At 42.0% G+C, this 1,153,433-nt stretch overlaps 2 protein-coding genes and 1 non-coding gene across 3 annotated transcripts; 2 read left to right on the top strand and 1 right to left on the bottom strand.

Moving 5' to 3' along the window:
• The first annotated feature begins 85,156 nt into the window (after positions 1-85,156).
• Positions 85,157-85,231, top strand: Trnas-cga (transfer RNA serine (anticodon CGA)). The gene has a single exon. It is a non-coding gene; the product is annotated as a tRNA-Ser (tRNA).
• A 116,377-nt stretch (positions 85,232-201,608) lies between these two features.
• On the top strand, positions 201,609-826,046 carry LOC126474622 (uncharacterized). The gene is made up of 15 exons (XM_050102100.1): positions 201,609-201,667; positions 502,922-503,200; positions 503,372-503,522; positions 503,599-503,824; positions 538,686-538,808; positions 538,901-539,023; positions 566,898-567,355; positions 651,183-651,284; positions 673,370-673,493; positions 674,129-674,325; positions 686,919-687,029; positions 731,448-731,604; positions 761,398-761,466; positions 783,725-784,279; positions 825,496-826,046. Exons 3-15 carry the CDS (start codon positions 503,376-503,378, stop codon positions 826,044-826,046), a joined length of 2,943 nt encoding a protein of 980 aa, XP_049958057.1. The 5' UTR covers positions 201,609-201,667; positions 502,922-503,200; positions 503,372-503,375.
• Positions 826,047-829,193: 3,147 nt separating this feature from the next.
• On the bottom strand, positions 829,194-1,151,095 carry LOC126474621 (transmembrane protein 117-like). Its single transcript, XM_050102099.1, has 15 exons — positions 1,149,919-1,151,095; positions 1,090,779-1,090,982; positions 1,090,590-1,090,676; positions 1,062,752-1,062,835; positions 1,051,811-1,052,099; positions 1,031,337-1,031,419; positions 984,512-984,622; positions 981,946-982,082; positions 954,916-955,172; positions 884,483-884,644; positions 883,922-884,026; positions 871,575-871,697; positions 863,825-863,958; positions 829,844-829,918; positions 829,194-829,538 (listed from the first exon to the last, which is right to left on the bottom strand). The coding sequence occupies exons 1-15, from the start codon at positions 1,150,267-1,150,269 to the stop codon at positions 829,485-829,487; spliced, it is 2,256 nt and encodes a 751-aa protein (XP_049958056.1). The 5' UTR covers positions 1,150,270-1,151,095; the 3' UTR covers positions 829,194-829,484.
• Between the last annotated feature and the right edge of the window lie 2,338 nt (positions 1,151,096-1,153,433).

Here is a 1,153,433-nt window from a genome sequence, read left to right as displayed (position 1 = left end):
TAGGGAAATCACGGTAAACCTAAATCAAAGTGGCCGGACGCGGGATTGAACCGTCGTCCTCCCGAATGCGAGTCCAGTGTGCTAACCACTGCGTCACCTCGCTCGGTTTCGAATCCTGCCTCGGGCATGGATGTGTGTGATGTCCTTAGGTTAGTTAGGTTTAAGTAGTTCTAAGTTCTAGGGGACTGATGACCTCAGATGTTAAGTCCCATAGTGCTCAGAGCCATTTGAACTATTTTGCAAATTCTTAATCGTTGCGCACCATGTTAGTCAACCACTCGCAGTACTCCATTCCACGACCTGGGTCGTCCTCGTTCATTGCGTGTAGCGATCGTGGGACGTAGCACTTCCAGTTTGCTGTCTTCAGAATTCGCCGAATACTTGAGCGTCTCACTCAGTTTCACGAGCACACTGTCTCACAGACTTCTGTGGTGAGCGAGTGAATTGTTGTAACACACGACGGGAGTTAGCTGGACTTGTTACTGTTACAGGTCTCTCCAGATCGTTGTTTGTGTACATCTTTAACACAGCCTTCGGCTTCAAATTTGTCTCGAATGCGACGAATCGTTAAAGGTGTCGGTGCCTCTGCTTGATACTTATTTCGCCATTGCCGTTGAACCTCATTAATGTTTTCGTACTTAAAATACCACTTCAAGACTGACTTCCTTTCATCGAATGTAAGCCTTGCGCCAGCCGTGTTCACTCGAGTAACTAGGTGCAACTAAGAACAAAACACTGACTATCTGGTGAGTGTCATCTGACAAAACAAAACAACGCAATACAACGCTTGTGTAGCGATTGCCGGAACTACAACCTATTGCACTACCAAAGATGAGATAACTCCGTCAATCAGTTTGCCAGTTATGGGCTTTTAAACAGTGGATACATTTTTTGGACCCCTCTGTATATAGTAGAATCATTTAATCTGCCTAGTTGAGAAGAGATTCTGTTTTAAAATTCGGATAAATCGTCTTTCTCGTGCGAGAATGGTTTCTTTCGTTGCACTAAAATAATGACAAATCGCGTCGTTAAATTTTTGCCGCCCTTAAATACTGTTTGATTTGTTATATTTCTGTCGCCCACAGATACTATTTGATTCGTTAAATTTATGTCGCCCACAGATACTATTTGACTGTTTTCCTCTTAAAATGTCAGTTAATATCTGCGATGAGAACGTCAACTTTGTTCCTCCTATACCCAATTAAATTTCAATTACACAATAAATTACTGGAAGTAAAGACCGCATAACCGTAAGGCTCGGAGATTAGCATACTGCTGACTCACTACCAAAATCAAACTTACACTGAAGCGATAAATTGAAACTATTTGGCAAAATCATTCAACGTTACACACTTTAAGAAAATTAAGTTTTCACTCTTTCTAATGGTCCAGAATCCTAATTCGGACTCTTCTCAAACAGACGAGACTTCACTATATTTTTCGAGATGACTAATGGTTCCAAATTAACTTGCTAACTAATATCTTCAAATTAGGGTTCAGTGATCAGAAAAAGGTTAAAATTTCAGTTATTTTTAGTCATACGGAAGCTTAAACCAGAAACAGTGCTTCCAGAACCTCTAAAAAAAATATAGCTTTGACCATAGTTGTAATTTTCGAATGTAAACAGAGATGTCAGTCATTACCATGGCGGATACAGGACCGCTTTTGTGCAAGATAGAAGTGGAAAAGTGTTTGTGACACATCTATAAACGCGACAATCGGAATAACAACAAGCAGAGTAGTGGTTATCACTGTTAGCATTCAACCGCGATTCTTATACATATATTTTAACAACGCGTTTCAAGAGACAATGCTCTCATCATCAGGTTCTAAAGTCTATGTCATGAAATTAAACGGACTAAAAAGACAAAATACCATCACAAATAGTTGGGAAGTCCATAGAGTAAAACAGAATTAAAAGTATATTGGACTGTGGGTCTTCGTCTTACATTGAAGTTGTTGACACAAGTCGATGGCCGTCCCATAGCTACCAAGTATGCTGTCGCACTGTGGCGGCTCGGGAGCTGTTGTGGACTGACGTGCCTAGGTGTTGTGCCGTGGTTACAGCCGTGTGCTTGACGGTAACGCTATGCTATTGGGCGCCTTATTTCCTTATTGCATTGGTCTGCCGTCGTTAGCCTCTCGCAACTCCGTCAGTGACATGCTACAAGTTTAAAGTCGCATACCTACCCTAAAATAATTCTAAAAACCCGCTAAAAAGTCTCATTTCTTTAAAATTATCTTGTGCATTTAGAATATTGCGTTGTTTCTTTTCATGGATAGCTATCTCGAATTCCTCTAGTAAATCAAGTTTCCTCCCTTTCTTTTCTACATGCAATATTTCTACCTCATCTTCTATGCTATTAATGGGATGGCCTGTTTCATATATATGGTTCGCAACAGCTGATTTGTCATAATTTTCTAACCTGAACGCATCTTTATGTTCTTTATACCGGATCGCGAATGATCTTCCTGTCTGCCCTATATATTTTGCATCACAAGTTCTGCAGTGAATCTTATAAACTCCCGATCTTTCAAAATTATTTCTCTTCTCGCCAATTTCGTGCTTAAGGCTATACCTCGCTAGGTTATTAGTCTGAAAAGCTATTGTAACATCGTATGGCTTAAAAATATTTGCTATCTTTTGTGAGACTGTTCCGTAGTATGGCATCGTGATAATTTTCACTTTCTCTCTATCAGGTTTTCTCTTTTTGCGCTTATTACTTTTCCGTAACAGTTTTTTAACCATATCTATTCTGTAACCGTTATTCATCGCTATTCTCTTAACGGTATTAATTTCAGTCTCCCTATCTTTTTCGCTCATAGGTATATCGACCGCCCTATGCACGAGACTACGGAAAGCAGCTTCTTTATAAGCCTGCGGATGGCATGAATCATTCGGGATCACGGCATCAGTCGTAGTTTGTTTTATATAAACGGAGAACGCATGTTTGTCGCCCTGCTTTTTTATATTCAGGTCCAGGAACTGTAAACAATTGTCAGTTTCATACTCCACGGTAAATTCTATTTTATTATGTGCGTCGTTGAACTTTTTTACTATTTCCTCAATGTCCTCACGGGAACCATCGACAAGTAACAGAGTGTCGTCAACATAACGTTTGTAATAAACAATTTTATCCATAATGTTATCGTCAGAATTTAGAACTTTATCTTCAAGGTCGTTGATAAAAATGTCCGCCATAGTTCCTGAAATACTGGACCCCATGGCTAACCCATCGTCCTGAATATAAAATTTGTTATTAAACGTAAAATAATTAAAACTTGTAATAAGCTGTAGGAGTTCAATAAATTCAATTGTCTCTTGCGTTGAAATTTTACCGTATTTAAGGAATTTTCTTTTAATGATTTCTATAGTTTCGTTAACCGGAACACTGGAGTAGAAGTTCTTAACATCCAACGAAACCAAACGGGAAGTGTCAGCGACTGGCGTATCTTTAATTTCACCTATCATGGTCATACTACCACGCACCGAATAGTTATTTTTATACACGTAAGTCTTTTTCAGAATTTGGTTCAACAATTTCGTTATTTTATATGCTGGACTATTTCGACAACAATCGGACGAACCGGATGCAGATCTTTATGTATCTTCACCTGTGATCTTAATTTGGGGACCGTTGGATGCATGATAACACATATTCTTTTTTCGGCTTCTGTCAGCAGGAAGTGTGTGCGTTTAAGAACATTTTTTAATTTAATTTGGAAATTGGCTGTTATGTCTTTCGGAATTTCCGTAATGCTATTTTCGACAAAAAAACGCTAAGGTCTTCGAAACGTACTCCTCCTCTTTTAATATTACGACCGTATTCCCCTTATCCGCTTTCGTGGCAATAGTTTTCACTTCATTAAGTTTTTTATTTATAGAATCGACAGTTAGTCGGTCTGCTCTAGTCTTATAATTAACACTATTTCGCTTATTTAGTTTATTTTTTACTATTTTATGTAGCTTATGACCGACATGCTCGGTTTCATTATTATTTAATTTGGCGATTTCTGTTGTCATTTTAGTGAGGGCGATTACTTCTTTCGCGATCTTCTTGTTAAATGACGGCTCAATATTAAACTTTAATGCCTTATTTAACATTTCTACTTCTGTATTGTCAAATACAATATCCGTTTTGTTAACCACCCGTGGATAAAAGTCTAAAGACGAAAGGCTTTGTTGTTGATCTTTTCCATCTTCGCGCGTGTTATTACTTAATTTACCAAGTTTTTTATCTTGTTTTTCTTCTCTTTTTTCTTTATATTTTGTGAAGATACATAAAGATATGCATCCGGTTCGTCCGATTGTTAACGGTCGAAGTAGTCCAGCATATAAAATAACGAAATTGTTGAACCAAATTCTGAAAAAGACTTACGTGTATAAAAATAACTATTCGGTGCGTGGTAGTATGACCATGATAGGTGAAATTAAAGATACGCCAGTCACTGACACTTCCCGTTTGGTTTCGTTGGATGTTAAGAACTTATACTCCGGTGTTCCGGTTAACGAAACTATAGAAATCATTAAGAGAAATTTCCTTAAATACGGTAAAATTTCAACGCAAGAGACAATTGAATTAATTGAACTCCTACAGCTTATTACAAGTTTTAATTATTTTACGTTTAATAACAAATTTTATATTCAGGACGATGGGTTAGCCATGGGGTCCAGTATTTCAGAAACTATGGCGGACATTTTTATCAACGACCTTGAAGATAAAGTTCTAAATTCTGACGATAACATTATGGATAAAATTGTTTATTACAAACGTTATGTTGACGACACTTTGTTACTTGTCGATGGTTCCCGTGAGGACATTGAGGAAATAGTAAAAAAGTTCAACGACGCACATAATAAAATAGAATTTACCGTGGAGTATGAAACTGACAATTGTTTACAGTTCCTGGACCTGAATATAAAAAAGCAGGGCGACAAACATGCGTTCTCCGTTTATATAAAACAAACTACGACTGATGCCGTGATCCCGAATGATTTATGCCATCCGCAGGCTTATAAAGAAGCTGCTTTCCGTAGCCTCGTGCATAGGGCAGTCAATATACCTATGAGCGAAAAAGATAGGGAGACTGACATTAATACCGATAAGAGAATAGCGATGAATAACGGTTACAGAATAGATATGGTTAAAAAACTGTTACGGAAAAGTAATAAGCGCAAAAAGAGAAAACCTGATGGAGAGAAAGTGAAAATTATCACGATGCCATACTACGGAACAGTCTCACAAAAGATAGCAAATATTTTTAAGCCATACGATGTTACAATAGCTTTTCAGACTAATAACCTAGCGAGGTATAGCCTTAAGCACGAAATTGGCGAGAAGAGAAATAATTTTGAAAGATCGGGAGTTTATAAGATTCACTGCAGAACTTGTGATGCAAAATATATAGGGCAGACAGGAAGATCATTCGCGATCCGGTATAAAGAACATAAAGATGCGTTCAGGTTAGAAAATTATGACAAATCAGCTGTTGCGAACCATATATATGAAACAGGCCATCCCATTAATAGCATAGAAGATGAGGTAGAAATATTGCATGTAGAAAAGAAAGGGAGGAAACTTGATTTACTAGAGGAATTCGAGATAGCTATCCATGAAAAGAAACAACGCAATATTCTAAATGCACAAGATAATTTTAAAGAAATGAGACTTTTTAGCGGGTTTTTAGAATTATTTTAGGGTAGGTATGCGACTTTAAACTTGTAGCATGTCACTGACGGAGTTGCGAGAGGCTAACGACGGCAGACCAATGCAATAAGGAAATAAGGCGCCCAATAGCATAGCGTTACCGTCAAGCACACGGCTGTAACCACGGCACAACACCTAGGCACGTCAGTCCACAACAGCTCCCGAGCCGCCACAGTGCGACAGCATTCTAGGTAGCTATGGGACGGCCATCGACTTGTGTCAACTTCAATGTAAGACGAGGACCCACAGTCCAATATACTTTTAATTCTGTTTTACTCTATGGACTTCCCAACTATTTGTGATGGTATTTTGTCTTTTTAGTCCGTTTAATTTCATGACATAGACTTTAGAACCTGATGATGAGAGCATTGTCTCTTGAAACGCGTTGTTAAAATATATGTATAAGAATCGCGGTTGAATGCTAACTGTGATAACCAGTATAACGACAACAGCTACCTCGACTCCATAATGGATTATATTAAAGCAGAGTAGGATGTAAGTACACCTAACCAGCAAAATACCGTAAACATACAACACGCGACGAGTAGTAGCTAAATAAAATTATTATTTTGCACAGGGTTGCTGCAGACTCCAATTTGCTGTCGACGTTTTAGCGATGTACGTTCTGAAGACTCGAATATGAGTACGTGTTAGCCTAACTGAAAGTAGTTGAAAGCCTGAAAGGCGTATTAGCTTAAACAGAAATACATTAAAACGTGCCTGGTTGCTGTATTTCTTAAAATACCCATCTTTTTAAATATCACTTGACGGTAAGTCAAATTGCAGAAACTTCTATCCTTTTGGTTGATACAATTATTACGTTACTCAACAGGAGTAATTATAAAACATTTAAATAACTTCCTTTTTCCATTGCTATGGGACCTGTAGGATATACAGGGTGTCCATAAAGTCCCTTTACAACTTCAAAATTTTATTACAACGGCAGTTGCTGAAATATTTTAACAAAATTTCTTTTATTGTGATCACTGTTTACTAAAGCTTTATATATAATAAAACTTTGTGTTTCAGATACTCTGTTGATGGAAGGAACTGAACCTCTATAAAATGGCAACTCCTCAAGAGATGGCACAATGTGTGTCTTGGTTTATTGAGACAAAATCGGATGTTCAGACTTAATGAAACTTCAGAACGAAGTATGGAAGAGGCCCACCATCGCGCACTTCAATCCGTGCATGGTACAAAAAATTTATGGAGACAGGAACAGTGTTGGATAAAGGGAGGAGCGGGCGACCAAGAATATCTGAGGAAAACATCGATCACGTTTTAAATAGCTTCACACGTTCACCTACAAAGTCCAACCACACTGCTGCCAGCCAGTTCCAACTACAACGTTCAACTGTGCATAAGGTTCTCCACAAGAACTTACGGTTGTACGCTTACAAAGTGCAACTGTTACAGACACTGTAGCCAAATTACAAGCCAAAACGGACAGAGTTTGCACTCAACATGCTGGAACGTCTTTCGGAGGATGAAGCATTCCTCAAGCGAGTTTGTTTCAGTGACGAGCCAACTTTTCATGTGAGAAGCTGCGTATCTGAACACCCCCATGTGACTATGAAACTTCACCGGGATAGTCCAAAAGTGAATGTGTCGTGTGGAATCATGTGCAACCGAATAATTGGTCCATTTTTCTTCAACGAGCCAACAATTACTGCAGATGTTTACCTCGACCTTCTGACTGATTAACTTACAACCAACTATCATTTTCCAGCAAGATTGTGCACCACTACATTGGGGACTGCATTTTCGTCGGTTCCTCAATGAAATATTTTCGGGCAGGTGGATTGGGAGGGATGGGCCAATTCCTTAGCCACTTGGCCACCGTGTTCGCCAGATATCACTCCCTTGAACATTTTTATGGGAGTATGTAAAAGATATCGTGTAACAAATGGTTCAAATGGCTCTAAGCACTACGGGACTTAACTTCTGAGATCATCAGTCCCCTAGAACTTAGAACTACTTAAACCTAACTAACCTAAGGACATCACAAACATCCATGCCCGAGTCAGGATTCGAACTTGCGATCGTAGCAGTCGCGCGGTTCCAGACTGTAGCGCCTAGAACCGCTCGGCCACTTCGGCCGGCATATCGTGTATCAAACACAGATACGGGACATTGTTGACTTGAAGAAAGGGATTCGTAGTGCCATTGCCACCACTGATGACGCTATGCTACAGTGAACATGGCAAGAAATCTAGTACCGTCTTGATGTGCTTAGTGCAACTAAAGGCGCCCGTATAGAGGTCTATTAAACACTGTCGAAAAAACTTTTATAAACCCTGATTAGAATAAAAGAAATGTTGTTAAAATATTTCAACAACTGCCGGTATAATAAAATTTTGAAGTTGTAAAGGGACTTTATGGACACGCTGTATTACGTCACAGAAAGACATTATGTACATAATTAGTACTCATAATGTTGCTTGATATTTTATTTTTGTAAATAATCTTATTTCGGCTATGTTGTCTTCATCAGTACATCTGCAAACAATCGGATTTATTCATATTTTACATAATATATAATTCATAAGGGTTTTTTGCATTGGATGTTGTACTCACGTTACAGACGGACGTATGTCAACTTTGAGTGAACTGTTACTGCTATCCGTAGTTGTTGGATATACATGGTGGTCCATTGATCGTGACCGGCCCAAAAATCTCATGAAATAAGCGTCAAACGAAAAAAACTACAAAGAACGAAACTCGTCTAGCTTGAAGGGGGAAACCAGATGGCGCTATGGTTGGCCCGCTAGATGGCGCTGCCATAGGTCAAACGGATATCAACTGCGTTTTTAAAATACGAACCCCCATTTTTTATTACATATTCGTGTAGTACGTAAAGAAATATGAATGTTTTAGTTGGACCACTTTTTTCGCTTTGTGATAAATGGCGCTGTAATAGTCACAAACGTATAAGTACGTGGTATCACGTAACATTCCGCCAGTGCGGACGGTATTTGCTTCGTGATACATTACTCGTGTTAAAATATCGTTTACCAACTCCGGAAAAGGTCGATATCGTGTTGATATATGGCTACTGTGATCAAAATGCCCAACGGGCGTGTGCTATGTATGCTGCTCGGCATCCTGGACGACATCATCCAAGTGTCCGGACCGTTTGCCGGATAGTTACGTTATTTAAAGAAACAGGAAGTGTTCAGCCACATGTGAAACGTCAACCACGACCTGCAACAAATGATGGTGCCCAAATAGGTGTTTTAGCTGCTGTCGCGGCTAATCCTCACATCAGTAGCAGACAAATTGCCCGAGAATCGGGATTCTCAAAAACGTCGGTGTTGAGAATGCTACATCAACATCGATTGCACCCGTACCATATTTCTATGCACCAGGAATTGCATGGCGACGACTTTGAACGTCGTGTACAGTTCTACCACTGGGCACAAGAATAATTACGGGACATGACAGAATTTTTGTACGCGTTCTATTTAGCGACGAAGCGTCATTCACCAACAGCGGTAACGTAAACCGACATAATATGCACTATTGGGCAACGGAAAATCCACGATGGCTGCGACAAGTGGAACATCAGCGAACTTGGCGGGTTAATGTATGGTGCGGCATTATGGGAGGAAGGATAATTGGCCCCCATTTTATCGATGGCAGTCTAAATGGTGCAATGTATGTTGATTTCCTACCTAATGTTCTACCGATGTTATTACAAGATGTTTCACTGCATGACAGAATGGCGATGTACTTCCAACATGATGGATGTCCAGTACATAGCTCGCGTGCGGTTGAAGCGGAATTGAATAGTATACTTCATGACAGGTGGATTGGTCGTCGATGCACCATACCATGGCCCGCACATTCACCGGATTTGACGTCACCGGATTTCTTTCTGTTGGGAAAGTTGAAGGATATTTGCTATCGTGATCCACCGACACCGCCTGACAACATGCTTAAACGCATTGTCAATGCATGTGCGAACATTACGGAAGGCGAACTACTCGCTGTTGAGAGAAATGTCGTTTCACGTATTACCAAATGCATTGAGGTTGACGGACATCATTTTGAACATTTATGGCATTAATGTGGTATTTACAGGTAATCATGCTGTAACAGCATGCGTTCACAGAAATGATAAGTTCACAAATGTATATTGAAACAATCGAAATAAAATGTTCAAACGTACCTACGTTCTGTATTTTAATTTAGAAAACCTACCTTTACCAACTGTTCGTCTAAAATTGTGAGACATATGTTTGTGACTATTACAGCGCCATCTATCACAAAGCGAAAAAAGTGGTCCAACTAAAACATTCATATTTCTTTACGTACTACACGAATATGTAATAAAAAATGGGGGTTCGTATTTTAAAAAACGCAGTTGACATCCGTTTGACCTAAGGCAGCGCCATCTAGCGGGCCAACCATAGCGCCATCTGGTTTCCCCCTTCAAGCTAGACGAGTTTCGTTCTTTGTAGTTTTTTCGTTTGACGCTTATTTCGTGAGATATTTGGCCCGGTCACGATCAATGGACCACCCTGTATACTACTGATTTGTAACATTGCTGTCCGATGGTTTGATGTTGCATGTACATTATAACACGTTTTTTGTTATTTTGATGGTCCTAGAAATTCAAATTTGATACCTAGATTTTTACTCAAAAATATATATGTTGTTGTGGGTTTTCTATCTTTTGATAGCTAGATTTTTACTCAAAAATATATATGTTGTTATGGGTTTTCTATCTATGTAACTGTTATTGATATGTTTGTAATCTCTGGTGTTTATTCTTTAACCCTATACAAATTTTCAATAAAATTTTTTTTTGGCAACTGTGTATGCTTGTTCATTTCGTACATCGTTGGGATAATTCTTAGTATGCATATATATTTGAAATTCGTCCAATACATTCATGAATGGACGTTTTGGGACTTTGTGCAGGGTTTGTAGTGTGTTTTCAATGTTGCCAACTTCTTTACGCAGCTCAAATATTAAAAACACGAAGTTGTCAACTTCTTTACAAAGCTCAAAAATTAAAAACACGAAGTTGAAAACATTGAAAACGCTTACAAATCCTGAATAAAGTCCCAAAAGGTACATTCACGAACATTATGGAGGAATTTGGAACATACATGCACACTAAGGATTATCCACACGACATACTAAATGAGCAAACCGATTTCAAGCACACACAGTTTCTAAAAAATAGTTATTTAAATTTTATGCAAAGATAACGGGTAAACAAAACACCAGAGATTACAGATACATTAATAACAGTTCCATAGATACAGAACCCACGATGACATAAGTACCTTTGAGTAAACAACTAGCTGTCAAATTTGAATTTCTATGATTGTCAGAATAATAAAATACGTATTATAATATACGTGCAACATCAAATTATCGAACAGCTTTAAAACAGTACTGCAAAGATATTACATCTAACAACTTCGAACAGCACTAATAGTTTACTCAAAGTTGAAATATGTTCGTCTACAAAATCAGGACGTGCGTACAACATTCAATGTAAAAAACCTTTATAAATTGTATATTATGTAAAACACTAATAAATGTGATTTTCTGCAAATGTACTGCTGAAGGCAATAAAGCCGAAATAAGCTTATATACAACAATAAAATATCAAGCAGCATATCGTCTACTAATTCTCTCCATTACTCTCTTTTTACGTACAAGACATTGACATAAGCTCGAGACCTTTTGTGAAAGTGACACGTTTACATGTGTGCTTTCAAACTTCAGTTTATAATAATGTGCGGAGAAGACGCTGACAATGGTGACATGATGTTCTCGCTGTCGCTGATCGTCGGCGCTCTTGTGATAAATGACCCGCACTGCTGATTTCTGCGTCGGTAGAGAAGGAGGAGGAGGAAATTAGTGTTTAACGTCCAGTCGACAACAAGGTCATTAGGGAAAGAGCACAAGCTCGGATTAGGGAAGGATGGAAAAGGAAAGCGAACGTGCCCTTTCGAAGGAACCATACCGGCATTTGCCTTAAACGATTAAGGGAAATCACGGAAATCCTAAATCAGGGGGACCGGGCGCGGGTGTGAACCGTCGTCCTCCAGAATGTGAGTCCTTCGTGCTAACCTGTGTAGGTAGAACGCCGCTGGATCGCCTGCCAGCATCTCCCCCTTGCGACATGAAAGAGAGAAAACAATAACACTTTAGTAGACATATCATAGAATTTTACTAAATCGAATAAGTGAAAAGATATAAAAGGAGCTGAGTGAAGAACAGCATGGGTTTAGGAAAGGAAGAAGCACGATCTACGTGATATTTTCTATCCGTCAACTGATGGAAAAAAGTTGGGACTATAACAAATGGGTGATAATGGTTTTTATAGACATAGAAAAGGCATATGACTCAGTTAACAGGGAAAGACTTTGGGAAGAAATGAAGACGATAGATGTAGAAGATGGATACATTAATGTAATAAAGACAATGTACAGAGGACACAATTGTAGAATTAGGATACCACTAGGGAACTCTGAATACTTCGGAATAAGACAAGGACTTAAGCAAGGAAGTTTATCTCCTGCACTTTTTAATGTTGTGATGGAGGGAATGAATAGGGCAGTTAAAGATATAGTAAAATAAAAAGACAAAAAGATGATTTTTGCAGATGATATGGTAATATGGGGTGATAAAGAGATAGATGTACAGTTGCAGCTTGATGCGTGGAAGGAAATAATGAAAAGGTATGTATTAAAAATAAGTAAAGGTAAGAGTGAAGTAATGGTATTTGGAAGAGAGAAAGGGATCGAAGGAAATATTACCTTGAATGGACAGCCCCTCAAAGTGGTAGGAAGTTTCACTTATTTAGGGAGTGAAATATCTTGGGGTGGAAGAATAACTAACGAAATTAAAATGTTACAGAAGGGAGGCAATTTCTACCAAAAAATGAAACACCTGATTTGGAATAAGGAAGTTTCAGAAAAAGCAAAACTCCTTATGCATAAGAATTATTACTTCCCTATTGTCACCTATGGTGGAGAAACATGGACAATAACAGAAAGGGACTGGAGCAGACTGCAAGAAGGGGAAATGAAATTTCTCAGAGTAGTTAAGGGAAAAACAAGAATGGACAGAGTAAGGAACGTAGAGATTAGAAAGGACCTTAAACAAGAGAATATGAGAGAAGAAATTGAAAAAAAGAGATTAAGATGGTATGGGCATGTTAAGAGGATGCATGGGCAGACACTCTCCAAAATTATGGAAGAACTAAAGATGGATGGGAAAAGACCTAGAAGGCGCCCAAGAACACGGTGGAAAATGGGAGTGAGAATATCTGTTGAAAGGAGAGGTGTGACCTGGCAGCAAGTGGAGGAAGAAAAGTGGTGGGAGGACCGAGCCAAATGGAGAGGACTCGTCAGCACCCACACCCGGCAGTAGCTGGAGCGGGATTCGGATATAGATAGACATATAATACAAAAAATATAATGGAATCATATATTTTTGTGACATAACTGATGTCGCTCAAGTGGAAACTAAGAACTGTGCTGTTCACTAAAATCTGGAACATCACTCATGTTATTATTTCAGTGTGGAGGTGTACTTCACAATCCACCTCAAGTTTCGAAGTGCATTCTTGTGAAATCGTATGATTCTTCGTGAAACACACAGTGTTAACTGCAAACAGCTGAGGTGCTTCGACGTGTGCAGGATATTTCACGCTTCCGCTAAACAGTCGGAGGAAGAGCCGAAGCCATTCCTGCTAATAGCCAGTGCGGGACAGATAAAGCTGTTGACAGGAAAGCGGGTCCGGTCCGGTTCCTCTCCTCTCCTTTCCGTTTTCCGGGCCATCACTTTCCGAGAAGGCGCGCCGCGCCCGCCGGCCGCCGCCCACGCGCGCCGCCCACTCCGAGCCGTGAGCGGCAGTGCCGCCGCTGCCCCGCCCACCAGCCGGCGACAAGGCGTCACACCAGGAGAAATCAGAGAACGCGCTCGCACCGCACTGCGTCAGGAGGGCGGCGCGCACACAAGAAGGCGTGGCAAGATTACCATGCTGGCCATTAAAAGCTCAACACCGGGAAGGATAACAAATAACGGAATTTTACTTGTATTGCGTATGGCTGTAACCGCCTGAAGATGCGAGACAAGCCATACACAGAAACGGTGTCGCACGGCGAAGTCAGCACCCAGAGAGGTGTAACATACAATGCCAGAGAAAAAGTGCACGCTTGAGGTTTCTGATTAACTCAAAATTCATTGTTGCAGCAGTGCATGTGGAGTACATGAAATGGTAACAGGTCAACAGAGCAAGCGCTTTTGCAATACCAGACACCGACCCCTGCTGAGGTACCATATTATTAATATTATTAAGTGGTGTTGCCTCCGAGAGCGGAAATGCAAGCGTTGGCACTGGCATCCAGTCGATCGTGCGTTATGCCACGCCTGCTCGATCTGTTCACGTAGTTCTATAAAAGTTGTTGGTTGACGAGTGGCACGCGTCACTTGCTGTCCCATTAATCCCACACGTACTCAATTGGAGACACGCCCGGAGGTCGTGCTGGCCAGGGAAGTTGCTGCACATCCTGGAGAGCACGGTCAGTGTGTGGGTGAGCATTATGCTCTTGGAACAACACGTCAACTTCCTGTTACAAGAATGGCAAAAAAACGTGTCTAACGACATACTGCAAGTACCGTGCGCTGGTTAGCATCCCCTTCAAAGGTAAACGAGAATTACAGCTTATAGCACCCCACACCATAAGGTTTGCGTGGGACCAGTGTGTCTCGGACGAATGCGCTCTACGAGACAACGCCACAAGTTCTACGTCCTACGCATAAACGACCATCACCTGCGTGCAGCAGAATCTGCCTTTATCACTGGCGCACAATTCTATCTTCCAGGTTATCCTCTTACGGCACCGGTCGAGCCGAGCATGTCGATGCTGTGGCCTGAGTGGAAGACGGGCTGGTGGTTCGCGTGCCTGTAGTCCTACTGCTAAAGATGGGTTCGCAACAGATTTTTGTTGATACGTCTGAGTTCACAAACCCTCTTACCTGCGCTGTGGTATGTGTACGAGCTGCCACTGCTGCCCTTACGAGTACAATATGACGATCCTGGCGGGCGCCTGTGCTGCCTGGACGACCAGAAACTCTTCCACCAACATCTACATCTACATCTGCATCTACATATATACTCCGCTAGCCACCAAGCGGTGTGCGGCGGAGGGCACAATTGGCACCAAAGTCGTATTTCCCCCCCTCTGTTCCACTCGCGGATTGCACGAGGGAAAAATGACTGTCTGAACGCCTCAGTACGAGCTCTAATTTCCCTTATCTTTGAATGGTGATCATAATATATGCTCTACATCCTCGGTGAAGATCGGATTTCTGAATTTAATGAGCAGCCCCTTCCGTTTAGAGCGCCGTCAATCTGCAAGTGTATCCCACTTCAAACTTTCTATGAGATTTGTAACGCTCTCGCGATAACTAAATGTACCAGTCACGAATCTTGCCGCTCTTCTTTGGACCTTTTCAATCTCTTGAATGAGACCCAAATGGTAATAGTCCCATACAGTATTCTAAGACTGCACGAACTAACGTATTGTAAGCAATTTCCTTTGTTGAAGAACTGCATCGCTTCAGGATTCTACCAATAAACTGCTATCTAGAGTTCGCCTTACGCGTTACTTGTGTAGTCTGATCGTTCCATTTGAGAACATTTCGAATAGTCACATCCAAATACTTGACGGGTGTGCCCACGTGAGGTGGGGAAGTTATGCTACAATTTGAACAATAGTAATTTACTTTTTTAAGCACACCATAGTACGTAAAAAATTTCTTTCGATAGCAACTCTGTACGATAATTGTGCTATAACACTCTACATGAAACTTACACGATGCATCATTTTGTGTGATGTTTACTTACTAGTACAAGCTATGTTGGTTTTTATCTGTTAACAAAACAACATTCTGGCCCAGAAATATGTCCTACATGATTTATTTTTCGGCAATTACGATGTTTTGTAATATACAAAATTTCGCTAGTGTGGCTTTACCTGGAGAATGGATGTCATTAAATGGCTTTCTATGGTTAAGCTAATTTATTTTCGACAGTTGCGATGTATTTTAAATTACGAAGGTCGCCAGTATGGCATTTCTTGATGTATTACGTTTGTATACAGTGTGGCCTATTTATCTTGACCATCGTAAATAACTGTTTGTCCAGATGCAAATTACAAAATGTTTCAAGAAAATGTTTTTAGCCGTCAGGGGGACATCAATCAGCATGATTGCCTTCGTTGTAGCTTTGTTGTTTTACAAAGATATGAACAGTGGTATGACTTTTTTAAATGGCACCCTGTATTTTTTATTCGGTAATTCATTTCCTCTCCTAAAGACCTATTCAAAACTATATCACAGTGTATCACTCACTGAAACATAACGTTATTAATTACATAACATAACATTGACGTTGACGCTCCCAGCTCTTAGTGCAGATACTCGGGGTAATGGAATTCATCCCCATGCTGACGTTAACAGAGGACAAATGTAAACAAAAGTAGAATGCACACCCGTCATTCCGTCAACCATCGTCAGTTGAAGAGTTCTTTGAGTAAAATGTACACCAACGAAGAGAAGATAGAAATTCAAATCATCTATGGGGAATGTAAGTTAGCGGAACAGTAATTGCAATACTGTTTTCTTATGTACGGGTACATTTAGTACAGTAGTTTAGTCATTTTAAATACTGTTGTGTAGAGTAGGCATAAGTAAAGGCTGTCCTACCTACAAACCGCATCGACATAACGTTTCTTTTATTATTGTTGTTGAAGGCAGGCGAAATGCTACGCAGGCAGTGGAACTGTTCAGAGAGCGATATCCTGGCAAGAATGCACCTTTCTCGTCTTGTTGCGACGCTTCAGGAATTGCGAAGTCTCAACCCACGGCAACGGAATCGTCGTAGCACTCGCACAGACGAAGCTGTCAAAGTTACTGTTCTTGCTTCATTTGCTATGAAACCACATGTGAGCACACGATAGCCTGAACACGAGAATGGCATTCCTAAAAGCAGTGTACATCGTATTCTTACACGTCACCGGTTCTATCCTTACCGTGTGCACCTACATCAAGAATTGCACGGGAATGACTTCCAGAATCGTGTACAGTTGTGTCAGTGGGCACAGCAGCAAATCCTCGCCAACTCGAACTTCTTCTCCAATGTTCAGTTTACCGATGAATGTTCCTTCTCAAACAAAGGACAGGTAAATACAAGGAACCTGCATTATAGGTCTAGCGACAACCCACGATGGCTTAGACAGGTGGAACATCAGCGTCAATGGAGTCAATGGAGAGTTAACGTCTGGTGTGGGATGCTTCGTACTACAATTATTGGTCCTCATTTCATCAATGGTAGTCTAAACGGCACAGCGTATGCCAACTTCCTCAGACGAATTTTTCCTCTTCTTCTGGATGAAGTGCCGCTAAGAACCATAATGCTTATGTGGTATCAATACGATGGACGTCCAGCACATAATGCCTTTTGTGCACGTTGTATTCTGAACCGAAGGTATCCTGCCAGATGGATTGGTCTAGGAGGAACAGTTACTTGGCCTGGTAGGTATACTGATTTAAACCCTCTGGACTTTTTTTCTTTGGGGATGCATTAAAGACGTTGTCTATCGCGATATTCCAACAGCTCCAGAGGACGTGCAGGAACGTATCGTGCTTGCTTGAATTCTCTTCAGCAGGCAACACTGGAAACAGTAGATAATTCCTTCATTCAACGAGTGCATCAGTGTACCGGTGTCCAGGGTCACCACTTTGAGCACTTTTGAATGCCCTGCTCCTGGGCAATGGTACAGGAGAGTTAAAGTCAATTTTGTGTTATGTTTGTACTTGGATTTCATTTGTTTTCTGACAACTCCAGCAAGTGGACGAGTTTGTGATCCTGGGGTCCAGTTCTGCACATCAAACAAATACCGCAATCGAATCAACTTTTTATTACCAACTACCGATTTCAACCTAGGCCGCATATCATCTTCAGTTCCGGCATTGCAAAGTACACTTTGTCAACAGTTGCATAAAACTCAAATGAAAATTTGTGGTCCAGACGTTGTTTCTTTATATATTTTCTCAATGTATTTTGACAGCCTCTTGTTCCAGTGACATTAAGCTGGCTGCTGCTAGAAGAGGAATCCGTTCTTCGTCATATTCGGTGTGGGATCTGACGGGTATCTGCACAGTTGTTCCACTGTAGCTGTTTTCGTTTCCGAGGTATCTTGGGTTCTGCATATGTCACTTGCACAAACCTGTGACGATAGAGTGTAGGAATTGCGTTTTAATGCGCTATGGAGTCAAAACTAATATGGTCAACATTTTTTACCTAGAAAGCTGCCAAACGGTCTAAAGAGACTCTTTGTCACGACAGATATTCGCTGCTATCCCGAAAAATGTAAAGCTAAAAAAGCTCATTTGAGTTCAGCTGCGTGGGGACAATGAAGTATTTGCAGCCAAAACCGTTGGATCAAGTTAAACAAGAATTTAGAAGTCGTGCTCTGTACCAGACAAACGTTTTTGTCAAGATACCTTGTTACATATTCACATTGCGGTTGGAAAGTGCACACTGTCATCGTCATCATCATCTTCATCAATACCATTCATTAGCACCACTGGATATGACGCGTTCTGTGACTACGCAAACTGTTCAGTCTATCGACAACGCGTTTGTCACAAATTATTCTTATTTGCGACTCATATTAGAGCACAGTATATAACATGCTATTTGCGGTGTCCTAATAACATGCAGGTGTCATTTAGATTGTTATATTTTTATATTATGTGCTATTTCTTACGCATGATATTGTTTTTTATTTACTCACTTCTCACCGTGTCCTTCGAAATTACGTTAACTTGGAGCACATAGGTATATTTTCTGTGCAATATGTACCGTCGATTTTATCATTGCGAAAAGTCCAATACTGACTTCCACATAGAAGTGGCAGATTTAATATCACATCGCGAAATATAATGTGCATTTCTTTTCGCATTTGTTAATCAAAGTTTCATTTTAATATTCACTTTAATTTATTATAGTTTTTTAAGCTTTAGCTATATCTGGTTTGTAAATTGATAAATACGGCACTACCAATTTTCAAAATCTGTAATTTGTTCTGTTATTTTGTTGTTGATTCAAATACTTAATCTTTAAAGTTTTATTCCAGTTACAGGTATTGCCTTAGTTTTATATTCTGAAACTACAAGGCCTTACTTTGTGAAAGTCTGTATGGAGATCTTTGTACATTAAGTTCGCTTTCAGCCATTAGTATCTAGTTGTCTTTAAATACTGTAATCGTATTTCCCTCAACATGTTTTAGTTGATTTTTATACGGGGTAGATTTGTTTCGTTCCTTTCCTGGATTATTTGGTCCATACAGATGAGTGTTGCAATGCTTTCCTAGGTACAGGACGTGCAGTCGAATCCTAGGGCACACAGCGTCAAAACAAACTTACGCGTACACCCTAGCACACTGTATTTGCTGAAGTGACATTAACCGCACCTGTGCAGTAGCGACGAAGACCGTGTGTCTCTGGCGCTGCTGGTATCTTAAACAGCTGCACTGCGTTGTGTACCACAAGAACGAATATTCTGAGAACAAGATAAAACTAGCCTTGAATTTTGACTCCTGCCGAAAGCACATGTAGAGTAATAATGAGCGGTATATCTCTTTCTTATTCTTGAAACTTGTCTTCAAAAACTGACTGAATTTTAGAAAAGTTTCCTGTTAATACTGCGTTTCACCTGCCATGTCGCGTCTTGTAAATCACAAATACTACGTAATTAAATATATTCGATATTTGTGCGATGTAAATGTGTGTCGTTCTACCTTATCTGTCGACGCTAAAACGCTGGCAGACGAATTTGATGCCATGTACATCAAAACGTACATCCTTAATCCGCAAGCCTCTTGTTGTTGTGTGCCGCAGTGTGCTTTGTTTACCACTGTAGCTTACATGCTTTCCTGTTCCTGTCGCGAATGTACCGATTGCTAAGAAGCCTCCATCTGAGCCCGACACTATATAATTTTACCTCCATGGCCTTTTAGTAAAATATACATGGGAGTAAGCAATAAACTGACTTATCTAGGAAAGTACACTCAAGAAATATTTAAAGTAAACCTCACGGTGATGCACAAATCCTCTCTTGTACCGTCTGCCAATGGAGTTAGACGAGCATCTTCCTAACGCTTCAGTGTGATGAAATGCGCTCCCGTTCTTTGGATTTTCTTTATTTCGTCTGCAAATCCTACTTGATACGGGGTTTCAGATTGACAAGCCAATATCTAGATATTATTCGAGAGTGGATTTTGTACGTTATCTCCAGTGTGGGTGGACTGCACTCCCTGAGGATTCTTCCCATACGCATGCTCTCAGATATTTAATGAATGTGACAGCTTCCAGTGATAATTTGGCAATCGTGTAATCAAAGAATAACAGGAATTTCCGCCTATTTGTGCTCCGTACATTTCATTTACTTACGTTGAGGGTCGACTGACAATCACTGCACCAAGCGATGCTCCCAAGGTCAGCCTGAGGTTCACTACAATTTTCTGTGGTTATAGCTTCCGTTTATACAACAGGAGCAATAGCAAACAGCATCATAGAGACGTTATCCACTAGGTCATTTATACGTACTGTGAACAGTAATGGTCCTATAACACTTTTTTGGGGTACGTCCTAAATTACTTCTACATCAGCAAATTTCTCTCCATTCAGAACGACATGCTCTGTTATGTTCAGTAAGAAGTACTTAAATCCTGTCACAAGGCTGATCTGATATTCCGTACGTTAGTATTATGTCTATTACGGGCAGTGTGGAAGTGTATCGGCCGCCTTCCGAAAGTCAACGAACAGATCGCTTTATCAACCAATAGCTCCTAAAGGGAGATTAGACGACGTGAATGCCATCAACGGTTGACAGAATGATAATGTTTCGACTGGTTTCCGGACGCTCGGTTGTAGATCTCACAGAAAGCTGAGGAGTGCCGCTATGACATCATGTGTCCGAGAAGACGCACGCCTGCCACCGGACAATTAGGCTAGCCCGCCACACTAACGAACGTCCGCTTGAGGGTAGCAGCGGCTGTGCCTGCGTTAGAGGGTGGACAGGTATCGTAGGAGCGTCAAATCTTTATCATGGAGGAAGCAAGAATGAAAAGCAAGATGGAAGTCTAGCAAAGAGACCCATCGCAACGGCTGCAAAGACCCCACAACATCAGCGTCAGTGTCCGATACACCCGAAAAGATTTGAGGCTGGCTAAACAGAATCCTAACAGGTCACGCCAGAACTAGGGTACCGTATTTAGAGTAGGACACGATAATACCCTAACTTTGACTCCGGAGTCTCAGAGTAGACGGTGGAGAACACTGCCTAACAGTGCTCCAAGGGAAGAAATTCATGGCTGTTCTATAAGCTACAGCTAAATCTGTTATCTCCGTATAGGATATTATATACTTTCAATAGCCCATAACACACCTTGTCCAGTGGGTGTGTATACAACGTGGCATGAGTGATCAATCCCCAAGTCTCTTAATACATAACTAGTAACCTCCACAGTCACATTAATAGGAGTCACGAACGCTCTGCGCTGACAACACGACAAAAATGAACATAAAATGCTTACAAGAATTTATTAGAAAAATATAAACACCATATCTTTTCATTACTTCTTTATATAGAGACCATTCAACCTTAAGGATTTATCTTGTCTTTTGATAGTTGACAAATACCCTCTGTATAAAATTCTCCTTCCTGAGCCTGCAAACGCCCCTACAGAGCATCCTGAAGGTCGTTGTTGAAATCAAGTAGTCCAGAGTTAAGAAACTGGATACCAGGTGTAGCGAAGTATAGCCTGTTTTTAGCGGCTCTTCTCAGTTTTCTTCATATTCGCAGCACGTTCCATTAAACATTTCACAAGCAAGATTCCTTTAGCGCCTTAAAATTAAGCAGCCTTAACCTTTGTGACTGACAATGCTTATTTGCTTTCTTGGTATACTGGGCGAAGCGATATGACCAACACCATTGACAGTTGTCTTAGCACAGGAAAGCAGAGTCTAGAGAGCGGTCGCAGCTCTGTTCAGAAGACCTCGTTCCGCACAGTAACCAAATACGAAGTCCATAGAAGTAATAGCGTACTGAATTTTTTTGTATCTCAGAAAGGACTTTTGGAACCCAAACTACTGGCCATTAAAATTGCTACACAACGAAGATGACGTGCTACAGACGCGAAATCTAACCGACAGAAAGAAGATGCTGTGATATGCAAATGATTAGCTTTTCAGAGCATTCACACAAGGTTAGCGCCGGTGGCAACACCAACAACGTGCTGACATGAGGAAAATTTTCAATCGATTCCTCATACACAAACAGAAGTTGACCAGCGTTGCCTGGTGAAACGTTGTTGTGATGCTTCGTGTAAGGAGGAGAAATGCGTACCACCACGTTTCCGACTTTGATAAAGGTCGCATTGTAGCCTATCGCGATTGCGGTTTATCGTATCTGGACATTGCTGCTCGAGTTGGTCGAGATCCAATGACTGTTAGCAGAATATGGAATCGGTGGGTTCAGGAGAGTAATACGGAACGCCGTGCAGGATCCCAACGGCCTCGTATCACTAGCAGTCGAGATGACAGGCATCTTATCCGCATGACTGTAACGGATCGTGCAGCCACGTCTCGATCCCTGAGTCAACAGATGGGGACGCTTGCAAGACAACAACCATCTGCACGAACAGTTCGACGACGTTTGCAGCAGCATGAGCTATCAGCTCGGAGACCATGGCTGCGGTTACCCTTGACGCTGCATCACAGACACGAACGCCTGCGATGGTGAACTCAACGACGAACCTGGGTGCACGAATGGCAAAACGTCATTTTTTCCGATGAATCCAGGTTCTGTTTACAGCATCATGATGGTCGCATCCGTGTTTGGCGACATCGCGGTGAACGCACATTGGAAGCGTGTATTCGTCATCGCCGTACTGGCTTGTCATCCGGCGTGATGGTATGGGGTGTCATTGATTACACGTCTCCCTCATCGAATTGACGGCACTTTGAACAGTGGACGCTCCATTTCAGATGTGTTACGACCCGTGGATCTACCCCTCATTCGATCCCTGCGAAACCCTACATTTCAGTAGGATAATGCACGACCGCATGTTGCAGATCCTGTACGGGCCTTTCTGGATACAGAAAATGTTCGACTGCTACCATGGCCAGCACATTCTCCAGATCTCTCACCAACTGAAAACGTCTGGTCAATGGTGGTCGAGCAACTGGCTCGTCACAATACTCCAGTCACTACTCTTGATGAACTGTGGTATCGTGTTGAAGCTGCATGGGCAGCTGTACCTGTACACGCCATCCAAGCTCTGTTTGACTCAATGCCCAGCGGGCCGCGGTGGCCGAGCGGTTCTAGGCGCTTCAGTCTGGAACCGCGGGACTGCTACAGTCGCAGGTTCGAATCCTGCCTCGGGCATGGGTGTGTGTGATGTCCTTAGGTTAGTTAGGTATAAGTAGTTCTAAGTTCTAGAGCACTGATGATCTCAGATGTTAAGTCCCATAGTGCTCAGAGCCATTTGAACCATTTGAACTCAATGCCCAGGCGTATCAAGGCCGTTATTACGGCCTGAGGAGGTTGTTCTAGGTACTGATTTCTCAGGATCTATGCACCCAAATTGCGTGAAAATCTAATCACATGTTGTAACGTCCCCTTTTGAAAAATTATACATGACTGTGTTTAAACTGACACACAATATTTTTAGCGCAACGCAATCTGACTTTCAATAATCCCTACAAAAGAATTGCCCTGACTAACATTAACCTATACCTTTCACTAATCACTTACCTCACAAAAATCTTCGTTACTCTAACTACTGCAATACAGCGAGCGCCACTACTGCCAGCTAAATAAAAGATTCAAACTACTGAAGGCACTAACTACTGTTAGGCATAGTTAGCAAATGAAAGATTTTAATAGAGAACAAACAATGTATTTACCTTAATAGTGTTGAAAAATCATAACATACATAGCAGTTCATGACATACAGTCTTACAAATTTCAAAACTCCGCCATTTCTCTCCCCACATCCACCACTGCTGGCGGCTCACCTCCAACTGCGCAACGCTACGCGCTGTTCACATCCAGCTGCCCAACACTACAATGGCAGACAACAATGCAAACTAGCCACAGACTGCACGCAGCACAGCCAGTGATTTTCATACAGAGCGCTACGTGGCGTTACCAATAAGAAAACATAAACAGCATACTTACATAGCCCCCATGCTCCACACAAAAAATTTACAAATTGTTTTGGGCAGTGGCCAATAACGATTTGATAAAATTTTTCATAATTACAATAACAAAGATATCAAATGCACACACTTATTGATACAATGTTGGTCAAAAGCTAAAATTTTCTCACAGTCCATAAAGACAGTCCTGATCGTTCATCACAGTAAAATAGCAGTGTTTTTCTCAAAGTCTGAGCAGTAGAAGAAAATGCACGCGGAAGTAGTGGATTTCCATGCAGTCTTGAAGAAGTAGTGTTGTCCTTCCAACGAAAAGACAGTGCTGACTCTTGACATGCAGACAGGTAATGGGCCACAACAGAGCAAACCCACAACAGAGTCATTCGAAGTTTTGAAGACTATTGGTAGGTGGGTCATCACAGAGCAGACCCACTGTAGTCCTGGTAGAGATTATAGTATTGGTGGGCCACCAGAGGTGCAGACCGACTGTAGTCCTGGTAGAGACTGTGGTATTGGTGGGCCACCAGAGGTGCAGACCCACTGCAGTCCTTGTAGAAATAATGGTACTGGTGAGTCAGCAAAGGTGTAGACCCACTGTAGTCCTTGTAGAAATAATGGTATTAGTGGGTCATCAAAGATGCAGACCCACTGTAGTCCTTGTAGAGATGGCCAGCAGCCATCTGTTGTGACTGTGCAGGTGCACAATCACCATTGAAGAGTCTTGCGGATAATATAGCAAGTCCATAACCACCACTTGTGCACTCACAAAGTTTTTGGAATTGTCCTTAGAGCCAGCAATGCTGTTATCCAGTCCCTTGCTGAATTATTAACACACTTGCAAACACTAACAGTCCCTACTTCTCACGTATTGTTCATATACTATGACCAACAGAAACGTGTGCAGTGAAATGGAACTTACAAGTTACTTAATTTGATGAACTGGTGTCAATTACAATTTTATAAAATAAGAATACAATTACAAAGGTACAAAATACATCATTAAAGAACATAACAATACAGATAACATTTGTAGTACAGGCTTTACAAAACAATAGAAATAAACATATACATCAGTGTTACAGGAATTATGACATAAGTAAATACATAAAAGATTAGAATAACTTTTGAAACATCAACTTCACACATGAGCATTAAAACAAAACAGAATAAATAATGTCTAAACATCTTTACGAAGTAAATAACATATTATTAATGCAAATTATATTTGAGGCTAACAGTATTCCTCATCATAGTGAATGTAGCTTAGTATTAGAAGAGAAAAAATTCTATGAAACAGTACACAGAGACAGGAAGAAAACAAATACACAAGGGTACACAAACACATAGTGGGATAACACAAAAGGAAAGGACAGGGTTTGTTCTCAGTGTAACATTTGGTACTGCAGTCCAACCCAAAACTTCATTCCATAGATCTTTCGTCTTATTTCAACATTTGTTTCCACCAAAAAAAATCCTATCCAAGCATGCTTTCTGTATTTATATGTACACATATTTCTTACCTCATTATTTATTTTCCATTATCTTACCTCATCATTTATTTCCAAGAAAATCCTACCTATACCTGCTTTCTGTACTTTTTTCGCATAACTTCTCAATGCATTTCTTCCAATTCATCGCAACTCATTCTCTTATATAGTCTACCCCCTCTTAAGCTAACTAAAATCTACTGCACTCAGATGCATAAACTAAGGGATGAGGCAATGCAGCAGCACAAAACAATTAACACAAACAGCAATGATAAAAAATACAAATGGCAAAGCAAGCAGCATAAATTAGCAAACCAAATGCACTATTACAACTAATATAAGGCAATGCACAGCAAACAAGAAAAATAAATTCGTAGTAAAACTGGCTTAACAGAGTAATGTAAAGTGAAATTTAAGACAACAATGCAGATAAGGGAAATGTATACTCACATCTTAATGTCTATATAATTTAAGTGGTGCACCACAAAAACTAATTCTACAAAAAAATTACCAAGTACTTGAAAAGAAAATTATATATGCAGTTACAGTTATTAGTCCCTTCTTATTGTTCTTTCCATTCCAAGAACTCCTTTTTCGAAGAATGTGGATCAGAAAATAATTATTTAAAAGATCTGTTGACAGAAAGTGTTCACATTAGCAGGTGCATTTAAGTTTATTTTATAAAACCAATGCTGCAACACAGCTGGAGACCAGATATTAAACAAAATGAGCAATATCTCAACTAGAAAGACAATAGATGTAAAATGTAGCTCATCATTTCATCAGGCATTTTAGTAAACATCATAAATTATGAGCGCCACAGTGTTATCATATGTTTTCAAGTGTGAGCATGTCGTATTTGCGTTGCTTTCGACAAAGAAATGTCAATAGCGAGGATAATGGCCTCCTTTTTTTTTGCACCTAATGGCTTTCTTTTGTCAGACGACTACCTCTCAGCTGGGCGCTCAAAACGCATTACGTAAAGGTCACTTACCTTTCTTACTGAAATATTTACGACAGCAGTTTCCGCTACAGTGGCAGTCCCATATAAAAAAATTCACAGGTTGAGAATTTGCGTTACAAATGTGTAGAAACAAAATCCTATAAATATAACAGTGTCCAAAAAATATTCGTCGGCATTGTGATACATCCACACATTTAGACACATTTCATAACTCTTAAAGTACGATTCTTGGTTTCCAACAACCTTTTCCACAAATCAGAGTCCCTAACCACTACTCATTATTCCTTACCTTATTATACATATACATATCGTCGACACTTCTATAATATTTCATCATAACCGATACATAGCATAATCAAATTCCTCATATAGCACCAGCTTATTGATCATAAACATACCTCAACAGCATAATACACATTGTCGTCGTAATAATGTCATAACACCCCAGTCAAATCTCAAAAAGGTTGTAGATTTCTGCAATAATTTCAAAACTTAAAAAAATCCTCTGCTCATTTCAATAGTGTCATCTACCTCAAACGTACTTTAAAATCATACTCCCTTACCAAATACATCATTCAAAAGCTCTCATAGTATCACAATGGTTCCGAAAAAATATGAAGAGTTCACAAAGTACATACAAAATACAATTTCATAAGTGTGAAGTTATCCAACTGTGTAATTGCGTAAACATCTGTCACTAACACAGTAAAAAATGTTTGTTTCTCTATTAAATAATCAGATAGCTGTGTAATTCTGTGTTGGAGAAATATGGTACCGACGTGTAAAGTTGTATAAGCAAATACCATATTAGCTAGGGATCCTTGTGCTTGCCACACACATGGTACACAAAGTAAGCGTGTACCCCCCTGAGGATTAATGTAATTACAGATTACAGATTACAGCAATGGAATGAAATGTATCACGGAAAACTTTCTTTGTAATTCAAAAATCTTTAAAAATAAATGTTTTAAGTATAAAATTAATCACTCAAATACGTGTACTGCAGCGCTAAACTGTGCGTCTTGTTGCAAAATAATCTCTGTGGAAGTGTCGTAGTCATCGTCCTCCGAAAGCTAAGTTCTGCAGAAGTCAATGTACTTACCTCATGATAAACAAAAGTGAAATGCTTTGCGTATAGATATCGTAGTTATTATGCTTATTGGCGTGATGAAGAAAGTACTGTACAGTAATGTATTGTTGTGCCACGAAAAAGGCTGTCTCATTGTTGCTATACCACAAAAGTTACTACTAAAACATGTTTTACTTTCCAGAATAATGCAGAAAAACTGTGCAGATATAAAACAGAAACACCGCAAAAGCAACATTGTAAATTGTCGCTCATTAGTAGCGTCGTGATAAAACCGTGTAGTTGTCACATAAACTAACCACTGTGTCGTCTGGTATCTCAGAGAAAGTACTTTAAATCCAGAATGTATTTTCAAGTAAACCAAAATGTTGCATTAAAATCTCATTAGCAGTACCAGTATATGTTCTAAGTATGTAAGCCTTATAGTCGTTACATAGTTGAAATGGTTCAAATGGCTCTGAGCACTATGGGACTCAACTGCTGAGGTCATTAGTCCCCTAGAACTTAGAACTAGTTAAACCTAACTAACCTAAGGACATCAGAAACATCCATGCCCGAGGCAGGATTCGAACCTGCGACTGTAGCGGTCTCGCGGTTCCAGACTGCAGCACCTTTAACCGCACGGCCACTTCGGCCAGCCTCGTTACGTAGTCGTGCAACTAACAAGCAAGAATGTACACACACAATAACACTGTGACGTCTGTTCACTATAACAATGCACTTGTAAATACTGTCTAAAGGTGTTCCCTAGGTTCTAGACTGGATATTTAACTTCAAACATTGTTGCGTGTTAACAGATTCTCAGTGTGACAAATTGTACTGGTAGCGTGAAGTGAAAAATTTTATGGCAAAGACTAAGTTAAATAGCAGATTATCTCTCAATAAACGGTTTTACATGTGAAATATGGTGTAAACCTTTACTCTTCCTACTATGCAGAGCTCCACCTTCAGTGGAGTTATCATGTGGTATATGGTACATCGGCAAAGAATGCTAAAATTTTTTTTCAAGGTTAGTGTCTATGTTATTTTTCTCTGAGCCAGCCGGCGCACGTGGCTGCCTGCGTTGCGAGTCATTGTCTGTCTCTTTTTTGGCGCGCGTAGTTATTGGGATTAGGAGACCTAACTTCTACAAATTCTCCTTGTCGAGAGTGCCCTGCTCTGTTTGAATCTTGCCAGTTCTGATGCAATTCAGGCCTGTCGTTACGATTATATCGTCTGTAGTCATGTCGGTAGATTCCATAGTTTCTTTCTTGCCGGTCACGTGATGGGGAATTTCTTCCTGAATCGTTACTGCGCGCCGAACTGTTGTGTCTGAAGTTATTCTGTCTCCCTTGATAATAATTGTTTTTGTTCCCATACTGTCTGTTTCTATGGTTATCTCTGTCATATTCATTACTACGGAAATGCGATCTTTCTCTGTAACTATTGTTACTCTGCCAACGGTTGTCATACGGGTGGTGTCTGTTTTGGTCACGATTTGTGTTGTGAGAATAGCCTTGTCGTGTCCAGTTATTATTTCTTTCATTGCGGAATTGTGACGGATGTGACCTGTAATTGTTGTGTTCCTGTTTCCGCGTTCCGCGATTGTCAATGTCAATTTCCAATTCTTGTAACAGTCCCTGAAAAGCTTAAATGTCGTCTTTGCAACGTCCTGCCAAAATAATATGTTGTAAATGTTCAGGTAATTTGATTAAGCAAATGCGGATGAGTTCTGAGGGGCTGTATGGGTTTGACAGGTACTGATTCATCTGCAACATGTCTTCAAAATATTTCACAAGACTGGAAAATTCAGATTGTTCGAAATGTTTCATCATTATGATGCTATGTTTTACTCGGTCTTGTGTAGCTTGAGACCAATATGCTGAGAGGTAGGCATGATAAAATTCTCCTTCACTGTGACAATCGTGAATGACCGATCGCATTCTTACAGCTGGATCATTCTCTAAGTAGCCACACATAAATTCTAATCTGTGTTCTAACGACCACGCTTCTAGCGGTTCTAGGCGCTCAGTCCGCACCCGCGCGACCGCTACGGTCGCAGGTTCGAATCCTGCCTCGGGCATGGATGTGTGTGATGTCCTTAGGTTAGTTAGGTTTAAGTAGTTCTAAGTTCTAGGGGACTTATGACCACAGATGTTGAGTCCCATAGTGCTCAGAGCCATTTGAACCATTCTAATGACCAGTTGGGAGGAAAACAACGAGAGAATTGATGGAGCCATGCTTGTGGATGAATGTCGTTGCCAGAATTCTTAAATGTTTTGAATTTACGTGTAGTAATGAACAGCTTATAGTGAAAATCATCGTGTCGGCGAGTAGCATATCGGTCATTGTTACGTCGTGTCGGCGGTTCCATCTCAAAATTCGGTGTGCCTTGCCAATTTCTTTCATAATTTCCGAAGTGTCCTGTGGTATTATTTTGTGGTTGTTCCGTATTTCTAAGTCCCTCTTCCCGTGTTGGAGCGCGAGTGTCCTCTGAAATATGTAATTTTTGTATTACTTGTGCCAACTGATCTTGTACTTCCCGGATTTCTCTTTTGTGTTGCGTATTAATTTGATTCTGATTTTGTTTGAATTTCTTAATTTGTTCATACTCTTCTGTGTCAGTGATGGCTACAGGTCTTGTGTCATTCAGATCATCATCTACCTTTGTAGATAAGTTAGTGAACTGATCCGAAAGTTCGGCTACTTTCTCCGATAGTGTACTTATTTCCTCAGTGTGTTTTTCTGAACCAAGTTTCAGAGTATCTACTGTGTCCTTTAAGTTTTCCTGAGTTTTTGCAAGTTGCGTAACCGAATCGGTAGATGCAACTGAGTCAATTTTAGCTTGCAAGGTGTCGTGATTTTCATGAACAATGGTTTGCAGTTCTTTTATGGCTGCTTCGTGATTCTGTAATGCATTTTCATGCCGCGAAAAAATAGGTTGAAAATGATCACAAATTTGTGTTTTTACTTCATTACAGACTGTTTGACATTTCGATTCAATGTTATGTAACTCTGTAGTTAAATCTTCACGTGTTTGTTCAAGTGTGGTGTCTAACTTTTGAAGCTTTTGCTGTGTTTGTCTCTGATTTTGTTCCATTGTGTCTAACTTTTGAAGCTTTTGCTGTGTTTGTCTCTGATTTTGTTCCATTTGTTGCATTAGCTGTAATAACAATGCATTAGCGTCTGGAATCTGTTCCTCTACGCTTTTCGGCAGTGCATTTGCACCGACAACATTCACATTTTGACAAGCAGAAAATGTGTCTTGACTTATTTGAGAAAACGGTGAGGACGCAAAACCTGAATCTACAGCATTTGCAAAATTGTGTCCCGTAATTTTGGATTCCTGAGGCGAGCTGTTGCCGAGCGATCGATCGATAATGCTTCCCTGTTCACTAATTGTTTCACTGCCTGCGCCATTGATTGCCACCCGCTCCATTTCCCTATGCACAATTACCAAATTACTATGTTGAACATTAGTTAATTCATTACACGGTGGCGCTAACACACTGCTTTCGTCTCCACTGTCATTTCTCAGTTTACTTTGGAGCCTAGTGTTACGTTTTTCACACGCCATAATTGTCACAATATTTCACACGATAACACAGAAAAGCACAATTTGAAGAGCAAAATAAGAAAACACATTAACATAGCACTGAAAATAATATCTAGTTAATTGCAAGCGCAGCTGCGAAATACTTGGTGCAAATCTACATGCATGCCACAACTGTTTTACTGTACAAGAATGAAAAACTACAAATACAAAGGAGATTCTCTCTACAATTACGCGCTAGCAATAAACAATAGCTACACTAATTACAGAAACTACAAGAAAAAAATCAGAAGATTCCAGTGAGGTATCCTCGGCTAAGGGTCGACATATGTAACGTCCCCTTTTGAACAATTATACATGACTGTGTTTAAACTGACACACAATATTTTTAGCGCAACGCAATCTGACTTTCAATAATCCCTACAAAAGAATTGCCCTGACTAACATTAACCTATATCTTTCACAAATCACTTACCTCACAAAAATCTTCGTTACTCTAACTACTGCAATACAGCGAGCGCCACTACTGCCAGCTAAATAAAAGATTCAAACTACTGAAGGCACTAACTACTGATAGGCATAGTTAGCAAATGAAAGATTTTAATAGAGAACAAACAATGTATTTACCTTAATAGTGTTGAAAAAGCATAATATACATAGCAGTTCATGACATACAGTCTTACAAATTTCAAAACTCCGCCATTTCTCTCCCCACATCCACCACTGCTGGCGGCTCACCTCCAACTGCGCAACGCTACGCGCTGTTCACATCCAGCTGCCCAACACTACAATGGCAGACAACAATGCAAACTAGCCACAGACTGCACACAGCACAGCCAGTGATTTTCATACAGAGCGCTACGTGGCCTCACCAATAAGAAAACATAAACAGCCTACTTACAATGTCAGTTCTAGTATAATATACTTATCCAATGAATACCCGCCTATCATCTGCATTTCTTCTTGGTGTAGCAATTGTAATGGCCAGTAGTGTATCATTTCACGTGGAAATTCTGTGAAACTGAGCGGGAGTATAAGGGTCAATCAACAAGTTCCCGTTCGAAGGCTGTACGGTCCAGAGTCAGTACACGAATCAGCCAGTAGTGTAGAAAGTATGGTATCCTCATGGTTTAGTGAACTCTTCGGGAAGTCTTTCGACAGATGAGTAATATCAACACAGTTTTTGAGGAATTTTATCGTCAATTTTCACTCGAGTGACTGTAGATAGATAACTACAGAAAGACAGCCACTTCTGTAACCATCGTGGACATTCCTCCTTTCACTGTTAAGCACACGAACGGTGTTACTGGCGCACAACGGCTTCATTCATCACACTCGGTCCGTCCCAAAAACAACCGAAGAGAGTCAATAGTTTTGATATTTCTTGCTACTAACAAGAAATCTCTTATCCATCACTCGCCGTTCTCCGTCAGGTGGCGCCCCGTATGCACGCCACTACAAGAAATTCAAATCACATGACCTCACTTCACGAAACACTGATTTATTGGCACATCCTTTAAGTAGCCATGGTTCAGAGCTTTCCCCCCGACCTCCCTCACCTCTTCAGATCAAGTTCATCTAAAAGACTTACGAGCATTAGTGTGGGAGATTGCAGTGACGAACAGAACATCTCAGTAGCACGACGCTACTAAGTGTTATTAATGTTCAGAGACTTACATAACTAACTGCATCAGCACTCATGGCTGTTTGGTTATATCCAGAGCATTACTATCATCTGTATATAACTCAGCATCACAGAAGAAACTACAGCATTCAAAGTTACGTGTAAATCATTTATTGAGTGTACAAAGTGTAAATAAACTCATTAATGTGTTACCTGTTTGTAGATGTCTGATTGTACGTCCACTCATACAACAGAACACAAACTCAGATTGGGGAAGGATGCAAAAGGGAATCATCCGTGCCATTTCAAAGGAAGCATTCAGCGTTCTCCTTAAACATACTAGAGAAGTCATAGAAAAAAATAAATCTGGATGGCTGGACAGGGATTTGAACTGCCATCCTCCTATATAGGATTACAGTGTCTTGCAACTGCATCAGATCACTCGGTAGGTTATTCTTCAGAGAACAAGCTACAACTATTCGTCCGAATACTGCAGGTTTGTGCCTTTTGAAAGGTAAATATTGTTGAAATGTTCGAAAACTTGCAAGTCATGGTGGTTCCACTTTGGCTTCTTCTGATCTTTCATGTAATGACAAGTGTGTATCAGTACAGTGTGAATGTAAAAGATGGTTTCGCACTGTTATACCGTATTTTGGTATCTGGTGGCTTACCTGTCATATATCACCATGCAATATTGTTTCATTCCCTGCCACTATTTCACAGTTACTATTTTGTCAGTGGTGGTCCTGTGTGGTTGGAAAAAAAGCTTTGCGTGTTTTGGACTGTGATGGAGTACTACAGGTGTGGTCTGAGGGTCCTGATGTCGACAGAAGACAGTCAGTAAATCTCATTAGGAGAGAAGAAGCTCCCCATGGAGAATCGCAGTTTTCGAGGAAATGAGACAGCTGCCCGCTTTGTGCTATTGCTGACACAATTTGTGATGGCCTAGCTGTGGGCAAGGTGCGCCATAATGCATAAACATCAAATGCGTCTTTTTGTTGCTATTTCCCTCAATGACTTCAGAAATTCTGATGTTATCTATCTCTACTGCCTTATTCGATCTTAACTCTTCCAAGGCTCTTTCAATCTGTGATTCTAATATTGGATCCCCTATCTCTTCTATATCGACTCCTGCTTCTTCTTCTATCACGTCATCAGACAAGTCTTCGCCCTCATAGAGGCCTTCAGTGTACTCTTTCCAACTATCCGCTCTCTCCTGTGCATTTAACAGTGGAATTCACATGTCAGACTCGGCGTTAACACTCTTGTTTTTAATTTTGTCAGCTGTTGTTTTGACTCATCTATATACTGACGCAGTCATTCCGACAATCATTTCTTTTCCTACTTCTTCACATTTTTCATCCTGTCATTTCGGCTTAGATTCGCTGCACTTCGTATTTATTTGATTTCAAAGTGACTTGTATTTCTATATTCCTGAATTTCCCAGATAATTTTTGTACTTTCTTCTTTCATCGATAAGCTGAAGTATTTCTTCTGTTACCCACGGTTTCTTCGCAGTTACCGTCTTTGTATCCTTGTTTTTCCTCTGTGGTTTCCCTTTAGATGTCCATTAGTCTTCAACCGAACTCCTTACTGAACTATTCATTATTGCAGTATTATAGCCTGCTACCATGCCTATAGTACCATGTAACCATTAATACCCTACAACCAGTTCCCCAGGACTACTAAATTTTCATCTCCATTTATGTACTAAATCACCAGTTCACTACCCTCATATACTTTCTCTACTTCTTCATCCTCTGCTTGCGACGTCAGCATGCATACCTGAACTATTGTTGTCCATGGTTTACTGTCAATTCTGACGAGATAAACTCTATCACTGAACTGTTCACAGTAAATCACTTCCTGGCCTACCTTCCTATTCGTAATGTATCCTATCCCCGTTACACTGTAATCGGATTAGAAATTTTTGTCTTCTTTCCAGTTCACTTCACTGACCCCTACTATGTATAGATTGAGCCTTTGCATTTCCCTTTTCAGATTTTGTAGCTTCTCTACTACGTTCATGCTTCTGACATTCCACACCCCGACTCATAGAACGCTACTCTTTCTTTGTTTATCCAGTCTCTTTCTCATGCTCATCTCCCCCTTGACAGCCCGCTACCGGTATGGGAAAATAGTCTGGAATCGTTTGCTAGTGGAGAGAACATCATGACACTTTTTCAATTACAGACCACATGACCTGTGGATATGCATTATGTGTCTTTGATGTAGTGGGTTCCGTTGCCTTCTTCATCCTCTAGCCGTAGATCATTGCTAATTCTTCCGTCTTCGTCTTTTAGAGACAGTTTCCCACCCCAAGGGCAAGAGAGTTCCCTGAACTTTTGTCCGCTCCTCCACCCTCTTTGACCAGGCCGTTGGTAGAACGAGGGTGACTTCTTATGCCACAAGTCATCGGCCACCATTACTGATAATTTTTATTCAAAATTAAAGCACTGGCGAGGTGAGACATATTGCCTTGCTTCGCACCCATGTAAGGAAGAGACGGAAGCGAGCAAATAGATAAAATGAGTCGTGGTTATCGCATGACAGATACTCTCTGATCCAAAAGGTAGCTGCAAGTAGTTACGACTGTGGACGAAAGGTGTCAGCATCTTAAGTACAATGAAATAATACGTAGTTAAAACATATTCTGGAAACAAAACTGCATTTATTGCGACTATTGCGACTCTCATTAAGTATTGATAATTTGTTTAGTTATTAGTGTGAATGATGATGTGAATGCGAATATTAAGTAAATTAATAGTGTAATGTTTACTAACTGAGTATACATTAGCCTGAAAAATGAGCGCAGAGAAAGTGAATTACACTCTCAGCGCAATTTTGTAATATACAAGTAGCCAGTTTATGGGGCTGGGAAAACAAGAAACGTTTTACCATAATTCTGTTATTTAAAGGGGGAGTTATTTTGATATTTGTGGATTTTATAAATTGATTCTTTTGATAAACAGTTCATAAACGCTATTAAGTCGTGATTGGTCAAAAGTAAAAGACACGGGCATGCGCAGTTTAATTCTAATATCGGATTGGTTATGAGGAGTATCAGCCAATTAGAGACCAGTACGTCCGCGCATAATTTGTGAGCTAAGAGATTTGCATTGTGAAGCTAAGTGTAGTTCGAAGTTCGGCCTTAATGTTCGAACGCGGATATAAGAAGCTCTGAACAGATGTGAAAACTTTGCGGAATAATACTTGCAACTTGAACGAGGGGGCTGCAAAGTGGACGGGGACGTATGATAAAGACAAACAAGTGAAAGTTCGAGTATAACAAATAAACTGTGACAATTGAATAACCGAAATCCGCGTGGCGTGTTATATAAGCCGTGACCGCCCACTAAATATCCGTAGTGGTCACATTCCGTAACATTTGAGCGAGCTTTCTGTCACAGACAGTCCTTTTGGTAATGGGTTTGTTAATTACCATAAGCTGACTATTGTGATTATCACTGCGTGTGAATGACGAAACTAGAACTTTTAGATTGGCATAGGTCTGAGAGTGTTTTTGCATCTAACAAGTGCCAAAATGTCAAAGTTTTCGCTCACAAACCACCTTTCATTAATCGCTCAGTTAACATGATACTGAAAAATATTTGTTGCACTCGTTGGATTCGTATAATGCTACTGGATCTACTAAGCTTTTCCAGTAGAACAACAACATTCGTATTTTTTTTTTTTTTTTTTTTTTTTTTTTTTTACGACGAAGTCATGTGGACACACCACAAGGTGAGTGGACACTTTCTGTAGAACGAAACACAAATTACTTCGACGTTGCATGAGGACATTTTTATTACTAGCCAAATACGCTGCACCTATATCAAAATAATGGCACACGAATCCTTCCTTCTGACACCCCCTCCCCCATACAACAGTATGATCAGGAAAACTACTAACTGCACTGTGTAAGTTCGCTCTAAACCACTCTATCACTACACCTGACCCAGGGGGCTATAAAAGCATCAGATTGCCATACTGACTGATCGTTGAACCTTAATGTCACCCAGGTTAATAGACATTCGGAATCCCTGAAAATCTCGCTAGATATTACCGAATTCTTAGGTATAATTAATACTCCGCCACCATAACCTACTAAGCTATCCTTACACTAAATATTTCAATACGAACATAGGATTTCGTAGCTATTCACCCCCGGTGTCAAGCAACTATCTGTTCTTAATACTGCCTAGGCATTATAACTTTCAATAAGCGATACAAATTCTGAGACTTTTTCTTGGATGCTCTTGCAGTTTACTAATATCATACCAATCGATCTGCGAGGACGAACATTCTCTGAAAACATTGTAGCTGATGTATCTTCGATTCTGGAAGACAATTTGCCTCTGATACGTAAAGTGGGGGTGCCTCTGACGTAAGAACCCCCCATGTGCACGACACACGTACTCCGCTAGCCTAGTAGCTGCTACCTGCATATAGTGCACGCCCGACCTATTACGGGGGAGGATTTCCCACAATTTTTGTCACATTACCTTAGTCTCATTCCGACGGTTCATTTACTGTGTGACAGCTCCTGTAAGACTGTGTCTGCTCTCTGCTCCGGCGCTCTCACGCTTAGCCTATCATCTTTTCTCTTGGTGCCTGGTTTTCTTTACCTTGCTATAAATCGACACTGTACACGAATCAGTCATTTTCAGTTTGTAATACAATATTCATAGAATATATTCACATAACCATCACCACTAATTGAAAACATCATTTACGTAATTAATTTCAGTTTCATAAAAAGCAAAATCGTCCAAAAATTTTCCTATATATGTTTGTAAGAGTACATACTGTATACTAAAAACAGGTTGTCCCGTTGATCTAAACAACCTAAATTAACGTTTTGCTTAGAAACATAGTAAATAATGTATCAAATAAATGTTATTTAGATGCCGAGGGGTGGGGGGTGGAGGCATTAGCCTGCTAGATTGGCTTTCTTGTACCATTGTTCGTTACCAAAGCATTACCTTTTTTTTAATAACACCATACGTTTTTCATTCGATAGCCGGCCGAGGTGGCCGAGCGGTTCTGGGCGCTACAGTCTGGAATCGCGCGACCGCTACGGTCGCAGGTTCGAATCCTGCCTCGGGCATGGATGTGGATAATGTCCTTAGGTTAGTTAGGTTTAAGTAGTTCTGAGTTCTAGGGGACTGATGACCTTAGAAGTTAAGTCCCATAGTGCTCGGAGCCATTTGAACCATTTGATAATCCACTTTGCTCCCTCAACATTTGTTCGGAAACCTATCACAGCGTACCATTCACGAAGATGTGATATTATTGAAAACAGAACATAAAACAGAGTTTTACTTTTGTGTATTAGCACACAGTGCAGGTACTAGTGGTAACGAAATTCGTCCACATGCTGGAGTTGACAGTAAATAAGGAAACACAAGGAAAATGCACATTAGTCGTTCAGTCAACCGTCTTCAGTTGAAGGTTGCAAGTAGCCTTTGCTTGTTGAATACACTTGTTCCCGCCAGGTCACTGAAGTCAAGGAACATCGAGTGTGTTTAGTAATTGGATGGGTAACCACCCGGGTACACCGAGGGCTGTTCACAATTTTCCTTTCGCTTTTCCGGCTAAGGGGAGGATAGATGGTGGCACAAAAATTCCTGATCGTCAGAATCAGCGGAAATGTCCTATATTAAATTTCAAACCTCTCCGCAGTGTCTCATGGCGAGAGTGTGTGATACTGTTGATGGTGATCCTATATCAAGCTCAAGGGCACCCATTGTGTTATTTAGGAGGAGTAGGCCATGTGCTATCAATGGGTTTCATGCTCTCCCTTCTTCCGTCAAAACACAACACAAACACTACACCGCATTACATATACCCAATACAGACTCTCACACTTCACGAAGGAAAGGTGCCACTGTGCGTGAAAAGAAAAACCTTTTCATTAAAGCAGCTGAGCCTGCTCTTCACAGCCTCCCAGTCAACAATGCCGTACGACTTTACTTAATTTAAGGTTTGTGTGAGTGCAACGTACGCCAACGAAGAGAAGCTGGAAAAGCTATCAATGTAAGGAAAACATAAGATAGCAGAACAGACTTCCCCTTTTTCTTGTGCCTTTGGCTCGCATCGGCACAGGTTAGGAACAGTTAAGAACAGATTTGGCGTGGTTAATTTAAGGGGTGGTTGGATGCCCTTCCTGTTGCTGCCTCATTAGCCCCCACGGAACATGTGTACCCCAAGTATCTGTGCATGGTGTAATTCATGTGAAAGTCAGCAGAAGTTTTATAAATGTTTGTGAACGGTTAAAGGAGACAGTACGTGGGTATCAGCACGGTATTGACCTAGTGGGGTATGGGAAACCGTCTAAAAACTATATCCGGGCTGACACACCAAACTTTGTCGTTAATCCACATTGAGTGTTCGATCTGCAATGCATTGCAAGACCCAGTGGAATGAGCCATGGGAAGCCGTTGGTGAGCCGACCTTCGCAGAAACACAGGAAAAAGATTAGATTAGATAAGACACAGTTTTCGTTCGATAGACCCAAAAAATGAGAAGATTCTCAGGGGTGTGGAACATGTCATGAAGTATAACATAAAACATATGAATAGAATATTTACTACCCTGACCATTTGTCAGGAGATTGTCAAACTAGGTGAATACACTACAGTAAACTGGAACAGATAATATCTATAGAATTAATACGCTGTCAGAATGAAATATTGTTATGCACTATAAATAAATGTATCATACACAAAATACCTAATCTTGACTGTTGTGACAAAGTGCTGTCAAAACTGAAATCTAACAGACATTTTTACTTAAGCTGGTCTAACAGTCTCTGTTAAGATATTCATCTATAGAGCAGAAGGATTTGCCCATCAAAAAGTCTTTTAAGCTCTGTTTAAACCGTGCTTAATCTGAAACCCAAGTTTTAAACGGTTGCTGGCAATTTATTGGAAATGTTTATTCCTGAGTATTGGATCCCTTTTCGGACCAAGATAAGTGATTTAAGATCTATATGTAGATTTTTCTTATTTCTAGTTGTGATACTATGATTGAGCTATTGGTTGCAGAGATAAATTACTAGCAACAAATTTCATTAAGGAATAAATATAGTGAGAAGCAGTGGTTAGAATACAAACATCCTTGAGCAGGTTTCTACATGATATTCTTGAATTTACATCACAAATGATTTTTATTACACGCTTTTGCACCATAAGAACTTTTGCTCGGCTTGATGAGTTACCCCAGAATCTGACATAATACACTATGCGATCAAAAGTATCCGGATACCTGGCTGAAAATGTCTTACAACTTCATTGATGATACTGGAATTCAATATGGTGTTGGCCCACCCTTAGCCTTGGTGACAGATTCCGCTCTCGCAGGCATACGTTCAGTCAGGTGCTGGAAGGTTTCTTGGGGGATGGCAACCCATTCTTCACGGAGTGCTGCACTGAGGAGAGGTATCGTTGTCGGTTGGTGAGGTGTGGCACGAAGTCGGTGTTCAAAAACATCCAAAAGGTGTTCTACAAGATGCAGGTCAGGACTCTGTGCAGGCCAGTCCATTACAGAGATGGGGGTATTGTCGTGTAACCACTCTGCCACAGGCCGTGCATTATGAACAGGTGCTCGATCTTGTTGAAAGATGCAATCGCCATTCCCGAATTGCTATTCGATAGTGGGAAGAAAGAAGGTGCTTAAAACATTAGTGTAGGCCTGTGCTGTGATAGTGCCACGCAAAACAACAAGGGTTGCAAGCCCCCTCCATGAAAAACACGACCACACCATAACACCACCGCCTCCGAATTTTAGTGTTGGCACTACACACCCTAGGAGATGACGTTCACCGAGCATTCGCCATACCCACACCCTGTCATCGGATCGCCACATTATGTACCGTAATTCGTCACTCCACACTTCGTTTTTCCACTGTTCAATCGTCCAATGTTTACGCTCCTTACACCAAGCGAGGCGTCGTTTGGCATTTACCGGCGTGATGTGTCGCTTATGAGCAGCCGCTCGACCATGAAATGCATGTTTTCTCACCTCCCGCATAACTGTCATAGTACTTGCAATGGCTCCTGATGCAATTTGGAATTCCTGTGTGATGGTCTGGATAGATGTCTGCCTATTAGACGTTACGACCCTCTTCAACTGTCGGCGGTCTCTGTCAGTCAACAGACGAGGTCGGCCTGTACGCTTTTGTGCTGCACGTGTCCCTTCACGTTTCCACTTCACTGTCACTCGGGAGGCAGTGGACCTAGGGATGTTTAGGAGTATGGAAATCGCGCGTACGGACGTATGACACAAGTGACACCCAATCACCTGATCACGTGCGAAGCCCGTGAGTTCCGTGGAGCGCCCGATTCTGCTCTCTCACGATGTCTAATGACTTCTGAGGTCGCTGATATAGAGTACCTGGCAGTAGGTGGCAGCACAATGCACCTAATATGAAAAACGTATGTTTTTGGAGGTGTGTAGATACTTTTGATCACATAGTGTATGGTTCAAATGGCTCTGAGCACTATGGGACTCAACTGCTGTGGTCATAAGTCCCCTAGAACTTATAACTACTTAAACCTAACTAACCTAAGGACATCACACACATCCATGCCCGAGGCAGGATTCGAACCTGCGACCGTAGCAGTCGCACGGTTCCGGACTGCGCGCCTAGAACCGCGAGACCACCGCGGCCGGCTCACATAGTGTAGAATGAATGTAAGCAAAGTATGCAAGATTTTTTATATTTATATCTCCTACAACTGATATCATTCTCACTGCAAATACAGACTTGTTTAAGCGCTTAAGCAATTCTGTGGTATGCGCTTTCCAACTGCATTTATTATCGAGTTGTAATCCCTGAAATTTAACACTGTCAACCTATTAGATCTGCATGTCTTCGTATATTAAACACATACTGGAAGGAAATCTCTTACAGGTTCTGAACTGTAGATAGTGGGTCTTTTCAGAGTTTGATAACATCGAAGATAGGGGAGGTGGGGCGCCCGTCTCCTTGCCAGGGGATGGAAGTCTCTTTGCCGCACGGAGACCAAGCAGACAAACAAATGACATTTGTAGTACAGTCTTTCGCAGGCCGAGATGAAACGCCGTCATTCCAGAAGACAGAATTCTCAGCGGATGGTTGACGCCAAGAGCTTATTAAGTGATATGCTTGGGAAGATAAACATCTCCTGACTTTCCTAAAAACTAAAAAACAGCACTGACACTGATCTACTTTACGGGTAGATCTGGAGCCAAATTGGCTACTAGTCTAGCAGTCTTGGATGTCAGTCTAGCTGGCGGCTGTATGAGCACCGACTGGAGTGTTAGTGGTGACAGCATGAGGAAGTAACATACAGCAGGACGCTTGAAATTCGATTGATTGGCCAGTTTTCGTTTCGTCACTTCTGGGTGCTCAACATTACAAAAAATTACACGAATGGCAAGCTATATCAGCTTGTAAGACGATCGATGGTCGAGTTTTGTTGATGGGAAGACGGGAGCCAGCTGCTGGGAAGAAAGTGGAAAAAATCGGTTGCAGATGGTGAAGAGACACTGAAGTTGGAGGAGTTCACGGACAGGTGACGGAGGCCAAGTTGTGGCTGAGCCGTAGAGCCACTGTATCAACACTCTGCTCACAGTACGTTGAACAAGCATCGCTTACAGCTCTGCCATATCAGGGCACGCGAGAATATAGTAGTTCTGTTCCACAATAGTTGGGTTGGGTTATTTTAGGGAAGGAGACCAGACAACGAGGTCATCGGTCTCATCCGATTAGGGAAGGACGGGGAATGAAGTCGGCCGTGCCCTTTCAAAGGCATTTGCCTGGAGCGGTTTAGGGAAATCACTGAAAACCTAAATCAGGATGGCCGGACGCGGGATTGAACCGTCGTCATCCCGAATGCGAGTCCAGTGTGCTAGCCACTGCGCCACCTTGCTCGGTCGCACAATAGTTATCATTGGTTCGTATTCATCAATTGCTTCCTCAGATCTTTAGAATTTTTGCGTGTTTGTTTCAAACAAACAGACAAACAGACACTGCGATCACCTTAGTCAGGGTATTGCACCTAGTTCACAGAATTAGATTTGAGATTTTGTGCTGCTCCATCTCTTTCAGTAACTCTGTCAACCCAGAGCTTTATTTGCAATTCTCATACAAAGATACATTTTTGTAAAAGTCTTGTTCACATAATCGTGTTTCTTACAAAATTAGTAACGTGTCTTTTATAATAAACCATAGTGTTACTTAAATCTTTATTGTATTATCACATCCATTCCCTTTAAATAACAAACATTATCTCATTTCTCCACCATCAGATTCACTGTTAGGAACGACAAATAATGGCGTTAGTAATTCCGTTGTGAACATTAAATTCAGGACTGAATCTCAGGGGTATGCCTGATTCCTAATTAATTTGAGATTCATTTAGATTTCACATCCTCACATACCCGGGATTTTGCACAATAACTGAATAATATTGTTTTAATTATAGTAAAGGTTCTCCACTTGTTTACTGTCAACACCAGAAAGTGGAAAACTTAATTTGTGATACGTTTTTGAACAGGTCTTTAAGAGAGGAAACGGACTATCAAATAAAAAAGTAAAATGCTATTTAAAACAAACATACTGCTGTTCATATCTTTGTAACGCGGAAACTTAGAAGAAAGGCAAATATGTCGGTTAATGTCCCACTGGTAGCTAGACGACATTTTCCGGAAAACTTCAGAAACCGAACGAAGACTGTAATAAAATATGGCTTTTCCAGTTCCACTGAGTGCTTTACTTTGAACGATTACATTTGATGCCGACATTCATACGTATACCAAGAGTGCAACAGCAGATGCTTACTCATGTTAATTTTCCATCCGTGCTGGATAAATGTCTTCAAGAGACCTACTTTGTCAACCAGCGTATTACGGAAAGGATGGAGGTACGAAATGTTTCATGGTGTTCCCCAAAGGCAACGACGCGTCTCGTTAAGAAAACAGCTCAAGAATGTATAGACAAAGAGAGAGAGAAATATTCAGATGTCAATATTTGTCTTTAGACGTTTTCGAACTCCGAGAACTGGCCAGTTTTCCTGTTTCATGCATCACTGTCGACGTTAATGGCCGCACTCTATTAGTTTTCCCATAAATTCACCGCACAGCTGCTCGGTTGCTCCGGCGTCCACGGTATTATTCTTTCACGGAATCATTACTCTGTACTGCACACTATCTGTCACTCTCCAAGCCCGTCTGCTGTGTTCTTTTACCACTTATTCTTTTTATTGCGTTGACAACTTTGAGTCTAGATCGCTTCTTTCGTAGCTAGCCGTCTTTAATTCCCTTCCCTTAAATTCACTTGAGGTTGACATTTGCAACATGTTTTCTGATGCGTAAGGATGTATACAGAGTAAGCATAAATGAATTTACGAGACATTGTACATCACTGAGAGAAAACAAATTATACTTACAAATTATGTTACAAGTAAACCGATATTTGTAACAAAGGTATTGCCGAGATGTTACAAGTAACACATAACTATTACATCATCGTCGGTTTTCTACTCCGTTTGCTTGGGCTTAGTTTAACGGCGATCTCCACCATTGTATGTCCATGTGCCGTTCTTCTCTTAGGGGTGTATCTCAGGTGACGCTTCTTGATTCTACATCCTCCTTCACGTGGTCCGGCCATTTCTTTCTTGATCGTCCTACCGGTCTTCTACCAATCACAGCAGTGTGCAGTCACAATTTCGCTGCCGTTCCCTCGTCCATTCATTTCACATGACCCGACCATCTCAAATGGGCCAATTTCTAGTGTTTCTCTCAAGGATATGTACACTCCAGTTTCTTCCCTTATCTCCAGTACAGGTTGATGCGATAGCATAGAGAGGCTTGCTGACAAGCGGTGCGAGCAATGAAAAGTCGTAACACAGCAGTACCATCACACAGTATTTTCAGACGAGTCTAGATCCGGGGTACAGTATCGCAGAGGACATATCCACTTGTGGAGGTTCTGAGAAGAACGAATGTTGCCAGATTGTTTATGGCATCGCCATATGGTCACAGCCCATGGAATGATAGTATGGATCACCACCGAGTACACAGAACGATATCTCTGTTACGCATAGGCGCTAAATTCTATAGTGAACGTTAAGTTTCTAACACGGTTGTTTTCATGGTGTCCGCGACGTTACCTTTCAACAAGATAACGCAGTATCATACGTTGCTCGTGATAACTTGATGATACAAAGGGTGTTCGACTGTTGCCATTATCAAGATCTGACACCCAATGCGAACATCTATTTATCGTGCATAACGTTGCATATGTTTGAAATTGGTAACCTAACTCAGAAAATTAATGATGAGACAGACACACCTTTAAGACACAAGCTGAATTACTGTGCACAAATGGATCAACTAACGTTACTTGATGTTACGTCTCTAGCTGTGGATCCTAAAGTGGAGAACTGCATAATATTGAAAAGAAATTAATTAAAGATTTAAATATACATATTCAGATAAAACACAAACATGAAATGCATCTGCCTGTCTGACAACACTAAGTTAATGCTACAAAATGCACCAAATAAACTTGCTGGTTCCCAGAGTCGCCTGAACGATTTGGAAAGGTTCCCCTACAGACGCAACTGACGTTCTGAAATGACATACGAGTTCCTGACTAAATAATCACAGTGACTGTTAGCCTGACTATTTAACTGAGAAACTGCACGAATGCACTGGTGGACATGGGACACATTAACTGCAATGGTTTGACTAAATTCTGAACAAGATGCTGGAGCTACTAATAACTCTCACCATAAATAATTAGCGTGAGACAAGCAGAATGTTGCCATCGCGAATCGCTCTCTGAAGTACAGAGTTAGGGTTATGGTCCCGCAGACACGAACTATGGGCTACCAGTTAGATGCTCGAGTGAGTACAGTAGCCCATAGACATGCATACAGTAGCAAGACCAGTGTCGGGCTCCCAGTTTTCTATCTGAGCTGAACAGCCAGCTCTTTCTTTCCTGGCAAGCAAGACATGACCACCAACCATTGTTCAAGAACTCCTAGTCTGCCAATGGTCTAACAACTTAAGCAAAAGCCCCATTTAAAAAATAAAAACTAAATAAAAAAACATCACATTAGAGCCCCAACGACTTTTTAATCCCCTTCTCTCAAGCATTTTTACCAATCGTGCGTTTTTACGCCCAACTGTCAACTTCACATCAGGAGTCCTAACTAATTAAAAAAACTGTATCCAAGGCTAGGCTCTTATTTTGCAGCATCCCATATGTCTTTAGGGAAGCATGAGATTGTTATCTGCTGAAGGCTTTATTCTGAACACGGCATAGCGCTGGTCTTCTTTCCCTCGGCACACGTTGCAGATGAACAGCAGCACTGGTCCCCTGGGGACTCGCCCGGTGACGCAACTTTTTCGCTGACAACAGCTCACGCTCGTATCCTGTTTTCTGTGAAAGCTAGAGTCTCTGCTGGCTGCTCAGGTCCGCTTTTTCGTTACAATCGACATTGCCTTGCCTGTCCCAAATTCAGCATGTGCCCTGCTCCGAAGCACTCTCAGAAAACAAAGAAAAGTAAGACCTCCACCATGTTAAATGTAGTTAAGACATGAAGTTAGAGGTCAGTAAATATACTCACTGAAATCCAATTTGTTTTAATTATTTGTTATTGTACTATTCTGCCTTTTCAATACCCTCTTACTTTAATGTAATTTTCATGTTAAATGAAAAGGGATATGCCAGATGGCTTTCAGCTTTTCAAAGGGTTGCTTAGAGGTTAGTACGTCACACTTGCCAGTAGCTACTCTGGCCAATCAGATTTAAGCTTTGTGCTTCAGGGAAATTCTGGGATAGTTCATTTGAAAAATGGACGATTCTCTTGCCCTTCCTTTCGCAGTCCGAGGTTGTGTAGCGTCTCTAACGACCATGATGTCGACAAGATGTTGCCCTCTGATCTTCGTTTCTTTCAGTCATGATGAATTATGGCATAAAGCTGAAGCAGTATGAAATGATGTGCTTGTATATGTCATGCAAGCTCAACTCTATATTTCAGTTGCGTTAGAGCTGTTGTTGCTTTCAGAGGCGGCAGTCCTTTGTACTAAATGTCGCACCCAGTCACCGACAAATTTAATCACATTCACTCCGCTATACCTTAAATGCGCAGTAAGTAAAACATTCTTTTTATACTTCCTGGTGTTCAAGGTCTGGTGGCCAGCAGTGAATAAATAATTAAACTCCAAGAAGAATATTGAACCATTTACAACACACTGCAATCCCCAATAAAAGAAATACGAAACAAAACAGAAGAGTAAGATGGGCCAGTTAGTGTGGAGAGTGTAGAGAAATGAAAGGTTTAGGTGAAGTCCAGGACTGAAGGAATGCCAAACAGTGATTTATCGTTCAAAAGTAAGAGCCATCTGTGTGCCAGCTACTTGTTGATCTCAGAGGATTCCAGCAGATATTGATTTTTGCTCTCTGTTTTCCAGGTGAAGGACATGGCACTGCCTGGTAGCTGTGTCATTTACACTGCACATCCTCAGCAAGAGCACAATCTGATCAAAAGCATGTGGACACCTACTAGTGGAATTTAATACGGGGTGTGTCCACCGGTCGCCCTTATGACAGTGTGAACTCTGCTGGGGACCTTTTCAATGAGATGTCCGAATGTATGTCTAGAAATGGCAGTCCATTCTTCCTCAGATGCCGGAACCAGAGAAGGTAATGGTGTTCGGCGGTCGGGTCTGCAGAGAAGTCGACATTCTAACTCGTCCCAGGCGTGATCAGTTGGGTTCAGGTCGGGGTTCTGAATAGGTCCGGGTATGTAGCACTGTTTATCACTCTGAACCACTAGTTTCCTGTCATCCACCAACCTGTGGTGTAGTTCGTTACACCACCTCAAACGTTGCTAAGCACTGACTGCAGAATGGTTCAAGTGGCTCTGAGCACTATGGGTATTAACATCTGAGCTCATCAGTCCCCTAGACTTAGAACTACTTAAACCTAACTAATCTAAGGACACCACACACATCCATGCCCGATGCAGGATTCGAACCTGCGACCGTAGCAGCAGCGCGGTTCCGGACCGAAGCGCCTAGAGCCGCTCGGCCACAACGGCCGGCCTGACTGCAGAAATGTGTGGCTTTCGAGGAAATGCTCAACCACTGTACCTCATTCTTTTTAAATCCCTACGCACAATCATTTCGCCAGCTGAAAGCTGACAGCATTTTGGAACTCGAGAGTGATTCCTTCCTCTGATATCATGAAATTCTATACAACAACCCTCAGGAACGCTCGACGGTGCATGTCCGTCAATACATTCTAAGGGTCAGGAAGTACACCTAATATCTGTAGATTTACAAAACAGTATGTGATTCTTTACTCTTCAGCACACAATGGGAAGTAAAGGAATATATAGGTATAGAAGTACAGCAAAATCCCTAATTAGGAGAAATACCATTAATTGCACGCAGTAGTTACAGTAAGGAGAAAGTTGAGTGAGACGCTCCAAACATCGAAACGGCTTAGACAAGGCGGCAATGTCGCCGATCCTGGTTACAGTATGTGAGCAGTATACATTGGAACGGTAGAATCAGTCATGCGGGGATATGAGAATTCATTTCCAGCATGGAACTGTCTATTCATTATCATTTTCCGGAAATCAAGTATTGATAGTGAAAAGTAGCGAGAATGACAAGATAGATAAGTTAATGGAAGCATTTGAATACTAGCAAAACAGAATATCAGTTAGTGGTAGGTGATGGAAGGGATATAATACTGTCGCAAGGAACTATTGAAGTAACAAGCCCGGTTATATACTTATAACCAATTATCCATTACTCGGGAAGCTGTGAAGAAGACGTGGAAGGCAAGATCCAGCGGGCAAGAGGAGCAATTAAGATCTAAATGGAACTTTATGGAGCGGAAAAATATCAAACGATCAAAGAACAGTATTCTGCAAACTGAAGTTGAAATTATTCTAACATTTGGTGCAGCAGTATGGACCCTGTGGGAGCGGTAGAGAAGTGTAGCCCCGGCAGTAGAGATGGAAAATAAGGAGAGCAGCCAGAACATCCAGAACAGAGAGGAGGAGAAGTGATGAAATTAGGGAGGTAATGAATATGATGAGGATGCTCTTGAGACTCACATGTTCACAGCACTACACACACAGACGTTCCCGGTTTGACGAACGCTTATGAACCCTATCGCAGTAGGATCCGCCCGGTAAAGCACCCGACCTAAATCCCACAGGAGACGTCTGGGACTGGAACAGCAGGTCAAACATAGTTATCAATTTCTGCGCAAAATGGTCGCTTTGCGGTATCTGGTAATCAGTGAGTGCTTTCAGCTTCATGTGCATTACCTAAAGAAACTCTCGGATTGTCTTTCGTGCTAAATTGAGGCGGTATTTGTGTGATGACCTCTCAGAGATACATTTTTCTGATGTGTTTACAGGGTACATTAAAAATGTATTTCATGACAAGCAGTTTAAACGTATTCGAGAAGTAGATACAAATTAAGACAAAGCAGGAAGTACACGTAAGTGAATAACGTCGGGTATGGACTCCTAGCGACCCGTCACGGTTTCCCCGAAATGGAAGTCTTTCAGTTTAGCTCGAGGAGAACAGTGTCGCAAGACCGACAAAAGGAAAGGCTAGCTGGCGTAGTTTGTAGTCGCAAGAGAGTGCAGGAAAGCCGCATGTCTTTCCCGTTGTCCGCTTCCTCTCAGGTGGCTTCCGGTTGCAGCCGATACGAAGGGAATGTGCTTCCGGCGTGCAGCTTCCGGTCCAGCCAAAGAGACTGACTGCCAGCCAAGACTGAGGGAGGGGAGGGGGGAGACAGAGAGAGACAGAGACAGAGAGAGAGAGAAACAGAGAGCGGGCAGCACCGTACCGCCTGCCAGGCGTGCTCGTGAAGCAGTCGCTACTGGTCGACACGTTCTGAACTCCGATACTGCATCTACATCTACAAATGTACTCCATAAATCACGATGCACGCCCTGGCAGAGGGTACGATGAACCAATATTATCAGTTTTTTTCCTGTTCCATTTGCACACCTAGCGATGAGAAAATTACTCCATAGGCGCTCTAATCTCACTCGCTATATTCTCTTGCTCCCTACTCGAGAGAGAGGTTAGTGGCAGCGTAATTGTCCCACTCCTCTTCGAATAGTTTCTTTTAATTTATCCAACGGGGTTCTGCAGGGAATATGTAGTCTTTCTTCCTAGGATTCGCGTTTACGTTTCCCGTGGATTACTGTTACATTTATGTGTATGCTTTATCGATCTGATACGACCCTAGCACCGTGTCTGTGAATTCGTTCTCTGTTTCTCCTCATGGCTTCATGAGAGGAACTACAAACACTGGCGTCTTCCGTTGCAGGAGCACTGCACATTCCAGGCCCCTGCCAGCAAATCTATTATATTCTTAGAGCGACATTCTCAACTATTACTTGGTTTGTTCATGGTGAATAAAATCCACTGTAGTTGCAATTACGAAGCTTCCTTATTTGCTTAAAGGTAAGTACACTGCCCTGGTTTCAGAACATTCAAAAATGTTCAGATGTGTGAATCCCTAAAAGACCAAACTGTTGAGGTCATTGGTCCCTAGACTTACACACTACTTAAACTAACTTATCCTAAGTACAACACACACACACACATAACTGAGGGAGAACTCGAACCTCCGGCAGGAGGGGCCGCGCAATCCGTGACATGGCGCCCTAGACCTCGCGGCCACTCCGCGCGACTTCAGAACATTAACCCCATGTTCAAATGCTACTTCATTGCGTACGACGAAACCGTAGACGTCACGTAGAAAAATTAACAAGAGTCGATGCGGGTAAGGCATGAAAAATGTGCCGTCGTGTGCTTCGCCCCCACAGGCCCCCTCATACTGCTGGATAAATTTGTTAGTTCTTCTACCTAACGTGTACGGTTTTGTCGAACGCAGTTAAGTATTACTTGAAGATGGGATTAATGTCCTGAAACCAGGGCAGCGTACATGCCTTTTTCCAAATAAAAGAACTTTGTAATTACAACTGCAGAGGATTTCGTTCACCATTAAAAATCTAAGCCTTCCATTATCTTCCCTAATACTGATTTAACGTGCTCGGCAAATTTCGTATCGCTTCCTGGAATCACACCAAAACACCTATACGATGTGACGTGCTCAAGATTTTCAGCATAAATGTTGGAATGAGACACTACCTGGTTCTTTCCCTTTCTTGCCCCATTTAAAGAGGGCTGCCATTCATTACACCAACTGAAGAATTTTGTCTAAGCATAACTGCAAGACGACCGCCCCAGCCACGACACTTTCCCATAGACGATGTCATGGTCCGCGAACAACTTTTTAGTGACGCAGATAATGGTTGATCGATGCGGCTGTATAGGAACCAACATACAGGCAAAGAATTAGTGTGGCATTAGTGTCTTTCCGACCTGCGTGCGGTAAAGCGGAAACGTCGACTACGACGACATTATTACAAAATGCTTCCAAACGGAACTATCTTGCTGTTATTCTTTTCTTCGTTGCCGCAGAGCAAAAACTAGTAGACATCCGTCTGAGTTTGAAAAACGTGTGCCGGTCGCTGTGGTCGAGCGGTTCTAGGTGCTTCAGTCCGGAACCACGTTGCTGCTACGGTCGCAGGTTCGAATCCTGCGCCGGGCATGGATGTATGTGCTATGCTTAGGTTAACTAGGTTTAAACAGTTCCAAGTCTAGGGGACTGATGACCTCAGATGTTGAGTCCCAAGGTGCTTGGAGCCATTTGAACCATTTAAAGAACGCGTTTGGACAGGATGTCTGTCGAATACAAGCGTTGTGGACTGGTGCTGCTGCTTCAAGATAATGCACGTCGCCATATCGAAAATGTGGTACCGCAGAAGTTGCGCCAGCTCAAGTGGAAGACAGTCGAACACCCACCCTGTAGCCCTGACTCTACCCAGGCGGTTACCGCACCCTGCCTTCGGTACCTTAAAAAAGGCCTTGAAGAGTCGACGATTCCTGTCGGACGAGAATGTGCAGCAGGCGGTCACGAACTTCTTCACGCAGCAGATCACGGTGTTTCACCAACGGGTATCTTGGACCTGTTGCGTCTGTGGGGTGATTGCCTCAAGGCTCACCGCGATTTTGCCTGATTTGTGTACCTATTCTCAATTGTACGGCCTCCGAACGGAAACTTTCTGATCGCTCTTGTATATTGAACACATAAGACCCCTAATGAAGTCATAAGAAGATCAAAGCAAACTGCAAAACGATTTAGAAGAAATATCGGAATGGTGCGAAAAGTGGCAGTTGACCTTAAATAACGAAAAGTGTGTGGTCATCCACATGAGTGCTAAAAGGAACGCGTTAAACTTCAATTACACGATAAATCAGTCTAATCTAAAAGCCGTAAATCCAACTAAATACCTAGGTATTCTACCCCCATGAACCACGGACCTTGCCGTTGGTGGGGAGGCTTGCGTGCCTCAGCGATACAGATGGCCGTACCGTAGGTGCAACCACAACGGAGGGGTTCTGTTGAGAGGCCAGACAAACGTGTGGTTCCTGAAGAGGGGCAGCAGCCTTTTCAGTAGTTGCAGGGGCAACAGTCTGGATGACTGACTGATCTGGCCTTGCAACACTAACCAAAACGGCATTGCTGTGCTGGTACTGCGAACGGCTGAAAGCAAGGGGAAACTACAGCCGTAATTTTTCCCGAGGGCATGCAGCTTTACTGTGTGGTTAAATGATGATGGCGTCCTCTTGGGTAAAATATTCCGGAGGTAAAATAGTCCCCAATTCCGATCCCCGGGCGGGGACTACTCAAGAGGACGTCGTTATCAGGAGAAAGAAAACTGGTGTTCTACGGATCGGAGCGTGGAATGTCAGATCCCTTAATCGGGCAGGCAGGTCAGAAAATTTAAAAAGGGAAATGGATAGGTTGAAGTTAGATATAGTGTGAATTAGTGAAGTTCGGTGGCAGGAGGAACAAGACTTTTGGTCAGGTGAATAAAGGGTTATAAATACAAAATCAAATAGGGGTAATGCAGGAGTAGATTTAATAATGAATAAAAATTAGGAGTGCGGATAAGCTACTACCAACAGCATAGTGAACGCATTATTGTGGCCAAGATAGACACGAAGCCCATGCCTACTACAGTAGTACAAGTTTATATGCCAACTAGCTCTGCAGATGATGAAGAAATTGATGAAATGTATGATGAGATAAAAGAAATTATTCATGTAGGGAAGGGAGACGAAAATTTAATAGTCATGGGTGACTGGAATTCGAGAGTAGGAAAAGGGAGAGAAGGAAACATAGTGGGTGAATATGGATTGGGGGAGAGAAATGAAAGAGGAAGCCGTCTGGTAGAATTTTGCACAGAGCATAACTTAATCATAGCTAACACTTGGTTCAAGAATCATAAAAGAAGGTTGTATACATGGAAGAATCGTGGAGATACTAGAAGGTATCAGACAGATTATATAATGGTAAGACAGAGATTTAGGAACCAGGTTTTAAATCGTAAGACATTTCCAGGGGCAGGTGGGGACTCTGACCACAATCTATTGGTTATGAACTGTGGATTAAAACTGAAGAAACTGCAAAAAGGTGAGAATTTAAGGAGATGGAACCTGGATAAACTGACTAAACCAGAGGTTGTACAGAGATTCAGGGAGAGCATAAGGGAACAATTGACAGGAAAGGGGGAAAGAAATACAGTAGAAGAAGAATGGGTAGCTCTGAGGGATGAAGTAGGGAAGGCAGCAGAGGATCAAGTAGGTAAAAAGACGAGGGCCAGTAGAAATCCTTGGGTAACAGAAGAAATATTGAATTTAATTGATGAAAGGAGAAAATATAAAAACGCAGTAAATGAAGCACGCAAAAGGGAATAAAAACGTCTCCAAAATGAGATCGACAGGAAGTGCAAAATGGCTAAGCAGGGATGGCTAGAGGACAAATGTAAGGATGTAGAGGCTTATCTCACTAAGAGTAAGATAGATACTGCCTAAAGGAAAATTAAAGAGACCTTTGGAGAAAAGAGAGTCACTTGTATGAATATCAAGAGCTCAGATGGAAAGCCAGTTCTAAGCAAAGAAGGGAAAGCAAAAAGGTTGAAGGAGTATATAGAGGGTCTATACAAGGGCGATGTACTTGAGGACAATATTATGGAAATGGAAGAGGATGTAGATGAAGATGAAATGGGAGATACGATACCGCGTGAAGAGTTTGACAGAGCACTGAAAGACCTAAGTCGAAACAAGGCCCCGGGAGTAGACAACATTCCATTGGAACTACTGACGGCCTTGGGAGAGCCAGTCCTGACAAAACTCTACCATCTGGTGAGCAAGATGTATGAGACAGGCGAAATCCCTCAGACTTCTAGAAGAATATAATAATTCCAATCCCAAAGAAAGCAGGTGTTGACAGATGTGAAAATTACCGAACTATCAGTTTAATAAGTCACAGCTGCAAAATACTAAGACGAATTTTTTACAGACGAATGGAAAAACTAGTAGAAGCCGACCTCGGCGAAGATCAGTTTGGATTCCGCAGAAATGTTGGAACACGTGAGGCAATACTAACCCTACGAGTTATCTTAGAAAATAGATTAAGGAAAGGCAAACCTACATTTCTAGCATTTGTGGACTTAAAGAAGGCTTTTGACAATGTTGACTGGAATACACTCTTTCAAATTCTTAAGGTGGCAGGGGTAAAATACAGGGAGCAAAAGGCTATTTACAATTTGTACAGAAACCAGATGGTAGTTACAAGAGCCGAGGGGCATGAAAGGGAAGCAGCGGTTGGGTATGGAGTGAGACAGTGTTGTAGCCTGTCCCCGATGTTATTCAATCTGTATATTGAGCAAGCAGTAAAGGAAAGAAAAGAAAAATTCGGAGTAGGTATTAAAGTCTATGGAGAAAAAATAAAAACGTCGAGGTTCGCCGATGACATTGTAATTCTGTCAGAGACAGCAAAGGACTTGGAAGAGCAGTTGAACGGAATGGACTGTGTCTTGAAAGGCGGATATAAGATGAACATCAACAAAAGCAAAACGAGGATAATGGAATGTAGTCCAATTACGTCGGGTGATGCTGAGGGAATTAGATTACGAAATGAGACACTTAAAGTAGTAAAGGAGTTTTGCTATTTGGGGAGCAAAATAACTGATGATGGTCGAAGTAGAGAGGATATAAAATGTAGACTGGCAATGGCAAGGAAAGCGTTTCTGAAGACGAGAAATTTGTTAACATCGAGTATAGATTTAAGTCTCAGGAAGTCGTTTCTGAAAGTATTTGTATGGAGTGTAGCCATGTATGGATGTGAAACATGGACGATAAGTAGTTTGGACAAGAAGAGAATAGGAGTTTTCGAAATGTGATACTACAGAAGAATGCTGAAGATTAGATGGGTAGATCACATAACTAATGAGGGGGTGTTGAATAGATTTGGGGAGAAGAGGAGTTTGTAGCACAACTTGACAAGAAGAAGGAACCGGTTGGTAGGACATGTTCTGAGGCATCAAAGGACCACAAATTTAGCATTGGAGGGCAGCGTGGAGGGTAAAAATTGTAGAGTGAGGCCAAGAGATGAATACACTAAGCAGATTCAGAAGGATGTAGATTGCAGTAAGTACTGGGAGATGAAGAAGCTTGCACAGGATAGAGTTGCATGGAGAGCTGCATCAAACCAGTCTCAGGACTGAAGACAACATCACCACCACCTAGGTATTACGATTGCGAACAATTTAAATTTGAAGGAACACACAGAAAATGTTGTGAGGAAGGCTAACCAAAGACTGCGTTTTACTGGCAGGACACTTAGAAAATGTAACAAACCTACTAAGGAGACTGCCTACACTACGCTTGTCCGTCCTCTTGTAGAATACTGCTGCGCGGTATGGGATCCTTACCAGGTAGGACTGACGGAGTACATCGAAAAAGTTCAAAGAAAGGCAACACGTTTTGTATTATTGCGAAATATGGGAGAGAGTGTCACAGAAATGATACAGGATTGGGGCTGGAAATCGTTAAAAGAAAGGCCTTTTTCGTTGCGACGAAATCTTCTCACGAAATTCCAGTCACCAACTTTCTCCTTCGAATATTTTGTTGACACCGACCTACATAGGGCGGAACCATCACCACGATAAAATAAGGGAAATCAGAGCTCGTACGGAAAGATATAGGTGTTCATTCTTTCCGCGTGCTATACGAGATTGGAATAATAGAGAATTGTGAAGGTGGTTCGATGAACCCTCTGCCAGGCACTTGAATGTGATTTGCAGAGTATCCGCGTAGATGTAGATGTAATGATGGATCCATTTTAAAAAATGTCGCAGGCTGTCAGTTCTACTATGAAATATGCCTTTATTGCACCATGTATGTGTGTCACATGACTAGCTACTTTCGGCCCTGTTCGTTTTCAAACATGCAGCTTTTGAAAATGCCCAAAGGTCGAAACTGGCCAGGTAAATAGTTTGCCTATTTCATTCAATAAAGTCATCTTGCATAATACAACTGACAGCCTGTGGCGGTTTTTAAAATGGTTTCATCACTTACGAGTTATATCGAGGTTGTGGACCCACACGTGAAGAAATTAATAAAACGTTACAGCTACTGTGGTTTCTTGGGGCACACCCGATGGTACTGCCACTTCTATGGAATGATCGCCTTTAAATTATCACACGATGGGTTCTATTACAAGATACTCCTCGAACCAGTCACATACATTGATCTGCAAAACTTAGGGATGAGATAGAGGAAGTACCATAACGTATTAAGTACTCGGTGGACATCAATGAAAGTGCAGAAGCATGTTGTCAGAGGTCTCCCAGTCCCGCACAGAAGCCAGACGTCGCGGAACACAGTGTACTTGGCCGTCGGGCGAAGAGACCACCCCCATACACTCGCCGTGCTACTGTCGACCACATGTCCGCTACATTGTGCACCAGGCGAGAAGGGACCTACTCCAATAGTAGGTGCAACAGCAACCACATTTAACAGGCCTGCACCGTTTGCCAAGAGCATACAGACTGGACCAATGAGGAGTGGAATAAAGTGCTCGGATGAGAGCAGATTCAGTGTGAGTAGTTATTCTGAACGTACCCTTATAGATGATACGGAGAAACACGTAATTCACCCAGGAACGTTGTCAAACATGACCATTTTGGTTGTCAAGAAGTTATGGTGTGGGGAGGCATAATGCTGCATGAGCATACTGACATATTTTAGTCCCGGCTGTTGTGGCCGAGCGGTTCTAGGCGCTTCAGTCCAGAACCACGCTGCTGCTACGGTCGCAGGATCGAATCCTGCCTCGGGATTGGATGTGTGTAATGTCCATAGGTTAGTAAGGTTTAAGTAGTTCTAAATCTAGGGGACTGATGACCTCAGATGTTAAGTTCCACAGTGCTCAGAGCCATTTGCACATATTTTGGACAACACACTCACCGATCACTGTTATATTGACACTGTACTCTTTGCCCATGTGCGTTCTTCCAGGGGTTCATTTGGCACTGACTTCATTTTTGTGGATGACAATACGCGACCTCGCCAAACAGTGCAGATAGTGGAGGTCTTGTAACGAGAGGATATTCGGCGAATGGAACGGTCTGCCCCTTCCCCCAACTTAAATAGCATTGAGCACGTGTGGGATGCATTATGGAGACTTATTGCACATGCACCACTGACCGTCCAGCAGTCGTCAACTTCGCTGATGCAGGAATGGAAGAACTCCACATCAATCTTGTGACTAGCGTGGGAGTACGTCGCAGAGCATGCGTTGCCATCTTTGGGGATCACACACCCAATTAAGAATCGAGTCCCATCTTTTTCAAGGGGACCATTGTAAATCGTGGCGAATTCAGTGTAATTATTGTCTTCGGATGATAGTGTCATTTCCATTTGTCTCACTGCGCATTCCTTTCAGTTACTTTCTGTACTATACTGTAGCAGTTCTTTCTATGTACTGTCATAGTTCCATCAGGCTGTGCTACTGGGCAGTGACACATCATGAGAAAGTTACTTTCGTCTTCAGGTTTCGGCCATCAATGAATCTGCGGAAATACTGAATGTGACTGTGACTTGATTAGAAGTCGACAACGTGGCACAGTATCAAACGCCTTTAGGAAACACAGGCAGACAGAATCTGAATCTTTATCTGTTGATTGTAAGATGTCGCATATGAATAAAACTGATTTTTACACGGGCAGATTTTCTGAATCCGCGCTGGTTCTTTCGGATAAATTTATTTTGGTCCAGGAACGTTGTAAGCTTTGAGCTTAGAATCTGCTCTGGGCCTTACGAACGACGAAAGACAGAGATATTGGTCTCTGATTCTGTGTATCCGGTGTTTTACGCTTTCTGTAAACAACAGTGGCCTGCGTTCTTTTCCACAACTATTCACTGCGCAAAGGAGTCTCGAGCTACGAAAAGAGCTAGGTCCAAGATGTATTCTGGGTAAAATTTAGTTGGAATTCCGTCGGTGCCTTGTGATGCATTCTCTTCTTCTTCTTCTTCTTCTTCTTCTTCTTCTCCTCCACTTCATGCATCAGGCATTCGAGCCCGTTTCGTCTTCACAGTTGTCTCCAGCTTACTCTGGGTCGTCCTCAATCTTCCCTTCCCCTCGGCAGGTAATCCAACGCTGCCTGGTATTTTCCATTCTTTGTAAGTGGTCGTTCCAGTTCCGTCTATAATTCAGTATCTTATTATGCATTAAATATATATTTAATTCCTTTCTTCATTTATGGTGTGGGCTCCTGTAGTCACGTCCTAGTTCATGAACCACGGGCAACGTATGAGTGGCCAAGTAAGTGGTCCCGACAGTCGGGATACCAGTTACTTTGGAATAAGTCTGGGCATCTCGGACATATTCTGAGTCGTGGTCACCTTTGTGCTCATACGGCAAAGACTACCAAATCCACCGGTTAGTCCCTCAGCCGTTAGGGGTAAAACCCAATGGGACTCGGGGCAAGTAAGGTTAGCAACCTGCTTCCCCGGTACTTTAAATATGATGCTGGCAACAATCAGAGCAAAAAATCTCGGACCTTTGGAGGTGACGGAGTCCCACCTCTAACTGACAAACTAGGGACTCCTAAGATACGAATTGGCAAACAAATGGTAATGAGATGGGGAGCTATTAATATCAATGGGGGCTACTCTGGGAAGAAGGTAGAGCTGACAGAGGCTGCAAGTAAGATGGGGCTGGACATTTTAGCTATTAGTGACATTCGGGTAAGGGGTGAGAAAGAAGAGGAAGTGGGAGAATACAAGGTCTACCAGTCAGGAGTCAGAGCAGGAATAGCACAATGGGGTGTAGGGCTTTACATCAGGAAAGAAATGGAACCAAGAGTAGTTGCAATAAGGTATGTAAATGAACTACTGATGTGGATAGATTTGACAGTGTCTAGCAAGAAAATTAGGATTGTGTCAGTATATTCGCATTATGAAGAGACAGATCAAGATAAGATGTATAGTTTTTATGAGGCACTCAGTGATGTAGTTGTTAGAGTAAAGAACAAGGACAGTGTTCTGCTAATGGGTGATTTTAACGCTAGGATTGGAAATCGAACAGAAGGGAATGAAAAGGTTATGGGTAAATTTGGAGAGGATATGGAGGCCAACAGGAACGGGAAACAACTCTTGGATTTCTGTGCTTAGTAATCACAAACTCCTTTTTTAAACATAAGAAAATTCACCGGTATAATTGGGAAGGCAGGGGAACCAGATCTGTCATTGACTATATAATAACAGATCAGGAATTCAGGATGGCTGTGAGGGACACACGTGTATTCAAGGGATTCTTTGATGACACTGATCATTATTTAATCTGCAGTGAAATTGGGATTGTGAGGCCGAAAGTGCAGGAGGTCAGGTCCATATGTAGGAGGATAAGAGTGGAGAAACTTCAGGATAAGGAAATCAGGCACAGGTACATAACAGCGATCTCAGAAAGGTACCAGTTAGTTGAATGTAGTCAATTACAGTCATTGGAAAAGGAATGGACAAGGTACAGGGACACAGTACTAGAAGTGGCTTAGGAATGTCTTGGAACAGTAGTGAGTAAAAGTAAGATGAAGCAAACAGCTTGGTGGAATGACACAGTCAAGGCAGCCTGTAAAAGGAAAAAGAAGGCATATCAAAAATGGCTACATACTAGAACTCAGGTAGACAGAGAAAGTTATGTTGAAGAAAGAAACAAAGCCAAACAGATAATTGCAGCATCCAAGAAGAAATCTTGGGAAGACTTTGGAAACAGGTTGGAGACTATGGGTCATGCTGATGGAAAACCACTCTGGAGTGTAATTAGCAGTCTTCGAAAGGGAGGTAAGAAGGGAATGACAAGTATTTTGGACAGGTCAGGAAAACTGCTGGTGATTCCTGTAGATGCCTTGGGCAGATGAAGAGAATATTTTGAAGAGTAGGTGAAAATACGATCAGTAATGTTTCAGATTTCGAGGTAGAATGGGATAGGAATGATGATGGAAATAGGATCACATTTGAGGAAGTGGAGAAAATGGTCAATAGATTTCAGTGCAATAAAGCATCTGGCGTGAATGAAATTAAGTCGGAACTCATCAAATACAGTGGAATGTCAGGTCTTAAATGGTTACACAGGATAATTTAAATGGCCTGGGAGTCGGGACAGGTTCCATCAGACTGGACAAAAGCAGTAATCACATCAATCTTTAAACATGGAAACAGAAAACATTGTAACAACTACAGAGGTATCTCTTTAATCAGCGTTTTTGGTAAAATCTTCTCAGGTATTGTTGAAAGGAAAGTGCGAGTATTAGTTGAGGACCAATTGGATGAAAATCAGTGTGGTTTTAGGCCTCTTAGAGGTTGTCAGGACCAGATCTTTAGCTTACGGCAAATAATGGAGAAGTGTTATGAGTGGAACAGGGAATTGTATCTATGCTTTATACACTCCTGGAAATGGAAAAAAGAACACATTGACACCGGTGTGTCAGACCCACCATACTTGCTCCGGACTCTGCGAGAGGGCTGTACAAGCAATGATCACACGCACGGCACAGCGGACACACCAGGAACCGCGGTGTTGGCCGTCGAATGGCGCTAGCTGCGCAGCATTTGTGCACCGCCGCCGTCAGTGTCAGCCAGTTTGCCGTGGCATACGGAGCTCCATCGCAATCTTTAACACTGGTCGCATGCCGCGACAGCGTGGACGTGAACCGTATGTGCAGTTGACGGACTTTGAGCGAGGGCGTATAGTGGGCATGCGGGAGGCCGGGTGGACGTACCGCCGAATTGCTCAACACGTGGGGCGTGAGGTCTCCACAGTACATCGATGTTGTCGCCAGTGGTCGGCGGAAGGTGCACGTGCCCGTCGACCTGGGACCGGACCGCAGCGACGCACGGATGCACGCCAAGACCGTAGGATCCTACGCAGTGCCGTAGGGGACCGCACCGCCACTTCCCAGCAAATTAGGGACACTGTTGCTCCTGGGGTATCGGCGAGGACCATTCGCAACCGTCTCCATGAAGCTGGGCTACGGTCCCGCACACCGTTAGGCCGTCTTCCGCTCACGCCCCAACATCGTGCAGCCCGCCTCCAGTGGTGTCGCGACAGGCGTGAATGGAGGGACGAATGGAGACGTGTCGTCTTCAGCGATGAGAGTCGCTTCTGCCTTGGTGCCAATGATGGTCGTATTCGTGTTTGTCGCCGTGCAGGTGAGCGCCACAATCAGGACTGCATACGACCGAGGCACACAGGGCCAACACCCGGCATCATGGTGTGGGGAGCGATCTCCTACACTGGCCGTACACCACTGGTGATCGTCGAGGGGACACTGAATAGTGCACGGTACATCCAAACCGTCATCGAACCCATCGTTCTACCATTCCTAGACCAGCAAGGGAACTTGCTGTTCCAACAGGACAATGCACGTCCGCATGTATCCCGTGCCACCCAACGTGCTCTAGAAGGTGTAAGTCAACTACCCTGGCCAGCAAGATCTCCGGATCTGTCCCCCATTGAGCATGTTTGGGACTGGATGAAGCGTCGTCTCACGCGGTCTGCACGTCCAGCACGAACGCTGGTCCAACTGAGGCGCCAGGTGGAAATGGCATGGCAAGCCGTTCCACAGGACTACATCCAGCATCTCTACGATCGTCTCCATGGGAGAATAGCAGCCTGCATTGCTGCGAAAGGTGGATATACACTGTACTAGTGCCGACATTGTGCATGCTCTGTTGCCTGTGTCTATGTGCCTGTGGTTCTGTCAGTGTGATCATGTGATGTATCTGACCCCAGGAATGTGTCAATAAAGTTTCCCCTTCCTGGGACAATGAATTCACGGTGTTCTTATTTCAATTTCCAGGAGTGTAGATCTAGAAAAGGCATATGATCGAGTTCCTAGGAGGAAGTTATTGTCTGTTCTACGAGATTATGGAATAGGAGGCAAACTTTTGCAAGCAATTAAAGGTCTTTACATGGATAGTCAGGCAGCAGTTAGAGTTGAGGGTAAATTGAGTTCATGGTTCAGAGTAGTTTCAGGGGTAAGACAAGGTTGCAACATGTCTCCACTGTTCTTCATATTATTTATGGATCATATGTTGAAAACAATAGACTGGCTGGGTGAGATTAAGATATGTGAACACAAAATAAGCAGTCTTGCATATGCGGATGACTTAGTTGTGATGGCAGATTCGATTGAAAGTTTGCAAAGTAATATTTCAGAGCTAGATTAGAAATGTAAGAACTATGGTATGAAGATTAGCATCTCCAAAACGAAAGTAATGTCAGTGGGAAAGAAATATAAACGGATTGAGTGCCAAATAGGAGGAACAAAGTTAGAACAGGTGGACAGTTTCAAGTACTTAGGATGCATATTCTCACAGGATGGCAACATAGTGAAAGAACTGGAAGCGAGGTGTAGCAAAGCTAATGCAGTGAGCGCTCAGCTACGATCTTCTCTCTTCTGCAAGAAGGAAGTCAGTACCAAGACTAGGTTATCTGTGCACCGTTCAATCTTTCGACCAACTTTTTTGTATGGGAGCGAAAGCTGGGTGGATTCAGGTTACCTTATCAACAAGGTTGAGGTTACGGATATGAAAGTAACTAGGATGATTGCAGGTACTAGTATATGGGAACAATGGCAGGAGGGTGTCCACAATGAGGAAATCAAAGAAAAACTGGGAATGAACTGCATAGACGTAGCAGTCGGGTCGAACAGGCTTAGATGGTGGGGTCATGTTACACGCATGGGAGAAGCAAGGTTACCCAAGAGACTCATGGGTTCAGCAGTAGAGGGTAGCAGGAGTCGGGGCAGACCAAGGAGAAGGTACCTGGATTCGGTTAAGAATGATTTTGAAGTAATAGGTTTAACATCAGAAGAGGCACCAATGTTAGCACTGAATACGGGATCGTGGAGGAATTTTATAAGAGGGCTATGCTCTAGACTGAACGCTGAAAGGCATAATCAGTCTTAAATGATGATGATGATGATGATGATTCATTTCATGTCCAATTCAATCTCGTACATCCTTTAACGTTCCATAAATGTACCATTTCTTTCCACTGTATTTTACTTAGTTCCTTTGGAATCGGCGTCCACGCCTCGCTGCCGTAAAGCAATGCGGGTGAAGCCATTGATTTATAAAGTTAAGTTTTCGTTTCTTTCCTACCTTTTCTTTTTCTAAAGTTCTTTGTGATATCTCGAGTTTTCTCGGCGCTATTGAATGGTTGTGTGTCTCCTGGTCCTCTGCCGCATTGATGTCTTCGTTTCTTACACAGTATTTCCAAGTCCGACCCAGCTCAAGCGAAATGGCGTGTCTTACGTGGGACAGGCTATCGGAACAGATGAGTAGAGATGGAAGGAACAGCGACATACCCGACTAAAGCAACTAAACAAATCAGCTGCCTCCGAGCACTGCACCGAATATAATCACGACGTGAAATACGATGAGACCAGTATCGTAGTACAAACGCCAAGTCTCTGGGGCAGCGTAATTAAGGAGTCTCTCGAAATGAAGCAGTCAGAAAATCTAAAAATAGGGACGGCGGTTTCAATTCAAATAACGCTTTGGGTCCAGCACTCAGCTTATTAAAATCCCCGTCGGCCATCACATCCGCCTGCGTTGGAAGACGCTGAGAGCATCTGCGTTTCACGGAATATCAGTGCGAGTTCTGAAAGACAAAAGAGCGTCAAAGGGCGATGTGGATGTCGGAAATCGAACTCGGCTATAAATAGCGGCACGTGACCAACAATAGTCCACGGTCTGACTGGAGTCCAGGCAACGAGTACACATAATTGCGAAACTCTCAGTACCTGGAGGAGACGGCTATTTCGGTAGTCAAAATATCGTGCATAAAATGGAAAAGCAACTCGGCGGAACACTCGGAATCACATTCCAGATGTGGAAAGGATCCTCCCGGATGCCATGAGGAGCACAGGGTGCAGCCAAGTGCAGGTGGTTGCTCACGTCGGTACCAATGATGTGTATCACTTTGGACCAGAAGAGATTCTCTCTGGTTTCGAGCGGCTAACAAAAATGGTAAAGGCTGCCAGTCTTGCTTACAAGATGAAAGCGGAGTTGACCATTTGCAGCATAGTCGACAGGACCGATTGCGGACCTCTGGTACAGAGCCGGGTAGAGGGTCTGAATCAGAGGCTCAGACGGTTTGGCGACCGTGTAGGCTGCAGATTCCTCGTCTTGCGCCAAAGGGTGGTTGGGTTTCGGGTTCCGCTGAATAGGTCAAGTGTCTACTACACACAGGAGGCGGCTACACGGGTAGCACGGGCTGTGTGGCGTGGACTGGGCGGTTTTTTAGGTTAGAGAGTGTCGGGAAAACACAAGATGGGCTTCAGTGACAAAGGGTGCAGGCTGAACACAGGAAGAACATAGGTACAGGAACCATTGGTATAACAGTTGTAAATCGTCGTAGCTGTCTTGGGAAAGTACCAGAGCTCCAAGCGTTAATAGAAAGCACTGATGCTCAAATCGTTATAGCCACTGAAAGCTGGCTAAGGCCGGATGTAAGCTCAGCCGAAATTTTTGCGTAGAACGTAACGGTGTACCGAAAAGACAGGCTAAACATCGTTGGCGGTGGCGTGTTTGTTGCTGTTGGAAGTAGTTTAACTAGTCGCGAAATTGAAGTAGATGCTTCCTGTGAGTCAGTATGGGCAGAGGTCATTGTTGGCAACCGGAATAAAATAATAACAGGATTCTTTCACCGACCTCCCAGTTCAGATGATACAGTTGCAGAAAGATTCAATGAAAACTTGAGTTTGATTTCAAACACGCACCCGACTCATACGATAATTGGTGGGGGCGACTTTAATTTACCCTCGATATGTTGGTGATAATACATGTTTAATTCCGGAGATACGCATTAAGTATCATCCGAAATTGTGCTAAACGCATTCTCTGAAAATTATTTCGAGCAGTTAGTTCATGAGCCCACGCGAATAGTAAACGGTTGTGAAAACACACTTGACCTCTTAGCAACAAACAATCCTGAGTTAATTACCAGCATCAAAACCGATATAGGGATTAGTGAACACAGGATTGTCGTAGCGAGATTGAATATTGCAATCCTCAAACCCTCGAAAAATAAGCGAAAAATATACCTACTCAAAAAGGCAGATAAAAATTCACTTGACGCCTTCCTGAGAGACAATCTCCACTCATTCCAAATTAATAATATAAGTGTAGACTAGATGTGGCTTAAATTCAAAGAAATAGTATCGGCAGCAATTGAGAGGTTTATACCAAATAAACTAACAAACAACGGAGGTGATCCTTCTTGGTACACAAAAGGGGTTAGAACACTGTTGCAGAAATAACGAAACAAACATGCCAAATTTAAACAGACGCAAAATCCCCAAGACTGGCGATCCTTTACAGAAGCTCGAAACTTAGCGCGGAATTCAATGCGAGACGCCTATAAAGGTTTCCACAACGAAACTTTGTCTCGAAACCTGGCAGAAAATCCAAAGAGATTCTGGTCGTATGTGAAGTACGTTAGCGGCAAGAAACAATCAATGAGTTCTCTGCGTGATAACATTGGAGATACTATCGAAGACAGTGCTGCCAAAGCAGATTTGCTAAACACAACCTTCTGAAATGCCTTCACAAAAGAAGACGAAGTAAATATTCCAGAATTCGAATCGAGAACAGCTGCCAACATGAGTAACGTAGAAGTAAATATCCTCGGAGTAGTGAAGCAACTCAAATCACTTAATAAAAACTAGTCTTCTGGTCCAGACTGTATACCAATTACGTTCCTTTCGGAGTATGTTGATGCATTAGCTCCATACTTAACAATCATATACAACCGTTCGCTCGACGAAAGATCCGTACCCAAAGACTCGAAAGTTGCACAGGTCACACCAATATTCAAGAAAGGTAGTAGGAGTAACCCACTAAATTACAGGCCCATATCGTTAACGTCGATATGCAGCAGGATTTTAGAACATAAATTGTGTTCGAACCTTAAGAATTATATCGAAGAAAACGGTTTATTGGCACACAGTCAACATGGGTTTAGAAAACATTGTTCCTGTGAAACACAACTAGCTCTTTACATACATGAAGTGCTGAGCGCTATTCACAAGTTATTTCAGATCGGTTCCGTATTCCTGGATTTCCGGAAGGCTTTTGACACTGTACCACACAAGCGGCTCGTAGCAAAATTGCGTGCTTATGGAATATCATCTCAGTTATGTGACTGGATTTGTGATTTCCTGTCAGAGAGGTCACAGTTAGTAGTAATTGACGGAAAGTCATCGAGTAAAACAGAAGTGATTTCTGGCGTTCCCCAAGGCCCTTTGCTGTTCCTTATCTATATAAACAATTTTGGAAACAATCTGAGCAGCCGTCTTCGTTTGTTTGCAGATGACGCTGTCGTTTATCGACTAATAAAGTCATCAGAAGACCAAAACAAACTGAAAAACGATTTAGAAAAGATAGCTGAATGGTGCGAAAAGTGGCAGTTTACCCTAAATAACGAAAAGTGTGAGGTCATCCACGTGAGTGCTAAAAGGAAGTCGTTAAACTTGGGTTACACGATAAATCAATCTAATCTAAAAGCCGTAAATTCAACTAAATACCTAGGTATTACAATTACGAAGAACTTAAATTGGAAAGAACACATGGAAAATGTTTTGGGGAAGGCTAACCAAAGGCTGCGTTTTATTGACAGGACACTTAGAAAATGTAACAGACCTACTAAGGAGACTGTTTACACTACGCTTGTCCGTCCTCTTTTAGAATACTGTTGCGCGGTATGGGATCCTTACCAGATAGGACTGACGGAGTACATCGAAAAAGTTCAAAGAAAGGCAGCACGTTTTGTATTATCGCGAAATATGGGAGAGAGTGTCACAGAAATGATACAGGATTTGGGATGGACATCATTAAAAGAAAGGCGTTTTTCGTTGCGACGGAATCTTCTCACGAAATTCCAGTCACCATCTTTCTCCTCCGAATGCGAAAATATCTTGTTGACGCCGATCTACATAGGGTGGAACGATCACCACGATAAAATAAGGGAAATCAGAGCTCGTACGGAAAGATACAGATGTTCATTCTTTCCGCGCCCTATACGAGATTGGAATAATAGAGAATTGCGAAGGTGGTTCGATGAACCCTATGCCAGTCTCTTAAATGTGATTTGCAGAGTATCCATGTAGATGTAGATGTAGATTACTAAAAATTCTATGAATTGTCCCACATACATCTCGAAATTTGCTATCTTTTTGCTCAATGTCCTCGTCATTAAACAAACTTACATCACTACCAAGATATTAAAAATTTGATGCTTCTTTCAAAAGTTTTCGATCTGAGTGTATCCTTTCCTCTTTCTTCTTTTTTCCGTTTTATTAACTAGATTTTTAAATTTACATAGATTATTTAAAAGGTAAAAGCATTTATTTAACTATGTCTCATTTATTTCAATCATTACTTGATCATCTGCAAAAAAAAAAAAAAAATGGTAGAGTGTTTGGCTAGTCACAGTTTGATAATCTAATTCCCGTATCTGCTAGCAACATTTATGTCTTTGAAATGTCGTCAGTACAGGGTGATTTTTTACACTCTGTACAAGCTCTAGGGATTGATCGATGAGAGGGTACGGAACAAAAAAGGTCTAATGAACTTATGTCCGAAAATGCATGGTTTCCATGCTAGAGATCATTTATTCAATCATACTTTGTTACAGAGACAGCTGTCTAAAACGCGCTGCACGATGCATGGTTTCCTCCTAGAGGGTGGTACTGTTCCTAATACGCCTTGCCCTAGCACCCTCTCCTGCCATAGTAAGTGGTAATGTTTTCTCCGATTCACTCCTCTTGTTGACTCTCCTTCTAGTGGATGTGATATAGCGTTGTACACAATGGTTCCGTATTCGAATCGAGAGCTTGCCGACATAGTATTTCCTTACGGAAAGGCAAATGGCAGTAGGCGGCGGGCAGCAAGATTGTACCAGGAGACCTATCCCCGCCTACAACAACCACAGCATTCAAACAGTGTTTCGCCGTTTGTCTGAGACAGGGTCGTTTCAGGAAGCAGGAAATCACGAAGGACGTACCCGAAATGTTCGGACACAAGACTTGGAGGAAAATGTGATTTAATACAGTGAAAGGCGACCGCCGTGACACTACCAGGCAGATGGCCCGCCAGTACAGGCCAAGCTAGACGACCTTGTGGAACATTCTCGATGACAACTTTTACTACACTTATCACTTACAGCCTCTGCAGACTTTCCTCGTTGCGAACAGTTTTGTCACTGGTTTCTTCACCAGACCCGGCGGAGGTTCGAGTCCTCCCTCCGGCATGGTATGTGTGTTTGTCCTTAGGATAATTTAGGTTAAGTAGTGTGGAAGCTTAGCGACTGATGACCTTAGCAGTTAAGTCCCGTAAGATTTCACACACATTTGAGCATTTTTTTCTTCACCAGGCAACCACGATTCCAGAATTTGTGTCATCCATCCTAATCACAGATGAGGCCACATTTACGAGGGATGGTATTTTCATCTTTCATAACAGTCATCTGCAGGATGGTATGAAGAACCCTCATGGTATGGTGATAGCGAATCATCAGCATCGGTGTAGCCGGAATGTGTGGGCCAGGATATTTGGTGACTGTATTTTGAGACCGGTCTTCCTTCCACGTCGCCTAACAGTCCGAACATATCGGCGTTTCTTGAGGGAGACTTCGCCTCCCATGCTATAAAAAGTGCCATTGATGATTCGAAGGGTTATGTGGCTGCTACATGATGGTGCTCCAGCCCACTTCGCCATCAACGTCCGGACGCATCTCAATTGTGTCTTCCCTGGTCGATGGATCGGACGAGGGGGTCCAGTTGCGTGGCCTTCTCGTTCACCGGATCTCAATCCGTGCGAATTCTGGTTGTGGGGCCAGCTCAAAAGTATCGTGTATGCACAGCCCATTACAGATGTGGGGACACTGGAGCAGCGTGTTCATGCTGCCTTTGACGCTGTTCGAATGCAGCCTGGCCGATGTAAACGTGTGAGACAGAACATGCTATGACGCGTACATGCATGCGGCGAACCACGTGGAAACCATTTTCAACACATCCTGTAACTGTTGCTGCATGATACAGCACGTATTAGACTGCAGTCTCTGTAACAATGTATGACTGAGTAAATGGTCTCTAGCATAGAAACAATGATTTCTGGGCATAAATTCATTAGATCTGTTTTGTTCCGTATCCTCTCATCGATCGATCCCTAGAGCTTGTACACGGCGGAAGAAATCAACCTGCATATACACAGAGTGTTTGTTTTCACTTGAGCAAATTAAATGTCTAAAAAACGACGTATTTTACGAAACAAATGTTCTAGGCGAAAAGCTAATATTAGCAAAGGGGACATTTCTGCAGTTGGCCAACTCCTAACTATCCCTCGTGCGTGGGTGAGGTCAATTTCGTATTTTCAAATGGGAACACCCCATATTTATTGCATATTCTGATTCTACGCCAAAAAAATACGTAGGTTTTACTCAAACCATTGTTTCCCAATCGTGGCAGATGGCGCTGTAATCGACAAATATCAAGTGTGCTTCTTTTTGCAATTAAGAACCGACGCATTTGATTCTACATTTCGTTTACTCACTTTTACGGTAAGTTTTCTGTTCTCTACGGGGTTGGTTGTGGTGATCACCAAACCATCGAAATGCTTCATTTCGGTGGCCGCCATCCAACCCCGGGATCAGGGGGACTGATATCGGTGTGTTCTCATCCAGCTGCCATAACTGCCACGATGGCCACTGCGCAGTTACGGGCGGAATACAAACTATAACCATTGTAATAGCGTAAAATGTCCATGGCGCGATAGTGACCGGCGCACCTGCCGTGAAAACTCACTGAAATCCTGCACCCCCATTGAGGATAGGCAAGAGGATCCACCGAAATGAAGCACTCCAATGATGAGAGCCAAGGGGTCTCAGTGATATGGAGCACCGCAATAGGAAAAGAAAACTGTTACATCTACAGCAATGCTCTGCAAACCACCATGAGGCTCATGGCAGAGGGTACGTCCCATTGTAACAGTTATTAGGTTTTCTTTCTGTTCAATTCACGTATGGAGCGCGGGAAGAACGATTGTCTGAATGCCTCTGTACGTGCAGTAACTATTCTAATCTTATTCTCATGATCACAATGTGAGCGATCCTAGGGAACTGTAGTATATTCCTAGAGTCGCAATTTAAATCCAGTTCTTGAAACTTTGTTAATAGACTTTCTGTGACATTCTCCCACAGATTAAACAAACCTGTGGCCATTCGTGCTGCCCTTGTCTGTTAACGTTCAATATCCCCTTTAGTCCTATCTGGTACGGGTTCCACACACTTGAGCAATATTCTGGAACCGGTGGCACAAGTGATTTGTCAATCTCCTTCAAGACTGATTGCACTTCCCCAGTATTCTACCAATAAACTGAGGTCTACCACCTGCTTTACCCACGAGTGAACCTATGTGATCATTCCATTTCATATCCCTACAGAGTGTTAAACCCAGATATTCGTATGAGTTGGCCGATTCGAACAGTGATTCATTTACATTATGGTCATAGGATACTTTACTTTGTAAAGTGCATAATTTTACATTTCTGAACATTTAAAACAAGTTGCCAATCTTTGTACCTCTTTGAAATCTTATCCGCTTCTTTCAGATAGTACTCCATTACAGATAACTGCACCATTTGCAAAAAGTATGATTTTTCTGTTAGTATTTTCTGCAAGTTCAATAATATACAACATAAACAGTAAGGGTCCCAACACACTTCCTTGGAGCATACCCGAAGTTACTTCTACGTGTGACGATGACTCTCCATCCAAGATAACATGTTGTGTCCACCCTACCGAAAAGTTCTCACTCCAGCCACAAGTTTCACTTGATAGAGCATGTTGCTGTTGTGGTTTGCTGCCGCTCTCCATGCTAATCTATCCTGTGCAAACTTCTTCATCTCCAAGTAACTACGGCACCCTACATCCTTCTGGATCTGCTTAGTGTATTCATCTCTTGGTCTCCCTCTACAATTTTTACCTCCTTGCTTCCCTCCAGTACTAAATTGGAGATCCCTTGATGCCTCAGAACGTATCCTACCCACCGATCCCTTCTTCTAGTCAAGTTGTGTCACAAATTCCTCTTCTTCCCAATTCTGTTCAGTACTCCCTCATTATTTACGTGATCTACCCATCTAATCTTCAGCATTCCTCTGTAGCACCACATTTCGAAAACTTCTATTCTCTTCTTGTCCAAACTACTTATCGTCCATGTTTCACATCCATACATGGCTACACTCCATACAAATACATTCAGAAAAGACTTCCTGACACTTAAATCTATACTCGATGTTAAATTTCTCTTCTACAGAAACACTTTCCTTGCTGTTGCCAGTCTACATTTTATATCCTCTCTACTTCGACCATCATCAGTTATTTTGCTCCCCAAATAGCAAATCTCATCTTCTACTGTGTCTCATTTCCTAATCTAATTCTCTCAGCACCAGCTGATTTAATTCGACTACATTCCATTATCCTCGTTTTGCTTTTGTTGATGTTCATCTTATATCCTCCTTTCAAGATACCGTACATTCCGTTCAACTGCTCTTATAGGTCTTTTGCTGTTTCCGACAGACTTACAATGCCATCGGCAAACCTCAAAGTTTTTATTTCTTCTCCAGGGATTTTAATACCTACTCCGAACTTTTCTTTTGTTTCCTTTCCTGTTTGCTCAATATACCGATTGAATAACATGGGTGGACAGGCTACAACCCCATATGATCGAAATCTTGAGATAAGCGTGGATCTGGTATTGGGTCTTTGCCACACTCTAATTCTACAATCAGCTCCTATCAACAGAAATCCGGACTCATCTGACCAGACGACGGTTTTCCAGTCGTCTAGGGCCCAACCGATATGGTTACGAGACCAGGAGAGGCGCTGCAGGCGATATCATGCTGGTAGCACAGGCACACTCGCCGGTCGTCTGTGTTCCTTAGCCCATTAACGCCACATTTCGCCACACTGTCCTAACGGATGCGTTCGTTGTACATCCCACATTGATTTTTGCTGTTATTTCGTGCAGTGTTGCTTGTCTGCTAACACTGGCAACTCTACACAGACGCCGTTGTTCTCGGACGTTAAGTGAAATCCATGGGCCACTGCGTTGTCTGTGGTGAGACGTAAAGCCTGAACTTTGTTATGCTCGGCACGCTCTTGACACTGTGGATATCGAAATATTGAATTCCTTCGCGATTTTTGAAATGGAATGTCCCATGTATCTAGCTTCAACTACCATTCCACGTTCTAAGCCTGTTAATTCCCGTCGAGTGGCCACAAGTCGGAGTCCTTTTCACGTGATTCACCTGAGTACAAATGACATCTCGTCTAATGCACTGTCTTTTTATACCTAACGGCGCCATCTGGCTATGTGCATATCGCTGTCCCGCGACTTTTTGTCACCTCAGTGTGCAATACGATTGTGTCAATATGTAGTTCTAAATTCGTGAAGTTGCTCATAACGGAGAGAAATGTGAAACTGACCACGCCTTTGACTATAAAATTAATAACTCGCGACCGGAATTGGCCAGTTTGAACGAAATTTGTGATTGCAGTTTATATGAAATGGAAAAATCCCGTAAGTCTAACTGTAGGAAAAATCACTGCAAGCTTTGTGTGCTGCGGAGACTGCTCACAATTTACGATGGAATACTGATCAAGAGTGTGACACCCCTATCAAGATGGGCTAACTGAGACTTGAAGTCCGTTTAAAGATGTTCAGTGTGAAATGTTACAGCACTGTTTGACTCGAGAGAGAGAAGAACATAATGCAGAAAATTCTCAAATGGCAGACAGGCGAAGAAATGCGCATAATATCACAGGGATTGTTTTCCATATCGTCTCTACAGAATCGTGAATACTAAACAACAGATCTCAAAGTGGCTGTAATAAATAATTCTTCCCACATACTATCTTTCAATGAACAGCAAAAATTCAGAATGTTCATACTCTAGAATGTAAAATGCCTTCTAATGCGTAATATGATTTTCAGAATATAGATATAGTTGTCAGCTGTGGCTATTCCCAGTAGTAGCATGAGGAAACGCGGGAAATCCTGTTAGGTATCATCATATTTGTTGTTGAGCTTATTATCTGGGAGACAAAAAATTCATCACATTGCACGGGTAAAAATTCTTCTCCAGACTATTAATATAGCCGGCCGGTGTGGTCGTGCGGTTCTAGGCGCTTCAGTTTGGAACCGCGTGACCGCTACGGTCGCAGGTTCGAATCCTGCCTCGGGCATGGATCTATGTGATGTCCATAGGTTAGTTAGGTTTACGTAGTTCTAAGTTCTAGGGGACTGATGACCACAGATGTTAAGTCCCATAGTGCTCAGAGCCATTTGAATCATTTTTTTGGAAGGAACGCACAGAAAATGTTGTGGGGAAGGCTAACCAAAGACTGCTTTTTATTGGCAGAACACTTAGAAAATGTAATAGACCTACTAAGCTGACTGCCTACTCTACGCTTGTCCGTCCTCTTTTAGAATACTGCTGCGCGGTATGGGATCCTTACCAGATAGGACTGACGGAGTACATCGAAAAAGTTCAAAGAACGTAGAACTACTTAAACCTAAGTAACCTAAGGCCATCACACACATCCATGCCCGAGGCAGGATTCGAACCTGCGACCGTAGCAGTCCCTCGGTTACGGACTGCAGCGCCTAGAACCGCACGGCCACCGCGGCCGGCTGTTCCTTCCAATGCAAGTTGCTCATTATTGTAATACCTAGGTATTTAGTTGAATTTACGGCTTTTAGGTTAGACTGATTTATGGTGTAACCGAAGTTTAACGACTTTGTTTTAGCACTCACGTGGATGACCTTACACTTTTCGTTATTTAGGGTCAACTGCCACTTTTCGCACCGTTCAGCTATCTTTTCTGAATCGTTTTTCGGTTTGTTTTGGTCTTCTGATGACTTTATTAGTCGATAAACGACAGCGTCATCTGCAAACAAACGAAGACGGCTGTTCAGATTGTCTCCAAAATCGTTTATATAGACAAGGAACAGCAAAGGGCCTGTAACACTACCTTGGGGAACGCCAGAAATCACTTCTGTTTTACTCGATGACTTTTCGACAATTACTACGAACTGTGACCTCTCTGACAGGAAATCACAAATCCAGTCGCATAACTGAGACGATATTCCATAAGCACGCAATGTCAGTACGAGCCGCTTGTGTCAAAAGCCTTCCGGAAATCCAGAAATACGGAATCTATCTGAAATCCCTTGTGAATAGCGCTCAACACTTCATGTGAATAAAGAGATAGTTGTGTTGTGTTTCACAGGAACGATGTTTTCTAAACCCATGTTGACTGTGTTTCAATAGACCGTTTTCTTCGAGGTAATTCATAATGTTCGAACACAATATATGTCCTAAAATCCTGCTGCATATCGACGTTAACGATACGGGCCTGTAATTTAGTGGGTTACTCCTACTAATCTTTATTGAATATTGATGTGACCTGTGCAACTTTCCAGTCTTTAGGTACAGATCTTTCGTTGCGCGAACGGTTGTATATGGTTGTATTGGTATCGACGTCATCAGAAGATATTTCGATAGCACAGAAACAAAAGTATCAGTATCAATATTCAGCTTTGCTACTGAAAGATGACTGCAACGAGTCAGTGCATTAAAATTTTTATGGGCTTCTTGATCAGGTAATTAGAAGTGTGCTCGTAAATTTTCAGATAAAATACACTGTCCTCCCGTCTTCACATAACAAAAAACCATAATCTGCATGTCAGTCACTTCTACAGGGAAGACAGGAGGAGGGCGTTTGTATGCCTTCCGATACCTAACGAACACGACGGGGATTCACACCACAATAAACCCGAGGGAGTTTCATTACAGTGTTAGTTTTTTATTCAACATATCAACCTTTTATTTTAAACCAAGTTGGTTCATGCAAAGGTGGCGTAAAGTCCATTCTTTTTGCCTTACCACAAAAAATCAGATACAGACATAAACAGTAAAAGACAAATATTTCAACATTCACTGCCTAAATATATTAACTTTCTCAGGTGTTTGCCACAAAGCCAATTTCTCAGGCCAGAGGCTGTGCTTCCAGTTTCTGGGGAAAGACGTTCATAATGTCGTGAAAGTGAACGCAGGGCCATATAACGCCAATCAAATGATATGATGACCTCCCTTCCTTTAGATGTCTTTCAGAATTCTCAGTGAATTTGCGATCTACAGAAATGTTCTGATAAATCATTATACTCCTTTTTCCATGTTTCAGCAATAAAACAGGTGTTAAATGTCTAGATGTGAGTAGCGTTCTAGGTGAAAATGTTTTGTTGGGCGGTAAAAGAGCTTACCGTTGCATATTTCTTACATTGTTTCCACTTTTTCCCCAGTGGTTTTTCTAATACCATACCCATAGCGCTTGTGTAGGGCAGAAAATTGTCACAATTCATTTGTATGAGTACCTGATGACGTTTTCAAACTTGGCGTTTTGAGTAGCAAACTGATATTCAGTAGCCGGCCATTGTGGCCGTGCGGTTCTAGGCGCTTCAGTCTGGAACCGCGTGACCGCTACGGTTGCAGGTTCGAATCCTGCCTCGGGCATGGATGTGAGTGATGTCCTTAGGTTAGTTAGGTTTATGTAGTTCTAAGTTCTAGGGGACTGATGGCCTCAGATGTTAAGTCCCATAGTGCTCAGAGCCATTTTTTTGATATTCAGTAATGAAACCATTTTCACGAAAATTCCTAATGTCCTAATGTGCTATGTGAAACTGACTACCGTCAAGATCGAAATTACTGTCTTTACATCTAACTAGTCTTTACGTCTACTTCTGGAATATGACTGACGACTGGAACTTCCCGCAAAAATATCTTACCCAGACACTGTTTTTAAATCTACTTGACCATTTCTATTGTATCAACGGTGGTGCGTGTGACAGCGACTGTCATAATTTTAAAACGTAGACGAAATAGTGTATGTAAAAGTTTCTATAGCTAGAAAGAGTCACATTTTCTGCTGCAGTACTAATAATGGTGCTGTCTTCGGTGCTCCTCTAATTCAGAAAACGCAACAGCACTCCTCACATTACGTCTGTAGTGTAACACTTCATCAAATGGTTTAGAGCAATGGCAATGAATATTGCGTTAGCACCTAAACAAACTAATAAGAATAATGAATAGACAATTGCAGAAAAAGTCGAGAAATGTCCGGCTTCAGAAGGGGAAAAGGAACAAGAGTTCCAATTCGTCTGTTGAAAATAACTAGGAAAAAATACCTAGAAAAAGGTGTGCTAAGTTGGGCAATTTTTGTTGAGTTGAGAAAAAAATTTTGATGAATTTCAGTGAGTTAACTTCATTATGTCCTGAAGAATATCGGATTTAACTCTAAGAAAGAAAGCTAATAAGCAGTTTACACACCTCGCAAAGAGTAAAACTACTAATAGGAGATGAACTGACAGAAGGAATTAAAATTGGGAGCGGGGATAATGCTGTTGTCTTTCATCTACTCTGGTTAAAATTTGTTTAGATGATGTAGTAATAATCCGCTTTTAAAAAAAAGTCTGATGTGGTAATAGAATGTGAGATAATAAAATGTATAAGCTCTGCTGATGACATGATGTAACTGAGCGAAAATGAAAAGAAAGTTAACGAGATGTGAGGAATATGGATTGATGATAGCTGTGAAGAAGACTAATGCAATAATTTTTACAGGTCAGTCTAGGAAAGAATAAAAATGTGTGATGAGTTAGTGGAACCGGCTGATAACATCGCGCACTACGATGCATAATTGCGTGAAACATGACATGCAGTCGAGAAATAAAAATTAGGATAGCTATTGCAAAATAAATTTTGAGAAGAAGTATTATTTTCTGTGGTCCATTAAATAAATAATTAAGGAAAAAATTAGTGAAGTATTTTGTATGGAGTGTTACCCTCTATGTTGCCAAAACATGACACTTTGGCGGAGAATTGAGAAATGCTTAGAGCCTTCTGAGGTAGGTATCTGGAGAAGACTGTGAAATCGAAAGACCAGATAGGTAATGAGGTGTTGCAAAGACAAATACTGAATACAGTTGAGAGGAGGAGAAGAAACTGGATAGAACACTGGATGAGACGAGATTGCATGATAAAACACGGAGTTGAAGGAAAGGTGACCAGAAAGAGGATCAGATATAGAAGAAAATACCAGTTAATTGAATACATCAAGATGAATACGTCAATCGCATACAATAACTTACGCTGTTACCCATTGCTAACCTGTGCTTTACGTATATTGTATTTCATGTCAGCGGATACCGCTTCGCATTTTAAAGATAGCTGTTTCTTGACTCAGTTTACTAAATGAATTTCAAAAGAAGTCGACAGTTCATTAAACTATATTTATCTGACTTACTCCAAGAACAGTAAAAGTCAGTTGCCGTCGCAAATGAAGCACAGCAAGCACTTCTCAGTGCCCTCAAACATCCAAAAAGCAGAAGCCTTGTAAAAATTACCCGTAACACTTAATTTTAGATCTTTTAACATAGCTGCGGAAAAACATTTAACTTAGCCCATTTTGTGATCCACTGCGTAAAATATTAATAATTATTATCCTACCCTATTCGATAGTCGATATTTTTTTGCAGTGTTGTCAAAATATCGAAAACTTGATGTCGATACCCATGAGATAGTTTGTTATTGTTGTTGTTGTTGTGGTCTTCAGTCCGAGAGACTGTTTTCACGCAGTTTACGCAGATCTCCATTGTAGTACTTTCTGTGTAAGCCATTTCACTTCTCCATGGCTATTACAGCCTACATCCGCTTAAACATGTTTAATTTGTAGTCAATCCTTCGTCTCCCTCTATAGTTTTACCACCGGCCCCACCCCCTTTCGAATGTGCTTTATTGATCGATCGATTATTTTATGTAACCCTTTGCGCCCCATTGGTTTCTGCCTGGAACCAGCATTTTATTCATTTCGTTTTGAAGTGTCTGTGCCTTTATCACTTAAGACTTTAGCAGCATCGGTGTTTCTTGCTAATGGCACTGGTATTTCAAACCAAAATGAATCAGATTCTGGTTTGAGGCAGAAACTACTGAGGCTCACAGAGTTAGGTTGTGCCAAATAAAACTCTTCTCCCAGATTCTATGAGTACATCTCCATTAGTTTCTAGTCTTCCCCTCAAATAATGCTTCATTTCTGTACAAGACTATACTCCAGAAACTACATTCAGACAAGACTTCCTAATATTTAAATTTACATTCAATGTTAACAAATTTCTCTTCTTCAGAAACGCTTTTTATGCCATTGCCAGTCTACGTTTAACATCCTCTCCACTTCGGCCATCATCAGTTATTTTGATGCCCAAATAGCAAAACTTATCATACTGCTTTTAGTGTCTTATTAACTAATCCAGTTTCCTCAACATCGCCTGATTTCGTGCAACTGCATTCCATAACCTTGTTTTCCTTTTGTTGATCTTTATCTTTAATCCTATTGCAAGAAACTGGCCATTCTGTTCAATTACTCTTCCAAGGCCTTTGCTTTCTCTCACTGTCGCCCACAAAGCTGGAACGTTTTACACTCTCCTCCCTGAACTTTGATTCCGTTCCAAGTTTCTCGTCTGTTACCTCTGCTGCTCGCTCAATGTATATATACCGAATAACATCGGGGATAGGCTGTTAACCTGTCTCAGTTCCTTTTCAACCGCTGCTTCCTGTTAATGTTCTTCGATTCTTTTAACTGTAAAATTGTTTCCCTGCAAGTTGTAAATCACCTTTCACTCCCTTTAATTTATCATTGCTACCTTCAGTTTTCATAAAAATGATAGAAAATCTATCCCTCTATCATGCACTGTGCAGTGGTTTGAGAAGCAATGAAGACGAAGAAAAATCATGAAAAGGTTGCGGTAATAACTGGAGTACCAGACTCAGGCACATCTACGTGTCCTGCTAGGCGGTAATTGGTTGAGAGTGTGGAGCGGTGACCAGGTACTGCGGGTCTCCGCTGCTGCGTGTGCGCCGGGCTGCGGCGCTGGGGCTCCCCGGCCAAGGCGTGCGCATTCCAGCGCGTGACGTCACATCCCGGCTCGGTTACCACACTTCCGGCCGGCGCGGCCGCGGACAGGTCCTTGGCTCGCGGGTCACACACCATACGCGACGCCACCAGCCGCGCACGCACTGCTGCTTGCTCCTTGTTTGTATTCCGCACGACGCTCCACCAAGTAGCCGACGTGCCTCCCGGCCGACAAATCTTGTTGGCCTTTCTCGAGTCGCATTGTTCTTAATTGACTTTCTTTATTCATCTTCTTACACTAATCTTGTCTTTTACTACCTGCTTGCCTCTTTGAGCGTAGGGATGAATGTTTTAACCCAGATACATCCCACTTATTCTTGTATTTACAACTAGCTCGATATCTACATTGTGCAAATACTGAAATGTCAGAAATACTTTCTGCTCAACATCTACACTCGGCCGAACACCGCGATATGTAGAGCAGAGAGTAACTCCCATTATACTACAAATTAGCGCTCTTTTACACTGCATTCGTGTATAGATCGTGGGAAGAATGATTACTTAAATCCCACCGTACTACATCAGCATCTACATATACTCCGCAAGCCACCTAACGATATATGCTGGAGGGTACTTCTGGTACCACTAACAGACCCTCCTTGGCTGCTCCACTGGCGAAAAGCGTGTGGGAAGAATGAATATCGGTAAGCCTCTGTGTGTGTGTGGTCTTCAGTCCACTGGTTTAATGCAGCTCTCCATGCTACTCTATCCTGTGCAAGCTTCTTCATCTCCCAGTACCAACTGCAACCTACATCCTTCTGAATCTGTTTAGTGTATTCACTTGGTCTCCCTCTAGATTTTTACCCTCCACGCTTCTCTCCAATACTAAATTGGTGCTCCCTTGATGCCTCAGAATATGCCCTACCAACCGATCCCTTCTTCTAGCCAAGTTGTGCCACAAATTTCTCTTCAATTCTATTCAATACCTCCTCTTTAGTTACGTGATCTACCCATCTAATCTTCAGCATTCTTCTCTAGCATCACATTTCGAAAGCTTCTATTCTCTTCTTATGTAAACTATTTATCGTCCACGTTTCACTTCCATACATGGCTACACTCCATACAAATACTTTCAGAAACGACTTCCTGACACTTAAATCTGTACTCGATGTTAACAAATTTCTCTTCTTCAAGAACGCTTTCCTTGCCATTGCTAGTCTACATTTTATATCCTTTCTACTTCGACCATCATCAGTTATTTTGCTCCCCAAATAGCAAAACTCATTTACTATTTTAAGCGTCTCATTTCCTAATCTAATTCCCGCAGCATCACCCGATTTAATTCGACTACATTCCATTACACTCGTTTTGCTTTTGTTGATGTTCATCTTATATCCTCGTTTCAAGACACTGTCCCTTCTGTTCAACTGCTCTTCCAAGTCCTTTGCTGTCTTTGACAGTATTAGCTCCAATTCCTCTGTTTTTCTCGTCGTGTTCATTTCGCGAGATATATGTGGGAGAAAGTAACACGAGCGTCATTCGGAAAGTAAGGTCCGATCGGTCGCGAAATGGAAATCACAGTGAAAATCAAAAATGGTTCTACTTGCAACCGTTACCTACACCTTCCAGCGACTTCTGTACGTCGCCGCTTCGACTTGACATCCGTCGAACCGTTGTAACAACTTTGCTCGTCATAAAAGGCAGCCGCCTGAGTTTTCTGCCAATTCTCTACGCTGATCTGCAGCTTGTTGTCTGTGCCAAAATGTTGCCTTCATAGCAGCAGAGATGAAAATCAGAGGTTGCCAAGTCCAGGCTGTATGGTGGTTTATCAAACTCTTCTCATCGAAAACGCTGTGGGAGCCTCTTCATTGCCTCTGCAGTGTGCGGCGGAGAATTGTTAGAAAGAAGATAATGCATGACAGGTACGCTACGTGGGCTGAATGAAATCAGGCGAAGTCTCTCATAGGCAGTCGTACTTGGCGAGAGACACTATTTTCTGAGCATCTTTACGTGCACACTGTGCCCTCAGAACTGAAAAGAGCGACAAGACGCGATCGACGGGCATACTAGAGACACTGTCCAATACAGCTGTACAAAGCTTCATCGGATTTTCACCCGTGTTTCCATTTCGTGATCGATCGGACCTCACCTTTGGAGAAGCCCTCGTATGTTGTCCGACTCTTCTCCGAAAGTGCTCTCTCAAAATTTCAATAGTAACCTCTTCGTGATGCACAATTCCTCTCTTATAAAAACTGCCACTGGAGTTCGTTGAACATATAGGGCCATCTCAATGCTACCGTGACGAAACGCGCTGCTCCTTTTCGGATTTTCTGTCTCTCGCTGTCTGTCTGTCTCTCTCTCTCTCTCTCTCTCTCTCTCTCTCTCTCTCTCTCTCTCTCTCTTTCTCTTCTGTGAACCCTACCTGGTAAAGATCTCAGACTGATGAAAAGTACTCAAGAATAGCCCGAACAAGCGCCTTGTATGCCACTACCATCGTGGATGTTATATTTCCTTAACATTCTTGCTAAAGAAGTCTGGCATCTGCTTTTCCTAATATCTGCTTTATGTGGTCATTCCACTTAACGTCATTCTGGATAGTTACTCCTAGGTATTTTACGGTAGATGCTGTATCCAACAAATTATCATCAATACTGTACAATAATTGATTTCCTTTCCTGTGCGTATGTGTAATGTTTATTTACATTCGAGGTCAGCTGTCAGAGTCTGCACATCAATCCTCTGCAGATAATTCTGGAAATCGATACAGTCTTCTGGCGTTGCTACTTTCCTACAGACAACCGCATCACCTGTAATTACTCTTAAAGAGATTCCGACGCTTTCTCCAGGATGATTTACATACATCGTAAACAGCAACGGACCTATCACACTTCCTTGCGGTACTCCGGAAACTGCGTTTGGTTTTAATTTCACCAGCTCGCACCTGTCTCCTCTTTCTATCTCCAGGATCGTGCGGATGATACTCATATGAATCGTACAAACCTGAGACCATTCGTGCTGACCATTTTTCTGTAGCCTCAGAATCACGTTTTAGTCCTACTTGGTTTGGGCCCACATACTTGACCAATACTGTATGAAGACTCGCACGAGTGGTTTTTGATGCATTCTCTCTTGTAGACTGCATTTTGCCAGTACCTACGAAGTTTACGATATGTTTTACTTACAATTAACCGTTGATGTTATACCAAAGGTTCTACTTTTTTCTGTTATGTGAAGCGCACAGTTTTACATTTGTGAATATTTGAAGCAATCTGCCACTCTTTTCAAGACTTTGGGATCTTACCTGACTGAATATTTGTGCATCTATATTGCACTGCAGATGACAGCACCATCTTAATAAAGTCTGAGTTTAATACTAATATCGTCTGCAAAATCATTATAATACATCATGAACAATAAGGAACAGTTCCCTGGGGCACACGTGACGTCACTTCGACGTTTCTTCGCCCAAGAAAACATGCTGCGGACTCCCTACTAAACCGTCAGTCAAAACACAAATCTCGATTGATTCTCCCTGATGCCCTTGCTTTTATCTTCACCGAACTTTGATTTAATTTTCCAGTGTGTTGAATTACTCTTTACGACGACCATTTCTTTTCCGATTTTCCTTATTTTTTTCTGCAGCCACGTCGCTTTGGATTCCCTGCACTTCCTATTTATTTCATCCCTAAGTGATTTATATTGCTGTATTTCTGGATGTCCCTAAGAATTTTTGTACTTCCTTCGTTACTTATTCTATTACCCAAGGTTCCTTCGCAGTTCCCTTCCTTGTACCTACGTTTGTCCAACAGCTGTTATTACCCTTTTTAGAGATTCCCACTCGTCTTCGAGTTCAAAATATAGCGCGTACTTCAATCCGAGATGCTTTTAATAATTTCCACTACGAAATTCTGTCTCGAAATCTGGCAGAAAACCCAAAGAGATTCTGGTCATACATAAAGCACACCAGTGGCAAGACGCAATCAATCAATACCTTCACTGTGCGATAACAACGGTGAAGTCACTGATGACAGTGCGACTAAAGCAGAGCTATTAAACACGATTTTACGAAACATCTTCACCAAAGAAGACGAAGTAAATATTCCTGAATTTCAATCAAGAACAACTGCCAAGATGAGAAATATAGAAGTAGATATCCTCAGTGTAACAAAGCAGCTTAAATCATTTAATAAAGGGAAGGCCTCCGGTCCAGATTGTATACCAATCAGGTTCCTCTCAGAGTATGCTGATAAAATAGCTCCATATTTAGCAGTTATATACAACCACTCGCTCACAGAAAGATCCGTACCTAAAGACTGGAAAATTGCTCAAGTCACACCAATGCCCAAAAAGGGAAGTAGGAGTAATCCGCTGAATTACAGGCCTATATCACTAACGTCGATATGCAGTAGGGTTTTAGAACATATACTGTATTCGAACATTATGAAGTACCTCGTTCTTGTGAAACACAACTACCTCTTTATACTCATGAAGTAATAGGTGATATCGACAGGGGATGTCAAATTGATTCCATATTTTTAGATATCCAGAAGGCTTTCGACACCGCTCCTCACAACCGACTTCTAACCAAACTGTGTGCCTACGGAGTATCGACTAATTTGTGCCACTGGATTCGTGATTTCCTGTCAGAAAGGTCTCATTTCGTAGTAATAGACGGAAAGCCATCGAGTAAAACAGAAGTAATATCCAGCGTTCCCCGAGGAAGTGTTATAGGCCCTCTATTGTTCCTGATCTATATTAACGACATAGGAGACAATCTGAGTAGCCGTCTTAGATTGTTTGCAGATGACACTGTCATTTACCGCCTTGTAAAGTCATCAGATGATAAAAACGACTTGCAAAATAATTTAGATAAGATATCTGGATGGTGCGAAAAGCGGCAATTGACCCTGAATAAAGAAAAAATGAAGTTACTCATATGAGTACTAAAAAAAATCAGCTAAATTTCGATTACGCGATAAGTCAAACAAATCTGAGGGCTGTGAATTCAACTAAATACTTAGGGATTACAATTACAAAAACATCTAAATTGAAACTATCACATAGATAACATTGTGGGTAGGGAAAACGAAACACTGCGATTCATTGGCAGAACACTTACAAGGTGCAACAGGTCTACCAAAGAGACTGCTTACACTACGCTAGTCCGCCCTATTCTGGAGTACTGCTGTGCGGTGTGGGATCCGCATCAGGTGAGACTGACGGATGACATCGAAAAAGTGCAAAGAAGGGCAGCTCGGTTTGTATTATCGCGAAATAGGGGAGATAGTGTCACAGACATGATACGTGAATTGGAGTGGCAATCATTAAAACAAAGGCGTTTTTCGTTGCGACGGTATCTTCTCATGAAATTTCAATTACCATTTTTTTCCTCCGACTGCGAAAACATTCTGTTGGCACCCACCTACATAGGGAGAAATGATCATCACAATAAAATAAGAGAAATCAGGGCTCGCACAGAAAAGTTTAAGTACTCGTTTTTTCCGCGTGCCGTTCGAGTGTGGAACGGTAGAGAGACAGCATGAGGGTGGTTTATTGAACCCTCTGGCAGGTACTTTATTGTAAATAGCAGAGTAATCACGTAGATGTAGATGTAAATGTCTTAAACTGAACGGCCTTCAAACGCATATCAACATCCCTCACTAGAATGAGATTTTCACTCTGCAGCGGAGTGTGAGCTGATATGAAACTTCCTGGCAGATTAAAACTGTGTGCCGGACCGAGACTCGAACTCGGGACCCGAGTTCGAGTCTCGGTCCGGCACACATTGTTTTACTCTCCCAGGAAGTTTCATATCAGCGCACACTCCGCTGCAGAGTGAAAATCTCATTCTGGAAACATCCCCCAGGCTATGGCTAAGCCATGTCTCGGCAATATCCTTTCTTTCAGGAGTGCTAGTTCTGCGAGGTTCTCAGGAAAGCTTCTGTAAAGTTTGGAAGGTAGGAGACGAGGTATTGGCAGAAGTAAAGCTGTGAGGACGGGGCGTGAGTCGTGCTCGGGTAGCTCAGTTGGTAGAGCACTTGCCCGCGAAAGGCAAAGGTCCCGAGTTCGAGTCTCGGTCCGGCACACAATTTTAATCTACCAGGAAGTTTCATCCCTCACTAGTTCAGTATCCATCCTTAGCGAACATAAAACACTTCTAATAATTCCTCAGTACTTCAGTACCCCATTTCATACCACAATAATTCTCCCAGACAATTCTATTAAACTTCATTTTTCTCTTGATCATTACTAAATCGTGATCTGACTCTGTATCTGCTTCTGAATACACCTTACAATCCAATACCTGCCCTCGCAATCTCTGTCTGACCTCGATGTAATCCAGCTGGAATCCTCCATTGTCTCCCAGCCCTTTTCAGTTATACCTTCTCCTCTTGTGATTCTTGAAAAGGATATTCACTATTATCGTCTGAAATTTATGCAGAACTCAGTTAGTCTTTCTCCACTCTCATTCCCCCAGCCAAGCCCATATTCTCCCGTAACGCCTTCTTTGTTCCTTCCCTTGAAACCGCGTTCCAATCCCCCATGAACGTTAGATTTCATATCCCTTTACATTCTGAGTTACTCATTGAATAACCTCATATACTTTTCCTTATCTCTTCATCTTCTGTTCGCGACGTCGGGATGTATACGTGAAGTATTGTTGTCAGCGTTGATTTGTTGTCGATTCTGATAGAACAATCGTATCATTAGGCTGCTCACAGTAACTCACTCTCTGGCCTGCCTTCCTGTTCATAACGCGTCATACTCTCTCCATACACTGCTGCCCAAAATTGAGGCGACAAACGGAAATTTTGCATTGTTGCGTTTATTATACCACAAAGCAGGATGCACGGGTGATAGTAAAGTAGAGACAGTGTAAAGAATACAGCACGTAAACAAGTGCAACATGCATAACGGCATACAAAAATGTCCGTTTTCTACAACTTAACGGATTTGCACAAACAATCTGAAAACTGGTTAATGAGCTCGGTATGAGGTGTGGCCACTTCTGGCAGCAATATAGGCCTGATAACGACGGGGCATGCTATGAATGATGTCATCGTTCTCATGTTGAGGCAATAACGCCCGTTCCTCCCTCAGAGCTGCTCACAAGTCTTTAAGAGTGGGCGGTGGAAGCTGATATGATGCAGCCCGTCTCCCCGTGCATCCTAGATGTGATCTATGGGATTCAAATCGGGAGAACGAGCAGGCCACGCCATGGGTCCAATATCTTCCGTTTCCAAGAAATCATCAACCACCCATGTTCTATGACGTCAAGCATTATCGTCGATCAATACGAACTCTGGGCCCACAACAACCGCAAATGAGTCCCAAGAGTCTCGCCACGTTACCTGACAGCAGTTAAACCGGGCCGATTTATCAGTACAATTTCGTGAAGAGGTGTTCCTGTGATTAAAATAATCCTCGTCCACACCACTAGGGACCCTCCTCGATATCGGTCTCTTTCCACAGTGTTGGATTTCCGAAATCGAGTTCCAGGCTCCCTTCAGATGCGAATCTGGTGAGAATCACTCTCCAGACCAAACCGGGACTCATCTGGGAAAAGAACATTGGCCCAGCGTTCGCTCGTCCAGGTGTCATGCTGACGACTCCACTCTAGACCTCTTCCGTGAAGACGCGTCAGAGGTACACATACAGCAAGTCTCCGACAGTAAATGCCACTCTGCCGAAGGCTTTTGTACACAGTTTGTGTCGATAAACACGTCCAGTGGACGCTGCGGGGTCAGATCCCAGTTGCCGTGCAGTACTAAAGCGGCACCGTCATGCCCTTACAGCCAAATCACGGTCCTCTCTTTCTGATGTCACAAACGCTCGTCTCTCCTCTGGTCTTCGGGATACAATTCCGGTCTCTATAGACTGTCGCCACATCCGAAAAACAACAGAACTATTTATATTAAGCCATCGGATCACATCAGTTTGCGAATGTCCTGCTTCCATTCTTCCTATGGCCCTCCACCGCAGAGAATCTGGTAACCATCTACTAAGTGCCATACTGCACCGTCTGTGACTGCGTACACAGTACTTGTGGATGAGGGGTTACCCGAGAAACACTACCCCGTTTGATAGGTGCCCTGACGTCATCGTTGGAATGCCACCTTTCGTGCAGAATACGACTGTACGGACTTCTGCTGACAGTTTATATGATTATATCGCGAATTAGACACAGAACGGGGAAATAGCGGTTTGTTGATTTAATTTTGGACACCAGTGTATCATTTTCTGATGTTCCCCTTTATCTGGCTGACCGAAATCCTTGTCTACTTTCCATTTCACTTCACTGATTCCCATAGATTAAGCCTTCGCGTCTCCCTTTTCAGATATTCAAGCTTTCCCACTACGTTCTAACCTCTGACATTGCATGATCCGACTCGTAGAATGTTATTCCGTCGTTGGTAAATCCACCTTTTTCTCATGGTGACCTCACAGTTGGCAGTCCCCTCTCGGAGATCCTAATGAGGGACTAAACTGGAATACCTTGCCAATGGAGAGATCATGACACTTTTTCAATTACTCAATGGCTCAACACAAAAGTTTTGTCTCAAGTACAGATAGTGTTAGGGATCAGTGAACAAAGTTCAAAACCACCGTACAATATGTGTCAGATGAGAATGTGCCAAGCAAGATTTTAAGAGATGGAAAAGAGCCACCGTGGTACAACAACCGAGTTAGAAAACTGCTGCGGAAGCGAAGGGAACTTCACAGCAAACATAAACATAGCCAAAGTCTTGCAGACAAACATACATTACGCGAAGCGAAATGTAGTGTGAGGAGGGCTATGCGGGAGGCGTTCAATGAATTCTAAATTAAAGTTCTATGTACTGACTTGGCAGAAAATCCTAATAAATTTTGGTCTTATGTCAAAGCGGTAGGTGGATCAAAACAAAATGTCCAGACACTCTGTGGCCAAAATGGTACTGAAACAGAAGATGACAGACTGATGGCCGAAATATTAAATGTCTTTTTCCAAAGCTGTTTCACAGAGGAAGACTGCACTGTAGTTCCTTCTCTAGATTGTCGCACAGATGACAAAATGGTAGATATCGAAACAGACGACAGAGGGATAGAGAAACAATTAAAATCGCTCAAAAGAGGAAAGGCCTCTGGACCTGATGGGATACCAGTTCAATTTTACACAGAGTACTCGATGGAACTTGCCCCCCTTCTTGCAGCGGTGTACCGTAGGTCTCTAGAAGAGCGTAGCGTTCCAAAGGATTGGAAAAGGGCACAGGTATCTCCGTTTTCAAGAAGGGACGTCGAACAGATGTGCAGAACTATAGACCTATATCTCTAACGTCCATCAGTTGTAGAATTTTGGAACACGTATTATGTTCGAGTATAAAGACTTTTCTGGAGACTAGAAATCTACTCTGTAGGAATCAGCATGGGTTTCGAAAAAGACGATCGTGTGAAACCCAGCTCGCGCTATTCGTCCACGAGAATCAGAAGGCCATAGACACGGGTTCCCAGGTAGATCCCGTGTTTCTTGACTTCCGCAAGGCGTTTGATACAGTTCCCCACAGTCGTTTAATGAACAAAGTAAGAGCATGTGGACTATCAGACCAATTGTGTGATTGGATTGAAGAGTTCCTAGATAACAGAACGTAGCATGTCATTCTCAATGGAGAGAAGTCTTCCGAAGTAAGAGTGTTTTCAGGTGTGCCGCAGGGGAGTGTCGTAGGACCGTTGCTATTCACATTATACATAAATGACTTTGTGGATGACATCGGAAGTTTTCTGAGGCTTTTTGCGGATGATGCTGTGGTATATCGAGAGGTTGTAACAAAGGAAAATTGTACTGAAATGCAGGAGGATCTTCAGAGAATTGACGCATGGTGCAGGGAATGGCAATTGAATCTCAATGTATACAAGTGTAATGTACTGAGAATACATAGAAAGAAAGACCCCTTATCATTTAGCTACAATATAGCAGGTCAGCAACTGGAAGCAGTTAATTCCATAAATTATCTGGGAGTACTCATTAGGAGTGATTTAAAATGGAATGACCATATAAAGTTGATCGTCGGTAAAGCAGATGCCAGACTGAGATTCATTGGAAGAATCCTAAGGAAGCGCAATCCGAAAACAAAGGAAGTAGGTTACAGTACGCTTGTTCGCCCACTGCTTGAGTACTGCTCAGCAGTGTGGGATCCGTGCCGGATAGGGTTGATAGAAGAGATAGAGATGATCCAACGGAAAGCAGCGCGCTTCGTTACAGGATCATTTAGTAATCGCGAAAGCATTACGGAGATGATAGATAATTTCCAGTGGAAGACTCTGCAGGAGAGACGCTCAGTAGCTAGGTACGGGCTTTTGTTGAAGTTTCGAGAACATACGTTCACCGAGGAGTCAAGCAGTATATTGCCCCCTCCTACGTATATCTCGCGAAGAGACCATGAGGATAAAATCAGAGAGATTAGAGCCCACACAAAGGCATACCGACACTCCTTTCCACGAACTATACGAGGACCGATAGAGGTACTCAATGTACCCTCCTCCACACACCGTCAGGTGGCTTGCGGAGTACGGATGTAGATGTAGATGTACAGTTCACATGTCAAGTGTTTTTGATGCAATGATTTCCGTTGCCTTTTGTATCGTCATTGCAGATTTTAGGAGCAGTTTTCCACCCCCAGGGACAAGAGTTTCCCCTGAAGCCCTGTCCGCTCCTCCGCCTTCTTCGACAGAGTTGTTGGCAGAACGGGAGCGAGTCCTTATACCGGATGTCTTTCAGCCACCATTGCTCACGATTTGCACTCAAGACTGAACCAGTGGCGTGGTTCGAAGTTGTGACCCAGACTTATTATTAAAAAATGCTTGTGATTATTTGTGTTCTTAAGATGAATTTCTCATGTGACAGGGGTCGTTTGGCTTTGTTGGTGCAAATGGCTCTGAGCGCTATCGGACTTAACATCTGAGATCATCAGTCCCCTAGAACTTAGAACTGCTCAAACCTAACTAACGTAAGGACATCACACACATCCATGCCCGAGGCAGGCTTCGAACCTGCGACCGTAGCGGTCGCGCGGTTCCAGACTGAAGCGCCTAGAACCGCTCGGACACAACGGCCGGTGTTTAGCTTTATTCGATGTACTTTATCGGCATGTGATATCATAAGCTTCATTACATCTTTTGAAGAACACCATGTTAAATTTGTCAAAACTTAGGTCAAAGGTTCCAATAAATCTTTGATTGCAACTAGTTGACTGATTATTTTCAGCCTGTACAAGTTTGCCTCAACGTCTTTCTTAAGTATATACTTATATGGATATGCTGTCTGTTCTTTCGGAGATGTCCGAAAGAACATACACCATATCCATAAAAGTATATAGTTCTGGCAGTACCGGCCATGACCTTCTTCTTCTGTGCGGATGCACACATATTACCCGAACTCTCACGGGACTTGGTAAGAATGTCTTCCACGAGTAATGAGTGTGTTGGGTAGGGAGATTACGAATGTGGACATACAAGGTGAGAAGGTGGGTCTCGTGGGAGGCGTGCACGAGATAGTCCCTGCAGTCGCACTATCCTCTGTGCCCTCGGTGGCTCAGATGGATAGAGCGTCTGCCATGTTAGCAGGAGATCCCGGGTTCGAGTCCCGTTCGGGGCACACATTTTCACCTGTCCCCGTTGATATATATCAACGCCCGTCAGCAGCTGAAGGTATTAATATACAATTCTAATTTCTTTCTCAAGTGTTCTTAGTTAGTCACTGAAACGCATACTCAGTTTCACGATCTGAGTACCTATTCCTCCTAAACAGCTTATGAGAACTTCAGCGACACTCGACTAGAACAACTAACCAACCAAGTACCGCCCTCTACTAGCGTCAGCTTTCGTAATCGTTACCGAAACCGTTACATTTGTACCAGCTGTCCTTAACCGCCCACACGAGGCCGTGTGAACATTATTCGAGATCTCGAAGCGCCCATGTACCCGTCCTCCAACCAGGATCATGTGTTGACTGCGGGTCGAAATAGATCCTCCATTTCTCAGACAAGAATACTCTGCGACTGGTCCCGGCAGAGGTTCGAGTCCTCCCTCGGGCATGGGTTTGTGTGTTTGTCCTTAGGATCATTTAGGCTAAGTAGTGTGTAAGCTCAGGGACTGATAACCTTAGCAGTTGAGTCCCATAAGATTTCACACACATTTGAACATTTTGAACAAGAATAGCCCTTATCGACAAAGAGAAGAATAATAACAAGTGAACGGAGAAATAGTAAAATGGTCTTTGAGAACTTATAACTACGGTGAGGGTAAGTTCGTAACCTGTGCCGCCGTGGGCAGTACTAGTCAGCCAGCTTGCCGCCTTCCTAACATCAGCCAGTGCACGAATTCGCAAAGACGCACCGAGCACGATCGCTGAGAAGCCGCGGCGGGCCTGAGGGTGACGTCACACTCTCAAATGATGTTTGCGCTTGCGCGGTGGTATGCGGCGATCAGTGGCGCTGCTGGGCCCGCTAAACAAGATATTTATAACTCGTGTGCTCAGTACGCAGAAGTCATAAATCGCGCTCACGCCGCTGCCCCGTCCCCGTCACAACAGGTGTTTCCCTGCTTTTTTACAGTTGCGCCGTTCCTTCTCGAAATCGGATACGAATTTCCTTCTTCAACGCTGACAGTGTAAAAAAATAAAATTATACTATAATCATAATACACTCTCATTAGATATGTGCAACGCACTTCCGCTATCGTAGTCCATTCATGAGCCAACGGCTGTTGTTTGTCAGTGTTCTTCTATGGAGCGATCCACTGCAGACGCGGCCCGTAAATGTACTATTCTTGGCAAAGGACAGCTTTGCTGTACTGAAATTCACACATACGTCTGCCTATTTGAGAAATGTTAAAATGCTGGACCAGATCGAAAGTCGAATCTCGCTATATAGGGTGTTCGGAAATTCCCGTTACAAACTTCTAGAGTCTGTAGGGGTGGGGGAATGACTAGATAATGTTTTGAATTGAAACCCATATCCAGAAACGTCAATTTCCGAGCTACAGCCTTTTCAAACCATGTTGATAACGTGACCACTTTTACAAGTGACCACTTTTACAGGTAACTGATTATTCGTGAGCCAGTGCATCACTTGTTTCCCAGTTCCATTCATTAACAGCCAAAGAAATTGCTCGTGTACTTGTTTACGGGTTCTCTTCAGGAACACTACGGTCAGGCCTGCTGACATGTGAAGGTACCCTTTCTCGAAGCCTTGCGTAATTGTGGCGAAAAGGGTATGTGACTGAGTTAGATGTTGTGGAGAACGATCTTGATAAAGGCGACGAGCAACTCTTCCTTCACAGTGAGCTTCGCCATTCAGAAGGCTCATATCGGTGTATGCTCAGCCATGTTGCTGTGACACTGACAGACGCATGAATGAAGCTCGCACCAGGTCAGAGAGGTAGGATACACGTCTGATGACATCAACCGATAAGACGTAAGCACCCCGCACCACTACTACACTGTTACTACCACACTACACGTTTCCGGGCGTGAGTTTCTATTCAAAACTCACCTCTTATAGATCCAAGTTAGTAACGGGAATTTTCGGACAACCTGTAAGTGGCTCACATTTCTCGTCCAGGTTTTTCGTGCGCCCTAATTCAAATAACAACTTACAGGTTCGCGGGATCTACACCCACCACCATCTACAGGGAATAATTGTCAAATAGAGAGGTTTTGCAAAACGCGTACTCGCATGCACGGGACGTTTTCTGAAAGAATTGAACAGATTCAGAAAAACTGAGTACCTGACTCAGTTAAGGTTGATTTACAAACTAGCCAGTTAATTCTTGAAATTTAAGATGGGCATAGTGTGGAATTTGATGGCTTCTGGGATTTACTAGTCTCTATTATTGACGTGGTGCTCCCGCACGCAATCATGAAACCGTCAGGCTTCCTGGAGTTACCAGACATTAACCAGCCACTTTGGAAGGGGACTACCTGTCGTCATACAATTGTTGTTGTTGTTGTGGTCTTCAGTCCTGAGACTGGTTTGATGCAGCTCTCCATGCTACTCTATCCTGTGCAAGCTTCTTCATCTCCCAGTACCTACTGCAACCTACATCCTTCTGAATCTGCTTAGTGTATTCATCTCTTGGTCTCCCCCTATGATTTTTACCATCCACGCTGCCCTCTAATACTAAATTGGTGATCCCTTGATGCCTCAGAACATGTCCTACCAACCGATCCCTTCTTCTGGTCAAGTTGTGCCACAAACTTCTCTTCTCCCCAATCCTATTCAATACTCCCTCATTAGTTATGTGATCTACCCATCTAATCTTCAGCATTCTTCTGTAGCACCACATTTCAAAAGCTTCTATTCTCTTCTTGTCCAAATTATTCATACAATGTTCATACAATAACGAACAATAATTAGATCTACGATGTGCAGAGATTATGCTTCAATATTGCGAGTTGAAGCGAAGGACAAATACCCAGCAAGGAAACCCAAGTTACCTTGCGGGGGATTATCTTGAATAGGTACAATAATTCCATTTTAGTAATTCCAGTTCAACACTGCAGCCAAGTTTATGAGAGATTTTGTTTTGCTTGTTTGCCGTGCTTAGTCAACACTGGCATGGATACTGCCGGCCGCGGTGGTCTCGTGGTTCTAGGCGCGCAGTCCGGAACCGTGCGACTGCTACGGTCGCAGGTTCGAATCCTGCCTCGGGCATGGCTGTGTGTGATGTCCTTAGGTTAGTTAGGTTTAAGTAGTTCTAAGTTCTAGGGGACTGATGACCACAGCAGTTGAGTCCCATAGTGCTCAGAGCCATTTTGAACCATGGATACTGATTTGTTGCTGACTTGTTCAGGCTGACGACTTGTTCAAGCCTCTTCATATCTGCATACTTACAGCACCTTACAACCATTTGATGTTGCTTATTACAATCAAACCTTGGTTTCCCTCTACAACTCCCCCCCCCCCCCCACCCGGTCAAACATACACAAACACACACACACACACACACACACACACACACACACTGTGCGAGGGTATACTCCAAACATACTCAGAAAAGTCACCCTAACACTCAAATTTTTATTAACAGGTTTCTCTATCTAAAAAACACTTGTCTTACTATGGTCATTCTATATTTTATATTGCATCTTATTCGGCAAACGTCAGTTATTTTGAACAAGTTAGAACTCTGTCTTACTTCTTCCTCAACTATGTTTCCCTTTTATATCCTGGCTTCTGACAACAAGCATACCTGTAAATAAAGCCTGTAAAGATCCGCCAACGTCGTTTCTCTCCACGAAGTAATTATTTCGGAAGCTCTCCTTCACATTTTTCAACCTACAGACCGTTCTGTCACTCTAAAATAAATGTTTCTTGGAGACCAAACGTCGGTCTATGGAACTGATCAATCTCAGAGATAACACCTCATAAGACACACAGACGTCAGCAATTTAATTTGGCTGAAACCTGTTAGGAGGGCTATTCTACTCATAGATAATGGTAATACCAAAGGGATTTGCTAATTCTGTAAAGAAAATTATATTTTGACTAGCATAAAACCTCGAGACTTCAAATATAATTAATTGGTGAGCGTTCGTTGCAAAAATTGAGCTATGTATCGATCTCGTGTAAGGTTCCGAAAAGGTAACGAAAAATAAAGCAGAGGGATGGTCAGTACTTTTAGACCAAAACCCTCCTGATTAAATCCGTTTAATGATCAGTTACCAGTGTCTCGGAAATATTTCTGGCATAAACCGACTTCCGCAGTTTAAGTTCTATCCTGCACAGAGCCTCACGTCACACAAGAGATCGTCGGGTGCTCCTGGGAGGTAGGCCATTGCGATAACATCTTAGAGCAGTTTTTGGCGCCCAAATAAGTAAGTCGAATTCTCTTTGTTACAGGTGCACACCAAACTACTATAACTGCATAATCCTGCGAAAAAAATATTTCCATACCATTCGATAAGAGATCAGGTGCATGCATCTAACCACCTGTACATAGTTTTCAATGGGTTTCTACTTGACGTCACGCATGAATAGTATAGAAGAATTGTGATCTCAGTTTATAGTTTTAAATACGGAGAACGAGAAAGTGTAAAGTAGCGTTCGTCGCATTAGCTGCAATGGAAATAAAATTAATGAATTTCCAGGAATGTGTATTTTCGTACATCGGATGGCACTAAACCGATATCTGTATCCCACACTCTTCGATTGGCACCATGTGACTGAGCGATCTCTGAGGTACTAAATTCATGACTAGTCCACTTACTTATTCTGACTTCTCCTAAACATCATGAATATCAATAACGCTTTAGTTTTCACTGTTTGAGTCTTCAGGTACTACAATATAGTTCATCGCATGTAATGGCGCAGAAAAAGAATCGAGACACTTCCTATTCGAAAGAAAACGCTCTGTAGGTAGGATCATTTTTCAGTCTAGAAGAACTGACAGAATTAAAGCTATGTACATGTTTCTCCATGTTGGTTTGGTGGCTTGTATTTTTTTTTTTTTTTTTTAATCTGAAAACCGTCTTCGTAAAAGGGGAGAGCCGTAACACCTAAAATATCGAAGCATTAAGTTCCGAAATTTCGTAATATAACAAGTGCACGCGTGGTCAAGGGTTAGCGTCTTTGACTAGTAGCCAAAACGTCCTGGGTCCCGGGTTAGAACCACGTCACTGCTTAAAATTTAAATAAAAATCGTCAGCAATGGCGGCCGAAGACTTCCGACATAAGAAGTCACTCTCGTTCTGCCAAAGGCCTTCTCAAAGAGGACGCAGGAGCGAAAAGAGGTTCAGAGCATTCTCTTTCCTTTGGGTGGGAAACTATCCCTGAAAGGCGGAATATCACCAAACATAAACGGCATGAGGCTGCAGAAGGCACTGAAAACCACTGCATTAAACGCGCATAATGTGTATCCACTGGACATATGGCCTATATAATTGGAGAAGTGTCACGAAGATCTCTTTATTCGGATCTCCAGGAGGGGACTGCCTAGGGGGAGGAGACCATGAGAAAAAGATTGGATAACTAGCGAAAGAGTAACGTTGTACGAGTCGGGGCGCGGAATGTCAGAAGTTTCCACGTTCTGATATAATGGGGGTCAGTGAAGTGAAATGAAAAGCGTACACGGATTTCTGGTCAGATGAGTATTGGTCTAACGGGAGAAGGATTCGTTATGAATAAGAAGGTAAAGCAGAGATGGATTTCTGTGAACAGTTCAGTGATATACTTGTTAACATCAGAATCGACAGCAAATAAACACCGAAAACAGTAGTTCAGGTACACATACCGACGTCACAAGCCGAAAATGAAGAGACAAAGAAAATGTATGAGAATATTTAACGGTTAATTCAGTACGTAAAGAGAGATGTAAATCCAATAGTCATGGGAGACTGTAATGCGGTTGCAGGGGAAGAAGTAGACGATACGGTTACGAGAAAACATAGGCTTGGTAGTCTGAATGAGAGAGGAGAAAGACTATTTGAGTTCTGCAATAAATTTCAGCAAGTAATAGCGGTAACTATGTTCAAGATCACAGGACGACGAGGTATACCTGGGAAAGCCAGGAGATACGGGAAGGTTCCACTTAGACTACATCACGATCAGGCAGAGATCCCGAAATCTGATATTGAATTCAAAGGCATACCCAAGAATACAGATAAAGATTCATATCATAAATTAGCAATGATGCCGCGCGCGATTAGCCGAGCGGTCTAAGGCGCTGCAATCATAGACCGTGCGGCTGGTCCCGGCGGAGGTTATAGTCCTTCCTAGGGCATGGGTGTGGGTGTTTGTCCTTAGGATAATTTAGGCTAAGTAGCGCGTGAGCTTAGGGACTGATGACCTTAGCAGTTAAGTCCCATAAGGTTTAAAAAAAAAATAGCAATGATGAAGAGCAGACTGAAGTTTACGAGACTAATCAGGAAATTCGTGAAAAAGTGGAAAGCGGAAGTACTAAGGAATGAAGAGATACGCTTGAAGTTCTTTCAGGCTAAAGACACTGCAGTAATGAATAGCTCTGTATAGAGTTCAGTTGAAGATGAATGGATGTCTCTAATATGGACAACCACAGAAGTCGGAAAGAAAAATATAGATAAAAGGAAGGTACCTGCGAAGAAACAATGGATAACATAAGAAATACTTCAGGGATGAAAAAAAGGACGTAAAAAATGCACAACGAAATTTAGGAATGCAGAAGTACAAGTCACATAGGAACAAAATAAGTAGGAAGCTCAGGAAAAAAAAATAAGAATACTTACAGCTGAGGCACCTCTGGAATCCTTCTCATCTGCGCTCCTTAAGTGGCAGCTTGTTGTCGGTGACTGCACGTCCATCTCAAGTCACTTTTCAGGCGAACATTGGTAATGGAACTGCATACAGTTGACATCCGGAGTCGGGAAGCTCTCAAAAGGCCATTACTCCATGGCCTATAAAAATTTGTGAGACTGTTTAGAACAGCTGGTGAACCGTAGCAGTCAACATCCCCACAAAGTACAGGTTGTTTGAAAAAGAACTCCCTAGTTTTAAGTATAAATTTAATGGCGAAATTAATGAAAAATTACATCAATGAGTACGTATAAAAGAGAATTCCTTCAAATTTTGTTTAATGTTAGTAGACTTCAACGTGGGATCCATTTCTTGTCCAGCACACGTCGAGACGATATTCCACTTCTCGCTTCATATTCACCAACATTTCAGGTGCAGCTGCCCCAACTGCCGCGACGATTCTTTTTCATGAATGATTGATGTCTCTGATCTTTTCACTGTGCACAACATTTTTTATGTGGCTCCAAAAGAAAAAGTCCAGTGAGGTTAAGCCTGGGCTTCGTGGTGGTCAAGGTATTTGGTCAGCCCTGCCTATCCACCTTTCTGAAAAGCGAGTGTCAAGAGCCGCACGCACATGGTTACTGTAATGAGGTGGAGCACCACCTTGTCGGAAAAACACAAGCCCCTTTCCCGTCTCAATATCGCCCATTTGGGGAAAGACGTACACTGTCAACACGTCACAGTAAACATCCCCGTTTACTGTTTACTCTACAAAAATGAAAGAACGAATCACACGATCTTCCATCAAACCGCACCACACATTAACTTTGGGAGAGTCACGTTGATGCTGAGTAACTTCATGTGGATGCTCTGCCCCCAAAATTCTGCACTTACGACGATTAACTGTTCCATTGACATGAAATGTAGCCTCATCAGAAAAGAGAATCTTTTTCAAAATATTGACATCATCATCAGTTCTCTGTAGAAAGTCAACAGCAAACTTATACCTTTCTATTTTATCAGCAGGTTTTATTTCGTCTAACAGTTGCTATTTACTTAAGTCTTTTATGCACAACATCATACATAGTACCTTTAGCCACTCCTTATTATAGACTATTTCTGCCCAATGATTTCGTCAGGCTCTGAACACACGAAACATGGATCTGTTCAACAAAATCTTCAGAAGTTCTCGGTCTAGTTGGTGATTTTGCTTTTAAAACACTACCGGTTTCCTTTGAAGACTTTAATCAATGACGTATAATTTTTGCTGTAGATGGTTCACCACCATACTGACATCTAAAATTACGTTGCACTGTTATAACTGACTAAGTTTTTACAAGCCAAATAACACACTGGTGCTGTCTCAAGGTGAAGCAGACCTGCCAACTGCAGGGGAGTCAAACTTGGAGAGTTGATGAATCAGACACCACAAAATAGAATAGTTTATGTCACTTTGTACAGAATCTAGGACACGTTAAAAGTATGGAGTTCTTTTTAAAACACACTGCATGATAAGGAAGTCGCTTCAGACGGATATGACTTACTTGAAGGGACTGTCTTCCCCCACCGAATTGAATCTATTGTCAAAGCTGGGGATGTTACACTTTGTTGAAGTGATGTCTTCTTTTAGTGACTAATTACTTTATTTAGTTTACTTACAGATTGGCTGTTACTATTGTAACACATTTTTCATTTTGTCTGTCCCGGAATTTTGTTTCTTCTGCCGTTTCCTGCAGAGTTAACTTCACTCCCTAACTTCGATGCTCTTACAAATGCCCACCCTCCCCTCCCATCCCTTCTTTTAGTACTGATTATCCCCAGGTATTAGCCTAACCTATTCAACTTCTGAGAGTAGAGCTGAGCTTTCTTGGAGACTGGTATACTGATTTCCCCTTCTCTGCTATTTTCTAAGATTAACTATTGAAGGAGCCCTCTTACAACTTTTTAGAAAAGAGAGTGTTCATCAAAAGTAAAGCTGTGGCAAAAAGCCGTCCCATTACTTTACAAAGAGAAAAGAGTTCCTGAACAGAATGCAGTTACAGCCCTTCTTCCGGAATGCAGAGATCTCTGTTACTGACTTATCCCTGTACATCATTGTCGTAATTCGACCCATCAGCACGAAACGAAGTTCCTTTCAATGATGTTTTGGCTAGATGACAGTGCTTGTAAAAAATAAGATTCTGCATGAGACCAAGTGTTTGTCTTGCTACGTTATACGACTTCTTTGAATGTCGGCCTGGACCCTTTATTGCGCAAGACCCCTTACGCGAAAAACTGGCAGAAGGCGGCGCCCAGAAGCCTGACCCGAAGAGGGCCTGTGGTTGTGGCGAGTACCTGAGTACCAGCCACTAATGGATGGTTCGTCCCACCCCACTCCCGGGTGCGCCTGAAGAGACACCATGTCTCTGCCCTGGACCCCTCTTCCGATCGTGGCTCATCATGGACACAGCTAAAATACAGAAAATGCCATGTCAAAACACCCACTAGTAAAGAGAAGGAATTAACAAAGAAATAGCTTGTTTTGTGGGTTGATGTTTTTAATTAAAGACTCACTGACAATACTGATTATCCATGACTTGATATGTTGTATATCCCATGATGTACATTCCTTTGTGTTACAGAGGGGCTGAGCGCAGACACCTCCGCATGAAGTTAAGATTGCTTTCGGGAATCTGTGAATAGTCTTCGACGCTAGTAAAATTACTAGAATTTAATCATTTATTTACAATATTTACAAGTCATCGCTCTTCTGCACCAACTTCGGCTGTTGCATATTCTGCTGCTTGCTGGATTCTAACTGATGCCTGTTCAATCAGCTCAGCGATTGCACGCCCAGGCGAGGTTTAGCGACCTCGGTGCTTGCCGGCAAGCAAGTGCAGACGTTACCCAGCACGAAGTGATTTGCGCTGGCTGCTCAGGAGTCCTCAGTCCCAATCTGAATTCTAAGATGATCCTTGATGTTCCATACACTATATACCTGGTGTCGGTAGATCTCCTTGCTACAAGCTAGTAGGTTCAGCACCTGCATCTGCCTGAGTGTTGAATAGGCGCTGTTGCTGGCTTCCACATTGAAGTTCAGTGCTGGCAGTACTCTGGAATGTGGTGTTATCAGAAGACAGTCAGTTTCTCCATCAGTAAATGACAGCAAGCAGTGCGAAGTTTATCAGGTGAAGATCCTCATCTCGAGTACATCTTTGGCTACTTCATAGACCGGCTGGAGAATCTAGGACATAGATTCACTACAGTACCATAATCATGGAATCGAGTGCTATTACTATGATTGCCATCAGTACCAATACTCAGCTCATCACATGAGTTGGAGACGTGGCGTATTTAAAGGGAGCTGGTGTGGGGCTACGGTTCGTAATGACCACACGCGTCCTTCTTCTGCTATATTCGCTTAACAGACCGTTAACTGCGGTGTCAGCTCCTAACCATGTCCTCTTGTGAAAGAGATAGAGTTTCTTGCAGCATGTCTTACAAAACTAACGTACATGCTTATGTGGCTTCTTTTGGTTTTCTGTCGCAGTCTCCTTTCTGCTGGAGGCGTACCTTACTCGACAGATAATGTTGTAATCTGTCAACAACCTGACCCATTTGGGACATACGGGCGCGTTTCTGCTTCTGCCTCTGTGTGTGGCATGACACGAGTTTGCCTGTGACAATGTGAATGAGCTTCGTGATTCTTCAATTTCTCCCAGCGTACTTCATGACGAAAGTCGTCATGAATGAGTTTTAATAATATTTTTCTAATTTCCACCCCTTACTATTCTGTGCAATAATAATGTGAAATAAATCACTGTTGTATTGGAATCATGGTGTTGTGTGTGTGTGTGTGTAATACATGGCTTACACCTGGCAAAGACTCACCTTACTCAATACAAGTGTTAAACATTTTATTAATTACAATAATCGCTAGTGGATCCATCTTAAGCTGCGTCGGAAGCTTCATTCGTTTACTGATAACTAGTTTTGGACGGCTTGTTCATTATCAAATCATCCATGTTCATAAGTCTTGCATTACAACCAAACGTGCATGTAAGTTACTGGCCGCAAAACATATAAACGTGGAAATATACAGTGTAACGTTCACAGATGAAAATCGCTGTATGTCAAAACATAAACCAGTCTCAACGTCAGCGTATATCAAGCGATATTAAACTTTTGCTACGTAATCAGGGGACGACAGTAAAACCAAACCAGTCGAATGTTAAAATTTGCTAAGAGAATTTGAAAGAGCGAACGCTTTGGTGTTTTAAACTGGCAGACATGAACACAATATAACATTTTAGTTTATGAAATGTTAATGTCTACCATCCTCTGTGGTGATTGAAAAATGTAAAGTTATTAGCATATACGGAAATATAATGATGCAACATATTTCCACTGGTCTTTCATCAACTTGTTACATTTATGCCACGCTGTGTGTACTCTCCTTGTTCTTACCGAACTACTGTATTTACCCTGACCGCAAGTTTCGACTTTCTTCTTAGGCTGCGGCCACAGCTGCGCCAACGACGGTCGCCAGACGTCATTGCAGAGGCCTACCAATAACATCGGCCGACAGCTTGGTCGCAACCATACTCCTTCACCAATTACTGGCGTATGGACATTAAGGTGCATATCTTAAGAACAATGAGCACTTGTTCATCTTCGCTACTGTGAGACACATCTCTTCTACGGAAGAGGTACTAATAGCGCAGGTATCCACTTTAGAATCCAGTTTTACTGGACTTCTTTTTCCTGTTTTAATCCATACTACCTCTTCCCAAAATATTAAGCTCTTAAGGTACGCATTTTAGATCTTTGACTGCTAGACTTTTGTTTCTTGTTTTGTTCCATATTAACACCTCTGAAAGTTTATTGGTGGAGTTCTAGTTCACCATGTATATTCCTTTTATGATATTTGTCGTCCTCAGGATCCTTCACACTCTCTTTGTTCTTATATTCTTCTTCTTCTTCTTCCTTTCTTCGTAGGCTAAATCCTGTCTCCTTTTCTATCCCTCAGTCTACCACGAGGTTGTCGCTCCGTGCTTTCGTTGGACTTACAATATTCCTTCCTTTTTTACGATTTTCGTACCCTTCCTTTCATCCATACTGTCTATGCATTTGTTCCATTCATGTGTTCTCTTATGAACTCACTCATTAATGGAGTTAACCTTACATCATTTCCTAATGCTTTTGAAAGGCAACTTGTCTGGCCTATTTAATTGATTGAGAATGTTGGCAAAATTCAGTTTACTAACAACATTTATTTTACCAAATAAGGCATAAATTATACTAAACAAGTTATAGACTGCAAACAACTAACAGATGATTAAACACTCCACTGGGTGGCGCCTGGTTGACAAAGACAGTTTAACTAGGTGATCAGTGAGTCACGTACTCTGGCCCTAAAAATGTGGATAATGCAAGCTGAATTGATCTGACGCTGAGCAGACTTTGATTGATCAAATCTACAAAAGTTTCTCTACATAGGAGCAGCTGAGAGCGAGTGGCGATTGAGATCTGTACGCCCTGGCAATGCCAGAGCAGCAGTACGTTGCCCTGTTTACTTCGTGTGGCGACGTGTCTTGCAGCTGGCGAGGTGTGTGCGGTGGAGGAGGTGAGATGTGGAGGCAGCACCTGTGAATCGATCGCAGCTTCGAAAGAAATGCAAAAATCTCACAGTCTAGCGATCAGGCAGACGGATTGCAATTACTCTCTACCAGAGCCCTGAAATCACGGTAGATTTCAGTGTGTGACACACCCATTCGTTGGTCATACCAAGGACCAATTTGGTTCACTTATACGACAGAGCACACAAGGATGCCAAACGTCAAGACTGGTAAACTAAAAACGAATAAGTGAACCCTAAGCATACGAGTAGGCCTAGACATTTGAAGTCACCATGTCGGCACAGTAAGAACTTCTCCACAGGCTCCCCAGTGTAAACTATTCACAAGTGAAGTCAGTCTCAGGTCAGGTCCCAAGTACCAACCACACATGCCAGAGCTTCGAGCAGAAGTGCTTACCAGACCAAAACCCCGCAGCCGAGAGCATCCCACCTATTCAGAAAAAAATTTCGTTTTCCCGCAAAGTGCATGAACGACACCGCTTCACACCATCTTGAGCCAATCACAAGGCTCTATAGACGCTAAATCTTCCCTCCCACACAACAGCACAAATGCATGTCGAACCAGGGCAAGAGTTAAGAATTCTGCATCTCTGAGAAAAAGAAACTGCCAATTACTGTTTTTTTTTTTTTTTTTAATTTTGCAGAGGGGGAAAAGATAATTTTGTCTGAAGTCGTGTCTGTTTCCATGGCAACATGTCAATAGATACAATCTCAACGATTTTTATCTAAATCGCCTGTGCCTTGGAGCTTGCTAGTCCTAGCTGTGAGGTGTAATAAAGATGCGGAAGTTTTTTTATGCAATGGGGACGAGCAAGGTAAGTGGCTCACAGGCCTTCTTGCAATATCAGCAAACACAAAAACATGTGAAATTTTATCACACATTGCTCTGGACACAATGCCCAGTTTACGACTCCACTGTGTAGACGCATTCCTTTAGGCCATCACCCCTGCCCAGGCTTCTGCTGGCTCCGCGGCAGGTATCATGGCATTGTTCTGCTGGAGCCCTGTCCCGATGAGGGGCTGCCTTGTCTACCCTGTACAGCTGTGGATCTGCCCAGCAAGATTTACTGAGGGATGGGCTCGCCGTCAATTGCTTTCAACTCCCAACAAACCGTTTCTATAAGTTAATAATCATAAAAATACCTCATCCTTTCTGCACCCTACCAGGCTCCATCAACATCTGCTCAGACCGTTATCTTTATGGAGTCTCGCTCAAGGTGTGTCAAGTTGTAATGAAATCTTTAATAATTTTCCATAGGCGAAAAATGGGCGAGAGAGTAACTTGTCATCTCTCGCTTTCACTTTGCTATCTCTCAGTGGTAGTAGTTTTTCAAAGAATTTTCATTTCAGAATTTCCAAAAGTCTCTGTTTTTGATGTTTCCAGTCTTGTCTCAGCTATGTATGTCATAATTGATCTTACTATTGTTTTGTGTATTCTTGTCTTTGCGTCTTTTCCTGTATGATTTTTTTTTTTCAAATAGTACCATTTAAACACCCTGCCATATTGTTTGCTTTTGCTACTTGTTTTCTGCCAAGTACTGAAATGCAATTACCTGCTGAAATACTTTACCATCTACATCCAGTTTGCATCTAAGTGGTTCCACGGATGTCGTCATAGATTAGGTTTTTAGAGTGGATACGACAAAATTTAGGTTTTTGGCTGTGATGTTAGATATATGTAAATTTCTATAGGTTATCTTCACTGTTTGCCAGTAAAACTGCGTCGTCAGCATAGCAAATTATTTTTTTCCCTTCATCCTCCATTCTATAGCCACTGGCAGCCAATATCTCGTTTATCATTTCGTCCATGACAATTTTTTAAAGTAGTAGACTCGAAGAGCCACCTTGTCGAATCCGCCGATGACGCAGCGTTAGTGATGTTAGTCTTTTAGCTAATCATAATGTGTAGGCTTTCACGGCTGGCGTCTTCGTTAGTTAAAACTTCGTGCTAAGAGGCTATGGTCGAACAACAGAAATTCTTCCTCCTGACGTTTTGTTGCCAATTGTCGGCAACATCTTCCGAGATGAGCCAATTGACTCGCTCGTTGGATCGCCTCAGTTGGCCGCAGTTGGCAACGAAACGTCAGAGGGAAGAATTTCTACTGTTTGATCACGGCCTCTTAGCACTGAAGTTTTACTTAATGGAGTTTCTTAGCCGTTCTTTTCAGGCGCTGTTTGAGGATCTGTGTGTCAGCAGCAGTGTCCTTCGTCCTGAGGCTAGCTACTCGTTACGGAGGTCCGAATCGACGGAAACGTGACACAGGTCGCAAGGTACAGGGCGTCCGGCACACATCTGTGGCGTGACAGTTCCATCCAGCACTTCTTACGAGGAGTCAGTTATTACGTCCACTTACCAGAAAGACACTGGCAGGAAGCGCAGATGTCTTATTTCGTTGCTTGTACCTGGACGGCTTCGGCGCCGAACGTACGCGGCTAGTGAAACGGATGCGGTCATTATGGAGTCGTATCAGGAAATCAGTGTCCCCCCAGCCCTTTGCTCTGCAGTGGAAAAAGCGCCGGATGTGACTCCTTTGTCCTTCACCGCTTCACTGACCAGATCGCACCGCGGGGGCAGTTGACTGTGACGGTAAGAGACGCCGGCCGGCCGGATGCTGCGGAAGAGGAGGAAAAACTTTGTACTCTTCACGCGTGCCGGCGGACACAGCTATCGCCGGACGAGGGGCAGCCGTCGTGTATTTGAATGCGCAGGTTTGTGCTAATCACATTCGTTCGCAAACCGTGCGCGCAGTTCGTCATTTCAGCACTATTGCTGACTGTTAACTTTACTTCGATTCTCCGTACTGAGAAAATAGTGTGTAAAACTGTCATAGGGTGAGTTGTATCACTTGACTCTATTAAGTTAATGGTCAATGAGAGCAACAGAATACGTCACCACAATCTCTCCGTGTCAATCAACTGTTACGCAGTGTTTTAGTTTCCTTTGTACCTTGAAAATAGTTTATTCCGTGACTGAAAGTGAAACTCACTAAAAAAAGCCAGTTAAGCACAGCGATACGCACTAAAAATTGTTGAAAGTCGCAAGTAGTATTTTTTGCACCTCATAATGTATTTTAGTCTAAAAATATTTCATTGTATCACGAATGTACGTAATTTAAAACTAAACTGATATAAGATAAAAATGGTTTGTAGAGATATGCGATCAGCTTTGTTCAGCGCTCAGAAAAGTCTCGATCGTAACATTTATTTACTATTTAGACATTACGTTTTTCAGTATAATCAGCTTCAGATTCTGCTGTAAAAACTATGAAAATAACCCATCAACCATAAATTGAACAAAGTACATCAGTTAAAAACACCCAGATGACGAAAAATTTATTATGCATGAACTGCACTGGGACTGTCAACTAACATGGTATATCGTGGAAAACATAAGCAAAGATAAGAAACTCATGAGTTTTAAACATGGCTGTTTCTTAGCAACCGTATATTAGTTTCAACACAGGAATCACACATCCAAACGATTGCAAACAATTGTCTAGTACATTGACCTACGTTTCGACACACTAATGATCTCTTCATCAGAATGAAATTTTAAAAAGCCATAAAATTACATGATCAGAATTAAGAGCAGACAGGCTCAAGTCAAAAAATGAAATACGATCCAGCCTTTTGCACGTATGCCTAGCTAGGAACAACATCAGACCTGATGTCTGATGTCTGAGCCTCGAAGAATGGGGGCTTGTGGACGTGATGGTGAGTCTTCCGCCCGCACATTAGGCTCGGCGTTTCGTCGTCCACAACAGAATAAGTTAAGTACCACGACCGGATTCATCCTCTCATCGCCAGTAACACAATTGCAACATTACACTGAACACACACTCGTCAACTACGATAAAGTTACGCTTAAGAAGTACACTTATCTATTCGCCTACAGCTGAAGCGAATAAAAATTGCCTCTATATTAATATTAACGGCTACATGCTTTGGAAGACCACTCATCCATATTCAGGAAGTAAGGCAATGAAACCCACATGGCCGTGGACACAGACATGTGGCTATAATTGTACGTGGTGAAATGCCTGAAAGAAGCGAATTGATCTTCGAAACCGGTAGTCAAATGGCTCGAATCTGGGCGCACGACACACGACTTTGTATTTTTGTGAGTATCGTTATTATGATTATAGTCATAACAGCACAACGTATTACGCACTAATGAAACGAGGAAATGAAGTTAGAACAAGCAACGAAAACGGAGTTGAGAAAGCGATTGCAGTGCATCACATGTACAGACTGCAACTAGCATACAAAGTGAACTGAGAGGTCAAAAGTCAAGGGAAGGGATACCCCATTTGAAGATACGCTATGTATTACACCAGTACGTTGCAACAAGATTCGTGCGTAGACTTGTTATCTGAGCAGTATGTTGTGAACTTAGCCCTGACATCGTGAGTTGAGCGACGTGAGATCATAATCGGTACGAGATGCATGGGTATAGCAAATCACAGATTAAAAAATAATTCGAGTTTCGGAGGTCAACTGTGTTTAGGGTGGATCTCCAGTATCGCAGATACAGTTCCATACGCGTAAATCTTATACGGAACGAGCGCAAATGTTTGGCCAATGCTCTGACGTCGCCTTCCCAGAGTCATACGGAACGATCGACGGTCAGCTGTGAGTCACCTCGTCGCCGACTTGAATGTGGGGTGCGAGGGACTCTTTTCTATCAGGACGGCATACGCTTCAGCAGCCGACGACCGATATCACATCCATTGCCTTCCCAGGAGGTTTTGACCACTCACATTAGAGAATAATGATGTCGTGAAGTGGCATACGGTACTGAAAGAGAAATAAGAACTTGATAGGACCAATCGTTATTAATGATGAATCTCCATTCTGTTCCTCTATGAAGGTCACGCTGTCTGAGTAGGGCGACTTCTAATTTACCATTTCTAGGCCGCGCCTATGTGCTGTTCCTTGTGGCTACTGTCTATGCCAGCGTCCGTATCCTGAGGAAAGTTTTCTCCAGCCTAATCCTACTAAATGTGTTGTGGAGGAGACCTAAGAAGCTTGTTCAAGGGCAGGACCTCTGCAGCACCTGTTGAAAATTAACTTTGGAGTAGCTCTGGCAGGAATTATCATTTTGCAGTGGTCACTAGCGCGAAGGGGAAGTAGTCACTGAATTTCCCTGTAAGCGGCTACTGTGATAACCGATCGTAACGAAGGGTGTTAAAACAGTTTCAGACAGTGGTTTTAAGGGTTGCAAAACAGGGAGTTGACCAGAAGCCCTCGTGGGATTGAGGTGGCAGGACGTCTGGGGTGTGGCTTGTGTTTTAAAGTGGTCTAGGGGCACCGGCACGGTAGCTCAGTGTGTTCGGTCAGAGAGCTGCTTGGCCTCTGTAATAAAAAACTGAGTGAGAGGATCAACAAAACGAACATGAACGGACGTCATGTGACGTCGGCAACGACCAAACAAATCGATCAACAACTAAAAAAAATGCAAAAAAGAAAGCTGTAGCCTCTTTGATTAATAATCGAAACCTTCTCGGTCCCGGGTTCAAAACACAACACCACTTAAATTTTGATTAATAATCAGCATTGGTATCCCAAAATTTCCGGCATAAGAAATCACCCTCATTCGGCCAACGGCCTTGTCAAAGAGGGCGGAGAAGCGGACAGAGGTTAACGGCACTCTATTGTCCTTGGGGTGCGAAACTGCCCCTAAAGGCGAAAGAATCTGTAATGATCAACGGCATGAGAATGTAGAAGGCAACGGAAACCACAGCATTAAAGATACATAACGTGTATCCACAGGACATGTACACTGTAAATGAAAAAGTATCATGATGAGTCCTCCACTGGCAAAAGATTCCGGAATGGAAATGGAAATGCCGTGTGGCTAGGACCTCCCGTCGGGTAGACCGTTCGCCGGGTGCGCAAGTCTTTCGAGTTGACGCCACTTCGGCGACTTGCGTGTCGATGGGGATGAAATGATGATGATAAGGACAACACAACACCCAGTCCCTGAGCGGAGAAAATCCGCGACCCAGCCGGGAATCGAAGCCGGACTGTTAGATATGACATTCTGTCGCGGTGACCACTCAGCTACCAGGGGTGGACATTCCAGAATAGTCACCCATTTGGATCTCCGTGATGAGACTGCCAAGGGGAAGTGACCATGAAATATATGAAAGAGTAACGTTCTTCGAGTCGGGGAGTGGAATGTCATAAGGTTGAACATGGTAGGAAAGGTAGAAAATCAGAAAAGGGAAATGTAAAAGCTCAATCTAGATATAGTACGGGTCAGTGAGGTGAAATGGAAAGACGACAAGGATTTCTGCTCAGATGAATATAGGATAATGTCAATAGCAGCAGAAAATGGTATAAGGGAGTAGGATTCATCATGAATAGGAAGGTAGGGCAGAGAGTGTGTTACTGTGAACAGTTCAGTGATAGGGTTGTTCCTATCAGAATCGCAGCAAACCAACACCGACAACGATAGTTCAGGTATACATGCCGACGTCGCAAGCTGAAGATGATGAGATAAAGAAAGTGTATGAGAACATTGAAGGGGCAATGCGGTACACAAAGAGAGATGAAAATCCAATGGTCATGGGGGACTGGAATGCAGTTGTAGGGGAAAGAGAAGAAGTGGTTATAGGAGAATATGAACTTGGGACAATGAATGAAAAGGAGAAAGAATAGCCGGCCGGAGTGGCCGTGTGGTTATAGGCGCTTTGATGACTGGGTGTTAGAACTATTCAAACCTAACTAACCTAAGGACAGCACACAACACCCAGTCATCAAAGCGCCTAGAACTACTTAAACCTAACTAACCTAAGGACAGCACACAAGTTCTAGGGGACTGATGACCATAGATGTTAAGTCCCATAGTGCTCAGAGCCATTTGAACCATTTTCTTCTAGGCGCTTCAGTCTGGAACCGCGCGACCGCTACGGTTGCAGGTTCGAATCCTGCCTCGGGCATGGATGTGTGTGACGTCCTTAGGTTAGTTAGGTTTAAGTAGTTCTAAGTTCTAGGGGACTGATGACGTCCACTGTTAAGTCCCATAGCGCTCAGAGCCATTTGAACCATTTTGAGAAAGAATAACTGAATTCCGTAATAAATTTCAGTTAGTAATAGTTAATACTCTGTTCAAGAATCACAAGTGGAGGACATATACTTGGAAAACGCCGGGTGATACGGGAGGATTTCATTTAGATTACATCTTGGTCATACAGAGATTCCGAAATCAGATACTGGATTGTAAGGTACATCCAGGAGAAGATATAGACTCATATCATAATGTGGTAGTGATGAAGTTTAAGAGATTACAGAGCAAGAATCAATACACAAGGAAATGGGATATAGAAGTACTAAGGAATAAAGAGATGCGCTTGAAGTTCTCTAAGGCTATAGATACAGAAATAAGAAATACATCATTAGGCAGCAGAGTTGAAGAGGAATGGAAATCTCTAAAAAGGGCAATCCCAGAAGTTGGAAAGAAAAACATAGGTACAAAGAAGGTATCAGCGAAGAAACCATGGGTAACAGAAGAGATACTTCTGTTGATCGATGAAAGTAGGAAGTACAAAAATGTTCAGGGAAATTCAGGAATACAAAAATGCAAGTCATTCAGGAATGAAATAAATAGGAAGTGCAGGGAAGCTAAGACGAAATAGTTGCAGGAAGAATGTGAAGAAATCAAAAAAGAAATGATTGTCGGATGGACTGACTCAGCATATAGAGAAGTCAAAACAACCTTCGATGAAATTAAAAGCAAGAGCGGTAGCATTAAGAGTGCAACGGGAATTCCGTTGCCAACTGCAGAAGGGAGACCGGATAGGTGCAAACAGTACATTGAAGGCCTTTATGAGGGGGAAGATTTGTCTGACGTAATAGAAGAGGTAACAGGAGTCGATTTAGAAGAAATAGGAGATCCAGTGTTAGAATCAGAATTTAAAACAGCTTTGGAGGACTTATGATCAAATAAGGAAGAAAGAATAGATAACATTCCATCAGAATTTCTAAAATCAGCGGGGAAGTGGCAACAAAATGACTGTTCACGTTGGTATGCAGAATGCATAAGTCTGGCGACGTACCATCTGACTTTCGGAAAAATATCATTCACACACTTCCAAAGACTGCAAGAGCTGACAAGTGAAACAGCTTAATAGCTCATACACCCTAGTTTCTAACAAGAAAAGAAAACTGAGAATGTGTTAGATGACGATCAGTTTGGCTGTAGGAAAGGTAAAGGCACCAGAGAGGCAATTATGAAGTTGCGGTGGATAATGGAAGCTGGACTAAAGAAAAATCAAGACACGTTCATAGGATTTGTCGACCTGAAAAAAGCGTTCCACAGTGTAAAATGGTGCAAGATGTTCGAAATTATGAGAAAAATAGTGGTAAGCTATACGGAGAGACGGGTAATACACAATAGGTACAAGATCCAAGAGAGAATAATAAGAGTGGACGACTAAGAAAGAAGTGCTCAGATTAAAAAGAGTGTAAGACAAGGATGTAGTCCCTCGCTCCTACTGTTCAATAGATACATCGAAGAAGCAATTATGAAAATAAAAAAAAGGTTCAGTAGTGGGATTAAAATTCAAGGTGCAAGGATATCAATGATGTGATCCGCTGATGACATTGTTGTCCTGAGTGAAAGTGAAGAAAAATTACATGATCCGCTGAATGGAATGAACGCTCTAAGGAGTCCAGAATATGTACTGAGAGCAAATCGAAGAAAGACAAATGTAATGAGAAGTAGAAGAAATGAGAACAGCGAGAAATTTTACATCAGGATTGATGGTTACGAAGTAGATGATGTTAAGAAATTCTGCTCTCTAGGCAGAAAAATAATCAATGACGGACGGAAAAGGAGGATATCAAAAGCAGACTTGCGCTGGCGAAAAGGGCATTCCTGGCCAGGAGAGGTCTACTAACATCAAACATACACCTTAATTTGAGGAAGAAATTTCTGTTAATGTAATTCTGGAGCACAGAACTGTATAATAGTGAAACATGGATTGTGGGAAAACCTAAACAGAAGAGACTCGAAGCATTTGAGATGTGGTGCTACAAACGAATGTTGAAAATTAGGTGGACCGATAAGGTAAGGAATGGGGATTTTCTGCGCAGAATCGGAGAGGAAAGAAATATATGTGAAAAACACTGACAAGGAGAAGGGACAGGATGATGGGACATCTATTAAGACATCATGGAATGATTTTCATGGTACCAGAGTGAGCTGTGGCGGGAAAAAACTGTAGAGGAAGACAGAGATTTTAATACATCCGGCAAATCATTGAGGACATAGATTGCAAGTGCTACTCTGATATGAATGGTACAGGAGAGGAATTCGTGGCGGGTCGCATCAAACCAGTCAGAAGACTGATGACTAAAAAAAAAACATTTCAAAAATCGCGAGTTAATTATCCTTTTGTGATTAACGATGCTACTTTTCCAGTATTGGAAAGCTACAAAGCAATCTAAATTACACTCTTTCCTGCGGACGTGGAATTCTGTTTGAGCACTTTCCTGCTTTTCTCGGTGCAAGTTGCAGATTAAAGAATGTGAGCTTGTTCGATAGAAAGATTACTCACAGCAGAGGGTGGATTCATTAGCTAGCTACAGGTGCTGCTGGATGGAAGTGACGCACTACACTACGGTAGGATTAATTCACCCCTATAAATCCGTTTCCGTGCACATTTTGATTGCCGTTGTTTTACGGGGCATTTCACATGTTGACGCTGAATTGGTGCCTTGTGTGGAAATGTATGGGGTACGTTGCTGGCACCCAGATGGTGGCGGTGTACATATTCCAATTCAGTAGGCGAATCTCGTAATGTTCCTGTAAGTAGTCGGATTACTACATGGCTTTAATTATTTACACTGGCGTACTGAGAAGTTTAAAGCTGTCTGCTGAGGCTGGTGATCCGTATTTATACAGATTTTACAAGTGTATAAATGCAAAGAATTGATCCGGCCCACGGTTATATCTGTGGAGCAGTAATTCACGTAATTTTTCTCGCGCCAAGAGTGCGTGGGTTCTGGCTACAGTCGCTAATATGTTTTCTCGACGCCAAAGAGTCCTTGAGGACGCACGAAAGGAACGTTACAAACACTTTCCGTCTGTGATGAAACATTACACCGCGAGAAGAATTATTTAACCTATTTTGTGCAAAAGGTGTGTGTCTGGCCGATTTTCTCCAGCGAAGAAGGACACGTATGGTTGACATGTTGAAACACTGACCACTGCGACTCATGGTTGGAGAGAACCAAGTAGGGCTCATTCCGTCACTGGATGGAACAGGAAAATATTCAAATGCTTCTATTCTCTTCTTGTCAGCTGTTATCGCCCTACACTCCAAAATACATTCAGGAAGACTTCATAAAACAGTGAAATTTATATTCCATGTTAACAAATTGCTCTATGTCACAACTGTTTTCCTTAATGTTCCCAGTCTACATTTTATATCCTCTCAATTTTAGATGTGGTCACTTTATGCAGCCTGGCTCCCGGGAAAGTTGTTGATAACCTTTCGCTGCCTTTTTTTCATCTCAGCTGCCTTCAGAGATTCTCAGATTGTGAATTTTTTTTCCAAATCTACATTTGTTATAAATGTAAGTTTGCCTTTCTGTAGCCTGTCTTCTAAGATAAGTCGTAGGGACAGTATCACCATGGGTGTTCCTCCACTTTTCCAGAACCAAAACTGATCTTTCCGAAAATCGTCCTCTACCGTTTCTTCCATTCTGCTGTGCATAATTCGTATCAAAAACTAGAAATTATGGTTTATTAAACTCATGGTTCGGTAACAGTGGTATCTATCAAACCCTGCCTTCATTGTAATAGGAATATTACATTCTTCTTGAAGTCTAACGATAATTCAGAAGGAATGTCGCCTACTATGGGTGATTTGTTTCGAATTGCTTGTTAAGTTTTATAGTGCTCTATAAAATTCTCCCGCAGAACTCTATCTCCCTTCTCAACCTCATTCACCTCCTCTTTCGTTTCTATCATATTGTCTTCCTTCCCTTGTATATCCTTTCTACATATTCGTCCCACTTTTCAGCTTTCTCTCTCCTCTCATCTACAATAATTTCGTTTTCTGTTTCTATAGTTCGTATATTTACTACTGGCCATTAAAATTGCTACAGCGCGAAGATGACGTGCTACAGACGCGAAATTTAATCGACAGGAAGAAGATGCTGTGATATGCAAACGATTAGCTTCTCAGAGCATTCACACAAGGTTGGCACCGGTGGCGACACCAACAACGTGCTGACATGAGGAAAAGTTCCAACCGATTTCTCATACACAAACAGCAGTTGACCGGCGTTGCCTGGTGAAACATTGTTGTGATGCCTCATGTAAGGAGGAGAAATACGTACCATCACGTTTCCGACTTTGACAAAGGTCGGATTGTAGCCTATCGCGATTGTGGTTTATCGTATCGCGACATTGCTGCTCGCGTTGCTCGAGATCCAATGACTGTTAGCAGAATATGGAGTCGGTGGCTTCAGGAGGGTAATACGGAACACTGTGCTGAATCCCAACGGCCTCGTATCACTAGCAGTCGAGATGGCAGGCGTCTTATACGCATGGCTGTAACGGATCGTGCAGCCACGCCTCGATCCCTGAGTCAACAGATGGGGACGTTTGCAAGACAACAACCATCTCCACGAACAGTTCGACGACGTTTTCAGCAGCGTGGACTATCAGCTCTGAGACCATGGCTGCGGTTACCCTTGACGCTGCATCACAGACAGGAGCGCCTGCGATGGTGTACTCAACGACGAATCTGGGTGTACGAACGGCAAAACGTTATTTTTTCAGATGAATCCAGGTTCTGTTTACGGCATCATGATGGTCGCATCCGTGTTTGGCGACATCGCGGTGAACGCACATTGGAAGCATGTATTCGTCATCGCCATACTGGTGTATCACCCTGCGTGATGGTATGGGGTGCCATTGGTTACACGTCTCGGTCACCTCTTGTTCGCACTGACGGCACTTTGAACAGTGGACGTTACATTTCAGATGTGTTACGACCCGTGGCTCTACCCTTCATTCGATTTCTGCGAAACCCTACATTTCAGCAAGATAATGCACGACCGCATGTTGCAGGTCCTGTACGGGCCTTTCTCGATACAGAAAAAGTTCGACTGCTGCCCTGGGCAGCACATTCTCCAGATCTCTCACCAGTTGAAAACGTATGGTCAATGGTGGCCAAGCAACTGGCTCGTCACAATACACCAGTCACTACTCTTGATGAACTGTGATATCGTATTGAAGCTGCATGGGCAGCTGTACCTGTACACGCCTTCCAATGTCTGTTTGACTCATTGCCCAGACGTATTAAGGCCATTATTACGGCTAGAGGTGGTTGTTCTGGGTACTGATTTCTCAGGATGTATGCACCCAAATTGCGCGAAAATATAATCACATGTCAGTTCTAGTATAATATATTTATTCAATGAATACACATTTATCATCTGCTTTTCCTTTATATGGTCTCTACGATTCCCCTAGTCATGGCTATCTTCTCGCATTTGCCCTCTAGCTGTACTTTTAAAAGTTAGGAAGTATTCTCTGTACGTATTTCCGTATAAGTAAAACCGAGACGATAAACAGTTCACGAAGAAGAGTTCTTTTTGAAACGTGACGTCAGAGTGCAATTCTGACAAATTGATGGGTAGATCTAATGAGAAAGTACTGAACCGTGAAAGGGTACAGTACCGCCCGACATTGAAAATAGGTACAACATTCTTCGTTATTCTTGTCAGAACAACATATTTTTTCTAAAAATAACTCAATTTCAATTAACACATCGAAGCCGGATATGAGTGTGGGAAAGAATGACAATTTATTTAATTAATTGATCACATGTGCACTTCCACAAAATAAATCCCTACATCCAGTTTCGTGAGATCTGTGAAACCGCAGATAGTGAATGTGAATATATGATCATCTTTGAGACGACCCTTTTGTCACCTTTGGTAGAGCCAAAGAGATAAAATTTACCGGAGCTTTGAGCGCCTGAAATGTGGCTGACCAATACAGTAGCAAGGTGCTCCCCCACTTCTGCAGAGGTGCGAGAGGACCTGAAGAACGGCCGTGTTTCGGCACTCTGCCGCTGGATCTAGTGTTAGTAAGACCTGTCTTAGGCGTGCTCCGTAAAAACAAAAGAGTGGAGACATGGAATGCATATGAAATACTTAAGAGTAGTTTAGAATAATAATTTGTCTATTTCAGGAACTTTTGTGGGGAGAATTAAATGTCAGGCAGGTAATATTAAGGGGATTGTAGTAATCTTCGGAAGTGACCAACGGTCACAATGAAACCACGTGTAGCAATAAGTTGAAATACTTCCGAGTGCTTAAGTTAAGCTGAATTACTAGCGTGTGTACTATAAGTTGGAAATATTTAAGAAATGGCGTGTGCAGGACTTGAAATTAGAGAAGAGTACTTCCACGTGGTGAGTACTGTGTGAGTCTCAATCTGTGTATGAGACAAAGGATAAAGAGAAGTACTCGTCCATGGTATCAGTTGAGGACTCGAGTGTGTGATGAATATGTTCTTAATATTACTTTGCGTGTTATGTTTCCGTGTGATGCTTGATTCAAACCATAATACTCTGAGAGAGAAGCAAGGTGAGTCAGCCGTCTATCCAGCAACGCCACTTGGCTTGCATTGCACAGGAAGACGTGCATATATCCTCCAGAGTTCGTAGTAGGAAAGAAAAATTACGAAGTGGGGCAGTGTCGTGTGAAACTGGGATAAATGCTAATTGAAGTGGGAAAGCTGAAAGTGATGTGATTATAATGTTGTGACTATTCCTTACGTTGTATTCCATGTTGTAGTGTGGTGTATGTCATGTAATTTAAGTATGTGTGGTTTGCATGAGAGAGTAGCAAGGTAGTTTCAGAGGTAGTGAGTTATGCATGTTCCTTTTGTAACGCTCGGTCTGGAGGAAAGTTTCGTGATGATGGTTGTGAGAGTCGAAGTGTGAGATATAGCAAAAGATCCACTATCCTATCCAGAAAGTGCACTGTAGCATTAAGTAATTACGAAACCATAAGATAGAGAATCCCCAATGTAAAGCCATGCCCACTGGGCGGAATTTCTCATGTGTTATTGTTGTAGGTTATAGAATTTGTGTGTTTAGGTTATAGAATTTATCGGAATAAATAAGATAGTGAAAAGAAAAAGATTGGTGGCCTTTTCCTTCGAATTGTATGTTGCCATGATATCCAGAGTTTATAATGTGTGCGCCATTCATATTCAGTGCGATGGCCACGTGTTGATCAAAGCCGTTAAATAAAAAAAGAAAATGTGGTGTTGCCAGTGCGTAGTGAACAGTCAGAGTTGTGTAAATTACTAATAGTCAGACTGTGCGTTTCCGTTGCGTAATATTCATACAGAAGAATAATTTGTAACTTAATTGTGAGTACTAGAGTTCTTGTTACTCGATAAATAAGAATGAATCTACTCGCTTGGCAGACCACTCATCTTGCAGGCCTGACTGCTTGATGCCACAGTATGAGCAAGGCATGTGGGTGCCTCTCAACCGAAACGGAAAAAAATAAATTTAATGCACAACTTGACTAATAGTCGGGATCAGGTTGACAGGTCAAGTCCTTAAGAGTTAAGGAATCGGCAATTCGTTATTAGAACTAAAAGTGGAGGGTGTGCATTGTAGATGGAGACCAATGCTTGAATACAGTACGTAGTTTCAAACGGACATAGTTGCATTAGTTATGCAGAAACGAAGAAGGTCATACAGAACAGGCTAGGACACAGACATGCATCACAACACTCATCGGAATGAAGAGCACAACAACAGAAGATTTTGTGCTTTATGACGTCGTCAGTTCTCGCCGATTGAGTTCCAAGAATGTATTCCAATCGCCATTTTCAAAAGCTTTTTCTAAATCTACAAATGTTATAAACGTATGTTCGCCTTTCTTTAACCCATCTTCTAAAATAAGTCTTGGAGTCAGTATTGCCCAGGATGTTCCTACATTTCTCAAGAACCCGAACTGATGTTCTGCGAGATCGCTGTAAAACCTTACTTTTCTGCTACCGGTTTCACCGTCTGGCAACCTTTAAAGCTTAAAACGGCATATACCACGCGTCCTTTAATGAAAAATGTGTTAGATCTCCAATTAGTGCTGTGGGAGCAAGTGGGCCTGCGGTATGGTAGTTCATAATACAACCCCCAACTGCCAAACGCCGAAAGGATCTCTTCATTTACATCGACGTCCCAGGAGCTCAACTTTGTTTACGTTAAGTTTTCTTTGCGCACGCGTGTCTTGTTACCTGAAAGTATTTGCGGGGAGACGGGAGCGCCACCTCTCGGCGAGTACGTGCTGGCTGGAAGATCAGCTGATAGGAGAGCAGTGCCGTAAGCCGGCGTGCGTCCGGCCGGGCCGTCCGGTCCAGCTGGCGCGTCCTATTTTCGGTGGGCAACACGTGCGCCGCGACTGCTGCCGGAGGTCACGTGTGTAGGCGTCGCCTGGCTGCCCGACGCGGCGCGTCGCGACGCCTCCCTCCGCTAGCCGGACGTCACCGCCTGCTAGCCAAAACAGAGCTAAATCCCCAGATCCCCATGGTCGCGACGCACAGAATACCTCGCAGTTGGCTTCACTAGATAAACTTGTTACTCATTACGCTGTAATAGTTCAGCCTGCGGTCGAATTTACGCACATAGTATATACTATTCCACTAATTAATTCTTGCGTTGCTGCTCAGTAGTCCACCTTCGTAATTATATATTTAGATTAATGCTTCTCTTCTCGTAAACTTCAGGCCCGCATTGCTCCAATCCTCTCTACACTCTCCATTCTGTTGTTGTGGTCTTGAATCCGAACACTGCTTTGACATAGCTCCTCACCCTAGCCTATCCTGTGCGAACCTGTCCATCTTAGCATAACTACTGCAACCTACATTCGTTTGAACCTGCTTGCTGTATTCAAGTCTTTGTCTCCCTCCACAGTTTTTGTCTCCCTACACTTCCTCCTATTGGAATACTGATAATTTCTTGATACCTCACGATGCATCCTATCAACCAATCCCTTCTTTGAGTCAAGTTGTGCCACAAATTTGCTTTCTCTCCAGTTCGATTCTGTACATCCTTGCCGGCCGCGGTGGTCTAGCGGTTCAGGCGCTCAGTCCGGAACCGCGCGACTACTACGGTCGCAGGTTCGAATCCTGCCTCAGGCATGGATGTGTGTGATGTCCTTACATTAGTTAGGTTGAAGTAATTCTAAGTTCTAGGGGACTGATGACCACAGATGTTAAGTCCCATAGTGCTCAGAGCTATTTGAACCATTTTTTTTCTGTACATCCTTATAAATAATTCGATCTACCCATTTAATTTTCAGCCTGCTTCAGTAGCTCCAAATTTTCAAAGTTTCTCTTCTCTTCGTGTCCGGTTTATAATGCTATCCCTTTAGTTTGCCTCGTATTTATTTTGTTATGATTATATGGGGTATATTCACCGCTAACATTCCATCACAGTGCATCCAACTGTTTACTAGCAACTCCCATCGATAATCACCACAACAGCGAACCAAGAACACAGTTCAAAATCAATAGAGGAAAAGTCACACAAAACATCACACTTAGATCTGCGTAGAAACAAATCATTTTTTTTCTTCTGATTGCCAATGTATTCTAAATTGTTAAACATCCTGTTTGTTTAGGTACACAGCTCCCCTGGTAAATTCTTTTTACTTACGGATACACAAATCGGATGATGTATTTCCATGGCAGTTACAACTGTCAGTTATACCTTTGTGTCCATCACCATCTGAATGTAATACATGCTCAAGCTATTTTCCGATACTCTTACGTTTGATTTACTTCGTTGTCAATTAATTTGAAATCTTGTGTAGGCTACTCTGTTCTTTAATCACTTGAATATATTCTCTTCTGTTGGGTGTAATCAGTTGGTAATATTGTGCTCTTACGTCCCGCGCGCGTGAACACACACACACACACACACACACACACACACACACACACACTGTTTTTCTCGATGTTTAATCTTAATATTTTATGGTATGTTCCTTTACATTTATTTACCGTTTCGCTGTAACCTAGGCGACGATGAAATTATATCAATGATGGCATTTTGCACCTCTTAACCGAATTGTAATATTTGTTCACCAGTACTTGTAAAAAACTTTGACGGCGATAGTCAGTTACAAATTGATGAAGAGCCTCGAAATCCATAAGCGGGCAATGAAACGCATTATTACTCTAGAACATCCACTATTGTTTGTCTCTCATTTATAAATTATTTCATTAACTTAGTGTAACATGTCGCAACTCAAAATTATTGTGTAGGTATGAGTGGAGATTGTCAATACAAATCACGTTGATCAGTTTTTTGCAAACATCTCAATATTTGCAAAATGCATATAGTAAGACTATTCGAAATAGTGACACACTGGTTAATTTTTATAGTGAATTTAGGATTACCGAACGTGATACTACCCGGTAAATGGCACTGAAGTGATATACATAAATGTTTTGCAGAAAATCGTACTTAAGTTGGAATAACGCATTACGTATACAAAGTATGTTGTTACTAATGTATGTTGTTACTAATGAGTTTCTAATTCTTGTGCACATTGTCACAAACGTTTTCTTTCCCATGACTTGCTGCAGTACTGTTTTCCTCTGCTCTAAACCGCTAACTTCAAAACCTTTCTGAATACTACCTTCCAGATGGGGCCATATCAGAGGTCGTATCCAGAAGTGTGGACAACAATCCTTTTTTTGGTCATGCTCAGATCCAATAATTATGAATTACAGGGAAACACAGATCGTCATTTGGTACAGATTCCGTTTAAAAAAACACACACACTGCAAACTATTGTAAAATTCCTGTCAGATGGCATTTCCTAAGCTCGGTTCTGGTCCAGCATTTTATAAGTTGTAATTTATACCCCTCACCACCCCCTGAAACACAAATATAGCCCTATGCTCCTTTAGTCCAATCAGTGTATGACTTCCTTTTGTTATTTTTAATTCATTAATTTATTATTGCCTTTAGTAACAGTTTATGCTCATACCAGTTCGTAATTTCCCAGATTGTCTGACGATGCCTAGAACAGGGGACACGCGTTACAGTAAAGATTTAATAAACCTGTCTGTGCAACCAAGACTGTTTTTTTCCGTTCCATTAGAGTTTTCGTATTATTCCTTGCGCTTATGGGGCGCGGTAAACAAAATTCCTCTTTGCCCCTCGTAATTTGTGTAATCTTGCTCACGTGGTCGCTACGACAGCAATGCGTGGGGGGACGGGGGGTGCGGGGTTTCCTGCAAAAGTGCAACAGGAAGTATTTTTGACCTCTTTCCTCAAGCGCCTGCCAGTTCAAGTTTTTCAGCATCTCTACGGCACTCACCCGTGGGTCAAACAAAGCTGTCACCATTCGTGCTGTCTTTCTTGTTGCACGTCGAATAAGGCGAATAATTTACCTGTGGCGATTCGCGTTTTGCGGTACCTGACTGAAATAAACTTCTGAAGGTCCTGGAAGGAAACTCTCCCGGAATGCTGTGCGTGTTAAAGCGCCGGTTCCGGGACGGGGAGGTGTGCCGGCCACGGAGCGAATCCTCCCGCACGAAGAGGGTCGACTTGCCGGCCAGCCTGGATGTGGGTTTTAGGCGGTTTCCCACATCCCACTTGGTGGATACCAGTTGCCATCCCACTTGGTGAACCAGTACCGAAGTTTCGCCTCAGTTACACGAGTCGCAAATCTTTAGAAAACTTTCGTTCACTTTGTCACGAATAACACAACACGCAGTCAGTTGGGTACACGTTTTCAGTCCCGGGCACGGGAGGGGGGCGGGAGGGGGGGGGGGGGCGGGAATCTGTGGATATCCTGTAACTGTAACCAAGGATATGAAGATGGGAAGCTGGGCGAAACCGATTATTTGAGCCGGCCAGAGTGGCCGAGCAGTTCTAGGAGCTACAGCCTGGAACCGCACGACCGCTACGGTCGCAGGTTCGAATCCCGCCTCGGGCATGGATGTGTGTGATGTCCTTAGGTTACTTAGGTTTAAGTAGTTCTAAGTTCTAGGGGACTGATGACCTCAAAAGTTGAGTCCCATAGTGCTCAGAGCCATTTGAACCATTTTGAACCGGTTATTTGAAAATAAAGAAATTCGATCTGTAGACTGAAATTGGACACTTTCAGAACAACCGGTGTTCATCTGATATTCTTTACGAATGTCGCAGATAACTATCGCCTTCAGCTCAAGAATCAGAGAGCTGCAACTGTCACATTGAGAACGCCTGTTCTTGTTTGATCAATCGATGAGTCACTATGTAATGTATTCAAGTAGGTATATTCGCGTACAGTAGTTCAACTGACCGGCAAAATATTAGTGATGTCCTTCAGAGAGCACGCTGGTTACTTCGGAGTCCCGTAGATGATTCCACATGTTAATGTGAGGCTGCACCGCTAACGTGTGTTGTGCTAGTGAAGGGATGTTATACGCCAGTGGGGTGTGTGGAATCATCGCTGTGTGAAGGGCTGATGCGGACACATGACAGAATGGAAGAAAGGAGCTAACATGTTTGGATATGCCTAAGACACACATCGAGAATGAAGTTGCCCTGTTTGTCGGTTTATCAATGAAGACTGTCCAATATGGAATGGTGTACCGTGTACCAATCGCCGTTAAATAACAAGGCAAACAGTAGTCGTTAAAACGCAGTAACCGAGAGAGAGCACAGACAAGCGTCTCAACTAGTCAATGAAAATCGGTTTCTGATCCGGCAGGAATCGCTGCTGTCCATCCGAACCAGTTTAGGAGCGAACGTTGCGAAGCGAGCTGCATTTAATTGACATTTGGAGTGGTGTACCTTGGAAAAGGGCATAGCTCACAATCCCACAAAAACCTGCACGGCTTCAATGGGACAAACCACACAGAAACAGCTGAACGGTGCCATGTACTGCGGTCCGTCGAGATGCGCTTATATGCGATAATATTTCGCGTTTAGTTTTGTTGAATTTCTTTGCTACGGAATTGAGCCTCGCTACGACTGTATGTTCACTAATCCCTGTATCCGTTGTGATGCTCAGGATTATTTGTGACTAAGAGATCAAGTGAGTTTTCGTAACCATTTACAATTTAAATGGCCTCGTGAACTAATTCTTCAAAATAATTTTAAAAGAAGCATTTAGAACAATTACGGAAGTTGTTTTCTATCTAGAATAGGCTCTGGAAATGTATTTTTGTCAACGTACGGAGGGTAGATTGAAGTCACTGCCAGCTATAATTGTATGATTAGGGTACCAATTTGTGATGAGACTCAAGTTTTCTATCAACTGCTCAGCAACTGTTTCATCTGAGACCGGGGGTCGGTAAAAGGAGCCAGTTATTAACTTATTCCGGTTGTCGACTATAACCGCTGCCCATACTGAGTCACAGGAAATACAGGGCGTTTCAAAAAGAAAGAGCAGATTTCAAACATTTGTTTCTCAAAAACTACAAATGATAGAAACACAATTCCAACGGTCCTTCACTCAATATGAGTACCAAATGTTACACAACAAATATCAAAACTGTACCTCAATATGAGCACCATTTGTTACACGACAAATATCAAACCGGTATCTCATTTCTTGCCACACACGACGCAACTGGTCTTTAGTTACCGAATTCACGGCCGCAACAATTCGATGTCGTACCTCTTGAAGAGTAGCGGGCATAGGTGGGACATAAACACAGTCCTTTATGTACCCCCACAAATAAAAATCGCAGGGAGTAAGGTCTGGTGACCTGGGAGGCCACAGACGATGACATTGATCTTGTGCTCCTGCTCTTCCAATCCACCGTCCTGGAATGGTGTTATTTAGGTACCGTCGTACAGGTTCAGAGAAGTGTGGTGGGGCGCCATCTTGCATGAAGATGAAGTGATTTGAATCTTCCTGAAGTTGAGGAAATAGCCAGTTTTCTAACATGTCCAGGTAAATGGTTCCTGTGATAGTTTTCTCCATGAAAAAGAAAGGTCCATAAACTTTGTTTACCGAAATTGCACAAAAGACGTTAACCTTTGGTGAGTCTCTTTCATGTTGAATAACGTCCCTCGGAGTTTCACTCGCCCAAATTCGTACGTTATGCCGATTAACTTTACCAGAAATGTGAAACGTTGATTCATCTGAAAAAATTAATCGTTCGGCAAAATTGTCCTCTTCCATGTCCTGTAGAATTGCAGTTGAAAATTCGAACCTTTTGTTGTGGTCGTCAGGACGCAATGCTTGCAATAACTGCAGTTTGTACGGCTTCATGTGCAGACGCTTACTCAGAACGCGCCATACCGTTGTTTTAGACATGTTTAGTTCGTGACTTGCCCGTGTCGTGGATTTTCTAGGGCTCCTTTCGTAAGCTGCACGGACACGCTCGACATTTTCATCCGATGTGCGTGGACGACCCGTGCTTTTTCGCTTGCAGATGCAACCATCTTCTACGAATCTGTGATGCCACTCATAAATTTGCTTATGACGAGGCGGCTGTTTGTTGAATTGACGGCGAAATGCACGTTGCACACCAACAATGGACTCTAACTTTGCAAATTGCAGCACACAAAATGATCGTTCCTGTGGTGTCGTCGCCATTTTCCTACAAACAAACGCCAGCGCCACTGCGGATTTGCATGGAACTTCTGCGCGGACCATTGAAAAACTTTGAACCTTTCTCTGACAAGAAACGTTTGAATTGTGTTTCTATCATTTGTAGTTTTTGAGAAATAAATGTTTGAAATCTGCTCTTTCTTTTTGAAACGCCCTGTATCTGCTTCAATGTGGCTTGTGAGCTGGAACACACATTAAATTATTTTTTGTTAAGTTGTGCTTCTTATTTCTGTTGTAGTACAGATCATTACAATTACGGCTTTTCTCCCCAAAACCTAGGATGCTTTCTCTGCGACCCTGTAAATACCAGAGCTAAACAATGTAGAACAACAACGTGCGTTACAAGCATAGCATTTCTGTATTACTTAATTTCGCTATTTCTAACATTTTAAAATTGTACGTCGACTTCAGATGACATGTCAATCATAGATGTTCTTATCTCTATTTAGTGAACGTATTTTCAGTCATGTTTTGAACATTGTCCCGCTACACTCTATTAACTAACGTTACGGCGCAAGGGATATCGCATTTTAGAGAGTAAATTAATATAGAGTATGTCGTTCTTATTTTCAAACATTCACATACCCATTTCTTCTTTTCTTGTTGTCTTTTGGGCATGCAGATGCAGTTGTAGTAATTAAAGTAGACACAAATGCAGTGATCAAAAAGAAATGATTAGCGTACATTCGCATTCTCATTACATCGTTCCTTTCTTGTTGCTCCCATATCGATGGAGTAAAATGGTTCAAATGGCTCTGAGCACTATGGGACTTAACATCTGAGGTCATCAGTCCCCTAGAACGTAGAACTACTTAAACCTAACTAACCTAAGGACATCACACACATCCATGCCCGAGGCAGGATTCGAACCTGCTATGGACTGTTTCTATCGCAATCAGTAAGCGTGAAAGGAAGCTACCGTACAGACAGAGGAATCTATATTTATACTTGGCAGAACTAATTACATACTGACGTAATCGTCTGTATTGCTTTCGTTTCACAAAAGTTATAAATATTTCGATTTCGGAAAAGAAGCTCTGTATTTGGCCAGGATGTCGAAGAAGAAGGTCCCTTAGGTACTGGTTGTATCGAGTAAGATGTGCAGACGGCGGTTTGAAAGCTGGCAGAAGTACGAGGAAGGGCGCCCCTTACCTGAGGGATCGCTACCTGGCGAAGGGGCAAGTATGGCAAATGTCCGGCATTCCTCGGCATCGCCGTATCGGTGTATGTAGTGTGGTGGACTGCGAGAGACGGGAGAATGGTGTGAAGTGGCGGGAAGCTGCGAGCGGCCCGCGGCGCTGGCGGGGCAGGATGCGGCGTCATTAGGGAAGCGGAAATCGGCCAGCCTCGGCCGCCAGCGGGCAGCGGCCGCCGGACACCACAGACGACGCCGGGTCGGTCCGGCGCTGAGCTGTGGCGCTGGCGGTGGCCCCCTATCCGTAGCCGCCGCCACGTCGTTACTGCTCCGGCCTTTTTTTGCTCATCGTCGTCCTCGACGTCGCCTCTAGTCACGCGGTTGCCGATTTCCTCTGCTACTACACTCCTCACGTAATTTCCGCTTTCTTCACTAGCCGTTGATTCGTGCTGCTCTCTAATAACAGTGCTCCCCGTAATAATCATTGGGCTGGGTCCCACCGTTTTTATAAAACGACATTTTTCATTATATCGGTACGTAAGTGCTACAACATATCACCACGCAAATATAACTGGGCCACGAAAAGAAATAGCAATTAAGACTTTAAATAAAAGTATATCCATTGTGGCCCCCCCATGAACCATGGACCTTGCCGTTGGTGGGGAGAGTGCTTAGAAAATGTAGTCCATCAACAAAGGAGGTGGCTTACAAAACACTCGTTCGACCTATACTTGAGTATTGCTCATCAGTGTGGGATCCGTACCAGGTCGGGTTGACGGAGGAGATAGAGAAGATCCAAAGAAGAGCGGCGCGTTTCGTCACTGGGTTATTTGGTAACCGTGATAGCGTTACGGAGATGTTTAATAAACTCAAGTGGCAGACTCTGCAAGAGAGGCGCTCTGCATCGCGGTGTAGCTTGCTCGCCAGGTTTCGAGAGGGTGCGTTTCTGGATGAGGTATCGAATATATTGCTTCCCCCTACTTATACTTCCCGAGGAGATCACGAATGTAAAATTAGAGAGATTAGAGCGCGCACGGAAGCTTTCAGACAGTCGTTCTTCCCGCGAACCATACGCGACTGGAACAGGAAAGGGAGGTAATGACAGTGGCACGTAAAGTGCCCTCCGCCACACACCGTTGGGTGGCTTGCGGAGTATCAATGTAGATGTAGATGTAGATACAGATAGCCGTACCGTAGGTGCAACCACAACGGAGGGGGATCTGTTGAGAGGCCAGACAAACGTGTGGTTCCTGAAGAGGGGCAGCAGCCTTTTCAGTAGTTGCAGGGGCAACAGTCTGCATGATTGACTGATCTGGCCTTGTAACACTAACCAAAACGGCCTTGCTGTGCTGGTACTGCGAACGGCTGAAAGCAATGGGAAACTACAGCCGTAATTTTTCCCGAGGGCATGCAGCTTTACTGTATGATTAAATAATGATGGCGTCCTCTTGCGTAAAATATTCCGGATGTAAAATAGTCCCCCATTCGGATCTCCGGGCGGGGACTACTCAAGAGGACGTCGTTATCAGGAGAGAGAAAACTGGCGTTCTACGGATCGGAGCGTGTAATGTCAGATCCTTTAATTGAGCAGGTAAGTTAGAAAATTTAAAAAGAGAAATGGATAGGTTAAAGTTAGATATAGTGGGAATTAGTGAAGTTCGGTGGCAGGTGGAACAACACTTGAGGTCAGGTGAATACAGGGTTATAAATACAAAATCAAATAGGGGAAATGCAGGAGGAGATTTAATAATGAATTAAAAAATAGGAGTGCGGGTAAGCTACTACAAACAGCATAGTGAACGCATTATTGTGACCAAGATAGACACGAAGCCCACGCCTACTACAGTAGTACAAGTTTATATGCCGACTAGCTCTGCAGATGATGAAGAAATTGATGAAATGTATGATGAGATAAAAGAAATTATTCAGATAGTGAAGGGAGACGAAATTTAATAGTCAATTGAACAGTAGGAAAAGGAAGAGAAGGAAACGTAGTAGGTGAATACGGATTGGCGCTAAGAAATGCAAGAGGAAGCCGCCTGGTAAAATTTTGCAGAGAGCATAACTTAATCATAGCTAACACTTGGTTCAAGAATCTTGAAAGAAGCTTGTATACAGGGAAGAACCCTGCAGATACTACAAGGTTTCAGACAGAATGTATAATGGTAAGACAGAGATTAAGCAACCAGGTTTCGAGAGGGTGCGTTTCTGGATGAGGTATCGAATATATTGCTTCCCCCTACTTATACCTCCCGAGGAGATCACGAATGTAAAATTAGAGAGATTAGAGCGCGCACGGAGGCTTTCAGACAGTCGTTCTTCCCGCGAACCATACGCGACTGGAACAGGAAAGGGAGGTAATGACAGTGGCACGTAAAGTGCCCTCCGCCACACACCGTTGGGTGGCTTGCGGAGTATCAATGTAGATGTAGATGTAGATGTAAATTGTAGTACATTTCCAGGGGCAGATGTGGACTCTGACCACAATCTATTGGTTATTAACTGGAGATTAAAACTGAAGAAACTGCAAAAAGATGGGAATTTAAGGAGATGGGGCCTGGATAGACTGGAAGAACGAGAGTTTGTATAGAGTTTCAGGTAGAGCATAAGGGAACAATTGACAGGAATGGGGGAAAGAAATACAGTAGAAGAAGAATGGGTAGTTTTGAGGGATGAAATAGTGAAGGCAGCAGAGGATCAAGTAGGTAAAAAGACGAGGGCTAGTAGAAATCCTTGGGTAACAGAAACTGAATTTAATTGATGAAAGGAGCAAATATAAAAATGCAGTAAATGAAGCAGGCAAAAAGGAATACAAACGTCTCAAAAATTAGATTGACAGAAAGTGAAAAATGGATAAGCAGGGATGGCTGGAGGACAAATGTAGCGATGTGGAGGCTTATCTGCATTTAGTATAATCACCCACTTATACATGAAGACATCGGCTGCAAGGGACGAGTTGACTACTCTGAGAATAAAAGATGGCCAAATTCATGCCCGAAAGCGATCGTCTTTACTAGAAATAAAGTAGTACAGCTGTGGATTACAATGCAGCTTTAATTATCATGTAAGCTGTCCAGCTTCTCCTACATAAAATATTTCTCGCAGATTTTATTTCTTCGCTTTGAACTTTAATTCCCCTTTCAAAATTCACCTTGGTCCCCTCGTAAGCATCTTCAGTGAAGGGAAGACCATGTCAAAAGATTTTTGGTCCCTTGTTAACCGCGCACCCGCCTTCTCCAGCCGTAGTGGCCTACGCTGGAGTTCCGCCATCCGCTCGGGAGCTTCCAGCGCGAGCTCGGCGCCAGCGCTGAATGAGAGAGAAAGCGCCATCAATTAAGATGCCGGCCGTGACATTCGTGGGAGATGGCGGCGATACCGTCTGGGCAGGCGCGCAGCACGCACGCCGCGGGCGGCCGGCGGAAGGCCGACCCACGCGTCCGACATCCCGATGTCCAGGAGCGCGACGCCAAGCCCGCTGGCCGCCCTCTCGCTCCCACGTCTTCAGCGCACTCAGCTTACGTGGCTGTCACCCGCACTAAGCTGACGGGTACCGCTTCGTTAACGGGCCAGGCGAACGAATATACACTACAGGCCATTAAAATTGCTACACCACGAAGATGACGTGCTACATACGGGAAATTTAACCGACAGGAGAAAGTTCCTGTGATATGAAAATGATTAGCTTTTCAGAGCATTCACACAAGGTTGGCGCCGGTGGCGACACTACAACGTGCTGACATGAGGAAAGTTTCCAACCGATTTCTCATACACAAACAGCAGCTGACGGCCGTTGCTTGGTGAAACGTTGTTGTGATGCTTCGTGTAAGGAGGAGAAATGCGTATCGTCACGTTTCCGACTATGATAAAGGTCGGATTGTAGCCTATCGCGATTGCGGTCATCGTATAGTGACATTACTGCTCGCGTTGGTCGAGATCCAATGACTGTTAGCAGAATATGGAATCTGTGGGTTCAGGAGAGAAATGCGGAACGCCTTGCTGCATCCCAACGGCCTCGTACCACTAGCAGTCGAGATGACAGACATCTTATCCGCATGGCTGTAACGGATCGTGCAGCCACGTTTCGATTCCTGAGTCGACAGATGGGGACGTTTGCAAGACAACAAACCTGCACGAACAGTTTGACGACGTTTGCAGCAGCATGGACTATCGGCTCGGAGACCATGGCAGCGATTACCCTTGACGCTGCATCACAGACAAGAGCGCCTGCGATGGTGTACTCAACGACGAACCTGGGTGCACGAATGGCAAAACGTCATTTTTTCGGATGAATCCAGGTTCTGTTTACAGCATCATGATGGTCGCATCCGTGTTTAGCGACATTGCGGTGAACGCACATTGGAAGCGTGTATTCGTCATCGCCATACTGGCGTATCACTCGGCGTGATGGTATGGGGTGCCATTGGTTACACGTCTCGGTCACCTCTTGTTCGCACTGACGGCACTTTGAACAGTGGACGTTACATTTCAGATGTGTTACGACCCGTGGCTCTACCCTTCATTCGATCCTTTAGAAACCCTACATTTCAGCAGGATAATGCACGACCACATATTGCAGGTCCTGTACGGGCCTTTCTGGATACAGAAAATGTTCGACTACTGCCCTGGCCAGCACATTCTCCAGATCTCTCACCAATTGAAGACGTCTGGTCAATGGTAGCCGAGCAACTGGCTCGTCACAATACGCCAGTCACTACTCTTGATGAACTGTGGTATCGTGTTGAAGCTGCATGGGCAGCTGTACCCGTACACGACATCCAAGCTCTGTTTGACTCAATGGCCATGCGTATCAATGGCCATGCGTATCAATGGCCATGCGTATCCTGATTTCTCAGGATCTATGCTCCCAAATTGCCTGAAAATGTAATCACAGTTCATTTCTAGTATAATATATTTGTCCAATGAATACCCGTTTATCATCTGCTTTTATTCTTGGTGTAGCAATTTTAATGGCCAGTAGTGTATCATTTCAGGTGGAAATTCTGTGAAACTGAGCGAGGGTGTAAGGGGCAACCAACAAGTTCCCGTTCGAAGGCCGTACGGTCCAGAGTTGGTACACCAATCAGACAAAATAGCCGTGAGCGCTGAGGCAATCATCCCACCAACACACTACGTTGAAGACACCCGTTTTGTAACACCGTTTCCTGCTGCGTGAAGAAGTCCAAAACGGACTGGTGCACATTCTCGTCCGGCACGAATCATCAAGTCTTTTTTCAAGGGGCTGAACGCGTCATAATCGTATGGGGGGAGGTCAGGACTACAGGGCGGTGCTCCACTGTCTCCCACTTGAGTTGGCGTAACTTCTGCGTTGCGATGCGATCGTTTGACTAGAATACTCTCTTTCAAATTCTAAAGGTGGCAGGGGTAAAATACAGGGAGCGAAGGGCTATTTACGACTTGTACAGAAACCAGATTGTAGTTATAATAGTCGAGGGGCATGAAACGGAAGCAGTGGTTGGGAAGGGAGTGAGACAGGGTCGTAGCCTATCCATGATGTTATTCAATCTCCATACTGAGCAAGCAGTAAAGGAAACAAAAGAAAAATTCGGAGTAGGTATCAAAATCCATGGAGAAGAGAATAAAAATTTTGAGGTTCGCCGATGACATTGTAATTCTGTCAGAGACAGCAAAGGACTTGGAAGAGCAGTTGAACGGAATGGACAGTGTCTTGAAAGGAGGGTATAAGATGAACTTCAGCAAAAGCAAAACGAGGGTAATGGAATGTAGTCGAGTTAACTCGTGTGATGCTGAGGGAATTAGATTAGGAATTGAGACACTTAAAGTAGTAAAGGAATTTTGCTATTTAGGGAGCAAAGTAACTGATGCTGGTCGAAGTAGAGAGGATATAAAATGTGCACTGGCAATGGCAAGGAAAGCCTTTCTGAAGAAGAGAAATTTGTTAACATCGAGTATAGATTTAAGTGTCAGGCATTCGTTTCTGAAAGTATTTGTATGGAGTGTAGCCATGTATGGAAGTGAAACATGGACGATAAATAGTTTAGACAAGAAGAGATTAGAAGCTTTCGAAATGTGGTGCTACAGAAGAATGCTGAAGAATAGATGGGTAGAACACATAACTAATGAGAGGTTATTGAATAGAATTGGAGAGAAGAGGAGTTTGTGGCACAACTTGACTAGAAGAAGGGATCGGTTGGTAGGACATGTTTTGAGGCATCAAGGGATCACAAATTAACATTGGAGGGCTACGTGAAGGGTAAAAATCGTAGAGGGAGACCAAGAGATAAATACACTAAGCAGATTCAGAAGGATGTAGGCTGCAGTAGGTACTGGGAGATGAAGCAGCTTGCACAGGATAATGTAGCATGGAGAGCTGCATGAAACCAGTGTCAGGTCTGAAGACCACAACAACAACAACAACGATACGATCGTATATGTAACACGGGAACGTGGATTATCATGAACCGACGCACTCGGTTGCGCACCATTCCACCACAGCGAGTTTCGACGTCATCTTGCCCCATACACTTTCTTCATTCTCCGATGGATTTCTACTGCTGCTTGTCGTTCGGCAGCCAAGAAAAGAATAACAGCAGCTGGTTCTGTTTGGATGCATTTGGTAATAACGTCGCCATAGTTTACGACTCCGAATTTACCGCAGACACGCAGGAAATAAACGAATGCCACGCTAATCCCTTCCCTACATCTCGGTGCTTATATATCCCACATTGGAGTCACGCAGCAGCAACTCCCTCACACAGAATCTTTTTGATCAACCTTTACATTTTGTAAAAACCGCCTAGAACAAATAATACGGAAAACAACCAATGGTGGAAATATACTGTGTAGTGTCCCTTTTGAAATAGTAAGGATAATACATATGAAATGACTAAAAAAAGAGACTGAATAATATTGAACGGACAAGAACGTCAACTTTATTATCAAAATTTATCAAATTATATGTAATGGATTAAATCGTAGTGTATAACGTATAGACGCAATCATTATGATCTTTGTTCTTATATATAAACTGAAAAAAGACAACGAAGTTTTCTTCTGCTGTTAGTCTGCTGTCTGTAACGTACGATCGCTATTGTGTTGGAGAGATTACGTGTAGCGATAGCATTTGTTCTGTTTGTTCTCTTGCTTAGCGATTAATTAGAGTGTATCCTGTGCTTGTGAGTGCATTGTGTCATTTAAAAATCCATACAAGCACCTCTTCATAAAGTGTCAACTGAAAAAAGTTATTTAGAATTTTTCAGTTGCTGCGAAGTGAGCAGCGGTGATCTTTGACTGGTCAGTGGACTTGGCCGGAATTCCATTACGCTAAGAGCATTTGAAATAATTTGTAGGGAGCCTGGGGCTCAACTAAATCATAATTTAACATTTATTTTGGCCACCTACAAATCAGTTTTATTATTATGGCCTCAATTGTTTTTTATGTAACAGTCAATACTAATAAATCAATATATCAAATAATAAATTACAGTAGAGAGACGTAATAACTGGTGTGCAAAACTTAACGACGAGAATAACTTTCGCGTGATGTGTTATTGCGAAGTAACATAACTCGATTAAGCTTGGACGGTACGTAGCATACAGTATGGTATACAGGGTGAGTCACTAACTATTTCCACCTACAAGAACCCCGGAAGTATGATAGTAGCTGGAAAGATTGTAGGACAAATGTTGCATGGGACAAATGGTTCAAATGGCTCTGAGCACTGTGGGACTTAACATCTATGGTCATCAGTCCCCTAGAACTTAGAACTACTTATACCTAACAAACCTAAGGACAGCACACGACACCCAGTCATCACGAGGCAGAGATAAGCCCTGACCCCGCCGAAAATCGAACCCGGGAACCCGGGTGCATGGGACAAAGGGGCCATAATATGACGTTGGTTTTTTGTTGCTAGGTGGGGTCGCGTCAGAGATATGAACGTCAACTTTGTTTTTTTAAATGGGATCGTATAGTTTGGTACTTATTTTCTGATAGCGACTACCGAGACAAATCCAATGATGTGTGACAGTAAGGTCTTCGAAGGTCAACGAAGGTCACAATGGTGGCATTTACAGAAGGTGTTCGAAGGAATGACCATTGGTATCAATGCAGTGCTGCAATCTTCTTATTTTGAATAGAGTGCTATTCCTTATTACTTCGGCACTTATCGAAACACATGCTCTCACAAATCTCTCTCGTATATCGTGCAAATAGTAAATATTCGCCGAATACGGCGTATCCATCTAACGTGCCATTGAATGTAAACACCATTCGACGGTTTCGCAGTACAACACTAATAGGAACGGTAAGTCTAGTACCGTCGAATCAAGCGAATGTGAGTGATGTATACCTTCGAAGAACAAGTCGATAAGTTTATAATTTACGGAGCACGCCAATGAAATTCAGTGAGAGCTAGAGACTTATACTCGTATGCTGAAAGATATCCTCAACGTACTCACCCTACACGTCGTACGTTTAAATATATGTATGATAAATTAAGAACAACTGGATCTTTAACGCATAGGAAACATATTCGGCAAAGGAAAGTTACTAACGAGGAAGCAGAAATTGGTACTCTTGCCACTGCGATTCGAGATCCTTGTGTTAGTTCGCGTCAAACCGCAAGGGAATCTGTCATTCGCCAGAGTAGTGTTGTTCGTATTCTGCATCGCCATAAATATCATCCTTACCATATCAGTCTCCGCCAAGAATTAACTGGTAAGGATTGTATGCGTCGCATTGAATTCTGTCGATGGGCTCAACTTCAGATTCAAAGGGATGACACATTTATTAACTTGATTTTATTTACTGACGAGGCTACATTCACGAACCATGGAAATGTTAATTTGAATAACATGCATTATTGGGCAACTGACAATCCGGAGTTTGCTGCGGCAAGTTGCACACCAAAAACCGTTGTCGGTGCATGTATGATGTGGGATTCTGGAAAACAGAGTTATAGGCCCCTATTTCATCGAAGACAATCTTAATGACAGGAAGTACATCACATTCCTTCAAGAAACATTAGGTCTGTTATTGGAAGAAATACCTTTAGGAAAAAGGAACAGAATGTGGTATCAACATGATGGGCGTAAGGTAACTGTTTTGCAAGTCGTCTACTTTCATTTCGGTACAGTCTTTTGACTACACAAATTAGTTATTAGGTTACTACAAGAGACCACTAGAAAATTTTGCTCTGAATGTCGATCTGCCGGGATATAAATTAATAACACAATAACGAAAATCTCAGATTTTAGAGTTGATACAGTCTTTAACGCTTGTAAACTCAAATTTATTACAAAAAATAACTTTCAAAAACCAAGGTTCAACTTGAAATTACATGAGGAACATTTTTGTACTGGACTGGTATCTGGCATTCCTATCCAGCAACTATCCTTTCTGTTAGCTTACCATGTAAGGTCTTAAACCTGGTTTCAGTCACAAATAACAAAGTGTGCTCATGTACAAACATCAAATGAATTGGCGTAAATTTTTATGTTGAATGGAAATTCGAACCCGAGAACTAATAGATTATTAACTAACTGGAGTCATAAGTTAGATATCGAAATTTTTCTCCAGTAGTGAGTTCCATTGTGCATTCCATGTGTGAAAAGGAAGAAATCATGCAGCCAACGAAGTAAAGACTGAACAATATATCAAATGTTCTTGAGGCGGGAAATTCAAAGAATGGAAACAGAGATGCTGAATCATTGTGTAATACGCTGGAGAGCATCACAGGCCACCACAGCGTAGATACAAACGTACCAAACGTCAGGTCGACAGTCGAAGAAGACGGAACACTGTCCAGGAAGAAAACAAACCCAAGCCTACTGATCAAACATATTATAAAACTACTTGTCATCTTTGTGAGAAACAGAACCTCCGTGGAAAAGAAAGCAAGATGCAGAAAGAGCCAAAATATCCTGGCCCAGTGTGAAGGGTAGAACGAGACGGGACATAGCGACACAAACCGAAAACATTACTGACCATAAAGACAAGGTAGATAACGAGATGGACAATAAAAGGGCCAATAATAAGAGCCGGTCGGTGTGGCCGTGCGGTTCTAGGCGCTTCAGTCTGGAACCGCGTGACCGCTCCAGTCGCAGGTTCGAATCCTGCCTCGGGCGTGGATGTGTGTGATGTCCTTAGGTTAGTTAGGTTTAAGTATCAGTAAACTCTTCCGGGCTAAGTTGCCGTGGTCGATCTATAGAACTTCTTCTCCCTGACGTTTCGTTCTCAACTACGGAGAACATCTTCCGAGGTGAGTCGACGACTGGCTGCTAGGAGCTGGGGCCGCCGCTTATATAGAGATCGTAGGGGGCGCCACCACACGTCACATGGCGTCGATGTGCAGCTATCTCTGGCTATCGTCTGTTCTCTCGATTGCAGGCAATCGATTGTCACGTGATTGATGCAACGTCGACCGCCATATCTTATCCAATTTTAATCCTTCTTCTTTACGATTAAAATTGTATTGATGTTTGTGGATTTCAATTGCCTCTCTATACATACGTGTATAATAGTGCGACGTCCTCGCTAGCACGCTTGTTTCACCAAATTTTATGTCGTGATCTCCATCCTTAAAAACATGTTCCGCTACTGCCGATTTGTCGATATGTCCCAAGCGACAGTTTCTTTTGTGCTCCGTCAACCGTGTATTGATGCTTCTTTTGGTAGTTCCTATGTAAACCCTGCCGCAACTACAGGGAATTTTATATACCCCTGGGGTGGCTAGGGGGTGACGAGCATCTTTTGTTGATCTTAGGCATTCACTAATTTTCTTAGTAGGTCTAAAAATGGTCTCTACCTGGAACTTGGCTAGTACTTTTCCAATGCGATCCGTGATATTATGGATGAACGGAAGAAATACTTTTCCAGCTGATGGTTGTTGCTGTCTCCTATTTTTAGGCATTTTTCTATTTGGGTGAAGTGCTCGATTAATCTCGTTTTTTGTATAACCATTTTTCGCAAAGGCCATTCGTAAATGATTTAATTCTTCTTGTAAGTAGCCTGGTTCACAAATATTATTGGCCCTATCCACTAGTGTTTTTATGACCCCCCTCTTTTGCCTAGGGTGGTGGTTTGAGTTCTTATGGAGGTAGCGATCGGTATGTGTACCTTTCCTGTAGACCTTATGGCCTAAGGTCCCATCCGCCCGTTTGATAACTGATACATCCAAGAAGTTAAGTTGTCCATTCTTCTCCTTCTCCATAGTAAATTTAATCTTTGGGTTGATGCTATTTAAGTGTACCAGAAAATCATTCAAGTCTTCTTCCTCATGATTCCATATTACAAAGGTATCATCCACATACCGATACCACTTCGAGGGGCTTTTTTTGGCCGACTGCAATGCTTGATGTTCAAAATATTCCATGAATAAATTCGCAATTGCGGGACTTAGGGGACTTCCCATGGCTACCCCATCGATCTGTTCATAAAATTCACCATTATACTGAAAATAGGTTGAGGATAGACAGTGTTGGAACAAGGCTACTATATCAGTAGGGAACATATTGGCTATATGGGAGAGAGCTTCATCAACTGGAACCATCGTGAACAAAGACACTATATCAAAACTGACAAGTATGTCATTAGGACCGACAGTAATTTCCCTCAATTTCTCAAGGAAGTGTAGAGAGTTTTTAATATGACTCTCAGTTTTGCCTATGTGAGGTTGTAACAAAGAGGCAAGGTGTCTGGCTAGTTCTTGGGTAGGAGCTCCAATTGCGCTGACTATTGGTCTCAAAGGAACATCAGGTTTATGTATCTTTGGTAATCCATATAATCTCGGAGGATAAGCCTCCGTTTCACAAAGATACTTTTTAACTTCTGTAGGAATTGAAGACTGTTTTATCAGACGCTTGGTGGCATTCAGCACATTCGTTGTGGGATCCTTTTTCAACTTCTTGTATGTGCTGGGTTCCAGGAGATCACTGATCTTCTTGTGATAATCCTCAGTATTCATTAAAACAGTAACATTTCCCTTGTCAGCGGCTACTATAATAACATTCTTGTCTGCATTGATCTCCCGCAATGCCTTCCTTTCCCCTTGAGACAGATTGCTGCTGGGTGGCTTAGCTTTGCGTAATATCCTGGAGGTTTCCATTCTAATTTCATCAGCAGCATATGATGGTAACTGACGAATTCCTGCCTCTATATTAGCAATAATGTCCTCCACAGGAATCTTGGATGGAGTTATTGCAAAATTCCCTCCTTTAGACAGAACAGAAAGTTCTTCCTTAGACAATTCTTTTTCCGATAAATTAATAACCGTTTGGGAATTGTTTGGAATCGCTGTTTCCTGTCGACCCTCTTGTAGACGATCAAACTTGTCCTTCTGCCTATTGGAAGACACTTCTGCACTAATCTCCATAGATCTAAATGTTAAACTGTCCACTTTGTTCCAATGACAAAACTGCATAGTATTGCTAATAAGTAAATGAAGATTTAGCAGTTGGCCATCACATACCGCCAGTCCTCGTCGTGTCTGATGTATCCGCTCACGTAGTAATGCCAGTTCCATACGAGAATAAATACGGTTAGCTTGTGGCGAATGAAACATTCTTCTCACTTTTAAAAACTTGGGAACTACACCGGTATCACGACAGCGTAGCAGAAAAGTGAGTGAGCAAAGTTGTTGACCTTTCTTCTTGCGTAGGTTCTCCAGTCGTCGTACCCTAGTTGACATTTCCTCCCCGTAGAGGCGTCGAATCATTCCATGTAGGCTTTCACGGCCGGCGTCTTTATCAGTAAACTCTTCCGGGCTAAGTTGCCGTGGTCGATCTATAGAACTTCTTCTCCCTGACGTTTCGTTCTCAACTACGGAGAACATCTTCCGAGGTGAGTCGACGACTGGCTGCTAGGAGCTGGGGCCGCCGCTTATATAGAGATCGTAGGGGGCGCCACCACACGTCACATGGCGTCGATGTGCAGCTATCTCTGGCTATCGTCTGTTCTCTCGATTGCAGGCAATCGATTGTCACGTGATTGATGCAACGTCGACCGCCATATCTTATCCAATTTTAATCCTTCTTCTTTACGATTAAAATTGTATTGATGTTTGTGGATTTCAATTGCCTCTCTATACATACGTGTATAATAGTGCGACGTCCTCGCTAGCACGCTTGTTTCACCAAATTTTATGTCGTGATCTCCATCCTTAAAAACATGTTCCGCTACTGCCGATTTGTCGATATGTCCCAAGCGACAGTTTCTTTTGTGCTCCGTCAACCGTGTATTGATGCTTCTTTTGGTAGTTCCTATGTAAACCCTGCCGCAACTACAGGGAATTTTATATACCCCTGGGGTGGCTAGGGGGTGACGAGCATCTTTTGTTGATCTTAGGCATTCACTAATTTTCTTAATAGGTCTAAAAATGGTCTCTACCTGGAACTTGGCTAGTACTTTTCCAATGCGATCCGTGATATTATGGATGAACGGAAGAAATACTTTTCCAGCTGATGGTTGTTGCTGTCTCCTATTTTTAGGCATTTTTCTATTTGGGTGAAGTGCTCGATTAATCTCGTTTTTTGTATAACCATTTTTCGCAAAGGCCATTCGTAAATGATTTAATTCTTCTTGTAAGTAGCCTGGTTCACAAATATTATTGGCCCTATCCACTAGTGTTTTTATGACCCCCCTCTTTTGCCTAGGGTGGTTGGTGGTTTGAGTTCTTATGGAGGTAGCGATCGGTATGTGTACCTTTCCTGTAGACCTTATGGCCTAAGGTCCCATCCGCCCGTTTGATAACTGATACATCCAAGAAGTTAAGTTGTCCATTCTTCTCCTTCTCCATAGTAAATTTAATCTTTGGGTTGATGCTATTTAAGTGTACCAGAAAATCATTCAAGTCTTCTTCCTCATGATTCCATATTACAAAGGTATCATCCACATACCGATACCACTTCGAGGGGCTTTTTTTGGCCGACTGCAATGCTTGATGTTCAAAATATTCCATGAATAAATTCGCAATTGCGGGACTTAGGGGACTTCCCATGGCTACCCCATCGATCTGTTCATAAAATTCACCATTATACTGAAAATAGGTTGAGGATAGACAGTGTTGGAACAAGGCTACTATATCAGTAGGGAACATATTGGCTATATGGGAGAGAGCTTCATCAACTGGAACCATCGTGAACAAAGACACTATATCAAAACTGACAAGTATGTCATTAGGACCGACAGTAATTTCCCTCAATTTCTCAAGGAAGTGTAGAGAGTTTTTAATATGACTCTCAGTTTTGCCTATGTGAGGTTGTAACAAAGAGGCAAGGTGTCTGGCTAGTTCTTGGGTAGGAGCTCCAATTGCGCTGACTATTGGTCTCAAAGGAACATCAGGTTTATGTATCTTTGGTAATCCATATAATCTCGGAGGATAAGCCTCCGTTTCACAAAGATACTTTTTAACTTCTGTAGGAATTGAAGACTGTTTTATCAGACGCTTGGTGGCATTCAGCACATTCGTTGTGGGATCCTTTTTCAACTTCTTGTATGTGCTGGGTTCCAGGAGATCACTGATCTTCTTGTGATAATCCTCAGTATTCATTAAAACAGTAACATTTCCCTTGTCAGCGGCTACTATAATAACATTCTTGTCTGCATTGATCTCCCGCAATGCCTTCCTTTCCCCTTGAGACAGATTGCTGCTGGGTGGCTTAGCTTTGCGTAATATCCTGGAGGTTTCCATTCTAATTTCATCAGCAGCATATGATGGTAACTGACGAATTCCTGCCTCTATATTAGCAATAATGTCCTCCACAGGAATCTTGGATGGAGTTATTGCAAAATTCCCTCCTTTAGACAGAACAGAAAGTTCTTCCTTAGACAATTCTTTTTCCGATAAATTAATAACCGTTTGGGAATTGTTTGGAATCGCTGTTTCCTGTCGACCCTCTTGTAGACGATCAAACTTGTCCTTCTGCCTATTGGAAGACACTTCTGCACTAATCTCCATAGATCTAAATGTTAAACTGTCCACTTTGTTCCAATGACAAAACTGCATAGTATTGCTAATAAGTAAATGAAGATTTAGCAGTTGGCCATCACATACCGCCAGTCCTCGTCGTGTCTGATGTATCCGCTCACGTAGTAATGCCAGTTCCATACGAGAATAAATACGGTTAGCTTGTGGCGAATGAAACATTCTTCTCACTTTTAAAAACTTGGGAACTACACCGGTATCACGACAGCGTAGCAGAAAAGTGAGTGAGCAAAGTTGTTGACCTTTCTTCTTGCGTAGGTTCTCCAGTCGTCGTACCCTAGTTGACATTTCCTCCCCGTAGAGGCGTCGAATCATTCCATGTAGGCTTTCACGGCCGGCGTCTTTATCAGTAAACTCTTCCGGGCTAAGTTGCCGTGGTCGATCTATAGAACTTCTTCTCCCTGACGTTTCGTTCTCAACTACGGAGAACATCTTCCGAGGTGAGTCGACGACTGGCTGCTAGGAGCTGGGGCCGCCGCTTATATAGAGATCGTAGGGGGCGCCACCACACGTCACATGGCGTCGATGTGCAGCTATCTCTGGCTATCGTCTGTTCTCTCGATTGCAGGCAATCGATTGTCACGTGATTGATGCAACGTCGACCGCCATATCTTATCCAATTTTAATCCTTCTTCTTTACGATTAAAATTGTATTGATGTTTGTGGATTTCAATTGCCTCTCTATACATACGTGTATAATAGTGCGACGTCCTCGCTAGCACGCTTGTTTCACCAAATTTTATGTCGTGATCTCCATCCTTAAAAACATGTTCCGCTACTGCCGATTTGTCGATATGTCCCAAGCGACAGTTTCTTTTGTGCTCCGTCAACCGTGTATTGATGCTTCTTTTGGTAGTTCCTATGTAAACCCTGCCGCAACTACAGGGAATTTTATATACCCCTGGGGTGGCTAGGGGGTGACGAGCATCTTTTGTTGATCTTAGGCATTCACTAATTTTCTTAGTAGGTCTAAAAATGGTCTCTACCTGGAACTTGGCTAGTACTTTTCCAATGCGATCCGTGATATTATGGATGAACGGAAGAAATACTTTTCCAGCTGATGGTTGTTGCTGTCTCCTATTTTTAGGCATTTTTCTATTTGGGTGAAGTGCTCGATTAATCTCGTTTTTTGTATAACCATTTTTCGCAAAGGCCATTCGTAAATGATTTAATTCTTCTTGTAAGTAGCCTGGTTCACAAATATTATTGGCCCTATCCACTAGTGTTTTTATGACCCCCCTCTTTTGCCTAGGGTGGTTGGTGGTTTGAGTTCTTATGGAGGTAGCGATCGGTATGTGTACCTTTCCTGTAGACCTTATGGCCTAAGGTCCCATCCGCCCGTTTGATAACTGATACATCCAAGAAGTTAAGTTGTCCATTCTTCTCCTTCTCCATAGTAAATTTAATCTTTGGGTTGATGCTATTTAAGTGTACCAGAAAATCATTCAAGTCTTCTTCCTCATGATTCCATATTACAAAGGTATCATCCACATACCGATACCACTTCGAGGGGCTTTTTTTGGCCGACTGCAATGCTTGATGTTCAAAATATTCCATGAATAAATTCGCAATTGCGGGACTTAGGGGACTTCCCATGGCTACCCCATCGATCTGTTCATAAAATTCACCATTATACTGAAAATAGGTTGAGGATAGACAGTGTTGGAACAAGGCTACTATATCAGTAGGGAACATATTGGCTATATGGGAGAGAGCTTCATCAACTGGAACCATCGTGAACAAAGACACTATATCAAAACTGACAAGTATGTCATTAGGACCGACAGTAATTTCCCTCAATTTCTCAAGGAAGTGTAGAGAGTTTTTAATATGACTCTCAGTTTTGCCTATGTGAGGTTGTAACAAAGAGGCAAGGTGTCTGGCTAGTTCTTGGGTAGGAGCTCCAATTGCGCTGACTATTGGTCTCAAAGGAACATCAGGTTTATGTATCTTTGGTAATCCATATAATCTCGGAGGATAAGCCTCCGTTTCACAAAGATACTTTTTAACTTCTGTAGGAATTGAAGACTGTTTTATCAGACGCTTGGTGGCATTCAGCACATTCGTTGTGGGATCCTTTTTCAACTTCTTGTATGTGCTGGGTTCCAGGAGATCACTGATCTTCTTGTGATAATCCTCAGTATTCATTAAAACAGTAACATTTCCCTTGTCAGCGGCTACTATAATAACATTCTTGTCTGCATTGATCTCCCGCAATGCCTTCCTTTCCCCTTGAGACAGATTGCTGCTGGGTGGCTTAGCTTTGCGTAATATCCTGGAGGTTTCCATTCTAATTTCATCAGCAGCATATGATGGTAACTGACGAATTCCTGCCTCTATATTAGCAATAATGTCCTCCACAGGAATCTTGGATGGAGTTATTGCAAAATTCCCTCCTTTAGACAGAACAGAAAGTTCTTCCTTAGACAATTCTTTTTCCGATAAATTAATAACCGTTTGGGAATTGTTTGGAATCGCTGTTTCCTGTCGACCCTCTTGTAGACGATCAAACTTGTCCTTCTGCCTATTGGAAGACACTTCTGCACTAATCTCCATAGATCTAAATGTTAAACTGTCCACTTTGTTCCAATGACAAAACTGCATAGTATTGCTAATAAGTAAATGAAGATTTAGCAGTTGGCCATCACATACCGCCAGTCCTCGTCGTGTCTGATGTATCCGCTCACGTAGTAATGCCAGTTCCATACGAGAATAAATACGGTTAGCTTGTGGCGAATGAAACATTCTTCTCACTTTTAAAAACTTGGGAACTACACCGGTATCACGACAGCGTAGCAGAAAAGTGAGTGAGCAAAGTTGTTGACCTTTCTTCTTGCGTAGGTATCGGTATGTGGATGATACCTTTGTAATATGGAATCATGAGGAAGAAGACTTGAATGATTTTCTGGTACACTTAAATAGCATCAACCCAAAGATTAAATTTACTATGGAGAAGGAGAAGAATGGACAACTTAACTTCTTGGATGTATCAGTTATCAAACGGGCGGATGGGACCTTAGGCCATAAGGTCTACAGGAAAGGTACACATACCGATCGCTACCTCCATAAGAACTCAAACCACCACCCTAGGCAAAAGAGGGGGGTCATAAAAACACTAGTGGATAGGGCCAATAATATTTGTGAACCAGGCTACTTACAAGAAGAATTAAATCATTTACGAATGGCCTTTGCGAAAAATGGTTATACAAAAAACGAGATTAATCGAGCACTTCACCCAAATAGAAAAATGCCTAAAAATAGGAGACAGCAACAACCATCAGCTGGAAAAGTATTTCTTCCGTTCATCCATAATATCACGGATCGCATTGGAAAAGTACTAGCCAAGTTCCAGGTAGAGACCATTTTTAGACCTACTAAGAAAATTAGTGAATGCCTAAGATCAACAAAAGATGCTCGTCACCCCCTAGCCACCCCAGGGGTATATAAAATTCCCTGTAGTTGCGGCAGGGTTTACATAGGAACTACCAAAAGAAGCATCAATACACGGTTGACGGAGCACAAAAGAAACTGTCGCTTGGGACATATCGACAAATCGGCAGTAGCGGAACATGTTTTTAAGGATGGAGATCACGACATAAAATTTGGTGAAACAAGCGTGCTAGCGAGGACGTCGCACTATTATACACGTATGTATAGAGAGGCAATTGAAATCCACAAACATCAATACAATTTTAATCGTAAAGAAGAAGGATTAAAATTGGATAAGATATGGCGGTCGACGTTGCATCAATCACGTGACAATCGATTGCCTGCAATCGAGAGAACAGACGATAGCCAGAGATAGCTGCACATCGACGCCATGTGACGTGTGGTGGCGCCCCCTACGATCTCTATATAAGCGGCGGCCCCAGCTCCTAGCAGCCAGTCGTCGACTCACCTCGGAAGATGTTCTCCGTAGTTGAGAACGAAACGTCAGGGAGAAGAAGTTCTATAGATCGACCACGGCAACTTAGCCCGGAAGAGTTTACTGATAAAGACGCCGGCCGTGAAAGCCTACATGGAATGATTCGACGCCTCTACGGGGAGGAAATGTCAACTAGGGTACGACGACTGGAGAACCTACGCAAGAAGAAAGGTCAACAACTTTGCTCACTCACTTTTCTGCTACGCTGTCGTGATACCGGTGTAGTTCCCAAGTTTTTAAAAGTGAGAAGAATGTTTCATTCGCCACAAGCTAACCGTATTTATTCTCGTATGGAACTGGCATTACTACGTGAGCGGATACATCAGACACGACGAGGACTGGCGGTATGTGATGGCCAACTGCTAAATCTTCATTTACTTATTAGCAATACTATGCAGTTTTGTCATTGGAACAAAGTGGACAGTTTAACATTTAGATCTATGGAGATTAGTGCAGAAGTGTCTTCCAATAGGCAGAAGGACAAGTTTGATCGTCTACAAGAGGGTCGACAGGAAACAGCGATTCCAAACAATTCCCAAACGGTTATTAATTTATCGGAAAAAGAATTGTCTAAGGAAGAACTTTCTGTTCTGTCTAAAGGAGGGAATTTTGCAATAACTCCATCCAAGATTCCTGTGGAGGACATTATTGCTAATATAGAGGCAGGAATTCGTCAGTTACCATCATATGCTGCTGATGAAATTAGAATGGAAACCTCCAGGATATTACGCAAAGCTAAGCCACCCAGCAGCAATCTGTCTCAAGGGGAAAGGAAGGCATTGCGGGAGATCAATGCAGACAAGAATGTTATTATAGTAGCCGCTGACAAGGGAAATGTTACTGTTTTAATGAATACTGAGGATTATCACAAGAAGATCAGTGATCTCCTGGAACCCAGCACATACAAGAAGTTGAAAAAGGATCCCACAACGAATGTGCTGAATGCCACCAAGCGTCTGATAAAACAGTCTTCAATTCCTACAGAAGTTAAAAAGTATCTTTGTGAAACGGAGGCTTATCCTCCGAGATTATATGGATTACCAAAGATACATAAACCTGATGTTCCTTTGAGACCAATAGTCAGCGCAATTGGAGCTCCTACCCAAGAACTAGCCAGACACCTTGCCTCTTTGTTACAACCTCACATAGGCAAAACTGAGAGTCATATTAAAAACTCTCTACACTTCCTTGAGAAATTGAGGGAAATTACTGTCGGTCCTAATGACATACTTGTCAGTTTTGATATAGTGTCTTTGTTCACGATGGTTCCAGTTGATGAAGCTCTCTCCCATATAGCCAATATGTTCCCTACTGATATAGTAGCCTTGTTCCAACACTGTCTATCCTCAACCTATTTTCAGTATAATGGTGAATTTTATGAACAGATCGATGGGGTAGCCATGGGAAGTCCCCTAAGTCCCGCAATTGCGAATTTATTCATGGAATATTTTGAACATCAAGCATTGCAGTCGGCCAAAAAAAGCCCCTCGAAGTGGTATCGGTATGTGGATGATACCTTTGTAATATGGAATCATGAGGAAGAAGACTTGAATGATTTTCTGGTACACTTAAATAGCATCAACCCAAAGATTAAATTTACTATGGAGAAGGAGAAGAATGGACAACTTAACTTCTTGGATGTATCAGTTATCAAACGGGCGGATGGGACCTTAGGCCATAAGGTCTACAGGAAAGGTACACATACCGATCGCTACCTCCATAAGAACTCAAACCACCAACCACCCTAGGCAAAAGAGGGGGGTCATAAAAACACTAGTGGATAGGGCCAATAATATTTGTGAACCAGGCTACTTACAAGAAGAATTAAATCATTTACGAATGGCCTTTGCGAAAAATGGTTATACAAAAAACGAGATTAATCGAGCACTTCACCCAAATAGAAAAATGCCTAAAAATAGGAGACAGCAACAACCATCAGCTGGAAAAGTATTTCTTCCGTTCATCCATAATATCACGGATCGCATTGGAAAAGTACTAGCCAAGTTCCAGGTAGAGACCATTTTTAGACCTACTAAGAAAATTAGTGAATGCCTAAGATCAACAAAAGATGCTCGTCACCCCCTAGCCACCCCAGGGGTATATAAAATTCCCTGTAGTTGCGGCAGGGTTTACATAGGAACTACCAAAAGAAGCATCAATACACGGTTGACGGAGCACAAAAGAAACTGTCGCTTGGGACATATCGACAAATCGGCAGTAGCGGAACATGTTTTTAAGGATGGAGATCACGACATAAAATTTGGTGAAACAAGCGTGCTAGCGAGGACGTCGCACTATTATACACGTATGTATAGAGAGGCAATTGAAATCCACAAACATCAATACAATTTTAATCGTAAAGAAGAAGGATTAAAATTGGATAAGATATGGCGGTCGACGTTGCATCAATCACGTGACAATCGATTGCCTGCAATCGAGAGAACAGACGATAGCCAGAGATAGCTGCACATCGACGCCATGTGACGTGTGGTGGCGCCCCCTACGATCTCTATATAAGCGGCGGCCCCAGCTCCTAGCAGCCAGTCGTCGACTCACCTCGGAAGATGTTCTCCGTAGTTGAGAACGAAACGTCAGGGAGAAGAAGTTCTATAGATCGACCACGGCAACTTAGCCCGGAAGAGTTTACTGATAAAGACGCCGGCCGTGAAAGCCTACATGGAATGATTAGGTTTAAGTAGTTCTAAGTTCTAGGGTACTGATGACCACAGATGATAAGTCCCATAGTGCTCAGAGCCATTATGATGGTAGAACCTACAGATGGTAACGGGAATTACGAAAAGGATACACAATGATGGATATGTCATGATAAATGGAAAAAGTTTATGACTGGATCTGCGCCCTTTTTATGAAACATGTGAAAAAACCATGAGACTAACTAAATTGAAGGATACGCATGTGTCAACGACGGCAATGAGACACCTGTTTAGGTACATTCATCCAAAAGGCAGTGCTAAAAATTTCCCTGTAATGGAGGAAGTTGATCATATTCAGCCTAGTGTCAACAAACTGCCAACAAATACGAACAAACTACGGACACTGACACTTTGTAAGGGGTCTGTAGGCCCTTACTGTAAATTTGCACTCGGCACAGGTCGATAGGGCGAACAATCGATTGTGTCGTGTTGCGAGAGCGAGTGGGGAGTTGAGCCAGTGCCATGTTGCGGGTAGAGGTGAGTGGAGGTCTTTGTTGAAATGCAAGGCTCTATCGGAGAAGGGTGTCGCCATCGCCGTGGTTAGACCCCTTTGTACTAGAATAATACCGGGAAGGTGAAGAAGTATTATTACGAAAGTGATCAGTGACATTTCTAGGGCCGATATTTGGTTTCGCGTCTACCGCGCCGGCATCACCTTGGATTGCAGTGTTGGATTGCAGTGTTGGATGCAGTGATGGATTAGCGTGTGACGATAATGGAAAATGAAGAAGCCTGTGCTGAGATTAGCCGTAATTAGATATGTATGACGAAGGCAGTGGCTGTCTCCTTTTTTGTGTTTTTGAGAATAATACAGGTTCGTAATTAGTGAAACTGTGTTGGTGTTTTTCTTGTTACCAGACATTTCATTATTACAGTATTGAACAGGACGAACTGGAAAGTAACAACTTCCGTAGCAGTCAATTCCGACTACCAGCCCCATTAGGTACACGGTCATATTAATAATAAATATTGGGCTGCTATTTGATCAGATCGGGTTAGGACACAACGGAGGTGTTACACCTTGGCTTACCGTGAAAGGACAAGTGCAATCTTCGGACGAATAGTAAGAACAATAGGTAATTTTATCTTGCTTAACGCGAGAAAATATTTTCCAATTTCGGATGAAGACAGAGTATAAACTCTAAAATCGCGACAAGAAACAGTGCATTTTGAACACTATGTAGTAATAGCATCTTACGATTGTGAATAAACTGTTTATCCGCCATATTACATGAGAGCAGTAGTGTCGATAAACTGTGTCATAATGTGCAAACGCGTAAATCCGCACGAAAAACGGTGAAAAGTGAACACTAAAGGAAGACACGTGTGAACATCACCACAACAAAACGAGCCAAGAATTCGTCATAGAAGCTTTTAAAGAAGTGTTTAGTAGTAATGTTATGATCGAAATTGCTTTTTGAATAATGAAAATCGAGCAACTTCAAGTGGACCCATAAACTGTTATGCAGGCAACAATTAATGTGGCGACGCAATTGTTGAATGACGTCATGCAGACCCGTGCAGCAGCTGCGCCACAGAGCTTCGATCTGCGAGATGATTTCACATGTCATCCCAACTACCTGTGCAAGGAGTAGGTCAGACGCAGACGCACTGCACTGGACAGCGATCAGCGTGACTTCGAGACACCAAGCGCCAACCTGGCATCTAGCGGCCGAACTACAAACAACGCCCGCCTGCAGCGATACGGAGTGGCCGACTGAGAACTACAACGACTCGCCACAGATCTTCAGCGCGACTTCACGCGGCTCCGGTGGCAGTACAGCGCCACGCCCACTTCAAACGTCAAAACATCGCGACTCGTGGTAACGTCAGTTGGTGAGTGAAGACATCTGGTTGGCGTAACATTAAATTGCAGTATACTGTCTTCATAATAAATGAACAGTTTTAAACTGTGTTTTACCTTAGGACAAGCGCCCAATTACAGTAATTTCCGAAAAGTTTGCGAAACATACTCTGAAATATAGCATACATATTTATGCATACTGCACTGTGTAAATGGTGATTATACAGATATGCTCATTGTTTTTGGAGATTTTACATTTATAGATTTAATGAATGGTGTGATTTGTCTTATTTAAACATTTTACATAAGCTGTGTATGTGAAAATTGATATTTGAAATTATTAGGTTCTGAGAGTCGTTATGTTCAGTACTCATACATATTGTATCAATTTTGGGATTAACTGAAGATACTACAGTTACTGTTTGATTAGTTTAGTGGTAATTAGGAGTGTTTTGGGTTACTAGAGGTTATTTTATATTACTAGCCTGTGCGTTAAAAATAAACCAAACATGTCTACTGAAGATAAGCAGGTTTGTGAGGCAGTAGTTGAAAGGAAAGGGATAGGACAGGAAGACAGAGATGATTCAGGAATCAGTGATTTTGGATTGCCATTAGAAAGCCCATTAGCACATTCAACTAGTTACCCCGAGACACCGGGACAAACGACGAGAGATAAGCCAGTTTCAGAGGGTGCGGATATATGGTCGATGTTAGCAGACTTGCTAAAGGAAACGAAGGCAACAATAAAGGAAGGTTTACAAGAAGCTAGAGAAAGGGAAGAAATATTCCGCAAATCATTAGAGGAAGGTTTACAAGAAGCTAGAGAAAGGGAAGAAATATTCCGCAAATCATTAGAGGAAGGTTTACAAGAAGCTAGAGAAAGGGAAGAAATATTCCGCAAATCATTAGAGGAAGGTTTACAAGAAACTAGAGAAAGGGAAGAAATATTCCGCAAATCATTAGAGAAAGGTTTACAAGGAACTAGAGAATCATTAAAGGAAGATTTACAAGAAACCAAAGAATGCTTAGAAAAATCATTTAAGGAAACTCTAGCACAAGTGATCAAAACATCGCAAATGAAGATAGAATATAATCTGAAGAAGGAAATGCAGGAGTTACAAGAACGACTGAAGATGGACATCAACGAGAGAGAGAGTAAGCTACAGAAGAGCATAGACCAAGTCCAGGGAGATGTGGAGAAGATGGAAGGAAAGTTAACAAAAATGATAGAAGACAATATTGAAGAAACTAAAGCCGAATTGGGAGAAAGGATCACCGAAGTGGAAACAAACTGCAATCATCGAATCGCCAATGAGACGCAGATGCAGAAACAATGCAATGATGCGGTTAAGGGGATAGGAGATAGGCAAAACCAACTGGCTGTCAATATGAAAAATGCTATAGCCGTGCAATGAGAAGAGGATAACAAGAGGGTTGCAAAGGAGGTCAGGCAATTACAACAGGGAGTGCAACAATTGGAGAACAAGACAGAAGAAATTAATAAACGAATTAGCAATGCCACTTTAACCGTTGGGAAGGTAGAGTCGTTACCTTGATGAGCAGTGATAATCGGTACGTCCAAAATAATACAGGGCAGAAGTTTAAACCGAAAGGAGGGTTGCACCCAATGATATTTATGAAATGGTTAAAAGGAGTTTTCCCAGCACATTTCAAAGACGCAGACAAGATTCAATTTGCAATAGATAGGATGGAAGGTGAGGCCTTCACTTGGGGAGTCAGGAAGAAGGAAGGGACTACTAGTTATGATCAGTTTAAAGGGGAATTCTTGAAGAAATACTGGGCCAAAAGTCATCAGTGTGCAGCACTTGAGGACCTACTACACCACAAGTCACTTAATACATGGAGAGGAACGTTAAGAGAGTTTGCCGAACATTTGTGGGAATTGAACGAGACCTTGGAACAACCCCTGAGTGATGACGTAATGATATCAGCGATAAATAGAAGATTGAGCCGGAGAATGCAAGAAACTGTATCTGGGAGCCTGATTAAAGATAAAGATACTGTAATGGAAGTATTGGAGCAATTAGAAACTATTCGTGCACAGGAAAACAATCAGATGTGTGATCAGAACCAAGATGGAAATAATTACCATCAAATTCGTTTTAATGGCGCACCAAATAACAGAGGTAGAGGTGGGGGTAATGGACGTAGGAACCATGGCAATGGTCAACAGTTTCACCACAATCATGGGAGAGATGATGATGATAATGACAGGAATTATGAGAGAAGAGATGATAGACAAAGGGATCAAGAGGTACGAATTGAAGAAAATTAGGTGTAGGGAGCTAGCAACTCTTTTGCTGGTATACTAAGTGGTGACTGGTACACTCCCAGCTGGGTGAGACTTTATTTCTTATTTCAAGTTTCACTCCTCTACCATCTTTCTCTATCTGTAGGTTAAGTAAGTTAGTGTAGTTCTTAGGATTGATAGTGGTCATCCAAGTAATTCAGTCAGGAACCATGAAGTATATTTATAGTTGACTTAAAATAAGGATATATTTATTTGCAGTTGAAGTTGCTGTTAAGTTGAGGGAGTTATGTGTAATGAAGTGTATTGAGTATGAGATGTTTAAAGTATTGAAGTATCTCATTTAGCACATGAGCAACATCTGTTTGCAAGTTATTTGTAGGTATACATGTTTATCTGAAGTATGCTGAATAAAACAGAAAGTGTAACTCATGAGTAATGAGTAATTCATGTATCCAATTAGCTATCAAAGTCAAGTATGGTTGTACTTACATCAAGCTTTAGAATCAGAATTCTGGCACTGTGTAATGAATAACAAATATCCGTATAGTGGATTTTAATTAATGTGAATATAACAGGAAATATTGTACCTCTCATCTAAGCTTTAGTGGTAACAATTCACATATGGCAGTGTAAATGTTTGGCAAAATGAAATGATCAGTAATTTAAAATTTTCATTGGGTGACCACATTAGTTATAGTGTTGCAAATAGTTATGTAAGACATAGACATACTTAGTGGTATAATGGAGCATTTAATATTATGGAATCTGTAGAGGTATGAGGGATTGTAAAATAATTGCAGAAGTCAAGGAGTAAATGCTATATTTAGTTTTGATATTCAATTTTGCTTGTGTTAAAAACTCAAATGAATAAGTTGTGAATTTCTTCCTTAACTTTAATGCATGTTGGCCAAGTCAGTTATAAGTTAGAGTGATAGTAGTATCGATGGCAGGAACCCCGCTGAAAGGACGGCATACCAAAGGGGTAGCTGGCATTCAACTAGTTTGTTTTCTTGTCTTTGCTGTAGCAAGTTATAACAAATATGTAGTTAATGACTCGTACAAACCTTTGAAAGTGAAGAGTTTTGGTAATTGAATGTAAGATAAGTTTGTAAAAATATTTACCATGCCATATTAATTAAGACAGATTGATGTTGTATGATGTTTCTGTAGGGGCAGTGTGCTACCAGAGCCAATAGGATATTATTTGTAATATAATAATTCATATGTCATGTGTTCACATAATAATTTTTGATTGTATGTTGTGTGTTACATTCAATATGGACTATAGAGGATTATTGCTGCTTGATGGAAAATTGTGATTTGGACAATGCCATGTTGGTGAGATGTAATAACCTTTTGTAGAATATTATTGTGGAGGCAGCCCACTACTGGAGTCGAGGGATTATTTGGTGAATTGTAATTTCATTAATTATTTACACTGTGTGTTTTGTTCAGATGTAATAATATCTAATTTCCTTGCCGATTCTTTTACGCCAGAGCTCCAAAGAAGTTTTCGAGGGCGGGGATGTAAGGGGTCCATAGGCCCTTAATGTAAATTTGCACTCGGCACAGGTCGATAGGGCGAACAATCGATTGTGTCGTGTTGGGAGAGCGAGTGTGGAGTTGAGCCAGTGCCATGTTGCGGGTAGAGGTGTGTGGAGGTCTTTGTTGAAATGCAAGGATCGGAGAAGGGTGTCGCCATCGCCGTGGTTAGACCCCTTTGTACTAGAACAATACCGGGAAGGTGAAGAAGAATTATTACGAAAGTGATCAATGACATTTCTAGGGCCGATATTTGGTTTCGCGTCTACCGCGCCGGCATCACCTTGGATTGCAGTGATGGATTAGCGTGTGACGATAATGGAAAATGAAGAAGCCTGTGCTGAGATTAGCCGTAATTAGATATGTATGACGAAGGCAGTGGCTGTCCCCTTTTTTGTGTTTTTGAGAAGAATACAGGTTCGTAATTAGTGAAACTGTGTTGGTGTTTTTCTTGTTACCAGACATTTCATTATTACAGTATTGAACAGGACGAACTGGAAAGTAACAACTTCCGTAGCAGTCAATTCCGATTAACAGCCCCATTAGGTACACGGTCATATTAATAATAAATATTGGGCTGCTATTCGATCAGATCAGGTCGGGATAAATAAACGGAGGTGTTACAACTTGAATGCCAGAAAAAGAAATTAGTGATAACACGTGGTCGAGCTGTAAATGATTATACATTAGAATGGCCCCATAGCTACGTGCTCACAGGTTCCAATAGCATTTGCATGCAATCAAATCGCACCCCAACGGCGATGGAACAGCGGTAAATGATTAAAATTGGCCAGACAAATGAGATGCGCAGTGCCGTGGTGATGCAAGAACTTGGGAAAGTGTTAAGAGGAGTTGGACCTACACATACTATATAGGCAGGAGCCATATTCCAGAAACGGGGCATTAGCCTACACGTCAGTTACAGCACAGATCATAACATCGGGTCAAAATCCAACAGCCACCATTGTGGGGCCACATAAAGACATAACAGAGACAAAGATATATCTATCCTCTGACGAACACGAAAAATGGCTCTGAGCACTATGGGACTTAACATCTATGGTCATCAGTCCCCTAGAACTTAGAACTACTTAAACCTAACTAACCTAAGGACATCACACAACACCCAGTCATCACGAGGCAGAGAAAATCCCTGACCCCGCCGGGAATCGAACCCGGGCGTGAGAAGCGAGAACGCTACCGCACGACCACGAGCTGCGGACTGACGAACACGCGGTGACGTTAGAAATAATGATTGCCTCAGGAAAATATTACATAATTAGTCAATATTTTCAGTACAGTCAGGAGATAGAACCACATATAGACAACTTAAAACCGGCAGCAATACTGGGTCGACACGATAGACACACCTTGTAATGGACGCAGACGCGAAATCAACAATGTGGCATAGCAGAGTAACGGATGAAAGAGGAGTCTGCCTTCGTGACATGAACAGACCTGTCAACCCACCTGCTTTCCTAAATAACGCAGGTTCGGCAACAAATATAATCATTCTCGCAAACTCGGAAGTCAGTGACCACATTGCCAATCGGAAACTGTGATGGACGTACAGCACGTGAAGGAAATCTCATTTACATCAAAATTGCAAACGCATACATTGATTTAGATGCTGACATCCAGTCCGAGCTACTACACAATCTGCGCTAAGTGAATTGGGAACTTTTGGAGCTAGAATTCAAGATACAAACGCTGCTAGGAAGCGCATTTGACGCTGACGCCAAAGCGGACGAATAGGCGCAAGCGTTGCAGACGGCGCAAGACAAGGCGATCGTCAAGAGTCCTTAAGGCGGAGAACAATACAGGTAAGGACATACTACCAAAAATCCTTAGAGGAAATATAAAGACAAAGAAGGCCAAGCTTCTATCGAAGAGTCAACGATATAGAGTACTATTACACCAAACAAGAGTAGAAAAGTGGGAGGTGTACGTTGAGGACTAAATGGTAACAGACCTTTGGGGTTTCCCATAGAAACTTGCAACAAACAAGGTGTGATCACCTACTACATTATCAACTCTGAGTCGATTCGAGGGCACAATGACGACAAACTGGAGACGACAGTATAGTGGTTACTCAGAACTTCGTTGCCGGGCCTTACAACGATAGAAGACACAGTGTGCCATCTTCATCTTCGCACTGAATCACTGGAGTACCACGTGAATGATAGAGCTGTGATTCCATTTGCCCAGAAGGAAGTGAGGCTGGCAGTGATGAAGTTAAACAAGAAGAAAGCACCAGGGCCTGATAGAATACTGGCAGAAGTGTTGCATCAGCTAGTGGACCAAATTGTACCATGCATAACAGAGTCATTAAACGAATGTCTTTTGCGGGGTCGGCTGCCCAAAACTGAAAAATCTTGAATATCGTTACACAAAAAATGGGATCAGACAAAGACCCAACTGAATCGAAATCTTACAATTGTTTGGTAAATGCTTTAGCCAAATTACAGGAAAAGCTTCTGTGCCACCGTCTGAGGGAGCACGGAGAGGTAGTACGCATGAGCGCCCTGCAGCAAGGTTTCAGGAAAGGGATATCCACCGAGGACGCGAAACATCTCGCAATCAGTAATGTGAACACCTCAAACGACAAGTATGTTATAGGCTTAATGACTATGTAGCTGGGCCCTTTGATAATTTGCGGTGGCCTGCCCTGTTGAAAGGACTGAAACAAATCGACTACCCCAGATGACTTATAACAGACATGAAGGCGCAATTACAATTGCCTGGAAAGAGACCTGTGAAACACATCGCCAAATGCTGCCCACAGGGGCTGTTTGTGTTCCAGAGTTCTGGGTTGTTGGCATAGGGCCATTACTGAACCAGCTTCAGTGTATATCAAACACTCGAGGGTGCATCAAACAGGCAGATGATCTGCTAATTGTAGTATCTGCCTACACAAGGTCTAAATTAGAGGAAAATTGTAGGGTAGTTCTAGAAATACTAAGTGACCAGTGCATAGAAAACAAACCAATGATAACATCACACAAAACAGTTTATATGTTACTAAAGGGAACATTATCAGGAACGAGAAATCACACAATCAGAATAAATGACCAACCTGTGAAAAGAAATATAAGGGTACTTTGGGATTAATGTCGATGAAAAGCAAAACTTTCACGCACAGGTAGAAATCGTTTGCCAGAGAGGCATTAAAGTCTTAAATAAAACAGCAACAACTGGCCAAAGAAATTTTAAGCTGTCATTAAGTGCAATAAGAACGTACCACAACGCAGTCTTACTCGCTGTCGTGGGCTACGGATCAAGCGTTTGGGCTCACAGAGCCAGAAAGGGAAGGACAGCAGAGGCTCTACGATGACCACAGAGAAGTTATTCGGTGTACTTGTGGTACGAGTAATTGTGTAGGACAAATATGAGGTATGTACATCTGGAGGTCCCTTCGTTACTCCTCGCTGTTGGAGACGGGCGTTACACTACGACATAGACATTAACTTAAATATGGCGAACTGACTGAGGAAGGTCTGAATACGGATCTCCCCCTCTGCAGTCCAACACCGTAACCACATAATCACGACGCTGTGGCTACTCAAAGTCGGTCGATGTTGCATATCCTGAGCTTGGATTGTTCATTGTTTCCATTTTGTTTCTTTTTTCGTAGTTCAGTATTCAGTAGACTATCTTCCTGCTTCCATGCTGATTTGTGCTTACCACTAAATCTGAGAAGGGTGCTGCGATGGGGAGTCTCCTATGTTAGTTATTTCTAACACATTTGAAGTGCACTATGTGATCAAAAGTATCTGGACACACCCAGAAACGTACATTTTTCATATTAGGTGCATTGTTCTGCCACCTACTGCCAGATACTCCATATCAGCGACCTCAGAGAGCAGAATGGGGCGCTCCGCGGAACTCACGGACTTCGAACGTGGTCAGGTGATTGGGTGTCACTTGGGTCATACGTCTGTACACGATATTTCCACACTCCTAAACATCCATAGGTCCACTCTTTCCGATGTGATAGTGCAGTGGAAACATGAAGGGACACGTACAGCGCAAAAGCGTACAGGCTGACCTTGCCTGTTGACTGACAGAGACCGCCGACAGTTGAAGAAGGTCGTAATGTGTAATAGACAGACATCTATCGAGACGATCACGCAGGAATTCCAAACTGCATCAGGATCCACTGCAAGTACAATGACAATTGGGCGTGAGGTGATAAAACTTGGATTTCGTGGTCGAGCGGCTGCTCATAAGCCACACATCACGCCGGTAAATGCCAAACGACGCCTTGCTTCGTGTAAGGACCGTAAACATTGGACGATTGAACAGTGAAAAAACGTTGTGTGGAGTGACCAGTCACGGTACACAATGTGGAGGTCCGATGGCAGGCTGTGGGAACGGTGAATGTCCGGTGAACGTCATCTGCTGTAGGTCTCTAGAAGAGCGTAGCGTTCCAAAGGATTGGAAAAGGGCACAGGTCATCCCCGTTTTCAAGAAGGGACGTCGAACAGATGTGCAGAACTATAGACCTATATCTCTAACGTCAATCAGTTGTAGAATTTTGGAACACGTATTATGTTCGAGTATAATGACTTTCCTGGAGACAAGAAATCTACTCTGTAGGAATCAGCATGGGTTTCGAAAAAGACGGTCGTGTGAAACCCAGCTCTCGCTATTCGTCCACGAGACTTAGAGGGCCATAGACACGGGTTCACAGGTAGATGCCGTGTTTCTTGACTTTCGCAAGGCGTTCGATACAGTTCCGCACAGTCGATTAATGAACAAAGTAAGAGCATATGGACTATCAGACCAATTGTGTGATTGGATTGAAGAGTTACTAGCTAACAGAACGCAGCATGTCATTCTCAATGGAGAGAAGTCTTCCGAAGTAAGAGTAATTTCAGGTGTGCCTCAGGGGAGTGTCGTAGGACCGTTGCTATTCACAATATACATAAATGACCTTGTGGATGACATCGGAAGTTCACTGAGGCTTTTTGCGGATGATGCTGTGGTATTTCGAGAGGTTGTAACAGTGGAAAATTGTACTGAAATGCAGGAGGATCTGCAGCGAATTGTCGCATGGTGCAGGGAATGGCAATTGAATCTCAATGTAGACAAGTTTAATGTGCTGCGAACGCATAGAAAGATAGATCCCTTATCATTTAGCTACAATATAGCAGGTCAGCAACTGGAAGCAGTTAATTCCATAAATTATCTGGGAGTACTCATTAGGAGTGATTTAAAATGGAATGATCATATAAAGTCGATCGTTGGTAAAGCAGATGCCAGACTGAGATTCATTGGAAGAATCCTAAGGAAATGCAATCCGAAAACAAAGGAAGTAGGTTACAGTACGCTTGTTCGCCCATTGCTTGAATACTGCTCAGCAGTGTGGGATCCGTACCAGATAGGGTTGATAGAAGAGATAGAGAAGATCCAACGGAGAGCAGCGTGCCTCGTTACAGGATCATTTGGTAATCGCGAAAGCGTTACCGTCAGGTGGCTTGCGGAGTATGGATGCAGATGTAGATGTAGATCTGCCAGTGTGTGTAGTGCCAACAGTAACATTCGGAGGCGAAGGTGTTATGGTGTGGTCGTGTTTTTCATGGAGGGGGCTTGAACCCCTTGTTGTTTTGCGTTGCACTATCACAGCACAGGCCTACATTGATGTTTTAAGCGCCTTCTTTCTTCCCACTGCTGAAGAGCAATTCAGGGATGGAGATTGCATCTTTCAACACGATCGAGCACCTGTACATAAGCACGGCGGCCTGTGGCGGAGTGGTTACACGACAATAACATCCCTGTAATGAACTGGCTTGCACAGAGTCCTGACCTGAATCCTGGATACTTTGATCACATATTATATGGGCTATATTCACGCCAGTTCATGTGCAACATAGGTCTGATCTTTTATATAGATAACAGAGTAAAAGAAAATAGCAAATAAATCAAACGAAATTAGTAAACGGATTAAGTTTTTCTTAATATGGAAGACGTAGATGGAACGTGGATTGGCGAGTCAGCGAAAGATGGAGAGGTAACTTCGTATGTTCCCAACGGAAGTGATCAGGTACCCTCGCTGATCATACAGTATATCAATAAACTGGCATGATCTGTCGAGTTTTTCGGCCATGTTGATTACTAGTGATCTTCCGGGCGTTGTGCAGAACCTTTTTTCCACTATATGCATAATATTTGGACGACCGACCTATCCGTCTTCTTCAGGTGCGACGACTTTTGTTGTTATGGGTACGTGCTGCTTGGACTCCAACCAGTCTGTGAACTGTCACCGTATCTGAAAAAGGTGGCTGATTCGGAAGTCGAAATATTGTGCATAAAATGGAAATAACAACTCTGCACTGTGCCAGGAAGCACACTGTCAGTGACCTGGCAGACAATATTAATAAGCTTAGCTTTTTGCAGGCGATGCAGTTATTTACAACAAAGCACTGTCTGAAAAAGCTGGACAAATATTAAGAATGATCTTATTAAAATTTCAGAGTGGTACAAGGATTCACAACTTGCTTAAAATTGCTTTAAATGTCCAGAAATCTAAAACTCTACATCACACAAAAAGAAAAAAAAATATTGAATAGTCATTAGGTTCAGCCATAGAGAGAGAGAGATGAGGGGAAGGACTTTGGCTCATTTCTAGGGCGTATTAGGGTACTGAGGGTTCTGGAGAGGGTGGATTATTGCTTGTGTGGCGTGTCCTGAAGTGCTGTTGGACTCACAGCAAGTAGAACTAACAAGGTATACTGACCGTATATGCAGAAGGTCAGTACGAATGGCTTCATGTCTGTTTGATCCACGGGAGAGCTCCATGGAAATGCTAAAACAACAAAACTGGCGGACGCATAAAGATAGACGCTAACCTACGAAAACGTATGTACAAAAGTTCAACAACCAGTGCCTGGCGAGATAAGTAGAAACGAACTTCAGCCCCGTACGCTGCGTTTCAGCAGGGACCGTAAAGAGAAGACTAGACTAATTACATGGATCATAAAAACGTTTATGTTGTCATTCTTCCAACGCTTCAGACATCAGTAGAACGGGACAATACTTGTAACTTCTCTAAAGAGACTAATATTAAGTCTAAGTTCTCTGCCTTTTTAAGTCCCTAACTGTGTGTATATCTAAGTATAACTCTTCAGTCAGGCAGAGACATAGCAACTAGGTTAGCTGAACATGGAGACAGGAGGAGGTTGCAGAATTCTGACTCCACCTTTGCTGAGCATGTACTGAGTGAGGGCCACAACTATCAGCCAGAGTCCCGTGTCCTTCACTTAGAAAACAAAGTCCAAAAACTCAGTCTGCTGGAAGCCCTGAAATTAGCAAACATCTATCTCACAGTCGAGATCTAATCTCAAATAACCAGACACAGCTTAACACTTCCAGTCTGCTAAACTTCACATAATCCTCTCAGTTTTTCATTACTTTCCCAACTGTCTGTTCTTTCATATTGCCCCATTTTCCTGTATCCATTACTTTCCTTTATTTTATTGAAATTGCCTACGTAATCCATGTAGTCTGTAGTTACAGTGTTTTTCTTTTAATTGGTATTTGTATTACTTTCCATATTTAATAACTCTAGAAGCTTTCTCGTCGAGTACTGTGTTTATTTTTCTTAGTTCATTTATTTAATGCAAACTGTTATATAGGCACAGCTTTAGAGTATCATGTTAATTTTTTCCTGTTTGCTCCCTTTACATTTGTATATTGTTCAACTTTTTACTTTTTAATGCAGTACCACCAACTCTAGAAAATGGCATTCACTGTATGTTCCCTCACATTCCTTCATTTTGCTGCATTTATTTATTTCTGTTTATCTTACTGATATTGCTCAAGTTCTTCGTATATTCTGTAGTTAAAGTTGATAATTCTTTCTTTTAATTGGTTGTGTATCACTCTCCATGCTTTATACGTCTTGAAATAGCCTTGTAAAGCGTAATTTTATTTTATTTTATTGGTTTTGTTTATTAATATAAACTGTTATGTAGGCATGCCGTTCCAGTTTTGCGTTAAAGTCTTTTCCGTTTACTCCCTTTACATTTATTTACCGTTCAGCTTTTTACTTTTTTACATTGCAATACCACCACTGCCAAAGATGTCATTTGCTATGCGTTTGTGCTAGGTGTGTAATTTCTTTTCCAATGTCATTTACAAACATTGTAACTTCTTTGACGACAGCAGTCAGTAAATGTCTGATGATGGCCTTGTAAGCCGAAAAGCAGTTGCACAAAATATTAACACAGCAGTACAAAAGCAAACTCCCGCTTTCCATTTATGATAATGTTACTCTACCAAGAACCGACGGAAGATTCAGTTCATATAACTTTCCAAAAAGAGAGTATTTTACTTCTGCATCTCCTTGAAAACCTTTAAACTTTAATATGATTGTCTACATGGTGTAACCTTATACTTACTAGTGTCTGCATGTAACCATTATTTGTACTGCATACAAGGCTTCTGTGTTTAAAGTACCTTTGTTCCCGTAAATTATATGAGATCCTTATGAACGAAATATATCTGACCTATCACATGTGAATCTCTTATGTGACTGTATAAACTTTATATTTAATCTCAATGCTTAGATTTCCAACGAAAAACATACTCAGCCACTGAACTAAATAACAGAGAATATATGACGAACCTAGACAATCACTGTTCCCTAAGCGCACAAAACAATTGTCAGTTTTGGTACTAATAATAACTTTGTCTTATCCGCTCGACAACGGATAGCTGTGCACGCCTTATAACGGCACTCCAGTGTTGCAAGACGAAGTAAAATTATTTGAATAACTCTTGTTATGTGCAATACAAGAGTATTGCGTGCCAGCATGTTACACAGTCGGATATTGCGAACTGCAGTGCGGATCAGAAATTTTTTTTTTCTTTTAAAACCTTTGAACAGCAAGTGGTATGTGGAGGCTTAACGTCAAATAATTTGAAAACTGATTGAATTTCACTTTCGCATTCATTAACGAAATTATAAAATTTAAAAACATACCTACATAACTGAACGTTATTATTAGTAAATTGTTATAGTCTGAAAATAAACAGTCAGTTTACGAAGTTGACTCTTAAACAAAATTTTCATTAAAATTAGTTATTTAAACAAAATTCATATTCATCATTTCAAAATGAAAATGAGTAAAGAGTGACGTATTTGTTCCCTGAATTATGCATTTACGAAGAATTGAATCAACAATATCGCAATAGTCAAATAATGTATGTCATGAAATTTACAAACCAAAAATGAAAAGATTCCTTAAGTGTGACATCCAACTTTCTGTAAAGCTAGCGCACACACATGGGTATTATCTTGTTTAACATACTGGGAGCTACAGTAGCAGCAGTGTGGAATTATGTCTCTTGAGAACAGCATAAGTTGTGGAATCCAGAGAGTCTCCTTTATACACGTTCTTAGGAGAAGTGTTATAAGGGAAAAAGATCACTGACAAAACTGCCACTTCTTATACTGTAACAACCTTTCAGACTCTTAAGACTTACAATGCTCTGCCATGTACTTCGCAGAGTATGGGTATAGTGAAGTGTGGGTTAGGGTGTCACCCGGGACTAAACTCTTGACGGAGTGCACATGCACACGCACAGCACACACACACACACACACACACACACACACACACACACACACACACACACACACACGCTCCGGGAGGTGACAGCATAGAGACATCATCGTGAGAGTAAAGCTATTAACGAAAAACTTGTCATAATAGCTCATTTCTTGTATAAGATTCAGCACTTACCGAGATGTAAAGGCCAATCGAAAGCAACGGAAATAACTAAATGCTCTGTGAAATGGATAAATAAGAGCTCATGTAATTTTTCACATAGGACCTCTTATTTATCCATTTCACTGAGTATTTGGTTATTTCTGTTTCTTTAGGTAACCCTTTACAACTTCGTAAGTGCTGAACTGTATACAAGAAAAGGGCTACTATGACAAGTTCTTCGATGTACAGATTGAACAGTGGAGGTGAAAGACTACATCCTGTCTTATCCCTTTTTAATCCAAGCACTTCGTTCTTGGTCTTACATGCTTATTATTCCCTCTTGGCTCTTATACATACTGTATATTACCCGTCTTCCCCTATAGCTTACCAGTATCTCCCTCAGAATTTTGAATATCTTGCACCATTTTACATTGTCGAACGCTTTACCACGTAGAAATCCTATGAATGTTTCTTGATTTTTTTAGTCTTACTTCCATTATCAACTGCAACGTCAGAATTGCCTCTCTGTTGCCTTTACCTTCCCTAAAGCCAAACTGGTCGTCATTTGACACATCCCTCAATATTCCTTTCCATTCTTCTGTACATTATTCTTGTAAGTAACTTTGATGCATGAGCTGTTAAGCTGATTGTGCGATAATTCCCGCACTTGTCAGGTCTTTCAGTTCGTAACTGGGTGGATGATATTTTTCCGAAAGACAGATGGAATGTCGCCAGACACATATATTCCACACATCAACGTGAATAGAGGTTTTATTGCCACTTCCCCCACTGATTTTTAGAAATTCTGATGGAATGTTACCTATCCCTTCTGCCTTATTTTATATTAATTCTTCCAAAGCTGTTTTAAATTCTGATTCTAATACTGGATCTCCTATCTCTTCTAAATCGACCCCTGTTTCTTCTTCTATTACATCAGACAAATCTTCCCCCTCATAGAGACCTTCAATGTACTCTTTCCACCTATGCACTTTCTCTTCAGCATTTAGCAGTGGAATTCCCGTTGCACTCTCAATGCTACCACTCTTGCTTTTAATTTCACCGAAGGTTGTTTTGATTTTTACATATGCTGAGTCAGTCTTTCCGACAATCATTTATCTTTCGATTTCTTCACATTTTTCATGCAGCTATTTCGTCTTAGCTTCCCTGCACTTCCTATTTATTTCATTCCACAGCGTCCTGTATTTCTGTATTCCTGAATTTCCCTGATAATTTTTCTACTTCCTTCTCTCATCTATTAACTGAAGTATTTCTTCTGTTACCCATGGTTTCTTCACAGTTACCTTCTTTGTTCCTCCTGGGATTACAAATATCCATTCCTCTTCAACTGTACTGCCTACTGAGCTATTCCTTATTGTCGTATCTGTATCCTTAGAGAACTTCAAGCGTATGTTGTCATTCCTTAATACTTTCGTATTCCACTTCTTTGCGTATTGATTCTTCCTGACTAATCTCTTAAAATTCAGCCTATTCTTCATCACTACTACATTCTGAGTTGAGTCTATATCAGCAAATAAAAGAAAGGCTCAGGAGTAGAATAAAAATTCCAGGTGGAAGGATAACGATGATACGATCCGCTGATGACATTGCTATCCTGAGGGAAACTGAAGAAGAATTACAAGATGTTCTGAAGGGAATAAGTAGTCGAATGAGTACAGAATATAGATTGAGGGTAAGTAAAAGAAAGGCGAAAGTAATGAGAATTAGCAGAAATGAGAACAGGGGGAAACTTAACATCAGAAATGATGATCACGAAGTAGATGAAGTTAAGGAATTCTAGTACCTAGACAGCTAAATTACCAATGACGGACGAAGCAAGGAGGACGTAAAAAGCAAACTAGCACTGGCAGAAAGAACATTCCTGGCCAAGAGAAGTCTACTATTATCAAACATAGCCCTTAATTTGAGGAAGAAGATTCTGAGATCTACTTTTGGAGCAGAGCGTTAAAATGGAGTGTGGTAAAATCGGAACAGAAGAGCGTCGAAGCATTTGAAATGTGGTGCTACAGACGAATGTTGAAAATTAGATCGACTGGTAAGGTAAGAAATGTTATAACAATATTTAATTTAACAATGGCCACGGAGTCCAACAACATCCATCTAGGATCAAATAATTAGGTATCACGTTTCAAGAGCAAGTTTTCTTATTGATAATCACAAATAGTCGATGAAACTATTACTTACAATATATGGGGAAATTCAAAATGAATACAGCAAATAAAAACGGATATAACTATTTATTGGCTAGCGATACATCGATAGGAATGACAGAGAATGTTAATGTTCATTTTAAAAAAATATATGTGTATACTATATGATTCCCCTTGGTAACACGGACATTTAGGTGATAATCCATTTTACGTCATAGATTCTGAAGCATACGAGTAATCACCGAAGTGTATGTATTAGAAGTGCCCATTTTGAGTTCTGGAACTGTTTTCGGCAAAGGAGTCACACGAAGGTCTTTCGCTTAACCCCGTTAACATCGTTCCATTGTGTCACCCAGAGATGTAGATGGACAACACAGGAACTTAGGATCGTCACATCTAGTACTATCTGTCCAACAGTTTCGAAGATGATCTAAAAACGCGCGAACCTTCATACCCGATTAACAACTCACTGCGCTTGAGCAACGACCAAAATTCTGAACTTTGCTTCACATTCCCTGCAATTCTTATTACGTATCGCTTTGTTACATCCCTTGTAGTCGATGTATCCATTTTTAATGGTCTTTTCTTACACTATACACTAACTGGCCAAAATCCATGGGAAGGCAGTGCGATACGAGTCTTGGTAGAAATGGATTCCTGATACGCCACAGTCACATCTGTAGCCATATGATTCATAGTAGTGTATTGACAGCCCAGTGTGGCTCTGTGGAGGCAATATTCGTCATGGACATATGGTGGCCTTGTATAGTGATTTACGGGTTGTAAACAGTCGATTCTTGCCAAATCTAACCCTGATAAAACGAACTTCTCTATAAATCGAATTATGATCGCTTGCCGAAACCTCGACAGACAACAACCCTATGTGTTTCGGCACACTCGATAAATATAAGCAATTTTCACGGCAGACCGTTCACAAATACTGTTATAAGTCCAAATTAACTGCTATTTAACTCTTTCTGATTGGAATATTTCATCAATAATTGTTTTTGTAATTGTTTCGAGTTCCAAATGCTCGTGACTCTCCTTCGTTTAACTATTTCTAAAAATTACATCAAAGAAGCACAAGTATTTGACTCTTTCAGGGACACTTTCCTAATGCCTGGCAAAATTTAACATTTAAAGATTTAGTTAATTTCTGAATTCCACGGTGCTCTGACTCGAGGTGAAATTTCGGCTGTTTGCGTGACAAAATCGAAGACAAAAAGCAGAGGAACAAGAAGAAGAATAATTAGAAACTGAACTATTTCCATGTGTGACTCCGAAAGAGGTAAGCCCGTCATTAGAAACGTTGGGCGTGTACGTCCTTATTAAGGAAGTAGATGACTATTTACTTTCGGTTTTATTCACAACAGAAAATGCTGTTGACCAACCAAGTAAAAGTCACCGTAGCAGAATTTTTTCCCGAAGCAAAATTTAAGTTCCGTCCATATTTTCTGAAATTTATAAGTACCTCGCGTTACAATGAATAAAAGTTTCTGAAACGTGTAAAATACCAATTTCCTTCTAACTTGACTTCTAACTGTGCTTTCCACTTCCTTTTTTTTTTAAAGAAATGCGAATGTTCATGAAATTGCAGTACTATTTTTTAACTAAAATTTCTTTGTACAGGGAATCCTTATTTCAACTTTTTGCTGATTACACCCTGATCAGTCAGACTTCCGATAACGCGAACTCTCAGTTAAACTTCTGAAGTTCCTTCAACTTCGAACTATCGAAAGTCAACTGCAATATCTAAATCGTTTTTATCGACCGACAGAATGTTTTTTTCTCCAAAGACTTTTCCTTTCTTTTGCTGGCCCGTTTCATGAGGTCCATTACGAACTTCTTTCCCGTACCGTCTTCTCCGTCTTGGAGCTGTAGTCACATCCAACGTCTTCGATTATTTGTCGGACATGTTCCAATCCCTGTCTTCCCCTACAGTTTTCACGCCGTACAGCTCCCTCTATTACCGTGAAAGTTACTGCCTGATGTCTAAACACGTGACCTATAATTCTGTCCCTTCTTCTTTCCAGCGTGTTCAACATATTCTGTTTCCCATTCCTTACCTTATCAGTACATCTAATTTTCTGCATTCGTCTCTAGCATCAAATCTCAAACGCTTCGATGTCCCTCTGATCCGATTTTCCCACAGTCCAAGATTCACTTCCACACAGTGTTGTGGTCTACATATACTCTCGTAGAAATTTCTTCCGCAGATTAAGGCTGATGTTTGATGGTAGCATCTTTGTGTCAAGAATACATTCTTCGGTTGTGTTAGTCTCCATTTTATTTCCTCCTTGCTTCGTCCGTCATGTGTTATTTTGGTTGAAGGTAACACAATTCCTTGACTTCATCTACTTTTTGGTCACCAATTTTGATGTTGAAATTATCACCAGATTCGTTTTTGCCTTTTCTCAATGCTTTCGTCCTCCATCGGTTTACTTTGAGTGCATAATCTCTACTCAGTAGATTGTCAATGCATTCAACATGTCCTGTTTCTTTACTTTCACTGAGGGCAGGAATGTCAGCAGCAAATGTTATCATTTACATTCTTTCACCCTGGATTTTAATCTCACTTCTGAACTTTTTAATTTTACGAGGGTTATTCGGAAGGTGAGGTCCGATCGGCCCCGAAATGGAAACCAGAGCGAAAATCAACAGTTTGCTACACCTTCCAACTACTTTCTACACTCCGACATTTGTCGTTACGTTGTACCAGCCGCCTGTGCTTTCCGCCACTTCCCTACGCTGGTCTGCAGTTCCTTGTCTGTGCGAAAATGTTGTCTTCATAGCAAACAGTGCATATTAGCAGAGATAAACATTAGAGGGAGCCAAGTCCAGGCTGTATCGTGGGTGATCAACACTTCCCATCAAAAACGCTGCACAGGGGTCCTCATTGCCCCTGCAGTGTGTGGAAGAGAATTCTCATGAAGAAGGGGATGTACGACAAATACGTTATTTGGGATTGCACTAAATCAGGCGAAACCTCTCAGCGGGCGCCCATACTTGGCGGAAGACATTATTGTTCTAGGCATGTTTAAGTGCTCATTCTGTGCTCAGAATTGAAAAGAGCCACATGACAAGTATACTAGAGACACTGCCCCACACATCTGTGCAAAACTTCATCGGATTTTCACTGTCGCTTCTACTTCGTGGTCTATCGGACCTGATTTTCTGAATAGCCTTCATACAATCGTCATTCGCTCTCCAATTTATAGCTCGAACAGTAGTGACATAAGACCGTATCCCTGTGTTACAAACCGTTCACTTATCCGTCGTCACTCTCATTGTTCCCTACTGGTCTTTGTACAAACTGGATGAAGCCGTAACCGGCCGGGATGGCCGAGCGGTTCTAGGCGCTACAGTCCGGAACCGCGCGACCGCTACGGTCGCAGGTTCGAATCCTGCCTCGGGCATGGATGTGTGTGATGTCCTTAGGTTGCTTAGGTTTAAGTAGTTCTAAGTTCTAGGGGACTGATGACCTCAGAAGTTAAGTTCCATAGTGCTCAGAGCCATTTGAACCATTTTTGATTAAGCCGTCTTCCCCTGTAGCTTACACAGATGAGTGCTATGAAGAATGAAGGAACCTCACTTACACACACTCCGGTTGTTGACGTTTTGTTCTCCACGACTGATATTAGTCTTGGTAACTGTGTTTGTTACTTTATACCGACTTACGTATTTCGGCCTTGCGTCATACTCAAAGGCTCTACTAGGCAAACAGAAGAAAGGTTATCTTATTAGATAGCAAACTAGGTGATGTTATAGGTATAACATAATGTCATTTTTCATTTAAAGCTACACTGTATCAATCAATTGTATCAGTACTTCTGTATTCCAAACAAAAGTTGCACGCAGATGTCGCCAAATAATGCAGTCCAGATACTTTGTATCCATGTTCGTTTCGTTTTAGCTAAGAACGTATTATAGATATTTTCGTGAATTGTACCTATCTCTCTTACGACGGCCGGCCGGAGTGGCCGAGTGGTTCTAGGCGCTTCAGTCTGGAATCGCGCGACCGCTACGGTCGCAGATTCGAATCCTGCCTCGGGCATGTATGCGTGTGATGTCCTTAGGTTAGTTAGGTTTCAGCAGTTCTAAGTTCTAGGGGACTGATAACCTGGGATGTTAAGTCCCATAGTGCTCAGAGTCATTTGAACCACTTGAATTTTCTCTTACGGCGTGCATTTCACCCTCTTTTTTTCACTGGGTGGTTGCTTCTTCCCTTTGTGCGAAGTATGTTTTCTGTAATTGTGCCAATGAATTTTTACTGACATCCTATCATGTTTTATTTGATAGAGCCTTTGAGAATGGCGTAATGCCGGACAAATACAGTTGTCAAGATCAAGATCAGTTTTTGAAGGCATTAAAAAGAGCGGTCGCAACATCTTACAAAGCATTTTGCTGCTGCTTTATTCTTCCTTTGACCGTACGACTATCCAGTTACACGGCCAACAGACGGTGCTCGTACCGATCATTGTGTCGCAGACTGGAATTTCTCCGTTTCCGGATTAGCGTGTGGAGACGCAGAGGCGGCGGAAAAGGTTGAAACGGAGCCGCGGCAGCTCGCCTAACTGTGCGGGATATCCGGGCGGCTGAGCGGCGGAGGGGTGGGGATGGGGGGAGGGAGGGCGCAGCGCCTGCGGGCTGCAGGAAGCGCTCCTCGCCGCCGCCGCCGCCGCCGCCGCCGCTCCACGCCGGATGCGACCATCTTTAGAGTGTGCACTTCCGGTGGCCGCCCCTCCTCCTGGGAACGCCGGCGCTGGCTGCCTCGCCGCCAGCAGACACGCTCCGCCGCAATTACCGCCTCGCCTGGCCCCAGCGCGCTGCCTCATTAGGGCTCCGCCGCAGCACTTCCCCGAAAACTGACTGGCTCGATGCGTATCGCTTCGAAATATGTCTGATTTCCTCTCGCTCTATCGATACAAGTGTGTCTCCCATCTTAATATCATCACAGGACTCACTTTTCCTGTACACCATAAAGATGGGAATACTCTCTTTCAAATTCTGAAGGTGGCAGGGGTAAAATAAAGGGAGCGAAACGCTATTTACAATTTGTACAGAAACCAGATGGCAGTTATAAGAGTCGAGGGACATCAAAGGGAAGCAGTGGTTGGAAAGGGAGTGAGACAGGGTTGTAGCCTCTCCCCGATGTTATTCAATCTGTATATTGAGCAAGCAGTGAAGGAAACAAAAGAAAAATTCGGAGTAGGTATTAAAATCCATGGAGAAGGAATAAAAACTTTGAGGTTCGCCGATGACATTGTAATTCTGTCAAAGACAGCAAAGGACTTGGAAGAGTAGTTGAACGGAATGGATAGTGTCTTGAAAGGAGGATATAAGATGAACATCAACAAAGCAAAACGAGGATAATGGAATGTAGTCGAATTAAGTCGGGTGATGCTTCGGGAATTAGATTAGGAAATGAGACACTTAAAGTAGTAAAGGAATTTTGCTATCTGGGGACAAAATGACTGATGATGGTCGAAGTAGAGAGGATATAAAATGTAGACTGGCAAGGGCAAGGAAAGCGTTTCTGAAGAAGAGAAATTTCTTAACATCGAGTGTAGATTTAAGTGTCAGGAAGTCGTTTCTGAAAGTATTTGTATGGAGTGTAGCCATGTATGAAAGTGAGACGTGGACGATAAATAGTCTGGACAAGAAGAGAACAGAAGCTTTCGAAATGTGGTGCTTCAGAAGATTGCTGAAGATTAGGTGGGTAGATCACATAACTAATGAGGAGGTATTGAAGAGAATTGGGGAGAAGAGGAGTTTGTGGCATAACTTGACTAGAGGAAGAGACCGGTTGGTAGGACATGTACAGAGGCATCAAGGGATCACAAGTTTAGCATTGGAGGGCAGCGTGGAGGGTAAGAATCGTAGAGGGAGACCAAGAGATGAATACACTAAGCAGATTCAGAAGGATGTAGGCTGCAGTAGGTACTGGGAGATGAAGAAGCTTGCACAGTGTAGAGTAGCATGGAGAGCTGCATCAAACCAGTCTCAGGACTGAAGACAACAACAACAACAACACTATAGCTTGTCCACTTTGTAACGAACCCCGAGGTGGGAGATGAGGGATGGGGATGGAGGTTTGAAGATGTACACACAGGGGAGAAGAACAGTAAGGGTGGAATAAGTTTCGCTATCTTCCTCAGTCCTGATAGCACAATACACTTACGATTTTTGCGTCATGTCTATCAGTGTATGGCAGAAACGTTACACACACACAGGTAACAAGGATTCGTGGAAGCACTTCTTACCCAGTCGTTCATATTCAATGAGTAAGAGACGAATTACATTTAAAATATTTACTAAACTTTTACATCACAAACGACATAAACTAGTTGTACAAGACAGTAATAAACGGAACATGAAGTACAATGAGGTGACAAAAATCATGGAATAACGACATGCACATGTATAGATGCCGGTAATAATGCGCAAGCAGGGTATAAAATGGCAGTGCATTGGCGGAGCTGTCATTAGTTCTCTTTTAATTCGTGTGGAAAGCTTTCCGACGTGAATATGGCCGTACGACGGGAGTTAACAGACTCTGAAGCGGGATGGTAGTTGGAGCTAGATGCGTGGGACGTTCCGTTTCGTAAATCGTTATGGAATTCAATATTCGGAAATCTAGAGTGTCAAGAGAGTGTCGAGAATACGAAATTTCAGACAGTACCTCTCATGCAGACAACGCTGTGACCGACGACCTCCCGATTACGTTCCATAAATATTCGATAGGATTCATATCGAGCGATCTAGTTGGCGAAATCATTCCCTCGAACTCTCCACAGCGCTCTTCAAATGAATTGCGAACAATTGTGGCCCGGTTACATTGCGCATTGTCATCAGTAAGAATTCCATCGTTGTTCTGGGACGTGAAATCTATGAATAGCTGCAAACGATCACCAAGTAGCCGCGCAGAACCACTGGCAGTCAATGGTCGGTTCAGCTGGAGCAGAGCAGTTTATTCCACGTTTGCGTAGAGTTATTAGTGCTAACAGACAATCAACATTGTGTGAAATAACCACTTTCCGTATCTCCCCTTTTTTTCCCAGTATATCTCCTCCTCTTGTGATTCTTGAAGGGAGTATTCGCTATTGCCAGCAGAACTCAATTCTTCTTTCTCTTCTCTCATTCCTAACACCAAATCCATATTCTCTCGTAACCCTTTCTTCTACTCCTTCCCCTAAAACCGCATACCAGACCCCCATGAGCCATAGATGTTCATCTCCCTTTATGTATTGAATTACTCGTTCAATATCCTCATATACTTAATCTATTCACCGCCGGTCGCTGTGGCCAAATGGTTCTAGGCGCTTCAGTCCGGATCCGCGCTGCTGCTACGGTCGCAGGTTCGAACCAGCCCCAGGCATGGATGTGTGTGATGTCCTTAGGTTAGTGAGGTTTAAGTAGTTTTAAGTCTAGGGGACTGATGACATCAGATGTTAAGTCCCACAGTGCTTAGAACCATTTACAATCAATGTGGGACAGCGCGGCAAAATTTGACGTTAATGGGCTATGGCAGTAGACGGCCGAGGCGAGTGCCTTTGTCCATAGCACGACATCGCCCGCAGCGCCTCTCGTGCGCTCACGACCATATCGGTTGAGCCCAAGACAACTGGAAAACTGTGGCCTGGTCAGATGAGTCTCGACTTCAGTTGTTTAGAGCTGATGGTAGTGTTTGAATGTTGCGCATACTCCACGAAGCCATGGACCCAGACTGTCAATAGGGCAATGTGCAACCTGGTGGTGGCTCTACAATGGTGAAGGCTGTGTTTATATGGAACTGACTGGGTCCCCTGCTCCAGCTGAACCGACCATTGACTGGAAATGGTTATGTTCGGCTACTTGGAGACCATTTGCAGCCATTCATGGATTTCACGTCCCACAACAACGATGGAATTTTTATTGATGACAATGCGCAATGTGACCGGGCCACAATTGGTCGCGATTCATTTGCAGAACATTGTGGACAGTTCGATGGAATGCTTTCCCCAACCAGATCGCTCGACATGAATTCTATCGAATATTTATGGAACGTAATCGGGAGGTTAGTTCGTGCATAAAATCGTGCGTTGGAAACACTTCCACAAATATGGACGGGTATAGAGGCAGCACGGCTCGATATTTCTGTAGGGGACTTCCAATGGCCTTTTGAGTTCATGCCACGTCGATTTGATGCACTACGCCGGCCAAAAGAAGGTCCGACACGATATCAGGAAGTATTCCGTGACATTTGTCACCTTAGCGTATGATAAATTAGGGTCCGTAAAAGCAAAAAGAAAATTGTAATCAAATCGAAGTTTGACAGTAAATCTGACTTCAAAATCAGTTTCAGGCCCAAACTTTCTTTGCATCACGATGACATTTAACATAACACGCAACAAAACCACAATAACAACAGTAAACCGTTCACTGCATAATGACACATTGATACACCGCATAAGTTGACAGTAGCTGTAAAGCGACACGAAATTTTTCGAATCACCACTGACAAGATTCGATCAAAATATAACCAACGTCAAAACAAGATGAATCATTCCGGGACAACGCACCGACGACTGTTGGAATGAGGGGTGGGGAGAGTACAGTCCGACCTTTCTGTGGTCTGCGTTCAGTCCGAAACGTAGATTCTGCGGTAAAGCCATTTGCTTTAGCCTTATACCAATCTACTTTCAGCAATCAGTTTTCTCAAGGTCCTTTTACTCTAAAAATAAACTAACATAAGAGAATAATTTTAATTATATCAGTACGTGTTTTGTTTACTTTTACGCGTATTACCTGAAATGACCTTGCGTGTCACAAGTGGTACACATACCACCAAAGGGACGCGTACCACCGTCTGGGAATCTCTGCTATAAAACGACACTTTATTTTTTTTAAAAAAAGTACTTTTGAATTTGACAGTAGACTTCCTGTCCTTTTCAAAAGACCTTGTTTTCTGAATCGCTCGACACAGCTACAAAACAAATCAGTGAGCTGAAAACAAGCAGCTAAGGCTAGACTCCAGAACTCCTTCGAGAACATGAGTGTATTAAATCTACAACTGCATCTACGTGTCTACTCTGCAATTCACGTTTCTCAATTTCGCTGCTGTTCCGCTCTGGAACAGACACTAAACTCCGTTCGAACAGTCCTCGGAAGTCCCAATGGTACTGACCGACCGCCGTGTCACCCTCTTGGATGCGGATTGGAGCGGCGTGCGGTCAGCACACAGCTCTCTCGGGCTACTTCTCAATCAGTTAGCTCCTCAATTTGCGTCACAAGTGCTGAGCGTACTCCACTTGCCAACAGCGCCCGGCAGACTCAACGGGCACCCATCCAAGTGCATCCCAAGCCCAACAGCCATTAACTTCGTTGATCTGACAGGAAGCGGTGATACTACTGTGTTGGCTCCACTCTCGAACAGGGTGCGGGAAAATCGAACACTTATATCATCCCTTGTGAGGTTTCATCTCTCTTATTTTATTACGATGATCATTTCTCCCTACATATGTGGGCGCCAACAAAATATTTTGAGATTTGGACGAAAATAGGATTGAGTGAAATTTTGTGGAAAGATCTCGCCGTAACGTGAAACGTTTTGGTTTTAATGATTGCCACCCCCATCTCGCGTATCATATCCGTGACACTCTCGCCTATTTCGCGATAATACCAACCAAGCTGCCCTTCTTTGAACTTTTTCGGTGTCCTCCGTCAGTTGTGTGTGATGCGGGACAAATACCGCGCAGCAGTACTCCAGAAGAGGACGAAGAAGCGTAGTGTAGGCAATCTCTTTACTACGTTTGTTGCATCTTTAAGTACTCTCCCGATAAAACACAGTCCTTGGCTCGCTTTCCACATAAGACCAGTGACTTTAGATTTGTCTGATTCGTCATGTGATTGAAATTTCATTTTACTACACACGTCGATGACTCCACATTTTTCGTTATTTACGAGGACTTGCTGGAAGCAATGCCTCCGAATTGTTTATGTGAAAATTCAAAGCCGTATACATAAAACAAACTTCATTAATATTCAAGATTTATGTTCTTCATGTCTATATTTTTATTTCTGAACGTAGTCACCCTGGCGACGAACACGTATCTCCCAGCGAGAGACTAATTTGTTTACACCGTCACTGTAGAATTTTTGACTTTGTTGACGGAGCCACAACCTCACTTCTGCTTGCAGTTCTCGGAGGTGTTCTTTAAGTTTTTGAAACAGATGAAAATCGGAAGGGGGCAAGTCGGGACTGTATGGACGACGATCGATAACAGTGAATCCACTGTTATTGCAGAAGTCTCAGCGCTCCTGTGCGGTCTGGTATTGTCATGCTGAAGGAGAGTGTGCTCTTCGAATTCGAACTCTGAATTTTCTGTTTCTCACTCGCTGACATAGCTACGTTATACAACGCCATGTTACACGCTACGGTTCGGAGCCCAGCAAAGGTTGCAATTTGCGTCTGCTTAGCTGGAAGTCGAGCAAGTAATATGCATGAAATGTAATTCTTCAGCCGATATTGAGAAAAGAATAAAATATTCGGGAGCCTTACTTTCAGCACGCCCTCGTACGTTAATTTGCCACTTTCGCACCATACACGTATCTTGTCTACATCATTTCGAAATTGGTATTCATCTTCTGATGACTTTACTAGGTGGTAAATGACAGCATCTTCTGCAAAAAATATGAGACGGTTGCTCAAATTGTTTTCTAAGTTGTTTATGCAGTTTTTAAACAGCAGAGGGTCTACAAGCTTCCTTGGGGAGTTCCAGGTATCACTTACGTTTTACTCCATGATTTACCGTCAGTTACTACGAACTGTGGCCTTTCTGGCGGAAAATCACGAATCCAGTCGCACTACTTGAATGATACTTCGTAGGTGCCCAATTACAAACATCAACGTAGAGAGTAGAAGAATACGGCTCTGTGAAGTTGTCTATCGGACAGTTAGGCTGGAGTGTGTTGGGCACGACACGTGGCCAGGAACAATTTGAAATGAACCAAAACACTGATGCACTAAGGTGCGAGGGATTCAAACTGTCAGATGTCATCTGGCAAGATGGAGAGACGACATCCAGCGACATGCGGGAGAAAGATCGATCCAGAACACCCAGAAAAGATCGACATGGGTATGTTCGGAAGAGGCCTGCATTTAGGAGTAGATATATAGGGGCCCAAGAAGAAGAAGACTGAGAAATTAGAAACAAAGAAGACAGGTTTAAAGGAAAATCCTAAACCCGATCAATGAAGATTGCGAATTCAGGAGACGACACAACCATGAACTCTGTATACATGTGGATATGAATTGTGTTCTACGTCCACATTGCCCGTATAAGTCCTACAAGATTGACCAGTCGGATCTTCCGTTATTTTCTCAGTAACAAAACCTAGGAGGCGTGGTTCTCCGGGGTAGAAAAAGACCTGCAAAAAGTGGGGGTAACAGTGGAAGACATATGTAAACTCATTCCACTCAAGTATAAGCTCCGAGAGCATCTTGGTTTCCGAGAAAAGCCAAAATTTAAAACTGGCAAGCATGAACTGAAGCGAGGAAGGAACAGTACAGGAAAAGAAATGAGGAATGCTGGGCTATAGGTAAGGCCCAGATGCAAGGAAATGGAAAAGTGTAGCTGAAACAGCGTAGAAAAGTTTTGTTTTACACAGAAAATTGTAATTTTGGTAACAATTTGGATGTCACGCGGAAAAGAAAAGCTTCGATAGCACCTGAGTAATAGAGGGCAACATATCTACCAAGGAGGCTGTGCTGCGAGAGACTTTCAGTAGAACTTTTGCTTGTGAGTAGATTGCAGTCTTTGAAACAGAGAAGAGGAGTCGAGTTGAACCTTGTGATGGAGTAAGAAGTGTTTAGGACGTGCTGTGTGCCAGCAATAATTTTCTTATATCATTTTTCATTTATAGAGAGATATTTTTTAAATTCATTCAGGAGACTTCAAAAGATACTGTAAGAGCGCATTTTCTGTGACATCCAAGTGTAGTAATTAATTTGATCACGGATCTAGAATTGGAGATTTTTGTGATAACGTAACACTGTGTGATTTTTTATTCAAGGTGGACAGTATTCGAGTTTGTAAGAAAGTAAGGAGTATTTGCTCAGGTTTTCCCACTGTTAATGTGAAGTCAATTTCTAATATTTCATGTGTTAAAATATTTTGTCTTAGTGATATAAAGCGTTGTTAATACAGTTAATTTATTTCTTTTCCGTCAACCAGGATTCCTCTCTTTATTTCAAGTTTCACATAGTCTATATAATTTTGCTTTCCCGAGTTTTTCAGTAACAGAATTTAATTGACAGTGATCATTGCAGTAATGAGATTTGTTACCACAGAAGTTTTGTGGGTATCTCTATAGTTTAAAGCATGTATTGCAAATGGCGTTGCTAGTGGTTTGAATTCTTATTTTTTAACTAGCATAGCAGCATCAGTCGCAGTGGTTTGGAGGTAGCAGCACAATATCATTTATTCAGTGCGCAAACAGGTAGGCCATTTATAATTTACGTCTGATACAATTAACGTTTCAACAGTGACATACTTTTCAGACAGGGCACTTTTGATAGTTTTTTATATTTCATATTTTTCACGCATTCAGATTCCTTGTACAATTACTAACAGCATAGTTTTCTTAAATTTAACAGAACAAATTGTACTCTCGCCACGAGCGTTGCAGCACACAGTATAATGTTGCATTTCTAATTATCTTTTTCATTGCTGATCACATTTCAATAATTACGAGATTACTTACGAACTTAAATATGAGCATAACTATTTTTCTAATCGCGAGTTCAACTCCACCGACAAACTACCAGTAAATACAACTATACATTACCGAACAACAGAAACAAATTAGCCCTTTTTAAGCGTGGTCTCTAGGTGGCCAATACGAATATAAGAAAAAAAATCATTTGCAATATGACCACGATCTACAAAGAATGTTTCGTGTCTCCCTTTCGTAACCTAAAATTGTACTCCTAATCGACGCAATACACTAACATGAAAATTAATAATAAATTCAAAAGGGGGAATACTTACACAGCTTGAAACTAGATTTGCTGAATAAAGAGTTGTATATACGATGAAAAGCTAAAGAAACTGGTACACCTGCGTAATTCGTGTAGAAATTTCGCGAGCACGCAGAAGTGCCGCAACACGACGTGGCATGGACTCGACTAATGTCTGAAGTAACGCTGGAGGGAACTGACACCATGAATCCTGCAGGGCTGTCCATAAATCCGTAAGGGCACGTTGGGGTGGAGAACTCTTCTGAACAGCACGTAGAAAGATACCCCACATATGCTCAATAATGTTCATGTCTGGGGAGTTTGGTGGCCAGCGGAAGCGTTTAAATTCAGAAGAGTGTTCCTCGAGCCACTCTGTAGCATTTCTGGACCTGTGGGGTGTCGTATTGTCCTGCTGGAATTGCCCAAGCCCGTCGGAATGCACACTGTACATGAATGGATGCAGGTGATCAAACAGGATGCGTACGTACATGTCACTTGTCAGAGTCGTATCTAGACGTATGAGCGGTCCCATATCACTCCAACTGCACAGGCCCCACACCATTACAGCGCTTCCACCAGCTTAAACAGTCCCCTGCTGACATGCAGGGTCCATGGATTCTTGAGGTTGTCTCCATACCCGCACACCTCCATCCACTCGATACAATTGGAAATGAGACTCGTCCGACCACAGGCAACGTTTCCAGTCATCAACAGTCCAATGTCGGTGTTGACGGGCTCAGGCGCTAGGCGTAAAGCTTTGACCCGTGGTGTCACCAAGGATACACGAGTGGGCCTTCGGCCCGGAAAGCCCATATCGATGATGTTTCGTTGAATTGTTCCACGCTGATACTTGCTGATGGCCCAGCATTGAAATCTGCAGCGATTTGCGGAAGGGTTGCACTTCTATCACGTTGAACGATTCTCTTCCGTCGTCGTTGGTCCCGTTCTTGAAGGATCTTTTTCCGGTGGCAGCGATATCGGAGATTTGATTTCATACCGGATTCCTGATATTCACAGTGTACTCGTGAAATGGTCGTACGGGAAAATCCGCACTTCATCGCTACCTCGGAGCTGTGTCCCATCGCTCGTCCGCCGACTATAACACCACGTTCAAACTCACTTACATCATGATAACCAGCCATTGTAGCAGTAGTAGCCGATCTACCAACTGCGCCAGACACTTGTTGCCTTTAAAAGCGTTGCCGACCGCAGTGCTGTATTCTGCCTGTTTACGTATCTCTGTATTTGAATACGCATGGCTATACCAGTTTCTTTGCCGCTTCGGTGTGTACGCATGGTGTTTCAAAACGACACCGAGAAACTTCGAGGGGTTGTAGAGAGAATCCTGAGGAATAAATCGAGATAGGAATCCGTGTTCGGAAACGTCATCCAACGACTCTGCAGAGCGCCGAGGTTATAGGCGCCGGTACCTGCCGCTAAATCGCTTTTCGGCAGCCAACGTTACTTTGGACGCTGACGTCCCATAGGTGGAACTCTCGCAATGTTCTTTGTTATTCAGTGATCGTGGCTGATTTCAGTGATCGTAGCTGATTGCCCAGCGGTCATTAGTGGAGAAGACAGAGCTAGCTGGTACGTAGAAGACGGTTTTGGGCACGGGTTTCCATCTGCAGTTTATTTTTCTCCTGTACGAAGTCTGTTAGAAAAGTACCCGACCTCTTTTTTTGCGAATGCCTGATAGATTTGAATCTATAGCGCTTGCATGACCGACCTTGAATCGTAGTGCGCATGCGTGAATTTTTCCCGTGAATTTTTCCCGCCTATCGATAGCGTGAGTTGCTGACAGCAGTTGAGTAAGGTATCATGTAGTGCTCGCGTCGGTTTTTCATTGCAAGGGAAATGACGGAACTACATGAGCAGCGCTACTGCATTAAATTTTGCCAGAAACTGGACGACTGCCAGGTGGAAATCATTTGGGAGATTCAGAGGCTTTCGATGACGATACTGTGGGCATCACACATGTTAAGGAGTGGTACAACTGTTTTAAAGACGGCTGCACATCGCTCCGGTCGGTAACCGACATGCCAAAATGATCAGGTCATTGCCAAAGTGAACACCGTAGTGATGCGAGACCGCCGTGTGACTAGAGAGATTGTGGAAGAGGTGGGCATCAGCATTTTTTTTCCACCGCATTCCATTGTGACGGAACATTTGTCCACGAAAAGAGAGACGGCGAAATTTGTGCCCAAGCTGCTGACAGTGGAGCAAAAGCAACTTCGTGTTGGACTCTCAGAGGACATGCTGGACTCTGCAAACAGTGACCTCGACTTCGTGAACACCATAATCACTGGTGGAAAGGCCGTGGTGAACGGGTACGACCCGGAAACCAAATCCCAGTCGACACCACAGTGGGAGCATTCCTAAGACGAAGGAAGGCGCGCCAAGTGCGCCGCAACGTCAAAGTGATGCTGCCTGCTTTCTTTGACTCCCGCGCTACGCGGTACACCACCAGTACGCACCATAAGGTCAGCCAACAGGGATGTCCTCCGCCGCCTACGTGATGCTGTGCGCCGGAAGAGACCGGACTTGCGGTCAACAGCAAATTGGCACCTCCATCACGACAATGCTCCAGCACATTCCTCGCACTTGATTCAGATTTTTTTGGCGGAAAATCTCCTGATATGGCCCACTGCGACTTCTGGCTGTTCCCTAAATCAAGAGGCCATTGAAAAGAACGGAAATTTCAGACAAGAGAGGTCGTTATGGTAGCAACGACAGCCGGGCTAAACTCCATTCCGGAAGAGGCTTTTTCGGCAAGTTTCCAAAAATTGTGGAATCGCTGGGAGAAGTGTGTGGAGTCCCAAGGAAATGACTGAGGATAATTAGGTGTCCAACGCTCGGTTACATAGCAGACCTGGTATACCGAAAAACGCCCTGAATATTTTAGAGGGTACCAGGGGAAAAATAAAATGCGGATGAAAACACAGTTGTTACGTGTGTAAAGAGTACACATGGCTCGTGAAGTGTTCTGCAGAAACCAATCGCAGGACATGGTTCACTGTTGTGAACTTGTACGACACGAGGCTTTTTGTCGTTCGTCCTACAGCGCCTGACGATGACTCTGTTGACGAGTCGAAACTGGTAGTCTAAATAAAAAGCTAAAAAAATAAAGGCTGTTGGAACATAATTTTTACAATGGAGTGTTGTCTAGTTCATACAAAGGTCAGTGTTGTCTAGTTCATACAAAGGTCCGATTGCAACAAATTGTTGCTACCAGCCTCGTAACTACGATATTTCCATACCGGGGCAAAAACTTGATAGTGGCGCCTCCTCACCCCCCCCCCCCCCCCTCACTCGCTCTCTGCAGCTCGTGTCTACGAGAGAACTTTTTTTAAAAAATCGATTTTTCAAAACACATGTTGATTTTGTGGGTCACATCTTTCTGAAGAGTTTGGTATATAATTCGTATATGTTCGAGGAATAAATTTGGCACCCCTGGAATTGCCATCCGGGGCAGATACCCCCGCCCCTCTACATCCGAGCCTGGTTGGTACAATATGGGTAGATTTTCACAGAGTTATTTTTTCTTTGTTCTAAAGTAAAGCTCAGAGCCGTAAATCATCACATTACCTTAACCTAATTTTACTGTGCCACAACATTCTCTGGTAAATATCGGTCGTCAGCCTTGCAGTAACTGAAGAGCGCTGTGAAGAGGACGTAGTTCCTTTCGGTTCCTTTTATTAGACAACGGGTCGCCCGGCCGCGCTGGTCGTCGTCTCTCGAGCATTCTGTTGTGTCCGTCCTGGGGAGCAAAGTCGCAAGGCTGCCTCTCTTTCAGCGATGTGCTTCTTTTGCGACAGCGGAGCTGTAAAACTGTGTATGACGCAACAAAAACTGTGAGTAAGCATAGGTCTGTCGCGGCGCTTACCTGATTTCAAAAGCGATCGTACAACTTTACGACGCGCACGCCGACTGCTCACGTAATTTACGAGTTTGACGTCAGCTCTGTGCACCGGAGACCGCTATGCTGAGCGTCAGCACCAGCACAGAAGGTCGCTACGTTCTGCTTCGTCACCGGGGTTACGTATTAGACGTAAGACTGGTCTCACACACCACGCGCAGTTTGTCGTAACGAACGCTTTGTGCCGCGTAGTAAAACTCATGCAAACCGAGCTTCTGTTTGGGCGTAACTGGAGTGAATATTTGCTCCAAGGCGAACGCGGTTTCGTGTTCAATGTTAACTTTTCAGCCGAAGGGGCTATTTGCTAGTGCGTTAGCGTTCTTCCCGGAGGAACCCAGTTGCATCCTGACTGTGGAAAATATTTTCAGTACCAATGTTTTTGGAGCAAAGATCTTGGTCAACATACGAAGGACGTTCAACAAGTAATGCAACAGGTTTTATTCGGGATGCAAATATACCTTATTATTCCCCTCTGTTTTGGCTACAAAAGCTTATTTTTTAATGTAATCTCCATTCGGTGCGGTGCAGTTATGCCACCTACTGAGAGAGCCTGCATGCCCGCGCTGTGCCTCTCTGGTCGACTACCGGAGACAACGTCTTACAGTATCAATAACCTCCCCGTCACCCACGTACTATTTCCCACGGAGTGCATCCTTCATTGCGCCAAAAAGATGTAAATCGAGAAGTGGGAGATCCAGGCTGTACAGTGCGTCGCAGCGGGCACACACCCTTGGGTGTCCCAACTGGTGAATGCGTATGTCAGCAGTACTCACAGAGATATTCAGTAGTGCAGCAAGGTGATTCAAATGGCTCTGAGCACTATGGGACATAACATCTGAGGTCATCACTCACCTAGACTTAGAACTACTTAAACCTAACTAACCTAAGGACATCACACACATCCATGCACGAGGCAGGATTCGAACCTGCGGCCGTAGCAGCAGCGCGTTTTCGGACTGAGCGAGGTATTTGATTGTCATCCGTCGATCACCTAGAATGAGAGTGTCCGCGCTTTCCAACATTTCAGGAGTCACAGCTGTGAGTGGCCGGTTGGCAGGCGGGAAATCGAACAGGCTTGCGCGACTTTGTTGTTGGAAATTTGTGGTAAGGTCTTATGGGACCAAACTGTTAAGGTCATAGGTCCCTAAACCTACACACTACGTATTTAATCTAACTTAAACTAACTTACACTAAGGACAACGTACACACCCATGCCCGAGGGAGGACTCGATCCTCTGAGGGGGGGGGGGGGGGAGGGGGGGGGGGGAGCCGCCCCGACTGTGACAAGGCTACCCCGCGCGGCGATGATAGACACCTCGCTCAACGACTCACCGTGCTTTTGTTCACTGCCAGGTTTTCTCGGACATTCTTCAAGCGCCTATGAATATCTCAATGACAGCACTCTGCTTGAAAAGCACCTCTGTTTCAGACACCATGTTGAAGGCTACGGACAGCACCGCAACCCATCGAAAGTTCATGAAACAACAGGGGCTGCAGCCGGAATACTCCAAGATCTCTCACCACGAATTCTACATTTTTTCAACCGAAACTGGCCGAGATAAACGATTGTATTGCACAATTTATTAAGCACTCACTGTACTAGGGGCCAGCAGTTTAGTTGCAATAGGACCTACAGTCAAAATGAACTTTTTTGACTAACGATAATGTCCAGCAGTGACTGTTGTTACATTGGCTACAATGTTCTTTTAATTAGTGTACTTCACTTCACTTCTCACTTGGTGTCGTGTCTATTTTAAAGTCCACCCAAGTCTCTGCATTTTAACAATACAAACTGTCTCAGAGGAATTACAATGAAATGAATACTCCTAGCTGGATACAGGCGTTGATATAACTCAAGGGGGACTCGACCGGGACTCGAACCTGGGATCGCCTGCTGACATGGCAGACGCTCTATCCATCTGAGCCACTGAGGACACAGAGGATAGTACAACTGCAGGGACATATCTCTTGCACGACTCCCGTGAGACCCAACTTCCCAACTTGTGGTCCCGCACTATATTCATAGTGCCCCTGCCCATTACACTCATTACTCGCAGCTTTTTGCCGATTCCCTTAAGAGTTCGGGCACTGTTTGTGCATCTGCACAGGAGAAGATGGTCCAAGAGCCGGTGCGCCTTAATTGTATATATGAGAGGAAAAAGTGAAGCACTCAGAAAGAGAGGAGGAAATGAACGGCAACACCAACGGTTGAGATGGTGCAAAATGTAATCGCACTTACAATGAACTTGACAGTATGCGCGCACTTTTCAGTGTGACGTTGCATTTCCTCTGGCCTGCATGCATGCATGCACTGATTTGGTTAGAAGATATGTCATAAATCTGTTGTATTCTCACCTGAGGTAAGCTGGCCCTCAACTATCGCAACTGGTCCTTGATATCCTGGATACTCGCACTGGAACGGAACTGGAGACCGAGCTGGTACCACACAGGTTCTGTCGGGAATGAATCAAATGGTTCAAATGGCTCTGAGCACTATGGGAGTCAACTTCTGAGGTCATTAGTCCCCTAGAACTTAGAACTAGTTAAACCTAACTAACCAAAGGACATCACACACATCCATGGCCGAGGCAGGATTCGAACCTGCGACCGTAGCGGTCTCGCGGTTCCAGACTGCAGCGCCTAGAACCGCACAGCCACTACGGGTGGCCAAGGGAATGACTCTATGGGTCTTGCTGGCCATAAGAATGTATCAGCATCACACAGGAAGTTCGCAGAGGCAGGTACCGTGTGTGGAAGAACATTGCTGAAAAATGGGATCAGGAAACCGTGACGTGAGAAGAAAACATATGGAGACACAATATGTTCGTGACGTACCTTTGCGCTGTCGGTGTTCCCTCAACCACCACCAACCGTGACCTCGAGTCACACCCGATGCCTCCCCACAAGTTGATGCCAAGAGTAAATCTGCTGAGCCTCTCCAAAGTAAATCTCCTGAGCCTCTCTAAAGTATTAAAAGGATGGGACTTCTTCCTGGGTCGCCGCCATACTCACCGGCATTGGGCATCCGCGGCAATGTAGAGCCGCCATTCATCATTAAACACAATGTGACGCCATTCGTCACCAGTCCGTGCATTCCGACAGTGACACATCTCCCAATTCAGACTTTCGTGTTATGGTATTAACTGCAGCCTACGCATCGTCATCATCTTCCTTTCAGGGCTTGGGCTGTATTGCCTATTCCGGAGTCGCAGACAAAATCATTCTCATCTTTTTTGAGGTCTTCCGATAACTCTTTTCCCGTTGGGCTTTTAGGGCAATATCTTATGGGGAATTCTGTGACCCGACATTCTCGTCCGATCTTCACGATATTTTTGAATTTTTGATTCATGTTGAAAGTATTTAATTCTGTTCTAATATCTCCATTTCTAATCGTGTCCCTTCTTGTGCAACCTTTTAACTTCTCTTGTGCTCTCCTTTTTATGTGGTGACCCGACTTTCGCTTCCATAGGATAACAAAGGAATAGCCGTCACTTTATAGAACTTCGCGATGATCTCTTTTTGTACTTTACGCCCCAATGTTCTAATAATGCTACCACAGACAGGTTGGAATTTATGTGTTTCATTTTAGCATCAGAGTCAAAATCAAAACGTACGGCACAGCCTAAATAAGAGATTTGAAAGATTTGTTCTAAAACTGAATTATTCGAAACAATTTGTAATCTGACTGGATATTTTCCTGGGAATGCCAATATTTTAGTTTCACTACTGGGCCAATATTTTTGTTTCATTACTAGGAATTTTTGAGTTGTATTTCTTGCACATTTAGTTCAGTGGGTGCACTTTCTTCATTCTTTTGAATAATACCGATATCATCTGCAAGCAGAAGTACATTCACGTATTCCTCTTGCGTTATCTTAATTCCTCTGTTTACTTCACATTTCCATTTACGAAAAATGGAGTCAAATTGTAATATTAAAAAGCGTAGGTGACAGACCACATCTCTAGCTAACACCTCGGTTAATAATTATTTCTTCTGATCGAATGATATCTTTGTTTATTACAACGTTTCTACTTTTGTGAAGACTTTTTACTACCTCTAATAGGTGATAAAGGTATCCACATTCAGACATAATCTTGCATAGGCTATCACGGAGAAAGCCTTCTCAAGATCCATAAAGGCCATATGGATTTCTAAGTTCAGTTTTTTCTATAATGTTTCTAATTACAAACTCATTGTTTGTGCATGAACGACCTGATAGTTTCTAGCCATTGTTTCGCAGATCGATAATACGATAGTCTTTACAGCCATTACGCTGCCCCACGACAGCATGCGCCATCTCCGTGTCCTTCACAGTGATACTCGACATCTGGCGCTGTTCATGACTCTACGAATTGGACGTTGCCTCCCTAGTCCGACTGCTGCTAGTCTGCGAGCATTGGTTGGAAACAAGAAGTCCGTTGTTTGTCGTCGGAGAGCAGACACAGATGCGAAGGTGTTGCGATGTGCTTGGTGATCCCCGCAACGGTGTTCCTCCCTTGTGGAGGTCAGATGTGGTCGGCCTGAACCTCGGCGGTCAGTATGTCTGCTCTCACGTTCCCAACAGCTGGCCACTGTCACACCCCAGTGCCATACAAATCCAAACATTACATGGTTCGACCAGCCGGAAAAATTGAGACCAACAATGAGGCCCTGTGAAGGTCTGTCCGGCACTTGCAACGCTTTCCCACAAGAGTACGCACCATCTCCAATACCTTCACAGTGGTACCCAGCACCTGACGTTATTCATGCCCCTTTTAAATTATGTTGTTGTTGTTGTGGTCTTCAGTCCTGAGACTGGTTTGATGCAGCTCTCCAATCTACTCTATCCTGTGCAAGCTTCTCCATCTCCCAGTACTTACTGCAACCTACATCATTCTGAATCTGCTTAGTGTATTCATCTCTTGGTCTCCCTCTACGATTTTTATCCGCCACGCTGCCCTCCAATGCTAAATTTGTGATCCCTTGATGCCTCAGAACATGTCCTACCAACCGGTCCCTTCTTCTTGTCAAGTTGTGCCACAAACTCCTCTTCTCCCCAATTCTATTCAGTACCTCCACATTAGTTACGTGATATACCCATCTAATCTTCAGCATTCTTCTGTAGCACCACATTTCGAAAGCTTCTATTCTCTTACTGTCCAAACTATTTATCGTCCATGTTTCACTTCCATACATGGCTTCACTCCATACAAATACGCTCAGAAATGACTTCCTGACACTTAAATCAATACTGGATGTTAACAAATTTGTCTTCTTCAGAAAGACTTTCCTTGCCATTGCCAGTCTACATTTTATATCCTCTCTACTTCGACCATCATCAGTTATTTTGCTCCCCAAATAGCAAAACTCATTTACTACTTAAATGTCTCATTTCCTAATCTAATTCCCGAAGCATCACCCGACTTAATTCGACTACATTCCATTATCCTCGTTTTGCTTTGTTAATGTTCACCTTATATCCTCCTTTCAAAACACTGTCCATTCCGTTCAACTGCTCTTCCAAGTCCTTTGCTGTCTCTGACAGAATTACAATGTCATCGGTTTTATTATAAATTATATTCTATCAAATCTGGTAACAATACTTAACACAAACAACGCTACTGAACCTTGTTGAGCTTTGTGTCCGTCACAGAGAACTGCAACTGTAGTCGTTTACACCACACAGTGATGGTGTGTTCTTGTACGAAGTTACGTTGACATCTGACCATGTGTTCTGGGTGCTTCAGACAGTGTATGACATACGTAAAATTTGACTGCAACCCAACTACTCTCACGGTTGACTTTTCCGTGAGAATGAGTACTGAATGCTACCTACCTGCTCGCCTCTCTGTCCTGTTGGTGCCTGAGGTTAGGTTCAGGAATGCACGAGGACTGAGGAGCAACTAGCCTTATTAGAACAGCCGCTGGTCACCTTTTAGCAGTCCGCCTTCATGCAGACGTACCTGCTAAGCTTATTTCAGGAACAGTCTCATATAGTTAGTTCTGAATTACGTGGAATCCTTACCTTTACATAAAAACGAGACTTTAAAATTATTTATTCCAATAACACTCTGTAAAAATATTTTCTCTGCTAGTCTCTAAATACAGGAATTTCAACAGTGCACTTGCCACTAAATGCTTCACTGCACAACATCACAGCAAGAGAATAATATTGTGCATCCGAAGGGCACTATACCGCGAATGTAGTCAGCGGTAAAAACGCTGATACTGAAAAACAAATTGAAGACTGGAGCAACTGCGGACTGAGTTCATGCCATTAATCCTAATCTACACACACGAAAAAAACATCGAAGCTATTATTTACATTGCATTACACAAACAACCCTATGATATATGGTAGCAGTTACATAACACACTAAATCGTTTTAATCCTAATCTCACCGTGAACAAATTGTTTGAAGAACTAATGTTGTTACAGAAAGGGGGGATTGTGTCATAAGGCGATTTTTACGAAAAATAGCGCGTTCTGGATCACGTAGGTTTTTTGCTACAACCGACTTCGGCCGAAGTAAGACATCTTCAGATCCAAAATAAGAAGCGCGATTAGCTGAATCAGATTCCTTTTTATCTTATTAGGCCTAAGATAACAGCCTGTTGCAAAGATCAGAAACTAACTCAGAATGCAGAGCCATGTAAAATTGTGCACTTTAAGAAGTGCAAGAAAAAAAGACAACAAAGAACTACACAATTACCGAAATGCAGCTGGTGACCATCTTTACTTCTAAAACCCTGAGAGTAACAGGTCATGCACATACGAACTGCGATTGTCATATAGGTTCAGGGAATGGAAGTCTTCGATTCATTGATCGAATACTGGCGATCTACAGTTTGCTGCTTAGATAAAATGTCTTCGGTACATTTGCCGCACCAAATTCGGATAAAATCCTAAGCTTTTGGTTACTATCTCCTTCATCGCCTTCAGGATCTACACTCCTGGAAATGGAAAAAAGAACACATTGACACCGGTGTGTCAGACTCACCATACTTGCTCCGGACACTGCGAGAGGGCTGTACAAGCAATGATCACACGCACGGCACAGCGGACACACCAGGAACCGCGGTGTTGGCCGTCGAATGGCGCTAGCTGCGCAGCATTTGTGCACCGCCGCCGTCAGTGTCAGCCAGTTTGCCGTGGCATACGGAGCTCCATCGCAGTCTTTAACACTGGTAGCATGCCTCGACAGCGTGGACGTGAACCGTATGTGCAGTTGACGGACTTTGAGCGAGGACGTATAGTGGGCATGCGGGAGGCCGGGTGGACGTACCGCCGAATTGCTCAACACGTGGGGCGTGAGGTCTCCACAGTACATCGATGTTGTCGCCGGTGGTCGGCGGAAGGTGCACGTGCCCGTCGACCTGGGACCGGACCGCAGCGACGCACGGATGCACGCCAAGACCGTAGGATCCTACGCAGTGCCGTAGAGGACCGCACCGCCACTTCCCAGCAAATTAGGGACACTGTTGCTCCTGGGGTATCGGCGAGGACCATTCGCAACCGCCTCCATGAAGCTGGGCTACGGTCCCGCACACCGTTAGGCCGTCTTCCGCTCACGCCCCAACATCGTGCAGCCCGCCTCCAGTGGTGTCGCGACAGGCGTGAATGGAGGGACGAATGGAGACGTGTCGTCTTCAGCGATGAGAGTCGCTTCTGCCTTGGTGCCAATGACGGTCGTATGCGTGTTTGGCGCCGTGCAGGTGAGCGCCACAATCAGGACTGCATACGACCGAGGCACACAATGCCAACACCGGGCATCATGGTGTGGGGAGCGATCTCCTACACTGGCCGTACACCACTGGTGATCGTCGAGGGGACACTGAATAGTGCACGGTACATCCAAACCGTCATCGAACCCATCGTTCTACCATTCCTAGACCGGCAAGGGAACTTGCTGTTCCAACAGGACAATGCACGTCCGCATGTATCCCGTGCCACCCAACGTGCTCTAGAAGGTGTAAGTCAACTATCCTGGCCAGCAAGATCTCCGGATCTGTCCCCCATTGAGCATGTTTGGGACTGGATGAAGCGTCGTCTCACGCGGTCTGCACGTCCAGCACGAACGCTGGTCCAACTGAGGCGCCAGGTGGAAATGGCATGGCAAGCCGTTCCACAGGACTACATCCAGCATCTCTACGATCGTCTCCATGGGAGAATAGCAGCCTGCATTGCTGCGAAAGGTGGATATACACTGTACTAGTGCCGACATTGTGCATGCTCTGTTGCCTGTGTCTATGTGCCTGTGGTTCTGTCAGTGTGATCATGTGATGTATCTGACCCCAGGAATGTGTCAATGAAGTTTCCCCTTCCTGGGACAATGAATTCACGGTGTTCTTATTTCCATTTCCAGGAGTGTATGTCTGACTCAGATAGTTTACTCTTTTTCTCTACATACATCAAAGGATCGGACGGACAGGGTGAGCGGCTGTTTGCTGGTAACCTGTAGCGGACGGGGAAGTGCTGTCGTTGAGTGGCTGTAGGAAGATACAGGATGGCTTAGATAAAATTTCTATTTGGTGTGGTGAACGACAGCTTACTACAAATATGAAAAAATATACCTTAATGCAGATGAGTAGGAGAAATAAACCTGTAATGTTCAAAACCAGGTGCCAGTCATAAGAATCGAAGGGGGTGAAAGAGAAGCAGTGGTTGAGAAAGGAGTGGGACAGTTGTAGTCTATCCCTGACATTAAATCCATACACTGAGCTAGCGGAAGAAGGAAAAGAGATAAAACTTTGGAGTAGCAATTGAAGTCCAGAGAGAAGAAATAAAAACTTTGAGGTACGACGACGACTTTGTAACAGTGTCAGAGAAAGCAAAGTAGATGGAAGAGTAGGTGAACGGAACGGACATTGCCTTGAAAGGAGGATGTAAGGTAAACACCAACAAAAGCAAAAGAAGTATACTGGAATGTTGTCGAACAGAATTAGTCGTTTCTGAGGGAATTAGATTAGGACATGAGACACAAAAAGTAGGAGATCAGTTTTGCTATTTGGGTATAAAATAACTGATGATGGCCGAAGCAGAGAGGGTATAAAATGTAGACAGATAATGACAAGAACAGCTTTTCAGAACAAAACATACATTTGTTAACATGGAATACAAACGTGTCAGGAAATATTTCCTGAAAGTCTTTTCTGGAGTATAGGTTTGTACGGAAGTGAAACGTGGACCATAAACAGTTCATAAAAAAAAGAAAATGGAATATTTTGACATGTGGTGCAACGGAAGAATGCTGAAGATTAGCTCGGTAGATGGCGAGACTAATGAGGAAGTGCTGAGATTCTGGTATAACTCGATTAAAAGAAGGGATCGGTCGATAGAACATAATGTGTGACACCATGATGCTGGTTGTAGTGATTATTTGGAGGTGAAGAGGCTTGCGCAGGACAGAGCAGCGTGGAGAGCTATATGAAACCAGTCTTCGGACTGAAGACCACAACGAGAATGTTCAAATATGGTATTGATATGAAGATGGCATCTGTTCTTTCGGACATGTCCGAAAAAACGGATGCTATCTTCATGTCGTTAAAGTTAAACGGCTGCTGACCTTCTTCATTGCTGATGCACACGAATTGCCTGAACTCTTAGAGGACTCTGTGGATTGTCTGCCGCGAGTAATAGGTGTAATGGCAGGGGCACTATGAATATAGTGTGTGGACTACAAATTGAGAATGTGGGTCTCAAAGGGAGCGTGTCGGCGATAAATCCCTGCAGTCGCACTATCCTCTGTGTACCTCGGTGGCTCGGATGGATAGAGCATCTACCATGCAAGCAGGAGATCCCGGGTTCGAGTCCCGGTCGGGGCGCACATTTTCTACTACCCCCGTTGATGTATTTCAACGCCTGTCAGCAGCTAATGGTATTGATTTAATTGTAAATATGGTATTGGTGTTGTGCTGCTTGATTCAATCACGCCGATTTAATAGGCAGATGTAATTAAATAGGTAGGCGAAACGTTACAAATTAATGTGAGACAGAACGAGCGCACAAGGTCTGTAATACAGAACGCGAGCGGTTGACTTCGTTTTAACGGGAAAATTCTAGAAAATCGTAGCTCGTCTATAAAGGGAGCCGCGTAGAGAACACTAGCGCGGCCCTTTGTTGAGTGCTGCATTTAGGGATGGAAAAAACCGACTATTTAAAACCGATATCAATATTTTATTTCTGAATAGCCAGTATTTTTGGGTATTTGTATAGTCCGGGTTATAACAAGTGTTTTTTTTATTTCTTACTAATAACCGAGTAAAAAACCGAAATAGGCAGAGCTACAATTTTTCGCTTTTAAATAAACCAGTTTTGAAAAAGGAGTAATTTTTAGTCGTAAAATTTGCGTTGGTTAGAAATTTTGCTTCATTGGAGGAGGTTGGAAAAGCGATTTTATTAACAATGCCAACAGAAACGAGCAACAAAGATATGGCAGAAGAACTTGAGACAATGATGTCCCTGTTACCGTGTGCCATGGTTACGGCACACGTGTATGTGCAGTGTGCAAAACTTGCGCCACGTGGTCTGTACGGTAGTTCCTCGCTTTCGTCGTCAGGAATCCACTAGACTGCAGAATGGCTCCAATCCTAGTCTGCAATAGTTAAACAAGATGACATATCGATGATGTCCAACACTTCATTTGTTTAAATCATCATCATCATAATCATTTAAGACATTATGCCTTTCAGCGTTCAGTCTGGAGCATAGCCCCCTTATAAAATTCCTCCACGATCCCCTATTCAGTGCTAACATTGGTGCCTCTTCTGATGTTAAACCTATTACTTCAAAATCATTGTTAACCGAATCCAGGTACCTTCTCCTTGGTCTGCCCCGACTCCTCCTGCTCTCTACTGCTGAACCCATGAGTCTCTTGGGTAACCTCGCTTCTCCCAAGCGTGTAACATGACCCCACCATCTAAGCCTTTTCGCCCTGACTGCTACATCTATAGAGTTCATTTCCAGTTTTTCTTTGATTTCCTCATTGTGGACACCCTCCTTCCGTTGTTCCCATCTACTAGTACCTGCAATCATCCTAGCTACTTTCATTCCGTAACCTCAACCTTGTTGATAAGGTAACCTGAATCCACCCAGCTTTCGCTGGGTTGGTCGAAAGATTGAACGGTGCACAGATAACTTAGTCTTGGTACTGACTTCCTTCTTGCAGAAGAGGGTAGATCGTAGCTGAGCGCTCACTGCATTAGCTTTGCTACACCTCGCTTCCAGTTCTTTCACTATGTTGCCATCCTGTGAGAATATGCATCCTAAGTACTTGAAACCGTCCACCTGTTCTAACTTTGTTCCTCCTATTTGGCACTCAATCCGTTTATATTTCTTTCCCACTGACATTACTTTCGTTTTGGAGATGCTAATCTTCATACCATAGTCCTTACATTTCTGACCTAGCTCTGAAATATTACTTTGCAAACTTTCAATCGAATCTGCCATCACAACTAAGTCATCCGCATATGCAAGACTGCTTATTTTGTTTTCACATATCTTAATCTCACACAGCCAGTCTATTGTTTTCAACATATGATCCATAAATAATATGAATAACAGTGGGGACAGGTTGCAGCCTTGTCTTACCCCTGAAACTACTCTGAACCATGAACTCAATTTACCGTCAACTCTAACTGCTGCCTGACTATCCATGTAAAGACCTTTAATTGCTTTCAAAAGTTTGCCTCCTATTCCATAATCTCGTAGAACAGACAATAACTTCCTCCATGAACCCGGTCATATGCCTTTTCTAGATCTATAAAGCATAGATACAATTTCCTGTCCCACTCATAACACTGCTCCATTATTTGCCGTAAGCTAAAGATCTGGTCCTGACAACCTCTAAGAGGCCTAAACCCACACTGATTTTCATCCAATTGGTCCTCATCTAATAACACTTCCCTTTCAACAATACCTGAGAAGATTTTACCCACAACGCTGATTAAAGAGATACCTCTGTAGTTGTTACAATCTTTTCTGTTTCCATGTTTAAAGATTGGTGTGATTACTGCTTTTGTCCAGTCTGATGGAACCTGTCCCGACTCCCAGGCCATTTCAGCCATTTAAGACCTGACATTCCACTGTATTTGATGAGTTCCGACTTAATTTCATCCACCCCAGCTGTTTTATTGCACTGCAATCTATTGACCATTTTCTCCACTTCTTCAAATGTGATCCTATTTCCATCATCATTCCTATCCCATTCTACCTCGAAATCTGAAACATTACTGATCGTATTTTCACCTACATTGAGCAACTCTTCAAAATATTCCCTCCATCTGCCCAAGACATCCACAGGATTCACCAGTAGTTTTCCTGACCTGTCCAAAATACTTGTCATTTCCTTCTTCCTTTAGAAGACTGCTAATTACACTCCAGAATGGTTTTCCAGCAGCTTGACCCATAGTCTCCAACCTGTTTCCAAAGTCTTCCCAAGATTTCTTCTTGGATGCTGCAATTATCTGTTTGGCTTTGTTTCTTTCTTCAACATAACTTTCTCTGTCTACCTGAGTTCTAGTATGTAGCCATTTTTGATACGCCTTCTTCCTTTCTAAGACTGCTAATTACACTCCAGAATGGTTTTCCAGCAGCTTGACCCATAGTCTCCAACCTGTTTCCAAAGTCTTCCCAAGATTTCTTCTTGGATGCTGCAATTATCTGTTTGGTTTTGTTTCTTTCTTCAACATAACTTTCTCTGTCTACCTGAGTTCTAGTATGTAGCCATTTTTGATACGCCTTCTTTTTCCTTTTACAGGCTGCCTTGACTGTGTCATTCCACCAAGCTGTTTGCTTCATCCTACTTTTACACACTACTGTTCCAAGACATTCTTTAGCCACTTCTAGTACTGTGTCCCTGTACCTTGTCCATTCCTTTTCCAATGACTGTAATTGACTTCATTCAACTAACTGGTACCTCTCTGAGATCACTGTTATGTACTTGTGCCTGATTTCCTTATCCTGAAGTTTCTCCACTCTTATCCTTCTACATATGGACTTGACCTCCTGCACTTTCGGCCTCACAATCCCAATTTCACTGCAGATTAAATAATGATCAGTGTCATCAAAGAATCCCTTGAATACACGTGTGTCTCTCACAGACTTTCTGAATTCCTGATCTGTTATTATATAGTCAATGACAGATCTGGTTCCCCTGCCTTCCCAAGTATACCGGTGAATGTTCTTATGTTTAAAGAAGGAGTTTGTGATTACTAAGCCCATACTGGTTTAAAAGATTAAATATTTGTCTGCCGTTTCTGTAAAATAAAAAGGAGTAAGGGAATAGTAATAAATTAAAGATTTAATAAAAATTCAGTTTTAGTATGTAACAGAAATAAGAAGTAGCTGATCTGCTGCCTATGTATATATAATATGCCTTTACCTCCCTGCTGACCTTGAAAACGGACAAATTAACACGAAAAACAGGATTCGATAACCTCAGTTTTCACCCTTTATCACTGCATTTTCGCAATGCCCAAATAGTGGTATTATTCCCGATTTTGAGCAGAATTTCAAAAAATTAAAATCAGTAGGAGAACACAAGTGATTTTTTGTAGTATTCAAGCACTTCTCACTTTTCGAGAAAAGCAATGAACAGTGGACGCACTAAGTTTTGTTTTGTCTGTTTGGCTTAATATTTTGATTCTATACGTCTTGAAACTGAGAGAGTCAAAATTTTCCACTCTTTGTTCGATTTCTACGTTTATAACAGGAGATAAGAGGAATAAAAAAATTAAAATCCTTAATTTCTGGGACCGGTTATTTTGAGCGGTTTTAACACTCAGATTAAACTAGCGTGGGAAAAAATTGATATAACCCAAAACCTGTTGTTTCTACGGTGACCGCCATCCCTGGTACTGCTTGAGCATTTGAGATACCAAATATGTCGAATTAAATGAAGACGTCGAAGCAATGTCGTGCTGTTAGATTTGCTAGCGCTAGGCTCCACCAACACTTCAGTATTACGGAGACGTTTCGTGAACTCAAATGGGAAAACCTCGAGGCAAGATGAGATTCTTTTCGCGAAACAATATTAAGAAAATTTGGAGATATGGCAGAAAGATTCTACTGCTGCCAACGCAACTTCGCTTAAGGTCACGAAGGGCAAGATAACAGAAATTAGAGCTCGTACGGGGGCCTACAGAGAGTCGTTGCTCGATTTGACATTGGAGCAGGAAAGGAAGAAATGTATCTCCAACTTGGATTCAGGAGCGTGGGACAGCGGCTCTCAATGAAATTTAATAATTACCAACAGCCGTTATTACGATATTATTTTATTAGCCAACCAGTTTCGACGTTCCAATTGCGCCATCTTCACGCCTATGCAAGAAAGCAGATAAACACATAACAGAATGTCACACATAGTATTACATCAAAGAAACAAATGATACATACACTCCTGAAAATTGAAATAAGAACACCGTGAATTCATTGTCCCAGGAAGGGGAAACTTTATTGACACATTCCTGGGGTCAGATACATCACATGATCACACTGACAGAACCACAGGCACATAGACACAGGCAACAGAGCATGCACAATGTCGGCACTAGTACAGTGTATATCCACCTTTCGCAGCAATGCAGGCTGCTATTCTCCCATGGCGACGATCGTAGAGATGCTGGATGTAGTCCTGTGGAACGGCTTGCCATGCCATTTCCACCTGGCGCCTCAGTTGGACCAGCGTTCGTGCTGGACGTGCAGACCGCGTGAGACGACGCTTCATCCAGTCCCAAACATGCTCAATCGGGGACAGATCCGGAGATCTTGCTGGCCAGGGTAGTTGACTTACACCTTCTAGAGCACGTTGGGTGGCACGGGATACATGCGGACGTGCATTGTCCTGTTGGAACAGCAAGTTCCCTTGCCGGTCTAGGAATGGTAGAACGATGGGTTCGATGACGGTTTGGATGTACCGTGCACTACTCAGTGTCCCCTCGACGATCACCAGTGGTGTACGGCCAGTGTAGGAAATCGCTCCCCACACCATGATGCCGGGTGTTGGCCCTGTGTGCCTCGGTCGTATGCAGTCCTGATTGTGGCGCTCACCTGCACGGCGCCAAACACGCATACGACCATCATTGGCACCAAGGCAGAAGCGACTCTCATCGCTGAAGACGACACGTCTCCATTCGTCCCTCCATTCACGCCTGTCGCGACACCACTGGAGGCGGGCTGCACGATGTTGGGGCGTGAGCGGAAGACGGCCTAACGGTGTGCGGGACCGTAGCCCAGCTTCATGGAGACGATTGCGAATGGTCCTCGCCGATACCCCAGGAGCAACAGTGTCCCTAATTTGCTGGGAAGTGGCGGTGCGGTCCCCTACGGCACTGCGTAGGATCCTACGGTCTTGGTGTGCATCCGTGCGTCGCTGCGGTCCGGTCCCAGGTCGACGGGCACGTGCACCTTCCGCCGACCACTGGCGACAACATCGATGTACTGTGGAGACCTCACGCCCCACGTGTTGAGCAATTCGGCGGTACGTCAACCCGGCCTCCCGCGTGCCCACTATACGCCCTCGCTCAAAGTCCGTCAACTGCACATACGGTTCACGTCCACGCTGTCGCGGCATGCTACCAGTGTTAAAGACTGCGATGGAGCTCCGTATGCCACGGCAAACTGGCTGACACTGACGGCGGCGGTGCACAAATGCTGCGCAGCTAGCGCCATTCGACGGCCAACACCGCGGTTCCTGGTGTGTCCGCTGTGCCGTGCGTGTGATCATTGCTTGTACAGCCCTCTCGCAGTGTCCGGAGCAAGTATGGTGTGTCTGACACACCGGTGTCAATGTGTTCTTTTTTCCATTTGCAGGAGTGTAGATATGTTATTGTACGACGGTGATTGACAAATGCTGGGTAGTATTCACCGTAAAAACAGTGGAAGCAGTAATTTTCCCGGCATTTTACACGTAACTATACGAGGGCGTTACGTTTCTTTTTCCTTTCTTTGCGTGGTTCTCTTAACGTTTCTATACAAAACAAACTTCGTTTACGCTCATTAAAGGTTCTCTTTCATCGCACAGTTTGACACTAGCCATACCTAGCGCATAATTTCGGCATATATTAGCGAGGATATCGTGACGTACAATGGAATGTACTTTCATGCTGTCTTCTTGGGACATGATTTCTTTTTCTCTTTCGACGGCGTAACAGTGATTTTGAAGCGTTTTGATCAAATTTCTTAACTGCCGATAAAAATGGACGTTGTAAGGTTGTACTAGCGGAGCGTCTTTTTGGCGAGGGGTGGGAGGCTGGTGCAAATCACTTTAATACTGGACGGTGGCAGTCCTTCACCATTTTGAAAAATCTTGTTGCATAACTGTGAATTTGTTTGTCCTCCCCAGTCGTCAGTGAACCAAAGAAAACTTTTCTCCAGCACATAGGGTTTCATCAGAATGATATGCAACTTATTGAGTATTCTCTTGGTTTGTTTTCAATGTAAGTAACGTAAATACTGAAAATAAGAGAGACCCTCGGATTACCTTTCTGTGTTCTTTCCGCTGCGCTAATCGCTGCCTGGAAACTACGCTAACATATATATCTTATGCCTCGCCCAGTCTGCGCCATTTCTTTTTTTAGAAAAGCGCTTGGTCATCTGGAGCTCCCACTTTTGATACTTTCATTTCTGGTCAAGCCCTGCATATACTAGGTGGTTAAAATTAAAGTGTATCTACACGCAGAGGTCAAGTCTGGGCTGTAATTATCGTATGGCAGTTGAACTTGGAAGATATTCTAATGCGTTAATGCGGAACCAGTTTACGCTCCAATTTCGGCCACCAGGCGCATCTCTGGATCTGTGAATGCAGGAAAGACGCATCGACATGTTTTCATATTAGCGGATGTGGAACAGGACGTGGTCAGAAAGGATCAAACAAGTGAGAAAGGCATAATGTTGGTTTTATTATTAACCACCGCTTACACAATCTGTTCAGCATGAGCACCTGAGACGTCGACGAGATGCTGCACCCCTAAAACAAAGTGATCAACAAATGGTTCAAATGGCTCTGAGCACTATGGGACTTAACATCTCAGGTCATCAGTCCCCTAGAACTTAGAACTACATAAACCTAACTAACCTAAGGACATGACACACATCCGTGCTCGAGGCAGGATTCGAACCTGCGACCGTAGCAGCAGCGCGGTTCCGGACTGAAGCGCCTGGGACCTCTCGGCCACAGCGGCCGGCAAAAAGTGAACAACAGTTGCTCGCATCAGTTCCTGTGAAATCCGAGCAACGTGCTCCTGTATACTGGCCTCCAGATAAGGTAGAGACCGAAAGTGTCCCTGGTAAAAGCGTTCTTTTACGACAGATATCCCCAGAGTCAAAAGCCACGTGGACTCAAGTCAGGTGATCTGAAAAACGTCTGGAGATAACACTGTTGTGGAAGGTTGCACTAAGCAGAGCTTTCAGTGGGCGAGTGACCTCCGTTGTTGCCCCATCTTGCATGAAAACGGTGATTTTCACAGAGCTGCGCTCTTCCAAAGCTGTAATAACATGCTGTACAATGCCTCTGTAGCGTGCAGAAGTCAAGCTGCACCTGACGGACTCTCTGAGTGTATTCTCTTGAAAAAAGAACGTACCGAGAATAAAGGTGTTTGTGACTCTACACGTATGACGAGTGCGTGGCTCTTCGCGCATAACACACAGTTTAACAGTACCCCAACCTCGGCAGTTCTGTACATTCACTGCACCCTTTAGTGTAAAATGTGTTTCGATCCGCCTCAGAAACAGAATCTGCAGATCATGAGGTTTCCATTGCTCGACTGTTTGGATTTTGTACGGGTATCAATCAAAAACAGACCGCAAAACTTTCCACACTGTTGACCATAGGATAGACAATTCTCGTGACGCTGCATGTGCACTAGCTTTACCCAGGGCACGTGTTGCCTGGTCAGTTACAGCAACAACAACCTAGGCAATGACTTCCAGGAGGATAGGACGCGCCGTCCGCGGTGATCTAGCGGTTCTAGGCATTCAGTCCGGAACCGCGCGACTGCTACGCTCGCAGGTTCGAATCCTACCTAGAGCATGGATGTGTGTGTTGTCTTTAGGTTAGTTAGGTTTAAGTAGTTCTAAGTTCTAGGGGACAAATGACCTCAGCAGTTAAGTCCCATAGTGCTCAGAGCCATTTGAACCATTTTTTTGATAGGACGCGTTCCTCTTCCACGTGTTACAACCATGTCACTCATGTTTTCGAATTTCGTTATCATCTTCTTTAAACCATTTAATGGTTCAAATGGCTCTGTGCACTATGGGGCTTAACAACGGAGGTCATCAGTCCCCTAGAACTTAGAACTAACTAACCTAAGGACATCACACACATCCGTGCCCGAGGCAGGATTCGAACCTGCGACCGTAGCAGTCGCGCAGGTCCAGACTGAAGCGCCTAGAACCGCTCGGCACTGCGGCCGGCTAAACCATTTAATGTAAGCCCGATGTAGCTGAGTGGTCAGCGCGACAGAATGTCAATCGTAAGGGCCCGGGTTCGATTCCCGGCTGGATCGGAGATTTTCTCTGCTCAGGGATTGGTTCTTGTGTTGTCTTAATCATCATCATTTAATCCCCACCGACGCGCAACTCGCCGAAGTGGCGTCAAATCGAAAGACTTGCACCAGGCGAACAGTCTACCCGATTGGAGGCCCTAGTCACTCAAGATTTACAACCATTTAATAACGTTACGCCTCTCCTCAGACGTTTCAGTAGCCTATAACTCTCAGTGCAGCACTGCAATTGCTGCCGTTCACATAAAACAGTTTCGCTAACAGCTCACGGTCTCCCTTCTCGATAGCCATACTGTTCACTCACGCCTTGGCTTGTCAAATAACAGTATGGATGGCATTTCATCATGCAGAAAGTGTACAGCGCCAGATTTGCACCTTGTGGCCACAACTGGAACTAATTTGTTTCCATTGTAAATCGGTTGCGCATTAACGCATTACCACATCTACCAAATTCCGCTGCCATACGGTAATTACAGCCCTCGCCGGATCTCCGTGAGAAGCTGCGCTATAATTATAATCACTCGGTACCATACATCTGAACGAAATCGATGATGACGGTACGTGCAGTGCCACCGTGAGGGGAGCAAGTCGGTCATATAAAATGGGTTTAAAGAGAGTTTGCAATAGGAGCAAAGTGTGGCTGGCCTCGGGCTTGATGCACAAGAGATTGTAACGACTGCGAAAACTACGGTTATTTTTGTGCACCATGGGTATTGCTCTTGTGAAGAAGAAATTAGACCAATAGCAGCTCACGCATAGCCGTACCAGCAACCACTCTTCCACACGCCATCCGTGAATGGGACGTGAACATATGGCTGAGGGAAAAGCATACCGATTCGCGAGATAGAGAACGATAATACCCTGTTGTGGACAACTACATATGTGGTGTGTGTATGAGGAGTGTGTGTGCGTGTACGCGGCCGTCTCCGGATGCTGGAGCGGGCGCGCTGCCGAGAATAGCCCGGTGGCTGCGCCCGAACCTCCGCGGCCGGAAGTGAGGGCGAGGTCGCGCCTGAGTCACGCGCGCAAATACACCCGGCAGGCCGCCTTACGTAACGGGCCTCGAACCCGGTCTCCTCCTAATGAATGGGCGATCTTGTTTCGGGGGCGAAAGATACAGCGCGCGCGCGCACGCCCGCACATGCGCAGATCGGCCTCGCCGCGAACCGCGTTCAAAATACCGCCCACCGGCCGCGAGCTCCGCGGTGGACGCGCCCGCCACCTGTTGGCCGCGGCGTGGAACTTCGTTGTCCCCGGCGCGCTGCTACCAACATTCCGGTGACGGTGCTGCCGCGAACCTGCATTTTCGGTGCTGGTCCCTCCCGTGCTCGCATAAGGCTGACCGATGATGACCTTGATTCGAGTATTCGCAGTGTACTACGATACTTGGCGGACTTTTTGCTGCTACCGAGTAAGTATGTTCCAATTTTTCGCTTCCCCACCTCTTCTCTCCCATTAGCATAGGACATGCGCATCTCCAGTAAAACTCGTTTCGTAAAAAGTACATTGTCTGATCAAAAGTTTCCGGACACCCCTATGTAAATCGGAATAGATCACGAGTCCCGAGAGGCGGACCTGCCAGTATAAAAGCAGGCGGGGAGTGTCGTGTGGTCGCCAGAGAAGCAATTACGGGGTAAAGGACTCATCAGGAAAGCTCAATACTTCTAACGTAGGCTAATCATTGGATGGCACCTGAGTAACAAATCCATCACGGGTATTTCAACGTACGTAAAGTTGTCCAATCGACTGCTGGTGATGTTACTGTGAAGTGGAAGGAACAAACAGAGCAAAACCAGAACCAAACAGCCCAGTAGTCCAGCTAGCATAATGACTACACTTAGGGAGATACAAGGTAGTGGGTACAATGATTGAGCAGCTCCTCAGAAGCCGTATTTCTGTAATCACTGCTAAGCGCTCAACATGGCGTAAAGAGCGGCGCAAGCAGACAGTGGATTACTGGAAACAAGTGATCTGAAGTGATGAATCATGCTGTATCCTCAGGCAGTCCGATGGAAGGTTTTGGGTTTGGCGAATTCCTGGAGAACGTTACCTGTCGTCATGTGTGATTGCGCTGGTGTTATTACGGGATGAGGGCGGAAGGATATGAAAACACTGATCGGGATTGTGTACTGCGTACAGTAGAAGAACAAAACGGCGACGGCTATTATTTGTATCAGCATGAAAATGCACCCTGACATAAAACAGCATCTGTGAAGCAACGGTTTGTAAAATAAAAGTCCTGAAATGGACTGGCATGCCCAGAGTCCAGACGTGGACTCAGCGGAACACTTCTGGGATGAGTTAGAACGTCAGCTTCGCCCCAGACCTCGGCGGCCAACATCGCGAAGACTGGACTTCCATTTCAGTATAGACAATCAGCCACGTCATTGAAAGTGATCCCAGCACAGCTCATAACTTCATAAAGGCAAATAGTGGGCGTGCCCCACATTTAATAGGTTTCCGGATACGTTTGATGAGGTAGCGCATGTTAAGCATACTCTCGGGGTGTTTATCGCTATTGACGAAATTACTAGTCCTTCTTACATCCCTGTCGCATATTCTGCAAAATCAGAAAGTTTCTCACAAATTAAACCTGTTAGTTGTACCGGGAAACTGTACTTGACAATGTGGCTCTTTATAAGTAAGCAACTAAAGAGTATTTACATCAAAAAGCGTCGGTGGAAGTCAGAGAAGAAAGTAACAACTGAACTAAATTAGGAAAATGAATAAGATAAGGCTACTTCCTGTCTCCCGCTCTTTTCAATCTCTACTTACAGAATGTAGTTGAGCACCGCCCACTAAATGGAAAGGGGATAAAACTGCTGAAAGAAGAATATGGTGTTTTGTGGTTTTCAGACGACATTGTCTTTCTAGCAACAAACGAAAGAGAACTGTAGGATGTCATTTAAAGTAAAGGGATAATCGTATGGAATGGAAATGTAAATGAGAAAAAAGTAATGATACTAGGAACAAAAAGGTGGTGGGGGGGGGGGGGGGGCACTGCACTGGGAAACATTACAACATGCGTAAATATTTAAATACTTAGGAAGCAACAAGGCAAGGTAGAAGGCGACTACAAGCGCAGCAAATAAATTACAAGGATAGTATTGGTGGAATAGGTGTATGGTAAAAAAAAGCGTAGTTTCCAGTAGTAACATGGACAAGGATTTCAAGAAAACGCAGATGTGGAGGTTTGGACGCAGAATTCTCCTGTATGGTGTTGAAATGTGGAAACTGAGGAGGAATGAGCTAGGCTGGTATCTTTTGATTAGGGATTTGGCGGATGGTGGAATGAATAACTTGGATAGATAGGATGGAAATGTGGAGGTATTGAAAACAGTGAGCAAGCAGGGACAATTACTGAGCATGATAAAAAAATGGAAGAGAAACTGATTTGAACATATATTATGGAAGTAAGAGAGGCTTATGAAAACAGGTTTAGAAGCGAATATGGAGGGGAAGAGATAGTGAGGCAGGAATAGAATCCAGGTTCCAGTGATGTCCTGGACGGCAGCACATGCAGTAGAATGAAGAAGCAAGCGATGGACAGACGTAAAGGACCTGATAACAACGCAGAAAACTGATAAAAATACAATAATGTCATACTTAGACTCGAATTCCGTCCGTTGAACTTCACCGGAAGATCTCATTCTGTATTTATGTGAGATCAAAGTATGGTAACTATAATAAAAATCAGCTCACACCTTAAACAATAAAGATAAATTCTTAGACTCGGGGATACACAGATTCACATACAAAACTCACTCAAGCTACTACATAGAACTACATAGATACACTGAACACATGAACTGTTGCACACACAACCAATTCAGAAAATCAGCCATAGCAACACGAGTCAAAGACACCAGACACTCTTTCATAAACAATTTGTAGAGCATAAAAATCGGGGAGATAAAAATTATCAGTGACAAAGTAAATAGTGAACCGATTAATTTCTCCAAATGTTTCTCTTGTATGTAATAACCACAGCTAATCCATAAATGTGTTCATTTAACTTAAGTGGTGTTAAATAGAATGTAAAGAATAATCGATAATTTAAACTGTCAGAAGCCTTAGTACGTAACTTAATTGACAGCTTAATGTAAATAATAAATCAATGAAGAACGGAACATCTCTGACTATATCCAAACTCTTTGGGAAGCCAAACTGCCGCAAATCTTTGGTTCAAATGGCTCTGAGCATTATGGGACTTAACTTCTAAGGTCATCAGTCCCATAGAACTTAGAACTACTTAAACCTAACTAACCTAAGGACATCACACACATCCATGCCCGAAGCAGGATTCGAACCTGCGACCGTAGCGGTCACGCGGTTCCAGACTGTAGCGCCTAGAACCGTTCGGCCATCCCGGCAGGCCGTAAATCTTTGTATCATGTTTAAATTTCCCATAGACCAAAACTGTGATTGAAGATTCGCGTGTGTGTGAATTTGTGCACGGTGAAGGAGGTATAGTACCTATAAGCAGATATACTAGAAATACGGTTCAAAAATGGTTCAAATGGCTCTGAGCACTATGGGACTTAACATATATGGTCATCAGTCCCCTAGAACTTAGAACTACCCAAACCTAACTAACCTAAGGACATCACAAACATCCATGCCCGAGGCAGGATTCGAACCTGTGACCGTAGCGGTCACGCGGTTCCAGACTGAAGCTCCTAGAACCGCACGGCCACACCGGCCGGCTAGAAATACGGTTTCCTAACATTCCCGCGTAAAAAAATCACAAGATTTTTATTTTCCGGTTACCCGATTGCAATGAAACCACAAAAATATGACCGCATGTCAAGAGAGGCATGAGAAAACCCTAGCAAACATCACATAAAATGCCAATATAAATCTTTTTACTTGGTAATGAGAATTAATTCTCGAATCACGTTGTGTTTTGCATCAAAAACGTAACAGGTGCAGTGTTTTATTATTTAAACCATCTGCAGCTGACTGCTGACCTCCACGATTTTCAAATAAATTGCAATAACTATTCTGCGGCTGAAACAATCCATTGTTATGGGTGTACTTAGGAATAGTCCGAAATAGGGACATGGCTCTGTCTCATATTCCCACAATGAGACGCAGAAAGCAAACGATATTCTACAGTTCGAGAGTATGATGCTATCCCTCTCATGAAGCTAAATGACGATATCGCATTTTCCAGCAAAATCGCTGTGTAGTTATTGTGTTCTCAATAAATTAGCGATAAAATTCTCTATGGAATGTGCGTCTGTGTATTTTCTTATACGTTTGCGAGTAAATTTACTGCGACGCGCGGTATGGGCGTCTCTCAGTGCTCCTAGCCAGCTGCCAGCTATCGATTCCACACGCTACTACAGCACAGGTGGGGATAGCTTGTGTGTGGTCGTTCCTGAAGTCTCCACTAGCCCACCAGGCGCGAACGGAAGTTGTCAAGGAGAGCACGATGAACAGAGATTTCTAACTGAATTAAACATATCCTCATACCGTATTGCTTGCAATACAGTGTTTGCACTTGGGGCGTTCAATAAGTACTGCGAAACATTTTTTTCTTTTTTCTCTTCGCAAATTTCGGTCGAAAAATTGCCGAATTTGTTGTGGAACATTGAGAAATATTCCTGCCTTAGGCCCTATAATTTCAATAAGTTGCGGCAGATGGTGCGCTATATGTAGCCTTCAAAATGATATCTGTAACGGAGTTGCGTTCCAAGCAGAGAGGTGTCACTCAACTTCTTTTGACGTAAACCAGAGCATCTTAGATATTCATACGTCCTTGTAGAATATCTATGGACATCTGGCAGTGAACAAAAGCACGGTGAGTCGTTGGGCGAGGCTTCTGTCATCATCGCAACAAGGTAGTGCTAACCTGTCTGATCACCTGCGTGCCGATCGGCCACCCCCGACTCCTGCAGTGTTGGTACCCGCGGAGACTCTCATTCGAGGTAACCGATGGATCATAATCAAACTCTTCTGTGCTCAACTGGAAGTCTCTGTTGGTAGTACTGACACACTCGTCCACCAGTAGCGGTGCTCAAAGGTGTATGCCCGCTGGATTCCTCGCCGCCAAACAAAAGGCCATAAAGAACAATGAAGAAGCATCTGTCTGCGGAAGTGCTTGCACGTTGCGAGGCTGACTGTGAAAATTTTTTGTCCAACATCGACACTGTTGACGAAACATGGGTTCATCACTTCGAACCGGAAAGAAAGAGGCACTTCATGTTTGATATCCTCCCTCGTGGAGCAACGATCAACTCTGAGGGAGCCCGCATCTCGTGGTCGTGCGGTTGCGTTCTCGCTTCCCGCGCCCGGGTTCCCGGGTTCGATTCCCGGCGGGGTCAGGGATTTTCTCTGCCTCGTGATGGCTGGGTGTTGTGTGATGTCCTTAGGTTAGTTAGGTTTAAGTAGTTCTAAGTTCTAGGGGACTGATGACCATAGATGTTAAGTCCCGTGGTGCTCAGAGCCATTTGAACCATTTTTGAACTCTGAGGGTATTTTGCTACCCCCAGGAAATGGAAAAAATGACGGCGTGTTCGGCACCATAAAAGTACAAAACTCCTTCTCCATGACTACACAAGGCATCGCGCAAGACTGCGCACCATAGAGAAACTCACAAAACTTAATTGGACTGTTCTTCGTCATCCACCCTACAGCCAAGAACTCGCACATTCCGACGTCCATCTGTTTACCCCAATAAAGGATGCACTCCGTGGGAGGTAGTACGTGGATCATGGGGAGGTTACTGATGCATCAAGACGTTGGCTCCGACGTCGACGACGTCGACAAGTAGGGTCATACCATGGGGGCATACAGGCCCGACCAGTATGGTGGCGTTAGGCTGTCGTATTGAACAGAGATTATGTTGGAAAAAAGCGTCCTGTAGCCAAAAGAGTGGGGAATAATATGGCGTATTGGAAACCTGAGCCAAAACCAACTAGCTTTCCAAAAACAAATCTGTTGCTTAACGTGCCGAACGATCCTCGTACATCCACTTCACAATGCAAACCGGAATAGTTTATGATATTATTTGTTTGTAAAGCAATAAAGTATTGAGTGCGTCGGTGTGAAGACGTTTTACTTTCCAATAATCCTGAATCCTGAATACTGACAGCAGTAATAAAAAGGGATTGGGATATGAAGAATTCAGAATCACGGCAGATTACAGGGAATCAGTTTAGTAACGATGTGCTGCGTAAATAGAGAAACTCAATACAGAAGTCACTTTGATAAAGGGAAGAAAGGAAGATTATGGTTTAACGTCCCGTCGACATTGAGGTCATTAGAGACGGAGCACAAGCGCGGATTAGGGAAGGATGGGGAAGGAAATCTGCCGTGACGTTTCAAAGCAAGCGGGCTTTCTCGGCCTCCTAAAACACCAAGTCTGGTTCAGGTCCTTTGATGATATCTCCATGATCTGAACCCAGGGTCAAGACATCCTACCTTCTTTCCTTCACAACCTCAACACGTTTTCAGCACCAAGTCTGGTTCAGATCCTCTGATGATATCTCCATGACCTGAACTCAGGGTCAAGACTTCCTACCTTCTTTCCTTCACAACCTCAACACGTTTTCTCCTATCTGCTTCACATGGTTCGCCTCAACCAACCGTGTCACCTACCTAGATGTTGACCACCTCCTCTCTAATGGCTCCCTCCACTCCTTTGTCGACATTAAGCCCATGAACCATTACGAATACCTGCATTTTGATAGCTGCCATCCCTTTCACCAAAACAATCCCTTCCATACAACCTAGCTGCCCAGGGACAGAGTATCTGCAGTGAGAAAAACTCCTTTCTTCAGTATGCTGAAGTTCTCAACAAGGCCTCCACAGGCAGACACTATCCCCCAGACCTAGTCTGCAAACAGATCACCTGTGCCATTTCCCCTCTCAACCCGAACCCTCTCCCTAGCCCCAAAAACCAACCAAAAGGAATGTGTCCCCTTCGTCACCCAGTACCATACTCGACTGGAACAACTGAGTCACATCCTTCGCCAAGGCTTTGATTACCCATCATCATGCTCTGAAATGAGGGACATCCTATGCGAGACACTTACCATCTCTCCTAAAGCGGTGTTCCAGGGCGCACCCAACCTCCACAACATCGTAGTCCATCGCTATTCCACTCCTAATCCCAACGCCTTGCCACAAGGATCATATCCATGTGGAAGACACAGGTGCAAAACCTGCCAATCCACCCAGCCAGCACTTCCTGTATCAGGTTTTCTCATACCTCATCTGAAGCGATTTGGGGAAATCACGAAAAACCCAAATCAGGGCGCCCGGACGCGGGTCTGAAACGTCGTCCTTCCGAATGCTAGTCCAGTGTGCTAACCACTGCGCCACCTCGCTCCGTTTTGATAAAGGGCAGTTTGCTATGGCCCGGCGCCTAGGAACAAACATCTCAAAAACGGCAAAGCTAGTCGGCTAGCATCCATGGGAAGTTATTCAGTTTAATCACTTCCACTGTCCACTAAACTCCCCAGATATGAACATTATTGAGTGTATCTGGGATGCCTTGCAAAGTGCTGTTGAGCTGAGAACTCCACCCCCTAGCACTCTTACGGATTTATGGACAGCCCTACAGGATTCATGTTGTCAGTTTCCTCCAGAACTACTTCAGACATTAATGAAATCCATGCGAGGTCGTGATGCGGCACTTCTGCGTGCTCGCTGGGGCCTACATGATATTAGGCAGATGTACCAGTTTCTTTGTCTCTTCGGCGTAAATAACTCGTTCCTGCTGTTAACAGCTACTGTTGTAAGAAGCCACTGGCAATACTCCTAGACACGCCCGGGTTCCCGGGTTCGATTCCCGGCGGGGTCAGGGATTTTCTGTGCCTCGTGATGGCTGGGTGTTGTGTGCTGTCCTTAGGTTAGTTAGGTTTAAGTAGTTCTAAGTTCTAGGGGACTTATGACCACAGCAGTTGAGTCCCATAGTGCTCAGAGCCATTTGAACCAATACTCCTAGAATATCAGTCCCATAAATTAAAAGAGACTTAATCACCTTATTTAAAGTAATTTGTTTACAGTTCTATAAAATTTTGCACCAGCCAAAGAGCAGCCCCACTGTTATACTGTTCCTGGACACAAGATGAGCTAGTTGCTGTTTGCAAGCAGCTGGAAATCGCGCTGACCGCTGTCAAGCAATTGAAAGGTGCTGCGAATGCATGTGTTGGGAGCGCTACCTAGACTAATGTATCAAAGATACAGCAAGGGTTGTCAAGAACTCTCCTGTGGATACTGTCGCCTCTACAGGAGGTATAGGAACTACAACAACTCGTGCACTTGACAGTCACCAGCACATCAGTGATGGATCTTGGCACTCTGTACAGGGGAGACAGGGACCAGGGGAACTCAGATGTAAAACCCGCCAATTAATTTGACGTGCTGTCTTCCTTTCAAACTGAAACGTAGCCAGTGAGACTTACATTCACCTGTTAGGAAACTTGTTGCGTCCCGCGTCAAGGCGAGGCATAAATAGAAGGATACGTGTTTATTAATGCTAGGTAGTTCAAATGCGTCCCTTAGCGAAATGACAAGGGATAAGCCTGGAGGCCTTCATTCAACATATTGAGGCGGGTTTTCCGGTAGCCATTGAGGAAACAGAGTGCAAGCAACTGCAGACTGCAGCGCAAGTTGGGACAGACGATGCCTGTCGTCTGGACTCCGAGGTCATACCTGGATCATTCCAGCGATTGCCAGAGAAGATTGAGAATACCAGATCTGCTCATGGAGTTTCAGTGAACCTCACAATTTTCAGCATTGTCCGCACAACAGATTGAAGCCCCATGGTTCTGAATGGAAGGCTTGAACCGGGACTGTGAAGATTATGTGACTAGCTAGGTTGCGACTTCTTAGACTTGCGCCATAGGTATAGAGATCTGTAGAGTCACCCAGAACGGTTCGGGTGTACACTGTACATCAGAGATAGCTGCCCTGGTAGCTGACTTTGTGTGGGATGCATGGAAGGGTCTTTTCGATTATGCGACTCTCAGTGCATTCCAGATAACGACAGCTGTAGGAGACCCAAAGGTATCCGTTTAAGATCTAAAGAAATGCCTCTCACAGCTGAGAAAATTAAAATCCTAGCGTTTAACTGCAAAAAAATTGGAAGAAAGCGCCAGAGTCTGAAGTACTCCTGAAAAGCATTACTAGGTACAGAAAGCTGATAAAACTGGAATATGACAACATTCAGATTTTCGGGAAAAATCTAAGCGTACATCGAAAGGATAGACTAATGGGAAATGGAGGCAGTGTATTTGTCGCGGTACACAAGAAATTCAGAATCCACAGAGGTATAAAATGAAGCTGCATGTGAGACTCATTGGGCAAGTTTCAGTAAATTGGGATGGACATAATTAACTGGACCCTTCTACTGTACACTAGACTCATATTCTGTCACCGCCAACTTTGGAGAAAATTTCAGTTCGCTACTTCATAAGTTCCCCAATAATACCGTAACAGTCGGAGGAGACTTTAATCATACGACAATGAATTGGGCTAATTACAACTTCGTTAGTCATGGGCGTGACAGGAAATCCTGCGAAACATGACCCAAGACCTCTGAAAATTACCAAGAACATTAAGTTCGGAGTCAAACTCAAGATGGAAATATATTGGATGAAACGACAACGAACAGACCTAACTTCTTTCAGGATGTCCAAATCGAAACTGGTGTCAGTGACGGTGAAGCAACTGTAGCAACAATGACTACCAAAGTACAAAGGGCAGCTAAAATAAGTAGAAATATGTATATGCTGAGTAGCCGTAGCAGTAGCAGGAGCTAGCATATCACAGTGAGGAAGCTGAAATCTTGACCTTAGCACAGGATCACGTAGGAGAACTATGGTCTGAGTTTGAAAAAATAATTGGGATGGGTACATACCTAATAAAAGAATACATGATGGGACGGACCCTACAAGGATCACTGTACATAAATTTCTAAAGTAACAGTGACTAGTGCATAACAAATGTTAAATAAAGCATAAGGCTAGAGATATAGAGATGCTGAATGGACAGTGTTTGGCTATGAAACCTTAATTTATTATCGTAGCTGAATATTACCAAACTTTCTTTCTCAGAACCCGAGGAAATTCTAGTCGTATATAAAGACTGTTGGTGGCATTAAAGTTTCTGTCCAGACACTCATGGACAAGACAGTAGCTGAAATTAAGGATCGCAAGTAAAGAGCAGAAACGCACAATTCCGTTCTCTAGTTTTCCTTTACCTAGGAAACACCAGGAGCAATGACCCAATTTAATTCTTGTATCTCTGTAAAGCGGACTGAAATAGAAATCAGTGTCAGAGGCGCTGAGAAACAGCTGAAATCGTTAGAACTGAACAAAGTTCTTGAACCTGATTTGCGGCTGAATGCCCTGTGTTTGGAGGAAAACACAAATCACAGCCGTTTGCAAGAAAGATAACAGAAGTAATCCACAAAACTACTGTACAACATCCTTAAATCCATTTGTTATAGAGTATTAGAACATATGTTGAGCTCAAATGTAATGAGGTATCTCAAACAGAATGACCTGGATTCCAATCATGTGAAACCGAAAATGTGTTTTTCTCGCATGACGTCCGGAAAGCCACGGGTCAAAACAGCCAGACAGAAGGATAGAATTTATTTCTTTTATTCCCGCCTATGAGCACAAAATTTTTTGTTGTCAGGCGATTTCGGTCAGTGGTGACCACCTTCAGATCTGTTTCAAACGAATTCTAGTGCGATGAAACCAAAAAGACATCGTCAAAAGCTGATACAAACAAAATCAGCTTTTTCCGATGCCATTTTCATGATCAGCGTGCTGCTCTACAGCAGGGCCTCACCTGTAGCTCTCCACACAGTCCTGTCATTTGCTACCCTCTTCGTTTTCTCATAACTGTTTTCTTTTACTATCCACCATATGGTATCTTCTGCATGCTCTTCCTCTTCTTCTCCCATTCACCGTTCCTCCCGTAGCACCCATCAATAAACAATCTCTTCTCATCCATTGTCCAAGCCAACTGCGTTTCCTCATCCCGATTAACTTCAAAATTTCTCTCTTCCCCCACTCTTCTCAACACCTCTTCATTTCTCACTTTGTCTACCCATTTTATCCCTTCGATCCTCCTCCAAAGCCACATCTCAGACGCTTCTATTCTTCTTTTTCCTCTTTCCTCGGTGTCCACATCTCGGCTCCGTATAATATCACGCTCCATATAAACCACTCTGCCAGTCTCTTCCTAAGGTCCCTGTGTCCCTGTCCATGCACTCACCACACAGAAGCCTCCTCTTCTTATTAAATGCCTCCTTGGCAATTGCTATACTCCTTTTCACCTCCTTATTGCATGTCCTACATATCTGTTATCTTCCTGTCCTAAATTTATAGTTTTCCTCACTTTTCTTGCACTTATCACCATACAGTTTATCTTTTTCTTGTTAATTCTCATTCTGAATTCCTCACAGGTCTTATTTAATTTTTTCAACATTGCTAATCCTTTGTGTCTTATTCAAATAATAGTTCTTTCGCTCACTGAAAATAACACCATGTCACCCGCAAATTCAATACATTCTTCCTCCTGTCATCGCGCCGCACTTCTGTTTCTCGTTTCCAACATTTCTTAATAATATGCTCCAAATATATTTTAAACATTATCGATGAGAGGCAACAGCCTTGCCTCACTCCAATTGTGTCTTCCTCTGTCATCCCATTTGCAATCTGTATTCGTATTTTCTGTTGCAGGCAGAGATTCTTAACCGACCTTCTATCACTCCAGTTGGCTCCATTCTTCCTTAGAATCTCCCTTAATTTATTCCAGTTTGAACAGATTGGAACATGGTCAATACTGATCGAAATCGATAGTAAGACGACAAAAAAACATTTTTTGCGATCATAGATTGAAATAAAAGAAACCAATTCATGTTATCTTGGATGGGGAGTCATTTTGCGTAAAAATAAATTTAGTTGTGTTCCTGGGAAGTGTATCGGCACAATTGCTGTAACAGTAATAGTAACCTCAGACTTTTCGCAAATGATGCAGTTATATGTAATGCATGTTTCAAAACAATGCGCAAATATTCAGTCACATCTTGATAACATTTCAAAGTGGTACAAAGATCGACAACTGGCTTTAAATTATCAGAAATGTAAATTACACACTTCACAGAACGCGAAAATACACTAACCTTCGACTACAATATCAGTGAATCGGTGGATTCATACAAGTATCCGGGGAAAACAATTTCTATGGATATGAAATGTATGACATGCACCAGTAGTAGGTAAAGCAGCTGGCAGACTTTAGTTCATTGGTGAAATACTAGGAAGTGCAGTAACTATACAAAGGTGATTGCTTACATATCATTGGTGCGACCCATCCTAGAATATTTCTCAAGTATGTGGGACTCGTACCAAATAGAACTAACAGGGAATATTGAACGCATACAGAGAAGGGCAGCAGGAATGGCCACAGGTTTGTTTGACCTGTGGGGGAGTGTCATAGAACTGCTGAATGAACTGAACAGGGAACAGCTTGAAGACAGAGGCAAAGTATCCCGTAAAAGCTTATTTAGTAATCTAGGAATGTACTGCTGCCCCCTGCGTATCTATCCTACAGGGATCGCGAAGACAATATCACACAAACTGCAGTGCAGTACGCACAGAAGCATTTCAGAAATCATCCTTCCCGCACTCCACTATCCGATCTAACATATCCGGACACCTATTAGCGGATGTTAAAATGGATTTGTGTGCCCCTTCGCTTTTGTGGAGGCTTGAACTCTGCTGGGGAGACTTCCAATGTGTCTGAATGTCCATGGAGGAATTGCAGCCCATTCTGTGTCCGCATCTTTGTGGAGGAATGGCAACCTTTTCTTTCTCAAGAGTCGAAACCAGAGAAGATAATGATGTTGGACGCTGGAGTCTGGAATGAAATCAATCTTCTAATTCATCCGCAAGGCGTTCCATTGGTTTCAGGTCGGAACCATGGGCACGCTAGTCCATTTCCGGAAGGTTGTTGTCCACAGACCAGTCACAGATGACGGTTTAGGAAAGGCTGCATTGTCATACTGACACAAACAATCATCGTCTCAGAACTGTTCCTCTACTGTATGAAGTACGCTAGGTTGTAAACTGCGCTCACATCCTGCGGCATTTAGTGTTTTCTAACGTGCAGTAAGGGAACAACCCCACGACCACGAAAAACACCCGTATACCGTAACAGCACCTCCTCTGCACATCGCTATTGGCACTATACCTAATGGCGGGTAAATTTCTTCAGGCATTCTCCAAACTCAAACGCTCCCATCGTATTTTCACAGGATACAGCGTGATTCGCCAAACGGAATCCCTCGTATCCAATCGTCCAATGTCCAATGGCGTCGCTTTCCACACAAGCGTCGCTTAGCATTGACTAAAGAAATATGTGGCTTATGAGGAGCTGCTCGACCACTGTACTCGATTTTTTATAACTCCCTACGCTCAATCATTGTTTTACGTGAACTGCTGGGAACGTTTTGGAACTTAAGAGTGATTCCTTCCGCTGACTTCGTGCAATGTTTTGAACCAGCCTTCGCATCGCTCGACGGTCCCTATCCATGAGTAAAAAAATGGCTCTGAGCACTATGGGACTTAACTACTGTGGTCATCAGTCCCCTAGAACTTAGAACTACTTAAACCTAACTAACCTAAGGACATCCATGCCCGAGGCAGGATTCGAACCTGCGACCGTATCCATGAGTAAATGAAGTCTATACGGTCTTGGTTTAGCTGCTATTGTTCCTTCGCGTTTTCACTCATCAATCACATCACCGAAAGCCGACCTGGCCAGCTTTAGAAGGGCTGAAAAATCTCTGATGGATTTATTACTCAGGAGACATCCAATGACCAGTCCATGTTCGAAGTCACGGACCTCTCGTAACCGACTCATTCTCCAGTTACTGCTCTCTCTACTTGTCACAAACATGCCAAGCGTAATAATTATGGCAATCAATGTTCAGACTACTAGTAGTTTCACGGCAAACGGAAATTGCAAACTTTATGTGCTACAGGTGGGTTCTTGAGTGCAACAGCACGAAAAAGGTATGGCAGGTGCAACAAACACGTGTCAGTATTTCTGAATGTAATATCCGCGCCAGTTTTTCCTACTTTCTTACCTCTTACCTTGTGAAGATGACTCGTAGCTATCGTCCCGATTGGTATCTTCTCCGCCGGCCACAGACTCTAATATACAAGTAGTAAACAGTACATAACGAAGTGGCAAATGGAAAAATTCTCAGTGCTACTAGAAAATGGAGCTGTGTTAACAATTCTGCAGCTCTCCGCTCAGGGCGCGCTTGTATTCACTGAAATTTCTCATTAGTGCTACTAGAAAATGGACGTCACTTGATTTTCCTTTCTGTGAAAGAGTCGCAAAATCAAGAAAACGATTCAGAGGGCCAGTGTACTATTAATACTTATTATTTCCAGAGCACCATAAAAAGTCGTAACAAAATGCTCCACACAATCCTAGAATTCACATGAGATCGCGCATATACGAGTTTGTTTTCGGAGCCAACTGATAACAAGGCGATCCGCTCTCACGCGACATTGCACTTCACACAGTAAATCAGTTGTTCCCTCCCCGGAAATCGATCATAGACTAGTGAGGTTAACACAAGATCGATTATGTACGTCATACGAGGAAATTTTTAACAAACTGTTCCGTGTTTATCCCGGATCACATTTTATGTACGAGTTCATATACTTCCGCCTCGGAAGCCGATCGTAGGCCAATAGTGAGCTGTGTTAACAATTCTGCAGCTTTCCGCTCAGGGCACGCTTGTATTCACTGAAATTTCTCATTAGTTTTTTACGTGTGAATTGAGAATTATTGAAATTATTACTAACAACGTATCAGTGCAAGTAACGTCAGCAGGTTAGAGATGTACATTAACACTCAAACATTAGATACAGATAATGAAAGCTATGGTTCTTCGGCCAGGCCTCACAGGTGAATCCCCGCTGTCCGTGTATATTGCAGCACGATGTGACTCTTATTCGTCCCACCGTTTTCACACTTTGAGACAATTTGTTGGGTGCTGTGCCTGCACGCATCTTGTTACTATAAGGCAGGTAAAGACTAGACGAACGAAGGCCAACGAATGACAACAAACCGTTTACCCTTGGCTGAAATTTTCTTAGTGTATACAGGTCGCAAATCGGAGCAGTTGAAGCGTTTGGCTTTGGTAGCGATTCTGGCTGCCGGCGGTAACATCGAGTGTGGACGCCGGGTCGAACGTTTGTTTGTTTAGTGGCCTTTCGCTGTGTCTGTTGGACGGGTATGTATTTATTGTGGCTGAAAATATTGGAATAGGGAGTCGGCAGTAAAGATGATAGTTTTATCATGAACGAGAATAATTATGGGACTCTGCGCTTGTAAAAACAAATTGGAAAGGTTAACTTTAAATGCGAACATTTTAGGTTAGGCTTTACCGTGACTGTTATTGACATTGAATGAAACAAGGTTACTGTAACCCACCACCGTTTATTTATCTCCACGACGCGTTTCAAAGGTTTAAACCTCCATCATCAGGTGGATTTACATTTGTTAGTACGACATTTGTGTGTGTTGTCATATCCTGTAAACAAATATGGCGTCTGGAAACTATTTCAGAATATTTACTATTCACAGAATATGACAGTGTACACGCCATGTGTTACGACAGTGAAAGGAACCTGTGAGCACTGGAGACAGTGCCACAAGTTCCTCCAAAAAATCGTAACACAACACACACAAATGTCATACTAACAAATGTAATCCACCAGATGATGGAGGTTTAAACCTTTGAAACGCTTCGTGGAGATAAATAAACAGTGACTGGTTACAGTAAACTTGTTTCAAATTGGAAAGATTAGATGCTTGGAGGGAAATAAGAGAGCTATTAGAAAATAATATGCACGATGTGAAAAAGAAAATGGAATCTTGATGTATATATTTTTACTGCAGGTACAGCTCTCCCAAAAGGCGTTTCATCTTTGAACATTTTAGGACCCACAAAATTCAATAAAAATTCGAAATTTGTAGCTCTAATTCGCCAAGGAGGTAAAGAAAAAAGAGAAAAATAACCCATATTACCATTCAGCTTTAATGTCAGTGATTAATGTTGTGCCTTCACACTGCTCCCTATTTTTAAAAGAGGGGTCGTCTTCCAGCTTTGTTACTTCTATTTCTTTTTCTGACGATCAGCTTCCTGCAGTAAAGTAAATGCTGCAGAAGTGACGACTACTAAATTCTCTTCTTCCCTCACAATATCGGTAGATGAAACTGTTATTAAAACGTTAATTTATAACAATAACAAAATGTGAACAACCTCGACAAGTTATTAGAGCCAACGGCGATTTCACGTGGCGGAATCCCTTGTCTCAACCCTTTGGTTTGGTGAGGATGACAGCCTGAATGCCATTGCGCTGGCTGCCGTTGGGCTAGTGTGCATGCGCCGTTTACAGCTATGTGAATCTTTCCATACCGTACGTTAAAACGTAACAACAAACTGTATTAAAATGCAGACAGAGATATCGCAAAAACCTCACGTACTGGCAACACGATACTTCCCGCCTCCTTTTACACTGGCGGGTCCGCCTCTCTTGACATCTAGCAGTCACTTTCCCAGGACGTAGTAGTGACCGAATACTTTTGATCAGATAGTGTAAATGGAACGAGAAGAAGCTCTAATAAGTAGCACTGCCATGCAGTTAACCGTGGTTTCCAGAGCACGGATGTAACGTAACAGCCCATTCTACATACGACTTCGAAGATAATTTGGATCGCTTTATTAACTGTTATGTCATTACGTAGGACTCATACAGGGTGTTTCAAAAATGACCGGTATATTTGAAACGGCAATAAAAACTAAACGAGCAGCGATAGAAATACACCGTTTGTTGCAATATGCTTGGGACAACAGTACATTTTCAGGCGGACAAACTTTCGAAATTACAGTAGTTACAATTTTCAACAACAGATGGCGCTGCAAGTGATGTGAAAGATATAGAAGACGACGCAGTCTGTGGGTGCGCCATTCTGTACGTCGTCTTTCTGCTGTAAGCGTGTGCTGTTCACAACGTGCAAGTGTGCTGTAGACAACATGGTTTATTCCTTAGAACAGAGGATTTTTCTGGTGTTGGAATTCCACCGCCTAGAAGACAGTGTTGTTGCAACAAGACGAAGTTTTCAACGGAGGTTTAATGTAACCAAAGGACCGAAAAGCGATACAATAAAGGATCTGTTTGAAAAATTTCAACGGACTGGGAACGTGACGGATGAACGTGCTGGAAAGGTAGGGCGACCGCGTATGGCAACCACAGAGGGCAACGCGCAGCTAGTGAAGCAGGTGATCCAACAGCGGCCTCGGGTTCCCGTTCGCCGTGTTGCAGCTGCGGTCCAAATGACGCCAACGTCCACGTATCGTCTCATGCGCCAGAGTTTACACCTCTATCCATACAAAATTCAAACGCGGCAACCCGTGCACAGGATTGATGACGGCGATATGCATGTGGGCAGCATTTGGTTTACTGAGGAAGCTTATTTTTACCTGGACGGATTCGTCAATAAACAGAACTGGCGCATATGGGGAACCGAAAAGCCCCATGTTGCAGTCCCATCGTCCCTGCATCCTCAAAAAGTACTGGTCTGGGCCGCCATTTCCTCCAAAGGAATCATTGGCCCATTTTTCAGATCCGAAACGGTTACTGCATCACGCTATCTGGACATTCTTCGTGAATTTGTGGCGGTACAAACTGCCTTAGACAACACTGCGAACACCTCGTGGTTTATGCAAGATGGTGCCCGGCCACATCGCACGGCCGACGTCTTTAATTTCCTGAATGAATATTTCGATGATCGTGTGATTGCTTTGGGCTATCCGAAACATACAGGAGGCGGCGTGGATTGGCCTCCCTATTCGCCAGACATGAACCTCCGTGACTTCTTTCTGTGGGGACACTTGAAAGACCAGGTGTACCGCCAGAATCCAGAAACAATTCAACAGCTGAAGCAGTACATCCCATCTGCATGTGAAGCCATTCCGCCAGATACGTTGTCAAAGGTTTCGGGTAATTTCATTCAGAGACTACGCCATATTATTGCTACGCATGGTGGATATGGGGAAAATATCTTACTATAGAGTTTCCCAGACCGCAGCGCCATCTGTTGTTGAAAATTGTAACTACTGTAATTTCGAAAGTTTGTCTGCCTGAAAATGTACTGTTGTCCCAAGCATATTGCAACAAACGGTGTATTTCTATCGCTGCTCGTTTAGTTTTTATTGCCCTTTCAAATATACCGGTCATTTTTGAAACACCCTGTATATGTAATTTCGCCTTTTGAGCTCTACTGTGACTTCCAACAACATGAAGTCAAAGCATTCGCTAATAGTACGTCTATTCATTGTTAGGAACATGTATCATCAATCGTTTAATGGCAATTAACACTTCTGACAAACAACTGGATAACAAAAGAGCTCTAAGTACACTCTGTTAGAAACATGTAAAAACTCTGTTTGTCGTACTCTCAACTTACTATACTATTGTTTAACATAATGAAATCTAATTACTTAGTTATTACTGTAATTCACAACACGAAACTAAACTGTGGACGTAAAGAAAAAGTTTATTTAGGATGCAAGATTGTATACTGATATTCCGTCTACACTAAAAAATAACATATATAAAATATCATTTGGAGCAGGAATCATCGTAGGAGGACATGGGATAATGTAGTTTCAGTGCAATTAACAAAAATGTAATCAGCGTTGTTTGTTTGTTTGCTTGTATCCTATTTCATGTATTTCAATTGTAGTCCTCGAATGATAACATTTTCTCTGATTCTGAAAAACTTCTGTGATCGTAATTAATGAAATTACTATATGTAACAATGTTCTGATTGTCAGCGAATGTGTAAAAGACCTGCGAAAAATCGCTCTAAAAATGGTTCAAATGGCTCTGAACACTATGGGACTTAAAATATGAGGTCATCAGTGCCCTTGAACTTAGAACTACTTAAACCTAACTAACCTACAGACATCACACACACCCATGCCCGAGGCAGGATTCGAACCTGCGATCGTAGCGGTCGCGCGGTTCCAGACTGTAGCGCCTAGAACCGCTCGGCCACACCGGCCGGCAAAATCGCTCTATGGAGCCATCACAGTGTAAGATTTGAGCTGCACAGTGTGATGTAACATCAAATCAAGAAATAAACAACCTACAGAGTTCTAAATCTGAGTACACCTGAACCACTTTTTGACGTTTCACTTCATTAGAGAGCCATGGTGGTCTCTTAAGAAATAAAGAAGCAGAATCAACTGCAGCGAAGCAACGAGAAGTTCACGCGGACATTTTATTTTGACAATCTGACAAGTAGAGGTCTCCAGCGGTGCGATCGACTTTTTGAAACTATGTGTACGTTAGCGCAGGTTAACATGCCAGGTATCACACACCGTAGCCATTCACCCTGGTGGGCCCTCGTCGTTTGCAAGTAATCACCAAAAAAAATTCGGAATTTTGTATGGCACTCGGTACTGTTAAAAAATGTATGTTCAACAGTTTTGTTACGTAGTAGCTTTGTATGTAAGGGATTATTGGTTCGAATCTCGTTAAGTATACAATTTTTTGTTTTGAAATCATTCTCGAAATGACTTTGTTCATTATTTTTATGTAATTAATTGGTTTAAATGTAATTTTTTAATTCCATTCCTTTGCCACACCATTCTAATCACAGTTCGATCTATTTCATTTGTTTCATTTTTCTTTATATCGTTCTTTTTCGAGTCGCAATTTTTGTGAATATGAATTTAATTATATTTATCTACTATAATAGTCAGTTATTTGAAAACTCCGATCTGTCAGTTAAAAAACAAATGACGAATTAATCTATTTATATTTGTGCAATGGTGTGGAGAATGTATTTTTTTGTTACCAGATACGCAGTTTTTGTTGCACGGTAATCGTCAACAAACACTTAAAACTTAAACACCTAATGCACTAGGAACATAATAACAAATGAAAATTTAAATGAAGGATGGGTTTATAACTAAAACGAAATTCAAACAAAATGAGACACACATACACACATCAAAAAAAGTTTTGGATCACCTCGGTTCCGTGAGTTCCGGAACCTGTACAGAAAATTGGAATAGAGATCAACATAAATATCACTTTCGCCCTATTTATGGCTCATTAAAACCACACATCGCATGTTTCACCACCATACAGCGAGACCTTCAGAGATGGTGGTTCAGATTGCTGTACACACCAGTACCTCTAATACCCAAGGCAAGTCCTCTTGCATTGATGCATGCCTGTACTCGTCGTGGCATACTATCCATAAGTTCATCAACTCCTCAACGGCGATTCGGCGTAAATCCCTCAGAGTGGTTGCTGGGTCACGTCGTCCATAAACAGCCTTTTTAAATGTATCCCAGGCATGTTCGATAGCGTTCATGTCTGGAGAACAAGCTGGCCACTCTAGTCGAGCGCTGTCGTTATCCTGAAGGAAGTGGCTCTGAGCACTATGGGACTTAACATCTATGGTCATCAGTCCCCTAGAACTTAGAACTACTTAAACCTAACTAACCTAAGGACAGCGCACAACACCCAGCCATCACGAGGCAGAGAAAATCCCTGACCCCGCCGGGAATCGAACCCGGGAACCCGGGCGCGGGAAGCGAGAACGCTACCGCACGACCACGAGATGCGGGCTGAAGGAAGTCATTCACAAAATGTCCACGATGGGGGTGCGCATTGTCGTTCATGAAGACGAATCCCTCGCCAATATGCTGCCGATATGGTTGCACTATCGGTTGGAGGATGGCATTCACGTATCATACAGCCGTTGCGGCGCTTCGATGACCACCAGCGGCGTACGTTGGCCACACATAATGCCACCCCAAAACAGCACAGAACCTCCACCGCCAGCCGCGGTGGCCGAATGGTTCTAGACGCTTCAGTCCTGAACCGCGCGACTGCTACAGTCGCAGGTTCGAATCCTGCCTCGGGCATGGACGTGTGTGATGTCCTTTGGTCAGTTAGGTTTAAGTAGCTCTACGTTCTAGGGGACTGATGACCTCAGATGTCAAGTTCCACAGTGCTCAGAGCCATTTGAACCATTTGAACCTCCACCTTATTGCACTCACTGGACAGTGTGTCTAAGGCGTTCAGCCTGAGCGGATTGCCTCCAAACACGTCTCCGACGATTGTCTGGTTGAAGGCATATGCGACACTCATCGGTGAAGGGAACGTGATGCCAGTCCTGAGCGGTCCATTCGGCATGTTGTTGGGCCCATCTGTACTGCGTTGCATGGTGTCGTGGTTGCAAGCATGGACCTCGCCATGGACGTCGGGAATGAAGTTGCGCATCATGCAGGATATTTCGCTCAGTTTGAGTCGTAACACGACGTCCTGTAGCTGCACGAAAAGCATTATTCAACATGGTGACGTTGTTGTCAGGGTTCCTCCGAACAATAATCCGGAGGTAGCGGTCATCCACTGCAGTAGTAGCCCTTGGGCGGTCTGAGCGAGGCATGTCATCGATAGTTCCTGTCTCTGTGTATCTCCTCAATGTCCGAACAACATCGCTTTGTTTCACTCCGAGACGCCTGGCCACTTCCCTTGTTGAGAGTCCTTTCTGGCACAAAGTAACAATGTGGACGTGATCGAACCGCCATTTTGACCGTCTTAGGCATGGTTGAACTACAGACAACACGAGCCGTGTACCTCCTTCCTGGTGGAATGACTGGAACTGATCGGCTGTCGGATCCCCTCCGTCTGTTAGGTGCTGCTCATGCATGGTTGTTTACATCTTTGGGCTGGTTCAGTGACATCTCTGAACAGTCAAACGAACTGTGTTTATGATACAATCTCCAGAGTCGACGTCTATATCCAAGAGTTCTCGGAACCGGGGTGGTGCAAAATTTTTGTTGTTGTGTGTCTATAGGGAAAATCAATTGTAGTGGTGCAACGAAAGGGAGTTCACCTCAACATTTTATTTGGACACCCGTCCAATTTCAAGAACTTTTACTTCACCTACCTTCTGCAAGATTAACTTTAATTTATTTATTTTTTCCACTGCTATTATCCCCAGCAGTGCGGTTACGCATCTACATCTAAATCTGCAAAGATACTCCGCAAGTCACTGTACGGCGCGTGGCGGAGTTTACCCTGTACCACTACTTGTCATTTCCTTCCCTGTTCCACTCGCAAACAGAGCGAAGGAAAAACGAAAGTATGAGCGCTAATTTCTCGTACCTTATCTTTATGGTCCTTATGCGCAATGTATGTCGGCGGCAGAAGAATCTCTCTAATTTTTCTCGACAGTGTTTCTGGAAAAGAACGTCTCCTTCCCTCCAGTGATTCCAATCTGAGTTCCCGAAGCATCTCCATAACACTTGCGTGTTGTTCGAACCTACCGGTAACAAATCTAGCAGCCTGCCTCTGAACTGCTTCGACGTCTCCCTTCAGTCCGACCTGATACGGATCCCAAACAATCGACCTGTACTCAAGAATATGTCGCACCAGCGTCCTATATGCGATCTCCTTTACAGGTGAACCATTCCTGAAATCCTCCCAATAAACCGAAGTCGACCATTTACCTTCTGTACCACAGTTTTCACATGCTCGTTCCACCTCATATCTCTTTGAAACGTTATTCCGAGATATTTAAACGACTTCACTGTGTCGAGCAGGACACTAGCAATACTGTATCCGAACACTACAGGTTTGGTCTTCCTACTCATCCGCATTCATTTGCATTTTTCCACATTTAGAGCTAGCTGCCATTCATCGCACCAAGTGGAAGTTTTGTCTAAGTCGTCTTGTATCTTCTTACAGTTACTCAACTTCGACACCTTACCGTACACCACGGCATCATCAGCAAACAACAGCAGATTCCTCCCCACCCTGGTCCATTGATAGTGACCGGGCCAAATATCTCACGAAATAAGAATCATACGAAAAAATTGCAGAGAACGAAACTCGTCCAGATTGAAGGGGGAAACCAGATGGCGCCATGGTTGGCCCGCTAGATGGCGCTGCCATAGATCAAACGGATATCAACTACGTTTTTTTAAATAGCAACCCCCATTTTTTATTACATATTCGTGTAGTACGTAAAGAAATATGAATGTTTTAGTTGTACCACTTTTTTCTTTTTGTGATAGATGGCGCTGTAATAGTCACAAACGTATAAGTACGTGGTATCTCGTAACATTCCGCCAGTGCGGACGGTATTTGCTTCGTGATACATTACCCGTGTTAAAATGGACCGTTTACCAATTGTGGAAAAGGTCGATATCGTGTTGATGTATGGCTATTGTGATCAAAATGCCCAACGGGCGTGTGCTATGTATGCTGCTCGGTATCCTGGACGACATCGTCCGAGTGTCCGGCCCGTTCGCCGGATAGTTACCTTATTTAAAGAAACAGGAAGTGTTCAGCCACATGTGAAATGTCAACCAGGACCAGCAACAAATAGTGCTGCCCAAGTAGGTGTTTTAGCTGCTGTCGCGGCTAATCCGCACATCAGAAGCAGACAAATTGCGCGAGAATCGGCAATCTCAAAAACTTCGGTGTTGAGAATGCTACATCAACTTCGATTCCACCCGTACCATATTTCTAAGCACCAGGAATTGCATGGCGACGACTTTGAACGTCGTGTACAGTTCTGCCACTGGGCACAAGAGAAATTACGGGACGATGACAATTTTTTTGCAACCGTTCTATTTAGCGACGAAGCGTCATTCACCAACAGCGGTAACGTAAACCAGCATAATATGCACTATTGGGCAACGAAAAATCCACGATGGCTGCGACAAGTGGAACATCAGCAACCTTGAGGCGGCATTATGGGAGGAAGGGTAATTGGCCCCCTTTTTATCGATGACAACCTGAATGGTGCAGTGTATGCTGATTTCCTACGTAATGTTCTACCGATGTTACTACAACATGTTTCACTGCATCACAGAATGGCTATGTATTCCCAACATGATGGATGTCCGGCACATAGCTCGCGTGCGGTTGAAGCGGTATTGAATAGCATATTTCATGACAGGTGGATTGCTCGTCGAAGCACCATACCATGGACCGATCGTTCACCGGAGCTGACGTCCCCGGATTTCTTTCTGTTGGGAAAGTTGAAGAATATTTGCTATCGTGATCCAACGACAACACCTGACAACATGCGTCAGCGCATTGTCAATGCATGTGCGAACATTACGGAAGGCGAACTACTCGCTGTTGAGAGTAATGTCGTTACACGTAATGCGAAATGCATTGAGGATGACGGACATCATTTTAAGCATTTATTGCATTAATGTGGTATTTACAGGTAATTACGCTGTAACAGCATTCGTTCTCAGAAATGATAAGTTCGCATAGGTACATGTATCACATTGGAACAACCGAAATAAAATGTTCAAACGTCCCCACGTTCTGTATTTTAACTTAAAAAAAACCTACCTGTTACCAACTGTTCGTCTAAAATTGGGAGCCTTACGTTTGTGACTATTACAGCGCCATCTAGCACAAAGCGATAAAAGTGGTCCAACTACAACATTCATATTTCTTTACGTACTACACGAATATGTAATAAAAAATGAGGGTTCCTATTTAAAAAAAACGCAGTTAGTATCCGTTTGACCTATGGCAGCGCCTTGTAGCGGGCCAACCATAACGCCATTTGGTTTCCCCCTTCAAGCTAGACAAGTTTCGTTCTTTGTAGTTTTTTCGTTTGACGCTTATTTCCTGAGATATTTGGCCCGGTCACGGTCAATGGACCACCCTGTATACAAAACAACAGCGGTCCCATCACACTTCCCTGGAGCACTCCTGACAATACTGTTGTCTCTGACGAACACTCGGTGTCGAGGACAACATACTGGGTACTGTTATTTAAGAAATCTTCGAGCCACTCACATATCTGTGAACTTATTCCGTATGCTCGTACCTTCGTTAACAGCCTGCCCTGGGGAACCGTGTTAAATGCTTTCCAGAGGTACAGAAACGTGGAACCTGCCTGTTGCCCCTCATCCACAGATGTAGTTGCAAACAGACTGAGCGGCTGATGGTGTTGCCTGCGGAGCGCGGATGGCCGTACCGGGAGCGGTGTGGAGGCGCGGCTCTCGGCCCGCGGCAGCGCCTGCTTCGCATTCAGGGACGCGAATCCCTGTACAGTTACGTAAGGCGGGCCAGTTGCACAAGCAAGTGCGCGGAATGCCGGCGTACACTTCCTGGGCCGCGGGGTCGCCAAGGCTGGCCACGGACGTCGCCTGCCAGCACACCTACGGCTGCGTAATAACTGGGCACACCGGACAAGCAAAAAGTTGGCCGCTCCGGCAGACATCACGCTAATGGCGTGTAACACCACCTCTAGTGTCGGTAATCACCTCACTTAAGCGAGGAACAGTGTCCACAAGTCTCTGCAGGTGTACCATGCACAGAGAACGGACAAAAATGTGGAAACAGAAACCGTGGCTAATATGGCGTAGGAAAAGAATAGTCTTCAAAACAGCTTCCAGTCTCCTCGGAATGGAGTATTACACGTCCTGTACAGTTCTCAAGGGAATCTTATACCATTCTTGCCGCAAAACAGTGGGAACTTCAGGTAACGATAATGGAAGTGGCTGGCGATCAACCACACTTCTCTCCAAAGAAGACCACAAAGGCTAAATAATACGAGAGTGAGGCAAATGAAAACCTTAAATGCCGGCCGGTGTGGCCGTGCGGTTCTAGGCGCTTCAGTCTGGAACCGCGTGACCACTACGGTCGCAGGTTTGAATCCTACCTCGGGCATGGATGTGTGTGATGTCCTTAGGTTAGTTAGGTTTAGGTAGTTCTAAGTTCTAGGAGACTGATGACCACGGATGTTGAGTCCCATAGTGCTCAGAGCCATTTCAACCATTTCTTTTTTTGAAAACCTTAAATATGTTTTAAAAAATTATTTATTGGGCAGAAGTGGTACAAAGCTGTATCACTTTTCAACATAATCTCCCCCACGCTCAATGCAAGTCCTCCAGCGCATACGAAGTACGTAAATTCCTTTATAAAAAAATTCTTTTGGTATTCCCCCCACCACTCATGCACCACATGGCATACCTCTTCATCATAACGGAACTTCTTTCCTTCCATTGCGTCTTTGAGTGGTCCAAATATATATAAATCACTTGGGACAAGGTCTGGTGGCTACGGTCGCAGGTTCGAATCCTGCCTCAGGCATGGATGTGTGTGATGTCCTTAGGTTAGTTAGGTTTAAGTAGTTCTAAGCTCTAGACGACTCATGACCTCAGAAGTTAAGTCCCATAGTGCTCAGAGCCATTTGAACCATTTTTGAAGGTCTGGTGAGTATGGTGGATGAGGAAGACACTCAAAATGCAGTTCTGTGATTGTTGCAACTGTTTTACGGGCAGTGTGGGACCTTGCAAAAGGACACCTGCTGACAGCAATCCACGTCGCTTTGATTTGATTGCAGGACTCAGATGATTTTTTAGGAGATCTGTGTGTGATGCACTGGAGACAGTGGTCCCTCTAGGCATGTAATGTTCCAAAATGACGTCTTTTTCGCCCCAAAAGAGAGTCAGCATAGCCTTCCCTGCTGATGGTTCTTTTCGAAACTTCTTTGGTTTTAGTGATGAGGAATGGCGCCATTCCCTCCTCGCTCTCTTCGTTTCCGGTTGGTGGAAATGAACCCAGGTTTCGTCCCCAGTAACGATTCTTGCAAGGAAGCCATCACCTTCTCGTTCAATGCGCCGAAGTAGTTATTCACAAGCATCAACACATCGTTCTCTCATTTCAGGAGTCAGCTGCCGTGGTACCCACCTTGCAGACACTTTGCGAAACTGGAGCACATCATGCACAGTGTGGTGATGTGGTGTGCTAACCCATGACTGATCTGTAAACATGCTGCAATGTCATTCATTGTCACTCGGCGGTTTTCCGTCACTATGGCTTCAACTGCTGCAATGCTCCGTGGAGTCACAACTCGTTGTGCCTGACCTGGAAGAGGAGCATCTTCCACTGAAGTCACACCATTTGCGAACTTCCTACATTCATAGACTTGCTGCTGTGACAAACATGCATCACCGTACTGAACCTTCATTCGTCGATGAATTTCAATAGGTTTCACACCTTCACTAGGTAGAAACCAAATAACAGAACGTTGTTCTTCCCTGGTGCAAGTCGGAAGAGGGCAGCCTTCTTTATACTGACACTCCGACAGTATGTGCGCATCTGCACTATGCTGCCACCTACAGGCCATTCTGCAGGCTGTTTGTACCACGCTTAGCAACTTACAGGATAACGGCGCGAAATTTCGATTTGTTCTTACAAATTTAAGGTTTTCATTTGAGCCGGCCGGAGTGACCGAGCGGTTCTAGGCGCTACAGTCTGGAACCGCACGACCGCTCCGGTCGCAGGTTCGAATCCTGCCTCGGGCATGGATGTGTGTGATGTCCTTAGGTTAGTTAGGTTTAAGTAGTTCTAAGTTCTAGGGGACTGATGACCTCAGATGTTAAGTCCCATAGTGCTCAGAGCCATTTGAACCATTTTTGTTTTCATTTGACTCACCCTCGTATGTACATCGGGTGACTGTGGTGGCCAGGGACATGAGACAATTCATCCTCGAGCACATAAAATGCCGCGACCTGCGTGATCAGGGACCTCGCCATCTTGGAACACACCTTCACCATTGGGGAAAAAGCACGGCACCATGGGATGGGCCCGATCTGGCGAAATCGTCACATAATCTTTGGTGGTACTGTGACTCTGTGGGGTAACTATAGAGTACATGGAATGCCATGATATAGCTGCAAAACTCATCACCGGAACCCTACCACGTTTCACCCTTGGAACTCAGCCTTAAGTTGGAAACTATGTGAAACGAGACTCGTCCGTTGCATAGTCCATGTTTTATAGTTTAGCACTACATTTTCGTGTCACAGGCATTTGCATCGGTGATGTATGGTTTTGGAATTTCAGCTCGCCCAGCAATTTCCAGTTTACGGAGCTCCCTTAGTGCTGTTCTGGTTCAAAATGGTTCAAATGGCTCTGAGCACTATGGGACTTAACATCTGAGGTCATCAGTCCCCTAGAACTTAGAACTACTTAAACCTAACTAACCTAAGGACAGCAGACAGCACCCAGTCATCACGAGGCAGAGAAAATCCCTGATCCCGCCGGGAATCCAACCCGGGAACCCGGGGCAGGATTCGAACCTGCGACCGTAGCAGCAGCCTGGTTCCGGACTGAAGCGCCTAGAACCGCTCGGTCACAGCGGCCGGCTGTTGTTCTGGTGCCAACAGTATTCGCGAGTGCGAAATTCATATCTGCAGTGACTTTCGCAGCTGTTGTCGTCTTGTTTTTCGCGACAGTCCTTTTCAGTGAGTACCTGTCACGACAACTCGACATACATGTTCGTCCGCTTTATGACTTTGCGGATGATGTTTTTCCGCTTTCGCTGTATGCTGTATTTATCTTAGATACAGTGTCTCTTGAAACTCGAAACAATTTAGCCACCCCGGTACAGAAGTACCCACGATACGAACACCAATCATTTACCCACGTTCGAATTTACTTAGCTCCGAGATAACGCAATCACAACAACACAGAACAGTGTTGCGACGACGACTGACAATTATAATGTATTGAGAACATTACAGAGGTGCCGTTCGTAGTCAAATACGACAGCGCTAACTGTAGGCTTTGCTGGCATCTGTGTTTATGTCTAGGCAGGCATTCCTCGGGATGTTCCCACACCTTTGCCCAAACACTCTCCAGCTGAGGCCACTCATTGGCGATTAGATCCCGCAGAGGTATCAAGTTGCTACGTTGTAGCCGGTGCTCCATACAGTCCCAGATTTGTTATATGCGGTGAACAGTGGGTGATTTAGAGAAGCAGTCGAATTGCCATAGGGTGCCTGAGTGTTCGTCAAACCAAGAACTAATGCGCGGCAGCCCTCTGAACACGGGTTGTCATCTGGGACTCAGCCCGGAACCGCGCGACTGCTACGGTCGCAGGTTCAAATCCTGCCTCGGGCATGGATGTGTGTGATGTCCTTTGGTTAGTTAGGTTTAAGTAGTTGTAAGTTCTAGGGGACTGATGACCACTGATGTTAAGTCCCATAGTGCTCATAGCCATTTGAACCATTTGTCATCTGGGAAGACGAGAGTGTCCACAGAATAGAAGGGCAAGACTTGATAATCGAGAATGGGTTCATAAATACCCTGGTGCACGTTTACGGTTAAGATGAAAGTGCGAACACCTGTCATGGTACTGAAAACACACCCAAAAATTCACAAAATCATGTCCAGCATGAACTACAACCTCCGCACCCTGCGGCTTAAACGCTTCATTGAGCTGTTGGTGCATTCGACATCTTGCATCATTTGAAAAGAAGCAGAAAATCGCGAATACACTATACGCCACCAGCCACCTGCTGAGTTTTTCAATTACAGGCCACATGCCCTGTGGATACACATGATGTGTGTTTAATGTACTGCTTTCTGCAACCTCATGCCGTTGATCATTGCTGATTCATCCGCCTTTAGGGGCAAGTCTTCGACCACACATGATGATTAGTAGTCAACATTTAAGCGCTGGCAGGTTCTGAAACTGGGACGAAGGATGTTTTTCTTAAAAATCAAAGACGCTACCCCCATTTTAATCAAAATCTAATCTTTCTTACCTCTGAATGACGGAGGTCATTCATAAAATCAGTGCCCCAACAATGGACGCTGGTGGCCACACTTAGAGGGGCGACATATCTCTCAGGCAGGCCCTCACCAATGAACAGAACCTTCCATTTGGAAACGTTAATAGAACTGCCCAATGCCTCCCCATAAGTCGCCACCCAAGTCAGAGCCGCGCGGACATCATCTTCATTCCGTGGCTAGAGGACAAGATCGTCAACATAGGCTGTACAACAGAAGCGGTGTCTATGCAATGCCAGGTCAACCAGGCGTTGGCAAAGTCCTTGGAGCAGGACTCTAACGCCAAAGCATATAATATTGTGGAAAGTGGACAACTCTGTCGGACAGAGCGCTCGATCGCTAGAGGCTCGGTGAGGCGACCATTATAGGGTATTCCTGAAGTCGCGCCGCTGAAGAGGTGCATTACCACTGTTACTACATGAGCCGGAAAACCCATGTGAGGGGGGATCGATTTCAAGAAGATGTGGTCTACATAGCCGAATTCCTGACTGAAGTCAAGTGATTCAGTGCCCCAGGTAGATGTTGCGATCTCGAGTGCGATCATGTCCCTGTAACAGCAAAGGCCATATGAATATTGTGGTCACTACCCAGCGAAGTCTGATCAAAAGACGTGACGTATCTTGCTGCCTTCTTGAATCGCGAAGCCAACAAACAGGTGAAACTTTTCATGTCACTGTTGAGTAGAGGGATGGGCCAGTAATCACAGATCCATGATCGCCCATGTGGCTTAGTGATCAACATGATGACCCCCATCAAGGGAGGTGTCTGGGATCGTCGTTGCGGGTATCATCAGTTCACTACAGATGGAAGTCCAAGTAAGTACCAAGAGATAAATAAAACACTTGTAAAATTCGAGTGGGAGGCCGTCAGATCCAGGGGACATTGGCAGCTCCCACCTTGAAAGCAACTAGGACTTCGTCAGGGGTCACTCCTTTCTGAAATTCTTGAGCCACGTCCTGTGGCATGGTGTTGACAATGTGTCTCGCTACCAACTCAATTAAGGTCGGGTGATCTGGGATGGCAGGGTACAGATGGCTGAAATGGGAATGGAAAGTGTGACCAACGACTCATTGTGTAGTGTATCGTCGCCTTTCCACATCGATGAGGTGGTGTATGAGAGCTCGACGATGACGTCGGCGTTCTGTGAGGAGGTGGTACATCAATGGCGTTTCGTCAGGCATACGGTCACAGGTGCAGGACCTAACAAGGGTCCCTTCCAAGCGTTGTCGGATGAGTGAAGTGATCTGCACTTTAGCACGATGCACTATCGTCTGACAGACAGGAGAGTGTGCCATCGAAGTGCAGCTATGTAGGATCACATAATAAAAGTTCATGGTGCTTGCTTGACAAGCTTCGAAGTCCTTGCCAAATCCCTTCAGTGCCCTGCGTAGAGCCCGTTTCACGCAGAGTAGCCACCAGGATAAGGTAGATGTGTAGGCTGGGTGACGTCGACGACAGATGGCCCACGCTTCCTCAACGATCCGTCGGTAATCAGAGACAGTCAGGTGGGAAATGTTTAATTTCCACAGGCCCCATCTGTGTCACACCTTTTTGCAGGAGAGGACACATCGCAATGTAGGCTTCATGTCAGAGAAAGCTAAAGGAAAGAACTTCGGCATGTCGAGTGTCAACAGCAAGGGAACGTGTCGAAACCACTGGACGAGTGGGCCATATAGAATGTGAAACCTGCGTGTGTGCCATGAACATTTGTCCATGTGTCAACAAGTTGAATCAGTCGATGACAGTGAGGGCCGCACAGTGGGAATGTCGTGGAAGTCGGTCAGCAGGACCTTGTGTGGAGCTAAAATCGCCACCGAGACCCTCAAAAAGCAGCGTTATCTTGTCAGCAAAGAAGACGTGTCGTTCACGACGTCGACTGGAGCCGGACGGCGTATAAATATTGAGGATACAGACGCTGAACAGCGTGAGGGCCATATCTCTAGCACTAGGAAGGTACAGTACATCTGGGAGTCCAGAATGGAGGAGCATGAGGACGCCGCTATCACTGTCAGAGGAATGGGAGATATGTGTCGTGTAGACAGTGGGAACATAGAAATCAGTGACGATCACTTATTCGAGGAGGACAATGTCGACATCAGTCGCGTAAATGGTCTCTCGGAACATTGCCAGTTTATGTGGAGACCCAATGGCGGACAGATTAATCGTCGCGATGCGGTAGTGTTGTGGATGTGCTCCTGCTGTTGGCACGGAGGGTCTGGCAGATATCTCCAGCTGGTGTGAAACATTCGGCGCAGCCACTGCGGCCGCAATCACTGGGTGGAAGGTGCGTCAGGCACCACCTTGGAGCACTGCCTGATAGGAGACCCACCATCCTGATCTGCTCCATTGTCTACATCGTCAGCCCAGGAGATCGGAACATGTGGCAGACGACTGTCATCAAGGGCTAGACGTGGTGACGCTGCCATAGCGGGATCCAGGGAACCTCCCTCCACGGGATCCGTCTTTTTCAGGTGGGACCGCAGGTGATGGAAAGGACGCTCCTCAGAAGGGACATGTGGAGCAACCACTCACTCCTGTCGTCAGGGCGCTCGAAGGGAGATCACTGTCTAGTATCCGTCCACTGCCTTTGATGCTATATAAAGAAGTGTGTAGTCGGAGGGCGTTCGACTTCGCTTCTTTCGTTTTCGGGGTGACAGCTGCTTTCAGAGGTGCTGTTTTGTGTCAGAATGTGGACGTTCAGTGTCTGAAATCGCGCCCATCTGATGGACAGCAGAAGTAGACACCGCACTCGCGCCGATGTCCGTCGCAGCTGGCGAACTGGTCTTCGGGCTCTGGAGAGTTGATGATCTGGTAGCCGTCGGAGAAGAAGCTGCCGGTGACGTCTTGGCCACACCGTCATTCCCGATGGGGAGTGCCAGCGAGAGAACAGGCACTTCCTGAAGTGGCGCATCGGGGTTGCGCACGGCTGTGGCGTAGCTGTCTGGTTAAGAAGCGACCGTCGCTTTGGGAGCTGCGTCGTTGATCGGGATCTGAAGCATACGGCGACGGAGGCAGTCGGACCGAACATGACCCTCTTGTCCACGCACGGCACACGTCCGTGGCTGCTCATCATACATAACGATGGCTCGCACGCCACCTGTCAGCAGGTAGGATGGTACATGTTTGGAGAGTTCGATCTTGATCTGGCGGACACTATTCAACACGTGATATGTCGAGAAGACCTGCCATTTTTCCGCGATGTGGCCCACAACATTGCCGTAGTGTCGGAAGGCTTCGACGACCACGTCTTTTGGCATTCCGAAAAGGAGCTCAAAGACTCGAATTGTTCGAAGACCGAAACCAGTGTGGTCTACCGCCACCTCTCCAATGTGCTCGTCAGAATGCTTAAACTTGAGTCTGTGTGCGTTTTGTCTAACTACGTCGTCATTTTTATGTAGACGATACTGTCGGTGACAGAGAAGTGAATATCTATCACTTCCTGTGGATCCAGACGAAGCTCCTCGCAGTTCGATTTCATAAGAGCGTGGTCCTGCACGTTCGACTTAGAATGTTACTTTAAGTGTCACTCAGCGGCAACAGTGCGCCATTAGGTACAATAGTAATGGGCGCTACAAAACACAAATACTGCGACACAGAAGTAAACATCTCCGGAGCGCTGTGCGGCGCGTGGAGCCAGTATGCAAGCGATCAAGGCCGAAATCCGACTTCTCGACAACGGGTACAATTCTACAGCGTTAATCACTTAAGTATATTAAATAGGGCAGCGCGGAGTGGCCGCGCGATTTGAGGCGTCATTTCACGGATTGCGTGGCCCCTCCCGTCGGAGATTCGAGTCCTCCCTCGGGAATGGGTGTGTGGTAGTGTGTACGTCTATGGGCCGATGACCTCAGCAGTTTGGTCCCTTAGGAATTCACACACTTCTGAACATCTATTAGGTAGGAAAATGGGTTCCAGAAATTTCATTACGCGACATTAATTATTTTTTGGTACTGCGATTTTTTTCCCGTCATGTATTGGAACGAAAAAAAAAATATTTCACACTTAGCAGCTGCATATTTAAGTTCAATTATTCTTTCTCATATTCCCAAAGTTGTCACGTCACTGAAAGTCAGGTCAAGAAAAGGCATACAAAAACTTTAATATTGACAAGTTTTTCGTACAAGGATTAATTAGGACGTAGCGCTAACCCCTCGCTTTCCTAAAGAGAAAGCTGCCAATACTGAGTAAAACGAAAGAAATGTAAGTCACGAAAATTAATGACTGTGAACTATGTCAAATTCGATCAGTGGAAGACATGATTCAGTGCATGGCACGTATGAAGCGAGTGCATGAAAATTGCGCTGGAGTTAGGAAGAATATTAAAAGATACTTTCGTTTTCCGGACGGGAAGGAGCGCCGGTCCCCGGCACGAATCCGCCCAGCGGATTTGTATCGAGGTCCGGTGAGCCGGCCAGTCTGTGGATGGTTTTTAGGTGGTTTTCCATATGCCTCGGCAAATGAGGGCTGGCTTCCCTTATTCCACCTCAGCTACACTATGTCGGCGATTGCTGCGCAAACGAGTTCTCCACGTATGCGTACACCACCATTACTCTACCACGCAAACATAAGGAGTTACACTCGTCTGATCTGAGACGTTCCCTGGCGGGTCCACCGGGGGCCGAACCGCACAGTAACCCTGGGTTCGATGTGGGGCGGCGGAGGGGTGAAGTGGACTGCGATAGTCGTCGTGGGGTTGCGGACCACTGCGGCTGCGGCGGGGACGGAGCCTCTCCGTCGTTTCTAGGTCCCCGGTTAACATAACATAACATAACATACTTTTGTTTTAATTGCACATAGACCGTGCCCCTGTGTTATGGAAAAGAGTTTGAACTGGCTCATAGTTTCTCCACAGTTACACGCCAAGGCATTTACGTTATAAAGTAGTCTAAATATAACTTAGTTTCATAAAAATGTGAGTTTAATTTGTACTTCAATATTGGTCTAATTTAGTTGTTTTGATGTTCAGATTCAACATTCTTCGTTCACATTAATATTAATTTCCAATCAACCATCCTTTTATTTTCTTAATTATACTGTGTGACCGTATTTCAATCCACATAGCCGTTATACAGTCGAATGAGAGATGTTTATTTCAGATACATCTAAAAGTCCTTTTACTGAATTCATCTGGTCTATTGATGGAAAAAGGTATCCATGAATGGATCTTTACGGAAAATAATTCTATATTTTTACTGATGGTGTTAAAGGTATTTCAGGAATAACGGCTATACACAACAATGGAGGTTACCTGAAGAATACCGACATTATGTTTCACAATATTTGAAACATTAGATTTCCTTCAATTAGAGACTGGAGTTAACTGGTCCACTGATGGCAACCTTACCCTGTATTATGTTAAACCTGCAAGTGCAATTTCTTCAGCTAACGTGGAAAAGGAGAGGAATGTTTCAGCATGGCACTATTTATGTTTATTACTATTACCCTCTACCGTAAGGCAGGCTGCAGGAGGAATCTATTTAGGCGAGTGGAAGTAACTGGTGAAGTTGTGGTCACGGAAGGGAATTAATTCAACCGCAACTCAGATGATTAAATAACTTATCACTCGCACAGGAAATGCGGATTTCTTTTCCTACTTGCAGTGAGGTTCGGGTCCTATTCAAATGGTTCAATGGGGCTTAACTTCTGAGGTCATCAGTCCCCTAGAACTTAGAACTACTTAAACCTAACTAACTTAAGGACATCACACACATCCATACCCGAGGCAGGATTCGAACCTGCGACCGTAGTGGTCGTGCGGTTCCAGACTGTAGCGCCTAGAACCGCTCGGCCACCTCGGCCGGCTCGGGTCCTGTAATTTCACTCTTAGTGACAGTATCTTACAAGGAATAACGTAACAGCTCCCTGCCGCCGTGACTGAACAAAATTGTAGTAAAATTTATTTTGGTAGGGAGCAGGTGTATGGCTTGGAGTAGGACCATGAATAAGCACAATTATTTACCAGGATATTTGCACGAACAGTTTTACTGAACTAAATTAACTAGGACTTCCACAAAATAACAATGTTTCTCAACACTGAATTTCTTAAAACAATGCTTTCCTTGGAAATACATGCCAATATTTAATAAATGAATAACAGAACAGTTACTCAGTCCATTTGTTACACAACATCTGAGTAATTAATAAGCAGTCAAGACCTTCGAATGACTAGCTGAATTAATTAAATAACTCCTACTTCAGTACAATTAAAGAAATATAATTCCGTTAATACTTCAGTGAAATAAGCTGATTACTAAAATAATTAAATGAAGTAGTGTGATAGTATAATATATTGTCTCTGAACAAGCCACCTGCAGCTCTGGAATCGTAATAACAATCTCTACATAATGAGGCTAACAAATCATGCAGAACAATAACAAACAAGGAAAAACAGTTAAAAAGAGCATTTCAATTGATAAAAGAGCAATTTAGATAACTAGTAACATTTGGTTGTAAGAAAACGTGAGAGATGCCAGTTGCTCAAGGAGGTCCAGTGTGAGCTGAAATTTGCAGATGTGCTTACGTGTTAACGCGAAACTGATTTACGCTGAAGACAAGCTCCAGTTGTGGCCACCTGGTGCAAATCTGGCGCTGTATACTCCATGCTGCCATTTGAGAAGCCAAACATGGATGAAAAGTATGGCTATCGGACGGAGAGACCACGCGCTGTTACTGAAACTGTTTAGCGTGAACACCAGCGCTTACGGAGCTGCATTGAGAGAGTGTCGCCGACTGAACGGTCTCAGGAGACGGCCGATGTCATTAAATGGTTTAAAGAAGATCATATGAAACTGGAAAACATGGGTGAGCAGGAAGAGGAAGGCGACCTCTTCAGAAGGAAGTTGTTGACGAAGTTGGTGTTGCTCAGATTCCACAGTATCTACTGTGAGCACGTGTTGATCACGTCATTTTACAGATGAAGCATCTCGTTAGCGTCTGAGATGCACATATTGAACAAATTGCGCAAGCCGCGGTTAATAATAAACTCAACATTATACCTTTCTCATTTGTTTGCTTGTTTGACCTTTTCTGCTCACGTCACGTTCCTAACCCATTACGTACGGAACCATTTCTATACGTCTTTCTTACATTCACAGCGCCAAATTTGCGTCTGGTGGTCAAAACTGGAACTAGTTTCATTTTTTTCCAGCCTGCATTGGTTCCGCATTCACGCATTAGAATCTCTACCATATTTCCTTGCCGTACGATAATTACAGCCCACATTGGACCTTCGCGAGTAGCTGCATTTTCATTATAACTCCGCGGAACTTGGTTTAATTCCACAAGGTTTAATATGCCAGACATACTCTGGAAACATTTAAAATGTTACAGCAGAATATGAAGAAAAGGTACTTTTGGTTAAGTGCTGCTAAAATGTGTTCTGCTTTGGCACTTCCTCGATTATCAAATGCCACCAACTGAGGTAATAAGTTAACAACGTTAAACACGGTAGTCAAGCGTTAGCAACCAACCACAGGGTGTGGGAGGGGGGGGGGGGGGCGGAGATAAGACGTGGAAAGAAAATATCGGAATCACTCACAGCAACTTTTTAAAATTTAAATGATATGAAACACACAGGTAAGGTATTAACCATGGCAAACAGAAAAGATAAATATTCAGCGCCAATTTTCGGATTAGATCCGAAGCGATGACAGCAACAAGCTTAACATGAAGTTCTCACAGAACAATTTTCTTCTGCAATCAACCTGGAGTAATTGATTCATAGCCTTCAGTGTTGTGTGTCAGACTTAATCTACACGGTCTCACTCCCCTCTCAATGGGCTTCACCAGGTTAAAAGCCAGGCCTCGATTGCAGGAGGTAGAAAGGGGCCAAGAACGACTTTCACATTTGGCCACAACAAAGAGTAATGTGGCGATGTGCCACACCTAGCCCATCACCGGTGACGGTGTTACAACTCACTCCAGCATACGACTCACTCGGCGTGCTCGGCTTCAACGCTGGGGGCGGGGAATAAAAAAGTTTTCGTCAGTTAAGAGAAGATACATTGACATGTAACATCTAGTCTGCGTATTCGCACAGGCCATATTTGTCAATGCAGAGCAAGGGTGCTCAAATAATACAAAAGAAGCGCACACGCACGCACGCACGCACACACACACACACACACACACACTTTAAGGCCCCGTATACGATCAAACATTTTGTCAAACTTGATATGCTTGCCAAACATTTGACCGTGTACTGTGCCGTTTGCCGTGGTTGTCAAGCATAGACAGTGTTTGACGTGTTTGCCAGAAATTTTGACTGTCGGGCAGTTTGACAAGATGGCGGACGTTATTTGTGACGATATTTCGTAGCATATGCTCAGTGAAAAATTGTTTTATACCAACTTATCTCACTGTATCGTGAGTTTCCACTATCATGGAAACTGCGATGAAGCATAAAAAGAAAACATCACTGATAATTACCTGAAGGTAGTGGTATAGTATCTTTCCCAGTCGTATATTACGCATGAAGAGGCTATGAACAAAATCAATATTTTACGCATACACATTCAAACGGAAATGGAATGAAATAAAAGAAATCGAAATTCTACGGTTCTTCCACGGACGATGTGGGTTATATGTTCCTACGTTGTAGTATTTTAGTGAACTGTCAGTCGAGGAATAAATAGAAGAGAGTCATTGTTACTGTTTCTGTGGTCTTCAGTCCGAAGAGTCGTTTGCTGCATCTCTCCACGCTACTAAAAATGCCTTATCTACATTTTTAGCCATTACCACTAGCGCCAAAATACAGCATACACGAAAAGCTTTTGCTTCAAAAGTAAGGTTAGGCTGACAAGCTTTCTTCGTACGTGTACGGCCTTGTTTGACACACCCGTGGCTAGATAAGAGCGAATTCGACAGACAAATTTGTTCTTTTAGGAAAGGTTTAACAAGCTTTAAGAAATTTAATTATCCTTACGAAGAAAGTCGATGTAATCATCGGGTTCTATTTCCTTTAGCAGATTTTCATGCGCAAATCACGCGTTTTAAGCCATTCCCTGGACGAGAATCTTGTTTCCTTCTTCTTCTTTAAACACAGTACCAAATTCAATGCCACGAGAGCTTTGTCTGCATTTGTGACCTTTCTCACTACTTTCAGAATACTTACGAAATGAGGTTAAACTAAAAACATTGTTTGGACGTGTACCGGATTGCTTCACAAATGACTAGATGGGAGCAATTTTGTCAAAAACGTCTGATCGTTTACGGGGAACTTTACAGAGGGAACCTAGTAACAGACTCTACTGCAGCTAGACACCCTACTAAACTACAGGCAACTATTAAATTAGTAATGTGACGATAATGTTGTTCCTATGAAAGGATACTTCTTTGACCGTGATCGTGCATAATGGAAAAATATCGAAGTAATTTTGTTTCCCTGAAGATTGCTACTGACAGGAAACAAACGGGAATCGAACCAAGGTTCTATTAGTAATCAAGTAAATTGTAATTGCGTAAAAGGGAACGATCGCCAACTTAATTAGGCAAAGTTGTACCAATTGGTTCAGAAAGAAAGTGAACTGTTGGGTTTGACTTTAATGAATACTGAACTTCTGTTTTGTGGATAAGATACAAGACAGGAGCCCAATTTAGCAAATAATGTACCAGTGATTTAACTTGAACTACACAGGAGGAGTATTAGTGCCTTTAGGCAACAACTGGCTTTCAATAACGTTTACTATCTGTACGTTACAGTAGGAAGATAATTTTAGGTAGCTGATTACTAATGGTGGAGCAGTACTGAATTGGGCAAGAATTCCTTTGTCAGTTTAATTATAGGAAATTACTACTATTGAAATAGTTACGAAGTAATTGTATCTTTTGTGCTGAATATTATATGCACTCTCAAGGAACGTTCACTTCCTGTTATTTAGCTCAAGTGGAACATGTGATACCTGGGTCTAGAATAGATTGAATATTTGTTGCCAGATGCTTATTCTTAATTGCTGTTATTGTAATATGACATTTAAATCTGACTCAGCTATTAGCATTGGGATCCAGAAAGTAACTTATCGGTAGACTCAGATCGCGGCTGAAACGTAAATTACAAACACAATGTGGAAAACACTGTTAACTACATAACAAATGAAATTGTAAATGCTATTATTTTAATAAGAAAAATCTTTGAACTGATTTCTTTAACTGTCCAAGTACTTAAAAACTTATGCTGTGCTTTACATCTCCTCAGAGTTAATGAACTCTTGTTACGGAAGATAATTACTTTTCAGTTCAGTAAAAGAGGATACTCAGATTCATCGTAGCACTTGGGATAGGACCCTATCTAGGTAAATGACTAAGAATAAAATACGGTGGCTCAGAACAAAATTTACAGAATACAAACTTATTATCGAAAACGAAACATACGCGGTCCATGCAATTATACAGTACACAACTGATAATTTGAGATGAAGGTGTTGGCAGTGTAGGCCTCTTGTGCTATTGAAAAAAGGCGACAAAAGTATCCATGGCTCTTCACGTGTATCAAACTCTGAAAAATCTCTTCTTAGCGTCGGACTTCATAGTACAGAGCTAACCAAAGTGTGCCATGAATAATAAGTCGAATTGCTTCCTCATCCAAGGCTATATTACACACCTCACAGCTCTTCTCGCCTCTTTCAGTTAACAAGATGCGCACCCTATGCCCGCTAGCCACCGACTCACTCATGCCACAAAGGAGCTCTGCAGCTCGACCGTCATATGCACCTTTTCTATTCCCGCCTAGCTAGATCCGTTGCGGAGGGATTTCCCTCCAGATTTTAAATGATTACTAACCTTCTCTCCCTATGCATGAACCAGTATTACAATTAAAGTTTTAACTTTTACATTCTTTTACAGCATATTACTTTCGAAATTACATCCACAGCTTAATTACAATTACATAAATTATCATAAATAATGAATAGAACATTTTCATCCATCTTACGTCAAATAGCATGGTTATACAGAGATCACATTATGTAAAACACAGACAAAGAAGTTAGATAAGACCATTACAGGTAATATCGGTAATAGTGTTACAATCCAGGGATCTCTTTTGGAAGAGCCTAACCTGAGTGGAAATGATTTAATATGCCAGAAGAGGCAGCCATGAGGGGATGACTCACCTCAGGGAAACAGTTTACATGTCGAAACACAGGCGGCGGAGACGGACCGCGGGTGGCTTCTCTTCGTTCTCAAAAGCTTGGTTCGGCCTTCTCCAGGCCATATCTTCCAACCTACATCCGAAACACTCTCCTACAATATTCTACCTCGTCTGCTTCTCACTTCTTATAACTTTTCTATATTTAAAAAATAACAAACTTTTACGTAAAATTTTCAGTAACCAACAGGCCATATTGTTGTTATTATTATTATTATTCTTATTATCTGCGTCGAAACCGTGTAGGGTCACGCAAATCATTCTGCCTCATTTGAGCGTTCTATCTGATCTCCCACGATTCTCTCATTTTTTTCTCCACAGTGTCTCTTTCTTTCTTCAGTCCACATTGTCCCTGGATTCTTTGGGATTTCATTTTTTGACCTCACATTCTACTTGTGTATCTTGTCCCTGTAGACATTCCTGTCTTCATTTTCTATTGGATCGATTTTTGCTGTTTCCAGGTCCAGTTTGAATCGTGTGATTTGACTCCTTATATGTACGAGGATCACTCCAAAAGAAATGCACACTATTTTTGTAAAAATACAGTTTTCATTCTGCATGTGTGAACATTTTACAGTGTGCATCCTTCCCGCTTGTTTTCAAACTTAGTTCAACCTGTTCACGCGAGTAGCGCCGTCACAGCATGCCTTCAAGATGGCTGCTACACTTGGCGTTCGTCAGAAGCAACGTGCTGTCATAGAATTCCTGTGCTGTGGAAACGAGACAGTGGGAAACATTCACAAGAGATTGAAAAAGGTGTATGGAGATGGTGCTGTCGATCGCAGTACAGTTAGTCGGTGGGCAAGCAGGTTACGTGATGAAAGCGGGCACAGCAATTTTGAGGGTTGTCCTCGCAGCGGCAGGCCTCGTACTGCACACACTCCAGACAATGTGCAGAGAGTTAACGAATTAGTGACTGCTGACAGATGCATCGCAGAGAACGAATTGTCACGCTACGTTGGGATAGGGGAAGGAAGTGTTTGCAGAATACTGAAAGTGATGGCGTTAAAAAAGGTTTGTGCCAGGTGGGTTCCCAGGATGTTGACACTGGCTCACAAAGAAACAAGAAAAACAGTATGCAGCGAACTTTTCGAATAGGACGAGAATGGTGGAAATTAATTTCTTGGAAGAATTGTGACAGGTGATGAAACATGTCCCCATCATTTTTCACCAGAGACGAAGAGGCAATCATTGGAGTGGCATCACGCAAATTCACCCAAGAAAAAAAATTCCAAAACCACACCTTCTTCTGGAAAAGTTATGGCTACGATGTTTTTCGATTCCGGAGGACTCTTGCTTGTGGACATCATGCCGAGTGGAACCACCATAAATTCTGGTGCATATGTGACGACACTGAAGAAACTTCAAGCTCGACTGAGTCGTGTTCGACCACATCAGCAAAAACAGGATGTTTTGCTGTTGCACGACAATGCATGGCCACATGTCAGTCAAAAAACCATCGAAGCGATCACAAAACTCGGATGGACAACACTGAAACACCCGCCTTACAGTCCTGACCTGGCTCTATGTGGCTATCATCTCTTTCGGAAACTGAAAGATTCTCTTCGTGGAACAAGGTTTGAAGATGATGACCCCCTTGTGCACGCTGCCAAACAGTGGCTTTAACAGGTTGGTCCAGAATTTTACCGTGCGGGTATACAAGCGCTGGTTCCAAGATGGGGTAAGGCAGTTGAGAGGGATAGAAATTGTATGGATAAATGAAAATATTGTTGCTAAAGGATGTATCTACACACTGTAAAACTTTCAAACATGTAGAATAAAAGATGGATTAAAAAAAATAGTCTGTATTTCTTTTGGAGTGACCCTCGTATGTTAGAATTCTCTTTATGAGTCGTTTCGGTGGCAGCCTGATGATATGCCCTTAGAACTTCAAACTTCTTTTTCTGACATTTGCTGCTATGTTTGGCATCTTCTCTGTAGTTTTCTTAAAGTGTAATCTGCATCCCTCTTATGTTAGCTTTGGGCCAAGAATTTTCCTCATGCTATTCCTTTCTTCCTATTGCTTTCCATGTCACTCTCTGTATGGAGTGTTAGCGTCTCACTTGCATACAGTATTTCAGGCTTGATTACTGTGCTGTAGTGTCTGACTTTTGTGTATATTGACATGCATTTTTTATTATATACGTGCTGTCTCTTGCCGAACTCTCTCTACATTTTGTGTAGTCGAGTCTTCTGTGCAATCTTTTCTCCTCGTGTTGGCTCAAGAATTTCACATAGCTACTTGAAGTGTACAACTCTGTTTATTTTGCAATTTTTTGTGTCTAATTTTTTGTGATTAATTTTGGGCAGAAAAATTCAGATTTCTCGAAAGAGATTTGCAGCCCAACTTTTTTCGCGTATTATTTTAGTACCTCCATTTGTTTGGTACCTGTTACTTCGTTGTCTGATCGTATGGCCAGGTCGTCTGCGAAAGCTAGGTCAGCCGCGCGGGATTAGCCGAGCGGTCTACGGCGCTAGAGTCATGGACTGTGCGGCTGGTACCGGCGGAGGTTCGAGTCCTCCCTCGGGCATGGGTGTGTGTGCTTGTCCTTAGGATAATTTAGGTTAGGTAGTGTGAAAGTTTAGGGACTGATGACCTTAGCAGTTTAGTCCCATAAGATTAAAAAAAAAGCTAGGTCTAAAGTTTCTATTTTGTCCCGGCATTTTCCTAGTCGTGTTGGTTTCCAGTGTCTTGAGTTTTCAATTCTTTTTCCCATTCCGTTAATACTTTGTCCAGGACTAGGTTGAATAATGATGGGGGTAATACGCCGCCATGGCGCATCCCAGTTTTGATCATGAAGGAATCAGCGATTTCACCCATAAATTTAACTTTCAATGTTGTGTCAGCTATTGTGTCTAATTAATCGTAGTGTTTTTGAGTCGAGTCCCTGTTCTTGTAAGACGCTGAACAAGCATTGTCGGTCAACAAATCATACGCTTTCTTTAAATCTATGAAGGTGCAAATGGCTGGCGCATTCCTAATGGGCTTGTATTTTAGAATTGTTTTCAGATTGAGAGTTTGTTCTGTGCGTGAACGACCGGGGCGAAAACCTGCCTGTTATTAACCAGTTCTGTGTTCTAACTGCTCTTGTGTTCTCTGGAGCAAGCATACTGAGAAAATTTTGTAGGCGACTTGTAGCAGAGAGATTTCTCTGTAGGTGTTCACATTCGTCGTATCTCCTTTCTTGTACAGTGGATGGATTAATGCACATTTCCAGTCGTCAGGCCTTCTATAGCCGAGCGGTTCTAGGCGCTTCAGTCGGGAACCGCGCTGCTGTTACGGTCGCAGGTTCGAATCCTGCCTCGGGCATGGATCTGTGTGATGTCCTTGGGTTAGTTAGGTTTAAGTAGTTCTAAGTTCTAGGGGCTGATGACCTCAGATGTTAAGTCCCATAGTGCTCACAGCCATTTGAACCAGTCGTCAGGAAGTTTTTCTGTTTTCCAAATGGTAAAGACAGTCCATATTATTAATTTAAAAATATATGCATATTAATAATTTTATTTTTTAAAACTTTGATCGTATATTTTATAAATTTTCTCCTTTGAAGAGTGACACTGCCCAGTTTCTCCCTAGAACGCTTGTTCTACACAATCCAGTCAAATTAACGTAACCACCGCCGTTTTTCGACGTCAACGTACAACAACCACTCATAGATGGCAACTCTAGCAGTGGAGGGTGTCGAGGGGACGCGGAAAACAGTGCAGTCGTTGGCCTAATGCGATTTATCGGACATCCAAAAGGGCGTAATCATTGGATTTCGGGGCAGGAGTGGACACATTTCCGAAACGGTTAAGTTTGTAAACTGTTTGCGTGCCGCCATATACCATGCATGGCAAAATGGCGCTATCGAAAACGGGCGCCGAGCCAACATGGTGCACCACAGGCCACAGATGACAGTGGTGAACGACGGCTGCGAACATGTGTGCGTGCGAACAGACGTGCAACTGTTGAGGAACTAACAGCCCCGATGAACCACGAGGTACCAACAGCGTCCCCTCAACGACCGTTCAGCGAATGTTGCTGCGCAAGATTGGTTGGTTGATTTGGAGGAGGAGACCAAACAACGAAGTCATCGGTCCTATCGGGTTAGGGAAGGCTGGAGAAGGGAATCGACCTCGCTCTCCCAAAGGAATCGTCCCGCTATTTGCCTGAAGCGATTTAGGGAAATCAAAGAAAACCTAAATCGGGATGGCCGGACGCGGGTTTGAACTGTCGTCCTCCCGAATGCGAGTCCAGTGGGATAACCACTGCGCCACCACGTTCGGTGCTGTGTAAGGGTCCCACGTCAGGTTTTGGCTGCTGTTCTTGGGCGACGAAGACTTGAATTTGCACACCAATACCACAAATGGACGTCCACTAAGAGACGACAGGGGATCTTTTCAGATGAACCACGTTTTATGACAGATGACCATTGGCGCGTACGGTGTTAAACGACCGACAGCAACACTTTTCATGCGTTAAGATCTGCGATTGTTTTTATGGAATTCCCTGGGTGATCTCGTCATTCTGTTAAGGTACAGCGGATCAAGATAAGATGCATCTATCCTTTGGGACCATGTCCACCCTACCTGCAGTTTGTTTTTCCTCTGCATGATGATATCTACCAGCAGGACAATACATTGTGTCACGCAGCTCGCAGCGTACATGCTAGTTCGGAGACCTTCAGGACGAGTTTACTGTAGTCCCCTGTCCATCAAACTCCCCGGATTTAAACCCAATCGAGAATCTGTAGAACCACCTGGATTGTGTTGTTTGCGCAATGAATCCTCAACTGAGAAACCTAGGGCAGATGGCCACGGCACCGGAGTCGACATGGTTTCACATCTCTGTCGGGGCCTTTCAGAACCACATTCATTGTCTTCCTGAACGTCTTGTAGCGGCCCGCACTGCAAAACGTACTTCTTCAGGTTTTTCTCAGCTGGTCACAATAATATGACTGGACAGTGTATTGGTGGCAGCATTATTGCTTTTCGCATTTAACCTTATTTACTATTCGCAGCTAGATAAACGGATGCACGTACCGGTTTAGTGTGTGTTCCTTCTCAAACTTGCACATCGGCCCAGTTCTGAACTCCAACTTTGTATCTGCTTTTACTTCGGAATTCTGCTTTTTGAAGGAGTTCCAAGTAATGTATGACGCAAAAGTCGAATGCGGACGCCAGCATTGTAAAATGAAGCAGTCTCAAAGTTCTCCGATAAACAGAAGTCCCAGAGACCATTCATGAACAGCTGGATGAAAGATAGGTGTTAGATTCTACGCTAGAGGGAGAGAGAGAGAGAGAGAGAGAGAGGGAGGGAGAGAGAGGGCACTCTCTTGCAACTGTGAACGGATTTCTTCCGAGCGTCATTTGACTGGGACGTCATCAGACCATTTTCTTGTCATTGGCGTGACAGCCGAGTGCGGTATTGGCAAAGATAGGTCTTAGGTTCTACGCTAGAGAGAGAGAGATAAAGATAGACAGAGAGGGTACTCTCTTGCCACGGTGAATGGAATTCTTCCGAGCGTCATTTGACTGGGACGTCATCAGACCATTTACTTTTCATTGGCGTGACAGCAGAGTGCGGCATTGGCAAAGTCGCGTGCTATTGGCATTTTTAATCTTTGTCAGAGGCGTGGGACACAACATCACCGAGAGCGTGTAGAATTTTCTCCGCGAAATTGAGAACTGAATTTAGGAATGCAAAACAAAAAATTGACAAAATTGTAAGCGCACGCGTTTGTTTTGATATAAAAATAGCTTCATGTTTCGTGAGAACTTCATTTATTCTCGGGAGATAATCTTATATTAGCGTATTGTCTGACTGAGAGTGCCATGTTATTCAGCTGATCCACAACGTTTCACAGTGCAAATTGTGTGTCAATGGCTGTCGGGGCACAAGTAGTCCTGGGTTTTACTTCCTTCTGGTAACGGTTTTCCGCAGACATCTTCGTTATTTATCCTTCCAAGTACACTTCCGTTGCGTACTTCGCATGTCCCCTTCTCATTGAATTTGTTTCCGTAACACTGAAGTTCATACGTCTCCCATTTACTCTTCTGCGGTTCACATACAATCCAAGTTTCACATCCATACACTGTTAACAAGGCAACAACGGACTCGTTCATTCCATTCCATTCCGACGTACAATGATGAGCCAAAACATTATGTACACCTGGTTAACAACGGGTTGGACCAGCTTTGGATCGCGATACAGCAGCAATTCCGAGTGACAAGGATTCGATAAGTTGTAGGTCGTTTTATGGAGATATGTGGCACCACAGGTCTACGCACATGTCACACATTTCCTGAAAATTAGGAGATGGTAGTCTGAGTCCGCAGCTCGTGGTCTTGCGGGCTCGTTTTCTCTTCCCGCGCATGGGATCCCGGGTTGGATTCCCGGAGGGGTCAGGGATTTTTCCTGCCTCGAGATGACTGGGTGTTGTGTCGTCTTCATCATCACCATTCATCACCATTACGGTCGGAGGAAGGCAATGGCAACCCACTTCCACTAGGACCTTGCCTAGTACGGCGGTGAGGGTCTTCCGCATCGTCCGCTACGCTCTTCGGAGTATGGGACCTCATCATCATCATCAATTTGGGGGTGATGAGTTGCCACTCCATAGCGTCCCAGATTTGTTCTATCGAATTCAGGTCACCAAATTTTGTGGCAAAGACATCAAAGTGACTTCTCTGTCACGTCTCTCAAACCTCCGTAGCACGATTATGGTCTCGTGATAGTGACAGTTATGCTACTGTAAAATGCCATCGTCGTCGGGGAAGACATCAAGCGTGAAGGGGTGCAGGTGATCAATAATCACTAGCAGTGGGACGGCGGCATCACTGATTTCGTGAAAGTTTATGGTACATGTAGGGCTTAGACAGAAATGAAAGCGGGGGACTGATGACCTTAGCTGTTTAGTCCCCCTTACACATCCTAACAACCACCACCACCAGAAATGAAAGCGAGAGGCGTTAGAGATCCAGAGGGCCAAGCTTTCAGAAAGAAAATAGCATATTTGGCGCAGATTGGTTGAGGCACGTGCCTTTAATGTTAACATGAGCTGTGGCCAGCGGCTGACGTAGTGGGAATGTTGAAAGGAAATCTGACAGTCAAAGCTTAGCGTCCTTCTGCACAGACATTTTTTCAGTTTTTAAGTTAATTACACAGCAAATTAAACGAAATAATCCTCAATCCATTGTATTCATTAAAATTATCGATAAAAGCATGAAAAGAAATTGCAAAGGGAAAGAAAGATGGTAGATGAGTCATTACTCCATGAATGTCTGTGAAACGAACAACGTTACACAAAAAATTTTTGACTGATGTGATGCAGCCTTACGTGTAGGAGAACAAATGCATTCTATTAACTGACTCCTGGAAACGACAAACAAATCAACGACGTGATTTTTCAAGATGAGGAATCGCCATGATGCACTATTAAAGTGCCCCCACTCCCTCCAAATTGACTCGTTAGTGCAATCCTAAAGTGTCTATTTCCGCCATAATTTGAGTAAAACGGTTAAAAACTGATTGTATCTCATCGAGAGAGAGAAGGAAATCACACCTAGAGAAGACTGCATCAAAATACCAATATTTGGTGAAACGATATGTTACGCGTGGTTTGCAACACTGGTGCAATATTCTACAACATTTATTATTTATTACAAGAACTGGTTTTCGGCTGTTACGTCATATATATATATATATATATATATATATATATATATATTCTAACAGTGCAACTAAAATGCATAGCTCCTTGAAGAGGTTACATAACGTCCGTGTGTGAACATCACGCCCTTTATTCTTACTGATAATTTTTGTACAATCAATACTTTCTCTAAGTGGAGAGTTACTCAATAAAATTATTCCATAAGACATTACTTGGTGGAAATGTTCAGAATATGTCAGGAAGTTAAATCGGTTAGCAATTATACGAAAAACAAAAGTAGCTGAAATTAACTGTTTAAGAAGCTCAGTAATATGCTTCTTGCAGTTCGAGTTATCATCGAAATGTAAACCTAAAAATTTCGTGGATTCTACACTATTTACTGACTCCTGCCTATGTGCTACATGTTGTTCGTATGACTCTTTGCTGTTCAGAACTGAATATAGTGTGGTTTCTCCAAATTTAGGAATACTCACTGTTCTGAGAACCATTTAATAATTCTTTGGAAAACAAAAGTTACAATTTTTTCTGCTATTTTCTCTCTGTGGGGATTGTTATTACACTAGTAACGTCAGTAAAGAGTAACAATACTGCACATTGAATATTAAGTGGATGGTCATTCACACACACACATATTACATATGACACAGACGTTCGGTCTGTGGAAACGGTTCGTCAGTATTTGATGTGGTTTACGAAATATACACTCCTGGAAATGGAAAAAAGAACACATTGACACCGGTGTGTCAGACCCACCATACTTGCTCCGGACACTGCGAGAGGGCTGTACAAGCAATGATCACACGCACGGCACAGCGGACACACCAGGAACCGCGGTGTTGGCCGTCGAATGGCGCTAGCTGCGCAGCATTTGTGCACCGCCGCCGTCAGTGTCAGCCAGTTTGCCGTGGCATACGGAGCTCCATCGCAGTCTTTAACACTGGTAGCATGCTGCGACAGCGTGGACGTGAACCGTATGTGCAGTTGACGGACTTTGAGCGAGGGCGTATAGTGGGCATGCGGGAGGCCGGGTGGATGTACCGCCGAATTGCTCAACACGTGGGGCGTGAGGTCTCCAGTGGTCGGCGGAAGGTGCACGTGCCCGTCGACCTGGGACCGGACCGCAGCGACGCACGGATGCACGCCAAGACCGTAGGATCCTACGCAGTGCCGTAGGGGACCGCACCGCCACTTCCCAGCAAATTAGGGACACTGTTGCTCCTGGGGTATCGGCGAGGACCATTCGCAACCGTCTCCATGAAGCTGGGCTACGGTCCCGCACACCGTTAGGCCGTCTTCCGCTCACGCCCCAACATCGTGCAGCCCGCCTCCAGTGGTGTCGCGACAGGCGTGAATGGAGGGACGAATGGAGACGTGTCGTCTTCAGCGATGAGAGTCGCTTCTGCCTTGGTGCCAATGATGGTCGTATGCGTGTTTGGCGCCGTGCAGGTGAGCGCCACAATCAGGACTGCATACGACCGAGGCACACAGGGCCAACACCCGGCATCATGGTGTGGGGAGCGATCTCCTACACTGGCCGTACACCACTGGTGATCGTCGAGGGGACACTGAATAGTGCACGGTACATCCAAACCGTCATCGAACCCATCGTTCTACCATTCCTAGACCGGCAAGGGAACTTGCTGTTCCAACAGGACAATGCACGTCCGCATGTATCCCGTGCCACCCAACGTGCTCTAGAAGGTGTAAGTCAACTACCCTGGCCAGCAAGATCTCCGGATCTGTCCCCCATTGAGCATGTTTGGGACTGGATGAAGCGTCGTCTCACGCGGTCTGCACGTCCAGCACGAACGCTGGTCCAACTGAGGCGCCAGGTGGAAATGGCATGGCAAGCCGTTCCACAGGACTACATCCAGCATCTCTACGATCGTCTCCATGGGAGAATAGCAGCCTGCATTGCTGCGAAAGGTGGATATACACTGTACTAGTGCCGACATTGTGCATGCTCTGTTGCCTGTGTCTATGTGCCTGTGGTTCTGTCAGTGTGATCATGTGATGTATCTGACCCCAGGAATGTGTCAATAAAGTTTCCCCTTCCTGGGACAATGAATTCACGGTGTTCTTATTTCAATTTCCAGGAGTGTATACAGCGGTAACGTCAGGTGACTCACCATATATATATTTCGTAAACCACATCAAATACTGACGAACCGTTTCTACAGACCGAACGTGAGGAGAGGGGCTAGTGTAATTGTTTAATACAAACCATACAAAAATGCACGGAAGTATGTGTTTTAACACAAACCTACGTTTTTTAAAATGGAACCACGTTAGTTTTGTTAGCACATCTGAACGTATAAACAAATACGTACTCAGTGCCGTTTGTTGCACTGTAAAATGTTAATTACATCCGGAGATATTGTAAGCTAAAGTTGACGCTTGAGTACCACTCCTCCGCTGTTCGATCGTGTGTATCGGAGACCACTGCAACATACATCGCGTTTCTACAGAATGATCTGCCAACGTTGCTCGAAAATGTCCCACTGGAAACGCGTCGACGTATGTGGTATCAGCATGATGGTGCACCTGCACATTCCACAATTAACATTAGGCTGACCCTTGACAGGATGTTCGACGGGCGTTTCATAGGACGTGGAGGACGCATAAATTGGCCAGCCCGTTCTCCTGATCTTACACCTCTGGACTTCTTTCTGTGGTGTACGTTAAAGGAAAATGTGTACCGTGATGTGCCTACAACCCCAGAGGATATGAAACAACGTATTGTTGCAGCCTGCAGCGACATTACACCAGAAGTACTGCGGCGTGTACGACATTCATTACGCCAGAGATTGCAATTGTGTGCAGCAAATGATGGCCATCACATTGAACATCTATTGGCCTGACATGTCGGGACACGCTCTATTCCACTCCGTAATTGAAAGCGGAAACCACGTGTGTACGTGTACCTCTGCCTCATGGTAATGTACATGTGCGTCAGTGGAAAAGACCAATAAAAAGGTGTTAGCGTGTGGACGTAATGTGCTGTTCCAGTCTCTTCTGTACCTAAGGTCCATCACCGTTCCCTTTGGATCCCAACGTAATTCGGTGCTCTCCGATACACACGATCGAACAGCGGAGGAGTGATACTCAAGCGTCAACTTTAGGTTACAATATCTCCGGATGTAATTAACATTTTACAATGCAACAAACGGCACTGATTACGTATTTGTTTATATGTTCAGATGTGCTAACAAAACTAACGGGGTTCCAATTAAAAAACGTGGGTTTGTGTTAAAAAACATACTTCCGTGCATTTTTTATGGTTTGTATTAAACAATTACACTAGCCCCTCTCCTCACGTTCGGTCTGTGGAATCGGTTCGTCAGTATTTCATGTGGTTTACGAAATATATCTAGCGGTAACATTAGGTGACTCACCCTGTATATAGAATTGGAGTGGGCCCAAAATTGAATCCTGTGGGGCTCTCTTGGTGATTTCTCCCCAGCCACTAAAATATTCTACCCTTCCAACGTTGTTTCAATTATTCAGCTCAGATTTTGGATTCTGTTTATTAAGCATGAGAAAGTACCAATTCTGATCATTGTCTGTTAAGTGGGTAGTCATTCTTATACACGGTGTTTATTTTAACTGAAGACATTGAAATATCTCTAAAACTACAAATCGGATCAAAAAAAGTTATAATTCCAATTTTTTTTGTCTCGGATAGGGACATCCAGGGATACCACACTCGAAACGTCACTCCACCCCGTGCGTGGGTGAACCGGGGCAACTTTGAAATCTTCAATGAGAACTCCCCGTTTTTTATTGTAGATTACGATTCAACGGAAAAATCTGCATACGTTTTGTCTGCAGTATTTTCTTCGTTTCGCCACAGATGGCGGTGTAATCGGAGGAAGTGAAATGGGTACACAATCGTAATTTACGACATGGTACTCAATGGTCCTTGAATATCCAATAACACGTGGGACCCGATCTCCATGCTGCGAGGGTAGGACAGGCCAATTTCATAACTTCTAATTGGAAACCCCATGCGCAACATTCTATTCCTTCGACATATCAAACAGAGGATTACTCGACACGCAGTGTAGCCAACTACGACGTATCATAACAGACACTCACTGCGAACTGAGCTCACTTATCGTGCAGATGTAGAACAGACAACGACTCTAAACATTACAATACTTACGCAGAGTTTGTTGCTTGCACACTTACCTATCATTTGGAGAACAGACGAGCAAGAGGACGATAAATGTTGCAACCACAGAAGAAAAACTTGAAATGATCCTGATTTACGGAGAATGTAGGTAAATTGTTGAAGCTGCTGGTGTCTTGTATGCCGTGCGTTTTCCAGAGAATGCTGGCTCTTTTTCCTTATTTTACAACTTTGTGAATGATTTTATGCCTGATGGCAGCGTACAGACTGGTAAAAAGAAACGATGCAAACTTGTTACAGGAGAAGTTTCTAAAATAGTTGTGCTAGCGGCAGTGCACCGCAACCCATAGATAAGCACCCGGTAATTACACAGCGATTCTGTATGTCCGTAGTTAATATTGTCACAATACTGCGCCATCGCGAGTGTCGTACATGCCACGTGTCATTGCATCAAGAACTTCATGGCGCAGACTACCATAACCGGTTAATGTTTTGTGAATGGGTACTTCAACAAATACAAATGACCCCACGTTCTTTGCCGAGGTACTGCTTTCCGACGGGTAGCGTTAATCGGCATAACAAACATTACTGGAGTGTAGACATTCCCCACTGGTTACGGCAAGCTGACATCAACGTTCTTGGTCGGTTAACGTACGGTGTGGCATCGTGGGGAACAAACTTATTGGTCAGCATTTTATCGACGGTACGTTGAATGGACGCAAATATCGAACGGTTCTGGAACAGGAACTACCGGTACTACTGCAGGCTGTTGTTCTGGACGTTCGGAAACATACGTGGTTTCAGTATGACGGGTGCCCAGCGCATTACGCAATTGAAGCACGGGAGGTATTACACTGTGTTTACACTGATCGGTGGATCGACAGAGGTGGCTCTATTAATTGGCCCGCTAGGTCGCCGCATTTGATGTCAGGGATTTCTTCCTATGAGGATATCTGAAAGATAAGGTGCATCAGCAAGTGCCAACAAGCCGTGAAGTATGATCGATCGAATCAAAAACGCTTGTGCTGACATTTCCGCAGATGTACGGTCATTTGAAAAGCGGATCACTAAGCGTATTGAACACGTACTCTGATTGGGAAATTAGAATAGCGTTCGCCTCGAGCCGTCGCCACAGCAGCGTGACTAGTAGTCCCCTGTTCGATCGGAGGAATACAACATTGCGAATGGGGTTTCCACTTAGGAGTTACGAAATACTGGCTTGTTCTACCCTCGCAGCATGGAGGTGGGGTCCCACGTGCCATTGGATATTCAAGGGCCATTGAGTAGCATGTCATAAATGCCTCCGGTTACAACACCATCTGAGGCGAAATGAAGAAAATGATCCAGACAAAACGAATGCAGATTTTCCCGCTGAATCGTAATCTGCAATTAAAAAAAACGGGGTTCCCATTAGAGATTTCAAAGTTGCCCTCCGCCACGCACGGGTGGCGTGGGGTGGGGGTTCGCGTGTGGTATAATTGGATGGCCTGTCCCGGACAAACGAAGTGGAATTTTAACTTTTTTTTGATCCGATGTGTAGTTTTCGAGATATTTCAATGTCCTCAGTTAAACTGAACATCCTGTATTTAGAGAATAGGAGTGGACCCAGAACTTTGTTGGACTCTCTTTGTGATTTGTCCCCAGTCACGAAAATTTTATACCTTTCCAACACTGTTTGAAATTTTCAGCTCAATTTTTGGGTTCTGTTTATTAAGTACGATTCAAACAAATTATGTGTAAATTCGCGGTTTCCATAAGATTTGAGTTTTTCTGTGAGAGTAACACGACGCACACAATCAAAAGCCTTGAGAAGATCATATAAAGTACCAAGTGAGGATTTTTTTATTTAAGGCTTTTGCTATTTAGTGAGTGAATGTATAAATAGCATTCTCAGTCGAGCAACCCTTATGGTGTACAAGCTACGATATGCCAAGAAAATTGTTTCTACTTAAATGTGAGACCACTCTCAATTACACTATTTTTTCGAATATTGTGGGAAAAAGGTGTCTCTAAGGAAATTGGACGATGATTGTTTCAGTCTTTCTTGTCACCCTACTTAGGAAGAAGTTTAACAACTCCATATTTTAACCTGTCTGAAGCAATTTACTGTACCAGTGATATGTACTGTACCAGTGATATGTATCACTACGGACATTACTTTTTGAGCTAGAACAACTTTTCAGAAATCTGGCGAAATTCTATGAACATCACGACCCCCCACTTTTCAGAATTCTAGTAAAGTTCCATAAACGCCATGATCCCCATCCATCCAGCGTATAAAGAAACGTGGTTCAACCGTCCAGGCGATATGTTCTCGATTGATCCGAGGACCAATCTCGATAACACAGTCCCAGCGCAGTCGTAATTGCGTTGAGTCAACATGGGAATTCACAGGGGTCGTCTGGTGCAGAACCACATGCTCAGCAAAGTGGGACGAGTGGGCAAGCCTCTGACCTCGACATTATGTGATGAGGTGTCACACCTAGTCACTTACTCGATGTTTCCCCATCCTTCAACTCACGGTAGTAGCACGCGGACAACCACCCAGCATCGCTGTTTTCGAGATGCTCATTCCCAAGCGCCAAGCCATAACCATGTACCCTTTGTCAAAGTCGCTCATGTCAGTGGATTTCCCCATTTGCGCTCCGTATTGACATTAGAGTGATTCCTCATTTGCCTCTGTTTCGCTTGGTAACGGACATAGTAATCCTTTGGCTCATGAGCGCAGTACTCCTCCCTTTTTAACAGTTTCCCGCAACAATCGCACAGAACACACTTCGCGTTAAATCATCTCTAAGTGATAGGTGTCCGAGCTATTGACCTTCCTGAGGGACTGAGTACGTGGAAGAAAAATTTAACGTCTGGTGAAGTCAAGTGGAGAATGCTGGAAAATTAAAATCGGCCATAGTGTTATTAAAGAAATGATTCCAGCAGTAGAAAGATTCAGGAAAAATTCGGAAAGCCTAAATCAGAATGTACTACAGAATTTTCCAACCCTGCTATTCCCCGATACGTCTCAGAATCAGTGCCACAGCTCAGCACGCTTTGCCCACGTTGTTCCCGGCAATCTTTTTACAATTATACACACAAAGGCTAATAATGAAAGATATTTGAGATGATGTAATGTGCTGAAAGTAGTATTATTCAATCGAGAAAGTATGTTCCTAAACTTTTCTTCTTTAAGGTACCATGGTCATACCACTTACGTGTTGTTTTAAGCAATTTAAATATGTAACCTGGCCCAATATTAATCAGTTCTGTTTTTCTTGCTGGGCTTTCATGTCTTCTTGGCACGAAGAGCAACGGATGGGAAAGCTGGGTATCGATGCACACAGCTATTTACACTTATGTCTTGCCACCAGTCTGGCCTACTCGTATAGCTTTAGAAGTAGCGCTCGAGGTTGCGAGGAGCAAAAGTGAGCAAGGTGTGAGTCGAATCCGCGGGGCGGGCGAAATAACGGCCGTTGGTCGGATAACGGCCAGTCTGAGTGTAGTTTTCAAGCGGCTTTCCACTATCTTTTAGGAATATCTGGGCTAATATCCCCATCAAAAGTGCGATACAGAAACAGATAAAATACGGTAGTACACAGAACAAGATTTTTATCAGTCACAGACAGATAGTGCACACGCGTTCTCTCCGCTAGGTTTCCTTGCCGACTGCGATGACAGAAAGGAGATGTTACCACAAACGTAAACTAAAATGAATCTGTCAAATCACAGAAAGAGCGGGCCCCTGTTAGGCAGGATAAATGCTAGGAAAGATAGATGCCTTGCCATTATTTGGAATCCGAACGGTTTGTTCCATTCTCGTTAGATAATGAGATACTGACGTGTGCTTTGACTTTCATCAGTGAAAAATGCGAAGAGTGTGTCTTTCTCCTCGTCGTAGATGTGAGAAATGATTGCGTGCTGAAAGTGTCTCGTTTGTGTTATTAGGGCTGATTATACAAAAGAAAGGAGAGGTTGTGATATTTGCCTTATCAGTCGGTCTTGCGTTTGCTGTAGGGGGAATCAACACAAAGTAGGGGTTAAACTATAAAAATGTAATCCCCGGTACAAAAACGATTTCTTGCTAATCGTGAACAGGCTCTGACTAATTACAAGAAGTCGAGTGTAATACCTTAATATTTTAACGGCATGTGAAGGAAAATCCACAAAAGTCGACGACTATATGAGAAAAACTACCACCACAGCTGTATCTTGAGAATGTCTTTATTCTATCACACGACAAGTTTCGGTGATACATTACCGCCATCCCCAAGCCCTGTTTACCAATGTACAATAACATGAACAATAACACAACGCCACAATTTGAAGCTAAACAACTATAAAACAACGAACACATAAAATTATGGTACTCTGATACATTAGTTCAGGTAGTCTTAAGGTAATACTCTACGAAGTACCAATAGGTCACACATGTCAACACCCCCATTTCTTTTGTTCTACTCCAGAAATGTATAAGTGTGTAAAAATAAACACAGAATACACCTGAATCACAGTTACAAAACACGTGGCTGATGTCATATGAAAGAACAACGGACATCTAAAAAGGCAACTTTCGCTCCATTCAAACCAAATCATTAAAACAACACACTGTACCATGGAAGAAATTTAACAACGGGTCCCAAATATCAGACATGATGCAACTAAAAATGTTCATTAATTTTTAAAGACACATGTCAAAGGTGTATACTTGATGTAAGAACATAACCAAGCGGATACAGGATAACCACAGACACATTCAACTGTACATGAACCACACAATTTTGTGACAAACTGTGTCCAAGAACTGAAAACGCCCTCCTCTCAAAACCCTTAAATACATCAAAGGGCACCGGATTGTCTGGTACCCGTGCCCAACCCTGAGACAATGAAGTTATAGCAGTTAGGTTGTAGATATTCAAATGAGTTTTCAGGTTCCTAAGCTTTATTTCTGGGAAGGTTTTATTATGGAGGAATATACTGTTTGGATTTGGTATTTTAGTTTCGTTTCTTGCGGTTAAGTGTATGTGTTTATAACACAAGGTTATAATATAATAGTGAACATAATATTTGAGGCCTTGTGTACTAGGTTATTTAAGGTACATAGTTATCAATGTTTTTGAGACGAGAGCCTTTTCAGTTCTTGTACATAGGTTGTCACAAAATTGTGTGGTTCACGTACATTTCAATGGGTCTGTGGTTAACCTGTACCAGTTTGGTTTCACTTTCACCTTCAGGTTCTTACATCATGTATACTCCTTTGGCATACGTCTTGAAACATTAATGAACATTTATAGTTGGATCATGTCTGACATTTTGGCCCCTTCGTTAAGCTTATACCGTGGTACATTATGTTGTTTTAATGATTTGGTTTAAAAGGAGCGAAAGTTGTCTTCTTAAATGTCCATTGTTTTTACATACGACGACAGCTATGTGTTTTGTGACTGTGATTCAGGTTTATTACGTGTTTATCTTTTATATGCTTACACGATTCTGGACTAGAGTTGTCCGCAGCTCGTGGTCGTGCGGTAGCGTTCCCGCTTCCCGTGCCCGGGTTCCCGGGTTCGATTCCCGGCGGGGTCAGGGATTTTCTCTGCCTCGTAATGACTGGGCGTTGTGTGATGTCCTTAGGTTAGTTAGGTTTAAGTAGTTCTAAGTTCTAGGGGACTGATGACCGTAGCTGTTAAGTCCCATAGTGCTCAGAGCCATTTGAACCATTTGGACTAGAGCAAAGAAAAAGCAGGTGGTGACATGTGTGCGCTGTTGGAACTTAGAAGAATATTACCTTAAGGTTACTTCAACCTTCAACTAACATTAGATACAGCTGTGGTGGTACTTTTTCTCATGTATATCATCAGCTGAGGTCTCTCGTCCATTCAGTAAGATCGATATCCATAAGTCGTGGAATAATTCGCCTTCTCAGAATAAATCAAATGCAGTTCGTAAAACTAGTCTTTAATTCAATTATTATGGATAAATTTGTTAGAATCTCACTGAAAAAACTAACGTAATATATCACGAAGCTGATACATTCACATCAGTATAACTAAAACTATTAAATCATATTCGAGGGTCATTAATAATAACTCAGTTACATTTCACATAAGTTATGCAAGTACGCCGTCAAATCCTTAAGTATGCTGAAAATCATGAATATCAGTCAAAGTTTAGTTAAAGGAAACTCAGTGCTCTTCGGTCATTACATGAATGTGACGTAACAGAATTCCCTCTTTGTCTTTTTATGTTTTATATTCATTTTGAGCAGCGGGCGTCGATTATCTTTCCTTTTTGCGTCAGTGGCATCCACGACCGGCTGTCGGATATACGTCACCAGTGGCCAGGTACGCAATCCCTTGGTCGTAGCTGACAGCGCTGCCCATAATTATCCCACCACTCTGTAACATACTTCATAACACTGGAAAAAGAGAAATTCCCGCTCTTGTGCCGTGTCTTCATACGCGGCTGCTCATTTGCCACTTACTCGTATATCATTCAACCGATCCCTTCACTAGTATGTTACTTTAAACGTAATAACACGTTGGCCGTAGGCGGACTCTTGCAAGGTCGAGATACAATGTCACAGCATACTTCTCCAAATTAACACTAAGAGGGCTGTTGATCTTAACGTTCCAATCCACTGGACGGTTTAACATAAAAACTGCCGCCTGTTTCCACCCCACGAGACAGAAATGTTTGGAATTTAAACCAGCACGTTGACTCACTGCCTGAACGTTCAGGTCAAATACTGTCGCCGAATATTTGTTCCATCGCTTGGATTTCTTCTGGCTGCGCCAAGATCAAAAGCTACAGCAATAGCGTGAGTTCGTGACTTCGGATACGGCTAAGTGCTTAATTATTGGTGTATCGGTCACATTCTTATCTTAGTCACGCTTCTCAGCCATCTTCCCATTCACGAATATGATTATTTACATACATGTTTTATGAATCAAGTACATCTCTCACGCGCTAATCGACCAGTTATGTAGAGTTTCACCAATAGCATCTGTGATTTCTTGTACATTTTTCTTTTACACTGATACTCTGATCTTTTATCGAATAACCGCTCTCGCATCTGTCACACAACAGGCAATTGATGAATTATCGTTATAACGCTCACTGTACGTGTGTGAACATTACAGTCATGTCCTGGATGCTCATCTGGCCGGAAGCTGCGACAGATAATGTTTATCGCTTGTCCTACGCGCAACGCTTTGAACCGGAAGGAAGCGCCGTGTCTTTTTTGTCTTGGGCCTTTTGTTTGGGGTCGGAAGCGAAAACAAATGAGCTCATCTTCCTGGAAGCTGGTCCTCTGCTGTCTTCTCGCGGATTCTACCGTATCCGGCAAGGCGTAGGCGCCTAGCGAATTTTCGTCCTCCCCCTAAAAAACTGGATCACGCTGACCTAATTCTCTATATATATTGTTGTGACCTATTCGTACCCTCTACTGCAACATAATTTGTATAACGTAGTGGTTATATGTGCCTACATTTTTACTCCTCTACTCCTCCTGCTGATTAATAGTTCCCACAGATATCTTAGTCCGCCTATCTCTTTTATTGCTTCTTCTTCATGCACTTAACATACCAAGTCTTCTTAGTGTGTGTGGAACAAATATCAAAGTAAGCTCAAGGCAATATACTCATGTATTATCACGTTAAAGCGAAGGAAATCATCTACTATAAATTCCACTGATTAGGATGTCTACTCTTGTAAATGGCAGGAGAGAAAAAGATTTGCTCTTTCTAGAGTTTAATTACTGCTGTCGGTTCTTTTGTACCTCATTTATTGGCCCCAACGTTCAGTAACACCAAAGAAGATCCGAAAGCTGTTCTGAGACTAACTGCATCCTTATAATTATTTACGATGTTATAGAAGTACTTCGCAAGTAATAATGGGAGCCACATTGTTTAAGCACTTGAAAAATAAGTTATGAATGTACTTAACATTGCCTAGGGATGCAGTGATGATATAATATGAGGTTTCTTCTCGTTGAACCAAAGCCGCATGGGATTAGCCGAACGGTCTGGGCGCTGCAGTCATGGACTGTGCGGCTGATCCCGGCGGAGGTTCGAGTCCTCCCTGGGGCATGGGTGTGTGTGTGTTTATCCTTAGGATAATTTAAGTTAAGCAGTGTGTAAGCTTAGGGACTGATGACCTTAGCAGTTAAGTCCCATAAGATTTCACACACATTTGAACGTTTGTTGAACCATGAATTGTCGTTCTGTTGCCAAATACAGATAGAGCTTTGAAGCATGAATCTTTGTTTCATGATCCCCACCACTGGCGGTAGAGGTGGGTGTTCTAATGACTACAGGGTGAATCTTACTGAGAACCATATTTTAAAAGGATTTGTAAGTAGATTTTCGCAAGACGATTAGTCTCTTCCTTCAAAAGTCTTCTTCGGTTCAGATTTTGCATTTTCGTGACGCTTTATCGTCGAACGAAGAAACTCTTAATAAATTTTAAAGCACGCTTATTACCTTCGGAAAACAGGTAACATTGGTGGTTATAAAGCTTTAAAAATTGATTGAAATCTACTGTCTTGAAAATTCATCAAAATTACAGTACATAAGAAGTTAAATCCAGCGATTTGAAACTGCATAACACAGTAATATAATGACCCACAAACCACCGGTGTACGGAATAGAAATCTAAAATTTAGTATTATTTCCTTAAGAAAGGGAAGGAATAGTAAAAATAAATTAACTAGCTACAAACGTTACAATCATTAGGTTCCATATAGTAGCCACAAAATAACGCATGGCGGACAAAGAGGGCATAAGTAGCAGAACTCTCTTAAAGGAATCCATTAGTCATCGGCCTTCATTTGAGGAATAAGTATCTGATATCAGCATTGTAGACTGGTAAAGAAGGAAATCTAAACGTTTGAGCTGTGATGTCAGAGAAGGATGATGAAAATAACGTGGAGAGATAAGAAATGAGGAGGTTCTCTGCAGTATGAGCGAGTTAAAGGATGTGCGAAACACTGACTATAAGAATTGGCAGTACGAGAGGACACGTGTTAAGACACCAGGCGTTAGCTGTCATGCTCTCAGGGTGATTGTAGAGGATTCAAACTGTAGGAGAAGACAGAGATTGGAAAACACCCAACAAGTAATTGATGAGAATTTTGCAAATGTTGCTCAGAGACGAAGTCGTAGTGGACCGCTTCAAATCTTTTATTCTTCTCAGAAGCATCACATTACAAATAAAAAGCAAAAAAAAAAGTACAGATAATGGAACAGGGCAGGATTTATGACATAGCAAACAACAGAAAATAAGTATGAACTAAACGGAATAGATTAGCTAGACTAGCTTTCCCAAGAGAGCGGCGACATAAACTGATTAGGAGTTGCTGACAACAGTTCTCAAAAATGCATGAAGTGAGTCAGTTAGATACGAAATTCATATGGCGGGTTATCTGTATCTCACCACAACGTCAAAGATTAGATCGCACAGGGTACCCCGTTTTAGACAGATTATCATTGGATCTTTCTGTTCTTACTGGAGTCTGTTGAGGACTTTTTTACTTAAAAAGTCGAGTAAACTATGCGCATTAATTAAACCTTCCAAACAAAACACAGGTGATATGAAACTTCCCGGCAGATTAGAACTGTGTGTCGGACCGAGAGTAGAAATCGGGATCTTTGTCCCGAGTTCGAGTCTCGGTCAGGCATACAGTTTTAATCTGCCAGGGAGTTTCATATCAGCTTACACTCCACTGCAGAGTGAACATTTCATTCCGAAAACACAGGTGGGTTGTAGAAGTGGCGCAAGTACCAAGTTAGACCTAGTAGTATCAATAAAAGTTATACTTGATGCACTTAACAATGGTGACTCATCCACTAGAGTTCTGTGACACTGGGGTGACATATCCAAAGCATTCCTCAGTGCTAACAACAGATTCTACACCAGGATCACTTCGAGGAAGTGGGTAGGTAATGAATTGTTCGATCACAATTCGAAAATAAGGAATAGAGGGTAGATGTATCATTTAAAAAACGTTTTGATGAAACGTTTATCTTATGCCAAACATATTAATACAGGTGTTCCTCAGAGTAATATGTTTTGACCAGAACTGCTCTTATATCCATAACTGTCTAGCCAGTACGGTATCATGCTGATAATAGCGACATTTTATTAATCAATGATAAACTATCAGAGCTTCTGGGAGAGAATGGCAGTAAAAGCCACAGGGTTTCTTAGAAATGGTCAAGATGCAACAAAGAATCATTGCAAATAAAGAGACCTAACGCCAAGATCTTCAGCCTAATAAAGGAAAACCATACTCTTAGGTTACATGTCAATTTATGCGTCATCCAACGAATATTGAAGTGTTGGAAATGAAAATTGTCATCAGTTAAATTCCTACGCGTTTAGAGATCATTCATCAGCAAGTAGTAATCTTTTTAGAGTAATAATTGGTAGCATTTTACTGTAATTTTTGTCCTTCACACGGCTCAACAACGCGTTGGAGAGACAATAGTCTCATCACCGGGGTGTAAGACTTAGCTCACGAGGCTAATTTCTCAATGCGCAAGGTAATGATAGTGGAATGTGATTTCTTAACGTCTTTGTAGAATTATTTTAAGGCAGACACATAATCAGATTTGCTATGCCACAATATGGCTGAGCCAACAGTTGCGCTCGCCATGTAATGTGGCGGAGACGTTAGTTCATAACAACCCTTGGAGCTCTGCGTCAGCGTCATCTTCACACTCTTGGAGCCCACAGCAGATCAGGAGGACGCGGCTGGTCCTGTGTGAAGTCTGAGGTGGGATGGCCACTGACAGAAGTTTTCGATTTTGATATAAGACGAGGACCCATAGTCCAATGTGTTTTTATTCCATCTGTGAACGCCACTGTTTTGTTGGTTGATATTTTAGCCTTTTTGCCTCACAAGCTAGATTTTACAATCTGATGATGAGACTATTGTCTCCTGAAACACGTCGTTGAGCTGTGCCAAGGACAAAAATTACTGTCGAATGCTATTACTTATTGCTGTAAGAAAATTACAACCATTACCTCACGTTCATAATGGATAATATTAAAAAGTGGCAGTCAGTGCTTTTTAGTGAAATAGGTGCTACGTAAATGGCAAATAGCGAGTCGAATGTATCGAAAGCCGACAACGGCTAGGAGAGCGGTGTGCTGCCCCATGTCCTCCATAGCGCGTCACACAGCGGCCGGTCTGCATCACGTGGTCCTCTGGGCTTGATCCCAAAGGTACTCTTACTATTCCTTTCTACGTCTACGTCCACATCGACATACATATTCTGCGAGCCACCATAAAGTGCATGGTGGTTACCACTGTTAGTCATTTCCGTTCCTGTTCTACTCGCAAACGGAGCAAGGGCAAAACGACTGTCTATACTTCTCCATAAGGGCCCTAATTTTTCTTATCTTCGCGGCCCTTACTGGAGACGTACGTTAGAGATGATAGAATCGATATGCAATCAGTCACAAACATCGGTTCTCTAAGCTTACTTAATGTTTCGTGAAAACAACATCTTCACTCCAGGGATTCCTACTTGAGTTCACGGAACATTTCCGTAATATTCACGTGTTCATCGAACGTACCGGTAACATATCTCAGTACCTCTCTGAAATGCTTCGATGTCTTCCTTTGATCCGACCTGGTGGGTACCTCAAAAACTCGCGCAATACTCAAGAATGGGTAGCACACGTTTTCTATATGCAGTCTCCCTTATTTTTCTAAGTCCTTATGTAGCACATATACTATATCCATTTGTTCCTACCTCAGAGACTTAACTGAACTTGATGTGCCTGTTTGTAGCGTGTACTGTACACCATGTACTCTCTGTGCTTCGTTTGTTTCCATCTCTGACAGCCGCCACAAGGTTTCAGCATTTGCTCGAAGAAACCTGTTAATCCCTGTGTGAGCACTGTTTCGAGAAATACAGGTAATTTCTGTTTCTTTTTATTAATGTTGAAATAGATTGTGTTTAATATATATCACAATGATACACCAACACATTTTTGTCGATGTATCACTGGGTTTACGTTCTTCAACGACCTATACATTCAAAATCACATGAGAGAATACAAGAGCAAGAAGAGAGGGAGGGAGAGAGAGAGAATAAAGATGAAGAAGAAGAAGAAGAATATGGTGACAAAGATGAGTAGTTGGAATGCGAACGCCCCCAACTCCAAAGCCTGTACGATCACCAAGTTCTGTAGCGTGCATCTACCGGAGTTGATGAATAAAATCAAGAAGAGCCGTTTACTAGATAGGTTGCCAGGACATAAAAGTTTCAAATTTTTGCAGTGCATTAAATGCAAAAATATGTTTATTTTACGAAAGAAAGAAATTCCATAAAATATAGCACAATTATAAAAAAATTTGACTGTATTTCTATATGATAAAAATAATAATGATGATAATGTAACATTTATGATACTTCTTCATCTTTAAGTGCGTCGTCCTTCACGGTCATTGACGATCAGTAGGATGATTTGCTCTTTCTCTATGGCTTTTCTGAACAGCGACTCTGCGTTCAGTCCCAAAACTCGCTTAAGTTATTTAAACATTCTATGTCTTCCACGTCTGCCATCAGTCTTTCCTTGAAGAATTCGTTGCAACAAGTCTTACCTGGTGTTGCACATTATGTGGTCGAAGTATTCTATAGTGTTCTTCTTTTGATTATGTGAACATTTTGGCTGATCAGGTCCAGCCCATGGTACAGTGTTTGTTCCCCAATGGTGAATGAATTGTCGCGATTCCCTTGAGCACGACATTCACCAGATCTCAATGTTGAAAGTTATCGAAACAAATAAAAATAAGTGAAAGTTATCTGAATAAATAAAAATATGGACTGACGTACTCTGTTTCTGGTTGTAAGCCTGCTGTGGTAGTAGATCAACAATCGTAAAGTGAAAGCAAAGCTGCTCTGTAATAACAATTAATCGTCGTAATGAAAAGGGAACGCTTTCATGTTGTAGAAGTTAGCAATCTGACTGCAAGAATTTTGAACAGTATAAATTGCCTGAATAATTAACTTGCGCATATAACGTAGCGTCACTGGTTTTGCAAAATATGATCACAAAAAAGTGGTTCAAATGGCTCTCAGCACTATGGGACTTAACTGCTGAGATCGTCAGCCCCCTAGAACTTAGAACTACTTAAACCTAACTAACCTAAGGACATCACACACATCCATGCCCGAGACAGGACTCCAACCTGCGGCCGTAGCTGTCGCGCGGTTTCAGACTGTAGCGCCTAGAACCGCTCGGCCACACCAGCCGGTATTTGATCACAAAAACTGTCTCTGAATAACATAAGTTGGCTCCTCACCTATAATCTGCGCAAATCTGGATAACACGTTGCAGTACTGCTCTGCCTTGCGCGCCGCTATGCTAAAGCTGCAGATTACTGTATCTACACAGAGACAGTCGAGGGGTGCAATGAGTTCTTTGTTAATTGCAAATTGAACACACTTGGTTGGATAATCCATCCAAAAGAATTGTAAGAGAAAGGTTGGTAAGAAAATGAAATATGCGCATAAATGACAACACTCTGTTTTCTTCTTATATTGAGGAAAAGTACTCAAGGCAGATTTTAAATTTAATGAACTTCTCAACATCCAAAGAATACATTTTGCTATCACTCAAATCTAACAGCTTTCAGTACAATAATCAAGTTCATTCCATGGCGCAGCAATAGTAAAAAATAATATCATTATGGTATTTACCTGACATTCCATTAGATTTCTTCCTTCACAAATCAGTTTGGTAATCATGTTGATTGAACAATAGATAAATTCTAGTTTTAATAATAAAGTAGCCATAGCTTCCTCACTGACACTGCTTAAAATTATCGCCTTAACTCTAACATAGTTGAACATCGACTCCACTCGCTACCAAAGCTAAACACTGTCTGCCCCGACAGCGCCCTCACACAGGTTAAAGACGTTAGCTTAACTTCTGCTACACAGCTTACAACATCGCTGCTCGCTCACAATCGATTCAGATACCAAAAATTCACATAGAAAAATTACACATGACACGTATCAATGTTACGGAGTATTCGTGGTCTACTTGGGGAGAAGTGTGAGTGATCGCAATCCATTTCCATTATCGCTGCCTGAAGTAGCCACTATTTTGCAGGAAGAATGGTACAAGATTCACTTGGAAATCATTGAGGACCTGTATTTATCCATTTCGAGAAGACTGGAAGCTGTTTTGAATGCCAGCAGTTTCCCCACACAGTATGAGGCATCGTGATGTGTTGCGTTTTCGGTGTTCCCATACTTATGTCCAGCCTCTGTAATTTCTCACATTTTAAATGAACTGCCCTGCATTACACCAAGTTCAAATTTCGTCCAGGTCTTTCTACAATTGCTCACTATCGTCCAACGACGATACTTTTGTGTATGCAATATCATCATCAGCGTACAGTGTTATAGGGCTCCTTATGGTTGTGATATATCGTTTATCAATACTGAGAACATTAGACGCCAGCAATAAATCTTTCCCTCCTGCATACTTTTCTTCCTGTAATGGCAGCCCAGCAAGATATGCAGGAGAGCTTCTTTGAGATTTAGTAGGAAGAGGTGATGGTAGAAGTAGTGAGAAGTCGTCTTCAGTTGTGCCTGACTAGATCAATCAGTAAAGGGATTGTCCATAAAAGGCAAGGCAATTCTTTTACTTATTAGGATTCTATTCCGCACACAGTTTCAATGTGCTAGAAAATTTCCTTAGAGGTCCAGTACAACGTACCGAGTTCTGTTACGCAAACATTCAACGAGCCTATGACATATTTTCGAAGTTACTCCGTGTGCTCATATTTTGATTAGTAGCCAACGATATGGTACTGTGTCGAAAAAGTTTTTGGAAATCTAGAAAGATGGAATCTATCTGTCGGGTGTGATTTACATTTATTATCAAGAACAACATGCCGAGAACATAAAGTCCATGTGCAATAATTCATTGCTTGAAAACATAAATGGGTTTAAGCTTAAGTGCGAATTTATTTTTCGGTATATTCAACGGACGGAGATGTAGCTGTGTGCACTAGACGTGTCTCTGTGATGACCTTTGTCATCTTGCTGCCCTGGTACAACCGTTCCTGCAATTTTCCTAAATCACGTTGGTCGGACACCAATGCAGTTCCTGGCCTGGTCACGGGGAACGCCGATTTCTGCCAACACTTTCGTTTCACTGAGAGCCCTATTCCGTTGCACCAGACGTTCTCTGGGAGTTGTACTTTCGGCTACGTCCGTTCCAAGCTGCAAAGCGTAATCGAGACGTTATTTTATAATTATTATTGTCATTTCATCACCCTCGTCCAGGATGGTGATGTAAAGATTAGACTGTCGCGGAAACTGAAGGATTCTTCCTCTAGTTATCACCGGACTGTCGAAAAGAGTTTACGACAGGGCGTCTCCTGGCGCACTAGGAGAGTTAGGCGGAGTTGCAGGGATAGAGGTGCAGGAAGACGGTGTCGCAGACCAACTTGTGATGGAGAGTAAGGGCACACCTTCAGTGGGATAGTGCTATTTAAGGATATATCAGGCAGGTGATTAGATAAGTAGTGTGCAGTTCCGCGAATAGGCTCCATCCCAAAACTGATTAAACGCTGGGGAATATGCGGAGATATGAGACCTGAGTTTCTCCTGGCGTATACAACTTTCAAATAACTTCCGGGAATTCAGCCAGGTAACACTTTCAGCGACCGCCGATATTTCGGCGGGAGAACACCCCGCCATTTTCAAGGCAAACTGCAACGGACAGGCGGCGTTCATGCAAATTTAATACCTCGGTTCTCCGACAGAAGCAGAAAAGATATTGGCATGCACGTCCAGCTATTGGGACAGTGTCATTAGGGAGGCAGTTGAGATTAAATTAGCGAGCAACCTCGTTAACAGGGATGGAGGTTTCTGTTTAAACTCTGTTTGGAATCCGGCTCTCTCCCTTGTCAAAAAACAGAGGAACAGAGTCAATGCTGCCTCACCTGCGAATTCATAGTCTCACTATCGATAGCTCCGACTTTGGTCATCTTGGTGGCACTAGTGTTCAGTGTGTGTGTGTGTGTGTGTGTGTGTGTGCGTTTTATCTTTCCTGCTTCTGTCGGAAAACCGAGGTATTAAATTTGCATGAACGCCGCCTGTCCGTTGCAGTTTGCCTTGAAAATGGCGGGGTGTTCTCCCGCCGAAATATCGGCGGTCGCTGAAAGTGTTACCTGGCTGAATTCCCGGAAATTATGCGGAGATATATTATTCACTATCGTAATTCCAGCAGCGTCTCAGATTTGGGATGGAGCTGGTTAGAATCACCCAGGCACACTGGAACATCTCACAGTTCTGCAGCATTAAAATGAACTCAAATGCTACGTACTGTCATAGGGTCTTTAGAGGAGAAGGGACAAGTAGTTGGTGGGTTTAAAATTATTAATATTGGTGGCTAGGAGATATAGCACGTATAGATGTTGGACACTGGAAGAGAACTTGAGTCAGAAGTCACAGTGGTTAGAAGGGAAGAGTTCAATTTAATTTAGATGTTTACGGATGCGTTAGGAGAGCGAAAGATCTGAAAACCAAACCTTACCAAAACTCAGGTATGCAGTGGCCTGTGACTATCGACTACCAACACGAACACATTAGATTTCTCAATATTGGAAACTTGCAAAACGACAGAAGACAAAGAATGAAGCGGCGCGCGAGGAATGAGCAGAGACGACAGTTCAGTTTCTTCGTCAATATCTGGATAGGCGAACGCTGACTGCTTTTCGGACGGTGCTCTGTGTGTGTGTGTGTGTGTGTGTGTGTGTGTGTGTGTGTGTGTGGTGAGTCCAGTTTGGGAACGCCGGGTCGCGCCGGCAGGAGGAAGCGTTTCTGTGGCGCCAGCGCTGTTTGTGAATGGAGCGCAACAGGTAGCTGACCCAGATGGCGCTCCGCTCATTGATCGCTTTCTCCTGCTCAACGGCTGCCGGCCACGCCTAGTCCAGCCCGCTGTGGCGAGCCGAGCCGTGGCGAGCGGACGCTGTGGACTGCGATCCACTCCTCTGGCAGGATACACTCACTCGCTGCCGCTCCACTGTTTGCACGTATGTCAACACACACCAGAAAAGGATCCATTCAGTACGACCCATTGAGATTTAGCTATAATTCATTGTTTCAGATACGCATCTCCCGAGTGTACATACTGTCTGATTTAATCTAGATGTCACGAAAGACGGATCTGCCAGTATACAAGGAGACAGTTAGTATTGTGTTGACAGTAGAGAAGCAGTATCAGCAGAATGGGGTCAATTAGGAGAGCTCAGTGACTTCGGACGTGGACTAGTAGCTGGATGTCACCTGCGTAACAAATCCGTCAGGGACATTTCGACCTCTCTAAAGCTACCCAAGTCGTTTGTTGGTGATGTGATTGTGAAGTGGAAACGTGAAGGAACAACCACTGCTAACCCGAGACCAGACAGGTCTCATTTACTGAAAGACGTGGGCTGTCGACCAATGCGGAGGGTAGTTGTTAAATATCACATGAAACGAGCAGAAGAAATCACTTCCAGAGTGCTACCTGCAATCCAGATAGAACAGTGATTGTGAGTCGGAAGCTCGCACAGACAATTCAGTACATAAAACTGACATTAGGAATCCCACACGAACTGTAGGTTCTGTTCGCATGTGAATCGTGTTTACAATGTATTGATTGAACCAGCTTCATTTGGGGTGAAAGAGCTAAATCAGTGGTTCCCACCCTGGGGGTAATTACCCCCTGAGGGTTAAAATGAAATTTTCTGAGGGTTAAGAACTAAACAAATCGATTCTGCTTCAGTAACGAAACTAAATTATTTTCAGAAGATCATTACTATTGTCACAGTTTTGCAAGACTGTAATATTCATTAGATAAGTTATCAATAATTACTGCAGTGGAGGTTACAGGTTCCTCGTGTAGTCCACCCACTACACAGATATATTATGCATTGTCCCATACATCACTGATGATAAAGGTGAAACGTATACCTAACAAATGCTAAATATCTCAAGAAAATATCTTCTTCAAGTTAGTACCGGCAGTACACCAGAAATTGCTTCATTACTCGGTTCGAAACAGATAAATTCATTAACTAACAACACGACATAGTTGTAACTACATAAGGGCTAATATAGTACTGTACACAGTATTATTATTATTGCCACGTAAAGGAAGGAGTAAGTAGGTGAATGACGAACACTAACTTCACTTAACGAAGGTTTATTCAGCACTTTCACATACAAGAGCGCGGAGCGAACTGCCTCCGGCCAGAACACATACAGTATATGTACAGCTACAGAACTTTCCAGTACAATGATTCTTGTCATTTGTGGATACTTCTAGACTGTACTCGAACCGAATGCAGAAATTAAAATTTTTCACTCAAGGTGAGTTTTGAACTCACGGCCCTCCATGCAACAGTTCGTATCATAACCACTTTTTTTTCCGTTGTGCTTGGCTTGTTCGGTGCGGATGTCCCAGGACACCCGTTCAAGTTCAGTGTTTTCAGTGTTGCGCAGTTGACTCAGTTTTTTATTACAGAGGGTAGCTAACTCTCTGACCGACCACGCTGAGCTACCGTGCCGGCATACTACACTACGGCGACTGCGTTACTCGGCTTCTTTTGCCATATTATTATTATTATTATCATTATTATTATTATTATAACCACTACTATTACTGCTGATACTAACAGTAAGTATAGTGCACATAATCTAACTTGGTTGATTTGAAATGGGGTTTCTGTGTGCAGGTGAAGCAAGTGCAGCAATAGAGAGGAGTAATGCACGGAGAGTATGTTTTGTAACAAGTGCCTGCTCTCATTGTGGATAGTTAGCTTTCTTATCTGCGAAGGAGCTGTGGGCAGCACTTATGATGCACCACGAATTGCTTTCTCATTCAAACACACACACACACACACACACGCAAAAACTAAATATAATTCATCTTTCATCATTTTTAAAAGTAAAAGTCTTCCAAGAAAAGTCTTTCACTTTACAGTTTAGTTAGGTGCTAACGATGGCGATAATGTGGGGGAGGGGGGGGGGGGCTACAGATGATGGGGGTACTAGCTAATGTCTAATTGCACTCAAGGGTAATGGTCTAACAAAGATTGGGAACCACTGAGCTAAATCCATAAAAGGAGACATCACTGGAAGAATGCCAATATCAAAATCAAACATACTTATTATTGCGATATACTCGGATACAAAAAGACTCCGTTTGGTCAGAGCTGAAATTGGATGAACGCTATCGATTTTTAATCGATTAACATTAATTAATATACGGTCTTTTAAGTGAAACTAGTTACCAGATCGAATACTTTAACCTCATGTTTCAATTTAAATACCTTATTTGCTTCAAAAGTCTTTTCTAAAAAATTGACAATATTAAAGTGAGTACTGCTCTCATACCAGTCATCACAAATTTAGTCGATGGGAACTATTTCCACAAAGCTTGTTACATGGATGATGCTACTCATGATATTAAATGTGATGTTATCCTTAGCGTAAATAAAGGCAGAAAATTAAACACTACTTGAAATCCTGGCTGTAATAAATCACAGAATCGTGACTTAATCCTTAATGGTCAAATACAGTTACATTATTCAACCTTGCTAATGTAGCAGCAGCCAGTTGACATTTTCCTCACCATAAGATAATACTCGCAATGCTTGAGAACGACGTCTACTACTTCTTGTGGGATCCAATGCAACGTTTAATTTACAAGAATCCTGTAGCGAGAGAGAAAGATTTGCTAGCACCAATTCTGGCCGCTGCACTACAGATTGAAGAGATATCAGGTGGGGTAGAGACTGTGTACTAAACGTGTTTCGGAGGAAAAATTTCTGCAACTACGTTGGTGATCGTCACATCGAGCCGTTGTTGTAATTCATCAGCACCTCCCTGTACGTGCACTATGCTGGGTTCTTTTTTGTTTCGGAATAGCGTAAACACGTAATGTTTATGTGTTAATACAAACAAATGCGCATAAGTGATAAATGGGTGTTTCGTTATGTTTCCTTTCGACGTCTCGAATTGTTACCTCGTAATTGTACTACAGACGAATGGAAAAACTGGTAGAAGCCGACCTCGAGGAAGATCAGTTTGGATTCAGGGGAAATGTAGGAACACGGGAGGCAATGCTGACGCTAAGACTTCTCGTAGAAGATAGCTTAATGAAACGCAAACCTACATTTATAGCAGTTGTAGAGTTAGGGAAAGGTTTTCACAATATTGACTGGAATACTCTCTTTCAAATTCTAACGGTGGCAGGGGTAAAATACAAGGAACCAACGGTTATTTTCAATTTGTACAGAAACCAGATGGCGTTTAGTCGAGGAGCACGAAAAGAAAGAAGGGAGTGAGAAAGGGCTCAACCTATCCCAATGCTATTCTATCTGTATACCGAACAAGCATTAAGGAAACAAAAGAAAAATCTGGAGTAGGAATTGAAGTCCAGGGAGAAGAAATAAAAACTTTGAGATTTCCCGATGACATTGTGATTCTGTCGGAGGCAACAAAGAACTTGGAAGTGAAGTTGAACGGAATGGACAGTGTCTTAAAAAGAGGATATAAGTTGAACATCGAGGATAATGGAATGTAGTCGAATTAAATCAGGTGACGCTGAGGGAATTAGATTAGGAAATGAGACACTTAAAGTAGTAGATGGGTTCCGATATTTGGGAAGCAAAATAATTGATGATGGTCGAAGTAGAGAGGATATGGCTATGACAAGGAAAGCGTTTCTAAAGGAGAGAAATTTGTTAACATTGAGTATCGATTTAAGTTTCAGGAAGTTCTTTCTGAAAGTATTTGTATGGCGTGTAGCCATGTATGGAAGTGGAACATGGGCGACAAATAGTTTAGACAAAAAGAGAATAGAAGCTTTCGAAATGTGGCACTACAGAAGAATGCTGAAGATTAGGTGGGTAAATCACGTAATTAATGAGGAGGTACTGAATAGAATTGGGGAGAAGAGGAATTTGTGGCACAACTTGACTACAAGAAGGCATCGGTTCGTAGGAAACGTTCTGAGACATCAAGGGATCAGCAATTTAGTACTGGAGGGAAGGGTGGAGCGTAAAAATCGTAGAGGGAGACCAAGTGATGAATACACTAAGCACATTCAGACGGATGTAGTTACTCGGAGATGAAGAGGTTTGCTCAAGATAGAATAGTATGGAAAGCTGCATAAGACCAGTCGCCGAACTGAAGACCACGACAACAATTGTACTACGTCACCCCTAATTCAGTTCCTCAAGTTTATGTATTAAACATTTGAACTGATACCGTCGTAGACCGGAAACGGTACGTTGCCTTACATGGGTTCCTGTTCAAAGTATTATGTACTCACTATCCTCTACAAGTCCTAGAAGTTTGTAACGGGAATTTCCGTACACCCTGTACTTTAACACGATGAGACGTGTCTTTAATTCGTTTTCATACAGAGTAATGACTTCCTCTTTATATGATGCTCTTATGCATTTTGTAGGTGAACCCGTGTGCCAAGGTTCTTTAGGCTACGCTGAAGAAGTTTCGCCGGGCACCTCTTACACGTCCTCCATACAGTCTCGATCCCCCCCCCCCCCCCCCCATTCGATTTCCTATTTTTGGAGCCCTGAAAAAAACCATTTGTGGGCGGTGATTTGTTTCAGATGAAGAGGTGCACCCCTAGATACAATCATGGTTCCATAAGGAACCGAAAACATTTTTTCATAAAGGTATTGATGATATTGTCTCACAGTGGGATAAATGTGTTAACAATTAGTTTTGAAATAATAAACAATTTGCTTACTTTTTCCCCATCTGTTTCGTTTTCATTTGACTATCCCTCATGTAATATAAATACACATCTCCCTGAGGGTTTAATTCGGTATTCTGACATCACCACATATTTGCAAAATTATGCTTATAGTAACGTAATCCTAACTTAACAAACGAACAATCAATAACAAATCACGCCACACACTGGGATAACACAAACCAATGAACCAGAAGTAAATGCAAGAATAAACTGATTGAATCAAAAACTACAACAACAATCTCACAAGATAAGTAAACCCAGGGGAACTTTAAGCATAGACAGCAAACAAGCCTACTTTACTCACTGTACTCTCATATCATGCCTCACTATACACTAAATACCCACTCATCTGATCAGTCATGAAGTTTTCAGAAACACGAATCCAAGTAAATCGTTGTTATCATCTTACTACCACACCCTTCATCCAAATAAGAGAATCACCACTGTATAGAAAAAAATTCATTAAAGAGTAAACACTCGCGGCAAGTGTATCTGTACTTAATAACCATATTAAAACCACATTACTATGTATATTTCTCGATATTATTTCTAATTACAGGCACGTCTCGATTACCATTGCCATAATTCAACATACTCCATTTCCCTCCGTTCGGGCTCTCCCATCTCCGAATCCTTACCGGCTCATAGTGGTGGTTGTTGTTGCAATTCCAACCATTGTGCTGATAAGTTTAGTGTCACCTATCATAATGATAATGGCTACAGGTTTTTTCACACCAGTTGTTCTGGCTCCTACTGCGAGCTCTGTTACGTGGTGGTTTGTTTCGATAAATCGGGCATCAGAGGCCACTAAGAACAATATTTTCCCCTGCATCCTATTCCAGTTCCTATAACCGGATTTCTAAACGCTAGACATCATCCTTGCGTCTCCCAGCTAAGATGATGAGCAACTGGAAACTTAGTTATACAGATCCTAATTAATTCAACTGTGTATGGTCTGTACAAGTACGGATTTTTCTAAAGCGTCTGCTCGAAGTACCAGCTGGGCTGATGAATCCTGATTGTAGTTTTGCATCATTAATATGCTATATTTTATGTGATCTTGCATGGCCTTTGACCAACATGACGACAGGAATGGCTGAATGAATTCCCTGTTCGTAGTACATTCGCATGCAATGAGTCTCATTCTAAGAGATACTCACTCTCTTAATAGCAGCACATATATGCAAGAAGTGTCTCTTGTCATAGCGAAAGTCCTTGGGCATTTATATTACTATCCGCACCATATACACGTCCATAATCTTCCAGTCCACTGTCCCACTTTTCCTCGAGTCCGGAGTCACATTGATCTGCCTCATGACACATTTAATTAGTAAAGTTCGCATCACTGTCCCTGATACTATCTAATTTTTTCTCTACTTGAGCCGCCCATTCATATAATTACCGCCTGAGCTCTCAGTGACGCCAGTTAATTTCCAGCTGGCCTCCTTTGAATTTTAGCAGAGACTTGACCTGATCAGACCACGACCATAATGGACACAGCTCCATCACTGCTTTTATCTGCACTCACTAGTTCCTTCACATTTTAGGCTAACGTACGTAGCTCATCTTTCAAGTCTCTGTTTTCCTCCTTGGTACTCAACCTTCGGCTCTTGTCCCACTTCAAAATCCTCCTGCAACTCGATATTAAGGGTCTGAAACCTCTCTTCCAAGCTACTAAGCATTTTCTCAGTTGTTGGGTGAGTACCTCAGCTGTGTCTCAGAATTCCCTTGCACCCTTTTCTTGATGTTCACTGAATCAATCATTTTGTTTACTTAGTTTGGTTGATTTCTCGCCTTGAGTTTTGCCTTGTTCCGTTATTTTGCCGCTTAAACCCTCATTTAGTTTTTTTATATTTCCCAAAATTTAACTCATAAAAGAACCCATACGTGATTCTTGACCCATGGATCTAATGCCTCCCCTTTCATATTCACGCAGTTACGTATGAGTGGAGACCGAATTTGTGGTTGCTGGAACAGTAACATCACTAGACGCATTACTAGAACTTTGTAGAGCACCTTGTGTACTACCAAGATCCACCGTTGTGCAAGTGCTAGGAGTTTCAAATTCCTTAATAACAGTCACAATACCTTGCTCACTGAACAAGGTAACGGCTTCCTGTTAGCTGCATCCATGGTAAAAACTCGTACTCATTATCTAATGATTGTAAGGCGTAATCACACATGACTGGCGGTTCAAATCCGGTCGATTCCTTCCCCGTATCGCACTTGACTCGCCATGGACTAATCTTTGACTTATTCCACAATGCCATTTCGCGTAAAATTTCGCGTAAACTCGTAAAATTCAAATTTGAACCCCACAAACACAAATAATCAACAAAACGTGTCTATCAGTCTCCAAAAAATTGTCCCCACGAGGTCACACAATACAAAAAATAAATAAATAAATAAATAAATGAAAATCGCCATATATCACAATAAGTTAGGCATAATACACATGGAACACTTCAAACAAGAAAACCACGCCGAAAGACAAATAAAAACCTTCTGAAACCTGAAAGAAACGATTAATTAGACATTTTTCATATTGTCTGCCTCTCTAATCTGTTTATCAGATGATCAAAAAATGGTTCAAATGGCTCTAAGCACTGTGGGACTTAACATCTGAGATCATCAGTCCCGTAGACTTAGAAGTACTTAAACTTAACTAACCTAAGGACATCATACATATCAATGACCGAGGCAGGATTCGAAACTGCGACCGTAGCAGCAGCCCGGTTCCGGACTGAAGCGCCTAGAAGCGCTCGGCCACAGCGGCCGGCTATCAGAAGATCCGTAGTATTATGTCAGGTTATGCCAATTGAAAGTAATCTGTTAATTGCGAACTGTACAATCTTGGAAAGGGAAAACAGTTGAATGTAGTCTATGGGGAATAAAATAAAATATCGCGATAGGGTCAGGATACTTTTGATTAGGTAGTGTTATGGGACGGCAAGCTCTAATAACCATCACAATGGGAAGTACTCTCTGCCATTCACTTCACAGTGGTTAGCAGAATACAGATGTAGTTGCGAAGAACTGCTGGTTTAATTATCCTGATACGGCTATAAAATATTAATCTGCATTTTCCTATGTCACTACGAATGTCAGCGTACTTTTTGCTTCTTAGCCAGAACTATCCATCTATGCATTTTTCTTGTGATTTTCCATTTTTTTCATGTATTCGATTGATGCGGCTAGAGTCATATGGTATGGAACTAACCACTTCTGTGTTTTTAGTCTGGGATTTGGTCCAAATTCGTTGATCTTTTTTTTTTTCTCATTAGTAATCTGACTGGTTTGATGCAAACCACCACAAGCTCCTCTGCAATACTAATCTTCTCATCTCATAACAAAACACCCAACATCCTCAATTATTTGTTGGGTGTATTCCATTCTCGGTCTTCCACTATAATTTTTACTTCTAGTATCATGGAAGGTATCCCCAGGTTGTATGTCGACGCCATTTGCCCTCTTGTAAAAGACCAGTCATACATCAGTGTCTAGCTGGTGACCCGCACAGAAAAGCCACAGGGGCCACTCCAGCAGACAACGGTCAGAAAGCGCTGAGCCAGCAGGCAGTAGTGTAATTGCCACAAGAGGTCGCTGGCTCTCGGCGGACCGACTTGTCTCCATGGGATGACATGGCCACAAATAAACCCGGCTGCATTCTGGAGCCTTCATGGTATTTAGGGCGGCACCTGGGCCGTGCCAGGGTTCATTCCTAGGGAGTTCTATGGGCCAGTAGCCGATCACAGCAGCGGTTCATCAATCAGTCTCGCTAAGTAACCAACAGGGTCTACACCCAGCTGCTTCCTCTGCGTGGAGCTGCTAGTTCCATCATCAGGCTTTGAATTATCTTCGATATTTCTTGGGGCTGTCAACACAACAAACTGTTATTGTGCCTTTCAAGTGCAACTCTGACTTACCCATATACTTTCAATGTAAAAACTTACTCCGAGGAGAACTTGTGTATATACTGATAAACCAGCTATGCATTGTTTCCGTGGGCCGTGTTCTTACTGCACCTCCAGTGGCGTGGTGTGTATTAACTGGCAATCAGGTGTTTTTTGTTGAACCCAGATTTCCACATGTGAGCTATGTCCCAGGCAGACAGCGTTTTCTTTCGTGTAACATCCAAGTTCTAGTGAACTGACAATTACTTTTTTTTCAATAAATCTGAGGCAATTGACATTACAACCAAAGTGTTACTGCATCTCCAGAATACAGAACACACTAAAGAACTGCTGCTGCAGAAGATGGCTGTCATCACCACAATTCCACTGGAAATCTCCAACCGCCTGTCACGTAATGATACAGTGATGAAAGGTTTCCGAACGGTGCTCCTGCCATTTGATCTGACAAGAAGGCTGAGCCACAGAGAAAATATGTGGCTCAACTTGAGCAAGGTTTCCTGACACATAGTATCACAAGTTACCTTGGGCAATGCTTGCTCTTTTTTACCTATGCAGGCCCAAACCTGTACCATTTACTGCAGTAGCTCAAGCCAGAGCTAGAGTTACCTGCCCATCCTTATGAATGGTTGAAGTCATACTTACTAGATGATATTGACTCCCAAGTGTATGAATCGGTTGTAAGTCAGAATTTTTTCAGTTGTCATTGGCTCAGTGAACAATCATGTAGGGAGTGGACAGCGATGTTACGGGGTCCGTCCTTGAGAGCACCATTTTCAGTGTCAAACCCCAAGTGCTAACAATCGTATGCCCCATCCTTAGTTTAGAACATGATCCTTGTCCATTTGCATAATGAAGGAAACCATAGTGATTTCCTTAAGCTTAAGGACCTCTCCCGAATATATGGCTTCCCACCATTAGAACTTTGAACACTTTATTAGATCCTCAACAGCATTCCAGCACCCATCTCAGATGTCTGCCAGCTACCTGACCCACTGGACCCATCCCCCGTCTCAGGCTGCACACACCCCCGAGTTGCTCACTGAAGGGAAAGGCAGTGCAGGCAAGTGATGCCCTCAACAGCTGCCTTCCTGCAGTAATTGCTTCGTGATGCATCAGCGCCAAGTGCAAACAGCACTACTGTCGCTGCGACAAATGCTCGGCCTGTGGTGAAATGGGACACAAGGTGGAAATTTTCAGTCATCTCTCAAAATGAATATGGGTTGCGCTCGCCTGGATTCTTAGGATTCTCGATCATTTGAGGTCCTGGTGTTTTCTATCCTGATGTCCCAGCTGTCTTTCCTACTCCCAATGGATTCTTAACTCTGACAATAGCCGATAATACCACTCCAATCGTTTTCCAAATCAATACCGGCTCATCAGTGACCATTGTCGAGTGGGAAATATATCGCGTTCTGGGATCTCCTCTACTCCAAGTATTCTCCAAACAACTGAAGACCTACAGCAACAACACCATCATGGTCAAGTTCCAGGCAGTCACATTCACAGCATGACTCCTCATGGTCGACACACAGGGTGCTATGAACATTTGGGGTTAGACTGCACTGGGATTGGAAGTCCACGATACTAATAACAGTATCCAACCGTTCACAGCCAGCTCAAATCTACGATACAGTTTTTTCACGTCTCTCTACTGGCGTCACATGATTTGAGGGACATGTCGCACTCAGGCATTCAGCTGTATCTCATTTTTTTAAAGTTCCCAGCAGGAATAAATTTCAGAGCGAGCTCCAATGCTTCCAGGATGAGAGCATCTTGACACCAGTCCCCAACAATCAGTGGGACACCCCATCATCGTGGAAAACCTCAGTGGTTTGCTATGGATTTGTGGAGATTTCAAAATCATGAGTATAGCCCAGTCGATCATTGGTGTCTACACTACACCTGTAGTGAAAGACATCATGGCATATCTCACCAGTGGCAAGATCTTTGCAAAAATGGATGTGTATGATGCATATCTCCAACTCCCACTTGATGAGGCATCAAAAAGATTTTGACGAACAACTCTCCATTCGGAATTTTCCAATACAATTGGCTCCTCTTAGGTATTGGCAGCACACGAGCCATCTTTCAACACGACTTTGAGAATATTATGCAAGAGATGGTGGGGATGGCCAACTAATTAGACGACATTATTGTTACTGGTAAAAATGCTCAGGATTTAGCCACCAACCTCAACTTTTGACACCCTAAAGTGGGCCAATCTCAAATATCGCAAGGAAAAATGCTGTTTTTTTGTACCAAAAGTAGAATATTTCAGACATCTGTTCAGTGCATTGGGAGATACAGCCCACACTGCACTACATCTAGGCCATCCAGAAACTCCTGGGCTCCAACAACACCAAACAACTAAAATATGTGCTTGGAAAATTCAGCCGGTATAGAAAATTCATTCCTCATTTGGTGGCCATCACTGCACTACTGCATGAGCTACTGCAGGAAAATATTAAGTGGAACTAGACTCCTGCATGTGAAAAGGCTTTCTGGAACCTCAAACAAGCTCATTTTTGTCCAACATGTCTCACAGCCTGCTACCCTTTCAATCCATTAATTGTGGCAGCAGCTTGAGTGTAGTCCATTCCAATGCCGTTGATGAGGTGGAAAGCTCTACTGTGTTCGTCTCCAAGATGCTAATTCAAGGTCAACGTAATTATAGCTAAATAAAGAAGAAAACCGTGGCTATTAACTTCACCTGGAAGAAGCTCCACGATTACGTGTACACTTGACATTTCCACTGCTCAAGGCCAACATCCCAACCAGAACAGCATGTCGTCTCCAGCGATGTGCATTGTCCCTATCAGAGTCATGTCGACACACAGTACAGGTCCGTGGCGCAAACTGCCAGCATCGATATTCTCCCAAGATACCCTTGGTGCAATATCTGCAGTTCGACTCGGAGACATAGATTGGTTTCCACATGGATACTACAGAAGAAGTTCTGGTCAACTTGACTGTCAATTCAGCAGTATTCACCTGCTGATATTTAGACGAACCAGTCATCTGGGAAGATGATTGATTAATGGACCACGGTTGGCCAGCAGACAATTGGACAACATAGATGTGTAGGACTACTGGTAAATCGAAATGAACTACCTGTTTCATCTTCGCCCTATTGCTTCAGTGGGACAATGGTCGCAAAAAAGTAGTGATTCCAGAAGCTGTCAGACTAAGAATCCTCACACTCCTCCACGAAAGTCATTGGGGAACAGTTTTGATCAAACAACTGGCATGCTAACACACATATCGAGAAGAATTGACAACGATTGTGATAAAATGATTTTAATATGCACAACTTGTCAGAGTAAACAGGGAGCTCCAGCTCGGCAATATTTTCTTTTATTTCACCTCCACTTCGATTTTATGGGCCCTATCTTGGGATACTCCTGGATAACAGTCACTGATGCGGGCAGCAGTTTCCCATATGTCTCTCGAATGTCTGCGACATCCTCAGCGAAAGCAATCCAATATTGGCTCACATTTTTTTTTCCGATGAGGACCTCCCAGAAACCACTGTGACTGATAACAGTCCCCAGTTTACATCTACTGAATTTGGCAGTTACCGAGTGAGGTGGCGCAGCGGTTAGTACACTGGACTCGCATTTGGGAGGATGATTGTTCATACCCGCATCCTGCCATCTTGATTTAGGTTTTCACTGACTTCCATAAATCACCCCAGGCAAAGGCCGGCCTGGCCCTTTGAAAGGACATAGCCGATTTCTTTCCCCATCTTTCTCTAATCCTAGCTTGTGCGCCAACTCTAATGACAATGTTGTCGATGGGACAATTAACATTAATCTCATAAATCTCCTCCTGCTCCTCCTCCCCCAATTTGGCAGTTGTTGTTCAGAAAATGGGATCCCTTGGGTGCACGTGGCATCCTTCCATCCAGCGTCCAACTGTCTTGTGGAGAGGCTTGTTTGCACTTTTCAAGATACAACTTTCAAGATACAAATGGACAAGCTGCACCAGCACCATGCATTGGATGAGATGCTTACATTGTTATTTGCATCCTACTGCTCCTCTCTGCGACAAGGGTCTGGCTGGAAAACTACAGGACAGGCCACATCAGACACAACTCTGATTATTCAACTGATTAACCTTTACCCTCTTCCCAGTCAGAGAGCTGCCACCAAGACTCCTTACAGGATTAGGTATGGGCGCTTGTCTTCTCCAAGGTCCACCAGTTGCTGGCAGTTTTGCAACTCATCTGTTAGGTCGGGAAATGGTCAAAGTGCAACTCCAAAATCGTTCCTGTTGCTGTAGACACATCAACCTGGCACACCATGGCAGAACACCAACACAAGCAACTGGAAATCTTCCACGGTTTTTGTTCTAGACCCACACATCAACACCCAGGACTATCAGCAGCAACTTACTGGTGACATGATCTCCAGATGCCAACGAGTTCATCACCTTCCCCTCCCTCCATCCACATCCAGGCACCCATTCCCATGGATGCGAACAGCAGCTCTCCAGGTTCACATATTCTGCAGGTCACTGGGAGGGACTGCAAGATATGCCACACCCTCTTGTCCATCAAGCAGGAGAGGGATGCTACATTGGGTCTGTTCACCTTCTCAAATAGCAACCAGTCATACATCTGTGCCAAGCTAGTGGCCTCCACAGCAAAGCCAAGGGGGCCACTCCAGCATGCATTAGCCAGAAGGTTTTGTGCACTCGTCAGTGGCAACATGATCATCACAAGAAGTCGCTGTCACCGCAGACAGAACTGCCTCCAGAGGTTCACTTGGGCGCAAATAGACCCAGCACATTCACAGTATTTAGGCCAGCACCCGGACTGTGACAAAGAAGTTCATTCCTAACAATCTCTCTGGGTCAGACAAGACTGTAGCAGTGGTTATCAGTCTCACCAAGAAACCATCAGGATCTTTGGTTGTATTCCAGTCAGAGACTTGCTCTGAATGATGCAGCTAGTGCCATCAGAAGGCTTTGCTGAGATAAGGCTTCTGCGGACTTTGGCATTGGTGACCATAGGCTTTGTATTATTAAGTTATTCGTTTCAAAGTGAACTCAGAAACTAAGTTTGATATTTCTTTGGACTGTTAGCCCAACAAACAGTTATTGTGCCACTCAAGTGAAACTTTGGTTTAACCATATACTGTCATCGTAAAAATTTAATCTAAGGAAGAGATTTGAGTTTCTGTGTTTACTAATACACTTGTTCTGCATTGTATATCTGGTTTGTGTTCTAACACCTGATGCTTTGACAAATGTTAAATCATCCTGCCCCTTCTTATTTTCAACGTTTTCCACATATTTCTATCATCGCTGATTCGCAGGAGAACCTCCTCAATCCTTAATAGTCAGGCTGATTTTCAGTATCCTTCTAAGCACTACGTCTTAAACGCTTCGATTCTCTGCTTCGCAGTTTCCTCCACAGTCCATGATTCACTTCCTTATAATGCAATGCAACACTCCAAAAGTACTGTCTCAGGGATTTATTCCTCAAATTAAGGCCTGTGTTTAATACTACTAGAGTTCGTCTGTACTAGTTTGCTTTTTGTGTCCTCATTATTTCGTCACTGCTTCAAAGGTAGTAGAATTGCTTCACTTCGTCTAACTAGTGTTTCCAGTTTTTATGTTAATTTATTAATGACTATTATAATGGATCACTTATGTCCTCTATATTCACTGGAACTAACCATTTCAGTCTTCCGAAATTGTTCTTTGGTATAGTTATTTGAGACCCAAGCATAAATATTAGTATTTCTAGCATAAATTTCTATTTGAGAGACATCCACAACTGTTTTGCAGCATATTCGTGGTAAACAAATCCGCCACAGTTGTGGAACATTTTTATTCACCAAAGTCTTACACGACAGAAGTCGCTATACACAATTAGATTCGCGGTCTTTGACCCATCATCAGGTGCATCTGAAATCCAGCAGTAGTCCATGCTGAAACAGCCAGTAGGCAAACATCCCAAATTGTGCACCCTGTATATTGGCGTGTAATCAGCTGATTTTGTGCCTGTGGAAATTAAATGCAAAATATGCAGAATGTTCCTATGCGGAACGCATGACACAATTAACGTGAATAGTGACACAATTAATAGGTTTGGCAGAAGTCAAAATAATACTCAATAGCTTGGATAACTACAGAACCTGCTTTAAAACATGTGAACGTTTGGCACTCGTTACTACTTCTGCATCCCTTATAGCTTTAAAAATAGTGCTTCGCTATTAAATTGGACGGAAACTCGTCAAGATGAAGCAGATATCCTAGAAACGCAGCTAGTTGTATTTATTTTTTGAGGGTCGCCTAACATTAAGGAGATTGTAGGGTAAGAGCGATCTCAGAACGTATGTCGGATGGAAATCTTGTGAACTTGCAGATACTAAAATAAAATTACTCTAAACTCCAAGACAGTCGTGCTTAATTTGTAGACTGTAGGAATCAAAAATTAATAACACTTGCACATCTGAGCAATTCGCAAAAGCAAGATAAATGTGAGGAATATTTAATACATTCAGAATGCGTAGGGAAATGCGTTAAATGCGGGCCGCTCGGAAGATGGATTACACTACTGCCTGAGTGAAACATATATTCTTCACGTACAGCGAGAGGGCGGCAGTCAGCGCCAGACGAGAGCCGGAAAGTTAATCTTCTGTAATCCAAGTTCTGTCCTGGACTCCTGCGACCCAAGCTCCTCTTGGAGGTGAGATCCAATGCTTCTGTCAATCTGATCATCGAACGCGTTCCATTTCCTGTATAAAATCAGGGGAAATCATCAGAAATGTCCCACTCAAACCTCACAAAAAACGTCACTGCGATTCATGGGATTGGTTCTAGTTTCGAACAGTCTCTCTCCATTGGTTAGACCCGTCCGCACTGTTTATGTTGGTGGGTGTGTTACTTTTCCTTCTACAGCCCGTAATTTTGGAGGAAATCAACGAACTTTCTCACACCAGGGAAGTGTCGATAGGCCACTCTTCTTTGATGTGCGAATATTAAGACGAATTTCACTCTCAGGGGTAAGCTGTAGCGTCCGGCGGCACCGTACCTGAGACAAACGGATGAACGCCAGGAACGGTCCACAGCAAACTTTTCGGGAAACAGGACCATTCCCATGAAAACTACCTGCCACATAGGAGATGCTCATTCCCTGCTTTTGAGACGCCGTGAGAAAGCCTTCTGCCAAACTTGTGGGACTGCCGAACCACCGGACTCAGTCCTTTATGGCGAACAGTCGAATACTTTCCACTCTCAACAAAATGTACCAAGCTCACACGATTAATTATCGCATAATCGTAACAGAGCTGAAACAAAACCGCAGAGCGATATGTGACAGTCATGTTACAACTTCTGTGATTTTACAGTGGACGCTTTGCAAGAATACTATTCTTCTAGTTGGGCTTGCCATTTAGAAGTCTCGTGTTCAACAGCAAGCGGTGGAGCCTTGTATTCTACATTTATCCCACGACTAAATCGTTGCACATGCGGATGATGCTGTCTTCTTTCTTTTGATGGTAGGTGTCAGGTGTGTAGCCCTATATTGAAGACTCTTGAGTATATGTGAATCGCACCGCTGAGCTGGTGCCGTTATGAATGAGCAGGATGAAGGCTCTGCACCCAAAGCGAAGTCCCAAGCAACTGGAAAAGCACAAGCGACTCTTGCATATAGGAAGCATAAGAGAACTGACTCGCAGAATTACAGACCAATATCCTTAACATCTGTTTGCCTGAACACATTCTCAGCTCGAATATAATCAATATTGGTATATCAATATTTTTCTCACGGCCACCTACCACTTAGCAGTCCGCTCCCGGAGACCCGAATGTGGGACTATTCCGGAATCTTCTGCTAATGGAGAGATCATCATGACACACTTTTTCAGTTACAAGCCACATGTCCTGTGAACACACATTATGTGTCTTCTCCTGGAAGATGTCCTTAGGTTAGTTAGGTTTAAGTAGTTCTAAGTTCTAGGGGACTGATGACATCAGATGTTAAGTCCCATAGTGCTCAGAGCCATTTGAACCGTTTTTGAACATTAACCAATGTCCAATGGCATCGTTCCACTATGACATGGTACATAGACGGACAGTGTGTGTGCGCCGTGACCATAGCTCCTTCAGGGTGACGTCGAGAGAGGGATGTGAGCTGTGCCTTAGCACACTTCACCAACGCCTGGCGCTCTGGCGAATACGGTATCATATTCCCGCAGAATTCCTGAGTTCGTCGCCGCCATGCCGCAGCCTCTCTTCCATAACCAATCAAGGCCTTGGGTAGGGCAGGCTTTGCATAGATCAGCCACCAAGATAGAGGAAAATGATAGGCATCAAATGGTTCAAATGGCTCTGAGCACTATGGGACTTAACATCTATGGTCATCAGTCCCCTAGAACTTAGAACTACTTAAACCTAACTAACCTAAGGACAGCACACAACACCCAGTCATCACGAGGCAGAGAAAATTCCTGACCCCGCCGGGAAGACGGGCGTGGAAAGCGAGAACGCTACCGCACGACCACGAGCTACGGACTGATAGGCATCACGACGTCGACTACAAGCCGTCCACGTGATCTCGGTGAGCTGCCAGCACTCGGGTGAAGAAATGTGGATCGTGTTCTGTTTCATTGGCCTTTGGCGGTTGAGACTGATGGCGCAGATACATACATCATGGTCAGAGAACGCAACGGGCCAGACTTCAGCAGCTTACACTCCACTGACAATATCGCGGGAGATGTAAACACGATCGAGGTGGCTGGAACAATGGCTAGTGAAATGTGTAAACCCTGGACGATCACCATGAACATGCTCCCAAGAATCCTCAAGGCTGAGGTACTGCAGAATTGTCGCTAGCGCCATGAATGGAGAGTGTCGTGATAGTTGGCCTTTCGGTGCCAGAGTGCAGTTGAAATCGCCTCCCATGATCAATTCATCTTGACGACCCAAGGAAAGGGGCGTGACTGTCTCTGAGAAGAAGGTGCAACATTCACGGTGGCGACCAGAACCAGATGGTGCATAGACGATCCTAGCGCCACTAAACGTTAGAGCCATACCTCTGGCATCAGGGAATAGGGAACTGCATCAACGAGGATACCGCCACGTAAGAGGATCGCCACCTCGTTACCAGGAGGGGAAGCGTGAGGGACATGTGCTGTAAAACCACAGGGAGCACAGAAAGTTGCGACGTGAACCTCCTGAAGGAGAGCAACGTCAACGTCCGCAGCACACAGCACCTGATGGAGTAAAGCCAGTTGGTGGCGTACATGAATGGTATTGACAATGGCTGTGGCTATGCGATAGGTCTGGAAAGCTGCCATCGCCAGGAGGATGGGCGATTCAAACATGAGGGAACTCCTTGTTGGGCCCCCATGGAAGGACACATCACTGTGACGGGGAGGGAGCCGACCCCACCAGGGGGTTTCATCGCCCTGTGCACCTCCAGAATATCATCCTCAACATCGACGTCGTCGGCCCAGGAAACAGACGCCTCACAAGGGCGGTCCAGTGGAATACTATCAGAGGTGCGCCCACAGGCAGTGTCAGACACAGAAAGGGAGGCAACAGCATCAAAGGCAGGCGGGGGAATGTCAGTCTCCGGAGGTGGACAAGGTGAAGGACGTCACGTCGTCTGGTGTCAGGGCGTCAGAGGACAGCGCACCCTCAGCCGGGGGTGTCATCCTGCGCATACATCCGATGGACTCAGTCATCAGAAGAGGTACAGCATGGTCTCTTCCATTTCCTCGGCGACCATTGCTTCCTAACATGCTGTTCCATGTCGACTGTCCGGCGGATTTCTTCCGACATGTGGCCAGATGGTAGAAAAGTGGAGGTCGGTACAGCTCAACAACCGTGGGGTTCGGGCAGACAGCTTGTGCCTGTTGACCGTCATCGTTCATTTGTGTTGTCTCTGGTAGAAGTGTAGGAGGGACGGACGAAACGTCCATCGAGTCGTCGAGAGCAGTCGACACCGATACCGACTGATTCAGAGGGGGCGCAGCAGGCGCAGACGAGTAAGATACAGGTAACGCAGTGGGCGCCGCAGGAGGAGCGACGTCTCCGATCGGCGTCTGAACCAGTCTACTTTGGAGACATTCAGAACGGACATGGTCTTCCTGACCACAAACTGAGCAAGTGCGCATCTGGCCATCATACATGATGACAGTCCTGCAGCCGGCAAAAACCAAATAGGAAGGCGTGTGTTTCTGTAGTTCGGTTTTTATCTGACTGACACCATAGAGGACACGGTATGTTTCGAACGTCTTCCACGTTTGAAGAGACTGACGTTGCTGTAAGGTTTAAAGGCGGCCACCGCAGCGTCCGACGGTGCCTCAGACAGAAAATCCGCAACGTTCGGAGGCCAAAACCAGCGTGATCAACCACGACAGTCCCTATATGTCCGTCAGAGAGTCGCAACTTGAGATCGTTAGCGTAGCGCGGCCCAACGTCAGCCTAAAGCTCTTCATTCGCAAACTTTATGTACACAGTGGTACTGAGGATCGAAAACGAATTCCGAAAACATCGCCGGCCGTTGTGGCCGATCGCTTCTAGGCTCTTCAGTTGGAACCGCGCGACCGCTATGGTCGCAGGTTCGAATCCTGCCTTGGGCATGGATGTGAGTGATGTCCTTAGGTCCGTAGGTTAGTTAGGTTTCAGTAGTTCTAAGTTCTAGGGGACTGATGACCTCAGATGTTAAGTCCTATAGTGTTCAGAGCCATTTGAACCATTTGAACCGAGAACATCTTGTTCAGGGAGACGCATTTCATCCCGTATAAAGCGTTCTACTTCGTACACCTTCGGTCGTTAGTGATCCAAAGGAGAAGTTAATTTAATTGTGGCTTGGTGTTAAGAAACGCCGTGATGGTCTGTGAAGAGGAACTCTGAGACAAGCCGCCACGCGACAGTAAACAAACGCGGGCTGCCTCGCGACCAGCACAGCAGGCGAGACGCAAACAAGGCGTGCGCGCCTCACCACTGCCGAAGGCAGACTGAGCAAAGATGATCATCCTACAGGTGTCACATCAAGATGATGGCAAGGTATGTTGTTATGACCTTGCTCACGGAGGCGGATTCTAGTTGATGTAATGAATACCTGCTAGCTCTAAATGTTGAAAAACATTAGTTAACGTAGTTAAGTAGAAAAATAACATGGTGATGTTCGGATACAGTATTACTAGTGCACTTCTTAACACGGTCAGGTCCATTAAATATCTGGGTCTAACATTCCAAAGCCTTATGAAATGGAACGAGGATGTAAAAATTGTCGTGCGGAAGGAGAATGGTGAACTTTGGTTCATTCGGAGAGTTTTAGGAAAGTGTGTTTACATTGTAAAAGTGACTGTATATGGAGCACTAGTGACACTCACTCTTGAGTACCGCCCGAGTGTCTGTTCGGGTTAAAGAAAGACATTGAGGAGATTCAGAGGCGAGCTGCTAGATTTGTTACCGGTTGGTTCGATCAGCAAGCAGGTATTACAGACTTGCTTTGGGGCCTTAAGTGGGAATACGTGGAGGGATGGCGACCTTCTTTTCGAGGAACCCTATTGAGAAAATTTATAAAAGTGGCATTTGAGGCTGACCACAGAACGATCCTACTGCCGCCAATACTTATTTCGCCTAAGGACCACAGAGATAAGGTAAGAGAAATTAGGGCTCATATGGAGGCATTATAAAATGGAGATTCTTAGGCTTGCCAGGATGCCTCAAGCATTTGGTACTCTTATTGAACCATGACAGCTGTATGAATACTACTGGTTCCAAAAATGTTCAAATGTGTGTGAAATCTTATGGGACTTAACTGCTAAGGTCATCAGTCACTAAGCTTACACACTACTTAACCTAAATTATCCTAAGGACAAACGCACACACCCATGCCCGAGGGAGGACTCAAACCTTCGCCGGGACCAGCCGCACAGTCCATGACTGCAACGCCTTAGATCGTTCGGCTGATCCCGCGCGGCTGCTACTGGTCATTCGCAGCACCATGAAGATGGGGTTCACCAAATGTCAAATTGGCATGAAGTGTACTACATGCTTGGATGTGCAAATGATTTGCATTTCAGCATAACCGCACAAACTACATAAGATTGTTGCAGTCTATAGGCCGTATATGAGAATAAACTACGTAATGGTTTTCGCACTCAGAATTCTCATTGCAAGATTGTGAGAAAATCCTGTTATGCTTCTCGTATGAATGAAAACATCCACAAGCAAGTATCGAATTTCGACAACAGCAGATATGTGGCCTATCAAGAATGCTTGGGATCCCATGATTCTATGCGAACATGAAACAGATGGGTTCTACAGCAACCTACTCAACACATGCAGGACAACAATAACCCCACGCGACTAGGCACGAGGGGACGGACATATTGCATGCCCGACCATGCAGGATCGTTTAACCCCATTACGTATCTTGAGTCAGGAAACAGACTTGTCTTCAGCCAGATAAGTAACGACGGGACGAGGTGGCCTTTGTTGTGTCTTCCCGTGACTCGAAAAAAGCAGAGACGTCACGTCGACAGTGATGCAGCCAACAAGAACACTAGACACAGCAGTAATAATACGTCGTCTTTTCACACAGAGCCCTGTTTATGTGTACAATATCATGTGGAGGCTGCGAGCAGAACAAACGTTGCTATATGGCACTTGCCAATGTCATACAGACACAGCAATTTGTGTGATGGTAAGGGATGCCTTTTGGGTACACAATACGTTCATCTCTGACTTGCATAGCTGGTAATTTGGATAGCAGGAGCTACATTACTGACGTGCAAGCTTGTAGTTCTTTTTTTTCTTTGAGGTCTCCCTGACATTATATTTCAACAATACATAACTGCATGTTTCCTGTGCTGTTGTGACCCATCTCATTACAATTCTCCTACCCAGTTCATTCTGCAGATCTGTAACCCACTGGAAACATCCAGTCACAGGCTGTCGTGGGATTGGCTCGCCGTTACTCGCCAGCATGGAAAGGTGTACCCAAACGTCACCCGAAGTCTGTCAGCTCAACGCAGGCAATTATTTATTGTTCAGTATTTATCACTCCTGGAAGGTTGTAGAAATTTCTGCATGTATCGTTTGTTCATTATGGAACATTTTCTGCACAAGAGTTCAGTCCTGTTCTGGGTATACATTGGTGTTCGGAGTAATAATGCTGTTGTACTTCATTGATGACCTTGCTTTCGGAATTTGATTTGAGTATGGGTAGGACGTCAAATTGTCTGGTGGATATGTTCTGTAGTTCAAAACGTCTGTATCACTTTGTTCCAATTAGGCAACGTAAACGCCATCTCCTACAAGGACAGAAACCAGAGTATAAGTAGTACATTGTTCGCAAGGTCCATATATTCAGGATGGCAACAAGTCAGCTTCACGCCAAACATTATTCAGTGTTTTCCGGAGATACTGGTAAGGATCTGGACAACTGTGTGACCGCTGCGCGACATGCTGTGTTTGGGAAATGTGTATTGCTACTTGGAAAGGACAGCTAACAGTGGTTCGAAACTATCGCAGAGAAGCTCGATACCCGAAATAAAATTTCATGCTGGATTGAAATAATTCGCGACAATCAGCAGCAAATCCTATCAGGAGCAGAACAGTTGAATGACAGGCCCCAGTTTCGTGGGAAAACGATACAATCCTATGTGTTTGGCCCAGTGTCCCATTGTGAATTCGAATATGACAGAAGCCGAGAAGATTTTGATGAGAGGGTTCGCAGAACACGCAGCCAAGCTCTTCTGGTAAAGGATATCATAACAAACGAAGAAATCATCAAGTAGTGCCATTGAATCGAGGAAAGCGACAGAAAAGAGTCGGAGGAAAGATATATGACCGATTCCCGAATGTGGTCTCTATGGCACTTGTGGAAGACCACCATATGGCGGCAGTGAGAGAACTGACACAGCAATATTGCACCGACAATTAAACCCTGCAAAGTGCCTCTACATATCATCAAATACGGAAAGACTCTTACTCAGTTACACTGAGGACAGGAGCTTGAATATTAGAGTGTGAAACTGATCTTCAACCCACCAATATGTCAACACGTACCGTGTCGATATAGTAAACATACAATTCCTATCCTTTGCCGTACAAAATCATCCCTTTTACATCATTCACACATATACCATGAAGACAGACAGCATTGTGTATACCCCTCGCAGCACTAGATATTTCCCTGCGAGGTCAGCAGTCATCCACCACTGATGGGTGACTAGAGTGCCCTCAGCGGATTGAAGTCACTCTCAGAACTGTTCCACAAATTTGTCCTCGCTTCCCCTTGGCACAGACGCATTACTGTTACTGGTCCAGACCTGCTTGCTTGCTCATTTCTCTACACCCCTCTCCAGACTTGGGGATTATGAGAACACATGTATTTTCGTATAGTTTGCCATAATATTATACCATTTTTACAGTACTTCTTGACATCAAGCACATGGCTGCATCCTGCTGACACTCACGCAACATAATTCCCAAGATATAGACTGGAAATTATTTCTCTACAAACCTGAAACTTTAGCAAGGTGGAGCATGCTCTAGACCACTGAGTAACTAGAAACTTGTCCTGCCTGCGAAGACCTTAACATGAGAATTCGAAACAAATAGAGGAAACTGATATTTCCACTTGCGAATACTGATGTCCATGATGTAACAGATTCCAAATCATGCGTATAATTTACAAAGTCAACTGATGTGTTTCTCATGTCTAGAGAACCGGCAAATGTATTTTTCACCTGCTAGATGCACACACCACAATCGATGTTCCCTCAAGTAAATAAAGGCGCGAAATGTACAGAAGCAGTCAACCGAACAGTCTACATGGGAGGGAATAACCTCCAGTGCAAACACACGTCCATAATCACTCTTCTCAAATTTCCACGTGATCACGAAAGCTGCTCAACACATACTAAGTATTAGTATCACTCCGGATATAACACACGGCAGATCCACATTCGAACGCTAACTCGGGTCTACTGAGGGTCCTGAGAGCCTTCTGCGACACATGCATGTACACAGACATACAGAAAACAGAGCAAACGCTCTCCAAATCTGGAGGCGATTGGATACTATCGAATACAGTGCTATAATACACCCTCCAATCAGTGCATTTGGGCTAGGTCTTGGCAGCTGTGTTAAATTTACAAGCAGTTTTAGAACACAGAACGAAATGTTATGTCATGATCGCATGAATAGAACTGACATAGAAAAATCGGTAGAATTGAGAAAACTCATTGGGGAATTGGTATAAATTGTTCGAATATACACCAAAATGCGGGGAAATTGAGACAGTACTTGCGTATCTTCTGGTTCGCACAGAACAATTTGTACATGGGAAAGAGTATGCAGCAGCAAGAGGAATCCGAGAAAACTTCGACATGGAAGCGAAGGGAATCAGGGAAGCAGTCGTTTTTCTCTGTCAAGGTAGTATTATACTGTATATCAACTGAGGTACCAGTGATACACGCGAGTTGACTATTGTATTTGACGCTTTTCTGTAAGACAGAGAACCATCCACGTCTAAACTTACTTGCACCTGCGTTAAAGGATAACAGAGAGTGGATGTGGTGATCGCTTGAGATGGAGCTGTAACGAAGTACAATTTAATGGTAGATTGATAATGCATTCTAGAGAGGGGAAAGTTGCTGGAGGTCAATTTTTCCACTGTTCTGTCAGGATTCATCCTTCATGCAACATAGCCTGTGCTCGACTCGTATACAGCCACGTGTGCAGTATGTGGTTTAAAGCAGTGTCTACTTGCGATCGTTAATGGTAAACCTGTTGGTCATCAGAGAACTTCCATCTCATGTGTAATGAAACATGACACATTCCTCTAAACGAACTTTGATTTATGTGATGTACTCCATCCCCCTGTCGCATTTTGGGTGTGAAATCAAAACTTCAGCTTCATAACTAAGTTAGAAATAGGTGCTTGTGAGGCGCTGCAATCCCCATGTATACATCTGCCTGATGGATGTGTTATTTACAGAGGTAGTGATGGAATGACATATAATTTTCACATGTCGAACACTGTTGCTATGCGTTTATCTCTTTCCTTGTAAGAGGTATTCTCCATTACTAATGATCATTTTATATGGGGCTGATGCAGGCATAGTATAATTTCCGAACGGTGTTCGGATGTGAACAGTGGGCGCTATACATCTCTGGAAAGCTATATCGTACTTGCATCACACAGAGCCAATGTTTTAAGGAAGTAGTTTTTTCGTTTTACGGTTCGATAACATAGTTTATCATAGAGCAACCGGGAAGAAGGATATATGTCATCCGCTTGAAGTATATTTCTTACATTGGAATATTATCTGATGTGTTGGTAAATGTGCCAACACCTTGTAGGTAGAGGAGGCCGAAATGCACGCTCACTAACGCAGACGGGCGTGAATTCTGGAACAGGATAAGTAGTGAATGGTAGCAAGAAAAGTACGTAGCTGCTATACTTAACTTTTATATCGTCCTTGTTGTATACATCGTTCTTCTTGTTGAGACACTTCATACGATAACTATCAAACTATGTAAGGCTAATGGCGCCTTGCTAGGTCGTAGCCATGGACTTAGCTGAAGGCTATTCTAACTGTCTCTCGGCAAATGAGAGAAGGCTTCGTCAGTGCAGTCGCTAGCAAAGTCGTCGTACAACTGGGGCGAGTGCTATTCCGTATCTCGAGACCTGCCTTGTGGTGGTGCTCGGTCTGCGATCACACAGTGGCGACACGCGGGTCCGACATGTACTAAATGGACCGCGGCCGATTTAAGCTACCACCTAGCAAGTGTGGTGTCTGGCGGTGACACCACATTATCAGCGCTACATTCGATACGACTGATAGGTCGGAAATGCAAGCGATCGAGCATTAAGGCCGGTTTTAAGTGTGGAACGCTGTAGCCTTAGGAGTGCGTGTATTTATGTTCTGTCGTACCAATACCTTCGAGGTACTGATCCTAGACTCTAGAACAATACTTCAGGGTTGTTAACTTGGTTTATTACGTAAAAATGCGTCGAACTCCATCCACCTGGAGCTCCATCGCGCATAAAAATCATTTGTATCTTGTTCTTCTTATCCATCTGCTATTACATAACGACACTTTGAAATCTGTTACTATACTTCGATAAGGAGTGCTAACCTCCTCGACATGGGTGCATCGCGAGAAATTTTGTGCACTTGGATGGGTGAGGACTCGGAAAGCTCCATTCATTCACGAGACGTGGAGTGTAGCACTCTCCTTCTGGTCGATTGCAGATTAAATCGGTTACGCTGCTGCAGGGCGGGTCGATCAATGACAGTGTGAGGAGGGTCTTTCACTCTCTATGGCTCTGAGGCTCTGAGCACTGTGGGACTTAACATCTGAGGTCATCAGTCCCCTACAACTTAGAACTACTTAAACCTAACTAACCTAAGGACATCACACACATCCATGCCCGAGGCAGGATTCGAACCTGCGAGCGTAGCAGTCACGCGGCTCCGGACTGAGCGCCTAGAATTTCACTCTCTAATTTTACTCTAAGACAGCGAGAATGCTCAGTGACCACCATACGCAGAGAGATAGATCGTAAATTAAGCACTATGCTCTAGGTGTTAGAAATAGGTAAAGCTCTGTCTGATATCATTTGATGGTGTATGTTTTCGAGAATTAACAACGAATGGACGTAATGCACAGTCATCTATCCACATTCGCAACGATACTCGCAAAATGGCGAAGGGGTGGTTTAGGTATGATGCTGAAATTGGGAAACATGCTGTCACATCATTGGTCGGTGTTGAAATTACTGTAAAATTGCTAAAACTGTTTGCAATATCAACTGTGATGCTTATTATTAGAGTACATCGATGGTGTCTTTTCAATCCCATCCGTCCACAGGCACGGTGTTGGTTACCACATAATGATTGATTGACATCACTTGTTTGAGTTTCAGAAGGGGTTTTGGTGGCTGGACAACACCTTCTGGGGTGGATAGGACCGAAACAGTGATGGCCTACATGACTGCAATATGATGAATCAGTCGAAATGAAACGTAGAGTCATCAGCTATTCCATGACTATGACAGATGAGCTTAAATATAGGGCTCATGAATCACCTTTGGACTTTAGTTTGGAAACTCTCCACAACACGGCCAAAATCTTCCAGTTTCACTATGTTGTATCCGTCTTTTATTTAAAATCATCCAGTGTGTGTGTGGCATGTTATGGTACCCGCAGTAACAATATGATTTACACTGTGCAACGTCTAGTTTTCTGCGAGAGGCCGTGTATCAGAACGTCTTAATGTCAGTTTACAACCTGACAAGACCTCGAAGTCATGGCAGAAAAACAAAATGTATAGCAGTGTACAAAGCGTGCTACAGCGGAAAAAAATAATGTTTCAAGCAACAACACATGGCCAGAGGGAACATCTCTTGTGATTTACAGTATAGTCCGTGGGATACGATCGTCCTCGTACCGTACAGGTGATGCAACTTCAAATTGGCCTCTGCAGTGACCAATACCTGGATATTTCATAGGATCGCCCCACACAGGCAGTGGTTGCAGCAGTTTGATGGATGAATTCAGCGATGGACAGGCTGTTCCATTAGGAATGCTAGGAGGAATGCGCCCTATGCTATCCTGAGCAACATTGTGACGTCCCTCTCTCCACACTGGACCTCCGCTGCAGCTATGTGTCATCACACCAGCAACAGTACCTAGGTGAGTTCTACACTCCTGGAAATGGAAAAAAGAACACATTGACACCGGTGTGTCAGACCCACCATACTTGCTCCGGACACTGCGAGAGGGCTGTACAAGCAATGATCACACGCACGGCACAGCGGACACACTAGGAACCGCGGTGTTGGCCGTCGAATGGCGCTAGCTGCGCAGCATTTGTGCACCGCCGCCGTCAGTGTCAGCCAGTTTGCCGTGGCATACGGAGCTCCATCGCAGTCTTTAACACTGGTAGCATGCCGCGACAGCGTGGACGTGAACCGTATGTGCAGTTGACGGACTTTGAGCGAGGGCGTATAGTGGGCATGCGGGAGGCCGGGTGGACGTACCGCCGAATTGCTCAACACGTGGGGCGTGAGGTCTCCACAGTACATCGATGTTGTCGCCAGTGGTCGGCGGAAGGTGCACGTGCCCGTCGACCTGGGACCGGACCGCAGCGACGCACGGATGCACGCCAAGACCGTAGGATCCTACGCAGTGCCGTAGGGGACCGCACCGCCACTTCCCAGCAAATTAGGGACACTGTTGTTCCTGGGGTATCGGCGAGGACCATTCGCAACCGTCTCCATGAAGCTGGGCTACGGTCCCGCACACCGTTAGGCCGTCTTCCGCTCACGCCCCAACATCGTGCAGCCCGCCTCCAGTGGTGTCGCGACAGGCGTGAATGGAGGGACGAATGGAGACGTGTCGTCTTCAGCGATGAGAGTCGCTTCTGCCTTGGTGCCAATGATGGTCGTATGCGTGTTTGGCGCCGTGCAGGTGAGCGCCACAATCAGGACTCCATACGACTGAGGCACACAGGGCCAACACCCGGCATCATGGTGTGGGGAGCGATCTCCTACACTGGCCGTACACCACTGGTGATCGTCGAGGGGACACTGAATAGTGCACGGTACATCCAAACCGTCATCGAACCCATCGTTCTACCATTCCTAGACCGGCAAGGGAACTTGCTGTTCCAACAGGACAATGCACGTCCGCATGTATCCCGTGCCACCCAACGTGCTCTTGAAGGTGTAAGTCAACTACCCTGGCCAGCAAGATCTCCGGATCTGTCCCCCATTGAGCATGTTTGGGACTGGATGGAGCGTCGTCTCACCCGGTCTGCACGTCCAGCACGAACGCTGGTCCAACTGAGGCGCCAGGTGGAAATGGCATGGCAAGCCGTTCCACAGGACTACATCCAGCATCTCTACGATCGTCTCCATGGGAGAATAGCAGCCTGCATTGCTGCGAAAGGTGGATATACACTGTACTAGTGCCGACATTGTGCATGCTCTGTTGCCTGTGTCTATGTGCCTGTGGTTCTGTCAGTGTGATCATGTGATGTATCTGACCCCAGGAATGTGTCAATAAAGTTTCCCCTTCCTGGGACAATGAATTCACGGTGTTCTTATTTCAATTTCCAGGAGTGTATATCGGATGAAGTTAGTGGAGCTTTTATACTTCATAATTTTTCTCTGATGGATGGTACAGAATAATGATGATAGCATGTTGGGCTGATAGATGTGAATGGACCTGGATCTGCTTCAGACTGTAGTATCTGTATCTGGTTTTGAGACGCACCACAATGCGCGCATTTCCACCGAATGGTCATAACACAGTCCTGTTGCACTAACTCAGTTTGCTCTGTTTCTACATGGGTTGCAGAAGGTGGTGGATACGGCATTCTCCAACTTCTGCTCAGTTCCGACTCAAACTGGAATGATCATAAGCGCAAAGCTGTAGAAATGGTAGCAGTTGCATGATGTGCAGGGGCTCACTAAAACCAGGTTGGAGTTTTACTGTAACAGACTGGTTCAAAAAAGGTGACTCATTTCGAGATATGAGAGTTCCAGAAATATGATTGAGAATTCATTGTAAAAATTAAGGGATTTGTCAATAGGATCCAACAATGGGGTCAAAACATGGTCCTGTTGCACTAACTCAGGTCGTTCTGTTTCTACATGGGTTGCAGAAGGTGGTGGATATGGCTTTCTCCGACTTCTGCTCAACTCCAACTAAAATTGAAACGATCACATGCCCAAAGCTGTAGAAATGGGAGCAGCTGGAAGATGCATAGGGGCTGACTAAAACCAGGTTGGAATTTTACTGCAGCAGACAGGTTTGAGAAAGGTGACTGAGTAGTGGTTGTAACCATTAAAGGACTTGTCAACAGGTTCTAGCGTAGGCATGTGCTTGAGATGCGATTCCAAATCATAGACATTTCTAGCAGATAACATAATACTAGTGATCTGAAAAGCTAGTGTACATTTTCTTACGACCTCAATCAGCACACCATCTACTACTGTTTGTGATCCTTGTCAGTCAGTCGTCGCCTATAACTCAGTGGATATATCACAGAACCTTTGACATGGTATCAAGACAGAATGCGTTACAAATACTATAGAAATATCTAGCTAGGGCGGTGTGAGAGAGTCAAAAATACCGCTTACATACCACATTCCTTAGCCGAATCACTTTCAAAATTCAGTGATTTTATCTCGAGGTTGCATCGTGGGCCACGTGTAAGCGAACTGCTGGTCTGATAATACACACTCCTACGATCACTGTCTCGGTATTTGTCCAGAAAAACCATCTCATTCAGAGGCAACATCGTACCTCAATTTATAAAGCCAGTATATCTTTTAATATGGATACTTGTGTGCATCTGTAGAACCAAGACCGCTTGTGACAGAAACATATAGTAGTTATTGCGATCGGTTTTTTTAACATCTGGCCAATTACGCCTCTCTTTCTAAGACACAGTGGTAACACTCGCAAGAAAAACTTATGAGACATGTCCACCCATCGCTGATATTCTCTCAGTATTATTTCATATCTTAGGCAAACAGTTATTGGCGAAGTATTATACTTTGTAGTAGTAGGGGATGTGTGATAGGTTCACCTTGAGCATCAGGCTTATAAAGTTTGTGTTTGTGTTCCGACATGTGCGAAGGAGATGACTGTGGAATACTGTGATAGCAGAGGGAAGGGTATGTCAATTCATAAGAATGGTACAGATATTTCTATTTCCAGAGCCACAACCATCAACAGGATGTATTTCCGATACTTCGCTCATTGTCAAATGTCAATCAACTTAAACTGCAATCGTAACATTTAATTGTAAGTATAGCGATCAAATATATATGTGCCCAAATTTGTAGGATGATTCCATGTACGCTTGGCCTGTGGTGGGAATGATTCACATTTCCAGACAACGACAGAGGCTGTCCAAATGGAGAGGGCTGTTGGTGTGTAGGGATGTAGATGACTTAACCATGTTCTCCACTAGACAATCGAATAGCGAACTAATACTTAGTATGTGTTGGCTGGCTTTCGTGATTGCATGTGAATATGGACGTGTGTTTGTGCTGGACGTTATTCCCTCCCACGGAGACTGTTCGGTTGACTGCCACTGTACATTTCGCGCCTTTATTTACTTGAGGGAACATCGATTGTGGTGTGTGCATCTAGCAGGTGATAAACACGTTTGCCGGATCTCTAGACATGAGAAACACATCAGTTGACTTTGTAAATTATAGGCATGATTTGGAATCTGTTACATCATGGACATCGATATTCGCAAGTGGAAATATCAGTTTCCTCTATTTGTTTCGAGTTCTCATGTAAAGATCTTCGCAGGCGGGACAAGTTTCTAGTTACTCAGTGGTCTAGAGCACACTCCACCTTGCTAAAGTTTCAGGTTTGTAGAGAAATAATTTCCAGTCTATATCTTGGGAATTATGTTGCGTGAGCAATCAGTAGGATGCAGCCATGTGTTTGATGTCGAGAAGTACTGTAAAAATGATATAATATTATGGCAAACTATGCAAAAATACATGTGTTCTTGTAATCTCCGAGTTTGGAGATTGGTGTAGAGAAGTGAGCAAGCAAGCAGGTCCGGACCAGAAACAGTAATGCATTTGTGCCAAGGGAAAGCGAGCCCAAATTTGTGGAACAGTTCTGAGAGTGACTTCAATCCGCTGAGGGCACTCTAGTCACCCATCAGGGGTGGATGACTGCTGACCTCACAGGGAAATATCTAGTGCTGCGAGGGGTATATACAATGCTGTCTGTCTTCGTGGAATATGTGTGAATAATGTAAAAGGGATGATTTTGTATGGCAATGGATAGGAACTGTATTTACTACATCGACACGGTACGCAGTGACATATTGTTGGGTTGGAGATCGGTTTCACACTCTAATGTTCAAGCTCCTGTCCACAGTGGGAGATCAGTGTTACTGAGTAAGAGTCTTTCCATATTTGACGATACGTAGGGGCACTTTGCAGGGTTTAACTGTTGGTGCAATATTGCGGTCTGTGTAAAATAGTATTTTGCCCACTGAAAGTATCGTCTGCAGAAAGAAAGAAAAGGCAGACTGTGCTTCCTTATTGGTGGCATCAATAATTTGGAGGGTAAATTCGATAAGAGCCAATCATAATGCTCGATTCATTTACATAACATCCTTCGCGCTGGGATATGGGAGTCTCTACATAGCGGTGAGAACGTTTGTGTATGTTGGAAGCAGGAAGGGTAACATGATGAATGGGGTGCTACATTAGGAACATGAGGAAGAATGCATTTGAGGTTATTCTGCGCTATTTTCGTATTCAGGTTCTGTTACAGCAAGAATTTTCATGATACGAGCTGAGACATCAAGAAAGTGACCATTAACTATTTCTGGGACACTATACAATTTCCAGTTTCAAGGCGATGCGTCAGTCACGCAGGACAGTTAAGGATGGTTAGACGTGTCTCACATATTGTGCTAGGAACAATACACCCTGTGCTACTCAGTGATATCAGTGTCCCCAGGTATCGCATCAGCAATGGTAAAACACACATACCGCCCAGAGGTGTCTCGCATATGGGACTGGCTTGAGTGCGCATTGGAGTTCTGTGACATCAGTATAACACTTGGAGAACTCTTAACTGTATACTCGAACTTTCACCTGCTCACTGCATGTAGCATCAGCGTGAGAGTGGTGTCATACGCTAGCTTGTAACTGCCCACTGACTCGCAGCAGCATCAGCATGCTCTGCAAATAGGTCTTTGCTCCCGTCCCGTCACATCAGCAATGGCATCAAGATGAACACCTATTTCGAGAGAAATTTCTCAGGTGTCAAGTATGAAAGGGATGTCATCACTTCATGCTTGTGTGACCTGTGCGTGGTTTGATAGCTGACGGCCACGTCAGTTCGTAGGGGCTGCCAGTAGCCTCCTGTGCGATCCAATGGACAGGGGACGGTGGGCGGTGTCTGCATACTTTGATTGTGTGACTGTTGCATTATTTTGCTGGCATGTCTGTAGGCTGTGCTCTGCGTTATTTGGACAGTTTATGAATTGATTTCCTGTCTGCACATTGGTGTACTGCATTATTTAGAGGCAGTTTGTAGGTCTGTACTGAAATTATTTGGGTAATTTACGAGTTGTTTGGATGTCTGCAGAGCATTATTTAAGAGTAGTTTGCAGGTCTGTAGGGTGTGCTATCCATTATTTGGACAGTTTACGAGTACTGAGCGTGTCTACACATCAGTGTGCTGCATTATTTAGGAGCAGTTTGCAGGTCTGTGTGCTGTGTTCTGAAATTATTTCAATGTAGTAGTTTGCACGTGTGTAGCCTGTGGAATGCAATATTTCGACAGTTTACAATTAGCAAGCGTGTCTATTGCATTATTTACGTTTGCAGGTCTGCAGACTGTGTTGTATGACCCCAAGCACATCAGGGCGAGTGTTTTGTGTCAGTGTGTTAAATATACTATCTCTCAAAATCCGTCTATAAATAATTTGTTCCAAAACACACTCCTTCCTTAATCTCTCCAGCAGTCCAGCACGGGCTGAGTCATTTTCTCCTCCAGACAGTCATCTTGGGTTATGTCATGGATGAGAGTGCTCTCTGGTGGCAGTAGTGTGTGCTAGGTCAGTTGGAATCAAAATCTCGTAGTGGAGACACTGCCTGCAAAATAAAGACTTATGACCAGCACAGGCAGAGCCCTTCTCCTGCTATTTTCCCCCACCATCTTGGGTTACATCACAGAATGGACGACAGCACTCTCTGGTAGTGTTACTGCGTACTAGGCCACTTGGACCTCATGGTGAATACACTGTTTCCCGCCATCTTGCATAACAGTACTTGCGTCATCAGCTGACATCATGGCAGCCATCTTGGAATATGTCAAGGGTGAGAGCACCCTCTAGCGGTGGTAGAATACTGTGTACTAGGTCTGTTGGAGTCCAGACCCCATGGCAACCACACTGTTTCCCCCATCTTGGGTTACATCACAGAATGGACGACAGCATTCTCTGGTAGTGTTACTGTGTACTAGGCCACTTGGACCTCATGGTGAATACACTGTTTCCCCCCATCTTGCATAACAGTACTTGCATCATCAGCTGATATCATGGCAGCCATCTTGGAATATGTCAAGGGTGAGAGCGCCCTCTAGCGGTGGTAGAATACTGTGTACTAGGTCTGTTGGAGTCCAGACCCCATGGCAACCACACTGTTTCCCACCATTTCCCCCCACCATCTTGGGTTACATCACAGGAGGGACGACAGCACCCTCAGGTGGTGGTACTGTGTACTAGCTCAATTGGAGTCCAGACCCCTTGGTGACCACACTGGATGGTGGTAGTGCCTCTAATTGTTCAAATAAAGAGTAGTGCATGCAAAATAATAAAGACTGAAGACTGATGTCCAGCACAGGTTGAGTCCTCCCCCACACCATTTCCTAGCAGGAAGTGGCAGTCGGGTGACTTAGGTTAGTGGAGGTAGCCCATTTGACCTATCTTCCCGCCATTTTCTTAGGATAGTGGAAGTGATCGTCATATATTGGATTGTCCTGATGGTATTTGAACTTACTGTCATTTTTCTGGGGAAGGGGAGGGGAGAGGGGTTAGGTTAGTGGAGGTACCACAGTTGCCCTTCTTCACGACAAAACCCACCATCTTGGATGACATCATCAGCTGACGTCTCGGCCGCCATCTTGGATAACGGTACTTTGGCGTGGAATCGGCTCTGGGGTTGGGTAACGTCATCACCACCATGTTGGATGACGTCATCGGCGCCATCTTGGATAATGGTGCTTTGGCGTGGAATTGGCCTTGTCCCAATACTAACACCATGCACTCTGCTAGATATGGGCAAGAAATCATGCACAATGGATGCCACAGTATTGGCGTCAGGTGTTGTTTGCGTACGAAACTCGAATTTATTCATACCGTGATAATCACAGGCAACGTATCTGGAGACTAGCCTATAACATCGAACACCTGCAACATTGTGTCTCTCATGTGCAACAAGGTGGTGGTAGAATGACGTCCTGGGGTGGCATTACATAGGGCCACCATACCCCTTTCGTGGTTGCTGAGGAGAATCTCCATGCTCTACAATACAGGGACGAGATTCTGCAGCCAACAGTGGGAAGGTATCATCAACGTTTTGGTGACAATTTCATCTTGACAGATGATAACACGCTTCCGCATAATGCGGTTCTCATCAACAAGTTCCTTCAGCGTGCCGGGACCACCAGAATGAAGCAGCCTGCGTTTTCCCCGGACATGAACCCAATTGAATATGTGTGGGATCAATTGGAACTTGCTGTTTTAGGACGTCAACAACGCAAAACTGCCATTGAAGTGTGGGACAGTTTGGAACAGTTCTGGCTTGAAGAATTCATCGTATGCCATGAAGGAAAGAAAAGATATGAAAAACAATTTTGTTATTATACAAATGATTTCGGGATGTGGACACATTGCAAATGGATATATATGCATGCCTTGTAGAGAATTTTTGTTTCCTGTGGCATGAATTTCAATATCAAGGGGTGATGCAAAACTTCTGTTGATGTGTGTATTTGCCAGATATTACAGCTGTGCTCGCCAAATCGTCGATCGCTAGTTACCAGGAGTTCTCGGGGACATTTTCGGTAGAGCTCGTTAACGATCAAGTTGGCTATCCTGCATTGCTCCACCGAACTCTGACAGTGCTCACAGCAGCAACTTCTTGTTTCTTTCACGCGTTTGACATTGTCAGTCTAGGCTACTACAATGTCAGCCTCGCAGTTAATTTTATATGCCTGAGGTCGTGCACTTTACGTTTCGCTCGTGTATATTAGACAGTTGTTAATGTGGATAGTTACATTTAGGCATTGATACCAAACAAGATTTGCTCTAGCAAAACATAAATTTTGGCTTTTCGTTCGGAATAAGAAACCGATTTCTTCTTTACCAAGGTAAAGAATAAATGTGTGTGTTTACTGTGCTATGAAAGTGTATCAGTTGAGGAGAGAGGGAGCGTTGAACGTCATTTATAAACCGTTCACTCAGAGATTGGGTAGGATTTCCCACTGTATTCTGCTCAAAGGATAGAAGACGTAATGCAGATAAAATCCAAAGTGTTAGAAAGGAATACACAGAGGTGAGAAAATTCAGGAGATAGTGATACGCACACAAGCTACAAAAGGTCAGTGCACTGGCGGAGATGTCATTTGTACTGAGATGATACATCTGAAAAGGTTACCGACGTGTTTATGCCAACACTACTGGAATTAACAGACTTTTAAAGCGGAATGGGGTTTTTAGCTAGACACATGGGACATTCCATTTCGGAAATCGTTGGGGATTTAATATTCCGAGGTCCACAGTGTCAAGAGCGTGTCGAGAACACTATGTTTCAGGTGTTAACTCTCACCGAGGACAACGCTGTGGCCGACGGTTTTCACTTAACGGCCAAGAGCAGCGGCATTGTCGAAGAGTTGTCAGTGCTGACAGACAAGCAACTCTGAGTGAAATAACCCCAGGAATCAATGTGGGACGCACGACGAACATATATGTTAGGACAGAGCGGCAAATTTTGGCTTACTGGTCTACGGCAGCAGGCGACCGACGTGAGCGCCTTTGCTAACAGAACGACATCACCTGCAGCGCCTCTCCTGGGCTAGTCACCACATTTGTTGGACCCTAGACGACTGGAAAACCGTGGCCTGGTTAAATAAGTCTCGATTGCAGTTTGTAAGAGATGATGGTAAGGTTCGAGTGTGGCGCCGACCCGACGAAGCTATAGACCACGTTACCATCAAGCCACTGTGCAAGCTGGTGACGGATCTATAATGGTGTGGGCTATGTTCACATTTAATGGACTGGGTCCTCCGATCCAACTGAACCGATCATTGACTGTAAATGACTATGTTAGGCTACTCGGAGACCATTTTCAGCTATTCATGAACTTCATGTTCCCAAAAAACGATGTAATTTCAATGGATGACAAAGCGCCATATTACTAGGCCACAACTGTTCGCGATTGGTTAGAAGAGGATTCTGGAAAATTCGAGCGTATGATTTTGCTACCCAGATTGCTCGACATGATTCCCATCCACCATTTATGGAACATAATCGAGAGGTCAGCACGCGCGCAATACGCTGCATTGGCAACACTTCCGCAATTATGGACGGCTATTGCGGGAGCGTGGCCCAATATTTCTGCAGGAAACTTCCAGCGACTTGAAGAGTCCATGCCACGTCGATGTGATCCACTACGCCAGGCCACAGAAAGTCCGACACGATATTAGAGGGTGTCCCACGACTCTGCCACCTCAGTGTAGAGCAGCAGCTGACGCGTCACTCTGAGTCTAAAAAGGTATTACACAGAATAAGAAACTGTATGAACATTCAAAACTGCTTTTTTAGAAGCTGCAGATTCATTTTGTGGTACTTTCATACATAAAATTTAATCACACTACTGGCCATTAAAACTGCTACACCACGAAGATGACGTGCTACAGACCCTAAATTTAACCGACAGGAAGAAGATGCTGTGATATGCAAATGATTAGCTTTTCAGAGCATTCACAGAAGGTTGGCGCCGATGGCGACACCTACAACGTGCTGACATGAGGAAAGTTTCGAACCGATGGTTCAAATGGCTCTGAACACTATGGCACTTAACATCTATGGTCATCAGTCCCCTAGAACTTAGAACTACTTAAACCTAACTAACCTAAGGACATCACACAACACCCAGCCATCACGAGGCAGAGAAAATCCCTGACCCCGCCGGGAATCGAACCCGGGAACCCGGGCGTGGGAAGCGAGAACGCTACCGCACGACCACGAGATGCGGGCTTTCGAACCGATTTCTCATACACAAACAGCAGGTGAAACGTTGTTGTGATGCCTCGTGTAAGGAGGAGAAATGCATACCATCACGTTTCCCACTTTGATACAGGGCGGATTGTAGCCTATCGCGATTGCGGTTTACCATATCGCGACATTGCTGCTCGCGTTGGTCGAGATCCAATGACTGTTAGCAGAATATGGAATCGGTGGGTTGAGGAGGGTGATACGGAACGCCGTGCTGGATCACAACGGCCTCGTATCACTAGCAGTCGAGATGACAGGCATCTTATCCGCATGGCTGTAACGGATCGTACAGCCACGTCTAGATCGCTGAGTCAACAGATGGGGACGTTTGCAAGACAACAACCATCTGCACGAACAGTTCGACGGCGTCTGAAGCAGCATGGACTATCAGCTCGGAGACCATGGCTGCGGTTACCCTTGACGCTGCATCACAGACAGGAGAGCCTGCGATGGTGAACTCAACGACGAACCTGGGTGCACAAATGGCAAAACGACATTTCTTCGGATGAATCCAGGTTCTATTTACAGCATCATGATGGTCGCATCGGTGCTTGGCGATATCGCGGTGAACGCATATTGGAGGCGTGTATTCGTCATCGCCATACTGTCGTATCACCTGGCATGATGGTATGGGCTGCCATTGGTTACACTTCTCGGTCACCTCTTGTTCGCATTGACGGCACTTTGAACAGTGGACGTTACATTTCAGATGTGATACGACCCGTGACTCTACCCTTCATTCGATCGCTGCGAAACCCTGCATTTCAGTAGGACAATGCAAGACCGCATGTTGCAGGTCCTGTACGGGCCTTTCTGGAAGCAGAAAATGTTCGACTGCTGCCCTGGCCAGCACATTCTCCAGATCTCTCACCAATTGAAATCGTCTGGTCAATGGTAGCCGAGCAACTGGCCAGTCACTACTCTTGATGAACTGTAGATCGACTCAATGCCCAGGCGTATCAAGGCCGTTATTACGGCCAGAGGTGCTTGTTCTTGGTACTGATTTCTCAGGATCTATGCTCCCAAATTGCCTGAAAATGTAATCACATGTCAGTTGTAGTATAATATATTTGTCCAATGAATACTCGTTTATCATCTGCATTTCTTCTTGGTGTAGCAATTTTAGTGGCCAGTAGTGTAAAATTCATTTCATGTTTACTAGAAATGTAAGTCTGTATGCAATAAACTAAGATAATTTTTTTAAAAAAAGCTCTTACTTATGTCCTGGGTTCTTTTGGTAGTTCACAGTAGTATTTAAAAACGGTGCGGCAGCTCAGAAGCTTCATAAGTTTGATGACTGCTGAGTTACAGCACGGGGACAGCCTATTAGCGTACGTTCTACATGAAGACGGCGCATGATGAGAAGGAGAAATCGAGTAACACGGACGTTAGGCGCTGTATAGGGGCAGCGAGTTCTCGACCTCGGCAGGGCCGCGCTCGTGCCGGCACCCCACGAGTGAACAAAGGGCGGTGCCGGCGGCGTCGGCGGCGGCAACGGCGGCGGGGCGCCCATATTGATGCGGCGGCCGGCGCTTCCTGCCGACGCGCGCGCCGAATGGCCGACACGTGCGCCGCCCGACGTCGCTCTTACCTGTCCCCAATCCGGCACCCGCCCACGCCACCTACCGCTCGGGTCGTTCACAAAGAAGAGCATCTTCACTAAGCTCACCGGACAAAATACACTGAAGCGCCAAAGAAACTGGTATAGGCATGAGTATTCAAATCCAGAGGTATGTAAACAGGTAGAATGCGGCGCTGCTGTCGGCAACGCATAACGAGGGGGGACCCAAGAGAAACCGGATTGTTGCCATAAAAAATTTATTGATGAACCGTTTTACAAAATTATTTCAGTCACCTTCAAAATCCTCTCCATTACATGCGATTCACTTGTCAAGTCTCTTTTCCCACTGTTGGAAGCATGTTTGGAACTCTTCAACTTTGATATTGTCCAGTGCCCTTTGCGAAGCTGTTTTTATCGACTCCACATCGACGTAACGCTCCCCTTTTAGCGTTTTTTTCATTCGTGGAAGTAGGAAAAAGTCGCACGGGGCTAGGTGCGGCGAATACGGAGCGTGGGGAACGACAGACCACCTCTGAGTTTCCAGATAGTGGGTCACTCGTAAGGCCGTGTGTGCTGGAGCGTTGTCGTGATGCAGAAACCAGTCACCTGATCGCCAAAGTTCCGGGCGTTTCCTCCTCACATCCTCTCGCAGACGCCTTGAAACATCCATGTAAAAGTGCTGGGGTACGAATTCCCGATGCACAATTCCACGAACATCAAAAAAGACAATGATCATCGTCTTCACATTTGACCTCACTTGTCTTGCTTTTTTTGGTCTGGGAGAGTTGGGAGTCCTCCACTGGCTTGACGCTTGCTTGGTTTCTGCGTCATACTCGTAACACCAACTCTCATCCCCTGTAATGACTTTGTTCAAGAAGCTTGGATCACGTGCAGTCTCTGTTTTCAAGTCCTGACACACATTCATGCGGATGGTTTTTTGCTCCTGTGTGAGAAGGTGCGGAACAAATTTAGCAGCAACACGTCTCGTGGGCAAATCCTCACTCAAAATCCGCTGGCACGAACTCCAACTGATTCCTGTCTCTGTTGAAATTTGGTCGATCGTTTGGCGACGATCCTCGTTGATCTTTTGGCGGACATTTTCAATGTTCTCCTCATTTCACGATTATGAAGGGCGTCCAGAACGAGCTTGGTCTTCAACACACATCTCACCACGTTTAAAGCGCCCAAACCACTCGAAAACCTGTGTGCGTCCTCCTGCAAAGCTTCCTGAAGCATTTGGTGTGTCTCCGTTGCAGTTTTTTAAAGCATGAAACAAAATTTCACGCACACTCTTTGTTCCTTTAAAGTTGCCATAACGACTTCGCAGAGGTAACCCGCCAACAGTCAGAGAAACACAATACCACACTTGTACGTTCAGCTCTACACTGACGCCGTCTGCACAGCTGTTTCATGAAGAACTCTACTAACGCCATCTAGCGTGAGAACCCTGCACTACGTCTAAGAGTGGCAGCGCCCTCGGAGTCTGGTTTCTTTTGGGTCCCCCCTCGTATAAGACAATAAGTGTCTGGCGCACTTCTTAGATAGGTTACTGCTGCTACAATGGCAGGTTATCAAGATTTAAGTGAGTCTGAACGTGATGTTGTAGTCGGCGCACGAGCGTCTCTGAGGTAGCGATGGAATTGGGATTTTCCCGTACGACCATTTAACGAGTGTATCATGAATATCAGGAATCCGGTAAAACATCAAATCTCCAACATCGTTGTGGCCGGAAAAAGATCCTGCAAGAACGGGACCAACGACGATTAAAATGAATCGTTCAACGTGACAGAAGTGCAACCCTTCCGCAAATTGCTGCAGATATCCACGCTGGGCCATCAACAAGTGTCAGCGTGCGAACCATTCAACGAAACATCATCGATGTGGGCTTTCGGAACCAAAGGCTCACTCGTGTACGCTTGATGACTGCACGTCACAAAGCTTTACGCCTCGCTTGGGACCGTCAACATCGACATTTGACTGTTGATGACTGGAAACATGTTGCCTGGTCGGATGAGTCTCGCTTGTTTGTATCGAGCGGATGGATGTGTACGGGTATGGAGACACCTTCATGAATCCTTGGACCCTGCATGTCATCAGGGGACTCTTCAAGCTGGCGAAGGCTCTGTAATGGTGTCGGGCGTGAGCAGTTGGAGTGATATGGGACCCCTGATACCTCTAGATACGACCCTGACAGGTAACACGTAGGTAAGCATCCTGTCTGATCACCTGCATCCATTCATGTCCAAAGTGCATTACGACGCACTTGGGTAATTCCAGCAGGACAATGCGACACCCCACGCGTCCAGAACTGCTACAGTGTGTCCCCAGGAACACACTACTGAGTTTAAACGCTCCCGCTGGAAACCAAACTGCCCAGACTTGAACATTATTGAGCATAATTGGAATGCCTTGCAACATACTGTTCAGAAGAGATCTCCACCCCTCGCACTGTTAAGGATTTATGAGCAACCCTGCAGGATTCATGGTGTTAGTTCTCTCCAGCACTGTTTCAGACATTAGTCGAGTCCATGCCACGTCGTGCTGCGGCACTTCTGCGTGCTCGCAGGGGCCCTACACGATAGTAGGCAGGCGTACCAGTTTCTTTGGCTCTTCAGTGTATTAGCCACTCCCTTGAGAAAAAAACTGTTAGCTTTTAGATCTCTCTAGATGGTGTAGAACTGGTACCAGGCGTTCATGTCACCACGAACGATTGACGTATCTTAGAAGTAGATATCTTCGGTGTAGTGAAGCAGCTTCAAACACTCAAGAAAGGCACGGCTTCCGATCCAGATTGTATACCAGTCAGGTTCCTTTCAGAGTATGCTGATACAACAGTTTCATATTTAGCAATAACATACACCCACTCATTCGTAGGAAGATCCATACCAAAAGATTGGAAAGTTATACAAGTCATAACAATACCCGAGAAAGGAAATATGAGCAATCCGCCGAATTACAGATCCGTATCACTAACGTCGCTTTGCAGTAGGATTTTGGAACATATATTGTAAGTATTGCGGATGACGAACTGTGACTGTGACGATTTACGTGGTTATAAATACACAACCAGTCGCTTTTTTACGATTTATTCAACCATGAATATGTTTTCGAGCCACTGCAGGCTCATCATCAGATGGAGATGCTACAAGAACGTTACGTTGTGGACCAAGTGCAGCTGCTGGCGGAAATGACGGAAATTTAGTAATCGGTGATGAAACGCTTAGGAACCCAAAGGTTTTTTGTGTTTTAGGTACTTGCAGTGCACTGCCTTTTGGTATCCATTTCAGATCTCTTCCCATAATGTACATTATTAAGCTATGTATCCAAATATACAAAAGCTCCACTTGGTTTTATACTGATTCACAGAAAGTAAACATTAGATGTTTTTACAAAGAATACGGATATGGTACATATTGCACTTTACTAATCATGGTCTTTCGCAGGAGACAGTTTGTATTACAGTACAAATATTAGTAGTACATGTATTATATTTCAGTAAATTTTGCTAGCTGCAGGAGTGTTTTTATATTGGCAACAAAATTTTTAATATCGGTTAACCGTTATACAGAAGACAAACACGGTGGATATTTACTACATAATTTAAAACTTTTTGTAAGCTACAGAATACCATAGATGTTACATGACAAGCAGAACAAGATTTATGCAGGAAGATGAATATTTGTTATTATTGTCATTTTTGTTGTTATGATGCCAAGATGCCCAGGAAATTCTGGAGGAAAAGTAACTGTGTTGATTCAGTTTGTTCATTTAAGAATTTTGGGGATGATTTTAGTTTGTCGATGTAGATCTCTAATGGCTCAAGGAGGTTCGTATGTATTCGTTTCTCAGCATTGTGTTCGAACATTGTGAATGAACTCTAAGAAAACGATTTATTGACAAGTAGCCAACACGGATTGAGAAAATATCGTTCTTGTGAAACACAAATAGCTCTTTATTCCCGCAGAGTAATGAGTGCTATCAGCAGGGGACGACAAATTGATTCCATAGTTTTAGATTTCCTGAAGCCTTTTGACACCGTTCCTCACAAGCGACTTCTAATTCAACTGTGTGCCTACGGAGTATCGTCCCAGTTGTGATACTGGATACTTGTTTTACTGCCATAATGCTCACAGTTCGTAATGACTGAAGGAAGGAGTTATCGAGCGATACAAAAATAATATGTGGCGTTCCCCAAGAAAGTATTACTGGCCCTCTGTTGTTCCTCATCTATATAAACGATTTAGGAGACAATCTGAAAAGCCCTCTTAGAGTGTTTGCAGATGATGCTGTCATTTATCGTCATGTAAAGTCATCAGATGATCAAAATGAGTTGTAAAATAGACAAGACATCTGTATGGTGCAAGAAGTGCCAATTGACCCTAAATCATGAAAAGTGAGAAGCTCCACATGAACACTAAAAAGAATCCGCTAAATTTCAGTTATACCATGAGTCACACAAATGTAAAGGTTGTAAGCTCAGCAAATTACTTAAGGATTACAATTACGAATAACTTAAACTGGAAGGATCACAGAGATAATTTTGGGGGGAAATCAAACCAAGACGGTGAGTTATTGGCAGAAAATATAACAGGTCCGCTAAAGAGATTGCTTACGATATGCTTTCCAGCCCTCTTCTGGAGTACAGCTGTGCAGTGTGGGATGGGCACCAGATAGGATTGACAAAGGACATCGGAAAAGGCCAGGGAAAGGCAGCCCGTTTGGTATTATTGCGAAGAAGGGGACAGAGTGCCTCCGATACACGAATTGGGATGGCAGTTGTTAAAAGAAAGGAAATCTTCGCCACCGGTAGGACGTTCTCATGAAATTTCAATCACCAACTTTCTCTTCGCAGAGTGAAAATATTTTGTTGGCACAGAGCCGGCAAGAAAAGATTTCACTGTTTTTTTTGTTTTTTTTTTTTTCTTCGACGCCCTGTTCGAGACTGGAACGGCAGAGAAGTAGCTTAAAAGCGATTCGATAAAACATCTGCCAGACATTTAATTGTGAATTGCAGAGTAATCTTGTAGATGTGGATGTAGCTGAGAGTGAAGTGGTTTGAATTATTCGGTTATATGGAAGCAGCCCAGTAAGACAGATCGCCGTTGAGACATGATGGAATTTCAGAAAGGCGTTATCCTGTTGGCAAGTGCCCACGACCAAACCGTGAATGAACGCGCACAATCTAACTTGTCAACAAGGAATGCTACACTGCTGCGGCCAACAGGGGCTGGAGACGAGAGTTCGGCCTTGTCAGTGACAAGTTACCGGGCTCGAATTGCTTAGCGATGGGCATGTGAAGGGCATTTGGAATATGGTTTCTCGTGTTTTTTTTTTTTTTTTTCTTTTGAGTCATCAGTCTTTTTCTGATTGGTTTGATGCGGTCCGCCACGAATGCCTCTCCTGTGTCAACCTCTTCATTTCAGAGTAGCACTTCAATCTGACTTCCTCTACAGTTTCTGCCCTTTACAGCTCCCTCAAGTCTAGTACCATGCAAGTCATTCCCTCATGTCTTAACAGATGTCCTGGCATCCTGTCCCTGCTCCTTGTCAGTGTTTTCCACACATTCCTTTCCTCTCCGATTCTACGCAGAACCTCCTCATTTTTTACCTTATCAGTCCACCTGATCTTCAACATTCGTCTGTAGCACCACATCTGAAATGCTTCGATTCTCTTCTGTTCCGGTTTTCCCACAGTCCATCTTTGACTACCTTACAACGTTGTGCTAAAAGTGTACATTCTCACAAATTTCTTCCTCAAATTAAGGCCTGTGTTTGATACTTGCAGACTTGTCTTGACCAGAAATGCCCTTTCTGCGAGTGCTAGCCTCCTTTTGATGTCGTTGCTCCGTCCGTCATTGGTTATTTTACTGCCTAGGCAGTAGAATTCCTTAACTTCATCTACTTCCTGATCATCAATCCTGGTGTTACGCTCCTCGCTGTTCTCATTTCTTTCGTCTTTCTTCGATGTACCCTCAATCCCTATTCTGTACTCATTAAACTGTTCATTCCATTCAATAGGTCATGCAATTCTTCTTCACTTTCACTCAGAATAGCAATGTCATCAGCGAATCTGATTACTGATATCGTTTCACTTTCAGTTTTAATCCCACTCCTGAACCTTTCTTTTATTTCCATAATTTTTTCTTCGATTTACAGATTGAACAGTAGGGGCGGAAGACTACATCCCTGTTTTACACCCATTTTAATCCGAGCACTTCGTTCTTGGTCGTCCGCTCTTATTATTCCCTCTTAGCTCTTGTATATATTGTCTATCACCCGTCTCTCCCCATAGCTTACCCCTACTTTTCTCAGACTTCCGACCATTTTGCACCATTTTACAATGTCGAATGTTTTTTCCAAGTCGACAAATCCTATGAACGTGTCTTGACTTTTCTTCAGTCTTGCCTCCATTATTAACCGCAACGCCAGTATTGCCTCTCTGGTGAATGGAAATGGCGTGTGATTAGGGGGCACATCGTTCGCCTGGTGTAAGTCTTTCGAGTTGACGCCACGTCGGCGACTTGCATGGCGATGGGGATGAAATGATGATGATAAGGACAACACAACACCCAGTCCCTGAGCGCAGAAAATCTCTGACCCAGCCGGGAATCGAACCCGGACCGTTAGGTATGACAATCTGTCGTGCTGACCACTCCTCACTGGTGCCTCTTTACCTTTCCTAAAGCCAAACTGATCATCTAACACATCCTCAATTTTCTTTTCTATGTGCCACGCAGAATGGAAACTGAACGTTACCTGACTATGGGTGTGTGGTAGAGTCCAGAAATGAGCTCTGTAGATTCGAATTAAACTCAACAGAGAGTTCTATGACGTCATTGCCGAACTCGCCGTCTCAGTGCCCACGGAGACTCGACTCGCCAATGTTCTCTGCTGCCCGTTTAATTGAAAACTCGTCACTTCAGTCTGCTGTCGGATACAAGTGGTCTCGTCTCGTGTAAAAAGGAGAGCGAGGACACGAGTTCGGAATTGTAGCCACGAATTATATGTTATATACACCCGTACAATGACAAAACGGTTAGCAGTGGAGTCGTGTAACGGACAGGAAGCGAACGAAGGTGGACGTCCGACCGGAGCGACAGAATTGTGCTTACGAGTGGATTGGACGGAAATGGTGCTGACAGTAGGCTGTTAGCTCCCAGGGAATGGCATACACTTTCTCCATCGACGAACGGGTGTGCACTGTAGTAACCGGCTTCTGCTTAATAAAGTCTAAGACGAAAAGAAACGACGCACCACGAAGGAATTATCCGAAAGGGGCGGAAATCGGTAGATATGATGTACATGTGCAGAAAAAGAAATGACTGCAATGTCAGAAAAAAATTGGATGATTTATTCTAGAGAAAGTGTTTCACAAAGTGAACAAGCCGATAACTCATGGGTCACCTCTAGAACTTATGCAGGTAGCTGTTCGGTGTGGCATTGATTGATAGAGTTGTTGGATGTTTTCCTGAGAGCTGTCGTGCCAACAATTTTTGTACAGAATGAGATTTTATCTCTGCAGCGGAGTGTGCGCTGATATTAAACTTCCTGGCAGATTAAAACTGTGTGCCGGACCGAGACTCGAACTCGGCTTGCCGCGAAAGACAAATGTCCCGAGTTCGAGTCTCGGTCCAGAACACAGTTTCAATCTGCCAGGAAGTTTCAGTTTCTGTACAAATGGCACGTTATTCCGAGCTGGCTGGAGGGCTCTGACCATGATGCTCCAAACGTTCTCAAATGGGGAGAGGTCCGGCGACCTTGTTGGCGAAGATGATGTTTCGCAATCACGAAGACAAGCCTTAGAAGTTCTCGCCATGAGCGGGCTGGTATTATCTTGCAGAAAAGTAAGTCAGGATGGACGACAGGTTGGTAACCCACCACCGTCCGTGGAGTCTGCAGACACGTCTTCGCTTATCACTGGGACTCAAGTCGAAGCATAACTCATCACTGAAGACAATTCTATTCCACCCAATGCGATTCCACGCTGGAGACGTGTCTGGAGATTCCCAGCAAGGTCGCCGGATCTCTCCCCATTTGAGAACATTTGGAACATTATGAGCAGGTTCCCCCAACCATCTCGGGTTTTGACCATCTAACGCGTCACGCACCAATTGGACAAAATTTGGCACGATGTCTCTCAGGAGGACATCCAACAACTCCGTCAATTCATCCCATCCCGCATAATCTGGAGCATTTCTTTTTAGATACGTACTACGGCGTACGGCTGAGCGTGCCTATGCATACGTGTCCGCCAGGAAGTAGCAGCCACACTCCATAAGCAGTGCTGCGCTAGGGAAACGGCGAATGGGCGCTCTCGTGTGTTGTCTGGCGGGTCACCTTTGTTTTGGACGGTGTTGTGAAGATGGGACCTGGATTTTGATGCTGTTTTTCGGTACGTTGTGTTCACGTATCACTGACATTTACTGTGTACACTTGCGCTTCTGCCTCTTAAAGATAAAAATGAAATGAGCGTATGGGATCGTTGGCCGGGAGGACCCATTCGGGGAAGTTCGGCCACCAAGAGCAAGTCTTGTTCCAGTCGACACCACATTGGGCGACTTGCGCGCCAGTGATGAGGATAAAATTATGATGAGGTCAACACAACACCCGTACACCGAGCGGGGAAAATCTCCATCCCAGCCGCAAGGAGATGGGACGTGGATAAACTGGCTAAACCAGACGTTGTACGGAGTTTCAGGGAGAGCATAAGGGAACAATTGACAGGAATGGGGGAAAGAAATACAGTAGAAGAAAAATGGGTAGCTTCGATGGATGAAATAGTGGAGGCAGCAGAGGTTCAAGTAGGTAAAAAGACAAGGGCAAATAGAAATCATTAGGCGACACAAGAGATATCGATTTAATTTATAAAAGGAAAAAATATAAAAATACAGTAAATGAAGCAGGCAAAAAGGAATAGAAACGTCTCAAAAATGAGATCGACAAGAAGCGCAAAATGGCTAAGCAGGGATGGCTAGAGGACAAATCTAAGGATGTAGACGCTTATCTCACTAGGGGTAAGATAGATACTGCCAACAGGAAAATTAAAGAGACCTTTGGAGAAAAGAGAACCACATGCATCAATATCAAGAGCTTTGATGGAAACCCAGTTCTAAGCAAAGAAGGGAAATCAGAAAGGTGGAAGGAGTATATAGAGGGTCTATACAAGGGCGACGTACATGAGGACAATATTATGGAAATGGAAGAGGATGTAGATGAAAAAATTGTTCAAATGGCTCTGAGCACTATGGGACTCAACTGCTGTGGTCATAAGTCCCCTAGAACTTAGAACTACTTAAACCTAACTAACCTAAGGACATCACACACATCCATTACCGAGGCAGGATTCGAACCTGCGACCGTAGCGCTCGTGCGGTTCCAGACTGTAGCGCCTTTAACCGCTCCGGCCGGCGATGTAGATGAAGATGAAATAGAAGGTATGATACTGCGTGAAGAGATTGACAGAGCACTGAAAGACCTAAGTCAAAACAAGGCCCCGGGAGTAGACAACTTTCCATTAGAATACTGACAGCCTAACAAAACTCTACCATCTAGAGAGAAAGATGTATGAGACGGGCGAAATACCCTCAGACTTCAAGAAGATTATAATAATTCCAATCCCAAAGAAAGCAGGTGTTGACAGATAATAGATTAAGGAAAGGCTAACCTACGTTTCTAGCATTTGTAGACTTAGAGGAAGCTTTTGACAATGTTGACTGGAATACACTCTTTCAAATACTGAATGTGGCAGGGGTAAAATGCAGGGAGCGGAAGGCTATTTACAATTTGTACAGAAACCAGATGGCAGTTATGAGAGTCGAGGGACATGAAAGGGAAGCAGTGGTTGGGAAGGGAGTGAGACAGGGTTGTAGCCTCTCCCCGATGTTATTCAATCTGTATATTGAGCAAGCAGTAAAGCAAAAAAAAGAAAAATTTGGAGTAGGTATTAAAAACCATGGAGAAGATATAAACACTCTGAGGTTCGCCGATGACAGTGTAATTCTGCCAGAGACAGCAAAGGACTGGGAAGAGCAGTTGAACGGAATGGACAGTGTCTTGAAAGGAGGATATAAGATGAACATCAACAAAAGCAAAACGAGAAGAATGGAATGTAGTGGAATTAAGTCGGGTGATGCTGAGGGAATTAGATTAGGAAATGAGACACTTAAAGTAGTAAAGGAGTTTTGCTATTTTGGGAGCAAAATAACTGATGATTGACGAAGTAGAGAGGATATAAAATGTAGACTGGCAATGGCAAGGAAAGCGTTTCTGAAGAAGAAAAATTTGTTATCATCGAGTATAGATTTAAGTGTCAGGAAGTCATTTCTGAAAGTATTTGTATGGAGTGTAGCCATGTATGGAAGTGAAACATGGACAATAAATAGTTTAGACAAGAAGAGAATAGAGGCTTTCGAAATGTGGTGCTGCAGAATAATGCTGAAGATTAAATGGGTGGGTCACATAACTAATGAGGAGGTATTGAACAGAACGGGGAGAAGAGGAGTTTGTGGCACAACTTGACTAGAAGAAGGGATCGGTTGGTAGGACATGTTCTGAGGCATGAAGGAATCATCAAATTAGTATTGGAGGGCAGCGTGGAGGGTAAAAACCGTAGAGGGAGACCAAGAGATGAATACACTAAGCAGATTCAGAAGGATGTTGGCTGTAATACGTACTGGGAGATGAAGCAGCTTGCACAGGATAGAGTAGCAAGGAGAGCTGCATCAAACCAGTCTCAGGACTGAAGTCCACATCAACAACAACAACATCACTTTATTTTTATGTTATCCCCTCCACAGTTTCACAAAAAACAGCTGCTCTAGAGGCCACCTGATTCCGACAACCGGTCATTTTGCCTTGTCATTACTACTTTACAAGAGCAAGATCGTGCACTCAACTTTTCTACTAAGTAATGATTAACCTTACACTCTTGCAGTCTTCAGTAGGAGGGAACGAGTTGCCGCGAAGGAAGCGACCGCAGTGCCACCATTCACAGACTCGCCATACTCGCAGAACTACAGGGGAAAGGAAGGAAAGCGGTATACTACTGACGTAGCTGCGGTGTCGTTGATTTGTAAAATATGCGATCTGCAACATTGTCCACTATTAAAGCCAATCAAGCATTATAGCCATCCCGTGCTAGAGTATTAACTTCATCGTGCAGTTCCAAATATTGTCATCTTCTTGTGTTATCCTGTGGACATTTGTAGGAGGGCCCTCATTTCCTCTGTAGTATTTGATAATGTTGTTTTCTGGGTAATTTATTGTAGTCTATAAATCATATATATCAGCTACTGGGGTATAACCTAATATGGGTGTCAACTACTGGATGGCGGTGTCAATACTGGGAATGGGGTGGGGGTCAGCTACTGGGGGTGTTCAGCAGATCTTAAACGAGTACTGTACAAGATGACACCCTTAGAAGCAGACATTCCGACAGTAGCTGACACCCCCAATAGGTGACAATTCCAGTAGCATTTAGCATTACATACACACACACACACACACACACACACACACACACACACACACACACACATACAGAGAGAGAGAGAGAGGGGTGGGGGGGGGGGGGGAGTGAGAGAGAGAGAGAGAGAGAGAGAGAGAGAGAGAGAGACAGTTTTCCAGGCAACAACATTATCAAATATTACAAAGGGAGTAAAATGAGTCCAGTTTCCTTCCTCCAAGTTACCACTATGTAACACCAGAAGATGGAAACGTTTTGAGATGCAGGATGAAGCTAATATCCTATCATGGGGTCACTATAATGTTTCTGACTTTGATTTTGACAAGTTTTGGATGTGGGAATAATATCGTTCACTTCACTAATTCTTGTGGACAAGCACAGTTTAGTCTCTAACTTATACCAACAATAGTGCCCGTGTGTGTTTTGCTATGGAGGTGGTTTGTTGGATAATCGCCATTTGACGTATCAGCAAGAAGTATTTGCATTCTGATTATATTGCTATGTAGATGAATTTAATGTTCTCAATAAGTGAGCTGTATGCATTTTAATCAATTATACAGACTACTTAGATGCTAATATACAGGGGGTTACAAAAAGGTACGGCCAAACTTTCAGGAAACATTCCTCACACACAAAGAAAGAAAATATGTTATGTGGACATGTGTCCGGGAACGCTTACTTTCCATGTTAGAGCTCATTTTATTACTTCTCTTCAAATCACATTAATCATGGAATGGAAACACTTTGTTACAGGAAACGTTCAAAATGTCATCCGTTAGCGAGGATACATGCATCCACCCCCCGTCGCATGGAATCCCTGATGCGCTGATGCAGCCCTGGAGAATGGCGTATTGTATCACAGCCGTCCACAATACGAGCACGAAGAGTCTCTACATTTGGTACCGGGGTTACGTAGACAAGAGCTTTCAAATGCCCCCATAAATGAAAGTCAAGAGAGTTGAGGTCAGGAGAACATGGAGGCCATGGAATTGGTCCGCCTCTACCAATCCATCGGTCACCGAATCTGCCGTTGGGAAATGTACGAACACTTCGACTGAAATGTGCACGAGCTCCATCGTGCATGAACCACATGTTGTGTCGTACTTGTAAAGGCACATGTTCTAGCAGCACGGGTAGAGTATCCCGTATGAAATCATGATAACGTTCTCCATTGAGCGTAGGTGGAAGAACATGGGGCCCAGTCAAGACATCACCAACAATGTCTGCCCAAACGCTCACAGAAAATCTGTGTTGAAGACGTGATTGTACAATTGCATGTGGATTCTCGTCAGCCCACACATGTTGATTGTGAAAATTTACAATTTGATCACGTTGGAATGAAGCCTCATCCGTAAAGAGAACATTTGCACTGAAATGAGGATTGACACATTGTTGGATGAACCATTCGCAGAAGTGTACCCGTGGAGGCCAATCAGCTGCTGATAGTGCTTGCACACGCTGTACATGGTACGGAAACAACTGGTTCTCCCGTAGCACTCTCCATACAGTGACGTGGTCAACGTTACCTTGTACAGCAGCAACTTCTCTGACGCTGACGTTAGGGTTATCGTCAACTGCACGAAGAATTGCCTCGTCCATTGTAGGTGTCCTCGTCGTTCTAGGTCTTCAGTCGCGAGTCATAGGCTGGAATGTTCCGTGCTCCCTAAGACGCCGATCAATTGCTTCGAACGTCTTCCTGTTGGGACACCTTCTTTCTGGAAATCTGTCTCGATACAAACGTACCGCGCCACGGCTATTGCCCCGTGCTAATCCATAAATCGAATGGGCATCTGCCAACTCCGCATTTGTAAACATTGCACTGACTCCAAAACCAGGTTCGTGGTGAACACTAACCTGTTGATGCTACGTACTGATGTGCTTGATGCAAGTACTATAGCAATGAGTCGCATGTCAACACAAGTACCGAAGTCAACATTACCTTCCTTCAATTGGGCCAACTGGCGGTGAATCGAGGAAGTACAGTATATACTGACGAAACTAAAATGAGCTCTAACATGGAAATCAAGCATTTCCGGACACATGTCCACATAACACCTTTTCTTTATTTGTGTGTGAGGAATGTTTCCTGAAAGTTTGGCCGTACCTTTTTGTAACACCCTGTATTTAATTTAATGGTCCATTGTGTTTGCAAAGTGTGATAGGGATATCGCACTACGACTTTTAGAGATGTGAGAATAACATTGTTTATTTTGGTGATTCTTGTCCGTAAGTGCACTTTAACCTGTAAATTAGATCAGCATTAGTGTCATTTGTCTCATATGCAACCAGTTTTTAATATTTAGGTGAATTTTATGTGTGGTACAGAGCTCTATTAACGTAATAAATTTAAGAGGTTCCCTGGTGAGAAAAATTTTATACCTCACCTGTACTGCGTATCGGCCCACCGATGACCTGACGAAAACTTCGAGGAAATGTGGTTCGGGCCACCGGTGTCCCATACTCCACGAGTGTAAATATATCCTTGTATGACGTCACCTTACCACAGAGGTGCTTGCTGGGCTGTCTGTAGCAAAGGGGAAACTCTGTTGGGTATACTGCTGCAGCAGTGACCACCTACACCACGAAGTGACACAGAAACAGTTTTTTTTTGTCGGAGATCTTTACCCTATTCCTTTGTTTAATAAACACATACATTACAGTAAACAATAAAAAATCGTTTTTTTATACCAACTTTGCGCTTTTTAACACCTGGAATCATGTCATTCTCAGTGTTTGATGTTCAAAAATGGTTCAAATGGCTCTGAGCACTATGGGACTTAACTTCTGATGTCATCAGTCCCCTAGAACTTAGAACTATTTAAACCTAACTAACCTAAGAACAGCACACACATCCATGCCCGAGGCAGGATTCGAACCTACGACCGTAGCGGTCGCGCGGTTCCAGACTGTAGCGCCTAGAACCGCTGGGCCACTCCGGCCGGCTCAGTGTTTGATGTAAATAAAGATAATGGCAGCTGAACGCATCAAGAAATCATTCAAAAAATTCTTGTCTCTTAGTTTTTTGTTTTGATGGACATTTTATCCTACTACTTTATTTGCAATACACAAAATAAAATTATACAAACAATACAAAAAATACTTATTAACGTAACCTTTGCACCATTTAAACACTGCAGCCTTAAAAAGTCTTCCCTGGATGTATCTTTAACTGAAATAACTGATGCACGTTTTAGTACGTCTTGGGCAGTGATTGTAAAAGGCTGTAATTTCCTTTGTTTTGTTGTCTGCTGCACTTTTGCCTTGCTGAGCGAAAATTCTTTTCGAGAACGACGTACAGTGTCAACGAAATTGTCTTGCCAGTCCCTCAATTTTTCACAAAGCTTGGGCTTTGTTGATGGCGGAGTGGCTCAGGCAGCATATCCACATAGATGCAACGTTACGGACTCTTTGATGATTCAAAATGACATTCTTCACCTCTACGTGCTCTTTTTATAATGCAAAATCTAAACATTTCCTGTAGAAGTCCCTAGTAGGAGTTACATTGCAACTTTGCTCCACCATTTCATCTCCTTCTTCAATGGTGAATAATACCAAGACATCTGGTCACTGAGGTCAACACCTTTTTTATGTTGTTATGCTCCAGCGCAGCCTTTGATTTCATTATAACTTCTCCTTTTCTGATTTTTTGCTCGATGTCCTCTAAAATATACGTATGTCCAGTAGCCGGTCGTTGTGGCCGAGCGGTTCCAGGCGCTTCAGTCCGGAACTGCGCGACTGCTACAATCGCAGGTTCGAATTCTGCCTCGGGCATGGATGTGTGTGATGTCCTTAGGTTGGTTAGGTTTAAGTAGTTCTAAGTTCTAGGGGACTGATGACCTTAGATGTTAAGTCCCATAGTGCTCAGAGCCATTTGAACCATATGAAGTAATTAGAACTCTCCTTTTATCCATCCAGTTAAAAATTTTGACCCCATTCTCTTTATCTCCTCCACATATTCCCCCTTCCCCGCCAAAAGACTTCTAGTCTCAAATATCAGTCTGAAGTATCGGTCTTGATTAATTTGAGGAAGCAGTTTCTAAGCATGTCTTGAGCACAGCTACGTGGAAGTGAACAGTGGAATAGTGGACTGTGAGAAAACTGGAAAAGGAGGGAATCGAAGCGTTTGAGATCTGGTGTACGAAGAGACACCGAAAAGTAGGCGGACGGAAGTAGTGAGTTCCTCGGCAAACCGGAGAGGGAAGGGAACAGACAGTATCTGGCCGGCATGAGGGAGAAGGGTGGTGGAGTCAAGCTGCTGATCGGAAGTTTACGTGTAACGTTCTGTGTTAGTTTCCAGATATCTTCGAGTGAGGGCAAGTGACACTGTTAATGATGATTCGCCTGTCAGATGGAGACTTACACCAGGCGGCTCCTTACTGCTACACGAGAGGCAAACGCAGTGTGCCGGCACCAGGTTTCAACTTTCACCTTCTCTTATCATCTTACAGCACTAACAAGAAACCACACTAGACACAAACCTATTGGGGCCGCCTACACTCAACAGAATCAACTGTGTACACCTCGGTGGAAGAAAAGAGAGCAGTCATTTGCAACATCGGACGTATTGAAGGCCGGCTTTCCATCGCACAGTTTTTACAACCAAACACCATCTCTTTGATCTGTTTATCCATGCCTATCCAAACAAAATTTTCCTTAGTTTTCACATGCGTTTTCAACACTCCGAAATGACCTGAGTTTTCTGATAATACTTAAAGACTAAGGGAACCAGGTCACTCGCCAATACAACTTTCTCACCTCGTTTCCCACTGCCAGTGCAACACAATACATTTAAAAAATGGTTCAAATGGCTCTGAGCAATATGGGACTTAACTTCTAAGGTCATCAGTCCCCTAGAACTTAGAACTACTTAAACCTAACTAACCTAAGGACATCACACACATCCATGCCCGAGGTATGATTCGAACCTGCGACCGTAGTGGTCGCGCGGTTCCAGACTGTAGCGCCTAGACGTGATGACTGGGTGTTGTGTGACGTCCTTAGGATAGTTAGATTTAAGTAGTAAGTTCTAGGGGACTGATGACCGTAGATGTTAAGTCCCATAGTGCTCAGAGCCATTTTTTGTAGCGCCTAGAACCGCTCGGCCACCCCGGCCGGCGAATACATTTCCCTTTAAGCATTATGGCCTGACGCTTTCTCCTTTCCTTATCCCTTCCTTAGCGCTATTTAGCCCTGGGTCTCCGTTCTGGCGCACCGTAATGTTCTTAAAAAGAAGCGGAAATCCAGTAAGAATGCCGTAACTTTGATTAACCAGCGACTCCAGAGTAATCTCCCTTTGAGTTTCTACATCATCCAGTTGATCCTCCGAGTCCTGATCAAACATTCGGCTCAGGCCATTGGCCACATTTTCCGAACCACGAATATGTCTGACCTTAAACAGAACGCAGAAATACGTAATGTCCATCTAGCAATTCGCCCTACTCCCCTTGGTCTTGCCAACATCCAACTGAGAGCCTGATTATCGGTTTCTAATAGAAGTGGTTGGTGTAGGGCCTGTAATGGCGATAGACTACGTGAAGCATAAGCTGCATGGATTCTCCCAGACTCTTCTTCCTGCAAAAGGAATGCCGCAACTTCTGGCATGGCGGCGTCTGTTCGGACAATAAATTCCTTGCTGAAGTAAAACCCGCCCTTTGCAACCACTGGAGAACTTCTCTAACTTGACCAATATTCTTCTGGAAATTCTCACTAAAATTTACTAAATCATCAAGGTAAAAGCACAAAAGTTCAAATTTAAGATCAAAGAACACCCTCTCCACGATAGCTGACAGGACCGCTGGCCCCGTAGATAGTGTGAAGGAAACCCTATTATACTCATAAAGTGTCCAATCAGTAGCGAATAGAGTGACGGGTTTGGACTCCTCGGCCAGAGCGATTTGATAATATGCCTGGTTTAGATCAAAGGTCGTAAATACCTCTGCCCGTTGAAACCACGAGAAGTACGAATGCAATTCATGAAGGGGAATATATTTTAGGGCTACTTTTTTGTTACACCCGACAGTCAACAACTGGATGCATCCAATCTTGCGACTTGGGCACCACGAGTATGGGAGCACGGGGATTTGGATGGCCTAATGACTCCTCCACGCAGCATTTCTCCAATTACGGTTCGTGACACTTTCATTTGAGGTGGAAAGAACCTGTATGGTGGCGGCCTCACGGGAATGTTACTCGTCAAATCGATCTTATACTCGGCTTCTTTCATTTCACCTAACCTATCAGAGAACACATCACTAAATTTTTCACGTAATTTAGCAATCTGCCCCTTCTGTTCAGAAGGCAAACGTTCGAGTTATACCCAGCAACATCCGTGTCCACTGAATTAATTACATACTTCTGGCGTAACACAAAACCATTCACTACATGTTTACAGAATTTAAAAATCTTTTGGCTAGCAAATTCAAAATAAAATCTTTTCTTACTCCACTGTGTACCCAATCCCACCTTACAAATAAAATCTGCACCTAGGACAGCTGACACTGAAAGGTTGTTGGCCACCCTTAACGGAACCATCCGCGTAAAATCACCAACCCGAATCCTAACCTTAGTTGTCCCTAAAATTTGCATTTGCTCGGAATTGGCTGACAGGACTCAATTCCAGCCGATGCTTCGGGTAATCTACAACGCTCCCTATGTGTTAACACCAATCATCCTTGACTAAGGGGACAGAGCTTCCTGTATCATTATGAGCACAAAGAGACTCTTCGTTTATAGAAATATGCACAAAAGGGACTCGCCCCTCCCGGAGATGGCCAAAATTTCTTTTCCAAAAGCCCCTTCTTCGTGATCCCCACTTATGGTACCATCAACTGTCTTCAAAACTCCCTCGCGCAGTACAATTTCTCGCAATATGCCCTCTTCCCTTACACCTAAAGCACTTTACTACAGATGACGCCATGTTACTATTTAGCATTCCTTGCCACGAGGTAGATCCTTCTTCCCGTTCCTGATCAGCGTGCGCTACAGGTTGCTCACGACTCATTAACTCTTCTAATTGACGAAGGTTATGTGGCTGCTCGCAAAACAACGCTCTAGAGGGTCGCTGGGTCGCATTCCTTGCAAATTTTGTTTCAACTATTTCCCCCTCACTGTAACTCAAACACAAACTGCTAGCGCTGTTTTTTATCCTTTTGAATCCTAAGGGCCTGGGTTTGATTCCCGGCTGGGACGGAAATTTTTCTCCGCTCAGGGGCTGGGTATTGTGTTGTCCTAATTATCGTCATTTCATCCCCATCGACGCGCAAGTCGCCGAAGTGGCGTCAAATCGAAAAACTTGCACCCGGCGAAAGGTCTACATTTACATTTTATTTACATACTTCTCTAATATTTTATCAGAATACTGCACAGCAAGATAGCTTTTGCCTACAAGCTCAGGTCGAGCGCGGGCGCTCATATAAATATTGCAAATTAGCTAACGAAATACAGTGAATGACAGTCGACGACGCATTGACTCCATCAACGCCTGTTCTAGCCGCCCACTGACCATAGGGTTCAGTAACTGGTAACAACATTCAGCACTTTATCCAAAAACTCCCCTCTATCTTGCCATTCCAACAAAAATTTTAGAGCTCTCCCTGCAATAGTACCTCTAACTCAACAAATAAATCGGACATCACTATAGAAGGAGACCCTTGGGATGTTTGCTTATCATTAGATGACACAACTCCCCTGACGCAACGCCCCCTACACGAGCTAACATCCCCTGAATTCGCACCAGCAGTTCATCGAGCTGCTCACACAGCTCCCTGCATACCAGGTTGGACGGTTTGACGCTACACAGATCCTGCGCCGTCCCTGTCCCCTGTTACCTTGCGAACGAGACGGCTCGCTATCTTCAAGAAAGAAAATTATTGATTCTAATTCTAACAACGCAAGTTCAATGCTGAAAACGGCGTCGCTCACCTGTGCTTCCTGCAAGTCCGATGAGCCTACCGAACGACCAACAACCTCCCGTACACGCCGCGCCAACTCGGTCGCACTGTCCAACGTATCAGCCCCGAGAATGTTTAGCTCGTAAACTAACTCTTCCTTCCGCAGTTCCGACGTACCGAACACCTCCCTCGTTGCATGCTGAAACAGAACCTCAACAAGTAATATCTGCTAATATGAATACAACCGATATATGCAAGTAAAAGAAGGTTTACTCTGATATCACATTCACGTCACCTCACCCAAACCGCGCTCTCTTCTACCGAAGTCTACAAGAACTAGGGAATGGAAGAACTAGGAGGAAGTGGGCGCGACATTCTTTTGGACAATTTCTCTTTACTACAACTTTGAACACGGTAAAACATTTAAAAATCCCAAGATCACCAGTAAGAGAATTCGTTAATATAATCTTTCAAATTCTGAAGGTGGCAGGGGTAAAATACAGGGAGCGAAAGGCTATTGACAATACGTACAGAAACCAGTTATAAGAGTCGGGGGACATGAAAGGAAAGCAGTGGTTGGGAAGGGAGTGAGACAGGGTTGTAGCCTATCCCCGATGTTATTCAAGCTGTGTATTGAGCAAGCAGTAAAGGAAACAAAAGAAAAATTTGGAGTAGGTATTAAAAACAATGGAGAAGAAATAAAAACTTTGAGGTTCGCCGATGACAGTGTAATTCTGTCAGGGACAGCAAAGGACCTGGAAGAGCAGCTGAACGGAATGGACTGTGTCTTGAAAGGAGGATATAAGATGAACATCAACCAAAACAAAACGAGGATAATTCCGAATTAAATCGGGTGATACTGCGGGAATTAGATTAGAAAATGAGACGCTAAAAGTAGTAAAGGAGTTTTGCTATTTTGGGAGCAAAATAACTGATGATGATCGATGTAGAGAGGATATAAAATGTAGACTGGCAATAGCAAGGAATGCGTTTCTGAAGAAGAGGAAGTCTTAACACCGAGTATTATTATATATTTAAGTGTCAGGACGTCGTTTCTGAAAGTGTTTGCATGGAGTGTAGCCATGTATGGAAGTGAAACGTGGATAATAAGTAGTTTAGACAAGAAGAGAACAGAAGCTTTCGAAATGTGGTGCTACAGAAGAATGCTGAAGATTAGATGGGTAGATCACATAACTAATGAGGAGGTACTGAATAGAATTGGGGAGAAGGGGAATTTGTGGCACAATTTGACTAGAAGGAGGGATCGGTTCGTAGGACACGTTCTGAGGAATCAAGGTACCTCCAATTTAGTACTGGAGGGAAGCGTGGAGTGTGAAAATCATAGAGGGAGAGCAAGAGATGAATACACTAAACAAATTCAGAAGGATGTAGGTTGCAGTAGGTACTGGGAGATGAAAAAGCTTGCACGGGATAGGGTAGCATGGAGAGCTGCATCAAACCAGTCTCTGGACTGAAGACCACAACAACAACAATCGTTCACACAGTAAATGATAATGATATTGATAATGACACACAGTTGCAAACAGTTGATTCCAATGACTTAGCTCAGTTAGACGTATAATTGAATGAGTTGAACACCCCAACTCATACGCAGATAAATGATTTTGAGACTTCACCACCTTACATAAAGAAATATTTGACACTCCATTCATCAACAAGACTGCCACAAAAGTTCTATACGCTGTCGATGGTGTCTCATGGGTCTTTTCAGTTCTGAGCGCACCGTGAGCACATAGAGATGGCCACAACTGTAGTGTCTCTCGGCAAGTATGAGTGCCCGCTGTGAAGTTCCGCCCGATTTCACGCAAGCCGATGTAACGTACCTGTCATGCATTTCCTCCTTCAAGACAGCTCTCGTTGGCACACTGCAGGGGCCACGAGGACGCGCCTGCAGCGTTTTTGATGCGAATTATTTAATCAACCACCATACAGCCCGGGCTCGGCTCCCTCGGATGTTCATCTCTGCTCACATGGACTGAGGCAATGACGACAACATTGTGGCACAGGTACGAACTGCAGACCAATGTAGAGAAGTGGCGGGAAGCACTGACGGCTGTGTTCTGTGACGAGGGTTCTGTGACAATGCTACGACAAATGATTAAGTCGGAGCTGCGGCTATGTAGAGAAGTAGCTGGAAGGAATTGCAGCTTTTGTAAATAACACATTTTTGACTTTCACTGTAGTCTCCATTTGCACCGTCTGGTTATACTAGGCTATGTCCTTCAGACATGCGTGCATATCTGAGGAATTGCGGAGTACACCGTAAAATACAGACTATGTAAATAATACGAGACGTGTTTTTTAAGTAAGGTCCGTTTTGTTGTAGACACTAGTAGTTCGCATGCGTACCGCAACGAGGTCGTGCGTCGTGTACCGGCATGCCTCGGGAACAACTGTGCTCAGTTTCAGCTCTGTAGCTAACCTGTACTGCTCTGTTCTGTGCTTTCAAAATGTTTAAGACTATCAGCTCGCCCGCCGCGTGCGAGGTTCGCTTAGCGATACGGTTTTTGTCAGCAAGGGACCTGTCTACTGTAGAAATTCATCGACAGATTTGCAAAGTGTACGGTGATACTGTTATCAGTGAAAGCAAAGTGCGTAAGTGGGTACGAGAAGTCAAAGATGGCCGTGACAACGTCCATGATGAGGACCGCTCCGGCCGCCCTTCTTTGATTACAGACGATTTGGTGGCTTCAGTTGAAGTGAGGATTCGTGAGAACAGGAGCTTCACAATAACAGGTCTCTCAAACGAATTTCCTGAATTGTCGAGATCAGTGCTTTACAATATTGTTTCTGAACACCTAAAGTTTAGGAAACTGTGCTCCCGTTGGGTCCTGAAATTCCTAACAGAGGACCACAAAAACCAAAGATTTCAGTCTGCGATGTTCTTGACTCGTTGTCACGAAGAAGGTGACGTCTTCTTGAGCCAGATCGTAACTGGAGACGAAACATGGGTTTCACATATTACGCCTAAATCTAAGCAATAGAGCATGGAATGGAGGCACACACACTCGTCTGTAAAGGTGAAGGCCAAACAGACACTGTCCAAGCGCAAAATCATGGCGTCGGTGTTTTGGGATAGGCGCGGTGTTTTGTTGGTCGACTTAATGCAACGAGGAACCACTATCAATGCAGAAGAATACTGCCAGATCCTGAGAAACCTACGCAGAGCGATTCAAAACAAAAGACACAGCATGCTGACAGAGGGAATTGTCTTTCTCCATAACAATACAAGACCTTACACTGCAGGTCAGATGCGCGATTTATTGGACAGTTTTGGCTGAGAAGTTTTAGACTACCCACCCTACAGTACTGATCTTGCGCAAACGATTACCATCGGTTCTCCCACCTCAAACAACACCTCAGTGGCAAGCATTACAATGACGACGACGACGTGAAAACGGTAGTAAACCCTTGGTTATCGGAGCAGGCGGCAAGTTTTTATGAAGAGGGTATTCTAAAATTGGTTGAGAGGTATGATAAGTGTTTCAACAAACTTGGCAACTATGTCGGTGAATAGAGTGAAGCACACTACTGGCCATTAAAATTGCTACACCAAGAAGAAATTCAGATGATAAACGGGTATTCATTGGACAAATATATTATACTAGAACTGAAATGTGATAACATTTTCACACAATTTGGGTGCATAGATCCTGAGAAATCAGTACCCAGAACAACCACTTCTGGCCGTAATAACGGCCTTGATACGCCTGGGCATTGAGTCAAACAGAGCTTGGATGGCGTGTAAAGGTACAGCCGTCAATGCCAACAAGAGGTGACCGAGACGTGTAACCAATGGCACCCCATACCATGACGCCGAGTGATACGCCAGTATGGCGATGACGAATACATGTTTCCAATGTGCGTTCACCGCGATGTCACCAAACACCGATGCCACCATCATGATGCTGTAAACAGAATCTGGATTCATCCCAAAAAAGGACGTTTTGCCATTCGTGCACCCAAGTTCGTCGTTGAGTACACCATCGCAGGCGCTCCTGTCTGTGATGCAGCGTCAAGGGTAACCGCAGCCATGGTCTCCGAGCTGACAGTCCATGCTGCTGTCGAACTGTTCGTGCAGATGGTTGTTGTCTTGCAAACGTCCCCATCTGTTGACTCAGGGATCGAGACGTGGCTGCGCGATCCGTTACAGCCATGCGGATAAGATGCCTGTCATCTCGACTGCTAGTGATACGAGGCCGTTGGGATCCAGCACGGCGTACCGTATTACCCTCCTGAACCCACCGATTCTATATTCTGCTAACAGTCATTGGATCTCGACCAACGCGAGCAGCAATGTCGCGATACGATAAACCGCAATCGCAATAGGCTACAATCCGACTTTTATCAAAGTCGGAAACGTGATGGTACGCATTCCTCATCCCTACACGAGACATCACAACAACGTTCCACCAGGCAACGCCGGTCAACTGCTGTTTGTGTATGAAAATCGGTTGGAAACTTTCATGTCAGCACCTTGTAGGTGTCGCCGCCGGCGCCATCCTTGTGTGAATGCCGTGGAAATCTAATCATATGCATATCACAGCATCGTGTTCCTGTCGGTTAAATTTCGCCTCTGTAGCACGTCATCTTCGCGGTGCAGCAATTTTAATGGCCAGTAGTGCATGTATTTCCTGAAAATAAGATTACTTTTTTGAAATAACCTTTCGCTGTGTACTTATGTGCAAGCGGACCGTAGTTTAAAAACACGCCTCGTATTTTTGGCGTGCTCCGTACACAGATGGAAAGGGAACTTCAACGTGTGGTATAGTTGGAAGTAGACTCTGCCATGGATTTCACAGTAGTTTCGCAGAGTGAGGCTGTAGATACTGGTCAGTTCACTTGTAGATCGTGCTGCAAAGGGTCTGTTGCCCTGTACATTAGGAGGTGCAGTAGTTGAGAGTGGACAGAGCGGAAGTGGAGGCGGTGAGAGGCGGGTTGCCGCAGGCTTGGCCCCACGACCTTCGCCGCCGGCAGCGGCCGGTACTGCCGCCGCGGCGGAGAGAAAGCGGCGTCGTCCACATTTGCGCGCCGGCTCTGCCGCTGCGGCTGCGGCGGGTTGGCGCGTGCGCGCTCGCGCTGGCGCAACGTGAATGGCCGGCAGGCCAGCCGCAGAGCGGCGCGGCGCGGTTATGCAACGCGCCGGCACGGCTCGGAGCACGGCGGCTCGCGGCTCGCTCCATTCATCGATTTCCCTGGCCCGGCCCGGCGCGGCGAGGCGCGGCCTGCCCTCGGCGGCCTCATTGCGGCGCGAGCGCGCCATTCACAGGTGCGCCGCCGAGCCGAGCCGAGGCACGCGCCCGCCAGTCGTTCGCGACCTTACGGGCGCTTCCTGCACACGCGGCGGCGGACGCACCTGTCTAACTAGGTGACCGTACGAACTTGCCGTCACCGGCTTCATTCAGATTGACAGAGCGCTCAGAGAAAAGACTAGAACTTCAGCTTACGTAAACAGGAAGATGTACCTATCAACCGCTTTTGAGAAAATGAGTCTGAAAATTGTAGGTCTACAGAAAATCCGAAGAGATTCTGGTCGTGTGTGAAGTATGGTAGCGGCAAGACACGATCAATTCCTTCTGTAGGCGATAGCAGTGTGAATACTAACGAAGACAATGCTGCCAAACCAGAGTTGCTAAACACAGCATTCCGAAATACGTTTACCATACAAGACAAAGTAAATATTCCGGAATTCTAATGAAGAACAGCAGCCAACATGAGTAATGTAGAAACAGCTTAAATCACTTAATGAAAGGAAGTCTTCAGCTCCAGACTAGGGTATATCAGTTAAGTTCCTTTCAGAGTATGCTGATACAATAGCTCCATGCTAACAAAAATATAAAACCGTTCGCTCGACGAAAAATCCGTACCCTTTCACAGGTCACACCATATTCAAGAAATGTAGTAGGATTAATCCACTAAATTAATCATTAATGTCGATATGCAGCAGGATATTGTGTTCGAACATTATGAATTACCTCGTCCGCCCCCGGTAGCTGAGTGGTCGGCACCGGCATGGTAGCTCAGCATGTTCGGTCAGAGGGTTAACAGTCCTCTGTAATAAAAAAACTGATTTAATCGATCACACTCTGTAGCGGTCGTGACCGTTAGTTACCGTTGAGACTGGACGTGGTGAGCTGATATTAGTCAAGAAAGCCTTTAAGGCGACAAAGACGCCAATTATCAACACCTTACGGAGTTTGAACAAAATCGTATGATACGTCTACGAGAAGCTGTATGTTTTGCGGTGCTGCAGAAAGAATTGGCAGGAACGTAGTTACTGTACACGATTGCTGGCAGCGGTAGACAAAAGAATGTACGGTCACAAGAAGACCGGGCTCCGGACGGCAACATGAGCATTACCGAGAGGGAAGACCATCGTAATCGGCAGTGTGGCTCTGGTGTGTCAGACTGCATCTGCAACAGCAGTCTGAGCAACAGTTGGCAGCGCAGTGTGACAACGAACTGTTACAAATCGGTGGCTTCATGGACAGCTCCGAACCAGACTCCCTGTAGCGTGCATTCCACTGATCTCAACCACCGCAATTTGCAACTTCCTTGGTGTCAAGGGAAAGCTCACTGAGGGGCCGGTTAAACGTCAGTTGCGTTTTTTGATGAAAGCTGGCTCTGCCTCGGTGCCAGTGACTGCATTGTGTTGGTTAGAGAGATACCAGTTGTGTCCCTGCAAACAACCTGTCTGCGTGCTGGGCACACTGGACCTACACCTGGAGTTATAGTCTGGGGTGTGAATTCGAATGACAGCAGGTGCACTCTCCTGTTTATCTCCAAAATTTTTCATCAGTCTGGTGATTGAATCTGTTGTGCTGTCATTCATAAACATCAGTCCAGGGGGTGTTTTTCAACAGGATAACGCTCGCCCACAAACCGCTGTTGTAACTCAACATGCTCTACAGAGTGTCAACATGTGGCCTTCGCCTGCTCGTTCGCCAGATCTGTCTTCAAAAGAGCACGTATGGGACATCATCGAACAACTCCAGCGTCATCCACAACCATCGTTGAACATCCGTGTACTGACCGACCAAATCCAACAGCCAAGGAACTCCATCCCACAAACTGACATCCGGCACCTTTACAACATAATGCATGTACTTTTACACGCTTGCATTCAACATGCTGGCGTATACACTGGTTATTAATGTACCAGAATTTCATATTTTCAGTGGCTTATCTACCGCTTACATTAACCAATGATCTGGCAATGTTAATCACTTAACTATGTTACCTAGACAAATGTATTCCCAGCGTTTCATTAGTCTGCATTAAGTATCTTTTGGTGTTTTGTTCCCTTCGGTGCATTCTGTATGATCGTAAATATATTAGCAGTATGTCACTGAGCGAAAAGCGGTTAGCTTCATAAGCGTGAGGTCCCTGAATCTAATTCGATTAAGGCCCTCTTTTTCCCTCGTTCCCACGTTATTCCGCCAACGCGTAGTATTGAAGTAATCCCTCCCCAGTGTATTCCGCTGGTGCAGCCATGCGACGTTTACTTTTACATGCAAGCGAAGAACCTTATAAAATGACTACAAAATTGCGAGTGCACTAAAGAGATAGTTTCTACATCTACATCTACAGTTACATCCATACTTCGCAAGCCACCTTTTTTTTTTTTTGTGGTAGGGTTTAAGGGCGCTCAACTGCTGAGGTCATTAGCGCCCAGTCACTGGTGTTAGAGCACAAGTAACCTGCTAAAACTCAAGGGGATGGGGGGACATCAAAAGGACCTGACAAAGATGCAGATGAAATAAGTAAAAGGTTAAATGTCTTTGGTCAAGCCAGTTAAAGTTATAAAACGCAGAAGACGAGCAGCTGCTCGAGCGTCATCAGCTAAAACATCCGGTAAGGTAGATGGCAGGGACAGGACAACACGAAATTGACTAAAACGGGGACACGACAATAAAACATGGCGCACCGTTAATGCCTGACCACAAGGGCACTGTGGGGCTGGGTCACCAGAGAGCAGGTAGCGGTGGCTAAACCGGCAATGCCCAATCCGCAACCTGGTCAGAAGGACCTCCTCGCGCCGAGATGGTCGGGAGGAAGTTGTCCAAGCAGATGGGAGTGGTTTTACTGCCCGGAGCTTGTTTCCTTGGAGGGATGACCAAGCATCCCACCACAAGGACACAAGCCTCTTACATACATCCCCACAAACGTCAGATGACGGGACACAATGGGAGGCTGGCCGAGGCTGGAGGACTGCAGCCTTGGCTGCAGCATCCGCAGCCTCATTCCCAGGCACTCCTACATGTCCGGGGACCCACAGAAAGCTGACAGAACCGCCATTATCAGCGAAACAATGGAGGGACTGCTGTATTCGTTGAATCAAGGGATGGACCGGATAGGGAGCCCCAAGGCTCTGAAGAGCACTGAGTGAGTCAGTGCAGAGGACATACGATGAATGGCGGTGGCGGCGGGCATACTGAATGGCCTGATGGAGAGCAAAAAGCTCGGCCGTAAAGCTGGAACATTGGTCAAGGAGCCGGTATTTAAAGGTGGCGGTCCCGACGACAAAGGCACAGCCGACACCATCGTCAGTTTTGGAGCCATCGGTGTAAATAAAGGTGTGACCAGCAAGTCGAGCACGAAGTTCGACAAACCGTGAGCAATACACTGCAGCCGGAGTACCCTCCTTCGGGAGTGAGCTGAGGTCGAGATAAATACGAACCGGAGCCTGGAGCCAAGGTGGTGTCGGGCTCTCACCCTCTCTGAAGGTGGTAGGGAGGGCAAAATCCAATTGTCGAAGCAGGCGACGGAAGCGGACTCCGGGGGGCAGCAGGGCAGACACATATAACCCGTACTGACGGTCGAGAGAATCAGCGAAGAAGGACTTGTAAGAGGGGTGTTCGGGCATAGACAACAGCCGGCAGGCATACCGACACAGCAGTATGTCGCGCCGGTAGGTCAACGGTAACTCGGCAGCTTCAGCGTAAAGACTCTCGACAGGACTAGTGTAGAAGGCTCCGGTCGCAAGACGTAACCCCCGATGGTGGATGGAGTTGAGCCGGCGTAAGAGGGATGGCCGAGCGGACGAGTAGACGAAGCTCCCATAATCCAGCTTCGATCGGACTATGGACCGATACAAGCGAAGCAGGACAGTGCGATCCGCTCCCCAAGATGAACCGCTAAGAACTCTGAGGACATTAAGGGAACGTGTACAACGGGCCGCCAAATAAGAGACATGTGGAGACCAACACAGTTTCCGGTCCAACGTGAGCCCTAGAAACTTAGTTGTGTCCACGAATGGGAGAACAATGGGACCGAGATGTAAGGATGGCGGAAGGAACGCTTTATATCGCCAAAAGTTGATACAAACCGTCTTCTCTTCAGAGAACCGGAAGCCATTTGCCACGCTCCATGAGTAGAGGCTGTCTAGACAACGCTGGAGGCAGCGCTCCAGGAGGCATGTTCTCTGGGCACTGCAGTAGATCGCGAAGTCATCGACAAAGAGAGAGCCTGAGACATTAGGTGGAATGCAATCCATAATTGGATTGATCGCGATGGCAAAAAGGGCTACGCTCAAGACGGAGCCCTGAGGCACTCCGTTCTCCTGGAGGAAGACGTCGGACAATACGGAACCCACACGTACCCTAAACTTTCGATCCGTTAAAAAGGAATCAATAAAAAGGGGCAGACGACCGCGTAGGCCCCACTTGTGCATAGTGCGGAGGATACCTCCTCTCCAACAGGTATCATAAGCCTTCTCCAAGTCGAAGAACACGGCGACCGTTTGGCGCCTTCGCAAAAAGTTGTTCATGATGAATGTCGACAAGGTCACAAGGTGGTCAACAGCGGAGCGACGGCGACGAAAGCCGCATTGGACATTAGTAAGTAGTCGTCGAGATTCAAGAATCCAAACTAACCGAGCATTAACCATGCGCTCCATCACCTTACAGACACAGCTTGTAAGAGAAATGGGGCGGTAACTAGAAGGAAGGTGTCTATCCTTCCCGGGTTTGGGTATAGGAACAACAACGGCGTCACGCCAACGCATGGGGACCTGACCTTCGGTCCAGACGCGATTGTAGGTACGAAGAAGGAAGTTTTTGCCCGCCGGAGAAAGGTGGGCCAGCATCTGAACGTGAATGGCATCTGGCCCCGGAGCAGAGGACCGGGACAGTGCAAGCGCACGTTCGAGTTCCCGCATAGTAAAGGGGGCATTGTAAGTCTCCAGATTCAGCGAGTGGAAGGAAGGTCGCCGAGCCTCGTCTGCCTCTTTCCGGGGAAGGAAGGCAGGATGGTAATGGGCGGAGCCTGAAACCTCCGCGAAAAAGCGGCCAAAGGCGTTGGAGACAGCCACAGGATCAACAAGGACCTCATTGCCTGAGGTCAGGCCAGGTACTGAGGAGTGGGCCTTAATGCCCGACAGCCGGCGCAGGCTACCCCAAACAACGGAAGAGGGAGTAAAACTGGTAAAGGAGCTCGTGAAAGAGGCCCAGCAAGCTTTTTTGCTGTCTTTGATGACTCTACGGCATTGCGCTCGGAGTCGTTTGTATTCAATACAATTCGCCAACGTAGGATGGCGGCGAAAGGTGCGTAAAGCACGCCGTCGAGCACGGATAGCGTCCCTACAAGCCTCGTTCCACCAGGGGACGGAAACGCGACGTGAAGAAGAAGTAGTACGAGGTATGGAACGTTCGGCAGCATTGATAATAACAGCCGTGAGGTATTCGACCTGACTGTCACAACTGGAAAAATCGCGGTCCGGAAAGGTCGCCAGGGAGGAGTAAAGTCCCCAGTCAGCTTTCAGTATGTTCCAGCGCGAAGGACGTGGGGATGGGGTGTGGTGCAGGAGACGAACGACACAGGGGAAGTGGTCGCTCGAATAGGTGTCAGAAAGGACATACCACTCGAACCGACGGGCAAGAGTGGTAGAACAGATCGAGAGGTCCAAGTGGGAGTAGGTAGGAGTAGAGTCCGAGAGGAAAGTCGGGGCGCCGGTATTGAGGCAGACAAGATTGAGATGGTTGAAGACATCCGCCAAGAGTGAGCCTCTTTGACAGGATGCAGGAGAGCCCCAAAGGGGATGATGGGCATTGAAGTCGCCAAACAATAAGAACGGCGGGGGAAGCTGATCGATCAGGTGCATCATGTCAGCCCGACTAACAGCAGATGACGGTGGAGTGTAGACAGTACAAACGGAAAAAGTAAAAGCAGAAAGAGTAATGCGGATAGCTATTGCTTGGAGTGGGGTGGTCAATGGGATGGGATGGTAATATACATCGTCCCGAACGAGCAACATGACCCCACCATGAGCTGGGATACCGTCCACAGGGGCGAGGTCATACCGCTCCGAGGTATAGTGGGAAAAGGCAATACGGTCAGTCGGGCGCAACTTGGTTTCCTGGAGACCAAGGACGAGCGGACAGTGCAGGCGGAGGAGCAGTTGTAATTCCTCCCGATTAGATCGAATACCCCTTATGTTCCAATGAAACAACGCCATTGCTAGTCAAAAAGTTGGGGGAACGAGACGGGGAAGAGCTGGTCACCTCGATGGCCGCAGAGGGCCAGGTTGCGAGGCAACAACGCTACAACTGACGGCAGGCGGATCCGGTTCCATCGACTCGTCGCCAGCTGCGGCCGCTGTCCCTGATTGTGTAGGAGGGGCCGCTTCATTTGCCGACAAAAGGCCGGCGGAACGCCTGGCAGCAGAGCGTCCCGGCGAAACTGAGGACGGCCGGGAGCAGCGACTCACGGATGAAGCGTCAGATGAAACGCGCCGGGGTGGAGAGGGGGATAGAGATTTCTTCTTGGAGGCCTTCTTGGAAGGCCGAGGAGGCACAGGGATGGTGGGCTGGACCCGAAGAAGGTCCTCACGCGCGGGGTCCGTTTTGGAACGCCGGACCTCGGAAGCTGGGGTCCGGAACGTTTCCCCGATGGACGCCTGAGAAGAGGATCGCTTCTCAGGTGGCGTGGGGGGAGGAGGAGGAGGAAGGGTGGCCCCTGGGGCAGGGGGGGTGGGGGCCGCGGGGGAGGAGGATTTGGAAGGGAGGGATTTGGGAGGCGGAGGCAGAGCCCCCTGACGGGCAGAGGAGGCGGAGGGGGGACAGGATAGAGGTGAGGATACAGCGGAAGGAGTGGACACAACTGAGGCAAACGAAGTGGCCAGTGACACGGGATGAAGGCGGTCATACTTCTTCCTGGCCTCAGAATAAGAGAGCCGATCCAAAGTTTTGAGTTCCTGTATCTTTTTCTCCTTCTGATAGGCGGGGCAGTCCGGGGACCTAGGCGAGTGGACGCCAGGACAATTAGGGCACCGAGGTGGTGGGGTGCAAGTATGTTCCTCACGAAGAGGACGTCCACAGTCGCCACAAAGGGGCTCAGCCTCACACCGGGACGACATGTGCCCAAAGCGCAAACACCTAAAACAGCGCATAGGAGGCGGGACGTAAGGTCGCACATCGCACCGGTAGCACATCACCTTTACCTTCTCCGGGAGAACGTCCCCCTCGAAGGCGAGGATAAAGGCCCCGGTGTCGATGCGACGGTCCTTGGGGCCGCGCTGGACTCGCCGGACGAAATGCACGCCGCGGCGCTCCAGGTTGGCCCTGAGCTCCTCATCAGATTGTAGCAGGAGGTCACGATGAAAAATGACCCCCTGCGTCCTATTGAGTGCCAGATGTGGGACAATGGAGACTGGGATGTCCCCTAGGCGGTCGCACGCCTGGAGTGCCGCCGATTGTGTGGCAGAGGTGGTCTTGATAAGAACGGACCCCGACCTCATCTTGCTGAGAGCCTCGATTTCCCCGAAGACGTCCGCAATGTGTTGAACAAAGAACATGGGCTTGGAGGTGGCGAACGTCCCCCCATCTGTTCGAGAACAGACCAAATAGCGGGGGAAGTACTTCGCCCCAAGCCGGCGGGCCTGTCCCTCCTCCCATGGAGTGGCCAAGGGGGAAAGGGCAGGAGAACCAGAACTAGAAACGGTACCTTTTCTTTTGGAAGACTCGGCCGCAGAGCGACCTGATACATGTTGGCGTTTCATGTGCGAAACGTCCGCCCCGATACCACCCACTCCGACCAGGGGCTCTCCCCACGGGCGCCACCCAGCCGCAGCAAGGGCCACCTGGCAGGATGACCATTGCCGGGAGTCCTGATGCCCCAAGGAGACGGGCATCTACTCCTTGGCCAACGTGGGGAGGGTGCAGCTCAGGTATCGGCAGTACGATCCCTGTGTTGTCAGGGGGCTACAACCTAGAGGGTACATGACGACCCCACCACAACGGGCTGGCTACCGTGCTGGATTTCTGGTGCCATGGAAAGTCCATCATGATCGCTAGTGCAGATGGAGAGGCACTATGGGCGTAACGTGGACAACCCATCAGGCGTTTAGGCCCAATTTGAGGAATAATGGGTATGGTGACAACGCCGGTGCAATGCTGAGTGCCAAGGTCTGAGTGCACTTAGGACCAGTGGTACACCATGTAAGGTGTCCTTCCCCAAAAGGCTCGTACTTCTGTAGAGTTTTGAAAAATGGAGGTCAAACCCCAAGGGGGACCATCACATTAAGGCCAAAACATTTGAGACTCCTTTTAGTCGCCTCTTACGACAGGCAGGAATACCGCGGGCCTATTCTAATCCCCGGACCCGCTGGGGGGGCAAGCCACCTGACGGTGTGTGGCGGAGGGTACCTTGAGTGTCTATCGGTTCTCCCTTCTATTCCAGTCTCGTATTGTTCGTGGAAAGAAGGATTGTCGGTATGTTTCTGTGTGGGCTCTAATCTCTCTGATTTTATCCTCATGGCCTCTTCGCGACATATACGTAGGAGGGAGCAATATACTGCTTGACTCTTCGGTGAAGGTATGTTCTCGAAACTTCAACAAAAGCCCGTACCGAGCTACTGAGCGTCTCTCCTGCAGTGTCTTCCACTGGAGTTTATCATCTTCGTAACGCTTTCGCGATTACTAAATTATCCTGTAACGAAGCGCGCTGCTCTCCGTTGGATCTTCTCTATCTCTTCTATCAACCCTATCTGATATGGATCCCACACTGCTGAGCAGTATTCAAGCAGTGGGCGAACAAGCGTACTGTAACCTACTTCCTTTGTTTTCGGATTGCATTTCGTTAGGATTCTTCCAATGAATCTCAGTCTGTCATCTGCTTTACCAACGATCAACTTTATATGATCATTCCATTTTAAATCACTCCTAATGCGCACTCCCAGATAATTTATGAAATTAAGTGCTTCCAGTTGCTGACCTGCTATTTTGTAGCTAAATGATAAGGGATCTATCTTTCTATGTATTCGCAGCACATTACACTTGTCTACATTGAGATTCAATTGCCATTCCTTGCACCATGCGTCAATTCACTGCAGATCCTCCTGCATTTAAGTACAATTTTCCATTGTTACAACCCCTCGATATACCACTGCATCATCCACAAAATGCCTCAGTGAACTTCCGATGTCATCCACAAGGTCATTTATGTATGCTGTGAATAGCAACGGTCCCACTACACTCCCCTGCGGCACACCTGAAATCACTCTTACTTCGGAAGACTTCTCTCCATTGAGAATGACATGCTGCGTTCTGTTATCTGTATATAAATTTAATCCATTTGTCTGTATCAATATTCGGTGATACGTTTCGATGTGGGTGGTATGCCGCTAAATTGTGCGATGACAGAGAACCGTTTATGAATGTAAACCAAGTGTGTTTTGCAACAGACACACATAAAAATAATGCACATGCAGGAAGACGGGGCTCTGAGAACTATAGGACTTAATTTTTGAGGTCATCAGTCCCCTAGAACTTAGAACTACTGAAAAATAACTAACCTAAGGACAACACACACATCCATGCCCGAGGCAGGATTCGAACCTGCGACCGTAGCGGTCGCGCGGTTCCAGACTGAAACGCCTAGAACTGCTCGGCCACACCGGCCGCCATTTCCATCTTTCTACCATCAGCACCATCCTGATACGTGCAGTCCTCGACAAGTTACAAAAAAGTTCAAGTGTGTGTGAAATCTTAAGGGATTTAACCGCTAATGTCTTCAGTCCCTAAGCTTACACACTACTTAACCTAAAGTATCCTAAGGACAAACACACACACACACACACACACACACACACACACACACACACACACACACACACGATCGAGGGATGACTTGAATCTCCGCCGGGACTAGCCGCACAGTCCATGACTGCAGCGCCCTGGACCGCTCGGCTAATCCCGCGCGGCGATGAGTTACAAATTATATTTTTCCGAACTGTACATACAATAATATTTAAACGAAATAATTATACTGATTTCTACATCTAAATCTACATGATTACTCTGCAATTCACATTTAAGTGCTTGGCAGAGGGTTCATCCAACTACAATCATACTATCTCTCTACCATTCCACTCCCGAACAGCGCGCGGGAAAAACGAACACTTAATCCTTTCTGTTCGAGCTCTGATTTCTCTTATTTTATTTTGATGATCATTCCTACCTATGTAGGTTGGGCTCAACAAAATATTTTCGCATTCGGAAGAGAAAGTTGGTGACTGAAATTTCGTAAATAGATCTCGCCGCGACGAAAAACGTCTTTGCTTTAATGACTTCCATCCCAACTCGCGTATCATATCTGCCACACTCTCTCCCCTATTACGTGATAATACAAAACGAGCTGCCCTTTTTTGCACCCTTTCGATGTCCGTCAATCCCACCTGGTAAGGATCCCACACCGCGCAGCAATATTCCAACAGAGGACGAACGAGTGTAGTGTAAGCTGTCTCTTTAGTGGACTTGTTGCATCTTCTATGTGACCTGCCAATGAAACGCAACCTTTGGCTCGCCTTCCCCACAACATTATCTATGTGGTCTTTCCAACTGAAGTTGTTCGTAATTTTAACACCCAGGTACTTAGTTGAATTGACAGCCTTGAGAATTGTACTATTTATCGAGTAATCGAATTCCAACGGATTTCTTTTGGAACTCATGTGGATTACCTCACATTTTTCGTTATTTAGCTTCAATTGCCACCTGCCACACCATACAGCAATCTTTTCTAACTCGCTTTGCAACTGATACTGGTCTTCGGATGACCTTACTAGACGGTAAATTACAGCATTATCTGCGAACAACCTAAGAGAACTGCTCAGATTGTCACCCAGGTCATTTATATAGATCAGGAACAGTAGAGGTCCCATGACGCTTCCCTGGGGAAGTTCAGTTTTACTCGATGATTTGCCGTCTATTACTACGAACTGCGACCTTCCTGACAGGAAATCACGAATCCAGTCGCACAACTGAGACGATACCCCATAGGTCCGCAGCTTGATTAGAAGTCGCTTGTGAGGAACGGTGTCAAAAGCTTTCCGGAAATCTAGAAATACGGAATCAACTTGAGATCCCCTGTCGATAGCGGCCATTACTTCGTGTGAATAAAGAGCTAGCTGCGTTGCACAAGAACGATGTTTCTGATACCATACTGATTACGTATCAATAGATCGTTCCCTTCGAGGTGATTCATAATGTTTGAATACAGTATATGCTCCAAAACCCTACTGCAAACCGACGTCAATGATATAGGTCTGTAGTTCGATGGATTACTCCTACTACCCTTCTTAAACACTGGTGCGACCCGTGCAATTTTCCAATCTGTAGGTACAGATCTATCGGTGAGCGAGCGGTTGTATATGATTGCTAAGTAGGGAGCTATTGTATCAGCGTAATCTGAAAGGAACCTAATAGGTATACAATCTGGACCTGAAGACTTGCCCGTGTCAAGCGATTTGAGTTGCTTCGCAACCCCTAAGGTATCTACTTCTAAGAAACTCATGCTAGCAGCTGTTCGTGTTTCAAATTCTGGAATATCCCATTCGTCTTCCCTGGTGAAGGAATTTCGGAAAACTGCGTACAATAACTCCGCTTTAGCGGCACAGTCGTTGGTAACAGTACCATCGGCACTACGCAGCGAAAGTATTGACTGCGTCTTGCCGCTTGTGTACTTTACATACGACCAGAATTTCTTCGGATTTTCTACAAAATTTCGAGACGATATTTCGTTGTGGAACCTATTAAAGGCATCTCGCATTGAAGTCCGTGCCAAATTTCGCGCGTCTATAAATTTTAGCCAATCTTCGGGATTTCGCGTTCTTCTGAACTTCGCATGCTTTTTCCCTTGCCTCTGCAACAGCGTTCGGACCTGTTTTGTGTACCATGGAGGATTAGTTCCATCTCTTACCAAAGTCCTCATGCATCGCTTTTTATTTCCAACCACCGTACAAAAAAGTTTTTTCTCGTTTTTTCATGATAAATACTATGTAAATAATAAATTAATCATTAAATACTGATAATCCGCAAGGTCATTGTAAATTTGTTGTTAGAATTCAGAATTTAAAAAAGTACTGATACCAAGATTCGATGCTGACGCCTTGCGCTTACCCGCTCAGCTGTGTAGTGCTTGAATATTTGCAACCATACAAAATATATAAACAAGCCTACAATTTTCAAACACGATCTCAAATGGCTCTGAGCACTATGGGACTTAACATCTATGGTCATCAGTCCCCTAGAACTTAGAACTACTTAAACCTAACTAACCTAAGGACAGCACACAACACCCAGCCATCACGAGGCAGAGAAAATCCCTGACCCCGCCGGGAATCGAACCCGGGAACCCGGGCGTGGGAAGCGAGAACGCTACCGCACGACCACGAGATGCGGGCAAACACGATCTCCTCGGATATGATTAACAGTTGCGTCTTCCTGTTTACACGTGTTGATCTTCTAGTTGTGCCCTATAAGCTCTGTCAATATGAATCAAATCGCTGATTCCCTCATAAGCCAGTTCTCAACGCTCAGTCCATTCACTCATGCCCAAAGACAATTTTAAGCCCAGCTTACACCAGACACTTTCAGGGAAAAAGCGGTACTCGTGGTGCACGTGTGTAAATCGGTAAATCAGCCGGTACGACTTCACGAGTTTAAGTAGTTCTAAGTTCTAGGGGACCGATGACCTCCGCTGTTAAGTCCCATAGTGCCCAGAGCCATTTGAACCAATAGCTTTATACACTGTAAGGCGTGAACGCCTTCTCTTCCTAAAATAACACGGAATAACTGGTCTGTGTCGATGCTGCTGCACGTGCGGCTGCTCGACGACTGACGCCGTCTTACCATCGCAAAACTGTGCGAGGTTAAAGTAAAACATTATTTTGTTGTTATTGATCTGGTGTATCTAATAAAACATGTCCCGGACGTGTATCTACAGCAGTTTTCCAGGACATTCAGAGAAGCAAAGAAGTAATTTCGTGAAATATTTAATTTATTAACTACTTGACCCAATTTGTTTTTTTAATTCCAGACAACTGCACAATGTTTTCAATAGAAGAGAATTTAATTTTGGAAAAATGATGGTAATAACGTTAACTGAAACTGTATGAATGTGTCAGATAATCTGCTTTTATTAATACCATAGCCAATTGAATTCATGTCAAACCGGAAAAAACAAAGCTCAGTGTTAAGGAAGTTGCACAGTGTACATACAGTTTCACAATACATTCACAATAAATGTTCGAAAATGTCTCCACCGAGTTCAATCCATTTAGCAGATTTTGTTAGCAGATTTTGTTGCTCGTTTCATTTTCACAGAGTTGTTCTTAATTTCGTCTATTGCATTCATAATGAGAGCAAGTAATGCCTCACGTGTATTGACTTTGTCCTCCTAAACTATGTCTTTCATCCATCCCCACACACAAAAATCCATTGGTGTTAAATCGAGCCATCTGGGTTCCCACAGACGTGTAGCACCACGACCACTCCATTTCTGGGAAACATGTTCATTTAAATGTACATTAATGGCGTTGGGGAAACGTGGAAAACCACTGCAGATATACGTCTGGGACATGTTTTATTAGATTCAGCAGACCTACAACAACAAAATAAATGGAAATCGCGCTTTACTTTGACCTCGTACAGTTTTGCGATGGCTTCATATTAGCGAAGTTGGTATATTTCAGGAAAAATCTTTCATTAGCCGTAACTCCGTAGCTAACCATTTGCGGACCTATGTTTATATGAACTTTGTTTTGTAGTTTTACTCGTAGAATAACACATTAAAATATTTGCACATCTTCGTGAATCACGCGGTATATCTTAGGTTCCCAGATATGTGAGTAGCTCGAAGACTCCTTAAGTAATAGAACATAGTAAGTTGTCCTCCACGGTGAGTGTTCATCAGAGACGAGGGTATCGTCAGGAGTGCCCCAGGGAAATGTGATGGGACTGCTACTATTTTATACATACATAAATGATCTGGAGGACAGGGAGGGGAGCAATCTGCGGTTGTTTGCTGATGATGCTGTGGTGTAGGGGTAGGTGTCGTCGCTAATGGACTGTAGGACGACTAGATGCCTTAGACTAAATGGTTGGTGTGATGTGGATGGCAACTAGCTCTAAATTGTAGAAAAATGTAAGTTAATGCGATGAGCAGGAGAAAGAAACACGTAATGTTCGGATACAGCATTAGTAGTGTTTTGCTTGACACAGTCATATCGTTTAAATATCTGGGCTTAGCGCTACAGAACGACATGAAATGGAACGAGCACGTGAGGTTTGTGGTAGAGAAGACGAATGGTCTATTTCGGTTTATCCGGAGAATTTTGGGAAAGTGCGGTTCATCTGTAAAGGAGATCGCATACAGAACTCTGGCGCGACCTATTCTTGAGTACTGCTGGAATGTTTGGGATCCAAACCATGTCGGATTAAAGAAATATATTGAAGTAATTCACAGGCGGGCTTATATATTTGTTACCGGTAGGTTCTAACAACTCGTAAATGTTGCAGAGACGCTTCACCAATACAAATGGGAATCCCTGGAGGGAAGGTGGCGTTCTTTTCGAGAAATACTACTAAGAAAATTTAGAGAAACGGCATTTGAAGCTGACTGCAGAACGATTCTACTGCTCCCAACATACATTTCGCTTAAGGGCCCCGAAGATAAAATACGAGAAAAAAAATGATTCAAATGGCTCTGAGCAGTATGGGACTTAACTTCTTAGGTCATCAGTCCCCTAGAACTTAGAACTACTTAAACCTAACTAACCTAAGAACATCACACACATCCATGCCCGAGGCAGGATTCGAACCTGCGACCGCAGCGGTCGCGCGATTCCAGACTGTAGTTCCTAGAACCGCTCGGCCACCACGGCCGGCAAATACGAGAAATTAGGGCTCGTACGGAGTGATGCAGACAGTCGTTTCTCCCTCACACTGTTCGCGAGCCGGCCGACGTGGCCGAGCGCTTCTAGGCGCTACAGTCTGGAACCGCGCGACCGCTACGGTCGCAGGTTCGAATCCTGCCTCGGGCATGGATGTGTGTGATGTCCTTAGGTTAGTTAGGTTTAAATAGTTCTACGTTCTAGGGGACTGGTGACCTCAGATGTTAAGTCTCACAGTGCTCAGAGCCATTTTTTTCTGTTTGCGAGTGGGACAGGAATGGAAATTATTAGTAGTGATCGAGGTTACTCCCCGCCACGCGTCTTACGGTGGCGTGCGGAGTGTTTATGTATATTTAGATATAGCTGTAAAGTAGACTTGTTTACATTCTTCATTCAGCAGTCTTCAACGTGTCTGTATACATACTACAGGTAATGAGTAAACTGAAACTGCTCCGTTCGAACATGACAGGATATTCACTTCGTTACTTCACTTTTATGCACAGCCGTACCTATGGTAATGGTCATGAGGCTGCAGCAGCTGTATCAGACAGCGTTTCCAGACCAAAGCCAGCCGAGTCATCCAACTTTTGGTGCTGTGCATCATCGCGATACCGAAACAGGGTCCGTAGCACCACAGACTACTGGTCGAGGACTACCATGTGTTGCTCGTAGGCCTGATCAGGGAGAGACTATGCAAGATAAGTGGCCTTGACATGTGGTACATCACCAAGTTCACCATGGAGGATACTTCACGAGTAACTCATGTATCCCATCATCTTCAACGTTTGCAGGGCCTTACGCCTGCCGGTCATTCACTACGAGAGAACTTTCGCCGATGGTTTGCTGAACAAATTGCCAGTCCGCAGTTTGTCTCTTCAGTTTTGTTTACAGACGAGATAATGTTTGGCAGAGACGGCGTAACAATTTTCCACAACTAACACATATGGGCTGTTCACAATCCTCGTGCTGTAGTGCCGGCTAGACGTCAGGACATGTTTAATGTGTGGGGCGGAATTGTAAGTGATCGTCTGGTAGGGCCATATGTTTTCTTAGCACGTCTTACAGGTGTCGTCTACAGATACTTTATTCAAAACACACTGCAAGACATTCTAGAATACGTGCCCCTGCAAAAAGAAGAAACGTGTGGTTAATGCATGATGGAGCTCCGACATATCCCGTACTTAGTGTTCGAAATGCACTGGTTGTACCTACCATGACAGACGGGTAGGTAGAGGGGGGACCATTTCTATGGTCTGAACTTTCTTCCGACCTCAGTCTTCGGATTATTATCTCTGGGACCACCTTAAACAATTGGTCTATGCAGCAGACCATCCGGATGCTGAAACTCTCCATCAATGTGTCGCTGAAGCCTGCGAAACCATTCGAAAACGTCACGTAGTACTTGAAATATGTAATAAAGAGACACATACACCCGTCGTTTTTATGTTATTATATTACAACTAGTTTCGGTGACCAAGTACTCCATCTTGAGGCCTACTTAACTGGCGCTGAGGGGGTGAACTATCGTATACACGATCCCGTCCGTGGTCAACATCTATGAACAGGATTCCGTAGACAAAACATCGTTTTTACAGTATGCTACTGAAGCTAGTTCACAGATGTTGACCACTGATGCGGTTGTGTTTGCTACAGGAGTTCACCCCCCTCAGTGCCAGTTAATGCCTGAAGATGGTGTACTGAGTTACCGAAACTGTTTGCAATATAACAACATAATATCAAAACAACGGCTGTAGGTGTTTCATGTTATTACGTAAGTATATGAAATGGTGCGACAGTCCATGATTCGACGATTGCAGGCGTAGTTAGAAACAAGAGGAGGACATTTAGAGTATTTACTATCAGTTAAGGTGTTGATGAGCTACAATCTGCTAAATTGTAAACTGTCATTAATAACTTGAAAACTAAGACATTTTTGGACATAAGTTTGTATGAACTTTCTTCTCGTTTTGGTGAATGGAACCTGCCACAGAATTTGTAAAATATTTTTGAAACACCCTCTAGTATCACAAACACACACACACACACACACACACACACACACACACACACACACACACACACACACTGATGAGCCAAAACATTACGACCACCTGTTTAACAGTGCGTTGGTCCGGTTTTGGCACGCATTACAGCAGCTATTCTGGCTAGTATCGACGAGTTTTACGGAGCTGTGTGCTACCAGATGTATACGCACAAGTCATGCAATTCCCGTAAACTACAAGCTGGCCGGCCGAAGTGGCCGTGCGGTTAAAGGCGCTGCAGTCTGGAACCGCAAGACCGCTACGGTCGCAGGTTCGAATCCTGCCTCGGGCATGGATGTTTGTGATGTCCTTGGGTTAGTTAGGTTTAACTAGTTCTAAGTTCTAGGGGACTAATGACCTCAGCAGTTGAGTCCCATAGTGCTCAGAGCCATTTGAACCATTACAAGCTGGCGGCTTGGGAGCGCGGAAATGGCGCTCGGTAGCGTCCCAGATGTGTTCTACCGGATTCACATCAGGTGAGTATCGTGGTCAAGACATCAGCGTGAGTTGGCTAGCACGCTGCTCAAACTACTATATCACGATTCTTGCCTTGTGTGAGAACAGTTACGCCGCTAGAAGACGCCATCGGTGTCGAGGAAGGCATGGAGGAAAGTAAGTGGAGTGTAGTATCAAAAACTAATGTGCGTCACACACCTTAATGTAATATAAAACGGTAAACTAATTAAGCTAATGGGTTCATACCTTAATTGTGGACGTATTAATCCTCTCCATTAACCATGTAACTGATGAATCCGTTTAGTATGAAGCACAGCTGGCTCCAATCGAAGCACTGAAAAGCTTACTGAGCGATGAAACAACCATCAAAGAATTAGATTATCAAATAGCATGTGAAGTGTGGAGTTTATTTGAATGCAAGAAATTTGGAAATTACTCCGAAATATGTTTCAAAACCGATGTCTTGCTTTTGTCCTACGTGTCTCAAATTTTCGGTGCACTCTGTCTTAAAACATGCCAGCTAGATAAAGCCCATTATGGGGCTTTACAAGGCTTAACATTGGGTGCCCTGTTGAAACTGCAAATGTATAGTTGTAGATTATTACAGATACAGAACAATTACAATTCGCTGAGTGTTGCATCAGAGGTGGGATTGTTCACTGTTCACATAAACATGCAGCTACCAACACTAGGTTCATGGCTGATTGTAATAACAATAATCATCAGTCGTATCTTATACACCTCGGTGTTAAGTCTCTACAGCTGGAAACTGCTACAAATGAAAGGAGGGAAGGAAGATTAGGATTTCACATCCCTTCGACATCGAGGTCACTGTAGACGGAGTACAAGCTCCAATTGTTTCAGGGATGGGAGGGAAATTGGTCTTACCCTTTCAAAGAAAGCATCTCGGCATTTACCTGGAGCGATTCAGGGAAATCGTGGACAAACTAAATCTAGGTGGCTGAATTGTCGTCTTCCCGAATGTGAGTCCATTATGGTAATCATTATTCACCTCTCTCAGTATCATAATGCAATATCTACCACTCTCCTATTTTGCATAGATGTCTGTGGATGGTTTTGATGCAATGAGCATACCAGATGAATCAGACATAGGATACATTTTAGAAGTAGATCTTGAGGACCCGGTAAATATGCACGAATTTCACTCTGATTAAGGATTACGACCGGAGATAATTGTAGCAACAACTAGCATCAACTAATCTGAAGTTCCAAGGAAAGTGATTCGTACATTACACGATAAGTAAAGTTACGTGCTTCTCTATAGAATTTTAAAGCAGTGACTAAACAGTAACCTTATTCTAAGCAAACTTCAACGGATATTGTTATGCCATCAGGCTCCCTGGATGAAACAATATATCAATATTACTGCTGAGAAAAATATGAATGCAGAAAATGATTTCGAAAAGAATTTCTTCAGACTTACAAACAACAGTGTTTTTGGCAAAACCATGCATAGTGTGCGAAAAATTTGTCATGTGAATCTAGTAACAATTCGGGAAGATAGATACGGAGCTGCTGCTCTGATGGCGTGGCCGAATTTCAAGCGCAGTGTTATATTTAATGAACATCTGGTTGCTATTGAATTACGTAAACTTATCATTGCTTTTGATAGACCTACAGCTGTAGGAATGGTTCTGCAAGAGGTTTCTGTCACTGCTTGTAGGTTTCCATTATGAGCATATGTTGACGAACTTACGGTCAAAAAATGTTAAACTGTGGTACACAGATGTGGCTAGCATAATGTAATTATGATGTTATTAATAGTTATGTGCATAGGTGATTCAACACTTCGGCTTACTCCGATAATAACATTTATGATATCCAATGTGTCAACAAAAAGAATGTTGTTTTAACAAAAGATAAATTATCATGGGAGATTATGACAGCAACTTATGAGAGCAAAAATGTATGCTCCCAAAACTGAGACACAATGCATAATGCATAGAGCGAAATGTGTGGAATACTCATCAGCAAAAGAACTAAAAATTCATTATTACTGCGATGTTTGTTGTATAATCGTGGTAAACTGACTATGCTACATATATCCAGTCTAAGATACATACAGCTGCGACTAAATACCTGCGTAAATGGAATAACGAATTTCCACAACCAACACATACGGGCTGAACGCAATCGTCATGCTACAGTACCGGCTAGACATCAGCTTCTGTTTACGGTGAATGTGTGGGCTGGAATTCTAGATGACTGTCTGATAGGGCCATAGGTTCTCCCAGCACAAGATAAATAGCGTTTCACACTAGATGATAAAAGCGAACACAGCAGCATGAGGCCATTGCTATGTGCGCAACAGTTGATTTAGCAGTAAGCTGCTGTAATTTTAACCTTTGTGTTGTAGATGTGTATATAGAAAAGATATAACTGGAAATGTAAGCTATATATAAAAGATTTAAACTGAGAATATAAGTTATATGCGATTAATAAAGCAAAGAGGTATACTAGGAATGTAAGCTAGCTGTTGTAAATGTATTATGCAACCGAATTTGTATTCTGTAATACTTAAGTATGAGATAGATAAAGTACGAGTAACATAACATAGTATCCACGCTGTGTGTGGAAGATCATGTTTCCACAGGTCTCTCAGTAGTGCACAGAAAGTTGACATTACATGGCATGAGGTCAGCTTGACTATAGCGCCCCATGGGACTGACCCCACAACAAGAGACCGTGTGTGTGTGTGTGTGTGTGTGTGTGTGTGTGTGTGTGTGTGTGTGTGTGTGTCAATCAGCGAGCATTTACAGTGAACCATGGTGGTGTTTTTCATTACAACAGCGCCCAGAGACGACATTTAGATGTCTTCACATGGAGATGAAACATCTGTAAATAAGAAGAAGGAGGAAGTGTGACAAGTGTAGCCCAGGAGTTTGGTACTGCTCGGCATTGTTTCATGTGCATCGGGAGCATTCTGAAACATAGACATTGCTGCCCTAAGGAGCGTAGGTGCTCGACCACAGTCATCTACAGCGGCAGGTGACGACTATATTGGGCACCAGGACTATGTTATGCACCAGGCAAGAAGGTACCTACGAAAAACAACTGGTGCAATTAAAACCACATTTAACATGACTGCAAGGCACACAGTCTGACGCTCCACAGTGGCACAGCGACATCATGGGGGTGGTCTCTTCGTCCGACGACCTGTATGTTGTGTTCCATTGAGACCTACACATATTTACGGTGGTGCTGAGAGCAGAGTCAGACTGAGCAGTTGTTTTGGACGTACACTCACCAGGAATATTATCGAATATGATCGTTTTGGTGGTACAGCTGTTATGGTGTTGGGAAGCATAATGTTGCAAGGGCGTATTGACCTCCAAATCTTGGAAACCGGTACACTCACTGATCAGTGCAGGTGTGACACTGTACTTCTTCCCCATGTGCGTCTTTCAGGGGTGCATTCGGCCGTGACTTCATTTTTGTTAATTACAGTCCGGAACTGCATCGGGCAGCACAGGTGGAGTAGCTCTTGGAACGAGAGCGTAATTGGTGAATGGAAAGGTCTGCCCATTCCACTGACATAAATCCCATCTAGCACTTGTGAGATGCGTAGGGGAGACGTTTTGCAGCATGTCCACATGCACCAATAACCATCCAGCAGTTGTCAACCGTTGTGGTTGAGAAATGGAATGCCCTGCCACAAGAACTCATCGAGCGTGGTAGCACATTACGTAGCATTCATTTTTATCCGTTGTCATCACACACCCTTCTAAGAACCATGTCCCACCTTCTGTAATGTCCAGTGGACCATCACAAATCGCGGTGTTTTCAGTGTGATTATTGTCTTAGAATAAAATTACCGTTTCTTTTCATCCCGTTGTGTTTTTTTTTTCAGTTGCCTTCTGCTTATAATGTAGCAGTTCCTTTTTTATATGGTCCAAGTTTCATCGAGTTGTGTTACTTGGCAGTGACACATCATATGAAAGTTATTTTCGTCCTCGAATTTTGCACAACATTTATATTGAGCTACATATCTCAGTATTTTTTCTTATGGCCTATGCCTTTCATGTCTGAACCTCCATAACAGACAGAAGTCGATACAATCATCACCATACACAGATACCATTCTTGTTGTTTTCTCACACACCGCCATGGTTAGCTACACATCGCCATGTTACATGCTACAGTTTGGAGCCCTCTAAAGGCAGAGAGTTTCAGTGAAGTGGAAAAGTCGACCAAATAATACGTATGGCATGCAATACCTCAACCGATACTGAGAACAGAATAAAAAAGTTCAGAGTCATTTCTTTTCAGCACATCCTCAAATAAGTAGCGTACTCATCTGAAGTCCATCCAGACAGGCCTCGGAAGACCGTCAAATTGTGTCATCCTCATCCCACAGGCGTCACTAGAGCGGATATGGCGGGAAATGTGGTCAGCACACCACTCTCCTGGCCATTGTCAGTTTTCTTGACTGGAGCTGCAATTTGGCCTCACAAGGGGCGAGTTCACCCTGCCTGCCAACAACACTCGACAGACCCGGACGGCCACCCCCTCCCCAATTTTTACCTTCCTTACGCTGAAATGAAACCAAAACAATACTCAACATATTATTTTTCAAGATAAAGGAGAAGGACTGTCCTCCAAATGACTCTGCTTGTGCAACCTTCGATATCCATTTATATTGTCAGGTAAAGGATTTAACCAAAAAGTTTCAAAACAACTGTTATAGAGAGAGAAAAATAAATGAATCCAGAGAAGTCTGTATCAAAATACGTTTCACTGTATGTCAGGTTTTTTTCCCTCAGTATTTGACGAAATGACACTTTGCTGTCAAACTGTTCGATGAGAGAGAATCTCTTATGAATATAAACCAAGACTGTTTTTTTTTTTTTTTGAAAATTTGAAACAACCGCGTAATTATAAAAATTCAGCGTTTATAACGTTTGAAACATGTCAACAAAATTACTGTTTTTCTTGTTTTGGGATGAATGCTTCCCCAGCAGATGTAAATCATCAACCGTAAAATAATAAAAGTAACTACTTTTACGAACGAAGATCTCGTGTAAGCCTTACAATCCTTTTCTCGAAATTTATTTGTAGTCCCAAATTTTGCTCAGCCTTTTCGTTTCAAGCCTTTTACGAAACAATTAATAAATACAGTATATTCAGTATTATTTCGGTTTATCTTCAGTGAAAGTAACGTAAGAACCGACACTAAAAAAGGAAAAAATTCCGCACAGGGTCTGGATCTCATGACTGTCTGATTACCATTCTGTACTTTATGTGCTGCGTCATACCTCGCCCGACCCGCGCCAAAAACGCTATTTTTTTTCTAAGCACTTGCCCGTCTCGACCTCCACTTCAGCCACTTTTATTTTGGGCCACATCTGCATATATCTTCATTCTTACACACGTTATCGGGAACAGGTTAGAAAGTGGGAATGAAGGATTACTTAACATTTACTGATCTGAAAAAGGCATACGATACAGTCCCACTAAGCAAGTTATTAAATAACGTTTGTAGCAATATTGTTACATTAGGTAACAAATTTTTGCAACAATTCTCTGTGAAAATTTCATTGAATGGTTATCCCTGTAGGACAAAAAAAAGTGTACACTTCACTCGTCGCAGATGACCTGGTCCTTATAGCAAGAGACAAAGGCAACTCCATTTACATGTTCGGAAAAGAGCGTGAAGAGTTTTCAAATGGGTCTTGACAATAAACGCAGGAAGGACGTAATGTATGATAAGGATAAAGATGAACGATAAGATCTGCATGTAGAATTCCGCAAAACTAAAAATTTCTGTACATTTAAATATTTGGGTTTCTTTTAGGTCATATGAAAGTAGCACATGAGACGACACAGATAAAATTGGGCGAGGAAAAAGAGTGATTATTTCCTTGCTGCGGAGTGACAAAATTACAAAGAAAACGGTAGTCTTGCTGTGCAAGTCAGTCGCAGAGAGTATTACCACATACAGTGCTGAAATACGGAAACTAACCAAAATTCACTACTGGCTATTAAAATTGCTACACCACGAAGATGCCGTGTTAAAGACGCGAAATTTAACCGACAGGAAGAAGATGCTGTCATATGCAAATGATTAGCTTTTCAGAGCATTCACACAAGGTTGGCGCCGGTGGCGACACCTACAACGTGCTGACATGAGGAGAGTTTCCAACCGATTTCTCATACACAAACAGCAGTTGACCGGCGTTGCCTGGTGAAATGTTGTTGTGATGCCTCGTGTAAGGAGGAGAAATGCGTACCATCACGTTTCCGACTTTGATAAAGGTCGGATTGTAGCCTATCGCGATTGCGGTTTATCGTATCGCGACATTGCTGCTCGCGTTGGTCGAGATCCAATGACTCTTAGCAGAATATGGAATCGGTGGGTTCAGGAGGGTAATACGGAACGCCGTGCTGGATCCCAATGGCCTCGTATTACTAGAAGTCGAGATGACAGGCATCTTATCCGCATGGCTGTAACGGATCGTGCAGCCACGTCTCGATCCCTGAGTCAACAGATGGGGACGTTTACAAGACAACAACCATCTACACGAACAGTTCGACAGCAGCATAGACTGTCAGCTTGGAGACTATGGCTGCGGTTACCCTTGACGCTGCATCACAGACAGGAGCGCCTGCGATGGTGTACTCAACGACGAACCTGGGTGCACGAATGGCAAAACGTCACTTTTTTCGGATGAATCCAGGTTCTGTTTACAGCATCATGATGGTCGCATCCGTGTTTGGCGACATGGCCGTGAACGCACATTGGAAGCGCGTATTCGTCATCGCCATACTGGCGTATCACCCGGCGTGATGGTATGGGGTGCCATTGGTTACACGTCTCGGTCACCTCTTGTTCGCGTTCAAGGCACTTGGAACAGTGGACGTTACATTTCAGATGTGTTATGACCCGTGGCTCTATCCTTCATTCGATCCCTGCGAAGCCTTACATTTCAGCAGGATAATGCAAGATCGCATGTTGCAGGTCCTGTACGGGCCTTTCTGGATACAGAAAATGTTCGACTGCTGCCCTGGCCAGCACATTCTCCAGATCTCTCACCAATTGAAAACGTCTGGTCAATGGTGGCCGACCAACTGGCTCGTCACAATACGCCATTCACTACTCTTGAAGAACTGTGGTATCGTGTTGAAGCTGCATGGGTAGCTGTAGCTGTACACGCCATCCCAGCTCTATTTGACTCAATGTCCAGGCGTATCAAGGCCGTTATTACGGCCAGAGGTGGTTGTTCTGGGTACTGATTTCTCAGGATCTATGCAGCCAAATTGCGTGAAAATGTAATCACATGTCAGTTCTAGTATAATATATTTGTCCAATGAATACCCGTTTATCATCTGCATTTGTTCTTGATGTCGCAATTTTAATAGCCAGTAGTCTAAAAAAGTTGATGTCTCTTTAGATGGATTTTTGACGAAGAATTTGACGGACCTCCAGACTGGAGCATGTCATAATGAAAGAATACAAGAAATTATATGAGAAAAGACACTGTTGTCAGTCCCATGAGTCTCAAAAGACTAACTTCATATGGTCAACTCCAATGAATGAATGATAACCGATGGGCAAAAACAGTCTATATACAGACACAAGCTGAGCGAAGAAAACGAAGAAAGTGGATTGCAAAATGTTAATGACATGACATATTCATGAGGTGTCAGGAAGAAGATTGGAGGGTTACCAGAAGACGACATTCATCGTAAAAACGACACACCTCTTCCTCACCCTCTCTGTGTCCACCTCTTCCTCCATCCATCTGTCCATTTCATCCTTCCACCTCCATCTGCCTATCTCCTCCACCCACTCTCTCTCTGTGTTTCGCCTCCTGCTCCCCTTCACTTTGTCCAGTTCCTCCACGTCATGTCTGTTACCATATCTTTCTCCCCATTCTTTCTAACCATACCCTACTCCCCCTCTATCCATTTATCTCCTCCTCTTCTTCCTTTTTCTGTCTGCTCACTGCCTCTCTACACCGTCCAGCTGTCTAATGCTTCTCTCCCTCTTCCTTTACCCATTTCCTTCTTCTGCTTGCTCCATCCATCCTCTCCACTATCCATCTAAACTTATTCCCAGCCATGCTCATCTGACATGTAGCCCCTCAGACCCTCCAATACAGTTCAGTAAAGGAGGCCCATACTATTCTCATAACATACATCTCATGCAGAGCTTGAAAAATCACCAGGAACTTGCAATCATTTATTTGCCCCTGATGTACAGGCCGCCATGCAAAGCAGGTCGATAAAGCAGGCCAATACTACTCCACAACATTGCACATTTATCATGCAGGGTAGCCTACATGCTGGAGCCCAAAAAACGATTTGCCCCTGAAATTTAGATGCCTCTGTAAAACAGGTTGATGTGACATGCTGATACTATTCCCACTCAACATGGCTGTCGTTCATAGTAGCCTACACAACAGGGACCATAAAAACGTACTGCCCTGATCTCTGCTGTTATTGGTGCAAGGGTATTATAAATAACACAGTGCTGTTACTCATGTGGCCTGCTGTTTCTACACCAAATTTTGTTGAAATCGATCCACAGGTTTGAGAGGAGATCCCAGACATGCATACATACACTCTGCTTTATATATATGAAACAGACAGATAAAGGCTGTATGGATTTTTTTTTTATCAGTGCTTGTGTCTTTCAGTTCTGAATGAAAGTAGAGCATCCATTAATCATCACTAATAATGGCAATGCTTTAAGACAACAACTCCTTCAGTGTCATTCAATGGTACCTGTGTTTGACAGTTTCACACATATCCACACTATATATTCGATGGGCAAAGTCTTCTCATATCGATCTTGCATAAAATTTGGTACCATTGTGGAAACCCATGAACATAGCAGTGGGTGCATATCTGCAGCAACTTCGTCCATTATTAGTCTGCAGGCTTTTGTGGCTCTTGTCATTGATGATAAAATCTTATCAATCATTAGGCCACATCAAATTCCAGTTCAGACTTCTTCACTGCTAGAAGTTTTGTTTCCTCTGCTTGGATCTTCTTCAGGTTTTTTACTGTTGTCCCTGTATTTCTAAATACTCAGCCATCCAAAAGCGCCAGTTAAAGAAACGGAAAGATCATTCTGTTTCAGTATAATTATATTGCAGTGCCTCGTGGTATCCATGTCAACTTCTATCTGATAATATACATCTTTCCAGCTTAGTTTCCCACACATAGTTCACTCAGGTGTAGTAATACATAACTGGAAGAGTGTCACAGAGTGACCTTGCCATCTGCACAACGTGTGGTAATTGGTAAGGTTTAGAATTAACAGACTGAGTTTATTGTGTTCCTATATTCTAATTTAAAATTGCAAACTGTTTATTCAGTTGCATGCATGCCAAGGAGACCTGGAGGGTGTCGACGGCTGCTTCGCACTGTGGACGATGACACATGGTCAGATGGAGTACCCAGTTTGTTCAACGGCCTTCCAGGAGAGAAGGGTTGCCTCATCTTCTGCGACAATTCTTAGCTTATGGAATGTATCGTAAAATGCATCAAAAAAGAAATTCAGTTACCTGTACCTGTGAGTCGAAGCGACTGGATCTATTACACAAGCTTGCACACTCGTTATACGTACTGTAATTAAAGTTCCGAGCAAGTGTCAGCATAATCTGAGAACATTTCATTTAATGACAAGTGAATAAATGGATTTTTAAAATTAATGAAGATAAAATAAAACAGTGTGAACCTCCTTATTTACGAAGAGAAATCATGTTTCTTCTTTGTATGGAGGTTATTTCCTACGCACGGAAAAAAGCAAATATTCGCTTTTGTGACATGGAATTACAACGACTTGACATATATGAGAGAACAGATATTTGCGTTTTAATGAAAAGAAGTGGCTGAATTTTTTTATAGACGAAAAATGTAACGTTCAGTATCCAAGAAATTATTCAGTTGAGGCTTAATAGTGATAAATGTTAATCTACATGTTCAATTAGGAACTTAGGCTCCTAAACAGAGTAGCATATAATTTCTGGTTGTTTTAGTCTCGAATGTAAACAGTAATTAAAATTTAGATGGACTCTGAATTTCTTGGCAATTTCTTATGAATACATCTTCCTTTCAACACTTAGTTCTTGCTAAAAGGAGAGCGCAACTGCAGTCTAATAAAATTAATACTACTGAGTGAATAATTATGTTATTGAAAGGAGTATTCTGATGCTTCGACGATTACGATATACACAAGTCTGTAGAAGTTTAACTTCGAATGAAGACTAGTTCCGTTAACGTAAAGTGTAAGGAAAGCCATAATAATGACAAACTAAAGTACAGAGTCGTATGAGAATTAGCTGAGGTGAGGACAAACAAAACGGTCGATGACCGATAGAAGAAATTAAATCTTTATCGCCAGGTGCGTGAAAAATGATGGATAGATTTGACGTTCCAACAGTTATCACTTCAAGCAGCACTATTTCGTACGTCTTACAAATAGCGCACAAATGGAAATGAAAACACACAATTTTAAAAAAAAAATTGCCATCCTACTCCGTTGTTAAATCCATAACTGAAAGCTAGGAACAACCTTGGCTGATTCAGGTACTATGGTAAGCGGAGGCAGTTCATTCGCAACACGTGGTGTCTGTTCCTACAAATAGGTTTTATTGGCCGCCGAGACCTTAAGTTGACACGTCGTCTTCCCCAACTGAGGTCAATGGCAATCCGGATTAGATGCAGAAAAACAGGCCGACCGCCCAGCTGCAATTGACCGTCATTGAGGATAGGTTAAACCTGGAGCAGTTTGCATGAATTACGTGATATAACGGCGCTGGGCGCGGCCGCCTGTCAATGGGAGCGTTGGCTGCTTGCGCGGAACCTGTTCCCGACAAAAACGACAAGCGGCGAATGCCGGCCGCTTCCGCGCCCCGTGAGGTACGCCGTCGCCTTCTAAGGACCTTGCGTCAATCAGGGCACCGTTCGCTGTGCCATACAGGTGACTCAGTACCAGCCTTTGCTACAGAGGCGGGAGAGCTTATAACCTGATTATTCCATTAATATATTCACTGAATGAACGTACTAAGGTTTTGCAAATTTATTTGTCACTGAAATGAACTTCGTACCTCACTTTGGATACGTGACAATATGCACTTGAGTGGGATATAAGAAATGCACACGATCTCTAACCTTGAGAATTCTGTTATTTCCATGAAGGTGGATATAGCGGGTGGCTATAAATTAAATGCAGTTATTCAGCTGTGGCATTCTTTTCTGGGGAACAAATGCACAAAATATGAACACAATTTTCAAACTCCAGAAGAGAGCCATAATAATAATAACCAAAAATACTAGTCATCGTAAAGATCTGTTCAGAACACTGGGGATTTTAACTGCTCCATGTCAGTACATTTACCAGTCAGCTGTACTCATCAAAAATATCATCGGTAATTACTGGACAAACAGCTCTGTCCATGACCATGCAACAAGAGAAACTCAACTTACATTTACCAAGAAAAAATAAACAAAACTCACAACAGTATTTTCTACCAAGGAATAAAACTGTACAATAAATTACCAAAAGAGATTAAAGAAATTGCAAAAATACACTTATTTAAAAAGGCAGCTAAAAAGTATCTGTTATGCAATACATTTTATACATTGAAGGATTAGTTACCTAAAACCTAGTAGGGGTTTGATAAAAAATGTTATACAGATATATAATAATAATAATAATAATAGTAATAATGATTATAAAATATCTAACATTCCACATAACACCTTCACTTTATGTTCTTTTCCTTCTTTTTTTCCTTTCTAGAAATACTTACCCCCAAGCTATGTATGACACAATACTAACACCTCTTCCTCTTTCGTAGGTCAACATCTCACGCATTATGGAGGGATGCTGACTCAGTTTTCCAGGATAGCTAATGGGAAGTTGCGGTACAGAGAATGGCCCAGAGACTACCAGTATGTGTGCTTGTGTGTGTGTGTGTGTGTATGTGTGTGTGTGTAGTGAGTGAAGTGTTATGAAACTATGTGTGTATAGTAGGTGCAGTGACTGATAGTGAGATGTGCGTAAATAATGTGGCAGTACATTATTTAATAAGTTATTTGTAAAACAAGTATTATATGCCAGGAGTTAATCTAATGATTGTCTCTAACTTGAAGTCTGTAAATATATGTGTATACGAATTAGCTCATTTTAAATTGATCTAATTTTGTAAATACTTTGACATGTCCTATATCCTTGTAAAAAGGGATCTACGGATGAATAAAGCTACTACTACTGAGGTCCAGTTTGGGCTGTACTTATCCTATGCCAGAGAAATTTGGTAGGTATTCTAATGTGTCAATACGGAACCGAATTACGCTGGAAAAAAAATAGTACCAATTTTGGCCAACAGGTGCAAATCTGACGCTGTACAGCACCTCGACGATGTCTCCAGTTCTCGTATTGAACAAATTGTTTAAGCAGCGTTTACTAATAGCATTATGCCGTATCAACTTCTTTGGCCGTTTCCGAATATGACCCGTTACTAATCCGTTAAATATGGACACATTTCTCTACGTCTATATCACATTCACAACGCCATATTTGCATCTAGTAACCAAAATCGCTTAGGGTAAATCGCTTCCGCTTTAACACATTAGAATAGCTACAAATTTTTGCCGCCATACGATAATTACAGGCAACACTGAACCCCTGTGAGTAGCTGCGCGTTAATTATAACCACCCAGTAGACTAACATATCGATTACTTGTGGTGGTACACAACACCTGCCCTTCACCTCCTCTATGTGCCACCTACTGAGACATGCCGTATCTTGTGATCTTGGAAGTATCGGAACCGATTCTATTTAAAGACGTGAACCAACCAAACAGTTTGAATATCGCTTATTGAAGATTATCATGAGAATGTAGAGGAACAGGAAGGGTGTACCACAATTGTAACAACAAGAGGAGTCCATATTTGACTCCTTAATTGAAATTCACTGACGGTAAAAAATCGCAAACTAAGAAGAGTTGTCTGGAACCGCGCGACCGCTACGGTTGCAGGTTCGAATCCTGCCTCGGGCATGGATGTGTGTGTTGTCCTTAGATTAGTTAGGTTTAACTAGTTCTAAGTTCTAGGGGACTGATGACCTTAGAAGTTAAGTCCCATAGTGCTCAGAGCCATTTGAACCAACCAAGAAGGAGTTGTGCGACATAAACGACAAAAAAAAATGGCTCTGAGCACTATGGGACTTAACATCTGAGGTCATCAGTCCCCTAGAACTTAGAACTTCTTAAACCTAACTAACCTAAGGACATCTCAAACATCCATGCCCGAGGCAGGATTCGAACCTGCGGCCGTAACGGTCGCGCGGTTCGGAACTGGAGCGCCTAGAACCGCTTGCCCACACCGGCCGGCCATAAACGACAGTTGGTAGGCCTGTATCTACATCTGAAAGATATGCAAGTCTGCAGGTTTTCGTGGTCATTGTCACTGAAGTTAAAATCTTCTGGGTTATTAGGCCGCGTCATGTTTCTTCTAAAATGTTCGACGTTTCGACCCCTCTGCTGGGATCTTCCTCAGGATCTTTTGGTGTCCACTACTGCTAGAGCACAGTTTTCTAGCAGTAGTTGACACCAAACGATCCTGAGGAAGATCCCAGCAGAGGTGTCGATACGTCGAACATTTTAGAAGAAACATGACGCGGCCTAATAACCCAGATGATTTTTAGTTCATCTGAAAGATATGTCTATTCAGTTTTCGCAGAAGTCCCACAAGAGTGGCGCTCGTAGCATCACCACGAGGATGCAAATCAGGTTTGCTTTAAATACACGCCATAACGGTCGTGGGCGTTAGTTACCTTCGAGATTGGATAGGTGAGCTGATGTTGGTCAAGAATGCCTTTAAGGCCACAACGATGGTTTCTTCTTCCGAGATATTGAAAAAAGACGTGGCATAAATGTAGACATTGTACATTATTGTTGGCAGCGGTGGTCACGAGAACGTATGGTCACAAGAAGATCTGGCTCCTGACAGCCATGTGGCACTAGCAAGATGGAAGACCGCAGTGCTCACCGTATTGCTCTGGTGCATGGTACTGCATCTACAGTAGCAATTTGAGCAGCAATTGGCACCTCAGTGACGCAACGTACTGTTACAAATACACTACTGGCCATTAAAATTGCTACACCAAGAAGAAATGCAGATGATAAACGGATATTTACTGGACAAATATATTATACTAGAACTGACATGTGATTACATTTTCACCCAGTTTGGGTGCATAGATCCTGAGAAATCAGTACCCAGAACAACCACCTCTTGATACGCCTGGGCATGGAGTCGTACAAAGCTTGGATGGCGTGTACAGGTACAGCTGCCAAATGCAGCTTCAACACGATACCACAGTTCATCGAGAGTAGTGACTGGCGTATTGTGACGAGCCAGTTGCTCGACCACCACTGACCAGACGTTTTCAGTTGGTGAGAGATCTGGAGAATGTACTGACCAGGGCAGCAGTCGAACATTTTCTGTATCCATTTTCTGTATCCAGAAAGGCCCGTACAGGACCTGCAATATGCTGTCGTGCATTATCCTGCTGAAATATAGGGTTTCGCAGGGATCGAATTAAGGGTAGAGATACGGGTCGTAACACATCTGAAATGTAACGTCCACAGTTCAAAGTGCCGTCAATGCGAACAAGAGGTGACCGAGACGTGTAAACAATGGCACCCCATACCATCACGCCGGGTGATACGTCAGTGTGGCGATGACGAATACACGCTTCTAATGTGCGTTCACCGCGATGTCCCCAAACACGGATGCGACCACCATGATGCTGTAAACAGAACATGGATTGTTCCGAAAAAATGACGTTTTGCCATTCGTGCACCCAATTTCGTCGTTGAGTACAATATCGCAGGCGCTCCTGTCAGTGATGTAGCGTCAAGGGTAACCGCTGCCATGGTCTCCGAGCTGCTGCAAACGTCGTCGAACTGTTCGTGCAGATGGTTGTTGTCTTGCAAACGTCCCCATCTGTTGACTCAGGGATCGAGACGTGGCTGCAAGATCCGTTACAGCCATGCGGATAAGATGCCTGTCATCTCAACTGCTAGTGATACGAGGGCGTTGGGATCCAGCACGGCTTTCCGTATTACCCTCCTGAACCCACCGATTCCATATTCTGCTAACAGTCATTGGATCTCGACCAAGGCGAGCAGCAATGTCGCGATACGATAACCGCAATCGCGATAGGCTACAATCCGATCTTTATCAAAGTCGGAAACGTGATGGTACGTATTTCTCCTCCTTACACGAGGCATCACAACAACGTTTCTCCAGGCAACGCCGGTCAACTGCTGTTTGTGTATGAGAAATCGGTTGGAAACTTTCCTCATGTCAGCACGTTGTAGGTGTCGCCACCGGCGCCAACCTTGTGTGAATGCTCTGAAAAGCTAATCATTTGCATATGACAGTATCTTCTTCCTCATCATCATCATCATCATCTTTTAAGACTGATTATGCCTTTCAGCGTTCAGTCTGGATCATAGCCCCCCTTATACAGTTCCTCCATGATCCCCTATTCAGTGCTAACATTGGTGCCTCTTCTGATGTTAAACCTATTACTTCAAAATCATTCTTAACCGAATCCAGGTACCTTCTCCTCGGTCTGCCCCGACTCCTCCTACCCTCTACTGCTGAATCCATGAGTCTCTTGGGTAACCTTGCTTCTCTCATGCGTGTAACATGACCCCACCATCTAAGCCTGTTCGCCCTGACTGCTACATCTATAGAGTTCATTCCCAGTTTTTCTTTGATTTCCTCATTGTGGACACCCTCCTGCCATTGTTCCCAGCTACTAGTACCTGCAATCATCCTAGCTACTTTCATATCCGTAACCTCAACCTTGTTGATAAGGTAACCTGAATCCACCCAGCTTTCGCTCCCATACAACAAAGTTGGTCGAAATATTGAACGGTGCACAGATAACTTAGTCTTGGTACTGACTTCCTTCTTGCAGAAGAGAGTAGATCGCAGCTGAGCGCTCACTGCATTAGCTTTGCTACACCTCGCTTCCAGTTCTTTCACTATGTTGCCATCCTGTGAGAATATGCATCCTAAGTACTTGAAACCGTCCACCTGTTCTAACTTTGTTCCTCCTATTTGGCACTCAATCCGTTTATATTTCTTTCCCACTGACATTACTTTCGTTTTGGAGATGCTAATCTTCATACCATAGTCCTTACATTTCTGATCTAGCTCTGAAATATTACTTTGCAAACTTTCAATCGAATCTGCCATCACAACTAAGTCATCCGCATATGCAAGACTGCTTATTTTGTGTTCACATATCTTAATCTCACCCAGCCAGTCTATTGTTTTCAACATATGATCCATAAATAATATGAACAACAGTGGAGACAGGTTGCAGCCTTGTCTTACCCCTGAAACTACTCTGAACCATGAACTCAATTTACCGTCAACTCTAACTGCTGCCTGACTATCCATGTAAAGACCTTTAATTGCTTGCAAAAGTTTGCCTCCTATTCCATAATCTTGTAGAACAGACAATAACTTCCTCCTAGGAACCCGGTCATATGCCTTTTCTAGATCTATAAAGCATCTTCTTCCTGTCGGTTAAATTTCGCGTCTGTAGTACCTCATCTTCGTGATGTAGCAATTTTAATGGCAAGTAGTGTAGGTTAGTCGGAGGACAGCTCCGAGCCAGACGCCCTTTAGCGTGCATTCCATTGACCTCAAACCACCACCTTTTGCTACTTCAGCAGTGTCAAGCGAGAGCTCATTGGAAGGCAGGGTGGAGGTCAGTCGTGTTTTCTGATTAAAGGTAGTTCTACCTCTATGCCAGTGATGTCGTATGTTGAGTAGAAGGAAGCCAGTTGAGGGCCTGAAACCGACCTGACTGTGTGCTCCACACACTGGACCAGCACCTGGAGTTACTGTCTGAGGTGCGATTTCGTATGACAGCAGGAGCACTCCCGTGTTTATCCCACGCACCCTGACTGCAAATAGTACGTCGGTCTGGTGATTCGGTCTGTTGTACTCCTGTTCACGGACATCATTCCAGGCGATGTTTTCCATCAGGATAATGATCGCCCACATACTGCTCTTGTAACCCAGCTTGCTCTACAGTGTGTCGCCATATTGCCTTGGCCTGCTCTATTATCAGATCTGACTCCAATCGAGTACGTGTGGGACATAGTCGGACGACAGCTCCAGCGTCATCTACACACAGTATTAACCGCCCATGTATTGGCCGACCAAGTACAACGGGACTGAAATCGATCCAACAAACGTATATCTGGAACTTGTACAACACAACGCATGCACGTTTGCATGCTTGCATTCAATATTCTGGCGTTTACACCGGTTATTAATGTAATCGCTTTTCACATATGCAGTGGCTTACCTCGCGCTTATATTAACCTGTGATCTTGCAGTATTAATCACTTAGATATTTTACCTAGACAAATGTACTCACAAAAATTCATTACTCTAGATTAATTATTTCTTTTTGTTGTGGAATTTTTCCGTCAGTGTATATTTTACTTTTGAGATTTACAAATAAACATGAATATAATAAATTAATTCGATTTGCTTAATCCAAAGATTTGTGTGTCTCATCCAAGATGCATTTTTTCAATCGTCAGTTTTAAGAAAATAACTGAGGTACGTATCACCTGATTTGTATCTGTCTTCTTTCATCTTGCATAATGTAAGCACTCCCGTTTCTGGCTTGTAAATCTGCAATATTAGCATTAGTGTCAGACTTGATATATGTTTTGTTGCTCGGAAATGATACCAATATCCTTTACTGATGAAATGTAAAATTTCTTTTTACGCCATTCGCGCCATCCATTCGCGCCATTGTATACATATTTGGACTTAGTGAAAAACGAACCTTCCAGTCTAAATTTTTTGTCACGAAGTCCGATCATGTTTTTCAGTATAGGTCTTGCAAATGATGCTGTTGCATTATACTTCATATTATCTGGGCCAACCGTCACCAAACTTATCCGCTCCCCAATAACGACACTGAACTTAACAATTAAAGAATCAGGTAGCGGCAGAAATTTACTTTGCCAGCAGTAGGAAAATGTATTACAACTGAACTTATTATTCTATGTCTCTCGTTGTTCCGCTGCTGCTATGGTGACTGATGTGTTCCTCTTCGAACAATTAGCTTTCGTAAAAATGCAACATTAGCATTTCAGGTCAATTACTTTTTTCCTTTTTTGTTGTATGGGACGCATTACAAATCGAATACTAAACACTGAAATTGCTTGAAAAGAGTGCACCAGTATTCAATGTCAGGTTTCATACAGGATCAAGCATCAGCTAAGAATGATGCAAAAAGTGTAAATTGGCACTAAACAAAAAAAGTTCGAGGTCATCCACATGGGTACTAAAAGAAATCCGATAAATTTTGGTTATACGATAAATCGCACAAATCTGAGGGCTGTCAATTCGACTGCGGTTTGTTGGCAGAACACTTAGAAGATGCGACAAAACCACGGCCTACATTACACTTGTCCGTCCTCTGCTGGAATATTGCCGGACGGTGTGGGACCCTTACCAGGTAGGATTGACGGAGGACATCGAAAAAGTGCAAAGAAGGGCAGCTCGACTCGTGTTATCGCGCAATAGGGGTGAGAGTGTCACTGATATGATACGCGAGTTGGCGTGGCAGTCACTGAAACGAAGGCGATTTTCTTTGCGGCGAGATCTTTTTACGAAATTTCAATCTCCAACTTTCTCTTCTGAATGCGAAAATATTTTGTTGACACCTACCTACGTAGGGAGAAATTATCATCATAATACAATAAGAGAAATCAGAGCTCGAACAGAAAGATTTAGGTGTTAGCTTTCTCCACGTGCCATTCGAGAGTGGAATGGTAGAGAAGTAGTATGAAAATGATTCGATGAACCGTCTGCCAGGCACTTAAGTGTGAATTGCAGAGTAATCATGTAGATGTAGATGTAGATGTAGATAGGTTTGAGACGAGCGAGAGAGAGAGAAACGCTAGTAACGAGGAGCAACAGGGGAGCGTGGTCGCGGTTTACCTAGACTTTAGGCAGTAACATCTCGCTGTGTTACAGACGGCGGACGGTGACTGTCTTCCGATGGCGAATAGTAAAATTCACAGTCGATATCAAGAGACACTCGCTGTTTTTAATGTGTGAGGACTTAGAGCCACAATTTCGCCAAGATGGCCCCTACTACCAGGCTCCCTATGACCGACACTCACTATGCTGTTGCTACCTACTGCCTATTCCAGGATACCGACTACACGGAGTCTGAGTGACCCCTCCATGTTCTATTTAACAATTTGTCCCAGCAACAAATCAGTAGAACGTCAGAGTAGGTACTATTCTCTATCATCCTAAACGGCTGTTCCTACAAGAAAATTGTGTCCATCTTACAAGCGGGTTACCTGTCATGTCTGCCAGCTACCCTGCACGAAGGTATCCTTGCACTCCTGACGTCCTCCTTCAAGTCAAGGATCCTTTCTAACGGTCACCCCCATCTTAGTGATCACTATAGTGCGTTTAAAATTAGTTGCGGCTTTTGACAACTCAGTGACAACGGCCTTGCAGCATTGGATATACCGGTTCCCGTGAGATCACCGAAGTTAAGCGCTGTTGGGCGTGGCCGGCAATTGGATGGGTGACCATCCAGCTGCCATGCGCTGTTGCCATTTTTCGGGGTGCATCCAGCCTCGAGATGCCAATTGAGGAGTTACTCGACCGAATAGTAGCGGCTTCGGTCAAGAATACCATCATAACGACCGGGAGAGCGGTGTGCTGACCCAACGCCCTTCCTATCCGCATCCTCCTCTGAGGATGACACGGCGGTCGGATGGTCCCGGTAGGCCACTCGTGGCATGAAGACGGAGTGCTTTTTTTTTTTGTTGACAACTCAGTACGGACGGAATGGGGGGAAAGAGTTGTCAGCGTGTGCTGAACGCGTTGGCCGGCCACGGTAATGCCAGGTCTGCTCAGCGCGTAACCTGTCAGCCGCGCAAACTGGCCGATCTGCAGTCTTTCTCAATCGATGTTAAAGAAACTATCCGGTAATAAACTCTGACTCCCTCACATCTTATAGCTTCATTCATCAACTTCATGATAAATTACCTATTATTTTGTTTACGGTCATAGTTACTGTGATATTTCGGTATTAGCTAAACTACTGCGAAAAATGCTTAAAGTTTGTAGTGAAAAATAGGGATCGCTACGAATTTGCTTTTGGTGTGTGTTAGGTCATACGCTGCTGCATATAAAATTTAGATGTATTTAATTATTCATTAAATCTTGAAGGATATCGCTATCTCCAATGTCCTACAAACGGAATGTGTGTAAAGGTTTCCGTCACGCCAGTGAAAAGGCCAGAATGAAGTATTCATAAATACCTCGTATCTCATAAATGGTCTGAAATATCGAAACACGATTTTGTCAAACGATACCATGCAAAGAGTAGAGTATTTTGCTATATGATCAATATGCGAAACTTCCATATCTACCTAAGTATTCAAGCAGCTACAGATGTTTTTAAATGAAATAACGTAATCTACAAGGGCCATCAGCAGCCAGTGAAACTAAACTTGCTGTGGCTTTTGCAACAATGTAAATGAAGAAGTTGCACATTTATTTTTGTACTGAGAATGGACTTTCTCATAACTAATGATATGTCTCTCCCTCAGTGGCTAGATTAATAATGAACTGTTTTGGGATTCTGTCACTATCTCAACTGCAGAAGAATGTTAGTGAGATGTATATCTGTAAACTCTGCCGTGTTTAGGCAAAAGAAACAGTTGTTAACACAGCAACAAGAGAAGTGACGTATTATTCAAAACTCGACGCAGTCCTTTGTGAATCCATGTCTCCTTAAACGCATTCGCCGGCCGGTGTGGCCGAGCGGTTCTAGGCGCTTCAGTCTGGAACGGCGCGACCGCTATGGTCGCAGATTCGAATCCTGCCTCGGGCATGCATGAGTGTGATATCCTTAGGTTAGTTAGGTGTAAGTGGTTCTAAGTTCTAGAGGACTGATGACCTCAGATGTTGACTCCCATAGTGCTCAGAGCCATTTGAACCATATAAACACATTCTTGGTATGTCTGACAACTTGAGACCAGTCCCGCGATGTAACATTTGCAATGACTTCTTTTGTCGGCTTTTCAGCCTCACTGAGGGTAAATTTCTTGTTTTTGCCACATTACTTTTCTTGTAGCATTCTTAGACGGATTTAAATGAGTACGGAGGAACCCCGAGTATAACGACTTTTCTGGAGACTAGAAATCTACTCTGTAGGAATCAGCATGGGTTTCGAAAAAGACGATCGTGTGAAACCCAGCTCGCGCTATTCGTCCACGAGACTCAGAGGGCCATAGACACGGGTTCCCTGGTAGATCCCGTGTTTCTTGAATTCCGCAAGGCGTTCGATACAGTTCCCCACAGTCGTTTAATGAACAAAGTAGGAGCATATGGACTATCAGACCAATTGTGTGATTGGATTGAAGAGTTCCTAGATAACAGAACGTAGCATGTCATTCTCAATGGAGAGAAGTCTTCCGAAGTAAGAGTGATTTCAGGTGTGCCGCAGGGGAGTGTCGTAGGACCGTTGCTATTCACATTATACATAAATGACTTTGTGGATGGCATCGGAAGTTTTCTGAGGCTTTTTGCGGATGATGCTGTGGTATTGATCGAGAGGTTGTAACAATGGAAAATTGTACTGAAATGCAGGAGGATCTGCAGCAAATTGACGCATGGTGCAGGGAATGGCAATTGAATCTCAATGTAGACAAGTGTAATGTGCCTCGAATACATAGAAAGATAGGTCCCTTATCATTTAGCTATAAAATAGCAGGTCAGCAACTGGAAGCAGTTAATTCCATAAATTATCTGGGAGTACGCATTAGGAGTGATTTAAAATGGAATGATCATATAAAGTTGATCGTCGGTAAAGCAGATGCCAGACAGATTCATTGGAAGAATCCTAACGAAATGCAATCCGAAAACAAAGGAAGAAGTTTACAGTACGCTTGGTCGCTTGAATACTGCTCAGCGGTGTGGGATCCGTACCAGATAGGGTTGATAGAAGAGATAGAGAAGATCCAACGGGGGGCAGCGCGCTTCGTTACAGGATCATTTAGTAATCGCGAAAGCGTTACGGAGATGATAGATAAACTCCAGTGGAAGACACTGCAGGAGAGACGCTCAGTAGCTCGGTACGGGCTTTTGTTAAAGTTTCGAGAACATACCCTCACCGAAGAGTCCAGCAGTATATTGCTCCCTCCTACGTATATCTCGCGAAGAGACCATGAGGATAAAATCAGGGAGATTAGAGCCGACACAGAAGCATACAGACAATCCTTCTTTCCACGAAAAATACGAGAATGGAATAGAAGAGAGAACCGATAGAGGTACTCAGGGTACCCCCCGCCACACACCGTCAGGTGGCTTGCGGAGTATGGATGTAGATGTAGATTAAACTGTGCCCTTTAGCGTTAGCTAGTTCGTCGACCTGGTAGTGGGGAGTTTTTGGCTTGTACAGTACTACAAGTTCCATTAACTTCCCCTCACACAACTGTATTCAATCGAACATTTCTTTATACCCGGAGAAAAATAGATGCCTTCCTCCACTGCATTGTTGAAGCTCTATCCATCTAAACCAAGTTGTATTGCGCAGTGTCCATTGCTTCGTCGAGTTCTGAGGAATATTTTGTAGCAGATCATTATTTTCAGAGCCGATGACCGTGTTCTTGGACGACCATTTTCATTGCGGATCTCTTGTTCAGACGTGCTGCACTGTTGTTATTAACGCAGCGCCAACACGAAACAGTCGTTCACAATACCTGACGACTGTAGAACACTTCAACGCCAGAAAATATCACTTTACTACGCGAACTAATGAACGTAGGTGCCTCTAAAGCACGACGCCCTGTTTATCCAGGGCGTGGCAACAGTAGCGTTTTACCAAGCTATTTCAAAATCGGTTGTAAGTGGAGTAAACAACAAAACAGCTGGATAGAAAATTGGTTTGAAACTAACCTCTGTGCTGCATATCAGAGCTGGGAATTCTGCATGGTGTGATACCCCCTTACAATATGCAATCACGCCTTCAAAATGTTGTGGCGTGTCTTCAGGGTTCGTACATGTTCCTGGGTTTCTCTGCACGTGATTTGTGTGAGTATACACAAGTAGTTGCAGGAGACCAAACCAATGCTCGACATACACACATGTAGTACTGTGCGCACAAACAGGCGGAAACATCCATTACTGGATGATTAGACTGATTAGACGATTCCAAGACAGTCACTGGAAGCAGTCATGTCCACTAAATATTTGCTTTTTTTGTCATCAGTCTACTGACTGGTTTGATGCAGCCCGCCACGAATTCCTTTCCTGTGCTAACCTCTTCATCTCAGAGTAGCACTTGCAACCTACGTCCTCAATTATTTGCTTGACGTATTCCAATCTCTGTCTTCCTCTACAGTTTTTGCCCTCTACAGCTCCCTCTAGTACCATGGAAGTCATTCCCTCATGTCTTAGCAGATGTCCTATCATCCTGTTCCTTCTCCTTATCAGTGTTTTCCACATATTCCTTTCCTCTCCGGTTCTGCGTAGAACCTCCTCATTCCTTACCTTATCAGTCCACCTAATTTTCAACATTCGTCTATAGCACCACATCTCAAGTGCTTCGATTCTCTTCTGTTCCGGTTTTCCCACAGTCCATGTTTTACTACCATACAATGCTGTACTCCAGACGTACATCCTCAGAAATTTCTTCCTCAAATTAAGGCCGGTATTTGATAGTAGTAGACTTCTCTTGGCCAGAAATGCCTTTTTTGCCATAGCGAGTCTGCTTTTGATGTCCTCCTTGCTCCGTCCGTCATTGGTTATTTTACTGCCTAGGTAGCAGAATTCCTTAACTTCATTGACTTCGTGACCATCAATCCTGATGTTAAGTTTCTCGCTGTTCTCATTTCTACTACTTCTCATTACCTTCGTCTTTCTCCGATTTACTCTCAAACCATACTGTGTACTCATTAGACTGTTCATTCCGTTCAGCAGATCATTTAATTCTTCTTCACTTTCACTCAGGATAGCAATGTCATCAGCGAATCGTATCATTGATATCCTTTCACCTTGTATTTTAATTCCACTCCTGAACCTTTCTTTTATTTCCATCATTGCTTCCTCGATGTACAGATTGAAGAGTAGGGGCGAAAGGCTACAGCCTTGTCTTACACCCTTCTTAATACGAGCACTTCGTTCTTGATCGTCCACTCTTATTATTCCCTCTTGGTTGTTGTACATATTGTATATGACCCGTCTCTCCCTATAGCTTACCCCTACTTTTTTCAGAATCTCGAACAGCTTGCACCATTTTATATTGTCGAACGCTTTTTCCAGATCGACAAATCCTATGAAAGTGTCTTGATTTTTCTTTAGCCTTGCTTCCATTATTAGCCGTAACGTCAGAATTGCCTCTCTCGTCCCTTTACTTTTCCTAAAGCCAAACTGATCGTCACCTAGCGCATTCTCAATTTTCTTTTCCATTCTTCTGTATATTATTCTTGTAAGCAGCTTCGATGCATGGGCTGTTAAGCTGATTGTGCGATAATTCTCGCACTTGTCAGCTCTTGCCGTCTTCGGAATTGTGTGGATGATGCTTTTCCGAAAGTCAGATGGTATATCGCCAGACTCATATATTCTACACACCAACGTGTATAGCCGTTTTGTTGCCACTTCCCCCAATGATTTTAGAAATTCTGATGGAATGTTATCTATCCCTTCTGCCTTATTTGACCGTAAGTCCTCCAAAGCTCTTTTAAATTCCGATTCTAATACTGGATCCCCTATCTCTTCTAAATCGACTCCTGTTTCTTCTTCTATCACATCAGACAAATCTTCACCCTCATAGAGGCTTTCGATGTATTCTTTCCATCTATCTGCTCTCTCCTCTGCATTTAACAGTGGAATTCCCGTTGCACTCTTAATGTTACCACCGTTGCTTTTAATGGCACCAATGGTTGTTTTGACTTTCCTGTATGCTGAGTCTGTCCTTCCGACAATCATATCTTTTTCGATGTCTTCATATTTTTCCTGCAGCCAATTCATCTTAGCTTCCCGGCACTTCCTATTTATTTCATTCCTCAGCGACTTGTATTTCTGTAGTCCTTATTTTGCCGGAACATGTTTGTACTTCCTCCTTTCATCAATCAACTGAAGTATTTCTTCTGTTACCCACGGTTTCTTCGCAGCTACCTTCTTTGTACCTATGTTTTCCTTCCCAACTTCTGTGATGGCCCTTTTTAGAGATGTCCATTCCTCTTCAACTGTATTGCCTACGGCGCTATTCCTTATTGCTGTATCTATAGCGTTAGAGAACTTCAAACGAATCTCGTCATTCCTTAGTACTTCCGTATCCCACTTCTGTGCGTATTGATTCTTCCTGACTAATGTCTTGAACTTCAGCCTACTCTTCATCACTACTATATTGTGATCTGAGTCTATATCTGCTCCTGGGTACGCCTTACAATCCAGTATCTGATTTCGGAATCTCTGTCTGACCATGATGTAATCTAATTGAAATCTTCCCGTATCTCCCGGCCTTTTCCAAGTATACCTCCTCCTCTTGTGATTCTTGAATAGGGTATTCGCTATTACTAGCTGAAACTTGTTACAGAACTCAATTAGTCTTTCTCCTCTTTCATTCCTTGTCCCAAGCCCATATTCTCCTGTAACCTTTTCATCTACCCCTTCCCCTACAACTGCATTCCAGTCGCCCATGACTATTAGATTTTCGTCCCCCTTTACATACTGCATTACTCTTTCAATATCCTCATACACGTTCTCTATCCGTTCATCTTCAGCTTGCGACATCGGCATGTATACCTGAACTATCGTAGTCGGTGTTGGTCTGCTGTCGATTCTGATTAGAACAACCCGGTCACTGAACTGTTCACAGTAACAAACCCTCTGCCCTACCTTCCTATTCATAACGAATCCTACACCTGTTATACCATTTTCTGCTGCTGTTGATATTACCCGATACTCATCTGACCAGAAATCCTTGTCTTCCTTCCACTTCACTTCACTGACCCCTACTATATCTAGATTGAGCCTTTGCATTTCCCTTTCAGATTTTCTAGTTTCCCTACCACGTTCAAGCTTCTGACATTCCACGCCCCGACTCGTAGAACGTTATCCTTTCGTTGATTATTCAATCTTTTTCTCATGGTAACCTCCCCCTTGGGGGCCCCCTCCCGGAGATCCGAATGGGGGACTATTCCGGAATCTTTTGCCAATGGAGAGATCATCATGACACTTCTTCAATTACAGGCCACATGTCCTGTGGATACACGTTACGTGTCTTTAATGCAGTGGTTTCCATTGCCTTCTGCGTCCTCATGTCGTTGTTCATTGCTGATTCTTCCGCCTTTAGGGGCAATTTCCCACCCCTAGGACAAGAGAGAGCCTTGAACGTCTATCCGCTCCTCCGCCCTCTTTGACAAGGCCGTTGGCAGAATGAAGCTGACTTCTTATGCCGGAAGTCTACGGCCGCCAATGCTGATTATTTATCAAAATTTAGGCAGTGGCGGGGATCGAACCCGGGACCGAAGACGTTTTTGATTATGAATCAAAGACGCTACCCCTAGACCACGGGTACTCCCCAAAATATTTGCTAGTATGTGTAAACTATCACATATAACTAATCACAGCGAAGGCAGAGGGCAGACAGATTCGCTGGACGAATCCTCAGAAAGTGTGGTCCAACCACCAGAGAGGCAGCTCATAAAAACATCGTTCGACCGCTGGCTGATTATTGCTAGTCAGGCTGAGATTCGTACCAGATAGCATTGACAGAGGATATGGAGAAGCTCCAACTAAGAGGAGCGCGTTCCGCCTTGTTTATTTAGCTCGAAAGTACCACGAAGACGCTCATCCAACTTCATAAGTCTGCGATACACGAGAGGTGCTGTGCATCACCAGTCTCATTTACTGTCAAATTTCCGAGAGCGTATATTGCTAGAAGAGTCAATGAATGTATTGATTGTTCTCATTCGCGGGCGTGCGAACCACGAAGGTAATACGAGAGAGTTTCTAACTCACACAGAGGTTCACCAACAATCGATCTTCCCTTGCACCATTCGCGACTGGAACAGGAGAAGAGGAAAGCACCGAGCGAGGTGGCGCAGTGGTAAGACACTGGACTCGCATTCGGGAGGACGACGGTTCAATCCCGCGTCCGGCCATCCTGATTTAGGTTTTCCGTGATTTCCCTAAATCACTCCAGGCAAATGCCGGGATGGTTCCTCTGAAAGGGCACGGCCGACTTCCTTCCCTAATCCGATGAGACCGATGACCACGCTGTCTGGTCTCCTTCCCCAAAACCAACCAACCAACCAACCAACCAACCAACCAAGAGGAAAGCACCCTCCACCACACACAATAAGCTGGCTTGCTGGAAGTAAATGTAGCCTTATATGAATGTAGATACAGAAATACGTTCGATGGGATCCGTGACTGGTGGACGTGCAGGTTAACGAAACAAAACGAAGATATACCGGCGTTTAACGTCCCGTCGATGACGAGGCATTTAGACACGAAACTCGAGTTCGGAATGCGGATGGATGGGAAAGGAATCGTCAGTTTCTCGTTCAAACGAACCGTACAGACTTAAGCCATTTGAGGAAATCTAAATCTGGATGACTGTTCACGGTAGGCCCTGGTAGGCCTACTCCCGAAAGCGAGTCTAGGGAATTTCAGTGCACCACCTCGTTCTTCTTACATGTATCTGACTCGGGATTGACCTAACGTAATAAGGTTTGTGAATTTATCTGCATCAGTGCCAAACGATGTGAGAAAAATGCAATCCTCTACCAACAGGAAGGAAATATACTGAAACTGATTTCTCCTCGACAAACGCGAACACGTCTAAAGCAATTTTTCTCGTTCCTCTAAAAATTGTTATCTGAAAATAATATAATCACATATGGTGCATCAACAGTAAATATCCTCATATGTAATCACGACACGAAATATTTCTACCATTAGTTCTATAAGTGTGCAATATGAAGAATAAACATCCTGTAGAAATAGTAAACGCGATAGATTATACACTGCATGAGATCACAGTCAATGTGTTAAACGTCTATCGACAAATTACCTTCGACAAGAATTCCAACATAGTGTGAACCCCCACTTGTTTCAAAATAGTCTGGCAGTGATGCCTAGAGATGGTTCAAACGGCTCTGAGCACTATGGGACTTAACAGCTGTGATCATCAGTCCCCTAGAACTTAGAACTACTTAAACCTAACTAACCTAAGGACATCACACACATCCATGCCCGAGGCAGGATTCGAACCTGCGACCGTAACAGTCGCACGGTTCCGGGCTGCGCGCCTAGAACCGCGAGACCACCGCAGCCGGCGATGCCTAGAGACCATCACCTTGAGAAACAGTGTTCATCGCTACATCTATTTACAGTTACCAGCATATAATGCAGATGAAACCAGACCTCGCCCGCCTTATCCGGCACGCTTTCGATGGGGGACTGGTCTTTTTATAGAGCTGTCCAAGGGAGCTGAACGTGTTGAAAACCGCATAAGGTAACCGCCTAAAATATTATTCTGCTGATCACCGTAGACAGCGGTTTCCCGCTCCATGTTACCCGGAAATCTTCCGTATCGGTTCCAAGCTGACTAGTGCCTAAGGTAAGGCAATCGTCCCACATTGTTCACTGTCATAGCCAACTACTTAGGAGAGTTGAGTAGTCACTGAATGTTGTTGCGGTCTTATCCTAAGACAGTTTTGATACAACTCTTCACACTTATGTACCCTGTACAAGCCTCTTCATCTCAGCATGACAGCTGCAAGCTTCATCCATTGGAACCTGCTTACTGTAGTCATACCTCGGTACCCCTCTATAATCCCCATGCCCTTCCCCCTTAAGGTCATACAAAGTTTTCTCCACTACGAAACTGACTATTCCTTGAAGCCTCAGAATGTGTCCAATCAGCCGATTCCTTCTTTTGGTAGATGCGATATGTTACATCGACTTCTAGATGGAAGGGTGGTCTGAATTGTATCAAAGACGCCCAGATAGTGGCCCTTTTCTATAGTGGCCCTTTTCTCAGGAAAACCTCCATGGCTTATTACATCATGACTATACCAAGAAACAATTAGGAAAAGTAAAAAAATGGCTCTGAGCACTATGGGACTTAACTGCTGAGGTCATCAGTCCCCTAGAACTTAGAACTACTTAAACCTAACTAATCTAAGGACATCACACACATCCATGCCCGAGGCAGGATTTGAACCTGCGACCGTAGCGGTCACGCGGTTCCAAACTGACGCGCTTAGAACCGCACGGCCACACCGGCCGGCGGAAAAGTAAAAGGCTTCTGTAAAGTACAATGGGTATCACATGTCCTTGGAACCGAACAAATTGTTCCATTGGTAAGCCCATGCATTCACATGCCATGCATCAGCACCTCTTCACTGGCATATCGGGCCTACTCAGAACAGGCATCCAGATGTAGGTTTCCTTCAAAGGTTTAAGTAAAATGTGTGGATGGTCCGTTGGAGAGATGCGGAGTTTCCTTTCAAACCCTTCCCCCCAACCCGAACTTAATCTTGTCGCCGACGAGACGTATACACTTTTTATGTGGTTCGTCGTCAATCTCATGACACGGTCCTCCGGCGACTGCTGCAGCTGCCATGTGGACACACATACACACAGAGAGTAGGATATTCCAGAGACATGTCCGGGGGCTCTTTGATTACCTGCCGCAGGGGTTAGAGAGTCCTACTGCGTCACTTGAGGTTTTCAGACCGTACCGAATTCTCAAGGTCAGAGATCACGAACAGTTCTTAAATACCGATCCCACGTTAGTGCACACTCCCTGGATTCTGTGTACGTATCTATTGGAGGCAGTCCTTCGTGATTGGTGGTTATGCCAGCAGTTTTGCCCTGTGAAAGCAATGTTGATGTCTGAGTTGGAAACAATTGAAAAGATAGTGGGAATTTCACTGTGGACAAGACAGAGCACAGTGATTATGTTTCGAGGAAAAATACAAGTACGCACGACATATGGAAATACATGGGCTTTATTTTTGATGACTGGCGATGTTTGTACAGAATTTCAGTGGGGAGAATCAAGAACCATCTAAATTCCTAACCTGATTTAATTGAAGAGGACTAATACCTCAACTAACCTTCACTTTTATTTTAATTAATAAAGCAGTGTAAACGAACTTAACTGGTGATAAATTTAATGAAACTGCAAATGCTCCTTTTAATTTATCAATTCACTTGTTTTCAAATGAACCACCATATATTCAGATCTGCACAGTGAGATTGAATCCACGCGGCCAATTAACGATCGCTGGTTTGGTACACCCATCAGCCTGAGTGTAGTTTTCAGACAGTTTTCAGCACTCGTTTCAGCAAATGCAGAGCTGGTCCCCAATCTCTGGCTCGGAAAATGCTGTACACAACCAGTTAAAATAAACTAAAATACGAAAGAAGTTTTACACGTTTCTCTCAAATGGCTCACGCGACTTGCCACCCTTACATTAACTGACGGATGCGGTGAGTCGAAGGGCATTCTACCAAAAATTTGATATAAAATAAATTTCTAACATCATGAATACAATAGACCAATAACGATGAGATAAACGCTGAGAGAGAGAACAAATGTTGGCAGCTCACCTGACAGATGTAGAGTATGGAAGTATATAATACCTACAAATCACCTTCCTATTAGATGTTAGACAGGTGCACCAAAGTAGTAAGTAGTCCTGCGTTGGTGCCAGAGATTTTACTGAGTAAGATGGATGACGAGGTAGACGTCGAGGAGACTACTAGAAAATCAGCATCGCGTCTACTTGTAAAATAATGTTTTCCTGCGCTTGACTGAAGAGCTGAATTCATGGCGTAAAGTTACTGGACCAGCCACTGATGGGCTACTGTCCAATCCAATGACGATGACCCATCAGTGGTATTTTGTGGCATCCCATAACACCACCTTTCCAGCAAAACTCGTTAACAACCCTTCGTAAGAGGCTTTCGATATTGTTCAGTGAAGCGACCCCTGAACAGGATACCACCTGAGGGATCGAAACACTGGGTTTCGAAGAAGAAATCAGGGAAATAATATCAGGTGGATTAATACCCGTTAGTTCTCATCGTCACTATCAGCGCCCCGAAAGCCTGCAGACGTCCACATTTGCTACATAGGTGGGTCGTTGGCACAGCTCACAGGTCACGACCCGCCTGCTAGACAGATCTTCAGATGAACCATCCAGTTTCCCCTAAATACAAAACACAGTGATGAAATTCAATGAATTACAAGACTTCTGCGTATCAACTCCGCCTGACATTCTTTTCTATGTCTATTCAGTTCGATCCTTGGAACATAAGACCAGTCGTTCAGTTCCTATGTATTCGGTGTTTTTCGATCCAGTAGATGCCTCCTGTGTGTCCACAGTACAAGGGTTTAGAACTATTGCCTTTAGTGAGTATGCGTGTTTCTAATTGTGTCTCCAGAGGTATTCATTTCTCATTTACCAGTAGTAATCTTCCCCCCCACCCATTTGCCCTTATGTTGTGTAAATAATCGAGGAAATCGGTATGGATTTCGAACTTAGCTGTGAGACAAGCAACACCACTTACAGACGGCAGGTGGCAATACTGTAAAGCGTGTTGAGGTCGGGTGGCGGGGAGGGGGGGGGGGGGGGGGACGCGGGAAACAGTGTACTCGTAATCGTAATGCGGAAACGTCCAAAAGGGCATGATCATTGGCTTTCGTGCCGAGGGCATGTTTGGGTGCCGCTGTGGTTGAAGTATACCCTGCATGACAAAATGGCGTTATCCAAATCCGGCGCCGAGGCACCTGAGGTATACCACGAGCAACTGATGACAGTGTGAAACGACGGCTACGGAGATCTGTATGGGGGAGTAGACGTGCAGCTGTCAAGCAACTGACTACCTGGGTGAACCAAGGGGCTACTCAACGACCGCCGGCCGGTGTGGCCGTGCGGTTCTAGGCGCTTCAGCCTGGAACCGCGTGACCGCTACGGTCGCAGGTTCGAATCCTGCCTCGGGCATGGATGTGTGTGATGTCCTTAGGTTAGTTAGGTTTAATTAGTTCTAAGTTCTAGGCGACTGGTGACAGAAGTTAAGTCGCATAGTGCTCAGAGCCATTTTTTTTACTCAACGACCGCTCAGTGAACTTTGCTGCGTATGAGCCTCTGGAGCAGGCGCCTGGTTCATAAACCCAAGCTGTCTGCTGTTCATCGGCTACAAAGGCTGAAACTTGTACGGTGAAGGCACAGTGGATTAACGCAAGTATTCATCTATCCTTGGATACCACCTCCACTCCTGTATATAGTTTGTTTCTTCTCGGCACGATGGCATCTACCAGCAGGACAATGCAATGTGCCACATAGCTCACAGTATACGCGCGTGGTTCGAAGAGCACCAGGACGAGTTTACCGTACTCACCTGGCCACTAAACTCCCCGGATTTAAACAATATAGAATCAGCGGGATTACCTCGGGCGGGCTGTTCGCGCCATGGACCCTTAGCCGTTAAACATAGCGCTTTTGGGATCTTTGGCCAACCGCTGATGGCTATTACTTCTGACGTTTTGCCAGCACGAGTGACTGGCGTTGCCAAAGATTCCGTTTCTGCTGGCGAACTGGAAATGGAGGCTGAATCTTTGGCAATGCCATCGTCCCGGGCTGACGAAACGTCCGTTGACTCCAAAATTATATATATATATATATATATATATATATATATATATATATATATATATATATACTGCATATTTCCCCTTGGTTTCTGAGTCGTCTGTGACGAGTATGTCTGTGCCTCAGCACCAGACGACCACTGCCGCTACAGGACACTTGATACACTCAAGTAGACTTAGTTGTAGTACACAGCGACGACGGTTGATGTGTATCACTGGAGCAGCGCCTCTGACGTCAGAATTTACTGCGGCAGCCAGCTGGTAATGTGTTTCATTATACAAGCGCGTCCTCAGCTGTCAGCTCCCAGCCCCCACTCCAGAGAAGTGAAAGGCGGCAAATAACATCACCGCTGCTGCCTGGTATCAACGGAAGTGCGTATCTTTTCAGGCCACATAGAAATTCACAATAAAAGACGGCCGTTCTCTGACCATTATCTCTACCCAGCTACGAGATGTTGCAGACACACGTGTGAGTTGTTGCCATATATATAAAACCTTTATCCATCCTTCCCTTGCCTATGTCACAACGTATCAGGGACTTGTGCTCCTCCCAGGTTTTATCACTCCCTCCAAGTCGTTGAACGATACGCACTCCACCTCGTTTTCTGATCCGACTGCCTTCTTCCACTTTCATTCTATACCAGTTTATAAAGCTCCCAAAATTCCTCAAACACACATAACATCTCCCGTAAACTTTGAAACTTTCCTACTTCTTTTTAACTGAACTGAGTACATAACTAGCGTGTCTCCAGTGAAAATTCCCTGAAAATATCCCCCCTTTTATACAAGATTTTGACTAATGAAAGAAAAGTAGCGCGATCTAACTGCTATCTGACTGATATACTCAAAATCAGGAAAGATCTACATAGCGAAACGAGTAATCTAAGTTGAACTTCAACACGTATTTAAGCGAATGTATCAATACAATTAACATATTCTAATCCCCTGACAAGATTTGGAAGTACATTTTTATCCTTTCTTGTATAGAGAATACTTGTAATGAGGATGTAAAACCTCAGATTGTATGGCCTAACACCTGTTCATAATCAACATGAAGTAGAATAATCTTTCTAAACATATTCAGGAATTACTGAAGTTCTCAGCACCACAATCATACCTTCTACTTGCTGTAAAATACATGCAAAGCATTTCAAAATACAACTTCTGATGGTGGCTTAGCTGAAAAACCATTTTTATATAGTTAGGACGTGCCTAGCGAATTGTGATCGCAAGTAAGAATATATGGGAAGAGGCAACGTCTAAAAGTAATAACTTTTAGAAATGATTCTGGGATCAAAAGATCTGAAGAGAAAGAATATGTTCTTTTTCTTCTTCTTCTGTTTATTTTATTATCATCGTCATAATCATCATTATTCAATAAACAAACAAGAAGTTTCTGTAGCAATGTTGCATTTGGTATCTAACATACCGGGTGATCATAAAGTCAGTATAAATTTGAAAACTGAATAAATCACCGAATAATGTAGATAGAGAGGTACAAATTCACACACATGCTTGGAATGACATGGGGTTTTATTAGAACCAAAAAATACAAAAGTTCAAAAAATGTCCGACAGATGGCGCTTCATCTGATCAGAATAGCAATAATTAGCATAACAAAGTAAGACAAAGCAAAGACGATGTTCTTTACAGGAAATGCTCAATATGTCCACCATCATTCCTCAACAATAGCTGTAGTCGAAGAATAATGTTGTGACCAGCACTGTAAAGCATGTCCGGAGTTATTGTGAGGCATTGGCGTCGGATGTTGTCTTTCAGCATCCCTAGAGATGTCGGTCGATCACGATGCACTTGCGACTTCAGGTAACCCCAAAGCCAATAATCGCACCGACTGAGGTCTGGGGACCTGGGAGGCCAAGCATGACGAAAGTGGCGGCTGAGCAAACGATCTTTTTTTTTTGTGGGGTTTAAGGGCGCTCAACTACTGAGGTCATTAGCGCCCAGTCACTGTTGTTAGAGCACATGGAATCTAGTAAAACTCAAGGGGAAGGGGGGGACACCAGAAGGACCTGACAAGGATGCAGATAAAATAAGTAAAAAGGTTAAATGTCTTTGGACAAGCCAGTTAAAGTTATAAAACGTAGAACACGAGCAGCTGCTCGAGCGTCATCAGCTAAAACATCTGGTAAAGTAGATGGCAGGGACAGGACAACACGAAATTGACTAAAACAGGGACACGACAATAAAACATGGCACACTGTTAATGCCTGACCACAAGGGCACTGCGGGGCTGGGTCACCGGAGAGCAGGTAGCGGTGGCTAAACCGGCAATGCCCAATCCGCAACCTGGTCAGAAGGACCTCGTCTCGCCGAGATGGTCGGGAGGAGGTTGTCCAAGCAGTTGGGAGCGGTTTGACTGCCCGGAGCTTGTTTCCTTGGAGGGATGACCAAGCATCCCACCACAACGACACAAGCCTCTTACACACATCCCCACGAACGTCAGATGACGGGACACAATGGGAGGCTGGCCGAGGCAGGAGGACTGCAGCCTTGGCTGCAGCATCTGCAGCCTCATTCCCAGGCACTCCTACATGTCCGGGAACCCACAGAAAGCTGACAGGAGAACCATTAGCAGCGAAAGAATGGAGGGACTGCTGTATCCGTTGAATCAAGAGATGGACTGGATAGGGAGCTCCAAGGCTCTGAAGAGCACTGAGTGAGTCAGAGCAGAGTACGTACGATGAATGGCGGTGGCGGCGGGCATACTGAACGGCCTGATGGAGAGCAAAAAGCTCGGCCGTAAAGCTCGAACATTGGTCGAGGAGCCGGTATTTAAAGGTGGCGGCCCCGACGACAAAGGCACAGCCGACACCATCGTCAGTTTTGGAGCCATCGGTGTAAATAAAGGTGTGACCGGCAAGTCGAGCACGAAGTTCGACAAACCGTGAGCAATACGCTGCAGCCGGAGTACCCTCCTTCGGGAGTGAGCTGGGGTCAAGATAAATATGAACCGGAGCCTGGAGCCAAGGTGGTGTCGGGCTCTCACCCTCTCTGAAGGTGGTAGGAAGGGCAAAATCCAATTGTCGAAGCAGGCGACGGAAGCGGACTCCGGGGGGCAGCAGGGCAGAGACATACTACCCGTACTGACAGTCGACATCGTCAAGCAACCAGGTGCAAAGTCTGATGCCTCGATGCAGACTGCCAGTGCAGATGATAGCGCATCCACCTGTGCTTGTAGTTGCACCTGTCAAGGCACTGCTGCAATTATTAGCTTGGCAGAAAAACCAGCGTTGACTTCAAAGGAAAAGCAGGTTAAGTATGGTCACAAGAATTCTACATCTACTCTTTACCACCTTCCCCGCAGAGAGGAAAACCACTGCACAGGAAGACCAGATCTAAAAAGCACGAGGTCAAACCCTCAAACTATAGTGTTCAGTAGCATCTGATGGTGAACACTGTCCAATGGACCTAGACGTATGTTTGGACGAACCACCACGCCCATCTACGGAACATTTTGAACCGCCTCCTAGGCTACAATCCTCAGCGATGGTTAAACCCAATTGTTAAAAAGGCTCCCTTCCTTCAATGGAGTATGAACGGTTATAAGACACAGATAGAGAAATTAAAACTGTTCATACAAGAAAAGCCTATATGCATATGCCTTCAGGAGACGCACTTCAGCGGACGGATACACCCTTGTTGCATGTATAATCTCCGCAGGACCTAAGTGGTGCTCGAGCAAAGGTTGATGCCACTGTTCATCAACGAAGCATACCAATACACGCCCATTACCCACACCACTGACAAGCGGCCTCACTAACAGTACGTGCGCCACCTCGCCTTACAGTATGCTCCGTGTTCATCGCGCTGCAGGAACCTCTTGATGGTACAGCATTTACTAATATGGGGTTCTGAATAGATAAGACGGGTCGCTGACACAACTACTTAGATCTGAATATGATCCAGAGTGATCGGAACATGTTATGTAACTAAAAAAAAATGGATCTTCGTCAACAATTTGTTGGTATCTGCTTCGAACTGGAGCAAGAATATGATACAAATCAATTAAGAAGGCTAGGAGAGTGTTTCTGCTAGAAAGAGCAGATAAGCAGTTGTTAGCATCTCACTTAGACAGTGAATTGATATCACTTAATTCCAGTAAGATGGGAATTAGGTGCAAAGTTTAAGCAAACTGTAAATCGTGGTCTGGAGAATTATGTGCCTAGTAAGTGGATTAAGGATGGAAAAGACCAACATGTTTTAATAACGAGATTCAGAAAATGCTAAGGAAACAGAGGCTGGGCACTCTCGGTTCAAAAGGGAACATGGAAACGACGATAAGCAAAGGTTTGAAGCGGTTCGAGCGTCTGTAAAAAGACTGCATAAGGGGAGATTCGCTGGGTGACATTGCCAGTACAGAGTCGGTGCTACACACGCCGACCAGTTCTCTCAACAGAATGGTGTTCCTCGGGGTAATACTCCGAGCTTCAACGATTTTACCGTCGCAATCAACAGTATCTTTTCCATAATAAGAAGCCCATTTAAATATTGCTTAGCTGCCGATGACTTGTTTTGCCCTTCCTCCAGGCTCACGAATATTACATGTCTATTACAGCTGACACTTAGGAGATGGAGGACTGGGTATCTAATTTTAAATTTTCTGCAGAAAAAACCATTTGTTTGTATTTTAATCATTCTCATAAAACCCTCATTTATCCTAAACTCCAGCTGACGGGGACTTTATTAGATTGTAAGACTTCAGTACGGTTCCTGGACCACAGGTTAACGTGGCTGCCATACTTAGTTGAACTGAGATGTAGATATCTTAAGGCACTAAAAATCTGAAAATGTATTAGCTGTAAAGATGGCGGAGCAGATCGGTCCAGTTTGCTCACATTCAATAGAACCTTCATCCACACACGCTTGATTATGGCAGCATAGTTTGTAGCTCAGCTACACCTACCTTTTAAAAGATGTTGGATGCCGTTCACCACGTAGGTATTAGACTGGCTACAGGAGCCTACCGAACCAGTCCCATTCCTAGACTCTGAGCGGAGGCTGGTGAGATGCAAAAATGGTTCAAATGACTCTGAGCACTATGGGACTTGACTTCTAAGATCATCAGTCCACTAGAACTTAGAACTACTTGAACGTAACTAACGTAAGGACATCACACACATCCATGCCAGAGGCAGGATCCGAACCTGCGACCGTAGCGGTCGCGCGGTTCCAGCTGTAGCGCCTATAACCGCTCGGCCACCTCGGCCGGCTGGTGAGATGCCTCTGACGAGAACTTCTCATGGTACAACATCTGTAGAAAGTAGAGTTCATTTCCAAACATCCTGTTGCCCATACTGGGGCTGAAAAATCCATACATGAAGGTTAACTGTTCACTGGGTAACTAAGCCTTTTTCTCTCTGTGCAAAGGACTATCTGGAGCAACTTAATTTAGCAGGCACTGAGCCGAGCACGGCTCGTGTTCATCCCATTAATTGCTTGTCATCTTCTATTACGGTAGTGCCGCCTCGTTTTCTTATTCCATTTACTGGCGTCACTAACTTCCTGCCTTACTTGCCCGTGAGTGGCAGCAGTAGCGCGTATCGATGAGCGCACTGTCGCACCATGTGGAGCGAACGATAGTATTTCCGGTCGTCGTGTGTCGGGTAGTCGGTGAGTTGGAGACGCACCAGCAGTGCAGTCGGGCATGGAGCAGCAGTCGCGGAAGGACCAGCAGCCCAGTCTATGCACATTCACAGCGTGTTTTTATATGGGGTCTTCAGCCGGATTTTACTGGAGAAGTTTTAAGCTAAGGCCTTCTGCCTTTTAGATTGAAACTCTTTCTAGGTCTTAAGCCGTTAACATTTTGTTGATATGTGGCCTTCAGTGGAGTATTAATTTCTATCAAATTAATGTCTTTGTCTTGCCCTTAAGGCATGAGATCGTTATTCTTAATTTTATATTAAATGTTTTAAGATATGGCCTTCTGCCCTTTAAAATTGAAACTCTTCTTCTTGGGCTTAAGCCGTTAAATTATTTGTTGGTGAGCGGCCTTCAGTTGAGTTTTAATATCTCTTAAATTAATCTTCTTGTCTTGCCCGTAAGACATAAGTTTGTTATGCTTTTGAATGGGGCCTTCAGACCAATTTGCATGAAATGTTTTAAGATAAGGCTTTCTGCCTTTTGATTGAAACTCCTCTTATTGCTTAATATGCGACCTCCCAGCCTAGTTCCATTACATTTAAATTTCTAAGGCCTTCAGCCGATTAGATTGAAGAGTTCGAAAATATTCTTGGGTGAAACCTCCAGAAGAACCTTGTATTTCAATTTTGCTTAAGCCTTGTGTCTTAGATTTTGAATGTGGCCTTCAGCCGATCTAAAGTTAATCAAAGGAGGTCGATTAAAGTTTCGAGTGTGTTGCATCCTTGTTGTAATATTGTGAGTTGATAAATAAAGTTTGTATGTTGAGTGCAACTGACAGGAACTCATTTTGGCCCCTTTCCACAACCTATTCCCCTCTGTCCTGCTAGCCCAGGCATTTCACTGGTAGAAGCGTGCTGGGCCTATAACCCAGAGGTCCGTGGAACGTAACACCTCAGCTTTTGAACTACACACCACACTGGACAGCAACAACACAACGAGGCAAATACACTGCCTAAAATTACATCAACGACCAGGGGAGGTAACCGGAACGTTAACGGCCACAAGGCACAAGATACCGCTGGCGAACTTCAAAAACAGGGAATAAATAAGTTAAACTACACAGGAAGACGGCTGGAATCTTAGCCGACTTAAAGACACACACGTTGTTGCTCGCGGGAATGTCCCAAAAGCGACAACCAGGATCAAACGAAGAAATGTAAACAGTTGAGGCTCGATAGTAAGTTAAGTAAGGTCTCAACTTTCATGTGCAAGGTCGGTGGACGACGAACTTCGTAGCACCCGCAAGCAGCACTTCACATTCCAACTGCGCGTGCACGCTGCCAGCGGCTCCAGCCCGACTCCGCGCGACGGGGACTTGCTTGCTGCTCCACACCAACTGACCGACTGGACTGCTGGTACGTCCGTGACTGCTGCTCCGTCGCGTTTGTACTGCTGGTGCGTCTCCCACTCACTGACTACCCGACATACGACGACCCGGAAATACTGTCGGTCGCTCCAGAGATGGTACGACAGTGCACTTATCGATACGTACTGCTGCTGCCACTCTCGGGCAAGTAAGGCAGGAAGTTAGTGACGCCAGTAAATGGAATAAGAAAACGAGGCGGCACTACCATAATAAAAGATGACAAACAATTAATGGAATGAACACGAGCCGTGCTCGGCTCTGGCATATTAATTTTTAACGGGATTGAAACAAATAACTTCCTGGAATGATTGACAGGACCACTCTTAACTTGGACATGATGGAGTACAACAAGGCCACCACTCTCTCAGTAGTTTTAAGAAGGATTTTTAGCTGTATTTTATCGGGGTATCGTGAGCGCATTGTGGTTTCTCCCAATGATCCTAAGTAAGGGGATACTGTCGGGTGTTTGTTATCTTCCCAGATTTTATCATTAAAATCCCAATACCACCTCACTTTTCGGAGTACTATGCAGAGCTATGGGCGGCCAAGATGGCACTGGTACATATGAGACTTGTTGGTGGAGGGAAGTTTTATGTCTACACTGACTCTCTTAGTTTTTGGATTGTTTTGGGGGAAGAGAGCAGACAGCGAGGTCATTGGTCTCATCGGATTAGGGAAGGACTGGGAAGGAAGTCAGCCGTGCCCTCTCAAAGGAACCATCCCGCCATTTGCCTGGAGTGATTTAGGAAATCACGGAAAACCTAAATCAGGATGGCCGGACGCGGGATTGAACCGTCGTCCTCCCGAATGCGAGTCCAGTGTGCTAACCACTGCGCCACCTCTCTCGGTTACTCTCTAGTGATCTGCAGGCTATTCAGTAAATGTTCCAAGCATACAGGATAGTTCAAATGCTCGAGGTCACGAACCATCTCCTTAACAGGCAGAAAAAAAAGAGGTGGACTTCCGCTGGGTCCCTGGACACATGGAAATCGAGGGGAATGAGAAAGCTGACACAGCAGTGAAAGCAGCCTGCCGGAAAAATACTTCGGTTCACCTTAAAGTCCCGCTACAGACTATCGTGTCGTACGAGACAAAGAGAGGATTGGCTGAGTGGAAAAGACAGTGGCTGGAAGTTACCACCAAAAACAAAACTGCGGTCGGCAAACTAACTATTCGACCTCGACGCAAGATCTTCGAGCAGTGACAACATGGACACTGTCCAATGACGCATGTTTATCTCTTGCGGCAGGAATAGCCACCGAAATTCCGTGTTTGCAGTGTCCCAATCACGGTGCACCATGCTGTAACGCTGTGCGTTTTATATGCCAATAGGAATTATGCCTTTCGTCTACCGAGGAAAATATCCTCAATTTTAGCCGATGACTAACATATAGCAGGTACGTTGTTGACTTTTGTGTGGTTCAAAAATGGTTCAAATGGCTCTGAGCACTATGGGACTTAACATCTATGGTCATCAGTCCCCTAGAACTTAGAACTACTTAAACCTAACTAACCTAAGGACAGCACACAACACCCAGCCTTCACGAGACGGAGAAAATCCCTGACCCCGCCGGGAATCGAACCCGGGAACCCGGGCGTGGGAACTTTTGTGTGGAATCAGGACTCCTGCCCAATTTAATTGGGCAAAGGGCTTAATGCGTTTTAGTGCCTTCCTCGTCCCCTTGCCGTCACCAGCACAGAACGCTGCCATTACACTGATCTGAGACAGCCACGTCACGAATAGGTGACGAGGCGTCAGCACTCTTTCGTGGCACGTGCAGTCGCACCCGGTCGCTCCGACTGCAGCTCTGAGGACATTTATACCTTTGTTCACTCTGCACGATAAACAAAAGTTTTTACAGATACGGCTGTATGGCTGACGGATCCGGGCAAACATCTGACTACTCACCCTCCCTCTGCGCTCAATCTTGTGATCACAACGCGAGTCCAGCACGCAGGTCGCAACCATATCTTCCAGGGAGCAGGCATGTAGAGGCGGAAGTGTTGTCATGCGCACTAAACAGTTTGCCACACCAATGGAAACATTACTTTAGTTTACCGTACTTGAAAAATGTTGCATATGATAATTGCATGACTGCTCACTGTGGGTAATTGCTCGTGAACAAAGTAAAGATCACATATTGTGAGATGTAAAGGAAAACTAGTATTTTGGAGAGTAGATGCCTCCACATTATTTAGTAAAGTATGATGTGCCATTCTGTCATGTCCGTCAAGGTTTTTTAATATAAGAAGTAAAATGTTACTGATATAAGAAGTGTGATGTGCACTATGAAAAGAAGGAAACTTTAGTAATGGGGAATGACAGGGTAACGGTCGAAAAACAGTGTTTTTTTATTTCGGAATTCGAATGTCTATTCATTGAAGATCTATTCCCAAAATATTAAGCGAGAACTCGAAAAAGTAACGACTCTGTGTACTTCTGGAGCTAAAGCAAACGGTGGATTGGAAAGTTATAAAAACGCAAAACGCCATTATCACAAGTCGTTATCGATGCTATCACTCCCATTTATACCGATTTGAGTAAACCTGATTTGCTGGAGTGTTGTTTGGGCGATTTTACTCAAAATGTCAACGAAAGTTTCGATAGCCTCATTTGGAGATACGCTCCAAAAACAACATCGAGCCAAAGCGAAATTGTCAACATTGCTTCAAATTTGGTAGTAGGCCTATGTCTATTCAAAAATGTTCAAATGTGTGTGAAATCCTATGGGACTTAACTGCTAAGGTCATCAGTCCCAGCCCGCAGCTCGTGGTCGTGCGGTAGCGTTCTCGCTTCCCACGCCCGGGTTCCCGGGTTCGATTCCCGGCGGGGTCAGGGATTTTCTCTGCCTCGTGATGGCTGGGTGTTGTGTGATGTCCTTAGGTTAGTTAGGTTTAAGTAGTTCTAAGTTCTAGGGGACTGATGACCGTAGATGTTAAGTCCCATAGTGCTCAGAGCCATTTGAACCATTCATCAGTCCCTAAGCTTACACACTACTTAACCTAAATTATCCTAAGGAGAAACACACACACCCACGTCCGAGGGAGAACTCGAACCTCCGCCGGGTATGTCTATTCGATTTAGGCCATACTGCATTATTGCACGTGACAAATGCCATTCAAATCAAAATCGGTGATGAAATGGACCGATTCTGTGAAGACAGAGACGCCAATGGCGATGCTCTCAGCGACGAAAAGGGCTTCGAGGACGAAAATGAGGATTAAACAGATCAAAGTAGCTGAAAGCGGCCATCCACTAGCCGGTGAAATAGCTATTATGGACCAAGCACCGATGATATCCTATACATTTCAAGCGTTATCTCTTTTTCTTATACGTTAAATACTTGTCAAATGTTAAACGCATTTTTCTCAAAACCATGTTTTTCGGAACGGTTGTCGTCGCCTACGCTATAGTACTCATCCGCTTTTAATGATTTTTAGTCCCCCTTGAAGCAAAATGAATTCTCTTCAGTTCATCACAGCCGATTTTTTTATGTTGATATTTATTATCTTTTTCGGCCAAAATAGAGAGGTCCAAAAATGGACATTTTTTCCAAATATCTGTAATTCCGTCATTTTTTTGAAGACCCCTACAACGAACTAAAATTACATCTCTAAAGATCAGTGTGAAATGTTAATTTTATGTTTCAGATAATCACAACCGGAGTTACAGCGCCAACAGTCGATCTACCTCCTTTCAGAGCTGCCTCGGGAAAATCTCAATTACACAGTGAAGGCATTAATATTCTTCAATAAAATAATTCCAATCAGAACTTCAATGTATGCTTTATTCTTTGCAGCAAACCCCATTTGTCTACTACATTCCAGTACAGAGAAAAAATCCTGAATTTGAGCAATATTTTCGTCCTTCGCCCAGTCGTTCCCCCCTACCAGCAGGAAGTAGGGCAACGGTTAGCAGACTTCAGGAGAAATTAGTACACCGTCGCAATCACGGACAGTGACGGGAAGACAATGTGCTGTAAGCAATTGAAACAGCCACGGACAGCCGCCAAAACTAGGAAGTGCTGGTGCAGGTGGGGAGTCTTTAGACTGTTCGAGATGGTTCAAGAAGCTTCTGGAAAGATTTATTTCTTTAAAAGGATCTTCAATGGAAGCATAGGAAAGCAATACTGCCAGAGGAAACTCCTCAAAGACCCTGAAAAAGCAGTACACAAACGACAGTAAGAGGTAGTTTCGGCAGTAGCAGATGCATTAAGCAATGAGAGAGTTAGCGAGTGAGTCACACAGTGGGAGCTGCAACCATCACCGAGGAGTGACTGAGTCGTCGGAAACAGTCACGTTTAAGTGAGAGTTCGATGATGCTGCAGCAAACTGCGGGAAGATTGTGCACAATCGAGAGAGGAATTGACTAGTATCGGTACAGGGCACCCTCCGCCACGCACCGTACAGTGGCTTCCGAAGCATCTTTGTAGATGCAGACGTAGAGGTACTGATTTTCCCATAAGAATCCAGACACAGTTCTTACGCTAAGTTTTCTACTTGTTTGTTATTTACTAGCAGTAAACTAACTCCGTAGATTTTATCTCTAGAAGTGGCAAAGAGTAATAGCATTTCTGTATGTCAGAATACAAGAGGAAATAGTGCTGCCTTACACTTTTTTCCTAATGTCTAGTTGTGCGACCCGCAGTGAGGGATAACTGGTAGTTTTCTCTGTATAGGAAGGAGCGAGCGCTATCTCGCACTCGTCTCTAATCATTGTTCGGGTATTATATGGTGTCTTCGAAACGAGTCGCTAGTAAAGCGTCTCTGATAGTAAAAGGTAGTACTCGAGAAGTGGGGGATCGGTAGAGTGTTAGAGTGTAATCATTGATGGATATCAAGCCACTGTAAGACACCTATGCGGCCGGCCGGGGTGACCGACCGGTTCTAGGCGCTACAGTCTGGAACCGCGCGACCGCTACGGTCGCAGGTTCGAATCCTGCCTCGGACATGGATGTGTGTGATGTCCTTAGGTTAGTTAGGTTTAAGTAGTTCTAGGTTCTAGGGGACTGATGACCTTAGAAGTTAAGTCCCATAGTGCTCAGAGCCATTTGAACCATTTTTTTACCAGGGTGAAGTTAACTGTCGGGGATCAGGCTAACCACTGGGATCAAGTGAAACCAATGTTGGAAAAGAGTTATTCGGACAGGGGCACAATAGATTTGTAAGTATGTAAGGTATTTTGCCCAGGCATCATCCAAGAAAGCCCTTGTATCGTGGGTCAGTTATCAAGAGCATTCAGAGAGGCGGTGACCGGAATAACAAAGGCGGCACAACTGCAAGCTGCGTTAGAACAGATAGTTGCACTAGGACTGGCTTTCTTCATAAAAAGCCTAGCAGGCGATTGTACAAAGTAGGGGTGAAGAAATTAGCCTGTATGAGGCAGTGGAAGTAGCGTTGCAGGAGGAAAGTTCGCTATTATCCATGAAAAAGAAGGGTAAGTTCTCGAGAGCGGCTCGTAAGGAATTTGCAGTAACCTGGAAGAAAGATACTATAATCGTGAGTAAAGGGGTCACATGGCTAGAGACTGCAAGAAGCCGAAGATGAGCACCAAGGTATGATGGGTACCAGAATTTTTGTTATCACTACAATAAATGAGGTCGCAAAGAAACCGAATGTAGGAAGATGATCATTGACCAAAAATGCGAAAGGCGCGGACATCAAATACTAGATTCTAAAACACCTATATCCGTACAACAAAAAACCAGCCAAAGTTGCAAATTTCACTTTCTTATTCACTCGGTGACTGTCAACGTAACATGGTCAAGAACGGTATTTCCGAAAATGCAAAAACCATATAAAAATGTGCAAACGAACAGTTACAGCGCGTACAGATTGAAATACAACTTGCAGATACACCATTTGTGACTATGTTACGACGATTTGAAAATGAGTCCCATCCCGAAACTAGTCATCGAGCGAATAAAAAAGTGAAATTTGCAAGTTTGTCTGGTTTTTAGTTGTACTAATTAACGGTAGTTGCTGACCCACAGCTATTCCAGCATGCTGGAAGTTCTTAAACACGTATGTGTCACAAGTGCAATCAATATGGACCTATTGGACTCCAATCTAAGGAGAAATGGGGAACCATATTCACAAGTAAAAAGGGATACTAAGAGTGAGGAGCACGAAGCGGCCGCATGTCAAACTGCGAAGCAAGGAACGAAATTATGACGGCCTGTTGCCACGAATTATGAAAACAGTTACGGTTATTAACAGATACCGGGGCACATATAAGCTTTATAAAAGAAGAGAGACACGCAAAGGAAGCAGTAATTACCAGGGAAGACATCAGGAGATTGAAGGATATGACGCAAGATACAGTAGATACATCGGGCACCATAGATCTGCAGTTGCTAATAACAGAGAAAGTGCCAGTGATGCACGAGCTTCATATCATCAGAAGAAGATCGGATATTCTGTATGTTGGTATAGGAGGAGGCAACTATCTAAGTAAATACAAAGTTGTGATTAACTATGGCGAGAAGGTAACTAGAATACAGGGTCGACGTATTCTACTGCTGGCAGTACCAGAGACCGAAGTATATCGCATGTTGGGAAGAAGCCCGTGGATCGGGTGGCAACCACATTTAATAGAAAACGCATTAGTAGACACAAAGGAGACATATTTTGAGACAATCTGTGAGTCAGACAGCAAAAGAAGTAGAAATGGATGGGAACAGTAGATGGAAAAAGGAATCTACAAATAGAACGGAAACTAATACAAGAAATAGAGATATAATGAAACAGGGTATTTATACGTTTGTTCTGTCTCTGTTCGTGGTTAAATTTGACGTTCTTATACGTACACAGGGCGAGTCACCTAAAACTTGCACCGAATATATTGCGGAAATGGTAAGTGATATTGATGTGCGGTTATCACTGAATAGATTGGTAGTCAGTGGCTCGTATTGTTAGCCAATCAACAGTTGCAATAATACATAGAAACTGTATTTTTTGTGCAACCATACACTTTTTAAATGGAACAAGACCTGTTGACATTAAAAATCTAAAACTAGGGTAAATTAGAATCTGAGTGGTGATTGTTGCAGAATTCTAGTGCGAGTCGTTTACGAGAGACCGTATTTTAGAAAGTTCCCACACCGATACTTGTACAATACCTGTAGTAGACAACTAAAGAACAACACAAATGCATACATTACTTATGTGGATTCTGACCAGTATCGAGAACAACCGCTGCACACGTGCTAGCATTTCACTGGAGATGTCCGAGAAGCTGCAGCATTACGTCGTTGTATATCATCGGGTGTAGTCGGTATCTTTCAGATTTTCCACAGCAAAAGTATACAGGTGTCAAATTTGTGGAACGGGTCGGCCAAGGTAAAGATCCTCTCTGTCCAATCCGACAGTTTAGAAACAATTCGTGGACACATACTGTAGTAGTTCGTGCATTAGGGATTGGACAACCATCATGTTGCTACCACATGTTCCTCTTAGTCTTCAGAGGAACGTCTTCTAGCATCCGCGGAAGACAGTCTGCTAAGAAGTTGTGATACTTTTGCACGTACAATGTTTCGTCTATGAAAAACGGGCCTAAGAGCTGATAGTTCACTATCCCATATCACACGTTTACACTCCGTAGGCGCTAACGTTCTACCTGACAGGGATTGTCAACAGACCAATAATGCATGTTTCGGAAGTTCACGTGGCCATGATTGGTAAATACGGCTGCATCACTAAACAAGATGCATGACACATCTGGAGCATCCTGTCTTAATGCCCGCGTATGGAAGTTAACACGACTCTCATAATCGTTTCCATGCAGGTCTTGATGAAGAAAGATATGACAGGGATGGAACCTATGTCGATGGAGAACGCGCAAAACATTTGCCTTACTCATCCCACTTCCTCGTGCGATTGCGCAGTAGCTAAGGTGCAGATCAACTGCAACAGCAGCAGGAATATTAATTGTCCCCTCTTCTCTTGTCACTTGCCTGCTTCCGTTACATTGGCTGGGTGTTACGCTAGCACTTTCGCGTAACTGGTTGAAGAGGTTGATAAATAACTGGGAAGATATCTTACCGCATACAATGTACACGAATGAACTTCATTCTTCCTATACTCTCCATACACCATAAGCATGTCGGCTTTTTCTGCATTGGTAAATTCCACCGACCATTCTCGATCTGCTGCTTGAATGATCAGACACTGACTGACTAGAAAGTCGCAATGCACTCAGGGAACACACACGCACACTATAAGCAACCATAATATCGTACATAGCAACTACGCAGCTTGAATAGCACAAACAAATGTTGGTGTGCAAACTTCGCACAATACGATATCTCGTAAACGAGTTGCACTAGACTCCAGCAGCAAACACCACTGACATTCTCATTTACCCTACTTTCAGTTTGTTAATGTCAATAGGCATTGTTCCATTTAAAAAGTGTATGTTTGCACAAAAAATACACTTTCTAAGTATTATTACAATCTGTTTATTGGCTAAAATACAAGCCCCTGATTACCTGTCCATTCTGTGAAAAACTCACATAAAAAGCACTTTCCATTTTCGTAGTATTTTCACTGCAAGTTTTAGGTGACTTACCCTGTATATATAATCTTGACAGTTTAATGCTTTTTCGAAAAATATTGGTTTGTCTGTCTAGATGATTCGAAAATGGGTTCAGGTAACCTGAAACTAGTCATCAATTAAATAAAAATAGTGTATCTTGCAGCTTTGGCTGTTTCTAAACCGAAATGGAAACAGTATACATCACAGGATGGTGAAGGAAAAAGGAAGGCATGCAACTTAAAGGAAAATTTGAGACGAAAAGTGCCGAGTTATCTTCTAGATTAAGTAGCGTGGCGACAGGAAGGGGCACGAGAATAGGTCCTAGGGAAGAAAACATCTTACAGACATAAGTAGAGGCAGGGTTTGCGAGCCAGCATCTCATAGAAGTTCGGGCTCACATGCGGTTCTTCTTCGTCGAAATGTCTTGGCTCAAACTCGTCTAGGGGTTTAACCGCACGTATCGCATTACACGCCCTACATTAGACACTTGTGACCCTTTGGTTATATTGTCTGGCTGATGGCAAGTTCGCGAAATACAAAGTTAAAATAACATATAATAACAGTAATAATAATATCGGGAACTGACTTAACGGCTCATAAATGATGTGGGCAACACAGTTGCTATTTGGTTAGAATTATGTTTATCCAGAAAGCAAACTAATATCGAAAGTGGTCGTATTTAGAGTTACTGTTACACTTGAGCGCATATCCATTTGACACAGTTAGATCATTCACAATCTCATCGCGAAACATAAGTCCAATACTCTGCCTCCTTAACTACACGAAAAGTTAAAGAGTTCACACCAGGCGCGAGGCTGCTCCCCGCTCAGAGACTAAGTCCCGCGACATCACACAACGCGAAATTTTCTAAGTCGTTTCACTTCCTAGTTACCTAAAGACCGACCGTTCGCTTTCGCGTCTCCTCCAGCACTGTCCACTTTGATGTCTCCAGCCGAACTGTCCGCTCTGCCCGTCCCCGGCCGTGTTTCCCGCACGACGAATGTCCTCACTCAACTGACTAGGGCAGTTACCTTTCCTGAACCCGTCCATCTGATTGGCTACAGCTTATTCTACATAATCTTGCATTTTAACATATTTAAATAATCAAAGCTTGAACACTTTCACGCTCTAAATAAAGTAACAATTATAACCATTGTTAAATTCTTTTACCCTAAAACCAATAAAATTTCCTTCTTAACGTTGAATGTCACGGCCAGTAGCCTTGCACCAATGTGCTTTCTGATAAATAAATAAAGAACTAAAGTAATTATTATGCACTAAACTTCACAACAAATATTCTATTACCTAATTATTCAACAAGGTATCATTTTGTCATCGTTAAATGTGTTTTGTATGGAGGAAATGATGATCTGATGCTTAACTGAAAATACTGATAATTTAAGTAATTATATCTTTTAAACAAATAAAGTTACAGAGTTGATATTTACAACGTTTTTTCAGTTTGATGATGCGCTTCTATATGAAATGTCGATCGTTAAGATCGACAAAAGCGTTCAGATTTTAGCATTCAGGTCTTTGTTACGAAACCTGTTAATTTCACTTTAACATTAAATCCTAAACTATTATAGATATGATAAGTATTCAAGTTTTATTGGGATCACCATGAAATTTTATGGAGTATGGCAGATTAAAATTACTGTGGCTTGATTCCCTGCATTACTACAGAATTAAATAGTTTTCATAAATGTTTCCCTTTATGGCCGACCTTAGGTCCGCCATATTTAACACTGTTACATCTCCTTGGCCACAAAAGGCTGCTACTGGGTTTCGGTTCTCATCTGCCTAACTCGCACACTACAGTGCTTAGGCCTCAATAGATAATACACGCCTGTGAGTTTTCCCATCTCGTGGTGAATCTGCGCCCTTTGTGACACACGGTCTTGGACGAAAGGGTTTGTTTCACAATTCCTGTAGGCTGACTCTTTCGGTCATATATTTAAATGAGAGCGCAATGCACGTTAACTCACAGGTTGAATCGAAGTAACGAAAGAGAATTGAACACAAGTAAGGCAGGGTGCGATCTGAAAAAAAAAAAAAAAAAAAAAAAACATGGTTCTGAGCACTATGGGACTTAACATCTGAGGTCATCAGACCCCTGGAACTTAGAACTACTTAAACCATACTAACCTAAGGACATCACACACATTCATGCCCGAGGCGGGATTCGAACCTGCGACCGTAGCAGTCGCGCGGCTCCGGACTGAAGTGCCTAGAACCGCTCGGCCACAGCGGCCGGCGCTGCGATCTGAGTACAGTAAAAGTATTAGGCAAACCAGTAGAGAAAGTGACACCTATACGAATTATGCAGGAAGCATGAACAACATAGATAACATACGGAAATCACATTGCACGCGTTAGAGAAGCGATCACAACCGAGTATTTGAACAAAGGTGCGATACGAACTGAAAAGCTCTATAGTTCATACTGTAATGAATTTTACCCAGAAAGGGACAAACTGTCACATACAGAAACGGTGAGGCATGCACTCCTAATATTGCCGGAACTCAAAGGGAATATTGTGAGTGAATGTAGAACACTGTAAATGGACAAGACAGTATTACAGGAGCAAATTGAAAAGACTGTTAAGTCAAAGTTCATGGAATGCAGACGTTTGCTAGTACCAAAGAAACGACACGCCAGTGCAACAAAAAAAAAAAAAATACAGATTCATAACAAACTATAGGAAACCGAACACAGTTTCAGTGGGGGAAGCTTTTCACATACCCAACATGAGATAACACATCAACTAGGGAAAGCCACATATTTTTCCACTTTAGACTTGGCTGGTCGATACTTACGTTTTAAGGACACACTGTATGTTCGATACTACGAATGTGAAATTATCGAATTTTGTGACCCATTAGCTTGGAAACCAACTTAAAATTTTCCATAATTATTGAATGCGCCTTTCTAGATACACTGAACTAGAATTATTACTAAAATTCTATTGTGAGACATGTTATCTTTTTTTTAAAAACACTCAATTTTTAGACAAAATTTTGTAAATAAATGAACATAAAAACCAAACAACTCAGGATATTTTAATTATTATAGTTCCATACGTGCTGAAACTCACACTAGGCACAATGTGAAAATTTCATGTCTCTACCATCAGTACTTTTTTAGAAAACGGGTCATTTATTGCAAAAAATGTAGTTCAGAGATATTGAGGTTTAAAACTTTTTTATTACAAATTATTATACAGACTTACATTTCTGCGTCTTTATGCACTAGAATTGCCCTTGCCCACAGTCTGTGACTTCTTCAGTGTCACTACAGCTCAGTGCTTGCCTCCTCCTTTTCTGTCTTGCTTTTTTTTTTGTCATTTGCTGAGCAGCTAACTCTGCATCACGAACACGAAGCTCATTCAATTCCCACAGTGATTTGGCTGTGTTCTGTCCAAATCTTACACCTAACTTCTCCAGAACCTTAAGTTTTCGATAGTTACCACCATTAAAAGTCATTACAACATCAGACACTGCTAATTTTAATAATTAATTTAGACACAATACAGATTCTAGCTCCAATATCCTCGTAAAGTTTAACTTCACCACCACAAAGACAGTTTCAGAAAGAGCTTGTGCAAGGATTTGCAGATCAGTAATGACGTTGTCCATAATATAATTACTTTTGTGCAATCAACACTCTTTTACTCAATGATGAGTTACCCCAGAATATGATGCCATACGAAAGCAGAGAATGGAAATAGGCGTGGTAAGATAATTTGCTGAGATGTATATCGCCAACGGGATGCGGACATGGGTTGCTACGTGAAATACGCTTGTTATGACCCACTCTACCAGACCTCTCATTTCCTACATTCATTTCAGATACACCCTAACGCACAGTCTCAGCCGTCTCAAGATAGCCCATAGTGGGCAGAACTGTTGAAAGGAAGCAGACGTTGCGGGAAGTGTGGTAGGGTGGGGAAGGGAAGTGGGGCAGGCGCGGCGCTGACCTAGACGCGGCCGTGGGCGGACGCGCCCCCCGTCTCGCCGCATGAATGGAGCCGCCGCCGCCGCTGCCGCTGCCGCTGCCGCCGCCGCCTCTGCGGCGATCAATGGCGGCCCCGCTCGTCGCGCCGCACCCCCCGAGCGCACCCCGCCCCCCCCACGGAGAGTCGACCCCACTGCCCGCAGTGCCGGACGCCACCTGCAGCTTTGCCGCTATCTTCTGTCGCTCAATCCGCGTCCGCGCCTCGCTGCCCGTTGCTAATGCTACCGTCCTAGTCCTTGTTCTCGTTCCATTCACCCGCACAGCGCGCCCGTTGCGCTAGACTGCAGTTCGAGTAATCTTACTTTCACGATCGTTATCGGGCAGGCGCAAATCCAACAGAGGGGGGGAGTCTGAATGAGGAGGAGAAGGGGGGGAGAAGGTTCATAGGGCTCAAGACACTTCCCAGAACACATTTCAGTACAAGCGATTATACGAGGGTAGTCCTAAAAGTAAGGTCTCCTATTTTTCGATAAGTACTGTGTGATCAAAAAGTCAGATAAATTTGAAAACTTAATAAACCACGGAATAATGTAGATAGAGAGGTAAAAATTCACACACATGCTTGGAATGACATGGGATTTTATTACAACAGAAAAAAAACGAAGTTCACAAAATGTCGGACAGATGGCGCTGGACAGCAAAACGTCAGTGGCTGCGCATGACAATCGTGTATAAAAGGAGCTATAATGAGAGAGAGAATCAGAAACGCCGGGACTGGCGACAGACATGCACCCGTTTAAATGCTACCCTACCTATAAACTCGTCCAAGTTCTAATCAGCCTTCCGTCGGTTTACCGGAACTAAACCCTCCCCCTATTATCCTCTTCTCCATGATGATCACCCATTCCCTGACACCCTTAGTAAGGTCAATCACTTTGCCTCCTACCTCTCTCATGTCTTTTCCATCTCCGATGATCCCCAGTTCGATTACTCCCTCTTCCCGGATGTCCGCGATCGAACTGACACCTCTGTCCCTCCCCTCGCACCTGGTTTCCAGTACTTGGACAACATTGCACACACGGAACTCAATGCCCCTATCACTACACAGGATCTCATTGCTACACTCCACACGAAACGCAACACCGCTCCTGGTCACGATCGTGTCACCTACCGTCACCTTCGTGAAGCTCCTGTCTCTTTCCTCTCCACCCTGGCCAGGCTCTACAATGTAGTCCTGTCCACCGGTTACTACGCCGACCTGTGGAAAGCCTCCCGTATTCTGATGTTCCTTAAACCTGGTAAACTGCCGTCCGCCGTCTCCTCCTACCGTCCCATCAGCCTTACCTCGGTCTTCAGCAAGGTCCTGGAATCCATCCTCACCCCACGCATCAACTAGCATCTCAGCCAGCACCGCCTCCTTCCCGTTACCCAGTGTGGCTTTCGGCCGTCCTTCTCTTCCGACGACCTTCTCCTTCACCTCACTCATCTCCTTTCCGAACAGCTTAATTCCCGTCGCTCCGCAATCTTCCTCTCACTGGACCTCGAACGTGCTTATGACCGTGTATGGCATTCCGGTCTCCTCTTCATGCTCCAAACCTTCACCCTTCCCATTAACTACGTCCGTCTGATCGGCTCCTTTCTCCCCCACCATCCTTCCTACGTCACCATCCATAACACAGATTCCTACACCTTTTTTTCCTCCGCCGGTGTGCCCCAAGGCTCTGTCCTCTCCCCCCTTCTGTACCTTTTATATACGGCGGACATGCCGCCGCCGTCACCCCCCGTCCACCTTCTCCAGTTTACCGATGACACCGCCTTCCTTGCCCTTGCCCCCACCCTGCACCACTCCCAACACCTTCTCCAATCCCATCTTGACCGGTTCACCGCTTGGTGCAATCAGTGGTTGCTCAAGGCCAATCCCTCCAAAACCCAGGCGATCATTGAAGGCAAAACCACCCCTTCCTTCCGCCTCCTTGATTTCTATCTCACCATCTATGGCCGTCCTATCGCCCTCACCCCCACCCTTAAGTACCTTCGCGTCACCCTCGACCGTCACCTCTCCTGGACCCCCCATCTCTGGACAATCCCAGCCAAGGCACACTCCCGACTCCATCTCCACAAGCTCCTTTCCAGCGGTACGTGGGGTCTGGACCCCACCGCCATACTCCACACCTATAAATCCCTCATCCGCCCTATCCTTTGTTACGCCCATCCGGCCTTGATCTCCGCCCTCCCCCCTACATTTTATAAATCCCTTCAAATCTTTGAACACCATGCTCTCTGCCTCACCTATCGCATCCGTCTCCCCTCCCCCACGCGGATCCTGTACGATCTCATTCCATTCCCCCACCTCCTCCTTTTCCTTGAAAGGATACAGATCCTGTACACCTCCCGTAAACTCGATCCTCCCCACCCGCTTGTCTCGCCCATCCTCTCCCACCCCCGCCTGCTGCCGCACCTGTATTCCCACTTCCCACCCAGTCTCCATCTCTCCACCCTCCTTACCCTCTCGCAAGGTGGCTTTCCCCAGCTCCCCCTCCCTGATGATGTCCTCCTCCCCTCCATCTACCCCTCCTACCAACTTTGATCCTCCCCTCCCACATCCTGTGCCTTTTTCGTTGGGCACCTTCCCTCCCTTCTCTCTCCTTTTCCCCCCATCCCCCTTCCTCCACCACTCTTCCCCCGGGCTTTCCCTCCCCCTTCCTCCCTCCCCCATATCTCCCCTGCCCGTGGCATCTCTGCTCTCCCCGCTCCCTCTCCCACCCCCCCTCCTCCTCTCTTGGCAGGTCCCCGGACTCGTACACGCTTAGTGGATATTCGCGCGCCGGAGATCAACGCCTCGTGTTTCTGTGCGTGCCGTCGGTTGTGCGTGTGTTATTCGTTTTGTGCACCTACGTTCGGGTGTGACAATTTTCGTCTATGTATGTGTCCAAGTGTCTGAACAAATTTTATCTTGGACTCTACGCCCGTGAACGGCTCCATGTATTTTAAAAAGTGTTTGTCTCCGTTTATATGTCCACCATGTTTTTATCTAATTGTTTTCATTTGTCTCTTTTGTGTTTCTCTATGGCCCAAGAGCGGCGTCGTATGCTGCTGCTGGCCTGCCTGTAAACAGGTTTAAAAATAACAATAAAGAAAAGAAAAAAAGAGAGAGAATCAGATGCGCCAGCAGTCGCAGCATGTTGACGTTACCTGAAAAGGCGCTGTATTATCAGAATGAGGAATGTGCTAGTTCAGCGTTACGATCCCATCGCCATAGGAAGGGGATTCGAACGGGCAAAGGTCCGTTGACAAATGCAGCTGTGGCGAGAATGATTTCGAAGTTCGAAGCCAGGGGTTGTTTACACGATAGACTCCGTAGTGGCCGACCCAGCACAATGCGTAATGCTGCTAAGACAGTTCAGGTAGAAAAAGTAAAGTCTCCTATTTTTCGATAAGTACCGGGTGATCAAAAAGTCAGTATAAATTTGAAAACTTAATAAACCACGGAATAATGTACATAGAGAGGTAAAAGTTGACACACATGCTTGGAATGACATGGGGTTTTATTAGAACCAAAAACCACCCCATATTGCTAGACGCGTGAAAGATCTCTTCCGCGCGTCGTTTGGTGATGATCGTGTGCTCAGCCGCCACTTTCGTCATGCTTGGCCTCCCAGGTCCCCAGACCTCAGTCCGTGCGATTATTGGCTTTGGGGTTACCTGAAGTCGCAAGTGTATCGTGATCGACCGACATCTCTAGGGATGCTGAAAGACAACAATGCCTCACCATAACTCCGGACATGCTTTACAGTGATGTTCACATTATTCCTCGACTATAGCTATTGTTGAGGAATGATGGTGGACATATTGAGCATTTCCTGTAAAGAACATCATCTTTTTTTTGTCTTACTTTGTTATGCTAATTATTGCTATTCTGATCAGATGAAGTGCCATCTCAAAAGTTAAATCAAATGTGTGTGAAATCTTATGGGACTTAACTGCTAAAGTCATCAGTCCCTAAGCTTACACACTACTTAATCTAAATTATCCTAAGGACAAACACACACACCCATGCCCGAGGGAGGACTCGAACCTCCGCCGGGTCCAGAAGCGTTTGAACGTTTGTATTTTTTGGGTTCTAATAGAACCCCATGTCATTCCAAGCATGTGTGTCAATTTGTACCTCTCTATCTACATTATTCCGTGATTTATTCAGTTTGCAAATTTATACTGACTTTTTGATCACCCGGTACATAGACCTGTTAATTTCTACAGTGGTTTACACCAGTTTACAGCTTGAACATTTAGCTATTTTTCGACTTAATCACCATTTCTGTCGATGCATTTTTGTAGACGCTGTGGCAGTTTTTGTAAGTCCATGTCATACCAGCTCGTCACCATGCTGTTAAGAAAGTTATGAACCTCTTCTTTCACCTCGTCGTCGGAGCTGAATCGCTGGGACCACAATTAACGCTGGCAGGTACTGTGAGACTCTGAGAAAACTCAAACGGGCAATTCAGAACCGGAGAAGAGGAATGTTGTGCAAGGGCGTACAAATGCTCCATGACAACGCTCACCCACACATCGCTCGGCAAACCGTTTCTCTCCTGCAACAGTTTCAGTGGAACATAATCACCCACCCACCCTATAGTCCTGACTTGGCGCCCAGTGACTATCATCTGTTCCCTAGGTTAAAAGAACATTTGGACGGAAAGCGATTCCCGTCTTCCTCTACAGCTTTTGCCCTCTACAGCTCCCTCTAGTACCATGGAAGTTATTCTCTGATGTCTTAACAAATGTCCTACCATCCTGTCTCTTCTTCTTGTCATTGTTTTCCACGTATTTCTTTCCTCTGCGACTCTGCGCAGAACCTCCTCATTCCTTACCTTATCACTCCATGTCATTTTCAACATCCGTCTGTAGCACCACATCTCAAATGCTTCAATTCTCTTCTGTTCCGGTTTTCCCAAAACCATGTTTGATTACCATACAATGCTGCGCTTCAAACGTACATTCTCACAAATGTCTTCCTCAAATTAAGGCCTATGTTTCATAATAGGAGACTTCTCTTGGACAGGAATGCCCTTTCTGCCAGAGGTAGTCTTCCTTCCTTCGTCCGTTCAAAATGGTTCAAATGGCTCTGAGCACTATGGGACTTAACAGCTGTGGTCATCAGTCCCCTAGAACTTAGAACTACTTAAACCTAACTAACCTAAGGACATCACACACATCCATGCCCGAGGTAGGATTCGAACCTGCGACCGTAGCAGTCGCGCGGTTCCGGACTGCGCGCCTAGAACCACGAGACCACCGCGGCCGGCCCTTCGTCCGTCATTCATTATTTTGCTGCGTAGCAGAATTTCTACAACTTCATCTACTTCGTGACCATCAATTCTGATGTTAAGTTTCTCTCTGTCCTCATTTCTACTACTTCTCATTACTTTCGTCTTTCTTCGACTTACTCCATTCAGCAGATCATGTAATTATTCTTCACTTTCACTCAGGATAGCAATGTCATCAGCGAATCATACCACTGACATCCTTTCACCTTGAATTTTAATTCTACTCCTGAAGCTTTGTTTTATTTCCATCATTGCTTCTTTTATGTACAGACTAAACAGAGGCACGAAAGACTACATCCCTGTCTTACGCCCTTTTTAATCCGAGCACTTCGCTCTTGGTAGTCCACTCCTATTATTCCCTGGTGGCTCTTGTACACATCGTGTATTACCAGTCTCTCCCTATAGTTCACCACTATTTTTCTCGGAATAATATCTTGTAACATTTTACATTGTCGATCGCTTTTTCCAGGCCGACAAATCCTATGAACGTTTACTGGTTTTTCTTTAGTCTTGCTCCTAGTATCAACAGCAATGTCAGAATTGTTTCTCTGGCTTCCCGCGCCCGGGTTCCCGAGTTCGATTCCCGGCGAGGTCAGGGATTTTCTCTGCCTCGTGATGACTGGGTGTTGTGTGATGTCCTTAGGTTGGTTAGGTTTAAGTAGTTCTAAGTTCTAGGGGACTAATGACCATAGATGTTAAGTCCCATAGTGCTCAGAGCCATTTTGTCTCTCTGGTGCCTCCAACTTTCTTAAAGCCAAACTGATCGCCACCTAACACATCCTAAATTTTCTTTTCTAATAATTATCTTAGCATAAAATAGATATCATCCTCTTCACTGTCCACCACTACTTGATCATCTGCGAAGATTAAGTTGCACATAAAATTCCTGGCAGATTAAAACTATGTGCCAGACCGAAACTCGAACTCGGGCCTTTTCCTTCCGCGGGCAGGTGCTCCAGCAGCTGAGCAACCCAAGCACGACTCACAACCCAAAAGTTTCATAGCGGTGTACACTCCACTGCAGAGTGAAAATTTCATTAAAGGTGCACAAACATTGATCCCTTGTTATCTGAATTATAACCAATGTACGAGGGTTCACTGTAAAGTAATGCCTCCACCTTCGTAGCTCTTCAACAGCTGGCAGCATTGGTATGCGGCAGATACTGGTTTGTTCCGTAGTCTCTTCTCTACAGCTCCAGTTGCCGGGAAGCCTTAGCATTGAACGGTTGTGTTGTTATAGTGTAAAGTATGGAACTCTGCGCAGACGGTCTGTCAATGCGATTTAAGCAATGTGCAGTCATTGAATTCTTGACAGCAGAAGGTGTCACCCCAAAGGAGATTCATCAGAGAATGAAAACAGTTTATGGTGATTGTGTTGATGTAAGTACTGTGCGTTGTAAGTTTAAAGATGTTGAGGCGGGAACATCTGACCTGCGTGACAAACAAAGAGTAGGACGCCCTGTGACAGCACCCACCGAGTTTCACAAGCAAAATGTTGACAGATTGATTCAGGGTGATCGTCGTATCCCTCAGAGAGAAAATGCAACCACAATCGGCATTTTACAAGAATGTGTGGGTCACATTATTGCTTTGTTTGGCTATTGGAAGATCTGTGCACGATGGGTACCCCGGATGCTGACTTCAGAGACTGAATCTCACCATCGCATGGCATCCTCCATGCAGTCCAGATTTAGCACCGTCTGACTTCCATCTGTTCCCGATAATGAAAGACGATCTACGGGGACATCATTATGCTTCTGATGACGACGTTAAGAGAACTGTGAGACTGTGGTTGCGGAAACAGAGTGTCGACTTCTTCCGCGACGGCTTCAGAAAATTTGTTTATCGTTGGCAGAAATGTATCCAATTGGCTGCTGATTATGTGGAAAAGTGAATATTGGTAATTAAAGATCACATTCTAAGGATTGTTTCTGCGTTTGATTTATTAAAATATTCCCATCCAAACCCAATTAACGAAGGTGGAGGCATCACTTTTCATTCAACCCTCGTAGGAGGCAAGCAGCATCTTGCCTTAGTCCTTTCCTAATACTGATAGGCTGTGACGAAATTTAAGTACCTACTTTGATTACACATTCTGGAAACTTGAAAAGGTTGTATAAATTTCTGACATCGGCTACGTCTTCTCAAGCCCACTCCACTCACGACGTCTTCAGCGGCTCTGTGTCAAACGCTTTCTCGAGATCTCCTTCCCATTAAAGCAAAAATGTTTTCATCACAGAAGCTTCCCTTCTTCAGTCTAATTTGCTCTTCAGTCTCCATCAATATCAGGTCTACCCTGTCCGCCCCCGATAGCTGAGTGGGAGGCAACGTCTATCCTAAGGGCCCGGGTTCGATTCCCGACTGGGTCGGAGATTTTCTCCGCTCAGGGACTGGGTGTTGTGTTGTCTAAATCATCATCATTTCATCCTCATCGACGCGCAAGTCGCCGAAGTGGCGTCAAATCGAAAAACTTGCACCCGGCGAAAGGTCTACCCGACGGGAGGCCCTAGTCATACGACGTTTACATTTTTAACTCTACCCTGCCTTTTAGAACCCGACCACACAACCTACCAATGAAGTTTGGAACACTGTACCCTAGCGTACAAAACTTACAAACGATAGCAACTTTCGGCTGATGTGTTACTGCTAGCTAACATACCTCGATGAAACTTGGACAATACATAGAAAGAATTGTTACAGCATAGTGCAGAAGGTAATTGAAAGAAATACGGAATGGGACGAACAGAAACGACACTTTTATTCAAAGACAATAATTGCTCCGGAGTCAGTGCAGTTGATCACAGTCCTCTGAACATAATGAAAGACAGGACATGGTTCTTAACAGGGTGTTGATCACTACGGACAACAAGACACACTTTGCAACGTCATCCCACGCTGACCACAAGGTTGGTATGAAATTTTTGCGTTAGGGCGGTTCCATTGCTCCAACAGCGCGGTTGGCAATTGCTGGATGCTGAGTGTGGACGTTGTAATAGTTCTTTATTTACGTGACCATTACAGCACTCCAACCCCAGTTCTCGATACCAGTAATATCGTACTACTTTTCTGCGAAGTAACAGACATATTTTTGTGACAACATTCACATTTGGTTTTATTAATGTATAGGTACTCCGATGTATCGATATATTATAGCGATATGGTTCTTGTGTGTATTCATTTCTGTGAGACTGTCATAATCTTTGACTTACTTGTAACCGTTCTGGGGCGAATGCGCACAGAACAGTCTTTGTTTCACTTTGCAGAAGTTAAGTTGTTATTTCGCTTTGTAAAAGAGCAGTCAAGTCTTGTGTTTGGTTAAAGTGGAAATTAAATATATGAAGATTGATACAAAACTGTTTTCTTGATGATGTGACAATTAAGAAGAAGTATATGCTAATTTACAAGAAGTTTGATAAAAATGTGGATCGTGAACACCAAGTCAAAAATTATTTCTACCATACCATTGTTCTGATCTGGGATTATTTGATCATTAAGAATTTCCTGAAAAACGCATTTGTTAGGTCTTCAAATATTGTTAAAATACAGATCAGTACCTTCTAGCAATCAAAGTGGAATCACCCTAGAATCAACAGGATGAGCCATAACAACTTCGACTAAATCTACGTGGGAATCCATTCAAGATAAGTGCCAAAATTAATGACTTTTTTACAGTGACTTCATTATTTCCGTTCTGACGAAACCATCCACAATCAATAGCTTTGTTGTTGCCCGATAAAGCGAACATATGCTGCATGAGCAACATTATTAATCTAATTTCTAACCTACTTTGCGAGTGGTGGTATTGTTAGAACGTGGTGCGATACGCGTCCGCAGCGAGTTCCACACATATTTGACAGAAGTCCAGAGAAATGGGCAGGTTCAGTTCATTCGGCAAATATCCCCTCTTTTCAACAGCTCCTCCATCTGCGCAGTTCGATGTGGTCGCGCATTGTCACAACTACGCTGAGAGGTGAGTTACCGTGTTCAAAAATTAGGAGATCAGTACGCCCGTGCAACATTACGCCTTCTTGCACTATAACACCTGGGCCACCAACACAATCATGCTCGACAGTATTTCTGGGAGCATTGCGTGTACACACCTCTCGCAAATGAGGGTACGTGCTGCATTGTCGTCCATCAACGTTTTGGTTTAGGAGTTATTGTGTGAGGAGGAATAATGTTATATGGGCGTACCAACCTCCAAATCTTTTAACACAGTACACTCCGCGCGACTGCTATGGTCGCAGGTTCGAATCCTGCCTCGGGCATGGATGTGTGTGATGTCCTTAGGTTAGTTAGGTTTAAGTAGTTCTAAGTTCTAGGCGACTGATGACCTCAGATGTTAAGTCCCATAGTGCTCAGAGCCATTTGAACAATTTGTAATGAGGTATCTCGAACAGAATGATCTCTTCCATACCAACAATCATCAACTCCGAAAACATCGATCGTGTTAAACAGTTTTCTCACATGACATCTTGATAGGAATGGATCAAAGCAGTCAGGTAGATACCGTATTTCTTGATTTCCGAAAACAGTTTGACTCAGTACCACATTAATTCTTACTATCGAAAGTACGATCGTATGCAGTATGTGACTGGATTGAGGATTTTTCTTAGGGAGGACACAGCATGTTATATTGTATTGTATGGAGAGACATCGACAGATATAGAAGAACCTGGAGTGCTCCCAGGGGAGTTGTTCACGTTGTATATTAATGACCTTGCAGATAATATTAATAGTGACCTAAGCTTTTCACAGGTGATGTAGTCATCTGTAATAAAATACTGTCTCATAAACTCCTGTCTCATAAAGTCTTATCTCATAAAGTACTGTCTCATAAGTCGGATCATGATAATGTCTCAAAGTGGTGCAAAGATTACTAACTCGTATTAAATGTTCAGAAAAGTAGAATTGTGGAATTCAAAAAACAAAAACAAGCACATAGCAACTTTTTACTACAATATCAACGAGACTCAGCTGGAATCAGTCAATTCCTACAAATATTACGGTACTACAATTTGCAGGGATTGAAATGGAAAGATCACATAGACTCAGCCATAGGTAAAGCAGATGGCATATTTCGGTTTATTACTAGAATACTAGAGAAAGAGGATTGGTTACAAAACACTCGTGTGACCCATCCCAGAATAATGTTCAGTGTATGTGACGCATACCACACAGGGATAACAGGGGATATTGTGCGTATACACAGAAGGGCAGCATTAGCGGTCACGGGCAGAGTGTCAAGGAGATGCTGAAAAAACTGAACTAGCTGACGCCTGAGGATGGACGAAAGCTGTCACGAAAAAGCCTACTTGGTAAGTTTCAAGAACCAGCTCTAAGAGATGAACCTAGGAATTTACTACAGCGCCCTACGTATCGGTCCCGTAGGTATCGCGAGTATAAAATTAGACAAATTACAGCGCAGACTCCCGCGCTCTTAGCGGAATGCACAGTATGGATGTAGATGTAGAATTATTATTTCAAACCAATTTGTTCTCATGTTTTTAAGTCACATACAGAGGGATGTGACAATATAACGCTATGAGTGGGAGAAGAAGCTACGTAGCCTACAGCTCATGTCACTCACATGTATGCATAATGGCCTTTTTTTATACGATAATACATCTTACGTACATCACATGTGCCACACCGCTGACCCGTGGATATGGACCGCATTTTATTTTTATTTTAAAGTATGCTCTGTAGGTAAAAGAAAAACGATTTTTAAAATAAGAATTTGCAATTAGCTCTTAATATTATCCATTGTATGTGCTGAAGATTTTATCGTAAGCAAAAGAACTTTTGTTATTGCGTCCGACAGAAAATAAAATAAATTAAGATCACTTTCCATTGTAAAAATTTTGGCGTTAGAAAGTTCTTGTTCGAGCATCTACAGTCCTCTTCAGCAGTACACCACGAAGAGGTACGTTTAATCGGCCCATAAAAGCTGCATATTGCCTGGAAATATTACCCGGCGTCGTTGTGGCCACGAAAATTGCAGCCACATGTACGAACATTACTGGCCAATGTTGCCAGCAATGTTTGAAGCAAATTATTTCCGTGTCAGGAGTGTTAACCAAATAATACTGTGGACGCTAAATGAACGAAACCAAAACAGTGGAAGCTAGTGCAGCTCTCGTGAATTTGCAGTCCGCAAGGATAAAAGTTACAGGAAGAGAAATCAGACTTTGCGGATATGTTCTTTTCCAAGTAATCGAACTGCTTCAGAAAGTTCAACCCGCGAACTGACACTGAATACATATCTTTTCCACAATGCCATAGCGATATTTTGAATATATCGTTGAACCCTTGGAGTCCCAATTACATTTTTAAAAAATTAATTTTAAAATTTCTCACAGAACGTATCTTCATCATCACAGCAAGCAATGAGAAAAAGAAGAAATTGGCAATATCTAAACAATCCATTATGAGTATTTTAAGAGGTTATTTCACTTTGGAGTATGATTTTAAAATGTTTCACAAAATTAACATTTATTATCGTAGTAAGAAACGAATGCAAGAAGAACGTGGCAAAAAGTAAACACATCTCGAAACTTTCATGAACTCACAATACCTAAAAATAATTGTAGTCCTAAATAAGAAGAAAAAATGGGTTTAAAATTTAATAAATATGTGTCAAATGTACATAAACCTCCGACGGTTTCGAACTGACTCACAAGAGCAGTCGAACGAACTCAACTTTACGTTACAAATGGTTCAAATGGCTCTGAGCACTATGGGACTTAACATCTGAGGTCATCAGTCCCCTAGAACTTAGAACTACTTAAACCGAACTAACCTAAGGACGTCACGCGCATCTATGCCCGAGGCAGGATTCGAACCTGCGACCGTAGTGGTCGCGCGGTTCCAGACTGAAGCACCTAGAACCGCTCGGCCATATCAGCCGGCCTTTACGTTACAATAAGTGGCAACTATTTATTTACAGCTGGTACAAAATAGATACGTGTTTCAAAGTTTTACTGGCCTTCAAAGTAGTCACCAGCTTTTTGTATAGCCGTTGCCAGCGATGTGAACGTCGCAGGATACCGTTAGCAGTGCCAGTTGTGTTGACAAAGTCGAGTGGCGCGGTATATTGCCCGACGAATTTGTAGCAGTTCTGAAGCGAATGCCGTGAAATGTTTCCTTCAGTTTAGAAGTCGAGTTGAACTTACGATGGCTTAAGTCAGGGGAGTGCAGTAGGTGGTATAGCACTTAGCAGCCCTATCGGTCAAACAAATCAGTAATGATGCACCAAAAGACATAACGATGAAAAGTGCACTTCAAGGAGACACATCAAACTTCGACGGCCGCGGTGGTCGAGCTGTTCTAGGCGCTTCAGTCCGAAACCGCGCGACTGCTACGATCGCAGGTTCGAATCCTGCCTCGGGCATGGAAGTGTGTGATGTCCTTAGGTTAGTTAGGTTTAAGTAGTTCTCAGTTCTAGGGGACTGATGACCTCAGCTGGTAAGTCCCATAGCGCTCAGAGCCATTTGAACCATTTGAACATCAAACAATAGTTACCATTATTAAAGTTCTGACCCTCATATAATTACTTTTATTGTGAATGATTACCTCAATATGATCACTATAAAAAAAATGCGTCACAATCGCCTACAATCACGTACGACAATCTCCGTGTCGACTGTTGCTTTGAACGATGTGACTGCTTCAGTGTGCCACATTCGTTGAAGTATCTCAGAGTACCATTGGATGCCTCTGTCTTGCAACTGTATCGGTGGTTTCATGCGAATGGGGCTGGTCCCATGATGGTCAGGTCCTGCAGAAAATGTCATCACTTCTTTCTCTGTGTTGTTCTTTTTTGGAACATAATCTACGACCAGTTTAGAGACAGAAGTGATGACACTTTCTGCAGGACTTGACCATCATTTTGCAGGACAATGCGCAAGCACGTACAGTGCAAGCTATTACTAATTTGTTTGGCTGATGGGGCTGCTAAGTGCTATACCACCTACTGCACTCCCCTGACTTTAAGTTCAACTCGATTTCTAAACTGAAGGAAACACTTCACGACATTCACTTCAGAACTGCTACAAATTCGTCAGGCAACAGACCGCGCCGCTCGAACTGTCAACACAACTGGCACTGCTAAGAGTATCCTACGACTTCCATATCGCTGGCAACAGGTTATACACAATGCTGGTGACTACTTTGAAGGTCAGTAAAACTTTGAAACACGTATCTATTTTGTACGAGATGTAAATAAATAGTTACCATTATTAAAGTTCTGACCCTCATATAATTACTTTTATTGTGAATGATTACCTCAATATGATCACTATAAAAAAAATGCGTCACAATCTCCTACAATCACGTACGACAATCTCCGTGCCGACTGTTGCTTTGAACGATGTGACTGCTTTAGTGTGCCACATTCGTTGAAGTATCTCAGAGTACCATTGGATGCCTCTGTCTTGCAACTGTATCGGTGGTTTCATGCGAATGGGACTGGTAGTTAATACACAGAAAATGGTGGTGTCAGGTAGGAAGGCTAGGTAGACAAAGGGTTAAAAGTAACTCCTCCAAGAATTAATGAGAGCAATACCAATATGAATGGTAGTATACGATTTAGAATCCTTCAGTTTATGGCTAGTGATGATTCATACAAATCAGATAGAAGTTTGATGTTCAAATGGTTCAAATGGCTCTGAGCGCTATGGGACTTAACAGCTGAGGTCATCAGTCCCCTAGAACTGAGAATTACTTAAACCTAACCAACCTAAGGACATCACACACATCCATGCCCGAGGCAGGATTCGAACCTGCGATCGTAGCAGTCGCGCGGTTCCGGACTGAAGCGCCTAGAACAGCTCGGCCACCGCGGCCGTCGAAGTTTGATGTGTCTCCTTGAAGTGCACTTTTCATCGTTATGTCTTTTGGTGCAACGCTTTGGTAGAAGGACGGAAGGAATTCATTAAAATAGTTTGAAATAACAATCAAATGTTCATGTTAATATTTTATTGAGGTTACTACAATGACAGAACTATCAATTTCATAAATACATCTAAGGCTAGAGTTATGGAGTGCGAAAAGTAATGTACACAAGCACCGCAATTAAAAAAAAAAAAAAAATCCTCGGCAAATTACTTTCCATGGCACACAGGTGACGAATCTTCAAATAAGTTTAGGCGTCTCAAACAATCCTGTGTAGAATAAATTTATCGTTCACTACTATAGATCTTCTACTAAGATAGTAGCGGAGAGATATTCTTTTTCAGATTTCACTATTTGTTTATATTATTTCCTGTGTTCCGTACCTCCGGTCGTAGAGCTACGCTTGGATTTCATGGGTGTGGTGTCACCGCCAGACACCACACTTGCTAGGTGGTAGCTTTAAATCGGCCGCGGTCCATTAGTACATGTCGGACCCGCGTGTCGCCACTGTCAGTGATAGCAAACCGAGCGTCACCACACGGCAGGTTTCGAGAGACTTACTAGCACTCGCCCCAGTTGTACGGACGACTTAGCTAGCGATGCAACACTGACGAAGCCTCGTTTATTTGCAGAGAAGATGGTTAGAATAGCCTTCAGCTAAGCTCAATGGCTACGACCTAGCAAGGCGCCATAGCAATTGATAGTTATCGTATGATGCATGTCTCATCAAGAACGATGTATACAAATGATGGATTAAAGTTAAGTATTCCAGCAGCTACGTACTTTTCTTTATAGCATTCATTCCGTATCCTGTTTCAGACCTCACGCCAGCCTCCTTGAGTTTAACGCGTGCATTTCGGCCTTCTCTAGCTATACAACAATGGGTGTCTGATATCGTAAAACGCGAGAGAACTCTGCCGCTGCTGTGGAACATTTGACGCAATTCTATGTTTAGCGAGTTACTACTCGACAGTTCCACCATGCGAGCCTGCCAAGCGAAACGCGCTCAATAATTTAAAGGAGACTACCTACCTACCCAGTAACTCTACTGTCGCCGAGACAGGCGCAGGAGGCAAACATGAGGAACATTTGCCACTACCAACAGAACGTAAATCCGTGAGCACTAAATTCAATTTTTTCTTGTTGTTGTCACATAATTAAATTCGCTTTTGTTTGCCCCATTCGAATTGTGTATCTTCCCATTTCGGTGCAGAAGGTATTGCAACTGATTTTCTATAAAGCTGTCTGCCGTTACACGTGAAGTTTGATTGTGTAGTCATTCTTCATGGGACTTAGCCCTTTAATACATACACGCTTATGAAAACCGTTCGACACACTTAAAGGTATTACAGTTTGCAAGTTACTTAGGTTTATGGACGATATAAAAAAAGACAGAATCCTGGGTACGGAAATTTCCTTCTAATTATAATTTGCACCACACTACACAACAATTTACCTGTTAACGAGAGCGACGCTCGCCGATACTGGTATTTTGATCTCCTGAAGTTCGGCAAAGATCTCAAACGTTGAGGTTAGTATTAATAAGGGCATTATCTATGAAATGACCAGTTGTTTGAGAAATTGTAGATTACAAACAATACTAAAAAGAAGTGAAACAGCACCAAAAAACTGACCTAAACGGTACGCGTTAGAAATTGCAGGCACCTAGACATCAGCTGCCATTCTCTGTATCATTATTCTCAGTTGTCAGCATCGTAAGAGCTGTGATGTTCGACACATCGGGCATAATTTGAAATTTACTTTCGATGAGAACAAAGCCGAAGGAGTTCTCGCCGGCCGAAGTGGCCAAGCGGTTCTAGGCGCTTCAGTCTGGAACCGCGCGACCGCTACGGTCGCAGGTTCGAATCCTGCCTCGGGCATGTATGTGTGTGATGTCCTTAGGTTAGTTAGGTTTAAGTAGTTCTAAGTTCTAGGGAACTTATGACCTCAGCTGTTAAGTCCCATAGTGCTCAGAGCCATTTGAACCATTTTTTTGAAGGAGTTCTCCCTACTCATCAACAGCAGGTCATTAAAACCTAATCTTCCTGCTGCGTTATCAAGTTATTCTCGTCTGGTACTGAAGTGTGTTAAATTAAAAGAAATGCGCACTTCTTTTCCACGAGTCACTCTCTTGCTTGTTGCGTACAACAATAAACTTTTTTAATATTATTTGGTACTGGGTTCATTGTGTCTTCACTTCGTTGCCGCTACGATAATTAAGTTACAGTTTTTATGAGCTACCAGTTCTCTCGCGCTGCTTATTAACTCGTAGCCGGTCACGGTTTCTCCACATGTACGATTTATTAGACGTTGCTAGTTTCAAATCTAAACCTTAAGCGGGAATGCCGCTTCGTAAAGGTGCACAAGGTCAAAAAAGCGGAGACAGAGTGACATGATTTTCTCCCACCGGTAATGAAATCTCACGTTTGATGCTGCATGACATGGTTGAATGTGATAAATGCTTATATTGAGATTTTATAAATGAATACCGAAAGGAAGTAAGGGAGAGAACGAAATTATGATTCCGACACATATTCCACTCCTCTGGAATAGCGAAAATGGAGGTTAGCCACCCGATAGATGAATCACCAATGAGTCTTCCTTTGTATATCCCATCTCTCTACAGGAAACTTATTAAATGTTTTTTTTTTTTTCTACCCCCGTCCCGAAGCTGAACACCGCAGTGAACTGTAGTATTGATTTACTGACTTTCATTTTCTACTTGGTTTAATTGCATGTAGTTTTATGTCGTGGTTTGAAAACATACTTACTTCACTGCAAAGGAAACAAACTTAAGTGGCACCGTGACAGTTCGTAACAGCCAGAGACCAAGAAAAATATGAAATGAAAACGTGATCAACTTGTCCCATTGTAGTTAAATTTGTTCATTTCGCAACTAGCTAGATGCCTATGCAAAAAGAAGAAACACGGTCATCACTCCCGTCGAACCAAGCTTGTAAAGGTTGATATACGGAACTATCTAAAGACAAGAGTGAAAGTGATGCAGACTATGTTTCCTGTAGTTGGATAAACACATTATGAGGAAAACTTGCCTTCTGGAAAGTAGAGATAAGTGAATAACGGAGACTGATCGTCTTTTTGTTTCTTAAAGACAGAACTAGCTTTTGAAGTAAACGCTAGTTTCATCCAAAGGTGCAGCACAGACGCTACGGTCTTGGCGAAAATCTGGTGCACGTGATTCTGAACCAACCACCTCTCCTCCGCAACGTTAGTGAACAATGATGAAAGTTTCTCCGAGTCCTAAGAAACTAAACAATTATCATCAGATGGATGCTCACCATACTAGTATGCACTGACGTCCTTAATGGCGGATGCAGTTAGTTTTTCCTCTGCGTTAAATTAAGTTTTAGATGCAAGTAGCTACTAGATTGAAATTTTAAATTCAACTTTATTTTTTCATCAGTTGTTAAATGTATCGCTAGATAAAAAACTTTGTTCCCTTTTTCAGTCAATGTAGCTGTACCTGCATGACCAAAAAATTAATACTTTCCTATGTAAACACTCCGCATGACATCATTTTTGCTATTTTCCATGACGTATAATAAAAGGCTGTGGTGCTATAGACTTACACTGTTCGTTGCTTTGAAGCCGGTGCCGCCGTGTTAGAGGCTCCAAAACATTAGCAGACCACTGTTTACGATTGATTCTTGTTCTTAATTTCTGTTGTGTGCGTGCGACATCTGTTTTCAAATGGTTCAAATGACTCTAAGCACTATGGGACTTAACATCTGAGGTCATCAGTCCCCTAGACTTAGAACTACTTAAGCCTGACTGACCTAAGGACATCACACACATCCATGCCCGCGGCAGGATTCGAACCTGCCACCGTAGTGGCAGCGCGGTTCTGGACTGAAGCGCCTAGAACCGCTCGGCCACAGCGGCCGGCAACATTTGTTTTAAATAGAAGGTACTACATTGCTTTCGTGGACAAAGCAGCGTCAGAAAAGCATTTGGAGACGTTTTTCTGGTCTTAACTGCATCTTTGATCCAGTAATACGACGTATTTCGCCTTGTTAATGTAACTATCTTTTGTTATACGTTTCGAACAACAAAGAAGAAAAGCATTTGATATGAAAAGGCTTCTTTCGTAATCCAGAATTTTCCTTAATACGATCTACGAAGGTGATATTCGGCATATGTCACCTTTCCGTAATAACATATTACGCTATGTTTGGTCGGTTTCCATTGTTTCTTTCTCACAGCGTTCACCCAGAGAGCTTTCACAATTTGGGTGGGGAAAGGAAATCTAATGTAAAATGACAGAAATAAGACCACTACAGTGAAAGTAAACGTGCAACCAAAAATGATGTATATAAAAGAAAATATCGCCTGAACGAATCCACTTACGAATGAAATATGCTTCTTTTATACTTAACTATAATCAGAATGATTAGTAGAACCGTAAATGAGGCAATATGTCATTTTTTATCAAAACACTTGCAGAAAACTGACATGGCGGACATCAGCTACAAGTTTGTGACCTTATGACAACCCCCTTACTATACCTCCATGCCATCTTCTGTGTAAATAACATCTGTGTAAGTCGTACGCCATTTTGTCTGTGTTTGCAACATTCAGTTGTCACTTGAAGATGGCCTGAGAAGCTGAATGTCGGTTCGGCAGAAATAAATTTAAATTCTGCAGAACATTAGGCAGTGTTTCCTGTTTGGTATTGACATCACGTCCTGCCAAAAAGCTGAGTTAAAATTAGTTTTGTATCGAACACATTTACCGCTGTAACGTCGTTCATTGGGCGAAACTGGTAAATGGTGGCAGCGTTTTCGTCATCGTTGTAATTCGTTATGACTAGTGTCTTTCTGGTGAAACATGCATCTGAAGCCTTCATGTACAGCTGAATGTAAAGTGCAGGAAATCAGTAAATAGATCAGCAAAGCGAAGAGAGCTGACTGCATGGGTTGTTCCCGAACTGTTTTCCGTTATTTTGTCGATTGTCAGCATGCAGGCAAGTTATTGCTGCACCAAAACGAGTGGACAAAACGATAAGAACAGTTTCCGGTGGATATTTCGACAATGTGAGCGCAAACAATCTAGTATCTGCCGGTGTACAGACGCACAGACCCTCGCGTGGGCTGAATGGCACAGCAGCGAAGCCCACATCGCCATTCACTAAACAAGCTGCTCGCGAGATAAAGTTGCTGGTATGAACGCTAGCCGTTTTTCGATACCGTTGCTCGCAGACAAGTATTAATTGGGTTGTGGCTTGTGCCTGCGGACAGGTTACCGGTGTCGGGAGTGTCTATTTCGCCAGCGGTTTGGCATGTGGCCCTCTGGTCTAGGCTAGACGAGGAGCGGCGGTGGAGGTGAATGGCGGCGCCGGGATCAATGAGTCGCCCCCCCCCCCCCTTTCCGCGCTGCGTCACAGTCACGTGGCTGGCGCACGCGGCCTCGCCTAGCGGAATATGGGACGCGCGCGCCCGCGCCGACCTTGTCGCCATCTGCAGCCTGCTCTGGCCGCTCTCCCGCCATAAGACTGCCGGTTATCTCTGAAATAACCGTTTTACTCTCGGCAGTTTAATCTGAGTGCTAGAACTGTTCAAAATAACCAGGTCTGAAGTGAAAGATGTCCCGTGTTTTAGTATTATTTCCTATAAGGAACGTAGAAATCGAACGCAGTCTGAAATATTTTGACTCTTTCACTTCCAAGATACATGGAATAAAAATGTTACATTAAATAAAGAAATAAAAGAAAACTTAGTCCGTCCGCTGTTCGCCGCTTTTCTCGAAAAGTGATAAGTGGTTGAATACTAGAAAAAAAATCACCAGTATTCATCTGTTACTCTAATATTTCGAAACTTCGCTCAAAAATCATGTTGTAATCGGGGCTCATACCACTATTTGAGCATTAGGTTGGGTTTGGGTTGTTTGGGGGAGGAGACCAAACTGCGAGATCATCCGTCTAATCTTTCTTTTATCTCATTTTTGTTCTACATTGTTCGTTGATTTGTTCGTTGCGGACGTCCGATAACAACCGTTTAGTTTGTTCGTTGATCCGTTCGCTCGGTTTTTCTTTTTTCTTCTTTTTTTTTATTTTTATTACAGAGGGTAGCTAACCCTCTGACCGACCACGCCGTGCAACCGTGCCGGCTACCAGATTAGGGAAGGACGGGGAAGGAAGTCGGCCGTGCCCTTTCAAAGGAGCCATCCCGGCATTTGCCTGGAACGATTTAGGGATATCACGGAAAACCGAAATCAGGATGGCCGGACGCGGGGTTGAACCGTCGTTATCCCGAATGCGAGGTTGGGTTGTTTGGGGGAAGAGACCAAACTGCGAGGTCAGTGGTCTCATCGGATTAGGGAAGGAGGGGAAGGAAGACGGCCGTGCCCTTTCAAAGAAGCCATCCCGGCATTTGCCTGGAGCGATTTAGGGAAATCACAGAAAACCTAAATCAGGACGGCCGGACGCGAGATTGAACCGTCGTCCTCCCGAATGCGAGTCCAGTGTCTAACCACCCCGAATGCGAGTCCAGCGTGCTAACCACTGCGCCACCTCGCTCGGTATATTTGAGCATTGCGAATAGTCAGTGCTAAAGAGTGAAAACTGAGGTTAAAGAACTGTTTTTCGTGTTAATCTGTCCGTTTTCAAGAGCTACAAGCAGATAAAGGCATATTCCTTAGACACAGGCAGCAGAGCATCTATGTTTTATTTCTATTGTGTACTATGAATGAATTGATGTTAAGTTTATAACTTATTACTATTATCATCATTTCCTTCCTCAGTTTTATTTTACAAAAATGGCAAACACATCTGAAAACTTTTAAGCAAATAAAGCACTGTACTCCATTGCTACGTCACCTCGTAAAAATATTTCCAGTCTAGGAGGGTTGGTGCCGTTCTGCAATACAGCGAGCAACTACCGTATAGACCAGGTGGGCGCAAGTCTTGCACACTGCACGAATACCAATCCTGAACCAATTTTTATGCTATCGGGATTGTTATAAAAATAGCACTGATTGCTTTACCCATTTTCTATTATAGTGCAGTATTTCAAACCAATACAATTTTACGAACAAAAATTACTCCTTTTTTGAAATGGTTTGTTTAAAATCGAAAAATTTTAGCACTGCTGTTCTGGCTAATTGATATTTCGCTTTTTTACTCGGTAATTAGTGGTGGTGGTGGTGGTGGTGGTTAGTGTTTAACGTCCCGTCGACAACGAGGTCATTAGAGACGGAGCTCATGCTCGCGTTAGGGAAGGATTGGGAAGGAAATCGGCCGTGCCCTTTCAAAGGAACCATCCCGGCATTTGCCTGAAGCGATTTAGGGAAATCACGGAAAACCTAAATCAGGATGGCTGGAGACGGGATTGAACCGTCGTCCTTCCGAATGCGAGTCCAGTGTGCTAAGCACTGCGCCACCTCGCTCGGTGGGTAATTAGTAAAAAAGCAAACTTATTAAACCGAGACGAAAGAAATATCGGAAAATACCGGTTATTCAGAACTAAAATACCGATACCGGTTTTAATCTGTCGTTTTTTCTCATCCCCATCCCGCCAGTTACCTCCGACGCTAAAGACTGGAAAGTTGTACATGTCACACCAGTACTCAAGAATGGAATTACCTAAATTACAGACGCATATCACTGTCGTCGATTAGTAGTAGGATTTTGGAACGTACGAGATCTGGCTAAAAATTACAAATCTATTGCTGTAAAACCTTTTATTTCAAAAGCATATATATTTAGTTACCTTCAATACACCCCGCTCCTCTACCCTTACAACGCCCCATGCGAATTTTCCATTGATGGAAACAGTGCTGGAAGTCTTCCTGTGTGAACTCTTTGATGAAGCGTGCAGCTTTTTCTTTCACTGCTTCAACGAACTGACATTTTGTTTCTTTTAACGCAGATTTGGCCTTGGGGAGAAGATAAGTCACTTGGTACTAGCTCTGGTGCATAAAGGGGGTGGTGAGGGAGGGGAGGGGGTCTAACACTAGGATGCTGAACTTCGCTAAAACCTCTTAACAGACAGCTGTGAGTGGGTGCGTTGTCTTGATGCAAAAGCCATGCCTTGTTCTACCACAATTCGGATCGTTTGCTTCTTATTTTCTCACGTAGTTGACCAAGAACCACAAGGTAGTAATGAAGATTAATCGACTGATCTTCAGGAACCCAGTGAAGATACACAAGTACATAACTACATAGAAAAGACAATCATTATTGCTTTGAATCTTCATTGTTCATTCGGTCGCTCGAGCCCTTTTCACTTTTTTGTGAAATTGGGACCTTCCAATTCATGGATTCATTTCTGGATCACAAGCGAAAAACTAAGATTTCTCACGTGTTTCATTCTTTCCAAGAAGACAGAAGCATTTTCGGTGGTATTCAATGTGTCAGTACAAACATTTTCATGAGCTTCTTTTTGTCTGATCGTCAGAATTTTCGGCACCAGTTTCGCACACACCTCTCTCGTGTTAAATTGGTTGTATGAAGTTTGCCTTATGCGTTCTGTGTCAATTCCTACTGTTTCAGCAATATATCTAATACTCAACCGGAGGTCAATATCGGATCGGAGTACCCAAGTTTCCGTTGTGGAAATGCATCCCGGGCACGAGCTATCTTCAACGTCTTCTTGGCCATCTTGGTTCAAATGGCTCTGAGCACTATGGGACTCAACTGCTGAGGTCATTAGTCCCCTAGAACTTAGAACTAGTTAAACCTAACTAACCTAAGGACATCACAAACAGCCATGCCCGAGGCAGGATTCGAACCTGCGACCGTAGCGGTCTTGCGGCTCCAGACTGCAGCGCCTTTAACACCGCACGGCCACTTGGTCGGCCATCTTGCAAACGTTTGAACCACTCATAAACTCGCGTACGTGGTAAATGGTCTTCGCCATAGATTCTTTTTTTTTTTTTTTTTTTTAGTGGAATATAGGTTTCAGTGTTAGTTCTTCCAAGTTTCATGTGAAACTTTGCAATTCGTAGCTCTATTATTACATTTGTCATATTTCCGGCAAAACAAAATAACAGATCGTGGAAGGCCACAGACACACCGATATGCCTACAGACACCAAAAGTTCCACATTCGATGGAGAAGCCTTGACGCTTCACAGCTATTGGTCGTTCATCTTCGGCGCTTCCGTACTTACTATGTGACACCAGCAGTCCCGTTATTTTCCTGTATAGGTACAAAAAAAATGGCTCTGAGCACTATGGGACTTAACTTCTGAGGTCATCAGTCCCCTAGAACATAGAACTACTTAAACCTAACTAACCTAAGGACATCACACACATCTATGCTCGCGGCAGGATTCGAACCTGCGACCGTTGCGGTCGCGCGGTTCCAGACTGTAGCGCCTAGAACCGCTTGGCCACTCTGGCCGGCTGTATAGGGGAAAGCAATATCGTTGGCGCGTAATCAGCACAGTCTCATATATATGAAGTAATGAGTGCCATCACCAGGATCTCTAATTGATTCCATATTCCCAGATTTGCGGAAGGCTTTCGATACAGTCCGTCAGAAACGGCTTTTAATGAAACTGCGTGCCTATGAAATAACGTCTCAATTGTGCGACAGTTCTTGTCATTTCCTGTCAGAAGAGTCACAGAACGTAGTAACTGACGGAATGCCATCGAGTAAAGCAGAAGTGATATCTGGCATTTCCCAAGGAACTTTACAGGCCTCCTGCTGTTCCTAATCTATATAAACGACTTTGATTGTTTTCAGATGATGCTGTCGTTTACCGCCTTGTAAAGTCACCAGAAGATCAAAACCAGTTCCAAAATGATTTCTCTATGGTGCGAAAAATGGCAATTGACCTAAATAGCGCAAAGTGTGAGGTCATTCGCATGAATACGTTAAATTTCAGTTACACCTCAAATGTTGCGGGGAAGGCGAACCAAAGACTGCCGTTTATTGACAGAACACTTGGAAGATGCAACAAATTCATTATACTACTCTTGTCCGTCCTCTGCTAGATTACTGCTCTACAGTGTGGGATCGCTACCAGGTAGGATTGACGGAGGAAATCAAAAAAAATGTAAAAAAGGGCAGCTCGTTTTCTATTAAAACGTAACAGAGGAGAGACATACATGGATTGATACGCGAGCTGAGATGGCAATCCTTATAACAATGGCATTTTTCCTTGCGGCGAGATCTTTTCATAAAATTTCCATCATTAGCTTTCACCCACGAATACAAAATATTTTGATGACGCCCACCTACATAGGGACATAAGATGGCAGGCAGCGTAATCATGCAGATATAGATGTAGATGCTTCCCATTTCCTCTACGATATTTGAGCACTACCCTTGAATACAGAATCGCAGCTGAAGCTCTAGAGACGCTTCTGTTAGTTTCAGGAAACCTTTATCTTACGAGGAGGTAATAAAAGGAAAAAGTGGAGCTCGATTTCAGGTCGACTGTTTGTCTTGCGAATAACTGAATATCCATTTAATCAGAGCAGTACTGAGAGAGCGGCGAGATAGACTCCTGCAAAGGGCGCAGGAGTAGATGAGGGCGCAAAAGCTCATCGAAAAAAAAGTATTTCAGTTTCACGTAACTAAACTAACAACATTTTACTGACTTTAAATTTCTTTTCATATGAGTGTAGCGGGGAAAAGAAGGGAATTGCGCGAAAATGTTCCTATCGTAGCACAAAAAAGGCGAATATACTCGTCTGTAAAAGACTGACTGAAAAAGGAAGTACCAACTGCCTCATTCTACCTTCCTCAGCACGTTTAAACATTTTCTCGCAGGTTTTGGCCTGCGAACATATTCGCGTTTTTTTGTGCTGAGGGGGAAGGAGACAGTGGAACTGGAAAAAGAGACAGAAAACTGGAACATAGAAGACAGTGGTTGTGGTATTTCAAACGAAAAACGTCAGTGTGAGAGGTAGAAAGGAACACAGTGGCAGTGAAACAAAGTTGGCAGTGACAGAACAACGTTAGAAAAAAAAGTGAAGGAGTCAGTGCCTGTAGGACAGGAATAAATAGATGTTGAAAGAGGAAGTGAACAAGAGCCAGTGAGATACAGAGCCAATGACGATGAGAATGAGAAAGAGATAGATAGTGACAGTGTGAAGAGACAGCATAAGTGAGATGGAACGAATGAGGTAGTAGCAGTAATACAGAGAAATAGGGAAAACTTACAGTGAGAGGAGACATTATTAGTTACACAGAACGAAGGAGATGTGGCTGTAAGACAGGAGAAGTGACAGAGAGACACAGAAAGACAATGATAGAGAGTTATGAGTGATGGTGATGTGCAAGTCGCTATCTCATGATTTTTGTCACCTTAATGTATCATGTAGATGGTGAAATTTATGGTGATACTACACAACTCCTCCATCACTACAAAGTCCACTCACTAGCTCCACAGCTTTACAAGCAGCTACTTCGTGCAAGAAGTTACGCAGGGAACACATGGTCATACATCACTTGCAAAGAAAGGCTTCTAAAATCTATTAAATTCTTAGTTGAATATACTGATGCGAACTTTAACTGCGTAGTATGTCATTTACGCAATTCATTTTGACCACGCAGACCTACCATACAGCAAATGGCAGATACATGTGGTTGGACACGACTTGTAAAGAAATCACAGGAAAATAGGTAAAATGTTCACACAAAATTGTTATAGCTTCTCTCATATTCACTTGCCAGTCTCACCATTTAAGAAACATTACAAGAAAAACTTAATTTGGACAGGGTCAATGTAAACACACGATCAACGGCGGTCACATGTGTTTGAACATTACTCACAAAGAAATTATCATAAATTCAATAAAATTGCTCCACAAAATTGTTACGGGTTATTAATATTCAGCTGAATAAACTTCTAGCGTATGAAAATCCCGCGAAAAGGTATTTGTGGTTCTTTAAAACAGTATATGCGAAAGGCGGGTGCATGTGATTGAACACTACCTAACAAAGAAACCACTATAAATTCAGCAAAATTCCCCCACAAAATTTGTCCATTAATATCCTCTTAATTAAACTTATAACGTAAGATAAACCACACAAAAATGTAATTTTGACATAGTTGAGCTAGAACTAGAATGATGGTGGGAATATTTGGGCAAGTCCCACATACAAGAAAATACCTTTAATTTTAGCAAAAGTCAACCAAAAAGATACTATCCGAGCAACAACACGACATTTTCACCTATTCCAACACTCTGCAGCCGCGCTTCAAATGTAATTAGAGTGTAAACTGATGCTTCATACTCGACCTGGATGGTCACGTCTGAATCCGATTTTTACTGTTCAAGCCACCAAAATATTAATAATTATTAACCTCTCGAGGTTTCTCTGACTATATTGAGGCTGAAAGTCAGATTATTAGCGTTTTCTATAACAAACCAGCATATTTCAATATATTCCTTTTTGGTTTTCTAGAGGACCCCCGGGGATTCAGCACACATCTACAGCCAGCCGAACAACTGCATTATGGCGGAACTAAAGGACAATTGTTCCTCGTTCAAGCTCAGTGGTGGGGGTAGGCTTCTTATTGGCTGTGACCAACGTGATATCCCTTACCCTGGTAACTCCGTTTATCTTTGATGCTAACTCCCTTTTGCTGAATTTTCCCAATCAGCTTAAGTTGTACAACCTCATTTTACTCCCACTGTCTACTGTTAGACCTATTTTCACCTCATTCTACTCTTATGCATTGACACATATGTTAATGGGGTGGAGGCAAGGAGAATGAGTGTGACATAAAAAAATAAACACAAATGACTCCATTTTTCTTTTCACGAGGAGTAGTATTTATTATAAAGAGAAGACGGTCATTTGTAAAAGTGGACGATACCAAATTAGGAACGTGTGAACATATTAAATCGAGTGGACCTAACAGTTCCGCTTCATCATAGCCAGGAACTACATTGGCTTCTCTACCAACTGTCAACGTTCTATATACTATCGTCCACTTTAGGCCCAATTGAGGATTCTTTTGTCGTGTGGTGTATCGCCCTTGCAAGTGACATCTTAGGATCCGCTTACGCCTCGAAACTCTCAATATTCTCACACACATAACTAAATTTACAATGAGATCCCTTTTCTCATCTACCTCACCACTGTATACTATCAGCTACTTTAGATATTTACACATAGCCTTATTCATCTTAAATTTGTAGGTCTTTTAATCCAATGTCAGTAATTTGAAATGAAAGCTATAAATTATTTGTGCCCTTACATAAAATACAATATATTCATTACAGTTTCCTGAAAATCTTTGCTTCCAGAAAAGCCAAGCTTACCGGCCATACAACATATCCTCTTAGTCCCTCGCTAGGCCTAGTATCGATAAAGGGAATGCCTAATGATCCCCAGTGGCTTTGTTTGTTCTTAGTAATGTGGTTGACTATTATCATTATCTCTGAAGTTTCATATCAGGAAGAAAAATTTTTGTATCAGGGAGGGTTCGGTTACTGTTTTCAATGAGTGACGAGTGAATATTGAAAACTGTTCTGACCCCCACTTAATAAATATTAATAAAATCAAGAACCTGTAAAAGATTTACAAAAGGACGTAATTAAAATCAGTATCCCTTAATACTAGAGCCAGTATGCCACTTACAAAAACATCAAAACAATCAGCATTTATTAACTGCATGAACGTTTTTATGGCCACAGTCGCTTCTAAATATTAAAAAAATTAAAACCTACTCTTTCCTTTTCTTACATGGAATACTCGATACCTTCGCACATCTTTCACATGTACTTGGTTTTCTCAAAATTACAACCTTTGGGTGCGGCATGTCATCAATTTGCCACATCTTTCACTCTTAAAGAAAGATTTTCCCATTCTTTTATTAAATTCCGAGCTACTTCTATGTGCTCATTTTGTTACTAGTTACCTATATTTAATTCAGGTTGGTTGCCCTGTTCGTTACGCTTTTCCTCATTTGGCTTTCACCACAAATCTTAAGGAGATGTTTAAACAAGCTAGCTGAAGTGACTAGACTCTCTCTACTATGGGGTGGCCACTTCAGTTTGACAACATGGGCTCAGCAATTACTTTTCTTCTTTCTACTTATGTTAGAGTGTTGCGGTCTTTCCCGCCAGCATCGTCTGTCATGTGCACAGGAGACGCTCTTTCGCATTTCTGCTCTACGGTTGTCGTGCCGCTTTCCTTATAATGTCAATTTCTTTTTTCAGCACCTGCCTATCAATGACCAGCTGCTGTGGTGGAAATGCAACAATTTCTCTGATGCTACCCTCTGGCTGTTGTTTCAATAAAATTCTGGTTGGAGACATCTTAGTTTAGTTAGCTGAGCTGTCAGGGCACTGGTCCATCATTAACTTAAAGCCTTTGAAGTACTCATCCCAACTGTTGTGTTTCTTGCACAGTAGATCCAGAAGAGTTATCAAAGTTCCCGCGTGATACTCGTTGCTGAGTACACTTGCGGCTAGTATGCGGCAGTGTAGATCGTGTTCACATTTCTCCTACGTAGCCTCTCCGTTCATTTCTTTGAGACAAAATGCTTTCCATTGAAGATGAGCACGTACTTCACATGTATATCTGCACTCAGGAAGCCTCTGCGATAACTTTCTCCCAGTGACCTTTTTGAGACCCGTGAGCATGACGTACTTTGACACCAACTCGTTGGCTACAAGAATGTACTGGTGCCCGCCTTTTGTCCTCACGTTTGGACCTCAGAGGTCGACCGCAGCATAGTCACGCAATTTCGTCTGTACAATGTAAGACATTAAACTGAGAACCGACTCGTGGAGATAACATCTTGGACCTACTGATAACAAACAGACCCGAACTTTTCGACTCTTTAAGTGCAGAACAGGGAATCAGTGATCATAAGGCCGTTGCAGCATCCCTGAATATAGAAGTTAATAGGAATATAAAAAAAGGGAGGAAGGTTTATCTGTTTAGCAAGAGTAATAGAAGGCAGATTTCAGGCTACCTAACAGATCAAAACGAAAATTTCTGTTCCGACACTGACAATGTTGAGTGTTTATGGAAAAAGTTCAAGGCAATCGTAAAATGCGTTTTAGACAGGTACGTACCGAGTAAAACTGTGAGGGACGGGAAAAACCTACCGTGGTACAACAACAAAGTTAGGAAACTACTGCGAAAGCAAAGAGAGCTTCTCTCCAAGTTTAAAAGCAGCCAAAACCTCTCAGACAAACAGAAGCTAAACGATGTCAAAGTTAGCGTAAGGAGGGCTATGCGTGAAGCGTTCAGTGAATTCGAAAGTAAAATTCTATGTACCGACTTGACAGAAAATCCTAGGAAGTTCTGGTCTTACGTTAAATCAGTAAGTGGCTCGAAACAGCATATCCAGACACTCCGGGATGATGATGGCATTGAAACAGAGGATGACACGCGTAAAGCTGAAATACTAAACACCTTTTTCCAAAGCTGTTTCACAGAGGAAGACCGCACTGCAGTTTCTTTTCTAAATCCTCGCACAAACGAAAGAATGGCTGACATCGAAATAAGTGTCCAAGGAATAGGAAAGCAACTGGAATCACTCAATAGAGGAAAGTCCACTGGACCTGACGGGATACCAATTCGATTCTACACATAGTACGCGAAAGAACTTTCCCCCCCTTCTAACACCCGTGTACCGCAAGTCTCTAGAGGAACGGAGGGTTCCAAATGATTGGAAAAGAGCACAGGTAGTCCCAGTCTTCAAGAAGGGTCGTCGAGCAGATGCGCAAAACTATAGACCTATATCTCTGATGTCGATCTGTTGTAGAATTTTAGAACATGTTTTTTGCTCGAGTATCATGTCGTTTTTGGAAACCCAAAATCTACTATGTAGGAATCAACATGGATTCCGGAAACAGCGATCGTGTGAGACCCAACTCGCTTTATTTGTTCATGAGACCCAGAAAATATTAGATACAGGCTCCCAGGTAGATGCTATTTTTCTTGACTTCCGGAAGGCGTTCGATACAGTTCCGCACTGCCGCCTGATAAACAAAGTAAGAGCCTGCGGAATATCAGACCAGCTGTGTGGCTGGATTGAAGAGTTTTTAGCAAACAGAACACAGCATGTTGTTATCAATGGAGAGACGTCTACAGACGTTAAAGTAACCTCTGGCGTGCCACAGGGGAGTGTTATGGGACCATTGCTTTTCACAATATATATAAATGACCTAGTAGATAGTGTCGGAAGTTCCATGCGGCTTTTCGCGGATGATGCTGTAGTATACAGAGAAGTTGCAGCATTAGAAAATTGTAGCGAAATGCAGGAAGATCTGCAGCGGATAGGCACTTGGTGCAGGGAGTGGCAACTATCCCTTAACATAGACAAATGTAATGTATTGCGAATACATAGAAAGAAGGATCCTTTATTATATGATTATATGATAGCGGAACAAACACTGGTAGCAGTTACTTCTGTAAAATATCTGGGAGCATGCGTACGGAACGATTTGAAGTGGAATGGTCATATAAAATTAATTGTTGGTAAGGCGGGTACCAGGTTGAGATTCATTGGGAGAGTGCTTAGAAAATGTAGTCCATCAACAAAGGAGGTGGCTTACAAAACACTCGTTCGACCTATACTTGAGTATTGCTCATCAGTGTGGGATCCGTATCAGATCGGTTAGACGGAGGAGATAGAGAAGATCCAAAGAAGAGCGGCGCGTTTCGTCACAGGGTTATTTGGTAACTGTGATATGTTTAATAAACTCAAGTGGCACACTCTGCAAGAGAGGCGCTCTGCATCGCGGTGTAGCTTGCTCGTCAGGTTTCGAGAGGGTGCGTTTCTGGATGAGGTATCGAATATATTGCTTCCCCCTACTTATACCTCCAGAGGAGATCACGAATGTAAAATTAGAGAGATTAGAGCGCGCACGGAGGCTTTCAGACAGTCGTTTTTCCCGCGAACCATACGCGACTGGAACAGGAAAGGGAGGTAATGACAGTGGCACGTAAAGTGCCCTCCGCCACACACCGTTGGGTGGCTTGCGGAGTATAAATGTATATGTAGATGTAAGAGAAGGGGGGGGGAGGGGGAGGGGAATGGCTAGTTTAATACAAGGGCGCTTCGCCTTCTGACGCTTCACACAGGTTGCCAGTAACTTTATCACATGCTGGTGTATGCTGTTAAAATACACAGATTCCTTTACCTTACTAGCGCACTCCCATGGACCAAAATGTGCGTAGCTCAGGTGGACGTACCAGCTCACTTTGTTTATCAGTTCCTCTTGTATACAAACCACCCACAATGAGTAATTCAGCAGATAAAACTGCCTCATCGACAGGTAATCTCTGTTGCTTGTCTTCTCTTTTATCAAAGGGAGAACTCTTTCTCTGCCTTGTTCCATACTATGATCTGTAGAGCATCGCCAACGAAGTTTTCGTATTGCCCTCCTTTCAAGAACAGGATGTCAAACCTATTCTGCCTGATCTCTAATTCGGTTCCCTCAGTCAACCTAACTGGTGAGTACAATAGTAAGACGCCAACGACGTTATGAGTCTGAGTCTGATTTCAAAAGAGAATTCCTATAAATTATCGGCCCAGTGAGTAAGACGTCCATGCGTCAGTTTATCTGACATAGAAATTTCCAGCTCCTTATGACTCGGAAAACTTTTTCAATGTTCTCTCCAATTATATGATTACTCATAAATTCTAGCTTTCTTTGGATTGGCTTAGAGTTAGGCAGAATGTCCTTAAATTGCCTTCTCCAAGTCTTAATATGCAGGTCCGTTGCATAGGTGAGAAATTTCCTTAACTAAAAGAAGTGTTTATCATCAAAGTCCTGTCTGTTGGTGGACGCGGACCTCGATGACGGACACATTTCCTTCACAGTGATTCTTTTTTGCGTCACTGACGACGCCCCATTCGACATCAAACTATCACATGCTTGCTGCTCATTCGTTACTGTTATCCTACTCTCTCCCGGACGCAATAATTGTTTCGGAACTCACGGGTGCTCAGTCTCTTTTCTCAGGTTCCCAAGACCTTGTTTAACTGATGCAAACTCTTCAGTTTCTGAGAATCGCACTGGTTCTGTGATTTCAGAATATTTTCGCTCCAGAGCCTGCACTCTTTGAGAAAACAAGTTGTTCGTCTCCTCCACTTTCTTTAGATTTGTCTCTGTGTGGACTAGCATGGTCATGTTGCTTTCGACTGTTTCGGAGATCTCAGACACTTTTGAGTCTTCGTATTTAATATGACCGTCGAATTTCCGTCGTAACGCTGCCACCTCTTTTCTAAATTCCTTCTTGTCTCCCTTAGCTTCTCAATCTCTTTCCGTGGCATGCTGCCTGTTTTCCTCTGCTCGTTTCCTACTTTCCTTGGCTATTCTACCCCTTTGCGTGGCTTGTTCTATAATGCTTAGCCCACAATGGAATATTCCCCATGCCCCTGGAATTGGAACTGCAATGTGCTACTACCAATTCCGTTACCGTAATCTTAGTAGTCTCGCTCTGTTGACTTGTGGCTACTGTTTCCTGAGTTACAGGCAACGCAACTGTTGCTGACGCCTACGCCTCAAAAAGTTCCGACACGAGTTTCTATGGATCAACAATGTGTAATCTGCCAGGACCTTTCACGAACATCACACTCCAGACCATAACGGAAGCTGGATGCTTCACACATTGCTGCACACTCTCAGCTTTGAATTGTTCTCCAGGTCTGCGACGAAAATACTGACTGCTTTCTTCCATCACAGTGAATACAGATTCATCACTGAAGCGCACCTGAAGCATGTTTACGAAATTGCAAGTTAGAAAGTGGAGAATAGTAGCATAGGATACCTCAACATCCTTAAAATTCAAATGTGCATTTCTTCAGAATAAATAAAATATCACAATTTCAAGCCAAAACTTCTAACTTTAGAGATCAGACCCACTTAATTTACCATATCATTGCACATACCTTAGCCCGGTCGTCATTTGTCCACTAATGAAGTTGTTTAGCCCACTGCAGTCTTTTGGTTTTCATGGCAGGTGTGACTTCCTGTTTTTTTCCTTGGTCGGCATGCCTTTAAACCACATCCAAACAGCCTCCTTCTCACTGTCACAGATGAAACTTCAACACCCAAGCCTTTCAGCTGATGGCTCATGTCTGTAGAAGTAAGTTAACGGTTGATTGTTGCCATGTTTGTAAGTCTTCTCATTGTTCTAGGACTGATTTTTCTGTTACGTCCACATTTTCCTTTCCTGTTTGGCTTGTATTCACTGCCTTTCTGCACTCAAAGTTTGATTCAGCTGACAGTTTTCTGTGATATTCTCATTCTGTCAGAAATTTCTTGTTGTATAAAACGATTTTTAGCAAGAAGTGCTACCACAGCCGAAACTTTCCGAAGTAAAACATCTTTTGTCTTCCCCATAACGTCACTTTCGTTGGAAACTCCACGATTTATTCCTATAGCTGAAAACATGTAAGTTCACAAACTATATAATGTATTGTTAATGTAGCAAGAAGTTGAGAGAATAAATAACAAGCTGAAGTACACCACAAGAACATAAAATAGTACTGTAAACACAGTTTTAAGGCATGTACACAACACCAACACGATTTGCAGTGAAAAGGGTAAATGTTTCAACTGTGAAAAATTCAGTGATCTGTGAATTGCTTGGAAGGGAAATTTCGTGGCATCAATCAAACCATTAAAACAAATCAATTATTGAACTTTTCTCTCCTACTTTTACGCCAGAAAACATTAAGAGTATCAAAAGTAATCGTTTAGTCTAATATTATGAACACGTCTGTAAGTCAGTTCTGAGATTAACATTTACCTGTGTGCTCTAATGATTGACATGAATCAGATTAACAGACACCAAATTTCTACGTAGTTAAAATTATTTAAAAAAATTACACAAACACGGTGGGAGGTACCACAAACTGGGGAATACTATATGGAACTAGTGCTGCAGACCCGCCGGCCGGTGTGGCCGAGCGGTTCTAGGCGCTTCAGTCTGGAACCGTGAGACCGCTACGGTCACAGGTTCGAATCCTGCCTGGGGCATGGATGTGTCTGATGTCCTTAGGTTAGTTAGGTTTAAGTAGTTCTAAGTTCTAGGGGACTGATGACCTCAGATGTTAAGTCCCATAGTGCTCAGAGCCATTTGAGCTCCAGATCTGTCTATCTAGGCAATTCACATAATCAAGGACAGTGTTACGGCAAGAAGCCACAAATACAATCAAGATAAGCAACACAAGTTGTGTGGCAAAGTAAACAAGTAAAAAGGTGCACAGAATATGGGTTGTGACAGCGTGCGATAACGACGTTCCCTCTGTGGTCCAGAGCAGGGTTCGCTGAATCCAAGTTCACAGCCCTCAACTCTCTACTCTGAAAAACTCTACATGAAGAGGATGCTGTTTCCAATTAGATGGGCGATGGTTGTTGTTAAATCAATAAAATACTGGGAAAAACACATTTAAGTATCATCGTTTGCGTAGAAGAGCACAATTTTTTACACGAAGTTGGCCCTTTGTAGAAGCATTGTCTTCATGACTGATCAGCCTTATATGCCAATAGCTCTCTCGAGAGCAATGCAACACTTCTGCCTGAACCAGATTTTTAGAGTGAACGCAACTGGTTCTGCCACACTGTTGAGATATTACCATGGCTTTTATCTTTAGACACTATGCAGAAAAGAAGGCCTGCCACTCTCAGCTATTCCTTGGAAACTGTAGGACAGCCATGGCTTCAAACTGCCTCTGGGGGGGGGGGGGGGCGAGAGGATCGTGGGGAGGAGGGTGACACGTTGCAGGTGCCAGCCAGGTGTTCAATAGTGGCAGCTCGGGTCGTTGTACAGGATTACAGCAAAATTGTAGAAAATTTCCACTTGAACATAACGTTTGTCAGCTTCAACGAATTTAACTTGCAATTTTCGTAGGTGATCGCTGACTCGGAGTGTTTGAAACAAGACGGCAGTGGGTTGTGAGGTGAGAAAGGGCAGAAGAGGTGCAGCAGAAAGGGTATCACGCGAGGGTTTTCGCGCTCAACGGTTCCTTCCACATTAGTTCCGTTTGTGCCGAGATCGTCTTGTCACTATTGTGGGTAGCGGCAATCACATTCTTGTACCGACGGTGTCCTCCTTCAGTGGATTTCACTTCCCTGTTTAACCGTGCTTTACAGACCTCGACGCTTGCAGTTTTGCCCTCATCGTTTCCACACATGCAAGGAACATTACTAGAAAATTTGGCAGTCAGTATTGCTCGCGCCCTGATATCTGTGCCTCCGCTGTTGATGCCTTATGGATCACTGGAACATTTTAATACAATCAATTAAAATGGTTGCAACCGCATTGTACCTTTACATTTACTTCGTTGGTAGAAATTTTGGGCATAAATTAGTGATTGTTCCTGCGTTGGTGATAAAAGTGTATCACTGACACCTTTATTTGCTGTGATTACCAAGGCCATAAGCAACGTGGCAATTTCAGAATCAGTGATTTACTAGTGAAACTTATCTTTCGCCTGATGTGTGTGGCAGTTTACCTTTGAGCTTTACTGTTTAATGAAATTATTTACTCAGTTTTATGAACGCGGTTGTGAGTCGTGTGCCATAATTCCTGTTCGCTGAGTTTGAGATTTTTTGAAGTTTTGTTATGTTTGTAATTTTACCTTTTAATTATTCTGAAGTGAATTCCCTGTACTAATACTCTGTGTTCTGAAACTAGGTTCTAGATGGTTGTTAAGCCTCAGGGCTGATTCAAACAAACACTCTTTGTAATGCTTAGTCACTAAGTGTTTCTTGGAGGGTTGAGTTTAATCATTTATTTGTTCTACTTGTTTGATTCAGGTAGGCACCTGACCGTGCAATTTTGGTGTCAAGTTTACCTAAATTCTTTTGAGAGACGTTAATTTTAATATTTTTATACTCACTTACCAGTGATTTAAGATATTTTTTGGGAATAATATTTGCCAACTTATTTTATGATGGATTTTTTGGGCATATAATCGTGATCTCTTAAGAAAGTGGCGATTGTTGTTCATATAATTTGTATTTCCATAGCCTATATCTCACCCGTGACGTAGTCCGCAGCTCGCGGTCTAGTGGCTAGCGTTGCTGCCTCTGGATCACGGGGTCCCGGGTTCGATTCCCGGGCGGGTTGGAGATTACCTCTGCCCGGGGACTGGGTGTTTGTGTTGTTCTCATCATTTCGTCATCATCATCATCATCATCATCATTCGTGACACTGGCTAGATTGGACAGTGTAAAAAATTGGTCTGCGAAAAAATTATGATTTGTACGGGCTCTGATGACTTTGCAGTTGAGCGCCCCACAAACCAAATATAATCAACATCATCTATGTGGTGTTTGTTAGCAATGCCTCTTAGCCGTGTGAAGCGCGAGCCCGACATTTCGGCGGGTGCCTGTTGATGTTGTGTCCCTGCACGTGCCTTCAAGCTGTGCTTGAAGTGTGTCCACTACTGCTGCAGTGGAACTATTCAACTTGGCGGCTTGCCTCCTTTAAGTTAAGTTTCGCCTTTTACTTCTTAAAGCTCTGCTGTACTTGCTTTAACTTCTAAATATTCTGCCTAATAGCCTACATGTGAGCGATGTTGTAATTAAATTTTGAGGTATTGCCTTTGTCTGTTCAAATATATGCGTATATACGTGGTGCGCTGAAGAAAATTTTAATATTATCTCCGTTCTGATTGCCATTTCCTTAGATTTCTGTTTTTAATTATAGCTCACTACTCTTTGCTTGAGCTTAATTTATCATTTATCCTTTTCTAAGGATGCAAGAAAATTCGTCATATTGCCATGCTTGGGTGTTTAGTCTAAATTCCCAGTTCTTTACTTAGTAACTGTAACTGTTTAAGAAGATTGTTCAAGAGTTGTCTCTTACTTATTTATTGTTTAAGAGATGTTTTATTATGATTTATTTTTTATTTGTTGCTGGCACTGATTTATGGGGCAGCTGAAAGTTTAGTCTTGTCAATGTGTGTTAAAATTTAAAAAGGCTTATTTCCGTTTGACAACCATTTATGTTCAGAGATTGTATTCCATTTTGTGCTATCATGTGCACCGTAAATAAATGCGATCATTCAAAGGACAAATGACGTAAGAATTGTGGGCCCACCCTTGCATGTGGTCCTTTTCCTATCCTAATTTTTATCTTGAGGTTACAGTATTCTAACACCAGAAGCTGATAGTGTATGTACTATAGCTTCACTGTGGTGTTTACTGCTTCACCAGAAATTGTACGGTATTTGAACTCTTCCATATCCCGATAAATAACACGGACAGTTTTATTTTGGTGCAAGATCGAAATTTCATTCACAATCAGGAATCAGTAGTTACACTTGAATATTGTGATAAGAAGCCTTTGTGTTTCATACTCAAATGCATTGTGCACATTTATAAATAATGTTATTCTGGTGCAAAGATTATATTTTATAGCTTTTGAACTTTCCTCTGTGTAGAACCTTGTCTATTATTACCTATGGACAGGTTCTGTGTTTATACACTCCTGGAAATGGAAAAAAGAACACATCGACACCGGTGTGTCAGACCCACCATACTTGCTCCGGACACTGCGAGAGGGCTGTACAAGCAATGATCACACGCACGGCACAGCGGACACACCAGGAATCGCGGTGTTGGCCATCGAATGGCGCTAGCTGCGCAGCATTTGTGCACCGCCGCCGTCAGTGACAGCCAGTTTGCCGTGGCATACGGAGCTCCATCGCAGTCTTTAACACTGGTAGCATGCCACGACAGCGTGGACGTGAACCGTATGTGCAGTTGACGGACTTTGAGCGAGGGCGTATAGTGGGCATTCGGGAGGCCGGGTGGATGTACCGCCGAATTGCTCAACACGTGGGGCGTGAGGTCTCCACAGTACATCGATGTTGTCGCCAGTGGTCGGCGGAAGGTGCACGTGCCCGTCGACCTGGGACCGGACCGCAGCGATGCACGGATGCACGCCAAGACCGTAGGATCCTACGCAGTGCCGTAGGGGACCGCACCGCCACTTCCCAGCAAATTAGGGACACTGTTGCTCCTGGGGTATCGGTGAGGACCATTCGCAACCGTCTCCATAAAGCTGGGCTACGGTCCCGCACGCCGTTAGGCCGTCTTCCGCTCACGCCCCAACATCGTGCAGCCCGCCTCCAGTGGTGTCGCGACAGGCGTGAATGGAGGGACGAATGGAGACATGTCGTCTTCAGCGATGAGAGTCGCTTCTGCCTTGGTGCCAATGATGGTCGTATGCGTGTTTGGCGCCGTGCAGGTGAGCGCCACAATCAGGACTGCATACGACCGAGGCACACAGGGCCAACACCCGGCATCATGGTGTGGGGAGCGATCTCCTACACTGGCCGTACACCACTGGTGATCGTCGAGGGGACACTGAATAGTGCACGGTACATCCAAACCGTCATCGAACCCATCGTTCTACCATTCCTAGACCGGCAAGGGAACTTGCTGTTCCAACAGGACAATGCACGTCCGCATGTATCCCGTGCCACCCAACGTGCTCTAGAAGGTGTAAGTCAACTACCCTGGCCAGCAAGATCTCCGGATCTGTCCCCCATTGAGCATGTTTGGGACTGGATGAAGCGTCGTCTCACGCGGTCTGCACGTCCAGCACGAACGCTGGTCCAACTGAGGCGCCAGGTGGAAATGGTATGGCAAGCCGTTCCACAGGACTACATCCAGCATCTCTACGATCGTCTCCATGGGAGAATAGCAGCCTGCATTGCTGCGAAAGGTGGATATACACTGTACTAGTGCCGACATTGTGCATGCTCTGTTGCCTGTGTCTATGTGCCTGTGGTTCTGTCAGTGTGATCATGTGTTGTATCTGACCCCAGGAATGTGTCAATAAAGTTTCCCCTTCCTGGGACAATGAATTCACGGTGTTCTTATTTCAATTTCCAGGAGTGTATTTTATATTTGGAGCATTATACATATATATAGTTTAAGTGATACAATGCGCCAAACATCTCATCAAGAACGTATTGATAGTATGTATTGTGCTATCTATAGTGATATAATATGTGATTTTTGTGTATAGAACACCAGTGGAACATAATCGCAAGTATATCCAAGATCAACACATGATTAGGAAATCTATATTAGCCAGTCAATAATATAGATTATATTTTTCTAGTGTACAACATGCTGCATTATCTTCCCACCCGTTAAATGGTGCTGGTTAGCATGCAGCCTTATTGAGAAACTTCCAAAAACTTGAGTACTTCCGATAGCGAAAGTTCAGTCTATGTACAACCAGTAACGTAGCCTAAGATCGAAATGCTAATGTCTTTACGTATTTTGATAAATATTACACACAATTTAGACATCAAAGTAACACTGTAGCACTTAATTTGAGAGGACAGTCATGTCATATTGTGTCAAATGTAAGCTACAGATTAACTGCACTCTCCCAGTGCCTTACAGTTATAGAACAGTAATTCAGACTGCCTATTTGTTCATGCCAGCTATCACTGCTTGCCTGCTTGGCATAGTATTTCAGTCAGTACGTATTTGGTACACTTATACGCTCGTGAGGTTCGTTTTTGTACGAACAGAGGTTAGAAGACAATGAGCGTAAATGGTGCTGACATCAGCATCAACACTTTTTTATCTGTGGTGTCGTATTACAGTGAAGACAATTGTGCATATCGTATTTCGCTGAAAGGAGCATCAGCGTTTCCTTATCTCCAAGGTCATACCGGGAACTGCATGTACCAAGGTCGGCGACGGGAGGGAAGGACCCAGCCACCATCCTGAATTTCTACAAATTTTACACGAAGAGTCTGAGCGTCGCTGCTGCCAAATACGGTCAAGTACCTAAATTTTTGAAAAAATTTGTCAACTATCTTTGTATTACTGACTTTCAAAAATTCGTTTAAGGGCTGGCTCACCAGTCACATTGGTAACTTTGATTTAAAGCTGTAATTCATTCTCCATGCAATATTGGAACAAGCAGATAGCATATTCCTATATGAATGGCTAAAAACCAACATTTGCTAATAAAATATAAATAACGAAATACGAATTCGTATCGTCGAAAATGAGTTTTTTTTTACCATAAATACTCTCCCATAAACCCTGAAAACATAAATAAAAGCAAGTCCCCTTTCACATCCTGCTTGCTCCTGTCACTATCAGATTGCTGCATTGTAGAAAACGAGTGCATACCGCCAAGGAAGTTCGTTCTTCGTAACACAATTTCCTTAAAACATGCAAGACTCGTAAATTACTTATTTTTTCACATCGAAGATGTTGAAAAAATTCTTATTCTACAAAATACGTCAGAAGTACTAAAAATTCCGATGTTTAGAATGCCAGGAGCTCAAAACACGAAAATTGGTATTGATGCCACAATATATCCGTTTACAATGTGAAAGACCGAGTAAATTTACACATATGCACATATTCGCCAAAGTAGTGTCCACAATTCTAAAGTATGTACACCAGTGGTAGATTTCAGTACCTAACAATGGCTGATATTTGAGAATGTAAGCCTCAAAATTCTATGTCGTAAAACTACCCTCACCAGGCCTACAGCTGCAGACTAATAAGTGTTAGCTAAGCAGGCAAACAGACACACTGAATGTATCTTATTATGCCTACTCAAAACACACCCTCAAATAAAATATTTCCAAGACGGTGCAAAATGTACGATGTTTACAATGCTAGTTGAGACTAATACATAAAGAAACACTGCAACCCTCACATCCATTAAGGTGACCTCACATCTGCAATGTAAAAGAAAGTGCGAGTTAATTTCCACAATAGTGCCCGAAACCCTAAAGTATGTGTTCCAGTGGTAGATTTCAACGCCTAATAACAGTTGACATTTTAGAAGTTAGGTTAATAATTTGATCTTGCAAAACTACCCTCACTAGACTTAGAACATCAGAAAAATAAGTGTTAGCTAAGCAGGCACTCAGACAGACAATGTAACTAATCAGGCCTGCTCGGAACACACCCTAAAAGTATGTCTTCTCACACTCAAAAAAAGTTCTCAAGCACCATTTTTAGGAGGGATAAAGATAAATCATCGTGTGATTCACTACAAGCAATATAAACTGTGTTATTTATTGCCAGTTATTGCCGTTATTACCAATCACAAAGGACTACTGAAAGTTATGTAAGTAATAGCAATTTGCAATCAGAAGTCTCCCTAAATGCTTTATAAGCGGTATTTGTCGGATTTATTGCTCACAATATTCTAAAAATATGTCAGCAGTGCGAAAACAGCGATGTCACTAATCTAGATACGTGAAGTGTACATTCCATCTGAACCGCTGCATTTTTGGAAACAACCACCCACACCACCACAAACAAATACACACAGCACAATCGTCTTATTAGGGAAGAAAGGAAAGAATAAGGTGACTTTGTTACCAAAAATATTACTTAGACAACAGAAGAGCATGTTCATCTTGTAAACACACAACCAGAGACGGTAACAGTGAGATGTGACATTTCCAAAGACAATGTCTCTATGTCTCGGAAAAACTACTTACCGTATGTTGAGAAATTCTCACAGTTTGCAAGCACAAATTAAATATTACTGCATCTAAATTGTCTGTTTAGCTCTTACAAAATACATGTTTATTGTATTATACGCAAAATCGCAACGAAAGTTCGAATTCATGCGCCTTGCTGCCACAAACAGCCATCCTGATACATCTGATGTCAAACACAAGTCTATACATGACCACCCTCCATTACCATAAATGCTAAACGAATGCCACAACAAGTATTCTCTATAACGCATAGGTATGTAGCCACAGATGTGGAAGTCATATCCTAAAATTTAGTGGATCACAACTGGAAATGACGTTAGAGATTCTACCAGCCCATACTGCTGCTTCAGCTGGAATCTATGCTTAATATCAAGGCCTAAATCACATAGTCCATATTAGGATGTCCAATAAGTAACTACAGGAGGGTGCGAATAAGGATACTTTTAAAAAAATGAACAGCCTTTTCCGCTTCCGATCACGTTCATATTTCGTCGAATGCTTTTGAACTGTCGCTGGTGATTCCACCCCGTATACCAAAGCAAACCGTGCCGTCACGTTACACTCCACAGGGGTGAGACCACATTCAGTTGGGTTGGAGTCACACGATGTCCTGTCCTTAGAAAGGAGTTGAATCGTCCGGAAGGTGTGAGCGGTCGCCATATTTGTCAGGAATGTCGTCCAGTTGTGCATCGCACTGCAAACTGTCCTTATCGAGCACAAAATGTGTATAATGAACGCCCCAATTCCGTGTCGATTCTGGGCGGCTGTGTGTCTGAAATGTTTTCCTCGGCCACCCATAAGAAACCTGCGTGATTTCGACGCTGGGCGTCGCAGCTCTGATCTCCATCAGCGAGATGTCAAACGAAGGGGTGGAATGTGGGTAAGAGGGGATTCGACAACGTTCCCAACGTGTGACACCTCCACATGCCAATTGGGCAGAACTGTGGGTAAATCTGGTGCCAATGTACATCATCAGCCCGTCGTACAGCTCACATGAACTTCTGAACTCTGCCCGTTTATTCGCATGTGTCGAGACCTTGCTCTACAAAGCGTCGCCGAGCCCTATGGTGTCGTCTCAGGCAGCTACACTTTTGCATCATTACAGACGAAGGTTATAGGCACCTTAGGGCCAAATTTCAAACTTCTGGGAGACAGTTAGTGGGTTTTAAAAAAGTGACCCTTGTATGTATTGTGTATTAAACCGGGAACCTAGTAACGAAGGTAAAGCTTCATCCAGCCGTAGCTCTCAGTAGTTCACAACCCCACAACGGGCCACAGCAGTCCAATTACCCCACCGCCGCCCCACACCGAACCCAGGGTTATTGTGCGATTCGGCCACCAGTCGACCCCCCCCTCCCCCTCCCCGAGAATGTCTCATACCAGACGAGTATAACCCCAAATCCCAAATGTTTGCGAGGTAGAGTAATTATGGTGTACGCGTCCGTGGAGACAGTGTTTGCACAGCAATCGCCGACATAGTGTAACTGAGGCGGAATAAGGGAACCAGCCCGCATTCCCGCTCGGGAATCATTTATCTTGTAATCAGAAGCTACTACGCTTTTGTCTGTCTTCATTCAGAGTTAGTTGCCAGTCCCTGGGCAATGAAAAAATTACTTCTACATCTGAGAAAGATTCTCCGTCCAGGATAACGTACTGCGTTCTGCCTGTCAAGAAATATTCGATCCAGTCACACATCTGGCTACTTATTCCGCACGGGCCTACTTTCTGTAGCACACGTTTATGCTTTCATGGGAACTTATAATTTTCGTCTGTCATTTCTACCGTAGCACTGAAAGGGATGACGTGGTGCTGCACGCAGAACGCACTGGACTGTCATTCGGGAGACAAAGGTCCAACCCAAGAGCCAGCTGTCTAGATTTGGGTTTTCCCTTATTTCCCAGTTCGCTGTAGGCTAACAACAGAGGGTTCCAAGGCCACGGCCCCGGTCGCTTCCTTCCCCTCCAGTAATAAAAAATCCTACTAAAACTTCATCTGTAGTGATTTTAGCTGACGGAAAAATACTAAACTTTCTTTCTTAATTCTACCGTAGCAGATGATCGATGGGCCTACGACGTGCAAACCGTGCGGGTGTTGTCAGCACTGAGGAAGACGGGAAAAACTCTTTACTTTGTCTCTTCGTGACAGTCGTTTGCTGCTTGCCCCACTCGCTAATTCATTGCTGTTTGAAACTATACCACTTTGGAAAGACGTGGCTTTCCTACAGGGGCGCGCAAATATCCTGTGCCATCACTAAACAACTGCCACAAAAAACATATCTCCGTGGAGAAACCATTGACGAAAGAATTGTACCGACCGATTTCTGCTTGATGATGAATGTTATAATTTATTTTCTAAATCACTCACAATAACTTTAGTTTTATAAATAAATACGTACCATAGTATACATCGGACATCTTAGTATCGTAGTAACGTGGACTTTCAACAGACTACAAAAAGGCACTAAGTATATAGTACCGATTTTTAGTCTGTTACAATACTACGATGCCCTTTTGTTGATACCCCTCTCCGTTCCACGAAATCAAATCCTGTCTACGCCTGTGTTAAAGGCCACTCTGCAACGTTAAGTCGTTACGAACTAGAATATAGTTTCTAGCAGTCAGTGTAAATAGGTATGGTGGTATAATTATCCCCGCGCTTCTACGCATCATTTGAGCACGTCGTAGAATGTTTTTCAAAATCCCACGTAAGTATTACTTACGTTTTCAGTTTTAGCGCTCTGCTACTTATATGTAATGCCAGCTTATTTCATACTTGACAGCGTTTGCTTTCAGTAAGCCTGAAACTGACAAAATTTTAAGACTGCAGTCACAGTAAACATATTCAACAGACGTAAGCGGAATATTATATTCAAGTTGTATTGTGGATGGCTGCTTGTGGGATTGCCCGTGTGATCCTTCACTAGGATCGCGGGGCCAGCCGCGAGCCCCGCAGAGTCTTAGATACTTGGGCTATCTCTGAGGCTACCGCGAGCGTATCCTCGCTAGGATCGCCATCTTCCTATCCACAGAGTCAGCTTACATGAAATGATCGAAGAAAATGAGATATATACGCCCTCTTCTACATTACCTAGTAAAAAAAAAAAAGTGAAGGGATGGAGAAACGAAACTCCTCGGGATGAGATGGTATATGATGTTATTCCAGTGATTACAAAAGAGAGTCAAATTTATAAATTATTCGGCAGTATGGGCCCACTTATAAGCATGACGTTGCACCCTCTTTGGTCTCGACATATTCTCCGATTCGTTTGGGAAGGGTGCCATATATATATCCGCTTGTGCTCTCCTGAAGCACTCTGGCCCAGAAGAGTTGCAAATGATCCTTCATATCCTGGCACTGGAACTGGCCAAGCTGGTCACACACATGTTTCATTGGGAACAGATCTAGGGGTCTTGGTGCCCATAGAAACACCTCAGCACCTCACAGACAGTCCATGGAGACATGTGCCTTGCTGTAAGTAGCAGCACGTTGCTGTCGAATGGCAGATAACGCACGAGGACTTACCATTATGCCGTCAGAGTTCCGTCGATCACTGTCAGCGGTGACTTTAAATCGTATCCAATGGTTCCCCAACCACGACGCTAGGAGTAACACCGCTATGCCTATCCAAAACATTGAAAGTAGGGGACCTCTCACCAGTTCTCCGCCATACCCGACGACGATGGTCGTCAGGGTGGGTTCAGCGCTGAACACAATGCGAAGCCATGCCTTAGAAATCCATGCTTCTCAGTCATGGTACCAATCTAAACGCAGCCGTTTGTGTTTGGACGGGAATTCCGCAGTCGGGTTACCGCTAGTCTCCGGCCAACTGTGCAGGATGACATAGAATGTTCCATTACTTCCTCTTCGCTTGCAGGCGCAGGTGTAAGGGGTTACGATGTGTTTCGTGCACAGTACGGCGATCCTCCCTTGAGGCGGTGAGACGTGGTCGATCAGAGCCTTGACAACGAGTATGTTTGACCTCCGCTCCCAACATCGAGCTCCTGTCCCATATTAATATCCAGTAAGTCTGAATTTTAAAATTTGACCTGCCAGCCAAATGGAGACCCACAATAAAGCCCCTTTCAAACCCTGTCATACAACGCCGCTTTACACGAGTACCTGGCATCTCCATGTCCTTCACATTGATTACTCAACATCTGCCGCCACCAGGACTAGTAACAACACCGAACATGAACCAGGGTCTGCGCTAGGGATTTTGCAGCCCCGTGCGAAAATTTCATGCACCACCCCTCCCCTTTTTACGATTTTCAGATATCGTCACAATATCATCCATCCATGACGTCTTATTTTCACGAGCATCCATCCATAACGTCTTATGTTCACCTATCACACTTAAACGTCTTTTTGACGTGAATACATCTTCAACAACAGTCAGGTATGGGGCATCAGTCAGTGAAAGAGAAGTCAAACTTTACAGCGCAGTACAGTTGCCGGCCGAAGTGGCCGTGCGGTTAAAGGCGCTGCAGTCTGGAACCGCAAGACCGCTACGGTCGCAGGTTCGAATCCTGCCTCGGGCATGGATGTTTGTGATGTCCTTAGGTTAGTTAGGTTTAACTAGTTCTAAGTTCTAGGGGACTAATGACCTCAGCAGTTGAGTCCCATAGTGCTCAGAGCCATTTGAACCATTTTCTTGCAGTACAGTTAGAGTTATAACTCCAAAAGTAACTATCTTAACCGATATTATGTTATGACACGTTCTTTCGTTCCCCGAGCAGATGGGAGCGTGAGTTGTGGAGGGAGGAGCTGAGAGAGTACAAGAGGTGAGTAGAGAGAAGTAGAGTTCTCGCAATACTTGGTTGTTCTGCGTGTAAATGAAGCGTGGCATAGACGTAGATAGTGTCGGAAGTTCCATGCGGCTTTTCGCGGATGATGCTGTAGTATACAGAGAAGTTGCAGCATTAGAAAATGCAGCGAAATGCAGGAAGATCTGCAGCGTATAGGCACTTGGTGTAAGGAGTGGCAACTGACCCTTAGCATAGACAAATGTAGTGTATTGCGAATACATAGAAAGAAGGATCCTTTATTGTATGATTATATGATAGCGGAACAAACACTGGTAGCAGTTACTTCTGTAAAATATCTGGGAGTATGCGTGCGGAACGATTTGAAGCGGAATGATCATATAAAATTAATTGTTGGTAAGGCGGGTACCAGGTTGAGATTCATTGGGAGAGTGCTTAGAAAATGTAGTCCATCAGCAAAGGAGGTGGCTTACAAAACACTCGTTCGACCTATACTTGAGTATTGCTCATCAGTGTGGGATCCGTACCAGATCGGTCTGACGGAGGAGATAGAGAAGATCCAAAGAAGAGCGGCGCGTTTCGTCACAGGGTTATTTGGTAACCGTGACAGCGTTACGGAGATGTTTAATAAACTCAAGTGGCAGACTCTCCAAGAGAGGCGCTCTGCATCGCGGTGTAGCTTGCTCGCCAGGTTTCGAGAGGGTGCGTTTCTGGATGAGGTATCGAATATGTTGCTTCCCCCTACTTATACCCCCCGAGGAGATCACGAATGTAAAATTAGAGAGATTAGAGCGCGCACAGAGGCTTTCAGACAGGCGTTCTTCCCGCGAACCATACGCGACTGGAACAGGAAAGGGAGGTAATGACAGTGGCACGTAAAGTGCCCTCCGCCACACACCGTTGGGTGGCTTGCGGAGTGTAAATGTAGATGTAGATGCAGATGTAGATGTTTGTCCCCACGTATGCTCCCTATTATTAGTACACCACAAAGACAAAGAAACGAACGCACACTTGTTCAGTCTGCATTGAACGACCTTTCACTGCAGCGCTGAAAGTGACAGATCGCATACGTTGTTAGAAGTTGGAAAAGGCACGAAACATTCCGAATCATGCCAACTACTTCGGAGCACAACTATGGATCTCAGAGAACAAGAAAAAGTATACAAGCTACATTACGTGAGACAGAACGTCTAACAGCGGGTTTGCACACGCCGGTGACACGTGGCAATCTGTTTCACAAAATAAATGTAGGCCTATTCTACAACAACTTTTACTAGGTAAGTGAATGAAAAACTGAGACATGCATAAATAAATCAAAAGTAAAATTAATGGTAATGAATGCTCGAGCATTTCTTCCACGACAAGATGAACACTGGTAAGTGCGTAAGTAAGAACGAAAAGAAGTACTGTGAAACCCCAAAAATAACGATCAACATCATGTGCAAAAGCATGAGCGAGGACACATGGAAAATTATTAGTAAAGAAATGCAGGCCGAAACGAAATGTGGTATACATTGTCTTTACGACCGGATCGATTATGGAGTTCAATCAGATAGTGACATTCAAGTAAAGTTTGGTTCAAATGGTTCAAATGGCTCTGAGCACTATGGGACTCAACATCTTAGGTCATAAGTCCCCTAGAACTTAGAACTACTTAAACCTAACTAACCTAAGGACATCACACACACCCATGCCCGAGGCAGGATTCGAACCTGCGACCGCAGCACAAGTAAAGTTTCTGACAGTATCCTCCACTACCTCAAATTTCATATAACTTATTAATCTCTTTCCTCTTTGCGGTAGATGAAGAACAAGCGGCTATGGTCGGATTTCGAGGCAGTGTCCTTTCGGAAAAATTATGACTACGATTTATGACTGAAAACAAGCAGTTTTGAAACCACTTTATTGTAGCAACAAGTAATAGTTAAATACTAAATAAAATTGCTGGAACACAAACAGTGTGAGATACAACGAAACTGGACGAACAGTTCGTGCAGTGGAGTATAGTTGCTTCGCCACCAAAATAGAGTTTGATAGGTTGTTTCCGTATGATCTTCATATTAGTTTCTATTGATTATGGCTTCAACATCGAGGAAGAAAGGAAATGAGATAAAACCAAGAAGTAATTACAGACAAAGCAGAAAACATGAATTTAGAGGAGCACGGCAAGAAGAAGAGTAATGTAAGTGGTACGAAGGGTATTTGAAAAGTAAGGTCCGGTCGGTCGCGAAATGGAAACCACAGTGAAAATCAAAAATGTTTTATTTGCGACAGTTAGCTACAGCTTCCAACTACACAGTCGCAGATACGGCTTACGCGTTTGTCGTAGCGTTGTACGAACTTTCCAATACGCTATCTATAAAAGGCAGCCGCCAGTGCTCTCCGCCAGTACTCTACGCTGGCCTACAGCTCGTTGTCTGTGCCAAAATGTTGGCTCTGAGCACTATGGGACTCAACATCTTAGGTCATAAGTCCCCTAGAACTTAGAACTACTTAAACCTAACTAACCTAAGGACATCACACACACCCATGCCCGAGGCAGGATTCGAACCTGCGACCGTAGCAGTCCCGCGGTTCCGGACTGCAGCGCCAGAACCGCTAGACCACCGCGGCCGGCCCAAAATGTTGTCTTCATAGCGAGCAGTTCACGTGAGCAGTGATGCAATTCAGAGAGAGCCAATTATTGGTTGTATTTTGGGTAATCAAACACTTCCAATTTGAAACGTTGCAGGAGCATTTTCATTGCCCCTGCACAATGCGGCTGAGAATTGTCTTGAAGAAGAAAACGCATGACAGTTATGTGATGTGGGCTGCATAGCTTCAGGCGAAATTTCTCACCACTCCTAGCACTTGGCGGAAGACACAATTTTCTAGGCATCTTTATGTGCTCACTGTGCTCTCAGAACTGAAAAGAGCGACATGATGCCATCGACGGGTGTACTAAAGACACTGCCAAACACATCTGTGCAAAGCTTCATCGAATTTTCACAGTGGTTTTCATTTTGGATCGGACCGCATCTTACTTCACGAATACGCCTCGTATTGATGGTAGACACAAAGAGGCAGGAGTGGTGAGTGAAGGATGCCATGTATCTTTTCAAGCGTAAACGCCACTTAATCACACCATCTGGATTCAGACAACTATGACTAATGACAAGCAGTGGATATTTACTTATTCTGTATTTATTTGTTGAAGAGTGTTTTCCTCAGCGATAATGCTAGAGGTATTTAAGGGAACTGTTAGGCCACTATAATGATGACATTTATCGTTGTTTCTTTATTATAAATTTTTACACATATGTGGGGCTTTGCTGTTTTGAAAGACACACACAAGGTGACCAACTCCAGATTTTCAACTGTCATCTGTCTCACAAAATCGTAGATAATTTCCAGTAAGACAATAGATTTTATGAACTATTTGTATTTCCAACTTGTTCCCACACATCTTCATTCAACCTTAACTTTCACTGTCTTTATTCATCCTTTTGGAATAGTATTAAAATTTAGATTTTTTCCGCCCCAAAAATCCTGCCGCTCTGGGCAGTGGCATGGTTCACACCTTCACACTTCCGCCGAGCAAACCGTTGTCCTAAAATCGGCGCCGATACGTACAACACTAATACACTCTCTTAAGTCCACTTTCATTCAGACAGTTGCGGGACCTCAGCTGTTCAGTATCAAATGTCGAATGAAAACGCCTTTAGCAGTCTAAATTTCCAGTTGTTATTTTAATTGTGCAACCAGTTTCAGCGCTACATCACGCCATATTCAGACTTCCTGAACGACGTGTAGGAAGGATCCCACTTGTTGTCCAGTCAAGATACGGCCAGCATTCAGTGACAGGTATCCATAGATCTCTTCTTAAAACAGCAATCCCTTCGGTCACCACTTGCCGATTCATGATGATCGTAGGGGTCACTGTAAAATCTACGGATACCAGTCGCTGGATTCTGGTTCATGTTTTGATTGGACCAAAGGTGGAATCCTTCCTACATTTCCGTCTGGGGGCCTGAAGATGGTGCAACGTAGCGCTGAAACTGGTTGTACAAATGAATTAATAAATGGAGAGTTAGACGCCTGAAGCTAATGCGCTCCGGTGGTGGTCACATAGAATTGCGACTCTAATCATGTACTTAACCGCTGCGATCTGGACCCTTCCGACGATTGTTGTCGGGTATTTGCTTTCAGACGGTTCACGTCAACGGAGCATAAAACATGATTTATCTGAAAAGGCCACCTGGCGTGCAAATTCCAGCCTTCGTCGCTATTGAACAGCTGTATGAAGTTACACTGATATCCGGCCATATTCTGGTTGCTTCACTTTTTTTGTCAGGCAGTGTAGTAAAAAAATACAGTGATAACACATTAGCGTTAAGTTAAAAGTACGAATGACTCTGAGACGTGTCGTGCAAAATTACCCTGTGCTCAAAGAAAGCACCGAAGCTATTTCCAAGGTGGCTCGAACAATACCCAAATATTACGGAGATGCTTCAGAAACTCAAATGGGAATCACTAGAGGAAAGACGACTTTCTTTTCGAGAAGCACTATTGTGAAAATTTAGAGAACGGGTATTTGAGGCTGACTGCAGAGCGTTCCTAATGCCGCCAAAGTACCGGGCGATCAAAAAGTCGGTTGTTGTTGTTGTGGTCTTCAGTCCTGAGACTGGTTTGATGCAGCTCTCCATGCTACTCTATCCTGTGCAAGCTTTTTCATCTCCCAGTACCTACTGCAACCTACATCCTTCTGAATCTGCTTAGTGTATTCATCTCTTGGTCTCCCTCTACGATTTTTACCCTCCACGCTGCCCTCCAATACTAAATTGGTAATCCCTTGATGCCTCAGAACATGTCCTACCAACCGATCCCTTCTTCTGGTCAAGTTGTGCCACAAACTTCTCTTCTCCCCAATCCTATTCAATACTTCCTCATTAGTTATGTGATCTACCCATCTAATCTTCAGCATTCTTCTGTAGCACCACATTTCGAAAGCTTCTATTCTCTTCTTGTCCAAACTATTAATTGTCCATGTTTCACTTCCATACATGGCTACACTCCATACGAATACTTTCAGAAATGACTTCCTGACACTTAAATCAATACTGGATGTTAACAAATTTCTCTTCTTCAGAAACGCTTTCCTTGCCATTGCCAGCCTACATTTTATGTCCTCTCTACTTCGACCATCATCAGTTATTTTGCTCCCCAAATAGCAAAACTCCTTTACTACTTTAAGTGCCTCATTTCCTAATCTAATTCCCTCAGCATCACCCGACTTAATTAGACTACATTCCATTATCCTTGTTTTGCTTTTGTTGATGTTCATCTTATATCCTCCTTTCAAGACACTGTCCATTCCATTCAACAGCTCTTCCAAGTCCTTTGCTGTCTCTGACAGAATTACAATGTCATCGGCGAACCTCAAAGTTTTTATTTCTTCTCCATGAATTTTAATACCTACTCCGAATTTTTCTTTTGTTTCCTTTACTGCTTGCTCAAAAAGTCGGTATACATTTGAAAACTGAATAAATCACGCAATAATGTAGATAGAGAGGTACAAATTGACACACGTGCTTGGAATGACATGGGGTTTTATTAGAACCTAAAAAATACAAACGTTCAAAAAATGTCCGACAGATGGCGCTTCTGGTCCCGGCGGAGGTTCGAGTCCTCCCTCGGGTATGGGTGTGTGTGTTTGTCCTTAGGATAATTTAAGTTAAGTAGTGTGTAAGCTTAGGGACTGATGACATTAGCAGTTAAGTCCCATAAGATTTCACACACATTTGATTTGATTTTTGAGATGGCGCTTCATCTGATCAGAATAGCAATAATTAGCATAACAAAGTAAGACAAAGCAAAGATGATGTTCTTCACAGGAAATGCTCAATATGTCCACCATCATCCTCAACAATAGCTATAGTCGAGGAATAATGTGAACATCACTGTAAAGCATGTCCGGAGTTATGGTGAGGCATTGGCATCGGATGTTGTCTTTCAGCATCCTTAGAGATGTCGGTCGATCACGATACACTTGCGACTTCAGGTAACCCCAAAGCCAATAATCGCACGGACTGAGGTCTGGGGACCTGCGAGGCCAAGCATGACGAAAGTGGCGGCTAAGCACACGATCATCACCAAACGACGCGCGCAAGAGATCTTTCAAGCGTCTAGCAATATGGGGTGATTTTTGGTTCTAATAAAACCCCATGTCATTCCAAGCATGTGTGTCAATTTTTACCTCTCTATCTACATTATTCCGTGGCTTATTAAGTTTTCAAATTTATACGGAATTTTTGATCACCCAGTACATTTCACGTAAGGACCATGATGGTAAGGTTAGAGACATTAGGAGGCATATAGACTGTCCTTTTTCCCTCGCTCTGTCTGATAGTGGAACAGAAACGGAAATGACTAGCAGTGGTACAGGGTGCGCTCCACCACGCACCATACGGTGGCTTGAGGAATATTTATGTAGATGTAGTTGAAATTTAGAGAGAATGGAATATCTGTGAGACGGCAATAAAAGCCAAGTGTTAATGGCCGGGCACGAGAGAGCTCAGGAACAGCGCTCTGCCCGCGATCGCACAAGGCCTGATAAATGCGCCTTCTCGCCTCCCACGCTCCTGGGCCATGCTTCCGCCCGCGCCTCACCCTGCAAGAGGTGGTTAGTCACGCTCTGTAATTATTGAGGGCGACGTCATTCTAAAACGCGGAAACGGCTTCCGCACTCGCGCAGTCGACTTGAAGCGTCCGCTCTTCGCAGCGGAGTGGCGACGCAGTGATGGTCCGGACCTGTTTGGATGAAGCCGGTGGAAATCAGTTTGGGCGGCCGGCATATTTCATTTACCGGGCGGCCGCGGCGCGGGCAATTTGCCGCCGGCCGTGTCGTGCCCTGCAAACTCGTTAACTCGTGCAGTAATTACACAATTAACTGCAATGTGATTAATGGCAGTCCGATTGGCGACGTGGGATGAACGGGCTCCGCAGCGCGCGTCACACAATTCGCGGCCGACGCCGCCCGCCAGGCAAATTTCAAAATGATATCGCGCGTGTGTAAACTGCTGAACCGCAACGTTTCATTAGGAGCTGTTTCTAGTACTGGTGGTGAACAGCAGCTCCTAGAGGGAACGTGCAGTAGCAAGTCGCGGAAATAAATACGACACGATGGTTAAGAGACAGTCACCAGTATCCGGTATTTAACAGGGAGTTCGAGCACAGACCAGACTGTTCTAGTTCGCTTACGTGATCAACGAGTTGCGTATTATACCGCGGTAACGGATATGAATTAATCTTCGTGACACGAAGGCTAGACGTGACATGAAGAATAATTATACAGAGTAATGCTAGTACACTGTTGTTGTTGTGGTCTTCAGTCTAAAGACTGGTTTGATGCAGCTTTCCATGCTACTCTATCCTGTGCAAGCCGCTTCATCTCCGAGTAACTACTGCAACCTACATTCTTCTGAATCTGCTTACCGTATTCATCTCTTGATCTCCCTCTACGATTTTTACCCTACTCGCTTCCCTCCAGTGCTAAATTGGTGATCCCTTGATGCCTCGGAACGTATCCTACTAACAGATCCATTCTTCTAGTCAAGTTGTGCAACAAATTCCTCTTCTCCCCAGTTCTATTCAGCACCTCCTCATTCGTTACCCATCTAATCTTCAGCATTCTTCTGTAGCACCACATTTCAAAAGCTTCTATTCTCTTCTTGTCTAAACTGTTTATGGTCCATGTTTCATTACCATACATGGCTACACTTCATATCACTTCATATAAATACTTTCAGATTTCCTGACACTTAAATCTATACTCGATGTTAACTAATTTCTCTTCTTCAAAAATGCTTTCCTTGCCATTGATAGTCTACAGTTTACATCCTCTGTACTTCGACCGTCATCAGTTATTTTGCTCCCCAAATAGCAAAACTCATCTACTACTTTAAGTGTCTCATTTCCTAATCTAATTCCCTCAGTATCACCCGACTTAATTCGGCTACATTACATTATCCTCGTGTTGCTTTTGTTGATGTTCATCTTATATCCTCCTTTCAAGACGCTGTCCATTCCGTTCATCTGCTCTTCCAGGTCCTTTGCTATCTCTGACAGAATTATAATGTCATTGGCAAACCTCAACGTTTTTATTTCTTCTCCATGGATTTTAATTCCTACTCCAAATTTTTCTTTTGTTTCCTTTACTGCTTGTTGAATATACAGATTGAAAAACATTGGGGATAGGCTACAATCCCTCTCATTCGTTTCTCAACCACTGATTACCTTTCATGCCCCACTACTCATATAACTGCCATCTGGTTCATGTACAAACTGTAAATATCCTTTCGCTTCTTGTATTTTACCCCTGCCACCTTCAGAATTTAAAAGAAAGTATTCCAGTCAACAGTGTCAAAATGTTTTTCTATGTCTACAAATGCTATAAACGTAGGTTTGCCTTTCCTTAACCCAACTCCTGAGGTAAGTCGTAGGGTCAGTATTGCTTCGTATTTTCCCACGTATCTATGGAATCCAAACTGATCTTCCCCAAGGTCGGCTTCTTCCAGTTTTTCCATTCATCTGTAAAGAACTCGTGTTAGTATTTTGCAACTGCGACTTATTAAACTGATAGTTCGGTAATTTTCATACCTATCAGATGGAACACTATAAGACAACAAAAAACCGACGACGCACCACGAAGGAACTATCAGAATGGGACGGAAACCTGTAGATGTGATGAACATATACAGATAAACAAATGGTTACAGTTTCAAAAGAACTGGATGATTTACCAAGAAAAAGAGTTCCGCACATTGCGTATGTCAATAACGCGTTGGTCCACCTCTGACCCCACGAATCATCTATTTCTGGGACTGCATTATACACTGGTGAGCTAAAACTTGGTGACCACTTCCCCCTGCAGGTTGAAGACGCCTGATGGCGTTGTAAGCACGTGATGCGGAAAGGAAAGTATATACACTCAGGTGACATTTTTTTTTGGCGGGTGTAATGCATCAACTGGTCGTGGAATGGACTCAACATGTCGCGAGAAGACACCTGCGGAAATATTGAGCATTGCTGTCTCTACAGCCGTCCATAATTGTGAAAGTGTTGCCGGTGAAGGATGTTGTGCACGAACTGGCCTCTCGATTATGTCCCACAAACGTACGATGTCAGGCGACCTGGGTAGCCAAATAATTCGCGCAAATTGGCTACGATGTTCTTCAAACCAATAGAGAACAGTTGTGGCCCAGTGACATCGTACCATTGTTTGCGAACATTAAATCCATAAATGACTGCAAATGGTGTCCCAGTAGCAAACATAATCATTTCCAGTCAATGATCGGTTCAGTTGGACCAGAGGGCCTAGTTCATTCCATGCAAACACAGCCCACACCATTTTGGAGCCACCACCAGCTTGCACAGTGCCTTGTTGACAACTTGGGTCCATGGCTTCGTGGGATCTGCGCCACACTTGAACCCTGCCATCAGGTCTTACCAATTGAAATCGGGACTCCTCTGACCAAGCCACGGTTTCCAGTCGTCTAGGGTTCAATCGATATGGTCACGAGCCCAGGAGAGGCGATATCGTGTTGTCAGTAGAGGAACTCGCGTAGGTCATCTGGTGGCGCAGTTCATTAACACCAAATTTCGCCACACTGTCCTAACGGATACGTTCGTCTTACGTTCCACATTGATTTCTGCGGTTATTTCATGTAGCATTGCTTGTCTGTTAGGAAGCACATACAACTCTACGAGAACGCCGCTGCTCTCGGGCGTTAAGTGTAGGCCGTTAGACACTGCGTTCTCCGTAGTGAGAAGTAATGCCTGTAATTTGGTGTGGCACGCTCTTGACACTGTGGATCCCGGAATATTAAATTCCCTAACGATTTCAGAAATGGAATGTCCCATGTGTCTAGCTCCAATTACCATACCGCTTTCAAAGTCTGTTAATTCCCGACGTGCGGCCATAATCACATCGGAACCTTTTCGCACGAATCGCCTGAGTACAAATGACAGCTCCACCAATGCATTGCCCTTTTATACCTTGTGTGCCCTATACTACCGCCATCTCTCTATATGCATATCGATATTCCATGACTTTATTTCAGTGTAGATGGTGCAGAGACGAATAAGGAATATTTCTAACGACGATACGGGCTGCAAATTGGGGAATGCACAGAAATAAGCAAGTTTTACATAAGGCAAATCGTTATGGCACTGGGAACCAACATTTCAGAAACAGCGAAGCTGGTCGATTGACTGTTCGCATGCTGTACTATGAGCATCTATGGAAAGTGTTGATTGACGGTTAGCGACAACGTGCTGGACGTCCAACTTTGTCACAGAACGTAGAGGTCGAAGGGTAGCCCAATCTGTAAAGCATGGTAGGCAACGATCTGACGACAGATTACATTGCTGGTGTTTCGGTGCACACCATTCAGCTCACAGTGTTAAACATAGGGCTCTGCAGAGGACGCCTCCCCCCTCTCCCCAATGTTGACCCAACGAACTCGCCAGTTACGATTGGAGTGGGCACAGACGCATTGACGTTGGAGCGTGGATCAGCGGAAACGCGTCGCCTTGTCGAATGAATCAAGTTTCTTGTTACAATAGGTCGGTGGTCGAATCTAAATGCATCGCGCCACGCACACAGGTCACTGGAGGTAGCGTTATGCTGTGAGGGACATTTACCTGGGGTTGCGTGGACTTAACGATAGTGACTAAAAGGCACCTTGATAGCTGTGGACTTTATAAGCATTATTGCGAGGCACTTGCAACCATTCATAACTAATGTCTTTTCCGAAGGCGATGGCGTCTTCCAGCATCGCAACTGTCCGGGTGACACAAGATTAGAATCGTGCTACAATGGTTTGAGGGGCGCGGTAATGAACTCATGTTGATTATTGGCTTCCAAATTCGCCTAATCTGAATCCCTCGGAACACACTGGGGCGCTATCTGCAGTCAGCTGATACGGTCGCAGGTTCGAATCCTGCCTCGGGCATGGATGTGTGTGATGTCCTTAGGTTAGTTAGGTTTAAGTAGTTCTAAGTTCTAGGGGACTGATGACCTCAGATGTTGGGACTGATGACCTCAGATGTTAAGTCCCATAGTGCTCAGAGCCATTTGAACCATTTTTGCGGTCAGCACCGCACTTATAAACCAACGGCCCGTAATTGACGAGAACTGCGTGACACCTGGTGTTACATACCACCAGAAACCTGCCATGGACTTGTCGAATCAATGCCACACAGAATCGCTGCTGTACTGCGTTCCAAAATTGGACCAACAGACAGTCATAATATCTTGGCTGAACAGTGTATAATTCGCAGTTGCACTGTTCGTTTATCGTAAAAATTGATTTCGAGCTGTACTCGAAGTATCTTAGCCTTACAGAAGCAATGCCACAACTGCAATCCTTCATCATAGACCATTTTTTCGATGTATAATATCACAGCCGTCAATTTGATAAAGGAGTGTCGTGTTTCTACCTCGACCGTTGCTTAATTAACAAGTACTTGCTTTATTACGTTTCGTACGATTGGCCAGTTTCGGCCTTACTGGACATTCCCAAGTGCTATTGTTACATATTGATCGCAGCTATAACACTTGAGGATACCCTGCAAGGCCGAAGTAGCCAATCGTGGGAAACGAAGCAAAAGCTTGTTAATTAAGCAATCATCGAGGTGGAAACATGACACTGTCGTCTATCATAGGTTCGATATACTCCGTTACAGCAAACTCTGCAGAAAACCCAACCATTCAACACAGCTTTCACCACGCAGTTGTTTCTACAATGCCGAGTCACAATCATGATGCCATTTGTCAGAAGCCTGAATAACTACCTTTTGCAGCACGGACTGTTGAGAAGACAGTGAGGTTCTGGAATATACCGACAGGTGTCTACAGCTACATGATTACTCTGCAGTTCACAATTAAGTGCCTGTCAGAGTGTTCATCGAACCATCTCCACGCTATTTCTCTACCGTTCCACTCTCGAACAACGCGCGGAAAACGAACACTTAAATCTTTCCATGCGAGCTCTGATTTCTCTTATTTTATTACGATGATCGTGTCTCTCTATGTAGATGGGTGCCAACAGAATATTTTCACAGTCTGAGGAGAAAGTTGAGGATTGAAATTTCATGAAACGGTCCTGCCACAACGAGGAACGCCTTCGTTTTAATGATGACCACCCCAATTCATGTATCATATTCGAGGCACTCTCACTCCCATCTCGTGCTAATACAAAACGAGCTGCTCTTCTTTGAAGTTTTGCGATGTCCTCCATCAGTCCTGTCTGATACGGATACCATATCACACAACAATATTCCAGAAAAGAGTGGACAAGCTTCGTCTAAGCAGTCTCTAGTAAATCTGTTGCATTTTCTAAGTATTTTTCCAATAAATAGTAGTCTTTGGTTTGATTTGCCCACAACATTATCTAAGTCATCGTTCTAATTTATGTTATTCGTAACTGTAATCAGTAAGTATTTAGCTGAATTTACAATTTTTAGATTTGTATGATTTATGGTGTAACCGAAATTTAGCGGACTACTTTTAGTATTCATGTGGATGACTTCGCACTTTTCTTTATTTAGGGTGAACTGCCACACCATACAGATACATTGTCGAAATGATTTTGCAGTTCGTTTTGATCATCTGATGATTTTACAAGGCTGTAAATGATAGTATCGTCTGCAAACAATCAAAAAGTGCGCTCATATGGTCTCCTAAACCGTTTATGTAAATCGAGAACAGCAGACGGCCTACAGCACTTCTTTGGGGAACGGTAGATGCTACTTCTATTTTATTAGATGAATTTCCGGCAATTATTATGAACTGTGAATTTTCTCCCTAAAAATAGCGAATCCAATCACACAACTGAACCGACACTCCAAAAGCACGCATTTTGATAAGAAGTCGCTTGTGAGGAACGGTGTCAAAAACCAGTGGAGCCGTGCCGACTTCAGTCCCGTTGCCAGCTGTATAGGTTTCTCGGCTGAGGATCCATGGCGTCAACAACCCGATCAAGGTGGTCCCACATATTCTCGTTTGGGTTTACATCCGGAGGGTCTGGTGGCCAGGGAGTATGGTAAACTCATGCTGGTGCTCTTCGAACCAGCACTTAACCTGCGAGCTGTGTGGAACGTCGCATTGTCCTGCTGTCAGATGCAGTCGTGCCGAGAAAAACAAAGTGCATGTAGGTTTGGACACGGTTCCCAAGGATAGATACATACTTGCGTTGAACCATTGTGCCTTCCAGAATGTCGTGATCACAAAGGAATGCCAAGTAAGCATTCGCCACACCATAACCTCCCTGCTGCGATCTGGACCCTTCCGACGATTTTTGTCGGGTATTTGCTTTCAGACGGTTCACGTCAACGGAGCATAAAACATGATTTATCTGAAAAGGCCACCTGGCGTGCAAATTCCAGCCTTCGTCGCTATTGAACAGCTGTCAGGAGGGGTCCATGAACCAAGCAACTGTTGCGGTGGCCCATATTATACGCAGCAACATTCGCTGGACCGTCGTTGAGGAGACACTGTCGGTTGCCTCCTGGTTCAGCTCGGCTGTCAGTTGCTCAACAGCTGCACGTCTATTCGCCCACACACATTTCCACAGCCGTTGTTCACCCCTGTCATCTATGGCCCATGGTGCACTACAGTTGCCTCGGTGCCAATTTTGGATAGCGCCATTTTGCCATGCAAGGCATACTTTAACTATGGTGACACACGTACAGCTTACGATCTGAGCCGTTTCGAAAATGTTTCCCCCTTGGCCCGAAAGCCAATGAGCATGCCCTTCTGGGCGTCAGATAAATCGTTCCGTTTATGTATTACGGCAACAGCTGCACTGTTTTCCGAGTTCCCCGTACACGCTTTATATAACCTCCACTGCTAGTGTTGCCGCCTACCGTCTGTGAGAGGTTATTGCACGTTGATGTCAAACATACACTCATGCTCATAAATTAAGGATAATTGCAGAATGTGGTGCCACACAACGTGGCACTACACAAAACTGGCGCTAATAGCATAGGCACATAGGGAACACACACGACACAGATCTGTAAGTCTACGGTATTGGTAATAAGTTGAGAAAAACGTCCCGAAACACATGTGCTACAAAACGCCACTGTTTCCTGCGCATGTACCCCGACATCAATAAGGGATCTGAGCACAATGCACACGTACACAGGCCGCACAACGGGTTGGCATACTCTGGATCAGGTGGTCGAGCTGCTGCTGGGGTATAGCCTCCCATTGTTGCACCAGTGCCTGTCGGAGCTCCTGAAGTGTCGTAGTGGTTTGAAGTCGTGCAGCGTTACGTCGATCGAGAGCATCCCAGACGTGCTCAATGGGGTTTAGGTCTGGAGAACAGGCAGGACACTCCATTCACCTGATATCTTCTGTTTCGAGTTACTCCTCCACGATGGCAGCTCGGTGGGGCCGTGCGTTATAGTCAATTAGGAGGAAGGTGAGACCCACTGCACCGCTGAAAAGGCGGACGTACTGGTGCAAAATGATGTCCCGATACACCTGACCTGTTACAGTTCCTCTGTCAAAGATTGCAGGGGTGTACATGCACCAATCACAATCCCACCCCACACCATCAAACCACGACCTCCATACACAGGTCCCTTTCAAGGACATTAAGGGGTTGGTATCTGGTTCCTGGTTCACTTCAGATGTAAACCCGGAGAGAATCACTGCTCAGACTATACCTGGACTCGTCCGTGAACATAACCTGGGACCACTGTTCCAGTGACCATGTACTGTGTTCTTGACACCAGGCTTTACGGGCTCTCACCGAGCGAGGTGGCGCAGTGGTTAGCACACTGGACTCGCATTCTGGAGGACGACGGTTCAATCCCGTCTCCAGCCATCCTAAATCGTTTCAGGCAAATGCCGGGATGGTTCCTCTGAAAGGGCACGGCCGATTTTCTTCCCCATCCTTCCCTAACCCGAGCTTGTGCTCCGTCTCTAATAACCTCGTTGTCGACGGGACGTTAAACACCACTAACCTAACCTAACCTAACCCATTTACGGGCTCTCCTGTGACAGAGGTCAGTGGAATGCACCTTGCAGGTCTACAGGCGAATAAACCATGTCTGTTCAGTCGTCTGTAGACTGTGTGTCTGGAGACAACTGTTCCAGTGGCTGCGGTAAGGTCCCGAGCAAGGCTACCTGCAGTACTCCGTGGTTGTCTGCGGGCACTGATGGTGAGGTATCGGTCTTTTTATGGTGTTGTACACTGTGGACGTCCCGTACTGTAGCGCCTGGACACGTTTCCTGTCTGCTGGAATCGTTGCCATAATCGTTAGATCACACTTTGTGGCACACGGAGGGGTCGTGCTACGACCTGCTGTGTTTGACCAGCCTCCAGTCGCCCTAGTATTCTACCGCTCATAACGTCATCAATATGTGTTCTTTGAGCCATTTTCAACACACAATCACCATTAGCACGTCTGAAAATGTCTGCACACTTACTCGCTGCACCGTACTCTGACATGCACCAACACACCTCTGCGTATGTGGACTGCTGCTAGCGCCACCATGCGACGTCCGCAGGTCAAATGCACCGCATGATCATACCCCGAGGTGATTTAAACCCGCAAACCGCCCACCAGAGCGTTGTTTCACCATGTATCAGCATTATCCTTAATTTATGAGCATGAGTGTAGATAGTGGTCACATTAATGTGACTTGACCGTGTATAACCAGTAGACGGCGGAAAACAGTAAAGAAATCTATCATTACAATAAAGTAACAGTACAGCTGTAACACAGTAACGGAAATTGGTATCACTCACGGTACCTACGCACGCTACTGTGCCCACAGTCAGTTAATAAACCATTAGTCTTTGGCAGGCATCGATATGCTGATGAATCGGTAACTTTTGACGCCTCAAAAGCGGAGTATCCGACTGCTCCCGCTGGTGCGCAGGATTTTCGGTCCTGGCATTGCACGCCACGCCCTCAGGTCGTCCCCATGCCGGACCGGACCGTTACGAGCGAGCAACGCGGCGCAGAGAGGCGCTGCGCAGGTCGCGGCGGGCGGCCGGGCCCGCCTAAGATATTCCGAGGGGCAGTCTTCCGGTGGCATGACGTCACGTCCTGCCTGCCGCTATCACGCAATTGAATCTCCCAGGCAGCCGGCCGAGGCCGGGGGGTTCGCTTCCACGGCGCGGCCTTCCTCTGCACAAGGACGCGCCGTAGCGCGCCGTGCTGCCGCAGAGCCACGCCACGCCGTCTCCAGAGCGTTGCCCCGCTCTCATCCGAGCAGCCTTTCATTCACATCCCGCTACTAGTGGCAGCAGCGTAACATCATGGGGCGGATGTCGAATATTATATCCATTATCGGGGATGATCGCATCTGAACTTGAGAAAGCGAAATTGCTTCCAGAACTCAACGCTACTCGAGCTCTGTACGAAGGACAGTCGTCAAATTTTAATTGTCGCCTCGACAAATGAAAGTTATTGAACTAATTGCTTTGATTGTTACAGGTACTGTCTGCTGCACTGGTGCACTTTGAAAGAGCCCCTTAGATCGTCGTTAGAGGCACCCAAAACAAAATGACATAACCAAGTTTTAGTTTATCAATGAGCTGCGCGATTTCGTTGTGGGATTCTATCGCGGCTTGCTGTGGTATTGTGGCGAAGAGATTTCAGTGTGTACCAGAAATGCAGGCATGTATTGCAAATAACAACACAGTTCTGCACAATTTTTTTTCGAGGTCATGGTTATAACTTTACGATTGTCCCTCGTGTATCTCCTACGGAGCGGAATGTCCCAGTGCTAGTGGCAATGGACTCGTGTTCAAGAGAAATTTAGTGCAAACCGCGAATGGCCACTTTGAAAGACTGGGTGATCAAAAAGTCAGTATAAATTTGAAAACTGAATAAATCACGGAATAATGTAGATAGAGAGATACAAATTGACACACATGCTTGGAATGACATGGGGGTTTATTAGAACCAAAAAAATACAAACGTTCAAAAAATGTCCGACAGATGGCGCTTCATCTGATCAGAATAGCAATAATTAGCATAACAAAGTGAGACAAAGCAAAGATAATGTTCTTTACAGGAAATGCTCAGTATGTCCACCATCATTCCTCACAATAGCTGTAGTCGAGGAATAATGTTGTGAACAGCACTGTAAAGCATGTCCGGAGTTATGGTGAGGCATTGGCATCGGATGATGTCTTTCAGCAACCCTAGAGATGTCGGTCGATCACGATACACTTGCGACTTCAGGTAACCCCAAAGCCAATAATCGCACGGACTGAGGTCTGGGGACCTGGAAGGCCAAGCACGACGAAAGTGGCGGCTGAGCACACGATCATCACCAAACGACGCGCGCATGAGATCTGTCGGACATTCCGTGAACTTTGTTTTTTTTTTGTTCTAATAAAACCCCATGTCATTTCAAGCTTGTGTGTCAATTTTTACCTCTCTATCTACATTATTCCGTGGTTTATTAAGTTTTCAAATTTATACCGACTTTTTGATCACCCAGTACACTGATGTGACAAAAGACATGGGATAGCAATATGCTCATATGCAGATGGCGCTAGTATTGCGCACACAAGATATAAAAGGGCACTGCATTGGCGAAGCTGTCATTTGTACTCAGGTGATTTGTTTGAAGATTTTTCCGACGTGATTATGGCCGCACGAGGGGAATTGACAGACTCCGAACGCAGAATGCTAGTTGAAGCTAGACGCATGGACATTCCATTACGGAAATCGTTAGAGAATTCAATACTCCGAGATCCAAAGTGTCAAGAGTGTGCTGAGATCACCAAATTTCAGGCATTACCCCTCACCACGGACAACGCAGTGACCGACGGCCTACACTTAACGGCCGAGAACAGCGGCGTTTGTGCAGAGTTGTCAGCGCTAGTAGACAGGCAACATTGCGTGAAGTAACCGCTAAAGTTAATGTAGGACGTACGACGAACGCATCCGTTACGATAGTGCGCCGAAATTTTGTGTTAAGGAGCTATGGAACCAGGCGACCTATGCGAGTGGCGCTGCTAACAACACGACATCGTCTTCAGAGCTCGTGACCACGTAGGATGGACCCGAGATGACTGGAACGCAATGGCCTGATCAGATGAGTCCCGATTTCAGTTGGTGAAAGCTGATGGTAGGGTTCGAGTATGGCGCAGACCCCACAAAGCCACGGACCACTGTGCAAGCCGGTGGTGCTTCCATAATGGTGAGGGGTGTGTTTACACGAAATGAGACTGAGTCCTTTTGTCCTACTGGACCGATCATTGACTGGAAATGTTTATGTTTTGCCCCTTGGAGACAATTTTCAGCCCTTCAAGGACTTCATGTTCCCAAAGAGCGATGGAATTTTTGTGGATGACAATGCGCCATGTCAGAATATTCTGGAAAATTTAAGCGAATGATGTAACCAGCCAGGTCGTCCGACATGAATCCCATCGGAAATCTACGGGACATAATCGAGAGATCAGTTCCTGCACGAAATCCTGTTGTGGCAACGCTTTCGCTATTATGGACAGCTATCGAGGCAGCGTGGCTTAATATTTCTGTAGGTGACTTCCAACGACTTGTTGAGTCCATTCCACGTCGAGTTGCTGCACTAAGCCAGGCAAAAGAAGGTCCGACACGATGTTAGGGGGTATCCCACGACTTTTGTCACCTCAACGTAATTTTCCATTCTTTTCCTTCCTCCCCTCAGTCCTATAGTTCGTGGACAGAATGATACAATGTCATCTTCTTGATTTGATAGTTTGATTGTTATTGCTTAAATTTATTTGTTTTATTTATCGTGATCTGTCAGACCAGCCCTTTCTTACACTGGACTGGACGCTATGCAGGTTGTTTGCTTCAACTAGAAACAACTGATTATCTTGAAATCGATACAGTATACGAAAATAAATTTCTAGCTGAAAAGTTAATGTTGGTATAGAGGACATCTGTCTGTGTTGCAACTGGCCACCTACTAAACACCCCTCCTGCATGAGCGAGGTTAAAGTTGTATTTTCAAATGGGACCCCCCCCCCCCCCCCCTCCCTACCCTTATTTATTGCACATGCGGTTCAAATGGTTCAAATGGCTCTGAGCACTATGAGACTTAACATCTGAGGTCATCAGTCCCATAGAATGTAGAACTACTTAAACCTAACTAACCTAAGGACATCACACGTCCATGCCCGAGGCAGGATTCGAACCTGCGACTGTAGCGGTCGTGCGGTTCCAGACTGAAGCGCCTAGAACCGCTCGGCCACACTGGCCGGCTGCACATGCGGATTCTGAGACAAAAAATACATACAGTTTATTCATACCATTGGTTCCCATTCGTGGTAGATGGCGTTGTAATCGACTAGTATGAAATTAGGAAGCTGCGCGGAGTGGCCGCGCGGTTTAAGGCGCATGTCACAGACTGCGCGGCCCCTCCCGCCGGAGGTTCGAGTCATCCCTCGGGCATGGGTGTGTTTGTTGTCCTTAGCATAAGTTAGTTTCAGTAAGTCTAGGGACCGATGACGTCAGCAGTTTGATCCCTTAGGAATCCACACACATTTGAACATTTGAGCATGCTAAAAAGTGGTAATATACATTGAAACACGTATGTAACATAGCAGCGATGGCGAGGCATTGTAGCATCTGTGACCAGAGAGTTTGCGCTTGACCGCGCGAGTGTTGCGAGCGGTTCTCAGTCTGTCAGTCAGTCGTTGCGAGTCTGTAGCTCTGTCTAGTTGAGAGCAGTACTCTGTCAGTAGTCGTCGCGTGCAGTACGCTAGTAGTCGTCATGCAGAGCGGTCAGTCAGTGGTAGCAGCCCAGTGGGGTTGCGTGATGTGGTCTGGTGACAACACTGGTCAAGATGCTGAATGAGGTATACTGTTAATTAAGATAATCATCGGATAATGTAAAGTTTAATTATTGTAACTAATTTTCAACAAGTGCCCCCAATAATAACTTTGATTTCAAAAGCAATTTTACATAAAATTTTCATTTAATTGAAGTAACTATTTCGTTCCACTTCCCCTAAACAAAAGTTTCAGTTTTCAATTAGATTACAAAAGAAAAAAAAAAGGAATATTATTATTTGCAATGCAATTCCTCCAAGCGGTGCGCAACAACAAGAGCAGAAATTTGACTAGGTGTTGCAATGAGGTAAGAATTTAATTTTGATTTTTGCACAGGGCCAAAGACCGATATTTCGGTTTAATTGAATTATCATTATCACTGAATGGACTTTAATTTTTATGAAGAACTTATATTTGAGTCAGATTGCGATTCTCACTTTTCTTGTCATTAAATTTAATTGCAGGGAGGTTATTCTTGGGTCCCATTTATTATTATATTTTTTATTTAAATATTTCTGAGGGGACGATATTACTTCTTGGCTCCTTTTCTATTAAATATTGTCTTAGAAAATTTTTGTGGGGAGGTTACAACATTCATGCAGGTAAGAAACGAGGCTTGCTATGCTTTCAGTTACCGGCTTTCGTAGTAAGTCAAACATTATTGCAGCCCCATACTAGGAATTCACACACATTTGAACAAGTTAGGCAGCCGCCTTGACACCTTGTTGGGTGCGTTTTGCGACCTTCAGGCGCTACAGCAACCACCAGGCTGATTGGTGTCAAAGATTCTGACTGGTACGTTTGTCACGTGCGTGAGTGACACCAAGGGTGTTGCCGAACTCCAGGATCTAAGTGGTACCCTTTGTGATCACGCTACAGAAGGGCGGAAAACAGGATGGCTGAAAAAGAACAAGTACCGTTTGCTGCTTCGGGTCACGTTCAAATTTCGTTGAATTGTTTTGACCGGTCCCTAGTGGTTCCAGTCAGTACACGAGAGCAAAAACTGCGGTTACCCTGCACTCCAAAGGGGTGCGATCACTTCAACGGGGACGCAGCCCCACAAGAGAGTTGAAACGCCCGAGGATGTCAGCAATGTCAAAGGTTGCCCTTCTTCCTGTCGCTCATCGCACTGAGAACTGTCTTTTTCGACCGCGAAATGGGTGTCAGTTAACGCCCCAGGGAAATGGGTGGTTTCATACCAACTCTTGAGGCCTTCTAGTGTCGATTCTGAGAGGTGGTGTGTGGAGTGGAGTTTTACTCGCTCACCCATAACAGAACTGCGTGATTTCAACGCAGAGTATCGCGGGTTTGATCTCCATCGCAGATGCGTCAAAGGAAGGGGTGAAATGTCGGTAATAGAGGCTGTGGCGAACTTCTCATCGTGTGACAAGTCGACGGTGGCTTTGGGCAGAAATGGGGTGAAATTTGGTGCCAATGTTACATCATTAATCCACTTTACAGCTCTCATGAACTTGCGACTTGTTTCCTTTTTTCCCATGTGTCGACACCTTACTGTTTGAAGCGTTACCGAGACGGAGGGTGACGTCACAGGGCGCCATTTTTGCACCTTTACAGAGAAAGGTTGTAGGCACCTCTGAGACAAATTTCAACGGTATGTGTCACAATGAGAGGCAACTACGGAGTTTCGAAAAAGTTATTCTTTAATTTTGATACGTTTTTTAGCATTACTCCTACCTACTTTGCGCTGTTTTGCTGCAACGTTAATACAAGCATGTAGTGCAATGGCTCGTAAAATAAATGGACAAGTAGACTGACGTACGTATCTCGAGTGGCTTTATTTAAAGACATGAATTTTAGGTGATTCTACAAACTCATTTTAAGAAATTCAGATCGAAGGTGGTACGTGGCCCCTTAATACGACCTTGCACAATCCATACCACAACTATTATCAGGACGGGAAACTGGATGGCGAATCATGGTTGGTAGTCGTACTTTGATATACACATACTTAATTTATTAACATACGGTTCCTGCAGATCATTCCTCACAATCTTCACTACGAGCAACAGTTACTTAGTATAATTTCTTATTGAAACAAAACAAGTATAACCATAAAATGCATGTAAAACAGTTCAGAAAAAACTAGCAAACACAGTATTGCCGTAGCTTTACCACACTTAACAAAAGCTTACATCTAACAGTACAGTTCCTATCAGAGTGCGCCAGCCACTTAATTCCATTTAAATACTACACGGCTCAAACAACACTTAAATCTCAAGTGGTTAACCACAATTCACTAGAACATAGATATGTAACAAGCAAGAAAGATTGGCATGGAACAAACCCAGATTACACTTCGTTGCAGGTCTATCTTTATGTAACCCAACAAACATTTGTTTAAATATCAGAAAATCATAACTTACAAAACACGTTTTACCCGCCGTGGCGGAAGTAAAAAATAAACTACTCTTTTTGTATGGGGTCTTCGCCCAAAGCAATCCAGCCGTGGCAGGGTACGTAAACACAGCAAGACCTAGGCTTCAAGTTACACCTCACTCCCTGCCAAGGCGTTGGCGCTTACAGCAGCTTTTGACAAACACAGGACAATTGCAACTCTCTAAAACACAAACAAAATACAGGGCAGAGTCCTTGCATCAGACATATGTGCATCAGTCTACAAAATGTTCCGTCCATATCAATCACTACCGTTTAAATTGAAACCATTTAAGGACGGTTCACCAATAATAATAATATCACTTAGGTGCACTTTTCAATCATTTAATACAGTTATAACTTATAACTAAGACTTCCCTGCGAAGCCAACATTTAACCAGTTCACACGGAGCTCATCCACATACTTTTCGATTAACGGCTGTGTAAGCTCCACAATCATCTAGCGAGTGAAACACCTCTCAAGGCGTCGCTCAGCCACATACACTAACGGCCAATTTAATTGATGTTTGCAAATAGTACAATTCAGCGGCTCAAACAGCTTAACCACATTCCTTCATGGACCTTTCCCTTGATAGAAATCACGAAACTTGGATCTCCGAGCTGCCCCAAAACACAGACTTGCCGACCAATACAATTGCGCGGTATATCACACTCATAGGGCACACCCGGTCGCAGTCGAGACTCCTTTCTCCGGAGACGTCCCACGTCTCTCTATGTTTTCTTTTCGAAAGTTAACGGCCGGCTCTTGAAGCCCGCCAACCCCGGAAGAAAGCCACACGATATCCAAAGATCTCATATATCCTCCGAAATCGATTGCAGTGATATAACGAGCGTATCCGGTGCTGGCGCCAGTCCGCCAAGGCTCAGAAGGATACACATGCTTGAACACGAAGAAAGAGAAACAGTCTTACCAGTACCGCGGAGAGACGGAATAGTTACAGATGATCAGTGCTTTCTCGTTGATTCGTTAGAGTACAATATAAGTGTTCCAAGCCTCTCTCGTTTCCCATCGAATAAGACAAAACGCTGTATATACGGTGCTCCAGTAGAAATGGACAATGGATATGACGGGAACGAACATTTCGAAGCAAAAAAGTCTAGTAAACACGGGTTCCAAAACGCTTACCTTAAGAGCTATGAGTACTTCTTTATTTTCGATACTGTGACACAAATATCTTCTAATGCAAGCTCTTTGATATCCATATTTTGGGAGGAGTTAGTATGAATCAAAATAAGAAAAAAGTATCTAGTAAACATGGACTCTGAAATGCATACCTTAACAGTTATGAGCACTTGTTTAGTAGAAGAGATGTGTTCCACAGTAGCAAAGATGAACAAGTGCTCATAGCCCTTTCGGTATGAGCTTCAGGCCCATGTTTAAGACTTTTTTTTCTGTTTTAGTCCATACCACTACCTCTCAAAATATGGAAAGCGATGGGCTTGCAGTACAAGAAATTTGTTTCACAGTATCGAAGATGAAGAAGTGCTTATAGCTGTTAAGGCATACATTTTAGAGCCCATGTTTACCAACTGTTTTGCTTCAAATTATCTTTCCTGTCATGTCCCTGAATATTGATCATTTGGTTTGGGACACTCAGTGTATATAATGCTACGTTGGCTTCATCTTCCCGTTTGGCTTAACAGGCTAGTAACAAATAGCAGAAAGGAGAAAGGGTGACTGGACAGCTTTTTTGATCGAACTTGTAGGAGACAGAGAAGCGGACTTCCTGCGGAATGCAGACACGCTTTGGTAGAAACAGTAGGTGCGGGTGCCCCTTGGCAATATGCAACACGCCGTACACCTGGCAGCAGCGATGCCAATGGCTGAACGTTTCTCCAAACACTTGGTTGTATGTTGTGTCGTAATAATGGACAGTGCATGAAATATTCATGCGTCTGCCGTCGCTCGTGTTCCTGGGTACAAAAGATGAGAACGATTTCTTAGTCGGACCCTCGTGCTGTCCATTGTCACAGAATTTCTTCGAAACGTTCTTGAGCATTCATTGGCAACTCACAACAACAATGCTTCTAGTGGAGAATCAAAAGTTACTCAGAGCCTAATAGGCAAATGGACTGGACTGGAGTCGTAAATGACTACTTGGCTCACACCTGCTTATATTACATGTGGTAGATGCGATCGTCATCGTCGGCTTCTACTCCCACATCTGCAACTTTTGCGCATCATCTACAAGGAATCAAATAAGGTTTCATTTAATTAATGTTACCTTTTCGTCAATACTGAGTTTCTGAAGCTACTGAAAGTACAGAGGAAGTTCTGCTTCCGGCTCAGCGTGGGACCCAGTACTGGAGAGAGAGACACGCTCCGATGACGGCATATGTTGCGATCCGTTCCTTGGACTATGACAGGTGGTAAATCGGTTTCAGCCAAACTAGACGAGTTAGGAGCGGCCTTGGAAAGAAGTCCCAGAAAAACGTTTCGCCATTTCGCAATTAGGACTGGTCTACCAGTAATGTCTGCTCACAGACGTGCACAACTTAAACTGAACTCTTGCAAAGTAATTGGTAGTGCATCGACTGACCACTTCAAATACTATTGCTCGACGCCGGTGTTGCAACTAACTATTCTGGTGTGTGTGTATGGTGGAGAGGTTAATTCTGAAATTCTCTGTACGCCGATTAACCATGGCTTAATAAAACATCTACCGCGAAAAATACCCGCACCGTTATGCAAAACTTAAGGAAGCAAGTAATTTTCGCATGATGTGTCACTGCCAAATAACATAGCTCGATGAAACTTGAACCACACATAGAAAGAGGTAGTAACACGTAGTATACACAGGAAAAATGTCGAAGATGACCATTTCGGTGGTCCAGGTGTTAATGGTGCGAGGAGGCGTAATGTTGCATGGGCGTGCAGACCTATATGGGCGACAGCCTGTCCTGACTCTGTGCCCACTTTTCCGTTCTGTTTAACATATCTTTGGCACAATGAGTGCGATTCCTCACACTCTAACACTATAATTAACACTGTAAATATTTTGTACTGATTAATTCTGTTCAGTATCAAGTATATATTTTTCATTGTGTAATGTCTTTGACCTATTGAATTGGAGTGAAAAGTTGCATAAAATGTTTTCTCTTTACTAGTCAAATTCTTTGTATTAATTAAGAAGGGTAGTAGGAGTAATCCATCGAACTACAGACCTATATCATTGACGTCGGTTTGCAGTAGGGTTTTGGAGCATATACTGTATTCAAACATTATGAATCACCTCGAAGGGAACGATCTATTGATACGTAATCAGCATGGTTTCAGAAAACATCGTTCTTGTGCAACGCAGCTGGCTCTTTATTCGCACGAAGTAATGGCCACTATCGACAAGGGATCTCAAGTTGATTCCGTATTTCTAGATTTCCGGAAAGCTTTTGACACCGTTCCTCACAAGCGACTTCTAATCAAGTTGTGGGCCTATGGGGTATCGTCTCAGTTGTGCGACTGGATTCGTGATTTCCTGTCAGGAAGGTCGCAGTTCGTAGTAATAGACGGCAAATCATCGAGTAAAACTGAAGTGATATCAGGTGTTCCCCAGGGAAGCGTCCTGGGACCTCTGCTGTTCCTGATCTATATAAATGACCTGGGTGACAATCTGAGCAGTTCTCTTAGGTTGTTCGCAGATGATGCTGTAATTTACCGTCTAGTAAGGTCATCCGAAGACCAGTATCAGTTGCAAAGCGATTTAGAAAAAATTTCTGTATGGTGTGGCAGGTGGCAGTTGACGCTAAATAACGAAAAGTGTGAGGTGATCAACATGAGTTCCAAAAGAAATCCGTTGGAATTCGATTACTCGATAAATAGTAGAATTCTCAAGGCTGTCATTTCAACTAAGTACCTGGGTGTTAAAATTACGAACAACTTCAGTTGGAAAGACCACATAGATAATATTGTGGGGAAGGCGAGCCAAAGGTTGTGTTTCATTGGCAGGACACTTAGAAGATGCAACAAGTCCACTAAAGAGACAGCTTACACTACACTCGTTCGTCCTCTGTTAGAATATTGCTGCGCGGTGTGGGATCCTTACCAGGTAGGATTGACGGAGGACATCGAAAGGGTGCAAAAAAGGGCATCTCGTTTTGTATTATCACGTAATAGGGGAGAGAGTGTGGCAGATATGATACACGAGTTGGGATGGAAGTCATTAAAGCAAAGACGTTTTTCGTCGCGGCGAAATCTATTTACGAAATTTCAGTCACCAACTTTCTCTTCCGAATCGAAAATATTTTGTTGAGCCCAACCTACATAGGTAGAAATGATCATCAAAATAAAATAAGAGAAATCAGAGCTCGAACAGAAAGGTTTAGGTGTTCGTTTTTCCCGCGCGCTGTTCGGGAGTGGAATGGTAGAGAGATAGTATGATTGTAGTTCGATGAACCCTCTGCCAAGCACTTAAATGTGAATTGCAGAGTAGTCATGTAGATGTAGATGTAGATGTAATTGGAGGGAAATGTTATGTAATTATGTGGCTTTTGTGTCGACATGTTAATGTATTTAAATATTAAGTTTTTTAAAAGATGTTTGTTTACAACTATGTATAAGCTGGTTCACACCTAGGGACTTGCATTGTATGAAATGAAAAGCAACAGTACCTCCCATTTGCAACGGAAGTGAGTTGGCGCGCGCCAAAATGTGGTTGGCGCGAGCTTAAAGGTGGAATACGAGTCAGTCGGCAGCTAGCTACTGGACAGTTTGGTCTGAGCAACAATAGAGTGAACTGCGCGGGTGCCTAGCAAGGCTTCCAGTATCTGGATTTAATATGGAAAGGCCTCGGATGTGTGTACGGCTATGAAATGGTGCTCTATTAATGGAAAAGGCTCCAATGTTGGAAGTGTCGTCACCAAGAAGAAGATAATAGAGCAAATTGCATCCAGAGGAAAGACCAAGTAGCCACCATGTACTCGCCACCAATATTGCGCCAGCAAATCTAAGAGATCAGATTTAGGTCAAAGAATGAACCAGTACATTTAAGTGTTGTTTAATTTGCAATAATAGGGAAAATTCTGTGAAACTTGTGTTCGATCCTTGATTTGGTTCCTCTCATGATACCTCTTAGGATCCACTCCACATAAATACTGACATCCGAGAATGAAACTGATGAAAATGAATATTTGTTTATTTGCATAATTCTGAAAGCAAAAAGATATCTAGAGACACTGTGGTTTCAATTGAAGTTAAGGGAGGAAGTAAGTGTTGCATTTATGAAACCTCCAAAGTGATTGATTTGCTTTACTTCAACGTGTTTGTGCTTTAAAGATTAACTGCATTAAATCCTGTTAGTTAAAATTACTGGTTGTATTAATGGCAATAAGGCTTCACTTTGTCTTAAAAGTTAGTGTGTAAATGCACTTGAAGTCTTACTTAAAATTATATAGAGACAAATTGCCGGCATAATATCAAAATTTGCATCTTACAAATTGTCTCAGAAAAGTGTGTTAGTTTGCTTTATGGTAATGGACAGTTTAAGGGTTCCCAATTTTGACTTTTGTGTACCTCGTGTGATGAAAATTGGACTCAGTTTGAGAGCCCCCACCAACAATTTTGCTTATTGCAGATGAAGTTACTGCAATTGCTCTTATCCATAAAAATAGAAACAATATTACTTCTTAACGAGTGTAAAAATCCTATTGCAAGTGACTTAATTATATTTGTACTAATTGGGAAGTAGCTATTGAAAAGGGACTAAGTCCTTGTCCATTTCTGGTTTAGTACTGACTTTCATAACTTTTGGTGATCACATAATTCATATATGATAAAGTAATTACTATTGAGAAGAAATAAGCCGTTAATGGTCTCTGTGAGAACTTGCATATACTATTTATAACTGCTAGCATCACCGTACCACTTGTCTGTTTATGATAGAGTTCATTGCACTTCTTTGAGAAAGAAGTAATGGTAGCTTTCCTTTACCAAAATTCAATACAGATTTTTTAAAAGTAATGTTTCATATTACTATGCCTAATTAGGCTGGCGACAGTATTTTATTTCATTTAAGTAAATTTGGTTACTTAAGAAACTTTCCAAATTTCAATCTTTAGCCTTCTGGTTTCTACTTTATATTAAATTCAGGTTCGATAATCGAAATCCATTAGGTAACTCACGGTCAGTTTACTTAAATTCTCCCAGAGGGTAACATTTACTGCAACATAAAATCATATTTGGTAATACACGTTGAGCCAGTATAACAAACGGCGCAGTATAGTGTTGTATTTGGCTTTTCCGTTACAGTAGTATCTACTGAGCAGTAAGTGTTATAATGCCATAAGTCTTACGCTGCGATTGCTGATTTTTGTTCAAAAACTAAGCAGTGATTTACGAATATCTTTATTCAAAACCTCAGAAGCGGCTGGTATCGAGTACGGGTCCCTGGACATCGTGATTAGTGTTCAAAGAAACTATTACAAGGTGACTTTGAGGTCTCGATGTAATTGCAGAAAAATTTTAAAATTTAATCAGATATTTGGAGGTGTGAGATCTCACTTCTATCCGACGCCCAGATTCGCCAACGCAACTCGTCTAGAGTTGTGATATTAACAGTTATCAACAAACATATCCCGCAAGCGACCGCTCGGTGCTTGGTGGAGAGTACGTTTTACCAGTATTAATCACTTCCGTTCGTGTTCAAATTGCAAACAGAGCGAGGGAAAAACAACTGTCTGTATGTTTTCGTACGAGCCCTAAGTTCTCTTACGTTATGTTCGTAGTCATTACGTGGAATGTACGTTGGCAACAGTAGGACAGCTCCGCAGTCAACTTCAAATGCAGGTCCTCCAAATTTTCTCAGTAGCTTTTCAATCCAAAACTCTGAAGCAGTACTCAAGAATGGGTTACACTAGTGTTCTATATGCGACTTCCTGTACAGATTAATCACACTTTCCTAAAACTCGTCCAATAAACTGAAGTCGACCATTCGCCTTCTCCATTACAATCCTTAAATCCTCGTTCCATTTCGTATAGTATTGCAACGCTACATTTAGATATTAAGTCGACTGGACTGTGTCAAGTAGCACACTCATCTGTATTAAATTAAATTTCTCTACATTTATAGTTAGTTTCCATTCATCACACCAACTAGAAATTTTGCCAAAGTCATCATGCAGCCTCCTACAGTCACTCAACGATAACATCTTTCCGTACACCATAGTATCATCAACAAACAGCTGCAGACTGCTGTTCAACATGTCCGCCAGATCATTTATGAACACAAAGATTACGGGCGGCCCTATCATAGTACCCTGGGTCACTCCTGACGATTCCCTTGTTTCTATGAACACTCGGCGTCGAGGAAAACGTTCTGATTCCTATTACTTAAGAAGTATTCGAGCCACTCACTTACCTGTGGAACTATTCCATAGCCTCGTACCTTCGCTAAAGTCTGCAGTGGGGCACTGTGTCATACGCTTTTCGAAAATCCAGGAACATGGAGTCCGCCTGTTGCCCTTCATCCATAGTTCGTAAGATATAACATAAGAAAAAGGCAAGTGAGTTTCGTACGAGCGGTGTTTTCTAAAACAGTCCTGAAATTGGACGGAAGCGTTTCGTCTCGAGGCACTTTATTGTATTAGAACTGAGAATATATTAACGAACTCTGCAGCAAACCGATGTTAATGATATTAGTCGGTAATTTTGCTGGGCGGTTCTCTTACCCTTTTTATATCAGGAAGTCAGCTGCTCTTTTTTATGTTGCTTGGGACTTTGCACTGGGGCCAGTGCCGCAGAGTACTTTTTGAAAAACTGAATTGGAATTCACACACCAGGACCCGGAGACTTATTTGTTTTCAGTTCTTTCAGTTGCTTCTCTACGCCAGGAATGCTTATTACTATGTTCTCAGTGCGGAAGTATGTGCGATGTTCAAACGACGGTATGTTTGTATGGTCATCTAGCGTAAACGATTTCTTAAACGCGAAATTTAAAACTTCAGATTTTCCTTTGCTATCTTCTATTGCCGCCATAAATTGCTAAGTGAATGAAACCTCCGATCCGTTAGTGCCTGACAAGTGCAGCCGAAGGCCTTCGCCTCTCGGGCGCACCAAAGTGACCCAAAGGTGTCCAAAGCACTTCGGTTGCAATATTGTTACTCTTACGTTTCTCAAAACTAGTAAAAGTAAATAAACAAAAACGACAGACTCATAGGGTAAGCATGAGAGATTGTCATACTAAAAACTTGGTTAAAAGCAATGAAAAGTATATGAGTAATTAATAAGAGAAGTTAGGCGTTTTGGCGCCTGGCACCCGAATGTGCTGACCAATGAGAAGCAACTTCAGTATGGGACTGGTACATACTGTACCATCTGTTGCTTGTACCTCCCTCCACTTTTGTACCATATGCTACTTCATGAGTATAAAGCTGCATCAAAGCAATCTTCTAGCAAAATAAAATAATGGCAGCCACAGCCAGGAATATCACAACAGGTCTGGAGTATCAAGAGCAGCCTGGGATGCCAGACATGGTTGTAGGCATTCTGGGGTTCAAGGGCAACAACGATAGTGGCAAACAGGAGTTAAGTTAGAAGGAAAGAAGAATGGTAAAGGTAAGGAGCTGATCGTCAGCTGAAAAGAAGGGCTAGAAGCCACACTGGGTAAAGGGAAGAAGGTTCTGCTGGTTAAGGTGGTGATGAATACAGCGGGACAGGACAATAGGAAGAGGTGTCAGAGAGGAGTTTTTCAGCTTTAGGGGACAGCAGCATACGGAAAATCTTCCACAGGTCAGAGTAAAAGCTGGTGGAGAGGAGGACGTTATACAGGGTAGCAAGGGCCGCCTGGAACGAGGTGGGGATTCCTTGAGGTGGCGGTAGGTGACACTTGTGGCCACGGACAGTGTTGCATTTGGAGTGGAGGACAAGTTTGATGTCATGTGCAATAATGGGAGTGTTTATGTCTGAGGGGGATAACTGATCCAAGTACCAGAGACTAAGGGAGAGTGGCAGCACAGACGTATCATTGCACTGAAGGTCTGTGGGGAAGAGGGAGTAATCAAAATGGGGATCGTAGGGAATAGAGAAGACCTCGGATAGGTGGGAAGTAAAATGGTTAGCCCTACTGAGGTTGTCAGGGAAAGGGCGATTGTCATGGAGAAGAGGGTAAGTGGGGCAGAATGGATACCAGAAAGGCGGTGGAAGGCAGACCAATGCTTGGGAGGAGTTGACAGGGAGGGCAGATTTGAGGCGTGTTCTTGTCTGGCGCCTATCATGGCGTTTTTTTGCTGTGAGGAGGTTTTGGATGTGTCATTGTAATTCCTGGTGGTGGAGGAGTGCATCCCGGTCACGGGCGCAGAGGAAGGAGCAGTAGTGCCTGTGGGATTCACGGAAAAGAAGGACAACCTATGGAGGAAGAGTAGGGCAGTGAGGGTGGATGATTTTGGTAGGAATGTGGGTCTCCACAGCATCAGTGATGGTCTTCTGGAGGAAGGAAGAGGATGGATGATGTCAGTGGGATGGTGAAAGGTAAGGGGGGGCTTCTGACCTGTGAGGCAATGGATTTCGGTAGGCATTCCAGTTGGTGTGGCAGTAGTCATGGATGGACTTTGGAGGGGCAGCAGGATGGGGGGGACAAAGGTGGTGAGAAGGACTGGGAGGTGGTCGATAAAAATGGGAGGAAGCGAATGTTTAGGTATAGGAGACAGTACTGTAGACATGCCAGCAGCAGGCAAAAGGGGGGAGGGGGCTGAGGGAAGACGAGAGTGAGGCTTAAACAAGCTTGTCTAGGAGGGTGAAGGTGAAGTGGACCTGGTTGTGGCGCAGGTATTCAAATGGAAGACAGAACAGGTGGGCAAGGGAAATCTGCTGAATGGTGTGGGTGCACTGAAAGGGTGGAATTTCTGGAGGGTGATGGTCAGGAACCGGATGATGTCATTTTTCGTAGGGAGAGGGTGGAAGGAATTGTTGGGGTGGATGAGCTGGTCGATGTGGCAAACTTGGACAGTGAGCTCAGGATTGGTGGGAGAGGGTGTGGCTTTGCATTTGGATGAGTAGGTGGGGTGGTGTTTGTTGCAGGTGTTGCAAGAAAGAGGAGAGGCGAGGTTAGGCCACTATTTGAGGAAGTGGGAGGCTTTAAGGTGGGGCAGGTGGAGCAGTTTTTGCAGTTTTGGATGAGGTGGTCATTGTAGAGAAGAATAGTGTTGGCAGTGTCAGGACTGAGAAGAGGAACAGGAGGAGTTAACTGGTTGGCAATGGCAGAAAGTCAGGGCTCCCTGATTGAGAAGGTGACCTATGCAGGAGACAGACTCTGTAAACACACACATCACGAAGGTAGGACTGGAGTTGTTGCCATGTGGGTTTCCAGGGCAGGATAGGCATTCAGTTCCTCCAAACACCTCCATCTCCATGACCACATGGCTGAGTTTTGTGATCACAGTGGTGAGGATTTGCAGACAACAGGGCAGTTGGGGCTGACGGGAAGAGGAGGAGGTAAGGAAAGGTATGAGGGATGTATACGGGCCATAGGGAAGTTTCCCAGAGGGTGGTAGTGGCGGGAGGGGACAAAGGAGCAGGACCAGGTAGAGGAGGAGGAGGAGGAGCATGAGTAAGAGCAGGAGCAGGAGTAGGAACACGAGCAGGTGCAGGAGCAGCATACAGTTGGTGTACAGGGGTGGGGAGGAGATAGAAGAGGAGCAGACTCCTCAGGGGGGGGGGGGAGGTGGCGTAGATGGGGGAAGCCTGGAGGAGGCACTCCAGGAGGTAATTATAGGTGCAGGGGGGAGAGGAGGAATATACGATAGTGGTAGTGGGAGTGTCCATGGTAGACTGTGCTGTCTACTGGTGACAGTGTCGCCAAATTGGGGAAAGAGAACGAAGATGGGGGGTGGGGATGTAAACCTTGCATCTTGAGGGTTGGATCCCCTAAATTCCAAGCTGAAGGATTACACTGCCTGGGCTACCCTCACATTACAATCTACACTTTGGAAGAGCCCCTTGCTGTTGCCGTCTGTCTGTCTGTCTGTCTGCATGCCTGGTGGCCAGCCACTGTTGTCCATCCACTGTCGCTGCTACCTGGTGCTCTCTGATGTATGCTGTCTGTCATCTCTCTGTCAGCTGCCATCGCCCGGAGCTTGCCTCCACTGCCTGGTGCTCACCACCACCTACTGCTGTTGTTGTCCATCCATCCATCCATCTGTCTGCCCACCTGCCTGCCTGCCTTCTCATCTGTCTTACTATTAGCCGCCACCTGGATCTTGCCGCCGCCTTTCAGTACTCGCTGCTGCTGCCACCCCTAGCATCCGGTGCTGTCCTCCACCTGCTGTCTGATTCCGTCTGCCGCCATCTATCCGTCTGCCGCCAAACACCACCGTCCATCATCGACGTCCATCTGTCCATCTGTTGCTGTCCTTCCATCACCACCAATCCATCATGAGCCTTCACACCTCTACTGTCATCTAGATCTCCCCCCTCCACCACTTCCACTGTCACTTCCCACAGTGTCGCCTGTGGTGTCCCCCTTATACCTCACCTCCCCTCTGCCCACTCATCGATTCCTCATCTCCTCTCCTGCTGTTTACCCCCACTGCCTACACCTTTCCCCCAGCCCCATGTCCTCATACCTCAACTCCTTCCCCCACCCCTCATGTATGCCTCCACTGCTCACCTCTGCTGCCATCCCTCAGGTGGTCGGCTTCGCCTCTGTCAACCCCACCCCATCACTTTCATCATCTGCCTCCCCCACCCGCATCATGTCATGCTGGGCCACAATTGCCACTACCTGAACCGATCAAACCTCCCAGCACCTCCACCGTACCTACAGGATCTGCCACCTGCCACCTCCCTCTCTTCCAACTTCCTCTCCCTCTCTCCCAGCCCACCTTATCCAAAACGCCCCAGAAGTGTGTCAATGCCGACTCTGCTCCCACCCTTTCCTACAAAAAGTCTCTGCCCCCTCCCCCTCCTGTGCTGACTCCATGGAAACCACCTCTCCTCCTGTTAACCATAGCTGGCCGGAGCGGCCGAGTGGTTCTAGGTGCTACAATCTGTAACCGCGCGACCGCTAAGGGTGCAGGTTCGAATCCTGCCTCGGGCTTGGATGTGTGTGAAGTCCTTAGGTTAGTTAGGTTTAAGTTGTTCTAAGTTCTAGGGTACTGATGACCTCAGAAGTTAAGTCTGACAGTGCTCAGAGCCATTTGTTACCCAGACTCCAGCCCCCACCCTCCACACCTTTGTCCTGCCCATTGTGGACCCCAAGTTCCTTTACACCAGTACCCTCACCATGGAGATACAAATGTATCTCCCAGGTATTCCCATCTCCCAACTGATTCCTCACTGGGACTCACTCCTCATAAAGTAGCCCTCCCCCTACATTCCTTCTGCCACAACCCCTCCTCAATGACCCCACCCAAAACACCTTATCCTCAGCATCTTCTTGCTCTCCCTCACTGTAACCTGTGCCACCATCTATGTCCACCCCCACTGCTCCTATCCCATATGACTTCATCTCCCACACTGTCTGCACCTTCTCCACCTATGTGATTGCTGCCAACATTAACATCCATAGCCACTCCCCTGCCACCCACAGTGGTGGCATCAGTTCCTCCTCACAATCCAAGGTGATCTTGTTCCTATTCCCCAGCACACCCGTCCCGAAAGCAGCACCACCCCTCGATGTTGTCATTGCCTCTACCAGCCTCCATTGGACATATTGCCATCGACATCCTTGACCCCAGAGGTAGCAACCACCTCCTGTCCTTCTCACCACAACGTCTGCTCACCACCCTCCTCTGGCTCCGAACCCTGCACCCCTCTCCCAAGGCAGTCCATGTCTACCATTGTTCCAACTGGGATGCCTACCGGGAATCCATCGCCACCCAGGTCGAAAATCACTCTCTTACCTATCACTATCCTGATATCATCCACGCCTCATCCTTTCCCCTTATTGACGCCGTGGATGCCCATGTCCCTCCTAAAACCATCGATCCCCACCTTCCCACTCTCCTTCCACAGGCTGTCCTCCTCCTCCGTGAGTCTCGCCGCATCTATCGCTCCTTCCTGCGCACTCGTGACAATGACACTCTAACGCCACTGGCGAATACAGCGACACATTAGGAACCTCATTACAGCAAAGAAACGCTAGGACTGGCGCCTGACATGTTCACGACTCAATGCCACCCTCCCTATAAACTGCTCCAATTACTGGTCTGCCTTCCATCAACTTACTGGTTCCCATTTCGCACCCCATTACTTGATTCTCCATAACTACCGCCCCCCTTCCAATAACCTCAGTAAGGCCAACCACTTTGCTTCCCACCTTCCTAAAGTTTTTTCTGTCACTGATGGTCCCCACTTTCATTATTCCCTCTTCCCCACTGTCATGGAACGCATGGATACCTCAGTCACTCCACTTGCCCCCAGTGCTCAATACTTGGGGCAGTTTCCCCCTCCAACACAAACACTCCAATCACAGGACAAGACATTAAACTTCTCCTCCAGTCAAAACGCCACCTCAGAGAATGCCCCTTCTACATCCTGACTGTCCTTTTCAATTTATACAACGTCATCCTCTCTACTAGCATCTTCCATGACCGGGGGAAGACTTCCCACAGCGATAGAGGCGACGAGATTCACGGAGGAGGAGGACAGCCCATGGAAGGGGAGTGGGAAGGTGGGGATGGATGGTTTTAGCAGGAATATGGGCATCCATGGCGTCAGTAATAGCCTTCAGAAGGAAGGAAGAGGCGTGGATGATGTCATCAGGATAGTGATAGGTAAGAGGGTGGTTTTCGTCCTGGGTGGCGATGGATTCCCGGTAGGCATCCCAGTTGGAACAACGCTAGACATGGACTGCCTTGGGAGGGGGTGCAGGGTTCGGAGCCAGAGGTGGATGGTGAGCAGACGTTATGGTGAGGACAGGGAGGTGGTTGCTACCTGTGGGGTCAAGGATGTCGATGGCAATATGCCCAAGGAGGCTGGTAGAGGTAACTGCAACATCGGGGGGTGGTGCTGCTTTTGGGATGGGTGTGCTGGGGAATAAGAACAAGATCACCTTGGATCATGAGGAGGAACTGATGCCACCACTGGGGGTGGCAGGGGAGTGACTATGGATGTTAATGTTGGCAGCAATCACATAGGTGGAGAAGGTCCAGACAGTGTGGGAGATGAAGTCATAGGGGATAGGAGCAGTGGAGCGGACATAGATGGTGGCACAGGTAACGGTGAGGGAGAGCAAGAAGATGCTGAGGATAAGGTGTTTGGTGGGGTCATTGAGGAGGGGTTGTGGCCAAGCGTGGAAATGCTTAAGGTGGCCGATGGTGACTCCACCCTGAACTCAGGGACGAGGAGCATCAGTTTGGTGGACGAAATAGAGAGAGGTGCGGAGAGTATGGTGGGCTTGGAGAAAGGTTTCGTTCAGGAGGAAGGTGTCGACCCAGTGGTGGGAGAAAGAGTGGATATTCTGGAAGAGGATGCGACACTTGTGCTGTGCCATGGGGGGGGGGGGGGGGAAGAGATAAGAGGGAAGAGATTTAAACTAGGGTGTAGAGGTGGGTAAAGGTGAAGTGGGCTTGGTTGTGGGTGTAAATGGCGAAGGTGTTGAAGTGAAAGATGGAGTGGGCAGCGAGGGAGATCTGTTGAATGGTATGGGGGCGTTGGAAATTGTGAATGTTTTGGAGTTCTATGGTGATGAAATGGATGAGGTGGTCATTATACATCAGGCAGCACTGGCAGCAGTAGGGTTGGAAAGGGGATTTGGAAGATTCAACAGGGTGGTGGTGGTGGAAAATCAGGGCACCCTGGGTGAGTAAGTGGTCGATGGAAGGTACGAACTACGAAAAGTAGGACCAGAGGTATTGTGGATTTGGTGGGCAGAGCGGATTTCATGGTCAGGGGTGAGTTCAGTTCAGCCAGCACCTCATCCTCCGTGATCACTGGGCTGAGCTTGGTGATCACGGCAGTGTAGGTTGGGGGTGACAGGGAAGCTGGGGCTGGTGAGGAGAGGAAGAGTGTCAGGGACACGTGGGGGCTGAACTTGATGCATGGGAGTTTATGGAGGAGGTTTGTATGGAAGGTGGGGGAGGGCTACTATATGAGGACTGAGTCCCTGTGAGTGTGAGGAATCGGTTGGGAGATGGGAATAACTGGGAGATACATTTGTATCTCCATGGTGAGGGTACTGGTGTCAAGGAACATGGGGTCCAGAATGGGCAGGACAAAGGTGTGGAGGGTGGGGGCTGGGGTAATGGTAACAGGAGGAGGGGTGGTTTCCATGGAGTCAGCACAGGAGGGGGAGCGGCAGTGACTTTTTGAGGGAAATGGTGGGAGCAGAGTCGGCATTGACACACTTCTGGGGAGTTTTGGTTCAAAATGGTTCAAATGCCTCTGAGCACTATGGGAGATAACATCTGTGGTCATCAGTCCCCTAGAACTTAGAACTACTTAAACCTAACTAACCTAACAACATCACACACATCCATGCCCGAGGCAGGATTCGAACCAGCGACCGTAGCAGTCGCGCAGTTCCGGACTGAGCACCTATAACTGCGAGACCACTGCGGCCGGCGGGGAGTTTTGGATAAGGTGGGCTGGGAGAGGGGAAGAGGAAGTTGGAAGAGAGGGAGGTGGCAGGTGGCAGATCCTGTAGGTACGGTGGAGGTGCTGGGAGGTTTGGTCGATTCAGTAGTGGCAATTGTGGCCCAGCATGACATGATGCTGGTGGGGGAGGCAGATGATGAAGTGATGGGGTGGGGTTGACAGAGGCGAAGCCGACCACCTGAGGGATGGCAGCAGAGGTGGCAGTGGAGGCATACATGAGGGTGGGGGAAGGAGTTGAGGTATGAGGACATGGGGCTGGGGGAAAGGTGTAGCAGTGGGGGTAAACAGCAGGAGAGGAGATGAGGAATCGATGAGTGGGCAGAGGGGAGGTGAGGTATAAGGGGGGACACCACAGGCGACACTGTGGGAAGTGACAGTGGAAGTGGTGGAGGGGGAGGTCTAGATGACAGTAGAGGTGTGAAGGCTCATGATGGATTGGTGGTGATGGAAGGACAGCAACAGATGGACAGATGGATGTCGATGATGGACGGTGGTGTTTGGCGGCAGACGGATAGATGGCGGCAGACGGACAGACAGCAGGTGGAGGACAGCACCAGATGCCTAGGGGTGGCAACAGCAGCGAGTAGCGAAAGGCGGCGGCAAGATCCAGGTGGCGGCTAATAGTAAGACAGACGAGAAGGCAGGCAGGCAGGTGGGCAGACAGATGGATGGATGAATGGACAACAACAGCAGTAGGTGGTGGTGAGCACCAGGCAGTGGAGGCAAGCCCCGGGCGATGGCAGCTGACAGAGAGATGACAGACAGCATACAGCAGAGAGCACCAGGTAGCAGCGACAGTGGATGGACAACAGTGGCTGGCCACCAGGCATGCAGACAGACAGACAGACAGACGGCAACAGCAAGGGGCTCTTCCAAAGTGTAGATTGTAATGTGAGGGTAGCCCAGGCAGTGTAATCCTTTAGCTTGGAATTTAGGGGATCCAACCCTCAAGATGCAAGGTTTACACCCCCACCCCCATCTTTGTTCTCTTTCCCCAATTTGGCGACACCTATCACCAGTAGACAGCACAGTCTACCATGGACACCCCCACTACCACTATCGTATATTCCTCCTCTCCCCCTGCACCTATAATTACCTCCTGTAGTGCCTCCTCCAGGCTTCCCCCATCTACGCCACCTCCCCCCCCCCCCTGAGGAGTCTGCTCCTCTTCTATCTCCTCCCCACCCCTGTACACCAACTGTATGCTGCTCCTGCACCTGCTCGTGTTCCTACTCCTGCTCCTGCTCTTACTCATGCTCCTCCTCCTCCTCCTCTACCTGGTCCTGCTCCTTTGTCCCCTCCCGCCACTACCACCCTCTGGGAAACTTCCCTATGGCCCGTATACATCCCTCATACCTTTCCTTACCTCCTCCTCTTCCCGTCAGCCCCAACTGCCCTGTTGTCTGCAAATCCTCACCACTGTGATCACAAAACTCAGCCATGTGGTCATGGAGATGGAGGTGTTGGAGGAACTGAATGCCTATCCTGCCCTGGAAACCCACTGGCAACAACTCCAGTCCTACCTTCGTGATGTGTGTGTTTACAGAGTCTGTCTCCTGCATAGGTCACCTTCTCAATCAGGGAGCCCTGACTTTCTGCCAATGCCAACCTGTTAACTCCTCCTGTTCCTCTTCTCAGTCCTAACACTGCCAACACTATCTTCTCTACAATGACCACCTCATCCAAAACTGCAAAAACCGCTCCACCTGCCCCACCGTAAAGCCTCCCACTTCCTCAAATAGTGGCCTAACCTCGCCTCTCCTCTTTCTTGCAACACCTGCAACAAACACCACCCCACCTACTCATCCAAATGCAAAGCCAAACCCTCTCCCACCAATCCTGAGCTCACTGTTCAAGTTTGCCACATCGACCAGCTCATCCACCCCAACAATTCCTTCCACCCTCTAGCTACGAAAAAAGACATCACCCAGTTCCTGACCATCATCCTCCAGAAATTCCACCCCTTTCAGTGCACCCACACCATTCAGCAGATCTCCCTTGCCCACCTGTTCTGTCTTCCATTTGAATACCTGCGCCACAACCATGTCCACTTCACCTTCACCCTCCTAGACAAGCTTGTTTAAGCCTCACTCTCGTCTTCCCTCAGCCCCCTCCCCCCTTTTGCCTGCTGCTGGCATGTCTACAGTACTGTCTCCTATACCTAAACATTCGCTTCCTCCCATTTTTATCGACCACCTCCCAGTCCTTCTCACCACCGTCCCCACCACCCTGCTGCCCCTCCAAAGTCCATCCATGACTACCGCCACACCAACTGGAATGCCTACCGAAATCCATTACCTCACAGGTCAGAAGCCCCCCCCTTACCTTTTACCATCCCACTGACATCAACCATGCCTCTTCCTTCCTCCAGAAGACCATCACTGACGCTGTGGAGACCCACATTCCTACCAAAATCATCCACCCTCACTGCCCTACTCTTCCTCCATAGGTTGTCCTTCTTTTCCGTGAATCCCACAGGCTCTACTGCTCCTTCCTCTGCGCCCGTGACCAGGATGCACTCCTCCACCACCAGGAATTACAATGACACATCCAAAACCTCCTCACAGCAAAAAAAACGCCATGATAGGCGCCAGACAAGAACACGCCTCAAATCTGCCCTCCCTGTCAACTCCTCCCAAGCATTGGTCTGCCTTCCACCGCCTTTCTGGTATCCATTCTGCCCCACATTACCCTCTTCTCCATGACAATCGCCCTTTCCCTGACAACCTCAGTAGGGCTAACCATTTTACTTCCCACCTATCCGAGGTCTTCTCTATTCCCTACGATCCCCATTTTGATTACTCCCTCTTCCCCACAGACCTTCAGTGCAATGATACGTCTGTGCTGCCACTCTCCCTTAGTCTCTGGTACTTGGATCAGTTATCCCCCTCAGACATAAACACTCCCATTATTGCACATGACATCAAACTTGTCCTCCACTCCAAATGCAACACTGTCCGTGGCCACAAGTGTCACCTACCGCCACCTCAAGGAATCCCCACCTCGTTCCAGGCGGCCCTTGCTACCCTGTATAACGTCCTCCTCTCCACCAGCTTTTACTCTGACCTGTGGAAGATTTTCCGTATGCTGCTGTCCCCTAAAGCTGAAAAACTCCTCTCTGACACCTCTTCCTATTGTCCTGTCCCGCTGTATTCATCACCACCTTAACCAGCAGAACCTTCTTCCCTTTACCCAGTGTGGCTTCTAGCCCTTCTTTTCAGCTGACGATCAGCTCCTTACCTTTACCATTCTTCTTTCCTTCCAACTTAACTCCTGTTTGCCACTATCGTTGTTGCCCTTGAACCCCAGAATGCCTACAACCATGTCTGGCATCCCAGGCTGCTCTTGATACTCCAGACCTGTTGTGATATTCCTGGCTGTGGCTGCCATTATTTTATTTTGCTAGAAGATTGCTTTGATGCAGCTTTATACTCATGAAGTAGCATATGGTACAAAAGTGGAGGGAGGTACAAGCAACAGATGGTACAGTATGTACCAGTCCCATACTGAAGTTGCTTCTCATTGGTCAGCACATTCGGGTGCCAGGCGCCAAAACGCCTAACTTCTCTTATTAATTACTCATATACTTTTCATTGCTTTTAACCAAGTTTTTAGTATGACAATCTCTCATGCTTACCCTATGAGTCTGTCGTTTTTGTTTATTAAATTTTACTAGTTTTGAGAAACATAAGAGTAACAATATCTCAACTGAAGTGCTTTGGACACCTTTGGGTCACTTTGGCGCGCCTGGGAGGCGAAGGCCTTCGGCTGCGCTTCTCAGGCTGTTTTGGGCGTTTTTCGGAGACGGACATATATGTCTATTTAGGGGTGGACACGTCATATCGGAATATGTCAGTAAAGTTACTGTACAATGAAGAAAGGTATGTCGAGTGTTATAAAAGACGGTGTAAAATGTGTGATTATTCAAAATATAACAAAAAATAAAAATAAGAAAACAAAATATATTCAAAAATATAACAAAACAGAACACAGTCATGAGAAGAGTCGCCTACCACAATTGTCAGTACTCCAGATCTTGCCCTCCGTAGATACGGAGACTAACCTGGGCAAGTGGCATTCCATAAAAAGCGCAGTCACAGGTTTCAGATAAAGGCATAGCAGTCCCCGCCGAATAACGTCCCACAACAGATGAGTAGTCTTCTGCACTGGCGACACAACTTTAGTGGAAAGAACAGTTAGGAACTTTTATTCAATCTCTACAAATCTCTCCAGCTTCCAGATATGACATCCAAAGAACACGGTTAATTTATACATGGCATCTCCTTGCAGGGGAATGTGTACTTAAAGAAGAGGCTACTATCCGTTAGCGAGAACTGTGAACTGGGTGAGATGCGAAAATCATAGTGAGAACAGTGTACTGTAATGATTATCATAAAACGCCCAAATCAATAGCGTGTGAACAGTGAAAAAGATAAAAATCGACACTGTGTGAACTGTAACATTATATCCTGTTTGAACTTTTGTAAGTTTCTTTGAACTGTTAGGCAACAAAATCTATAAATGCCGCTAATTAATCCGCATCGCGTAGTTGAAAGTGAAAACGCGAAAACGCAACCCGAAGTGCAATTTTATGTGTGTGCATGGTCCAAAGGTATTACGTACTATGTGCGCGGTCCAGGGAGATTACGTTTCATTTCATCGCTACGAGAAACAATGTTTCAGGGAGCAGTTAGCAGAGCAGAACACAGCAGGCGAGGCCAATGACATGGAAGCAACACCTGTCGCCTCCACCAGCTGCAGTCCAACATCAGAGAGAGGCGAACGGCAGGGACAGGCGTCTGTGGTCGACTAAGGCAGCTGGGGGCACCCAACATGACAAAAACAATGTGGCAAGCAGCAACATCATGCCGGAGAAGAAGGTAGCGTGTACACTAATCACTGTAGAGCTAGCGAGAGGAAACCAATATTGACAACCATATGGATTTTTAAGCACTCCGTCTTCAGGCCACAAGTAGCCCATCGGGACCATCCGACCGCCGTGTCATCCTCAGTTGAGGATGCGGATAGGAGGGGCGTGTGGTCAGCACACCGCTCTCCCGGCCCTTACGATGGTTTTCTTTGACCGGGGCCGCTACTATTCGGTCGAGTAGCTCGTCAATTGGCATCACGAGGCTGAGTGCACCCCGAAAAATGGCAACAGCGCATGGCAGCTGGATAGTCACCCATCCAAGTGCCGGCCACGCCCGACAGAGCTTAACTTCGGTGATCTCACGGGAACCGGTAGGGATTTTTAAGAATATTGTTAAATTGTTTTGTAATAATTTTTTATAGCAAAATGTTCGGGGAAAAGTGACACTCAGTACAATCTGAGAAATAGAGAGGCGTTGCAGCCTCAGGGTAGTGAAATGAAAGAGGCAAGCCAATTACAGTGGATGCCAGATGAAATTAGTGATATAAGTAAAACAGCAACAGCTGATAAATTGCCTACACAAGATAACAATAAAAGGATGTTTGAATGATTAACTGAGTTAGTAGCTGTGCAAAAAAATTTAAAATAGGACTAGAAGAAAAGATAGAACAGGGGCAAAAATAATTAAAAACGTGGCTAGGAGAAAAGATGGAACAAGGGCAGAAATTACTTGCTGATAAAATAGAAACAATAAACAAGGAGTTAGCAAAAATTAATCACGAGCCTAAACATTTAGAGAACAGGATTGATTCTCATGAGACTAAAATAGGAGCATGTGAGAAAAGAATTGAAGATGAGAGTAAAGAATGGAGTCACAAATTAGATAAATGTAAGCAAGAGGTTAATCATAAGATTGATGATGAAGTAGCGAAAATAAATGATCTCACGCAAGCTCAAGATACTTTTATATTGTTATTTAGGGATTAAGTCATTAAATTAAGTAATGATCAGTGTAAAATAAACAAAACTTGCAAAGATGCCCATGAAAGGCAAAACAAACAAGTCGTAGACTTAAAGGACGAAATTCGAACAGTCAGCCTTGGAAAAAGCAGATAAGAAACCATCTCGCTGGTATCGATATGTAGACGATACATTTGTGGTCTGGCCACATGGTAGAGAAGCCTTAGACGAATTTTTTGATTACCTTCATAAAATAAATCCAAGAATCCAGTTTACCATGGAGAGAGAAAAGACAACAAAATACCGTTTTTGGATGTTTTAGTTATGAGACAGACAGATGGAAGATTGAAACAACAGATTTTTAGAAAAATAGCGCACACAGACAGATACTTACATAAAAACTCTAACCACCATCCACAACAAAAGAGAGGTGTGATTAAAAGTCTCGTTGACAGAGCCAGACGGATTTGCACGCCGGAGTATCTAGACGTCGAATTAAAACATCTGAAGCACGCTTTTGAGAAAAATGGGTACTCAGAGAAAGAAGTAAGCAGAATTCTGCACCCAAACAACAAAAAGCCTAAGGACAAGCCCGAAAAACGATGGAAGAATACAGTCTCTCTCCCTTTTTTAAAGAAAGTAACGGAATTAGATTGGAAAGATTTTAAGTAAACATGATATTAGACCTGTTTTTAGACCAACGAAGAAAATTTGTCATGTTCTCCAGTCTGTAAAAGATAAACGCGCTCCTCTATCAGCCAGTGGCGTATATAAAATTCCGTGTACATGTGGAAAAGTTTATATTGGAACAACAAAAAGAAGCGTAAATACATGGTTAAAAGAACACAGAAGTCTTTCCCGATTAGGAAAAACAGATAAATCGGCTGTAGCAGAACACGCTTTTCAGTCAGGAAATCATCAAGTGAAGTTTTCCGAAACAAAAATTTTATCTACGACGACGAACTATCACCCACGGCCTTGTATAGAAGCAATTGAAATATGTAAACATAGGGATAATTTTATCGGAAAGAAGAGACCATGAAACTTAGTGATATTTGGACAGTAGCACTACAGAATTGCTAGACAGTTTTATCCATGACGAGATCACGATCGATAGTTAAGTTTTATCTCTGACAAAGATTAGCTCTGCATATCACGTGTAACTCTGGCCACGCCCACTTTCTACGATATGTAAGTCGCTCTCAGACGTCCGACCCGTCAGTCGGCAAGACTCACCGGAGGAGAAACACCCCTCTGAAGATGTCCAGCGCAGCTGTGGACGAAACGTTAGGAGCTGAAGAGTTTCATGGACCACGACCTTACATCCCGGAAGGTTTACCAGAAGATATGTCATCCGGTCGTGAAAACCTTCATACTAAAAACATTAACAGGTGGTGCGAGAGTGCACTGACTGAAGAGTCAAGGTTAGGAACAATAGCTGCTTGAGGAGCTCAAATGAGAGCCCTGTAGTCACCATAGCAGTAACAAAGACTCTGTTAATATTGTTGTATTCTGTTCAGTGGAACATTGTGAATATTGTAAAACTAAATAACATCTATGTATGAATTTTATGTAAGGTCACTTACATGAGATATAATTTAGAGTATTTCTGTGCTGTGTGATAGTAAACAACATATACGGACGGCACTGTGCCGATGTTAGATAAAAATGTGAGTGTTATTGGGTAAAAGTGGATGGCACAGCGCCGATTTTAGATGAAAAAAATGTGAGTGTTAGATAAAAGTTGACGGCACTGAGCTGATATTAGACAAAAAACGTGTGGTGTGTAAAGATGGACGGCACTGCGCCGACAACATATATTGTTTAGTTCCTATCATATTTAAACACCAAAAAGTGTAATGAGTGTTTACGAGGAGATTTAATGGTCCAGGTGCCGATATTTGTTGTTGAATAACAAGACTACAGAAAATTTAAAGGAAAATTGTGTGCTGAAAATCATAAATGATAATTTGTAGTAAGAAGAAGCTCATGATGTAATGTGTGCTTAGTTAAGGTTTTTTGAAAGAATGAAGGTGAGAAAGTATATGTTTAGCATTAGTAAGCCATTGGTTTTGGTTAATTGGGGTGATATTTTATGAGCAACAATTTCCTAGTTTTTTTTTTTACAGAATATTCATCAATAAGAGGGTAGGGGAGCTACTGAGACATTGGAAACTTAATTTTTTTTTAAATTTGGGGCAAAATTTTCTCATTTCCAAACTTCTTAGGTGTCTTTGAGAACAGGCTAGTTTTGGAACTCAGAGATGGAGGGAGATGTGTGATATCATTTTTGTCTATTAAATTTCACTAGTTTTGAGAAACATAAGAGTAACAATATTGCAACTGAAGTGCTTCGGACACCTTCCGGTTGCTCTGGCGTGCATGCAAAGTGAGGTGCTTTGGCTGCGCTAGTCAGACTGTTTTGGGCCTTTTTCGGAACCGGACATGTATCTCTATATCAGGGCGGACATGTTGTACTCTATATCGGAAGTTGTCAGAAAAATTACTGTACAATTAAGAAAGCTATGTTGAGTATTATAAAAGACAGTTTAAAAAATGTGATTATTCAAAAATGTAACAAATTAGGATACATTAATGAGAAGTGTCACCTGCCATAATTGTCAGTATTTCAGATCTTGCCCTCTGTAGATATGGAGACTAACGTGGGCAAGTGGCATCCCATAAAAAGCGCAGTCACATGTTCCAGATGATGACATAGCAGCTTCTGCCAAAGATGATCCCTTCTGCGCTGGGGGCGCAACTTAAGAAGACGACGGGTTGGTGGGAAGAATGGTTAGGGACTCTTATTCAATCTCTACAGATGTCTCCAGCATCCAGATCTGACTTCCAAAGAACATGCACTATTTATACTATGCTCTTCCCATCAATTTCGCCCATTTCGTTGCTTCCTTCCTCTCCCATCGCCCCTCCTATGTCACTATCCACAATACCAACTCCCCTACTTCCTATCCCTCCACCAGCATGCCCCAAGGCTCCATCCTTCCCCCTTTCCTCTATCTGCTGTATAATGCAGAAGTGCCCAAACCTCCCCCGCATGTTCACCTTCTACAATTTGCTGAAGACACCGCCTTCCTGGCCATTTATCCTACCTTTCAACTGTCCAAACATACCCTTCAAACCCACCTTGACCAGTTCACCGCCTGGTGCAACCAGTGGCTCCTTCACATCAACTCTTCCAAGACCCAGCCAATCATCATAGGTCGTGCCACCCCCTACTTCTGCCTCCGCGATTTTTACCATACCATTTATGGTCGTCCTATCCACCTCACTCCTACCCTGAAACACCTTGGCCTCACTCTCGACCGTCACCTCATCTGGACTCCCCATCTCCTTATGATCAATCACAAAGTACACAATAGACTCCACCTCCTGAAACTCCTGTCCGGCCGCACATGGGGACTGCATCCTTCCACCAACCTTCACAAATCCTTGATCCACCCCATCCTTTGTTATTCCAGTGTCACATGGATTTCGGCCCCTCCCAGATTCTCTAAAGCCCTCAAGATCCTTGAACACCATGCATTCTGCCTCGCCTTCCAAATCTGCTTCCTGTCCCCCATGCGAATCCTCTATGACCTCATCCCCTGCCCACAACTTCTCCTCTTCTTCAAACACATCGACACCCTATACAACGTCTGCAGAGTCGATCCCCCCTCCCCCAGCCCGTAGCTGTGCCTTTTCTGTTGTGTCCCACCCTCTCTCCCTCTCCACAACCTCCACCTCCTTTTCCAACGCAACTTCCAGCGCCCAGATGGTGAACTCTGCCATGATCTCTATCCCTCCTACCAACTCTAACCCTCCTTCCCCCTTCCTACTCCTCAGGGCTCCCTCTCTGTTCCTTTCCCTTCCCCTGAGCGGTTTTCTTCGCTCCTCCACCCCCTCCATTTCCTGTGCACCCCTTCTGTGTCTCTGTGCTCCTGCCTGACTTGCCTTCCCTCTCCATCTCCCACCCCGACCACTCCTTGGTGCGCCCAGACCCCCTTTTTCTTTCCATACTACCCCCTCCACCACCCCCTCCCGTGCTGAACCTTCCTTTCCACTCTTTTTCCCTGTTTTCCAGCTTCTTCTCCCTCAGCAGGTCCCTCTCGGTAGTTTTTATTCTTCATTGTGTGTGGTCTGTCTCTTACAGTGTTTTTTTAAGTGTCTTCATTCTGGAGTATTTTTATACTGTGGCCAACTTTTAACTTGTGCGTGTGACTTCAGTGCATTTTATGTCTACTTTTTTTAACTGTCCCACAATGACCGTCTTCGAGTCAGTGTATATTTTAACCCCCATTGTCTCCCTTTTGTACATATAGTTTCCTCATTTTTAACTGTCATGTCACTCAGCTGAAGAGCGGCGGATTGTACCACTGCCAGTCGTCCCCTGCCTGTATGAGGCAGTGGAATGAAATCACAATAAAGAAAAAAACCCATCTCATTGAAGAAAAAATTTCCATGGCAGACTAATCTATGGAATGTCCGTTGGAAATACAATGCTTGGCTGTGGCTGATTTACTGGGTTGCGAAGGCGAGTTTAGTGATCAAGTTCAATCCATGAACTGTGCATATCGTCTGACCAATGTACACTTTGCCAAACTGACAAGGTATTCTACAGAGTCCAGCCTTCTTCAATCCCAGATCGTCCTTTGCCAAACCGAAAAGAGCACAAGTCTTTGTAAGTTGGAGAAAGATTACCTTGACATGATGTTTTCTTACTCTTTTGCCTAATTTCCACGAAATATGTCCGACGTACAGGAGGAAAGCTCTAGACTTAAACCTTTCCTTCCAGTCTTCCCCTTGTGAGTGGTATGACATGTCTTCTTTACAGCAGTGCTGATCTGATGTGGAGAATATCCCTTATCTTTGAAACTGTTGTAGGAGTTCCAGCTCCTTTGCAATGCTGTCTCCATCAGACCCAACATGTGCTTGGTGCACCAACGTTTGAAGGACCCTTATAGTTTGTGATGCATGGTGGCAGCTAGGCACCTGCAAATAGAGGTTTGTATGTGTGGGCTTACGGTAGATGGAATGCCCCAATGATCCATCCACTTTCTGTCAGTCATAGCCGAGCATTGATTACACTGCACGGAAATCCTGGTCTCAACGAGATCCTTCTGGGATTCAGTTATTAAGGAGTCGGTGAAAATACGTTTAGCACAAGATCTTATAATAAAAGGTTTCAGATAGATTATGTAATGGTAAGACAGAGATTTAGGAACCAGATTTTAAATTGTAAGACATTTCCAGGGGCATATGTGGACTCCGACCACAATCTAATGGTTATGAACTGTAGACTAAACCTGAAGAAACTACAAAAAGGTGGGAATTTAAGGAGATGGGACCTGGATAAACTGAAAGAACCAGAGGTTTCAGGGAGAGCATAAGGGAACAATTGACAGGATTGGGGGAAAGAAATACAGTAGAAGAAGAATGGGTAGCTTTGAGGAATGAAATAGTGAAGGCAGCAGAGGATCAAGTAGGTAAAAAGACGAGGGCTAGTAGAAATCCTTGAGGAAACAGAAGAGATACTGAATTTAATTGACGAAAGGAGAAAATACAAAAATGCAGCAAGTGAAGCAGGCAAAAAGGAATACAAACGTCTCACAAATGAGATCGGCAGGAAGTGCAGAATGGCTAAGCAGGGATGGCTAGAGGACAAATGTAAGGACGTAGAGGCTTATCTCATGAGGGATAAGATAGATACTGCCTACAGGAAAATTAAAGAGACCTTTTGAGAAAAGAGAACGACTTGCATGAATATCAAGAGCTCAGATGGAAACTCAGTTCTAAGCAAAGAAGGGAAAGCAGAAAGGTGAAAGGAGTATATAAAGGGTCTATACAAGGGCGATGTTCTTGAGGACAATATTATGGAAATGGAAGAGGAGGTAGATGAAGATGAAATGGGAGACATGATACTGCGTGAAGAGTTTGACAGAGCACTGAAAGACCTGAGTCGAAACAAGCGCCAGGAGTAGACAACATTCCATTAGAACTGCTGACAGCCTTGGGAGAGCCAGTCCTGACAAAACTCTACCATCTGGTGAGCAAGATGTATGAGACCAGCGAAATACCCTCAGACTTCAAGAAGAATATAATAATCCCAATCCCAAAGAAAGCAGGTGTTGACAGATGTGAAAATTACCGAACTATCAGTTTAATAAGTCACAGCTGCAAAATACTAACGCGAATTCTTTACAGACGAATGGAAAAACTGGTAGAAGCCGACCTTGGGGAAGATCAGTTTGGATTCCGTAGAAATGTTGGAACACATGAGGCAATACTGACCCTACGACTTATCTTAGAAGAAAGGTTAAGGGAAGGCAAACCTACATTTCTAGCATTTGTAGACTTAGAGAAAGCTTCTGACAATGCTGACTGGAATACTCTCTTTCAAATTCTGAAGGTGGCAGGGGTAAAATACAGGGAGCGAAAGGCTATTTACAATTTGTACAGAAAGCAGATCGCAGTTATAAGAGTCGAGGGACATGAAAGGGAAGCAGTGGTTGGGAGGGGAGTGAGACAGGGCTGTAGCCTCTCCCTGATGCTATTCAATCTGTATATTGAGCAAGCAGTAAAGGAAACAAAGGAAAAGTTCGGAGTAGGTATTAAAATCCATGGAGAAGAAATAAAAACTTTGAGGTTCGCCGATGACATTGTAATTCTGTCAGAGACAGCAAAGGACTTGGAAGAGCAGTGGAACGGAATGGACAGTGTCTTGAAAGGAGGGTATAAAATGAACATCAACAAAAGCAAAACGAGGATAATGGAATGTAGTCGAATTAAGTCAGGTGATGCTGAGGGAATTAGATTAGGAAATGATACACTTAAAGTAGGAAAGGAGTTTTGCTATTTGGGGAGCAAAATAACTGATGATGGTCTAAGTAGAGAAGATATATAATGTAGACTGGCAATGGCAAGGAAAGCGTTTCTGAAGAGAAATTTGTAAATATCGAGTATTGATTTAAGTGTCAGGAAGTCGTTTCTGAAAGTATTTGTATGGAGTGTAGCCATGTATGGACGATAAATAGTTTAGACAAGAAGAGAATAGAAGCTTTCGAAATGTGGTGCTACAGAAGAATGCTGAAGATTAGATGGGTATATCACATAGCTAATGAGGAGGTATTGAATAGAATTGGGGAGAAGAAGAGTTTGTGGCACAACTTGACTAGAAGAAGGGATCGGTTGGTAGGACGTCTTCTGAGGCATCAAGGGATCACCAATTTAGTACTGGAGGACAGCATGGAGGGTAAAAATCGTAGAAGGAGACAAAGAGATGAATACACTAAGCAGATTCACAAGGATGTAGGCTGCAGTAGGTAATGGGAGATGAAGAGGCTTGCACAGGATAGAATAGCATGGAGAGCTGCTTCAAACCAGTATCAGGAGTGAAGACCACAACAAAAACAATGGTGTGGGCTGCATTTACAAGGAATGAACTGGGTCCTCTGGCCCAGCTGAACCGATGGTTAGCTGGTAGGTGGTTATTTTCGGCTACGTGGAGACCATTTGGGCCCATTCATGGACTTCTTGTTCTCAAATAACGATGGAATTTTTATGGATGACAATGTGCCACGTCACCATGCCACAATTGTTCTCGACTGCTTTGAAGAACATCATGGAGAATTCGAGCGAATGTTTTTCTCTTAACATCGCATCCCTATTAACTCAGATGCCACGCGCTGATTAGCTGCTGCGGTACAAATGGCACACGGAAATATCGTTTCTTGAAGATGTAGTACAGGGAATTCATCTTCAAATGTGTCGCTAATATGCAGTAATGAATATGAACTTAAATCATTCCACTTGCAATACAACTTGGGAGTAGAAGACAAATGACACTTAGACCTTATAACCTATTATGACGTCATAGTGACGAAGACTGCCGACCTGTGGCCATATGTATCGAGCAGATGCAGGAAGCAAAGTGATTCTGCTATGGGGACAGTACCTGTTGTTTACATTAACCCTTATTGTTTTATTTTTGATTATAAGAAATTGTATTTTAAAAATCTGAATTTCAGGAAGATATTTTGTAATAACTAATTTCTCACGGAAACCTTTATCACAAGTTTCCAACATCGGAACTTGTGATGTTTACGGTTAGGGGAAGGGGAGCGGTTTTGTGGTTGAAGTGGTGCATTGACTCCTAAAATTTTAGAAATTAAGCACTTGGTTTGTAGCATATGCTGAATACACCACCAATCTGTGGATCAGAGGAGTTATTTACACTAAGCAGTGTGCGTGCGTATTAAGAGCTCCAGTGGTCGATTTGTAGGCATAGAACCACTTTGGTGTGACAGAGGATCGATTGTTAAAAGGGTGCGGTTTCAGTCCAGTTAATTTATCTGTTTATCTCAGCTGACTGTTTTAGGAAAACTCAAGTTGCGAAATTCGTTCACTTCTTTACGACAAACATGCAGAATATATCTTTTCTTCTTTTCTGTACCTGTTGTCTAAATGCCTCCGCCCTCCAACAATGTCGACCAAAGCAGTTATGCGGCAGGTAGATCGATATATATTTGAAAATCACATATTTTTATGTTGCCTCGACTTCTTCATGTTTTGGATGCTCTGCCGGTTATGCAAGTAGTTATTATGTGGGAAAGAAATTAAAAAAGCTTTCATCAGTAATTCAAGTTGAAGTGTGTGATTTTTTTTCCAGATGGAAGTGATCTCCACGCGCGACATTAACCAAGAAATCTTAGCGAATATGGACGTCTAGGACCTCGACGCCAAGGACGTTAAAATAAAAGACCTCTTGCTCGACGATCACGCAATCCAAGAAGATCTCTGTTCCCGCGTCATTTGAAATATTCACTGTTGAGCAGCGAACGGTGGAAGGACGGAGAAGAATTACTCTGAGTGATATTGAAGCACATCTTTCGTAATACGTCGGAAGATTTTTCTTCGAGTTCTTCTGAAAGCTTCCTTTTTCATTGTAGTAAGTTACCAGTTCATAGGAATTTACAGTATTAGCTGAATTCTTAAGTGATACTGTTTTGAATCGTGATTGTTGAACATTTATTAATTTACTCTAAACCGGATATCACATGAATGTTAAGAAAGTAATCCGTGAAAGATGTTTTTATAATAAGCGTTTTGATTATTGCAGTAACATGCCTTTCAAGTCACTTACTGATGCCGAATATGAAGACATATTTAAAGCAGCCATTGGTGATTGTTACGAAGTGGAAAGCAGTTTTGTGGGCGATATTTGCAAATCACTTGCATACAAAGGAATCAATAACCGTAAAACTGTTGAGGTCTGTACGAGCTTCTACATAGCTCAATGTGTTCTGTGAAGAAGAAGGAATTATTTTAATTTTACGTTGTTTACAGGATGAAGTAGTGACGCCTAAAGAAAACGAAGCGTTAACACCTGGGGAGACAGCAAAACATGAAAGTCACACATTAGTCACCAGGACGGAAAATGTTTCAGAAAAACCAAAGAAAGTCAAGCTCTTTTCTGCTCCTGAGATACTCGGTCAAAAGAAGATTATTCCAGTATTCAAAAGTAAACCGAAAACGAAAATTCAAGATCATCCAGAAAATAATGCTACAAAAAGTAAGTGCTGTCATATTAAACAGTTTGAAAGCATATATTATGTGAAGAATAATTGGATAACATGTATGTAGGCAGTGTAAGTTTTTATATGTGTAAGAAGTTCAGACGTGAAAATTTTATACCCGGACCAAGGGGTCACCCGTTGGAATTGTGCCATGTAGCTCATAGTCATGTACCCTTGTGACTACACCATGGAAGAGGTCATTGTAGAATAACCCCTTGTGAATTACTATAATGAGAATGTGCTCTTGGATCATTCTTTATAAACTTACAGATGTTTTAGTTGATTGTAAGGTGACCACTTCAGAGTTTAGTCTCAGTAGTAAAACTGCCAAATAGCACTGTCCTAACTAACCATTTTTGATAAATTCACGTTTGAAGGCTCTTTTGATAAATTCACATTTGAAGGCTCAGGGTTGTGCACCTGGTCATTAGACAGGCAGCAGTTTCTTCACTTTCAGAGATCTATTACCTAGTAATTATGCTTTCAGAGATCTACTACTTGCAAAGTAGGACACACTTATGATATTTAAAAGTTTAAAATTTGCTACTTTTTATAGTTTTTGAAAGGCTGGACTTTTTACTGTATGGAAACAACGGTTTGTGGCCCATTGGTGCTTTCCCTCCATAATTTGTAGCCATTTTTATAACGCTGTATATATTTTTCGTGTGATGAGAGTGTGAATTACTCGAGATTTTTGACATTCACTTAAGCTAATTTGGAGGTAAGAAATAGCATATCATTATTTATATTATTCTTACATACCCTAATGTATTGCAAAAGGAGTATAAAACAAGTAGGTGAATTATAGGTTGGGGTAAACAATAGCATTAACTTTCATGTAACATGAGTCACTTTCATGTAATTAAGTTTTTATACCAAGAGAGGTATTAGAGATAACTTTATCTTGTTCAGTAATTTAGTTCTTAGTGTGAATGTGTAACTAATATCACTACTAAAAGTTTCACAATTTCAACCAATATTGTAAAAACAGAAAATTAAATGTGTAATGTGAGTTATGTAATCTGAGTCACAGTTGTATTATTTTAAGATTAGAAGAAGAGGATGCTCTTAGCAGCTGCAGAAAAACAGAGTAGGAGGAGGGAAAAGTTAAAGAGTGAAGGAAAATATGACGAATTTAAGAAACATCTGGAAGAACCTAGAAAAAGCCAGCAGAAGCAGAAACAAAAGTTTCTACAGTTACTCAACATAAGCAGACTGTTATTAGAAGAAAGAATGTCTAAAAATAGAGAGAGAGAGAGTTAGAAAACGTAGGCAACATCAGATGCAAGATCAGAAACCTAGTAAAGCAAGTTCGTCACTGTATAAGTCACATAGTGCACTGGATAAAGCCATGGTTCCAGTGCTGCAATTGCTTACATTAGCAAGGTACTGTCAACTATACCAGAAAATGTGAAGGTAGTTTAAATCTGGTCAGATGCAACTTCCTCACAATTTAATATATTACTGCTGCTTTACCTCGATTTCAATTATTTCATAATGTGGGATCTATTGGAACTTATTTGCTACATCCCATGCTAAAGGAGCCGTAGATGGAATTAGTGCAGTTCTAGAACCGCGAGTGGGGAATACAGTAAAAAAGCGAGAATTAATTGTAGGTGATGCATCAACTTTCATTCAGGCAGCTGCAAGTACCACAACTATGCAGGTTTTTCATGTGTCTATTGATGAAATTCAAGGAATCAATGTGAAACTTAATCTGGCTCAAATATTCTCTTCAGCAAAATCAGTACCAAACACAAAAAGCATTCACTTTTTTCAGTACAAGAAAGGAGTACTACGAACATACCTGCTGTCTCTAAAGAATTTTGCTGCTGCAGATCATCATACTGAAGAAATTATAGAAAGTGTGATATTTGGAAACTGGTACAAAGTAGAATATGACGGTAAATTCAATGCTGAAGAAGTAAATGCAGTTTTTGGAAATTCTTACTTACTCAGTGCAATGGAGTGTGCTGGTAACTATTGGAAATGGCCTGTAAAATGTGATGAAATTATAAAGAAAATTAATCTACTTGATGTTGTCAGTGCAAGAGGAGATTTTCACTTCTCTGACTTTTTAATTGAATTTGCAGTTCATTTTCCCAGATGTCATGCTTTTATAATTTTTCATAGTGTTTGAAAAGTGAAATGGTAATGTTGAGTGTATGTTATTTGTCACATAATGTCATATTTTCATTTCTCTGCTTGCAGGAAAAAAGTTTTTCCAACAAGACGTAGAAGTAACATGAGTCACATAACACTGAGTCACGCACCTTTTTCAATATATTACAATATTTCACATGGTATAAATATTTTTGGAAATCTGTAACTCTGTAATTTGAATGCCAACCTAATATGCACTTTCTGTGATAAAAACCAGATCCATACTCCTAATAGTTTGAGGACACTTTTGACCTAAAATGCACATTAGGAATAGGATATCCAAAATTTGTAACCATGAGTAGAGCATAAATTACATTCTTGTTCTTTAATTTTAATGCTCTTCCCTGCTTAAATAACACTTCAAGATCTTTGCCTGAATAACACAATTTATAATTATAATTTACAAAAGAAAATATGGTTTATAGATTGATAATAAGTCAACACAATAAAACATAGATTTCAAAATGTAATGCGAATCACCACGGAATCTCCCTTTTAGTAATTATGTGACCTACAGACCTAAGTTTTTTTGTGGATTGCTACATAGGCCAATAAGTTGAAATAATGTATAAGAACTATGTAACATCAATTGGATTTTAGATGAAAAATATTAAAAAAAGAACACCTTTTTCAAGTTGTGCTTTTAATTAAATTTGATGAACTTCAAAGTCCCTGGCCATACTTAGACAATTTGATTTCAACTTGATTTCTTGCTGAGATGTTTAGCATTTTTAGGTACAAAGAATATCTAAATCATTTCACTCACTAGCAAAAAATAAAATGAAACTGTCATCCACATTTGACACCACAGGGTACTGATAAATAGAAGCATATTTATTCCCTGAAAAATTATTCCTAAAATATTTGTGGCTGACTCATAGGTCAGAAATATAAACAGGTGAGAGCTGAAAACAGTTATCAGTCTTTTTCATAGGCATAGTCCATATCAATTCAGGCAGGCTAGGAAAAAATCTTACCTTCATAGTCTCGAATGTTATTGAATTTAGTGTATGTTAAACTGAAGGACTATGTAAGAAACATGTATTTTTTTTTTTTTTTTTTTTTTTTTTGTTTTCTGCAAAAAAAAAAAAATGCTGATACGAGATACAGCCCTCTGTCCATACCATTTTGAAGATGGGAATTTTGGAACAAATTTTTAAATGCTATATCTTGAGAACAGTCCCAGTTTTTATTTATTTATTTTTTCCGAAGAATCCTCCATTTGGACTTATCCAAATATGTTCTTTTACTATAGCATTCTGAACTTTTTTATAATTTACGGAAATTTTTTTTTTTTTTTTCAGAAATGCCAATCCATAAAATTTTGATTTTTTTCTGTTGAAGAGTACCATATAGTTCTACATTCTCTGAAAAGGAGAGCTTCCACTTTTAGGTTGAACAGGTTTTGTAAACAATCGAAATTTTTGCCATACATAAAACCTGTTTCATTACCACATTATCACATAACATGCTCATAAAAATCAAAACCTAGCCTTATTTATCATAATTTTTGTTTTGAAAGATGAGTAACAGACTCATTTTTCCAGTGTTTTAAATGGTTCCAAAATGTATGTGAAAGGTCCAAAGACTTCAAGGTTTCAATTTATACAACTTCTGTGCACTCAGTTTTGTACTGAACTTAGCCAGTCAATGAAATAAAAATGTGTTCCACTGCTTCAGTATTATCCTTGGATATAGAGTGATGCCTCCCTGTTGAAGTGATAGGAACTGGAGCACCTACAATCTTCAAAACATTATGAACAGGAAGTGAGCACTGATGGCGTTGTTGCTGTCCTTCAGCTGGAAACCTATATCCAGCAGGTGGTCCATTTAGTAGCATAAAGTTCATTACAATTTCGTTTAACTCATAACTGGTATCTGTAATCTCTGCAATCCACCAGTTACAGTCATACATACATGCCACAAACATCCCCCTTCTCAGGTTATGAATGTGAATATTATCCTACTGTTTCTGAGGAGTTGGCCAAATGAACGACATTTCTTCTTTCTTGCTCTTTAAAATGCATGCAATATGAGTTCACCCAGCACTTTGAGTCCAAAAATGTGTCTTCTGAATTCCTTTCATAGGAGTAGTTTGTTTGGACCATTCTTCTTTTTTCTGCTCACAGAATTCTTTGATTTCCTCTTTGGACTAAAGAATGAGGGCTGTGGATGTGTAAGATTTCATGACCCTTTTAAAATCCTGAGCATTCTGAATTGGAGCTGTATTTGGTCTGGAAAGATTATGTTTTGTAGCATGGTGCTTCAGTAGGCCTCCTATACCATCATAAGGCCCCTTCCCGTGACCAGTAGCACTGTATACCCAGTCAGTTGGCACAAGTGACTTACTCAATTCAAACAGCTGGTAACGAGTTTTAAAATGACTAGGTGTGCCATCAGAAATAATGATTATCATCTCTGCCCGTTCGCAGTTGAAGAATTACTAGCACATTACTAGCAAAGCATGTGCTGAGTCATGTTCTGTGTCATCATTTACAACTGCAACACTTGTTTTGAAAATATGTTACTTCTGTAAAAACTGAAACCTGTTCATTACTCCAATGATACCCTTGTACTACTTCTGGGAGAATTACAGACCAGTTCTCCGCAAAATCACAGTGAAGCACTAAACATAGTTCTTCAGCCTGTACACACCCTTTCATTTCTGCAATGTGGTGTTGCAATTTCTTCAGATGCTGCTGTGTTACTGCTTTCACTGACCATTTACCAAGTTCATCAATGAAACTGTCAAAGGCAACAGTTTTCTTAATTAATTTATTTTCTCCCATGTCACATATGTAATTTCTGCAGAGTTATCTGCTGCATCTTCCAGGCCAAGTGTCTATAAAGACAGTTCTTCCTTTCCAGGGCAGTCAGCACATTCTTGAAACAAACAAGTCTCTCGCTTTACATCACAGACTACTAATGACTTCACACCCCAAACCAAGGTGTCATATGTCATGCTCCAGTAAGTTCTTCAAAGTTACCACACAAAGTTCAAAATTTGTGCAGTACACACATAAACAGACATCTCTAGTTGGGTGTGGAACTACCCACTGAGTTCATGATGCATAAAATTTTGATCTTCCATTATGTGAAGTCGTATAGTTGCTCTTATAAACTGCAGAAGTTTCTTTAATACTGTGAGTCATGTACCTCTTCACTTTCACAACTTTTTTACCTTCAGCTGTTACAATTATAGTGTCTTTTTTGTTGGCACTCTGGTGAGAACAGTCCCATTTACCTTCCAGATAAAATGACTGCCTCTACAGGATGACCATAATAGGGATCTGGTCTTCCAAAGACTCCTTTTACAGACCTCACATTTCTTGATTTCTCTAACATGTCCTTCTATACTGCTGGGACATGGTTCACAATTGTTTTCTTTGAAAATGATTCTGGAATAATAGTTAAAACTTGCACCTTTTGACTGTAGGATTCACAATATTCAACAGCTGAACTGATATTTGTGAAAAACTCCTGGCAAGAGGTGTAAAAGCGCTTTTGTTCATTTTCTTCTGAAGATGGCATTTCTACTTTGAAAAGTGTGGCCAATTTTGCTGTAGTGTATTCATCCATACCTTTAGTAATTCTCTGCGCTTTCTTGAGCATAGAGCTTATGGCTCGACTTCACTGACCATGGTTACTTAACAGGGCTACCACCTACCTCTGTAGTTGACTGATTCAGGGTATTTGATTCTTCCTCTTTTGATGCAAAATCTGCTTCATCTGCACCGTGAGAGGCTTCACCATGTTCAGCTACTATCATTGTAGTTATTCTGTCAAAACATATAGAACACAAAAAGTCGTCATTGGAAACATCTTCACTTTGAAATAGTCTTCAAATGAGAACACTTATTCCCAACCTGAACAAAGTCCGTTGTTTTGTTTGTCTTATATATCACTCTTTTATGGGTGTGCAAATAGTCAGCACACTTCACTCTCCTGTGGTTCCAGTCAGAAGACATTTCAAACAGTCCTTTTCAAAAAACATGCTGCAACTGTGTCAACAGGCAAATTCTTCACAAAAACACAGAACTCACTGGATGGTCTCAGATTTCTTAGAAGCCACTAAAGTAAACAAATTGTTACTGAACAACTACAATACAGAAACCTGCAGAGAACAACCACGACAAAGAACCTGTCAAGAGACTACAACCAAGTGTAAATATCTGCAACAATGAAAGTGAAAAGAAATAACTGCAACAAGAAAATGACAAGAAATAACTGTAACAAAGACAATAGAAATAAACATTGTAACAAAGAAATTAGTAAGAAACAACTTCAATGATGACATACATTACCCTTGAAAGTTTAAAAAAAAGGGTTTTTAAAATAAAACCTGTCCAACTTAAGTGGAAGCTCCCCTTTACAAAGAATAGAGTACTACTACATGGTACCAATCAACAGAAAAAATCCAACTTTTCTGAATTGGCATTTTTGAAAAAAAATGTTGTCTGTGAATTATAAAAAAAAATCAAAGGGCAACAGTAAAAAACTTAGATAGATATGTCCAAACGGAGGATACCATTGTAATCATAAAGCAATTATCTTTCAGATTAAAAACTCTAACAAAATATCTAGAACTGTTACAGAGATACAGCATTTAAAAATTTTTGCGAAATCACATCTTCAAAATGGTGTTTGTAGCGTCATTTTCGGAGGCAGGAATTTTTTTGGAGGAAAAAAGAAACGTGTTTTTTACTTACTCCTGAATTCTAACAAATGCTAAATTCAATAACATGGGAGACTATAAAGGTAACACACCTGCCTGAAGTAAGATGGGTTATGCCCATAACATATTTGTTTTATTACAGTGCTTAATATTTTTTCTGCGTAAAGAATTACAATAGACAGCCTGGATGCTCAGGTATGGTGATATACCCATATTCTGTTACTGTAAATTAAAAGGACAATTTCAGTGACATAAAATAAAAACAAATGATGAGAAACAGTAAAAATTTTTATACACACATGGAGAGAGAGAGAGAGAGAGAGAAATTCTGCAAAAAACTGTTGCATAAATGAATTCAAATATAGAGAGCGAAATTATGTTTTTAATATTTTTTCAATCATGCAAATATAATTGTTTTCTTTCAGATCTTGATTAAAAGATGAAAAAAGTTCACTTAAGAGTTAGAGGCATAGCAGTCATTGTTTAGTTTATACAACCTTGTATCATGACTTCATAATGATGTGACATCCAGCTTACATACATCATTGGAGAAGGGGACCCAAATACACATATCAAAAAAAGTTTTGCATCACCTCGGTTCTGAGAGTTCCAGAACCTGTACAGAAAATTGCAATAGAGGTAAACCTAAACACCATTTCCACCCTTTTTATTGCTCATGAAAACCACACATTGCATGTTATACCACCATACAGTGAGACCTTCAGAGGTGGTGGTCCAGATTGCTGTACACACCGGTAGCTCTAATACCCAGTGGCACATCGTCTTGCATTGATGCATGCCTGTATTCGTCGTGACATACTGTCCACATGCTCATCAAGGCACTGTTGGTCCAGATTCTCCCACTTCTTAACAGCGATTCAGCATAGAACCCTCAGAGTGGTTTGTGGGTCACATTATCCATAAACAGCCCTTTTCAATCTATCCCAGGCATGTTTGATAGGGTTCATGTCTGGAGAACATGCTGGCCACTAGTCAAGTGATGTCGTTATCCTGAAGGAAGTCATTCACAAGATGTGCACAATGGGGGCACGAATTGTTGTTCATGAAGACGAATGTGCCGGTTGCTGTGGTTGAGTGATTCTAGGCGCTTCAGTCTGGAACCTCGCGGCTGCTATGGTCGCAGGTTTGAATCCTGCCTCTTGCATGATTGTGTGTGATGTCCTTAGGTTAGTTAGATTTAAGTAGTTCTAAGTCTAGGGGACTGATGACCTCAGATCTTAAGTCCCATACTGCTTAGAGCCATTTTTTGAAGACGAATGCCTCGCCAATATGCTGTGGATATGGTTGCACTATTGGTCGGAGGATGACATTCACGTATCGTACAGCCGTTATGGTGCCTTTCATGCCACCAGCGGCGTACGTCAGCCCCACATAATGCCAACCCAAAACAGCAGGCAGCCTCCACATAGTGCACTCTTTGAACAGTTTGTCTAAGGTGTTCAGCCTGCCTCCAAACATGTGTCCGACGGTTGTCTTGTTGATGGCATATGTGACACTCATTGGCGAAGAGAATGCGATGCCAATCCTGAGCAGTTCATTCGGCATGTTGTCGGGCCCATCTGTATCGCGCTGCATGGTGTCGTGGTTGCAATGATGGACCTCACCACGGATGCCGGGAGTGAAGTTGTGCATCATACAGCCTATTGCACAGTTTGAGTCAGAACACGATGTCCTGTGGCTGTACAAAAAGCATTATTCAGCATGGTGGCATTGCTGTCAGGGTTCCTCCCAGCCATAATCCATAGGTAGCGGTCATCCACTGCAGTAGTAGCCCTTGGACGGCCTGAGTGAGGCAAGTCATCGACACTTTCTGTCTCTCTGTATCTCCTGCATGTTCAAACAACTTCACTTCGGTTCACTCTGAGACGCTTGGACACTTCCCTTGTAGAGAGCCCTTCGTGGCACAATGTAACAATGCGGACAAGATCCACGGTCAAACCATGGTATTGACCGTCTAGGGATGGGTGAACTTCAGACAATACGAGCCGTGTACCTCCTTCCTGGTGGAATGACTAGAACTGATTGACTATCAGACCCCCTCCATCTAATAGGTGCTGGTTATGCATCTTTGTTTACACCTTTGGTTGGGTTTAGTGACATCTCTGAACAGTCAAAGCGACTGTGTCTGTGATACAATATCCAAAGTCAATATCTATCTCCAGGAGTTCTGGAAACCGGGGTGATACAAAACTTTTTTTTATGTGTGTAGCATCCTTCCTGTTGGACCATGAAAGGAATTGTGATTCAGCAGGATACATGCAGTTAACCTCAACATCTTTAAATTCATGTTCCTGTGGTGTAAGAAGTCTCAGAATTTGATCTTCTGTGAGGAAATAACAAATGTATTAATGTCCTGTATTTTGTAGAGTGTGTATGTGAATAGTGCAAATATTTGCTGATGAACAAAGCTCCTCATTCAGAAATGTATAATTTCAGCCTCTAGTGAACTCATACAAGTTCAAACACTTACTACACCTTCATGTAGCATTGCCAGAACAGCAGCTGCTTTTGGTGTTTAGAGCACGATACATTTAGCAAGAAAAGTTAAACACATAATTCAGGAGTAGCCAAAGGACGTTATATGAAACTGTGAAACATGATGTAGTGAAGTTTCGCAAAAATAATAATCTTTCAAGACTTTGTGCAGAAATGAGATATGTTTCTGTCACAGTAGACAACAAGATGGTCCCTATGCAGAAAATACATATGTTAGATAATCTGAAAGAGTTGTAAACAGTATACTCCACAAAATACAGGATATTAATATTTCTTATATTTCTTTTCAAATCAGATCTAATGGTTTCTTGGAACGCAGATACAGTACAGTGTTCCAGGAACATGATTGCACGATGAATATTTTAGTCACTAATAGTAACACCATTGTAATGAAGAGACTCTGAACAGATACAAATGGGACCACTGTTGCTACTGCAGCTCTTGAAAATGCTTTGTTGGAACAGCTACAAGTGGGGCAGTACGTGGCTTTCAGACACGACGAAAACTGCTACACACAGCACATTTCTGAGGTATCATAAATTGCTGGATCTTAACAGCATGCTTCTGCTGAATGACAATTCTTTACATGGCCTGTTAGGAATTGTACTGTATGGGTCCCCTTCTCCAGTGTTATAAGTATGGTGATTGTGCCATCATTACAAAGTCACAGTGCATTGTTTTATAAATGTGACAGTAAGTACTATGGAAAGATACTGTCTCTGACCTTTAAGTGAATGTATTTCATTTATTAATTAAAATGTCAAGAAAAAACAATTTTTTGTGCATTGTGGAAGAGTTTTAAAAATACTATTTCCTTCTCTATATTTGAATTCTTTTATGGAACTGTTCTTTGTAGAGTTTGTGTGGCTATATATACCTATTCATGTGTCTCTTTATAGCTTGCTTCCTTTATTTTATTTTACTGAAGTTGTGTTTTTAACTTATAGTGACAGAATATGGATATATCACCATACCTGTGCACCAAAGCTGTCTGTTGTAATTCTTAAACAGTGAGATACAACATAAAGGTATACACTAAGAAAAATTATTGATAATGCTTTTCAGCTCTCACTTGTTTTCAATTCTGACCTACAGGTCAGCCACAAATATTTTAGGAACAATTTTTCATGGAATAAACATGGTTTTTATTTACCAGTTCACTTTAATGTTGAGTGTGGATGGTATGCGTAAGTGACGTTTTCATTTTATTCTTTGTCAATGAGTAAAGTGAGTTAGGATATTCTTCTTTATACCTAAGATTGCTACTACATATGTCAACATTTCAGCAAGAAATCAAGTTGAGATTCAGTTGTGTAGGTATGCACCGGGACTTTGAAGCTCGTCAAATTTGACATTGTCGTCCTGTGGATTCATCTTTATTTGAAGATAAGAACTATTAAATGCATTGATAAATGTTTTTTATTATTATTTATACTCAATAATAGGACTAAAGAGTTACAGTGCACAAGTTGAGGTCTATACTGTTTCCCTGTATAAAGTTATGCTTTTTTAAAATATCACTAATTTAAAGCACAGCATGAAAAGAGTTATTTTTTTTTCACATTTTTCATATAAAATCCATTTTATGTATCATACATTTTGTACATTATATCAACTTGTGTAGTACAGTAGAACACCTCTAATCCGACCTTGGATGGTCTGTCACTCCGGTTCGTCCGACCATGCTCAGGCTCGTGAGCCTGTGCTGACTTGTCACTGACTGGACGGCTGTTGGGCCACTGTTGCTGTGTCTACCACTGTGCACATTGTTAAACTGTACGTTATTGTGCAGTATTATCCTTTGTTGAGATTAAAAAACGTTGTTGTTTGCTTTATTCCGTGTTCTCTGCAGTACTTATTACTGTAGATTCATTGTGTAGATTCATTGTGTGTACAGTAAACACATAACTCTTTCACTAAATGAAAAATTAGCAGTGCTACAAAGACTGGATGAAGGAGAATCGCTCCAAAAAATTGCAAAGGAACTTAATGTAGGGTTGGAGGAAGAATCGGAAAGATATTGAATCCTATACAGTTACGATTGATAGTGAAAACTCTCTGAAAAATCGCAAAACATTCAAAAAGCCTAAACTTGAACTGCTTGATAACACATTGTGGATGTGGTTTTGTCCAGAAAGAAGGAAAGCAACTCCAATATCCAGGCCAATTCTCAAAGAAAAAGCGATAGGTTTGCACAAAAACTGGAAGCCGAAAGTAAATTTGCTGCTACTGAAGGCTGGATTGATCGTTGGAAAACTCGTCATGGTGTCGGATTTGTTTCTATTTCCGGTGAAAAACTATCTGCTGATGCCGCAGCTGCTAAGGAGTTTTCTGTTAAGTTTCAAGAAATTGTAGAAGAAAATGAAATGTTACCCTGCCAAGTGTATAACATCGACGAGACATGGCTGAACTTTAAAATGTTCCCAACAAAAACGCTCGCAGCTTCAAATGAATTCGTGGTGGAATGAAACTTGTAAAAGATAGAATAACAGTCATTCCTTGTAGCATCGCAGATGGTACCCACAAGCTCCCCTTGTTCGTCATTGGCAAATCTAAGAAGCCAAAGGCGTTCAAAACTATAAAAACTTATCTTCCTTGCAGGTTTACTATCGCAATCAAAAATCTGCATGGATGGACTGCAACCTTTTTAAATCCTGGTTTTTTGACGAGTTTGTGACATCTGTCGAAAAAGACTCGAAGCAAAAAATTCTGCCTGTTCGTGCTCGACTGCTGTTGGATAACGCACCATCACATCCATCTGAGGAGGATTTGGTGAAAGGGGACATAAAAGCTCTCTTTCTGCCTCCTAATGTGACCTCACTCATTCAACCAATGGATCAGGGCGTTATCGAATGGTTAAAAAGGCAATATCGCAGAAAGTATATCAGCTCAATCTTCGAAAAATCTGAAGGAGGTCATAACTTAATTGAGGCAATGAAATCCCTGAACATCAAAGATGCTGTCTACACAATCGCTGCAGCATGGGATGAACTGAAACCTGACACACTGCGGAAATCGTGGCGTAAGCTTTGGCCACAAGTTATGACTGAAAATGAGCATACCGAAGATGAGCAAAACAACAACACACTGGAAATCGTTAAAGATCTATGAACTCTGGAGCCGAACGTCCCTGCCAATGCAGTTGAAGAGTGGATCAACGAATGTGACAAAGACTGTGACACTTTTGAAGAGCTCAATGATGACCAGATTGTTGCCGCTGTTAGCCAGGAAACAGTGAATGAGGACTCGGATGGCGAAGACGAACCCACCCCCCCCCCCACCCCCCCCCCCCCCCCCCCAACCCGTATTTTACACAACGATGCAAAAAACACTTTTGACATCGCCCTTCAGTACATCGCATCGAGCAGAATCCAACTTCAACTCCAATGGATGTTTTGTGGATAAAAAAATGGAGGAACACTGCAGCTAAATCTACAATAACGTCTGTTAAGTAAAAATGTATCACTGACTGTTTTTACAATTAATTTGTTTTCGTTTTCACTATAAAAACAATGCATACAGTATAAACATTTCTTAGTTTATACGTACAGTAGTTTATTTCTTGGTATATATATATATATATATATATATATATATATATATATATATATATATATATGTGTACAGTGCTATAAACATTCTTTAGTTTACATTATATATCGTTTATACTGTATTAAGTACGGTACAGTACTGTAATTCGTTTGTTGTTTTTCCTTTTAAAACCAATACATATTACAGTGTGTGTAAACGTTTTTTAGTTAATATATTGTTTAACACTGTGTAAAAAACATCTTTTTATATTACTGTAGACGTCTTTTAGTTCTTAAATATTTTAATTTTTTGTACTAAATGTCTTTTTACATTTTTTGCAATAAATATTAGACTTTTCGGATAATCTGACCTTTTTTTCGTTCCGACCATGGTCCCGGTCCCGAAGGTGACGGATTAGAGGCGTTCTACTGTAGATGCATAAAAAAATTGAGGTCTGTAGAGCAACTCATTACTAAGTGGGAGATATCTGAAAATATTGAAATTCATGCCTGACTAATAACTGGTTACACACTCTTGAGCCTTCTACAGTGATTTTATCAAAAAAAGTTCGAGTTAGGAAAGTGCTATTTGGCAGTTTTACTATTAAGACATGTAGGTGTGTGTATCTAAGATTGACATATTGCTCCCTATGAGATACGTGGAATGATCCTCATGTGAATTGAAGTACCGGGTGATCAAAAAGTCTGTATAAACTTGAAAACTGAATAAATCACGGAATAATGTAGATAGAGAGATACAAATTGACACACATGCTTGGAATGACATGGGTTTTATTAGAACCAAAAAAATACAAACGTTCAAAAAATGTCTGACAGATGGTGCTTCATCTGATCAGAATAGCAATAATTAGCATAACAAAGTAAGACAAAGCAAAGATGATGTTCTTTACAGGAAATGCTCAGTGTGTCCACCATCATTCCTCAACAATAGCAGTAGTCGAGGAATAATGTTGTGAACAGCACTGTAAAGCATGTCTGGAGTTATGGTGAGGCATTAGCGTCGGATGTTGTCTTTCAGCATCCCTAGAGATGTCGGTCGATCACGATACACTTGTGACTTCAGGTAACCCCAAAGCCAATAATCGCACGGACTGAGGTCTGGGGATCTGGGAGGCCAAGCATGACAAAAGTGGCGGCTGAGCACACGATCATCACCAAACGATGTGCGCAAGAGATCTTTCACGCGTCTAGCAATACTTTGTTTTTTTGTTTTTGGTTCTAATAAAACCACATGTCATTCCAAGCACGTGTGTCTATTTTTATCTCTCTATTTACATTATTCCGTGGTTAATTAAGTTTTCAAGTTTATACTGACTTTTTGATCATCCGGTACTTCTTCACGAGCTGGCATCAGCATTTAAGTCATATGGCTATAACATTAAGTTATTTACATAGTTACAGTAAGAATGTTGTGTCATATTTTACAATTAACCATGTCATGTACAATTATATTTGGATGGTTTTTCTCTTAATGTTATGCTCCAGTATCTCTGCTCCAATCAACATCCATGTGATAGGCTATTTTACATGGAGTGATTTTCACTGAAGATCTAATTACAGTAACATTTTATCTTTGTATGCATTGAGCTCTGCAAAACACTGTGAAGTAGTGTAAATGACAGAAGGTACTTGTGATTGTACCCCATAGTAGGGTTTCTTCCTGTCCCACTCACACATGGACTGAGTGCTTAAATTACTCTCTGCACAATGTAATTAGTGCATGATAATTTCTTTGCAATCACAATGGGATCAATAAGCTGAGAGCTGCAGTTTATTCCTAGATTCATCATTTAATCCTAGGTCTTGAAACATTGTAAGTGGTTTGAGGTAGCTGATGTCTGTCGTCAAATTTTGTGTTGGCACCACATAGACATATATGAGCAATATTCTAGAGCAGATTACACAAGTGTTTTGTAAGCTGTCTTTATAGCCAATTTGTATTTTCCCAATATGGGGCCAATGAATTGGAGTCTACCAACAGCTTTAGATATAACGTAGTTTATTTTTATTTATTTATTCAGGGATCATCTTACATTGATATAGGATTTGTTACTGTAATACAGTGAAAATAAATAGCTCAAAAATACAAGCTGAACTTTTTTTTTATTTTGTCCATACTGGATGAGAGGTCGTGGTTGTGAATGTCAATGTTAAAAAATATATCGGCTCAACCACTTGTTTATAGTGTAAAACACTAAGATTGACGCGTTTCAGAAGTCAAGCTTCCATCACCAGAATAAACTCACTAAAACTCACTAAAATTCGTTTTTTGCATACCAAACAACGGAGGTGACATGAGAGGAGCAGTACGATGCAGTTTTTATTTATTGAATCGTATGGCTAGGGCCCCCCATTGGGCAGAATGTTCGCCGGGTGCTGGTCTTTCAATGCAACTCCACTTCGGCGACCTGCAGTTGATGAGGATGATAGGATGATTATGAGGACAACACAACATCCATTCCCTGGGCGGAGAAAATTCCCCGGAATTGAACCCGGGCCCAGAGGATTGACAATCCGTCATGCTGACCATTCAACTGCCGGGGGCGGTAAAATTCTGTGTTAATTTAAACCGTATAGCTGAAACTTACTAAAAGCTGCAGTACATGTGTAGGGAAGATGCACTGTGTCGAGCAACAGTGTTCAGGTGGTTCAGAGACTTCAGAGAAGGCCGACTTGTTTGTCTTAAGCAAGGTGGGCCTAGTGTTTCGACTTCTGCTGTGACTGACATTAACATCGACACAAATACTGTGATTGTCCTTGAGGATCAATGGTTAACATTGTGTAACTGGATTGAACTGTTGAGAAATTCAAATGGCAGTGTCTTTACAGATATGCATGATCATCTCCATATGCCTCATCTTTGTGCCCATTGGGTACCACATCTGTTGACTCCTGAATAAAAGGAAGTCCGGATGGTGACAAGCTGTGAGGTACTTCGTCTCTTTACTGACTGAAGGGATGTGAGTCTAGAGTTGATTATCACTGGTAGTATGTCATGTCTGCATCATTACAATCCTGAAGGAAAACAAGCCAGCACAGTGAAAAAGTCTTAAGGTTCTCCAATACCCAGAAAAGCGAAAATTGTTCAATTTGCAGGGAAAATGATGGTGATCATATGTGTTGACTGCCAAGGAATGATTTACCAGCATGCAGTTGCCCCTCATACTACTGTTGCAGCAGCATATTACGCGTCTGTGTTGCCTATGCGGAGGAAGCATATTGTATAGAAATGACCGGAACTTTCTCAGACTGGATGGGTACTTCATCATGATAACGTGCGGCCCACGTAGCAAATCAAGTCCAGCAGTTTCTAATTCACTTCAGCATTACCTGTGCACCATATCTGTCTTATAGCCCCAATCTTGCACTCTGTGATTTGTTTTTGTCTATATCACTAAAAAGCACCAGGGCGACCAATTTGAGAACCCGGGAACAGTGCTCAAGAGAAGTGAGACGATTCTCAAGTCCTTGACAAAGGATGGGCTGCACCATGTGTTCAAGGACTGGCAGAGACACTACCAAAATTCATTCAGATAGGAGGGGAATACTTTGTGAAGGATCATGTAAACATTCAAATGTAGTAATAAATATCTGCGAAAAAAAGAAAATCAGTCTCAAACAACGGAAAATCCAGGATGGAATGTAACAATATTAGAGAAGGAAAGTTGCTACTCACCATATAGCGGAGATACTGAGTCGCGATAGGCACAACAAAAAGATTCACACAATTATGGCTTTCAGTGGTGTGTCTATTGCTGACAAAGGCTGTAATGGGCAAAAGCTATAATTGTGTGAATCTTTTTGAAGTGTCTATCACGACTCACCATCTCCGCTATATGGTGAGTAGCAACTTTCCTTCTCTAATATTGAAAATCAGTCTCAGTCTTTGTTGATCAGCCCTCTTAGTTAGTTCGTTACATGTTAATGTAATCATGTTATGTAGTTACATGTTACCACCTTTTACTATTAACCACCACTGTGAGACCTCTTAAGTAATCCTTAACTGCCTTGTAGGGCTAAGCATTATTTACAAAAAATGTTTTAGCTGCCTTTTTAAACAAACCTTTTTCATTTCCTTGGGCAGTTGCTTATATTACTTTATTCCCTGATTGAAAATGCTTTTTTGGCTTTTAAGTTTGTTTTTTTCCTTGGTGAATGTAATCCAAACTGCCTCTTGTCCCATGATTATGTATAGGCGTTTTACTAAACTAAAATACTTAGTAACGTTTTCCCTGACACACGCACAACAGATTGGTAGACATACTCACTGGTTTAGTAAGGCTACCCAGTTTTTTTAAACAGTTCTTTATAGTGAGTGCAACCACTGCTTATAGTTATTATTCTTAAAGCCCTTTTCTGCAATTTAAAAATTGTGTCCATGTTTTGTGCCTTTCATCTCTGGAAAAGAATCACATAGCTGGGATTTGAGTATATATGGAAATAGTATGTCACATCTAGACATTGGCTGTTACAAACTGCTAAGAACATAACTTGCTGATGGCATTCTTTTTTTCGAATATCTTTATGCATTCATGTCATGATAGTTCATGATCAATATTCACCCCTAAAAACTTTGAGTTTGTTAAACAGTCTATAGATTTGTTTTCTCTGCTCAATGCAACAGATTGTTTTCCATCTTTATGCAAAAGTGCATAAGAACATAACTTGCTGATGACATTCTTTTTTAATATCTTTATGCATTCATGTCATGTTAGTTCATAATCAATATTCACCTCTAAAAACTTTGTGTTTGTTAAACAGTCTATAGATTTATTGTCTCTGCTCAATGCAACAGATTGTTTTCCATCTTTATGCAATAGTGCATACTGTTTGTTTTCCTTACGTTGAATGTTAATTTATTACATAATGATGAGTCGTAGACATCCTTGAGAATTTTATTTGCTTTCCATAACAGGAGTTCTGGTGTTGTATCAGTGACTACGATGTTGCTGTTATCAGCAAAGAAATGAAATGAATGGGTTGATGAGGATGAAACCAGTGAAGATGCATTGACATGAAATGCTATCAGTGCTAAACATTCTGATATACTGAATGCTCAGTCTATTGAACTTGCTCAGACAATTGAAAATTTACACCAAACTGCGATTTAATCCCAGAATTACAACATAGGATGAGCAGTCATCTTAAGTATTAGGTTATATTATTCTCTCTTCTTCTTCTATGTGTTATGTGGGCGAAGCATCACAGGGGAAATGAAGTCGGTGGAGAACTGTAGCTGACCCTGACACAATGAATATACGTGAAATGAATTAAATGCACTGAAATGAAATAAATGTTTTGATAGGGTTTAAATCAATGAAGATGAAATGACATGATACACTGCCATCCAAACTCTTCAGAAATGCCCAACCTGCAATTTGGAGCTGATAAATCTGTTGAACAGGGAGGCCATGAAGTATGCCATTTCTATTAGTAAGGCAACCACGAAATATGAGTCAAAGCAAATCATTGACACTGCAGCAGTATGGCCTGTTCCACCATCCTACTGGAAGAATGTTTTTTCATCTTGATGATATGAATCGAATTCAAACAGAGAAAATGTTACCAATAGGTCAGCGTAAGGTTAAGAGTTCTGTTTTTTGTAGTGCTGCCAGTGGCTTCAAAGTGTCTCATCCAAAGGCTGAAACCATTAGAAGGTGGCACAGGAGTGGGTGGGGGATGTCTGAATGAAATCTTCATAGGAGTTGGTGAGCTCCAACAGAATTATCTGAATTTTTGTAATATGCCTTCACAGCAGATGGACATTACATACTTGACCAACCCTCCATGACTATTAAAACTTCAACCTGTCTAAACTCCAAAGGTCAAGTCCCCCACTCCCGTAACTGCCCAACAAAGATGCCAGGCAGTCCTCAAGTCTTCCCATTTGACTGCCTTACCCTGCACTACTTCTGTCTGTTGAAAATATTTTCATATGGCAAGGTGGCATGTTAGTTGGTCAGCCTGTTGACCTTCTCCCAGACTGCCAATTTTAGTTCCCTAGTGGAAGAAAGTGTGTGTAATTCTTTTATAGATGTTAACGTTGGAGAACATGCGATGAACCCTTTCTCACGAGTACTTCACTGCCTTAGAGACACAAGTTCATCGCCTTTCTAGCTCTTAAGTGGGTTGTCAGATCAAGGAACTTTGACCTGCCACATGTATCCTGGCATCTCTTTATTATATATGCTCAGGGGCAAGTCTTGTCAGCCATTGTCATCTTCAGTGAAACTTTACTAGGTAAGTGACCACATCTTCACCTTGTATTACCAGTGTTCTGGCCCCTGTTGCAAGTAGCCTTCTTTAAGGAATCTCTAATGTATAAATAGTTTTATGTGAAATAATGGCCAGAATGCTGTCCTATATTACAGTATAAATCTATGGTTGTGCACCTATAAAAGTTTTAGTGACTGTAGAGCACATATGTTGTGCTGTTCATAGTCGTCATAATGTTGTGCCATGGACAGCATTGAAACAAGAATGAAATTCAGCACTTAAAGATCATCATTAATTGTGACAGCATTCCTATATATTCTGCATTGTTGCTTATCATAACTTTTTGTTGTTGATAAGGGGAATATTATTATTTTATTCCACTAATAATAATAATAATAATAATTTGTAAAATATATATGTGTAGCTGTGCTCCAAAAGACTTTTGTTTGTCAAAATAAATGTTTGTGTCCAATCTAATCACATTCTCGCAGCTGTTGCACCCATTCCCTTTATTTAGTATGCAGATGCCACAATCTAGTGCAAAATAAAATATTGTGAGTTGTAATTACTAAAAAGGATGTTCTCTTATTATTCTGTGGGGCTCCTTTCCTGGGTGTGACCATACACCCAACTGACTAGCTCATGTGCTTCTTCTTCTCAGTTACATTATTTTGCAACATTCTTGTTTCACTATTTTGTACCACTCGCAATGCTTGCTTCAGAAAGACCACACAACTGCCAAGAAAGTTGTTCCTAGAAAGCATTCCCTCATCTGGCAAACAGCATATCATTGGTGAAGAATTGCTGTCACGTGTCCTGTGGACATGTTCACTTGTCATCTTTGCTTTTTCTTTGGTAAACATATGCTTACCCTCCAGCTTGACAATAATGTGTTTGGGTCTGCTGTTGTCTTGCTACCTTCTCAGATGTGCAAAAACGGGGTGGATCTATTTTTTGTTTTGATGATGATGTAATATTGGGTTGTTAATGTGATGTAAAGTTTCAACAATTTGTTTCGATGATAGGGAAGTGTCCCATGCAGGTAATTTCCAAGAGCCACATCAAAGCTGTTGTTTGATAAACTAGTACACATCAACAAACTCTGTAAATAAAATAATTACCTAAAATTTTTATAAATGTCTTACACATTGTATATTACAGATTTGGCTTTTAATGTTGATGTCATTCTGTGTAGCAGTCTTACAAAGTGGTGAATGGAAGTGTCCTAAACTGCCCTGTTACTGTTGTTTTTGTGCCCACTATTAAGACTGCATTCCTTCAGTTGAGTTTCCTGTTTCGGGGAGAGAAAACTTTGAAGAGAAATAATGTTCAGTGAATAATAAGATCATAGAGCTACGGTGTTACATTTAATAGCCAAATATTCAATGTCAGACAGTGCAGTGTGTCAAGATGCATTGCCAGTGGTTGCTACCACACTTGGTCGCAACACTGAAAATTTTTCTTCAAATTGTGTCAAGCACTTTATAATAAAAAAATTGTTCTTTATATTTTCCTTTTGTTTCTCATAAATGTGTTTCAGAACCATTTTGTGCAGAATTTTCTAATTTCCAATTATCTTAAAACTGATTAAATGTTGGTCACTATAGAAGAGCTAGAAATCTCTGTCTCACTGTTTTTGTCATCTCACTGTAATATTTATCATCAATAAATTCCATTCTTCCAAAAATGCCTTAAGCAACTTGAAAACCTGGCCCCTTGCCAAACACATTCTCCATATGTCTGGTGAAATTTTATAAAAGTCTTAGCCATGATATGACTGTGTATGAAATAAAAGTTGATATCACACTGTTGCTTAAAACTGCTGTCACTTATTTTCAGGATGCATTAGAAAATGACTTCATGAAGAAAGTGAGTATGAGTTAATGCTGTATAATGCAGGTGTCTGCAGTGTTGAACGTATTCTGTACTCAGAAACATGACAGCAGTATTATTAGACTGAGTGCTGTACTGGCAGTGTAGTTTCTTTACTATATTTAAAGAACTCATAATCTGACTTCCTTTTTTTTATTAATTCATTCAGCGATAAGAGTTCCCATGAAGGGATGTGGTACAAGCAGGTTAAAAATTCAGAGGCAGAAGCAGCCAGTGCAGACTACTTCTGTTAAGTAGAACAAAAGAAGTTATGAATAGAGCAGATCTATCCACACTGATAATTATGGGAATTTTTGATGTAAATATATATTAGAAGAGAAGCAGTTGTTCTGAAAAAGGCCACTATACCTCCTCTTATACTACTCAGCTGTTGTTTTATTCAGTACTTCAAACAAAGCCACATAGAAATTATATTTGTCTTTAATATTTAGATGTAGCATTTCACAGTTTACCTTAAATTAAATTTCATTTCCTCCTGAAGAATCATTCTTTTGTGTTTGTCCTATTTTTGCATGAAATGCCCCTGCAGTGAGATTTGCTATTATCAGTCTCTGCAACTCTTGGTAGAGGCTACCTGCTTCCTTATTAGAGCTACTCTTGCTTTTCTGTCTAAAATACTTTCAATATATGTAATATTGTTTTTAACCCTACAACAAGAGTTCCTTTTTGCTCTGTTACTCTTCAGTGAAATAAATAGCCTGACTAAAGACTAGCAGTTTGTTCCTGCACATGCTGTAAACCACTTACATGTCTCTGTACTTCACTTCTATTATGAACGCAATATGTATTCCATGATTGTACAACAAATGACCATCCTGGGTAACAAATCACATTAAAGTTCCGGGATACAGGGAGACAAGACTACATGAAATCAAATGTCTTGTAGATTGACTGTGAGTATAGTATAAGTGAGCTGGCCAGCCTGGATGTGGTTTTTAGTCAGTTTACCACATCCAGCTAAGTAAATATCAGGCTGGTACTGATGTGACATCAGGAGGGCATCCAGCCACCAACTACTATTTACATCTACATATATACTCCGCTAGTCACCAAGCAATGTGTGTCGGAGGGCACTATTCGCGCCAAAGTCATATCCCCCCCCCCTCTGTTCCGCTCGCGGATCACGTGAGGGTAAAACAACTCTCTGAATGCCTCAGTACAAACTCATTATTTTCCTTTTATTTTTGAATGGTGATCATTGCGTGATATGAAAGTTGGTGGTAATAATATATGCTCTACATACATTCTCGGCGAAGATCGGATTTTGGAATTTAGTGAGCGGCCCCTTCCATTTAGCGCGTCACCTATCTGCAAGTGTGTCCCACTTCAAACTTTCTAAGAGATTTGTAACGCTCTCACGATGACTAAATGTACTAGTCATGAATCTTGCCACTCTTCTTTGGACCTTCTCAATCTCTTGAATCAGACTAACTGGTAAGGGTCCCACACAGACAAACAATACTCTAAGATTGGACGAACTAAAGTACTGTAAGCAATTTCCTTTGTTGAAGGACAGCATCGCTTCAGGATTCTACCAATAAACCACAATCTAGAGTTCGCCTTACCCATTACTTGTGTAATATAATTGTTTCATTTGAGATCATTTAGAATAGTCACACCCAGGTACTTGACGGATGTTACTGCTTCCAAAGACTGGGCATTAATGGGGATTTTCGCTTTATTATGCGCAGTAGGTTACACTTACTGATATTGAGAGACAACTGCCAGTCAATACACCATGCATTTATTATCTGCAAATCCTCATTGATTTGTTCACAACTTTTGTGTGATACTACTTTCCTGCAGACTACAGCATCATCGGCAAACAGTCTAATGCCACTGTCAATACCATCAACCAGCTCATTTATGTAAATTGTAAAAAGCAGGGGACCTATTACGCTGCCCGAGGGGGACACCTAATGTTACATTTGTTTCTGTTGAATTCTTCCCATTCAGCACGACATACTGCTCTCTGTCTGTTAGTAAACTTTCTATCCAAGCGCATATGTCATCAGATAGACCGTAAGCGCCCACTTTTTGGAGCGAGCGACAATGCGGAACTGTGTCGAACGCCTTTCAAAAGTCAAGGAATAATGCATCAACCTTGGAGCCGGTATCTAGAGTCTGTTTTATATCATGCACAAAGAGGGCCAGCTGTGTCTTGCATGACCGCTGTTTCCTAAAACTGTGTTGGTTTCCGCAGATGAGCTTCTCAGAGTCTAGAAAGGTCATTGTGTCTGAACACAAAATGTGTCCCATGATTCTACAACAAATCGATGTTAGTGAAATTGGCTGGTAATTTTGTGCATCCGATTTTCTACCCTTTTTATAGATTGCTATGACCTAGGCCTTCTTCCAGTCTGATGGAACTTTTCGATGTTCCAGTGATCTCTGATAGATGATGGGTAAGAATGGTGCTATATTTGTAGCATAGTCAACATAAAATTTTAAGGGGATACCGTCTGGGCCAGATGCCTTCCTGGCATCTAAGGATCTTAACTGTTTTATAATCCTAGATGCACTTAACACTATGTCAACCATCTTTGCGTTTGTTCGATAATTGAGAGGGGGAATGGTGCTGCTGTCCTCTACCGTAAATGAGTTTTTGAAAGCTAGGTTTAGAATGTTGGCCTTTTGTTTATCATCATCCGTTACATTATCTGTACTGTCAGCAAGACAAGGTATTGAATTATTTGTCGCGTTCATAGATTTTATGTACGAGCAAAATTTTTTGGGGTTATTTATAGAATCTGGAGATAAAATATTGGGTTCAAATTTATTAAAAGAATCTCTCATTGACCTTTTGACAGCTGCTTTCATTTCGCATAATTTCTGTTTGTAAGCGGGGCAGTGACTACGTTTAAAACGACTGTGCAAAATTCTCTGCTTTCTCAGCAACTTCCTAATGTGTTTGTTGACCAAGGTGGATCATTTCCCTCCCCTATACTTTTGCTAGGCATATATTTCTCTAGCACGTGGTGGACAATACCTTTAAATTCCGATTAAAGATGCTCAGTATCTTTGTGTCCCACGGCGAATGCTTGGAGCTGACTATGAAGATATTCATTAATGACACTTTTATTTACTTTCCAAAACAAGAAAACTCTTCACTGTTTCTTTGGCTTTTTTGCAACTTCCACTGACATTCCAGTGACATTATGGTCCCTAATACCTTCTTCTAGATTAAGTTCCTCAAAAAGATCAGGTCTGTTTGTTGCCAAGATGTCTAATGTGTTCCCATCTCGAGTTGGTTTTTTAACCAATTACTTAAAATTTTATGTTGAGAGCACTCCTAGAATAACTTCGTATGAGTCTTTGCATCTGCCTTCTGTGATAAATATGTGATTTTCCCAGTCAATGGACGCCAAGTTAAAGTCTCCACATATAACTAATGGATAATTTGGATATTTATTTCCTATATACTCAAGACTTAATCTGAAACGAGTCTATAAAAACATCCTAATACAATGGTCACACCGTGTCTGATTGACAGCTCTATCCAGACTATTTCGCAGTCCGACCCAGTATCGATCTCAACTGTGTTTAAACGGCTTTTAATTGCAATGAACACGCCACCTCCCATAGCATCAGTCCACTTCCTTCCTAAATATTGTCCAATCAGAGTTCAAAATTTCACTGCTATTTATGTCTGGTATCAACCAACTTTTGGTAACTAATACAATATTGGTTTTTTGAGAGTAACTTGGGGATCTTGGTACAGACACTTCGACAATGTACTAACATGAGATTTAGCAAATTTAAATCCTTTGGAATGATCTGTTCAGGTGAACTAACAATTTTTACAGTTGGTACACCCACATCAGTGTCATTACTGTTGCCCCAACCTGTATAACAGCACCATTTGCCATACTTTTTTAAACATTTTTAATGACAGCAATTAGCATCTCACACAAAGAGCATAAGGCTCAGTACTTTGAAATAACTTACTACATTCCTTTTATATAAAAAAAACATCAGCTTTTCATACAAAGTAGACTGATTTCCCATAAGTCAAGGGAAAGTCATCAAGATAAAATTTTATTCTTTATACAGTAGACTTCCAACTATCTAGCCTAATATGGCAGAGGGTCAAGCCAGATAGGCTGGAGTTCAATAAAATATTTCTTGTGACCATTCAAAACACCCATTTTCTTATGTGTACCAAAAACCAATTTTATTAACATTTTCTGATTTCTTACATAATACATGCTAATTATAAGTGTCTGTTATGCACATACAGCACTCTTCAAAAATTATCACAGGAAACTTTAAAAAATATGAATGTATAATACATAATGTGAAAAGCCAGGCCTAATAGAAAATATGAACCTTAGAGGTTTGAGCTTTTTTAAAAGTATTTGGTTGTTTCCATCATTTAGTGCTCTTGTGTGCTGCCAATACACCTCCACCGAACACTTATGCAAACACATGATATCAGCTGGTATTGCTTCATCCTTCTCACTCAGCACAGCCTCAGTTATCTTGAACTCTGCAAAATGTAGGATGAGATTTCTCCTGTCTTAAGATTTCCTCCTCCTCTTCCTCCTCCTCTTCTGTAACTTCTCTCTGTGTCTCTATTTCCACAATGGTATTATCAGTTCAACTTCATCATTTGCCATCCATTCTGTGATGTCCTCTTCATTGACATCCCCACAACCCAATACATTTTGAGCAACAAAATGATAGCACAATTTCCATACACCTTCAAGGTCTAAAAGAATTTGTTTGGTGGTGAAAAAGTAATGCTTGGATTCCATTTGTGAGTTAGTCACTGGCAGAATGTGAAGGCGTGTTACCAAGATGTGTTACAACTTTCCTCAGTAAATTGTGTCTTTCAAATATTTCCCTATAGCTGGTACAAATTCATTTTAGTCCGAGGTTTTAATGGTCTCTGAATTCATTAATGCTTTCTTTTGATGAGTGTAATGTAGGAGCAGTGATTCCTGATTTTTCAGGTTTTTGAAAGGTCTGTGTTTCTGTGATTTCCCTATTAATGTAAGCCCAAGCATGTGGTTCCATTACTGAAAGCCAGTATGATAACTTGTTCCTAATTTTTCTTGTAGCCAGGAGCTGCAACTTCTGTTTTGAAGGAAGAATTGTCATAGGTTCATCTTGCAATTTAAGTGACTTTCATCGCAGTTGTTTAACTGTTCGCCAGAAATTCCGTCCTTGTCAATTAACTTTGAAAGAAAGTCTTTAAACAATGTCACATCCTCTTTGTCAGTGGGTAAAGTCTCTCCACTAATGGTTATCTGGGTAATACCGATATTTTTAATTTTTATTTATTTATTGGGTTTGGCTAATTTATTAAATGTGGAATCTCAGTTGTGATGGCATTTTCACATTGACAACTTGTATGATCTCAACTGTATGATGTAATAAATAGAATTACAGCCTATGTGACAAATTGGTAGTTTAACTTACAGACACAGATTAACTTACAGACACAATGACTTTCTTACCTTGTCACTAGATTATTACGTAGAATTGTTGCTGCGTTCACTGTGTCTCATTGTTGCTGTATTCATTATGGCACATTCTTGTGGCATTCGTGAATGTCTGTATGTAAAAGAACCCCTTGGAAAAGATGGTTAACTTCACACTAAGGTTTGCTGATGGTCAGTTTCACCCCGAGATCACCAAGAATTTGCAAAGTTTTATTTATATGTATTAATAGTCAAGTATAATAGATGAACATTTGTTACTGTTATAGTCGTCTTTGTGAAGGATCAGTGCATGACATACATAATACGTAGACACATGAACTGTTTTAAATCAGTTCACACAAATAAAAGTTTTAGCTCATAAAAAAAGTTAAAAAAATCATTCCTGAAAATATTAGTATTCAGGTACTGGTTCGTAGTGTTCTGTATTTAGCCTTTGCCGCACACTAAGAACTTTCAAACAGTAAAGATAATAATTAAAATAAAAGAAATGCCATGGCCAATATGTAGTTATGTAATACAAAATATGTTTTGAACTTGTTGGTCGCCTTCACCCCAGCACTCAATTTCGCTCCTTTTGATGGCAATCGGGTGGCGACAGCAAGGGCATCTGGCCGCCCCTTAACTAACCATGCCAAATACATTAATAACCATGCTAGTCTTGCACTGATGTGGGACAAAGGCTCAAGAACAAGAAGCAGCAGTGTCAATTGCCATTATTGTCAGTGCAACATAGAGGGTGTACATAAAGTCCGGAAACACTTTCAGTAATTTATTGCACAAAAAACATAGCACAGATATCATACATATGTCATTTTGAAGAGAATACCTGAAAGCTTTTTTTCATGTGTACCACCACGGTGTAGTTTGGTAATTTGCTGATAGTCAGCACTAGTCACAAACATGACGAGTTAAGGTGTGGGGCGAGCTTTTTGTGTGTTGGAGTTCGACAAAAACACAGCAGTTAAATGGATGTTTAGAACCAAGTATGGTAAGAAGCCACCAACAAGGAAGGCCATGTACCACTGGCACAACACATTCGTTACGATGGGTTGCTTGTGCCCGGCAAAGAGAAGCAGACATCCCAGTGTGAGTGAAGTGAATGTGGAGCTCATATAAGAGACATTCAAGGAGTCCAAAGAAATCGATGCATTGTGCATGGCTACAGAGTGGAAAGTCCTGTGACAGAAGCTGTCTATGAAATCATTCAAATTGGAGCTAGTGCAGAAGCTCAATGACGACAACAAAGACAGGTGTTTTGAGTTTTGTTCGCAGTGACAACAATTGAATGAGGATGGAGATGGCATTGTTGATTGCTTAATTTCTTGCAACGAAGCCACTTTTCACACTAATAGTGAACAAGCATAAGTGTTGAATCTGGGGTACAAAGCATCCACACAAATGCATTAAATTTGAGTGTGATTCCCCAAAAGTAAATATTTTTTGTGCCTTGTCACATCGAAAACTGTATGGGCCATTGTTCTTCGCCAAGAGCACTGTCACTGGATATTCCTACTTGCACATGTTGCAGCAATAGCTGATGCCTCAAAAGCAGTCGGACTCTCCATTCATCTTTCAGCAGGATGTGGCTCCACCCCATTTCCATTGTGAGTTTCGTGAGTACCTGAACACAGAGCTGCTGCATCGATGGATCGGCCTTGTTACAGGAGGGGACAGAAGTTTCATGAAATGGCGTCCCCGATCACCAGATCTCACTTCGTGTGATTTTTTACTGTGGGGACACCTTAAAGATCTGGTGTATGTTCTGCCATTACCACTTTGTACAGCAGAGCTTTGGCAGAGAATACGGGAAGCAACTACCACAGTCGAAGATGCTTTGCTGGGACGCGTGTGGTAAGAATTCGATTACCATATTGACGTCTGCCGGGTCATCATAGTTCGCATATCAGATGTCATCATCATCATCATTTAAGACTGATTGTGCCTTTCAGCATTCAGTCTGGAGCATAGTCCCCCTTATAAAATTCCTCCATGATCCCCTATTCAGTGCTAACATTGGTGCCTCTTCTGATGTTAAGCCTATTACTTCAAAATCATTCTAACCGAATCCAGGTACCTTCTCCTTGGTCTACCCCGACTCCTCCTACCCTCTACTGCTGAACCCATGAGTCTCGTGGGTAACCTTGCTTCTCCCAGGCGTGTAACATGACCCCACCATCTAAGCCTGTTCGCCATGACTGCTACATCTATAGAGTTCATCCCCAGTTTTTCTTTGATTTCCTCATTGTGGACACCCTCCTGCCATTGTTCCCATCTACTAGTACCTACAATCATCCTAGCTACTTTCATATCCGTAACCTCAACCTTCGTATGGTCCTGACAACCTCTAAGAGGCCTAAACCCACACAGATTTTCATCCAATTTGTCCCCAACTAATACTCGCACTTTCCTTTCAACAATACCTGAGAAGATTTTACCCACAACGCTGATTAAAGAGATACCTCTGTAGTTGTTACAATCTTTTCTGTTTCCATGTTTAAAGATTGGTGTGATTACTGCTTTCGTCCAGTCTGATGGAACCTGTCCCGACTCCCACGCCATTTCAATTATCCTGTGTAGCCATTTAAGACTTGACGCTCCAATGTATTTTATGGGCTCTGACTTAATTTCATCCACCCCAGCCACTTTATTGCACTGCAATCTATTGACCATTTTCTCCACTTCCTCAAATGTGATCCTATTTCCATCATCATTCCTATCCCGTTGTACATCAAAAATCTGAAACATTACTGACCGTAGTTTCACCTGCATTGAGCAACTCTTCAAAATATTCCCTCCATCTGCCCAAGGCATCAACAGGATTCACAAGCAGTTTTCCTGACCTGTCCAAAATACTTGTCATTTCCTTCTTACCTCCCTTTCTAAGACTGCTAATTACACTCCAGAATGGTTTTCCAGCAGCTTGACCCAAAGTCTTCAACCTGCTTCCAAAGTCTTCCCAAGATTTCTTCTTGGATGCTGCAATTATCTGTTTGGCTTTATTTCTTTCTCCAACATAACTTTCTCCGTCTACCTGAGTTCTAGTATGTAGCCATTTTGATACGCCTTCTTTTTCCTTTTACAGGCTGCCTTAACTGTGCCATTCCACCAAGCTGTTTGCTTCATTCTACCTTTACACACTACTGTTCCAAGACATTCTTTAGCCACTTCTAGTACTGTGTCCCTGTACCTTGTCCATTCCTTTTCCAATGACTGTAATTGACTACATTCAACTAACTGGTACCTTTTTGAGATCACTGTTATGTACTTGTGCCTGATTTCTGTATCCTGAAATTTCTCCACTCTTTTCCTCCCACATATATACCTGACCTCCTGCTCTTTCGGCCTCACAATACCAATTTCACTGCAGATTAAACAGTGATCAGTGTCATCAAAGAATCCCCTGAATACACGTGTGTCCCTCACAGCCTTCCTGAATTCATGATCTGTTATTATATAGTCAATGACAGATCTGGTTCCCCTGCCTTCCCAAGTATATGTGAATGTTCTTATGTTTAAAAAAAGAGTTTGTGATTACTAAGCCCATACTGACACAGAAATCCAAGAGTTGTTTCCCGTTCCTGTTGGCCTCCATATCCTCTCCAAATTTACCCATAACCTTTTCATACCCTTTTGTTCGATTTCCAATCCTGGCATTAAAATCACCCATGAGCAGAACACTGTCCTTGTCCTTTACTCTAACAACTACATCACTGAGTGCGTCATAAAAACTATCCATCTTATCTTGATTTGTCCCTTCACAATGCGAATATACTGACACAATCCTAATTTTCTTGCTAGACACTGTCAAATCTATCCACATCAGTCATTCATTTACATACCTTAATGCAGCTATGCTGGGTTCCATTTCTTTCCTCATGTACAGCCCTGCAACCCATTGTGCTATTCCTGCTTTGACTCCTGACAGGTAGACCTTGTATTCTCCCACTTCCTCTTCTTTCTCACCCCTTACCCGAATGTCACTAACAGCTAAAACGTCCAACCCCATCTTACTTGCAGCCTCTGCCAGCTCTACCTTCTTCCCAGAGTAGCCCCCATTGATATTAATAGCTCCCCATCTTGTTACCATTCGTTTGCTGAGTTGTATCTTAGGAGTCCCTGGTTTGTCAATTAAAGGTGGGACTCCATCACCTCCAAAGGTCTGAGGCATTTTGCTCTGATTGTTGCCAGCATCATATTTAAAATACCAGGGATGCAGGTTCAGGGTGTATACGACCCGGGACAACCAGGAGATTCGGGAAAAACCCGGAAATTTCTTCATCCGGGAGAAAACCGGGAAAAACCCGGCATATTTTTAGAATTTCAGGAATTTTTCATTGTTTTAGTTTTCAGTTAAGTTTTTGTAATTGTGACTGGTAAGAACCGATGCTCTAACAAAGGATATTACTGTATCCCGCTACTGCGGAATAATACTTCAACAATAAAAAACAAACAAGAGGAAAAAAACGAAAATAACTTAAATTGCGGAGGGAATGCGCCATATACAGCAACGACACACAATGCTCATGCAAGCGTCTGCCAACAGCAAAATGTGTCAAAGCGTTTTATATTAGATTCGTTTTAGCAATTAGCAGCTCATGCGCATTCGCAGTTGAGTCGTGTTTGAGTAGTAGATTCTCCGGCTTCTGGCTACAGGAATGCGGCAGTTGGCTGTGCAAGCAGTCGCAGCTAGATGCAATCGAGAAAAGGGGGCGCCAAATTCATATTCTTGAGGAAAAAACTTGTTTCACAAAGCGCCTAGCATCCAGCACAATTTTGTCTATCGATTATTCATATGGTTTTGAAACGCTTCCCTGTTGGTTTTTGAACATTTTTGAACACATTTTAAGTTGATTTCTGAATGAATCAAAAGTTGACCTTTGATAGCATGCATAGTGTACGTGATGTTTCTGTCAGGAGAATACTCGTTGCATCTAGAAATAAACTTTCCGCAGACAAAAGGGGATGGGGCTATACGAGCTGAGGGAGAAAAGCCGAACAGATGAATGCCAATCGCTGTCTGATTATGTGGTTGATTGGGTTTGCGAATGATCAGCATTGTTATAATTACTAGCGAAATCCATAGATTCAGACTACCAGGATGGAAATAAATGACTGATAGGAATAACAGGTGAGAAAGATTACGTATTATTTTCTCGGTGTATCCAAGAAAATGAAATCTTGACAGAAAAATTTTGGCCAGATCGCTACACTAGTAAGGACCAGTAGTACAGTCCCCGGCTAGCAGCTGCGTAATTTCTATTCTGGAAGTAACGCAGAAAACGTGTAGTTTGAACACTTAATAACGCCTAACCTGAAAATAATCGCGGGATAACTAAACCTGTGATTCTGGCAGGGTTAGTGAAGTTAATCGGCGAACAAATTTTGACAATGGCAGCAATAGCTACAGAATTGGCGATGACAAGATTATTAGAATGAGGAAGGAGAAGAAACGGGGACATCACAAAAATTATGGAAGAATAAGACGATTCTAAATTTATATACAAATTTCGTAATACTACTTTTCGTTCTGATGCTTGAGAAGCTGGTGCGTATGAATGAAATGTGAAACTATTCCCTAACAAAGCTTTTTGCTTGTAGCGGGCCTAATAGGCATTTGTTATTGGGACTTCATGGATTATATTCTGTCGTGTTATAATAATGGCCATTTGTGCCAAAACAGGCTCGTTTATTTGGTGTGTTACAAAACTGCTACCATATTAGAAAGGCCTATGATGTTTTATCTAGTAGACAGTGACAAAATAGACAAAATCAGATCGAGAAACCACATCAGTCTTTGATTTAACACCTTTTTCAGTATCAGATAACGACATTTCGATTTTTTATGTAGCAAAACGTTTGATGAACTTTGATGAGGTAATAGATTCATTCGCAGAAAGGAAACCACACAGTGTAAAGCTGTAGTAAGATTAGAGAGAAAAAAATGCTAGGAGCTAAGGTTTGATGAAATGTGTAATTTCTTGCAATATATTATATTTAATTTTATGCCACACAAAACAGCAAGTTATTAACTAATAGGCAATAAAGAGTTCAATTTTCTGAAGAGTTTTTTTCTCTCGATTACAAATAATCCCGTCCGCTATTAATTGCGAGATTTTTTTAAAGAGGGGCAGGCTGTCAAACGCGCCGACTGCGAGAAGGAGAGGCACCACAGGACGTTTTACTTTCCACTCTCCTGAATATAGTTTGGACATGCAGTAGAAAAATGCTTTATGAAGAGGTGTGGCACTGCACTTTGGCATACTTAAGAGCAAATAATATGTCTTACATTTCCTCGAATACATATGTTTTATGTTTCAGACTTTTCGGAAAGATGTGTGCTACAAGATGAACATATTTTGAAAATTCAATTTTTTTTAGTATTGACCCGGTTCGCAAATGTCGTAGATCCGAGGCTGATGCGCAGAGCAGTCTGAGTTATAATGGGCAGTCTCCACATGACCTGTATTTACATTTAGTGATTTTGCGGTTTCCCCCTCGTTTACTCTAATGTCAAATGAAAACAAAACGGATATCTGTGGCCGGGAGCTATCAAGTGAAATAAAACACGTTGACATAATTACGGAAGACTAAAATATATCATTAGTTTCAGATTTTATTTTATTTCCACCTTTCTGACAGTCAAGCATTAATCGCCTTGCGGAACAATGAAGTTATTTTTGTCTGTTTGCTAAAGAACTTTGACTTTTGTTAACCTTTTCCGCAGAGGCATTCAATGTATTTGAAATGAAATGTTTAATTCCACAGTACTGACTAGTTTCAACGGTTCGCTGCATTTCAAGTGCACGTTTTCATTTTCTAGCACGTATGGTATTAAGAACCGAACATGATATATTACAGTACTGGTGCTCCAAGAAAATTTACATCCCCAAAACCACACTGAAAAGCTTAATATCAGCTCGAGGTCTACTTCATTGAGAATCTGGACATACGAATGTGCACTTTTTAAGTATGCACTTTAAATGGGCACATTTTAATATGGTTCACAAAATTCCGATACTCTTGCAGTATCCTCTGATGTCTTGTTTCTTTTATGACATAATGTATAATCTTTCAATCTTTTATACGTATGTACATACGGGCTTCGTACATCATGTTACCTACCCAAGCCTCAAGCCTGTTATCTGTGCTCTCTGGCAACTGCTGAAACGAACCTATTTCTAACAGGTCGCGGGAAAGTATTGCGAATAGTGGTTTGAAAAGCGTTACTTCCAAAGTAAATATCATTTTACGTAAGTTGAACTATGTGCAAGAATGTACCATAAATTTATTAAATCAAGGAGCATTTGACTCTCATTTAAAAATCTGCTCTTTGATGACGAGCCATTTAGAAAAATTTCGAACCCTAAAGATCAGACTTTTATGTCATTATTAAAATTTTACTGGCACATTTGTGTGATATATCTTAAAGTGTAACACGCGCAAAAAAGATCAGCAGTATATGCGAAAGCTTAGCTTCTCTTGCAGCTTGAGAACAATATTATATGTGAAAGCTTTTCTTTTCTTGTAGCAACACTATGTATATTAATTTAAACTATTAACTTTCCCTGTTTGTGTGTTCGTGCTACTTAACAGTGATGTTGCTGTTGGCTGATTACATCACGTGTCCTATGCTCTGAATATCCGCTGTTATCGGCTGGCGAGATCACGTGACATGAGCTATGAACGGCTTACAAAAGTGCTTCGAAGTTTCGTTTTCTAAAGTGCCGGGAAATTGTACGCCCGTGTATAAAACCATAACCATTCAAAGGATTGATAAGGGAAAATATACTGTCACCCAGGAGAAAGTGTATTTTTAACCAGGAAATCTGGGAAAAATCCGGGAATTTTTTTTCCTTGTCCACGTATACACCCTGAGGTTGCTAGCCTTAATTGCCCCAGGTCCCATTGAGTTTTACCCCTAACGGTTGAGGGACTAACCAGTGGATTTGGTAGTCTTTGCCGTCTGACCACAAAGGTGACCACAACTCAGAATATGTCCGAGATGCCCACCCTTATTCCAAAGTAACTGGTATCCCGACTGTCAGGACCAGTTACTTGACCACTCATACGTTGCCCGTGGTTCATGAACTAGGACATTACAACAGGAACCCACACCATGAATCACGCATATCAAATGTTTGTAAAAAAAAAGAAAAGAAAAGAGAAAAAAAACTGTGCAATGTTTAATTCTTGTGCAATAAATAATTGGACTTTATGTGCACACTGTATATAGTAATGCGTGCTGTTATTAAAGATGATGTCTGAGAACTGAATAACATTCCAGTAATTTCTTTCCGATTCAGTGTTTGTTGGATTGAATTTGCTGTCTATCTTCACAAAATTGCACTTAACATGTATGATAATGTATAGCATCTCTGTGTGATATGTTGGACAGAAAGCCCAGAGAAGGGAAAAGAAAAGGATAATCCAGAACAAGGACACGAAAATGCCAAAAGTGGAAAGAAAATAAGGAGAGATGACTCCCTCGATTACTGCAAGACAACAAGTAAAAACAAAGGTAAAAGTTTAATCTTCTACATTTTAGAGTTAACATGTCTGACTATAACACTTGACTTAATGTATAGCTTTTCTGTATGACATGTTGGACAGAAAGCCCACAGAAGGCAAAAGAAAAGGATAACCTGGAACAAAAACACCAAAATACCAAAAGTGGAAAGAAAATAAGAAGAGATGACTTCCTTGATCACTGCAAGGAAACAAGTAAAAACGAAGGTAAAACTTTAATCTTCTACATTTTAGAGTTTTATGTGTCTGACAGCTCCTACCATAGCTGGTGGTGGTAGCAGTAGCAGTCATGTGTAGTTGAGGTGTGTGTGTGTGTGTTTCATCCTTGCTGAAAAAGTCTTTGGCCAAAAGGTATTAATGCATAATAGTCTCGTTGTTGTGCCTCTCTGCAGCTCAGCGAGTCATCTCTGTGGTAAGTAACTGTCCATCCTTTTCCTAATAGTGTTAACGTAGTATACAGCTTTATTCCAAATGATGGACTCAGTTTCAAAACTTCATATTTATTAAAGTACAAATCCAAAATGAACAAGCCTTAGACCAATGAAAAGAGGAAGTTTCAAAGTTTTTTTTTCAAAATGTTTGATATCAATTTAATAATTTGTATTTAATTAGTTTTTAATAATTATTTAATAATTCGAAATGTTTTAAATGTTCAGTTTAGCCACTGTTGGCTGCACGGCATCAATGTGGTAGCCAAACTCGTTCCACATGCGTGAAAGTGTATCTGCTGTTACTGAGTGCACAGCAGTGATTCAGTTCCGCAGATTGTTCAGAGTGGTTGGTATAGCCAGGATGTAAACAGCTTCCTTCAACTAACCCCCATAAGAAATAGTCGCAGGGTGTGAGATCAGGAGATCTCGGTGGCCAGAAATGCAGAGCCAGGTCCTCATGTCCCCTGCGATCGATGTAGTGCTGAGGAAGGGAGTCATTCAAAAAGCCTCGTACATCATGGTGCCAATGGGGCGGAGCTCCATCCTGTTGGAAAATGAAGTTTTGGAAATCTTCCATAACTTGAGGAAACAGTAATTATTCCAACATGTCCAGGTACGTGATTCCCATTACAGTTCTTTCTGCAAAGACAAATAGTCCATAAATCTTTGTATGGGATATGGCACAGAACACGTTGATCTTCGGTGAGTCTCTTTTGTGTTGTAATGGCGAATGTGTATTTTCCAAACCCCACGTGCAACCATTGTGTCTGTTGACTTTTTCACTAAGGTGGAGCGTCACTTCATTGCTAAAACTTACACGCTGTAGAAATGCGTCATCCTCCATCTTTGTTAGCACATGAACACAAATTGGGGTTGAGAACCTGCATAATATGTAATCAATAGAGCTTGTACAGCAAATGCTGTCTCAGAACTTTCCATATAGTTGGTTGGGGTATTCCAAGTTCTCGACTGGCTCTGTTGGTAGACTTAATGGGACTGCACACAAAACTTTCTTGAATCTGTCGGACATCATCCTCTGACACAGACGGTCGGCCTGTGCTTTTTCCGTTGCATACACCCCCAGTCTGTTTAAATTGTTTAAACCAATGGCTAATGCCTTTGTGAGTTAGTGATTGAATACCAAATGTGGTACGAAATGCCCACCGCACTACAATTTGCGACTCACTTTTCGCAAACTCAAGAATGCAGAAAACCCTGTGCTCCACAGTTGCCATCTCACTCACAACTGTCAGTGAAACAGAATGATGGCCCTATGGCTGTGTGAACCCTACCAGCCGCTTCTGAAACCGTTGCTGCTGCCCACCAAAAACTTTGAAACTTCCTCTTTTCATTGGTATAAAGCTTGTTCATCTTGGATTTGTACTTCAATATATACGAATTTTTGAAAGTGGGCCCATCATTTAGAATAATCTTGTACATTTCTGTAGGAGATGGTAAAAGCTAGTTAGGAGCCAGCGGCAGACTTACATGTTTTGTGCAGCAATGTTGTAAACGCTTGCCATGAGGTCTATGTCTACATGAGCTCTCTACAATTCCCACTTAGTACCACCTGTCTGAAGGTGGTTCGATGAACCCTCTGCTGGGCACATAAGTGTTAATTGCAGAGAAATTGTAGACCTCATGGTGACCATTGGCAACATTGCCGCACAGAACACTAAGTATTCCACTGTCTTCTATCTACCTTTTTACCATTTCCTGCAAAAATATATGTTGTTGTTGTGGTCTTCAGTCCTGAGACTGGTTTGATGCAGCTGTCCATGTTACTCTGTCGTGTGCAAGCTTCTTCATCTCCAAGTAGCTACTGCAAAGAATGGAAAGCAGAAAGGTGGAAGGAGTATATAGAGGGTCTATACAGGGACGATGTTCTTGAGGACAGTATTATGGAAATGGAAGAGGAGGTAGATGAAGATGAAATGAGAGATATGATACTGCGTGAAGAGTTTGACAGAGCACTGAAAGACCTAAGTCAAAACAAGGCTCCGGGAGTAGACAACATTCCATTAGAACTACTGACAGCCTTGGGAGAGCCAGTCCTGACAAAACTCTACCATCTGGTGAGCAAAATGTATGAGACCAGCGAAATACCCTCAGACTTCAAGAAGAATATAATAATTCCAATCCTAAAGAAAGCAGGTGTTGACAGATGTGAAAATTACCGAACTATCAGTTTAATAAGTCACAGCTGCAGAATACTAACGCGAATTCTTTACAGATGAATGGAAAAACTGGTAGAAGCCGACATCCTTCTAAATCTGCTTAGTGTATTCATCTCTTGGTCTCCCTCTACGATTTTTACACTCCACGCTGCCCTCCAGTACTAAATTGGTGATCTCTTGATGCCTCAGAACATGTCCTACCAACCGATCCCTTCTTCTGGTCAAGTTGTGCCACAAACTCCTCTTCTCCCCAATTCTATTCAATACCTCCTCATTAGTTATGTGATCTACCCATCTAATCTTCAGCATTCTTCTGTAGCACCACATTTCGAAAGCTTCATTCTCTTCTTGTCTAAACTATTTATCGTCCATACATGGCTACACTCCATACAAATACTTTCAGAAACGACTTCCTGACACTTAAATTTTTACTCGATGTTAACAAATTTCTCTTTTTCAGAAAATCTTTCCTTGCCATTGCCAGTCTACATTTTATATCCTCTCTACTTCGACCATCATCAGTTATTTTGCTCCCCAGATAGCAAAACTCCTTTACTACTTTAAGTGTCTCATTTCCCTATCTAATTCCCTCAGCATCACCCGACTTAATTCGACTACATTCCATTATCCTCGTTTTGCTTTTGTTGATGTTCATCTTATACCCTCCTTTCAAGACACTGTCCATTCCATTCAACTGCTCTCCCAAGTCCTTTGCTGTCTCTGGCAGAATTACAATGTCATCGGCGAACCTCAAAGTTTTTATTTCTTCTCCATGGATTTTAATACTTACTCCGAACTTTTCTTTTGTTTCCTTTATTGCTTGCTCAATATACAGATTGAATAGCATCGGGGAGAGGCTACAACCCTGTCTCACTCCCCTCCCAACCACTGCTTCCCTTTCATGTCCCTCGACTCTTATAACTGCCATCAGATTTCTGTACAAATTGTAAATAACCTTTCGCTCCCTGTATTTTACCCCTGCCACCTTCAGAATTTGAACGAGAGTATTCCAGTCAGCATTGTCAAAAGCTTTCTCTAAGTCTACAAATGCTAGAAATGTAGGTTTGCCTTCCCTTAATCTTTCTTCTAAGATAAGTCGTAGGGTCAGTATTGCCTCATGTGTTCCAACATTTCTACGGAATCCAAACTGATCTTCCCCAAGGTCGGCTTCTACCAGTTTTTCCATTCGTCTGTAAAGAATTCGCGTTAGTATTTTGCAGCTGTGACTTATTAAACTGATAGTTCGGTAATTTTCACATCTGTCAACACCTGCTTTCTTTGGGATTGGAATTATTATATTCTTCTTGAAGTCTGATGGTATTTCGCTGGTCTTATACATTTTGCTCACCAGATGGTAGAGTTTTGTCAGGACTGGCTCTCCCAAGGCTGTCAGTAGTTCCAATGGAATGTTGTCTACTCCCGGAGCCTAGTTTTGACTTAGGTCTTTCAGTGCTCTGTCAAACTCTTCACGCAGTATCATGTCTCCCATTTCATCTTCATCTACCTCCTCTTCCATTTCCATAATATTGTCCTCAAGAACATCTCCCCTGTATAGACCCTCTATATACTCCTTCCACCTTTCTGCTTTCCCTTCTTTGCTTAGAACTGGGTTTCCATCTGAGCTCTTGATATTCATACAAATGGCTCTCTTTTCTCCAAAGGTTTCTTTAATTTTCCTGTAGGCAGTATCTATCTTACCCCTTGTGAGATAAGCCTCTACATCCTTACATTTGTCCTCTAGCCATCCTTGCTTAGCCATTTTGCACTTCCTGTCGATCTCATTTTTGAGGCGTTTGTAACCTTTTTTCTGCTTCACTTACTGCATTTTTATATTTTCTCCTGTCAGCAATTAAATTCAATATCTATTCTGCTACCCAAGGACTGTTACTAGCCCTCGGCTTTTAACCTACTTGATCCTCTGCTGCCTTCACTATTTCATTCCTCTAAGCTACCCATTCTTCTTCTACTGCATTTCTTTCACCCATTCCTGTCAATTGTTCCCTTATGCTCTTCCTGAAACTCTGTACGACTTCTGGTTCTTTCAGTTTATCCAGGTCACATCTCCTTAAATTCCCACCATTTTGCAGTTTCTTCAGTTTTAATCTACAGTTCATAATCAATAAATTGTGGTCAGAGTCTACATCTGCCCCTGGAAATGTCTTAAAATTTAAAATCTGGTTCCTAAATCTGTCTTACCATTATATAATCTATCTGAAACCTTCCAGTATCTCCAGGGTTCTTCCATGTATACAACCTTCTTTCATGATTTTTGAACCAAGTGTTAGCTATGATTAAGTTATGCTCTGTGCAAAATTCTACCAGGCGGCGTCCTCTTTCATTTCTTAGCCCCAATCCATATTCACCTACTACGTTTCCTTCTCTTCCTTTTCCTACTGTCGAATTCCAGTCACCCATGACTATTAAGTTTTCATCTCCCTTCACTATCTGAATTATTTCTTTTATCTCATCATACATTTCATCAATCTCTTTGTCGTCTGCAGAGCTAGTTGGCATATAAACTTGTACTACTGTGGTAGGCGTGGGCTTTGTATCTATCTTGGCCACAATAATGCGTTCACTATGGTGTTTGTAGTAGCTTACCCGCAGTTCTATTTTTTTATTCATTATTAAACCTATTTGATTACCTCTATTTGATTTTGTATTTATAACCCTGTATTCACCTGACCAAAAGTCTTGTTCCTCCTGCCACCGAATTACACTAATTCCCACTATATCCAACTGTGGTGTGCGTACTGTAAGACCTTCGGTACACACACCATCAGATTATTTGACTTGTCGCTCTAACGAAGTAGGCGAGTGTCAGCAATATGTCTCGTGGTCTTATCGTGGCGTGTTTATCTTCTGCCGTTAGGTCAGACGATAGAAATGCCACTTGCACGCTTAGAGTAGCAGATTGATGGTGACCAACTTTAAACAGAACTTGATTAATTTCCACACACATTTATTAAAATAATAAGAACATAAAATTACTTACTTGATTCTGGATGCTATTTACAATTGACAATCTGAAGTTCCTTTGGTCTTGGTACGTTAATCTTATTCTCACATATCTCTGATACTTGACAAAGTGTCAATACATTTATCTTCATGGCTATGTACAGGAATAGGATAGTCTTATTAGGCACAGACTGAAACTTGACTATAGACTGGTACAGACTAATGCAGGCTGGTGCAGACTAATGCAGACTAATTAATCGGAGGTATGGACACTCTTTATAATACCTCGTGCGCTCAGGTATCACTGCGCGAGTGTGATCCGCGAGGAGAAAAGGTTCTACGTTAGCAGCAATCTCATTGGCTGCGTTACATATTGATACACGGATCGGCGGAAGCAGAATTTGGTCCGTCTCTAAGACAGCACCATCTCGTAGTGAGGAGACGGACGAGCGCTGCGCCTGCGCTGTTGTGCTTAGCGGGGCGCGCTGTAGTGGGAAAGTTGTGTACGCGCTGACTACGCGGAACTATGTACACAACACTAACTTTAACCTATCCATTTCCCTTTTTAAATTTTCTAACCTACCTGCCCGATTAAGGGATCTGACATTCCACGCTCCGATACGTAGAACGCCAGCTTTCTTTCTCCTGATAACGACATCCTCTTGTGTAATCCCTGCCCGGAGATCCGAATGGGTTTCTATATTACCTCCTGAATATTTTACCCAAGAAGACGCCATCATCATTTAATCATACAGTAAAGCTGCATGCCCTCGGGAAAAATTATGGCTGTAGTTTCCCCTTGCTTTCAGCCGTTCACAGTACCACAACAGCAAGGCCGTTTTGGTTAGTGTTACAGGGCCAGATCAGTCAATCATCCAGACTGTTGCCCCTGCAACTACTGAAAAGGCTGCTGCCCCTCTTCAGGAACCACACGTTTGTCTGGCCTCTCAACAGATACCCCTCCGTTGTGGTTGCACCTCCGGCACGGCTATCTGTATCGTTGAGGCACACAAGCCTCCCCACCAACAGCAAGGTCCATGGTTCCAGGTGGGGGGGGGGGGGGGGGCAAAAAATATATACTGTGCTAAAAAACTAATGTACACAGTGTAAAGTCCCATGGTTGTCAGCATAATAAAATTTACTACCTGCTCACCATTCCCTTTCCCACATTTGTCTTTGTTCTCAGCTAAGCTGGTGTTGCCGGTCCTCCTCCAACACCTTTGAACTTTGAATTCTTCAAAATAAATCTGCACATGATCACAGTTTCCAAAAGTTCATCTGTAGAAGTAAGACAACTCCTATATTAGTCTACTACACAATCTTAAAACGTTGATCCTAGTAGAAATAGTTTATTCTGTAAATGTAAGATAACCCTGTATTTTTCAATGACGAATTTGGGAAAAAATGACACCTTTGTTATCAGGTAAATACTTGAATACATTGACATCTACATCCTTACTTTGCAAATCACTGAAAACACTGTATAGCACATGGTGGAGGGTATGTCCCATTGTATCAGTTATTCAAGTTTCTTCCCATTCTGTTCACTTATGGAGCGTGGGAAGAACGATTGTTTGAATGTCTCTGTGCCTGCTGTAATCATTCTAATCTTGTCCTCATGATCACTTTGTGAGTGATATGTAGGGTGTTGTAGTATATTCATAGAATTGTCGTTTAAAGCCAGTTTTTGAAACCTTCTTGGTAGACTCTCTTGAGATAGTTTATGTCTGTCTTCAAGAGTCTATCAGTTCAGTTTTTTCAGCATCTTTGTAACACTTTCTCACAGGCCAGACAAACAGGTGACCATTTGCAAGGAATCTGCTGTGTAGTCTGATTGCAGTTCCTCAGTATTCTACCTATAAACTGAAGTCTACTAGCTGTTTTACCCACATCTGAGCCTGTCTGATCATTCCATTTCATATCTCTACAAAGTGTTACATCTAGGTATTTGTATGAGTTGGTCAATTCCAACTGTGATTCATCGATATTATAGTCATAGATATGATTTTTCGCTTTGTGAAGTGCACAGTTTTACATTTCTGAACATTTACAGCAATTTGCCAATCTTTGCACCACTTCGACATCTTACCAAGATCTGACTGAATATTTAAGCAGCTTTTTTGAAACAGTACTTTATTATAGATTACTGTGTCATCTACAAACAGTCTGAGGTTACTATTAACATTGTCCGCAAGATCATTAAGCCAACGGCTTTGCCGTTGTGGTAACACCGGTTCCCATCAGATCACCAAAGTTAAGTGCAGTTGGGCTGGGCTAGCACTTGGATAGGTGATCATGTGGGCTGCTGAGCGCTATTGGCAAATGAGACTTAACTGAGGAGCTACTTGATTGAGAAGTAGTGGCTCCAGTCTCATGAACTGACATACGGCCAGGAGGGCGGTGTTCTGACCACATGTCCCTCCATATTCGCATCGAGTGACGCCTGTGGGCTGAGGATAACACGGCGGCCTGTCGGTACCATTGGGCCTTCATGACCCGTTCGGGCGGAGCTTAGTTTTAGTTTTTTAGCAAGATAATTAACATACAACATGAACAGAAAGGGCCCCAAAACACTTTCCTGCAGCACACCCAAAGATACTTCTACAGCTGATGATGGCTCTCCATGCAAGATAACAAGCTGTGTCCCCCCTATCATAAAGTCCTCATCCAGTCATAAATTTTACTTTATACCCTATATGATTGAACTTTTGACGTAAGTGTAGGTGTGGTACTGAGTCAAATGCTTTTTGGAAATTGAAAAATATTGCATCTACTTGACTGCCTTGATCCAAAGCTTTCAGTATGTCATATGAGAACAGTACTAGTTGAATTTCACATGATTGGTGTTTTCAGAATCTATGCTGGTTGGCATTCATAAAGATGCTGAATTTTCCCAAACCAGAACTCAGCATATTAAAATACATTTTCTTTTACTGTTAAGTGAAGCACATAGTTGGTAGGACTTTGGACTTGTTACTAAGTTGCAATGGAAACCTTAACAGGCAAAAAGCCATATAAGAGTGTCAAATCATTGTTATTTTTTATCTGATGATAGTTAATTTATTAATATGTAATTAATTAATATATGATTAATTAATAATTTATAAATGATATATTTAAGTTTAAATTCAGGTTAGGCTTTCTCATGTTACCAGTGGAAATATTTTAACATACACCATAGTGACATGTACTCAGTAAAGACTACCATTCTTGAAGTCAAGGAGGCACAACAAATGCAAGCCTTTTTTAGACATTCATAAATTCAGGTTCATCAGACATGCTAGCCTATATCTTGGTTGGATTTTTCATCAGATTTTTTGCATTCAATTATCAGCAGTTCACCTTTCCTTTCTTTAGATAATTTTAGTGTACATAAAATGCTGATTTCATTCTTTCTTCAGTAGCTATGTCAATTATTGAAGACGTTCTTCCTAAGATCCTTCATCACTCAGTGTGAGTTTGTTTCTAAGGGTCTGCAAAAATATTTGGCTACTTTTTATCAATAGTTTGCAGCCTGTAGCATCCTGGTCCCCTCTCCCATTCCAGTGCTTTGCTAGTTTTTACTCTACAATTGATCTCTGGTGAAGTATATTAGAGAGTCAGTAGAAGTTACTATTTTGTTTTGGTGTTATCTATTGACAATGCATTTTTTATTGTGCTATAAACATAAACTACAATTAAATTGAAAGTTATGTAAAATGAAAGATACATAATATGTTTTAAAATATTTATGTTAATTTTTGTAGGGCATGACTTATTACATTATTCAAATCCTAAACCAAAGTATTCTCAATGAGTATGCAATAATTTCATTTCAACTTTAGTGTGATGGGCCAGCTTGTAAACCATTTACAGTTGTATGTAGTACAGTACAATGGAAATTCTTGGATGGACAAGTACGTAAAATACGGGAAAGGCAACAACTTACTCATAGAGGACTGATGTGCAGTGCATAGGAACACGTAATAGATAACAATTAACACTAGCCTTTGAACTCTTGCTCTTTTTCTTGTAGGAGTACCACATTAATACATACACAGACACTCAGACTTACACGTTCATAGCAGCAGTGAGCCTCAGTTGTGGCACAGTTGGCAGTCCAAATTGCAGTAAAGTAAAATTAATTTTAATATGTTCATGTTGAAATATCGCCCTGAAATTTTGGGCCCACATTGACGATTCGTGTATTGTGAACATACATTTTTTCTTTCAGCATTGTAAAAAATTCCGATTTTGAAATATTTAGAGTTAAGAAGATATTTTACTTTGGGAAATTTAGCATTTTGATAAATATGCCCTAATAGCTCACGTTTGTAAAGATTATAAGAAACTGAATAAAATTAAATGAAGTTGAGGTCCGTGAGTCAAAGACTTTTTGAGATACAGGCACATTAAAATGTCAAAAGCAACAAAAATTACACAATTTTGGAGTACACCCTATTTTGATAAGCAGAATAAAATGACAAAAAACTGCAAAATTCTGAATAATTAAGGTTCAAATTTATTTTTTTATTTGTTGATTTCACAAAGAATAACACTTTTAAACTAATGGGCAGTTAATCCTCCTGTTAGCACCTGTTTTCTTTAGTGTTGGGGTGTGTTGGGATTAATACATTCCTCTTCAATTCTGAGGATTGCCTGTGCCATATATTCCAAATGCCAGATGGAACAGTTTTGTCATTGTTCCAGAAAATTTCGGGAGAACTACCGGATGATTGTAACTTCATGCCACAATATTTCGGTGCAAAGTCTTCTGGCCATCTTCAGGTGATACTGGCGAAAACACACTGAGCTATGATATTTAAGGCTCCATCGGCACATGCGTGGTGGATTCACTTGGTGTTCCACTCACGCTACTTGAGCGTATTTGATTCTGCTGCGCCGTGCACTCTCCATGGTGAAAACTCACCGCATCTATATCAATTCGATTGCTTCCTGCAGTTCTATCACAGAACTATGCTGGCTACGGAGGACCCGAAGTTAATCAATGATTGGATTCCATGCTGAATTCAATTTGAAACCACCATCTTGATTAATAAGAGACTCACTGTCAGACAGTTGTATTTCCATGGAGTCAGTAATAATAGAACTCCACAAGTTAGACATATGGACCACAGTTTTTGTCTAACTGTGATTCATTACATGACCAGTGGAAATGCAGTATTCGGTGATGGCAGACTTACAAAGCTGAAGGAGGCAAGTATGCTGCTGATGTTCTACAATGCGATCCTGCACAGTAAGTGTTATTTGCACTTTATAAGATTTGCCGCATTCACACAGAATCCTGTAAACACCTGCCTTGTGCAGCTCTAGGTCATCTTTGACAGATTCCAACATTGACAAAATTTTTGCAGGATATTGCTTTCACTTTGTATTTTCTTAGTATTCTGCCTATTTGTGCTGAAATAGTGCCAGTATATGGTAAATAGGCAGTCGTTTTAAAAGTCTCTTCCTCTTCTTTTCTCTGTTGCTCTCAGGTGTACAGCACTCTCTTCCCTTGCTGGGACGAATACCCATTCTTCAGAAATACAGTCTGCCGGTGCTCCAGTTACGTTTGCAAACTATTGGTGTCAGAGATGACGTAGGCTTGGTGAATCATGGTTTTCAAAACACTGATCGTTTGTGCCGGATGATGGCAACTAGCGGCTTGCAAGTAAAGGTCTGTGTGAGTGGATTTCTATATACTGAATGACCAAGTGTGCCATACGTCGCACCAAGACATCTAAAATCAGAAGACAATTTCTCCAACTCCATAGTAAATTTTATGTTTTTGTGTATGGAGTTCAGATATTGTAGAAACTGCCACAGACGATCCAAACCATGAGGCCAAACTATAAAAGTATCGTCAATATATTGCCAGAATCAGAATACTGTTGGTTTAAAAGTGGCTGAGGTGAGTACTCTCTCCTCAAAATCTTCCATAAGAAGATTGGCCATCAGGGGTGGCAAAGGACTTCCCATGGCGACACCGTCTGATTGCTCATAAAACTTGTTGTTAAATAAAAATACGTAGAGGAGGGGGTGTGCTGAAACAGCACTGTAATATCAGCTCCAAACCTATTGCCAATGAGATGAAGTGAGACCACAAGAGGTACATTTGTAAAAAGAGAAACCACATCAAAACTGACCAACAAGTCATAAGTTTGCAGCTGCAATAACTTAAGTCTGCTGATGAGATCACTAGAATTATTTACGTGATAATGTGGACACTTTCCTACCATTGGTTTGAGCAAAGACGCCAAGTACTTAGCTAAGTTGTAGATGGCTGCTCCAATATTACTACAATTGGACATAATGGTATGTTATCCTTGTGGATCTTTGGCAAACCATACAGCTTAGGTGGAACTTAACTATTTGGTTTCAATTTGTTAATTACCTCCTTGTTTTCTGCACCACTTGTGTAGTAAGATCCTTATCGATTTTATGATATATTGAGTCACTTAATAAAACATTGATCTTATTAATGTAGTCCTCCTGCAGTATTAAAACAGTAGCATTACCTTTGTCTGATTTAAGTACCACTGTATCCGGGTCTGCTCGTAAGTTCTGGAGGGCTGCCCTCAGCATAGGCGAGATGTTGCTCTTCGGCGGTGCAGCTCTTGTCAACACATGACAAAACTCTTGATGCACTTCCTCAGCTCCAACTGTAGCAAGATGGCGCACAGCTTCTTTGATGGAACTGACACAGTTCAGTAGTGATGGAACAGGTGTAGGAGTAAAATTGAGACCTCTTGCTCAGACGTAGTCACGTCATCTGTAGGTTTCCCAGTCAAGTTAATAATGGATCATCTAGTAGGAACTTCCTCCAGCATCTGTGTCAAAAGTCAGTTGAACTTGGCCATTTGTCTTATCGTAGCCTTGTCATGGCTCCAGTTTGCTTTAGCCCATGTCACACCATCCACTCAGTCCCAAAACAACACAGACAGTCTTGCTGCCAATTCTAAACGAAGATAATACATGTCCTTTGGTGTGGACATGTATTGTCCCTTAAATACCAGAGCTCAGTGTGTATCACCTGAAGATGGCCAGAAGACTCTGCCCTGAAATATTGTGGCAGGAAGTTACAAACATCTGGCAGTTCTTTCAAAATTTTGTGGGACAATATGTGTGCCAGGAAAGTTTTAAATCTCACAGTTTTGTCATTGTTTATTCTTTTAAGGATCTTAATAGTTTTGAGGAAAAGTCTACTCAAGGGGCCTTGTTTTGGCTTGTGTCTTTTCATGATTACTCAAATTCTTCTAGCAGTATCAAATCCTCTAACTCATTTTTATCAACTTCCTCTTTGCTTCCATTCATTATCTTAAAGGTCCTTTGTTTTTTATGGTCCATCAGTATTTTACTTCCACTTTTTAGCCTTCAATTTCTTGTTTGATGTGGACTTACTATCTGAAATATTGATGTTCACACATTTGTTCCTCATTTCTCCAATGGTTTCAATAAAAGTAATCAATGTTTGAGAATGTAATGTAATAGATAAAAAAGATCTACTTGACAACCGGTGACATGAGAACACACACATGAAGATACAGAAATTTGCAAGCTTTTGGAGCCAGTGGCTCCTTCTGGCTGAAGGGTTGAAGAGGAAGGAAGAGGAATGAAGGAAATGGACTTATGAGGTTTAAGAACAGGGGAGAGTTAGTGAAGTTACCTAGAACCCTGGGTCAGGGGACACTAACAGGACGGGATGAGAAGGGAAGACTGATTGTTGGGGACTGCACCAGACAAGATTTGAAATCCTGAAAACTTAAAGATGGAAGATAGGGTAATACACAAGGCAGAGATTACTGACAAAACATCAAGCACAAGTTAATAAGAGTGGAAAGCTAAGACCATAGTACATGGCAGAGGTGGGGGCCTGGTTAAATAGATAGGTGAGAAAATAAAAGATATAGAAAACTGAATGGGACTGAAGAAAGTAATAGTGAGACCAGAAAAATTAGCATAAATTAAGGCCAGGTGGTGATGAGAATCAAGGACATGTTGTTCCAAGAAAATGATGTCTAGGGAGAAGAATTCAGATGGCATATGTAGTGAAGCAGGCACTGAGGTGAAACCTGCCATGTCGTAGAGCAAGTATTTCCACAGGATATTTTCTGTTGCCAGTATACACGCTCTACCTATCCCCACTCATCCTAGCTAATAACTTGGTGATAGTCATGCCAGTCTAAAAAACTGAACAGTGTTTACATAACAGTTGGAATATGACGTGTTGTTTCACAAGTGGCTCTCCCTTTGATAGTGTGTGTTTGGCCAGTTATAGGGCTCCTGTTGCAGAGTGTGCTCTACTACAACATGACAGCCGGACCTTGGCACTTGTTTCACCACATGTGCCGTCTGGATCCCCCCCCCCCCCCCCCTGCCCCCCCTAGTTTCTCAGAATTCCACAGATGGGGCTGGCTCTTGGTTCTTGCCAGCCATTTGGTCATAATTTATGTTAACCTCTTTAGTCTCAGTATTACTTTCTTCACTTCCTTTTAGTTTTCTGTATCTTTTATTTCCTGAGCTGACTATTTTTCTCCACACTCCCCCCCCCCCCCTCCCCCCTCCCACCACCACCCGTGTTACATACAATGCCCTTAGCTTTCTGCTCTTATTAACTCGGACAGAATGTTTTGTCAAGAATCTTGCATATTGCTCTACTTTCCACCTTTAAGCTCCCAGGATTTCAAATCTTGTCGGTTTCAGTCTCCAACAATAAACCTTTCCCTCTCATCCTGTCCTGTAAGTCTCCACTGACCCAAGGTTCTAGGTAACTTCTCCTAACTCTCCCCATTTCTTAAACTTCACCTGTCCTTTTCCTTCACCCCTCTTCCTTCCCCTTAAACCTTTCAGCCAGAAGAATGAACCACTGGCTCCAAAAGCTTGCAAATTTCTATACCTTTATATGTGTAATTTCTATACCTTTATATGTGTTCTCCTGCCACTGCTTGGTGAGTATACTTTGTATCTATTTTTTCTTGTAAGAGCTGTGCGTGAATTTTTTAGGACAGAAAATGTAAAAAATATGACAGATGTGAGCAGGGGGGGAGGGGGGGATAATTTGGCTGAGTGACAGTTACCTTCAAATTATAGCTTGAGCAATTAGAAACACTAATAACCATATAAAGAGGTTAGATTTTATGAAACTCTGCCACATGAAAGCAGTGAACGAAAGTAGACATAGTAGGCTAATTTACTGATATGTTTATTACCAGAATTTGCACTAACCCTAATAGCATTAAGTTACTGAACTCAGATATTTCAACAGGTCAGAAGTCAGGCATTTCAACAGGTCATCAGTATGTTTCTTCCAATCCAATTTCTCATCAATGTACACATCCATAAATTTTGAATATTCTGCTGCCTTAGTAACAGACTTCTATTCAAAGTGTTTATTTATCAGTGGTGTTATGCCCTTTACTGTACGGAACTGTATATACTGTGATTTCTCAAAATTTAGTGAGAGTCCATTTGCTGAGATTGTGATCTGTGGGGGTTCAAATGATGCCTTACGCAATGAAGGTTTGGATAGTGTCAATGCCTTAAGAACATCTCTACACCAACTGAAACATACCACAATAACTGTTTCTGACCTTCTACACAGGCAGAATTTAATTTAGTCTTGGTGTGTTATTGAGTCAATATGAGCTACAAATAATTATTATGCCGAAATCAGCAGCGGTTTTCCTAATAGTTACTTGATAGAAGTACACAAATTTAATGGAGGACTTCACACCAATTGTGGACTTGATCCTAGTTAGCATGGAAAAAACTTAAGAGTCCTTAGTCTATAAAATTACAAAAACTTCGTGTAACTATGTACCTTGAAACTCTTAACTCATCAAAACTTAAGGAAGTAGTGCAAAAAGTAGTGAATACAGACATTCTATCTCAGACAGATGGCTACTGGGGAAAGAAACACAGTATAAACAAGCCTGTACCACTTCTTCTTTCCATTCAAACAGGCCACTTTGAACAAATTTCTGGTGAGAAAATGTAATATAGATGCACCTCTCAAATCACCAACCAAGAGTTCTGTTTTAGACCAAACTGTGTAACTGCTCAACAGCCTCTTGTTGTTTCAACTTATGTGCTAGATTTTTAACCTTTGAAATTTCTTAATTTTTACTCTACATTTCATAATTAACAAGTTATGGTCAGTGTCCATTCTCAAAATATTTTACAGTTTAGAATCTGGTTTCTGAATTTGCCACATAATTATGTAATGGGTCTGTAACCTTCTGGTGCCACCAGGTCAGTTTTAGACACATCCTTCCTTGGTGATAGTTAAACAAATTGTTTACATTGATGAAACTGTCTTCTGTGTAACAGTCTGACAGGTTGGCTTCCCCTTTTGTTCCTTCACCTTCCCAGTGTTCTTCCTTTTCCTACTATTGAACCCAAGTCTCCCATCACAATCAAATTCTTGTTTCCATCAGGGTTCTGAATAATTTCTTTTGTCTTCTGCAGAGCTTTATTTTATTCCTTCATCATCTGCAGATCAAGTGGGCATCACTACTGTGGTGGACTATGGCTTTGTGTCTATTTTGACTATCATAATCCATTCACTATGCTATTTGTCGATTATTCAAATTAATGTGTAGAATCTGTGAGACTGGAGACATAAGGACTATCGGAAGAATATCATAAACACAATCTCAAGGATAAACAAAAGTGGATAAATTTAAGAATTTCTTGCACAATTAACTTAACAGCCCATGCAGCCAAGATACTGATACAAATAATATATAGAAGAAGGGAAAGATAATTGAGGATATGTTAGATGGCTATTGGTTTGGCTTTAGGAAAGATAATGACATCAGAGAGGCAGATCTCACACTGAGTTTGATAAGAGGTAAGACTTAAGGAAAATCAAAACACTTTCATAGGATTTATTGACCTATAAAATTTAATTCAACAAATAAAATGCCACTAAATGTTTGAAAATAAATATAAGCTACATGAAAAGCTGATAATAAACAACACATTCAAGAAACAAGGAGGAGAGTAATAAGAGAGAAATACTCAGATTAAAAAAGCATACTTCTACATCTACATGTACACAGATACTCTGCAAACCACTGTACGGTGCATGGCAGAGGGTACCCTGTACCCCTACCAGTCATTTCCCTTCCTGTTCCATTCACAAATAGTGCGAAGGAAAAACAATTATGTGCCTCCGTATGAGCCCTAATTTCTCATATCTTATCTTTGTAGTCCTTGAGCGCAATGTATGTTGGTGGCAGTCGAATCATGTGGCAGTCAGCTTCAAATGCCAGTCCTCTGAATTTTCTCAGTAGTGTTTCTCAAAAAGAATGTTACATTTCTTCCAAGGATTCCCATTTGAGTTCCTGAAGTATCTCTGTAACGCTTATGTTCTGTTGTGGTCTTCAGTCCGAAAACTGGTTTGATGCACTCTACTGTGTGCAAGCCTCTTCACCTCTGAGTAACTACTGCAACCTACATCCTTCTGAATCTGATTACTGTATTCATCTCTTCATCCTCCTCTACGGTTTTTACCCCCTGCTTTTCTCCAGTACTAAATAGGTGAGAACTATTTGCCTTCCTTACCATGTTTCTCACATGCTCATTCCATTTTATGTTGCTTTGAAACAGTACGCGCAGGCATTTAAATGACTTGACTGTGTCAAGCAGGACATTAGTAATACTGTATCCGAACATTACAAGTTTGTTCTTCCTAACCATCTGCATTAACTTATATTTTTCCACATTTAGAGCATGCTGCAGTTCATCACACCAACTAGAAATTTTGTCTGAGTCGTATTGTATCTTCCTGCAGTCACTCAGTTTTGACACCTTACCATACACCACAGCATCATCAGCAAACAACCACGGGTTACTGCCCACCCTGTCCACCAAATCATTTTATGTATGTAGAGAACAGCAGCAGTCCTATCACACATCCTGTGGCACTCCTGGCGATACCCTTATCTCTGATGGACACTCGCCATTGAGGACAATGTACTGGGTTCTATTACTTAAGAAGTCTTCGAGCCACTCACATATCTGTGAACTAATGCCTGTACCTTTGTTAACAGCCTGCAATGGAACTGTTTCACACCAGCAAAGCTTTTGAAAACCATGATGATTCGTGGACATACGGTTCTTAGACTGAAGAAAGTTTAATATATTCGAACTGAGAATATGTTCAGGGATTATGCAGCAAACCAATATTAGGGATATTGGTCAGTAAATTTTTCAGTTCTGTTCTTTTATTCTTCTTGTGTACTGGAGTCATCTGCACTTTTTTCCAATCACTTGGGACTTTGTGCTAGGTGAGAGATTCACAATAAATGCAGGCTAGTTAAGGGGCCAAGGCCATAGAGTACTCTCTGTAAAATCTAATTGTAGAGTACTCTTTGTAAAACCTAATTGGGATTCCATCTGGACCTGGTGAATTATTTGCTTCCAAATCTTTTAGTCGTTTCTCTACACGAGGGATGCTTATTACTATGTCGTCCGTATGGGAGTCTGTCCATTAATCAAATGACAGTATGGTTGCACCATTCTCCTGTGTGAATGATTTCTTGAACATGAAATTAAAACTTATATTTCATTTTGATTATTTCAACTGTCACACCAGAGTGGTCAACAAGGGTCTGTATGGAAACCTGAGACCACCTTAGCGATTTTACTTGAGACCAGGTATGCAGTCTGCCACTCCTGTTCAAAGAAGCAATGAAGGAATTAAAAGAAGAATGTGAAAGTGGGATTATAATTGGGGTGAAAGCATAACAATGAAAAGATTTGCTGGACGACATTGTTACTCTCAGTGAAAGTGAGGAAGAATTACAGAAGTATGCTATTACCAATCATAGGTCTTAAATTTAGAAAGGAATTTCCTAGAATGTGTATATGGAGCACAGTTTTTTTATGGAATGGAATCATATACCTTGGGGAAAAAATAATCATATACCTTGGGGAAAAAATACTGAAAAGAAGGGAGAGGTCAAAAAGTGTAGGAGAAGACAGAGGTTGGTATACGAGGCAGTCCAACCACATCTTATTCATTATATAGTTTTTTCTGCATTACCCTTGTTTGGGCTTGAATGGGTTACACTGTACTCACTTGGCCATAGTACTTCATTAATTCATACTGTATCTAATTTCAACCCATTCATTAATCTTTTGAAGTTTTCTAATCTGTCTACATGATTAAAGGATCTAAAATTCAAGGCTCTGGTGTGTAGAATTCAAGATTTGTTTTATCTTATGGAAACATCCTTCTGAGTAGTCACTACTGGAAATCCAAATGGAGAAATTTTATCCAAGAGGATGGCATTATCATTAAACCCTACATTAGCACTGCATGTTCTTAGGAAACATAGTAACTGTAATTTACCTTTGCTTTCATGTGTGCTGTAGTAATGTTGCTGAACAAAATTGTCTATGTAATTATCGGTTAGCTGATGCTTTGACATATCAGTTACCTTTAAGTAGAATCAAAATTTTTGTAGGTTATTTTGACATTTCATTATATAAAATTTATTTCTAAATTCATTCAAACCGTCATGCTCATTCGATTTAGTTAATGTTTTGTTTGTGTATGTGACTGTAGTTTCTTCTACCCCTCCAAACCCCCCTTTCCCCTCTCCCCTCTCCCCCCTCTTGAACCATGGACATTACCGTTTGTGGGGTGGCCTGTGTGCCGGCTGTACCATAGGTGGCACCATAATGGAGGGATAATTGTTGAGAGCCCAGACAAGGCGATTCCTGAAGAGGGGCAGCAGTCTTTTCAGTATTTGCAGGTGCAACAGTCTGGGTGACTGCCTGACCTGGCCTTGTAACATCAACCAAAAAGGCCTTCTTGTGCTGGTACTGCGAACAGCTGAAAGCAAGGAGAGACTACAATCCTAATTTTTCCCAAGGGCATTCAGCTTTGCTCTATGGTTGATTGATGATGATGGCATCCTCTTCAGTAAAATATTCCAGAGGTAAAATTGTCTGCCATTGAGATCTCCGGGTGGGGATGTCCCAGGAGGACATTGTCATCAGTAGAAGCAAAACTGACATTCTGCAGATTGCAGCATGGGATGTCAGATCCCTTAATTGAGCAGGTAAGTTAGAAAGTTTAAAAAGGGAAATGCATAGGTTGAAATTAGATATAGTGGGAATTATGAAGTTCGGTGGCAAGAGGAACAAGACTTCTGGTCAGGTGAATACAGGATTATAAATACAAAATCAAGTAGGTGTAATGCGGAATAATGAATAAGGAAATAGGAATGTGGGTGAGCTACTATGAACAGCATAATTAATTAATGCATTATCGAAGCCAAGATAGATGCAAAACCCATGCCTCCCGCATTAGTACAAGTTATAAGCCTACTAACTCCGCAGATGATGGAGCGATTCAGCAAAAGTATGATGAGGTGAAAGAAATTATTCATAAAGTTAAAGGAGACGAAAATTTAATTGTGATGGGGGATTGGAATTCGGTTGTAAGAAAAGGAAGAGAAGGAAAAATAGGTGAATATGGACTGGGGAAAAGGAATGAAAGAGGAAGGCATCTGGTAGAATTTTAGACAGAGCATAATTTAATCATTGCTAACACTTGCTTTAAGAATCATATAAAAAAAGGAAGGTTTTATACATGGAAGAGACCTGAAGACACAGGAAAGTTTTAGACTGATTATATAATGGAAACAAAGAGGATTAGGAACTGGTTTTTAAATTGTAAGATATTTCCCAGAGCAGATGTAGACTATGACCAGAAATTGTTGGTTCTGAACTGTAGATTAAAACTGAAGAAATTGCAAAAAAGGTAGGAAATTAAAGGGATGTGACCTGTATAAGTTGAAAGAATCGAAGGTTGTTGAGAGTTTCAGAGGAAGTATTGGGCAACAATTGATTAGAACAGGGGAAAGGAGTAATAGTAGAAGATTAATGGGTAGCATTAAGATATGAAATAGTGAAGACAGCAGAGGATCAAATTGGTAAAAATACAATGCCTAGTATAAATTCTCAGATAACACAAAGGTATTGAATTTTACTAATGAAAGGAGAGAATTTAATAATGAAGTAAATGAAGTAGGTGAAAGGAAATACTAACGTTTAAAAATGAGATTCACCGGAAGTTCAAAATGGCTAAGCAGGAATGGCTCGAGAACAAATGCAAGGATTTAGAAGCATGGTTCACTAGGGGAAAGATAGATATCACCTACAGGAAAATTACAGAGGCTTTTGGGAAAAAGAGAAGCAGCTGTACAAATATCAAGAGCTCAGATGGAAAGCTAGTCCTAAGCGAAGAAGGGAAAGCTGAAAGGTGGAAGGAGTATATAGAGGCTGTATACAAGGGAGATGAACTATAAGGTAATGTTACAGAAAGAGAAGGTCTTGTAGCTAAAGACGAGATGGGAGATACAGTACTGCGAGAAGAATTTGACAGAGCTCTGAGAGCTCTACGTCGAAACATCGCCCTGGGGGTAGGTGATATTCCACCAGAACTACTGATAGCCATAGGAGAGCCAGTCATGACAAAACTCTTCCACCTGGTGTGCAAGATGTATGAGACAGGCAAAATATTCTCATACTTCAAGAAGAATGTAGTAATTCTAGTTACAAAGAAAGCAGTTGCTGACAGGTGTGAAAATTATGAACTCTCAGTTTAGTGAGTCATGGTTGCAAAATACTAACATGAATGCTTTACAGAAGAATGGAAAAACTGGTAGAAGCTGACCTTGAGGAAGATCAGTTTGGATACTGGAGAATTGTAGGAGCACACAAGACAATGCTGACCCTTTTACTTATCTTAGAAGATAGGTTAAAAAAAGACAAACCTACATTTGTAGGCTTAGAGAAAGCTTTTGACAATGTTGACTACAATACTGGGAGCGAAAGGCTATTTACAACTTGTGCAGAAACTAGACGGCATTTGTAAGAGTTGAGGGATATGGAAGGGATGCAGTGGTTGAGAAGAAAGTGAGACAGGGATGTAGCCTGTCCCCGATAGTATTCAGTCTGTACATTGAGCAAACAGTAAAGGAAACCAAAGAAAAATTTTGAGTGCGAATTAAAGTTCAAGGAGAAGAAATAAAAACATTGTGGTTTGCCGATGACATTGTGATTCTGTCAGAGACAGCAAGGGACTTGGAAGAGCATTTGAACCGAATGGACAGTGTCTTAAAAGGAGCATTAGCAAAAGAAAGACTAAGATAATGGAATGTAGTCAAATTAAAGCAGGTGATGGTGAGGAAATTAGATTAGCAAACGAGACACTTAAAGTAGTAGACGAGTTTTGCTTTTTGGGCAGCAAAATAACTGATGACAGTCAAAGTACAAAGAATATAAAATGTAGACTGGCAATGGCAAGAAAAGCATTTCTGAAGAAGAGAAATTTGTTAACTGTGAATATAGATTTAAGTGTAAGGAAGTCTTTTTCTGAAAGTATTTGAATGGAGTGTAGCCATGTATGGAAGTGAAACATAGATAGTAAAGAGTTTGGACAAAAGAGGATAGAAGCTTTCGAAATATGTTGCTACAGAAGAATGTTGAAGATTAGATTGGTCGATTATGTCACTAATGAGGAAGTACTGAGTAGAATTGTGGAGACAAGACATTTGTGGCACAACTTGATCAAAAGAAGGGACCATTGATAGGACACATTCTGAGACATCAAGGGATCATCAATTTAGTATGAGAGGAAAATTTGGGGGTATAAATCATAGAGGGAGATCAAGATATGAATACAGCAAGCAGGTTCAGAAAGATGTAGGTTGCAGTAGTTCTTTGGAGATAACGATTCTCTCACAGGATAGAGTAGCATCGAGAGCTGTATCAAACCATTATTTGGACTGAAGACCACAATAATAACAGTTTCTTCTGCTTGTAAATCATAGCTTCCTCTGTTTCCATAACTCATTGCATCGATGTGGCTCATGCTTTCAGTACCTTTCATATTTTCAATTTGCTACACCTCCTTTGCAATCAGATTTGTGTATTTTGTTACAAGAAAACTGGACAGTACAGGGTTGTTATAACTAAACTTTGTGGAAACAATTGAATGGGTATCCAGAAGAGAAATACTGTATAAATCATGAAAAGATACACATTTTAATTTACATGTGAGAGGTTAACATTTATTAATTGTGTACCATGTTTACATTCTAAGTTACATTGTTCAATATGACAACAATCTGCATCCACGACAGCATGGAGCTGTGCTAGAGATTGCTCTATTGCTGCTCAAAACATCTCAGGTGGGATATTTAAGCTGTTTTCATTTTTAACCTTCAATGTGTGTTACGACTACACACTGTGTCCAGCATTTTCATCAGTTGCAACAGCAACAATTTGTGGCACTATTAGAAGTTGGCCTCTCCCAAGAGCAGTTCTCAGATTCCCAGTTAATTCAACCTTTTGAATCATGTTCTTCAAGCCAAGCGCTGGAAGAGGACCTCTCTGTATTCCTTACCACATCAGTATTCACAAAGAGCAGCCGCATTTTGCTGTTGTTATGGTGAAATAGCTTTATGAATAAAGCCCTGCTCATCTTGTGCACACCCATGATGACTGTCTGCAACCCGAATGCACTCTGATGCTTGTGTTTCAACCCTACATCACCATACCAGTACTGGCACTTAATGGCAAGTCATGACACTAACACAACTAAAACTGGACCAATAAAAAATCAGTTGAGGGCGGTGAGGGGGCAACGACGTTTATGACGATGACACACACACACACACACACACACACACACACACACACACACACACACACACACTTCTGGATATTTTGTTTATTTCTCCTTGTGTTGTTGCAGTGCTGTTTCACTTGATTATGATGCTTACATCACCAACAAATAGCACTATATGTGCTCTATCAGTGTAAGATAAAAGGTATTTTATGTGTAGCAAGGAAAAAAGTGGTCCTAGAATTTTACCCTCTTGAATGCCAGAAGTAATTTGTTCCCACTTAGAAGAAGAGTCATCATGAAAGTTGCATGAGATAACATGGCTCTTCATTTCTCATTTTAAATATGAAATGAATCAGTTACTCATTGTACCTCAAAAGCCATAAACTTAAGTTTCTCCAAGTTGTGATTTACTCAGTCAGATGCCTCAGACAGATCACTAAAGATCCTGCCAGATGAATTCTTGTCTTATAGATATTTTAACAAAGTCAGTAAAGTGGTAGATGAAACATAAACAGGTTTCTGCGGCCGTTGTCACATACAATGAAATTTTTCTGAGTTAGTGACCGCATTATTAATATACACTCCTGGAAATGGAAAAAAGAACACATTGACACCGGTGTGTCAGACCCACCATACTTGCTCCGGATACTGCGAGAGGGCTGTACAAGCAATGATCACACGCACGGCACAGCGGACACACCAGGAACCGCGGTGTTGGCCGTCGAATGGCGCTAGCTGCGCAGCATTTGTGCACCGCCGCCGTCAGTGTCAGCCAGTTTGCCGTGGCATACGGAGCTCCATCGCAGTCTTTAACACTGGTAGCATGCCGCGACAGCGTGGATGTGAACCGTATGTGCAGTTGACGGACTTTGAGCGAGGGCGTATAGTGGGCATGCGGGAGGCCGGGTGGACGTACCGCCGAATTGCTCAACACGTGGGGCGTGAGGTCTCCACAGTACATCGATGTTGTCGCCAGTGGTCGGCGGAAGGTGCACGTGCCCGTCGACCTGGGACCGGACCGCAGCGACGCACGGATGCACGCCAAGACCGTAGGATCCTACGCAGTGCCGTAGGGGACCGCACCGCCACTTCCCAGCAAATTAGGGACACTGTTGCTCCTGGGGTATCGGCGAGGACCATTCGCAACCGTCTCCATGAAGCTGGGCTACGGTCCCGCACACCGTTAGGCCGTCTTCCGCTCACGCCCCAACATCGTGCAGCCCGCCTCCAGTGGTGTCGCGACAGGCGTGAATGGAGGGACGAATGGAGACGTGTCGTCTTCAGCGATGAGAGTCGCTTCTGCCTTGGTGCCAATGATGGTCGTATGCGTGTTTGGCGCCGTGCAGGTGAGCGCCACAATCAGGACTGCATACGACCGAGGCACACAGGCCCAACACCCGGCATCATGGTGTGGGGAGCGATCTCCTACACTGGCCGTACACCACTGGTGATCATCGAGGGGACACTGAATAGTGCACGGTACATCCAAACCGTCATCGAACCCAACGATCTACCATTCGTAGACCGGCAAGGGAACTTGCTGTTCCAACAGGATAATGCACGTCCACATGTATCCCGTGCCACCCAACATGCTCTAGAAGGTGTAAGTCAACTACCCTGGCTAGCAAGATCTCCGGATCTGTCCCCCATTGAGCATGTTTGGGACTGGATGAAGCGTCGTCTCACGCGGTCTGCACGTCCAGCACGAACGCTGGTCCAACTGAGGCGCCAGGTGGAAATGGCATGGCAAGCCGTTCCACAGGACTACATCCAGCATCTCTACGATCGTCTCCATGGGAGAATAGCAGCCTGCATTGCTGCGAAAGATGGATATACACTGTACTAGTGCCGACATTGTGCATGCTCTGTTGCCTGTGTCTACGTGCCTGTGGTTCTGTCTGTGTGATCATGTGATGTATCTGACCCCAGGAATGTGTCAATAAAGTTTCCCCTTCCTGGGACAATGAATTCACGGTGTTCTTATTTCAATTTCCAGGAGTGTATATAAAACTACCGATGTTTCGGTCCCTGTTGCAAGCAATCTCATTCAGGGTGTTTTTGTTTACTGCTGAATGAGAAAACTTTGTTTCTTATATGCCACAGACAGATGGTGTAGCTATGGGCTCCCTTCTCTCACCTATTGCAGCAGACATCTTTATGGAAGCATTTGAAGAAACAGCACTCCAGTCCACAGCATTATGCCCAGGATGTTGGTTCCATTATGTTGATGATACTTTCATCATCTGGCCGCATGGAGAGGACAAGCTACGAAATTTCCACCAAAACCTCCAGCAACAGCACTGCATTCACTATGGAGATAGAAAAGAATGGGGTGCTGCCTTTCCTCGAGATGGAAGGTCACAGAAAGCCTGATGGTAAACTGAGCCATAGAGTGTATAGGAAGCCAACCAGTACTGACAGGTACCTGCATGCCTCCTCCCATCATCACCCTATGCAGAAGAAATCCACCATGCACACTTTGATGAAGAGGGCTCACAGGATCAGCGATAAGGAACATCTAAAGGGTGAACTATAAAACCTCAAATCAATTTTTTGTGCCAGTGGTTATGGAATGAAGTAATAGATAAAACTGTGATGGCAAAGAATGAAGGCAGTAGAGGAGAGCAAAAGGAAGCACAAAACATTGCTCTATTGCCATATGTTCAAGCTGTCACTGAACGGGAGGGCAGAATTCTCTGCCGAGCAGGGGAGGGCAGAATTCTCCACCGAGCAGGAATCATGCCAATTTTCTGAAGCAACAACAGAATAAAAGATGTTTTTCACACGATGAAAGATACAGTTGACAAACTATATGCTGCTGGAGTTTACGAGATCAGGTGTGAATGTGGATTAATGTATGTAGGTGAGACGGGGTTACCCATCAGCATACGGATATCTGAACATGAGAAATATATCCGACTAATACAGTACACCAAGTCAATGGTGGCAGAACATCACGATGAGTGCAGTAAACAGATTGATTTTGGTGAAGCATGCATATTGGTGAAACAGCATCTTACTTTCAGGAGGAAGATTAGAGACGCAATAGAAATAGACAAGTGGCTGGCCAACATGAATGGAGAAGACGGCTACCGACTTCCAATGTCTTGGCGGCCATCAATAACAGCACTATGGGACAATAGCTCACGTGAAGCAACACATACAGACGCGCGGGATACTGCAGCGGCTGTAGATACATAGAGTACTGGCGTGCCTCGGCTGGCAGGAAAACAACACCACGTTCCAGCTGCCGCCTGGTTTTCTATTCACCGATTTCTACCAATCACAAGCAGTAATGCAAACATTAATCAAAAGGTCGGGTTTCCACCAATGAAAATAAATAATAAAAACACCAATAAAGACTTCTAACATCCCTCCCCTTCATTCTAAACAGCATGTCAGAATTAGATAACAGCCATGTCTACAGCTATATAAGAAACAAAGTTTTCTCATTCAGCAGTAAACCAAAACACCCTGAAGATGGTCGCTTGCAACAGGGACCAAAATGTCAGTAGTTTTATATAAACACATCAAAAAAAGTTCTGCATCAACCCGGTTCCCAGAACTCCTGAGGATACCTGTTGACTGTGGATATTGTATCACAGACACAGTCCCTTTGACTGTTCAGAGATGTCACTAAACGCGCCCAAAAATGTAAACAACCAGGCAGGAGCAGTGCCTATTAGATGGAGGGGGTTCGACAGCCAATCAGTTCCAGTCATTCCACCAGGAAGGAGGTACACGGCTTGTGTTATCTGTAGTTCAACGATGCCTAGATGGTCAATAACACAGTTTGATCGCATCTGCTTTGTTCCATTGTGCCAGAAAGGGCTCTCAACAAGGGAAGTCTCCAGGCGTCTCAGAGTGAACCAGAGTGGAGACATGGAGGAGATACAGAGAGACAGGAAGTGTTGATGACATGCCTGGCTCAGGCCGCCCAAGGGCTACTATTGCAGTGGATGACCGCTACCTACGGATTATGGCTCGGATTGAAAAGGACTGTTTATGGACGACATGACCCAGCAACCAATCTGAGGGATCCACACTGAATCGCAGTTGAGGAGTGGGACAATCTGGACCAACAGTGCCTTGATGAACTTGGGATAGTATGCCACGACGAATACAGGCATGCATCAGTGCAGGAGGATGTGCTACTGGGTATTAGAGGTATCAGTATGTACAGCAATCTGGAGGATCATCTCTGAAGGTCTCGCTGTATGGTGGTACAACATGCAATGTTTGTCACTATTCCAGTTTTCTGTACAGGTTCCAGAAGTCTCGGAACCGAGGTGATGCAAAACTTTTTTTGATGTGTCTTTGTTGACTATGCGATCAGAAACCCAGAAAAATTTTATTGAATGCTAGATGAAATGTTCAGCAAAGAGATCTTTGTGAAATATAAATTGTGACTGACTCAGAATCTCATATTTGCAGATATGTTCAACCATTCTTAAATACATCATATTTCCCAAAACTTTAAGGTGTTAATTGTGATTGAATTAATAGTTATGTCTTTCTTACTACCTTCCTGAAGTAGGAGTCTAACAATGGTGTACTGTCGTCTGCCTGGAGAGTTACATTGTGAAAATTACTCTTTAGCTGTGTGCAGCAGCTATACAAGAAAACTATGCTCTTAATATTTTAATTGAAATGATTTAAAACTTAGGATGACTTTTGCTTTCAAAAAATTAATTATTTTCATGATTTCTCTGGATATAGTTGGAATGATATCAAATAGATTTTATGCTTGTGAGACTAACTGTTGCATATACCAAAATGCCTTATCTATTCAGCTGGCTGTGCTGAGTTTCTCAGTTATATTTTGAAATTGATTGTTAAAGAAGCTTGTGAGACTTGTGATATAACTGTATTTGTTTCAGACTTTGATGAAACATGCTATGCAACATCTACTGAAAAGACATCTCCCATCAAGTTAGATAAAGAATCTTCTGAAACGACTGTCACTGTCCTCAAAGGCAATAAAAATGTTAATAAAAATAAAATGCCTTCAAAGACAAGTGGGTCATCCCTTATAAAATTAGGCAAAAAAACTTCTGAAATGAATTCCACTGTTCACAAAGGCAGGAAAAATGTTAATAAAGACAGAACGCAGTCTGGGACAAATAGCTCAGCTACTATGAAAAGTACTTCACAGACAAGGAAGACTTCAAAGAAACCAAAGTTGTCCAACAGTACTAAGGAAATGGAATCCTCAGTTGAAGCAGATGAATTATCACCTAAATGCCAGAGCTCTAACAAAACTATGACACCAGCACCATCAGGAGAAGTTATTTCAAAAGAAAAACCATGTAAAGTAACTCTGTCCTCAAACTCAAAGGTGAATTTTTGTGTTGTTCAAGATGAAATGAAAACACAAGTTTTTAAGATATTGTAGTTTTACAAGTTAAGAGTAACTTAAATAATTCTAGGTACAGAATTGTGTTCTCATGTAATTTCCTGGATTATTACTTTAGTCTGTATTTGTTGGTTATGATCAAACAATGGAAACTCCAAGTAGGAATATCAACAATGTAGGAAAAGACAGTTTGTTACTGAATGTAAAGAAGTACCAGACAGGCACAATTAAAAGACACTTACATAAAGCTTTCAGCCACAGTCTTCATCAGTAGAGAGAGACACACACTGTTTACACCCACAAGCAGGCACACATATCCAGCCCGAGATGCTGGAGTTGGCAGTCGTGTGTGTGAGGTGTGCCAGCTTGTGGGTGAATGGTGTGTGTCTCTCGTTATTGACGAAGGCTGTACCTGAAGGCTTTACATAAGTCTCTTTTTATTGTGCCTGTCAGCAACTTGACGTTGCTTCTTTACTGGTTATAAGTCAAAGTTGTTCTCTTTTGTGGTCTGTTTCCAGTATTACGTTAAACTGAGAATTCATTGAGTAAGAACTACAACAGAAATTGGGTATTACAGCAAAAGAATTCTCTGTGTGTTTCAATTTATATTTTTCTTATACTTATAATTTTCCATTGTTATTAACTTTATTTCCAATCTCATGACTAAGAATTAGATACTGATTGTAAAAATTTTAATTGTATATATGTGTGTGTGATGAATTATCTCAGATGATCATAAGGAAAAATAGTCATTACAGTTTAAAGAATGATGACGGTTCTGCAGAGTGTAGATTCACATGTTGAAGCACAAACTCGGTTGCTGAAAGGCTTTGCTTTCCCGTCTGTTGTCCATGTACTGTCGTGAAAACCAGCTTGAACACTGAATATAATTCAGACAGTATTTTTTACAGCAACTAATGCTTTTAAATAGAATTGTATGTCATTTGTTTCTATAGGATATTGGAAATTCTAACTTTAGTACCCACCAGCCCAAGAATTGATATGGAGGAAAAGTCAGAGATGGTAAGGATTCATGCTACGGCACTAGCTTGCTCCTGTGAAAGGTGCTACTGCTGCTGCTGCTGGCATGTCATGTGGACCTGTCTACTGATGTAACAGAGTCTGTTAAATACAATGGTCCTGCACTTGTCCAGCAGTACTTGCTATTCTCTGACATGTATGATACATGCCATAGATAGGAGAGTGATTGAGCTTGCTTGTGTTTATATTTTTTCAGTTCAGATCACTCCCTGGACTGCTCATGCACACTTAAGATTACTTTGACTGTGCTCTGAACTTTGCATTTAGTTAGCCGTTCACTTGGTTAACTCTGCCATCATTGACCACATAACTGCCTGTTTGTTCCACTGGTCTCTGCATTGTCGCTAGTGTGAATGATCATTTACTGTGTTCTACTTATGATGAGTAGAAGAGAAAAGTAACCAATAATGACATTCTACAGGTATCGAGATTTAGTCTGTGTAAGAGCGGAGTCACTTACATGATCACATCAAAGTGATGGACTGTATGTGTATCAGCTTACTATAATAATCTTCTCAGTCAGTTGTGTGCCAAAAAACACCTATATTGTTCAGTGTGTTGTGTGCCAAAAACATACATGTTGAGTGGGAAATGGTGACCACAGTGGAAAAGTGTAAAGAGATACAATATTTAGGACTACAGTATGAAAGGGAAAGAAAGGGAACTAGGAAATGTTTCAAGACCTAAAAAGGATTCTTTTCTAAAATTACACTTATTTTAAATATTGCGAAACATTTCAATTTTTGTTAAGCTGAAGCAGGCAACTGGTATTGTTTTCTTTGTTATGTTGAGCATGGTGTAAAATTGATAGTCAAGTAAGGTTGAATATGCAAGAGCTGTTCAGGGAGAAGTGGAGAGGATGCCATGCGGCAAATATGAGAATCCTGGGTTGAGTTTCTATAATCTATTGTGGGCCATTATTGTTATAAGTTCATTAATAATGTGTGTTTACAGTAGAAATAAACATTTGTATAATTTGAGAGAACCAAGTAATTGTTAATTATCGATACATTATCTCCTTCCATGTCTTTTTTAGTTTGATAGGTTTCCCCACACTCTCATGTTCTATTAAACCTTCCAAAATGTAAGTCTGTTGCAAAATACAGGCAGAGTTTTCTAGCACTGACTTGTTAACAATCTTTGAGTTTAACTTCTATAAAGATTCCTCCATGAATAAAGGCATTTTGTATCTCACAGTTGAGCTAAACAAGAGGAGCTATACTGATGGTATCTTCTATGACGGAGCCAGGGTCTTTGTTTGTAAAAATTATAAAATACTGCTTGTAAAATTATGATGTTAATTGTTCTCATGTGCACAGCTGGAGACATATATCCATGAGAAACACTAAGGTGTTTCTACTTTTTCAGTTTTGATTTTTTTTTGTGCTTCCCCCAGTTGGGTACTTTTGTGCAAGAAAATGAGTTGTGTATAATTTGGGTGCAGTAGTAAAAGGAGGAGTGCCCTAGGCCCCCACATTTTAAGGATAGGGGAAGGACTGCTTTCTGGCTCCTGCACCCCCTTTTTTTTTTTGGGGGGGGGGGGGGGATTGCTTAAAATTCCCCTACCAACTTTTTTCCTTTCCCTTATTCCACCTCCTCCACCTCCAAGTAGTGAGCCAACAACTTTATGCCAGAATGAGATTCTCACTCTGCAGCAACATATGTGCTGTTTTGAAATTTCCTGACATTAAAGCTATGTGCTGGACATCATGCAGGCTTGACTCACAACCTGCCCACACAGCTTCACTTCGGCCATTACGTCTCTCCTAAATTCCAAATTTCACAGAAACTCTTGTACATAGTTTTCTGGGCGAGCACTCCTGGAAGAAATTGTACTGCAGAGAAGATAAGTTGTGTAGGCAGAAGTGAAGCTCAGAAGAAGGTCATATGTCAGTCTGGATTGCCTGCCAAAGGCAAGGTTCTGAATTTGAAACCAAATATGCACATAGTTTTAATCTGCAAGGAAGTTGTAACAACTTTGTTACATTCAGTTTAATATTGCTATTGGTGTATTAATTTTGATAATACACTGTATAGTAATTTTACATACCATGCGTGTGTGTCAAATGTGATTGGAAAATTGCATTTCGTTTTAGAAATCCGTATTGTGTGAAGTTTCAGTTTTATGCCCCAGAAACTTGCAGTGGTACCTGGTTACATTGTGAAGCACACACAGTTTCTGTTTCACATTTATTGTAAATAATCTATGGCAGTCCTGCATGTTTCACATTTCTTGTAAATAATTTATGGCAGTCCTGCATGAGCTGGTTGTATTTCTTGGTTGGATCATTTAGAACTTTCAGTGTATTAACAGTGTGTAGACTCTTTGTTTCCATACCACTATAAAGGATATGACTCTGACTTATAACTTGCCACTCAAATTATGTCTGTAAAAATAGTCATATTTTGTTACTCAAAAACTGTTTAATCCAGTTATCTAAGAGTGTTGATTGCTACCTGAAACCTTTTAATATCTTCACCTGATGGTTCTGCCATACAATTCTGTGTATTTACCTTTTTCATTTTATATGCAGAACTCAAATTAACAAAGAATTCTAGGGTGACAGGTTTTTCAGTTTCACTGCATAACAACAGAGATGACGATTTCCAAAGTTTTAAAGGAAGCTGAAATCCAAATTGCCTGGTTTGGCAACTGAAAAGTTTAACCATGCTTTGACATACACTCTAATGAGGAAAATACAAATATTAAAAACTGAATCCTCTTCTTGTGGTGATAATTCAAATAAATATTTTCAAGCAATAAATAGCTTTTCCATCCAGCTTGCATAATCAATAGCTCCTGAAGACATGATTAATTCTAAAAATTCTCTGTAGTCCTCTGTAGAAATGTTCCTTGGCCTTTTCATCAATTCCAGTTGGGTATTTAATTAACATGGATTTCAGACCAAATGTTCTGATATTCTGTTAACACCTCTGTTTGCACATCCCATCTTTTCCTTAAAAATATTTCTGAGATTGTTTTACACATGTTATACCTGCCAGGTAAACGCATGGCATTTTTTCCAGAAAAATTTCAATTAAAACACCCACTTTTCTAAAAAGACCCACATTTGATGCTGTTGTGTCAGAAACTGCATTTATAACTGAAAATCCTCTTCAGCAAGAATTTCATAGACAGTTGTTGTCTGCTCCTATCAGCTCTCAGAGAGTAATGCAGACACTCTTAAGAAATTTCCCACAAAGAATCACAGGAAACCTGTCAATGACATTGTAACCTGTTAATGCAGGAATCAACTGACCATCCCAATGAACAATAGCAGCCTGCAGTTTCTTATCTGTAAATCGATTCTTTATTTCAGTATCCTTCTCCTCTCAATAATTGTAAATAGTTCTATTTGATCGCAAAATTTTCGATAATTTAACTTCTAATTTTAATTGAAGTTTTTTGAGGACCTCTTGTATTTCTTCCTCCAACAATAGCTATCAGGATGTAACTGTTGTCCTGTAACTGATCCTGCAATTATTCAAGGCTGCAGAAAGCTGAGATGTCATTACTGCTTGATGTCCTCTTCTCTCTCTCTCTCTCTCTCTCTCTCTCTCTCTCTCTCACTCTCTTCCACCTCTTTGAAACTCTTGAGACAGTGACATCTGCGTACCTGAAACTTTCTTGAAATCTAGAAACTCTGAATCAACACTGCATACCTGTGAATCAATGCTGCTTGAGCTTGATGTCATTATTTGAGCATATTGATCTACAAGGGGGAGGGAAAAACTGATTAATAGTAAGTCAAATAACTGAAATATGAATTAAAAACAGCATTGATGAGTGATGATGAGTTTTTCTTTCAAGTTATTTTGAGATACATTTATGTGTTAAGCCTGAGTTATGGTTACTTGTTGAATTTCATATTTACTTTGTTGTTATCCCTTCACAGTTGCCCCTGATTGCTCAGAAACTCTTCTCTCTTTCTTGTATTTTTTGGTGAGCCAGTTCAAAAGATGAGTTGATTATCACAATCTGTTGTATTTCTGTGCGTGGCAGCAATTACAGGAATACCCGTATGAAGTGGTTTTTTGAAAATAATAAAAGATAGAAAAAGGTAGATAGATTGTAGTCTTACTGCACTAGTTTGAGGTCTGTTGCAGCATGAGCATTTACGACCATTTTAAAATCACCACGTACATGGAGTTTGCTATTTTGTTCCCTTATTGGCACTTCTGGTGTCCAATGCCTTGGCAGTGATTGTTCTACCACACCTTGATCCTGTAACCTGTAGATTTCTGTTTTTGCAATGTCTTTTTCGGTCACAGGGGATGGGTGAGAGCTTAAAAGAATTTTGGTGCTGCTGGTAGCTTCATGGTCAGGTCAGCTGTAGAGTTGTTCTCTTACCTGACTTGCATAAAGTAATGCTGGAAAGAGTCTATATAAGTCATCTAACACTTTGAAAGGGTTGTCATAAGATGTTTTCTGGATGGAAACTGCCAAGCCATGAAGGTGTCTTAATGTGAAAAAGTAGATTGTATTTTCTTTTGTGATACACTTCTGCATGATGGACCAGTGATGATTAATATATAAATCGGAATATCTTGATTTTCTCACTCTATTGGATAATGTTGTGTGCCCGACACTGTTGAAGATGCTGGACAAGTGTAAGAATCCAGATTAATCAACTTCACTGAAGGACTTGTGTCAACTGGAAATTGTGAATGATAACCATAATACAGCTACTATCCTTCAGTCGCAAGTAAAAACACAACACTCGAGAGCAGACACAGTCCAAGTGGCTGCTCCAGTTCCACACCCGTGAATTTTCTAAGCGTTGAAACAGTATGGTTGTATTGCTGCTGGCTAATTTCATTTAAGATCACCCAAAATAAAGAAATCTCATTGCCATCATGTCACAGACATTTGTAAAAACTTGGTGTAAGAAAGTGATAAAAAATAATTTTTTCCAAATCTTTTAGGTCAAAACTGTAGTCAGGGGGCTATTTTGAAATGTCTAGCATTTTCTCCATCTGGCATCGGTACAAAAGGTAGGTTGAAAGTTTTTAACTGCTATAACTCCCTTATTTATAAATCAATTTTATTCAATTTGGTGTCATTAGAAAGATAAAAGGGCGAACTATATCACTAAACTATAAAAATGCTGCAACTGTGCCTATAAATATGTGCAAATCTGTAATTAATGTAATTTTTCAAAAACATATTTTACGAACTTCATGAATTTTTTTCGTCAAAATCACAAGTTTCACCATTTTAAATTTGGTCTCAAAGAATTCCTATTGTCATACATTTCAACATAAAAAAATCAGGAAGGTGTTTGTTCTGTTTAATCATTTGAAACAGAAAGAAAATAAATAATAATATACACATTTCATTTTGTGACTCTTACCTAGTGGTCATAAATGATGATCAGTTCTCATAAAACACATTCATAAAATTCTAAAAAGCATTGATTCTGTCAAACAAGTTTTCAATGGACAATATTATGTCTGATTCAAAAGTATATAAACGACCAGTACTTGTGATTGCACTAGGAGCAGGCAAAGTCATTAAAATGTTTTCATAAGGTATCCAGCAAACATCAGTGTGAAGTGGCCATGAATTACTTGAGGAAGGGCCACTTGCACTCATGAACTTGACTTTTGCATCTCTGTGTTCTTTACTTATCTCTAGAATTTTTCCAACCCACCACTGGTTATCGTAGATAGCTGCGACAAATGTTTCTTCTTTAATTGTGTTAGAGGCAGTGTTTTGAATTCCATGAGGAAGTTGAGTGAATTTAGTAGATGATGAAACACGCTTTATCAGCAACTTGAAGATGAAACACGCTTTATCAGCAACTTTGTTTTCATTCAGTGGTTTGAAAAAATGATTCACTCTTGTCCCGGGAATGGTAGAACCAGTCTCATACCGTTTTTGTAACATGTTTGTAAACTTTGTTATCTCCTCTGTTGTAACATAAAAGGTTTCTATTCCTGGAACATGAGGTTTGGCAAATGTAAACAGATCTTTTGGGCTTAAAATGTGTCTGTCATATGGACACTGTAAACTTGCTCTTGTTGCTAAACGTTTAATAGTACCACCAACTCCAGCACATGCATTTTTGCCATGACTAGTGGCAAAAAAATTCCATTCTGCAGTTACTCCATGATCTTACTTGTGATGGCACAGATTTAAAAAGTTCTTGAAGTTTTTATATTGTGCAGAACTGCCATCACTGAAGTACATAACATGCTGGATGTGTGGTAATTGTTCCAATACATAAGTGAGAGCAGTTTTCTGGAAAACATAGAATGTGTTTGTATCATGCTGCAAACAGTCACTTATACAACACAATGACATTGACATAATGCAATCATCTGTTTTAAAGTAAACTACAAAAGGAAGAAAGGTGACTTGAATGTTCTGCCAGTGAAATCCATGTGCTGCATCCTGAAGCAAACAGGTATAGTTCTCTGCAAAATCCACTATGATGATGCATGTAGTATCAGAGAGGGTTTCTTTGCTTGATTTGAAGTAGTGACTGTGATATTTTGATTCATAATGATGTTGTGTTAAGTTTTGAAGTTTTTGCACGAGATACTTAACAAATTCATTGGTCGTCTTCATTAATGTCTCCAGTGTAGGTCAATCAGTTTGCATCCATTGTTTGAATACAACATTTTCACAATCTTGTAAGGACTCCAGCTCAATTAAAAAATTGCGCAGTTCATATTCGTCAGGACACCGAGAACAGCGATGCAGCATGCACTCCTCGTTTTCCAGATTGCAAACGAGTTTCTGTAGATGTTCAGTGCACGGTTCTTTCAAATGTGCAGCATGCATTAACAGTTTTACGTTTTGGTGATACATACATACACATACGTTATGCATTCCACGACTGTTTACAGTAACACATTATTTTGGCAAAATTTATTGTCACAAAATTTAGTAAAACTGATTTTATCTTCACGGTATTTTTCTCTGAAAGCTAAGTATACATCTTTCAGATTATGTAAAATCAGTCTTTTTGTGTTATACACTCTTTTGCCATTTTCTGAAGGGACATACAGACAGTCATTTTTATTTGCAGAAATGCGACTTATATCATCTTCACAGTAAAAATTCTGGACATATTTTTCCACATCCTTACCTATTCTGTTTCCCACTTTATAACTCCATTTTGACAAAATGCCATCTTCCTTTAGCAATACCCTCGATTTCTTCACCATGTTTTCGGTAATGTTAAAAAACATGTGGAATTTTTCTTTACTCCATAAAGCTGGTGCTATGGTAAGTATTTGTAGTTTTTCTTTAACACAACTTCTGCTGAATTTCTCTTTTAAGTTTTTGCATTAAAATATTACAGTCTGTACATTCAGCACTGCTAGTTTCTTCAGACACATTTTTCACTGGAACATGTAGCACTTCTGATGCTGTTTGCTGGAATTTTAAAGCTGAGCAACGAGACTTGGATCGAATGTATTCTGGACGTGTATCTTGTGCTCTCTTGGTAACCTTAAATGGTGAAATTTCAAGTAGTTCACAACTTTCATTAAGTTTTTGAAGAGTTGTAGGTGAATCTGGTGTATATTCTTGATCTTCAACTTCATATTCATCCATCCCGGAAGGTTATCCCCCATAGGAGATAAAATGTCCTTACAGCATGTTATGCACAGCTTGGTACCTGGGATAAGTCCAAGTGTTTTATATTTCCTTGCCATGGTTAAAGAAATAGGTTTCAAAGATTTCTTAACAGTCTTTTTACCATGCTTCTTAAAAGGGTCGCAGAAAATTCTTTGTCTGTCTTCAAATGTTCCCAAATAGAGCCTTTTGTGAGAAAAACAAACACACTCAGTATTTTCACAGGTGCTTCTTAGCTTCAATAATCAATATCAGCTTGATTCAGGGTTGACATATCTATTAAATCAAGCTCTTCACTGCTACTACTTTTCTTCTGACACATAACTGCTGACACAAAACCTAAAGAACATTTGTTTTCCATTGTGATTTTTTATCAACTGTGTATGTTGCAGAAAAGAACTGGATGGTTTGAAACTTTTTCTTGTTCTCTAATTACCAAACAGAATGGCTGCTTATGTAAGAAGAACAAGATCAAGACAAAAAAGTCCTTCAGATATATAAAGTGCACAGACACAAAAAAACCTAACACACACAGCCTATGTTGCATGTGAGTGTTGCTGCTAGGCTGAATTTTTCATTGTTGTTTCATGTATTGTTGATTAGCTATTTGAAGCAATTAATTATACAGCATTATTGAAAAAGTGTAAGAGCTAACAATAGAGGGCAAGATCCTTCTGATTTTTTTTTATGTTGAAAAGTATAGCAGTAGGAATTATTTGAAACAAAAATTCAGATGATGAAACTTGTGATTCTGCTGAAAAAAATAGACACAGCACTTTAATAATTTTTATTATAACACTATTCTTTTACTTTCCAATGACACCAAATTGAATAAAATTGATTCATAAATAAAAAAGTTATAGCGGTTACAAATTTACAAGGCACTTTGTTTCTCAACACCAGCTGGTAGAAGGGGCCCACATTTCAAAATGGTCTCCTAATTACAATTTTGGTCAAAAAATTCCAGAAAAAATATTTTAACCCTAACTCATTATGTACATTACTACACCAAATTTTCAGAAAAAATCTGTGACATAAGGGCAATAGCCACTGGATGATTTCCATGAAGTTACCCTGCTAAGAAAATGAAGTTCAACTAGTGGCTGCCAACTGTTGACCCTTCTGGCCCTCTTGTCAAGCAAGAGGAAACAAGATGGTGAGGCACTCTAGTACTGTTTTTAAAACCAAACTACACGAGACTAAATTTCATGACTTGCTAAAAAATAAATAACTAAATAAATAATGCCCATATCAACAAATGCGCACATTTAATTACGACACAACATTTCAAAATAAGCATCTTCTCACACTGTTTATTCTTCCATCTTCCATATCAATCTAACATGAGTGTTATAGCAGTTATCAACGAATACATTGAACGATGCTGTCATGCACTACTTCAAGATGAGTAAAACAGAAATAGGTAAGGATGTGGAAAAATATGTCCAGAATTTTTACTGTGAAGATGATATAAGTCGCATTTCTGCAAATAAAAATGACTGTCTGTATGTCCCTTCAGAAAATGGCAAAAGAGTGTATAACACAAAAAGACTGATTTTACATAATCTGAAAGATGTATACTTAGCTTTCAGAGAAAATAAATAATTTAACCAATTTAACATATAAGCAGATACATGAAAAGGGACATCCATATGTCAAATAATTACACACAAAAATTCAGATAACAACACAGATAATAGTACAGTAATGACATAGATGATTGCATAAATAAGGCATAAAGGTGTCACAGTAAAAAAGGTGCACATACTTCTGTTCTTCCTTGTGATACACTCAGTTCGTATTTAAGACATAGCAGATTTTAGTTGTGACTCTTGTAGATAATGGCCTGATTTAATCTTCCGACGTAATACAAATATGGCATATAAATGTTATTTGGAATCAATGCTAAATATATGTTGAGTAATGTATAAGGGAACATATGCTGACATTATGCTATGATTGTGTATGGATTACATTCTACTATGATTCATTTGATCGAAACATATTAATCAAAGTCTTCATTACTCTAGAATTATAAGAGTTTCAGGTAAACCAAGTTATTAAGTGTTGACTGTACATACAAGCTTCAGTTTGACATGTCAGTGTTGAATGTAGCTCCCTTGGTTTCCCAGTAGTTTAATTTTAAGAAATCATAAAACAAAGTACAGTACTTTCAATGTATTTTCAAGTTAAATTCAGTAGCTGGAAGTGTCACTTTGCCAAAGGTGTGCACATCTTCCATAGCTGTGGATTCTCCCTGTCGCCAAATCCCTTTGTGTGGCGCTCTAAGACCTCTGTGCTGGGCTGTCTCGCTGCCATGTGGCTTGCCAGTATTCATGCCAAGACCAAACCAAGCTTTGAAACTCACTTACTCCCAATTTGCATTTCATTTTATCTGTACGTGTAATGCAAATCAGTTCCAACTTTTGCTCATTGTTCTGTATATACACCTCATTGCAGCTCCTGTCGGAGCTTTTTCATGTATAATTTATTTGTGGTGACATGTCTGCATGTGAACTACATTAGGAACATAAGCTGTCAACTGAAAACCTTATTCCTATGCAGTTTAAATACCAATACTTGATAATACTTGCACATGTACTATATTGTGCCATAAATGAAATTTGATAACCACTCAGAGATACTTTTCAACAGATGTTTGCCTGATTATTTAAAAGAAAATTGATATCACACAAGCGCCCCCTGCACATGCGCCCCCTGCACACACAACGGCAAATGCGGACTGATCGTCCACGTCCTAAATCATGTGACCACTCTCACGCAACACGTTCCCAGAACTCATTGCAGGATCAGCTGTGTTTCTGATTTCAAAATATGGCAAAGCTGGAACTTTATGATAATAATTCAACATACATAGGATTCACATTTCGAAAGCTTCTATTCTCTTCTTGTCCAAACTACTTATCGTCCATGTTTCACTTCCATACATGGCTACACTCCATACAAATACTTTCAGAAATGACTTCCTGACACTTAAATCAATACGGTAGGACATGTTCTGAGGCAACAAGGGACCACCAATTTAGTATTGGAGGGCAGCATGGAGGGTAAAAATCGTAGAGGGAGACCAAGAGATGAATACACTAAGCAGATTCAGAAGGATGTAGGTTGCAGTAGGTACTGGGAGATGAAAAAGCTTGCACAGGATAGAGTAGCATGGAGAGCTGCATCAAACCAGTCTGAGGACTGAAGACCACAACAACAACAACAGGATTCCATGGAGTCAGGTGGTGGATACCCTGCTGAAAAGAGACACATAAACAAAATGCAAGCATCCGAATCAACAAAGACTAACACTGCATCACATTGACAAATACATTGCTCTATTTTCTTTCCTTGAGCTTGTTTGACCTACACAAGAAGGCACATACGAACTTATGCATATGTATTAAGCCACTCAGCTCAATTGACATGATTACTGTTAATATATTTCAATGGAACTGTATGTTCAGTTTTAAGCTGTCACAGCAATATAACCCCAGGAAACACAAACTGAGCTATGACACACAATTGCAACACACATCTCAGTTGGTCTCACAATCATGTATCACAAGGACTGGATAATTTTTTCTATTCTTTACAGGAATTCTTTGATAATGTGTAATACTTCTTGAATTTATGTTTAGTTTCTTACATTTCTAATAGAACTGGTTATGTAGATTAGCATACCACTTGTTGGCAGAATATTTTTTAGCTGAATTACTTTAAATTTGTTTATATAATCATTTATGTCATTACTGCACTATTATTTATGCAATCATCTATGTCATTACTGTACTATTATCTGTGTTGTTATCTGAATTTTTGTGTGTAATTATTTGACATATGGATGTCCCTTTTCATGTATCTGCTTATATGTTAAATTGGTTGCTTCATAATCATCTGCATGTGACTATTACTGTAATAACCTGACACGTTCTACATCCTAGCGATACATTCACGTCAAGGATCCACGGAACTCAAAAATAAATAAATAAATGCCCAAATATCTGCTAATTAATTCATGCTGTCGTAACATCTTTGTATAGATAGGATTACTATGCACATTGACACGATGCACCTGTTCTACAACCAAAACAATACATATTGATGAATAAGACAAAGTAAACCAGCAAACCTTTTTAACTTAAATACTTATTTCACAAAATTTATTTATGTATTCCCATGTATACATTGCACCATCCTCACGTTTCATATGAATGACACTTTAAATTCATGTTTATCACATTTAAACTCTTGTAACACTTCTTCCCACAACAGTCTATCTTCAAGTTCACAAAGCAATTCGTTAAATAATCCCTTCATCCAGTACCCCCACCAGCCTGAGCCAGACAATCTATTTATCACCCCCCCCCCCCCCCTCCCCCCAATCATTTACACAAAAATCACTTTCATCTGTACTCAACCATCTAGAATCTAGTTAAGTTTATAAAAGCAATGGCTTGCCACCATCTACAGACACAAATGTACAGATACTTTTTCCCGAGTAAACTGCAGTAGTTTATAATTCTCTATTCATGTCACATAAATTATTTACTGGTTCTGCACCTTGCAGCAACCCTTCATTAAACAACATATCCTTCCCCATTACTTGTGAACTTTGAAGCTTATCAGATGTGCCTGCTGCAACACCATCTGCTTGAAACTCTAATCTTTTAATCTGGCCTCTAATGTAAGTGCTCTCAGCACTGTCACTTTTCATGTCACAAACAGTTAACTCACCAACATTACTATTGTCTTTGTCACTACTACATGTCACATCTTTTTGTTTATCCACACATGTAACCTCTGCATCATACAGATTCATCCTCCTTCCAATGCAGTCATAAAAGATTCATTACTTACTCCAGCCATACAACTCTCCTTATCACCATCCGAAACATTAAACAGTCAGTCAGTTAGATGTATATATTTGAAGCTATTCCTCCTTTTCAGAGATTCCTTGTTTACATGGCTTCTCCAATCTCCCAGAATTGTTCATCACCCAGAATTGCCTCCATAACGTACATTTGCTCTGTGTACATTCTTCTGCTTTCGGCAACTTTTTTATTCTTGCTGCTTACATAGTCTTTCTTTGCCATTCATTCAATACATCTCGGAACCACAGATGCGCACAGCTTTGTTTTTCTGTATGTTGTTGCCTGTTATTGCCATTATTCTGTCAATTTTGCCCCTTCCCTGATTATTATTCCTGTTGCCACTATACTGCTGATAGAAATTATCTGTCTACTAAAAATCATATGGCCTATCCTTGTGCCAGGTCTGTGACAGATGTGGCAGATTATTATTTCCACACCAACTCTTGTTATTAGGTTCATTACTGTTACAGCTAGTAAGCACTCGATGGTGTGTAATGCACATTCTCTGACTTCTCAATAAAATCTCTGAAATGATCCATTGACTCAGTCAGACTGTCTACTAGATTCCACTGCAAGTTCTGTGATAGTCGTCCGTTCAAAACTGATATTTCTGTCAAGATGCCTAGCGTCTGCTCACGTGCCTGAACCATCTCAGTTCTCTAACACAAAATTCCTTCTGACCGCTTCTGTATATAGGCCGATTCAAGAATTTTTTTGCAAGTGATCTACCTTGCGCTATTCCAAAACTTTAAAAGCCCTCAACAGAACTCTTATAATCAACAAATTTTTCGGTATTCTGAATTGCCTAAGAAAAAGCAATGCCATCCAGGTGCCACCAGTATATTGCATTTTAGCTGTGTCAGACATTCCTGCACCAAAATTATCGTTACATGCTGCTAGAAGATCAGTGGGATGATTACTACATTCTCCTGTGAAATATTTGCCATTAACAGGTGGGCACTTTGCAACACCAAGAAAATTTGCTGCTTGACCTGATGCAATCAAATCAAGTGCCACCTTCACCTGTTAAATTTGCAGTGTGTACTGCACAGCCCAACTTCTAATTTCTATACTGGAGCTAATTTTCAATTCTTAATCTCATCATGACATTCTCTTACATATTTACCAACCTCAGTGACTAACTTCATCCCCTATTCCAAAAAAGTTTGCCACTGCTCCGCAATCGCCTACCTACGATCCAGATCACTCTGCACACTGTGCAATTTATTGATGCTCCTCTTCCATCCCTGTTCCAGCTTACTGACCTTAATTTTGACCTCCCCAACTTCAGAAGCAAGTTTGCCCATTTCTCATTACAACTCTCAGAACTTTTCATCAGTTATTCCCACAATTTTGTTCTATACCCCCACCCCCCATCTTAATTGATATTGTCTTTATTGACTGCATAATAATTAATAGCGGATCGAAGACTTCACATGAGTGGATGCTCCTCTTTTTAGACTCATTTGATTCTTTGTCTGAGGGGTTGGAGAGTCACTACTCTCTCTCTCTCTCTCTCTCTATAGTAATATTACCCACTATTTAATCAAAAAGTTTTACAGGCAAGCACTGATCACATATAAATAAATGGAACAGATGACTGAATAATGTAGTCACCACAATGACGAAGTTGATTGAAGATAGAATACTGCATTGCCAGTAAAATCACTCAAATACAACGATGGCCTTGCAAAAGGGTTTTAAAATCGTATCTGTTCTGCCTCAGTATGGTGAACATGGGTAGGAGGGTGAACTGTTTGGCAGAATGCCTAATACAATGAAGTAACCTATTTGTAAAAATGAAGTCCACCTCCCAAAGAAACTGTACAACAAGATTTCCTCAGTTATACAAAACCATTATTTGTCTCAAGTCATAACACTACACAAACACTCATGCTGAGCTTGTATCATTGAGTCTGAGTAAAAGCACAACACTCCAGAGCAGAGTGACAATGACTTAAGTCTACACGATTGCTTCAGTTCTATACCTGTGAATTTTCTGTCTTTGATATGGTGCTACTGTATTGCCATTCAGAAATCTAAGGCTGACTGCAGACCACCAACCTCTACAGCCCTCTCTCAATGAAGAGCCATCAGAAAAAGCCCATGAGATGCTCACCACTGCCTATTTCAAACTTCAAAAACCAAACTGTGGTTGTCAGATTCATGACTTGTTACAAAATTTTCATAAAAATACCAATCATCAACAAATATATACATTTAACTATCACAAAACATATCAAAATAAGCGTTATCTCACTCTGTTTACTCTCCCATGTTCCAAAATAATCTCTCACTGTTTACTCTCCCATGTACCAAAATAATCTAACAAGAATATTGCAACAGTTATTGACAAAAGCATTGACTAGGGCTATCATGCACTACTTTAAGATAAGTAAAACATAAATATTTAAATGACTGTGTCAGATCATACACATTCTTCCTTGTGATACATTCAGTTCATAGTTAATGCACATCAGATTTAAACCATGACTAATTTAGAAAATAAGTTGATTTAATCTACCAACATGATTTGGCACATAAATGTTAATTTAGAACTACTGTAGTATTAATGGCGGATGTAACGGAAAATGTAAACATTTATTTTAAAAATCATTACAACCGTATTTATTAGTGTAAAAATCTAAAATTTTGCATGTGTAAAGTAAAAGAGATGCTTTTAATGGAAAATATAATAAAATATGCCGGATTAATATTTTGTCAGAAATTTGAATATTTTTTTTATTGTCTTTTTTATAAAAAGCCATAACTTGAATTCTAATCGTGCAATTAATCTGAAAATTGTATTGTAGTGTCCTGAGAAGGTTACAAGACCACTGAACTACAGTTATTAATTTATGGTACAAAGTGTATCATCCAAAATTAACTTTTTTTTCTACATACAATCGTCTAAAAATCAGAATGTAATTGTAGGATCTTGTAATTTTTATTTCCAGGGAGACAGATGTGAAAATTACCGAACTATCAGCTTAATAAGTCACAGCTGCAAAATACTAACACGAATTCTTTACAGACGAATGGAAAAACTAGTAGAAGCCAACCTCGGGGAAGATCAGTTTGGATTCCGTAGAAACACTGGAACACGTGAGGCAATACTGACCTTACGACTTATCTTAGAAGAAAGATTAAGGAAAGGCAAACCTACATTTCTAGCATTTGTAGACTTAGAGAAAGCTTTTGACAATGTTGACTGGAATACTCTCTTTCAAATTCTAAAGGTGGCAGGGGTAAAATACAGGGAGCGAAAGGCTATTTACAATTTGTACAGAAACCAGGTGGCAGTTATAAGAGTCGAGGGACATGAAAGGGAAGCAGTGGTTGGGAAGGGAGTAAGACAGGGTTGTAGCCTCTCCCCGATGTTGTTCAATCTGTGTATTGAGCAAGCAGTAAAGGAAACAAAAGAAAAATTCGGAGTAGGTATTAAAATTCATGGAGAAGAAATAAAAACTTTGAGGTTCGCCGATGACATTGTAATTCTGTCAGAGACAGCAAAGGACTTGGAAGAGCAGTTGAATGGAATGGACAGTGTCTTGAAAGGAGGATATAAGATGAACATCAACAAAAGCAAAACAAGGATAATGGAATGTAGTCTAATTAAGTCGGGTGATGCTGAGGGAATTAGATTAGGAAATGAGACACTTAAAGTAGTAAAGGAATTTTGCTATTTGGGGAGCAAAATAACTGCCGATGGTCGAAGTAGAGAGGATATAAAATGTAGGCTGGCAATGGCAAGGAAAGCGTTTCTGAAGAAGAGAAATTTGTTAATATCCAGTATTGATTTAAGTGTCAGGAAGTCATTTCTGAAAGTGTTCGTATGGAGTGTAGCCATGTATGGAAGTTAAACATGGACGATAAATAGTTTGGACAAGAAGAGAATAGAAGCTTTCGAAATGTGGTGCTACAGAAGAATGCTGAAGATTAGATGGGTGGATCACATAACTAATGAGGAAGTATTAAATAGGATTGGGGAGAAGAGAAGTTTGTGGCACAACTTGACCAGAAGAAGGGATCGGTTGGTAGGACATGTTGTGAGGCATCAAGGGATCACCAAATTAGTATTGGAGGGCAGCGTGGAGGGTAAAAATCATAGAGGGAGACCAAGAGATGAATACACTAAGCAGATTCAGAAGGATGTAGGTTGCAGTAGGTACTGGGAGATGAAAAAGCTTGCACAGGATAGAGTAGCATGGAGAGCTGCATCAAACCAGTCTCAGGACTGAAGACCACAACAACAACAACAGGGAGACAGCAACACGTTGCGAACAGTTCCTGAAAATTTCATAGCATTAGTGAATATACTTTTTGAGAAACGCTTCTAATAATGTAAAAAATGTAAAACAGAGAAAATGAGGTCCGAAGATTTTCTTCTCATATTTCTACAAGTAATAAGCTTACCTCAATTTTAAAATCCTCCATACTGATACTCCTCATCCTCCAGGTTTTTCTTCTCTCCTCTTTGAATCTGCCTGGCCTGTTTTTGCAAGGAAGACATTGATCTGTTAGCTTTCTTGATCCTGCTCTCGTCGATGGTGTAAAATGCTTTTGTGGTAAGCACACCAGGATCTGTAGGAACTCTCTTCAGCACTTCAATTCTGCCATTATTTCCATTACTGTAACATAAAACTGCATCATAGACATCTATTTTGAGTACTTCAGGTCCACAGAATGTCCTTTTTGAGCATCTAATCCAAATTAAATTATTGAGGCTTTCAGTTACATTTTCTGTCTTTCTGTGAAGACACTTCCTCAGTAAATCAGGGTTTGCAAGAAACCTGAATGTGGGCTTAATTGCATTCATAACAGGTTCTGGTATTGAGTGTTTATGTGAATACATCTCATTTCTGTTAAATGACACAGATTGTGCATTGGTGTTTGGTTAGTGGATAGTTTGTGGAAAAAAATTGCCCACACAGCACGCCTCATGGCCTCTAAATTTATCTTTGTTTTTCGTGATAGCTCTCCTATAAAGTAACTGAAGAGAATCAATCTCTTTCAGAGTAAGCCTGCCTTTTCCTCCTAATGGTTTTCCATCCTCAAGTACTTCACCTTTCTTCTCTTTCAGTAAGCAACGAAGCCTACCACCAAGCCTCTTTTGGATGTTGCCAACACATTCCAACTTTTCTGTTGTTGCATTGTATGGATTTTTATCTGTTACAGCTTTGAATGAAGAGGACTCCCCATCACCAAGGTATTTAGTGTATCTAACACCATATTGGTCCTCAGATCTGGAGAACATCCTCACAACTGCAGCAGCCTCAATGCTCACACTTGAGCCACTATATTTTTAGAGCATGCTACTGCATGTTTTTCTTGCCACAGTTTCTCACTGTCTTCATTGTTGGACATTTCCTAGACATAATTTCCCCATCCAAAACTTTACCTGGGTGAATACCAATAACAGATGCAACTCCATACAGAGATGTGTGATCCCTCTTCATCCAGGTCCCATCTACAAACACACACAGATCAGTAACATTTCTGGGAGATTCACGGTCATGAATATCTACCCCAGGATATATTTCTTTTAGTTTGTTTCCACCAATTCCTCCACTCCTTTCTTCATAGAAACTTTGGCAGTATCATGTACAGCATCAGACATGTCTTTATTTATTTTTTCAAACCTTGCACAAGGTGTAGGCATGTTCAGAAAACCACACAATAAATTACCTCCTTCCCTGCCATGTCTAAGGCATCTCAGAGCATATGCTAACCTAAAATTGCTTTCATAGGTACCAGTGCCAGTTTTTTTGGAGGAGGAAAATGAAAATTCATAACCACATGAGTTACAAGTTAATTTAATATCACAAACTATTCCCATTCTTCTTTCTTCAACAACAATCATGCATTCTGTTGTGGATTGGCAAGAGAGCCAACCCACTATGAGAGGAAGCCGAAAGGCACACGTTTTAGCTCACGCAGGCTGGCGTGAGGTCTGGAACAGGACAAGGAAGTTAGACTGTAGCAAAAAAGGACGTAGCTGTTGGAATACTTAACTTTAATCCATAAATGGTGAACATCGCTCTTGACGGTACATGTTTCACAGCATCAATAGTAACTGGTAATGGCGCGTTGCTAGGTCGTAGCAAATGACGTAGCTGAAGGCTATGCTAACTATCGTCTCGGCAAATGAGAGCGTAATTTGTCAGTGAACCATCGCTAGTAAAGTCGGCTGTACAACTGGGGCGTGTGCTAGGAAGTCTCTCTAGACCTGCCGTGTGGCGGCGCTCGGTCTGCAATCGCTGATAGTGGCGACATGCGGGTCCGACGTATACTACAGACCGTGGCCGATTTAAAGGCTACCACCTAGCAAGTGTGGTGTCTGGCGGTGACACCACACGTTCCATATTTTTACACATGAACATGAAAACTGTATAGCTTGGCATAGAAGTTCTAAATCTATGAGATGTAGGTCTCAGCCAAAGATATTGAAAGAAAATAGCCTTCACACTGACGAAAATTCCGCTGAAGCAAGCAGTTTCCCAAATACTGGGAAAGGTGGGAGTAGCCGCCAGTGCAGAATTAATCATTTTAACAATTTAAAGGCGTTTCTAAAGCTGACATCATGATAAAATTCACACACAACATTGATTAAAATGTGTAGATCAAGAAAATAATGTTTTTGAAAAATCGATTTTTTTGACCAAAATTCATTACAATCCCCCCTTAAACATACTTTGGGTAAGTTCAAAACCTTTGAATCCCAGCTGTAGTTACCACAGTCCAACAAAGGACTAGCACTGCAGCTACAACAGACCTGCATTTGTTTGCCTCATTTAACCAGTACTACATATGTGTCCCAAGCAGTGTATCATGCCATCAGGTAGTAGATCCTGATTTACAATAAGCATTTTTCTTGGCCTCAGTGATTAAAGGTACAAGTTGCCATTGCACTAGTATAAACCAAGTCGTTATGTGTTTACTGTACATGTGTAAGCTTCAATTTGACATAATCAGTGATGACTGTAGCTGCACTGGTTTTCCAGTTGTTTAATTTTAAGAGGTCATACAATAAAGTGCACTGTTGCTATTAACTTATGACATTGAGATGCACAATTTTGATATCCTCATATTCTTTGAGACTCCATTAAATTCAATTTAAGTATATGTCCTGTATTTCCAAGTTGTATTCAGTAGCTGGAAGTGTCGCTTGACCACAGACGTGCGTATCTCCCCTATCTTCAGATATTCCCTATTGCTTCCTGTCTCCTAAAACCTTTGTGCGACACTCTCAGCTCTCCTTGCTTGGCTGTCTCATTGCCATATGGCTTGCTGGTATTTCAGCTAAGAGCAAATTAAGTTTGTAATCTCACAGCGCACCTGACATTACTTTCGTTTCTGTAGAATATTCACCATCTACTAGAATATAGTAAGTCCTATTAGTCGAACAATTATCAGTCCATTCGCATATTTGGAAGGATACTGTGTATGATTGTATCTTGGTTAGTAGTTGACTGTGTGCTAAGTGCAGGAAGATGGAAACTTTTTGTTCTATTACATTTATTGTTTGTAAGATAATGTGTTTGAAAGAAGCAAGCGGCGTTCTATACAATTCGTATTTTCTGAATATGTGCTTATTGTTTGAAAGAAGCTTGTTTTCCTTCAGTAACATAATACTATTGATGTTGTTGTGGTCTTCAGTCCAGAGACTGGTTTGATTCAGCCCTCCGTACTACACCATCCTGTGCAAGTTCTTCATCTCCGAGTAACTACTGCAGCCTACATCCTTCTGAATCTGCTTAGTGTATTCATCTCTTGGTCTCCCTCTACGATTTTTACTCTCCGCACTTCCCTCCAATACTAAATCAGGGTGTATACGACCCGGGAGATCCGGGAAAAACCCGGGAATTTTTTAATCCGGGAGGGGAATTTTTTAGAATTCCGAGAATTTTTCGTCTAGTTTTCAGTTAAATTTTTGTAATTTTGACTGGTAAGAATCAATACTCTAACAAAGGATATTACTGTATCCCGTTACTGCAGAATAATACTGCAGCATAAAATGTGAACGAGGAAAAAAAACGAAAATAAAACATAAATTGCAAAGGAAATGTGCCATATACAACAACAAAACACAGTGCTCATACAAGCATGTTGGTCTATCGATTACTCATATGATTTTGATGCGCATCCCTGTTGGTTTTTGAACACACTCTGTAAGTTAATTTCTGAATGAATCATAAGCCACGCGGGGTAGCCGTGCTGTCTGAAGTGACTTGTCACGGTTCGCAACGAGATTGGACTGAGTAAAGATCGGGAATTTGTATGGGTGCTGATAACCCCCCGTCGGAGGTTCGAATCCTCCCTCGGGCATGGGTGTATGTGTATGCGTTGTTCTTAGCGTAAGTTAGATTAAGTAGCGTGTAAGCCTAGGGACCGATGACATCAGCAGTTTAGTCCCATGGTAAAAAAAAAAAAAATCATAAGTTGAATGTTGAATGAGTGCATAGTGAACACTATGTATGGTTCGGAAAGTAACATGCGGAGTTTGGTGGAATTCAAATGTATACTTTCGTAATATGAAAATATGCAGCGTACATGTTGCTGCACATCCAAAATCTCTCCAAAAGGAGTTTTCTTCCCTGAGTTTCGTTTTCTAAAGTGCCGGGAAATTCTAATTCTGTGTATAATAACATAACCATTCAAAGGATTGATAAGTTTTACAGTTCCGAGGGAAAATATATTGTCACTTAATAACATGGAAAAAGTGTGTTTTCATCCGGGAGAAAATGTATTTTTAACCGGGAAATCCGGGAATTTTTTTTTCCTTGTCCGCGTATACACCCTGTAAATTGGTGATCCCTTAATGCCTCAGAATGTGTCCTACCAATTGATCCCTTCTTTTAGTCACGTTGCGTCACAAATTCTTCTTCACCCCAGTTCTATTCAGTATCTCCGCATTAGTTCCGTGATCCATCCATCTAATTTTCAGCATTGTTCTGCAGCACCACATTTCGAAAGCTTCTATTCTCTTCTTGTCTGTACTATTTATTGTCCATGTTTCACATCCATACATGGCTACACTCCATACAAATACTTTCAGAAAAGACTTTCTGACACTTACACATGTACTCGATGTTAAAAAATTTCTCTTCAGAAACACTTTCCTTGCCATTGCTAGTCTACATTTTATATCCTCTCTACTTCAACAATCATCAGTTATTTTGCTCCCAAATAGCAGAACTCATCTACTACTTTAAGTGTCTCATTTCCTAATCTAATTCCCTCAGCATCACCCTGATTTAATTCGACTACATTCCATTATCCTTGTTTTGCTTTTGTTGATGTTCATCTTATATCCTCATTTCAAGACACTGTCCAGTCCATTCAGCGGCTCTTCCAGGTCCTTGGCTGCCTCGACAGAATTACAATGTCGTCGGCAAACCTCAAAGTTTTTATTTCTTCTCCATGAATTTTAATTCCTACTTCAAATTTTTCTTTTGTTTCCTTTACTGCTTGCTCAATATACAGACAGAATAACATTGGAGATAGGCTACTACCCTATCTCACTCCCTTCTCAACCACTCTTCCCTTTTGTGCCTCTCGAGTCTCATAACTGCCTTCTGGTTTCTGTACAAATTGTAAATAGCCTTTCGCTCCCTTTATTTGACCCCTGCCACCTTCAGAATTAGAAAGAGAGTATTGCAGTCAACATTGTCAAAAGCTTTCTGTAAGTTCTACGAATGCTTTCCTTAATCTATCTTCTAAGATAGTAGCAGGGTCATTATTGCCTTGCGTGTTCCAACATTTCTACAGAATCCAAACCAATCTTCCTAGAGATCAGCTTCTACCAGTTTTTCCATTCGTCTGTAAAGAATAGTATTTTGAAGCCATGACTTACTAAACTGATAGTTTGGTAATTGTCACACCTGCTTTCTATGGGATTGGAATTATTATATTATTCTTGAAGTCTGAGGGTATCTCACCTGTCTCATACATCTTGCTCACCAGATGGTAGAGTTTTTTTTAGGGCTGGCTCTCCCATGGCTATCAGGTGTACTAATGGAATGTTGTCTACTCTGGGGGCTTTATTTTGACTTAGGTCTTTCAGTGCTCTGTCAAACTCTTCACACAGTATCAAATCCCCCATCTCATTTTCATCTATGTACTCTTCCATTTCAATAATATTGCCCTCAACTACATCGTCCTTGTATAGACCCTTTATGTAATCCTTCCATATTTCTGCTTTCCCTTCTTTGCTTAGAACTGGTTTTCCATCTGAACTCTTGATATTCATGCAGGTGGTTTTCTTTTCTCCAAAGGTCTCTTTAATTTTCCTGTTCCCATGGCTATCAGGTGTACTAATGGAATGTTGTCTACTCTGGGGGCCTTATTTTGACTTAGGTCTTTCAGTGCTCTGTCAAACTCTTCACACAGTATCAAATCCCCCATCTCATTTTCATCTATGTACTCTTCCATTTCAATAATATTGCCCTCAACTACATCGTCCTTGTATAGACCCTTTATGTATTCCTTCCATATTTCTGCTTTCCCTTCTTTGCTTGGAACTGGTTTTCCATCTGAACTCTTGATATTCATGCAGGTGGTTTTCTTTTCTCCAAAGGTCTCTTTAATTTTCCTGTAGGCGGTATCTATCTTACCCCTAGTCATATATATGCCTCTACATCCTTAGATTTGTCTTCTAGCCATTTTGCACTTCCTGTCAGTATCATTTTTTCTTTTTTTTTTTTTTAATATTTTCTCCTTTCATCAATTAAATTCAATATCTGTTCCGTTAGCCAATGTTTTCTACTAGCCCTTGTCTTTATACCTACTTGATCCTCTGCTGCTTTCATTATTTCATCTCACAAAGCTACCCATTCTTCTTCTACTGTATTTCTTTCCCATGTTCTTGTCGATCGTTACCTAGTGCTCTGTCTGAAACTCTCTACAACCTCTAGTTCTTTCGGTTTATCCAAGCCCCATCTACATAAATTTCTACCTTTTTGCAGTTTCCTCTGTTTCAATATACAGTTCATAACAAATCAGTTGTGGGTAGAGGCCACATCTGCCCCTGGAAATATCTTGTAATTTAAAACCTGGTTAATAAATCTCTGTCTTACCATTATATAATCGATCTGAAACCTTCCGTTGTCTCCAGGGCTCTTCCACGTATACAACCTTCTTTCATAATTCTTAAACCAAGTGTTAGCTATGATTAAGTTACGTTCTGTGCAAAATTCTACCAAGCGGCTTCCTATTTCATTCCTTATCTCTATTCCATATTCACCTACTAGTTTTCCTTCTCTTCCTTTTCCTGCTATTGAATTCTAGTCCCACATGACTGTTAAATTTTCGTCTCCCTTAACTATCTGAATAATTTCTTTTATCACATCATACATTTCTTCAGTCCCTTCATCATATACTTAGCATAGCTAGTTGGCATATAAACTTATACTACTGTGGTGGACATGGGCTTCATGTCTATCTTGGGTACAATAATGTGTTCACTATGCTGTTCATAGTAGCTTATCTGTGCTCCTATTTTTTATTCATTATTAAACCTACTCCTGCATTACCCCTACTTGATTTTGTATTTATAACTCTGTAATTGGGTTGTAGCCTATCTCAATCTGTATGATGAGCAAGCAGTAAAGGAAACAAAAGAAAAATTTGGAGTAGGAATTAAAATCCATGGAGAAGAAATAATAACTTTGAGGTTTGCCGATGACATTGTGATTCTGTCAGAGACAGCAAAGGACCTGGAAGAGCAGAAGAGCAGTTTAGCGGAATGGACAGTGTCTTGAAAGGGGGATGTAAGATGAACACCAACAAAAGCAAAATGAGGATAACGGAATGTAGTCGAATTAAGTCAGGTGATGCTGAGGGAATTAGATTAGGAAATGAGACACTTAATGTAGTAGATGAGTTTTGCTTGTTGTTTAGTCATGGAACTGCAGCCTTGAAAATACATGTTGTTTCTGTGTGTGTATGAAAGGTTTCAGCACTCCACAAAGCTTCCAAAAGACAGAATTTAGGCTCTATCGGTAGTGATGCCCTCATAATGAGTTTGAGACTGAGAAAAATGCCTATTGTAAATCCGGATTTACTACCTCATGGCATGATACACTGCTTGGGACAGTGTATGTAGGATTGCTCAAATGAGGCAAACGATGGCAGGGTTGTGGGTTTGCTGTTGTAGCTGCAATGCTAGTCCTTTGTTGGACTGCGGTAACTGGAGCTGTGATTCTGCAGTTTTAACCCTAGAGAACTTAAAAAGGACTAAATCATAGTTAAAGTTCTAAATGGGGCTAAACATTACTTTCAAGGAGAAAGTATTGGTTAAAGAGCACATCTGCAGAAAAATATAGTTTTTAAATAGATTTTCTAAATTAATACTAAGGAAAGTCAATACTGTCAATTTGCACATTTTAAGGGTACACATTATAAATAAATTTACACACTGCACTGAAATCAAGAATGTGTGTGGCACAGTGTCTCTTGTTTTTATAACCTGATACTGTGTCAGCATGTTGCTGCATCAGTGATACCTGAAGGTTACTAATTTTTGTAGTTCAGAAGTTATAAGAAATATAGGCCACACTGTGTATGATGCTTTCACATTGTCCACACATTGCTGCATTGGGACAGACCCAGCCAGCGTTTACTTAAATGCCATCGGACAATAGAAGGGTATATTAAAGGAACAAATTGGTGATACTTGAATCCATAAGAATTAAAGTTGCATGATTTGTTGACTTGCATTGAGTATTATGCTTTGAGTGTAATTTTGTCATGCCTGAACAGAAATCATCCAAAATTTGTCATTTCTGGCAGGGGATTGAGTTAGATGCCAGTTTCACAACTGGTCGAGTAATCTTTGCCAAGCCTGTCAGAAACAAATAAGCAAACACAGGTTATTTTATCATTCATTTTATCTACCAGTCTCCTTCCCTCAGATCTTCAAGTCAAAATGTAAAATTAGTTTACTGACATGAATATGTGGTTCAGTTGAAGTTGACCTTTCTTATTTTTTAGTTATTGCCATCCTATTAGTGTTAGTTTGCTTTGACTTTAAGGTAAGCCATGATACAAAGTCACATTTCCTTCAATACAGAGATTCTGCAGCTCACATTATGAGAATCACTAGGAAGAAGAACAAAAACAAATTCAGTCATTAATTTGCTCTATGACAAGTAGCACAGTAAATAGCTTATATTTAGAGCTCTGTGAGGCATTAATGTCTGATAATGTGCCATGGGATATGCTAAAGAACCCTACTTTTAGGGGTTTCAGGAGAATATCAGTGGTTGCAGTACACCAGATGAGTTAATATTTCGCAAAAATTGTTTGAAACAGATCTGTGAAGGCCATTGATGACATTAAACCAGACATTGGTCACCACTATATTTGGCTTCCAGGCGACACATTTGGTAGGTTTACAGCTAATATAATGGTGGGGAAATTAGAATCCACTGCACCAGGAAAACCCCACTTACTCCTGTGTAAAGAATTGGAGTAGACAAATCACAGTACTATAGCCCACATTGTCAGTGATGCTCTACATTCAGTGATCAGAAGGAAGCAGAGATGAGAAATTTTTGGTGTTGGTGACAGACTGTGCTGCCCATATGTTAAAAGTGGGAACAAGACTGAAACTATTGTATCCCAGTGTGATTTGTCACACCTGCTTTGTCTGTGGTCTACACCATCTAGGAGAGGAACTCGGAAATAATTTTGTATCATTTCCTCTGTTAAAAAAGTATTTCTCAAAGCTCCCATCTGCTTTCCATCCTTAAAGAAAATCGCTCCATTCCCCACCCACCTGAATCCATGCTTACATGTTGTTGCACCTGGCTCTAGGCAACTTTATATTATGTCGAACAGCCCACTTTGGCACCTACCTGTTCGAGTTCATTGCCTTGAGTGCATATCTTACCACTGAAAGATGCTGTAGATATGATCTACATGGTGCAGATGTGTTCAGTGGGTACAGTAGTGTCACTAAATTAATGAATATTCTTCTAAGGAACCACAGACACAAAGAAAGTGTCTACCATTATTTATGGGGAGAAGTTCAGAGGTGGATGTTTTGGGGGCCACAAGCAATTATGTCAGTGAAATAAGTACCATAGACCTTCTTGTGCTGTAGAGAGATCTTTCTCATCCTACAGAAATGTGCTGGGAGACAGTAGAAAAATTTTTACTTACAAAACTTACAAATGTGGTTAATTGTATACTCCAATAGCAAAATGTAAAATAAAATTTCTTGTTAGCTGAAGCATGAGGTCCTGTATTGTGGTCGTACGTAACTACACGTGAAAAGCATTTTGCATGGAAGGCTTTTCATTAAAATATTATGAAAAGAGAAAACAATTTGGCACAGATAAATATCTCAATTGCTATGCACTTTTTTGAGTGCCTGTATAGGAATAGTTAATTGTTTATTTTGTACAATGAACTAGGATAACTTGTCAAAATTATAATAGATTTTCTCTGTTAACATTACTGTTGTTATATTTTTCATTTAAGACTCCAGAAAGGCTAAAATATTTTCTTAAAACCTAAAAAGAACTGTTCCAAGAGAATAAAGAGCTAAGATCCATTTTATAAAAACCTAAAAGTTTGGGTGGTAACAGATGTTCGAACCACTTGTGCTGAAATTACTTCTTGTACAGAAATAGTTACTACTCTAATTTTTATTTTAGCCATTGTCTTCTGGTGGTGTTGCTTCCTCTGTTTCTGCTCTTAGACTTTGTGATAGTTATGTCCATGATATATTTCAGAAAGACATCCACATGAAGTTTGACTTCTCAGCCTGATAGGAGCACTATTTATTAAACAAGATACTAAAGTACGAATCATGAACTACAACACACACAAAGCAAATGGATAGTATTTAGCATGTAACATGCAACAGAAACATTAAATATGCCATAGCTTTTATATCATTAGCAATCTGTGTCTGGGAATTCAGCTGTGATTTAAAGCATATTTTGTGCCTAATCTTTTATGTCTCACTACAGGAGATGTCTTCAGAGGATACACAGAAGCAGTTAGATGATTGTCAAACATAAATTTACTCATCTGGTCAGCCTGTTTATTTACAACCATGCAGTGTTTGAGTTGTGACATCATCTGACAGTTGCCAAATATTGCAGAGTTGTGCAGGCATATATTACGGAGGTTGTACAGCAGAATACACCTGTGGTCCTGGGGCAGGCTCTTTGATTATTAATCAAAATGTCCTTAGTCCCAGGTTTGAAACCTACCACTGCTTAAATTTTGATTATTAATGAGCATTGGTGGCCGAAGACTTCTGGCATAAGAGGTCACCTTCATTCTGCCAACGGTCTTGTCCAAGAGGGTGGAGGAGCATCAGATGTTCAGGGCACTCGCTTGTCCTTGGAAGTGGAGAACTGCCCCTAAAAGCAAAATAATCAGCAATAATCAATGGCGTGAGATGCAGAAGGCAATGGAAACCACTGCCTTAAAGACATATAACGTGTCCATAGGACATGTGGCCTATAATTGAGAAAGTGTCATGATGATTTCTCCATTGGCAAAATATTCCGGAATAGTTCCCCATTCAGATCTCCAGGAGGGGGCTGCCAAGGAGGGAAGTAACCATGAGAAAAAAGATTAAATAACCAACAAAAGGATAATGTATATAAGGATATAAGCAAGGGCCAAGGAAAAAACAAATTTGAAGTGAAATATTTAGCCTTTGTGGATGATATGGCATTGATAAATGAAAACCGAACTGACGCAACAGTTATGCTTGATCTGGTTACACGAGATTGCTGAAAAGACTGGGCTAAAAATATCCTATGAAAAAATCGAGTATATAGAACCCCCAAACATAATACAGAAAAGTTTATGAAAACAAAGTATGGAAAAATTAAAAGAGTTGATAGATTCAAATACTTAGGGGAGTGAATCCAAGCCAGTGGACTGGATCTCGCTACAAATAAAGAAAGAATAAAAAAAATTAGAATCTGCATATAAATTAACACAAAACTACTACCATAAGAAATCAATATACATACAAGTAAAGATTAGACATTATAATTCAGTTATTAGGACACAAACAGCATATGGATCAGAGTGCCTAACATTGAATAAAAAAAAGCGAATTACGAGAACTAGAATAAAAGAGTGAGAGAAATACTAAGAAACATTCTAGGTCCTGAGAAAACAATGAAAGTAGGTGGATTAAAAGGAGAAATGAAGACTTATACAAAAATACAGAAAAGATCACAGATACAATGAGTAAGAGACGGCTAAAATTTTATGGACATTTAAAAAGAATGGAAGAAACACGGATTACAAAGAAAATTTTTAATTGCATTAGTAAGCTGAAAAAATCTGTAGGATGGATAGAAGCAGTAAAGAAAGATGCCAACAAAATAGGTGTCACAGAAGAAATAATATATGACATGAATCACTTCAGGCTACTGATAGAAAAAACAAACTATGAAGAAGATGAGCCAAAACCTCGACCCAAGAGACTGTGGACAGATGAGCAGAGATAAGCAGTTGGCGAGAAAATGAAGAAGTACTGGGAAGAATGGAAGAAAAAGAAACACCGTGAGTCTTAAGTTGTATGCGGTCCATAGCTGGCCAAATTAATAAATAAAAATTTAAAAAAAGGAGAATGCTTTACGATTCAGGGCATGTAATGTCAGAAGTTTGAATGTGGTAAGAAAACTAGAAAATCTGAAAAGGGAAATGCAGAGGCTCTATCTAGATATAGTAGGGGGTCAGTGAAGTGAAATGGAAAGGAGACAAGGATTTCTGGTCACATGAGTGTAGAGTAATATAAGCAGCAGCAGAAAATGTTATAATGGGAGTTGGATTCATTATGAATAGGAAGTTAGGGCAGAGAATGTGTTACTGTGAATAGCTCATTGATAGGGTTGTTCTAATCAGAATCGACAGCAAACCAACACTGACAACTACTGTTCAGGTATAAATGCCGACGTCGCAAGCCGAAGATGATGAGATTTACCTAGTGTGTGAGGATGACGAAAGGGTAATACTGTACTTAAAAGGAGATGAAAATTTAAAAGTCATGGGGGACTGGAATGATGTTTTTGGGGAAGGAGTAGAAGAAAAGCTTACAGGAGAATGAAGGTGTGGGACAAGAAATGAGAGAGGAGAAAGACTAATGGAGTTCTGTAATAAATTTCAGCTAGTAGTAGTGAGTATGTGTTCAAGAATCACAAGAGGAGGTGTACGCAGAAAAGTCCAGGTGATACAGGAAGATTTCAGTTAGATTACATCATTGTCAGATATTCTGAACTCAAGATACTGGATTGTAAGACATACCCGGGAGCAGGTATAGACTCGGATCACAATGTAGTAGTGATGAAGAGTAGGCTGAAGTTTAAGAGATTAGTCTGGAAGAACCAATACGCAAACAAGTGGGATACAGAAGTACTAAGGAATGACGAGATAAGCTTGAAGTTCTCTAAGGCTGAGGAGTGGACGTCTCTGAAAAGGGCAGTCACAGAATTTGGAAAGAAAAACTTATGTACAAAGAAGATAATTGTGAAGAAACCATGGGTAACAGAAGAAATGCTTAAGTTGATCAATGAAAGAAGGAAGTACAAAAATGTTCAGGAATACAGAAATACAAGGTCCCTGAGGAATGAAATAAACAAGAAGTGCATGGAACTGGTCGGGGATTGTCAGAAGTACGATCAGCATGTAGGAAAGTCAAAACAACCTTCGGTGAAATTAAAAGTAAGGGTGGTAACATTAAGGGTGCAATGGGAATTCCACTGTTAAATGGAGAGGAGAGAGCAGATAGGTGGAAGGAGTACATTGAAGACCTCTACGAGGAGAAGACTTGTGTGATGACGTGATAGAAGAAAAAACAGGAGTCGATAGCAAAGAGGTAGCGGAACCAGTATTATAATCAGAATTTAAAAGTGCTTTTGATGACTTAAAGTCAAATATGGCAAAAGGGATTGGTAACATTCCGTCGGAAAATCTAAAATCAATGGTAGAAGTGACAACAAAACGACTAGTCACGTTAGTGTGTGGAATATATGAGACTGGCTACATACCATTCGGAAAAATGTCATCCACACAATTATGAAGACTGCAAGAACTGACACGTGTGAGAATTATTACTTAATCAGCTTAACAGCTCATGCATCCCAGTTGCTGACAAGGATAATATACAGAAGAATGGAAAAGAAAATTGAGGAAGGGTCAGATGGCGATCAGTTTGGCTTTAGGAAAGGTATAGGCACCAGAGTCTAATGTTGCAGTTGATAATGAAAGCAAGACTAAAGAAAAATCAAGACAGTGTAATATGGTGCAAGGATAAATTTATTTAATTTCTATAATAATGTGTGAGATCACCAACTATTTTTATTTTCTTACGGTTATCAACACCTTTGACCCATACTGACACACATTCAGATTCATCTATTTTACGATGATTCCTGGTCCTGAGAACCAAAGGCATCGAAGAAAGGTATTATGATTTACCCATATCTCTATTGTAGACCTCTGCGATCTGAAATGTCCGATAAGCAATTATGTCACGGCTGTTAAAACTTTCTAGACCTGCAACTTTATCGACTTTAGGTTCATATACTAGGGCAACAATGACCCAGCCATTACCGTGCTGATTGGCATAATTGTTGCTAAGGGTAAAGTTAAGAACCCTACTACAGAACACTGATGGACCATGCAAGATGACTTGTGCACTTAAATAGTTCTCGGTTTTGTTTTGTACACTGTAAGGCGGGTACACCTTCTCCTCCTATAATATCGTGGCATCGTCTGTGTGAGCGGTCCAATGCTGTTGCTTGAATGGCTGCATGAAGACTGATGCCTTCTTAACAAGATCATTACTTATATAGACGAAGCTGTTCCTCAAGGCCCCGCTTGGCACTGGCTATGGCAGTAGCAATGTTGTTTTCCGATGTATTACACTGTACTCCGCTCGGCCCTGGCACTGCGCCAACCATGTTATGGTTACATTGCTCAGCGCTACTGGTGGCCTTAGTAAATTTACTGAGAAAAATGGGGGTGAGCTATAGGGAGAGATGGGTAATATGCAATATGTACAAGAACCGAGAAGGAATATTAAGTGCGGACGACCAAGAACGAAGTGCTCGGATTAAAAAGGGTGTAACACAGGGCTGCAGTCTTTCGCCCCTACTGTTCAGTCTGTGCATTGAAGAAGCAATGATGGAAATAAAAGAAAGGTTCGGGAGTGAAACTAAAATTCAAGGTGAAAGGATATCAAGAAACGATTCGCTTATCACATTGCTGTCCCGAGTGAAAGTGAGAAGAATTACATGATCTGCTGAATGGAATGAACAGTCTAATGAGTACAGGATATGGATCGATAGTAAATGCAAGAAAGACAAAAATAATGAGAAGTAGCAGAAATGATAACAGCAAGGAACTTAACATTGGGATTGATGGTCATGAAGTAGATGAAGTTAAGGACTTCTGTTTCCTAGGAGCAAAATAACCAATGATGGATGGAACAAGGTGGAATCAAAAGTAGACTAACACTGGCAAAAAGGGCATTCCTGGCCAAGAGAAGTCTACTAGTGTCAAACATAGGCCTTAATTTGAGGAAAAAATCTCTGAGGAAGTGCGATTAGAGCATAGCATTGTATGGTAGTGAAACATAGACCGCAGAAACTGGAACAGAAGAGAATTGAAGTATTTGAGATGTGGTGCTATAGATGAATGTTGAAAATTAGGTGGACTGATAAGGTAAGGAATGAGGAGGTTCTGTGAAGAACTGGAGAGGAAAGGAATGTGTGGAAAACATTGACAAGGAGAAGGGACAGGATGATTGGACATCTTTTTAGACATCAGCGTTTGGCTTATGTGGTACAAGGGGGAGCTGTGTAGGGCAAAAACTGTAGAAGAAGATAGAGATTGGAATACATCCAGCATATAATTGAGGATGTAAGTTGCAAGTGTTACTCTGAGTAGAAGAGGTTGACACAGGGTAGGAATTTGTGGTGGACTGCATCAAAGCAATCAGAACACTGATGACAACTTGTCTAATCTTAGTCCTGTTTATCTGTCCCTGAATTTGTAAGGTTTGTCTCTGCATTCTAAGTTACTAAAGACTGGATTTTGATGAAACATTAATACCAGAGAAGTGAATTTGATACTCACCTGGTCCAAATACTCAATGTGCTACTGGTGGTTTATCCATGTTGCCCAGACAACAATCACTTTCATGTTCTTTAAGCCAGGTTATGGTGCCTCTTATGGTAGTTTGTACATACTCTTGACTGTATGTACAGGGGATTTTGATAAGACTTGCCTTCTGGTATCCTGTCCACTGAGCTCCCATATCATCTGGTGATATCCCACTCACGAGTGCAGCCATAGTCAGTGCACTTTTTGTGTCATAAGGGTGTGAGAAAGTTATATGACATAGTGCTCTGTAGACTTGTTTGGAAATATCCATTGGCGAACATGGAGTATTTTTATGAACTACTATACTTATCTTATCATGCTAAATAAGGGTCACCAGCCTCTGACCCATGAGAGTCACTTCCTTTGTACCACTAATCAGTGCCATGTTATAATCGAGCTGCTTTAAAAAGCCTCTCAGATCTCTCTGTTGGATTGGCAAGCTAACACTGCAAATAGTCACTACTCTGCCCACAAATGAAACAGCAGAGAATCACAGCCTAAAGTAAAAAATGACAAGCGCACGTACAAAAAACTCCATGCTTCAAATTTCCATTGAAACAAAACTGAATTTATTGTGTCCTAATAACCTAGCCAATTCCGTTTCATTCATTAAACAACACCACCAGCTAGCTGATAGCTCCACAACTTGTTATGCAGCCTCTTGCTAAAGAGTAGGTTTACATCCACCAGACAGCAACACTCTTCTTGAAAACACATAAACGACTAATCCAGGATCTACACTTGTGCACAGGGTTATACCTGTGAACTGTATTGAAATTTTTCACATGGGGAAAACTACTTCATTGATCACTGACTACCAACTTTCAAAATCCACTCTGCAACACTGCTTATGCCCAAGAGAGATCAAAACTAGCATTGTGTGCTCCATGTAGGCTACCAGCAAACACCGTGATTTTGACAGCTTCAAACTGCTCACCACAATTATTTTGATATGCTGACTTCTGGCCAGTTAGCGTCCAGAGCAGACTGTAGGCATTTTGTTCAGAGATTTCCCCTTAATGCTCATAGAACCACAGTAAATAGCTGCTTCCAGCTGACGCATACAAGTTTGTTCCCAAAGGTGTTACATCAGCAAACCTGTGGAAATCACTCTATTTTGAAAACAGCAAGGTCTGACCAGACCAACACTGTTTAGCTCCAGACTATAGAATAGCTACTGTCTCACTGGAAAATGGGCACTGCTGTTCGCAATAATGACCATCAGTGGTCAAAAACACGACCCAGAAAAGATATGTTACATTGTATACTCCTGCCGTGGTAAGTGAGGTGTGTAAGTCATTTACAGTATTCAAATATTCATCCATCTTTATTATCTATTAAAACAATGTCTTCTTAGCAGTCTGCTGATGTGATATGTGATTTTTTTTGTGAATTGGAGAAAGATTTTACTATATAGCTGGTAGCTTTTTGCCCAATGCTCCAGATCTCCATTATCGTATAGTGTACTTAGTCAGAATAACCACTTTGGGGTAACTCAGCAAATTTATATTGGAGATTCACATAACTGCACTGCTGGCCATTAAAACAGCAAGACCAGGAGGAGTAGCAAATAATGAAATTTTACATGTACAGTATAGTAGAAACAATACGTGATTAAATTTGTGGGCGATATTGGGCAAACAGGGTGCAAAATATAATACACAGTGCTTCCAGCTCTGGCAATGGCAATGGCTCCCGTCTGGCAGGGCATCAAGTTGAACAGAGCTTGCAGAAGGATATATCAGTTCATGCTGCTTCAACTCTATGCCAGAGTTCATCAATCATAATGGCTGGCAAGTGTGGAAAGCCAGTCTCTCAGCAATGTGTGATCAGATATTTTCAGTGAGTGTGGGATCCGTAGAACGTGCTGGCCAGGACAGCCATTGAACACTCTTCATATTGAGGCATAACAGGGCAGCACAGGCAACTTGCGGTCTTGTATTATCTTACTGAAAGATAATGTCCTAGATGCCTTGAAGAACACAGAATCCAGCAGTAACATGTCAGAAGTATAATGGCTGTTATGCAAATTACCCACAATGTGGACCAGAGTTGATTGTTTTGTGTACCTAGTGAACCCACAAACACTTAGGTCAGGTGCCGTTACTGAAGGTGGATTAAAACTGGACTGCTGTAACCCCTGCAGTTTTGTCTGAAATGTTCTGCTTGTATTTCTTGAAGACTAAGAGGGTTGTTAGATACACCATAGACTTGAGGGCTCCACACACAAAAAAATTGCACACTGACAGTTCAGGTGATCTGGGTGGCGGGCTAGAGCCACAACCAGACTGACCTCTGCTCACAGCTCTGTCAGGTGTGAAGGTTGTGTAAATGTGCTCCAAGTTTTGGCTGACTGTATGGGCAATTGCTCCATCCTGTTGGAAGTAACTGTAGGTCTTTTCCTCCTCTGTTAATGCTTTTTGGCAATGTAATGTGCTGAAGCCAGTGTCTGATGAAAGAAGATGGGACCAATAATGCGGCGTGCAGACACTGTACACCAGACCTCAGCCTTCTGATCATGCAGTGGTGTTTCGTGGAAGCGTGGGTTTTCCGCTGCCCAGAACCTGTGATTCTGTGGGTTGACTTCTCAGTAAACAATTGATAACATGACTGTTACCACATAACTTTCCAAAATGAACACCCGCTGCTCCACTGTGAGTACAATTGTCCCTTTCCAGTGTTCCACTCACACTGACACATCCAGCACTAGTGTGAACTTGTGTAGATCATGTGGTGGGCATACATGTGCTGTTCATGTGATGATGTGTGTTTATATACGTACATTCACATCCAGTCGCATCCACTCGTCTGAGCCAGTTTTATTTGTCCCATTCTGTACATCGTTATGCTACACGCAGAGAGGACACTGATCTGAAAAGATGACCTGTTGCCACTAAACCCATGAGTTGTGTATTCACTTGACAGTCAGGGGATCCTATTCAGTGCAGGCAGTAATATTGGAGAATGACCACAGTCTTCGTAGTCCTCAATCTGCTGACAGAAGTCAATTCTCCTTATTACACGAGACATGACAAGATCTTCTCACAAACAGCCAACATTCAAATGCTATTTCTGAATGAGAAACCCACTGCGTGATCTTCCCTTTTATATAGAATGTATACAGCATTTTTGCTACATACTTTGTGCAGTTATGTTAAAGTTACATACCAAAGTATGTAGCATATTTCATGCTAATTTGGCATTTGTTGCATTCTGCCTTCATGGACAGCAGTTGTAATGGCCAATAGTGTACAAAGTATGTGAATGGTGTTCTGTCTACAGATGTGCCAATGACTTGCATATGTGCCTGGAATTTTTATGATTTTCACGTGTGCTGAAGCACAAAATATTTGCTGTGCTCTGCTTCAGAATGGCTATACGACCAAAACTGCTGTATTGTGGATTTTGGGGATAAATAGTTTCAACAGTCAGTGTCTGGAATGATGCCTTTCGAAAAGTTTTATGTGACTTAGCCCAAGCTACCAAAAATTGTCCAGGTTCCAGTCTTTTTTTAGGCAACACAATGTTCATAAGAATGGACACTATGTTAATGAGTAGAAAAATGTCAACCACGAAGGTGTGGTTAAGTCTAAATCACCGCTGTATCCTTCCTTCTACAGTTGCTAGTCCAGCAGCGTAGTAGGAGAGTCTCTGTAGAGCTTAGAAGGTGTGAAATGACACAAGCAGCAAATTGAAATGTTGAGTTGTGAAGTATACACAGACAGTGCAATTGATAGTACACTACCTGCAAAAGGCAGAAATCCCAACCTCGCAGAACAAATGTTGATCACCCTGTTCGATATCACTTACACAATTTATGCTTTATCATAAAACTGGACCAATCAGTATACAATCCACCACAAACAAATACCAACTTTTGTAGTCTACCACTAAAGCCCTGCAGTCGGCCAAAGGATCAGGTCTAAATGGCAGCCCTAGGAGAAAAATGTGGTGGGGCCACTGTGGTCCAGCATATATGACTCAGGGTGTAACAAATACAGAAGACCCTGCGGCTGACACCCATGCAAACATTCTGCTGGCCTTCACTTGTTGACCAGAATTGCCTGATGAGTAGCCAGAAAATAACTAATAATGTACCATGTTACATATGGGAAGTTGCATAATGCAGTTACCACCAACAACCACATGCTGCCCTAAAACAGACCAGCGAAGTCAGCATGCACCCTATCCCAAAGGTGCTCCAGGGATGGTCAAGGAGGTAACTGGCACTGTGGTGCATCCTGGTTCTGTGCCCAAGCACCATAAGTGTGGAGCAGATATTTCATGTCAAGATCGATTGCAGTCCAGTAGACGTGATGATGTGTCAGTGCTTTCATACCAGTCATGTCCCAGTGTGATGCCAGCAGCAATTGGAGTATGTGAGGATGAAACAGCAGGGGCGGGTGGAGTGGTGGGGGAAGGTGACCATTCGAGAGCATTGCTGCTCTCTGGCAAGCATGAGGGTCCCCTGGAAAACACTGAGTTGTTCACATGGGAGAAAAAACCTATGCCATGCTGGATCAGCACCCAAAGAGACCCAGTCTGACCTAAAGCCCTCTTTATAGAAAGTTGACAACAATATTTTATGTGTAAATTGCCAACAATTGCATCTTGCCATTGGATAGCTGAATGTCACATGGTACTCCATAGCCATTTCTGGAAATTGCAGAAATCTACTAACTTAAGGTTTATTTCTTTATACAGGGTTTTTGTGTTGTGAAAGATCATTTTGAATTAACAGTAGAACGTTGTTTCGTGGTATTGGATTCAAGGCAAGATACAACATTTTGTCTATCAATTACTGTAGTGCAGTAAGTGATATTGCTCATATTTCGGTATCGGGGGAGGGGACGGGGGGAATCTTTTAGTCAGTTCACTTCTGTATGATGTTTACGATAATATTTTTAAGCTGTCTAATGTAGAAACAAAAAATAACTGTGTAATTCTATCATTTCATGCAATAGTCTACTTATAAAGCCATTTGTACATTAACAACATCGCGTAAAAGGATTACTGCCTCTACTGTTGCTGTAGTGCGAGGTGTCTGCATCTAAATGGGAAAGTGTTTTGCGTGGATTCAGTCCTTATCCAAGTTTATTATTTTAAATTTGTAACAGGCATAACAGTGCAAACAAATTATGGGTCTGAACAATGCAGATTTTCATTTGATTGAACTTTTTGTAAATGTAAGACAGTAAAATTCAGAATGACTGTCTTTTCTTTCTTTGCAGGATGCTGGCTGGAAATAGATGGTAAAGCATTTAGCTTTAGCTTACTAACACCATCATTTCGATTATATTTGAGTTGATCAGGTGCAAAATGAAGTTTAAAAAAGAAAAAAAGAAGATGAATGTATGGGAGGCCCTTTATTTAAACTTTTTTCATGGCTTACTCGAATAATTCTACAACAATTGAGCTCAGTGGAAGAAAGTGGTATCATTCCTTGGTAGGGTACAACAATTTCCCGTAGGTGCTGTTTCTTACCTCACACAGTTTAGCTGATTCATAAGAGAACTGGTCCTTTTCCCAATTCTATGCAGCCACACCCTGCGATGTTCTGCAGTTCTTTCTCTTTGTGGAATTTTGAATAGCTTTTATCCTTGAGCTTCAATTAATGACACAACAGTGAGGCATTATTCCTTCAGAAGCAGATTTTAGTGCATTGAAAGTGGCGGTAAATATTTTTTGTATAAATAAAAAATTTACTGATTCCCAATTGTCAACAAAAGTATTAGAGACCAACTCTGTTGCAGCAGCAAAGGACCTGGCTCACAATATACCGTCCTGTTGCTCTGTTGTAGTTTTGTTTTCGTATTCATTACAATGGTAAACATACTCTTGAAGAAGCATAATTAACTTGTTCAGATGGCAACAAAATCACAACACAGCAGCAACAGTATATGTATGGAAAATGTAAAATGAGATTGTAAATAATTGTATATGTGATGATAACTCAAGTGCCAGCACATTAAAATAATTATTTATTATTATAAGTCAATCTTTTCATTCACTTACTAGTAATGAAAGACATAAACATTAACATAATTATAATCTAAAACTTTTGTTTGTGGCGCATTTGTCAAAAACGTTTAGTTCCACAAGTGTTATATTACTGTATCAAACAATGGAAATCCAGGATGGAATATAACAATATAATGAATTGCTCCAGGTGTCAAGAGACTGTGGTCATGTGTATTTGAGTTGCATTTGCATGAGTGTGTGTGTGTGTGTGTGTGTGTGTGTGTGTGTGTGTGTGTGTGTGTGGACTGTCCATTATTGACAAAGGCCTTGTTGGCCGCAAGCAAACTTTCTGACAATCATATTGTTGTGCCTTTCTGTGACTCAGCATTTTCGCTATATGGTGAGTAGCAACTTTCATTATATTGTTATGTTACTATATGTTATTTCAAAGTAATTGTAAATGCTTGTTACTAAAATTTTTGACAGCATTTAAATAAGGTATTAAACATTCCTTGTCACCAAAATTTGTTATGATTTCATTCCTGCTAACATGGAATTTCAAGAAATTAGAGCCTACACAGGGGCTTACCAACAATCATTCTTCCCACAGGCCATTTGCGAATAGAACAGGGTAGGAGGGATCTGTTAGTGGTACCAGAAGTCCCCTCTGCCACACACCGTTATGTGGCTTGTGAAGTATGATATACATAGGTTGAAACTTAAATAGTGGCAACACTGCTGTGGAGACACTATCCAATGGAATTACAATTGTCGCTGATAGCACACGTTGTTGACATACCTACCTTACCTCCGAGCAAATGGACTCACCCATCCTACATCACTGACATGTGCACAATGGAGGGAAACAGTCATTTGTGAGTGAGCAGTCTAACGTAATGGTGTCACTATGTTTTTGAAACAGGTACAATGGAGTTGGATCAAGATTGAATATGCCAGAGGTCGTACAGCACGACAGTGTCATCTAGGTCTTCAAGTGGTGTGCAGGGAATCGGCATTGCCGTACAGAACATGGTATGTTGGGTAAAAGCCTTCAACGTAGGTCAACAAACTGTGGCAGACATGCATTGGGCAGGTCATCTTAGTGTCTCTGAAGAAGAAGTGCATGCTGTTGCTGTGTTAGTGAACAATAATCGATGTAATACGATTTGTGAGCTCGCCCACAAAACCGGATTAGCACATATGACTGTTCTTCATATCCTGAAGGAATGCCTGGGCGTGCGAAAAATTGCATCATGATGGGTTCTGCATGACTTGATGGAAATGCAGAAGTGGATGCATTACGTCGCTGCTCAGATGCACTTGGAGCGCTATGAGTGAGAAGAAGAGGCTTTCTTATGCTGCATCGTAACACTGGATATGACATGGGCCACATTGTATGAGCCAAAACTGAAATGCCTATCCAACAAATGGATCATTATGGGTTGCCACGAAAGTTGAAAGTGTGTCAGAGCCCCAGTATGGTGAAAGTTATGGTGATTCTCGTGTACGACTGTGATGGTGTTATCCTAACGCGTTATGTTCCTCCACAGCAGACTATCAGTGCACAGTATTACTGTTCGTTTTTGGAGCATCACCTGCGACCAACTTTGCGAAAGAAGCGGCGACACTTTTTGTGCAACCCACCCATCATTTTGCATGGCAATGTGCGGGGGCATAGAGCGCAAGCTGTGGCTGCTCTGTTCGGTCGATGGGACTGGGAAGTACACTACCACCCACCATACTCCTCAGAATTAAGTCCTTTTCACTTTGATTTGATTCCGAAGATGAAGGAACCACTTCGTGGCATTCGCTTCATAACAGTTCCAGAGATTCAATAGTCAGTAGATCACTCCATTCACACCATCAACAGAACAGGCTCTGCTAATGGTATACGATGCCTTCCGCATCACTGGCAATGGGTTCTACACAACACTGGTGATTACTTTGACGGACAGTAACAGGTGCAAACATGTAACTCTTTTGTGTCAGTTGTGAATAAATAGTTGCCACTATTTAAGTTCCAACCCTCGTAGAAGTAGAAATGAAAGAATGTGCTTAAGAATTTGTTGTGGTGGAAGGATTACAAATTCTACTGCGTTGTCTGCTCTGTAGTTCTGTTATTTAATGACAAAAAACTGTGCTGCTGCAGTGCGAATTTAATTACTACACTGTAGTTTGCACCTTCACTTCCATCAGAAAGTGATTATAAACTCATTTTAAAGCTGTGGCCTTTATTGCGCTACGGGAGCATGCCAGCTGCTTGGCCCAGTAATGGCAGCTGCCGCTCTGTTGGCACTACTTCCTTCATACAGGGCTTTACTTCAGCCAATGCTTCTTCACCGCTAGAACAATTTTCCAGAAAAGCAGGTCAGTGGCCGTGGTCGTTGCGACCTCTCGGGTTCAGTGGAAAATCCAATAGGGTTTGCTGCAAGGCATCATCCAACACAAATATGAGAGCCTCCTGCTGATCGAGCTGCGGATCAGGCCTCACCAGCAACTATGATAGTGCATCAGCATGCTGGGTGATTGAGTGATAATGAATGTCATCGCAGTACTTACTGAGAAAGAGAACCTACCTCTCCAATTGGCTAGGCACCTTGGAATGAGGGCTCTAATGGAAGCCAGTGGCTTGTGGTTGGTGAAGAGGAGGAACCTCGCCCCATGCAAAAAAACATGAAACTGCAAAAATAATAACTGGTGCTTTCTTTTCCGCTTGTGAATAAATACATTACACTGCGTAAATCGTCTTCAGTTGGTAGATGATGTGCTGCTCTGAGCCATCCAGATTCCTATGGGACATGACCACATCAATGCCATACTGAGATGTGTCACAGGCCAGACAGGCAGCAGAGCACAGGCACTGCTTGAGACAGTGGAAAGCCCATTGACAACCTGGAGACCAAACAAGCTTAATGCCCTTCTGGCAATGCCACTGAAGAGGATGGCAGATGTGTGACCCAGGGGATGAACTGAGCATAATAGAAAACCTTACCCACAAAAGACTGGAGCTGCTTCAGGACTTGGGTACTGGGAGATTATGATAGGTTTATTGTGGTCATCTGTCAGGACAAGGCCATCCTTGCTCAGCATGTATCCCAAACAACTACACTTTTCCGTTTCACAATCTAGGCCTTTCTCCAGGAGGAGTTTGAAAACTCACAGAAAGTTTCGTAAGTGCTCCTATCTGGTATAGTATATTATGTAGATGTCATCAAGATAATTGAAGCTATAGGAAATGTCCTAAATTAACTGCTCCAAATACTGGAGGAGTCTGAAAACTGACAGAAAGTTTCGTAAGTGCTCCTCTCTGGTATAGTATATTATGTATATGTCATCAAGATAATTGAAGCTATAGGAAATGTCCTAAATTAACTGCTCCAAATACTGTTGGTAAATTCCCAGCATAGACGAGATTCTGAAAGGCAAGCAATTAAACTGGTGAAGTCCAAAGTTGGTGTTCAGGGCAAAGAAAGTCTGTGAGACTGTGTCCAATGGCAACTGGATGTATTCATCATGCAAGTCGATGCATGAAAAATACTGGTTTCCTAACAACTTCACCAACAACTCTTCTCGCCACAGAATTGGATACGAATCTGTGATATATTGTGCACTGACTGTCTGTTTGAAATCACAGCAAAGACACATGATGGCATTGTGATTTTGAATCACCAAAGTGGTGGTCCACTGAGCTGACAAAACAGGATAAATGACATATTGATCATGCCAACACTACAGCTCTGCCTTTACCTTATCATGCATCACGAAGAGAATGGGGCGGTTGGGGGGGTTGACAAAATTTAGGTACTGCCAACAGCTTAAGAGAAACATGTTCCTTGAAATTTTCAGCCATCCCCAAATTATTGTCAACCAGTGGCCCATAAGATTGCAGTAAGAAGTCCAATTCATGAAAAGGAATCAATTGAGACACAAAATGCATTTCATTATCAGTCTGAAAGCTGGAAACAGTAAAAGCGTCAGCCCAGAACATTTTGTGGCAACTTTGAATCAACCAATAAAAATGGAAGTTGCCATTACTCATTCTTATAACACTTGAGGATGGAGAATTGCCCCTGCCAAGAAATGCATTGTTTAATGTAAGACACAGTCTGACACAATGGCTGTTGAAACTTTGGGCACCCCAAGAGCCTGTACATATCCAGGTTACTGAAGCTGCCTGACTCTCGTCGACTTTAAATTTGACCAGCTGCCCCTCCACAAGCAGCATCAGCAAAATACCCTGGAGAAATGTGACGGGTGATGGCTTGCCCCGACAGTTCAGTGAATACACAGGGGTGTCTGATGTCTGAAATGTGACGTGCTGATTTTCACAGAACAGTTCCCAAAAGTCATGTCTGATGGCATTCTCACACATGGATTCTGTGTGCAGGCACTCTCAATGAACATGGGAAAAAAAAGACAATTGGGACAGGACTACTGGCTCACCCAACAAGTGAAAGGAGAATGACCCCGAGGACTCAAAAATCACAGTGGGCAGGAATTGTGACATTGCGAATTTGGCAAAGATAGGCTGTGCTGCAATGCTTCTGCTCTGGAATCAACACATGACCACTCAGCAGGAGGCAAGGGTATTTGGGGTACCCCAAGGGGCACTGGGAGCTGCTTAACATTCCCATACAATCGAGTAACCTGCCAATTATCAGAAAGGATGTCCCTTGTTCCCACCATCAGCTCATGCAAGTCCGCAACTATGAAATATCGCCTAAAGAAGGGTCGACAAGGTTAGTGCCCTAGTCTGAACCTTAAGATCAGGTGCTAACCAGACTGTTGCATCCCAAATTCATGAGACTGTGGTAGAGGTACCATATTTGGGACACTCACAGCGGCACTTGCTGAGAGTCCCTGCAAATCGGGGATCCAGGATGCATACAGTGGCCCACAGTGTTTGTGGTGCTGGTTAAACTGCAATCATGCTGCCACAGCATGAGTTTGGTGTCTGAAATACAGTAACAGCAACTGACAAATCTTGTCAAAGGAAAGTTTCTCAGGCGCAGTAGAGGGCTTCAAACTTTGGACAAGGTTGTATGAACTCGTACGGCTGGATGACAAGAAGATGGCTTTATAAACTGGATCAACAGTAATGTCTTCTTGGCAGTGCGAGAAGAACCACTGCAGGTAATTCTCCAACCTTTCCATCGAGTTATCAAAAATGGTGGCGGGGCCGGAGAAGGAAATTGCACAAGAGGTACCTAGCACCCCACCAGCTGGCCGAGGGTATGAACAAACTCTGCATTCTGGTTCATCAGCTCCTTCATCTCCTTGTGCTGCTGTTGTTCCTTGTAGAGGTGCCAGCATTGCAGAAATGCCAAATCCAGGATGGCCCAAAATTAACATAAGGGATAGGGAAACAAAAAATGGGGTGTCACATGTAAGAACGTCTTTCATCGCGTCTGCAGTATTTGCACTGGCCTGAAAACGTCACTACACTGCACTGTCGGCACAGGTATTACTTGGCCCAACAGCGGTTCTGTAATAACAGGGAAACACAAACCTATGAGGGGAAATGGTAACTCGCTATCCAAGTCAGTCTACGGGAAGCAGAAAGTCCAGACCCTTGTAGAGATGTGCATGATGGTAAATCAGCAATTGGCTGTCAGCTCAGCACTTTGCAACAACGCTCAGCATGATGCAAAAGGTGTACCTAGACCAACTTGTCTGCCTCCATCACAGTGTCCACTGGTGGCTATATGTGACTCGCTAGATGTCCATACACTGAGGTAACAAGTCATGGGATACCTCTTAATACCATGTCGACCTCTTTTGTTTGACATATTGGAGCTACTCGATGTGGTATGAACTCTCCAGCAGATATATTGAGCCATTGCAAGTCTATAGCTGTTTATAATAGCAAAAGTGTTGCCGGTGCAGGATTTTGTGCATAAACTGACCTCTCAATTACGTCCCATAAACGTTCGATGAGATTAATGATGGGTGATCTGAATGGCCAAATTGTTCTCTTGAATTGTCTAGAATGTTCTGACATGACACATTGTCATCTATAAAAATTCCATCGTTGTTTGGTAACAGGAAGTCAATAAATGGCTGGAAATGGTCTTCACAAGTAGCCAAACATAACCATTTCCAGTCAATGGTTGGTTCAGTTGCGCCAGAGGACACTGTCCATTCTGTGGAAACATAGCCCACACCTCTGTGGATCCACCACCAGCTTGCACTGTATCTTGTTGACAACATGGGTCCATGGCTTTGTGGGGTCTGTGCCACATATAAACCCTACCATCAGCCCTTGTAACTGAAACTGGGACTCATCTGACCAGGCCATGATTTTCCATTCGCATAGGGTTGAACATATATGGTCACGAGCCCAGGAGAAGTGTTGCAAGCAATGTGCTGTTAGCGAAGGCACTTGTGCCAATTGTCTGATGCCACAGCCCTTTAACATCGTATTTCACCCCACTGTCTTAATGGATGTATGTGTTGTAAGTCCCACATTGATTTCTGCGATTATTTCCTCCGGTGCCGCTTGTCTGTTAGGACTGACAACTCTACATAGACGCCACTGCTCTCAGTCATTAAGTGAAGACCGTAGGCCACTGTATTGTCCATGGTGATAGGTAATGCTTGGAATTTGGTATTCGTGGCTCACTGTTGACACTGTGGATCTCAGAATATTGAATTCCCTTAAGAATTCCAAAGTGGAATGTCCCATGCAACTTGCTAAATCCACATACTCATGTCGGAAACCTTTTCACGTGAATCACCTGTATACAAACGGCAGCTCCACCAGTGTGGTGCCCTTTTATATCTTCTGTACACAATGCTCCCGTCATCTGTATATGTGCATATCACTGTCCCATGACTTTTACCACCTCAGTGTAAAGTTTAATACTTCTTTTAGTGGTCTTATCTAAGAGGAGTAACTGAAAAGTTCTCAGCCCACCCATGAAATACTTGTCCTAGGCAAATGTCAGTTTAATTTATTTTATTTTTTATTTATTTGATTTATTGTTCCGTGGGACCAAATTAAGGAGAAGTCTCCATGGTCATGGAACGAGTCAATACATGAAATTATAACATGATATTAGAAACATAAAATGAAATATAAAAAAACATATTCAGGTGACAAGTCGTAAGTTTAAATAAAGAAAATCAACAATGTAACACTGGAATTTGCTTAATTTTTTAGCTCTTCCAGGAGTTCCTCAACAGAATAGAACAAGTGAGCCATGAGGAAACTCTTCAGTTTAGACTTAAAAGAGTTTGGGCTACTGCTAAGACTTGAGTTCTTGTGGTGGCTTATTGAAAATGGATGCAGCAGAATACTGCACTCCTTTCTGCACAAGAGTCAAGGAAGTGCATTCCACATGCAGATTGGATTTCTGCCTGGTATTAACTGAGTAAAAGCTGCTAACTCTTGCGAATAGGCTAATATTGCTAACAACAAACGACATTAAAGAAAATATATACTGTGAGGGCAATTTCAGAATTCCCAGACTATTGAATAGGGGTCGACAAGAGGTTATCGAACTTACACCACATATAGCTCGAACAACCCGTTTTTGAGCCAAAAATACCCTTTTTGAATCAGAAGAATTCCCCCAAAAAATAATACCATACGACATAAGCGTATGAAAATATGCGAAGTAGACTACTTTTCGTGTTGAAGTGTCACTTATTTCAGATACTGTTCTAATGGTAAATAAAGCAGCATTTAGTTTCTGAACAAGATCCTGGACATGCGCTTTCCACAACAGCTTACTATCTTTCCGAACGCCTAGGAACTTGAACTGTTCTGTCTCACTTATAATATGCCCATTCTGTCTGATGAAAATATCGGTTCTTGTTGAATTGTGAGTTAGAAACTGTAAAAACTGAGTCTTACTGTGATTTAGCATCAAATTATTTTCCACAAGCCACGAACTTATTTCATGAACTACAATATTTGATACTGTTTCAATATTACACACAAGATCCTTCACAATCATGCTGGTGTCATCAGCAAACAGAAATATTTTTGAATCACCTGTAATACTAGAAGGCATATCATTTATATAGATAAGAAACAGCAGTGGCCCCAGCACCGACCCTTGGGGAACGCCCCACTTAACAGTGCTCCATTGGGACTGAACATCACAACCACTCTCAATATTGCGGAGAATTACCTTATGCTTTCTGTTCTTAAAGTAAGAGGCGAACCAATTGTAAGCTACTCCCCTTACTCCATAATGGTCCAACTTCTGCAGTAATATTTTGTGGTCAACACAGTCAAAAGCCTTCTTTAAATCAAAGAAAACACCTAGCGTTCGCAACCTTTTATTTAATCCGTCCAAAACCTCACAGAGAAAAGAGAATATAGCATTTTCAGTTGTTAAACCATTTCTAAAACCAAACTGAACATTTGACAGCAAATTATGTGAATTTAAATGCTCCAGTAACCTTGTATATACAACCTTCTCGATAACTTTAGCAAACACTGATGGCATAGAAATAGGTCTAAAATTGTCAACATTATCAATGTCTCCCTTTTTATAAAGTGGCTTCACTACCGAGTACTTTAATCGGTCAGGAAACCAACCACTCCTAAAGGAAAAGTTACAGATATGGCTTGTGCTGGGCTAACATATATAGAACAATACTTCAGTATTCTGCTAGATACCCCGTCATATCCATGAGAGTTCTTGGTCTTTAGTAATTTAATTATTAACTCAATCTCCCTCTTGTCAGCATCATGGAGGAGCATTTCAGGTAACAGTTTCGGAACACTTTTTCTAAGAGCGCTATATGATTCCCTGTTGGGACTAGGTTTCTATTTAGTTCACCTGCTATATTCAGAAAGTGATTATTAAATACTGTACATATATGCGACTTATCAGTATCATGGACATTCCCACTATGCACTGATTCTATATCCTCGACCTGTCTCTGCAGACCAGCCACTTCCTTTACGACTGACCATATGGTTTTAATTTTATCCTGAGACTTAGCTATTCTATCTGCATACCACATACTTTTTGCCTTCCTAATAACATTTTTAAGCACCTTACAATACTGTTTGTAATGGGCTGCTGCATTTAGATTTTGACTGTTTCTAACGTTTTGATGTAATTGCCACTTTGTTCTACAAGATATTCTTATCCCTCTAGTCAGCCACCCAGGCTGCCTGTTTGTGCTAGTACCGTGTTTTGAACGTTCTAACGGAAAGCAACTTTCAAAGAGCACGAGAAAAGTCTTGAGAAAAGCATTATATTTATCGTCTACTGTATCAGCGCTATAAACATCTTGCCACTCTTGTTCCTTGATGGTTTACAAACGTCTCTACAGCAACTGGATCAGCTTTCCTAAACAGCTGATGACTATATTTAACACTTGTTGCAGCACAAAAATCTTTTAGAGTTAAAATTTGTGCATCATGATCTGAAAGGCCATTCACCTTTTTGTTAACAGAATGCCCTTCTAGTAATGAGAAATGAACAAAAATGTTGTCTATGGTTGTTCTACTGTTCCATTGCACTCTTGTTAGAAAGAATACGGTTTGCATAAGATTATATGAATTAAGGAGGTCTACCAGCATCCTCTTCCTTGCACAATCACTTATACAATTAGTATTGAAGTCACCACATATAACTAACTTTTTGTATTTCCTATAAAGTGAACCAAGAACCTCCTCTAGCTTTTGCAAAAATGTTATGAAATCGGAGTCTGGGGATCTATAAATAACAACAGTTAGAAGTTTAGCTCCGTTAAATTTAACCACACCTGCACAACATTCAAACACCTTTTCAGTGCAGTACTTTGAAATATCAATTGACTCAAATGGGATACCTTTTTTCACATACATGGCTACTCCCCCACACCGCAAAGAGCTCCTCGAAAAGCTGCCAGTCAACCTGTATCCTGGTAAAGGAAGCCTCTGAATTATCTCCTTATTTAAGAAGTGTTCAGATATACCAATAATTTCAGAGTCAACATCTATAAGCAGTTCACTAACTTTTATCTCTAATACCTTGTATATTTTGATGAAATATACTAATTCCCTCATTACTCGGATACCTAAGGTTTGTCAAAAGTGGTTCCTTTGTTAGAGAGACTTCCCTTAAGCAGAAATACCTATCAGCTGACTTCAATCCAAAAAAAGGTGCAGCTCTAACACCCACTACTGCAGGAATTTTCCCATGAGTGATCCCACCAACCCCACCTATGCTGTCACCTATAAGCTTTGCCAACTTCCCCTTCCCATACCTGTTGAGGTGCAGGCCATGTCTAGTGAAACCTGTCCTGCTGATAGACTAATAGTAGTACATTCCTTTGCTAGATTTCTACCAAAATGTATATATTCTGTCCCCTTTCCCTCCAGTTATTGGATTTGAAGTGTTCCAGGTATGCACTATTTTAAAAATGGTTAAAGAGTGTAAGTCTTCAGGTGAGCGGTCATCCAGTACCTGCTGAAAAAGGGTATGAGGCATAGGAGATCCATAGTGACATGGTGGAAGCATTAGCGGAAAATTCCCCTTCCTGTTTCACTGTGGCAAAGTGGGTAGACGAATTCAGGTGAGACAATATTTTCGTACAAGATGCACCTCGCAGTGGAAGACTGATAACAGTCAGTGTGGAGTAAGACTTCATTGCAGTCTGGAATATCATCATTGGAGACTGGCATGTCATATTGCTGAGAAAGTGGGCATATCTTAGGAATGCGTTGAACACATCATAAGAGTTGTACTGGTTATGCAGAAGGTCTCATGCCTATGGGTCCCAAGAATGTTCACAGCAGGAAATAAATGCCAGAGATACATCATGTCCGAACAAAACTTGATGCTTTTTAGGCAGATCTTGTGACACTTCTCAAATTTCTTGTGGCAATGGATGAACCATAGATTATCACTTTCAACCCAAATCTACAGTTTTCTCGAAAGAGTGGAAAAGTGGAAAGAAGTTCAGATGAGCCTTATCAGCTGGCAAGGTGAATGATCTGACGGTTTCTGTTTTTGGGGGTTTGAGGTGTGTCATCCTGGCTGAATACCTCGAAAAAGACGAAACAGTAAATGGAGCATATTATGCTGGTCAACCAATGCATTTGAGGGAAGCTGTTAAAGTGAAATGCTTCAGGATGTTTATAAAGGAGTGTTTTTCATCAGGACAATGCACTCATGCACACACACATCACTGTGATGTCTGCCATCTGTCTTTGAACTGCTTTGGCACCCACCATATTCACACAATGTGGTCACCTCTGTTCTCCTCTTCCCTAAACTCAAGAAATATCTAGCTGGAACCCATTTTCTATCAGATGACATCATGGCTGCAGTGGGGGACTGCGGTGGCCCAGTGTAATATTAAGCTCTCTCTATACAGCTTAAGCGTTTTCGTGGACTTGCTTGTTGAAGAACGCTGGTTCTTCTTTCTTCCAACGCCAATGTCTTCTGCTAGCACCAGATGCTTTTTCGAAGATTTCAGTGCTACGAAGGGGAAATTTTCACTCTCTTGCTCTCTCTCTTCTTATTTAAAAAATACGCTACTCTTGGAATATCATTCAATGCACCAGAACATATTTATTTCCACTTTGTACAAAAAAAAAAAAAAAAAAAAATACCAACTGAACTTTATGACATAAGCCCATACATTACCGGGTGTCCAGAATCAGTTAATTACACATTTTTGAACACAATTAATACATAAGCTTTTATCATGGCTGACTATCCACGTCCAGTCCACGTATTGTTAACAGCACTTCAACGTCTAATAAACAGTCATTATTTCGAGTCTCTCCATTTGTTTGTTAACAATAAAATGCTACATTACTCTTTGCAGCTGGCCACGGAGCTTCCGCTCCGTATTTGCTTATTCTTGGCAGGTCGCGCTGAACACTTGCCAGCGCCGAAGAATTATCTCCCTTCCAGTTTCGCCTGCACAAACAATAAATGGGTGCAGTATCCCATGCTCATCCTTACGCCTTGCTTTAAAATAACGCGTGTTCGAAACGGCTGGAAAACAAGTGGCTCCAGACTTTCGTAAAATTCTGGGGGCACTACAAGACTTTTTTGCCATGCTAGAAGAAGCACTTTACAAGGAAGGTACAATGGTCCTGTAGCACTGGTGGCAAAAGTGTGTGGCCCTAAAAAGAACTGTGTTTAAAATAGCCATAAACATGTGGACTTTTGAGTCACCCCTCATATAAGTATATTTTATTTTTTCGTCTCGAAACCCTGTTGCTATCTTCCTCCTTGATTGGACCTAATATTTTTTGCAAGATTGATCTTTCTTTCTTTCTTTTTTTTTTTTTTCCAAATCTTCTAACGCCATTTTGCATCCATATAAAAGTAGTGTTTCTGATCCATTTTACAACTGTATTATAATGTGTTAATTGAACATCTTTAGAAAACCATTTTTTTATTGTACACGTTTTTCATTTTCCTGTACGTTCTTTGCAAGTCTTCCATGCTTGTTTTAATTGTTTCTTTTTCCCATTCTATATTTATATTTTTACCCAGATATTTAAAGTTGTCTGTTTTCTTTATGTTGCCATACTTGTTTTTCGAAACTTTTGACAGGTCAGTTTCATTGGTCACGTATTCCGTCTTTGCAGAAGATTATTGTAGAGTTGAATTTTCAGCTGCCTCCTTCAGAAGTTCTAGTCTTTTCTTTGCTTTCTCTAAGATTCCATACTTTATTAATCGATCATCTGCAAAGGCAAAACAGTTTATTGCTTCTTTCAGTGTACCCGGCTTTATGCAGTTATTAAATTTTTCATTCCCTGTTTTCTGTTCCCTTGTAATGTTTTGCAACACACAGTTGAATAATAGAGGTGACAAAACTGTCTCCTTGTCTGACTCCTGATGAAGATTGGAAGGGACTACAGCCCAGTCCACAAATAGTGGTGGTTTGTGCATGTTGTGGCATGGACGGGGATTACATTGTTGACGATTCCAAGCGACGGTTTCGGTATGAGCATGCATATGCTTTCCACTTGAACAAATTGTATATCCTGCAAATTGTGCCTCTCACTTGCTTATGCGGAATTTCACTTCCCACCACAATCAGTGATGACAACTTGCAAAAATTGGAATTGTCATCACGTTTAATGCTCGCATTAGCTACGGGATTCACAACAGAGCACTCAGAATGTTACCGAGTGCTCATTGGCTGTCGGAGAATACATGACGTCGGTGTGCAGAACAAGCCTGAACTCGACCGCCATCGTTTATGACTCCAACTATAGTAGTATCTTCAGGAAATTTAACCTTAGTTACCATATTTGTAAGAGTTTGTTTGGTTGTTTTCTTCATGGTTTTAAGGAGGGAGTTTCTCCTATCAAATCATAAGACTTTTTAAAACCAACAAATATTAGAACTATTTTTTAAAAATATTTTCGTATACCTAGTTCCCCCTTATGAACCATGAATCTTTCCGTTGGTGTGGAGGCGTGCATGCTTCAGTGATACAGATAGCCGTACCATAGGTGCAACCACAACGAAGGGGTATTTGAGAGGCCAGACAAATGTGTGGTTCCTGAGTTTGGTGGCAGGAGGAACAAGACTTCTGGTCAGCTGAACACAGGGTTATAAATAAAAAGGGAGTAGGTTAAATAATGAATGAAAAAAATTGGAGCACAGGTCAGCTATTACAAACACCATAGTGAACGCATTATTGTAGCCAAGATAGACACCAAGCCCAGGCCTACCACAGTAGTACAAGTTTATATGCCAACTACCTCTGCAGATGATGAAGAGATTGAAGAAATGTATGATGAGATAAAAGAAATTATTCAGATAGCGAAGGTCATGGGGGATTGGAACTTGATAGTAGGAAAAGGAAGAGAAGGAAACGTAGTAGGTGAATATGGAATGGGGATAAGGAATGAAAGAGGAAGCCGCCTGGTAGAATTTTGCACAGAGCATAACTTGATAATGGCTAACACTTGGTTTAAGAATCATGAAAGAAGATTGTATACATGGAAGAGGCCTGGAAACACTGGAAGGTTTCAAATAGATTATACAATGGTAAGACAGAAATTTAGGAACCAGGTTTTAAATTGTAAGACGTTTCCAGAGGCAGACGTGGTCTCTGACCACAGTCTATTGGTTATGAACCGTAGAGTAAAACTGAATAAACTGCAAAGAGGTGGGAAATTAAGAAGATGGGACCTGGATAAACTGAAAGAACCAGAGGTTGTAGAGAGTTTCAGAGAGAGCATTAGGAATGATTGACAGAAACAGGGGAAAGAAATACAGTAGAAGAAGAATGGGTAGCGTTGAGAGATGAAATAGTGAAGGCAGCAGAGGATCAAGTAGGTAAAAAGCCGAGAGCTACTAATAGTCCTTGGGTAGCAGAAGAGATATTGAATTTAATTGATGAAAGGAGAAAATATAAAAATGCAGTAAATGAAGCAGGCAAAAACGAATACGGCTAAGCATGGTCGGCTAGAGGACAAATGTAAGGATGTAGAGTCATATATCACTAGGGGTAAGATAAATACTGTGTACAGGAAAATTAAAGAGACCTTTGGAGAAAAGAGAACCACTTTATGAATGTCAAGAGCTCAGATGGAAAGCAGTTCTAAGCAAAGAAGAGAAAGGTGGAATGAGTATATATAGGGTCTATACAAGGGTGATGTACTTGAGAACAATGTTATGGAAATGGATGAGGACGTAAATGAAGATGAAATGGGAAATGTGATACTGCGTGACAAATGTGACAGAGCACTTAAAGACCTAAGTCAAACCAAGGCCCCTGTAGTAGACAACATTTCATTAAAACTACTGATAGCCTTGGGAGAGCTATGACAAAACTCTACCATCTTGTGAGCAAGATGTATGAGACAAGCGAAATACCCTTAGACTTCAAGAAGAATATATTAATTCCAATCCCAAAGAAAGTAGGTGTTGACTGGTGTGAAAATTACCGAACTATAAGTTTAACAAGTCACGGCTGCAAAATACTAATGCGAATTCTTTACAGACAAATGGAAAAACTGGTAGAAGCCGACCTCGGGGAAGATCAGTTTGGATTCCGTAGAAATATGGGAATACGTGAGGCAATACTGACCCTATGACTTATCGTAGAAGCTAGACTAAGGAAAGGCAAACCTACGTTTCTAGCATTTGTAAACTTGGAGAAAGCTTTTGACAATGTTGACTGGAATACTCTCTTTCAAATTCTGAAGGTGGCAGGGGTAAAATACAGGGAGCGAAAGGCTATTTATATTTGTACAGAAAGCAGATGGCAGTTATAAGAGTTGAGGGACATGAAAGGGAAGCAGCAGTTGTGAAGGGAGTGAGACAGGGTTGTAGCCTATCCCCGATGTTATTCAATATGTATATTGAGCAAGCAGTAAAGGAAACAAAAAAAAAATTTGGAGTAGGAATTAAAATCCATGGAGAAGAAATGAAAACTTTGAGGTTTGCCAATGTCATTGTAATTCCATCAGAGACAGCAAAGAACCTGGAAGAGCAGTTGAATGGAATGGACAGTGTCTTGAAAGGCGGATATAAGATGAACATCAACAAAAGCAAAACGAGGATAATGGAGTGCAGTCTAATTAAATCAGGGGATGCTTAGAGAATTAGATTAAGAAATGAGACACTTAAAGTAGTAGATGAGTTCTGCTGTTTGGGGAGCAAAATAACTGATGATTGTTGAAGTAATGAGGATATAAAATGTAGACTAGCAATGTCAAGAAAAGCGTTTGTGAAGAAGAGAAATTTTTTAACATTGAGTATAGATTCAAGTGTCAGGAAGTCTTTTCTAAAAGTATTTGTATGGAGTGTAGCCATGTATGGATTTGAAACATGGACGATAAATAGTTTAGATAAGAACAGAATAGAAACTTTCAAAATGTGGTGGTACATGAGAATGCTGAAGAGTAGATGGGTAGATCACGTAAGTAATGAGGGGGTACTCAATAGAACAGGGGAGAAAAGGAATTTGTGGCACAACTTGATTAGATGAAGGGATCGGTTAATAGGACACGTCCTGCGGCATCAAGGGATCACCAATTTAGTGATGGAGGGTACAAATGGTAGAGAGAGATCAAGAGATGAATACACTAAGCAGATTCAGAAGGATGTTGGTTGCAGTAGTTATTCAAAGATGAAGAAGCTTGCACAGGATAGAGTAGCAAGGAGAGCTGCATCACAAAAGTCTCTAGACTGAAGACCACAACAACAACAACATACCTAGTTACTTGTTTAAGGTTTAGAATTAACTCTGGATAGAATCCACTATTTTTAAATCCAGCTTGATACTTTATGATTGACATATATAATTTAGGATTTAATATGTTCAATAGAGCTTTCAATAAGATTGTGTATTCTGAGTGTAGTAATGTAGTCCCTCTCTGGTTATTGATTCTGTTTATTTCCTTTTTATGAAATGGGTTAATAAATGAAACCTCCCACTTTCCCAAAATTGTTTCAGTGTCACAAGTCTTTCTTTTATTACAATATTATGGAAACGTTAGTTGCCACTCATCATATAGCGGAAATGCTGAGTCACAGATAGACACAACAAAAGGAATCTCAGAAAATAAGCTTTCAGCCAGCAAGGCCTTTGTTAGTAACAGTCAACAGACTCTCTCTCTCTCTCTCTCTCTCTCTCTCTCTCTCACACACACACACAAACACACACACACACACACACACACACACATTGACACACATAACTACAGTCTCTGGCACCTGAAGCCAGACTATGAGCTGCAGCAACGCTTTATGTGAGAGGCAACTGGATGGGGGTAAGAAGGAGACCGGGAGGGGGAGGGATAGCAGGGTAAGGGTGAGGATGGTAAAGTCCTGCTGGGGATTTTGCAGGTAAAAATGTAAATGTCGCGTGACTAGGTATGAGGTGGAGAGAGGGTTGGGAATCTAGGTGCAGTTTGGAAGTTAGATGGTGGGCGGGGGAGATGGGGGTAGCGGAAAAAGGGAGAAGTAAAAAGACAGGGTACGTTGGTGTAATAGAGGACTGTGTAGTGCTGGAATGGGAAGAGGCAAGATGCATGAGAACAAAGACTAATGAAGGTTGAGGCCAGGAGGGTTACGGAAATGTAGGATAGATTGCAGGGAGAGTTCCCACCTGCTTAATTCAGAAAAGCTGGTGTTGGTGGGAAGGATCCATTCGGCATATGCTGTGAAGCAGTCATTGAAAGAAGGAACATTGTGGTGGGTGGCATGTTCAGCAACAGGTCGGTCGATTTGTTTCTTGGGTGCAGTTTGTCGGTGGCCATTCATGTCCATGGACAGCTTGTTGGTTGTCATGCCTACTTAGAATGCAGCACAGTGGTTGCAGTTTAGCTTGTAGACCACAGTCGTGGTGGTGGGAGGATGTATGACAAGTGTCTTGCACCTGTGTCTATTGCAGGGAAATGACCCATGAGGCAACGGGTGGGAGCAGGGGTTGTGCAGGGGTGGATGAGGATATTGTGTAGGTTTGGTAGATGGCAGGGAATACCACTGTGTTGATTGGGGGGAGGGGGGATGGGAAGGATAGTGGGCAGGACATTTCTCATGTCAGGGCACAACGACAGTTTGTCAAAACCCTGGCAGAGAATGTAATTCAGTTACTCCAGTTCTAGGTGTTACTGACTTACGAGGGGAATGGCCCTCTGTGGTGTGACGGTGGGACTTGGAGAAGTGGTGGGTGACTGGAAAGATAAGGCACGGGAGATTTGTTTTTGTAAAGGGTTCGAAGGATAATTATGGTCTGTAAAGGCCTCAGTGTGACCCTTGGTATATTTTGAGACGAACCTCTCGTCACTGCAGAAGTGATGATCACAGGTGGCTAGGCTGTATGGAAGGGACCTCATGGTATGGAATGGGTGGCAGCTGTCATAATGGAGGTACTCTTATTGCTGGTGGTTGGTAGGTTTGATATGGACAGAGGTACTGGTGTAGCCATTCTTGAGGTGGAGGTCAGCATCTAGGAAGGTGGTTTGTTGGGTTGAGTAGGACCATGTGAAGCAAATGGGGCAGAAGGTGTTACGGTTTTGGAGGAGTATGGGTAGGGTGTTCTCAATGTCAGTCCAGATCATGATGACATCATCAGTGAATCTGAACCAGATGAGGGGTTTAGGATTTTGGCTGTTTAGGAAGGATTCCTCTAGATGCCCCATGAATAGATTGGCGTAGTTTGGAGCTGTGCAGGTGCCCATAGCCATACCCTGGATTTGTTTGAAGGTAATGCCTTCAAAGGAGAAGTAATTGTGGGTGAGGATATGGTTCATGGTGACTAGGAAGGACTTTGTTGATCTGGAACCTGTCGAGTGTTGGGAAAGGTAGTGTTCAATAGTGCATGGGCATTCAGGATGTAAGGAAGGTGGCATCAGTGGTGATGAGCAGGGCACTGTGTGATAAAAGAGGAGGATCTGTGGACAGTTGGTGGTGGTTATGGTTGATATCTTGTATATAGGAGGGTAGGTAGTGGGTAATAGGCTGAAGGTATTTGTCTATAAGAGCATAGGTTGTCTCAGTGGGGGCATAGTAACCAGCCACAATGAGGCATCCTGGGTGGTTGGGTTTATGGACTTTAGGAAGCATGTGGAAGGTAAGAGTATGGGGGCGTGGTAGGGGTGAGCAGAAAGATGGACTCCGGGGAGAGGTTCTGAGGTGGGCCTAAGCAATTGAGGAGTGACTGGAGATCCTGCTGGATTTCTGGAATGGGGTCACTGTGGCAAGGTTTGTAGGTGGATGTAACTGACAGCTGGCGAAGTCCTGCCAGGTAATCCTTGTGGTTCAAAACAACAATGGTGGAGCCTTTGTCTGCAGGTAGAATTATAAGTTTGGGATCAGTTTTTATATGGTGGTCTGCAGTTCTTTCTGCAGATACAAGTTTAGTTTGCATGTCAAGAGATTTGGGGAATGATGATGAGGCAAGGTTTGAGATTAAGAAATTCTGAAAAGTTTACAGGGATTGGTTTAGGGGCAGTGGGGGTGGATCACGGGTGGATGGAAGAGTGAACTGAGTTAGGTAATGTTCAACATTGGTCTTTGGTTGAATCTGATTGGTAGGGTTGGTGGTGAAAAAGTGTTTTCACTGTAGGGACCAGAAGAAGGAGAGAAGGTCTGTAACGAGTTCTGCATGATTGAATTTGGGAGTGGGGCAGAAGGTTAGGCCTTTGGAAAGGACTGATATTTCTGTGGGGGATAGGTTCAAGACTGTGTTTCGGGTCTGCTTAGGTTCTGGATTCTGTGTGGTAGTGGGAGGGAGTTTTGGAGGGTGGGGTAAATGTAGTAGGTCTGCAAGATGGGGTTTGTCAGCTATGAGGGGACATGGGGTTGGTTTGGCAGTTGTTGTAGAGTTGATGGACAGTGGTAGTCCAAGGCGAAAATAGGAAGTGAGCAGGTTGGAGAGTTTTTTGAAGTGGTGCTGCTCTGGAGGGCAAGAGTATCAGTGTGTGTTATGGGAGCCAGGCATTTGGGATTGCATTGCAGGGAAATTTTATGGATGGAGAGAAGATATTGCATGGAGGTTTGAGCTTGATTGATATGGTTTTGCAGGCCTATGTTAGTGAGGGCTAAGGATTGGCAGAAGCTGGAGATAGGGTAAGGCATCTAGGTTAGACAGTGGGTGGGGGAGACAGGTGGGTGTAGCAGAAAAGGAGAGAAGTAAAAAGACAGGATGTGTTGTTGGAATAGAGTGGTATGTAGAAGCTGGAATGGGAACAGGAAAGGGGCTAGATGGCTAAGGACAATGACTAATGAAGGTTGAGACTAGGAGGGTTACAGGAATGTAGGATATATTGCAGGGAGGGTTCCCGTCTGCGCAATTCGGACGTAATTTTAGGATGGGTGGTAGGGACAGAGCATCGAGTGACATTATACTGAGTGCACTATCTGAAAATTACCTCGAGCAATTAAACAGAGAACCGACTCGTGGAGATAACATCTTGGACCTACTGATAACAAACAGACCCGAACTTTTTGACTCTGTAACTGCAGAACAGGGAATCAGTGATCATAAGGCCATTGCAGCATCCATGAATATGGAAGTAAATAGGAATATAAAAGAAGGGAGGAAGGTTTATCTGTTTAGCAAGAGTAATAGAAGGCAGATTTCAGACTACCTAACAGATGAAAATGAAAATTTCTGTCCCGACACTGACAATGTTGAGTGTTTATGGAAAAAGTTCAAGGCAATCGTAAAATGCGTTTTAGACAGGTACATGCCGAGTAAAACTGTGAGGGACTGGAAAAACCCACCGTGGTTCAACAACAAAGTTAGGGAACTACTGCGAAAGCAAAGAGAGCTTCACTGCAAGTTTAAATGCAGCCAAAACCTCTCAGACAAACAGAAGCTAAACGATGTCAAAGTTAGCGTAAGGAAGGCTATGTGTGAAGCGTTCAGTGAATTCGAAAGTAAAATTCTATGTACTGACTTGACAGAAAATCCTAGGAAGTTCTGTGCTTACGTTAAATCAGTAAGTGGCTCGAAACAGCATATCCAGACACTCCGGGATGATGATGGCATTGGAACAGAGGATGATACGCATAAAGCTGAAATACTAAACACCTTTTTCCAAAGCTGTTTCACAGAGGAAGACCGCACTGCAGTCCCTTCTCTAAATCCTCGCACAAACGAAAAAATGGCTGACATCGAAATAAGTGTCCAAGAAATAGAAAAGCAACTGGAATCACTCAACAGAGGAAAGTCCACTGGACCTGATGGGATACCAATTTGATTCTACACAGAGTACGCGAAAGAACTTGCCCCCTTCTAACAGCCATGTACCGCAATACTCTAGAGGAACGGAAGGTTCCAAATGATTGGAAAAGGGCACAGGTAGTCCCAGTCTTCTAGAAGGGTCGTCGAGCAGATGCGCAAAACTATAGACCTATATCTCTGACGTCGATCTGTTGTAGAATTTTAGAACATGTTTTTTGCTTGCGTATGGAAACTCAGAATCTACTCTGTAGGAATCAACCTGGATTCCGGAAACAGCGATCTTGTGAGACCCAACTCGCTTTATTTGTTCATGAGACCTAGAAAATATTAGATACAGGCTCCGAGGTAGATGCTATTTTCCTTGACTTCCGGAAGGCGTTCGATACAGTTCTGCACTGTCGCTTGATAAACAAAGTAAGAGCCTACGGAATATCAGACCAGCTGTGTGGCTGGATTGAAGAGTTTTTAGCAAACAGAACACAGCATGTTGTTCTCAATGGAGAGACGTCTACACACATTAAAGTAACCTCTGGTGTGCCACAGGGGAGTGTTATGGGACCATTGCTTTTCACAATATATATAACTGACCTAGTAGATAGTGTTGGAAGTTCCATGTGGCTTTAAGCGGATGATGCTGTAGTATACAGAGAAATTGGAGCATTAGAAAATTGTAGTGATATGCAGGAAGATCTGCAGTGGATAGGCACTTGGTGCAGGGAGTGGCAACTGACCCTTAACATAGACAAATGTAATGTATTGTGAATACATAGAAAGAAGGATCCTGAATTGTATGATTATATGATAGTGGAACGAACACTGGTAGCAGTTACTTCTGTAATATATCTGGGAGTATGCATGTGGAATGATTTGAAGTGGAATGATCATATAAAATTAATTGTTGGTAAGGCGGGTACCAGGTTGAGATTCATTGGGAGAGTCCGTAGAAAATGTAGTCCATCAACAAAGGAGGTGGCTTACAAAACACTCGTTCGACCTATACTTGAGTATTGCTCATCAGTATGGAATCCGTACGAGATCGGGTTGACGGAGGACATAGAGAAGATCCAAAGAAGAGCTGCGCGTTTCGTCACAGGGTTATTTGGTAAGCGTGATAGCGTTACAGAGATGTTTAGCAAACTCAAGTGGCAGACTCTGCAAGAGAGGCGCTCTGCATTGCGGTGTAGCTTGCTGTCCAGGTTTCGAGAGGGTGCGTTTCTGGATGAGGTATCGAATATATTGCTTCCCCCTACTTTCACTTCCCAACGAGATCACGAATGTAAAATTAGAGAGATTCGAGCGCGGACAGAGGCTTTCTGGCAGTCGTTCTTCCCGCGTACCATATGCGACTGGAACAGGAAAGGGAGGTAATGACAGTGGCACATAAAGTCCCTCCGCCACACACCGTTGGGTGGCTGCGGAGTATAAATGGAGATATAGATGTAGATGTAGAATTCAGAAAAGCTGGCATTGGTGGGAAGGATACTTTTGGCACAGGCCGTGAAGTCACTGAAGCATAGTGATTGCAGAACATATCCAGACATACAGTTCTTGAATATTTTATAATAGTCTCATGTCCTATATTTTTTAAAGTGTTCTTATACAGTTCAAGTTGCTCCTTCTCAAAGTGCCTCTTTTGTGCTCTTTCAATTTTATCTCTTTGCTTCCTCTGAAACATAGATTGTCCAATTATTGTGTATTTTCCAGTTGTTCCAAACTCTCTTCCTCTCCTTTTTTTTAAACTTTCTTTGATTTTTCTCTGGAGCAGATGCAGTAAGTTTAATTTTTTCTGTAAAGTTGTTGGCATCATAGTCATTTCCTTTGGCAACTGCTGACAATCACATTCCTTTTCCTTCAAAGATTTGCTATTGACTGTCATAGTCATACTAATTTTTTCTTGCTGTTATGTTTTGGAATAATTCTCATGTGGATCTCAATTGGATAGTTATCTGAATCATCTTCAATTCCTCTTTGACTCTAAAGTTCTTGATTTATTGATAACTATATCTGGAGATGGCGACCTGATCAATCTGAAACTCTCCTAAGCTGGGGTTTTGTGAGGTCCGAGTTTTTTGCTTTCTAGTTAGTTTTTTGAAGTGTGTTGTCCTGATTATGAGATCGAATGACTGGACCAAAAGAAGAAAAATCTTGGAACCATTTAGTTTTAAAAAATCCACAATAATGTTAATGAATGATGTCACATGCTCAATAATTGGGCAGCACATTATTTTTTTGCACAGAAGACATGTCAGTTGTACAGATGATAAAACATATGACATTTAACTTGTTAATCAGTATTGCCTATCGAATGACACATCATTTGGTGAATGAATATAAGATTCAACCTGTATACAGGATGTTTCAAAAGTTGAACGACAAAACTTTAGGTATTAATTCCTCATACACCATGAAGGAAAAAGTCTAGTAAACATGGGCTTTAATATGCATATGTTAAGAGCTATGAACACCTCTTTATCTTCGATACTGTGAAATAAAACTCTTCTACTGCCAGCTCTTTGCTTTCATATTATGGGAGGAGGTAACATGGACCAAAACAAGAAAAAGTGTCCAGAAACACATGTCTTCTATTGAACAAGTGCTCATAGCCCCCAAGGTAAGCATTTTAGAGTGATTTTTATTGGACATTTGTTTCCTGCTTGGATCCATGTTTCCTCTGCCCAAAACACAGAAAGCAAAGACCTTGCAGTAGAAGAGACGCACAAAGATGAACAAGTGCTCATAGCTCCTAAGGTATGCATTGTAGAGTGCATGTTTATTGGACATTTGTTTCTTGTTTGGATTCATACTTCCTCGTACCAAAGCACAGAAAGCAAAGACGTTGCAGTAGAAGAGATATGTTTTACATTAACAAAGATGAACAGGTGCTCATAGCTCTTAAGGTATGCATTTTGGAGCCCATATTTAGTAAACTTTTTTTTTTCTTTTTGTTGTATAAGGAGCCCATTCCTGAAGTTTTACCATCGAGTTTTGAAACACTGTGCACAATGAAAACAGTTTTTTAGATTTCCTAAGCTGCCTGTTCCGAGTGTTCTTTAGTCTCTTATAGTGAGTTAACAATGAGTTTGGTTGATGTTGCTTTTCTAAGTGAGAAACAGTTAATTGTAGTGAGACCAGCGTATTTTTCGCATGATGCCATTAATGTAAGTAATGAAATAATTAACTGCTCTTAAGTTTAAGGTAAATAAGTGACAGTTTTACTTGTAATTTAAAGTGAATTAAAAGGCATTAACAACAATTTAGACTGATATTCCATTTACTTTTTCATAATGGAGAAAAAACTTAGTGTATGAAATATCGTATTGTGGGAAGAAGTGCAATGCTGTTTATGCCAAGAAATTTATGCTCTGATGAACTTAAAGTGGTTCTTGTTCCTCCAACAAACATACAAGACAGTGGATGGTCTGGTATTAACCATGATGGAGATGAAGGAATAGATTTCATGAAATTGTTAACATGAAGCCTATCTCAAAAAGCGGAAGTCAGGACAGTTAAAGTTCTCACCCTACACAGAAAAAGGTAGTAAACCTGAAGACAATATGTTAGGCACTCCAGTCACTGACAAGCTTTGCATAAATTTTGTTCCATCAGGAAGCTTAATTTTTCTTTGTTACTTGGGTTCTTTATGCCACATTGTGGATCATAGTTTATTGTCATATCAAATTGTATTCGTAGTTGTAGCTGTGCAAGCTGGTAGAAAGACAGCTTATCCACTGCACAAATGGAAGGTGGTCATGACACTTGCACCTGGAGTGTGGGCAAGCACTGATAGCAGGATACTTGGTGCTTGAATGACAGCAGATCAATTTAATTCCCTTATCACTGTTAGAACCAAGATGTGTAATTTCCGTTAATAATTTTTAATGTTCAGCTTATATACCAATATAACAGCGCTGAAGTATTTATCCTTACTGAAGCTTCGTAATTGTAATTTCAACTATTAAAAATTAACTTGATGAAGACAACAAATATTCATTAGATCATTATGATAAATATTGGCAGGGATGGCTGAGCTATCGCAAAAGTGCATAATGCATGAGCAGGTGGAAAACTGTCAGTCCTAGTTTAGTACTAGTCTGATATCAGTCATCAGTCAGCCATTGTGATGTGAACATGTAAAACCGTCAACCTTGGTGATAAGAGCATGAATCATTCATGATCAAATGGACTAGTTATTTTCATGTGAGTGAAAATGTTAACTCAGCAAATGTTAACTTGATTTTAAAAGAATCAGACTAAAAAACAGTGAAGTTGTGTTTAAATTTGTGGTGCTCGATACAGTATTATCAGACCTCAGGATCACTGTATTCATTCATGAATTATGACTGGACCTCACATTATATCACCTGCTATAAGTGTTTCCTTACGTCACTTGGACAATTAAGTAAGTCAAACAATGGTGGTGGCACTACATCAGATTCTATCTAAATAGTGCAACAGTTAACATGTGGTTATTTTGCTGGAATAATTCACCAGATATTTCCTATTTAGATTTAATCCTAAGAATAAAACTGGTATTATCGACAGCTCCAAAGATAGGAATACCAAATGCTGCAACCCTGAGGAAACTGTAGCTTGTATCTTAGGAGGTCCGTTATGATGGAGTGAATGACCTGAAAAACCACATACTCAACATTGTCATGTACCTTGTGTTGAACGGTTAAATTTTATTATTGGAAGTGCAAAGTAGGACTACATTTTGACAAATGTTTTGTGAAGTACGGTGCTTCGAAAAATTCGGTTTTGAAAGAAAAATTCAGTTCCTAAATTACACATAGTGTACCGATTTTGCTAATTAAACAATGGAAAATCCAGGATTGAATGTAACAATATTATGAAAAGGAAAGTTGCCGCTCACCATATATCGGAGATGCTGAGTCACAGATAGGCACAACAAAAAGACTTACAAATAAAGCTTTCGGCCCGAAAGGCCTTCGTCAAAAATATATCACGAAACACACACACAAATGCAACTCACACACACATGACTCAGATGCCTTTGTTGGGTTTGTGTGTGTGTGTGTGTGTGTGTGTGTGTGTGTGTGTTTCGTGATATATTTTTGACAAAGGCCTTTCAGGCCGAAAGCTTTATTTGTAACCTTCTGTTATTCCTGCAGGATGTTTACCATAACACCTTTTCTTTTGAGAATTAAAATTTCACTTGCACACAGATCTTCAGGATTGGCCATTGTGTTGTAATGTTTAACCATATTATTAGGTCTGCAACTTTGCTTCCATGATTTTTCTCATAGTTTGAGGCTTTATTGTGAAAAACTTACAAAAAATTTAAGATTAAAAGTATTGGCAATCACTAGCCACTACTTTTTGCCATATTTTGGGCAGCATACAAATCGTGTGGCGGAAGAACTGGAACTGATCCAATTTTGCACTTGTTCATATGACCAGAAGTGCTGGTCAGTCAGGCTGTGTGCCATTGATCGAAACAGTTGGTAATGAGAGGGAGTAGTGCCTGGAGAATATGGCAGGTGAGGTAGAACTTCCCATTTCAGCATTTCCAAGTATATTTTGACGGGTTTTGCTACATGGGGTTATGCATTGTCGTGCTGGAAAATCACCTTTTCATGTCCATTGCTGTACTGTGAACGTTTGTCTTTCAGTGCTCAGCTTAAATGAATCAATTTTTTTTTTTTTTTTTTTTTTTTTTTTTTTTTTTTTTTTTTTAAAAAATAACGATTTCCTGTGATTGCTTCCATTGTGTTTGGTAACTTTGAAAACTTTTTCTCTCACTATGCTGGTCTTCAGTGTTAAAATCACCATTGTTGAAGCTTTGAATCCATTCTCTGCATGTTATTTCACTAATATGTGCACCACCATAGATCTTACCAGAATTTTATGAGGCTCAGCCACAGATTTCATGTTAACGCAAAAAATCAAAATATCCCACAAATGATGAGAACTGGGCTTGTAAGTTGACATATTTGAGATGCAATGACAAGTCAACTAATATTTTGATGACGTTATGTTTACAACACTTATGGTGTTACGTTTACGACACTTATGGCCTACCATCTGCCCCAGCACTTGCAAAAGCAAAGTTGTAGACCTAGTATATGTGGACATACATTTTTTTTGTAGATGTCTTTGAAAGGTGTCTTTACAATTAATCTGAATATTGGGGGGTGAAGTGTGACCTCAATACACTGTCGTGCAAACGGAATGCAGTAGGATGTGCCATACATCAGAGCTGGATGAAGCATGGAATGGAATTTTAGCAGTGAGAGCGTAAACAAAAATTCTGGCAAAAGAACATTTATTAGCAGGGAAGCTAAAACAGCTTTGGTCTAACCCGCCACTGCCCGCAGCAAAACCGAGTTTATTGTGCAGTATCACTCCCTGTATATCTAGTAAAGCCAACCAATGCCCTTAAATAGTGCGAGGAGTCACTTTACCAGTTCTTAGACACAATTTCTTCAGGTCTAGTTGTCCTGAAAATTCTGTGTCTCTTGCTCTCCAATGCAGTGCATTCGAAGATTAGGTGTGATGCAGTTTCTTCACTCTCATCACAGATCTTACATTTAGGGTCTTTTTCCGTTATACCCATTGCATGTAGGTGTGTTAATTCCCACCCGGTCATCAGTCCAACCATGAGTTTAGTCTCTTTCCAGGATTACAGAGCTTCTTCTAAAACATGGCTTTGGCATCATTACCATCCCATGTTTTTGTTTATAGACCTTGGTCCAGTATTCTGCGTGCTGTCTTCTGAGCCAGTTCCATAGTTCTTATTTGATCATAGTGTTGGTGATTTTCAGGACAGGTTCCAGTCCAATGAATGGAGTCTTTGCCCCCATCCTGGCCAATCTGTCAGCTTGTTCATTTCCACCGATCCCTGAGTGGCCAGGGACGCACACTAGGTTTACCCTATTGCTTTCCTCTAGCTCCACCAGAACCCTGTGACATTCTGCAATAATCTTAGGTCTTGTTGCAGGAGCTGTCAATGATTTCAGGGCTGCCTGGCTCTCTGAATAGATGTAGATGCTACGGTCCTTGTGGCACCTACACACGTTCTCCTCCACATACACCCTGATTGCAGTGATTTTGGCTTGGAAAACCAAGGCCAGTTTTCCTAGAGAGATGATGCCATCCAGTCATGGCTGAACCCCGCACACCCCGGCCCCAGCACCTTGGTCTGATTTCAACCCATCAGTAAACCAATGTTCCCCGTACAGTGTTGAACTGTTTTTTCCCACTGCTCCCTGCTTCCAATTATTATATTGTAAGGCTCGTTGAACCAGTTGGGAGTTATTATATAGTCGGCCAGCGTTTCCCCAACCATTCCTATATTTATCTCACTCACTATTTTAGTGTGTGATTCTGGATATCCCAATGAGATCCAGTTTTTAGCTGTTTTGAGTCTATATGCACCAGCTGCTGCCTCCATCTTAACCCAAAGATGTAATAGAGGCATGTCCAGCATGGTTTCCATCCCAGCAGTTGGTGTGTTGCTAATTCTGCCTGTCATGGCTAAGCAGGCCACTCTCTGCACCTTAGCAAGCTCCTTAGCTGCAATCTGCTGTTCTACCTTCTTCCACCACACTGCAGCCCCACAGGAGATCCTAGGTCTAACTGCTGTGGTGTATATCCAGTGCATGCCTCTGGGGCTTAGGCCCCAGTTTTTGCCATAAGCTCTTCTGGTACTCATTAGAGTACCTTTCATGTTGGAGCAGATGCTCTTAATGTGAGGGTTTCATGTTGGTTTCTCAATCTAAGCTTACCCCTAGATATTTCACTATCCACTTCACAGGTAGAGTTTCATTGAAAAGCTTTAGATTCCAACTTGAGTGTTGGATATGCTTCTTTGTGAATAGTACCACAGCAGTCTTCTTAGGATTAGCCCTTATGTCCTGTTTTCTGCACCAATCTTGCACAATATCCAGTGGACCTTGTGCCTTATTCCTGACTGTAGCATTAAATAAGCCAAGTATTACTAAACAAGGCCGCACGTACGGAGACAGAAATCTCGTGAAAGATAAGTAATTTAGGTCATAATAAATTGTAGTTGAACACTTTTAACTAATTAAATACGTTCTTTAGTGTAATCTTCAAGCTCACCATTAAAAGTTTTTCTTTTATTTGAGTAGTGTTCTAGTAATCGCTAAAAGTTCGTTTTGTTTATATTTCGTGGTTTTGCCTTACTTTCCGATTGTGCATACTTAGCGTTATACCACAATCTTAAGTGCATTTGGTATAGATTAACTAATTAAATACGTTCATTTGTGTGTTCTTCAAGCTTGCCATTAAAGGTTTTTCTTTTATTTACATATTCTTCCACTTATCGCAAAAAGTTGGTTTTGGTTACATTCAGCTGTTTAGGCCTAATTTTTGATCATGTATATTTAGCTTTATACCACAAATTTAAGTGCAGTTGTTAATAGTTTACTTACATATTAGTTTCCAAAACATATTTAGTGTTTTTTACATCTATATTTAATATATTATCATTATCACTTAGTAAATCTCTTAACTAATTTCCAAACTACCATGGATACTAAGTGTGTGAGCTGCAGTAGGAAAGTTAGTTCAGGGGTTTTGTGCAGCTATTGTGACAGGTGGTTTCATTGGGGAAATTGTAACGGTGTGGGAATTAGGGAAGCAAACGAGACTCTTCCATTCCTTTTCAGGGTTTGCTCAAGAGATAGGATTATAGCTGAACAGGAGGAGAAAATTAGAGCCCTTCAGGCTGATTTGGACAGAGCGAGGGAAGAACTGAAGAGGTTAAGGGGGGAGGAGAGTAAACAGCAGTGGGAAGTGGTAGCTGGGAACAGGGGCCACAAAAAGGGGACAGTGTCTGACAGTTTCCCAATTGGCACAACCAATAGATTTGCCTTGCTGCCACAGTTAAGTAAGAAAGAGGCTCCAGTAGAAGTAGATGTAGTTAAGATGCAACAGAATCTCATTAGGAAACCAACTCTTTCAAAAAAAAAAAAAAAAGTAGAAAATAAGAGGAAAGTTCTGTTGCTAGGTAGCAGCCATGGAAGAGGTATGGGTCAGATTTTACATGAAAAATTGGGTGACAGGTACCAGGTCACAAACTTTTTAAAGCCAAATGCATGTCTTAGCCAGGTGGTAGAGGATATTGGTTCCGTGTGCAAGGGTTTCACAAAGCAGGATCAATGATGATAGTGGGTGGAGTGTGAAACAGTATTGATAGGGATCACGGCTACAGTATTGAGTGTGACCTGGTGAAAATAGCCTCGGCAATGACCTATACCAATGTTGGACTGGCGCCTGCTTTCATGCGACATTATCAGCCCCAGTTGAACCGCTCTGTCAGGAGGGTAAATATGGAGTTGGATCAGTTGCGTAGGGCGGCCACTCCGTCAGACAGTGGATTGGTTCCTGTCGAGGCTATTGACAGGGGGGATTTCACAAGACATGGCCTATACCTCAATAGGAAAGGGAAGGGTAAACTGGCTGGGTTTTTAGCTAAATCCTTAAGGGGGGACACTAGTACTCATGGATGTACCTCTGTTTTAGACTAATATCAGTGTCCAATGAGAAGTTCAGGCAGGCAGATGCTAAAGAGGTCCAAAACTCACAAAATTCTCACAACAGGAAAGTAAATAATAATGTTACCATATTTAACCAAAATATTGGCGCATTAAAGAGAAAAGTAGATTCTCACAAAAGTAAAGTAAAAAATAATGTTACCATTTTTCACCAAAATATCCCGGGATTGAAGAATAAAGTAGATGAGCTCCTGGTTTGTTTAGATTACATTGAATCTTATAATGTAATAGGTATACTATACCTGTCGGAGCATCACATTGTGTCTGACATGGAAAAGGTTTGATTGATTGATTTCTTTATTAATCCCTGTAACAATTTATATTGTGTGGGTTTCGTCAGCAAAATCATATACAATATACCTACAATTTATACACATAAAATTAATATTTACAAACATTTTTGAAGTATCTTACATTAGTTTTATATCCTTATGTAATTTTCTTATAGTACTGTACAACCTGGATTCCATATTATAATTATTTCCTCATCTATTACAATGCAGGCTACTTTAATTACGCTACATGTTTTAATTCAGATAGTCTGTTACTGCGTAATAACTTTTATGTAGTAAAAATTTTTTTAGTTATGCTTTGAACTGTCCAATTGTGTCAATATCTTTTATATTTTGGGGTAATTGATTATATAATTTAACAGCATTGTACAACAAGCTCTGCTGAGTTTTAACTTTATTTTTCCTCTCTAGATGCAGATTGTATTGGTTTCTAGTTTCATAGCTGTGTACTAAAGAATTTTTAACATATCAGTCAATATTTTTTTACATACATAATACTTTGAAAATGTATTCACAGGGGCAGTTAGGATTTCCAGCTTTTGGAAATGTTCGAGGCAGCGAGCCCTGCTGCCAGTCCTGGTTATTATACGAATTGCTCTTTTCTGTAATTTGAAAACTATTTGAATATTTTTACTGTTGACTACCCAAAATATTATTTCATAGGTAATAACAGAGTGGATATAAGAAAAATATACAGATCTGACACATATAGTATCACACACTGCAGCCAGAATTCTAAGAGCATAGCATGCTGTAGCGATTCTGTTAGTAAGTATTTTAATATGTTCTTCCCACTTTAACTGACTGTCAACATGCATACCAAGAAATTTTGTGTAGTCTACACATTCTATAGTTTCATCGTTTAACTTATAGTTGTTATAGTGTGGTTTTTTGCAGACATAGAAGTTAACAGCATTTTTTTTTTTTTTTTTTTTTTTAATTGGGTACCCACTCACATACACTGTTTAGTGTTTGTTCGGCTTTTTCTTTTAGCGCATCTGATGATTTGTCACTGATTAGAACACTTGAGTCATCTGCGAACAATATTGTTTGTCCATGCTTGCTGTTCTGTGGGAAGTCATTTATGTAAATGAGGAATAGTATTGGGCCAAGGACACTACCCTATGGGACACCTATGTTTACATAATTTGGGTCTGAAGTATACTTTACAATATAGTTTGAGCAACTTGAAATGTGAGAGATTTCAGTTATCTGTCTTCTATTTTTTAGATATGAGTGGAACCACTTTTTCACAAGTCCCATTATTCCCAGTTCATCTAACTTATTTAACAATATGTTGTGGTCTACTGTATCAAACGCTTTAGTTAGATCAAGTAATATGCCTGTTGTGTAGTTCCCTTTATCTAATGCTTCTAGAATGTGTTTTGTGAGGTGTGCTGTTGCTGATTCTGTGCTTTTCCCTGATAGAAATCCAAACTGGTCAACAGACAGTAAGTTGTATTTATTTAAATAATTCATTAGCCTATCTTTCTAATAGTTTCTAATATTTTTGCAAAGCATGAGAGTAGAGAGATTGGCCTTTCATTTTCAATTTTTCATGCATCACCTTTTTTGAAGAGAGTTAGTAATTTAGCATATCAGTAGTTATAAATTAGCTGCACATATGAGTAATGAGAATAAGGTGAGAGGAGGAGTTGCCATATATGTCAAAAGTTGTCAGTGTGCAGAAAGCTTAGACACAAAAAAGTTTTGTCTAGAGCAACATATAGAAGCATGTGCCTGTCATCTTAAACTGAAGGAGGGCTCTTTTATAATTATAACAGTACATAGGTCCCCTTCAGCAAACTTTCATTTATTCCTGGAAAACTTGGATGCCTTGCTGTGCTATTTGTCAGATAGGGGAAAGCAAATTATTATTTGTGGGGACTTCAATGTTGATTCACTGAAAGAGTGTAATAGGAAGAATGACCTGGAAGTCTTGCTTGGTTCTTTCAATTTGACACCTGTCATTAATTTTCCTACTCAGGTAGTAAAGGACAGCAGCACATTGATAGACAACACTTTTATAGACCAAAATAGGTTTAAAAACATAAATTCTTGTCCTTTTGAGAATGGCCTTTCTGATCATGATGCTCAGCTAGTTACAGTATACGACATACCTCCATTCAGTAATTCAAAACTACCCTCCAAAGTTGTGCGTTCAGTTAATGACTCAACAATTAGAAATTTCAGAGAAAATCTTCAGCAGTTAGACTGGGATGGGGTGTACAAGCAACCCAGTGCTAATTTAAAATATAGCTTATTTCACGACACACTTGTAAGAGAATTTGAAAACTGTTTCTCCAAGAAAGTAGTTAAATCTAATTATAAGAAACCATGCAAAAAACCTTGGTGTACTAAAGGAATAAAAATATCTTGTAACCACAAAAGGGAACTATATCTAACAACAAGAAAAAGTAATGACCCAGAAACAGCCAAATATTATAAAAACTACTGTGCTATATTAAGAAAGGTTATTAAGAAGTCCAGAAGCATGTGCATCATGTCTGAGATTAATACCTCTGATAGTAAAACCAAAACAATTTGGAATATTATTACAAGGGAGACAGGGCAACCAACAGTACAGGATGACGGCATCACCATCAAAGTGAATGGAAACTTGATAAACAACAAGCCGGAAGTCGAAAACATTTTGAATAATCATTTTTTAAATGTTGTAGAGAAAATAAAATCTAAATGTTCATTAGAAGAACCAAGTCAGTTAATGGAAGAGGCCTTACCCACATCATTTGATACAATTGAAATTCCACCCACCTCTCCTTCTGAAATTAGGAAGATAATAAACTCTCTCAGGAATAAAAGCTCACATGAAATTGATGGCATTTGCAGCAGGATAATAAAGGCTTGTTCCCAAGAAATAAGTGGGATTCTTAGCCACATATATAATAGCTCTCTGAAGCAGGGTATTTTCCCATGTAGAATGAAGTATGCCATTGTTAAACCACTGCATAAAAAAGGGGATACGTCTGATGTCAACAACTACTGCTCAATTTCTCTTCTGACTACCTTATCCAAAATTCTTCAAAAAGTAATGTATTGGAGAGTAGCTTTACACCTTTGTAAAAATAAAGTCTTAACAAAATGTCAGTTTGGTTTCCAGAAGGGTTTTTCAACGGAAAATGCTATATATACTTTTACTAATGAAATTAAATGCTCTGAGTAACCAGAAGTCACACGTTGGGATTTTTTGTGATCTATCGAAGGCTTTTGATTGTATAAAATCATGGAATACTTCTAGATAAGCTCAAGTTCTGTAGTATGAATGGGACAGTGCTCAAATGGTTTAAATCATACTTATACTAACAAAGAGATAGAGGGGCTGGCCAGTACTTACCTCAGCTCAGTACAGCCGATAGATACACATAAAACAGAACTGAAAACTTACATTCCTAGCTTTCGGAACTTTGTTCCTTCATCAGGGAGGAGAGAGGGGAAAAAAGGGAAGAAGGGAAAGGGAAAACCTGGGTTGTGAGTAACTGAATCCACTTTCCCTTCTTCCCTTTTTCCCCCTCTCTCCTCTCTGATGAAGGAACAAAGTTCCGAAAGCTAGGAATGTAAGTTTTCAGTTCTGTTTTATGTGTATCTATCGGCTGTACTGAGCTGAGGTAAGTACTGGCCAGCCCCTCTATCTCTTTGTTAGTATTTGTTTCACATCTTATATGAGATTTTCCATTAATCATTTAAATCATACTTAACTGGAAGAGTCCAGAAAGTTGAAATAAGCAGTTTACATAATATGCAAAAAACCGGTGATTTCTCAAACTGGGGAACAATCAAGAATGGGGTGTCGCAAGGTTCGGTCTTGGGTCCTCTGCTGTGCTTAATATATATTAATGACTTGCCATTCTATATTCACGAAGATGCAAAGATGGTACTTTTTGCCGATGATACAAGTATAGCTATCACACCCAACAGACAAGCATTAACTGGTGAAATTGATCTATGGAACAAGTACTAATCTAATCTTATCTAATCATCTGCATATCCTTGGCAAAAGCATTGTCTGGAATTTAGTTTGAGTTCATTCACCTCTAGATTCCACAATAAAGGGGTCAAAACCCTTCCTTGTAGACAACCTCTAGCAGTGTTAATCACCATCTTTTCATTCATCATGGTGACCTCTACCTTCCGTCCACAAAGCATGGCCCTAGTCCACCTACATATAGTGGTCCATAGGTCATGCACCTCTGCTGCCCTAAGCATGGAATTGAAGATTTTGTTACTAAAAGCCCCCTCAACCTCCAGGAAGATGCAGAGGGCTCTTTCCTGAAAATGAAGTGCTTTCTCCACCTTCCCAACGACTTGGTGGAGACCTGTCTCACACGATTTACCTGGTTGATATGCATGTTGGTTTGAATGTAGATGAGCCCTAGTTAGCCTCCTCTCCACAACATGTACATTAGCCACTTTTTCCAATGTTTTAAGAATGAAGGAGGATAGATTGATTGGTCTCATATACTTTGCCTTGGTATGATCAATTCTCCCTGGCTTTGGAATAAAGACAACCTTCACTGCCCCCCAGGCATTAGGAATGATTCCTGCTGCTAGGCTAACCCTGAGTAACTTGCGTAGGACTCTTTATAAGATTCTCTCCTGCTTGTTGCAGGAGAGCTGGAAAGATTCCATGTGGGCCAGGTGACTTGAATGCTTGGAATGTTCCCACCGCCCATTGGATTTTACTGAATTCGACACACTCCTTGGCCGATTCCCAGTTCTCACTTTGAATGCCGGAGAACCATTGTCTTTCAGGGATCGCATTCTGGTCTTTGTTATCCGTCAGAGCATGGTGAGGGAAGTTAGTTTTGAGGAGCAATTCCAGTGTCTCGTGCTGTCTTTGCATATTCCCCATCCTACTGCCTCAATGTACCTCCTGGATTAGTTGATACTGTAGTTAGGATTTTGTGAAGTCTGACTTGAGCAGCCATGCCCTTCACTTCCTCACAGAATGCCTTCCAGAATGCCTCCTTTGCTTGTCTAATTGCAAAGTTGTAGTTGACAAGAGCCTAACGATATTTTGCCCATTGTCCTTTACGTTTTGCAAGGTTAAACAGTCTTTGTACCTGTCTTCTTTGCATTTCCAAGTTGTTATTCCACCAAGGCACAATGGCACAATCCTATTTGTGCACTTCTTCATGATTGATCAGTTGTCCTGGTATTAGGTCACTATGGCAGAGGTTACAGCTGCTGCTACCTCCTCAAACTCTTCTGGATTCCTTATCAAGGTTTTAATTTACAATAGGCTTAACTCAAGGTCTCTCCTATATGTCTCCCAGTCTGTTTTCCTGGGATTCCTATAGGCCGTGGTCTGTCTGATTCCCATTTCAACCCTGAATTTAATATACATGTGGTCCAATGAGGATGGCTGTAACGCCGCATGCCGTTGTTTGACATAACTGCCCATCATCATGGAACCAAAGGTTATGTCAATTACTTCTTCCCTTCTGCTGCTCCTGAATGTAGGTTCGTCAACCCTATTTAGGTTCTCCAAGTTGTTAGACAAGAGAAATTCAAGAAGGTACTCACCTCTACTGTTGGTGTCCTTGCTGCCCCACACTAGGTTGTGGGCTTTGGCATCGCATCCCACCAACAGTTGGTCACATTGTCAATGTCAAGCTTCCGTCAGTCTCCTCACCTCCAAAGGAGGAGGAGAGCTGCCTTCGTAAGGGAGGTATGCTGAGGCCAAAACAATTTCCCTCGTGATACCTTCCTCACATTGCTGCATCAAGGTCACCAGGTCTCTGGAACAGAAATCCATCATTGGCATGAAAGAAATTCCATTTCTCACATAAATGCATGTTCTGGAGTTTCTTATATTTCTAACATAAATCAGCTTACCTCCAGTACCATCGAGGCCTGATACACCCCCTTTATATAAGTAGGGTTCTTGTATCAGGACCACGTCCGCTTCTTGTCTCCCCAGGTGACATCTCAGTGCAGCAGTGGCCCCTTTATTGGCTGCAGATTAATCTGCAGCACCTCAAGTCTCCATCTTGCTGCCATAATTGCTTGTGAGGTCTTTGATTACCCTGACGGCGACCTGTGAGAACCCTAAAAACAATTTCAGGGCTTGCTCTTGTATCTGGACCCCTATTTTCTCGAAAATAGTCTCTGGAGATACATCCTTAAGAATCTTTGGTACCCATATTGCTACCTTTGCGGTCTTAAGAAGCTCAGCTGTCATCTTGACCAGCAGGTCCGCATCGTCCCATGGGGATATCATGGGCACCTTCTCCTTGAGCCATTCCACCGTTTGCACCCCCTCACAGACAAAAATGATGGCACAGCGATCTAGATAGACCCTCCTGCATTTGGGCTCTGGACCAGTGTCGTCCTCCCCCCCCCCCCCCCCCCAATATTTTTAAAGAGGGCCATCTGCATGAGCCACTCCTGCTGTGAGGTGATGCTTACCAGTGGATGGCCTTCTTGGATGCCCACCATCCAAAAAACCGAGACTACAGTACTATAGGTCTGTTTCCCTATTTCTTGCGTCGGCTTTTTCTGGACTTGCTTATCCTGAGAGGAGGGAGTCTTAGATTCCTCCCTTATCCTCTTCTTACCTATCTTTGACGTTGAGGGGGCGTCTGTGTATCCCCTTCAACACGAGACAGTTTTTTCTTGGGGGCCATGGGCTCAAGCTATTTTAATTGCCTCCACATTTGTTTGGGAAGCCATTCTTTTCCTTCCTTTTGCTTCTGTTCCCTGAGAAGTTTTGTCTCTGGGCCCCAGACAAGGCTTTGATCTCGATCTGGTCCAACTTCTCAGTTACATTTTTCACTTCTTGCTCAGGTCTAGACCCTGATTCAGTAGTGGGAGTACATTCCATCGGTCTTCACCCCGATGTTTGGGTTTCTGAGGCCTCAGTTTGCCCCTCAGATTGTTTTAAATTATTTTCATCAGTCGTGTCCCTCTTGGTCCCACGAGATTTGGGAATCTACACAGTCTACACCATGGAAAACCTGCATGGTGTAAGGCTACTTACTCAGGGAGGTCACTCAGTATCCCTGAGGCTTCATTTGCGACACATTTTCCCACGTCCCACACACCCCTCGGCACAGATCACATCACACCTTGGGTTGGGGAAGGGAATTGGGTAAGGACTAGGAGTGGATTAGGAAGACAGGATGCTGTGGGACACTCTTAGTCTGATCCATCAGCTAAGGCCTTTCTGGCAGTAGGTCCTGTACCGTCAGCATAGCCCTCAGCTTCACACAGATACACAAGACTCTCCACCCGCATGGACAGTGGTTCGTCAAGATGGTGTCCCCTGGAGAGGACGTCTATAGTGAGCAATATGATGGTTGTGTTGATTGTAATCTATTACGTCGCATATTAATTACCTTAGAACTTAACTTCGAAGTCCCCTGCAAGGTCCATGATCTATGGAAGAGGAATGATGAAAGGATAGTTTAATCACGAACACTTACATTCACAGGTACTTGAGAGACAAGCAGGAAGGAAAAAGCTGAAAAACCTTCACCGCAACACACATGGGTAGCAAGAGGGGCTGTTCCCTTGATTTTAACATGCGGAATAAATGAGAAAAATTTCTATTTGAAGTGAATTGCTATAAAAAGGAAGCATAATTCAGAATTATAATTTACTCAGATGTTCTACAGCGTAAGATCACTATGACCTTGGCATTGTAAACTTTCTCAATTCATCATAACCACATGGTCCTCACAAACAAACCTGTGCACAAAGGAAGTTACCAAGTGAGACAAATTGGACAAAATTCAGTTATAAAATCACGGAAATCATATGCAGTATACATGCTCTCGTGAAAGTGATGCTAAACAAAATGAATTGAATCATGATAAACTCAACATGGCTCCATGTGTTTGGTTAACAGTTCAACTCATCAATAGTCTACACCATCCCTGGATTTTATCGCATTTAACAGTTGTGAATTAGTAAGTAAATTTCTGTGAATTGTATGTGATGGCAACACAATCAATGTGATACTCATCAAGCAATTGGATGGGTTGCCTGCAACTCTTTTGATTTCGAAAATATATCCTTCTGGAGATTGACGCGACTTTAAAATACTTCTGTTGACATAGTGCAATGAATCTGATGCCATTATTGCAAGTGAATTCAGGTGTTAGAAAATTCTCAAGAGAATTTTGGTGTACTTTTTCTCCAACAAGTTGAGTAGGATTCTTAGATATGTTCATTAGCTTCATCATCATCATCAATACTCAGACTTTCGTAGCTGAAAAGTTCATGACACACCGCATAATCCTTTTAACAGTCTGTTCCCATTTTTGCCAGTCTTCTGGAACTTGAAGTAACTGGTCCCACATTAGTTTGTCTTTTCCTTTATCTAGTCCATCCACATCTCAGTGGTCTTCCCTGCAGCCGTTTCTCTTGGATGATCATCTTTTGCAATCTATCCTCCTTGGAAAGGACATTCATCCAAGACAAAGTCCTTATTATACATAATCCTAAAACCAATGTACGAGTGTGGTTTGAAAAGTTCTTGGAATGGAATAGAAAAAAAAAATACATCACTGAAACCTTTCTTGTTTTTCAATGTCGTCTCCATGTAAATTAATGTACTTGGTCCAACGACATTCCAGTGCCTTGATCCCACCTCAAAACTGAGTTTCCTCCAGGCCTGCAAAATTGTTGTCAACTCTGGCTATCAGTTCTTCATTTGAAGTGAATCTTTGTCCACCAAGAAAAAATTTCAGCTTTGGGAAGAGATGGAAGTCTGATGGAGACATATCAGGTAAATAATGCGGGTGCAGCAACAATCCCTACCTTAATACATGGAATTTTGTCATGACGACAGCACATGTGTGCAGGTGCGCATTGTCTTGTTGGAAGATAACTTTCTTCCTTGCTAAACCTGGCCTTTTTTTGCATATCTTTTATTGCAATTTGTCCAGGAGATTAGCTTAGTATTCTCCAGTAATTGTTTGCCCAGTGGGGAGATAATCTACAAACAGAATCCTCTTCGCATCCCAGAACACTGATGCCATGACCTTTCCCATCAAAGAAATTGTCTTTGGTGGCAGAGAATAAGCCTGTTTCCATTGCTTTGACTGTTGTTTTGTCTCTGGGGTATAGTAATGCAGTCAAGTTTCATCTGTGGTCGCAAACGGGCGCAAAAGGTCTTGTTCGTTTCTCCCAAAATGGGCCAAACATTGTTCCGTTATGTCCATTCTCATGCGGTTTTGATCCACGGTCAAGAGTCACGGCACCTGTATTCCAGATAATTTTTTCATTTCTATTTCTTCAGTGAAAATGTGATATACCCTTTCAGATGACATCTGGCAAGTGTGAGCAATTTCACGCACTTTCAATTGGCAATCCTCCATGACCATTTTGTGCACTTTTGCAATGATTTCTGGAGTAGTTACGTGTCTTGGCTGACCACAATGTGGATCGTCATCTAAGCTCTCCTAACCAAATTTAAATTCATTTGTCCACTTGGTAACAGTTGAATATGAAGGAGCAGAGTCCCCCATGTATTCTGGAAATCAGCGTGAATGTCCTTTGCTTTTGTACCTTTTTTTATGAAGTACTCTCCATTGTTTCCATTTTTGCAAATCACTATGCGGGAACAACAGCAGGGCCACATCACCACAACAGCTGTTTTCCAAGAGCACTGATGTGGCATGTGTTTACGGACAACAGTCAAATGAATATCACATGAACAACTCATTGTGCTAGTGCTGACCTCTCATGGTGATTCCAAGAACTTTTCAAACCATCCTCATAAAACAGGTCTACGAACAATAAAATACTGTTTTACTGATTTTTTTAGAAACTTTTGAAACCTTATGATCTATTCTCTACAGTGAAACATTTAATTTGTTCTGTACAATACTTGTGTAAATATAGATAGTTTAAATAATATTTTTCAATAATGCTTCATTTTTATTGAATGTACGTACAAAATTATATGTGTTACACAGAAAAATGGTGGAAATGTAGTTTTATGGGCAGAGAGGGAGAGAGAAAGGGGGGGGGGGGGGGTTTCTGGCAGTTCTGCCAAGGCTGCAGAATACCTCAACAGGGCTCTGGATCTGTGAGTGAATGATGCACATTTTTTGTTTGCACTCTGAGAACAGAGTGCAATGAATTGAAAAGAAGTATACATTGTTAAATATTCGTTGGTGAATTTAGTATTTGCAACTGTTTCAGTGATCCAAGTTGTGAGTATATCAGAGTATATTGAATATGTCAGTTTCCCCTTTTATGAATATATCAGAGGATATGTCATGTCATGTCATGTCATTTTCTTGTGGTTACATTCTATGGTATTATCTAAATAGTACTGATCAGTTCCATGTTAAGATACCTTCATCTTAGGTTCTATTAATAAAAAAATTAAAAGTATTTAAATATGTTTACAGTGATACATAAACATGCGCTTAAATAAGGATCTTTGTGTATATCTGAAATGCGTATTACAGACTGACGGATTCTATACCACATGGTTCAGTCTACATTATAATGTAAAATGACCCTTGCAATAGGAACTAGGAAGAAACCACTAAACAGGGTTGGACATTAAGAATCTTATCGCCACTGAAATGGATCTCCTTCTGTACCACATTCAGATCTGTATGCTCACAGTGGATATCTTCTTTTCTTCTAGTATCATGACTGGGATACACTCTATTAGCTTTTTTTCCCTTATAATTTTATCATGATCCAGCCATGATTGTGCTGGGATGTGCAGGCAGTCTATGGAAATTAAATAGCAAAAAAGCAACTTCAGCAGAAAGAATAAATACTGAAATTAGACATGTTGTGGTTCTTAGTGCTAAATAAAGGAAATAGCACCTTAGTCCAGTTAATTGGTGTTCAAAACAGCTGTTTTCGTAACAAAATTGTGGAAGTTCTTTCTCAATAGTTTTGTATGTTTTTTGGGGTGCTGTATCCGAATTGCATGTTTGATCGCTAGTAGGTCAGCTTCACAACAGAAAATGCAAAAAACCTCGAAATGTTCACACTTTTTTCAGTTTTTTATCTTGAAACCTATGTATTTTTCTGAGATGACCTTTCTATTCAAAACTAAAGTAGCTAAAACTTCCTACAAAGTGCACAAGTCATGTTTGATTGTCTGGCAATCAATATTGACACAGCACACAGAAAAGCAGCAATTTTTGCCTCATCTGTGTAAATGTCAAAGATGCCAGCTCCCACCCCAACAACCTGAAGAATATTCGAGTTATCAACAAAAATCCCAACAACATGTGAAAGTATATTAAATTTACTGCAAGTGATGTGTGTAACATTCATTTTTCTCGTAAGGGGGAGGAAATTACGAAAAATGCCTTGTGCAGCGTACAGCCAGTCGATCTGTCCCACCCATCTATCCCTCATTGGTGCTTTACTTTCAGTGTATTACATTTCAGAGATGTTGTTTTGAATGATGGGAAAGCATGTATGATGAAAACGTTAACAAATTATATTCACAACGGATCAGGTAATGAATATGAACTCTGCATGTAGTAACACACATGTCATGAAATGAATAAATTTCAACCAGAATTGGCTAGTCACTTCGAGTGGGTTCTTCATCTGGGAAAGAAAGAAGGCATTTAGTGATAGATACATACGAAAGACATATATGCTACATAGTGAACTATGTTTTACTGATGTTGTGGGCACAGTTTCTTTGCTCGTCTTAACAAGCTGAGGGATAAGCCATGCATGACGTCTGCCTCAGCCTTCACTGCATCAATGAAACTGGCTTCCCTCCCACTGAAGTGGCAGCTCAACAACACACCTTTGGAGTTTTCCATCAAGTGCAGCAGTGGATTGGAAACTATTTGGATCCAGAGCAGTGGGAGTGGAAGTCGACAAAAAATGGGTTGACTCCTATTACCACACTGAACCTTCAGTTCTCGAGAGACTTATTCAGATTATATCTTGCTAATCCAAGACAGAGTACCAAGGTCACTGTGGGTGTAGGCAAGCAGGACTGTTCTGCTCAAAACTGTGCCATCCACGTGAAGGCTCGTGCTTTAGCATTGAGGACAGTTTTGATTTAGAAGACGAAGATGACTTGGATGAGTCCCTTGCGGTATCGCTGTCTAGAGCAGCCGAGGTGACAAAGGTATTAATTCATGTACTATTTTGCAGCCTTATACATCTATATTAATCAACTTTCCCTGTCATAACATTAACCATTCAGTTAAGCTTTTCAGTTGAAGAACAGAAACAACTCACTGCTCACTGCTCAGCCATTGACACTTTGGTTGGATCTTCCATCATTGCCCAAGCCCCTTCACTTGGATCTTCTAGTGCCCAAGAAACATTGCCTGCACCCATGTCATCAGTACAGGTGCGATAGTTCGCTAAACAACTTATCCATCTTTTGCATCCATGTTCAGTCACTGAATTCCTTCTTTCTTTCCATATGGAAAGAACCTACTTGAAGTGATTACCCAATCCAGACTCTACAGTAAATCATTTCATGACACATGTACATTATTATATACAGATTCCGTATTCATCTTCCTGTTCAGTGTCCTGTACATGATATGTTGTAAAGATAACAAACGTGCTTTCCCATCATTTGAAACAACATCTTTGAAGTGTAATACACTGAAAGTATAGCACCTGTGAGATATAGACAGGTGGGAAGCATAGGTTAACTGTAGAACACAGAAGGCATTTTTCGTAAGTTTCACTCTTTGCTTCCTCCCCCCCCCCCCCCCCCCCCCCCCCCCCTATGAGAAAACTCTGAATGTTGTAGACATTTCTTGCGGTAAATTTAATGTTCTCTCGCATAGTGTAGGGGTTTTTGTTGATAACATAAACATGTTTTGAGTTGTAGAGAGTGGGAGAGGACATTTTTGATGGTTTTGCAGTAGGCCAAAGAATCTCTGCTTTAAGGCACACTCTGGAGCTGATTCTGCCTATCTGTAAATTGTACATGAGTAATGCATTTTGTAGGATATTTTGGCTACATTAATTTTGTGTCGAATGGGCAACTTCGAAAAATCCATAATATTTTAAATATAAGTGAAACACTGAAACAAGTACGAAAATTTTGAGATTCCTTTGTGTTTTTCATTGTGAAACCAAACTCGTGTTAAACAGCAAATATGAAATTTGGATTGAGCACCCCAGATAACTTATAGAAGCACAGAGAAAAAAAAAACTTCTGCAATTCTGTTACGGTAAAATTCCCATTTGACTAGGCTACCAATTTTTTTGCTATACAAACTCTGTAACACAACCATCAAAACTCTACGATTTTAGACAGTGGTCAGGTGGCTTCACAACCTGACTTGTGCGGTTAAGTATAAAGAGTTCAGCTTGCTGACCATGTTCAATATACAGATTTCATTTTTGTCTTCCTCTTCAGTGTCATGTATGTAATATAGCCCAGTTAAAAATCAACTAATGAAGTCTTTACATTAGCATCTGAGGATGTCTTTAGCACGAAATGTTATGTATGGAAGCATTTATTAGATTATGCCAAATGCCCATGTAACTAAAATCACCATGGATGGAAATACTGGCCATGAAAGCTTTCATTGTATAATTATCAGAATGATAAATCTTTATTCTGTGTAAACTGCTTTGTAAGTTAATGACAAGAAAATTTTATTTCCCAGTGTCTGTTTTCATGTAACTATAATATTTGCCTGATTTCATCTAAGGAAAGAAATCTTAATTGGTTCTATCGTGTTGCTGTATTCCACAGTGTAATCCAGTATTGTTCTTTTTCTGTTAAAGATTGACTCTGAAACCAGCCAGCTGGTTTCTTCACAGCAGGAAACACCTTTAAGTCAGCCTCCAGCACAGTACAGTCTCAAACAGCGGCTTAAATGGCTACAGGTCAGAGTCTGTAATTCTTATCTGTTTCTATCAAGTTTGAAAAATTTGGTAGGAATTATATTAGAATACCAATATGTTTCAGTGTAACTTTTATTTGTAATTTATTCCTGTTTTTATCAAATCAGAATAAATTAATAAAAATTGCATGTACTAAATTTGGGTTTCATAGACCAATAGAAAATCTTTGTCAAGGGAGACTATTTTCTTGTGTTTTAGAAAGATTTTTCATCAAATGCACAGTACTTCTCTCTTTCACTTCCATGAACAGCCAAATATTAGCAGCTTCAGAGTACTTTCCCAGTATGTTCACAGCACTCTCTAAAGCAAGGCCAGTTATGGCATGACAGACTTCACATGTGCGGGCCATGAGCAAGCCAAGATCCGGCTTTGCTTGGTCCTTCTCAGAAGTACCCAGAACAATGTGACACTTCATTGAGGATTGCAGTGTGGCATTTTTCAGTCGGCACGACTCTCTGAGTCCAGCAGAACTTTCTGAGTTTGACAGAATCATGATGTCATTGCTGTTTAATGTTCACTATTTGTTTGCGTTATAAAGGACGTTTACAGGTCCAGTGGCTGTTTGTGCCAAAAGATGCAGTCTAGCGATCTGTCATGACAATCCTTTAAAATGTATGGGAATGGAGGAAGAGAGGGATGAGAACTTTCATTTCACATAAGTGAGGGGTACTGCTTATTTACTATGAAGCAACATTACAGTGTCATGCAGAGAGAATTTAAACATTTAGATGACAACGAAAGAGCAAAAAATTACAATGGTCGACGGATGGGATTCATTGTTCTGTAAATCAAATTGTTCTGTAAATCAATGTTCTGTAAATCAAGGAAATTTGCAGGCATGGAGCACTTGAAGAAATTGGTGATATGAATAGTAAAATCCTGAAGTGACAACATTATTACATTATCGGTTGCAATAGTTTTCAAAGGAAAAGAGTTATGGTACAGAGACTTCATATATTACTGCAAAGTATGTTGGCTAATTGAAGGGGCATATCTGAAATGATTTTTCGATTTAAAACTCGCTGTTGTTCAATTTATGAAGAAAAAAGGAGTGCAGGAATGAAAATTAGAACATCCAGAATGGATTGCAGACTACGGATTTTAAGTGGACTTGACTGCATGCTGCTCACAGTAATACATTGCAAGGTAACTTCTTTCTGATTTGATGAGGATGCATTTAAAAAGAAAATTGTGTTGTAGGAGGGACGCATGCTGACAAAGACAGTCCAGTTCCCTAAACTCACTGGCGTTAAAGAAAGCACATGGTTTGAAGAATTAATTGTAGACTTGCAAGAATTAAAAGAATAGTTTTATAAAAGTTTTGAGGACACTGTCAATCTCACATCTCTTTTCACACTGATTTCGAGATCATTTGCCATTTCAGTTGAAAGCACCCTTGTGCATGTTCAGCCATAATGGACTGACCTGCGGGGTAATTCCAGTTTCAGTGACAAATCTTTCTATCTTAAAACAGTCCAGAACATCTACACTGCTTTCCTCAGGTAGATTTTCCAAGTCTCCATAAGGAGGTTGCAAAAGTACTACAATATTTCGACTGACATACATGTGTGAAAGACCTTTTTCGATTATGAAACTAAATAAATCACGATTACATGGCAATGTGAGTGCGAAACCCTGAAAAAATCATCGGTGTCTGTCTTTATGCCAACAATTTATACTGGATAAAAATTATGTGTTCAGCATGCAAAAAATAATTAATAAATACTGAAAACTTGTTTTGTATGTGATTTGTGTTGTTGAGAAATGTGAAATATAAGACCAAGTTGCAGCAATGTGACTGCACTGCCATTTAAATGTGGTGTGTTCGCTGTTTTGCCCTTTTCCCCTCCTTGTGTCAGATAGTGTGGCATGGAGGCGGGTTCGTGCCCAGACATGGCCTGTGAGCTAAAATCTTGGCAAATCCTACTCTAAAGCAATAAGTGTAAAGCAGATAGTACAGTATCCAGCTATTATAATGAATAACATCCTGCTACTGCAGTCACAGAATTGCAGCAGAAGTGACAGCTGAAAATCTCTTGACAGCCCATTTAAAGTATTCTGGTGATATGAGGTGAAGTATCGAGGAATGTACAAGTGCAGGGACAATGTATCACATCATTGACATGTTATTCCTCAGAATATGTCAGAGAACATTGACTTGTTTTCAAAAATGCCTCAAATTCGGGCATTGCATTAGACACTTGTAAGAGAAGTTGTTGTTGTGACAGTGCCACGAGATTTAAAAGTGCCGCTACGTCAGTACGCGAACACAGCGATAGAGGCGCTCCGCAGCTCGACCGAGTGCGGGAGCGCCACCTGGCTATGAACGGCACCGGCCGCATGTCACGGCACGGCAGTAGAATGACAGATGCGGAGTTAGTAGCATGTAACCCGCTATTGTTTCTACTTTTGTGTATCCACGCAATTTATTAGTGATTAAAGGTTATAACACTTTTTGGCGACGAGGTCGGATATTTTTTTTCCTGCGTTGTGGGATTGTGTGTTCGTGTCGGGGCAGACATGGAACAGCTTCTGCAAGCGCTCATTGAACAACAAACACAGCTGACGGCTGCTATTCAGGCGTTGTCGGCATCGCTTACTTATCGTCTGTCTTCCTCTTCTCCGCCTCCGTTCCCTCCTTACGACGAGGCCGCTGAAGACTGGGAGGATTATGAGAAGCGTTTGCGGCAACACTTCTTGGCTTTCGGCGTTGTCGACGCTCCTATGTGTAAGTCGTTGTTTCTATCTTGGATTTCCCCACAGATCTATCAGCTGCTATCTCAGTTAGCCCCTCTGCGGGAACCTGTCTCTCTGTCCTTCCAGGAAATGTGTGACTTATTGTCTAACTATTACCGAAAAAACACCCACGTCGTGGCCGCCCGCGTGGCGTTCTACCGGTGTCGTAAACAGCCCCATCAATCTTACCGGGCTTGGGCGGTGGAACTACACGGTCTGAGTAGGAAATGCCAGTTTGTCACGGACACTCATCATGAGTCTTATGCTGATTCAATGGTTCGGGACACTATTCTACGGCTTGCTCCTGATAAAGAAGTTCGGCAACGTGCCTTACAACTGCCAAACCCGTCATTGTTGGAAGTTCTCAGCATCGCTCAATCTTTTGAAGTGTCTCACGCTGCTGGTGCGCAAATAGACGCGTGATGTGATGTAGGCGCCGTACAGACCACTTTTGACGCGGACAATTTGCTTGTTTCACAGGGGAACGACGATGTGGCGGCAGTTCACTCGTGTCAACAACGTTGCGTTGAGCCGCCACGCTCGCAGCGAAAACAGCAACCACAGAAGCAGGTTCGTTCCGCACTTCCTTCTTGTTCACGTTGTTTCGTACAGCATGACAGGGCTGCGTGTCCAAAACGTTGGGCCACGTGTAATTCATGTAGGAAAAAAGGCCACATTGCTTCTGTGTGTCAGTCCCCTAAAGTTCCAGTCGACGAGGACGAGGAATCGGACATGGATGTTAACTGTGTGCTTTCTCAAACAAATAAGTTGTTTGTTACTGTTCATGTTCTGGATAAAGAAATTCGCATGCAAGTGGACACTGGCTCTGCAGTAACTCTCATTAATTCTCGCACGTATTTGGAGTTGGGCTCCCCTCCCTTGTCTCCAGTTACGTGAAACCTACGAACTTATAATAAGCAGAAAATTCCTATCGTTGGCCAGTTTGATGCTTCCACTGCCTACAAGTCTGTTGTTAGGCCCCTCACGTTTTATGTGGTGGATCATGCGGGCACTGAAAACCTGTTTGGTTATGATGCTTTCCAGTTATTCGGGTTCTCCATTGATGATGATGTGCACCTCATATCTGAGGATATTCCGTATCAACAGCTGGATGGATTGTGTTCTGAATTCTCGTCCGTGTTCTCTGCTGGTCTGGGTCGTGCCAAGGATTTTGAAGCCCACATTACTCTTAAACCTACAGCTCGGCCTAAGTTTTTCCGGGCACGCCCTATTCCGATGGCGTTGCGTGCACCTGTCAAAGCTGAGATAGACAAGTTAACAGCTTTGGGGATTCTCCTTCCTGTTACCTCCAGCGAATGGGCATCGCCAATCGTGGTGGTTTCCAAACCAAACAGGAGTCTGCGATTGTGTGGTGATTTTAAAGCCACTGTCAACGCTCAGAGCCTCATTGACACTTATCCTCTTCAGCGTCCTGAGGAGTTATTTACCAAGCTCGCTGGGGGCCAGTTCTTTTCCAAACTTGACTTATCGGAGGCGTACCATCAGTTGCCATTGGATGCGTCTTCCAAGGAATTTCTCGTCATCAACACTCCTTGTGGGTTGTATCAGTACCAGCGGTTGCCATTTGGCGTCGCTAGCGCGCCGACCATTTTTCAGCGGTTTTTGGAACAGCTCACGGCTTCCGTTCCCAGCTGCATCAACTACCTGGATGACATTGTTGTCACGGGGGCCTCCACTGAGGAGCACCTTCGCAATTTGCGTTCACTGTTTCGGGTTCTGCATTCGGCTGGGTTGAAGTGCAATCTGGACAAGCCACAGTTCTTCCAACCCTCCATTGGGTATCTTGGTTTCCACTTGTCCCGTGAGGGTATACGTCCTCTACGACAGCACGTTGCGGCCATTACCGCTCTACCCCGGCCGTCTACGGTCAAAGAACTTCAGGCATTTCTAGGCAAGATAGCTTATTATCACAAATTCATTCCATCCGTGGCGGCGGTAGCTCATCCTCTGCATCAGCTGTTATGCAAAAACGTTCCTTTCTGTTGGTCCGACGAGTGTGAGCAGGCTTTTATCCGCCTGAAGGCTCATTTGCAGTCGGCGCCTTGTCTTGCCACATTCCGTCCGGGTCAGCACTTGGTTCTGGCGACTGACACGTCGCAGTATGGCCTAGGGGCTATTCTCGCCCATCGGTATGAGGATGGGTCGGAACGACCCATCACCTACGCTTCCAAGACCCTCAACGATGCCCAACGGCGTTACCCTCAAATCGAGAAGGAGGCGCTCGCTATCATTTATGCTCTAAAAAAGTTCAGCGTTTTTTTTTGTATGGTTCTAAGTTTCACCTCATCACCGACCACAAGCCGCTGGTCTCTCTGTTCAGCCCCTCGGCGTTGCTTCCGGATAAGGCAGCTCACCGCCTGCAACGTTGGGCCTTATACTTGTCTCATTTTCACTATGAGATCCACTATCGCCCCATGGCCCAGCACGCCAACGCTGACGCGTTGTCGCGTTTGCCGATGGGCCCCGACCCGTTTTTCGATTGAGATGAACTATTCTGTTTCCACATTGATGAGGAAGAACGTCATGCAGTCGAGGGTTTTCCACTTACAGGTTCGCAGGTCGCGTCGGCTATTGCACGGGACCCGGTCCTGCGTCAGGTGATCAGTTTTGTTCAACGGGGTTGGCCGGACAGGACCAAGGGCCGGGCATCGGATCCCCTTCGCAACTACCATGCCTTGCGCCTTCGTCTGTCTGTTCGTGAGGGTGTTGTTCTTCTGGCCACGGATGGCGCATCTCCACGGGTCGTGGTGCCAGCCTCTCTTCGCAAAGATGTTCTCAAACTATTGCATGAAGACCATTGGGGGATTTCTCGGACTAAGTCTCTGGCCCACAGGCACGTTTATTGGCCCGGTATTGATTCGGACATCACCCACATGGTCGCTGCATGTGGTCAGTGTGCTCAACAACTGGCTGCACCCCGTACAATGCCCTCTCCGTGGCCTGATCCGGCGCAGCCGTGGAAATGGGTGCACGCTGACTTTGCCGGCCCCTTCCTCGGCACTTATTGGCTACTGTTGATTGACGCCTTCTCGAAGTTTCCGTTTGTTGTTTGATGTCCGTCGCCCACAACTGCGGCGACGACGCTAGCTTTGTCCAAAATCTTTGCGCTAGAAGGTCTTCCATCCACGATTGTCACGGACAATAGCCCTCAGTTCTCTTCGCAGGCCTTCCTTGATTTTTGTACTGGACAAGGGATTCATCATGTTACAGCACCGCCCTTCCATCTGCAATCGAATGGGGAGGTCGAGCGCCTTGTCCGCACTTTCAAAAGCCAGATGAAAAAATTCCTTAGTGATTTTTCCACAGATGACGCTCTGTTGCAATCGCTTCACGCCTCTGGGTGATCGCAGCCCTGCTGAACTCTTGCATGGCCACCAACCGCACACTCTATTGCACCTGCTTCACCCTGTCAGGCCTTGTACTGTGTCCCCTCGTGCGGGAAAATACTCGGTGGGCGCCGACGTGTGGGCACGAGGGTATGGATCTCGCCCGAAATGGATTCCAGGGGTGGTTCAGGCTCTTCGCGGCCACCGACTTTGTGAAATACGTACGGACGACGGCATGGTTGTTCACCATTATGACCAGATGCGCCCACGAGTGGTGGCCACGCCAGTGCCACCGCCCCTTCTTTCGCCTCCGCCAGCCCGAGAAGCCAGTCCTGTCGCTGCTGCTGATCTTCCGTGCGTGTTGCTGCAGCCGACGTCGCTCCCGCTTCCGAGTACAGCGGAACCGGCCCCAGTCGCGACGCCGCCTTCACCGGGACCCATCTCGCTGGAGCACACCCCCAGGTCCACGACACCTATGGATGCTGCTCCGGAGTTTTCACCCATCATCTCGTCCAGGAGGCACGTTCCACGCGCAAGCTTCTGTCCTGGACATTTCGACCATACTCTCGTGTTTCTCCGCGGGATCTTCTCGGGGCCTCCCAAGAGGCCATGAATGTCTCCGCACTGTCCGTGTCTCCAAGGAAGTGAGTGTTTTTTTTTTTTTTCAAAGGGGGGAAAAGTGTTGTGACAGTGCCACGAGATTTAAAAGTGCCGCTACATCAGTACGCGAACACGGCGATAGAGGTGCTCCGCAGCTCGGCCGAGCGCGGGAGCGCCACCTGGCTATGAACGGCGCCGGCCGCATGTCACGGCACGGCAGTAGAATGACAGATACGGAGTTAGTAGCATGTAACCCGCTATTGTTTCTACTTTTGTGTATCAACGCAATTTATTAGTGATTAAAGGTTATAACAGTTGTATGCATCCAGAGCCACTAGTAACAACATTATTGTAAATAAAAAACACAAGGAAAGCACTAAATCCTGTCATTCCTCTGGTACCCATAAGGAATTAACTGGTGGTGATTACTGATCTTTAAAGCATGGTCTACAAACCAGTCATCAGACTTCTTTACAAGTTGTTGTAGGGATTTCTAGCATTTGTTTCTGAAACAGTGGAAGATACTATGGGGTGATCAGTCATGATATATGACCTGACACTAATGTTGGCATATGTATATGTGGAACTGCAGATGCCTGGCAAATGGTGTTCACACAAATGGATTGCAGTGACAGTGAAATTTCTTGAAAATGGTATAGTGGTCTGAGGTTGATTTTTCCTGTTTTTAAGTTGGATGGTAAATTTTGGTTGCAAGGACAATGAAACAAGTTCATTTTAGATTGTAGGATGCTTCCATATTTTCTGCAATGGAACCTTTTCTGTGTTCGCATAAAATGTTCGTGTCCACAGAGGAAAGTCTGTTGCTTCTTCATTTAGAGAAAATAGGATGGACTTATTACATTGGTGGACTCAAAGCCTCAGCTACAGCTGCATGGACAGCCTTCCCCAAAAATTACACTGCAATAGTAACACAAGGAGATGCTACAGACTATTTACTTCAGAATGAATTTTAATGGGTGCCTAGAGACTTTGGTCACATTGTATTTTAGTTGGACATTTAATATTCATATCTGTACACTGATGTTAAATTTATAGTTCCCCTCACATTAGGTGGTTCTGAAGAGAAATTATTGCTCTTGTTTTGTGGAGTTGTTAAATCTAACATCTATTCAGTATGAAATTTGTTATAATGCTTAAGAACAGTTGAACAACATTACTTCTAAAAAGTGTCAGACTGAGGGGATTCTAGGCTCTGTTGGCAAATCAGATTTCCATGATATTGCATTGCTGTTGTGCCACCATCAGCTACACTGATTGAGCTGAAATCTCCCCTTGGAATTCCGTGTCCTCTTATCTTTTGAATGCTGGTAATGAAATTCAGGCAGTTAACTAAGGTTGTAGAGATTCATAAGGGCACAGTGCAGGGTCTGTCTGAGACATGTTATCATGTTCTGTGCCAGCCAAGTGAAAGGTCATGTCCAACATTGAAGACAGTTTTGACATAGAAGACAAAGACAACCTGGACGAGCCCCTTGTGGTATCTCTGTCTGAAGCAGCTAAGGTGACAGAAGGTATTAAGTCATATAACGTTTTGCAAAGAGCATCACATTTAATTATCCAAGACAATCTTTTGAGCCATAGTTACACAACTTTGCTAATTACATTGTCTTTAGTGTATGTATTTATTGCCTCTTTGAAGATGTTGCTATAGAAGTTGTGCTTGGAGTTCACATCTTTATGTCTTTTTAATTAATGAATACTCAGTTTCACATCTACATCTACATGATTACTCTGCTATTCACAATTAAGTGCCTGGCAAAGGGTTCAGTGAACCAACTTGAAGCTGTCTCTCTACAGTTCCACTCTCAAACGACACGCGGGATAACAAGCACATAAATTTTTCTACGCAAGCCCTGATTTCTCTTATTTTATTGTGATGATCATTGACTCAAGAAATGATGATCATTTCTTCCTATGTAGATGGGTGCCAACAGAACCCGCGGTGCTCTCTCATTAATGGTCTAACCGACACTGAGCTGTTCTAAGCCAAATAAACAAATGACTGAACGATACGAGGGTCAATACAATGGTTGATAGCAACAGCAGTACTGTACACTACACTGTTTTTAAAATGAAATGAAAGGTTGCTCATAGTAAACATTCAAACACGCAAGAAGTTACTACAAAGGTAATTGAAAAGAAGTCACTCCTGTTTCAAGCTCATAAAAATATGTAATAAACAAACAATGTACTCGTCTTATTAGCAGCAGGAACTTGCGGTGCTCTCTCACTGACAGTCTAACTTACACTTTTTATAGATTGGGACTAACGTATTGCTTGTCAAGTTCTCCCTGACAGTCGTTCAGTGTGGTAGATCTAACACTGTTGAATGGTTGCAGATTCTGCTGCAGTCATTAGGAATAAGTAATTTTACTGTTACTGGGTGGCACTTGCCCTTAGACAGTACTGAATGAACATTTTCTGAATCATAGTGCTGAATGAACATTTTCTGAATCAAATGGCTCTCTGCATGCCAGTTTTCAGCTCTACTGAAGAAGTATTCCAGCTACATGGTGTAATTCTCCTCACCTGATTGACCCACCTGCTTTCTCTTACCATCTTGCTTACTGTTTCTCCTTGCAATGTGATGTCATGATTCTGGAATCTTTCCTGATTATGTGGACGACATACCTAAGAGTTTCTTAACTGATAAGTGATTGAAAGATATCTTATTATACATTTGTCTTCTTAGTGAAACATGATTCATTTTCCAGTTATTTGTAGGTATGTATACAGTTTTACTAAAACTTTGCCCTGCAACCAGGTACCAGTTGCAATTAAAGGGCAACAAAAATTAAATTTCCAATATTTCATTGAATTATTGACCAAATTAATTTTTTTTAAATGCTATCATAATACATTCATTAATAGGATAATATAATGTAAAAGTTTTAACACAAAGACAAATACTTCAGTTAGAAACTCTGTGTTTGTCTTGAAGCAGCAGAACTGATGGCCCTCAAATAGATGTAGCACGTAGCGACTTCCACCAAATATTACACATAATTTCAGTGCCCCAACAAAACAATAAAAGGAGAAAAGTTTATTGCTTACTACATTTTCATTGTTCATGCAGTAAAACTTCAATATCATGTATGACATTTTAATTTATTACTTCTTTAGTTCTAAATCTATTCGGACAAACTTTACATACAGTATCTATATATATTACTTAATATGGCTGCAAAATTGTATTATTGTACAACATGTAGTTCCAACAGATAGGACAGCATAAACATTGAGGTGGGCGAAAAAGTAGGTTTTCTTTAAAATGAAGCACAAATTACCGTGTTTATATTTATTCAGTGTTTCATAATGGAGGCACTTAGTGACTTCCAACAAACTTTAAGCATAATTTTGGACCTTTCATAAACTTTTTCATTCTTACATGTTGAAAGATAAATATTTAAACATTTGTAGTTAAACCAGTACATAAGAAAGGAGATATAGCATCACCAAATAATTGTCAACCAATATCACTTATACCTATAATATCAAAAATAATAGAATAATACATGCATAAACAGTTGAGTCAATATTTTGAACATAATGACACACTCACCTCCTCACAGTATGGTTTCAGATCTAGCCTTTCTACAGTCAAAGCAGTCGAGAGTATGGTAGCAAAAATATACAACTGTTTTGAAAATAAAGGTATTATCTGTGCAACACTGTTGAACCTCAGGAAAGCTTTTGATAAGGTCTCCCACAATATTCTCACAAAAAAACTCTACCACTATGGAGTGAGAGAGAATGCTCTATGCCTAATGTAGTCATACTTGGACAATAGAAAACAGTTAGTTAAGTTAGTTAACAGTTAGTTAAGGTAAATAATCAACTGTCAGAATGTCTTCCAGTTGTAAAGGGCATACCTCAAGGATCTGTTCTGGGACCTGTATATAAATAATTTACCTGCAGTTGTATCATGTGATGCAGTGCTATATGCTGATGACACAACTCTCATCACATGTGATACCAGTCTTGAAAATGTGCAGCACAGCACGGCAGTGGCAGTGGAGAGTTGGTTTGAGGCAAATGTGCTGCAGAAGAATGATAATAAAACTGAAACTATTGTATTCAATCCGAATGCTCCCAGTCATGATAACAAAACAGTAAAATTATTAGGATTTCATATAGATCAAAAGCTCAGCTGGGATACCCATACAGGGAAGATAGGTGGCAAATTGGCACATGCCATATATCTGCTATACAAGCTGAAGAGCAGTGTCAGGAAAGAACTTCTGTTTTATGCATATTTTGCATTCTCCCATTCACACCTGAGTTAGGAATACTATTATGGGGCAATTCCTTAGGCTCAAAATTAGTGTTTAAATGGCAAAAGAAAGCCATAAAGTGCATAGCAGAACTTAGCCCATATGGATCATGTTGAGATTATTTTAAGAAACAGTGCCCGGCCTGTATATTTACAACAGCCTTGTCTTCGTTAAAGATAATCTGAGTAAATTTGACTTAAGGAGAACAGTTCATCACCATAACATAAGAAGTGGACATACAATTAATATGTCATATGCTAGGCTTGCAAAGACACGTAACGGCTACAAATATCTTGGTCCTGTCCACTTCAACAAATTACTTGAAAATGCCTACACAGTGCCAGTAAATAAATTTAAAACTAGTCTTTCGAGGTGGATCAAAAGTAAAGTAATTTACTCTGCTCAAGAGTTCCTTTAGTATGTGACAAATGACCCACTTTCCTTATGAGATTGAACTATAAATTAACTGCAAACATCTACATCTACATCCATACTCCGCAAGCCACCTGACGGTGTGTGGCGGAGGGTACCCTGAGTACCTCTATCGGTTCTCCCTTCTATTCCAGTCTCGTATTGTTTGTGGAAAGAAGGATTGTCGGTATGAACTATACACATGCCACACTGTGCAACTATTTTATTACTGTTTCATGTACTTATTGTTAATTATCTATTTTATTATTTATTTGTCATTCACTGGACTATGTAGTTCATTTATATTTTAATTGATCTATTAGGAAAGTTTGTGTTGTTATTGACATTTGCACAAATATGTATTGTATCCATTCTGGATTATCGTATTATAGTTAATAACATTTTTCATGTCGAAGTTTATATTATTATTATTATTGATATTATTGTTACGTAAACACTGATGACACCAATTGCATGTAAATATGTTCAATGGTGGATTAAAACATTTGTATTTGTTTTTGTAAAGTAATCAGAAGCTTGAGGCTGTTTTACACATTGGAGTTCAATTCTTTAAAGAATCAAGGGTTTACTGGTACCATTCCAAGTCAGAAATCAACCTCATATATTTGTCCCAGATTCTTTAAAGAATCGGACTCCCATGTTTAAATAGCTTCAAACTTTTGATCACTTTATAAATGAAGTTATGTGTTAAATAATTAATGTTAAACATGTAAGCAAGAAGTAGTATAGAGGAGGTTTGAAATTACGTTTAAAGTGTTTTGGAAGATGCTATGTGTTCTCATTATTAAACATTCGATGACTATAGACTGGCTAATTTGCACTCTGTTTTAAGCAACAGCTGGTTTTTCACATATTTCAATATTTATGTTGCCATATCTCCTGAACTGTGTGTTGTACAGTGATACAGTTTTCCAAAATACATTCAGTGGTAATGTGTATACTGACTGCAAAATGTGTTTTGAATTAAGTTAGAAATAAAGAAGTAATAAATTAAACCACTGTGTCAGATGCAGCAATTTTAAAGCCCCAATTTAATCCTCGTACCACTGAAAAGATGAGTGAAATAGGTATTATGTCAGTGGTGTTGAGAAACAGTTGAAATTGTTAAATAAAACAAAACTCCAGGGCCTGATGGAATCCATGTCAGATTCTGTACTGAAGTTGCAGCTGAGTTAGTCCCTCTTCTAACTATAATCTATTGTAGATCCCTTGAACAAAAAACCATGCCCAGTTCTTGGAAAAAGGTGCAAGTCACACCCATCTACAACAAGGGTAGTAGAACTGATCCACAAAACTACCATCCAGTATCCTTGACATCGATTTGTTGTGGAATCTTAGAACATATTCAGCGTTCAAACATAATGAGGTATCCTGAACAGAATTACCTCCTCAATGCCACCCAGTGTGGCATCCAGAAATGTCGATCATGTGGAACCCAACTTGCACTTTTCCCACATGACATACTGAAAGCTTTATATCAAGGCAGTCAGGTAGATTCCGTATTTCTCGATTTCCGAAAAGCGTTTGACTCAGTACCACACCTAAGCTTATTGTCAAAAGTGTGATCATATGGGGTATCAAGTGAAGTTTGTGACTGGATTGAGGACTTTTTGTAGAGGGGATGCAACATGTAATTTTGGATGGAGGGTCATCGTCACGTGTAGGAATAACTTCGGGTGTGCCCCAGGGAAGTGTGTTGTGACCAAGTGTCTTGGGACCCTTGCTGTTCATGTTGTGTATTAATACATACATACATACATTAATCCTGGTTCCATAGATCGTGAATATGACATTTTGTAATGATGTGGAACATGTCACTTTAACATAAGTTTTCTTTACAGAAAATAATTAATTAATTAACTTATTAATTAATTAATTAATTTTTGCTGACAATATTAATCAGGCTTTTTGCAGATGATGCAGTTATCTATGATGAAATACTATCTGAAAGAAGCTGCATAAATATTCAGTCAGATCTTTAGATAAGATTTCAAAGTGGTGCAGACATTGGTTACTTGCTTTAAATGCTCAGAAATGTAAAATTTTGCACTTCACAACATGAAAAAACATGTAACTTATGACTATAGCATGAATGAGTCACTGTTGGAATGGGCCAACTCATACAAATACCTGGGTAGGGGTGCGGAATAGAATGATCACATAGGTTCATTCGTGGACAAAGCAGGTGCTAGACTTCGGTTTATTGGTAGAATATTGGGGAAATGCAATCAGTCTACAATGGAAATTGCTTACAAATCACTCATGCAAGTGATTCTAGAATATTGCACAAGTGTGTGGACCTGTACCAGATAAATCTAACGGAGGGTATTGAATGTATACAGAGAAGGGTAGTATGAATGGTCCCAGGTTCATTTAATCTGTGGGAGAGTGTCACAGAGGTACTGAAGGAACTGAGCTGGAAGACTCTTGAAGATAGACTTAAACTATCCTGAGAAAGTCTATTAACAAAGTTTCAAGAACCAGCTTTAAATGATTAGTCTAGGAATATACTACAACCCTCTATGTGTCACTCACATAGGGATTGTGAAGATAAGATTAGAATAATTACTGCACACACAGAAGTATTCAAACAATCATTCGTCCTGCATTCCATACGTGAACGGAACAGGAAGGAACCCTAATAACTGGTACAATGGGATGAATCTTCTGCCATGGACCTCACAGTGGTTTTCAGAGTTTAGATGTAGATGTAGAATAGCAAAAATCTAGTAAGTGACAAACGTTTTTCCTTTTGTCATTTTGTAGAGTCCTTTCAGTGAGAAAAAGGTTCTTAAAGGTTTGAAATTATGTGTAAAGGATGTTGTAAGTAACTAAATGCTCTCATTCTCAAACACTAGAGGAATATATTCTGGATATTTTCATGCAGTGATTTATGCTGCTTCAAAACATATACACAGTTTCTAAATGCAGTACTTATCTTAATATGTTAAATCTTTTACATAATATTATACTACTTAATGATTAGATTATGACAGCATTTTAAATTTTGTTAACAATCATATGAAATACTGAAAATCAATTCTTTATTGTCCCTGGAAGCCAACAGATAGCTAGCCTGCAACTGAGACTGTTTACCATGAACCGGGTTAGCTGTTTAGTAATTTTTATTTATTCATGTCCAAACTTTTTACTTGTACATATTATTAATGTAACTATTTACATGTAAAGCTAAGAGAAGAAGTACATAAAATGATATTTACATCAATAATACATTGGTGTATACAATCTCAGAATGTTACATGTAGGAGCCTGTTAGCAGAGCATTTGATATAGGTTATTTGGATTTGCTAGTGCCTCTAGTGTTACAACTTAGTGTGACAGTAATTAGTCAGAACTTAATAACACATTTGATTTCTCATACTTTTTATTGAGTAGTATGCTTTTACCTTAAACCATTCTGCTAAAACAATTTTAAATGTACTATATAGAGGATAGACTGAGCAGTCTGTTGCAAAATCTGAGATAAAGATATAGATGGCTTTTATGAACCTTAATTAGCCTACTGTAGGAAATACAGGTGATTGTCCATTTCTAGTATTGTATTCATGTATTGATGTAAGGTTAAAATTATTTAAATTCTCACTGAGACAGCTATACATAAAGAAGCCAGGGACCCTCGTAATAATAAGCTCTTTGAAATGATCTTCCCATGATTTTCTTGGGGTTAGTGCCACTATACATCTGACAGCCTTTTCTTACCATTTGAAAACAGTTTTTGAGCCAGGTTAGTCACCTCATAGAAGAGTTCCATAAGTAAGGTGGGAGTGAAAAAATGCAAGATTGGCATACATCTTTAGAGTTTTGTGTACATAATTCCTCAATTTATACAAGGAGATAAATCACTTGAGACTGTTTTGAGCACAGTTTTTCTAAGTGACTCACCCAGAAGTGTTTCTAATCTGTGTAGAAATCCAATAGTTTAATTATTTTAATATCTTCCTTGTAGATACTTAAATTGAAAATAATGTCTTCAGTTTTGTTTTTATTTGTAAGTAGTTTGCCTGGAACCAATTAATACATCTGTCCATTCCTGTGATTAAGCTATGTCACAGATCCTCTAGAGAAAAACTTAATGTAACTGGAGTTATATCATCTGTGTACACAGTACTGTCTCATTTGGCATAATAATGATAAATCATTTATGTATACAATGAGTAGAAAAGGACCAAGTAGCAAACGCTGTGACATGCTTTTATAATAGGTAAGTGGCCTGATGTTTCATTGTTTACAGGTACTATCTGTTCTAGATTGGTTAGGTACGACTCAATAAGGTGAAGAGCATTATCTCAACTCTGTAGTACTGGAGCTGTTTGATAAGTATACTATGGGAAACAGTATCAAAAGCTTTTCCCATATCTGTAGGGGTTCACAGGTTGTTTTTTAGTTTCAAAACACTCATCTATTTTTGTGATATTCATCTCAACTGCTTTGACAGTGGAAAAATGAGGTCTGAAATCGTCTTTGAGGAACTGTGTAGATTACTTCGCTCTAAATGCTGATTCATCTGTTTGTGCATACAATATCATGTTTTGATATGAGTGAGATGGGATGATAGTTATCAGGCGATGCTGGAAAGATTCCTTAATGAAGTGTTCAGTTGATGTTTTTGTTTAGTTGCAGTGAAATGTCTTTTTTATATTTTTTATTACATAATTTGAGAGTCCATAGATATCACTTTTGAGTTGTTAACTTTGGTAGTTGCATCACTAACTTGTCTGTAAGATACACAAGACCAGAAGAAGTCATCAGATGATTTACTATCCAGAGCTGGGAGCAAGGCTTCAGCTTTATTTACATTTTCAGTGGGATTTTTATTCAAGCCAGAAATGCATGCTGCTTTACACTCGTTTGTTGAGTTGAGTGTATAGTTTCCATTGGCTTTCCTCTTGGATGCTCAAATTTCTGACCTGTACACCTGTCTCACTGCTGTGTAAGTTCCCTCCTCAGCATAATATCAATGCATTCTGTCATAGTGTACCATCATTTTGTCCCTAAGTTTGCTCAAGTGTGAAGTGTACCAGTTCCTCAGTTCTTGAAGTTTATTACAACAGTTCTTTCTTTCTTTTCCTCTTTCCCCCCAACAACATGAGTCAAGGATTTATACTGATAATTCCAAAAACTTGTGTGTTTATTGACTGGAAGACGTATTATTAGGGAGTATTGTATCCCAGTTTATGTAGTTGAAATTGGTTTCTAACTGGTAACAGTAGGTATACTACATTAGGCCCAGAAGGCTCTTCATATTATTAGCTACATAATTATATCTGTGTCTTGTATCCACAAAATAATACAACAGTTTTTTCAAGGAACACTGTTGCGACATTTGTTATTCTTCTAATTTTTCAACTTTTCTATCTATCTACTTCTCTCTTCATACCTCAAGTATTTCCGTGAAGTGATTGAAGATGCATATAGCTATTTACAGTTTCTAACACTATCAAACTGTGTGTAACTTTAATTTGCTTTGTTCAGGGAGGAACCTCAGTTGTAGCCACCAGACAAACACGGATCACACTGCTGGTGCCTGAGTTGTGAACTCTCTTTGTGTGCCAAGTAGTGGATGCCTACCCAATTTGAAGCACTAGCACTCCAACCAATGGCTTCTGTTCCAGGTGGCTACTTCTCAGGCTGGGTAGAACACTGGGGGAAAGCGTGTAACTGGAGTGAGTGGTGTCTGCAGTGCAGTTAATGAAACTATCACACAGCATTGTCTACACTGAAATGAGAAATGGCTACAATGCCAGTAACCTGCCAATGACTGCTATCCAGATAACTATTGCTCTGGTGGGATAGTGCCCTTGTGTGAGTTCCAGTTAGAACATTTGCAAGTGCCAGTGCCAGTTTTGTATCCTAAAACTTGTCATCTCGTCTTTCACTGATTGAATACTATTTAATAACAATGTGAGACCATAGTCTGAATTTTTGCATTTGCTGCCCATCTCCAGGCTAGAGTGTCTTAGTCAAATATGTAACAGTTTGAGATGGGGGGAGGGGATGGAAAGTGAATTTCAGCTTTATTTACTTTTTCATGTGCTGCTTTAACTATAAACATGAAAAGAAACATGGTGCCAGGGACATAATTTTTACTGCAGATAAATACTCCATTTACCACCATTGTACAATGTGTAAAAGGGCCTAATTGTTTTATCTGGTTTTTAATAAAGTCAATGGGCATTATTTCTACAAGAAGGAAAACAGAGCACTGCACAATGTAATTTTCACTTTTATGACTGGCATTTATTGATGTCTTTAAACAATATCTGCCACACCACATCAGAAAATAAATTGTAGAAGCATATTGCTACTCAGCTTACTACATTGTACATTCAGTATTATGACAAACATTGTACTGTTCCACTATGTCTTTATGTTTGTCTCTATAAAATGCAATTGATTTAACCATATACTTTATTTCATAACACTATATAAGAGAGAGAAACAGGCAGAAAACTATTTTTTGCATTAAACATTCCTCTTACATTAACAAACAACAAATAAGCTATATATCTTGCTCCCCTCTCTCCAGCTTCTGGATTAAACTCTACATCAACTTTCTCAGTGCTAGGAGACCATCTAAGTTTGACTGGAAGTGACATTATGAAAAGGATAATTGCTACTCACCATGTAGTGGAGATGCTGAGTCACAGATAACCACCACAACGGCCAATGAGGCCTTTGTCTATTTTTGACATAGGCCTTGTTGGCCGAAAGCCTTTTTTTTTTTTTTTTTTTTTTTTTTTTTTTTTTTTTTTTTTTTTTTTTTTTTTTTTTTTTGCCTATCTGGAACTTGGCATCTCCGCTGTATGGTGAGTAGCAACTATCCTTTCCATAATATTGTTACTTTCCATCCTGCATTTTCCACTGTTTGATTTTTCCTGGAAGTGTTATGGCATGGCCTTCAGTTTCCTCTCATTCGTTTGTCCATTGCATGCACAGACTCTTTCTAACTTGTGCTTGATGTGTAGCTTACCCATAGTTACCCCTCACCTACACTGTGGAAGTAAGGTGAACACCTACCCTAATGTCTATAGATGGCTATTTCTTTTGGTCCTGTATGAATGTCTTTATTCAGAAACCATGTATAGAGATGGGTCTAGAACTAATAGGTTTGTGTTTGTACACTGTTGATTGTGAACTACAGATCTGCAATTTGTAAACAATGTGTCTGCAGTGGAGTCAAGCCTTCACTCCTACATTACAACCCACTGTAATTCAAAGACAGGAAAAATTTCCTATTGCTCTGTAACTCACTGAGCTCTCCCCAAATTATTAACCAATGCTACCCAGGAGAAACGGTGGTTTTGAAGATCAAGATCTAATGTCTCCACAAAGCTAATACTACCGCCATGTTTATCTGTATGCTGGTGTGTCAGGAAATAAGCTCACTGATGAACTGGCTGAAGGACCAAATACATCTGAAGTAATGAACAGTGAAATACCTTGTACCAACCTACAATCTCAATAAAGACAACTAGTCTTGAAAGCTGGAGGTACTAAGTTGAGTTGTAAGCTATTACAACCTCCCGTCCCCCCAAGACTAAAAATGTGATTAAGCTAAACCATACTACTTGAGTTCCTTTCCTACTGAACTTCCTACAAAGAATCTATCACTTTATGCGGGCTACAGATCAACCGTAGAAGGCTTACTTCTAATCTTTTCTTTTGGCTTGAAGATCCATTCAACATAGTGCACTATGTTGGCCAACATGAGGAGAGAACTGATGCCAAGTGCTTCTCTGCGCCTTACACTAGCTGACATTGAAAGTTGAAACAGCTGTCAGAGAAGTTTTAAGATTCATGAGAGAAAATGTATTTTACCACGAAAGTTGATGATTGTCTTGCCTTACAATTGATGTGCAAGTAGAGTGTCTTTCCACAATCTGCATTCCACACCCACAACAATATATGTAGCATTTTAAGCATTCAGTCCATTTAGCCCCAGAAAACCTTGTCTGTCTTTTTTACCTATTTTAAACTGATGTTAGAGTATTTCCTGCAGCCGTAAGTTTGTATGTGAAATGGATGTAGAGCAAGAGAGTAATTTTCTGCAGTAGAAGCCTCAACAAGCCTCCAGCCGAGACCTCTCCTGCACTGACTCCCTCTGACACTATCTGTATTTTCTTAAATGGATAACATTTATTTTGTCCTCCATAAATCCTGAAAGAGCGGTTGTTAGACATCTGAACATTCCCCCCCCCCCTCCCCCCCCCCCTCCCCTCCTGTCCACCCTGCTTGTATTACTTTAGTCAAGTAATGGATTACAGGATCTTGTATGATAGCAGAAAAATTTGATTGTTATTTGCTGTTGTCCACCTCACTATCATTAGCAGCAGAGTTCATCTAGAATGGAGAGACTTATGCCCATGATGGCCTTGTAGTCTAGTACCTGTAAACCACAAGTATCATCATCAGTCTGAACATGACAGGAATAACAGTGTCTAGGGGATGGGTTTGCTATATCATAACAGTTCAGGTTGTACAGAGCATGCTGTTATGACAGTGAAAAAGAGTGAAACCAGTGGGTTTGAAGAGTCATAAGGGGCATGCAGTGTAACAACAGCAGGTGAGAAAATAACCTTGTTCCCGTTGTCATGATAAAATTGCTCCTCTCAGATAAATCCTACCTCAACATGGCCTATGTTGATGGCTACATAGGTGTCAGTTGCACCATTCTCTGTTGTATGGCACTGTGTCCAAATGGCAAACATAATGTTTTGGATGTTCTTTGGAAACAATATATATTTTGATTCTTATGTGTTGAAGATATCTGAACAGAAACTACTGCATCAGGCTACTTACGAGATTTGAGCACTCCCCATTCCTCAGGCAATTCCATGCACCAGCAGGATAATGTGTCGCTGCATGTTGTGAAGAATGAGATAACCTCCTTCAAAGAAGAATAGGTACCGCTAGTGACCTGAACAGAGGATCACCTGGTGTGTTTCCCACCAAATTTGTCTTGGACGTGGTTGGAAAACTACTTGTTCGTATCATTATACGAGTAACCACTGTTGGTGCTTTTTGGACTACATTACAAACTGTGTGGCAGGAAATGCTCATGGATAAGCAAATTGTGAATCCGTACCACAACAAGCATGAGATGGCGTCACATCATACTGTATTCGCAAAATCAGAGTTCACTAATAGTTCTGTAATTCAAGTTGGATGTGTTTTATCTTGTACTTAAATTGCAATATATTATTTTTTTGTTACGTCTGTTGTTCTTGGTGTTGCAATTTTCTCAAACCTCAGTAAATACTGAACAGCTTGACTGACAGAGGACATTCTTATCTTACTTGTTTCCAGTAGTAGTAGATACTGGAATAGTGGCTGAGCAGACTTACTGACATAACATTCATCTATAATCATTTCATCTGTCAAACAATATGAGATTGTTTAATAAACATATTAAGGATTCTCCCACATATTAGAGCCAAAAGCTTTTTTGCAAACTAAACAAATGATGAGGACAGGTCTGTAGTTCTCATTTATTTGTCTTACGTAAGTTCGCATATGGCTTTGCATTCTTTGGCCTTGAACAAAGTCAGCTTTGTCTAGTGGTACCCAGTATTAAATGTGGGGTTTCTGACATGCATTTATTGTTGCAGTACTATTTTTCACTCAGAAGTCTTCTCATTTATACACTGATATTAGTGCAGGATACCTCATACTAATAAAAATATCTATGGAGTCATAATGGCACACTTGACAAGAAGAAGGGACCGGGCGGTAGGACATGTTCTGAGGCATCAGGGGATCACAAATTTAGCACTGGAAGGCAGTGTGGAGGGTAAAAATCGTAGAGGGAGACCAAGATATGAATACACTAATCAGATTCAGAAGGATGTAGATTGCAGTAAGTACTGGGAGATGAAGAAGCTTGCACAGGATAGAGTAGCATGGAGAGCTGCATCAAACCAGTCTCTGGACTGAAGACCACAACAACACCAACATAATGGTACAATTCCTATTGTGCTGTTATGAAGAATTAAAATGCATTCTTGCGATAAATTATCACTAACTCGTCTGAATTAGTACCAGTGAGATGTGGAGTAAACAAAGTGTATATATTACAAAGCATTTATGTGACTATATATTGAGCATCACGAGCATAAGTGTGTAGCTGAAGAAAACACATATAATAGATAGTGCTTTTTTGAGTGAGTTCTGTTACATTATTGAATGCTTCTGAGATGGTGTGTAAGATTGCACATTATATTCTTAGGTTTGTTCAGGCTTGTCATTGGTGCAAATGAAAATAGTACAGTTTGAAATCATTTTATCTGCCTTCCTTGTTAGCAACATATCATTACTTAAAGATATAAAATGTTGTTCCTTGAATAAATAAAGAACAGAGTGCATTTTATAAAAGGCTCTTACAAAACTCATTATCCAGTCCACATATTTTTAACTGGTCACTAAATGCAGAAATGCCCATTATATATAGTAATTTGTAGCATTTTGTTATACTGATGTGGTGGGAAGTATTCAGTTGTAGGTAAGAATGAGTTGTAGAAAATTGATTCCAGTATGTTTTAACCTATACATAGCTTGGAAATATGAAGTGTGGTTCAAATACTTTCACGCTTAACTTAATTCAGTTACATAATAATAATTGAGACTTTTCGTTTATTAGGTTCGCCGTGAAGTTGGTGTCTGGGTACAGTGCTGCAATGAAAGCTGTTCCAAGTGGCGCTACTTGGACTCCACAAGAGATCCACAACAGGTTCCTAGAAAGTGGTTTTGTAACATGAATCCAGGTGCAGTTTCATAAATTTCTTTTGTTACAATATTTAGCTAACAGACTTAATTCCTAATTGCTTTTTGGGCATATGTCTTCAAGAAGATTACAGAAATGCAGATAAAATTTTCATAGACCTTTTTGGCTGGAGATATTCTACTTCAGTCACCAACAGGTTACTGTGGCCAGTGAATTGAAGTCACGACCTTCCCATGAAGATATCCTGTGCAGGTTGGTTTATCAAGAAAATCCATGTGACTGGATTTTAATGAGTGTAATGTGTAATATAAACAACTACCTGCTTCCAGCTCTGCGAAAATGGTATTTTTTCCACATAATATCTGCCATCCCTATGGTCCTCTTTGCTTGTATAGAAACAAAACTGTTTCTCTCTTTCTGTGGTTTCAGTGACTAACTCCATGAACATATTTTGCTCCATTCATGTTAATATTTATTGTAGTGCCAAGTTCCATTATTTGTTTTTAATTTTTACGCTCAATGAAGTTTTATCTCTGTCATCTGTACCTTCTGAGGCCAAGCATGCAGTGCAGATTTTCATTTTCAATCATTGCTTTATTATCTGGCATGTATTTTATAATATTTCATTGTACAGGCAGGAAAAGTAGTATTATTATCTGTATTTTAATATTCCAGACAAATCTTTGGCGTCTTGCACTGCTCCACAGAAAGGCCCGTCTATAATGCAAGAACTTGATCTTATTGAGAATGAGTACACAGCTGGTTCAGTTGTGTGGGCACGCCTTGCAGGTTACCCGTGGTGGCCTGCTATGGTTGATGATGATCCAGATGTTGAACAATATTACTGGATCACAACTCTGTCTGATATTCCAGTATGTACCATTATATATATTAAATCAAATTTGTGCTTCATACAGTCTGGTTGTGCTTTGTCTCATCTATGAGTAGTAGATCCATGTTATTTTATTTGTGGTGAACATTACAGAGTTAATAACTGTTACATACCATCTTACTCTTGACAGCTGAAATAATATTACTTTTTTATTTATTAAGTGGGCCCTCTGAACCTGAGATCTGAGAGGTCTCTTTCCCAAACTTGCCCAACTTAAATCCCCCCTCCTCCCCGATAAAGAAGGCAACAGTTACAAAAGCTAGGAATAGTTTTTCTTTTTTTTCCTACTATTATGAACTAGAGGGATAGGGTAGGAAGGATGCTTTGTGGACTGCTTGGGTTGTTGATGATCTGTGCCTGTCTGCAAATCAGTGCTTGGCTTCTGGTGGGCATGTTTTCATATTGGTGTGCACTGGAGTACATGTACAGTTCCTGTATAGGTGTTTGTTTAACATGTCTCTACACAGGCTTCCTGGAACATGATAGGTTGTCTACAATAATGAAGGTGTTCCATTATCGCCAATTAATTGTGCTGTTTTTATCACATGTAGTTTTCATGTTCTGCCACATGAACTGACTGCTCACTCTGCCTCCCCTACGTAGGTAGCTCCTTATTCACAAGTAGTTCATATACTCCTTCAGTTTTAAGGTTGTTCACTGCATCCTTGGTGGGACCTATTGTGTTGTGGGTGCTGTGGAAGATCTGCTTGAAATCTCGTTGGTGAATGATGTTGCCTAGCCTTTCACTGACACCTGTCATGTGGTAAGTGCACTAGCAGAAGCTTCTTTTCTTTCCTTTCATATCTTGTTTTATTTTAATTAACCTTGGCTGCCTTTCTTATAATGTTGTTGTCATACCCGTTGGTGCAAAAATTGTGCTGTAGCTCTCTCAGCACTTCTTGGATACTATATCACTTTTATGCTGGGCACAGGAAGTCAGCTATGCAGGACAGAATACATCTATGCATGGTGATCGTGCTCTGTATATTGGCTTTTGGTATACTTCATGTCCCAGTCTATCATTGGCAGTTCTGTACAGGGTCTCCAAGGAGAAATGGTCAGTATTCAGGGATATGACAGGAATGATCATTTGAAGCAGAAAAGTCTAGTAAACATGGGCTCTAAAGTGCATATCCTAAGAAATATGAGCACTTGTTCATCCTTGCTCCTGTGAAACATGTCTTCTACTGAACAAATGCTCATAGCTCTTAAGGTATGCGTTTCAGAGCCCACATTAATTAGATAATTTTTTCTTGTTTTGGTCCATAACTGCTTCCTCCCCAAAATATAGAAAGCAAAGAGCTTGCAATAGAACGGATTTGTTCCATGGTATTGGACACACAGAAATGCTCATAGCTCTTAAGGAATGCATTTTAGAGCCCATGTTTATTACACTGTTTCGGTTTGAATGATTGTTGCTATCATTTTCCTGAATATTGATCATTCCTTCTAGGTCTCCCCGTATATCTCCAGGTCCAAAACTGATATATCGCTGTTATTTTCGGTTTCTTATGCAAACTGTTTTTAAGTACTGAAGGAAGGTTTTCAGCCCCACTTCCCCATGTAACCAAATAATGAATGTGTCACCTACATACTGTAACTATCAATTGGTGAGTAACAGTGTTGTATAGACTGTATATGAGGCATGTGAGAAAAGTAATGAGATTGACAACACTGCGAGCAGTTTGGCAAAGCTGTGTTGTTCTACTTATATAGACCGGTGTGTTCATCCATTACATCAGTGAAGTTGTGTTTTTATTGTGTGTAATGAGAATGGAACAGTGGAATTTGGATCAATGTAATGCCATCAAGTTTTGTGTTAACCCCTTAACACCCAGCATCTTGAACTCACATCAAACCAGTGCGACTGTTTTCGAGCGCCAGTGCCAGAATGTGCATGTTCTACATGAAGCTATCAACACTTATGACATGTGCTGCCATGTCCTGAGCTTTTCGGGTACTTCTAAAGCAACATAATTTTTTATTCTTTTCTTTCATTAAGAAATTTATTCAGTCATTAAGGGGTAAATCTTGGGGAATGCCTGTGTGTGACCTTTGAAAAGTTGAAACACACCATGAGAAACATTCCTTATTAGGGGAACAAGTTTTTCGCTTGCACAAATCATTTTTAGAAAGCCAAGAACACATTGAAGATGATCCTTACTCAAGGAGACCTCCAACTTCAAAAACCAACAAAAGTGTTGAACATATTCATGCTCTTGTGAGGTGAGACCAATGTTTAACAATAAGGGTGATGAGTGACCCATTGAACTTAAATACTTACACCGTACATCAAATTTTGAGCAAAGTTTTGCTCATTGCAGACAAGTGGGTGCTGCATCATGACAACACCCCAAGTCACACAGTCACATCCGTCACTAAATTTTTGGCCTCAAAAGGCATTCCTGGTGTTCCACAGTCCCCTTGTTCACCTGATCTGAGTCTTTGTGACTTTTTTCTTTTCCTGAAACTGAAAACTGTCTTAAAAGGGCGTTATTTTCTGGAGAACATTCATAAAAATGTAACTCACATGTTAAAGGTCCTACCAGGTGTAGCCTGTCAGCACTGCCAAAAATATTGGTAACAAAAGCTCTCCCAGTGTATAGCTGCTGAAGGAAGTACTTAGAGTGCAATGATATTACTGTTTGAAAAAAATAAAAAATTTGGTTGATGAAAATATCAGTCTAATTACTTTTTCATGCACCTCATACTTCTGCACACACCAGGAAGAAAACATGCCCACCAGAAGCCAAGCACTGTTTTGCAGCAGGCGCCAATCATTGGTATTTTATAGTTTATACAATGGCACGATACAACATCCAGAAGAATTTTAAACATCTTGACACCAGTTGCAGAAGCCTTTGTAGTTATGTCATACACTGCTCAACAAAAGTTTGAAATATTACCGTAAAATGTAGTCTATGATACAAGAGGTCTCATTGACTAGGCACTTCATGCATTATCCAGTTAGAGCCCATATAATGGATGGTGTTTACTACTGGAATGCTGTATTGCCATTTCCCAGTCATGTAAACACACTGCTGCCACAGCAACACACCACATGTTGTCCAGTATAAACCACAGGTTCATTCAGTTTGTGTTCAGCACTGCAGTAACATGCCATGTAGAGGCATACCAAACTTTTGATAGAGTCAGGATAGTGGTTTTACTTCCAGTGGGTCATACACTGCAAGATGTTGCTGATCAGTTACATGTCACTCAAAGTGGTATGTCTTAGGGGTGGAGAAAGTACAGAGAGATGGAAAATTTGAACGATAGACCTCACAGTGGTTGTCCTTCTATGACTTCACTAATGCAGGATCATTTCCTCCAACTGTTGTCTCACAGGCAACCAACATCAACTGCCAGAAATATTGGAAACGATTTCTTCCGGGCAACAGGGAGTCGTATCTCAGACCATACTGTGCATAGAAGATTGCATCAGTGTAATCTTCATTTCAGAAGACCAATAAGAAGTTTTACGCTGAACCAACACAACCGATCCAATTGAAAGACCTGGGCTGTTGCACATCAGCACTGGATCATTGCATGTTTGCTGATCAGACCAGGATTGGTTAGCGACCGGACACTAGATGTGTTAGCGTTTTGAGAAGTGCCAAATGACACCAGAATTTCTTATACATTCAGGAAGTCCATCTGTTTTTCAAATGGAAGTGTAATGTTCTGAGCATCAACAATGATGGGTCAGTGGACCCATCTAATTCTCACCTATGGCAATTTGACTGGTCCCTGATTCCTTCAAGAGGTCCTACAAACGATTGTAAGGCCCTACAGACATGAAGTCGATGACAACTTCATCCTAGTCAACAATGCAAAAATGCACCATTCTCCTAGCAGCATCTGATTTTCTTCAATGATGCAGCATCAACTGAATGCATTGGCCAGAACAGTCCCCAGATGTGAACGCAATTGAGCATGTGTGGGACTCGTTGAAGGTGGCCACTGCACAGCATCCGATTCCACTTGACAATCTCCAAGCTCTCATTGAAGTTGCCATTGAGGAATGAGACCTCATACCTCAGTATAAATTTGATGGTCTCATCTGGAGCAAGCCTCACAGAGTGGAAGAAGTTATCTGTTTATGGGGAGGATATACTCACTACTAAAGACTGAAAATCATCATCATGAGATAAATATTTTCAGTGTTTTTGGTTTTCAAATGTACACGTAGCAGAGAGCCTGCTTTATTTTGTAATTATTTTTTGTAACTAACCAAAATCGTTCTTATTATCGAAAAGAATTATGTTTATTTTATTAATAAGATATTGTACAAACCTCAGTTGTTTTACCATAAGAAGTCATTGTAGTAAACTTTATGATATTCCAAACTTTTGTTGAGATGTGTGTATTATGTTTTGTGGTGTTTCAGTTAAGATTACTTCTGCTTCTTGTTACTTGTCACCTATGTATTGATTATTCTGATGTAGCACTGTTGTGTAATTTTCCTCTTGCTAACTTCTATGTTACAGACTGCATTCTGAGAGGATATTCTGCATTCCTCTTTTGTTTTGTGTGGTGCACAAATATTTACACATACTACATAAATGTATTTGCAATTGCCAATATGGATAGTCTTCAGCTATAGAATGGAATAACGACAATGAAAATTTGTGCCAGACTGGGACTTGAACTCAGATTTCGGCTTATTGCGAGCAGTCACCCTACCATTGGCTATCTGTGCATGATGCGTGGCCAGACCCAGACTTCTATATGTCATCAACCAAGCATCTACAACCTGTATGCATATATCCCTTACATATATTCCATTTCAGGTGAGGCATTTTACTTGAAAGTCGCTTTCCGGTGTTGGCGGATAAACAAAAATTCACAATGCTTGTGTTATTGTGAATTACTGTGCAAAGTTTCTTTGGACACATATGCATTTCCAAAGGGACAGGCATTGCGGCAACTACAGCCATTATAAAATACATTAATTGTGTTTGCAATTGCGAATATGTATAATTATCAGCTGTAGTATGAAATGATGACAGTGAAAATCTTTGCCAGTCTGGGACTTGAACCTGGATTTTCCGCTTATCATGAGTGGTTGCCTTACTGTTTGGCTATCCAAGTGTGACTCATCGCCAGACCCAAACTTCCGTCATCTAAAACCTGAACTCATACATCCATTATGTATATTCATGAACAGCTGAGGCATTTTACTTGAAAATCCTTTGCCAAGTGTCGGCGGATAAATATGATTCATGCATGCGTGCATGTCCAAAGGAACTTCACATTGTAATTCAGAATAACACAGGCACTGCAATATCATATTTATCCGCTGACATCAGGCAAGCGACTCTCAAGTTAAATGTCTCACCTGCATGTCAATAAAAAAACACATAAAAATGAAGCAAACAAATATACGACATATCACTACATAATTTAACCCTTTTTAATTCAGACTGATGCTCCAACATTAGGCTGTCCACAACAATTAACCTTTAACTTAAAAGCCCAAGAATACTACGAATTTTAATTTTTACAAAAACTTAAAAGCCTGAGAATCCTTGTCTATCTTGGCAATATTCTGTTTAGAAATTTAAACCTGGGAAAAACTAGTTGTGTCTAGTTCGCTACAAATTTGACCACAAGAGAGTGCAACATTGCTGCTTTGCTTAGTTTCACAGCTACTTGAAGCCCTCAGTTGGCCAGCTGCAGTCAGTATTAGAGGGGAAGAGATTGTAGTTGCTGCAACTCATTTATAGCCAAGTAACTGGCGAAATATTAGAGTTACCAGTAGTTGGTGTTGAGACTACATCTGATAGCTTGGTTTCTATGTAATACTTTGTAACAGTAGTACCCAAAGAAAATGTTTATTTCATCTTTGTTTGTGTCCTTCCAATCAGCAATCACTAAAAAGTAAAATTAAAAAAATAATAAGTAGACCAAGATACCAGACTACAGGAGAAGCTAAAGATCAAAGCCTTTGTGCAATGTTGCAAGGTATCCATCAGCAATTGCTCACCCAAAACTGGCTAACTCCAATAGAATGAAAATAAATTGTGATTTTTATATTCAGCTTAATTCTGAAGTTCCAACGTGTTGCTAAATGTTTTTGCTTCGCTGTTAACTCCCTGCAGTGGATAATCTTGACAAGTTGATCTTTTGATAATATCTAGGTTCAGCAGCCTTTGAATTTTCTTATCTAAAGTTGAACATTTAATGTTAGGGATTAGGTAGGGTTTTATGGTGAAGGGTTTCACATGTGATTGTACTTGGGTGCCTTTATTCCTTGGTTATACTTTCATAAAATGTGAATAAGGCCTTTCATTGGATTCTTTGTTTTATTACATTTGCTGTTTTAACTTTTTTTCTACAGCTGATTTGATGCCAAAGGTGCTTCTACTTCCTTATCATTGTCATTTCTCCCATTATAATATGATCATCCAGTTCATATTTGCAGAATGCATGATTTTAATGCTTATTGTACCTACCATTTTTCTCATTTCTACTTCTTTGTTCTTTTAACCCTTAAATTCAATTTTTTCTATATCACTTCTATGAAAGTTGTAGCATCTTTTCTCAAAATGCAGATGAGACTATTCTCCATCAGCTATCCTGCAGCAAAAGTCATTGGCAGTTTTAGCCTAGGCACCATGAGTACTGAAATACTGCTGCCCTTTACATTCATTAATTATGTGGCCATAACTTCTCACTTTATAACCTTAGTTCTGATTCTTATCACACCCACAATACAAGTTTATATTACAGAGAAGCTGTTACAATCACTTGGTAAATAATTTCTGTGACACCACATTTACTTGATCCCACAGTGGATGAGTACTTCCCATTTTTTACCAAATATTAACCCTTTCACTATTGCAGACATGCTCTTTGCATTTTGTGATGAGCAGCTTTAGTTATGGTTGTACTGCTCACCAAATGCTGGTGCTTATACTGACAGATGGCGTTCCAGCTGATACAAAATACGTATCATCTGATTTCCCAAAAACTATTAGATGAAAATTTTGATTTTTGTGCATCTTACAGGCTGATATCTTCACTCAATAAAGAACTGTTTTTTTTTTTTTTTTTTTTAAAGTAAAACATTGCATGAAATCTTAAAGAGTTTGTAGAGGTAAGAACACATTGCATAAACTTTGCATATGGTTGATTTTGGTGTGTATGTTGCAGGGAATGAAATGTAGATAAGATATTGAAATTGTATTTAAAGTTGAGAGCAGAACAATATCTCATTTTGTTCTCCAGTTATTGGGTTTTATATCTTACGTGATGCACCCATTCACATCCTTGCACATCGCAGATCATATTATCATAACAACAATCATACCTCGTAAATGATTCAAGATATAGAAACAAGGTTTTTTGCAAGTGGTAGACACAATGAGGCACATATGTTATGTGATAAAGACTCGAAAATTTTTTATTCATTGAGAAATGGATGTAGGTCGTCTGCAGCAGTGGGAAGTCAGTGGCCTGGACACATGGAGATGTCCATAGCACTTTAGGAAAATCCAAGCAGCGCACATATACGAGGGTCGGTCAAAAAGTAATGCCTCCCATTTTTTTTCTACTTAAAGAAATTAAGTTAAGTGAAAAATTTGAATTTGGCGCCATTCCTCAAACCTTCTTCTGCAATCCACTGCAGTAGTAACTTTCTGTGTCAACAGGTGGCAGCACAGCAGAAGTTTGTAAGATGGCCGACATCGATGTTCGTTTGAGACAGCGTTGTGTGATTGAATTCTTGAATGCAGAAGGTGAAACGCCCATACGCATTCATGAAAGACTGAAGAAGGTGTATGGTGTTGTGACAGTGGATGTCAGCACTGTTAGACGATGGGTTCGTCGTTGTAAGGAAGCTGAAGGGCAAACACCGTTGACTGACGAAAAGCGGAGTGGCAGGCCGGTGAGTGCAGTGACTCCACACAACATTCAGCAAGTTGATGACATCATTCGTGGTGACCGTCGGGTGACTGCAGATGAAGTGTGTCGCATTATTTCTCTTAGTAAAGGCAGTGTGATCACGATTATTAAACAATTGGGGTACTCAAAAGTTTGTGCACGGTGGGTTCCAAGAATGTTAACCGATCAGAATAAAGAGGCAAGGAAAACAATAGCCTCCCAACACTTGCAGCGCTTCCGTTTGGAGGGAGATGAGTTTCTGAAAAAAATTGTGACCGGGGACGAAACATGGGTGCATTTTTTTGAACCCGAATCAAAGAGGCAGTCAATGGAGTGGCGTCACACAAGCTCGCCGAGGAAGAAAAAATTCAAAACTGTGCGATCGGCAGGGAAAGTTATGGCAACAGTTTTCTGGGATACAGAGGGTGTGATTCTGGTTGATTTTTTGGAGCAGGGATGCACAATAAATTCTGTTCAATACGTCACAACCCTCAACAAACTTAAAGCACGTCTTCAGCGAGTTCGCCCAACAAAATCAATGGCAGATGTTCTTCTTTTGCATGACAATGCAAGACCACACACCAGTCGTCACACCTCTGACGAGATTGTCAAAATTGGATGGGAAGTTTTGCCTCATCCCCCATACAGCCCTGACCTGGCACCATCAGACTTCCATCTGTTCGGGCCACTAAAAGAAGCTCATCGTGGGATTCATTTTGAAGATGAGGAGGCCGTCAAAACATCCGTGCGTCAATGGCTTAGGAAGCAGAGCTGTGATTTTTACCGTGCTGGGATACATGCCCTTGTTCAAAGATGGACCAAAACTGTAGAGATGGGCGGAGATTACATTGAAAAATGACAAAATGATCCTCAATGTTGTGGTTTTCAACCTATGTAATTGCATTTAAATTTCCTGACAATTAAACGTAGAAAAAAAAATAGGAGGCATTACTTTTTGACTGACCCTCGTACATGTCAACAACACCTGGGAAACAGTGTAGCAGGATGTGTATACAAGCCCACAGCAGCAAAAGGGGTAATACTTTTTTGTGTTTGGGTTCATTGTCTATCTTTCTTAATAAATCCTTAACTGCTTCGGTTTTGCCTTGTATTTTTTGCAGTCATACAGTTGCTTGTTCCTGACTGAAACTTGTCAGACACGTACATCAGTTTACCTCATTGTCGGGCAATGGTCCATTGTGTTCAATGTCTGTGTTCTGCCCTGTGTCTGCCTGTTTGTTTAATCTCTTTGGTATGCATGCTGTGTACCAGCAGCCATAACTGCCACATTTCCCCTGTGAACTTTCGTAGCCATCTCAGAACCCACATCTATTTTCACACTTTTTCCATTATTGCTTTGTAGGTGGTGGTGGCTTTTCACACTGTTCTTTTGTATCTCTGTAACTGTACGCCAGTAGTGCTCCTCTTTCATCTCCCCCCCCCCCTCCCCCCCTCTATTTCAGAGTGGCAGACTTTTGATACATACTGCCACACTAATTCTGATTTAACTGCTTTGACATTTTTGCTTTATATGTCAACTAGCTCCGCAGAAGATGAAGAGACTGAAGAAATATATGATGAGGTAAAAGAAATTATTAATATAGTTAAGGGAGAAGAGAATTTAATTGTGATAGAAGACTGGAATTCAATAGTAGGAAAAGGAAGAGAAGGAAAAATAGTAGGTGAATATGGACTGTGGGAAAGGAATGAAAGAGGAAGCCACCTGGTACAGAGCATAATTTAATTATCACTAGCACTTGGTTTAAGAATCATGAAAGGAGGTTGTGTACCTGAAGGCACTGGAAGATTTCAGATTGATTACATAATAATAAGACAGAGATTTTGGGACCAGATTTTGAACTGCGAGATATTTCCAGAGGGAAATGTTGAATCTGGCCACAATTCATTTGTTATGAGCAGTAGGTTAAAACTGAAGAAATTACAACAAAGTAGGAAATTAAGGAGGTGGGACCAAGATAAGATGAAAGAACCAAAGGTCGTTGAGAGATCCAGAGGTTATTCGGAGATGAAGAGGCTTGCACAGGATGGAGAGCTGCATCAAACCAGTCTGTGGGCTTAAGACCACAACAACAACAACAACATCATTTTTCATTTGGGTCAACTTCTTTGAAGTGTCTCATCTGCCTGCTTAGCTGGGTGGTTACGTGCTTGCCTCCCATGCAAGCAGGCCTGGGTTTGATTCCCGGTCGGGATGGATCTTTTCTCCACTCGTGGACTGGGTGTTGTGTTGTCCTCATCATCATTTCACCTTCATCACCAGCATACAAGTCACCCAGTGTGGTGTTGAATGAAATTAGACATGCACTTGTCGGCCAAAATTCCCTGGATGGAACCTTCCGGCCACCAATGCCATATGCTCATTTCCATTTTTGAAGTGTCTTATATCAGTGAGGTTCCTTCAGTTGACAACCAATTCAAATTGCGTACTACTGTGCCTTCCACATGCAGTGCACACAACACTTCTTCATTCAATTTTCCTGAGAATTATCATATTTCAGGAACAATTGACAGAGATTTTCTTCCTCAAATTGTAACTGGAAACTGAAATTTACTAACTTCACTGTTTTTTCTTCACCTCCCCATGTCTTCCTCTGCCTTACATATGCTTAAATAGGAGAGCATTTAAAATCCCTTTGCAATTACTAAGCACTTTTCTGATTTGTGCAAATTGGTCTCCTCCTAAAGAGCCCCATTACACAGATAATATCCTGGCAGATCAGAACACCACATGTTTAAACTACAATGGCTTTTCTGTTATATGTCAGGAATCTCTTTGTGTTCTGCAATGAACACATACATTTCCAAGTATTGCTACTGTATAATCCCCCTCTTTCTGGAGGAAACATTTTAAAAACAACATCATCATCATTCTGCTCTGTTATACTGAGTGTGATTCTGTATGAGTTTCATCCATAATGCTTTGTCAATCAGCAGTACTTGTTCATATATCTGATGATAAATGGTACCTCTAATTTTGAGGACCCTGAAAATTGGCTTTTCCAGACCATCAAGAGATCCTGTTTTGGTCACTTCACATGGATATTGAGATAAAAACTATGCTTGACAAATGCTGTAAGGAGTAATTCTCTTCTTAAGCAACTATTTTAGTTCGAGAAACTCCAAAAGGCTTGTTTCCAATCTCAGCTATTGCTGAATATATTCATTCATTATTTTATCCTTTATTGTCTTCTATAGGCAAGAGCAGACTAACATCATTTATGTTGTCTGGAGACGATTCTTAGCTAGTCCAGTAATTGTTCATGTTTCCATTCCACATGTCAGTCCAGATATGAAGCATCTTTTGGCAGTGTATGGAAATATTTCTTCTCAAAATATCTTGTGTGCTGAATGAAAGAATTTTAAAGCTTTTTGTATTCTAGGTCACAATAATTATTTATTTATTCATTCCAGTAAATGGTTTTGGTCCAAGCAGCCATCTTCAGACCGGAAGTTCCTTGACGACTTTTGAAGTCGGTTCATGGAGCTGCTGTAAGTGTCAAAAGGTATGAGTCATTTGAGCCGTTGGTGACAGCAAATGGTAATAAATAAAGCATCTAATGTAAAAGGCATTTCACGAGTATGTAAAATTGAAGAGCTATACAGGATAGATCGGGGATGGGTTCTCAAGAGGACATCCAGATTAGCTGCTTTTGGAGTAGGGTATTTATTCACCCTAAAGGGGTACAGATGGCCCACCTATGGAAGTCGCTACCCATTTGGGGGTTGCTGTTATGGCCAAGGGCCCAAATAGAACATATAAGAACTGGAGAGGAAAGTGTTATTAGATTAGAAGCTGAGAGAGAGAAGTGGTTGTGGCATGGCTACCAGCCCGAGATCCCACAGGATTTCTCCGGATGCTTCTGTGACTGACACTCTAGCAAGGTGTCTGTCTCTCAGCAACCCATTCTGTGAGAAACATGCGTAGCCCAGCATCACGTATTGGAACTGTGCCAGTGACCGACTCAAAGCATAGAAGTTGAAATATAAAAATAAAAAGTTTAAAATAATTCATCCCTAGTCCCTCCAAACAGGTGGCTCGTATCTGGAACTTTTTACTTTCTATGATATGTGACCTATTTCCAATCCCATTAACAACTGAGCTCTTTACTGAGAGAAGTGACAAAACGCTTACGGCGCAGGACTTGCATGAGGGATGAGCAAGGCTCAAAGTCTCATCTGATAATTCAGATTTCTATATTTTCCTAGGTTAGTTTTTATTGATTTATCAATAGAAAGGAAGGAGTAGCAATTATTAAAAAATAAAATTAGTGAAAACAACTGAGTACAGCATTTTTCATGGAAAGTATGAGAGACTTCACTATTGCATAACCATAACTTGAACCATATCATATCATCACAACTCTTTGCCAGCCAGCTGTGTAACTGTTACATGTTGAGCACCACATGATGCCATCAAATAACTTGCACTTCAAGTAGAAAAGAATACACAGATATAAGTGCTAAATACTGAATTGATTTCAACAAGCCTTTGTTTTGCTCCCTCTAGATTCTTTACTCTCTTTTATAATTTGAAAGGGTACCAGTATATATTTTCAAACCTAATGTTATGGATGTGTTTGTTTCGTCCTGTTTACAGCATTTTTAATTTTGTACCATACAATGCGAAGATTATTAATTTAGAAACCGTTGTTTAATTGTTTTCAGACCCATTACAATGTAGTGTTCTTTGATGAGAAACCACCAACTCGGGCCTGGATCACACCGAAAAATTTGCGTCCCTTCAGTGGCCATGAAAGTGGTAAACAGTATAAAGTGGTTTGTATTTACATTCTCAATTTTGCATAATTTTTTTATAGTAGGCTGTTCCAGCTAGCTTGCCTGCCTGGGAGTAGCTGGACAAGCATGGGCAAGGGTGGACAAAAGGTTGATGCACAGGCTGTCTTGTAGCCAGACCGTAGCATATGCAACTGTACTCCACTCATCGAGCTCAGGTATCCAGGGGTGGCCAAGCAATTAGCACATACACAGAACATGGGTACTTTGGGAAAGCCTGCTTTGCAGTAATTTGATCTTTGCGGTAACCACTGTTCATAACTCAGTAACATTCTTAATGTCAGATAAGAAAATAAGCATTTTATATATACATGGAACACAGATTTGTTAGAACAGCCTGCTTTAAGATAATTTGGTCTTTGCAGTAACCACTGTATAGAAGTCAATAATGTTGTTAATGACAGAGAAGAAAATTATTGTCCCATTATTAGTTTGTAATATGATTTCAATATTTAAGAGGCATTACAATGGATTCGCTTAAAATATTTCTAGTTGACAAGTTTGGAAAGGTATGAACATGCATTGTTTTTCACATTTGGTTCACTGTGGATTTGTTTTCCCATTATATACTGACAGTCTGTGCTTACAAATTGTATTAGAAATAATACCTTACGTTGTGTCAGTATGTCCACCAAAAAGAATTTCTTTGGTGAATTAGAACAACATATCGATAATTATTTCTGAAACGAAAACATCTAAAGCCCACAGTTTGTAGAATATGTTAGGAATTACAAGAGGGTATATTGAAAAGTAGCTGCCAAGGCAAAATTTGTGATTAATGATAACTTAACAAGAGAGTTTGAAAACAAATCAAAACTTAACAAGACAGTTTGAAAACAAATCAAAAGCTATGTGGGGTACTGTGAAGGCTGAAACAGGGAAAAGATGTGAATATTAGGATATCATTCTCAGAAATTTAGAAGATGTCCCTATTAAAAAACAAGATCTGCCAAATTATATAAACAACTATAACATAAATGCAACAACTACCATTAAGCTCTAAGTTTACAAACGAAGGAAAACTAGAAATTTCAAAAGCTGCTTGTAGTAAGAGCTTAGAGCCAACAAACGAACATCAAGTGTTAAAAGTGATAAAAAAATGTGAAAGCTAAAATGTCAGCAGGAGTAGATGAGGTGACATAACAGTGGCTGCTCCACAGATTGCAAGGCTTGTGGCGCACATAACCAACTTATTGTATAGTGAAGAAGTGTTTCCCAATCCTGGTAATCTCAAAGGTGAAACCATTATTTAAAAAATGGCAACAAGTATAAGGTAGAAAACTATCAGCTAATATCACTTCTTCCAGTATTTGCCAAAATGTTCAAAAAATTGATGGAGCACAGAATCAACATATATATGAATGACCATAAATTGCTAAACAGAAGTCAACATGGCTTCCAGGCAGATAAAAATACAGATACAGTTGTAATGTGCTACACCAAACAAAAAATCAAAAATCGAGAAAGAGACAGTAGCACAGTAGAAGTAAATTTAGACCCCTCCAGAGCATTTTATACTGTCAATCATGGCATTCTTTTAGAAAAATTGGGCATGGCAGGTATTCGAGTGACAAGGAAAATGTAGTTTAAATCATATCTACAAAACAGAAGAAAGACTGTAGGACTGATGTCAGCTTCAACCTCAAAACAAATTTAGTATCAGATGAAAGAAAAGTGGAAACAGGACTATTCTAGGTCCCATATTGTTTCTTGTCTATATAAATGACATCTATACATTAGATGATACAGCAAATCCCATACTGTTCGCTATGATACTGGTGTGATAATAAGTACACCAAACCAAGTACTGCAAACAGTTACTGATCAGGTCCTAAGGAATGGCCATTCTTGGTTCAGTGCAAACAGGTTGACATTAAATACAAATAAAACAAATTATATGCAATTTGGGAAAATAAGCCGAAATGTAAATCTTGATCTGGTGTTGGATGACACAGTGTAAACAGAGTGACACTTACAAAATTGTTGATGGAAACTTGAATTTTACTGACCACATAATGAAACTTTCACAGAAGCTTAGTTCAGCCCATTTTGCGCTTAGAATTATTGCAAACATTTGTACCTCAGAGGGTGCAAGGATGGTATACTTCAGTCTCTTGCAATATACAGAATAATATTTTGGGGTTCCACCACTTGCCACCTAAAACATTTTTTTATTACAGAAGAGAGCTATATGAATAATAACACCAGTTATTCACAGACACACTGCAAATCGATATTCAAAAAGCTTAAAATACTAACAATACCTTCATTACATATATACATATGTGTTTTGAATGTCAGGGCCCACCACAGATTTTCAAGCAGATGTTGCCTTCCATAATTACAATTCCCGAAATAGTGTAGCTTACTCTATACTCACCAAACAAAAAGGCCACAGAAAGATGTGAGCTATTTTGGTACAAACCTTAACAGCCGACTGCCAGTCAGTATCAGGAAGTTGGAAATGAAAATGAAGTTCCATGCTTCTTGACAGAGCGTAGGAGAATCCCTGCCAGGAATTGAACATGAGACCTTATGCTCAGGAAGCGAGAATGCTACCACGAGACCATGACCTGCGGACATCAGGAAGTTAAAAAACTAAAACAAATTTAAAGCAGAATTTATAAAATTCTACTCAGGCAATATTTCTACCCAGTAAATGACTATGTAGGCCAATAAATATCTTCTGATAAGGCCAAAACTGAAAATACTGTCTTTTGCCCTTGAACTTTATATTGTACTTGAATATCTAATAGACTGCTGTTGTGTGATGTAAAATCTTTACTGAAATATTGTAGTGTATGTAAGGGCTTGCTGTCTAAGAAGGATAAAAATAAAGCCCTATGGAAAACAGACTATGCAGTTATAGTACATGTATATGAAGTTGTGTTATTATGTATTGTATAATCTTGTATTATTCTGTGTTACTATTATTGTATGATATTGTATTATTTTGTCTGTAATTTTTTATTTACATACTAGTATGTTTCATTTCCTTGAAATGGTCACATAAGTTTACATATCCAATTAGACAACATCTGTACAGTATTTATTGTCTACAGACAGATATAAAAAATAAATAAATAAAATTAGGACTCAGATTAGGATATCTGCCATTTTGTACTTCTCGGAGTAATGCAAATTTTTGTTTGTCACTGCAGTTCAGTCTGTTGCAAAAAAATTAAGACAGTATAAATGCCTGATCTCATGGCAATATGATTGAATAGAAACATTTTAGTCTGCAAGCCACATCAAGTGGTAATACTTCTACATATTAAGACAGGTTGCCTCATACCAGGCTCCGAGTTACCAGCAGAAAAGTAGGAGCACAATTATATAACTAAAAAGAAATAAACATGTACATTTAAATACTGATGATTGTAATATGCATAATAATGTTGATGATATTGGTCATCAGTGTACTGTGTGGCTAGTAAAAATATTGTGAAAGTTAAGAGACTGAGAAAGAAAATGAAATAAAGAAGAAACATCACAAGAATTCAAGAGAAAATTTGCAAATGGTAGGGCAGCGCTCTATTACTGACAGTGTGTGTTGGATTTAGAACAGGAACAGAACTATTAGGCTGAGACGAATGAGTATAATTAAAAAAAAATGTAATTTAAGCTCATATCTGTGACAAGCAGTTTCCACAATTGTTTAAGATCACTATAGATGTTACATTTTACCCATTTGTTGCACACGTTGTTTACACACACCTTTATTAACTGTGCACATGTAAATGCCACAGTATCCTGTTCCTTGAGGTGTATTTTTAGAAAGAGTGCATATTCCAAGGAACGGTCAGAAATGTGTTTTAATTTGTTTGTGGAAGGCGAACTGTCTCTTGAAGATGATCCATATTCTGAATCCCTAGGAACAGCAGCAGTAAACTGTATTCTTATCGATTATTTTAATTGTATATTGTTCAAAGTACTTGCAATAATGCTGGACAAGTAATTTTGTGATATATAAATAATACCAGAATTAAAAAACACATTATGATCTAGTGCAAACAAAATATCTATGATGAAATATTGCAAATTTTCTGATCAAAATTACTGTGAATATTGAATGCATGCAGGGTTCAAACAGTTCAATATGAATAACATTGAGGTCTCAACAAGGGCTAATTTCCTTTTGGTGCAACTGAAAGCCAAGTTGGACCGATTGCTGTTCATTCATAATCAAAAAAATAAACAGTAGGCATTAAGGAAACATATACCGGTAGTGTAAAAATTGGTGAGGAGACAGAATGGAACCTTAATACAAATAAGAAATTGGCATGCAGTGTTTCTCCTGTGACATTATCTGATAACCAGGCACCAAAGGTGAAATGAAGTTCCACCTGATAGAAGAAAAGGTTGCCTTATTCTTCATTAAAGATGTACTTCATAAACAAGGAGTTATTTCTAAATAGTGTATGCCTTACTATATAGGCCATGTCCATTGTCAGCTTTAATCCTTCTAATGTCAAAAAAACAGACTGTAATGATGCACCAGCTCATACAGCAGTGAGAACAACTGATACTTCAGATGAATACACCATTGTGCAAAAACATGATGACTACATGCTTAATAGCATGTTAGCCCATCTTCGGAAAACAATACAGTAGTTATCCTGTGTGGCAGGGACTCAACACGTCCTTGGTAGGTTTGCAGAGGAATGTGGCATCAGGTGTCTACAAACAGGTCACACAAAGCCTGTAGATTAGGAGTTCATTATTTGTGGGCATGTAGCTGGTGCCCAATAGTGTCCCAGATGTGTTCAATAAAATTCAGATCTGGCCCAGTTGATGGCAAAGACATCAGTGTGAGTTCATTATCATGCTCCTCAAACTACTGTACCATGTTTCTGGCCTTTTGACATTGACAGTTATGCTTTGAGATCCCAACACTTTGGGAAGACATAGAGCATGAAGGGATGCAGGTCATAGTCCACAGCTGTCTTGATGGCTTGGATTACTACCACAGGTCCCATGGATGCTCTCCTTTGCATAATAATGCTGCCACTAGCTTGTGTCCTTGGTGTGGTGCATGTTTTGAATAGTCATTCACCTGGATGACAGTGTATCTTGTCTCCACAGTTGACATGGCATAACAAGAAATTTAGTTCAATGACGAGGCAGCATTGCACATTTTGGACATGTAACTTGATAAGGAAAGTATACATGTGGAGCAGAGATGAATGGAGAATCATTCTAGTGATAATACAAGTCACAAACGGAGAAATCTCATTGTTTCCATTGATCAATGGTCCAATCTCCAGGATCTCAATCACACTGCAACCTTAATTCACAGTATCATTGGATCAACATGAGAGCATGCAGAGCCCCAAGTTCAACAGTGTGCGCTGAGTAGTGTCTTTTTCCTGCACCAACACTGTGCTCTGACCCCACATCTGCCACAGATAGCTGCCTACCCCGATACACAGTGTTAATAAGCTGCCTCCAACATCCACATTCTGTGAAGAGTTGTGTATCTCTAACACCTTGTTGCCTACTCATGGTTTTACCATCCTTCAATCACTTCTCGTAGATGCTAATGACAGCAGGATGTGAACAGCAGAGCAGCTTTGCCAGTTCCGAGATGCTCATTCTCATGCACTGGGCCATAACAATTTGCCCTCTGTCAAAGTCATTCATGTCAGTGGATTTTCCCATTTGCAGCATGTATGGTTTCTGATTCATTAAAGGGAAACTGTATCATTCTAGATTATTATGTAGATGTATGTTGAATGATAGTTTCCAGGAATGAAGTGATATAATTTACAAGTGGTTCCAAAGAATAGAAATGTTCATAATAGATAATGAAGAAAATTTTGAGAAAAAGGGCACTTGTGTTGAATACATTCAGTTTCTTTTCTCCAAGAATGCCTTTGTTCTTTCCCAGAGATTCTTCCCCCTTTCTTCAGCCCAGGTGATTTTAGGGTATGTTTGTGGTGCAGCCTCACTTCTGGCACCTCACTGCTCACCGAAACTCTTGTTAGATTTACACAACAGTCTTGCTACTGGCACATTTCACATGCAGACATCAAGTGTCTTGCTGGGAGCTTTCACCATGCAGCTGTTAACATTCCTAGCGAAATGGATTACTTGCAGCATGTGAAGCAAAAACTATATTCTCGTCAGCATCTGATGACAGTAATTGTTGTTCATTTAGGCCAAAAATTAGATTATTGATGAGGAGAAAGAAGAAGCGTGGATGTACCCTTGGGATGTAGACTGTCCATACTGCTCTTGAAACCTAGATTGTACATAGTGCAGATACTTTCACCAGTTCCACCAAAAGCTCAAACATGATCCATGGAAAATTTTCAGACTGATATTAATGTCACTAAAAACTTTCCAGTTGAGTTCAAATATTATTGAACCAGAATAGAAAAAGATTTGAAGACCAGATCCATCATTATTAATGAAATTGTTGTGGATGGGCAATTTGTAGATCTGCTCATACTTAGGTAAAATTTTGCTAGTTTTTATCCACATCTACATGCGAAAAGAAATTATAAAAAGATATATTAGGTGAAACAGAGGAACTGATTTTCAAAACTTATCACACACAACATTATCATTTATGAAGTGGTTGTTATATGTATGGCTCTGGTCCAAGATAGCTGTACTTTGAAAAACATGATTGAAATAGATGTCTGTTTTATTCATCACTTGCAGCTCTGACTCTTGCAATTATCTTGTAGGCACACAGCGCCATTACTGTCTGCATACAATGCAATAATTGGTACGGTACTGGAAAAATGTGGGCAGTCTACAAAGTAGATTGCTTATACATTCAGGTGATGCATCCTAGATTAGTGCTCAAGGGATCAATTACAGATAGGACTACCAGCAGCCATTGTTGTTGTTATGGTCTTCAGTCCTGAGACTGGTTTGATGCAGCTCTCCATGCTACTCTACCCTGTGCAAGCTTCTTCATCTCCCAGTACGTACTCCAGCCTACATCCTTCTGAATCTGCTTAGTGTATTCATCTCTTGGTCTCCCTCTGCGATTTTTACCCTCCACGCTGCCCTCCAATACTAAATTGGTGATCCCTTGATGCCTCAGAACGTGTCCTACCAACTGATCCCTTCTTCTAGTCAAATTGTGCCACAAACTCCTCTTCTCCCCAATCCTATTCAATACCTCCTCATTAGTTATGTGATCTGCCCATCTAATCTTCAGCATTCTTCTGTATCACCACATTTCGAAAGCTTCTATTCTCTTCTTGTCCAAACTGTTTATCGTCCATGTTTCACTTCCATACATGGCTACACTCCATACAAATACTTTCAGACAAAACTTCCTGACACTTAAATCTATACTCTATGTTAACAAATTTCTCTTCTTCCGAAAAGCTTTCCTTGCCATTGACAGTCTACATTTTATATCCTCTCTACTTCGACCATCATCAGTTATTTTGCTCCCCAAATAGCAAAACTACTTTACTACTTTAAGTGTCTCATTTCCTCTAATTCCCTCAGCATCACCCAACTTAATTTGACTACATTCCATTATCCTCGTTTTGCTTTTGTTGATGTTCATCTTATATTCTCCCTTCAAGACACTGTCCATTCCATTCAACTGCTCTTCCAAGTCCTTTGCTGTCTCTGATAGAATTACAATGTCATCGGTGAACCTCAAAGTTTTTATTCCTTCTCCATGGATTTTAATACCTACTCCGAATTTTTCTTTTGCTTCCTTTACTGCTTGCTCAATATACAGATTGTATAACATCGGGGAGAGGCTACAACCCTGTCTCTCTCCCTTCCCAACCGCTGCTTCCCTTTCATACTCCTCGACTCTTATAACTGCCATCTGCTTTCTGTACAAATTGTAAATAACCTTTCGCTCCCTGTATTTTACCCCTGCCACCTTCAGAATTTGAAAGAGAGTATTCCAGTCAACATTGTCAAAAGCTTTCTCCAAGTCTACAAATGCTAGAAACGTAGGTTTGCCTTACCTTAGTCTAGCTTCTATGATAAGTCGTAGGGTCAGTATAGCCTCACGTTTTCCCATATTTCTACGGAATCCAAACTGATCCACCCCAAGGTCGGCTTCTACCAGTTTTTCCATTCGTCTGTAAAGAATTCACGTTAGTATTTTGCAGCCATGACTTATTAAACTTATAGCTCGGTAATTTTCACATCTGTCACGCCTGCTTTCTTTGGGATTAGAATTATTATATTCTTCTTGAAGTCTGAGGGTATTTCGCCTGTCTCATACATTTTGCTCACCAGATGGTAGAGTTTTGCCAGGACTGGCTCTCCCAAGGCCGTCAGTAGTTCTAATGGAATGTTGTCTACTCCTGGGGCCTTGTTTAGACTCAGGTCTTTCAGTGCTCTGTCAAACTCTTCATGCAATATCGTATCTCCCATTTCATTTTCATCTACATTCTCCTCCCTTTCTATAACATTGTCCTCAAGTACATCGCTCTTGTACAGTCCCTCTTATACTCCTTCCACCTTTCTGCTTTCCCTTCTTTGCTTAGAACTGGGTTTCCATCTGAGCTCTTGATATTCATACAAGTGGTTCTCTTTTCTCCAAAGGTCTCTTTAATTTTCCTGTAGGCTGTATCTATCTTACCCCTCGTGAGATAAGCCTCTACATCCTTACATTTGTCCTCTAGCCATGCCTGCTTAGCCATTTTGCACTTCCTGTCGATCTCATTTTTGAGACGTTTGTATTCCTTTTTGCCTGCTTCATTTACTGCATTTTTATATTTTCTCCTTTCATCATTTAAATTCAGTATTTCTTCTGTCACCCAAGGATTTCTACTAGCCCTTGTCTTTTTACCTACTTGATCATTTGCTGCCTTCACTACTTCATCCCTCAAAGCTACTCATTCTTCTTCTACTGTATTTCTTTCCCCCATTCTTGTCAATTGTTCCCTTGTGCTCTCCCTGAAACTCTGTACAACCTCTGGTTCAGTCTGTTTATCCAGGTCCCATCTCCTTAAATTACCACCTTTTTGCAGTTTCTTCAGTTTTAATCTATAGTTCATAACCAATAGATTGTGGTCAGAGTTCGCATCTGCCCCTGGAAATGTCTTACAATTTAAAACTCGGCTACTAAATCTCTGTCTTACTATTATATAATCTATCTGAAACCTGTCAGTATCTCCAGGCTTCTTCCATGTATACAACGTTATTTTATGATTCCTTAACCAGTGTTAGCTATGATTAAGTTATGCTCTGTGCAAAATTCTACCAGGTGGCTTCCTCTTTCATTTCTTCCCCCCAGTCCATATTCACCTACTACGTTTCCTTCTCTTCCTTTTCCTACTATCGAATTCCAGTCACCCATGACCATTAAATTTTCATCTCCCTTCACTACCTGAATAATTTCTTTTATCCCATCATACATTTCTTCAATTTCTTCTCATCTGCAGAGCTAGTTCGCATATAGACTTGTACTACCATCGTAGGCATGGGCTTCGTATCTATCTTGGCCACAATAATGCGTTCACTATGTTGTTTGTAGTAGCTTAACCGAACTCCTATTTTTTTATTCATTATTAAACCTACTCCTGCGTAACCCCTATTAGATTTTGTATTTATAACCCTGTATTCACCTGACCAAAAGTCTTGTTCCTCCTACCACCGAACTTCGCTAATTCCCACTGTATCTAACTTTATCCTATCCATTACCGTTTTTAAATTTTCTAACCTACCTGCCCGATTAAGGGATCTGACATTCCACGCTCCGATCCGTAGAATGCCAGTTTTCTTTCTCCTGATAATGACGTCCTCTTGAGTAGTCCCCGCCCGGAGTTCCGAATGGGGGACTATTTTACCTCCAGAATATTTTACGCCATCATCATTTATCCATACAGTAAAGCTGCATGCCCTCGGGAAAAATTACAGCCGTAGTTTCCCCTCCTTGCTTTCAGCCGTTTGCAGTACCAGCACAGCAAGGCCGTTTTGATTAGTGTTACAATGCCAGATCAGTCAATCATCCAGACTGTTGCCCCTGCAACTACTGAAAAGGCTGCTGCCCCTCTTCAGGAACCATACGTTTGTCTGGCGTCAACGGATACCCCCTCCGTTGTGGTTGCACCTACGGTACGGCTATCTGTATCGCTGAGGCATGCAAGCCTCCCCACCAATGGCACGGTCTATGGTTCCGGGGGGGGGGATAGACATTGAATGTATACAAAAAAGGGCAGAATCAAAGCTCTCATATTTGTTTGATCAATGAGAGAACATCACAGAAATGCAGAAAAATCTGAGCTGGTAGTGCCGGAGGACAGATGCAAACTTTGTCAAAAGACTGCTTACAAAGTACCAGAATTAAGTGAGAAATCTAAGAATATTACAGACCACTTTGCGACACTCTTGCAAGGATCACAAAGACAATATTAAACAAATTGTGCAGCTTGCACAGAAGTGATATTTCTCATGCTGTATACCCAAATGTAACTAGTAGAAACTTTAATATGTGATGCAATGGGACATATTGTGTGCCATGCATTTTCACAGTGGTTTGCAGAGTGAGATGGAGATGTACAAGTATATGTATTGCATGCAACATACCTCATAGATGAGGTTGACTTCTGTAAACAATGACACCACTAGAAGAATCCAATCACAGCTTAAGTTTCAAGATGGGTGGCTGTGGCCAGAGTTCCAAACACAGATCAGCTTGATATCCTCACCTGGTGAGGACTGTACTGAGCAGAGATGCTGCAGGTTAAATCCAGTGGTAAGACTCAGTGGGTTTGTTTCATCATGGCCAAGGTCCGCCCCTGGTAGCTGAGTGGTCAGCGCAACAGAATGTCAATCCTAAGGGCCCGGGTTCGATTCCCGGCTGGGTTGGAGATTTTCTCCACTCAGGGACTGGGTGTTGTTGTGTCCTCATCATCACCAATTCATCCCCATCGACGCGCAAGTAGCCGAAGTGGCATCAAATCGAAAGACTTGCACCAGGGTAACGGTCTACAGGCCCTAGTCATATGACATTGTATTATATCATTGCCAAGCTATGCTGGTGAGATGCAAACAGAGACATTGTAGCATAAACAGATCCTTAGGCTATTTTTACATTGCAGTCGTGCTGCTCACACATCTCTGATGTGGCCTTCTAATGATGAAACAAGCCCACTGGATGCTACTTCCACATTTAACCTGCAGCATCCCCACTACTTGCTCTGATTCTGATGTATGACATACCACTTCAGTGAAGTGATGTGCTACACAGTTTTTATGGTACTGACGAATGATGAAAGCCAAATGTACTGTTAAATAATCCACCTGCTTCTGGAGCACGTCTGGGATATTTATTATTAACTTGTGTACTGATATTTCTGTTTGTAACCTTTCAGCTATTCTCAGTGAGAGTCATCTTGAAAGGTTGTCAGCCAAAATATTGGTAGTCTTTTTAATAATATCCTGGATGCCCAACTGAAAAATGATCTGCTGGGAAGACTTCAATAAATACATTTGAGTTTTAATAGTGGGTTTTATGAGTTTGCAAATGCATATTGTGTGGCAAGTTTTTATTGTTTGTGCATGAGGGAAGATATAGGCCTACTTCAGATAAGCAAATCCAAATTTCAGATCCATACACATTGCATCAGAACTATAACTTGAACTTCCCATCTGACCATCTATTAAATACACCAGGGAACATCCCAGTCCTCACGAGGCCATGATATCAAGTTGGTTTGTGTTTCAAGCAGTGGCCTTGTCAGCCATCCTGAAACTTAATCCGTGATTGGCTACTTTGAGGTCACTCTAACCAAGCCATTATTTAGAAGGCTGCTTCTTATTTAAGTAGTTTGTGAGGTATCACAAATCTATACCCGTACTCTGTGAATTACGTGGCGGAGGGAACTTACTATTGTATTACATATTCAAGTTTTGTCCCATTTGATTTGTGTATAGGACATGGAAAAAAATGACTGCTTAAATGTCTCTGTGCATGCTGTAATTAGCTTAGTCTTCTCTTCACAATCCCTACAGGAATAATACATAGTGGGTTGTAGTATATTTTTAGGTACCTTTCTTAATATTGGTCCTTAAAGCTTTTTAAATCTATCTTAAGCCATCTGCCAGTTCAGGTTTACAGCATCTCCATTGCTGAAACCTGTACCTATTCATGCTCCCCTTATTTGTATACGTCCAATACTCTATGATTGTTCTATTTGGTGTGAACACTGCATGTATGACAAGTATTCTAGAATGGGTTGCACAAGTGTTTTGTAAGCATTTCATTTCTAGATGGATTGCATTTTCTCAGTATCCTGCCAATGAAACCACCATACACAGACATTAGTGTTTGTTATGAATTCAGTGGTTGCAGCTGCTAGTGACGATGTTAAACAGGAACTTCTTTCAGTTGTTGTTGAAATGGAAAGCTATCTGTGCCCAGAGGCATGCAGATCATCAATACCACTTCACACTGGATAATATTAGGTGTGGACATTAGTTCCTCTTTGTCACATAACTTATTATTTTTATTCGATAAAATATCAGGACATAAATCTGCATGTGGCAGATGTAGTGTATGAGGTAGACATTGATAAAAACTTACTAAATATTACCTCAGAGCAGACTCACCAATTGCTTTTCGGCAGAAATTGTGTTATTTACGAGGGTCACTCCAAAAGAAATGCACACTATTTTTGTAAAAATACCGTTTTCATTCTGCATGTGTGAAAATTTTACAGCGTGTAGATACATCCTTCTCACTTGTTTTCAAACTTAGTTCAACCTGTCCCCGCGAGTGGTGCCGTCACAGCATGTCTTCAAGATGGCTGCTACACTTGACATTCGTCAGAAGCAAAGTGCTGTCATAGAATTCCTGTGCTGTGAAAACGAGACAGCGGGAAACATCCACAAGAGGTTGAAAAGGTGTATGGAGATGCTGCTGTCGATCGCAGTACAGTTAATCGGTGGGCAAGCACGTTATGTGATGAAAGCAGGCACGGCAATATTGAGGATTGTTGTCATAGCAGCTGGCTTCGTACTGCACACACTCCAGACAATGTGCAGAGAGTTAATGAATTGGTGACTGCTGACAGACGCTTCACAGTGAACGAATTGCCACGCTACATTGGGATAGGGGAAGGAAGTGTTTGCAGAATACTGAAAGTGTTGACGTTGAAAAAGGTTTGTGCCAGGTGGGTTCCCAGGATGTAGACAGTGGCTCACAAAGAAACAAGAAAAACGGTATGCAGCGAACTTTTGGAACAGTACGAGAATGGTGGAGATGAATTTCTTGGAAGAATTGTGACAGATGATGAAACATGGCTCCATCATTTTTCACCAGAGACGAAGAGGCAATCAATGGAGTGGCATCATGCAAATTCACCCAAGAAAAAAAAAATTCAAAATCAAACTTTCTGCTGGAAAAGCTATGGCTACGGTGTTTTTCTATTCCGAAGGACTCTAGCTTGTGGATATCATGCTAAGTGGAACCACCATAAATTCTGATGCATATGTGACGACACTGAAGAAACTTCATCAAGCTCGACTGAGTCATGCTTGACCACATCGGCAAAAGCAGGATGTTTTGCTGTTGCACGACAATGCATGGCCACAAGTCAGTAAAAACCATGGAAGCAATCACAAAACTCGAATGGACAACACTGAAACACCCACCTTACAGTCCTGACCTGGCTCCATGTGACTATTATCTCTTTGGGAAACTGAATGACTCTCTTCGTGGAACAAGGTTTGAAGATGATGACTCCCTTGTGCACGCTGACAAACAGTGGCTCCAACAGGTTGGTCCAGAATTTTACCGTGCGGGTATACAGGCGCTGGTTCCAAGATGGCATAAGGCAGTTGAGAGGGATGGAAATTATGTGGAGAAATGAAAATATTGTTCCTGAAGGATGTATCTACACACTGTAAAACTTTCAAACATGTAGAATAAAAGATGGATTAAAAAAAATAGTGTGTATTTCTTTTGGAGTGACCCTTGTATTTTGGCACAAATCTTCATATGTTCAACTACTTCTGGTTCAGTAATGTTCAAAATAAAATGGAAAATTTGTTATGAGAGTTGTAACTGCATGAAAAAAGAACTTGCACAATTTTTGAGCTGTTGTTGGAAGTGTGGAAAGTATCTGCAGTGTGAATATTCTACATTCAAAGGGTACACCAGTACGTCCTCTTCTTTCTCCTTGCCAATGACAACAATTTTGGTGCAGACAAACTCCTGTTCCTTTTGTCAGATGACACAGACAATAACATTTTCACTGCACACCACTGCAATTAATCGACTTTGCTAGTGATCTCATAAAGGCTCCCAGTGAGCAGCAAGACCACTGTTGTGAGCAGTGATGTGCCAATAACTTATTCTCTTCTTCTCTCATTTCACTCGACTTTGGGGTATGTTAAATCAATCTGTTTTTAATGTTATGTGTCTTTCTGTTATCCCATTATTGTTTCATTCTTTCTTCTTGCTTTCCTTGCTTCTTCAGGGATTTGGATTGTTCATTGTTTATGAGCATATTTTCTGTGATTTGGAGTTCTCTGAAGTCAGCATCAAGTTCCTTAAAGCAAGTAGGTTGGGATTTTTTTTATTGTGAAGCAGTCAAATTTTATTGTTATAGAATCTGGGACCAAGGATTTTTCTTGGCATCTTGCTTTCTTTTATCTCCAGCTTTTCAATTGGGCAGTTGTTGGTTATGCATAGTGTTTCAGCTGCATACAGGACTTCTGGTTTGATTACTGTTTTATAATGTCTTTGTTTTGCATTCCAGGAGAAGGACTTTCTCTTATATGTGTTTTTAGTGAGTTGGAAGGCCACTTCAATTTACTTCTTCTCAATTCAATTGCCTTTTCCTTCAGTGCATTCCCACTGATTTATTCTCTAAGGTGCTTGTATTCTTTGTCAATTTCTATTTTTTGCTCTCCCACTTTAAGCCTTTCAGACCCGAATTTTTTCTGTAGGAAGAAAAATTTTTCTTTAATGATTTTAGGTGCAAGGTTTATACAAAAATAGGCACCTGTTTTTAAAATATGCTTTGTGCACTTTTTATGGATTGAAATAACCAATGTTGAAATATTCACTTTTGTAATGAACAATCATTGCATAATTACCACGCAGTGTAATAATAATAATAATAATAATAATAATAATCAATTATACAGTGGAACATAACTAGCCAACTACTTCTATGTATTCTGGCTGTCACAAGCTGTTACGCACTGGGACATTAACTTGTTAATATTTTTATATAATGTGTACATGAGGTTTTCACAGGGGAGAAAATATTTCTGTTCCATCTAATGGACAACAGAATTTAATGTACATAGTTGTAGCCAGTGGATCTGAAAGGGTTAAAATTTTTTTTTGTCTGTCATTATCTTCATATTTTTCAAGTAGATTTTGAGACCTATTTTTTCTGCTTATTTTTGTTGTTCTAGGGTCTGTACTTTGGCTTCTTCACAGGTGTCAACTAGTAAGGTTATATCATCTGCAAAGGCTTGGCAACTGACTTTGAAGGCTTTGTTTTTTGTTCCTATTTGTATTCCGCTATGGATTTTCACGTTACACTCTCTGACTACTTTTTCTAGGGTGCAGCTAAATAGCAATGGTGAGAGTCTATCTCCTATCTGTACGCCAGTTTTTATCTCACAAAGGTGGGAGAGCTTTTCCATGAATTTGACTTAAAAGTATGTGTTGGTAAAGGTTTCCCTGATTGGGTTTGTGGTTTTGTTGCCTACGTTTTTAGTATAGAGATGAGGGGTTCGTGGCCTTATTGAGTCAGAATGTTTTCTGAAAGTCAATGAAAATGGTAACATGTGATTTGGCTCTTTATTTTTGGTAGGCCACGAAGTACAGTGGAACTTCAATTGTACATTCTCCAGTTTTATGTTTTTGCGAGTCTATGCCATAAATTCATATCCCCTCTGAAAATCCCATAAGATCAATGCTAAAAATTCCCCGATTTTACATTTATTCCTAGTAAGGTTTACCTAGAGTCTACATTCTTACTTGATGTCTTGCTTGATTCGACCTGTTTTCTCCCTATTGACATATGATATGACTGAACAAATTATAAGTGGCACAAAAGACAGACGGTTCACATCACGGGTAGTGTTGGAGTTAAGGGAATATTTTAGGCCATTACGGAGCAGGGAGACTTGAGAGAGAAAATGCTGATGGAATTCACGGTCTGCATTGCCAACACAACATACAACACTTGGCTTCACCACACAATTATGATACAACTACCACTAGATTGCGGCAGAAATGAAAAAGCAGGACAGTCAACACCACCTTTTCTTGTGCCACTTATAACTCAGTCTCATCTTTTTACTTGTGTACTGTATTCAGCAACAATATTGATCATCAACCTTTTAACTTCAGACACTGAGTGTTGAAGATGCTCAGTCAGAATCAAGGAAATGTTGGCCATTTCCAGCTAGTGAGCTCTCATTGACTGTTGACTTGTTATGTAGCACTACAGCCAGCACAGCAGCCACAACACACATAAAATGAGTTTGCCTGCTGGATGTGTGGAAAGGGGATTTGCCCTTCAATGATGAGAGTGCAGAAAGGGTTGAAAGTAATTTGTGAAGTGAAGTGCTGAAAATAAACTTTTCATGCAGATTATGTCCTATGGCAGAGATGTCACACAGACATAGAACAAGGATTTTGTGATAGCACATTTTAAAGAGTTTTGTGTTCAGATCTGACACAATACAGTTTCAACCACTGTGTACACAACTCATGTATATACTTTGCACCACACGCTTTAGATCGTAAAGATTGGCTGCAGTGATAGAGGCATGAAGCACAATGAACAAGGAGAAGTTTATGAACAGTACACTATAGGTCACTGTGCTCGGGCATCACCAGAGTATACTGCATCGCCATTGGCCACTGAAGGCAACCACGAACCCCATGTGTTACATTCCGACACCTTTCATTGTACTTTACAGTTTTCGGTTTAATTCACCAAGTTCACCAGTTTTTTTCTTTTTCTTCCCCTGGGTGAGCACAAAAGAAAGACCTCTCATAAACGTATGCTTTGACATATAATTTGTGATTGTAGCATGTCGGAAAATAGCTTGATTACATTGTATCCTGGTATCAATTTTAATTTTTTAATGAGTTTTTACTTGCTGTTACACATCTATGGTTTTTTAAGAAGTGATGAAATTCATTACCACAAATTATTGTATAATTACATATGTTTTTGCTCTCATTTTGAGGGTTTTTACATTTTCTCCGATTCTTTGTTTAAAGTCTAGACTGCATAAAAACGGAGAATAGAGGTTTTTACTGTATTTGAGGTTTAGAATTTGTTCTGAGGAAGATGTTCCTTTCCTGAAGCCTGCTTTATATTTTCCAAGTTGATGGTCTAATTACGATTCTGCTCTGATTAGTAGGACTTTAGATAATATCTCGTATATTATGTCTAGGAGCGAGATCCTTCTGTAGTAGTTGGGGCCTGTTGTGGACCCTTTCTTATGGCTTGGGTGGATGAAGGCCATCTTTAATTCATCTAGGATTCTTTCGCATGTCCAGATTTCTTCAAATACATGTTGGAGAGAGTGTGTGGCATTTTTGTTGATCGTCTGTAGTTTCTTGGTGAAGGGTGATTCAGAGATAGGGCTGGTTATTGTTGAATTCTTAAAGTCCATTTTTTCTATGGGTTCCTTACAGTTGAGAAGATTTCTTGAATATTCTGCCATTATTTTGCAATTATTCTTGTTGTTGTGCTGTCGTGAAATTGTAAGGTGGGTGATCTGTATTTGGCTATTTTTTGTTTAAGTCATATGAGAGTTTCTTGTGTTTTTATTTATGAAGTCTTCAGTGAGCTGAAAGAGGAGTTGGTTTTCTTGAGCTTTTTTTTATTGTTTTGATACTTTCGCTCACTAATTTTCGTACATCTGCATCTACATGGATATTGTGCAAACCACACTTAAGTGCCTGTCAGAGGGTTCATCATACCACCTTCACAATAATTTTCTGTTGTTCCAATATCAAACTGTGCACGAAAAAAATGAACATCTATATCTTTCCGTGTGAGCTCTGATTTCCATTATTTTATGATGATGATTGTTGCTTCCTGTGTTGGTTGGCATCAGCAAAATATTTTGGCATTTGGAGGAGAAATTTGGTGATTGGAATTTCCTGAGAAGATTCTGCCACAGCAAAAAATGCCTTTGTTTTAATGATGTCCACCTCAAATTGTGCCTCATGTCCATGATACTCTCTCCCCTATTTCGGGATAATACAAAATGTGCTGCTCTTCTTTGAACTTTGTCGATGTACTCCGTAAATCCTATATGGTAAGGACCCCAGACCATGCAGCAGTACTCCAAAAGAGGACGGACAGGTGTAGTGTAGGCAGCCTCTTTAGTAGATCTGTTACATTTTCTAAGTGTTCGGCCAATGAAGTACAGTCTTTGGTTTGCCTTCCCCACAACATTTTCTCTGTGTTCTTTTCAATTTAAATTGTAATCGTAATTCCTAGATATATAGCTGAATTTATGGCCTTTAGATTTGACTGATTTATTGTGTAACTTTCTCCGATTCTGTGTTGAAAGTCTGGACTGCATGAAAATGGAGAATAGGGGTTTTTACTGTATTTGAGGTTTAGGATTTGTTATTCAGTTAATATGTGTGCATCGATGCAGAAGAAGGAGGTCATGGCCAGTATTGCCAGAACTATATACTTATATGGACATCACACAGATATCTTTTCTAAATAGTTATGCAACTTTTTTTTTAAATCTTCTGATGACTTTACTAGATGTTAACAACAGAATCATCTCCATACAACAAACGATGGCTGCTCAGATTGTCCACAAAGTCACTTATATAGATAAGGAACAGCAGAGGGCCTATGACAATACCTTGGGGAATACCAGAAATCGCTTCTGTTTAACTCGATGACTTTCCATCAGTTACTATGAGCTGTGACCTCTCTGACGGGAAATCGTGAATAGTCTCATAACAGAGACTTTATTCTGTATACATGCAATTTCACTACAAGCCACTTGTGTGGTACAGTGTCAAGAAGAGCCTTCTGAAAATCTTATCTTTTGTCAGTAGCACTCAACATTTCATGTGAGTAAAGAGATAGTTATGTTACACAAGAACAATGTTTTCTAAATCCATGTTGACTGTGTGTCAATAGACCATTCTCTTTGAGGCAGTTCATAATGTCCAAACACAATATATATTTCAAAATCCTGCTGCATCTCGATGTTAATGATGTGGGCCAGTAATTTAGTGGATTACTCCAACTACCTTTCTTGTACATTGGAGTGAATTGTGCAACTTTCCAGTCTTTGGATATGGATCTTTTGTCTAGCAAGCAGTTGTAGTGATTGTTAAGTATGGAGCTATTGCGCTGGCATACTCTGAAAGGAACCTTATTGGTACACGAAATTAGAATTATACCTTCATCTGCTGATGGGCGTTGATATATATCAACGGGGACAGGTGAAAATGTGTGCCCTGACTGGGACTTGAACCCGAGATCTACTGCTTACATGGCAGACGCTCTAGCTATCTGAGCCACCGAGGGCAAGGAGGATAGTGCGACAGCAGGGACTATCTCGCTCATGCCTCCCGCGAGACCCTCATTCTCACCTTGTATGTTTACACACTACATTTCTAATGTCACACCCCAACACACTCGTTACTCGTGGAAGACATTCTTACCAAGTCCCGTAAGAGTTCGGGGAATATGTGTGCATCCACACACAATAAGAAGGTCATGGTCGGTACTGCCAGAACTATATACTTATATGGATATGGTACCTGTTCTTTTGAACATGTCCAAAAGAACAGACGCCTTTGATGACCTGCAGCTGTCTAGAACAAAATTAGAATTATATTAATACCTTCAGCTGCTGACGGGCATTGATATATATCAACGTGGACAAGTGAAAATGTGTGCCACGACTGGGACTCGAACTGGGGATCTCCTGCTTTCAAGGCAGACACTCTATCCATCTGAGTCACCGAGGGCAAGGAGGATAGTGCGACAGCAGGGACTATCTCGCGCATGCCTCCCGCGAGACCCCCATTCTCACCTTGTATGTTTACACACTACATTTCTAGTGTCACACTCCAACACACTCGTTACTCATGGAAGACATTCTTACCAAGTCCCATAAGAGTTCAGGGAATGTGTGTGTACTGCACAGAAGAAGGAGGTCATGGCCGGTATTGCCAGAACTATATACTTATGTGGATATGGTGTCTGTTCTTTCGGTATAGTCTGGGGTGGAGGACTTGCTTTTATTAAGTTGTTCCACTATTCTGATGATGTCTGCTTCTAAGTTACTCATGGTGGCAACTGTTCTTGATTTGAATTCTGGAATATTTACTTCATCTTCGTTTGTGAAGGTATTTCAGAAGGCTGTGTTTAGTAACTTTGTTTTGGGAGCACTGTCTTCGATTGTATCTCCATCGCTGTTGTGCAGAGAAGGCATTGCTATCATGCAGAGTCTTGCTGCTAGCATGCTACACATATGACCAGAATCTCTTTGGATTTTCTGCCAGCTTTCAAGACAAAGTTTTGTTGTGGGAACTATTATAAGCATCTTGCATTGAAGTCTGTGCTAAATTTCGAGCTTCTGTAAAAGATCGCCAATCTTTGAGATTTTTTGTTCGTTTGAATTTGGCATGCTTTTTTATTGTTTCTGCAACAGTGTTTTGACCTGTTTTGTGTACCAAGGGGTATCAGCTCCGTCATTTGTTAATTTGTTCGGTATAAATCTGTCAATTGCTGTTGATACTATTTCTTTGAATTCAAGCCACATCTGGTCTTCACTTTGATTGTTGATTTGGGAGGAGTGGAGATTGTCTCTCAGGAAGGCATCAAGTGAATTTGCATCTGCTTTTTTGAGCAGGTATATTTTTTATTTATTTTTGGGGGTTACAGTATTCCGTATCACTACAAGAGCCCTTTGTCCACTAATCCCTGTATCCATTTTGATGCTCGTTATTAGTTCAGGATTATTTGTTGGTAAGAGGTCAAGTGTGTTTTCATAACCATTTACTATTCACATGGGCTAACCACTCGAAACAATTTTCAGAGAATGCATTTAGCAAAATTTCAGATGATGTTTTATGTGTACCTCTGGATTTAAACATGTACTTTTGCCAACATATCATGGATAATTTAAAGTCACCACCAACTGTAATTGTATGAGTCGGATATGTGTTCAGAAATAAACTCAAGTTTTCGTTGAACCTCTCAGCAGTTGTGTTACCTGTGTTAAGAGGTCAGTAAAAGTATTCATTTATTATTTTATTCCAGTTGACAAGAATGACCTCTGCCCATAGTAACTCACAGGAACTATCTATCTCAATTTTGCTACAAGATAAACTTTTTCTAACAGCAGCAAACATGCCACTGCCAACGGTGTTTACCCTATCTTAGGTCCTTCACTTAGATTTCAGCTGAACTTATCTCTGGCTTTAGTAAGCTTTTGGTGCCTATAACAATTTGAGCATCAGTGCTTAAATTCCCAACGCAGCTACGACAATTTACAACTGTTATACTAATGGTTCCTGGATCTACATTCTTCCTGTTATGTTTGAGAAGTTTACCTGTTGCACTCATTTTTGTGTGATTGCCACTGTTTTTATGCTTTTCTTCTTAGTTCAAGGAATGTGTCATGTTCTTCTGTTCACCAGGCATTTTTTTTTTGGCTTTGGTTAAGAGAGTTAATTGCTCGACTTTACTTATTAGGTTTTCTTTTATTTGATCCTAGTTTTAGGTTTGCATGTCCTAATTTGTGAGGGGAAACTCTTTGGGCTTTATTACCTTTTCTGGATCGTATTTTATCCTTTTGGGGTTATTGGCTCAGTTTTTCCTTTCGGGGACTATTTTGAGTTTTGTTTTAGAAAGGTAGTGAAGCTTGAATTCCCGTAGGTGTGGGTTTGGTGAGACATCATGTTGTGTGCGTTGCGTAGTTCTATCAGTGTAATGCCATTTTAGTTAGTTCTGTTATGTGCTGGGTATTTTCTAACATTTTTTTTAGATTTCTCCTCCTTCCCTGCCTGACACTGAAGCCTCCAAAAGTAGGACATTATGTTTTTGTGGAATTTTTTTGCACATTATCTTCTAGTTGGTCCAAAAAGTGCTCCACTGTTTCTTTGTCCTTTCTGTTGTCTTCTTTTATGGGGGCTAATGCCTTTGTTCTAAAAGAATTCGGGGGAATTGCTGGGTGTCTGTAACTTACTAGAACAATATTTCGGCTTAGAGTCTTCTGACCATATTGGGGTGAATACAGAAGAGCAGTTTTATAATCTGGCATCATGGTTTTGACATCTCTGAGTATTCCTTCAACATCTGCACTCCAAATGTGAAAAAATAAACTTTACAATGTAGGTGGACAAAGATGGCTGCTTGCTGTTTTTAGACATCTTGTTACTGCATAATAGTGATGACAGAATCGAGCTTTCATTGTTTCAAAAGGCCACTCTACATAAATGATGGGTGTTACAGACCTTGATTCACCAAACCCATAGCATTTCAAATGCTGACAGTGTGCAAACAGAACTGGAACACCTACAAAATGTGTTCCTGAACAACTGTTAGTCATCTCATAAAATGCAGAGAGCATAAAAGATGTACAAATGATAGAACAAAGAAGAGAATGAGGACTTCAAAACGACTGCTTACCTGCCACATATCAGAAATGTTTCAGTTAAAATAGTTAGAATATCAAGAAGACGTAAAGTTAAAGTAATCTTTTGAATTCCTTAAATATCTGCACTTTTGGGATCTGTGTCTGTAACAGAGTTGCGCAAAGCTGGTGTTTACAGTATTTCGTGTGAATGCGACCAGTGGCATACTCCCCTGATCCAAGCAAATAAGTCTGCTATCATGTAACACTAATTCTTCTGGTCATTCGATATATGTCATTCGATATATATATATATATATATATATATATATATATATATATATATATATATATATATATATATATATATATATATATAAAAAATAATGATGTGACTTACCATACAAAAGCGCTAGCAGGTCGATAGAAACACAAACAGACACATACATACACACAAAATTCAAGCTTTCGCAACAAACTGTTGCCTCATCAGGAAAGAGGAAAGTAGAGGGAAAGACGAAAGGAAGTGGGTTTTAAGGGAGAGGGTAAGGAGTCATTCCAATCCCAGGAGCGGAAAGACTTACCTTAGAGGGAAAAAAGGACGGGTATACACTCGCACACACACACATATTCATCCACACATATGCAAACACAAGCAGACATATTTAAAGACAAAGAGTTTGGGCAGAGATGTCAGTCGAGGCGGAAGTGCAGAGGCAAAGATGATGTTGAATGACAGGTGAGGTGTGAGTGGCGGCAACTTGAAATTAGCGGAGATCGAGGCCTGGTGGGTAACGGGAAGAGAGGATATATTGAAGAGCAAGTTCCCATCTCCGGAGTTCGGATAGGTTGGTGTTGGTGGGAAGTATCCAGATAACCCGGACGGTGTAACACTGTGCCAAGATGTGCTGGCTGTGCACTTGTTAATTTGTTCAGTATAAATCTGTCAACTGCTGTTGATACTATTTCTTTGAATCCAAGACACATCTGGTCTTCACTTCGATTGTTGATTTGCGAGGAGTGGAGATTGTCTCTCAGTATGTGACTGAGGGACTGCGTCAGCTTTCAGACAACACCACATACAAAGTTTGCCAAGGTAATCCCATTCCCGATGTCCAGGCGGAGCTTCAAGGAATCCTCAGAACCTTAGGCCCCCTGCAAAACCTTTCACCTGACTCCATCAACCTCCTGACCCCACCGACACCCCACACCCCTACCTTCTACCTTCTTCCTAAAATTCACAAACCCAATCATCCCGGCCGCCCCATTGTAGCTGGTTACCAAGCCCCCACAGAACGTATCTCTGCCTACGTAGATCAACACCTTCAACCCATTACATGCAGTCTCCCATCCTTCATCAAAGACACCAACCACTTTCTCGAACGCCTGGAATCCTTACCCAATCTGTTACCCCCGGAAACCATCCTTGTAACCATTGATGCCACTTCCTTATACACAAATATTCCGCACGTCCAGGGCCTCGCTGCGATGGAGCATTTCCTTTCATGCCGATCACCTGCCACCCTACCTAAAACCTCTTTCCTCATTACCTTCGCCAGCTTCATCCTGACCCACAACTTCTTCACTTTTGAAGGCCAGACATACCAACAATTAAAGGGAACAGCCATGGGTACCAGTATGACCCCCTCGTACGCCAACCTATTCATGGGTTGCCTAGAGGAAGCCTTCTTGGTTACCCAGGCCTGCCAACCCAAAGTTTGGTACAGATTTATTGATGACATCTTCATGATCTGGACTCACAGTGAAGAAGAACTCCAGAATTTCCTCTCCAACCTCAACTCCTTTCGTTCCATCAGATTCACCTGGTCCTACTCCAAATCCCACTCCACTTTCCTTGACTTTGACCTCCATCTGTCCAATGGCCAGCTTCACATGTCCGTCCACATCAAACCCACCAACAAGCAACAGTACCTGCATTATGACAGCTGCCACCCATTCCACATCAAACGGTCCATTCCCTACAGCCTAGGTCTTTGTGGCAAATGAATCTGCTCCAGTCCGGAATCCCTGAACCATTACACCAACAACCTGACAACAGCTTTCGCATCCCGTAACTACCCTCCCGACTTGGTACAGAAGCAAATAACCAGAGCCACTTCCTCATCCCCTCAAACCCAGAACCTCCCACAGTAGAACCACAAAAGTGCTCCACTTGTGACAGGATACTTTCCGGGACTGGACCAGACTCTGAATGTGGCTCTCCAGCAGTGATACGACTTCCTCAAATCCTGCCCTGAAATGAGATCCATCCTTCATGAAATCCTCTCCACTCCACCAAGAGTGTCTTTCCGCCGTCCACCTAACCTTCGTAGCCTGTTAGTTCATCCCTATGAAATCTCCAAACCACCTTCCCTACCCTGTGGCTCCTATCCTTGTAACCGCCCCCGGTGTAAAACCTGTCCCATGCACCCTCCCACCACCACCTACTCCAGTCCTGTAACCCGGAAGGTGTACACGATCAAAGGCAGAGCCACGTGTGAAAGCACCCACATGATTTACCAACTGACCTGCCTACACTGTGATGCATTCTATGTGGGAATGACCAGCAACAAACTGTCCATTCGCATTCCAGAGACGGGAACTTGCTCTTCAATATATCCTCTCTTCCCGTTACCCACCAGGCCTCAATCTCTGCTAATTTCAAGTTGCCGCCACTCATACCTCACCTGTAATTCAACAACATCTTTGCCTCTGCACTTCCGCCTCGACTGACATCTCTGCCCAAACTCTTTGTCTTTAAATATGTCTGCTTGTGTCTGTATATGTGTGGATGGATATGTGTGTGTGTGCGAGTGTATACCCGTCCTTTTTTCCCCCTAAGGTAAGTCTTTCCACTCCTGGGATTGGAATGACTCCTTACCCTCTCCCTTAAAACCCACATCCTTTCTTCTTTCCCTCTCCTTCCCTCTTTCCTGATGAGGCAACAGTTTGTTGCGAAAGTTTGAATTTTGTGTGTATGTTTGTGGGTCTATCGACCTGCCAGCGCTTTCGTTTGGTAAGTCACATCATCTTTGTTTTTAGATATATTTTTCCCACGTGGAATGTTTCCCTCTATTATATTAATATCATTAATTTGAACCCAACAATTACGTTGTTATTGTCACTGTTGCATTTCGAAATCTTTCCTGTCGTCTTATTTTCTCTTTGTGTTTTTGCCAGTAGTTTCACTTTGTATTCACCTTCTTCTTTTTACCGTAATCTGCTTTACAATTATATCCCGCCTATATATACTCAATAATACGTAACCCACTTCCAAACCATAACAATTTTTTTTTTATTTTATTTTTTTTATTTATTTATTTTTTTTTCCGCTTTCAACACTACCGCTGCTATAAAATCCACCGTTTCTAGTTCACAAACAGTTCCTTTCACCTTTTAAACAACCATTTTGGCTATTTCTAATAACTCTCGCTTTATTTCCATTTCCCTTTTTCCCACATCACTGATAATTTTAGCCGCTTCCCACAGGTTTTAACGTCATTATTTCTTTTTCAGACAATTGTTAGCCTCATTTTCATAATCTGCCACCACAAAACCACTCCTTTTAATACATTACACGCAGTTTTTTCGAAATTTTCCCAAATTTCTCCGTCCTTTAACATGTTTTGGCGGCAACACAACCACCTAACCTCTGTGCACATCGTTGTCTACCAACCCAAGTCCAACATAGCCCAGCTGTAACCAACACCTTTTCGCCTTTCTCGCACCAGATCTCCAGTTACTTTCCAGTTCACCTTTATCTCTCCCCATATATTTTTATTTTCATTTTCATTTCAGCCTCATGTTACACTTTCCACCTTCTAATACCATGTCACCCTCACAACACCCCCACAACGACCCCATTAAGCTTTATTTACATTCCCTCCGCAAACATGCCTTCGCCCTAGCCAGATTACGCTCCCATATTCTATTTTCTCAGGCTTGTCTAACATTTGGCATTACCCCCAAAGGCCTCACACTTAAAGTTCCCATCTCTGGCTGCAACCCTTCTTTCCATCAGTCCCTATACCAGTTCCAAACTGAACAATCCATTGCCCTCACCCACCTAATCCTTCACCTACACATCAACTTAGCCTATGAACACACCCGTCAACTCCTATCCTTAATAGAAGTCATTAATCTTTCCTCTCCCACATCCACACCGGCTGTTCAGAGCATCCTCCTACAGGCCAACCGGAAATTAGAACAGCATGCCACCCTCCACCTCAAAAAACTATCCAATCTCCTGGTTTCCAACCTCCGGAAAGGCAACTCACTCACCCTTCACAACCTTTCCAGCAAACCTCAACCTCCTCTCATTGCACACAAACCCAGTCTCTCCCATCTACTCAATCTCCCACTTCCAGCTCCACTCCCTCCAAAACCTCAAAATTCCAATCAACACAATCTGGAACCACAACACCCTAATTCAGTAGTTAACCTTTCCTCCAAACCTCTCTCCCAATCCGAAACCTCTGTCCTATCCAAAGGCCTCACCTTCACCCCCACTCCCAGATTCAACCAAACAGCCCTCGTCAATGATTTACTGTCCTACTCTCGTACTCTCTGCTGGAAATATCACTTTGCCATGAAGAAAAATGATCCTAATCCTACTCCCAATGATCTAACTCCCCAGGACACTATCCAAATTGAACACTGCCTGGAACAGTTCCGTCCTCCGTCGCAGCGGGACCCACCTCCTCTTCCTCAAAATCACCCTCTCCAAACCTTCCAGGAATTTCTGACTTCCAGCCTTGCATCTCAATCCTTCTTAAAAAACCTTAATCCTACTCCCAACATCACCACTGCTGAAGCCCAGGCTATCCGTGATCTGAAGGCTGACCGATCCATCGTCATTCTTCCGGCGGACAAGGGTTCTACGACCGTGGTACTTGATCGTCGGGAGTATGTGGCTGAGGGACTGCGTCAGCTTTCAGACAACACCACATACAAAGTTTGCCAAGGTAATCCCATTGCCGGTGTCCAGGCGGAGCTTCAAGGAATCCTCAGAACCTTAGGCCCCCTGCAAAACCTTTCACCTGACTCCATCAACCTCCTGACCCCACCGACACCCCGCACCCCTACCTTCTACCTTCTTCCTAAAATTCACAAACCCAATCATCCCGGCCGCCCCATTGTAGCTGGTTATCAAGCCCCACAGAACGTATCTCTGCCTACATAGATCAACACCTTCAACCCATTACATGCAGTCTCCCATCCTTCATCAAAGACACCAACCACTTTCTCGAACACCTGGAATCCTTACCCAATCTGTTATCCCCGGAAACCATCCTTGTAACCATTGATGCCACTTCCTTATACACAAATATTCTGCACATCCAGAGCCTCGCTGCGATGGAGCATTTCCTTTCACACTGATCACCTGCCACCCTACCTATAACCTCTTTCCTCATTACCTTAGCCAGCTTTATCCAGACCCACAACTTCTTCACTTTTGATGGCCAGACATACCAACAATTAAAGGGAACAGCCATGGGTACCAGGATGGCCCCCTCGTACGCCAACCTATTCATGGGTCGCCTAGAGGAAGCCTTCTTGGTTACCCAGGCCTGCCAACCCAAAGTTTGGTACAGATTTATTGATGACATCTTCATGATCTGGACTCACAGTGAAGAAGAACTCCAGAATTTCCTCTCCAACCTCAACTCCTTTCGTTCCGTCAGATTCACTTGGTCCTACTCCAAATCCCACGCCACTTTCCTTCATGTTGACCTCCATCTGTCCAATGGCCAGCTTTACACGTCCGTCCACATCAAACCCACCAACAAGCAACAGTACCTGCGTTATGACAGCTGCCACCCATTCCACATCAAACGGTCCCTTCCCTACAGCCTAGGTCTTCGTGGCAAACGAATCTGCTCCAGTCCGGAATCCCTGAACCATTACACCAACAACCTGACAACAGCTTTCGCATCCCGTAACTACCCTCCCGACCTGGTACAGAAGCAAATAACCAGAGCCACTTCCTCATCCCCTCAAACCCAGAACCTCCCACAGAAGAACCACAAAAGTGCCCCACTTGTGACAGGATACTTTCCGGGACTGGACCAGACTCTGAATGTGGCTCTCCAGCAGGGATATGACTTCCTCAAATCCTGCCCTGAAATGAGATCCATCCTTCATGAAATCCTCCCCACTCCACCAAGAGTGTCTTTCCGCCATCCACCTAACCTTCGTAACCTGTTAGTTCATCCCTATAAATCCCCAAACCACCTTCCCTACCCTGTGGCTCCTATCCTTGTAACCGCCCCCGGTGTAAAACCTGTCCCATGCATCCTCCCACCACCACCTACTCCAGTCCTGTAACCCGGAAGGTGTACACATTCAAAGGCAGAGCCACGTATGAAAGCACCCACGTGATTTACCAACTGACCTGCCTACACTGTGATGCATTCTATGTGGGAATGACCAGCAACAAGCTGAGCATTTGCATGAATGGACACAGGCAGACAGTGTTTGTTGGTAATGAGGATCACCCTGTGGCTAAACATGCCTTGGTGCACGGCCAGCACATCTTGGCACACTGTTACACCGTCCGGGTTATCTGGATACTTCCCACCAACACCAACCTATCCGAACTCCGGAGATGGGAACTTGCTCTTCAATATATCCTCTCTTCCCGTTACCCACCAGGCCTCAATCTCCGCTAATTTCAAGTTGCCGCCACTCATACCTCACCTGTCATTCAACAACATCTTTGCCTCTGCACTTCCGCCTCGACTGACATCTCTGCCCAAACTCTTTGTCTTTAAATATGTCTGCTTGTGTCTGTATATGTGTGGATGGATATGTGTGTGTGTGTGCGAGTGTATACCCGTCCTTTTTTCCCCCTAAGGTAAGTCTTTCCACTCCCGGGATTGGAATGACTCCTTACCCTCTCCCTTAAAGCCCACATCCTTTCGTCTTTCCCTCTCCTTCCCTCTTTCCTGATGAGCCAACAGTTTGTTGCGGAAGCTTGAATTTTGTGTGTATGTTTGTGTTTGTTTGTGTGTCTATTGACCTGCCAGCGCTTTCGTTTGGTAAGTCACATCATCTTTGTTTTTAGGTATATTTTTCCCACGTGGAATGTTTCCCTCTATTTTATATATGCATCATTTGTTGCAGGTCATGGTTGACATTTCACATGTGGCTGAACACTTCCTGTTTCCTTAAATATCGTAACTATCCGGCAAATGGTCCGGACACTTGGATGATGTCGTCCAGGATACCGAGCAACATACATAGCACACGCCCGTTGGGCATTTTGATCACAATAGGCATACATCAACACGATATCGACCTTTTCTGCAATTGGTTCAAATGGTTCAAATGACTCTGAGCACTATGGGACTTAACATCTATGGTCATCAGTCCCCTAGAACTTAGAACTACTTAAACCTAGCTAACCTAAGGACATCACCCAGTCATCACGAGGCAGAGAAAATCCCTGACCCCGCCGGGAATTGAACCCGGGAACCCGGTCTGCAATTGGTAAACGGTCCATTTTAACATGGGTAATGTGTCATGAAGCAAATACCGTCCGCACTGGCGGAATGTTACGTGATACCATGTACTTATACATTTGTGACTATTACAGTGCCATCCATCACAAAGTGAAAAAAGCGGTCCAACTAAAACATTCATATTTCTTTACGTACTACACGAATATGTAATAAAAAATGGGGGTTCCTATTTGTAAAAACCTATGGCAGCGTCATCTATCGGGCCAACCATAGCGCCATCTTGTTTCCCCCTTCAAACTAGACGAGTTTTGTTCTTAGTAGTTTTTTTTGTTTGATGCTTATTTCATGAGATATTTGACCTGGTCACTAACAATGGACCACTATATATATATATATATATATATATATATATATATATATATATATATATATATATATATATATATATATATAAAAATAGAGGGAAACATTCGACGTATGAAAAATATATCTAAAAACAAAGATGATATGACTTACCAAATGAAAGTGCTGGCAGGTCGACAGACACACAAACAAACACAAACATACACACAAAATTCAAGCTTTCACAACAAACTGTTGCCTAATCAGGAAAGAGGGAAGGAGAGGGAAAGACGAAAGGATGTGGGTTTTAAGGGAGAGGGTAAGGAGTGATTCCAATCCCGGGAGCGGAAAGACTTACCTTAGGGGGAAAAAAGGACGGGTATACACTCGCACACACACACATATCCATCCACACATATGTGTGGTCCATTGTCCATTGAGATATATATAGTGGTATATATTGTCCATTGATAGTGACCAGGTCAAATATCTCATGAAATAAGCATCAAACAAAAAAAGCTACTAAGAACAAAACTCGTCTAGCTTGAAGGGGGAAACAAGATGGCGCTATGGTTGGCCCGCTAGATGACGCTGCCATAGGTCAAACAGATATCAACTGCATTTTTATAAATAGGACAATGGACCACTACATTTTTTATTACATATTCGTGTAGTATGTAAAGGAATATGAATGTTTTGGTTGGACCGCTTTTTTCACTTTGTGATGGATGGCACTGTAATAGTCACAAATGTATAAGTACATGGTATCACGTAACATTCCACCAGTGCGGACGGTATTTGCTTCATGATACATTACCCATGTTAAAATGGACCGTTTACCAATTGCAGACCGGGTTCCCGGGTTCAATTCCCGGCGGGGTCAGGGATTTTCTCTGCCTCGTGATGACTGGGTGTTGTGTGATGTCCTTAGGTTAGTTAGGTTTAAGTAGTTCTAAGTTCTAGGGGACTGATGACCATAGATGTTAAGTCCCATAGTGCTCAGAGCCATTTGAACCAATTGCAGAAAAGGTCGATATCGTGTTGATGTATGCCTATTGTGATCAAAATGCCCAACGGGCGTGTGCTATGTATGTTGCTCGGTATCCTGGACGACATCATCCAAGTGTCCGGACCATTTGCCGGATAGTTACGATATTTAAGGAAACAGGAAGTGTTCAGCCACATGTGAAATGTCAACCATGACCTGCGACAAATGATGATGCCCAAGTAGGTGTTTTAGCTGCTGTCATGGCTAATCCGCGCATCAGTAGCAGACAAATTGCGCGAGAATCGGGAATCTCAAAAATGTCGGTGTTGAGAATGCTACATCAACATCGATAGCACCCATACCATATTTCTATGCAGTAGGAATTGCATGGTGATGACTCTGAACGTCGTGTACAGTTCTGCCACTGAGCACAAGAGAAATTACGGGACGATGACAGATTTTTTGCATGCATTCTTTTTAGCGACGAAGCGTCATTCACCAACAGCAGTAACGTAAACCAGCATAATATGCACTACTGGGCAACGGAAAATCCACGATGGCTGTGACAAGTGGAACATCAGCGACCTTGGCGGGTTAATGTATGGCGTGGCATTATTGGAGGAAGGATAATTGGCCCCCATTTTATTGGTGGCAATCTAAATGGTGCAATGTATGCTGATTTCCTACGTAATGTTCTACCAATGTTACTACAAGATGTTTCACTGCTTGACAGAATGGCGATGTACTTCCAACATGATGGATGTCTGGCACATAGCTCACGTGCGGTTGAAGCGATATTGAATAGCATATTTCATGATAGGTGGAGTGGTCATCGAAGCACCATACCATGGCCCGCACATTCGCCGAATCTGATGTCCCTGGATTTCTTTCTGTGGGGAAAGTTGAAGGATATTTGCTATCATGATCTGCCAAAAATGCCTGACAACATGCATCAGCACATTGTCAATGCATGTGCAAACATTACGGAAGTTGAACTACTCTCTATTAAGAGGAATGTCGTTACACATATTGCCAAATGCATTGAGGTTGACGGATATCATTTTGAGCATTTATTGCATTAATGTGCGCATGCATTCTCAGAAATGATAAGTTCACAAAGGTACATGTATCACATTGGAACAACCGAAATAAAATGTTCAAACGTACCTACATTCTTTATTTTAATTTAAAAAACCTACCTGTTACCGACAGTTCGTCTAAAATTGTGAGCCATATGTTTGTGATTATTACATCGCCATCCATCACAAAGCGAAAAAAGTGGTCCAACTAAAACAGTCATATTTCTTCACGCACTACACGAATATGTAATAAAAAATGGGGGTTCCTATTAAAAAAAGTGCAGCTGATATCCGTTTGACCTATGGCAGTGCCATCTAGTGGACCAACCATAGCGCCATCTGGTTTCCCTCTTCAAGCTACTTTCGTTCTTTGTAGTTTTTTCGTTTGTCGCTTATTTCGTGAGATATTTGGCCTGGTCACGATCAATGGACCACCCTGTATTTATAATGAATAAAAGTTTGAAGGTCAATCATCAGTGAATCAGTGGAAATATAACTTGAATATCTTATGACCCAAGATGGCAGTTTCCAGTGAATGTGGGACGTGATGATAGAAAAACTTCATGCTCTGCATGATTGGCATCGTCTTGTGACCTTACCATTGTAAATCAATCATTTTGATATCAAGATGCAAGCTTTCACCATGGAGGCCGTGGAGAACTGCATACAGACATACAGGAGAAGTGTGTGCGCTCAAACAATGCATGAACAGTGCCAAATAGGACACTAAGCATGTGCCGGCGGGGTGTTAAATAGGGGAGCTTAGTGTTTTGCTCATCGGTATTCACCTGAGGATGGCCAGAAGATTCTGCACCAAAGTATTGCACCAGTGAGTTGAAGACATCTGGCAGTTCCGAAATTTTATAGAACAATCTGTACACTGGGATAATTTTAAATTTCACATCAATCTGTTTACTTTGTTAGCAAATTTGGGGGTAAGTGTGGAGAGTCTTGTGATTCAAAGTTGATAATGTAGTCCAAAATATTTTTATCTACCATGATGCCACTTCCAATGTGGAGTGTGTTTTTCATATTTTCTTGTCTACCTTTCCTTTCTATATTCTGAAGCCCCCAGAATCAAAACATATTTATTGTCATGTTCCATGTTCTTGTTCTTGAATGGCTTCAATTCACCACTTACTGTGGAATAGTATAAGTAATCACTGATTAATAAAGAATCTTGAATATATAAAATAGAAATTTTTTTTTCCCTTCTAATTAAATTTCATGGAGACCTACTACATGAGAATGTGAAAAATTGCAATAAATAGAGAGGGAGTTGTCTGGGCTAAAGAAGACAAATTGTGAAAGCTGAATGCCTAGCATTCGCATATGATCAGATATTACTAGCTAAATATTTTTGACTTGACGCTCACAATAATTTGTGAGATTATTTCCATTCATGCAGAGGTACCTTGCCACAAATGATGATGGTGATGATGATGTTGTGTTCTGCCCATAAGGCAGGTCCATCACTGCAGGTTCAGTATTCGTCAGGGTTCACAGTTTCCTGTCATCCTTTTGGTAACTGCATATAAAGCACTTATCTGGATGCTGTCAGTTAATTGGTTTCTTTCTTAGGTCCTCTTCCCAGTCAACATTTCTCCTAGTGCATCCTTCATTATGAGGTTTCTTCTTATCCAGTGTCTTAGCTGTCTTTTCCTCCTTTTAATTGTTTTCAGTATTTATCCTCTGTGTAACACAGCATAATATCTTATTAACCTGTCCTTTTTACACCTTCCATTCTTTCCCAAATCCACATCACAAAAGTCTCTTAATCATTTCTTCTCTGTTGGTCACATGTGTCCATGTTTGGCAAATACGGGTCAGCATTTCATAAAAACACTTTACTAATCTTTTATTCATGGCATATTTAATAGACCACTGAAAATGCACTTCCCTATGTAAAACATTTGTTTTGCAGTAGCTAACTTTGTCTTTATTTCTTGATTACATGTCATGTTATTGGTTATTTTACACACTAGATACTTCGGGTTATGGATATGTTTCACTAACTCAACGTGAATTTTCACTTTCATATTCCATGAGTGTAGATTAAATCTGAAGAAACTGCAAAAAGGTGGGAATTTAAGGAGATGGGACCTGGATAAACTGAAAGAACCTGGGGTTGTACAGAGTTTCAAGGAGAGTTTAAGGGAAAATTTGACAGGAATGGGAGAAAGAAATACAGTAGAAGAAGAATGGATAGCTTTGAGGGATGAAATAGTGAAGGCAGCAGAGGATCAAATAGGTAAAAAGACGAGGGCTAGTAGAAACCCTTGGGTAACAGAAGAAATATTGAATTTAATTGATGAAAGGAGAAAATATAAAAATGCAGTAAATGAAGCAGGCAAAATGGAATACAAACGTCTTAAAAATGAGATCGACAGGAAGTGCAAAATGGCTAAGCAGGCATGGCTAGAGGACAAATGTAAGGATGTAGAGGCTTATCTCACTAGGGGTAACATAGATACTGCCTACAGGAAAATTAAAGAGACCTTTGGAGAAAAGAGAACCACTTGCATGAATATCAAGAACTTTGATGGAAACCCAGTTCTATGCAAAGAAGGGAAAGCAGAAAGGTGGAAGGAGTATATAGAGGGTCTGTACAAGGGCGATGTACTTGAGGACAATATTATGGAAATGGAAGAGTTTGTAGATGAAGATGAAATGGGAGATATGATATTGCGTGAAGAGTTTGACAGAGCACTGAAAGACCTGAGTTGAAACAAGGCCCCCGGAGTAGACAAAATTCCATTAGAACTACTGCCAGCCTTGGGAGAGCCAGTCCTGACAAAACTCTACCATCTTGTGAGCAAGATGTATGAGACAGGCGAAATACCCTCAGACTTCAAGAAGAATATAATAATCCCAATCCCAAAGAAAGCAGGTGTTTACAGATGTGAAAATTACCGAACTATCAGTTTAATGAGTCACGGCTGCAAAATACTAACGCAAATTCTTTACAGACGAATGAAAAAACTGATAGAAGCCGACCTCGGGGAAAATCAGTTTGGATTTCGTAGAAATGTTGGAACACGTGAAGCAATACTGATCCTACAACTTATCTTAGAAGAAAGATTAAGAAAAGGCAAACCTATGTTTCTAGCATTTGTAGACTTAGAGAAAGCTTTTGACAATGTTGATTGGAATACTCTCTTTCAAATTCTGAAGGTGGCAGGGGTAAAATACAGGGAGCGAAAGGTTATTTACAATTTGTACAGAAAGCAGATGGCAGTTATAAGAGTCAAGGAGTATGAAAGGGAAGCAGTGGTTGGGAAGGGAGTGAGACAGGGTTGTAGTCTATCCCCGATGTTATTCAATCTGTATATTGAGCAAGCAATAAAGGAAACAAAAGAAAAGTTTGGAGTAGGTATTCAAATCCATGGAGAAGAAATAAAAACTTTGAGGTTCGCCGATGACATTGTAATTCTGTCAGAGACAGCAACGGACTTGGAAGACCAGTTGAACGGAATGGACAGTGTCTTGAAAGAAGGGTATAAGATGAACATCAACAAAAGCAAAACAAAGATAATGGAATGTAGTCGAATTAAGTCAGGTGATGCTGAGGGAATTAGATTAGGAAATGAGACAATTAAAGTAGTAAAGGAGTTTTGCTATTTGGGGAGCAAAACAACTGAGGATGGTCGAAGTAGAGAGGATATAAAATGTAGACTGGCAATGGCAAGGAAAGCGTTTCTGAAGAAGAAAAATTTGTTAACATCGAGTATAGATTTAAATGTCAGGAAGTCGTTTCTGAAAGGATTTGTATGGAGTGTAGCCATGTATGGAAGTGAAATGTGGACGATAAACAGTTTGGACAAGAAGAGAATAGAAGCTTTCGAAATGTGGTGATACAGAAGAATGCTGAAGATTAGATGGATAGATCACATAACTAATGAGGAGGTATTGAACAGAATTGGGGAGAAGAGGAGCTTGTGGCACAGCTTGACTAGAAGAAGGGATCGGTTGGTAGGACATCTTCTGAGGCATAGAGGGATCACCAATTTAGTATTGGACGGCCACGTGGAGGGTAAAAATCGTAGAGGGAGACCAAGAGATGAATACACTAAACAGATTCAGAAGGATGTAGGCTGCAGTAGGTACTGGGAGATGAAGAAGCTTGCACAGGATAGAATAGCATGGAGAGCTGCATCAAACCAGTCTCAGGACTGAAGGCCACGACAACAACACAGTTCCATGAGTGCCTTGTAAAAATCAGTCTTAGTCTTTTTACATTGATCTCCATTTCATATTCATCACAGCTGCTGCCCAGTTCTTTCTACACAGTGTCAATTACCTTTTCAGTTTCACTCAGTAATAACATATCATCTACAAATCTTATACATTTGATCTACATCTACATGATTACTCTCCAATTCACAGTTAAATGTCTGGCAGAGGGTATATCGAACCACCTTTAAGCTGCTTCTCTACTGTTCCACTTCAGCAGCGCACGGGGAATGCGAACAAATTAATCTTTCAGTGCAAGCTCTGTTTCCTCTTATTTTATTGTGATGATAATTTCTCCCCGTGTAGGTGGCGCCAACAAAATATTTTCGCTCTCTGACTATTGAAATTTCATGAGAAGGCCCTGCCACAGTGAAAAACATCTTTGCTTTAATGACTGCCACCCCAGTTCATGTATCATATCTGTGGCACTCGCTCCCCTATCTCATGATAACACAAAACAAGCTGCCGTTCTTTCAACTTTTTTGGCGTCCTCTGATAGGGACAGGCTTTCTGATGTGGACCCCACCCCGCCCAGCAATACTCCAGAAGAGGGTGGAAAATCGCAGGATAAGGAGTCCCTTTAGTAAGCCTGTTACATTTTCAGTGTTCTGCCAATAAACACAGTCTTTGGTTTGCTTTGTCCTCTACATTATCTGTGTAATCACTCTTGATTTACATTATTCATAATTGTAATCCCTAGTATTTAGTTGAGTTTACAGCCTATGGATTTGTGTGATTTATCTTGTAACAAATTTAGTGGAATCTTTTTAATGCTCATGTGGAAGTATTAACACTTTTTATGATTTATAGACAGTTTCTACTTTCTGCACCATACAGATAATTTGTCTAAATCATATGATCATCTGATGACATTACATGAGGGTAAAGGACAGCATCATCTGCAAACAATTTAATAGGACTGCTCAGAATGTGTCCTATATCGTTTATGTAGATCAGGAGCAACAGAGGGCCTAAAATACTTCCTTCGGGAATGCCAGTTATTACTTCTGTTGTACTTGATGACTTTGTGTCAGTTATTATGAACTGTGACTTTCTGACAGGAAATCGTGAATCCAGTCACACAACAGAGATTATACTCCATAGGCATGCAATTTAATTAGGAGTCACTTCTGAGGAAAAGTATCAAGAGCCTCCTGCAAATCTAAAAATATGGGATCTCAGTTTGATGTTCCCTGTTGACATCACTCATTACTTCATGAGAATAGAGAGCTAGTTGTGCTTCACAAGAACAATATTTTCTGACATCGTTCACTGTTTGTCAATAAAATTTGTCCTTCAAGGTGATTCATAATGTTTGAGCACAGTATGCAAGTGGGTACCCAAAGAAAACGCAAAATATTTGTTAAAAGCTATATATTTTCAAATTGTTTACAAAACAACCGTATCCCCTTCAAAATACTCTCCATTACAACTAATACATATGCCTCACCAGTGCTTCCACTGTTCGAAACATTTCTTGTAGTCATCTTTAGAAATGGCTAACAGTTCCTCCCTCGTATTTTCCTTGTCTTTTTTAGTTTTGTCAAGTCGGTGTCTTTTCATGCCCCCTTTTCATACATGGAAATAAGAAAAAGTCACTCAGAGCCAGGTAAGGTGAGTAAGGTCTGTGTGGCAGTGGAACCGTGCCATTTTTAGCCAAGAACCGTCTAACAGATATGTCTGTGTGTACAGGTGTGTTGTCAAATTGGAAGAACCAGTCTCCTGTCTGCCAAAATCTTCTGTTGAAATTCGCTGAACCAAGCTCCAAGGTAAACCACTCATCTCCAACAGTTGATCAGTTGTCTGTTGATGAACTGAACAAAAGTTCTGAATTTTTTCAACATTTTCGTTGATTTGGGCAGCTGATAGACATCCAGATTGAGGATTGTCATCAGTCGACATGTCGTCATCTTTAAATTAACTAAACCACTTCTACCTTTGAGTTTTTCCCATAGTGTCATATTGGCAAACTGTTTTCAACATCAAAACAGTTTCAGCAGCATTTTTATCAAGTAGAAAACAAAATTTCACTGCTTCATGTTGTTCACTTAATCTTGCCATCATATAAAACAAAACACTGCTAGGAGAAACAATCAATGCAGGTGAACAGAACAAGCCATGTTGACAACATAGGCAGCACTGAACTGGGGCAATGAATTGCATTATATACGCCTGACAGCAGAAATGCGTACTACACAAACTCTACCTACGGCAATGTTATTCCTCTTTTTGTGGGTAGCCCCTCGTATGTTCCAAAATCCTACAGCAAATCGCAATTAATGATATGGGTCTGTAATATAGCATATTAGTCCTATTTCCTTTCTTTTGTATTAGTACGACTTGTGCAACTTTCCAATCTCTGGGTGTGGATCTTTCTATGAGTGAGCGGTTGTATATGATTGCTAAGTCTGGAGCTATTATATCAGCATACTCTGAATGCAACCTGACTGGTACACAATAAATCTGGACAGGAAGCCTTGCTTTTCTCAAGTGTTTTAAGCTGTGTCGCTACATCCAGGATATATAGTTCTAAGTTACTCATGTTGTCTGTTGTTCTTGATTCAAATACTGGAATATTTGCTTCATCTTCTTCCTGTGAAGGAATTTTGTAAAACCGTTTAATAGTAACTCTGCTTTAGTGGCACTTTCATTAATAACACCATCATTGTTATTGCACAGTGGAGGTATTGATTGCATCTTGCCACTGGTGTACTTTAAGTATGACCAGAATCTCTCTGGGTTTTGTTCCAGATTTTGAGACAGTTTCATTGTGGAAACTATTAAAACCATCTCACATTCAAGTTCATATTAAATTTCAACGTTCTGTAAAACTTCTCCGATCTTGTGGGTTTTGTGTTGTTTAAAATTTGACTTGCATTTTTTGTTGCTACTGCAATAGTGTTCTGACCTGTTTTGTTTGCCATGGGGGATCAGTAGCAACTCTTATTAATTTATTTGGTAATTATCTCTCAATTGATATTGATACAATTTCATTATTGATACAATTTCATTGAATTTAAACCACATCTGGTCTGCATTTACACAGTCAGATTGGTAGGAGTGGAAACTGTTTTTTAGGAAGCTGTCAAGTGAATTTTTATTTTCCTTTTTAAATAGATGAACGTTGCATTTATTTTTGGTGGGTTTGGATGTTGTGGTATTCAGTCTAGTTACAACAACCTTGTGGTCCCTCGTCTTTTTATCTGTCATGATGTCCCATATTTGGCCAGGATTATTTGTTGCTGTGAGGTCAAGTATGTCTTCACAATCATTTACACTCTGAGTGGGCTCATGAATTAGCTGTTCAAAATAATTTTCTGAGAAGGCATTCAGTGCAATTTTGGACAGTGTCTTATGTCTACTACTGACATTAAACATGTATTTTTGCCAACATATCAGAGGTAGATTGAAGTCAACATCAACTATAATTTTATGAGTGTGTTATCTTTTTGTAGTGACACTCAAAAGTTTTCTTTCAATGGTTCAGCAACTTTTTCATCTGAGCTGGGGGTTGATAAAAGAACCAATTATTAATTTATTCCTGTTGACAAATATAATATCTACCCTTACTGACTCACAGGAACTATCTACTCCAATTTCACTAGAAGGTAAACAACTTCTAGCAGCAATAAACATTCCACCACCAACTGTATTTAATTAACCCTTTTTGAACATGCTTAAGTCTTTTGTAAAAATTTCAATTGAATTTGTTTCCGGCTTTAGCCAGTTTTCCGTATCTATAACAATTTGAGATTCAGTGCTTTGTATTGGCTCTTGGAGCTCTGGTTCTTTTCCAACAAAGCTATGACAGTTTACAACTACAATATTGATTGTTCATATGTCTGCTCTCTTGTTGTGTTCGTCTGGCACCCTTTTAGACTGAAGCCCTTCCTGCACATTCCCAAGACCCTCTAACCTAAAAAACCAACCAATCCCCTCCACACAGTCCCTACTTCCTGTATAGCCACTTCCTGCATGTAGTGGACTCCTGACCTATTTAACAGAACCCTGAAACCCACCACTACATGGTCACAGAACCACCTGAGCCTCTAATATGGACCCTCCACTCGGGTCTGTATCAAAGGACAGTCAGTTTTGTCGACAGTACTATGAATGGTGAGTTCTGCTTTCATATCGCAAACAAGAGTAGCAGTCTTTATTACTTCAGCTAGCCACCAGAAAGCAGAGAGAATCTCTTCTGATCCCTAGCGATATACATTGTTACTACCAACATGAGCCAGCACTTGCAGGTGGCTACACCCTGTGCTCTTCATGGTATCTGGAAGTGTCTGTTCCACATCTGGAATGGCTCCTCCAGGTATGCACACAAAGTGCACATTGGATTCCTTCCCCTCCATCGTAGCCTTATTCCTAAGGAGCCCAATTACACATCTAACCTTGGAACTCCCAACTACCAGTAATCCCACCCTCTTTGGATGGCCTTCCTCCTATCGTTACACCATCTTTTGTTAGGAGTTGTTTTTAATGACCAGTATAGAGAATCTTTATCTTTTGTAGAAATTACATGTTTCATAATACAGGATTATTGGAAAGGATTGATGAAGTTTCAAATTCCTGTACATTGGATTAAAAAGGAAAAAAAATGGGTTATACTTTGTGAGGCTGACAAGATTGTTACTTATCAGCCACTGAGATGTAGTATTCATTTAAGGAGTAAGAAACATGCAGGCAGAAAAATATGCTTCTTGTCTTGAACTTTTAGAGCCTTCAGATTGTTTCTCCACCAGGAAGAAATGGCAGAACAACTTTATCTGGCCACCCTAGATTTTTTTTTGAGGTGATGACAGTTTGTGGCATTTTGGTTTGTGGGTGTAAACAGCAATAATACTGCGAAACACCATCATCTGCTTTCACACAAAAACCTAAATAAAAACCTATGTCTCTAATTTATCTTTTTTTAGATTTATACTGTCACATACTCATAAAATTGAATGAGAAATCTACCTTGGTCTTTTTTTACGTCTTTAAATAATATTTTAATCAATTATATCTATTGCTAATCAATTCACATAGCTAATCACTGAAATTAGACAGGAGGAAGAATTTCCAGGAATGAGTTAGAGAATTACCCTAACAGTTTGTGGATACAAGTATATTGTTTGAGTGTGCAATGCTTTTTGGTGAAAAGATACTTACCATATTATTACAAGATGCAGGAATGAGAATCTCACACACACTGTAGATTCAAAGTTAATGTAACTCTGAATATCATTTGACAATACTTGCATTGTCAGATCTTTCTGAGTTCAGTATTTGTCCCCAATCAACTCATAATATGATGGTAAACTGTTATGGTTTTCAGTTTTTTCACAGATAATGTTTCTTTTTTGTGTAACTCTCCTTTGCACTTTTACAGGGTGTAAATAAAGTCCGGGAACACTTTCAACTATTTATTGCACAAGAACTGAACATTGTAGAGACGTCATACATATTGCATTATGAAGAGAAATTCTGAAAGTGCTTTTTTACAAACATTTGATATGTGAACCATGAGTGACCCAGCAGATGTCAATAAGATAATCAAATTCTTGCCATGCCCTTCCCAACATGGCATCGTCGACTGACAATCGCTTCCCGTATTCTCTCATGGAGCTATCACGTGGTAGAGGTGGTACATACACAAGATCCTTAATATGTCCCCACAGAAAAAGGTCACATGGAGTGAGATCTGGTGATTGGGGAGGCCATTTCATGAAACAGCTGTCTCCTTCTATAGCACAGCTGGTCCATCGATACAGCAGCTCCATGTTCAGGTACCCATGAACTTCACGATGAAAATGGGATGGAGCCCCATCCTGCTGAAAGATGAACGGAGAGTCTGATTGCATTTGAGGCATAGCCATTGCTGCAAAATGTCCAAGTAGGAATATCCAGTGACAGTGCTCTCAGTGAAGAAGAATGGCCCATACAGTTTTCGACGAGACAAGGTACAAAAAACATTTACCTTTGGGGAATCACATTCAAATTCAATGCGTTTGCGTGGATGCTTTGTACTCCAGATTCGACAATTATGCCTGTTCACTTTCCCATTAGTGGGAAAAGTGGCTTCACCGCTAAAAATTAAGTGATTAACAATGCCATCCCCATCCTCATTCAATTGTTGCAACTGCGAACAAAACTCAAAACACTTGTCTTTGTCATTGTCATTGAGCCATTGCACTAGCTCCAATTTGAATGGTTTCATAGACAGCTTCTGTCGCAGGACTTTCCACACTGTCATTGGAGCCATTTTGAGTTCACAGGTTGCACAATGCACCAATTTCTTTGGACTCCTTATGAATGTGTCTTGTACGTGCTCCATATTCACTTCACTCACACTGGGACATCCGCTTCACTCACACTGGGACATCCACTTCTCTTTGCCAGGCACAAGCAACTCATCGTAACGAATTTGTTATGCCAGTGGTAAATGGCCTTCCTTGTTGATGGCTTCTTACTGAACTTGGTTCTAAACATCCATTGAACAGTTGTAGCACACTTGTTTTTGTCGAACTCCAACACACAGAAAGCTCGCTCCGCAGCTGAACTCGCCATGTTTGCGACTAGCGCTAACTATCGGCAAATTACCAAACTACGCTGTGGTCGTATACATGAAAAAAATCTTTCAGGGTTTCTCTTCAAAATGACATATGTATGATATCTGTACAATGTTTAGTTCTTGTGCAATAAATAATTGAAAGTGTTGCCGGACTTAAAGTACACCCTGTATAAATTGGGTTTTGTATCATTTAGTTGAAGAATTCAAATGGCTATAAAAATGCCAATGCTGATATTTCTCTCCTTCTCTCTCTCATTGTATCTTACGGTGGTCTAAGAACAATTTCTATCAACACTTTCCCCATATATATTTATTTTTGTGGCATTACATCTACAGTTGCAGTTCTGACAACAATATCTCGCAACTGACGTCTTTTACAACTTAAGAAAATATATTGAAATTTCTTAAGGTATTATGACTGTACCAAAAAGAACATTCCCTTGAGAAAATGATGAAATTATTAGATAGAATAACTAACCAGCAGTTTTCTTTAATGAGTCAAACTTTTTCATTGTTGAGGTCCTACTTTCTCTAACACCTTCCCTACATCTTTTGTCTCCCCATAACCTTACAGCAGATGGGTCCATTGTATCCTTATTTCCTCCCTGAGGAAAAAACTAACATTTCCAAAAGCTAGGATTATTTCTTGTACTTTTATCTGTGTCTATCAGAAGTACTAAGAATTTGGCCTCCTGAAGAAGTAGGCTACTGGCAGCCATTCTGTCCTGCAAGAAGATATCATAATAAGATAATATTCCTTTCCTCCCTTTCTGTGAGACAAAGGATGTTCTGCTTCTCAAAACTAGCATTTTTGTTGCCTTTTATTACTCGTATTTCTGCAGTTATGTTGTGTGCAAGAACTATTTTTGATATTATTTGATTCTAGTTTCCAGAGTCCTCCAATTAATTGAATTGTTTCTATCTTTCATCAACTTTTCCTTTCCGTGTAGATCAAATTGTTAAAACATAAATGCTGGAGCTGAAAATCTGAACTAATAGATGTCTTTACCTACTTGCCGCTATCAGTGTGATCATCACTTAGTTTCTTCACCAAGCTCTTCTTCATGTATTTGTTATGGTAGTTATGTTTATGTTTGTTATGTTTATAAGATTTCAGCTGTTTTCTTCTCATTTTAAGATAAAATTCTGTAATTTAATTAGTTTGCAAAATTTTTGTACTTACAGACTGTTCATCGTGGGATTGATTACAGTAAGAGATTGGCAGTTGCTAAAGCTCAAGCAACTGAAGCACTTGAAATGGATTTCAAGCATCGATTGCAGAAATTTAGTTTCCTTGCAAGGTTCAAAGGCCCCTTTGTGATGAATACAAGATCTGCTTTGTGTAAGTGTAGAAATTGTGTCATACAATGTGTCATTCTCCTTCTCTCTCTCTCTCTCTCTCTCTCTCTCTCTCTCTCTCTCTCTCCCTCTCTCTCTCTATTTTTTACTTGATTTAAATATACTAATGCACATGGAGTGAGAGAGGTAACTGTAACATCATAAGATATGTTAATTTTTCATACATATTGTGGCAGCCACAGACAGCACCACAGCAAATGCAGACAACGCACGCAGGACACAGAGAGACACCAGTGCGAGCTAGCAGCTGTTACTCAGTGGACATTTGCATCGTTCTGTGATCTCGCCAGCCACACAGTCCATGTGGTCGAGCACAACACGCGCACCTCACATTCGTGTACGCAAATCGGGTAGCCCCCACCCATTCACTGCATTTCTTGCACTCGCAAATTAAACGGCATGCACAAGATGAGACAACATTCACATGCTAAAGCAGACGTGTGTCCATTGTCTTCCTTGGCCACGAGTCTGTACTGCGCGCTCAGTTACTGAGGAGTGCATACCCTCTGGGATCAGTGGACGAGCCATTTGGCGCAGTCATGTGAGTGCCCCTGTGTATTTGTTATAACTTTTCAGTCTATTTATGTTGCTGAGAATAAATGTGTTGTGCGTTATGACATGTATTTAATTACTGTCAACTCTGTCTACGGCTTGGACTTAATGCATGGGCATGCTAGTGAGCTGGCCCACAGTACGACAGTTTTGAAAGTGACCATGAACCATGCATCTCTTGCTTCAGTAGTGACCCCCACGTGATCGTTTGTAGGCAAAAACATGTGGTGGAAGTCTCAATTGGCATGAGTGACCAGGAATCTTGAGTGGACTCACTTTCAGATGTTGCCTGTAATCTCACACGGACAATATTTATCCTTTTTGTGTGTGTTTTATTTGCGTGTGCCTCAGTACTTTTAGTGTGTCCCTTTTGCATGAGATGTTAATGCAGTAGTACAACGGCGACTGTGGATAATCTTCAAAGGCAACGAGAAGAGCTGTCGGCATGTAATCAGTTGCTGGAAAGCAAGCTGCAGGCAAGGCTGAAGTGCACAGACTCTGCCCTCCCAGAGGCAGCTCATGAAAATTCGCACATGCAAAACAGTGGCACACTGCTGCCCTCTGCCACCACTGGAGCAGCGACCAGCACCAGACCTGTGTTGATTAGGCAGCAGCCCTCCTTTCGACCCAGCGACCCAGTCACGTGCTTTAGTCAAGTGGAGGCAGTTTTTCTAATATCGCAGGTGACCTCGTGAAATATGGACATGTTGTGAACTAACTGCAACAGAATTACACAGCCAAAGTATGGGACATAACAATCACATCGATAGCACAATCCTCCTACAAGTGGCTTAAGGACGAATTGATATGCAGGATTTCATTGTCCAAGGAGCAGCGAGTACAGCAACTGCTGCACCAACAAGAATGCGGCAACCGGAGGCCCGCTCAGTTCCTGCACCACCTATGGAGCCTTGCGCAGTCCAGCATGGTTCCAAATTTGCTGTTGTGCAATATCTGGGTGTGCAGCTAGACACTGTACTGTAGTAGACCTGGCAGAGATGATGCCCAAGACACTGGCAATAGCACCAAGCACGACATCCGCAGCCACCTACGAGCTCTTACCCCCACCAGCGACACACTCCTACCCCAGACCCGGCAACAGATACAGACCATCAGCAACTCATGCAGGACTTGACAGCCCAAGTGACATCACACAGCACACAGGTCGACTGGTTGACATGATCACAGAAGGACGGTAGTAGGTATTGCAGCAGCATCAGTTCAGGCTATGGGTGGCGCAGCTCGCATGGTCAGCACTGCAGCAACAGTCACTTTTAACGATACTCCACTGATGTCAGAGCAAAAGCCTCCAAGTGGCATCTGGTGATATGCCTGCTATAGCAGCGAAGTGAGGAAGTGCTGAACCCCATGCTCACACCCAAACTCGAGCTCTGATCAGACCTAAATGCATCCGCTTGCAGTGCTATATCGAAGTGTCTGTTTGTGGCAGAATGGAGTGGGGCCATGAGGTATCTGGTAGACACGGAGTCCAATTTATCAATTTTCTCAGAACCATTTTAAAAGATCATAGGAAGGCAGAACACTGCCTCACCACGGCAGACAATTACGCCATAAAAATGTATGGTATTTATCATCGGAATGTAGATCTTGGACTACGCCGCACATTCACGTGGAAGTTCACTGTGGCCGAAGTCAACGAGCTGATTCTGCGTGCAGATTTCTTTGGACACTATACCAGTTGATTTCGGATATCACAAGTGCCCAGTTGATTGACACTATGGTGAGTCTGAAGATAGTGGGACAGCAACAACGGGCAGCCTTCTTCATTGTTAAACCCGTGGCATGCTCTGGACCGTTCACATACGTTCCAAATAAATTTTCTGAGCTAACTCACCTGTCTGTGGTGCTGTGGGATGTCAAGCATTCAGTGCTCCACCATATTACCACCACCCCCAGTCCCCCCATCTTGTGCCACCCACTGTGCCTCGCACCTGACAAACTCGCAGTCACAGAGGCCGAGTTTGAGCAATGTTGTAACAAACTGTTGTTCAACCATCGAGCAGCCCGTGGTCTCCCATCTCACATTTGGTGCCCAAAAAGGACAGTTCGTGGCGCCCATGTGGGGACTACCATTTGCAAAATTGAAGGATAGTGCCAGACCGATATCCGGCGCCACATCTGTTGGAGTTGAGCCAAGCCCTGGAAGGTGCGACTGTGTTTGGTAAAATCGACTGCACAAAGGCATACATACAGATCCTGATGGCATCTGAGAAAATAGGAAAAAACCATGATTACTACTGTGTTCGGACTCTTTGAGAGCATGTTCATGATGTTCAGCTTTAGGAATGCTGCCCAGGCTTGGTAGCGCTCCTGGATGGTGTCTTGCAAGGGCTCTCATGTTGCTTCACATACCAGGACAATGTCCTTGTGTTCTCAAAGACGCTCAAACTCCACCACACCCACGTAGCAACCATTTTTCGACACCTCAGCGAGGCTGGCTTAGCTATCAATCTAATGAAATGTGCATTCACGGTTACTGAAAATGAGTTTCTTAGTCACCTTATACATGCATACCTGATCCACACCTCTGCCAGACAAAGTGCAGGCGATTCTGAACTTTCCACATCCGGAAGCTCACAAAGAGTTAAGTTGTTATCTCGTAATGCTGAACATCTACCAGTGCCATCTGTGTAACGCTGCTGCAGTAACCCTTGACTGAAGCACAATATGGCCCCACAGCGAAAGGAAGGGCTCCCATTACCTGACTCAAGAAATGAAGAAAAGTTTTACTGCATCTAAATGGTGCTTCTTGCCCATCCAATACACAGTGCTAAGTTAGCCATCATTGTAGACACCAGCCAGACCGCTATTGGTGCAGTGCTTCAGCAATCTGTTTGAAGACAGCTGACAACCACTCGGCTTCTTCTGGTAGTGCAGCACGCTTGGACTGCATATGACCGTGAACTGCCCGCCATGTATCAGGCTGTGAAATTCTTCCGTTCGTCGGTAGAAGCCCACACCTTCATTATTTTCATTGACCATCAACGTATGACACCAATAACACCAACTGTTCACTGTGCCAACTACAGCAGTTGGAATAGGTCTTCCACTTCGCAACAGATATCTGACACATTCCCAGGATGGCAAATGTCATCGCCAACTGCTTGTCCTGTGATTGTGCAGTTCTCTCCTCCCCAGTGAACTTGGAAGACATTGCACAGGAACAGGAGGATGGTGGAGAACTGGACAACTTCTGACATGAGTCCTCCAGCAGCCGGCATCTAGAACTGGTGCCCATCCCTCGCTCCTCCCAGATTTGCGTCACTGGTTTCTCCAGAAAAATTCAAGTGCAGCGCTTTAGACTCTGTCCACAGGTGATCACATCCCAGTGCAAACAGCACAGAGTCACCCACAGCAGCATGTTTTGTCTGGCCTGGACTCTGGAAGGATTGTCATCAGTGGTCACGCATAAGTTCAGCATGCCAGTGCACCAGAGTCGGGAGAGACACCCACATATCCTGGAATCTAATGGCATGGTCGAGTGTCTTTATCGGACGCTGAAGGTGTCCCTGATGTGCCACGACAGCACCTGGATAGAAGCACTATCGCGAGTGACACCAAAGGAAGAGATCAGCGTCTCACCTGCAGACCTCGTCTACTGTCAGTTGCTCTCCATCCCTGGAGAAGTCAAGGAGGAAGTACCACTGCCACATGACACCTTGGTGCCACCACTGACAAAATGCCTGCGCAGTCCCGTGAATGGTGTCTGACACACCCACTGATGTGGCACGGTGCCTAAAAAGCCTTTGTCCACATAGACCTACAGTACTGCCTGCATGTGATGCTGTGCACAGACGCGATACAGCCACCATTTCAACTGTCCTACTTGGAACCACATCATGTGATAACCTATGGGGGAAGACGTTGGAGATCGAGTATAATGATATGCTGGCCAAAGTCTCGATCAACAGGGTCAAACCAGCGGTATGTCATGACAGAACCCACCACTGCGCACTTCTACAACCCTGCACAAGACTTGGTAACAGGCAACACTCCACACACAACTGGCCAGGCAGAGCCCGTCCCAGTAGTCGCCCAGGCAGAGCCCGTCCCAGTAGTCGCCAGGTATTCACGTGCACTGCCAGCTGTCACCAAGCAGCAACGTGCTCAGTCTACCCACACTCCATTCAGACAATTGCCCAGATTGTGCCCCACACAGGCTCACCAGCCAGCCCCACCACAACAGCCAGTTGACTACATCTTGCTTGCCAGCCACCGTGTTTGCTTCAAATGCCCCTGATGTGTCATAATAACGTCATGTTGCACACAGCAGCATGCATGCACAGTGCCCGCCACCTTTTATTGAGACCCTGTCACCGACAGGCCATTTCTCCAGCTTACAACAAATCTCCAGTCGAGCTCTGGACTCTCTACACGTGCCACCTGGTATGTCCACCATAGCCCCAAGTGCTGTGTTCCAAGCTCCTACGACACCTCGTTAATGTGTGTTAAATTCTCTGTGTCTCTGCTGCCACAAGTGCCACGACTAGATACGGAGAGGGGGGGGAGGGGGGACCTTTCTTTTTAGGAACAGTACGTCTCTGTGAAAATTTTATTTAGCTTTTTTCCCCACAGTTAACAAGACCTTGTTTGTTTGCATATGAACTGAGTGTGATGAACAGTGCATCTTAATTTTCACCCAAGCTTCATTTCTTACCCTTCATAGCAGTTAACCAGAATTTGTTCATGTGTCAGTGTTCTCCAAGCTGACATCTGCACAGTAGATCTGCAACCACTCATTGCCACAGACAGTTCCCGGACAGCGCTGATCTAGAGGGCTACGCAGAAACAGACCCACTCTACTAGCTTCTTGTGAAGTCGCACACTGCCACTTCAAGCTCGTGCTGACGTCATGCTCCGCTGCCACTGCACTCACACTGACATCACCACAAGTGTGTGAACCACAAACATATGCTGGTCACAAATGGAGCATTTTTACCTCTCGCACCTACCGAGCTTTGCTCACCAAAGGGATCTGTGTGGCAGCCTCAGACAGCAGCACAGCAATTGCAGACAACATTGTCTATGGGCCGACATTCGTCTGAGCATGCCCCTGCTCTGAAGTACAGTTACGCCAAAGCACAGCAATGATGCAGAGCTGATGGGCACGCAGGAGACAACAGGGTGATATGACCCAGGACAACCAGGAGATCCGGGAAAAAACCAGAAATTTTTTCATCCGGGAGAAAACCGGGAAAAACCCAGGAATTTTTTAGAATTTTGGGAATTTCCCATTGTTTTTGTTTTCAGTTAAATTTTTGTAATTTTGACTCGTAAGAACCGATACTCTAACAAAGGATATTAATGTATCTCTCTACTGCAGAATAATACTGCAGCAATAAAACATGAACGAGAGTAAAAACGAAAATAAAACTTCAATTGCAAAGGAAATGCGAAATATACAGGGACAAAACAGTGCTCACACAGGTGTCTGCTATCAGCAAAATGTGTCAAAGGCATTAGGAAGACTATGCAATGCTTCGTAACAACAAATTGCCTCCGATGAGCGTGATGTCACAACTGTTTACATTAGATTCGTTTTAGCAGTAACAAGCGGGATCATGCGCATGTGCAGTTGAGTAGTGCCTTCTACCACTTCTGGCTACAGAAATGTGGCTGTTGGCTGTGTAAGCAGTCACAGCAAGCAGCTAGATGCTACCGGGAAAAATTTTACTGGAGCACCCAAGCTGCCAGATTCATGCATGTGCAGCAGGCCAAGATCTAGGAGGGGGGGGGGGGGGGGGGGGGCAAATTCATATTCTTGAGGGAAAAAACCTTGTTTCACAAAGCGACCAGCATCCAGCGCATGTTAGTCTATCGATTATTCATATGACTTTGAAACGCATTCCTCTCAGTTTTTGAACACATTCTAAGTTGATTTTTGAATGAATCATAAAGTTGATTTGTGAATGCGTGCATAGTGTACATGATGTCTCTGTCAGGGGAATCCTCGTCACATGTAGAAACAAACTTTCCTAAAGACAAAAGGTGCTATACGAGCTGAGTGGAGTAAGGCCGAATGAATGAATGCCAACCGCTGTCTGATTGTGTGGTTGATTGGGTATGCGAATGATGAGTGTTGTTATATTTACTAGCGAAATCCATAGATTCAGACTACAGGAGTGGAAATAAACGAATAACAGGTAAGAAAGATTATGTATTACCTTCTCGGTGTATCCAAGAAAGTGAAATTTTGACAGAAAATTTTTCGCCATGTCACTATACTAATAAGGGCCAGTTGTACAGTACCTGGCTAGCAGCCGAATTGAGTTCTAACGCCTGACCGGAGAATTATCGCGGGATAACTAAACCGGTGATTCTGGCAGAGTTAGTGAAGTTAACCTGCGAATAAGCTTTGACATTGGCAGGAACAGTCACAGAATTAGTGATAGCAAGACTGTTTGTTAGAAAGAGGAAGGAGAAAAAACGGGTACATAACACAAATTATGGAACAATATGAAGATTCCAAGTTTGTATAAAAATTTTGTACTGCTACTTTTCGATTTCATACTTGAGAAGCTGGAGTGTATGAATTAAGTTTGAAACTATTTCCTAACGAAAATCTTTTTGCTTGTAGTAGGTCTAATAGGCGTTTGATATTGGTACATTGTGAATTATATTCTGTTGTTACAAAAAAGACCATTTGTGCCGAAACAGTCTCATTTATTTGATGTGTGTTACAATTGTTGCAGTATTAGAAAGGCCTATTTTGTTTTATCTAGCAGGCGGTGACAAAATAGACGTAATCAGATCGGGAAACCACACCAGTCCTGGGTCCTATTTGTATTAACAACTTTTTCAGTATTAGACAATGACATTTCGACTTTTTATGTAGCAAAACGTTTGACGAATTTTGAGGTAGTAGATTCTTTCGCAGAAAGGAAAGCACGCCATGTAAAGCTGTAGCAAGATTAGAGAGAAAAAATTCTAGGAGCTAAGGATTGAAGAAATGTGTATGTCTTGCTTGTCTCATGCCTTTACTGGGTTTATGTATCCTATATTTAATTTTATATAACACAAAGCAGCAAGTTGTTAACTGATACGAAATAAAGAGTGCAAATTTTCTGAAGAGTTCTTTTATTTAAAAAAAGAGGACAGGATGTCACACTGGCCGACTGTAAGCAGGAGAGGCACCACAGGACATTTAATTTCCACTATTCTGAATATGGTTTGATGGCATCCATTGCAAAATATACATGTTTCAATTACACAGAGCGAAGTACAGTGACTTGCGATACAAGAATGCTGTGTGAGGAGGTGAGGCACTGCACTTTGGCACACTTACGACCGAATAACACATGTTACATTTCCTCGAACACATTTGTTTTATCCATCAAACTCTTCAGAAAGATGTGCGCTACAAAATGAACATATTTTTGAAAATTCGTTTTTTTTTTAATTTTTGACGTCCTATCTCAATCGCTCGAGTGAGTGACGGGGTATTGCCCTGGTTCGGAAATATCATAGATCCGGGGCTGATGTGCAGAGTAGTCTGAGTTAAGTGGGGAAGTGGGTAGTCTCCACGTGACCCGTGTTTACATTTAGTGATTTTGCTGTGTCCTCTTCGTTTATTGCTCTCATGTCAAATGAAAACAAAACAGATTTCTGTGGCCGGGAGCTATAAAGTGAATTACAATACATTCACATAATTGGGGAAGGCTAAAATGTGTTACTAGTTGCAGATTTTATTTTATTTCCACCTTTCTGACAGTCAAGCATTAATTGGTGTGCAGAACAATGAAGTCATTTTTGTCCGTTTGCTAAAGGAATTTTCTTTTATTGACCTTTTCTGCTGAGAAGTGTTTAATTCCACACACTGTTCGCTGCATTTCAAGTGCACATTTTCAACTTGTAGCACGTATGGCATTATGCCATAATAAAGAACCAAACACGAGATAACACGGTACTGGTACTCCAAGAAAATTTACATCCCGAAAACCACATTGAAAACTTAATATTAGGTCGAGGCCTACTTCACTGGGAATCTGGACATACGAATGTGCATATTTTAGTATGGGTAACGAAATTCCAATGCTCTTGGAGTATCCTCTGATGTCTTGTTTCTTTTATGACATAATGTAAGATCTTTTAGTGTTTTACACATACGAGCTCCCTACGACATCGTAGCTGCGCAAGTGCGGTGACGCCTGTCATCTGGCGCTCTCTGGCAACTGCAGAAACGAACCTATTTCTAACAGGTCGTGGGAAAATATTCCGAATGGTGGTTTGAAAAGCGTTACTATCAAAGTACCATTCTGCCAGTTAAACTGGAATTTTGTGCTTGAATGTATGATGAATTTCTTAAATCACAGGGCTTTTCACTCTCATTTAAAAATAAACTCTTCGATGACGAGCCATTTAGATGAATTTTGAGCCCAGAAGATCTGAAATTTATGTCGCTATTAAAAATTTTATTGGCACATTTGTGTGATATTTTTTAAATTGTAATATGCGCATAAAAGACCAACATTATATGTGAAAGCTTAGCTTCTCTTGCAGCGTATTAATCTTATGGACCAATATTACATGTGAAAGCTTTGTGTTTAACATAATGTATATTAATTTAAACCATTAACTTTTTCTGTTTGTGTGTTCGCGCTACTTAACAGTGTTGTTGCTATTGGCTGACTACATCACGTGTCTTAAGCTCTGAATAACTGCTGTCATCGGCTGGCGAGATCACGTGACACGAGCTATGACTGGCTTACAAAGCGCATCGCAATCTCGATTTCAATGCTTCGGAAAGTAACATGTGGTGTTTGGTGAAATTCGAATTTATACTTTTGTAATCCGAAAATATGCAATGTACATGTTAGTGCACATCAAAGATATTTTCAAAACGTGTTTTTTCCCTGTGTTTGGTTTTCGATTGCGCCAGGAAATTCTATGCCCATGCATAAAACTATAATCATTCAAAGGACTGGTAAGTTATACAGTTTCAAGAGAAAACATACTGTGAGTTAACAGGGAAAAAGTATGTTTTCACCCAGGGGAAAGTGTACTTTTAACCGGGAAATCCGGGAATTTTTTTTTCCTTGTCTGCGTATATACCCTGGACAAAGATCCCAGTTTAAGCCTGCTGCTGTTACTCAGTGGACGTCTACATGGTTCTGTGATCTCACCAGCCACTGTCCACGTGGGTCGAGCACTACGCATGTTCCCCATCATCGCATATGCAAATTGGACAGCCCCCAGTTGCTCATTACATTTCTCACACCCATGAATTAAACAGCATCCATGAGACAAAATAACATTTGTACGCTGAGCCAGACATGTGTCCACTGTCTTCTGTGGCCATGAGTCTATACTGTGCAGTGTGCACTTGATCACTGAGGAGTGTATACCTTCAGTGGTCGAACCATTCGCCGCAGCCACACGAGTGCCAATGCGGTCCTTTCCAGTTTAATTATTATAATTTTTCAGTGTATGTATATTGCTGTGAATAAGTGTGTTGTGCATGATGACGTGTATTTAATTACTGTCACCCGTTTCTACAGTTCGGACTTTGTGCGTGTGCATGGCAGTAAGCTGGCTCACAGTATGACAGGTTTGAAAGCGGCAAAGAACCATGCCTTGCTCGCTTCAGTCTAATGGAAATAGCTTTTACGTTATGTTTATGCAGGGTGTATACAACCCGAGAAATCTGAGAAAAACCCGGGAAAATTTTCATCCGAGAGAAAACCAGAAAAAACCTGGGAATTTTTCAGAATATAATAATTCCAATTCCAAAGAAACCAGGGGTTGACAGATGTGAAAATTACCAAACAATCAGCTTAACAAGCCACGGCTGCAAAATACTAACACAAATTCTTTACAGGTGAATGGAAAAACTGGTAGAAGCTGACCTTGGGGAAGATCAGTTTGGATTCAGTAGAAATGTTGGAACACGTGAGGCAATACTGACCATACAGCTTATCTTAGACAATAGATTAAGGAAAGGCAAACCTATGTTTCTAGCACTTGTAGACTTAGAGAAAGCTTTTGATAATGTTGACTGGAATACTCTATTTCAAATTCTGAAGGTGGCAGGGGTAAAATACAGGGAGCGAAAGGCTATTTACAATTTGTACAGAAACCAGACAACAGTTATAAGAGTCGAGGGGCATGAAAGGGAAGCAGTGGTTGGGAAGGGAGTGAAATAGGGTTGTAGCCTATCCCTGATGTTATTCAATCTGTATATTGAGCAAGCAGTAAAGGAAACAAAAGAAAAGTTCGAAGTAGGTATTAAAATCCATGGAAAAGAAATAAAAACGTTGAGATTTGACATTGACATTGTCTTTCTGTCAGAGGGAGCAAAGGACCTGGAAGAGCAGTTGAACAGAATGGACAGTGTCTTGAAAGAAGGATATAAGATGAACATCAACAAAAGTAAAATGAGGGTAATGGAATGTAGTCGAATTAAATCGGGTGATGCTGAGGGTATTAGATTAGGGAATGAGATGCTTAAAGTAGTAAATGAGTTTTGCTATTTGGGGAGCAAAATAACTAATGATGGTCGAAGTAGAGAGGATATAAAATGTAGACTGACAATGGTGAGGAAAACGTTTCTGAAGAAGAGAAATTTGTTAACATTGAGCATAGATTTAAGTCTTTTCTGAAAGTATTTGTATGGAGTGTAGCCATGTATGGAAGTGAAACATGGACGATAAATAGTTTAGACAAAAAGAGAATAGAAGCTTTCGAAATGTGGTGCTACAGAAGGATGCTGAAGATTAGATGGGTTGATCACATAACTAATGAGGAGGTACTGAGTAGAATTGGGGAGAAGAGAAATTTATGCCACAATTTGACTAGAAGAAGGGATCGATTGGTAGGGCATATTCTGAGACATCAAGGGATCATCAATTTAGTATTGGATGGCAGTGTGGAGGGTAAAAATCGTAGAGGGAGACCAAGAGATGAATACACTAAACAGATTCGGAAGTATGTAGGTTGCAGTAGGTACTGGGAGATGGAGAAGTTTGCACAGGATAGCGTAGCATGGAGAGCTGCATCATACCAGTCTCAGGACTGAAGACAACAACAACAGTATTCAGTTAAATTTTTGTAATTTTTACTGGTAAGACACAATACTCCAACAAAGAAGATTACTGTATCCCGCTACTGCATAATAATATTGCAGCAATAAAACATGTACGAGAGAAAAAAAAAAACGAAAATAAAACTTAATTTGCAATGGAAATGCGCCATATACAACAAAACACAGTGCTCGTACAAACACCTGCCAACAGAAAAATGTGCCAAAGGCTTTAGGGAGACTGCAATACTTCATAACAACAAATTGCCTCCGATGAGTGTGATGTCCCAACTGTTTACATTAGATTTGTTTCAGCAGTTGTGAGCAGGCTCATGTGCATGGACAGTTGAGTTGCGCATGTGTAGTACCTTCTCCCGCTTCTGGCTACAGAAGTGTGGCTGTTGTTAACTGTTTAAGCAGTAGCAGCAAGATGCTACCCAGAAAAATTTTACTGACACGCGCAAGCTGACAGGTTACTGGGTGCAAACTGGGGTACATGCCCCAGGTGGCAGTTTCAAGAGGGGGTGGGAGGGGGGTGAGGCACCAAATTCATATTCTTGAGGGAAAAAACCTTGTTTCACGAAGCACCTAGTATCCAGCGCACGTTGGTCTATTGAGTATTCATATTATTTTGAAAACTAATCCCTGTTGGTTTTTGATCATATTCTAAGTTTATTTCTGAATGAATCATAAGTTGATTTTTGAATGCGTGCATAGTGTATGTCATGTCTTTGCCAGGGGAATTCCTGTCGCATCTAGAAATAAACTTTCCTGCAGACAGAGAGGGACAGGGCTATATGAGTTGATCGGAATAAAGCCGAACAGGTGAATGCCAATCGCTGTTTGTTTATGTGGTTGACTGGGTTTGCGAATGATCAGAATTTCTATAATTACCAGTGAAATCCATAGATTCAGACTACCAGAATGGAAATAAATGACTCACAGGAATAACAGGTAAGAAAGATTATGCATTATCTTCTCGGTGATCCAAGAAAATGAAATTTTGATAGAAAATTTTTGGCCAGACCGCTACACTAGTAATGGCCAGTTGTACAGACCTCACTAACAGCCACCTAAGTTCTATTGACGGAGTAGCGCGGAAAACGCGTTTTTTACGAACACGTAATAACGCATAACCGGAGAATAAACTTGGGATAACTAAGCCGTTGATTGTGCTAGGTTTAGTGAAGTAAACCGTAGAATAAGTTTTGACACTGGCAGGAATAGTTACAGACTTAGTGGTGACAAGATTGTTTGTTAGAACAAGGAAGGAGAAGAAACAGGGACATCACACAAATTATGGAAGAATATGACGATTCCAAATTTATATAAAAATTTCGTACTACTACTTTTCGATCACATGCTTGAGAACTGTACCATATGAATGAAATGTGAAACTATTTCCGAACATGAAGCTTTTTGCTTGTGGTAGGCGTAATAGGCATTTGATATTGGTACATCGTGAATGATATTGTCTTCATGTTTAAAAAAAAAAAAGTGGCCATTTGTACCAAAACAGTCTCATTTATTTGGTGTATTTTACAATTGCTGCAGTATTAGACAGGCCTATTTCATTTTATCTAGCAGACAGTAATCAGATCGAGAAACCACACCAGTCTTGGCTACTGTTTGTATTAACAGCTTTTTCAGTATTAGACAACAACATTTCGTTTTTCATGTAGCACAACGTTAAATGAAGTTTGATGAGGTAATAGATTCTTTTGCCGAAAGGAAAGCATTCTATGTAAAACTGTAGCAAGGTTAGAGAGGAAAAAATGCTAGGACTTAAGGATTGAAGAAATGTGTACTGTTTTGCTTGTTCTCTATGTACTACATTCATATATGTTCAGGGTCAACTGACAAACTCTGCAGCAAGTCGTCAATCCTCTGCAGGTCTTATGGTATTTCTGCTTTCTTACAGACATATGCATTGTCTATGAACAGCAGTAGAATTTCTGGCATTATGCACAAGATCATTTATATAAGTTGTTGTTGATAGTAACAGCCTTATCACACTTCCTTGGGTACTCCTGAAATCGCCTTTAAATCTGTAAATTTTCTTCCGTTGAGAATGACTTGTTGAATTCTGTCGGCGAGAAAGTCCAGAATCCAATCACAAATATGGTGGTAACCTCACATTTTATTCACTAAATGACAGAGCAGAACTGCATTGAACCTCCTCCAGATGTCAAAGCATACAGCTCTAAGCTGGGAACCATTGCCTTCAGCATTCTGAATGTCATGTACAAACAGAGGGAGGTGAGTTTTGTCCAATTTATGTTTGCAGGATCTATATTGATTTTTGTCCTCCAAAAAGGTAATAATATATTAATGTAAAACATGATTCCATGACTCTAGAATACAGTGATGGCAGTGATGCATACCTTGAAGCATAATGAAGAAACTTAATTTGCAAGTTCTTTCTGATGCATTCTTCCACTATAGCTCCCAATGCAGGTAGTCTACAAAAGCATCTGAGTGTCATATTTGACCCACATTCCACACTGAATTTCACCAAATTATTTCACATTTGGGTCCCATGATACCCTCGGTAGACATGTTCAGGTTATTTACACCAATAAACCCCCCCATGATGAAATTGGCTTCTAATCTATCCTTTTATTATAGAGTATTTTAAAATATTTTGAGGAGTGGTAGTACTCACCAAAACAAGAAAAAGTCAAATAAACATGGATTCAGAAGTATGTAGTTTCCTTCCTGAGAGCTATACACCTGTTCATAGTGGGTGAAAACAGAGTCCAATATTGAGGGAGATAGCAGTACCCATCACAACATAAAAAAGACCATTACACATGTGTATGGAAACTAAAACTTTCTGCCAGCTGTACACTTGTTCGTTATAGAAGCTCTGCCCAACATCCATTCATGACACATATCATAGGAAGTGCTCAGTGTGATGTCCATCCATGGCAATGCATCCCTCTGACTTTCAATATAAGGAATCATGCACTCTTTGAAATACAGATGGTAGTTTTTGTAAGTGGTGGCATGCATAGAAGATGTGATCCTGTAGTATGTGGACATCGTTGATAGGGATGGTGTAGACTGATGCCTTTAAGTGTCCACATGACCAAAAATTTAGGCAGTTGAAGACTGGGGAATAGGGAGGCCGAGGTGCAGCGTCTCCCTGACCTATCCACTGGTCTTGCAATGTCAGTGTCAGATGTTTACACACATTGCAAAGGAAATGTGCTGTTGCACCACCGTGCATAAACTGCATCTGGAATCTTTGCTATCATGGCACATCCCTCAACAACATAAGCGAAACATTAACAAGAAATTGTTGATCAACCCCATTTAATGTTTGTAGTAGGATGTATGGTCCCAGTAATTTATCACCAGGAACACCTGCCCATATATTGATGGAGAAATGATGTTGATGGTCTCTTTCTGCAAATGCATAGCAATTTTCATCAGCCCACATATGCTTGTTATGAAGGTTTACGTAATCTCTCTTGTGAATCTGCCTCATTGGTAAACAAAATCTATGACGAAAGCAGTGGATCTGGAGCACACTTCTGCAAGAGCCAGTGTCATAACTGCAATGTGCTCTACATTGTTCTTTTGACCTTAGTGCTTAGACACGCTGAAGATGGTAGGGATGCAGCAGTTGTTCGTGTAGGACCGCCCAGCAAAAGGATGACTTATGCCTCCTGCTGCTGCCAATCGCCACACACTAGTTCTAAGTCTTTCATCTAGTAAATGTAGCACGTGCTCCTCCATCTGAGGTGTGTGGACTGACCAAGGCCATCCACTGTTCACTTGTGGCTTGTTAGAGAACCTGTGTCCTTAAGATGCTGAAAAATTTGGCCAAACAGCATATCGGATAGTGCTTTGCAACATGGATATTTTTCCACGTAGAGGCCACTGGCTCGGAGGCCATTTCTATTTGCTAATTCATAGCAGAAAATCATATCTTGCATCTTACTTGTGGAGTAGTACACTTCCATTTCTAATATGTGAAAGAGTAATGAAAATGTACCGAACCATTTCTGTACAAAACAGTACAAACATCACAATAACAGTAAACATATGGTAACAATTAAGCCATGTTTGTAAGTAGATTTATTTATTTAACATATGGGGGCAACAGCAGATGTTGAGAAATACATACACTTTACAATTATACATTTATAGATTTAGGCACAAAGCTAATATGTTCAATTCTTAAAGTTAATAACTGAAGAATTTTAAAAGGAGGACATTTAAACTGTAAAATTAGGACTGTTGATTCAAACAGATACATTTAGCCAGAGTTCAACATCTGTTGAATGAAGCCAGTTGATTGCAGAGTGAGCAGTCTCTGACAATATGCTGAACAGTTTGTTCTTGGACCCCACTATCACAGGCAGGAGAGTCCTCGAGTCCCCAATTGTGCATCAGAGCATTGCATCTGAAGTGACCAGTTCTTATCCTGTTCAGTCGTGTCCACTCACTTCTATTCAGATCAAATCCTGGTAGACTGGCAGATGGATCTTGAACACCTTGATGTTCTATTGTTGCAGCTTTCCATCTCCTGTATCTCTTTTATTTAATGTCAAATATCCCTTCCCCCCCCCTCCCCCCTCCCCCCCCCCCCCACACACACAGTGGAATGCATGATATCAAGCAGTCTGGAGGAATGCCATTTAAGATTATATAAATTGGAAGGTCTTGGGGGTAGTCGGTGGATGCAGCTTCCTCCCTTCTCTATAGATTGCTTCTTGGCATCAAAATTCAGCTGATGGACTGTTACTAATAGTGTGCAGTAAGGCCATCAATGTAGAAAAACATTTTCCTAGTAGTGTTTGGCATGTCACTGGTATACAGGTTGAAGAGCAAAGGTGCTAGGACAGATCCTTGGGGAAGCTTACTCTGTTTTTGTTCAACACTAACTTGAACTCATTTTTTTACTTGGGACATGTTTTTTAGCTTCAACAGTAGTCCATCTAGCCACACAGTGTCATATGCTGCTGACAGATCAATAAAGACCGCTGATAAGTTGTTCCGGTAGTTTGAAGCACATGCTGAGCAGTGCAATTGGCTGGTAACTTGAGGGGTCATCAACTGGCTTTCCGGACTTGAGTATTGCTTGTGTATGTGCAATCTTGAACTGTTGAGGTATCTCTCCAGTCTCTAGTCTATCTTTTTAGAACCTTATCAGCCAAGTTCTTCTATCTTCCCCAATATGTTTCATGAATTCAGGGAATATGCCAGAATTCTTCATTTTCAGTGTTTAGATAGCCTCATTTTATCTCTTTCATTAAAGGTGTCTGATACGGCGGTGTTGTCAGGAAGATAGTTACTGACATCCTTCAGTTCACCCTTCATCTTATCTTTGGTGGTTCGCCTACAGGGTCATTCTCAGCTCTTGATCTGATGAGTACCGGTAATTCTGACGGTATTATCTTCTGTTGCTGATTGCAAACATGGGTTGCAGTGCCAACTTTCCTTAATAATGTCCATGCCTTTCTTTTTCAATAAGTGGAATTTAAACTGGAAGTCAAGTCTGTCAATTTTGCTTTCTTGCTTTATTTAGCTGTTCTAGTATTCTCTTAGCAATATCAGGATTTTCACTCTGTTGGTATTCTGCACATATCTTTTCTGTTGCTTCACCCCATCAAGGTGTGTAATGTTTCCTGAGCCCTCGTGGTATATTGCGGTTGACTGTCCCAATGATTACTGATCTTAATGTTTTCTACTTTTGGGGCTATCCAATGAAAGTTGCTGTAATCCTCCTGAGTGTACTGATCCCAGTTAGCTTTCCTGAAATTCCATCTTGCCTTGTTAATGGAATTTATGATAAGTATCTCAAACCTTGTACTGATTATTGTAGGGTGGTGCTGGATCCTTGGGAAGATTTTTTGGACTTTTCTTGTATGATTCAAAGAAATAGTGTTTTCATTGGCGGAGAGATAGCACCATCAGGATTGGTATCAGTATGCCATCTAGCAGAGCGAAAGGTTTGCATTTCTTTGGCATTATAACTAAGATAGAGTTTTTCTTCTTCTACCCATTCTACTAGTTTCTCTCCATTATCTTCACTATTTTTATAAGCCGAGGTTGAGTGATTACTGTTGAAATCACCTAAGTATATGTGCGACTGAGTTACAGGGGGTAATACTGAAGTGGGCCACTGGACGTTTGGTGGTTTGTACACTGAAACTACAGTTAAGTAGATATGATACTATGATACACACCCAACATTGCAAGTAGTTTACTGCACAACAACACACACTAACAAGATTGAAACTATATTACCTACAACATAATGCAAACAGGACAACTGCATGTAGACTACCCAATACTCAGACTGGTTTGTACGGTAGAGTACATCAGTACTGAGAGACATGCCCAGTAGCGAGCCTTGTTGATGGATCACTGAGACAGCAACTGTTCCTATACCGTATTCACAATTAAACGTCTTCAGACGCAATGGACAAATGTGCAGATTTAAGAAAGTATGTGTTTCCAGACCTGCATTTATTGGCCTTTTTTCTTGTTTTGATAATTGCTACTAACTCTTCAAAGTATTCAACACTTCCAGTGTGAATTTAATTTTTTCTGCTATTTCAACCAACTTCTGGTTCTTAATAATATTTAGGCATTATTATCATTAATATGAGGTATTGATTCTGGAACTTAACTGTGGATGCTTCTGCAGTTTGTTAATATCACTTTAATATTTTCTCTGTATCTGCAAGGACAAAAGTTCTCTGAATAATAAGGCTGATATATCTTCAGTTTTGGGCGGTGATTCATTGTTGACCTGAAGGAGGGCCCCCCTACACTAAAGAAACATGTGCATGGCATGTGTACTTTGCTTCTTAATCCAATGATAAAATCTCACAGCAAACTTAAATAGCTCCAATGAAACTGAAGTTGTTAGTGGAAAGTAATTGATCGTAAATATGTAAGATATGGAAATGAAGAATCTCCCAAAATATTTACTGTTAATCTACTTTAGGATCAATGGAAAGAGGACCTTCAAAGCAAACATCATGAATGTGAAGCTTGATATATTTCTATACTTTTTCTCCAGCATTTTGAAATCAACTTGTATTTAAGAAATATTAACATAAATGGGAAGAATGTTGGATAACTGGTGTGGTTAAAATGTAAGATACTAGAATGAAGCTAATGCAACTACTGTACTGCTAAAATTGTAATAAAATATTTTCATTGAGGCATGGAATTAGAGAGCAATTTCATGTCTTTTACTGTCTTTTCTGAATAGACAGCTTCAAATTTCTATAATGCACTAGTACTGGATTTTCAAGGGTACTGAAGGTGCAGCTATTATATACCTTATTCTTTATGGTTATGGTTTAGAGTAATAGATAGCACAGGCAGGGAGAAATATTGCTTGCGTAGCATGTGACAGGGCATTTTCTTGTTGGAACAAAGCTCTGACCTTTCCATCTGTAACTATTCAGATTTAACAACTGTTTACACATTTTCATGTTAGTAGACTTCAATTGAATTTATCGATACCTGTGTTGGCTTTGTACCGTAATGTAATGACGCGGTGTATGAAATTATACGTGAGCGAACAGAAAGAAAACTGACAATATTTCTTTTGCAGTTACATTAGTTGTTTCTGGAACGTATGTTTTGATAGCAGACTGTTCTGTAGCGTTGCCTGAGGTCTAGGATAGGTTGGAAGGTGACAGTTCGAGAGTGAGTTGGCAAAAGCAATGAATGTGTATAAAAAATCTTAGATGAGGTGACATACTGATCTGTAGCATAGTTCAATGTCTGGGTTAAGCTGAAAGGAGATAATTTGGTTGTGAGTTGATGAAGCAGTATCAAATGCTTCACTTACGCCCCCCACCCCCCCTCCCTCCCCCAAATTCACACAGAATCATACCAGTCATCTAATACGTATATGACAAATTTAAAATATGAATATAATAGAAAGAAACATTCCACGTGGGAAAAATATATATAAAAAACAAAGATGCTGTGACTTACCAAACGAGAAAGTGCTGGTAGATAGACACAATAAAAAAAACACACACACACACACACACAAATTTCAAGCTTTCGCAACCCAAGGTTGCTTCATCAGGAAAGAGGGACATATATGTCTGCTTGTGTCTGTATATGTACGGAAAGCAATATGTAGGCATCACAACTACTGCAACAGCAGCCAGGCTATAGTAACATGTTGACATCAAACATCAGAACAGACAGTACGAAGTTAAGATATTTTGTCTTTATAATGGCAATCTCACACCACCATAACATCAGTGACTTTGAGCAACAGACTGTCCTGTGGGAAGTATTTGGTGATGCAGGTTATGACTGTGAAGTCCTGTGCTTTGTTTGCTTTCACACCTTTGCGTGAAAACTGAAACAGCCAGGTCAGCATCTCAGGCAACAACTATGTAAGGTAATGTCGATACCATAAAGAGAAATGAAGACAACACCACACATGGAGATGCATTCTCAATCAATTTGCAACTTGCATCTGAAGGCTTGAGCAACTAAAACCAAATATATTATGAAAAGGGTAGATTTCTATACACCATATAGAGGAGACATTGAGTTGCAGACAGGCACAACAAAAAGATTTATACATTTGAGCTTTTGGCCAAAAGGCCTTCACCTAAAGTGGAAAATATATGCACACTCACACAGCCACAACTCACACACACATGACCACTGTCTCTGACAGCTTAAGCCAGACTACATACAGCAACTGTGTGTGATGGGAGAAGCAGTCTGTGGGTGAAATGGTTAGGAAGAGGCTGGGATGAGGAGGGGGAGGAATAGCAGATTATGGGTGAGGGAAGGTGCAATGCTGCTTGTGGGTCATGTTGGGGACAGAGTAGGGTTGCTTGTGCAGTTGAGAGGTTGGGGGGGGGGGGGGGGGGGCAGAAAAGGCGAGAAATAGTGGAGGGGAAAAAAACTAGTGGGTGCATTGGTGGAATGAAGGCTGTGTAATGCTGGAGTGGAATCAGGAAGGAGAATAGATGGGTGAAGGACAGGGACTAGTGAAGGTGAGGCCAGGGGGTTAGACAATCATAGGATGTATTGCAGGTAGAGTTAGCACCTGCGCATTTCAGAAAAGCTAGTGTTGGTAGGAAGGATCCAGATGACTTAGGCTGTGCAGCAGCCATTGAATTCAAGCCATTAAAGATGCTGAAGAAGAAATTATAGATGTGATAAGAAACAGAAGAACACAAAAATGGTTTGGTGAAGATTACAGATTAGCTATAGAGGAACAGAATAGGGCAAGAATGAAATTGAGAGAAACCAGAAATAATGCAGAACAATGTAGAGAATTTAGTAGAAGAGCTAACAGACTGTGCAAGAGAAAGGAAAGAGAGTGTACTATGAATAAATTTTCAAGAACTAGAAGGACTAAAGGAACAGAATGAAATTAGAAAATTCTATCATGCTGTAGGCAAAAATAAGGTGTAGATTCCATGCAAAAATAAATACATACTTGAGTATAGGTGGGAAAATGATAAGAGAGGGAGAACAGATAGTGGGCAGATGGGTTTGTTGTTGTTGTGGTCTTCAGTCCTGAGACTGGTTTGATGCAGCTCTCCATGCTATTCTATCCTGTGCAAGCTTCTGCATCTCCCAGTACCTACTGCAACCCACATCCTTCTGAATCTGTTTAGTGTATTCATCTCTTGGTCTCCCTCTACGATTTTTACCGTCCACGCTGCCCTCCAATATTAAATTGGTGATCCCTTGATGCCTCAGAACATGTCCTTCCAACTGATCCCTTTTTCTAGTCAAGCTGTGCATCAAACTTCTCTTTTCCCCAATCCTATTCAGTACTTCCTCATCAGTTATGTGATCTACCCATCTAATCTTCAGCATTCTTCTGTAGCACCACATTTCGAAAGCTTCTATTCTCTTTTTGTCCAAACTATTTATCATCCATGTTTCACTTCCATACATGGCTACACTCCATACAAATACTTTCAGAAACAACTTCCTGACACTTAAATCTAAACTCGATGTTAACAAATTTTTGTTCTTCAGAAATGCTTTCCTTGCCATTGCCAGTCTACATTTTATATCCTCTCTGCTTTGACAATCATCAGTTATTTTACTCCCCAAATAGCAAAACTCCTTTACTACTTTAAGTGTCTCATTTCCTAATCTAATTCCATCAGCATCACCCGATTTAATTCGACTACATTCCATTATCCTCGTTTTGCTTTTGTTGATGTTCATCTTATATCCTCCTTTCAAGACACTATCCATTCCGTTCAACTGCTCATCCAAGTCCTTTGCTGCCTCTGACAGAATTACAATGTCATCGGCGAACCTCAAAGTTTTTATTTCTTTTCCATGGATTTTAATACCTACTCTGAATTTTTCTTTTGTTTCCTTCACTGCTTGCTCAATATAGAGATTGAATAACATCGGGGAGAGGCTACAACCCTGTCTCACTCCCTTCCCCACCACTGCTTCCCTTTCATGCCCCTTGACTCTTATAACTGCCATCTGGTTTCTGTACAAATTGTAACTAGCTTTTCGCTCTCTGTAATTTACCCCTGCCACCTTCAGAATTTGAAAGAGAGTATTCCAGTCAACATTGTCAAAAGCTTTCTCTAAGTCTACAAATGCTAGAAACATAGGTTTGCCTTTCCTTAATCTAGCTTCTAAGATAAGTCGTAGGGTCAGTATTGCCTCACGTGTTCCAATATTTCTACGGAATCCAAACTGATCTTCCCCGAGGTCGGCTTCTACTAGTTTTTCCATCTGTCTGTAAAGAATTCGCATTAGTATTTTGCAGCTGTGACTTATTAAACTGATAGTTCGGTAATTTTCACATCTGTCAACACCTACTTTCTTTGGGATTGGATTTATTATATTCTTCTTGAAGTTTGAGGGTATTTCGCCTGTCCCATACATCTTGCTCACCAGATGGTAGAGTTTTGTCAGGACTGGCTCTCCCAAGGCTGTCAGTAGTTCTAATGGAATGTTGTCTACTCCCGGGGCCTTATTTCGACTCAGGTCTTTCAGTGCTCTGTCAAACTCTTCACGCAGTATCATATCTTCCATTTCATCTTCATCTACATCCTCTCCCATTTCCATAATATTGTCCTGAAGTACGTCGCCCTTATATAGACCCTCTATATACCCCTTCCACCTTTCTGCTTTCCCTTCTTTGCTTAGAACTGGGCTTCCATCTGAGTTGATATTCATACAAGTGGCTCTCTTTTCTCCAAAGGTTTCTTTAATTTTCCTGTAGGCAGTATCTATATTACCCCTAAAGCCACTATATCCTTACATTTGTCCTCTAGCCATCCCTGCTTAGCCATTTTGCACTTCCTGTCGATCTCATTTTTGAGACGTTTGTATTCCTTTTTGCCTGCTTCATTTACTGCATTTTTATATTTTCTCCTTTCATCAATTAAATTCAATATTTCTTCTGTTACCCAAGGATTTCTACTAGCCCTCATCTTTTTACCTACTTGGTTCTCTGCTGCCTTCACTATTTCATCCCTCAAAGCTACCCATTCTTCTTCTTGTATTTCTTTCCCCTATTCTTGTCAATTGTTCCCTAATGCTCTCCCTGAAACTCTGTACAACCTCTGGTTTAGTCAGTTTATCCAGGTCCCATCTCCTTAAATTACCACCTTTTTGTAGTTTCTTCAGTTTTAATCTACAGTTCATAACCAATAGATTGTGGTCAGAGTCCACATCTGCCCCTGGAAATGTCTTACAATTTAAAACCTGGTTCCTAAAACTCTGTCTTACCATTATATAATCTATCTGAAACCTGTCAGTATCTCCAGGTTTCTTCCATGTATACAACCTTCTTTTATGATTTTTGAACAAGTGTTAACTATGATTAAGTTGTGCTCTGTGCAAAATTCTACCAGGCAGCTTCCTCTTTCATTTCTTACCCCCAATCCATATTCACCTACTACGTTTCCTTCTCTCCCTTTTCCTACTGACGAATTCCAGTCACCCATGACTATTAAATTTTCGTCTCCCTTCACTGTCTGAATAATTTCTTTTATTTCATCATACATTTCTTCAATTTCTTCGTCATCTGCAGAGCTTGTTGGCATGTAAACTTGTACTACTGTGGTAGGCATGGGCTTCGTATCTATCTTGGCCACAATAATGCGTTCACTATGCTGTTTGTAGTAGCTTACCCGCATTCCTATTTTCCTATTCATTATTAAACCTACTCCTGCATTACCCCTATTTGATTTTGTGTTTATAACCCTGTAGTCACCTGACCAGAAGTCTTGTTCCTCCTGCCACCGAACTTCACTAATTCCCACTATATCTAACTTTAACCTATCCATTTCCCTTTTTAAATTTTCTAACCTACCTGCCCGATTAAGGGATCTGACATTCCATGCTCCGATCCGTAGAATGCCAGTTTTCTTTCTCCTGATAACGACATCCTCTTGAGTAGTCCCTGCCCGGAGATCCAAATGGGGGACTATTTTACCTCCGGAATATTTTACCCAAGAGGACGCCATCATAATTTAACCATACAGTAAAGCTGCATGCCCTCGGGAAAAATTACGGCTGTAGTTTCCCCTTGCTTTCAGCTGTTGGCAGTACCAGCACAGCAAGGCCGTTTTGGTTAGTGTTACAAGGCCAGATCAGTCAATCATCCAGACTGTTGCCCCTGCAACTACTGAAAAGGCTGCTGCCCCTCTTTAGGAACCACACGTTTGTCTGGCCTCTCAACAGATACCCCTCCATTGTGGTTGCACCTATGGTACAGCTATCTGTATCGCTGAGGCACGCAAGCCTCCCCACCAACGGCAGGGTCCATGGTTCATTGGTGTGGGATGGGGGGGGGGGGGCAGCCTAAAAGAAGAACAGGCAGCCCCATAGGAAGAGAGAGGGGAACTTGAAGTAGAAATAGATGCAGGAAAGTCAGTGCTGTAAGAGGTTTCTCTGGCTGTCCACAAGATGAAAAACAATCAAGCTCCCTGTGATGACTGCATGATCCCTAAATTATTTTTTTAAAAAAACTAGTGAAGGTACTGCAATAAAGGAAATGTGCACACCAATATTGGACGTAGGAAACTGAAACCATGTCAGATAAATGGAAAACTGTAATAATAATCGCCATTTATAAGAAAGGAGATAGAATATAATGTGAAAACTACAGAGGTATAATATTACCAAGCATGATGTATAAGATCTTCAAAAGTATACTAAATGAAAGGATTCAGAAGTGCACAGAAGGCATACTTGGGGAATATCAGTGTGGTTTTTACCCATACAGAGGGACAACGGGTTAAATATTTGTAATCAGAAAAGTTCTGTGAATGTAATATAGTTCTGCACTTCATATTCATCAATTTCAAACAAGCCTTTGACAGCATAAATTGGCAATGATTATTTATGATTTATTATATGCTAAGAGAAGCGATGTATGTGCTAAACTAGTTAATCTAATAAATCTAATCAGAATGCAGTGGTAGAGATGAGAGGAAATGTGAAGACATTTAATAGGCAAGTTGAAGTTTTGTCTTTAATAAAGGAATGAAGCAAGATGATAACCTCTCCACTGTCTTATTGAATATAGCCCTGCCCATTGTAGTAAACAAAAACAATAAAAGAGGCAACATACTTATGAAAACTACATCTACATGGTTACTCTGCAAATCACATGTAAGTGCGTGGCAGAGGGTTCATCGAATCACCTTCACAGTTCTCTATTATTCCAATCTCGTATAGCATGCGGTAAGAACAAACACGTATATCTTTCCGTATGAGCTCTGATTTCCCTTATTTTATCGTGGTAATTGTTTCTCCCCATGTAGGTCAGTGTCAACAAAATATTTTCGCATTCAGAGGAGAAAGTTGGTGATTGGAATGTCGTAATAAGATTCCATCGCAACGAAAAACGCCTTTCTTCTAATGATATCCAGCCCAAATCTTGTATCATTTCTGTGACACTCTCTTCCATATTTCGCAATAATACAAAACATGCTGAACGTGTTGCCCTTCTCTGAACTTTTTCGATGTACTCCGTCAGTCCTATCTGGTAAGGATCCCACACCGCGCAGCAGTATTCTAGAAGAGGACAGACAAGCATAGTGTAGGCAGTCTCTTTAGTAGCTCTGTTACATTTCCTAAGTGCCCTGCCAATAAAACGCAGTCTTTGGTTAGCCTTCCCCACAACATTTTCTGTGTGTTCCTTCCAATTTAAGTTGTTCGTAATTGTATTATCTAGGTATTTAGTTGAATTTACGGCTTTTAGATTAGACTGATTTATCATGTAACTAAAGTTTAATGAATTGCTTTTAGCACTCATGTGGATGACCTCACACTTTTTGTTATTTAGGATCAACTGCCAATTTTTGCATCATTCAGATATCTTTTTTAAATCGTTTTGCAACTTGTTTTGATCTTCTGATGACTTTATTAGTCGATAAACAACGGCGTAATCTGCAAACAACCTAAGACAGCTGTTCAGATTGTCTCCTAAATCATTTATGTAGATAAGGAACAGCAAAGGGCCTATAACATTACCTTGGGGAATGCCAGAAATCACTTCTGTTTTACTCGATGACTTTCCATCAATTACCATGAACTGTGACTTCTCTGACAGGAAATCACAAATCCAGTCATAACTGAGTTTATATTCCATAAGCGTGCAATTTCACTACAAGCCACTTGTGTGGCACAGTGTCAAAAGCCTTTCGGAAATCCAGAAATACGGAATCGATCTGAAATCCCTTGTCAATAGCACTCAACATTTCATGTGAATAAAGAGCTAGATGTGTTTCACAGGAACGATGTTTTCTAAACCCATGTTGACTGTGAGTCAATAGACAGTTTTCTTCGAGGTAATTCATAATGTTTGAACACAATATATGTTCCCAAATCCGACTGCCTATCGATGTTAACAATACAGCCTGTAATTTTGTGGATTACTCCTACTATCTTTCTTGAATATTGGTGTGACCTTGCAACTGTCCAGTCTTTGGATATGGATCTTTTGTCGAGTGAACGGTTGTACATGATTGTTAAATACGGAGCTAATGCATCAGCATACTCTGAAAGGAACCTAACTGGTGTACAGTCTGGACCAGAAGACTTCCTTTTATTGAGTGATTTAAGTTGCTTCACTACTCCAAGGATATTTACTTCTATGTTACTCATGTTGGCAGCTGTTCTCGATTTGAATTCTGGAATATTTACTTTGTCTTGTTTTGTGAAGGCTTTTTGAAAGGCTGTGTTTTGTAACTCTGCTTTGGCAGCACTGTCTTCGATAGTACATAACTAGCCAAATATGTGCATAAACTGATAACATTGCATTAGTGGGAAAAATGCCAACATACTTAAAGAAATATACCTGGCAGTGGAAACAGAAGCATTACAAATCAGCCTCATAGTAAATTAAAATAAAACACAATACACAGTGGCACGAAACAATGGTGGTGGTGGTTGTTGAGATGTTTAAGGGGGACTAAACAGCTAAGGTCATCAGTCCCCCACGAAACAATGTAAACACTGTTTAATTGTTAATAATTTACAACTTAAGTGACAGAAATGTCTCATTTTTGGTAATTTAATAATTTATTGTTCTGGCAGTTGCCACTTGGATGTGGTTTCGTTTTGTTACATGGTAGTCACCACATAAGCATTGCTTTGTTACATGATGTTGGCCATGTAAGCACTGTTTTGTTTTGTTATGTGGTAGTTGCCACATAAGTACTGTTTTGTTTTGCTTTCAGCTACATGAATAAAAATGGCTGATGTGAGGCTGAGATTCGATGAAAGGAAGGCAGTTCTGAAGTGGAATATTAATGAAGTTCAGTGGAAGTAGCGAAAGGTTTTCAAACAGAGCCACTGGCCTGTGTAACAACTGTTTGAGACAAATTTTTAAGTCGAAAGCTGTGTTAAATATGCACACAAACAATGACCTGGGTTACCTGTAATGGGAGTCAAGCGAATTCCCTTGCTGTGTTACAACAATTTGCCCCCTTATCACACAGTCTGCCCATGAAACTAGGGTAAGTTGCTCAGCTGTTCAGCGCATTTTGAGGACTGCAAAGTGCTAAATTCTGAAACTGCTACACACAATGGATGAGGACAACTCAGATCATAGAAAGGAGTGCTGTGAATGATTTTAACGGTGTTGTGTGCAACACTGAAATGGTTACAGAAGTGATTGTGTGGTCTGATGAGCATGTTATTGTGATTTGATTGGACCATTCTTCTTTGACTTTACAGTTATCAGTGAGGTATACCTTGAGAAGCTTGAAACATCCATTTTACCTGCCATCTGTGAGTTGTATGGGGCAAAAGGTTCTAGTATCAACAAAATGGTGTCCCACCCCTCTACCAAATAATGTCAGGGAGTATCTCAATTAAAGTACCTGCACAAAGAATACGCTGATGAAACACTGTTGAGTCTCCGTCTTATTCTCCAGACTTAAGCCTCTGGAGTTCTAGCTAAGGGGAACACTAAGAGACATCATTTACTGACGTAAAACTACACACATTGGACGAACTTCTGGATACCTTGTAGTTGGTGCTGCAGTTCAGTGGCATTGTATAAATTTTTATCTGATTATGTACTCAAATGTCCATATATGCTATAAGAGTATCATACTGTATTTGTAAAAAGCTGACCTATCCCATGTCCTTGTGAAACCAACGCAGTTAGACCTATGTAAAATGAAATAAAATCAATCAATCAATCAATCAATCAATTGCCTGTGATGGATGTTAATAGGGAGCATTTTGAACACCTACGCTAATTTCAATATCTAAGTGGGAAATATTTCATAGTAGTGCCCTTCTCACTTACTGGGAGCCTTAATATCAAATGATAACAGCATAGGAAAGGCTGTAAATGAAAGGATACATTCAGGGAACATAGGTTACTTTGCATATCTACAGCTCATAGAATCAGCCTTGTTGCAAGAGGAACAAATAGTATGAAACCACTTTGTTTGCCCGATTGTTACCTATGGATCGGAGGCATAGATGCCGACAGAAGATGACAAAAATGTTTTAAGAAGCTTTGAGAGAGAAATACTACATAAATGTATGGCCCAATGAGGAATGAAAAAGGCTGGAGGATATTGCAGTAACACCAAGCTACAGGAATGGATGCAAGGAAAAGATTGTGAAATTTGTCAGATTAAAGTAGATACAGCGGCTAGAACTCATGGAGAGATTGGTGAAGGATAGAAGACAAAAGAAAATGATAAAAGGTATGATTGATGTTACTAGACAAAATGAGAGACCTACAAGAAGGTGGCTTGATGATGTAACAGAGAGTCTCGACAGTATGTGAGTTCAGGAGTGGAAAAGAGCTATCAAAATCCAAGAAGCATTTGTATCACTATAGGGCCATGTTCATATTGTGCCTGTTGTGTCATTATTTAGAGAGCAAAAAACAGAAAGCATTAATTTCTCATTGACTGTTACACCTTCAACATTGCTGATATCCGTACACAGAATTCTCATGCAAAAATTGTGCTCTTGGTTAACTTCTTGTATATGTTTAGCCAATTGTCTACCGTGTACAATCTATACTGTGTTTGCTTCTGTTGTTCTACATTGCCAGTAGATTCTTAATATATTTGTTAATCCAGCTGAATGAAACTACATTGAAATCAAATAAACAGTCTTAGATAATAAACTGCTATGGATTTCAGAAAATGTGAGACACTATTTTTTTCAAATCCATAATGATCCCAATATAGCACAGATTGATGCACTGGACATATTTACCTCTGATTACTGTTGTGCCAGCTTTTATAAGAAATCCATGTTCATTTATTTACTGCTTCTTTCAGTGGATTTGATTGTTCAATTAATGGGGCCTATGTGACTAAAATTATCCATTGCACTGGACATATTTACCACTGATTACTGTTGTGCCAGCTTTTATAAGAAATCCATGTTCATTTATGTACTGATCCTTTCAGTGGATTTGACTGTTCAATTAATGGGGCCTATGTGACTAAAATTATCCCTCATACCTTTATTTTTCCAATTGGATTTGCTATGAATATGATGCCAACTGATTACAGTTAGTTAATTGAAGTATTAGAGAAGTAATGCTGCTCTTAGATTATAACAGCACGAAAGATTAAATGAAACAGTCTCCATTTAGTTGATAATTTAACCTTAAAGTGATATGACTACATCAAAATGAAATGAAAGATATGTCTCCATATGTTTGAATTAATACTATTTGTTCTGTTTCAGCAAACACACATGTGAACCATAGTCAGGGAGAATTTGAGGATAACGATGATATGATCCAGTTATTAAAAGGTAAAGTTATTTGTTTAATGATATCCTTCATTTCTTTCTGTACTGCTGTAATGCCTTTGCAACTACATGAGAAACAAACAAATGGTTATAATGGAAGAAATAAGGAGCTGCGAAGTAAATAAGAAATAGCTATCATCTGACAACTATGAACTATCGATTTTACTCATAAACTGTAATTATGAGCATGGATATGTGAATTGTTACCATCAGACAACATGTTTGTAATTATTACTGTTCGTGGGTACCTAATTGGTAATTTTTCAGATTATTCACTCACACACACACACAGACACACACACACTATAGTGGTCCATGAAATGGCTCCTTCAAAAGTAATCACCACACGAGTTAAAACATTTATCCCATTAAGAGACAAGATGATCAATTCCTGTTCCATAGAGCGCAGTCAGCCATTGACGGTTCCACAACCACACCCACTCTTGCATGCCCTCATCTGACTGAAACTGAAGTCCACTCATGCCTCTCTTCAGGTTACCAAATATGCAAAAATCACATTGTGAATGATCCGAGCTGTATGGAGGATGTTGCATTGTTTCCCAACCAAATTGCTGATGTGTTGCCTTTTTCCAAGTGGCAGTGTGAGGGTGAGCATTATTGGGCAACAGGATAATTCCATCTGATATTGTTCCCTGGCATTTTGACTTTATGGCATGTTGCAGTTTCTGCCAAGTGTCTTCATAGCACTGTGCATTCACAGTAGTTCCACCCTCAAAGAACTCAATAAGCAGAGGGCCCATGCAGTCAAAGAAGATGGTTATCGTGGCTTTACTGTAACCTGAGTGAAGAGCTTTGGAATTCTTTGGCACGGAAGATGTGGGATGTTTGCACTGCTGGCTCTGCCATTAGCCCTCAGGCTCAAACTGGTGGCACCACCAATGGTTGTTATGATACTTTTCAACAGCATGAGCCCTCTGCTCATTGAGTTTCTCGTAGCTGAGCGGTCTGAGGTGTCTTGTCACGGTCTGCGAGGCTGCCCTGTCGGAGGTTCGAGTCCTCTCTTGGGCGTGGATTATGTGTTGTTCTTAGTGTAAGTTAGTTTAAGTAAAGTGTAAGCTTAGGGACTGATGACCTCAGCAGTTTGGTCCCATAAGACCTTACCACAAATTTCCGAATTTGAGTTTCTCGTGAATGGAGCCACAATCAATGTGCAGCACTATGAAACACTTTGCAGAAACTGTGATGCACCAAAATGTCAAAACACCAAGGAACGCTGTTGGAAGGCACCATTCTGTTGCACAGTAATGCCAGTCCCCACACCACCTATCAGATGAAGACTACTCTTTGGTTTGGAGACACTGCAACATTCTCCATACTGCCCGGACTGTTCATGTGTGATTCTCACATCTTCGGTGACTTGAAGTAAGATATGTGGACTTTGGTCTCAGTCAGTTGGGGAAGTGCAACAGTGGGTGCGGCTGTTGATCTGTCAGTGGCTGACCGGGTTATACAAAACAGGAATTGCTGACCACATTATTGTTTTTCAACAAGACTGTGTACCCCCCTCAGTGGAGCTGCCAAGCGCGTAAATATCTGAATGTATAACTGCTGTAATGTAATATTTGCAGCAGTTCCCAAAAGATGTTGCTTGACGATATTTAGTCTAATTTTAAATCACCAAGAACACATGCCACTTGGCCTGCTTAAGACTTCTTTATTGACTTCCTTAGCAGCTATCCCAGAATCATCACATCTTTGCTACGAAAAAAATAAAAATAAATAAAAAAATAAAATAATATTAAAGATATTACATCATGTTATCAGTAATGAACTATAACTATTCATGGTCTTGGCAACTTCATAAAATATAAAAATTCCATTTAGATTTCATCACTGTTGCCTTTAAACTGCTCCCCCACCAGTAACATGGTTACGAATTAATATATGGTGATGAAGGAATTTTCTTAAAAAAAATCAGCACAAAATTAACATAAAACAATAAAAAAAAACATATTGGAATGACAAAAGATATGATACAAAATAATTACAAAAACTTTTTACAATGCCTTGTATGATATTTGATTAATTCTCCACAGAGACAACTGCTCTAAGAATCGAGGTGGGAACCTTATAATCCGTCCTGACTTCGATGCTCTGATATTTGGAGATGGTTCCTCTGTGGGATGTTGTGGTTCAGTGTCCTTGGAAAAGTTTGGAAGTTCCTTCTCTGATTCCCATTTTTCTTGCAGGAGATAAGCTAGTTTAAGTCTGTCCACTGACACATTTATGTGTTTGCACTTCCTTTTAATAGTGAAATATTTTTCATGTCTTGAAATGACAGGAAAGGGACCATCATATGTAGGTTCTAATGGTTTTCTGACCCTGTCACATCTCAGGATGACATGGGAACAGGTTTGCAGATCATTTGGAACAAATACTGATCTTGATTTGCGTTGTGTAGGCCTACTAGGTTTCAGATGAAGCATTTGCTTTTGCAAATTAGATGCAAATGAATCGAGGTCAATTTTTGTAGTGGGCTCTCCAAAAAATTCACCAGGAAGTCGTATAGTTTTTCCATATACCATCTGTGCAATGGAATGGTTCGCTGTTTTTTGCACTGCAATGCGCAACCCCAATAGAACAGTAGGCAGAATTTCTGTCCAATTAGAACTGTTATGGGCCTTGATTGCAGACTTCAGAGTTCTATGTAGTCGCTCAAATTTATCATTGCATTGAGGATGATACGGCGTTGTGTGCTGAATTTTCGTTCCACATGCTATGCCCAAATTATTAAACAACTGCGATCTAAACTGTGTTCCTTGGTCAGTGATTACCTGTGATGGTACACCAAATCTTGCAATCCAGTGCTGGTAGAAGGCTGTTGCCACTTTTTCAGCTGAAATATCTTCAAGTGGTATGACTTCCATCCAAGATGTGAAACGGTCAATACAAGTTAAACAATAAGTCATGCCATTAGAAGGAGGAAAAGGTCCGATGAGGTCAACGTGTACAACACTGAAACATTCATCAGGTTCTTCAAACTTCTCTAGCGGCGATTTTGTGTGGCGAGTGACCTTGGTTTTCTGACAACTGACACAGGATTTAGTCCACTGTCGCACATCACTTTTGATGTTTGACCAAATGGCTCTGCTACTCAACAGTTTCACTGTTGTCTTTATGCCAGGATGAGCTAAACCATGAAAATGAAGAAATATTGGATAACGAAAAGATTGAGAAATATAAGGTCTGATATTTGCAGTGGATGTGTCACACCACAATGTTTTCCCTGATGGAAGTTGATATGACTTGATGTTTAAGGAGTTGTTCCCTGTTCGGAGTTTCTGTAGTTCTTGATCTTGTTATTGGTTTTTGGCAATTTCATCATAGTCTAATATTACTACTTCGTCAACTCTGGATAGGGCATCTGCAACAATATTGTCATGGCCACTGACATGACGAATATCGGTCGAAAATTGTGAAATGTACTGCAACTGTCTCATCTGTTGAGGGGATACCTTATCCTTGTTTTGCTTGAAAGAAAATGTGAGGGGTTTATGATCAATGAAGATTATGAAGTCTCTTCCTTCCAATAAATGCTTAAACTTTTTTACAGAAAGGTAAATTCCCTATAATTCTCGGTCATAGGTACTGTAACCCTTCTGTGACTTACTCAAGTTCTGTGAAAAGGATGCAACAGGTCTCCAATTTCTATTTTCCAGTTGCTGGAGCACAGAACCAACAGCAGTATCTGATGTGTCTGTTCATAATGCTAGGGGTAACTCCGAGTTAGGAAAAGCCAATAATGCAGCATTTACTATATCTTGTTTGGATTTCTCAAGCATTTTCTTTGCTTCTTCAGTCCACTGAATTTGTCTATTATCCTTCTTTCTTCGTCCCTTAAGATAGTCATGCAAAACAGCTTGAGTCTGTGCCGCACCTTTAAGGTAGCGACAGTAGTAGTTGACAGTGTCAAGAAAACTGCGGGGCTCATGCAGTTTGTCAGGTAACTAATACTCTAAAATTGCTTGCACTTCCTCAGGTAGTGGACGGGATCCCTCTGATGTTATCCAGTACCCCAGGAATACAATTTTATTTACTCCAAAGGTTGATTTTGATATGTTGATTCGAAGTCCATAATTAGACAATCGCTCCAGGACTAGTTTCAGGTGTGTTCAGTGTTCTTCATTACTGGATGAGGCGATTAAAATGTCATCGAGGCAAGGAAACACAAAATCTAGCCCAAACATAACTTCATTAATGAATCGCTGGGATGTTGAAGGTGCATTCCGCAGGCCAAAGCTCATGACATTAAATTCGTACAGTCCAAATGGTGTGATTACAGCTGTTTTGTGCTTATCTTCTTCAGCAACAGGTATTTGATAATAGGCCTTAAAGAGATCGATTTTAGAAAATATGTTTTTGCCTTGAAGAATACAGTGGAAATCTATTCTAGGTACAGGATAACGGTCTGGAATTGTTCTTTCATTTAACCGTCTATAATCTCCACACGGAAGTATTGAGCCATCCTTCTTAGGTACAAAATGGAGAGGACTTACCCATGGAGATTTAGATGGTCTAATTACAGAAACATCCGCCCCATTGTCGACTAAAAATTGCAATCCTGTTGTTTTGTTGGTTACAAATAAATGGGTTTTGCGGCAATGGACTTGGGCAGAAGAACTTGCCGCTAATTCAGCTGCTGGGTCGCATTTCCCTTTTCAGTCCAGCTACATGGAGGTGTTCATTTTTCAGGCTTGTAGTTCTGCCCAAAGCGAAAGTGGTAATAACAGTACGTGCCCTTGGGGTTGTATTTATTCCGAGACTTACTACGACTTCTTTTACATTGACACTCACAGCTTCTGTTACGAGACCTGCCTCGATAACCAGTTTAACCAGTTGTCAGCTCGGTCATTTGTTGCTCTAGCCCCAAAATTCTTGTCATCAGGTCACTCATTGTTATTGAAACATCCTGTTGGCTACAAGCACCACTTTTTGTGACGAACAGTTTGCTACAAGGATTTATTTCTGTTATTCTATCAGCCATTATAGCCACCTTTTCGAGTCCCTCGTCACTGACAATTAAAATGTTCCTTATAGAATCCGGAAGTTTTTCTAGCCAAAGTGTCTTTAGGACTTTTTCTGACACACCTACACCTGCCAAGGCTTGCATTTTGCGTAATAACTGACTAGGTTTTTGGTCTCCCAAATCAATTTCAGTAACTAATCTCTTAATACGCTTATCTTCACTTTCTTTGAAAATATCCAGTAGACGTTCCTTAGCCAACGAATATTTATTCGCATCTGTGCCGCAAATAATGTCCCAAATATTCTCGATGTATTTTGGTTCTAATTGTGACACTAGGTGGTTAAATTTAGTTTCTTCTGTGACAATTTTGCAAATGCTGAACTGTGCTTCTACTTGATAGAACCAAATTTTGGGTTTTTCACTCCAAAAAGGCGGAATTTTGATGCTAACCTTGTTTGCTTCCAGGCGATCTTAGGAAACACTCCCGTTTGTCATCATATCTTCTTATTATCACGTCGGGGTCACCAAATATAACTGCTGTAACGTAATATTTGTGGCAGTTCCCAAAAGATGTTGCTTGACGATATTTAGTCTAATTTTAAATCACCAAGAACACATGCCACTTGGCCTGCTTAAGACTTCTTTATTGACTCCCTTAGCAGCTATCCCAGAATCATCACATCTTTGCTACCAAAGAATAAACAAACAAAAATTAAAGATACTACATCATGTTATCAGTAATGAACTATAAGTATTACCGGTCTTGGCAACTTCATAAAATATAAAAATTCCATTTACATTTCATCACTGTTGCCTTTACAAATGAAACTCTACCGAACTCATTTGGAGGATCAATTTGGTACCTCAACCTGAAACGTCTTAGCACTGTAATCATGGAATTGCACTTTGAAAACTCGAGAACACAAAATGATTTCTGCTACGGAAGCCATTTTAAACATGTGACGGTTACCGAGCAAAACAGAAAACAACTGACATCTAGCGGCTATTAATATAATCTAGACTATGTATTCGTTTCTCCAGTAGCCGAGCCGAGGTGCAGTGATCCATATTTTGGACACAATAACACTTTGTAATACGTATATTCTTTTTGAAACATCCTGTATTTGTATTTATATATTGTACATATATGGAAAATATATAGCCTGTATGTGTCTGTACGTTTATTACACTAATGCGTAAATACTAGTTGAACACTTTCTGAGATTTTTTTGGTAACAATATTTTCCCTTTATATATTACATACAAATTTATATCTTGTTGTTGTGGTCTTCAATTCAGAGACTGGTTTGATGCAGCTCTCCAAGCTTCTCTATCCTGTTCAAGCTTCCTCATCTGTGAGTGACTACTGCAACCGACATCCTTCTGAATCTGTTTAGTGTATTTATGCCAATTTGGTTGGGAAACAATGCAACATCCTCCATACAGCTTGGATCATTCACAATGTGATTTTTGCATATTTGGTAACCTGAAGAGAGACATGAGTGGACTTCAGTTTCAGTCAGATGAGGGCATACAAGAGTGGGTGTGGTTGTGGAACCGTCGATGGCTGACTGCGTTCTATGGAACAGGAATTGATCATCTTGTCTCTACAATTTTTACCCTCCACACTTCCCTCCAATACTAAATTTATGAAACCTTGATGCCTCAGAGCATGTCCTACCAACTGATCTACCCTCTTCACTTTGACCATCATCAGGTTTTTGCTCCCCAAATAGCAAAACTCATCTACTACTTTAAGTGTCTCATTCCCTCAGCGTCACCTGATTTAATTTGACTGCATTCTATTATCCTCATTTTGCCTTTGTTGATGTTCATCTTATATCCTCATTTCAAGACACTGTTCATTCTATTCAACTGCTCTTCCAGGTTCTTTACTATCTCTGACAGCATTACATTGTCGTTGGCAAACCTCAACATTTTTATTTCTGCTCCATGGATTTTAATTCATACTTCAAATTTTTCTTTTGCTTCCTTAAGTGCTTGTTCAATATACAGATTGAATAACATCGGAGATTGGCTACAACCCTGCCTCACTCCCTTCTCAATCGCTGCTTCCCTTTCATGCCCCTCGACTCATACAACTGCCATCTGGTTTTTGTACAAATTGTAAATAGTCTTTTGCTCCCTGTATTTGACCCCTGCCCCCTTCAGAATTTGAAAGAGAGTATTCCAGTCAGCATTGCCAACAGCTTTCTCTAAGTTTACAAATGCTAGAAGTGTAGGTTTAACTTTCCTTAACCTATCTTCTAAGGTCAGTCATAGGGTCAGTATTGCCTCACATGTTCCAACGTTTCTACGGAACCCAAGCTCATCTTCCCCGAGGTTGGCTTCTACCAGTTATTCCATTTGTCTGTAAAGAATTCATGACTTATTAAACTGATAGTTCAGTAATTTTCCCACGTGTCAACACTTGGTTTCTTTGGGATTGGAATTAATATATTCTTCTTGGAGTCTGAGGGTATTTCACCTGTCTCATACATCTTGCTCACCAGATGGTAGAGTTTTGTCAAGGCTGGCTCACCCAAGGCTATAAGTAGTTCTAAAGGAATGGGGCCATTTTTCAACTTTTCTTTCAGTACTCTGTCAAATTCGTCATGCAGTACTATATCTCCCATTTCATCTTCATCTATGCCCTCTTCCATTCCAATAATATTGCTCTCAAGTACAGTGTCCTTGTATAGACCCTCTAAGTTCTCTGTGTACTCCTTCTGTCTTCCCTTCTTTGCTTGGAACTGGTTTTCCATCTGAGCTCTTGATATTCACACTAGTGGTTCTCTTTTCTCCAAAGGTCTCTTTAATTTTCCTTTAGACAGTATCTGTCTTACCCTCAGTGATATATGCCTCTATATCCTTAGATTTGTCCTCTAGCCATCCCTGCTTAGCCATTTTGCACTTCCTGTTGATCTGATTTTTGAGACGTTGTATTCCTTTTTGCCTGCTTCATTTACTGCATTTTTATATTTTCTCCTTTCATCAATTAAATTCAGTATCTCTTCTGTTACCCAAGAATTTCTACTAGGCCTCGTATTTCTGCCTACTTGATCCTCTGCTGCCTTCACTGTTTCACCTCTCAAAGCTACCCATTCTTCTTCTACTGTATTTCTTTCCCCTATTTTCGTTAATCATTCCCTAATGCTCTCTCTGAAACTCTCTACAACTTCTGGTTCTTTCAGTTTATCCAGGTCCTATCTCCTTAAGTTTCCACCTTCAGTTCTAATCATAACCAATAGATTGTGGTCAGAGTCCACATCTGCCCCTGGAAATGTCTTACAATTTAAAACCCGGTTACTAAATCTCTGTCTTACCATTAGATAACCCACCTGTAACCTTTCAGTGTCTCCAGGCCACTTCCACATATACAACCTTCTTTCATGTTTCGTAAACCAAGTGTTAGCTATGATTGAGTTATGCTCTGTGCAAAATTCTACCAGGCAGCTTCCTCTTTCATTCCTTACCACCATTCTATATTTACCTACTACTTTTCTTTCTCTTCCTTTTACTACTTTCGAATTCCAGTCCCCCATGACTACTAAATTTTCATCTCCCTTCACTATCTAAATAATTTGTTTTATCTCATCATACATTTCTTCAATCTCTTTGCCATCTGGGGAGCAAGTTGGCATATAAAATTTTACTACTGTGATAGACATGGGCTTCGTGTCTATCTTGGCTACAACAATGGGTTCTCTGTGCTGTTCGTAGTAGCTTCTCCGCACTCCTATTTTTTTATTCATTATTAAACCTACTCCTGCATTACTCCAATTTGATTTTGTATTTATGACCTTGTAATCACCTGACCAGAAGTCTTGTTCCTCCTGCCACAGAACTTCACTAATTCCACCTATATCTAGCTTTAACATATCCATTTGCCTTTTTAAATTTTCTAACCCACATGCCCAATTAAGGGATCTGACATTCCATGCTCCAGTCTATAGAACACCAGTTTTCTTTCTCCTGATAACGACGTCCTCCTCAGTAGTACCTGCTCGCATATCCGAATGGGGGACTATTTTACCTCCAGAATATTTTACCCAAGAGGATGCCATCATCATTTAACCACACAGTAAAGCAGCATGCCCTCGGAAAAAATTACGGCTGTAGTTTCCCCTTGCTTTCAGCCGTTCACAGTACCAACACAGTAAGGCCACTTTGGTTAACATTACAAGGCCAGATCAGTCAATCATCCAGACTGTTGCCCCTGCAACTACTGAAAAGGCTGCTGCCCCTCTTCAGAAACCATGTGTTTGTCTGGCCTCTCAATAGTTACCACTCCGTCGTGGTTGCACCCAAGGTATGGCTATCTGCATTGCCGAGGCACGTAAACCTCCCCACCAATGGCAAGTTCCATGGTTCATTGGAGGAGGATTTATATGTTATATGTATTATAAAATATATGGCCAGTGCCCATCCAAATGTTCATCAGAGTATTGTGTTACAATTTAAAGTAAATCGGTCCAGAATTTTTCGAGTGTTTTGGTAGTGACATTTGCCCTTTATATATTACACATTTATTTATGTATTATACATATTTTTAAAAATAGGTATATGAAAACGCACACTAATTAGAATGCAACTTTGTGTTAAAATATCAAAGCAATTGGTGAAGAGCTTTTGGAGATTTAAGATTTTGAACAAACAAACATTTACAGTTTTTTTTATAGATTTACCATATGATATTACAAATATATTAAGTATTATATGTGGCTTCAAATGTTATTTTGTGTCAAAATTTGAAATTAATCAGTGAAAATGAAACAACGGGAAATCCACGATGGAATGTTATAATATTGTAGAAAGAAAAGTTGCTACTCACCATATAGCGGGGATACTGAGTTGCAGATAGGCACAATAAAAAGACTGTTAGGCCATCCTCAGAATTAGACAATAAACACACACGTAAGCTCTCACACAAATGCAACTCACACACCTGACTGCAGTATCAGGCAACTGAGGCCACACTACAAGCAGCAACACCAGTGCATGATGGGAGTGGTGACTGAATGGGGGTAAGGAGGAGGCTGATGCGGGGAGGGGGAGGGATAGTAGGATAGGGGTGGCAGACACTGACATGCTGTTGTGTTGGGGAGCATGCAGGGATGAGGTGGAAATAGGGTAGTGCAGCTATGTGCAGTTGGGAGGTTAGACGGAGGGCAGGGAAGAGGTGGGGAGGGTGAGAGATTGTGGAAAAGGAGAGAAGTAAAAGACTGGGTGCGATGGAGGAATAAGGGCTGCATAGTGCTGGAATGGGAACAGAGAAGGGCTGGATGGGAGAGGACTAATGAAGTTGAGGCCAGGAGGGTTATGGGAACATAGGATACATTGCAGGGAATTTTCCCACCTGCACAGTTTAGAAAAGCTGGTGTTGGTGGGAAGGATCTATATGGCACAAGCTGTGAAACAGTCATTGAAATGAAGGATGTCATGTTTGACAGTGTGCTCAGCAACAGGACGGCCCACTTGTTTCTTGGCCGCACAAGCTTATTAGCTTGTAGCTCATATGACTGGTTGCACAGGTAGCCGAGCCTTTGATGGGATAGGTGATGTTCGTGACTGGACTGGAGTATGTGGTGGTGGGAGGAAGTATAGGACAGACCTTGCATCTAGCCTGTTACAGGGGTATGAGCCATGCGGTAAGGGGTTGGGAGCAGGGGTTGTGTAGGGATGGACATGCATATTGTGTAAGTTTTGTGGACAATGAAATATCATTGTCAGAGTGGTCAGAAGGATTGTGGGCAGAACATTTCTCATTTCAGGGCATGACGAGAGGTAGTCGAAACCCTGGCAGAGAATGCAATTCAGTTGCTCCAGTCCTGTGTTATACTGAGTTACGAGGGGAATGCCCGTCTGTGGCTGGGTGGTGGAACTTTGTGAGGTGGTGGGAGACTGGAAAGATAAGGCATGGAAGATTTATTTTTGTACAAGGTTGGGAGGATAATTATAGTTTGTGAATGCTTCAGTGAGACCCTCAGTATATTTCAGTGAGGACCACTCGTCACTGCAGATGCGATGACCATGGGTGGCTAGGCTGTATGAACAGGCCTTCTTATTATGGAATGAGTGGCAGCTGTCAAATAGAGGTATTGTGCTAACCGCCTGCATTGCCTTCACTTTGACAGATCTCACTCATTCAATACCAAGAAGTCCCATCCATACAACCTTATCCTTCGAACCCTTTAGAAAAATAAATCTTCCATGCCTTATCTTTCCAGACTCCCACCACCTCACAAAGTTCCACCATCCAGCCACAGAGAATCATTCCCCTCGTAGTTCAGTACCACCCAGGACCAGAGCAGCTGAATTACATTCTCTGCCAGGGTTTCGATTACTTCTCCCTGTGCCCTGAAATGAGAAATATACTGCTCCCTGTCCTTCCCACCCTCCAACAATGGTATTCCGGTGTCCACTGAACCTACACAATATACTTGTCCATCCCTACACAACCCCTGTTTCCAACCCCTTACTTCATGACTCATACCCTTGTAATAGAGCTAGATGCAAGACATGTCCTATACATTCAACCAACACCACTTCCTCCAGTCTGGTCACAAACATCATCTATCCCATCAAAGGCAAGGCTACCTGTGAAACCAGTCATGTGAGCTACAAGCTAAGCTGCAACCACTGTGCTGCATACTATGTGGGCATGACAACCAACAAGCTGTCTGTCCGCATGATTAGCCACTGACAAAGTGCGACCAAGAAACAAGTGGACCATCCTGTTGCTGAGCACACTGCCGAACATAACATCCTTCATTTCAATGACTGCTTCACAGCATGTACCATATGGATCCTTCCCATCAACACCAGCTTTGCCAAATTGCGCAGGTGGGGACATTCCCTGCAATATATCCTGCGTTCCCTTAACCCTCCTGGCCTCAACCTTTGTTAGTCATTGTCCTCTCCCATCCAGACCCTTCTCTGTTCCCATTCCAGCTCTACACAGCCCTTATTCCTCCATTGCACCAAGTCTTTTTACTTCTCTCCTTTTCCACTATCCCCACCACCTCTTTGCTGCCCTCCATCTAACGTCCCAATTGCACATAGCTGCCCTACCCTATTTCCACCTCGTCCCTGCGTGCTCCCCAACAGCACGTCACTGTCCGCCACCCCTACCCTACTATCCCGCCCCCTCCCCACACCAACCTTCTCCTTGCCTCAATCTAGTTGTCACCCCCATCATGCACTGGTGCTGCTGCTCCTAGTGTGGCCTCAGTTGCCTGAGACTGCAGTCACGTGTGTGTGTGTGTGGGTTGTAATTGCATGAGTGTGTATGTTTGTGTTTGTTGTCTAATTCTGACGAAGACCTTACTGGCCGAAAGCAATATTTGTGGCAGTCTTTTTGTTGTGCTTATCTGTGACTCATCATCTCCGCCATATGGTGAGTAGCAACTTTCCTTTTCACAATATTGTTAAATTAATCAGTGAAGAACTTTTGCATATTTAAGAGTTTCAACTAACGTACATTTACATTTTCATTTATATAGATGTAAGTGTTTATTTGTTGGATATCTTAACCCTCTGAATTTCTTCACTGATTCTTCTGAAACGTACAGCATGGTATTCCAGTAGTTATATAAAAACTCATGCATATTTGAATGCAATGTCATGACAAAATTTCAAAGCTGTCAGTGAAGAACTTTTAGAGATACACGATTTTGAAGAAACGAGCCTTATAACTAGATGTGTTGATTGCATATCATTTTAATATAATTATAAAATATGCTTAGGCATGCTTTTGAGCATATTTGGTTAGGTTCCTGTATTTTTCAATGTTTTCTGCATGTTAGGCAAATACAACAATGTCATCTATGAAATGAAAGAAGTCAAGCTTTGTTCCTTTAACAAAAATTCCAAGTTTTTATTCTCCATGTAACGGTTCTAAAACTTATTTTAGGACTGCTGAGTATAGTTTCAATGATTGTTATCTCCTTGACTGATGCCACTTTCAGTTTTGGATATCTCATTATCCCAATAAAGCCCAGCTAGACTGCTGACATACATATTCTGCAGTATACCTACATGAGTTGAAGCAATGTCTTGTTCGAGAGTGTAACCAGGATCTCATATCTAGCTATTCTATAAGGAACAGATCTGTAGGTTAAAGATGTGTATTCAGTCTTAACCTTTCTTTTTTCTGTAATGTAATTATATCAGGTGTGTTGTATCTGTATAATTTTGTGATAAACATTTTAACTACCTTTTGTACCATACAGTCATTATTCACTGCAGCATGACTTATCGTCCCAAGTTCTTTGTTAATTTTATCGTACTTCTTGGGAAGACAAAAATCTATGAATCATGAAATGAAAAAATGCCTTCTAATGGGCTTGGGGGTGCAATGATTATTGTGGATATTATTAATACATGCGGATTTATGGTAGAGGCTAAATCTAAGAACACCATTATCATTCTTCACTGTCAGATTCAGGAAATTAATGGCATGTTGTTTTGTTAATTCCATAGTGAGGGTAATATTAGTATGCATACTGTTAAGTTGCACTAACACAATATCACAATCTGAAAACTCCAGGAAGTATTGGAATTTTCTGAAAGAAGGACTAGTAAGAGCAGGGCAGAAAAGTATAGGATATGTAATTGGAAATAGAAAAAAAGTCAATTGTTACACAGAAAATGATTTTGAAGATGGGGGAAAAAGACAATTCAAAAACAGAAACAGGAGGGATGCAAAGAAGGTATACTGAAGGCTGAATAAAGATCTGCATAGAGAAATAGAGCTGGCTAAGAAAAGGGGCTAAAAGAGGAATGCAACACAGTTGAAGAGCTGGTGAGGAATACTTTACAGTAGGGCAAACTACAACAAGTGATCAAAACAGAACAGGAGGTACTACTCTGAGTAAAGACAAAAATTTGGTGTATAAACATTGCCACAAGGCCCCGTATGTTAGAAGACTATTTAAAAAACCTATGTGACACAGATCACAAACCATCGCTCTGGAACTTGAATCCTTGAACAATGTGGATGATTACGAGAAAGGACCAACAATCATAATGCAGTTGCTGCCATGAAAAATTGGAAAGCAGTAACTAAAGACATAATATCATGAGTAATACTAAAATTTTTGGAATCAGCAGTAATAAGAGAAATATTGAGGTTATGTAACAAAATGTATGACAGTGATGAATGGGCAAAGGACTTGCGGACAAGACTAAATAAAGGTGATGGAGGAGAATCTGGCTGAGGAGGAATTTGGTTTAGATGGAATAGAAGCATAAGAGATGCAATAAGAGCCATGCAAAATTTGAAAGAGGTTTATTGAAATGGAAAGAGGCCTATATATATGTGCTTTATAGAACTGGAAAAGGCATAGGCTTGGGGTAAGCTTGCAGCTATTCTGATGGAATAGAGAGCAGATTGGAAAACAAGATGGTTCATAAATTCGTTATATTTAAATTGAAAACTGTCGGTGAAAGAGAGAGGAGAACATAACAAGTGTATAGAACTAGGTAAAGGAGTAGGACAGGGCTGCTGTGAGCCTCCTACACTTTTCATTCTGTACTTTACCACTGCTCACTAGGTGACAAGTGGGAAGGGCTGGTGGAAGAACAATATAGTGTTTGAGGTTTGCAGACGACATTGTTCTTTTAGATACAGATGACAGAGAATTACAGGGATAGCGAATACAATTGAAGCAAAAGGAAAGATTAATGGAATGAAAATTAATACAAAGAAAACAAAAGTAATTGTTCTAGGAGGAAATAAAAGGGCAAAGAAAAAGCCGGATGAAAAATATTGGAACATGTGTGAAATTTAAATACCTAAGAAGCATGATTTGAGGAAAAGACAAAAAAATGTTTTGTGTGGACTGTCCTGTATGGCACTGAAATGTGGGCACTAAGAAAGAAAGATGCAGCAAGGCTGGAGGCTGATGAGTTGTGGACATGGCAGAGGATGGAAATAATCAGTTGGATGTATGGAGCAAAAAATGAAAAGGTACTGAGAAGGGTTGGAGAGCAAAGACAATTACTGAATTTAATAATAAAAAAAGGAAATGAAACTAGATTGGACATATATCAAGAAAGAAGGAGTGGCCTATAAAAACAGCCTTCGAAGGATATGTGGAAGGAAAGGGGAGGTGAGGGAGGAAGAGCTTTCAGATCCTGGATGAATGAAAGCACATATAGCAAACAGAAATGCAGAGGGCATGCTAACATAGCAGAAAACTGATGATGATGTTGACAATGACTAAATAAGAAACTTTACTGACTCGTATGTCACTAGCAAGAAAAACATCTCAGTATCAGTTTGGTTCAGTTTACACCCTCATCCATGATTATGTGCAATGAATAAGTAAAGAAGTGTAATTAAGGCAATCAAAGAACTAACAAGGGAACCTCCCCAACGCACCCCCCTCAGATTTAGTTATAAGTTGGCACAGTGGATAGGCCTTGAAAAACTGAACACAGATCAATCGAGAAAGCATGAAGAAGTTGTGTGGAACTATGAAAAAATGAGTAAAATATAGAAAATGAGTAGTCCATGCGCAGATAGGTGGCAACATCAAGGATACTCTGAACGAAAGAGCGCCGTGGTCCCGTGGTTATCGTGTGCAGCTGTGAAACGAGAGATCCTTGGTTCAAGTCTCCCCTCAAGTGAAAAATTTTTCTTTATTTTCGCAAAATTATGATCTGTCCATTCGTTCATTGACGTCTCTGTTCACTGTAATAAGTTTAGTATCTGTGTTTTGCGACCGCACCACAAACCCGTGCGATTAGTAGACGAAACGACGTGCCTCTCCAATGGGAACCGAAAACATTTGATTGCAAGGTCATAGGTCAACCGATTCCTCCACAGGAAAACACGTCTGATATATTCTATATGACACTGGTGAGGGCATGTGCATCACATGACGGGAATATGTTGTCGACCCACCCAACTTGTACACTTGGCGAATGGGTAAAAAGATTCTTCTACATTGCCCGATTTAGGTTTTCTTGTGGATGTTAGAATTCCTCCCAAAAAAGTGATGAAAACATAAGAGTTTGTCACATAAACTGCAACAAATGAATCCAACAGTTTCACAGTCGCACAATTTTCCCTGTGCTCTGTCAAAACATGTTTTTAACGTTTTCAAATTTTTCCGTGTGTAGACCATCAAATCCTGCATATGTCCAAGCAAATCTGAACATGTCCTGGAATTTTGGAGAGCGAATTTGATTATGTGTGAGTGCCTGAATTTTGGTAATTGTCTGAAAATAAAAAATAAAATTTTACGCTCGAAGGAAGACTTGAACCAAGTACCTCTCGTTCCGCAGCTGCACACGCTAACCACGGGACCACCGCGCTCCTGGCCTCGCATAACCCTTGAGTTGCTTATCTTCGCATGGACTACTCAGTTTGTATATTTTGCTTATTTTTTTCATAGTTCCACACAACTTCTTCCTGTTTTCTCGATTGATCTGTGTTCAGTTTTTCAAGGCCTATCCACTGTGCCAACTTATAACTAAATCTGAGGGGGGTGCGATGGGGAGGTTCCCTTGTAAGTAAATTTGTTGAGTAAATAAGAATCCGGCCCTTTATGATGTAGAGAGGTTGAATGTAATTTTAAATTTTTTGAGAGTGTTGTTAATTTGACTGGCATGGTTTTTAGCAGTAGTGAGATCATAATTTAAATCAGGCTTTAAAATATAATGAGTGCCTTACTAGTTAAGATAGCATGGGTAGGAATCTAATGGCCTTCGACATTGCACATTTACCATTCTAGGAACAGAACAGAATTATAGTTAAAATTGTGAAGATTATTGCTGAGTTGAGAGAGATACTAACAGTCACATTTGCAAAGAAAAGCAAACAGGTCACAAAATTGAATAAAAATAGCTCAAAACATTGAAGTCACCTTCAGGACCAACAAAGGGGGCAGTGAAGTTGTCATCAACTGAGGTGACTACTGTAATGAAATACAGAATTTCTATCTATCAATGGTTTATACGTTTAGTCAGGGATACTACTTACAGAAGTAGATTATAAAAGCTGTAAAAAAGTGCAAATTCGTTTTTTCAGAGAAAGAATAAAAGAAGTTTTGGATGCAAACCTGTGCATCCCAACCTTATGTATGCAACCGAAAATTCATAAAACTGGTATCTCAGTACGACCTATTGATATGTTGCTTTAAAAAATTACTTATTTGAAGAAAGCAATACAGTCCAAAACTTCCTTGAAACTGTTGTAAATTTGTATAATTACCATAGTTAACTTAGTAACATTCCACTTCAAGATTAAGGTTATTAAAGCAAATCTATTGAAACATAAGAAAGCCAACATAGAGGAGATTGATGAGCTCATTAGTTTACTACATCTAATACTGTCCTGTCACCATTTTAAATTTAATGCTGCAATCTTTTCACAACTGTATGTACTGCAGTGGGTAGCTGTATAGTGAGTACACTTGCTAACATTTTTGTCAAACATCTCGTATGTCAGTTCTTTAAAACTTTCTCCATTGCAACTACTAAAATTGAATATTATTGTAGATACATTGATGACACATTAGTACCGATTATAGGATCACTCAGTGATATTCACGGTATACAGGGTTATACTAAATGATAGACCCATTCTCAAAACTTTGTATTTACTCAAGTACAAATCCAAAATGAACAAGCTTAATGCCAATGAGAAGAGGTAGTTTCAAAGTTTTTTTTTTTTTTTTTTTTTTTTTTTTTTTTTTTTTTTTTTTTTTTTTTTTTTTTTTTTTTTTTTTTTAATGTTTGATATCAATTTAATACATTTAATAATTTGTAATTAATTAGTTTTTAATAATTATTTAATAATTATATGTGTCATAAATGTTGTAAATGTTCATTGCGGCCACCGTTGGCTGCACGGAAAACATAGACATGGTAGCCAAACTTATCCCACACATGCTAAAGCATATCTGCTGTTACTGACTGCACAGCAGCAGTGATTCGGTTCTGCAATCGTTCAGAGTGGTTGGTAGAGGCAGGACGTAAACAGCTTCCTTCACATAACCCCATAGGAAGTTGTCGCAGGGTGTGAGATCAGGAGATCTCGGTGGCCAGAAGTGCAGAGCCAGGTCCTCAAGCCCCCTGCGACTGATGCAGCACTGAGGAAGGGAGTCATTCAAAAAGCCTCATACATCATGGTGCCAATGGGGCGGAGCTCCATCACATTGGAAAATGAGGTCGTGGGAAATTTCCATAACTTGAGGAACGGCCATTGTTCCATGTCCAAGTACGTGATTCCCATTACAGTTCTTTCTGCAAAGAAAAGTGGTCCATAAACCTTTGTATGGGATACAGCACAGAACACGTTGATCTTTGTTGAGTCTCTTTTGTGGTGCAATGGTGAATGTGGATTTTCCAAACCCCATATGCCAACATTGTTTCTGTTGACTTATCCACTAAGATGGAACGTCACTTCATCGCTAAAAATTACACGCTTTAGAAATGCGCCATCCTACATCTTGGCTAGCACATAAACACAAAATGCGAGATGCTTCTCTTTGTCATTGAGGTCAAGTGTCTGCACAAGTTGTAATCGATAGGGCCTGTACAGCAAATTCCATCTCAGAACTTTCCAGCGTGGTTGGGTTATTCCAACTTCTTGACTGCTCTATTGGTAGACTTATTGGGACTGTGCCCAAAACTTTCTTGAATTGTTGGCCGTCATCCTCTGACACACATGGTCGGCCTGTGCTTTTTCATTTGCACACACTCTCAGTCTGTTTAAATTGCTTAAACCAATGGCTAATGCTTTTGCGAGTTGGTGGTTGAATACCAAATTTGGTACGAAATGCCCACTGCACTGCAATTTGCGACTCATTTTTTGCGAACTGAAGAACACAGGAAACCTTATGCTCCAAAGTCATCATTTCACTCACAACTGACAATGAAACAGAATGGCAGCCCTATTGCCACATGAGCTCTACTGGCCACTGCTGGCCACCTAAAATTTTGAAACTTCCTCTTTTCATTGGTATAAAGTTTGTTCATTTGAGATTTGTACTTGAATACATAAGAATTTTTGAAAATGGGTCCAGCATTTAGAATGACCCTGTATCATCGCAATTTAATAGTTTTCATACTAAAATTTTCTTCATTATGGAATTAGAAAAATAACATGCCATTAACTTCTTGGATCTGACTGTGAAGAACAATAATGGCATCATGTGGCTGAGTGCACCCTGTACGAGCCCTCTCACCATGGAAAAATCCATGCAATACCAGGAATCAAACCTGGGCCTTCATATGACAGCCATCTATGCTGTCCACTCAACTGTGGAGGGATACCTTATGAAATACATTGAGGTGACAAAGACATGGGATAGCGATATGCATGTATACACATGGTATTACAAGGGTGGTTTGAAAAGTTCTTGGAATCACAACGAGAGGTTAGCGCTAGCGCAACAAGTTGTTCACATGATATTCATTCCTGTAAACACGTGCCACTTCAGTGCTCTTGGAAGAGAGCTGTGGCAGTGACATGGCTCTGTTATTGTTCTCGCATAGTGATTTGCAAAGATGGAAAAAAATCGAGATTCGAGCAGTGATTAAGTACTTCATAAAGAAAGGTATGAAAGCAAAGGACATTCATGCCGATTTCCAGAATACACTGGGGGGCTCTGCTCCTTCATATTCAACTGTTACCAAGTGGATAAATGAATTTAAATTTGACTGGGAGAGCTTAGATGATGATCTGCACTGTGGTTGGCCAAGATGTGTCACTACTCTAGAAATTACTGCACAAGTGCACAAAATGGTCATAGAGGATCGCCAATTGAAAGAGCGTGAAATTGCTCGCGCTTGCCAGATGTCGTCTGGAAGGGTACATCACATTTTAGCTGAAGAATTAGAAATGAAAAATTATATGCAAGATGGGTGCTGCACAAGGTATTCCGTTCCCATAACTTTTCAAACCACCCTCATGGTATTGTGTACACAAGGTATAAAAGGGCAGTGCACTGACAGAGCTGTCATTTGTGCTTGGTGATTCATGGGGAAAGGTTTCCAACTTCGATTTTACGTTCTCCAATTTTACATTTTTTGCGATTTTACACCCTTAATTTTGTAGCCTCTGTCACAAACCCATAAGATCAATGCTAAAAGTTCCCCGAATGTATAACATTTCCGTAGATCATTTGTGTCCAACCTGACCATGTCAGGAAATAACAGTAATAAGACTTTCCTTCTTATCCCGTCCGGTACGTCCCCTGACCAGCAGTTCTGGGTGACTTTCCCGAAATCTACCCCTTTTCCTAGACCTCTCCAGTCCTTTTCCTTCACCCCTCTTCCTTCCCCTTCAACTCTTTGCCTGAAGAAGAAGATACTGGCTCCGAAAGCTATCTTAATTATGACCTTCTTTTATTTGTATGTTCTGCCTCTGCTTGGTCAGTAGGTTTTTTTATCTGTCTAATTAAATTATAGTGTTATAATAAATACCATTAGAGAGAAAGCAGCTGAAGAGGTTGTTATGATGCTTTCCAAAGGATTAGTAAGTGGTTCTCCGAAATTGGACTCTCTAAATTTTGAGAAAACGCATTATGTTCACTTCTGTACAACAGATCGTCACACCAACAATTTATATAGTACATAAACAGGATTCAGTTTCTCCAAATTTTTGGGTGTGCATGTTGTTGAAAACTTGAAATGGAAGAACTATATTATTGAGCTGCTGAAACAATTAACTTCAGTTACATTTGCTCATCGATTAATTGCTAGTCTTGGTCCAGACACATTTCACCCCACTTCCACTCAGTAATGTCGTGTGAAATAATTTTGTGGAGTAACTCATTGCTTAGAAAGAAAATATTGATTGCAGAAAAGAGAGCATTAAGAATATTATATGTTGTTCACCTGCAGTCGTCGTATTCAAGAAGTTATCCATTTTAACTGTGCCATTACAGTACATGTATTTGCCTATGAAATTTGTCATACATAACACACCACAATTTGAGAAGAATAGTGATGTGTGTATCCATAACACTAGAGGAAAAGTGACTTTTATTGGTTATTATTGAAACTATCAGTGGCCTAAAATAAGTTCAATATGGAATGACAAAAATTTGTGATCATTTAACCCATAAAATTAAATGTCTGACAGGTAGCAGAGTAAGTTTTCAATCTAACCCAAAATCATGTATTCTTTACAACTCCTTATATTCCATTGACAGATTTTTACTTGGGGAAAAACTGATAGCCTGTAAAAAAATCAAAAATCCTCATTTTTTAAGTCCAGTTGCATGAATCTATGAGTAGGACTAAAAAATACATTCAGTAATTTTAACACTAATGATAGAAGCATACACTGTAAACTGACTTGTTCCACATAATTTCAGTAAAAGAATCATACAAATGATCTATGGAAGATGTATGTAACTGAGCGCCATCACATTAAAAACTGATTTAGTATGACAGTGGTGAGTGGAGATCCTGGGGTTCTTTTTTGTCAGCAAGTAATTCAGCTTTTTTGAAATGAGAACTGTGTAAAATGTTGGCAAATATTCTACATCTATGGGCGGCTTTTCTAATACAGCAAGAAGCCATGGCATGTTTGTTATTATTATTATTATCATCGTTAATTACCATTTTAGGAGAGCATTAAAACACAATCAGTTTTCATGGCACTTTTTTGTCTCTTTCTTTTCTCTTCCCAAAATTATATTTATTACGTATAATTGATAGGGACATTGCAAGGAAGTATATGTAGCATTTGGTCCACTTTGTTGGTGTACATGATATTTTGTTTCCTACATGGATTGCAATTACAAAGTTGTCAGAGTGTTCTGTAGAATAGCTACTTGTTGTGACAGCTGAACTTATCAAATATAATGATTTCGTAGACTTTATCTTATTGGCTCTGCTGTACAATTAGACTAGACGAAAACAAAATTTTCATAATTTAGAAAAAAATGATTAGCTTTTACTGTTCTAAGTGGTTCTATACATAAACTTGATCAAGGATATTTCAATCTGTGGCAGTGTGTTGTCTATGAACAATAACAGTACAATTATTGCAGCACTTGCCCTACAGACTATAATGTATTTACTTCATAATTTAATTACACTTTTTTCAAGCCTCTCACATTCAGGTGTAATAAAAATGTGATTCCTTAAAATGAAAATAAGCCAAGTTTCCTCAGACACCAACAAAGTTGATGTATTGTTAGTGTGTGGCAGTATTCATATAATAGTAATTTTTTTTTTTTTTTTTTTTCAATTTTCATGTGATGGATATTGTCACAGTACTTAAGAAACACCAACTCTTTGTTACAGAAGTGAAGCATAGAAGAAAGCATTCTTTGGCAACAAGCATCACATTGTCACAAAAGAGATTCAAGATTAGTGAAAATACAATTTGTAAAAACACAGGCAAGAACAGAAGTGAAGCTACTACAAACCCTCTCCAAAATAACACCAAAAGCAAAGATAATAAAGTGAAGGAAGCAGGAGAAGAATGTAGTATGAGCAAATACTTGAACAGTTGTAAACAACCTTCTGAAACTAACACTTGTTCAAGACTCTGGAATAAAAAAATAACTGACAGAGAAGATACATCTAATAAGAATGCACAAGATAAAACCGAGGGGCAAAATAATGAAGAACTGCCCAGCATGAAAGATATTCACAATGAAGAGAAACAAGACCAATGTCAGTCTACTGATGATGATGATGATGAGACAGTAATGTCAGAGGATATGTTTGCAGAAGATGATTCCACCCAGCTTGAATCTGTCCATGAAATAACAGATAGTAAGTCTTCCTCATTAAAACAAGATGAACATCCACAGGAAACACCAGTCATCAAACCAGAGGATAATCAGGACCCAGGTATTTCAATTTTCTTCAGGCACTTCTGCGTCCAGTATTATGAAATTTACTATTGATACATTTTATATTAAACATCTGTGTTTGTTATGTTCATTCCTTCAGAATTTTTAAATGATGGTCAGTAGAGTCTCTCGTTAATTTCTGTATTTTTTATTTCTGTAAACATCAATTACAGAGATTTAAGCATTCATTCTGAAGCATATGAGGATGTAAGTATCTTTATATTAGAATTTGAAAATATGGTAATGGTTTGCCCTTAATGGACTATAAATAATGGAAGAAGTGAACTTCACATCTCACTTTGCAGGTCAGATGCTGAGTGATTGACAACTTTGTTAAGGTTTGAAAAGTCCTCTTCAGAGCTAACACACTACAAATAAGTATCCATACACCAGCATGGCTTCATCATCCCTGCTGACTATATTTTTTTGACACTGTAGCTTAATAGGGGTTAGGGGTTGTATTAGGCAGAGTTTGCGAGGGGTGAAAGGTCTACTCGAGGGGTGAGAGGATTTGGGAAGTGAGACGGAGGGTTGGAGGTAACAGAGGCTCTCAGTTGGGATGGAGAGGCAGAAAATGTTCAGGGTAAGAATATAGCACCAGTAAACTCTCTCTGGTCAGATTGGAAGAGCTGCGTGTGATGCACAGTGATGTGGAGGAGTGGAATGGGAGGGAGAGATAGAATGAGGGAGGAAGTGAGCAAGTTGTGGAGAGAAAGGTGTAAGTGTAAAATGAATGAAGTGGGGAGTGTGGGGACAGGGTGGAGGTGTGTGTGGTTTAGGGGATAGCAGAGATTGAGGCAGGTAGGACTCAGGAATTGAAGGATATTGTGTGAGGACAATACCCATCTATGTAGTTTGGAGAAGCTGGTTTTTTGGGAGGGGGGGGGGGGGGTTGTCCAGATGGCAAGGGTTTTGAAGCAGATTGAAGTCAAATGTGCAGAAGTTACAGATTATATTACTTCTTTCACAGACAGTCTTGCTTCTGATAGGATGGGATATGGGACTATGATAGGATGTGCTTGATTGGGTGCATAGAACAGGTCTTGCACCTTGGTCTTTCAGAAGTCTATGACCCATGCAGCAATGAGCCAGGGGCAGGTGAGGCATAAAGATGGACTTGAATATGGAATATTTTGTAGATTGGGTAGGGGATGAATACCATTTTGTGAAGGGTGAGAGTGATTGTGCATAGGATCTTCCCCAGGATGATGGCAGAGGATGTGGTTAAATTGTTCCATACTGGGGTGATTCTGGGTGATGAGAGGAGGTGTTCTTTTGCAAAATTTTCATAGGGGTCATCTGATAGGGGAACACGTGGAATGGAATGGAAAATGTGTTGTCAAACTAAGTCTCGAGGGAAGTGCCTGTCTGTGAATCCTTAAGTAATACCTTTAGCATAGTGAGCAAGGGATTGCCCATCACTGCAGATGTGCTTTTCATGTGTGGTCACACTGCATCAGAGAGACCTTTTACTGTGGAAAGTATGGCAGCTGCTGTTGATGGTTTGTGAGCTTCGTAGGTTTTTATCGCGGTATCAGAGAGGTGGAGGTCAGCACTCAGTCTTGCTGAGTTAAGGGGGACCAGATGAAGTCGAGGGGAGAGAAGGTGTTCTATGATCCAGTTCATGAGGGTATCATCCCTGAACCAGAATAGACCTGTGATTTGGACTCTTGGGTAACTAAGAAGATTTCCTGTAGATGCCCCATAAACAGTCAGCATAGATGCCCCATAAACAGTCAGCATAGGAGAGGATAAAGATGCGCAACGGACCTTTTTGTGTATAAAAAAGGAATGAGATGGCATGTTTGAAGTCTACAGGATGTTGAAAGAGGCAGTATTTGACAGTGGCAAGTCAATGGGTGTGGCAGATGTTGATCTACAAGATGTACTAATAAAGTTTTAATAATCATCTTATGAAAATCTTGCTGCAATCAAGCAATTTGATGATGACGTTAATCCTTCTCTACACATTCATTCTTCAGTGTGACACACTTTTCCCAACAACATATGATGTGGTGGTGATCATGGTTGTAGCAGTTTGCATTTTGGCTATTCAGGAAATGCTCCACATCAAAAATCATGTTATTGTCATTCTAGAAATGCAAGACATATAATGGTTTCTTCATACAAGGTAAGAGAAAATAAATCACTTGAAGCCATTCACTTTCATATCTCCCTGAGACTTTTCATATTAGCAGCCTCTTCAGGATATTTTGATAATCTGCTCGTATGACAAATTGCCACTTATCAGCATAATATGTTCTAATCTATCTCTAATTAGTACTATACTGGAATAATTGAAATAATAATAATAATAATACTTAGCAAACATCACTAACTGCCACAGTGATATGGTTTGCATTGCTACTACTCATGCTATTTTTTTTATATTTACACAGTTTATCTTGTGATATGATACCACTTGCAAAATAGATTTCAGGGTTTCAATTTTTTCTATATGCTTTCATAAATGAAATGATATTTGTCTTTTACATTCTTTTACACATTTTATTAGTTATCATCTTTGATAACCATGTCTTTGGGTATTTTAATTCACTTATGATGTATGGCATCATGTTCTGGGGAAACCAGTCATGAGCAAATAAAATCTTTACTGCGCAGAAGGGAGTCATCATAACTATGGGTGGAGTGCACCCCAGATGTTCTTGCAAAAATTGAGTCAACCAACTTGGCAGTCTCCCCATGCCGTGCCAGTACATTTTTTTCACTACTGTGCTTTGTGAACAATAATCATACAATTTACAGTACAAACAATATCATTATCATGACAAAAGAAGTAAACATGATGTTCCCAAAGATATACGAAATCTCAGCATAGTACAGAAAAGAGTACAGTAGTCAAGTTAAAAGTATACAATAAACTTCCAGCTCATGTTAAATCAGTCTTTGGGGATAAGACTAAATTCAAAAAACAGCTAAAACTTCATCTATTGAATAGTTCTTTCTGATCTTTACAGGGGTTTTTTGACGATGTATAATAATTGTGAAATGTGTTTAATTAAAGCAATCTTATAAGAAACGACTATGTTGCACTGGTGTAACAATTATTGACAGAATGATTTGTATATGAATTAGAATGTAAGCCTTATAATTTGTTCGTGTACTCATCATTACTATTATAACCTGTGTTGTTATTTGAACACTTGAACCTCTGTTGTTATTTGAACACTTGAACCTCATATATCTGTTTACAAATGACTTAAATTTTAAGCCACAAGGCCATTTTCATATGGTTATTACTGTAATAATCTGACACATTCTACATCATAGCAATACACTCTCATCAAGGATCCATGGAGCTCAAAAATGAATAAATAATAAATAAATAAATAAATCCAGTTAACACACGTTCCAAAGTACGATCCGATCCATCATTGTGCTCTACACAACAGTACTCCTTCAAAAACATGTCCATCATGAACTCCCACCTAGCGAGGTGGCACAGTGGATAGCATACTGGACTCGCATTTTGGAGGATGACAGTTCAAACCCACGTCTGGCATCCTGATTTAGGTTTTCAGTGATTTCCCTAAATTGCTTCAGGCAAATGCGGGGACGGTTCCTTTGAAAGGGCATGGCCGTCTCCCTTCCCCCAAATCAATCATGAACAGCCTTCTTTCCACTGAGGTAAGTAATTCTAAAATACAGTAAAAGGTCTAAAATACAGTAAAAGGTAACAAATACATTGTAAACAAAAGCAGCTTGTACATGTTCACACATTCTTTTTGTTATTTTGATGTGGCTGAGAGTGGCCATAATATTTGCTCATGTGCTCCAGAATGTTATAGAGCCTTCCAAAAGGTTTGAGAATTTTCGAGAGTGTTCTAGAATTTTCCAGAATGTCCCAAGAATGTTCTCGAATGCTCCATGACAGAGAGGAGAGAAAGAGAGAGAGAGAGAGAGAGAGAGAGAGAGAGAGAGAGGGTACATGAGTGTACAGGATCAAATAAAATTCAATTCAGTTCAAGTTCTACAGTTTGACATCTTACTAAATGTCAATAGTACTTAAAAGACTAAACTTCAACACAATACACTGTTCACTATCTTAAGCAGTTCATTTTCACTTAAATTTATTTAACTTTCTATTACTTTCATTAATCCTTTATCCACTGTAATTGATTTCCAAAATTGTACTGAGGCTTACATCTTGGCTTTGCCTATATATCTTAAGATACTGAACGGTGTTCTGGGTGGAATTTTAGTCTTTTAAGTAATGTTAACATTTAATACGATATCGAAATGTAGAAGTTGAATTGAACTGGATTTTATGTGATCTTGTAGGATTACATAGCTTTCAGTAAATGTACATGTAATATAAGACATGCCAAAAATAGAAATCATTCATTATCATGTACTATCGAACCATATTTCTTACATTCTAATATTGATTATAAATAACAGTATATACAAATTTAATGTTATAAATACTTTATAACACTGTGAAATTATTTTTTCCACCAGCAGGTCTCTGAGGTTTTTTGGAAAGTTAGTTTCACGTACACTGTCAAGTAGATTTTTAGGCAGAATTTTTGATAATTTGATGCCCGAAAACTGAGGTCTTTTTTGTGACATATATTTTGTTTTTTATATATACACAAAGATGTAAGTATTTGATGCAAAATTATCCTAACTTCTTCTTCTCTTCCCCCTCTTCTATTTTATTTCCATTCATTTATTTATTTTTTAAATGTGCCCCCACATTGTCACTCCATAATGCAGGTATGGTTCAAAGAGTCCATGGTATGCTGTGCACAGAACCTGTTTGTCTGCTATCTTGTGATAGCTGCTTCATTATGAATATGACAGAGCTGAGTTTCTTACAGACAGAATTAATATGTTTCCATTTCAGCCCAGTATCCACAGTAACTCTTAAAAATCTAGTGGATTCTACTTCTTTCAGAATTGCTTTATTCACCTCTAAACCCATTTGCACGGCCTTCTCTTTGTTTCTGAACACTGCAAAGATAGTATTTTTTAGGCTTATGACCAGTCCAATTTCCAAGAGCCAATGAGCTGTGATGTTTGCAGAAATGAATGCTCTTCTCTCAAGCTGTTCCATATTTTAGTTATTGTTCATTATTGTCACTTTGTCTGCATACAATATTTTCTTCTTTTTCTCTTCCATACCTATAATGAACAGATTAAATAGCAATGGCCCCATTACTGATCCCTGCAGCACTCCATATTTGATGGCTTTGGTTTCTGACTAATATTTGTTCCTTGTTGATACATATTTTTTCCTGTTTCACAAGGATGATTCTATCCTCTTTCTTGCTTGCCCTCAAACACCATTTCCAATTTTTGGACAGTGGTATCGAATGCTTTGGAGAGATCCAGGAACATTGCAAATACAACTTTTTTCATCTAAGGATTGGGTAATGTATTCTGTCAGATTGCTAACTGCTGTTTCTGTAGATTTACCCTTTCTGAAACCATGTTGTGATGGTACAAGAATGTTCTATTTGTCCAGATAATCAACTGATCTGATATTCCTAAGCATTTCTAGTATTTTTGAGAAATGTGATGTTGATGAAACTGTCCTGTAGTTGTTGAGATCAACCATATCCCCTTTATTGTGTACTGGTAGGACCCTACTGTCTTCGGTTTTCCTGGAAAAATTCCAGCCCTGAAAGAGCTGTTCGCTGTGTCCATCAGTGGTATGATTATTTGCTCACTAGCTTTATTTCCTGATTTGATATTTTGTCAGCACGAGCTGATTTCTTGGACTTCAGCTTCTGTCAGTTTTCCTCTATTTGTCTTCTGTGACTGGTTTCAAGAATATGGTTCTGCTTGGTTTTTGTGACACCTTAGTAACCTTGTTTTTTGAACTGTTTCTTCGCAATTCTCAACCACGATTTTTACAGATATCATTTAGTATATTACCTATTTTTTTACTGTCTGTAACCATTGCATTGTCTGTTTTCATTGATTTGATCTGTGTTTCTTTGCTTGCTGTATCTTTTTCCTTCCTTTCACCATTTATTACATTCCAAGCTCCCTTTATCGTGTTTTTTGAGTTCATTATGGTGATGTTACATGCTTGTGCTTTTGCTTCCTGTATAATTTTTCAGAACTTCTTTTGTAGTATTTTATATTTTCAGCTTTGCCCATTTGTCTTAGAGCATGCATCTTCCTATGCAGACCTATCAATTCACTGGTAATACACTGTAATTGATCCTGCAGCTTTTCTTGTCTTTTGACATTGGGGAATGCTACATCAAATGGTATTTAATTGTTGTAATAAATGAATCATTCTTAACATGTACATTCTGCACATTCCAGGTTTCCTTACTTAATGTTGTTATAAAGATATTAATATTCTGCTCACTGATGATCCAGATTTCAGAGGTTAGTTGTTTTAATTCTGATACTATGTCACTACTTCTGCAGAAGCAGATCAGTTTCCATGATGATCAGATTTTTCTGTTTGGACTACATGTAACTCATAGTTACTCCTATTAATGTTAGTAGCGCTTTTGTCAATAAGTGTCTGACTTAGAGGAGTCACTTTTGTTGGTGCTGATATTGTTACCTCCATATTATATTGTATTAACAATTCGTCCAGGTCTTGTCTTATTTTTTATCCTTTTCCCATGTCAGCATTGAAGTCTCCACATGTAACAATATTTTTCTCCAAATTCATCCTTTCTAAGTCAGTTATTTTTCTTTTTTTATTCTTTTTTCCCTAGAAAGATGCTAATCTTGCCACATAGTGATCCGTACATACAAAACTCTCTAAAATCATTTGTCACTATGGTAGTAATTTCAGTCTTTTTCTCTAGCTATCGGTAATCTCATGCCTTTACTGTTTAAAGTCGTTGTTGGTTTTCCTGTTCTTATTTAGTAACACCACCACCTCTATATTTAGACCTACAGAAGTAACTGGATAAGATTGTCGGTTTACCTGTGTGAATTTCAGTTGGGCCATTTTACTGATATATGGTATGTCTGGTTGTATTTCACTTAGGAGTACTTATGTTTCTAGTGGCTTGTTTGCTTTTTCAGTTGGAGCATCCGAATTTTCAACATGAGACCATATTATTTTCCTTTGCTTCTAACAATTTTGCAGACATCTGTAGACATTCTACACAGTGTCATAGTTCTATAAAAATTGCCCCAGAAGAACACACTGTTCTTTAATGTCACAGTTTATTTTGAAGATATATTTGTCACTCACTGATTTTCTTCTTATGATTCTGCTAAGTACAACCAGGATCCCACAAAGACAGTTCTTGCCGAATGACTCAAGGTTCTTGTTTTATTATTAATTTCTTCTTTTGTTGCTACTTCATAACAACTTCATTCCAGTGTGTATAAAGACACCTCTGTAATTATGTTTTACTTTCAGAATCCAGTTTTGTAGTTGTCTGGTTTGCTTTTACCATATTTTTAAAATCTCTGTCGAAGTGTTCCTTTATAATTCCGAGTTGCACACCTATCTTGCAAATAGGAGCTGCGATATTTTTCAACAGTGAGCCGCCAATTACTAGAAACTAATTTTCGTTCCCTTGCATAGCGGTGGTGTTTTCTTTTCTTTTACTGTATGTCACAACTTTCCACATATATTTGCCTACAGATTTTTGGCTTGTTGAGTTTATCATGATATGGTGTTTTTTATGTCATACATGCACATGTGTTTCTGTGCTCTCATTGTTTTTCCGTATCATGGATTTCACATACACAGGACTGCTTTTCCGGTGTTAATCTATCATTTTCTTTCTTTATAGTGGTATAGAACATCCACATTGGAATTCTAAATGGAAGAGTGATGAGAAATGCAATATTGGAAATTCACCAGATAGGGAGACCACGAATGAAGGCAATATGCTGCAAGGTCAGGAAATTTAATTTTGGATACAAAACCTGATATGAGGAACGTATGGCAGGTGATCATATGAAATCTTTGACCATTAAAAAATGATGGCCAACACTTCCTTTTTGTTCATAGACTAATGCTCCTAAGCTGGAGCAAGTATCTTTGACATAAACACAGTTGGCCTCTTTGTTCTGAGAGAGAGCCACCTATGTGGGGTTGTTTCTGTGACCAACACCAATGGTTAATGGACCTGGTAAGTCACAAGGCAGAGGGCTGATTGAAGGGTCGCTTTCAACATCTGAAAAGCTTTTAATCCACTTTTTGGACCATTGAAAAGGTACTTCTTTTTTATGGAGATCGTTGAGCAGGTGGCTTATGGAAGCTGGCAGAGGGATAAATTCCGTGTAATAATTCATTGTTTCTAGAAATAATTTCAGTAACGAATTTAGGCTCAAGCATGTTTTGAATAGCTTTTACATTTTCTGTGGTGGGCTGAATGCCCTCTTCAATGTGGACATAACTTAAATAAGTGGCTGAAGACAGAAAGAAGATGCATTTGTGTAATTTACACTGAAGTCTGTTCTATGCAAAGGCTGCAAAACCACCTGGAGACTGCACAAATGTGCATCCATTGTACAACCAATGACCAGAATATCATCAATGTAATGCACACAATGCGGAATGCTGGCAACAACCTGGTCAAGAAACCTCTGAAAAATGGTGAAGGCACTAGCCAAGCCAAAGGCAACCTTTTACATTGATACAGTTCGAACAACCTGTTAAAGACTTAATATTTTCTGTAAGTCTTCATCAAGAGGCAACTGAAAATATGCCTCTGCAATATCAATGATGGAGAATGATTTACCTCCTGAAAGTTTAGAAAAGGTTCATCTCAATGAGGCAAGGGACAAATGTCTCCCTTGGGCTTAGTGGTTTGCTTAAAGACTCCAAATAATCAGTGAGACCTCCCAAGTTTCCTGACAATCAATAACAGTGAAACCCATTGACTGTAGGGAATGGGGAACAAAACTTATTCTAGTCTATCAAGTTCAATCTTACGCTCATCCTGAATGCCCAGTGGAATTTGGCAGGCTTTCCAGAAATTTGAGCTTGCTGTCAGCTTTAAGACATTGTAGGTCTGAAAGACAACTGATTTCCCAAACCAGATTCAAGCAGTAGCACAAATTGCACACCAAGTGTGCCAGTGTCAACACGAGTTACTGACAAGCTCAGGAAGAGTCTTGTGTAATGTAATGAAAATCCAAAAGTGGAATATGTATGTACGTACATATTTTTGGCCAATGGATCTGCTTCAGTGGAAAATATGAAGTTTGAGACAGCCGATTGTAGGTGACTTTCAGTTGTGCTTGACCTAGAAGTGGCACCTTATGATGGTCATATGCCTACAACTTTTATTATACTGCACTGAGCATGTTGTTAAAACCCTAATCTTCCTCCTTTTTTCCATTTTTATATGGCAAATAAAACACTACTTTTATTCAGGAGAGTAAATTTTAGGTAAACATTGTTGTATATCTGCTTCTTTAACAACACAGGTCTTATTGAACACCAATTAAATACAAATAGGTCACACATCCTTGCCAACTTGAACTAAACAGAAACAAAGATGTCTGGAGGTTGGTATTTCTTGGCCATTGAAGTATCGTGGAGATTTACTAAATAACTCAAATGTTAGTGCTGGAGTACATTGTAACTTAATCCATTTTTGAAGCATTCATGTATGAACTAATCTCTCAGTGATAGCACACACCATCAGTGCACTCACACTAGGCACAACATGTGGCCAAACGGAACTCGGAGACCGCACTACATTAGGAAAATAGACAGGTTAATATGCAAGCCAAACATCTACAGTAAGAGAGTTCAAATCAGTGTTCAAAAAATAGCCAAATGTCACATGGTCATTGTCATCATCATCATCATCATCATCATCTTGGACAGTTTCCAGCCTCTGGCCAGGTGTTTGTTTGGAACATAGGCCTCTCCATCATTTTCTGTCTTGCCAACATCTCTCTGTCTTCACCTTGATCCAGTCTTCTCCCTTCTTCTGGACACATTCCTCCACTCCTTTCAGCCATCTGTCTCTCGGTCTTCCTCTTGGTCTCTTTCCTTCCAGTTACATCTTATGTATCCTCCTGGGTATCCTCTTCTCCTCCATTTGCTTAACATGTCCATACCATCACAGCCTTGATTTCTCTATCTCCTCCTGTAATGGTTCCACCTTCATTAACTCTGATCCTCCCATTTCTTAACCTGTGGGCTGGCCAGTGTCGCCAAGCGGTTCTAGGCACTTCAGTCTTGAACTGTGCGAACGCTGCGGCCGCAGGTTCAAATCCTGCCTCGGGCATGGATGTGTGTGATGTCCTTAGGTTAGTTAGGTTTAAGTAGTTCTAAGTTCTAGGGGACTGATGACCTCAGATGTTTAGCCCCATAGTGCTCAGAACCATTTGAACCATCTTAACCTGTCTGTCTTTGCCACTCCAATATTGTTCCTCAAGGCTTTCATCTCACTAGCTTGTACTTTGCTTTTCTCTGTTCATTTCATAACCCAGGTTTCGGATGCATCTGTCAGGATGGGGACATAGTATGACCAGTATATAACCTTTTTACTGATTTGGGGAACATCCTTGCTCCATATCAGGCTTCTACCACTCTTCCAAAATGCTTCTGCTTTTCTCCCCCACTCGTTTTTTTTTTTTTTTTTTTTTTTTTTTTTTTTTTTTTTTTTTTTTTTTTTTTTTTTTTTTCCCCTGGCATTTTTTCCATCTTCCTGTATGAGTCTTTCTAGGTACTCTCCACAGTCGTTCCCCACCAGTTGTTATTTCAGTTGTTCCTTTCTCCTTCATTCTTGTTGTGATGAACATCTCACTCTTACTTACACTAAATTTCATCCCATATTCCTGTCCTGTCATTCCCATACGTCCAACTGCTCTTGTACTTCCTCCTCCTTATTCCCCCAAATCACAGATCATCTGCAAACACCATAGCTTTAATCTTTCCTTCACCAATTACTTGTGCTGCTGTACTCTTTATATCATCCATCACTACAATGAAGAGTAATGGTGAAAGTGCACTTCGCTGCCTCTAGCTATTCTTCTGTTCAGTCCAAACAGATCTGTCTCCTCCCACTTTCACATAGCTCACGCTTCCATGGTAAATTTCCCTTATCCTCCAAATAATCTGTTTTGCTACTCCTCTGTTCTCCAGGGCTTTCCATACTTTGCTTCTATGTGCACTATCATACACTTTTTCAGTGTCTGGGAAAGTCATTAGTAGATCTATTCCACATTCATGGTCATTGTAATGGTGTCTATTGTAGAGCATGCAGTTGACATCAGTGAGCTGAGACTGAGATGGTCCAAACATACCTTAAATCTGCTGCTGATTTACTGATGTGACCTGGTGCAAGTGAATGTATCACTCCATGCTGCACCTCTTGTGTAACGAATGCATAATTGTACTATTGGACATAAGCATAGTTATATCGAATGATCCAGTGACATGTCTGCCAGCATTACAAGATTCTTCTCCCTTTGAATCAACTTGTAGGGCCAGTGCAGGGGAGGTCAAGGCGGGTACAGCCTGGTTCAAAGCTGGGATGCACTCCTGAGGCTGCTAGGGGTAGAGGAGCAGTCCAGTACCCATAAGGGTGTTGGGTACAGCTGGAGAACTGGGAATGACAGGCATCCACTGCCTGGGATGTCATCTTTATGGCTACGATGACCAGCTGGTGGCCCTACTGGGCAGAGGCGGACACACGTATCCAGCCAGGTAATTGTCCTAATGTGAACACCCAGACAGGAACAATCTGCTTAAAAAGGTGTAGCTTCTTCAACTTTTTGTGCCAAAGGGGGCTGCAACAAATCTAGCAAGGAACACATCAGTATATCTGCGGCAGATTTAATGTATATATCTCAGTCTCAGCTCACTGATGTGTACTACAATAGACACCGTTCTGATGACATCGGTTCCTCTGTGCTTTGGCCTTGAGATGGTGTCGCCCAGACGGAAGATTAGAAGAAGCTCAGTGCAGGATGTCAAGATTTATTCCATCTGCATCTTAAGTGCTCTCACAAAATGTTTTGCCATGTCATTAAATGCAGTGTGAAATGGAGATGTGGCAACATGCATAATTCCTTTCTGGGTGCAAATCCACTGAAACCCCCACTGTGGACCATTAACTGTGACCAGCATTTGTGTGACTCCTTCGATAGAAAACTTTAGTGAGTATGTTAATGGTATTTTCCACCATGGTCTGTTGCATTTTTAGTACTTATGGGAAATGTGAATAAGTGTCTCTCAAAATCTTAACGTTAGGCCCATAGAACAGACCCACTAAATCTGGATGCACTTGACCTCAAGATAGGGTAGGCATAGGCCATAGTCAGACTGGTGATGGTCTCTGCAGCTGCCAAGCCTGTCATTTTGAGCCACATCTACAAATGGCCAATACACGTAACCACTAGGCAAGATTCTTCATTCTGGAAATGCTCCAGTGGGACTGAAGCAGGAGTTGCAACATACACGAGTACAGAACCTCCAGAATCACTTTTTGACATTGGCAATCAGCCTGATTTGACAAAGGGACAACTTTGAAGAGATAAATGACTTGGAATCGTGAAAAAAATAACAGAGAAGTTCAGTGAAGGCTGCTGAAGGAAATACGTTGGCCATACGTTGGCAAACCTGTCTCGAGGGACACATCAGTGTCTATTGTTGACAAAGGCCATTGGCTGAAAGCTGTAAATGTGAAATTTTTTTTGCTGTCCCTATCTGCGATTCAGCATATCCACTGTATGGTGAGTAGAAACTTTCCTTCTCATAATATTGTTACATTCCAAACCTGTCTAAAGTGCGGATCCAATGTACACCTGCTGTGACATCTCTGGAAGTGATGGGAAACTCTTCCATCAACTGTTCTAATGGTTAATCAATATGGATACAAACAAACAGTCTCTTGTTTGTTATATTCCTCACCTGGACTCACAGAGAATCTTGGCAGTGCATCTGCATTCAGTTCATGAGCTTGCATATGATAATGAATGAAATATTGGTAATTTGGTAAGAAAAGAGCCGGGAAGGTGCCGTTCAGACAACTTTTGACCATATGAAATTTGTTGTCGTACTGGACACTACAGAACCAAATGTTATTCACAATGCTTCCTTCTCTATCTGTTAATAATTTCTTATGCAATGGTCAGCATCTTAGAAACAAATGTGATACACTCTTCTGAACCATCTGGGTTCTTACATGAAAGAACAACCCTGATTCCATTGGTGATGTGTCCATGACTAACACAAGCTGTAAATGAGACTGGTACAAGGTTAAACATGAAGCAGTTTGGAGTGCTGTTTCAGCATAAGGGTGCATTGTGACAATCCATAGACCATTCTAAAGAGGTCTCTCTTTCTACAGTCAATGGATGAGCTATTGCCCCAAATTGGTGATAAATGGGGTATATTACGTAATCTTGTACATAAAAACCTGCAGATCCTTTACGTTCTTTGGTACTGAAGTCTGGGAAATGGCTGCAATGTTCTCTGATGTCATTTTAAGTCTGAGCTAAATATATGTCCTATATACTTAACAGAAGGCTGAAAGAAGGAGCATCTTGACAATTTACATTTTAACCTGGCTTTTAAAGGACTGAAAATACTTGCTGGAGATTCGATGTTTGCTCCTCCTGAGTTCTTCTTCTCAGTACTATATCATCCAGATAATAGACATGTTGTGGAATGTTTGCAATAGTTTGTTCTAGAAATTTCTGAAAGAGTGCCAGTGCCCTAGGAATGTTGAAAGATAATTTTTAATAGTGATACAGAGCATAAGGAATATTTAACTCTAGAATAGCTTTAAGTTGTAAGTTTTGACAAATGCTGACCCCTGCTAATTTTGAAAATAATTCATCATGATGCAGAAGGGGATATGAGCCCATAATCAACTGAATGTTTACCATATTTCTGAAGTCCCCACAGAGAGGCAACACAACACCTGGTTTGTGAACAATGACTAAAGGTGATGCCCATCTGCTATAAGGAATGTGGAATGGCATTTGTAATCATTCTTTGCGATCCAGTTCTACTATAACTTCACCCCATAAGGCTCAAGGTATCGGGTGGATGTTGAAAAATTGTAATGGAATGTGGTTAAAAACATTAGATGCTTTTCCAATACTTAGAGAAAACATGGGAGCACACTGGAAATATAGAGAATCCTCCTATGCACATTGGATGACATTATGAATTGCTTAGATTATGTGTGAATAGAAAATCCAAATGCTGTATATGCATTGAGCCCAAAAATATTTTCCACTGAGGAATCTGCCACTACAAAGAGAAGAAGGTTTCTGGTTTCTTGCTTGTATGTTAAGTTCAGAAATACCTGGCCTTGTCTTGGAATTTCACCCCACTCAGAGATATACTGAACGACAGAGTTGTTAACATTACTAAAACAATGGAGGGGGCTCATTTTGATACAACATAAAATATTTTCATATTTTACTTAAACAAGAACCTTATTTTAGTATATGCTAATCCCTACTTTTTTGTGAGTTACAGCAATAATGTTTACCATTGTAATTCCTGGATTACTTACTTATTTCAACAAAAAAAAATGTAAACTGTAGTCTTTCATGTATTAACTGTTTGTAAACCCTTATAAACAACTTTAGTTTGTATGGTTCATACTGTTCTTGTATGTGTTCTCCTCACAGGGAACCAACCAGACACATTTACTATATGTGGTCCATGTTATACTTGCATGTATTCCACACACGGCTCTGTTGCATTTTTCATTTAAGTCACTGGAATCTGCTACACAGACTTAACACAGACGATTCTGTTTTATACACACACTTTTTCTTCATACAGCTTTGTGGCACTTTACACAGCTGTTGCTGTACTTGTCATTGTTCAATATGCCAATTTGGCACTTCTTCCATTTTCTAGATGGTTTTAGTCCCGTATCATCTTCTTTTGTCTGTTGTTCTTCCTGCTCTTTCATTCCCTTGAGTTCACTTGCAAGGAGAAGTATGAACTTCTTTCTTTCCTTTTTTTTTTTTTTTTTTTTGCTTGTACTATTTTGTAGATGAACCATGCATTTACTGCTGCCATGTCCAAGATGTAGAAGACATGCATCGGCCAGCTCCTACAGTCAACCTTTGTAGTATCTTTATTGGCCACCTGATCAAGCACATTCACCCCATATTTTGTCGTATCATATAATGTTATGGTTTCATGTTTTTGTTCCATTCTTTCCTCATTGTTACTTGAGCAAGGAGATTACTCAGAAGAATGACAATTTTATTTTTCTTTCATTGGTTTACAGTCATGACACAGTCTGATGCAATATGGTGATGGAGTTTATTTCAGCATTTGCCTTCTTTACATCATCAGGGCTTTCACAGTGAATACCAACTAATGAAGTTTTCTTTTCTTTGAGCTTTTTAGCATGCTGAAGAGATGTCAAGAAGTCATCTGTCATCACATTTCTTCCTTGATTTAGAAATGGCTCCATGAGATGCAGAATGACATACTCACAGAGTAGTTGCTTCTCTAGACATATCACCTTTTGTGAAGTATGGGAAAGCAATACATAATATTTTGTTGCTTCATCAATAGCAATCCAGAATTTGAGAGAGTGTTTTTTGGGTTTGTTAGGCACTAATTGAGTGCATCTTGTTTTGATTCATAATAGTTGTTCATATATGGTTGTATTTTCTAAGGATGACAAGGATGAAGACTGTTTTTCATGAAATTCCTACAAATTTCAGATGCAAAAGCAAGTTTGTTTGGCTGGCAGGTGTTCACCTTGGCTTGGCTTTTCAGAAAAATGGAGAAATCTGAGACTCCTTTAATTTATCCCTTGGCATAACTTCCTTGATGAAAGCAGGCCCAAGAATGCAACCGAAGATCATCTACAGATGTACATTTTCTACAAATGATATCCCGAGCTTATGTAACGGCTGTTAATTTTAGCAGTTCTGCAAGTGCCATGGTCCAATCACTCTTTCGTATTACTTTTAAACATTTTTATTTTGTGTAGTTCTTCATGAGGAGTAGCATTTCTGTGTCAAAAATAAGAGGGAAAGCAATGATTACAGAGTTCTCTACTCATTTGCAAGTGTAAGTAGTGGTACCTCCTCTCTCTCTTTTAGAACATTCACAGCCGACCTCTTTCCAGAAGGTGAAAAGTGGCAATCTCCCATTTGGTTCCATCCCTAATGACCATCTTTGTAGAGGCATTGAACTGGGCTTGGTGTGTTGGATGAGGTGAGGATTGGTATAGATTTGAAACTTTATCCTCCTCCACTAGTCGCTTCTCGTTCGCAGTGTCTTCATCTTCTCTTGTTTCTGGTACAAAATCCTCATCTTCATCAGTGGAGTCAGTTTTCAATTCAGTGTCAGAATTCTCTAAGAAGTATCATATTTCTTCAGCAGAAAATCGATGCTGATGAGACTTGTTCAAAAATGTTTTTAATGGACAAAGAATATTACCTGAATAACATGATATAAACTGTACTCACCAAGCAGTAGCAGAACACACACATAAAAGACAGTTCTAATTGACAAGCTTTCAGAGCCAGTGGCTCCTTCTTCAGGCAGAAGGGTTGAAGGGAAGGAAAGAGGAGTGAAGGGAGAGGACTGGAGAGGTCTAGGAAATGGGGTAGATTTCAGGATAGTCAACTGGAACCATGGGTCAGGGAAGACTTACCGTACGGGATGAGAAGGAAAGAGTGATTATTGCGGACTGCATCGGACGAGATTTGAAAACCTGAGAGCTTAAAGGTGGAAGACAGGCTAATATGCAGACAGAGATTAAAGCTTAAACATCATTCATGAGTTATCAAGGGTAAAAAGCTAAGTCCATTGTACGTAACAGAGGTGGGAGGGGAGTGGCGAAAAATAGATGGAAAAGACAATGAAAGATGTAGACAATTAAAATGGAGTGGAGCAAAGAGTAGCTACAGTGAAGAAATGCTGAGATGGAAGAAATTAACGTAAATTAAGGCCAGGTGGGTGGTGAGAACCAAGGACATGCTGTAGTGCTAGTTCCCACCTGCAGAGTTCTGAGAAACTGGTGTCTGGGGGAAGAATGCAGAGGGTACATTGGATGAAACAGGTGCTGACATCATGAATGTCATGTTGTAGAGCATGCTCTGCAATAGGATATTGTGAGTTGCCAGTATGCACCATCCTGCTATGCCCATTCATCCTAATTGATAATTTGGTGGTAGTCATGCCTATGTAGAAGTCGAACAGTGTTTACATAACAGCTGGTATATGGTCATTTCACAGGTGGCTCTCCCTTTGATAGTATGTGTTTCGCCAGTTACTGGGCTATTATAGGTGGTGGTAGGGGGGGGGGGGCAGGGTGCATAGGGCAAGTTTTGCAATGGGTATGGTTACAGGGGTAGGAGCCATAGGGTAGGAGATAGGTGCAGAAGGAGCATAGGATCTGACAAGAATATTGGGGAGATTGGGAGGGCGATGGAAAGCTATTCTAGGTGTGGTGTGCAAAATTTCAGGCAGAATGATCTCATTTCAGGGCATGATTTTAGGAGCTGATTAACATATTCCAGACTAGAATAATACTGAGTCACCAATGGTGTGCTCCGAAGCTGTTTTCTGAAGGGATCAGCAATACCAGTATTGGATGTGATGGCCTAGGAAATCTGCTTTTTAACTAGGCTGGTGGGGTAATTATGTGCAGTGAAGATTGAGGTGAGAATGGTGGTGTATTGCTGTAAAGGGTCTGCATCCAAACAAATACGTTTGCCTCAGATGCCCAAGCTGTATGGGAGGGAACGTTTGACATGGAAAGGATGGTAACTGCCAAAATGTAAGTACTGTTGTTTGTTGGTTGGTTTAATGTGGATGGAACTGTGAGGCTGGCCTTCGGTGAGGCTGAGATCAACATCAAGGAAAGTGGCATGGGATTCAGAATAGGACCATGTGAAATTTAATTGGGAGAAGGTATTCAGAGGTTTGAGGAATTTTAGCAAGTCAGCATCACCATGAGTCCGTATCGTAAAGATGTCATCAATGTATCTATAACAAACCAGGGGCATATCCCAGGAAAGCCCCCTCCAAGCAACCCATGAAAAGGTTGGCATAGAAAGGAGCCATCCTGGTTCCCATGGCCTTATCCCTGATCTGTTTGTATGTCTGCCATCAGAGGTGAAGTAGTTGATTAAGGTGAGTAGGAAGGATGTCGTAGGTTTGGAATCAGGTGGGCACTGACTGAGGAAATGTTCAGCAGCAGACAGACCATGTATGTCAGGGATGTTGGTACAGAGTGAGGTGGCATCAATGGTGGCAAGCAAGGTGTGTGGTGGGTGTGAGGCAGACACGGATTTCAGATGGTCTAGGTAATGGTTGGTACCTTTGTTTTAGGAGGGGAGTCTTTGTACTATGGGTTGGAGGTGTTGATCAACTAAGGCAGATATTCGTTCGGTGGGTGCTTTGAAGCCAGCAACTATAGGACAGCCAGGATGATTGGGTTTGTGGATCTTAGGAAGAAGGTAAAGGTGGGGGTGCATGGTTTCAGTGGGGTGAGAAGTTCTATGGATTGAGGTGTTAGTCCTTGTGAGGGGCCTGAGATTTTAAGGAGAGACTGCAGGTCAGCTGGAATCAGAGGTGTGATCTTAATGGCAGGCACTTTATGTAGAGGTGTCAGACAGCTGTCGTAGACCTTCACTAACGTACTCCTTTTGGTCAAGTAGTACAGTGGCAGATGCTTTGTCTGCTGGGAGGATAATGATGGAGCCATCAGTTTTTAGGGAACGTAGAGCCTGGAGTTCTGCAGAGGACAGGTTAGAGTGATGTTGTAGAGACCTGAGGAAGGGTTGTGAAGCAGTGCTGGATGTGAGGAACCCTCTGAAGCTTGTAATGGATGATTTTGAGGTAGTGGTGGTGGATCAAGTGGGATCATGGTCTGAACTGTTCCAACACAGGGTTCAGTGTCAGGTTTGCTGTTGGAAAGGCTTTGGGATTGGGTTGAAAAGTGATATTTCCAGTGGTTATTATGTGTGATGGAATGCATGCATGCAGCATGATAATGCAGGTTAAGGGCTGAAAGTGAGGCCCTTAGATAGTACAGATAATTCAGGAGGGGAGAATGTTATATATGAGAGGTTAAGGACACTGCTGCTGCCTAGTGAGTAGATTTTTTATATATCCAATTAAATAATTTTGTCATTAATTGAGTGTTTTCATTGTTATGATATAAGTTATGAGAGATTGGAATATGTATGTGGAATATGCAGCAAAGAGCAGCAATAATTCTGTGTAATTGCTGACTATAACCACTTTATTGTTTTATTATCTACATAGAGGATTATCATAAACAACCTAAATGCTTGTAAGGGTGTTGTAGGGGAGGTTGTGCTGAGAAATAATCATTAAGAAAAAAAATTCAATACATCACACTGTTCCCAGTTTATTTAGCAATTAAGTTAGTCAATCAGGTCATTGCACACACAAATTCAAGCACTTGCTCACACTAAAATGTGGTAATGCACAGATATCTCTGAGTGCTGAGTTACCTTTTGTTGAAATGCTGATTACCAGTTAAAATGCCTTGTTTGGAAGTAATGAGAGAGATGAGATGTCGTGTGACTAGGGCCTCCTGTCGGGTAGACCATTCGCCTGGTGCAAGTCTTTCGGTTTGACGCCACTTCGGCGACTTGCGCGTCGATGGGGATGAAATGATAATGATTAGGACAACACAACACCCAGTCCCTGAGCGGAGAAAATCTGCGACCCAGCCGGGAATTGAACCAGGTCCCTTAGGATTGACAGTCTGTCACGCTGACCACTCAGCTACCGGGGGCGGACTTGGAAGTAATAAATTCAGCTAGGTGAACAAAACCTATGTTTGTTTGGTTTGAGGAAACCAAATGGAGAACACATTTGGAAACTCTGTCCCTCACAGGCTGCTTGAATTTGCATTTGCAACAGCCTGTTTGGCTGACTTTAACCCTAAATAACTCTGAAATAGTGCACTGTACTGATTTTTTTTCTTAACAATTATTTCTCAGCACAATCTCCCCTGGAACACTCTTACAAACTTTTTGTACTGTTTCTGACGACTATATATATTCAAAAGAGAAATTATAACCATGTCAAATTGACCCCATCAGCCGTTTTAGGTCACTCGATGAAATCCCTGAGAAAATATAAAAAGTCATATTACATAATCAGAAAGAGAAGAAAAAATTGGAAGCCATATGATTTCATGAATAAAGTAAAAAAATTTAAAATGACACTGAAGAAAAAAGTATGACAGGGTCCTTTTTCCCCTTTTGCCATTCTGGTGTTAATAATCAAGGCTGAGGTCCCTGTATCAAAAAGAAATAAAACTGGAATACTGTGGATCATTGCTGACAGCATGGCATAGTCCTTGCCTTGACTCTGTGAAGTCATTTATTTGCATTGGCACCCTTTACCACTGACATCTCAGCCAGCTCTGACCAACATCTGCCATTTGACCCTTGTGAAAACACTGTTGAGAGAAATAATTATAATGTGGGCATTTATATCTAGCATATAAAGAAAAACAGTTATGATAACTACGCAGTCTACAAAAATTGCCAAGACTGAGGTGAAAAACCATGATGGCAAAGGGTTTGATGCCTAAGTGGATGTACAGGGGCTACGCCACCTCCACCAGGACTGCGTGATATTTATGCAATTTAACCATCATTAAATTAGTTCATGTCACATTTGTCGATCAAGTAACAGTTCTGATACATCATATTCTGTGAAAAAGGCAACCCGAGCTGCTTGTGAAATCTTGAAAGCCATGGCAGTACACAAAACTTCAGCTAAAGAAGGATCTGACTATCTTAATTTCGAGTCCAACCTCAATGCCCGGTGCTGATCAAATTGCCATAGCGTGTATTAATGATTCTGCATATGATTTTCGACTAGAGCCCATAAACTTGCATTTTGTGCTCAAACCCTGGATGTCCACAATCTATGTTACATAACTATCTGATGTCATATGATGTTGGTAGAACTCTAAATGAGCAGCTATCATATGAATTGTTGTTGCAAAATATTCATTTAAATATGATGTAATAGCGGTTTGGGCCAGATCAGATGATTTAAACAAAGGGTTCAGTTTTTGCACAAGATTAAAGAATTGTGGATTTATAGATAATACACTCCTGGAAATGGAAAAAAGAACACATTGACACCGGTGTGTCAGACCCACCATACTTGCTCCGGACACTGCGAGAGGGCTGTACAAGCAATGATCACACGCACGGCACAGCGGACACACCAGGAACCGCGGTGTTGGCCGTCGAATGGCGCTAGCTGCGCAGCATTTGTGCAACGCCGCCGTCAGTGTCAGCCAGTTTGCCGTGGCATACGGAGCTCCATCGCAGTCTTCAACACTGATAGCATGCCGCGACAGCGTGGACGTGAACCATATGTGCAGTTGACGGACTTTGAGCGAGGGCGTATAGTGGGCATGCGGGAGGCCGGGTGGACGTACCGCCGAATTGCTCAACACGTGGGGCGTGAGGTCTCCACAGTACATCGATGTTGTCGCCAGTGGTCGGCGGAAGGTGCACGTGCCCGTCGACCTGGGACCGGACCGCAGCGACGCACGGATGCACGCCAAGACCGTAGGATCCTACGCAGTGCCGTAGGGGACCGCACCGCCACTTCCCAGCAAATTAGGGACACTGTTGCTCCTGGGGTATCGGCGAGGACCATTCGCAACCTTCTCCATGAAGCTGGGCTACGGTCCCGCACACCGTTAGGCCGTCTTCCCCTCACGCCCCAACATCGTGCAGCCTGCCTCCAGTGGTGTCGCGACAGGCGTGAATGGAGGGACGAATGGAGACGTGTCGTCTTCAGCGATGAGAGTCGCTTCTGCCTTGGTGCCAATGATGGTCGTATGCGTGTTTGGCGCAGTGCAGGTGAACGCCACAATCAGGACTGCATACGACCGAGGCACACAGGGCCAACACCCGGCATCATGGTGTGGGGAGCGATCTCCTACACTGGCCGTACACCACTGGTGATCGTTGAGGGGACACTGAATAGTGCACGGTACATCCAAACCGTCATCGAACCCATCGTTCTACCGTTCCTAGACCGGCAAGGGAACTTGCTGTTCCAACAGGACAATGCACGTCCGCATGTATCCCGTGCCACCCAACGTGCTCTAGAAGGTGTAAGTCAACTACCCTGGCCAGCAAGATCTCCGGATCTGTCCCCCATTGAGCATGTTTGGGACTGGATGAAGTGTCGTCTCACGCGGTCTGCACGTCCAGCACGAATGCTGGTCCAACTGAGGCGCCAGGTGGAAATGGCATGGCAAGCCATTCCACAGGACTACATCCAGCATCTCTACGATCGTCTCCATGGGAGAATAGCAGCCTGCATTGCTGCGAAAGGTGGATATACACTGTACTAGTGCCGACATTGTGCATGCTCTGTTGCCTGTGTCTATGTGCCTGTGGTTCTGTCAGTGTGATCATGTGATGTATCTGACCCCAGGAATGTGTCAATAAAGTTTCCCCTTCCTGGGACAATGAATTCACGGTGTTCTTATTTCAATTTCCAGGAGTGTAGTAAAGCTCACTCTCTCAGAGCCCTTAATGTTTCTTACCTGGAAATGAAGTGTTAAACACATTTGATAGATCTCACAGTCCTCTTGACCTTCATTAAACAGTTGGAAAGCCAAGATTGCCTGAAACAATTGTATATACGCCAGATCCATCACTTTCTCTACAAGCTTGTGCTGCTGATCTAGCTGTTATTTCCAGAGCTTAAAAAATTACATTTCCATTGTGGTTGTAATGGTCAGCTTTAGTTGTAGTTTCAAACAGCCTTTGTCACCACTGATTTATGTCTGCTTTTTCAACAACACTGGTGTTACAGCAGTTATGTTAAGATAAACAACAGAGAATAATAAATGCTAATTCTTCTTGAACTAAACAGATGCAGAGACAGGTAGATACCCCTTTGCAATTAAAGTACTCTGGAGATTTACTGAGCAACTCAAACCTTATTGCCAGAGAACACTAACTTTGTCTGACTTTGAAGCACTCCAAAATCAACAACTCTTTCAGTGTACATACATACTGTTGGCACACTCACAATAGGAACAATATTTGGTTGAACAGAGACTGGTGACCACACCGAATCTGGAAAATAGGCATGCCTGTGTGCAAGCCAAATGTCGACAATTGGGGGAATAACAGAGTTTAAATCAGTGTTCAGGAAATAGCCAAGTATTGCAAGGTTGTCATAAACACTAGTAGTACATATCAGTGAGCGGAGAGAAGTGATACCAAGACAGTCCACAACAGTCCTTAAATCTGTTGCTGTTGCGACCTAGTGCTGATGCATGTAGCACTCCATGATGCACCTGGATGTCTTTTGAGACCTTCTCTTACCCTTCTACTCTCCTAGAAATCATTTCTTTGCTGATTGCCCTATGATAGAATTTCCATTTTGCAATGTATAAATTGCCATGAACATTTACGAAAAGTTGAAATTGTGTGCTGATCAGGACTCACAGCCAGAGCCCTGGTTTCCATGTGCATTGTGCTACCATTTGCAGTATTTGTGTATGCCTCATGAATTATTTAGTTTTCCAGTTTCTCACTTGATACCCTCTGTAGTTTCCAAGTCAGTCTGAAGTATGTACAGGTAGAGCAATTGGTACACTGTCTGCAAAAGATAAGGTTCCAGGTTTGAGCCCAGTCAAGTACACCATTTTAATTTTTTTCAGATGTTGAATAACTTGTGTTTCGTATTTTTAATGTCATCTCTGTATTTTGTGTTGTGTTAGGCATCTGCACCTATATTCACAGCTTTTCTTCTTTGTTTGATATTGTGCACCAAGTATTAGTCCAGTCCACAAAGAAAAGTTGGGAGGAAATAGAAAGTGTAGTCACAAATTTTTGTGCATTGGTAGGAGGGAGTGTCACGAGCAACATACTAAAAACCTCCAGCAGTGGGGTGTGAGCTTGGGTGCGGAAGTCTGTTTAAAGGGAACTTTTTAATGTTTTTCTTGAATAACTTGAAGACTGCAACTTCTATAGAAAATGTTTCCTAGTACAAAATTAAACTACATCAAATTTTCTACAAAAAGGTCCTGTTCATTTTTCCTCTAGAACTAATTGTTTCTGCATTGCAGGGGATGGAAAAATCACACTTTAAGAAAATAGTGTTTTAATGGAATAAAATTAATTTTTACTAATAAGTGAAATAGGTTAAAAGCAAGTACTATATTAAATGTGTGTACCAAGTGTAAGTGCAGTAAAGCTGTATGAACGGATAAATTGTGTTCTGGGAGTGTAAGGCATGGAGGAGGCAGGAGTGGAGGGTAGAAGTGCGAAGGAATGTAGTTCACTGGATTGTGGTCATGGACTTCCCTCCTTCATAGGCCTGCAAAATGAAGAGTTATCAGATAATTCCATGCTCTGTTTATCCCACTGCATCACAAGAAGCAACTACAGGGTTTTCACAGTGTTCTACTGCACCTCTGCAGTGCGCCATATGAGTCACTGATGATGCAGTACGCAGACGTGCCTGGAGGTGTTCCGTTATGTGAATAGGCAAAATACCTACACTGAGCTCATGTTCATACACTGAAGACATTTTCAGTTTATTAAATGAATATTTGTTTTCAGTTATTAAGTGTGCTATTATGTAAACATGTTCAACAGCTGGAGCTGTTCAACTGTCTGCCACACTGTGAAGAGCTTGTCCCACGTGTAACATGCTCTCAGTATGTATTTGGAAATGTCAATTTCATTGTCTCCACTATCACTGGGTAAAATAATTTACACAGCATGGGGGATATCCAATGCATCACTTCAGCCTCAGCTCTGCCAACATTTGAAGAGGTCCAGAGGCTTAAGTTGTCTCCATTCGCAACAGAAGTAGGTTACCTCACTGTTATGGAGCTTCAGATATTTCAACGTAAGTCATCAGTGCATTATAGAAGATTACTGACATTGAACATGATCAGTCGCACTCCGTCAGACATATTCTCACCCACCTTGTAAGATACACTGATCATCCAAAATATTATGACCACCTACCTAACAGCCAGTATGTCCACCTTTGGGACAGATAACAGCAGCAACACGTCATGGCATGGAAGCAATAGGGCCTTGGTAGGTCGCTGGGGGAGCTGGCTCCACATCTGTAAACACGTCACCTAATTTCCTTAAGTTCCAGACTTTTTGGAGGGTTCAGATCTGGCGAGTTGGGGGTCCAGCACATCAGTTGGAACTCGCCACTATGTTCCTCAGACATCACACTCCTGGCCTTGTGACATTGTGCTTTATCTTGTTCAAAAATGCCATTGCTGTTGGGAAACGTGACTGTCATGAAGGGGTGTATATGGTCTGCAACCAGTGTACAATACTTCGTGGCTATTTTGATGCCTTTCAGAAACTCCACTGGACCCGTGGATGCCTACATGAATGTTTCCCTGAGAATATTGGAGCCACCACATGCTTGTCTCCATTCTGCAGTACAGGGAAAAATTAATATTTGGGTAAACATTTGTAAAACTCTAATTCCTCTCCCTCAAACTCCACCCTATGGGGAGAGAGGGAGAGTTTTAGTTTTAGCGAGTCAAAGTTTACGAAGTAAATAGTATTTTTTATTTATCCATATCCATTTTCCATGCAAAAATGGGAACATGGATTTTCTTGGATTACAGCGCCAACTATCAGCAATCAAAACAAATGTTTAAGACAAAATGTACATAGTTTTTATGTAGAATCTGATTCTGCAATAAAAAATGGGGGTTCCCATTTGAAATTTTAAAGTTGCCTCCTGCCCCACTCCAGTGGGCTGGGGTGGTGGGCTAATTTTAGCACCAGCAAATTTCCTCCTCGAAAATAATCAACTTTGGATTCTACACATTTTTTGTGTGAAGCTTATTTTTCAAGTCATTCTGGTTTGTCAACCTAAAATTTACACCCTTTATATAGGATGTCTCAAAATTTATATTTGATGTATCAAAATAAAATAGAGATTGAAGTATATCAAAAGATTCTTTATTTATTATTGAAAAGATTCTTTATTTATTATTGAGTCATACAGTTTAGGATTCTACTTCTTAAAAATAATGTCATTTAAATAGAATCCAGCATGCCACAACACTCATTCAAATGATGAACAGAATTTTGCATGATGGCTTGGCATGTAGACAATGGGATGGCTGCCACTTCACTATGGATATTTTCTTTTAGTTGCTATAGAGAAGTCAGGTTATTGCCATACACTTTAGATCTGATGTACCCCATAAGAACAAATCCATGGAGCTCAAACCTGGATTGCATGGAGGCCAATTTATGTCACCCCTCCTGTAGATCAATTTGCCAGGGAAACTTTAACAAACTCGCATTACAGGTGCGTGAGATGAGAGTGCTGTGGTTACATATTGCAGAAACCATGTTCTTTGGTTGTAGTCAGGAAGTTTTCGCAATTAAACCACCAAAAAGTCATTTAACATCATCACATAACATTCCGAATTCACTGTAACTGCACGACTGCTCTCATCCTCAGAATAGTTAGGCCAGTTATTTCTTGAAGCAACATTGCAACTCATACAGTAACTTAAAGAAATGAAGAGATTTCTCATGCTTCCATTTAGGATTTGTTGCACTTAATTTGTGTCAATTTTGCTTATTGATGTGACCATTTAAGTATGAAAGAGCCTTCTCAGAAAACAAGATGATGTTAAATGAAAGGCACTCAGCCACATCCTTAATGTACTGCAGCGTATGCTATTTACTTTATTTATTTACATGTCAAGTTCCATAGGACCAAATTGAGGAGCAAATCTCCAAGGTCATGGAACATGTCAGTACATGAAATCACAATATAAAAATAATAACATATAAAACTAAAATGTTTACGAACCCGAAAAAAGTCAGTCCATAAGTTTAAGTAAACGCTCTCAACAATACAACAAGAATCAGCTTAATTTTTCAAGGAACTCCTCGATAGAATAGAAGGAGTGACCCATGAGGAAACTCTTCAGTTTCAATTTGAAAGCACGTGGATTACTGCTGAGATTTTTGAATTTGAGCAGTAACTTATTGAAAATGGATGCAGCAGTATACTGCACATCTTTCTGCACAGGAGTTAAGGAAGTCCAATCTAAATGCAGTTTTGATTTTTGCTGAGTATTATCTGAATGAAAGCTGCTTACTCTTGGGAATAAGCTAATATTCTTAACAAGAAAAGGCAGTAAGGAATATATATATATTGAGAGGCCAATGTCAAAATACCCAGACTCATGAAAAGAGGTCGACAATAGGTTCGTGAACTGCCTGTTTCTGAGCCTAAAATATCCATTTAGAATAGCAAGAGTTACCCCAAAATATAATACCATACAACATTAGTAAATGAAAACAAACAAAGTAGACTAATTTTCATGTCTCACTTCAGATACTGTTTGAATATGTCATGAACTGTACTGTTTGAAACCGAGCCAATGTTGCACACAACATCCTTTACTATCAAGCTAGTGTCATCAGCAAACAGAAATATTTTAAAGTTACCCGTAATACTAGAGGACATATCATTTATATAAGCAAGGAACAGGAGTGGCCTAAACACTGATCCCTGGGCCCAATTTACTGTGCCCCACTCAGACCCCACATCACAGCCATTCTCAGCATTGCGAATAATGACCTTTTGCTGTCTGCTGCTAAAGTAATAGATGAACCAATTGTGAGCTACTTCCCATATTCCGTAATGGTCCAACTTCTGGAGCAATATTTTGTGATCAACACAATCAAATACCTTAGTTAAATAAAAAATATATATCTAGCGTTTGAAACCTTTTGTTTAACCCAAACAGTAGCTCACATAAAAAATAGAATATAGCATTTTCAGTTGTTAAATGACTTCTAGAGCCAAACTGTACATTTGATAGCAAATCATATGATATAAAATGATCAGTTATCATCCTTACATACACAGCCTTTTCAATAACTTTAGAAAACACTGATGGCATAGAAATAGATCTAAAATTGTCTACATTATTCTTTTCTCCATTTTTATAAAGCGGTTTTACTATTGAGTACTTTAATAGTTTAGGAAACTGACCATTCCTAAAGGAAAAATTACAAATATGGCTAAATAAACGGCTAACATGCGCAGCACAGTACTTTACTATTCTCCTAGGCATCATATCAATGAGAGTCCTTAGTCTTCAGTGATTTAATTATTGACTCAATCTCCCCCTTGTCTGTATCACAGAGGAGTATTTCAGACATCAATCTCAGAAAGGCATTTGCCAAGAAAGTTATATGATTCCCTGTAGAAACTAAATTGTTATTTAATTCACCAGCAATGCTCAGAAAATGATTGTTAAATACTGTACATACAGGGTGTTACAAAAAGGCACGGCCAAACTTTCAGGAAACGTTCCTCACACACAAAGAAAGAAAATATGTTATGTGGACATGTCTCCGGAAACACTTACTTTCCATGTTAGAGCTCATTTTATTACTTCTCTTCAAATCACATTAATCATGGAATGGAAACACACAGCAACAGAACGTACCAGCGTGACTTCAAACACTTTGTTACAGGAAATGTTCAAAATGTCCTCCGTTAGCAAGGATACATGCATCCACCCTCCGTCGCATGGAATCCCTGGTGCGCCTATGTAGCCCTGGAGAATGGCGTATTGTATCACAGCCGTCCACAATACAAGCACTAAGAGTGCTTAATAAGGTAACTGAAAAGGACATTTACCCTCTTCCATGAATTGACGATTCACTAGATTGTCTGAAGGGGGCTAAATTTTTCTCAACCCTGGACATGTACTCGAGAGACTGGCAAATCGAAGTAGATGAGGCTGATCGTGAGAAAACTGCACTCATCACTCCTGAAGGCCTGTATGAGTTTAAGGTAATGCCGTTTTGTTTGCGTAATGTATCAGCAACTTTTGAATGGATGATGGATAATCTTCTGAGGCACCTGAAGTGGACAATGTGTCTTTGTTATTTAGATGACATTATAGTGTTCTCAGAGACATTTGATGAACTTATAAAAAGACTGAGGGCTGTTCTTAAGTGTCTCCAACAAGGCGGACTGAAACTTAATCCAAGAAAGTGTGTCTTTGGAGCAAAAGAAATCAAAATACTGGGACACCTTGTGTCAAACGAAGGTGTGCGGCCAGAGATCTATAACAGAATTTCCTATTCCTAAAAGTATTAGAGATGTGAGTAGGTTCCTTGGATTCTGTTCTTATTACCATCGTTTTATCAAAGTCTTTTCTATCAAAGCCAGGCCAATCCAAGAATTGTTAAAAGCTGATGCTAAATTTATCCGGGGTGGTGCTCAACAAGATTCTTTCGATGTGCTGCGTAAAGCTCTGATGACTGACCCTGTACTTGGTCTGTATGATGAGAGAGCACCTACAGAACTACACACAGATGGCAGTGGGTATGGGATCGGTGTTGTTCTGGTGCAAATTCTGGATGGAAAAGAGAAGGTTATAGCCTATGCTTCTAGGACACTTACACAAGCCGAGAAAAACTACTCAACTGCAGAAAGAGAATGTCTTGCTATGATCTGGACCATGTGCAGATTTCGACAGTACCTCTATGGAAGGCTATTCACAGTTGTTACAGACCATCATTCACTTTGTTGGTTGATAGGTCTTAAGGATCCTACAGGACAATTTGCCAGGTGGGCACTGTGTCTTCAAGAGTATGACATTACCATAGTGTACAAAAGTGGAAGAAAACACCAAGATGCCGACTGTCTCTCAAGAAACCCTGTGCAAGACCATCAAGACTTTGTTGAAGATAGTGACTGTCTCACTGCACTCCAGGATCTCTCTACTGAGCAGAAGAAGGACGCCAAGGTGTCTCAAACAATGCTTGCCTTAAATCGGTCAGAGGATGTGAAAGGACAATCTAAAGTAGTTAATGGATTACTTTGCAAGAAAAACTTTGACCCATTTGGAAAGAGGTGGCTACCAGTGATTCTTAAACACATGCACTTAGATGTTCTACAGAAATTCCATGACACACCTAAGGCTGGACATTTAGGATTTATTAAGACATACGATAGACCCACGAGAGATTTTTGTGGCCAGGGTTATTTAGGAGTGTCCGTCGCTATGTGTCGCACTGTCGAGACTGCCAGAGGAGAAAGGCAGTTCCTCAGAAACCATGTGGCCGACTTATACCAATTCCACCAGCCGAAATGCCTTTCCAGCATCTTGGGATTGACCTCCCCAGACGATTTCCAACGTCTACTAGTGGCAATAGATTATTGTTTGCACTGATTATCTCACACACTATCCCATTACAAAAGCCATGAAAACAGCCGAAACATTCAAGGTAGCCAAATTCATTGTGGAAGACATTGTATTAAAACACGGTGCCCCAGTGTCGTTAATTACAGATCGTGTGAAAGTTTTTCAATCGAATCTTGTGACAGAGATGAACCGTCGGTGCAACATTACTCATCACATGATGACTGCCTACCATCCACAAACTAATGGACTTACTGAACGCCTTAATAAGACCTAGACCGACATGCTATCAGTGTTCGTCAATGTTGAGCAGAGCAACCGAGATGAGGTGCTACTTTTCGTGATGTTTGCCTACAACTCCACCAAACAAGACACCACAGGATTTACGCCATTTTTCCTGGTGCATGGGCGTGAGGTGACTACGACGACCGACACTGTGTTTCCGTTACATCCTGATGACGTGGACGACGACTACATCGGCCAGATGTTAACCAGAGTTGCGGAAGCTCTGCAGTTAGCTTGACTCTGCACGCTGCAGGCTTAGGAAAATGATTGCCGAACGTATGACGCGAGCTAACGCACTGTTGTCTACCAGCCTGGTGACCTCGTCTGGATCTTCACTCCTGTCGGGAAGGTTGGTCTCCCTGAGAAGCTCCTCAGGCACTACTTTGGACCGTATGAGGTTGTAAGACAGTTGTCTGATGTTACTTATGAAGTTGAAGATTTCGACCCCAACATAAGACGACGAAAGATCAGGGACAGGATCCTGCAACCCAGGGTAAATTCAAAGCTCCAGTGTCAGGCAACAGCGGAACGGTGACGAAGAGCATAGTGGCAAAATAAGTTGTAAGAAGATCACCACCAGGGCGAGAATCAGTCATCAGGAGTCAGAGTATGCAGGATCGATTACTTGCTCCTGGACTAGGAGGGCGTAACACCGAGATGCTGTTCGCTCAAGGAGGGAGCAATGTCACAGAAGAAGTTGAGTAGCACCGTGGTTTAGTGGTTATGATACTAAACTGTTGCATGGAGGGTCGTGAGTTCAAAACTCACCTGGACTGTACAATTTTAATTTCTGTATTCGGTTGAATACATTCTAGAAGTATCCACAAGTATCAAGAATCATTGTACTGGAGTGTTCTGTAGCTGTATTTATACTGTATATGTTCTGGCCGGAGGCGGTTCGCTCGGTGCTCTTGTATGTGCAAGTGCTGAATAAACCTTCATTAAGTGAAGTTAGTGTTTGTCATTCATCAAATTACGCCTTCTTCTACGTGACAGTATAATTCCTGCTTTGTTCTACGTGTTATCCTTATCCCACTAATCAGCCACCCGGGCTGCCTATTACTGCTAGTATGACATTTAGAATGTTCTAATGGAAAGCAACTCTCAAAGAGCATGAAAAATGTGTTAAGGAAAGCATTATATTTGTCATCTATGTTATCAGCACTATAAACATCCCGCCACTGTTGTTCCTTGACAAGGTTTAAAAACTCTCTATTGCTGTTGGATTAACTTTCCTAGCTTGTAATTATATGTGACATTTGTTTGAGCGCCAAAGCCTTTTAGTGTTAAAATTTGTGATCATTGTCTGAAAGGACATTCACCCTTTTACTAACTGAATTCCCATCTAGTAATGAAGAATGAATAAAAATATTGTGTATGGGTGTGCTAGTGTTCCCCTGCACCGTAGTTGGAAAAAACACAATCTGCATCAGATCACATGAATTTAGGAGAACTACCAACATCCTTTTTCTTGCACCATCATTTGCAAAATTTATATTGAAGTCACTACATAATTAATTTCTGATACTTCGTACAAAGTGAATCAAGAACCCACTCTAGCTTGAGCAGAAATGCTCTGTAGTCAGAGTTAGGGGACCTATAAACAACAACAATTAGAAGTTTAGTTTCACTAAATTCAACTGCCCGTGCACAACATTCTAATATCTGTTCAGTGCAGTGCCGTGATACATCCATGGACTTAAATGGAATACTGTTTTTTATGTACATAGCCACTCTGCCAGCCCACAAGGAACTCCTTGAAAAACAGCGACCTAATCTGTATCCTGGTAAAGGAAGCCTCTGAATTGACAAATTATTTAACTGTTGCTCCAATATACCAGTAATTTCAGAGTCAACATCTATAAGCAGTTCACTAACTTTATCTCTAATACCACTTATATTTTGATGAAATATGCTAGTTCCTTCTCTACTTGGAAATATTTGACGTTTTCTGAAAGTGATTCCTTAATTAGACGGACTTCCTTTAAGCAGGTATACCTATCAGCTGACTTCACTCTATAACAGGTGCAGCTCTAACACCAACTATTACAGGAATTTTTCCATGAGTGATCGCACCACCACCCACTACACTGTCACCTAGGATGTCTGGCATCCTAAGGCTTTAACTGCACCAGTTGGACTTTGTAAGGCTGCAGCTTAAGGTATTTTTGCAGAATTTGGTATAGTGGTGATGTATTCATATTTAAAGAACTTACACGCTTGCAAATAGAGAGGTTAGGATCATCACAAACGGAGCAATTTACACTCTCCAAGGATTTGCCTGTCCTTGATGACTTTGGTTGTCCAGATTTTGGCTTGGTCAGTGTTGAACCAGTCTCCTCAAACATTCTGATTCATTTCCAGTTAAGCAGAACACTTGCCGCTTCATTTATGTTATACATCCACAATCACTGCAAAATTTTCTCCATGCTACAGTTGCCAAATCACTGTTTTTGTAAAATTCTCACACACAGAAAGTGCGGTCTGCTCCCGAGAAGCACTCCATATCGAATGAATTCCTAAAGGCCAAGCAAGTGATGAATGTACCTCCCCCCCCCCCCCCCCCTCCCCTCCTCCTCCAGTTTGTTGTGCATGCACAGAGAGCTCTCCAAATATAAACTTTCTTTTGAGACATCCTGTGTAAGTGATTTATTGGTTTATGTCAGAAGCATGATGAGGCTGTTTGCACATGATGTGGTTGTCCATAAAAGATGGTTGTACCTGAAGGCAGTAGCAAACTGCGGGAAGACCTGCAGAGGATTGGTAAATGGTGCTGTGACTGCCACTTGACACTGACGATAAATTAATGTGACATATTGTGCATGCATAGGGGAAGAAATCCCTCACTGTGCAGTTATATTTTTGGTGACAAATCGCTGGAAGCAGTTACTACCATAAAATACCAAGTTATAACCATACAGGACAATTTAAAGTGGAATGAGCACATAAAATAAATAGTAGGAAAAGTAGATGACATGCTGAGGTTCATAGGAAGAATCTTAAGGAAATATAAGTCATCTATAAAAGAAACTACATACAAAAAATATTGGTTTTCCGAGTCTTGAGTATTTCTCATCAGTCTGAAATCATTACTAGGTTGGGTTAATGGAAGAGAGATTTAAGATTCAACAAAGAATGGCACAAGATCATTATGCATATGCTCAACAAACTCCAGCGGTAGACACTGCAAGAGAGTGGTTGTGCATCTTGAAGAATGTTTCTATAAAAATTCCATGAGAGTAAGTTCCAGGAAGAGAAAGGCAACATATTACTTCTTCCCTTATATATCTGGCAAAATAACCACAATGCGAAAATCTGAGGAATTAAAGCTAATATGGAAGTTTGCCAATAGTCATTTCTCCCAGACACCATTCGGGAATGGAATGGGGAAGAGGGATCGTATAGTGGTACCAGGAGTATCATCTGCTTTACACCATAAGATGGCTTCTGGAATATAGATGTAGATTTAACATCTCTGGGGAAATACAGGAATGGCAGATTCTAATGTAAAACTAGGACAGGCTCCAAATTACAGTCATTCATTGACTGTAATTGTTTATGACAGAGGTCATATAGTAGTAGAATTTGTCAAAACGAACAGTAGATTTATCCTTAACACATTATTCCAAAAGGAAAAAAAGCAGGAAATTGACTTGAAAAGAACCTGACATAAATAAAAGAAAAATAAATCAGATAATCAAGAAAATATATGAGATATGATGTTCCTAAACCACTTTTATGTTGTGAGTGATCATACATGTGTAAGATGCAGAGCAGCAATAGATACAGCACTAGAAACAAACATACTCATTAGACAGGGAATCATATATGCATATTATGAGAATATGTTGAAGAGTAGGGAGATTACAAAAGTAAGGTTAGTGCTTTATAATATGAAGATTATACAGACATAGACAGAAGGTACAATAATTTAACAAAGTTAATCATGCAAACATCAAGAAAAGTAGCTAATATAAAGAAAGTGAATCACAAATGTAACTAAACACCTATTATAAAAATAAGGACTGTGGTTGAATATGCCAAGTTAAAGAAAATCATATATAAGTTGAGAGAATGTAGAAGACATAGTGGAAATAGAATAAGAGTAACAACTTAAAACAATAACAGTATGAACAAAACAAACCTGAAGCACATTTAGGGTTGACACCAGATTTCACTAGTTAAGTAGGGAGTTAGCACTGTAACTTCTAAGTTAGAGAAAATTGTATGCATGTATCAAGATTTCTTTAAATGTTTCCTTAGTCGAAGAGATGAATTGGAAAGGCAGATTGTTGATAAAGAAAATAGCGACTTTCCAGCAGTAAGCCAAAAGAGTTGCATAAAGCCTTTTGAAGTGTAAAGAAAAGAATGTCTACAGTGATATGATGATGTTTCAATAAGAATTATTAAAGCTGAAGGAAAATTTGTGCAAACAGAACATGTGAAATTGTTCACATAATGTTTATGAAAGATACCGCAATATCTGTAATTCTGATTTTGACTCATTTTCAGCAAAATCTTCACCACAGCCATTTAGAAACAAGACATTCATTCAACTTATGTTACTACACTGAAGAATTTTGGTATCATTGCTACAGGTTCCTTTATTCATCAGAATGGTAAGAATTCAGAGTTGAAAGAAGTGCCTAATAATAAGATTTCATTCCACAAAAACTACTCTCAGAATGCTAAAGTAAGTTAACAGATAAATTAGGAAAAACAAGAAGTGTCTGTGGAAGATAAGTGCACCATCATGGTTTTGTCATTGACATAATACTGTATCCCTCTGGTCCAATTAAGACATAACTAACCAATTGAAGAACTTAATGTGGAAAGTTTGAAAAATTAGCCAAGAAATCAGTTATAAAGAGACTAAAATAATGTGTAATTTTCATACTGAAAAAGAAATTTATAAATTAGCAGTGAAGTCATAGAACAAGTTAATGAAGCTATGAATTTGTGTTAGTTGAATATGACTGGATGAAAAATTACGGAAATAAAGAGAAAAGGAAAAATGGCCTGGAGTGATTTTGGAAAATTTGTCAAACGTTTCACAATTAAGTTTCTCATGTCTTTAAGGGGAATGTTTACAGTTAATATGTAGCATGTCACCAGTTCTTATTTATTGTGGTGATAAATTAACTTTAAAGTAGAAACCTTACAAGTATTAAGAGTTGCTCAGTAAGCAGTGAAGAAATACATGTTGGGAATTACTAAAACTACACTAAACTCTGTCCAGACAGGCTTTGGAAGGCCCAACGGCACCAACCGGCCGCTGTGTCATCCTCAGCCCACAGGCGTCACTGGATGCAGATATGGAGGGGCATGTGGTCAGCACACCACACCTGGCCGTATGTCAGTTTATGAGACTGTGGGGATTACTAGGGCAGATAAGAAAGCAAATAGATGGTCAACAACACACAGGAATGAAAGACATTACTATCACTTAATGAAAATGAATATGGACTGGATATGTAGCCAGGAAACCAAAGGATTTCTATGTTGGATTCCAAGTGATAAGAAAAGGCAGAGACGTCAGCCTCCTTCAGATGTTAGGTGACTGAAGAAACCATGCAAGGGCATCATGAATGCATATAGCCAAACATCGTAATGCTTGAACATCTAGAAGAGACCTTTATTAAGAAGCGACTGAAGATCATGATTATTGTTAATATTTATTGGTAACCTTTAGTAGCTATTTCTCCCTCATGATAGTGTTTGTATTATATATTGTACACAGGTTATCAAATGATCAGAAATATGTATTGTAGATGGTTACTGAGGTATACTGTTATCTGACGAATGAGTAGGCTACTAGCACAATCACTTCATCAATTAGATTTTGCTTCTCCCAGTCATTTTCAAATTTAATAGAGTTAGGGTCATGGGATGAAAGTTTTTCAAAATATCCTGACACACATGTATTAACAAAATTGACCAATCATATTGCTTGGTATCTGTTACTTTTCGCGCTTATGTAAGAGAGTTCAGTGATATTGTGTTTAGAAGATTAGTTGTTACATCCAGATTTGGCCCTAGCTTAGATGACTGGGACTGGGTATGACATGGATATGAATTTTGGTCACAGATGCTTCTACTGCATAAGCTGGTTGCCTATCTTTGAACCCTGCTGTATGTTCTAATAAAAATTCTGGGAAGTTGCATGTTATTTTACTCACAGTCCACGGCTAGATCAAAATTAGTGATGTTTTGATGTCATTTATTACCATTCTTTTGACCTCCCGAATCCTACTGTCCACTCACCGTGCTTCGTTACACTTCACTACATACGAACTGAAATAGCTGGAGAACAGTAATACTATTGGATACACAGTACCACACAAAATGACTGGCTACAAGAGTCGAAAGACAGCTTGAAAAATATTTTAATTACATGAAATAATACAAAATGGTTTAAAAAGTGTATACTATCCACTTTTCCAATAAAATAATGATGTAACCCCTTCGGATCCACTGTCAAATTATGTCCAACATTACAATTTTCCGTTACAGTTCCGATGTCAGCCAGTGTCTGACATGGTTCAGTTATTGTGCTATAAATAAGAAATGGTGAGAAAGCTGTAAATAGAAAAATTTGACTGGAAAAGGTTAATTGATTTTTTCATGTTACACAATATTCATTTTCCATCTATTTTTATATAAGCCTATTACAGTTCTCCATTGTCCACTTCATAACATTTTGTTAGTCTCTTACCACATATCTGGAGAAACTAGAATTTTTGTTGAATTTTGAAAGTCGGTAAGTTAAACAATTAAATAAATAGTGAACTTTGTGCCTTGCTCTCAGTTTTGTGTGAGAACCTTGATTGTGTAGCATTTGTAAAAGATGTGAAAAAAAATAATAACCATTTGCAATAAAAAGGTTTATTTTTAAAACCTACATACAATACATTTTGTCCACTCATTTTTACGGATGATACCCTCATCCAGTTCAAGGTGCAGAAAGTACTGAAACATATTGCAGTTACTGTTAAAACTTCCTTGAAAGAAGTACGAACTCTATATACCAAATTCAGATTTAGTGCAGAAACTACTGAACAGCAGCTTTCCATAACTTATTTTGGTAGTTCATGAATGTTACCTATCCGCAAGTACCAGAAGGTTTGTTTCTTTACAGTGCCAAACATATGAAAAGAGACCTCATCACTAAACAGCACACACCTACATAGACAATGTTTGTTTTGCCAGTTTCCTGATGGAGTATTTTGAAAGACAGGTACTATGTAAATGTAAATTGTGGTACAGGTACATTGATAACATTTCTGATGTGCGGAGCTATAGTGAAGAACAATCCAGTGACTTTATAAGACATCTGAACAGTCTCCATGCCAACACTAAATTTACTATGGAGATAGAAAGGGTCAACAGCAGCCCTTTCTGGATGTGCTGGTTACAAGGAGTGGTAAGAACCTTGGCTACAGCGTATACTGTAAAGTGACACACATGGCTCAAAACCTGCACATATTTTCAAATTATCAACCAAACCAGAGAAGATGTAAGATGTATAAAAAATGTCATGAAATATACCACCAGGAAAAGTGACACACCAGAAGGAGATTGCTCATTCACAGTGCAAAAGCTGTATACAAACTTACAAAGTAGACCGGAGCGTATCTCAAATAGACAAAGGACAAAAAGGACCCACTCATAATGTCGAGAATATATCATTTGCATATGGAAAAGTCTATGTTGAAGTGACCAGACAATCCATCAGAACTAGGATTGTCAGACATAAATGATACTACATATTGGGAGAGGTGGAGAAATTAATAAACATGGCAATAGTTTTAAGAGGAAAGCCTCAAGGTAAATTGATTCTGCATTCCCATGCTGTAATGAAAGACCATTGCAAGTAATAATGTAGGAGCTAGTGGGATTATGACAGGGAAACAACCCCTGTAGACATTAGCATGAGAGAAAATATTACGTCTGACCATGGACTCAAGTCCAGTTCACTTCTTGCAATGGAAGGTGAATATTTGAGGATGCCAGCCACTTGTGCTGGTGAAACATCCAAAAAACCATTACATAAACATTGGCTGAAGATCTGGAGGTGAAATTCAGCAGGCAGTACCTTCAGTTTCAGCTACATGGTGTTGTATTTTCATGTTTCCCCTGTAGTTCACATTTCGAAAACACAGTACCAGTACCTTCAGTTTCAGCTACGTGGTGTTGTATTTTCATGTTTTCCCTGTAGTTCACATTTTGAAATCACACAGTAGCATCAATTATTGGTGAGAAATACACATTTATTAACCAGGTACCAACACAATGTTCTTTGGGCCATGGCCCTTCATTCCTCCTCTTTGGATTAATCTTTATGGCAAAGAAACTCATGCAATCAGCTAATGACATACACTGATGTTGACAATCCAACAGATGGCTATTGAAACCACTCCTACTATGGTAACCTCTCCATAGCATTCACAGTGATCCCACTGAAGAAGGGAGTCATTACCACTACACCTTGTACTTATCATAAGGCAGTTATTTATTTATTTCCATTATTGCGACAACAAATTTATCAAGGAAACAAACTCATTCAGATGTTAGCATAAGATTCCCTATTTTGTGGAGCAGAAGTCTTGGTCAGGTCTTTAGTCAAGATTACATAGGCCTCTCATTACATGTTTTTGTGCTGTAGATAACTTTTGCACGTTATGTTTTACTGACCACCGTTACATGTCACATCAAACAAGTGTTGTATACAAAGTAAAAAATAAATAAAAGTCTAGTTTGTTTTAATGTGAAATATATTTACTTTCTACTTTTTAAAAATTGTCATAAGTATACTATTTTGTTCCTAGTTTCCTGTTTATTCCCAATCATATTAATTAATTATCTTCAGATCGTCTGTTACCGGATATCACTACTGTCAGATTAATGTGTAAGACATTGGAAGCATAGTTTCCTATTTTAATTGAAGTAATCTTGTTTGTTGCAAGTGGTATTTTAATACACTAATAGAAACCTGAAAGGGTTAACACCACAGACACCTTGACCAAATGCTACCGAACTATTAATACAGTATTTCTGTAGCCAAGGGACATGTTGAATAAAAATTTAATCCCAGTGCAAATTTATTTTTAGTAGAGAAAAAAAGCCATTCATACAAATGAAGAATGATGTGAACACATGATCTCAATGGGTGTGTCTAATGTTGTTGGAAATTTTCAAGTGGCGATTGCAACACAGCATTGCTAGAGGACTTGCAAGTACAGCATAATACCATCTTTCAGACTTTGAGAAGAGTTGAATTACTGGCATGAGAGACTTGGGAGTGTTATGCCGACAGATTGCACAGACAGTTGTCTGTAATGTAATGAATACTAAACAAGTAGTAACAAGATGGGCTTTGGTCAACATGGTGACTAGAAGAATGAGCACTAGTACTTTCAGAAAGTCTACACAACAAGGTGAAAGTAGGATTATTTGGCTGTCTCTGACAAATAGCCAGATGATAACAGCTGAAATCCATGCAGAAGTTACGGGCAGCATCACCCACAACCACTGAGAATAACTTAGTAAAGGGTGGGTTGGTATCTCGAGTTGCCATATACTGTTTACCATTGACCAGTACCACAGACAACACAGACTTCCATGGTGTAGAGCAACCATTGACTGGGACATTGTGTGACATTCTGTGCTGTTTAGTGACAAACCTCACTTCAGCTCATGGTGGTGAATTGTGAATTGTGTTTTATTCATCTCATGACGTACATCTGCAATCCATTTTGTTTGCATACAGAAGACACGTCAAAAATATATAATACAGTTACAATAATTTTTACAGTAGTAAATAATGTTGTTGTTGTGGTCTTCAGTCCAGAGACTGGTTTGATGCAGCTCTCCATGCTACTCTATCCTGTGCAAGCTTCTTCATCTCCCATTTCCTACTGCAACCTACATCCTTCTGAATCTGTTTAGTGTATTCATCTCTTTGTCTCCCTCTACGATTTTTACCCTCCACGCTGCCCTCCAATACTAAATTGATGATCCCTTGATGCCTCAGAATATGTCCTACCAACCGACCCCTTCTTCTATCAAGTTGTGCCACAAATTTCTCTTCTCTTAGCACTACAATAAATAGTAACACTATAAGGATATTTCTTGGAATATCTAACACATTGTATCCAGCTCAAACTTCCAGTTTGTCCTGTGTGAATTCATCCACTGAGTAATAACACTTCAGTGTAAGTACCTCATGCAGCTTTCTTTTAAGTGAACCTAAATTCATCTGCATCAACTTGTTCCCTTTTAATTTATTACAAATTTTCATTCCCATGTATTGAGGCCCCTGGGCAATACTGGGGGGGGGGGGGCATAAAATTTTCTTTGTTTCTAGTGTCATGTGAATGGACAAAATGCTTTCCCTCAAATAATTCATGTCTGGTGTACAAAAATATAATAAACTCATATATGTATAAGGATGACAGAGTTAATATTTTAAGTTTTCTAAATAATGGTCGACATGGTGCTTTGTGATTTGCAATGCACATATTTCAAATGATATTTTTCTGTATTTTTAGTATCTACACTGTGTTTGTCAAGTTACCCCAAAAAACAATACCATACCTAATAATGGATTCGAAGTAGCTTCTATATGCTACTTCTTGTGTGTCCATGTCAGCTGCAGTTCATAATATTTGCATTGCAAATGCAAAGCTGCTCAGTTTGTTTGCCAAGACTCAGTGGCAGTCATTCCAGCTGAAATGTGTTATGTAAAATTTTAGTATCCTGTATTTTCTTTGTTATTTAATTAACTTCATTTTTCCAGGTTCGTCTGGTAAGATACTTATAAACTTAGTAGCAATGGCTTGCACCATTGATGAACAGGAGTCTAAATCATCAGTTAATATACAAAAGAAAGGTGAACCTGAACAAGTCACAGGGGATTCCACTCAAATTCCCAGCAGCGTGCAGGCAATTGTTGGCACTGATGGTGGAGAAGAGACAGCTGCATCCTGCAAGGCAGAAACTAAATGTCACAATGAGCAGTCTTCATCATTGCCGTCTACTTCTGATTCATACAGGCGGTCTGGATGTAAAGTGGAATATTCTAATGTTGTAAGGAAAGGTAGTCCTTCTCAGAGTTTAAATAACAGTAAACATGCATCATCTTCCACTGACGAAATACAGGAGCAGCTGTCATCACATGTTAGTAACAACACTGATGCTTGTTCAGTATTGAATGTCGGTGAAGGTTCTGATGTTGTTGAAGCCATTCCAGAAGTGCCATTAGCGGAATATCCTGATGATGCTGTTGTTCCACAAGGTTTTAGCCCACCGTCACGAGAAAGCTCTCCAGACTTTGAAGTGGAAGAGTGATTGAAGAGGGAAATTGAATGAAAATTTTGACATTGTATGTTTGTAATATTGATTCATACTGTTTTAGCTGTTGTTATCTTATAAATTCATATAGCGAAGGTGTAGCTCTCTTTTGAATGAGGAGCAATTTTGTGTCTAGCTACGTCAATGTTTTGAGTAATTGCTATATTGTTAGTTCTCTATTTAGTATTTTCTAGCACTTTTCTGTATTTCAGTACCTTTTAAGTGCATCTATTTATTTTCGAAGCTTTTAACATCACTAGTGTTATTTCCATGTCTGTGGCATTTTTGGCATCGTGAATAACGTGGAATGTGACTGAAGGAGAGACTGGAGGTCACATAACTTATGCACTACAATATACAATATAATTTTAAACAAATTCTTTTGTGATGTCTGTTTACTTTATTAATTAGCTAAGTTATAATTTGATTTAGAAACTTAATTGTCTTCTCTACATCTTTCTTGTGTATACGAAGTCAGTAGTAACAATAACAATAACAATAATATGTAATGGTGTAGTGGTTTAGTGGTTATGTAATGTAAGGGAGGTATTGAAAAATCATAATATTTAATAGTAGCAGATTGATTTAATGTGATGTAATTGCATTGTAAAACACCCCAATGCCTTGTAAATTCTTTAATTTGTGTCTGTAGATATAGGTGTGTGTATAAAATTTCTGTGTTATTTTCAGCTTGAAACCACTATCCATTTGTTATAGCACTGTATATATGAGATTTGTTTGTGAAGTAGTCAGTGACGTGTGTGCCCCATCATATCTTTTTGTCATACTAGGTTTCTGTAATAAATATGGCCTTTGACTGGAATTGTTTGTTTACTAAATGATTTTCAATGCTGCCTTGCTGATACCAGTAATGGTAAACCTATTTTAAGGAGTGTATCTACTTGAAATACCAATTCCTATTAATTATGTATAGTGGTACAGATAAAATGAAAGGACTTTCAGTACCAACGGAATAATGTGCCATTGATATGCTTGTCTTCGTGTGTGACGAGAGCTCTGTTGCTCAGTGACTGAACAAATTTACTCTCCTAAATATCTTATGTGGCTGTGTTTGTAACAAGAATCGCTCACCAAGGTGAAGAAGGGCAGTCTTACCTATCACAATGTTATCATTATGTCCAGTTTATTTTCAGAGCTTGTTTGTGCCTCAGAACTTACATTTATTTTCAAGTTTGGCTGGATTTGCCAGTTTATGTGCTACTTTACAAAAATGTCAGTATATTTTCCTACTGCAAGTCTGGCTGATATAGAGACAATGGTGCATCTCAGTGGGTATGACATTGATAACGGCTTGTACATGGATGACTGATAAAATGGTTCATGGCATGAATGTGTTGAACGTGCCACTAGAACTTAAGTTCAAATTTGTGAGTTATTTTAAGCTCTTTGTACAATGAGGAGTTCTTGAAATTTTACTCATCATTAATACCAGACTTTCTGAGAGGGAGAATTTAGAATTACGTTATGTATCAGAAAAGGAAACTCAGTCACTCCTGACACTGAAAGAACATTTGAATCTTGTCTTGATTTTTCTTGTTGCTTGCCTAACTGCTTGAAACTGAGGAAACATTAGGCAAATGTGTCTCAGAAGATACTGTGTTAATAATCTCCTATTCCTTTAAATTTTAATGACTCGGGACCTACCACCAAGGTAAGATTTCTAAACAGGTGATATTGAGTCAGCCAATAAAACAGAAAAACGCACCATGACAAAATGATCTCATTACCTTATAAACTTTAAAATGCTGAATTAGCCACTTGAAATATGACTTCCTGAGTGGTAAATGGATCCCCAGATCTTGTCTGATATCAATCATCTTTTTTCCCTTGTCCTTTGTGATAAATCTTCTGTTAATTTAGGGTTACAAATGAGTTTTCTATACCCTTAAGCCTTATCAACCTCTGCTCCCTAGAGGAGGCATCGTTAAATAGGAGAAAATTAAACAGGAAGGGCAGGTCACTCACCCTAGGATTGGAGAGAGCGATAAGGCTAAGGTGGGTCTCTTTCATCCAAGGTCTGCATGACTTGCCTTTCCTCTTCAGCCTTCCGCAGGATGTCCCTCTCTCCTCCTTAACGAAGAAACTATTAGTTCTGAAAGCTTGATAGAGACCAAGTGAGATGATGCAGTAGTTAGCACACTGGGCTCACATTCAAGAGGATGATTGTTCTAATACCCATCCAGCAATCCAGTTTCAGGATTTCCACAATTTCCTGAAACCACTTAGCACAAATGCTGGGATGGTTCCTTTGAAAGGGCATGGCCAATTTCCTTCCTCAGTCTTCCCTCATCTGAAATTTGTGCTCCATCTCTAATGACCTCATTGATGATGGGATGTAAACACCAGTTTAGCAAAACTAGTATTTTTTAGTTAGGTTATATGTTCTTTTTACTTTTATAAGTATCTGTTAGCAATACTAAACATTCCACTTCTGAAGGTAGGTATTGGCCACCAATAGTAAGTATTTTAATTGTTCTTGAAGCTCAAGTTCCACATGTCTCAGAAGAAGTGTTACTCCTCCATCATGTTCTCGAATATGTAGAAATTTTTTATGATCAATAAAGCGATTCACCTTCCAAATGAAATGCACATTAGAAGTTTATAGAAGACTCTTTGCAGAAATTGGTGTGGCCACTCATTGTTAGTACCCTGGCATAGAGGGTACGATAGTTTTTCTGCTTATTTCCAGACTGTTCTATTCCAGATATTAATCTTCCAATTTTTCCCTTTACCGTGATGAAGAAATTGTTTAAGTTTCCGAAAGCTAGGTATTAAACTGTGTTCTTTAGCCTTTGTGTCTACTTCCCTTACTCCGGCTGTTCTCCTTTCAGTTGTCAGTAGATTTTCATTCCTCATAGTTTTCAAATATTGTTTACATTAAATTCTGGCTTTCATTTTAAAATAATTATTATACATCACATCAATAAACAAATTAATTCCTTAAGATTTTTTAAACTATGTCATATTAAATATACTTTAATCACTTCCTTTAGCTAGCACCATTTTTAAGTAAAATTGCAATAACCACTTTCATTAAAAATACATAAAATGTTTGGTCTACTTTATTATAACTACTTCAGAATGCATCAAAATGAATATCCTGTAAACAAATGCCAACATTTAAATCCATTTGCTTTAATGTAGAGGATGCAATTTAATGTTCATGTTTTACACCAGAGAAGAAGAGGTACGATACAGAGTGACAGTACATCAATTCTTTACAAATTAGAGGAGCATCATCAATATTTCCATTTATATTGATATACAATCCATGTATAAAAATATAACAATCAAACTATTTTTAAAAACAAGCTTCTACACAAAGAAATTAAAGAGTTTGCAACACATTTATATACAAAAAGAGATTCATCTAGTGTTGCAATGTTTACTGTTCCACAACCAACAGAGCAGAGGTTACCGGAAGCCAGGATCCTTGTGCTGCTCCACCCGTGAACGCTCCAACAATGTCTGCAACAGCACCAGTGTAGAAAAAAGTAGTACTCTTACAAAGAAACAGACGATTATGTTTGAGACATTGAAAAAGCTGTGCCTCAGTGTACATATGGTGATGCACCTTTCAGTGACAGCAGTTCCTAAAAGCAGAAAAACCAAATAATAATAAAGATAAACTGAAGATAAACCCAAAAGCAGAAGCAATAAATACAACAGAAGGAGATATGTAAGCCCATAACGAGTTATAACAAATTAAAGAAAGCAAAGAAACAAGTAATCCTTAGCAAATTAGCAGAAAAATGTGTAGTAATTCTGCTTACATGAACCCCAATGCCCTGAAGGGTAAATCCTTGCCGAAGCGTGGTTAGACTTCGAAACATGGCCCCAACAGGATCCTTTTGGAAAACAAATACAGATTTCACAAAATGATTAGATGTTAGGAATCTTGGATTGTTTATGCATAACTGAAACAATAACTTAAAACAGCATATACCCATTCGCCTACAATGAAAGCCACAGTTGTCATGGTAGTTTTATTTATTGCACTACACTGATGGGTGCAGCCATCAAGTGCTATGGGCACATAATGAATTTCATCTGTAGTTCACTGCTTTTTGTTATAGTTTTGTGGACATACCAGTAGGAGGCATATTTGTAAAACTAAGCCCACAATCAAAGCTTAGAAGTGTTTAATTGTTTTGGGAGTTTAGTGAGTGATAGCTCTTTTCTGGCCCATACGAAAGAGAAGCTGTGACAATTTGCCGATTTTTGAAAGAAACTGATTTTTTAGGGATTCAAGCAATGATGACTGTAAATGATACGATGAAAAATGACAAATAGTATCATCCTTGACAATGGGGAAATAAAGTATGCAACAAAGAGTGCTCATAAAAGAAATGTGTGCTGATGTGCCTATAAAATGTGTTGCAGACTGTTAAAAGGCAAATGATTGGATTTGGAACAGTGTAGTGAATTTTCCTAAAATTGATACCTGCTCTTTGATGTCTGAAATAGGAACTACAGTTCTCTGAAGTCTGGGGTAAAATACTTCAGAATTTAAATCAAATAAATTTCTGACAACACCATTTTTTGAGCCAATTCCATGAGAAACAACCTTTTATGCATCCAAAATATTGCTTTCTGATTCTAGTGACAACACAAGCTAGTTTCCTGTAACAGTGGATGAACTGAAGGCACACTTTCCACTTTGCATCCTTATGTCACAGACAATGAAAACTTAGGAAGTAAAGCCAGTCTTTCACAGTTGCTTGGTAGATTTCAAAGTCGTATGTTCCAGGAAGAAATGTCAACATCGATGAAATTTATGGTCAGAATTTTGTTAGTCTTCCAAAGAGAGCTAGATTTGTTGTAAAGGTGTATAAAGTATATTCTCCAGGAAATGGATGCAGTCTTAATCTCAAGATATATACTGGAAAGAAAAAGGAGAAAGTAGTGATTTGGCTGTCAGATTTCCAGTCATTGAAAAAGTTGTGCAGTGGGATTGGAGGAGGGAGGGGAGATGTTCTTCTGTTATCAGTTCTTCTTAATAGACCATTGTATGCTGAGCTGCTTAAAACTGAAAGTACAAAGATTGGACACAGTTGTTTTATTGATTACAACCAAGTAATGGATGGGGCCTAATATATGATCAGCATCTATCATCTCATCCTCTAATGAGAAGATTTGTCAAGGGGTATAATGTGCTATATTTACACCTTCTTTACATAACAAAACTGAATGCAAACTTTGTTTGAATCCAGCACCTAAGAGCACGAAGTCCACTAAGTTCTGGTATAATGTGCCAGAACAATCCTTGAAGGATGTCATCATCTCTTACTACATCTGTAAGCAACAACCAAGAAAAACAGGAAACCCACTAAGGTCTCAGGCAGTGATTGGGGACAAATACTTCATGTGGACAAATACTTCTTTGTGTACCATATATTAAATTACTGTGTGTGAATGTTTGTTATATTGTAAATCCTTAACAATATTCTGTAAATAGTTGTGTGTACGTGAAAAACAAAGTATGTAGTGAAAATTATCATAATCATAAGGCAAATTTTATTTCAAAAAGTTGTAGGCGAATGGGTCAAAACTATAACTACTGTATCAGAGATGACCCACAACATTCCAAACATACGTCAACAATTTATTATCAGTCTTGTAACTAGTAATATTGCTCCAAAGTCATGAATATTTATAATTAATTCTTTGTTTATATGTAGGAAAATTCTGGTAGAATGTAAAAAGTTTAGGAGTCAAGGCCACCACTATCCAAAAAGCAGAGGCATTGAGTGAACAACAGATTTCACAGTAATTGTTTCTTTAGTTACAGTACAAATAGACAGACACAAACACACACCCACACACACCTGTGCCCATACATAATGACAGTTGGATGTACAATACCAGTGCTGGATTTCGGCAGGTGGACTAGTTTGGGGTGGGAGTTGTGTCAGTAGGAGTGGGTAGAGGTGGGGAGAGGTATGAGGCAGGGAGAGAAGTTGGGGGGATGAGTAGCTAGTGACTCAAATGGAGGCAGCCAGTTTACCAGGTAGGAATGTGGGTTGGCAGGTGCATGGGCTAAGCATGTAATGCTCTGTTACCAGAGTCTGTGTGGAACGACACATGTTGAGTGTGACATGGGGATGTGAATTGGCGGGGGTAACAGGATAGAGGAAGGGGAAACTGTTGGGTGGAGAGTGTGGGACATTGGGTTATTGGAGATTGAGACCAGGATGAGTACAGGAGCAAAGCATGTGTTGTGAAGATAACTACCATCTGTGCAGTCCAATGAAGCTGGTGGTGAAAGCAAGGATCCAGATGGCCTAGTTTGTGAGGCAGCCATTGAAATTGAGCATGTTGTGCTGAGTTGCATGTTGTGCAACTTTGTTCTTGGCAACAGTTTGGTAATGGTCATTTCTCCTGGTGGACAGCTGGTTTGTAGTCGTACTGACATATAAAGCTGTGCAGTGTTTGCAGCAGAATTTGTATATGACATGGCCATTTTCACAGGTGACCCAGCCTGACAGGGTAGGCTAAGCCTGTGATAGAACTGGAGTAGGAAATGCTGTGTGGGTTGATTGGGCAGGTTTTGGAACTTGCTCTTCCACAGGGATATGATCCCTGTGGCAAGGGGTTGGTAATGGGAGTGGCATAAGGATGGATTAGGATGTTGCATAGATTGGGTTGGTGACAAACATCACTTTACGAGTGGGAAGGATCTTAGATAGGATGTCCTCATTTCAGGACATGATGATAGATAATCAAAGCCTTGATGAAGGATATGGTTCACCTGTTCCAGTCCATATTGGATGACAAGAAGGGTGATCTTTGTAGCTGATTCTTGGGGGTGGTGGAGGGAGAATATGGCACGGGAAATTTGTTTGCAGACAAGCTCTGTAGTTCTGTCAATGAAGGCCTTCATGAGACCTCCAGCATACTTGGCAAGGGAGTTCTCCTCACTACAGGTAAATTGTCCATATATGGCCAGGCTGTATGGGAAGGATTTTTTGGTGTGGAAGGGATGTCAGCTTTCGGAATGAAGGTGCTATTGATGGTGGTTTTAATGTGGACAGAGGTGTGGATGGAACCATCAGAGGGGTAGAGAAATGTTCAGGAAGGTGACACTTTGAGTTTAGGAGGATAAGGTGAAGCAGATGGGAGAGATGGTGTTGAGGTTGTGAAGGAATGAGAATAGGGTGTCTTGGCCCTGAGTCCAGATCTTAAAGATATCATCAGTGAATCTGCACTGGAGGTTGCCATGTGGGTGCTCGTGGCTGTGCTCCAACCAGTTGCCTGAAACCTTGTCACCCACATCAAAGATACTGACCACTTCCTCACTGACTCTCCAACATCCCCATCCCTTTACGCCCTGGGTCCCCAGTCATCGCTGTTGATGCCACCTCCCTGTACACCAACATACTCCGTGGCCTTGCTGCTATCATACACTACCTGACCAATGTCCTTCAGACTCCAAATCCCTAAACCATTCCTTATACAACTTACCAACTAGATCCTGATGTACTGGTTTTCCTTTGAAGGGAATCTACACAAACAAACCTGCAGCAGTCGTGGGCTCCCACAAGGCACTCTCCTGTGCCAGTCTGTTTATAGGCCATGTAAGGGAAACCTTCATAGCCTCCCAAATCTCCCACCCCCAGCCTGTTTCAGTTTTATTGATAATATCTTCATGATCTAGATTCAGAGCCAAGACACCCTATACCCATTGCTTCATAACTTCAGCATCTTTCCCATCCGCTTCACCTTGTCCTCCTCAACCTAATGTACCAACTTCCTGGACATGACCTCCACCTGTCTGATAGCTTAATGCTCACCTCTGTCCACATTAAATCCACTAATCCCAGACAGTACCTGCATTTCAACAGTTGCCATCCCTCCTGTAAGGCCTGGCCATCCAAGGATAACATATTTGCAGTGACGAGAATTCCATTGCCAAGTATGCTGGATGTCCCATGAAGGTCATCACAGACAGACACTACCCCCTAATCTAGTCCACATACAATTTCCCATGCCATATCCTCACACACCTGCAGTCCTCTCACCACCCCTAAGAATCAGCTACGTCATCCAGTATCACCCTGGACTGGAACAACTAAACCATGACCTTCATCATGGCTTTTATTATTTATCATCATGCCTGAAAATGAGGGACATCCTATGTGACATCCTTTCCACTCACCGTAAAGTGGTGTACTGCCATTCACCCAACTTACACAACATCCTAGTCTGTCTTTACACCATTTCCACTCCCAAACTCCTGCCACAGGGATCATATCTCTGTGGAAGAACAAGCTGCAAGACCTGCACAATCAACCCACACAGCACTACCTACTCTATTTCAATCACAGACTTACCCTCCCCCTTCAGAGGCTGGCTACCTATGAAAATGGCCATGTCATATACTAACTCTGCTGCAAATGTTGCACAGCTTTGTATGTCAGTATGACCACCAACCTGCTGTCCACCAGGATGAATGGTGACCATCAAACTGTTGTCCCAGTGGCACAACATGCAGCTGGGCATTACATGCTCAATTTCAATGACATACTTCTCTCCTGTAGTAGTCCTGGCCTCAATTTCCAGTAACCTACTGTCCCCACACTCTCCACCCAACAGTTTCCAATTCCTGTATTTTCTTACCCCCTGCCAATTCACATCCTCATGTCACCCTCAACATGTTCTGCTCGCTACCGATTCAGACAACAGTGTGTTAGATGCCTAGTATCTTGACCTGCCACCTCTCCCTCCCACATTCCTAGGTGGTAAACTCTACTCCCTGGCTCCTGCCCCTCTGTCCCGCTACCCTCTCCACCATAACCCAGTGTTCGTGCCAAAGTGCAACACTGGCGTTGTACATCCAACAGATACCATGTAGAGGGCTTAGACGTGTGTGTGTATGTGTATATGTGTGTGTGTGTTTGTAGCTCAAGAAAGGATTGCTCTGAAAGCTAGTTTTTTATGTATGTGCTTAACAACAAGGCAATGCTTCTGCTTTTTAGTGAGTGGTCTTCTTTATTCGTATGGTGTATATAATTACTGTCTTAATTACATGAATTTAGAACAAAATATACACAAGTGAAAAATCAAGAAAAAATACGCAATAATGTAAAGGAATGCTGAAATTCAGTTCTTCTCATTCTTTGAGTTTATGACGATACAGAAACGTACAGAATAGTAAACGTAACAATTCTCATGGCGCCCTCATTTGGGGAATTAGTTTTCTAAATGAAAATGGAGGAAACAACCACAGACCAAATTAGTTAACTCTAAGCAGCTGTAAGGAGGAACAGCAGTTGATTTTGTTTTCTGACAGTAGATTTCGTTACCTGAATTAATCTTGAATAGGAAGAAAGATGGGCAGTAAGATGACAGAAGTAGTAATGAGGAATAATATGTCACTGGCAATTCTATGTCATATAACAGATAAAAGACAATTGATTCTTAGAAAACTTATGAGTTTGAAATATAGTTTAATGTTACTTTTGCTTTATATGCATAAAAATACAGAAGGCGTTTCAGGAGGAACAGTAAATATTTCGAGAGGTGGTAGTTCAGAGTAATTTAATTAAAACATACTATAACAGGTGTCCAATTTTTATTGGCGACAGAGATACAGCTGTTAGAATGTAACCTAAACAGTTTCTCACAGAAGGTATTTAGCAAAAACAAATTATTGAGTTCAAAGTTGACTTTCATAAATTTTACATTTGGCTTCAGTGCACTTTTGAGTTTGCTTGACAACACCATGAGTAGCTCATCTGAGGACACATTGGCATTTTCTTACGAGGGCAGCACTACTCATAATCACAACAGTAAAATTGTCTCTGATGTTTATTTTTTCTTTGTAGACTTTGCCTTTAGGCCAACCTCACAGACAAAAATGCAGAGGGATAAGATGCGAGGTCTTGGTGGCCATGAACCATGACCATATCTGCCAGCCCATCTTCTGGGAAATTCTAGGTTTAGATAAGATGTCACCTGACGACAAGAATATGTAGGAGCCCTGTCAGCATGGAAGAACATACCCTTCGTTTTTTCCAGTGAAACTATTCCAGCAGTGCTGGATCATGATGGTGGTTTTAGGAAAGTGTAGATTATGGGGCCCTGGAAGACAATGCAGTTACACAGCTGGTCCGATCAACTGATTGTCTACCATACCACACCATACATTTACAGAGAAGCACTATTGAAAATGTTCCTCCATAGAGGCCTGTGCATTGTAATCAGACAAGTGATGTGTTTTACTGGTACCATCATGAGTGAAAATAGCTTATTCAGTAAACAGTATTAATGGGATAATTCATCAACATGCAATTAGCAGACAACAAATTGTAAATTCCACTATATTTTTAACTTGTTGTTAAATGTAACTATTTCACTGTGACATAAAAATGTAATACTTCCAGTTGCAAACATTCTATATGTCATCATTTTTGTTTGTTTTTATCTTCTGTAGAAGTAATATCTGCTTAAATTGTGACGTTCACTTGTCACCTGATGATAGCCTAAAAATCCAAAAGCCGCTTCACAACCAAATAAATATAACTGTGTTGAAAATTAGGAAATTGTTTCCTGTTTAATGTTGTTATCATACTCTGTGAAGCACTGACAAAAATTCATATAATGTTATAAGGAATGTTTAATATGAATTAGTCTATACTACTGCCTACTAAAATATTTACTATTTGTCCTGAAACATCCTCTGTATAATGTGAATCAGTGTTTTGCAGAACACAATTTTCCTTTAGAACCAAGTATATAGTACTCTGTTTGTGTCATAATAAAATAGCTTTTACCATGTTTAGATCTGGACTTACATAAAAAGTAAATATCAGTATTTTATCGAAAAACTACCTATGATTTCTCTCCCTTGATCTTGCAAGCCCTTCAAGTGTAATACCATTCATCTGAGAAAAATTATGGTCTGGATGTCTTCATGTATGATCCCTACTTGTCATGTATCTATTTCTGTTCAAGTGAACCATCTAAGAGCAAACCTTTAATTACATGCAAGGATCAGAGATTTTTGTGTAAACCCTTATTGCTTCATGCAACAAATATGTTCATTGGGGTTCTTGTTTTTCTATGTGGTCTCAGAAATACCTGTGGTTCCTGCAGCATTACTGTTATTCTGTCTCCACCCTCTCCTGAAATCCATTTCAAACAGTATCACATCTGGAAGTTTGGGTTGGTCAGGGGAGAGTGCATAGATAGCCGAAGTGGTCATGGTGACCACTCATGATAAGTGGGAAATTTAAGTTGGTGTCCTGGTCTGGCACAAATTTTCTTATGGCACTATAGTGTGTTTAAAATTAGTTGTGACTTTTGACAGTTCAGTGCAGAGCTAGTCGAAGAAAGCATAGTTGCCAGTGTGTGCTGAACGCGTCAGCATTTGACTATAATGCCAGGCCTGCTCAGCACGTAACCTGTCAGCTGTGCAAGCTGGCCAATCTGCAGTCTTTTTCAATCAATTTTAAAGAAACTATACGGTAATAAACTCTGAGTCTCACGCATCTTATAGCTTCATTCGCCAGTTTCATGATGAATTACCTGTTATTTCGTTAATGGTCATTTTTTTGTAATATATTGGTATTAGCTAAATTACTGCAAAAAATTCTTAAAACTTTCAATGTAAAATAGGGTTGCTATGAATTTGCGTTTGATGCATGTTAAGTTGTATGTTGCGGCATACGAAATTTAGGTAACAAATTAAATTGGTGTTTAAAACTCGAAGGATATCACTATCTGCCTCCAGTGTTGAGAAAATGGAATGTATGTAAAGGGCTCCATCATGAAAGCACTTGCCAGCAAAAGAGCCAAAATGAGACATTCATAAGTTCCTCGTATCTCACAAACGGTCTGAGATATTGAAACAAGATTTTGGCAAATGACAGTACGCAAAGAGAAGAGTATTTTGCCATATGATCTGTATGTGAAACTTCCATATCTGCCGCAATATTCAAGCAACAGCAGATTTTTGTTTAATGAAGTAATGTAATTTTGAAGGAGCAACAATAGCCTGTGAAAAGACAATTGCTGTGGGTTTTGCAAAAATGTAAGTGAAGAAGCTGCATGTTTATACTAAAAAGGATTTCCTCACAACTATTGATATGTCCTGCTCTCAGTTGCTAGTTTAGAAATATGCTGTTTTAGGATTCTGCCACAATTTCAACTGCATTAGAATGTTAGTGAGAAATATACCTGTAAACTCTGCTGTATTTAGGCAAAAGAAGCGATGTTAACACAGCAACAAGAGATATAGTGTGTCACTTAAAATGTGACACAGTCCTTTTATGAACCCATGTCTCCTTAACTACATTCTTGGTATGGCTGACAACTTGAAACCAGTCCTGTGATATAACATTTGCAATGACTTCTTTTGTCAGCATTTCGACCTCACTGAGTTTAAATTTCTTGTTGTTTTTTGCCACATTAATTTTCGCCTAGGCCCATATATTCTCAGTTGGATTTAAAAGAGCATGATACGGAGGAAGCCTGATTAAACTCTACTCTTTAGCGTTAGCCACTTCGATGACCTGGTAACGTGGAGTTTTTAGCTTGTACAGTACTACAAGTTCCATTAACTTCACCTTACACAAGCTAGGTTCAATTTTATCCAGTTGAACATTTCTTTGTACCCAGAGAAAAATAGCCATATTCCTCCACTGCATCGTTAAAGCTTTATCCATTACAACCATCAATTGTCGAATTGAGAGGAATATTTTGCAACAGAATATTATATTTACAGCTGGTGAACATGTCCTTGGAGAACCCCTTTAACTGCGAATATCGTGTTCATGTGTGCTGCACTGTTGTTATTAATGCAACTCCAACATCGAAATACTCATTCGCAATACCCTGATGACTGTAGAACAATTCAGCACCAGAAAACATCACTTTACAGAGAGAGCTGATGAACATAGGTGCCTCTAATGCGTGACACCACGTGTTACTATTTATCCACAGTGTGGCAACAGGGCCGCCTAATGAATCGAACTGCTGGCGGTATGGCAGGGAAAGCCGGCTTGTCGTTGGTGTTACCTCGTCAATGGCATCATATCCTCTACGGTGAGAGAAATGTCAAAAGTTGCAACTAATTTTAAATGCACTATAACAGGTAGTACAGGGAGGGGCAAATAAAATTGGCCTGGATGAGCAGATACGATTGGATGGGAATGTATGCTTATAACCACATCACATGACATGCACACCACGTGATCCAAACCAGTTCAGAGCGTAGTGCAGGCTGTGTCAGTGGGAGTGGGGCAGCGCAAAGGGGACGATGGTACTCACAGTGGAGCAGCAGGTGTTCATTGTGGAAAGTTACCTGACAACAGAGTGTATATATACATAAAACAGCTGATGTTGAGGAATTTGCAGTCAGCAAATATATTTTGAAGTAAAGCCATTTTGGGTTTTATGCTGGTCTTTGTACTGACCAAGCAATATTCTCTTTTCACAGTCAAGTTTTGAAGGCCATTAAAAGAAATGTTTCCAATAGGTATTTTTTGTGATTTCTCAAAAACTTCTGGTTGTGTAAACTACCAAATCCTTTTGAAAAAGACTAGTATTATGTTTTAGGTGGTAAGTTTGTTTGCGGCTTCAGTCCTGCCCAAAGGAACAAGAGCAGACTGTAGTACTGAATGGCTCATCTTGAGAACTCATGTCATCTGAGTGGGCCGCCTTAAGTTATGGTGTGCAAACTGGCTTGTTTTAGGTATACTGCTATTTCTTATTTTCATGAACTAACTCCTTTTTTTGTTCTGATTCAAAAAGTAAATTTACGCTTTTTGTCATAAAAACCTAGAACAAAGTTTTAACTGAAATCTTAAAATTGTTCTCTTCAAATGGTCCCTTAACCAATGTTGATAAAACCTATTACATGAGGTTCCATACACCACAAAGAAATCTTGAAGAAATTAACATAAAGTGTAGAAATCAAACAGTACAAAAAGTTGAGGATATAAAATTCCTAAGTGCTTAAGTAGACAGCAAATGTAATTGGCCAACTCACATCCTTCATCTTTTTAAAATATGCAACTTGGTCATATTTGTGCTATGGGTTATTTCTTCAGTGGCTGAAGTAGATACTTCCTATTTTGTCAAGTTTCATTCATAAATTTCAGAAAGCAATCAGAATAATGAGTGAGTGATGTCCATCATAGGCAGTGTTTCGATAGATGGGGATCCTTACCACGTCCTCACAGTATATTTTTTCCTTGTTGATCTTTGTCTGTGATAACTTTTCTATTTACAAAGACAGTAGCAAACATCATGACTACAACACAAGAACCAAAAACGGTAAAAATCTTGATCTGGGTGAAAAATGAGTTTATTACACCAGCATTAAGCCGTTTAATGCACTCCTATCACATATCAAATGTCTTCATAAACAGCTTCTAGAATTCTCAAAGAGTACCTAGTAGAGAAATCTTTTTATATGACCTATGAATTTGTGAAAGAAAATGAATATCACTCCTGAAGTTACAGTTGTTTTAGAAAAAATTTTAATTAATTTTATTTTGAGCACTAACATAGATAAAGATGTAATCGAAAGTGGGGGCTATCTTTTTGCTTATGTGATTGATGATCTAGCAGTGTCTTCAGTTATGTTTAATGACTTTGTTTAACATATTTGAAGGTTTTTTTCTGAGTGTTTTGTTCTTTGTTTTTGTGTTAGTTATATTAAAAAAGCGTATAATACATATACCGCATTTATTAAATTGTGGATCTTAGTACCTACAAGTGGTGACCCCGAACATGGCAGCCAGTAAGCAAATCAAGAGTGTGATCACTTCATGTACTAACTTGGACACCACACCTCCAAAAACCTTATCAACTGTTTCAGAAGACCTTCAGACTATTCTAGAACCAGTGTTAACTTTTGGCAAAGTACCGGGCAGTTCACATGTTGTGCAGCTTGTGAATATTTCGCCACCAAACTGCATCATGCCTCTGTCACTGCATAGTAAATTTGTTGCACCACAACAGCCTGATCTTTGGTTCTGGCTCCTTGAATTTTCCTTTGAAGCCTGTGGATGTTGTGCACAACAAATATACACACATCAAGAGCAGTGTGCTCCAACGAGTGTGCAAACCTATAGACATCCACATTCAACAAGTGCTGCAAGGTGGAACTATTGATGATAGGCCCGTTTCATTTTTTGGCATCACCTGCGATCACTGGTTGCCTGACCAAGGTTTCTCATGCCACGCACATACCGATTTGAATGGGCCAGTTACCTTTCACAGTGAAAAGCACAGTGATTTCCAGTAATGCCTCACCTTTGACTTGCAATTACTGATCACAGATCAACTTTACATATTCTGTCACACAATGACATAAGTGGGGCCCCACAAACTGGACAACTCAGCATTATGGGTATGATCATGAACACTGCCACAAGGAAGCAGCAGCTTCCACTTGCAGACCAGGTGAGTGCACTATATACACTTGTAGCTGGGATTCACAGTCATAAAATTTTTGTTGAAGGACATCATCTTTATGCCAGTGACTGTTATAAGTTTTTATTACACTACTGCAATTTCAGCCTTAGGCCATCATCAAGTGAAATTGTGGCTTTACGCCATGTCAACGTAATGTATGATGCAGCTTTGACATTTTCCAATGGAAACTTTGAAGAGCTTCTACAACTCCCACCAGCAATGAACCAGCCAGATGACTCAGTGCATAAGGTAAAATCAGCCATCATACAAAACTGTGTTGGTATCCTTCATGGTCCAGACAACTGGCATGCAAATGCAGTCTATCTCCACTACATTATTGTAACATACTTCCTCATAGTGGCAATCTTTTTCTCAAACACTTATGAAGAGCACTATTCTTCACAGTGTTCCTATGTCATATCGGTTGTGTGTCACAGACATGTGCAACGAGGTGGTTTATTTAATTGATACAGGCTCAGATGTCAGTTTCCTCCCAGAAACATCAAAAAACGATTCATCTGTAAAACCATGGCTCACAGCAGTGAATAATTAGAGGGTCACTAAGTTTGACCTCTCCAGTGTTTGAGTTTAATAGGGCGCAGCAAACTTTTAGTAACGACTTTAGGGCTAGGTTGGTGGGAAAGTCAAGTAGAAAGAAAAGAATCTTGCTACAAGGGAATGGTCACGGGAGAGGTGTATGCCAGTTACTACAGAAAAAGTTAAGTGTCAAACACCAGGTCACAAGCATCATGAAACCTAGCACCAATCTTACAGAAAAGATAGGGACCTTGTGTGGAGATTTTGATGGCGAGGATAAGGTACTTATTGTAGGAGGAGCAAGAAACAGCATGACTAACAACTTAGAATATAGCTCTAAAGATGATCAGGAGAAAATAAGAGCAGCAACAGCACACACTTGGACTGGGTTAGTTGAAGTTCTGCAGTGACATGACCAACCTTGGGTTAACACGACTATTAGCTATGTGAACAAAGAGCTGAGTGAGTTGCCTTTGACTGAAACAAAGTCTTAATATCTGTGCTGTGCCTGTTCCTGTGATTAGGAGATGGCGATACACTTATCATGGCCTGCACCTGAATAGAAGGGGGAAGGAAAGACTGGCTGAGCGCCTGGCAGAAAGTGTAAGGAAGGCCACAAGCACACAAGTCAAAATACCTGTGATTATTGGAAACAAAGGGGCACATTTCTCAGGCTGGAGTCAGGTTACAGGCAGAGAGTATCGAAAGAAATTAGAGCAGGTCATAATACATGTAAAATGAAATTAATTTGTTTCATCATAACATTAAAAGGTTTAATACTGTTACAGATGAGCTTATTGTATGCCTAGAAGATGGAGAAGTTAAATACGAGGGATTATAGACTTGTGTGGACCTAGCATGGAAAAAGGGGGAGCTGCAACATTTGTAGAAGTTGGACACAAAGTCCAAAATATTGAAACAAATAGTTTTTGTGTTGATTAGAACATAGAAACAAGTGCTTGTGTGTTGTTATTGTAGAATACTTCTCTGACAGTTGTAATGGGTTACAGATCCCCTCTAGGAAACTTCCAGGTATCTATGAGAAATCTAGAAGCATTATTGAGCTACTTGTCAGACAGGAAGGAGCAGTTAGTAGTTTGTGGAAATTTCAATTTAGATTTCTTAAAATGTACAGACAGGAAATATGAACTAGAATTATTATTTGGGTGTTTCAATATTATTTCAAGTAGTCAGTTTTCCAACTCATGTGCCGTGAAATAGTAGACACTAACTGATAAAATTTTTATAGACATTGCTCAGGCTGAAACAATTAATGTCTACCCAATTGCTAATGGACTATGCGATCAGGATGCACAATTAAATATTATGGTTTTTTACAACATGGAGACAGGTTCATACAAAGCAGTGAGGTTTATTAATGAGAACAAAATTCAATGTTTTAAGAGTAAGCTAAAATGGACAGTATGGGATGAGGTATATGTATAAAGGGATGCTAATATGAAATTCAATTTTTCAATAGTAAACTTGTATCAATATTTGAAAGTTGCTTTGCAAAAAAATTATCCTGAAGATCTATTTAAAAAAAGAAAAAAAGTAAGTGGTGGATTACTAAGGGAACTAAAATCTCATCTAAGAGAAAGAGGGAAATTTATGTAAAGGCCAAGTAACTCAAGATCCGACATTACTTGCATACTTCAAAAAATGCTATAGGATTTTAAGGAAAGTCATTAAAATATCCAGAAATATGCATGTCCCGACAGAAATAAATACAGATAGCAAGATTAAAACTATATGGAAAATTATCAAACAAGAGACAACAGTCACTCAGTGTACAAGATTCCATAATAATTAAACCAAATGACAATGGTGTGCCTGATAATTCACAAGTTGCAATTGATTTTAACAGTCAGTTTCTATACATAGCAGCAAAAACATTATTAAATGGTGCACATCAAGAAGCAAGAGAATATATTAAAAATGTCATTCCACTAAACTTTAAGCAACTAGAAGTAGCTTCAACATCATGGAATTTCAAACAGGGTTCTGAAAAGTTCGTATAGCTTAATAAGTAATGTCCCTAGTGGTATATGCAATGCATCTCTGGCACAGGGGATTTTTCCACTTAGGTTAAAATATGCTATTACTAAACCACTCCATAAGAAAGACAGACTCAAACAATTGTGTCCAGTTTCCTTACTGACAAATTGTTCCACATTATTCGAAAAAGTAATGGACTTAAGAGAAATCGCACAATTTTCTTAGTGTATCACAGTTTGGATTCCAGAAAGGTTGCTCAACTGAGAATGTTATTTATACATTCACTCAGTGAATAGTACAAGCCTTAAATAGTAATGTATCTGCCAGTTTGTATTTTCTGTGATCTCTCCAAGGCTTTCAATTGTAATTAATCACAAAGGGAGTACCACAGGGTTCAATTTTGGGTCTACTTTTATTCCGTATATATGTGAATGACCTCCCACTTAACATTCAACAGGTAAAATTGGTAATTTTTGCAAACCATACTAGTGTCGTTGTAATCTGATAGAGAGAAAGCAACAGAAGAGTTACTAAATGATATTTTCCAAAGAATTATTAAGAGCTTCTCTTGAAGGTGGCTGTCGCTGGAAAAAAAAAGAACACTACATTCAGTTCTGTGCAACAAATAGTCATACCAATGATTGATATAACACATGAGCAGGTGTCAGTAAGTAGGATAGAATGCTCCAAATTTTTGGGTGTACATATTGATGTAAATGTGGACTGGAAGAAGCATATTATGAAGCTACTCAAACAGTTAACTTCAGCTCTTTTTATTCTTCATATAATTGCTAATCTTGGAAATAAACATTCATCCTCCTTGATAATGTTGTATGGAATAATTTTCTGGGGTAATGTATCACTTAAAAAGGAAGACTGACTGCACAAAACTGAGCAGTAAGATTAATATGTGATGTTCACCCACAGATGTCATGTGAGGTACCTCTCCAAGGAGCAAGGTATTTCAACTCCACTGTCTCAATACATATTTTTGTTAATGAAATTCATCATAAATAATCCATCACAATTTGAGAGGAACAGTGGTGCACATACCTACAAAACCAGAGGGAAAAATGACCTTTATTACCCGTTGTTAAAACTGTGAGAGCCGTAGAGGAGAGTTCAGAATGCAGCAATAAAAATTTTTGATCATTTGCTCAATAACATGAAATGTCTGACAGGTACCGAAGCAAGTTTTAAATCTAATGTAAAACGATTTCTCCTGGACAACTCCTTCTATCACTGACAAATTTGTATTTAAAAACTGGTAGCCAGTTAAAAAAAAAAGAAAGAAAAAAAGAACATTTGTTTTAAGTGCAGTTACATGAGTAGGAATAAAATGATAATGTATTCGTTAATGTTAACACTGAACGAATTTCGTGTGACGAGGGCCTCCCATCGGGTAGACCGTTCGCCTGGTGCAAGAATTCGATTTGATGCCACTTAGGCGACTTGCGCCTCGATGGGGATGAAATGATGATGATTAGGACAACACAACACCCAGTCCCTGAGCGGAGAAAACCTCAGACCCAGCCGGGAGTCGAACCTGGGCCCTTTGGATTGACATTCTGTCGCACTGACCACTCAGCTACCGGGGGCGGATAATGTTAACACTAATCATGTATATAAAGCCTGTAAACTGACTCTTTTTGATAAAAGAATTGTTCAGATAATCTATGGCACAACTAACTAATTAAATTTGGTGCAGTTGTGAATTTAGGGTTTTCAATAGACTTTCCTAATCTCTGATGTTGCAAAGCCCATACTTATTTTGGATTTTCTCCATTGTTACAACTTAACTGTGTCCATACAGAATGCTACACTCCACAGAAACACTGGCACTGTACGTGGTCTTGTGATAACTGTACAAGATGCTTTTTTATCAGCAGCAATCACACCTCCAGTGGCCTTCAGCATGTTGAGCAGTAGGCCCAAAAATACCATTGTCAAAGGAACTCCTTACCCTGTTGTCCAGCATTAGTGATTAAATTTCAAAAGTTACAATGGTGGAAGAACAGAAGATGCATTTACTTGAAGATAACGAGGCTCTACACACCCACACTTCAGGCAGTGCCACAGCACTTGCTACAGCTCAAGAGGACCTACATCAACTCAGGGATGATGTCACTCCGGATACAACCATGGACACAGCAGAAAGCCAGCCCCAACCACTGTTTCAAGCATGACATAACACTACACACCATATTTCCACTACGCCAGGGGTGCCAATTGAATAAAAGGCCTGTTGATTGGCTCCTGATAAGTATGCTGCTGCAAAGGAAAAGTTTGGAGAATTGCTGACAATGAGGGTTATCAGATATTCTGACAGCCCTCAGGCATCTGTCCTACATCTTGTTTAAAAGAAAGATGGCTAAAGGCATCCATGTGGAGACTATGCACTAAATACATGCACCACACAGGATTGCTATCCAGTCCTCCACTTACTTGATTTTACGGCCATTCAGGCCCCCCAAATACACTACTGGAAAAAGATCAGTACTCTCTTTCACAGGTTTCCAATTCACTTAAGTTTTATTGTTTTTAGAGAGCATATGGAGTACAGGAAATGTAATACAGATCAATAGCACAAGTGGTTCTGAGGTACCAGGTATCAACCCATGCTGGAACACCCATATTAGTATGTGATGTAACGTCCATGGGCAGCAATGCAGGTGCTGATTCTGGCATCTGGTCAATCATACAGATGGCAAATACTGTCCTGGGATACGTTATGCCATGCCTGCTCAACCTGTTCATGTAGCTTTGTACGAGTGGTTGGCTGTTGAGTCACTTCTCATACCATCATGTCCCACACATGCTCAATTGGAGACAAGTCTGGAGATCATGCTGGCCAGGGAAGTTGCTGCATATCTTACAGAGCATGTTGAGCTTCACGGGCAGTGTGTGGGTGAGGATTATCCTGTTGGAACAACACATCACATTCCTGCTGCAAGAACAGCAAAGAAATGGGTCTAAAAGTGTTCTCCACATACTGGACACAGGTTAGCATTTACTCCAGACATACCAAACATGAACGAGACCTATGTTTTATCATGTCCCAGACAATAAGGACTGGGTGGTGCTAGTGTGTCTTGAATGAATGCACTCTGTGAGACACAGCTCACCAAGTCTACGCCATAACTGCAAATGACCATCACTTCCATTGAGGCAAAATCTGCTTTCATTGCTGATGACCATGACATGCCATTACATCTTCCAAGTGATCCTCTGGCAGCACCAGTTGAGATGTGCTAGAGGTGTGCATGCCCATAGTCCCACTGTTAATAGCTGGATCGCAAAAGTTCATGTTGATACATCTGGGCTCACAAGCCCTCTTATCTGTGCTGTGATATCTGTATGATCCTGGTGGGCACCTGTGAATTGTGGACGTCCAGAACTTTTTCTATGAGCTTGAAAATGTTCATGTTACCACTGCTACCCACATCACTGCACAACTGATGCAGTATGTCCAGCTTGTATGGTAATTCTCTGAAAGGACCATCCAACCACTCAAAAGCCAACAATCTGACCTCTTTCAAACTTGCTCAATGGCTGTGGGAAGCATGAATGCATCTCCATGGCATGGCTGCCTGCTTGTTTCACACGTTTGTACCAGACGGAGCCCTCTGGCTGTGAGCATTCCCTATTCAACAACAGGCACAGATAGTACTCTGCCACTATACTGTGACATTGAAACCAGTATCAGTACATATACTATTCCCCATATACCATTATCGGATCAAAATCGATGAAATCTTTCTAGGTGTACTATTATTTATTTATTATAATTTTGGCCGTGTATTTAATGTTACTGACTTCCAAAAGGCCTATCATCAAATTCCAGTAACACCAGAGGATGTACAAAAGACAGCAGTAATCACATCTATTGGCTTCTTTGAATATTGTACAGATGGCTTTTGGCCTTAAGAATGCTGCACAAATATGACAAGATTTTGTTGATGAGGTCCTCTGTAGCATGAATTTCTTCATTGTGTACAACATGTTGATTTTTTTCTGCATCTGCTACTGAGAACAAAATTTACCTACAGACTATTTGTGAAAGACTTTCCAATTGTGGATTGAAGATAAACAGTGCCAAGGGTGTGCTTAGCAAACAGAAAGTGGACTTTTTGGGACTTCAGGTGACTCCTGAAGGTATTAAGCCCTTACAATTTAAAGTGGACTGACTACAATCAGTTCCCCTTCTAGAAAAATATCAGCAGTTGTGCCATTTCTAAGGCATGGGTAATTTCTGCAGCTGCCATGCACAGCGGCGGTGTAGGCATTGCTTACAGCAGTGCTTTCTGGCATCACTTCAGGACAGCACTCTGCCTTCTGGACACCTGAAATGTTATCTGCTTTTCACAATGTCAAATGTTCCTCACAAGAGGCAATGCTTCTTGGTCACACTCTGCCTTCAGCACCAGTGGCTGCGGTGGTTGATGCTAACCAGACTGCTAGTAAGGTGAAAGGATCATGGCAGCCCCTCAATTTTTTTCCATTAAGTTGTCTGTTGCACAGCTTAAATGGAGTGTCTATGACCACTAACTACTAGCAGCCTTCAAAACAATGAGACATTTCTGACCACAGGCTGAGGAGTGCCACTCCGTTTCTCTTTACAAACTGTAAACCAGTGTCCTTGGGATTTAACAATCCTCACAATTCCTTCTCTCCTTGGCAGTGACCATCTGGAATTTGTTGCGCAACCCACTACCAATTTCTGTCGTGTGAAAAGCTGACATTGTGGTTGCTGACTATTTCTCAAGAATCAATGCACTCTTTATAAATTTGGATCTATCTCAGCCACCTATGACATAGGAAACAGATGAGGAGGTACACGAGTTCCTTACAAAACATATGATGGAAGCACAACTGAAACAATTACCAATGGATTGCCTTAACAGGTTTTTGACACAATTCACAGCATTCCACATTTGGAGCCAACATGTCTATTCGTAAAGTAACAGGCAGGCATTTTTGGCCAAGAGTACTATGTGATTGTTGTTAGTCGGTCAGAGCCTGTTGATTCCTTTCAAGAAGCAATGTGCTGTTTTTCTCATGTCCAAATAGACATTGTAGGGTCACTACTCCTGGTGCAAGGATTAAAATATATTCTCATTGCTATTGAGACATCTCCCCGCTGGGTTGAAGCCATACCTATTATGGACATTTTTGCAGAAACAATTGCACAAGTCTTTTTGATTACATGAATGTCAAGTTCTGAGTGCCCAGCAGCTGTGATAATAGATCACGGTCAACAAATTGAGTCATTTTTGTTCAACAAACTAGTTACTTCATGTGGGTTCAGTCATCATGATTGCACCATCTACCATCCAGCAAACAATGGCATGGTGAATGCTGGTACAGGATGCTCAAGTCCATGTTAAAGAGTCACAAGTCTTCTTGGTTGACCGCATTGTCACTGATGTTACTTGGGCTGTGAACTGTATTCAGAACCATTCTGGATGTTTCAGCAGCAAGCAGAAATGGTATACAGTGAAACCCTGAGACTTACCATCAGATTTTTTCTACATGTAAATAAAAGGCCACCCTGTAGATCTTGCTCACTGGTGCTACAAATGAGGAACTGTGTTTCAAATTTCTGACCTTCAGTGGCATCTCACCATGCGAACCAACCATTTTCATCCACAAAGACTTCGTTCATTGTCGTTCCACACAGATGTTGTTAGAGCACCCTTGCAGTCACCTTACACTGGCCCCTTTCCACTCATAGAAAGAGACACTTACACAATTAGTCTCTTATTTAATGCCAAACCAAACAGGGTCCAATTGAACTAACTGAACCAGATAGCTGCTCCCATTGAATGACAGTGCACAACGACAGCCCCTATGTTGACTGACACCTACTTCTAGACCTTTTCCTGCGATGTTCATACACTGTCCAGCCCATCTCCTCCCAATGAGGGTTCTCACTCATCGATACCAGTGCCCCACCTGGAAATCTATTAGACCAGTGACTAGTGACGCACTGGAAGTCTTTAAAAAAATTCCAACAGATGGACTGGAGCCTGGTATACAGGGTGGATGAGGTTAATGCTAAATTTAATATGTTCCTAAATGAGTTCTCAGCCTTCTTTGAAGAGGTATTTCCAAAAAAGTTTGCAAGATGCAATCCTGTTACATCACCAGTGCTAAAGAGAGATGGAGACGCTATTCCATGTAAAGTGCACAGTCTCCACACATGTCACGCTTCCTTGCAAATTGAGACACTTAAATTCTTCCTTCCCTGTGCCATTTTGCATACTCCATCAAGAACAGTGTGATCACCATGCAAAATAATCCTCTAAGAATAGCAAAGTTTCGCACTGTGGCTCTAACAGGATAGAGTTGTATCCTGTACACAGAAGAACTAAAAACTAATAACACTGTGTTCATAGGCAATGTTTGCTACCTCATGTTCTCTTCCATTCCCTCTAGTATAAATAATTCTACTCATATACAAGCCAATGGTAGCGAATTTTCTGCAAATGCTCATTTGCACATATTCACTTCCATTCACTCTGTTGTAATCCAGGCTTCAGGTGCTTAAAATTGGTGTCTGTGAACTCTAGCTAATTCCACTACAAGGTGCTGCATGAGTGGTTCGCCAAGTTGTGGGCTAGGTGGGCAGGGCCATACAACCACTGTTATAAGGTGTTCTTCGCATGGCAAAAATGTGTAACTTTAACATATTTTACAAAATACTTGCAGTGCATCTTAGCATCTGAAATTTTGGCAGTGCATTTCTTTCATTGTCTTCTTCCCGTGTAAAAAATTTCAGGGTAGGTTTCGACATGTCTTATTGGACCATTCTCTTGTCAGCTCATCAATTTGTTTCCTACACATTCTCTCCAAGAGCGGAAATGTAGACACAATGAAAGTATCATACTATGGATATTACCATTCTCTTATAACATGTTGCTGTTATGGTCTTCAGTCCAGAGACTGGTTTGATGCAGCTCTCCGTGCTACTCTATCCTGTACAAGACTCTTCATTCCCAATAACTGTTGCAACTTACATCCTTCTGAATCTGCTTAGTGTATTCATCTCTTGGTCACCCTCTACGATTTTTACCCTCCACGCTTCCCTCCAGTACTAAATTGGTGATCCGTTGATGCCTTAGAATGTGTCCTACCAACTGATCCCTTCTTTTTGTCAAGTTGTGTCACAAATTCCTTTTCTTCCCAATTCTATTCAGTACCACCTCATTAGTTACACAATCTACCCATGTACAAGATTTCTTCTGGAGCACCACATTTCACAAGCTTCTGTTCTCTTCTTGTCTAAACAATTTATCAATCTTGTTTAGCCTCCATGCATAGCTACTTTCTATACAAATACTTTCAGAAAGGACTTCCTTACACTTAAATCTATACTCAATGTTATCAAACTTCTCTTCTTCAAAAAGGCTTTCCTTGCCATAACCAGTGTACATTTTATATCCTATCTACTTCAAGCACCATCAGTTATTTTGCCTCCCAAATAGCAAAATTCATTGACTGCTTCAAGTGTCTTATTTCCTAATCTAATTCCCTCAGAATCAGCTGATTTAATTCGACTACATTCCATTATCTTCATTTTGCTTTTGTTGATGTTCATCTTATATCCTCCTTTCAAGACACTGTTCATTCCATTCAGCTGCTCTTCCAGGCCCTCTAAGTTTTTATTTCTCCTCTATGGACTTTAATTCCTACTCCAAATTTTTCTTTTGTTTCCTTTACTGCTTGCTCAATACACAGATTGAATAAAGGGAATAGGCTACGACCCTGTCTCAGTCCCTTCTCAACCTATGCTTCCCTTTCATGCCCCTCGACTCTTATGACTGCCATCTGGTTTCTGTACATATTGTAAATAGCCTTTCACTCCCTGTATTTTACCCCTGCCACCTTCAGAATCTGAGAGAGAGCGTATTCCACTCAACATTGCCAAAAGCTAGAAACATAGGTTTGCCTTTCCTTAATATGTTTTCTAAGATAAGTCAGAGGGTCAGTATTGCCTCACATGTTCCAATATTTATACGGAATCCAAACTGATCTTCCCCCGAGGTTGGATTCTACTAATTTTTCCATTCACCTGTAAAGAATTCATGTTATTATTTTGCAACCCTGATTTATTAAACTGAGAGTTCGGCAATTTTAATACTTGTCAACCCCTCCTTTCTTTGGAATTGGAATTACTGTATTCTTCTTGAAGTCTGAGGGTATTTCACCTATCTCATACATCTTGCTCACCAGATGGTAGAGTTTTGTCATGACTGGCTCTCCAAAGGCTATCAGTAGTTCTAATGGAATTTTGTCTACTCCTGTAGCCTTGTTTCAACTTAGGTCTTTCAGTGCTCTGTCAAATTCTTCATGCAGTATTGTATCTCCCATTTCATCTTCATCTATGTCCTCTTCCATTTCCATAATGTTGCCGTCAGATGCATCGTCCTTGTGTAGACCCTCTATATACTCCTTCCATGTTTCTGCTTTCTCTTCTTTGCTTAGGACGGGTTTTCCAGCTGAGCTCTTGACATTCATACAGGTGGTTCTTTTTTCTCCAAGGGTCTCTTTAATTTTCCTGTAGGCAATATCTATCTTACTCCTAATGATACATGCTTCTACATCCTTACATTTGTCCTGCAGCCATTCTTGCTTAGCCATTTTGCACTTCCTATCGATCTCATTTTTGAGACATTTGTATTGCTTTCCTCCTGCTTCATTTATTGCATTTTTATATTTTCTCCTTTCATCAATTAAATTCAATATCTCTTTATGGAAGGAAAATTGCTACTCACCATATAACAGAGATGCTGAGTCGCGATAGGAACAACAAAAAGATTCACACAATTATAGCTTTTGGCCATTAAGGCCTTTGTCAGCAATAGACTCACATACACACACACACACACACACACACACACACACACACACACACACACACACACATGCAAACACAACATGCACACACATCTGCTGTCTTAGACAACTGTGGTGTGGTTTCAGTTCTCTGAGACAGCAGACATGTGTGCAAGTTGTGTTTGCGTGTGTGTGTGTGTGTGTGTGTGTGTGTGTGTGTGTGTGTGTGTGTGTGTGTGTGTGTGTATTGCTGACAAAGGCCTTAATGGCCGAAATCTATAATTGTGTGAATCTTTTTGTTGTGCCTATCATGACTCAGCATCTCCGCTATATGGTGAGTAGCAACTTTCCTTCCCTAATATTGTTACAGTCCATCTTCGATTTTCCATTGTTTGAAATTCAATATCCCTTCTGTTACCCAAGGATTTCTACATGCCCTCTTCTTTTTACCTACTCGATCCTCTGGTGCCTTCTCTATTTCATCTCTCAAAGCTACCCATGCTTCTTCAACTGTATTTCTTTCCCCTGTTCTTGTCAATTGTTCCATAATGCTCTCTCTGAAACTCTCGATAACCTTTGGTTCTTTCAGTTTGTCCAGGTCCCATCTTCTTAAATTCTCACCTCTTTGCAGTTTCTCCACTTTTACTCTACAGTTCATAACCAATTTTACTCTACAGTTCATAACCAATAGATTGTGGTCAGAGTCCACATCTGCCCCTGGAAATGTCTTACAATTTAAGATCTGGTTCCTAAATATCCGTCTTACCATTATATAATCTGTCTGAAACCTTCCAGGGTCTCCAGGCCTCTTCCTTTTTACGTGATTCTTAAACCAAGTGTTAGCTATGATTAAGTTGTGCTCTGTGCAAAACTACCATGCGGCTTCTCCTTTCATTTCTTACCCCCAGTCCATATTCATCTACTACTTTTCATTCTATTCCTTTTCTTACAATCACATTCCAGTCCTCCATGACTGCTAAATTTTCATCTCCCTTCACTATCTGAATAATTTCTTTTATCCCATCTACATTTCTTCAATTTCTTCATCATCTATGGAGCTAGTTGGCACCATAAACTTGTACTACTGTGGTAGGCATGGGCTTCAGGTCTGTCTTGGCTACAATAATGCATTCGCTATGCTGTTTGTAGTAGCTTACTCATGTTCATATTTTTTTATTCATTATGAAACCCATTGCTGCATTACCATTATTTGATTTTGTATTTATAATCCTGTATTCACCTGACCAGAGGTCTTGTTCCCCCTGTCACCAAACTGCACCAATTTCTACTTTATCTAACTTTAGCCTATCCATTTCCGTTTTTAAATTTTCTAACCTATATGTTCAATTAAGGGATCTGACAGTCCGTGTTCTGATCCACAGAATGCCAGTTTTGTTTCTCCTGATGACAATGTCCTCCTGAGTAGTCCCCACCCAGAGATCCGAATGGGGGACTATTTTACCTCCGGAATATTTCACCCAAGCAGAAGCGATCTTCATTTAACGATACACTAAAGGTGCATGTCCTCAGGAAAAAATACTGTTGTAGTTTCCCCTTGCTTTCAGCCATTTGCAGTACCAGCACAGCAAGGCCGTTGTGGTTGATGTTACAAGGCCAGATCAGTCTATCATCCAGATCGTTGCCCCTGCAACTACTGAAAAGGCTGCTGTCTCTCTTCAGGAACCACACGTTTGTCTGGCCACTCAACAGATACCTCTCTGTTGTCGTTGCACCTACGGTATGGCGATCTGTTTCACTGAGGCACACAAGCCTCCCCACCAATGGCAAGGTCCATAGTTCACAGGGGGGCTTATAGCATATGGCATTATAACATATGGTGTTATATTTTGGGGAAATAAAACAATAGGAAAGCAAATACTCTTGGCCCAAAAATGTGTTGTAAGAATAATGATTGGCATAGTCTCCAGATGTAGTTTTAGAAACCTTTTCCAAAAATAAAAAATTCTTGCTATTACTTCCTGGTACATACTGTCTCATACGTGTTTCTTCAGCAAAAATACTGAGTTTTATAACAGAAATAGTGAATACTATGGATATGATACCAGGAGAAAGGACAATTTTCACAACAGCTGTAAAAATCTGACTATGTTACAAAAGGGTATGCAGTTCTCTGGTGCAAAAGTTTTAAATCCTCTTCTTCCAGATGTTAAAAGCTAATTTGACAATCAGTCCTCTTTTAGGAAAAAATGACGCAATTTCTATTTGAAAGATAATTTTACTGTTCAGAAGAGCTTTTTAGCCACATTAGAAAAACCTAATAGATCTGTTGACCAGAAATTTTGAGTGTGATGTACCATAGTGTAAGTTTGAATAATGATGTAGGTACCATGCTGACGTAATATTCGTAGTTATTTTCACTGGTTTTGTATTTGTTTTTCACTTTCTGTGTCTAATGTTTGCCGTAATGTGTCTTTCTTACCACATATGCATAAATCAAATATGGAGTATTACTTTTGTGTGATTGAATGGTTTAATACTACCTATGTATAGATTGTTTTCTAAGATACTTTATATCCTTGTGAGTTTATCACAGTTGGATTGATGGAGTAAGAAATAAATAAATTCCATATCCTCGCGATTCATTTACTACCTGGATACATGGAACATGAAATAAATAAGTAAATGTGCCTTTATAAGTGTCAAGAAATCATGCCTCCAAACAATATGCCATCCTCAGAGGGCTTAGCAAACAGCTGCTAGCAAAGAACATGGCAACTCCAGAAACCCATAGCTATTTCTTCAAGAGATACTGAGCTCCAGATTAGATTTTATAATGAGCCTCACAATAATATGACAATCTATGCTGGTAGTTACAAGCATGGCAGCAATATTGCCTGCCAAGTGGTTTCTCCCTATCCATGTACCAAATAAATTAATCATTTGTCACGGTAAGATCCATTTGTGCATGGTAAGATCCATTTGTGTAGATGTGGTTTGTTTTCTTTCATTACTTCATATTTTTCTTTTCTATGGAATATTATTTGAAACAGAACTACCATACTAATAACAACTTACAGTTCATTTACCCTCTGGTAAAATATGTTACAACAACTTTGCTTAAGTTTCATGGTAACAGCTATAAATATGAGAAAAAGTAACTCTACATTAACTCTGTTGAAATAATTTTTGGCCATAAAAAAGTTATGTAAACAGCTGTAACACACTCAGCCTTTTGTTAATGTTTATTTGTCTTCCACTGCCTATGTAATATTTTTATTCACTTGTTACCTTATATATTTCAAATTTTCTATTGCATAACATAAATCATTTACACAATTTATGTACAATGATGATTCCACTCACAAGAAAGTAATAAGTATCTTAGAATTTGGTTTAATGATAACCCCTTGAAAACAAATGCGCCGACTGTGGAAGTTTGTAAATATTTATTATTCTTAGTCTTCTAGTTTGGTTATTAATGGTTTTGGGAACAAATGGGCTAATAATGTGAAATTGCATCTAGGGTGTTAAAATTGTCATTCATCTCTGAAAAATAATACATGAAAAGTTGAAGGCTGAAACACAAATCACTGCTCTTGAATACTGTTAAAGCAATGTTGCTTGCTCATAATAACCGCAATGCAGTTGTGACTTCCCTTACATTTATTTTTGACATAATAGAGGGATAATTTAGTTTCCTTTCATTATAGAATAAGCTGCCCTCTGCATCTACATGCATTTCCTCAAGCCACCATTCAGTGAAGTGCAGAGGGTATGTCGTACCACTGCTAGTTATTCCCTTTCCTATTCCACTCAGAAATGCAGTGAGGAAGAATGGGTATCTTAGTGCCTCTGTACGAGCCCAAATTTCTCTTATCTTGTCCTCACACTCCTTATGAGAAATTTATATTGGCAACAATAGAATTGTTCTTGAGTCAGCCACAAATGGCAGTTCTCCAAATTTTCCATAATCACACATTGATCAAACCTACCAGTAACAAATAACAAATCTAGTGGCACACCTCTGAATTATTTCAATATATTCCCTTAAACCAACCTGGTGGGAATCCCAAACACACAAGAAGTACTAAAGAGAGGTTCATACTAGCGTTCTGTACACAGTCTCATCTTGTATACTTCATCTATAAAGATGAAGTACACTTCCCTAGAATTTTACCAGTTAACCAGAGTGACTTATTTGCTTCCCTGGTACTGACTTTACAGGCTTGTTCCTTTTCATATTGCTTTGCAACGTTACACCTAGGTATTTAATTGACCTGACTGTGTCAAGCAGCTTACCACTGATTCATTACAGGTCTTCTTGTTACTCAGCTCTGTTAACTTACATCTTTCTACATTTAGAGCAACCTGTCATTCATCACACCAAATAGAAATTTTGTCTTATGTCATCCTGTATCCTCCTACAGTCACTCAGTGTCCACACTTTCCAGAACACTGCAGTATCATCAGCAAACAGTTGCAACTTGCTGTTCACAATAGTCATCAGAGGTTTATGAAAATAAAGAATGATTGGTCCTATGGCAGTTCCCCGAGGCACCCATGATGATACCCACATCTCCGGTGAATACTTGTCATCCAGGACAACATACTGGATCCGTCCCTTAAGAAATCTTCAAGCCACTCACATATCTTGGAACCTATTCTGTATGTTCAGACCTTTGTTAACAGTTTGCAGCAGGTCACAGCGTCAAAGGCTTTCTGGAAACATAGGCATATGGAATCTGCTTTAAGGGATCTTCATCAATGGTTTACAGGATATTGTGTGAGAAAAGGGCAAGCTGAGTTCTGCAGTGACTGAAAAATTCGTCCAGATGCCTGGTGCTTCAAATGTCACACAGATGTTATGCATCACTGGCACAGTCACTGGGGTAGCAGCAGATAATATGACTCACCAGACTTTCGACTATAGACGGGTACAGTAGGTCACACCTGGGGTGTGGGAAGAACTGTGTTTCCCATTGGGAGGCTGCCATCAGGCAATGTCAGGTTGCCTAGGAACATGCTTTTCTATCTGCATGACTATGACAAAACTTGCGCTTGCTGTGCTGGTGGTCCTCTGCTCCTAGCTGTGTTCATAACTGATCCTGGTGTTGCCGTTGCAGCATGGCCATCTCTTCCAGTACTGCAACTGTTGATTGCACAGCAGTAGCAGCTGCTGTGGTTTCATCAGTTGTTTGTGGTGCCATAATTGCTGTTGTAGTTGTTCCTTTTATTCTTATTGCTGTTATAACTGTTCCACAACAGTTTCATCAGCATTGCCACTTTGTAGGTTCTTAGTAAACAGTACACTCCAACTCAGGTTAAGACTGTTTTGGTCAGCACAACAGCAAGATAACTAACTGTTATCACATAACATACTATTATTGTCATGCTTAATAGGTCAGGGTTACCCTACACAAATGAAGCAGCAACACAAGTAGTAGAGTACTTGTGGAGTGCACATGGGTTTCTATAGGCTTGGTGGTAGTTTGAAGTTCTATAATAAATGCTCATGAGCCAACAAGTAGGGAACAGAATCAGACAATGTACAAATTAACTATGTACAAAGTGACAGTGAACAGTTTAGCAGTAAATTGTGAAAGTATTTTTAATAAACTTCCTGAATTTACACAAGTCATTCATGGAACCAATAGGTGGCTGAAACCTGAAGCAGAAACCTTTGAAATATTTAGCCAAGCATTTATATCAAAAAGACAGATTAGATGTAATGGGAAAGGGGATTATTCATTGCAGTTGACAAAAATATTGGATTTATCAAGAGAAAAATCAAATCTAACTGTGAAGTTATGTGGATGCAAGTAACAGGTCTAGGTGAATGCAAGTTAATTATCAGATGTTCTTACTGGCTACCTGATTCCACTGTAATAGTTGTAGAATCACTCAAAAAAAAGTCTGTGCTCAGTAGTGCAGAAATACACAGATCATGTACGAGGGGCGTTTGAAAAGTCCATGCAAAAATAAAAACTACTTGCGTTTTTGGGGTGAACCTTTTTTTATTTTTCGACATAGTCTCGTTTTAGACTTATACATTTCATCCAACACTGTTCTAATTTGTTGATCCTTTCTGAATAATAGGAATTGTCCAAATCTGCAAAATAGGTATTAGTTGCTGCAATCACCTCCTCGTTTGAATAAAATCTCTGTCCCGCCAGTCATTTCTTCAACAAATTGTAGTCCGAGGGAGCCAAGTCTAGAGAATCGAGAACCGGGGGGTGGGTGGGGGGGTGAGGGGGGAGAGATCTGTTGCTGTGACACGAAATGCAAATTCCATAGTAACTAGCTTGAAAAGGCATAATTTAAAAAGTCAAGTCTCTGCACAGCAAAGATGTTGGTGAAAGTGAACTGTTTTGCAGTGTGTGTTCTTGTTTAGTTAATTTGGAGATGGAAGGTTTTCAGGCAGTTTTTAACAACTCACCTTGAACAAAATGTAAGTGTAACTTTGGAATTAAATGCAGATGACATCATTTCCATTTAGAACTTACAGATCAGACACAATCTTTAATTTCAATACATGCACCATCAGTACAGATGGTAAGTACCAAGTGTAGTTCCATCACTGCTGAATTGATTTGGACCATAAAATCAGTGATTTCCAATTACTCTATGGATTCATCATATGATATTTGTAATGTTTTTAAGATGATGTTCCCTAACAGTGTTCGTGAACTTTTTTTTGCTTTTGTCTAAGAAAATGAGATACCTAATAACTGATGGACTGGCACCATATTCCGATGAACATTTGTTAGAAGAAGCATGTTCAACATATTACACATTGGGTTTCGATGAACCTACCAATGTTAAAGATAACAAACAATTACGAACAACTATTACATTTTGGTCAGAGAGCAAGTGTTGCATAACAACATGTCACTGGTAAAGGAGATGGTGAAATGTTACATCAGAAATTATGTGAAGCACTTGCTGAAGCGAGTTTGTTCATAAATAAATGCCGTATGCTGGATCAGTTGGAGATAGCATCAGTAGTGATTTACAGGAAGTCTAAGGCAGACAAATTACAAACATCAGAACTTGCAACCAGCACTATTCAATAAGTTCACGTAACTTTTTCAAAGGCAGACACCTTTGACTCTCAAGCTGCATACAGAAATAGAAAATATGCTTCGAAACTTTTTGCCTTGTGCTTTGAAAAACATTGATAATATTTCTGAAGTTCACAATGAAATCTTTACACTGGATAATCTGCTTCCTCTTGAACAACTAGTGGGCAAGTAACCATAGAACTTAGTAAGCTGGAAGAATTTGACAAGCTGTGGTTTCTAAAGAATGCCCAAAAACATTACATTGCAGCTTGCAAATATGTGATGGTAAAGACATGTTTATGAAGTGCACCAGTGAAATTTTTATGTTTTTAAGACCCCAAGGAAAGGTTGCCAAAATAATGCTGTTTTATGTCTAGCAAGATCATTAGATTAGTGGAAGGTTCTACAATTTGAAAAAGATGACCCAGTTTTAGATAACAAAGGTATTGAGGTTTACTGGCTGCAGCACATCTCAAAAAAAGACACATCATCCATAGAGGTGAAGTACCCAAATGTTTCAAAACTTGTTAAGTCTTCTCCTACATTATCCCACGGAAATGCATCCTTAGAGGAGATATTCCATATCAAAGTACACATTAGAAGAGACCATACAGCAATGAGCAAAAGATTTTTAAACAGTGTTTTGACTTTGAGAGAAGCTTTGGGAAAATGCCCCCTTTTACTTTCTGTACTCATTGACTCACAGCTCATTGGATAAGGACAGCAAGCACATGAAAATTATACTTCTCATAAAGAAGAATGTGAAAGGACATCTTGAATTAGAAGAAAAAGTAAAGAGAGAAGCAAAACCATAGTCATCTTGAAAAGGAGCTCAAAAAGATGAATAACATGAAAAAAATCAGTTGACTATGAGACAGCTACTCTGACGGGAAAGGAAATGGAACACCAACTGTCTAAGGTGGCATGAGAAGAACCTCTCTCAAGCTTCAGCTAAACTGAAGAAAGCACTAAAAAAATGAAGAAGAAGAAGATTTAAAGGCAGCAAAATTGGCCCAGGGTAGGCTTGAGGATGCACAAATAATGAAAGCAGGAAAAAGAGAGAAAGAAAGGGAGTGGATATCAATCAGAAAAAATCTTAAGAAAATAAAATCTAGTATGATTACTTAATTTTTTTGGCTAAGAATTATTTTCTCAATCTTTTTCCAGCATTGAAATGTAAAATATTATTAGTTGTAAAAATGTGATGTAAATTTTGTTTGTGAATTATGATTACCAATACCATGTTACCAATGGACCTGTATACATTAATAAATTTGTATGAAGGAAGGAATTGGCCATACCCTCCCATTCCTCTTGAGGATCATAATAGAGAAATTTATTATGGTCTCAGCTGGCATTTCTGGTAGGGGATTTTTCTTTTAATGATTTGTCACCTTGTCCAAGTGCCATCATGGCTCCTCACCCTGTATGTGAAGGGCTCAAAGATTTCTTAAGTAACAGAATCCAGTATGTTGTCCTGGACAGCAAAGGCAAGGGTATCATCAGGAGTGCCCCAGGGAAGTGGGATAGGCCTGTTCTTGTTTTCTACATGCACAAATGATCTGACAGATAAGGCAAACAGCAGTCTGCTGCTGTTTGCTGATGATGCTGTCATGCATGGAAGGTGTTGTCACTGAGTGACTAAAATAGGATACGAGATGGATTAGACAAAATTTCTAGTTATCATGATGAATGGCAGCATGTCCTAAATGTAGAAAAATGTAAGCTAATGCAGATGAGTAGGAGAAACAGTGGCTATTATGTTCAAACACAACATTAATGCTGTGTTGTTTGACACAGTCATGCCAATTAAATATCTATGCATGACATTGCAAAGCAGCATGAAGTGGTATGAACATGTCAGGACAGTAGCAGGGAAGGCATATAGTTGACTGGTTTATTGGGAGAATCTTAGGAGAATGTTGTAGCTCATTTATAAAGGGTGCCATGTATAGAACACTAGTACAACCCATTGTTGAATACTGCTCGAGTGTGTGGGATCCCCACCAGGTCAGATTACAGGAAGACATCGAAACACTTCAGAGATGTACTGCAATATTTGTTACTGGTAGCTTGAATCAACATGCAAGAGTTACAGAGATGCTTCACGAACTTAAATGTGAATTTCTGGAGGGAAGAAGACATTCTTTTCATGAAAAACTGTTGATAAAATGTAGAGAACTGGCATTTGAAGCTGACTGTAGAATAATTCTTCTGCTGCCAGTGTACATTTCATATAAGGCAAGATAAGAGAAATTAATGCTCATACAGAGGTGTATAGACTGCCATTTTACCTTGTGCCATTTGGGAGTGGAACAGGAAAGGAAATGACTATTAGTGGTATAAGGTACCCTCCTCCAGCACCATAAGGTGTCTGGCAGAGTTATGTTCCATAACTCATGTCCGACACATGCCCTCTGATCCTCCAGCCATGGCTGGTAGCGGTCTGTTGACTGCTGGGGAGAGTTTGTTAGCTGTGGTCTTTCTGGTGTTAGTTGTTCGCGATGTTGTCAATAGTTAGGTGCGGAGTGCCCTGTGAACTGAGATCACTACGAGTGGATGCAGGAAGCTTTCTTGGAAGTATCATGGTCAGATCTTTTGCAGAAACTGAATACTTTAATATCTCCATTGTCTCTGAGACTGACAATGTGAAGATTTGTTTACTTTGCTTATTTTGATTTTGTTATCTCTTTGTGATGCTATATTTTGGTGAAAATCTGTGCACTCACCAAAGTATCTATAGCCCAGAAAAGAGCAGTCAGACCTATCTGTGGTGTCAGTTTGCAAACTTCATACTTGCCGTCGTTCAGGTGACTCGGAAAATTCTAACTCTGTCATTTCTGTACTTAGAGTCCATCATGGGATTTGTTGTCTGTACTCACTCATTCAGAAGAAATGGCCACATTCATTCAACACCAGACAGAAAACCAACTTACAGTTGTATGATACTTCCTTAAACAGTGCAGACAAAGGTGTATACTATTCAGCATGTTTTATTTTCAGTAGGCATCTAGCAGAACTGGAAAAATTGGATGATAAACCTCAAGCCTCAGATCTAAATTGAAAGTTTCTCTTATTGCACACTCCACCTTTCTTTACAGGAGGTTCTTGCACTAGTTCAGAACTTTTCAGTGTAATGTGTTATTTATTTGGATACACTCTCACATTTTTCATGTTTATTACATAAATTCTCTTATCAAAATTGTGTGAAGTATGTCCTGATCCATTCTGTGACCAACTAGCTTTGGCTTGCTTGGTTCCACAGAATAAATAAAATAATTTGTTTATCAGTTGATGCTCATATTCGGCAACCTTAAAATATTTCTATGTAATCCTAGTGGATTTGCGTAGTACAGTGGTATCACAGCTGTACAGGCTCTTCGCTATACGATGAGTGCCATTTTGGATTTCACAAATGACAATTTGGTGCTATGATCTATTTGTGACATTCGTGATACCCTTTGCAGGTTTGAAGATGAGTACCCATTCTCTAACAAAATGCTGGTGAAATATTTAATTTCGTCTCCAAACGGCTTCAGACTGAGATGAAATGTTGGGTTTATTAATAAAATCCATTCAACAATAGCATATTAGCCCAGGAAATTTAATAACTGTAGCTTTTCGTGCTATGAAAGCTTACATTTTATGAAAAATGTAATCTTCATTCAAGTTGAATACATGAAAACATATCTGCCAACTAAGTGTTATATCCTCTGATAACACTTTAAAAGTAATAAAAAGAAAATAACTACATTTGTTTATAAACACTTTATAGAACATAGTGAGAAATACTTACTGAGGATCTGGAAAACAGTTTTGTGGCACTGTAGCTTCACTATCCTTCTGTTCAATACTTATCCCTTACAGACAGCTGCCTGTGGGTTCTTTTGTTCAAACTGTTTAATTGATGTACAGTTTAGTTGTAGAACTCACCTGGTTTGATGGGAATCTTCCATAAAGAGACACGAGAGAAACAAACAGTATTAAACCAATTCCTGATGGTATAAATGCAGTCCACTTCACTGACAAGGGGTAGTTCATATATCGTGAATTCATCTGCATGTCCTCTGAAAATATATTTCCCAAAAAATGATACATTGCTGAAATACTTTTCATGAATTACTTGACAATTTCTAGAGATAAAGCTCCTGTCTCTGTGGTTATTTTTAAGAAAGGGATCTTTGATATTTGTTAACAACATGCTGATTGTTTTTTTCAGCATACTGGTACCCATCACATTAACATTGATTTGGATAGAGCTGTTATATAATACTTAAATGTAAACTTTCACGGCCGGAAATATCATGTCTATTATAATTATCCGGGCTGTTATGCCGTGGCCGGTTGATGAATTCTGTGGTGATTCCCAACGTTTCATCTCCGACTGCGGGAGACATCTTCAAGGGGGTCCATAGCTTGATGGAAGGTCCAACACACACACTGGCTCGCTACTGACTGCCGCTAAATTCCGTGTCCGCGCGCCCCCGCGCCACGGCGTGACGTCACGTGTTTTGAAAACGTCAGTGCAATTGGCCGCTGTCCGTCGCCGTCAATCGCCGTTGCCATCACCAAGTAGTGGACGAGTGGTACACATCTTCTTTAACACCGGCATCCATATACCGTTTAATTTGACGCATTCCTCCTTTCGGTTGAAATTATTTGGGTGTTTAGCGATTTCGATTGCCTCCCTGTAGAGCCTTTCGTAGTATCCGCTCGTGGCCACTAGTACTTATGTCTCCTCGAAATGAATATTGTGGTTCCCTGGCTGGAAAGCATGCTCCGCAACAGCTGATCGTTCCATTTCTCCTCTTCTACAATTTCCCTTGTGCTCTTCCAAACGTTTAGAAACAGTTCTTTTGGTGGTACCCACATAAACATCAGCACAGCTACATGGGATCCTATACACTCCAGATTTTTCCTATAGTTTGCGAGCGTCCTTGGCAGGCCTAAGGTATTCCTGTATCTTCCTGGTGGGCAACGGCCATCGACGGCGATGGACAGTGGCCAATTGCACTGACGTTTTCAAAACACGTGACGTCATGCCGCAGCGCGTGGGCGCGCGGACGCGGAATGTAGCAGCAGTCAGTAGCGAGCCAGTGTGTGTGTTGGACCTTCCATCAAGCTACGGACCCCCTTGAAGATGTCTCCCGCAGTCGGAGATGAAACGTTGGGAATCACCACAGAATTCATCAACTGACCACGGTATATAATACTTGCCATGTTGTTGGTAAAAGAATGAACTACTACTACTACTACTACTACTACTACTGGTGTGCTGAGTAAACTTAGCTGTCACAACTGTAACTTACACACACACACACACACACACACACACACACACACACACACACACACACACACACACAGGAGGGGGGGAGGGGGGAGGGGGAGGGGGAGAGAGAGAGGAGAGAGAGAGAGAGAGAGATCATAGTGTGGATCAGACTACACTAATCAGTTTAAGGCTTCCATTGTTAGTAGTAGTAGTTGTTTTATTTATCTGTCGATCTCTTTTACAAGGATATTGGGCATGTCTTCATATTACAATTCACATATATAGACATTTACAGGCTTACAGGTCTATAATGTCAAATTGATTGTAATATTTGTTATAACAGATGTCAAAATTAACTTTGTTGCTGCATCAAACTCCTTCAATGTAGTCAGAGGTGCTACTTTTATAAAAGACAATAATTTCACCAAATTGAAAGTAAAGTACTAAAAGTTATTGTAATTTGGCCTTAACTAAATTCCATGCTATACATACACTATGTAATCAAAAGTATCCAGACACCCCCAAAAACATACATTTTTCATAGTAGGTGCATTGTGCTGCCACCTTCTGCCAGGTACTCCATATCAGAGACCTCAGTAGTCATTAGACATAGTGAGAGAGCAGAATGGAGCACCCCGCAGAACTCATGGACTTCAAACATGGTCAGGTGATTGGGTGTCACTTGTGTCATACATCTGTACATGAGATTTCCACACTCCTAAACATTCCTAGGTGCACTGTTTCCAATGTGATAGTGAAGTGGAAATGTGAAGGGACATGTACAGCACAAAAGCATACAGGCCGACCTTGTTTGTTGACTGATAGACACCACCGACAGTTGAAGAGGGACGTAATGTCTAATATGCAGACATCTATCCAGACTATCACACAGGAATTCCCAACTGCATCAGAATCCACTGCAAGTACGATGACAGTAAGGCAGGAGGTGTGAAAACTTGGATTTCATGGTCAAGCAGCTGCTCACAAGCCACACATCACACTGGTAAATGCCAAACTATGCCTCACTTGGTGTAAGGAGCATAAACATTGGACAATTGAACAGTGGAAAACCAGTGTGTGGAGTGATGAATCACGGTACACAATGTGGCAATCTGATGGCAGTATGGCGAATGCCCAGTGAACACCATCTGCCAGCGTGTGTAGTGCCAACAGTAAAATTCAGAGGTGGTGGTGTTACGGTGTGGTTGTGTTTTTCATGGAGGGGGCTTGCACCCCTTGTTGTTTTGCTTGGCACTGGCACAGCACAGGCTTACGTTGATGTTTTAAGCACCTTCTTGCTTCCCACTGTTGAAAAGCAATTTGGGTATGGTGATTGCATCTTTCAACAAGACTGAGCCCCAGTTCATAATGCACGGCCTGTGGCAGAGTGGTTACATGACGAGTGGTTACATGACAATAACCTCCCTGCAAGAGACTGGCCTCCACAGATTCCTGACCTGAATCCTATAGAACACCTGTGAGATGTTTTGGAATGCTGACTTCGTGCCACGCCTCACCAACCGACATTGATACTTCTCCTCAGTGCAGCACTCCATGACGAATGGGCTGCCATTCCCCAAGAAACTTTTCAGTACCTGACTGCACATATGCCTGTGAGAGTGGAAGCTGTTATCAAGGCTATGGGTGGGCCAACACCATACTGAATTCCACCATTACTGATGGAGGGCGTCATGAACTGGTAACACATTTGCAGCTAAGTGTCCGGATACTTTTAATCACATAGTGTATAAGTACTGAAAACAGAAAAGTGGCTCATAACTCTGAATGTTTAGTTTGTTTGAAGAAATACAGGGAAGATGAGACAATAACATTTTTTTTAATTATTTAAGTAAAGATAGTGTGCTTGAGAGCTGTTGTGTAGAAATAGTGGACTCACTAGAAAATGTTATAATAATCTCACTGTACAGAATCCCAGGGACATCAACATCAGAACTATTCTTATCTAAGCTTCAAATTATGCTAGAAGATCTTTGTAGAGAAAAATAAAAACAAATTGTAATTAATAGCTGCTGATTTTAATATTGATATCACTTGTGATAGTAGCTATGCTTCAAGATTCAATGACCTTGTAAAGAAATATGGTTTCAAATTGAATTTCTTTGAAGCCACCAGAGACAATGGCCAATGAGCAACCAGTATTGACAATGCTCTAACTAATTATGTATATGAAGATGTGTATACATTTTGTCTAGATCTAGGTATTTCAGATCATTTTATATTGTTCATCGAGCTGCCACAGACAGACAGGAACATTTCTTGTATGAGAACCCATATGAGAAGGAACTTTAGCAAAGAAAACTTGTAATATTTAGTAAGAAGCTAAAAGAGAAAAAAAATGGCCTTTTGATCATTGTAACTTAAGTGATGAAAACTTTGCGAAATTCTTACATAGTTTTCTTGGTGTTTTTAATGAAACATTTCCACCTAGATGCTAAAACAATAAAATGACAAATAAATTAAAGTGAATTACCAAGAGCATAAAATTTCCAATGTAAAGAAAAGGCTACTGCACAGAGAGTTGAAATATAATAAAGATATTGACTTTGTTGAATATATTAGGATCCATAAAAATATATTTAAAAGAGTTGTCAAGGCATCAAAACATCTGGCTAAAAACAGACTAATTTTAAACCATAAAAATAAGACAAAGGCTGTGTGATCAGTAATTAAATCTGAGTTAGTTGTTAAACCCTGTACCAAGAAACTTCAAAAATTGACATTGAAGGAAATACTAATGTTAAGTCCAACTCAAATACTAATGAATGCTGTACAAATGAACAAAAAATCTTCTGATTAGGCTGGAATACTCACTGAAGTTATTAAAGCCATACACAATAAAATTGCAAAGCCACTAGCTCAAATAAAAATCAATGTTTTCAAGAGCACTGTTTCCCAGTGGTGCTGAAATATGCTGAAGTCAAACCATTCTTCAAGAAGGGATCCAGAGAGATCATGGGAAATTATCACCCTATCTTAATTCTCCCAGCCATATCTAAAATATCTGAAAAATCTGCTGTTGTCCAAATCCAAAATTTCATTGCAAAATATTCTATTAATCTAAACAATCATTTATATTTTTAACATGGGAAAACACCATAGATGCAGTGAAAAGTTTCACAGAGAAAATTAGCAAGTCATTAGACAAGAAAAATAAGTTGGCAAGAATTTTATGCAACATCACTAAGCCATTTGATTCTGTAAACCATGCATTGCTTATTTACAAACTTGAAAAGTATGGCATTAGTGTCAGTTGCCTACAGTGGCTTAAATCCTACTTATAAAACATAAAGCAAAGAGTTAGCATCTTTTTAAATGGTGCAAATTATTTTTCTGACTCGGAAAAAGTATCTCAGGGTGTTCCACAAGGCTCAATTTAGGCCCAGTCCTATTTCTCTTCTATGTTATTGACTTACCATTAAATATCAGCTCTCCATCAGTTCTGTTCACAGATGATACTCCTGTCTTAGTTGAAAATCAGGATTCCGAAAAAAAAAAAATCCCCAAATCTGCGATCAGAACTCTCAGTACCTTAGAAACTTGGTTTCAGCTAAATGAATTGAATCTAAACATATCTAAGACCCACATGATGCAATTCAAAAGCAAAGAATCAAAGTGTGAGCAGATTAAGATTGCACACAACAACCAAGATACTGTATAGAAGAAGTTGACTCAGTCAAATTCTTAGGTTTAAATGTAGTAAAAAATTTGAGCTGACAGGCACACATTGAATATCTTGAAAACAAACTGAGCAACTTTGCATTTGCCATGCAAATTTTATCAACTGCAACTGACATGGCCACACAAAAAGTCGCATAGATAAGCTACTTTGAATCCATTACTAGGTATTGTTTTTTGGGGTAACTTGATAAACATAGTGTGGATACTAAAAATACAGAAAAAATAATTTGAAATATGTGCATTGCAAACAAAGAATGGTAACGTCCATTTTGAAAACTTAAAACATTAACTCTGTCATCCCTGTGTGTGTGTGTGTGTGTGTGTGTGTGTTTGAGGAAAACCATTTTGTTCATGCTCCCCACCAACCAGCTCAGACCTTATGCCCAGGGACTTCAATATATGGGAATGAAAATTTGTAATAAATTAAAGGGAACAAGTTAATGCAGACGAATTTAGGTGCACTTAGAAGAAAGCTATAATATATGAGGCACCAACACTGAAATGTTATTACTCAGTGGATGAATTCATGCAAGACGAACTGGAAATTTGAACTGGATACAATGTGTTACACATTCCAAGAAATATCATTCTAATATTATTATTTATTTTAATGCTATTATTTATTAGTATAACAATCATTGTTACTGTATTATAAATTTTTACATGTTTCCTGTACGCAAACCAAATGGATTGCAAATGTACATCGTGAGATGAACAAACCACAATTCGATTACTTTCATTTGATTTGTGAGTGGGTGAAAGATTTTATTAATGCCTTGTTTACACATTGGAAGGTGGAAGTTATGTTCTTTATGGTATTTATTTTAGAGTGTATAATTTTCTTCCCTTTTTTTAAAAAATCAAACAGGATGATTGTATTATGCCATGACCACAGTTACCACTGTTTTTCTGAAGAGAATTAAAGGGGCATATAATGAACATTATGAGCAGTACTGACAGTTAAAATTAAATATTTAAAGTGCCTTTAATGTGGAGCCTGAGTTCTGTCGTTTAGTTTAACATGTCTCTGAAAATACAAAATTAGTTGGTGAAGATTTTGTGTGTTATGTGGGTTTGTCTCACTGAAACTTTGCAATATGTTGTGGGGACTTGTTTGTCATCAGTGGGTGATAATGCTGACTTTTGTTGGAAAACCTTCATCAGGAGATTAAATATCATGGCAAAATCTATGGTGCCAAGTTAAAAGATAAATCTTAAAATTCAAGTCATATCAACCTTGAATATGTCTAATTAAATAAATAAATAATCTGTACAAACCCTGACTACCTAATAACTCACTTCAACCATAATCAAAAGACTTTGATGAATAATAACCTAATTTTAAAGGCATATATCTAACAAAATTAGTTGAAATAAAAGATATAAATCATATAGAACCAGCAAGTCTAACACTGTACAGCACTGAAGTTTAATTGAATGGCAACAGAAATGGGCCATTGGGTGGGCTACAAAATCTCAATGACCTTTTTACGTCTCTTATTAGGAGAAGCCAGTAAGCATTTAACCTGTTTCATCCTTGCATAGCCCTTCTCAGATTCTAGTATTTTAATTGAACCATGGGAGATCTCTCAAAATTATAATGGATTAGCAGTTACTAGAAACACATTTAAATGTAATTCATAGCTTTAGCGTGGAGACGGAAAAAAATTCTGTCCAACTATCCTATGAGGAGCATTCAAAAATAAATTAGCTAGACACTTTAAAATGAAAACTGCTGAAGTAAAGGTGATACCAATTTTTTACGAAAAAAGGTGTGGTCCCTATAGGACTGCTGAGGCCACAAACTCATGGCTAGAGGGACATGGGCCCACTCTCATGTGACAACGGAGAGAGCTTGTGCGTGCATCTACTATGCTGCACTCAGTAGTGTTGCAAACAGAGAAATGGAGGCTTCAAAAGAAGAGCAAAAGGTTGATGTGCATTTCCTTACAACAGAAGAGATGTGGGGAACAAAAAACAGATGTAAGCCCTCTATTGCAGACCTGTGAATTACAGTGTTTTCCATACACTTGTGCCATTCTTCGATGAATTTTGATTCCTCACACTCCTTCTATTGTAATGAAAAGCACTACACCTCTTTCCTCTTCTTTTGAAGCCCCCATTTCTCTGTTTTTAGCACTACTGAGTGCAGTGGATGGTCAACACTTGCACATGGTTGCTCTGTCATCACATGAGTGTGTATCCGTGTTCCTTTAGTGGAGGGTTTTGGTTCTGAGTGCTCTTATAATGACTGCACATTCTTTTGTGTACAATGGAACTGTGATCCCTTCAACAGTTTTCATTTTAGAGCCGCTGGCTCATTTCTTTTTAAATGCCTCTGACAGTAAGTATCATTAATGTGACTGTGCCATAGTGACTGGTTCCTGTGTGTACTTTAGTGGGACTAGGATTGCCAAGCTTGTTTGTTGTGAAGATGTCCAAACACCACATTGTACTCCTGCTAGGTATTTTAAGGCAAATACGACCACAGCCTTTGGTACATTAAGCAATGAAGTTACACTTGTTGTCCATAGCATATCAGCAGCTGACAAACAATGAGCTGTCACTAATTTACTTTGATAGACATTGCCAGCTCGCCATGGCATCCATTGAATTTCCCCTCTTAAGATTACAAAGAGCAAAATTTTGTAGGTTATAAAATTAAATGTTAATATTTACCTTTTATTGTGTCACTTATTGTCAGAAACATACCTTCATAAAACGGAAGACCAGTTTGTGGATTGATTTGAGACCTATACTCCCATGTCCAGAGTGAACTGTTGCCTGTTGATAATATTTCTGGTTCATTCACTGTGCGTACTTTGTCATCAGGTCCTTAAAACAATGGAAATTCATTTATTTTAGAGTCATGCCAGTAAACTGTGATCCATTTTGATAAGCTTGCTGTAAATAACCTTTAAGAACACTGCTATATAAAGGTACATCTAATTAGTTGCTTCCCAGCACTGTAATCATTAATTACAAATATATCTGCACTACCTTTGTTAATTCAGAACAAAATGCATAGAACTCCACTATTCATAACACATTTAAGCAACTTTTCAATGGCAAGGAGAAGAAAGAAATGGATGCTCAAAGTCATTTACTTGAGAGACTGAAATCTAGGATCAGATGGTATATGCACAGATGGTCTAAAATTAGTATGTACATTACAAATTTGATGAAATAATATAAAGTATATTTTCTTTGTGGATAGGATTCACAATAAAAGCAAATTTGGAGGCACCTTACAGATGTAGGCACAGACAAGCTGCTGTCTCAAAAGTTTGGAGAACATTTGAAGAGGAATGGACAGAATATAATGTAATTAAGTATTACTCAGTATGTCCATATTTGTATGCATAGTAGCACACTTCAGTCTTTCAGGAAATACATCTGTGTTATAGGTTGGCCATAAAGATATTTCAAATACTGCTTGCCTGAGTAGTGAACAAGACAGCCTGAAAATTTTAGAACTTTTTTAGGTACTCTATCGCTGAAAAAAATTGTAGTTTTCAGGGGTGCAGCAATCTTTATATCTTGAGTGACTAACGTTTGCAATACAGTTATTGGTTTAGTTTCATTCAGACGCAGCTGATAGTTAAAACCTCGGAGGTGCAACACAGAATATATATTACAATATATTTCTCAATAACGTATTACAGAATTTGAGTTATCAAGACATATTTCTCATGTTTTGCACACAAGTCTAAATAATGACAGCCAATGTTTTTGGAACTGTTGATACTGAGTGATCTCTCTCAAACAGATAGTAGCTGATTTTAAGACTGCGGGTTCAAATGTTAACTAACTCTATAAAGTACAGGTTTGAGGGTTTGGCTTCTACTCAGAGCAGCTCTTATAGGCCTCTCAAAAGCTCTGGTCATTCAACCTCCACTCTATTTTCACTTTCCACTGTTTACCCAGAAATATGGTATGTTATGTTCAGAAACAAATCAGCATTGTGGTTGCTTGATTTTTCTTCTGTCAGCCAACCACAGCAAAAAACCTGTAATGTCAGAGGAACATCATTGTTTTGTCATGTAAACACATAAATGCCACATATAAAACACACATAAAACATTCAGTGACCCAATTTTAGATCTGAATACACTAAGCTTGAATCAATGCTAACATACACCACATTAAAAATCTCACCAAAACGTGTCCTTTAATGTTATTTGTAGTGATACTGTGTCGAGGATATGTGAAATTTGTGAATAAAAATGCTAGCTATAAATCCTATCTTATAGTTAGCATCTGTTATTACTTAGGAGTTGATTGTTAAATAGAAAGAAGAAGCAGTATATAAAATTTTGGCTATAGTATGATATCACCCCCATCCCCTTCCCTGAAATCTTGTTTGTGGCAACAGACTGATCTGTAGCACAGTCCAAGGCAAAGGTGCTCATACACTAGTTTGTAGTGGAAGGGGTGGGCTAGGCCTGGGAGATGAATGGCGGCTTGAAAGTAGCCATAAAAAAGTTCCAACCCTGTTAAAGACCTGTGAAATACTGGATTTTAGATCATTTCTTGAAAGGAAAAATGCTGTACTTTTTCCAGGGAGGGGAGGGGGGGGGGGGGGGGGAGCATGGTCGTCTTTGCCACTGCATATGGGTGGCCCTGGTTCGAATTCTAGATTAGTTCTGGTCGATAAATGTTGCAGCAATCCCAGTATGAAAACCACAAACTGTGCCTAGTTTCATACAAATAAATTTTCTATTTTAAACGGTGTTCTTTTATACAGCATGATATTTTGACACCACATCTCAGTCCATTACTGTTTTAGCATTCTTTTCCACAATCTCATTTCAAAACTAGATGAAAATATTTCTTCTTTCTGACTGTCCATTATTCACTGCTATATAATACTAAACTCCAGACAACACACTTCAAAATTCTCAACTTGCTAAGTAACTAAAAGATTTTACTTTTTCTAAGGCTTTTCAGCAGCCTATGTTGTCTCCATTTGTTGTAAATTTCTGCTACTTTACAATTTGTTACATGAATTTGTTAATGATCATAAAATCAGTAAAATAAAAGGTTGAGAATCAAAATGCCAAGTAGCTTCAAGTAATAACTAAATTTTATCCCAGTCTTTTTTGGTGATAAAATAGATATCACTTGGTTGGATAATGAGTGCTTTAGGATGTAAAGAAAACTTGTAATCCTTGCAGCAGAACATATCCAGAAATTAAAAATGAATCATCAAGCTTAATTTAAAATTATTTGTTTACTGTTCTGTAAAATGTTACATCAGCCACAATACAGCTCTACTGTGACCACTTGTCCACTTGGTTGTGAATGGTGCCAGTAGTAGGTCTAGCTGGCCTGTACAGGGTTGTCAGGCACCAGAAAAGACTCCAGAGTATTACAACCATGCATCAAAGCAACAATTCTGTCTCTGAAACTGAAATTGAGTCAGTGTTCTGTGCTAGGGGGAAGCATGTACAAAAGGGCATGGACCTATTATCATTGGCAGTTAGAATATGTAGTGAATCTTGGTATCCCTTAGGAAAATGACACTAGAGGATGGGGAAGGACCACTTTGTGCACTCTGCTTGTTGCCAGGAGGCATAGTTCAATATGTTGAAGAAGCTGTACTAGAGGCCATTGAGGAAGCAGCGTGCAGATACTTGCATATGTGGTGCACATTGAAACAAACACTTGCCTAATATCTGGGTCTGGACCAGTGCAGTAAATGACAAAGAAAGTTGAGAAGACCAGACAAGTTCACAGAATTTCAGTGAAGTTCACAGACTGCTGCCCTGTATACAGAACTGATCATGGCCTCCTCAGTCATCTGGAAGGCTTAAACTGAAGACTTAGGTTCTGTGATAAGCTACACTGCAAATCCCCAGCATTTTTTCACAAGCTTGGGAACTCTTGGGTCCCCCTAAATGGGTCAGCAGTATACTACCTATCAGAGGCTGCTGCTCAGTCCTAGTGCAATAACACGTCTGTGTTAGCAGGCCAGAACTGGACAAAACTGCGCAAACTCTACTCACTTCTCACCTGCGACTATCAGCTGACTGATGAAATTTTCTTAGGTTATCAATCAAGTCATGGTGTTGCAATGTTTTGATGAATTTTCTACTAGTGTTGGATCCTGTTCCTTCCTTTATAGCCACTGGATGGCTTACTCCTTAGGCAGCAAAACAATGGAGGAGGAGGGGGGGGGGGGGGGGGCGGAGGAGGGAGCAGAGGTAGTCATATGCCTCTGGAAGAGATGTTGCAGCCAGGACGGGGGAAGGGGTCTGGCAGGGTAGTGAGAGTCCAGGCATCGAGTCCTAGTACTCTGTTCCTCTAGCTGCCTCCACCACTTTCACATCAGAGTATTCCTGACACCTTTTTGTCAAACCACATCCCACATGGAACTCAATAGGAAACTGCTGTCCCAGTTGACAAGATTGTCATGTACTCTTTGTCACCTCTGTCTCTTTGATGACCAAATCTCATCACCTGTTGGCACATCATAGCACCTTCGTCTGTTCAAAAGTAAAAACGTGACCTTCGTTAATGTTGTGCTCTGCTACTGCAGACTTGTTGGTTTGGCCAAGGCGAATACTCCTCACATGTTCTGAACAGCACTGCTAGATTCACCGTTGTGTCTGACCAAAGTACTACATGCCACACTTACAACAGACACTTTAGACACCAGGTGCCCAACCTTAATTGGTCATTGACTGATCAAAGAACACCCTTGATTTTGACTTTTGAGTGAAAAATGATTTTTGTGTTGTGATTTTCCATTATCTTAACGGTCTTGGCCTTGTGCAGCCCTTCAAACTGAAGGAATGCCAGGCACTTCACTCCTTCTCCCAAACTATTTCTTGCTTCTTCTTGCTCAGCTATGGAGCACATCTTATTTTTGCATCAGAGAAACTGTTGTCATGAAAGGAATCACACAGATGCTGTAACTCAGCAGACAGACTCTGACACAGCCCGTGCCACACTAACAGGTTCTGGAATTTAGTCATCAAAGAGGCATGGAGATAAGAGTATATGATGATCTTGTCAACTGGGATAGAGGTTTCTAACTGAGCTCCACATGGGTTGTGGCATTAGCAAAAATATGTCAGAACTGCTCTGACGTGAAAGCTGCAAAGCCTACAGCAGAAGAGACAGGCAGGACCAGGATTTGACATCTGGGTCCCCCCTCCACCTGTCAGGAGGCCCATCTCATCGTTGGCCACAACCTCTCTTCTGGAGGCATGCAATTGGCACTCCCATTGGCCCCTCAGCAAAGGACATGAATCCAACACTTTGCCTGAAGATGAAGAGTAGGAAATTTGTTGAAATGTTTTAGAAACACAACTCAGCTGGTGACCCAATAGATTTCATCAATGAAATGTGCCATATAGCAAGGGTAGGAGATCCTGCACAGCTTCAAGATGCTGCAAAAGATGTGAATCAAGAGGGGAATCTGCTCAGAAGATTCTTTTCCTTACAGGAGTGTCAGGACAAGATGATGATGCTGCAATTTATCCACTTATAACATCCCATCAACACAACGAGGGCAAAATGCAGCATATGAGGTCAGCCCCAGTGCGGGAACACATTTGTGTCACTAGAGCTGGACAAAATTGCACCAAATCTGCTCAGCTGTCACCTGCACTGTGCAGCCAATTGCTGACTCTGCATATGGGAATGGGCAGTTGGAAACACCTTCTTAACCAGTGAACTCTGCATGTGGGAAGCCACTGTGAAAGAATTCAGCAAGTTTTACCAACTTATTGGGACTTGTCTGTAGAAAGTTGACAATAGTGATTCAAGGATTGTCATCAGCTTGAGTGGAAACAAACTGGACAAGGCAACAACATCCTTGCTGTCTAAAGATCTGAATTTTGCACCAGTTCTGAAAACATTACCTAAATATGAGATCAGCAGCAGTGTTTCATGGGCTCCCCTCTGATGCTACTGAAGAGGTGAGAAGGAAGACCTACAGGGTCCTTTACAATCTCAAAGAATAAGAACTCAGTGAACAAATGATGTTTCTGTGTTGTTTGGCCCACTGAAGACCTACAGCATCATACGCTGCTGTGACCAATGGCCTTATGCAAGACATCCAACACCAACTGTCCATTGATGCAGTTCCCTTCAGAATATTCACTCAGAAACTGGTCAAGATGGAGCTGCCTTCACTGCCAGCAGCTATTCCTGTCAGGTTTCAAACTGATTCTCATGACAGGATGTGATCTCTGGATATGTTGGTTGAGCAATATTTATGACTACTGTCCATACTCTGTGTTACATGGTTGCAAATGGTGCATTATTTGTTGTAGACACTTTGGATAATCTGCATTCATACACTAACAAATTGATAGCTTTATTTTCAGTGTTCTCATGGACCATGGACCTTGCTGTTGGTGGGGAGGCTTGCATGCCTCAGCGATACAGATGGCCGTACCGTAGGTGCAACCACAACGGAGGGGTATCTGTTGAGAGGCCAGACAAACATGTGGTTCCTGCAGAGGGGCAGCAGCCTTTTCAGTAGTTGCAGGGGCAACAGTCTTGATGATTGACTGATCTGGCCTTGTAACATTAACCAAAACGGCCTTGCTGTGCTGGTACTGCGAACGGCTGAAAGCAAGGGGAAACTACAGCCGTAATTTTTCCCGAGGACATGCAGCTTTACTGTATGATTAAATGATGATGGCGTCCTCTTGGGTAAAATATTCCGGAGGTAAAATAGTCCCCCATTCGGATCTCCGGGCGGGGACTACTCAAGAGGACGTTGTTATCAGGAGAAAGAAAACTGGCATTCTACGGATCGGAGCGTGGAATGTCAGATCCCTTAATCGGACAGGTAGGTTAGAAAATTTAAAAAGGGAAATGGATAGGTTAAAGTTAGATATAGTGGGAATTAGTGAAGTTCGGTGGCAGGAGGAGCAAGACTTTTGGTCAGGTGATTACAGGGTTATAAATACGACATCAAATAGGGGTAATGCAGGAGTAGGTTTAATAATGAATAAAAAAATAGGAGTGCGGGTTAGCTACTACAAACAGCATAGTGAACGCATTATTGTGGCCAAGATAGACACAAAGCCCATGCCTACTACAGTAGTACAAGTTTATATGCCAACAAGCTCTGCAGATAATGAAGGAATTGATGAAATGTATGACGAGATAAAAGAAATTATTCAGGTAGTGAAGGGAGACGAAAATTTAATAGTCATGGGTGACTGGAATTCGTCAGTAGGAAAAGGGAGAGAAGGAAACATAGTAGGTGAATATGGATTGGGGGGAAGAAATGAAAGAGGAAGCCGCCTTGTAGAATTTTGCACAGAGCATAACTTAATCATAGCTAACACTTGGTTCAAGAATCATGAAAGAAGGTTGTATAACTGGAAGAATCCTGGAGATACTAAAAGGTATCAGATAGATTACATAATGGTAAGACAGAGATTTAGGAACCAGGTTTTAAATTGTAAGACATTTCCAGGGGCAGATGTGGATTCTGACCACAATCTATTGGTTATGAACTGCAGATTGGAACTGAAGAAACTGCAAAAAGGTGGGAATTTAAGGAGATGGGACCTGGATAAACTGAAAGAACCAGAGGTGGTACAGAGTTTCAGGGAGAGCATAAGGGAACAGTTGACAGGAATGGGGGAAAGAAATACAGTAGATGAAGAATGGGTAGCTCTGAGGGATGAAGTAGTGAAGGCAGCAGAGGATCAAGTAGGTAAAAAGACGAGGGTTAATAGAAATCCTTGGGTAACAGAAGAAATACTGAATTTAATTGATGAAAGGAGAAAATATAAAAATGCAGTAAATGAAGCAGGCAAAAAGGAATACAAACGTCTCAAAAATGAGATCGACAGGAAGTGCAAAATGGCTAAGCAGAGATGGCTAGAGGACAAATGTAAGGATGTAGAGGCTTGTCTCACTAGGGGTAAGATAGATACTGCCTACAGGAAAATTAAAGAGACCTTTGGAGAAAAGAGAACCACTTGTATGAATATCAAGAGCTCAGATGGCAACCCAGTTCTAAGCAAAGAAGGGAAGGCAGAAAGGTGGAAGGAGTATAAAGAGGGTTTATACAAGGGCGATGTACTTGAGGACAATATTATGGAAATGGAAGAGGATGTAGATGAAGATGAAATGGGAGATAAGATACTGTGTGAAGAGTTTGACAGAGCACTGAAAGACCCGAGTCGAAACAAGGCCCCGGGAGTAGACAAAATTCCATTAGAACTACTGATGGCCTTGGGAGAGCCAGTCATGACAAAACTCTACCATCTGGTGAGCAAGATGTATGAGACAGGCGAAATACCCACAGACTTCAAGAAGAATATAATAATTCCAATCCCAAAGAAAGCAGGTGTTGACAGATGTGAAAATTACCAAGCTATCAGTTTAATAAGTCACAGCTGCAAAATACTAACGCGAATTCTTTACAGACGAATGGAAAAATTGGTAGAAGCCGACCTCAGGGAAGATCAGTTTGGATTCCGTAGAAATGTTGGAACACGTGAGGCGATACTAACCTTACGACTTATCTTAGAAGAAAGATTAAGAAAAGGCAAACCTACGTTTCTAGCATTTGTAGACTTAGAGAAAGCTTTTGACAATGTTGACTGGAATACTCTCTTTCAAATTCTGAAGGTGGCAGGGGTAAAATACAGGGAGCGAAAGGCTATTTACAATTTGCACAGAAACCAGATGGCAGTTATAAGAGTCGAGGGGCATGAAAGGGAAGCAGTGGTTGGGAAAGGAGTGAGACAGGGTTGTAGCCTCTCCCCGATGTTATTCAATCTGTATATTGAGCAAGCAGTAAAGGAAACAAAAGAAAAATTCGGAGTAGGTATTAAAATCCATGGAGAAGAAATAAAAACTTTGAGGTTCGCCGATGGCATTGTAATTCTGTCAGAGACAGCAAAGGACTTGGAAGAGCAGTTGAAGGGAATGGACAGTGTTTTGAAAGGAGGATATAAGATGAACATCAACAAAAGCTAAACGAGGATAATGGAATGTAGTCAAATTAAATCGGGTGATGCTGAGGGGATTAGATTAGGAAATGAGACACTTAAAGTAGTAAAGGAGTTTTGCTATTTAGGGAGTAAAATAACTGATGATGGTCGAAGTAGAGAGGATATAAAATGTAGACTGGTCATGGCAAGAAAATCGTTTCTGAAGAAGAGAAATTTGTTAACATCGAGTATAGATTTAAGTGTCAGGAAGTCATTTCTGAAAGTATTTGTATGGAGTGTAGCCATGTATGGAAGTGAAACATGGATGATAACCAGTTTGGACAAGAAGAGAATAGAAGCTTTCGAAATGTGGTGCTACAGAAGAATGCTGAAGATAAGGTGGGTAGATCATGTAACTAATGAGGAGGTATTGAATAGGATTGGGGAGAAGAGAAGTTTGTGGCACAACTTGACTAGAAGAAGGGATCGGTTGGTAGGACATGTTTTGAGGCATCAAGGAATCACAAATTTAGCATTGGAGGGCAGCGTGGAGGGTAAAAATCGTAGAGGGAGACCAAGAGATGAATACACTAAGCAGATTCAGAAGGATGTAGGTTGCAGTAGGTACTGGGAGATGAAGAAGCTTGCACAGGGTAGAGTAGCATGGAGAGCTGCATCAAACCAGTCTCAGGACTGAAGACCACAACAACAACAACAACATGAAAATGTTCAAACGCAATAGCTCCTCTCTACCATTTTGTCCCACTTCAACCTTTACCCATCTTAGTGCACTGATTCCATAGATCCATGGCTCTATTAACTATTTCACTACCATGACTTACATCAGTAATGGAATGTCACAGGCCTGGCTGGTGCTAGTTCTACAACATCAACACACACCAAAGCAAACAATGTGTTATTTTAAGGGATTACTAATATTTTGGCCAGTGAGCTTATCATCTGCTGATGGCTTTCTAAAAATTCTAAACCAGCTATGATACCAATCCAGCTATGATACCAATTTTGTGAACCAAAGGTGAAAAATTACATAAAAGAATTTTATTTACAAGACAGCCACTGTGTTCATCCTAGGCAGTTTGCCTAGTCTGTGTAAATTTGCTCGTGTTGCAGTTTCAGCATGAGTGATTAAGAAATCCAGATGGAAGAGTGTGAAGTTTAACAATATTTTCAGCCCTATTGGAGATTTCTTTTTTAAAATTCAGAGGAACAGCAAATGTGATCTAAAATGTTATGTCAAATACAAGATTAATCATTCATAAAGCTCAATAAGCTGTCAAGTGGGTAGTCGATTTAACCCTGAGAGTTACAGCATTGTTCTAATGGAGTGCATGAACTGCTCCCTGTCAAGTGTGTAATGGATTTAACCCTGATGAGTTACAGCATTACTGACCATTTGAATTTTAAGAGGGGAAGATCTAAGTGAACTTAAAATGCTATTAAATTTTTTCAAACACTACTTCTTCGTGTGAAACTGAAGCTAAAATAGAAAACAATTTGTTATAGATTGCCAAGTGACAAATGCTTGCCAAAACAAACCATACTTGCTGACTTCCTAGTGTTTTATTAACCAGGCTCATTCTTTTATAATGATGGTCTTTTCTTTTGTGACCATCTAATGGAGATTTGCACACAGAACTCACAAAAAAACAGAGATTGAATGACTATATATTCACTCATCCAGTTCATAAAATCACTTTTAACTGTATATACAGACAATAGAATTTCATAAATAATTATGAATCCTTCATATGTTGTACTTCAATAGGCTCTATGAAAAAATACTGAGTAATAAATATAAAATACCTGAGGATTTTTAATTTAATAACAAACACAATATCTTCTGAGAGAATTTGTGTAATTCAGTAACATTTAATTTTTTCCACAGTATGATAAATTCCTAGTGTACCTATCATACTAGAAGGATTGGTGAGTAGAGATCCAGTGGTTTTGTAACTTTCTGGAAAGTTAAAACTATGTGCACAATCATGACTCCGTGTTGGGACCTTTGCATTGTTGCAGGTAACTGCTCTACCAACTGAATTGTTTCAGAATGACCCACAACCCACCCTCACAGTTTATTTCCATCAGTGCCTCCTTCTCAGCCTTTCAAACTTCATAAAAGTTCTCCTTGCATACCTTATGGGCCTAGCATTTCTGCAAGAAAGGATATATCAGAGAAAAGGTTTACCCACAGCCTAGGATATTGTTTCCAGAATGAATCTGCACTTTGCAGCAGAGCGTGCACTGATTTGAAACTTTCTGGCAGATTAAGACTGTGTTGGGACCTTTGCCTTTCATGTCCAAGTGCTCCACTGATACAGAGCAGGTACTAGTGGCAGTAAAGCTGTGATAATGTGTTGTGAGTTGTGATTGAATTACTTAGTTGGTAGAAGATTCTCCTATAAAAAGTAAATGTCTCAGGTTTGAGGCCCAGTGTGGCACACAGTTTTCATCTGTCAGTGAGCTTTAAATCAGGGAACAATCCACTGCAGAGTGAAAATTCACTAGGTGTAATTTGATTGTAAGATACTGGCCATATCATGTGCAGTTTGATTTGAAATGTGGAACTGATGTATGTTATGCATTTTACACTGACACAGTGACTGAGACCCACTTAAGGGTTGCATTTTTCTCATTTTGCACATGGAATACACATCTGTGATAGTTGCATGCATTACCACCATGATCACAAGAAACCCTTATTATGGACATCATTAGAAGGAGCTACCACTAAAAACACATGTGGAAGATAAGATATTATATGATCAGTTTTGCACTGTGACACGAATAACTGAGGTAACTTAAAATGCAGTGGGGGGCGAAATTAGAGAATAAAAAAAGCATGAAATAAAGTATCTGTTGCAAAAATATAAACAGCCTTTGCTGGAGAATGATCTCCCTCATGAAAATCTCAAAAACTGTTAGGTTGTGAGCCTGATATGGATAAGTAAAATTTATTATTTTTGAGTGTTTTAATGATTCAACTTTTTCTCAAATGGATCCTAAACCATGACCTTTGGCCTAGACTTTTCTTAAAATATGGAAGCATAATGACCTAAATCCTTTTATAGGAGTTACTTTAAAGTGGGTGTAAACTGGCATGCTGATGATTGGAGGATTACAAGGTCATTTTTAGATAAAACACAATGATGCTATTATTGTATTGCTTTAGGTCTGATCACATCATTAAAAATATTGTGTGAGGGTAATCAGTAAGTGAAATAGAATACAGTATTCTAAATTCTTTGGTGTTTATATTGTGTTTGTCATTCACACCAATAGGTAACACTGCTTTTTCTCTTGTTCTGGTCCAAAAAATCAGAGGATGACTATAACATAAGGTAAAATTGCTAAAATAAGCAAATTTTGTTATGATCTTGACTGTTGATTTAACCTAAATTATAGTTCCTTTGCAATTGAATGCATGTGTACTATTTTAAATCTTCACTGCCAACTTATTCCAGCGAGTTCAAAAAAATTTCTCTGGGAGGTGCCAGAATGCCATTCTGGCTAAAATTAAGCCCTCATGGCAACAACAAAGCAAAGTTTGAGCTCATCTCATGCATTATGACTATTATTATCATAACACTTGTTACAGCAGGAGCCAGTAACCACATTCAGATGTCAATGACAAATGCTGCTAGTAGTTTTTCTGTCACATCCATGCTTTGCATGTGGGTAATGGAAAACCAAGGATGTTGCCGCCTCCCGACCTCAACTATACTTGACCACTAATCACTTTCTTTTTTGTTTTGATCAAAGTATAGTGGCATACAGGGCACTGAAATTGTGGGACACAAACTGATGAAGATAGCAACTCACAGAAAATGAACTTTTAATAAACCACCCACTCTGATCAGATCTTGCTCTTTAATAATTTTAAAGTTTTAATTTATAATTGGAGTTATCCATTAAGGTAACAGGAATTTTGCCACTAAATCTTAAAAATATTGATATAGAAACAGCCCTAAATTCTAAAAATTAGGGTGCGAAAGCATTTTTACCATTCACAGCTTATTTAGTAAACAATTTATGTATGAAATGGAAATTTTCTTTTGTTACAGTACTATATTTTCTATGATAATCACAAAATTACAGTAATAATACAAATTAGAGACTAACCTGTGTACTGGCCAAAGTCCTTTGGATCATAAAATATTTGGTTTTTCCACATATTCAGGTCCAGCAACATGACAAGAAAAATTATGCCATAGTTGAACCATTTTCCTATGATGAAAATAAGGTGTATAAAAAATCTGAGTAACAAAAATTTAACCTTATTCTGTAAATGAAAATGAATATTATCTTTCAAAAAATATTAATAAAGGGTGATAACAATTCCTTACATTGAAAATTTTAAGTGAAACATATACAAGAAAAATAAAGAAAAAGTGTATAAAAGTTATAGTGAAAATGTATTACGTATCTCTTCAAAGCAGGCAAAAACTCTAATCAGAAAAGAACCACTCGCACATGGAATACATGTTTACAGCAGACAGACATAAAAAAAGGTCGCTCAGCTACATTTTTTGTGCACACATTTCCTTTGCACAATAAAGTAAAGATAACAGCTAATCTAAAATACTCAACTGTTCTCAACAATTCCTTATGTGTTGAGTGGTTGTCTTCCCTCATACTGTGTTGTAATTTGAAACACTACTCATTTTAAATAAATAGCTGTACCTGTTATGTCTACTTCGGCGTACTTCCACTGCAGTGTAGCTACACTGAAACCCGGAAGGTTGACGTGCAATGTTGTTGTGAAATGTGGGAAGTCCCAGTCTTGCATGACAATCAGTAAGTCCATGACTAGGATGAAAGACGCCAGAAATGCACGCGAAAGCTCTGTAAAATAAAAATTAAAAGTGTGCCTTCAATAAAAACAATGCCTCACTGCCATGATGACCCAAAGAAAAACATGTACTACACTAATTTTAAGAATACTGTATGTATTATGTAGATTGGGAAACTTACAAGACAGTACTGACCATATGACTTGTTTTAGCAGACAGATTAAGAAAGGCATAATGGCACCACCCAGTGTCACTATGGAAATGGAATGTTCAGCACAACATTACCATCAAGCACTGCCAACCACTCCTTATTGAGTGTTTATCAGGAGTGCCCTCTGATGAGAATATGCCAGAATTCAGCATATAAGCTAGCCTAGGACCAATCTCAGTCAGTTGTGGAATGACCTGTGGAGTGTGCAGTGAGTGTGCTATTGGTTTGGCTAGGATGTTTACTTTGTAGACTCTATTTGTCATAGTTAGTACTTTGATATTTAATTTGCTTTTGTTTATGGACTTAATGATAACTTGTACTGCTTCTGAAGTGTGTTCTGTATATACCTCTTGTGAACAGAACAGGGCAAACCACTGTTGGTTGTGCTTGTAGGTTGTCTTTTTAAAAAGTGGCAGCACCATGGGACCCATGACACTTGCAAATCAGAACTTGAACATCTTTGTTATACATTGAGAGTGCAGGTGTAGCAGGAATGTCTCCCAAACCACCTGTGTTCATGGCTTTTCCAACATTTAATGAACAACAAGAAGGGTGAGATGCTTACACTGACAATTGCAGTTATATTTTGCAGTTAATTAAATTTCCAACTTCAAAAGACAAAAGGCCATGTTCTTGTCAGGAAATTCTGAACTGAATCACCTAAAGTAGAAATTTGAGCCATTAATGAAAATAAAGGAGCTTGAGTTGTCCAGAACATTTTATTTACTACAAGAACGTTTTTGACACAAAACATGTTATTGCAGCCAGGTTAGAATTGTGGCTGTGAAAAAAGGGTCTCAATCAGTCTTATACAGACTGGGACATTAACATGGGTTAAGTAGCTACAGTTTGTAACTACAGAATGGGTGGTGTGTTTGACCCTGTGGAAGACAGTTTATGTGTATTAAATACCAACAAACAGTATTTACAGTATGTTCCACTGTATTCTGTGCCAATTGCTTTTGTGTGGTCTAAACTACTGGACAGAACAGTTGTTGCATTGTGTTCAACAGTGTTTTACAATTTGTGTAATGGGGCAATAAGAATACATGAAAGTTGACTGGTTGCAAGTAAACCAATCAAGACCGGGGGAAGATTATAAATCACATGACAATTGTTAACACAGACTCCAACAAGATGACATCAATATTATACAGAAGATTTATATTAAAGCTGGAGAGACATATTTTTCTCAATCTAGGTCACTGTTCTCCATAATACTGCTGAATATAGATATTGCTGAATTAGTATTGGTCCCCAAATACACTCCTGGAAACGGAAAAAAGAACACATTGACACCGGTGTGTCAGACCCACCATACTTGCTCCGGACACTGCGAGAGGGCTGTACAAGCAATGATCACACGCACGGCACAGCAGACACACCAGGAACCGCGGTGTTGGCCTTCGAATGGCGCTAGCTGTGCAGCATTTGTGCACCGCCGCCGTCAGTGTCAGCCAGTTTGCCGTGGCATACGGAGCTCCATCGCAGTCTTTAACACTGGTAGCATGCCGCGACAGCGTGGACGTGAACCGTATGTGCAGTTGACGGACTTTGAGCGAGGGTGTATAGTGGGCATGCGGGAGGCTGGGTGGACGTACCGCCGAATTGCTCAACACGTGGGGCGTGAGGTCTCCACAGTACATCGATGTTGTCGCCAGTGGTCGGCGGAAGGTGCACGTGCCCGTCGACCTGGGACCGGACCGCAGCGACGCACGGATGCACGCCAAGACCGTAGGATCCTACGCAGTGCCGTAGGGGACCGCACCGCCACTTCCCAGCAAATTAGGGACACTGTCGCTTCTGCCTTGGTGCCAATGATGGTCGTATGCGTGTTTGGCGCCGTGCAGGTGAGCGCCACAATCAGGACTGCATACGACCGAGGCACACAGGGCCAACACCCGGCATCATGGTGTGGGGAGCGATCTCCTACACTGGCCGTACACCACTGGTGATCGTCGAGGGGACACTGAATAGTGCACGGTACATCCAAACCGTCATCGAACCCATCGTTCTACCATTCCTAGACTGGCAAGGGAACTTGCTGTTCCAACAGGACAATGCACGTCCGCATGTATCCCGTGCCACCCAACGTGCCCTGTCCCCCATTGAGCATGTTTGGGACTGGATGAAGCGTCGTCTCACGCGGTCTGCACGTCCAGCATGAATGCTGGTCCAACTGAGGCGCCAGGTGGAAATGGCATGGCAAGCCGTTCGACAGGACTACATCCAGCATCTCTACAATCGTCTCCATGGGAGAATAGCAGCCTGCATTGCTGCGAAGGGTGGATATACACTGTACTAGTGCCGACATTGTGCATGCTCTGTTGCCTGTGTCTATGTGCCTGTGGTTCTGTCAGTGTGATCATGTGATGTATCTGACCCCAGGAATGTGTCAATAAAGTTTCCCCTTCCTGGGACAATGAATTCACGGTGTTCTTATTTCAATTTCCAGGAGTGTATAATGTTACCCAACAGATCTTAAGAAAATGAACAAATGTTTTGTGCAGACTTAAACCATTCCCTATTAATGAAATTTACTCCTTTTAAGTGCAATTAATATTATCATATGAAAAAAAACTGAAAATGGAAGAGATCGAAATCAAAACACTCAGACTGGAGCATATGGCAAAAATAATTGCTACAAAGAAAGAGTGTAAACTGCTATTGGGAAAACAATAAGCCATTGTAGGTCTGCAAGGAAGGCATACAAATTACTTTAACCACACTAACTGGAAAGATCTGGATACAACTGGGAAATATAAATATCAGCATTTACTGTGAATATAATTCAGAATTGGCCATACATTGGTGTACTCACAGAAAATGATTGAGTCAAGGATGTTTTCTATTTTAAAGGACACCCAATAAATCCATTTATAAAACTTCATTTCCATTTGCATCTGCTTAAAAAGGATGGTTACATTGTATCCAAATTTGGTGAGCTGGGCGTTTTGCATGTAGCAATAGAAAAACGATTTGTGGAGTTTAAAACTGAGGATAGAATGTCATTCAATGACAATTTATTTGCAAAAACTGTAAACTTATGTTTTATACAGAAATTCTACAAGAATGTGGAGCAGAAGAGTTGCAATGGACACATGAGAAGATGAGAAGATGTTGATTGCTCTAACAGTAGTGTTATGTGGGAAATAAAATACAAAATTATAGTCCCTGAATGCTTTTGAAAAGTGGATGAAAGCATGGCAACACTTGTTTCGTACCTATATGAGCCACACTTTACAGGTAATTTGGATGTGGCAATAACATTGGGACACTTAATTCAAGGGTCCACTGTGACTTTTATCTAGCAGGGCTCTAAAATTGAACTAGATTTATTGCAAATTAAAGCAAGTATTCATGCAGTCCCCAGTTCTCAGACATATTTTATAATAATACGCAACTAGGAACCAACAGCTGAATGAAAAATGTCAAATAATGTTAAGGGCTTCTTAAGCGTATAGTTTTCATGCTCAGCAACAAACAAAAATATTTACAGAGACAGTAATATTTTAAGATGTGGTTAATTGTAATCGATGTTACTGAATTTGGCTGTGAGCTTTGTAAAGCTGGTTGCTTACCTCAGGGGCAGAATGATTTTGTCAGGTATGAGGGATTAGGGAGTGTGACAAGAAAAATGTTTTATTGTCTCCCAATAGTGACAGCTCATGGGTGTACATGACTCATACTGATCAGCTGCCATGGAATAAATTTTGGCACAGAAGTGCTATAGATTTGTGAATATGCATTACAGAGACAATCATCTTCAGATGTAGTACATATTTCTAGGAAGATATATGAAATTAAATTAAGGCTGTTGTAATACCACACAATAAGTAGAAGAAAAATGACATTTAGAACATTTAGTAAACATTTGTGAACATGTCTCATCTGCATAATGCATTTAAGTGTAAGTACAGTTACTGTTACTAATCATCTGCTCAAGCAGATGGTACAACAACACTTTGATTGATTGATTGAGGGGGATATCAGACTAAATGGCTGGGTCATCAGTCCTAACAACACTTTGTCACAATGTTGGGGTCACTGATTGTGGCAACAATCTAAAACAGAGAAAAGTCAACACAAAGTGTTCTGAATGGTGTTGACTTTTAAGGATTAGTATTTGGAGGCCAGCAGCCGATTTATCATGCCCTTACGGACGTCTGAGTCACAGCTCTTGTACAAGATAAGTAATTTAAGTAGTAATAAACTGTTTTTAACACTTTAAACTAATTTATTACATTAATTATAGTGCTCTTCAAGCGTACCATTAAAGATTTTTGTCTTACTCACGTATTTTCACAGTAATCACGTAAAGTTCGTTTTGTTTACATATCGCGGCCAGGCTGAACTTTTGAGCTTTCAGATTAAACTTCATACCGCAATTTTAAGTGCATTTACTGATAGTTTAGTGTGCTAAGTACTTTTGCTGCCCCTTTATATCTGTAGAGTATCGTCATCTCTTAAGAAATTTCCAGTAAAAAACTTCTGAACCACTGTTTACATAGTCGCCAGTAGGCCTAATTTTTCGTACACGTATTTTCATTGTTTTCCGGTAACTTAATTGTCTTTCTGTCACTAAAATCGATTTGTACCATGAGTGTAAAGTGCCTGATGTGCCGTAGAATCATTAGCTCCGGGGTCTGGTGTGATGGATGTAGTAATTTTTTTCATTGGGGTGATTGTAGTGGCGTGGGAATTGGGAAAATGAACGAGACTCATCAGTGGTTCTGTAGGCTGTGCAGTAGAGATAGAAAGATTGTGGAACAGGAGGGGAAAATTGCTGCCCTTCAGGCTGAGTTAAATGAAGCTAAGTGAGAACTGGGCAGGTTAAGGGGGGAGAAGGGTAAACAGGGGTGGGAAGTGGCAATAGGCATAAGGAACAGGCCAAGAAATTCTTCTGACAGCTTTGTTATTAATGTACAAAATAGGTTTGACCTGTTGCCTCAGTCAGAAACTGATGAGCCTCTCACAGAAGTAGTTATAGACAGGGCTCAACAAGCTTTCAGCAGCAAATTGAATAAGAATGTAGGGAAGTCTGCAAAGAGAAAGAAAGTCTTGTTGCTAGGTAGTTCGCATGCTAGGGGTGTGGGCCAACTTCAGCAGGATGAATTAGGGTCAGAATACCAGGTCACAAGATTTTTAAACCTAGTGCTGGACTGGGGCAGGTTACAGCGGATTTAGGTTCACTATGTAGAAGCTTTACTAAGGAAGATACCGTGATTATTGTGGGTGGGCCGAGCAACAGTATTGACCGAGATCCGGGGTACAGCATAGAGTGTGACCTGGCAAAGATTGCATCAACTTCGACCCATACCAGTGTTGGGTTTGTGTCGGTTCTGGAGCGCCACGACCAACCTCATTTGAGCTCTTCTGTCAGGAGAGTTAAATTGGAGTTGGAAAGGCTACTTGGATCTGGTGCAGGGTCACACATTGGTGTGGTTCCTGTTGATTCACTCTGTAGGTGGGACTACACTAGACATGGCCAACACCTCAACAAGAAAGGGAAGGGTAAACTGGCTGGGCTGATAGCAGGAAATTTAACGGGGGGAGAAAATACATCTCATAGTGGAAACTCTTTTTTTAGTGTAAGGTCAGTGTCCAGTGGGAAACTCAGCCAGGCAAGTACTAAAGATGCTAAAAAAGTTCAAGAAACTCACAAAAGTAAAGTGAAAAATAATGTTAGTATATTTCATCAAAATACTGGGGGATTGAAGAATAAAATTGATGAGCTTCTGCCTTGTTTAGAAGATTTAGAAACTGAGAATGTAATAGATGTACTATGCCCGTCTGAGCATCACATTGTCACTGATATGCAAAAGGTTAGCATCAATGGGTACAAATTAGCTGTACATGTAAGTAGAGATAATATGATGATAGGAGGAGTTGCCATATATGTCAAAAGTTTCCACAGTGTACAAAATTTAGAAACTAAAAAATTTTGTGTAGAGCAACATATGAAAGCATGTGCCACTGAACTTAAACTAAATGATGGCACTTTCATAATTGTAACAGTGCATAGGTCCCCCTCAGGGAATTTCCAGCTATTTCTAGAAAACTTGGATGCTTTGTTGTGCTATCTGTCAGACAGGGGGAAGCAAATTATCATTTGTGGGGATTCCAATGTTGATTCCCTGAAAGAGTGTAATAGGAAGAATGACCTTGTAGTATTACTCAGTTCTTTCAATTTGAGCTCCGTCATTGATTTTCCTACTCAGATAACAAAGAACAGCAGTTCATTGATAGATAACTTTTTTATAGACCAAGATAAATTTAAGGATGTAATGCTTATCCTGTTGAGAATGGTCTTTCAGATCATGGTGCACAACTAGTTACAGTACAAGACATAGCTCGTTGCAGTATATCAAATCAGACTTTCAAAGCAGTGCTTTCAATTAACAATATAAATATTGCAAACTTTAGCGAAAGCGTATAGCAGCTAGATTGGGATGAAGTGTATAAGGAACCTGATGCAAACTTGAAATATAACTTATTTCACGATACGTTTTTAAGGGTATTTGAAAATTGTTTTCCCAAGAAAATAGTTAAACGTAATTCCAAGAAAACATATAGAAAACCTTGGCTAACTAAAGGAATAAGAATATCTTGCAACTGTAAAAGTGAACTATATCTAACAGCAAGAGGGAGTACTGACCCCGAAATTGTTCAATATTATAAAAACTATTGTGCGGTTCTAAGAAAAGTTATTAAAAAGTCCAGAAGCATGTGTATCATGTCTGAGATCAGTAACTCTGATAATAAAAGTAAAGCAATTTGGAATATTATTGAAAGGGAAACAGGGCAACCAAGAGCCCAGGAAGACTTTAGTGCCATAAAACTGAATGACAAGTGTACTAACAAACAATCAGAAATTGAAATTATTTTCAATAATCATTTTTTAAATGTTGTGGAGAAAATAGGATCTAGATCTTCACTAGAAGAGGCAAGCCTACTAATAGAAGAGGCCATACCTGTGCAGTTTGAAACAACTGTAATTCCACCAACCTCTCCCTCTGAAATCAGTAAAATAATAAACTCACTGAAAAGTAAAAGCTCTTATGGAATTGATGGCATTTCCAGCAAGGTGCTTAAAGCTTGTTCCCCACAGATAAGTAGGATTCTCAGCCACGTATGTAATAGCTCTTTGCAGCAGGGTGTTTTTCCCGATGGACTGAAATATGCCATTGTAAAACCATTGCATAAAAAGGGGGATATGTCGGATGTCAACAACTACCGCCCAATCTCTCTTCTGACAGCTCTATCAAAAATGTTTGAGAAAGTAATGTATTCAAGAGTAGCCTTCCATATTTGTAAAAATAAAGTACTAACAAAATGTCAGTTTGGTTTTCAGAAAGGCTTTTAACAGAAAATGCTATATACGCTTTCACTGATCAAATATTAAATGCTCTGAATAACCAGACATCACCCATTGGTATTTTCTGTGATCTCTCAAAGGCCTTTGATTGTGTAAATCATGGAATTCTTTTAGACAAGCTAAATCATTATGGTTTGAGTGGGGCAGTGCACAAATTGTTTAATTCATACTTAACTGGAAGAATGCAGAAAGTTGAAATAAGTGGTTCATGTAATGTTAAAACAACAGCTGATTCATCAAACTGGGGGGCTATCAAGTACAGGGTCCCACAGGGTTCAGTCTTAGGTCCTTTACTGTTCTTGATATACATTAATGACTTACCATTCCACATTGATGAAGATGCAAAGTTAGTTCTTTTTACTGATGATACAAGTATAGTAATAACATCCAAAAACTGAGAACTAAGTGATGTAATTGTAAATGATGTTTTTCACAAAATTATTAAGTGGTTCTCAGCAAATGGACTCTCTTTAAATTTTGATAAAACACAGTATATACAGTTCCGTACAGTAAATGGCACAACTCCAGTAATAAATATAGACTTTGAACAGAAGTCTGTAGCTGAGGTAGAATTTTCAAAATTTTTAGGTGTGTCCATTGATGAGAGGTTAAACTGGAAGCAACACATTGATGGTCTGCTGAAACGCCTGAGTTCAGCTACGTATGCTATTAGGGTTATTGCAAATTTTGGCGATAAGAATCTCAGTAAATTAGCTTACTATGCCTACTTTCATTCACTGCTTTAGTATGGCATCATATTCTGGGGTAATTCATCGTTGAGTAGAAAAGTATTCATTGCTCAAAAACGTGTAATCAGAATAATTGCTGGAGCCCACCCACGGTCATCCTGCAGACATCTATTTAAGGATCTAGGGATCCTCACAGTAACCTCACAGTATATATATTCACTTATGAAATTTGTTGTTAATAATCCAACTTAGTTCAAAAGTAATAGCAGTGTGCATAGCTATAACAATAGGAGAAAGGATGATCTTCACTATGCAGGGTTAAATCTGACTTTGGCACAGAAAGGGGTAAATTATGCTGCCACAAAAGTCTTTGGTCACCTACCAAACAGCATCAAAACCCTGACAGATAGCCAACTAACATTTAAAAATAAATTAAAAGAATTTCTGGATGACAACTCCTTCTACACATTGGCTGAATTTTTAGATATAAATTAAGCAGGCAGGGGGGAACTTGAACATTAGTGTCATGCAGTATTTTGTGTAATGTAATATCTTGTACAGACATCGTTCATTAACCTGACACATTCCACATCATTACGAAGTGTCGTGTTCATGATCTATGGAACAAGTATTAATCTAATCTAATGTAATCCTTACTGTAGCTGGGCTATTGGGAGTTCATAATAAACTAATTTATGTAGGTTACCAATTAATAATAAGATCAGTACATGTGCAGTCCAATGTGCCAGTCCATAGAGGCAGTATTCACTCTTTCACAGAAAAGTTTGAAGAAGCCATACAGATTAGACATGGAAGTAATATTTGAGGATCTGCAATTATGCTTTAGCCTTCAAGTGTACCTTAACCTGTAAGTTACACTAGTAACATCCATAAAGTGAGCCACATGTTTTTTACTGATACAGGACAATAATACAGACAATTTAGACATGAAAACAACATTACGGAACGTAATTTGAGGGTCCATTGTGCCAAAGCAGGTGAAAAGGTCAATCTACTGTCATGGTTAAGTACCAAGTGTGTATGTGGGGGGCGGGGGGGGGGGGGGGGGGGGCACCACAGGGTAACAGAGAACAAGATTATGGCTCTGTGGTATATACTGAACATCTGTTTCCTTTGTTATGGTTGTAAAATATTGGGCTATGATTGAGAGATCAAAATGTGTAGGTGTGCTGACAAAGCTGTGTGGGTTCTGCAAATGCCGACAAAAGTGTCCCACTGACATTCTCCTTGCCATCACCTGCCCATGCATGTGATGTCACAAGCACTTATACCAAGGCCAGAGGCCTGATAGATATACTACTGTCATTTAGGTTATTTTCATAAATACTATTTGACTTTTTCAGATACACAAATTATAGATAAAAAGTTCAATAAAAATGTTCTCCGACACATAGGTTTTACAATGAAAACACTTGCTGTAATCAAGCTCTGAATGTGAAATCTTATGAAACAAACTCAAAACTCAGTGGAAAAAATGTGACATGTAGGAACAAAGAAGAAGATGAACAGACTCAAAACTCAGTGGAAAAAATGTGACATGTAGGAACAAAGAAGAAGATGGTATTATACCATATTACAACATTCTGGTCCTAAAAGAATTTTGTGAGACACTGGAAAAAGTGCTTCCATGCGTGGAGATCAAGGATTGTCTCTGTGATGACATCTTGCCTCATCACACAGCATAGTGTCAGACAGTGTTTGGCCATAAACAAATCATCAGTGTATTTTCAATGACACTACTCAACAGAATTAGCTCCCAGCAACATTTTTCTGTGTTCTAGAATAAAAAATGGCATAAAAGAGAAACATTCACAGGACATAGGTAAGCTACAAACATTTGGACCTGTACTCAGGAATTGAGCCTTGGCGACTGATGCAAGAATCCCACTTTGTTGTGTGTGTGGAGGCAGGGAGTCAGGGTGGGTGGTGGGGGTAGGTGGGAGGTCTTAATGGAAGTAGTTTGCTGTCTCAGTCTTCCCAACTTACTGCTGGGTGTCTGGTGTGCATCTGTGTCATGTGCTTGTACACTGGTATCAGTTCATAGATTGTCCCTCTCAAAGTGCACCAGAGTGTCTGCTGATCCTGGTGTCCCCATCCAAACGTGGATCATCATCAACAGTTTCTATGTCATATGTCCTCACTCCATGAAACACCGAGGTTTGCAATTTAATCCAGAATACTGGCACCAACCCTGACAAACATGAACTTTGTGCCACTTTTTCTCCCCTTGTCAGCCAAATACCGGCAGTGAAAATTTCTTCCACCATCGGGGCTCAAATCAGCTACCTCCAAGTTGAATGCAACTACACAAGCATGAGTTAATGATCTGGCCTTTGGAGGCAATAAATATTGGAGATGAGACAAAAATGGCCAAACACATGGAACAGCGAATACAAAAAGAAGCACTCAATCTTACTGAAACTTCCCACGTATAATGGTTGGTCATCTGATTCAAAACAGTATGCAAGAAGTAAACAATAAGAGAAGTCTTCACTATTATTCTTCTGTCCACAGGAAGAAGCTGATGTAAGATGCTAACACACTCATTTGTAATCAGGTACTGACCCAGGTTTCCACCCTGGAAGAAGGGATGTGTCACAATTTGTTACTCTTCCCCTCTTCCCTGCAAATACCATTTTCCCTAACCCACATTTTTAAAGTGTGGCAGATGTCTATGATTTTAATATTAATAACAATAAAATTTATGCAGTGTTTTAATATAATAATAGAGCCTAATGATGTGTTTGCATCAGTACCTAGTTTATCACTTTAAGCGTATCACCCAAAAAATTGTAATTAAGGAAATTTGAAAAGCATTAGTCCAAAAATTTGAGAAGAACGTGTGTCACATTATTTATTCAGGAACTATTATAGTAATAAACTCTTTGAATTTCAACACCATAATTTACACAAAATGAAATCTAAGAGAGCATTCACCATTATCAGTGTGTCATTTAACACTATAACTTGAACATGATCTGAAGACTATGGCTATGTGAGGATTTAAATGAGGGAAATGCTCTTTCTTTCTGTCATTTGCACTTACGTTTGGGAAGTCAGTCAGATATACTTGTGTCTGTTCCATCAGGCACTGGTTTTTTGATGATTCACAGCTATTGTAAATCAGACAAAACTGATTCACAAATTGAGAATACGGTTTGATGTCAGTTGTATATTTTATTAGTGACACATGAAAATTTGTGTCAGACCAGACTGGAACCTGGATTTTCCACTTACTGTGAGCAGTCCCTTTAACAACTTCAGCTATGTGTGCTCACCTTCCAGACTAACCTGGACTCCCATATGCCATGTTGTTCATATCCCCTATACTCACACTTAGTGATGCTTGCATAGGGAGAGAAAAATTTTTATTATCATCGTTTTTAGACCATAAAGGCATATATGCCAATAGTTTAGTTGTCTATTTTTGACGAAAGCCTTATCATCTGAATGCTCTTTGTGAAAGCCTTTTTGTTGTGCCTATCTGCAACTCAGCATCTCACTGTATGGTGAGTAGCAACTATCTTTTTCATAATATTGTTACATTCTATCCTGAGTTTTCTATTGTTAGATGCCATATAAACATGGACATTCTATATGTGCCTTGATGGGAAAATGACGATAATAAAAATTTGTCTCTCTGTGTGTGGAAATCATAAAGTGTGAGGACAGGGGATATGGACAACATTACTTATGGAAGTTCGGATTGGTCTTGGAGGGATGGATGCCTAGCCAAAGTGTAAGTTCTGCCTTGAGTGCCGAGTCAAAAGGTTGCTGCTTTACCACTGCACTGCAGTGTTGCATGCATCTGGACAGTTTTTCCTTAGTGTTGTTTGTGTCATCATGTGTCTCCCATCATTGTTTGATCCATAGCATTCGTTTTTGTGTGTGTCCATTGGTAGCAGCGTAGTCCAATCATAATGTCAGCCACAGGTTCCAAGTGTGTTCGGAAAAAGGGTACAATCAGCTTTAGTTTCAACAAATTTATGCATTCTGTGCAGGCCTGATCTTTGAATCTCCAAAGATCCATGACTGGCTCATTGATACCATTCATGTAACACCCGATCAGATTCATACTGCCTATTTTTGTTCTGATAACTATGTCTTTTTCGCTAAGTTTTTGCATCCACTACAAGTAGATAGGTGACTTTTGCATCATGATTCTCAACTTCCCTACAAGCGTTTTGATGGTTCTATAAGTATGGTGCTTCTTGCTAATGCAAAACTGGATTATATGAATGTCTGAGTGTTCAGTTCCTACCAGAAGTTGACGACAGTCTACTTAAGAAGGTTTTGTTCCCTTATGGTGGTACAAGGGGTATATATTGGGGATGCTAGTCTGCTCAACACTGGTCCCCCTCTACAGATCTGTATTTACCACGCTCATATAATGTATAGTGGGCTGACAGTGACTTGGATTCCTCGCCTAGCAGAGACATGGACTTGTCATAGGCACTAAGGCTGCTAGCAGTGTCTGTAGGCCACTGTTGTAATGGGAGCCATTGCCGAGACATGCAGGTCATGTGGCATCAACTGGTGGTGTGACTCAGTCATTGCTGTACTTGCACCTGTTTGTATCATGCCACTGCACAGTCATGTTGACTTAGTTTGTTTCCGGTCTCGAGTGGCTACTGATCTGAAACTGTTGTATTGCTACACCAATTTCACTACATTTGAGACTTCTTAGTGCTTCATTCACTTTGTGAACTCAGTCTATTACAGACTTATAGGAACATGTGTTCATTTCTCTGTGGTTCAATTTACACTCTGGAGCAAGTGACACACATTTTCTAACCATGCCATGCAGGACTTAAAAGGCAATTGGGGACGTTCTTTCCGTGCAATGAAAGAACCTCAGATCTAACTGCCTGAATTGGGTGTTTGTATTGAAGTCCCCAGTGTCGAAAATTGATATTAGCTAATCTCACAATGCTGGTGCCACGTCTTCCCCGAGTGCATTGGAACAACAGGGGGGAATGCAGCTTACTGCTCCCAACTTTTCACCTTCACCCTTGCAGCATGGTCCTGAAATTTTTGCTGCCAAGTCAACAGTGTCTGCAGTATAATACAAGTGGCATTTTACATATGATGGTGAAAAGTCTACTCCTCACCTACCCCTCCCTGAAGTACGTTGGTTAATGTATCTTGTAGTGTTGAGTCATGCATTCCTGATGGGGTCAATCGTGCGAAAAGAGTACTGAGATCTCTAGTGTTTCTCCTAGAATTATTCCCACAATTGGTGTAACTTTTCTGGAACCATCTAAGTGTGGGAAGTCATTGAGCCTTCTGGTGTTCCAATGAATCAACAGCATTAAACTGAGGCACCACTAAATTTACCTTCTCTTGTGCGTCGATCTGAGTTGCAAGGATCCCATCTTCCGGAGTGGGTCTCTGAGGCTCCTTGTTTGTCACCTACTTTGGTTAGTGTCCAAGAACAGCCTACATCCCCAACTGCAGATGGTGTATTGCCTTGTAGTTGCTGTAAACGAGCCCAACCCGAGCATGTGGTGGCCCATAAAAAGAAGGAACACAAAGATTCCAGAGGTAGGAGAGGCAGCTCCCCACCCTCTGACTCATAATTGAACCTTGACACTCACTCATGACGTAAATAAGCCAGCAGATCGAATTTTGTTTCTTGTTGTTTAAGTTTGCAAGCTTACATGTTTCCTTCTTCGAACTTTAACAGGCTAGAATCAGACCTGTGGCTCGCTTCATGGCGTCAGTTCATCTATGGCTCCTGTGCGGAAGTTATATTCCTACAAGAGGTTCAATTCATTCGTTTTTCTCTCCCAGATTTTTGCACTGTGTTTAATGTGGCTCATGAATGTTCCACTGGGACTTCCTTGCTTTTAGAGATAGTATTCCCACTGAAGAGACTGAAATTCTCGACAATGGTAAAAGAATAGAAAGTACTTCTCTTTACCTGAACTTGATTCTCCTTTATGCAACATCCGGTACCACAAGCACTTTGGACCGCTCCCAATTTTATAAGAAGAGGGGTGTACTTGTTGCAGAAAAGTCCGCCGAGTATTTTGATAGATGATGATTTTAGCTTGTGTTGCATCTTGTAGATCAGTCTCCCAATCTTAATTTCTGTCAAGAATTGCAAGATATAGTTCGTTCCTTGAAAGTACAATATGTTTGGGTCTGTAAATATCAGACTCTTGTCAAATTTACCTATTTTACTGCTAGTTGTAGCAGTAGGTTTGACAGATTTTATTCATCTGATTGGATATGTAATAGGATTTTGGCTGTCAATGTCATCCCCACCAGCTTCATGGGACACTGTTCAGTGACTGTTACTTTAAATTATACACAACAGACGGTGACATTGTTTCGATGCTGAATGTGGCGCACTTGGAGGACCCAGCTCTAGATGAAGTGGGGGTCCTTCGCTCCAGTTCAACTGCGCTTTGTGCCTCCATTTTGAAACAGTGTGTTCAACTGGCAAAACTGTGACTCTGACAAATGTTGATATGATTCCGCAGTGATGGAGTGCAGGAATTTGGCGAGACGTGAAAATCTTACCACTCTCTCTTATGTAACGTTCCTTGGTAGTGGACAGGAGCGATTCTAGAAGTCAGTCGGGGGGGGGGGGGGGGGGGGGGGGTCTAATGAGGGGGAGGGAAGGGGTTTGGGAGAACGGAGTATCGCTTAACGAAAGGAGAGTTTGGGTCCTCTACTGACAGATTGGTAAATTTTAGTGTTGCTTAAAGTAGATTTTCATAACTGTTTTGGAGTTCATGATAAAAAATGTGTTTTAATAAATAATAAGATGCCTATTTTAGGTTAAATGATATTTATTGGTTTAGATAGTAAGCTATTTTCCACTCTTATTCTTTTGTTAAAATTTGTTTGAAATACATAGTAACCTATATTGCTACACAATTATTTAAAAAATAATTGAATCTGTTGGAGTAATATATTTGCTGGTTTCTGAAGTAATTTCATCCAGTGTAATATGAGACTCCATTGGGGGGGGGAGGCTGTAGGCCCTGTAGCTACTGCCCCTGGTAGTGGATGATAATTTCTCTACATGATTTGATTCGGTATGAGACTCGTCGTCAACGTGCGTGCATTGTGTGTCTCTTAAGACTGAGGATGGCAATGTTGTGACGGCATATGAGGACATATTGCATGCTCTACATCAGTTTTATTTTGGGCTGTATGAGGTACACATTCCTGCTGATATGTCATCTGATTTGTCTGTTTGGGCTCTGGATCGTGGACTTGCACCTGCTCATAATGCTGTGTTTTTAGATACTTTTCAATGTAACAATGTGTATGACCTTATTGTCAGATCTCCTTCCTGTCAAGTCACCAGGTTTGAAAGGTCTGCCAAAGTAGTTTTATGTGTGTTATTGGTCTTTGTCAAGTACTACTTTTACCCTGTTTTTGAAAGAATTGTTAAGAAGGGCGTTTGTCCCCAATTCCTTTAAAGTTGGCAAAATTGTGTTAGGTTTTGAAAGTTCTGATCAAGCAGCAAGTGATTAATTTCTCCTGGTTACCTTATTAAATTCTGATTATAAAACTTTGGCCATAATCATGAATAGCCAGTTGTCTGCATTGCTGGGAGAAGTTGTCCTGACCATCAAAGTTCTATTCCTGGCCAGCCGGTAGTTGATTGTCGTGATCTCATATCAGTGGCTGCTGTTGCCTCTGCTCCTAGTGCTCTGACTTTATTGAATTTTGACAAGGCATTTGACAAGGTCAGCCATGGCTTCCTATTGCAGGTACTGGAAACCATTGGGTTCATAATTCGCAAATGCAAGGTCTTGTCTGATTTGTTTATAGGTATCCAAGCTTTGGAGGCTGTCAATGGCCAACTGACCAACCAATTACCATCCTTAGGGGTTTTCCTCGGGGAAGTCCACTTTCAAAGTCGTTGTTTGTTCTATCACCTGAGCCCCTTCTTCGAAGGATTGTCACTCACTTCGAAGGATGGACACTGTTGGACGAGATGACCTCAGTGCATGCATATGTGGGCAATGTGATGGTGTTACTCCATTCTCCTACAGCAATTCCATTGTTCAAGGCTATTGTGGATACCTTTTGCCTTGCATCTGGTGCCCACATCAATGAAGGCAAACATCAGTTGATGAAATTATTAATAATGCAGTCATTTCATGGGCGATGGAGGTCGATAGACATAAATCTTTGGCAGTCATAACTGATCGTTCTCTATTCCAAATGGCTACACTTAATTAGACTTTCCGATATTCAAAGGAAACATTCTGTGTTTGTGTTCAGAGCACCGTGTTGACTACCTCTCACACAATCTCCCTGTTAATGTGTCTGCTATTTTACTGTCTGCGGGAGGGCAGTCATGATCCACCTGTCGATGTTAGTCAATATAATTTCCAGTTAAAATGTGTCTGTGAATTTCATATTGCTGTTAGTTATCTGGGGGCTGATATTCTTCAGAGGCAGCATCTCACTACCACATTTTTGTTAATGTGTGGGGGAGGGGTTGAATATACGGCGTCTGTTGAACGGGCATCGCCGTTTATTCTACCAATGGCAGTGACGTCGTCGTGGTATTAATTGGTACACAATCTGTTATCCAATGAGTACCTGTTTCTTATTGGATTTAGTCCCACCAATCAGAGTAGTCACTGTCTCACCATAGGTACGCAACAACTTACATTTACCTGTCAAGGTCACAAAGCGAACTGGCACTGGCTCGAAAAAGAATGAGCATCTCTAACTCGACCTGTTGAGATTCCCATTTCGGTTGATATCCTGTTTCATCTAGACTAGTCATACTTACTGAAGTTAAAGTCAAATGCAATTACATAGCTTACATTGTTACATTGTACATGGAGGGGCAACACGGACCAACTCATAGCTGGGAACAGGGGCAACAGAAAGAGAACAGTGTCTGACAGTTTCCCAATTGGCACAACCAATAGATTTGCCTTGCTACCACAGTTAAGTAAGGAAGAGGCTCCAGTAGAAGTAGATGTAGTTAAGATGCAACAGAACCTCACTAGGAAACCACTGTTTCAAAAAATGTAGAAAGTAAGAGGAAAGTTCTGTTTCTAGGTAGTAGCCATGGAAGAGGTGTGGGCCAGATTTTGCAGGAAAAATTAAGTGACGGGTACCAGGTCACAAACTTTTTTAAGCCAAATGCATGTCTTAGCCAGGAGGTAGAGGATATAGGTTCCTTGTGCAAGGGTTTCACAAAGCAGGATCATGTGCTGATAGTGGGTGGAGTGGGAAACAGTATTGATAGGGATCAGGGCTACAGTAGCGAGTGTGACCTGGTGAAAATAGCCTCTGCAACAACCCATACCAGTGTTGGGCTGGTGCCTGCTTTCGTGCGGCATGATCAGCCCCAGTTGAACCGCTCTATAAGGAAGGTAAATATGGAGTTGGATCAGTTGTGTAGGGCGGTCACTCTGTCAGACATTGGATTGGTTCCTGTCGAGGCTACTGATAGGGGGGGATTTCGCAAGGCATGGCTTATGCCTCAATAGGAAAGGGAAAGTAAACTGGCAGGGTTGTTAGCGAAATCCATAAGGGGGGACACTAGTACTCATGGAGGTACCTCTTTTTTAGACTAATATTAGTGTCCAATGAGAAGCTCAGGCAGGCAGGTGCTAAAGAAGTCCAAAACTCTCAAGATTCTCACAACAGAAAAGTGAATAATAATGTTACCATATTTAACCAAAATATTGGTTGATTAAAGAAAAAAGTAAATTCTCACAAAAGTAAAGTAAAAAATAATGTTACCATTTTTCACCAAAATATTCTGGGTTTGAGGAATAAAGTATATGAGCTCCTGGTTTGTTTAGATGACATTGAATCTGATAATGTAATAGATATACTATGCCTGTCTGAGCATCACATTGTGTCTAATATGGAAAAGGTAAATATCAGTGGTTATAAACTAGCTGTACATATGAGTAGAGAGAATAAGGTGAGAGGAGGTGTTGCCATATATGTCAAAAGTTATCACTGTGTAAAAAGCTTAGATACAAAAAAGTTTTGTCTAGAGCAACATATAGAAGCATGTGCCTGTCATCTTAAACTGAAGGAGGGCTCTTTTATAATTGTAACAGTATATAGGTCCCCTTCAGGAAACTTTCATTTATTCCAGGTAAACTTGGATGCCATGTTGTACTATCTGTCAGACAGGGGAAAGCAAATTATTATTTGTGGGGACTTCAATGTTGATTCACTGAAAGAGGGTAATGGGAAGAATGACCCGGAAGTCTTGCTCGGTTCTTTCAATTTGACATCTGTCATTAATTTTCCTACTCGGGTAGTACAGGACAGCAGCACATTCATAGATAACACTTGAATAGACCAAGATAAGTTTAAAAACATAAATTCTTGTCCTGTTGAGAATGGCCTTTCTGATCATGGTGCTAAGCTAGTTACAGTATATGACATAGCTCCATTCAGTAATTCAAAACTACCCTCCAAAGTTGTGCATTCAATTAATGACTCAACAATTAGAAATTTCAGAGAAAATCTTCAGCAGTTAGACTGGGATGAGGTGTACAAGGAACCTGATGCTAATTTAAAATATAACTTATTTCATGGTACACTTCTAAGAGAATTTGAAAACTTTTTCCTCAAGAAAGGAGGTAAATCTAATTATAAGAAACCATGCAAAAAATCTTGGCTTACTAAAGGAATAAAAAATCTTGTAACCACAAAAGGGAACTGTATCCAATAACAAGAAAGAGTAATGACCCAGAAACTGCCAAATATTATAAAAACTACTGTGCTACGTTAAAAAGTCCAGAAACATGTGCATCATGTCTGAGATTAATACCTCTGATAACAAAATCAAAACAATTTGGAATATTATTACAAGGGAGATAGGGCAACCAAGAGTACAGAATGATGGCATTACCATCAAAGCGAATGGAAACTTGACAAACAACAACCCGGAAGTTGAAAACATTTTGAGTAATCATTTTTTAAATGTTGTAGAGAAAATAGGATCTAAATGTTCATTAGAAGAAACAAGGCAGTTAATAGAAGAGGCCTTACCCACACCATTTGATACAATTGAAATTCCACCCACCTCTCCTTCTGAAATTAGGAAGATAATAGACTCTGTCAAGAATAAAAGCTCACTTGGAATTGATGGCATTTCCAGTAGGATAACAAAAGCTTGTTCCCTAGAGATAAGTGGGATTCTTAGCCACATAGGTAATAGCTTTCTGAAGTAGGGTATTTTCCCAGATAGACTGAAGTATGCCATTGTTAAATAACTGCATAAAAAAGGGGATATGTCTGATGTCAACAACTACCGCCCAATCTCTCTTCTGACTGCCTTATCCAAAATTCTTGAAAAAGTAATGTATTGTAGAGTAGCTTCACACCTTTGTAAAAATAAAGTTTTAACAAAATGTCAGTTTGGTTTCCAGAAAGGTTTTTCAATGGAAAATGCTATATATACTTTCACTAATGAAATATTAAATGCTCTGATTAATCGAAAGGCACCCGTTGAGATTTTTTGTGATCCCTCAAAGCCTTTTGTCTGTGTAAATCATGGAATACTTCTAGATAAGCTCAAGTGCTGTGGTATGAATGGGACAGCACTCAAATGGTTTAAATCATTCCTAACTGGAAGAATGCAGAAAGTTGAAATAAACAGTTCACATAATATGCAAAAAACTGGTTATTTCTCATACTGGGGAACAATCAAGAATGGGGTACTGCAAGATTCGGTCTTGGGTCCTCTGCTGTTCTTAATATATATTAATGACTTGCCATTCTATATTCACGAAGATGCAAAGCTGGTACTTTTTGCTGATGATACAAGTATAGCTATCACACCCAACAGACAGGAATTAACTGATGAAGTTGTAAACGATATCTTTCAGAAAATCATTCAGTGGTTCTCTGCAAATGGGCTCTCATTAAACTTTGACAAAACACAGTACATACAGTTCCATACAGTAAATGGAATGACACCATTAATAAATATAGACTTCGATCAGATATCAGTAGGTAAGGTAGAATATTCAAAATTTCTAGGTGTATGCATTGATGAGGGGTTGAACTGAAAAAAAAAACACACTGAAGATCTGCTGAAATGTTTGAGTTCAGCTACTTATGCTATTAGGGTCATTGCAAATTTTGGCAATATACATCTGAGTAAATTAGCTTACCACGCCTATTTTCATTCTCTGCTTTCGTATATTCTGGGGTAACTCATCATAGAGTGAAAGAGTGTTCATTGCCCAAAAGCGTGCAATCAGAATAATTGCTGGAGCTTATGCAAGATCATCCTGCAGACACTTTTTTAAAGAGCTAGAGATCTTCACTGTAGCTTCACAATATATATATTCACTTATGAAATTTGTTATTAACAAACCGAGCGAATTTAAAAGTAATAGCAGTGTACAAGGCTACAACACTAGGAGAAAGGATGATCTTCACTACTCAAGCTTAAATCTAACTTTGGCTCAGAAGGGGGTAAATTATGCTGCCACAAAAGTCTTTGGTCACTTACCTAATAGCATCAAAAGTCCGACAGATAGCCATATAGCATTTAAAAGTAAATTAAAAGAATTTCTTAATGACAACTCATTAGATGAATTCTTGGATATAGTAAGTGGGTAATTTCCCCAACCCCACGGAAAAAGTGTCATGTAATATTTTGGTTAATATAATATATTGTATAGACACCTTTTATTAACCTGACACGTTCCACACCATTATGAAGTGTCGTATTCATGATCTGTGGAACAAGTACTAATCTAATCTAATCCACCAATACATGTCCTAGCCTATGAATATTGCAAGTGTTTGTTCGTCAATATGTTGAACCTTGTATTTCATCGTCAAGGTATCGGTTGAATTATGAGGTCCTAGTTGTATTCCTGTAATGGCCCCTTTCCAGATGTGTTGTTTCACGGTTTATTTCGTTTTTGTGGCCTTGCTTTTTCCCGAGAAATCGGGAAATTTAAAAACTAAAAACTAAATGAAAGTAAATAAGCGTGCGGTAAACCACGCTTTGGGGGGAGGGGGCAGGGGCTGGGAGTTGTTCCACATGTCTTGCGATGCAAGGGCGGCGTTAAGTTCTCAGTTCGAATTGCGTTGCAAACCAGTGCGCGAAGGTTCTTATTTTCTGTCTTATTTAATGAAGCTGTAAACGGTGAGAAGAAACTGTTTAACAAAAACTGATGAAAACATTTACGCATTAAGTTATAAAGAAAACTGTTCACGATAAGCGGAATATCCAAATATGATTCGCGGTAATGCCAAAATTTTTATGTGTCACTAATAATATGTACAATTGACGTCCAACCGAATTGCCGGCGTTTTGTGGCCGAGCGGTTCTAGGCGCTACAGTCTGGAACCGCACGACCGCTGCGGTAGCAGTTTGCAAGAGGCATAGGGACTATCTAAAATTTTACTGTAGCAGATAGGTTCGAAAAGGGTGACTCGTTTCGAGATATGAGTGTGCCAGAAATATGATTCACTAATGACTGTAATCATTAAAGGAATTCTCCATCGGATACAAAGCAGGTATGTGGTTGATTGGAAAGACTTGAATCCATATCATAGACATCATTTCTACTGGAAGGGGGGAGGAGATTAGTGTTTTAACGTCCCGTCGACAACGAGGTCATTAGAGACGGAGCGCAAGCTCTGGTGAGGGGAGGATGGGGAAGAAAATCGGCCGTGCCCTTTCAAAGGAACCATCCCGGCATCTGCCTGAAGCGATTTAGGGAAATCACGGAAAACCTAAATCAGGATGGCCGGAGACGGGATTGAACCGTCGTCCTCCCGAATGCGAGTCCAGTGTGCTAACCACTGCGCCACCTCGCTCGGTTCTACTGGAAAGCGTGGCACTAGAAATCTGGAAAGCTAGTGTACATTTCTTACGTCTTCAATCTGCACACCATCTACTGTTTGTGATCCTTCTCAATCAACCATCGCCTATAACCTAGTCGATATATCAATGAACCTCTGACATGGCATCGAGACAAAATGTATTACAAATATCGGAGAAATATCTAGTGGCGGCGCGAGGGAGTTGCAAATACTGATTTCAAACCACGTTCCTTAGCCGAAGGGGTGGCCGAGTGGTTCTAGGCGCTACAGTCTGGAACGGCGCGACCGCTATCGTCGCAGGTTCGAATCCTGTCTCGGGAATGGATGTGTGTGATGTCCTTAGGTTAGTTAGGTTTAAGTAGTTCTAAGTTCTAGGGGACTGATGACCTCAGAAGTTAAGTCCCATAGTGCTCAGAGCCATTTGAACCAACCGAATTCACAATTATCAAATCCATTTCGTAATATTTACAACAGCTATGAATCATCAAAAAACAGTGTCTGTTCCTTCAGACGTGCATGCATGTGTGAAGGACTTTCTGAAGTAACATACAGACACTGTATAACCGCAGACATCGTGTAAATCATTGGTATATATGCCTTGACGTGCTAAACATGACGGTAATAATAGTTTGCCTCTCCCTGTTCGGAAATAACAAAACGCGAGCATAGGGTATATAGACAAGATGGCACGTGGACGTTTGGATGGGTCCGGAAGGAGTGCACGGATGGCCATTGTGTTTAAGACGACCGCTCGCGATAAGCAGGAAATCCGGGTTTGAGTCCTGGTCCAGCACAAATTTTCTTGTGGCACTAATAAAATGTGCAGCTGACATCAAACCATTTTCGCAGTTTGCGAATCCATTTTGGAATTAGACAACGTTGTGTGTCATCTTTACAGTGGAAGGAAGAGGGCTGGGTAGTGGTCAAGTGACTGCGCTACAAAGACACCGACGCCGCTGCAATCATAAGTTGTTCATTGCTATAGCATATGAAATTTCCTTCATTAATCAGAAGTCTTTGGCCTGAGACACGTGTTTTTGACGACAAATTTATTATAGAAACTTTAGGATAGAAGCCGGCCGGAGTGGCCGAGCGGTTCTAGGCGCTGCAGTCTGGAACCGCGCGACCGCTACGGTCGCAGGTTCGAATCCTGCCTCGGGCATGGATGTGTGTGATGTCCTTAGGTTAGTTAGGTTTAAGTAGTTCTAAGTTCTAGGGGACTGATGACCTCAGCAGTTGAGTCCCATAGTGCTCAGAGCCATTTGAACCATTTTTGGGATAGAACTGTCGATATCTGTGGCATTTCTAGCTGGGATTTGAGCTTGTCGTCAAATCCTAAGCATAAATGTATGCGTCCAGAGCGATTGCAAGTTTGCTGATCAACGCAGTTACTTCAAACTGTCAGTTGGCTGGAGTACTTGTGTTGCAGTTATTTTATTTACTCTGCTTAGTACGCATTGGTAATTCATCTTGTCATATGTTTACTTCTGACGTCAAGAGATCGCAATTCCAGCAGTAGAGATATGGACGGTTCTCCGCTGCTATTGCTGCTGCATGCAGGTGCTTCTGTTGGCAGCAGCAGTAGAATAACCGTTGATATAACTGGAATTCATGTTCCGCTATGTCGACACATGTCACGTAACAATGTAAATAAAGCAGAGCTTGTTTGGGGAGTAGTTTCGTTTATACGGCTCATGAAAGAAGTCATACTGTGTGTGTCTCATTAAAATTGCGGAACTGGAATCCACACCGTCATGAAAGCCTTTCTTTAGGGCAGCTAATCGTCAACGAAAATTCTTCTTTAGGTGGTGACGGCTTATAAGAAGTCTGCTCTCTGGCTAGTAGAATCAGGTGTTGGTCTGGGGAGGGGGCGGAGAGAGTCATAGGGATGATTACGATCCCAAACCCCCACAAAAAAAGGTTTTAGTAAAAGCCTTTATTATCTTACGTGTACTTATTTCCGTTTTTTCAGCTACCTTTCAGAGTATAAAGTATCACGAAAACCAAGAATCTCGAAAATGGCAATGGATTCTAGAAATTACTTGATACTTTTCAGTAGCTTGCGTGTGGTCCTATCATGTCGATGGGCTTGTGGCCTGGCTGTCTGCATAGAACATCTCAGCCAGGAAAAGGAGCCCATCATAGGCTGATGGTACCTGCTGTCAACAATACATCCGATATGGTTTGTGAGTCCACATGTATAACCGGCGCAACTGTACAATGATGAGTCGAATAGAGCAGGGCAGAATGGGGGACCTTCCACTAAGAAAAAAATACAAAGATTGACTTCATGAACATGAGTGAAAACGACTGGAAGAAAAACATTCCACTCATTCATGGGCTCGCATACCTACAGTCTGCAGCAGACCTGCTGCAATCAGGAACTCAGTGCTAAGCGAAATACTGGTAACAGCGAACGCACGCTAGGACTTTCTATAGCGTAAAACATCACGTTGTCAAAATTGGGAGATTTTGTTGCAGTTGTAAAAACGAATTGCATATCATGTATCGTCTCAAATTTTCGAACGAGTGCTTTTCAAATGCTGTATTTCTCTTGGGAGTTATGCCAAAGCGATGTACGAAGCAAATTATCATTGTTGTTATTACATTAAATCGTGATTTATATTTTATTGCAATCAGTTAGTTTATTAAAAGGTAGAAGACGAGGTACTGTCAGAAGTACAGCTGTGAGAAGCAGAACAGAGTCGTGCTTGGGTAGCTCAGATGGTAGAGCACTTGCCCGCAAAAGGCAAAGGTCCCGAGTTCGAGTCTCGGTCCGGAATACAGTTTTGATCTGCCAGGAAGTTTCATATTAGTGCACACTCCGCTGCAGAGTGAAAATCTCATTCTGGAAACATCCCCCAGGCTGTAGCTAAGCCATGTCTCCGCAATATCCTTTCTTCCAGGAGTGCTAGTTCTGCAAGGTTCGCAGAGGAGCTTCTGTGTAGTTTGGAAGGTAGGAGACGAGGTACTGGCAGAAGTAAAGCTGTGAGGACGAGGCGTGAGTCGTGTTTGGGAAGCTCAGATGGTCCATTTGAACCATTTTGCCGGCATGGTACCTCAGCGTGTTCGGTCAGAGAGCCGGTTGGCCTCTGTAATAAAAAAAACTGCGTGGAAGCATCAACAAACGAACTTGAACGGATGTCATGTGACGTCCGCAACGACCAAACACAACGATTATTATTATTACTGTTATTAAAATAGTGTTCATCTGGTGGCAAGCTAGAAGGTTTAAAAAAAAAAAAAAAAAGGAAGCACATATATATGGGGAGGCCCTGTTAAACAGACTAGAATAACAAGCGGACCAATTAATAGTAGAGTATCAGGCAGGGTTTCGCAAAGGTCGATCTTGCATCGAACAGATATGGAACTTAAAAACAGTTTTGCAAATGAGAAGATGTAGAAATACTGTGGTAACTTTTGTCGATTTTAAAAAGGCTTACGACTCAGTAGATAGACAAACATTATTCCACACTTTAGAGGAGTTCAGAATTGACCGGAAAACAAGGTCAATTATTCAACAGGCATTAACAGATACAACCTCCAAAGTTAAACTCATGGGAGAAACATCAGAAGCATTTCATATCCATACTGGTGTTCACCAAGGAGATGGAATGTCCCCCAAAGCATGTTCACAAGGCAAATCTTTGAGATAGTAGACAAGAGCAAAAACAAGACAAAGTGGATCACTGAAACAGAAGAAGACATTAAAGAACTGGGGATCACACAAGGCAACATAACAATAGAGCACAGTTTAGAAATATCATAAAGAAACACACACTTAAAGAAGAACACACGGAGAACAGAACGGGAAAAAGCTGGCCTGAAGAACGCAAGCGAGAACACAGTTAACGTATGAAGAGAATTTGGGAAGAACGAAGAAAGAAGAAGAAATCATGACTACTCATGTTCAATCGCTCTCTTAAAAGGGAATAATTGAAAATAATAATATTTGGCGAGAGGTGTTTCATGCTAGGCACAAAACAGAAATCGATGTAATGGGTGTAAGCTGGTGGCTATGTACCAAAATGGATAATGTCGTTTTCATCTGTTACGAGGTTTATGACCAGTTTTTTCTGGGTTACGTAAAGGATCCTTCTCTTCGATGGCGCAAGTTTCCTGGATCAACTAATTCCTGCTGGGTGTGAACCACTTAACATAGGACAAGATACGGAATTTATTAGAATATACAACTGAAACAGAAAAGTCCTAACATTAAAGGAAAAAGTTTCACATGCGAAGAGCTCTTACAGTGAACAAGAAAGTAGTAATGACCAAATTAATTCAATTAGCAACTAACTGATCATGTCACCTCCAAAAGAATAACAAACGGAAATGCAGAACATAACCAGTCTATATAAATTGTAACTAAATCTCAACTGACACTTACATTTTTTTGACATTAAAAAATCAAAAAAGAGTAAAAGCACCAAATATTGGCGTTCCGCTCTATTCATATTATCCCTTATAACTAACAAACTAATATCAGACTACTTACAGATACTACAACGGAATCGAAAGACTCCTAAAAAGCACACAGCAACAGTTGGCAACAATATAAACACCAAACACACCTAAACACGCACATAGAGTCAGCGAAATGGGGTGTTAAAGTGAAATGTGCACGCAAATACCAAAGTTAGAACATCCTGGCGAGCGCAGAACAACGAGGTACAGTTCCAAGCCGATACTTATACGACAATAAGGTTCAAAATATCGTACGTAGAACCAAACTAAATTAACCTTAGGAAATTTGCGTTCCGAAAAGCTGCTTCTTACCGAGCAGTAGACATGTTAAACCGTGCCACATAAAAGCTACGCTATTGCACAAGTAATAGAAGTAAGTAAAGCAAATCGTCCCAGGTGTTACAGAATTCCATCAATCGTTTCACAAAAACCACAACAGTATAGGAGTCGGTCGGGAGAACCTCTGGTAAAGGCAGACAAACACCAGTCACAGCCCTACTAAATAATGGAGAACTTTTCCATCAAATGTAGTCTACAAAATGTAGGAATACTTTCATCACATTAACTTCATACAACATCAAGAACTCTGCTTTCCTAAGTGAGATTGAGGCTGATGACTGGAAGCGGCTGTACTTAAGTTCCAAAAATGCAAACCTCTGTAAGAACGTTTTCTCTATGTGATAGGCCGAATCCGCCTTGTTTGTTACTAAACATACTGTCCTACTGCTACTTACTGCTCGATGACAATGAAGTATCGAAATACATCTTCCTTGATATTTTTAGTCAAATTTAGAAGCTAGGAATTTACCAATATACGCCACTACGTGGGGGCTGTTTATCTTCTTTTCATGCATCTAATCAACCAACAATAATATCTTCATGAACAGTTCGAGATAATGTTTCTCTCAGTAGCTGCAAAAAAAAAAAGTTCCTTGCATGAAAGCCAAACCGCACTTAATATGGGTTCTCGAGGCACAAAAAATCAATGGAAACTTCATCCCCGATGTAATGCTTGCACAAGGCTTCTCACATGTCACGATGTCAAGAATGTACTCGATTACCTAAATTCAGGGAAAACAGCCGCCTTCAGGGTCAACTACCAAGTGCAATAACGTTTGGATGATAAGTGTTGCTGCGACTGTCGAGGATGATAATAGTATGCAGGCACGCCACATGGCAGTAAATCATTAGACAGTTCAGTGCCGAATAACAAGAGTCGGTGAGCAGCTATACCATGCAAACCACAGAATCAACTCCTCACTGGCCCACAAATGTACCTCTGCTCACCGCACTTAAAGGGACAGAGATTAGCACTGGTGCACGTTCAAATGGCTCTAAGCACTATGGGAATTAACATCTGAGGTCACCAGCCCCATAGTCTTAGAACTACTTAAACCTAACTAACCTAAGGACATCACACATCGATGCTCGAGGCAGGATTCGAACCTGCGACCGTAGCAGCAGCGCGGTTCCGGACTGAAGCGCCTAGAACCGCTCGGCCACAGAGGCCGGCACTGGTGCAGGAACACCGTCGTTGGACGTTAGAAGCATGGAAGTAGGTCATCTGTCATCTTTCCGACGGGTCGCGGGTAACCGAAAACTACGCCAAGCACCCACTCTCCTTGCAATAGGGTACTGTTCGGGAAGGTGATCGAGGTATTCGAGTGTGAGGGATGTTTACACGGATTGACATCGGTCTCCTGATGGATCTGCCATCGTATTTTATGGGCTAAGCATACCGGACCCTAGTGTTAGGTCATATGGATCTGTTTGCCGACAGTGCGCTGCAGTGACCTGCACGTTCAGCAAAAAGCACCTCATCATCGCCCCGAAATATGTCAAATGCCTCAAGAAAACCTCACGGAGATGAGAGTTGTTGGGTAGTCTCTCACGTCATCTGCCCTCAACTCTGTTCATTATATCTGTGACGTTATCTAGTGAGATGTGCAGCACTTGGACCCATCTCTGACCATTCACAGTGAGTGGGGAGCAGTAACCAGAGGTCTATCATTGTTTTTTTTGTGCCGGCCTGTGTGGCCGCGCGGTTCTAGGCGCTAAAGTCTGGAACCGCGAGACCGCTATGGTCGCAGGTTCGAATCCTGCCTCGGGCATGGATGTGTGTGATGTACCTAGGTTAGTTGGCTTTAAGTAGTTCTAAGTTCTAGGGGACTGATGCCCTCAGATGTTAAGTCCCATAGTGCTCAGAGCCATTTGAACCATTTTTTTGTGTCTTGTGGAATCAGCACCACAAGAGCATGCAGGTGACCAATACAGATTCTCATAAGTATATATGCACTAGCTTTGGTGAATCACCCTCAACCTCCTCAGCGGGATTTATAACAGAAACCCTATAATTAGCAGTAAGCGGTGATTATTTAAAACACAACATATTGGAATTGTCATGAAATATTGTCAAAATCGAGGTGAAGACATGGTTATATATTAGCTGATGTGGTGAACTGATTATAGGCTGAGGACTGGAGATTCTGATGTCGAAGGTTCAGGTGTCCACAGAGCAGTTAATGGCGATGTGGAGAGAGAGAATGACACTTCTCATGTTAGTGAGGGAACACTGATGGAATGTCCGTACAGTAAATGATCATGTGAAGGAGAATGACAGTACAAGGATGATGTATAGGCGCATGTAAGATATAGCACTATAGCACTGGGACTTGAAGACATACAATATAGCTTCCAGTCAACAGGCACAAAGTGGATGGATTTTGAGATTTGGATATGAAAGAAAGGAAAGATGCACGAGATTGTTGTATGAGTTCTAAACATTCGTTTATAAGAGGAATGCATGGGGACGAAAATGCTATATTGCACACGAGAGGGATGGAGCAAAGAACGAGGGGATGTAAACTGTTAAAGTGGCCTTACAATGGGATATGAAGATTGATACTATGGAGTAAAGGATAAAAGTGCTGACAGTCCAAACGATGAACTATTTGATACGCTATGGCAGCGGGAAAGGGTTGGTGAACAGAATGAAAGCGATATAATATTTCTTTTGAATTGAAATAATAGATAGATAGGGTGAATGAGTTCTAAGAGCTGAAAGCCTATGAGCGTATGAAGCGAAGTGGATGGAATTCAAGTACCTGGAGGGACTGGTGTGAATCAGGAGTATAGTTCCGGACAGGGAATCTTTCTTTCTTTCTCTCTCTCTCTCTTTCTCTCTCTCTCTCCTTTTTTTTGTGCCTTTGTCCCGCATCAGGCGCAGGGTCGGCATGGTTAGTAACGGATTTTGCCTGCTTAATTCAGGGAGTGGCCGGATGCACTTCCTATCGCCATCCTGTTACCATCTGGGACGGAATATGTGTACCCCAACTATCTGCGTGTAATGTTATTCATATGAAATTGAGCGAAAGTTTTCCAAATGTTTGCGAATCGTGTAACTGAGACAGGACTGGGATGCCAGCCAGGTATTCACCTAGTAGGTTGTGGGAAACGGTCTAAAAACCACATTCAGGCTGACCGGCACACCGATCCGCATTGTTAACCTCCTTAATCTTGAGGTTAGATTTTTATGAATGGAAAGTTTATGTTGGTGGCCAGTGTCTTGTTCTGAGACAAAATAAGACTTAAAATTATTGTGATTCACAAAAATTCACTATAAAAAAACGCGTACCACGAAGAAATTATCTGAATGGGACAGAAATCGGCAGATTTGATGTACATATACAGACAAACAAATGATTACAATTTCAGAAAAATTAGATGTTTTAATCAAGAGAGAGAGAGCTTCGTAAATTGAGCAAGTCAATAACGCGTTGGTCCACCTCTGAACCTTCTGCAAGCTGTTATACGGCTTGGCATTAATTGATTCAGTTGTTGGATGTCCTCCTGAGGGATATCGTGCCAAATTCTATCCAGGTGGCGCGTTAGATCGTCAAAATCTCCGGTGGACCCTGCCCAAAATGTTGTCAGTCAGGGAGAGATCTGCACTAAGAAAAGCAGTGGGAAATCTCCCGTGTGCGGGCGGACGTTATCTTTCTGAAATATAAGCCCAGCATGGCTCGCCATAAAGGGCAAAAATCGTGGCGTAGAATACCGTCGAAGTACCGCTGTGCTGTAAGGGTGGCGCGGATGACAACCAAAACGGTCCTGCTATCAAAGGAAATGGTACCACAGACCACCACTCCTGCTTGCCGGACGATATGACGGGCGACAGTCATGTCCGTGGCTTCTCCAGACACATCTTCGCTGGCCATCGTGGCTCAATTCAATTAGGTGCTCATCACTGAAGACAATTCTATTCCAGTCCATGCCATCCCAAGTCGACCGACATAAATCGTGGTGACTTCAATGTATTTATTGTCTTTGAATGAAAGTGTCATATCTGTTCGTCTCATTGCCTGTTTCTTTCAATTACCTTCTGTAGTATACAGTGTGCTGTGTGCGGCCCATAGCGCGTTTATTTTGTAAGTGTAGCCCTATTTTGTACTGCTATGGGGGAGTCAGCTCAAGATCCACCTTGCACTTTATATGTTTTTGTAACCAATGGATTGTGGTTGTTGTGGTCTTCAGTCCTGAGACTGGTTTGATGCAGCTCTCCATGCTACTCTATCCTGTGAAAGCTTCTTCATCTCCCAGTACCTACTGCAGCCTACATCCTTCTGAATCTGCTTAGTGTATTCATCTCTTGGTCTCCCTCTACGATTTTTACCCTCCACGCTGCCCTCCAGTACTAAATTGGTGATCCCTCGATGCCCCAGAACATGTCCTACCAACCGATCCCTTCTTCTAGTCAAGTTGTGCCACAAACTCCTCTTCTCCCCAATTCTATTCAATACCTCATCATTAGTTATGTAATCTACCCATCTAATCTTCAGCATTCTTCTGTAGCACCACATATCTCAAGCTTCTATTCTCTTCTTGTCTAAACTATTTATCGTCCATGTTTCACTTCCTTACATGGCTACACTCCATACAAATACTTTCAGAAACGACTTCCTGACACTTAAATCAATACTCGATGTTTACAAATTTCTTTTCTTCAGAAACGCTTTCCTTGTCATTGCCACTCTACATTTTGTATCCTGTCTACTTCGACCATCATCAGTTATTTTGCTCCCCAAATATCAAAACTCCTGTACTACTTCAAGTGTCTCATTTCCTAATCTAATTCCCTCAGCACCACCGACTTAATTCGACTACATTCCATTATCCTCGTTTTGCTTTTGTTGATGTTCATCTTATACCCTCCTTTCAAGACACTGTCCATTCCGTTCAACTGCTCTTCCAAGTCCTCTGCTGTCTCTGACAGAATTACAATGTCATCGGCGAACCTCAAACTTTTTATTTCTTCTCCATGGATTTTAATACCTACTCCGAACTTTTCTTTCGTTTCCTTTACTGCTTGCTCAATATACAGATTGAATAATATCGGGGAAAGGCTACAACCCTGTCTCACTCCCTTCCCAACCACTGCTTCCCTTTCATGTCCCTCGACTCTTATAACTGCCATCTGGTTTCTGTACAAATTGTAAATAGCCTTTCGCTCCCTGTATTTTACCCCTGCCACCTTCAGAATTTGAAAAAGAGGATTCCAGTCAACATTGTCAAAAGCTTTCTCTACGTCTACAAATGCTAGAAACGTAGGTTTGCCTTTCCTTAATCTTTCTTCTAAGATAAATCGTAGGGTCAGTATTGCCTCACGTGTTCCAACATTTCTACGGAATGCAAACTGATCCTCCCCGAGGTCGGCTTCTACCAGTTTTTCCATTCGTCTGTAAAGAATTCGCGTTAGTATTTTGCAGCTGTGACTTATTAAACTGATAGTTCGGTAATTTTCACATCTGTCAACACCTGCTTTGTTTGGGATTGGAATTATTATATTCTTCTTGAAGTCTGAGGGAATTTCGCCTGTCTCATACATCTTGCTCACCAGATGGTAGAGTTTTGTCAGGACTGGCTCTCTCAATACGATATTAAGTAATTCCGCAACAAAGACTTTTTCACCCTGGAATTATTCAAAACTTGTTCCTGTAGCACCTTGCCACAATGGAATGGAATAATGTTTCGTGAATAGCCAAACCGCAGTCCTCTACTGCGAAGATCTCCGCCAAGTTATCCATCGTTGGGAAACACTGGAAGGCAACATGTAGGGTCGTGGAGGGGCGGCCGTGGCCTGCCCTAAAGCCAGAGGTGCACGCGGCTCCGGCCAGCTCGCATCGATCCGTGGAGCAGCCAGCTCCAGCAGCAGCGGCGCGTTGCCTGGCAACAGGTTGTTTTTAGAGAGCGCACGGCCTGACCTGGATCCGGCCGTCTCTAATGAGGCGCGCTCAGGTGCCGGCTGAAGGGCCGCTCCGGCCGCTTCTCGCCAATTCTTTGTTTCCCCAAGCAGCGCGCCTCTGGGGACGAATTCTTGAACACTGTTCAACTCCCAGGTATCACCGGCAGCAGTGAAGCTCTCGTGATCACAGGAACCTATCGTACGATACGCACAGATTTTGCTGCTGAGTTTAACTCCTTTTTTGACAAAAACTGGCTATGAATCGCTCGAACAAAAACTGTGACCGATATTAGAAAGGAAGCGCATGGCACACCCTTCTACAAGGAGGTTGCGTACATACATACATATCCAGCGGTCACAGGACCTGTAGACCAAGCGCTGCTTCAAATGGTTCAAATGGCTCTGAGCACTATGGAACTTAACTCCTTTGGTCATCAGTCCCCTAGAACTTAAAACTAATTAAACCTAACTAACTTAAGGACATCACACACATCCATGCCCGAGGCAGGATTCGAACCGGCGACGGTAACGGCAGCGCGGTTCCGGACTGTAGCGCCTAGAACCGCTCGGCTACTCCGGCCGGCGCTGCTTCCACAATTTGCCTCTATGCCTTTACTTTTTGTGCTCGGATCCTCCAGGCGTCTTCAATCTCCAGGGCTGCCAGGTCTTTCACCAGGTCGTCCATTCAGGGCTGTCTTGGTCGCTTGGTCGTCCTTTGGGGCCTCTGGTGTTCAGATTTCTTCGCCTGTCTATCTTCTGGCATACAGGCTACATAGGCTGCCCACTACATTCTTTTGCTCGTCTGCTTTTTTAGTATTTTTGGTTGTTGCATGGAGAGGTAGATTTGCTCATTCCTCCTTATTCCTCTCCATCACCCTTTATCCTAGATTGACCCACTTCTCTTCCTCATTACTTTCCTTTCAAATATTAATAATTTTTCCTCTTTGGGTTTTGTCATGCTCCATGTTTCTGAACCGTACATGACTGCTGGGCATGTCACAGATATCACTGTGCTATAGAATCTCATCTTAGTATTTGCAGATATAGATTTAGAGCTGAGCGTATCCCTAAGGGAATACATGCATTTCGTTTCTACTACAGTTCTTTCCTTGATCTCCATTTCTACGTTGTTGTTGCTGGTAAACCAAGGTTCCAAGTATTTGAACTGGTGAACTCAGTTGAACCTCATGCCATCCACGTCAAGAAATTCTTGCCGCTCTTGTCTTCTTCCTAACTGCATGAACTCAGTTTTGTCTTGATTCACCTTTAGCGGAACCTTCTGTGCTTAGTTGTCCATTTTCTAGTACACTTATTTCAGCTCATGGCTTGATTGAACTGAGCAGTACTATATCATCTGTGTATACGAGACAACTAAAAATACGTCCATCTGTACTCCAACCCATCCCTGTTGCCTACATTCTATTATTACATTTTCAGAGATGAAATTGAACAGAACACATGACAGAGCATCCCCTTGTTTTATATTTGTCTCAGTCTCGAACTTTTCTGGCGTGACCCCTCGGAAACTCACTACTGCCCTTGATCCACTCAAACAAGGGTAGCAAAAGAAATCCACAAAGCTATAGTCCAGTATCTTTGACATCAATCTGTTGTAGCATCTTACAAGGGGAGGGTCTGAAATATGAGTCACCGATTTCGATCAAGTTTTGCAAGAACGTTCTATATTGAAAATAAAGAGACACCTTTTTCGGCTTTTTGCTGAACACTCCCTAGTTTTCGAAAAAATCGAGGGCAAAGTTGATGACGAAAAATCATATTTTCAATGGTATTTATCGAATGATCGTCTAAAAATATTTTTATTAATATAACATGGGGTCTAAAGTTAATAATGTTCGAGTTATTGACGTTTATGTGTTTCCAAGCTATAGGTTGGGTACTTGTCATTCAGTATGTTTAGCAGACTGAAGTCGGTGGTTGAGCGATCAAGGCATTAGATTACCAAACAGCTGGGCCGTGTTCTATTCTTTGTCGTGATATTTTTTTGTAATTCATGTTTCTTTCGTTGTATCTGATTATATTCTGACACTCGGACTACTTTTATTTGCCTCTTTTTGTAAAAAAAAAGGAAGGTATGATTAGTAATCAAATAAGTACATATAATGTGTTGACAATTATTTTCATCGTGATATATAGTACGAAAATACACTCAAAGTATATTATTCCGTAATTCTAACTGATCTTCTATTCGTGAGCGTTCTCGCAATCAGTGGGATGAAACTTACCATAAAAATAGGGAGAACATAAATATTTCTCGCACCATGCGCAACACATGAACGAAATCTCGCCACACTGGCATGTTTTTCGGTTCACTGTTCGTGCAAAACATATCTGATTCACATTGCTAAAAATAGATATATCAGATATCAATTCGCCCTATCTTGTAATTCTCTGCTCTGCTGTGATGTTGCATGATTCTGAAGTCGAGCAATGACATGTGGGAAGAAGTAAACGTCACACAGCTGACAAAAATAGGTATATTTCGCTGGTGTGACTTTCATGGTGCCGGTCGGTTGAGCACCATCATCTACGAAAGTCATATCGTAGCACTTGATGTGTAATTATTTGATTATTAATCACACCTCCGGATGATTTATTTCAAGAAAAGGAAAGAAAGGTATTCCCGTAGTCAGAACATTATCAGGTACGACGAAAAAAATTTCTAATAAAAAAAAGCCACGACCAAGAATCGAACACGGCTCAGCAGTTATTATCATTATCATTATTATTATTATTATTATTATTATTATTATTATTATAGAGGGCTACATGTCCTCCGACTGAACACGCTGAGGTACCGTGACGGCTGCTATCCGCTCGACCACCGACCTCGCTCTGCTATATCCTCAGTACGACGGGTACCCAAACTAAAGCATGAAAACGCAAAAACGTTAATACCCCGAACATTGTGAACTTGGACCCCACATTGTTAATAAAAACATTTATTTTTAGGCGATATTTTGATGTATAGCACTGAAAATATGGTTTTTCGTCGTCTACTTTGACCCAGATTTTTTCAAAAACTAGGCGGTGCGTTGCAAAAAGCTGAAACATGCGTCTCTTTGTTTTCAATACGGAACGTCGTTGAAAAATTTTACCAAAAGCGATGACCCGCATGTCAGACCTCCCACTTGTTAGGACATATTCTGAACTCAAACATAATGAGAAATCTTGGACAGGATGATCTCCATGCAACCAACATGCATTCTGAAAACATCAGTCAAGCGAATCTCAACTCGCGGTTTTTCCTTATGATACCTTGAAAGTCATGTGTCAAGTAGATGCAGTGTTTCGTGACTTTCGAAAAGCATTTGACTCTTTATCACATCGACACCTATTGATGAAAATACCGCCATGTGAGATATCATTCGAAATTTGTAACTGAATTGAGGATTCCTTGGCTGGGAAGACGCAGCATGTTATCTTGGAAGAAGAGTCATCGTCAGCTGCTTAAGTAACTTACAGTAAGCCCAGGGAAGTGTTTTGAGATCCCTGCTGTTCACACCAACGCTTATTTACGAATGTATGGTCTTATGGGGTATCAAATGAAATTTGTACCTGGATTGAGGACGTCTCGATAGGGAGAACGTAGCATGCTATCTCGGGTGGAGAGCCATCGACACATGTATAAGCTACTTCCGGTAGGCCCCAGGGAAGTGCGATGGGACCGTTGCTGTTCACGTTTTTTTTAATGACCTGGGAAACAATGTTATTAATAACCTTATACTTTCAACAGAGGATGCAGTTATCTTTAAATCCTGTAAAGAGCTGCACAACTATTCTATCAGATCTTATTCAAAGTTTTCTGAATGACCATAATCTACCGTTCAGGCTATTGTTACTTGCATTAACATGCGCTTTTCTTTTGTATGCTTTACTGGTACATAATTATAGGTGTGCATGCATTTTTAAGTGCATATTGTAACACGCAAAATTAACTTAACTCGGTTGCAGTCAAACTTTACCTTGGTCATAAACTGTTAAAACGCACCGGAATGGACGGACGTTTAAATAAACAACGTGACACTAGGTGTTTCTTGAATAACTGGTTTAACAGTTTGTAAGCATACGAAATGAAATGATCAGTTTTAGGTAAAACAGGTGGTAGACTTTGGTTCATTGATAATTTTTACTTATGGACCGTCTGACAGCAACTGAATAAAACACAATTTTAGTGCCATACGCGTTTCGCCTTTATTTTCTGCAAGGCATTATCAGTTGCAGGTTGCGTGGACAATTTCTTACATATTACGCTCCTGTTGCGTTTTTGGTGTTGTTCTTCTTCTTATGAACGCCAATTTGCTCTTTATTCACACGAAGTGCTGAGTGCTATTGACAAGGGATTTCAGATCGATTCCGTATTCCTGGATTTCCGGAAGACTTTTGACACTGTACCACATAAGCGGCTCGTAGTGAAATTGCGTGCTTATGCAATATCGTCTCAGTTATGTGACTGGATTTGCGTTTTTCTGTCAGAGAGGTCACAGTTCGTAGTAATTGACGGAAAGTCATCGAGTAAAACAGAGATGATTTCAGGCGTTCCCCAAGGTAGTGTTATAGGCCCTTTGCTGTTCCTTATCTATATAAACGATTTGGGAGACAATCTGAGCAGCTATAGTCTAGAATCGCGTGACCGCTACGGTCGCAGGTTCGAATCCTGCCTCGGGCATGGATGTGTGTGATGTCCTTAGGTTAGTTAGGTTTAAGTAGTTCTAAATTCTAGGGGACTGATGACCACAGATGTTAAGTCCCATAGTGCTCAGAGCTATTTGAACCATTTTTGAACAATCTGAGCAGCAGTCTTCGGCTTTTTGCAGATGACGCTGTCGTTTATGGACTAATAAAGTCATCAGAAGATCAAAACAAACGGCAAAACGATTTAGAAAAAAATCTGAATGGTGCGAAAAGTGGCAGTTGACCTTAAACAATGAAAAGTGTGAGGTCATCCACATGAGTGATAAAAGGAACTCATTAAACTTCGGTTACACGATTAATGAGCCAAATCTAAAAGCCGTAAATTCAACTAAATACCTACGTATTACAATTACGAACAACTTAAATTGTAAAGAACACTTAGAAAATGTGGGGAAGGCTAACCAAAGACTGCGTTTTATTGGCAGGACACTTATAAAATGTAGCAGACGTACTAAGGAGACTGCCTACATTACGCTTGTCCGTCCTGCGCGGTGTGGGATCCTTACCAGATAGGACTGACGGAGTACATCGAAAAAATTCAAAGAAAGGCAGCACGTTTTGTATTATCGCGAAATATGGGAGAGAGTGTGACAGAAATGTTACAGGATTTGAGTTGGAAATCATTAAAAGAAAGGCGTTTTTCGTTGCGACAGGATCTTCTCACGAAATTCCAGTCACCAACTTTCTCCTCCGAATGCGAAAAAAATTTGTTGACACCGACCTACATAGGGCGGAACGATCACCACGATAAAATAAGAGAAATCAGAGCTCGTACGGAAAGATATAGGTGTTCATTCTTTCCGCGTGCTATACGAGATTGGAATAATAGAGAATTGTGAAGGTGGTTCGATGAACCCTCTGCCAGGCACTTAAATGTGATTTGCAGAGTATCCATGTAGATGTATATGTAGAAGATGAGAGTTTTTTTCTGCAGGATAGTGTAACCAGGAACACACATTGTTTTTTGGTCGATACTCCAGCATAATGAATAATTTAAGAAACACATGGAGGAATGTGGACAAACTCTTCGAATTCGAAACTCGATTACAGCACGCTGTTTCTCACGCATCGACGTAGTTACGTTATACAACGGCATGTTGTACGCCACAATTTGGAGCCCACTACGGGCAGAGAGTTGGAAATATGTAGACATGAAGAATAAAGTTGGAAATGTTAATAACGTTTGTTTTATTTAAAAAATATTTATGAGTTTTCACATTAAAAATTCGGAGACATTACTTTTCAGTACCCCCTGCAGGATTAAACATCTGCCACCGGGTTGGCAAGAGACGAATGCCTGAAAAGTGTACCAAGGTACAACACTCACTTCCACTGCCCGAAAAAAAAAAAGCTGCGCTACTATTTCGTCTGATCTTTATAAGATTTCAATGTTTTCTAAATGAAATAATCTGTCGCACTAGCAGTTGTTACCAGCATTAAAATATCCTTTCATTTTGGATTCTCCACTACTGTACAGTTTCAGCTATGAATTCAATTTCAGGTGTGTGGTATCACCCTTCAGACAAATGTATTTGGTTTACAGTCGAAATTTGGTTGATTATGCATTTTTAAAATACAGTGGGGATGGCCGAAAAAAAAACATGACCCCTAGTGTCCTTAAATAACTTGTCGTAACAATTTGTAAGGATATGAAATGGTATGTTGATATAGACTCAGTCTCAGGTAAAATAGGTGTCAGACTTTGTTTCATTGGTAAGATACTGTATAAATACAATCATCCTACAAAGGATGTCGATCAGAGCCGGCCGAAGTGGCCGAGCGGTTCTAGGCGCTTCGGTCTGGAACCGCGCGACCGCTACGGTCGCAGGTTCGAATCCTGCCTGGGGCATGCATGTGTGTGATGTCCTTAGGTTAGTTAGGTTTAAGTAGTTATAAATTCTAGGGGACTGATGACCTCAGATGTTAAGTCCCATAGTGCTCAGAGCCATTTGAACCATTTGTTGATCAGAAAACACTTGGTGCGACCTTCTTACAACACTCCTCAAATGTGTGGAAACCATACCAGTTAGTACTGGTAGCGTATTCTGAACGTTTACAAAGAAGGATAGCACGAATGTCTTCAAGTTTGTTCGATGCGGCGGAGATGTTAAAACACCTGAACTAACAGACACATGAAGACAGCACCAACTATACCGCAAAAGCCTACGTGCAAAGTTTCAAGAATAAGAATTAAATAAGGACTCTAGGTATGCGCTGTAACCCCATACGTATAGCTACCAAACGGGCCACTGATTACAGCGTGTGCAGAGGCGTGTAAGGAATTGTTCCTCTCGCGTCCTTTCAGCGCGTCCACCGTGAACGCGGCGAACCCTTAGTTCCGCGGAAAACGGGCGGCGCAGAGTAGCACAGAGCTGCGTCAAATGGAGCAGATTATTCGTAGGTGCGCATCACTGTTCCAATGTGCGCACATGCACGTCAAAAACAGTGGAAAACGAGAAACGCCGTCCAAACAGAGCCGCCCACGAATGAACAATTTTACTTTGCCGTACCGAGTAGGATTGTTGATATTTTTAAAAATATTGGGAATCCGATACATCGATATTTAAAAGGATATCACTATCCGCTCTCGATATATCCAAAAGGTGTCGATATATCGGAAAAGGAAATATCAACGTACCTGCCTATAAAAATATCGGCTGCATATTGCAAATATACCGCCGGTTATAGATCTGTGTATTAAAGTACTGATTTATTATTAGATATTCTATAAATCAACAAGCTAGCTGCCTGCCTATTCCCCTTAGAGCAAGAATTGAAAGGAAAAGATGCACGGTCAAGCTTGGGGATAACCATCTTGCTAACGAAGGTAACAGTGGCACAATAAAAGGTGTCTGATGGGTTCATCGTTCGGTTTCGTCACATATCGAACTTGTCCGGAACACTTCGTGTTGACTTATCTGTTTTTTTATTTTTTTTTTTTATTTTTGCAAACGCCAGTGATATAGCAGTTGTAGTGTCAAAATTGCGAGTTGAATTTAAACGTTGCAGTTTCTCCTGGTAGCGCCGAGGGCCGATTAAGTCAACATTTCGCCTCACACGTCTCCAGCCACCCCAGCGATCTGTCTTGTCATTTAGATTTTTTCATCATTTTCAGCATCTGTTTATGAAGAATGTCGATGTGAAGAAATAATAAGCTAGGTATCTTAAAACTTGATTGTTAACGCAACTGGTGTGCTGTTTCCTCATATCGGAAATCTTGTTATTCCATTCACACCACCACGCCCTCCAGTGCAGTTGAAGTTCTTTTTTTGTGCCACATATAACTACTTTACACAGTCAAAGAGAAAGATTGGACATGATGAAAGCTCAAAAAGTATTTTGACTCCTTCACACAGTGATAGTGAAATTATGTCCCACTACAATTTCAAAAGAACAACTTCAAATATTTTCCGAAAATTGTGAAAAAATTGAATATAAAATAAAATTATCGGCACTCGACACTGCCATTTTGACGCTGATGTACCTACATATTGGGGGATAAAATATCGCCAATGCATATCGCTATTTTCTGGAGATAATGTAGACATATCGATATATCGACATTTTATCGACAGTCCTAGAACCGACACTGCGCGGAACTTATGTGTTGTTGCGCAGAGCGACGCGGCTTGACGTTCAAACAGACCGCGCTGCACCGAACCCTTTTCTTTGGTTTTGCGCGGAACATCCGTAGTCGGCGCGGCTTTACGTGAATGGAACTGGAAGAAGCCCTAGTTAGCGGTACAATAGAAAGTTCTATTTACTGTGCACTTCAGAGCGATTTGCACAGCGTAAACGGGGATATGTTTAGTCAGTACGACAGCACCACAAAGCAGTCTGCAGCTAATCTGAAATGTTGCACAGCTCTACACTTGTTTTGAGAAACAAGGCTTTCGAACATTAATTACATAGTTACACCGAAACATTTTTGGCTGGAAGACAATAAGGATAGTCCATGATGGAAATGACTTATACCGCGAGCGCTCGTTGGCGCCGCTTCTTATCTCTTGATGAAGCTGTTCAGAGTAGAATGGCCGTTTTCAGCACAGGTAATGTTGTGCAACTAGCAATAATTTTGAGCTCGAAGCACGTGGCTTATTTTCAGAGGAGTTCTAAAGCACTTCTATTTTTTTAGTGTATTCCTGACTTATGGGCGGTCATGAGACGTCCTTCTGTAGTTCAGTATTAAGTTAGAGTTCGTATGAACGATTATGGGAGTGTAAGGAAGGGAGGTGGTGAAATATAGCACAAGCTTACTGTCTACACGGGCTAAACTCTATTGCAAGAGCCATTCACATTCCTCTACCAACGGTTTCATCAATGTACCTGCACCTCAATAACCGTCATCCATAAATAAAACAACACTAAGAGAAGTGGTTACGGCCCTGGGCTCGCAGTCGGGAAAATCGGTGTCCAGTTTCCAGTCAGATCTTCTGCCGTTTCCTTAAATCATTCCCGCCGAATGGCGTATGGTTCCCTTGAACAGTCCATAACTGATCTCCTTCTGAGTCCTTGTCCAAGTGCACATGAAGTACGTTGTTGAACAAGCAATTAAGATGATGCTATGTAGATGTGATCGAAACGGTTCTAGGCGCTACAGACTGGTGCCGCGCGGCCGCTACGGTCGCAGGTTCGAATCCTGCCTCGGGCATGGATGGTTGTCATGTCCTTAGGTTAGTTAGGTTTAAATAGTTCTAAGTTCTAGGGGACTGATGACCTCCGATGTTAAGTCCCATAGTGCTCAGAGCCATTTGAACGATTTTGTGATCGAAAACTATACGGACAGTGGGAAAACCAGAAATGAAGTGAGTCGTAGCATTTGAGGTGTAGCGCTACAGACGGTGCTGAAATTAAATGGACTGCTAAGATAACAGATGAGGAGGTTCTACACAGAATGGGAGACGAAAGCTGTATGTGAAAAACACTCGCTATAAGAAAGGTAAGAAAGGACAGACATCAGGGAATAATTCCAATGGTACCACAGGGAGCCGTAGAGAGCAAGACTATCGAAGAAGACAGAAACTGGACGAAGAGTACAGGTTGTTTATAAATGAATATCTGGGTTTTAACGCTTTATAATATTGATTACATTAAACTTACTTTAATATTTATTACATTAAACTTACAGTTATAAATGATATGTCAAATGAAAGAGCAACTCAAACAGTTTTACCAAGAACCTCATAAATGTTCAATTTGAACACCATTTGTCACACAGCACACATCAAGTCTATAGCCGAATTCTTCCCAAACGTTGATAAGTGTGTCTTCAGTGATTGTAGCAACAGCTGCTTCAAATGGCTCTGAGCACTATGGGACTCAAGTTCTGAGGTCATCAGTCCCCTAGAACTTAGAACTACTTAGACCTAACTAACCTAAGGACATCACACACATCCATGCCCAAGGCAGGATTCGAACCCGCGACCGTAGCGGTCTCGCGGTTCCAGACTGTAGCGCCTAGAACCGCACGGTCACTATCGGCCGGCCAGCTGCTTCAATCCGGTTTCTTAATTCAGGGAGGTCTGCTGGTAGCGGAGGCACGTACACACGATCCTTAATGAAGCCTCAAAGGAAAAAAATGACATGGCGTTAGGGCGGGTGAACGTGGAGGCCATGCAAAGCAAGCCCTGTCATTTGGCCCCTTGCGGCCTATTCGGCGCTTGGGCTATAGACTTGCTGTGTGCCATGTGACAAATGCTGCTCGCAATGAACATTTGTGAGGTTCTTGGTAAAACTGTTTGAGTTGCTCTTTCATTTGACATATCATTTGTAATTGTAAGTTTAATGTAATAAATATTATAAAGCGTCAAAACCACGATATTCATTTACAAACACGCTGTATATCCAGCAAATAATTGAGGATGATGGGTGTAAGTATTATTCTGAGAGGAAGAGAATGGCACAGCGCTGTGGGCGGAACTTTTGTAGTACGCATTTCCGTCGTTAAGCGTGTATATCGCAACTCTTTGCGAGTTGAGTGCCAGCTGTTGTCGACCTGGATTGTTCTGTTCATCTGCAGTGATTGCTTTTGCTAGCGCTATTTTGCTCTTCTTTCGTTTTTTATGATGGCAAGTTTAAGTGAACAACATGCAGCTGTGAAATTTTGATTTCTAGTAGGCAAAAATGTTGCTGAAACTGTTGTAATGTTGAAAACAGCTTACCGAAATGACGCTACGGGAAATACTCAAGAGTACGAGCGGTTTGCTCGATTTAAAAATGACATGTCGATTGATAACAAACCTCGTTCTGGACGTCCACCAACTACCCGAATCGACGAAAATATTGAAAAAATTCGAGAGCTTGTGCTCACAGACCGTCGACAGACAATTGATCAACTTTTAGACATGTGGGTTATCTTGGAGCTCGGTTCAGCGAATTTTAACGGAAGATTTGGGAATGAAAAGGGTTACTGCCAAGTTTTTGCCTCGGTTTGTGACTGACAGTCAAAAGGAACGTTGGGTTGAAACATGTCGTGCTTTGAAACAACAGCTTGAAACCCAGACTTTCTGTCAAAGGTCGTTGCTGGTGATGAGTCGTGGTGCTATGGTTACGACCCAGAAATAAAGCAACAGTCAAGCCAATGGAAGACGTCATCTTCACCCAGTCCAAATAAGTGTCGTGAAGTCAAATCAAACATCAAAACAATAATGATTTGTTTTCTGTTGCCAAGGGCGTAGTTCATTCAAAGTTTGTTCCTCCAGGTCAGACCTTCAACCAAACCTTTTATTTGGTAGTTTTAAGAAGACTGCATAACAGTGTTCCTCAAAAAACATCCGATTTATGGCAGACAGGAGACCGACTCTTCCACCACGACAACGCACCTGCACATACAGCCGTCTCTGTTAGACAGCTTTTGGCTAAAAATGGCATGGTTCCGCTGCTCCACGCACCGGGTCCGTGCGACTTTTTCGTATTTCCACGCTTGAAAAGGGGCATGAAAGGACACCGATTTGACAACATTGAAGAAGTCAAAAAAAAAAAAAAAAACGAGGGATGAGCTGTCAGCCATTTCTAAAGATGACTATAAAAAATATTTCGAACAGTGGAAGCACCGGTGGGACTAATGTATTAGTTGTAACGGAGAGTATTATGAATGGAATGAGGTTGTTTTGTAAACTGTTTCAAAATATGTAGCTTTTAAAAAATAATTGTTTTTTTGGGTGTCCCCTCGTATATCACATTTGCATCCTGTGAAAAGATTCACTGTGACGTCCATTAATAAGGGGGAGTGCTGAAAAGTAATGTCTCCGAACTTCTTATGTGAAAATTCTTAAGTCTTGCTAAACAAAACAAACTTTATTAGCACTCCACATCTTTATTGTTCACGATTACATATTTAATTCTCAGCTTAGTCACGCTGGCCACGAACACATTTCTCTCGACAAGAGACTACTTTGTTGACACCATCACTTTAGAATCTGTTTGCTTTTTTGGCCTTAATTTTCTGGAGTAAAGCATACAGCTTTATTTCTTCCTCTCCTTTCTTGATTCCAGTTCCAAATGACATTTTGGTCCCGACATAGGACTCGATGTACGATGGTATCGGCAGTTTGACAATGGTTGCGGAGCACTCTCTGTACAGGGTTGTTGGGTTCAACTTCTCACGCACAGACACTGCGTTGGTGACCGCTTGATACCACATTGCCTGTACGAAACTGGGTATCATTCGAAGAAAGACGCTGCTCCATAACCTGGGAAAATGGAGCTGTGGAAACTCGGTTGATAGAGGATGTGGAGAAAGAGGGATAAGCGAAGTATTGTATGTGCACCACATGAGTTGCGAAGTACTTCCTCGTCCGTTTACTCAGGGCTTTGTAGTAGGTTGCAACCTATTACTGGTGCAGCATTAGCAGCGATTTCCGAGCGAGGTGGCGCAGTGGTTAGCACACTGGACTCGCATTCGGGAGGACGGCGGTTCAATCCCGGCCATCCTGATTTATGTTTTCCGTGGTTTTCCTAAATCGCTCCAGGCAAATACCAGGATGTTTCCTTTGAAAGGTCACGGTCCATTTCCTTCCCCATCCTTCCCTAATCCGATGAAACCGATGACCTCACTGTTTGGTCTCTTCCTCCAAGCAACCCAACCTAGCAGCGAACCATGTAGGGAGCGATGGATCAATTTCATAGTGGAAGGACGCGTAGAGATATCTAGTTACGCTGCCGTCAGTATTACTAATGGGTTTGTTAGCACTTTTCAGGAGAATCACCGTACGGTGGATTCCTGGATTTTTAAGTTCAGCCGGCCGGGGTGGCCGTGCGGTCCTAGGCGCTACAGTCTGGAATCGCGTGACCGCTACGGTAGGAGGTTCGAATCGTGGCTCGGGCATGGATGTGTGTGATGTCCTTAGGTTAGTTAGGTTTAAGTAGTTCTAAGTTCTAGGGGACTGATGACCTTAGAAGTTAAGTCCCATAGTGCTCAGAGCCATTTGAACCATTTTTTTTTAGTTCAAATCCTGTAAATTGCTGGGTGTGGTGCTGACTTTGGGAGTTGATTTGAATACATTGTATTGCCAGACGTAACAAAATGTTGAGGACAGGGTTTTCCTTCGGATCGCGATAGGCATGGACAACGCTGCTGCTGTACACCGAGACGACAAAAGTCATGCACATGTACAGATGGTAGTAGTATCGCGTACACGAGGCATAAAAGGGCAGTGTGTTGGCGGACCGATTATTTGTATTCAGATGATTCATGTGAAAACGTTTCCGACGTGATTATTGCCACACGAGGGGAATTAACAGACTTTGAACGCGGATGGTAGTTGGAGCTTGATGCATGGGACATTCCATTTCGGAAATCGTTAGGAAATTTAATATTCTGAGATCCACAGTGTCAAGAGTGTTCCGAGGATACCACACTTCAGGCATTACCTCTCACCATGGACGATGCAGTTGTAGGCGGCCATCAATTAACGTCCGAGAGCAGCGGCGTTTGCGTAGAGAGGTCAGCGCAAACAGACAAGTAACACTGCGTGACATAACCGCAGAAATCAGTGTGGGACGTACGACGAAAGTATCCGTTAGCACCGTGCGGTGAAATCTGGTGTTAGTGGGCTGCAGCAGCAGACTACCGACGCGAGTGCCTTTGCTAACAAGACGACATCGCCTGCCACGCCTCTTCTGTGCTCGTGGCCATATCCGTTGGACACTAGACGACAGGAAAACTGTGGCCTGGTCAGATGTGCCCCGATTTCAGTTGGTAAGACCTGATGGCAGGGTTCGAGTGCAGTGCAGACCCCCGAGAAGCCATGGGCCCAAGTTGTCAACAAGGCATTGTGCAAACTGGTGGTGGCTCCATATGGTGTGGGCTGTGTTTGGATGGAATGGGCTGGGTCCCCTGATCCACTCGTTACTGGAACGCGGGAGGTGGTTTTGCTGCCTTTACGGGAATTAGTGACTATAATATCGACCGATGTAGTTTCTGGAGTACAGCCTTTATAATAACTGGCAGTACTGCTTCCGTAATGAAATAACTAGCAGAACTGTTTCAGTAATCGCCAAAGCACAAACACGTCGCTTTTTGGGACCCGAAGTTTTCATTAAACAAAAGCGAGGCCACGGTATTGACGTCACCAGATTTCAGCAAAATATCTGAGATGCTGCTCACGTAAATGAGACAAATGAAACCTTAAAGCAATGCCTTGACGTCGTTTGAAAGCTGTTTACGAGAGAGACAGCAGCGTATTTCTGTCGGAGTGAAGAATAGTCTGGGAATCGAGTTCTGCCAAGTGTGCCAACGGATTCAGTTATTTGCCCGCTTTTGTTCTCCTCCTATGTCAACAACATCTCGCCAGCGCTTCTGTAAACAACAATTCTTTGCTGATGACCTTCAGCTTTACTTGAGCGCCAGACCAGAATATCTCAAAATGAATAACGACCTGTTTTCACTTTTAAAAGAAGCCCAAAATCTGGATGTAATACTAAATCCGGAAAAAATCAAAAACTAATTATTACTGAATTCCGCGACCATTTTCTTCCTGTTCTTCTTGACAGTTCCCCAATACTGTATCAGAAAACGCTAACGAACTTGTATGCAAAATTTTGAACGAGCATCTGAGCTGGGCAGAAAACGTTGCCGCCAAAATGCAGGAACACTCGTTTGTCTCCATCCCATACAAGAATTTTGGAAGGCATTTCCACAGAATGTGGAATATAAACTGGCACACCTGCACTATTGCAGTGCAATCCAACACCGCACGAGTACTAAAACCTTGTTAGGAGTGAAAAATAAAAATCGAGCTTTCTTCAGGACCAAGTCAAGTCTCAACCGGTACAATGATAAAGGTCATATATAGATAATAACTATCTTGGAATGCGGATCCCGTCTCTGTCGCAGATTGTCTACATACCGGCTTGCAGGCGCAACAAAAATAGAATTTTTAAACTTTGGCGTCAGTATTGACCCAAATTAAAAATTTAAAATGCTGTCATAATCTATTCATTAACAGGTACACACTTAAGCTAAAAGTGTAACACAATAAGACAAGTATTACAGTTAGAAGCTGTGTGTTTTTGATGAGGAACCCTAACCGACGGCGCTCTACTACAAACACTTTACTCATCCGGCATGAGTGAGAGCGCCCAGCGACTTCCAACAAACTTTACACATAATTTCAAGCCTTTACGAAACACTTTCTCGCTAAAATCCTCCACAAAATGCTGAAAGCAAAGAAGATGATCGCTTTCTACATTTTCGTTGTTCGTGCAATAAAAGCTCATCAGCAGGCACAATGTTTTACTTTATTATTGGCATTCGGTAGGATGACGTTTCAAATCCACATTTAGGTTTTCTGTGATTTCCCTATATCGCTTCAGACAAATGCTAGGTTGTCACCTTTGAAAGGGCACGGCTGATTTCCTTTCCCATCCTCGAAACCTTCGGAGCGTGTGCTCAGTCTGTAATGACCTCGATGTTGAGGGGGCGTTAAAACCTAATCTTCCTTCTTTCTTACCTGATTTATTACTTCTTTACTCCTAACTCTGTTCGCAGCACATTTTACAGCCGGTACGTACAGATATCATTGAACATACCTGCAAAATTATATCATTGTACGACACAGGAGATAAGACGTCATAAACACTGCGATGCGTGTAGAACTAGTTTTTACTTGAAACGGAACGCAAATTTCCCACACTATATTCATCGAGTTTTTCATAATAAGAACACTTAGCAACTTCCAACAAACATTAAGCACAATTTCCAACCTTTTTCAAACTTTTTCTCGCTTGCACACTGAACGTCAAATATTTAATACATTAATTAAATTGTAAAGCAATCAGACATTTGATGCAGTTTTATGTACGTGAGTTCGATTCTTTAAAGAATCAGTGTGTAACTATGTTTTTGCGTCGTAATCTGAATCCTGCGATGTATGGAACACGTAGGCGGTAAAGCTTCCGGTGTTCAGGCGTCAAACTGAGAGATCGGAAGTTTTTGAATCAGCGCTTCACTATCAGTTTACTGTCTCAAGCCTCAGACGCTCTGTTAGTTTTCTTGGCTCCTTCGATTGAATTATGATAAAGTTTAACCACGTGAAGAAACTATAATTGTATTAGTGTTACAGTCCAATTTCTGTCAGCGTTATCGAACGCTACGGAAGGACTCATTTCATTTGTTGTACATGTGGGTGTATGTTTCACGTAGTCCACGCGGTTCGTCTACTGGCATCCAAAATATTTTACGTCACTCTGCAGTCTGACATTTTGCCTCCAACGGGCTGACATTTTATACTGCTGTCCGGAGCAGGCTGTCAAATAGGCAACTGAAATGCGATGTCGCAATAATGTACTCGCTGCGATACTGCAATTTCCCTGAAATAAATTCGAGCTAATTCCTGATGCGCTCTGCCGGCGACGCACAGTCAAACTGACATTAGCGACTGCCTGTCACATAACACACTAACTCATTTTCTCTTCAGGAAACAATGGCCGTGTTAATGTTTTCAATTCTTGCTGATAAATGCGTTATCGTGATACTCATCCGAAAGCTTTTCATTTATTTGCCGTACTCGCGATTGGTGCTGAGTGATTCGCTGGCGTCGCTGAACAAAAATCCCTGCTCCCACTCTGTTGTCCGACATCAAATGTGCCATTGTTTGCTGCTGAATGAAAAGCGGAACATGAACGTACGATACTACCTCCTTCTGGGTACGATGGTAAATCGTTAAGTCCAATTGGACAATGATTTGAACACATACGTTCAATGTTTCAGGTGGACTAAGGAATTAATCATTCGCTTCGGAAACATTGGTGTGAAGGTTTTAGAATTTCACTTTTCAAAATCGCCTCGAATGAGGTGATATAGCTTCAGTTTTTAATTTTTCCTTTATCTTTCATCTCTTGAGCCGTGGCGAGCTGGCGCCAGTGTTATTTTCTTCATGTATCGTTGAGATCGATTCTGGTTGAGCTAAGCTATCTTTGCTTTTCGCGTGTCTTATCTTCCGGGTTGCCAGGCGAAGCGATTTTGTGAGCCTTACACGGGTACCCTCGAGATCTCGTGGCGTTTCGCTGAGAGACGAGTGTCAATCGCTGCCGAACGAGCGTGATGACCGCTATATGTTGTGGTGTGAAGTTGGTCGGTCGTTTTGGCGGCATGGGCAGCTTGGAGATACAAGTTCTGTGACTTCGCTGGGAACAAAATTTGAAGTGAAGCGGTGAAGCTGTGCAACGCGCCCCTTCGTATTGTGAACGAGATATGAGTAAGCGGTCGTAAATGTGTGTTGTTGACCGACGCACTCAGAGGCATTTAAATTTTATTGTTATGGCGCTATTCGGAGATGTTCATTCCTCTTCAATCGTATTGCCTACTGAACTATTCGTTATTGCAGTACCTATAGCCTCCGAGAATTTCAAGCGTATCTCTACATTCCTCACTACTTCCTTACTCCACTTCTTTGCGCACTAATCCTTCCTGAGTAACCTCTTTAAACTTTAGGCTACTCTTCATCATTAATGAATTGTTATCTGAGTTTATATCTGCTCCTGGATGCGCCTTACGATCAAATATATGATTTTGGAATCTCTGACTGACCATGATGTAATCCAAGTGAAATCTTCCCGATCTCCCGGTCTTTTCCAGTATTCCTCCTCCTCTTGTGATTCTTGAACAGAGTATTCGCTATTACTGATTGATACGTATTACAGAACGCAGTTAGTCTTTCTGCTCTCTCGTTCCTGCTATCAAGCTCATATTCTCCCGTACCCCATTGCTCTACTCCTTCGCCTACAACCGCATTCCAATCCCCTTGACCATTAGATTTTCATCCCCCTTTATGTACTGAATTACCCGTTCAATATCCTCTTATACTTTCTCTATCTCTTCATCCTCTGCTTGCGACGTCGGCATGTATACTTCAACTATTGTTGTCGGTGTCGATTCTGATGAGAGCAACCCTATCACTGAACTGTTAACAGACATTCATTCTCTGTCCTACTTTCCTATTTATAACGAATCTTATTTCAGTTATACCATTTTCTGCTGCTGTTGATGTTACCTTATGTTCATCTGACCATAAATCCTTACCTGCTTTCCGTTTCAATTCACTGACACCCTCTGTATGTCGATTGAGCCTTTGCGTTTTCCTTTTCGGATTTTCTAGCTGTCTTACCACGTTAGAACTTCTAACAATCCACACGCCGACTTGTAGAACGTTATCCTTTCGTTGGTTATTCGGTCTTTTTTTCATGGTTACCTCCCCCTTGGCAGTCGCCTCCCGAAGATCCGATTGAGGGACTATTCCTGAATCCTTTGCCAATGGAGAGATCATCATGACACTTTTTTTTTTTACTGGCCACATGTCCTATGGATACACATTATGTATCTGTAATGCCTTCTGCATTCTCAAGCCGTCGATCTTTGCTAATTTTTTTCAACTTTTAGGGGCAGTTTCCCACCCCCAAGAGGAAGAGAGTGCCCTGAACCTCTGTCCGCTCCTCTGCGAGGAGGTACGTACCCGTGACACAAGATGTTTTGATTGCTTGTCAAAAACACTACCCCTAGACCACGAGTGCACTTGTTTTTACAGCCATGAAAGAAGATTGTACACGTGGAACAGACCTAGAGGCATCCGAAGGTTTGAAATAGATTATACTCGTATAGTGGTAAGACAAGTATTTCGAAATAAAATTATAAAGTGCAGAACATTTCCAAGTGCACATTGTAAATTAAACTGAAGAAATTGGAGAAAGGTAGGAGATTAAGAAGGTGAGACGGGGATAAGCTGAAAGACCCCGAAGTCGTTGAGGTTTTCAAAGGGAGCGTTAAACAAAGAGTAATCGAAACAGTGGGAAGGAATACGATGCATGACTAACGGGTAACTATGAGAGATGAAATAGTATAGGCAGCAGAGCAAAAAACAAGTAAAAGACAAGACCTAGTAGAAATATTTGGATAACACCGGAGATATTGAATGTGATTAACGAAAGGAGAAAATATAAAAATTCAGCATAATGTCTAAGCAGGAATTGCTAGAGGACGAATGCAAGGCTGTAGAAGCATGTATGAATAGTGGAAAGATATGTGCCTTTGGAGAAAAGCGATAAAACTGATATCAAGAGCCAACACTAAGCAACGAAGGGAAAGCTGAAAGGCAGAAACAATGTATAGATGAGCTATAGAAGGGAAATGAACTTGAAGGGATTGTTACAGGAAGGAAAGAGGAAGTAGATGAAGATGAGCTGGTAGATAGGTTACTGAGAGAATAATTCGACAGAGCATTGAAAGACCTAATACGACATAACACACCTGGGCAGAGAAATTTTCTCCGGATAACTGGGATCCTTGCGAGACAGGCGAAATACGTCAGACTTCGAGAAGAATGACAGAAATCCAGTTCCAAATAAGATAGATACTGACAGGTGTGAATGTTACCGAAGCATTAGTTTAATTAGTTTTGGTTGTAAAGTACTGACACGAATTATGTACATAAAAATGTAAGAACTGATAGAAGCCAACCTCGTCAGCCTGGGTTCCGGAGAATGTAGGAACACGTGAAGCAATATTGACCCTACGACTTATCGTAGGAGATAGTTTGAAGAAAGACAAACTTACGATTTGTATTATTTGTCGACTTAGAAGCAGCTTACGATAATGCTGTCCTGAATACACTCTCTGAAACTCTGAAGGAAACAATGATAAAATAAAGGGAGCAGAAGGTTTTTCACAACTTATACAAAAACCACACTGCAGTTGTAAGGGCTGAAGACATGAAAATGAAGCATTAAGTGGAAAGTGAATGGGACCACTTTGTAGCCTATTGCAGAGGTTGTTCAATCTGTACACTGAACAAGCAGCAATGGAAATAAAAGAGAACTCTGGAAGAGAACAGCAGCTGAAGGAGAACAAAGTGCTGCGCCAGGGCCTTTCATAGCGTCTGGAATTTGCGACCTAGCCAATTCTGACGCAGGAAGCTACAGAGCGGCCGAACTGACATGTCGGTGGTCTCTGCCCTGGCAAACTAATCTAATTGCCACACGACTAGCCCCACTGTCAGCAGCTTCCGCGGTCCGGAACATTGTTTATGCAGTTCAGTATGGGAGCCAGACCGTAACAGGGGTGACCTGGATTACGCACAGTCCGAACCTGGCGCTGCGCTACTTCCTGGCCCTAGGTGATCGAAATTTGACACTACGTCCTATCATAACAGGGCAGAATCGAGCGACCATAAATACCATCCGTCCCAGCTATGCAGTTATCTGTCATCGTATGCAGCGAGCTCCGAGAAGCAACTCCACGACGGTCGTTGACCTGATATGAGTCATCCAGCCAACTGCTTCTAGACGTCGCCTCTTTGACTTGCGGGACAACTGGTGCCTTCCAATTGGAGGCCATACAATTGGTTGACTTCTATCGAGTTCGGCGTGTCTTCCGCGAGGGTTCGTGCATTGCAGCTGCGCCTGACTGGTTGCCGAGCCACCGCCCATTCTGCGTGCTTTACTACCGCATACTAGTTTTCGCAGGGTTGATGACGCTGTATCCCTGCACTGGGCCCGCCCCGGGCTGTGCGCTGGTCATGCATATGTGCTATACGGCGTGATCGACTCGCTACGGTGCCTGCTGTCGCTACAGGCCTGCCGCCTGGCCGGGCTCACAGAGCCCTACACTCGTGGTACTGAATCGCAATGGTGAAAAAAGAAATTTACGGAACGACCTTATCAAAAGACGGGCTCGGTTCACAGGACGTAGCCTGAGGCATGAGGAGTCGTCAATTTTGTAGAGGAGCAAAATGTGGGTGGACGACATTGTAGACGGAGACTAGGGATTGAATACAGTAAGCAGGTTCAAGTGGATGTAGGGTGTATTAGTTATGCAGAGATTAAGAGGCTTGTACAGAATAGACTAACGTGGAGAATCTTGGACTGAAGACCAGAACAATGATGACATGTTCTTCATTCTGTTTTTTTGTGAAAAGTAAGTAACATTGACATCAAATATATAAATATGTCGTTACTTCTATGTACTATGTGGAAGAGATATTTACGATCTGCTTTACTTGTTCATAAAAGTAAAATAAATATGCAAAAAATGTAAAAATCTAAAAAAAATTATAGCCCCGAAATAGGTTTCGAGCGAGCTAGGTTCACAGCCTCTTCCCACACGTTCCGTTGTCTTCGCTTCCCTAAGTCACTTCACGTGGGTTTCGTAATCGCTTCTTCAAAAAAATCGTGGCTAATTCCTCTGGTTCTTAATCAACAATGGACTCGTGTTCGGAGAAAGCAGAGCTGAAACTCTCGTGTAGCTCTCCAGATAAATTTTGTAGGTTCGAGGGCATGCTGAAAAGTAATGTCTCCGAATTTTTAATGTGAACACTGTTGAGGTGTTATTAACAGCCTGCATCTTTATTCTTCATGTGTACATATCTTCAGTCCTCTGCCGCTAGAGAGCTCCAAATTGTAGCGTGCAACATGGCGGTGTGTAACGTAACGACGTCGGTGCATGAGAAAAAGCGTGCTGCAATCGAGTTTCGAATTTGAAGAGTTTGTGCACACAGGCAGCACCCTCTCCTTACAGTACGACGATGCCAGAACACAAACGAGCGCCGCGACACCCGCAACAACCTGACGCCATGGTTTCAGTGTCATCAATCATCCTCCGTACAGTCCCGACTTGGTCTCATCCGATTTTCATTTATTTGCAAAACTTAAAGATCACCTTCCAGGAGTTCACTTTGATAATGATGAAGCGGTGCAAGCAGAGGCGAGGGTTGAGGTACCAACAAAGTGAAACATTGTACGGTAATGGTATCAACAAACTGGTCTTTCTTTAGGAGGAATGTGTTCATCGTCAGGTTGATTATGGTGAGTAATAAGTATCTAGATATGGAGAATAAGGATGAAGTATTTTAATAACGTTACTTTTATTTTAAAACGCTTTAAGAGTTGTCTCGTAAAAAATTCGGAGGCGTTATCTCGTAGTTTTTCTAAATCTCCCAAGGCCAATATCAGATCTCCTTTGCAAATCTGTATATTCGTGGCCCAGCATGAGCGCACAAAAAGTCGTTATTGTATTCGGAAGCGACGGTCTGCAGGTCCGTATCTTAAAATAACGTGAGCCACCACGAATACGGTGGACACACGACCGAAAGAAGGTTACAGTGGGGTCATTGGAGATAGAGCACAAGCTCGGCTTGTGTTAGGGTAGGGAAGGAAATCGACCGTGCCCTTTCAAAGGAACCATCCTGATATTCCCCTTGAGTGATTAGGGGTGCCAAGGGAAATGACCGATAGGCGATCTGTATCGCAGTCGTCCCAAATATGAATTCAGTTTCTCACCACTGTATCAAATAGCTCGGTGATGACATGTGGACAGCGTTTTAATGTATAGAGTGTCTCGCATTCGTCGAAAACAGTGCCATTAAAATATAATAACTTAATCGTTAAGATAGTCGGAAAGTGCTTAAGTTACCGAAATTTTTGGAGCTCAGCTACTAATTATAAGGAATGAAATAGAGATGCATCAGTATTTACCCTGGTGGATTTGTCTCAATGGCACCAACTAAAACGTTACTAACTTTACCACGCCTCTCAAAACCAGTAACTTTCTTGTTTATAATAGTGTTTTTAATGAAGTACTATATAACCCCATCAATTTCTAGTGATTCTTATATGAGCGACAGAAGAATAAGCAATTAAATACTTTAAATCAACCTGACGAAAACACATAAATCTAACAATAACTCCACCAGATAAACCCAAAGACAGCCAGAATAATTAAACTTCAACCACAAATAACATATAACCTTTATTACACGAAATGCTCCATAACCACCTAGCTTTAATAAAACACCAGCAAGAATTATTCTATCAGAAATAGGGGCCTCTGCATGGGTCTTACGAAGTCATAAATGAACCAAAAATATTGGCATCTTAACTAAAAAGTCCAAAATCATAAAAATATAAAATAATAAGAACCAAAATCAACCAATAAAGGAAAATACAAAGTATTAGAAAAATCATAAACCCTAAATAAAACTAACAACAAAGACAATCTAGCAACCAAAGTATAAAAAATTAGATAAGCACCAGCCTGCAAACGCGCAGGTTGATAACCCCAATCTAAAATCAAGAGCAAAGTAGGAACCAATCTAGCCTAATATATATATATATATATATATATAAAGAAGACTTAATCCAGCAAACGAACAATAAAGTATAATTATTAAAATCAAAACCATAAAAACAAACAAATTAAAACGATAAGAACTTAAATAAACTGAACCTCTAGCACTAATTATTAAAGAACAAATCCAAAAACTCAACAAAATTAAACTAAAAGACAAATAATCAATACCAGTACCGGGGTAACATACTCCTTTATCTATTTCTGAAATTAACCAAGGATTGAGAATGTATCGTGAAACATCCAGTAGGACCTGTCAAACGGTATCTCAACAAATAACCTCTAAATATTGTACATTATCTGATGACGTCTTCCGCAACCCGCAGCCGGTCTCCTTTGTTATCCTAGGCCAATGCTGCCACTTCTCCACGTCTACTGACCTCGAGGCGCTCTTAAACTACTATGCGGACCTCGATATCCACGGAAGTTGAACTCTAAAATGTTTTTCTCTTTTTCTGAATTGTCTTATTTATAGAAAATAATAGATTTTAGTAATGAAGATTTTGCAGATATATTTAATATAAATTACCAACTCTGTATCAGTGAGCAGTCGCTCACATGAGCAACTTGCATACCAGAAATAAAATAAACTTTGAAAATCAATATGTCAGTTCAGATGCAAGGTTTATTGTGCCATAACTGTCTTTTCACGTCATTTTACATCGCTTTTTCTTCCATTATTAATTGATTTTCCGTGAACGGATCGTTAAGCACGCATCCGACGCTTTTTTTACACCACTGATTTGTAACCAACAGCACATCTGACGGTTAGCGCAGGAAAAAAGTCAATTTTCTGATCACAGTAATAGTGTCAAGCACTTGTGAGACGAGACAAAATGAAACTATTGTTTTCCTATGTAATAAGTACATTTTTTGAACGAAATACTGCTGATGCAGGTAACGCAGGAAGTAAATAAGAGGCGGAGGAGGAGGATATAATACGTATTGCGTGGTGGATGCCCTCACTGACGATATGGGGTCACGTTACTGTAAAATGTGAAAATGTGTTTGTGTGTGTGTGGGGGGGGGGGGGGGGGGGGGCAGGAGGAAGGGAACGCAAAACTTACACTGCAAAACACGAAAACATTGTATTGTATGTTTTCATATTTAATTCATTGAGTGCTCGAATCGAAGATAGAAAATTAGACCGGCAGTTGCCATGAAGTCTTATGCGAAATGACTCAAAACGAAACCCGAGCCTACTCATATTAGGTTAAGTAAGATTACGTCAGTCGACGTACGAAATCAACAGCACGCATTCGGTTCACGGATGGCTTCTCGGTCTCGGAAACAGCAGGATATTTCCGTAAGCGAGATTCTTGTAACAGCTTTGGTGATATTTTCAGATGAAAAGCGCAGTTGTTTACTGGCACCGTTCTTAAGTGATCGATCTCAGGAAAGGGATAAAACATCTTATAAATGTATACTGTAGCATAGCTATTAAAGGCATTGAGCCACTTTCGCTGGAACTCTTTAACAGCAGTCAGAATCATTGATAACTGAGCCGGCCGCGGTGGCCGAGCGGTTCTAGGCGCTTCAGTCCGGAACCGTGCGACTGCTACGGTCGCAGGTTCGAATGCTGCCTCGGGCATGGATGTGTGTGATGTCCTTAGGTTAGTTAGGTTTAAGTAGTTCTAAGTTCTAGGGGACTGATGACCTCCGATGTTAAGTCCCATAGTGTTCAGAGCCATTTGAACCATTGATAACTGATTACATTAATCTAATGTGTACGATCGAGTTCTCCAGATTTGGTGCGATCCGGGCGCTTATTGGGATATCTTTTGAAGAGATGACCAGTAAAATTCATGGTATCGCGATAAAGATCGTCATATGAAGTTTCGTAGAATTGTTGATGTGGTAGATATTTGAGACGTTCGGCTACATAATGTACCGAACGATATTCTGTCCACGAAGAAGCTAAGTATGCTTTTGTGGGCTCCTGACCATTAAATGCTCGAAAGTGAACATTTCAAAACAGTGTATATGAATGTTGAAATCTAGTCTGGTAGATCTGGCATACTTTGCGTCTGGCTGAAACGTGCATTGTCAGCTAAATATTGTTGGCAAAACCGCAATGAAACAAGTGCATGGGAATGGAAAAGCACTGTTCTTAAAAACTGATCTGAGTGAGCGTTTAAGTGTTCCAGATCATTAAATGATCTGAGAGAAATATCTCAGAGTCGTGTCTAGAATCGTTGAAGCCTACTCCGAAGAAGAATGGGTAGAAAGGCAGCAGATTGTTACTTCCGGCGTTGTTGTTGTGGTCTTCAGTCCGAAGACTGGTTTGATGCAGCTCTCCATGCCAATCTGTCCTGTGCAAGCCTCTTCATCTCCGAGTACCTACTGCAACCTACATCCTTCTGAATCTGCTTACTGTATTCATCTCTTGGTCTGCCTCTACGATTTTTAACCCCCCCTCCCCCCCATAAAAAACAAACTTACTTCCAGTACTAAACTGATCATCCCGTGATGTCTCGGAATGTGTCCTACCAACGGATCCCTTCTTATAGTCAGGTTGTACCACAAATTTCTTTCCTTCTCAATTCTGTTAGTTACATGGTCTACCCACCTAATTTTCACGGTTACGGGATCACACGTTTATTAGTACTCCGTGTCATATGAGAGGTTTTCAGTGCCTGTGTTGTTTCAAATTTCGATGCAATGTTCCTTCGTACATGTTGCTTGTTGACGAAATACGGAAGTTAGGGTCTCGTCGCGAGCTGTGCTCGGGTAGCCAAATGGTATGGTGACTGCTCGCGATAAGGGTGAAATCCGGGTTCGAGTTCCAGTCCGGAACACATTTTTATTTTTGTCATTACATTATAGCGCTGAAGCTTGTCCATATTCGCAACTGCGAATACATTTCACTTTTAGGTAGTATACGTTCATCTGACAACGTCCTTGGTGAAACGAATAGGATAAAGAGTAAAGCAACTTTTGCCAAACGAGGACTAGGTATTTTACGGATAATGTAGTTTGATATGGCCTTGTGTGAACGTCACACTAAAGACAGTCTAAATATGTAAACGTAAGATGTTACGTGTACAGCTTCTCTGAGGTACCCATTAGCTCGTAGCAGTCGCGGTCGATACTAATAATGACAACTATTCTTCCGATGCAGTGGTCCAGAAGGCGTGCCAAGAGACGGCACTGAAGAATGAGTTGTTGCTGAAAATGTTCACCGTTCGCATTAATGCACAAATGGAATCAGCATACTAAAGATTGTGCAACTCGGTCAAAACATCCAGTTGCTTTCACGAATGATGGCTGCAGTTTCAGCAAACCTCTCAGCTCCCTCCCCCCCCCCCTTCCCAAACTTCCCTACAGTACTAAATTGATCATCCCGTGATGTCTCGGAATGTGTCGTACCAACCGATCCCTTCTTATAGTCAGGTTATACCACAAATTTCTTTCCTTCTCAATTCTGTTACATGATCCACCCACCTAATTTTCACCGTTACGGGACCACATGTTTATTAGTACTCCGTGTCATATGAGAGGTTTGAATCGGTCCCGGGAGAGTGCACGGGTAGTCGAGATGGTTAAGGCGTCCGCTCACGATAAGCGGGAAATCCAAGTTTGAATCCCATTCCAACACAAATTTTCAAGTCTCACCAATAGGTATGATTTCCATGCCAAATACAGCTGACGTTAAAAATATTCGGAAGTGTGACAAAATTTCGTGGATCATATGGGTTGTGAACTGAAGAGTAACTAACCAAGAGTACGGACAAATGTTTTCTTCGACCAGAACAATACCTATACTCACAAATTCGCCGTTGGGATAGCAAAAGAGCAAGAGATCTGTTTGGAAATACGTTGACGAGTAACTGAGCTGGAGACACAGCTACCTTAGTAGCGTGCAGCACTCCTTTTCGCCCTATTGTGGGTGGTGTTAAGTCAGGAACTCTACTTGACGCAGAAACCGTTGGAGAGCCACCCTAATCCATAAGCGCTCAACCTCCACTCATGGCGAGTGGTGAGGGTTGAGTGACATGTCAGTCCCCTGACAAGCCCAGCTGTGCCGTCCGTCGTGACTACGTGATCCACCCTCGTCAATACAACGGCTGGGCCTTATTCGTCTATCTAAAACACCCACCATGGTCCACAGGTTTAGTCTAGTATAGCTATAATGATTCAGTATGTAAAAGGAAAACTTATTTACAGGGAATAAGTTTTTCATTTAATAAAGAGGTAATATGTAGCCGTGAAGGAGCTTTCCGCAGACTTTAAATCGAAACAGTTCCTAAAGTTAATATCCTCTTCAGCTGCGATTACTGTGCAGTTGAAGAAGGCATCTTGCATTTTTTAATGTGTAAAATATGAAAAAAGAGCGAAATTCTACACAGGGAACTAAAAATCAATTACTGCTTACTCCTCTTGGTTCTAAGTTCTAAATTCCCTAAATGTGTTCATAAGTTCATTAGACTTTGTAAAGGAGATCTTTAATGCTAATATAAGTTCATGCTTGTTGCCTAATTAGTTCTGTAGTAAGACAAACTTTGAATGACACAATGTTCTATTTCTTTAGACTCATGAAAATAAAATGTACGGACAAAAATGTTAAAAGTTTCAGGATGTTCACGTCCTGTCGAGGGGAACACAATACTCGAACCATACATGAGTTACGTGTTTGCTTAAATTTGGTACGTTAGGGCAGACGTTGTCGGACCTCTTCTCGTGATGACGGCACAGTAGTTTGAGTAGGGATGACGTTATCCCTGAAACAACCGGTTTTCGGTCACATCGTTTTTTTTCCATCGCTTTTCCCACCCCAGTTTAACCTGACAGTTAAAATCGCTCAAAATAACGGGTTACTGAAATAAACGATTTTTGGCGCTTAATTCCTGTTATTTCCTGTAATAAACGCAGAAATCAAACGAAGATTGAAAAGTTTTCACTCTCTCACTTTCAAGATACATAGAACCAAAATATTGAATTAAATAGGCGCGTAAAAGAAACCTTAGTCCGTCCACCGTTCGCTGCTTTTCTCGAAAAGTGAGCAGTGTTCGAATACTACAAAAAATCGCCAGTATTGAGTCTAATTTTTTGAAACTCTGCTCGAAAATCATGTTGTAGTCGGGGATCATACCACTATTTGGCCATTACGATTTATCAATGCTAAAGGGTAAAACTGAGGTTGAAGAACTCTGTTTTTCGTGTTAATTTGTCCATTTCCAAGGGTTACAAGCACGTAAAGGCATATTATGTTGACAAGGCAGATCAGCTACTTTTTATTTTTATTGTATACCGAAACTGAATTGTTGTTAACTTTTTTAATTTACTGCTGTTACCACAATTTCTTCCTCTTATTATTTCATAAAAATGGCAGACAAATCTTAATCTTTTAAAGCAAATAAATCATGGTACTTGATTGCCACATCACTTCTTAAAAATATTTCCACATTAGGGTTCATGCATTCTGCAATACAAAGGGTGTACGGCGACGACGGCGAGGGCGACGACAGCGAGAAACAACCGCATACATCACGCGGGGTAAGTATTGCACACTGCACGTATGTACGTACCTTAAGCCGCAACACACGGCGTCAGGGACATTATTGTCTTTGCAACGTTGTACCAATTTTTCTGCCATGTGTTTGTTGGTCGTTTCTGTCGGAATTATTGTTAAAATACCACTGACCATTTTTCTCAGTTTCTATAATGTCGCGAAATTTCAAACTAATGCAGATATTACGAATATAAATTACTCCTTTTTTTAGAAAAAAACGAAAAATTTCAGTACTGCTGCTATGGCTAATCGATATTTCGGTTTTTTACTCGGTTAATAGCAAAAAATGAATAAAAAACGCTGTTATAACTTAATTGAGACCAAACAAATTCCAGAAAAAACCGGTCATTCAGATCTGAAATTAAAAAATGAAGTCGTCGTCATAATTTGGCAGCCAGAAACATTAAAAATTACTTGCTTAGCTCAGAAAATTTACCACTCTACAACTTAGCTAAAAGCGCGTCTCGATATACGTATTCGTTCTGGTCGAATCTGTGGTAGCCTGTGACAGCTGGCTCATGCTGTATATAAAACAACGTCAATTTTATTTTGCCTCACGTTTCAGGATTTTGTGTCCACCAGCTTGAACCCATTGGTAAAAAATAAAGACTGAATAAAAATTTCTTTTCTGAAGAAAAATCGAAACTATAATCTGGCTGACGAAATACGCAGAGTTCTTACATCTGCATTATTACTCCGCAACTGACACTTAAATGTTTTTTAGAGGATTCACAGAACAAATTTCTATTTCTCTACCATTCCACTCTCTAATAGCTCGTTGAGAAAAATATACACCTAAATCTTACCGTGCGATTTCTGATTCCTTTTAATTAATAGCGATAGTTACTTCCCCCTGTGTAGATGAGAACAACAAAATTTTTTGGAATTTACCGTAACGAAAACCGCCTTTTTTAAACGACTGTCATCTCAACTCGTTGATCCTATCTGTGACACACTCTCCCCTATTTCGTGATAATAAAAAAATATGCTGCCCTTCGTGAATTTTCTCGTTGTCCTCCGTCAGTGCCATCTGATAAGGAATCCCTACATCTACAGCCATACTGCGCAATCCACCTTACGGTGTCTGGTGGAGGCTACTTTGTGTTCCAGTGGCATTTCCCCCTTTCCCTTTTCCAGTCGCATATGGTTCTCGGTGGGGAGGCTTGCGTGCCTCAGCGATACAGATAGCTGTACCGTAGGTGCAACCACAACGGAGGGGTATCTGTTGAGAGGCCAGACAAACGCGTGGTTCCTGAAGAGGGGCACCAGCCTTTTCAGTAGTTGCAGGGGCAACAGTCTGGATGATTGACTGATCTGGCCTTGTAACACTAACCAAAACGACCTTGCTGCGCTGGTACTGCCGTAATTCTTCCCGAGAGCATGCAGCTTTACTGTATGGTCAATGATGATGGCGTCCTCTTGGGTAAAATATTCCGGAGGTAAAATAGTCCCCCACTCGGATCTCCGGGCGGGCACCACTCAAGAGGACGTCGTTATCAGGAGAAAGAAAACTGGCGTTCTACGGATCGGAGCGTGGAATGTCAGATCCCTTAATCGGGCAGGTAGGTTAGAAAATTTAAAAAGGGAAATGGATAGGTTAAAGTTGGATATAGTGTGAACTAGTGAAGTTCGGTGGCAGGAGGAACAAGACTTTTGGTCAGACGAATACAGGGTTATAAATACAAAGTCCAATAGAGGTAATGAAGGAGTGGTTTTAATAATGAATAAAAAAATAGGAATGCGGGTAAGCTACTACAAACAGCATAGTGAACGCATTATTGTGGCCAAGATAGACACGAAGCCCACACCTACTACAGTAGTACAAGTTTATATGCCACCTAGCTCTGCAGATGACGAAGAAATTAAAGAAATGTATGATGAAATAAAAGAAATTATTCAGATAGTGAAGGGAGACGAAAATTTAATAGTCATGGGTGACTGGAATTCGGTAGTAGGAAAAGGGAGAGAAGGAAACGTAGTAGGTGAATATGGATTGGGGCTAAGAAATGAAAGAGAAAGCCGCCTGGTAGAATTTTGCACAGAGCACAAGTTAATCATAGCTAACACTTGGTTCAAGAATCACAAAAGAACGTTGTATACATGGAAGAAGCCTGGAGATACTGACAGATTTCAGATAGATTATAAAATGTTAAGACAGAGATTCAGGAACCAGGTTTTAAATGGCAAGACATTTCCAGGGGCAGATGTGGACTCTGACCACAATCTATTGGTTATGAACTGTAGATTAAAACTGAAGAAACTGCAAAAAGGTGGGAATTTAAGGAGATAGGACCTGAATAAACTGATTAAACCAGAGGTTGTACAGAGTTTCAGGGAGAGCGTAAGGGAACAAATGGCAGGAATGGGGGAAAGAAATACAGTAGAAGAAGAATGGGTAGCTTTGAGGGATGAAGTAGTGAAGGCAGCAGAGGATGAAGTAGGTAAAAAGACGAGGGCTAGTAGAAATCCTTGGGTAACAGAAGAAATATTGAATTTAACTGATGAAAGGAGAAAATATAAAAAATGCAGTAAATGAAGCAGGCAAAAAGGAATACAAATGTCTCAAAAATGAGATCGACAGGAAGTGCAAAATAGCTAAGCATGGATGGCTAGAGGATAAATGTAAGGATGTACAGGCTTATCTCACTAGGGGTAAGATAGATACTGCCTACAGGAAAATTAAAGAGACCTTTGGAGAAAAGAGAACCATTTGTATGAATATCAAGAGCTCAGATGGAAACCCAGTTCTAAGCAAAGAAGGGAAAGCAGAAAGATGGAAGGAGTACATAGAGGGTCTATACAAGGGCGATGTACTTGAGGACAATATTATGGAAATGGAAGAGGATGTAGATGAAAATGAAATGGGAGATACTGCGTGAGAGCTTGACAGAGCACTGAAAGACCTGAGTCGAAACAAGGCCCCGGGAGTAGACAACATTCCATTAGAACTACTGACGGCCTTGGGAGAGCCAGTCCTGACAAAACTCTACCACCTGGTGAGCAAGACGTATGAGACAGGCGAAATACCCTCAGACTTGAAGAAGGACATTATAATTTCAATCCCAAAGAAAGCAGGTGTAGACAGATGTGAAAATTACCGAACTATCAGTTTAATAAGTCACGGCTGCAAAATACTAACGCGAATTCTTTACAGACGAATGGAAAAACTGGTAGAAGCCGACCGAGGGGGAAGATCAGTTTGGATTCCGTAGAAATATTGGAACACGTGAGGCAATACTGACCCTACGACTTACCTTAGAAGCTAGATTAAGAAAAGGCAAACCTACATTTCTAGCATTTGTAGACTTGGAGAAAGATTTTGACAATGTTGACTGGAATACTCTCTTTCAAATTCTGAATGTGGCAGGGGTAAAATACAGGGAGCGAAAGGCTATTTACAATTTGTACAGAAACCAGATGGCAGTTATAAGAGTCGAGGGGCATGAAAGGGAAGCAGCGGTTGGGAAGAGAGTGAGACAGGGTTGTAGCCTCTCCCCGATGTTATTCAATCTGTATATTGAGAAAGCAGTAAAGGAAGCAAAAGAAAAATTCAGAGTAGGTATTAAAATTCATGGAGAAGAAATAAAAACTTTGAGGTTCGCCAATGACATTGTAATTCTGTCAGAGACAGCAAGGGATTGGAAGAGCAGTTGAACGGAATGGACAGTGTCTTGAAAGGAGGGTATAAGACGAACATCAACAAAAGCAAAACGAGGATAATGGAATGTATTCGAATTAAGTCCAGGGTATTAGATTAAAAAAATGAGACACTTAAAGTAGTAAAGGAGTTTTGCTATTTGGGGAGCAAAATAACTGATGATGGTCGAAGTAGAGAGGATATAAAATATAGACTGGCAATGGGAAGGAAAGCGTTTCTGAAGAAGAGGAATTTGTTAACATCAAATACAGACTTAAGTGTCAGGAAGTCGTTTCTGAAAGTATTTGTATGGAGTGTAGCCATGTATGAACGTGAAACGTGGGCAATAAATAGTTTAGACAAGAAGAGAATAGAAGCTTTCGAAATGTGGTGCTACAGAAGAATGCTGAAGATTAGATGGGTAGATCACATAACTAATGAGGAGGTGTTGAACAGGATTGGGGAGAAGAGAAGTTTGTGGCAAAACTTGACTAGGAGAAGGGATCGGTTGGTATGACATATTCTGAGGCAACAAGGGATCACCAATTTAGTATTGGAGGGCAGCGTGGAGGGTAAAAATCGTAGAGGGAGACCAAGATATGAAAACACCAAGCAGATTCAGAAGGATGTAGGTTGCAGTAGGTACTGGGAGATGAAGAAGCTTGCACAGGATAGAGTAGCACGGAGAGCTGCATCAAACCAGTCTCAGGACTGAAGACCACAACAACAACAACATGGTTCTTGGGGAGACCAATTGCTCGCAAACCTATGTATGGACTCAAATCTTTCTAATTTCGTTTTCATTGCCTTTTCGCAAGATATACGTAGGACGAAGCAATATTTTGGATGATTCCTCTAAGAACATGTGCCCTCGGAAGTCTAATAGTAGAGTACACCGTGAAACATGGCGCCTCTCTCGTAGCGCCTGCCACTGGAGCTGGGTGAGCATCTCCGTGGCGCTTTGGTGCTTGCAAAATGAACCTGAAACGAAACGCGCTACTCTTCTTTGGATCTCTATTTCATCTAACAATCCTATCTGGTGCGGATTCAACACTGACGAGCAAAATTCAGGTATTGGTTTTGTGGTCTAGATTCTTTGTGCACTTCCTGAGGATTTTTCCCATAAAACTCAGTCTGACATCCACCTTACTTGCGATTGATTTATGTAGTCGTTCTACTTCAGATTACTCCACACGCATATTACTAGATATTTTATGGAAGTAACTGCTCCCAGTAATTATTCTCCAATTGTGTAATCTTACAAGAAAGCGCCTTTCTGCCTGTCTATTTGCAGTAGGTTACATTTGTTTGTATTGGAGGGTAATCGTGACTCACTGCACCAAGTTTCGAACTTCTTCGAGTCTTCCTGCATGTCGGTACAATTTTCCAGCGTCGTGACTTCTCTACATACATCATCCACGAAAAGCCTAATGGAACTACCGACGTTATCCATTACGTCATTTACATATATTGTGAAAAGTGATAGTCCCACTCGTATAACCCTTCCTTGGGGTACTCTCGATGTTGCTTTTACGCCTGCAGACTTATCTCTATTGAGAATGACATTGCAGTTTTCTGTTTGCTAGAAACTCTTTAGTCCAACCACGCAGTTGGTCTGATATTTCGTACGCTTGTCTTTTGTTCATACCGCGCCGCAGTATTCCAGAAGAGCGGGAACAAGAGAAGTGAAGGCACTTTCTTTGGTGGACTTGTTGCATCTTTCAGGAGTTCTGCCAATAACATGCAGTGTTTGGCTTGCCTTTCCCTCTGTATTTTCTGTATGTTAGTTCCAATTTAAGATATCTGACATTGTAAGCTATAGGTAATTTGTAGTACTTTAAATTCGTGTTATTTATCGTTTAAAGGAAATTTAACATAATTGTTTTAGTTCTCGTATGAAGGACTCCGCACTTTTGGCACTAAACAGATACCTTGACTGAATCATTTCGCAATTGATTTTGATGTTCCGATCACTTTACTCGACGACAAATGACAGCATCATTTCTAACCAGTCTAACAAGGCGGCTCAAATTGTGTCCAGAATCGTGTATATAAGTTAACCGTCCAATACCAAGTTGGGGGAGGGGGGGGGGGGGTGAACAGTTAGTCTAAGGCCTCCTTTTGAAAATATCGTGCCGGCCGTTGTGGCCGAGCGGTTCTACGCGCTTAAGTCTGGAACCGCGCTGCTGCTACGGTCCCAGGTTCGAATCCTGCCTCGGGCATGGATGTGTGTGAGGCCCTTATGTTAGTTAGGTTTAAGTAGTCCTAAGTCTAGGGGACTGATGACCGCAGATGTTAAGCCCCATAGTGGTTCAAAATGGTTCAAATGGCTCTGAGCACTATGGGACTTAACATCGGAGGTCATCAGTCCCCTAAAACTTAGAACTACTTAAACCTAACTAACCTAAGGACATCACACACATCAATGCCCGAGGCAGGATTCGAACCTGCGACCGTAGCAGTCTCGCGGCTCCAGACTGTAGTTCGTAGAACCGCTCGGCCACCTCGGCCGGCTAAGTCCCATAGTGCTTAGAGCCATTTGAACCATTTTGAAAATATCGTAATTTACTCAGTTACTATATATTTTAAAATTATGGAAAGAATGTTTATTGCTTATAATGGATTCTTCTACCAAATACCATGAATGGTTAAAAATTTTCGGTTAAACTTAAGCCAAAAATTTAATTCCTAGTAGTCACTTTCCAGATCGAATGTCATATTCAGAACTTTCAGTTTCAGGACCTTACTCAGACGTTAACATCTCTTTAGAAGGAAGTAAAAGTCCACAAAAATTAATGAACTTCGCACTTTTAAAATTACTCTCGTGGTGCTCATAAAATACCAAAAGGTTAGTAGTAAACGTTATTGAAAATGCGTCGATGTTGATAAGTGTGTGCTAAAAGATATTTTCAGGGTCGTTCGCATCAGTATCTCTGTAAAAAGTATGTTGTTAATAGTGGTCAACAACAATCAAAGAATTTTTTAAAAACTTTTTGCGGTCGGCGTAAAGTACCCACCTTCCCCACCCTGCTAATGTGCCTTAGGGAAACGCTTTGGTACTGCTAGGGTTAAGAACAGCAGAGGGTTTGTACGAGGGGAGACCCAAAAGAAACCGGACTCAAAGAGGGCGCTGCCACTCGTAGACGTAGTGCAGGGTTCTCACGTTAGATGGTGTTAGTAGAGACCTTCATGAAACAGCTGTGCAGACGGCGCCAGTGTAGAGCTGAACGTGTAAGTGTGGTATTGTGTTTCTCTGACTGTTGGCGGGTTACCTCTGCGAAGTCGTTATGGCAACTTTAAAAGAACAAAGAGTGTGTGTGAAATTTTGTTTCCTGTTTAAAAGAACTGCAACGGAGACACACCAAATGCTTCAGGAAGCTTTGCAGGAGGACGCACACAGGTTTTCGAGTGGTTTGGGCGCTTTAAACGTGGTGAGATGTGTGTTGAAGACCAAGCTCGTTCTGGACGCGCTTCAACATCGCGAAATGAGGAGAACATTGAACAGGTCCGCCAAAAGATCAACGAGGATCGTCGCCAAACGATCGACCAAATTTCGGCAGAGACAGGAATCAGTTGGAACTCGTGCCAGCGGATTTTGAGTGAGGATTTGCCCATGAGACGTGTTGCTGCTAAATTTGTTCCGCGCCTTCTCACACAGGAGCAAAAATCCATCCGCATGAATGTGTGTCAGGACTTGACAACAGAGACTGCACGTGATCCAAACTTCTTGAACAAAGCCATTACAGGGGATGAGAGTTGGTGTTACGAGTATGACGCAGAAACCAACCAAGCGTCAAGCCAGTGGAGGACTCCCAACTCTCCCAGACCAAAAAGAGCAAGGCAAGTGAAGTCAAATGTGAAGACGATGATCATTGTCTTTTTTTATGTTCGTGGAATTTTGCATCGGGAATTCGTACCCCCTGGCCAGACTGTTAACCAGCACTTTTACATGGATGTTTTAAGGTGTCTGCAGCCGGCCAGGGTGGTCGAGCGGTTCTAGGCGCTACAGTCTGGAACCACGCGGCCGCTACGGTCTCAGGTTCGAATCCTGCCTCGGGCATGGATGTGTGTGATGTCGTTAGGTTAGTTAGGTGTAAGTAGTTCTAAGTTCTAGGGGACTGATGACCTCAGAAGTTAAGTCCCATAGTTCTCAGAGCCATTTGCATCAATTTAAGGCGTCTGCGAGAGGATGTGAAGAGGAAACGCCTGGAACTTTGGCGATCAGGTGACCGGTTTCTGCATCACGTCAACGCTCCAGCACACACGGCCTTACGAGTGACCCACTATTTGGCATCTCAGAGGTGGTCTGTCGTTCCCCACGCTCCGTATTCGCCGCACCTAGCCCCGTGCGACTTTTTCCTATTTCCACGAATGAAAAAAAAACGCTAAAAGGGAAGCGTTATGACGATGTGGAGGCGGTAAAAACAGCTTCGCAAAGGGCACTGGACAATATCAAACTTGAAGAAAATAATGGTTCAAATGGCTCTGAGCACTATGGGACTCAACTTCTGAGGTCATTAGTCCCCTAGAACTTAGAACTAGTTACACCTAACTAACCTAAGGACATCACACACATCCACGCCCGAGGCAGGATTCGAACCTGCGACAGTAGCGGTCTGGCGGTTCCAGACTGCAGCGCCTAGAACCACACGGCCACTTCGGCCGGCCAAACTTGAAGAGTTCCAAACATGCTTCCAACAGTGGGAAAAGAGACTTGACACGTGCATCGCATGTAATGGAGAGTATTTTGAAGGTGAGTGAAGTAATTTTGTAATAAGGTTCATCAATACATTTTTTATGACAACAATCCCGTTTCTTTTGGGTCCCCCCTCGTAACACCCCTGCGGGGAACTCCGGATATCACCTTGTTGTCATTAGATGACTTCCTGTCGATTATTACGAACTGTGACCTTTCTGACAGGAAGGGATGAGGATAACGTAGAAAAATAATTTTCCGTTGAAAATCATGCATCCATTCTGCAGTCAGAATGAAGTAGACAGAGGCAGAGAGCGAGCTGCTGTGGCGACTGACCGGTGGTGGAGAGGAAGTCTTGGTTGAGGTGGTCCCAGCTGATCCAGTCGCTGACGATGAGCGTGACGACGACGGCGGTGGCGACGACGGAGCCGACCCAGAAGAGCAGGATGCGCGGCACGTTGGAGCGGCGCCAGACGGCGCGCGCGCGCCGCGCCCACTGCGGGTACAGGTTGTCCTGCAGCATCATGTCCGTCACCATCAGCGCCGTGATCAGGTCGCCCAGCCACGTGCCGCACGCCGCCGCCTTCATCACGCTGCAACACGCCAGCAGCCACCTTTGCTGCACCGCTCATACCACACAGACACTGGAGCAGAGATATGTAACAGGCAGAATACGGCACTGTGGTTGGCAACGCCTGTAAGGGACAACAAGTGTCTGGCGCAGTTGTTAGATCGGCTACTGCTGCTACAGTGGCAGGTTATGTAGATTTAAGCGAGTTTGAAGTGGTATTATAGTCGGCGCATGAGCGACGGGACACAGAATCTCCTAGGTGGCGATGAAATGGGGATTTTCCCGTACGATCATTTCCCGAGCGTACCGTGAATGTCAGGAATCCGGTAAAACATCAAATCTCCGACAACGCTGCGGCTGGAAAAAGATCCCGCAACAACGGGACCAACGACGACTGCAGAGAATCGTTCAACGTGACAGGAGTACAAGCCTTCCGCAAATTGCTGCAGATTTCAATGTTGGGCCAGCAACAAGTGTCAGCGTACCAACCGTTAATGAAACTTCATTGATAAGGGCTTCGGAGCCGAAGGCCCACTCGTGTACCCTTGATAACTGCACAACACGAAGCTTCACGCCTCGTCTGCGGCCGTCAACACCTCCATTGGACTGTTGATGACTGGAAACGTGTTGCCTGGTCGATAGAGTCTCGTTTCAAATTGTATCGAGCGGATGGAAGTGTGCAGGTATGGAGACAACCTCATAAATCCATGGACCCTGCAGCCCGCATCTCGTGGTCGTGCGGTAGCGTTCTCGCTTCCCACTCCCGGGTTCCCGGGTTCGATTCCCGGCGGGGTCAGAGATTTTCTCTGTCTCGTGATGGCTGGGTGTTGTGTGCTGTCCTTAGGTTAGTTAGGTTTAAGTAGTTCTAAGTTCTAGGGGACTTATGACCACAGCAGTTGAGTCCCATAGTGCTCAGAGCCATTTGAACCATGGACCCTGCATATTAGCAGGGGACTGTTCGAGCTGGTAGAGACACTGTAATGGTGTGGGGCGTGTGCAGTTGGAGTGATGTGGGACCCTGATACATCTAAATAAGACTTCGACAAGTGACACTTACGTAAGCATCCTGTCTGATCACCTGCATCCATTCATGTCCACTGTGCATTTCGACAGACTTGAGCAATTCCAGCAGGACAATACGATACCCCGCACGTTTAGAGTTCCTACAGAGTGGCTCCAAGAACATTCTTCTGAGTTTAAACACTTTCGCTGGTTACCAAACTCCCCAGACATGAACATTATTGAGCATATCTGGGAAGCCTTGCAACGTGCTGTTCAGAAGTGATCTCCACCCTCTCGTATTCTTACGGATTTATGGACAGCCCTGCAAGACTCATGGTGTCAATTCCCTCCAGTACTACTTCAGACATTAGTCGAGTCCATGCCACGTCGTGTCGCGGCACTCCTGCGTGCTCGCGGGGGCTCTACACAATATGAGGCATGTATACCAGTTTCTCTGGCTCTTCAGTGTATAGTTACTTCTACACGCTTTGAGCAACTGTGAAGTGCATGGCAGAAGGTATTGTACCTGTTATTAGGGTTTTTCACCGGTATGGAGCCGGCCGGTGTGGCCGTGCGGTTAAAGGCGCTTCAGTCTGGAACCGCGTGACCCCTACGGTCGCAGGTTCGAATCCTGCCTCGGGCATGGATGTGGGTGGTGTCCTTAGGTTAGTTAGTTTTAATTAGTTCTAAGTTCTAGGCGACTGATGACCTCAGAAGTTAAGTCGCATAGTGCTCAGCGCCATTTGAACCATTTGAACCGGTATGGAGCACAGGGAAGTTGTTGATTAAATGCCTCTATGGGTGCTGTAATTAATCTGATTTTATCCTCACGATTCCTGCGGGAGCGATATGTTGCAGACTGTTCCTAGAACTATCATTTAAAGCTGGTTCTTGGAACTTTGTTACTACAGTTTCTCTGTATAGTTTCTGTCTGTCTTCAAGAGTCTGAGAGTTCAGTTCTTTCAACATCTCACAACGATCTTGATGAAACGTGTCGGATGTGTAGAAGGGGCAAAGTAGTGGGATATATATTTTTTTGTTTGTATCCAGTTTCACTCTTAAGGAGTAAAAAACTCCCCGAATGATAACCTGGCGTTTTAGGGTTAGAGGTAACGTCTTCAAAAGATGTTATAAAAAATGTTTTTCATATAAAAGTTGATACGTAATTTATGTTCTTGAAGACTGTATAATCAATTTTTGTGAAAATTTGAAACTTTACAAAACACCTCACCACATTACTTAATTGATAAATGAAAACTTTTGTTACAGCGTAAATTAAAGAAGCTTTCAAGCCACGTACATCTCTGCGTAATGCGGTTTACGTCCCTTGGCTGTACCTGTACTCCCGAGCCCTTTGGTATCACCACATGAACAAATTCCTTGTCCTCAGGTACGATTCTGTAAACTTTTCCTTCACACTGACCACCGCAAGAATCTAACAATATCTTTCAGATATCTTTTGACCTGGTCAGACCTTCTTTTACCAGATTTTGATGCTATCACAATGACATTTGGGGCTTCAAAAAGAGATTCTAGGTTCAAGCCCACCATCAGTTTCATTTAAAATTATGAGAAGCAGGGTGGCCTGTGTGGAAAAACCGTTTTGAGCGTCGTACCCAAGTACAAAAGAAGATGGCATAAGTCCAGCGGTGGAACGTATACGGCTTTCGATGTTGGAAGAGCTTTCTGATAAGATTTTCAAGAGAAGATTTTCAGATCTAGTTGTGTTGAATGATTATGATGTCAGCCTGCATTTGAGAAACGATACAATCAAGCTGCGGTCACTAGCACACAAGCAATTCTATTAACCAAGCCTTACCAATGTACTGAAATATATCTGATAGGCACCAGAATATTTAGAGGATCACACGTGACAATTTGAAACACTGCTGAATTTTGTCTTATTTGTCTTCTCCGTTGTCTATGTTACGTGGAAAAAATTCGTTCATTTTATGTGCACGATGCAACAAATATGTTTTAAGCTTTTCTTTGCAGATTATCGTAATTATTTTCTATCAGAATAATGAGTTACTTATTGTATTGAGTCAACAAGCGGTAAACTAAAAAAACCATGAATGTAAAACATGAAATAATAATTTAAAACAAAAAACAAATATACATAAAATTAGTAATTAGAATAGAAATGAATTTTTATTTATTGCTGTAAGAAAAGTTTTCAATTCTCAAAATTAATTAATGGTGGAAGGATATTTCGCAAAATTTCAAATTAATATAAAAGTTGATTATACAGTTTCCAAGGACATTAATTACAAATCAACATTTATTTGAAAACGTGTTTTATATATCATCATTTCGAAGATATCCCTTCTATACGTAAAATACCGAATTACCTCTTGAAAGTTAATCTGGGCATAAAAAATACTTATTGCACTATTTTGCGCTCTTTACGCACCCGCCATGTTTGATCAAGATCGTTTATTGACACTCGGGAATGTTTCCTTCTCAGTGATACTCTCCCGCTGGTCAAACAAACTTGTGATCATCCCTGCTGCCCTTCAATATCCCCTGCTAATTCTACTTCGTATGAGTTCCACACACTTGAGCAACGTTCCAGAGTGAGTTGCGCGAATGATTTGTCAGCAGTCTCCTTTGTAGACTGATTGCATTTCCCCAGTATTCTACCAATAAATTGAAATATAATACGTGCTTTACTCACGATTGAGACTATGTGAGCGTTCCACTTCATTTACTGTTACATCCAAGTATTTGTATGAGTTTACTGATTGCAACTGCGACTCACAAATATTTTTGTTTTGTTTTGTGATGTGTACGATATTACATTTTTGAACAATTAAAGCAAGTTGCTAATAATTCTCAGCTTTAAAATCTTAACAGAATCTGACTGAATATTTGTACAGCTTCTTTCAGATTGCATTTCGTCATAGATAACTGCTTCGTATGCAAAAACTGAGGTTACTATTAATATTAATATACATTAATTACTATTAATATACAACATGAACAGCAGGAAACCCAACACACTTCCCTGGGGTACACCCGAAGTAACTTCTACATCTGTCGATGACTCTCTATCCAAGAAACAGGCTGCGCCCTCCCTGCCAAGACATCTTCAATCCAGTCACATACTTCGTCTGGTACCACATATGATCGTGCTCATGATGATAAGCATAGGTGTGGTGGCGAGTCAAATGCTTTTCGAAAATATAGAAATTCTGCATCTACCTGCCTGTCTTGGTCCATGGCTTTCAGGATGTCATGTGAGAAAAGCTAGAGTTGAGTTCCACGTGATCTATGTTTCGAAATCCATGCTGGCTGGCATGGAGGTGGTCGTTCTGTTCGAGGCACCTCATTATGTTTGAGCTCAGGATATGTTCTAAGATACTACAACAAATTGATGTCAAGGATATTGGATGGTAGTTTTGTGGATCACTTCTGCTTGCAATTTTGTAGGCAGGTGTGACTGCGCTTTCTTCCAGCTACCAGGTTCAGTTCTTTTGTTCGTGAGATCTACGATAGATTATAGTTACCAGAGGGGCTTACTCAACCGCGAATTGTGTATAGATTTTGACAGAGGTTTTATGCGACCCTGGGGCTTTTTTCAGTTTTAATGATTTGAATTTTTTTTTAAAGCGAGTGATATATCTATTTCACTGAACTTTTTGGTGCTACGAGAATTAAATTAGGACAATACTTTTGGTTTTTCTTTTGAAAAGCAACAATTGAAAACAGAGTTAAGCATTTCTGTTTTTGCTTTGATACTCTCAGTTTCAGTTCCTGCTTCGTCCATGACGGACTGGACACTAACTTGAGTGCCACTGATAGCCTTTCCATATGACCAGAATGTCTTTAGATTTTGTGAAAGATGACTTGACAGTATTCTGCTACGACAGTCACTGAGAACTTCACGTATTGATCTTTTGACTGCCAAAGCCGTTTTATTCAGCATCTTTCTATAGCACTATGTTTTGCTTTATACCTATACTGCAGCAGTCTGTTTCTTAAGAAGTTTTTTTTTTACCATGGAGGATCTCTCCCATTACGATTTCCTGTTGGGTGCATATCTATCCAGTGCATGGTCAACTATTCTTTTAAACTTGAGCCGAGTTCCTGTGCTTGCTCCTATCCTGGGCTAAAAGTTTCAAGTTTCTGATGGAGGTATGACACTATTGTTTGTCTGTCAATATTTTCTGAACATATAACTCTTTCTATTTCTTTTACTTGCTCTTGGTCTTCTGCAGGGCTACTCGTAAATGCCTCCAGGTTTCCAGGATGTGACTGCGCGAAAACCGCGACATACAGAAACATGTCACGTACACTCGTTGATCAAAAGTATGCAGGAGTGCTGTGTATTGAGCAGTTGACCACTGAATGTCCCGAAAGGCGGACCTTACAGTATAAAAGGAGGCGAGTCGTATTGCATTGGTAGTAGAGAAGCAGTAACAGCTTAATGAGTCGGCCAGGAGAGCCCACTCACTTCGAACGTGGACCAGTCATTGGATGTCAGTGGACCAGTCATTGGACGTCACCTCAGTAACAAATCGATAAGGGACATTTCCACCCTTCTAAAGTTGCCACGTTGACTGTTGGTGACAGGACTGTGGACTGGAAACGCGAAGGAACATCCACAGCTAAATCAAGAAATGACAAACTTATTGTGCTGACAGATAGGGACCATTGAGTACGACGAATGGTGGCTGTACAACGTTACATGCCATCATGTGCAATGCCAACAGCGAAGTACAGAGACGGTGGTGTTATGGTATGGTGACGTTTCTTGTGGATAGCTTATGGCTGCTTTATTGCACTTTAGAAGAAGGTAAATACGGAAGGATATGAAGACATTTTACAGCATTGTGTACTAAATACAATAGGGAGTCAGTTCAGAGGCGATCATCGTTTGTAACAGGATGGCAATGGAACTGTAGTGTCCTGCGGTTGGCGGGAAATAACTAACGATCAAGTTTGGACACACTTTATTATAACTAAAACGCCCTCTTGGCGTACACTAATTTCCAAACGTAAGAACAATAAGAAGCACAACAGTTCTTGTGGTGGCAAAACCAGATAATAGTACAAGACAATGAAAAGAAAATAATAACCAAAATACTACTCTACACAACTACGAAGATACGACTTTCTACTGAAGATTACGGCGAGTGTCTTCTAGGCTAGAGCCGGCTTAAGTATTGGCCGGAGCTGTCCTAGCTGTAGGTACACACTGCCAGTCTGCCAGTGCTTATAACGCCAATTCGGCGGAGTGCTACACGTAGTCACATTAGTTTCAATTGGTTGATTTGTCGCATGGCTTTTCACGAAGTAGTCATGTGTTTAGCCGGCCGTTGTGGCCGAGCGGTTCTAGGCGCTTCAGTCTGGAACCGCGCGACCGCTACGGTCGCAGGTTCGAATCCTGCCTCGAGCATGCATGTGTGTGATATCCTTAGGTTAGTTAGGTTTAAGTAGTTCTAAGTTCTAGATGACCTCAGATGTTCAGTCCCATAGTGCTCAGAGCCATTTGAGCCGTTTGACTTATGTGTTTATGCGGAAAGTCTGTTGTTTGCCGCGCGGGATTAGCCAGCCGGTCTCAGGCGCTGCAGCCATGGACTGTGCGGCTGATGCCGGCCGAGGTCCGAGTCCTCCCTCGGGCATGAGTGTCTGTGTGTCTTTGTCCTTAGGATAATTCTGGTTAAGTAGTGTGTAAGCTTAGGGACTGATGACCTTAGCAGTTAAGTCCTATAAGATTTTACACACATATGAACATATGTTGTTGTTTACATCCACTGGCGATGTCTCGATCTGAACTCTTGAAGGTAGGTCGGAAGCCCATTGGTTTTATTGGTGATCAGACAGCTACATATACAAAGGATAACCTTCAGCATTTTTTTCAGTTATTTGTGGTTTTCAAAATGGTTCAAATGGCTCTGAGCACTATGAGACTTAACACCTGAGGTCATCAGTCCCCTAGAACTTAGAACTACTTAAACCTAACTAACCTAAGGACTTCACACACATCCATGCCCGAAGCAGGATTCGAACCTGCGACCGTAGCGGTTGCGCGGTTCCAGACTGAAGCGCCTAGAACCGCTCGGCCACACTGGCCGGAATTTGTCGTTTTTTTTATTAATTTAGGCCGTGACTGTATTACGAATTTATTACAACGCTAATAAACCCATGAACACGCATGTAATATGTGCTCTTTTAAGTGAGTTTTCTGTTATCCATTTTTAATGTATCGATATCTAACTGCTGTCTGTATTGTCATTGCCAGACTGTCTTTACGTCTCTAAAGTGGAATATTCTTGTTTGACCCCTATAGTTTCATCAAGCTGCGAGAGGATAGGTTAAACATGGTTGGCGGTGGCGTGCTTGTTGCTGTCAGAAGTAGTTTATCTTGTCGTGAAACTGAAGTAGATACTTCCTGTGAGTTAGTATGGGCAGACGTCATTGTTAGCAACCGGAATAAAATAATAATTGGATCCTTTTACCGACCTCCCGATTCAGATGATTCAGTTGCTGAAGGATTCAAAGAAAACTTGAGTTTGATTTCAAACACGTACCCGACTCATACAATAATAGTTGGTGGTGACTTTAATTTAGCGTCGATATGTTGGCGAAAATACATGTTTAATTCCGGAGGTACGCATAAAATATCATCCGAAATTGTGCTAAACGCATTCTCTGAAATTTATTTCGAGCAGTTAGCTCATGAGCCCACGCGAATAGTAAACAGTTGTGAAAACACACTTGACCTCTTAGCAACAAATAATCCTGAGTTAATAACGAGCACCAAAACCATTCAGGGATTAGTGAACACAGAGTTGTCGTAGCGAGACTGAATTCTGTAATCCCCAAATCCTCGAAAAATAAGCGAAAAATATACCTATTCAAAAAAGCAGATAAAATTTCACTTGACGCTTTCCTAAGAGACAATCTCCACTCATTCCAAATTAATAATAGAAGTGTAGACCAGATGTGGCTTGAATTCAAAGAAATAGTATTGGCAGCAATTGAAACATTTATACCAAATACAGTAACAAACGACGGAGCTGATCCTCCTTGCTACACAAAACGCGTTAGAACACTGTTGCAGAAACAACGAAACAAACATGCCAAATTTAAACAGACGCAAAATCCCTAAGATTGGCTATCTTTTACAGACGGTCTAAGTTTAGTGCGGACTTCAATGTAAGATACCTATATCAGTTTCCACAACGAAACCTGGCAGAAAATACAAAGAGATTCTGGTCGTATGGGAAGCATGTTAGCGGCAATAAACAATCAATGCCTTCTCTGCGCGATAGCAATGGAGATACTATCGAAGACAGTGCTGCCAAAGCAGAGTTACTAAACACAGCCTTCCGAAATGCCTTACAAAAGAAGACGAAGTAAATATTGCAGAATTCGAATCGAGAACAACTGCCAACATGAGTAACGTAGAAGTAAATATCCTCGGAGTAGTGATGCAACTTAAATCACTTAATTAAAGCAAGTGTTCTGGTCCAGACTGTATACCAATTAGTTCCTTTCGGAGTATGCTGATGCATTAGCTCCATACTTAACAATCATACACAACCGTTTGCTCGACGAAAGATCCGTATCCAAAGACTGGAAAGTTGCACAGGTCACACCAATATTCAAGAAAGGTAGTAGGAGTAATCCACTAAATTACAGGCCCACATCGTTAACGTCGATATGCAGCAGGATTTTAGAACATATATTGTGTTCGAACATTACGAATTACCGCGAAGAAAACGGTCTATTGACACACTGTCAACATGGGTTTAGAAAACATCGTTCCTCTGAAACACAACTAGCTCTTTATTCACATGAAGTGTTGAGTGCTATTGACAAGGGATTTCAGATCGATTTCGTATTTATGGATTTCCGGAAGGCTTTTGACACTGTACCACACAAGCGGCTCGTAGTGAAATTGCGTGTTTATGGAATATCGTCACAGTTATGTGACTGGATTTGTGATTTCCTGCCGGCCGCGGCGGCCGAGCGGTTCTAGGGGCTTCAGTCCGGAAACGCGCGACTGCTACGGTCGCAGGTTCGAATCCTGCCTCGGGCATGGATGTGTGTGATGTGCTAGGTTAGTTAGGTTTAAGTAGTTCTAAGTTCTAGGGGACTGATGACCTCAGATGTTAAGTCCCATAGCCGGCCGCGGTGGTCTAGCGGTTCTAGGCGCTCAGTCCGGAACCGCACGACTGCTACGGTCGCAGGTTCGAATCCTGCCTCGGGCATGGATGTGTGTGATGTCCTTAGGTTAGTTAGATTTAAGTAGTTCTAAGTTCTAGGGGACTGATGACGTCAGATGTTAAGTCCCATAGTGCTCAGAGCCATTTGAACCATTTAAGTCCCATAGTGCTGAGAGCCGTTTGAACCATTTTTGTGATTCCCTGTCAGAGAGGTCACAGCTCGTAGTAATTGACGGAAAGTTATCGAGTAAAACAGAAGTGATTTCTGGCGTTCCCCAAGGTAGTGTTATAGGCCCTTTGCTGTTCCTTATCTATATAAACGATTTTGGAGACAATCAGAGCAGCCGTCTTTGGTTGTTTGCAGATGACTCTGTCGTTTGTCGACTAATAACGTCATCAGAAGATCAAAACAAACTGCAAAACGATTTAGAAAAGATATCTGAATGGTGAGAAAAGTGGCAGTTGGCCCTAAATAACGAAAAGTGTGAGGCCATCCACATGAGTTACACTTCGGTTACACGATGAATCAGTCTGATCTAAAAGCCGTAAATTCAACTAAATACCTATGTATTACAATTACGAATAACTTAAATTGGAAGGAACACATAGAAAATGTTGTGGGGAAGGTAACCAAAGAGTGCGTTTTATTGGCAGGGCACTTAGAAAATGTAACAGACCTACTAAGGAGACTGCCTACACTACGCTCGTCCGTCCTTTTTTAGAATACTGCTGCGCGGTGTGGGATCCTTACCAGATAGGACTGACGGAGTACATCGAAAAAGTTCAAAGAAAGGCAGCACGTTTTGTATTACCGCGAAATATGGGAGAGACTGTCACAGAAATGGTACAGGATTTGGGCTGGAAATCATTGAAAGAAAGGCCTTTTTCGTTGCGACGGAATCTTTTCACGAAATTCCATTCACCAACGTTCTCCTCTGAATGCGAAAATATTTTGTTGACACCGACCTACACAGGGAGGAAATCAGAGCTCTTACGGAAAGATATATGTGTTCATTTTTTCTGCGCGCTATACGAGATTGGAATAATAGAGAATTGTGAAGGTGGTTCGAAGAACCCTCTGCCAGGCACTTGAATGTGATTTGTAGAGTATCCATGTCGATGTATATGTAGAGGTGGCGGCGCTGTACATAGTCTTCAAAATGGCTTCAGTAACGGAGGCGCGTTCCTAACAGAGATCTGTCATTGGGTTTCTTTTGGCGGAAAACTAGAGCATGGTAGATGTTCGTAGGCGCTTGCAGAATGTCAACGGAGACCTGACAGTGAACAAAAGCACGGTAAGTCGTTGGGCGAGGCGTCTGTCGTCATCGCAACAAGGTCACGCAGACCTGTCAGATATCCCACGCGGCGGCCGGCTGTGACTGCTGCAATGTAGGAACGTGCGGACGATGTCATTAGAGCTGATAAACAGATCAGAATGAAACACCTCGCTGCTCAATAGGATGTCTCTGTTTGCACTGCTGACACATTTGTCCACCAGTTGGGCTACTCAAAGGCGATTGCCAGCTGGGTTCCTTGCCACCTAACTGAAGACCGTAAAGAGCAACGAAGGAGCACCAGTGCCAGGTGGTATAGCATTAATCCACGCTGAAGCGACTAATCTATTGTCTAAGATCAGGCACGTGACGATTCTCATAGCTGGAGAGTATGATAGCTTTTATCAAGGTAATGTCCCTTGCCAAACAACTTAAAGTGTCTGCAACGGCACTGGTCTGAAAGAAACATAGCTTGATTTCCACATGAGAGAGTAACATTTGTTAACTGCTTACCATGCTTACATTCCAGGTACAAACATTGCTCAATGTGACGGCTGTCTGCATCCACGACAGCCTGGAAGCGCTATAGTAATACCATTTCACAACTGTTCGCAGTACATTTTCAATCGTTGGATCATGGAATGTTCAGTAGTCGTGAAACAGATCGTGCACTGTGTAAGTAGGCTGTTTATGTTTTCTTTATGTAAGTAGGCTGTTTATGTTTTCTCTATGTAAGTAGGCTGTTTATAGGCTGTTTATGTTTTCTCTATGTATGTTCTTATTGGCAACGTTACGTAGCGCTCAATATGAAAATCACTGGCTGTGCTGTGTGCAGTCTGTGGCTAGTTTGCATTGTTGTCTGCCATTGTAGTGTTAGGCAGCTGGCTGTGAACAGCGTGTAGCGTTGCGCAGTTGGAGGTGAGCCGCCAGCAGTGGTGGATGTGGGGAGAGAGATGGCGGAGGTTTCTAATTTGTCATGAACTGATATATATATTATGACTTGTGATGATATCAAGGTAAATACATTGTTTGTTCTCTATTAATATCTTTCATTTGCTAACTATCCCTATCAGTAGTTAGTGCCTTCCATAGTTTGAATCTTTTATTTAGCTGGCAGTAGTGGCGCTCGCTGTATTGCAGTAGCTTGAGCAGCGAAGATTTTTGTGAGGTAAGTGATTTGTGAAAGGTATAGTTTAATGTTTGTCAGGGCCATTCTTTAGTAGGGAATTTTGAAAGTCAGATTGCGTTGCGCTAAAAATATTGTGTGTCAGTTTAAGCACAGTCCTGTATAATTGTTGAAAGGGGACGTTTCATATGTCGACCCTTAGCCTAGGATACCTCACTGGAATCTTCTGATTTTTTTCTTGTAGTTTGTGTAATTAGTGTAGATTTTGTTTATTGCTAGCGCGTAATTATAGAGAGAATTTCCTTTGTAGTTGCAGTCTTTCATTGTTGTATAGTAAAACAGTTGTGGCAGGCATGTAGATTTGCACCAAGTATTTCGCAGCTGCAATTAACTAGATATTATTTTCAGTGCTATGTTAATGTGTTCTCTTATTTTTGATCTTCAAATTGTGTTTTTCTGTGTTGTCGTGTGAAATACTGTGACAATAATGGCGTGTGAAAAACGTAATACTAGGCTCCAAAGTAAACTGAGAAATGACAGTGAAAATGAAAGCAGTGTGTTAGCGCCACCGAGTAATGAATTAACTGATGTTCAAAGTAGTAATTTGGTAATCGTGCATAGGGAAATGGAGCGGGCGGCAAACAATGGCGTGGACAGTGAAACAATTAGTGAAGAGGGAAGCATTATCGATCGATCGGTCGGCAACAGCTCGCCTCAGGAATCCGAAATGACAGGACACAACTTTGCAAATACTGTAGATTCAGGTTTTGCGTCCTCACCGTTTTCCCAAATGAGTCAAGACACATTTTCCGCTTGTCAAAATGTGAATGTTGCCGGTGCAAATTCACTGCCGAAAAGCACTGAGGAACATGTTTCAGACACCAGTGCGTTGTTATTACAGTTAATGCAACAAATGGGACAAAAGCTACAAAAGTTAGACACAATGGAACAAAATCAGAGACAAACACAGCAAAAGCTTCAAAAGTTAGACACACTGGAACAAAATCAGAGACAAACACAGCAACAGTTAGACGCAATGGGACAAAATCTTCAAAAGTTAGACTCATTGGAACAAACTCTTGAACAAACGCGTGAAGATTTAACTACTGAGTTACATAACATTGAATCGAAATGTCAAAAAGTCTGTAATGACGTAAAAACTCAAATTTGTGAGCATTTCCAACCTATTTTTTCGCGCCATTAAAATGCATTACAGAATCACGAAGCAGCCATAAAAGAACTGCAAACTATTGTTCATGAAAATCATGAGCCCTAGCAAGCTAAATTTGACTCACTTGCATCTACTGATTCGGTTACGCAACTTGCAAAAACTCAGGAAAACTTAAAGGACACAGTAGATACTCTGAAACTTGGTTTAGAAAAACACACTGAGGAAATAAGTACACTATCGGAGAAAGTAGCCGAACTTTCGGATCAGTTCACTAATTTATCTACGAAGGTAGATGATAATCTGAATGACACAAAACCGGTAGTCTTTAATGACACAGAAGAGTGTGAACAAATTAGGAAATTCAATCAAAATCAAATCAATATACAGTACAAAAGAGAAATCCGGAAAGTACAAGATCAGTTGGCACAAGTAATACAAAAATTACGAATTTCAGAAGACACTCGCGCTCCAACACGGGAAGAGGGACTTAGAAACACGGAAAAGCCGCAAAATAATAACACAGGGCATTTCGGAAGTTATGAAAGAAATTGGCAATGTGCACCGAATTTTGAGATGGAACGGCCGACACGACCTAACAATGACCGATATGCGACTCGCCGACATGATGATTTTGACTATAAGCTGTTCATTACTACACGTAAATTCAAAACATTTAAGAATTCTGGCAACGAAATTCATCCACAAGCGTGGCTTCATCAGTTCTCTCATTGTTTTCCTCCCAACTGGTCATTAGAACACAGATTAGAATCTATGTGTGGCTACTTAGAGAATGAACCAGCTGTAAGAATGCGATCGGTCATTCACGACTGTCACAGTGAAGGAGAATTTTATCATGCCTTCCTCTCAGCATATTGGTCTCAAGCTACACAAGACCGAGTAAAACATAGTATCATAATGATGAAACATTTCGAACAATCTGAATTCTCCAGTCTTGTGAAATATTTTGAAGACATGTTGCACAAGAATCAGTACCTGTCAAACCCATACGGCCCCTCAGAACTCATCCGCATTTGCTTAATCAAATTACCTGAACATTTACGACACATTATTTTGGCAGGACGTTGCAAAGACGACATTGAAGCTTTTCAAGGACTCTTACAAGAATTAGAAATTGACACTGACAATCGCGGAACGCGAAAACAGGAACACAACAATTACAGGTCACATCCGTCGCAATTCCGCGATGAAAGAAATAATAACTGGGCACGACAAGGCTATTCTCACAACACAAATCGTGACCAAAACAGACACCACCCGTGTAACAACCGTTGGCAGAGTAGTAATAATTACAGGGAAAGATCACCTCTCCGTGGTAATGACTATCACAGAGGCAATCAGAGAAACAGTCAATATGGGAACCAAAATAGATGTTATCAAGGGAGACAGTATAACTTTAGACGCAACGGACCAGCGCGCAGTTACGATTCAGGGAGAAGTTCTCCACCACGTGACCGACAAGAAAGTAACTATGGAATCTACTGACACGACGACAGACGATATGATCGTAACGACAGACCTGAATTGCATCAGAACTGGCGGGATTCAAACAGGGCAGGGCCCTCTCGACAAGGTGAATTTGTAGAATTTAGGTCTCCAAATCCCAATAACGACGCGCGCCAACAAAGAGACAATAGGCAATGACTCATACCGCTGGCAGCCACGAAACGCACGTATGAAACTGACGACGCAGCTGCCGTAGCTAGTAATTACGTAAAAATGGAAGACATTAGGGACATCTTACTCCAGGAACACGACATAAAACATAACAATATTGCATATCCTGTGATTCACATTACAGTAAATGATGTAAAATTTACGGCAGTACTTGACTCTGGCAGTCCCATTTCAGTAATTAGTGAAACAGCCTTTAGCAAATGCAACAAATCGAACGATTGCCCCACACTTCCGTTACGTAAGATTAAATTACAAGGTGCAATCTTTGGAAAAAGTGTAGATGTACGCCAACAAACCAACTTAGAATTCTTTTGTCAAAGCCACAGCTTCTCTACGAACTTTCTTATTGTTCCATTATTGTCGACGGAAATTATATTGGGAGTAGACTTTTTGAATGAATACAAAGCAATCTTAAGCTTTCACGATGCTGAAATAAGTTTAGAGAAAGAAGGTAAGTCAATAGCTTTGAAATTTGAAGACTGGCTCTCAAACCATGACGAGGAAATTAATCGGCTTTACCTTCTGTTAGACAACAGTTCGGACTTTTCTACGGAACTAGACACTAATAATCACTCTGCAAGTACTGACAGGGATGATATCGACGGCGCACTTGACATTAATAAGTTAATTCAGAATAAAATTCAAACAATTGAGAATTGTAATGACACTGATAGGCAGGACCTTTTTGAGATTTTACAAGCACATTCCACAGTTTTTACTCATAAAACAGGAACAATCAAGGGATTTCAATACCAATTTCGTGTTCGTGAGCATACTAAATTTTGTGTTAGACCATACGTAATTCCAGCACATTATAGGGACCGTGTTAGAACAGAAATACAATCTATGCTTGACGAGGGCATTATTGAGCCTGCAGTAAGCTCATACAACAATCCATTACATGTTGTTGAGAAGAAAAATGGATCGATCAGACTTGTCTTAGATTCGAGACAAATCAATACTATCATTATTCCTGAAACAGACAGGCCGCAAACGATGGAAGAACTTCTTCAAAATTTTAATGGTGTAAAAGTGTTGTCTTCCATTGATCTCAGATCCAGCTTTTATCAGATCGAGCTTCATCCAGAATGTAGAAAATACGCAGCTTTCCTTTGTTTCGGCGTTTGTTATCAGTTTCGGAAACTTCCTTTTGGTTTGAACATTTCTTCGGCAGCATTCATTCGCGGACTAAATTCCTTATTACCTGAGTTCTTAAAACGTCACATCACCTTATATGTGGACGATATTCTAATAGCGGAAGCTTCATGGGAACAACATAATCGCATCCTCAACAGTCTGTTACGTATTTTTGCAGAATCTGGAATTACAGTTAACTTGGAAAAGTCTGAATTCGGTAGGTCAAAGGTGAGGTTTTTGGGACATATTATTTCTTCTGAAGGCATTCACCCGGATCCTGAAAAGTTAGAAGCAATCAGAGCCATTCCAGTTCCATCCACAAAAAGACAAGTCCGCAGTTTTCTAGGTCTCGTAAATTTTTACCGTCGTTTTCTGAATATGCAAATTCTAGTTACACCAAAACTTTGTTCTCTCACTGGAAAAAATACTATTTGGAACTGGGACGAACAAGCACAGTTGGAATTCAATTCTTTGAAAGAAGCGTTACTTCACGCGCCAATACTAGCTCATCCTGATCTGTCACAAGATTTCTGCCTTAGTACGGATTCTTCTAAAGTCGGTCTTGGTGCCCATTTATTTCAAGAAGCCATAGAAAATGACACTACCGTTCAGAAAACCATTGCTTTTGCTAGCCGAGTGCTAACAAAATCTGAAAAAAATTATTCCGTTACTGAATTAGAAGCTTGAGCTATCGTTTGGGCATTTAACAAATTCCGTTTCTTTCTTTCTGGTAAGCACGTAAAAGTATACAGTGATCATCGTGCATTACAATTTCTTATGTCTTCAAAATTAAATCGTGACAGGTTAAAACGTTGGGCATTGTTTCTGCAAGAATTCCACTTCACAATAGTCTACATTCCCGGCAAGGAGAACATTGTTGCGGACGCACTATCGCGCGCACCGGCTGGGCTTGAGAAAAGTAACACAGAAGGAAACCTCGAGAAAAATTTCAGTATTCTGTACATTCAGAAAGTCGCCTTTGAAAACTTCATCACCACATCTTTAAAGGACATTGCTCATGAACAAGATAAAGATCCGATTTGGAAAGACATCAAGAGCAAATGGCATGAAAAGTCACACACACACATTCCGCATTATTATCTGGTTAGAAACAACATACTGTTCAAACGCTGCACTGTTGATGACAAGCTATGGGTACTTTGCATTCCTGACGATTTTGTTAATAAGCTCATTTGGTACATTCATTTCAGCTACGCACATTTTGGCCCACGAAAATGTTATCATATTCTTCGAACGACTTGTTATTTTAACAATATGGAAAAGCGAATTCGAAGAGTCTCGTCTATTTGTAAACTTTGTCAAAAGGCGAAACCATCCACTGTCTCACATCGTGCTCCGTTGTTTCCTATCATTCCTTCTAAATTAAAAGAATTTGCTGCCGTTGATCTCTTGGGACCGCTTGTCAGAACATCTAATGGATTTTCGTACGTTCTAGTCGCTGTTGAACTTACTTCAAAATTTGTTTCTTTCACACCGTTACGTAAAGCCACTGGACGGTCTGTATCCAACGCCTTTGTTAAAAATTTCTTACGTGAAGTTGGACACGTTAGTAAAGTCATTTCAGATAACGGACCGCAATTCAGATCTGCTGTTTGGTCACGCATGCTTCGCAACCATAAAATCAAAACTGTTTTTATTTCATTGTACTCACCACATTGCAACCCGTCTGAACGGATTATGAAAGAAATCAATAAGCTTTGCAGACTTTATTGTCACAGAAAGCATCAGCATTGGGACAGATATTTACACTTATTTCAAAACGTGCTGAATGAAATGCCTCACGACTCCACTGCTTTACCACCTACCCTTGTACTGAAGAATGAAGAACCATCGAACAGAATCAGAGAGCTTGTACCTTTCCCGAATACACGTAAACTTCGACACAAAGACATAATTGATTTGGCTCTTAAAAATATAAAATCTGCAGCAGACAAAAGGAGAAAACTACACGGTAAAGCAAATGCAAAGAAGTTGTATATTGGTCAGAAAGTTCTCATTAAAGCTCATTCATTGTCACATAAGAAGAAACACTTGAGTCACAAATTCTTTCTAGTTTACAATGGACCTTACAGAATCCGACGTATACCACATGATAATTGCGTTGAAGTTGAAACTCTGCGTACTAGGAAGAGTAAAGGTTTACACCACATTTTTCATGTAAAACCATTTATTGACAGATAATCTGCCTTTTAACTTTGTCTTTGCCATAAAACGTTTCACTTCACGTTACTAGTATGCTTTAGAAACTGTTACCATGCAACAATGTTTGAAGTTAAATATCCAATCAAGAACCAAGAGAACTTATTTAAACAGAAATGACGAATGCATTGTTATAGTAAACAGACGTCACAGTGTTATTGTGTGTGTACATTCTTGCTTGTTTGTTGCACGATTACGTAACGACTATAAGGCTCACATACTTAGAACATTTACCAGTACTGCTAATGAGATTTTAATGCAACATTTTGGTTTATTTGAAAATACATTCTGAGTTTAAAGTGCTTTCTGAGAGATACCAGATGACACAGAGGTTAGTTTATGTGACAGCTACACGATTTTTATCACGACGCTACTAATGAGTGACAATTTACAATGTTGCTTTTGCGGTGTATCTGTTTTATATCTGCACAGTTTTCTGAATTCTTCTGGAAATCAAAACATGTTTTATTAGTAACTTTTGTGGTATAGCTACAAGGAGACAGCCTTTTCCATAGCACAACAATACGTTACAGCACAGTACTTTCATCATCACAACAATAAGCGTAATAACTAAGATATCTCTACGCAAAGCATTTCACTTTTGTTTATCATGAGGTAAGTACATTGGCTTCTGCAGAACTTAGCTTTCAGAGGACGATAACTACGACACTTCCACACAGATTATGTTGCAACAAGACGCACATTTAGCGCTACAGTACACGTATTTGAGTGATTAATTTTGTACTTGAAACATTTATTTTTAAAGATTTTTTAATTACAAAGAAAGTTTTCCGTGATACATTTCATTCCATTGCTGTAATTTGTAACACCTGAGGGCATAATTACATTTATCCTCAGGGGGGTACATGCTTACTTTGTGTACCATGTGTTTGGCAAGCACAAGGAACCCTAGCTAATATGGTATTTGCTTATACAACTTTACACATCGGTACCATATTTCTCTAACACACAAATTACACAGCTATCCGATCATTTAACTGAGAGAGACAAACATTTATTTTTACTATATCAGTGACAGATGTTTACGTAATTATACAGTTGGATAACTTCACACTTATGAAACTGTATTTTGTCTGTACTTTGTAAACTGTTCATATTTTTTCGGAATCATTGTGATACTATGAGAGCTTTGAATGATGTATTTGGTATGAGATCATGATTTTTAAAGTACGTTTGAGGCAGCTGACACTTTTGACATTAGCAGAGAATTATTTTAGGCTTAGAAATTATTGGAGGAAGTTACGACGATTTTGAGATTTGACTGAAGTGTTATGATGTTATTATTACGACGACGATGTGTATTATGTTGTTGAGGAATGTTTATTATGCTACGTATTTCTCACGATGAAATATTGAAGAAGTGTCGACGAATATGTATATGTATAATGAGGTAAGGAATAATGAGTAGTGTTTAGGGACTCTGATTTATGAAAAGGATGTTGGAAACCAAGAAACGTACTTTAAGAGTTATGAAATGTGTGACTGTATCGCAATGCTGACGAATATTTTTTTTGGACACTTATATTTATAGGATTTTGTTTCTACAGATTTGCAACGCTAATTCTTGACCTGTGAAATATTTTTAAATGTGACTGCAACGGTAGCAGAAACTGCTGTCGTAAATATTTCCGTACGAAAGTTAAGTGACCACCTGCACGTAATGCGTCGCGGGCACCCAGCTGTGTCAGACGCCTGGAGAAAAAGCCATTATTGCGAGCCCTTTTCAGCGGCACAGGTAGAAAAAAAAAAAGAAAGGGAAGGCCATTGTCCGCGCTACTGACATCTCCTTGTTGAAAGCATACTGTGGAGCTCGTAATTTATGATATTTACTGAAATGCCTAATGAAACGATGAGAAACATTTCACAGCTATTGCCTTGCTAGTTAAGAAAAATGCCATATGGCTTGCTTAATGTATTTATTTACACATTTTGTTTAATATCAAGTTTCTAGCTGCACTGCAGCATTGGTTAAAATAAAATTTAATATATGTACTAATATAAATATTTTATGCCTACAGATCCAGTAAATAATTTTATGATCTATCCAAAACAAATGAGGGACCACAAAAAAAAAAACATTTCCCTTCACAGGAATTGCATAAATAATTTTTTTACGATTTGGTAACTTATCTACTAGCGTAAGTTTTTGCGATGCATCACTCTAATGTTAAGATGTGACATAGGTATTAGACATGGCCATTTTAGTGTAATATTTTTTCTGCTTGCGCTATGTCATGTTTAGGTATAAGTTGCTGCTGTTTGCCAGGCATAGTGTTATTGAATTTGACTTTTGCTCATTTATGCTGCTAGCTTTGCCAATTGGCATTTTTTTGCATTGCTGTTTGTGTTGATTTGTTATGTGATGCTGCATTGCCTCGTCCCTTAGTTTAGCATCTGAGCTCAGTAGATTTAAGTTAGCTTAAGAGGGGGTAGCCTCTAAGAGAATGAGTTGCGATGAATTGGAAGAAATGCATTGAGAAAACAGGTTTAGGTAGGATTTTCTTGGAAATAAATGTTGAGGTAAGAAATGTGTGAACATATAAATACAGAAAGCATGCTTAGATAGAATTTTTTTTGGTGGAAACAAAGGATGAAATAAGAGGAAAGATATATGAAGTTTTGGGTTGGACTGCAGTACCAAATGTTACACTGAAAACGAACCCTGTCCTTTCCTATTGGTGTTATCCCACTATGTGTGTGTGTACCCTTGTGTATTTGTTTTCTTCCTGTCTCTGTGTAATTTCATAGAATTTTTTCTTTTAATATTAAGCTACATTCACTATGATGAGGAATACTGTTATCCTCAAATACAATTGGCATTAATAATGTGTTATTTACTTTGTAAAGATGTTTAGACATTGTTTATTGTTTTGTTTTAATGCTCATGTGTAAAGTTGATGTTTCAATAATTATTCTGATCTATGTATGTACTTATGTCATAATTCCTGTAACATTGATGTATATGTTTATTTCTATTCTTTTGTAAAGCCTGTTTTACTACAAATGTTATCTGTATTATTATGTTTTTAATAATGTATTTTGTACCTTTGTTATTGTATTCTTACGTCATAAAATTGTAATTGTCACCAGTTCATGATATTATTAACTTGTTAGTTACATTTCACTGCACACGTTTCTGTTGGTCATAGTATATGGACAATGTGTAAGAAATAGGGACTGTTAGTGTTTGCACGTGTGTTGATAATTCAGCAAGGGACTGGATAACAGCATTGCTCGTTTTAAGGACAGTTTTAAAAACTTTGTGAGTGCACAAGTGGTGGTTTATGGACTTGCTATATTCTCCGCAAGACTCTTCGATGGTGAATGTGCACCTGCACAATCGCAACAGATGGCTGCTGGTCATCTCTACAAGGACTACAGTGGGTCTGCACCTCTGGTGGCCCACCAATACCATTATCTCTACAAGGACTACAGTGGGTCTGCACCTCTGGTGGCCCACCAATACCATTATCTCTACAAGGACTACAGTGGGTCTGCATCTATGATGACCCACCAATACCATTATCTCTACAAGGACTACAGTGGGTCTGCACCTCTGGTGGCCCACCAATACCACAATCTCTGCCAGGACTACAGTGGGTCTGCTCTGTGATGACCTACCTACCAATATTCATCAAAACTTCGACTGACTCTGCAGTGGGTTTGCTCTGTTGTGGCCCATTACCTGTCAGCATGTCGAGAGTCAGCACTGTCTTTCCATTGGAAGGACAACACTACTTCTTCAAGACTGCATGGAAATCCACTACTTCCATGTGCATTTTCTTTTACTGCTCAGACTTTGAGACAAACACTGCTATTCTCCTGTTATGTACGATTAGGACTGTCTTTAGGGACTGTGAGAAAATTTGAGCTTTTGACCAACGTTGTATCAATAAGTGTGTGCATTTTATATCTTTGTTACTGTAATTGTGAAAAATTTTTGTCAAATCTGTATTGGCCAGTGCCCAACACCATTTGTAAAAATTTTTTGTGGGGAGCATGGGGGCTATGTAAGTAGGCTGTTTATGTTTTCTTTATGTAAGTAGGCTGTTTATGTTTTCTCTATGTAAGTAGGCTGTTTATAGGCTGTTTATGTTTTCTCTATGTATGTTCTTATTGGCAACGTTACGTAGCGCTCAATATGAAAATCACTGGCTGTGCTGTGTGCAGTCTGTGGCTAGTTTGCATTGTTGTCTGCCATTGTAGTGTTAGGCAGCTGGCTGTGAACAGCGTGTAGCGTTGCGCAGTTGGAGGTGAGCCGCCAGCAGTGGTGGATGTGGGGAGAGAGATGGCGGAGGTTTCTAATTTGTCATGAACTGATATATATATTATGACTTGTGATGATATCAAGGTAAATACATTGTTTGTTCTCTATTAATATCTTTCATTTGCTAACTATCCCTATCAGTAGTTAGTGCCTTCCATAGTTTGAATCTTTTATTTAGCTGGCAGTAGTGGCGCTCGCTGTATTGCAGTAGCTTGAGCAGCGAAGATTTTTGTGAGGTAAGTGATTTGTGAAAGGTATAGTTTAATGTTTGTCAGGGCCATTCTTTAGTAGGGAATTTTGAAAGTCAGATTGCGTTGCGCTAAAAATATTGTGTGTCAGTTTAAGCACAGTCCTGTATAATTGTTGAAAGGGGACGTTTCAACTGCTTGAATATCGCACGATGAGTGTCCGCAGCTCGTGGTCGTGCGGTAGCGTTCTCGCTTCCCACGCTCGGGTTCCCGGGTTCGATTCCCGGCGGGGTCAGGGATTTTCTCTGCCTCGTGATGACTGGGTGTTGTGTGATGTCCTTAGGTTAGTTAGGTTTACGTAGTTCTAAGTTCTAGGGAACTGATGACCATAGATGTTAAGTCCCATAGTGCTCAGAGCCATCTGCACTATTTTTTGCACAATGAGTGTGGCATAATCAGCACTGGCAACAGTAAGTAATTCAATAATTTTGGGGCAGTTGATCGTCGGTCACTCCCTGGAGCAGTTCCAAATTTTCACTTAATTCCATCTTCCGAATCATCTTCTTCAACCCCGTTTGGGAAAGAGGACCTCTTTGCATCCCTATACTGCGTCGGTATTCGCTATTTTGATAAAACAGGTTTACGAGTAAAGCCCTGCTAACCTTCTTCCAGATCTCTTTTGACTTTCTGCAACCGTGATACACACTGATGCTTGTGTTTCACCCTATGTTGCCCTATCAGTACCGACGTGTAACGGTGAGTCATGATAGTAACACTACTACTAACGCAAATTCTGCAGCGCATTGTCTGAACGTCATTCCTGTAAAGTTGGGTGCCCACACCTCGGACGGCTGCATTACTGTCCAAGTTGCGCCATGTTGACTCGTTCCTCAGTGCTGCTCTGGAATCCAGCTCCTTAATGGCTGGATCCCAGAGCAGCGCTGAGGAATTTCTAAATATGGCGGATCTTGGACGGTACTGCAGCCGCAGTATTATGCAGGAAGGTCAAGGACGACTTCAAATGGTTCTGAGCACTATGGGACTTAACTTCTGAGGTCATTAGTCCCCTAGAACTTAGAACTACTTAAACCTAAGGACATCACACACATCCATGCCCGAGGCAGGATTCGAACCTGCGACCGTAGCGTCAAGGACGACTTCACAAGCCACTAAGCCACACGGCAGGATGCTGCCATCCCGGCTAGACGAGATACTCTACAGATGGAGCGAAGACAACTGAGGTCTGTGGCCATTGAATGACATGGTTTTTCGAGAATCTGCATTGCGTTGGTGCAATTGATAAAAGAGTGAATTCTAAGACATTACAGTGATACGTGTAAAGTTGAAACGTTACTGGCGCTTAGCAAAGGCGGTTATCATTGAAACAATCAGTTTTTGGTTATACCGTTTTTTCCCACGCTAATTTAACCTGTTAAAACAGCTCAAAATAATCTGTTTCTGAAATAAAGATTTTCGGTTTCTTATTCCTATTATTTCGTTTAGTAAACGCAGAAACCGAACAAAGACTGAAAAATTTTGACTCTCTTAGTTTCAAGATACATAGAATAAAACTAATAAATTAAATAGGCAAATAAAAGAAAACTTATTTAAAAGTGAACAGTTGAGATCGCAATAATATTTCTTTATTAACCGGTTTCGGCTTATCTACAAGCCATCTTCAGAATTTTTTTGGTCCCCTATGGTTGGTGCTGGCGGCTCCTTGGAGTTTTCGTGATACGTACACTCAGTCACCATCGTGGTATCACGAAAAATCTAAGGGGCCGCCAGCACTAGCCATAGGGGGCCAAAAAAATTCTGAAGATGGCTTGTACATAAGCCGAAACCGGTTAATAAAGAAATATTATTGCCATCTCGATTGTTCATTTATAATATAGAATCAGGTCGCTGCTCTCCGTGGACTATGTTGTCAAAATTTATGAAAAGAAAACTTAGTTCGTCTACTCTTTCACTGTTATTCTCGAAAAGAGGTGAATGTCTGAATACTAGAAAAAATCACCAGTACTCTTCCACTGGTTCTAACTTCTAAAATCTCTGCTCAAAAATCATGTTATAACCGGGTATCATTCCAATATTTAGCCATTTCGAACTACCAGTGCTGAAGAGTGAAAAGTGTTGTTCAAGAACTCTGTTTTTCGTGTTAATTTGTCTGTTTTCAAGAGATATAAGCAGGTAAAGGCATTTTACTTAGACACAGGCAGCAGATCAGTTTCTTACTATTTTTATTGTATACTACGTATGGAGAGCTGCATCAAACCAGTCTCAGGACTGAAGACCACAACAACAACAACAACTACGTACGAATTGTTGTAAAGTTTTAAATTTATGACTATTATCATAATTTCCTTCTCCTTTTCTTACATAGAAATGGCAGACAAATCTTTAAGATTGTACTTCATTGCTACGTCACTTCATAAAAATATTTCTAGGCTATGGTTGGTGGCATTATGCAGTACAAGAGATGTCCAGTGACGATAGCGGACTTGTGTTGAGGTCCGGTGAGCCGGCCAGTCTGTGGATGGTTTTTAGGCGGTTTTCCATCTACCTCGGCGAATGCGGGCTGGTTCCCCTTATTCTGCCTCAGCTACACTATGTCCACGTACGCGTACACCACCATTACTTTACCACGCAAACATAGGGGTTACACTCGTCTGTCGTTCCCTGGGGTGTCTACCGGGGGACGAACCGCGCAAGAACCCTGAAAGAGTGGTTCGGTGTGGTGCGGCGGAGGGATGAAGTGGACTGCGGCAGTCGTCGTGGGGTTGCGGACCACTGGGGCTGCGGTGGTGACGGAGCCTCTCCGTCGTTTCTAGACGCCCGGTTAACATACAGTACAAAGTACACTACTGGCCATTAAAATTGCTACACCAACAATAAATGCAGATGATAAACTGGTATTCATTGGACAAATATATTATACTAGAACTGACATGTGATTACATTTTCACGCAATTTGGGTGCATAGATCCCTAGAAAGCAGTACCCAGAACAACCACCTCTGGCCGTAATAACGGCCTTGATACGCCTGGGCATTGAGTCAAACAGAGCTTGGATGGCGTGTACACGTTCAGCTGCCCATGCAGCTTCAACACGATACCACAGTTCATCAAGAGTAGTGACTGGCGTATTGTGACGAGCCAGTTGCTCGGCCACCATTGACCCGACGTTTTCAATTGGTGAGAGATCTAGAGAATGTGCTGGCCAGGGCAGCAGTCGAACATTTTCTGTATCCAGAAAGGCCCGTACAAGACTTGCAACATGCGGTCGTGCATTATCCTGATGAAATGTAGGATTTCGCAGGGATCGAATGAAGGGTAGAGCCACGGGTCGTAACACATACGAAATGTAACGTCCACTGTTCAAAGTGCCGTCAATGCGAACAAGAGGTGACCGAGACGTGTAGCCAATGGCACCCCATACCATATGCTTCCAATGTGCGTTCACCGCGATGTCGCCAAACACGGATGTGACCATCATGATGCTGTAAACAGAATCTGGATTCATACGAAAAAATGACGTTTTGCCATTTGTGCACCCAGGTTCGTCGTTGAGTACACCATCGCAGGCGCTTCTGTCAGTGATGCAGCGTCAAGGGTAACCGCATCCATGGTCTCCGAGCTGATAGTCCATGCTGCTGCAAACGTCGTCGAACTGTTCGTGCAGATGTTTGTTTTGCAAACGTCCCCATCTGTTGACTCAGGGATCGAGACGTGGCTGCATGATCCTTTACAGCCATACGCATATAAGATGCCTGTCATCTCGACTGCTGGTGATACAAGACCGTTGGGATCCAGCACGGCGTTCCGTATTACCCTCCTGAACCCACCGATTCCATATTCTGCTAACAGTCATTGGACCTCGACCAACGCGAGCAGCAATGTCGCGTTACGATAAACCGCAACCGCGATAGGCTACAATCCGACCTTTATCAAAGTCGGAAACGTGATGGTACGCATTTCTCCTCCTTACACGAGCATCATAACAACGTTTCACCAGGCAACGCCGGTCAACTGCTGTTTGTGTATGAGAAATCGGTTAGAAACTTTCCTCATGTCTGCACGTTGTAGGTGTCGCCATCGGAGGCAACCTTGTGTGAATGCTCTGAAAATCTAATCATTTACATATCACAGACCTTCTTCCTGTCGGTTAAATTTCGCTTCTGTAGCACGTCATTTCCGTGGTGTAGCAATTTTAATGGCCATTAGTGTAGTATTAATAGCTGGGTAAAATGTTTAAGATTTTTTATTGTAGTCCTGTTGTGGTATAGAATAATTATACTAGCGGCACAAATACTTCATTATTGCTAAAAGTCTCATATTGGCATGAGAGTGTAAGTGAACTGTATAACCGCCACGGAGATCTAAGAACGTCGTAAACGACTAGTTTCTCAGCGTCAGTCCTCCGAGCTGCTTAGTCTCTCACTCCGTCGCGACACAGCTAGGCAGTGGCGGGCGTTGCCTCGAAGGCGCACTGCTGCGAGGTGCCACTTGTTGCGTTACCTGGCGTTGGTGACGCCCATGTCACTGTTGATGTGCAGCAGGCAGTTGTCGTACCAGAGCGCCAGCAGCAGGTTGTAGCCGTGCGAGAACACGTACAGCGACACGATCACCGTCAGGAACATCGTCATCCAGGAGCCCTGCAACAGCGACCACTCCTCATCTCGTGTCCGGGCTAAACATGTCGAGATCCAAGTTCATCTAAAGGTACGAGAAACATGATTATAACGGCGGAGGTCGCAAGTGCCGTAAAATGTTGTAATATTGTGGTTTCAGAGAGGAAGTCTAGTTCACTTAACTTAAACAATGGAAAATCCAGGATGGAATGTAGCAAAGTTATGAAAAGCATACTCACCACATAGCAGAGATGCTGAGTCGCAAATAGGCACAACACAAAGAGACTGCCAAAAAATGAGTTTTCGGCCGACAAGGTCTTTCTCGAAAATAGACAACACACACACACATACACACACACACGCGCGCGCGCTCGCAAACGTATACTACAGTCTGGCTTCAGTTTCCAGAGACTTTGTTCATGTCTATGTGTGTGTGTGTGTGTGTGTGTGTGTGTACGTGTGTGTGTGTTTTGTCTATTTTCGAAAAAAGGCCTTGTTGGCTGAAAACTCATTCTGTGACAGTCTTTTTGTTGTGCCTATCTGCGACTCAGTATCTCTGCTGTGTAGTGAGCATTGTTTTCGTAATATTGTAACTTAAGTTGTTTATACTGGCCTAGAACTACAAGAGAAAAACAACGAAGGAATCCATTTAGGACAAACGCGCTCACGAGCGCATTCACACATATTTAGAAATTCTCCTAGTTACATAAATAGTTGCACATTCCATAGATCATTTGAACGATTCCTTTATTAAAGTCATATAGAACGATTCAGTTTACAGGTTATGTATGAACTGTAAGTGTTTACATTAATGTACATATTATTTTAGTCCTATTCACGCAACCACATTTAAAAACTAATTTTTATTTTTGGTTTTTACAGGCTACCGGTTTTTAAATAAAAATCCATCGATGAAATAGGAGATATCCAGGAGATACGATTTTAGGTTACTGTTGAAACTTGCTTTGCTACCTGTCAGACGTTTTAAGTTATTGGCCAAATGATCAAAAATTTTTGTTGCTGCATAATGAATTCTATTCTGAATCACTGGCAGCTTCAATAATGTGTCATAAAGGCCATTTTTTCCTCTACTGTTGTGGGTATGGATTTTACGGTTCTTTTCAAATTGTGGTGGATTATTTAAGACGAATTTCATTACGGAATATATGTATTGTGATGGTGCAGTTAAAATACTTGCATGCCTACTATTCAATCTATACATCTAAACAGCAATGACGGAAATAAAACGAAGTTTCAAGAATGGGATTGAAATTCAGGGTGAAAGGATATCAATAAGATTTGCTGATGACATTACAGTCCTGAGTGAATGTGAGGAAGAATTACATGATCTGCTGAATGGAATGAACAGTTTAATGAGTACAGAATATGGACTGAGAACAAATCGAAGAACCCGAAGTAATGAGACGTGGCGGAAATGAGAACAGCGAGAAGCTTAACATCAGAAATGGGGATAACAAAGCACACGATGTTAAGGAATTCTATTACCTAGGCAGCAAAGTAACCCACGACCAACGGGGCATGGAGGACATAAAAAACAGACTAGCACTGGCAGAAGAGGCATTCCTGGCCAAGAGAAGACTTCTAGTATCGATGATAGGCCTCCATTTGAGGAAGAAATTTCTGAAAATGTACGTTTGGAGGACAACATTGTATGGCAGTGAAGCATGTACGTACTACGGGAAACCCGAAACGGAAGACAAACGAAGCATCTGAGATGTGGTGCTACAGAATAATGTTGAAAATAAAGTTAACTGATAAATTAAGGAAGGAGGAGGTTCTCCGCAGAATCAGCTAGGAAAGGAACACACGGAAGGGGCAGGATGATAGGACATATATTAAGACATTAAGAATTAACTCTTATGGTACTAGAGGGAATTTTAGAGAGTAGAAACTGTGAAGGTACCCTGAGATTGCAAAACATCAAAAACAAAGAATTGAAGACGTAGATTGCAGTTGGTACTGCGGAATGAAAATATTGGCAAAGAAGAGGCGGTCGTTTTCTTTTCAGCTTTCCAAACGTTCAGCGTCCATCCCCTTATCTTGTTTCAACAATGTCTGTGCAAACGTAGATGAAGGAAAGGATAAAGAAAAACTTTGCCGAAGACGCACAATCTGCGTCAAAGTAGTTTCTCTTCCTTTATAGAATTTTGAGCGCGGATGTTCCGACAGGTTAGCCAACACCTTACTTACTCCTATATACAGCTGGGGAAGTGACCGCAATGTGAAAATGAGTGAAACTCGAGCTCATAGGAAAGCTTTCTGGCAGTCATCCTGGCTGCTCACCATTTGAGAATGGAACAGGAAAGGGGAGAAAAGACAGGTAGTATCCACAGCGCGAACTACAACATACTGTAAAGTGGCCTGCAGGATACAGATGTAGATGTGCAAGTAGAGCGGAGACACGAGTGTCAGTTACTGAGGCGCGCTCTCACCTGGTCGTCGCGGAACATCTTGAGGCGGAGCAGGCTGCCGCACAGGTAGCCGTGGATGAGCAGCTTGCCGACTATCATGCCGCACAGGATGGCCAGCAGCCACATCAGCACCTGCAACACACACGCCACACACGCTTCACATCATCTTGCTCGCTCGCACCTTCACCAGAACAGAATTTTGATGAGCATTCAATTATAGTGACTTTCCCTTCTCGCTATTTCCAGTTTGCTGACAGCACTAAGTAGATGTGAAATCCATACGTCTTATAGAAATGTATGTGTGTGTGTGTGTGTGTGTGTGTGTGTGTGTGCGTGTACAGGCCGCCCGGGGTGGCCGAGCGGTTCTAGGCGCTACAGTCTGGAACCGCGCGACCGCTACGGTCGCAGGTTCGAATCCTGCCTCGGGCATGGATGTGTGTGATGTCCTTAGGTTAGTTAGGTTTAACTAGTTCTAAGTTCTAGGGGACTGATGACCTTAGAAGTTAAGTCCCATAGTGCTCAGAGCCATTTGAACCATTTGTGCGTGTACAACTGGACTGATTTCAACCGAACTTGGTACACATGTTCCTCACTGTCAGGTAACAATCACTTTGGGGGTAAGAACCACTTACCTATAGCAGTTGTGGCGATATGACGTCATAAACGATGAGATGCGTGAAAAACTGCCGTATCATGCATGACGTTTATATTTATTACTTCTGTGCTACTAAATCTATTCGCAATAAATTTCGCAGAAAGGATCCACGTATGCCCCCAAGTACACCTACAAACTTATGTCATGGTAACACACATAGTTGAGCAGATATGACGTTAAAACCCCGAGATGCGTGAAAAACTGCTTTGTCATGCATGACATTTAAATTTAATAATTCCTTGCTGCTGATTGTATTCGCAATATATTTCTCAGAAAATATTCACATGCACCTCGGGATGTACCTACACAATTATATCACTACATGACACATATATCAGGCATTATGACGTCATGAACACTGAGATGCGTGAAAAAATGCCGAATCACACACGAACTTTCAATACATTTATTCTTTACTACTAGGACACTCTTATAGTCAAGTCGACTTACCGAAATCTCTGGAACCTCGCAGCGCGTTTGACAGCTTTGAACTGCGAAGTGGTAACGGGTGCAGGCGGCGAAAATAACAGCTGTATACAGACAGTACTATGAAGAGGCTTTGCATAGAGATGTTTACAAAGTCGCGTTGTAGGTATGCGGTTCGAGTCCTCCCTCGGGTATGGGTCTGTGTGTTGTCCATAGTGTAAGTTAGTTTAGGTTAGATTAAGTAGTGTGTAGGTTTAGGGACCGATGGCCTCAGCAGTTTGGTCACATAAGACCTTACCACAATTTTATTTTTTGCAGCTGTGCCGAGCTCGCTAGACAAGTAACTAGAAATATTGTTTGAAATCAAGTTCTGTGTTAAACATACAGAAAATCTGTATTTTGCATACTACGGTTCTTAATTAGGACATGGTACTTGCATGTATATTTGTACATTATGCATATTTCTTGTACAAATTTTTGATTATTTTGAAGATGTTCCCGCAAATACTGTACATGGAAATGAAATTTTCTCGATATTACACTTCAAACACAATTCATTTTTTGCTTTTCTTTCTAATAGAAAATTGGCAAATTGAATATCCGGACAATACCGGGTTTGTCACTTAGCGGACAAATAAAAGATGCAAAGAGCTTGTGTCACACAGTGTGAATCAAAAAGAGTGAACGCGGGAAACAATTAACAGTAGGAAAAGAAATACGCTAGGACACTGATTGAGAATTGCCTGTATGATGTAGTAGAAGAAATAGCGAAAGGGAAGAGGACCAGGGAAAGAGGAAGACAAAAGCTAACTGACGACATGATCATAAATGCATCACATTCAGCTATGGAAAGGGTGAAAAAACATCAGGTCAAACATGGGGTCGACTGGAGAAACATCGAGTCAACTGGAAAGTGCTGAATTTGCAGTAATGGACCTGCTAATGAGCACTAAGCATTGTCATCATCACCATCATTAGGATCATGGTCATAATTATCATCATCATCAACATCGAGCCCTATTGCTACTTTCGTCCACACACAGGATAAATTCATCATTTTGACTCTTCTGTACTAACAGACATATAAATTTAATTAATAACAGTGTTCCTAAGGTCGCCAGACATAATATCAGACTTCTAGTAAAGCTAAAAGTGATATCTGTGACACAAATCCAAGACCAGGTTATTGGCCTGACTGAAGGCAGAGGTCCACCGCGACACTAGGAGGGGATGGGTCACGAACCCTGCACCCTACATACTTTAACCACCAGGAAAGATCCCAGGAACGCTTTTGGTAGCAGGCTGAATGGACTTGGGGACATCCTGCAGGGAACTTCTCAAACAATTTAGTTCAGCTATTTTTGATCTTCATATAATTGCTAAGCTTGGAAACAAGTGCCTTACCCCATAACATATTTTCCATTTATCCACTCAGTAATGTCTTAAGACCTACTCTCTGGAGCATCTCACCACTTAAAAGGAAAGTATTGATTGCACAAAAGCAAGCAGTAATAATAATATGTGGTGTTCAACCATGGATGTCTTGTTAGTACCTTTTTTAAGGAACTAGGAGTTCGGACTGGGCCCTCATAATACATATATTCGCTAATGAAATTCGCCGTAAATAATCCATCACACTTTGAGAAGAACAAAGATGTCCACACCTACAACATTAAAGGGGAAATGACCTTCATTACCCCTTATTAAAGCTGTCAGCGGCTCAGAAAGGACTTCAGTATGCAACTACAAAAATCTCTGATCAGCTGCTCAATAACATAAAATGTCTGACAGGTAGTAAAGCAACTTTTAAATCTAACTTAAAATCATTTCTCCTGCACAACTTCTTCTATTCAACTGAAGAATTTCTACTTATAGCCTGGCAGCGAGAACAAAACACATTCGTGTTCTGTAAACTTAATTGTTCCACGTAATTCAATAAAAGAATCATTCAAATGATGTATGGGATATGTAACTAACAACCTAACGAAAAATCCCCATCTCTATACGAAATTGAACTCTAGACCTCCACGACCAGAGTCTAAATATCGGACTTCTAGTGGTCGAAAGTAGTAGTAACTTTAGACTTTGGGCGCCTGTTGGTAGAATGGAATGAGAGGTACCAAGGAATTATTACTTTGAGAGTTCAGGCTATCCTTGGAGTCGTATAATATATGGACTGTCTTGTTGATTTGGGAACGGAATTAAGCTGCCTGCACAGCAACAACAACTAGTATTTATTCCTGATTGCTTCTTACCACATGTGTCAGCTATCATTCTGTTGATGACTGCAATTTCAGAAAATGCTTGGTGTTTGTTTTTGCCTGAATTTCCTATAGCATTACAACGGGGTTGGATCTTTCACCAGCAAAACTTGTAACTAGTGTTTGTTTTCAAATAAAAGGAACGGAAACACCGATCCCAATTCGTGGCTAATATCATCGCTAGAATTATTCCCCTGTCGTCTCTTCTCCGCTTTTGTACTTCCACTACCATATCATGTATCCGCAACGCCCCAAGGCGGCGTTCAGATTCGTGATGAGCAGTGGTCACTATGTTTTGGGTCATCAGTGTAGATCTCCAAAATTAAGGCCACTGAATAAATGAATATTAAGTGAAATGCAGTAGAAAGTTCTTTGAAACTTTCGTAATGAAAGTGAAATTTCCGTATAGTTTACAGAAGGGAGTACGTTATTGTGTATTAAAATGACAAAGCCCACGAAACACGAGTGTACACAACATACCATGTTAGTTTAGACGTTGGACAAACCGCAGGAACAGTAGACAAGAATGTGAAGAACACCACCGTTGCATCTGACTAAAATAGCTCCCTAATCCTCACGTTGCCGAACACTGTTCACTCGTGAACATGTAATGAGATACGAAGATGCTACCATCGTGACACAAACGCCAAACTTGCAGGACAGTGCGACGAAAGTATGATTTTAAGTAAAGCATGGGTTCTGGTAAATTACTGCTTTAGATCTGTCAGATATTCTACTATTCCAATATAGAGATGCTTTGAAAACGAAATTGCAATGGAACGTACTTGTCGGCATTAATGTGAGAAACGCACAGTCTGAGTGGTTCACATCTTGGTTGTAAGTCAAACACCGTGCAGCAAAGTCCTACTAAAAACGGATGAGGTATCCATGAAATATTAGGAGAGAACGGCAGCATACGTTTGACAGTCATTTCGGATATCTGGCGATCGCTAGCGAAATGTTTTCTTAATACATATGTTTCGAGTGATACCAGCACGGAAAGAAATTCGTAACTGTTATGATACGCACTCTTGTTAAAGCAATTCACTGCATGTTTAGAAAAAACTGACTAAGGCTGATACACATAAATGGCTAAATTTTCTGCTTAATACCATCTCAGTGTCTTCGAAATACCAAGCTGTTGGTGGATCTACATTGTTGTTCATTAAAACTGCAACACTTGGAAGGATATATACTGATGTTATTTTACCCGTTGTGTGCACACATTATAGTTGGAATAATACTGACGTGTCGGTAGTAGAGATGGCTAATAAAGCAAGTCAGACATCTACAGAAGGATAATACATTAATAATTTCAGTTACACTATACACACTTAATAACTAAGTTAGACATAACTTTGTATTGCTGTAGGTTCTCCTGCCTTGTTATGTTATTTGCAATGAGAGCAACGTTCTTGATTGTAGCTAGTAGTCATGAATGCTGATACTGTTATGCAGGGTGATCCCGTAATGATGTTACAAACTTTCAGCCGTCATGGACGGTAAATGTGTCAATTTGAGGCAAGTGATCCTGGTCCACAATCTACCGAGTCGAATGTTATAAGAGAAAATCATTCTGATACCCCTGACAGCGGACCTCTTCTACTGTAAGCTCTTTGCTTTTCATACTTTGGGAAGATGTCCAAAAAACATGAGCTCTAAAGTGCATACCTTGAGAGTTATGAGCACTTATTCATCTTCGGTACTTTGAAACACCTCTGTTCTGCTGAACAAGTGCTCATAGGTCGTAAGGTACTCATTTAAGAGCCCATATTTACAAGACAGCTTCTCTTGTTTTGGTCCATATTACCTCCTCCCAAAATATGGAAAGCAAAGAGCTTGTGGAAGAACAGGTCCACTGTCAGACTTATCAGAACTATTTTCGCTTATAACTTTCAACTCAGTTTCCACACCATGGTCCCTTACTTCAAACTGATGCATTTACCTTTGTCGATCATTCATGGAGGTTTGTAACATCATCAATGAATCAGCCTATATAAGCAACTGACTGTTACGAATGTTCAGTATCGTCGTGCTACGTCAATGTATTGCCCTCACTGCAGTCTTTCGTACTAATGGTGAAAAGTGTAGATTCACTGAATCTGGAGGCGAAGCTCTGAGAACTGCTGCTTAAAAGAATGCGCTGGCCAAACATTGTCGCAGACAGTGTGGTCATATCAGTTTAGTGTTTGAGTCAGGAACGATAACACTCGAATTTTATGCTGTTCTGAACACCTACGTCACTTATCCTCCGACAGCCATTGAGCGTTGAGTAGTGTTATGAACGCTGTGAATGCCGCAGCCATTGCGAACATTAAACATGATCATAACGAGTTTTTTGGTGAATTTTTATTCGATTTTGCGGGTTGTCATCGCTGGTGGTGGTGATAAGCGACAAAGTCTACACAAGCAAGCGAGAAATACACTCCTGGAAATTGAAATAAGAACCGTGAATTCATTGTCCCAGGAAGGGGAAACTTTATTGACACATTCCTGGGGTCAGATACATCACATGATCACACTGACAGAACCACAGGCACATAGACACAGGCAACAGAGCATGCACAATGTCGGCACTAGTACAGTGTATATCCACCTTTCGCAGCAATGCAGGCTGCTATTCTCCCATGGAGACGATCGTAGAGATGCTGGATGTAGTCCTGTGGAACGGCTTGCCATGCCATTTCCACCTGGCGCCTCAGTTGGACCAGCGTTCGTGCTGGACGTGCAGACCGCGTGAGACGACGCTTCATCCAGTCCCAAACATGCTCAATGGGGGACAGATCCGGAGATCTTGCTGGCCAGGGTAGTTGACTTACACCTTCTAGAGCACGTTGGGTGGCACGGGATACATGCGGACGTGCATTGTCCTGTTGGAACAGCAAGTTCCCTTGCCGGTCTAGGAATGGTAGAACGATGGGTTCGATGACGGTTTGGATGTACCGTGCACTATTCAGTGTCCCCTCGACGATCACCAGTGGTGTACGGCCAGTGTAGGAGATCACTCCCCACACCATGATGCCGGGTGTTGGCCCTGTGTGCCTTGGTCGTATGCAGTCCTGATTGTGGCGCTCACCTGCACGGCGCCAAACACGCATACGACCATCATTGGCACCAAGGCAGAAGCGACTCATCGCTGAAGACGACACGTCTCCATTCGTCCCTCCATTCACGCCTGTCGCGACACCACTGGAGGCGGGCTGCACGATGTTGGGGCGTGAGCGGAAGACGGCCTAACGGTGTGCGGGACCGTAGCCCAGCTTCATGGAGACGGTTGCGAATGGTCCTCGCCGATACCCCAGGAGCAACAGTGTCCCTAATTTGCTGGGAAGTGGCGGTGCGGTCCCCTACGGCACTGCGTAGGATCCTACGGTCTTGGCGTGCATCCGTGCGTCGCTGCGGTCCGGTCCCAGGTCGACGGGCACGTGCACCTTCCGCCGACCACTGGCGACAACATCGATGTACTGTGGAGACCTCACGCCCCACGTGTTGAGCAATTCGGCGGTACGTCCACCCGGCCTCCCGCATGCCCACTATACGCCCTCGCTCAAAGTCCGTCAACTGCACGTACGGTTCACGTCCACGCTGTCGCGGCATGCTACCAGTGTTAAAGACTGCGATGGAGCTCCGTATGCCACGGCAAACTGGCTGACACTGACGGCGGCGGTGCACAAATGCTGCGCAGCTAGCGCCATTCGACGGCCAACACCGCGGTTCCTGGTGTGTCCGCTGTGCCGTGCGTGTGATCATTGCTTGTACAGCCCTCTCGCAGTGTCCGGAGCAAGTATGGTGGGTCTGACACACCGGTGTCAATGTGTTCTTTTTTCCATTTCCAGGAGTGTATAATTTGTAGTATACACGCTTTCTACAAGGGCAAAGCTCGTGCGCGCGGATCACAACCGTCGCTTGGGACCTACAATAATGCAATCCACGAGCACGCCTCGACCTGCGCGAACATCTTTCGTGTATCGGCCTACAGCGTCCTCTGGAGCGTGTATGCTTGGCGCCACTCAGAGAGCAGCGAGCGCCGGATGAGCGAGCTCACCTGGCGGCGTACTGGAGGGAAATTTAAGAGTGCCGTCGCTCGTTCGGTAATACGCGGCGTGCGGCGTGGTGCTTTCGACGAAGATGCCGTCGATACCGCAGACACATTATCCAATTTGTAGACGATTTGGGAGTCTACAAAGAGTGAAATTTAGCACACTGAGCAGTAACCTCTGGCAGCAACAATAGCTCTAACCCTGGCCAAACTGAGCTTGTATGACTGACATTATACTACGCTCCTTCAAATCTTCGCCAGAGTACATCAATCGTAGTGGTCAATGAGTGGTGACGTGCCAGTCTCTCAGCGACCCATGACTAGAGGTTTTCAGTGGGCGGTAGATCTCGAGAACGTGTTGGTCAGGGCAAAAGTCGAACACCCTATGAACTCTGGTAGGTGGGAGCAGACCTCGAAGATAGCCCACCCCTGAGCACCTCACAAATGTAACGGCTGCTGTTCAAATTGCCTGGTATGAAAACCAGAGGTACTCGTGTCCTGCATCCAATTGCACCTCGTGCCATCACTCCAGGTGCAGAGCCTGTATGACCGTGACTAATGCAATCGCGCGATGTTCGTTCTCCTCTTTGCCTCCACGCAGGTGTACGTACATTGTGATTCTGTATGCAGAACCAACACTCCTCTGAAAAGACCTGGTGTCACTCCGATGCCCAGGGTCGTCGTTGGGAGCATCACCTTCGTCACATCTGTCTTTTGCCGCGTTAACGTAAGCTCCAACATTGGCCGCCGTGTTGACAGTCTGTGGTTCTCCAGACGTCGTCACACTATCCGTATGGGTATTTGTCTTACTGCAAAAAAGCCCACTTTCTGGCTCATTGTATGTTTCGGGGCTATACGATCCTGCACGGCCGAGCGAACAAAATATCTGTCCTTTAGTGCGTTAATCATACGGGCCGCTGAGATCCCGCATAGCGTTTAACACGTCCCTGCTGATTCCTTGTTTGCATGGATTCCATATTTACATACGATTCATGGGATCCTGACCAACGCGAGCAGCAATGTCGCAGAATAAAAGAGCAGTGTCTCGGTAGGTGACGGTCCTTCCACTATCGTATTCCAACACGTGCTAACAGATGTTTCCCCTCCTTACACGAGTCATGACACTGTCCCCACACGAACAACTGACGTTCAAACGCGATTTTTGAATGGGATAACGAATGAGCTATTTTTCCCTTATATACAAAATGAATATGGCGTTTCTCGTATCTACTTTGGGCTATTGGGTTGAAATGATGTGCATATACAGTAAAAGAATGTACTACACTACATGTCAATTTGATTTCTATTGCATGCCGTCATAATGGTTCAGTTTTAATAGCCAGCATTATGTATTCCAAGTGACATGGCATGAAGGATGTTTCAGCCGGCCGCGGTGGCCGAGCGCTTCTAGGCGCTGCAGTCCAGAACCGCGCGACTGCTTCGGTCGCAAGTTCGAATCCTGCCTCGGGCATGGATGTGTGTGATGTCCTTAGGTTAGTTAGGTTTAAGTAGTTCTAAGTTCTAGGGGACTGATGACCTCAGATGTTAAGTCCCATAGTGCTCAGAGCCATTTGAACCATTTGAAGGATGTTTCTGACGTTCTCGTCGGTTATTCGCTGACTGCATTCATTCGAAGCGGCAGTTCATTTATTTATTTACTAGCTGGGTACCAGGCGTTGCCACGATATGTATTTATTTCAATTCTTGTAGTCCCTCTCCCGCTTCCCCCTCTCTCTGTCCATCTGTTGCTCCTTCCTCTCTGTGTCCATTTCTTTCTCCCACTCTCCCCGTCCATCTCCTCTTTCCTCTCTACGTCCATCTTCTTTTCCCTCCTCTCCCTGACAATGTCCTCCCCTTCCCTTTCTCTGTCCATCTCGTCTTCCCCTATCTCTGTGTTGTACGGTGGTATAATTCTGTAGCTACATTCAGCGGCATATGTGGAAACTGTCTGATAAACGTGTTGCGAATGTAGTTAGTACCAAAGAAGTAATAAAGTTAAACGTCATGACCTCATGCGTCATGCGACAGTTTTACTGCACGAACAGAGGAAATGTAGTAAGCGATAACCTTTGTTCATTTCATCATTTTGTAGGGCTTGCAAACGAGGAAAAGTTTCGTAAAGTTCCGAAATTACGTATAACGGTTGTTGCAAGTCAGTAAAGTGCTCTCGTTCTCAAATACTGGTTAGCGCGCATACTATATATGCATTGTGTAACGTCTAGATTATGTAACAAACAGTGTAGAAGTATGGATTAGACACACTGAAGACCTTATAAACATCGTACTCATGACTTTGAACCGTATCACGTAGCACATATCAATTAATAAAAGCATTTTCACAAATATGAAAAAGTTCAAAAGTGAAAGAGTAAGTAGCCTTTTCAAAGAGTCAATATTTTCCCATAACTCGCGTAATATTATTCAAATCAATAAGCGTCTTATATTACTCACTTTCTAAAGTAGCCTATCTCGTTATCAAATTTTATCGCAGTCGGTTCAGCGCGTTGGTAATAATAAAGTTAGGTCATCATGCATAATGCGGCAAGAATCTCTGTGTTTATGAAGTAATATCTCTTAAACTATGTGTCTAGCAAAGAAGAAATAAATTTTAATGTCATGCATGGTGCGGTGCTTCTTCGCGAATATCATTATTTATGACGTTATAGCTCCTGAACTATGGTAGATGGGTGTTTCTTACCCTCCACAGCGATAGTTGCCTTGCACAAAGGGATAGATGTACCAAGTTGGTTTAGTAGGAGATGTGGAACATACACACATATACATATTCATTTTTACATTATGTATGGATTATTGTCTTATTTGGCATCTCAAAATTTCTGTTACGGTCAGCGCTATTATACTGGTAAATAATAATACATATCATACAAATTAAACATTTACAAATTGTTACAACTTCATACATAATTGTATACATTTTGCTAGTAGTTTCACATATCATACAAATTAAACATTTACAAATTGTTACAACTTCATACATAATTGTATACACTTTGCTAGTAGTTTCACATTAATGGTAGAGATCCAAGTGGACTAAAATATGTATGAAGTAGTTCTCTGATAACAACTACGTAATTGAGGTAGCAAGTGACAATTCAGTTTTAGTAGACCTCCCAATAGCAGCAAAATCACATGGATTCATTTAAGTTAAGATGTAATTGGACTCTTCCTATTTATCCAACGCACACAGCGGGAATGGTTTAAGAACACCATGGTGCACATGCTGTTTCTTGTAGTAGTCGTGACTCAGGATCAGGTACGCGATGATGGTTCTGAAGCTGCTGAACATCGGTAGCCATTATCGTTGTGACACACTGCGTACATTTGTCTTCTTCTACTTTTAGAACATTCTTACCGTTCTTAATTCCACTCTTAACTGGATGAAGCCATAACTCTTCGAAGTAAATTAGAAGGTGATACTCCACTCTAAAAATTACTCCATTGTGACTGGTCCCCTTAAATAACAGATTTCACGTTTCGTTTTCTTCACTGCAATAACGAACCTTTATCCGGCTGAGGCTGATCCTCTGTTGAAGGTTGTGGAAAAACGGCAGCAGTTCCTGGCTGTCATATACAGTGAGGTGATCAATTCTGCTTCTGTGCGAACACTTCGGGGGGAATGAGCGCTGATCTGAAATCTGATCGGTTCTTCCACTTGATGGCAAGCATTTCATAGACTTTTATGGTAGTTGCTAGCTTTGTTGCTCTATATGACGTCCAAGATACAAAGTATTTTATTTTTCTTTTGCCATAAGATAACATTAAGAGTTTCGGCATCTCTCTTCACTTGGGGGGGGGGGGGGGAGGGGCAGGACGTCAAACGTGCCCGACTTGGAGCAGGAGAGACACAAAGGACATTTTAATTTCCACTATCTATACTATTACAAATGAATTCATAAAACTTTGTCAGCATGACCAGGAAGGATTCAGGATTCACACTAATAGCAGTGTAAGTTAAAAAACATAGCAAAATTCTTTTTTTAAATGTGAAATTTCATCTTTTTTCTACTTATTATTGGCTACATTTGTTGCTATAGGTATACTTTTCTCCTAAGTAAGAGAGATCCTTCGTTGAATTTTGAACAGCATACAATCCATACTTACTGGTGTATGAAACTCTAGAACTTATTTAATTCATGAAAAAATGAATGAACTGTTGCATTTTAAATTTCGTGTTTAGAAAAATCTCAAATTTTATAGTTAATTTTCTCAATTTTTACTACAGTTTGTAAAAGATTTGGAAAAATCTAGAGATTTGCACTAAGCAGTTTATGTTTAATGAGCATACCAAATTTAAAAGTAATAGCATACTTATTTTGGATGTTACATGTACCTGAGTACAAAAATTTGCGTTTTGCGGAAAATGGCCATTGAAGTTTCTGCTTGTATTTGGCATTCTTTTAGAACCGCCCAGCACCATCAGAAGGTTCTTTTTCACTTTCCTAAATCAGTTTTACTCCTTTTCACATTCCTATGACGCACTCTTCTTGATTTTATCTCCTTCAAAAATGATTTATCCGCTTTCAATACACGCTCTCTGTTTATCACATACAAGGCTTTCATGCAGTTCACTCTGGGCTTAATTCCCATTTTCTCTATATTTTCTGCTTTGCACACCTTCATTAAAACATGAAACTGCATCAAAACATCAATAACAAGTCCAATTATTTCCACAAAACTGATTTTTGGCAATCTTTCCCATGCAAATTGGTTGAAACTTTCACTTGGGTTTTGGGTACCACCATGAAGACATTTCTTCAGTAAGTTTTTATTTGCAAGGTCCCTGAATGTAGATTTGATGGTTTCCATTGCAACAGTTGGTAAATGATGTTCTTCACCAGCAGCAACTGACCTTTGGTAGCTACACCATGATTCACTTTTTAGGCGCAAGTTGCGAATAGAGTTATTGTCTGTGGACATTTTGTGGAAGTATAAGGCCCAAACTGCTTGCTTCATATTTTTCAAGTCCCCTGGGTTCCTTCTTACTGCCAAGCTTGTTAATTTCTGCATCCGTCAGTCGCCCTCTCCCTTTTATTCCCTTTCCATGAGATAATTCTTTTCCTGACAAATCTTGTCTCAGTCTTCTAAGTCTAGTGCCAAGTCTTTTCTGTACATGTCCCACACATTCTAACTTCTGCACAAAAGTCTCAGCTCCATATGGAGCACATTTTTGAACCTCAAGGAAAGCATTACTATCATCATCACCAAGGTACTTCACATATCGCAGGCCACGGAAGGCAAAGATCTGGCAAACAAGCAGACAACTCCCTGCACTCCCATACCTCCACTTGAGCCTTTATAGTTCATATTACACGATCTGGAATCCCTTTCACACAACAATGACAAAACTTGCTCAACACTTCAACATATAGTACTTTGTCAGTGTCAACAGATGTTGTAACAACATCATCCGATGAAGTGTGCCGTCTTTTTTGTCAGGTACCAACAAAGGCGGCCACTATGTCCCTGTCACCATCATTTTCGATAACAGATTCTTCTGCAGCACTTTTCATTGATGATTCTGCAACTTTGTTTACAGCCCTAAGCAGTAAGCCATAATATCTCTCAAATTTTGCTAGAGGAGGTGGAAGATTCATCACTGCATAAAGTGTTCCTGCTGCCTTCTGTCCCCTGCCAATACAGCGCATGCCTTATGCTACCCTCAAATTCACATCATAACCTTTTAGATGTCATGCAAGACGCTACAACGTTGCATTTGCTGCATATCACAGATAAGTTCGTAGCAAGGCCTTTCCTGGCACTCTCATCTTTCACCATAGAAACACACTGCACACCAAAGCAATGCTTGCACATAACATTGCCCAATATTGACTATGACAGTATTTTAACATCAACAATAATATTACACGAACGTTCAGATTCATAGCCTCCATTTCCATTAGCACCAAAATCAAATTTCCTTCTTGAAGCACTCGGCGGTGGTTTGTTTACCGGCTGTGAGAGGTTGCAGTCTTGAGCCACTGGTGTGTAACATTTGCTGTAGCTGTATATCTGTTGCCTTGGCGACTTTGTTTACGGTTGAAGCAACTAATTCTAGGCATCTTGAGCGATAATATGCTACAAACGAACACAAAACAACACAGCCAAATGAAAATAGTTTCGAAATTCACAACACCACACAACAAGCCAAATGCACGTCGATCGCAGCAGAAAAGTATCGATGTCAATAGTCTTCTGTTTCACGTATGAAAATCTCTGGCGTAAATATAAACATTCGAATACTACAGAGCGAAATACACTTACTTATGACTGAAGAATGCTGTGCAAAGGGGTGTGGCGCTCCATCTTGGTACACTAGAGACCAAATCACGTGCCTTATAATCTCCCAAATATATATATGTTTTATACATCGAACTATTCAGGAAGATATGCGCTACAAAATAGGCATATTTTTGAAAACTCGATGGTCTGAGAATTTTTGACGTCCTACCCCCCCCCCCCCCTACCCCCCCTTAATGGGGGTATAGATACACAGGGTGTAAATATTAAGCTGACAAACCAGAATAACTCGAAAATTAAGCTTCACTCGAAAAAAATGTGTAGAATGCAAAGTTGATTATTTTCGAGGGGGACATTTGCTGGTGCTAAAATTAGCCGACCACCCCAGCCCCCTTTTACTTGTTCGTAACCATTTTCCACCCAAAAACGAGAACATGGATTTTCATTAATTACAGCGCCAATTACCAAGAATAAAATGAAATGTTTAGGACAAAATGTACGTAGTTTTTTATGTAGAATCTGATTCTGCAATAAAAAATTGGGGTTCCCATTTGAAATTTTGAAGTTGCCTCCCGCCCACCCGTCAGGGGGGGTGGCGGGCTAATTTTAGCACCAGCACATGTCCCCCTTGAAAATATTCAACTCTGGAGTCTACACATTTTTTCGTGTGAAGCTTAATTTTCGAGTTATTCTGGTTTGTCAACTTAAAATTTACACCCTATATAGGTTTGAAGTGTCTCCATATTGAAAGATTGCTTGCTGTGGTACTCCGAGCATCTTCCGTTGTAAAATCGAGATTTGTCGAGGCTTTCGTCTGAAAGACGGTGCTGTGGTGTAGTTGATTCCTTGGGCAGATCTGCTTCTGGTGATATAAGGACTTGTAAACTCCTCCTCGAGTGAGAAGTGGCGAGCGGGGAGTGCAGGGTAAGGATCAGTGGATGGGCGAGGTGGGCGTGGGGGTAGGAAGTAGCTGTTCAGCAAACATTTCTAGATAAACACGAGGCGGCTAGCTCTTGAATATCCGCTAAGAGCTCATCTTCTGTGAACTGCGCTGATTTTAATAATAACCTTGGACGGTGGTATGGATGTAGTATTAGGGATTCGCTTAACTCCGCCAGCGGGGGTTTCGTGGAGACTTGAGTACCTTTATTTGACTCTTGTCAGGGTAGCATAATGTTAGATACAAACTCGACTTAAAACGTATTTCTCTCGTAATGACTACAGTAAAATGACAATCTAGCTGCCACATGACCATATCGAATACATATTTAGTTTGAGTGATTCTTGGTAGGGTGAGAGAAGAGGTGGTACTGGCTATGCTATAGGCTCAAGGAAAACTTGGAAGAACGTTCAGTTAGACGATTAACTAACGCCAAAGTATGTAGGTATATCAGTGTATCGTACTGATATTCACAATGAAAGACACTGAGAGCTACGGCCCCGCCTCTACGTTGCTCTGCAACAGATTACGCTTGCCCTGTTTTGTACAGATCCAGTCAGATCCAGAAAGTTGACACTTCTCTGAATGAAACGTGCCGACTCATCATTGGTTGATTTAGACCAGTACTGAGATATAACGTTTACTGTTCTTCAGGAATCGCTCCACCGCTTGTTAGAAGTTGTGTCCGTCAGCGAGGGATTTAAAGTAGTTACTTCAAACGTTCAAATTTATGGGTATCAACCTGTCCACCAACGACTGAGGTATTGCCTCCATACAACCGAAAATCTATTCAGACCTCCTCAGACTACTAAGTCAAGATTATTTGGGACGAGAAACACTCACCTAGCTGGTTGGATGCTACCAATCGTACGTCTCCCCCAGGACAGTAGGACTCTGGTCTACCTGGAAATCGTTAACCTGACTTCGTCCTAATGTTGGAAGATCGAGAATGAGTATGTTAGAGTAGACCTCCCCTAGTCCATGTATGTTCCGCGAATGTGGCGAAGATAAAACCATAGCCCACTTTATGAAGTGCCCTTTGAGGTGCGCGATGGAGTATGTCTGGCAGAAACATCTAAAGCTCGGGCTTTGGCAAAATTCTGGGCAGACACCAGTTTTTCAATGCCTTTTTGTTTCCAAGACTCGTATATGTCTTTTACAAATCTTTTTATGTATATGAAACATAGAGGGTGTTATAAAAAGATACGGCCAAACTTTCAGGAAACATTCCTCACACACAAAGAAAGAAAATATGTTATGTGGACATGTGTCCGGAAACGCTTACTTTCCATGTTAGAGCTCATTTTATTACTTCTCTTCAAATCACATTAATCATGGAATGGAAACACACAGCAGCAGAACATTTGCACTGAAATGAGGATTGACACATTGCTGGGTGAACCATGCGCAGAAGTGTACCCGTGGAGGCCAATGAGCTGCTGATAGTGCCTGCACACGCTGTACATGGTACGGAAACAACTGGTTCTCCCGTAGCACTCTCCATACAGTGACGTGGTCAACGTTACCTTGTACAGCAGCAACTTCTCTGACGCTGACATTCGGTTATCGTCAACTGCACGAAGAATTGCTTCGTCCATTGCAGGTGTCCTCGTCGTTCTAGGTCTTCCCCAGTCGCGAGTCATAGGCTGGAATGTTCCACGCTCCCTAAGACGCCGATCAATTGCTTCGAACGTCTTCCTGTCGGGACACCTTCGTTCTGGAAATCTGTCTCGATACAAGCGTACCGCGCCACGGCTATTGCCCCGTGTTAATCCATACATCAAATGGGCATCTGCCAACTCCGCATTGTAAACATTGCACTGACTGCAAAACCACATTCGTGATGAACACTAACCTGTTGATGCTACGTACTGATGTGCTTGATGCTAGTACTGTAGAGCAATGAGTCGCATGTCAACACAAGCACCGAAGTCAACATTACCTTCCTTCAATTGGGCCAACTGGCGGTGAATCGAGAAAGTACAGTACATATTGACGAAACTAAAATGAGCTCTAACATGGAAATTAAGCGTTTCCGGACACATGTCCACATAACATCTTTTCTTTATTTGTGTGTGAGGAATGTTTCCTGAAAGTTTGGCCGTACCTTTTTGTAACACCCTGTATAATGCGGAAGTGGCAACTGGATGTCGCGAGACGCGGACGCGCCGGTGTAAATGGAGACGGCGAGTGTTGTGTTGTCAGTAGAGAAGCATCAACGGCAGACTGTGATGGCTCTCGTTCTTCCACCACAATCGAGTCCATCAACATGAGGTAGCAAACATGAGGTAGCCAAGGAGGTGGAAACGTGGGTTCTACATCTACATCATCCTTATAAGTGGTTAACAATTTTAACTTTTCTTTATATTGTTATATTGACATAATATCCTCTTCAATATTAGAAGATCAACATCTGTGAAAAATAAGTCTATTGGATAGATATCATACATAGTCTGCTTCTGCTTAGCTGGTCCAGAGGAGTTTTGCTTTTGATGATATCGCCTACTCTCTGACATACCCTTCCCTTTTGCATTTATTTGTTTTAAAGTAGGAACGTATAGCACACAATTTTGTAGGGGATAAAACAAATATTTTTCACATAAGTGAATGGATATGATGATGAGTACAGAGTAGAAATGTTTAAAAATCAAGAAAAGCTAAGGTAAGAGAGTAATCCCCTAGCATCTCGGATTCAAGGTATTGGCAGGGAATAAATTTCAACCGTTAGTCGAAAACAAAGAAAAAATTATTTTGCAACAAAAAAAACTTATGACAGACGACATAAATTCACGTCATAGTGGCTAATCGAGCAGTATGTCCTGCCAGCCTGTGCGGTGACTAATCGAAGCGACAGTAAATGGCAGTATCATCCACGGTTGCTCCAATCAGCCACCAAGCAGAGTGTTAGCATGGACGTTGCAGATACCACAGCTGTCTCCTACACATTGTTTTGGGTGTAATAGGAAGAGCTATGATGCACTGTAAGCATTCAGGTATTGCCCTAAGCCATAAACGAAGACCCAGTGGGAATTTGCACGTAAGTTGTCTAGTAAACTCTTAAAGTCCTATTTGAGATTCATTGCAAGTCGTCTGGAACACAGTGTAGACTCGTGTCTGCTCCCAGGTTAAGCAAACTCTAAGACGCTGGAATAGGAGACACTATCTGCGATTAGGAGATACATTGATAAATCCACTGAGCAAAATAATACTCTGCTTACTAGGTTTGTAAATTTCGAGCAAGGGCGCCGAGTGCTGTATCGTGGTGGTTAAGGCGTATGTGTAAAATCCTATCCAGGTATCAGGTATCGAAATCTGGGTTTGCAGCTGTTTCCCTAAATCACTATAGGAAAATGTCCTGATAGTTATGTAGCAAAACCATAGTCCATTCCATCGTCATTATTCTCCAAATGGCGTACTTCGCCCACTTATTTTTCGAGTAGTTCGAATCAATCAACGATATCCCCTTGGGAAAGAAAGGAAGTGTATTTGATCCGTAATGTATTAAGTCGATAGCAACGTATATTAATGGAATGAAGCTGAAGATTGGCATTTCGGTGAGCTGAATGTATTTCCACAACACATTACTTGACTAAACTAGCGACAGATTTTTGCAGTTTTTATTTGCCTGACTTTTCATGTACGTAGCACATAAGACGCAGATAAAAAGTCTTATCAAGATGTCTGTGGTCCATTTCATTGCTATCAGTTCAGGGAAATGGAAGTGGGCCTTATTTAATGAGAGCACACTGAATTTGCAGGTTTTAGGCACACAAACAAGTGTCGCAACTAAATTATGGTGGGTATCAGTTATTGTAAATAAAATAATGGAAAAGTTTAAACAAATTTATTAGAAAATTCGTGAAACTACAGCTTTTTGTTACTTCTTTATGTAACTGGCGCTCAGATGTAGGCATTTGCATATCTCTTAGCGAGTTGTTAAATTATTTCTTTTGTGGAGAAGAAATAAAAGGCATAATAAAGCAAACACAGCAGACACACAATAAGAACAACCAAACAGAAGCAGCCAGTATGAAAATTGTTAAATTCTCTCTGCATAAAACTGTACTGCCCGAGAATTTTGGAGCTCAACGGTAACATAATTTGAGAACTTGCGATACATTAATTGTTTAGTCAGGACTTCGTATAAATTCAAATTTAAATGGCTGTAAGCACTATGGGACTTAACATCTGAGATCATCAGTCCCCTAGACTTAAATGGTGGAGCACGAAATGTGTTAGCATTTTCTTTTGAATATAAACTTCATTGTCAATACAATATGAAAGGAACATATACTACAATGAAGAGGCGTCCTTGGAGATTTGTTCTAACTCAGCACATGCTCAATATGTCCACCATTTCGTTTCCTAACTTCCTTCAAATGAACACTGAAGTTAGTGATTACCCTACGGCACATGTCTTCCGTAATTTCACTGCAAGCTTAAAGAATAAGTCTTCTGAGCTCCATTAAATAACGTGGATGTTTCGGGAAAATTTTTTCCTATAGGTACCCCCAAAGAAAAAAGTCACATGGATTGATGTCTGGACTATTGGGGCGCCAATTTCGTCCGTCATTGAAGCGACCTGGAAACCTGAGTGAAATGATCCGCATATCGAAATGCTCGTGTAAAAACTCCAACACAGTGTTTGCAGTATGTGGCCTTGATCCATCTTGCATGAACCACTGCGTGTTGAAGGGCAAGGCGGTACAAGAAGCTGTGGAATGAAGCTATTGCGAAGCATGCTCAAATAACACTCGCTGTTCATAGTTTCTTCAAAGAAAAAGGGTCCAATAAGTGCGTGACTGGAAATTGCTGCCCAAGCCGTAATCCTCGGAGCATAATGTTGTCGTTCATGAAGCACTTGTGAGTTTACAGTGGCCCAAAAGTGTACATTTTGTTTGTTAACCACACCGTCTAAATTAAAATGCGCGTCGTCTGAAAACCAAACGTTGTTGAGAGTTTCTTCCCTGTCCTCCGCCCACTGAGCAAACAATAGTCTCTGCAGCTTGTGTTCTCAGTGTGCTTCTGTGCACAAGTCATCTTGTACGGGTACATATGGAGGTCACTTTTAAGAATCCGTTGAACGGAGCGTCTGGATATTCCCAATTGCACTGCTGCCTTTCTACACGATTTCCCGAGACTTCTCTGTACAGCAACTCGTACCGCTTCAATATTCTCCGGCGAACAAACAATCTTAGGCCGAGGTCGCTTCGCTTCCAATACTGTTCCTTCATGTACAAATTTATCGTACACTCTGTGGATGGTCTTCTTGCAAGGACCCATCGTGTGCTAAACTATTGTCGAGAACTCCTCTGAGTCACAACAAGGCTTTTTGTTTCATGAAAAAGTAACACAATTGGAGATCGTTGTTGTGTCGTCAGTCTTCCATTGTCAGCCATTGCTGCTTACTAGTCTCCTAGCGGCAGTATCGTGAATTACATGTCATTTCGTAACTCATTTGTTTTTCCAAGCTCTGCTGGTACTGCTGTAGAGATCCCAGCGGGATATCTAATGTGCGTCGTAAATTGTGAAAGAAACAAATAGTAACACCTTTCGTGCGCCACCCCGTAGAACTACTTACACCTAACTAACCTAAGGACATCACACACATCCATGTCTGAGGCAGGATTCGAATCTGCGACCGTAGCAGCAGCGCGTTTCCGGACTGAAGCGCGTAGAACCGCTCGGTCACAGCGGCTGGCAACTTCGTATAAACCCGAGGAATTTTTATTAAAATTTCTTTTCGTTGCGTTTTTCAACCACTCTCCCAGGATAACTTCACTGTGTCACATGTGCCAGGGATAACAGCGGATTTAGCAGACGCCACCATTTCCGGCACTTTGCTGACCAGGCCAGCAACATGCATCACAACAGATAACCAGTAGGAGGCGTGAGAGGGGAGTCAGCTGGTCGTTACTGGCCGCTACGTGGAGAGCAAGGACCAGGCTGGTCTTTGTCTCGTGGTTTAGCACTCCTACTGGGTGGATGGCTTGGGCCATCTGTCTGTGGCTCTGTTCCTCTTCTACATCTACATGGATACTCTGCAAATCACATGTAAGTGCTTGGCAGAGGGTTCATCGAACCACATTCACAATTCTCTATTATTCCAATCTGGTATAGCGCGCGGAAAGAATGAACACCTATATTTTTCCATGCGAGCTCTGATATCCCTTATTTTAGCATGGTGATCGTTCCTCTCTATGTAAGTCGGTCTCAACAAAATATTTTTGCATTCGGAGGAGAAAGTTCGTGATTGGAATTTCGTTAGAAGATTCCGTCGCAACTAAAACGCCTTTCTTTTAATGATTTCCAGCCCAAATCCTGTATCATTTCTGTGACACTCTCTCCCATATTTCGCGATAATACAAAACGTGCTGCCTTTCTTTGAACTTTTTCGAAGTACTCCGTCAGTCCTATCTGGTAAGGATCCTACACCGCGCAGCAATATTCTAGAAGAGGACGGACAAGCTTAGTGTAGGCAGTCTCCTTAGTAGGTGTGTTACATTTTCTAAGTGTCCTGCCAATAAAACGCAGTCTTTGGTTAGCTTTCCCCACAACATTTTCTATGTGTTCCTTCCAATTTAAGCTGTTCGTAATTCCAAAACCTAAGTATTTAGTTGAATTTACGGCTTTTAGATTAGACTGATTAATCGTGTAACCGAAGTTTAACGAGTTCATTTTAGCACTCATGTGGATGACCTCACACTTTTCGTTATTTAGGGTCAACTGCCACTTTTCGCACCATTCTGATATTTCTTCTAAATCGTTTTGCAGTTTATTTTGATCTTCTGATGACTTTATTAGACGATAAACGACAGCGTCATTTGCAAACAACCGAAGACGGTTGCTCAGATTGTCTCCCAAATCGTTTATATACATAAGGAACAACAAAGGATCTACAACACTACCTTGGGGAACGACAGAAATCACTTCTGTTTTACTCGATGACTTTCCGTCAATTACTACGAACAGTGACCTCTCTGACAGGAAATCACAAATCCAGTCACATAACTGAGACGATATTCCATACGCAAGTACCGGCCATCAGCTAATTCAGACGTGAACTGCCTTCTCTTTCCTTTCCTATTTCCTTATTCTACTTCCACCCAGACTAGCGAACACCCTCACAGCTCGGTCAGACGAGCCCTTATGTAATCCGAGTACCTATAACATAATCAAAGTTCAACTTATTCAGCTCTTTCATTCCAAAACTTTCTTCAGACACCCACCCCCATCCATCCCGATCAGGGTCCATTTCTATTCCTGTGCAGTATGGTTTCCTTTATGGTAGCAGCATAAATACCGAGATTTACTCAAACGCTAGAACGAGCACAACCAGAACGTGGAACTGTAAAAGTCGGTTCAATACACCACAGTTAAATTTGCTTTAGATACAGATGTTTGACAAGTGAATGCAAGTTTTATAGAAGCATCTGTCCGTCTGGGAACTCCAGTGGGATAGGATAATTGAGTATAGGTTAAAATAACTACGATTTGTCGGTCTGCAGTAAACCTTAGTTTTCCTGAGGACATTGATCAGTCCTAAGACATTTATCTGTCACTTAACGCTACGTCCAACTCGCGCAATATTTGTTAATTTGAAAAATGTGGAGTCCTCGTTAAACTGAGAGACCTCTGCAACTGCCTGGGTAAGTCAGTTCAAAGATAGGAGGAAGACAAGACCGTTCTTCCTCCAGAGTAACCACAGCATCAAACAAACGTTCGGGTGATGACAGCTTCGTCTTAATTGGATGAAAGTTTTTTTTAATAAACAGCAAATATACTGTTAAAATTACTTCAATTTAACCGTAAAAATTTTGAATTCAATGTAAACGTGAACGAAACTCCGCTCATGACGTGTATCTTGAGTATTCCAGAGCTAAGAGGTAAACTGAAAATGCGGTCCTTCAAAACGGATTTTCTGTTTCATGATCCGACGTTCACGTATACGGGCAGAACGTATAGCGTTTTCCAAACACTGCAATAACTTTCGCGACGAGTTACATTTCCACCCACATCTGACGCTTCAGTTGTTGTCATATTTGTTACTGGAATAGTACAGTCGACTTTTATGACTTTTTATATTTCCATGAAGTGGAGTTTGTGAGTAGCCTACAGTAGTTAAAAAATCAGATCTCATTATAATATACTACTGGCCATTAAATTTGCTACACCAAGAAGAAATGCAGATGATAAACGGGTATTCATTGGACAAATGTTTTATACTAAAACTGACATGTGATTACATTTTCACGCAATTTGGGTGCATAGATCCTGAGAAATCAGTACACAGAACAACCACCTCTGGCCGTAGTAACGGCCTTGATACGCCTGGGCATTGAGTCAAACAGAGCTTGGATGGCGTGTATAGGTACAGCTGCCCAGGCAACTTCAAAACGATACCACAGTTCATCAAGAGTAGTGACTGGCGTATTGTGACGAGCCAGTTCCTCGGCCACCATTGACCAGACGTTTTCAATTGGTGAGACATCTGGAGAATGTGCTGGCCAGGGCAGCAGTCGAACATTTTCTGTATCCAGAAAGGCCCGTACAGGACCTGCAACATGGGGTCGTGCATTATCCTGCTGAAACGTAGGGTTTCGCAGGGATCAAATGAAGGGTAGAGCCACGGGTCGTAACACATCTGAAATGTAGCGTCCACTGGTCAAAATGACGTCAATGCGAACAAGAGGTGACCGACACGTGTAACCAATGGCACCCCATACCATCACGCCGGGTGATACGCCAGTATGGCGATGACGAATACAAGCTTCCAATGTGCGTTCGCCGCTATGTCGCCAAACACGGATGCGACCATCATGATGCTGTAAACAGAAAAAATGACGTTTTGCCATTCGTGCACCCAGGTTCGTCGTTGAGTACACCATCGCAGGCGCTTCTGTCTGTGATGCAGCGTCAAGGGTAACCGCATCCATGGTCTCCGAGCTCATAGTCCACGCTGCTTCAAACGTCGTCGAACTGTTCGCGCAGATGGTTGTTGTCTTGTAAACGTCCCCATCTGTTGACTCAGGGATCGAGACGTGGCTGCACGATCTGTTACAGCCATGCGAATAAGATGCCTGTCATCTCGACTGCTAGTGATACGAGGTCGTTGGGATCCAGCACGGCGTTCCGTATTACCCTCCTGAACCCACCGATTCCATATTCTGCTAACAGTCAGTCGATCTCGACCAACGCGAGCAGCATACGATAAACCGCAATCGCGATAGGCTACAATCCGACCTTTATCAAAGTCGGAAACGTGATGGTACGCATTTCTCCTCCTTACACGAGACATCACAACAACGTTTCACGAGGCAACACCGGTCAAGTGCAGTTTGTGTATGAGAAATCGGTTAGAAACTTTCCTTATGTCAACACGTTGTAGGTGTCGCCACCGGCGCCTGCCTTGTGTGAATGCTCTGAAAAGGTAAACATTTGCATATCACAGCATCTTCTTACTGTCGGTTAAATTTCGCGTCTGTAGCACGTCATCCTCGTGGTGTAGCAATTTTAATGGCCAGTAGTGTACATTTGTGGCAGTCTGCAGATATCTTTAAATACGAGTGCTATTTTGTTTTAAGCCTCCGGTTGGTCGCGAAGTGGAAAGCAAAGTGAAAATAAAAAAAAATGCTTTATTTGCAATATTTGCCTACACCTTCCAGCTACTTCCCTGCATAGTTGCCGCTCACAGTTAGACATTTGTCGTAGCGTTGTACCAAGATTCTAATACCCTTGCCGTAGAAGGCGCTGCGCTGGTCTGCAGCTAGTTGCACCGTGCGGTTCATGTGATCGTAGACGTGAAAATTAGGGGAGCCAAGTCCGGGATGTATGGTGAGTGGTCAAACACTTCCCATCGAAAAGTCTACAGGAGCGTCTTCGTTGCACCTGCTGTGTGCAGCTGAGAATTGCTATGAAGAAAGAAACACATGACAGTTACGTTAATGGGTTGCATGAAATCAGATGGAAACCCTCAACAGGGGCTTCACTCTTGGCTGGAGACGCTGTTTTCTAGGCATTCTTACGTGCTCATTGTGTGCTCAGAACTGAAAAGTGCGACGTGAAGCGGTAGACCGTTACAATAGAGGTATTGCACAATGCATCTCCACAAAGCTTCACCGGATTTTCAGTGTGATTTTAAACTCGCCACCGAATGGAGGTTGAAGAAAAAATAACCCTCGTAAGAGCGTGCAATGGCTCTGTGATTGTAACAGTGTCGCCTGCCGGCGAACAATGTAACTATTCTGATTATAATTATTTTCGTTCTTTTGCTCTGTTTAAGCGAACACAGCTTCGTGTAAACGAATATGTTTCTCAGACTATTGCTGCTTCAGTTTTCACATAATTTTGGGTAACTGGAAATTTCGCCTGCAGGGAGGTCTGAAGAATCGACTGTGCCGGCCGCGGTGGTCTAGCGGTTCTGGCGCTGCAGTCCGGAACCGCGGGACTACTACGTTCGCAGGTTCGAATCCTGCCTCGGGCATGGGTGTGTGTGATGTCCTTAGGTTAGTTAGGTTTAAGTAGTTCTAAGTTCTAGGGGACTTATGATCTAAGATGTTGAGTCCCATAGTGCTCAGAGCCATTTGAACCATTTGAATCGACTGTTAATGCTCTATTGGAAACAGGAGTACATCAAGTTTTCTAGTTGTGATCGTTAGGTTCTGTTATAGTCCAGTTAGCTGTTGACATGTGATCTAAGTTTCACTACTATAAACTTTAGTCCTGTTAGTGTAGCGTTACAGCGTTGAAAAACAAATGATCAACTTCTCGAAACTTCGGAAAAGAAGAAGAGCAAGAATTATGCGACTTTGTGATTATCGCTAAGCATACAGTTTCAGCGAGAGAGTCCAAAATAAAGTGCGCCGACTGACACCACACAGCGGCCGAGGCTGGGCGGAACTCCGCTAACCAACGGTGTAATCGGGTGAGGTGAGGCCTGCCCCAGATCCGAGCGCTAATTAATTTGTGGAAAATTGCGGGGATTAGCCGCTCGCCACGGCCTAGCCCCACGTAACCGGCAGCGGGCTGGTTAAGGGCAGATGCCGCAACTGTATGACGCACACATGCCGATAGTGTGAAGGCTGCTGTGGTACTACAGACACTCTTGTACGAGATAGTACCTGAACTGAGGATCTTCAAAATTTTATTTGCGAAGGGAAATCCAGGGAACAGCCTCAGTTTAACTTTTGCACCATTGCAAAAGTGAGTGGAATAGATATTTGTGTCAGTCATGTTGACAGGAGGCACAAGCTTCAGCGCTGCGGACTGTAGTCCCGTTGGTGCCGTAATACGGCGCTTGACGTAGACTGTGTTACTCAGATAATTTTTAACTGTTAATTTCAGGGACAATGGAATACCTATCAGATTCTGTACAGAATATGCGGATGAGCTAGTCCCTTTTTCATCTATAATGTACCCTACATGCTTTAAGAAAAAATCGTCCATAGTAGCTGGAACAAAATACTGGTGACACTCGACTACACGAACGATGACATAAGTGATCCGCAAAACTACCGCAAATGTTTTGGCGGTCATTTGATGTAAAATCTTAGAGCATATTCTGAGCTGAAATGTAATATGATATATGGAACAGAATGGCCTTCTGAATATGTAAATTTAAGATTGGGGGGGGGGGGGGGGGAAGGAAAGGGATTACTAATCATTTGCATATCACAGCATCTTCTTCCTGTCGGTTAAATTTCGCATCTGTAGCACGTCACCTTCGTGGTGTAGCAATTTTAATGGCCAGTAGTGTATTAAATATTGCATCCATTTTGCTTTTCATTTACGACTATAATTTTAGCCATTACCAGTTGATGAGAGTTTCGAGATATGGGATTGTGTCTAGGAAGGATGCAAAATTGCATTGAAATACGCGAGTGGCGTTCAATAAGAATTAGTAATGGAACATTTTATTTTCTGAAAGCAGGCTCGTTTTATTCAAGACTCCAATACACCATGTTATTCCCCACTCTTTTGCCTAAAGCATTCTAGTTTACAACATCATCTCCCTTCAGTGCGACAGCCTTAAGCCACCTTACTGGGAGGGCCTGTATGCCCGCATGGCTCCACTCTACTGGTCGATGTCGGAGCCAACGTCTCGCTGCGTCAGTAACCTCCCCATCATCCACGTGCTGTTCCCCTTCGGAGCGCATCCTTCATTGGGCCAAACAGATGGAAGTCGCAAGGTGCGAGATCCAGGCTGTAGCGTGGATGAGGAAGAACGATCTAACGAAGTTATGTGAGCTCCTCTCAGGTGCGCAGACTTGTGTCACGGAGAAGGAGACGTTCGCTTGCTTTTTACTGGCGACGAACACGCTGAAGTCGTTTCATCAATTTTCTGAGGGCAGCGCAATACACTTCAAAGTTGATCATTGCATCCTGACGTTTGCGCCACCTTGTCGCGATGATGACACAATCCTCGCCCAATGACTCACCTTCATTTTGTTCCCTGTCAGGTCCCTTAGACAATCTGTAAGCTTCTATGAATATCTGCGATACTCTCTGCTTGGAACGCACCTGTCTCACAGACGCCATTTTAAAAGCTACGTATACAGCCGTCATCTATCAGAAGTTCGTAAAACTATTGAGGCTGATGCAGGGACATTTCACGATAACCCATAACAGATTCCCACTAACATTTCCCGATGACCCACAACAACTTCCGCATTTTTTGAAGCGAAATTGGCCGAGAAAAAAGAAGTGTTGCATTATTTACTGAACGCCTCTCGTATCACATGAAATGATGGGTGGTTGAAAAATGTATGTCCCAGTGGTTTCATAGTAGAACCACCTCCTTCAGACAGGGGACTGTTTACTTTTTGCCAATTTTTTCCTGTATTTTTTTCCCTTGTATTCGTTGCTAATTATGATAATAAAGGTTAACTGTACGGAAAATTTTAGAATTTTGTTGTTGTTGTTGTGGTCTTCAGTCCAGAGACTGGTTTGATGCAGCTCTCCATGCTATTCTATCCTGTGCAAGCTTCTTCATCTCCCAGTACCTACTGCAACCTACATCCTCTGAATCTGTTTAATGTATTCATCTCTTGTCTCCCTCTAAGATTTTTACCCTCCACGCTGCCTCCCAATACTGAATTGGTGATCCCTCGATGCCTCAGAATATGTCCTACCAATCGATCCCTTCTTCTAGTCAAGTTGGGCTACAAATTTCTCTTCTCCTCAGTTCTATTCAGTACCTCCTCTTCAGTTATGTGATCTACCCAGCTAATCTTCAGCATCCTTCTGTAGCACCACATTTCGAAACCTTCTATTCACTTTTTGTCTAAACTATTTATCGTCCACGTTTCACTCCCAAACATGGCTACACTCCAAACAAATACTTTCAGAAACCGCTTCCTGACACTTAAATCTATACTCGATGTTAACAAATTTCTCTTCTTCATTAACGCTTTCCTTCCAAAGTAAAACCACCTCTTTAAAACAACTGATCGTTTACTTTTTGCCAGTTTCGTGTTGTATTCGTTGATTACTATCTACTGTGGCTGCTAGTTGGCTGTACAGTTTGGCGGATTTGTACAGACCTGGCTGTCCTCAGGGGAGTGTAATCCAAGGCGCGCAGGTCAGCTGGGCCTCGCTCGGCCTAAGCTGATTATCCAGCCAGTGGGGCGGGGCGAGGGCGGCGGGGGGGGGGGGGGGGGGGGGAGGGGGGGGCGGTCCAGCACCGGCCGCCGGCCGCTGCCCGACTGTTGATGGGCTTCATTCAGGCCAGTAATTGGAACCTGTCGGCAGCCGCCGGAAATTGTCGCTGCGAGTGTTCTGGCGCTGCCGATTGTTGGCCCCTGGTCGCGCGCGCATTGGCGGCGCTCCGGTGATTGAAAGCCCGTCCAGGCACGGATCCAGCGTCCAGAATTAGAGGCGCTCTCGGCCGAGGGGGAAACGCCGTTAGGCTGCCGCCCGGCCCATATTTCTGCTTTGTGACTGATCAGAGCACAGGTGCCGGCGTCTGATCACACAAGTTCTACCAGCAACGACTTTTATATACGGATGGAAATGAATTACACCATCCATGGAGCCGGCCGGTGTGGCCGTGCGGTTGAAGGCGCTTCAGTCTGGAGCCGCGTGACCGCTCCGGTCGCAGGTTCGAGTCCTGCCTCGGGCATGGATGTGTGTGATGTCCTTAGGTTAGTTAGGTTTAAGTAGTTCTAAGTTCTAGGGGACTGATGACCACAGATGTTAAGTCCCATAGTGCTCAGAGCCATTTGAACCATTTTTTTAACCATCCATGGAGAACCATTCTAATTCCATTCAAATTTGATGAAAATTTGCATTTTATGAACACTCACTCACATATAATGTCATCAAAAGTATCCTGACATCCTCAAAAACATACGTTTTCAATATTAGTTGCATTGTGCTGCCACCTACTGCCACATACTTCCTATCAGCGACCTCAGTAATCATTAGACATCGGGAGAGAGCAGAATGGGGCACTCCGCGAAGCTCACGCACATCGAACGTGCCAGGCGATTGGTTGTCACTTGTGTCATACGTCTGTACGCGAGACTTCCACACTCCTAAACATCCCTAGGACCACTCTTTCCAATATGATAGTGAAGTGGAAACGTGAAGGGAAACGTACAGCTCAAAAGCGTACAGGCCGACCTCGTCTGTTGACTGACAGAGACCGCCGGCAGTTGAAGACGGTCGTAATGTGTAATAGGCAGGCATGTATCCAGACCATCACACAGGAATTCCAAACTGCATCAGGATCCACTGCAAGTACTATGACAGGCGGGAGGTGAGAAAACTCGGATTTCGTGGTCGAGCGGGTGCTCATAAGCCACACATCACGCCGGTAAATGCCAAACGACAACTCGTTTGGTGTAAGGAGCGTACACATTGGACGGTTGAACAGTGGATAACCAATGTGTGGAGTGATGGATCACGGTACACAATGTGGCGATCCTATGGCAGGGCGTGGCTGTGGCGAATGCCCGGTGAAAATCATCTACCAGCGTGTGTAGTGCCAACAGTAAACTTCGGAGGCGGTGGTGTTATGGTGTGGTCGTGTTTTTCAAAAATGGTTCAAATGGCTCTGAGCACTATGGGACTTAACATCTTAGGTCATCAGTCCCCTAGAACTTAGAACTAGTTAAACCTAACTAACCTAAGGACATCACACACATCCATGCCCGTGGCAGGATTCGAACCTGCGACCGTAGCAGTCGCGCGGTTCCGGACTGCGCGCCTAGAACCGTGTTTTTCATGTAGAGAACTTGCACCCCTTGTTGTTAAGCGTTGCACTATCACATCACAGGTCTACATTGACGTTTTAAGCACCTTCTTGCTTCCCACTCCTGAAGAGCAATTCGGGGATGGCGATTGCATCTTTCAACACGATCGAGCACCTGTTGATAATGCACGGCCTGTGGCGAAGTGGATACACGACAATAACATCCCTGTAATGGACTGTCCTGCACAGAGTCCTGGTCCCGGCGGATGTTCGAGTCCTCCCTCGGGCATGCGTGTGTGTGTTTGTCCTTAGGATGATTTAGGTTAAGTAGTGTGTAAGCTTAGGGACTGATGACCTTAGCAATTAAGTCCCATAAGATTTCACACACATTTGAACATTTTTGAACAGAGTCCTGAACTGAATCCTTTAGAACGCTTTAGGGGTGTTCTGGAACGCCGACTTCGTGCCAGGCCTCACCGACCGACATCGATACCTCTCCTCAGTGCGGTACTCCGTGACGAAAGGGCTGCCATTCCCCAAGAAATCTTCCACCTTCTGATTGAACGTATGCCTGCGTGAGTGAAGCTGCCATCAAGGCTGAAGGTGGGCCAACACCATATTGAATTCCAGCATTACCGATGTAGAGCGCCACAAACTTGTAAGTCATTTTCAGCCAGGTGTTTGTATACTTTTGGCCATATATATATACAGAGAGAGAGAGAGAGAGAGAGAGAGAGAGAGAGGGTGATCCATTGATAGTGACCGGGCCAAATATCTTATGAAATAAGCTTCAAACGAAAAAATTACGAAGAATGAAACTCGTCTAGCTTGAAGGGGGAAATCAGATGGCACGCTAGATGGCGCTGCCATAGATCACCCGGATATCAACTGTGTTTTTTAAATAGGAACCCCCATTTTTATTAAATATTCGTGTAGTACGTAAAGAAATATGAATGTTTTAGGTGGACCACTTTTTTCGCTTTGTGATAGATGGCGCTGTAGTAGTCACAAACGTATAAGTACGTGGTATTTGCTCCGTGATTCACTACCCGTGTTAAAATGGACCGTTTACCAATTGCGGAAAAGGTCGATATCGTATTGATGTATGGCAATTGTGATCAAAATTCCCAACGGGCGTGTGCTATGTATGCTGCTCGGTATCCTGGACGGCATCAACCAAGTGACCGGACCATTCGCCGGATATTTACGTTATTTAAGGAAACAGGAAGTGTTCAGCCACATGTGAAACGTCAACCACGACCTGCAACAAATGATGATGCCCAAGTAGGTGTTTTAGCTGCTGTCGCGGCTAATCCGCAAATCAGTAGCAGACAAATTGCGCGAGAATCGTGAATCTCAAAAACGTCGAGATTTTAATGCTACATCAACATCGATTGCACCCATACCATATTTCTATGCACCAGGAATTGCATGGCGACGACTTTGAACGTCGTGTACAGTTCTGCCACTAGGTACAAGAGAAATTACAGGACGATGAGAGATTTTTTGCACGCGTTCTATTTAGCGACGAAGCGTCGTTCACCAACACCAGTAACGTAAAGCGGCATTATCTGCACTATTGGGCAACGGAAAATCCACGATGGTTGCAACAAGTGGAACATCAGCGACCTTTGCGGGTTAATGTATGGTGCGGCATTGTGGATGGATGGATAATTGGCCCCCATTTCATCGATGGCAATCTAAATGGTGCAATGTATGCTGATTTCCTACGTAATGTTCTACCGATGTTACTACAAGATGTTTCACTGCATGACTGCATGTACTTCCAACATGATGAATGTCTGGCACATAGCGGTTGAATCGGTATTGAATAGCTTATTTCATGATAGGTGGATTGGTCGTCGAAGCACCATACCATGGCCCGCACGTTCACCGGATCTGACGTCCCCGGATTTCTTTCTGTGGGGAAGGTTGAAGGATATTTGCTATTGTGACCCACCGATAACGCCTGACAACATTCGTCAGCGGATTGTCAATGCATGTGCGAACATTATGGAAGGCGAACTACTCACTGTTGAGAGGAATGTCGCTACACTTACTGCCAAATGCAGTGAGGTTGACGGACATTATTTTGAGCATTTATTGCATTAATGTGGTATTTACAGGTAATAACGCTGTAACAGCATGCCTTCTCAGTAATGATATTTTCACTAAGGTACATGTATCACACTGGAACAACCGAAATAAAATGTTCAAATGTACCTACGTTCTGTATTTTAATTTAAAAAACTTACCTGTTACCAACTGTTCGTCTAAAATTGTGAGCCGTATGTTTGCGACTATTACAGCGCCATCCATCACAAAGCGAAAAAGTGGTCCAACTAACACATTCATATTTCTTTAAGTATTACACGAATATGTAATAAAAATGGGGGTTCCTATTTTTAAAAAACGCAGTTGATATCCGTTTGACCTATGACAGTGCCATCTAGCGTGCCAACCATAGCGCCATCTGGTTTCCCCCATCAAGCTAGACAAGTTTTGTTCTTTGTAGTTTTTTCGTTTGACGCTTATTTCGTGAGATATTTGGCCCGGTCACTATCAATGGACCACCTATATATGTATACATAGGATGAGTCACGTAGGACGTAACACCCAGTACAAAGGAGATAATGAAGCAAGTACGTTTTTTTTAAATAGAACCGATAATTACAGTGATATCGATTTTGATAATGTTGACGTTGAAACTTATCGTAAAAAGTTCGAGGAATCTCCTTGAGCTTGAGACCATGATGGCCGGAATCGGCATTAGAGGTGCAAACGGCGCCAAACAAAGCTCTCGTGCTACGCTGTGTCACAATGTTAACACATTTCTACATGTACATCTACATGTTTACTCTGCAATTAACACTTAAGTGCCTGGCAGAGGGTTCATCGAACCATTTTCATACTACTTCTATACCATTCCATTCTCGATTGGCGCGTGGGAAAAAGGAACACCTAAATCTTTCCGTTCGAGCTCTAATTTCTGTTATTTTATTGTGATGGTCATTTCTCCCTACGTAGGTGGGTGTCAACGAAAGATTTTCGCATTCGGAAGTGAAAGTTGGTGACTGAAATTTCGTAAATCGCCTTTGTTTCAGTGAATGCCACCCCAACCCGCTTATCATATCAGTGGCACTCTCACCCCTATCGTGCGATAACACGAAACGAGCTGCCTTTCTTTGCACTTTTTCGATGCCCTCCGTCAACCCTACCTGGTGAGGATCCCACACCACGCAGCAGTATTCCAGCAGAGGATGGACAAGTGCAACGTAGGCTGTCTCTTTAGTGGGTTCGTCGCATCTTGTAAGTGTTCTGCCAACAAAGCGCAGTCTTTGTTTCGCCTTCCCCACAATATTATATATGTGGCCTTTCCAGTTTAAGTTGCTCGTAATTGTAATTCCTAGGTATTTAGTCGAATTGACAGGCATTCGATTTGAGCGATTTATCGTATACTCAAAATTTATCGCATTTCTTTTAGTGCCCATGTGGATGACCTCGCACTTTTCTTTGTTTAGTGCCAATTGCACTTTTCGCACCATACTGAAATTCTCTCTAGATCATTTTGTAATTGGAATTGATCGTCTGATGATTTTACTAGGCCGTAAATTACAGTGTCATCTGCAAACAATCTAAGGGGGCTGCTCAGATTAATACCTAGATCATTTACGTAAATCAGGAACAGCAGAGGGCCTATGACACTACCTTGCGGAACGCCAGATATCACTTCTGTTCTACTCGATGATTTATCGTCTATCACTACGAACTGTGACCTCTCTGAGGGGAAATCACGAATCTAGTCACACAACTGAGACGATACTCCATATGCACACAATTTGATTAATAGTCGCTTGTGAGGAACAGTATCTGGAAATCTAGGAATATGGAATAGATCTGAGATCCCTTGTCGACGGCGCTCATTACTTCATGGGAATAGAGAGCTAGCTGTGTTGCACAAGAACTACATTTTCTGAGCCCGCGTTGGTTGTGTACCAATAAGTCATTTTCTTCAAGGTGAGTCATAATGTTCGAGTTCAGTATATGTTCCAAAATCCTACTGCAAATTGAGGTCAGTGATATGGGTTTGTAATTAAATGGGCTACTCCTATTTCCTTTCTTGAATATTGGTGTGATCTGTGCTACTTTCTAGTCTTTAGGAACAGACCTCTCGCCAGGTGAGCGGTTGTATACGATTGCTAAGAAACGCGCTATTGTGTCTGCATACTCTGAAATGAACCTGATTGGTATACCATCTGGACCGGAAGACTTGCCTTTCTTAAGTGATTTGAGTTGTTTCGCAACACCTAAGATATCTACTTTTATGTCACTCATGCTAACAGCTGTTCTGGTTTCGAATTCTGGAATATTTACTTCGTCTTCTTTCGTGAAGGAATTAGGGAAAACTGTATTTAGTAACTCCGCTTTGGTGGAGTTAACCCGGTTACTCGTCTGCACTGCAGATCGCTCCTTTCTGCTTCAACATTCGTTACGTGGAGACATGTTCACCAATGAGGAGAAGTTGTATATACTAGCTTTGTACGGTGAATGTAAAAGAAATCCCGTCGTAATAACAGTGCAGCGGTATAGGGCTATCCATCCGCATCACCAGTGTCCGACGCGCCAGACGATTGCACGTGTTATTAAGACGCTAGTGCGGACAGGCTGCTTGAACGTCAAAAAGAGGAGAAGAAAGAAGACTGCAACTGACAGAGAACACGAAGAATCTGTTGTGGCAACGACGCTAATGAATCCGCACAGTGGTTCGAGACATATTGCCAAGGAATGTGCAGTCAGCCAGGCGATTGTCATTCGCATCCAGCATCAACAGAACTTCCCTCCCAGTCATCTGTCACTACATTAGGTACTCGACGACGATGGTTTCGAACGTCGTACAGAATTTTGTCGGTTTGCCCTTCAGCAAATGAGAGACGATCCTACGTTTTTACAGTGTATGCTCTTTACCGATGAAGCAACGTTTACTTTCCATACTAATGTAAATTTGCGTAACATGCACTACTGGGCAGCCGAAAATCTACACTGGCTTCATCACGTCCAATATCAACGACCGTGGAGCGTAAACGAATGGTGCGGCATCATAGGAAGTTACATTGTGGGTCCTTACTTCATCTCAGTCTTTCTAAATGGATATCCGTATGCACACTTTCTTGACGAACGTTCTGCCGGTTCTTATAGAAGACGTACGTATCACTATATATTCGACAGTGAATGTGGGTGCAACGTGACTGTTTTCCAGCTCACTCGTCCCGTGCTGCAACGCAAATACTGAATAAGAACTTTCCTGTATGTTGGATAGGACGAAATGCTGTTGTCAAATGGCCTGCGAGGTCCGCCGATTGGAGTCCTCTCGACTTCTTTCTTTAGGGAGCACTCAAAGATACAGTCTATGACCAAGCCCCAATTACGCTAGTCGATATGTATTGTCGAATGGCAAATGCATGCTCTACCGTATCATCCATTGTAATTACATCTGTCCATCACTCTTTCGAACAGCGATTACAAATGCGCCTTTCAGTCCATGGTGAAAAGTTTGAACACATGCTTAAATAAAGGATAAAGATATTTCTTTGGAAGATAAAATTTGTGTTATGTGATTTGGGTATTTATCAAATCATTGTTCGTAAATTGTTTATTTCATTTACGTATGTACGAAATTATAATGTCAAATAAGTCGACAGTGTGTATTGCACGCAGTTGGTAACACTGTCGTTATGCGCTTACTTTCAGCGTGAAACGACGTTTCGCTAAGAAGAATATTTATATTGTGATGTACAGGTGGTCGCCAAAGTATTTTTTAATAATATTTTTAGTTCAACTAATGTATCCCATATGATACAATTTAGAGCAATGTAGTTAGAACAGTTGTCCGACAGCATGCATTTTACCTCTAAGAACCACACAGCCACACATAGGAAAAGAGAGGCCAAATCTTACTTCCAACAGCTAGATATTTAATATAGTAGTTGCTTTTTGCAGCGTGTAAACTCTTTATTTTTGAAGAATAAACAGTTGATTTCTCCCTTTCAGCTCACGCAAATCTGGAAGGATACACAAATAGCGCCGGCGTGCCTTACTGCGTACAGCTACGTAGCCTGGTCCGAGACCAACATGGAATAAAAAAATTCGGAGGCATTACTTTCCAGCATGCCCTCGCAATTTGCGCTTTGTTTACGGGTATTGCAGTCTCACGCTTCTCGATCTCCACAGTTTACGATCTTCTTGTCGAATAATACGTTGCCCTCATATAGTCTTATTTTAAATAGCTTCAAAATTGTTTCCATTCCAAGTATAATTACACCTAGAAATTTAGAGGAAGAACAAGACGTAATATTAAAAATTACAATGCTAAAATAATGTTGCTCATCACCATTCACCATCATGTTATACAAACTTTTCTTTGTGTGTATTTTTAAGCCTCATTTGTCACACTCTTCAAACATCTTCCTCAGCATATAGCTAGAGTCGTCAAAATTTGTTTCAACTGTCACTTGGTCATCAGTGAACAGCAGAGAGTATTGTTTATCGTCTCCCGCTCTCATACCTGCCGGGCCACATTTACTTCCACACCATGAGCCCAGGAGTTGGAGAGGTATGGGTCTCGATAATCATTGCTTTCTTGTCACCATTCAGTAGGCCGTCTACGGACAGTTGACGTCGTGTGGCCGCCACAAACGAGATTCATTGCTCAACACCACAGAATGTCTCTCCGTGTCCCAGACGATTTTGGCTTTGCACCATGGAAATCTATGTTGCCTATGGTCGTAATATCAGCCTTGCTTCCAGTAATGTTCACGAGGTTTTTGCCTGTAACTTCTTCTCGCATTTCAGCTGTTCTCATCCGTTTATTCGGCAAAGCCAATCGATCAATCCGACACAGAAAGTAAACATCGTCATTTACACCAGAGATATGCGGCTCCCACAATGATTACACGAAAGTGGATTTTATGCGATCTACTTTTGTCAAGGTGCCTGATGACGATGTAATGTAACATGGAAATTGGTAGCTTAATGAAGAGTTCAAAATTCATGGCTGAAGGCATACTGATGTTTACTTCAATGTAGGAAAATAGTCTGAGAGTGGCTCTATGAAGACTCGACCACGCACTTCTGCGTGAATTCCAGTCATGTAGACGTAGATTTATATAAAAATGAGTAGCAGATTTTCAAAGCAGTAAGTCTGAGAAAACTAAAAAGAGATGACTGGGAACATATACCTACCCTCCGTTAAGTCGACGGGCAACCTAGAAATACTGGTTATCTAGCAGTTCAGTATGTCCATTCAGGTTTCACTCCAAGCAAAAGTCTTATGCGGTTACAGTTTGAAATTTGGCTCAAAGGTGTCTACAGCCTTGATGTGCAATGGTGCAAAAGCATGGAGCCCTGCGACGTTACCGTAGGGCTTGACGACGCTTCAGAGAAAGGTGTTGATACATGCGAAAAAAAGGACGCAGCTCAGAAGTTCAAGTGAGCTGTGATGTAATGACGTCACACTGGCAGCACATTTCTCCACAATTCTGTCCAACGCTACTGTGGACATGGCGTACAATGGGAATGTTGTTGCAATCCCTCTTACCCATATTTCACCCACTCATTTCCTACCTCTACGATGGAGGTCAGAACCACCACACCTAGCGTGGAAATCTACATCTACATAGAAACGCCGCAAGCCATCGTACGGTGGGTGGCGGAGGGTACCGTGTACCACTATTAATTATTTCCTTTCCTGTTTCACTCGCAAATGGATCGAGGGGGAAAACGACAGTCTATATGCCTCCGTATGAGCCCTAATTTCTCGTATCTTATCTTCGTGGTTATTACGCGCAATGTATGTTGGTGGCAATAGAAATCGTTCGGCAATCAGCTTCAAATGCCGTTTCTCTACATTTTCTCAATAGTGTTTCTTGAAAAGAGCGTCGCTTTCTCTCCAGGGATTTCCATTTGAGTTCCCAAACCATCTCCGTAAAACTTACGTGTTGTTCGAACCTACCGGTAACGAATTTAACAGCCCACCTTTGAATTGCTTCGGTGCATTCCTTCAATCTGATCCGATACGGATCCCAAACACTCGAGCAGTACTCAAGAACAGATCGCACCAGTGTCCTATGTGCAGTCTCCTTTACAGGTGAACCACTCTTTCCTAAAATTCTAACAATGAACCGAAGTCGACCATTCGCTTTCCCTACCACAATTCTCACATGTAAGTGCCATCTCATATCGTATTGCAACGCAGATATTTAAACGACGTGACCGTGTCAAGCAGGACACTAGTACTACTGTATCCGAATATTACAGGTTTGATCTTTCTACTTATCCGCATCAGCTTACATTTTTCCACATTTGGGGCTAGCTGCTATTCATCACACCAAGAAAATTTTGTCTAAGTCACCTTGTATCTTGCTACAGTCACTCAACTTCGACACCTACCATACGCCGTGCAACATAAGCAAACGACAGCAGATCGCTGCCCGCCCTGTCCGCCAAATCATTTATATACATAAGAGAACAATACCGATCTTATCACACTTCCCTGGGGTAATCCTGACGATACGCTTCTCTCTGATGAACACTCGCTGTCGAGGACATCATACTGGGTACTATTATTTACGAAGTCTTCGGGCTACTCACGTATCTGTGAACTTATTCTATATGCTTGTACCTTCGTTAACAGCCTGGATGGCCGAGGAAAACATTTCAAATACACTACCGCTGATGACGACTGAAAAAAGGTCTCAAGAGGTGGCAAAAATGGCGACAATGAAACAACCCCTTCCTACAGGCGTTCGTTTTCACACATTTCGCACTCGAAAACGACAGTTTGCAGTACGATCTACAACAGGACGAATTCATTGAAAAATTTTGCCATTTCTGATACCCCTCGGAGGATTCAACGCTTTTCTAAGGACATCGTGGGGCAGCAACCCCCCTCAAGGTGGTGTCACCCCTTTGGAATGTAGCGTGACAGCAATTTTGCTTTGATATACGGGTTGAAACCGCTACTGATCGTTCAGAACCATTAGACGGAATCTGAACGTTATCCGAAGCAGAAAGGGGTTTTCATCCCTCCTTTTCCTCGCTCTCCTGTGGCGCGTGCACAGTGACCCCTTCCCATTGTGTTCACAGTGCCTTTGGGCGGAACTGTCGTGAAATATGGTGCCAATGTGACATCATTAACCCACATTGCAGCTTACATGAACTCCTGAGTTGTGGCCTTTTTTTCGCATGTGTCGCCACCTTGCTGTCTGAAGTGTCTCCGACCCAGATAGTGACACCACCATGCGCCATGCTTCTATATCATTACAGGGGAAAGTTGTAGGCATCTGCTATATAAATTTCAGCGTCGCAATGGGAGACAACTGCGGGGTTTAAACCGTAGCTCTGTAATTGTGTTGCGTAGTGTATTTTCAACAGAAATATTAGTCTCCCAGTGTATTAAGTTTGTGAGGCTGTAGGGAGCGAAGCGGCAGCATTCTGAGTGACTTTTGTTTGGCAGTGACAGCAGATGTCTTCAAGCGTACATTGGAGGTGTTTCAGTGTATGAAAGCATTATTGCAGGTTGCTTAGGAGAGATAAGAAATGAACTCTGTATACTCGCTTTAATCTTCCCAGCTGATCCTATACGTCATCTTCGAACTCGTCTTCACCTCACGCTCGGAGACTGGACTTGTGAATCTCCGCGACTGCCCGCTAAATTGAAAACTCGTCACTTGAGTCTGTTGCCGGGGACTATACTCAGCGTACAAAGGACAGCGAGTACACGATTTCGCAAGCATAGCCGAGGACTAGCTGTCGACTCGTTACCGAGTCTGCGGCAGCATTACAAGAAAACAGGACATGATGTTTAAGTATGTTCTCTAAATGGTGATTATTTATTAAAAAAGTCCCAGAAATGAATGCTGAAGGGCACAATGTGCTGAAGCCCAAAGGCGCCAGTTGACATAACCAAAATAAAGAATATACAAATGGCATCTTTTCGTCGCTGAGACATAATAACACTCCTGTGCGCTTCAGTAAGAGAAAATAAATCGAAGACTAGGAAGTGATCGCAGTGCCATCGTTCTCAGGTTCGTCGTACCTGCGGACCCAGCCGGTATGTGAGGCCAACGAGACACACAGGCCCTGTGGTGTGCGTCACCAGTGACACTGCACGCCTTACGATTTGCAGCGAGCTGATTTTTAGACCAGTTTAACACTTCGTAGCTGCTCACGCTGTCGATAACACATGGGAAAGTTATCTTTCGATTTACGTACTGATTCCCTCCCTGGCCGCAAACATAGCCTAGTATTTGTGAAGTATGTCGGTTAAGGCAACTAATGTGACGTCACAAGTTCATTAAGGGACCCGTGTTTCCAGTGGGCCCCGTCGGTAGCCTATAGCACTGGCGCAACAGCGGAACCTAGCGAGAAGGAACGAAGCCAAGATGGCACCGACATTACCACAGCGCCTTGATTTCTGACGTATGCAACCTTCAACATGAGAGTCGTATTCACTCCGTTTCTGATGTCTAGTGCTTAGGCTGTCAGTCAGCATTACGTCATATTATGATCATATTTTAACCGTTTTACTTGCTACTAACAAGTGGCTGAGACAGTGAGTAGTCATTTAACAAGACTCAGTAGTATTTCATTGTTATTCACTCGAGCTTTTTCAGTAGTATTTGGTCCCAATATTGTTTAGGTGGGCAGTAAAAGAATAAAATTCCAAGTAATTGCATCTTTTTATTTACACCATTTAACCGTTTTAAATTGTCTTTTTTGGTTTGAGCTCAGCGACTCATTACATTATAAATGGTGCAGGGAAAATTTTATTCAATTAAACAAAAAACCTTAAACGCTGTGATATAGGCGGCTCAGTGGTAAAGTGACAGACCATGGACCCAAAAGTGTTGGGTTGGATTCCCCGTCAGTTTTAAGATTTTTATCTTTCATCTACCACTTCTTTCACCTCTGGAAACGTTTGTTAGAGTGAAAAATGGAGAGTTGCACGATGATTCAGGGTGACTGTTAAACAGTAGGTTCCTGTACAACTGGCTATGTAACTTAGTCCAATGGTAGAAAGAAGGCAACGGCGTATGACATCCAGCAGCACCATGTAAAGTAAAGCTCTGTCGTGTCCAAACCAGCTTTAGATTTAACGACAGCTTAACCGTTACAGGTTCTCAAAAACTTTCAAAAACAATGATATTGACAAAATATCACACAGGGCACAAATGGTAGGGCATATTTCCAAACATCAAGGTGACGATGCTTCGGAGCCATGTAGATACGTCTAGAGAGATGATACTTCGCTTGACATGCCATGGGCTATTCTCTGAATATTTAAGCTAGGTAAGGAAATGACTGACAGATGTGGCGCCATACGTACAGCAGACCATATTGTACTAGAATGCCTTGTTTATGAAGATCTCCAGGCACTTATGACAGGTATTAGACGCTAAGTGGCACTGTTGGAAACAGAGGCAAGACAGTAATTGGTGAACTAAATATCAAACAATGTATCTGGGGGAAGGGGAGGGGGGGGGGGTAATGTCTAGAAAATAAAGTAAGTGAAAGTGCTGAAGTGAGTAATGTGAGAGGTTCAAATGGTTCAAATGGCTCTGAGCACTATGGGACTCAACTGCTGAGGTCATTAGTCCCCTAGAACTTAGAACTAGTTAAACCTAACTAACCTAAGGACATCACAAACATCCATGCCCGAGGCAGGATTCGAGCCTGCGACCGTAGCGGTCTTGCGGTTCCAGACTGCAGCGCCTTTAACCGCACGGCCACTTCGGCCGGCTAATGTGAGAGGTGAGAGTAGTAAATATCAGCCCGGATTCAGTGACTCCGAGAGGGGAGGGGGGACTGTGTAGAAAATAACGTATTTGAAAGTGCTTAAGTAAATAATGTGAGAGTAGTAAGTACTGCCGAGGATTCATCGACTCTGGAATTTAATCCCACACAGAGGGTGATCAAAGACAGTGGATACGTTGTCAACAACATGGCAGCTACAGCAGAAGCAGCAGAATGAATGAGAATTTGTGGGTGACTTACGTGGATCTCAGAGTCCAGCAAGAGCAGGCAACAGGCGGTGGAGGATGGAATGGATCACGATGTTTCATTGGCTGACCCTATTGGGACTGCGGACGACGACGCTATTCGCCCGTTGCTACTTCACAGAACTGGTGGGTCTAGGGTTTGGGATTGTTTGTGAATGGTATGGGTTTCCAGAAACTCTGGTTCTAGAGATTTAGCACTTTGTCGCAAGGAAAACGGGACTCACTTGTATTGATTAAGTGATGTTAGCATAGGTCATACAACATCTGATTGAAAGTATCCACATACCTATTAGGGGACATCAATGTGTGCTATGTCCACACTTCGCCTTTGTGACAACTTGAACTATGCTGGAGACACTTTCTATGAGGTGCCTGTACGTCTGTGGAGCAATGGCAGCCCATTCTTCCTCAAGAACCGCAACGAGAGAAGGTAGTGATGATGGATGCTACGGTCTGCAGCGAAGTCGACCTTTTAACTCATTCCAGACGTGTTGCCTTAGGTTTAGGTTGAGAATTTGGAAGAACCAGTCCATTTCAGGAGCGTTATTGTCTTCAAAACACTGTGTCACAGGTGCTACTTTTCAATACGGTGCATTGCCGTGCTGATAAAAACAATCATCGTCTCCGAACTACACACAGTGCGAAATAAAACCTGTTCACATCCTTCCGCGTTTAGCGTTTTCTTAAGTGCAATAAGGGGACCACATCTGAACCACTAAAAACACACACATACTTTAACGTCGCGTCCGCTATACTTCAATGTTGGCACTATACGTAATGGAGGGTAGTGTTCTCCAGGCACTCGCCAGACCCAAATCCAGACCTTTTCATCGGATTGGCACAGGGTACAACGTGAGTCATCACTCCAAATCACTCGTTTCCAATTATCCGCTGTCCAGTGGTGACGTTGTTTACATCACCTTAAGCTCAGCTTAGCTCTGATTATAGAAGTTTGTGGCTTTTGAGGAGCTGCTCGATCATTGTTGCCAATTATTTTTTACTCCATATGCATTGTCACTGCGCTAGCAGGATTGCTGATACCACTATGTAGTTCACGGGTGATTCCTTCCTATGATTTCATGTAGTATTTTACAACCACCACCGGGCGAGGTGGCCGAGCAGTTCTAGGCGCTACGGTCGCAGGTTCGAATCCTGCCTCGGGTATGGGTGTGTGTGATGTCCTTAGGTCAGTTAGGTTTGAGTAGTTCTAAGTTCTAGGTGACTGATGACCTCATAAATTAAGTCCCACAGGGCTCAGAACCATTTGAAGCATTTTTACAACCACCCTTGGTTTAGCTGTGGTTTTTCTTTCGCGTTTCCACGTCCAGTTACATCACCAATAGTCGAATTTATAAAGTTTCGAATGTCCTTCATGGGTTTGTTCTTGACGTGACGTCAGATGACCAGCCCACGTTAGAAGTCACTGAGCTTTCCTGACAGACGCGTTCTGCTGTTACTGCTTCCCTACTGTCAATACAATAGTCGTTGGTAGTGGTCAATTCCGCACTAGATAAGAGCGTCCGGGTACTTTTGATCGGGTAGTGTAAATGTAAAATTCTGAAACAGGATTTTCCTAAACATAAGGGCGTCCGGGTACTTTTGATCAGGTAGTGTAAAAGTAAAATTCTGCAACAGGAGCTTCCTAAAGAATATTACTTCCTTAACCTTTACGTGTCCCAGTTGCTATCGCGAGTTGTGCATTAACTACTGCTGTGATGGCAGTGCAGGTGATCAACAAGTGTAGTACCGCGATTTAACGGTTTTGGGTGATATTTACTTTTTTGTTTTATATTTAATTTCGACACTTATTGCCAATACTGAAACTACATTAGATATCAGGACGCAAATGTTTAATCACAAATGGTTACAATTTTCTGCAGTTATGTGAAAATGCGACCTGCTTTAGATTCTAGATGGGAGATGTCGAGATTGTAAGCAATAATAAATACACAAAAATAATGGTCGATAGAACGTCGTGTTTTTATGTCCATCTTTTTCACAGATGGTTGCGGGACCTCGACTGTTCAGAACAGAATGTCAGATCAAATCAAACACCTTTCAGCAATCTAAATTTACAGATTGCTATTTTATTGGGCTACAAGTATTGGCGATATTACGCCATCTTCAGACCCCCTGACCGACATGTAGAAAGATTGCCACCTCTGGTCCACTCAAAATAGGGGCCAGCATTCAGTGACTGGTATCCGCAGATTTTTGAGTCAGCGACCGCTTCAAACATTACCTGCCATGTTTTTAATCTGCGACTCACCCTAGATACGGACCAATGTTGTTGTTGTGGTCTTCAGTCCTGAGACTGGTTTGATGCAGCTCTCCATGCTACTCTATTCTGTGCAAGCTGCTTCACCTCCCAGTACGTACTGCAGCCTATATCCTTCTGAATCTGCTTAGTGTATTCATCTCTTGGTCCCCCTCTACGATTTTTACCCTCCACGCTGCCCTTCAATACTAAATTGGTGATCCCTTGATGCCCCAGAACATGTCCTACCAACCCATCCCTTCTTCTAGTCAAGTTGTGCCACAAACTCCTCTTCTCCCCAATTCTATTCAATACCTCCTCATTAGTTATGTGATCTACCCATCTAATCTTCAGCATTCTTCTGTAGCACCAGATTTCGAAAGCATCTATTCTCTTCTTGTCCAAACTATTTATCGTCCATGTTTCACTTCCAGACATAGCTACACACCATACAAATACTCTCAGAAACGACTTCCTGACACTTAATTCAATACTCGATGTTTACAAATTTCTCTTCTTCAGGAATGCTTTCCTTGCCATTGCCAGTCTACATTTTATATCCTCTCTACTTCGACCATCATCAGTTATTTTGCTCCTCAAACAGCAAAACTCCTTTACTGCTTTAAGTGTCTCATTCCCTAATCTAATTTCCTCAGCATCACCCGAGTTATCTCGACTACATTCCATTACCCTCGTTTTGCTTTTGTTGATGTTCATCTTATACCCTCCTTTCAAGATACTGTCCATTCCGTTCAACTGCTCTTCCAAGTCCTTTGCTGTCTCTGACAGAATTACAATGTCATCGGCGAACCTTAAAGTTTTTATTTCTTCTCGATGGATTTTAATACCTACACCGAATTATTCTTTGGTTTCCTTTATTGCTTGCTCAATATACAGATTGAATAACATCGGGGAGAGGCTACAACCCTGTCTCACTCCCTTCCCAACCATTGCTTCCCTTTCATTCCCTCAACTCTTATAACTGCCATCTGGTTTCTGTACAAATAGTAAATAGCCTTTCGCTCCCTGTATTTTACCCCTGGCACCTTCATAATTTGAAAGGGAGTATTCCAGTCAACATTGTCAAAAGCTTTCTCTAAGTCTACAAATGCTAGAAACGTAGGTTTCCCTTTTCTTAATCTAGCTTCTAAGATAAGTCGTAGGGTCAGTATTGCCTCACGTGTTCCAGTATTTCTACGGAATCCAAAATGATCTTCCCCGAAGTCGGCTTCTACCAGTTTTTCCATTCGTCTGTAAAGAATTCGCGTTAGTATTTTGCAGATGTAGCTTATTAAACTGACAGTTCGGTAATTTTCACATCTGTCAACACCTGCTTTCTTTAGGATTGGAATTATTATACTCTTCTTGAAGTCTGAGGGTATTTCGCCTGTCTCATACATTCTGCTCTGTCAAACTCTTCACGCAGTGTCATATCTCCCATTTCATCTTCATCTACGTCCTCTTCCATTTCCATAATATTGTTCTCAAGTACATCACCCTTGCACAGACCCTCTATACAGGGTGTTACAAAAAGGTACGGCCAAACTTTCAGGAAACGTTCCTCACACACAAAGAAAGAAAATATGTTATGTGGACATGTGTCCGGAAATGCTTACTTTCCATGTTAGAGCTCATTTTATTACTTCTCTTCACATTACATTAATCATGGAATGGAATCACACAGCAACAGAACGTACCAGCGTGACTTCAAACACTTTGTTACAAGAAATGTTCAAAATGTCCTCCGTTAGCGAGGATACATGCATCCACACTCCGTCATATGGAATCCCTGATGCGCTGATGCAGCCCTGGAGAATGGCGTATTGTATCACAGCCGCCCACAATACGAACACGAAGAGTCTCTACATTTGGTACCGGGGTTGCGTAGACAAGAGCTTTCAAATGCCCCCATAAATGAAAGTCAGGAGGGTTGAGGTCAGGAGAGCGTGGAGGCCATGGAATTGGTCCGCCTCTACCAATCCATCGGTCACCGAATCTGTTGTTGAGAAGCGTACGAACACTTCGACTGAAATGTGCAGGAGCTCCATCGTGCATGAACCACATGTTGTGTCGTACTTGTAAAGGCACATGTCCTACCAGCACAGGTAGAGTATCCCGTATAAAATCATGATAACGCGCTCCATTGAGCGTAGGTGGAAGACCATACTGACGAAACTAAAATGAGCTCTAACATGGATATTAAGCGTTTCCGGACACATGTCCACATAACATATTTTCTTTCTTTGTGTGTGAGGAATGTTTCCTGAAAGTTTGGCCGTACCTTTTTGTAACACCCTGTATACTCCTTCCTCCTTTCTGCTTTCTCTTCTTTGCTTAGAAGTGGGTTTCCATCTGAGCTCCTGATATTCATACAAGTGGTTCTCTTTTCTCCAAAAGTCTCTTTAATTTGCCTGTAGGCAGTATCTATCTTACCCCTAGTGAGATAAGCCTCTACATAAAGCACGAATTCCGCAAGGTGCGTTTGTAGGTGATTTCCCCCTCTATCGAATATGCCTGGAGCGAACTTGCTGCGGCGTACAGTGAGTCAGAAAAAGAAAAGGTTCCCTACTTTATACACAAATCCAGTACACTATCCCAGTTCAGACATGAGCAGGAGTCGTGGCATGGAATCATGGTCTCGGTATTAAACTAGTTTTTTTTCACTAGATTTCCCTGTAGCGTTACATTATTTCAGTAGATGGAAAAATGTACGGCTACGACAAACGTAGTGTAGCAAATGCACGCTGTTGCTTGCACTGACCTTGATGAGCGACCATCGCCACTCCGGTGGATACTTGGTCAACACGAAGCTGAACACGTTGCCCACGATAGGGATAGTCGACTCTGTAACACAAGACGGCAGCGTCAGCTTGATACGAGAAATTAGTAAACATTGAGTAACTCAAAGACAACAGTCCGCATTACACAAGAATAGCACACTTCTTATTTACAACGAAAAGGGACAGCTTTCGAATGTAAATACACTGCTGGCCATTAAAATTGCTACACCAAGAAGAAATGCAGATGATAAACGGGTATTCATTGGACAAATATATTATACTAGAACTGACATGTGATTACATTTTCAAGCAATTTGGGTGCATAGATCCTGAGAAATCAATACCCAGAACAACCACCTCTGGCCGTAATAACGCCCTTGATACGCCTGAGCATTGAGTCAAACAGAGCTTGGATGGCGTGTACAGGTACAGCTGCCCATGCAGTTTCGACACGATACCACAGTTCATCAAGAGTAGTGACTGGCGTATTGCGACGAGCCAGTTGCTTCGGCCACCGTTGACCAGACGTTTTCAATTGGTGAGAGATCTGGAGAATGTGCTGGCCAGGTCTGCAGTCGAACATTTTATGTATCCAGAAAGGCCTGTACAGGACCTGCAACATGCGGTCGTGCGTTATCCTGCTGAAATGTAGAGTTTCGCAGGGATGGAATGAAGGGTAGAGCCACGGGTTGTAACACATCTGAAATGTAACGTCCAAAGTGCCGTCAAAGCGAACAAGAGGTGACCGACACGTGTAACCAATGGCACCCCATACCATCAAGCCGGGTGATATGCCAGTATGGCGATCACGAATACACGCTTCCAATGTGCATTCAGCGAGATGTCGCCAAACGCGGATGCGACCATCATGATGCTGTAAACAGAACCTGGATTAATCGGAAAAAATGACGTTTTACCATTCGTGCACCCAGGTTCGTCGTTGAGTACACCATCGCAGGCGCTCCTGTCTGTGATGGAGCGTCAAGGGTTACTGCAGCCATGGTCTCCGAGCTGATAGTCCATGTTGCTGCAAACGTCGTCGAACTGTTCGTGCACATGGTTGTTGTCTTGCAAACGTCCCCATCTTTTGACTCAGGGATCAAGACATGGCTGCATGATCCGTTACAGTCATGCGGATAAGATGCCTGTCATCTCGACTGCTAGTGATGCGAGGCCGTTGGGATCCAGCACAGCGTTTTGTATTACCCTCCTGAACCGACCGAGCCGATATTCTGCCAACAGTCATTGGATCTCGACCAACGCGAGCAGCAATGTCGCGATACGGTAAACCGCCATCGCTATAGGCTGCAATCCGACCTTTATCAAAGTCGGAAACGTGATGGTACGCATTTCTCCTCCTTACACGGGGCATCACAACAACGTTTCACCAGGCAACACCAGTCAACTGCTTTTTGTGTATGAGAAATCGGTAGGAAACTTTCCTCATGTCAGCAAGTTGTAGGTGTCGCCACCGGCGCCATCCTTGTGTGAATGCTCTGTAAAGCTAATCATTTGCATGTCAGAGCATCTTCTTCCTGTCAGTTAAAATTCGCGTCCGTAGCTCGTCATCTTCGTGGTGTAGCAGTTTTAATGGCCAGTAGTGTATTATATACGGTGTTATTCGTAAATACTTCCAGGGTTTCATTGGAGAGAACAAGTTTTGAACTCAAATTAGAGTTTCTCAATACGGACACTGATTGATATCCAGCAGAAGTGAACACGTCCGTTCAGTTCACAGAAATCGCAGACACGAACTGCCCGGAAGTCACGACAATAACTTCTTTTGGACACCTGTTCATTGGGTTGCCCATCTGCAGGCGCCAACTAGTTCGCTGCGATAATACGGAGCACTAAATTATTCAACATGTCCTGACACACCAGCCCACCAGTGGCACATCGCAAGTGCGTGTGTTACAAATCGAAATGCTCCATACACGGGATATCGAGATGATCTATCCACTGATATACGTCTTTTTTTTGTATGTTTTATAGTTTACGCACAGTCGTCCTTTGAAACCCGGAGGTATGTATCAATAAGCCTGTGAAGACGATAAAATCGGACTGTTTCGTATGTTTGCAAGGTATCTCCGATGGAACTGTTAGGTGACTCTTTGTAAAAAGAAAGAGAACAGGTCGAAGAGTACGCATTAGAGGAATGGCTAATCTGTAGCTATCCTGAGCATTCATTCGCGTATGGATATTTGTGGAGCACCTGTACGTAGACAATGGATCAACTGATTATGACCATAACGTATAAAAAAAATTGTACGGAGTGGTGACAAACAGCCTGGAAAGCTTGTAAGGGTATCTCAGGGTAGGTTCTCCTCAGAAATAACTGTTAAAAAAATTTCGATACGTTTCGCTGTTCCCGAATAAATTAGCATTGAAGTTAGTATGTCAGACCGTTGAGCGCGAAAATTTAAGCAGCCCGTCAGAGACGTTGTCGTCAAGTGTGTTCTTCATTTGGTTTCTTAAAACCGAACAACAGAGCGTTGCAAAAATTGTACATGGGACGGTAGTAAGGATCGTATGCAACCCAAAGCCCGAGCAGCCTCGTGCTCTGTCATATACACTATGAGAGAGAATGACACCAACTGTATCTCGCAAGCCGCTTCAGTTTTCACGCGCAACGGGCTAATTGGCTAACTTCAATGCTAATTAACTCGGAAGCGACGCAAAGTACCGATTTTTTTCTTGACAGTTATTTCTCAGCACAACCTACCGTGCAACAACCTTAAAAGCTTTTCAGACTGTTTCTGGCCGCCTTGGAAGTAAATTCAACAGGCTATGATGTGCGTTACACATTGTTCATTTTGAACTGTTAATGAGCATACAATATATTATGGATTAGATGCAGAATAGTTTACTAGGTTTACAAGGCTGCATATGATGGCTGAGACAGACCGACTAAAGTGTGGCTTTGCAAAACTAACAAGTGCTTTGTTGAGAGCTGTTGCTGTGGTTCGTGAAATTACATATATCAGATACCAGCAGTATTTACGCTACTGGCCATTAAAATTGCTACACCACGAAGATGACGTGCTACAGACGCGAAATTTAACCGACAGGAAGAAGATGTTGTGATATGCAAATAATTAGCTTTTCAGAGCATTCACACAATGGGCAGTAGTGTATTTAACACATAACTTAATTCCTGAATGTTTAAATCATGCTATCAGGAAATTCGAAACTAATTTCTTTTACTAAAAGGTTTTCCACGGCAAAGTATGATATACTTACAAATACTTTCTGTTTTGAAATTGTTTCCATTCTGGTACCATTCACATCTGCTACACATTCATCCACAGTGATACAAAATTTTCCATAATATATTTTCTTAACATTTTACTGCATGTTGATGTGTATTTGGGATATTTGTTTCTGTTACACCCTTCCTTCGAATGTTTATCCGAATTTTAGGTCAAAGTATATGTTGCTTTATACATTCTATTTCAGTATGAAAGATCTATTATTTGTTTTTTTATTAATTTTTTACAGACAGAAGAAGTATATGTGAATATAGAGGGTGTAATGGGTGTAAGTGCAGATGTTTTTATACATGGTGTCTTAATTTGTGCACATATAGGTGTGTTGGTTGTTTTTGCTCTGTTTAACAGCCTTTCCACAGACACACCACAAACTTTATGACTTCATGTTTCCTGCAAAGTCGTAACTGCACCAATATGCAGACTACCCCTGTCAGTTTAGCTAATCGTTTTGCATCCACGTGTCCACACTGCAGCACCTGAGCTGCTGCCCAGGACAAAATAAGAGTTAATGGCTTGTTCTTGCCACATGTAGTTGGAGGTACTAACTAATCTAAAAACATACTACTCCTAACAGCTATAATTATTAGTCTGCAGATGATGTAAGTAGTGATGTAATGTTGTTCAGTACACTGTCCTCAGTCATCAACAGAAGTATTTGCAACTATACCCATTACATCCTGTATAGACTATGTTTTGTTACAATGTGTGCCTTCACTGTTTTGTAAAACGTCGCTGAAACATATTTTGGTAAGACAAATAACAAAGTTTCAAGTGACAGTTGACTATGAAGTCCTAAGTAGCTCTTAGTGTCTTTATCCATTTGGAACATTCCTTCATCTCATACATGGAGATGCCATGGCATCAACTGAAGTCTCTCTCATGGCTGCGATCTCACACACTTGCAGAGATGTGCAGCATGTGAGACAAATTACATAATGTGTTGCTTCAAAGATTAGCTAGTAAACGCTTATTGTCGGGACTGGAAAATTTTCTGCACCGCTTCACTTGGTAAAGTTTGCCATTTTGATCACAGCGATAGCATCTAACTTCATTCAAAGTAGTTGCGAGATTGGACTGTTGGGATGGAAAACGTTTATAGCTAACACTGAATACACTGGCTCCAACCAGTTTCTAGTAACGTCCATCACTAAATATCACAAAGAGTATACAGGATAACTCTTCCAAATTAGTAAGGATCATGAGCTACCGACTGCTGAAACTGTGAATGTTTGGAAAAAACACCATAGCTTGAAGGACCTACAAACTCTTCCACAACAACTTACACAAAATGTTAAAAAGTTTTGGCCTTTTAACCAGTCTGCCTCAGGAGTAGAATGAAAGCATTTCCATTGGTCATTTCTTTCTCCTACTAACCGCACTTCACTCATCTGAGAAGTCTTGCCGCCAGCCAACGCTTTTAATCAGTTCGTTTCCAACAGATGTTCGCAAACAGCTTCTGTCATGAGAAAGTTTCTAGCTCTTGACCCAGCCAAGTAGGCTCTGTTCGCAACCGATTAGCGAAAGACCAGTCCCATACAGGCTGGACAAAGTTGTGCTCGCCGGTAGGAGTGGCCGAGCGGTTCTAGGCGCTACAGTCTGGAACCGCGCGACCGCTACGGTCTCAGGTTCGAATCCTGCCTCGGGCATGGATGTGTGTGGTGTCCTTAGGTTAGTTAGGTTAAAGTAGTTCTAAGTTCTAGGGGACTGATGACCTCATGTTTCCTGAACAGTCATCACGGCACTGCCACGGCGTGATCAGCAACGATGTTATTCATTTAACTAGATTTCAGACCAGTTCAGTATTTATTTTTACAGCCGTAGAGTCCTAAGTCTCATCCCAATAAAAATATTTTAATTCGCCTTCAAGTGGTAGGAAGAAGTTTCTGTCCGCACTTCACTTCTCTTTCTTGACTTTACATTTTTTCTCTCCTTATTTTCTTTTCTTTTACATTTCTTCCACGACTTTCTGTTCTTTACATTACTTTCCTTCCTTTATTTTTTACATCAGGTACCTTAATTTCTATTCCTTACACTTCTTTCCTTACTTTCTTTTCTTTGTGTTGCTTTGCCTTACTACCCTTTCTTCCTTTATTTTACATTTCTTTCGTTATTTCACTTTTTTTACAGTTCTTCTCTTACTTTCATTTCTTTACATTTCGTTCCGCTATTCCGTTTCTTTGCATTCCTTTCCTTACTTTCACTTCTTTATACTTCTTTAATTACTATAATTTCGTTGCATTTCTTTCCTCCCTTTTATTTCTTAACTTTATTTTCTTTTCATTTCTTTCTTTACTTTCTTTCCTTTAGATTCATTTTCTTTCCATTTCTTTCCATTTCAGTACATTCCAACACATTCCTTTCCTTTACATCTCAATACATTCCTTTCCATTACATTTCAGCATATTTGAATTCATTCCACTACATTAATTTCCTATAAATTTCAAGAGATTAGAATACAGTCCTTTTCGTTTTTTGGCTTTTTTCGTTTCTGTTCTTGTCATTTCTTTTCTTTTCTGCTAACATATTGCTCTACTGCGTGCACTGCAGCTCTACATGAGTTTTGAGATATTACTGCCCAAGTCTGTAACACTCTTCGATGGTGACCCTCTTGAAACATTCCAGTACTGTGAAAGGAGGATTGTTGTGGAGAAGAACCACAAGTTTCAACTTTCCCAAGCGTGCTCAATTAGGTTCTTGTTAGCAGAAAGCACAGGCTATTTCATTTGTTTGGTTGTGCCTTCTGCAGGAAGGTGTTCTCGAAGTGGGCGTAGTGTTCTCATTCATTATCATACTAAAAACAGATTCATGTCCGAAATTTCGACTTCAGGGCTGGATAGTAGGTCAGAGAATGCTTTCTCAATACTACATAGTCTCCAAATTGCCCTCGATAGTGAAAAGAGGCGTCCATCGTACGTAAATATTACCAACACAAAGCATGGCTGACCCACCTGCAAGCTGCACATGTGAACGGCTCCATTACACAACTGCTGTATATGGCGATTTCCTGTTGTCAAAAGAATGCTGCGAAAGAGATCCCTGATACAAAAGAAGCAACTTATTGAACAGATAAGATCCACCTTCGTGGATATGAAAAATCACTGAAGTCCATTTTATTAGGAAGGAAAGTTGTTACTCACCATATAGCGGAGGTGCTGAGTCGTGATAGGCACAACAAAAAGATTCACACAATTATAGCTTTCGGCCATTAAGGCCTTTGTCAGCAATAGACACACATACACACAGGCATACACACACACTCACGCAAACGCAGCTTGCACACACGTCTGCAGTGTGTGTGCGTGTGTGTATGTGTGTCTATTACTGACAAAGGCCTTAATGGCCGAAAGCTATAATTGTGTGAATCTTTTTGTTGTGCCTATCGCGGTTCAGCATCTCCGCTATATGGTGAGCAGCAGCTTTCCTTCCCAATATTGCTACATTCCATCCTGGATTTCCCATTGTTTGGAGTCAATTTTAGTGAGATGAGTAACAAAGTTTTGCATGATGATTACCTAACAAATCCCAGATTATGCTTCATATTTTTACTCATTTGCTTGATTTTGGTCCTATCCAGCATTCCCCTTCACCGTTGTAACACACTCGATGTCACTCTGTATAAATTATTTTAAATAAGTTTACAACAACAAGAACTTATTTCTATCTAAAACTGATTTCTCTTTCTTTTTTTATTAACTTTTCTCTTTTCTTTTCATTCTTTTCTGTTCTTTTTGTCTTTATTTTTTCCTTTCTTTTCTTTTTCCTTCCTTTCTCCTCTATTTATTTTTTCTCCTAACTGCTTTTTCCTCTTTTCTCTTCTCTGAGTTTTCTTATTTTCTCTTTTCTATTTATTTCACTTTTGTAGTTTCTGTTTTTTCCTATTTCTTTTTGCTGTTTTTTTCCTGTTTCTTATTTATTTCATTTTTATTATTTTCTGTTCTTCCCTTTTCTGTTTTTTCTATTTTTCATTTTTTTTGTTTTTTTTCTTTTCTTTCCTTGTCTTCTATTTCTCTAACTTTTGGACTTTGCATGTCAATAGCACATTAGATCGATACGCCATATTCAGCGAATATTTACTAACTGCATGATATGCGAGAAATAATTGTCAGAGCGTGTGCTTCAATAAGTGCCGAAGTGATAAGGAATACCACTCAATAAACGATAAGGAGATTGCAGCACTGCATTGATAGCAATGGTCATCACTTCGAACACCTTCGGTAAATGGACATTCATTCCACCTTTGTGCCCTTCGTTGACCTTGAAAGACCTTACTGTTGTACATCAGTGGATTTGTGTCGATAGCCACTATCAGAAAATAAGTACCAAACTATAGCATCCCATTTAAAAAAACAAAGTTGATCTTCATATCTCTGAAGCGAACCCACCTAGCAACAAAAAACCAACATATTATGGCCTGCGTTGTCTCATGCATCTTTTGTCCCGCAAGCTTTTCAGCTACTATCATACTTTCAGAGTTATTCTCTGTGGCAGTAGTTAGTTACTCACCCTGTATAATTACGGCAGACTGTCAAATACGGTATTAAGTATCTTCGCCGAAAAATATTTTCTTATTCAGATGTATCTTTATCTACATCTACATCTACATCTACTTTGATACTCCGCAAGCCACCCAACGGTGTGTGGCGGAGGGCACTTTACGTGCCACTGTCATTACCTCCCTTTCCTGTTCCAGTCGCGTATGGTTCGCGGGAAGAACGACTGTCTGAAAGCCTCCGTGCGCGCTCTAATCTCTCTAATTTTACATTCGTGATCTCCTCGGGAGGTATAAGTAGGGGGAAGCAATATATTCGATACCTCATCCAGAAACGCACCCTCTCGAAACCTGGCGAGCAAGCTACACCGCGATGCAGAGCGCCTCTCTTGCAGAGTCTGCCACTTGAGTTTATTAAACATCTCCGTACCGCTATCACGGTTACCAAATAACCCTGTGACGAAACGCGCCGCTCTTCTTTGGATCTTCTCTATCTCCTCCGTCAACCCGATCTGGTACGGATCCCACACTGATGAGCAATACTCAAGTATAGGTCGAACGAGTGTTTTGTAAGCCACCTCCTTTGTTGATGGACTACATTTTCTAAGCACTCTCCCAATGAATCTCAACCTGGTACCCGCCTTACCAACAATTAATTTTATATGATCATTCCACTTCAAATCGTTCCGCACGCATACTCCCAGATACTTTACAGAAGTAACTGCTACCAGTGTTTGTTCCGCTATCAAATAATCATACAATAAAGGATCCTTCTTTCTATGTATTCGCAATACATTACATTTGTCTATGTTAAGGGACAGTTGCCACTCCCTGCACCAAGTGCCTATCCGCTGCAGATCTTCCTGCATTTCGCTACAATTTTCTAATGCTGCAACTTCTCTGTATACTACAGCATCATCCGCGAAAAGCCGCATGGAACTTCCGACACTATCTACTAGGTCATTTATATATATTGTGAAAAGCAATGGTCCCATAACACTCCCCTGTGGCACGCCAGAGGTTACTTTAACGTCTGTAGACGTCTCTCCATTGATAACAACATGCTGTGTTCTGTTTGCTAGAAACTCTTCAATCCAGCCACACAGCTGGTCTGATATTCCGTAGGCTCTTACTTTGTTTATCAGGCGACAGTGCGGAACTGTATCGAACGCCTTCCGGAAGCCAAGAAAAATAGCATCTACCTGGGAGCCTGTATCTAATATTTTCTGGGTCTCATGAACAAATAAAGCGAGTTGGGTCTCACACGATCGCTGTTTCCGGAATCCATGTTGATTCCTACGTAGTAGATTCTGGGTTTCCAGAAATGACATGATACGCGAGCAAAAAACATGTTCTAAAATTCTACAAGAGATCGACGTCAGAGATATAGGTCTATAGTTTTGCGCATCTGCTCGACGACCCTTCTTGAAGACTGAGACTATCTGTGCTCTTTTCCAATCATTTGGAACCCTCCGTTCCTCTAGAGACTTGCGGTACACGGCTGTTAGAAGGGGGGCAAGTTCTTTCGCGTACTCTGTGTAGAATCGAATTGGTATCCCGTCAGGTCCAGTGGACTTTCCTCTATTGAGTGATTCCAGTTGCTTTTCTATTCCTTGGACACTTATTTCGATGTCAGCCATTTTTCCGTTTGTGCGAGGATTTAGAGAAGGAACTGCAGTGCGGACTTCCTCTGTGAAACAGCTTTGGAAAAAGGTGTTTAGTATTTCAGCTTTACGCGTGTCATCCTCTGTTTCAATGCCATCATCATCCCGTAGTGTCTGGATATGCTGTTTCGAGCCACTTACTGATTTAACGTAAGACCAGAACTTCCTAGGATTTTCTGTCAAGTCGGTACATAGAATTTTACTTTCGAATTCACTGAACGCTTCACGCATAGCCCTCCTTACGCTAACTTTGACATCGTTTAGCTTCTGTTTGTCTGAGGGGTTTTGGCTGCGTTTAAACTTGCAGTGAAGCTCTCTTTGCTTTCGCAGTAGTTTCCTAACTTTGCTGTTGTACCACGGTGGGTTTTTCCCGTCCCTCACAGTTTTACTCGGCACGTACCTGTCTAAAACGCATTTTACGATTGCCTTGAACTTTTTCCATAAACACTCAACATTGTCAGTGTCGGAACAGAAATTTTCGTTTTGATCTGTTAGGTAGTCTGAAATCTGCCTTCTATTACTCTTGCTAAACAGATAAACCTTCCTCCCTTTTTTTATATTCCTACTAACTTCCATATTCAGGGATGCTGCAACGGCCTTATGATCACTGATTCCCTGTTCTGTACATACAGAGTCGAAAAGTTCGGGTCTGTTTGTTATCAGTAGGTCTAAGATGTTATCTCCACGAGTAGGTTCTCTGTTTAATTGCTCGAGGTAATTTTCGGATAGTGCACTCAGTATAATGTCACTCGATGCTCTGTCCCTACCACCCGTCCTAAACATCTGAGTGTCCCAGTCTATATCTGGTAAATTGTAATCTCCACCTAAGACTATAATATGCTGAGAAAATTTATGTGAAATGTATTCCAAATTTTCTCTCAGTTGTTCTGCCACTAATGCTGCTGAGTCGGGAGGTCGGTAAAAGGAGCCAATTATTAACCTAGTTCGGTTGTTTAGTGTAACCTCCACCCATAATAATTCACAGGAACTATCCACTTCTACTTCACTACAGGATAAACTACTACTAACAGCGACGAACACTCCACCACCGGTTGCATGCAATCTATCCTTTCTAAACACCGTCTGTACCTTTGTAAAAATTTCGGCAGAATTTATCTCTGGCTTAAGCCAGCTTTCTGTACCTATAACGATTTCAGCTTCGGTGCTTTCTATCAGCGCTTGAAGTTCCGGTACTTTACCAACGCATCTTCGACAGTTGACAATTACAATACCGATTGCTGCTTGGTCCCCGCATGTCCTGACTTTGCCCCGCACCCGTTGAGGCTGTTGCCCTTTCTGTACTTGCCCAAGGCCATCTAACCTAAAAAACCGCCCAGCCCACGCCACACAACCCCTGATACCCGTGTAGCCGCTTGTTGCGTGTAGTGGACTCCTGACCTATCCAGCGGAACCCGAAACCCCACCACCCTATGGCGCAAGTCGAGGAATCTGCAGCCCACACGGTCGCAGAACCGTCTCAGCCTCTGATTCAGACCCTCCACTCGGCTCTGTACCAAAGGTCCGCAGTCAGTCCTGTCGACGATGCTGCAGATGGTGAGCTCTGCTTTCATCCCGCTAGCGAGACTGGCAGTCTTCACCAAATCAGATAGCCGCCGGAAGCCAGAGAGGATTTCCTCCGATCCATAGCGACACACATCATTGGTGCCGACATGAGCGACCACCTGCAGATGGGTGCACCTTGTACCCTTCATGGCATCCGGAAGGACCCTTTCCACATCTGGAATGACTCCCCCCGGTATGCACACGGAGTGCACATTGGTTTTCTTCCCCTCTCTTGCTGCCATTTCCCTAAGGGGCCCCATTACGCGCTTGACGTTGGAGCTCCCAACTACCAGTAAGCCCACCCTCTGCAACTGCCCACTGAATACCCACTGCTCTGCTGTCCAAACTTTCTTATCAGAAATTCTCTGACAGAAACTGATCGAGTAGTTGTCAAAATGTGGGTGCTTCTTTCGTCCTCAATTATTTGATGTGTTGGGCTATATGGGTGCAGCTAAATGTCGCTTCTGATAATCTATACCACGTAACTCATAATTTTCAGCCTGTGTGATCTAGAAATTTTAAGCACATCTCAGTGCTCGCCGGGACGGCAGTTTCCAAGAACACAGTGAGTAGAAACAGTGCTACATCACGGTTACCCTTAATGATAAATCTGACAACATTCACTCATCTTGTAATAACTGTAATGCAAAAACAAAACTTACGACAAGAAAAAGAGAAAGGGAAACGAGAAAGAAAGAGAGGAGAGAGAAGGGGAAAGAGAGAGAGTGAAGTGGAATGAGAATTACAACGGTTCGAAACTTTGAATAACAACGACAGGAGATTGTGGTATGTTAGGGCAAGTGTGGCAGCTGATGTTAAGGGTCAGGTTATTCCATGGTCGAAAGCTTGCAGTGCAGACATGCTTGTGCTATGAGGAAGAACTAAATGTAATTAAGAATGTAGGAACTGAGATCCTTGTGAGAGTTCCTAATGCCATGACATTATATTCAAGGATCTATATTTGGGATTGTGTTTTCTGGGAGTTGTTGGAATAACGAATGGGTGTGTTTGGCGACGCTTGAACTCTAAGTGACCTCTTTGGAAATGGGTAATATGATAATAGAGTGATAGGTTAGTTACAATAGCAGACTCTGTTCAAATACTACTGCAAATATTTTTCATATTTCCAAAATAAGGAGTGCAGTTCATGAGCTGTTTTCTAACAAAGTGCACATGGCGATCCATAAAGTTAGCGTATAAACATACTCCAGCAATGATGTTAAAGGTATTTAACAGCGCTACACGTTCAATTCTTAAATAGAGTAGTCGTTATTTTTACAGGGACGGTGATAGCAGAATTATCTAAATTGCAATGGAGCTTTGCCTCTTGTACCTATATGAGGGATTGGATTAAAGATTTACGTCAGGGCCTATACTAGCAATCACGTCGATACGCTCTGATTGTGCACATGAAAACCTGCGCCAGGTCAAGATCTCTAACATCTATTTCGCGCCTTTCTGGAACAACTAGCATGCCATTCGGCTATCCACGCACGACTTTTGGGGTACCTAAAGTTCTCAAATTTCTCTGCTCCCGTTCCTTTCCAACGGTACTATTCCCGTAATAGGGAAACCGAAGTGTATAATACTTCGGTATGTATGAGGGAACACTGACTGTGAAGTTGGATCGGGCCAGGGCTATTCCTCGCTAGCTAACAGAGATGCTTCTACTCGCAGCAGGTGGGAAATCAAATCCTTGGCCCAGACTTTCACATGTCGCTTCTGAAGCACATTGAAGAATGTTAACTAATTCTGGTGCAATATCGTCACTGCACTGTACGAGCGTCGTCCACGTGACAGAACCACTATTGATGTGGTATCTAGGCCAGCTGGTAAACAATTCTTATTGTTTTCTTGGAGTAGAACGTCAGAGAGCCCACGGAGTGATGCAAGATGGCCGGCGACAGTCTCATGGAACACTATATCTTAGGCGAGTAACAGCATTATTCTTGCAGAGCTCGAAACAGATAATGCTCTATAGCATGCCCTGAATAATTATTTCCTAGACTGGGCGAAAAGTGACGAGATATTTTATCGGATTCTTTGTGACAGAAGTTATATCGACGTAGGGACACAAGGCCATGCGTTTTGGCGCTGTGGCAAGACATTGGAGTAGTAGAGAGGATGGTAGTTCAACAACTATCTAGTGATCAAGATTTAGATTTTCTATGGTTTCATTAAAATCACTTGGATTCTATAGCGGGATGATTCATATGAAAGAGCATGGCCGATTTCCTACCCGGTATTTCCACTAAAACAAGCTGTCGCCCGTTTCTGATGACCACATTGTTGACGAGGTGTTGAACCTTGATTTTCCTTCTTTTCTTCAGGAGATGATATCAGATGCTGACTTACTGCAGCCTATGCGGATATTTGGTGTAAAATAAACAAAAAATGCAATTTTTTGTTCTTCAGTACTCCAGAAAATTGCCTGCAGAATGTATCTTTCACTCCGCAGTCGAGTATGCATTAATTTTGAACTTCCTGAAGAATTAAAATGGTGTGCTGCAACAGGATTCGAAAGTAGAAAAGAGATGAAATTTCCCGGCTGACTGAAACTGTTCACTGGATCGGGACTCGAACATGCGACCTGTGCCTTCCTTTGGCAAGTGTTCTACCGACCGAGTTATCCAAGCATGACTCGCAACCCGCCCGCACAGCTTCACTTCTAGCAGTCTTTCTGCCGCAGATAGAAAATTCTTTCTAGGAAAGTCATATTGGCAGAACTGTTTGGTGTAGTTGGGTAGGTAAGAGCAGTGCCCGTGGAAGGCAATGATCCAGGTCCGAGTGTGGCTTGGAACACAGCTTTAGTCTGTCAATATGTGGGCAAGTGTACGTCAACTAAGGACGATTATTTTAAACTCAGCTGAAAAAAACACATAGAGGTACCGCAAGAAAATGTAGTGTTTTAGGATGCATCTCATGGGTAGGAAACACTTGCTGAGTGTAATGATGATATTTCAGAGACTGTTCAGATTGAAAGCCTCAGACAGAATCATTTGTGATTTGCAATCGCGTCCTTTGTCAGCTTAATAGTAAAAGAAGTCGTTCTATACGGCCTTACATTAAAATTACAATTCCAGGAAAAACAGTAAACAGTGAAATTTTAATATGTTTTCGTATACAGCATAGTAGGAAACACACACGATGAAATTTGTAGGTGACTTGGGAAATATTTGAGGTGCGGAATTTAGTAAATAGAGCTGGCGACAACAGTAGCTCTAAGCTGCCTGAGCACGTAGTCAATTGGGCTTATATGACAGATACAGGAAAGTCATCTAGGATACTTCAGTTCTTTTTCAGATATTAGTCGCAGTGTTTAAAGAAACTGGTAACATGACAGTTTCTCAGTAATCGTAGACCAGATGTTCGCAGTGGGCAAGAGATATGGGAGGAGTGCTGGACAAGCCAACAATCGAACACCCTTAGTATCGAATTAGGTCTTCTTGAAAGATAGCGTAACACAGACCTCGAAGATAGGACACAGCGAATGGTCTTACACATCAAAAGTGTTACCCCTGCCATCCAGATTACCGGTCATGCAAAACAGAGGTAATCGGGATGTGTACCCAATGGCGTCCCATACTTTCGAGCTCGGTGCTGGCCTCGTTTGATGTGACAAATGCAACCTGTCAATGTAGCTTAAGAGCCTCCACAAACGGGAAAGTACACCATGATGCTGCATGCAGAAGTGCGACTCGTCTGAATAGACGACATGGTGCCCCTCCTGTGTAGAGCGCTGTCGTTGGGCCCACTACTGTCGGTTCGTCTCTCTGCTGCCGTGCTGGTATTCCGTGGAACTCCTGACTTGTCTTGCTGCAAACGGCAGCATTTCCTGATTCCAGGAATTTTACGTGTCTGTACGATTCTGTCGGTTTAGCGAACAATATATGTTGTAAGTAGGCTGTTTAGGTTTATATGTTGGTAACGCCACGTAACGCTCGAAAATCACTGACTGTGCTGGGTGCAATCTGTGGCTGGTTGGTATTGTTGGAATATTCACTATTGTAGTGTTGGGCAGTTGGCTGTTCACAGCGCGTAGCGTTGCGCAGTTGGAGGTGAGCCGCGCCAGCAGTGGTGGATGTGGGGAGAGAGATGGCAGAGTTTTGAGAGCGGACGATCTGGACGTTTGTCCGTCAGAAAAAAGGGGATTTGTAAGACTGGATGTCATGAACACACACACACACACACACACACACACATATATATATATATATATATATATATATATATATATATATATATATATATATTAACGTAAATAGATTGTTTGTTCTCCATCAAAATCTTTCATTTGCTAACTATGCCTATCAGTAGTTGGTGCCTTCAGTAGTTTGAATCGTTCATTTAGCTGGCAGTATTGGCGCTCGCTGTATTGCAGTAGTTCGAGTAACGAAGATTTTTGTGAGGTAAGTGATAAGCCGGCCGGGGTGGCCGAGCGGTTCTAGGCGCTACAGTCTGGAACCGTGCGACCGTGACGGTCGCAGGTTCGAACCCTGCCTCGGGCATGGATGTGTGTGACGTCCTTAGGTTAGTTAGGTTTAAGTAGTTCTAAGTTCTAGGGGACTGATGACCTAAGCAGTTAAGTCCCATAGTGCTGAGAGCCATTTGAACCATTTTTTTAGGTAAGTGATTCATTAAAAGTATAGGTTATTGTTAGTTAGGGCCATTCTTTTGTAGGGATTATTGAAAGTCAGATTGTGTTGCACTAAAAATATTGTGTGTCAGTTTAGTGTTGATCAGAATAAGTAAAGAGAGAAATGTCTGAGAACGTTCAGTTTTGCTCAGCTGTTTGAAAATCAAATAACGTAGACGGTTACCAGCACATTCATAATTTTTCAAAGGGGATGTTTCAATCTGTCCTCCAGGGCGCTGTTCACGTGGTACCATTGAGATCCGTGGCACTGAGAAGGCTGGTCTGAATCCATCGATCCATATTCGCATGGAAATCATGGGGTCACCGAGCAACGCGAGCAGGAATATCGCGGAACGATAAACTGCATTCATGACAGGCCACAATGCAGTCGCTCTTGAATCAACCGACATTCAAAATGAGAAACTCGGTATATAATCTTTCCTTAAGCACAAAGTATACGACGTACGAGGGGCTTCCAAAAAGTGATGCAACACATTTCTTTTCTGAAAGCAGGCTGGTTTTATTCGGGAGCCCAATGCACCGTATTATTCCCTACTCTTTTGGCTACTAAATCCTATTTTTCAACCTAATCTCCGTTCAACACGACGGCTTTACGCTACCTTATTGGAGGGCCGGTATGCCCGTGTGGTACCATTCTACAGGTCGATTTTGAAACCAACGTCTTGCTGCACCGGTAACCTCCTCATATCCACATCCTGCTTCGCGCGGAGTACATCCTTTACGGTCCTTCGTTGCTCTTTGTCGTCATCTGTTACGCGCCAGGGAATCCAGTGGGCACACACCACTTGAGAACCTTCACTGGTGGATGAGTGTGCCAGCATTACCAACAGAGACGTTCAACTAAGCAGCGATGTGTTTGGTTGTGATCTGCCGATAACCCCGAATCTGAGTCCGCACGTTCCAGTATTGCAGGAGTCACAGCTGTGTGCGGCCGGCCGGTACGCGGGAGATAGGTCAGGTTTGCGCGACCTTCTTGCCATGACGACAGACGCCTTGCCCATGACAGAATCTAACCCAGGAACTCACGATGCTCTTGCTCACTGCCAGGTCTTCGGAGACATTCTTAGAGCGCCTATGAATATCTGCGATGCACTGGTTTTCCGCCAAAATGCACTGACGTGACAGCACTCTGCTAGCTGAAGGCTACGTATAGCGTCGCCACCTGTTGGAACTTCATCAAACTACAGGGGCTGTAGCAGGGATATTCCACGATGTCCTACAACAAATTCCGTTTTTTTTTTTTTGTTTTTTTTTTTTTAACCGAAATTGGCCGAGAAAAATGTGTTGCATTACTAATTGAACGCTCCTCGTACTTTATGTACGAGGCGTCTTTTCTTAGTAAGTTCCGTTTTACTGTAGATACTAGTAGTTCGTGCGCATACCGCAACGTGCGCGTGCGACGTGTACCGGCATGCCTCGGGAGCAACTGTGCTCAGTTTCAGCTCTGTAGCTAACCTGTACGTTTCTGTTCTATGCTTTCAAAATGTTTAAGACTACCAACTCCCCCGCTGCGTGTGAGGTTCGCCCAGTGATACGGTTTTTGACAGCAAGGAACCTGTCTGCTGCAGAAATTGATCGACAGATTTTCAGAGTTTACAGTGATACTGTTATGAGTGAAAGGAAAGTGCGTAAGTGGGTACGATAATTCAAAGATGGCCGTGACAACGTCCATGACGAGGACCAATCCGGTCGCCCTTCTTTGATTACAGATTATTTGGTGGCTTCAGTTGAAGCGAGGATTCATGAGAACAGGCCCTTTCCAATAACAGGTCTCTCAAACGAATTTCCTGACGTGTCGTGATCAGTGCTTCACAACATTGTTTCTGAACACATAAAGTTTAGCAAACTGTGCTCTCATTGGGTACCGAAACTCCTGACAGAGGACCACAAAAACCAAAGATTTGAGCGTGTGATGGAGTTCTCGACTCGTTATCACGAAGAAGGTGACGGCTTCTTGAGTCGAATCGTAACTGGAGGCGAAACATGGGTTTCGCATATCACGCCAGAATCGAAGCAACAGAGCATGGAATAGAGACACAGACATTCGCCTACAAAGGTGAAGGCCAAATAGACTGCCCCAGCGCAAAATCATGGCGTCGGTGTTTTGGGATAAGCATGGTGTTTTGTTGGTCTACTTCATGCAACGAGGAATCACTATCAATGCAGAAGCATACCGCCAATTGCAGAGCGATTCAAACAAAAGACGCGGCATGCTGATAAAGGAATTGTCTTTCTCTATGACAATGCAAGATCTCACGCTGCTGGTCAGGCCTGCGATTTATTGGCCAGTTTTGGCTGGGAAGTTTTAGACCACCCACCCTACAGTCCTTACCTTGCGTCGAGCGATTACCATCCGTTCCTCCATCTAAAACTACTCCTCAGTGGCAACCATTACAATGATGACGACGACGTGAAAACGGCAGTGAACTCTTGGTTATCGGAGCAGTTTTTATGGAGAGGGTATTTTAAAATTGGTTGAGATGTATGATACGTGTTTGAACAAACTAGGCAACTATGTTGAAAAATAGAGTGAAGCATGAACTTTCTGAAAATAAATTTACTTTTTTGAAATAACCTTTCGTTGTGTACTTACGTTCAAACGGACCTTACTTAAAAAAACGCCTCGTAGCTGGATGAAATTCTAACCATTTGCGTAACCGAATGCCAGTTTAATTTTTGTCGCAAGCCAATTTCATGGTGCTGCAATTTTAATGGCGAGCAGTGCATTTGAGGAATGCTTCGTTGTTATTCACTTCATTCGGGTCACTTATGGAACTGCTGCTTAAGCTATTTTTATTTATTTATCGTATGGCAACAACAGCAAACATTGATGGGTACACAAACTTTAATTTTACATATATATCTAGTTAAGTATTTACACATAGTTTAGTTTTACTTTTTGGCGCAAATTTTATACACATTTTTAAATTGTGAAAATTTTCTAACTTAGCGTTACTGACTTCTTTAACTGATATAATTGCAAGTTTAAAAAAGATAGATACATTTAATCATAGTTCAATATCTAATGATTGAAGCCAACTAACAGCAGATGGAGCAGCATTAATAAAGTCGCTATATGGTCCAGGATACTTCCTCTGAGAATAGTCTCCAACAATATGTTGAACAGTTTGTTCTTGGGCCCCACAATCACAGCCTGGAGAATCTCGGAGTCCCCACTCGTGCATCATAGCGTTGCACCTGGCGTGACCAGTTCTTATTCTGTTCAGCTTTGTCCACTCACTTCTCTGCAGATGAAATCCTGGTAGGCTTGCAGTTGGGTCTTGGACACCTTGATGTGCAATTCTGCAGCATTCCACTTCTTGCGCCACTCTTATTTAATGTCGAACTTATTATCGTTCCTTTCATTATGCCACAGTGGATTGCGAGATTTTAAGCGGTTTGGGGGAGGGTTGTTTACGACTGTACAAACTGGGAGGTCTTGTGGGTAGTCGGGTTGATGTAGTTTCCTCCATTCTAGATTGACTGCTTTCTGGCGTCGTAATTCAGGTGGTGGGATGTTGCTGATAGTGTGCAGCCAGGGGATCGGGGTGGATTTTAATGTGCCCGTAATAATCCTCATTGACTCGTTCAGGTGTACATCCTGCTTCCTCGTGTGGGCACCATGTTGCCACAATGGAGCACAGTATTCGGCAACTGGGTACAAAATGTTCAAATGTGTGTGAAATCTTATGGGACTTAATTGCTAAGGTCACGAGTCCCTAAGCTTACACACTACTTAACCTAAATTATCTTAACGACAAACACATACAGCCATGCCTGAGGGAGGACTCGAACCTCCGCCGGGACCAGCCGCAATGTCCATGACTGCAGCGCCCGAGACCGCTCGGCTAATCCCGCGCGGCTGCAGCTGGGTACACCCGCATGAGTACTGTAGTATGTAGAGTCGATGCGTCGGCACCTCACGTTGTACCAGCTAGTTTCTTTACGATGTTGTTTCGGTTCTTTAGTTTATGGCTTGTTTTTTTTCCTAGTGTTTTTATACTTCAGAGGCAACGGCCTTTCCGCAGTGGCTCCACCGGTTCCCGTGAGATCACCGACGTTAAGCGCTGTCGGGCGTGGTCGGCGCTTGGATGGTTCACCATCCAGGGTGCCATGCGCTGTTGTCATTTTTCGGGGCGCACTCAGCCTCGTGATGCCAATTGAGGAGCTACTCGACCGAATAGTAGCGGCTTCGGTCTAGAATAACATCATAACGACCAGGAGAGCGGTGTGCTGACCCCACGCCCCTCCTATCCACATCCTCCTCTGAGGATGACACGGCGGTCGGATGGTCCCGATGGGCCACTTGAGGCCTGTAGACGGAGTGGTTTTTTTTATACTTCAGAGACCGATCTAGTGTGACACCAAGGTATGTAGTCTGGAAATTATATCTAACCTTTTGTTGGTAGAAGCTCAGATTCAACTGCTGGTTCGTAATTCTGTTGTTTAGATGGAATGCGCAGACTTCTGTCTTTGCTGCATTTGGCTAGAGTCCCCATGCTTTGTAGTATGTGTTGAGAGTTTCTAAGTCTCTAGAGAACATAGCTTCTTCTTCCTCAACTGTGCTGGTTTGTACAGCTATGGCAAGGCCATTGGCACAGCAAAACTTTTCGCTAGCATGTCACTGGTGTACAGATTGAAAAGTAGGGGTGCTAGGACGGACGCTTGGGGGATCCCATTTTTCGAGGTAAATGACTGTGTAAGTTACCATTGTGAACCTGAATAACTCTTCCATTCTCTGAATGAACAACACTATGTACACATTACTTTAGGGAAGAATTCACGATGGTAGCATCGGCTATTCAGTACTCACCAGTGTGGCTATGAGAAATGGGGTCCTCGGCGAAGATGAGAAAGTTGCAGAAGATGACGAAGTAAGTGACGAAGAGGCGCGGGTAGGGGTGCTGGAAGTAGTAGCGCAGGTCGCGCTTGTCTATGGGGTCGACGCCGGCGGCGAGCAGCGCCGCCGCGACGCCCGGGTTGGAGTTGTTGACGCCGGACGCCGCGCTGGCAGCGCCCGCAGCGGCCGTCATCAGCATGACAGAGCGCCGCCGCTGCAGCGCCGCCCCCTCCTCCCAGCTGCTCGCCTTGCGCGGCGGCGCCTGCGGAACACGGCGGCGTCAGGCGGGTAGCAGGCCGGGCGCTACGTCCATCACGGCACTCAACAAAACAGCTGCACGTGAGAAAACACGGGCTACACTCCTACCTTCTAGTCGTGACTGTCCTTCTTACTGCAATATATTTCTGTTTATAGGTTCTACCACAGCTACACTCCGACCCCGAAATACACCACTGAGCCAAAACCATTATAACAAATGATTTAATTGCATGTAAGTCTACCTTTTGAACAAAACAGAAAGCAGTTTTGCATGGTACGACAAGTTCTTAGTAGTTTTCTGGAGATATGCAGCACCAGCTGTCTAGTCAGAGCTCGAGGCATCCCGTAACTTACGGGAATTTGTAGGAGAAAACTGATCCCCGATAGAATCCCAGATGTGTTGCATAGGGTTCACATCAGGCAAACTTTGCTGACGAAGACTTCACTGTGAGTCCGCTATCATGTTAGGAGGGTGAGTCAAATGAAAACCTTAAATTTGTAATAACAAATCGAAATTTCGCGCTTTTATCCTGTAAGTTGGCAAGCGTGCTACAAACAGCGTGCAGAATGGCGTGTAGGGGGCAGCATAGTGAAGATGCACACATACCGTCGCAGTTACAGCCTAATGATGGCCGCCCCACTTGCAACTTGCACCAGGGAAGAACAGTGTTCTGTTATTCGTTTTTTGCCTAGTGAAGGTGTGAAACCTACTGAAATTTATCGACGAATGAAGGTTCAGTACGGTGATGCATGTTTGTCACAGCAGAAAGTCTACGAATGGAGTAGGAAGTTCGCAAATAGTGTGACTTCAGTGGAAGATGCTCCTCGTGCAGGTCAGGCACAACCAGTTGTGACTCCACAGAACATTGCGGCAGTTGAAGCCATAGTGAAGGAAAACCGCCGAGTGACACTGAATGACATTGCAGCATGGGTCAGCACACCACATTGTGCACGATGTGCTCCAGTTTCACAAAGTGTCTGCAAGATGGGTGCCACGGCACCTGACTCCTGAAATGAGAGAACGACGTGTTGATGCTTGTGAAGAACTTCTTCGGTCCTTTGAATGAGAAGGTGATGGCTTCCTTGCAAGAATCGCTACTGGGAACGAAACCAGGGTTCACTTCCACCAACCGGAAACGAAGAGAGCGAGCAAGGAATGGCGCCATTCATAATCACCAAAACCAAAGAAGTTTCGAACAGAACCATCAACACGGAAGGTTATGCTGACTCTCTTTTGGGACGAAAAAGGCGTCATTTTGGAGCATTACATGCCTAGAGGGACCACTGTCACCAGTCACCAGTACACAGATCTCCTAAAAAGTCATCTGCGGCCTGCAATCAAATCAAAGCGACATGGATTGTTGTAAGCAGGTGTCCTTTTGGAACATGACAATGCAAGGCCCCACACTACCCGTACAAAAGTTGCAACAATCACAGACCTGCATTTTGAGTATCTTCCTCATCCACCATACTCACCAGACCTTGCCCCAAGTGATTTGCATATGTTTGGACCACTCAAAGACGCAAAGGGAGGAAAGAAATTCCGTTCTGATGAAGAGGTACACCACACGGTGCATGAGTGGTTTCGCAGACTACCAAAATAATTTTTTTCTAAAGGAATTTATGCACTTTGTAAGCGCTGGAGGACTTGCGTTGAGCGTGAGGGAGATTATGTTGAAAAGTATACAGCTTTGTACCACTTCTGCACGATAAATAATATTTAAAAAATATTTAAGGTTTTCATTTGACTCACCTTCGTACTAAATTGACTGTAGCACGATTCGAACAGGTACCTTTCTGGAACATGCTATGGACGTAGGGTAAGACAGCTAGTATGAAGGGATGCCGATAGTCTGCAATACTTGGAATATTCACGTAGTCCGCAGCTGTCATGGTGCCTTCATTACTGTGACAGGCCCCTTGGAAGCCCAGATGAATAACTCTCGTAGCGTAACAATGCTCCCACCCAGACTGCGTTCGTAACGCGATGAATGTTTCGAGCAGCCGTTCCCTTCCATGACGATGTATACAGATTTCACCATAGACCTTATAAAACAAGAAACTTTATGCATCCATTTATCAATTGCCTGTACTTCCCAAAGGAACATTCACGTAGCACAATGCAGGCACCTTCTTAGGTGACTCAAGAGTCTAATACGAGAGTCCACTTGGCGCCCACAGGTGGGGTATGTGTATACCATACCAAAAGAGTGGTTCGTTGGAGGCACTTGTCTACGCGCTCATTTTGCAGTTAAATTGTTGAGAGTTATACCATAGTGGAACTTGCTCCCATCCTTAATCATTTTCCTCCATCTGCTGCGGTCTTTGACAAGCTTCTCCCATATGTCACTGTCAATATAAAATGCGTTTATACACTCCTGGAAATTGAAATAAGAACACCGTGAATTCATTGTCCCAGGAAGGGGAAACTTTATTGACACATTCCTGGGGTCAGATACATCACATGATCACAATGACAGAACCACAGGCACATAGACACAGGCAACAGAGCATGCACAATGTCGGCACTAGTACAGTGTATATCCACCTTTCGCAGCAATGCAGGCTGCTATTCTCCCATGGAGACGATCGTAGAGATGCTGGATGTAGTCCTGTGGAACGGCTTGCCATGCCATTTCCACCTGGCGCCTCAGTTGGACCAGCGTTCGTGCTGGACGTGCAGACCGCGTGAGACGCCGCTTCATCCAGTCCCAAACATGCTCAATGGGGGACAGATCCGGAGATCTTGCTGGTCAGGGTAGTTGACTTACACCTTCTAGAGCACGTTGGGTGGCACGGGATGCATGCGGACGTGCATTGTCCTGTTGGAACAGCAAGTTCCCTTGCCGGTCTAGGAATGGTAGAACGATGGGTTCGATGACGGTTTGGATGTACCGTGCACTATTCAGTGTCCCCTCGACGATCACCAGTGGTGTACGGCCAGTGTAGGAGATCGCTCCCCACACCATGATGCCGGGTGTTGGCCCTGTGTGCCTCGGTCGTATGCAGTCCTGATTGTGGCGCTCACCTGCACGGCGCCAAACACGCATACGACCATCATTGGCACCAAGCCAGAAGCGACTCTCATCGCTGAAGACGACACGTCTCCATTCGTCCCTCCAATCACGCCTTTCGCGACACCACTAGAGGCGGGCTGCACGATGTTGGGGCGTGAGCGGAAGACGGCCTAACGGTGTGCGGGACCGTAGCCCAGCTTCATGGAGACGGTTGCGAATGGTCCTCGCCGATACCCCAGGAGCAACAGTGTCCCTAATTTGCTGGGAAGTGGCGGTGCGGTCCCCTACGGCACTGCGTAGGATCCTACGGTCTTGGCGTGCATCCGTGCGTCGCTGCGGTCCAGTCCCAGGTCGACGGGCACGTGCACCTTCCGCCGACCACTGGCGACAACATCGATGTACTGTGGAGACCTCACGCCCCACGTGTTGAGCAATTCGGCGGTACGTCCACCCGGCCTCCCGCATGCCCACTATACGCCCTCGCTCAAAGTCCGTCAACTGCACATACGGTTCACGTCCACGCTGTCGCGGCATGCTACCAGTGTTAAAGACTGCGATGGAGCTCCGTATGCCACGGTAAACTGGCTGACACTTACGGTGGCGGTGCACAAATGCTGCGCAGCTAGCGCCATTCGACGGCCAACACCGCGGTTCCTGGTGTGTCCGCTGTGCCGTGCGTGTGATCATTGCTTGTACAGCCCTCTCGCAGTGTCCGGAGCAAGTATGGTGGGTCTGACACACCGGTGTCAATGTGTTCTTTTTTCTATTTCCAGGAGTGTATAACGTTTGAGGCAATCTTTAAAGCGCAAAGCAAGGGGTCTCTTGGCATGTGATATCTCACTAAGCAGTGTGCGTCGGGGAAGATGGGAGTGGTCCATACGATGTAGCTGTCATAGCCATCACAGGCGACGTTCCTTGAGAGTGGCAGAGATGCTTGGTAGATTCGCAGCATTAGGACCGTCACATTTATTCCACGTTATGCCTAGAATGTTTTGTAAGCACCGCAGGTGAGAGGTACTGAGCTTACGTTCTTGTTTGGCGTATGATGTCCGCGTCTCGGCACCATACAAGACGGTGCCCAGTACGCGTGCTTGAAAGACGAGCGTTTTTGCGGTCACCGCACTCTTGTACGGAACTTCCCAAACGCGTTCGTCGTCTAGAGAAAGCTCTTCTGACACAACGGATCAGAGATTGCAGAATTCGTCTACTATATTCAATAAGGAGCCATCTAATCTTATGTCAGGCATATTTGTGTATCCTTGCACCATAATTACAGGCTCCTATACATTCACAGACAGGGGGAAGCCCTTGCACGCAGCAGCAGATTCGGCCACGAGCCTCGGAAAGACGTCTTGAAAATGTGCTATGAATGCCGCAACACAGCGAATAAAAGGTTACTTACAAGGAAGTCCTCACGATAGCGCTTGGATCTGATAAGGAGATGCTGTACAGTTTCTCGTCAGCTCTAGAATGTAGATGTGTGCCCACGGTTGTTTCGATGATTCGATGAAAGCGACTTTGAAAAAAAAAAAAAAAGTAACGAGAAGAATGTATCAAACAAGGTAGGGGCCAGTACACAGCCTTGCGAGCTTCTCTTTGCACAGGAAAAGGGTCTGTTGTGTTGCCTCCAAATATCGCAGCACCACTCGTATCTTCGTGAAAAGCCCTGATCATGTTCAGGAGTCTTGGAGGAGACCTTATCTTCACTAGTGAAGTATACAGTTCCTCCCTGCTGACTGCGTCAAATGCCTTCTGTAAGTTGATAAAAACAATGAACACTGGCTCCTTCTGTTCACAGCATTTTTCCTGCATGTGTCGGAGTGTGAAGATCATATTACTAGCAGATTGCTGGGTTCGAAACTTACATTGAGATTCAGGGGCTGGGCAAATTTCTCCAGCCTGCCCTGCAGAACATGGGCAAGTGCTTTCCCAACAATACTCAGGAGTGAAATTCCAAGGTAGCAGTTGAAATCACTGTGATCGCCTCTACCTTTGTGTAGAGTGACGGTGTTGGCATCATGTATATCCTGAAGCACAGTAACCACAGTCCAACATTTAAATAAAAGGTTGTACAGCGCTGGGAGGAGTTGTATCAGTTTGAAAAGTTATGTTGGGACGTTGCTTTGCTAGGGCATTTCCTGCATTTAAGCCACGCGACAGCTCTCTGAAACTCATCCTTAGTAGGCATGGCATTCAGCTCGTGGCAAGTTGGCGGCAGTTGAGCGGATGAGTAGGGACTGGAATAGTGTTTCCACCCATCGTTTCTATTGTCGATTACAATCTGTGACGACAATTTCAACGATCTTCTGAATGGGACAGGCTTTTTAGGTTGGGCTCAGTGTCTCGTTTGACGCCGGAACACACTCCACCTAATGTTTCTGCCGTCGACACATGTCTGTGTACTTGCACGAAGTTTCTCCCAGTATGTATTAACGCAGTTACCAATTATATTCTGAACAACTGCCTTTGCTTTACTTAGATGCGTGAGGGTGGCATTGCAGTGGTCTAAGTGGCAGTTGATAGTTGCCTGACGCTTAGAAACAAGGAGGGGTTTCAAGACATCAAGATGTTATATCCTACCAGGTGACACGTTTCCATTGATTCACGGTCCAATCCCGATAACACTGTGCCCATTGCAGTCGTAACTGACGGCGATGTTGACTGAACATGGGAATACGTAGGAGCTGTTTGCTGAGAAGTTGTATTTCAAGAATGTGAACTGACTAGCGTGCTCCGAAAACACTTGTCTGCACCAGTATGGTACTCTGTCGTCACACCTGTCACAGGTCGCCGCGTATCCTGCTTTACAGAGCGGGGAAGCTTCCGAGAGGAACAGGAGAAAGAGATTAGAGTTTAACGTCCCGTCGACAGCTAGGTCGTTAGAGACAGAGCAAAAGTTCGGAGTACGGAAGGATGAGGAAGGAAATCGGTCTTGCCCTTTCAAAAGAATCATCCCGGCATTTGCCTTGAGTGATTAAGTAAATCACGGAAAACCTAAATCTGGATGGTCGAACGGGGATTTGAACCCGACGGTTCAAATGCAAATCCAGTGTTCTGACCACAGCGCCACCACGGTCGGTGGCAAGCATTCAACCATCATATTCTGTGACGAGGGGTCCAACACCTTGTCTACCACTGGTTCCACCGTCCTTCAACCGCTCTCCATAGATGCTCACGACGGTAGCACGAAAACAGATGATCAGCTTCGCTGTTTCCGCGATACTCGTTCCCAAGAGTGGGTCAATACTAACCTGCCCTTTCTCAAAGTCGCTTATGTCAATGGATGGCCTATATGATCTCTAGAACGATACTACTTTCGTATCTTCTCCGTATATATACTTCCCTTACAGCGTCACATGCCTGCAACGCCACGAAGCGCTACTCAGTCTCTCGGTGGACAGCGGTCACAGTGCTTTTAGGCACACCTGTGTAGCTGCAACAAACCTAATGCCTTTTTAACAGGATATGTCTTCCTATCTTTCATTATTTTGTGAATTTTCCCATATGGAATTTATAAACAAGCTAATCGTGGCGTGGTGACCGCATTTAGCTAACTGTGCTTTGTTAGGAAATGAGCAGAAAATACTTTCCGGAAAATGAATGAACACTCATACCTAACTGTTCCGAGAAATCGAAAGCGCAATGGAATTGTTGAAAATAGAGCATGGCTCGAGTTAAAGCTGCCCTTTCTATCCGAATCTACTCAACGTTTTACTGAGAGACAGGACAAATGGTTAAGTCGTCCCTGCTGCCTTTGCTGCTCGTAGGCCCGTTACACACTTACGCAGATGGTCCATGCTCTGCGTTCCCCGAGCAGTTGACAGACTCACATTGATGGTTTTCACAGTCGGGTGGGTGCGCGTGCCTGTGTGCAGTCGAGCGACTGCGGCGTTCTGTGCCCTGTACTCTGTGCTCTAGCACATCGTGCTGTTTGACCGCACGTATAGAGACGATCTCGCTGCATTTAAAAGCCATTCAAATCTATCTGATATATAAGAAGAGAAATTCACACTCGAGGGAAGTTTTCGGGTGCATCCTAACGTCACTCTGTATTCCCAGTTGCTTAAAAACATTTTATAATTATTTTCGTATGTCTATTCGTTCTTTTGGAGAGCTTGTCGGTAGAATAGAAGACAGTCTAACACTTGAAAATACTCTGCTGAACAATGCAATCGGTTTGCATGCGACGGCATGAGTACCCAGTATTTTCCAAAACACCGCGCATAAAAATGTGATGTTTCGGTGCTCATAACTCGTGTTATATTGGCGGCACCATTAGTTCGTGGTTGGTTCCTCGTAAAATCCCAAAAAAGGGTTTTTTACTATATTTTCGCCATCACCAGAGGACCAAAAGACGGCTACGTACAGAAAATGGATGAAATTTTTCCGATATATTCCCGAGATCCTGATCTCGAACAATCTCGATAATTTTCTTGCTATTTTTATCGGATTTCAATAGTCAGAGTTTGAAAGTTACCCTACTTCTACAAGTAAAATACGGCGTGAGGCAAAAATGTAGTCTATAAATTGACGAAGGACGGAGAAATATGCTGTAAAGTATCTCTGTTGTCATACGAGAACCACCATCTTGTAGTATTGAAACACATGCAAAACTTTTTCTCATGTAAAATCTGGACCGAGCGAGGTGGCGCAGTGGTTAGCATACTGGACTCCAATTCGGCAGGACGACAGTTCAAACCCGCGCCGGCCATTGTGATTTGGGTTTTCCGTTATTTCTCTAAATAGCTCCAGGCATATGCTGGGATGGTTCCTTTGAAAGGACACGGCCGACCACTTTCAATATCCTTCCCTATCCCGATGGGACCGATGACCTCGCTGTTTGGTCCCCTCCCCCAAATCAGTGCAACGCAAGTGTAAAATCTGGTCTGAGGTATAAAAATAGTTTTGCGTTATTTCAGTTTCATATAAGTAAACTACCTAAATTTTACTGACCAATACATTTTTTTCCCATATGAGTTAAATGTCCTGCTGCAGCAGTGAAAAGAAGGGAACCAATGGAAAAATGCTCCTACCGGAATCTTATGTAAAAGTGCGGTATCAGCTACCTCATTGTACCTTCCTCAACTTCTTTAAAATTTTGCCAAAAACTTTGGAATGCAAACATATTCGCGGTTTGTTATGGTGGAAAATAAAACAGTGATAGTGGCAAAGTAATAAATACTGGAAGATAATAGACCGAGGTTGTGTTATGGAAAGGAGGGAGACAATGGCAGTGTGAGACAAAGAGAGGGACACAGTGGCAGTGGAACATAGTTGACAGTGACAGAACAGTGCTATGAAAAAAGTGAAGGAGACAGTGCCAGGGGTGAGGGTGGGGGGGGGGGGGGGGGAGGAGGGAGGGAGAGAAGGAATAAAGAGAAAATGGAAACGTGTGAGACACAGGGTATACGACAATGACAACAATGAAGAAAGAAATAGTCACAATGAGAAGATACAGAAGCAGCAGGAAGGAAGGAGTGATATATCAGCAGGAAGAGAGAGCAGGAGGAAGGCATTGAGTGTGAGAGGCACTGTAGTAGCAGAACAAAACGAAGGGGACTGTAGCTGTCACAAAGGAGACAATGACAGACACACAGGCAGACACACATGGAGATAATGACAATGAATTCGGCTGAATGAGTGACTGAGAAAGGACAACTGAAAGTGGATGGATATGAGCAACTTACATCGATGAACTAGTGGGTGTTACAGTTAGGGGTGTTTGTGGGATTTTGAGGTGAGTTGCATGTTAAAACAAGCACAAATATGTTCGCATGCCAAAATTTTTGGAAAATTTTTTAAAGGTGCTGAGCAAAGCAGAACGAGGCAGCTGGTACCCCGCTTTTCAGTCAGAGTCTTTTAAATAGACAGAAAAAAATCGCATTTTTTGTGCTCCGATAGTAGCATTTTTCACTAATTACTACGCTAGTGAAATGAAGTTCTTCTGTCTCGTCTGCGCGTGTTACCTGCAGGACTGAGCAAGTACCAATTTGTTTCCCTGTATTTAATTGACACGGACGGTTCGTGGCTGTGTGGACGACTCCACAGCGTCACACCTTCGCCGCATCTGTGACTTTCCTCTTAAGAACACGTAACAGCCTACCGCGAGTGGAACATGGTATGCAGACCACCCGCTTAAATTTGTGTCGGACCTACGGAAATTATGACAGCAGAATTCCTTTGTACCATTTCATACTCGATATTTCTTAATTCACAAGTTGTGCTCCCCGTTTTACGATTCGCCAAATGTGGGGTATGGCAAAAAGATCTGATGGTTTTAATTAGTAATACTTCGCAGTTTACACAGCATTTTAACATGTTTATTAACGCATCATGTTGCGGTACATACGTAATTTCAGACACATAGAAATAAATCTGTTTGACGAAGTCTTAGGACTTGGAAATGAAGTCACAAAAGGGGAGTCCACTTTTGCAGTACACATTTCAAGTACGATGTACAATGCACTCTACGTGATTTGTGTACGCATACCACGATTTACGGTATCAGCTCACTGCCCACAGGAAACAGAAAGTACACTGACATCGGGAAGGACGAGGGGCAAAGCAATGTTACCATTGTGAGAAATTAGTCTATCATAGAATTCATTATGATGTGAGTACTTGCTCCATCTTACTGGAAGCACATTCAGTTGCGAATGAGGCGACTGCGTCCTATTTCGGGTGCCGTTGCCAGCGGCTCAGATATCGGGACTCTAAGGGGCAGTCAAATGAAAAAGAGACGGATGGAAAAAGAGTATGGAAACAGTTTACTACACTGAAGAGTCAAAGAAACTGGTACACCTGCCTAATATCGTGTAGGGTCCCTGCGAGCACGCGGAAGTGCCGCAACACGACGTGGCAAGTCCTCGACTAATCTCTGAAGTAGCGTTGGAGGGCATGGACACCTGCAGAGCTGTCCATAAATCCGTAAGAGTACGAGGGGGTGGAGAACTCTTCAGAACAGCGCGTTGCAAGGCATCCCAGATATGCTCAACAATGTTCATGCCTGGGGAGTTTGGTGGCCAGCGGAAGTGTTTAAACTCAGAAGAGTGTTCCTGGATGCACTCTGTGGCAGTTCTGGACGTGTGGGGTGTCGCATTGTCCTGCTGGAACTGCCCAAGTCCGTTGGACATGAATGGATGCAGGTGATCAGACAGGATGTATACGTGCGGGTCACCTGTCAGTCGTATGTAGATGTATCAGGGGTCCCGTATCACTCCAACTGCACACGCCCTACACCTTTACAGAGACTCCACTCACAATACGTGAGTTATTGTTAATTAAAAACATCAGATTTTTTTGTCCACACTTTGTACAAAGAATGACAGATGATTAACAGCCAACGATGTACTTAGAATACATTGTGTTATAAGGAATAAGGATGTTACTTAATTAAGCATCAACCTGTTACTTGCATCTACCCTAAAACTCATTACCGTTCCGTAGATGACCATTTTCTTACATAAGAGCAAAACTTTCCAGCAGGCGTTGCTTTCGGGTGACATTTAAAGAGTAAGGCTAACTGTGATGCAAGCATATGAAAATGGTTGAAGATCTCTGTCTCAGTCTAACACAGAAATAAGCAAACAGGAGACAGTTATCACACGCTACACAAGTTATTTTACCTGACTATACCAACCTGCGTGAGAACGCGCTCTCCGTCTACGAACGCCGTGCAGAACGAGTTCCTTGAGAGTCCCAGTTTCCATTTGTAGTATTCTAGCTGAAACGTCATGCAGCATTCAGTCGTTTCTGAAACTCATGCACAAGTTGTACAACTATTCTTACCATACATGCGTAACACAAACACCAAATTACAACAGCAACAGTCATGTACTGATAAACAGAGAAAGCAGGACTACCTTTCCGCATGTGTCGCAGAATACGCACACATTTAGGGAGGAACATTATAGGTCATTTCTACTCGGGTTGCTACACTACCAAATGTGTGAGGTACCGTAGTCACTTGTTTCCCAGGTTAATCACACCTACATATTAACATCATGCACATTCGTACAAAAAAGAAATCCCATGCCTCAGAATGCATTCTAAGCACAATATTTATGTATTTATTTATTTACTGAAAGGTACCACCAACAGGCCTTTCCCCTCATTAAAATAATTACAGGGTACGGTATAACAAGAACTAAATAATAGTTTCCCTGCAACCAGCAAAAAAAGAAAGAAAGAGCCGTGCGGCGTTGTTGGCTGGTAGACTCTGGAGCGTTGGTAAAGCACGTGATCGGAACGGGTTTTCTTCCCCCACCCCCCATGGTTCCTTTCCACGTGGTGTTTGAGAGTTGCTGAGTGTAAGTGACTGTAATGAGTATGCGGTTTCCTGGTTGTGCTGCAGTCTGCCCCCTTAGCTGAGTGGTCAGTACGTCTGAGTGCCATGCAGTGGGGCTGGGTGTGATTCCCGGCCGGGTCGGAGATTTTCTCCGCTCGTGGATAGAGTGTCGTGTTTTCGTCATCATCGACACGCAAGCCATCCATTGTGGCGTCAACTGGAAAGCCTTGCAAGTCGGCTGAAGAAAATTTCTTTCACCACCAGGACTCCAACTGCGACCATACAGTCGTTCGTCAGCGACCTCGTCTATAACGGGTGGTAGCCAGTATCAATTTTGATGTACACTCCTGGAAATGGAAAAAAGAACACATTGACACCGGTGTGTCAGACCCACCATACTTGCTCCGGACACTGCGAGAGGGCTGTACAAGCAATGATCACACGCACGGCACAGCGGACACACCAGGAACCGCGGTGTTGGCCGTCGAATGGCGCTAGCTGTGCAGCATTTGTGCACCGCCGCCGTCAGTGTCAGCCAGTTTGCCGTGGCATACGGAGCTCCATCGTAGTCTTTAACACTGGTAGCATGCCGCGACAGCGTGGACGTGAACCGTATGTGCAGTTGACGGACTTTGAACGAGGGCGTATAGTGGGCATGCGGGAGGCCGGGTGGACGTACCGCCGAATTGCTCAACACGTGGGGCGTGAGGTCTCCACAGTACATCGATGTTGTCGCCAGTGGTCGGCGGAAGGTGCACGTGCCCGTCGACCTGGGACCGGACCGCAGCGACGCACGGATGCACGCCAAGACCGTAGGATCCTACGCAGTGCCGTAGGAGACCGCACCGCCACTTCCCAGCAAATTAGGGACACTGTTGCTCCTGGGGTATCGGCGAGGACCATTCGCAACCGTCTCCATGAAGCTGGGCTACGGTCCCGCACACCGTTAGGCCGTCTTCCGCTCACGCCCCAACATCGTGCAGCCCGCCTCCAGTGGTGTCGCGACAGGCGTGAATGGAGGGACGAATGGAGACGTGTCGTCTTCAGCGATGAGAGTCGCTTCTGCCTTGGTGCCAATGATGGTCGTATGCGTGTTTGGCGCCGTGCAGGTGAGCGCCACAATCAGGACTGCATACGACCGAGGCACACAGGGCCAACACCCGGCATCATGGTGTGGGGAGCGATCTCCTACACTGGCCGTACACCACTGGTGATCGTCGAGGGGACACTGAATAGTGCACGGTACATCCAAACCGTCATCGAACCCATCGTTCTACCATTCCTAGACCGGCAAGGGAACTTGCTGTTCCAACAGGACAATGCACGTCCGCATGTATCCCGTGCCACCCAACGTGCTCTAGAAGGTGTAAGTCAACTACCCTGGCCAGCAAGATCTCCGGATCTGTCCCCCATTGAGCATGTTTGGGACTGGATGAAGCGTCGTCTCACGCGGTCTGCACGTCCAGCACGAACGCTGGTCCAACTGAGGCGCCAAGTGGAAATGGCATGGCAAGCCGTTCCACAGGACTACATCCAGCATCTCTACGATCGTCTCCATGGGAGAATAGCAGCCTGCATTGCTGCGAAAGGTGGATATACACTGTACTAGTGCCGACATTGTGCATGCTCTGTTGCCTGTGTCTATGTGCCTGTGGTTCTGTCAGTGTGATCATGTGATGTATCTGACCCCAGGAATGTGTCAATAAAGTTTCCCCTTCCTGGGACAATGAATTCACGGTGTTCTTATTTCAATTTCCAGGAGTGTATAACGGCAACTAAGATATAAGTATGAGCCGAGCCTCGAAATTTTCGAGTCGTGTTGTGGCAGTAACAAAAAGAGTCTCTTCTACCATATATATACCGGGTGATTAGAAAGTCAGTAAAAAATTTGAAAACTTAATAAACCACGGAATAATGTAGATAGAGAGGTAAAAATTGACACATATGCTTGGAATGACATGGAGTTTTATCAGAACCAAAAAAAAGTATTGCTAGACGCGTGAAAGATCTCTATCGCGCGTCGTTTGGTGATGATCGTGTACTCAGCCGCCACTTTCGTCATGCTTGGCCTCCCAGGTCCCCAGACCTCAGTCCGTGCGATTATTGGCTTTGGGGTTACCTGAAGTCGCAAGTGTATCGTGATCGACCGACATCTCTAGGGATGCTGAAAGACAACATCCGATGCCAATGCCTCACCATAACTCCGGGCATGCTTTACAGTGCTGTTCACAACATTATTCCTCGACTACAGCTATTGTTGAGGAATGATGGTGGACATATTGAGCATTTCATGTAAAGAACATCATCTTTGCTTTGCCTTACTTTGTTATGCTAATTATTGCTATTCTGATCAGATGAAGCGCCATCTGTCGGACAGTGTTTGAACGTTTGTATATTTTTTTTTTCTTGTTCTAATAAAACCCCGTGTCATTCCAAACATGTGTGTCAATTTGTACCTCTTTATCTACATTATTCCGTGATTTATTCAGTTTTCAAATTTATACTGACTTTTTGATCATATATATATATATATATATATATATATATATATATATATATATATATACCATTTCATGGAGCTCAGGATGCATATGACTTGAGTTGTTTGTGGATTAAATGCCACATCTTAAAATGGCAATAAATCGCTAAAAACAATAATGTGAATACTGTAATAATTATCAGATCTCGACGCAATAAATTCTTAGATATACAGGTGGTATAGACTACTGGCCAAGTACTCTCACTGCACACGATTTGCGCATGCCACATTAAAGCTTGTTCTTGGCCAGTGCAACAAGGAGGGGTGAGGGGGTGGAGGGGTTGCAAATAATATAGTGATTTCCGTAACACAACCCTGACTCGCTGCCAGGCCACTTACAGTGCTGCAAGTTTATCAGTACTAGACAGTCCATAAATATGCTCTTTAATCAGTTCTTTCCCATATTGTTTTCTTGTTGAGTGACTTAAAGACCTTGACATTTGTTTTAATTTTGTAGTAAACAAAAGTTGGTTTCGTCACATTGCATTCCTAATTACGGCTTCTTGTGTGTATTGCATTCTTTTAATTGCACTGTAATTGTGTTACTCTTATACTGGCTGCTTTTTGCTCACATCCATTATATTTGGTGGGGTAAATGATTCCATATTTACTTTATTTTCATGAAAAAACAACTGGTTTCGTTGCATGGTGCTCAGTAGACTCACATATATTTGCTCTTACTGATGAATCTGTGTGTGAGCTGCTCGATTGAAATGCGTTGTTAAGTATATTTCTCGCACTATATTTTTGTTCTGATTTATTTTTCGTATTTTGTCATATTTAATTGAGAACTCCATGTTAACACCTTTTGACAGAATTGGTATTCAACTATATTATATCTTCTCATGAAATGAGTATGTAATTTTGCTTTAAATGGTGCTGCTTCTTACCACTGATTATGCTTTATAGTCTGAGAAACTAGAGCATTGTTCCTTGCAAATGTTAAAAATGCAACAGTAGTTACCCAAATGTGTTCACACATTATGAACATGTAAAACAAACAATAGATTTTAGGAGTAATCAATGCACTAGAATCATTCTCCCACTACAATAAAAATTTCAGGTTTTTCCTTTAAATGCGAGAAAGTACAGAAAAATGGATGCGGACAAAAATAAAGGAGAATACGAGTAATGTATTTACAACACATTTAAATTGTGCAGTTCACAAACAAATTCGTAAACTGACACAGATATACGTGAGTCTGCAGAAGACCATGCGGTGGAACCAGCTTCTATTTTATATGAAACAAAAACAAACACTGAATCATTTACCCTACCTAATATTACGTATGTGCGTGAAAATCAAGCAGAATTCAAGCAACTTACAGATAGTGCAATACACAAAAAAAGTGGTTATTAGGAACACAATGAGATTCCACCAGCATCTGTGCCATGTCATGTCAGATGATTTTTAGTTCTGACATGCGCTTAAGCGCAATTATTTCAACTTGATAACAGACGTACACTATGTGATCAAAAGTGTCAGGACACTTCGCTGAAAATGGCTTACAAATTCGTGGCGCCCTCCATCGGTAATGGTGGAATTCAATATGCTGTTGGCCCACCCTGAGCCTTGATGACAGTTTCCACTCTAACAGGCATACGTTTAATCAAGTGCTGGAAGGTTTCTTGGGGAATGGAGGTCCATTCTTCACGGACTACTGCACTGCGGAGAGGTATCGATGTCGGTTGGTGAGGCCTGGCGCGAAGTCGGCGTTCCAAAGCACCCCAAAGGAGTTCTATAGGATTCAGGTCAGAACTCGGTTCAGACCAGTCCATGACAGGGATGTTATTGTCTTGTAACCACTTCGCCACAGGCCGTACATTATGAACAGGTGCTCGATCGTGTTGAAAGATGAAATCGCCATCCCCGAATTGCTCTTCAACAGTGAGAAGCAATAAGGTGCTTAAAACATCAATGTAGGCCTGTGCTGTGATAGTGCTAGGGAAAACAACAACGGGTGCAAGCTCCCTCCATGAAAAACACGACTACACCATAACACCACCGCCTCCGAATTTTACTGTTTGCACTACACACGGCTGCAGATGAGGTTCACCGGGCATTCTCCATACCCACACCCTGCCATCGGATCGCCTCATTGTGTACCGTGATTCGTCACTCCATACAACGGTTTTCCACTGTTCAATCGTCCAATGTTTACGCTCCTTACACCAAGCGATGCGTAGTTTGGCATTTACTGGTGTGATGTGTGGCTTATGAGCAGCCGCTCGACCATGAAATGCATGATTTCTCACCTCCCGCCTAACTGTCCTAATACTTGCAGTTGATCCTGTTGCAGTTTGGAATTCCTGTTTATGGTCTGGATAGACGTCTGCCTATTCCACATTTCGACCCTCTTCAACTGTCGACGGTCTCTCTCAGTCAACAGACGAGGTCGGCCTGCTTGCTTTGGTACTGTACGTGTCCCTTCACGTTTCCACTTCATACCACAATGGAAACAGTGGAAACAGGAATGTTTCGGAGTGTGGAAATCTCGCATACAGATGTATGACACTAGTGACACCCAATCACCTGACCACATTCGAAGTGCGTGAGTTCCACGGAGCGCCCCATTCTGCTCTCTCACGATGTCTAGTGACTACTGAGGTCGCTAATATGGAGTACCTGGGAGTAGGTGGCAGCAAAATTCACCTAATATGAAAAACGTATGTTTTCGGGGGTGTCCGGATACTTTTGACCACATACTGTACTGTCAAAATTGCGATATTGGGGCAGTCGAATGAAGTTTTGTGAGCTCCTCTAGAGTGCTCAGGCTTTTGTGAGACCTTGCGTTGTCTCGAAGAAGGAGAAGTTTGTTTGCATTTTTTGGCGACAAACACGTTGATATAGTTCCTTCAGGTTCCTAATCGTGGCGCAATGCACTTCAGAGTTGTCTGTTGCACCACGAAGAAGGGCATCAAACAGAATAATCCCTTCAGGGTCTCAGAAGACCGTCATCGTGCTGAGAGCGCAGCTTTGAACTATTCCTTCGGTGGTGAGGTGCTGTGGTGCCACTCCGTGGACTGCCTTTTTGTTTCCGGTTTGAAGTGATGAACCCATGTTTAATCGCCTGTGACGATGTTCAACAACAAATTGTCACGACCAGCCTCATAGCGAGCAAGCAGTTCCGTACAGATGATTTTTCGTTGCTCTTTGTGTCTTTTGTAAGGAGGCGAGGAGCCCAGCGGAGACACACCTTTGAGTACGTTATTGGTGGTCGATAGTTTTGATTGTGATCCGTCGATCATCTCGAATGAGAGTGTCTGCACGTTCCAACATTGCAGGAGTCACAGCTGTGTGCGGTCGGCCAGCAGGCGGCAGATCGGACAGGTTTGCGCGTCCTTGTTGCGATGATGATGACGCTTTGCCCAACGACTCACTGTGCATTTGTTCACTGCCAGGTCTCCGTAGACATCCTGCAAGCGTCTATGAATACTTGCGATGCTCTGACTCTCCCCCGAAAGAAACTGAGTGACATCTCTCTTCTTGGGACGCACGTCCGTTATACAAGCCATGTTGAAGACTATGTAAAGCGCCACGACCTTTCGGAAATTCGTGAAACTGTAGGGGCTGCAGCGGGAATATTCCACGATGTCCCACAACAAATACCGCGTTTTTTGGAGCGAAAGTGAGCTAGAAAAAATGTGTCGCATTAATTATTGAACGACCCTCGTATCAAACCCGTCAGTATGCTAGCTTTTCAGGTTCTTCTCGTATCTCATGCCAGGAAGTGGGACGACAGCTAAACGTCTAGCGTTTCTGTCGGCGCCTTACACGCTTACACGGCAGACGTCACCGGTAAGTTGTCACTTGTTGTCACACGCACGTTCGCTTGTCGGAAGAGCGGAAGTTAATTGAATCAGCGTAGTGCCTGCGCAGCGGCGGTCCGGAGACGCCCGACAGCTTCCGGCGGGTACGATCAGCGTCGCCCGCGCCCCGGCAGAATTGGGAGGGCGGGCGCATGACGTCAGAGGCGGCGCCGGAAATGACGTCTGTGGCGCCACGGCAGCTCGTTAGCTGAGCCGAGCTGCCGGCTGCTGCGGCGGCGTCTCTCCCAGCGGCGCGTGCTGCCCACAAAAGCGTGGCGTCCGTGTAGCGATAAGGCCGCCCTGCCACGTTTCCTTTTCCTACTCTCTGCGTTAATTGAACCCGTGTAGCGGTCGGCTTACGCCAGGGGGTGCAACAATAAAGACTTACCCATACGGAATCACAGCTATATCGACGAAAAAAAAAATGAAGTGTTGCTGTTAAGATTCTGCGCTGGAGTACTAACAGAAGGAGAAGCATAAGATTGTTATAACTGATCTTTGGTGCACGAAAAGAGAAGCACGTAGATATAATAGTATTTCGGCTCCACTGGCGAAATCCGGCGTTGCCCAGGTATTTACTTATAGCTGTGTGTCCAGGCCCGTACCACTCTTAATGTTTATGACGTCATTACTTTGATTAGATTAGATTAGATTATTTTTTCGTTCCATAGATCAGTGCTGAGGAGATCCTCATGGATGTGGAACATGTCAAATTTTATTTTTTTTTATTTTTTTTTAAAGCTGAAATAACAATACTAATAGTATGAATATATACTTTATTTGTTTCTATTAAAAAATTCGTCAATGGAGTAGAAGGAGTTGGCCACTAGCAAGTCTTTCAGGCTCCTTTTAAACTGATCTTTATTTGTAACTAAATTTTTTATGTTTGCTGGCAAATTATTGAAGATGAGTGTTCCTGAGTAGTGGACCCCTTTTTGAACTAAAGTAAGTGCTTTTAATTCCTTGTGCAGATCATTTTTGTTCCTGGTATTGTATGTATGAACTGAGCTGTTTGTTGGAATTTAGGACAAATTTCGTTAAGGAGTAAATATATTGAGAGACAGTAGTTAGTATACCCAGTTCTTTGAAGAGATTTCTACAGGACGTCCGTGAATATACTCCACAAATAATACGTATTACACGCTTTTAGACTCTGAAAACTTTTGTTTGACTTGAAGAGTTACCCAAAAATATTGTACCATATGACATTATGGAATGAAAGTAGGCAAAGTATGCAAGCTTTTTCATTTTTATGTCGCCTATGTCTGCTAATATTCGAATTGCAAATACAGACTTCTGAACTACGTCTCACGCAATGATATAATTTTGTAGGTACACTCAGAGGCATAAGTGGGTACTGTTTGTAACATATGTTGCGAATGGAGTTATGAACAACGAAGTAATAAACTTAAACGACGGGCAAGGTGCGGCTGTTTTTCACACATCTCACTGTTTGTGACGTAATATCTTCTGAACTATGTGTCGTACAATGATATGATTTTGCTCATACATTTAGGGAATGAATGTGTATACTGTCTGTAAAATCAGTCGCGAATACAGGTTGTAGTAAAGAAGTAACGAGTTATAACGTCAGGCCTCATGTAGCACTTCATGAACAGCGGAAAAATAGTAAGCGGTAAACATTTTTCTTTACATCATTTTGTAGGAGCTGTAATCGAGAAAAAAGTTTCGTAAAGATTTGAAATTATGTATAAAGTCTGTTGCACGTCGCTAAGTGCTCTGATTCTCAAATACTAGATCAACGAAATCTGGAAATTCACGCTTCTTTTTCTCCTCCACCTCCACCCCTTTGATAGGAAGGTGGTTCTTATGCCCGGAGTGATTGTTGCCTAACAGTAAGGCTTATGTGTAACAATGTATGTGTACCAACCTTAGTTATTTCTCTCATGGAAGGATTTATTTATCAACAAAGACATATACAGATAAATGCTGTTTTAAGCTACGGAAACCCTTCGAAGAATCACTTACGTTCTGTGTGCAGTAAGTTGTCTAGAATGACGGGGTAAGGGACCTGTGCGAAACTTTCACACTTTTATAGTTTTAAATAATTACAGTAGTTGCAATAAGCGAAGTCGTTGGGGTAGGGGTGGTTGTGGAAATGAAGAGAAAATATCTTTAAACTGATCCGAACAACGTGACATAATAATCATGAATTTATGATACATCTTTCTGTACATCCTTCTGTACACTTTTCATGTACGTAATATTGAATAAAATTGTTTACAGAGCATTACCAAAGCTCGTGTAAACAATGTTCAACGTAGACTGTAATCTGCGTGTACTTTTTCTTTTTCACTTTCTTTAAGCGATACAAATATTATTTGATTTAATTACTCTTAAAAAAGGCTACATCCAATTTCAGTGAGTACATATGCCATTTGGTAAATTCAATCTTGCTTTTCGAAGTATTCGTCCCTGCGACTTGATTATAGTGTTATCAATTATAATAGGCAACTTCTAGCCAGCTGAAAAAGCAGGTTTGTATCAAACAATGTAAACGCTATTACAGCATTTTTCCCGGTGTCAAGTACCTGAGCATTAATTGTAACTTCATTGAGTTTTGTTATAAACATCTGACTTCCACTGATTTAGCCCTGTTTAGCGTTCAGGTTTCTTATCAAGAAGGCAATACTATTGTTCTTTAGTAGAAGTTTATGTGGCGGTAATCCTAACGTAAGAATTCTACAGGATACAATTGATTGTCAATCCCCTCGTTGAACTGTACAGAGTCACAACTCTAGTAAATCTCCTCATTTCCCTCCACAATGTTCTTCAAAATTTTTTCCGTTTACTTTGGTGCAATCTTCACTGTTTGGGCACAATATTGATGTGGTGATAAATTCCTTCACATTTCCGGGTTTAATGACATTGGTTGGAATTCTTTCTTTGCTATTTCGTCTTATTCGCAGTCTCTTTTATGTTGAAATTTTCCATAAATAGTAAGCGTTGGTGAAAAATAGTTACATAGTGTCAGAAGCCTGTTAAAGCACCTTTGTAAATATAGCTAATTTATTCCTGTAGGACTAGTACGCGTGAAAAAAAGAGGATGTTGACTTAAGAAATAACGTATATGATGGCAGCGATGGTGAGGCGCAAAACAGTAAGGAGTACTTGTCCCCATCGTTACCTCCCGACCCGCTCGATACGACTAAGCTGATTTCATTGTCAGTCTTTTTTCGCAGTTCACGTTTCTGGCATCGTTAGTGTGTTTTATATGCACTGCCCGAGAAAAAAGTGAAGCACCCAGAAGACATGGATGGAGGTCGATGTAACTTTGTATACCTACAGAACGTCGGTGAGTAGTAAATGATTGGAGTTGCAATTCCCTACGACATCTACAACGGGCACCGGAGTGCATTAGCGTTGTTTGTGGTTAGTGGTGTTACCAGGCAGGGTAGGGTATATAAGGGACATGAACAGCGTCAGAACTTGACTACTCAGCATGAAGTACACGTACGCTATGTGATCAAAAGTATCAGGACACCTCCAAAAAACACGCGCTTTTCATATTAGGTGCATTGTGCTACCACTTACTCCCAGGTACTCCATATCAGCGACCTCGGTAATCATTAGACATCGTGAGAGAGCAGAATGGGGCGCTCCGCGGAACTCATGCACTTTAACGTGGACAGGTGATTGGGTGTCACTTGTGTTATACATCTCTACGCGAGATTTCCGCACTACGAAACATTCCTAGGTCCGCTGTTTCCGAAGTGATAGTGAAGTGGAAACGTGAAGGGACACGTACAGCACAAAAGCGTGCATGCCGACCTCGTCTGATGACTGATAGAGACCGCCGACAGTTGAAGAGGGTCGTAATGTGCAATAGGCAGACGTTTATCCAGACCATAAACAGGAATTCCAAACTGCATCAGGATCCACTGCAAGTACTATGATAGTTGGGTGGGAGGTGAGAGAACTTGCATTTCATGGTCGAGCGACGCCACGCCGGTAAATGCGAAACGACGCCTCGCTATGTGTAAGGAGCGTAAACGTTGGATGATTGAGTAGTGGAAAAACGTTGTGTGGAGTGAAGAATCACGGTACACAATGTGGCGATCCGATGGCAGCGTGTGCGTATGGCAAATGCCCGGTGAACATCATCGGCCAGCGTGTGTAGTGCCAACAGTAAAATTCAGAGGCGGTGGTGTTATGGTGTGTTCGTGTTTTTCATGTAGAGGACTTGCACCCCTTGTTGTTTTACGTAGCACTATCACAGCACAGGCCTACATTGATGTTTTAAGCAGCTTCTTGCTTTCCACTGTAGAAGAGCAGTTCGGTGATGGCGGTTGCATCTTTCAACACGATCGAGCACCTGTTCATAATGCACGGCCTGTGGCGGTGTAATTACACGACAGTATCATCCCTGTAATGGACGAGCCTGCACAGAGTCCTGACCTGAATCCTACAGAACACCTTTGGGGAGATTTGGAACCCTGACTTCGTGCGAGGCCTCACCGACTGACATCGATACCTCTCATCAGTGCAGCACTCCGTGAAGAATGGGCTGCCATTCTCCATGAAACCTTCCAGCACCTGATCGTACGTATGCCTGCGAGAGTGGAAGCTGTCTTCAAGGCTAAGGATGGGTCAACACCATATTGAATTCCAGCATTACCGATGGAGGGCTTCACGAACCTGTAAGTCATTTTCAGCCAGATGTCCGGATACTTTTGATCACAGATTGTAGATGCCGTGTAGTCTTGTGAGACAGCATTATGAGCGCCGAACATAGTTTGAAAGAAGCCTCATTGTGATTCTCCCTCTGCCGGTTGGCCGAATAGTGGAATATTCAAAATTGTGGGACATTCAGATGTGACAGGGATCCCATGTTGTACTGCATGAGAGCGTGACGATAGTAATACTCAACGTCAAGCTTCCAGTCGACCACGTCGGTCCAGGACAAGAGGGACTAGTATATTGTGATCCAACCATATTATAAACTCTTCATATTTACGCCTGCCATCCAAGAACAAGTAGAGATACAGCGGCGTCAGGCTGTGGGGAGCCATCGGATATGACTCCAGGTCGTGGCTGGTACTGATTGGTGGAACTCTGAGGAAACAGTGGTATCCGGTGGACATCCTGCGTCATCATGTGTTACCCCTCTTGCGACAGCTTGGTGGTGCTTTTTTTCCGCAGGACGATGCTCCTCTATATACGACACGCGTCGCTCCGAACATTCTGCTTGATGTTGAGGTTATCGCGTGGCCATCTTGATCCCCAGATCTATCTCCGACAAAACATCTGTGGAACCGTCTCGGACGTCAACTCCGTCCCAATCGAGTTAAACGTGGCGCAGTGTGTTCCGGTGCAAAGGCAAGTGCAGGAATGTTAGAGCAGAGAGGGCTGTGAAGAAGGCGTCATCCAGTTGCACGCGGACCGACCTCTCTCTAGGGCGACACCGCGACGGCAGCGTCTACGTGACGAGAACATAAGCGCTGCGTCCGACTGGCCGCGGCTCAACTGAAGACTACCGAGTTCTGAGAGTTCTACAGCAGCTAGTTCAAGAAGTCATTTCGCTTCTACTATGTAGCATTGTGTATTCTGAAGAGATTTCTTATTTTGTCTGTCGCCCTTTGTTTGCAACACATCTGTATTTCACAAATTTAAGTAGTGTAATCATTTCATTTTGTAATAAACTTCATTAATACGATTTGCTTGAATTGTTGTCTAGCGATGGGAGAAAGCAGGTTTCCCGGGCATCCCATATTTGGTGAGTGGGCAGGATACAACACAGTGAATAGCACACTGGACTCGCATTCGGCATGATGACGGCTCAAACCTCAATCTGGCTCCCCTGATTTAGGTTTTCCGTGATTTCCCTAAATCACGCTAGCCGGATGCCTGAATGGTTCCTTTGAAAAGGGCACAGCCGATTTTCTTCCTCATTCTTTCTTAATCTAAGCGTGTGCTCCATCTCTCATGACTGCCCTGTGATGGGATACTAAACTGTAATCTTCCTTCCTTTCAACTCCGTGTCAGTGCTAGTATTCAAGGCATCAAAGACCATTTACAACAACCGTGGGGCGGCTTGCCTCAGAAGACAAGACAGCGACCTTATGACACACTCCTCAACCAAATCAATGCACGCATTCGGGCTAAGGGGGTGCAACGCCATATTGCCAAGTTCTTTGTAATTTTGACACGATTTTGTAATAATTGAAATAACGTCACACATCCACCCATCCTGTCAAGTTTCATTTCCTGTCCTACGTCCGTTTCCACCTTATATCTGCATCTTTTTATATATTTTTTCCATTTTTTGGCAGGCTGTGTATATTTCATGTTCTTGCTACCAGTTTAGTGGTCTTGACATCATTAAAGTGCTTGTTCTTGAATACAGCCAAATCGCTGAGCTGAAACCTACTATCATGATTTTTTACTACTGAGAGAGTTGTCAGAATTTTTATTTCAAAGGCTTCTTTAGTTACTCTGTCCCAAAAGCCGTTACCGCGAGCGACTGTGAAGATGTGGTCAAATTTGATTTGGTGACCATCTTCTGGAGCTTGCTCAACTAAAGCAGATTTTTTGGGATAGCTTGGCTGACACCTGAAGAGTACAGAATAGCCTAAGAGAGCAGGCAATCTTACGCCTGACAAGCAGAAAAATGCTACACAGTCAACGTATGATGGGTAGCAATGACGTCACTGGCGTAACCAATTGGGATGAGTGATGACGTCGAGGCGGGAGCTAAGCACGACCGCTAGTTCAGCTGATGCGCCATGCACGCGACAACAACACGACCAAGTGGATACGGTAGCACCTCCGATGTGCAACACTCTCCAAAATGTGCTCCCCCTCGATCAGAAGCATCGAGTGCTGCACACAGAAGACTATAGGCGGGATTGGTGGACGGACGCACGTCTTCGCATGCTGTAGTTCGTGTCCTTGATGTGGGAGAACTGCGACCAATTTCCAGAAGTATCCCGCCACGAAACTCCACCAGCAGACGAAGTTTCGACGTCGCACGCGCCAGAGACTGTCAGTCGACGACCGAGCGTCGAGCTTGCTCTGCCAGTTGCCGCATTGAAGGCTCTACTTCGGAGTGCACATCGACTGCAATAGACGCTGCACACACAGCGGTGGCAGAAGCACAACTCGCCTTCCTGATGGGCCGCATCCCAGGGGCTAAGCCTGCAGAAGAGTCTACGGAAGTGAAGCACCAATCGCGGAACCGCCCAACTGAAGCGAGTGATGCCACCACATCCAAACCATTGGGCTCTAGTGCTGCCACTAGCGCACCCACAGTGCGTACTCAACAGAGGGCATAGAAGAAAGGTACCAGGGTCCAGTAGCCTCCACATAACGATAGCTTCGTTAAGCTAAGCTACGAGCACAATTCCAGGTGTGAGTTGCATTGAAGGGCAACTCCACGATTGTTTGGGCGCGAGCTGTGCAGTCATCATGCGCACTGCAGAAGTTGGCTGTGGTGTTACGGGCTTCGTAAACATGGAGAGCCTGCACTGCATTACCTACTCCTCACAATCGGTGAAGACCCTTAAGGTCGTATTTCGCAAGCTGCTCTCCATTATGGACCCTGGGTACCTGAGAGAGCTGCTGCGAGAGATGCGCTGTTCAGTACACCTTGGGTCAACTCAGAAACGCCGCTGTTCCTGGCCATCCTCGATGACAACGTGGTGAACAGGAAGATCTGCCAGGTCAACATGAAAGTTGGGTGTCTCTAGAAACTCTGCAGAAAAAGCGGGCAACCGTAATGCTTCATCTGCCAGAGTCTAGACCACATCGCTCGGATCTGCAACATGTCCCCACGCTGTGTGACGTGTGAGAGCAACTATCACAGCATGGACTGCAGCATACCGAAGACTAGAATCAATTTGGTCCTGAGACGTTGATCAAACGTTTTGTGATCATTGACGCAAATAAAAGAAATTAATTCTACACTTTTTGGATCTCTGTTTTAATCAGTGACCATGTCTTAGCTTATGATACCGAATACTGACGCGCCAAACAGATGCAATTGTTAGGACAAACAAGTGGTGAACTACTGTGGCTCCATTGCCTTCAAGGTAGCGGCCCCAAAACGAGACGACAACCAGCGCCTTCCATGCCGCTGCAGCCAGGAAGAAGGTTCGTGCTACTGGAAGAGCAACTGCGAGCCTTTCCACCCCTCCCCCGCCTGTCCCAAAGTCCAGAAAGCGAAGTATGTCTGCCGTGGCAGGTATGCATGGGAGCGGACTGTCAACGGAATGCTCAGAGGTAGGCAGAGTTAGTCGCTGGCGCGGACATTGGAGGGAGCGCCCATTGGACCTGCCACCCCACAGCACGTCATTCGACACTAGTCGAAGACTTCCACTCCACGCCAAGAGGAGGCACCTGCAGCGAGTGATGGATCTGAACTCGAGGCGATGTCACAGTAGTTTAAGCTGATCATCACACAGCTTCCCCCAGTGTCTGTGTCTGTAGTGCAGTCGGCTGTCCATACCATCATCACAATAGCCTCTCCAGTTCCCACCAACGGCTAATATTCCAATAATGGGACTCACTGCTTGCGTCTGGCCGCAAACTGCATTCGCCCGGGAAGGCGAGTTTCAGCAGTTTCTGCGCGACGAGTCTGTGGACGTCTGCCTCATCTCCGAAGCTCACCTGAAACCTGGCATAAACGTGAGGGCGTCGAACTTTCGCTGTTACCGCACAGATCGATAAGCGGGGGACGGGTAGACGCCGGCGCACGTCAAAGTATTGCTGCCTCATCACCCTGTGCAGCTTCCGGACATGGCAACCATGGAAGCAAGCACGTCGCCGTCAGCACTTCCGCGGGCCAAGTCGCGTTCATTGCTGCACATCGGCCGCCACAGTGACCTCGAGCTGCTGCTGTTGATGTGTGGCACCCTCTTCATCGGCTGCGACTTCATCGCCAAGTACTTGGAATGCGTACTTCCGAGTCACCAACATCAGCGGACGACTGCTGCCCTGAGTAGCCAACAACTACAGCGTGACTGTGGTGGGGTCACCCTACCATACGGTCTACTCAAGATGCGGCCCTCCTAATGTCCTTGACGCCGTCATCATCAACAGGGTCGGCCACAAAGCAGTTGCGACCACCTGCTGTGCACTGTCACCTGCACGTCTACATCTACATCTACATGGATACTCTGCAAATCACATTTAAGTGCCTAGCAGAGGGTCCATCGAACCACCTTCACAATTCTCTATTATTCCAATCTCGTATAGCGCGCGGGAAGAATGAACACCTATATCTTTCCGTACGAGCTCTGATTTCCTTTATTCTCGACTTGGACACTGACACGGTGACACTATCAGAAAGTTGCAGGCCGCTGCATGACATCGACTGGTAGTATTTCTGGGTGCATCTGGCAGAATCTGTCGCAGCTACCTCCGATCCGGACTTTGAAGATGCGGAAGCAGCATTCGCGGGATTCATGCGCCATACATTGTATGCAGCTGACACTGCCACACTGCACCGACCGCAGAGGGGTACTCCTACCAGTTTCCCCCAGAAATACTGCATGTTACCAGGGAAAAGAACCGGCTTTTTCGTGAGTGACAGGCCACAAAAAATCCCGCCACAAAATACCTGCTGAACCGAATTTCACGCAACATCTCGGCCGCAGTCGCAAACCACAGCAACCGACACTGGCCTCGCAAGATTGTCACGCTCAGGGCCGACGACGGCAGAGCGTGGAAGAACATCAAACAGTTTCTGAGGGGAGGCCAGAGCATCCTGCCGCTGCAAGTGGGGCGTGACGTCATCACAGGACCGGACACCAAAGCCAACGTGTCAGTCAATACCTTTGCGGCTACGTTCACGACGGTGGAGGACATCGCCGTCGATGACCATGTCCACCAGGTGGTGCAGTGGATACCGGGTGTTTCTGGACAACTATGTTGACTACAACCTGACTGACAACATTACAGAAGAAGAGGTCCAGCAACAACTTGCACACTTGCAGTTCAGGAGAGAAGGGGGCTGCGACCAGGTCGACAACGTGCTGCTGAAGCGACTGCCGCGGGATGCTGTGCAACTCCTGTCACCGATCTTCAACTCCATCCTGACGACTTGTAATTATGCCTCATGTGCAAACATGCGGAGGTGATAGCTGTTCCTAAGACGGGGAAAACAGGTTAGTACAAAATTACTATCCTATAAGCTTGTTGCCGTATCTCTCCAAAATTTTCAGGAGACAGCACGCTCCAAGCAGCTGCGGCACCACATTATGGAAGCAGGTCTACTTCCAGCCGAGTAGTTACGTTTCCGAGTGGGCCACTCGATGCAGCACCAACTTCTGCGACTGGTAGAGCAAGCGGTGGGGATGCTCAAGAGCCGCGAGTACCTTGGGACGGTTCTTCTCGATGGCTCTGACGCCTTCGACAGTGTGTGTCACTACGATCTCCTGCACAAGCATTTTGTACTGTGGGTACCTCTGTCGCCCGTTCTCCTGCTCCAGTTGTACCTGAGTTTTCGCACACTCAACGTGCAAGTGTACGGCGGCACTTCGACACCTGGTACCATCAGGGTGGAAGTACCCCATGTGTCCCTGCTTGACCCTCTACTGTACTTCTTCTTTACTGTAGACATCCCGAAGACAGTGAGGATCCATCTGGTACTCTACCCGGATGATACCAAGCTGTTCACAAGTATGAACATGAAACTACTGCATCACCACACGCAGCGGGGCTGCAACAACAGGAAGCTTGGGCCACCAAGTTAAATGAAGCTGAGTCAGTTGAAAGAGGCTGACAGCAGATCTGTGGTGGATATCCTGCAAAAATATGGAACTGTCTGAGCTTTGTACAATTTGGAATAATGCGAAATTTACTGATTTCCGATGCTGTAATCGTACTGATTAATTCTGCTGTCCTGAACGGCCCTCGATCTATTGTTGGTAGCCTGTGAGAAAAGGTGTACCCCTGTGCCCTACATATCGTCAGCTGTCGGTTTTCTATTTATTGGTGGTGTTGATTTAAAATTATCTTCTTCAGACTATTATTAGCGGCGCGTATGTGTTACAGGAAGCTCATGGAACAAATCTGTATTAGACCAATTTATTTACAACCGGTTTCGGTGTAACAAGGATCCCCTTGTGTACGAGGTCGCAACTTCAATCTTTAGTAAGGCTCATTTGAAAGTGTTGTGCTAACAGTTGCGACAGGAAAAACAGTAGCTCCTAACCGTGTGCATCAAGAGGGCGACAGAACATGAGTGTCCGGGAAGCGCAGAGATCAACCTTCTGTGGGGCGCGTGTGTCACTCAAGACATAATAGACATCGTCGACATTCGAGAACTGTTCAAAACAAACCTTTAACTTACACCATGAGCACTGAATGACAAATGGCGCGCCACAGTGATCACAAAGGTTCGCACCTTCAAATCGAAGGCGAACTCCTTGGGAGGTCCAAACCATGCAGGAAGTTCAGCTAGGTATCCACTATAAAAGAATGCATACAGAATCATTTTCATGTAAAGGGGTGATGAGAACTGATGGAATTTAATGTCATGTAACCCAATGCGAAACAGTCTTTCGTGGAGCTTATTGTGAAACTGACTATGGCATGGCTGCAGATAGTGCACGGACAAAACAAACACCCAGAGGCTGAATTCGGCCAGTGGTTCCAGGTGGTATGAATTGAAATGTCACGTAATTTTCAGGAGGGTTGGTTTGCTGTAACGGAGTACCATCTTTATACGCAGACCAGGAATCAAGCAAAGGTAAGCTATTTTGACTATCTGTTGGGCAAAAGCAGTGCTAATACCATAGTTGTAATCCTCTTACGTCCATTTTCCTATTCTTCCTAGCTGTGATGTAAATATTCCCTACTGCCCTTGCAAGAACACGCACACAAGGAAGAATCGTAGGGAGCAGAAAACTTCCAATTTCTCGCAGCACAATAAATAACTTTCCAGCCAATTTACCATCGACATTAACAGTCGGCGTAATTGTATACGAATGAGTTAAGGCATCGATGTTAGCTGATCTTTGTACAACCCTCTTGGTGCCTCTAATTTCCAGGGTTCCTTTCATATTCATTTCCTCTTCAATTCCAGATTGGTCGGAGTATAAAACAAATTCATCGCTGTACGGCTGAATAAGTTTTTTTGTCTCACCTACAAATTTTCGGGCCGGTTCTGCAGTTTGCTGTGCATCGTCAAGTTGACGCTTTGTTTGAAATTTCGTTGTCTTACATCTTCCAATTGTGTAACACGTTTTGGAGTTATGCAACCATTTACTGCGTCACTAGAAATGACTGTAACCTACGCCTCACGCAATTTGATGTGCGTGACGCAGTAGGTCACTATCATGCACAATTCTGTGAATTGTACCGAGCATCCTTGAAGTGCAGAAACACCAGTTTTTGTAACAATCCGTTTTGTCCTCCCTTGAATATCCGCAGTTTTCCTTATTCGTTACACGGCCATATCGCTGCGGACTTATGCGAATTCTGTTCATGATTTTTTTTAATATGCTGCGAATGATCTTCCATGTACCTAAGTACGTTTAGCACCCGCTCCTTGGACATTAATTGTTCTCCACTACGTTTCACTGGAGACGGGATTTGTGGCTCCCTGTCCGTCAGGGATGACGAACTACATGGCTCCACACCTGTTTCAATATCACTTTCACTTGTTTTTATTTATTTATTTATTTATATTTTTTGGTCATCAGTCTTCTGACTGGTTTGATGCGGCCCGTCACGAATTCCTCTCCTGTGCTAACATCTTCATCTCAGAGTAGCAATTGCAACCTACTCCTCAATTATTCGCTGCATGTATTCGAATCTCTGTCTTCCCCTACAGTTTTTGTCCTCTACAGCTCCATCTAGTACCATGGAAGTCATTCGCTCATGTCCTATTGTCCCGTCCCTTCTCCTTGCCACTGTCTTCCACATATTCCTTTCCTCTCTGATTCTGCGCATAACCTCCTCTATCCTTAACTTATCAGTCCATCTAATTTTCAACATTCGTCTATAGCACAACATCTCAAATGCTTCGATTCTCTTCTATTCCGGTTTTCCCACAGTGTATGTTTCACTATCATAGAATGCTGTACTGCAGACGTGCATTCTCAGAAATTTCTACCTCAAATTTAGGCCTATGTTTGTTGTTAATATAATTCTCTTGGCCAGGATTACCCTTTTTCTCCATTGCTAGTCTTCTTTTGATGCCCTCCCTGCTCCGTGCGTCATTGGTTATTTTACTGCCTGGGTAGCAGAATTCCTTAACTTCATCTACTTCGTCACCATCAATCCTGATGTTAAGTTTCTCGCTGTTCTCATTTCTACTACTTCTCACTACCTTCGTCTTTCTTTTACTCACAGTCCATACTCTGTACTCTTTAGACTGTTCACCCCGTTCAGCAGATCATTTAATTCTTCTTCACTTTCGCTCAGGATAGCAATGTCATCAGTGAATCGTATCATTTATATCCTTTCACCTTGAATTTAAATTCACTCCTGAACCTTTCTTTTATTTCTAGCATTGCTTCTTCAATGCACAGATTGAACAGTAGGGACGAAAGTCTACATCCTTCTCTCACACCCTTTTTAATACGAGCACTTCTTCTTGGTCATCCACTCTTATTATTCCCTCTTGGCTGTTGTACATTTTGTGTATGACCCGTCTCTCCCTATAGCTTACCCCTACTTTTCTCAGAATTTTGAACATCTTGCACCATTTTACTTTGTCTAACACTTTTTCCAGGTCGACAAATCCTACGATGTGTCTTGATTTTTCTTTAGTCTTGCTCCCATTATTAACCGCAACGTCAGAATCACCTCTCTCGTGCCTTTACCTTTCCTAAAGCCAAACTGATCGTCATCTAGCGTATCCTCAATTTTCTTTTCCTTTTTTCTGTATATTATTTTTGTAAACAATTTGGATGCATCAGCTGTTAAGCTGATTGTGCGGTAATTCTATCACTTGTCAGCTCTTGCCTTCTGGGGAACTGCGTGGATGATGCTTTTCCAAGAGTCAGATGGTATGTCACCAGACTCATACATTCTACACACAAACGTGAATAGTCGTTTTGTTGCCACTTCCCCTAATGATTTTAGAAATTCTGATGGAGTGTTATTTATCCCTTCTGCCTTATTTGACCTCAAGTCCTCCAAAGTTCTTTTAAATTCTGATTCTAATACTGCATCCCCTATCTCTTCTAAATCGACTCCCGTTTCTTCTTCTACCACATCAGAAAAATCTTCCCCCTCATAGAGGCTTTCAGTGTATTCTTTCCACCGATCCGCTCTCTCCTCTGCCTTTAATAGTGGAGTTTCCGTTGCACTCTTAATGTTATCATCCTTGCTTTTAATGTCACCGAAGGTTGTTTTGACTTTGCTGTATACTGAGTCTGTCTTTCCGACAACCATTTCTTTTTCGATGTCTTCACATTTTTCCTGTAGCCATTTCGTCTTAGCTTGTTAATCATTGTTAATTTCACTTCTGATCTCTATACTCCTCATGTTAATTGTCCGCACAGTTGAGCATGTACGACACCACACATTCCACTGACTCATGTTGCAGAAACGCTAATATTTCTTCTGCCACTTCTTACTGATTCTGCGAAATTCCCTAAGTTCCTTTCTGATGATATGCCAACTTCGGCAACTAAAAAGAAAGCTTGAGCAAACGTGGGAAAGCATTTTTTTCCTGTGATGTAATGAACGCCACAGCAACAGCTTGCAATTAGTAACCATTTAAAGTCTTTCAGATGAAAGGCAGTTATGTTATGCACTTCCAGCAAGCAGCTTATATGGCCCTTAATGTATCTAAAGTTAATATAAATTCTGCTTCATGAATTAAAATCGCTACGCCCGGCATAATTAAGATAAAAAAGACATTTGGTGAAATTGAGGGATGGGAAATGATTAGAGCGTTGAGAAGGGGTATCGAAGAGAATATTACAAAACGATCATATTCAGGGAGGCCACTGATCAAAAAAGACTGTGTTCAGAGAAGAAAGGAGACCTTAGAAGTAGGATGGAACGCCTGCCTTAGGTGCGCGAAAAGATATACAGTGAACTGTGCGAAGAGTGAACAGTAAAACGATTACCAGAGGTAGGAGTATTATAAAACTTGTTTGGCGGACTTAATCCGTTCACCATTTCAGTACAAAGTTATTTACAAAAGTCGTTGTTTATTTGTTATTTTTGGATCATTCCAAATGATAACTCGCTTTCCCAGTAATAGTGATAATGTGGGGTTAACGTCTGTTATGTCCATATATTTGAATTAAGTTTGTTCTGAATAACGTAGAAAGAACATTTTGTTATTTCGGCTTTTTAGCATTATAACCGGTCAACTGTGAATCTATAATTGGATGTATTAAAATGACCCTGTATATCTGACTTAATAAAATCACTGCCACCAAAAACAGTGATCGAGGAATTCGTTACTCATGAAATTAAACAAAGACATCGTTTAACTCAAATTATTGCATGTACGAGGGTAATCCCAAAAGTAAGGTCTCCTATTTTTTATAAGTACATAGACCTGTTTATTTCTACAATGGTTTACATCAGTTTACAGTTTGAACATTTAGCTATTTTTCGACATAATCACCGTTTCTGTCGATGCATTTTTGTAGACGCTATCGCAGTTTTTGTATTCCCATGTCATACTAGCTCGCCGCCGTGTTGTTCAGAAAGTTATGAATCTCTTCTTTCACCACGTCGTCGGAGCTGAATCGCTGGGACCACAATTAAGGCTGACAGGTACTGCGAGACTCTGATAAAACTCAAACGGGAAATTCAGAACCGGAGAAGAGGTATGTTGAGCAATGGCGTACACATTATCCATGACAACGCTCGCCCACACATCGCTGGGCAAACCGTTGCTCTCCTGCAACAGATTCAATGGAGCATAATCCCACCCACCTGTTCCCTAGGCTGAAAGAACATTTGGCCGGAAAGCGATTCAGCTCCGACGACGAGGTGAAAGAAGAGGTTCATAACTTTCTGAACAGCATGGCTGCGAGCTGGTATGACATAGGATTACAAAAACTGCCACAGCGCCTACAAAAATGCATCGTCAGAAATGGTGATTATGTCGAAAAATAGCTAAATGTTCCAGCTGTAAACTGATGTAAGCCATTTCCTTACAAAGCTGATGGTTGTTCACATTCGAAGTTGCGAATACCTTTCATGTAGTTATGAAATTCGTTGTACTTGGCGCTCCAAAACTTCGTCCTACTCTCTCCCTCTGTGTACGTTTGGGTGATGGCCGATAAGATCAGACCTATGTAAACACAGTCATGTTTCTTACTTCGACTTCTAAATTATTTAGGTTAGCCAATGGTAGCTGTTTTTACAGTTCGTTAAAGGTTTTCCTGTGGGACCTGAAGGTGGTGGCTGTGCCACACAGTTTTCAAAGGTGCCCTAAACTTTTCTGTTGCCATTCCACTCTCTAAGATGTTTCGACGAATTCTGATTACCTGCGGAACTCTGACATGACAGCATGTTTGGATTTTTTCATTTTGAGAAGACAGAAGGAGCGATCTGTTTTACTTTCTAAAAACATTCTACATGCAGGATCACATAAATATTTCTTTATTTAAAACAACCTGTTTCGACAGAATTTACTGTCATCTTTGGTATTGGAGTGAGGTACAACTTAAAATAAACACGTTTCAAAAGAAAAAGATTTTTTAAAGCGAAGTCTGTTGATACCGGTTGTTTTAAATAACGAAACATTTTTGCGATCTTGTCGTTAGAATGTTACTAGAAAACAGCATGTATGCTCAGACCACACACAGCTCGGCAAAAAGAGTCTCCGTGTTTTCCGCACTGCCTAGAGATAAAATCCGAATTGTGACTTTGGGCGTCCGAGCGGATTCGGCTTTCTTCGAAGTTTTGTCCAGTCTGATCTCCTGGGGAGATTCGTTGATGTGTTCGAGCGGGCCTACGGGTCTTCCGCGAATTCTGCTGAGGGCTGTTTCCCAGCTGACTTTTATGATCCACAGCGCAACCCCTCGGCTGTAGCCAAGCGCAAGATGATTTCATAGAGGCTTCTTATTTAGGTATATAAGCAGTTCAATAGAAGAAACAAAGTACTGGCAGTCACTGACACTGATTCATATTGCATTTGTCTGTGGGGATTAATTTATTCTAAGTTGTTTCTTCTTTTCATTTCGGATTTAATATCACTTGTGAGACAGTTTGGGGAAAAACAGGAGCGTATTAATGTATTGTTCACAGGAACAGGACGTTGTTAGTGTTCTCGTGGGGGCCTTAAAGTACCATGAGATGTCGACCAGCCGCCGTGTCATCCAATGCGTTGCGGCATCAGACGGATGCGGTATGGAGCGCAATGGGATCCGATTACAGCTCTCCCAGCCTTTTACCAACTTTCCAGATCACAGAGTTCCTACCTCTCTTTCAAATGCATCCTCAATTGGCATCAAGAGGCTGAGTGCACCCCATACCAAGGAAAAATTCTTGGTAGCATAAGGAGTCGAACCCAGGTCCTCTGACGGCAACCAGCTACGGCGGCAGACCTGTTACTTGTATTCCAATTCAGTATTACCTGGTCATTTCAATTATTGTGTTCAAATGATTTATAGTCTATACTGTAGTGCTGTTTTGGGCTAAATATTCAGCGGTTTGGCATTTAATAGGAGAGGTCTGTTCTATTGGGAATTTTAAAGTAACTGAGTATTGTGCTCAGATGAATTACGTTCTAGAAAAAAGTTGTGTTTTATCTACTGACTTTATTATTTATTGCGTGTCGAGTGTAGAATGATTTACTGGTTTTGATGTTCTTAATCTGTGGTAAGTGGAAAAATTTGTATATAATCTTTATGCTTTGATGTTTAATTTTTCAATTGAGATTAAGTGAGGAAACTTGTGAACCGGGAGATTTAGTTGTTGAGAAGTAAAAAAAGTACTTTGAAGGATATTTTATTTTTCTGTGGGCAAATCCACTAGCAGGCTCCAGTCCCTATTAAAATATTTTCTAATACCCGTTTCATTAAGCTTACATATCATCCTTTTGACACTCCAACCTCACATACAACGAAGGAAAAAAAAACAAAAAACATCAAGCAGGAGTTGTGTGACACAAACGAAAGTGTCTGCTGAAATGTCGCGCCAGTTCCGTAAGAGGCGCTATTCACGCCACTATGAGGATGCAAATCAAGTTTGCTTTAAATGCACGCTGTAACGGCCGTGAGCGATGCTTACCTCTGAGAGTGGCAGAATGCCTTTAAGGTGACAAAGAATATAGCAGAAAGACTTGACAGGAATGTAGCCTCTGTATATGATTGCTGGCAGCGGTGGTCGCTTGAAGACCGGGCTTCGGATGGCCACGTGGTACTACCGAGAGCGCAGAGCGTCGTGTTCGGTGTACGGCTCTGGCGCACCGTACTGTATCTGTATCAGCCATTAGAGCAACAGTTCGCACGACAGTGACAAAACGAAATGTCAGAAATCGGTTACTTCAAAGATTGTTTCGAGCCAGACGCCCTGTAGCCTGCATTCGATACTGACCCCAAACGACAGCCATTTGTGCTTTCAGTGGTGCCTAATTAGAGCTCATTTGAGGGCAGGGTGCAAGACTGTTTTGTTTTCTGATGATAGCTTGTCCTGACTTATGTGTCTGTTAGCAGGAGCTCAGTTGAGGGCCTACAACCAACCTGTCTGTGTGCTAGACACACTGGAACTACACCTGGAGTTAGGTCTAGTGTGCGAATTTGTATGACAGCTGGAGCATTTTCGTGGTTATCCGACGCACCCTGACTGCAAATTTGTACGTCAGTCCGGTTATCTGACATACTGTGCTGCCACTCAAGAACACCATTGCAGGGGTGTTTTCCAACAGAATAACGCTCGCCCAAATACCGCTGTTGTAACCCAATACGCTCTACAGAGTGTCGACGTGTTGCCTTGGCCTAGTCGATCACCACACCTGTCTCCAATCCAGCGCATATGGGACATCATCGGACAACAATTTCACCGTCACCCAGAAATAACACTAACCGTCCCCGTATCGACCGATAAAGAGCAACAGGCATGGAAGTCCATCTCACAAACTGAGATTCGGCACCTGTATATCACAATGCATGCGATTTTGTATGCTTGTGTTCAACAGTTTGACGTTGCATCGGTTGTTAATATAACAGCTTTTCAAATTTGCAGCGCTTACCTCGCGCTTACATTAAACTGTGATCCTGCAATGTCAATCACTTAAATACGTTATCTAGAGAAATATATTCTCGAAGTTTCATTACTTTACATTAATTACACTACTGGCCATTAAAATTGCTACACCGGGAAGATGACGTGCTACAGATGCGAAATTTAACCGACAGGAAGAAGATGCTGCGATATGCAAATGATTAGCTCTGCAGAGCATTCACACAAGGTTGGCGCCGGTGGCGACACCTACAACGTGCTGACATGAGGAAAGTTTGCAACCGATTTCTAATACACAAACAGCAGTTGACCGGCGCTGCCTGGTGAAACGTTGTGTAAGGAGGAGAAATGCGTACCATCACGTTTCCGACTTCAATAAAGGTCGGATTGTAGCCTATCGCGATTGCGGTTTATCGTATCGCGACATTGCTGCTCGCGTTGGTCGATATCCAATGACTGTTAGCAGAATATGGAACCGGTGGGTTCAGGAGGGTGATACGGAACGCCGTGCTCGATCCCAACAGCCTCGTATCACAAGCAGTCGACAGGCATCTTATCCGTCTGGCTGTAACGGATCGTACAGCCACGCCCCAATCCCTGAGTCAACAGATGGGGACGTTTGCAACAGAACAACCATCTGCACGAACAGTTCGACGACGTTTGCAGCAGCATGGACTATCAACTCGGAGACCATGGCTGCGGTTACCCTTGACGCTGCATCACAGACAGGAGCGCCTGCGATGGTGTACTCAACGACGAACCTGGATGCACGAATGGCAAAACGTCATTTTTTCGGATGAATCCAGGTTCTGTTTACAGCGTCATGATGGTCGGATCCGTGTTTGGCGACATTGCGGTGAACGCACATTGGAAGCGTGTATTCGTGATCGCCATACTGGGATATCACCCGGCTTGATGGTATGGGCTGCCATTGGTTACACGTCTCAGTCACCTCTTGTTCGCATTGACGGCACTTTGGACGTTACATTTCAGTTGTGTTACGACCTGAGGTTCTACCCTTTATTCGATCCCTGCCAAACCCTACATTTCAGCAGGATAATACACGACCGCATGTTACAGGTCATGTACGGGCGCTTCTGGATACAGAAAATGTTCGACTGCTGCCCTGGCCAGCACAGACTCCAGATCAATTACCATTTGCAAACGTCACTATACGTCAGTCACTACTCTTGATGAACTGTGGTATCGTGTTGAAGCTGCATGGGCAGCTGTACCTGTACACGCCATCCAAGCTCTGTTTGACTCAATGCCCATGCGTATCAAGGCCGTTATTACGGCCAGAGGTGGTTGTTTTGGGTAATGATTCCTCAGCATCTCTGCACCCAAATTGCGTGAAAATGTAATCACATGTCAGTTCTAGTATAATATATTTGTCCAATGAATACCCGTTTATCATCTGCATTTCTTCTTGGTGTAGCAATTTTAATGGCCGGTAGTGTGGGTTTGGGGCTGCTATTTTCTTCCGCCTGGGTATAGAGGTGTGTTTCATTCCTCACAGTAATTATCTCCTAGAACTAATACATATGCCTAGTAAGACTGGTTGAAACTGTTTCAGGAGTTTCAGAATCATGCTGAAACATTGACTACACATATGTTTACATACACATACATCTATATATATACGTGCAGTTTCTGTGGACAGGCGCAGGATGGAGGTGGCGGTGTGTTCTGCAGCGGGACGGGGGCACTCACCGTGGAGCGGCGGCGGTCTGTGGCGCTGAGTACGGTGGGCACCCTGCGCAGGCGGCCGGGCCGCGGCCGCTGGTGCTGCTGGTGGTGCTGGTGGTGGCGCGCGCCGTCGCAGCCCGCCCCCGCGCCGCGCACGCTGGCCGAGTCGGCCGACGCCGACGCCGAGGCGGAGGCGGAGCCGGCGGCCAGCACCGAGGCGCAGGTGGCGGCGCGGCTCAGCGGCTGCAGCTCGAGCGCCTCCTCGCTGCGCCCGCCCACCGCGTCCTCCTCCTCCTCCTCCTCTTCCTCCTCGTCCTCGATGTCCGCGTACTGGTAGTAGTTCTCGTAGATGGAGCCCCCGGCGCGCGACTCGGGCGGCGAGCAGCCTCCACTCGTCGTGCTGCCCCCACCGTACGACTGTGGACACACCACGCCGGGGGTGCTGGTAACTACACGGACACCTAGCCCGTCGTCTAGGTTGTATGGAGGACTGTCGATGTATACTATCTGATCGAAAGTACCGGGGAACCTCTATACAGGGTGTTACAGAAAGGTACGGCCAAGCTTTCAGGAAACATTCCTCACACTCAAAGAAAGAAAATATGTTGTGTGGACATGTGTCCGGAAACGCTTACTTTCCATGTTAGAGCTCATTTTATTACTTCTCTTCAAATCACATTAATCATGGAATGGAAACACACAGCAACAGAACGTACCGGCGTGACTTCAAACACTTTGTTACAGGAAACGCTCAAAATGTCCTCCGTTAGCGAGGATACATGCATCCACCCTCCGTCGCATGGAATCCCTGATGTGCTGATGCAGCCCTGAAGAATGGCGTATTGTATCACACGAAGGGTCTCTACATTTGGTACAGGGGTTGCGTAGACAAGAGCTTTCAAATGCCCCCATAAATGAAAGTCAAGAGGACTGAGGTCAGTAGAACGTGGAGGCCATGGAATTGGTCCGCCTCTACCAATCCATCGGTCACCGACTCTGTTGTTGAGAAGCATACGAACACTTCGACTGAAATGTGCAGGAGCTCCATCGTGCATGAACCACATGTTGTGTCGTACTTGTAAAGGCACATGTTCTAGCAGCACAGGTAGAGTATCCCGTACGAAATCATGATAACGTGCTCCATTGAGTGTAGGTGGAAGAACATGGGGCCCAATCGAGACATCACCAACAATGCCTGCCCAAACGTTCACAGAAAATCTGTGTTGATGACGTGATTGCACAACTGCGTGCGGATTCTCGTCAGCCCACACATGTTGATTGTGAAAATTTACAATTTGATCATGTTGTAATGAAGCCTCATCCGTAAAGATAACATTTGCACTAAAATGTTGAAGGAACCACTCGCAGAAGTGTGCCCGTGGAGGCCAATCAGCTGCTGATAGTGCCTACACACGCTGTACATGGTACGGAAACAACTGGTTCTCCCGCAGCACTCTCCATACAGTGATGTGGTCAACGTTACCTTGTACAGCAGCAACTTCTCTGACGGTGACATTAGGGTTATCGTCAACTGCACGAAGAATTGTCTCGTCCATTGCAGGTGTCCTCGTCGTTCTAGGTAATCCCCAATCGCGAGTAATAGGCTGGTATGTTCCGTGCTCCATAAGACGCCGATCAATTGCTTCGAACGTCTTCCTGTCGGGACACCTTCGTTCTGCAAATCTGTCTCGATACAAACGTACCGCGCCACGGCTATTGCCCCGTGCTAATCCATACATCAAATGGGCGTCTGCCAACTCCGCATTAGTAAACATTGCACTGACTGCAAAACCACGTTCGTGATGAACACTAACCTGTTGATGCTACGTACTGATGTGCTTGATGCTAGTACTGTAGAGAAATGAGTCGCATGTCAACACAAGCACTGAAGTCAACATTACGTTCCTTCAATTGGGCCAACTGGCGGTGAATCGAGGAAGTACAGTACATACTGACGAAACTAAAATCAGCTCTAACATGGAAATTAAGCGTTTCCGGACATATGTCCACATAACATCTTGTCAGTAGAGAAGCATCAACGGCAGACTGTGATGGCTCTAGTTCTTCCACCGTAATCGAGTCCATCAACATGAGGTAGCCAAGGAGGTGGAAACGTGGGTTCTACATCTACATCCACATACATACTCCGCAATCCACCATACGGGGCGTGGCGGTGGGTACCTCGTACCACAACTAGCATCTTCTCTCCCAGTTCCACTCCCAAACAGGACGAGGGAAAAATGACAGCCTATATGCCTCTGTACGAGCCCTAATCTCTCTTATCTTATCTTTGTGGTCTTTCCGCGAAATGTAAGTTGGCGGCAGTAAAATTGTACTGCAGTCGGCCTCAAATGCTGGTTCTCTAAATTTCCGCAGTAGCGATTCACGAAAAGAACGCTTCCTTTCCTCTAGAGACTCCCACCCAAGTTCCTAACACTCGCGTGATGATCAAACCTACCAGTAACAAATCTAGCAGCCCGCCTCTGAATTGCTTCTATGTCCTCCCTCAATCCGACCTGACAGGGATCCCAAACGCTCGAGCAGTACTCAAGAATAGGTCGTATTAGTGTTTTATAAGCGGTCTCCTTTATAGATGAACCACATCCTCCCAAAATTGTACCAATGAACCGAAGACGACTATCCGCCTTCCCCACAACTGCCATTACATGCTTGTCCCACTTCATATCGCTCTGCAATGTTACGTCCAAATATTTAATCGACATGACTGTGTCAAGCGCTACACTACTAATAGAGTATTCAAACATTACGGGATTCTTTTTCCTATTCATCTGCATTAATTTACATTTATCTATATTTAGAGTTAGCTGCCATTCTTTACACCAATCACAAATCCTGTCCAAGTCAAGACTGCTTGGTAGCTACAACAGGAAATTACAATTAGCAGGAGTACAAAACAAGAAAGTGTTTATTACTTAACTTTGCTGTAGTCCATGATCAGTTGGTTGATAATTATAGACTAAGCGTCTGTAGAATGACATAATTTACAACTCACAAATCTTGCAGTCACGAAATCTCTCGTAATCTTGAATGTCGAATCCGGTGAATTTGAAGACTAACTTGGAACAGAGCTACAAAGACTTGATGGCAGCAACGACTGAGCTGCAAACGATGACATCGGCGCAGGGTGACCACTGAGCGCGGCTACGAACTGTAGACTGGCACAACGGCACTACTCTCGTGCTGCACATGAAGTGGCCTAGCGGCGCCTCGCAGCGAGCATAGGTACTGCGAGTGGCTGTGTACTCTTTGGCTAACACAGCTGTTCTTCTGTTCCGTTTATCGAGAGAATCGCATCCGGTGGATCGATCTCTCAGGCGGCGGTGTGGTCGTATGACTGACGACATCACAGACTGAATCGGTCAGATAAACTCAATGACTTAGAACGTGGATTAGGCACTGGAAGCCACCTGAGTAACAAATCTATCAGGGACAATTCAACCCTTTTACACCTGACCATGTTAACTGTTGGTGACATGACAGTGAAGTGGTGCCGCTAAGGAACAAGCACACGGGATGGCCGGCCGTAGTAGAGGATGGCTATACACAGTCTACTCCCATTAATGTGATCACCGACTACGTTCGACATCTACGTAGAATAACTACTCCCAGATGGCAGGTGGCAGCACTAGCGTGCCTGGGACGGTGAAAACACTGTGGAAACGGAGCGATTCGTCTGACGTCTGAAAGAACATGATCATTGGCTTTCGGGCCAAGGGTGCAACATTTTCAATACGATTAAGCTTATAAACTGCGTGCCGCCTTGGTTAAAATATACCGTGCATGGAAAAATGGCGCCATCCAAACCCGGAGCCTAGGCAACCATAGGCCATAGATGACAGAGGTGAATAATGGCTGTGAACACGTGTGTGCGTGAACAGATGTGCAACTGTTGAACAACTGGTCACCCGGATGAACCAGGGGGCTGCCAACAGTATCTCCTCAACCACTGTCCAGCAAACGTTGCTCTATATGGTTCTTTGTGGCAGAAGCCTAGTTCATGCACCCATGCTAACTGCTGTTCATAGCCGACGAAGGATGGAATTTCCGCCACTGCCGCAACTGAACGTCCGCTGAGTGGTGACAAGTGGTCGTTGCAGATGAATCACGTTTTATGCTCCACCGGCGCGAAAAATCTGAAACCAGCGACCCTGCATCAATCGATCAAGGGATCTGTATGGTCTGGGGAATGTTTTCGTGTCATTACCTGGATAGTGTCGTCATTCTGGAAGACACCACTGGATCTACACAAGTACGCATCTATCCTCAGGGACCATGTACACCCCTACATTCAGTTTGTTTTTCCTCCGCACGATGGCACCTACCAGCACGCCATTGCAGCGTGTCTCAGACCCCGCATATTCATGTGTAGCTCGAAGAACACCAGGATGAGTTTATCGCTCTCCCCTGGCCACTTAACTCCCCGAATTTAACCCTATCCAGAATCTGTAGGACGATCTCGATGCGTCTGTTAGCGCCATGGATCATTAACCGAGAAAACTAGGGCAGCTGGACGTGGCACTGCAGTCGGCGTGGCTCCATATCACTTTCAGTACCTTCCAGAACCTTCCAGAACCTTCCAGAACCTTCCAGAACCTCTCAGCGATCCACAGTGCAAAAGGTGGTTATTCTAGCTTTTGACAGATGGTCATATGAATATGACTCGACTGTGTAAAAATCACGTGAAGGAATCACTCTTGCGTTCGAAAGAGCTGCCAACAGTCCACATAGCTCAAAGCCTGTGCGCAGGAAGTTAAAAAGATTGGGGTACAATGCTCGGGCAGTTACCGCGCATTTCTGTAGTCCTGAAGGGATGTAATGAGTGACTGTACAGTGAATGAGTGGAAACGATTGATTTGGAGTGACGAATCACTCTGTACCCTGTGGCAATCCAATGAGGGCGAATGCCCAGAGAACGATGTCTGTTATCGTGTGTAGTGCGAACAGTGAAGAACGGAGGAGTTGGCTTTATGGTATGGTAGTGTTTTCCGTGGTTAGAGTGTGATTACCTTAATACGCACACGAAAACGCATCTGGAACGACGTGAACGAGTTTTGCAGCACTGTGTACTGTATACACCAGAGCAACAGTTTGGAGATTGTGATTCTATCAGCGTGACAATGCACCATATCATAATGCGGAAGCTGTGGGAACTGTGAGGCAATGGCTTGTGAACGATAAAATTCCTGAAATGGAATGGCCTGTCCAGAGTACCGACCTGAACCTAATGGAATACCTTTGGGATGAGTCAGAACGTCGACTTCTCTCAAGACCCCAGCGTCTAACATCACTACTTTCTCTGGTTTTGGTGCTATTCCTCCACAAACATTGAGATACGCTGAAAGTGTCCCAGCAGAGTTCAAGACGCCATAAGGGAGAGGAGTGAATACACCACATATTAAAGTCCACTAATGGGTGTTCAGATGCTTTTGATCAAATGGTGTAAAATTTACGTTAATCACGAGTATTATCTCCATCCTATTCGTGACGAGTTGTTGGTAATTCTTCGAACAATGAGGAAAAAGATGGTATTTATTTGACAGCTTTATGTTTGGTGTGCAATAACTCCGGTGCGCTGTCCGTGGGAAAATTGAAGACATGCGCTAGAAAACGGGCTAACGCTCAAATGCAAAAAGTTGGAGATAAATGTTGCTATCTGTTTCTGGGTACGGGAACTATCAAACTTTATACAAACGCTTGTAAAGTAATTTAATAAAAATTCTAAAAAAGCCTATGAGATAGACAGGGTTACAATACACAAAGAAAATGGTTATTCCTAAAATATGCATGTATTAGTACCGAAATAATTCAAAATGCAAAGAACAGCCTTCACATAAATACGCTTGCAGCCCAGAAATCACTGCGGGCAACCAGAAACACAATACTGTTACTTAAAGGGCAATAGTTGCAGTTAGTAAAACAATTTTTTAAAAAGTTCTATTATGATATCTGTGTTGTTAGTGTAAGTAGGCTGTTTAGGTTTTCTTATTGGTAACGCCACGTAGCGCTCTGTATGAAAATCACTGGCTGTGCTGTGTGCAGTCTGTGGCTAGTTTGCATTGTTGTCTACCATTGTAGTGTTGGGCAGCTGGATGTTAACAGCGCGTAGCGTTGTGCAGTTGGAGGTGAGCCGCCAGCAGTGGTGGATGTGGGGAAGTGAGATGGCGGATTTTTGAGAATGGATAATCTGGAGGTGTGTCCATCAGAAACAGTAGATTTGTAAGAATGGATGTCATGAACTGCTATATATGTTATGACTGTTAAGGTAAATACATTTTTTGTTTTCTACTAAAATCTTTCATTTGCTAACTATACCTATCAGTAGTTAGTGCCTTCCGTAGTTTGAATCTTTTATTTAGCTGGCAGAAGTGGCGCTCGCTGTTTTGCAGTAGTTCGAGTAACGAAGATTTTTGTGAGGTAAGTGATTTGTGAAACGTATAGGTTAATGTTAGTCAGGGCCATTCTTTTGTAGGGATTACTGAAAGTCAGATTGCGGTGCGCCAAAAAATATTGTGTGTCAGTTTAAGCACAGTCATGTATAATTTTTCAAAGGGGACGTTTCATATGTCGACCCTTAGCCGAGGATACCTCATGGAATCTTCTGATTTTTTCTTGTAGTTTGTGTAATTAGTGTAGCTTTAGTTTATTGCTAGCGCGTAATTGTAGAGAGAATCTCCTTTGTAGTTGCAGTCTTTCATTGTTGTACAGTAAAACAGTTGTGGCATGAATGTACATTTGCACTAAGTATTTCGCAGCTGCGCTTGCAATTAACTAGATATTTTTTCAGTGCTATGTTAATCTGTTCTCTTATTTTTGCTCTTCAAATTGTGCTTTTCTGTGTTATCGTGTGAAATATTGTGACAATAATGGCGTGTGAAAAACGTAACACTAGGCTCCAAAGTAAACTGAGAAATAATAGTGACGATGAGCGTAGCTTATCAGCACCACTGTGTAGTGAATTAACAGACATTCAAAGTAGTGATTTGGTAATTGTGCATAGGGAAATGGAGCGGGCGGCAAATAATGGTGTAGACAGTGAAACAAGTAGTGAACAGGGAAGCATTATCGATCGATCGGTAGGCAACAGATCGCCTCAGGAATCCGAAATGACAGAACACAGTATTGCAAATGCTGTAGACTCAGGTTTTGGGTCCTCACCGTTTTCTCAAATAAGCCAAGACACATTTTCTGCTCGTCAAAATGTAAATGTTGCCGGTGCAAATGCACTGCCGAAAAGCATAGAGGAAGAGATTCCAGACACTAATACATTATTATTGCAATTAATGCAGCAAATGAAACAAAATCAGAGGCAAACGCAGCAACAGTTAGACACAATGGAACAAAATCTTCAAAAGCTAGACACAATGGAACAATATCTTCAAAAGCTAGACACAATGCAACAAAATCTTCAAAAGTTCGACACAATGGAACAACACCAGAGACAAACACAGCAACAGTTAGACACAATGGAGCAACACCAGAAACAAACACAGCAACAGTTAGACACAATGGAACAAAATCAGAGACAAACACAGCAAAAGCTTCAAAAGTTAGACACCACACTTGAACAAACACGTGAAGATTTAACTACTGAGTTACATAACATTGAATCGAAATGTCAAAAAGTCTGTAATGACGTAAAAACACAAATTTGTGAGCATTTTCAACCTATTTTTTTGCGGCATGAAAATGCATTACAGAATCACGAAGCAGCCGTAAAAGAACTGCAAACTATTGTTCATGGAAATCATGAGACCTTGCAAGCTAAAATTGACTCAGTTCCATCTACCGATTCGGTTACGCAACTTGCAAAAACTCAGGAAAACTTAAAGGACACAGTAGGTACTCTGAAAATTGGTTCAGAAAGACGCATGGAGGAAATTAGTTCGCTATCAGAGAAAGTAGTCGAACTTTCGGATCAGCTAAATAATTTATCTACGAAGGTAGATGATAATCTGAATGACGCAAGACTGGTAGTCTTTAATGACACAGAAGTGTACGAACAAATTAGGAAATTCAAACAAAATCAGAATCAAATTAATACACAACACCAAAGAGAAATCCGGCAAGTACAAGATCAGCTGTCACAGGTAATACAATAATTACGCATTTCAGAGGACACTCGCGCTCCAACACGGGAAGAGGGACTTAGAAATACGGAAAAGCCGCAAAATAATAACACAGCGCATTTCGGAAATTATGAAAGAAATTGGCAAGGTTCACCGAATTTTGAAATGGAACGCTGAAACGACGCAACAATGACCGACATGCGACTCGCCGACACGATAATTTTGAATATAAGCTGTTCATTACTACACCCAAATTCAAAACATTTAAGAATTCTGGCAACATCATTCATCCACAAGCGTGGCTTCATCAATTCTCTCATTGTTTCCCCCTCAACTGGTCATTAGAGCACAGATTAGAATTTATGTGTGGCTATTTAGAGAATGAACCAGCTGTAAGAATGCGATCGGCCATTCACGATTGCCACAGTGAAGGAGAATTTTACCATGCCTTCCTCTCAGCATATTGGTCTCAAGCTACACAAGACCGAGTAAAACATAGCATCATAATGATGAAACATTTTGAACAATCTGAATTTTCCAGTCTTGTGAAATATTTTGAAGACATGTTGCACAAGAATCAGTACCTGTCAAACCCATACAGCCCCTCAGAACTCATCTGCATTTGCTTAATCAAATTACCTGAACATTTACGACATATTATTTTGGCAGGACGTTGCAAAGACGACATTGTAGCTTTTTAGGGACTCTTACAAGAATTAGAAATTGACACTGACAATCGCGGAACGCGAAAACAGGAACACAACAATTACAGGTCACATCTGTCGCAGTTCCGCGATGAAAGAAATAATAACTGGACACGACAAGGCTATTCTCACAACACAAATCGTGACCAAAACAGACATCACCCGTATGACAACCGTTGGCAGAGTAGTAATAATTACAGGGAAAGATCACCTCTCCGCGGTAGTGACTATCACAGAGACAATCAGAGAAACAGACAATATGGGAACCAAAATAATTATTATCAAGGGAGACAGAATGACTTTAAACGCAACGGTCCAGCGCGCAGTTACGATTCAGGGAGAAATTCTCCACCTTGTGACCGACAAGAAAGAAACTATGGAATCTACCGACATGACGACAGACGATATGATCGTAATGACAGACCTGAATTGCATCAGAACTGGCGGGATTCAAACAGGGCGCGGCCCTCTCGACAAGGTGAATTTGTAGAAGTTAGGTCTCAAAATCCCAATAACGACGCGCGCCAACAAAGAGACAATAGGCAATGACTCATACCCCTGGCAGCCACAAAACGTACTTCTGAAACTGACGACGCAGCTGCCGTAGCTAGTAACTACGTAAAAATGGAAGACATTAGGGTCATCTTACTCCAGGAACACGACGGAAAACATAACAACATTGCATATCCTGTGATTCACATTACGATAAATGACGTAAAATTTACGGCAGTACTTGACTCTGGCAATCCCATTTTAGTAATTAGTGAAACAGCCTTTAGCAAATGCAACAAATCGGACGATTGCCCCACACTTCCGTTACGTAAGATTAAATTACAAGGTGCGATCGTTGGAAAAAGTGTAGATGTAAGCCAACAAACCAACGTAGAATTCTTTTGTCAAAGCCATAGCTTCTCTATGAACTTTCTTATTGTTCCATTATTGTCGACGGAAATTATATTGGGAGTAGACTTTTTGAATGAATACAAAGCAATCTTAAACTTTCACGATGCTGAAATAAGTTTAGAGAAAGAAGGTAAGTCAATAGCTTTGAAATTTGAAGATTGGCTCTCAAACCATGACGAGGAAATTAATCGGGTTTACCTTCTGTTAGACAACAGTTCGGAATTTTCTACGGAACTAGACACTAACAATCACACTGCAAGAACTGACAGGGATGATATCGACGACATATTTGATACTAATGAGTTAATTCAGAATAAAATTCAAACAATTGAGAATTGTAATGACACTGATAGGCAAGACCTTTTTGAGATTTTACAAGTACATTCCACAGTTTTTGCTCACAAAACAGGAACAATCAAAGGATTTCAATATCAATTTCGTGTTCGTGAGCATACTAAATTTTGTGTTAGACCATACGTAATTCCAGCACATTATAGGGACCGTGTTAGAACAGAAATACAATCTATGCTTGACGAGGGCATTATTGAGCCTGTAGTAAGCTCATAAAACAATCCATTACATGTTGTTGAGAAGAAAAATGAATCGATCAGACTTGACTTAGATTCGAGACAAATCAATACTATCATTATTCCTGAAACAGACAGGCTGCAAACGATGGAAGAACTTCTTCAAAATTTTAATGGTGTAAAAGTGTTGTCTTCTATTGATCTCAGATCCAGCTTTTATCAGATCGATCTTCATCCAGAATGTAGAAGATACACAGCTATCCTTTGTTTCGGCGTTTGTTATCAGTTTCAGAAACTTCTTTTGGTTTGAACATTTCTTCGGCAGCATTCATTCGCGGGCTAAATTCCATATTACCTGAGTTCTTAAAACGTCACATCACCTTATATGTGGACGATATTCTGATAGCAGAAGCCTCATGGGAACAACACAATCGCATCCTCAACAGCGTGTTACATATCTTTGCAGAATCTGGAATTACAGTTAACTTGGAAAAGTCTGAATTCGGTAGGACAAAGGTGAAGTTTTTGGGACATATTATTTCTTCTGAAGGCATTCAGCCGGATCCTGAAAAGTTAGAAGCAATCAGAGCCATCCAGCTCCATCCACAAAAAAAACAAGTCCGCAGTTTTCTAGGTCTCGTAAATTTTTACCGTCGTTTTCTGTATATGAAAATTCTAGTTACACCAAAACTTTGTTCTCTCACTGGAAAAAATACTATTTGGAACTGGGACGAACAAGCACAGTTGGAATTCAATTCTTTGAAAGAATCGCTGCTTAACGCGCCAATGCTAGCTCATCCAGATCTGTCACAAGATTTCTGCCTTTGCACAGATTCTTCTAAAGTCGGTCTTGGTGCCCATTTATTTCAAGAAGCCATAGAAAATGACACTACTGTTCAGAAAACCATTGGTTTTGCTAGCCGAGTGCTAACAAAATCTGAAAAAAATTATTCCGTTACTGAATTAGAAGCTTTAGCTATCGTTTGGGCATTTAACAAATTCCGTTTCTTTCTTTCTGGTAAGCACGTAAAAGTATACAGTGATCATCGTGCATTACAATTTCTTATGTCTTCAAAATTAAATCATGACATGTTAAAACGTTGGGCATTGTTTCTGCAAGAATTCCACTTCACAATAGTCTACATTCCCAGCAAGGAGAACATTGTTGCGGACGCACTGTCACGCACACCGGCTGGGCTTGAGAAAAGTAACACAGAAGGCAACCTCGAGAAAAATTTCAGTATTCTTTACATTCAGAAAGTCGCCTTTGAAAACTTCATCACCACATCTTTAAAGGACATTGCTCATGAGCAAGATAAAGATCCGATTTGGAAAGACATCAAAAGTAAATGGCATGAAAAGACGCACACTCGGATTCGGCGTTATTATCTGGTTAGAAACAACATACTCTTCAAACGCTGCACTGTTGATGACAAGCTATGGGTACTTTGCATTCCAGACGATTTTGTTAATAAGCTCATTTGGTACATTCATTTCAGCTACGCACATTTTGGTCCACGAAAATGTTATCATATTCTTCGAACGACTTGTTACTTTAACAATATGGAAAAGAGAATTCGAAGAATCTTGTCTGTTTGTAAACTTTGTCAAAAGGCGAAACCATCTACTATCTCACATTGTATTCCGTTGTTTCTTATCATTCCTTCTAAATTAAAAGAATTTGCTGCAGTTGATCTCTTGGGACCCCTGGTCAGAACATCGAATGGATTTTCGTACGTTCTAGTCGCTGTTGAACTTACTTCAAAATTTGTTTCTTTCACTCCATTACGTAAAGCCACTGGACGGTCTGTATCCAACGCCTTTGTTAAAAATTTCTTACGTGAAGCTGGCCACGTTGCTAAAGTCATTTCAGATAACGGATCGCAATTCAGATCTGCTGTTTGGTCACGCATGCTTCGGAACCATAAAATCAAACCTGTTTTTATTTCATTGTACTCACCACATTGTAACCCGTCTGAACGGATTATGAAAGAAATCAATAAGCTTTGCAGACTTTATTGTCACAGAAAGCATCAGAATTGGGACAAATATTTACACTTATTTCAAAATGTGCTGAATGAAATGCCTCATGACTCCACTGCTTTACCACCTACTCTTGTACTGAAGAATGAAGAACCACCGAACAGAATCAGAGAGCTTGTACCTTTCCTGAATACACGTAAACTTCGACACAAAGTCATAATTGATTTGGCTATTAAAAATATAAAATCTGCAGCAGACAAAAGAAAAAAACTACACGGTAAAGCAAATGCAAAGAAATTATATATTGATCAGAAAGTTCTCATTAAAGCTCATTCATTGTCACATAAGAAGAAACACTTGAGTCACAAATTCTTTCTGATTTACAATGGACCTTACAGAATCCGACGTATACCACATGATAATTGCGTTGAAGTTGAAACTCTGCGTACTAGGAAGAGTAAATGATTGCACCACATTTCACATGTAAAACCGTTTATTGAGAGATAATCTGTTTTTCTTTTTAAATTTAGTCTTTACTATAAAATTTTTCACTTCACGTTACTGGTACTCTTTGCCACACTTAGAAACTGTTAACATGTAACTATGTTTTAAAATAAACTATCTAGTCTATAACCTAGGGAACATATTTAGACAGTAATTACGAATGCACTGTAATAGTGAACAGACGACACAGTGTTATTGTGTGTGTACATTCTTGCTTGTTAGTGGCACGATTACGTAACGACCATAAGGCTCACATACTTAGAACATGTACCGGTACTGCTAATGAGATTTTAATGCAACATTTTGGTTTATTTGAAAATAGATTCTGGATTTAAAGTACTTTGACAGCTACACGATTATATCACGACGCTACTAATGAGTGACACAATTTATATTATTGGTTTTGCGCTGTATCTGTTTTATATCTGCACAGGTTTTCTGTATTATTCTGGAAAGTAAAACATGTTTTAGTAGTAACCTTTGTGGTATGGCTACAATGAGACAGCCTTTTTCGTAGCACAACAATACGTTACATTATAGTACTTTCTTGATCACGGTAAGGTACGTAATAACTACGATATCTATACGCAAAGCATTTCACTTTCGTTTATGATGCGGTAAGTACATTGACTTCAGCAGAACTTTGCTTACAGAGGACGATAACTACGACAGTTCCACAGAATTATCTTACAGCAAGATGCACATTTAGCGCTACAGGACAAGCATTTGAGTGATTAATTTTGTACTTAAACCATTTATTTTTCAAGATTTTTGAATTACAAAGAAAGTTTTCCGTGATACATTTCATTCCATTGTTGTAATCTGTAACACCTGAGGGTATAATTACATTTATCCTCAGGGGGGTACACGCTTACTTTGTGTACCATGTGTGTGGCAAGCACAAGGAGCCCTAACTAATATGGTATTTGCTTATACAACTTTACACATCGATACCATATTTCTCTAACACATAAATTGCACAGCTATCTGTTCATTTAACTGGGAGAGACAAACAGTTTTTTACTACGTCAGTGACACATGTTTATGCAATTACACAGTTGGATAACTTCACAATTATGAAATTGTATTTTGTCTGTACTTTTTGAACTGTTTATATTTTTTCGGAACCATTGTGATAATATGAGAGCTTAGAATGACGTATTTGGTAAGGGATCATGATTTTTTAAGTACGTTTGAGGTAGATGACTTTATTGAAGGTCTTGAAATTATTGAAAGAAGCTGCGGCGATTCTGAGATGTGATTGATCTGTTATGATGTTATTATTGCGATGACGATGTGTATTGCTGCTGAGGTACGTTTATGATCAATAAGCTGAGAATCGTACTTTAAAGAGTTATGAAATGTGTGTACATGCGTGAATGTATCACAATGCCGCCGAAAATTTTTTGGACTCTGTTATATTGATAGGATTTTGTTTCTACACATTTGTAATGCAAATTCTCGACCTGTGAAATTTTTATATGAGACTGTTACTGCTGTCGTAAATATTTCGGTAAGAAAGTTAAGTGACCACCTTCACGTAATGCGTCGTGGGCACCCAGCTGCGTGACAATTGCCTGGAAAAAAGCCATTAGTGTATGCCTTTCAGAGGCACAGGTGGAGAAAAAAAAAGGAGGCCATTATCCTCGCTATTGACATTCCTTTGTAGAAAGCATCGCAAATACGACATGCTCAAACTTGAAAACATATGATTATACTGTGGCGCTTTTAAGTTATGATATTTACTAAAATGCCTAATGAAATGATGAGAAATATTTTACATCTATTGTCTTTCTAGTTGAGAGTTTGCTCATTTTGTTTAATATCAAGTTTCTAGCTGCAGCAGCATTGGTTAAAATAAAATTTAATAGATGTACTAATATCTCTATTTTCTGTCTACAGACCCAGTAAAGAATAATTTTATGATGTACTTTCGTAGAAAAGAGAGCACAAATAGACATTTCCCTTCACAGGAATTGCAAAAATAAATTTTTAACAGGTTGGTAACTTATCTGCTAGAGTAAGTCAAGGTGATGCATCACTCTAGTGTTAAGATGTGACATAGGTATTAAACATGACCATTTTTACTGTAATATTTTTCTGCTTGAGCTTTGTCATGTTTAGATATAAGTTATTACATTTGCTGCTGCTGTTTGCCAGGCATAGTGCTACTAAATTTCACTTTGTATTACTCTGTTAAGCTAGGTTTACTACTGATTTATTTTTGTTGTTGCTGCACATTGGCTCATATTAGTTGTAATGCCGTATTTGCTTGGTAATTTAGATTTACTGTAGCTTGCTTTGCCAATTTCCATTTTTTTGTCATTGCTGTTTGTGTTAATTGTTTTGTGCTGCTGCATTGCCTCGTCCCTTAGTTTAGCATCTGAGCTCAGTAGATTTAAGTTAGCTTAAGATGGGGTAGGCTATATGTGAGAACGAGTTGTGATGAATTGGAAGAAATGCATCGAGAAGCTATAAGAAAATGGTTTGGCCAAAAAAGAATTTTGAAAGAGGATGTGAACAGAATACAAGAAGCATGGTTGGATAGGATTTTTTTTGGTGGAAACAAATGTTGAAATGAGGGGAAAGATCTACAGAACGAAGTTTTGGGTTGGACTGCAGTATCAAATGTCACACTGAAAACGACCCCTGTCTTTCCTTTTTTATTATTCCGCTATGCGTTTATGTACCCTTGTGTATTTGTCTTTTTCCTGTCTTTAAGTGTTTAGCTAATAAGATTTATGTTGTAGTATTTTTCAAATACTGTGTTATTTACTTTGTAAAGATGTTTAGACATTATTTATTCAGTTTTGTTTTAATGCTCATGTGTGAAGTTGATGTTTCAAAAGTTATTCTGATCTTTTATGTATTTACTTACGTCATAATTCCTGTAACACTGATGTATATGTTATTTCGATTCTTCTGCAAAGCTTGCATTACCACAAATGTTATCTGTATTGTTATGTTCTTTAATGATGTATTTTGTACCTTTGTTATTGTATTCTTATGTTATAAAATTGTAATTGACACCAGTTCATCAAATTAAGTAACTTGTAAGTTACATTTCACTGCACATGTTTCTGTTGGTCATAGTATGTGGACAATATGTGAGAAGTAGGGACTGTTAGTGTTTGCACGTGTGTTAATAATTCAGCAAGGGACTGGATAACAGCATTGCTGGTTCTAAAGACAATTCCAAAAACTTTGTGAGTGCACAAGTGGTGGTTTATGGACTTGCTATATTGTCCGCAAGACTCTTTGATGGTGATTGTGCAATTGCACAGTTGCAGCAGATGGCTGCTGGCCGTCTCTACAAGGACTACAGTGGGTCCGCATCTTTGATGGCCCACCAATACCATTATCTCTACAAGGACTAAAGTGGATCTGCATCTTTGATGGCCCACGAATACCATAATCTCTACCAGGACTACAGTGGGTCTACTCTTGATGACCTATCTACCAATATTCTTCAAAACTTCCACTGACTCTGCGGTGGGTTTGCTTTGTTGTGGCCCATTACGTGTCTGCATGTCAAGAGTCAGCACAGTCTTTCCGTTGGAAGGACAACACTACTTCTTCAAGACTGCATGGAAATCCACTACTTCCGTGTGCATTTTCTTTTACTGCTCAGACATTGAGAAAAACACTGCTATTTTCCTGTGATGAACGATCAAGACTGTCTTTATGGACTGTGAGAAAATTTTAGCTGTTGACCAACATTGTACCAATAAGTGTGTGCATTTGATTTCTTTGTTATTGTAATTATAATTATGAAAAAATTTTTCAAATCTGTATTGGCCAGTGCCCAAAACAATTTATAAAATTTTTTGTGGGAAGCATGGGGGCTATATAAGTAGGCTGTTTAGGTTTTCTTATTGGTAACGCCACGTAGAGCTCTGTATGAAAATCACTGGCTGTGCTGTATGCAGTCTGTGGCTAGTTTGCATTGTTGTCTGCCATTGTAATGTTGGGCAGCTGGATGTTAACAGCGCGTAGCGTTGTGCAGTTGGAGGTGAGTCGCCAGCAGTGGTGGATGTGGGGAAGTGAGATGGCGGATTTTTGAGAATGGATAATCTGGAGGTGTGTCCATCAGAAACAGTAGATTTGTAAGAATGGATGTCATGAACTGCTATATATATTATGACTATTAAGGTAAATACATTTTTTGTTTTCTACTAAAATCTTTCATTTGCTAACTATGCCTATCAGTAGTTAGTGCCTTCCATAGTTTGAATCTTTTATTTACCTGGCAGTAGTGGCGCTCGCTGTTTTGCAGTAGTTCGAGTAACGAAGATTTTTGCGAGGTAAGTGATTTGTGAAACGTATAGGTTAATGTTAGTCAGGGCCATTCTTTTGTAGGGATTACTGAAAGTCAGATTGCGTTGCGCCAAAAAATATTGTGTTTCAGTTTAAGCACAGTCATGTATAATTTTTCAAAGGGGACGTTTCATTAGTTATAATTTAAAACTGAAGTAATCACTGAATAAAACGAAAGTTTTTCTACTTCAAAGTTTTATTAATGTTATTAAGTTTCAAAATCAGAAAAAGTTGTTTCATCAAAGAACCAGGATGCTCAGACTGTTTCGTCAGAGGAAATGTTTGTGAACCCCTGCTCTAGAAGCTGAATTTAACACGTACAGTGCAGATACTGTTCAGGAAAAGTTTTCGCGATAAACCAAAGAGATAAGAGATCTAAATGCAGCAACGAGAGTTGCGTCGAGGTGACAAAGGGAGATAAGGGTATGAGTGCGGGGGGGGGGGGGGGGGATTGAGAGTGTTGAGATGTCTTCTTACCACATGGCGATGTCGTAGGTACTTGCAAAATACGGTAGGTTGGTACAACGGTCCAGCCGAAAACAGTTGCTTGTGTCGTGTTATAATGGTGGTGTTCTACAGCGGGCGTCATTAAATATCTCCGTCCAAGGTAATAAACCGCAAAACTGTAACAAGACCCAAGGCGACAAGTGCCTGGAGCCGAATGTAATAATTGTTGGCGTTTTCTGAACGCGCCATCTAAGTGCAACCGCCGATGTCGAACAAGGAGAATGGATCGAGACGGCTGCATCCTGGACTTTTATGGCCTCGGAGTGATTAGTCCTCAGTAAGCCTTCGATGTCAGAGAATAGATGTCCTGCCGATTACTGAGAAAAGCGACGGCCAAGCCCAGCCAGGCGGGACATTGAAAGCTGCATTCCTCATAGATTTCCTATTCTGTCTAGAAGCCAACCGATGTGAAGGAGGACTTCTCTGTATCAAGGCGCCTCTCTGAAGAAGAAGAAAAAGCCGATCCAATTTTTAACAGATTCTGACTGTTGTCGCCACTGGAGAAATTGCTACGTGTTCTCATGATGATCGTATGACAGGTTAGAGTTCGTGTATGCCAGGAAGAATGCAATTGGACCTGCCTGGTGCTTCTTTCCCCCGGTGAAGATTAAAATTCAAAATTTAAGCAAGTAGTGCGCTGAGAATGTTGTATACAAGGATAAGGGGGAAGATGGTGTGGAACGTTCCTTACTTTGGTTTCTTCCATTTAGAAGTGAAAAATGAAATCTTTATATCTTGTAATGTATCTCTACAAACATTCCTATGCATTCTGTCCTTATTACTACTTTTTACATCGGTTTCTTCCATTTAGAACTGGAAAATTAAAGCTTGAAGCCTCTGCAAACATCACACGAATTCTGTCCTTACAAATATTTTTAGTTTCAGATTGACCGTGAGGTGACCAATGGAGAAGCAAGTCTGACATCTGTAGAGTGACGGCTCGTCATGAAGTTTTCATTTTTGCTGGAAAAGTCTGCAAAATGCGTCCACACTGAGGGGTCACAAACAGTACAGCTACAGCTCCATCTGTACCCTGCAGGTCACCTTACGGCATGTGACGAAGGTTACCTCTGGGGCTACTCAGTTTCTTCCTTCTCTGTTCCATTCTCGAATAGTGCTTGTGAAGAAACGCTGTCGAAAAAACTCTATATTAGCTCTAATTTATCTGATTTACTCGGCACCGTCACATCGCGAGACGTTTGGTGGAGGTCCAGGGGTAGCGTCTATTACTAGTAACAAAACCTTCGCGGTCCCGGGCTCTAACTACACCACTGATTAAACTTAGAATGAAAATCATCAGCCTTTGGGTAGAAAACTTCCGGCATAAGAAGTCACACTGGTTCTGCCAACGGCCTTGTTAAAGATAGCAGAGGAGCGTACAGTGGTTCAGGGCACTCTTTTGTCCTCTGTGTGGGAAACTACCCCTAAAAGCCTGAAGAATCAACAATAATCAGCGACATGAGGATGCAGAAGGCAATGGAAACTACTGCATTAAGTACAGCTGTGAGGAGCGGGCGTGAGTCGCACTTCGGTAGCTCAGATGGTAGAGCACTTGCCCGCGAAAGGCAAAGGTCCCGAGTTCGAGTCTGGGTCGGACAGAAAGTTTTAATCTGCCAGGAAGTTTCATACTGCATTAAAGACACATTATGTGTATCCACAGGACATGTAGTCTATAACTGAAAAAGTGTCATGATGATATCTCCATCGGAAAAGATTCCGGACTAGTCTCCCACCCGGATCTCCGGGAGAGAACTGAAAAGTGGAAGGTGACCATGAGAAAAATATTGAATAAGCAGCGAAAGGATAACGTTTTACAAACCGAGGCGTGGGATGTCAGAATTTTGAACAAGACAGGGAAGCTAGGAAATCTGAAAAGGGAAATGCTAAGGCTCAATCTAGATATAAGTGACATCATTGAGGTGAAATGGACAAAAGAAAAGGATTTCTGGTCGGGTGATTATCGGGTAATATCAACAACGGAAGAAAATGGTATAACGGAAGTGGGATTCGTTTTGTATACGAAGGTAGGGCAGAGAGTGAGTTACTGAGAACAGAGATAGAGAAACTGTGTGAGGATATTGAATAAGTAATTCAGTACGTAAAAGGAAATGGAAAAGTAAGAGTCATGGGAGATTGTAATGTGGTTGCAGGGGAAGGAGCAGAAGAAAGTGTTACAGGAGAATATGGGCTTGGTAGTAGGAATCACAAAGGAGAAAGACTAATTGACTTCTGCAACAAATTTCCGCCATTAATGGCGAATACTCTGTTCCAGAATCTCGACGTCACTAAATTAATTCCCAGTCGTTTCTGCTCTGTTTATATATTTTCCTTACCAAGTCACTTGTCGGTAACGCCAGCATGCAGTGTTCGTCTCCCGGTGAGCAGAAGACACAATGTTTTGGGTGATTAGCACAGTTGTTTTTTCAACGTCACGACATCGTTGAGTAACGGATGATGTAATTCAATAGGTCGGAGACACATCCATTCCAATTCGATTTTGGTTTATTTTATGAGACTGGCCGATTTGTTTGATGTATCCATTTCGGAAAGTGGTCAGTGAGAGCAGATCATCGGTCGGTTCCGTCTGAGCAACTTTTCCGAGTTCGTAGAGCATATCAGTCGATTATGATAGCAATCGATCGCTTAGCAGTGCTGAAACGCTTGCAGTTCCTCATATTCACTGATACAAGGCTCTGAGTACCCCGTTAGGCGCTTAGCATCAGAGCCCATCTTTTGTATTGGAGTGTCCGCAAAGGAGGAACAGGCTGCAGGGCTGTTTTACGAGACTGTAGGGCGTCTCACTGTCTGGGGTGTTTCCAGTGGCTGCACAGGCTTTGGTACCGCTACAGAGTACCATAGTTGGAGCATGTATTATTACAGCAGATGCTTGGAAAACAGTGTTGAGAGGGAGGCAACAAGTGGTATGACCACTCTGCCCTTAGTCATCTTCGCACTGTGGTTGTCCTTTCTGCGAAAGCTGTGACGCGTTGTATAGTGACAGAAGTGTCGTTCGAATGAATATCTTGCTGAGATATTCTCAGGAGCCACGCCTGTACCGAAAGCCCCAGTTTTTCCAGCGTGAATCCGAATCTGCTTATGTGCCGTCTTATAGATCAGATAGTGTTTTGTTATTTCGACACCTTTCCACCTGGGAAAAGACTGTTCTATGTTATTTGAAGGGCTAGATGGTCCCCTTAAGTGCCATCTGTTAACTGATTCACTTCTGACACGAGCAGAAAGGACTTCTTCCCCGCCCCCTTTCCCCCTGATCCACAACAGCAATCAGAAACAGATCATGGCAAACGTAGCCTTTCACCTAATGACTAGCAGAGTTTGCTGAGATTAGGTAAATGGTTGACGATACTCATGGTTTATTTGTAGACTTAATGATAGGAGCAAGTAACTGTTGCAGACTTTCTAATTTCATGAAAAGTTTGAGGGCCTCTCCACACCCCATCCTTTGGCGTCATATGTATTTTTTAGTCAATTATTCTTTTGGCGTAATCATGCAATAACTGAGCAGGCACCGTGTGTTTGTACTTTCACAGCTCAGTTTCGTATCTGTCGTGTCAAGCGTTTATTCATTCTATGTTCTAAGCGTTTCTGAACTTCAGTTAGATCTTGTGATCAAATTTGAGTTCGTGTGTTTTAAAAGCCGGACTACTATAATAAAATAGTCTGATCGAGAATCCTCTTTCATTTCGTAGTCAGAAGATCTTTTTTATTATTGACGACTGAGGACAGTGTACTGTACAACATTTATCAGCATTTACTTCACATGCACACTAATAATTATACTACTTACGAGTAGGTTGGTTAGTAGCTCCAAGTAAGCGTGACATAAGTAATTCAATAATGTTTATTTCTCCCTGGGTAGCATATCAAGTATTGATGTTTGGAAACGTGGGCACAAAATGGATAATCTATACTGACGCAATTACGTCTGTACAGAAAACATCTGGTAGAAAACTACGTGATGTGTTTGCGAGAAGACTGTTAGACACAGAGCAAAAACAACAAACTGAAATGGGTACATATTAAGGCACCAATTATCACATTATTTGTAATTATTCCCCAAGACCATGTATGTGGTTGATTTATGACTCACGTTTCATCAGAGCCACCTACAAGAACCATCCGTCACCTGGTGGAGTCTTCTGCACTGAATCAAGGGGAACTGTACGGCTCTGCATTGGTTCGAATGCTGACAAATGTAGTAAACGTAGAAGTACTTCGAGCAGCGAGGACAAGTTACCACCGAATTATTAGGACGAACTGCAAGGGCAAACCGTCCTTCATATGAGATAATCAATTCTGTGAAGGATGCTCAGATAATGACGTAATGCCGTTGTTGAGGTAAGCAGTCACCAACAGTGCAGACAATGGCACTGAAGTCTTGACATAGCCAGCCGTGATCCACGCTCTTAGGCCTGTATCGTAGAGCATTGTCATCCATCAGATCATTCACATCGGACACATATGGGAACACATATTACTGCAGAATTCCGTCCAAACAGCCCTCATTCGTCACAGTATCTCTAGGAAACACACATAATAACGCAAATGCTCTTAACATTATCCACCCAGACCAAAATATTGACACAGCTGCATCGAAGCCTTTCTACATTATTCGCCCAGTAAAAAATCATTTAAATGACACTGCCCCACGGTCCCTAGGCACACCCAGGTTGGGAAAGACGCCAAATTAGCCAAGCTACGTACTGCCTTTGTTAGTGACCTCCGCCCCCCCCCCCCCCCCAACGCATTCAGAGCAATTCCTGGAGCCGCCGATAACCTGTCTGATGGGAGATGTATCACCAGAGGCTGCCGCAAGGTCCGGTCAGTCGGGAATTAAACCCAAGATAACGGTTCCGGAGTTGGGCTGTAGCACGAGGTTGGCCGTACTCATAGTGCCGTTGAATACAACCTCTCTCCTGGGCTCTTCTCTGCAGCCGAAACATAAGTTGTGGTCGATATAATCTGACGAAACGTGATGCTATCCAAATCTGTTCATCCAAACGGGTCCACTTTGCTAATTAGCTTCCCTATAAGCTGAGGTGACAAAAGCGTTGGCATACTTCTTAATACCGTGTAGGAATTCCTTTTGCCCCGCATAGTGCAGCACCTTGACGTGGCATGGACTTACCAAGTCTTCGGAAGTCCCCCACAGAAATAATGAGCCATGTTGCCTCTATAGCCGTCCACAACTGCGAAAGAGTTGTCCATGTAGGATTTTGAGCACGAACTGACCCATCGATTACATCCCATAAATGATCGATGGAATTCACGTCGGACGATCTGGGTGGCCAAATCATTCACTCAAATTGTCCAGAATGTTCTTCAAACCAATCACGAACAGCTGTGGCCCAGTGACATTTAACGTTGTGATCCATAACATTTTCATCGTTGTTTGGACTGCAAGTAGCCGAACATAACCATTTCCAGTCAACGATCGGCTTAGTTGTACCAGAGGATCCAGTCTTTCAATGGAAACCCCGCCCACAGCACTATAGGGCCACCACCAGCATGCACAGTGCCTTGTTGGATCTATGGCTCCGTGCTCTCTACGACATACTCGAATCCTACCATCAGCTCTTGCCAAATAAAGTCGAGACTCATCTGACCAGACCACAGTTTTCCAGTCGTCTAGGATCACTCGATAAAGTCTTGAGCCCAGCGGAGGCGCTGCAGGCTATGTCGTGCTGTAGGCAAAAACCTTGGAGTCGATCGTCTGGTGCCATAGTCCATTAACGCCAAATTTTGCCGCATTGTCCTAACAAATATGTTCGTCATACTTCCAACATTGATTACTGTGTTAATTTCAGCCAATGCCTGTCATCACTGACAGCTGTACGCAAACATGCCTGGTCTCGGTCGTTAAGTGAAGGCCATCGGCCACTGCGTTGTCTGTGCTGAGAGGCAATGCCTGAAATTTGGTATTTTCGGCACGCTCTTCACACTGTGGATCTCGGAATACTGAATTCCGTAACGATTCCCGAAAGGAATGTCTCATACGTCTAGCTCCAACTACAAAAATGCGTACAAAGTTAATTCCCGTCGAGCGGCCATGATCACCTCGGCAATCTTTTTCTCGTGACCTTCGTGAATCACCTGAATCCAAATGACTGCTCCTCCAATGCACTGCCCTTTTATACCTTGTGCATACGATACTACCGCCATCTGTATATGTGTATATCGCTATCTCACGACTTCTGTCACCTTAGTGTAGTGTAGTGTAGTGTAGTTTGAATACCGCAAACCAGACGCACACGAGTCAGTCAGAGGCACTGTACCCAATGCTTCTGCTCAGAGGGACACACAAGCGTGCCATATATATCACGTGTTTTGCAACTATGTCGCATCATGGATTTTTGTAGACTCTGTCACATCCATCCATTATGTACATCCATCTAGGTTCATGCTTAGCTATCACCGGTATTGCGTCTGGCTCATCAAATCAATCAAAATGACCTTCTTAAATAACTGCGTATCTCGAAACCATTCGAAATTCTAGAAAGATAAAACCTTGTGGTTCTTTGTGTGGTACAGACTCATGAGTGGAATTGCTATCCTCAATGGAAGTAAGGAAGAATTACACGACCTGTTGAATAAAATGATATAATCAGAGACGCTGTAGACCAACAGTAAACGGAAGAAAAACAGACTTACGGCTAAATGGTTCAAATGGCTCTGAGCACTATGGGACTTAACAGCTATGGTCAGCAGTCCCCTAGAACTTAGAACTACTTAAACCTAACTAACCTAAGGACAGCACACAACACCCAGTCATCACGAGGCAGAGAAAATCCCTGATCCCGCCGGGAAATAGACTTATGCAGAGTAGCAGCTTAACATCAAAATTTGGGACCACGAAGTAAACGAAGTGAATGAGTTGTGTTACATTGAAAAAAAAAAGATAGACAAGTAGTTTGCAACATCGACCTTCATTTGACGAAGAAATTTCTGAGACTATAGCTTTAGAGCACAGCATTGTGTGGAAGTGAATCATGGACTGTGGGAAAATAAAAAATAAATAAAAATAAAAATGAAGCATTTGAGATGTGTTCAAAATTAGTTGGTCTGATAAGATACGAGGAGCGTCTTCTCAGAATCGGCGAGGAGAGGAATATGTGGAAAAAATTGACAAGAAGAAGGACATGGATGGTAGGACATGTGTCAAGTCATCAAGGAATAACTTCGATTGAACTTGAGAATCTGTTGAGGGTAAAAAGTGTGGGAGAAGATAGAACCGGCAATACATCCAAGAAATAAGTGAGAACATTGAGTGAAAGTACTACTCTGAGATGAAGAGGTTCGCACTGTAGACGAATTCGTGGCAGGACTTCACTAAACTAGTTCGAAAACTGATGGCCTAAAAAAATGAACGCCGCAGTTATGTGACTATATTTTGATGAATACAGCAGGAGGAGCAGCAGTAGCTGCTCTTTTGTCTGACCCGATCGTATCGTTGACACCTGCTTACCAAACGAAACTATTGTCCATGATGTGCCTATCATCTCGAAAGTCCTGGTGCAAATGAGAAATTCTCATCTGCTGACTCCCAGAGGGTACCATGAGATACGCTGTGCATCTAACTAGGAAGTAAAACAGCCCAAAATATTCAGCATACTATCATACAGCGTCTATGGATTGTGATGGTGTTCCGTTGGGTAGACGACGATGATCTGGCTGCTGCAGCAGCCATCGATTCGTGCAGAATGCCTAAAGCAGCACAGTGTAAATTTCCGCGACGACAAGTGACGGCATTGTTGAGGGCAAAAATGGTTTGAAATAAGGGAAATCACACTACGGTTAGTGAAACAGACTGTTCGGTACGCTTTACATAATTTCAGCCACTGGAAACATGCTAAGTGTGAAACACGTATGTAACGCAGCAGCGATGGCGAGGCATTGTAGCATCTGTGACCAGAGAGTATGCGCTTGACCGCGCGAGTGTTGCGAGCGGTTCTCAGTCAGTAGTGGTCTTTGCGAGTTAGTTGTCGCTATGCAGAGTAGCAGTCAGTCAGTCGTTGCGAGTCTGTAGCTCTGTCTAGTTGAGAGCAGTACTCAGTCTGTAGTCGTCATGCAGAGCGGTCGGTCAGTAGTAGCAGCCCAGTGCGGTTGTGAGATGTAGGCGGTCGGCAACAATGGTCAAGATGAGGAATAAGGTATACTGTTAATTAATATAATCATTAGATAATGAAAAATTTTATTTATTGTAATTATTCTCCAACAAGTCTCCCAATAATAATTTTTTTATTTCAAAAGCATTTTCTCAAAAATTTAATTTTTTATTGAACTCAAGACTTCGTTGCACTTCCCATTTCATTCCACTTCTTTTGAAGAAAAATTCCACTAAAATCACAAAAAAAGAGAATATTATTATTTGCAATGCAGTTCCTCCAAGCGGTGCGCAACAACAAGAGCAGATATGTGACATCCATTTATTCTGAGGTAAGACTTTAATTCTGATTGTTTTACACAGGGCCAAAGACCGATATTTCGGTTTAATTGAATTTTCTTGTCACTGAATGGACTTTAATTTTTGAAGGATTTATAATTGAGTCAGATTGCGAATTTCACATTTGTTGCCATTGTCAGTACATTTGATTGTGGGCAGGTTACGCATAGAGCCATGTCCATCAGCATTTCTAATTAGTATCGTCATTTTCTTTTAAAATTTTTGTGGGGAGGTTACACTTGGCTCCCATTTCTATTAAGTATTGCTTTATTTTCTTTCTTTTTAAAAAATTGCGGTGGGGAGGTTACACTTGGCGACACCCAGTCCAGGATCGTATTTCGTTGAGAGTCTTTTGAGCGACAGTCAGATATCTGCTCTTATTTGCTTAGATAATTAGGATTTGGCGCAACGCTTTTAATAATATTGTGACTTTCTTTCTACAGGTCAACGGCAATTTGCTGCTTTGTTGTATTTGTGTGTTGCTTTTGCATTGTGCTTATTTGTTTTGTGAAAAATTTTGACTATTGTAAAAATGCCGCGAAAGACTGTGAATAGTGTATCGCGAAGTATTGTGAATGAAATTACCGACTTAAACAACGTGACCGATAGTAATTGTGATACGCAACGTAATGATGACAATCCTGCGTTCACTAACAATCAGTGCATTCCAACCACTAATGATGACTTTCACCTTAATGATGAACAAACGAACTCAATTGTCTCATCTGTTAACTTGACGACAATTGATGACGCAGAATGCTCTATGGTAATGAGCGCTGTAGAGCTTAACACACCCGATTTGGAAAATTCAAGTAATGTACAGTCAAATCTGTCTAATGAAAATGAACAAATCACACAAAGTAGGGCGGATTTATTTAATTCCGAAATAGGGACTGACAGTGTATGTTTAACTGGCAAACCTTTTTGTAAATTGCAGAATGACCAAATGGTCACACAAAGCGCGACAATTCCAGGTACACAATCAAACAACACAGATAATGGAGTAGGTAATGCTACATTTGATTTGAATCAATTTATGGCAATAATGTTACAATTTAAGAACGATATTGGTGTAGATATCAAACAACAGAGTGAGAAAATAGACAACAATCTCAAACAACAACTCAATGAACAGGTCAAACAACTTAGGGAAGATAACAAACACTTAAAAGAAAAACTTGACAATAATGACGAAAATTTCAAACAACTTAGTGAACAAATTACAGCCGTTGCCGCGCAGTGCCATGACACTAAGGAACAGTTGCGCGTGGAAATTGAGGCTTGTTCACAAAAAAATAGCGAAGAAATAAAGTCTGTTGCGCAAGAATTAAGGGAAATGCAAACAGCCGCGACAAATACACTCAGAGACGAAATTAGCGGAGTCGCCAAACAGTGCTCTGAAAAAGCTACACAATTACGGGACGAGTTTAGAGCAATGACGGTAGAACTTTCGCGCACTATGGACGCAAAGATAGACGCGAAATTCGAACAGCAGAACACTCAGATTAACGAGCGCTTTAATCAGCACATACAGAACAGTGATACGCGTTTCCGCAGATTTATTCAGGATCAAAACAAAGTAAAACGACAAGTCATGGAAACAATCACTGCACAAAGACAAGAGGACAAACGAAAAATATTCGCGAAAGCGAAGACGTATGTAGACAATAATATTACTACAGTGTCCGACAAAATTAATACCATAGAACAATTGAACGCGGAATTACGGGATGAAATTTCGGACCTTAAATCAAAAACAGATACACACACAGTAAATATTCAAACAGTGACAGATAGATTCGAACAGTTAGATCTAACACAGGATTGTGATGTTATCAAAGCTGATGTTAAAAAACTGAGCGAAACTGCGCGCAAGTTGCAAAAACAGATTAATGCGTCTGATTCTAAAACCGATGATCAGGTTAAGATATTGACTGAAAAATGTGATGAATTGGCCAGTCGTATTGATGTTATCGAAAATGCTAATGACAATAAATCAGACGATACTGCACCGGTTTCATTTATCCAAACGCCTGAATTTCAAAATTTACAGCAGATTATTAATGAGATCGATTCATCTAACAACACGTTACGTAGGAAATTATCAAATTTACAACAAGAAGTAACAGAAATGAAAAACACTTCTGTTAATAATACACAACAGACGCCACCTTTTGAACATGTGTCAGACTCACGCAGCGCGTATAATTTGGGTAATCTACAGAGAGTACGGGACTTAGATTCCGAACAACCACAGTTCAATAGATACTCTTACGATCCTGAACCTGTTCCATCATGCAGAGATGATAACTTCGACTACAAACATTTTCTGTCAGTGAGAAGGTTTAAGGTTTTCAAAAACGATAGAACGCAGATTCACCCACTGGATTGGATTCAACAGTTTAGTTTTGCTCTTCCACCGACTTGGCCTGTAACACATAAACTTGAATTTATTTGCAGTTTTTTGGAAGGCGAACCGGCAACTCGTATGAGACCGATCGCGAGACAGTGTTACTCGGTAGAGGAATTTCAGAATGCTTTTCTGTCAGCGTACTGGTCGAAGACGACACAGCGCGGAATTAAAGACCAACTAATTAGTTTGCCAAACTATGAAAACTCAAATTTTCCCAGTGTAACGCAATTTTTTGAGCATATGGTACAACAAAACCAGTACCTAAGTGAACCGTACAGTGAATCCGCACTTATACAACTATGCATCTCTAAATTACCACGGTCATTACGAGTGTCACTTCTAACGGGCCAGCAAAAAGAAAACATTTCAGCATTCAGAGATCTTTTACAGCTCTTGGAAGTACAGCAATCTGATTATTCTTTTGTAAACAAAAACTTTTTGAGTAACAACCAAGGTCAACAACAGTACTACAATTATGATCAGGGACATAATTCCAATCGGAAAGATAACAGACGTTTTAGGAACGACAATTACCAAAACTTTAATAACAGGCAAAATTCGAATTATCAATACCGTCAAAATTTTCAGCAACAGGAACAACACTTTAGTAACAATAGAGGTGTTTCACAACAACAACATCAAAACCAGCCGGTTAACATACCTAACCAACAATGGAATACACAAGGTCAACCAGGCTTTAATGTTTCGCCGCGTGGACGTATAGCCCCTGGTCCAACAAATAGTAACGTACGTCAGCAAGGAAACAACTACGTACAAAGAAGACAGTATTTCAATTCCTATCGTAATGCACCGTATAGGAATGACTATTACGACAGACGTAAAAATAATGAGGACAATTTTCAGCGAACATCTAACAACAGTCGGTCATACCAACAGCAAAATCATACGCAAGAACATTTTCTCATGAATGAACCCGACAGTAGGTACCATCCAGAGCGTAACACGCCTGGAAGAAGTAATAGGACAGTTCAAATAGTCGAAATGCCACAGAATCCTCCTAATAATAATAACACGTCAGATAGAATCTGACTAAATACTGCACAGGACGCATCTTCTAATAACACAAGCACTACCTTTGACACGCAAAATGTTGTTCACGAAAATGTAATTACTTTTGACGACATCAGAGACACTCTTTTACAGGAAAAACCAGTTATTCAGAAAACCATTTCACATCCTGTTATCGAAATTAAAATTGGTTCATCGAAATTTTCAGCAGTAATTGATTCCGGCTCACCTATATCAGTAATAAATGAGGAGACTTTTAATGAGTGCAACAAAGAGAATACCTATCCGACATTACCTTTAGGCAAAACAAAAGTGAAGGGAGCAGTATCGAGTAAAGGAGTAGACGTTAAACTACAGACGCATTTATCATTTTGTATTGGAGGTCATACTTTCCACTCTAATTTTTGGATTGTTCCTTTATTGACAACAGACATAATTTTAGGCACGAATTTTCTGGTACAACACGACGCAGTTATCGACTTTCAGAATTCTTATTTAATGTTAAAGGATGAAAATGTACAACTTGCTTTAGAATTTCAGCACTCACTATCTGCGGAAGAACAAACAATTAACCGCACAGAGGTGATTTCCGCAACACGTAACATAGACTGTAATCCCACATTGTTCACGGATACGTACGTACATAACTATAATACTCCAGACGAAGCTGACTACGACGTTATGCAGTTAATTTCTGATAAGGTTAAAGAGAGCAGTGCAACTACAGACGACGAACGAACGCAATTACACAAAATTCTTTTACAGCAAGCTCCAGTTTTTGACAACATTCCTGGTACTATGTCCGGCTTTATGTATGAATTTCAAGTCAAACCGCACGACACATTTAAAGCAAAGCATTATCCCATTCCATATATTCACAGAGAACAAGTTAAAAAAGAATTGCAGGATATGCTCGACCAAGGAATTATAGAACCAGCAGTTAGTCCGTACATAAACCCACTACATATTGTTAAGAAAAAAGATGGCTCACTTCGCCTTGTACTTGATTCACGTCACATTAATGACATTATTATTAATGAAACAGATCGACCACAGACACTAGAGGAACTTTTACAGAAATTTCACGGTACAGCTATTTATTCTACACTAGATTTGAAATCGGGATTTTGGCAAATTCAACTTCATCCGAATTGCAGAAAATACACAGCATTTCTTTGTTTCGGCGACTGTTATCAATTTTGCAAATTACCGTTCGGCTTAACTATTTCTTCTGCAGCTTTTATTCGCGGTTTGAACACAATACTTCCGACAGAACTTAAAGACAGAATTACGACGTATGTAGACGACATTCTTATCGCAGAAGCTAACTGGTCCGAACACAATCTGATTCTTGAACAACTGTTACAAACTTTTCATGCACAAGGACTCACAGTTAATCTTAGTAAATCGCACTTTGGCAAAACTTCCATAAAATTTCTTGGACACGTAATTTCAGCAGAAGGCATTGCACCTGATCCGGAAAAACTTCAGGCTCTACGTGACATTACTGTTCCTACAACAAAAAAGCAATTACGCAGTTTTTTGGGCTTAATTAACTTTTTTCGCAAATTTATTCATCATTCTGCTTTAGACACGCCTAGACTATGCCAATTAACAGGTAAAAACAGTATTTGGTCTTGGGATAAGCAAGCACACTCTGAATTCATGAACCTGAAACATGCTTTGTTGAATGCACCACTATTATCGCACCCAGATCTTACTAGAAATTTTTCCATTGCCACTGACAGTTCCAACACCGCTTTAGGCGTACACATTTTCCAGGAAATTGAAGAAGATGGTTCTACTATAATTAAAAACATCGCATTTGCAAGTCGCATTTTGTCACCTGCTGAACGAAATTATTCCGTTACAGAATTAGAAACATTATGTGTTGTATGGGCTTTTACGAGATTTAGGCACTTTCTTTATGGCAGACATACCACCGTTTACACTGACCATAGAGCCATACAATTTTTGCTTTCAGCCAAATTCACTCACGATAGATTAAGTAGATGGAAACTATATCTACAAGAATTTAATTTTACGATTGTTCACATTCCCGGCACACAAAATGTTATAGCAGACGCACTGTCGCGTTCTCTCGGCAACAATCAGCAAGACGTAGCAACCAACTTCTGCAAAACAAATTTCAGTGTCATGTACATTCAGCAAGTTGCATTTGAAAACTTTATTTCATCGTCATTACAGGACATAGCAAAGGAGCAAAATAAAGACAATGTGTGGAAAGAAATTAAACACCTTTGGCTAGATAAGAATAATGTTACGATTAGAAACCACTACACTGTACGCAATGACATTCTGTTTCGCCGCTCTCATCCTGACAGCAACAATTGGTTATTATGCATTCCTGACGAACTGGTTAACAAATTAATTTGGTACACTCATTTAAGTTACGCACATTACGGAGCACGAAAATGTTTTCTTATACTGAGACAGAACTGTTGTTTTACTAACATGGAAAAACGTATACGACGAGTTTTAGCGTCTTGTAAAATTTGCCAGAAAGCTAAATCAGACACCACTTCACATATTCCTCCTTTATATCCCATTATACCTGTTAAATTAAGACACATGGCCGCAGTAGATATTTTTGGTCCGATTCCGAGAACTAACAGAGGTTTTTGCTACATTTTTGTCGCTGTTGAGCTCACTTCAAAATTTGTTACTTTCACTCCGTTACGCAAAGCTACTGCTAAAACTGTTTCGAAAGCATTTGTAAAACATTTTCTATTTCATGTAGGGCATGTAATGAAAGTAATTTCTGATAATGGATCTCAATTTCGTAGTAGTGTATGGACACGCATGTTACGAGCTAGAAACATTTCTCCGATCTATATATCCAAGTACCACGCTTCTTCGAACCCCTGTGAAAGATTAATGAAGGAAATTGGTAAGTTATGCAGAATATACTGCCACAAAAGACATATTGATTGGGATACACACATACTCTCATTCCAAGATGTAATTAATTCCATTCCAAATGAATCCACTATGCTATCTCCGACTGTTATACTGAAAAACGTTGAACCACCGAACAAAATTAAAGAATTAATAGAATTCCCCAAAAATCGTCGCCTACGACACCACGAAATAATTGACATTGCGCTGAACAACATCAAACGTGCCGCAGAGCGCCGGAGAAGACAGCAAAAACAGGTTTGTACACGCCGCGACTTTCACGTTGGACAGAAGATATTAGTACGTACACACTATTTATCCAGCAAATTAAAAGGTAAGTGCAGTAAATTTGAACTTCTATACGCAGGTCCGTATCGGATTCGCAGCATCCCTCACCCCAATGTTGTACACGTCGAAACTTTGAGAACCAGAAAATCGAGAGGCAATCACCATATCTCAAACATTAAACCGTTTATTGAGTGAAACCACTGTATGATTCAACACACTATGATGCCATTTACTAATGCAATTAATTCACCTGACTAATTATTGATGATTATCATATTTTTTTTTTCTGGCAAGTGCCCGGCAAGGTAAGGTTAGCAGGTCGCTTTTCTTGTCGTCACACATCAGACCGTGCATATTTTTCCAGATGAATTTACACATTTACGACTATTTCTGCAATTATATTTATGTGACTACTTATTGATGATTATCGTATATTTTTTCTTGGCAAGTGCCCGGCAAGGTAAGGTGAGCAGGTCGCTCTTCTTGTCGTTACACATCAGACCATGCATATTTTTCCAGATGAATTTACACATTTACGACTATTTCTGCAATTATATTTATGTGACTACTTATTGATGATTATCGTGTTTTTTCTTGGCAAGTGCCCGGCAAGGTAAGGTTAGCAGGTCGCTTTTCTTGTCGTTACACATCAGACCGTGCACATTTTCCATTTTTTTGTGTATATGACTGTACTCCAGTTTTGTTTGTATGCACTATGAAATAGTTAAGATATAACACACACCAGTCGACTTTGACATTTTTTTTTTGCCTTATGACATCTCAACATCGTGACTGTTTCACATTTTTTTTTTTTTGCTACTGCATTGTATTATTCTGTGTACATTTTTTCGCATCCGAACACTGTCAATGTCTTGGACATATTACGTTTTCTGTCATGTTATGCTGTATGGTTAATTGTGTCACCATAAACCAGTCATTATTTAGTGGGTATAGGATTTAAATGCAAGACATTAATCTTTGTTCATCAATTTCAGAAAGGAATGATGATTCTAAGAAATAAATTTAACATAAATGGGAATTTCACCTACGGAATAAACGAAAGGAGATGCAATAACTTTATGAGGAAGAGTAAATGGATCAGGATTAACAAACATTAACAAGAATATACTATACTCATCGAAGAATAGCAGTCTTAACTAATTTTTTCTTTCAGAATATAAGGTGATTGATGCAGGCTGTCAGAGAGAACTACACATCTTATTTTTAGTGATGAAATATGCTAGAGATAAGGAATAGTTAGGTAATGAGTAATGAAGTGATTTTTTGCAGATGATAGTGAATACTGATGAATAATGATGAAGGAAATGGTATTATGAATAATGAAGTTTTTCTCTACAGGTGATGATAATGGTGAAGTTATGATGATATGGATAATGAAGTTTTTTTTTTTTTTATAGATGAGGATAATGTTGAAGTAATGTATTTATGCTACGTAGTTATTTAAGTATTTGTTGCGGTTTGCTTTGACAGCAGGTGTTACATTGCATAGTAGGATGACGGAAAGTTTTGGAAAGGACAGCTATGGAACACATTTTATACACATTTCACTACTTGTTAATTCGAAGTTCACTACTTTTCAGCATAGTGTGCGTTTCTTCTTTCAGGTCAATAATCCGTTTTTGTATTTTTTCCAGGAGAAGTTTTTCATGACACTTACTAAACCTGTTACTTATTATACCTGTTCTAGTACTTGCATTTTTATATATTTTACCCATTTGTGTTTATCATTTATAAATGTGATCACATGTACTGCCTTGTTACATAATCTTGCTACAGCTGACTCATGACGAATGACGTTACCTATCCTCATTTGCAGCAATAGGTCAAAAGCAAAAAGTATTATGCCTCAGCAATTAATTATCGATCCCAACGCAATGCATTGCTACCAAAAAAAAATGTATTACCAGTCCCACATAATGTCACTAGTTTATGATAATTCTGAATAATACTGATCAACTCTGAATAGCATGTCACTCGAGTAATGACCTCTTAATGAGACTATATTCAAAATAATGCTTTGTCACTAGCTAATAACTGCCACTGTTTATTGTAATGCCTGTGATTACTAATGATTTGACTGTAATTAACTGATTTTTAATAATGACTTTGTAAAGATCTGAATAATACTGAATGATGAACTATGTTTTATTCTATTCAATACTTGATGGCCACTGAGTGCCAATAATTAATGTCAATCAACGAAATTGTTATTAATTATGCCATTAATTAACTCTTGTTTTCAATGTTCATACTTTGTTGTTGGAAATGAATGTGACTGTTTCATAATGCTTTGTAATTAGGAAAAGACTAATGATTCTTAATAGATTGGAATGACACATAATTAATTAACTATGGTACTGTTTAATAATGCTTTGTAATTAATTAAGGCTAATAATTCTTAGTATATTGAAATGACAAATGATTAATTAATTAACTGTAATTAGACAAATGATTAATTAACGACAAATGATTAATTAACTGTAATTAGACAAATGATTAATTAACGACAAATGATTAATTAACTGTAATTATACAAATGATTAATTAACTGTAATTAGACAAATGATTAATTAAAGACAAATGATTAATTAACTGTAATTAGGAGAAGGTTAATGATTCTTGATTATACTCTGTAACTGAAAAGAATGCGATTATTTCATAATGCTTTGTAACCAGGAAAAGAAGGCTACTGATTCTATGTAAAACAATTAATGAACATTTTTCTGTAATACTACATACTTGGTACAGAAATGTTCAATAACTGGGCTATGAATGCCACGAACTATCAATGAAGACTGTAATTGTCAATATTATGTGACTTGATGTCCTTCACCTCATAAGCTGACTACCCTGAATTACTGCAATGTCCATTTGTCCTGTTTATCCCAGTGATCATGGAGCACTATATTTGGTTTTGCACTAATTCTACGTTGGTGTGCCTTGTAAGAGTGTGGTGTTGACACGACATGCTGTCCACCACCATGAGCGATGAAGACATTATTATGGTCCCACTGTTTGGTGTACCTAATGTACTGCCAAAATGAAAACATGGAACATTACTACGACAGTTCAGTGTCTTGGCTACACTGATAAATTCTGATGGGAAAAGAACTTCAAGTTGTGTCACTTGGTGTTGTACTACTGTGGAAAGATATGGACTTTCAGAGCAGCTGTGTGCAATCTAAAGTGCTACAACCATGATGCAATCCTTCCCTTTCCTATCCTGATTCTTGTCACATAAAGAAAAAATTTTTTTTGGTAACATCATTTATGTTCATAGGTTATACATTTTTCGATTCGCTAAACTCCAGTGTGAGTACACTTATGTCACTGGTCGACATGATGTTTGCCATTATGTTTATTTGTTGTGAAAATACTAAAGACATTTTTCAGTGCATGTGCACTTTGGACATGAATTTTTTTTGCCATTATGTTTATTTGTTGTGAAAATGCTAAAGACATTTTTCAGTGCATGTACACTTGTCAACATAATATTTTTTGCCAGTCTGTTTATTTGTTCTGAATATGCTAAAGAATTTTTTCAGTGCCTGTGCACTTTGTTATCTGTCAAATAATTTGTATATACTTTTCTGATTTGCTACTATGTTTTGTACTCACATTTTGTCTTTGTCTGATATATTTTGTACTTAGTGCGTGTGCACAACATTTACTTTATGTACTACATCTAATTATTCTTGCCAGTCTGTTTATTTGTTCTGAATATGCTAAAGAATTTTTTCAGTGCCTGTGCACTTTGTTATCTATCAAATAATTTGTATATACTTTTCTGATTTGCTACTATGTTTTGTACTCACATTTTGTCTTTGTCTGATATATTTTGTACTTAGTGCGTGTGCACAACATTTAAATATTCTGTAAGTTGTAGGATTTTGTTAATTAAAGAAAAATTTTGCCGCGCTTGGCAAGTCCAAATGACTCACCATCGCTGCCAAATTTTTGCCCCCCGAGTGGAGGGTTATGAAACACGTATGTAACGCAGCAGCGATGGCGAGGCATTGTAGCATCTGTGACCAGAGAGTATGCGCTTGACCGCGCGAGTGTTGCGAGCGGTTCTCAGTCAGTAGTAGTCTTTGCGAGTTAGTTGTCGCTATGCAGAGTAGCAGTCAGTCAGTCGTTGCGAGTCTGTCAGTTCAGTCGTTGCGAGTCTGTAGCTCTGTCTAGTTGAGAGCAGTACTCTGTGTGTAGTCGTCATGCAGAGCGGTCGGTCAGTAGTAGCAGCCCAGTGCGGTTGTGTGATGTAGGCGGTCGGCAACAATGGTCAAGATGAGGAATAAGGTATACTGTTAATTAATATAATCATTAGATAATGAAAAATTTTATTTATTGTAATTATTCTCCAACAAGTCTCCCAATAATAATTTTTTATTTCAAAAGCATTTTCTCAAAACTTTAATTTTTTTGAACTAAAGATCTCGTTGCACTTCCCATTTCATTCCACTTCTTTTTGAAGAAAAATTTCACTAGAATTACAAAAAAAAAAAGGAGAATATTATTATTTGCAATGCAGTTCCTCCAAGTGGTGCGCAACAACAAGAGCAGATATGTGACATCCATTTATTCTGAGGTAAGACTTTAATTCTGATTGTTTTTACACAGGGCCAAAGACCGATATTTCGGTTTAATTGAATTTTCTTGTCACTGAATGGACTTTAATTTTTGAAGGATTTATAATTGAGTCAGATTGCGAATTTCACATTTGTTGCCATTGTCAGTACATTTGATTGTGGGCAGGTTACGCATAGAGCCATGTCCATCAGCATTTCTAATTAGTATCGTCATTTTCTTTTAAAATTTTTGTGGGGAGGTTACACTTGGCTCCCATTTCTATTAAGTATTGCTTTATTTTCTTTCTTTAAAAATTGCGGTGGGGAGGTTACAAGTGATACAGGGTGTTTCAAAAATGACCGGTATATTTGAAACGGCAATAAAAACTAAACGAGCAGCGATAGAAATACACCGTTTGTTGCAATATGCTTGGGACAACAGTACATTTTCAGGCAGACAAACTTCCGAAATTACAGTAGTTACAATTTTCAACAACAGATGGCGCTGCGGTCTGGGAAACTCTATAGTACGATATTTTCCACATATCCACCATGCGTAGCAATAATATCGCGTAGTCTCTGAATGAAATTACCCGAAACCTTTGACAACGTGTCTGGCGGAATGGCTTCACATGCAGATGAGATGTACTGCATCAGCTGTTCAATTGTTTCTGGACTCTGGTGGTACACCTGGTCTTTCAAGTGTCCCCACAGAATGATGTCACAGGGGTTCATGTCTGGCGAATAGGGAGGCCAATCCACGCCGCCTCCTGTATGTTTCGGATAGCCCAAAGCAATCACACGATCATCGAAATATTCATTCAGGAAATTAAAGACGTCGGCCGTGCCATGTGGCCGGGCACCATCTTGCATAAACCACGAGGTGTTCGCAGTGTCGTCTAAGGCAGTTTGTACCGCCACAAATTCACGAAGAATGTCCAGATAGCGTGATGCAGTAATCGTTTCGGATCCGAAAAATGGGCCAATGATTCCTTTGGAAGAAATGGCGGCCCAGACCAGTAGCTTTTGAGGATGCAGGGACGCTGGGACTGCAACATGGGGCTTTTCGGTTCCCCATATGCGCCAGTTCTGTTTATTGACGAAGCCGTCCAGGTAAAAATAAGCTTCATCAGTAAACCAAATGCTGCCCACATGCATATCGCCGTCATCAATCCTGTGCACTATATCGTTAGCGAATGTCTCTCGTGCAGCAATGGTAGCGGCGCTGAGGGGTTGCCGCGTTTGAATTTTGTATGGATAGAGGTGTAAACTCTGGCGCATGAGACGATACATGGACGTTGGTGTCATTTGGACCGCAGCTGCAACACGGCGAACGGAAACCCGAGGCCGCTGTTGGATCACCTGCTGCACTAGCTGCGCGTTGCCCTCTGTGGTTGCCGTATGCGGTCGCCCTACCTTTCCAGCACGTTCATCCGTCACGTTCCCAGTCCGTTGAAATTTTTCAAACAGATCCTTTATTGTATCGCTTTTCGGTCCTTTGGTTACATTAAACCTCCGTTGAAAACTTCGTCTTGTTGCAACAACACTGTGTTCTAGGCGGTGGAATTCCAACACCAGAAAAATCCTCTGTTCTAAGGAATAAACCATGTTGTCTACAGCACACTTGCACTTGTGAACAGCACACGCTTACAGCAGAAAGACGACGTACAGAATGGCGCATCCACAGACTGCGTTGTCTTCTATGCCTTTCACATCACTTGCAGCGCCATCTGTTGTTGAAAATTGTAACTACTGTAATTTCGAAAGTTTGTCCGCCTGAAAATGTACTGTTGTCCCAAGCATATTGCAACAAACGGTGTATTTCTATCGCTGCTCGTTTAGTTTTTATTGCCATTTCAAATATACTGGTCATTTTTGAAACACCCTGTATATACACCCATCTTTGGATTAAACACTGTCAAGAATTCCTTAATGCAGCGAGAGTACTAGTGTTCAAAAATGGTTCAAATGGCTCTATGGGACTTAACTTATGAGGTCATCCGCCCCCTAGAACTTAGAACTACTTAAACCTAACTAACCTTAGGGCATCACACACATCCACGCCAGAGGTAGGATTCGAACCTGCGACCGTAGCGGTCACGCGGTTAGAACTGTACTCATGTACTGGAGGGGTGTACCCGGTTTGCTTTGGTCTGGGTGGAGGTGAATCCTCTGTTTGGATATTACAGTTGGTGTGCACGTTATAGTGTATTGTGTGACTTCAAAATTCTTGTTGCGTCTATCCCTGAGACTGAGTCTCGCTGTCAGATATTAATAATAATTGGCGTCATTAAGCCTGTTGATGTCGTTGATTAATTCCTAATATTCTTTGCCGTTTGAGGAAATTTTATTAGCTTATTTGATACTTTTGTATCGATATCCTTTAATCCATCACCTGTACCTCGACCTGTGATGTCGGGAGTTCACTTGGATCGTCGCGAAAGGGCGTGAGATCAGCACGCGACAGCGTCAACACGGTGCGCAAGCGCGGGACAGGGAACGAGTTTTTGGTAGGACATTGGCCCTAGAGTCTCTTGGCAGCAGCAACTGCATCAGCATTGAATACGCTCATTAATGGTTGGTAACCTGAGAAGGTGACGGGTTTTTCAGGTTGGAGATGACTATGTGATCTGTAGCCACATACCAACTCTTCGGTTTCTTTGCGGCTTTCTGTTGCTGGTCTGGAACATTTCGATGTGGTGGATCCAGGTTCCGTTACGGTGACGGAGGTAGTTCAAAAATGGTTCAAATGGCTCTGGGCACTATGGGACTTAACATCTGTGGTCATCAGTCCCCTAGAACTTAGAACTACTTAAACCTAACTAACCTAAGGACATCACACACATCCATGTCCGAGGCAGGATTCGAACATGCGACCGTAGCGGTCACGCGGTTCCAGACTGAAGCACCTAGAACCGCACGGCCACACCGGCCGGCCGGAGGTAGTTCACTGAGGCGCACTTGCTCTGAGATCGTTGCAACAATCATTATCAACAAACGACAGAAGTTAATGTTGAGCTTCCATCGGCCGAGTTACAGCGAGTGAACATATAAAATTTGACAGTGCTCGTTCGTGATCGGCTGTCCTATCATTTACGTGTCGACGTGTCAACGAAGATTGGTATTGTGTTTGATGTTTAGAAATCAGGTCCAAATATGTTAGATTGGTGTTCTAGACGAAGTGCTAATAGTAATTTGTGTGCTGCTTTCAGTAAACTTGTCTTGTAAATACCGCACTCCTGCGCGGGATGTTGCCACAAACCTTACCTTGTCTTGAACAGGCTGAGGCGGCTGCCGACAGTGCTAAAATTCTTATTATGGTGTCTATCTGAAAATGGGCTGTCAGTGGGGTGGGGGGGCGCAGGGGGTAATTTTAGTTAACGACCCCAGTTGAAACTAAATGCCCCAGATGCGGTGTTATTGGTGTTAGCTGTTACTAGGTTTAAATGTGCACGACGGGGCCAAAGGGCTCGTTTATTATTATTTTTACTATTTGGATGAATTATTTTGTTTTCGACAGCTTATATTTGTCTGCTTTTTGGCCCTATTGAGTGCACTGTCGTAAAAATATAGCAACAACATCAACTGTAGCTTCGATGCCTTCAGTACTCAAAATGTGAGTTATTAGGGAGAAGTGAGGCCAAAACATAAGCAATGTGCTGTGCTTCTGGAATTATTTTCGTGTGAACGTCAATCTCGTGTAGAAAATTGAAATTAGAGGTTTTTATGCCAACATATTGGATATGCCATGGAGTGCTGATGGGTCTCAGTTCGACCCTGCTAAACAATTCTTTTCTTTAGCAACGGAATCCTCATACATACTTGATCTAGTTCTGTCAGATGGATTCTGAGGTATCCGAGTGCATTTACGTTGCCTGCACCTGAGGTGCCCGTGCGCGTTTATCTTGCCTGTACCTGAGGCGTCGGAGCGCGTTAAATGTTGTCTAAGCCTACAGCGTTCGAAGGCACCTACGTAGCCTACATTTGGACATTTGCTGCAGTACTGCGAGTTGATTTTGGATCGAGCCTGGCATATTTCATGTCATTCTCATTTTAATTTTGCACTCGATGATTCGTGGCTAATTTTTTACATCTGTTTGCAGCTAAAATATTTTTTTTAGAAAATCTGGAAAATTTGAATATCTTTACCAGAACTCCACTATTACCGAAATAATAATAATAATAATAATAATCTCTGCCTCAAGATGGTAGCATCCTGCCATAGGGCCTCTTGCCTCTTGCCTCACCGGCACAAGCGACGCAGGACGTCGGTGCCGCAATGCCGCAAGAGGCAAATATGTAGTATCTGTACTCCAGAGGAACGGCAGCAAACGGCTTCTGACGACATGTTACGGTAGCTTAATTTAAACAGTGGAAGACAACGTGAAACCAACACTGTCATCTTTCCAAGACATGCCTTTATCCAATCTTAAATTACATTTCAGAATGTCCACAGTGTCTCCAGCCGGAAAACCGTGGGGCGCAAAGGGATGGGGTTGGGGGGGTGGGGGGGCGGAGTGGGGGGAGGAGGATGGTTGACAGAAGCCTCAGAACCCACAGATCACTCTAAACCATCGCTGCAAATTGTTAAAAGGATAGCAACCTGGAATGTGCGAAGTATCTTGCAGACATGAAAGCTTGCTATCGTGGAGAGAGAAATGCATCTTCATGATCTAGGCATACTTGGACTCAAGCGAGGCACTCTGGAAAGGATCTGATGTGTATTTTTCTGGATGCAGATGTGAGTAGAAATGGGGTCACTAAAGCGATTCCTAATGGCCTCATTATTGCTGTCTTGGATTGTGAGCCGTATTCTGATAGAATAATCTTCATTAAAATGAAAGCTTTTGCTTGAAAACTCAACATCAGTCAGTTTTATGCTCCAGCTTCATCAACATGGAAATTGACGAATTTTGTGAGTTGCTCGAAAATACCATCAGAAAGACTTAAAAACGAAACAATAGTCATCGAGGGTGATTTTAGTATGAAGATAGGTGAGACTATAGACAATGGTTATAAGATATGTGATTGAAATTCACAGCTCATGAGTGAGAAATGAAGGTTGAGAACGGTTACTGGCATTCTTTGTGCATACCTTTTTCCAACATCATCCACCATGTCGTTACACATGGATTTCTGCTGTGATATTCTTATAAATGAGACCGATTTCATTTTGGTAAAACAACGCTGGCATACTTCGGTGCTGGATGGGAATACCTACCCTGGTCCAGACTGTGGCAGTCGCCATACTATGCTATCCATGAAAATGCGGATTAAACGGAAATTGATCGACACAAGAACAAAACAGGCAGACGAAAATAGCCTCAAAGAATTTGGAGAACGAATTCTACCCAAACTCCAGCAGTTGACGGAGAAAGAAGTAGCCTCCAAAACGTGGGACAAAATTAATAAAATAATCAGTTCCATCCCTCAAACGAAGCATCTATGGATTTCGAACACTACCCTCCTACTGATCGAGGAGCGGTGCACATTAAAGAAACATAGCACACAAATTATTCAAGATGAAGAAGCATACAAAGTATAAGGTGCACAACTTTGCTTCCGCCGTTTGCCGATAGGTGGCGACAACGGTAAGTAGCGGTCGAAAGAAACAGATCGCAGACGTCAGGCAGTTAGCTTGGACCTAAGTCAACACAACCTCATTCAAACTTTAGTCGATTTGTGTCTGCACCATAAAGCTGTTCTTAATTTAAAATGTCAGTTTACGAGCCTAATTACCATCATTTGCGGGAGGTGTTACTTACTGTTTTGTTTCAATATGAAGAAAACAGCGGCTGAGTCTCATCGAATGTATGGTAAGGACGCTATTAGTGAAAGAACGTGTCGTGAGTGGTTTCAACGATTCAAGAACGGTGATTTTAACGTCGTAGACTGGCATAGTGGTGGAAGAGAGAATGTTTTCGAAGACGCAGAATTGGAGAAAAAAATGGTTCAAATGGCTCTGAGCACTATGGGACTCAACTGCTGAGGTCATTAGTCCCCTAGAACTTAGAACTAGTTAAACCTAACTAACCTAAGGACATCACAAACATCCATGCCCGAGGCAGGATTCGAACCTGCGACCGTAGCGGTCTTGCGGTTCCAGACTGCAGCGCCTTTAACCGCACGGCCACTTCGGCCGGCGCAGAATTGGAGACATTGCTGAGTGAAGACTCGCGTCAAACTCAAGAATAATTGGCACGATTAGTGTGAATGACACAGCAAGACATTTCAAAACATCTCAAGGCTATGGGCGTGATTCCGAAAGAAGGAACTTGGGTCCCGTGTAAGCTGAAACCAAGAGACGTTGAACGGCGTTTATGTGTTTGTGAACAGTTGCTTCAGAGGCAAAAACGGAAGGGATTTCCGCATTGCATTGTGACGGGGAATAAAAAATGAGTTCATTACGATAACCCTAAACGCAAAAAATCATGGGCATATCCCGGCCATGCTTCCACGTCGACGGGCAAACCGAATATTCACAACTCCAAGACCATGCTCTGCATTTGGTAGGACTAGCTCGGCGTGTGTACTATGAGGTGTTAAAACCAAGTGAAACAATCACAGATGCTCGTTATCGAACGCAATTAATGTTTGAGCAGAGCATTAAAAGGCAAATGGCCGCAATACAGCGATATGCACGATAAAGTGATTTTGCTGCACGACAACGCTTGACCCCACGTTGCAAAAGAGGTCAAAACATACCTGGAAACGTTAAAATGGGAAGTCCTACCCCACCCGCCGTATTCTCCAGACATTGCTTCCTCTGACTATCACCTGTTTAGATCAATGGCGCATGGCCTCGCTGACCAACACTTCCGATCTCATGAAGAAGTCACAAATTGGATCGATTCGTGGATCGCTTCAAAAGATGAACAATGTTTTCGACGCGGGATTCGTACACTGCCCGAAACATGGCAGAAAGTAGTGGCCAGCAATGGAAAATACTTTGAATGATACATGTGTAAGTAATCTGTTTCATTAACTCCTCAAATGTTGGAGAAAAACGGTGGAAGCAAAGTCGTACACCTTGTAGTTTGTTGCCAAAATAGAGCGCAGCTGCTGACATGGCAAGAGACAGTATCTTACCAACATATGCGATGAAACAGACCAGTATAAAAAGCTAAATCAAACGTATGACTACTCAAGAAGTCCGTGGTCTAGGGGTATACGACCAGTAAAACTTCCTCCGATACCGCTTCAAACCCCGGCACCGCTTAAATTTAGGAAAAAAATTGATCAACAACGGTGGCCGAAGACTTCCAGCATGAGAAGTCACACTCTTTCAGCCAACGGAATCAAGCCTAAAGGGAAATCAAGACACTTTCATAGGATTTGTCGAGCTGGAGTAAATGTTCGACAATGTCAAATGGTGCAAGGTGTTCGAAATTCTGATAGAAATAGAGGCTAAGCTATAGGAAAGGAGGGGTAATGTATAATATCTACAAGACCGAAGAGGGAACAATAAGAATGGAAGACAAAGAACGATAAGCTCGGATTAAAAAGGATGTAAGACAGGGATGTATTCTTTCGTCCTTAGTGTTCAGTCTCTACATCGAAGAAGCAATACCGGAAATAAAAGGAAGGCTAAAGAGTAGGATAAAAATTCAAGGTGAAAGGATATCAATGATAACATTCGCTGATGACACTGTTATCCTTAGTGAAAGTGAAGAAGAATTACGCGAACTGTTAAATGGAATGAACAGTCTAATGAGTACAGAATATGGGGTGAGAGTAAATCGAAGGAAGGCGAAAGTAGTACGAAGTAGCAGAAATGAGAATAGCGAGTAACTTATCTGAATTGGGGATCACGAAGTAGATGAAGTTACGGAATTATACTGTTTAGGCAGCAAAATAACGTATGTTGGACGGAGCAAGGAGGACATAAGAAAGATATTAGCACTGCCAGAATGAGCATTTCTGACTAAGAGAAGTCTGTCAGTATCAAATATAAGCCATAATTCGAGAAATAAATTTCCTAGAATGTACGTTTGGAGCTCAGCATCGTATGGCAGTGAAACATGGATTGTTGAAAAACCATAACAGAAGATAATCTAAGCATTTGAGATGTAATGCTACAGAAGAACGATGAAAATTAGATGGAGTGATAAGGTAAGGAATGAGGAGGTTCTCCGGAGAATCGACGAGGAAAGGAGTACATGGAAAACACTGACAAGAAGAATGGATGGGATGGTAGGACATCTGTTAAGACATCACGGAATAACTTCCATGGTACTAAAGGGAGCTGTAGAGGGTAAACACTGAAGAGGACCTCAGGCAAATAGTTGAGGACGTAGCTTGCAGGTGCTACTCTGAGATGTAGAGGTTGGCAGAGGAGAGAAATTTGTGTGCGAGCCGCATCAAAGCACTCAGAGACCGATGACCCCCTCCCTCCCCCCCCCCCCAAAAAAAATCAAGATGTAATTGGCAATATGATTAGTGACAAAAATTAGAAACAGTCGGGTGAAACAACACTGCGAAACACTGTACTGCAAAAGAAATAACATCGTGGAAAGGTCATTTGTATGTAATCAGAAATGCAACTCGACATTCAAGCTTTTGAGAAACAACAAAGCCCCTGGTGTAGACAGTATTTCCAGAGGAATACTGACTGTGATAGGAGAGGAAGGCGTGCGTGCTTTCCATTTAATATGTCATACGATATGGAAAACTGGTGAATGGCATAATGACTGGACTACATGTGTTCCAACTCCTCTTCACAAGATAGAATCAGTTCGGGAGTGCTCAAATTATAGGACTACAGCTTTAAAATCGCATGCTCGTAAAGTTTTCATGCACATAATGAATCAACGCCTAAATAAATTCCTGCCACCTCACATTTCTGCAGAACAAGCAGGTTTTGTCCTAGGCAATGGTACTCGAAAGGCAATCTTGATTTTGAGGTACGAAATTGAAAACTTTCGTGAGTTAAGTGTCCCTTCCTTCATTTGTTTCCTACACCAAGACCTTTGATCACGTCGTGTAAGACAAGCCGTGGCATGTGCTCAATGAGTTTTGGATTCCAAAACACATAATTCCAAAACACATCATGATCTCTGTATCAATGATCCTACAACCATAAAGTTGGGTGGTGAATACTCGGAGTTTTTCGATGTGAGAAATGGAATCAGACAAGGTTGTACACTCTCACCTCAGCTCTGTAATGTCTATACAGAGCACATCACGAGGGGAGCACTGGATATCTGGGACGATAGAATTTCAATTGTTGTTGTTGTAGTCTTCAGTCCTGAGACTGGTTTGATGCAGCTCTCCATGCTACTCTATCCTGTGCAAGTTTCTTCATCTCCCAGTACCTACTGCAACCTACATCCTTCTGAATCTGCTTAGTGTATTCATCTCTTGGTGAACAGTCCACTCGTTGCAAATGAAACTACTCTCATTACATGAAGGGAGGAAGATATTAGTGATGTGGCTTCCAGAGTGAAAACTATTAGCTTACGTTACGGTGTAGAGATAATCATGGGAAAAACCAAACTAACGGTTTTTAATATGCAAGGTTTAGATTAAATTCGATTTACAGATTCCTTAAAGCATCTGGAGGTAATGAAAGGTTTGTGTTTCGAGGATCTCTGATCATCAATGACACAGGAAAGTGTGATGAATAAATAAAACCAAGAATCGTAGTTGGCCGAGCTGTAATGATTTAATTCGCGAAAATCTTACAGAACTGGGCAATATCCAAAACAACGAAGATGCTCTTGGTGGAATCATGGGTGTTCCCTGTGGTGTTGTACAGCTGTGAGACCGAGACCCAGACCGTGAAACCTAGTGACAAGAGCCGAACAAACGCCTTAGCGATGTGTTGTCGGCGGAAGATGTTAATGAACCATGGACAGAAAGAAGTACCAATGCTTCCATTATCGAAGAATTTAGCATCACAAGAACTTTACTTCCCGTAAATCTAAGACAGAAGGCCACGAAGAAGAGCAGGAAGTGGATGGTTGGATCAAGCGATGAAGATAATTAACCTACTTCTTCACATTGCATTAAAAAGAGCTGAAGATCACTGTGGATGGAGACGTCTAGTCGAAGAATCAGTTATTTAAGAAATGAATGAAGAAATGAGTTAACCGATTATTGATGATGGTGATCGAAATGACAGGCTCATTTCTTTTGTTATTCTTTACGATACACCCGTTGTAACACATGAACCTCTAATCAAACAGATTTAGTTTCATCCCCGACTGGAAAATTATTGTCTAAGGTGTTAACCTCGCCCATACGCTGTTCAGTCTGTCCATCCGCAACAAACGTCGGTAATATATTTTTCGATGAATTTTAAAATCAAACTTCGATAATAACTGTCCGTCATCTTTGCACGATTTACGTCCCACCTCCGGTATCTATTTCAGAGGCGTTGTCAAGTCAGAATATTCATTTAACATACTCTCAAATGAAAACAACGAAGGGAAGGTCAAATCATCAGGAAGGCCACAGGCATTGATCAAGGTTTTTATGGATAATACATAAATGACGCTTCATCCCAGTACACCTGCGTTTACAAACATACTCCATAAGCCACCATACAGAACAGAACGGAGGATACCTTGCAACAGTGCTGGTCATTTTATTTCACGTTGCATTCACAAGTGGAGTAAGGAGAAAAAAACTATCTAAATGCTTTCTTATGAGCCCTGATTTCTCTTACCTTATCTTCTCGGTACCTACGCGAGACGAATTTTAGCGGCAGTAGAATCATTCTGTATGCGTGGCAAATAGCAGTCTTTTTGAACAATGTTTCATGAAAGCGAAGTGATTCAAATCTTCGTGGAGATGTTGGAAGGAATAGGACTGCAGCGAGGTCTACTAGAAAGCATCAACAAAAGAAAGCAATGTATGGCCAATCATTTATTCAGTCTTCTTCAAGCACCATTTTAATATGTTGAGAAACAGAACGTAAACTAATTAGAGAAATACCAAGTTACCAACTGACGAGTTACACAGAAATGGGAAGACTGAAATGGCCTATATATGATAATAAAGCTTCTCTAAAAGAATCGTGCTAGCTGTCAGGGTTGTGCTCGTGGAAGTGGAACCCCATTTGAAGAGCTGTCCCGCAGACGCATTGCCTAAGGCAATTTCAGGACTTCCGAACAAAATCAGTAGAACAGCGAGTTGTCTGGAATGAGATATGGGATGACCCAAGTAGTACAGTGAGTTGTCTGAACTGAGATATGAGATGACCCACGTAAAAGTAAGTAAATAACTATGCACACACAGAGCACGACACCTGTATGCCAACCGAGCAGCCTCCTTCGATAGAACATAAGGTGCTGTTACGAAGAAGAAAGACGCGTGAGAGGAGAATTACTCAGGATGTCCAATGAGGAATGATCAGTATTTAGGGCTATCAAAGGAACGATCATTCGAAGCTAAAAGGTCTGGTTGATATGGGCTCTAAAGTACATACCTTAAGAGTTACGTGCACTTCTTCATCTTCGGTACTGCGCAACAAATCTCTTTTGCTGCTAGCTCTTTGATTTCCATGTTTTGGGAGCAGATACTAGGGACCAAAGCAAGGAAAAAAGCTTTCTGGTAAACATGGACTCTAGAATGCAGACGTTAAGAGCTATCAGTACTCGTTCAACAAAGAGATGTATTTCACAATAACGAAGATGAACAAGTGATCATAGGCCTTAAAATATGCACTTAAGAGCCGGTGTTTACGTGGAATTTATTCATTGTTTTTGTCCATAATAACGCGTGTCAAAATGTGGAAAGCAAAGAGCTTGGTAGAAGAGATTTGTTTCGCAATATTCAAGATGGAGAAGAGCTCATAGTTCTTAAAGTGTGAATTTCAGAGCCCATGTTTAATAGACTTCCAGCACCGTTTTCAGGGGTGCTGTCTGTGATGCAGTGCCTCAGTACGTGAGAACTGTGCCACTTGAGTTGTTACGGATGGGAAGGAGAGTAGGGGGATCGGGTGGGAGGTGGGGGGGGGGGGGGGGGAGGGGAACTGAGGTCACCCAGACCGAGTCGCGGTATGCGACGAGGTACTAACCTGTTGCTCTCATTTGTCAGAAAAGCGAAAATTCGAGAAATGGAACTTTTGTGGCGTAACCACAAGCGCCGGAACGAAGATGACGAACGCAAGAGAAGAGAAGGCAAGGCGATGAAACGACATCGGCCAATGGTCCGCACCACGACAGCAGCGGCCTCTACAACAGGAGAATATAAGCTCAGCTCCTGCCAGCCTCGGCCGCTCAGTATTCGCAGAGTGTTAGGACAGTGTACGTACAGGCCTAGCAGAGAACGCTACGGTAGCATTTATTAGTGATCCAAAAACTGCGTGTCAAACTTACATGAACACTGTATATAGCAAAGGACTCGGATTTATATTGCATGTCACCCATCGCTTGCGACACCGTTGTAAATTCCAAGTATTGTAAATCTTCTTATTTGTAGTAAAAACTATTAATGTTATTTGCTTGAATTGTTGTATAGCATTCCAAGGACGCAGCATCCTTTAGGCACCCTATAAACGACTGGTGGGCAGGACACCACAGGAACAATATATGCGTGGAAGAACATATAAAACAGAAACAGCAGAGCGGTGTTGTTGCAATGGAACATGGAACTTACAGACTTCAAGAGGCGATGTGGAACCGGCATTAATGGTACAGTTCATTCAGTTAACTGAAAATATGTCGCACACTGTAGTCACAGATGTTACTATGTGTAATAAAATTCGAGGACTCCTGTCTTTGGAGAAATGCCGGATTTGGAAAATATGCTTTATATTTGAAACTTCGGAAAAGATTAAAACATTCTACCGAATCAACCACGAACTTAATACATACAAATCTTTGAATCCATAGAATTTCATCTTCAGATGCCCACACAGCTATTTTGATTGGACACCTGAAGAAAGAATTGCGTAATCGAAAGTCCGATAGTACAATATGAATATCTTAAATGGTGCAAATGGCTCTGAGCACTGTGGGACTTAACATCTGAGGTCATCAGTCCCCTAGAACTTAAAACTAATTAAACCTAACTAACCTAAGGACATCACTCACATCCATGTCCGAGGCAGGATTCGAACCTGCGACCGTAGCGGTCGCGCGGTTCCAGACTGAAGCGTCCGAGCGGTTCTAGGCACTTCAGTCCGGAACCGCGCTGCTTCTATAGTCGCAGTTAGAATCCTGCCTCGGGCGTGGATGTGTGTGATGTCCTTAGGTTAGTTAGGTTCTAAGTACTAGGGGACTGTTGACCTCAGATGTTAAGTCCCATAGTGCTCAGAGCCATTTGAACCTAAATATTAGCTTGGACATGTGCTGTCGTTCTGTAGCTTTTTATGGTTAATGGTTTCTTGCACCTTCGTGTGCTCGTTGGGTGGATGGGTAAGTGACAAGTAACAAATCCAAAAGATCTTTGTCATTTATCTTTATATGTGTAAAATATTCTGATACGTGCGGTAGTTATAACTCAATGCTAAGTTTCAGGTCGTGCTGTAAGTTTCTTGTACCTACTGTCTAGTGCCTAGGACAGTCGTTCCCAACTTTTCTGAGAACAATACCTCTGAGATGTCAGCCAATATCCCAACAAAGCTTGATACATAACTAAACTTTAGTAGAGAGGAAGGGGGATATTAATACTTCTGTTTTTAAAATGACTAAAGATAATATATATTTAATATTCATGTGTTTTTGTAGCTATTTTTTTATCAAACCAAGGAATAATGAATTAATAGCCTACAAAGCACGATATCCAGACAAAACAAAAGATAAATTCTCAGATTACAAAGAAGTGTGGTAGCAGACTGTAAAGACGTTCCGCGAAGCGAAAAGAAATCGAGAGCATTGAGTCAGAATTCACGGGAACAACAGCAGAAACTTCTACAGGACCTTCAAGCAACATGTAAATCGGTATTGTCCAAAAGGTTTGTAGAGGTATGATGAGAAACTGGTAGTGAACAATAAGGGAAACTGTGAGATCCTAACTAAGAATTTCGAAAAAATGCTTAGCTGTGAAGGAGCCCGAGAAAAATGCAAACAACTATTCAGCTAATCCTAATTCTGATCCACTTAGGAGGATAGTCGCCGGCTGGGGTGGCCGAGCGGTTCTAGGCGCTACAGTCTGAAACCGCGCGACTGCTACGGTCGCAGGTTCGAATCCTGCCTCGGGCATGGATGTGTGTGATGTCCTTAGGTTAGTTACGTTTAAGTAGTTCTAAGTTCTAGGGGACTGATGACCTTAGAAGTTAAGTCCCGTAGTGCTCAGAGCCATTTGAACCATTTGAGGATAGTCGTGGAACCAAAGGACAACAAAGCCACCGGAGAAGGCTCGGTCACAGCGGAAGTGTTGAAAAATGGAGGAAAAATCACCATGAATGCTTCAAGTCACGATATGGGTAAGATACGGGAAACTGGAATAGTATCTGGTGAATGAAAAAAAAAACACTGTTTCATCCTGTATACAAAAAAGGAAATATTACTGACGTCAAAAATTAACGTGATATTTCTGTCGTATCTCAAGCTTACAAGATACTCGCCAAAGTACTGCAGACCAGGCTGGTGCAGCAACTGGAGTCTTAAGAGTATTGGAAATCTATATGTCGAAATATATAGTACCCGTCTTGGTCGGCTTTAATAAAACCTGGGGTTCTGTAGAGCGGGAAGTACTGGCTGACGTCTTCGAGTGGACCCCAAATGGCAGAAATTATCAAGCAGACACATAAAATCCTCAGTGAACTCTCCAAAGCATTTTCAATTAAAACTGAAGCCCTAAAGGGTGATGGACCGACCCAAATTGCTTCTTAGAGAAGCTCATCCGAAAATAGGATAAGGAATTACAACGGGAAAGTACTGCTGAACAAAGTTCACATTGGAGGTTCAAAGAACATTGTAAAACTGCCCTGCATTCGCCAATGACTTGGCTATCCTGGCAAGAAACAAAGAGGTAGCTATCGATCCGATACACACTCTGAATGTACAAGTAGCTAGTCTCCAATTTTCTTTTGAGGAGACGAAGCACATAATGAACACCTGAACAGCACAGGACAAAAGTGACAAAGAAATCAATCACAGCAGAAGAAAGAAGCTGGTCGCTGCGTTTCGTAGGAGGTACAGGGACTGGACAAAAGTATGGAAATACCGCGAGAAATGCTCGCTTGAACGTAAATGCAGAGGCTAGTCAAGCCTGCAGGTTGCACTGTTGTACTTGACCACGAAAGTAACCTGTGCAATGTCCCCAATACGTTGCAACTGTCGGTCGTGCTCAGAATGGCGTTCTATTCAGCTTTGAGTGCCTCATGTCGGACCTGAATGAACTCGAACGTGGCCAAACTGTTGGTGCCCGTATGGTGCGTGCTTCCGTAACCAAGGTACCAGTAGTGGTTGCAAGGGGCACCGTATCGAAGACATACACCTTATATAAGGAAAGTGGAAAAACATCAACCGCGGAGGTAAGTGTGTGTTGAGTGATTCTTGCAGATGTTCATGAAGGGGATTATCATTTGGTCGGGATGAGTCTTGTTTCACACTGTTTCCACCTTTAGGCCGATTTCACGTCCAAACAGTGAAACATGGCGGGGGTGGGGGGTTGGTAATGATTTGGAAGCCGTATCGAGATACTCTATGAACCCCAAGATAAATCTGCACGTTTACATTACAGCCAAAGATTCCGTAAAAAGTTTTACCTCTTTACCTACATTATTCCGTGACTAAGTGCATTTTCAAATGTTAGCGGACTCTCTCTCACTCTCTCTCTCTCGGGTGAAACACCTAAAACTTGCACCGCATATATTGCAAAAATGGAAAGTAGTATTGACGTGCAGTTTTCACAGAATGGATTCATAGCCAGGGGTTTGTATTGTTAGCCACACTTTTATGCAAACATACACTTTTTCAGTTGAAACAATGCATATTGACACTAACAAACTAAATTAGAATGTCAGTGGTGTTTTTTGCAGGACTCTAGCGAGATTCGTTTAGGGGATATCGTATTTCGGAAAGTTTTCACATCGACCCTTATACACACACCAAAAAATGTTTTGCATCACCTCGGTTGCGAGAGTTCCGGAACCTGTACAGAAAATTGGAATAGAGATCAACGTAAACATCATTCCCGCCCTTTTTATTGCTCATGAAAACCACACATTGCAGGTTGTACCACCATACAGCAAGAACTTGAGAGGTGGTGGTCCAGATTGCTGTACACACCGGTACTTCTAATACCTAGTAGTACGTCCTCTTGCATTGATACATGCCTGTATTCGTCGTAGCATACTATCCACAAGTTCATCAATGCACTGTTGGTCCAGATTGTCCCACTGCTCAACAGCGATTGGGAGAAGATCCTTCCATCGCTGCAACCTCCATCTCGAGTTGTGCAATAGCTGCGCGTCTCGTATACTTCAAGCGTCAACTTCGTTTTGCAATTTCTTTTTCTGATGCTTTACATTATCGATTGCGCAAGAAATAATAAAGGGTATCCATTTTTAAAAATGCGTAAGTTTGGGTCGAAAACAGTATTTGATTACGTTTTAGAATGTCTCATACTATTTATTGAGCCCCTGCCTTACATTCATACCCGCAACAGTCGTGTTTCAGTATCTTTTGTTGTGCCAGAGATATCTGCGTTGAAACGTTGAAGTGGGCAATATGTACAAAAATCGGTCACCATCGTTTTCGAACTCCAGTTTCCCGGGTGTGGCGTACAAGAGCTCGCCACCTCCTTCTGTCTTCATACATCCTCTGTTCCAGGACAACTTCCCAATTGTGTCCTTTCACCTGCACATCTGATCTTGTAGTCTGTATCCAGCGTTTTCTTGGTTTTCCCCGTGGTCTTCTTCCTAAGAGGTTCAGTTTGAAATACACTCCTGGAAATGGAAAAAAGAACACATTGACACCGGTGTGTCAGACCCACCATACTTGCTCCGGACACTGCGAGAGGGCTGTACAAGCAATGATCACACGCACGGCACAGCGGACACACCAGGAACCGCGGTGTTGGCCGTCGAATGGCGCTAGCTGCGCAGCATTTGTGCACCGCCGCCGTCAGTGTCAGCCAGTTTGCCGTGGCATACGGAGCTCCATCGCAGTCTTTAACACTGGTAGCATGCCGCGACAGCGTGGACGTGAACCGTATGTGCAGTTGACGGACTTTGAGCGAGGGCGTATAGTGGGCATGCGGGAGGCCGGGTGGACGTACCGCCGAATTGCTCAACACGTGGGGCGTGAGGTCTCCACAGTACATCGATGTTGTCGCCAGTGGTCGGCGGAAGGTGCACGTGCCCGTCGACCTGGGACCGGACCGCAGCGACGCACGGATGCACGCCAAGACCGTAGGATCCTACGCAGTGCCGTAGGGAACCGCACCGCCACTTCCTAGCAAATTAGGGACACTGTTGCTCCTGGGGTATCGGCGAGGACCATTCGAAACCGTCTCCATGAAGCTGGGCTACGGTCCCGCACACCGTTAGGCCGTCTTCCGCTCACGCCCCAACATCGTGCAGCCCGCCTCCAGTGGTGTCGCGACAGGCGTGAATGGAGGGACGAATGGAGACGTGTCGTCTTCAGCGATGAGAGTCGCTTCTGCCTTGGTGCCAATGATGGTCGTATGCGTGTTTGGCGCCGTGCAGGTGAGCGCCACAATCAGGACTGCATACGACCGAGGCACACAGGGCCAACACCCGGCATCATGGTGTGGGGAGCGATCTCCTACACTGGCCATACACCACTGGTGATCGTCGAGGGGACACTGAATAGTGCACGGTACATCCAAACCGTCATCGAACCCATCGTTCTACCATTCCTAGACCGGCAAGGGAACTTGCTGTTCCAACAGGACAATGCACGTCCGCATGTATCCCGTGCCACCCAACGTGCTCTAGAAGGTGTAAGTCAACTACCCTGGCCAGCAAGATCTCCGGATCTGTCCCCCATTGAGCATGTTTGGGACTGGATGAAGCGTCGTCTCACGCGGTCTGCACGTCCAGCACGAACGCTGGTCCAACTGAGGCGCCAGGTGGAAATGGCATGGCAAGCCGTTCCACAGGACTACATCCAGCATCTCTACGAGCGTCTCCATGGGAGAATAGCAGCCTGCATTGCTGCGAAAGGTGGATATACACTGTACTAGTGCCGACATTGTGCATGCTCTGTTGCCTGTGTCTATGTGCCTGTGGTTCTGTCAGTGTGATCATGTGATGTATCTGACGCCAGGAATGTGTCAATAAAGTTTCCCCTTCCTGGGACAATGAATTCACGGTGTTCTTATTTCAATTTCCAGGAGTGTACCTTTTGGCAGGTCTTTCGCCGTTCATTGTCACTATGTGCCCATACCACTGAAGCCTGCGTTTCTTTATATCACTCGTATCAGGTACATCAATACCAGCTACTTCTCTACTCACCTCATTCCTGATTTTGTCCATTCTAGTTGTTTGGTTCATAGTTCTAACGAATCTCATTTCTATCGTCGGAATTCTGCTGAGGTCGTTTTTAGCAGGGTACATGTTGATAAACCATACGATAGGATTGGTACGAAATAGGTCGTTTTGCATTTTGTGGCAGAGAAGATTTTCAATTTGACTGTAAAAACTGGATACTTTCTGTGTCCTGCTGAGTATTTCCTGGTTAATGGTGTTGACTTTCGTGATCATGCTTCCAAGATACTAATTCATACTTCCATCTGATGCTTGGTTTAGGTTTGAAAGCAGTATGTATTTGCTCAGCTGCTGACTTGCTAGGCCTAACACAGGTGAGGATTTTCTTCCAGGGTTTACTTCCTTAGCCTTTGAAGATCCCTCTTCTCCACAAGGCAATGGTGTCCTCCAATAATTATCCCCAGGGAGGATCTCCGCCATTCCGAAGGTCTCTTTCTCTGCCGAAGATGCTGTTAAGGTCTTCGCCCGTGGCACAGGACATAGGTTTCTCGTTATACACCGTGAAGCTGGGTCCCTGCCTGAACTTAGACATCACTTCACACGGGCCTATATATATATATATATATATATATATATATATATATATATATATATATATATATATACTCCTGGAAATTGAAATAAGAACACCGTGAATTCATTGTCCCAGGAAGGGGAAACTTTATTGACACATTCCTGGGGTCAGATACATCACATGATCACACTGACAGAACCACAGGCACATAGACACAGGCAACAGAGCATGCACAATGTCGGCACTAGTACAGTGTATATCCACCTTTCGCAGCAATGCAGGCTGCTATTCTCCCATGGAGACGATCGTAGAGATGCTGGATGTAGTCCTGTGGAACGGCTTGCCATGCCATTTCCACCTGGCGCCTCAGTTGGACCAGCGTTCGTGCTGGACGTGCAGACCGCGTGAGACGACGCTTCATCCAGTCCCAAACATGCTCAATGGGGGACAGATCCGGAGATCTTGCTGGCCAGGGTAGTTGACTTACACCTTCTAGAGCACGTTGGGTGGCACGGGATACATGCGGACGTGCATTGTCCTGTTGGAACAGCAAGTTCCCTTGCCGGTCTAGGAATGGTAGAACGATTGGTTCGATGACGGTTTGGATGTACCGTGCACTATTCAGTTTCCCCTCGACGATCACCAGTGGTGTACGGCCAGTGTAGGAGATCGCTCCCCACACCATGATGCCGGGTGTTGGCCCTGTGTGCCTCGGTCGTATGCAGTCCTGATTGTGGCGCTCACCTGCACGGCGCCAAACACGCATACGACCATCATTGGCACCAAGGCAGAAGCGACTCTCATCGCTGAAGACGACACGTCTCCATTCGTCCCTCCATTCACGCCTGTCGCGACACCACTGGAGGCGGGCTGCACGATGTTGGGGCGTGAGCGGAAGACGGCCTAACGGTGTGCGGGACCGTAGCCCAGCTTCATGGAGACGGTTGCGAATGGTCCTCGCCGATACCCCAGGAGCACCAGTGTCCCTAATTTGCTGGGAAGTGGCGGTGCGGTCCCCTACGGCACTGCGTAGGATCCTACGGTCTTGGAGTGCATCCGTGCGTCGCTGCGGTCCGGTCCCAGGTCGACGGGCACGTGCACCTTCCGCCGACCACTGGCGATAACATCGATGTACTGTGGAGACCTCACGCCCCACGTGTTGCGCAATTCGGCGGTACGTCCACCCGGCCTCCCGCATGCCCACTATACGCCCTCGCTCAAAGTCCATCAACTGCACATACGGTTCACGTCCACGCTGTCGCGGCATGCTACCAGTGTTAAAGACTGCGATGGAGCTCCGTATGCCACGGCAAACTGGCTGACACTGACGGCGGCGGTGCACAAATGCTGCGCAGCTAGCGCCATTCGACGGCCAACACCGCGGTTCCTGGTGTGTCCGCTGTGCCGTGCGTGTGATCATTGCTTGTACAGCCCTCTCGCAGTGTCCGGAGCAAGTATGGTGGGTCTGACACACCGGTGTCAATGTGTTCTTTTTTCCATTTCCAGGAGTGTATATATATAAGAGCCAAAGAAATTGATAACATCGTGTAGTGCCCCCGCGAGTACGCAGAAGTGCCGAAACACGACGTGGCATCGACTCGACTAATGCCTGAAGTGGTGCTGGAGGGAACTGTGGTATCGATGGCTACGATGCGACGGCGTAGGTATAAGCTCTTAGGTTGGCACTACGACACCGACAGGTCGACAGCGCCCTCTAGCCGGCGCTGAGCAGCTGTACGAGCCCCGCTCCAGATTCTGCCCATTTGATGCCGAGCAGACGACCAAGCAACATTGTTTCTATTTTATAGTGGACGAGCCATACTTGTAACTTTGTAACTTGATGTACAGTTTCGCACCTACGTACACATCTCAGCCAAAGTTAAGTACATAGTAAAACCACTTTCAACTACAGTACCAAGCATTTCACCTTTTCCCGTTCCTACTCACTTCCTACATTCGGCCTATCCTTCAGTTTACAGGAGCTGACCCACGCGCCGCGTATCCAGGCGGGATACAAAAGCAACTGATACTGTGAATCCTGCAGTGCTGTCCATAAATCCGTAAGAGTACGAGAGGGTGGAGAACTCTTCTGAACAGCACTTTACAAGGCATCCCGGATATGCTCAATAATGTCCACGTCTGGGGAGTCTGGTGACCGGCGAAAGTGTCTATACTCAGAAGAGTGTTCCCGGAGCCACTCTGTAGGAATTCTAAACGTGTAGGGTGTCGCACTGTCCTGCTGGAATTGCCCAAGTCCGTCGGAATGCATAATGGGCATGAATGGATGCAGGTGATAGGATGGTTATGTAATTGGCACCTGTCAGAGTCGTATCTAGACGTATCAGCGGCCCCAAATCACTGCAACTATCCCGCCCCACACCATTACAGAGCCTCCACCAGCTTGAACAGTGCCCTGCTGACATTCAGGGTTCATGGATTTATGAGGTTGTCTCCATACCCGAACAGGTCCATCCGCTCGAGACATTTTAAAACGAGACTCGTCCGACGAGACAACAGGTTTCCAGTCATCAACAGTCCAATGTCGGTGTTGATGGGCCTAGGCGAGGCATAAGGCTTTGTGTCGTAGAGTCATCAAGTGTACACGACAGGGCCTTCGGCTCCAAAGCCCATATCGAATGCGTTTCGTTGAATGGTTCGCACGCTGACACTTTTTGGCCCAGCATTGAAATGTGCAGCAGTTTTCGGAAGGGTTGCACTTCTGTCACGTTGAACGATTCTTTTCAGTCGTGGTTGCTCCCGTTCTTGCATGAACTTTTTCCGGCCGCAGCGATGTCGGAGATTTGATGTTTTACCGGATTCCTGATATTCACGGTACACTCGTGAAATGTTCGTAAGGGAAAATCCTCACCTCATCGCTGCCTCGTAGATGCCTCGTGCGCCGACTATAACACCACGGTCGAACTCACTTAAGTCTTGATAAACTGCCATTGTAGCAGCAGTAACCGATCTAACAACTGCGCCAGACACTTGTTGTCTTATATAGTCGTTGCTGACCGCAGAGCCGTATTCTGCCTGTTTACATACGACGCATGCCTATACCAGTTTGTTCGGCGCTTCAGTGTATTACCTCTGTAATAATATCTAAAAGGATGGCTATAACACTAGTACCAAACACTGTCTGCATATTAGTACAGAAAGGAGTGAAAAGCAAGTGAGTAGGGAGGAGGAGCATGTGGCTCACCTGTTGCTGGTGGTGCGGCGCGCCGGCGGGGTGGGCGTGCGGGAGCGGCGGCGGCGGCAGCGCCTGCGGCTGGTAGCCGCTGCCCGTGCTCAGGATGGAGTTGCTGCGCGTGCTGCCGTCGATGTAGGACATCTGCTGCGACACGCGGCTCCAGAAGTCACGGCTGGACGAGCTGCCGCTGCGCTCGTTGCGCACGCCGCCGCCGCCGTTGTTGTTGTTGTTGACGCCGTGGTGCTGGTGGTGGTTGCTGTTGTTGTTGTTGTTGTTGTTGTTGTTGTGGCCGTCCCTGCCCATGAAGTTCGTCCAGTTGCCGAGCGACAGCAGTGACTTGCGGCCCTGCGGTGAAGCCATCTCCTGGGGGGGACTACCGAGTTCCCCCTTCTCACTACGTCGGAAACGCGTCTCCTGTCGGGTCGGTCTCCGAAAAATATAGTCGCGAGACGACGTCTACTTTGGCAGTAAACCTCTTAACAAAATATTCTGGACACAAATTCTCTAGGCACTACGACGTCAAATAAATACTTTATTTTTTCCCCTCTTTAAAAATAGACACAAGTGACCCTCTGAACTCCAAAAAGTAGCTCCGCTAGTCCTTTTGTGAACTGCACCTAACGGAGCTTAGGTCACCGATCTGACGTTTATGCGGAAAAATAGAGAAGTATATCTTGTACGTTTTCTCACGAAGAATATATCACACAAAATTTGAAACATTTACCACAACGATATATTAAACACCGATACTAATATTTCACAAATTTATAGATGTATACATATATATATATATATATATTTATATTTATATATTTTATAGTACAAAATATGTAAAGTGCGTAAATTTACCCTTTTTTGGATGGTACGTTAGCGGTTTTGTATGAAAATTGCGCAGAGAAAGTATTTACCTCGCTCCTGATGTGTCACACGTCAAGTACCAACGAAAAAAAAAGTAAAAAAAAAAGTGTTCAGCTCACTTAGCCGACGCCGGTGGCGAAGAAGGCAAGGCAGAATGGACACACGGTAGCGGGCATCGTTCCTAAACGTTCGAGTCGCCGTGCAGCTCGCTACACAAGGGGCGCAGAGGCAGTCCGCTTGCCGGGTGGGACGTCGCGACGCTCGCAGACGCAGACGAGGCGGCGATGCCGTGGCGTCGGCCCGCAGTCATCTTGCGACGTCGCGCTGGCGGCCGCACCCGCACCGGCTCCAGCTCCCTGCAACAACACCGCCGACGTTCAACACGTGGCTGCCGGACGCCTCACACAAGGGAAACTCACCATCGCACCTGCCACGGGTTTAATCGTAAGAGGGCTGAGTTGGCAGTCCATTAAAACCTGAACACAGATAAAGCACGAAAACAGGAAGAAGGTGTACTCAACTGTGAAAAAAAGCAAAATACACTACTGGCCATTAAAATTGCTACACCAAGAAGAAATGCAAGATGACAAACGGGTATTCATTGGACAAATATATTATACTAGAACTGTCATGTGATTACATTTTCACGCAATTTTGGTGCATAGATCCTGAGAAATCAGTACCCAAAACAACCACCTCTGGCCGTAATAACGGCCTTGATACGCCTGGGCATTGAGTCAAACAGAGCTTGGATGGCGTGTACAGGTACAGCTGCCCATGCAGCTTCAACACGATAGCACAGTTCATCAAGAGTAGTGACTGGCGTCCTGCGACGAGACAGTTGTTCGGCCACCATTGACCAGACGTTTTCAGTTGGTCAGAGTTCTGGAGAATGTGCTGGCCAGGGCAGCAGTCGAACACTTTCTGTACCCAGAAAGGCCCGTACAGGACCCGCAACATGCGGTCGTGCATTATCCTACTGAAATGTAGGGTTTCGCAGCGATCGAATGAATGGTAGAGCCACTGGTCGTAACACATCTGAAATGTAACGTCCGCTATTCAACGTTCCGTCAATGCGAACAAGAGGTGACCGAGACGTGTAACCAATGGCAGCCCATACCATCACGCCGGGTGATATGCCAGTATGGCGGTGACGAATACACGCTTCCAATGTGCGTTCATCGCGATGTCGCCAAACACGGATGCGACCATCATGATGCTGTAAACAGAAACTGGATTCATCCGAAAAAATGACGTTTTGCCATTCGTACACCCAGGTTCGTCGTTGAGTACACCATCGCAGGCGCTCCTGTCTGTGATGCAGCGTCAAGGGTAACCGCGGCCACGGTCTCCGAGCTGATAGTCCATGCTGCCGCAAACGTCGTCGAACTGTTCGTGCAGGTGGTTGTTGTCTTGCAAACGTCCCCATCTGTTGACTCAGGGATCGAGACGTGGCTGTACGATCCGTTACAGCCATGCGGATAAGATGCCTGTCATCTCGACTGATAGTGATACGAGGCCATTGGGATCCAGCACGGCGTTCCGTATTACCCTCCTGAACCTACCGTTTTCATATTCTGCTAACAGTCGTTGGATCTCGACCAACTCGAGCTGCACTGTCGCGATACGATAAACCGCAATCGCGATAGGCTACAATCCGACCTTTATCAAAATGGGAAACGTGATGGTACGCATTTCTCTTCCTTACACGAGGCATCACAACAACGTTTCACCAGGCAACGCCGGTCAACTGGTGTTTGTGTATGAGAAATCGGTTGGGAAATTTCCTAATGTCTGCACGTTGTAGGTGTCGCCACACGCGCCAACCCTGTGTGAATGCTCTGAAAAGCTAGCTAGTCTTTTGCATATCACAGCATCTTCTTCCTGTCGGTTAAATTTCGCGTCAGTAGCACGTCACCTTCATGGTGTAGCAATTTTGATGGCCAGTAGTGTAGAAACAGAGAACTTCCCAAGCACAACAAGTCCAACATAAAAAATGAAATGAGCGTATGGCACTGCTGCCCGGGAGGCCCGTCCGGGTTAGTTCGGCAGCGAACTGCAAGTCTTATTACAGTCGACGCCACATTGGGCGACTCGCGTGCCGGTGATGAGGATGAAATGATGATGAGGACAACACAAGACCCAGTCCACAAGCGAAAAAAGATCTCCAACCCAACCGGGAATCGAACCTCGGCCCGCTGCATGGGAGACAAGCACGTTACCATTCAGCTTCTGCTTTCTTTTTGAGTGGTCTCATTTCGTTGTACGGTATATTGTTCGTTGAATTTGTTCGGGGTGGATGTCCTATGTCATCCGTTTAGGTTCTTCGTTGACCTATTCACTCAGTTTTTTGTTACAGAGGGTAGCTAACCCTCTGACCGAACACGCTGAGCTACCGTGCCGGCTTCAGCTAAGCATGTGGACAGTACAACACACAGCAATACGGAAAACGCACTGCGCGTGGTTAAGTGACAACAGCACTAGACTGCATAGAGGGCCAATCTTCTTCAAAGCTCTCTCGTCCCAACCTTTTATTTTTTTTTTTCAAACTTGTGTCTATGGCGTGGTATAGCGAGAGATGTAGGGAAGGGTCCCATAATGAAAGATGATTCTACACAACTACTCTATTAACAGCAGAAATGAAGTGGGTTTCGATTGGGAACCGC

The sequence above is a fragment of the Schistocerca serialis genome, chromosome 4 (assembly GCF_023864345.2).
Source record: "Schistocerca serialis cubense isolate TAMUIC-IGC-003099 chromosome 4, iqSchSeri2.2, whole genome shotgun sequence".
Classification (NCBI taxonomy): Eukaryota; Metazoa; Arthropoda; class Insecta; order Orthoptera; family Acrididae; genus Schistocerca; species Schistocerca serialis.
Note: the sequence above shows the minus strand (reverse complement) of the source record. Positions and strands in the feature narration are given on the sequence as shown.

What these genes read in the sequence shown, in the direction of transcription:
- LOC126474622 (XM_050102100.1), top strand. Translation starts at nt 503,376, where the DNA reads ATGCCTTTCAAGTCACTTACTGATGCCGAATATGAAGACATATTTAAA. An exon ending in GGAAACAAGTAAAAACGAAG is followed by an intron (nt 539,024 to 566,897) that starts GTAAAACTTTAA and finishes TATTTGTTTCAG; the next exon opens with ACTTTGATGAAACATGCTAT. An exon ending in GTTTTGTAACATGAATCCAG is followed by an intron (nt 673,494 to 674,128) that starts GTGCAGTTTCAT and finishes TTAATATTCCAG; the next exon opens with ACAAATCTTTGGCGTCTTGC.
- LOC126474621 (XM_050102099.1), bottom strand. Translation starts at nt 1,150,269, where the DNA reads ATGGCTTCACCGCAGGGCCGCAAGTCACTGCTGTCGCTCGGCAACTGG. An exon ending in CGCCGCACCACCAGCAACAG is followed by an intron (nt 1,090,983 to 1,149,918) that starts GTGAGCCACATG and finishes GTGTGTCCACAG; the next exon opens with TCGTACGGTGGGGGCAGCAC. An exon ending in CAGACCGCCGCCGCTCCACG is followed by an intron (nt 1,062,836 to 1,090,589) that starts GTGAGTGCCCCC and finishes ATGACGTTTCAG; the next exon opens with CTAGAATACTACAAATGGAA.